At 41.7% G+C, this 887,171-nt stretch overlaps 4 protein-coding genes, 2 non-coding genes and 3 pseudogenes across 30 annotated transcripts; 3 read left to right on the top strand and 6 right to left on the bottom strand.

Annotated features, from left to right (window-relative positions):
- Positions 1 to 51,127: 51,127 nt before the first annotated feature.
- On the bottom strand, positions 51,128 to 595,694 carry CALN1 (calneuron 1). 13 transcript variants are annotated; one of them, XM_072752791.1, is made up of 7 exons: positions 595,482 to 595,694; positions 550,817 to 551,006; positions 436,150 to 436,274; positions 312,252 to 312,395; positions 244,381 to 244,493; positions 70,751 to 70,907; positions 51,128 to 58,572 (listed from the first exon to the last, which is right to left on the bottom strand). In XM_072752791.1, exons 2-7 carry the CDS (start codon positions 550,933 to 550,935, stop codon positions 58,445 to 58,447), a joined length of 786 nt encoding a protein of 261 aa, XP_072608892.1. In that variant the 5' UTR covers positions 550,936 to 551,006; positions 595,482 to 595,694; the 3' UTR covers positions 51,128 to 58,444. The 13 variants fall into 13 exon arrangements, with proteins under 13 accessions (XP_072608892.1, XP_072608898.1, XP_072608895.1 ...); XM_072752797.1 differs by having other exon boundaries at positions 550,736 to 551,006; positions 595,482 to 595,691; XM_072752794.1 differs by lacking the exon at positions 595,482 to 595,694 and adding an exon at positions 584,493 to 584,632 and having other exon boundaries at positions 550,736 to 551,006.
- On the bottom strand, positions 204,309 to 204,430 carry LOC112934142 (U4 spliceosomal RNA; annotated as a pseudogene).
- On the bottom strand, positions 322,137 to 322,669 carry LOC112934099 (nucleoside diphosphate kinase A pseudogene; annotated as a pseudogene).
- LOC112934100 (uncharacterized) lies at positions 477,809 to 501,365 on the top strand. 12 transcript variants are annotated; one of them, XR_012000508.1, is made up of 5 exons: positions 477,809 to 478,916; positions 480,329 to 480,428; positions 480,589 to 480,647; positions 480,953 to 481,070; positions 482,905 to 487,212. XR_012000508.1 is itself a non-coding variant. In XM_072752787.1 (5 exons), exons 1-5 carry the CDS (start codon positions 478,112 to 478,114, stop codon positions 482,907 to 482,909), a joined length of 918 nt encoding a protein of 305 aa, XP_072608888.1. In that variant the 5' UTR covers positions 477,809 to 478,111; the 3' UTR covers positions 482,910 to 487,212. The 12 variants fall into 12 exon arrangements, 8 of the variants coding, with proteins under 8 accessions (XP_072608888.1, XP_072608882.1, XP_072608889.1 ...); XM_072752787.1 differs by having other exon boundaries at positions 477,809 to 478,747; XM_072752781.1 differs by having other exon boundaries at positions 480,563 to 480,647.
- A 27,393-nt stretch (positions 595,695 to 623,087) lies between the features above and the next one.
- LOC112934130 (large ribosomal subunit protein uL23 pseudogene) lies at positions 623,088 to 623,563 on the bottom strand (annotated as a pseudogene).
- Positions 623,564 to 677,395: 53,832 nt separating this feature from the next.
- On the bottom strand, positions 677,396 to 879,255 carry LOC112934119 (S-adenosyl-L-methionine-dependent tRNA 4-demethylwyosine synthase TYW1). 2 transcript variants are annotated; one of them, XM_026017508.2, is made up of 16 exons: positions 879,031 to 879,255; positions 878,170 to 878,300; positions 877,440 to 877,592; positions 871,120 to 871,221; positions 868,848 to 869,042; positions 867,603 to 867,824; positions 862,338 to 862,460; positions 847,198 to 847,312; positions 842,464 to 842,516; positions 803,417 to 803,535; positions 785,767 to 785,876; positions 774,633 to 774,810; positions 758,641 to 758,776; positions 710,430 to 710,540; positions 702,078 to 702,245; positions 677,396 to 678,536 (listed from the first exon to the last, which is right to left on the bottom strand). In XM_026017508.2, the coding sequence occupies exons 1-16, from the start codon at positions 879,032 to 879,034 to the stop codon at positions 678,315 to 678,317; spliced, it is 2,142 nt and encodes a 713-aa protein (XP_025873293.1). In that variant the 5' UTR covers positions 879,035 to 879,255; the 3' UTR covers positions 677,396 to 678,314. The 2 variants fall into 2 exon arrangements, with proteins under 2 accessions (XP_025873293.1, XP_072608881.1); XM_072752780.1 differs by having other exon boundaries at positions 877,440 to 877,577; positions 879,031 to 879,224.
- LOC112934144 (U6 spliceosomal RNA) lies at positions 714,632 to 714,738 on the bottom strand. The gene has a single exon (XR_003237841.2). It is a non-coding gene; the product is annotated as a U6 spliceosomal RNA (small nuclear RNA).
- On the top strand, positions 738,871 to 738,977 carry LOC112934143 (U6 spliceosomal RNA). Its single transcript, XR_003237840.1, has one exon. It is a non-coding gene; the product is annotated as a U6 spliceosomal RNA (small nuclear RNA).
- A 757-nt stretch (positions 879,256 to 880,012) lies between the features above and the next one.
- On the top strand, positions 880,013 to 886,808 carry SBDS (SBDS ribosome maturation factor). The gene is made up of 5 exons (XM_026017509.2): positions 880,013 to 880,315; positions 880,824 to 880,953; positions 882,813 to 883,013; positions 884,115 to 884,279; positions 886,041 to 886,808. Exons 1-5 carry the CDS (start codon positions 880,188 to 880,190, stop codon positions 886,167 to 886,169), a joined length of 753 nt encoding a protein of 250 aa, XP_025873294.1. The 5' UTR covers positions 880,013 to 880,187; the 3' UTR covers positions 886,170 to 886,808.
- The last annotated feature ends 363 nt before the right edge of the window (positions 886,809 to 887,171 follow it).

The raw sequence follows: 887,171 nt of genomic DNA, 5'->3' as shown, positions 1-887,171 counted from the left end.
TGGATTGTTGTGGTGGGAAGTTTGTGGCTGTTGTTTTTGTTTTGTGTTCTGAGTTTTTATATTTTAAGGTATGTACTCTTTAAAGATCTTTTTACCCATTAAAAAATCTCCCAGAGGTGTGAGGAGGCTGGGCACCAGTGCCCAGAGGTTGATGAAGGTGAGGTAGGCCAGGATTTCTCTTGAAGGCAAGAAGGTTTGGTTTGGGTTTGAGTTTCAGTTTTGGTATTTTTTGCTTTTAGTGCTTTCCTTGTATTATTCTTGGTTTCTTAGCCAGGCTGGTGCTAATGGCCGCCACTTAGTGGGTGTTTTCTGGTAGGATGGAGCCCACGTTGTATCTGGAGAGTGGGGTACCTAAGTGTTTATCACCATAGCCACAACCACCACCACCATCTGAGCACATACTGTGTGTGTGCGCCCAGCCAGCTCTCAGCACATGCTAACACTTTCCCTTTATAGATGAGACACTGAGGCTTAGAAAGATCAAGAACCTGTCCCCATCTCAGGGAGTGTGCAAGTGGAAGGCATGGGTTTCGGACCGCAGTCTATATTGCTCAAAAGCTCGTGTTTGTAACCACTAGGCCACACCATCTATGCAGATGGCTTTACTCTGCAGCCTCTGTTCTAGCATAAAAGCCCTAGATCTGACAGGAAGAGGACTAGCTGTTACCAAGACTATGTCTAGGTTCTCTGCACAGATCTCTAGTTGACAGAGGAGCAGAGATTCATGGACTTCATTTAGCATGTGCCCAAGTCCCAAGAGCACCTTGGTCCCAATGAGGCAGCAGCTGATTTAGAAGAGCCAGTGCTGCCCTAGATTCTGGCCTCCTGCCTCAAACTTCTGCTCCCTTTTTATCAGCTTGAAGTTCCAACAAACACATAGTCTGAGGACTCACAGAGGAGGAGTAGCCAATTCTGCCTGAATCGGTTCAAAAACTCCTCCACAGGCTAGGAAAATAATCTGATTCAAACAAGAGCAAAAAAAAAAAAAATGTTTTATGTGATTTACAAATTAATTGATGGTTGATTAGAGAAATTAGATAACACAAGCAAGTAATAACAAGAGGAAGATAACATTAATAATCCCACCACCCAGAGAGACCTTGAGAAGCCGCTCATTGCATTTATGAACATCCTTTCCTACTTCTTCCTTGCATGTAGATACTCATAACTTCATATATATAATACATAATGGAATTGTAACATGATTAGCTCTAATGAGATAAATTGAAGTTCCTGCACTTTGGTCCAAAAAGCCAGCTGTACTAATGTATGCTAGGGGAGATACGGCTTAGCAAGCATCTAGTATAAAATGAAATGAGCTTTATTTAATAGATGCCTTAATATGGGTCAGCAATGTCCAAAAGAAGCCATGGAATCTTGAAGCAGAAAATCCAGAAAATCCAGTGACTGTCCTGCCACCTTGAAGCCCACTCAATGAATGGGTGGTAATGAGCCCGGAAATCACATCTTATAAAGGAAAAAACCAAGTGTGTTGAACTTGGCAGAAATGACCACTGCCTTGAAGACTCAGTGGACCACCAAGGATTAGGACGGGAGAACATCCACGGGAGACAGTTTGAATTTCTTCTTTATGACCCAGAGAGTCAGAATGCAGCCAAATGGATGGGAGTCAGGCTATGGCTTTGAGCTCAGCATAAGAATCTGCTTTCTAAACAGAGCCATCCACTCAAGCTGGCTGGAGGGGTGTCAGGAAGGCATGAGATTCAAGCAGACTAGGTGGCCTTAATGTTACTGCCAGTCCTGTGTTTATACAACCCCGCTGTTCTCAGGTGAACCTCCCGATGGCTTCCTGTCCCAGCCTCCAGTGCTGGTAAAAATGTGAAGTGTGTGCTGGGTGTCAGAAGTAGGTGTCAGAGTGCTTCTCTTCATGTTGATGTGCATGACAGCTGGGCAATGAACACTGTACCTGTTACTGTCACTTGTGAAGAGATGGACCCGACTTGACAGTTCAGGATTTATTTAACTGGATGACTCATGAAAGGAAAAATAAAACACATCATTTCCCAAAAAACAAAACAAAACAAACACTGCTTAATCTTTAATCACGGGCAAAGTCAAAATGTACATTCCCAAGTGTTTCAAACACATGCAACAGGTTTATTTTAGGTCTAGCACTAAAAAAAGAAGTTATCGTATATACTCTTGTCATTTTGAAATATCTCCATGGGAGGAGGTGCATATCAGGTATGGAAGGATTCTAAATAAATTATATACACACTTCACCTGAGGAGGGGAAAGCATAATTCTCCACTCCTTACACATGACTTCCTTCCAGGAAAATACAGTATGGATAGGGGGACAGAACAACTTGACAGTGGAGGAACCCAACAAGCACTAAGACAGGTAATGGTCAACATCAACACAAGTCATGCTGATGGTGTATACCACCAATATGATGTGATAAAATGGCATTTTCCTCTGCAGTCTTCCTCCAAGAGAAACCAGAACCACAGTCTAATCATTAGAAACACATCAGATAACTTCCAATAGAGGGGCATTCTACAAAATAGCTGGCCACATGATTCCTCAAAACCATCAAGGTATTAAAAACATGAATTATCTGTGAAATGTCACAGTCAAGAGGCGCCTAAGGACACCTGAAAACTAAATCCAATGTAGTGTCCTGGGTGAGATCCTGAGAAAATAAAAAGGACACTGAAGTGCTGTTTTTTGTTTTTAAAAAAGGAAATATTAATGAATTACCAACTGTAGTTTGTAATGATTTATCATGAGAATAAAAACAAAAATAAAATATTGGGACTACATCAAAATAAAAAGCTTCTGCAAAGCAAAGGTAACAATCAACAAAACTAAAAGGCAGCCTACAGAATGGGAGAAGATATTGGCAAATGATATATTTGATTAAGGGTTAGTATTCACATTATATAAGGAACTTACACAGCTCAACACTCAAAACCCAAATAATCCAATTTAAAAATTGGCAGAAGACATGAGCAGACATTTCTCCAAAGAAGACATTCAGATGGCCAACAAACACACGAAAAGATGCTCAACATCACTCATCATCAGGGAAATACAAATCAAAACGACAATGAGACATCACCTCACACCTGTCAGGATGGCTAAAATTAAGACTACAGGAAACAAAAGGTGTTGGTGAGGACAGAAAAAAAGGAACCTTGGTACACTGTTGCTACTGTGCAAAACAGTATGGAGGTTCCTCAAAAATGTAAAAATGGAACTATCCTATAATCCAGCAATCATAACTACTGGGTATTTACTCAAAGAATACAAAAATGCTAAATCAAAGGGATACATGTATCCTGATATTTATAGCATCATTATTTACAATAGCCAAGATATGGAACAGCCCAAGTAGCCATTGATTGATGAATAGATAAAGAATACATGGCATACACACACACACACACACACACACACACACACACACACACACACGGAGGAATATTATTTAGCCATCAAAAAGAATGAAATCTTACCATGTGCAACAATATGAATAGAACTAGAGAGTATATTGCTAAGCAGAAAAAATCAGAGAAAGATGTATGACATATGATTTCACTCATATGTGGATTTCAAGAAACGAAATAAGCAAAGGGAAAAAAAAAACAAGACAGAGAGAGAAATCAAGAAACAGACTCTTAACTATAGAGAACAAACTGATGGTTACCAGGGAGGTGGGGGGGGTGGATGATTAAGTATGTGACAGAGATTAAGAAGTGCACTTGTCATGATGAGCACAGGGTGTTGTATGGAAGTACTGAATCACTATATCGTACACCTGAAACTATTATAACACTGTATATTAACTACCCTGGAATCAAAATAAAAACTTAAAAAATTAAAATTAAAAAATAGCAGTATTGATTCATAAATTATAACAAGTGCATCATACTAATGTAAGCTGTTGATAATAAGGGAAATGGTGGGTTGAGGGATGAATTATGAGAACTCTGTATTATCTGTTCAACTTTTCTGTAATCTAAAATTACTCTGAAATAAGTCTACTATTACTAAAAATAAAAGTGCTCCATGGGCATTGTCTCTCCAATCATCTCAGGCACTGGATGCCACGGTCTGGCAAGTGGCTGTCCATCTCTCTGTCCAGGAGATAGCACTGCCTTTCTCTTACACTCGGCCATTATTATCTACAAAAAGGAGCCATGGCCTGGGGGCATTTTTCAGCAGGAGCCATAAAAGTGCAACGATAAAGACAGTTTAGTCAATACCATTAATGGCTATTATGGAAAAGCCAATTGGGATTTGGATCAGCGGGAATCCATCTTTCCACTCCCTTAAGGAGTAAGAGGATATATAGAAGCTGCTGGCTGCCTATCCAATCTCCCCCTTTTTGGTAAGAGAATCTTGCTATTACTGGGTGCAGCAAGGTGCCCAGCTAGGAAGGCACAGTTCCCTGCCTCCCTCGGAGATGGGAGTGGTCACTGAGAGGTAAGTAGAAGTCATTCCTCTGAGGATGCTCTTTAAAGAGGCCTGTTAAAGAGGCCCATTCAGGGGCACCTGGGTGGCTCCTTCAGTTAAGCAGCAGACTCCTGATTTTGGCTCAGGTCATGATCTCAGGATCCTAGGATGGAGCCCTCTATCAGGCTCCATGCTCAGTGCAGAGTCTGCTTGGGATTCTCTCTCCTTCTCCCTCTGTCCTTTCCCCTGCTCTGTCTCTCTCAACAACAACAACAAAAATCTTAAAAACAAAACAAAACAAAACAAAAACCAAGAGGCCCTTGGAGTTATACCTCTGGCTCTGGACCCCTCCTTTTTATGCCACCCAGAACATGGACAGGATGGCTACTGCAGCACCATACTGTACTTATAAGGTGACCTTGAGAACAATGTGGCCACAAATAAAGGTAGCTGGGGCTCCTGAAGGATCTACGGTACTAGCCCTGGGTTGCTATTTAATGATTTCTTTACATGGGAGAAAAATAAAGCGAAAAATGAACTTTTGTTTACAGAACAGTTATTTGGGATTCTTGACATATGGCATTGAACCACATCTTTACTGATTCAGAAACCAAATTTCTTCTGATTCAGCAAACCTGATTCAGGGCAGTCTAAAATGTCTGGTTGGTAGTTCAACCCTGAAGGTACACACATGATGTGGGGTGGGGTGGGAACCTTCTAGAGCTCATACTTTTGCAGGTGAATTAGGAATAAATCAACCACTGCAGCATACAACCCGCTCTCTCCAAAGCAGGACAACCACTCTGTAGAGCCCATGACCTGAATGGTGGTAGGCCATAAAAGGGCAGAGACCCCCACACATACCCAGGCCTTGGTTAGGCAATATTAGGACACATGGACCTGGATGAGATGAGAAAGGCAAGAACTTCTCAAGACGAAGTCCCTGGAAATTTCAGTGTCAGGAAAGGTGACCTGGAGAAGATCCCAGCACCAGGCTCTCTTTGGCCAGTATATATTGAGGATTTAGGCTGGTCTTACACCACCTACATCCATTTCCTCCAAGATGACAGCTACCATGACTAGATACAGTTCCTAGTCTCTTTTGAAAATAGGTGAGATCATGTGACTGTGTTTTCCCCAGGACACTGTGAGTGGATGTGATGGGGGTCTCTTTGGGGCTGGACTTTTATAGAAGTGGGGTTGCCTCCACTAGGCTCTCTTTCCCCTTCTGGGTTGGATGCAGACAACAGTGGGATTTTAAGGGATAGTAGAGCCATAAAGCAGAAGGATTCTGTCCCTTAATGACTGCATGAAAGAGACCCCCTCATTGTTTTGCTGAGCCATTACATGTTTGGCTCTATTTGTTACTGTACTTTAGGCTACCCTAGCTAATACAAGGTCTTTTATGCACTGTTTTAGCTATCTACTGCTGCATAACAAATGATCCCAAAGCTTAGTGACTTAAGGCAACATCTATGATCCCACAGTTTCTCTGGGTCAGCATCTGAAGGCAGCTTCTCGGGGCCCTCTACATCAGGGCCTCTCTCAGGCTCTAATTTAGATGTTGGCTCTGGATGGACTCATTTCAAAGCTGGACTAGGTGGAGATCTCCTTCCAAGATCCATGGTTGTTGGGATGATTCAGTTGGGCTGAGGATTTCAGTTCTTTGCAGGTGGTCAGCCAGAGGCCAGAAGCCACAGTCAGCCCTGTGGCCCACTTTACATGGCAGCTTCATGAGAGCAAGGAAGAACACCAGACAGAAGAGGAGTCGGCAAGACTGAAATCCCATCACTTTTGCCATTCTCTACTTCTAGAGGCAATCACTAGGTCTGGCCCACACTCCGGGAGGGGACCCATGAGGGTCTGAATGTCAAGAGGCCGCCACAATCACCAGGAGCCACTCCAAGGCTGCCTCGCACACACACCGAGGCCCCCCATACTGAGGAACCCTACTTAAATCCAGGATTTAACATGATTGGTGAGGCCTCTCTACATGAGGAAACCGATACCCAGAGACGTTAGGGAGCTTGGCCAGGGGCGTCGGTGCTGGATTGAGAGCCATCCGTGTGCTTGTCTCCCAGATGCAAGGGCACAGTGTGTGGCAGTGAGCCTGCCTCGGGGGGCAGTGGATTGCACGAGAGCCTGAAAGAGAGGGTGCCCACCCACTGCAATGCCTGTGCACGGCCCCTGCTTCCAGCCACTGCACCCTGGCCCCCAGCCTCAGAGAGCTGCCCCCTACCCCGGGGGGGGGCGGTGCTGTGTGTGCACATGTGTGCTTAAGAGAGGGAGGGAGATGGGGAAGGAAAGAGGCAGAGGCAGGATGGGACAGGGAGAGACGAAAGAAACATCCATGAAGAGAGAAAGAAACGTTCAGAAGGAAAAGGAGAAATACACAGAACTAGAAGCACAGATGGAGAGACATTCAGAGAGAAAAACAACAGAGAAAGAAGAGGAGCGAGATAAGCAGAAAGTGGGGAAGACCAGCAGGAGAGAAACAGCAGGGGGAGCCTCCTGGGGGCCCCAGGGTCTCTACTCTCCCGTTTCTGGGAGAAATGCCGAGGGCTCCTCGCACCTGCATGCCAGCGCCCCCTGCTGGAAACCCGTCAACAGCGTGGACGCCGGTTCCCGGCTACGGGTTAAGAGGACCGTGAAGTGGGGCCCGCCCGCGGGGTCCGGCGGGGGTGCGTGGGCAGGTGTGCAGGTGTGCAGGTGGGCAGGTGGGCAGCGGGGCGTGCAGGTGTGCAGCAGGGTGTGCACGTGTGCCGCGGGGCGGGCAGTCGGGCGGCGGGGCGTGCGGGTGGGCAGGTGTGCAGGTGGGCAGGTGGGCAGGTGTGCAGGTGGGCAGGTGTGCCGCGGGGCGGGCAGGCGTGCGGCGGGGCGTGCGGGTGGGCAGGTGTGCAGGTGGACAGGTGTGCAGGTGTGCGGCGCAGTGGGCAGGTGTGCAGGTGGGCAGGTGTGCAGGTGTGCGGCGCAGTGGGCAGGTGTGCAGGTGGGCAGGTGTGTAGGTGGGCAGGTGTGCAGCAGGGTGTGCACGTGTGCCGCGGGGCGGGCAGGCGTGCGGCGGGGCGTGCGGGTGGGCAGGTGTGCAGGTGGGCAGGTGTGCAGGTGTGCGGCGCAGTGGGCAGGTGTGCAGGTGGGCAGGTGGGCAGGTGTGCAGGTGGGCAGGTGTGCCGCGGGGCGGGCAGGCGTGCGGCGGGGCGTGCGGGTGGGCAGGTGTGCAGGTGGACAGGTGGGCAGGTGGGCAGGTGTGCAGGTGGGCAGGTGTGCAGGTGTGCGGCGCAGTGGGCAGGTGTGCAGGTGTGCAGGTGTGTAGGTGGGCAGGTGTGCAGGTGGGCAGGTGTGCAGGTGGGCAGGTGTGCAGCGGGGCGTGCAGGTGTTCAGCAGGGTGTGCACGTGTGCCGCGGGGCGAGCAGGCGGGCGGCGGGGCATGCGGGTGGGCAGGTGGGCAGGTGGGCAGGTGGGCAGGTGTGCCGCGGGGCGGGCAGGCGGGCGGCTGGTCTCCACACGCTGCCTGGGTCCCGTGGAGCTCCCGCCTCCCCGCCCCGCCGCGCTCTGAGCGACGCTGCCGCACCCCCTGCCGGCGGCGACAGTGATTTCTGCTGCTCCTTTCTCTAGAGTTAAAAGGAAAGGAGGTTGTGGCACTTGAGTGACTTTTGGGGGGCGGGAAGGAGGAGGAGGAGCCCAGACCTCTCTGGCACCTTCCCCTTGTCGTCGGGCCTCGGTCTGACGGGTGGTCCCAGCCCGGGGGTGACCTCTCCTGCCTTTTGGCATCTGAAGGCCTGCTTGGCATTTTTGACCTTTCCATGCTGTGAACCCTTTGGGCAGTCTGTGGAAGCCTATAGACCCCTTCTTAGAATAACATTGTAGAAAAGTGTAAAATAAAGTACACAGGACTACAAGGAAACCCAGTTATATAGAAACATACAAATTTTATGGTACAGAAATACATGTACGTTTTTATCAATATGTTAAATAGAAAGTGTGACGGGTCTAATCACCATAATTTCCAAGTTCTCTGTGGGGGTGCCTGGGTGGTTCAGTCTGTTAGGCAGCAGACTCTTGATTTTGGCTCAGGTCATGATCTTGTGGTCGTGAGATAGTGGCCCAAGTCGGGCTCTGTGCTGGGTGTGGAGCCTGCTTAGGATTTTCTCTCCCTTGCCCAAACTCCCCACCAAAACCAAAGTTGTATGAGTATACGTCACGAGATTTCTGCAACAACTAATTTGACACAAAACTCTCTGTGGTTTCTGTTGGTGATAAAGGGGCAGGTACTTTTCACCTACTGTGGTTCATGGTCTTCTTTCATGATTAAAGGAAAATGCTGAATTTCCTTTAGAGGAGAAAGAAACTAAAGGCATAATTATTTTCAACTAAAGACATAATCATTTTCCCATCCAGTTCACAGACTCTCTGAATTCTGCAGGGACAGGGGCCCCTGGCTGGCTCAGCCAATAGAGCATTCCACTCTTGATCTCAGGGTTGTGAGTTCAAGCCCCACATGGGGCATGGAGCCTACTTTTTATTTTTTTGTATATTTTTTTAATTGGAGTTCAATTTGCCAACATATAGCATAACACCCAGTGCTCATCCCGTCAAGTGTCCCCTCAATGCCTATCACCCAGTCACCCCATCCCCCACCCACCTCCCTATCCACTACCCCTTGGTGGAGCCTACTTTAAAAAAAAGAAGAAAAAGAAAAAGAAAAAGAAAGAAACTGCAGAGAGTTCTTGGCCGGGTCCTACCTTACCAAGCACTGCCTGATGCCAGACAAGGTTCTGGCCACCAAATCCCATGTGAGTTCAAGGCAGGTAGCAATTCAATGGATGATCCCCTGGACACTGACAATAATGGTAACAGCAACGCACACACTTCAGTAAAAGAATGGTGGCCGAAACGTCTCGTGTGTGGACACCATGCAAAGGGCTTTATTTCATCCAGTCTGTCCACCCCAACCCCCATAACCAGCCCACATAGCCCCACAGTATCCCAGGACAGTGCTGACTTCCTAGGTCATACAGCCAGCTCCCACACCAGGATCCCTGGAGAGGGAGTCTGGGAACCTGCCTTTCAGCCTGCCCTGGGGACGAGGCCATCAGATTCAAATGTGTTCTGGAAACTTTCCCTGCTACTCTGCTCCCAGCATTCTTGGTTCTAAGTTCCATTTTGCGCCACCCCCTGCCCTGCCCCGGACCAAAGATGCTTGCCTGTGTCACCTACTCTGATGACCTATTTTCAATACGCCTCTCTGGTTCAATCCTAGATTGAGCATTTGCCCCATAACTACAGACAGGAAACACTCTGGTCCTCCTCTGGGACCCATGGGGCCTGGGATAGCCTTTCCCATCAGGCCCACTTGCCAGCAGAGGATTATTAACAGATGCTGCTGGTGGCCCTCAGGTCTTCCACAGTGGGCTCTGGCTTACTTCCAAGTACCCGTCCTGGTGTCTTTTGGCCTGGGGACCTCCCACAGCCACCAAGCAAAGCCTGACAGGAGTCATATAAGTATCCAGCTCCCTCACTGCTCCAGTGGGAAAATTCTGAGCCAGCAGAATGTTGGGGAGGTGCTCGTGCCATTCCCCAAATCTCCCCCACAGAGGAAGCTCAGGTCATCCAGCTGGTGGCTGGCTCTGTTGGCAGCCTTCCTGTCCCTTCCCTACTGGTTTCCTGCTCATCCCAAATTAACTGCCCACACCTGAATCTTTGTCTCAGCATCTGTTTTCTCAGGAAAAGACAAAGGCTCCCTCCTCACCTGGAAGTCTTGTCTCTGGGGGAAGGAATTGTGTTCTGAGGGCATACAGCTGGTCTAGAGTCCTTTCATGTTTGAGAAGAATCGCAGCTAACTGGATCCAGCCTTGGATCCATGCCCAGGCCCTGAAGGCCCTCTTTGTGAGGGGTAGGGAGTTCTTTGGTGGAGTCTAAAACTTTGATGTTTGTGCTCATCAGTGAAGTTAGTGGGGATGAATCTGTGGGGCAGGAAGAGGGTTCCCCATACTTCAACCTTCTCCACGTCTGGGAAAAAGAATCTCTCTCCTTCTCCATGCTCTCAGAGACACTTCTCTTTTTAGATTCTTCCTGCAGGATAGCTAGTGAAGGCCCCTCCACGAGTACAGGATTTTACAAAGGATAAAAGCAGTTGGCTTTGAACTTCAGCAAATGACCTGCCATAATGTCCCCCCGAGGCAAAGCTATTGCTAACCAACCAGAAAATATGGGGGAGGGGTGGGTTACCTGGCTGTGCAAACAGTGTCCACATCTGTGCTCATATCCCTTGAATGCAACAAACAATTCAGTATCTGGGCCACAGAGCAAGGACCTACCCTTGTGGCTATAATAATGGACACAAGGTCACCAGGAATCCAGGACTGGTTAATTCTGCCCATCAGGGCACCCGGCCAGAGACCAGTGACTGTGCCCACACTGCACAGGTGGACATGGTAGAAGACCCCTGACCCTCATGAGTTGCCATTAGGACAGACACATGTGCTCAGGACAAGCTCTAAGGTTAAATATGGAACTCAAGGCACCATGAACACCACCCATATAAAGAACTGCAGGAGTGTGCCACTGAGTAGAAACTTCTGGCCTCTTGGTTCCTGCCTGTGTCTGAGCCTCCTTCCCAAAGGTTTCAGAAACAACATTGTGGTAGTGCCATCTAGTGAGCAAGAGAGCTAACTGAAGTGATCTTTCCATTGAGAACAGAACCTGACCACGCTCCCCTAGGCCTGGACGGGTTTCTTCCTGACTCTAGGCCTCTGACTTCCCTTTTCTAACAGCATCTACTTTAGAAAACGTAAAATTGTTCTCTTCCCTTTGGAAATATGTATATATCTCCTCCAGCCTCTTGCCAGTTTTCCAACACAGGGATGTCTTTCTCACGGACCTGGCTATGATCCTGAAACAGGCGCTTGGGCCCTCAGACTCTTTTTCCTGGGAGATCTGTACTTTGGTGCCACTCCTCGACTCACTTAAAAAATATTCATCACTCACAGTCTTCAGGTTTCATGGTCACCAGTCTCAAAGGTCAACTGTGTCAATTCTGAAAAATTAAGTTGTTGGCAGTTGCATGGAGAGCCATCTAATTTCTTCAAATATTCTAGAGTGTTTCTTTACCCTGGTGGTCAACTTACGGTATGGCATTCACTTCAAAGCTAGAAGAAGATGGGCCATCTCAACCCCCTTTGTAAACAGAGCAGAGAGAGAGATGCCATCCTGGCCAATGGTGGAAGCCGGGGAGGTGCTGGCTGGGCCAAGCCTGACTGAGGTCCACATGAGACCTGAGCTTTATTCATTTCAAATTTTAGGAGTGAAATTACAAGTGTGTTTCGGTGTGGGTGACTTTGGCTTGGAGGAAGTTTGAGTCAGGAAAACTGTTTATCTCTTCACATTTCCCTCAAATCTTCTTTTCAAAGCAGGATATTCTGACTTAAAGGCTTCCTATAGTTTGTATGTGTCTCCTGGGGTCCATAGATGAGCTGTAATTTTATAAAAGTGGAGTAGACTTGAAATGCAGAGTCTCGGAAGTGCAAAGATGCATATTATTTCATCTCTTTGACCTCCTTTTGCTCTGGAGCTCCTCTGCCCAACATGATGGACGGGTGGGCAGGTGACAATAAATTTAACAGTTCAGGGTGACATAGTTTCTTCCATTCCAAAGCAATCTTTCTAGGTACATAGGTAATTCAAACTTCCTCTCATTTTTTTTAAATTCTGGTTTTATAGAGCTATAATTGATATTGTATTAGTCCAACTTACGTAATACAATGATGATACCTGTATGTACTGCAAAATGATTATCACAGTAAGTCTCGTGAATATCCATCATCACACACAGTTACAACTTTTTTTCTTATGTTGGGAACTTTTAAGATCTATTCTCTTAGCAACTTTCAAGTGCAATATAGCATTGTTAACTATAGTCACCATGCCATACATTACATCTCCAGAACTTAGTTTATCTTATAACTGGAAGTTTGTACCTTTTGACCACCTTCACCCGCTGATCCCATCTTCCACTTCTGGCAACAATCAGTTGTTCTCTGCATCTATGATTTCAGCTTATTTGGATTCCACGTATAAGTGAAATCATATGGTATCTCTGTTTCTCTGTCTGACTTATTTCACTTAGCATAATGCTCTCAAGGTCCATCTGTGTTGTTGCAAATGGCAGCGTTTCCTGTTTTGTTGTGGATGAGTAGTATTTCATTGTGTGTACATACTATGTCTTATTCATCCATTCATTTGTCTATGGACACTTAGGTTGTTTCCATGTCTTGGTTACTGTGAATAATGCTGCGGTGGACTGAGAGTGCAGATATCTTTTCAAGACAGTGACTTTTGTTTTCCTCAGGTAAATTTCATTGCTGGATTGTAGGGTAGCTCTATTTTTAATTTTTTGAGGGACCTCCATACTGTTGTCCGTAGTAACTGCACCAATTTACATTCTCACCAACATTGCACAAGGGGTCCCTTTCTCTACATCCTCACCAACACTTGTTATCTCTTACCTTTTGATAACGGCCATCCTACCAAGTGTGAGATGGTATCTCATTGTGGTTTTAATTTGCATCTCCTTGATGATGAGTGATTTTGAGCATCCTTTCATATACCCGTTGGCCACTTAAATATCTTCTTTGGAAAAATGTCTATTACAAGTCCTCTGCCTGTGTTTGAATCTGTTTGGTTTTTGCTATTGAGTTAAGTATTCTTTATGTATTTTGGATGCTATCCCTAATATGACTTGCAAGTATTCTCTCTCATTCCTGTGAAGTTGCTTTTTCATTTTGTTGGTTTCCTTTGCTGCACGAGAAGAATGTAGTTTGACATATCTCTCATCACTTCAAACATACATATCCTGACATTACATGCCTCATATATATGCCACATGTATCCTCCTGGCAGCAGCAATGGAGGTGGGGATGGGGCAGGTGTCTCTATATGCAGTCCTTGGGGCCCCTGCCGACCTTTCTTGAGATGTCCTTCATTTTGTGTCCCATGGATGGGCTCAGCAAGCAACTGAATTGTATTGGCATCTACCCACTACAACCTGAGGCATCTTTTGGGCACAAAGATGCCATATTCTGTTGCCACCTTATCCTGTCCCCAGGCTTCTTCTGTATCATTGGTCCCCTCACTGATTCCAGGTCCCTACAGTGTTGCCTGCAGAAACTTCTGGACTTCCAATGGGCTCCAAAACTCTGTCCTGTTTGCTTCCTTCCATCTTTCTTCCCTTCTCCAAATGTCTCCTGCATACCTCCATAATTGAGAGGGGAAAGAGGGTTGCCCTTCTTCCTGTGGGACAGGATCTCCCTGCACTGAAAGCCACATGAAAATCTATATTCAAACCACCTAGCTTTGCTCTTGCTCTATAAAGGGAGACTACTGGATGCTAGGAAACCCTTTTCTCTATCAATAAAGCCTGCAACCGTGGGATTCCTATTGACTGGGAAAAGTGGAATTTGAAATACAGAACTATGCAAGGACCTTTTGTCCTAGGCAACAGCCACCTTTTCTTTGAAGCAATTAATAGGTGAAGGAGAGACCTCTTGGCACAACCAAGAATCAGAAATTATTGGGAATGTAAATACCTTGGTTTATAATCTAAGAAAACCAGAGCTCTTGCAAAACAAAATTTTGCATGCGTGTCCATTTAGGAGGAAGGAAGCTTTCCAAGCTTTCATCAAATTCTCAAAATATCAAATTCCAAAAAAAGTTAAGAATTTCTATTTTAAGACATCTATCTCACTAGTCCTGACAGTGTAGTTTGCCCCATACATTTGTAAAGCATATTAACATTTCAATTGATAAAAGCTCTTTGTAATTACGTTCCTGCACACTGGAGTTCGCCAGCACCTCTTTCTGACACACACAACAATATTGTTACCCTAATCTTACAGGTGAGAGAAACAAAGCACTAACTTTCTCATTCTGATCCAGCAGCTAGTAAGTGTGGCTCATTTTAGAGAAGGCTCCAGAATATCAGAGAAGACTCTAGAATGTCAGACAGAGAAGGACCTTGGGGAACGTCTTGGCCAGTCTCGTTGGTTTCCAGGGAAGGAAAAGAAGCTGTGAATGAGAGGCTTACCCTCCCCCAACCACATCACCATCGGTACAGGAGCAAGACAGGAAGGACTGACAGCCTCATGAATGCAACAGGATTGATCCTGGCACGGAGAAACAGATGATCACCCATCCTAGAAACAGTTTCCATATCCAAAAATGTTGTTGCCAACCATAATCAGCAAGACCAAGGTTTAATAGAAAGCTGAAGATGGGGGCAGGAGGGTTAAAAATGACATTAAACATGTATTTTAAAAGACAGATAATGAAAATTCTGTAAGGAATCTATTCTCAAAATGAACCCAGTTCCTTGGCATTAAAAACTCTGTCTTATAAATAATCCTTTTCCCAAATCACCATCTTTAATTCTTCAGTAATTGCCAGTAGCACTATGATCTACTAGGGCAAATTTCCTATTTGTTTTATGGAAGGCAAAGCAAAGTTTTTTTCCCCCCTTTTTGCCTCCTTTAGTGTTTGTGACAGTTCTTACTGGCTTGTCAGTTGCCTTCTCCTATTTCCCCTCCTTCTCTCTCTCCCTCCTTCCTTCCCCCTCCCTCCCTCCCTCCCACCTTCCTTCCTTCTTTCCTTCTCCTTCTTCTTCTCCTTTCTTTTCTTTGTGTTTTTTCCACTGGCCACTGCTCAGTGTTGCGAACCCATAGGCCTTTTCATAAATTATTGCCATCCCTGGGCTTGGCCTTGTTGCCTGGGATCCAGAGCTTGCAGAAGAACACAGCATGCTTGGCTGGCTGATGCCTAGTGCTTCCAGCAAGCACCACATGGTGGCAAGCACACGTGCTCTTGAATGTTTTGTTTATGGAGGCTAAATTTAGTTACAGGTTTTTAAAAACCAAAGATTCTAAATATTTTGTTTAGGCATAAAGTTGAATTATTTTTAAAAAATCAGTTGGAAAGAAGACAAACAGATGGCCAAGAGCCACATGAAAAGATGCTCACCATCACTCACCATTGGGGAAATACAAATCAAATCCACAGTGAGCTGTCACCTCACGCCTGTCAGAATGGCTAAAGCCAAAAGACAAGAAATAACAGACGTTGGTGAGGATGTGGAGAAGAAGGAACCCTCGTGCACTGTTGGTGGGAATGTAAACTGGTGCAGCCACTATGGGAAACAGAGGTTTCCTCAAGAAATCAAAATTAGGAATATCACATTATCCAATAATTCCACTATTGGGTATTTACCCAAAGAAAATGAAAACACTTGTTTGAAGAGATACATGCACTCCAATGCCTTTGAAGCATTATTCCCAGTAACCAAGATATGGAAGCAACCCAAGGGTCCACTTATAGACAAATAGGTAAAGAAGATGTGAGATAGATAGATAGATAGATAGATAGATGATAGATAGATGGATAATAGGACAAGATCTTGCCTTTTGCAACAACATGGAAAGACCAAAAGGGTATTTTTCTAATTGAAATAATTCAGAGAAAGACAAATACCAAATGACTTCACTTATATGTAGACTCTTAAAAAACAAAACAAATGAATTAACAAACAAAAAGGAGAAAAAAACACAAAAAGCAGAATCAGACCTATATATACAGAGAACAAACTGATGGTCGTCAGAGGGGATGGACAAAATGGGTGAAGCAGAGTGGGAGATACAAGCTTCCAGTTATGGAATGCATAAGGCACGAGGATGAGAGGTACAGTGCGGGGAATACAGTCCAGGGAATTGTAGTAATGTTATATGGTGACAGGTGGCAGCTACACTTGCCGGGAGCATAGTATAATATATAGAGTTGCCAAATCACTATGTTGTACACCTGAAACTAATGTTACATTGTGTATCAACTATACTTGAATAAATATATATTTTTAAATGGGCATTTTAAACAAACAAAAAAAACTTCAGGTGGAGGAAAGCTTGTGCCTCCAGCTTAGTGACAGAGAGCCATCAATAATTCCCATTGTTACATCTAAAGAGCTATTAAAAATTCAGATTCCTAGGCCCCACCCCGACCCAACGGGTTGAACCCCTTGGAGAGCAGCCTGAGAAGTTCTGATTTTATCAATTTCTCCAGTGATTCCTATGCAAAGAATCCAGCACCAACTGGTAGGAGTTAAGGGTTGCCATGGTTCTGGTAGCCTGTGAATGCATGTGTATGTGTGTGGGGGTGAGGACACAGTGTGAGGGATGGGTGACGGGAGCACGCATTTCTCTTCCAGCCTCCAACTCCACCCTCTGGCAATCAAACTCCATTCTATGATTTCAGCATGGTTCTCTAAACTACGACTGGGTCTGACCACTGAGGGGCCTAAGAGGGTGTGTCCTGGACACTCAGGGCCTTCATCTCTGATCAGTAGGAAAAAATGGCATCCTGACAGCAGATATGAACTCCTCCTCTTATGGCTCGTTGGAGGCAAACTGTCTTCAATGCTTTCCTCACAGCCTGCCCCATACTTACTTGGCGACCTCAAGACAGCTCTTCTTTCCTCTCTTCAGCTCCTACAAGTATGTGTAACACAATCGAGCATGATATGGGGTAAGCATGATCACCAAACATCATTGCCCCTGCAAGGCAGTGTGTTGGGACCCCCCATATCACCCTTGAATCTAACGATTCACAAGATAGATGCTCAGGATCCAGAAAAACTCTTTTTTAAAAAAAAAAGATTTTATTCATTTTTTCATGACAGACAGAGAGGCAGAGACACAGGCAGAGGCAGAAGCAGACTCCATGCAGGGACCCCAATGCGGGACTTGATTCCGGGACCCCAGGATCATACCCTGAGCCAAAGGCAGGCGCTCAACCACTGAGCCACCCAGGTGCCCCTAGAAAAACTCTTATACTCAAAATTATGGTTTATCTCAATGGAAAGGTTCAGCTTTTCCAGAAGGAAATCAACAACAGAAAAAGGCAAGAGTCCCAGGAGAGACCAGGCAAAGCTTCCAACTGGGTGCACCCCGCAGAGTCACGCAAAACGGCACTGGATCCTCCCAGCAAGGATGTGAGACAACATGTATGAAGCACCACCGACCAGGAAAGCGCACGTGAAATTTGTCCGAGGTTTTCACTGGGGGTATCACGTAAGCATGAAACACCTCACTGACCTTAGATACCCAGCCCCTCGCCCCCACCCCCAGAGGTCGAAATGATAGAGCCCAGGCAAACAGAAGCAAGCATTCACCAGAGATCCCGGTGTTCCCGGAGGCACACAAAGACTGTCCTTATCAGTCAGGCTATTCCCAAGGCTCAGAGGTTATCTCCCAGGAACTGGAAAGAGCCAGTCCCGAAGACCTTCAGAGCATCCAGGGTTTGGGACTACCTGGTCTTTTGAGTCAACTCTCTCCTGGCCAGGCAGGCCAGGCAGGCCAGGCAAGAGTTACTGTCAACAGCCAATACACAGGGAGACTGAGATCGAAATATGACAGTGTCATAGACAGGAAGACAAGGAGTGGGGTGTCCTGCTGCCAGAGCAGTGTTCTTGCATCCCAGAAGGGTACAGTTCAAGACAGGGAAACTGTCTGAAAAAGGAATTGAGTGGCATGAGCAGTGCTAAGCCCCTGGGGGCCGGGGTTGCAAGAGGATCTTGCTGGTGGAAAACTCCAGCAATGGGCAGCGGCTGTTGGAGATGCTCCTGGGTGGTGGGGAGCAAGGCTAGGGCACTGGGAGTCTCCACCTGCAGCCAGTGGGGGAAGAGGACTGCTAATGTGTTCATTAGTCACTAGTCTGTGAGCGAGCTCGGGAAACTCACAGCATGAATAGCTTCAGCATTTAAGTAAAAATGAGGGGAACGTACGGTCCTGATTTCTAAACTCAGGAAAATGATGTACATGGAGACACACCCAAGGCAGCTGCGGAGTAAGGTTCGATGGGAGGGTGCGTTGGGGCACCACCTGGGTGGCTCGTGGGTTAAACCTCCAACTCTTGATCTCAGCTCAGGTCTTGACCTCTGGGTCATGAGTTCAAGGCTCACGCTGGGCATGGAGCCAACTTAAAAAAAAAGAAAAGAAAAGAAGGGTGTGAGCTTCATAAACCAGAGTGGCCCCAAAGTGCCAGGGGGTTGCCAGGCCTAGTGGTTGGCAAAGATCGTGGCCAGTGAATTCCCCTGCACTTTGGCTGCGGTGCCCTCGTAGTGCCTCTGTGAGGAAGGGCATGGCCGTGGCATCGAAGATGTGTTACAGGAACAAGCAGATGCTGGGAGCCTCTCGGTGGTTAGGGCAGAGGATACCCCTGCATGAGGCACCCACACCTGCCACCTTCATCCATCAAGTTCCACCCCTTGGCCTTGCTCAAGCCCCTGGGGGTGGGGGGCTGTGTCTTGGCGATGGTTCTGTCTGCAGCAGGATCCACACCCTGCTGAAGACCCAGAGACGCCAGTCAAGCTCCTGCCTTCCACGGCCAGCCTCCCAGGGCACCTGGCGCTGCCACTCATGTGTGCTTTCTCCCTTACCTGCTCCCATCACTTGTCCCATGTCTGTTGGGGGTCCAGTGAGGGTCTCGATAATGCTTCAGTGGACTTTAAGAGAGGGTTTTGTGGACCGATCTAGAGGAAACTCAGTCCTCTTATGGGTTTTTGGAGCCTGGGGGTTGGTGGTTTACATGGTTCTCATTTGATTCCCTTGTGTCTGGCACAGGGGTATTAAGAAGGTTCGAGAAAGCCATTCCAATTTTCCCCTCAATCATTTAGGCAGTGCTTACTGGTGCTCAAGATCCTACAGCTAACTCAGCAGTTCTCCAGTGTGACCCCAGGAGCAGCAGCAGCAGAATCTCCATGAAACTTGCTAGAAATGCAGATTCTTGGGGTCCTTCCCAAGTGCCCTGAATCAGAGACTGGATGTGCCCAGCTACCCGGGTTGTAACAAGCCCTCCAGGTGATTCTGAGGCATCTCAAGTCTGAGAATCGCTGAGTCAGCCACTGAGGCCCTTCCTCTGCCAGTAGGCAAATCCCTGCAGGAGGGTGGCAGGTGAGTCCTTGAGCTCGCTGTGGACAGTGGGGAGTAGGGGTGGGGTCCTCAAGCACAGGGACAGGAGGACTTCAGGAGCGGGCACCAGCCCCAGCCACGCACAGCCTGCCAGCCTGCCAAGTGTTGGAGCACACCCCTGCCTGATTGCCCTGACTTCACAGCCTGGCACTTCAGTGAGGTCAGCAGGGCAGGACCTGTGAGCTCCATGTGACAGATGGGGAAATTAAGGCCGGAGAGAGAGGTCCAGGCGGGGGTCCGGGAGCAGGAGGCCGGCTCGAAGCAGAAGTCGGTGAGGGGGTATGTGTGGGGTGCTCAGGGGGTCCCGGCGCCCAGGCGCGTGCACCCACTGAGACAGGCCCCGTGGGGGAGGCAAGGCCAGGGGTCCCCGCCTTGCACCCAGGAATGGGGCTGGGGGCTCACTCTGCCCCGCTGGTGGCGGCACAGGCTAGCCAAATGTCACCTTTCTTTGTTATCGGCAGCAAAATTGTGGGAGTCATACCCGCTGCCTGCCTCAGTTGCCCTCACTCCACCTGAAATTCCCATCATTTTTAGGAAAAATGCGAAGTGTGATTTAATGAAAACAAAATCCTTCACAGCACAGGGTCTAAGGGGCGCAACCCAACAGCAGCGGTTCAGTGGCGGGCTGGGCCTCGGGGTGGGGGTGCAGACGCGGGCTGCCTCGGGCCGGGGCGGGGTCTCCCCGCGGGGCAGGCAGTGGGGTTCAGTCACCGGGTGGGCGGCGGCGGGGAGCCCTGAGGGCCGCTAGAGGGCGCCCGGCGGCCGTCGAGGAGGAGGGGGGCCGCGGCCCCGCGGTGAGAGCGCCCCCCCCGCCCCGCCTCGCCCGGGGCCTTCACCGCCCTGTGCCCCGGCCCCGCCAGCCCTGCCCTGCCCTGCCCCCTGGGCCCCTCCCGACAACCCAGCCCAGCCCCTTCCGCGGCCCCTGGCGCGCTCCGCTCGGACGCCTCCTCCGTGCAGCCCTCCGGCTAGCTCCACGCTGGGGTCTGGCCATCCGCCGGGTCTCTGGCCACGTGGCCTTCCCACCTTTAGGGGTGACCTGCGAACCCTGGGCGCCTGGGTCCCACAGGGTGGCTCAGAGAAGCGCGTGCCCCAGCGTGCTGGTGTGCCCGGCCCGGCTCGCCGGTGCTGCGGGGTGGGGGCCGCGGCCTGCGCGGAGGACGAGCGTCCCGCAGGCAGGAGCAGCCCCGCGGGCCCGGAGGATCTGCGGCGAGGACGGGGGGGGGGGGGGGGGGGGCGGCAGCCCGGGCCCCCGCCCCCGCCCCCGCCCCAGGGGTCCCGCTGTGTGACCGCCCGCCGGCCCTGGCCCTCTGCGCTCCACGCCTCATCCACGAGGCCCGCGCTCAGGACACGCAGCGGCGCAACCGGGGCGCAACCGGGCGGCAGCTCCGTCCAGGGGAGCGGAGGGCAGGAGAGACCCAGGCAGGGGGAGAAGCCCGTGCCCGCCGGCGAGGCTCGCGGGACCTGGGGGCACCCTCCTCGGCCGGCCCGCAGCAGCCCGGCGCTTCGAGGACCCCCGCCCCGGGGCTGATGCCTGCCCCCCCCCGCCCCGGGGCTGATGCCTGCCCCCCCCGCCCGCCCCGGGGCTGATGCCTGCCCCCCCCCCGCCCGCCCCGGGGGCTGATGCCTGCCCCCCCCCGCCCCGAGGCTGATGCCTGCCCCCCCCCCGCCCCGAGGCTGATGCCTGCCCCCCCCCCCGCCCCGGGGGCTGATGCCTGCCCCCCCCGCCCGCCCGGCGCCCCCCATCCCTCCCTCGGGCCCCGCAGCGGCCTGGGTCCCTGACACGGGTTCCCTGGGCCTCAGTTGTCCCCTCCTCGAAGGCTCCCAGGATTCCCAAGGCCCCTTCCCGCCCACGTTCAGGCAGCAGATAGTCCCAGCTCTCGACCTCCCGGGCTCAGGTGACGACTGGCCGAGCAGCTTGGCGCCCTCCGGCCCCGCCGGGCCCTGCGCTCCTCGCCGCCTCCCGCCCGGCCCTGATCGAAGCTCCTCAGGCAGAAGGTGCAGCCGGGGGGCCGGGAACCTCTGGTTGCTTGTTCCTGCCGCGAAATCCTAGCAATCCCATAGGGGGCCCCTGGAAACTGCAAGGTCCCCGCTCACCCCCCTCTCACGGTGGGGTAACAGGCACCGGGGCGGGCGAGGGGTGACGTCTGGGGCAGCCTCCCTTGAAGACCTACGAGCCCGTCGAGCCGCTCGTGGGTACCAGGTGACAAGCAGAGGGGCTTCTCCCTCCGTCCAGCCTCGGTCCCCCTCCCCGCTGGCTCCTCCCGCCTCTCTGCGCACCTGCGCTCCCTCCTCCCCCCACCCCGCCCCACCGGGTGGCGGTTGCCTCGACGGACGGGTAGCAGCTTCTGCCTCTGGAGGGGCTTTCCCTTTAGCCTTTCCCGCCCACTTCCATGTTGTCTGGAAGACCCTGCTCCTTCGGGACAACGTCTCTCTTCCCCGTCCACGGGAAGGAACGCGCCCCCTCCACAGGTTCAAGCCTGAGCCGGCAGCCGATGCTACAACGAAGGGTCGGGAGCTTGGACAGAGAGCCCAAGGGAGGGGATGGTCTCTTACAGTGACATTGCCTGGGCTACATTTTGAGCAAAGTCATCAACATCCCCATTGCCTCGATTCAGACCATTGCTGGGGGAAGCTGTGAGGGGAAAGGCAGGGCCAAGACTTGGGGGACCTGGCTTACGGCCCAGGTCCGCCACTAACTACTTGGCGTGTGACCTGGAGCTTGGCACTTCTGAGCCTGTAAAATGAGATGTTACTAACTATTCCTTTCGATGATGCTTTTTTCTATGACTTCTGTGACTCTCGGTGGCACATCCTGGATCCAGAGAGCAAAATGGCCTTAGGACAAAAAAACAGAAGAACCTCCTATGTTGGAGACACTGTTGTAAGTGCTGGGAATAGAGCAGTAAACTCAACAAATCCCTTCCCTCGTGGAGCTGACAGTGTGCAAGGAAGCTTGGCATTGGGTTTGGGGGCCTCCAGGTGTACCTTTTAAGTCCCGGCAGGGGAAGGCACTGTAAGGGGCCCCAGCAGTAGGGTTCTGGGGAGCCTCCAGGATAGGCAGGGGAGGTGCCCTGTCAGAGGTAGCCTTGGGGCAACTCAACTACTGGCAGGAGCTCCAAACTACAGAAAGAGCTTCCAGGCACAGAAGCTAGCAGTGGATCAAGAAAACTGCTACCAAGCATGTCACCCTCCAGTCTTGCTAAAGTCTAGCTGCCTTTTCTGAGGATTTTATCAGATTTTCCATATGGAAAATCACATCTTTTGCAAAGAAAGACATTTTTTCCTTTTCCTTTCTAACATGGCTGTATTTTATTTCTTTTTCTTGCCTAATTGCACTGGCTGAAGCCTACCATACAAGACTGAATAGAAATGGTGAGAATGAACACCTTTGTCTTGTTCCTGCTCTTCGCATAAAAGCATTCTGATAGTATTAAGCCTGAATGTTAGCTGTAGAGCTGTTTTGTAACTACTTTTTATCAGGTTGAGGGGGTTGCCATGTATGTCTACTTTGCTAAAAGCTTTTATCAAGAATGGATTTTGGGTTTTGTCGCATGCTTTTTCTGCATCTATTGGAATCACTGCATGTTTTTCTTTATTTACTTTGTACTTACAAGTTTTATGTGGATTGATTTTCAAAAGATAAATCAAGCTTGCATTTCTAGGATAAACTCCTGTTGGTTATGATGTCTTATTTTTTTATATGTTATCGGATTTTATTTTCTAAAGTCTCATTAAATTTTTTGCATGTAAGTTAATGAGAGGTATTGGCTTGTAGTTTTTGTTTTTTTAAATGTCCTCTTCTGGTTTTAGTATTGGGTTAATTCTGTCTTCATGGAGAAAGTTAGAAATTATTCTATCCTTCCCAATTTTCTGGAAGAGTTTGTGTAGGTTGGATATTTTTACTTCTTTAAGTGTTTCTTAAAATTTACTACTGAAGCTATTTGAGGCTGGAGTTTCCTTGGTGGGAAGATTTTCAACTAAAAACCTTCCCTTTTAGTACCTATTAAAATTTGTAGTGGTATCACCTTTTTATTCCTGATATGGGCAATTTGTGTCTTCTTTTCCTTCTCAGTCTGACTAGAGGTTTGTCAATCGTTTTAATCTTCTCCAAAAACTAGCTTTTGGTTTATCTCCTCTACTATTTTTCTATTTTCTTTTTCATTCATCTTTCTGCTCAATCTTTACTATTTCCTTCTGTTTTAAGGACTACTTTACATATCTTGTAGAGTGTTTCTGTTGGTGACAAATGCGTTCATCTGTGGTATATCTGTAACCTCTTTATTTTACCTTTGTCTTTGAAAGATATTTTCGGTACATAAAGAATTCCAGAGAAGGAGATCTTTCTTTTCAGCATTTAAAATATATTTCTTTAAGCACTTCTACACTGATTCCTGATATCTGCAATTATTCTTATTTTAATTATACGTACATAATATTGTCGTCCCCCCACCCCCGGATGTTTAAATCTCTTTATCACTAGATTTCTGAAATGTAGTATATAATCTTTATTTCTTATGTTTGGAATTCATTGTACTTATTGGCTCTATGGTTTATAGTTTTTGTCAGATTTGGGAAAGTATTACATGTTATGTCTTCAAATATAATTTTCTACTGGATGCCCAATTTTGTGAATTTTATCTTGTTAGTTGTTGGATATTTTTGTATTACTAAGCAAAATTTTTGAACTTTGTTCTGGAGTACGCTTGAGTTACCTAGAAAGAGTTAACATTTCGGTCTCATTTTAACGTTTTTTTTTAGGTAGGACCAAATCAGTGTTTTAGTTTAGTGTTAACTTTTCCCCACTGGTGAGGCAAGACCCTGCTTAGTATTTTTATTAGGTTGAATGACCTAAATAGGTTGAATAACCCCTCTCCCAAAAATCATGTCAACCTTGGAACCTCAGAATATGATATTATTTGGAAATAAAGCCTTGGCAGATAGAATTAGTTAAGACGAGGTCATATTGAATTAAGGTGGGCCCTGAATCCAATGGCCGGTGTCTTTATAAGAAGAGGAACAGACACAGGAATGATGGCCACGTGAAGACAGAGGGAGAAATTGTACTCATGCTGCTGCAAGCCACAGATTACCATGGAGTGTTGGCAGCAGCAGAAGCTAGAAAGAGATAAGGGAGCATTTTCCCCTAGAGCCTTCAGAGGGAGCATGGCCCCACCAACATCTTCACTGAAGACATCTAGCCTCTAGAGCTGTGAGGGACTAAATTTCTGCTGGGTTAAGCCACCCAGTTTGTGATAATTTGTTACAGTAGCCCTAAAAAACTAATACAGTACTTTAACTTATGTTCATAATTGGCGAATTAGGAGGTTTCTACCCTGGATGTTGGGAACAGGCATTATCTGAGAATTTGACTTCCAGAATCTGATTGTGTCCTTACACACGTCTGATGATCAGCAACTGGATCCTGCAGGAAATGCTCTGCAGATCCTCAAAGTCCTCTCCGTTTAGCTGTTTCCTCTTTGGTCCTCTGCCTGTGACCTGCAGCCACCTTGCTATCTCCACATGCCCAGGTCCAGTTTTTCAAGTCAGGAAGCTCACTAGCCTCTGTCTTATGTCCCGTGTCTATTTATTTATTTATTTATTTATTTATTTATTTATTTATGAGAGACAGTGAGAGAGAGCATAAGTGGGGAGGAGAGAGAGAGGCAGGCTCCTCTAGAATAGGGAGCCCAGTGCGTGGCTCCGTCCCAGCACCCCGGGATCATGACCAAGTCAAAGGCAGACACTTAATCAACTGAGCCACTCAGGTGCCCCTGTCCAGTGTCTTAAAGCCATGGTTTCATACATTTTTCCCTTTTGTTTGATTTTGTTATGATTATGTTATGAGGATGATCAGTCCTAGTTACTCTGTTTTGTCTTGTATATTTTTTTGTTGCTCTTGATGTTAAGCTTTTCCTCCCTCTAGTAGGGATTTTATTTGTCACTTGTTTTTAAGATTTTGTTATCTGCTTTTTATTATATAAATTTTTAATTACTGCTGTCCTCTCTTCCATATCTTTAAAAGCTTTAGACACATAGAAATGTTGAAAGAAATAGTGAGATGAGCACATGTATACCCTTGGTCTAAATTCAATAATCATTAACATTTTCCCATCCTTGCTTTCTCTTTTCTCCTCTTTCCCTCCCCTCTTCCCCAATCACTCCTTTTCACCTGTCTCTCAATGTGACTACTAACTCATAATTTTTTATTGTGTTAAAAGCAATAATGGTCTCTTTTCTCTTTCTGGTGTTCACATTGTTCCAGTTGTGGCCAGTGGCATACCTTCATGCTGAACTCTGGTGCATCTCCAGTATTCTTTGAAATATGCTTAATTAACTGGCACAATAATATGTCCCAGATTCACTTTGTGTTTTCCCAGCCCAACTCTACATTCAATCTGGTTCCTTCTGGCAGCATTTAGAAGCCAAACTCTGGTCACCAGGTGTCCTCATTGCTATAAAAGCATCTTTTTTTCTATACCTTTTCTGTGGAAAAAACCAGGGGATACATTTTTTTAAAAAAAGATTTATATATTTCTTTGAGGGGAGAAGGGCAGAGCAAGAGGGAAGAGGAAGAGAGAATCTTAAGCAGACTCATCAATAAGTACGAGCCCGAATCAGGCTCGATCCCACAACCCCAAGATCATGACCTGAGCTGAAACCAAGAGTTGGATGCTTAACTGACTGCACCACCCAGGTGCCCCAAAGCCAGGGGATTTGTTGAAATGAAAAATCATGAGTCCATATTCACATGTTTGTTTCAAAAGAATCATTACAATAAAATCTTTTTTAAAAAAATCATTACAGAGCTTTGGTCTACTGTTATCCCTTGCAGTATTTTTAGAAGTTTATGTTTTTTTGAAACTAGTACTAAATTTTAAAAACACATTCTTAAATTTTTAATTTCTATAATTCCAAGTTAAGAAAAATCTGTAGGCTTTTTCTCCTTTTATAAGAAGTGAGGAGAAAAGGTGTCTTTTCTGAACATCCCCCCTTCCCACCTCTTCCTGGTCTTCATTTATTTAATATGAGCACCAGACAGAATTAGATTTAAATCAAGAATCTGCTACTTTCATGATTTGTGTGACCTTGAGAGAAGTAGTTAAACTCTCTAAACCCACATTGTTTTGCTGACATATCAAGGTTAATAGTAAAATCAGTTTCATATGGTGATTCTTAGGATTAAATGAGAAAAAAAATACTCAGCAGAGTGCTTAGAGTAATCATTTTTATTTTTATTTTTTAATATTTTATTTATTTATTCATGAGAGACACACACACACAGAGAGAGAGGTAGAAACACAGGCAGAGGGAGAAGCAGGCTCCCTGTGGGGAGCCCAATGTGGGACTCCATCCCAGGACCCCAGGATCACAACCTGAGCCGAAGGCAGATGCTCAAACACTGAGCCACCCAGGTGCCCCAATAGTAATCATTTTTAATGTTATTGTATTTTACTGCTCTCATTTTAATATCTATATCTATATTTATGTATGTATATATCTTTCAATTTGGGGGCTTGGGGCTAGCACAGACTATATAATATTTGCCACAACTATTTAGCACTAGCTCTACTGAACTCTTCTGGGCTTCACCACTGGTCTTTGTATGTGACTAGTTTTTTGAACAGGTAAATTTGAGTTCTCTCTCAGGTTGTTGATATACAACCTGATTGTTTTAAGTGTATATTACTTCTAGTACAGTAACCACTAGCCACATGTGGCTGTGTAAATTTCAGAAGAATTAAAATTAAATAAACTAAATCATACAGTCCTTCATTTGCACTAGCCACATTTTGAGTCCTTTTGTTTTGTTTTGTTTTTTGTTTATAAATTTATTTTTTATTGGTGTTCAATTTGCCAACATATAGAATAACACCCAGTGCTCATCCGGTCAAGTGCCCACCTCAGTGCCTGTCACCCAGTCACACCCACCCCCCGCCCACCTCTCCTTCCACCACCCCTAGTTCGATTCCCAGTTAGGAGTCTTTCATGTTCTGTCTCCCTTTCTGATATTTCCCACTCATTTTTTCTCCTTTCCCTTTTATTCCCTTTCACTATTTTTTATATTCCCCAAATGAATGAGACCATATAATGTTTGTCCTTCTCCGATGGACTTATTTCACTCAGCATAATACCCTCCAATTCCATCCACGTCGAAGCAAATGGTGAGTACTTGTCGCTTCTAATGGCTGAGTAATATTCCATTGTATACATAAACCACATCTTCTTTATCCATTCATCTTTTGATGGACACCGAGGCTCCTTCCACAGTTTGGCTATTGTGGCCATTGCTGATAGAAACATTGGGGTGCAGGTGTCCTGCCATTTCCCTGCATCTGTATCTTTGGGGTAAATCCCCAGCAGTGCAATTGCTGGGTCGTAGGGCAGGTCTATTCTTAACTCTTTGAGGAACCTCCACACAGTTTTCCAGAGTGGCTGCACCAGTTCACATTCCCACCAACAGTGCAGGAGGGTTCCCTTTTCTCCGCATCCTCTCCAACATTTGTGGTTTCCTGCTTTGTTAATTTTCCCCATTCTCACTGGTATGAGGTGGTATCTCATTGTGGTTTTGATTTGTATTTCCCTGATGGCAAGTGATGGGGAGCATTTCCTCATGTGCTTGTTGGCCATGTCCATGTCTTCCTCTGTGAGATTTCTCTTCATGTCTTTTGCCCATTTCATGATTGGATTGTTTGTTTCTTTGGTGTTGAGTTTAATAAGTTCTTAATAGATCTTGGAAACTAGCCCTTTATCTGATATGTCATTTGCAAATATCTTCTCCCATTCTGTAGGTTGTCTTTTAGTTTTGTTGACTGTATCCTTTGCTGTGCAAAAGCTTCTTATCTTGATGAAGTCCCAATAGTTCATTTTTGCTTTTGTTTCTTTTGCCTTCGTGGATGTATCTTGCAAGAAGTTACTTGCCCAAGTTCAAAAAGGGTGTTGCCTGTGTTCTCCTCTAGGATTTCGATGGAATCTTGTCTCACATTTAGATCTTTCATCCATTTTGAGTTTATCTTTGTGTATGGTTCAAGAGAGTGGTCTAGTTTCATTCTTCTGCATGTGGATGTCCAATTTTCCCAGCACCATCTATTGAAGAGACTGTCTTTCTTCCAATGGATAGTCTTTCCTCCTTTGTCGAGTATCAGTTGACCATAAAGTTGAGGGTCCACTTCTGGATTCTCTATTCTGTTCCATTGATCTATGTGTCTGTTTTTGTGCCAGTACCACACTGTCTTGATGACCACAGCTTTGTAGTACAACCTGAAATCTGGCATTGTGATGCCCCCAGCTATGGTTTTCTTTTTTAAAATTCCCCTGGCTATTCGGAGCCTTTTCTGATGCCACACAAATCTTAAAACAATTGGTTCCAACTCTCTGAAGAAAGTCCATGGTATTTTGATAGGGATTGCATTAAACGTGTAAATTGCCCTGGGTAACATTGACATTTTCACAGTATTAATTCTTCCAATCCATGAACATGGAATATTTTTTCATCTCTTTGTGTCTTCCTCAATTTTTTTTTTCAGAAGTGTTCTATAGTTTTTAGGGTATAGATCCTTTATCTCTTTGGTTAGGTTTATTCCTAGGTATCTTATGCTTTTGGGTGCAATTGTAAATGGGATTGACTCCTTAATTTCTCTTTCTTCAGTCTCATTGTTAGTGTATAGAAATGCCACTGATTTCTGGGCATTGATTTTGTATCCTGCCACGCTACCAAATTGCTGTATGAGTTCTAGCAATCTTGGGGTGGAGGCTTTTGGGTTTTCTATGTAGAGTATCATGTCATCGGCGAAGAGGGAGAGTTTGACTTCTTCTTTGCCAATTTGAATGCCTTTTATGTCTTTTTGTTGTCTGATTGCTGAGGCGAGGACTTCCAGTACTATGTTGAATAGCAGTGGTGAGAGTGGACATCCCTGTCTTGTTCTTGATCTTAGGGGAAAGGCTCCCAGTGCTTCCCCACTGAGAATGATATTTGCTGTGGGCTTTTCGTAGATGGCTTTTAAGATGTTGAGGAATGTTCCCTCTATCTCTACACTCTGAAGAGTCCTGATCAGGAATGGATGCTGCATTTTGTCAAATGCTTTCTCTGCATCTATTGAGAGGATCATATGGTTCTTGGTTTTTCTCTTGCTGATATGAAGAATCACATTGATTGTTTTACGAGTGTTGAACCAGCCTTGTGTCCCGGGGATAAATCCTACTTGGTCATGGTGAATAATCTTCTTAATATATTGTTGTATCCTATTGGCTAATATCTTGTTGAGAATTTTTGCATCCATGTTCATCAGGGAGATTGGCCTGTAATTCTCCTTTTTGGTGGGGTCTTTGTCTGGTTTTGGAATTAAGGTGATGCTGGCCTCATAGAATGAGTTTGGAAGTACTCCATCTCTTTCTGTCCTTCCGAACAGCTTTAGTGGGATAGGTACGGTTTCTTCTTTAAACGTTTGATAGAATTCCCCAGGGAAGCCATCTGGCCCTGGACTTTTGTGTCTTGGGAGGTTGTTGATGACTGCTTCGATTTCCTCTCTGGTTTTGGCCTGTTCAGGTTTTCTATTTCTTCCACTTCCAGTTTTGGTAGTTTGTGACTTTCCAGAAATGCATCCATTTCTTCTAGATTGCCTAATTTATTGGCGTATAGCTGTTCATAATGTTTTTAAAATCGTTTGTATTTCCTTGGTGTTGGTAGTGATCTCTCCTTTCTCATTCATGATTTTATTAATTTGAATCTTCTCTCTCTTCTTTTTAATAAGGCTGGCTAATGATTTATCTATCTTATTAATTCTTTCAAAGAACCAGCTCCTGGTTTTGTTGATCTGTTCCACAGTTCTTCTCGTCTCTATTTCATTGAGTTCTGCTTGAATCTTTATTAACTTCTTCTGCTGGGTGTAGGATCTATTTGCTGTTTTTTCTCTAGCTCCTTTAGGTGTAAGGTTAGCTTTTGTATTTGAGTTCTTTCCCGTTTTTGGAGGGATGCTTGTATTGCTACATTTTGAGTCCTTGATAGGCACGTGTGACTTGTGTCTTCTGTATTGGACAGCACAGATACAGAACATTCTCATCGTAGAAAATTCTATCACATAGCACTGCCATAGACAATAATATATTATTTTCTGATATCTAGGGGTTCTTAGAACAATCCAATTTTTTTTCCTTTGGAGGTAAACCATCTCTTGTTTTAATTATTTATTTGAAGACATATAATATTTTTTACTTGGGGATCCCTGGGTGGCTCAGCCGTTTAGCGCCTGCCTTCAGCCTAGGGCGTGATCCTGGAGACCCGGGATCAAGTCCCGAGCATCAGGCTCCCTGCTTAGGTCGGCTTCTCCCTCTGCCTGTGTCTCTGCCTCTCTCTCTCCCTCTCCCTCTCCCTCTCTCTCTCTCTCATGAATAAATAAATAAAATCTTTAAAAAAAGATTTTTTACTCTATCATTGAAATTCAAGAAGAGAAGTCCTTTTGCTAGTTAGACTCTTCAGCACAGCACATTTCCCCCCCCTGCTTAATTTAATAAAAGTACACCAGTGATATATGAATGCAATCATGGTGTGCTTTTATAAAATTTTAAACGAAAGTCAATATTTTCTAATTGAAATAAAACATGAAATACAGAAGTACATGGAGTTAAAAATTAAATCTCCTCCATTATCCCAGCTCCTCTCCCTAGGGGGAACTACTGTTAATAATTTGCTATACATCCTTAGGCATGCTTTATATAAGTAGATATTCACAAATTAAAATTGTATAATTGAGGCTTTTTCCATTAATTGGTTGATATATCATTTAATGTCCTACAACTTGCATTTTTCACTTAACAATATTTATTAGAAATCTTTTTGTGTCTGTACATAGATTATTCTTTCTAAAGATTGAGAAAAATGCCACAGAATGGGTATCCTATCAAGTATATAGTAAACCCATTATTTTTAATAATTGCCCTCAGTGAACATTTGTTTTTCAATTTTTTTTTTTTACTTTTCTAAAAAATGCATGATTTGCATCTTTCACACGTACCCTTATGCCCACTGAGTAGGACAGATGTCTAAAAGCCAGAAGTGGAAGTGCTGGTTGAATAATTTGTGTATTTAAATTTTTTGTAAGTACTGACAAAGTGCCTTCCAAAGAGCCTCTCCAGTTGATAGCTCTACCAACAATATATCAATGATGTCGTTTCCACACTGTCATTAACACTGGATAGCATGATTTAACATTTATTTTTGGTAAATTATATGGTAAAAATTAACTCCCATAGTGTCTTCATTGGGTGGGACCAGCTTACTTACAAAGTCATTCTGTCATTCTGTAAATAGTCCTTTACATTCTCTGCATACTGACCCAGCATGCACTTCTCTTCTCTGCACATGGAATTCAAGCTTAGTGTCTCTCCATGTGCATCCAGCAACATACATCCTCTTTCTAGCCTCTGGTGCTTGCCCCAGAGTCCATTTACCCACAATATAACCTCCCTTCCACTTCTGGACACTTATCAGAGCCACAAGGTCTCTGATGGCCTTTCTCTACCTTTGATGACATTTGACTAAGATTCTGAAGGTGGGAGTGGAGGGAGACGTGGGTCCTCCATTTTTGTGATTAGTTATCCAGTTTCCTGTCTATACAGGGGAAAAAAATCATAGATATAACATTTTATGAAAATAAAAATATACACACTTTGAACATGGTTTTTACACATTATTTTGTAAATATTTTTATGCATTAAATATTCTACAACGTTGAGCACTGCATCTATCATGTGGATATTTCATAGTTTATTTAATAAACTCACTCTTGAGACATATAAACTGCTTCCCAAATTTTTATATCAGAAATAACACTGAGGTGAATAATAATTTCATTATTTTAATAAGAAGTGAAACAGTTGGGTTAAAGGGTATGTATAATTTTTTAAAAGATTTCATTTTTAAATAATCTCTACACTCATTGCAGGGCTCAAGTTCATGACCTCAAGTTCATGAGTTATATGCTCTACCAATTGAGCCAGCCAGGCACCCCTAAGGAGTATGTATAAATTTAAGACCAAAGACAACAAGCTTTCCCTTAGTATAGTATATCAATATATGAGGTTTTATTATTTAACTTCCACAGAAAAGACTACGTATGATCCATTTCATTTTTTAAAAGATTTTATTTGTTTACTGATGAAGGACACATAGAAGAGAGGCAGAGACCAGGCAGGGGGAGAAGCAGGCTCCCTGCAGGGATCAAGTCCCATGACCCCAGGATCAAGATCTGAGCCAGAGGCAGATGCTCAGCTACTGAGCCACCCAGGTGCCCCTATATGATCCATTTCAAATTAATATTTTTAATGGTATGAGGTAGGATTTCTTATGCTTTTTTCTTTTTAATTTTGTAAATAGTGAAATTAAATATGCATACAAGAAGTTTATTTAAAAAAATAAATATACTGGTTTTCTATTACTGCTAAGTGAACATTGTGTGGTCTCTCACCTAGTTAGAGAAAAGGAATATAACCAGCACCCCAGGCCTAGCCCAAACCAAGGTCACCAAGATTTGCTATTATGTTCTCTTCTGGGGATTTTATAGTTTTAGGTCTTATATTATGGTCTCTGATCCATTTTGAGTTAATTTTTCTGATGGTGAGAGGTAAGGGTGCAAATTTATTATTTTGTATATCTAGTTGTCCCAGCATCATTATTTGAAAGACTGTTCTCTTTCCTACCAAATTTTATCATCCTTGTTGAAAATTAGTTGGCCATAAACATAGTTTATTTCTGGGCTTTGAATTCTATTTCATCGATATATCGATATATATCTCTATCATTGTGCTAGTATCACTGTATTGTTTATTATAATTTAAGAGTTTTGAAATGTGTGTGAATTTTCTAACTTTTTTTTCAAGATTGTTTTGACTCTTTGGGCTCCCTTATATTTCCATATAAATTTTAGGATCATCTGGTCAATTTCTGCAAGAAATCCAGATGAGGATTCTGATAAGGGTTGTGTTGAATCTGTAGACAATTTGAGAATTGCCATCTTTACAATACTAAGTCTTCTGATCATTAAACATTGAAAGAATTTTACTTCTTCCTTCCCAGCCTGGATACTTTTAATTTTTTTCTTCCTTAATTACCCTAAAACTTCCCATACAATGATTATAAGAAGTGGTAAGAATGTACATCTTTGTCTTGTTCCTGATGTTAGAGGGAAAGTTTTTGGTCTTTCATCTTAAGTACGCTATTAACTTCGGGTTTTTTACAGATGCCTTTTTCAGGTTGAGAAAGCTCCCTTCTATTCCTAATTTGTTGGGTGTTTTTTTTTAAAAGGTTTATTTATTTATTTATTCATGAGAGACACACACAGAGAGAGAGAGAGGCAGAGACAGAGGCAGAGGGATAAGCAGGCTCCATGCGGGAGCCCGATGTGGGACTCAATTCTGGGACTCTGGGATCATGCCCTGAGCTGAAGGCAGAGCCACCCACCACTGAACCACCCAGGTGCCCCTGTTGGGTGTTTTTAACATAAAATAGGATGTTGAAGTTTATCAAATGCCTTTTCTGCAACTATAGGCATGATCATGAGGATTTTGTATTTTATGCTATTGATATCATGTATTACACCAATTGATTTTTTTGGTGTTAAATCAACCTTGCTTTCTTAAGATAAAACTCACTTGGTCATGTTGTATAATCCTTCTTATATGCTGTTAGAAGTGGTTTACCAGTAGTTTGCTGAGGGCTTTTGTGTCTGTATGTTTATAATGGATATTGATTGGCAGTTCCCTTTTTATGTTTCCTTTGGAATCAAGTTAATGTTGATCTCATAAAATGAGAAGTGAAGTGTTTCTCCTTATCTACTAGAATATTTTGAGGATGGTTGGTGTTAACACTTCTTTAAATGTATGATAGAACTGACCAGTGGGACCATCTGGTCCTGGATTCTTTCTGAGAAGTTTTAAAGTTTTCAATTGAATCTTTTTATAAGTTTACTTTATCTTCAATTTCTTCTTTATTCTCTTTTGGTACTTTGTGTTTGTCATATTGCTGTTCATAGTATTTTTTTACAGTTCTTTTTATTTCTGTAAGGTAGGTAGTGATGTCTCCTCTTTCACTCCTGATTTTAGGGCTTTGAGGTTTTTCCTTTTTATCTCCCTCTCTCAATTTATTTTAAGATTTGTCAATTTTGGTTGATCTTTTCAAAGAACCTAATTTTAATTTTATTGATTCTTGCTACTGTTTGTTTTAATGTGTTTTTTGATAATTTTTTGGGTGAGATAAAATCCATATAACATAAAATGTACAATTTTAAAAGTATGTAATTCAGTGCTGTTTCTGTAAACTCACAATGATGCATGACCATCACCACTACCTAGTTCCAGAACATTTTCATCACCTCACAAAGAAACCCTGTATCTGTAAACTCACAATGATGCATGACCATCACCACTACCTAGTTCCAGAACATTTTCATCACCTCACAAAGAAACCCTGTACCTAAAAGCAGTCATTCCCAATTCTCCACTCAGGCCACTCCTGGCAATCACTAATCTGTTTTCTATCTCTGTGGATTTGCCTTTTCTGAACATGTCATAAAAATAGAATAATATGATATGTGATCTTTTGTTACTTGGTGACTTATTTCATTTAGAGTAATACAACGTTTATTCACATGAGAGCTTGTATCAGTACTTATTCCTTTTTATAGCTAGATAATATTTTATTTTGTTGATATGCCACATTTTTTAAATTTGTTGATAAGGTGATGGAGATACGTGTTATTTCTCTTATTTCGCAATTATTAATAATGCCACTCTGAAAATTCTTGTGCAAATTTTTGTTTGAACATATGTTTTGAATTCTCTTGGATATATACGTAGAAGTAGAATTATTGGGTCACAGGCAACTTTATGTTTAATGCTCTGCCAAACTGTTTTCCACAGCAGCCGTATCACTTTACGTTCCCACCAGAGTGTATAAAATTGTTGACAATTGAATTGCTGAAATTATTCCAAATTTTCCATTTCCTCATCAAATCTTGTCATTTTTGTTAAAAAAAATTATAGCCATCCTAGTGTGTATGAAATGATATGTCTCTGTGGATTAACTGTGTATTTCTCTAATGACTAATGATGTTGAGTGTCTTTTCATGTGTTTATTGACCACATCTTTTTTGGGAAGTAAACATTTAACTCTTTAGCCTATTTTAAAAATTGGATTATTCCTCTTTTTCTTTGGAAAGAACTATTACTATGGTGGTAGTTCTTCATACATTCTGAATACTAAATCACTATCAGATATATAATTTCTGAGTATTTTCTATCATTCCTTGGGTTGTCTTTTCACTTTATTGATAGTTTTTTTTTTCAATGTATAAAAGCTTCTTTTTTTATGAATTATAATTTATCTGTTGTTTTTCCTTTTGGATGCTTGTGCTTTTGGTGTCATATTTAAAATAATGTTTCTTAATCCAGGGTCATGAAGATCTAAACCTATTTTTTTCCTCCTAATAGTTTTATTGTTTTAGTTTAGACCTTTGATCCATTTTGAGTGAATTTTTCTATATGGTGTGCAAAGAGACCAACTTCATTCTTCTGCATGTGGATATCCAGCTGTCCCAACATCATTTTTTGAAAACACTGTTCTTTTCCCCTTGAATGGTACCTTTGTCGAAACTCATTTGGCTATAAATGTATAGATTTACTTATGGGCTCTCAATTTTATTTTATTGGTCTATATATTTATCCTTATAGCAATATTACACCTTTCTGATTACCATGATTTTGAGGTAACTTATGAAATTGGGAAATGTGAGTCTTCTAACTTGGTTCTTCTTTTTTAAGATTGTTTTGGTTGTTTAGGGTCCCTTGCATTTCCATCTGAGTTTCAGGACCAGCTTATCAATTTCTGCAAAAAAGGAAGTGGAATTTTGTTAGGGATTTCACTGATCATGTATTTGGGAAGTTTTGCCATCTTAATAATATTAAATATTCCAATACATGAACATAGAATAGTATTTCCATTTAGACCACTTCTATTTTTTTAATATTTTGTAATTTTCAAACTACAAACCTTGCATTTTTTTAAAGTAAGCTTTATATCCAACATGGGGCTTGAACTCATGACCCTGAGATCAAGAATCACATGCTCTACCTGGCTGAGCCAGCCAGGTACCCCATGCCTTGCACTTTGCTGGTTAAATTTATTTTGAAGTATTTTATTTTTTTATATTATTGTATACAGAATTTTCTTGATTTCATGTTTGGACTGTTAATTGTTAGTGTATAAATCATATAAATACAATTCATTTTTATATATTAATATTGTATCTCACATTTCTGCTGAGCTTATTTGTTAGCTCTAATACTTTGTGTGTGTATGGATTGTTTAAAGTTTTCTACATATAAAGTTATTGCATCTGGAAATGGAGGTAAGTATACTTCCTTCACAATCTGAGATGACTTTTTCCACCTTACCCAATTCTCTTGGCCCGAACCTCCAGTGCAATGTTACATTGAAGTATAAAGAGTGGACATCATTATCTAGTCCCTGATTTTAAAGAGAAACCTTTCAGTTTTCCACCATTAAGTACATTTTCAGTTATGGGTTTTCTCTAGATGGCCTTTACCAAGTTGAGAAAGCTGTCTTCTTAGATTTTTGAGTGTTTTTGTTTTTAATCATGAAAGAGTGATTTTATCAATGCTTTTCCTGAGAGTATTGACAAGATTATGAGGTTTTTGTTCTTTGTTATATTGATATGGAATATTACATTAATTGATGTTTTTGGATCATTAGCCAGTCTTGCATTCCTAAAATACATTTCACTTAGTCACAGTGTATAATCTGTATTATATGCTACTGGATTTGATGTATTAGAATTTTGCTGAGAGTTTGCATGTCTATATTCAAAAGGAATATTGATCCATAATTTTTCATGTGATGTTCTTGTCTGGTTTTTGGAATCAGAATAATTCTGGTCTTATAAAATGAGGTGTGAAGTACTGTCTTATTTATTTTATAAAGAATTTGAGAGAGATTATGTTAATTCTTCTTTAAACCTTTGTTGGAATTCACCAGTGAAACCATTTGGTCCTGGGCTTTTTTCTGTTGGGTGGTTTTTGATTACTGATGTGATATCTTGTCATAGAAAAATTCAATTCGGGATCCCTGGGTGGCGCAGCGGTTTGGCGCCTGCCTTTGGCCCAGGGCGCGATCCTGGAGACCCGGGATCGAATCCCACGTCGGGCTCCCGGTGCATGGGGCCTGCTTCTCCCTCTGCCTGTGTCTCTGCCTCTCTCTCTCTCTCTGTGTGACTATCATAATTAAATAAAAAAAAAAAAAAGAAAAATTCAATTCAAAATATCAACTTCAGAAAAGACTTCTGTTTTTTTCTTGAGTCAGTTTTGTTAGTTTACATATTTCTAGGAACTTGTTCATTTCATCTAGATCATCTAAACAGAAGGCAATTGTTCCCAGTGTTCTGCTGTAATCTTTTCTGCTTCTACAAAGCAGGTAAAAATGTCCCCTCTTTTCACCCGTGGTTTAATGATCTGAGCCTTCTCTATTTTTCCTTGTGGTGACTCTAACTAATGATTGTATATTTTGTGGATTTTTTCAAATAACTAAACTGATTTTTTGTGTGTTTTCCTATTGTCTTTTTACTTTATATATGCCCTCCATCTTTATATTTCTTTCCTTCCTCTGATTTGGGTTTAGTTTCCTCTTCTTTTTCTGACTTTCAAGGAAGGGTAGGTAACTGATTTGAAGCTGGTATTTTTAAACATATGCATTCGCAGCTATAAATTCCTTCCTAAACACTGTGTTCACTGAATCTCATACATTTTGGTATGTTGCCTTTGTATTTTCATCACCTCAAAGTATTTTCTAATGTCTCTTGTGATGTTTTTCTTTGACCCATTAGTTATTTAAGAGTATATTGTTAAATTTTCACAAACATAAATTTTCCAAATTTCCTTCCTTCTGACTTCTAGTTTCATTGCATTGTGGTCAGAGGACATATGGTATAATTTATAATTTTTTAGTATTTATTTAGCTTCTTTTAAAACCTAAAAATGGCTTTCCTGGAAAATATTCCATGTACATTTGATAAGAAGGTGTATTGCGATGTTGAGTGGAGTAGTCTATAGATGCAGGTCTACTTATAGTGTTTTAAAGTTTTCTCTTTCCTTGCGATCTTCTATTTAGTTTTTGTTCTATTAATGAAAGTTGATTTTTGAAGTCTCCGAATATCATTATAAAATTACATATATTTTTCCTTCAATTCTGTCAATTTTGCTTTTCCATATATTTTGGTGCTCTGTTGTTAGCTACATGTATGTTTATTTTTATATCTTTTGGGGGAATTAGTTCTTTTTTCATTATATATCCTCTTTTGTCTGTAGTAACAATCAATGTCTTCATGCCTATTTTGTTTGATATTAGTATAGCACTACAATTCTCTTTTGGTTAATGTTGGATAGACCGTTTTTGTTATTGTAAAAGATACATAGCATTTACCTATGTACAACTATGTACCTATGTACAACAATACATAGCGTTAACTGTACAACTAGTGGCATGAAAATAATTCACAATGTTGTGTTGGCCGTTGTCATGTATTTCCAGAATTTTCTCATCATCTCAAGCAGAAGCTTTGTACTCATTAAATAATATCTCTCCATTCCTCTATCCCTCCAGTCCACAGTAACCTCTATTCTACTTTGTGATTCTATGAATTTGCCTATTCTTGATACCTCACAAAAGTGGAATAATACAGTATTTGTCCTTTTGAATCTGGCTTCTTTTGCTTAGCATAATGTCCTCAAGGTTCATTATGTTGTAGTATGTATCAGAATTTTATTCATTTTTATGGGTAGATAATATTTCATTGTACTCATATGATACATTTTGTTTATCCATTCATGTGTTGTTGAACTCTTGGGTCATTTCCACTTTGTGACTTTGTGAATAATGGTGTTGTGAACATTATTGTACAAATATCTGTTGGAGTCCTTGCTTTCAGTTCTTTTGGGTATAAAGCTAGGAGTGGAATTGGTGGACCATATAGTATTTCTATGCTTAACTTTTTGAGGAATTACCAAACTATTTCCCACAGTGGCCACACCATTATCCATTCATAGCTGCATTATATGAGGCTTCTAATTACTCTAGATTCTCAGCAGCATTTGTTATTTTCTGTTTAATTGGTAATGTCCATCATACGGAATGTAAAGTGGTATCTTATTGTTGTTTTGACTTGCATTTCCTTCATAACTAATAATGCTACGCATCTTTCTATGTGTTTATTGGTTATTTGTTTACTTTCCACACATCTTTCCTCTTTTTAAATTTGTGTGTGTTTACAGCTATAAATTTCCCTTTTAGCACTGCTTTTGCAGCATGCCATATATTTTGGTATGTTTTGCCTTCACTTTCATTTGTCTTAATATATTTTCTAATTTCTCTTGTGATTCATTTCTTGAAATTGGTTGTTTAGAAGTGTGATGTTTAATTTACACATAATTGTGAATGTTCAAGTTTTCCTTCCTTTATTGATTTAGTTTCATTCCACTGTGATTACAAAATATACTTTTTATGATTTCAAGTTTTAAAAATTTATGAAGACTTTTCTTTTTTTTAAGATTGTATTTATTTATTCATTAGAGACAGAGAGAGAGAGAGAGAGGCAGAGACATAGGCAGAAGGAGTAGCAGGCTTCCCCCCGGGGAGCCTGATGTGGGACTTGATATCCTGGGACTCCAGGATTATGCCATGAGCTAAAGGCAGACACTCAACCACTGAGCCATCTGGGCATCCCGAAGACTTGTTTTTTATCCTAACATATGTTTAAACCTGAATAATGTTTTCTGTGCACAAAGTGCGTTCTGCTATTGTTTGGGTGTAGTGTTCTGTATGTGTCTCTTAGGTCTATCCAGTGTATAGTATTGTTCAAATCCTCTATTTCCTTGTTGATCTGTGTGATTGTTCTATAAATTATTGAAAGTTCAGAAATTCTCCAACTATTATTTTTAAATATTTATTTATTTATTTGAGAGAGACAGAGACAGAACATGAGCAGACGGGAGGAGGGAAAGGGAGATGGACAAGCAGACACACCACTAAGCAGGGATACTGACGTGGGGCTCCATCCCAGGACCTGAGATCATGACCTGAGCTGAAGGCAGATGCTTAACCGATTGAGCCACTCAAGTGCCCCTCTCCAACTATTATTATAGAACTGTTTCTTCCTTCAATTGTTTTTCTTTTTCTTTCTTTCTTTCTTTCTTTCTTTCTTTCTTTCTTTCTTTCTTTCTTTCTCTTTCTTCTTTTGCTTAATATGTTTAAGCACTCTGTTATAAGGTCTGTGTAGATTTATACTTGTTATATCTTCTTGACGTATCAAACATTTTATCCTATCTATATATCTATATATCTTCTTTGTCTTTATAAACTTTTAAAATACATAAAGCCTATTTAAATCCTGATATTAATATAGCCAGACAGCTCCTTTTTGGATACTATTTTCATAGAATATCTTTTATCATTCTTTTGCTTTTGATTTCTTTTTGTTCTTATATCTAAAATGAATCTCTTGTAGATAGCATTTGGATGGATCCTATTTTATTATCCAGTCTGCTTAGATAACAAGAAAGTTTAATTCATTTACATTTAATATTATTACTAGTAAAAAAGGACTTACTTCTGTCATGTACTTATTTATTTTGTGTGTCCCTTATATATGTTTTGTTCAATTCCTCCATTACTCTTTTTTTTTGTTGCTTAGTTGGTTTTTTTTTTAGTGTATTACTTTGACTCCCTTGTTTCATTTTCTTTATCTTTTTTAGTTCTTTTCTTAATAATTAACTTGGATTATAATTAATATCTTAAGCTGATAACCTTCCAGATTGAATAATAAAGTTAGTTTCAATAGTATATATATTCTGCTTTTATACATTTCTTTTCCTCTCCTTTTATATTTTTATTGTCAAAAATTAAGTTTTTATATGTCCAGTAACATAGACTTATAATTATTATTTTATGCCTATTATGTATTGCTTATTAAACCATATAGAAGAAATAGAAATTGCAAATCATACCAAAAGTACAGTAATACTGGATTTCATATTTACCTAGTTAACATTGCTAGTATTCTTTCCTTTTTTCACTAATAGCTTCAAGTTAATGATTAGTGTTCCTCATGAGGGATTCCCCTTAATATTTCTTATATGGCAAGCCCACTAGTAATAAGCTTCTTCAGCTTTTGATTATCTGAAAATGTCTGAATTTCTTCATTTTTAGTAGCTAGTTTTCCTACATAAAGAATTATTGATCGACAACCATTTTCTCCTTGGGCTTTAAACGTATCATCTGATTGACCTCTATCCCCTATGATTTTCAATGTGAAATCAGCTCTTAGTTAACCTTATTGGAGATTCCTTGTGTATGACGAGTTGTTTCTCTCTTGCTGTTTTCAAAATTCTCATCTTTGAATTTTGACAGTTTGAGTAAGATGTTTCTTGATGTAGATCTCCTTGATTTTATCCTCCTTGGGGGATGGCTCACCTTCCTGAATATGTATGTTCATGTTTTTCCTCAGATTTGGGAAATTTTGGACCATTCTTTCTTCAAATGTTTTTCCTTCCCTTTTATCACTCCCTCTTCTCCATCTGGGACTCTTGCAGAGCATATGTTGGTCAATGTTTAATAGAGTCCTACAGGTCTTTAGTTTTGTTCATTTGTTGTTGCTGTTGTTTTTTCTTTCTGTTCCTCAGACTGGACAATTTGAAAGCTTTAATCTCCAAGTTTGGCAGCTCTTTCATCTGCCAGTTCAAATCTGCTGTTGAACTCCTCCAGGGAGGTTTTCATTTCAGTTATTGGGCTTTTCATCTCCAGATTTTGATTTTTTTTAATAATTTATTTTTTGTTCATACACTGTTTTCTTGACTTCCTTCAGTTTTTTGTTCATGGTTTTCTTCAGCTATTGAACCTATTTAAGTCAGTTGATTTAACAATCTTGGGCTAATATTTCCAATATCTGCGTTTCCTGAGGGATTGTTTCTGTCCAATTCCTTTTTTTCCCTGTAAATGGACCAAACTTTCCTGTTTCTTTGTATGTTTTGTAGCTTTTGGTGGGAATTGGACATTTGCAGTATTATGTTGTTGAAGTTCTGGGGATCTAATTCCCTCAATCCTCAGAGATTGCCAAATCTTGCTTGTTGAGTACTGCAGACTTCCATCTGTGACTTTTCCAAAATATATTTCCAAAGTGTGTTTTCTTTGTTGTATGTGGTCACTGACCATTATCTCTCTGGTGAGCCAGTGACCTGACAAAAATTTCTTTCAGTTTCTGGCTCCAAAAGGGAAAAATAATTTCACAAGTACTGTCTCTTTAAATTCCCTGGAAACCATCTCCCTCTGTGAGGTCTGAAAACAATAGGCAGCCTCTGTGCTGGCCCCTCAGCAATCAAAGCAACTATCATAGTTCAAAACAGGCAACCCTGGTGTTTGGAGGACAAGATTCTTACTGCCCAAGTTGGCTCCAGGAAGCCACCCTCAGAATGCTGGCTGCTGTCCGCCAGCTGCCTACTGTGGGGCTAGGGACTGGTAGCCACTATGCAAAAGGTCATAATTCACTCGAATTTATTGAAGTTTACTAGCGTCTTTATCAATCTCTTCCATGGACACTGTGAGTGTTTATGTAGATGCCGGAGTTCCGAACTAGTAATTTAGACAGTTCCTGCCAGCTCACTCATTCAGGTGGAAAACAGATCTCTGGATCTCCTTACTTCACCATGTTCTGTGATTTCCTACATGGAGTAACTTTTACTTATCATCCATGACTTTGAATCTCTAACAAGTCTCTTGTAGACAGCATATAGTTGGATCATTTTTGTGAACCCGTTCTGCCAATCTCTACCTTTAGAGAGTTTAATACATTTACATTTAGTGTAATTACCAACAAGGAAGAATCTCTGTCATTTGAATACTTATTCCTATGTCTTTTTTTGTTCCTCAATCCTGCATTATCACCTGCCTTCTTTTGTGTTAGAGAGGATTTTCCAGTACACTATTTTAATTCCCTTAACACTTGTTTTACTATGTTACTTGAATTATTTTTTTGAGTGGTTTCACTGAAAATGGCAATTAATATCTTAATTTAAAATAAATTAGTTCAAGGATGCCTAGGTAGCCCAGAGCATGATCCCAGGGTCCTGGGATGGAGCCCCCCCCCCCCCTGCATTGGGCTCCCTGCAGGGAGCCTGCTCCTCCCTCTGACTGTGCCTCTGCCTCTCTCTCTCTCTCTGTGTATCCCATGAATAAATAAATAAAATCTTTTTAAAAATAAAATAAAATGGGGATCCCTGGGTGGCTCAGCGGTTTAGCACCTGCCTTTGGCCCAGGGCGCGATCCTGGAGTCCCGGGATCGAGTCCCATGTCTGGCTCCCGGCATGGAGCCTACTTCTCCCTCTGCCTATCTCTGCCTCTGTGTGTGTGTGTGTCTATCATGAATGAATGAATAAATAAATCTTAAAAAATAAATAAATAAAATAAAATAGTTCAGATTAATACAAACCATTAGTTTCAGTAGTACACAAAAACTTTGCTCCTATAATATCTTGGTTCCCCCATACTATCATTTTTGCATATTATATCTTTACGCATTATGTGTCCATCAACACAGACTTACAATTATTGACTTTATGCAGTTGTCTTTCAAGTAAGATAGAAAAAAAGCAGTTACAAACAAAAGTGCATTTATACTGTCTAGTTTCTGTAGATATAAAATTTGCAATTGAGGTTTTTTTTTTTCTTTCAGCACTTTGAGTATATATACCATAGCTTTTGGCCTTCAAGATTTCTGATGAGAGATCAGCTGTTGGGCCTTAGACTGTGTTCCCCAGATGAGTTCAAGAATATAGCAAATGTTCCTATGATGGAGAGTTTCTGGCTCCCGTGACCCATTGGAGTAGGGAGTACTGAAGTAAAGGTACCTTCTTTAAATCAGAGAGATGGGAGTGCTTGGGTGGCTCAGTTGGTTAAACAACTGCCTTTGGCTCAGGTCATGATCCCAGGGTCCTGGGATTGAACCTTGCATTGGACTCCCTGCTCAAGGGGGGGGCGGGGGGCTTGCTTCTTTCCCTGCTTCTCCCTTTGCCTTTCTCCCTGCTCATGCTTGTATTCTTGCTCTCTCAAATAAATAGATAAAATCTTTTAAAAAAATCAGAGAGATGAGACATAGCTTGTTCTACTTAAGCTGGCTGTAGACTTCCTACCACTTATAGTTTGTCAGTTTTTATGGCTCAGAAGGTGGAAAGTGAGTTGATCGTCCATTATATTTCTTCATTTAGTCTCATTGGTTCTGCAGTTGTTAGAAACTTCTCTCTGAACTCTAATCTTTGCTTTCCATTGTTGTAGTTTCCCCTCTATTTTTACATCTTCATGATTATTTTAATGGTAACTCAGGAGAAGGATAAGGAAGCATCATCTTTTAGCAATGTATAGAGTTTCTTGAGTGGCTTTTACACTAAGATAAACAATGAAGTAAGGAAATCATGGAAAAATATCATGATAAGAAACTAGAAGTCCCTCTTTCTTTGCTTAATGGAATGGTAGACAAGAAACTCGTCAGGCAATTACTAATCTGCCTGAGAATAGAAATCTCTTATAGTTAAGCTAAGATATATAGTAGTTTCCCCTTATCTATAGTTTCTACTCTTTGTAGCTTCAGTTACTTGTATCAGTTGTGCTCCAAAAGCGGATGATAGTACCCCAATGTTATGTCATGATGCCTACATCATTCACCTCACTTCATCTCATCATGTAGGCATTTTATCATCTTACATCACCACAAGAAGAAGGATGAGTGCAGTACAATAAGATATTTTGAGACAGAGAAAGAGGGAAAGAGAGAGACAAGCACATACTTATTACATACATTGTTATAATCATTCTATTTTATTATTGTTAGTCTCTTATTTTACTTAATTTATAAATTAAATTTTATCATCGATATGCATGTATAGGAAAAAACAGTATATATAGAATGTGGTACTGTGATTTCAGGCATTCATTGGGGGTCTTGAAATGCATCCTCCATGAATAAGGGGGACTACTGTATTTGGAAACTAAGAAACATCCCCATTCCAGTCATCAAATTGTGTTGTGAGGGTCTCCTATTTCACATCAGTTCTCACACTTTTTATCCTGACAAGTGGGTGTAAACTGATTCTCATGGCTTCAATATGTGACATGTGGTAACATGTGGTTGCAGTGAGGACACTTGAGAAATGGCTCAGTGCTCAAACACCCTTCTAAAAAATCTGAAGTCTCCAAACTCGCTGAGAGAAGGCAGGGGCAGTGGTCCTGCCAAAATGAGTCAACCAAATAATTTTTTTTTTTTTTTACCTCTGGGAAGGGAGTTCAAAGCATAGTATTTCAGAAAGTCAAGCAAAGAAAATTCACTCCAATGATATGGATATTTGATTTTATACTTCTTAGCAAGATAAACTATTCTTTTGTGTGGGCTGATGGGGAGCCTCTTGCCAACATTCTATTTGGGTTTAATAGGATAGATTACCTCGGAGCTTCCCAGAGTCAAAACAAGCAACCAGCAGAGGTTGCTGAAGTCAGAGCAGCAAGATCTTTCAGAAATCACAGAGGAACCTCAAGTTAAAGAGCAAAACCACAGGAGTTCAACTTGATTTCAACCCTCACATTTCCTGGAAATCATTTGTGAAAACCCAGGTTTGGCAATGAATCCGTTAAATAATTGAGCTAAGGTCAAGATTAGCAATGTGTGTGGTGGGACGGTGGGCTCACAGTTGAGACTTTGATTGAACAACTGCTTACATGGGCATATTGTAAAGGGGCTCTAACGAGGCTGTGCCTGCTGGCTGTTCAGAACAAGGCTCTGAGCTGAGCGGAACAACGCTCTCAGGACAGTGTTCTTATCCCACAGCCACTGCCGCTGCCTGTTTAGACTCTAGGAACCCCCTTCACACACAGAGTTTATTCCCAAATTTTCTGGGAAGTTGGTGGCTACAAAGAAAACAAGGACAAAAAGCCAGCAGCAGGATTTCTTGTAATGTGGAAACTGAGACACCATGGTCTGTCTCCATGACACCAGCCTGGTTCCCTCTCAGAAGTGGGTTTGATTTTGTCAGACCTTCCAGCCTGCCACTGGCACGAAACCCCCTCATTTGCCCAGTTCTGGCAGAGGCAGGTTGATGCTGGGTCTACATGATGTCAAAGAAATAAAGGAAAGTGAGCAATTTACCTGAACTCTGGATATGGGGATGTCCCAACGCCTGAATGGTGGGAACTAAGCAGACAGCCTGCAGTTTTCTCTCTTGCCACAAGGTGGTGGAGGAAGGAAGAAATGGATGGGAAAGGCTTGAAAACAAAATTGTTTAAGGGGCTGCCTTTTTCTCTAGCATCTCCAGGGCAGGCCGAACAAACTGCCCCTTGTTTTTCTGCAGCAAAAGCTATTTAGCCCAAATCTCTCTCTGCTATTCTGGTATCAGTAGGAGACCTTAAAAGTCCCTGAAATGAATCATGACTTAAATTCAGTGACTCCCCTAACCCTTCTCAAACCAGAAACCTGGGTGGGCTTTAGTCATTCTTTTCCATCAAGCCATATACCAAATCAACCACCAGGCACCGGGGACTCTCTTTCCCCAATCTCTCTGGGCCCTGCCTTCTGTCTCCATCTCCACTCTCACCTTCCAAGGCCACCATCATATGTCACCCCTGGAGTAAGATGAGGCCTTCCAACTAGTCCCTCAGCCAGGTGTGCTGTGCCTCCGGGCTTTGCACATGCTGATCCCTCTGCCTGCAAATGCACTGTCCCCCTCTGCCTGGCTAACTTATTTGTCTTACACCTCCAAGAATTCCCCTACAAAGAATATAAGTGGAAACAAGCAATTTCAAGAAGGTGGTCATATCAGAAGAGGGAGTGGAAGGGAGATTGATAGAATTTAACTGCAGTATCCACAGCATCTTGAGGTTTTATTTCTTTTTTTAAAAAAAGAGATTATATTTTTTTGAGAAGAGAGAGAGAGAGAGAGCACAAGCAGAGAGAGCAGCAGAGAAAGAGGGAGAAGCAGGCTCCCCGCTGAGATCATGACCTGAGCCAAAGGCAGGTGCTCAACTGCTCACCCCCTCACCCGACTGAGCCATCCAGGTGTCCCAGGGTTTTATTTCTTAAGGGAAGGAGGGGAGATAGGAGGAGGGGGAGGGAGGGAGAGAAAGTGTGAAAGCGTGAGGAGGAATCTCAATCAAAACATTGACATCTATTAAATGTGGTTGATGGGTATACCATTGTCTGTTTTATGTATGTTTGAAATACTTCATAATTTACAATAAAAAACATGACTCAATATGAGTGATCATCCTCCTTTGTTTTGCTGTAATCTTCCATGGTGAGTCCTTCCATAGGGCTTCTGACACGGAGCTGTAATCACAGGTTTACTTATCTGTTCTTTCTCCTGGACTCTAAGCTCCCCGTATCTTATGTTTCTATGTGCATCCTGTTAGTACCTGGTCGACACCCAAATGGGTTTCTGAAGTATTGGCCACACAGTGAAGGCTGGAGCTCCACGGTGGGATTAGCAGTCGGCAGGTGTTGAGGGAGACCAGCGGAGGTGAGAGGAGGCAGCTGTGTAGAGCAGCTGGCAGAACCGCATCCATCCCAGCCCAGGAAGGCTATGTGTTAATGCCTGTGATGACCTTGATCCCAGCTGAGACCAAGCCAAGGGGATGGATGCTGTGGCTTTCAGGGAGGGTGGTGGGAGAGCCCTGTTCTTTGGCACCAGATGCCAGTTGGTAGCATTTTCAAGAAGCTGAAGGGGGCTGAATCTAGCTTATTAAGGAGGGTGAAGAATTCCTGGACAGGCTGGATGAACTAAGAAACAAACAAACATGTAAACATAGGCTTACCTGATTTTGACAAAGGCATGGGAACCAGGGAGCAAAGATGGGAGGTGAAGGCAGGTGATGACAAGAAGGGAGGGCACCACCAAAGGATTTGGATATCTGGGCAATGTGAGATGATCTGGTTCGTTTATTTATTTAGCAGACATTTATTGAGGACCTACTAGGGGCTGGATACAACATTAGGTGCTAGATAAAATGATGAGCAAAATAAGTTGTGTGGCTAAGAAGCTTATTTTAGTCACATAGCTGAGGTCATTTGTTCACCAATGGTTCCGGATGACCTGGGGTCTGCAGAGCCCGACCCCCATCCCGCACACAACAACCCCATTCCTCTCTTATGTGATGGCACCGCAGACATCTCCAGCGCTCCCCATCCCCCAAATTCTCTTTTCTAGACTCCCCTCTTCATCCTTGGAAGAGAAGCCTGGTAGAAGGACCAGAGGGCTGGTGCTGGAGAGACACTGATCAAGAAGAAACTGGCCCATGTGGCTCCTGGACCATGGAAGCTCGAACACGTGAAGATCAGGTCTGCTCCTCTAATTCTCAGCAAGGCTGGGAAGAGCCGAGCCTGTTCGAGGGGACGTGCTCACGCCTGGCCTGCCATTGCTTCTGAGCTGCAGGACTTTCTGCGCAAGGCAACTGGGAGAAGCCAGGTGCCCCAGATTCCCACCTGAGGGCCACACACATTGAAGAGGCTCAGAGCCAGCCCCATGCGTCCACCTCTTGATTCTTTTTCTTGTTCGGGGCTTCTTTTGTGCTCATTTGTAATTACAGCTTTATTAGATAGAATTCACATACCAGACAGTGCCCTCCCTCTCTCTGCTCCGTTTTACCCTGCTGTCATCCAGATTAACCTCAGGGTAAATGGGGGAGGAGGAACGTCATCGATTTGGCGTACACCACTGCTGCCCCTTGGCTGCCTAGGGAGAGCCTGGCAGCCATGGCCTTGGCCTTGGGAAGGCAGGACGGGGGACCATTGAGAGCTTCCAGTTCATAAGCCAGCGGCACCTCCCTGGGAGGGAGAGCAGAGGTCGCCACAGCCCCACACGTGTCTCTGCTGCTGTGCTCAGGGGCTGTAGGCCACAGCTGCAGCTCCCGGCCTGGAGACCACATCCTCAGGTCCATTATTAGGGGCACTTGAGGAAACGGCTCCTGATCCCGGCCTGCCGCTTCAGGCAATGAACCCCAAAGGGTCTGAGCGAGCATGTCATCCTAGCACAGCACCGAAGCGCTCCTGCGCCGAGGCACCTGCGTCTCTTGTCTTCAACCTAGGAAATTGGAACGTGAGAGCGGTCCCGGCTGGCGCTGAGCACAGCTGCAGGGCTGATTGCTGAACATCTCCCAAGCCACGAGGGCCTCCTGGCCATGCGGCTGACGCTTGGCGCTGGAGCATGGCCCCAAGTGCGATGCTCCGAGACCTGGGGGCGCCGAGCAGGGTAGGCTGGGGCCCAGTGGCTTCCTCCCTCTGCCCGTTGCTCATGATGGAAGCCTAGGTGCGCTGGGTTGAGGTAATACCGAGGTGTGTAAGGTACGCCTGAGGGCCACACGTCAGCCCGGCAGCCCAAGGCCGAGCTACTTACCACAGGTGGACCTTCCAGAATTGGCAGGAGAAACAGTGGGAACAGCGCTTTAACTGTGCCCATGGCTGGATCACAGATGAATGAAGAAAAGCCTTTGAAATTCTCTTATCATGAAAATTATGGAAAAATCCCAGTGGGATTCAAAGGTATGTTCATAACTTGAGGGAGAGCTTTGTTTTACCTTGAATATTACCAGGTTTGGGCCAATGTGCAGGCTTCATTATCTCTGTGGTCAGGGGTCAGAGACAAAGAGTTATGTCAGCCCCTGGTAGGACTTTTATCCTGCAGGACACTCCCTGCTGCGGTAATTACCCCCAGGAGAATAAATATTCATGACTAAATGCTCCTTTCTAATAAAAAAAAATTAAAAATCAGATCAGAGAGGATAAAATCCAAGTTATTATCACTGGAATTTGCCAGAGGCCCCCTTCAGCAGAGAGAAAAACATGTGTTTTATGCCTAGAACGCTCTATTTTTAGAGTTTTTAAACAATAACAAATGCTTAGTGATTTTACCTTGTGAGTTTCCCCTGAGAAGGTGTATAAAATGCAACACTTAACCAGAAGGTCTCCTGGGAGATTCTACCCAAATGAAAACTCAGCTTTTTGGCTTAAGGACAAGGCATTTGGGAAAATGTGTGATAATATTTTTGAAAAGTAAAGTAAATATAGGATGCCCTTATGGCGTTTGGGATCAGGAGGCCGAGGTTCTGGCCCCAATTCAAGCAGGATCTCAGGCCCTTAAGCCATTTAACTTTTTGGTGCTCTAGGTCTCCTCATTGATATCAGGGAACATATACCTCTTTTTATGCCTAAGAAGCTCGAATAACATTGCTTATTCCAGATTCAGGGAAAGCTCTGCCATTCCTGAATGCTAACATAGGGAAGAATTTGGCAAATGGAATCCCAAAAGGATGACACCATTAGCTCGGGTGTCTGCAAAGTTTTCTTAATTATAATGTCTGCCGCCGGCCAGGAGATGTTTCATATTTCTCACCATATGGTCCATAGTCAGCTGATTTCCCCTTATGTCAATCATCCCCTTCCAAAGCCCCACCAGGAGACCAGATCCCCAGCTGCTTCCTTTCTGGTTGCTTCTTGGAAGCGAGTGATGCCGGACTGTCATCCAAATGGATCTGGTTGCCCTTCAGGGTCACAGGCATGAATTTTCATGACAGGTTTGCAAATCATACCACAGATAATGAACTGAATCTCTCCTCAAAAGAAAAAAAAAACTTTTATTTTTCGTCTATTGCATAAATAATGGTAAATTAGACTCTTTTTTTTATACAGATTATATATTTACAGACAAGTTTGGTTACAGAAAACATCTGGTAGATATGGCAGTCAGTTTTCCTTTATACACTAAAAGAACATATTAATAATATATACTTAATTGGATTAGTAAATTGCATGCCAAGTTAATTTATATTAATATTTACATTTTATATAAAGATTTTCTTTTGACTAGTTTGCTGACTCTCTCATCACTTATTAGCAGAAATCATCACCTAATACTGAATGAAGAAAAAAAAAGGAACATGAATGAGGTAAATGGGAAGACTGTGACCCAGGATTTCAGTCTTAATGGCCCATTCTGGATATGAGAGCTGCCGGGCTCTGGGCGTCCTGGTCCTAAGAGTCCTCAGCTGTGCTCTGATCCGCATCCAGCCACTAACTATACTGTGCTTTGAGAAACAAGTCACGTCTCAAGTCTAATGACTTCCAGGCTCACTGAGCCCCCCGCCCCCATACTCAACAGGTGACAGTTTGCCAGCCCACTGCCTGGCCAGACTTCTGGATCTGATTTCCATCCAAGGGCATTGTCCTTGGTTAGTCCTTGGAGAAAGAGCTTCTTGCTGGATTCAGAATTGGGGGGCGGGGAGAATCAAACCCCACTAAGAAACCATTCAAAGACCCCTGAAACCAGAATTCCAGGTCAGAAAGGAAGAATATTCATTGATTTTCCTTGAAGAGAGCTGGGAGACACTGGCTTGTGTAAATTTCTACCAAGCTGAGAGGACCCTTTCCTGACCAATCTGGGTCTTTCCAGGGAAGATCAGTAGGGCTTGTATAAAAACCTCAGTCCACTTCAGGAAGAGGAAGAGGGATAGAGACCCAGGATGTTACATTGTCATGGGGCAGAAGGACTGGGGACTTTTATGGGTCCAGCAGCCACTCTTGTCCTGCCCTCACCCCTCATCAGGGTTGGGGTGCATCTAAACCAGGCATCTGTGCTCAGCATCCCTCAGCCTTCAAAAGACGATCGCAGTGGCTGGTCTCCGCAGACTGCTAATGTTATTCCTGACAATCATGAGACAGTGACTCTCTTCCTTCTGCAGTGTTACGAATAATTATAAGCCACTACCACATATACTGGAATGGCCAGGAAAAAAAGGAAGGAAGGAAGGAAGGAAGGAAGGGAGGAAGGAAGGGAGGAAGGAAGGAAGGAAGGAAGGAAGGAAGGAAGGAAGGAAGGAAGGAGGAAAGGAGGGAGGGAGGGAAGGAGGGAGGGAAGGAGGGAGGGAGGAACAGGAAATTGTGTTTTTTAGTCAGTAGCTTCTAGTTAGGCTTTCTCAGATGGAGAAACACACATCTTTTCCTGGGCTCTGGCTTTGTTTCAGCCCACTCATTCATGAATTCTGATGCACAAGATCTGCAATAAAGTGATCAAACCCCCTTACTTTTCGCACTGGCTAAGACAAGGACAGAGAGCCCATCTTTGATGTTCCCTTGAGTCAGCAAGACTTAGGGAGTAAACAAAACCTCTTACTTGCAAGACATCACACATTTGACTGACATAAACTGATCTGCATTGTTTCATCTACAGACAATGGACATCAAAAGAGATACTTTATTACAACTGCCTCTTGGGACCTGTGTTCAAGAAGAAACTGCCAGTCCCTAATGCAATCCCTGGGGGGAATAGGGACCCTCTCAAGTCTAGGCGTCATTTTGACTTGTTTCAGACCAACAGATCACCATGGGAGGGCTCTCTTGGTTTACCCTTCCTCTTTAGAGATGAGACACCTGAGGCCAGGAAGGAACGTCACTCAAAATTACCAGACTGGTGGGTGGCAGAAGTACATGGGGTCCTGCACGTGACCTCACTCCCATATTTCTGGCTCTAAACTCTGCTCTCCTGGCCTCAGCTCAACAGGCAGAAAGCCCCGGGAGAGGCACTTTGAGCTTGGCAGATGTCAGCATTTCCCAAGGGAAGGTGAGCTACCAGCCTCCCCTTGATGTTTGCCATGTGTGTCACTGGGATCAGGTTGATGGGCAGCAGCCCCGTGGCACTCTATCCCTGGTATGTCACCAGGGTAGGCCAGACACACAGACACACACAGGAAATGTCCAGAGACCAGCCTCGGCAGCCCTTCACATTTTTTCTTTTTCTCTCACAGGTCCAGGGATGGAGCAACAGCACACTTGAATTTTTCATTCCCTGGAATATTCCTTCCTAATTAACCTGCTCTTCTACTCCCCTGGAAGACTCCAGCCTCTGCACCCCTTTCACTTGGACGATAACATCCAAGTGAGAAGCACTGTTTTGAAAGCCAGCCCATCAAGTTCAAGGAAAAGAGGTGGATGAGGGCCACGCCCAGCATGGGTGTTCAACCCATAAACTACCCAAGGTCAGGGATGGGGGCAGGAGGCTGGGCTAATCATTTCCAGTTTCAGAGCACTGTCTTTTGTGGGGCTGGCGAAACTTGATTCTTTGTGGCTATTATTTCAAGCCAATGAAATCAAATTGATTCTGCCATGAAGACTTTCCGAGTTTTGTTATCATGCCCTTTGAGACCATTTAAGAGGGTCCCAAACCAATACAAAGTAGAAACCATAGCCATGCGCTATGGCCATGCGCATTAGCAGCGAGCACAGGATACTAAGAAATGTTTGGTTGGTTTGTGCATTTGACCTTATTCCTCCCGAAACCAAACGTCTCTGGCAAGGCCACATAACCGAGGACAGTCCCCTGAGTGACTTAGTCAAAGGAAGTATGAAGTGAAGCTGAACAGTTCTGACGTTTATATTGTCATGGAGACAAGGTTTATAGGGGGCAGCCCGAATCCTCCTCTACTTCACCATCGCTTTAAATAACTCAAGTTGAAAACCCCAGCTGTTGAATAATGTACTCTTCTATTTCTGATGGATTCCCCACCCCCCTCTGGGACAGTTGAGTAATGAGGTGGTGAAGAAAGATGGCTATGGCCTTTAGGTCATGGACGCGTAGCCCTGCGAGGATCACTGAAGAGGCCAACGGCAAGGTTCTGATTTCAGGTCACTGCAGACAGCTGTTCTCCAGTCAGTCATTCTGGGAATACAAGCAGTATGTGCCAAAGTCTGGAAGCCTGGGCTCGGCCCATGGGTCATCATGGCGCGATAGAACAACAGGGCCCTCTCCGCAGCGGGGTTCCGGATCTCCCTACATCTCCGTGGAGCAGGGTGAGGAATACTATAGCTATGGGCTTTTGGAGAAATAGTGCAGTAAAATGACCCAGTAGGGTTGGGGACCTCCAGCTGGGAGAGCAGAGCTCAGTAGCTTCCGCGGGGATGGAGGGGAATGGCATCACGGAACGGGGTTTCGTGACATGCAGCCACACGTGGCCAGGCCAGCCAACCCAAGGACCTGTGCTTGGCGTCACACCCTTCCCCTTCTTGTCATGGTCCCAGGGAGGCTGCCAGCTATGAGTTAAGAGCAAAACTCTCTTTGATTTATAACCTGAGTCTGGACTTAAGCCTAGAGAAGGCATTTGGAATAAAAGAGAAATTTCTCTTTTGCGTTCTTAGATATATCACTCTGTGATTGTGTAGACGGGAGGATAGGAGGGGCATTCCTGTCAACATGAGCTTGCCATCTTTCACTAGGTTCTTTGGCTAACCACGAGACAGACCATTTGTCATGTGAAATTTGAGACAGGAACAGCTATCGAGAAAGAACACATCTCGTGGTACACATCTTGTTCTCTGCAAATAAAACACCTAGAAAGTTCTGAAGCCTCTGGGCTTGCCTAAGACCACACGTAAACCTCAGTTCACCTCAGTTCACATTTCTGGCTCGTGGGAGAGCGTCTCAACAGGCAAACAGATGCTTTTAAAGACTGAAGCCTAAAATACTTTTTGCCTTCCAAATGACATTTCTGCCTTTTTGCCCAGATGAAGGGGTCCTCGCTCTGGGCCCTGGGAAGTGGGGGGGGGGGGACAGCGGAGTGGGGAGGAAACCACCCGGCGCTCAGGTAGCTCCTGTTCCCAGAGCAAATGGAAGGGTGGTTCCAAAACACAAGAAAAGGCGGAGAAACCGCCAGATTTCTTGAGTGTAATTTACTCCACCGGTGGGATGTGGGTGCAGGGAATTGGGTTGCAATCAAGCAGAGCCCAAGTGTTCTTTAAGAAAATGTTCCCTATTTTTGTGTGCCTGGGCAAACCCAGGGTGGAATGCAAGAGTTGCCATGGCAACACCATCCCCCTTTTTCTACAGATCGGTCACGTGGGACCCATGCACATTCTGGAAGCCACTTCTAATAGTTCCCGTGCTAGGTCCTGTCTGGGGGCCCTGTCTGCTTCTGGGGTGATAGGAGACAGCTTTCTGTAAAGCCAAGGGGATCAGGGTCTAGGTTCCTTGTCCCCCAAGCCAAATGCCTCCCCGATCACCACTGTGTGGCCTGGGACACCCGTTCTTACAGCAAGAAGGAGCCGCGCGCTACCCACGAGCATCACAAGTGCCATGGCGAGGGCCCCGCAGTAGCTCTGATGTGGACGGGACCCAGGGTGGGGCTGCGGAAAGTCAACATCGTAGGCCGTACAAGGAACCCCAACAGCTCTGACACACCGTCCAGGCGAGGCAGCCAGGGGTCATATCCCAGCGACAAGCTCCTGGCTCCCAAGGTCTCAGGAATGCAATTCACTCTGGGCTGTCTCCCCGCACCTCCGGCCCTGGGTGCCGTGTGTGAGGCCACCACGTGGGAGGTCAGCTCTAGGCCGCCCAGGAGAGTTCTGTAGCTTCTGTTTCCTCCTCCTGTTCTGTAGCTTCTGTTTCCTCCTCCCGTCCTTACACGCTCCTCGAGTCCCCCCTGGGTGAGACAGCCTTGCTTGCTGGTCACTGGGAGAGGCGATGGGTCCTTTTTAGGGAGACGACGCTGAGGACTTGAGCAGGCTGCTGCTGTCTCTCCAGGGCTCCGCTTAACTCTCGCCCCTGCCTCATGGCTACAATCTCTTCTAAGCCTCACATCGTTTGGGGACCCCGTTCTCTGCTCTCCGGTGAGAAGTGGAAGAACTTGCAGAGCCAGCCTTGAAGAAGCATCGCAATCCCCTCTCATGGGGCAGGCTCCTTTAGGAATCATCCCCTGGGGTCTCTATTCAATCCGCTTTGTACACCCCCCCCCCCCCCGGAGGACATGGTCTAGTGGCTCAGACGGTCCTTCTTATCCAAGTCCAGTTGAGGGGGAGGGAAGGTAAGCTGCTTTGGGCAAAAACTAATGACGAAGTTGTTTGAAGTGTTAGTGCTCTGTGTTTGGACCTGTCCTGGTTCTGGAAATCAATCCTGAGGACCATGGTGAGTTGGGCAGGGGGAGAGAGAGAAGAGGCAGATGTGCAGGGCAGGGTGGGTGAGAGGGACAGGCAGGCTGCTGCCTTCCTTGGCCTGGATGTACGGGACTCCAGGCATTTCCCCAGTGGGACCCTCAACCCCCAGGCTCCTGGGAGCTCACACCTGCTCCATCCTCTGTAATATGGCTCAAACCCTAGTTCTACTTGTGCTCATCATGAATATTTGCAGTCTCCCACAGTGAGGAAGTTTCTACAGCTGCCCCCTGGCTGTTGCCTGAAGTGCTTGCAGCGGTGAGGGGGAAAAAGACCCTAAAAGGCCGAGTCAGAGAAGGCAGGAAGGGACAAAACTCAGCGGGAGGGACTCTGGGGCACGGGGAGGGGACACATACCTGTCCTCACTGCAAAACCTAGAGAAGAAAGATTGTGGCATCTCAATAGTGGAAGAAAGGGGGAGAGGGAGCATGTAGCTTCAGGATGCAATGGGGAGAAAGAGGGGCAGAACAATCCTACTACAGAAATAAAGACCCGAGTTTGAAAAGTACAAAGGAAAACATCACATCGAAACATTATCGGCGAATCAGACTATGCAAGCTTGAATCAACAGTGGTGGCCCATACGGCAACTGGGAGAAGTCGGGAAATTACAGACTTGAAATGGCGTTGAACACGGACCCCCGGACTCCGGCCCCTTCCCCAGCACAGGTATTCTGCAGGCGGGAGCGAGTCACCTGTTGTGTTGGCTAAGCTGATTCGCATATTTTGTTTCCTCATGAATATGAGTCAGTTGTAGAATCTGGGTGCTGGAAGAGGTTATGTAAAATACAATAGTTTGATCTTTCCATCTTTCCACTCTGGGTGGTACTTCTCTTTTCATCTGGGGAAGACTAACAAAGCAAATTTTAAGATGAGAAGAAGGGAGGATGCTCAAGGACCTGAATTACAGGGGTCTTCGGGCATGGAGGTGGGTTCAGGTTCCAGGACTCCTGGCAGCTGGGGTGTGGGCTGCAACACCCCCTCCCCACCGGTTTCAGTGCCTTCCGGCACCCACCCCCCAAAACTACCTGGCCCACCCCAGAAAGGCAGGGATGCATGTCAGAGGACAAGCTTCTATCGGGAGTAAGCGGTTAGGAAAGAATGACATCACACATGAAGAAGCCCAATGTCTACGTCTGTCTACTGTCTAGGTTATAGAGATGCCCACGATTATGCTTCTTTTTTTTTTTTTTCTCCACTAATGGCAGCCCAGGTGGCAAAGCTGGGAGAAAGGCTCTCTGCAGATTCCAAAATGCTGGTGCGCGATGGGCTCTAGGAACAGAAAGCCAAGTGCCGACGGAAACTGAGAGCTCCCCAACTCTGCCCAGAGTCCTGTAGAAAAGGCAGTAAGAACGGAAGCAAGGGGTGCAACCTGCAGACTGCCAGGCACTGCACCCCGTTCGATGGCTTTCCCCTCACGCCTTGGGGGGGGGGGGGGGCTCCACTGGGTGGAGGAAGGAAGCCAGGGTGGGATGGGATGGAAAGCCCCCTCTTCCATGGCAACCCAGAAGTCAGCTTCTTGGAACTGAGGGTTTCCTCAGCGGGGAGTCTTCAGCTGACCCCTGGGTTGACAGAATGGGGCATGGAGATGACTGCATGTCGATGGCTCTCTCTTGCTCTCTGACACCACCAACCTGGATGGCCACTGGAATATTCCGAGATGAAAATGAAGTCTCTCTTCAGAGTTCCTAGGGGTGAATGACGCAGTCACTGGGAACTCCTGGCTATTTTATTGCATTAGGAAACAAAACCATTAAAGCATTTAAGACAGCCCTTTTGTGTCCCTGCCAAGGAGATGAAGTGGATTCGCAACACCTGTTGCCCTGCAGCCTTGGGCGCCTCACTGAACTGTGCCATGTCTGCATCATCCATACCCGCTTTCGTGGAGGAACAGAGTCTGCCCGCAGGGCATGCACATGCGCGGTGAGCCGGGACGCAGTGCGGCGGGGGGAGGCTGCTACTCCATGCCACTCCGAAGGATCTGGTTGGCCGCGATCAGCATGACGCTTATGATGAAGGCCATGGCGAAGGCGCAGATGAGGCTCTTGCGGACGCAGGTCTGTCTGTTCTGTTTCTGGGAATGCACTGGGGTTGGGGGAGGGAGGGGGAGGAAGAAGAGAGAGATGACACAGTGAGACAGGCTGATCTCCTCCTCCACCAGCCCAGTTCATAGGCCAAAGAGCGGTCACATGGACAAGCATCTCTGGGACCATTCTCAGAGGCCGGACAGCACCTCTTCTGGCAAATGGTTCGAAACAGTAAAGCTTCTATAACAAAAACCATGAGAGATGGGATGTTCAGAGGAAGGTACAAACTTCCAGGCCCAGTAGACTTACAGTGACTTTCTGAGTGAGAAATATGGAACATTTCAGGGTTTCACAAAAGGCATCATCCAGGCATCACTGTGTCCCTTCCTGCAGAACACCGGGCTCCCATTTCTGAGACAGCTCTTGCTGACACAGCGAGGTTCTGATGCTTCCCTACTTATCCCCACCCAGCGGGAAGCAACTTACCCTCCCGGATCTGTTCTTGTGGCTGCTGGTGAAAATGACTAAATGACTTCTGGTATTATTTTGGCTGTGCATACCAGTGGTTCTGGACTGGGGTCCAGATGCTCGGCAAGCAGCATCCGCATCGCTGGGACTTAATAAAAATGCAGGTGCTCAGGCCAGACCCCATGCCCAATCTACCGAATCAGGAATTCCAGGGATGAGGCTAGTGATCTACATTTACTAGGGGATTCTGGTGAAAGATCTGAGAAGTGGAGACCACATGCTCTGTGGACAGGACCAATGTGAAGCATGGAGGGAGGCACAAAACCCTGCCAGACTTTTCAGAGGCAGAGTGTCCCTGCCCCCGTGTCCTGTTGTACCCGGGGTCTGACCTTGGATCCTAGGGTTGTGTTCTCTTAATCCTTTTTGTTGGCCTAGGTCTTGTACCATCATTTTAGAAAGCCCTTGAGGAGCCATTAGTGTAGATCTGAATCAGTAAGAAAGTAATACAGACCAGATACAGGGAAATGGAAATCACCAGAAAGACAAGCTTTGATAAAGTGTGCTGAGGATGAACAGGTCTCTTTTCCAGGCATTGCTTCCCATGCCAGAACTTCTTTTCTCGCTTTTTCTTCTATTAGTCTACACATTCCCCTCTTTCCCATCTGTCTGTCCATCCGTGATCTTTGCACACAATTTGCCACTTAACATATGGAAGAAATCTGTGCCCCGGAGGCAGGTGGGAAGCTGTGTACACCAGAGCTACTCACTGGACCAGCAGCAGCAGCACCATCTCAGAGTTTGATGTAAATGTAAAATCTTGGGTCCCACTGCAGAATTACCGAATCAAAATCTCTGGGTGTAGAGGCCAGGAATTCATGAATTGGTAAGTTCTCCAAGTGATTAGGCAATTGTGGGGCCCCAGCTCCAGAGTTTTTGATTCATTAGGACGGTGGGGGGTAAAGAATCTGATGAAGTTTGAGTTGCTGGGGGACCTGACAGGGGTGTGTGTGTGTGTGTGTGTGTGTGTGTGTGTGTTAGGGACACAGGGTGGGAGGCACTGGGAAAGATGGTTCTTTAGATTCAGACGTTAAGAAACCCAGTACCAGGACAGGAGAACATTTTCAGATTACTCTCCATTTTGAAAAGGGGTCCTTCTACCTTTGCAAACTTCCAGCTGAGGAGAGTGGTTTTTCTTTAGGCCAGATTATCGCAGGGGGAGAAAGAAATACAATATCCCTTCATATTACTTGCAGTCTCTCTCTGTGAGGAAAGAAGACTGGCAAAAGAGCAAGGTCAAGGTAGGGGCCACATGCCTTTAAAGAACCTAAAAATGGTTCAATTTCAGGTATGTCTTCCCTTTGACAATCAGTGGCTCCTCTGAAGTCCCTGGAAATAATAGGGAAGAAGTAGGAGGCCCGGGGTGTTCCAAGGACAAACAGAGCATTCCCTGAGAGAAGGGGTCTCAGGGAGTCATCAAGGGGTCTCTAAAAATTATATCAACCATGAGGGTTTCTCCAGCAAGCCACATTTCACAGAGATCCAGGGCCCCCTGGCACAGCTCTCCGTCACCAATGCTCGTTGGTTATTTCTGCCACCATCTCTTAGGTGCTGTCTTATTATCTTTAATCTTGGATCCTCTGGGCTTTTGCCTCTCTTGGGTGATTGGGAGTATTTTTGGCTCAGTTCTCCACTTGCTGATCATGTCTCAGTCTTAGAATCTTACAAATCCTTACCTGGAGGAAGAAAATTTCCTTGGTGCAGAGTTGTGCCTTCCCCTGCCCCCAGGAGTGAGCAAATGTAAAAATGTGCCAACGCTCAGCAAGGAAAAGGGGAGGTGGTGTTTCAGAAGGATAAGGACCCTAGCAGAAAATAAAATGAAGATGCGGAAGTAGCGTATCTAACACTTTCTGAGGTCTGGCTAATTTATTCTGGGCAGCTCCTCAGCATAAAAATGCTTCTGAAGGCAGTCATCTACCTTTCTGTCCTGAGGGCTGGCGAAGGCCAAGAAAAATTGTGTGATTACGCTGAGGGAGAAATTTTTGGCTGAAGCTCTTCTTTGTGAAGGACACTCGGAAAACAAGGTTATGGGCAACAGGATTATCCCCCACGAGAGTGGCTGCATCTTTGATCTGAAAATCCTTCAAAGCAGTAGGAAGGGAGAGATAAGGAAGGAGGAAAGGCCTGGAGACCTAATAGTTTATACTTGGGGCCATGCAAATCTGAACCCGGACCAAAGTCTTGCAAGCAGAGTGGCGCTTCTAACTCGTTCCTCGGGAGCTCCGACACACGTCATTGTTTGAGTCTGTAATACTCAACATGCCCTGATGAGAGTCCTTTGACATCCAGTTCTCAAGTTGTCACCAGTTGTGCAGCAGGGTACAAAAGTAACGACCTCAGAGCCAGAGCCAAGTCTGAGTCATGGCTGTATGTCACACATCTTGGCCGTGTGACCTTGGGCCAGCAAATTTCCTCCAGCCTCAAACAGTTCGCTCATCTATGAAATGGGACTAGTAAAACCTATCTTGTTGTGAAGATTAAGGGTAGACGAAGGTACTGCGGTATCATTTGTGCCCAGTAAATGCCAGTTCTCTCTTGTAAACCTTTTAAAAACTCCCCTTTGCTTATTGAACACCGCCAGAGCAGGCCTGGCATGCGTTGTGTGCTTTATATATGTTATCGCAAAATTACACAGCGTCTGTCCTGGAGAGCAGGGTGTGTGACCGTCACGTAATAGGCCACAGCTTGGAGAACTGGAGTCCAAGTTCATTTGGCAAGTGGCACAGGTGGAGCGTGAGCCAGGTCTGATTCTAATAACCAGGTTCAAAACTTCTATCTCTTTGATCTTTTGCTCAGCAATAGAAAGCTCAGCGCTTGCAAGATCCAAAGAAAATGCATTCAAACACCTGATGTGGTCGACAGAGTGCAACCCGGCACGAATTAATGTGTTTGTTGATAATAGTTCAAGGTCTGTCTTTGGCTATCATATATTTGCACTGTATTATAGTTTTGGGGTTTTATTTACTTTCTGTGCTAGGCTTTGCTTGCCCTGCAAGACTACAGGTCAGCCTAGGATGAACTGTGGGGTCCGGCTTAGGGTTTCTATTAACCACACTTAGGAGCAGCTCCGGGCAAGTGAGTGAACTCTGAGCCTCAGTTTTTCTCTCGGTAAAAGGAGCTAGTGATAACTGTTCTGCCAATGTCAAGAATTATCTCAGAGATGAATGAGCTAATAAAAAAAAATGAAGGCTATGTCCAACTGTGAATTGCTAAAGAAATGCAAGACTTCCTCCTTTCCCTTCAGGGCTGGAGGAAAGGTCTGCTCATTTTTCACCTGTTCCCTGTAGCCTCCAGCATGGGAATGCATATCCAAGCAGTGCTCCCAGACTTTGCTGTGATTCCTTCCCTCATTAATTCATTCCAGGCTGCAGTGAGACGCATCTTCGTACAGTGGCACTTAGTATGCACCACTAGTGCCTGCAACCTTTCTGCAAAGATCTTGCTGGAGAAGTGCATTCCATCCAGCTCCTGAGCTCACTAGGGAGGACCACAGACCACCTCCTACCCTTTCTTACCTCTGCTCCTCAACCACCGTGCTTCTCTGCCATCAACCTCTGTTTCAGGCAAGCAGCTCATCCCCACGCAAGACTCTGCGTTGCTGCCCAAGACCTGGTGCCAGTTCCTTCTGCTATGGGTGCCTGCTGACCCTGCCTCTCATTTCTTTTGGGCCCACCCCAAACTTTACTTTCCTAGGAGGCTTCTCCTGAACATGTTGCTCTCAAACAGCTTGGTCCTTTTACATTTTTGGATTCTCTAACTCCCAGTATATATTTAATTGTAATTGAGATGGCATTCCCATACCAGGACATTCACCCTTCTAGGGTGTACAATCCAATGGCATTTAGTACATTTGCAAGGTTGTGAAAGCATCACCACTACCTAATTCCAGAATGTTTTCATCACTGTAAAAAGAGAGATCCCACTCACATTAGATGTCATGCTTCATTCCCGCCTCCCCAGCTCCTGTCACTCACTAATCTACTTTCTGTCTCTGTGGATATATCTAGCCTGGGTATTGCAAATATATTACAGGGCATGCAGCCTTTTGTGCCTTACTTCTTTCACTTAGCCAGGCCCATGCATGCTGTAGCATGCATTTGTACTTTATTCCTTTTTGTGTCACATTTTGTTTATCTGCTCACCAGCAGATGGACATTGGGGTTGTGTCCATTTTTTGGCTACTATGGGTAATGCTGCTATAACACTCTTATTCAACTTTTTGTGTGGACATGTTTTTGGCTCTCTTGGGTACAGATCTAGGAGTCAAATTTCTGGGTCATATGGTAACTCTTTTTGAGGAACCTGAAACTGAACACTGCAAATGGCAAGAATGCATCATGCTGCTGGCAATCCTTTTTATGTCTACCTTCCCATCAGGCCTTGAACTCCTTTCTAGGCTAGTGGTTGACAGATTAGGAGCCCTGAAAGTACATGGGGATAAAATGTGAGTTGAGGGACGCTGACACAGGAGGACACACAGAAGTGGTGTCTCGAGTCTTCTTGAAAGCTTGTTAGCAAGTCCTGAGCACCTGCAGGCTCTTGGCTGCTGTGACAGGACCTGGGTTTGTGAGCTCTAGCAGCAGATCCCTCCTTTAGCTTTCTCATTTTAACAGAGATTCACACTGCTCCATTCGGCAAATGACAGGCAGTGACTCTTGGATTTTCTCCTGGAGACAGGAGTCTGTACAGTTTTGCCACTGACTAGCTGGATGACCCTGGATATATGGGGTTCACAATCCCTCTGGCTTCTCTTAGAAACGGGGCTGCAAGTCTGCAGGCACTGGCTCCCCAATGAGGCAAACCATGACAAGAATCATGACAATTCTGATTAATTGCACCAACACAGAGCTAGGTAATTGATATTTCTGGCAGCAGGCAGCTTGGGGCTCAGGAATGTTTAAAAACAAAACAATATAAAACCCATTTTAGGTGATTCTCACAATGAGCCAGAACTACCAGGTGTGGGCGCTATTATTGCTCTGTGATCCTTCCAGGTCTAACATTTTATGATTTTATGAAACTGAATTATTTCCATAGCCTGAAGTGGAACTAGTTAAGAGCTTCTGAAAGAGATTTTTTTATTCATCAGGAATGCTCAGGTACCCCAGTTAAGACCTGAAGACAAGATGGACAAGGTGGCCTCTGAGGAGACAGCAGGGAGGCTGGTATGTTTTATGATGCCCTTTAAGAGGAAGAGGGGCCACCTCTCAATTTGGGGGTGGGAGCTGGCTCCTCCTCTACCACAAAATCATCTCCAGTTTCTGGCCATCAGACAGCTGTGTCGTACTTTCAGGCTTCCACTATGGAGCAGGTGTTGTTTTGTCCTTTCCTCTTCTTGGAACAAAATTCATCTTTTGGTCTGGGGATCTGTCCCTCTCCACCTGGTGGACCTCTCAATCCAGTGCTTCACCTTTCCCACTGCAGCAAACCAGACTGGCCAAGTAGAGTGTGTCAAGCTCTTGGTTTGGTTCAGGGCTAGGCACGTGGGCCATGCACGATTGATAGCAGCCCCTTCTTGGAATGGAGAGGAGCCTTCGAGGAGGGAATCCTGTCACTTTGGGGAGAGCCAGCTTGCCTGGGAATGAAACTGATGGAGAAGAAAGAAGGATGAGAGATTGGAAATGAGACTGTGCGAGACCGGGGCGGGGGGGGGGGGGGCGGTGGTGAGAAGGGGAGAATCTCACCAGAACTCCTTAGGTCCAGGTCAGCCAGAGTTCATCCCTTTGAGTTCTTATATTATTTGAGGCAGTGCTTTTTAGTTTAAGGGGGTCTGGGTCAAGTTTCTTTTACTTGAAACCAAGAGTCGTGACCAGTATTTTTAGTAAGTCCAGTGTTGGCAATGACCGTACTCTAGGCATGAATGTGTCAGGAAGAATGTTCAAACCCTGCCGATTTGATCCCTGTCCATCCTTGAAAGATGTGGCATTTTAACTAGCAGTGGGTACTTGCTTGTCTCCAGGAAAAAAAAAAAAAAAAAACAGAACTGGGGTTAGGGATCAGCTAATTTGTTTGTTTCTTTGTTTGAGTTGAGTGCTTACTATTGTATTAAGCAGTACACAAAATATTCCCATGTGTTACCTCACTTAACCCTCCTAATAACCACATGAGGTCATTATATGATCCCTATTTCATGGATGAAGAACATTAGGCTCCTAATATCTATTTCAGTGTCTCAGGCAAGTGACCTAATACATGGTGAAGCAGGATTCTGAGCCAGGCCTGTCCAGAGTGCAGAGCTGGAGTTCTTCACCGCCAGGTGAAGACTCAAAAACAGTCCCCAGCCTTCTGTCCTGTGTCTCAGATTCTCATCTCTCCTCACTCATGGCTCCAGAAAATTTTCCTACAGGATTGCTGGAAAGGATTCCCAAATAGAAGACAAATCTCTTCCTTTCTGAAGCCCTAAATCTTTTTGAAAACTGTCTCCTGTCTCACCACCTGCCATGGACCTCAGCTACACCTTAACCTCTTACCTCTACCCAAGGAGGACAGGTTTTATTTAAGGAAAGTCAAAGCACCAGGCAAACCAGGAGCAGATGGTAGAGATGACATATTATGCCCTTTTCATTTGGATGGGCCTGAAATACCCAATGTGCACGGCCAGGTGATGGGGCAAGGCTTCCCATCTGGGTGTGCATTTGACATCCTGATAGGAATACTGCAACTTCAGCAGGAATGGCTGAGCAGGCGACCTTGGATTTGGCTGCAAATTCTTCCTGACCTTCCAGAGAGCCCAGAAATTGTTGAATCTGGATGTGACTGTCATTGTTCAATCTTTGCATTGGACAGATGAAGAAAAGAAGACCCAGAGAGTTTTTAAATAACTCACCCAGGGCCAGGGCGCCTGGGTAGCTCAGTTGGTTGAGCTTCCGACTCTTCGTTTTCACTCAGGTCATGATCTCAGGGTCATGAGATTGAGCCCCACATTGGACTCTGCACTCAGCAAGGTGTCTGCTTGGGATTATCTCCCTCTCCCTCAGCCCCTCCCCTCACTTTCTCTCTCTCTCTATTGTTTTTTTCTCCCTCAAATAAATAAATAAATCTTTAAAAAAATAATAACTAGCCCAGGGTCACATATCTAGTCTACACAGGCCTGGGAACGAAACCCACACATCCACACAATGATGCCTTGGGGCTACCTGGCCTGTGTCACCTCCTTGGACATTTATTTCGTTTGTCCATCCTCCCATCACTGAATGGTGCAGAGCAGCTTTGCCATGCCTTTCAGAGAAACTATTTATTCCCCTGTTGATGATTTTGCTTTACTTCCTTCTGCTGTGCGTGTTGTCAGAATGTCTAGAAAAATCTGACAGCTGGTATTCCATTTAGGGACAACATTTGGGGGATGTGTCTTGAAAGGGCTCACACACAGACTTGCTGCACTTCTACTCAACTTCCAAATATAATATGATTTCACTGGTGATGAAATGAAAAATGAGTAATGATGGGATGTCATTCTGTAAGGATTCTGAAACACCTACGTCTGGCCGAAGGACAAATGAAGAGGCCAGGACAGGGCTTTGTCAGAGAGCCCCAGGTTCAAATCCTTACCTGGCACTTGACTTTGGACAAGGGACAGCACTCTGCTGAGCCTCATTTCCCTCATCTGTACCAGTGGGGCCACAGAACTTATCTCCCGGGATGTGCTGACAGGTCAGTTGAGTATGTTAACAGAAGACCAGCACCTGGCTGGCATGCTGGGCAGTGTTCCCCTGTCCTTTTACCTCCTGGACTGTATCAGTATGAATTAAGCAGTAAACATAATGGAAGCAATAAATCAAACTTAATATATGGTATAATGTTCTATGTGAACCCTTAATAAGGAGCCAGTGACGAGCAAATAGATGATTCAATCACAAGACCACTTGATTTCACATATGTCAGCAACTGGAACCAAATAATGAAATACAAATTTGTTCATCAGTGTCACTGAGTTTATGATCTGGTGACAAAAGCAAAAAGTCTGGTGATTATAAGGGGTCAAACTGAAGAAAAACATCTTAAAACTCTTATGTAGCATGGGTAGTGAGTGGGCATTGAGGGGAGTCACATAGTCTTGTATCCAACCATTTTGGTAGGTGCTGACGTATTTATTTTTCCAAATTATTAGAACACAAATAGTGAAAACTGACATCTCAGAACATTGAGCATAATTTATCTGATTAAGGGAATACAAAAAACATCAGAAGGATTGGGAGTGCCTGAAAGTCAATACTTTTTTTTTTTTTTCTTAATGAATTATAATGTGTGGGTTTTCTTTTCCTTTATTTTCTTACAGATTTTATTTATTTATTAATGAGAGACACACACACACAGAGAAAGACAGGCAGAGACACAGGCAGAGGGAGAAGCAGGCTCCATGCAGGGAGCCTGATGTGGGACTCGATCCCAGGACTCCAGGATCACACCCTGGGCCAAAGGCAGGCGCTAAACCGCTGAGTCACCCAGGGATCCCCTGAAAGCCAATACTTTTAGTTGGGTATTCCCACTGGATCAGGGCCATATAGGTGACAGACTAGTGGGTTATGTCAGAGAGTCCCTGAATTTAGTGAGGTTCAATGTCCTCATGCCCAGAGCACCCAGCACGGTGGGTGACACCTGGTCAGGTGCCTGATTTAATCCGAGTAACTTCTCATCCAGAAGCCAGGTGTGAATAATGTGTGTGTTTGTATGTGTGTGCATGCCCGTGTATATCTGTGTTTTGTGTTGACTTAAAAATCAAACAAATAAAGACAACAAAATCAAGCCAAAAGGAAGATTACAAGGAGAAAAAGAATAACAAACCCATCACGAGGCCATACCCCTTGGGCTCCTAGCCTATTTCTCCTTTATGTTTCCACTCATTAGAAGGAATGATGTTTATGTCCTGACTCCGTGGACAGAACCAGAGCATCTTCGTACAAGTCTCAGACTCAAGATTCATTAAGAGTGAAAAGTATAATCTCATGTAAAACGATGCTGGTGGCATGTGGAAGCCCTCCTGCTAATGCCTAACTGGCTCGTGTCACACAGCTTGCACAAATCAGCACTTCCAAAGCTGTGCTGCACTCCCCAAACATTGCTGTGTTAATTCCCCCCTGCCAAACACCATCAGCTTCATTGACCACTTCCTCCTTCCTTGCTTAGAGACGATGTGCCCTTTCACCTTTTAAGGCAGAGACCTGCACTTTTAGGTTTTTTCTTTTTCATAGATTCCTTCCTCTGACATAAGGAGGGCAAGACTCCCAATCCCCATGGATCTCCCGGCTTTCGTGGTGAGCTAACCAGCAGGGGTACACGCTTGCTGCAGCAAAGTTGTTTTCTTTTGTTTGTTTGTTTGTTTGTTTGTTTGTTTGTTTGTTTGTTTTGCCGCAGCAAAGTTTTAACAAGAGCAGGAGGGAGGAGCTCCCTGGGTGGGAAGGGAAGAGGTGAAGCTCAGCCACTGAGTCTCAAATGGACTCTTCGAGTCCAAGGGCACCAGGGAGGAGCTCAGTGCTTGTGTGGCATCTCTCCATAGACAACTCTGTCCAAAAATACAATCAGGGAATCCCCTTAAATAGGAGATGGCTATGGGCATATATCCACCCGTAACTTCGATCCTATCCAAAATTGGAAAAATCTGAAACCTGAACACAAGGCAATGAGGTTGTGTTTGGAGCCAAACAGCACTGACATAATATTTAAAATACAAGACACAAAAGACAGCTCTCTGACATGAAAAACAAGCAAGACGGATTATGTAATCAAAGTTGCAGAAGTCATTCCAAAGATCAATGTACTTACTGATCATAAAGCAATGATTCTCTTACTAAATAAGACCACAAAGTTTAAAGCATTTAGTAGAGTGACTGGAAGTTACCAGTTACCCCCCCAGTGCCCCCACCCCCGCCCCATGGTAGCTGTTGCCGATGTTATTCATCTGAATCAATTAAAGCAGACTCGGTAAGATTTCTATTTGGAAATCTCTTTCTCAGTCACTTAGTTTATTAATGTATGAGCTTTTGAATAATAAAAAGGCATTGCTTAGAGTTCAGATTATTTCCCCTTGCAGTCTGACCTTTCCCAAATTACTAAGACTTGTGACATTTCTCTGCACAAAACAGTGATCCATAAACAAAGGCTCTTGTGGAAAACAAAACGCCCAGAAATACTCTTCCCACCCACTTCAAGAGTGTCGCTGACAGTGGGGGGTTGGAGGCCCAGGTGCTTCCACTGCTTGAACTCACAGTCTGCCATCAGGGAGGAACGAGACTGATGGGACTGAACGACTGGGGAGGCCGAGGAGAACTTACCCACATTCTTGTCCCATCTCTGCCTCCCCGCCCCTGTACCCACCCAGTCTCCAGGCCTGTCCTGCTGCAAATGGCCTTGGTGGTGCCCATTCTGCTCCTGTGTGGCTCCAACTACAAATACAGCCATTCATGCTGCAGCTTGGGTGTCTCGTGGGGGCTGACCAAGGTGGCCTCTGGACCACCACTGGCTCATGCTTGCCATTCATAGCATTTTCAAAAAATTTAAATTTGGATGTCTTTAGAAGGGGCATTGCTGTCAGGTTTACCCCCATTCCCGCCCACCACTCCCTATTTCCCTGGCTTGGATTAATTTCATTTATCACCTCTGAGTAGAAGCGTCTCCTCCTATTTTCTCTTGTCATGGCTTTTGATCCTGCACATGGTGCATCCAGGCAGGACCCACGGGAGGCCAGGTCTGAAGGAACCACTGTGGCTGCCTAGACTGACTTCACCCAGAGAAGACTCTTGGCCACAGTGCTCAGCCAGCTCCAATGCGGCAACTCCAAGACCAGGCAGCCGAATGCCATTCTGGTGGCTATTTGACAGCTTACCGACTGTGTACATGGATTTGTTTAGTGTTCAGAAAGAAAGAATAGAAATAATAGTTTGCTCTCTTTAAGAAATCTCAGCACCGAACGAGTTAAGAATTGCAGGTAGCCTGATAGCCTGCTTTAATGTAATTTCAATTTTTTTTTTTCTTTGCATCAGAGTTGTTAAAGCGATTCTAGTTTTCAAAGTTGGAAGGAGGGATTCAATTAGTTAGCTTTCCTGGAACTTTCTACTAATTAGTAAATTAGGTAGGAGGTTTTCTCTTCTTAAGTTTTCTTTCCTGAGCCCCCCCAAAAAGGGCTTCTCATGGGTCTATATTTTGGCCCCAAGGCAACCTTATTTCTTCTGAAACTCCATGTTAAGGTCATGAGAGTCCTTTCATGAATGGAGCTCTTTCTGAACAGCACCTTCAGGGAGGAGAGCACAGAGGTAAACCATTTCTGGTCCTGAGAAGTCAGTGTAATTATCCTGATGCTTATGGGTAGGGATATGCCCCCCCGAGAACGCACCCCTAGTGGCCAAGGTCACGCAGCCACTGGACTCAATCCACATTTGCTGTCAGGATAAACAGGCTGTTTGTAGCACTCTGTGGGGCCTCCAGCAAGAAAAGGCAAACATAACAAATGGCACATCTAATCACAGACCTCAGAGAATCACTGGAGGAAACACAGGGTCACTAGGGGTCCTGCCAAAATGCAGAATTTGGGGAAAAAAAGGAACACAATTAATAACCTGCTGCATCTTTGCAGAAGGATCTGGTAACGTCAGTCTTGGATTCTTGGCTCCAGTCCAAGGTACTGCAGCCCTGACTGTAAACACATTTTCCATCAGTGATAGATGTGGTGGCGTGGGCTGAGCCCCAAGCAGGTAAGAAGCAGGAGCATGGGTACCTACCTCCCTCAAACTCTGTTTGACAGTTCTCCGATGTCTCCTGCAGGCTCTCCTCCTCATTGATGATGATGTTCTCAATGTCCTTCATTGTTAAGTGGTCCCGGAAGGCGTGGTAGAGAATGTGCTTCAACTCCTCCAGAGTTATCCTCTGCATGTCGAACTGTGGGGACAGAGAGGAGTGAGAAGGTCTCGGGCACACAGGGGTGAGAACCCAGCTTGGGGCATGACCAACAAGCCCTAACGCCCCAAAGTTGGTCTGCTGAAGCTTCTCTCAGCTTTCCTGGGTAGCAGGTGAGTGGGTTTTCTATCATGTTCAGCTCCATGCATACTTGTGAACTTGGAGGGACTTACGGGAATACAGTGAGTGCAACATAGCCCTTCAACTGAGAGTCCTGGAGGAAAAAATGCCACCTGCTAGTTTGGCTTCCTACTCATCCAGCTATCTGCTGTCCCCTCTGCACACCCTGTGCACCTCACATCCTTTGGAGTTGTGTCATACTTCAGACAATGCACATGTCTCTAAAGATGATATATCTCCCAAGGAGCCAGCCATTCCCATCTTGCTTTATTTTTTTAAAGATATTTTATTAATTTATTCATGCAAGACACAAAGAGAGAGAGAAAGAGAGAGAGAGAGAGAGGCAGAGACATAGGCAGAGGGAGAAGCAAGCTCCCCGCAGAGAGCTCGATGTGGGACTCGATCCCAGGACAGGGATCACGCCCTGGGCCAAAAGGCAGATGCTCAACTGCTGAGCCACCCAGGTGCTCCCCCATATTGCTTTAAATATGTATCTTGTTTGGGGCTCCTGGGTGGCTCAGTCGATTGAGCATCTGACTCTCGGTTTCCACTCAGGTAGTGATCTCAGGGTCATGAGATCAAGCCCTGCTTTGGGCTTCCTGCTTAGCACAGAGTCTGCTTCTCTCTCTCACTCTGCTCCCCCTTCCACTCTCTCTCTAAAATAAATATATAAATCTTTAAAGAAAATATGTATCTTGTTCTAACAAGATAAAATTCAAGTTCAATGCCATGTTTATGAGGAAGAGAAGCTAAAGGGCAGGTGTAGCATCCCCAGGTATGGTCCTCTTGTCCTAGGAAGAGGACTATACTCTCCCACTCCATTTCTATCAAATTTGGTCATATCACTTTCTTGGCCAATGAATGTGAGTAGAAGTCACATATACCACATCCAATTAAAAGCTTTAAGGGGGATCCCTGGGTGGCGCAGCGGTTTAGCGCCTGCCTTTGGCCCAGGGCACGATCCTGGAGACCCGGGATCGAATCCCATGTCGGGCTCCCGGTGCATGGAGCCTGCTTCTCCCTCTGCCTGTGTCTCTGCCTCTCTCTCTGTGTGTGTGTGTGACTATCATAAATAAATTTTAAAAAAAGTAAAAAATAAAAAAATAAAAGCTTTAAGGGCCACTAGGCGATTCCAGCATGTGCTTTTTCCCCTCTGCTGTGACGACAGCATGCCTCACCTGGGGGCTGTTCCTTCTGTCTGGGCCCCAGAGTAAGGATAAAGTGGAGAAGATCTGCAGATAGCTGATAAAGGATAAGTAATGTGAATAAGAAATGCCATCTGTTGTTATCAGCCATAGAGATTTTGGGCTTGTTTCCTAACTTGGTTTAAGTCAATAGCACAAGAATTAATACGCAGAAGTGAGGCTACCAAAACAAACATTCTAAAATCTGATGGTCCAGGACCAAGTGAGAAATGAGAAAAATGTTATCAGAGGCTGGAAAGATAAAAACCCATGAATGCTATGCAGAAACACATTTGGTAAGTCATTGCCTATGATGACTAAAAGGACAGGTACATATTGAATGAGCTTGTGGCTTTAGGTAATAAGTTTGGGGAACAGCATGGTTTCAACTGGTTGTATCTGACAAGGTGCCACAAGAAAGAGGTGAGTTCAGAGTGAAAGAAATAACACGGAGAAAGACAAATATTATATGATTTCACTTATATATGGAATCTAAAAACAAGCAACCAAACAAACAAAACCCTGAACTCAAAGATTGCTGGTTGCCAGATTTGGGCGGAGGGTGGATGGTGGGTGAAATGACTGAAGGGGGTCAAAAGGTAGACACTTTCAGTTATAAAATAAATAAATTCTGGGGATCTAACATACAGCATGGTGACTACAGTTAATAACACTGTATTGCATATTTGAAACTAAGACAGTAGGTCCTAAAGGTTCTCATTAGAAGGCAAAAAGCGTGTAATTATGTGTGAGGATGGATGTTAATTAACATTTTTTGTGATGGTCATTTTGCAATATATACAATCATTCTTATACGTATAAAGCTAATGTAATGTTATGTGTAAATTCTCTCGCAATTTTTTAAAAAGAGAAAAAAAAGCGAGATGAGTTCAGGAAAGAATTTGTTGGTTTGCAAGCCAAGAATAGAGACAACTCAAAAATTCCTGGTCTTACAGAATGGAAAGAAGCAATTGTTTCTCATTTTCAACTAGAAAGAGATAAAACCCAGAAATGCTATAAATAACAAAACAAATCTAAGCGTTGCTTATTAAAACCTCTGAATATGTTAAGTGACTCTCCAAGGAAGCTGGTTATTAAGTTTAGAGAGAGTTATGTCTCAAAATAATTGTGGATGTGGCTATTAGCAACAGACAATTGAAATCAAATAGATTTTAAAAAATGACTAAGTTTTTGAGAGAGCTGTACTGGGCAAGAGCCAACAGCCTAGAATTAAAAGACTCGGTGACTATTCAAAACTTAAAATGATCTTTGGGCTTCCAACCTTTTATGGCCACAAGCCATTAGGAGAATAAGCTACACAGGCCCCAAGCAAGGCATATTTTCCAGAACCCTCATCAGATGAGTACTGGTCGACTAGTGCAAAGGATGGATCTCCGAGATGGTGAAGCTGGGAGCCATGCTTGAAATCATGTATGGACTCAAGAGCAGTTTCAGGAAGCAAAACTTAGGGTCTGGTCAAGGAAGATTCCTCACCCCGAAGTCTGTTTAACAAGATTTCAGAATTGCGCCAAGCCTTTGACTGTGATGTGTCTTCATTTTTTGTCTTTCTGGATGGGATTTTTTCGGGTGGTTAGCCTGAGTCTGTTCCCTTCTTAAATGTTGAGTGTGTGTATTGTGATGGGGGTGGGGAGCAGGAAGGGGAGAGTAGGGGGATTTGTTTTTTCAGTTTATATGTCTCCAGTTCAGGAGGAGCCATACCCACATTTTTAAAAAGATTTGTTTATTTAAGATTGAGACACACACACACACACACACACACACACACACGCACAGCATGACTGGGGTGGAGGGGCAGAAGGAGAAACAGACTCCATGCTGAGCAGGGAGCCCGACATGGGGCTCCATCCCAGGACCCTGAGATCATGACCTGAGCTGAAGGCAGAGGCTTAACCGACTGAGCCACCCAGGTGCCCCAAGCCACACCCAGATTTAATGTATATCATGAGATTCTAGATCTGGAGTCTATATGTTATCATTGGATGGAGCTTGTATTTCCCTTGTGGATGGAGGAGTATATTTTGTGCCTGAAGGAAGGAAAATGAAAATCTGTGAGCAAGAGTGTGGGCTGTAATAGGTTTTATTATTTCCAATTATTTCTTTCCCCTCCCTGTGAGAAGATTCTATTTCCCTGCCCCCCTGACGTTAGGCTTCAGCCAATTAAATGCCAGTGAAAGTCATATATGAAAGTGATGGATGTCCAAAGAGAAGTCTCAAAGCCATCTTGTCTCCTACCATTTCTTTCTCCCTTCTGTTACAAGAACACCTACACCAAATAGGGGCTACTCCTTTATTCTGGCTCCTAGAATGAATACAATGTGGAGCTAACTCACAAAGGGCATGTGATTTGAGAGAAATAAACCCTTATGTTGGTCATAAAAACTTTGGGATTTCAGCAGTGTAACTTGGCCAAGAATGAATACAGATAATATTTTAAATTAGTCTGGTCACAGTGAAAGAAAGTTCTAGACATCTTTCTTTCTCTCTCTTTGTAAGCAATCCTTACCTGCTTTAAATATGTCTTTATTCTAACAGATGAAATGGTGATACTAAAGTTTGCTGGAAATCTAAATGACTCAAGTTCAAAGCCATTTATGTAAGTAAGAATAACTGAAGTGGAGGTATGAAGTGGCTTTGTTTTCTGCCTGAGAGTTTACTGACTATACAGTGAATTATGACACATACTTAGGGTTGACCTATGGTCTAATGGCTCCTTAGATCTGATAGAGGAACATGTGGTTGTTAGCCAGGGTGCTGGGAGAAGGCTGGCAAAATGCATGGTGAGGGTGATAGATGTCACAGATGAGAAAATTTGGTCACCCACCCAGTGTGCCATGATCAAAGGTAAAAAGTGACAAAATCAAAGAGACTGAGAAAATGAGTAAGCATTTTCCTGGAAGACCAGCTGAAGGGCTGGAAGACCTGAAGAAACGGTAACCAGCTGAAAATTCACTGAAAATCAGAAATTAGGTTAAAAGAATCAGCCAGAGTATTACAAAGTGAAGGCAAGATGCAGATTCCAGAAATCTCTCTTCTATTCAGCCATCTGGGTCATCTTTTAATGACAGGATACTAATAGTTAATAGCAAAATTAATTATGTAGGATTCCAAGTTTTCTATATTGTGAGAATAAATCTCTTTTACAAGTTTGAAAGACATCACTATGCCAAAAAGTATTCCTTCCATGATTATCAGTCCCATAACTTTTTAATTTTTCTCGAGTCAATTTTGGAATTATGTTTTTTTTTTTCAGAAAACCAGCCAAAAAATTATCATGTAACTATACACACTAGTACCACAGTTTTAATTTTCCCTCAGTACTTCTTATATCTCATTTTGTATTTATAATCCTACTTGTTTTTCTTTCTTCTAGGTTTGGTTTTTGCTGCTTTATTCTGTTTGTCGTGGATCATGGTTAAAGAATGCAGCCTGTACATCTGTTAGTTTCTAGGAACATAAGGAGTTTTCCATCATGATATCTCTGCAGGGTCAATAACACAAACATATTTATCTTCATTAATTATATTACGTAGCCTTATAATTATAATCTGTTCTCTCCTATAACCTTATTCTCTGGGGACTGCTTGATTTGTCAAAGACCATGAGTAACGCATTAAAGTCTATGAAGAGAACTATATCCTACAATCCTAATATTTCTTAAATGAGGCTAGTCCTTAGTGCACAAAAGATTGATTTCCTAACTCAATAAATAGTTACTGAGGCTAACTCCATGCCAGACACTGATGGAGATGTGAAGGTGAGCAAGACCTGAATCTTGCTCTCCAAGGACAAGCCAATAAGTGATTTAATTCAACGTGTTATGAGCCATGACAAGTAGGAGCACAGGATGGCCTGGGAACCCCTGGGAAAGGCAGCAGGTTCTAGGCGGCTTCCTGTAGGACAGGCATGCAACCTGAGACCTAGAGGAAGAAGATTTGCCAGGTGAGTGGGAATGGGAGGAGGGCAAGGGGAAGGGAAGGGGGAAGGACATGATGGCCACAATTCACGGTTATACCAAGACCTAGGGTGTGAAAGCTGACATGTTCCATGAATGGACATAGATTGAGTTCTTATGAGGGCTGGGAACAGTAGAAGATGGTGGGAGATGAGGAGAGATCTGTGGGAAGGATGATAATCAGTAAATTCTGTGACATGAAGTACATTCACATTGTTGTGTAACTGTCACCATCAACCAACTCCAGAACTTTTTTCATCTTCCTAAACTGAAACTCCACATCCATTCAACACTATGTCCCCATCCCTTTCTCTGCTCCCCTAACTCCTGGCAACCACCATTCTACTTTCTGTAGATAGTCTAATATGAATCTGATACCTCATATAAGTGGAATCATACAGTGTTTATCCTTTTGTGATTGGCTAATTTCACTTTGGTTCGACTGTGTTGCTTCCACCTTGCGGCTACTGTGAATAATGCTACTACAAACATCAGTGCAAATATCTGATCTTGCTTGTCCTTGCTCTGTTTTCTCGGGTAGATACCATCCAGAACTGGAATTGATGAGTTATACAGTAATTCTAGGTTAAGTTTTTTGAGTAATGGAGCTTTGTTTTATCTTTTGGGCAGAATGGTGTGCCCCTAAAGGAGTTTTACTGGAGAAATTATTTCATTGAGTTTCAGCTTGAGAAAGATTATCCTCGGTATACAAGGGGCAAGATGATGAGATAGGACTCCATTGAAGCGATAGGTTTAGAAACCTACAGTTCTAGGCCCAGGAGGAAACCACTCCTGAGGTGCCACATCAGCAAATAAAAATTTAGATAAATTTTGTGTCCTTGTAAATGTTCCTCTTGAGAAGTGCAGTGTGTCCAGTCAGTCAATTCCCCAACACCAAGCTAATGCTGGGCCTTGTCACCCCAAACAAGGCTGACTGTGTGTCCCCAGGCAATCAGATATTTTCTGTTTTTCTCTTCCTTGCTCTTTATGCGTGATCCTAAAAAACCTTCCTGTCTCCCACCCCATTTTGCAGTTCTCCGAATGCAAACTGTCTGCTTCATAAAGTGTGAAAGTTTTCTTTCATCACCTAAATTGTCATCTTCAATCATTTTTTAACACTGGGCTATGGTGACTGAGAGAATGAAGAACCATGCAAGAGAGCCACGTTAAGACTGTGATTGGCAAGCCTTAATGATTCATTGTGTGTGGAGCATGAAGGAGAATGAGCCAATCAGGATGACGCCCTATGTTTTATGTTCAGCTGGATGGGAACAGAGAAAGAACAGGCCTAGACAGAAAGGAGACCAGGTGAATTCTGGATGCGTGCCCTGGAGGCCCCTGAGGGACAGCCCCACAGAATAGCCCAGGAGGATATCTAGATATGGGCTAATGATATAGCCTTGGAAGTCATTTGCATACAGATGATAATAAAAGTCATCAGAAAGGATGCCAAGACCAAGGGAGAGGGTATGGAGTATGAAAAGGCATTGGGCGGACATCAGGATAAACAGGTTATACCCTCCGTTACAGAATGGGCAGTGTGTATACTGTGATTTATCGTAAACGTATAGTTTTCATCTTCCATTTATTGTTCCTGGTTTCTGGCTCACAGCTCCCAAAACCCTTGGAATTTCCGAAGTGATAAGAGCAATGGGAGCATCTTTTGTTACAATATTTGGTCTCTTGGCCTCAGTTCCTGCAACTGCTCTCCAGCCATACATGGGTATTTTGTTATTCACAAGTCCCTTTCAACCCCAGCTGAGTTTGTTAGTGAGGTGACTTTTGGAAATTCCTAAGATGGAAAGCTGGTTGCCAGGGGAACCAATCATGTATACAGGGTCCTAACTTTTAGTCCCATCCCCTGATTTCCAGGGAGGAGAAAGGGGTTGGAGGTTGACTCATTCAGCAATGGCCAACGTTTTAATCAATTGTGCCTTCATTGTTATGAAGCCCCCATAAAAACCCAAAAGGAGGGGATTTAGAGAGCTTGTAGCTTAGTGAACCAGGACACTTCCATGTGTCACTGTGCCAGGCCCCAAACTCCATGAGGACAGAGCTCCTTTGTTTGGGACCTCATCCCCTGTATATCTTTATCTGGCCATTGATCTGTGTCCTTTAATATCCTTTGCAGTAAACCAGTAATCTGTGAGTAAACTGGTTTCCGGAGTTCTGTAAGCCACTCTAGCAAATTAATGGAACCCAAAAAAGGATGTCCTGGGAATCTTTGACTTATAGGCAGCCAGTCAGAAGTACAGGTAACAAACTGGACTTGCAGTTGGCAGCTGAAGTGGAGGGCAGTCTTGTGGGATTGAATTTTTTTTTTTAAGTTTTCAAGTTTTATTTATAATGGGAGAATAGTTCCAAGAGATGCCAAGCTTCCAGATGTATTATTGGCTATAAAAAAAAAAAAAAAAAAAAAGGCTACATGGCTGGATTCAATCTGCTAATATTTGTGAAGGAGTCTGAAGTGCTGAAGTGGAGGGCAGTCTTGTGGGATTGAATCCTCAATTTCTAGAATCTGATATTGTCTCCAGGTAGATAAGGTTGGAATGGAGTTGGATTGTAGGACACTCAGCTAGTTAGTGTTGGAGAATTGCTTGGTAGTGTGGGGAAAAAACCCACACATGGGAGTCAGGTATAGGATTGTACTATACCTTTTATCAATATACACAACCAGTCATTAAAAAAATATTCAAGTGCCAAAAAAAAAAAAAAAAGACCAGTAAACACCCCCGCCCCACAGACTCTTAAATAGGGAACAAATGGGTGGTTGCCAGAGGGGAGGCAGGTGGGGAGATGGGTGAAATAGGTGATGGGGATTAAAGAGTACATTTATCATGATGAGCACCAAGTACTGTATAGAATTGTTGAATCGCTATATTGTACACCTGGACCTAATACGATGCATGTTAAGAATAAATAAAAATTTAAAAACAAAAACCTAGAAGCCCTAAGTTTCAAGACATATCAAATTACTTTTCAGATCACCCATGCTATCAAATGATATTAAATTTCTCAGGCATATATAGTCCAAAATAATTTTCTAAAAATTTAAGTGCCTTCTATTTGAAAAAAAAAAAAATCTGTTTTTACATCAGTATGGCTATGCTTGTTTTCTTTTTGAATGGATTTTCTGCTAAATTCTTGTCTTCTTTTTGGTTCTTAAACTTTCTGTGTTGTATTAAATACATGTCTCTTTATTTTTATTTTATTATTAAATTTTTTTAGATGGGGGAGGGGCAGAGGGAGTAGCTGAGAGAGAATCTTAGGCAGACTCCATGCTGAGTGTAGAGCCCAATGTGGGCTCCATCCCAGGACCCTAGGATCATGACCTGAGCCGAAATCAAGAGATGGATACTTCAACTGACTGAGCAACCCAGATGCCCCCAATACATGTCTCTTTTAAAAAGTATGTGTCTTGTAAAGAGAATTGAGTTGGATTTTTAAAAAAATCTAACTTCAGATTCTTTGCCTTCCCATGGTGGAGGCTAATTACATTTTTCTATTTCATAAACATTTTTGGCTGTACTCTTCTTATTTCATCCTCTGCTTTCTAGACTTCAGCTTTATCTATAGTTTCCTTGCTTTTTGTCTTTTGCAAAAAATAAAAAATAAAACCCCTAACCTACAGTTATCCTAGTTTTGGTTATACTGGGGGATATCTTTCCATTTATCAAGTGCATTACTTAAGCTATAATTACTTATATATCAAATTGAAGAAATTAAATTGCATTTTCTCATCTTCCCTTGTACATGATAAGAAAGTTTATAATATCTTTATTTCTAACCTCTTATCCAACACTTTACAGTCTTGGTTAAGTTAAATTGGAGATTTATTATGACACATTTCCTACCATGTGCATTTTCTAGAATAGTGTTTGGTTTCTACATTTAATTTTACAACAGAATTTATAACAGCTGCTGCCATTTCATTGTATTTGATTTCAATACTCATTTATTATTTTTTTTCATTTATTTTTCTATGATGGTCCCAACCCTGAGTACCTGATTTTCAGCCAAATATCTACTAAGAGGACTTTTAAAAATAGTTTGATAATGAAGCATTTGTGAACACATTTTCCGAGTTCTTATAATCTGATAATACGTTGTTCCCACCATCTCCTATAACAGAAAACTTAGCTTAGTATGAAATTCTAGAATCACACAAATCTTCCCCTGCAAGCTCTGTTGAAACTCCTCTGGATCTTCTATTGGTTAGTATGGCGGGGGGGGGGGGGGGGAAGCAAAGAGATCAGATGGTGGCCTAAGTTTTTACTTGGATGATCATTTCTTTTTTCTTCCTGGACACCAGCAGGAATAGTGCATTATCCACTGAATTTAAAAAACGTTTTCCATGCTGTGTTGTTATATGTTTTTGGAGTGATCTTGGCTGGAGTTTTGTGAGGGGGTTTTTAATGTTTACACTAATGTCATTTTCTGCCTCCTGCTGTCTTGGGACAACCACTTTGATTATTGTCTTGCTCCTGTTCCATCGAATAGGTCCTTTCCTCTGGAACACACATTATTCTAAAAATCTCTACCATCGTTTACATATTTTCCAACTTTTCCCTGATCATTTTCATCTCTTTGCTTTGTATTTCACATCATTGATATTTTTCCTCATTGATAATTCAGCTTCTACTCTCTCCAGTGAAGGTTTTATTTCTGCAGTGTTGTTGATTCCTTCTGTCATTCTTTTAGTCCATTCCCTTTGTCCCCAGATTGTTATTGTTGCTTTTTTAAAAATTGATCCAAAATCTCTTGCATTGCTTTTAAAGATTAACATATTAAAGAATATCAAACAGAATCTCCTACAATTCTTCCCTGATGCACTTTTCAGAGGCACCTCCTCCTCTGTATCTTTTTCCTTAGGCAAGCTACATTGTCATTAATCTGATGTTACAGTTGCTGCTGTTTTTGTGCATCTATACTTGAATGAGAAAATGCAGGACTTGCAGAAGAAGAGACTAGGTGGGCTATCTTGGTCACTCACTGCCCGGTTGGTCGCGGGATTTTTGCTGAGCATCAGGAGCTGTGGGTACCCCGAGCTCCATCCCTGATTCCTGGGGCCATAGCTCGGGTGCCACTTTGTGGGTGCAAATTCTCTCTTGCTCAGGAAGCATGGTTCTCTCAAGGTGGGAAGATTGTTGCACATCCTCCTATAGTCTAACACAGAGGTTCTAAAGTGTGTTACCTGGACCAGCAGTGCTAGCAGCGCCTGGAAACTGTTGGAAATGCAATTTCTCCAGCCCTCCCCACCGCCCACCGGGCCTACTGAGTCAGAGATTCTGGGGGGTGGGAGCTAGCAACCTACATCCAACAGGCCTCCAAGGGATTCTCCTGCTCACTCAAGTCTGTACAAAGATACCTGGAATTCTAGTAGGGAAGGGAGACCGGGGCGTGCTGCCCCCACGTGGCTGTCTACCGCGGTGAGGAAACCTGCCAGGCCCTCCCACTCTGCACTCTGCGTCATTGGACACTGGGAATTGTCATCTCTGAACAGGTGCACAAACAGAAGAGTTGGTGGGACCGGCTGGTGCCTCGGGCTTCCGGGGGCTCTTTATCGCTGCTCTTCCCACGGGCCTTCTGTGGCTACTCCTGGGCCTCTGCCACTAGATGCCCAGCGCTCTGAAGGCGTGCACCTGCCTTACGCAGGGTCTACCGTCAGTCCGACCACAGAGCCTGGCCCCAGCCCGATGCAAGACAAGTGTTTGCTGAATGAGGAAACGTGAAGCCTCCATTCACTCCAAGCATAGTTTTTCTTGCTTGCCTTCCCTGCCCACTCAATGTCCCTAAACCCCAAATCCTACAGCAGACCAGGATAAGCCCCTGTGCAATGGGACCTCCCAAGTTCAGATTCTCTGCCATTTCAAGGTGGAGGAGCAGAGTAATTGAATGTATTTTCCTGCTGTGAGAACCTCGGGGGCGCCTGAGTCTTCAGTGAAGTCCTGAATTCTTGATGAGATGAAATACTCAGCTGCAGGAAGGTCAGGCCCTCCGCCCTCTGCGGGGCGTGCTGTGAGGAGCCTGCGAGCCTGGAGGCCCCAGCTTCCCTGATCAGACTTTAGGTGGATCCAAACTCACTCATCACAGAAGGTATGAAATTAATTTGAGGACAGAGAGAGAAGCATGGAGAGAAGGATGGGCTGAATAATCTCTGGAACACTGCCTACTTCTATTCTTTTCTCCATCCATCTGCAAACGGCATCATGCTACCAAGAGAGAGCTGCCCAAGTCTGTGGGTTAGAGCTTCTCAGTCCTGGGGAGCAATTGTTTACAGTTTGCCATGGCGGCCCCCGCCCCCCCCCCCCCCCCCCCGTCATCTGGAATATCTGAACAGGATCTTGGGCAGCCAGAGTTCTACACGCATGATTGAATGCTCTCATCCATTTATTGCAGTGCAGCATAAATACACAACCATTGTCTAAGTGTGTCCCGAAGATCAATGTGGCAGGGCTGCTCAAGGTCATTAGATCTGCAGCATTTCCTGCCCATGGCCTCTCTTTCATGCCTGGCCCCATACCATGGACAACGGAGCTTCCCATCTAATAAGCAGACCCCCCCCCCAGATGGGTCTGTCTCCCATCAGTCTGTCAATGGTGTCCGGATGTGAAGTGCAGGAGACCCCTTGTCACCAGGGGGACTTCCAGAGTCCTTTCTGGCTCTGAGATTTTCCCACATGGAGGAAGAAGGGAAACTGAACGTCTCACTGTGAAGATGCCTCCCCACCACGAGCAAAGGGGTGGACACATCTGGATCCTGGACAAGATGAGCAGGCCGAGCAAAGGAATGGGAGGTTGGTGGAGGTCCCTGAAAGCAAGAGCAGGTGTTAGGCCATGATGGATCCATCTCACTCATGTGGTTTCCCCACCTTTGATGTGGGGACATGAGGACAGAGAGAAGGATATACTGGGTTCTGTGGTCCTACAAGGAATCTATTCAGGTTGGCATGGGGATTGGGTTGTAAGTCATGGCACAGCCTCTGCAGACACTGCCCGGAATGCAGTGGTGACTCAGAAAAAAGATGAAGACCCATCATCACCCCAGAGCCTATTTATTGGCATTCCAGAAGGAAGCTTCTACTAACTTCCAGACTCACAGAGCAGGCAGGCGTGTGGCTCAGAATCTATGGCTGGCATGGAGAAAGCTCTGCCCTCTGGAAGAGACTCCCCATTCTGAATGGAAGCGAGGAGCTGCTTTGACCTGCCCTGGTTGGCACCCTGGCAGGTGCCCCCACCAGCCCCCGCTCCTGAGGGAGCTCAGACCCTGGGCCCAGCCTTTCCCAGCTAGTGGTTCTCCATCTGCTGCTCCTCAAAGGCCATCTTGGATGAGCAGCATAGAAGGCACCCTAAAGGGGCCCGTCTCCCACCCAGCATGCAATGCAGCAGGATGTGTTTTGTTGCCCTCATTTGTCCCAGGCCCCCTGCGTTGGGAGGTCAGTCACCCTCCAAAGCAGTCAGAGTATCTCTCCAGCTTCGTATTTCTTCCCGAGCACGGCCCTGAACACAGACCAGCACAGCAGTGCGCGCTCACATGAACTGGCCTCCCAGCCCTGGAGGAAACACTGGCCCCTGTGCATGTACTGACATGGTGTGGCCAGGATCCGTGGCCACAGACTCCACGTGGCTTCTGTCTCGTCACAGAACCCAGGCCCACAGTGGATGTGTTTCACTGCTGTATGGGTCAAAAAGGGTTGCATTTTAATTGGCTGTGACTTTCTGGATAAAAAATCTGTAAATATAGAGAACTTGCTTAGGACCTGTGCCCAATAATGGGTCCTCTGGTTGCAGATCTGAGACAAGATATCCAATAAGACCAGACTGTTTGGATGTCACATGCCTAGTTTCCAGTTTGATGGTCTGGTAGCAGGTAGGAGGAGAGGGCAGATGTAGGGCAGGCCTCCTCTCTGCCAGGCACATGGAGCTCCAGCCTCACTGGAGCCTCAGAGGGGTTACTGCCCTGAGGAAGTGCAGGCTACCTCATGCCCACTTCACAGATGAAGATGTTGGAGCTCACAGAGGTTAAATAATGTAGCCGAAGATAAGAAGCAAGGGAGTGGAATTTGTGATTTCAGATTTAGCACATGCCTTCTGCTTCCCTCTGCCAGGGCCACACCCTCTGCTGCTTTAATCTGAACTTGGATTTGGGGTGTGCACCTTGTTCTCCCCAGTGTGGCAGTTAAAACGTGCTGGCCAGGTTCCCCTGTGACAGGGGACAGCCATGGGTCAACCTCACACTCTGACTGTGGCTGGGATATTTATTTTCTCTGTATGCTTTTTTTGACTTATTCAACAAATATATGTTGAGAACCTGCTAAGTGGTAGGCATTATTCTAGGTGCTGGGGATACATCAGGGAAGGGGACAGAGAAAATCCCGTCCTCATGGAGCTTAGAATATAGTTGGGACACACCTAAAGTGTGGAAACAAAGAAGAGAACAGAAGGTCACTTTCAAATGAGGATGTCAGGGGCATGTCCGTGAGATGGGGCCATTTGGGCAGAGACATAAATGGGGTGAGGGTGGGTGGTGTGGCCCTTTGCGGAGCCTGCACTCCAGGCAGAGGGAATGGCTAGTGCCAAGGCCCCGAGGTAGACACATGCTTGGGGACGGGGCTGGGGGTGCTGGAGGGCAGGGAGCGGGGGCACACTGTTCTGTAAGTCATATGTCACATGGTAAGAATCAGGAATATGTTTCTCCTCTTAAAATGGATATAATCACTGCACTGCAGTGCAGCCCTGGAGTAAAATTAAAGGTATGGTGTCTGAGTATAGGTCAAAGGAGAGGACATTAACAGCTCTGTGCTCCCACTCTCAATTGCCATGGTGATTGGACCTTAGACTGAATAACAATCACTCATCTCAGTACCTTTCTACCAGCTTGATCTGTCCTACTGGAGTGAACCTGTGAGAGTTTCTCGGCCCTCCTAGACATGGGTTTTGTGGAAGGCTAAATAACAGCCCAAAGATATCTACAACCTCATCCCAGGATTTGCAAATCTGTCCTTTTATGTGGTAGAAGGGACTTTGCAGATATGACCAAGTTAAGGACCTTGAGATGGGGAGATTATCCTGGATTCTCTGGGTGGACCCAAAATTCACAAGGGTCCTTATAAGATGGAGGCCGAGGGAGGTTGGATGCAAGAGGACAAGGCAATATGATTAAGTGGTGGTGCCATTAAAGATGCAGGAAGGGCCACATGCCCGGAAGACAGGCAGCCATCAGAAGCTAGAAAAGACAAAGAAACAGTGTCCCCCCAGGGCCTCTAGGAAGAACACAGCCCCATCGACACCTTGATTTTAGCCCAATGAAACAAATTTCAGACTTCAGATCTCCAGAATGCTAAGAGAAAACATTTATGTTTCTTTAAGCCACAAAATTTGTTGTAATTTGTTAGCACCGCAATAAAAAGGTTTATGTTTGTTTTTTGTTTGAAAAGGCAATTTACTAAAAGCCTACTCAGCTCTGGCCAGAACTCATCTCATCTTTGAGAGTTCAAACACAGGGGATGCTGTGGTTTGTCAGGCGGAGGTGCACACTACCGGACTGTCAAGTTTAGGGGCCAAGGGTCCCAATAAGGAGCCCACTCTACTTAACCCCTGGGAGATGTCTGAAGTTTGCTATGTCTGAAAAAGAAGAAGTGGGACCATCAGAATCAAGCAGGAGGCCTAGGAAAAATGTGTCCTCATAGCAACTCTTAAGAACAAAAACCACACACAATTCCCCTTTGCAAATTTAAGGGGACGTGGTGAGGCTCCGAGTGGTTTGTGTTATTAATAGGATGTAGAGTGTTAAGGTGAGCATGTAAGACAGATGTCTCTGAAGGGGAAGGCATAATGAAAAACCTGTGTGTGTGTGTGTGTGTGTGCGCGCGCGCGCGTGTGTGTGTGTGTGTGTGTGTGTGTGTGTCTAAGTCCTCAGTAGCAATACATTGAGAAAAGTCTCATGACCTTGGTTTATATCCAGACATTGTCACATTGTAGTGGCTGTGTGACCTAGACAAAGTTTCTAAACTTCTCTGTTCCTTAGTTTTCCCCCATGAAATATAGAGTGTCATTTATATCATAGGGCCATTACGTGCATAAAACTCTTTTTATTCTAAAATGCCCAGCAATTTGTACTTCATACATTTTGCTTGCCTGAGCCTCTGTTTTGTTGTGGCCCACACAAGAGCCAGTGTGACCTGGTCAGGTGTTACAGAGAAGATTCAACTGATTCCAAGTCCAGAATCTATTAACCACCCCTTGGTTGTCTACTGTGGCAGTTCTGGAAAATGCTATTAATCAGCTGAGACCTCTGGATCCCCATGCAAATAAAACAGAAAGGGGTCCAGAGCATTTGTGCCAGGGGCTGATGGAAGTGTCCTGTATGTAGAGACTAATAGAATTGTAATCGAGGATGGATTGTACCACTCCCTAGCTGAGTGTCCATAGGCTGGTCACTTAGCTTGGAATGGGTTTCTTTATCCATTTAATATAGAAGAATACTACTACTAATAAAATAAGAATAGTAATAATGAGGTAATAATAACAATAATAGTAAGAAGCCACCTCACAGAGATTTTGGGAGTATCAAATAAAATAAGAATGTTAAATCCTTTTAATGAAAATGCAAGATAATACAAATATAAGACATAATTTTGATATGCCTATTAATGATGTGACATCCAATTTCATCTCTGTATTTAGGTTCATGGCATCCATCTCTGCTCCAGGCTGGAAACTGAAGTTGACCAACACATAATTCTGTCTGAGAACAGTGAAATATAAGCTCCTCATGACTATAGCATACCTGCTTTTTTTTCTCATTTAGGGACTGTCATTTAGGCTTTTAGGATTCTCTTGACAGCTTCCATCGGGCATTCCGCAAATCAATAGGATGAAATATCATTGCATTACTTGTCTCGTTCTGGAGCGTTCCTTTTACCACACCCATGACCCCAGTCAAGTAATTCTTAGTGACGACCTTAGGATAGAGAGGAAAGCCATTTCTGATGGGCTAGGAGTGGGGGGAGAAGAGACAGGTGGCAACCACCTGTAAATGTAGATAAGGAATGTAAAGCTGCTCAGGTGGAACAATGGGTGAGGTTTGGCTTTACTTCCATCCAGTCTGCAAGGACTGGGACCTTTCTGGATCTATGTACTGGTTGTGAAATAAGGTCCCAGAAGCCAAGGTGACCTTATGAAAACGCTCCAATTATTCCCTAGTTCTTTCATCATTACGTCTAAGTTCTTCAACACAGCTTCTTATGAACTTTTATGATCTGGCTTTGCCATCATATCCTGCCTCATCCCACCCCTCCATCTGATTCCTCCATGAGCTGCCTATCCTGAGCACTTGGAGGCTGCTGTATCTGGAACACCATCCTCTGGCCCATGCCCTCCTCTAAACCAATTCCTTCTTCAGGTCTAAACTTTTCTAACATTCTTCTGGTAAGCCTTCTTGAGTCTCCTGAGGTTGAATGTGTTTCCCCTCACTTGTGATCTATGTTATTCCATAACCAACTTGATCATCGCACCTATGAGAGTATATGAAAATTGTCTGCTGGCATTTCTGTTTTATCCAATAGACCAGAAGATCCTTGAGGATGGAGATATATACTGTTGGTGGTTTTATTTCTACAGCACCCAACAAAAGTTGGCCCGAGCTCAGTATTGGTGGAATGGAAGAATGAACACATGCTGTCTTGAGAAATGGGTAAAAAACTCAGTGCACTGAGGAAAGTTCCCATGCACAAAAAGAAGCATGGCAAATGGAAATATTCAAAAAAATGGGCCATGATTACATATGAAAGTTGAAAAAAGGATCAATTGAATAAAATCCAGGGATAATCATCATAATTAAAGAATGGAAAACACAGGATGCACAATGGATGAAGAAAACATGACTAGATACAGGATAAAGAATCAAAAGACCTCCCAAAATACACACAGATCAATGGAATGGAATGGAAAACCCACAAATGGCCCTCAACCATATGGTTAATTAATCTTCAACAAAGCCGGAAAGAATATCCAATGGAAAAAAGATAGTCTCTTCAACAAATGGTGTTGGGAAAATTAGACATCCACATGCAGAATGAAACTTTCTTACACCATCCACAAAAATAAATTCAAAATGGATGAAAGACCTAAATGTGAGATAAGAAATCATCAAAATCCTAGAGGAGAGTACAGGCAGCAACCTCTTTGACATTGGTCATAGCAACTTCTTACTAGATATGTCTCCTAAGGCAAAGGAAATGAAAGCAAAAATAAACTATTGGGATTTCATCAAAATAAAAAGCTTCTGCACAGTGAATGAAACAATCAACAAAACTAAAAGGCAGTCTTCAGAATGGGAGAAGATATTTGCAAATGACATATCTGCTATAGGTTTAGTATCCAAAATCTATAAAGAATTGATCAAACTCAACACCCAAAAACCAAATAATCCAGTTTAAAAATGGGCAGAAGACATGAATAGACACTTTTCCAAAGGAGACATCCAGATGGCCAACGGGCCATGAAAAGATGCTCAACATCACTCATCACTAGGGAAATACAAATCAAAACTACAATGAGCTATCACCTCACACCTGTCAGAATGGCTAAAATTAACAACTCAGGAAACAACAGGTGTTGGTGAGGATGAGGACAAAGGAGAATCCTCTTACACCATTGGTCAGAATGCCAACTGCTAAAAAAAGAAAAAAGAATTCAAACTGGTGCAGTCACTCTGGAAAACAGTGTGGAGGTTCCTCAAGAGGTTAAAAAAAGAACTACTCTATGATCCAGGAACTGTGCTACTGGGTATTTACTCAAAGGACACAAAAATATTGATTTGAAGGGATACAAGCACCCTGATGTTTATAGCAGCATTATCAACAACAGCCAAATTATGAAAAGATCCCAAATGACCATCAATTGATGAATGGATGAAGAAGATGTGGATATATATATATATAGAGAGAGAGAGAGAGAGATTATATTATATATATAATGATGTGATTATGTGTATATATATATATACATATAAAATTTTTAAAAATGAAACCTTGCAATTTGCAACAACATGGATGGAGCTATGTGAAATAAGTCAGAGGAAAGCGAAACAAAACTGATGAATGTAGGGGCAAAAAAGAAAGAGAGGCAAACCAGAAAACAGACTCTTACCTACACAGAACACTGAGGGATGCTGGAGGGGAGGAGGGTGAGGAGTGGGCTGGATGGGTGATGGATTAATATACAGGGCACTTGTCATGATGAGCACTGGATGTTGTATATAAGTGATGAATCACGAAATCCTACACCTGAAACTAATATTACACTGTATGTTAAGTAACTGGAAATTATGTAAAAACTTGAAAAAAGGACAAAAAAGAATCAAAAGACCAAAATCAAATGGGTCTAGACTGAATGGAGGGCAGAAAAGAAACGAGTACGTAGAAGAGAGAAGAATAGCAATGAAGGACTGTGTGTCCCTTCCCGGCTGTAGACTGTTAGCATTAGCGGTTAAAAATGATGAGACCTAAGGTACTTTGTTCTGAGATTGAGAATGGAAATGAAGGTAGTGACTCTTCCCTTAGAATCCCTAATTAGTTAGAATATCCTTGACCCAATTTTAGTTCCCAGAGGAAACCCCATGCAGTTCAGAGACCTTCGTCCTCCAGAAAAACAGCCAGACAGGAGTCCGGGGTTAAGCCCATGGCTCTCTGTTCATGAACCAATCACAAATGCAGACTGTGTTAAGCCATATGTCCCTCTGTTTTAGTGACTGGAACCCAATCGCCGTGTGTGGGAATGTGGCACAGCACACTGTTTAAGTAGCAGATCACAAACACAACATTTGGTTGGGCTGTGCAGACCCCTGTTTAGTAACCAGATCACTAACATGGCACTTGGGTAAGTGGTATAACTTTCCAATTTAGGAACCAGATGACAAACTCAGGCTGTGGTTAAGCTGTAGCCTTTCCCTCTTAATACTCAGATCACACACGGAGCAGGTGGCTTTGCCTCTCAGATCACAAATTGAGCACACAGCAAAGCTGTGCAATGCTACATTTATTGGATTCAATTATACATCTCGACCTCATCTTTTAAAATTTTATTTGTTGCCTATGAAATTTTAATCAGCTAAAGATAAACATTTCGTAGAAACAAGACAACTGAGGCCATAAAATAAGCAGCTCCATATAAACACTTGAAAAGGCAGGTTGAGATCATGTCAGGAAACTTAGGGAGTTGAGATGAAGGACTCTGGAGCAAACCCACCAACCCTGCTGGATTTGGTGATGAGAGAGCATCAGAAGAGCAGTGGGATAGACCAAGGCCATTTCATTACAAGCTCTTTGCCACTGTGGACTGTCACATCAGAGGGGAACTGGGTGTTATAATTTGAATAATTGCAAATCAAATTCTTACTCTCTACTTCGAATGGAGTATATTCTGGCTCCAATGGTGTAGGCCTTGGCCATGTGACTTGCGTTGGGCAATAAGAAGGTAGAGAAGTAGCATAAGCAGAGGCAGCTGGGCACACCTTCTCGTACCAATAACACCTCAGTGCAAAAATCTTTCTATGAGTTTCTGCTGACTGGGCCCAGAATGAAAACAAGTGGGACAGACGGGAACCCAACTCGTGCTGGAAGCAGAACCTCCCAGCTGACCCTCGGCTTGGATCAATTGACTCCGCAGACCCAGAACATTATTGTAAGTGCCTCTGATTACATGCCACTGAGTTTTGGGGGTGGTTTCTTGTGCAGCATTGTTGTGCAACATTAATTGATACACTAGGAATTTCCAAGGGCATGAGTAACCACACCACGGGAGCAGGAAGCAGAACAAAGGAAAAGCTGGATGTGGCTCTGAGTGAAGGTCGGGTTTAACAGAAAACAGGAGAAGAAAAGCTGACCTAGATTCTGCCTCTACCCTTTGCAGAGAAGCAGCCCCAAAGAGAGGGACTTCCCTGAATCCACCTGCCATGTTCTTGGCTCTCCCCCTACCCAAAAATGTTTCTGGCTCAGAGACTCACACCAGTTTATTGCAAATTCTATTCCATTATTAATCTTAACTTTATGCAATGGACGGGTGTACTGGAGAAAATGAACACACAAAATTTGCAACCTGTGAAAAGAATTCAAGAAAAAAAAATCCTACAAAAATTGCAGGAGAACCAAGCACTTTGGAAAATGAAGAACACATACTTTTGAAAAACACAGGGAATAAAAGTAAACTTTACACAGAAATTGCTTTGTGCTCCTCACGGTACTCTTATATCCAAATAGTTGTTGATTAGATGGAAATTAGTTAATATATGAGAAGTAAGGTTTTAAAAATCTAATAACACCATAGCAGAAATGACAACAGAAGCAGTAAAAAGCAAGATTTATAGAAGAGAAAATAGACTCCATGAATCAGATAGCAAAATAAATATCATTAGCTCTGACATACAGAAATAAGGATTCGAGGATGAAAAGCATAGGAGAGAAGATGATAAATACAAAGGACATAGAATAGAGACATACAGAAAACCATTCTTTCTCTTTTTTTAAAGATTTTGTTTATTTATTTGACAGAAAGAGAGAGAGAACACAAGCAGAGGGGGCAGGAGAGGAAGAGGAAGAAGCAGGCTCCCCACTGACCAGGGAGCCTGGCACAGGGCTTGATCCCAGGACCCTGAGATCATGACCTCAGCTGAAGGAAGAGGCTTAACCGACTGAGCCACTCAGGCTCCCTGAAAACCATTATTTCTGAAGAAGAACCAAGAAGGCACAGAACAGAAGCAATAACCAAAACTTTTAAACAAAATTTATAATAATAAAAATATATAATAATAAAAAATACTTCCTAAAAGTTTAGTTCTTTAGATCTTTAGGGCTTATCATGAATCATGAAAGATACCAACACTTGGACATATCTTGGTGACACGTTTGAAAGGCAAAAATAAAGAAAAAAATTCTGCAAAACATCTAGGCATAAAAAGTAGGTTAATTTCCAAGTAAGAAAACCAGGCCCTCTTGGACATGTCCTGTGAAGTCTAAACTCTAGGAGACACTAGACAGATATCATCAAGATTTTAAGGGAAAATGCTTTTACTTAAGAATTTGACACCTAGCAGGTTTGATTCATCTTCAAAGACAACAGACCTCATAACAGCTCAGAAAGCATAAAATCTACCACCTTTCCTAAACAAATGATTTAAAATGTACATCAGCCCACTAAGAGATGAATAAAATAAGGAGTTTGGGAATGAGGAGAGCAGGATATAAACAAACTTTCTGAGAACTGAAACCATCCAATCTAAAATTTAATTTAAAATAAATATTACAAACGTGACTATAAAGCAAAATGCAAGTTAAGGTAGCTACTTCTTAAAAAGAAAGACATAATATGAAATGCCAATAATTTAATAATAATAAATTGGATCTAAATCCCATTTTGCATAAACGAAGATCAAGAAGTAAAAACAGGAGAGATAAGCAAGGAGGAAAAAAGTACTAATTTTTTTCCTATGAAATCTGAGGTTGTGATGCCCCCAGCTTTGTTCTTCTTTCTCAAGATCGCTTTGGCTATTTGGGGTCTCTTGTGCTTCCACACACAGATTAAAATTATTTGTTCTAGCTCTGTGAAAAGTGTTGTTGGTATTTTGGTAACAGTTGCATTAAATCTATAGATTGCTTTGATGGCATGGACATTGTGGACATTAGAACAATATAGGTTCTTCCAATATTTAACAATATTAGCTATCCCTGAACATGGGATATCTTTCCATTTTTTTGTCTCATCTTCAATTTATCTCATCAGTGTTATTTTTTTTCATCAGTGTTTTATACTTTTGGAGTCTAGGTATTTCATCTCCTTGGGTATTTTTATTCTGAAAAAAAAGTACTAATTTCTTTATTTAAATGAGGACAGAGTTCTTATTTAATTGCATTGGTTAGTAGATTAATGTTAAATGATAGTTGTGTTAACAGGCTTATGTACCATGATATTTATTTTAATGGAAGTGCTGTGTCTAATTGCATTTTTTTTCTCCAAATTTTGTTCTGTAGAAGATAGTTCCAGGAAGTGAAGCACTCTTCTAAAAATTATTACATAAATAAATAGACTTTCATTGTAAACATGAATGAGAAATACGGCATATGATTTCCCCTACTGAAAATGACAAATATAATTAGTATCAATGTTTCTGAGCAGTCTTGTAGTTAAAAGATCAGATTAATTTTTTATATTTTAGTGTTTGCTAATAGTTAAACAGGGAAACCTTTTCTTAGGTAATATTGTTATAGATATTGAGGTTGTCTCCACCCCATCCTGTCCCTGGTGGGCATGTGACTCACTTTTGACCAAAGAGACATGCTCTGATGCCTGATGGGGGTCCTGGGAAGCATTTTGTCCTAGAGAAAGAGGGTCACAGAAAGAGATGGCCCCTCCTTAAGCTCTGGGCATTGTCAGGTTTAGATGTAATGTCTGGAACAGCTCCAGTCATCTCGTTACTTGTATGAAGATGACATTGTTCTAGTTATCATGGTTTGTCTCTGCTCCACAATGTCTGGGGTCTATTTGGAAAGACTTGAAAGCTGGGGTGACTTGATAGTGTGGGCTGAATCCTTTAAAGGCTTGTTCACTCACAAGTCTGGCAGATCCAAGGAAGATTCCAAGACTAGGATTGCCAAGGATGGAGCCTATGCATTGCCTCTTCACGTGGCTTAGCTTCCTCACAGCATGATGACCACAAGATGGCAGGTAGCTGGACTTGCTACATGGAAACTCAAGGCTCCAAGTGGTAGTATTCCAGCAAACAAGGTAGGTGCTGCATGGCCTTTCTGACCTAGCAGTGGAGAGCACACAAGATCACTTCCACTGCATTCTGTTGCTTAAAACAAGTCCCAAGCCCACCAGACTCAAGGGAGTGAGAAGGTGGACCACCTATCTTTGGGAGAAACTGCCAAGGTCACATTGCAGAACATGTAGTGCTATGGCCATAGTTGGAGAATACCATCTATATAGGTAGCAACACGGAGGAGGCAGAGGAGGGGTCAAAGCTGCTGACTCAACCAACCCTGAAGCTCATTCAATTCCAGACTTCTGTTTACTGAGATGTTTCCTTACTCTTTAAGCCAGTTCAAATTGGTGTTTTTGCTACTTGCAACAAAAGCCTTCTAACAGAAACAGATATTAATATCCTGCAGAGCCAAGTGCGTGAAGAAAATTGTCCAGAGAACGCTAGTGTACTGGCAGGGGATACAGACATTCTTGGCAGGGAGACCTGTGATTTAATTGCTGTGTCTTTTTGGGTATTTACTGAACCTCTCAGAGCTGAGCCTCAGTGTCTTTATCTGTAAGTGGGAATAATACTACTAATAGAGTTGGATGTGTGTGTGAGGTTTTTATTGAAGTAATCTCCACCCCCCCCCCCCGGCCACCCAAAGAATGCCCTTGTCAAAGAAAAAAAAATCATGGAAGACTGTGTCACAAAATGACCGCCAAAAGATCTCCATTGTCTTAGTGGAGGGATTCTGCAAAAAGCAGAAACCCATCTGAAGTGAGTTAAGCAACAAACAGGGGCTATTTTAGAAGGATACAAAGGACGGGGATGACACCGAGTCCTGGGAGAGGAAGTGAGGGATAGGACGGTAGTTCGCAGGACCCACGGGCAACAAGGGCTGCCATGCTCCCTAAAGACACTAAGAGCAGAACGTATGGACCACCAGCTTTCCCCAGAAGGCAGCTCCTGTTCCCTGTCCCTCCCTGGACTCATAGACCTTCAATTCTTTCTGTTTCCCTGTGTTCACAGGAAGAGGCCTAAATGACCACTCAGCTCATGCTAACAACCTGAGCATAATCATGAAGGGCCAACTGCAACAAGACTGACACCTCCCAGCCCATCCAGGTCTAAGGCTCGCTCTGGGTTCTGGATGTTACATGAGGGAGAGGTGCCTGGCTCACACCTCTGTGGAGAGACTGGGATAGGCTGGGCATACTAGGCCATGTGTCTGCCTTGGAAGGGTAGGATTCACTGGGTGTGACATTTGGAGAATCACAGCTTGAGCATGGGAACTCGGATGATTCAAGAAGGAAATGCCATGCCGCCCTGCTGGGGATGCTCGTGTCTCCCAACAAGTGGGGGCTCTGCACTGTCCCACTAGCCGACTCCGACGCGCTGGGTGTCCCTTTCAAAGTTCTCCTTGGATGTTGACAGCTGCCATTGTGTGTGGGTTCCCAGAGACTCAGAATCCATCCTCAGGGGACTCAACACTTGTTTCAGAAAATCAGGGGATGAGTCAGAGCTCTTGGTATTTTGCCCCTGTGGCTTAGCTGATTTCTTCCTGCAATGCTGGCAGCATGGTTGGTGGCCTAAGAGCAAGATGTCCAAGTTTACAGTCAATTCTAAATTAAGAAAACCTCAGTGCATCCTGGAATCCTGCCAGAGAAATGCACCGGTACATTAGCTTCTCTGCTTTCATTTGCAGGCTTTCCGAATGCCAGCAAGCTGTGCTTGTTATGGAGAGCTTTGATAACACGCTAATACACTTAGCAAGGTAAAAATAAATAATAGGGCCTCTTGGAGCTTTCCTGGCTTTGAACCCTATAACTATGAGTACTTCTGTAAGTAATTATCCCAAACAGCCTACAGGTCCTTCCCTGCACCCTCACCATCGCCTAACATCCCAGTTATATCTCCTTGGAATTACATTTAGGTTATAACATAAATACATTAGAAGGTAATAATGCATTTTAACCTAACTGAAATCTATTTAGATTTTATCTGCTTTACGATGTTACTTGGAAAATCATTGAAGGAAAATCCTGGACACCCAGAAATCTAGGGTGATGAAAGGGGGTTTAATTTGCTCTCCACTGGGCACAAACTAATAAAGACAGAGATGTGAGGATGGGCATGTTCCAAGCACAAAATGTGAGTAAAAAACATGATTTATAGTAATCTGATCCTTTGTGATTTCTACATCTTATTCTTATTCCCCTCCACTCTTGATTAACAAGGAGACAGTCACCTTCTCCCTCTTTAAATATCCTTTTCTGTGGTTCCTGAAGATCTCTTAGAAGTTGGGGCAGTTTGCAAGTGCACTGGACCACTATTCTGACTCAGCAATACAGAGAGAGACAGCCAGCCACACCAATGCACCAATCATGAGTAAGAATACGATTTAAAAAAAAAATCAGTCCTTTCTACATTTAAAAAATAAATGTTTTAGAAATATAGATTGTCTTCATTTTGTTCTTTCAGTTGGAATTGTGCTGGGCTCTGTAAGTCCTGGAAGGTTGGTCTAAGCAGCCAGGATGCTGAAGCAGCCCACTTGCTCAGGGCTTCTCTAGTGACAGCAGAGACTTGGAGTGCTGAGATGCTGGAGGCAAGGACAACCTAGTTCTAAGCCAACAGGACTTTGCAGCAGAGACTGCTTGCTGCCTAACTACTATCTACTCTCCCCTTCATCCTATACTGTTGGGGTGGTTGAGTGCCAAGACTTTCACAGACATACGTAAAAGCAGTGGGTAGAATTTGAGGGGAGCTCTTCAATAGGAAGTCATGGAATCTGGCATCCTTTTCTGTTCCTCCCTCCTCTTACTTTTCCTTCCTGCCTAGTCCTAATGGCTGGAGCTTCAGCAGCCATTTTGAGACAGTGAGGGAAAGAACAAGCAAATTGCAGAGACCCCTAGTCCTGACAACCTTAAACTGCTGGACCAACAGCAAACATTGTTTCCTCTGACCATCTCCTTAGGTGAGAAAAATAGTTCCTTATGTGCTTATGTCATTGTAATTAGCACCCTTCACAGGCAGGCAAATGCAATTTCCATCTCATGCACACTCTGTCTTCCATAATAGGCCAAAAACTAGGGTTGGACAAATCCAGCCCTGGTTGCTATTTACTTCAGCAGGATCAAGTGGGCTTTCTGGTGTCACAACCATGCTCCAGGAGCAAAACCTCGCAATTCCTATCTCTGTTTATTGTTGATGATGTTGCCAGCGTGTGGTGACCACAGTTTTTCTCCAGAAAAACTTCCAGGGAAAGGAAAGAAAACATCAAACTGATTCTGACAAGGCTTTTCTGGGTGGAGCAAGAATTAACTCACTGTTGGAATCACTAGGGAAACTGGCATCTCTAAATCCAAAGAATTTTAAAAAAAGAAAAAAAAAGATTTACTTATTTATTTGAGAAAGAGAGCGAGAGAGCACCTGCGATTGGGGGGAGGGGCAGAGGGAGAGGGAGAAAGAATCTCAAGCAGATTCCCTGCTGAGTGCGGAGCCTGATGCAGGCCTCCGTCTCATGACCCTGAGATCATGACCTGAGCTGAAACCAAGAGTCAGACGCTTAACTGACTGAGCCACCCAGGCACTCCCCTAAAGAGTCTTTTTTAACTGACTCCCCCAAAGGTTCAGAGAGAATTAGGGAAGGGGATAGTCACCAACTAAAATCTGCTGGCAAGTCTGGCAATGGGGACAGCCAGACCAAGCTACCTGTCCATGCAAAGCCCATTTTTCAGGTGACCAGGCCTTCCTGAATTTTGACTTTTTCCAGATTTTAATGATTTGATGCAGTAGGTTTCTGACTCCGTCCCATACTATTGCGTGAGCATCTATCTGTTCCAGGTAACAGCCCAGCTCTGTCACTAGAAACACTACGGTGTTGTTAAGTGGTAAAGAGCGCAGACTCTTAGCCAGATTTCCCGGATTCACATCTTAGCTTGACTTTTAACAGCCCTGTGGACTTAGGGCAAGTCACTTAAGCTCCTGTTCCTCAGTGCTGGCAACTATAAAGCGGGCATGAAAATAATGCTGCAGGACGGTTATGAGGATTAAGTAAACAGTGCCTGGCACCCCTATGTGATAAGTGACGTAAGTACAATATTTTCATTTATGACAGAGGGCTCCGCAAGGTTCTTTATGGTGATGCTAAGCCCCGCTTTGCTCATTTGTAAAATGGGGACACGATGGAGCTAATCCATACGCTCACCTCTGGGGCTGCTGCGACAAGAGGTGAGGTAAATGCCTGGCACACTGCCTTGCACCAGCAGGCCCTCGATAAATGTTACCTTCTTCCCCTGCCTCCTCTTTTCCCTCGTGCTGTCACTGAAGCCTATATGACAGATGGCCTGAGTGTGCCCAGTGTGCTTTATTCCGTGGATTGCTATTTAAGGGAGGGAGGAACCAGGGTGAGGGCAACAGATGAGACCCTAGTACGGAGGCTCCTCCGGCCTTGACCTCAGTAGCTTTGTAGCTGACGGTGCACTCGGCATCCTGGTGTTGACAGGGATGGGCCTTAATGGTGGGAGAGCGCTGCCACTTTTGCAGAAGGAGCACATGGTGATTTGTCTTTTTTCTTTGTCAGGCGAGTTAAAAGAGAGGATGCCTAGTTTTCCTGGGGTGGAAAAGCTGGATTTCTGAAGCTCTACACTTAGGGTGGATTCCTCACAATAGGATCTACCTCGCCCCTGTCTGGTATCCCTCCTTCACCACAGCTGATATTTGCTCTTCGCGGGGAAAAGGTTTTAAGCCAGGCCCCATTTCTTCTCATTTAGTCTTACCTGACTCCTTTATAACAACCCAAAAATGTGATGTCGTAGAACACAACTTGGGCTCCAAGTTAATGCTCTGCTCACCCTGCAAAAGCTAGCTCATGGATGGCTGGCTTCTCGAGTGTAAATTTGGTATCAAGCATTAGAATATCCATAGGCAGAAAAATAACAAAAGAAGAAATAATTTAGTCATTTAAATCGGAACAAACTCCCAAAATATCTTCTTGTTATCACTTTGATGAATCAGACTCCAGAGTTCTTAGGGAATATATCAAAATAGCTAAAGTTTTTAATATGCTGGGGAGGGATTAATATGAAATGGACTAGAGTGAGAGAGGGAGCCACAGCACCCAACCTGGAGGGCACAAGGCAAGAAAAAGAAAAAAATCTGGACTAAGAAATGGTGGTGAAATGGGTTCATTGTCAATAAGTATGAGATAGGGACCTAGGGGGCTCAGCGGTTGAGCGTCTTCTGCATCAGGCTCCCTGGATAGAATATGCTTCTCTCTCTGCCTGTGTCTCTGCCTCTCTCTGTGTGTCTCTCATGAATAAATAGATAAGATCTTTTTTTAAAAAAAGTATGAAATAGTATCATACAGTAAATTCTGCCTTGATGTTAGGATCTATGGTTTATTGGAAACATCACACATTATAAACAGGAGACAACACCCCCCCCCCATCTGAGCTCTGTAATGTGCCTTATTAATTTAGTTTCACAATGCTTCTGTCTCCTCATAAAGCAAGCTAAGTCCCAAACTCCACGCTAAGTCCAAGCATTTGATATTGGACATCCACAATGACAGACTGTCACTCCTCCCCTTCGGCACACACTTGACCTGCCAGAAAGAAGGGATTGAGGAGAGGGTCTGCACAGGGTTTCCCTCACACGTGAGTTTTTCCTGAGGTGTGGTCCAGCCCTGGGTGCCTATATAGCCTACCCCGTCTTGACTTTCAGAAGTTGGCATTCAATGAAAACAAAGTCTTGACATCTTGGCACTGTCCATGCCCAGGTCCTGGTCTTGCTTCAGCCTTGCCCTCCACCTCCTGACCTCTGTGTAAGACTCCGGACTTTTTCCTTAATGATATTTTGGTTCTAGTCCTTCCTCTCTAGTCCTGAACCCTAATGCAGGGGTTCAGCAGCACAGTTGGGGACCTTGTTAGAAACGGAGGGACTCAGGGGGTGGGGCCCAGCACCCAGAAACTGGGTATTCTGACTCATGACTTCAGGTGCTGCCCTGGGTTTTCCTGCTGGGTTTAGATGGCACTATCCAGGAACCCATCTGCTTCTGATCACTGTGAGTAACCACAGTGAGTGACTACACAGGAAGAGAGCTAATCTCTAGTACTGACTGGGACATTTAGGATATACCAACAAAGAATCACCCTGAGAAGACAAATGGCCTTCTTACTGAGTATATATTAATGTCAAGGGCTGGGGAACTTAAGACCCCTCAAATGGTGTACTTTTTGCAATTCTGATTCTCTTATTTTACAGAGATTAGAGGACCCTTGGGAGATGTGAGGCTGAGGTTATAGCCAGAACAAGGTCCTGTCCATGGCTGTGAAAGTAACAACACCACTCTGTTGTTTGCTGATCAGGAAAGGCACCAAGCACTGCTCCTTTAGCAGCTGTATTAGTGAGGGTTCTCCAGACACACAGAACCAACAGGAGATACATATACATCTCTTATTTATTATAAGGAATTGGTTATTCAATTCAATGTAAGGAACAGGTTCATACAATTCTGGAGGTGGCTGACATGACCCAAGATCTGCAAGGTGCTCTGGCAAAATGGAGATCCTGCACAACTGATGGTATAGTTCCAGTCTGAAGGCTCAAGATTTAGGATGATCTCATATTTCAACTCACGTCTGGGGGTAGGCAAAAAATGATATCCCAGTTAGAAAACAGGTAGGCAGGAGGAAATCTCTCTTACTCAGCTTTTATGTTCTATTCAGACTTCCAAGTGAACTGATGAGGTCCACCCACATTAGGGAGGACAGTCTTCTTGACTCCGTCTACTGATTCAAAGATTCATCTTGTCCAAAAACACCTTCATAGGCATGCACAGAATTAATATTAGACCAAATATCTGAGTACACGGTGGCCCAGTCGTGCTGACGCATAAAATTAACCATCACAGAAGTGAAGTCAGTTTTAAGTATGACAGTAAAAGTAGACATCCTAGGAGAGGGATAGAAATTCCACTTCCTCTATATTGTTTTTGTTAAGAAAGGACTTCAAACTGTGTCAGATAAGTCAGAAATGAAGCATACTCCCATAGTCAGAAGAAAGGGTGATAGATTCTCTTCCTCAGGACTACACTAAATTTATGCTTTGCTAATCAAATTTGGTGCCAGCAGCCATCTTGAAACTAAGTGGCCTCTTCAGTACAAGAACCAATTTTGGAAACCTACTTATACCCAGAAGGCCAAAGGGGAAGACGAAGAATCCATTTGCTCTGGGCCCTGAAATCACCAACCAAGGCTAGACCTTTCCTCTTGGAAGGATAAACAGGAAAAAAAAAAAAAAAAGAATATTGCAAAGAAAATTTCTACACAGTAAAAAGAGAGGTAGCCACTGGGGTTAGAGCAAAGGAGAGAGAGAAGTTTCCTTACAGGAAAAAAAGCTCACAAAGCATTTATTTGTGTTCTTAGTGAAATACACACACATACTCACACCACAAAATTGTATCTATGAAGCAAAAGTTATGATTTAAGACCGTGCGAAAAAATTTTTTAAGTTAAGAACCAAAGGGAATTCATCAAGAGAAGTAAAAGAAACTCAAGGAATTTTAAAACATAATAGAAAAAACAGCAGGAGAGATAATAAAGAACAGGGCCAATGATGTTTAAATTCCAACTCAGGTTACAGAAAACAAACTTGGAAAGCTTGCCAGAAATGCAGACCGAAAGAACAGAGGTGAAAATTATGATAACCTGGCCTTAGATTGCTTGTCAATAAATAGCATAGCTGAAGAGGAAACCAGAAGATAAGCCATCATCAAGAACATAACAAAATACATGTCAGCAGATTGACAGAGTAAACTATTGCTCATAGAAATTTTAATAAGAAAATACTCCAAGATGACCAGATACAGTGTCACTGCACAAAATTCAACACTTTCCCATCATCAATGATAACTCATTAGTAAACATAGTGGTAAAAGAGATGCCATTTATTACAGAAAAAATTTCAAGTACCTAGGAGTGAATCTAAGAAGAAACTATTAAAATAGCTATAAAGGCCATAAAAATTTATAATAAAGCAAGAGAAACAGTGTATTCATGCATGAAAAGACTTTCTATTTTAAATATATCCATTATGAAATTAATGAACCATTCAATTCAATCCCAATCAAAACCCAAACCAGATTTGTCGGGGAAATATTAAATTGATCCTAAAGTGTGTATGACAAGGAAAATAAGCAGGAAGAGCCAAGATAAAAAATAAGAGCAGAGACTTGCACTACCAGATATCCAGATATACTGTAAACCTGCATGGTATTGTATGCTAACAAAAATAGAGTCTACTTGACTCTGGGAAACAAACAAGCCTTAATAGCTTTTGGAAGGGGAGGTGGGTGCGGGGATGGGGTGTCTGGGTGATGGGCACGGAGGAGGGCGCTTGATAGGATGAGCCCTGGGTGTTATACTATATGTTGGCAAATTGAATTTTTATAAAAAAACAAAATGGAGTCTAGATCAGTGGAACAGATTATGGAGTTCAGAAATATGCCAACTATATATAAGGATTTAGCATGAAGGTGGCATTTCAAATCATTTAGGTTAAGGATTCAGTGTAGTTGGGACAACTGCCTATCTATTTAGGATGTAAAAAAATTACATACTTATAATATTTATAAAAATAAGTTCAGGCAGATGAAATATACATAAATTCTTTAAAAAAACAAATATAATACATATATAATTATATAAAATAATTATTGTATTATTAATATAGTAACATATTTATAACATAAATATAATTATAAATATATATTGAGATAAATATCTTAAACCAGACAAAACAATAGCCAGAAGGAAAAGATAAAGAGCTTTACCGACTGAAAATTTAAAACCTCTGCATGTTGAAAGCTCTTTGCAACATAATCAGCAAGGGATTAGCCTCTAGACTACGCGAAGGGAGCATGAATAGAAAAGGATGGGTAAATCAAGAGTAAAGTGAGTACCAGAGGAGGAAATATGAGCAGCTACTACATATATGAAAAACTGTTTATCCTTTTTAGAAGCCAAAGCAATGAGAATTAAAAATATGTTATTTTCAATCTATCCAGTTGGTAAAAAAATTTAAACATTTGATGGCATTGCTGGTTGGAGGAAATGTGGTGAGAAAAGGTCTTCTATTTTGGGACAGCAACTGTTAAGGGTGATTTGACAGTATCTATCAAAGTTGAAAATGTTGCAAAGCCTATAACATACCAATTTGACTTCCCTGTATTTCCCTAGAGAAACCATCCCAGGTGTGTGCACATAGAGGCAAGAACAGGCAGGTTTCCTGTAGGATTTTTGTAAAAGGAAGAAAACACTGGAACTCAGTGTCTATTAACAAGAAAATGGCCAAGTAAAATACATGATCTCCTTAATATGGAATCTGCACAACAGTTTAAAAGATATGACTGCTCAATATACTGACAAATTGCTGAGTGAAGTAAAAACAAGAATTCTATGAGGTGTCTGGGTGGCTCAGTTGGCTAAGCATCTGACTTTTGATTTTGGCTCATGTCATGATCTCAGGGTCCTGAGATGGAGCCCTGCATCAGGGTCTGTGCTGAACATGGAGCCTGCTTGAGATTCTCTCTCTCTCTCTCTCTCTCTCTCTCTCTCCCTCCCTCTCCCCTTCTACTAAAATAAATGAATGAATGAATAAATAAATAAAACTTTTAAAAAAGAATGCTAAATGAGCATGGTATTATTTATGGAAAGAGGAAAAAACTCAACAAGTGTACTTTTTCCTGGGATTAAGCACAGTAGAAATTCTAAAAGGATCCATACTGAGGTGATAATAATGATTAGCTAGCTCTAGAGACTCCCAGGGTTGGCAGGTGCATACAGTCGTGAGGTGGAGGCACACACAACAGCATGGCCAATTCTTAAAAGTACAGATTAAAGGGACAGAATGAAATAGATTGTGTAAATTTTGACCACTGCTGTATCCCTGTGCCTAGAATAGTGCCTGGCATATACTGGGTGTTCAGTAAGTATTGAAATGAATGAAAAACAATACCATTTATGTCTGTGAGGAGTGCATGCACTCAAAACAAAAATACAACCTTTACCCTAAGAGGCATAGTAAAATTGGGTAGAGGCAGGGTGGCGCAGCGGTTTGGCGCCTGTCTTTGGCCCAGGGCGCGATCCTGGAGACCCGGGATCAAATCCCACGTCGGCCTCCCGGTGCATGGAGCCTGCTTCTCCCTCTGCCTATGTCTCTGCCTCTCTCTCTCTCTCTCTCTCTCTCTCTCTCTCTCTCTCTCTCTGTGACTATCATAAATAAATAAAAATTTTAAAAAAATAAATTAATTAATAAGAGGGAGGTTTTTCATAAGGATCTGAGGTGATGTTGTGTCATACACTGAGAAATATGATTAATTCAACTCGGTGGCCGATGCACAGAAACCAACAAAAGTATCTGAACTGGCAGGAAAGTAAGGGTTCTCCAAACTCTAAGTGCAGGCAGGAACCCAGAAAATTAAGGAGAGCTCTGGGCTGTCTTTCTTCCTAAGAGAGTCTGCCAATCCTCATGGCCTTAAGCCATGGCTTTGATGAGCCTGCACAAATCAGGGACAGGAGGCAAAACCTGTGGACCATGTCAGAAAAAGAGTCTATTAAGAAGTTCTGCAAAGGGGGACCTGGGTGGCTCAGCAGTTGAGTGTCTGCCTTTGGCTCAAGTCGGGATCCCAGGGTCCCAGGATCGAGTCCCACATCGGGTTCTCCGCAGGGAGCCTGCTTCTCTCTCTGCCTGTGTCTCTCATGAATAAATAAAATCTTAAAATTTTTTTTTTCATAATTAGAAAGAAGTACACCATACTATAGCAACCGAAAAGTTACTTTGAACAATGAAGATTGGCAGTTTCACGTAGACAATACAATGAAGTGCAGCACACATTGCCAAATCACTCTCAAAAGATTACAGAAAATTCCAAACTTGGAGATACTATGTGGCTGATTCATTTGTTGTGAATGTCTATCACTCAGGGGGTGATACCTGTCAGGATTTGAAGAGAAACTATTTCATGTGAAGCTAAACAGAATTTAATTAAGAAAGAAAAAGAAACTATGGCTTCACTAAATATGAATAGCACAAAGTCTCAGAATTCTTTGATACATGTCAACATTATGCTGTAATTCTAAACAATGCTAAAGCTGTCATGACAAGGGGTACATATTGTAAAAAGCTGCGTGTTGTTTGGAGGTTCTGTATAAAGAATTGCTAATGGCTGAAAGTGATTTAGAACATTCTTTATATCAAATGTGAATATGGTTTAAACTCAAAATTTGTACCAGTAAGAAAAAAGTGCTATATAATTGCGTGCGTTGATATTTGCCATGGGCAGTTAATGATAAACCTGTACTTTAAAGCAGTGCTCAAAGTGTGGTCAGTCACAGGAGCATCGCCATCGCCTGAGCACTTAACCACAAATGCAGTGTGGTGGTCTCACACCAGACCTTGCAATTTCAAGAGATGCAGCTTTACGAAGAACCCAGGCTTTATGAAGCTCTTAAGGCTATTCCTTTGCTAAAGTTGGAGAATTACTGCTCTAGTAGAAATTGGATTATTTAAGATGTGTGGTATCTGGGATGATTAATTTCAGGTGTCAACTTGATTGGGCTAAGGGATGCCCAGATAGCTAGTCCAGCCTTATTTCCGGGTGTGTCCGTATGGGTGCTTCTGGAAGACAGAAGCATTTGAATTGGTAGACTGAGTAAAGGAAACCACCTCACTGTTGGGGGCTGGTATCAGGCCATCGGCTGAGTGGCAGGACTGAACAAAAAGGTGGAGAAAGAGCAAATCGCTATATGTTTGGACTGGGACATCCATCTTCTGCCCACAGACATCGATGCTTTTGGTTCCTGGGCCTTTGGACTTAGGCCAAATTATGAATTCCATCAGTGGTTTTCCTAGGTCTCCAGCTTGCAGATGAAAGACTGCGAGGCTTCCTAGCCTCCGTAATTGTATGAGCCAATTCCTGCAATAAGTCTGCTTTCATAGGTGTGTGCACACACACATATGAGATTTATTGTAATTATTAATAATAATCATTATTAGTATATATTTCTTAATTTTATGTACACATGTGTATTTTAGCAGTGTATATATATGTGTGCTCCATACATTAAAAATGTATCTATGTATACATGTGTGTGTACACATATATACTTCTTGTTGGTTTTGTTTATCTAGAGAACTCTGACTAATACAATACCTAAAATTCCTTCGGGTGTTTGGAGAGTCCTCTATCTTATAAGCCTTGGGACATAACATCTACCTCACCTAAAAAGCCTCAAGAACCATAAATGTCACCAACTTCCCATGCAAATGCAATGTGGGCATGTGACCCAGGCTTGGCCAATCAGAGACAACCTTAAGGTTTTAGTCTGGAGCTAGATCTGCAAGGAAGCCACTATGGAGGTTCCATGTGACCTCGGACAGCAGTTGCATGGCACCTAGTGGCACTCAGAATCCAGGTGTGCCAGCAACAGTCCTTAGGGAAGGGTTCTGTGCTGGGGTTTGGACTCTGGTGCTGGCTATACAGCCTCACTTCCTAAAACTTTCCCAAGCCTGGTTCACTAGCCTTCCTATCAATTCTGTGAGCTACCCACATCTTAACATAAATTTCTTTTATTTATATTAGCTTACATTAGCCAGAATTGAGTTCTGTGGCTGGCATTAAGCATCCTGACTCCATATGCATTTAATGCAGTGCTTATTGATTTGTTTTATTGCCCCCCCTCACCAAGGGGTTTTTTCATATGGATGATATATTTTAGGTTGAGAGCATTTTAGAACAAAAAAATATAGCTACATATATGAACATACATACATCTGTATGTGGAGGTAAAAAAAATCTAAAATGAAAAAATAGGGGTGCATTGGTGGCTCAGTTGGTTAGGTGTCTGCCTTTGGCTCAGATCATGATCCCAGGGTCCTGAGATCGAGTCCAACATCAGGCTCCCTGCTCAATGGGGAGACTACTTCTCTCTCTCTCCCTCTGCACCTTGACCCCACTTGTGCTCTCTCTCACACACACTCTGTTTCTCAACCAAATAAATAAAATCTTTTTAAAAATGGAAAAAACAGACCAGACTATTAACTGTTTCATTTTCTACTTTTCTGTAATCTTAAATCTGTTTTCCCAAGTACATTAATTTTCAAATAAAAAATTATTAACATCTCACTTTTGAACAGGATCATAGTGTGTGTTTGTGTGTGTGTGTGTGTGTGTAGTGTAAACTCTAAACTTCTCAAGGCTTAAGTGTAGAACTCCTGTTATCCAAATGGAACAGTCCCCTTTAAAAAAATCACAAGTTCAAACAAAGATTTATGTCAAAGATATCTATTATAGTTATTTGCAATTAGCACAAAGGAAATGAGTTAAAGAATCTCACAAATGAATAACAGCTAAGTAAATTTTGGCATATCCATACCCTGTAATCTTATATGACTATGAAATATTCAAATTTCGAAGATGTGTTCATTATGTGTCTTCATGCCCCTGGCACCATCAAAGCAAATGCCATATTGCTCGGAGTTTAGAATTCAACATAAAGAACCCGTAAGAAATGTGTGATGTGGGAATTTAGCCTGTGAATCAAAGAAAGTTAAATGCAAGGGCTGGAAGTGCTGCTTGAGATGGCTGCTCACCCATGCTGGCTGGGAGCTGCTGTCTAGGGCATTTCAAAGGATTGATCTCCTTGAAAATCATCAGGGGGAGGTTTGCACCCATCCATTCCTTCATTCCCGTCTCCAGCCAACTGGCTGTCTCACCAACTCCTTTTCCCTTGTCTGTCTTGCTCTCTCAGCCAACAGAATTGCCCACGCTCACTTAATCAGGCCAGTGGTGGAGGCTGGAGGTGGCAGTGAGTGACCACACAGGAGAGAGCTCTGCACTTTCACATTACCTTAATTCTAATGTAAATTGTTTAATTACTTCTCCCATGGGAGAAGAGCAAAGGACCAAGGTATTTTTAACCAAGATGTTTGATGAAAACATAAAACAATAATTAGAAAAGGAAATAATAAGTAGTAGTTGAGTTCCTCATGGTTCAGAGGCTCCAAAGAGCACACAGTGTTCATGGGAACATTGCTCATTCTGTCTTCGTGTTATCAAGAAAGCAGGCCAGAGAGTTGCAGAATCCTGGTGCATAAGAAATAAGGCAATGATTAAAATGTTACAGAAGATTTAAAATAAAGAAGACTCCCTGAGCTCTGAGTGGCAGGGCTTCTCTCCAAGGGAACAGTTTTTCCTTTGACTGTTTACCTAATGACACTCCATCAACCCTCAGCCCACTCTCCCTATCACTCATGCCTGTCTTTGAAAGGAAGGCTGTGGATTGTTCCAGAGGCTTCTATGAACTTTGATTTCTACTTCAACCTCTGACTTCCAATTTACACCATGACCCTTACCTATCTTAATTAAGACTGAGCATTGATTCTTACATCTGGATGTGCCCTAAATTCATCTGATCTGATGCCTCTTCCCATTTAAAACTTGAAAGTTTCTGCACTAGCGAAGAATATCAAACCAGAACCAAATCCAATATTGCCCTTCTTGGCCATCTGGCAACATCAGTGCATTCGGATGAGTGCAGGATGGAATAGCCACTGCTGGCAGCTCACCCTAATTGAGTGAGCCCACGATGACACAAACCCATGGTTATGGCATAAGCCATAAAAAGTGGAATGACATTGATCACCAGGTCAACATTGTGCTGCAAGCTTTTAAAGCCACCTACCACTGCCAGGAGAGGGAGTCAAAAGTGAAAGAATACAGGCAGTGATGAAGTCTTCAGAGCAATGGATGCACATAAAAGGACACTTTTATGGACCCTCTGTCCAGGTCCCTTAGTGCCTAAGCTGTCTGCAGTGCTCCCCTCACTGAATATATAGGAAGCATTTGCTGAGGGGACATTTACAGCAGAGGAACACTTCACCGAGAATCCAAAGTGATTGGTACATCAACAGGGATAAAGGAAAACACCTAATTCAAGGCAGCCTAGATTACAAGATTAACACCCGGTCCCTTGTGGATCTTCAAAGAGGACAATTTGCATCAGATCCATAGAGAACAAGGAAAGAACAAACAGAACAGACACTCCCTACTCATATCTCCACAAAGGCTTCTCTAATCCCTAATGTGTGGAGGTGTGGGGTTAACCCTAGACCCCAGAATGTATGAGGCAAATTGGTGTGTGTGTGTGTGTGTGTGTTGGTGTGATGCATTTGCAAGAATGACTCAGCCACTCCATAAACATCTCTTGGGTTTCTACTTGAGGTGGGCACCAAATATTCCCTGCCATCAAGGTGCCCATAATTGTTCTGTGCATGATTGTTTTTTTTTTTTTTGTGCATGATTGTTTGAAGCTCTGTTCACTTAATTTTCTTGTCCTTATAAAATCTCCCTTTTAATCTCTTCAGCTATTATTTAACAGTGTCAGGTGACAGATTTTACTCAGTGTTTTTCTAAGTAAGGCACTCTGGTTACCTATAATTCCATTGGTTCAGCTTATCAAAGAATCCAGCTATGGCAAGCACATCAGAGCTGCCCAGTATTTTAACTATTAAAAACCAGAGGGATGCCTGGGTGGCTTAGGGGTTGAGTGTCTGCCTTCGGCTGACATGGCCTGGCCCGGACCAAGTCCCGCATTGGGCTCCCTGTGAAGAGCATGCTTCTCCCTCAGCCAGTGTCTCTCTGCCTCTCTCTCTCTCTCTCTCTCTCTCTGTGTGTGTGTGTCTCTCATGAATAAATAAATAAAATCTTTAAAAAAATAAAAAATGAAATCTAGAGATCCAGGTAGGAGATTTAATCAAATGGAAAGACAACAAGCCCCATCCAATGATAAGAACTCAATGTGTACAGAACTTGCCTCAATAGAGGATTTATAAAGGAAAAAAAACCCTCTGCTAAGTTGATGCCATAGAAAATACACTGCAAAACAATGGGGTCACTTCTGGGAAGACTCCAGGCAGGAGTCTGTTGTACCTGACTGTAAGGCCAAGAAATATAATTTAAGAAACAGCAGCATCTGCAGTGATCTGGTGGCCTCTCTAGATCTTCCCTCCTAGTCTCTTGTCAAGTGATTGGAGCTCACATTCTACTCCAGCTGAAAATCTCTCAATCCCATTTCCAGCTCTGGTCTCTCACATGAACTCCATGTATGTCCATCTAACTGGGAACTCTGTTGGATACCTAACTAGAGTGGAATCTAGAAGGTAGTTGTAGCAACTTGAGCTCTACATTTTCACCTCCCTGCTCTTCTTGATCTAAGAAAATGGTACCAACTTTGGCTTATTGAAGCCAAAATCCAATTAAACCTCCACATAGCACCCAGTTAGCTTTGTTCTTTATGGATCCTCTACTGATGTTAGTTTTATTTAACCATAAATGGTATCTGCTATCCCATGATTAGAATCCTTCAAATAGCCCCTCATGGCAAAGAGAAAAAAAATTCTCTTCATTATCTGATAGGTAGAATTCTAAGATTATCCCCAGTGACTCACAGTCTTCTATGATCCCCTTCCCTTTAGTATGGGATATCACTCCCATGATTAGATTACTAATCTGTGGACTTTAAGTTAATCAAAATGCAAATTACACTGGGACAGCCTGACTGAATCACAGGAACCACTAAAGGAAGGTAAAACCAAGGGCCCCTGGGTGGTTCAGTTGGTGAAGCATCCAACTCTTGATCTCAGCTCAGGTCTTGATCTCAGAGTTGTGAGTTCAAGACCTGCACTGGGCAAGAGAGTACATACATACATACATAAATGGTGAAACCAATGAGATATGCTCTTGCTGACCTGAGAAAAGCAAATATCTTCTCTGTGACATGTGGTCCATATAACAAGGAACTGTGGGCAGCTTTTAAGAGCTGAGAGTGACCCTTGTCCTGCAGCTAGCTAATAACTAAACAAGGAGATCAGACCTGTAGCCCACAAGAAACTAAATTTTGACAACAAACTGGAGTGAGCGTGGACGAGCTTGAATTCCAAATGAGCACCACAGTGCAGGTGGCACCTGGAGAAGCCCAGGGCGGAGGACCCAATTGAGCCATGCCCAGACTCTTGACCAAGAGGAACTGGGAGACAGCAGGTTTGTATTATTTGCCACCTGGCAATCTGTCATGCCTAATACACTGTGGTTCTCAGAGCCCTACCTTATCTGACTTTTCCCTGTCTCACTGGATTCATCTGCTATTCCTTTTCCCCCCTCACTCACTCAGCAGCCATTAAAACACAGTTTTGTCACATGGTTAACTTCAGTGTTGAGTGACTAGGAGGGGCACCAGAAGGGTTCTGGAGTGCTGGTAATATTTCATTCCTTGACCTGAGTGCTGTTTGGTCAGGTGTGTGGTTTATGAAAATTCATTGAGCTATATGTTAAGATTTGTGCATTTTTATTTCTGTATGTTAGATTCAACATAAAGTTTAGCTAAAATTACTTTTATAGAGTAATATTTAGTGACATGATACAATGCTCATTTATTTAAGTGAAAAAATTCAAATAAAAATTACCAGTTTTGGAAGGAATAGCAAATAAAACTTAAAAGTATATTAATAGAAGTTTTCTGAGGAATGCAAAAATTGTATAGTGTTAGGCAAATTTTAAAATATTTATCATATATATTATGCATATACATATGTAATACATATACATATGTAATATATACATATGTAATATATACTAATGTATTATATATAATATATCTAAGTAACATATTGCAGACATTTCCCTCTTTTGCTATTTATTTTAATTTATATTTATTAATATAAAATGGCATAGGTTAAAAATGTGTTTAATTGATAGGTGCTAAAGATATTTGATCAAATGAAATACTTGGTTCAGCTTTTTAAAAATTTTAGGAAGTTAATAATGGGATAAACAGAATCCTTAACATGATTGAGAATATCCAACTGAAACCACTAGTCAATATTCCACTGAACACTAAAGCCTAGAAATGATGCAGTTAAACATTAGGGATAATACAAGATGCCTTTCAACTTCAAAATAGTTTTACATTACACTGGAATTTCAAACAAATATAGTATAAGCATAAAATAGGAAAAAAATCACTATGTTAAGAAAAGGAAAAAAGTGACATTATTTGCAGACAATTTGTCTACTAGAAAAATCTACGAGCACTTAAGGTAACATTGTGTGAACTAATAGAGTGTTATCTGGAATGAAAACATACAAAATTGATAGCTATCTTACATACCAGAAATCTATCAGAAAATATGAGGAAAAAATCCTACTTACAACAACATAAAATCACAAAATAGATAAAAATACCATTAGAGAGATAAAAGGGATTTGAGCCCACTGGAATTAAACCGTGTGTGGATTTGAATCTGTTTTATGGTGGGTTGCGGGTAAGATAGGGACCACCTTGCCTAGTGCTTTTTTCCCTTTCTTTTATTTTTTTTTATTTTTTTATTTTTTAGTTTTTATTTGTTCTTTTTGGTTTTATTTTTTTTCCTTTTTTTTTAAATTAATTTTTATTGGTGTTCAATTTACCAACATACAGAAAAACACCCAGTGCTCATCCCGTCAAGTGTCCACCTCAGTGCCCGTCACCCATTCCCCTCCAACACCCGCCCTCCTCCCCTTCCACCACCCCTAGTTCGTTTCCCCGAGTTAGGAGTCTTTATGTTCTGTCTCCCTTCCTGATATTTCCCAACATTTCTTCTCCCTTCCTTTATATTCCCTTTCACCATTATTCATATTCCCCAAATGAATGAGAACATACACTGTTTGTCCCTCTCCGATTGACTTATTTCACTCAGCATAATACCCTCCAGTTCCATCCACGTTGAAGCAAATGGTGGGTATTTGTCGTTTCTAATTGCTGAGTAATATTCCATTGTATACATAAACCACATCTTCTTTATCCATTCATCTTTCGATGGACACCGAGGCTCCTTCCACAGTTTGGCTATTGTGGCCATTGCTGATAGAAACATCGGGGTGCAGGTGTCCCGACGTTTCATTGCATCTGAATCTTTGGGGTAAATCCCCAACAGTGCAATTGCTGGGTCGTAGGGCAGTTCTATTTTTAACTCTTTGAGGAACCTCCACACAGTTTTCCAGAGTGGCTGCACCAGTTCACATTCCCACCAACAGTGTAAGAGGGTTCCCTTTTCTCCGCATCCTCTCCAACATTTGTGGTTTCCTGCCTTGTTAATTTTCCCCATTCTCACTGGTGTGAGGTGGTATCTCATTGTGGTTTTGATTTGTATTTCCCTGATGGCAAGTGATGCAGAGCATTTTCTCATGTGCATGTTGGCCATGTCCATGTCTTCCTCTGTGAGATTTCTCTTCATGTCTTTTGCCCATTTCATGATTGAATTGTTTGTTTCTTTGGTGTTGAGTTTAATAAGTTCTTTATAGATTTTGGAAACTAGCCCTTTATCTGATATGTCATTTGCAAATATCTTCTCCCATTCTGTAGGTTGTCTTTTAGTTTTGTTGACTGTATCCTTTGCTGTGCAAAAGCTTCTTATCTTGATGAAGTCCCAATAGTTCATTCTTGCTTTTGTTTCTTTTGCCTTTGTGGATGTATCTTGCAAGAAGTTACTGTGGCCAAGTTCAAAAAGGGTGTTGCCTGTGTTCTCCTCTAGGCTTTTGATGGAATCTTGTCTCACATTTAGATCTCTCATCCATTTTGAGTTTATCTTTGCGTATGGTGAAAGAGAGTGGTCCAGTTTCATTCTTCTGCATGTGGATGTCCAATTTTTCCAGCACCATTTATTGAAGAGACTGTCTTTCTTCCAATGGATAGTCTTTCCTCCTTTATCGAGTATTAGATGACCGTACATTTCAGGGTCCACTTCTGGGTTCTCTATTCTGTTCCATTGATCTATGTGTCTGTTTTTGTGCCAGTACCACACTGTCTTGATGACCACAGCTTTGTAGTACAACCTGAAATCTGGCATTGTGATGCCCCCAGCTATGGTTTTCTTTTTTAAAATTCCCCTGGCTATTCGGGGTCTTTTCTGATTCCACACAAATCTTAAAATAATTTGTTCTAACTCTCTGAAGAAAGTCCATGGTATTTTGATAGGGATTGCATTAAACGTATAAATTGCCCTGGGTAACATTGACATTTTTACAATATTAATTCTGCCAATCCATGAGCATGGAATATTTTTCCATCTCTTTGTGTCTTCCTCAATTTCTTTCAGAAGTGTTCTATAGTTTTAAGGGTATAGATCTTTTACCTCTTTGGTTAGGTTTATTCCTAGGTATCTTATGCTTTTGGGTGCAATTGTAAATGGGATTGACTCCTTAATTTCTCTTTCTTCAGTCTCATTGTTAGTGTATAGAAATGCCATTGATTTCTGGGCATTGATTTTGTATCCTGCCACGCTACCAAATTGCTGTATGAGTTCTAGCAATCTTGGGGTGGAGGCTTTTGGGTTTTCTATGTAGAGTATCATGTCATCGGCGAAGAGGGAGAGTTTGACTTCTTCTTTGCCAATTTGAATGCCTTTAATGTCTTTTTGTTGTCTGATTGCTGAGGCGAGGACTTCCAGAACTATGTTGAACAGCAGTGGTGAGAGTGGACATCCCTGTCTTGTTCCTGATCTTAAGGGAAAGGCTCCCAGTGCTTCCCCATTGAGAATGATATTTGCTGTGGGCTTTTCGTAGATGGCTTTTAAGATGTTGAGGAAAGTTCCCTCTATCCCAACACTCTGAAGGGTTTTGATCAGGAATGGATGCTGTATTTTGTCAAATGCTTTCTCTGCATCTAATGAGAGGATCATATGGTTCTTGGTTTTTCTCTTGCTGATATGATGAATCACATTGATGGTTTTACGAGTGTTGAACCAGCCTTGTGTCCCAGGGATAAATCCTACTTGGTCATGGTGAATAATTTTCTTAATGTGTTGTTGGATCCTATTGGCTAGTATCTTGTTGAGAATTTTTGCATCCATGTTCATCAGGGATATTGGTCTGTAATTCTCCTTTTTGGTGGGGTCTTTGTCTGGTTTCGGAATTAAGGTGATGCTGGCCTCATAGAACGAATTTGGAAGTACTCCATCTCTTTCTATCTTTCCAAACAGCTTTAGTAGAATAGGTATGATTTCTTCTTTAAACGTTTGATAGAATTCCCCAGGTAAGCCATCTGGCCCTGGACTCTTGTGTCTTGGGAGGTTTTTGATGACTGCTTCAATTTCTTCCCTGGTTATTGGCCTGTTCAGGTTTTCTATTTCTTCCTGCTCCAGTTTTGGTAGTTTGTGGCTTTCCAGGAATGCATCCATTTCTTCTAGATTTCCTAATTTATTGGCGTACAGCTGTTCATAATATGTTTTTAAAATCGTTTGTATTTCCTTGGTATTGGTAGTGATCTCTCCTTTCTCATTCATGATTTTATTAATTTGAGTCTTCTCTCTCTTCTTTTTAATAAGGTTGGCTAATGGTTTATCTATCTTATTAATTCTTTCAAAGAACCAACTCCTGGTTCTGTTGATCTGTTCCACAGTTCTTTTGGTCTCGATATCATTGAGTTCTGCTCGAATTTTAATTAACTGTCTTCTTCTGCTGGGGGTGGGGTCTATTTGTTGCTTTTTCTCTAGTTCCTTTATGTGTAAGGTGAGCTTTTGAATTTGAGATCTTTCCAGTTTTTGAATGGATGCTTGTATTGCGATGTATTTCCCCCTCAGGACTGCTTTTGCTGCATCCCAAAGATTTTGAATGGTTGTATCTTCATTCTCATTAGTTTCCATGAATCTTTTTAATTCTTCCTTAATTTCCTGGTTGACCTTTTCATCTTTTAGCAGGATGGTCCTTAACCTCCACGTGTTTGTGGTCCTTCCATACTTCTTGTTGTGATTAAGTTCTAATTTCAAGGCATTATGGTCTGAGAATATACAGGGGACTATCCCGATCTTTTGGTATCAGTTCAGACCCGATTTGTGACCCAGTATGTGGTCTATTCTGGAGAAAGTTCCATGTGCACTTGAGAAGAATGTGTATTCAGTTGAGTTTGGATGTAAAGTTCTGTAGATATCTGTGAAATCCATCTGGTCCAGTGTATCATTTAAAGCTCTCGTTTCTTTGGAGACGTTGTGCTTAGAAGACCTATCCAGGGTAGAAAGAGCTAGATTGAAGTCACCAAGTATAAGTGTATTATTATCAAGGTATTTCTTGAGTTTGGTTATTAATTGGTTTAAATATTTGGCAGCTCCCACATTCGGGGCATATATATTGAGGATTGTTAAGTCCTCTTGTTGGATAGATCCTTTGAGTATGAGATAGTGTCCCTCTTCATCTCTCACTATAGTCTTTGGGGTAAATTTTAATTTATCTGATATAAGGATGGCAACCCCTGCTTTCTTTTGAGGACCATTTGAATGGTAAATGGTTCTCCAACCTTTTATTTTCAGGTTGTAAGTGTCCTTCTGTCTAAAATGAGTCTCTTGTAGACAGCAAATAGATGGGTCCTGCTTTTTTATCCAGTCTGAAACCCTGCGCCTTTTGATGGGGTCATTAAGCCCATTCACGTTCAGAGTTACTATTGAGAGATATGAGTTTAGTGTCATCTTATCTATTCAGTCCTTGTTTTTGTGGATTGTTCCACTGAACTTCTTCTTAAAGGGGAATTTTAAGAGTCCCCCTTAAGATTTCTTGCAGAGCTGGTTTGGAGGTTACATATTCTTTCAGTTCCTGCCTGTCTTGGAAGCTCTTTATCTCTCCTTCCATTTTGAATGAAAGCCTTGCTGGGTAAAGTATTCTTGGTTGCATGTTTTTTTCATTTAGGGCCCTGAATATATCCTGCCAGCCCTTTCTGGCCTGCCAGGTCTCTGTGGAGAGGTCTGCTGTTACCCTAATATTCCTCCCCATAAAAGTCAGGGACTTTTTTTCTCTTTCTGCTTTAAGGATCTTCTCCTTATCTTTGGAATTTGCAAGCTTCACTATTAAATGTCGAGGTGTTGAACGGTTTTTGTTGATTTTAGGGGGGGATCTCTCTATTTCCTGGATCTGAATGCCTGTTTCTCTTCCCAGGTTAGGAAAGTTTTCAGCTAGGATTTGTTCAAATACATATTCTGGCCCTCTGTCCCTTTCAGCGCCCTCAGGAACCCCAATTAAACGTAGGTTTTTCTTCCTCAGGCTGTCATTTATTTCCCTTAACCTATCCTCATGATCTTTTAATTGCTTGTCTCTTTTTTCCTCAGTTTCCCTCTTTGCCATCAACTTGTCTTCTATGTCACTCACTCGTTCTTCCACCTCGTTAACCCTCGTCGTTAGGACTTCTAGCTTGGATTGCATCTCATTTAATTGATTTTTAATTTCTGCCTGATTGGATCTAAATTCTGCAGTCATGAAGTCTCTTGAGTCCTTTATGGTTTTTTCTAGAGCCACCAGTAGCTGTAAAATAGTGCTTCTGAATTGGCTTTCTGACATTGAATTGTAATCCATATTTTGTAACTCTGTGGGAGAGTGGGCTGTTTCTGATTCTTTTTTTTGAGGTGAGGTTTTCCTTCTAGTCATTTTGCTCAGTGCAGAGTGGCCAAAAACAAGTTGTATTGGGAAAAGGAGAAAAAGAGAGAGAAGGAAAGAAAAGAGAAAAAGAAAAAAGAGAAAGAAGAAAAAAAAGGGGGGGGAGAGAAGAAAAAGAAAGAAAAAGAAAGAAAGGAGAAAAAAGAAAAAAAAAGGGTGGGGTGGGGTGGGGGAAGCAATCAGAAATCAAGAAGAAAGAAAGAAAAAAAAGCACAAAACAAAACAAACAAACAAAAAAAAACACGGGGGGAGTATCTTCCGATTCTGTGTACTTTAAGTCCCTTGTCTTCCCTTGAAACTGGTCCGTCTCCTTGGTCTTCTGGGGGAGGGGCCTGCTGTGCTGATTCTCAGGTGTTAGCACTTGGGGGAGCTGCTCTGCCCCTGCCTGGTGCAGGGCTCGGTGGGGGTTGTTCACCCCGTGAGGCCCCGGGAGGAAGCCACAGTGGCGGGGGCAGCTCTGGGACCCTGGAGTCAGCTCCCGCAGTAGCTCCGGGGCTCTCCGTCTGCAGGGCCTGGAGGCTCCCGGGCGGGGCCGCTGATCTGCTCAGTTCCAGGCAGGAGCGTCCTTGCTGTCCTGGGCCCTCCCGGCCTCTGCCTGTCCCGGGGGAGGCCGGATCCTGGGCTGTGTCCCGGCGCCCTGTGCCCCGGGGCCTGCGCTGTTGGATTCGCGCTCCCGCCCGCAGCGCCCTCCGCGGAGCCGCCGCCCGAGGCCCTCCGAGCTGTTCCCGGAGCCGCGCCGCCCCCTCCGCGGAGCTTCTTCCTCCGCCCGAGCCGCCGCCTCTGAGCTGTTCCCGGAGCCCCGCAGCCCCCTCCGCGGAGCCGCAGGCCGAGTCACTCCGAGCTGCTCCGGTCCCGCCGAGCGCTGCAGCCCTTAGGGAGCTCGGCGCATCTCCCGGGGCGCAGTTCCTCTGTTACTGTCCCCGGGAGCCCGAGGGCATCCCCGCCTTTCTGGGGATCCTGCTCCAATTCCCCGGGAGGCCTTTCCGCGGGGAAGGTTGGTGCAGCTCCTGCTCCTCCGGGACGGGGCTCTCCTGTCCTGGGGACACTCGCTCCGGCCTCAGCCCGGCTCCTCGCGGGGCCCCTCCCCCTTGGAGGCCTTTTGTGTCTTTATTTCTTTTTCCCCGTCTTCCTACCTTGAGAGAAGCGCGAACTCTTCTCACTACAGCGTTCCGGCTGGTCTCTCTTTAAATCTCAGGCCGAATTCGTAGATTTTCAGGATGATTGGATGGTTTTCTAGGTAATTTGTTGAGGACAGGTGACTTGGAGACCCTGCTCTGCCGCCGTCTTGCCTGTTTCTCCCTTTCTTTTATTTTCCTCTTCTTCTCCCTCTTCCTCTCCTTCCCCTTCTTCTTTTCTTTGGTGTTTTTTAACCATCGAGAATCTACATCATTTTTGGATAGCTCTATCAGGACTACAAGAAAAACATAGCCATGCTAAATCATGCTTACAGATTTATAGATATCTGAACTCTTTTCTGACTCGGCTGTTATTAATTTATGAGATCTATTTACATGTTATAAGTATATGATAGACATTTCTTGCTTTTCATTATTTATTTTAATTTATGGTATATTATATATAAAAGTTTTAATTTTTGTTTTCAAATCTATTACCAATTTTTAAATTTATTTTTGCTTTCAAGACATTTATACTGTGAGGATTCTGGGAAGGTGGTGGACTAGGAAGCACCAGGAATCTGTCTCCCCACCTAAACAACAACTGAAATCTGTCTGATGTAACTCTGAAGTATGTTAGAGGCTTACAACTTTTGGAGGAAGTTTACCAGGTGGTAAACTGGGACTAACTGTAGACAATTTTAATTCTTAGCACAATAGCAACTACCCATCCCCTACCCCAGCTCCATGGCAGGCAGAGATGCACATGTTTCTGAAGAAGCTTGAACACAGATTGCTAGAGCCAGGTGTGCAAAAAGGACTGTCCTTAAAATATTGAGGATCTGTATTCTGATCTCTGATTGCTGCTTCAGACCAATCGTGGTGCAAAAAGGCAGGTGGTCATTGTTGTTTCTATCACTTTTTGCTGCAAAACCCTCCTCCTCTGGCTAAAGTAACTTCCAGGGGATTTAAACAGCCTGGTGCTCTTCCCCCCACCTTAAATTTAGTCTTTTTCTCCTTTGGGACCCAGACATTAAAGAGCAGGACATTAAAAAAATAATAATGACATACACAGGGAAAATTAGAAAACGACTTTGCATGTCCAGGCTCAGGGAAGACCTGAGAAAACCTTAAGTTTATAACTGCGGTTGATCCACGGCACAGAGAGAGCCTACAACAACCAAAACCGAAACCAAAACCAAAACAAAGCAATAATCTCCCACCCCTGCAAAACAGCAAACCATGGATAAAGAGAAGACTCATTTCCAGAGTTATCAGAATAACCTGAGTTATCATTTCAAATGTCCAGTTTTCAACAATATAAGAATCAAGATATATAAAGAAACAGGAAAGTGTAAAACATTCAAAGGAAAATTAAAACAACAGAAACTGTCCCTGAAATAAGACCTGATGGTAGATATCTTAGACAAAGATTTTTAAAAAACACCTTAAAGATGCTCAAAGAACTAAAGGACGATGTGGAGAAAGTAAAGAAAACAGAATATTAACAAAATTAAAATATCAATAAAGAGATTGAAAATCTAGAAGGAAACCAATAAAAAATTCTAGCTATGAAAGGTATAGTAACTGAATTGAAAATTCACTAGAGAGAGTGAAAGGCAGATTTGAGCTGAAGAATCAATGAACTTGTAGATAGGGCAATGGAAATTATTGAGACTGAAGAACAGAAAGAAAAAATATTGAAGAAAAAAATGAGCAGAGCTGATTGGACTTGTGAGACACCACCACAAGGGCCAATGTATGCATTGTGGGTGTCCCAGAAGGAAGACAGAGAAAGTAGTAGAAAGGATATTTGGATAAATAATGGCTGAAAATATCCCAAATTGGATGAAACACATGAATATAAACATCCAATAAGATGAACTCAAGAGACCCACACTTCAGACAGTGGGTCTGCTTTTGCTTTCTTTTGAAAGCAAAAGAAAAATAGAGTCTTTAAAGCAGCAAAAGAAAAGTGAATCATTACATGCAAGGAAGTCTCTATAAGATTATCAGCAGATTTCACAACAGAAATTTTGAGGCCAGAGGCTATGTGCTGATATATTTGAAGTGGTGGAAGAAAAAAAACTGTCAACCAAGAACCCTATATCTGGAAAAATTGGCCTTCAAAAGTACGGGAGAAATTATGACATTTTTCAGGTGTAGAAAAGCTGAGGAGGACACCTGGCTGGCTCAGCAGTTAAGCGTCTGCCTTTGGCTCAGGGAGTGATCCTGGAGTCCTGGGATTGAGTCCCACGTAGGGCTCCCTGCATGGAACCTGCTCCTCCTGCTGCCTGTGTCTCTGCCTCTTTCTCTGTGTGTCTCTCGTGAATAAATAAATAAAATCTTAAAAAAAAAAAAAAAGGAAAAGAAAACCTAAGGAATTTGTAACCACTAGACCTGCCCTGGAAGAAATGCCCTGAAAGATGAAAGAAAAAGATACTAGACAGTAATTAACTCAAAAGCTGTATGGACAAATAAAGATTGAAATAAGAGTAAATATATGAGCAATTACAAACTCAGGTACTATTTTAATAATGGTTTGTAACTGTACTTTTTGTTTTCTACACAATTTAAGAAAAAAATTAAAAAAATTGTTAGTCTAAAAGCTAGTATTGTTTGGTTAGTGACACCAAATCTTGTTTTCTACACAATTTAAGACACTAATGAATTTGAAAGAATTATTAGTTGATGCTTTGAGGCACACAATGTATACAGATGTAATTTTTGTGCTATCAATACCTAGAAGGGATGAGGACAGAGCTATTAAGGAGTAGTTTTTGTTTATTTTGAAGTTAAGCTGGTATAAATTCAAATTAGAGCATTATAAATTTAGGATGGTAAATATAATGCCCATGGTTACCACTGACTCCTTTAGATCTGAGGACACAAATACATTAAAAGTGAAAAGCTGGAAAAAATATTCCATGGAAATAGTCACCAAAGAATAATAGAGCTGGCTATACTAATATTAGACAAAACAGACTTTACAATAATGTCTCTATAAAACTTTCCAATGAAACAGTTCTACAATAATCATTGGAGACTTCAACACTCTACTTACAATAATGGATAGAACAACCAAACAGAAATAAGTAAGGAAATAGAGGATGTAACACAACAGACCAATCAAATCCAACAAATTTATATAGAACATTGTACCTAACAATAGCATATACATTTTTCTCAAGTGCACATGAGACATTTTCTAGGATATACAATATCTTAGGACACAAATTAAATGTCAATATATACCGTACAAAGTATCTTTTCTGACCATAACAGGATGAAGCTAGAAATGACTAACATAAGGAAAACTGAAAAATATAAAAAATTGTGGCAAACAACACACTTTTAAACTACCAATGGGTAAGAGAAGAAATCACAAGAAAAGTGAGAAAAAAACCCTAGAGGTGAGTGAAAACAAAAACACAACATAACAAAACTTACAGGATACAGTATAAGTGGTGTCAATGGGGTGTTCAGAGCTATAAACATTACATTAAACAGTAAGATTCCAAACCAACAATCTGATGTTACAACTTAAGGAATTCAAAAAAGTTAGCAGAAGGATTGTGGTCTGAAAATATGCAGGGGACAATCCCAATCTTTTGGTATTTGTTGAGACCTGATTTGTGACCCAGTATGTGGTCTATTCTGGAGAAAGTTCCATGTGCACTTGAGAGGAATGTGTATTCGGTTGTGTTCTGATGGAAAGTTCTGTATATATCTGTGAAATCCATCTGGTCCAGTGTATCATTTAAGGCTCTTGTTTCTTTGCTGATGTTATGTTTAGAATATTTGTCATTTGCAGAAAGTGTTGTGTTGAAGTCCCCTACTACTAGTGTATTATTATCTATGCCTCAATGTCCTTTGACAGATGAATGGATAAAGAAGATGTGGTCTACATATACAATGGAATATTACTCAGCCTTCAGAAAGGACGAATACACACCATTTGCTTTGACATGGATGGAACTGGAGGGTATTATGCTGAGTAAAGTAAGTCAGTTGGAGACAGACAATCATTATATGGTCTCACTCATAGGGAATATAATAGTGAAAGGAATTATAAGGGAAAGGAGGGAAAATGAGTGGGAAAAATTAGAGAGGGTGACAAACCATGAAAGACTCCTACCTTTGGGAAATGAAAAAAGGGTAGCGGAAGGGGAGGTGGGAGGGGGAATGGGATAACTGGGTGATGGGCACAGAGGAGGGCACTTGATGGGATGAGCACTGAGTGTTATACTATATGTTGGTAAATCAAACTTCAAAAAAAAAAGAGGAAAAAAAAGATAAAACATATGTGATTGGAGAGCAATAAAAGACAGTGTGTCACTATGTCCCCCCTAAAAAAATAAATTTAGCAGAAGGAAGGAAATAATATAGATTAAAGCAGAGATAAATGAAATAGAGAATAGAAAAACAATAGCGAAAGTTACTAAAGCCAAAAATTAGTTCTGCATAAGGATCTGCAAAAGTGCCAAACCTTTAGCCAGATAAACTCAGCAAAGGGAGAAGACTCAAGTTACTAAAATCAGAATGAAAGCAAGGGCACTGCTACCAATTCTATAAAAAAAAAAAAAAAAAAAAGGTTTCTAAAAGAGTATGATGAATAACTACATGCTGACAGATTGGATAACCTAGAAGAAATGGACAAATTCCTAGAAACACAAAACTTACCAAGATTAAATCACACAGAAATAGAAAATCTAAATAGACCAAAAACTAGAAAGATGATTGAATCAGTAATCAAAAAATCTGACAAACAAAAGACTTGGACTTGATGGCTTCATTGGAGAATTTTACCAAACATTTAAAGTAGAACTAATACCAATTCTTTTCACACTTTTCAATGAAACTGAAGAGTGAGCACTTCTTAACTCATTCTATGGGTCCAGCCTTACTCTGATAACAAACCAGACAAAAACAATATAAGAAAACTACAGACCAATATCCCTTATGAACACTGATGCAAAAATCCTCAAGAAAATACTAGAAAACTGAATCCAGCTTCATATTTAAAAGATTATGCAGCATGATCAAGTGGGATGTATTCCTGGAATGCAAGATCAGCTCAACATATGAAAATGGACCAATGGAATACACCATTAAAAGAATGAAGGGGAAAAAAAAAAACACATGTTCATTTCAGTTGATGCAGAAAAAAGCTGAAGAAAAAGCATTTGATAAAATTCAACACATTTTCATGATAAAAACATTAAAAAGAAACTAAAGACTAGGGACAGAAGGAAATTATCTCAACACAGTAAAACCATATATGAAAAAAACATAGCAAACTCAATGGTGAAAGACTGAATGCTTTTTCTTTAAGATTAGGAACAAATCAAGGATGTCTACTCTCACCATTTCTATTTAGCATAATATTAGAAGTTCCAGACAGAGCAATTAGGCAAAACAAGAAACAAACAAACAAACAAACAAAAAAACCACCACCAACAACAAAAAGCCATTCAGAATGAAAAGGAATAAATAAAATTCTTTGTTTGCAAATGATATGATCTTATACATAGAAAACCCTAAAGACTCCACAAAAAGATTGCTAGAATAGGTGAATGTGGCAAAGTAGCAGGATACAAGGTTAACACGCAAAACATTGCTGAAATAAATTAGACATGAGTAACTGTAAATATATCCCATATTCATGTATTAGAAGGCTTAATATTGTTAAAATGTCAGTATTACCCAGTGATCTACAGATGTAGTGTAATCCCTATCAAAATCCCAATGGCATTTCTCTCAGAAACAGAAACTCATCATAAAATTCATATGGAATCTCAAGAGACCCAGAATGCCCAAAACAAACTTGAAAATGAATAAAACTGGAGGATTCTACTTATTGATTGCAAAACTAACAGCAAAGCTACAGTAATCAAAACACTGTGGCACTATAGTAAGACAGGCATACAGACCAATGCAGTAGAATGGAAAGCCCAGAAATAAACCCTGCCATATACAGTCAAATGATTTTTGACAAAGGCATCATGATGATTCAATGGGAAAAGGATAGTCTTTTCAACAAATGGTCTTGGAAAAACTGGATATCCACATGTAAAAAAGCAAAGTTAGAACTATACCTAACACTATCTACAAAAATTAACCCAGACTGGATCAATGACTTGGATGCAAGACCTAAAATAATATAATTCTTAGAAGAAAACAGGACAAACTTTTCCTAATTTTGGATTTGGCAATGCTTTCTTGAATAGGATACTAAAGGCCCATGTGACAAAGGGAAAAAGTGGCAAATTGGGTTTCATAAAAAATTTTAAATTCTGTGCATTAAAAGTCACTATCAACAGAATAAAAAGGCAACCCACAGAATGGGTGAAAATGTTCACAAATTATGTATCTGATAAAAGATTAATATCTAGAATTTACAGAAAACTCTTAAGACTCAGCAACAACATAAAAAAACAGGCAACCTGATTCAAAAGTGGGCAAAGGACTTGAATAGACATTTCTCTTAAGAAGGTACACAAATGGCCAACAAGCACGTGAAAACATGCTTAACATCACTAATCATGAAGTAAATGCAAACCAAAACTACAATGAGATAACACATCATACCTATAGGATGAGTGCTATTGAAAAATACCAGAAAATAACAAGTGTTGACAAGGATGTGAAGAAACTGGACCCCTTGGGCCCTGCTCATAAGACCATGAAGTGGTGCAGCCACCATGGTGAACAGCAGTGTGGTGGTTCCTCAAAGAATTAAAAAGTTAATCACTAATGGTCCAGCAATTCCACTTCTGAGCTGTCCGAGAGAATTGAAAGCAGATACTCAAAGAGATAGATGTCCACCCATGTTCACAGCAGCATCATTCATAATAGCCAAAAATCTGGAAAGCTGCCCGAGTGTCCACTGAAAGATGATTGGATAAGCCAAACATGGTCTATGATACATAAAATGGAATATTATCCATCCTTAAAAAGGAAGGAACTCCCAACACCTGCTACAATGTGGATAAACCTGAGGACATAATGCTAAGTGACATAAGCTAGTCAAAAAAAGACAAATATAGTAGAATTCCGCATTATAGGTAGTCAGTGTGGTCAAAGTCATAGAGACAGGAAGTAGGATGATGGTTGCCAGGGGCTGGAAGGTAGGGAAGGTAGAGAATGGGGAGCTAGTGTTTCGTAGGCATAGAGCATCCATTTGGCAAGATGAAAGAGTTCTGGCTGGTGATGGTGGTGACGGTTGCAGAACACTATGAGGATATTTAATGGCACTGAACTGTACACTGAAAAATGGTGAAGATGGTAAATTACATTATGTGTATTTTACCACAAGGAAAACATTGTAGAAACATTTGTAAAAGATTACAAAGTCTATCCCCATCCTATAATCAAAATGATTGATGGGAGGGGAGAAAGAAGGATTTGCTGTATTAATATCAAAAGAAGATTCAAAGCGATGACCTTCCAAACAGTGTGTTCAGGGTCCAAGAATATATGTATCATTGAAACATAAACTGACTCTAGGAAGTAAATGGCCAGAAAATACAAACAGAAACTTAATTAAAGAAGCTATGCCCAGAACTTTTAAGGAGTAGAAAAAATCAAGCTAATACTGAAATAATAGAAATAACGAGCCACCTTTAAAAATCCCTAGCAACTAAAAAAAAGAAAAGAAAACTCTCTAGCAACTAGAATTAGCAGTTTCTTTGTTCTTTTTTTTTTCGGTTTCTTTGTTTTAATTTGGGAATACCTAAGAAATATATGCTTAAATGCACAGAAACAAATCTTTAAATAAAACTGAATTTTTTTTCTGGAAATATGTTACCAACTGCATGTTTTCCTCACTGAGCCCATTCCTCCTGCTTCACCAGTGGGGAGGAGGATGGTGGAGGTGTGTCGTCTTTCTCTTTTAGAAGGATTGCAGCCCTACCCATGGAGCCAGCTCCTGCTTAATGGGATCAAGAGAAAGCATTGATTATGCCAGGGTCAGGGTCTGGTCAGGCATAGCTGTGGCTTTCAGAGCTCACTCCTCAGAGGTTCCCATTTTGAGCAACAGTAACTGGGTCCTGTAATGACCAGTGCTACCAATTTTCTGCTCCTTTTGGCTTTGGTTACACTGAGACACAGTTTCTGAGGCCACCCTGAACTTCTCTCTCTGCCTTTCATCAAGTTCCATTGATGCTTTGTCTTAAAAGTCATAAGCATCCTCCTTTTGCTCTTCCACACCTAGTCCCCAAAATCCCTCTACCAGTTAGGAACAACAGTCTTGGTTATTCTCGTGCATCTTGACAATTGTTGGCTTAATCATTTATTTAGTGTGTTTTTATCTAAAATGTTCCCCTGTGCTCTTTTGCCAAGTTCCCAATAGCAGCCATGACCCCAATCCTGTTAGCGTGCCTGCCTGCTTGCCTGCCTGCCTTCCATCTATCCATCCCTTTTTTCCCTTTTCCACTCTTTCTTTGTTTTATTTGTATTTGAGTCCATTTTTTAAAAAAGTAGTTTTACTGAGGATAATCAACATATACTAAATGATATACATTTAAAGTGCACAGCTCAGTAAGTGTTAGCATATGTATATACTCATGCAACCATAACTACTTTCAATATATCCCAGTCACCTCCCGAAAGTCTCCTTTATGTCCCTTAGTAATCCCTCCATACCTTCCCTCCCTGCCTCTTCTCCATCCCCAGGCAGTCCCTGACCTGCTCTCTATCACTATAAGTCAGTTAGCATTTTCTAACATTGTATATAAGTGGAATCATATATTATGTTTAACTTCTTATGTCTGGCTTCTTTCACTGAGCATAATTATTTTGAGATTCATCTCTGTTGTTACATTATCAACGGTTCTTTTTGTTTCTTGCTGTGTAGGACTCTGTTGCAGGGCTAGGCCACAATTTGCTAATTCATTCACCTGTCCATGAACATTTGGGTGGTTTCCAATCTTTGGCTATTACAAATACAGCTGCAAAGAATATTCATATATATATATATATTTTTTTTTTCATTTCTCTTGGGAAGACACCTGGGAGCAGAATGGGTGGATCCTATGACAGGTGTATGTTTCACATTCTAAGAAACTGCCAAACTATTTGCCAAAGTGGTCATATATCATTTTATTTCCCCCACCTGCAGTATCTGGGTTTCAACCCCTCTACATCCTTGCCCACATTGGTTATCGTTTTACTGCAGCTATTCGCACAGGTGTGTAGTGGTATCTGCACTGTGTGGTGTTAATCTGCATTTATATTGTCCATATTTCCTTTTTGGTGAAAGGTCTGTTCAAATCTTTTGTGATTTTCAAAAACTGAATTATTTTCTTACTATTGAGTTTTGAGAGTTCTTTATAAATTTTGTATACAAAATACAAGTCCTTGTAGAATGTATTATATGCGAGTATTTTTTTTTCCAAGTCTGTAGCTGACATTTTCATTCTCTTAACGGTATCTTTGGCAGAACAAAAGTTACTAATTTTAATGAAATCTGATTTACCAAGTTTCTGTTTTTCTCTTTTGGATCAGGCTTTTGGTGTCAAATCTAAGAAATCATTGCCTAACCCAAGAGGATAGCAATTTTCTCCTATTATTTCTTCTGGGAGTCTTATAGTTTTTGGTTTCACACTTAGAGGTGATCCACTTTGAGTTAGTTTGTACATGGCAGAAGGTACAGATCCAAATTATGTGTGTGTGTATGGATATCTAATTATTCCAGTACCATTAATTGAAAAGATTGAACTTACTCCACAGCACTGCCTTTCCCCTTTGCCAAGATCATCTATTTTGCCCCAGTCCCATCAGGCACAACATCACCACCTACTTCTTGATGTTGGTAATGACCATGGCAAACGCAGAGGGCTGACTGCCACATGAAGGACAAGTTTCCAGTGTAGCAGGAACTGCTTTCGGAAGTCCCATGAGAAACTTCCTTGACATTATTAGGTTTGGTTACTCAGATCAATAAACCATGTGCCAGGCAAGAACCAGCATCTGGCCCCTCTTCCTGCATTTGCAGGGGGCCATTTGGTGTTGGTGGAAAAGGAGGCCAGGAGATGCCAGTTCAGCTGACCAAACTGTCATTCTGAATCCTTTCCTCTTTGATTAGAGGATCTCCTTTTCAAAGACAAGTGGGTGAGTCTCTCTTTCCACTTGCAGCAATCGCAGCGGGAGTGAGCCCCACAATGGCAGGAGGGGCAGAGTGCTTCTCCCTCTCTCCTGCAGTGGGAGAAACAAAATGCTCCTAGGACCTAAACATTACCATTACTGCAGTGCCATATACTAGGGGAGTTCATCAGACCTTTTTTGAGACCTGGAAAAAATACTCCTTAAATGCTGATGCATGGTCACTCAGTATTTCTCTGAGTGTGAATCTAAAGTCAAGAGCAGATCATTTGAACCTAGAGATAATTTCATTCTTATAACATGTTGCACATATTTGAATATTTGTATGAGGTAGTCCATTTTACACTCCACAGTTTGGGTTATTATACATTGTCTGAAGGAGAAAATGGAGTCTTGTAATTTAGCTGGAAAATGCCAGAGAAAGGTAAATGGGTGAGGCATCTGGCTGCTTCAATAATGTCTTGTGGGTGGATATAGCCATCTCCAGGGGCTGGGCTAAAGCTCTGCCCAGCAAACCCCCGGGGGTTTCCTCACATTATCAAAACTGGAACACCAGACCTAGAAGGCCACTGATTAGTGAGCTGTAGGCAATAGCTAAGGGCAGCTGTTACCTCTAGAGAGAGAAGGAGGGGTGAGAAATGGACATGGGCTTTACCTGGATCTAGATTTTATTTCTTAAAAAACAAAGAGTGCTATAAAGCAAATACAGCAAAATGTTAACATCTGTTAATCTGGATTGCTTGTTAATTATTTTCTGTGCTTGCCTGTACATTTGAAATAATTCATAATTAGAGATTAGTTTTTAAGAAGAACAAGGCTAAAAAGAAAGACAAAATATTATTAGTGGCTGTCTTTGTAGAGCAGGCTCTTTGTCCTTTCTACTTTTGTGTATTTTCTGAAATTTTTATATGGAGTCTTTGTTAATAGGAAAAATAATCTCGTTTTAAGGTCACAGAACTAATCAAGTGAGATAAATGAGGGTGGACTGAGAAAGAAAAATGGACCAAGAATGATGCTGATAAAAAGGCAAATGAAACAAGCATGAAATGTGGTTAAACCTCATTAATTTGTACTTTACTTAGTCTAATTAATTAGTGGACAATTTGGTTGAACCTTCCACAAGTGGTCAAGAAAGACTTGCTTATTACTACCAGGTGGCACTCCATCCTTAATTCTAATACCCTGGGGCCCAACGCCAGGTGTCATGTTGTTGGGGGACATGTTGCCTGCATATCAGGTTTTGCCTTCCAGGGAATCTCCATTCAAGGGCTTTCTGGGCCCTGACTGGCTGAAAAACCACTCCGTGGAAGCAATGATTCAGCAAAAAAGGTAAGCAAAATTGCAGGAAGATTTTCAATCTACTTAAGAGAACAAACTCTTAATAGCTGTTAGCTCATTAAGTGTTGAAATGTAAATATTGTAGGTAATTAAAAACAGCTTTATTTATTCATTTTAGCAGATCCAGCTGAACATCAATCACAGAATACATTTTTAATGAGCAAAAGAGCTTTTTTTAAAAAATGCATCTGCTAACACGGACTGACCTTTTTTTCAATTAATGTGAATTATCATAAAGCCTCATTTCCCTGGTCCCTGTAGCCTGCAGGACTTTTTCAAACAAATATTGGGCACATCCAGCTCTCCACCTTGCCAGGCCTGCACCCACACAGCTAAATGTGGCTGGAGCGGAACACCTGCCAGGTGGCCTGGTCTCAGTGGAAATTCACCAGCTGCATCCTCAAGAGGGCCCATGCTACAGCCCAGTCACCACACCACATTCCTCTGTCCATGCTCTCCTGCTCCTCTAGACAAGGGGTCCGCCATTCTCTTCTGCCCCACTCCCTTCTCACACGCCTATGCCTCCATCCTTCCTCTCAGTGGATGACCTGAACTTTCTATTTTACTGAAAAGCATTAAATTGCATATAAGAGAACATCCGCAGGATTCCAAACCACCCCCTCCCATTGCTCTGCACCTGAACCAGTACACCTGTCCTTCCCTTCTGTGCCCCTGTGAGGGCGCCCCCTTAGCACCATAGTTCAGCCCCTCATTTCTCTAGATGTCTTATCTCTATCTTGCATCATCAGTTTTCCTCTCTACTGGATCTTCCCCATCAGCATACAAATGAGCTGTTATTTTTCTTACATTATAAGAATAAAAGCTAAAACTATGGGATCCCTGGGTGGCGCAGCGGTTTGGCGCCTGCCTTTGGCCCAGGGCGCGATCCTGGAGACCCGGGATCGAATCCCACATCAGGCTCCCGGTGCATGGAGCCTGCTTCTCCCTCCGCCTGTGTCTCTGCCTCTCTCTCTCTCTCTGTGACTATCATAAATAAATAAAAAATTATAAAGAGGGTTTCTTTATAAAAAAAAAAAAAAAAAAAAATAAAAGCTAAAACTAAAACCTGTCTTGACCCTATTTCCCTTCCAGCCACCACTCTATTTCTTGTCACAGCAAAACTGCGCCAAAGAGCTGACGATGCTATCTCCAAAACCTCCTTCCCCTGTACTCTCATGAACCCATTCTATCGCACCACCCAAGTCCTCTTGTCAAGGTCACCAATGACCACCATGTGGCTAAATTCAATGGTTCATTTCTCACTTGACCAATTAGTAGAGTGACAATTTATTATAATTTATTATGGTGTGGATTTTTTAAAAAAGATTTTATTTATTCATGAGAGACACAAAGAGAGAGGCAGAGACACAGGCAGAGGGAGAAGCAGGCTCCATGCAGGGAGCCTGACGTGGGACTTGATCCAGGGATTCCAGGATCACACTGTGGGTCGAAGGCAGATGCTAAACCCCTGAGCCACTCAGGGATCCCCTGTAATGTGGATGTTGACGATGAAGAGACACCAGTAACACTTGCAACAGGATAACAGGTAGGACTCCAGAACTGTATCCAGCAAATCAGGAAGGAGATATGATTATCCAACCTGTCAACATTTTTGACACCTTGAAATCCCTTCTGTTGTCTTCTGAGACACCAACCCCCAGATCCCTCCTTCTCTGCTTCCTGTGTTGGGTCCTCCTCATCACAGAGACCTTATAATGTTCAAGTGTTCAGATGGCTGCTAGGAACTCTTCTCAACCTACCCTTACTTGCCACATGATCTCATCTAGTCCAATGGCCAAGATACAGGTGATTATTGGAGATATATTTCTGGCCTGCACCTTTCCTCTAGACTCCAGACCATGTATCGCATTGTCTCTTCCACTTCTACACTTTCATGTCCAGAAGGCATTTCAGTCTTAACACATCATACCTTGGACTTCTGATTGTTCTCACCAAATGTGCTTATTTCACGATCTTATACATCTCAGGGAATAAGTCAGTCGTGCCAACTGCTCAGGCCCAAATCCTTAACTCTGGTGGGCTCATCCCTAACTCTTCTCCCTTAAACCTGACATCCAGAAAATCTTCTTGTCTCTACTTACATAGAGTATCCAGAATCTGACCACTTCTTCCCACCACATTGCTACCATGTTGCTTCAAATCACCATGAACTCTTATTGAGACTACAGTTGGCCAGTGAACAACACAGGTTTGAACCGCAAGGGGCTGCATTTTATGAGATTTTTTTTCTTTGTTTTCTTTTAAATGTTTTATTTATTTATTTGAGAGAGAGTAAGAGAGCACTACAGAGAAAGAGTAAGCACAAGTGAGGGCAGAGGGAGAGGGAGAAGCAGACTGACTCCCCACTGAGCAGGGAGCCGACATGGGGCTCAATCCCAGGACCCTGGGATCCTGACCTGAGCTGAAGGCAGATGCTTAACCGACTGAGCTACCCAGGCATCCTGAGAATTTTTTTCAATAAACACAGTACAGTAATATAAATATGTTTTCTCTTAAGATTTTCTTAATAAACATTTTCTTTCCTCTAGCTTACTTTACTGTTAAGAACATAGTATACAGTATATTTGTATATAACATACAGAATATGTTTTCATTGATTTTTATATTATTAGTAGGCTTCCAGTCAACCATAGGCTATTATTGGTAGTTAAACTTTTAGAGAGTCAAGAATTACACATGGATTTTTGACTGTATAGGGTGGCCGCACCCCCAATCTCTACATTGTTCAAGTATTAGCTGTAGTTTTAAAGTCTCCTAACTGGTCCCTGTTTCAGCCCTTGGCTCTGTCTATGCACCACACAACAGTGGGGTGGCTCTCTAAACAAGAAGGGACATTCTCACAACGGAGGTAAGGTGGTACTTTTCACCTTAGTCTTTGACTTCATCCCCTCCATCTGTCCCACACCACATGGATCTCCCTGTTATTCTTGGACTGCCCCAGACTTGCCTCCTCCTTAGGGCATTTGTGCTTTCTGTTCCCTCTCCTGCAATGCTCTTCCCTCTGATGTCCCATAGTTTGCTCTCTTCTCTTTCATGCCCTTCTTCAAATGTCACCTTCTAAGACATATTCTCAGATCTATTTAAATAGCAACCCCCTTGTTCCCAGCATGATCTGTCATCCTGTTCTGCTTATTTTCCACCATAGTATATTTTATCTTCTACCATATTCTAGATCAGCACTGTTCACTAGAACTTTCTGTGATAATGGAAATATCAATTCTATACTGTCCCAATATACATGTGGCTGTTGAACACTCAAAAGTGGCTGGTGCAATTGAAGAACTGATCTTTTAGTGGTATTTAATTTTATTAAATTTAACTAGTTAATTTAATTAATTTAAATTAAGTTTAGATAGACACATGGAACTTGTGGCTATCATATTATGCTTTACCATTATTACTTCTTGTCCCACTCATTTTTCCAAAGGTTGGTTGACTGCTAATATGATCTTCATGACAATACCTATCCTCCTTTCGAATATAAGCTCCATGAAGGCAGATTTCCTTTGTGTTCAGCAAATAATAGATGTTCAATAAATATTTGCTGAATAAATGACCTTTACCTCAAGTTTATAATTTCAAGTGCCAAACTTTGTTTTTAAACATTTTTAAAATTCTTCAAAGCTCTATATATGTCATTTTCTTAATTTAGTACCAGAATATATTGTTTCCTTGCAATTTCAATGTCACTATTCTGTACATAAATTGCTATGTTGCAATAAATTATGTCCTCAAAGACCATTAATGTCATCCCTTCATTATCTATACCAGACTGCTATGTTTTTATAGACTGTCTACTGACTAACTATTTATCATTACGTTCTTACTGCTGTCTCTGATATGTGCCTTACTTTTCAACAGAGGTAACTGGATAAGGTTTGAGGGTATTTCTCAGGATTTTTGATGACTCTTTTTTTTTAAGATTTATTTATTTATTTATTAGAGACACAGAGAGAGAGAGAGACAGAGAGAGAGAGAGAGAGAAAGGCAGAGACACAGGCAGAGGGAGAAGCAGGCTCCATGCAGGGAGCCTGACGTGGGGACTCGACCCTGGGTCTCCAGGATCACACCCTGGGCTGAAGGTGGCGCTAAACCGCTGAGCCACTGGGGCTACCCCTTTTTTTTTTTTCAAGATTTTTTTGGATTTTTGATGACTCTTACTGTGGGTACATTCACAGTCTGTTCAAAGAGGTTGGTTGCCTATAAATGCAATCTGTATGAAAATAAGAACTGTGATCAGGAGAGCTGTTACTGCCATTCCCCTCTTACAGATTGGAAATTAAAATCCAAGATTTGAAACCTAAGGCCATTGAGCTGGAATTAAACTTTTGGACTCCAAAGTTCTCTCACCTAATCCAGGTCTTTCAAAGGTGTGGATCAAGGGGCACCTGGGTAGCTCAGTCAGTTAAGTGTGCCTTCAGCTCGGGTCATGATCTCGGGATCCTGGAATCCAGTGCTGAGTCAGGCTCAGGCTCTCTTGCTACCTCTCTCTCTCTCTCTCTCTCTCTCTCTCTCTGAAATAAATAAATAAATAATTTTTTAAAAAAAGAAGTGGATCAAAACCATCTACTAAAAATCATCTGCTCTGGGCTTCCCCACTAAACCTCCTGGCTTAGAATCTTGGGGGCTGGGGTATGAGACTCCCTGTGCTAAGTTTACTTTCTGCTGAGAAATATAATGCTACCTTGAGTTTTTATTCCACAGGGAAAAGAATGGTGTGGTATTTTTATTAGGTTCCCTACTCATAAGCTTGTAGTGACTGCTCTGTTGCAAACCAAATGAGGATTTTAAGCACTAATACATTTGTTCAACTGATCCAACTACACTGTACTGACTACAGTGTACACTGTACACTGAGATGTGATCAATAGAAAATGTGTTTCGGTAACAGATTATAGGTCAAGAAATACTTCCAGATTCTTTCACTGCCTCCCAGAGAGCAGAGGGATCCATTTGTCAAGTATGAAGACCTAGGAGGATATCATTGACATCAAAATTAATGACAGGAACCTGAAAGGTGATTATTCCTTGAGGTATACAAGGTCACCCGCAGCTGAAGGAAATGCATGTGTCCGGCTGCTACGCTCACCTGCTCTCGTGGTCCCGAGCACGCAGACTGGGACGGCAGCCCCAGCTGATACGTGAACTGGCGCAGCCTTGAGTTTTGCTGATATTTGTATACAGCTGCCAGTCATCGTAGCAACCAGGTCGGGGAAACAGAACAACTCTCTTCCTCTCTGATGCCCTGGGCCATTTCTAGCAAGAAGAGATCATAGCAAAGCTCTTGGGTTTTAATGTAATTTCTGAGACTCGGAGTAGTAACAGGCAGGTCTAGAGGAGACCAGGGTTCAGTGGGAAGTGCAGGTAGACACAGGCTCAGAGTGGAACACAGGAGCCAAATCAAGACAGGTGCACAGTCAGGAGAGTTAAGTGTATTTGAGGGGGGCGGGGGAACTGGTAATATGAGGTCCCCAGTGGCCGGCAGCACAGCTGTGTTAGCAGATGTGCAAACGGCGAGGAATGATGGAGGAGTCTGGAGCTCTACTAGGACTGGGACAAACCACCCCAAAGTGGGGGCCCCATAGACTCAGCCAGTGGGCCTCAGGATCAGTTTACAGGGAAGCCTGGACTCCCAGACAGGAACTGCAGTCCATGGAGGCTCCGCGTGCAGAGCGGTAAATCATTCCAGGGGCTGGGAAAGGCAGTGGAAAGCCAACCTAGGGAGTGCTGAGCTGTGGTCTAATGAAGCCGGTTAGTTAGGGTCTGTCTGAGTCACAGGGCATAGTCCTCAGAAGCCAATGAGGGAAAGTAGTGGTCGGAAGCCAAACACTGGGACCCTGAAACCGAGAAGAGAGATGGAATAGCATGTCCTGAATTCTCTGCTCAGCCACTGAGCGAGCATCTGCCGTCAGGAGCACGTGAAGAAGGGTTAGCAAGGACCTGCCAGCCTGGTGATCCCCGGGTGGCTCAGTGGTTTAGCGCCTGCCTTCAGCCCAGGGTGTGATCCTGGAGACCTGGGATTGAGTCCCACATCGGGCTCCCTGCAGGGAGCCTGCTTCTCCCTCTGCCTGTGTCTCTGTCTCTGTGTGTCTCTTATAAATAAATAAAATCTTAAAAAAAAAAAAAAAAAAAAGAACCTGCCAGCCTTACCTTGGAAGGTGAGAAGGGGTTGGGGGCCCTGTTAAGGGAGCTCAGGCCGGCTCTTACCCTGCACACTGGTCAAGCTCAAATTCCAGGAACCCCAGAAGTGTCTGTTCCTGGGACAGTGCATGAGAAGATTGTGGCTTTTGTTATTTCCCGCTTAGTCCACTGCGACGAGGAAAAGGCAGTGCTCACAGACTATGGTCAGTAGGAAAGTGGTGTCTGCTCATCCGTACCAGCTAAAGGCCAGCAGTCAAAAAGGAAACTTCCATGGGAATCTATTTATCAGATGAGAGACTTGGGGCGTTTGGCCAAGAATATAAGGGACTCCCTGCGCTTCATGGTAGGTGAATTTCTGACAGTTAAAAAGGAAAAAGAAAAGTCTTCTTATGAAAAAAAATCCTTAATGGAGAGGACAGAGCTAACTTGTTGGAATTCCTCGCAATTCATGTTACGACAATATTGTGTAGCAGCCACAATGCTCCGTTTAGTAAGGGGGAAGGATGTGATAGATTGAAGTGAAGCAAGTAACCAAAAGGGATCCACATAAAATGCTTAGAAAAACACAGCAAGAATTCAATGCATGCTAGCCATTTTTAATAGCTGAAGTTGTTCAGTTGGCAAGTGGCAGAACCAAGATCTGAACCCAGAGCTGTCTGACATGGAAACCTGGGCTCTGACTCCTATGCATTTACCTGCTCCAATTATTCATTTTTACTTGTAATTTTGTTTGGCTTCCTGGTAAAAAATGAAGTAGCTCCCGGAGTCAGGTGGCCTGCATTTGTGTTGCAGCTTATCAGACTCATGTCTTCCCCCTCAGCCTCTTGGCTACAGATCACTTATCCCACTAAGCAATTAGAATCTTTGTTCTTCTTTTTCTTTTTTAAAAATAAAACTAGTATGCCAGAAAAATTGATTGAGAGAGTAATTTGTGTTTCCTTCCTGCTACAGAAAGACACTCCCAAAAATGAGAACAATGCATTGGAGGAAAAAAACAAGCATATGAACATATCAATAGATGCTGCAAAGATATCTGATAAAAATCAGCAGCCATTTCTAACAGAAATCTTGATTAAAATAAAACTAGAAGGAAACCATTTAAATGTATTGAAGATCACCAAAGTCCAACAGTAAATATTATTCCAAACGTTGAAATAGTAAAGCCATTTCAAACTGAACAGGAACCAGACATGTGCATTTGCTTTCACTATGATTTTTTTCAGCATTGCTTTGTAAGTTCTAGTGAGTGCAGCACAACAAAGTGGAAAAGTGTATAAATGCAGGAGAAAAAAAAGAAATACTGCTATGTTTGTGCTGGAAATGTCAGTGTTGAAAATTACAAATTATTGGAATTAAGAGAATTTAATAAAGTGCGTGCAAGATATTTGCTTATCTTACAGTTCTCTGTTAATTCCAGAAATGGCAATCTAGAAATAGAAGTGGAAGAAATATTTAACCCAGTATTGTGATCACAAATAATTATTATTTAGAAATAAATTTGACAATAAAGTTAGATGATTTTTATGAAAAGAAATCAATACAATCTAATTTCTGACAAATGAGAAGATATTTTATATTCTCAAATATAAACACTTAATGTCACAAAAATGCCAATTATCTCACATGAATATATAATTTATCGCAATTTCCCATTGGCAACACATGCTTTTTTTTTTTAATTGGATGAAATTATCTTAATGTTCATTTGAAAGAACAAATGCTCAAGAAGAGCCAAGAAAGTCTGGAATAAAAAAGCTAATTAGGGGGAATTTGCTCAATGACATAGTGTAACACATAAACATGTACTGGAAAACCATTTGAAAGCATCCTCAAACATTAGCATGCATCAGAATCTCCTGGGAGTACTTGTTAAAACAGTTAAAACAGATTACTGGACCCCCTAGAGTTTCTGATCTACTAGGTCTGGGCTGGGGTGCAATAATTTGCATTGCTAACAAGTTCCCAGGTGATGCTGATGCTGCTGGGCTACAGAATATTCTTTGAGAGCTATTACTGTGACAAATAAACATAATATTGGCAAGACAAAAGGACAAACCAGTGGAATATACAAGAAGCCAGTAACTAGCCTCATGCATATGAGTACCTAATAAATGACAAAGGATATCCATAAGGTGTGAATAAGAAAAATTTGACGTGTAAAAGTTTGTATAATGTGGTCTCAAATAAAATACAATAGTGTGTGTGTAAATGTATATGTATTTTGTATATATGTACATGATGAACAAGGATTGAGGGAAATGAGGATGAGAGGAAAGAGAAGGAATAGGAAGTTCAGTCAGAAGGAAAAGAATACAACAGCACTAGGGGCACCTGGTGGCTCAGGCTGTGATCCTGGAGTCCCAGGATTGAGTCCCACATCGGGCTCCCTGCATGGAGCCTGCTTCTCCCTCTGCCTATGTCTCTGCCTCTCTCTGTGTCTCTCATGAATAAACAAATAAAATCTTAAAAAAAAAGAATACAGCAGCACTAAAAAATTGCCAGTATATATGATATTATCACACTGATGCATTTACATAAAATTACCCATGGCCATGATTAATAGTATGCTCAAATGGAGTTTGAGCTATGACCCAATGACAACAGGAAGTACATTGCAAAGTGAGATGCCAGACACTCCCATTTATCTTTTGCTCCACAAATAAATACTAACTGGCTACTATGTATGAAGCTCAGATCTGGATAGGGAAGGAAATAAAGGGCGCTCTCTCTCATGTAACTCACATTTGAGTGGATTTGCACTGTGAAGAATTTGTCAAAAAGATGAGAGAAGCTAGTTATTGGGCTCTCAGTGTTCCCTGACATCACAGGCTTTGGCACTGTTTTGGGGAAGAGGCGATTCAGAGAGAGCCACAGCAGGCTGTGGGTCCTCCTTCACGGAAAACACAAGTCGGGGCCCCTGCCCCTCCTCTCAAGAAGGGTCTCCAGCGGGACTCCTGTAGCTCAGGCACAGAGTGGCCTGTGGCCTGACATGTGCCTGGGAAATCTAAAAGGCTTGCTAAGTGCTAGAAGGAAGGAAGGGTGGTGGTGTTGGGTATTTTATTCTCCACTCCCAGAAGTTGTGGAAACATCACTTTTTCATCCCAAATGGGAATCGTGAGCATGAAAGCATTATGCTGGGCAAGCAGGCATACACAGGATGGCCCTGGGCAAGCTGAGTCTGGCCCTGTAGGCCCAAAAGGAGTTGAGCCATATGAGACAGAGCTGGTATGGGGTTGTCAGGAGGCCACTGTAGAATAACAGAAAACATTTATGTTCATTCCTGCCCCTGGTTCCTGGCACCAAGCTCCTAAAACCCTTGTAATTTCCCAGGTGACAAGAACAATAGGAGAGGTTCTTTTGTTCTAGTATTTCCTCGTCTTTCAACTTGGTTGCTGACAGAGCTTCTAAATCCTTTGGAATTTCCTGGGAGATAGGAGTGTCTTTTGTTCTAATGAGGTGACTCCTGGGACCTCTTGGATGACTTCAGAACAAGGGCTAGACCCAGCCATCAAAACCACAATGAGATAGCACCCCACATATGTTAGGGTGTATTGTCAAAAAGATTAGAGAGGGGCACCTGGGTAACTCAGTCGGTTAAGCATCTGCCTTCCACTCAGGTCATGATCCCGGGGTCCTGGAATTGAGTCCCGCATCAGGCTCCCTGTTCAGTGGGGAGTCTGTGTCTCCCTCTCCCTCTGTGCTCTCTCTCTCTCAAGTAAATAAATAAAACATCTTTTAAAAAAAAAAAAAGAAGAAGAAGACAAGAGATAACAAATATTGGCTAGGTTTTGGTAAAAAGGAAACCCTGTACATTGCTGGTGGGAATGTAAACTGGAATAGCCCCTAAGGAAAACAGTAAGGAGGCTCCTCAAGAAACCAAAAATAGAACTACTCTGTGATCCAGCAATCCCACTTCTGGGTGTATATCTGAAGCAAATGCAATCACTATCTGGAAGAGAGAGCTGCTTTCTCATGTTCAGTGCTACATTACTCACAATAGCCAAATACAGAAACAGCCTAAATGCCCCAAACGTGGCATATACATATAAAATGGAATATTATTTGGCCTTTAAAGGGAAGGAAATCCCGGGGTGCCTTGAGCAGCTGCCTCTTGGTTTTGGCTCAGTTGCTGGTCTCAGGGTCCTGGGATCAAGCCCTGTGTTGGGCTCCGTGCTCAACAGGGAGTCTGCTTGAGACTCTCCCTCTTTCTCTCCCTCCCCCGTGCCCTTCCTCCCCTCTTCTGTGCACTCTCTCTCTCTCTCAAAATAAATAAGTCTTCTTTAAAAGAAAGAAATCCTGTTATTTGTGACAACACAGTTGAACGTGGAGTGCATGAAGCTGAGTGAATTACACCAGAGAAAGATGGATAACTGTAGGGTATCACTTATATATGGAATCTAAAACAGCAGCAACAAAAAAGTCAAATTCACAGAAACAGGGAGCTGGTGGTTGCCAGGGGCTGTGGTCGTGGTGGTGAGGGGGTGAGGGGCTGGGGGAAATTGGAGAATCTGGTAAAGTGGCACAACTTTCAGTACTAAGATGCATACCTTCTGAAGATCAAATACCTATCAAAGTGACTCCAGTTGACAATCCGTATTGTATAACTGAGATTCGCTAGGGGGTAAACCTTAAGTGTTCTCTCACACACAGGCACACGTTGAGGTGATGGATGTGTTAACTGACACATGGTGAGAGTCCTCTCACCATGTATACATACGCATATAGCAAACCATCGTGTTAACACACTTTAAGTATAATTTTATGTATCTCAATAAAGCTGAAAAAAAGAGACAGTGATGAAGAAAATGTTAATAACAAACAACCAAGCCATGATTAGAAGCTTGGAGTTCCAAGCTCCACATCCTCTGGGAAGAGAAGAGAGGCTGGAAATTGCAATGATGATCCATCGTGCCTACACTATGAAGCTTCCAGAAAAATCCCCAAAATATGGGGTTTGGGGAGCTTCCAAGTTGGTGAACACATCTAGGTGCCAGGAGGGTGGCATACCCCAACTCCGTGGTAACAGACGCTCCTGTGCTCGGGATCTTTCTGGACCTCACCCGGGTATCTCTTCATCTGGCTGTTTATTTGTATCCTTTACAGAATCCTTCCTAATAAACTGGCAATAGTCAGTAAACTGTTTTCCTGGATCCCATGGGCCACTCTAGCAATTTACTGAACCTGAGGAGGGGGTCATGGGAACATCAATTTATACCTGCTTGGTCAGAAATACAGGTGACAGACAACCTACGGTTGGCATCTGAAAGTGGGGGGTGGCGGGAGGCAGTTGTCTGGGACTGAGGCCCTAACCTGTGAGATCTGATGCTACACCCAGACAGTCAGTAGCAGAAATGCCTGGCATAGAAAACCCACACACATCTGATGTCGGCAGTGTTGTGTGAGAGTAAAAGAGAAATAGAGAGATTTTCCTAGATGGCCACCGAGAAGGGACAAGGGACCTCAGTGCAGAGAAGCTAGAGGGACCACCCAGGCCCCTAGGGGCCAAGGCAGAAGAAGTGGCAGCCAGAACGGGAATGGATTTGCCTTGCCATGGGAATGGCAGGGGAGACGTCCTGAGCGATGGAAGGCAGGGGGTGTTCTTGGAAACGTGAAAATGTCCATGTGAAGAAGAGGAGGTCCGAAGCAGATGCCAAGTCTGGAGAGCTGCTAGGAATGACCCCCTCTTCTTTGCTGCAGCCCAGTCCCAGTCCCAGTCCCTGCTGGCTCTGAGACCACAGCTTGGAGCTGGGGGAAGAGCAGCCGGGAACCCACTGGGAAAGAGACACATGTGGACAGAGGTCCTCCCTGAACTGCTGATTCCCTGCCACCCAAACCTGGGGCAGGGTCAGGGCACTGGCAGAAATGAGGCCTTTAAATCCAATTTACAGTTCTGGTCAGACACGTTAATGACTGAATTAAGAGTGTTCTTCAACTTAAAGTAACCAGAGCACAGAATGTTTTTCCTACCAGTGACCAGAAAATCCCACCATGTATTTCCCCAAGGACAGAAGAATCAAGCTCAGGGACATTGGGAGACAAAAACAGAATTGCCTCCTCTCAAGAGTGCATTGGTTCAACTTGAGTTAAAGAAAATCATAAAATATTGAAAGGAGTTGCAATAGAAAAAGTTGAGATGCATTTTTGTCTCCCCATCAGAAGAACGTTTTTTTTCTGTGCTCTGAGTGGGGGACACCTTATCCTGGGGGCCAGTAATGGCTATAGAGTTTCAACACCAAGAATGGGAGTGGTCTGGCATCCAGAAGATAACCCCGCCCACAACGCTGTGTGAAATGTGGAAGAGGAGAAGGCTCTTGTAGATGGGAGAGAAATTCTTGCTAGTAGTGGAAAGGCAATAGTCTCCTCTGGGTAGAAGCTTTCCTTTCCGAGGCTGAGAAAGGGCAGGATTTGTGGGGTCTTTGCAGGTTGTAGAGACCTGGCTCCTCCTGTAGCTATTTTCCCAGATGTGGTGAACCCAGGATGGCTGTTAGGCTGGCCAGTCTTTTCTCAAGCTTAGAGAGTGACAGCTGAATGGAAAAGATACTCTAGGAGCACTTGACCCAAGAGATGCAGAGAGAAAACTCTCGAGCATCATCCCACAGTCCCTGGCAGGAGGGTGACTATGGTGACCTCCACAGAAGGGCTCGAGGTACCACTCGGGTTCTCATGCTCCCCTCGGGATTAGAAGGCACTCCTGAAATATGATGGAGATTGAATTTCTTGCCACTCTGTGAAAGAGACTTAGAACCCCACTAGATTTGACGGTGAAGTGAATTAACAGCCACTTGGTGAAGTGGACATGTTTGGGCTATACCCAGCTCTGCTCTGAACACATACTGTAAGTGGAAGCTGCCACCAGCAGAGGTGAGAGATTTTCACATTTTCCAACAATTGCTCAAGGCTGATTAATTTGATCCTTAAATTGAGCTCATCAACTAAAGGTGAGGCTGGGGAAGCAATTCACCAGGCACTGCTAATTCCACATGCTATGGCACTCTCCTAGGGTGGATTTCTATTTCCTCTACCAGCTTCTATTCTGGCTCCGAAGGAATGTACTTGCTGCATTGTTACTGGAGAGTGCATTTTGTTCTCCCTTTCTGTGGCTGCATGGCTCAGGCTGGCCTCTAAATTCAGGAATGCCCCAAGGGTCAGTCCCCCTCTGCATGTTCCTTTCCACCTGTTCTCTTCCTTCCTTTTCCTTCCCATCTGGCTTTCTGTTAAGGACTCCTGTATTTATTTTTCTGGTCCAACCCGTTCCTTGAAGAGTTGGAAAGACCCACTCCTCCCATGTTTCTCCTTTACTCACTTACACCTACTACTACACTCACAACACTCTGACCCCAGGTGTGTGCACTTTCTCTCACGCCAGGGAATTTTCTACGACATCAGCTGGTTGTCCTCCTATAATTCAGTTCAATTCTGATACTAACCAGAGGTAGTGTAGACCCCACAGCTTAAGGGCTCAGCCCCACAAGACTGCCCCCCACTTTGGATTCTAAGGAATAGATACTCAGTTACCCACGACTTTTGTCAAACTTGGCCACAAATTGCAGGTTCCCATGAGCACCCCCATGTTGAATATGATTATTTGTTATAACAGCTTACAGAACTCAGGGAAACACTTACTTATGCTTACCAAGTTATTGTATAATAAAGATATGATACAGGATACGGAGGAACAGCCAGATGAAGAGACACATAGGATGAAGTCTAGAAGGATCCCGATCATAGAAGCCTCTGTCCCCATGCATATGACTTCCTGAAATGTGAATGCATTCACCAACTTGGAAATTCCCCAAACCCCATGCTTTTGGGATTTTTATAAAGGCTTCATCAATCATTAACTGATTGAAAAAAAATCATTAACTGATTGATGACCATGATCAACATTTAACTTAATTTTCAGCCCCTCTCCCCCAACCAGAAGATGGTGTTGGGGCTGCAATTTCCAAGCTTCTATGCCTTTCTAGTGACCAGCCACCATCTGGGACCTCACCAAGAGCTGCTCAATAGAACAAAAGATATTCCCACCACCCAGAAGATTCCAAGGGATTTAGGAGCTCCATGTCAGGAAGCTGGGTCAAAGTTTAAATATTAAAACAAAAGATGTTTCTAGTTCCCTTTTCACTTAGGAAAATTACAAGGAGTTTAGGGTTCTGTGCCAGGAACTGGGGCAGATATATACATATATATATTCTATTATTTCATACCTGAGTTCTAGACTACTATGTAAAGCTGATTACTAACCTCATTTGAGCATCTAATGACCATCTCAAAATTAAGTCCCAAACAATTCTTAAGCCCTCTCATTCTATAAAATAACAAAAACCACTTTGGGGTAGCCCAGGTGGCTCAGTGGTTTAGCCCCGCCTTCAGCCCAGGGTGTGATCCTGGAGACCCGGGATCGAGTCCCACGTCAGGTTCCCTGCATAGAGCCTGCTTCTCCTTCTACCTGTGTCTGCCTCTCTCTCTCTCTCTCTCTCTCTCTCTCTCTTTGTGTGTGTCTCATGAATAAATAAATAAAATTAGAAAAAAACACTTAATTAAATAAGCAACAATAAAACACCCCCAGACTCTCTCCATCCCAGTCTTCTGCATTTCAATATTGGTAATTCCATCCCTTCAGCTACTCTAGCCATTTACTAGGATTGATCCTCGCTACTTCTCCAGTCCAGTTCATTAGCAAGTCCTACTGTCTTTGCCTTTGAAACATCCCTGACCTGACTCCTTCTCACCACCTCCCCCACTGCCCCAACACCACCTCTCTCTCTCTAGTCCCCAGACTTCAATTTCTCCCTCTCAGAGTATATTTCCTGCTCGTAAGCCTAAATGATTCTGTAAATCCAAAAGTTGGGTCACCGCTGTCCTTTGCTTAGAACTTTCGCTGGTTTTGATTCACACTCAGATTAAAGATCCCTATCCTCACCTATAGGAATACTAGGTCCAACATCATCTGACCCCTGTATTAGTTTCCTGTTGCTATTGTAACAAATTGCCCACGTACTCAGTGCTTGAATAACACAAATTTATTCCCTTACAATTTTGGAGATTAGAAGTCTAACCGGACTTCAGGTTGTCACGAGGGCTGTATTCTTTCTGGAGGATGAAGGGTAGAATCTGTTCCCTTGCCATTACCAGCTTCTCCAGGCTGTCCACATTCCATGGCCCATGGCCCATTCCTCCAACTCTGAAGACAGGGGCCTAGAATCTTCTCTCATCTCTGACTTCTGCTTCTTTCTATCTTGTCTATCTAACTCTCTTGCTTCTTTCTTATAAAGAACCTTGTCATCACACTGAGCCTACCTGGATAATCCAGGATAATCTCCCCATCTCAAGATCTTTACTCAATGATATCTGCAAAGTCCCTTTTCCCATGTGGCAACAGCAGTAGTTTCCAGGGATGGACAGGGACATTTTTGATGGGCCATTATGCAGCCTAATGTCCACTTAATTCCAACTGTCTCCTACTCCGCATCTCAACACTTTGGCCTCAGTCATATTGGCTATCTTGCCAATCTTGATATATATTAAACTTGCTGCTAACCTTTCAGAGAAGTCTTCTTTTCCCATCCAGTTTGGAGTAGGACCCCCTCCATATTTTATTCCCTCATCTGACTCAATTTTTTATAGCACTTATCACTGATCTATTATGCACTTATTATTAATCATTTTCTTTTTCCTCTGCCACATTAAGTTCTATGAGAATAGTGGTATATGTACATACACACGCAGACACAGACACACACTTTGTTTACTGTCATATCTAGAAAAGTTTGTGATACAAAACAGGCACTCAAAAGTAATTGATACTGTATGAATAAATGAATGAACCTCTGTTTATCCAACATTATATAATGGCAGCAGGAATGAGAAGCAGTAGTTTCCAGGGATGGACACTAAACACTACCTTTAGTGTTTTCAGAACTCCAGAGCATCTTAAGTCCCAAAATTGTAAATTTTTCCTTTCCTCCTATTTCTTCTTAGGAATATGATGAGCAAGAGGATATGTGAGCATTTTCTACACCTCTAATGTGTGACTCCCTGCTTCTCTTCCCTCCATCAAAGCACAGGACAAGGCTGAAGCATTACCTTGTCATGCCACAGAATGCCACAAAAACCATTGGAATAAAAAACTGGACAAAGACACAGACCCTGGGGCTGGGGAAGGTGAACACTGGGGTCATGAAGTCAACATGCTCCCAATTTGGGCCAGATCAGCTCCTTGGTGATGGAGTGTACCGTGGGACTTTAAAAAAATAAATAAATAACATTGTCCTTGTCTTAGAAAGTGAGTTGTGTCAAAGCAAGGAAGTTTATGAGCTTAGCACATAAACTATAAACAAAACAAATAAACAAGACTGGGATGCACTGACCTGGAGCAAAGAGATTTGCCAAATGTTTTTGACTATTACAAATCCCTGGCTCTCTATCCTTATGATTCTATTTTCATCCTTTCCTCTCTTTGGGGAGAAATTCACAGGAGCATTGCAAATGTTGCTGTACAGCCTGAAAATCAGGAAGGAACCACAGAAGTAAAAAATTCATTTCCATAGTAACAGGCTCAAAACCATCCCTGCTGCTAGTAGAATGAGTCGATTTGATTCATTCCAGCAAACATATCCACAATTTTAAAATGTGAATGACACAAAGAAGTCAATTTGAGGGTTGAGAGAAAGAGTTAGCTCAGAAATTCAGGGTGGCTTCCGAGTCCTAACAAATAACCCAACACAATTTTAATGCACATCTCAAAGACAGTAGCAAGTTTTCTCTGCTTTGAAGGCAGTGATTCATCATCTCATGGTGACCTACAAAGTCCTTGCCCCCTGAGGCAAACATCCCCTTTGAAAGCTTCATTATTAAATCAGCTGGGTCCACATGACAACTCAAAGTCATGGCAGCCAAAGTGAAGATGCTGGCCTCAAGTGCCCCAGAAGGGATTTGACAGAGCCAGTATTTCAGCCACTCCTGTTTCTCCTTTAGCAAGTCATGTCCTTGTTGAAAAGGTTCATTTGCCCATCCATCCATCCATCCATCCATGCAATTAATCAGGCATTACTGCCTTCCTTCTTCTCCTGGGTGTAGTAATAGATTCTGAGGATCCCAGAGGACTAAGAGGTACCCCAGGGGTACTTGTTCTTGAAGAATTTATATTCTTCTGGGCACAGGAACGTGTAACAAGATCACAAAAATGTGGAAATGGCAAAATAGGATTAGGGTACAAGGTCCCGTAGGAACTTAGAGGAGAGCATCTACCTCTCAACCTATATCTTAAGAGGATGAGAGAGATGCTAAGGGGAAATTCTTAACAGAGAACATTCTAAACAGTTTCAAATATATGAAGGTTTTAACCTTCTTTAGAAGATGGCATGTATGGAGAATATCACCCACATAGGATAGGTGTGGAGGGATGGGTGTGTAGGAGGAGAGAGGTATGAGGCAGACAAGATGCTGCTCCTACAGGATATCTGGGGTACTCGGGTATCTGGGCTTGACCTGTTATGCGAAGTGCACTAGGCACACATCACTGATGGCTCTTTGGCCAGCAAGACCATGATTATGTCTGTAGTTTAGGAAAGAAGCCCTGGTGGTAGCAAATTTGGAGTTAGGGAAACCAGATAGATGGGTGAGGGAGGGTGTCTCGACAAGAGTCAAAGCAAGGTCATGGTGATAATGTGTGAACTAAGCAGCAGTGCTGGTAGAGGGAGGGGGATGCAGACAAGACATGCCTAGGAATTTAGAATCATCAGAGCTTAGTGACAGGCCAGAGAAGGAGGGTGAGGGCGAGGGAGGAACATGGAATAATGAAGCTTCCCTTGAGTGACAGACAATGCTACCGATGTGTGCGTGCGAAATGTGTAGGACCAGAGGAAGAGCACGTCTGATGGAAGAATAGGTGAGTGGGCTGGAAGGGCAAGACACATTTAATTTGAGACCCACAGAGTTTGAAATGTCTGGAGGACAACAGGGTGGATATGTGCATTTGGAAAGTGCAACGAGAAGACTGAAGCATAGGATTGAAGTGTGGGGTTAGTTAGAGGCAGAGCTACAAGAGTCAGAATTGCCAGGTTACAATTCTTGGCTTGAGTGAAACCTCCTCAAGTGTGAAAATAATATAATATGAGGGGAGAGAGGAGGGGGTCATGGGGGATGGGCATTAGAAGGGCATGTGATGTAATGAGCACTGGGTCTTACAGGTCTTATAGGCAAAGGATGAATAACTGAACTTTACATCTGGAACGAATGGTACACTATATGTTAAACTAACTGAATTTAAATAAGTTTTAAAAAAAGAATAATATAATATGAAGAGAGCTATGGAAGGTGGTCTGGGGAACAGAAATATTTAAGACACTGGAAGAAGAAAAGACTAAGAGAAAGATGTCAAACCAATGAACATCACCCTGAATGGGTTAATTGTATGGTACATGAATGATAACGCTACAGAGCTGCTATAGTTTTAAAAAGGAGGAAGGAGTTTCAAAAAAGAAGACAAGGAGTATTTGTGTCAAATATAGACAAAGGTCAAGAAAGAGAAGGGCTTATAAAGTAATCCTTGAGTTTCCCCATTAGTGGGATATCCCATTAGTGATAGGATGAAGGCCGAGATGCCTCCAAAGCGGAGGGGACAGAAGCCGGACAGTGATGGGTTGGAAGAGAAGGAAGTTCATTGTCCTGATGATCGGTCAGTTATTGGCAAGTTTGTGGGCCAAGAATTGGGAGCCTGGAGGTAAGAAGTTGCGAAGTGGCAGAGAGAGGGGTGAACGGATGTGGCACAGTCCTAGAGCGGAGAGGGATCCAGGGGCCCTGTGGGTGGAGGGCCTAGGGCAGAAGTGAGCAGAGTGATGCCCCTGAGTTTGGAAAAATAGGCAAAGGGAGTCCAGGATGTTGACCTCTGATGCCTCTCTGTTGTTCTTGAAGTAGGAGGGAGGCCTCTGCTTAGAAGGAGGAAGGAAGGAATGTGGTTGGGGGACCCAGAATAGCAGCAGAAGCTTGAAGGACTAGTCATGATGGCAAGGGCAGGAAAGGTAGAGGCAGGGGACAAAAGCCAAGGATGAACCACAGAGCTGGGAACCTGGGGGTTTCAGGGGGGAGGCTGAGAACAGGGACCTATGATGCCTTGGAAAGAGCTGGATCACTTTAGGGTCTACACTCTGGGAAAGATACTACAGTGCCTGACCTAGAGGGAATCTGAATGACTTCTCTTCCCTTCTCCCTGGACAAGGTGAGGGAGGGAAAATGAGAGCACAACTTTTAGGAACAGAACTCCAAGACGGGTACCTCTGCTATGATGGGAGGAGCCAGGGCAGGCACCGTGCATTGTGGTCTTTTCTGCCAGTGAGGCCTAGGTCCAGTCCATACTCTGGCTCCCTAACCAGACTCAACTTCCTTTCCTTCTTTCACGGTCCTGGGGCTGTGGACACCCTCTGTCTCCATGCTGCGTTTCTCCTTGATTCTATCAATATTTTGTGAAAAAATACTATGACAGCAACACATGCTTATTATATAAAATAGAAAACTCTCAAGAAGAAAAATAACCCCCCATAATATTTTGCCCAGACTTATCTACTACTAGTACTTGGCATATTTCTTTTCCACATCTTTCTATGCATCTTCACGTTTTAACACGGTTAACACCAAATGTGTAACTTTGCTTCCAGCCCTTAATGCAAATTTCTATTCTAAATGTCCTTCTTGAATATTAAAAAAAAAAATCTTCCTGTGAACATAATTTTAATGGCTGCCTAATATTCCACTGATTGGCTATATAATCATAGAGAAACGTTCTTCCGCTCTTAGGTTGCTTCTATTTTTATGTTATTAAAAATGAGGCTAAAGCAAACAACTGCATACTTTTTGTCTGTGGCTCCAGTCTCCTGGAAGTGGAATCACATGTCCAAGATGCCATGAGTATTTTAAAGACTCTTCTTACCTAATAGGCACTGCCCAACAGCTTTCCAGAAGGCTCATCCAACTTACCTTCCCACCCTCAGTGTCTGAGAGAACCCCCTCCTCTGTTCGGTTACACTTTCTCCATCAAAATTCCAGTGAAACTTTTAATGCAATGACAGATGTCTTCCAATTCTGTTTGGAAAAATTATAACTTGCGAATATGAAGTAAAAATGTGGTTGAGTGATGCTTGGAAGGAATAATTAATACTTGTCCAACTAGGTATTAAAACGTATTTCTAAATATGTTTAGAAACGTATTTCTAAAACAAATAAACTATTTGTTTATTTTGAAAGATTGTATTTATTTCTTTGAAAGAGACAGCAAGAGAATGCACAAGAGCAAGGGGAAGGGGAGGAGCAGAGAGAGAGCAGCAGGCTCCCCTCTGAGCAGGACCCTGAGGTCATGACCTGAGCCAATCTGACACTTAAGCAACTGAGCCACCCAGGTGCCCCATGCTGCCATATTTAATCAGTAAAATCTGCAGAGGTTGGCCCCCAAATAGACTCCTGCATAAATAAGAATGTCGGCTATGCTATGGAGGTGCTTTAAGTCAGTATGGGGAAATCCACACACAGGACCTGGGAATCTGGTTAGGATATCAGGTATCAGCACCCACTCTCAGTAGCTGTGGGATGTTAAATCCTGGGGAAACTTGACAGAGTATATGAGACCAATTGCTCCAAGCTTGATAAATCCTGGGAGATTTTATTGACTTCATCATGTCTAGCTTGGGTAGCACCTGGGAAGTAGTCCAAACCTGATTTGCAAGGGAAATATTCACAAATCCTTCAAAGATGACCTCTGGCCCAATATTATTTCTTTAGCTTTTCCTCAGATCTGCCCTTCCCTTGCCACAAAGGGTCAAATCTGAAATGAGAAGAACAGAAGAGGCTCAGAGGAAACCCTAAGGGCTCATGTCATGGTATTTTCTTTTTGACATTCCAAACACAGCCTCAGAATTCCCAGAAACATCTTATTTTAGCTAGATTTCATTCTTTGGGTTAAAGCAGGGTTTCTCAACCTCAACATTATTGACATTTAGGGCCAGATAATTCTTTGTAGCAGGGACGGGGGGGTGTCCTGGACTTTGAAAGATGTTTAGCAGCATTCCTGGCCTCTGCTTACTAGGTGCCAGTAGCACAACTTCTACCTCTCCTGAGCTGTGACCATCAAAAACTGCTTCCAGACATGACCCAATGTCCCTTGGGTGGGGATAGGTGTGTGTGTGTGCTCCTGTGTGCAAAATCTCCCTGGCTGAAAATCACTGGGTTAAAATTGTTTACAGGGGGAAATGTGGACTGCAAGAGTGGTATTCCAAAGTAATTAACTGAACAAAAAAAAAGAAGGAAATTGTTAAATGCAGAGTGTTGGCTTTTTGGAGACAATGTCAGAGTCACCTTGACACATCACACCCCCATCATCATTTCAAGTTTCCTAAAAGTTAGGTATTTAGGGACAAAAACTTAAGTGTAATCCTCATCTTACACACCAAAAGAAGTACGGATGGATTGGAGAATTGATAGTTTTAAAAAGCAGACCATATAAAGAATAAAAAGAAACAGAAGTCCACGTTTTTCAAAGTTCTGCATGAGGAGGGCTTTCTAAGTCTCTGCGGGTCAACCCTCCATCATCAAAGACCAGCAGAGATGAAATTAAATACCAAACAACAAACCAGGAAAAGTATCTGCATCACTTACGGTAGAGTATTTTGGGTCTTTATCTGATGAGAAAAACACTGGGACCTCAATAATTAAATGAAGAAAAGGCAAAAAGCAGGGACAGAAATGAGAGAAAGCAGAAAAACTGGTAGCAAATGATGTTTTGAAAAAAAAATCTATCCACTTCACTAACAAAGAAATAGACATCCAAGTAAGATACAATGTCTATCAAATCAGCAAAAATTAAATAGCAATGGAAGAGCCCAGTGTGGACCAGTCTCTGTGCCTTTTGATGAATTTTTTAAAAAGGTTTTATTTATTCATTCATGAGAGACACAGAGAGAGGCAGAGACAGAGGAGGAGGGAGTAGCAGGCTCCCCGTGGGGAGCCCGATGTGGGACTTGATCCCAGGACCCCGGGATCACGCCCTGAGCCGAAGGCAGACGCTCAACTGCTGAGCCACCCAGGTGTTCCTGGTGAATGTTTATCAATTTTTTAATGTTTTTTTTAATTTTTATTTATTTATGATAGAGAGAGAGAGAGAGAGAGAGAGGCAGAGACATAGGCAGAGGGAGAAGCAGGCTCCATGCACCAGGAGCCCAATGTGGGATTCGATCCCAGGTCTCCAGGATTGCGCCCTGGGCCAAAGGCAGGCGCTAAACCGCTGCGCCACCCAGGGATCCCGAATGTTTATCAATTGAGCATCTCTGTATCAAGGACCAAGTGGGGACGGGACTTCTGGATACCAGGATCAGAAAGATGTAGTCTCTGCCCACAGGCTTCTGGTCGGCTTAGTCAGTTGAATTTAACAAACACATAGTACATACCAGAAAGGCACTTCACAAATATTGACACTTTCACTTCTCCTAAAAACAGTACATAAAAGTGATTATCATAATCCTCCCATTTTACTGATGGGAGAACCGAGGCATGGAGAGGGTACGAAGTTTGCCTGGTCACACGACTGTGGCAGAGGGGGAGTCCGGTGTGAGGGGTTTTGCTGCAGAGCCCCTGGCTCTCAACCGCTGTGCTAGGCTTAGGCTGGCTTCAGAGCCCACGTGCTGCTCAGCCTGCATTACTGTATATGCATTAACTCGAAGAAGCAAACCCATGCCTTGACTGTATTTACTTTGCTTTCTGAGGGCATGATAGGCTTCTTCATTCAAACATCTTTCATTCTAATTCCTAGCAGTTTGGTGTCATTCCATATGTTTCTTATTAAGGTTATTCCAGCATGTTTTACATTTTTGTTTTCCTAGGAATGAAATATTTTCTCATATTTCTGACTGGCTTCGCTATGCACGAGAAATTGGCTTTGTAATATTTACGCTGTATTTGGCTATCTTGGGGTCTCATTTTTTCTTCTAGTGTTACTCCTAGTGATTCCCTTGACAATTTTAATTGTTCCCCGTGTTTTTATTTCATTGAACTGCCTAGAACTTTTAGAAGAACGTCAAATAATTACAATGATCCTGATTTTTTATTCATTCGACTAATGACTTGTTTTGTTTCTGGGATTCGCGGGAATGCTTCCCATGCGTCATCATTGGCAGGCTTGATTCTCCCTGGTGAAAATCTGATTTTCTCTCACAGGGACTGAATTCTGATATACATGTTATACTCATCCATGTGGCCATGCCTCTAAGAGCCGTGGTCAAATAACACAACTGTATGAAGGGGAACAAAATTACCTTTAAAAGGAGACCTGGAAAGAAGGATTAGGCCTTCCAGAATCGCTCCCAATGAGGCCAGGGTTTGGTCCAGACCAATGATTCCACAACCATTCCAGCCAAGGATGAGGCTATATTCAAATGGTTTCCACAACACTATTAACTGAGATTCTAAACTTCTGAAGGGATGCTACACATTTCAATAGTTAATAAGCTTGGAATCATGCTGGCCAGAGAAATATCTTAAAATGCTTATTTCCTAAAAATAATATCTCTGTAAGCTATTTGAAATAGGAGGAGAACGCCTATATAATGCCTGCTGTGTCGCAGAAGTCAATTGAATTTTACAAAGGGCACCAATTATTATGAAAATAACACATACTATGTCTTTCAATTTCAATAATATATGCTTTGATTTTTTTTTAGTCATCTGTTCACTTGGAGTCATCGCCCAGAAGTGAGAAAGGATGTGACTTGATTGGTAATGTCATATTTCTTTGCAGGGACACTGAACTTCGTAGCCAATATAGATATTGGAAAATCTGTGACTGTATAAACTTGGCAATTGAGGGCCGATTTGTCACCAACTATCATCTCTCTTTATTAATTCGGCATGTCCCCAGAGAATTTGTTTCTCTCTTGCAAGCTCAGCACTTCCTAATGTTTAATAAAAGATTAGGTTCCAAAAAATAGCTGAGCTAGTTAAAATGGAATATGCCTACCAGTCCTGATGCCAACAGTTCCCAAATTCTCACTAAAATACTTGTGAAAGAACAGAAAAACAATAAACTGAAATCGGACCAGAATCCTGAAGGAATTCACAACTGAAGGCCCATGGTGGTGCTGGATTAACAAGCATAATAGGATGCATTGTGTAGGTCCATTAAGCCTCCTCCTTTAAAGCATGAAAGGAAGGAGGAAAAGGTTTTGGAAAATCTTCAGCATGATCCTTGAGCCCTGAGAGCCATAGACCGAACCAACAGAACAGCTGGGCAAACACCTTTGTTTTGGGCGATGACTGGGTAGGGGGAGCTGTTAGTGCCTCCCCTCCTTTGACCTCCACCTTAGCCTCTTCCTCGGTCCACACAGAGCCTGCAACCCCCAGATAACACTCTGTTTCCAAGCAGAGGAGGACTGGCCAGCTTCCTGGGAGAAGAGTTATCACTAGCAGAGCACGTGTCTGACAGGAGAACAGAACATGCCGGGGCTGGGTTCCTCTATGGTACCTTTCGCATGTTTCAGGGAACCAGTATATAAAGCCATGAGCAGATCCCATCTCAGTCTACAGAACCCGAGTGGATAAAGATCTGCTAAAACAAAACAAAACTCTGGAAATTTGCAAGCAACTCTGGAATTAAATGCATCCTTCAGACATGGCTATATCTGGATGATGTACCAGCACCAAAAGGTCCAAGGAGCAGAACCGGGGATTTGCCACTTGAGTTGTCTTTTGGTAAACACCTGCTCTGCATACATTTCCCCCTGTTCAAGGGTGAAAAACTTGGAAAGAAGAATTCTACATTGAACCTGTGGAAGATGACTCCAACACAAGGTAAAGGGAATATAACTGAGTATTCAGACTAAGTATATACCTTTGAAATTTATTTCCTAAAGGAAACAGGGATGGAAATTGAGCATTTGTTCAATATCAATAGGAGGCAAGACCCTGCTCTGGAAAGAAAAAGAGGGGCCAGAGAGAGATAATGTCATTCTAGACCTCAACATTAAACATAGTGTCCAAATCCAATGTCCAGCAAACAATAAAAAAAAATCGTGTGGCACATGGAGAGACTGTGAGCCAGAACCAGCAGGAACAAGAGAGAACAGAAATAGACCAGCAGGGACTTCAATATTGAGGTTAGAGACAGAGACGGTAAAACGATGGGTTTTACAATGCTCATGGTGAAATAAACCAAGCCTGATAATTTTGGCAATGAATTAGAAACTATGAAAGATAACACAGACACTGCAAATTGGAAAGAAAGAAAGAAAGAAAGAAAGAAAGAAAGAAAGAAAGAAAGAAAGAAAGAAAGAAAGAAAGAAAAAAAGAAAAGGACTGTATAATAGAATATCCCTCCATGAAGAACTCATGGTGGGTTTTAGAGCAGATTAGACACAGCTAATGGAAGGATTGATGAACTGAAATATAGTGAGAAGACGTAGTCTGGAATGAAGAAGGTAGAGGCAGGAGAGTATATGAAACATACAGGGCAAAGATCTAACTGAAAGGTTAATTCCAGAGTTCCAGAAGGAGAGAGTGGGGAGTAGGCAACACGTGAGCATTTAAAGGCTGAGATATGCAATCCGTGGTTTGAAGAAGTCCAGCAGAGCCGAAGGAAGATACATGAAAAGAAATCCACAACCAGACCTGTTAATAATAAAGCTGCAAAATGCAAAAACAAAGCAAACTCCCCAAAGCAGCCAGAAAAAAAAAATGAGGTTATCCTCAAGCAAGCAACAGGTAGACTGACCCCTGACAAATTATCCTCTCTGACATGTTCAGACTGTCTCAGCAACAGTAGCAAGATGTTGGAATGTGGTGGCACGGTGGGGATGGGGAAGGGGCCATCTGCCTAGAATTTTATTCTAGAAATAAGGGGCATAACTATCAGAAATGAGGAGACCAAATTATAAATACTGAACTCTGTATAATCACATGTATCTATAAAAGGTAAGAGGTTCAGATCCAATTGGATTAGTGAAATTCAGCAAAACTCGATGGCTTATCTGCAGCCAATACTAAAACATAAGGAAAAAGAATTCCACTCACAACAGACACTCACATTTCCTCTCCCACTCTCCCTCCCAGACCAGCCCTCCCCTCCCCCACACTTTCCATAAAATGTCAAGGAATAATGCTAACAAGAAACGTATGGAACTGTGATGGAAAGCAGTGAAAAAACTCTACTGAAATTTGTAAAGGGAAAATAAATATTTAGAGAGCCATTCCACGTGTCTGAATGGCAAGAGCCTATATCTTAAAGGTGTCAGTCTTTAATGTAATAAACACCCCAATGATATTTATTTTGGAATTAGAAAGAACATTCTAAAGTTCATGTGCAAAATAAACATGGAAGAATAAGGTGGGAGGACAGTATTTCCAGGTATTAAAGCATGCAATATGGTTCAGAATAACTGACACAGTATGGTAATGGTGAAATAATCAACATACGTATCCATGGCATAGAATCTGTCTAGACATAGAAAGACGCATGAGGATATTTGGTTCTCCAGGGGGAAAAAATCAAGTGAAATTCTCATCATGTAAATGAAGGTAAGCCCCAGAAGGATTTTAGAATTTAATGTCACTTACCAAATCAAACTATAAACCATAAAAAGGAGAAGGATAGCTTAAGTACTTAAGTAAGCACTGGCGGGGAAAAGCCTTTTTAAAAATCATAAAAGCAAGACAACAAAATAAAACATTTCTAGACTTACCAACTTTAAATTTTTAAAATGTTACCGTGTCAAAAACCAGAGAAACAAAACTAAAACACTAAAGGAAACTTACAAAACATTTTCCGTGACTGTGACAGACAAACATCTAACATCCCGAATACTGGAGTTTTATAGATCAGTAAGTAAAACAGTTACTTTTTATAGATCGAGAAGTAAAACAGTTAAGGTCGCCGAAAAGAAAATGCAAGGAGCTACGGCTCTCTCTTAAAATGGCAAATTTAAGTGAGAAACTTTTAATGTATGATGCCGTGAGGGGGACACTCTGCCACTGCTGGGGGCAGCGTACTTGGTGCAAACCCTCTGGCATGTTCTGTCGACTGTTAACAGAAACACTACGCTGTGGAATCTGGCAGCAGGAGAGTGTAACTTTCCGCTTTCCAGGCTTTGGAAAGTGCTGTTCAGATGTAGACGATGTATTTCCGGGGCCAGGAGCCAGCAGGCAGTGAGGGGGAGAACTCAGACACTGATCCAGAGGCTTGGAATGTGTGGGGGGCTGTTTAAGGGATTCAGAATTCAAGGAGGGATATGGGAAGATCGCTGGAGTTCCCAAGCCCAGGAACGCAGGCAGGGGTGAGGGTTGGGTTAAGGTCAGCGGGCATAAGGACTCACTTAAGCAAGCTGAATAAGCTGCACAGCGTTGTACTTGATGCCAACAATACCGTTGTACACTTAAAAATTTGTGAAGAGTGTAGATCTCATGTTAAGTGTTCTTAGCACAATGTTAAGTGTTCTTAGACAGATTCTAATGCCATGGATACGTATGTTGATTATTTCACCATTACCATACTGTGTCAGTTATTCTGAACCATGTTGTACGCTTTAATATCTGGAAAAGGAAAGGAAAGGAAAGGAAAGGAAAGAAAAGAAGAAAAGAAAAGAAAAGAAAAGAAAAGAAAAGAAAAGAAAAGAAAAGAAAAGAAAAGAAAAGAAAAGAAAAGAAAAGAAAGAAAAGGAAATCTTGGTCTGGAGCCAGGAGGACAGCACACAGTGATGGCATGTCAGAGCAGAATGGAAGATGGATTCGTTGACTCAACGAATGATACGGAGCAGGAGTTAGAGGTGGGGCAGCGCGGGAAGGATGGGAGGCACGCTGGTGACAAGACAGGTGCACCTGGCACCAAGGAGCTAACAACATTCTAGGAAACAAGATTAAAAAAAACAACACACAAATGGGCAAACAGACTAATAATGCAAGTTCTCACGAGCATGCACAACATAGGATATAAGCAGGCGTTGAGATGGCGTTGGGATGCAGGCCCTGATTTACGGGGTACACCAGAAAGCGAGGAGTGAGGCTGCAGCAGCCCAAGTCATGATTGGGCTGCCCACGTGGCAAACCGGTCACGGCGCCTCTTTTTGCAGAAAGAAATGGCTGTGTGTGTTTTGAGGCCCGCGACTCTGCCCCAAGTCTGGCCTCTGTGCATCTGGGATGGGGAGGGGTCCTGGCCTGGTTCAGGTGACAGAGGCAGAGGGCCTGGGCTGGGGCGGGCCCTGGCTTCACACCGAGCACTTGTCTCAGGGCCGCCTGCAGGGTGTTGCCGGCGAGAGGGAGCCAGAGGGAGCCATGCCGTGGGTGTGGTTTGCCTGCATGCCTCCTCTGGCCTTTTCTGCTTAGGATAATTGAACATTTAAGTGATTGTTCCACTTCATAAAGTATGGTCCAGGGAGGCACTGTGCAAATTGCTAAATCAATTTATTTTTAAACAGAAATGAGGTTTTTTTTAAAAAAACAACTTAATGAAGGCTTGATGTGTCTCGTAGCAAGGGTCTGCAGAACACTGCCTTTCCCTCCCTGTGAAGCCATTACCACGCATTCTTGTGCGGCAAACCCAAATGGCCAACTGGGGGGCAAAGGGAATGGGCAGCATTCTGTTTGCTCGCTTGCAAAGGTCAGTGACTCTGCGTGCATAAATTACAAAGAACACCACGCAGGGCGTCCGCATCAGCAAATGATGAGGTGAATAGGAGCTGGGTGCGGACTCCGAAAAAGACCCAGATTCCAGTTGCAGCTCTGCTGTGTAACTCCGGGGCAGGTCACTTAACTTGAGGCTTCGCTTTCATTTGGTTAGTGAGAATACCCACTCTGCCAGGTCTTGCTGAGCACTGAAGGACTCAATAATAACAGGACTCGTGAACCTACAGTAAGCGCTTATTATCCACTAGGCACAACGTTCGGCCCTTGAGCTGTGAATTCTCAGAGGTCGGTCTCCCTAGCAGGTGGAGACAATTCCATTCCCACATTAGAGCTTGTGTGTGTGACGTGTGCCACACACAGTGCTACGGCTTCTACCAGACTATGAGATGATTCTTCATGTTCATATTTGGCATTCATGGTGTTAGATCTGATGATCTCCTGTCCTCGAGATAAAAGACTGACAAAAGTGGTGTGTGTGTGCGTGTGTGTGAGTCTGTGTGTGAGTGTGTGCATGCATGCAGTGTGAAGAACCTGCTCTTTTGAATCAGAAATTATTCCTATACTAGATTATCGTGGGTCTTGGGTCCAGGCTTGAGATTATTGTCCTAATCAGTTTTACTTGGTTCTGTGATCCTTCAGACACATAACTTTTCTAGGTGTATCATTTCACACCTGCAGTTAATTCACATTAAAACCTGTTTTCTGGGGATCCCTGGGTGGCGCAGCGGTTTGGCGCCTGCCTTTGGCCCCGGGCGCGATCCTGGAGACCCGGGATCGAATCCCACATCGGGCTCCCGGTGCATGGAGCCTGCTTCTCCCTCTGCCTGTCTCTGCCTCTCTCTCTCTCTCTCTCTCTCTGTGACTATCATGAATAAATAAATAAAATCTTTAAAAAAAAAATAAAACCTGTTTTCTCTCTCTCCCACTTACCGACCCCTTTTGCCCAGCCTGACCTCCACCCAAAGCTAATCCCATTTTGGGCTCTAGTCTCCCACAAATTTGAGCTTCGGTGTTGCAAACCTGGACATTTTCCCCCTATGCTTACATCATATAATTTCTTTAAAGATCACACTGTTTTACTTGGGAGTTATCTTTCTTCCAATGTAGACCCAATCTCCCAGCATAGAGTTTGGTCAAGAATAACCACTTTCATTACTGAATGGGAGACAGAACATAAATCAAAAAGTTAACACCGAAAGGTTTTTGGGGATCCTGGAGAAAGACCAAACCTAAAGGTGACCCGGAAAGTTTGGCCCAGAATGGAAAACAAAAATTACTTTGCTTAATTTTCAAAGTTCTCAGTTTTAGGAGAAAAGCAGACATGTTTAAAGAACACTGGGAAATATATTGAAAAATAAATATAATGATGCATAACTTGCTGCATTTTATTCAAAACCCCTCTCCCCTCTGCCTAACTTGCTACCTTTACCACAACCTCAAGTAATGGGGATAGGTGAGGCACTTGGGTGGCTCAGTGGTTGAGCGTCTGCCTTCGGCTCAGGGCATATCCTGGGGTCCCGGGATCGAGTCCCACATCGGGCTCCCTACAGGGAGACTGCTTCTCCTTCTGCCTGTGTCTGCCTCTTTCTGTGTGTCTTTCAAAAAAAAAATGAAATGGAGAAAGGCAAGCAGAGAAATGGCCTTCTCATTCTGCTTTCTGAAAGGGAACCTAGCCAAGGGCTCCTCAAGCCCAGACTGCTTGAGCCCACGATGCCAAGCCACATGTGTCTGTCCCCATCCCGCCTCCCAGTGAATAAACTGAGTCTTTTGACTGAAGGTAAATCAGGGAGTTTTAACTAAATATAGAAAGTATATGTGGTAACCAGGAAAGCCCCTGATGAACCAATTAGTTCTAATTCAATCATTCATTCATTCAGTCAATCCAATAATTCATTGTTCATTAATCCGATTAATTCATTTATCTATATATCTATATCTTCTTTAGGGAATCCAGCAACTTCCAGTTGTATATTTTTATGCTCCATGTTTCATTTCTGCATACATAATCTTCTGACTTCTCTATGATGTTTGATTTTGAGTTTCCCATAGCATCAAACCAGCTTTTTTTGTCAGATTGAATTTCCCTGAGATAAAATCAAGTATGCAGGGATAGGCAGAGGTCTCTTATACAGATCCACCTTTGAGTCCTCCTTTATACAAATACTCCCTGGTTAAAACCAACCAACCAACGAACCAACCAACCAAGCTGACTGCTAACAGAGGCATTTTGCGCCTGACATCCTAAACACACTGGTTTTCTATCCAATAATAGCCCTGTAAATCTGTGAGTGTGAGATTGATAGGGTGAAATTAGTCAGATACTCAGCTGAACAGGTTGGAGTAAACCGAGAGGCTACTCCAGGTTTTTGATGTAGTTATGGTGCTTTAAGTTTCCAGGCAGATTTCTCACCAAGTTAGGTGGTGGTGAGGTGATGGGATATTTAACATGTCTGTGTGCCCTTGACGTGAACACTCTGGAGGGCATTCTGTAAGTGGGCACACTGGTTTTGACAGTCTAGGATATGTTGTTATAAGAACCCCCAGAGACCCTGCTGACGACCGTCCCTCAGAGACCCAGGTGACAGAGGTTGCATTAACTTCTGATGCTGCTAGGTTGATAGGAATCCCAAGGCTTGGACATGGCGAGGGGAGAACAGGTGGAGGCACATACCAGCTCTTAAGTGCCTCCATACTGGAAGTGACCCACAGCACTCCTGCTCATTTCATAATTTAATCAAGCTACATGTTTATGTCTAACTTCCAGGCCATGGGAAGGGAGGTCAGGAAATGCTGGCCAACACTAGGAATGTCTGGGACATGTGGCAGTTTGGGCTGTTTAGCATCCACACCTAAGGGTGCCGGTAAGCCAAGCTGGACCCTCTTCTTCTTTAGGATCTCTAATCCACCGACTGCTTGAGCTGGACAATCTTGAACATTTATATTTAGCCTGCAATACCAGTGACCTAGCTGGAGGTCAAAGTCTCTCTAGGGACCTTCACTCTTGAGTGGAGTTATCAAAGAGCAGAAAAAAGGACCCATTCATTCTAGCAGCTTCCCCCTGCTAATCATTTCCTGAAATCCAGTCTCCCTGAAACTACCTTTAGTTTCTGCCCCTTTTTGTTCAGCCTGCTTCTTTAGTATTCCTATGAGTTTTGAGGGCTACCCATACTCTACCAAATATACTCCTTCTCTGCTTCCTAAGAGTCGGCTTTTGTTACTTACACCCCAAAATTTCCCAAACAGAAAACAAAATGCTCTGCTGCTGTGATTTGCCAGGTGCTAAATAAGATTTATCTACAGGTGTGGACTGGCAGGGGGAAGATGGGAGAGAACACCTGGATGAAGCCACGAAAATCAGGTTCCAGTCTCAGCTCTGTCACTCGTTTTGCTGTGTGAACACAAGCAAACCCAGAAACTCATCTGTAAAATGAAGGTCTGGGACAAGTTTATCTTCAAAGTCCTTTCTGACTCCAGTGGACCATGACTGTGTCATTTTGGGATTGCTGAAACAAGCACAAACCCTGTATTTTCGTCCCTGATTGGAACCAGAACCAGGCCCCGCACTTTGATAAATAACCTGTCAATTCTACACATTCACTAGGAATCACATTAGCCTCGGAAATCACAGATTGCTTATATTTTACATTTCAAATGCACAGCAATCCTGGCATCTATCTGAGGACATGCCATCCACCGGGGACTTCACCTCAGGAGTAAGGCTAGAATTCAATACAGGTGATCAGGCTTTTACTCATCTGATTGCTGTTTATCAAGTACTACCTCCTTTAGTTTTTTGAGATGGGCTGGGTTCCTTCATTTATGTCACTTAGTTCCCAAGAGGCAGTAGAACCTGACATTTCCATGACATTGTGATATATTAATATAAATAAAAGTAATGATTGCAAACCCTTCAGCTCTCCATCTCTGATTAGAAGAATCCCAGGAGCTGGGCAGGGAGAAAATCCTAAGTATTTCTCAGCAGGTGGGTGCACGGATGAAAAAACGAGATGACTTTCCCTATGAATAAGATTCACCTCTGATTAAAATTCTGCCTGGAATAAAAGGGTAATATATTGAGATATGAATGACTCACTAAATCAGAACGGCTTCTCTGTACACATTATTCTCCCTGCCTTTAGCCATAGACTCTCTTGAACTCTTACATGAGAGAAAAAAGGCATTTTTTAGGGTTCCCTGCCTCAGCAAAGTGAGGCTGAAGACCAGAAGGCTATGATGACATTCTGCCTTTGACACACACAGGAAGGGGCTTCCCCAAATCACAGAAGACCACGGTCAAGGGAACCTTGGGGGCCTTTGGTCCCATAGGCTGTGGTCAGAGGGCAACCCCTTTTTTCCTCTCTCTGCAAGCTGACTGAGTACAAAGGGCTTAATCATCTAAGACTTTGGCCTCTCTGCTCCAGGATTGAATATATGCTCCAGTGCATGTTAAACTTCTGGATGAGGTGAGAAGAGGGGCGGGAGGGAAAGACTTGAGTAGTTGAGCAGAAGAGACATTAGTTGCTCAGAGATTCCAGAAGGTCCCGACAAGCCAGGGCCCCTTCTTGTGAAATCTGAGGATTTCTGCTGGGCGCATTGCGCCCAGCAAATGCTCCCCATAACCAGTCCCACCCCAGGATAGCAGACTGCGTGCCCTGTCAAACCAAAGCACTTGGCAATTTGAGGGTATGCTCGCTCTCACTCTAGGTTCTCAAGTGTTTCAAATGCAGTTTGCCTTTTTACTACAGTTGCAACTTTTCCACTTGCAAGAACCTAAAGGCAGAGAAACCAGTCATGCAAAATAGGTGCCTGTTTGCAATTGCCCTCGGAAATGCGGCTGGACATGTTTCCCTCCTTAATGCAAAGTAGGGAGGTTTTTATTTATTTATTTTTTTAAATGAGTTCCTATTCCCGAGTTCTGGCTATTTCTCAGCTAGGACTCACGCAGCAGATTAACTGAGTTCCTGCTGACCTTGGCAGGAGACAGCGAACCCAAGAATTTGGCAGAACGGAAGCTATGTCCGCGCAACCTGAGAAGCCACACGTCCGACCCAGGGCGCGGTGGGTTTGGGGTGGGATTATCCTCTGGATCCGGGAACCCGGTGTCCAACAATTCCGTTAGGGCCTTAACTACGGATCTGGCAGCCGAGAGTTGTGTTTTTCAGGGTTGGGTTTCAGTACATCACCTTATAAAAACAATGGGCGCACGGGATTCTCACAGACTCAGCAGTTTCGGCTCAGACCAGCCCGAGGAGCTGAGCCAAGGCTGTGACCAGGCCAGAATTCCTTGGGGCGAAGGCTCTGGGTGCTGAGCTGGGGGCAAGCCAGCACCTATAAAGTGGATTCTGGGAGCAGCATCCAGCACAAACATGTGCAGATGAACTAAAGAATATTTCCCATTACCAGCTGATGCAGAGACCAGATGTGCACGCTCCCCCAGGGCTACCTCATCCCCTGTGGCTGCCGCTGACAGCTGCCCTCCCCCACCCCAGGAAAAGGGAGAGGTAAAGGGGGAGGTGGAAAGAGCTAGGGGAAGTTCGCCAGGCCCCGCTTGGAGGCTGGCTTCTCTCCGTTCCAAATATTCCAGCAGTTAATCACTTGACTGTGCACCAGGGAGCTCTCGCTGCCGTGCTAGGCAAAGCCCTACAACGGCAACTCTTAGGATTCTACAGCCTAGCTTCTGGAAGCTCCTCTGGCAAGGAGTTATTCCGAAGACTGGAGGGCCCATTGCCCTCTGGGGACAGTGTGTTCAGCTGAGGAGTTAAACTGTGTCCACTGCCCAGGTCCCAGTTACAGAAGCCAGGGGCTGGCCTCTCGTCCTCACAAGAGCTCTGGGAGACCGATGGCAGCAGAATCACTCCTGTCCCTTCCCTACCATGCGAGTTGCAAATGGTTTCAACACATGCTGCCCATTAGGTCCTCATCACAAGCTGTGAGAAGGGCCAGGAATCGCTGTCTCTGGTCGCAGATGATAGAACGGGAGAGCCGAGGGGAGGTGCCTGGTCCAGGGTCACATGGTGGTAAGGGGCGCAGCTGGATTTCTTTAATTTGCTCCACTGCTTCTCTAAAACTAGAGTTTATAAAATGCCTCCAGCTCTTACTGAAGGATATACACTCGACATACAAAGCATGGTGGCAATGGGTCGCGGGCACACAACCACTTCTGTGTGCTGTTTAAGGCAAAATCAGAAAGGGATTAGGGCCTCTGCAGGAAAACTTTCAAGAAAGCCTGTCTCCTCTGCTTTATAACTTTAAATCTCCATTCTGGGCCCAGATCTCACCCTCTGATAGGTTCAAGCTCCTCAGAGCAAGAGATTGAGCAAAGATGAACGCGAGCCAACACTTACACTTCCTTCCTTCAAAATGAGACAAGAAATGAGCCACCTTCAATAGCACTGCCTTTTGAAGAGAGGAGAGCCAATTAGGTTTCTGACAGTTTCTGTCTCCCTGTTCACTTCTTCCTCTCAAAATGATCACCTAAGGCTTTGAAACCAAATGTCTCGGAATAGGGGCACAGCCTGGCAGATGTGAAGCAGCTATATAAAAAAAAAAATAGAGATAAGAAACACCAATCTGACCAAGGGGAGGAGCAGGGGCCTGAAGCCAAGATATTACCTTTAAGATACCATGCTTGAGATTTCCAGGGATGTAGCCATTTCCGGACCCAGCCCGCCCCACTCCCCTTTCAACAGCAGGCATCATTGTCATTGCACATCTGTAGCAACACGTACCTAGTAGCTTAAAAGACATGATCCAAATTCCACCAATTCTAGGGACAAATGAAAGCAACTGGGCTGGATGTGGATTTCAGGAGCCCAGAGGCTCATGCTCACTAAGGTTGGACAGGACAGGAGAGAATTCTGAGTCTGTATTAGAGATGTAGTGTAGCTGATAAGCAGTCAAGCATTCTCAGTCCAGGAAAGGAGAGATGGTCTGGGAGGTATAGATTCCTTCTCCAGAGGAGATGGTAAATCACCTGCAGCCAAGCAGAGGATATGGCTGAAGCACATGGGTATTTTTTTTTTAAGCATCAAAAAGAGAGGTGAGACACAGAGCAGGTGGAAAAGGAAAGAAAGGCGTGGAGGGGATGGCAGCATGGGTGCTGAACAACCAGTGAGGGTCTTTTCCTGGGCTGTGGGCAGCCTCCTGAAATGGTAACATCCTGGTTCTTATCAAACCATGAGGGTCTTACCCAGGGAGTCAGGGCCAAATGGTCCTCTTCCCCACCTTCTACCCAGCAGAGAAGACAAAAACCAACACATTTACTCTAAAGAAAATGGACATCACAGCCTATAAGAGAGAATTGAGTTTGCTCAATTCAGAGCAGCTGAGCACTGGAATGGACTGGGATGGAGAGGTGGGGAACTTTAAATACCCCAGGATTGGAAAATTCAGACTTAGAAGCAATGCATTCAAGATTGATGGCACATATTTGCAAAATAATACTCATTGGTTCCTCATTTTGCTCCAGATACCTCACCTTATACAATGTGGATAATAATCTCTGACTTACCTAGAAGAGAGGGAATAGCATAAGGATCAAACCACAGTCCACAGACAAATATTTTGTAACATAATGCAAATATATGCTCTCACCACCATCCTCACCAATATCAAAACACCCTGTGTCCTGCCTGAGTGGAATTATTTTTATGAAGACCTGAGAAAAAGGTGTCTCTAACCAACTTTGTCCAACTGAAGACTTAGAGACTGTCCAACTGTAAGGCAGGTTACTAATCAACAGTTCCCTTTGACATGTTATATCAAAGGACTTGTCAATATTGAGCTGATCCAAGACTGAAATTGAACAAATATGTAACATCTCTGAGCTCAAGTTTCTTCATCTGTATAATGGCAACAATAACTCAGCACTCACGAGGCTTCCATGATTACAGGAGATGGTGGAGATGGTGGAGATGGTGGATGTAGATTGCTTTCTCCACCAGGACAACTCAGGTATGTCAAGGCTTTTGTTCCTTTGTTTTGCATTCTAGCAGGGGAATGGAAAAACCTGGAGGAATAGACAGTTGGCCCTATGCCTTAAGTTTTTGAAGAAGGTATCAGGGAGAAAGACCTCCTCACCTCCCCAGGCAGAAAATGCATGTCCCTCAAAGGAAGAGGGTCAACCAGATCCAGCTTCAATCACAGACACTGGCTGAGACTCACCAACACTCATCATTCTTGGTGTCCACTAGATTCTCAGACCAGCCCCTTGGAATGCCATCCATCTCCCAAGGCGAAGTCCTCCCTCCTCTGTGAGACAGTCTCAGACCTCCTCAGTTGGAGTTTCCATGGTTTCTCTAGTTCTGTGACCTTGTTTTGTTGTTGTTCCACTACATAAAACATACTGAGAGTTTGCAATAGTTTATTTTTCGTGTGTGCATCTTGGATCAATCTTGATCAATCTGTGAGATTTTGGACACTAAGGAATATGTTATTTTCATCTTTGTATCCCTTATACTGCTCCATAATGATATCTGCTTTTTGAATAAAATATACTTCCAGCTCTTACCTCATCATCCATCTAAAGCCAATCCTATAAATAAGCAATGAGAGCTGTCTTTGCCATCATCACCTAAGGCTTGGATGCCGCCACACTTACCAGACCTCTCGTCTTCAAGCTGGCCTCACCAATTTATCTTCTTTAAATGCCATTTTAAAACATCTTATTCAAATTTCCCACTCAAAATCTTTTTAAAGGCTTTGCACTGCTTATATGGTAAGGTAAAAACTTTAAAGCCTTGAAGGTAAGGCTCTCCACCACATGGTTCCAATCCAGCTATTTAAACTCATTTAACCCACGCACTCCCAAACCAGTGAGGCTAACTCATTCATTCATTCATTCATTCATTCATTCATTTTCATTCATTCATTCAAGCGTGGGTTAAGTGCCTACTGTATGCCAGCCATTGTGTTAGGTGGTTGGGATCTATATACAAATGCATTGTCCCTGATCTCAATGCAGTTGCCATCCAGTGGATTGAAAGTAAATTGCCTATTATAACTCTAAGTCCCAAGACATTCTGGAGGTACACAGGAGCCAGTTCCCAGAATGGCCTGAGGAAATCGGGGGAAGGTTGGCAGAGTGGTTTTCCAAAAAGGACCCCTACACGCCGGGTAAAGAGAGGGCATTTGAGACAGAGAGAAAAGGATATGCAGAACAATTAAGGATGTTATGAGAACATGGTATAAACTCAAAAGTGGCTCAGGAAGACCTAGAGGAAGATAACCTCAAACAAAAAGAGATCCCCAGGGTGTGTGATGTGATATTTATTACCTCTGTTGGTATTTTTCAACTTGTGATCTTGACCCTGGCTCTGAAAGACATCAAGCAGGTCACTCCAGGACAGAAGAATTCTAAGGGTTCCATGGTTGAAAAGTTTGCAGAGTAAATGCATGCTTTCCTCCACCTTGGAAGGTTAAAATGTTCATAAGCATATTGAAGGTTTTGCTAAGCCTTGCAATGAAACAAGTGGTTTAAAGCATCCCAAATTTATTTATCCAAGGAAAATGACCCACTGTGTGTTTCCTGCAGGATGGAATCCAGGGACCACCAGCAGTTTGGGAAATGCTGGCCTCTACCTCTACCCCGCTCATCGGGCACACTTGTCCTGGCCCTGAAATTGAAGGCCTGGGCTACCCATGGCTATGAATCTTGTTTCCATCACTTCCTTACTTTTTGACCTTGGAAAAGTTACTTAACATCTTTGATGGACCATTTCCTCATCTGTAAAATGGTCATAAAATATACTTTCTCCACAGGGTGGTTTCATAGAGCACATCTGCCTGACACATAATAGGTGCTTAAAATTTTTCCTTTCATTTATCATCGGTTGACAATTATGAATCTATTTTACATCTGCTGAAATAACTCTAAGAATCTTCTGAGGTATACAGCTTTGTTCTTCCCTTAACATCCTGGCACAGCTTCTTCATAGACTCTCACAAAAGATTCTTATTTTACTGATACTCAAACCTCAGCACAAAAGTATTCTCTGAAATATTGCAATAGAAAAACTGCAACAGAAAGAAGAAAAAAACAACTGAGTACACACATTCTTGGGAACGGACTGGTTTTCTTAAGGGAGGTACCATAGTGTTCAGAGAAGCTCATTGCTCTGTAATGACTGAAAAATAAGCTATATAAAATACTGTCCTAAAAAGAGAAATATTTGCCATGTTAAGATTAAGATGATGATGGTATATTAGAGTTGGTAGGAATTTTAATATGCAGGTTTTTAAAAGCAGATGAATAAATGCTCTTCCACATGTCTATCCTTGGCCTTGAAAACTCTTTTTCACTTTGGCCACTTGGAAACTTTCACTGTGGATACATGTCCTTGAAGATTCAACCCAAGTGTCATTTCCTTTGTAAAATCATCCTTGACTCCCCAACCTGGGTAGGTAGGACCCCCTTGGTTCCTAGAGTATCCCATGAACACTTCCATTAGGTGGTATTTACTGCTATGGCCATGGCACTTCAGACATAATTGATGGTCAAATAGAAGGGGTCCTGCCCTCATGGAGCTTATGGTCTGATAGGACAGCAGACACCAAACAGGTGAACAGATAAGAAAGGCACTGCAAATAGAGCAAGTACTATGAGGCAATAGAAGAGTCATAATAGAGTATCAAGGGTTCTGTTTTAATTATTTATCTGCTCTCTGTTCCCCTGGGTGTGAAGTATTTCAATGTAACATCTGGCTCACATGTGCGCAACTTGGCATAGTCCTGTGACATAGTACATAGAACTTAGTGTGAATTACCTGATGAATGAATGTATGACTGAATGAGTTCAAAGAGCTAAAACTAAGACACATAGGATTTACCTAAGGTAACAACTAATTAGTTACAATTTTGACTATTGCCTTTGTTTAAAGTTGGAGAACACTTGTAACAAATATATATATATATATATTTAAATATTATATATAAATATTATATATTTAAATATATATTATATAAATATATATATATATTTTTTGACAGTACACACTAACAACTTTTGCCACTTGAATTCCAGGCCTAAGCAACAGGTAACTGTTGGGAGCCCTTACTTGACTTCTGGCCCAAGCTCTGGCTGCTGTTTTCTGCAGATACATGAGCATGTAGTCTCACAGTGGGCTTCATGTCACACTTTGCAAAGATGCTCTCTAGGTACACCTGTTCTCTAGGGCCAAAAAAGCCCACAGCCAACCTCAGAACAATTACTTCTGTGTTCCATTGATACTTGGTTTTATGTGGCTCTTTGGTTCTCCCAGGCCCTGTAAAATTGCAAACCTAATCAATGGCTTCAAACTAGAGCTGGCTAGAAGGAAGAATGCATTTTATTTGGGAAATGGTGGCTCCCCACGCACTTGTGATTAAAACAGGATGGAAGCTAATGTGATCCATCCAATTAACCTCAACAGCGTGTCATTCAAGCAAGGACCAGAGAGAAGATTCACTCCGTTATTCCAAATCCTTCATTAAACCAGTCTCATCTGCAGCCCACACTTGCCTGCCTTCCTTGTGATTCTGTGGGGCAGACAGTGTGATTACCTAATTTTAAAAAAAGAGCTAGCTCATTGCTTTTTTTTCTGGATGCCAAGAAGATTTAGAGCAATGCCCTGGCTCAGGGATAATATTCTCATATAATTTTCAGATTCAGTGAAAAAGTGCTCATACAGATGTTCACATCCCTCCCAGAGAGAGCCTGACAGAGATGCACACATTTTTTCCTATTATTTTTTTTATTTAAATTCAATTGGCCAACATATAGTACATCATTAATTTTGGGTCACATGATGTGATGAGCACTGGGTGTTAGACACAACTGATAAATTACTGAAAACTGCACATAGTTTTTTAGAGCATCACCAAAGACACTGTCACTTCCAGCCCCAAGGACACTTGATTTTTAAAAGTCACCAATGTTAGGACTACCTTTAATGAATCTGTAACCAGAATCTTGCAGCCTAAGACAGGGAATTCAGGGTATTTTTTTTTTCCAGCAGATAGAATGCACTCCTCACCTCAGAACCTACTTTTCTGGACACAGACTACATTTTCTTGGTGGAAGACATGACATTAAATGGCTTCAAAACTTTGAATATTTAATACATACAAAAGAATGTGTTTACATTTCTGGCAAAGCTATGGAGCATAGTAGACCAAACACCTGTACACCAACACCCATGAAGCCATGATCCATCTGGAGAACCAGAATAAGACCAATACTCATGAATTTATCTATGGGGTCTTCATGGTCACACCCACTACATACTACCTCAAATGATATGTGAAGTTTATGTTTCTAATTCCTTGCTTTTAAATTGCTCTACCTTATTTTGTTTCTCTCTATATGCTGTTTCCTTTTTCCCTGTCTGCCTTTGTGATTCCTTGGATTTTCAGCAATTTCGCTATGATATATTTACTTTCAAATAATACCATGATACATTACATATAACAACCTGAAGACAGCATTCTCCCAACTGTTCTTGCATATCTTTTGTTCTATTGCCATCATACATTTAGCTTCACATGTGCTACAAACACAATACCTTAGAACTATATTTGCCTTAAAAGGTCAATTTTTAAAGTGATTAAATATTAAATTTATATTGCCCTGCACATCAACTATTCCTGGAAATCTTCATTTCTTTATGTAAACCTGTATTTCTCTCACCCTCTTATTTGTTCTGCTTTAAGACTGTCCTTTGTCATTTTTTATAGTACAGGTCTGCTGATAATCAATCCTCAAGGCCCGTTTTGTCTGAAAAAGTCATTATTTTGCCCTTCATTTCAAAAACTATTTTCACAGGGGACAGAATTCTAGGTTGACACATTATTTTCTATGAGCAATTGAAAGATGTCACTTCTTCTTTTTAGATCTACACAGTTGCTGATAAGAGGCCTGTTGTGATTCTAATACTTTTTAAAACTACTTTTAAGTATTTATTTAATTTTAATTCCAATGTAGGTAACCTACAGTGGCATATTCATTTCAGGTGTACAATATCGTGATTCAGCACTTCCATACTATCTCAGTGCTCATGACAAGTGCGCTTCTTTAACCCCCATCACCTAGTTCACCTATCTTCCCACCCGCTTGCCCTGTGGTATCCATCTATTTTCTTTTTAGTTAAGACTCTGCTTTTTGGTTCATCTCTCTCCCCCTCTCCTTTTTTTCTTTTGTTTCTTAAATTCCACAAGAGTGAAATCATATGATATTTGTCTTTCTCTGACTGGCGTATTTTATTAGGCGTAATACTTTCTAGACCCATCCATGTTGTTGCAAATGGCAAGATTTCATTCTTTTTTATGGCTGAATGATATCCCATTGTATCCATCTATACTACATCTACTTTATTCATTCATCTATCATGGGCACTTGGGCTGCTTCCATATCTTGGCTATTATAAATAACACTGCAATAACCATTAGGGTGCATATGTTTTTTTGAATTAGTGCTTTTATATTCCTTAGGTAAATCCCCATTTAGTGGAATTACTGGATCACATGGTAATTCTGTTTTTAATTTTTTGAGGAATCTCCATACCATTTTCCACAGTGACTGTACTAGTTTGCATTTCCACCAACAGTGCATGAGGGTTCCTTTTTCTCTACATCTTTGCCAACACTGTTGTTTCTTGTATTTTTTATTTTAGCCATTCTGACAGGTGTGAGGTGATATTTCATTGTGGTTTTCACCTGTATTTCCCTGATGACGAGTGATGTTGAACATCTTTTCATGTGTCTGTTGGCCATCTGTATGTCTGCCTTGGAGAAATGTCTGTTCATGTCTTCCACTCACTTTTTTATTTGGATTGTTTGTGATATTATATTGTGGGTTTCTTCATTGAGTTCTATAAGTTCTTTATATATTTTGGATCCCAGCCCTTTATCAAGTATGTCATTTGCAAATATCTTCTTCCATTCAGTAGTGTGATTCTCATATTTAGGTGATGTATTTAGGTGGATGTGTGTGTATGGGTGTTATTCTGTGTACATTTTTCCTACTTGGGGTTTGGGCCAATAATCCATCTACTGTCTCTCAGCCCTGAAAGCACCCTCTAATATGTGTTCTGTGATAAACAGTGGAATTCTTTTGAGCATTTCTACTTTGGAGTGAGCACAGTGGAGGTGTGGAGAAGGGCCTGGGAGTGCGTGCAAGCATATGTTCTCATGTTAGCCCACACTCAGAACGTAGAAATTTGTTAGAAATTTTTTTTGAATTCTTCTTTCTCACTAATATGGTACCAGACCTTTCCTCCTCTGTGACCTCCCAGTGGTGACTCAGTGCTTGTGTCCCATCTGTCTTTGGAGGGGCCAGTCTATCCATACATTTCAGAATACGTGGTTGCTCTGGGGCTTCAGCTCTCTGAGGGGTTCAAGAAAAATTGTAGCTTTCCCAGATTTTTCAGTGGGAGAACTCTTTCCTATTTCTCACATCCTAGGTAGAGGAGGAATTTCAACTTTATAATGCAAAATATTTCATTCTCTCCCTTTAATCTGCCTCTTAGGTCTTAGGTAAATCCTTGTATCTTTACTAATTTTTGTAAACTATTAATAATTTAGAGAAGTGTGCTAAAATGCCCTCCTATAATTGGCCAATTCCTGCTCATATCTTATCAATATTTTGCTTTATATATTTTGAAGCTATGATACTATGTGCAGAGAATTTTTAAAAATTCTATCTTGCTGGTTAAATATTTTATTATTAAATAATGTTTATTTTTGTCCCAATAATGTTTTTCTTTCTCTTAAAGTCTAATTTATCTATTTTTTTATTAATACAGTCACCTCAGGTTTCTTTTGGTTAGTCTTTGAATGTTATTTTTTCTAACCCCTTATTCTGTTTTTCTATGTTCATATATTTTAGATTTTAGATGTATCACTTAAGTAGCATTTAACTGATCTATTTAAAAAAAACAATCTGATACACTCCTTTTGCACAACAATTATTGAAGATTTTAGAACTGGCTTATTATATTGTCATTAATCTTTCTGCCACTGAATACAATTTAGAAATTCAAACCTATAACTCCACACGGAACTATGTTATACCTATTACTTCTCCACCTCTGAAATTGTTAATTAAAATAGTTCTTGGACTCCATTTTCTAACATCCTACAGCTCTTCTGTGCAACTCCCAATATATTGTCCTTTTGGTAACATCGAAACCTCTAGTCCCTTGGTTCTATATTCCCTCTGGCATGATCACTCCCAGATGAGATGGCTATAGTATCCTCCCTCTTCTCTTTACCTCCACTCACTCCACCTGTAATGCATCCTCCATACTGTTGCCAGAGTAACCCAAGACTCAAATATAATCAGGTCACTGCCTTGCTTACTGGGCAAAAATAAAACTGAAATCACATTGATGAGCCTACAGTGCCCTGTGTTATCTGGACACTACCTATGTCTCTATTCTGGCTGTTTTACTGCTACATCATGTTTTTTTTTCCCATCAGAAATCTCCTATGAACTCATTTTATTCTTTGAAATAGATTTATTGAGATGTAATTCACATGCCATGCAACTCACATAATTTAAAATATACAACTCAATGATTTCAGTGTATTCACAAGGTTGTACAATCATATTAATTTTATAACTTTAGAATATGTTCACCACCACAAGACGACACACTCCTCCTTTTAGCCATCACCTCTCAATCCCATCTGCACCCTCCCTGCCTTAGGCAACCACTGGTCTTCTTTCGGATTCTATGGATCTGTCTATTTTTGATGTTTCACATTAAAGGGATCATGCAATATGTAATCTTTTTCTGTCTGGCTTCTTTCACTTGTCAAGTTTCATTTATATTGTAGCATGGATTGGGATTTCATTTCTCTTTATTGTTCAATAATATCTGTTGTATGGATATACTACATTCTATATTGTTTATCCATTTATCCATTGGTGTATATTTGGATTGCTTCTAATTTTTGGCTGTTATGAATAATGGTGCTATGGCCACTCTTAAAATGTTTTTGTGTAGATGTGTGTTTTTATTCCTGTTGGATATTACTTAGGAGTGGAATTGCTGGGTAATATAGTCAAACTATGTTTACCTGTTTGGAGAACTGCCAGACTGTTCTCCAAGCTGGCAGCATGATTTGTATTCATGCGGCAATGTCTGTGAGTTCCAATTTCTCCCAGTCCTTGCCAGCACTCATTATTATCTATTTGTTTAAAATTGTTATCACAGCCATCCTAGTGAGCATGAAGCAGTCTCATTGTGATTTTGACATGCATTTCCCTAATGACATGATGTTAAGCATTTTTTCATGTGATCAATGGCCTTTTATACATCTTTTTTTGGAAAACTGTCTTTTCAGATACCTGCCCCATTTTTCCATTGAGTTGTTTGTCTTTTTATTATCGAGTTGAAAGAGTTCTTTACATATTCTAGATACAAGTCCTTTATAAGCCATGACTTATTTCATTATGAGGCCTGTCTTTTCACTTTCTTGATAGTGCCATCTTCTTAAATTTTTTTAAATGAAGTTTTTAATTTTAATGAAGTCCCATTATCTATCTTTTGTCACTGTGCTTTTGATGTCACATTGAAGAAGGCTTTACCTAACTCAAGATTATGAAGATTTGCTCTTCAGCTCCTTGATTTTCTTCTAAGCATTTTATATTTTCAGCTCTTATATTTAGATCTACGATCCCTTTTGAGGTCAACACTGTGTTTGGTATAATGAAGGAGTCCAACTGCATTCTTTGGATGAGACAACATCCTGTTGTCTCAGCTCCATACGCTTCTGTGCTTCTCACGTGCTGCTTCTTATGCCCCTAAACTCCTTCCCTTCTCTTGTTTTTTTTTTTATTTTTTTATTTATGATAGTCACACACACACACACACACACACACACAGAGAGAGAGAGAGAGAGAGAGAGGCAGAGACATAGGCAGAGGGAGAAGCAGGCTCCATGCACTGGGAGCCCGACGTGGGATTCCATCCCGGGTCTCCAGGATCGCGCCCTGGGCCAAAGGCAGGTGCTAAACCGCTGCGCCACCCAGGGATCCCCCTCTTCTCTGTTTTTAAAGTTCTTCCTTACATTCCAGACTGAACATAGTTTAAGCCAGAGACTTCTTTGACTTCTCAGTCTAATTTAGATGTCCCTTGCTGGTGCTTCTATAACACCATGCATTCTTCCTAGGTTAGTAAATATTCTCAGCTTTGTGTGCAAAGAGGCAAAAATCAAGAAAATTATGTAAGTACTTAACCAGCAAGGGAGAAAACAAATTACCAAAAATAAAATAAAATAATGAAATTAAAAATGTAACAATAGGGATGTCTGGGTGGCTCAGTGGTTGAGCATCTGCCTTTGGCTCAGGGCGTGATCCTGGGATCTGGGATCAAATCCTGATCAGGCTCCCCACAGGAAGCCTGCTTCTCCCTCTGCCTATCTCTCTCTCTCTCTCTCTCGGTCTCTCATAAATAAATAAATAAATAAATAAATAAATAAATAAATAAATAAATTTGAAATGTAATAATAATAGAGAACATTTTTTGGTAACACAGACCTATGAATGAGAAAAGTCAAACTCTATTTTGAGAGGAGATAACATCTTGCTTACTTGGGTTTCAAATTTAGTATTCTCTATCATTAAATTAATGACACATGTTTATCTGTGAAAATCATTATTAGCTTAGGGCCATACAAAAACAGGTGGTGTGCTAGATTTGGTGAATTGACGAGAATTCCTGGCTTTGTTAGAGGTTAAAAGTTTCAGCCCCTTTTTAGACCTGACATACCTGAGGGAAGAAGTGCAATCCCAGCTGTAATTGTGGATGACTAGACAGGTATCCTCCTTGAGGAGGGTGATGAGGGGAGGTTTGCAGTGGCAGGTGGTATAGACCAGATTAATCAGAAGCCTTGCCAATGCTCTTCTGTTATGTCCTCCCGTATTACAGATTATAGTGCTTGGAGAGCTAAAACTTATTTTCCAGCTTGTCTTGCAGCCAGAGGTCTACTAACCTAATATACTTACATAATCTGTTGATTTAGAAATGAGACAGATGCATGGGAAGAGGATAAGGGCATGAGGCATGCAAACTGCTGGTGTGAATTATGCACCTGGTGGATTAGGCTTCTGGGGCTAAAGGTTGTGGTCGCTTGATTCAGCAAATGGTTTCTTGAATCACCAGCTTCCCTGTCATGCCTAAGGCAGTAGGTTCTTTGGAGGCCTACGTCTATAGTGTGATAGAGGAAGTGGTTCTTGGAAGCTGAACTTTCTTTTTTTTTTTTTTTTTAAAGATTTTTAAATTTATTTATGATAGACAGAGAGAGAGAGAGAGAGAGAGAGAGAGGCAGAGACACAGGCAGAGGGAGAAGCAGGCTCCATACAAGGAGCCTGACATAGAACTCAATCCTGGGTCTCCAGGACCACACCTTGGGCCGAAGGTGGCGCTAAACCGCTGAGCCACCCAGGCTGTGCTCCTACTATTTGATTCAGTAATTCCACTTCTGGGAATATATTTCTCCCCAAATAAAAACAGTATGTTGAAGAGATATCTGCATTGCCATGTTCACAGCACCATTATTTACAATAGCCAAGACATGGAATCTGTGTCCATCAGAGGATGAATGAATAGAGAAGTTGTATATCTAAGAAATGCAAAATCACTCAACCATTAAAAAAGAGAAGGAAATCCTGCCATTTGTGACAATACTGATTGATCTTGAGGGCATTACACTAAGTGAAATAAGTCAGAGAAAGGCAAATATTGATGATTTCTTTCTTCAAATTTTTAAAAAAGATTTTATGTATGTATGTATGTATGTATTTATATTTATTTATTTCTAAAGCACGTGACTGGGGGGACAGGCAGGGGAAGAAGGAGAGAGAAAACCTCAAACAGATTCCACACTGAGTGCAGAGCGTGACCATGGGGCTCGATCACACCTCCAAGATCATGACCTGATCCGAAATCAAGAGTCAGACACTCAACTGACTGAACCACTCAGGCGCCCCAAATATTGTATGATCTTAAGTGAGATTTCTTACTTGCATGTGGAATCAAACAAAACAAAATAAGACAAAACCAACCTCATAAAAACAGAGAGCAGATTTGTGGTTACCAGAAATAGGGGATAGGGAGAGTGGGTTTTGGAGGAATGTGGTCAAAAGGTTACAAAGTTCCAGTTACAAGAGGAATAAGTATTAGGGATTTTAATGTACAACATGATGGCTACAGTTGACACTGCTGTTAGTGTACTTAAAAGTTGTTAAGATAGTAAATACTAAAAACTTATCACAAGGAAAAAAATGTTTCTTTTTTTTGGTATCTATATGAGATGATGAATGATAACAAAGCTTATTGTGGTCATCATTTCACAATATATGTAAGTCAAATCATCAAGCTTACACTTTAAACTGATAGTGTTGTAGGTCAATTATATCTCAGTAAAACTGAAAAAAGTCTTAAATTAATGCACAACCTGGTTGCAAAGGCATTTTTGAGTTTTTAATGTTCTCTAATTTATTCCTCTAGCTAAATATGTTACCTTATTTCCCAGTGAGAATGTAAGCTCCTTTATGAAAGAGGCTTTTTAAAGTAAAATATGCTATGTCACAGTGCTAGGCTCACAACAGTATTGACAGTTACTGGCCTTGGAGGAATCAAAGAGTGTCAACCCCAGGGCCAGGCAGGTCACGTACGTGGTGAAAAGGGGTGGGTGAAGAGCAGTTGGGCTGACAGGACAGAGGAAATGTGCGCCTTGTTCAAAGGTAGCAGCTATGTTCAGCTTCACCAGGGTTACCAGGGGGAAACACAAGCCTGCCCTTTTCAGAACAGCTCATCTGAGGTTTTATGTAGAATGACCCTCTTTTAAAATGTTGTCAACCAATTCCAAAATCTTTAACTTGTATTTGCCAGACACAATAGGGCTATAGGATAGACCTGGCTGGTCGGTCAACAGTTTGCAACCTCTATCTCCAATGGTTCTCATGACATCTCCCTCAAAAGAAAGAACATATTCAGTGAGAACTGTGTTTGCATCTGATATCTGAGAAGATTCTGTTGACCAGAATAGATGGATACCCTGGGGAGGGTTGTCAGTACTCATCGGATATGTGAAGCTGGGGTCCCCAGTGTGGATGTTGTTGTCTCTTGGTCTGTAGGGGCAAAGGCTTGTGTGGTCCCAGACAAGGGAATGGTGGGGAATCTTCTGGAGAACAACCCAGCATGGAGCTGCTAGTGGGCTAGATTTGCATCCACCTGGCAAAGGAATTGTTTCAGCTATTCCTAGATGGGAGAGGACTGTAATGAAGAAAAGAGAGTGGGGTACAGAATAGAAATGACTCATAAGAGTGAAAGAGAGACAAGGTAGTCATGTCCCTAGTGAGGAATGGAGAGGCCTGTCTGCCAGGAGCAAGGCTGTCTGGAGAATGAATCAGCAGCTGTCGAGGAATGAATGAAGACATACCCCTCCCATCACAGCACAAGGCCACTGCTTTTTCCTTCTTCCTCCTTTAGCTGTGAGTGAAGTGAACCTACCCATATGCCCAGTGATAATGAACATTTGGGGGCACTCAGCCACAAAATGCAGACTACAAAGTTACATGTACCTTCTATTGCTTCTGCTCTTCACAGAACATGTTCCTATAACCTAATTTTGACAATGCAGGCAAGTGGGGAGTGTTGACTTGTCAGCGTAGTAGAGACTCCCAGGTGTGCTGGGTGAAGTTGTGCAGAGGACTGGGATGTTCTTAAAATAATACCCTGGAAGTTCTTCTCTGCATGACCAGAAACCATGCCAGGCCTCTAATGGCATAGCCTGCTGAGTTAGAAAAAGGCTTCCAAAAACCACAGTTTTAATCTAACAATAAACAGTATCCAGGGCCTCTTAGCACGGCTGCATAAATCTGACTGCTTAAAAATAGATGTGCACAGAGCTTTGCTTCACTCCCCTGGCACTGAACGCCAAGCCAGAAGGGCCAGGGATACTACTTTTGAGTCCTCTGAGAAGTTCTAGTAGGAGGGTCAACATGGATTTTTGACTTCAGAGCAGTGGACTTTCCACGTCAGATATGGGCTGTGACAAAGACTCAGCGTGGATGTCCGGGTCTGGTTTGCCAAGCTGCTCTTGTTCCCAAGGTATTCTGCTCCTGTCATCCACCTGATAGCATTTCCCAATTTTGTTCCCCAATCCCCAAATCTACTAGACAGCTCTTTAAATATTTGAAGGCTGTACCCATGTCTTCCTATCTGCTCTTCTTCAGGAAAAAAAAAAAAATCCAGGTCCCATTAACCTCTACTCAAGTGAGACATAGCCTATACTTCCATCAATCTGGTTGTCCTTTTTCAGAATAACACTTGTTTTATCCAGGTTTGTATTTATTCAACATAGACTTATGTAGTCAGAGGAGGTTTGATATCTTAGGCAACATCTGCGTTGCACAATAAGAAATAGTTAAGCAGACAGAAAGTGGGTAACGTTCCCAAGAAATAACATCAGAGAGTATCACAGGGGTCGGGGTGGCATTTTCTCCTGGTGCTGCAAGCCAAACAGGCTTCCTCCTTACCGTCCACCAGGAATACTGGAACTTCATTCTATGTCCACAATTTCCAGAGAAAGAGATAAGTAGTTGTTTCTATGCTGCTGAGAAAGACACAGCATAATAAGGACTGGAATAGTTGTTGCTTGTTCAGTGCTATATCCCTAGCGTCTAGAGCCACGAAGGTGCTCAATAAATACTTGGTAAATGAATGCAATGAGGTCATAGACAGAAAGGGCAGAAATCAGGGCAAGATCTCATTTATTTATGCTTCCAAAAGCTTCCTGTTGGGGGGTATGACAGTCATCGTGTGTGTGTGTGTGTGTGTGTGTGTGTGTGTGTGTGTGTGTGTCTAGGAAAGGTGGACAGAGGAGAATGTGAGGGAGAGGAACATCTCAGGATGAGCTGGCACACAGATCCATCAAGAATTGAGGGAGGCCTGGTGGTATCCCATCAGGAAGGCACAAGGCATACAGGAGCAAGAGAGCCAAATTTTGCAGTTGATCCATGCTTTTGGGATGAACGAATAATTGAAGGATTAAACCTAATGTGGAAGGCTGGAAGGAAATAAAAAATACAAAAGAAAGAAAAAATTTTCTGTAAAATTCTTTTTTTTAAAAGATTGCTTTGTTTATATGAGAGAGAAAGAGAGAGAAAAAGGATGAGTGAGGGAGGGGCAGAGGGAGACGTAGAGAATCTCAAGCAAAACTCCACTGAGCATGGAGCCTGACATGGGGCTTGATCTCATGACCCTAAGAGATCATGACCTGAGCTGAAATCAAGAGTCAGACAAGTGCCTGAGCCACCCAGGTGCCCTAGCGAAGTTCTAATAAAAGAAGAGGACCGAGTAAAGGAAGGTATAAATGTTAAGCTCCTTGCTAACACAAATGACAGACAAGGGTGCATCATGTCAGGAATTAATAAAATTAGGTAATATCTTTTGTGATACTAGATATTTATTCTGTGTTTGCAGTGGGCCAGATGTGGTACAAGGTGCTGGCAATATAGTAAGGACCACAAGTTTACAAATGGTAATTATATGACAGTCATGACTTCCCGTCTTATACATAAGGAAGATAGGCAGGAGCAGGAAGGAACTTGCCCAAGTCACATCTCTTAGAAGTGATGGAGCTGGGATGGGGGTTGACATCCAGTTGTCTGGATCCACAGTCCAGGATCTCACTCTGTGTGCTACATACTCTAGAAAACAATACACTGAGATCTAAGGGTGGGATTCCGATTGCTGCAAAGGTGGAAATCCAGCTGCTAAGGTTGGCTTGCCTCCTGGAGCAAGGATGGCACTGGCATTACACTACTATTACTACTACTACTGCTGCTACTACCACTACTACTACTACTACTACTACTACTACTACTACTGCTACTGCTACTGCTGCTGCTGCTGCTGCTGCTGTTATTACTACTTCTTCTTTCTTTTCTGAGTATAGCTGACACACAATGGTACTCTAGTTTCAGGTGTACAACCTAGTGATCCAACAAGTTTACATATACACTGTGCTATGTTCACCACTAGTGTAGCTCCCATCTGTCCTGATACATCACTATGACAATATCATTGGCTCTTACTCCTTACTCAGTGTCTTTTATTCTTGTGACTTATTCACTCCATAACTGCAGTCTCCCACTGCATCATACTTCATAAGGGCAACACTGGATTTAAATGCTGTCATTTAAATGACAAACACTGGATTTAAATGTTTTAAATCCTTTCACCCAGCAAATCCACCCCAACAAATATATCTCCCAGTTATGTCTGTACATACATAATTGTCAAAACTACAAGGCTGTTTCAAAGGGTTTGTAATAGCAAAATCCTGGAAACTATTTTTATGACCATTAATAGATGAATGGTAATGGGATAGAAGGGTTATCTAGAGAAAAAATATTGAATCCCATCTCATAGCATATGCTAGCATCAATTCCAAATGGATGCATATTTAAATATAAAAATATACATAAAAGTACTAGAAAAACATGGAGTGGGGATAGATTTCCTAACTATGATATAAAATCCCAAAGTCATGAAAGAAATTTACAAATTTGATTACATAAGAATTTTTAATAGGAACTTTCACTGTGTACTTAAAAAGACAAAAGCTAACTGACATACCAAAGGAAATTGTGACTTGAATTACATAAAAACCACTAATTTGGGGCACCAGGGTCACTCAGATGACTGATAGCTGCCTTCAGCACAGGTCATGACCTCAGGGTCCTGGGATTGAGCCCCACATTGGGCTCCCTTCTCAGTAGGGAGTCTGCTTCTCCCACTCCTTCTGTTTTTCCCCCTGCTTGTGCTCTCTTTCTCTCTCTCTAATGAATAAACAAATCTTTTTTTTTAAAAAAAAAAAAAACCACTTTGTTTCAAAAAGCTTTTGGGGTTTTTAAAAGATTTTATTTATTTATTCATGAGAGACATAGAGAGAGGCAGAGACACAGGCAGGAGAAGCAGGCTCCATTCAGGGAGCCCAATGTGGGGACTTGATTCCAGGACCCTGGGATCACTACCTGAGCCAAAGGCAGATGCTCAACTACTGAGCCATCCAGGTGCCCTAACAACAAAAAAATCTTTAAAAAACCCCACTAACTTTTTTATTATATTAAAAGCTCCTATAAATCCATAAAACCAAAGACCAATAGAGAGAAACTCACAGTTCACAGAACAAGAAATACAAATGCTTTTTAAATATATGGATTCCACATAATCATTCTATTGTGGTTTCTTTTTAACTTATTTTGGAGTGTATTGAAGATATTTAATTGCTCTTTCAGCTATTGTTTTCTAGCTTAATTCCAGTGATCAAAGACATATGTCACTATTTCACTTTTGAAAATTGTTGAGATGTGTTTTAAGCTCCCCTACATTGTCTATATTGGTGAATGTTCCATATGCACTTGAAAGCATATGATGAAAGTATATGATGTGCGGTTGTTGGATGGATGTTTTTCATTATCAATTAAGACATATTTGTTATTCATGATGCTCAAAACTCCTACGTCCTCACCGATTAACTGTCTGCTTGTTCTAGCAGTTATTAAAAAGCATATGGAGGTTGAGAAATATCACTGTGGATTTGTCTGTTTCTCCTTTTAGTTGAGCCTGTTTTTATTTTATAAATTTTGAAACAATGCTATTAGGTGCACAGAAATTTAGGATTGCCACATATCCCTGCTGAACTGACCTTTTCATCTCTAGTAATGCTTCTTGTCTTAAAGTCCACTTTGATATTGATATAACCATGCCGCTTTTGTTTTAGCTTATGTTTGCTGGGTACAGATTTTTTGCCTTTACATTTACAATGTTTCTGTATCTTTATATTCAGTGTGTTCTCATGTAAGCTACATGCTCTTGGATTTTTCAGTTTGAAAAATCTGCCTTTTATTAGAATATTCAGTCCATTGAAAGCTAATGTCATTACTGATATATTTGGGCTTAAATATAGTGTGTTAATTGCATCCTTGAGCTATAAAGTGTGACCTTGAATTAACATACTCAGCACTTTGGAGAAAATGTAAGGACCCTAAAACACTATAATCCAATCTACTTCCTTTCCTTTTTGTACTATTGTTATCATGCTTTTAATTATACATATTTATAACTCCACATATATGATTTGATCAGTAGTTCAAAACACTCAATGTTCATTAGTTTTACCCAAATATCTACCACATTTTTATCTTTTCTAGTTCTTTTCATTCTTTCTTGAATCCTCACATTTCCATCTGGGATCCTTCTGCCTGAAGAATTCTCCCTAGCAGTTCCTTTTAGTTCAGATCTGTTGGCAACACATTCTCCCCATTTTTGTGTGTCTGTAAATGTCTTTATTTCAATTTCATTTCTGAAGGATATTTTTTATGGGTGTAGATTTTTACAATAGTGGTTTTTTCTTTTAGCATTTTATGGATTCCATTTATTATTTTCTGACTTTTATCATTTCTATGGTAAAGTCGTCTGTCAGTGGTGTCACTTCTTAGGAGAAAATGTCTTTTTCTCTGCTTTTAAGATGTTTTGTCTTTATTTTTCATGAGTTTTACTGTAATGTTTGTGATAGTTTTTGTATTTATCTTGATCAAGTTTCATAGAGCTTCTAAGAAAAAAGGAGTACATGAATTTTACCTTAAGGCATTGGCCAGTTCCTAAGCTGTAAAATTCACAAGTGGCTTGATATTTTTTTCATCATTTTCAGAAAATCTTCAGTTGATTGTTCTTCAGATATTGCTTCTGTCCAGTCCTTTCTCAATTCTCCTTTGGATACTTCAATTACACATAAGTTATGGGCTTTTTAATTACATCTTTCTATATGTATTATCATTTTTCTTTTGCTTTAATCTGGATATTTTCTCTCGTTTGTCTTCCAGTTCATTTAATCTATTCTCTGCTGTGTCTGGTTTGCTATTAAATCTAGTGAGTTATTAATTTCAGTGATTTTGTTTCTCATTTCCAGAATTTAATTTGGACATTTCTTTAAAAACAAACAAAAACAATGATTCTAGGCCTCTGGTAAGTCTTTGTATATTTTTGTCTATTTCCTTGAATAAATTAATCATAGTTTTCTTGAAGCCATGTTTGATAACTCAGATATAGTTGACTTTTGGGTCTGTTTCCATCATTTATATTTTCTACTGATTTGGGTCATATGGCCCCATCTCTTGGCATGTCTGGTTATTCTTTTTTTTTTTTTTTTTAGATTTTATTTATTTATTCATCAGAGACACAGAGAGAAGCAGAGACACAGGCAGAGAGAGAAGCAGGCTCCATGCAGGGAGCCCAATGTGGGACTCAATTCCAGGACCCCAGGATCACGCCCTGAGCCGAAGGCAGATGCTCAACCAATGAGCCACCCAGGCATCCGGTGTCTAGAAATTCTTGATTCATGGAGGATTCAATTTCATTCTGTCAGTATACAGAGCACAGACTGATGTCTTAAGCCCCTTAAGATGAGTTTCATGCTTTTCTCCAGTTTTTCCTTACTTCTAGGGCAGATCCCTTTAAGGGTCTATTTGGAAGCCTGGGATGCTCACCAGGACTGCTTCTTCTTTGCAGACCCTGAACTATTTTTTTTCTCTCCAGAACTATGAGACTGACAAAATCTCTGATTAACATTTATCCCCTTAGAACTTAGAAAGGAAGATTCTTCAGCTTGAATATTTGCAACTTACAAGTTGCCAAATGCCCTGACAGCAAATATCATGCAGTCCCTCATTTCCAACTTTGTATCCTTATTCCTGTGGGAATGCCACAAGCTCAAAGCCATTGCTTTCCATTCTACCTTTAAAGTGTTATAGAAAATTCCCTAGAGGTAAAATGCTAGGGCAAATGTCAGTGTCCCACCCTCCTTTTCTGAGTTTTTGGACCCTCAAAGCTTCAGTTTCCTTGGTTACTTTCCAATGTCTTCAAACATCTGATTTTTTTTTCTCTTTATTTAGCTTGTACAGTTCTTCATGAAAGAAGTTTTATCCAAAATGGATGTGTTTGATTGTTTATTTATTTTGGTGCTGCTTAGGTTTTAATAGGATGTTTCCTCTTCATTTGTTTTTTTCAAAATATCAGTTATTTTAATACTAGAAGTGTATATAGGTACAAAATACACAATACATAGAAATAATTTTCTTGACTAGTCTATTGGCTGATAAAAATACACTGGAGGGGTTGAATAAATGGAAGCCATGATCTCTCCCTCCACAGGGTAAACAAGTTACTCATTTTGAATAAGAGATATTTTTGGTAAGTGATTTTACACAAAAATCACTCCATTATTTTCCAGAAGGGGATGCATAGAGGAGTTATTTTGAAAACAAAACTCTAAATTCACATCATAGAAAAAAAATGTCAGTGGATATAATTGAACCCATATTAGAAATTTATTTAACAAAGGACACCACAAAGCTAACTGAAGGGTGGAAGACAGAGAGCTAATACTTGCAAACTCTAAGACTGAGCAACAGCTGGTATCTAAGACACAACGAGATAGGAGACCCAGAATAGAAAATGGGCAAAACACTGTGAAAAACTAATTCACAGAAACGTAAACCAAACCATAAGCTTATGAAGAGATGTTCAATTTCATGACATGAAAATAAAAACAACAATGTTATACCACTTTATAATAATCAAAATAGTAGAAATCGAAAAGTCAGATAAGTCTTTATGAGAATTGGGGGAAGAAAGAATCTTTTACACTGCCAATGGGGGAGTTGGCCTCACCATACCAGAAATTAATCTTCTAGGCTGTATGTACTTTATAGCTCAGCAATCCTGTTCCAAATGACATATTCTAAGGAAATTCACACGGGTCTATATAAGGATAAGTTTGAGGATGGTTACATGAACAATAATGGGGATTACGAACTGGTGTGTGTCCATCACTAAGAAAATTAGAGTTAACCGGAATGGATGTGTATGATTGAATGCTATGTGGCAATCAATGATCTAGGGGTACATTTAGCAATTGTTTAAATCTAAAAACCTAACATAGGATGAAAAAAAGTAAGGTATAGACATAAATTTATAATACCATGATAAGATTCAAATATACTTTTAAAACATAAATAAGGGATCCCTGGGTGGCGCAGCGGTTTGGCGCCTGCCTTTGGCCCAGGGCGCGATCCTGGAGACCCGGGATCGAATCCCACGTCGGGCTCCCGGTGCATGGAGCCTGCTTCTCCCTCTGCCTATGTCTCTGCTTCTCTCTCTCTCACTGTGTGCCTATCATAAATAAATAAAATTAAAAAAAAAATAAAACATAAATAAGGGGGATCCCTGGGTGGCTCAGCGGTTTAGCGCCTGCCTTTGGCCTGGGGTGTGATCCTGGAGTCCCGGGATTGGGTCCCGCATCAGGCTCCCTGCATGGAGCCTGCTTCTCCTTCTGCCTGTGTCTCTGCCTCTCTCTCTCTCTCTCCCTCTCTCTCTCTCTCTCCCTCTCTCTCTCTCTCTCTCATGAATAAATAAATAAAATCTTAAAAAAATAAAACAACACTCTAAATTTTTATATATATGGTAGATATATAGTCCTGCAGAGTGTATACAGACCAGGCTTTCTACATAGGTTACCTGTGTGAGTCCTTTATCTGCCATCAAATGGGGATCTTGGGAAAGTCACTGAATGTTATCTGTTCCTCATATGTTAAATGGGAACAATTAAAGAACTCATCTCATAGTATGGTTGGTAAGATTAAAAATGATCAAGTATAAAAAAGTGCTTAGAACAACAGGACCTTAGTAAATCCAATTAGAGTTGGCAATAATTATTATTTTCAAAGGCACTGATTAAAACTTCCAGAGTAGGGATCCCTGGGTGGCGCAGCAGTTAGCGTCTGCCTTCAGCCCAGGGCGTGATCCTGGAGACCCAGGATCAAGTCCCACATTGGGCTCCCTGCATGGAGCCTGCTTCTCCCTCTGCCTGTGTCTCTGCCTCTCTGTGTCTCTCATGAATAAATAAATAAAATCTTAAAAAAACAAAACAAAACTTCCAGAGTAGGGAGGGCACCTGGGTGTTTCAGTTGCTTAAGCATCTACCTCAAGCTCTGGTCACAATCCCAAGAACCTGGGATCAAGACCTGCATCGGGCTCTCTGCTTGGTGGGAAGTCTTCTGTCCCTCTGCCCTGCTTGTGCTCCCACTGTATCTCTTAAATAAATAAATAAATAAATAAATAAATAAATAAATAAATAAATAAATAAAATCTTTAAAAATATAAAAAATAAAACTTCCAGAGTAGGTATATGTAGTTAGTATGAAAATGGGGGAATGAGTATGCAGATGAAAACATAATCAAATAAGTAATGATGGTTTGGGCAACCCCTTCTTCCCAGGACACATACACATTATTAAATTAGGACTTTTTCATGAGCTAGTGGTCATGGTATGCCCTGAACTGATAAGAATAATCAACTCAACTTTCTGAGCCTGAGATTCCCAAACCTGAAATAGTTAAACTCAAAATAAGCAGACCAAAGCTCAGGCCATGGACCTAATCATTCCTTAGTAGTTAGCTTATACTGCCTTCCTCCTAGGAGGAGCTCAGTGGCCTAAACTAGTATCTCACTTACACAACATGTCTTTCGTGTTGAACAAGCCTGCTGAATAAATTCATGTAATAATTTACCTATTATGTCTGATTAAGTTATTCCTTTTTTAAATAAATTTATTTTTTATTGGTGTTCAATTTACCAACATACAGAATAACACGCAGTGCTCATCCCGTCAAGCCCCCTCAGTGCCTGTCACCCATTCACCCCCACCCCCCTCCCTCCTCCCCTTCCACCACCCCTACTTCTTTTCCCAGAGTTAGGAGTCTTTAAGTTCTGTCTCCCTTTCTGATATTTCCCACACATTTCTTCTCCCTTCCCTTATATTGCCTTTCACTATTATTTATATTCCCCAAATGAGTGAGAACATACACTGTTTGTCCTTCTCCGATTGACTTACTTCACTCAGCATAATACCCTCCAGTTCCATCCACGTTGAAGCAAATGGTGGGTATTTGTCGTTTCTAATGGCTGAGTAATATTCCATTGTATACATAAACCACATCTTCTTTATCCATTCATCTTTCGATGGACACCGAGGCTCCTTCCACAGTTTGGCTATTGTGGACATTGCTGCTAGAAACATCGGGGTGCAGGTGTCCCGGCGTTTCACTGCATCGGTATCTCTGGGGTAAATCCTCAACAGTGCAATTGCTGGGTCGTAGGGCAGGTCTATTTTTAACTCTTTGAGGAACCTCCACACTGTTTTCCAGAGTGGCTGCACCAGTTCACATTCCCACCAACAGTGTAAGAGGGTTCCCTTTTCTCCGCATCCTCTCCAACATTTGTGGTTTCCTGCCTTGTTAATGTTCCCCATTCTCACTGGTGTGAGGTGGTATCTCATTGTGGTTTTGATTTGTATTTCCCTGATGGCAAGTGATGCAGAGCATTTTCTCAGGTGCTTGTTGGCCATGTCTATGTCTTCCTCTGTGAGATTTCTCTTCATGTCTTTTGCCCATTTCATGATTGGATTGTTTGTTTCTTTGGTGTTGAGTTTAATAAGTTCTTTATAGATCTTGGAAATTAGCCCTTTATCTGATACGTCATTTGCAAATATCTTCTCCCATTCTGTAGGTTGTCTTTTAGTTTTGTTGACTGTATCTTTTGCTGTGCAAAAGCTTCTTATCTGGATGAAGTCCCAATAGTTCATTTTTGCTTTTGTTTCTTTTGCCTTCGTGGATGTATCTTGCAAGAAGTTACTGTGGCCGAGTTCAAAAAGGGTGTTGCCTGTGTTCTCCTCTAGGATTTTGATGGAATCTTTTCTCACATTTAGATCTTTCATCCATTTTGAGTTTATCTTTGTGTCTGGTGCAAGAGAGTGGTCTAGTTTCATTCTTCTGCATGTGGATGTCCAACTTTCCCAGCACCATTTATTGAAGAGACTGTCTTTCTTCCAATGGGGAGTCTTTCCTCCTTTATCTAATATTAGTTGACCATAAAGTTCAGAGTCCACTTCTGGGTTCTCTAGTCTGTTCCATTGATCTATGTGTCTGTTTTTGTGCCAGTACCACACTGTCTTGATGACCACAGCTTTGTAGTACAACCTGAAATCTGGCATTGTGAGGTCCCAGCCATGGTTTTCTTTTTTAAAATTCCCCTGGCTATTCGATGTCTTTTCTGATTCCACACAAATCTTAAAATAATTTGTTCCAAGTAGGATTTATCCCCAGGACAGAAGGCTGGTTCAACACTCGTAAAACAATGTGATTCATCATATCAGCAAGAGAAAAATCAAGAACCATATGATCCTCTCATTAGATGCAGAGAAAGCATTTGACAAAATACAGCATCCACTCCTGATCAAAACTCTTCAGAGTGTAGGGATAGAGGGAACATTCCTCAACATCTTAAAAGCCATCTACGAAAAGCCCACAGCAAATATCATTCTCAATGGGGAAGCACTGGGAGCCTTTCCCCTAAGATCAGGAACAAGACAGGGATGTCCACTCTCACCACTGCTATTCAACATAGTAGAGAAGTCCTAGCCTCAGCAATCAGACAACAAAAAGACACTGAAGGCATTCAAATTGGCAAAGAAGAAGTCAAACTCTCCCTCTTCGCCGATGACATGATACTCTACATAGAAAACCCAAAAGCCTCCACCCCAAGATTGCTAGAACTCATACAGCAATTTGGTAGCGTGGCAGGATACAAAATCAATGCCCAGAAATCAGTGGCATTTCTGTACACTAACAATGAGACTGAAGAAAGAGAAATTAAGGAGTCAATCCCATTTACAATTGCACCCAAAAGCATAAGATACCTAGGAATAAACCTAACCAAAGAGGTAAAGGATTTATACCTAAAAACTATAGAACACTTCTGAAAGAAATTGAGGAAGACACAAAGAGATGGAAAAATATTCCATGCTCATGGATTGGCAGAATTAATATTGTGAAAATGTCAATGTTACCCAGGGCAATTTACACGTTAAATGCAATCCCTATCAAAATACCATGGACTTTCTTCAGAGAGTTAGAACAAGTTATTCCTTTTTTAAAAGATTTTATGTATTTATTTTAGAAAGAGAGAGAGAGTGAGTGGGAAGGGTTAGAAGGAGAAGGATAAAACCTCAAGCAGACTCCACTCTGAGCTCGAAGCCTGACACAGGGCCCCATGCTGCAACCCTGAGATCATGGCCTGAGCCTCAACCAAGAATTGGATGCTTAACCAACTGAGACACCCAGGCACTCCTAAGTTATTTTTATAACAACTAATTTCTGCTTAGTTATTAATTACTAATTACGAGTCAATTACTGAAAATGTCCTGAGTTAACAATCTGTCATTTTTACAAACACTTGCTACCCTCCCTCTGCTATCTGATCTCTGTTGATGAAGATACTAGGTGCCAATTTAGTACCTGCCTCCCAGCATCCTTGGACGTGAGGGGAGGGAAGAAAACCCACATTAGTGGCTTCTCTTTAAAGTGACCACACTGAAAGCTAGCGAAGTGAACAAGACACAAATGATACACTTAAGTACTGAGACAAGACTGAACACTGTATGAAAACAAGTGCAGAGCAGAAGTGCACCAGGAGTTCAGATGAGGCCACAGGATGAAGCTTCTGGGTGGCACCTAAAAGACCTCTCCACTCAGTGGGGTTCTGCTGAGGACAGTTAAGGGGTAAAGGCTGCTTTGCGGGTTACCCCTGGCAGAGGCCTGAGTGCTGGCTCTGTAGATCAGTTAGGCAGTTCGGGTCCCAAAGCATTTCTGGAAATAGTAGACCTCAGGGAAACGGCAGGCTCTGGGTTTATTTTCTTTTAATTAGCTGCATAACATTACAAGGAAAAAGTCTCTCCAAGAGAGGGAAGTCAGGATATCTTCACACACTTCTATTTTTGTCTGTTTCCAAAGACCTTGAGTAATGAGATCCAATTCGTATAAAATTGTGGTAGTCTGAATTTATGTATTCTCTGACATCCAGAGGGCTCCAAGAACTTTTTAGATGACACATAATTTTTCCACACTTGTCTTAGCGAGGTGAGCACTGCAAGGCCCCTCCTTTTTTTTTCTTTTTCCCCTGACATGGAAAATAGGCTCTAGGCATAGGGCAATACCTGAGACAGACTAGAACCAGGCTTCCTGCTTTTGACTCCAGGGCAGGTGTGTGATAGCAAGGAAGGAAGTTTGTAATATCTGAAACCTGAGGGGAGTGGCCGCAGTTACAAATGATAAGCACCATTCACTGAGTATCTAGTAGGCGCCAGCTCTTGCTAAGTTTTCTGTTCATGATCTCAGTCAATGTGACCATACCATGAGCTAATGCTATTTTACACAATAGGCTATGAATCAGAAAGTTTGAGTAACTTGTCTAAGCTACAGTGCTTATAATAAAAATTTGAGCAGGAATTTAAGCCCCAAATTCACCATGCAGTTTCCCTGTGCCATAGTCTGTTTTGGAAATTCTGAAAATACTATTGGACATAAAAATGAAAAAAAATGTACTGAAGGTATTTTTCCCTAAAAATAATCCACATAAATTGGGCTGCTTTATAATACTGTTCCCATAATGAGGTTGTGATTAGAAAAATCAACAGGAGTAAATGGCCCCTAACTATTCAAATTCACCTCTTTTTTGGTATTACCAACCTCTTGCTGTTAACATGTTACTTGTTCTAAGGACTACTATTTGAATATATTAAGCTAGCTTTTCTCAATGATTCCTGGCAGTTTCTAAAACCCACTGCTGTAGCTATATGGACTGTGTGTCCTCATTATCCCCTTAATTCCTCTGAATCTATCCATCCTCGGGTTTGGGCTCAAATCTTCCAGAGAAACATCCAGGCTAGCCATAGGATTCTTGCCTTCCCCTCTAGTTAGGACTAATTTAGAAGGAAGGCAGAAATGGGTAGGGGCATGGATGAATTAGAGATATCTAGTCCCAAAGCAAGACACCTAGACTGATAAGAGGAAGGCCAAGCAGTCATGAACAATAATTAGAAACTTCATAGCACAGGTAGATCTTAGAGAGGCTATGGGTGAGCTTTCCTTCTCTCCTTTCCAGGGAGGTAAAGATAAGGGTAGATCCGTAATGGTTGGTATATTCACTGGGGAATGACTCCCAGATTTTGTTCAGGTGATCATGTGTCTGCCAGAGTTGCAAAAGATAAGGCAGTGGAGGATGACAGGAGGCGTACACTGAATAAGCACCCCTTAGGGAGATGGTAGACAGGATGGTGAGTCAGCAGCGGGTCTAGGCAAGGTGTGAATGTCTGCAGACAAGGGGCTGTTCTCATACACGGACTTGGCTCTGGGTAGGTGGAAGGGGTGCCTGGTGGTCTCTTCTACTGGCCAGGTAGCAAAGGTTCTTCCGTGGGCCACTTGGCAAGTAAGAACTGACTTGACAGGTCTTCAAAATGCTTGATCTCTCTGTCACTCCCATGATCCAAGGGAGCCATGACTATCTGAGAGGAAGGCCTCATTCATGCTACTCTGGGATCCACTGGAATTTGTTTTCTAGGCTACCCGGTTGTCATAATACAGAGCAGTCTGGGCTGAAGGGTTGGCTATAAATATGATGGCCAGAAGAAGGATGCTGTTCCTTGACTGTCTGGAGAAGTTCCTTATGAATAATTGCTCACATCTGTTTCATCCCACATTCAGGCCTGGGCAAGTGGAAAAGGATTATGCATGGGACCTCCTCTAACTCTATCATTTTATATATAGATGGGAAAGCTGAGGCAGAGTGGGGCTAGTCCAGGGTCACGCCGGGATGGGCAGAAGGATTGAGAATAGGAGCTAGGTGTCTGACTCCTACTACCATGCTTTTTGATATTCTAGACTATTTCTTGCTGAAAGAATCTACTTCCTACTCTCCCTCCATCCCTCACACCTCTGATAGGCACAGGCATCCGAGTCAGCTTTTAAAACCATGAATCCAATCAGGACACACCTATTCAAACTCACAATGGCTTCCCAATTCCTTAGCATGGGCTCCACGCTCCCACTAGTCTACCCCTGCCCACCTTCCTGCCTCACTGTACTCTAGCCAGACCAGCTATCTTGCTGTTCTGGGCATATGCCAAGTTTTCCCACCTTAGGAGTCTGAACTTGCTATTCCTTCTGCAAAGAAAGCCATTCCTGCCATTCTTGATAAAGGCACCTACTTATTCCTTTCCAAGCCACATCACCTCCTCCAGGAAGCCTGCTCTAACCAGCCATACCCAATTAGCCCCCAGTCTCTATCCTACCACTCTGCTTTATTTTCATCATAGTACTTATCAGGAAATGACATTTCCTTATTATCTGTCTCTCCCTCTGTTCCATTCACTGCAAATGCCAAAACCTGCCTGGCACATAGTAGGTTCTTAACTACAGATGAATTACTATGGTGAAGGATGACTACCATGTTGCTCCTAGGGAACCATACACCTTTTTTGGATCCATAATGGAATTTTTTTTAAAGATTTTATTTATTTATTCGTGAGAGACACAGAGAGAGAGAGAGAGAGACGCAGAGACACAGGCAGGAGAAGCAGGCTCCGTGCAGGGAGCTGGACGTGGGACTTGATCCTGGGTCTCCAGGGTCACGCCCTGGGCTGAAGGTGGCACTAAACCGCTGAGCCACCAGGGCTGCCCTCCATAATGGAATTTGATCAAAGCACCCTGGCACTAGGTAGCCTCAGGAAAACACTTCACTTCCAGTGAAGAATACCAGAAACAAGGTTTTCCAGATTCCCTAAGAACTTAATGTACAGTTGATTTGTTACAGCATCCCAAAATATATTCTTTGGACTTGAAGGTGTCACATTCCATACTAAGACCACACAGATAACAACCAGAAAAGCCTCACCCTGAGCCAAAGCACTTGACTTTATAATGCACTCAAGGACCTGAACGATTGTCAATCTTCTTCCTTCTCCTGCATTTTCTGTGTTCTAGTTTCTCAAACTGCTGCAGCCTCCCCCTCAAAGTCCCCTGCTAGGAGGCAGACTCAACCCATCAATCACTTGGCCAAACAAACAGATGCAGCTGCTGATTGCAGAGTGAGAACCAGGGCAGGACCACCCCAGAACTGAATCTGTTTTCTGGGGCATCTCAGAGGGAATCAATTGCTCACTGAGGCATGAACAATGAACCAGCCTAGCCATTCCAACAGCTTCTTCCCCGTGTCTCAATCAAGTCGCTGATCTGTTGAATTGGATACACTGACTGCAATTGCTAAATTGAAGAAATCAGAAGCAACTTGGCAGCACTTTCCCGAGCCATGAAATCCTCATGCTCAATGCCCTCACATTCTTGGTTCCACCCCAGGTGCCTCCACATCCTCCCAGTGGCCTCCCACATGTAACTGAAATCCTTCCCTCCTCTACAGTGTCTGTGCTTTTCATCCCTTGCCCACCATCTACCTGAGACCCCTCAGCACTTACCTGGATGACTACAGGAGCATCCTTTTTACACTCCAGCCTCTGGACTGGTCCACCTTGCACAACCAGCTAGATTATCCTTTCTAAAACCAAGGTTCCACCAGGCTCTTTTCAGCTCAGTACGGTGGGTTCCCTATATATCCCTCTCACCTTCGTATGCGAAGTCCATGAGAACCTGTCCAGCTTCTAATCACCCCTCAAGTCATCTCTATAAAGTCTTCTTTGATTCCTCTAGTTGTACAAGTGCTTCCCCTTATAAATTTTCATAAACGCCAGTGCACTTCTTTTGTATTTCAATCTTCTGTATTTTTTAAAAGGTATTTTATTTATTTATTTGAGAGATACAGAGAGAGTGAGCATGAGTGGGAGGGGCAGAGGAAGAGAGAATCTCAAGCAGACTCCATGCTGAGCACAGAGCCTGATGCAGGGCTCAACCCCACAAATCATGAGATTAGGACCTGAGCCAAAACCAAGAGTCAGAGGCTTAACCGACTGTGCCACCCAGGCAGCCTAGTCCTCCGTACTATCTACCTTGTCAGTGGCCATGGCTTACCTCTTGCACCTCATTGTTCATCTCTGTGTTCTCTACACAGCTTTGCGCCCTGCATTTTTTAAATACATGCTATCAACACACACTCGTGTTAAGAGAATAGGTTTATTATTTTAAAGATATTAAATGATCACTCCAGATTAATAAAAATAGCTGTATCATTGGCAGGGGAAAGATGCCATTACCTCTTTTGTCTTTTATACATCACCAAAGTTTTCCTGAAAGGTCTTTCACATTTGTAATATACATTCTTTTCATAGTGATTTTAGCTTTATTAAGTGTTATGGCATTTTATCTGCATACTAAGTCTTCCAAAATGTGTGTAAAAGTGCACTGAATAATTGTAAATAAGATTTCTTGAGGAAGAAATATATACTGAGTGCTGTTTATGTGCTAGATATTGTGCTGGGTACCAGGGGCCCAATGCTTGGCAGGGCTTGCAAGCTTATGACACACAGCAATTTCCATTTCATGTGGTAAATACTTTGATGGCAGTGGGCATATGTTTCTACAGGGGCATAGAGAAGGGACCCCCCAACCCCTTCAGAAGTGAAAGCTAGGGACAGTCTTGAAAGGCAAGTTGGGGTTTTAGGTTGGCAGGGCAGAAAAAAAAAACCCACAGCTTAGGTTCAGAGGTGAGAGAGAACTTAGCTTATTAGAACAACAGCAATTAATTCATTATTGTGAGAGAATCCAGGGTGTGATGGAAATGGAGAGTGACTGCCATTATTTTTAGGGCAGTTATTAATACTCTCAAATTTGCAATGTGGAAACTCAGACTCAAAGAAGGGAAGTCACTTATAAAGATCTAATGCACACCCCAAATCCTTTTGGGAAGACCCCTGTGGAATCTACAGTTCTAATCACAGTCAAACCAAGCTCACACTGACACAACTTTTTTTTATTATGTCTCACTTTACATCAGAGGGTTCTTGAATCTTCAGATTTCCACACTTATTCTTCCCTAAGAGAGTTATCAAAGGAATCAAAAGAATTTTGAAAGACTGAGAGGGGATTTATATATATATTGGTTTGACTTTGGTCATTAGTTAAACACTTCTTTAAAATGCTTTTAGTGGGTAGCTACGGTTCAATAAATGTGTATCAATGAAATGCTCCTAACCTTTTCACCATTTCTCATTGGTCCCAGCTAAAAAGAAAACACGATAATGCAAAAAAAAAAAAAATTTTTTTTTCATATGGTGCTTCATACTCTACAAATAACACAATAATAATAAAGATAGGTGACATTTATTAGAATGGGCAGTGATTTGCAATTAACCACACTACAACCCCAAGAGATGGGTTCTTTATTTTTTTTAAAATGTTTTAAATTTATTTATGATAGTCACACAAAGAGAGAGAGAGAGGCAGAGACACAGGCAGAGGGAGAAGCAGGCTCCATGCACCGAGAGCCCGACGTGGGACTCGATCCCGGGTCTCCAGGATCGCGCCCTGGGCCAAAGGCAGGCGCTAAACCGCTGCACCACCCAGGGATGCCGGGATGGGTTCTTTATCACCCTTTTTTATCCTCAGAGGCATAGAGGAGTAAAATTACTCACTTAAGGTTACAGGGTATGCACAGAAGGTGCTGACATCAGCTATCTGCACCTTATCACTTTGCCAGATCTTCTATGTGGACTAAGCATTTGCCTATCTTTTTCTTTTTTTTTCTGATCTTATGAACTCTGTCAAGGCAGAGGAAATACAATACTTCACTTTTGGTATATTTTGGAAATATTATAAATACTTTATTTTTGATATATTTTGGAAATTGAGGTTTTGACACACACTGCTGCTTGCTCACAGCCACTCATCCCATTTCCTGGCCTCCATGACCCCCTCAGCAGCCTCATCTATCCTGTCTGTTAGTATATGAGGAGACATTTCAGCTTTTTATCTAGTTGTAAAAAGAAGAAAAGCCTTCCCATAGGTAGGTACCCAAGGATGGCAGAAGCAGGAACCCCTTGGAATTCTCTTTATTGACAATGATGACAATAGAATTAATGTCTTACATGCAGGTAGCACTTTTAAATATTTTCAATGCATTTCTATATGTGTTAACATGTCTGTTCCTCACAATGTCCTTGGGGGGTGACCAGAAAATGGGACTCTTTAACCCATTTGGTTATATGAGGAAACTGGAACAGAGGTTCCATAACTTGATGAATGAGCTTATTTTTTAAATGAGGGAAGACAGTAAACTAATAAAAAGTGATATTTTATGAAAGAATTGTGGAAACTGTCATGGAGAAAATTAGGGCATGGCAAGAGGGGTAAGGAAAGCCAAGAGAGGTTGAGGGAAGGGGTTGTTACTTTATACAGTGTGGCCACAGACTTCTCTAACACGTGCGCAGGGAACTAAAGAGAACAAGGAAATGAGCCCTGAGATGTTCTGGGGGACAGGTTTCCAACTACAAGAAACTGTGAAAGCAAAGGCCCTGCTTGATGTGTCTGAGAAGCAGCCAAGAAGCCAGTGTAGTTACAGCAGAGTGAGAGCAGAAGCAAAGGTAGCAGAGGCACACCATGGAGGATTTCAACTTTTAAAAAAGACAAAGGGGGAGCAAAAGAGTGACAGAGCTGTTTCACATTGTAACTCAAGTCTGGTTGCATTAGTAAGAGGGGGAGGAGGCAAGGGCAGAAACAAAAAGATCAGTGAAGAGGCTATTGCACTAATACAGGCAAAATACAATGGTGGCTTGGACCTGGAGGTAGGGAGAAGCAGCCAGATGCTGGATTCGTTTCAATACTACTTGCTGATATGCAGTATGTGACAAAGTGGTGGTATCTAAGAGAGATGTGACAAAGTGGGGATATCCAAGAGAGGATGTCATAGACACTGGAGTTCAGAGGAAATGTCCAAATGTATGAATTTGGGAACCTTCAGCATATGGAGGTATTTAAATCCACAGGTATGGATGAGGCCTACTATGAAATGAGTTCAAGGACAGTCAGGCTCCTCTGGGGTTTAGTGTTACTGAGGAGACTCAGTAAAGGGGCTGGAGAAGGAGATCAGAGAACAGAAGTATCTGCCATCCTGAAATCCAAGTGGAGGGGGTATTTCAAAGAAGAGAGCGTGACAAATCATGCCAGGGCTGCTGGGAGGCCAAGAAGAGATGGATTGAAAATGGACTGCTGAATTTAACAACATGGAAGTTATCAGTGACTTTGACTAGAGCTTTTTATGTAGTAGCAGGAATGGAAATCTGGCCGATCCGAGTGGATTCATGAGTCAATGTGAGGACAGAATTGACAGCAGTGAGTGAGTAGAGACTACTCTTCAGAAGGGCTATCAATGGAGGGGAGAAGAGAAATGATTTATAAGCTGGAGGGGTGTGAAAAGTTTAATTTGTTGTTTTTAGGGTGAGAGTTGTCTTAAAAGGTTTGTATCCCAGTGAGATGCTATAGTAGAGAAAGCAAAGTTGATGAACTTTTGATATATGTTCTCTCCTTAAGCCTCAAGATGCCCAATGAAGTGGCCATAATCCTACTTTATAAGTGAGGACTGTAAGTGAATTTAGAGATTACATAGTAAATGGTACAGTTGGGGTTCAAACCCAGGTCTGTTGGATCTCAACATAAGCATTTTTCCCACTGTTCTGTGTGGGACATGGAACATGGCACACTGGTTTATTTAGATTCAAAAAGCAATAAGTATTGGGTCAGTATATAGGAATGACCTAAGAGTTTGAGGGTACCCAGGATCAACGGGCCCAGAATGCTTTGGGACTCTGGAGAGCTACCCAGGCTCGAAATTCTAGCATAACATGACTATAATGTATGTGATGCCAAATGCGTACACGGCCACCCCTGGGAGGAGGGTTACAAATATAACATATTTCATGTGGGCCTGGGGGCTCAAGACTGAAATCCTCCATGCAGTCTGGCAGCCAGGTTGTCCCAGGTGAGCCCAAAGCAGATGGTTTCACCGAAAGCCCCCTGCCTAGGAAGTGCAGACTGAGTGGTCCACATCTCTGAAATCGAAATCTTAACAGCAGAAAAGAGCTCCTTTTGTGATGGATGGGATGACTGAGCACATGTGGATGCTGCAGGGGAGGAAATGCAGCCAGAAAAGCTGCAGATATGGGTGTCTGAAAATTTTATGCTTCTGTGTTATTCCAACGCAAAGTCTTGATTGAACTTAGCAATGCAGATACAGTGAGCCAGGAGTATTTATATTTTATTTGTAATAGTTGGTCCCTTCATCTCCCTTCACAGGGAGCTTTATGAATTGGTCGGGGATGAGGAAAGCTAAATGTGACACTGGAAGAGACTCTGCAATTAATCAACTTGTTCTTATCTTGGTAAAAGTTGTGGTTTGGACACTGGAAAAATCTAGCAGCCACTCATCTCTGATTGACAGTCCTCTTTCATTTTCTGTGAAAGAATTTTGATTTATTCTTTTTGGTGAACTTGATAGGAGGTAGTGGGTCTGTGACTCTGATTCGTGGTTAAAGCTAAAATTTTTCTTGATTGCAAGAAATTTATCATTATTGATTCTGGAATGATGAAAACATGAGGCAATCTGATATAAAAGCATAAAAGTGAAAACAAAAAGGTTTGAAAAAGGAAAAATCTTTTGCAGTAGGGAACTCAAGAGTGAAATATTTCACCCTCCAAAAGCTCAAACCCCCCTCCTCCAAAGACACTACTTCCAACCTCACTCCCCCTCCGCCATGGCAAGGCCCTCAGCTTACCTATACTCATCACAGAAAACCCCAGATGCTTTCCTCAGCTTACCAATCACAAGCCCCTGATGAATTAACTTCAGTCCTCGGACATATGAATGCAATTTCCACACGCTGACTTAAATAGAAATGAGCTGGTTGATTCTTTGGATTCAGAGAACATAGAAGCATTTTCATTTTAAGATTGGGAAATGTGGGGGGCACCTGAGTGGCTCAGTCAGTTAAGTGTCAGACTCTTGATTTCAGCTCAGGTCATGGTCTCAGGGTCATAAGATCGAGCCCGGCAGTGGGCTCTGGGCTTAGTGGGGAGTCCCTGAAATTCTTTCCCTCTGCCCCTCTCCTTACTCACGTGCTCTCTCTCTCTCTCTCCCCCAATCTCTCTGTCAAATGATAAATAAACCTTAAAAAAAAAAAAAAAGCCTGGGAAATTTTTCTTTGCTCTCATGTGCTACATTCTGTGTTTGTGAAGTTGGTGAGGGTGCTCGGCCTTCTGTTCGTGTCACTGTACCCCCAGTGCCTGCAGTGTGTCTTCTTTCATTGCTATATAGTATTCCAGAGAATCAGTACATTATGATTTATTCTTCAGTCTTTTTGATGGCTATCTGGGTTATCTCCAGTTAAAGCTAGGATGGTACTGTTTTGAATATGGCACTCCTGGGTCTTGGTGCTCTGTGTGCTCTCCTCTGGAACATACACAGTGAGAGATGTTCTCAGACACAGGCATACATAGCATTAGGACCAGGCACCAGAATTTTCCAAAAATGCATACCCCCCTTGTAGGGAATGAAGCTGGCTGCTCCATGTCCTTGCCAACATTTGGTATTGCCATCCTTTTTCATGTTAACCATGCAGATAAGGGTGCAGTTGTATTTCATTATGATTTATTTGATTTACCAATATTTTTATTCATTTATTGAGGTATACTTGACATTCCACAAAAAATCACCAATTTTAAGTGTTCAATAAGTTTGGATGAATGCATATACTTGTGTGACTACCACCCTATCACACACACATGTACACACACACATGTACACACACATACATGGTTCCAGTGGGGTTTTTTTCTTGGTGTTATGTATGATTTTATAAACCTGATAGACTCATGATCTTTTTAAAATATTTTATTTTTTATTTGAGAGAGAGAGAACAAGCAAGGGGAGGGGCAGACAGAGAGAGACAAGCAGATTCCTTGTTGAGTGGGGAACCTGATGCAAGGATCAATCCCAGGACCCTGAAATCATGACCTGAGCTAAACTCAGGCGTTAAACCAACTGAGCCACGTGGGTGTTCCAACCCATCGTCTTTTCTGAAGGCCTGATAGACTATTATAACCATCCCATAATCAGGGGATACTGATACTGTAAAGTTCCTTCATCCCCCCAAATAGTTTTGTGTATCCTTTTGTGGTCAAACCCATCCCTCACCCCCAAATCCTGACAACCACTCCTCTGTCTGCTGTCCCTATAATCCTATCTTTTCCAGAGTGCCCTATAAATGGAATCATACAATATGTATCTTTTTAAAGACAAGCTTCTCTCACTCAGCCTAAAGGCCTTTGAGATCCACTTACATTCCTACATACATTCCCCATGCTGTACTTTACATCCAGAGACTTACTCATTTTATAACTGGAAGTTAGTACCTCTCAATCCCCTTTACCTATTTCATCCATATTCCACCAACCCCCTCCTCTCTGGTAACCACCACTTTGTTCTCTGTACCTATGAGTCCATTTCTGTTTTGTTTAGTTTGTTCGTTTTGCTTTTGAAATTCCACATATAAGTGAGATCATATGGTACTTGTCTTTCTGTGTCTAGCTTATTTCACTTGCATTATTCTCTGTAGGTCCATCCATGTTTTCATAAATGACAGGATTTCATTCTATGTATGGCTGATTAATATTCCATCGTGCATGTGTGTGTGAGCATGGGTGCGAGCACCACATCCTTATCCATTCATTACTGCTGGACACTTAGGCAGCTTCCATATCTTGGCTATTGTAAATAATATTGCAATGAACATAGGGGTGCATACATTTCTTTGAATTGCTGTTTTTTGTTTTTCTCAGGTGAATACCCAGAAGTGGAACTGCTGCATCATACAGTGGTTCTATTTTTAATTTTCTGAGGAACTTTCATCCTGATTTCTGCTTCGTTCCTGTCAAGAGTGCACAGAGGTTCCTTTTCTCCAGAGCCCTACCAATACTTGGTATTGCTGTCTTTTTGATAATAGCCAATCCGACTGGTGTGAGTTGATATCTCATGGATTCGCATTAAAAATTTTATTTTTTATGAGGTCCAATTCATTTTTTTTCTTTTCACAGGTTGTGTTTTTGGTGTCCTATCTAAGAACTCTTTGCTCAACTGAAGGTCATGAAGGTCTTTGCCCAATATCAAGTCCACAAGTTCTGATTTACTCCCTGTGGTTCCAAAATCAACTTAGTTTACAAAGCCTTTGCAGTGATATTCACATCTGTCCTGGGAGGTGTGCAATCTACTGGTCAGTCTGCAACCTGGGAGGTTGTCACACCATGAATCAGTTCTCAAAGCCTTTATTATGCTGTTTAGAATCAGTTGCATGTATGTGCAACCTGGGAGTGAGCCCAGAAGTTCATACAACTTTATGTTGTTGCTTTTCCAAGGCCCTTCTCTGTGTGAACTCAGCACTTCCCTTCCTAGCATTCTGGCTAGAAAGTGGAGCCTTAGCTTCCACGCTCTACTGTACACTTTTCACAGCTGGTCCAGCAAGGCAGGACAGAGAAGATACACAGAGAGGGAGAATGCAACCAGCTGGGTGTAGAGGAAACAGGAAAAATAACAAGGGTTCCTCCCAGGGTCCTGGCACAAAGGCATAGGCACCATGATGCTGGTGCTATCACAGCTCCTCTCTGCAGGGCACGGTATGGGTGCTGGGACAGAAGACAATGGAAAATACACAAACAAAAAGAGTGGGGCATGCCTCCACTCTGTCTTGTAGGGGCCTGCTTCCCATCCCATGGACCAAGACAAAAGAATGTTCTTTTTAAATTCTCAAGAGGTCTCAAGTTATGCACCTCGTGTGCACTCTGGGGGCTTGGGGCTATCTCTGAGTCTGGGCCTGGGAGACATCAGAAAATAAAAATGACAAGTCACTATCAGGTCAGTGGGACTTTGAGCTTGCCAATCCACCTGCTTGTGTTTCCTTCTCTGAGTTCACAGACAGCTGCTCCATGCACATTGTTCTGTTACATTCTGTGAGTGTATAGTCCTTACTTAGGACTAGAACCTCTCCTACTGTGAATTTAACTTGCATTTATCTGATGACGGACAATTTTCCTGTAAGTTTGTTGGTCATTTGAATCTACTCCTTTGTAAGGTGCTTATTTGAGTCTTTGCCTATTTTTCTATCAGGCCACCTATATTTGTCTTCCTGGCATCTTGTTTATTCTTCATATGTTTTGGAGGTATCCTTTTATATATATGTGTATGCATGTGTGTGTGCATGTATATATACATATTGTACATATATGTAACTATGTTTTCCCAATCTGTGGCTTGTCTTAATGGTGTCTTTGCATGAACTCACTTCATTTATTTTTATTTTTATTTTTATTTTATATTTATTTTATTTTTATTTTTATTTTTTAAGTAGGCTCCATGTCCAGCATGGAGCCCAATACAGAGCTTGAACTCACAACCCTGAGTTTAAGACTGAGCTGATATCAAGAGCCAGACACCTAACCAACTGAGCTACCCAGGTGCCCCTAACTGAGTTTATTTTTAATATAGTCGTAATTGTCAGTCTTTTCCTTTGTGATTAATGTTCTTTATATCCTGTTTAAAAACTCTCTGCCTCTCCAAGGTCATAAAAATATCTTTCATATTCTTTATTAAAAGCTGTATTATTTTTTAATTAGCAATAATTATGTGTTGGATAAACTTCATTGGCTACAATACTGCCACTGCACCAAGATGCAGAAGCCATATTATTTTTAGTTTTTGCATTGACATTTACAATGTACCTGGAGTTGATATTTGTTCATAGTATAAGAGAGGGGTCCAGATTTAAACAACTGACACCTTTGGAAAGGCCATCTTTCCTTCATCGCATTGTCGTTTCACTGTTGCCATAAATGAACTAATCATACATGTCTTGTGGACCTGTTTTTATACCTCCTGTTCTGTGTCATATGCTTTGTTTTATACTTTCCCTGAAGATTGAGCCACACCATACACAAGATACTCCCAGATCCACTGGGGCTACATCCCAATTCCTTCCTTTCCATAGTAGAGCTCTACTATCCCTTCCATGGATACTTAAAAATACCTTGTCTTCGTGACTTGGGAAACATAGATTAATTCTCCCCTAGGCAATAAGCATCCTTTCCATGTAGATGGCACTTAAATCCACCAGAATAGTATGGCTTTCCACATCAGGCCTTCCTTGAAGAGTTGCTCATTCTGTCATCTGGTTTCTAACGCATGGATCCCTGGACTGGGGGAAATCCATTCTCAGGGGCCACTGGCCAGCAGCAGATAATGGGATATGAGTCCTACACCCTCTGATGGACATTAATGGGCTGGGAGTTGGGCTTCTCACTCTGCTTTCATCTTGGCCCATCTGAAAACAACTCAGCAAGGCTCTTTGGATAGTGGATAGTCTTCCCATTTATCAGAGGCTTTATCAGTTGGCCCAGAGATACCTGGTATATACAATTCTGGAGAGAAGGGGAGACCCATTTACTTCTTCTCAGGAGGACTTGACTCTCCCACCCATCTCAGGAAAGTTGTCCAGATCCATGAAAACAACAGTCTGGATTCCCCAAGCCTATGTCTTGGTCTTGCACTTTGGGACAACTTGTTCAGCTTTTAGAACTCATCATAATGGCAAAGGCCTCATGACATAATTCCTTTCATTAGACTTCATGTTAGCTTATCTGTGAGATTCAGCAAGGGGGCAACTTCTTCTCCAATATAAGACCTGACCCATTACCATGTACCTTGACAGGTTCTATCTCCCACTCAACTTCATAATAGACATTGCCCATAGCATTTTCTTGACTGAGAGATTAGATCCTCAGATCACTTCTCTACACACTGCTTGACCTCTCATATTGGCTTACCCTATGTTGGGTTACCTACAGTGTTAAGCTTTGGAGTGCTTGTCATAAAAAATGAGTATAGGCTTCTCAGTCTCAAGCAACCCATTCTACAGGAAGCTGTGACATCTTCATAAGCTAGGACAAACAGTAACCTGAATGATTTGCTTTCCTCCTTTTTAATCAGGTTTAGTAGCATCCTCAGAATGTCCATCAAAACGACCAAGAATCTTCTCCCAAAACATGAAGAATATGAGCATACCAGTTTTTCTGATAAGCTTTAATGTTATATGTGTAAAAGAGATTTGGAGTTTATGACATCTCTGTATATTCTAGGCTTTTGACTTTACATTTCTCATTTTTGTGGGGGAAGGCTAAGTGCAGTGAATACTTGCAGGAAAGATAAGAGAGAAATGTCATTCCACTCTTATCTTCATCAGCATAAGAGGGCCATGGTCAAACTCCATGGCTCAGAGGACCAGAATCTCTTTCTAGTCCTAATTCCTTTCTGTTCCTTGGCAAACTGAACATGATTATCTTAGTTATAAGCCTCCATTTTACCATCAAGGTGCAAGCACCTACATGGCTATCTGGTCCCACCATGAAAATCATTTGGTTTTACGGAATTTTATATAATCAGCGAAATGGCTATCATATTCTCTGGACTGGAGTGGAGACAATGAATCCATACCTAGACCATATAAGGTGCATGTGCTGGGTATACAATGGCAAAGAAGACAATGAATTGGAAATGGAGCTTACATTCCCTGGGGACTTTTCTTCTAAAGACAGATATCTAAATCTTAATGGAAATTTGCCTACCAAATGTATTTATAAATAGAACCTAGTTGTGCTCAAAGATAGCAAACTAGAGAGGAAAATGTTACCCAAAGTTCTACCCTGGGAGACAGCCTCATAGACCAGTAATTTGCAGTCTCTTTTCTGCCATAAAATACTTAACATATTATGTTCACATTTGTACCACACTCCCATGGGTATAAAGAAGAGTCTCAAACTTCTCTCTTTGTAAAAAAAAGAAAGAAAGAAAGAAAGAAAGAAAGAAAGGAAGAAAGAAAGAAAGGAAGGAAGGAAGGAAGAAAGAAAGAAAGAAAGAAAGAAAGAAAGAAAGAAAGAAAGAAAGAAAAAGAACGAAAGAAAGAAATGTATGCTGACAGTTCTCCATTTGCCATCCCCCAATCCACTCTTTGCTCCTCTCTGTCCTGGGCCCTGGGAAGCTGATACCTGTGGGTTGCATCTCCTAGACAACCTTACAACTGGCTTCCAGTTGGGTTAAGCCAGTGGGAGAGAATGGCAGGAAATCTGAGGGCATGAGATAAGAGAGGTCAGAGTATATCTCCCCTGTTCACTCTCTGATAGAGCTGTGCTGCTCTAGCAGTGGCAATTCCCACTCGGTGGCTCCTCTTCCAGCTCTAATGGGTTTCTGGTAACCCTTTCCTTCCAGCCCTTGGTGAGTGGGAATATCTTCCATCTGTGTGAGTCTCAGGGAGCCTCACCATCTCATTTGTTCCTTAACCTGCCTACACTATGTAAACAGCCTCTTCATTAACACCTCCTCATTTGTATCTGGGTGCATACTGTTTCTTCATGAAATTCTGATACAAAATGCAAATAACAAAGAGGGAAGTTATTATAGGAATAATCTGGATCCACTCACACACAAAAAAAACTAATGTTAGTAGAAGCAAATTACTTGTAACAAACCTCACTACGAACACTGCCTCCATGTTAAGGAGCTGCTGACCAAGACCAAGTTATATTTGGTCCCTCTGTGCTTGTGACCAGCATTTGGAAGGACATTCTGGACTATATAAAGGCTGGCATGTCCCCTCATTTTAACCCTTTACAGTGGTGAGATTGGGGACTCAAAACAATGAGACTCACTAGAAAGACTTCAAATTACACTAGTAATATTTCATTATCCAGTGACTTTTAAAATTCCATCTTGGCTGCCCGGAGGAAAAGACTTTTCTCCCATATCTTCCCTACAAATTGCTGAACACTTAAAACCAGTTTTATTTATAACTTGCCACAGCAGATGTGGGCCTCTCCGTTCTTGTGCCTGATTTGCCAGAGACTGCCAAGCCAAAAAAAATACAGTAGGCAAAATAAATAAATAAAGCAAATCCTGATGATAATAATAAAGTGATAAGGAAAAGTGAAATCAGGAGGGATCATTAGAGCTCAATTCAACACTTGCTCAAAATGCTAGTAACCTTGAAAGATTCAGGTACAATCCATTCTTATACAAGGATCTAAGTTTGGCTTTCAAATACTGTAACAAGGACAGGTCTAGACATAGGTATCTAAGACTTGAAAGTGGTTTTGAAGTTTTGGAATCTCAGAGACCAGGGACACCTGGAAAATTTACTCTCCCCAGTGTCACAAATTAAGGTCCCCTGCCCCAACAGTAAGCTCTAAATAATTTTCTTTTTCCTTTTATTTCCTCCTCTCCTCTTCATCTCCAAATCCTACTCCTTTTCTTTTACCCCCTTGGCCACCCACTCTAATGTGTTTGATACATGTCTTTAGGCATATCCTTTTGTAATAATATTTATAATAGATAATAGTCTTGGAGCACTTATGATATGTCCCAAAGGCTTCACATACATTAACTCACCCAATCTGGATAACAGTAAAATGAGGTGTCACCATTTTACAAATGAGAAAACTGAGGCACAAAGCAACTAAGTAGCTCACCCAAGATAAGCAGTACATAGTGGAAATGGGATTTGGGTCCCTAAATTCTGGCTCCAGAATCCATGTTCTTGTGCCCCCTTGATACACTGCCTCAAAATATATGTTGTTTCAAACATCCATGTGTTTTCAATCACATAAATGTATCATACTATGAATCTCATTGTGTTTCTTACTTTTCTGACTAAATAATCTTTTTTTTTTTATCCTCATTGCTGTATATGTACATCTGGATTGTTGCAAAGTATTTCATGTTATTCATACCTACCCCTAGGGATGGACACCTAGGCTACCTCCAACTCAGTCCCACAGACCATACATAATCAGCATCCTCCTACATGCCCTTTTATAGTCCTGAGTGAGAATATCTCTAGGAAGAATACTCAGCCTGGGATATGCTGGGTATACGCCTACTTTTTTTTTAAGATTTTATTTGTTTATTCATTCATGAGAGAGAGACAGGCAGAGGGAGAAGCAGGCTCCATGCAGGGAGCCTGATGGACTCGATCTGGGGTCTCCAGGATCACGACCCGGGCCGAAGGTGGCGTTAAGCCACTGGGCCACTGGGGCTGCCCTATATGCCTACTTAATACCATTAAATACTTAAGATTGCCCAAGCAGCTTTTGAACTGAGTCCAGGAAATACTTTCTTTCTTTCTTTCTTTCTTTCTTTCTTTCTTTGCTTACTATGTGACAGGCCCTGAGCTAGAAACTGAGGATATAAGCATGAATAGGAAAGATGTGGACCCTATTCACACTGAGCTTAGGGTCTAGCTCCTTGTGAACTTATTAAAAGTGTTTCCATCAGACAGAGAAAGACAAATACTGTATGATCTCACTGATATGTGGAACAAAAAAAGAAATCCTGAACTCATAGATACGCAGAACAGATTGGAGGTTGTCAGGTGGGGAGCAGTGGGTGAGTGAAATGGGTTAAAGTGGTCAATTGTTTAAAAAAAAAAGGTGTTTCCATCAAATCCTTGGCTATGACCCCATCTAGTTTTATTCTGTGACCATTAAATTATTCCCTTCCAATATATAGGTATATTTATTTTATGGAACATTTCATTGAAAGTGTATGCCTGTTTTCCTCTATATATAAATCTGAAGTCTGAGCTTCTCGGACAATATTCTAAATGAGGTGATCTTTAGATCTGGTTCTTCCAATATTGGCCAGTGCAATACCCTATTACCTAGGGAGTAATCTATAGAGGATAAGATGGTTTTATTGACTTGGGTTGAACACAAAATCAGCACCTTAAAAATATCACTGGGGTATAAGTTGGTAGAAATAGTTTTTGAGGATTCCAGGAAAAACAGAAATGCCTTCTGGCTCACATTTTAAAAGCGTGCTTTTAATTGCTTAGATACTACTTTTGGAAAAGCTCAATCCTTTGTATGTGCTCTTTCCGCCAACCTTCTATAAAACAATACTAAAAACTTCCTCCTGTTTGCAGACAACATGATTTTACTTGTCATGAGTCAGAAGTATATTTACCATATACCTAATTCATTCAAGAAAGAAGGGCTTCTGAGTTAATATTAAGAAACAATAAACTAACCAAAAAAAAGTGACAAACAAAAAACAGACTCTTAAATACAGAGAATAAACTGGTGGTTGCCAGAGAGGAGGTGGGTGAGGAGATGGGTGACATAGGTGATGGAGATTAAAACTACACTTGCCATGAGCACTGAGTGGCGTGTGGAGTTGCTAAATTGGCATATCACACACCAGAAACTTGTGTGGCACTGCATGTTAAGTATACTTGAATTTTAAAAACAAATAAAAATTTTTAAAAGAAACAATAACAATTAACTAACAAACACTAAATGCATATAATCTACCATTGGATTATGTCAGAACAACAGAGAGATATGTCTTTGATTCAGCTTCCCCAACAGACATTATTTCTGGTATATTCTTTGACACAATGTCATTAACTTTTATTGAGAACTGTTTAAGAACAGAGACGCCAGGATGGCTCAGTCAGTTAAGCATCTGACTCTTAATTTCAGCTCAGGTCATGATCTCAGGATGTGAGAGAAAGCCTGGTGTACAGCTCTGCACTCAGCACAGAATCTGCTTAAGATTCTCTCCTTCTCCCTCTGCCCTTCACCCCACCTGTGTGTGGGCTCGTTCGCTCTCTCTCTCTCTCTCTCTCAAATAAATAAATAAATAAACTTTAATAACTGTTTAAGAACAATATCATTGAAACTGACTCACATGCTATTCCAATAATGCAATGGATAGAGTGTCCAAAACTAACACAGCCCAAATATTAAACCTAAAATGATAAAACACATAGAGGAAAACACAGGAGGCCCTGCCTGAGTTAGGTAGGACACATAAAACATGAATAATAAAAGGAAAATATGACAAACAGGGCTTCACAAAAATTGGAGACTTCTTTTTTTAAAAAGTGCTGTTAAGACGATGAAAACACAAGCCATCATCTGGCATAAATATTTGCAAAATGAAATGTTAAAAAATTTTATGTAGAATACATCAAGAGCCCTCAAACTCATTAAGGAAAAAGTCAATACAGTAAAAGATGGGCAACAGATATAAACATCCATATCACTACAGGCCATCAAGCAAATGTAAAGAAAGCTAATAGAAGTCATGATGGGATAGATACCACTATATACATACTAGAGTGTCTAAAATTTAAAAGGAAAGAAGAGCTGAGAATATCCAGTGCTGACAAGGATGCAGAGCAACTAGAATGCTCATACATCACTAGTGGGCACTAAAAAGGGCACAGCTACTTTGGAAAACATTTTAGTAGTTTCTCATCAAGTTAAACATACACTTACCATAGGATCCGCATTCCACCTACATATCTACTCAAGAGAAATGATAAAAACATAATCCACATAAAGACACGTACATGAATGTTAATAGCAACTGTATTCATAATCATTTTGCACTAGACTGAATGTGTCCCCCTGCAATTCCTAACCCTCAAGGTGGTGGCATTTGAAGGCGGGGCCTCTGAGAGGTGATTAGGTCATAAGGATGGAGCCCTTGTGGATGGAACTAGTGCCCTCATAAAAGAGACCCCAGGGTGCTCTCCTGTTCCTTCCACCATGTGAGAACACATGGAAAATATGGCTGTCTATGAACCAGGAAGCAGGCCCTACCAGAACCAGATATGCTGGTGCCTGGTCTTGGACTTACAGACTCCAGAACTGTGAGCAATAAATTCCTGTTGTTTTTAGGCCACCTGGGATGTGGTGTTTTTGTTATAGCAGTCCAAATGGGCTAAGACACACTCCAAACTGGGAACAGTGTGAATGTCCGCTAATTGATAAAGGGATAAACAAACTGGGTGCAAGCTACAGTAGGGCATTGGGGTGCTACAAAACAATAAAAAGGAATGGACTACAGACAGACAGACAAGACACAGTACAGATGAAGCTCAGAGCATTATACTGAATGAAAGAAGGCAAAAAGCTGACACACTATATGACTAATTATATGACTATTTATATGACACAGAAATGGCCAAACTGTAGACACTAAGATTAGGACAGTAGTTGCCAGGCACTGAGGCTGGGGAAACTGAGTCCAAAGGGGCATGAGGAAATTTTGGGGGCGATGAAAGTATTTTCTGTCTTTATTGTGCTGGTGGTTACACACATGTATAAACTTATTAAAATTCATAGATCTGTACATCTAAAAGGCATTTTGGAAATTATATCTTTAAATATTCCATCCAGTGTCTTTTTCACATGGAGTCAATAATGTCTCAATACCAAAAATGGTTGTATTTCTCTTGAGTACTGGGGTTGCTGTTATCTTCTGGAGACTGTGAATCATATAACTGATTAGAGTTATCATCTTTTCTTTTTTTAAAAGATTTTATTTATTTATTCATTCATGAAAGCCATCTTGCTTCAGCTGTGGAAGCAGGAAGCTGGGTGTCTGACAGGCATTGGGTATTAATCTTACCTTTGATATAATTTTATTTCTCCTACTGTCATTTGCCTTTTGATCCGATTTCTTCCTAACAAATTCTTTTACCTTAATGCGATCTATGTACTTTTCTAAGACTAAATATTTTTTTTTTTTACCAAGGCACAGTATACACAACCAAATAAATAAATACATCATGGGATATATAATAAATCATAGAAGTGTTTTCTCCAGACACATGCCATAAAATTGCATGCCATAAAATCCTAACCCATGAAAGCATACTATCATGTTAATATCTAACTTGTTCTACTCATTTTTGGACACTTCCCTTTACAAAGAATGGGATAAAAATCAGAGAGGGAGACAAACCATGAGAAAAATCTTAACTCTTGGAAACAAACTGAGGGTTGCTGGAGGGGAGATAGTTGGGGAATGGGGTAACTCGGTGACAAGCATTAAGGAGGGCATGTGATGGGATGAGCACTGGGTGTTATACACAACTAATGAATTGTTGAGAACTATATCTGAAACTAATGATGTATTATATTTTGGATAATAGAATTTAAACTAAAAACAAAAAAAGGAACGAGGATCAAACAGAGCATTATCAGGATGAAGTCAACAGGGATGGTATGTAGGAAAGAGAGGACTAGGGAAGCTTACCTTGGACAAGAGAAAAGACAGGGCAAATGTAAAAGCTGCCTTCAAATATTTTATGCCTTGTCAGCCAGAAGAGAGGTGAAATAATTCTGATTTGTTCTATTAGATCAGGAGTGGGATCAGTGGGTACAGGGTATACCAGGACCAACTGGAACATAATACAGACAACAGATTTCTAATGGAGCACGGCAAAGGTATGATGTTACATCCAAGGAAAAGGAGCTTCTGGCAGTAGATAAAGCCAAACATAGGTTAGGTAATCACTTGGTTGGGATCTCATACAAAGATTCATTTAGATAAATGATTGCTCCCTTCTGATCCCAAGATTTAATAGTTATTTAACTCTGTAAGAAAACAGTATCCTTCCAATATGAAACAAACTTATTTTGGCTATGCAAACACCATTATTTTTTTATCGATCAATCTGCTTTATTATATTAAGTTGTATCATAATCCCAATACATTAGAACAAGTAAAAAAGTTGTAGCAAGGAAATACTTTTACAGCTATTCTGGGATCAAGCCCTTAAAAAAATGAAACACAGAACTTTAGGGACACTTATTTGCAAAATACACCCTTTTCTTGCATGGCCAACTGCCCTTCATACTCGCTGGAAAAAGCCAGGCAATATAGCACTCTGAATGAAAGTTAAAGTAATTTCCTACTTTGTCCTTGTGCTTTAACACTTAGGCAATAAAGCTCATGCCATTTCCAATAAAAAGCAGAGAAGGAGAAGTGCTCCTTCGTCAATGGAAGAGCTCAAGCCAGCATCACCCAGGTATTCTCCCATTTGATAAAGCCCAGTCTTTGCTAAGTAGGCCAGACCTACGATTTAAAACTCACTTCCCAGGCAGCCCCGATGGTGCAGTGGTTTAGCGCTGCCTGCGGCCAGGGGTGTGATCCTGGAGACCCAGGATCGAGTCCCATGTTGGGCTCCCTGCCTGGAGCCTACTTCTCCCTTTGCCTGTATCTCTGCCTCTCTCTCTCTCTCTCTCTCTCTCTCTCTGTCTCAATAAATACAAAAAATAAAATCTAAAAAAATAAAAAATAAAAAACTCACTTCCCTCGGCATGAAGGACCTGAGGGTACTTGGTTCTGCAAAACTGAGAGCTAATTTCAAGCTGGCTTGAATGCCTAAATTCCAAGGCAGGGTCAGTTCACCAACAATTCCCAATAGACATGTAATTGGTGAGAAATACCCTGAAGGCCTTTTAGGTCTACTAATAAGCAAGATAGGAACTGAGCAAAGGGGAGGAAAAATGATGCTGTAGTATGACTGGGAATCATAGACACATAAATATGGAAGAAGGCAGGGAAGTGGGGGAATAATCAGTGTGTTTACTGGAAGGTACAGTAGAAGAGAGATGAAAAACAAAGGACCTGAAGAGATATTTTTTCCCAAGAAGACATACAAACGGCTAACGGGTACATGGAAAGGTACTCGCGAAAGCACTCATCATCAGGAAATGCAAGTCAAAACCACAGTGAGCTCTCACCACTACACAAGTGTTAGAAGGGCCATTACCAAAAAGACAAGAGATCACAAGAGTTGGAGAGGATTTCCATAGTGCCACCACTATAGAAAACAGTATGGAGATTCCTCAAAAGATTAAAAATAGAAATACCATTAAAAATCCCGCTTCTGAGTATCTACCCAGAGGAAAGAAAATCACTGTCTTGAAGAGATAACTGCACCCCCATCTTCACTGCAGCATTACCCACAACAGCCAAGACATGGAAACAATGTAAGCATCTCTCAATGGATATATGGATGGAGAAAATGTGACATACATTGGCATATTTTTCAGTCATTAAAAAGAAGGAAATTTGCCATTTTCAAAAACATGGATGACGCCAAAGGGTACCAGGTGGAAAGAAGTCAGTTTGAGAAAGAAAATACTTAAGATCTCACTCATATGTGGAATCTAAGAAAGCTGAATTCATAGAGAGTGTTGGTGGTTGCCTAGGGGTGAGAGAAATGGGTAAAGGTGGTCAAAAGGTACAAACTTCCAGTTTGAAGATGAATAAGTCCTGGGGATCTTTCCACACACCAAGGTTCATGATACTGTATTGTATACCTGAAAGTTGCTAGAGAGTAGATTTTAAATGTTCTCAACAACAATAAAAACAAAAAATGCTAACTCTGTGAGGTGACAGAGTGTTAACTAGCCTTATTGTGGTCATAATTTTGCAATATATACGTATATCAAATCATCACACTGTACACCTGAAACTTAGACAATGTTATTTGTCAATTATATCTCAATAAAGCTGAGGAGGGGGTAGTCACCAACAAGAGGAGACAAAGGAGGGGCATCTGGATGGCTCCATCAGATAAGCATCTGCCTTGGCTCAGGTCATGATCCCAGGATCCTGGGATCAAGGTCCGCATTGGGCTCCCCACTCGGGAGTCTGCTTCTCCCTCTTCCTCTGCCTCTTCCCTGGCTTATGCACTCTCTCCTTCTCTCAAATAAATAAATAAAATATTAAAAAAAAAAAGAGGAGACAAAAGATGATGTCAGAATGCACTAGCTACCTCACCAGGTATTAACATCCTCCCCAAACCACAAAGACAATTCTCCACGGCAAAGATGGTTCATGTCAGTAATTTCACAGACCTTAAAAGGTTCCTCTGCAGCATTAGTATTTTAGAGCAAGTGGACAGAAATCAAAGCAGCAAATACCTACTGAGCACCTACTATGTGCTAAGTTCCAAAGTAGGTATTTTATGTGCATGTTGCATGATCCACATAACTGCAAGAAGCTGTGGCCTATCATTATCCCCATAGGACAGGTGTAGAAACGGGTTCTGAGCATTTAAGTGGTCTATCCAAGTTCGACCTAACTAAAAATTGGTGAATGTAGGTTTAATACCCATAAGTGAATCCAACAAATGGATGCAGAATGACCTCCAGATATCTGGACTGTGAATATTAGAATTTTCATATCTCTGAAATCTTCAGCCTTCCGTGGATACACAGGTCCAACACTTAACACTGACCTTCAGCTAGTTCTGAGCTTCCCATAGGAAGCTTCAGTAGTGGGTATTTGCATTTTGTTGCATGCCTGGAGGAAAACCAATTTTGTGTGTATCTGACTTCAAAGTGGTTTGGCCAACAGACTTCGAGTTATGTGGCCTTTGGGGGAATCATTTTATGGAAGGGTTTTTTGTTTTTTATTGTTTGAGTTGTTATCTGAAAGGAGAACATTTTTACCTTCTCATCTATTTATGTCTGCTGGGAGAAAGTTGAGGCACCTCTATACGTGCAGAAAAAACCAGCTCAAGTGTGATGATTTGGTCAAAGGTGCATCCTCTTCTCTGGTAGTATTTTGTCACATGTGATAAATAATGTCAGACATAACTGTCAGATGAGATTTAGAAGGTGTGCAGGGAGGGAACCATCAATTTCCACGTTGGGGAATTTAATAGATTTTAATCAGCTACTCTTCGTTGATTACCGGACAGCTTTTGATTTAGAGCTTCCCTAGCACGTGTGCTTAGCGGTGACTGACAGGCATTTTCACTCTCCTAATTTGATTCCTGTAAAGCAATCAAGCATCATTGGCTGTCTCAGCTGCAGTCAGGAGAAGCTCATTTTGCAGACCTGCGGAGCACATGGCCGGAGCACAGTCTCTTGTGATCTGTTTGTTCCGCAGATTTTGCGGCTCAGAACAGTCATCACATGCTAGCTCACGAAAGGACTGATCACGCTGCCAGCACGGAGCCCCAAGAGATGCCCAGCAGGTCACAGCCATGCTTGCCCTTCGAAGCCCTCACGCCATCCCCAAACCAGGTGGTAGGCCCTTTGAGAGCTGACACTTGTGGTCTCATAGCACCCAGCACAGGCAGGTGCCCGATGCATTTTTGAAAAAATTATCCTGTACTACTTACCAGATGCATTTCCTGAAAGTTGAGTTCTGCCTTGAGTGTTTCCTGTTTCTGATGTTTGCACCAAAGAAAAAATGGATAAACTAGCAGATACGGGTCTGTGAGCCAGAACCCAGCAAACTTACTGTGTGGTTTGAACAGAAATGTGTTTTTTCCTTGTTCGAGATGTAGGCTTTTGAAACCGAAGATGCATTTATAAACTAAAGTCCTCATTAAGAAATTTGGACTTGGCAGATTTTTAGAATTTATGATGATTTGATACGAGTATGACCTAAGTCTTCCTCTTCATTATTGAAGAAGAGCTGCCGGAGCAAACAAATCGGATAAATAAAATTACAGAGCTATATTTAAGTAACTCAAGAAGAAAGAAAAGTATTAGGGACTTTGGCAGTTTAATTGAGGGTGTAAAAGGATGCTAATTATCAATGTGTCTCAGAGCTTCCATTTAAAAGTACTTTTTAAAAGTAGCAGTTAAGTCCAATTACCTAGATACATAAAAATATGGTGAAATACTGTGATAAAAAAAAAAATCACCACTTCTTGAAAATGCTTATGTAATGAGATATCTCTAACTAATTCAGGCTGACCTTGCCTGTGTAGTCTGAATGGATACCGTTCAACCAAATATGCAGTAAACACACTGATCGTCTTTATGGATTGGATCAGCCTTGCCGTAAGGACACAACAATTGGTGCTGTTTTCTCAGCTTCTGGGCAGGAATGAATGGCCGGCCAGCTCTCCCGGGCAGGGGGGCACTTGCTCCACTGATTTCTTAGGGTGTTTTCTTCTGCTACTATTGTAACTGATCATTCCATCCCAGAAGGCTCTCAGACCGGATTTGGTGGACAACAGAGACACATGATACCTTGTGACCTGGATGAGTTGGCAAGAGTAAGTGGGCAGAGACCAGCAAGTTCTGAGGAATAAGCCATCAGCAGAGACAGCTATGAGTTGGAAAATGTGGGAGCAGATGTTCTTTCCCCAGCCCTGCTGTCAGTTGGAAAGAAGTTCCCCGGCACCGGGGTGGTGGGGAGAGAAGCAGGTCACAACTTGGTCCTGGCTCTACTCGTGGCTCTGCAGCCCCTGCCTGGATGGGGGCACTTCTGCTTAGATTAGCAATTAGCTTGGAAGCCAGCACAGGGGCTGTTTGGGCAGCAGTTCCAGGAGCAGGGAAAGGCCCTGAAATCTGTTGTTCTCTGTTCCCATTAACCTTCTTTCTGTCTGGGGAAGAAAGGGCCTGCCCTCCAGCCAGGAGCCCACAGTGGGGCTTCACATCAACTGGGCCTTCCACTGAATCCAATCAGTCTCTGGCTCAATTTCCTCTCATCAGAAAGAAGGCTGCTGTGCATATATAGATGTGCATTTCTGGGCAGACCCATAGGAAACAAGCAGACCCAGAGAGAGCACCACAGCAGAGGCACATGCTTAGTAGGGAATCTGAGCTATGTTTTTGGATTTGTACGCCACCCATCTGACATTGATTCCTCTGGTCCATGGCATCTGAGTTTGAGGTCATTAAAAAGAATAAAGTTTAAACACTTACTTGAAGAGACATCTGCACCCCTATGTTCATTGCACTGTTATTTACAATAGCCAAGACATGCAAGCAACCTAAATGTCCACTGATGGATGAGGGGATAAGGAAAATGTGGTGTGTGTGAAATCTTGCCATTTGCAACAACATGGATGAACCTGGAAGGCATTACACTAAGTGAATTAGAGAAAGACAAATACTACATGATCTCACTTAAATGTGGATCTAAAAAACAAACAAAACTCCAAACTTGTAGATACAGAAAACAGATTGATGGTTGTCAGAGGTGGGGAAGTGAGGGGGATCGGGGGTCAAAAGGTCAAACCTGGGGCACCTGGGTGGCTCAGTTGGTTGAGTGTCTGCCTTCAGCTCAGGTCATGATCCCAAGGTCCTAGAATTGAGTCCCACATCAGGCTCTCTGCTTAGTCGGGAGCCTGCTTCTCCCTCTCCTGCTCCTCCTGCTTGTGCTCTCTCTCTGGAAAATATATTTTTTTTAAAAGGCACTTGGTAGCTCAGCTGTTAAGCATCCGCCTTCGGCTCAGGGTGCGATCCCAGGGTCCTGGGATCGAGTTCTGCATTAGGCTCCCCACCAGGAGCCTGCTTCTCCCACTGCCTGTGTCTCTGCCTCTCTCTGTGTCTCTCATGAATAAATAAATAAAATTGTTTTTTTTTAAAAAAGTTGCAAACTTCCAGTTGTAAGACAAACAAGTCATGGGGATGTAATGTGCAGTGTGGTTACTATAGTTAATGATACTGTATTGTGTACTTAAAAGTTGCTAAGAGAATAGATCTTCAAAGTTGTCATCACAAGAAAATAAAATTGTAACTATATGGGTGATGGATGTTAACCAGACTTACTGTGGTGATCATTTTGCAATATAGACATATATTGAATCATTATACACCTGAAACTCATAAAGTATCATGTTAGTTATATCTCAATTTTAAAAATACAAAATAAGAATGAATTTTAAGTCCAATGTCAGAACCAATATTTATATTCTCTCTCCCATCCATCATCCTTTGTTAATTTTTCTGACATGATCAATACCCCATGTCTACCATGTGCTTCATGAGAAACACTGTGTTCTTGAAGGCTCTGTGCCTCTGGGTCCCTCCTCTATGTTTCTTGCTCCTTCATCTTCTCTTTATGATATCAATTCTAGTATGAAACACAGTACTATCAGTTACATTAAGGTGCCTATATTTGAAATCTTGAGAATATTCCAATTATACCAGACTTAGTCGCTCCATGAGAGACAATTTCCAACTGTGCACAACTGATTTAGAGGATTCTCAACCTAAACCTTTTGCGGGGGGGCGGGGGGGCGGGGTGCAGTATTTGGGCCTAGGTCAACCAATGATTTTGGATAATGATTTCAGTCAAGAACAACAACAAATACAGCATGGGATAAAGTACTGTGAAATGTATAAAAGTAAAGAATAAGGCTGCTCATCTGGTCATGGCGAGGACTAAAAGGTCATGGAGAACACAGTATCTCTGAGCAGGGTTGACAAGGAAGCAGAGCAAAAGGCAAATTTGGCAGCTGGACAGGCCATCCCAGGAAGCCTTTATATTAGAGAGGAAAGGAAAGGGGATAGTCTGGGACTGCATTCTCCCAGTACTGAGCTCTGCTGTTTCTCCCAGAGCTGCCCCCTCCCCACATGCAGAAATATCAGAAGATTTTGTCTATGAACAATGGCTGCATCTGCAGATTCCTAGGTTCACATCAGCTGGGGAAGGAGAGCCAGCCAGGGGAAGGGCTGAGGTGTTCCCAGAAATGGGAGGTGAAGTACGTCCTGCATTTTACACTTATCGTATTTGAAAATATGTGCATTTGATGAGGACTTACAACCAGGTAAACCTGTTTCCTCCCACCAGATTTTACAGTCAGAGGGGCTGATATATGGCACTCAGCCTGGCAGGCCTGTCACAAGGGTGATGGACACTTGCAGGGGCTGACCTGATAGATCCATGTACCACAGTGCTTACAAAACGCAATGCAAAGAGAACAAAATTGTCTGTCTTCATGCCTATCCACTCATGAACCACAGCAAAGCCAACTAATACATATATTAGCTACTACTAAGGATGTGTGTGAAAGCAAAGTATAGGCTCAGAATCTGAATTTCCTTGTGTCTGGAAACTTCCCCAGCGTAAGTGTCTCAGTGGGAATCTGAACCCACTTCTATGTCCAACCAGATGTATTCACCCAGGATCCTGAATCTGAGCCAGTGTTGCAAAAACCCAGGGATTCTAGAGAGTTCTTTATAGGGTTGGCAGAGGAGCAACCATGGCCCAAATACTGAGAGTTGGAGGGAAACACCAGCTATGCTTCCAGAGATGAGCAGCAGAGGTTGTGGCGTCCTGTGAGACCCCTTCTTGACAGGCCTTTGCCAACTAGCTTATCCTCCCAATGCACATAAATGGAGACCAAACTGCATTGAATGTGAGAGCCTGCTTGCTTTAGGTATAGTGACAGAGGTAGCAGGGGGTTCCTGTCCTGCTGGGAACAGAAAACTGAACCTGCCCCCTCCCCCCCATGAAATGGGAAGCCTGGGTGGGGCTCCCTCCTGAGATGGGACCCTGCCACTGTCTTACTTATGGGGATCATAGAGACACTGAATCATTCTGAACTTTGTAAAAAACAAAATGTTAAAACATTTATTTTTAAATGTAAAATAATAGAAATTTGGAGCTTCCAAATCAGGAAAGAAAAAGGGTGTGTGGGTGGGTGGCAGCATGGAGGATTATCTGTTCAACAGGTAAGACAATGCAATCTGTCCAATAGTACACAAAAACAGGCAACACAAAACAAGGATAGAACAAATGATTCTAAAGGTGTCTCTAATCTCCTCCCTGACCCCTACACATAAAGTGTATTAAATTTATCTATTTAAAGACAGACTACTGGTTGAATTTTTTTTTAAATCTAGCTATCTGCTGCTTATAAAGACAGGCCCAAGAAAAAAAATAATACAGAAATGTTGAAAAGAAATAGAATGGAACTATGTCAAAAAGCAGACATGAGTCAATTATGATCTAAAAGGTAGATAATAAACCAAACCAAAAAATATTAGTTTGAAAAGACTAATGAAATAGATGGATCTCTAACTAATCTAAAAAATTTTTTATAGACTATTAGGTATAAACAGTGAATCAAAGAAATAATCTCTTACAAGGAGGTCAAGATAAATGACCTGGTTACCTAGTCAGCAAAGTTAGCAGATTCAGGGAGAAGAGACTAGACTAACTAGGTCAGTCAGGCCTTGCAGAAAGAGTTGGATCCTACTGGAGGGCGCAGAAGAGAGCAAGAGAAAGCAGGCAGAAGTGTGGCCATATAATGAGGAGGCCAAGAAAATAGTAGGGATCATACCAAGTAGAAGTAAATGCTTGATAAGGCTGCAAGGTGTGTAATCCCTCAGGGTTGCCCTAACCCTGCGACCCCCTCACCCAATGAAGTGGTAATCTGAAGAGAGATTTAGTGAGCTCCCCTCAAGAGTCACCTAACCAAAACAGCAAGAATGATGTTATGAAGGGGAATAAGCTGAGTTACGTGTAACGGGGTTCACTTGGCCCTGAAAGCCCAGAAGACAATCTGAGTAATGCTAATGGGTCTCAGCATCTAGTGATACTGGCAGAGCCAGTCTAAAAAACAAACCATGGAACTGCAAATCCTGCAGTTACACAGCCACACTACATTTTACTCATTTCATCTAGATACTTCTACCGCGGAAAGATGGAAGCTCTCTCTCTCCTGGAATTGTGGTGATTTGGCTTGAGTTTGCAGCAATATAGGCTTAAATTATTTTCTCTACCTTTGCTATTACCCAGAGCACTGAGTCACCCAGAGGTAGGAGTAGAACAGTGAGTCAACAGATCAAGAGAAGATGCACCATCAAATTGAAAATTTGGCAAAGAATATGAACAGGCAAATCACAAGAGAGAAAAACCAAATGGCCGATACACATGGGGGAAATGGTCACCCTCTCCAGTATTAAAGGCAGAACAAGATTAAATGACCACAAAACACAATTTCACATTCTGCACGTCAGCAAAGATTTAGTTCTCAAGGATACAGTAAGCAGGAGCACACATAAAGTACAGGTGGGGTTATAAATTGAAGCCAGCTCTTTAGGAAACATTTTGGCAGTTCTTAAGGAACTGAGGATGTGCCTCCCCACACCAGGGCAGTTCCAATTCCATGTATCTGCTCTGGAGATACTCATGCAGAGGGACTTGAGAAGATTGCAATAGCAGTACTACTTACAATACTGAAAACTTACAGACAACCTTAAATGACCAATAACATGACATTGAAGCTATCAATGATAGTACAATGGACTGCTCTTCAGGACTTAAAATAATCTAAATCTATACACAGCAACATGGATAAATAAAAAAAAGTCTCTTGAATAAAAATAAACACCCATTCTAGTTGCAGTATTACTCCATTTAGAGGAAATCTTAAGACAAGATCTTGTAGACCCACAGTGTGTGCAAATCTGGTTGTGTAGAAATGAAAGTCTTGATTTTAAGGCTACATCAGCTTAAGGGGGCTCCAGGTGTCACCTCCTGTTAATACCTTTTTTTAAGGTTTTTTGTTGTTTTAGAAATCTCAATACCCAATGTGAGGCTGGAACTCAACAGACCCTGAGATGAAGAGTCCCACGTTCCATCGACTGAGCCAGCCAGGTATCATCTCCTGTTGATACCTTTTATGTAAAGCTGTAAAACAAATTACTGTTTACAGAACATACACACACAGCAAATGTACAAAAATATGAGAAGATAAAAGGCAACTTTAGCATAATAAGAGGAGCCAAGTCCCTAATATTTAATTTCCTAAATTCTGAAGCAAATATTGTTACTATTTGTTCAATATGGGTGACTTGTTATATAACACCCTGGTATATTTGCTCTGTACTTTCCTGTATGAGTAAAATATTTAGTTCTTAAGAGTCTCTTTTCATGGACAAAAAAAAAAGTCACAGGACCAGCAGAGTTTTCATCTAGGAGCAGAGTGACATGGCTATAACTGGATACATTTTAAAGGGCAAAGGGGACAAAAATAAAGTTGTGCTTTGTTGATGTCCCAAGTGCTGCTTATTGGGCATCCTCTTACTATAAGAAACTGCTGGTTTCAGGCAGGTGGCCTGTGTGCTGTTAGGTAAGCTGACACAGGACACTTTAAGGACAGGAGCAGGGCGCCAGTGGCAGGGCAGAGGGTGTGCTTCCTTAGTAAGGACCAACTGATACAGAGGCTGTGCCACAGGGTGGGGGACACAAGGGTTCCCTGGGTCCAGGGAGGGGGGCGGGAAGGGAGGGGTTGTCCTGGCAAAGCTGTGTGCCAGTGGGAAGGTGTGGAGGTGCGGGGAAGTATGATGTGGTCAGGACCATGTGTAATTGTGGAGGCTTGTGAGGGGGATGGCTGGGGATGCTGAAGAGGAAAGCAGGGCAGATGGTACAGTGTTCTGGAATTTGTGCTCTGTCCCGAGGGAGAAGTGGAGTCTTTGAAGGATTTTGAACAGAATCACAGCCTTGAAGGATCATCCAGTTCAGTTTCTTGCCTTTGGGCAGATAAATGTCTAAATCTCCTTGTATGGTGGGCTTGTCTCCCATTCGATGTCTCCAAGGATAGGGCCTCTTAAGTCTCCATCCTCTCATCTGCCACAGTGCTAGGTGAATATACCTGGGCATAGAGAAGGTGACTGCCATAGGGAGGGAAAGTTGGGAGGGGAATCAGAACCAGCCCCTGGGGTCCAACAGTCACAGGAGTGTAGGCGGCGGGGCAGGGGAGGGGTGGCAGTGGAAGGCTGCATTGCAGAATGTGGTGTGCCCAGATGTGGGAGTCTGCAGCATGAGAGTCTAATGATGATGGTGAAAGCTGCCATCATCATCACCATCATGGTCAGCATCACCATTGTCATGACCATCATCATTACCATTAGCACTACCACAGCAAACATGGATACCATACTTACCATGTGTCAGGAACCATTCTAAAGGGTTTACACAATTCAATTAACCCAATGAGGCAGATAAATCATTATCCCCATTTTGAAGATGAGGAAAAGGAATCAGAGAGAAGGAGAGAGAGTTGGACTATGGTTCCATAGGTTATAAGGAGCAGATCTAGAAATTAGACAGCCTGGGATCCCAACTTTATAGTCTGCTTCTCAAAAAGGAACATTGGGAGTGTCCTGCCAGGCACAGAAGGGGTGGTGGGGGACTACTGAGCATCCCAAGACCACAGTCTATATGGAAAGCATCTCTAAATATGAAGTATGCCCTGGCTGCAAGAATGGGGTCCAGGCACAGATAGAACCTGGGTCACCAGAGAAGAGTTGGTTGACCAGAAGTTCAACTTGATGCTTGCTATTTCTCTGCAGAGCATTGGGAACAGGAGGGAGGGGACTGAACACACAGTGAGTGTGACAGTGTGTCATGCACCTCAGATGTAGTATCCATCCTATTTTATCTTCTCAGAGACCTTGTCACTTGGCTATTCCTATTAGCTGAGGGAGTCGATGCTCTGAGGGGTACAGTGATGGGCTTACAGTCACACAGCATGCAGGAGGCAGAGCTGGGAGTCAGACTACTGACTAGGAAGCCCTGTGCTTTTCCCTATTACTGAACATTGTCTCTCAGGGGGTTTTGCAAGTACCCACCAACTGGATATGAGTGCTGGCCCAGAGTCAGACTAGATTTCCTTTCTAATTTCCCCAAAGAATACATGCAGAAATAAATAAAAAGGAAGGATAGTCAGTACCAACTGTGAAACAAAGATAAGAGAAGAACACAGGCCAAAATCTGGGAGAAATTTCCACTGAAGGGCCATGTTCCTGGAATAGATGTAGAAAGAAATCACCAGCCATACCCTTTGAGCCAGAGGAGGAAGAACACACTCCCAGAGAAGTTGGAAAGCCACACTAAACTACCTCCACGCTCTGACAAATTTCAGGACACTGGGGTAATGTGGATTAGGAAAAAAAAAAAAAAGTTAGCATAGTACTTTCAAAAAGACAATGAAGAACAAGGGAATTAAACAATACCCTGATGAAGAAAAAAATCACTGTTCACAAAATAATGATGATGCTTTAAATTATCTTAGAGTCTTCGAAACATCCAAGAGGATTTAGTCACAGTGGAACAGAAGGAGGAAGCCACAGGGACTCCTGGGTGGCTCAGCGGTTGAGCATCTGCCTTTGGCTTAGGTCATGATCCCGGGGTCCTGGGATCAAGTTCTGCATCAGACTCCCTGCAGGCCTGCCTCTCCCTCTGCCTCATCTCTGCCTCTCTCTCTGTGTCTTTCAGGAATAAATAAATAAAATATTTTTTTAAAAAAAAGAGCAAGCCACAGGAGGAGATAAACGTTGAAATAAGGAAACAGAAAAGGAATTCAATAAGAGAAAAGAGAATGTTAAGGAACTCAAAAGCCAGGAGCAAAATTAAATTTACATTGAAGGTCATATCCGGCAGGACATACACTCTACAAATCAGCAGACTAGGGTTAGTTCTCAGACCTTGGATGGGAAAGGAATGAAACAGAAAAAGAGAAGTTGACAAATAGCGAGGAAGACAAAAAAAGAAAGAAAGAAAAGTCCAACTTAAGGATTTTGTCTGTTGTTCAGGAGAAAAACAAAACAAGAGCAAAAGCAATAATTAAATAGAGAATGCTAGAAAGTTGTGTCTAGTGGAAAGAAGGACTAAGTCGACATAACAGAAAAAGCTTCCTGAGATCCAGGCCACGTAATAAAAGACCCATTCTGCCCAATATATGATTTTAAATAAATAAAAATTACAAGTGTCAGATAGAACAAAACAGGTTCTCTACAAGGAACATAAAACAAATTGTCCTCCAACTTCTCTACAAAGCACAAAAATTGGTGAACACACATCAGAAAGAATTTCTGATGGTGTATCATGTCTGCCACTTTCCTTAGAGGAAGATTGTGGCAGACACCACTTGTGGCATACCCAGCAACCACTCCTCTCCCATCTTCCTTTCTTAGAGAAACTTGATTTGATTTGGGAGACCAATGAGTCAAGCCTCAAGGGTGGATCAGAACAGATCCAAGGTGGGCAAGCCATCATATCCCCCCTTGCCAGGTATCCATCTTCTTAAGTCCCGCTGAGGCTGGGAGCAAGCATGTGATTCTGCTTGGACCGATGACATGTAAAGGGAATACCTGCCAGGAGCCTTCTGAGAAAGTTTTCCTTTATATACTAAGAGAACAATCAGCACAAAGAAGGCCTCTTGCTGCCACGTCACCCCACTGCGAACACGGTTCTGATGCCCAAAGTTGTAGCAACCTTCCTTATGCCAAAAGGCAACATGGATGAAGGTGAGCCTCCAGCAGGCTGAGGATGGGGGTACAAAAGACCAAGCTTCAGGATGACATCACTGAGGCTCTGCTCCTGTCCCGATGGTCCACTCCAGACATCCCTCTATTTAACTCATGGTTAGTTGTTTGTTTGTTTGTTTTTTACTTCTGAGAATATTGAGGATACAAATATTAATAGGCAAAGCACAGAAAGAAAGTGCATCATCATCACTGCATCATTTGAGAAACAATAGGCCAAACAAAATTGGACAAGTTTGTCAAATGAAGGCTGTATCAGAGTTTTCATGAAGCTGATATATTTTCTGGAACTTCAAGAGATGAAATGCCTGAAGTATGAAACATTTCTACAATTTATTTGATCATGGAATTTTAGTTTTCCCTCCAGGGAGCATCTGGAAGAGTAAGGTACTACATAAAATTCTATGAGAAATGATTGCAGGATACTGCAGTGAACATTTCATGTCCCAAGAACTGTATATTCAACCATATTTTTATTTTGTGAACAAAGTTACAGAAGGATCTCTTCAAATCTGCAAAGGGCTTGAAAACAGGTCTTTTGGGTAATCCCTTGATCTCCACTATGAAAAATTACAAAAAAGTTCTCCAGCCAACTGAGAGAACTATAATTCACAATTTGAATATAAGAAATTTCGAGTATAGGGGCACCTGGGTGGCTCAGTTGGTTAAGTGACTGACCTTGGCTTCCACTCAGGTCATGGTCCCTATGGGTCAGGGGATCAAGCCTTGTGTTAGCCTCTCATTCAGCATGGAGTGTGCTTGAGGTTCCCTGTCTCTGTCCCCCCCCCCCCTGCTCGTGTGTGCTCTCTCTCCCCCATATGTAAATAAACAAAACCTTTACACAAAAATAAATTTAGAGTACAAAGAAATGATAATGTAAACAAAAATGTTTTAGAGAGAAGTAAAATGAGCTGTTGTAAATACGGATGCAAAACTAAACACAAACACTAAAAATATTCTGGAAAAAGAATACCTAACGATTAAAAAGAGCTATTTAATAATAGTGGACTTGTAGCTGGGACAACATGGGATAGACCCCTTTCTCCCCACTTGCCTGCCAATACCGCTATAACCCTTGGAAAGAAAGTAGGTGACGACCAAAGGAGAACTCTCCAAGGTGCTAAGAGGAAGATGAACCACCCGTTTGGGAGCTAGCATTGGAGAACAACACGGTGACAGAACATTTACATTCTCCCACCCAGTGGGAGGAGACAATCCAGATCCGATGTGTCCTGTCCCTCAAACCTAGCAATGGAAGGCAGCATGGGTAGGCTCATTCCTCCCCCATATTGAATGAGAACTCCTCAGACAAAACTAGGCAAACCCACAGTGGGCAATGGGGATCTACTGGGAGCCCCACTAATGATAAACAGCTCAGGAAAATGCTCTCCTTTCCTGGAAGGACTGAAATTCCCACAGTAAAATAGGGTGGCCCCAGCAAGAAGGCCCTCCACCTAAACAAGTGGCCCAGCCCAAGAAGCCTCCGTCCCTGTGGGCCTGAGACTCTCCACCTCTGCCCAAACACTGAGGTCAGCGATAAGATGGATCTCACCGTAGATCCATTGGATTAAGTGGATTTCGATAAGCACCTGACCTGGGAAGCGTTTTTTGTCTTCCACTGTTAGGGGAGAATCCCATCACAAGAGGCACCTGACTTAGGAAGCCTCTTGCCTAAGGATCTCCACCCCCCAAAAAGAGAAACCCATAATCCTGGCCCAAGAAAACCCTTTCCACCCCTCAAGCAGCATGAGGACAGATGAGTGGGAGACCCTGCAGCACCAGATAAACCAAGCAGACTAAACCATCACCATAAAGGGTGTAAAATGAAACTGTCATTTAGAACCATGGCCCACGAAAGTAAGCCAGGACCTGCATGCTAATCCTAAACAGGGTGGCTGCCCCTAAAAATAATCGATGTAAATAGAACCCAGCGTCCACTAGTATATTAGGCAAATTATCCAGGATACAATAGGAAATCACCTATCAACTGAAGAACTAAGAAAATCACAACTTGAATGAGAAAAGACACTTAATGGACACCAATATGTACATGAACCAGACACTGGAATTATCTGATAAGGATTTTAAAGAAGGCATCATAAAAATCCTTCAATAATCGATCACATGTTCTCTTGAAACAAGTGAAAAAATGAAAAAAATTTAAGGAGGAAATAGACGTTACTGAAAAGAATCAAATGAAAATTACAGAAGTAAAAAATACAATTGCAGAAATTAAAAAGTTGCTGGGATACTGGAGATGACAGAGAAAAAGTGAACTTGAAGACAGATCATGAGTTCACTCAATGTGAACAACAGAAAGAAAAGGCACATATATGTAATACGTTACATATGTCTTAGATAGAAGTCTATATGTATATAAAGATTTATTCAATAGAAAATCAGACTTAATATGTAAAATTTTAAGCTATATAACTTTTTTTTAATTTTATTTATTTATGATAGTCACAGAGAGAGAGAGAGAGAGAGAGGCAGAGACATAGGCAGAGGGAGAAGCAGGCTCCATGCACCGGGAGCCCGACGTGGGATTCGATCCCGGGTCTCCAGGATCACGCCCTGGGCCAAAGGCAGGCGCCAAACCGCTGTGCCACCCAGGGATCCCCGCTATATAACTTTTTAGGAAAAAAAAAAACAACACAGAAAATCTTTGTGATCCAGGCCTAGGCCAAGAGATCTTAGACTTGATACCAAAAGCAAAGAGGATAGAAAGATAAGCTGAAAGAAAGATATGCTGGGAGAACATACTTACAAGCAACCTATGTCACAAAGGAGTAGCACCTAGAATACATAAAGAATTCTCAAATCTCAACAGTAAAACCGAACAAAACCAAAACAACTACCTAATGAGAATATGAGCTAAAGACACAAATAGACATGAACAGAAGGGGACATATAGGTGGTAAATAAGCACTGGAAAAGATTAGCCACCATGGGAATGTAAATGACACAGTGGGACATCGCTACACACCTAGGAGCGTGGCTAACAATCCTAAAGTTGGTAGGGATATGAAGAAACTGGATCACTTGCACATCGCTGGTAAAAAATGTGAAATACAGCTGTCATGCTGGGAAACCATTTAGCAGTGTTCTATAAAACAAACACACAATTACTTTATGCTCCAGCAACTGTACTTGAGGGCATTTATTCTAGAGAAATGAGAACTTATGCTCACACAAAAACCTTCACACAAATGTTAACAGCGGCTTTCTTCATAAGAGCCAAGAACAAGAACCTGAAACAGCCAGATGTCCCTCACATGTAAATGGTTAAATAAACTGTGGTACATCCATACCGTGATGCAGTATTCCAAGCAGAAAGGAGCAAACTACTGATACATACAACTTGAATGAATCTCAAGGATATTATGCTGAGTGAAAAAAGGTCAATCCCAAAAGGTCACATACTGCAGGATTCCATTTACAAAAAGTATTTGACTGACAAAATGTGAGAAGTGAAAAATAGATTAGTGGTTGGCAGCAGTTAGGGAGAGCGCTGGGGGTGTGGGCTGAGATGGAACCGTTCACTCTCTTGATTGTGGAGGCAGATACACAAACCTGCACATAAGACAAAACTGTATTGCAGTAAACATGTACACACACAAACATGGGTACCAGTAAAACTGGGGAAAGCCAAAGAATATTGGTGAGTTTTATCAGTATCAAAATCCTCACTTACGATACTGTATTATGACTTTGCAAAATATTACCGCTTACGGGAAAATTGAGTAAGTGTCACTTGCGATATTTCTAAATTATTTCTGAAAACTGCATGTGAATCTATACCTATTTCAACAACAATTTAAAAAAGACAGAATATATAAGTGAAGAGAGAAATCAGAGAATAAATATAAGCCGAATTTTGTGTTAAGGAAAAGTCAGAAGCTATTTATTCTTTTGGCTGATATTCAGACAAATATTATTTTAACTGCATATTTCATAAAAATAAAAAGGATTATAACATCATTTAAAAGATAAAGCATATAAAACAATCAGTTTAGCAAAAGACAGAAAACAAAGGACATTGCTTAAAATCAAAATGATAATATAGGACCACTGAACTGTGAACAAACACCAGTCGTAAAGGATTGCCAAGGGATTAAAGTAAATTCTATTAAATCTGTCTATTAAAAGACAAATTCTCTCCAACTGGCTTATGAAAGCCAATCTGACACTATGATTCTTTTAAAGAGAAGGGTCCTTAAAAAGTGGAATTTCTTAAAGGAAAAGGATGGATATGGATATGCCCGGTAGCAGCAATAAAATGAAAATGAGAGGAAGTTAATATTAATATCAGAAAAGGAGCATTTAAGACAAAAATGGGGGATGGCCGAGAGGCCATCTGTAGTATAAACGGTAATACTGGGTTCTAAGGAAATGCCACAGTTTGATCTAGTGACTAGCTCCACCTCCAAAACCAGCCTGGAGCCTGCCCCTCCTCACCGGCTCGGCTCCCCCCCCCCCCCCCCCCCGTGCCAGCCATCAGCGCGTCTGCCCCCGTCGGAAGGAACTGGCCGAGCGCCCACTTCCATTCCCGCCCCCTGCCCCCCCACCCCGCAGCAGGCACACTGTTGGCCTGGAGATCGCATCACGCCACTGCGCGGCTGCAACCACTCCAACGAGCCCTATTTCTACATAAAACTAGGTCCAGACTCCTTGTTTGCTGGGACCTGAGACAGAGTCCCGCCCTAAGTGTCAATCCACGCCTTCTCAACAGCAGCGAAGCCTTCAATTTTAAAATCTGGGAACGCGGCTGTCCAGAGGAAAGACTACATTTCCCGACACCCCTTGCCGCTGGGTGGGCAACGCGACAACGCGACCGACGCCTGGCCGTCCACGTGACTAACCTCCGGCCAATGGGACAGGAGTGGGCGTGGTCTGCGCCACTTGGGCCAAGCTTGGAGCTGGGGCCGCCCCCGTGCGCGTGCGCCGCCGCCCGGGCCCAGCTCGGCGCGGGGCAGGGGCTGGTGGCCGAGCCGCGGGAGTGTTCGCGTCACCGTTGGGGCGTCTCGCCCAGTCTCCGGTGAACCCGCGCCCTACACGAGCCCGCGAGGGCCCACAGAGGCTGGTCCGCTGGCCTCTTCAGCGCATCTCCTAGCACGCTTCCGCTGCCTGCCAGGCGTTACCCAAGCTGGCCTCACCTCGGGGCCCCAGAGCTGCCCCGGCGCTGGGAGCTGGGAGCTGGGAGCTGGGAGCTCGCACACTGGAGCTGTCACGCCCGGGGGCCCAGGTGCCGCTTGGCGCCCCTCCGCACACTCCGCTAACGCCCTGCGGTGGTGGCCCGATGTTACCTGGGCGGAGGGAGTCTGCCCTCTACCCCGCACACTAGAATAGACACTGCGCGAGAGCCAGGCACGTGCCCGCGGCCGCGGCTCGGACCGCACGGGCCCGACCAGAGCCTCGGGAAGCACGGCTGGGTGGGCCACTTGAGCAGCCGGAGAGTGATGACAGCATCAAAGACACACACAGAAAACGAAAGGAACAGAGCGAGACACTGCGCACTGTCGATCTGACGCAGCCCGGGCGGGTGCAGAACATCCCGGGGCAGCCAAGACTGTAATGGGACTGTTAGTGGGAGGAGAGCCCGTGAAGGGGTCCGCGCAGCCGCCGAGCCGCCGAGCCGCCGAGCGGAGGCGAGCGCGTGCGGAGACCCACTGAGGGGCACGATCGTACGAAGAAGAGATTACATGAGTGGCGCCCTATGACTGCCATGGAATCACAAAGTGAGGAGTTGACAACACAGGATTCAACAAAGCATTCGGTGATACTCCCTGAGGTCACTGTTGAGTGAAGAAAGGTGTTAACTGCAGTGACAGACCGCATAGTAAGCAGTAACACGAGCCAGCAGAATCCCAGCCTGCTCCTAAAGCTATACTAATAGGAAAGTCCTATCGAAATTCCTTCATTCATAAAAAAAAGAACTGAATATAATAATCCTTTTTTTTTTTAAAGATTTTATTTATGTGAGACAGTAAGAGAGAGAGCACAAGCGGGAAGGAGGGTCAGAGGCAGAGGGAGAAGCAGACTCCTCCGTCAGCAGGGAGAACAATGTGGTCTCCATCCCAGGACCCTGAGATCATGGCCTGAGCCAAAGGCAGATGCGTAACCACCTGAGCCTCCCAGGCCCCCCTAAAATAATCCTTTAACACAGAAATTTATAAATAATAACAGTAAAGAAAGCAGAAAGGAAATGAAGATAGGTAACAGGAAACAGGGAAAAAACAAAGGAAATTTTTTTTCAAAAAATCAGTAAAATAAATAACTTTATGGCATACATTAATTCAAAATAAGAAAGACAAAAATTACTATTAAGAGAAGCTATAGGGCAGCCCGGGGGGCTCAGCGGTTTAGCCCCGCCTTCAGCCCAGGGCCTGATCCTGGAGACCCGGGATCGAGTCCCACGTGGGGCTCCCTGCATGGAGCCTGCTTCTCCCTCTGCTGTGTCTCTGCCTCTCTCTCTCTCTCTCTCTCTCTCTCTGTATGTCTCGAATGAATGAATGAATGAATAAATAAATAAACAAACAAATAAGAGAGAAGCTGTAACACTCCATTTGTGGTGAGAACAGCATAATATCTATAGATGTGGACTCACTCTCCTGTACATCTGAAACTACTGTAACATTTGAGTGTCAAATATACTCAGATAAAGAATTTTTTTTTTTTTTACTTTTAAGAAGAGGTACAAATTTCCAGTTACAAGATAAGTACTAGGGATATAAAGTACAACCTAATAACCATAGTTAACTCTGCTGTGTGGTGTAATTGGAAGTTGTTGAGAGAGGAGATTCTGAGCATTCTCATCAGAGGGAAAAAATATTTTTCTTTTTTTGCATCTAAATGGGATGACCAATGTCAAACTTACTTTGGTAATCAATTCACAATATATGTAAGTCAAATCACTGTGAAGTATGTCTTATATTGACAAAGTGCTGTATGTCAATTATTTCTCAATAAAGCTGGAAAATAAGGGGGGAAAAGCTGTAGTAATGGTAAAAAGATACTGGCAAATAAATTTTTAAACGATTTTGTGTACATGTTCGTAAATTAAGTAATTTTGAAGAATTGGAAACTTCCTGAAGATAATATAAATTTTCAAAACAGACTAAAGAACAATTAAAAGTTACCGTCAAAGAAATACCTCAAAAAAAGATCCCCAAAACCAAAAGAAAAACCGTACCACTAGATCTAGGCAGTTCTATGAACTAGGCCACTCAAATTTAAGGTCATAAATAAATGTATACAGTATATAATTTATTGTAGGTAACAAAATATGATAGAAACTTGACAAATGAATTTTATCATGGTAGAACAATATATTTAAAAACCTAACAATGACACTTACAGTTTTGTATAAACTAGAGGCCACTTTTATTTATAAATATGGATGAAGAAATCAAAATTGGTGTCAAATCAAATTTTAAAATTGCATTACAAATTCAAATTACACTAAGAAAACAACCTATCATGACAACTAACATTAATCTTAGGAATGTAAAAATTGTTTAATATTATGAAGCTTATTAATCATTATATCAGTAAGTTAAATATGAATAATCATGTGATCTTATGAGATATTCAAAGGACATTTGCAAAAAGTTATCATATATCCATATTAAATAAACTGTTGGTAAGTAAGAAGTTAATTTCCTAATATCAACATCAAATCTCACCCTTCTCATTTATATCTAATAAGCAGGTTTCGTTAATATACATGGAACTGAAATAGTGTCAGATGGAAGGAAACAAAATCACTGCAATCTATAGACAAAGTCACCTACAGAACCAAAAAAAAAAAAAAAAAAAAAATCAACTGAAAAGTACATGACCTCTAAAGAGAGAATTCAGTAAGGAAGTCAGATAAAAGCCAAAATTCCCAAACCCTGATAATGGCAGAAAGTGGTTAGAAACTTACAATGACAAAATTCAAATCGTATTTATAATGGTAAAAAGATAAAGATCTACACGGTGGCATCTCAACAAACGTGTGGGAGTGCAACCAGAGTCTGGCAGAGAGAGGATGGGGAGCTTGGTGAGAAGGACCCACGCGCCATGGAAGGCGGCTTGGGTTCCTTCCTCTCACCTCCCCGGCTGAGCCTGTGAACCTCAGAAACTCTGTCCTGTGGCAACAAGATCCCTGGAGCTGTGGTCAGAAGGTGTCTCCAGCAAACAACTGCGCCATCTCACATGAGACATCCGAGTCAAACCCACAGAAGCAGAGTAGAATGTGGGTGCCAAGGGCTGGGAGCAGGGGAGCCGGGTGGATCATGGTCAGAGGGGACACAGTCTCAGCTGCGCACGATCAACGGGGTCTGGACAGCTACCATCCAGCATTAGTGCCTATAGCTAACAATGTGGGGTGCTTAAAATTTGCTAAGAGGGTAGATCTTCTGTGTTCTTCTCACACACCCAAAGAAGGAGCAGCAGCAACAAGGAGTGGGGAGGAAACACTGGAAGAGGCCAGATTTGCATATCTACCTTGATGGTGGTGATGGTTTCGTGAATGTACACTTCCCTCCAGACTCTGAGTTGTGCATATTAAATATGGACAGCTTTACACGTGAATCATATTTCGATAAAGTGCTTTATTTTTAGAAAGTGTCTCCAGGACACTGCAGCACAGGGACCCCTGTCCCCTGCAGAAGCCTGCCTTTGGGTGCTGCTTGTTGCGGGGTTTTTGAGGATCTGTCTGCCTGGCCCCGGGGAGGTCCCCATCAGCTTTCACACCTGCCTAGCTCCTTCCTCTGCTTCCTGTGCGCTTTCATGAAAGATTCTACCCTTGAGAAAATCAGCCCACCATCTTTCCTTTTCTCCTGTCCTCTGCATTTAGGTAACTGTAGATGAGAATTCTACGCTGTCCCGAGAGTCTACAGGGCTCATATTACACACAGGCCCTGTGTGTTAGACCTCTGAGGGTAAGTAGATTGAATAAAAGAAAAGAACTTCATATAAAATTTGGGAAGATTCAGGGTGTCTTGGGTGGCTCAGTCAGTTGAGTGTAGGACTCTAGATCTCACTCAGGTTTTGATCTCAAGGTTGTGAGTTCAAGCCTCACATCAAGCTCCGTGCTGGGCATGGAGCCTACTTAACTAACTTGGGGAGATTCTATTTAGATATAAGAATGAAGCCACTGGTGCCAGCACTTTCCTGATAATGTGACCAGTGATGTTCTCCTTTTACTGGCTGAGGTCACTTGTCAGCGCATCCCAGGCATGGACTCAAGAACCAGTTATGAGTTTATTTAGGAAAGGTTTCAAAAATTATTTTCAGGTTTTTTTTTTTTTCCGATTCCAAGTTCAATTTAGACATTCTCCTAAAGTGTGAGTTTTCAACATACTAATTGATGGAAGGTGACTGCCATGCTGGGAGGAGGGAGTGCTGACAGCTGGCCTTGGGCTTCCTGTGCCTTCCACAGCAGAGGGCCACACAGAGATTTGGGTGGGTGGCCCCCAATCAGATGCCTCCATGCGTTTTCCCTTCTGGTGGTTGATGGCTGCAATTTTGATTATATGCTTTTATACTCTTCTACCAACTTTGCACTTTGTTTACCAAGACAATGGGCATGTCTATTAGGAACTCCACTATTTTACCACTGAAAATAGTTGTTTCATAATATGATTCTGTTAACTTGAGGTTTTGTTAATTTCACTGACTAATAACAGAATAGATCAGATAGCTTAATGTAGAAATTTCAGGAAATAGAAATAAGGATAAAGAAAAAAATGCCATTAGCCTTTATCCCAATCCATAACAATGAACATCGTCAGAATTACTGCATTGACCAATTGTATGGTTTTGTTTTTTAAATATTTTATTTATTTATTCATGAGAGACACAGGAGGCGGGGAGGCAGAGACACAGGCAGAGGGAGAAGCAGGCTCCATGCAGGGAGCCTGATGTGGGTCTCCATCCCGGGTCTCTAGGATCACGACCTGTGCTGAAGGCAGGCGCCAAACCACTGAGCCACCAGGGGATTCCCTGTATGTTATTCCTTATTCTATTTGTCTATTAAGATGTTTTCAGATTGCTTTAGCAATGTTCTTCACATATGCTTTATTTTGTCCATTGCCATATTTTTCCTGTTCCATTTTGAAATTTTTTTTTTTTTAAAAAGAGTTTACTTATTATTCAAGACATAGAGGGAGCGAAAGGCAGAGACATAGGCAGAGGGAGAAGCAGGCTCTGCACGGGAGAGTGGGACCGTGGGATCATGACCTGAGCCAAAGGCAGATGCTCAAATGCTGAGCCACCCAGGCGTCCCTGAAAATTCTTTCAATTAGTAGTTTAAAAAGATGACGATGACTTTTTAAAAACAAAGAGGAAAAAGAAATCACTGATTTTTGTTTTGTTTTCTTGAAAAGGTGGCAACACTGTTTTTGCGATTTTATTTGTGCAGGTATGTGTACTATTTTGATAAAGAGCAGTAACAAGTATTGGGACCTATTTAACTCCCCCTTCCTTTTTTTTTTTTTCTTTCACCAGGCAGTCTTGAAAGCTATGTGAAATTTTCCCTGCATCTCTGTACAGAGAATGAACCTGCCTCCAGCATCTCCTTTCTCACCCTCTCTTCCCCACCCAGTGGTACTTCTACTAAATTATTGTCTTGTTCTTAATTTTTAAATAAACTGACAAATGACCAAAAAACCCCCCCAATTTAATAGTTTAATACTTTTAAAAATATTTTACTTATTTTATTTGAGAGAGAAAGTGAGCGAGTGGGCAGGGGGAGGGAGACTCTCAAGCGGACTTTGCACTGAGCACAGAGCCTGATGCAGGGCTCGATCTCATGACCCTGAGATCATGCTCTGAGCTGAAATCAAGAGTTGGATGCTTAAGCTACTGAGCCACCCAGGTGCCCCACTTTAATACTTTTATTTATGATCCTTCCATTGTGTTAACCCTTAGAAAGGCATTTCCTACTTAGGTAACTAGTTACCTATTGACATATGATTTCTCCACCTTTTAAAAACAGTTAAAACCTATAGACTAACACTTATGAATATGGATAAATATGAGAAACACCAACTACAAAGGTCTGGCTCAGACCAGTAAGTGGGACCAGATGCCAGGCTCCCTGAAATTTCAGTGGCTTTCAAACCAGAGTGAGCGTCAGAGTCATCTGCAGGGCTCACTGAAACCCAGGCTGCTGGACCCCCGCCCCCCCGACTTTCCAATTCAGTGAGTGGTGGGACCCTAACATTTGCGTTTCTAACAGGTTCCAGGTGATGCTGGTGCTGCTGGTTCAGGAACCACACTTCAGGACTTCTGCTGATGATGCTAATGCTTTCCATACTCCATATTTCACAAGTGAAATCACTTTGGGAATTCAAGCACTAGCTGTCAATCTAATGGGCCTTGTGATGGGCACCGCTTCTGAAAGCTATTTAGGTTCTGTTCGATGATTAAGATCTAGGGAGCAGCAGTTTTTAGATCCAAAACTCTGATAGAGTGGCACATTGACAAAATACTGGGGGGAGAAAGATCCTGTTGGTGCCAGATTTGATGTGAAGAGAGACTCAGCCTCCTGCAGTGCAATTTATTCTTAATGTTAAGACAGTGAAGATCTCAGTGTTTTCTAGGCCTTGGCCCCCTGCAACAAATACCTCACATGATGGACTATGATTTCTTCTGTTTTTTTTTTTGTTGTTGTTGTTATTGTTGTTTATTTGTTTGCTTGCTTGCCCTGCAAGTTTTACCAACAGTCAGCCTCATGGGCCAGGTAATCTCCAGTTTTACAGATGAAAAAATTATAGATATATTTTTTAAATATTTTATTTATCTATTCATGAGAGACACAGAGAGAGAGGCAGAGACAGAGGCAGAGGGAGAAGCAGGCTCGATGCAGGGAGCTCGATGTGGGACTTGATCCCAGGATCCCGGGGTCATGACCTGAGCTGAAGGCAGATGCTCAAACACTCAGCCACCCAGATGCCCCTGAATTATAGATATTTAATAGGGTCTTAACTTGCTAGGAATTTCATTTTCTTTCCTTTAATTTTCTTTCTCTGATGTTAGAATTAACTCATGCCCGCTGTCGAGATTTTGGAAAATACAGAAAGATGGGATCGCTCATCATCCTACCACACATGACAGATCACTGTTAACATTTTGATATATTTCTTTCCCGTACTTTTATGCATAAAAGATCCGGATCATAATGTAGCTTTGTGTAGTGCTCCTTTCATATGTCATGAGCATGGAACATCAAGTGCTTTCAATTGCCCATGAGTCAAGAATTTTAAGCACAGTGCCCTGCTCGTCTCAGCTGTATCCCTGGGACCAGCACATACATGGCCTAAGCAAAAACCCTGGGCCCCGGGCCAGTAAGGAGTGGCCTTTGGATCAGAGCACAGGTCAGCAATCAGGAGTCGGACCATAGTAGAAATGGAAAGCCATGGAAGACATGAGACCAGAGCAAGGGTCTGGGATGGAGGGACAGAGGCCAAGCCTGGAGAGATTCCTGGGGAGCAGCTGTAGGGATCTGACTACATCTGCTGTGTATTCTCCCACCAGATGGAGAGGAGTGGACAGCTGGAAATGAAGCCGAGCAGGCCTGCAGTTGGGAGAAGTCAGCATGGCAGTACTTGATGTGGACCAAATCCGGGGGTGGGTGTCCCACACATTTTTATGTGAGGATAATTCAGTGTCTTGGATATTGCACACAGCTGTGAGATAAACGAGCTATGACGGTGACCAGCTTGCACATGCATAGGCAAGCAAGGCTCGGGACATTCAGCCAATACTCTGGAGCATGCACAAAAACCAGGGAGCCCATGTGAGTTTCCTGTTTCTTGACCTCTAGCCTCAGATGCGCTCCCATGCACCCCGCAGCATCCAGTGAACCGATTCATTTGCTTAGATATTTATGTGTTTTATTCCTTAAGACAGAAAGTCTAAACTCATGAGGTCTTAATGCATCAGGTTTGGTTGTGATACGATAAAAATCGGTAGCAAAGGAGCCTTAGGTGTTTTACCTACACCTTCCAGTAAGACAAATCTCAGCTCTCCCAGCCAATACGGGACTTATCTCTCTTTCTTCAGAGGGAGGAGTCTGACAGAAATGTTGGCTGGACCCCCGGGCTGTAAGAGCTGTTCCATCTGCCATGATCCTCACCATGATCCTCTCTATTGCCTGCTATCCGCAATCTTGCTGCAGAACAGCGCTGCACGGTGCTGGAGGCTCCAGGGAAGTCAAGGCAGACAAAGGGTTGCTGTGGTGACTCAGGTAAGCCTGTGATGCAGAAACAGGGCTCTGTCCCCTTCCAGCAGGGCCATCTCCTGTATTAAGGACCCCCCTTCTTGGGTGCAAGTGGAGTCAGGGTGTGGAGCACCAATGAATGGCAGAACAGTAGTGACTCTGAGGACCCCACTTCCCTGCAGGTGCAATCAACCCAAAGCACTGAACATGAAAACCATCCCATCCTGAGCCCTAGCCCCCTTCAGCCCTTCCATTTCCTCCTCTCCATGGTCAACACACGCCAAGTCCTAAGGCTGACTTCAAACACCCCTTTGCATTTCCTTCCCAAGAATGTCACTTGCAGTAGTGGCAAACACACAGAAACCTGATGAACAAAGGGCAAGAATATAATAAAAATTTCCAGCAGTTATTACCTGCCACATAAGGGAGAGGCTCTGAACTGGCTGCCAAGACATCTGGGAACCTCACCCCAGAGGGCTTCGTACCCTGGGAGGGCAGAGACCCTGGGGTATGGCCCTCAGACCCTCCTCCTCAGGAAGGAGGCTGCGTTAGTAGCCAATTCCACCCCACCTTCACTGATACCAACTTCCTGCAAAGAGCCAGGGGCTCCTGACTTTTGGGATAAGTACCAATGGATGAATAGCTGTTGTTGCAGATCCCAGTTGCTTTTATTTTCCTCTTGGCACTGTGGGCTATAACGCAGGTGAGCAGGGAGCACAGGAGGATGATTTAATTAGCAAGAGGAGGGGCACCTGGGGGCTCAGCAGTGGAGCCTCTGCCTTCGGCTCAGGGCATGATCCCGGGGTCCTGGGATCGAGTTCCGCACTGGGCTCCCCCCACAGGGAGCCTGCTTCTCCCTCTGCCTGTGTCTCTCTCTCCCTGTGTCTATTGTGAATAAATAAATAAAATCTTTACAAATAAAAAAAATAATTAGCAAGAAGAGCCTAGTGCCTTCTAGGATCACTTCTGAGAACACAGAAAACAGCCACAGTTTTCCTCTGAGGTAAGAAGGAACCAAAGGCTGGGGAAAGCCAAGGCAGTGGGGCCAACGTCGGGCCAGAAGCTGAAGCAGATTATAGAGCCTTCCCCCTTTGTGGTAGCCAGTCTCCAAAATGGGCCCTCAGGACAGCTGCCTCTGGGTATTCACCAGGAGGTGTTCCTCTCCCCCACCAAATGGGGATGGGCTACGTACCCAAGAAGGTATTCCAGAAATGATGGGGTTTGACTTACAAGGGGAGGCCAGAAATGACACCATAGCTTCTGTCTTGTGCTCTCTTGCATCATTTGTTCAGAGGGAAGCCAGCTGCCACATCATAAAGATACTCAAGCAACACTACAGGGGCTGGGGGATCCATGTGGCAAGGACCTGAGGCCTCCTGCCAATAGCCCTCATCACCTTGCCAGCCACATGGGTGAGCTACCTTGAAGCACTTCCTCTAGCCCCAAGTCAAGCCTTCAAATGACCACTGCCCCAGCCAGCATCTTAACTGCAACCTCATGACGCCGAGCAAGGACCACTCACTTGGCTGCTTTCCGATTCCTGACCCACAGGAACCATGATGCCATACATCTTTATTGTTGTTCTACATCACAAGCTACAGCGAATATATTTTGCAGCAAATAGGTCACTCACGTGCCCTGCTAAGTATAACATCCTATCTGTATCTACAAGAAACTGAATTTGTCCCTGGTGAGCAGCCTCATCAGAGTGTCTTAAGTAAACCATCTTCTCCCACTGGAGTATCAGTACCTCCCGATATCAATATGCCCCTGTCTGTTCAGAGGCAGAAAGACCTCATTCCGCGACTTTTCTTCTATAAATCTTCAACCACTGTAGCAAAGGAAACACACACACATATGCATGCATATACGAACATTCACGCACACACACAGAGCCTTCTTTTAAACCTGAAAAAAATCACTCAAGCACTGGGAATGTGAACTTTTTTTTCCAGGAAGAACTGGATGCTCTGGACGTTTTAAGTATAATTTATTCATGCTGTTTTGGCATAGATGGGGGGGGGGATGCAGTGTGGGAGGGTACAGCTGACTACTGAGAATTGATAGATGTCTCTGTTCTCCTTTGCTAGTCATAAAATTCTGAGCTGCATGAGGACCAGCAGGACAAACCACTGCCATGGAGGCCTTGTGTCCCTGCATTCATTTAAATACTTCAGAATGGCATTTTCCCCCTTTATTTGCTTTTCCCCATCCTGTTTGTCTCCCCAGGTGAGAAAGAGGGTCTCTAAAAAGGCAAAAACAGAGACTTTGTGGACATAATAGCATGTCCGAATTATGGTAGAGGCAGTCAAGATATAGGGAGAAATATCTCCTTGCTGTGTAGATGTTCTACTATGAAGCATCTGGAAGATATACGAGGCTTCTACTTAAGGTGGAGGTTAAGTACCTAGAGCTCCTTGGCCTCCAGGGCCAGGAAGAATGCTCAGAGCCCAGAAGGCAGGTAGCATTATTCCAGACTACAGGGGGCCATGAAGGCAGAGGCAAAGGGTAGAAAGAGCACCGAGAGTGGGGAATAAAGCACAAGCGAGACGAAATAAATCAGGCAGAGAAAGAGCTCCCAAATGTTTATCCAGAGTGGATCTGTTTGGGCTGGAACACAGTTGGTGAGAAACAATGTTTCCCCATCTTCTTAACTGTGGGTTCATTTTCCCTTTCTGCCAAAGGCCCCTACCTGTATGTCCTTCCAAGTATTGAGTCACACCTGAAGGGTTACATAAGCAGTGAAATATTCTCATCACATGGCAAGTAGAACCACGGAAGTCCTTCTCTGGGGAAGGGCAGGGCCGATCATAACCACAGTTTGGGGAGGCAGTTTCAGGACACATTCTTGTGTGTCACTCTCCCCTGACCCTGGATGTCCTCCAGAGCCAGGTCCTGCCTCTCTGTTCATCTGCATTTATGCAGCTTTTCTTGGTGAGCTCATCCTTGCCTATGATTTCATGCACCAGCTCTGATGGATAATAAATCTGGATTTCCAGCCCTGGGCTCTCATCTGGGGTCCATCCCTGCATGCATCTAGCCATGGACTTGCCTCCCTCTCTTAGTTTTTGGACCCTCATCTTACAGTCAACATGGCCAACTTAGAATTCAAATCCACACAAAGACTTCTTTTTTCCATGACCCTACCCCTGCCATTCAGGGACCTTGGGATCATCTCAAGTCTTCTCTTTGCTCATGTCCTAAAACCTTTCTGCCAGCAAAGCCTGGCAGACTAAACCTTCATCATGGTCAATGATTACCCTGTGCTTATGGCCTCCACTCTATTCAAACCCATCGCGACAAGCCTGGAACTCCTTTTTTATCTCTTCGTCACTCCCTGCCATATCTCAAAGTTTGAAGCAAGTGTTCCCATTTCCTGAAGTCTTATCTGACCCCTCAAGACCACATTTGTCTCCCTTCTGGAACTGCTATTCATTCTATTCAAAAAATAGTTATTGAGAGTCTAGTGTATATAATGTGCGAGGTGCTGAGGATGCTAACCATGAGGTCCCAGGCTTCGAGAGATTAGTCTGGTAACCATCACACCAAGAATCTCTTCTGTTTTTTCTCTCTTAAAAGTGTTTCCCCAGCCAAACTCTTAAATAGCCAAGATTATGTTTTCAATGTCTTTTGTGAAACACCCAGTGACAGACTATAAGGCATGTAATGTGTTCTTACCAAGTGCTTGTTGGTTACATGCAAGATAGGTAGCAGAATAAGACTAGAGATACATGTCAACTGTAATGTTTACCTAGATTAGAGAATTATCTTTGGTTAAGAAAAAAAAACACATCAAAAATTAAAGAAACTGCACTATACTGGAGTGATGCTTTACATGTATAACCAACAATTCAATTTAACTTGACAAATTATTTCACTCAAATTTTAAAAATAGTGGTTCACAACCCATTGCCCAAATTCCATAATCATGAACTGATAGTCACCTATTAAGACTAAAGAACGAATATCAAAATGATTTGTAGCACCTTAACAATTTGAATGTAAATATTTGAAATGTCTTAAGAGATCTTACGAGATAGAAATAGGAACAAATTGAGAAGCATCTAACACAAACTCTTAGATAAAACTATTCTGTCCTATTAAGAAAAAGGATATTGATAGGATCTAAACACATGAGGCAACCTGGCCTTCCTCTCAACAAGGATATCTTGGAACCAGGGATAGAACAGGGCTCAGGCAGTCCCAACAGTGTACTTTCTAAGTGCCCCCAGGAAAAAAACTTTTGTGTATCAGAAGTGGAGTATATTTCCTCCAAAATGGATAACTGTTTCTGGTTATATAAGGAGATAGTTAGCTCAGCCTAACTTTAAATGAGTATAGTTTTGACACTTTGTTCAGAGGATCTAGTATGGACCTCTACTTCCACATCCAGTTCTAGGAACATATGTCACTCTAGCTCAGAAGAGATCTTCACACGCTGAACAGAAGCTCAACAATTCAGAGTCAAAAGTTAGTCTCAGGCACATGTTTACTGTCAAATTTGATTTTTTTAAAAATTCATACTCACCTGCCAGAATATGCTATCTATTGTATTTCCAAGAAAACCATCGCGACCTTCTGAAGACACCAGTTTGGGCCCAAGAATTGTCATGAATTCATCAAAGTCCACCTGGCCATCCCCTGGAAGGAGAAAATATAAATGTGAGTTGAAATGTTGTTGAAATTGACCTACTACGCCCAATGAAATAAACATCATCACGCTTTTCCCCTTGGCGTGACCTCAACCAATGAAGAGCTGGCAGCTTTACTGAAAATTGTCCAACATTCTTAAAATACCAAGGGGGAGAACAAAAAACTGGCAATATTGGTACATTCAGTAACACATATGCCTAACTATTTGCCAGTAGGTCTATACCTCCGTGCCCGACCAGCACCGCTCACTCAAGTGGCCACCCTCACACCTGCTGTACCGTCCGGCCTCAATTTGCCCAGCTGTAAATTTCATAGAGATTGCAGCGTCATCCACACCTCCTCATCCTTGTCACCCACACATAAACTGAGACATCACGTCTTTCACCTCTTCCAAGCCTGCGCTTGCTCTTTCTTCCTTGTTAATTCAATCACCATCATGGTGGGAAATGTCTGCAAGAATCAATGCACCGAATTAAAATTACAACCTTACCAGTGGAGTGGCTATCTGCTCTCACACTCTCACCTCCACTCTGTCTCCCATACAGTAGTTTATTCCCCCCAAAGCATAACTGATCGTGCTTTATAAACCTTAATGGTATCTTTGATCAAAATAAGGAAATCGCTTCAGGATGGTGTTCAAACCCCTTTCGCTGCCTTTTACTCCCCACCTCTGCACAAAATGCCATGCTTTTTCAGAACTTCATGCCTCTGGTACATGCTGTTCCTTCCATCCAGGATGCCTTCCCCGACTTGTCTGCCTAATGAATGTCATCTCATTCTCTAAGATGGAACTTAAATATAATGTTCTCTTTTTATTTTTCTTTCTGACCCTCATCTCACTAGACAGAGTTGTTCTCCATCTACCTTCATGTGCATCAGTCCTAGAACTTATGAGCCTGTATCTCAGTCACTGACCTGTGTACCTATTTCCCACCTGCTTTGTAAGTTCTGCAAGGTCAGGGACCCAGTTTGAAACTTCTTTGTATATTCCACATGATGGCAAGCACTTTGTACATACTCATGCAATGAACGAATGATATCTCTGGCTTGTTTTTCCTTTGCCCAGTTCCACATCTTTCATGATATTGACCAGTAAGGTGAACTTGAGCCAACTTAGATAAAAACAGACCTTCAAAGTCCTGCCTGTGCCTCGGTGACTCATCAGTGTGGCATTCTGCACCCTTAGAACTGCTCAAGAGGGCGTCTCCCCCAAGAGCTCACCACATGTTAGCCCAACTGGTGCAGATGGCCCAGGTGTCTACACATGAGTTTGCCAAAGTGTGCACACATCAATCCACTCCCAGAGTGCAACTACCTTCAAAGAGCTCTCATTCAAAACCTGTTTCAAAAAGCTGAGCAGATGTCATCATCAAGATGCCAGTAATTCAGAAAAAGAAGTCCAGAAACACACTGCAGTGTAGATTAAAAATTAAAAAAATCCAAAGGGGTAGGAGAGGAGTGACGAGTCAGTAGGAAAGGAAAATTTAGCAGCAAATGGATGGGGCAGTCACTGGGCTATTGGAGGACACTGGTTTTCCTCTCACTATTCAACAGGATAGAGGCATCTAAAATTCCACCCTCGAAATTAACTAATTCAATTTCACCTTTGAAATATTAATTAATTAGTAATTAATTAATACCACCCTCTCTGGCCATCATGAGAAGCTAATCAAGCATCACTGAGGTACCATTTTGCCTCTCAAATTAGCCAATACTTCTAGAAAGAATACTGCCCAGTGTTGGTGGAGATACAGAGAGGAGATAGGCTCTCTTATGCCTTCTTGGTCCACTCCTCCCGGATACTGATTGACAGTAATTTAAGATGCTGTAACATTCTGATGCCTTTTGACCTATAACTACTTTTTTTTTTACCAAAAATACAAGGCAAGGAAACTCTCTTAAATGCAGACTGATACATTTACCCCAAAATAGTCATCCAGTATTTGTGAAAGCAGGAAATTGGAAGCTGTAGGAAAAGAAAAGCCCACCGTTCCTGGCATTCACACTGAGCTAGTTCTATGTAGCTCCAAGTTTCAGATAGAGCACGCTTGTTAAACACTTGTATTGACCCTCTGCTCACCCCAAATCGCCCCCGCTCATTCGGGGCTAGATGGCCCGAAGGTCTCAGACTAGAATATGCATTCTCTAGAGAAATAGTTATCACCCTTGATGAGGTGAAAATGGATTCCTAGGAGACAAACAATCTCGATATTACAATGGTTTGTGGCCCTCCTTGGGCCACAGTACATAAACAGATATACAACATATCTGCGCTATTAAAATTTCATGGGACAAGGCAACTAGGGAAACAAATGCTCCTGGTGGTGAGGTGGCTCTGCAAAAGAAGGAGAGGGACATGGAGGAGAAGAGGAAGAAGAGAGAGGTCCAGAAACACTGGACAAGAAGATGGCCCAAGGACTATAGATCTCCTTCCCCAGCCCTCCCTCTGGAATGGTGTTCTGTAAGCAGTGAGCATCGTTCCAATTGTCTGTCACCCATGGCAACATCTAACAGTTCACAAAGGCTGGGAAGCTCAAGGGCATGGATCACTTTTTAGGAAGCCCTAATGAGACCTTAACTAAAATATATCCACCAAGCTGTGTCACTCAAACTCTTGGCCCTGGTGCAGTGAGTACTGCTGTCTCTCACCTGGAGTCTAATAGGGGTGGTCCATAGAAGGTAGCAGAGCACCTGATTCTCAGAGCCAGGAGAACAGGGCTACTGTCTTTGGACAGTCCACCTTCCAGATAGGAGGAGGGAGAGCACTCCCCTCTCTGAAAGCTCCCCCTAGAGTGATGGGAGTGCAGCGGTGTAGAACTGGTGTATTTCAAGGGTCTAAGTGCAGCTGCTGTCAAAGTCACCAGGGAGTGTTCACAGATGGTGCCCTTGGCTGAGAACACCACGCCCAAAGCTGACAAGCAGAAATGATGGACCTCATGAGGGGAGCATCCCATTCACTACTCCAACCCTTGGCCAGAGAGAAAATTCTGGGGAAGGAGAGCTCAGGGTCCCATGGGCAATGCCAATTGCAGTGCAGGAGGACAGGTGGTTTGGCACAGACTTTCTGTGACTTAGAGGAGGTCCAGTTTGTGGGAGAATTTGCTTTGTGCTATTTAATAAAGGACATGTGGAACCTCAGATTTTGGGGGATCAAAATATGAGCCCCCTGCCTTTTTTTTTTTTACTGTTATAGAGCAAAGGGAGATAGATTCCCGCAGGCCCACAGTTGCAGAAATAGTCTAGGTGGGACCCCACACCTCTCTTAGGATGTGCTCAGCTCCAGCTCCTGAGTGTGTGTGTACAGAGAACATTCTCTGCAAACCTGCTGTAAATGAAGACTCCTCACCCCAATACACAGCTCAACCCCAGTCCAACCAGTAGCACAAGCTTCTATTCAGATTTAGACTAGAAAAATAAAAAGCTCTCTTCAACAGATCCTAGTTTAATGGCCAAACAGAACTGGGAACATCTCATGAGTTATCTACACTGCTCCCAGAAGGGTGTCTTCATGTCCCCACCCCCTGACCCCATCCATCCCAGAAGAAGTGAGACAGACAGAACCTCAAAGGGAGGTTTTACATTAAGTCCCTTACACGAAAACCATTCCAGGTAGAAGCAGGTCTGGAAAGTCTGATGACGATCAAACTATCTACCTTTTACTGAGCACTCACGCAGTGGTGGGCACACACCACACGCCAGTTCATGGAAGCCTTCCAGTGGCCCATTTTACAGGTGGGAAAACTGTGGCACAGAGAGGTTCAGTAGCCTGCAGAAACTCACATGGGGAACAGAACTGGGATTCCACTGTGTCTACACTTGGACAAACTGTGGGCAGACACCTGGGCCTCTGGTGAAGCAGGGTCACAGATGGGCTCTGTCTGGAACACTCTTTCTCTGGACCCCAGCATTACCTGGCAGGGGAGTGCAATGGCTGCCTGGGACATAGAGGCAAAATGAAATATAAATTGCTCCCTCTGGTCTAGCTGTTGGGCCTCAGGTCAACCACTAGAGGCCTTTCTTAATCATTTAGAAGAATCTTAATAAGTAATCGGAAGGATTTATTTAACACATGCTAAATGCCAGAGCTAAAAGCTCAGAGCTTTCATTTATCATCTTATCTGATTCTACCCCAGCAATAGGAACAGATTCTCCTCTGGCACACTGTATCCGAGAGACAACGGAGGTGGGAAGGGGTTAAAAGTAACAAGATCATGGCTACACAGCTCGTGTGTGCCAGCAAGGGGACTCAGCTCCGGACCTCTGATGCCGGCCTCCCCGGTGTACCAGCTCCCCTGTGCATAAGATGCTGGCGTTAGTCCCAGCACAGGCTTGTATGTGTCTGCAAACTTTGAGAGTTTAATATGTCTTCCTATCTTGCCACTTAGGAAGGAATTTAGTGGGAAATTGGGTGAGATGGTCTTCAGGGGCTTTAATATAAACGACCATTGCCTAAAGGCCGTTTTTCCCACAAGTTGCCATTCTGCCTGCAGGCAGGGTCTTTGGTAATTCTCCTTGGACAGTCAATTCCCAGGGGACCCAAGCCTCTCACATACAACTCTGCAGGCATCTGAAACCTCTTCCACTAAAAAAATTGCTCTAATAAGTGAGGCTTGCCCAGGCCTAACATGGTACCTGACTGCCATTCTGGATTCTCATGCCCCAGAGACAAAGGTGGGCAGCTTCCCAGACCCACCCCATTTCATGGAATGTGACAGACCCTGAATGCAAAACTCCATGTGGTTGTTTACAAATCTCAAGCAAGCAAGTGATTGTAGGAGGTGAGAGTGGCATTCACTCCTACCAGGCCTTATCCTTCCCTCCTTAAGCTGCCAAATACCATGATCCACTTAGGAAGGAGTGCAGGAAGCTAACCTGCTAAGGACCGTCCTGTTGCTCCCACTGCCATGTAAATCACACTAAAGCACTTGAACTAGGGCAGGAAGCTGTGGGAAGACCAGGACTACACAGCATTCATTAGGACCAGCCAGCTGAAACATTCACAATGACGTGAAACAATAATAAAAATCACTGTCAAGAAGAAGGAAAGGAATATACAGGAAAAAGAGACAGGTTAGGAGAAGGACAAAAACTTCTGAGACTCAAATCCAATCAATCAACTACATTCCAAAAGCACACCTGTAAAGGACCAGGTGAGTGGGCCGTGTCTTATGGGGCAACAGACAGACCAATAAGGCACAGCTTACCTTCCAGGAGCTTGCAGTCTGTTACCCCAGGACAAAATTAAGTGACTGACTTTGACTGATTTCAAAGTGATGTACCAAGACAGGACCAGCGCAGGAGCAAAGGCTCGAGTTAAGAAATTCTCAAGGGCTTGGCAGTGAGCCTAAAGTGAACCTTAAAAGGGGGAGAAGGATTCTAAGAAGCTGAAAGGGGCAATCAGCGGTAATGGAGCTGGCTGGAAGGGGCAGCGGTGGCTTAGGAAGGGGCATTCCGTAAGACAGTAGAAGAAGGCTGGGCCAGGGTAGAAGGGGGGGTGTGGGGAACACTGGATCCAGGGAAAGGACATTTCTGGTGCAACCAACAAGATTTGGAAGGACAGGCAGGGAAGAGGCAACAGTGACCTTGAAGTTTGAGTCTGGGATATTGGGCAGACTGGGGGGCTAATTAGGAAAAATGAAAAAAATCAGGGAGAGCAGGTCTTTGGGAAATGCTGATTTTGAGGTGCTGGCAGGTTGGAAGATGAGTGCCTAAAAGCTACAAACATAGATCTAAAAGTGTTCAGGATCTGGGGCATCTGAGTGATGCAGTCGGTTGGGCATCTGACTCTTGCCTTGGGCTCAGGTCGTGACCTCAGGGACATGAGATCAAGCCCGGCATCAGGCTCCACACTCAGGACAGGGTTGGCTTGAAATTCTCTCTCCCTCTCCCTCTGCTCTTTCCACACGTGCTTGCTCTCATCTTTCTCTAAAGTAAATAAATAGATCTTTAAAAATTTTTTTTAAATAGAAGTCTTCAAGATCTATGGAAAGATTGCTAAGATCTTCAAGATAGATTCTCAAGTGAAAAAAAGCAAGGTGCAGAACCGTTCAGTATGAATGCTATGATCTGAATTAAAAAGGGGATCAAGGAGAGTATATTTTCCTATTTGGATTAATATTTTCATAAAAATACAGGATAGAGGCATCTAAAATTCCACCCTCGAAATTAACTAATTCAATTTCACCTTTGAGATATTAATTAATTAGTAATTAATTAATACCACCCTCTCTGGCCATCATGAGAAGCTAATCAAGCATCACTGAGGTACCATTTTGCCTCTCAAATTAGCCAATACTTCTAGAAAGAATACTGCCCAGTGTTGGTGGAGATACAGAGAGGAGATAGGCTCTCTTATGCCTTCTTGGTCCACTCCTCATATGTGGTGCAAACACCAGCCCCTACATTCTTTAAATCCAGTAACACAGGTCAAGCTCTATAAATGGCTCTTTGGAAACATCTTTAGATCAAACTTTACATCTTTAGATCAAACCTTCTTCCCACTCTAAGAAGGTTACAGAAAGCCCAGAGCCCACCATCAATTCTCTCCAATGAAATAATGAAATTCTTTTGCCTAACACTTCAAACTCAACCTCTTATAAAGTTTTAGGGACTGAACTGTATCCCCCCAAAACTCATACATTGCAACCCTAACCCCCAATAGGACTGAATTAGGAGATAGGGCCTTTAAGGAAGTAACTAAGGTTAAATGAGGCATAAAGGTGGGCTCTAATCCAATGGGACTAATATCCTTACAAGAAGAGGAAGAGGAGGGCACCTGGGTGGCTCAGTGGTTGTACATCTGCCTTTGGCCCAGGATCATGGGGGTCCTGGTCCCTGCAGGGAGCCTGCTTCTCCTTCTGCCTGTGTCTCTGCCTCTCTCTGTGTCTCTCATGAATAAATAAAAAATCTTAAAGAGAGAGAGAGAGAGAGAGAAGAGGAAGAGGAAGAGGAAGAGGTGCCAGGAGAACATGCACAGGGGAAGGGCCATGTGAAGACCCAACAGGAAGGCAGCCATCTATAAGGCGAGGACAGGGTTCCTGCCAGAAACCCATCCTGCCAGGCACCTTGATCTCTATCATCTGAGAAGAAAGAGAAATAAGCTTCTGTTCTTTAAGCCCCCCATCTGTGATATTTTGTTCTAGGAGCCTGGGCTAATACACGAAGAACAGTGGGCTCCTGGGAAACTTGGCACTTACTGTACTGCTTCTGTGTTTGGGGACTTAAAACAGAAACAGAAGAGTACCTTTTCTGTATCTCTACATAAGAGGGAGGAGGATAAGGGAACTGGGAAGGAAGAGCCAGAAAGTAGAACCAAGAAAGAGAGAGGGAGGATCTGGAAATCAAGGGGTGTGTTCAATAATGGGCAGGTAGTTAGTCTCCAGTGACATGAAATGCCACAGAGGGCCGTCTAGGGTGACTGCTGAGAAAGGGACATCGTGTGGCTGATTACTGGACCTGGGGGTGGTGGTGGAAAAACCTGTGCCCTGACCCCAACAACAGCATCTGAATTCTTACATAGAAGGGGCTCAGGAGCAGCAACCTGCTGGGAAGAGGAGATTACTGGAGATCTCAAGACCCACCCCCAAGTTCAATGGCTTGCTAAGAGGACTCTGAGGACAACATATAGTTCTACTGTTGACTATGATTTATTACTGCCAACAGAATATAAAGCACAATCATCAGGAAGGAAAGACGCATGGGGTGAGGTCTGGAGGAAACCAGGAACAAGCTTCCAGAATCCTCTCCCAGTGAAGTCAACAGAACATCCTTATTAACTCCCCCAGCATTCAGTAGTGGCAACTTGTGTGAAATCCTGTCTAAAGGGAAAGCTCCTTAGAGTCCCAGGTTCAGGGTTTTTACCAGGGGCTGGTCATGTAGGCTCTGTGCCTCGCATGTACTAAAATTCAAGATTCCCAGAAGGAAAGCAGATGTTTGGCATCAACTCTATTGTATATACAAAGAGTTTGGGCACAGTGAGCCACTCTTGATCCATTCTAGGTATGAAGGAATACCTTCCCAAATCCAATTTCCCAGATGCTACCCAAGGGTTAACCTTGCAAGCATGACTTTTTAAGGATAGCCCACTGTGTTAGCCCCATTCTTTTTTTTATTTCAAATCATATTATTTTTTAAATATTTTATTTAAATTCAATTTGACAACATATCGTATTAACATCCAGTGCTCATCCTCTCAAGGGCCTTCCTTAGTGCCTGTCACCTACTTACCCCATCCCCCCCCCACCTCCCCTTCTGCAACCCTTTGTTTGTTTCCCAGTCAGAAGCCTCTCATGGTTTGTCTCCCTCTCTAATTTTTCCCACTCAGTTCCCCTCCTTTCCCCTATAATCTCTTTCACTATGTCTTATATTCCCCATATGAATGAGACCATATAATGTTTGTCCTTCTCCGATTGACTTACTTCTCTCAGCCTAATACCCTCCATTCAACCCATCCACGTTGAAGCAAATGGTGGGTATTTGTCATTTCTGATGGCTGAGTAATATTCCCTTGTATACATAGACCACATCTTCTTTACCCATTCATCTTTCGATGGACACCGAGGCTCCTTCCACAGTATGGCTGTTGTGGACATTGCTGCTATGAACATTGGGGTGCAGGTGTCCTGCTGTTTCACTGCATCTGTATCTTTGGGGTATATTCCCAGTAGAGCAATTGCTGGGTCATAGGGTAGCTCTATTTTTAACGCTTTGAGGAATCTCCATACAGTTTTCCAGAGTGGCTGCATCAGTTTGCATTCCCACCAACAGTGCAAGAGGGTTCCTCTTTCTCCGCATCCTCTCCAACATTTGTTGTTTCCTGTCTTGTTATTTTCCCCATAATTGTGGTTTTGATTTGTATTTCCCTGATGGCAAGTGATGTGGAGCTGTTAGCCCCTTTCTGCACTCATCTCCACCTTCATTCTAAGTTCTTGAGTCAGTGAGCCAAAGTCACAGAAATTTATCAAACTCAACGTTCCACCTTGAGTAGGAAAAGATGCTGGATTCTTATGGTTCAGAGTTCCTATCATAGATATTACATCTGCTGGTGACACAGGTAGGGCCTTCCTCAATCTGATATGCTTTAACTCTGTGCAGCACCATGGCTCAGCCATTATTTTGACAGGACTAGCACTGTCTCTTGATTCACTATTTCTATCCATGGAATTTCATATCCATCAAGCTCTCCTAGTTCCTTTTTTTAAAAGATTTTTTTATTTATTTGAGAGAGAGAGAGAGAGAGAGAGAGAGAGAATGAGGAGGGGGAGGAGCAAACGGAGAGGGAGAAGTGGACTCCCCACTGAGTGGGGAGCCTGATGCCAGGCTCAGTCCCAGGACCCTGAGATCATGACCTAAGCTGAAGGCGGATGCTTAATCCACTGAGCCATCCAGGTTCCTAGTTCCTGAACCATCCCATTATCACTTCATTGGTAAAAGCAGAACTGAGGCCCAGACAACCCAGAGCAGTGCGCCTGCCTCCAGCAACCCAGCATCTCAGCATCTGGAAAGCCCATTTCCCATGGGAGCTGAACACTAAGCAAAAAGTTTTTACATATACTATATAATACAGGAACATGAAAATAGAAAAATATGCTTTTATTTACACTTTACATTCGAATGGGAACTATCAATTGACCATAGCAAAGTAAGAAAGTCAAGTGTATGAACTTGGAAGACAACACCATCTAGAAATTTGTTCAGCTGGGAAGAGAGACAAGGAACCACTAATGTGCATCTGCTATGAAAAAGGAAATTTTGCAGAAATAAAAAGAAGAGAAATTTGATATGATCTAGGACAGTGGTCTCCAATGTGAGAGGAAAGCAAAGGATGTTCAAGAACATCTGTGGGGTCAGAAAAAATATTACATGCTTCATCCATATATATTTGTATTCTTTCTTTTTAACTTCTGGTTTTGGGGGTATGTGTTATAAAGTCTAAAATATATTAGTGGACAAATAAAATAAAATAAATTAGTGGAGTAGTGCCTACATACAGTATGATAAATAAGAAAGAGCAGGGTGCATAAACTGGAAAGGGCAGAAAAGAAAGGTCACTGTGTACTGAGAAAGCCAAAACCTGCATAGTATGAATGTTTTACTTAATACACTTCCACTTAGTACACTCCTCTGTGTGTTATTTAAAAGTAGCATATTAGTATATTCATTTTATGTAGGCAAACATGATATTTGGAAAATATATTATGGGGGGTGCGATTGCAGAGACAACTGTATGAATAATCTAACAGCCCTAACTTACTCTAAATAAAGAGAAAAATAAGAGAGAAATAAAATGATGAAAGAGAAAATGATAAAAATGAAAGAAATTGGAGACTTGAATTTCATAAGAAAGAAAAGCATGAGAATACTCAACAGTATCATAACAAGACATTTTCCTGAGCTAAGAGAGAGAAGACTATCTGATATACCATCAGTTAAGAAATAGATCAAGTAGACAAAACTTAATAATAGTTGCTATTAATTGTTACCAACTGCAGGCGAGGCACATTGCTAAGGGGCCTCATTTATTTCTCTCTTAAAACACTGAAAGGTAGAGATAGGTGTCCTCAATCACGAAGGCATGAAGGAGGTCCAGATAATGTCAACACACAAGATTGTTCCATTGATTGTCACAAAAACCTAGGCTTGAACCCTGGTTGATCTTGACTCCACAACATTTTTGCCTTAGGCCATGTTGGCTTCCAGAATGATAATTTAAGCAATTCAGCTGCAATAACTAAGTCATCATCCATATACTGAATGCTGCAGCAAACAAACACTACGCCTCTCAAAATATAAAAAAGAGAAGAGCAAATTCTGTATAAAACATATAAATTACTGGTATATCAAATATAGAAAAATTCAAATAAAATTACAATCGAGAAAAGATATCTAGCAAAAAATATAGAAGAAACAAAAATTATGAAATTCTTTTTATAAAGTTAATACATTTTTAACAGAAACTTTTTGAAACTAGTGCTTTTTAAAGCATTTTGTTGTTTTTACTTGAATTTTTATGTATGGTGTAAGAAAGTGATCCAGTCTCATATGTCTGTGTTGCTGTCCAGTTTTCCTAACAATATCTTTTTTAAGATTTTATTTATTTATTCATGAGAGAGACACAGGCAGAGGGAGAAGCAGGCTCTGTGTGGAGAGCCTGATTTGGGACTCAATCCCCAGACCCCAGGATCATGGCCTGAGCCAAAGGCAAATGCTCAACCACTGAGCCACCCAGGTGTCCCCTAACAACGTTTAAAAAAAAAAAAGTTTTATTTATCTGAGAGAGAGAGAGGCAAGGGAGGTAGAGGAAGAGAATCTCCAGGAGACTCTTCTCTGAGCACAGAGTCCGACTCGGGACTTGATCTTACAACACTGAATCATGACCTGAGCCAAAACCAAAGTCAGAGGCTTAAGCAACTGAGCCACCCAGGCACCTCCCAACACCATTTTTTTTTCCAACACCATTTTTTGAAGATACTGTCTTTTTTCCATTGGATAGTCTTTCCTGCTTTGTGGAAGATTAATTGACCATATAGTTTTGGGTTTATTTCTGGGATTTTCATTCTGTTCTATTGATTTTTGTGTCTATTCTTGCACCAGTACCACACTGTTTTGATCACTATGGTTTTATAATATAACTTAGAATCTTGAATTGTGGTACCTCCATCTTTGCTTTTCTTTTTCAAAGTCACTTTGGCTATTCAGAGTCTTGGTGGTTCCATACAGATTTTAGAACTGTATGTTCTAGCTCTGTGAAAAATGCTGTGGGTATTTTTATAGGGATTGCATTAGATGTGTAGACTGCTTTGGACAATATAGACATCTTAATATTTGCTCTTCTAATCCATGGACATGGGATGTCTTTCCCTTTCTTGTGTCATCTTCAATTTCTTTCATCGGTGCTTTATAGTTTTTAGAGTACAGGTTTTTCATATCTTTGGTTTGGTTTATTCCTAGGTCTCTTACCATTTTTTGTGCAAATGTAAGTGAGATTGATTCCTTATATTTCTCTTTCATTATTGGTGTATAGAAATGCAACAGATGTTGGGGCACCTGGGTGGCTCAGTCGGTTTTCTACCTCCAGATCAGGTCATGATCTTAATACCCTGGGATGGAGCCCCGTGTCAGGCTCCTTGTTCAGTGAAGAGTCTTCTTGTGTCTCTCTCCCTCTGTCCCTCCCCTCCTCACCCCCATTCATGCATTTTCTCTCTCAAAAAAAAAATTAAAAATATTTTTTAAAAAAGAAATGCAACAGATTTCTGTATGTTGAATTCATATCCTGCAACTTTCCTGAATTCATTTATCAGTTCTAGCAGTTTTTTGGTGGAGTCTTTTGTGTGTGAAGCTAGTGCTTTTATTAAAAAGGGTAATTTGTCAGTACTGCTTTAAGAAAAGATTGAAAAGAAATGGAATAAAATTTATGAAATTATAAAGCAATCCTAATAAAATACCTGAAAAGCTTTTCAAATAGGAATAATTTCATTAGTTTTTACATGTTGTTGAGAAATAATATTGCTCATGTCATATAAACTGTTCCAGGATAAAGCAAAAGAGGAAAAGTCAATGTAACTTTGATGCCAAAATACACAAAAGGAAAACAACTGATAAACTTCACTTATGGACACATGTAAAGATCCTAAAGCCTGAACTAGAAAATCTAATTTAAAATATACTAAAAGCACAGCTTATCATAGCTGGGTACAGATTACTCTAAGACTTGAATACAGTTTAATATCAGGGAAATCAATGAATATGATAAATCAAATCAATAGATACAATTTTAAAAGTGCTAATCTCTATGGATCTGAATAAAATACAATATTCATTCAGGACTTTTTAAACTTGGCAAAGAATAATACTTACTGAAAAAAGTAAGAGTGATCTATCTTAAGACAATAGCAGACATCCTCATACATGTGAAGAATCCCCACTCAGATAACCAAGGGCCCAGGATGCTTGCTATCATTCGTATGCTAATTGTTCCCAATATGCTGGCCAACAATATGGTGTGAAATAGAAGTAAAAAATATGACCACGAGAATAGAGAAAACAAGATGATTACCATTGGGAGGACAGTATGATTGTCTAGAAAAAACAAAATACACAACTGTCATTCTGGAGAGTGTAGTAACAGTGGCTAGGTATAGACAAACATTTAGAAAATCAATAGTTTTTTTGTGTGGCAGCAGTAACCATTTAGATCTTTTAACAGAAAAGAAGAGCCAAAGGGCTTCTGGAGAAGGCAGCAGCAGGAGCTCCTAAGTCATTCTCCCGCCAGCCTCCTGGCAAGTCCCCTTTGCTGTAGGCACAGGCTTGGGCAGGTGGGGAGCGCAGAGGGAAGGTGGAGGGAGGTTGGAGAAGGTCTGCCTGCCTCACCTGTGAGGCCTCTGGGGCAAGGGCCATGCCTGTTCACTCCAGCAGGTTGGTGGGTGGTTCCTGACTTCATTGACTTCCAAACACTGGGGGGAAAATCTGGTCTATTGGCTGGGATCTCCCTGCTCCTGGGAGCAGGGGCTTCTACCTAGAGCATGAGTGGAAGAGAGACACCTGTTCTCTGCTCTGCCACAAGATAGAAATCATGGGACTCTCCCCTCTAACCAGTGCATTTCTCACTGCCCAAGAGGCCTCTGGCAGAGAGGGAGGGCAGAAAACTATAGGCAGACAAAGAAACTGCAGTTCACTTCATGGAGGTGTGGTGACAAGAGGGAGAGGACCCAACAGCCTTCAGGGCACTTAACTACCCCTGAACTGCAATGGGAGGGGGAAGATTTAAGAGGAGAAAGAAAACAGAAAGGAAGGAGATATGAGCTCTCAAAGAGTGAAATCAGAGAACACAAAGCCTCTCAGGAAGTAAGAAGCTTGATTTCCAAAGACACAAATTCTCAGACACACTGGAATAGTGGGTGGTAAGTGTGGAGAGCTAAGGAGAGCTTAGAGCAGGAGGTACTTCACCTGAGAAGGACAGCAATTCTGAAGAAAGAGTAGAACAAGATGAGTGCTCAGAATTACATGAATTAATTCACTTAACCACCAAGGTACACTTACAAGATGGGTCTTATTATTTCATGGCCTAAATCAGCAAGCAGACACCAGGAGAGGTTATACTGAGGGTGCACCAGCCAGGCCTGAGCTGGCTGGGGTCTGCATGCTATCTAAATCTGAGGCCCAGTGTTAATCACAAAGCCAGCAATGGTTAACTGGCTGTGGTCAAACACATAATAGAACAAATGGCCATTATCCAAAGAGAAAAATCTTTATAATCACATAGAAAGGGCAAAATAACCAGTAGTAAACTTGAAAGTGATATTTAGGACTCATATGAAGAAACCTATACAACTTTAGCAAGATATTTAAAAAGCCTTTCAGGGCACCTGGTGGGCTCAGTAGGAAGATAGCATGATTCTTGATCCCGGTGTTGTCGGTTCGAGTCCTACAGTGGGCATGCAGATTGCTTAAATAAATGAATATAAAAAAACAAATAGTTTTTTTTTTAATAAAAAGCTTTTGGGGTGCTTGGGTGGCTCAGTGGTTGAGCATCTGCCTTTGGTTCAGGTCATGATCCTAAGGTCCTCGGATCAGGTCCTGCATCAGGCTCCCTGCAGGAAACCTGCTTCTCCCTCTGCCTGTGTCTTTGCCTCTTTCTTTGTCTCTCATGAATAAATAAATAAAATATTTAAAAATTAACTAATTTTTAAAAGCTTTGAAAGAAAATAGCATATAATACTATCCTTCTTGATGAAGAGATTACGTAAAGATGTTAATTCTTCCCAAATTAATTCAGATATTTAATGCAATTTCAATAAAAATCCCAGGGAATTGTTTTTGGAAGTTTCCCTCTGACTCATAAGGTCATCTGGAAGAATGAGCAGGCCAAGAAAAGCTTTAAAAATAATTAAGAACAGTAATGCCATATCTAATAATAAAATGTATTACAGAACTGTAATAATGAAAAAAAGTACTGATGTAAGAACAGGCAGGAGAAAACAATGTCCAGAATTAAGTCCCAGTAAATACAAATAATAAGTAGAAACAACTGAGTGGAAAAAAGGTTTCCTTCTCAAATAGTATTGGGAAGAGAAGCATTTGGAAAGAAAAACCAACCTGTTCCTCACTTCATATTTTACTGTAAAACACTAAAGACATATATTAGAATACATAGGTAAAATATGAAAAACTTTTCTAAGCTGAAAATCAATAAAAGATAAGCAGAAAAGTAAAGATCCATAGAGTTGCCAACATACTCTGTGTGTTAAAGACATAAGAGACTAAATTAAATATTTAGCAATAAACTAGGAAAACCATACACAATGAATATAGGAACAGGATAATACTCTTCAAATACAAAGGAACTCATTAAAGTATAAATGCTAAAGGATGTGAACAGATAATTCACAAAGGAAAAACACAAATGTTAAACATGTGGGAAATGTTCAACTTCAATAGCATAAAAATAAATGCAAATTAAAGCAAAAATGAGATAGCATTTCCCACATCCCGAGGATGCAAAGATTGTATTTTTAAGTGAGAAGACTGAGTGCACAGTTTGCTGAGACTTCACGTTCACATTGATGGGAACAGGCCTTGGCACAGCCTTCCTGGATACTGATTTGGCAATACCGTTGAGATAAAAAGTTCCTTTTCAATATTATTTTCCTTTGATTCAGTAATTCCTTTTCTGGACTCTGTCCTAAGGACTTCATCAGAAATTTGGAGCGAAATCCCTGCACCATGTTGTTTGTCATGGCATTATTTATAATGGTGAAAAATGGAAAGGAATCCAGAATGTAAATATGCAATTAAAAATCAACCTACCACCCAGAGATAACATTGCAGTATTTTCCTCTAAGCAAATAAAATATAATTATTGAAGTAATATTTTCCTGTCCTTTCTACTTGATGTTCAATGGTGAACATTTCCCATGTTATTAAAAAATCTTTAAAACATAATTGCCCCCCTAACACTCTGCAGAGAGCTATAGTTTTCTCATCAGTCCCCTATTTTTGGAAGATCTGATTGTTTCTATAACAGCATGTCATATGGTTGTAATAAAACAGTAAGTTCTTTCTCTTTTTAATGGGGTAAGTGTCCATACAAAACAGTTCGTGAGGGCTAATGGTTCTGCTAGACCGACGGTATAGTTGAATCTTGAGGCTATCCTCTCTGGAACATGTACTACAGCTTTCCAAATCATACAGAAGTAAGAGGTTGCTTGGCACCAACCCATCTCATATAGAATGTTACACAACCACCACCCATATCATTTCACGCAAAATTAGAATTGTATAGAAAATTGCCCTTCTGAGGCCCTGTGGCTATAACACACGAAAAAAATCACAACACACTGAATATCTATATATGCTACCCATCTCATCTCAATGAGTCCCAGGATGATAATAAGTTCAATGGTTCTACCTCCAGTAATTATTAGCTTGCTTGAGTGCAAAGTAGGAGTAAATACTGTGTGCTGGCTGCCAGGGCTGATGAAGGCTGCAACCCCCTGAAATCTTGAGAGCACACCCATGGGGGTGTCTGTGACCCCATTTCTACATACTAGGCAGAAGGCCAAGGGGTTAGGGCTTTGAAAGATGACTAATATCGCTGAAAATCACCAAGTTCTCTATGGGGAGAAAATGCATTGTCCCATGTAGATCACGGGCACTGGACACACATTGAGAGACACGGCAACATGAGGAAAAGTGATGTGCAAAAGCTATGCCACTGCATGAAACAACAGGACCTAAAAACAAACAACCCCCAGAACTGTCTGGCTTTCAAACCTGGCTGTTGACAGAGTGAACTAGAATCAGTTTTACATGTTTCCCTTTCATTGAAGATTCAAGGTTTTAAGTGTGGCATTAGATCTAAATGTTATGCTTCCTGGATTGTGAATATCCTGTTTTCTAAATATATTTTTAAACGGAGACTTTAGGAGGGTATGAGACAGCAGAAAACTAAATAAATCTAGGATATACAAGACATTCAGAATTTCCTTCTTTTCAATGGTCTCTTAAAAAAAATCTTTATCAAGGAACATGAAGGCTCCACTTAGGAATGTCATCCAATCTATGGTCTGCAGGGCCTTTCTCTGTTCCTTTCTTCCCCAGAACTAGACGTCCCACCCGAGGTCAGGAGGGACTACTTCCTTTTGACACTAACCTTATCTCCTTAGCTGTGCCCCTGCAGGGATGATGTATAAGAGCAACGCTCAAGTGAGAGTATAAGGATGAAGTTTTCTTTAATAATACCTGCCAAGTAAACGTGTAGAGACTGAACCAAAAATCCTGCCCTCGCTAGTACTTAGGGAGTATTCCATCATTGACAGAAGCTTCCTGAGGGGAAAATCCAAGAATATCAGGACTTTCAGCTCAATTTAAAGGAAACAATTTGGAAATCAGTTGACTTTGAAATCTCATTATAAGCACAATATTCTAAGAAAACAAACTGAGTTGTAATAGATTTCAGAGCTTAGCTCTCAGGATTGAGAAGGCTGTTGATTGTGGACCTCATGTTCATAGTGTATCCCTATTTTGGGGGGAGGGGGGTTGTCCTGTAGCATTTGCTCACTGTTTTAGGGACACTCGATCCTCCATAGCTCAGATATAGTGACTTAATTTACAGCACAACATTCAATGAACCACTTAGAATGAAGAAAACTTTTGTGAAAATTTTCTGAGAATTTCTAGTTATGGGTAGATGGAACAACATTCCTCCCTACCTCTTGCACTGAATGTGGCTACAAAAACCCAGACAGAAAGCATGGAACAGCTTTACTGTTACTTACTTAAAGATTCTGAGAAGTAAACTTTCACGGGGGAATTGGGGAAGAAGATGGGAATTTGAAGGACCACCAAACCAGCAAAGGGTTTACTATAGTTTTCCTCTGGCGTTCTCAAGCTAGAAGTAATGCCGTGTGCAGCCTGGAAGGGGGCATTGGTGTGGACAGCAGAGCTCCAAGAAACCCTCTAATTCTGACTTCTGGGTGGGAAAGGGGTCTGGCAATGCTCAGAGGGAGTGAAGAAAATATTTAATTTTTTTTTTCATTTCTTCAGTCCCCTAGGCCCTAACTGATAGTGTAGACACCAAAAGGCTCTGAGGAAAAAGAATCTTCCCCTCTGATTGGAGGAGCTTTTGTCTCAGGAATGGGGGAAACCCCTAATGATTTTTTTCTTGTCATTTGAACCAAGAAGTTGGCACAGCCACGGAAACTGTATAGCAGAAGGGGACAAATAAAGTCCCCTATTTCTGGCCATAGGGATAAAAAAGATGAGAACTGGAAAGTATCAGAAAGATTTGGGAATGTGAAGAGCTTGGAAAAGCTACCCCATAAAATTGTTTGTGAAATCCTTGGTTCACCTACAAGGTGCTCATGCAGCTGACCCTGAAGAGTAGCCCACAGACATTGAACAGAAAGACAGGACTGACTGCTACTTAGGTCCCAAGATGACCATTGGGTGGGGCACAAGCAGCATAGACCCAAACTACAATGCAAAGGATTTGAAAACTGTACAGACACTGGCACCATGACCGAAAGACAGCTGGTCAGAATTTGTGAATTAAGCCCAACCAAATCAACTGCCTGCTTAAACAGGAATATCAACATTCTCCATGGGATATTTATTTATTTATTTATTTATTTATTTATTTATTTATTTTAAAAGATTTTATTTATTTATTCGTGAGAGACACAGCGAGAGAGGCAGAGACACAGGCAGAGGGAGAAGCAGGCTCCATGTAGGGAGCCCAATGTGGGACTCGATCCTGGGACTCCAGGATTACTCCCTGGGCTGAAGACAGACGCTCAACTGCCGAGCACCCAGGTGTCCCCCATGGGATTTTTAAAAGGCTGAGAGCCTCACAACATAATATTCAAAATGTTCAGAGTATCATACAAAATCGTTCTGCATATGAAGAACCAGGAAAGTCTCAACCTGCATTAGAAAACACAATCTAGGGGTGCCTGGATGGTCAGTCAGTTAAGCATCTGCCTTTGGCTCAGGTCATGATGCTGGGGTCCTGAGATTGAGCCCTGCATCGAGCCTCCTGCTCAATGGGGAGCCTGCTTCTCCCTCTCCCTTTGCCCGTCCCCCCTGCTCAGACTCTCTCAATCTGCTCTCTCTCAAATAAATAAATAAAACCTTTAGAAAATAAAACCCCACAATCTACAAAAGCCATGACACCTGTATTAGAATTGTCTGGGGGGTGGTGCTTTTTAACAAAACCACAGAGAGATACTGCAACGAGCAAGTGCAAATGCTCTTGAAAGCAATGTAAATATAGAATGTTTCAACAAAGAAATAGCTAATATAAACAAGAATCTAAAGGATACTTTAAAAAAAAAAAGCCAATGAAAACAAGATCTCTAGAGATAAGCTCAATTACAAAATGGGAATGATAGAAGAGTTAAACTTGTATGTAGATCAATAAAAATTATGAATCTTTCCCCTCTCCTTTACTATGATTAATGTCCATTCTATCAGAGTCCCAAAAGGAGATAATAAAGGCTACAGAGAGGGCACCTGGGTGGCTCAGTCAGTTAAGTGTCCCACTCTTGGTTTCAGCTCGGGTCATGATCTCAGGGTCGTGAGATTAAAACCTGCAGCAGTTCCATGCTCAGTGCAGAGACTGCTTGATATTCTTTGCCCCTCCCTCTGCTCCTCCTCCTTCTTATGCTCTCTCTCTCTCTTCAAATAAATAAATAAATAAATAAATAAATAAATAAATAAATAAAACCTCTTTTTTAAAAAAGGCTACAGAGAAGAAAAAATATGTAAGGGAATAATGACTGAAAATCTCCCAACTTTGTTGATAGAAATAAACCAAGTTCAAGAAAACCAGTGAATCCCAGGTAGAACAAATCTCAAAACAAAACAGAACATGCCCAGACATACCGCAATCAAATTTATGATGAGTAAAGACAAAGAAAAAAATCCAGAAATCAGCCATAGAAAAAGAAAGCATCATCAATACTAAAGCAATGACTCAAATGACTACAGATTTCTCATCATGAAACATGGCAGCCAGGCGGAAATGGAACAAACTTAACATGTAAGAAAAGAACAGTCAACCCAATTCTAGATGCAGAGAACTTATCCCTAAGGAATGGAAGTATAATGAAGAAATTTTAAGATTAAGAAAAGCAGATAAAGTCATTGTCAGAAGATTTACTCTAACAATTTTTAAAGGAACTTTCTCAGAGAGAAAAGGATCCTGGGGGAAACTGAGAACATCAGGAATGAAGGAATGGTAAGTATCTGGGTGAATAGAATAGCCTATTCTTATCCCATTTTGTTCTTTAAAAATGCTTGGCAGCTGTCAAAAATTATAACATGTCTGATAGGGTTGTCAGTGTAGGTAGAGATATATCAACTCTGAACAAGAATGACAAAGGAAATGTATTGGTTCCTCAAACAACACAAAACTCACCAAAGATGAAAGATATAATGATATAAGCTAAATAGTACTATTGAAGAAATTATATTCATAATTTAAAACTTTCTGAAAAAGAAATCTTGAGGTCCAGATGGCTTCATTGGCAAATTCTACCAAACATTTGAAGAAGAAATACCAATTTACACAATCTCTTCCAGAAAATAAAAGTGGAAGGAACACTTTTCAGTTTATTTTATGAGGTTCACATTACCCTGAAAAACAAAAACAAAAAAAAAAGACTAGAGCCTAATATCTGTTATGAATTTATAAACAATGGGAAAGCATGAGTAGATGTTTTGGCATGATTAAGCTGTTCTGTATGTACTAGTAGTTACATGAATCTACATGTGTGTTAAAATTCATAGAACTGTATATTAATTAAAAATCTGTACTGTATGTTAATTAAAAATCAAAATTAAAAAAATAAATCTAGAGCAATAGCTTTTAGACGGCATGAACTGGCAGGCTTGCACATCCACAAAACCATGCAATAATCTTTCAAAATGGCGTGACATGTGATGCACTGGAAAGGAAGAGTTGGCGATCTTTGGAAAAAGCTGTCCTCTCTCTTATAAAGGGGACACACCTTGCTTTGGATGTTGTGCTGCGAAGATGGGATATGTGGCAGACGTCTTGCATCCAAGAGGAGAAGCCAAGAGAACTGAAGAGTTGTAAAGTAAAATTCTGACATCTTGAGTGGCTGAACTAACCAGCCAGGAACTCATCCTCCCTTCAGGCTTAATACGAGAGTCAAGAAAGCTATGTCATTTTATATAGATACAGCTGAAAAAGTCTACCTTGGATAGTATACCTGAATGTACATTTGAATTACCGTGCCCAGCTTTTATAGAACAATTGGATACATGCCTTCAAAATAGCAAATAAGAAAAAAAAATGTTTTACTCCATTAAGATTCTATGAACCGTCAAGGTGCAATTGAACCTTTTACTGAGAAAACTATTCAGAGCCAATTAAGGTAATATAAAACTAATCATTTTTGGCATGCACTTTAGTTTGCCAGATGGGCAATTCTAAACAACTCTATTACACTAGCTAACTCAGCCAGTTAGGTTGGGGAAGGGTCTTGTGGCCAGCTCATCCTGACAAGGTATGGTGATGTAATCCCATTGAAAACTGTATATTTTGCAAGAACTATATTATTTTAACATAGGGAGGGCTATTTGCAAGTCTTGGCATCAAATCTTTAGAAGATTTATGTTAGACATAAGATCATCTGCTTCATGCTCCATAGTGCAGGACTCCTGGCTGTCTAGTGAGTACCTGCTCAGGCATTTAAAATCCCAAACTCATTTTTGGTTTAAAAAAAAAAATTAAATCCTGACCCTGCTTTTATGTGGTTCTGGGACCACTACATTTAGGCACAAATAGACATCAGTCCATTAAACTTTAATGATCTTTGTCATTTATATATTTGGACTTAAAAAAAATACAGAACAAAACCATGAACCACCTTTAAATCAACAACACAACATACCCTTAAACCTTGACTATCAAGCTCAGCTCTTACCTACTAGTTCTGAGGCGCCCTCCCACACAGTCCAATCACCTGTGGACTGCTGGAAGTGTTGGCAGTTACAGTACTTCTTCCTTCACATCAAACTCTGTCTCCAGTGGCTTCCACCCACTTGCCCTTGTTCTAGCCCTGAGGCCACCCAGGACGTTTGATTCTTCTTCAGCATGACAGCCCTTCAATTATTAAGTGACAACCTAAAATGTTTGATGACAACCATCATGTCTTCACAGAATGTTCTCTATAGAGCAAAGGTTCCCAGTCCCATCTGTGATTCATTAGAGAACATGACTGGGAGTCTGGCTGGGATCCTGGTTCTCTCCACCACGTGTATTCCATGGGATCAAGAACCCAGAACTAAACCCCACACTCCCTCTGTGGTCTAAGCAGCAAGTACAGAGGGAAGAATGATTTCCATTGTCATGGTACCATATCTATGACAGCACAGTCTAGAAGCAAACTCTGTTGTTGACAGTCCCATCATCCTGTGGATCCACATCAATCCTCGTGCCAAGCACTGGAACATGTGCTGATGGTCCTCCACCTCTTGTCATGCTTTTCATCTCCTATTCCTGTAGAGTTGGTTGTTTAGATGCCAGGGCAAGACCTTACAATTGTTTCTGATAAATCTCAGCTTGTTGGATTCAGCCTAATTGTTCCAGCCTGTCACGATCTTTTTGGATCCTAATTCCATCATGCATTTGCTGCAGCACATCACCACTAAAATTGTGAAGCAAGAGAAAGCTGGAGACAAAGCCCTGTGGTATGTTACCGGGAGCCTTCACTGGAGCAGTTATTCACTCAGTTATAAATCTAACTAATTTAGTAGCATCCAGCCTCAACTTTTCCATCTTGTCCTTCAGTGCTTTTACATACTAATGGTAAATTGGTCAAATGCCTTGGTGAAAACCAGATACTCTCCCTCTAGGGTAGCCAGTTTCCCCACTTTTTAGTATATATATATATATATTTTTTTTTTTTCAATAACAGCAAAGGTTTCCAGGGACCAACTGTTCTTTTCCACTTACCACTGTATAACCAAATATAACCATATATGAGTTGATCTGTGTCTGGTGACACTCTGAATTTTAAGAGGGATTTGAATCTTAGATAGAAACAATACTACAGTTATGATGGAATTCTATGATTTGACTTCTGCAAAGGCCAGGAAGTGCCAAAAATCAGGAAGGATCGGCTTTTGCGAAGATCTTGTCTAGGGCACTAGTTTGTTCTGGGGAGCTGCTGACACCTAGAAACTTTTTAAGGAACCATAAGGGCCATTGTGGATGTCACAGTAATGGAAAGGGGTGGGAGATCTCAGTATCCGAGGAGCTCAGGTTCAGAGAACTCCAGGAGCCTATTTCAAAAGGGCTCCCACTGGACAGAAAGAGTCAGACCCGTGTCAACATTAGATTCATACTTTTATTGGTCACTTTGATAACACCAGTGATAATATAAGCTTATACCTTCTGACCACCCATGGGACAGGCACCTGTTCTAAGATATTTAAATACCCATTTCACTTAATCCTTACGACAACCCTATGAAGTAGGCAATATCTTTATCCTCTCACGTCACAGATAAGAAAATGAGGCAGAGCGAAGTTAAGAGTCCCCGAAGAGGGAAATATTTAAGTACTTACTCCCCCAAGGGAGACTGGTCTGAAATGGAAGGACAGGGGCATGTGGGTGGCTCAACTGGTTAAGCATCTGCCTTCGGCTCAGGTCATAATCTTGGGGTTCTGGGATTGAGTTCTGCGTCGGGCTCTTTGCTCAGCAAGGAGTCTACTTCTCCTTCTCCCTCTGCACCTCCCCCACTTGTGCTCTCTATCTCACTCTCTCTCTCAAATAAATAAATAATCTGAAATGGAAGGACAGGCTACTTCTATGTTTTGGTCTAGTGATAGGGACAGGAAAAGAGAAGCAAAAATTTGAGCTGAGCCTGACATCTACAGAGACAAAATGGGTCCCCTCAATCCCTTTTCCATGGCTCTCGTGAGCCTCCAGAACACTCTAGAGAGCAAAATTTTGTAGAGAAAAATAAAAAATTGATTCAAGTCTCTTTGCCCCCACCAAAATTATAGGGGAATTGGTTAGTAAATTGCTTTGCTAAGATGGAGTCAGCATGGGTGCCCAATGATATACTGAATGGCCTGCCTCTGCCATGTGTCCATGACAGCATGCTGTCTATATGGGCCCTGGTCCAGCAAGGGTGACCTCAGGCCACCTTCTGCTGCCTCGCTAATCTGCATAAAGTGGCAAATATAAATCAAGGGGTGAGGGCAAGAAAAAGCAGCTAATTCTATTCCATATCACAAACTGTGGAGTAATTTTAACTTTTCACAATTCAAAATTTCAAAGTTTTTCAAATTTATCCATCTTTCTCTGCTTCTACATGCACTATACTATATATTAGTCACTTTTTGCATATCTGGTTCCCCTACTAGACAATGAGTTAAACCAGACTAACTAAACCAGATTACTAAAGTAATCTCTTTATCACCAGCCAAAATGTATATACATGTTCATGCAAAAAATATCATTTTGAGTCAAATCTCAAATCACTGATTTTGGATAAAAAGGACAATAGGGGGGAGGGGCAAGATGGCGGCAGAGCAGGGTCTCCAAGTCACCTGTCCTCAACAAATTACCTAGAAAACCATCCAATCATCCTGAAAATCTACGAATTCGGCCTGAGATTTAAAGAGAGACCAGCTGGAACGCTACAGTGAGAAGAGTTCGCGCTTCTCTCAAGGTAGGAAGACGGGGAAGAAGAAATAAAGACACAAAAGGCCTCCAAGGTGGAGGGGCCCCGCGAGGAGCCGGGCTGGGGCCGGAGCGAGTGTCCCCAGGACAGGAGAGCCCCGTCCCGGAGGAGCAGGAGCTGCACCAACCTTCCCCGCGGAAAGGGGCCCGCAGGGAGGTGGAGCAGGACCCAGGAGGGCGGGGATGCCCTCGGGCTCCCGGGGACACTAACAGGGACCTGCGCCCCGGAGAGTGCGCCGAGCTCCCTAAGGGCTGCAGCGCTCGGCGGGACCCGGAGCAGCTCGGAGGGGCTCGGGGGCGGCTCCGCGGAGGGGGCTGCGGGGCTCCGGGAACAGCTCAGCGGCGGCGGCGGCTCGGGCGGAGGAAGAAGCTCCGCGGAGGGGGCGGCGCGGCTCCGGGAACAGCTCGGAGGGGCTCGGGCGGCGGCTCCGCGGAGGGGGCTGCGGGCGGGAGCGCGAATCCAACAGCGCAGGCCCCGGAGCACAGGGCGCCGGGACACAGCCCAGGATCCGGCCTCCCCCGGGACAGGCAGAGGCCGGGAGGGCCCAGGACCGCGAGGACGCTCCTGCCTGGAACTGAGCAGATCAGCGGCCCCGCCCGGGAGCCCCCAGGCCCTGCAGACGGAGAGCCCCGGAGCTACTGCGGGAGCTGACTCCAGGGTCCCAGAGCTGCCCCGGCCACTGTGGCTTCCTCCCGGGGCCTCACGGGGTGAACAACCCCCACTGGGCCCTGCACCAGGCAGGGGCAGAGCAGCGCCCCCAAGTGCTAACACCTGAGAATCAGCACAGCAGGCCCCTCCCCCAGAAGACCAAGGAGACGGACCAGTTCCAGGGGAAGTCAAGGGACTTAAAGTACACAGAATCGGAAGATACTCCCCCGTGTTTTTTGTTTTTGTTTTTGTTTTTGTTTTTTTTTTTTGTTTTGTTTTTGTTTTGTTTTGTGCTTTTTTTTTCTTTCTTTCTTCTTGATTTCTGATTGCTTCCCCCACCCCACCCCCCCTTTTTTTTCTTTTTTCTCCTTTCTTTCTTTTTCTTTCTTTTTCTTCTCTTTTTCCCCCTTTTTTTCTTCTTTCTCTTTTTCCTTTTTCTCTTTTCTTTCCTTCTCTCTCTTTTTCTCCTTTTCCCAATACAACTTGTTTTTGGCCACTCTGCACTGAGCAAAATGACTAGAAGGAAAACCTCACCTCAAAAAAAAGAATCAGAAACAGCCCTCTCTCCCACAGAGTTACAAAATATGGATTACAATTCAATGTTAGAAAGCCAATTCAGAAGCACTATTTTACAGCTACTGGTGGCTCTAGAAAAAACCATTAAGGACTCAAGAGACTTCATGACTGCAGAATTTAGATCCAATCAGGCAGAAATTAAAAATCAATTAAATGAGATGCAATCCAAACTAGAGGTCCTAACGACGAGGGTTAACGAGGTGGAAGAACGAGTGAGTGACATAGAAGACAAGTTGATGGCAAAGAGGGAAACTGAGGAAAAAAGAGACAAGCAATTAAAAGATCATGAGGATAGATTAAGGGAAATAAATGACAGCCTGAGGAAGAAAAACCTACGTTTAATTGGGGTTCCTGAGGGCGCCGAAAGGGACAGAAGGCCAGAATATGTATTTGAACAAATCCTAGCTGAAAACTTTCCTAATCTGGGAAGGGAAACAGGCATTCAGATCTAGGAAATAGAGAGATCCCCCCCTAAAATCAACAAAAACCGTTCGACACCTCGACATTTAATTGTGAAGCTTGCAAATTCCAAAGATAAGGAGAAGATCCTTAAAGCAGCAAGAGAAAAAAAGTCCCTGACTTTTATGGGGAGGAATATTAGGGTAACAGTAGACCTCTCCACAGAGACCTGGCAGGCCAGAAAGGGCTGGCAGGATATATTTAGGGTCCTAAATGAAAAGAACATGCAACCAAGAATACTTTATCCAGCAAGGCTTTCATTCAAAATGGAAGGAGAGATAAAGAGCTTCCAAGACAGGCAGGAACTGAAAGAATATGTAACCTCCAAACCAGCTCTGCAAGAAATTTTAAGGGGGACTCTTAAAATTCCCCTTTAAGAAGAAGTTCAGTGGAACAATCCACAAAAACAAGGACTGAATAGATATGATGACACTAAACACATATCTATCAATAGTAACTCTGAACGTGAACGGGCTTAATGACCCCATCAAAAGGCGCAGGGTTTCAGACTGGATAAAAAAGCAGGACCCATCTATTTGCTGTCTACAAGGGACTCATTTTATTTATTTATTTTTAATTAACTTTTATTGGTGTTCAATTTACCAACATACAGAAAAACACCCAGTGCTCATCCTGTCAAGTGTCCACCTCAGTGCCCGTCACCCATTCCCCTCCAACACCCGCCCTCCTCCCCTTCCACCACCCCTAGTTCATTTCCCCGAGTTAGGAGTCTTTATGTTCTGTCTCCCTTCCTGATATTTCCCAACATTTCTTTTCCCTTCCTTTATATTCCCTTTCACTATTATTCATATTCCCCAAATGAATGAGAACATACACTGTTTGTCCTTCTCCGATTGACTTATTTCACTCAGCATAATACCCTCCAGTTCCATCCACGTTGAAGCAAATGGTGGGTATTTGTCGTTTCTAATTGCTGAGTAATATTCCATTGTATACATAAACAACATCTTCTTTATTCATTCTTCTTTAGACAGAAGGACACCTACAACCTGAAAATAAAAGGTTGGAGAACCATTTACCATTCAAATGGTCCTCAAAAGAAAGCTGGGGTTGCCATCCTTATATCAGATAAATTAAAATTTACCCCAAAGACTACAGTGAGAGATGAAGAGGGACACTATCTCATACTCAAAGGATCTATCCAACAAGAGGACTTAACAATCCTCAATATATATGCCCCGAATGTGGGAGCTGCCAAATATTTAAACCAATTAATAATCAAACTCAAGAAATACCTTGATAATAATACATTTATACTTGGTGACTTCAATCTAGCTCTTTCTACCCTGGATAGGTCTTCTAAGCACAACATCTCCAAAGAAACGAGAGCTTTAAATGATACACTGGACCAGATGGATTTCACAGATATCTACAGAACTTTACATCCAAACTCAACTGAATACACATTCTTCTCAAGTGCACATGGAACTTTCTCCAGAATAGACCACATACTGGGTCACAAATCGGGTCTGAACTGATACCAAAAGATCGGGATAGTCCCTTGTATATTCTCAGACCATAATGCCTTGAAATTAGAACTTAATCACAACAAGAAGTATGGAAGGACCACAAACACGTGGAGGTTAAGGACCATCCTGCTAAAAGATGAAAAGGTCAACCAGGAAATTAAGGAAGAATTAAAAAGATTCATGGAAACTAATGAGAATGAAGATACAACCGTTCAAAATCTTTGGGATGCAGCAAAAGCAGTCCTGAGGGGGAAATACATCGCAATACAAGCATCCATTCAAAAACTGGAAAGATCTCAAATTCAAAAGCTCACCTTACACATAAAGGAACTAGAGAAAAAGCAACAAATAGACCCCACCCCCAGCAGAAGAAGACAGTTAATTAAAATTCGAGCAGAACTCAATGATATCGAGACCAAAAGAACTGTGGAACAGATCAACAGAACCAGGAGTTGGTTCTTTGAAAGAATTAATAAGATAGATAAACCATTAGCAAACCTTATTAAAAAGAAGAGAGAGAAGACTCAAATTAATAAAATCATGAATGAGAAAGGAGAGATCACTACCAACACCAAGGAAATACAAACGATTTTAAAAACATATTATGAACAGCTGTACGCCAATAAATTAGGCAATCTAGAAGAAATGGACGCATTCCTGGAAAGCCACAAACTACCAAAACTGGAGCAGGAAGAGATAGAAAACCTGAACAGGCCAATAACCAGGGAGGAAATTGAAGCAGTCTTCAAAAACCTCCCAAGACACAAGAGTCCAGGGCCAGATGGCTTCCCAGGGGAATTCTATCAAACGTTTAAAGAGGAAATCATACCTATTCTACTAAAGCTGTTTGGAAAGATAGAAAGAGATGGAGTACTTCCAAATTCGTTCTATGAGGCCAGCATCACCTTAATTCCAAAACCAGACAAAGACCCCACCAAAAAGGAGAATTACAGACCAATATCCCTGATGAACATGGATGCAAAAATTCTCAACAAGATACTAGCCAATAGGATCCAACAACACATTAAGAAAATTATTCACCATGACCAAGTAGGATTTATCCCTGGGACACAAGGCTGGTTCAACACTCGTAAAACCATCAATGTGATTCATCATATCAGCAAGAGAAAAACCAAGAACCATATGATACTCTCATTAGATGCAGAGAAAGCATTTGACAAAATACAGCATCCATTCCTGATCAAAACCCTTCAGAGTGTTGGGATAGAGGGAACTTTCCTCGACATCTTAAAAGCCATTTACGAAAAGCCCACAGCAAATATCATTCTCAATGGGGAAGCACTGGGAGCCTTTCCCCTAAGATCAGGAACAAGACAGGGATGTCCACTCTCACCACTGCTGTTCAATATCGTTCTGGAAGTCCTCGCCTCAGCAATCAGACAACAAAAAGACATTAAAGGCATTCAAATTGGCAAAGAAGAAGTCAAACTCTCCCTCTTCGCCGATGACATGATACTCTACATAGAAAACCCAAAAGCCTCCACCCCAAGATTGCTAGAACTCATACAGCAATTTGGTAGCGTGGCAGGATACAAAATCAATGCCCAGAAATCAATGGCATTTCTATACACTAACAATGAGACTGAAGAAAGAGAAATTAAGGAGTCAATCCCATTTACAATTGCACCCAAAAGCATAAGATACCTAGGAATAAACCTAACCAAAGAGGTAAAAGATCTATACCCTAAAAACTATAGAACACTTCTGAAAGAAATTGAGGAAGACACAAAGAGATGGAAAAATATTCCATGCTCATGGATTGGCAGAATTAATATTGTAAAAATGTCAATGTTACCCAGGGCAATTTATACGTTTAATGCAATCCCTATCAAAATACCATGGACTTTCTTCAGAGAGTTAGAACAAATTATTTTAAGATTTGTGTGGAATCAGAAAAGACCCCGAATAGCCAGGGGAATTTTAAAAAAGAAAACCATAGCTGGGGGCATCACAATGCCAGATTTCAGGTTGTACTACAAAGCTGTGGTCATCAAGACAGTGTGGTACTGGCACAAAAACAGACACATAGATCAATGGAACAGAATAGAGAACCCAGAAGTGGACCCTGAAATGTACGGTCATCTAATATTCGATAAAGGAGGAAAGACTATCCATTGGAAGAAAGTCTCTTCAATAAATGGTGCTGGGAAAATTGGACATCCACATGCAGAAGAATGAAACTGGACCACTCTCTTTCACCATACACAAAGATAAACTCAAAATGGATGAGAGATCTAAATGTGAGACAAGATTCCATCAAAATCCTAGAGGAGAACACAGGCAACACCCTTTTTGAACTTGGCCACAGTAACTTCTTGCAAGATACATCCACAAAGGCAAAAGAAACAAAAGCAAAAATGAACTATTGGGACTTCATCCAGATAAGAAGCTTTTGCACAGCAAAGGATCCAGTCAACAAAACTAAAAGACAACCTACAGAATGGGAGAAGATATTTGCAAATGACATATCAGATAAAGGGCTAGTTTCCAAAATCTATAAAGAACTTATGAAACTCAACACCAAAGAAACAAACAATCCAATCATGAAATGGGCAAAAGACATGAAGAGAAATCTCACAGAGGAAGACATGGACATGGCCAACATGCACATGAGAAAATGCTCTGCATCACTTGCCATCAGGGAAATACAAATGAAAACCACAATGAGATACCACCTCACACCAGTGAGAATGGGGAAAATTAACAAGGCAGGAAACCACAAATGTTGGAGAGGATGCGGAGAAAAGGGAACCCTCTTACACTGTTGGTGGGAATGTGAACTGGTGCAGCCACTCTGGAAAACTGTGTGGAGGTTCCTCAAAGAGTTAAAAATAGACCTGCCCTACGACCCAGCAATTGCACTGCTGGGGATTTACCCCAAAGATTCAGATGCAATGAAACGTCGGGACACCTGCACCCCAATGTTTCTATCAGCAATGGCCACAATAGCCAAACTGTGGAAGGAGCCTCGGTGTCCATCGAAAGATGAATGGATAAAGAAGATGTGGTTTATGTATACAATGGAATATTACTCAGCAATTAGAAACGACAAATACCCACCATTTGCTTCAACGTGGATGGAACTGGAGGGTATTATGCTGAGTGAAATAAGTCAATCGGAGAAGGACAGTGTATGTTCTCATTCATTTGGGGAATATGAATAATAGTGAAAGGGAATATAAAGGAAGGGAAAAGAAATGTTGGGAAATACCAGGAAGGGAGACAGACCATAAAGACTCCTAACTCGGGGAAACGAACTAGGGGTGGTGGAAGGGGAGGAGGACGGGTGTTGGAGGGGAATGGGTGACGGGCACTGAGGTGGACACTTGACGGGATGAGCACTGGGTGTTTTTCTGTATGTTGGTAAATTGAACACCAATAAAAATTAATTTAAAAAAAAAGAAATTATACCTAGGAAAGGTAGGGAATGGGCCATATGAAGAATTAGCTTCCTTCAATCAAGGCAATCAGACAAGGAAACAATGGGCATTTTGGCTATTAAGTGACACTGACAAGGGCTCAGGGTCAGTGTAGTTTGAATTTTGTTACATAACCCACTGTGAGTTTTGGAAGACCACTCTTTCCTAATAAATGTCTTAGCTTAAATTCAAGAATTATAATGAAGCTATGAACACAATGGATGTAATACTTGATACTGACAGGATCAAAATATGAGCCTGGTTTCTGATTGTCTCAACCTTAAATATGGAATAAATAATAGTCTTTTAGTATAAAAAGAAAAAAAAGGACAATAGTAGGGGAAAATAGCAATCTCTCTTCTTTTTAAAAAGCATACACTTCTATCAGTAAAAGATTCTAAAACATACACAACATTCATTAATTCATTAAGTATTATGCATTTACTACTTAGTTGCCAAATATTAGCAAAGCTTGGCTTTCTTCTTTATTTTAAATTTAAAAAGATACTAGTAAGTTCTCATATTTTCTTCCTATGCCTCAATGGATTTTTTCCATAGCCCCTAGACTGTACCACTTTGGATTCCCGTGGTATAGACCATGATGAAGTTGAAAGGATATTGAGTTATAATAATGGACTTTAACATTAATTACTTACTGATCTTACAAATCATTCTTCCTCTTTGTGTCTCATTGTCCCTATTTTTCTACTGGACAAATAATACTCACTGAGCTACCTTGCACAGATGGTAATAAAACCTCCCAAAAGGTTAAACCTTATGTTGACACAAAACAGTGCTATTTTTATCATCATGGTAATTGTATTGATGATTGTGGAAAAGCTAGGGACAGACACACCAAAACTCTCAGCAGTAGACTGATTCTAAGTTCTAGTAGGGTTCAGCACCATTTTTGAGTATAGTGAATAACTATAGACTTCCTATAGAGACTTCCCTATCAAGGACAATTCGGCTAGTCAACCAGAGTATCAGATGTCAAAGCACATGAGGAGGGCAGAAGACTCTGAGGAGTGACTGAGGGCATGTATGTTGAATTACAGACTTTCTAAGAACCATCCTGACCATGAGAACTCTTAGATCATGGAATGGGCTGGCATAGAAAGTACTAGGTACAGGAGGAGATTGCTCAGGCAGATATCCATCAAGGGCCTCTCCAGAGGAACATTTCCTGGGTGGGTAGCTCTGATAAGTGATACTCTGCATTAGCTTCTTGAGGCAGCTATAACAAATTACCATACACTTGGTGGCTTAAGACAATGAAAACTTATTCTCTCACCATTCCGGAGACCAGAGTCTGAAATCAAATCAGTACCACGAGGTCAAAGTCATGAGTACTCCCTCTGGATGCTATAGGGGAAAACTCATTCCTTGCCTCTTTCAGCTTCCAGTGTCTGCTTGAGTTCCTTGGTTGGTGGCAACATCACTCCAATCTCTGCTTCTGCCAGCACATGGACTGCTCTGTGTGTCAAATATCCCTCTACTTCTATGTGATTGCATTTAGGGCCCACCCCGATAATACACAATAATTTCCTCAGCTCAAGATCTCAAACTTAGTCACATCTACAGAGACTCTTTTTTTCCAAATAAGTTAACATTAAGTTCCAAGGGTCAGAACCTGATATCTTTGGGGGGCCACTTTTCAGCCTACCATACTCCTCTCCTGTTTCCTTGTACCCTGAGATCCTATGATCCAGAGGCCAATGCATATGCAAGCAGCACAAATAAAGTAAGGTATTAGATAATTGGCATGAGTACAAATGCAGTCAGGGATGGAGGGAGAGCCCAACCATGGCCTCCTGGGGATAAACAGAGGCCCCTGGAGCATCCTTCCATGCACACAGACCCCGAACCACACGCAGCACAGAAGAGAATCCCAGTGCCTGACAGTCTCCAGGCAACTCCCCTGGCCCTGGCCTGTCCTATTTTCTTCCCTCTTCCACCTGATATTTTCGAATTGCTTTAGGAAAAACTCTTGTCACTACAAAGCAAACAGCCTCTCTGTCAAGACCAGTTTGGTCAGTCAAGCACAACAACACATATGACAGAAGAGGACAGATGAAGGTGAAGAGCTGTTAGGAGTGCAAAACAGTTACTACATTCTCATCATTTCCTTTCTAGAAAGTTAGAAGGAGGCTTGAATCATTAGTATGTGGCCTCCTGGAAGTGCCAGGCCAGGACAGGGGAGGTGTGTTCTGGGACAGAGACCGTGTCTGACCACCTCAGACCCATGAGGTTCTACCTGGCCTGGCATGCTGGGGTTTGTGGACACCTCAAGACTCAGCCAGCTTTTCCTCACTGATGGCGCCCTCAAATTCTAAATATATACCACCTGCTCTACCCAGCCCTTTGTGATTCTTGAGTGAGCCTGTACCCCTTTGGGAGCTGTTCATACCCCCTGCTTCTATCCTCTTCAAAGTCCTGAGTTCCCAGAGTTTAATATGGGTCCTTCAAGTAGGACTTCTTTTTCTGTAAGCAAAACTTCTCGTTTAAAATTTTTTAAAAGGGCAGCCCCATTGGCTCACGGTTTAGCACTGCCTTCGGCCCAGGGAGTAATCCTGGAGACCCAAGATCGAGTCCTGCATCGGGCTCCCTGCATGGAGTCTGCTTCTCCCTCTGCCTGTGTCTCTGCCTCTGTGTTGTGTGTGTGTCTCCCATGAATAAATTTAAAAAATCTTTAAAAAATTAAAAATTAAAAAGAATATCTCAAAGTATTATTTTCAAAATTTCAAAATTTCATGTATAATCCTGGGTTAGCTATCTAAAATTACAATATTATGGATTTTAATCTTGTTCTCCTTAGTGTTTGCATTTTCATTCGGAGGGGACCAAACTTGGTCATATGTTCCTGGGAGGCCTCCTCCCACCCCCATGGGTCAGTGTTTTAAGTCCTATTAAGAGTTTGGTTCATCACCAAACCAGCTCGGCAAGAAATATTAAGGGGGTCACTGTAAAAGAAAGAGGAAGCCCAAAGAAATAATCCACAAAAACAGGGACTGAATAGGTATTATGATGACACTAAATTCATATCTTTCAATAGTAACTCTGAACATGAATGGGCTTAATGATCCCATCAAAAGACACAAGGTTTCAGAATGGATAAAAAAGCAAGACCCATCTATTTGATGTCTACAAGAGACTCATTTGAGACCTAAAAATACCTAAAAGACTCATCTGAGCCTGAAAATGAAAGGTTGGAGAACCATTTACCACTCAAATGGTCCTCAAAAGAAAGCAAGGGTAGCCGTCCTCATATCAGATAAATTAAAGTTTATCCCAAAGACTGTAGTAAGAGATGAAGAGGGACACTATACCATATTTAAAGGATCTCTCCAACAAGAGGACCTAACAATCATGAATCTTTATGCCCCTAATGTGGGAGCTGCCAAGTATATCAATCAATTAATAACCAAAGTAAAGACACACTTAGATAATAATACAGTAATACTGGGAGACTTCAACACGGCACTTTCTGCAAATGATATATATTCTAAGCTCAACATCTCCAAAGAAACAAGAGCTTTAATTGATACACTGGACCTGATGGATTTCACAGATATTTACAGAACTTTACATCCAAATGCAACTGAATACACATTCTTCTCAGGTGCACATGGAACTTTCTCCAGAATAGACCACATACTGGGTCACAAATCAGGTCTTAACTGATACCAAAAGGCTGAGATTGTCCCCTGCATATTTTCAGACTATAATGCTTTGAAACTTGAACTCAATCACAAGAAGAAATTTGGGAGAAATTCAAACAGGTGAAGGTTAAAGAGCATCCTGCTAAAATATTTCCATATTCCATATTTCCATATTCCTGGTCAACCAGGAAATTAGAGAAAAAATAAAAAGATTCCTGGAAACTAATTACATTGAAGATACAACTGTCCCAAATCTTTGCGATACAGCAAAAGCAGTCCTAAGAGAGAAATACATCGCAATACAAGCATCCCTCAAAAACCTGGAGAAAACTCAAATACACAAGCTAACCTTGCACCTAAAGGAACTGGAGAAAGAACAGCAAATAAAATCTACACCAAGCAGAAGAAGAGAGTTAATAAAGAACCGAGCAGAACTCAATGAAATAGAGACCAGAAGAACTGTAGAACAGATCAACAAAACCAGGAGTTGGTTCTTTGAAAGAATTTATAAGATAGATAAACCATTAGCCAGCCTTATTAAAAACAAGAGAGAAAAGACTCTAATTAATAAAATCACGAACAAAAAAGGAGAGATCACTACCAATATCAAGGAAATACAAACGGTTTTAAAAACATTATGAGCAGCTATAAGCCAATAAATTAGGCAATCTAGAAGAAATGGGCGTATTTCCAGAAAACCACAAACTACCAAAACTGGAACAGGAAGAAACAGAAAACCTGAACAGGCCAATTACCAGGGAGGAAATGGAAGCAGTCATCAAAAACCTCCCAAGACATAAAAGCCCAGGGCCAGATGGCTTCCCAGGGGAATTCTATCAAACGTTTAAAGAAGAAACAATACCCATTCTACTGAAGCTGTTCCGAAACATAGAAAGGAATGGAATACTTCCAAACTCATTCTGAGGCCAGCATCACCTTAATTCCAAAGCCAGACAAAGACCCCACCAAAAAGGAGAATTATAGACCAATCTTCCTGATGAACACAGATGCAAAAATTCTCAACAACATACTAGCCAATAGGATCCAACAATACATTAAGAAGATTATTCACCATGACCAAGTGGGATTTGTCCCTGGGATGCAAGGCTGGTTCAAGACTCATAAAGCAATCAACGTGATAGATCATATCAACAAGAGAAAAAACAAGAACCATATGATCCTCTCAACAGATGCAGAGAAAGCATTTGACAAAATACAACATCCATTCCTCATCAAAACTCTTCAGAGTGTAGGGATAGAGGGAATATGCCTCAGCATCTTAAAAGCCATCTACAAGAAGCCCACAGCAAATATCATTCTCAATGGGGAAGCACTGGGAGCCTTTCCCCTAAGATAAGGAACACGACAGAGATGTCCACTCTCACCACTGCTGTTCAACATAGTACTAGAAGTCCTAGCCTCAGCAATCAGGCAACAAAATGAAATAAAAGGCATTCAAGTTGGCAAAGAAGTCAAACTCTCCCTCTTCGCAGATGACATGATACTGTACATAGAAAACCCAAAAGCCTCCACCCCAAGATTGCTAGAACTCATACAGCAATTCGGCAGTGTGGCAGGATACAAAACCAATGCCCAGAAATCAGTGGCATTTCTATACATGAACAATGAAACTGAAGAAAGAGAAATTAAGGAGTCAATGCCATTTACAATTGCACCCAAAAGCATAAGATACCTAGGAATAAACCTAATCAAAGAAGTAAAGGATCTATACCCTAAAAACTACAGAACACTTCTGAAAGAAATTGAGGAAAACACAAAGGGATGGAAAAATATTCCATGCTCATGGTTTGGAAGAATTAATATTGTGAAAATGCCTATGCCACCCAGGGCAATTCACACATTTAATGTAACCCCTATCAAAATACCATGGACTTTCTTCAGAGAGTTGGAACAAATCATCTTAGGATTTGTGTGGAATCAGAAAAGACCCCGAATAGCCAGGGGAATATTGAAAAAGAAAACCAGAGCCAGGGGCATCACAATGCTAGATTTCAGGTTGTACTACAAAGCTTTGATCATCAAGAGAGTGTGGTACTGGCACAAAAACAGACACATAGATCAATGGAACAGAATAGAGAACCCAGAAATGGGCCCTCAACTCAATGGTCAACTAATATTCAACAAAGCAGGAAAGACTATCCCCTGGAAAAAGGACAGTCTCTTCAATAAATGGTGCTGGGAAAATTGGGCACCCATATACAGAAGAATAACTAGACCATTCTCTTTCACCAGACACAAAGATAAACTCAAAATGGATGAAAGATCTAAATGTGACACAAGAATCCATCAAAATCCTAGAGGAGAACACAGGCAACACCCTTTTTGAACTTGGCCACAGCAACTTCTTGCAAGATACATCTATGAAGGCAAAAGAAACAAAAGCAAAAATGAATTATTGTGACTTAAGATAAAAAGCTTCTGCACAGCAAAAGAAACAGTCAACAAAACTAAAAGACAACCTACAGAATGGCAGAAGATATTTGCAAATGACCTATCAGATAAAGGGCTAGTATCTAAGATCTATAAAGAACTTACCAAACTCAACAGCAAAGAAACAAACAATCCAATCATGAAATGGGAAAAAGACATGAACAGAAATTTCACAGAGGAAGACATAGACATGGCCAACAAGCACATGAGAAAATGCTCCCCATCACTTGCCATCCGGGAAATAGAAATCAAACCACAATGAGATACCACCTCACACCAGTGAGAACGGCAAAAATAACAAGACCAGAAACAACAAATGTTGGTGAGGATGTGGAGAAAGGGGAACCCTCTTGCACTGTTGGTGGGAATGTGAACTGGTACAGCCACTCTGGAAAACTGTGAAAACTGTGTGGGGGTTCCTCAAAGAGTTAAAAATAGACCTGCCCTACGACCCAGCAATTTCACTGCTAGGGATTTACCCCAAAGATCCTAGATCTCTAAGATCATAAGAGGTAGGATTCAGGTTGCATATAGTCCTTTCCATGAATATTTGTAGAACATCTAGTAGGTGCAAGGAGTCTGCTAAGAACCAAGGGAGTCAAATCTCAATATGGCAGGTCCTTGACCTTAAGAAGCTAGCCATTCTGAGTGGATAAACAAAACGTATGTGTATATATGTGCTGTATATATACACACAGAGTGAACTATTATTCAACCATAAAAAAGAAGGAAATTTTGCCACTTGTGACAACATGGAGGGTATTATGCTGAGTGAAATAAGTCAGAGAAAGACAAATTCTCTATGATCTCACTTCTATGTTGAATCTTATAAATGAAAAATCTTAAAAAAAAAAAAAAAAAAAAAAGACACCCAGAACAGACTGGAGATTACCAAAGGTGAGGGACATTGGGGAGTGGGGGAATGGGTGAAGGTGGTCAAAAGGTGCAATTTCACAATTACAAGATAAATTAAGTCCTGGGATGTCATGTACATCACAGTGACTATAGTCAAGAACACTGCTTTGGATATTTGAAAGTTGCTAAGAGAGTAGACCTTAAATATTCTCATTATAAGAAAAAAGAAAAAAATTAACTATCATGCTGGATGTTTAATAAACTTAATGTAATTATCATTTCACTATCTATCTATATAATGTTCCATACCTAAAACTAATACAGTGTTATATGTCATTTATATCTCAATTATAGATAGGTAGGTAGGTAGGTAGGTAGGTAGATAGATAGATAGACAGACAGAGATAAAGAAACTGACTATCCCACAAGGAGCATAAAACGTGAATACAACTACCAACCACATCAGTAGATGAGAGTCAAAACCAGCCTTTGGTTGGTTAAGAAGATGAAGCAGAGAGGAGATATCAAAAATCGTATCACAGGCTCAGAAAAGAAAAAGAGATCACATCTGGAGGTCAAACCAAAACTGTTTCCAGAGAGAAGATGCAGTCCCAGCAGAATGTCAGAAATAGGGCAGTGGCCAAGTCACAGGGGCAGGACCTCTCAGGCCCCACATCATTGCCTCTGTGTGGCCTATTCCCCTATTCGGCACAGCTGCCCATTTTATGGGAAACCTGGCATCAGATTCAGCTCCCTGACAACATGCTTGCCAAGTCCATAGACATTCATCTATTCCATTAATCAACAAATATTTACAAAACATCTACCACCTGTAGGGCACTGTGCTGGAGCCAAGGGAAGCCAAATGTAAATTGGACGAGATCATACCTGGAAGAAGGTTATAGTGTCATGAGATAAAAATCTACGAATAAACAGAAGCAGGAGAGCTATCAATTAAATGCCATGAAAATTGAAGGAAGAAGACATTATGTCCAGCCAAGCAGGGAAAACTGATGAAGAAGAAAAGGCATCTGATGATCAGACATATATGCAACTAAAAATGTCCTAACCCATTCCCCAGAAGAGGTGAGCCCTTGAATGATGCTTACTCTTCTTGATATCCAGTAAACTTAAATTCTACAAGAGAACATTAATAATACTTAAATACTATAATATAAAATCAATAAATCTTATGTTACATGATGAGGGAATAAAAAAGGAAAGAAACAATTATATCCATACACACACACACACACACACACACACACACACACACACACATTATGCACACATGAATATATTCATAACAAAATAAGGAGGAAGTACTCATGACATTTTTGTGACTGGTCACATGGTCCTAGCTGGTAACCTTCTCCTACCCATTCTGTACCCCTTTTGCCTTCAGCAAGCATCTTCATCAGCTGTGATTCTCTACATGGTGTGGTGACCTAAATCTTCATTCCTGAAGGTTTGGGGCCAGTACTACTGCCTGGAGTGTGCTGTTATGGTTTTCCACTGACTTAATCACAGGGCATAGTAATACCAAGAGAGCCCTCAGGAATCTCCTGTATTCCAAACATAATGTTCCTTACCTCTACTATGGAATAGCAGTCCCGTAAGTCTCCCGTGGCAGTCATGACCAAAAACCCCCGCCAGCACAAAAAATCCCTTCTTTGCTATAGATGAAGAGACATGAGGAGCCCAAAGTGGCCAGTGGCAGTCAGGCCAGCAGAGGATCAGACCATGGGAACAGGAAGCAAACATTTTGCCGGAGTCACTAGGAGCAATAGTGGATTGTACTACTCCCAAGTTCACCCCCTTGATTCCTGCACCCATCAATCCTGGTTATACAAGAAACAGAGCCACATAATGTACACCTACAGATTCAAGTATCTACTGCCTTTGGGCAACTTTGCCTTAGCCCTGAAAGGTGTTGCCATCTAGCTGGCACTGTGACCGACTCTTCAAAAGGTTCTTCCATTCCATTAAACTAGCTGCTTCAGGATGGCAGGAAACAAGGTAAGACTGGTGAATTCCCTGAGCATGGGCCCACTGCCACACTGCATTCTCTGTGAAGTGAGTTCCTTGGTGAGAAGCAATGCTGTGTGGAATACTGTGACAGTGGATAAGGCATCCTGTAAGTCCACAGATGATAGTTTGGGCAGAAGCACTACATATAAGGGAAGGCAATTATGTATCCAGTATCTACTGAACAGTAAAGACAAAACACTGCTCCTTCCCTGATGGAAGCAGTCCAGTATAATCCACCTGCCACCAGGAAGCTGGCTCATCACCCCAGGAATGCTGACATATCAAGGACTTAGTGCTGGTCTCGGCTACTGGCAGATTGGCAACTCAGTAGTGGCTGTGGCCAAGTCAGCCCTGGTGAGTGGGTTTATGTTGCTGAACCCATATATAACCTCCATCTCTGACACTGTGGCCACTTTTTTCATAAACTCATTGGGTAATGCCAGGGATGGCTGGGGAAAAGTGACTGATACGCAAAGAATGGGTCATCCTATCCACTTGATCATTAAAATCCTCCTCAGCCAAGGTCACTCTTTGGTGAGGATTCATATCAGACACAAATATTTTCATGTTTTTTGCCCATTCCCAGAGGTCTATACACATATCTCTTCCCCAAATTTCCCTGTCACCAATTTTCCATTCATGTTCCTTCCAAGTCCATCTAGCCGAACCACTGGCTAAGGCCCATGAACTGGTCACATGTCTGGTCATTTCTCTTTCCAAGCAAAGTCAACAACCAGATGGACTGTTTGAGTTCCATCTACTGGGAGGTTTTCCTTTCACCACTATCCTTCAGGAATGACCCAGAGAGGGGCTATGGAGCTGTAGCTGTCCATTTTCAGGTGGTGTATGCCTATTGTGCAGAGCCATCTGCAAACCAAGTCTTCTCATCCTCTGTCAACTGATCACAGAGAGCTCCCCATGAGGCCATGGGTGCAGGCACGGAGAGAGAAGTCAGTGTAGCAGAAGTGGGGACTATGGGCATTTGGGCCACTTCTTCACGTAACTTACTTGTGTCTTCAGGGATTGGTTGGACCCAGGCACACATGCATACCACTTCCATTTGGTGATGGAATGCTGCTGTGCAGCCATGCACCAACTTTATGGCTTGGTGTGTCAGATAACACCCAGTTGGTGATGGGCAACTCACATTGCATGGTAATATAGTAGCCCAGAGTCAAGGATTCAGTCTTTCCTAAGGCCCAGTATCAGGCCAAGTGCTGTTTCTCAAAGGGAGAGTAGTTATCTGCAGAGGATGGCAGGGCTTTGCTCCAAAATTCTAAGGACTCATGCCATCATTTACCTTTCAGGGTAAGGGGTCCAAATAGAATCTCTCTATCTGTCACAGACACTTCAAAAACCACTGGATCTGCTGGATCATTTGGCCCAAGAGAGCAGCCTGCACAGGAGTCTGGACTTACAATAGAGCCTTTTCTTATTCTGGGCTTTACTCAAAACTAGCAGCTTCTCACATCACTCAGCAAAGAGGCTGGAGTATCACAACCAAATTAGGATTATGTTGCCTCAAAATCCAAAGAGGTCCACTAAACACTGTGTCACTGGAGGGGCTAAATGTAACAACTTATCCTTCACCTTATAAGAGGTATCCCACACCCCTAGACTGCTAGAAATTTCACTGAGGTAGAAGGCCCCCCAAAGTTCTCAGATTTGTTTCCCATATTTCTACTCTGACATGCAAATACCTAACCAATAAGTCTAGACCAGTAGCTACTTGTTGCTCCTGAGGTCCAAATGGCATTGTGTCATCAATATAATGGACCAATGTGATACCTTATGGAAGTGAAAGACAAGCAAGATTCCTGTAAACTAAATTATGACACAGAGCTGCAGAGCTGGTATATCTTGAGCTAGGACAGTGAAGGTATACTGATGGCATTCCCAGCTGGGAAGCAAAGTGCTTTTGGTGGTCCTTCTTGACAGGGATAGAGAAAAAGACATTTTCCAGATCACAAGCTGCATACCAGGTACCTAGGGGTGTGTTAAGTTGCTTAAATAATGAAATCATATTTGGTACAGTGGCTGATTGTTGCCACCACCTGGTTAAGCTTACAAAAATCCACTATCATTTTCCAAGACCCATTGGTCTTCTTCATAAGCCAAACAGATGAGTTGAATGCGCATGTGATGGGTAGGAATCATTATCCCTCTATCTTTCAAGACCTTGAAAGGATTGCAGAGATTACTGCAATCCTTCCAGGAATGTGGCATTACTTTTGGTTCACTCTTTTCCTAGATAGAGGCAGTTCTGGTGGCTTCCACTTGGCTTTTTTTTTTTTTTTTTTTTTTTTTTTCCCATAATAACCTTTACTCCATAATCAGGGGAAAAAAGCAAGGTTTGGCCACCAGCTAAGTACATCTATTCCTATAATTCATTCCAAAACTGGGGAAATAACAGCATGATAGGTTCAGAGATCCTCTGAGCCAATGAGACAGACCTGATCCCCTTAAATCCCTACTCTAATTGGGGGACCACATGCCGTTTTGGTTCTCCTGGAATCACTATCATTTAGTGGCCTCTCCTTCATTTAGGGGTCTGAGTCTGTAAAGTGGCTCACATCTTTGTGATTGCTAAAGGGACCATAACTCTGCTTTTATGGAGGTTAGACTTTTGTTCACTTGATCTAGAACTTTTCTGTTTATACAGATCAAGTAAGAATTTAGCAGGCTTCCCGTCTATTTCACTTTTATGATCAATTAGCTATGAGAGTCAGACTATTCTGATTGTTTCTTTGACTTTATTGTCCATTACAGCAACCATGTCCTCTTTGCCTTGGCAGTTGAGTGCCACCAGTTGGCCCTGCCATTCTACATTTCCCAATTCACTGACTACCGTTCCCACTGTAAGGTAAGGCCCACAGAGAAGAGTGACCACAGAGATCTTCAAGGACTCCAGGGATCTCCCTCATAAATATATTCCTCACAATATGGGTGAAAGGTGTGTCTTCTGAACCCTCTCAGTACTGGTGAGTAGGTCTTAAATGAAAAATCCACTGTAGCATTCCAATTTCCCTAAGCCACTATGGGCCTGCTTCTACACTAAATCAAGGAAGGTCCAGCATTTCCATCTCACTCACTGTGGGCCACCTTCTGGTCCATATTCCAGCCAACAAAACAAATTGCTAGAGCCCTTTTTAACTCCCCAAACTGCAACATTAAATTGCAGAATCTCTGCTCAGTGAATCTAATCCAATTTTATGTTCCTTCCACTATTTTTGCAGACACTTAATTTCCATTCCATTTCATGTTCCCCAGATTTCTGTCTATAAATTAGAAAACTCAAGTTCTTTTGGATTGCAGCACATTTCCTCATGGGTCGCATTTCATACCTTGTCTTTAGGATGGTGTTAGGACTCAAGTCTACTTATAGGTCCAGAAGCAAAGAGGGGGAAAGGGGGTAGTTCCTGAGAAGGCTCGGCATCATCTTGCATGATAAATGCTCAAGGGAAGGCATTAGTTCCCTCAGGATTAATCCCCTAGGGGGAACTACTGCTACCACAGGGGATGGAGAGGGCTCTTCCACTAACAATAAAGACTCATCAGAATTTAGGGGTTCAGTGTCTCCGGCTTCATTAAGATCTTCCCATATATCCCCATTCGAACTTTGAGGATCCCATGCCTTCCCAATCAATGCCCTTATTTCATAAGTAGGCATTCTAAGAGGCTAGAAACTCAACTTGCATTATAATTCAGCCAGTTGCAGGCTGAGATTCTGCATTATATTTTCAGCCATTGCAGCCCTTTAGCTACAAGAGAGAAGGGTTCCTTCAGGGCACATGTGGAAGCTTTCAGATCATTTATGTGACACCTGAGTTGAGCATTTGAATCCCAGAGCTCATCCTTTGCTTTCCTCACTTGGTCCAGCAACATTAGGAATAAACGGCCAATCTCATTACATTCATGAGTTTGCCAAAAAGGTTTGAAAGTTTCATATATACAATCAGCCAGATCCTTGCTTCTTATAAGTGGTTGATTAGGAGGATGCAACGGTGATATTTTACATATCTCCACTGCCAGATCACACCATGGACATCAGTGCTCTGTTTATCACTGGAAATTGTCATTAGCATCTTTATATCTAATCAGATTAGAGAGCCAATTCAAACTCCAGAACCAATTCAGAAAGCTTATCCCTAAAATTCTGTTCCTCTAAGACCACCTTTGCTATCTGGAGAGTCCTGACGATGCCTAGCTATAGATATAGATAGAGAGTCAAAGAGATTTATTATAAGGAATTGGCGCATGCCATTATGGAGGCTTGAGAAGTGCCAAGATCTGCAGCTGATCAATTAGAATCCCAAGAGAACTAATGGTATAGCTCCAGCTCAAGTCCAAAGGCCCAAGAACCAAAAAACCAATGGTATAGTTCCTGACCAAGAGCCAACAGCTCAAGACCCAAAGAGGAGCTAATATTTCAGTTCGAGTCTGAAAGTAGGAACATACTGATGTTCCAGCTCCAGCAGCAAGCTGGAAGACTGCCCCTTCACTGATAAGAGGATCAGCCTCTTTGTTCTCTTCAGGCCTTCAGTTGATTGGGTAAGGCCCACCTACATTAGGAAGAGCAGCTTGCTTTACTCAGTCTACTGATTCAAATGATAATCTTATCTGAAAACACCCTCACAGATGCACCCCAAAGTATCTGGTCATCCTATGGCCCAGACAAGTTGACACATAAAATTAACCGTGATAAGTAGGAATAGAGACAATCAACCTAGAAGGTAAAACCATGTACTGGAAACATGCCACACTTCAGTTCAGCTGAAGCAGTTTCCTTATCTTTAGAAAATCTTGGAGCTTAACTATTTTATTATACCTTTGTGTCTACTTGTGGAACCTGTGCCGTAACCGTCTACAGCGCACCTTGAAGAATAGCTACAGAGAAAGAGCTTAATAAATGCTGGGTGGAGGATTAGTGCTCCTCCCCGACAGCAGGTCCCTGCTTCTCCCAGGTGACCTTGCCAGAGGCCCACCCCCAGCCCCTGACAGCTCTGTCTGCACCGATTCATTCAGACTCCCTAGGACACGGGCAGAGTGTCACTATGGGGTATACTCCTCCCTCAGACAGTTGGATCCAATAGTTCTCTTGGGTCTTCCTGCCCTATATCCCTGGCTCTCCTGCCATGGCCCTGAAAGCCCCTGAGCCATCACTGATGCCTCACTCCATCAGAGATGAGATTTCAGCAGAGAAATCTAAGAGCGGAAGACAGGAAGCTAAGCTCAGCAGAAAGAACAAACGCAAGAACGTGGAAGGCCGAAGAAGCACTCAACGGTCAGAGGGCAGAGGTCTCTCCAGAGCACAGGGCATAAGCACCTATGGACAAAGGAGATGAGCATGCCTGGGTGTGGTGTCAGGAGGAGAGGAAAGAAATGCCCGCTGTGGATAAGGCCAATGTATACATTCTATTTACCCTTTCTGAGCACCTATGCACAGAGCCAGGCTCTGCTCAGGCTCAGATATAATCAAGCTCAGTAAAGTCCTCAGGGATGGAAAGCTTAAGGTGGCTGAGGGCCTCACTTCGAAGCACAAAACTGCAGCAGTCTTGGTGTCCTGCTAAAGCAAAGACATAGGTTCTGAGCTGTGTCTCTCCAGCCATCACTCCCCTTCTCCAAGATGACCAGGAAGCCAGCCTCAGGCAGCTGCACCTCAATGGTTGCTACACCTTGCAAAGTTCTTATTTGCAGAGGCAGAACCATTTCCTGATGGAGTGAAGGAGGCACTAAGGCCACTGGATTTAGGATACACTTCCAAGATTTCCAGGCCTGCCCTCCTCACTTTTTCCCCAACTCCCAGCTCTCTTTTCCCTCCAGAGAAGTCTTCCCCGGAAAATCTGTGGAGATGTGTGTGTGTGTGTGTGTGTGTGTGTATACCAGATGTCGCACAGATGGGAACAGCGAAGCCCTGAAGGGCGCGCCCACCGTGTTTACATTTGGCTATCCTGCACCCCAGGACAGGGAGGCAAGGAACCAAAGTCATAGTTCCACACCCTGATTTCCAGCACGATGCCACCCTTCCTCTGTCCACTTGTAGACTGTCGGTAAATATCACTTGCAGACCATCAGAAACCTCTAGGCTCTTGTCCCCTAAAATTCTCTCCACCCATCAAGGGCTGGGAGAGTAGTAAGAGGCCTCCAGATGGCTTCCCAAATGAAGTTGTGCTGGGCCCATAGGTCTGTGTCTGGAAGGCACGGTTGCCATGGCAATCCTTGCTAATGAATAGGTATGTAAATGAGGGAAGAATCTATTCATCATTTGCCAGCCCTGCTAAGTGCAAGCCCTTTCTGAGGCTTGGGGGGTGAGGGGTAGGGTGTTAGAAACGCATATGTTCCATAAACTTTTGTTGGGTTAAATGTTTGTTTCCAGAGCTCACCATAAGAAATGATTCCTTTCGGTAGTAGCCTCATAAAATGATTTTTAGCTGCAGCCACCCAGAGAAAGGACCTGAGGTTAAATGAAAACACGTGGAGTAGAGGCCACCTGCACTCCAGCCGCTCAGAAAAAAAAAGGCAGAAAACATCTGTATCAGGAGCAGTGAGCCCAGATTTCGGTCTGCATGGGAAGTCTGTGTCCTAAGTAAGGCCTCAAAGCCTCCCAAGCTATCCTGGAGCAGACTAGCAGTGTCTACTTCACCCTCCCCTGACTCCTCATTAAAATGCCCTGAAAATCCGTAAACAGACCAAGGCTGGCAACAGTGACTAATGCAGAGGAACAGAGAACACCAGAGCCCCAATCCGTGGAGAAGCAACTGTGCTGCCTGGCGGCGGATCCTCTGGGTAAGAACACTCCAGTAGCCACAACAAGGGGCAAGAAAGAAATCCTGTTCTGGCATTTTGGGAGACTTTGGGCAATTTACTGAATTTCTCCGTGCTTCCCTTTTCTCATCTGGAAAATGAGAACAATCAAAGAACGTACTTCAGAAGATGGTTGTGGGGATTAAATGAATTGAGGGAGGTAAAATGAGCATTTTCCCACCTGAGCAAGCTCCAGGCAGGCAGGGATTTTGTTTGTTTGTGTCATTTACAAATCTGTGTCCAGTGTTGGGCAGAGGTGCTCAAAAGCTATCTGTGGGATGAATGAACTGGCTCTGCACTCTGAATGTGTAGGGTAGAGGGTGTGAAGAGCGTAACAGGGAGCGTCCCTGGGGCATTTGGCACAGGAGGAGAGGTCAGCAGAGTGGTGAGGGAGTGCTGGCTAGGGGTGCCCTGGAGCAGGTAGCCATTGGGCACATCATGGGTTCAACTGGGACAAAAAACACAGCAGGGGTACCTGGACCAGGAAAGATGCCCACTCAGACCAGCACTGGATGAGGTCTGGCTAGTTCCGGGGATGACAGGAGGGCCTTGCTTAGCAGATCTAAGATGTGATTAGTGTGAACTAAGGGCAATCCATGAACCTTCTCATTTGGCATATGATCCCTCATATCTCATTCGAGAACCAACCTATGGCAAGGCTGCTGTTATATGTGTAGGATGTAAAAGAGGATTTTTCATTGAAAAAACAATGTGTAGGGACTACATACTCTGGAAACAAATTTTACACTAGAAACCACAAGAAATGTTTAGAAAGAATCCACTTCATGTTCTCAGAAACTCCTAGAAAGTACCTAGGACTAGAAAGAAATCTGAAAGACAAGTGAAATGAAATGAGGAGATTGCCCTTATGTCTGGGATGCAGAAAGGCACAAGACACCATTTTCCTCACCTAATAATGAGAATAGTGGGGTAAGTGACAAGCCAACCTTCCTTCCATCCTCTCTCCCTCCCTCCCTTCCTTTCATCCATCAGAGAGCTAAAGGGTCAAAGACACCCAAATGAACTAAATTCCAGAAAGTGGTGAGCCCTTCCTAGGAGAGAAGAAACTCATAGCTACTTTCATTCATGGTAGATGTGGGACGTATAAGGAATCAGCCTTGTGACGTGTGCATGTGGGCTGTGGTGACAGACTTGCCTCATGAGGAGCCAGACTGCAGAGCACTCTGTCCCCACCACAACCCCATCCCATGGACTTTTGCTGATCGAAGGTAGTGAGCAGGGCGAGGACTGGGGTTCAGGTGGGTGGGCAGGCTGAGAGAAAACCACCTGTGGCTGCCAGGCTTCATAGAGTGTCTGCACCAGCTCCAAGGACTAGGAACAAGTGGCAGAATGGAGAGTGAGCTTCCAAAAACTCAGAAAAAACTCAGGATGAAAGTGGAGCATAGAGACAACTCCCCAGTGACCAAAAAGCTGGCAGCCTTCAGAAAGCTTGGCAGCCCAGCTAGGAAGCATAAAGAAATCTTGTCAGTGCTCAGATCATAAGCCCTGGTGAAAAGAAAGTCCTGACACCTCCCTCAAAATCTTTGAAGCCTCCATGAACCAAATCTAACTAACACTGTACCGAAGCTCCGGTCCATCCAACTCAACTGTAGGTTAGGTCGTCTAAGACCATGACACTAATGCCTGGCAGGAGAGGCCTGCCATTCTCTGAGGGCACATTTTCTTTATTTCAGTCTTGCAGGGTTTTCCTTTATGTACAATATCTGACATTCAATTAAAACTATGAGAAAAAGCAAGAAAGTCTGAATGATAGCCCAGAGAGGAAAATTCAAGATGCACACCTAAGAGATGGCCCAGGTGTTTTCATGATCAGACTTTTATAAAAGCTGTGACAGATATGTGAAGAGATCTAGTGATAAAAGAGAAAATATGTAAACAAATGGGGAATTTCAGCAGAAACATGGGAACTACAAAAAAAAAAGCCAATGAAATGCTTAAAATAGGGACATCTGGGTGGCTCAGTGGGCTAAGCAACCAAATCTTGATTTTGGCTCAGGTTGTCATCTCAGTGTTGCAGGATCAAGCCCTGTGTTGGGCTCCAAACTAGACATGGAGTCTGCTTAAAATTCTCCCCCTCTCCATTATCATCTCCCCCTTCCCCCTACTGTGCACACATATGCCCCTTCAAAAAAAAAAAGCTAAAAATTTAAAAAAGGATACAAGGAAGAACTCACTCAATGGGCTTAAAAGCAAAATGGACACAGCCAATAAAAACACCCATTAATAAAAAGTATCTACTGAAACACACACATAAAAGGGGGAGTGAGAAAAAAATCAGAACGCAACATTGAAGATCCAAGGAACAGTATCAAATGGCCTAACAAGTGTTTCATTGGGAACGCCAGAAGAAAAGATATGGAATGAAAAAGAAGAAATACTCTAAGAGATAATGGCTGTGGATGTACCAGAAGTGATGAAAGAAATCAACCCACAGATTGAAGCAGCTTGACAGACATCAAGCCTACTGAGTGCAAAGGAAACCATATCCATGTGTAGCACAAATAGCCAAAAACTTGCAAAAACTCTTCAAAACAGCCAAAGGAGAAGACACAGTAGGTAACAAAAGGTAGCAACATAAAAAATAATTGTCTTACCAGAAACAATGGAGGCCAGAAGCTAATAAAATGATATGTTCAAATACCCAAAGACACACTAAACTTTTAACCTAGGATGATTCAACTTTTACATGTCATATAAATATGAAGGTAAAGACATTTTCTTCAAACAGATGCAAAATGCCAATGTTCATTCCAGCATATTCAAAGTAACCAAAAAAGTAGAAATAACCCAAATGTCCATCAACAAATAAATGGATAAACAAAATGTGCTACAGACATACAATGGAATATTGCTCAGCCATCATAAGAAATGAACTTCTTAAAAAAAAAAAAAAAAAGAAATGAACTTCTTATACCTGCTACAACATAGATGGACCTTGGAAACATGCAGCTAGGTCAAACAGGCCGACCACAAAAGGGCAAATATTGTATGATTCCACATGGATCTACAATAAGCAAATTCATATAGACAGCAAATTCGAGATTACCAGAGGTTAGGGTAATGGGAAATTATTGCTTAATAGTTACAGAGTTTCTGTTTAGGATGACAGAAAAGTTTTGAAAAGAGACAATGGTGGTAATTGTACAATGCCATAAATGTACTTAATGCCAGTGCATTATACACTTAAAAGTGCTTAAAATGGTGAATTTTATGTTACATGTGTTTTGGGGGTTTTTTTTTACATGTGTTTTATCACCATAAAAATATCAAAAATGAAAAAAAGACTTTTTGTCAATGAAATGCTGAGAGTATTCTTCTCCGATAGAACTGCAGCAAAAGAAATGCTAAAATACTTTTACATTGAAAGGAAATGAAGGGGGCAGCCTGGGTGGCTCAGCAGTTTAAGCACCTGCCTTCGGCCCAGGGCGTGATCCTGGTGTTCCAGGATCAAGTCCCCCACGTCGGGCTCCCTGCATGGAGCCTGCTTCTCCCTCTGCCTGTGTCTCTGCCTCTCTCTCTCTCTCTCTCTCTCTATCATGAATAAATAAAATGTTTTTTTAAAAAATGAAAGGAAATGAAGCTGAAAGAAAGCTCAAATATGCAAGAAGGAAGAAAGAGGACCAGAAAAGGTAAAATGGTTATAAATACAACATAGTATATGGAGAATCAAAACACATGACAACATACATTTATATAAGGTTCTTATATTGTGAAGAATAAGATTATATTGTGAAGATTAAGATTATATTGTGAAGAATAAGAATAATAATATGCTACATGAAGTAGCATAAGATTTTCTGAAGAAAAAATGTGGTAAGTTATTACATGCTATAATCTCTACAGTGACCACTAAGTATCCTCTGTCTCTAGGCCCCTTTTTTCCAAAGACACAACTCAACTATGCAGCCACACACCCATCCATACTAGTCATTACAAAAATGCTGGGAAAACTGATGAGAGGAAAGAGGCAGGAGGACACAAACTTGAAAATACTCTGTAGAAGCAAGTAATTGCTAGCATTGTTGTCATTCACATTATTACAACATTCTAGGTTCTGTCTTTTCTGGGTGGCAGCAGAGTGGAGTGGAAAGCCAGAAATCGTAGAGGTGAAATCCTATTCACTATTCACTATCCTTCTTCACTATTTACCAGCTCTGTGGCTTCTTGAGCAAGATGTGAACTAATATGCTCTTGATTTTCTCATCTGTAAAATGGGTAGATGCTTCCTTACCACATGAAGGAAGTCAGCAATAAATGTTAGTCTGTCTCACTTCTTTTGTCTAGTCAAACCAGACCCAATTCTCTGAACATGAAATAATGTTTACTATACTTTTTTTAAAGGAATCTGTAGAATGTGGCTGAAGCTTTAAGGCTTTGAATACTTGTATTAGAAAAAAGAATTAAAATCAATGATCTGAGCTTCCACTCTAACAAGTTAGGAAGAGCAAACTAAATCCAAGTAACTTGAAAAAACTAATTTAAAAAGAAAAGCAGAAATCAATGAAATAAAAATGAATAATAGAATTATCAAAGTTGAAGTTAGTTTTAAAATGTATTAAGAAAACTGAAGGGATGCCTGGGTGGCTCAGTGGTTGAGCGTCTGCCTGTGGCTCAGGGTATGATCCCTGGGTCCTGGGATGGAGTCCCACACTGGGCTCCCTACAGGGAGCCTGCTTCTCCCTCTGCCTGTGTCTCTGCCTCTTTCTGTGTGTCTCTCATGAATAAATACATAAAATCTTTAAAAAAAAAAAAAACAAAACTGAAAATCCTCTTATAAGGCTGATGAAGAGAAAACAAAGTAAAAGCAATTAACAATATTAGAAATGAAAGATCCTGTGGACATTAAAAGGATAATTCAGAAATGTTAAGAAAAATTTATGTCAATAAATTTGACAACTTAGTAAAATGAACAAATTTCTTAAAATATAAAAAAATACAATATTGACAAAAACTAATGCAAAAAGAAATAGAAAATCTAAATAGCTCTATGATTTCAAAGAAAGAACTTTAGGTATATGATAAAACAAATTTAGCACTGTAAGATCGGTGTAATCAGGTCTTCACTTATTCAATATTTCTGCATGATTGAAAATTTCTGTGATATAATACTAGAGAAAAAAATCCCTCTAACAAAGAAAATTCTGGTCCAGATGGCTTCAAATAAACATTTAAGGAAGACAAATGCCAATCTTATACAAATTCTTTCAGAATATAGAAGAGGGAAAAAAACCCAAACACTTCCCAATTCATTTTATGAAGCCAGCACAAACCTATTGCCAAACGTTGACAAAGACATTATAAGAAAATTACAGACCAATATACCCCATGAACACAGATGCAACAATCCTTAACAAAACAATTAGCAAATCAAATCCAGCAGTGTCTGAAAAGGATAAAACAAAATGACAAAGTATGGTGTGACTCTAGGAATATGAGATTTGTTTAATGTGTGAAAATATGTCAATATAATTTACCACATTGACAGAACATAAGAAAAAAATGATCATTTTAACAGATGTAGAAACAGTATTTGAAAGAATTCAATGCCTATTCAAGATGAAAACTTTTGGCAATCTGAGGTAGAGGAAACCTATTCAATCTGATGAAAGAAAGCATCAACAAAAAGCCTACAGCTAACCACAGGCTAAATAGCGAAAGATTTTCCCTAAGATCAAGAAAGAAATAAAAGTGTTTGCACTTATCATTTTAATTAATCCTAGCTGGGCAATAAGGCAAGAAAAGAAATGTAAAAGACATAAAACTCAAAAGGGAAGAATTAAAACTGTCACAGACATCTTTGAGTCTGTAGAAAATCCTGTAGAAGCTATTAAAAACTAGTAGAACTAGCAAGATTAAAGAATATAAAATTAATGGAAAAAGCAACAACTGTTTTTCTACATAATAGCAAACAATCTAAAAGTGATATTAAAAATAATACAATGTAGGAATAAATCTAATGAAAGATGTGCTCAAGGAAACATACAGAACATTGTTGGGAGCTAAAAAAAAAAATGAAAAGACATACCCTTTGTGGATTGGCAGTGTTACTGTTGTTATTACATCCATTCTGTTAAAATGTATCCATAGATTTCACACAATTGCAATACAAACCCCAGATAGTTTTGTTGATAAAATTGACAAGCTGATTTTTAAATATGCGTGGAAATGCAAAGGATCTAAAATAATTATGACATTTTGGAAATATATTATATATCTATATTTCCTGATTTCAAGACAGCATAAAACTATAGGAATCAGCACAGTATGGTTTTGGTGTACAGAACAGAGCACACAGATCAATAAAACAGAAGAGAGGATCCAGAAACTGTCAAACTGATGCTCAAGCAATATCCAATCAAGGTTCCAGGTCAATTCAAAGAGGAAACAAAAGTCTTTTTAATAAACTGTCCTTAGAATAACTGAAAACTTGTGCAAGGCAAATAGAATCTCAACTTGTACCATGCTCCATCCACAAAAACGAATTTTATGTGGACCACAGACTTAAATGTGAAAGCTAGAACCATAAATCTTCTAGAAGAAAATGCAAATATTTCTATAATGCTGATACAGGCAAATATTTTTATAGCTGGAAATCAAAAAGCACTAAACTAAACAAAGGGAAACAAAGCGATAAATTGGCCTTAATCAAACTTAAAATGTCTGCTAATCAAAAGACATTGTTAAGAAATGAATATAGAAGCCACAGGAGTGGGAAAAATTATTTGTCAAAAAAATTTTTTGTTTCAATCTTACGCTGGGGTGTGAGTTACACTGATATATATAACTGTCAAAACTCATCAACCTGAACACTCAAGAACTGTGCATTGCAGTGTTTGAATTATGAATCAATTAAAAAATAAAAATCTGTTAGTACAGGCCAAGATGAAAAGAAAGCTGGGGGAAATGAGGAAAAAATATAATAAAACTAAAACCTACCAGCAGAACTAAAATTCTGCCAAAAACTGAATTATCTCACTGCTAATCAAGACCAGTGATACAGGAGCACCCGGGGGGCTCAGTCAGTGAAACGACCGACTCTTGATTTGGACTCAGGTCATGGTCTCAGGGTCGTGAGATCAAGCCCCACATCAGGCGTGGGGCTCTGCGTTCAGCTCAGAGTCTGCTTAAGATTCTCTCTCTCCCTCTGCCCCTCTCCCCACTGGCACTCATACACACGAGTTCTCTCCTCTCTCTCTCTCTCTCTCTCTCTTAAAAAAATTATTTAAAAGAAAGATAGTGATAAAAAAGACAATTCTTGGGGAAAAATATATTTGCAAGGAGGATCATCTGGAAATCAAATTAAGAAAAAAGATAAGCTAAGTTAGAAACCACAAAGATGATATATTCACAGAATTCACAGAATTCACAGAATGTCTTTTGACAGTAAGATATAAAGAACGACAAGCAGAAATTTATATTAATGCTTTTGAAATCCAAAAGAAATGGATAATTTCTAGAAATAAAACCAAATTGACTAAATAAAAGGATCACTTGAGTAGGTTAGTGAATATGATATAAACCAAATACCACCCCAAACTGTTTTGTGTTTACATGATTTTACAGGAATGTGTTCAAATATTCAAAACTGATCATTTTATATACTGCAAAGAAAGATGGAAAACTCCCAAGAACCTTCCTAAGTTCAGCAAAACTCTGATGCAAAAACCTGCCAAATGTAAAGAGAAGGCAACAGATCAATTATTTTTTATGAATGTACAAGCAAAACTTCAATAAAAAGTAAAACACAGCTAGATGAACACAACAGGATATTGAGAGAGAAACTCATTTTAAGTAAAGAGGACTCATCCCTGAACTGCAGGAGTTTTTGTAATTTAGTAAATCCAATTAAATAATATATATCATTGACAGGCAAAATAATAAAAACTATATGATGACCTCAGTGATGCCAAAGACTTACTTAATAGCCATTGCTGATTTAAAGATAAAAAGGTAAACCAAGAATAGGATATCACCTTGCCTTAGTAAGTAATATCATCTCAAACAGCAATCGAGGCCATTTGCAAATTTAAGTCAAACTCAAGGGACGTTTCCATTAAAAACAGAAACAAGGAAAAAATGTCTGAAATTACCAGCATTATTTGATCTGATGGCTATACCCACTGAAATAAGGCAGAAATGGGAAAAAACAAAAACAAAAATAAAAACAAGGACCTCCATTTGGTGATCAGGGAATTAATTTCAGGGAGCAGTTTTTATAGGGATCCCAAGCATACTGAGATCACAAGAGTCACCTACTCGGCTTTCTCTTCAATTTTCCTGGGTTCCTGAATAATAACCTGCTTATAATTTCCTCACATGACCCCATTCTCAGCTTGTGCTGGAAGGGGATCCAGCTGCTGTCCTGCACTCACCTCTGCTGGCACCAAGTCAGTCCTGGACAAGCTGGATCCTCCTCTCCTCTGAAAACCAAGAGACCTGTGAGTGAACGTGGTGGTTCAAAAGTCACTAGCAATTGTCTCAAAACTCAGCAACTGCTGCATTGTCAAACAGATTTACCAAAGAATGTCTGGGAAGCATCCGGTTTATTTCCCCAACAACACTGAGAGGATGTCACCTCGTCCAACTTGGAAAAGATTACACAGACATGAGAAAGCATGGTTACGGAGATAAAATCCAGTGATCACTGGAAAGCCTCGAAGTTGTGAAGAAGAAAGGATATATATGTACATATCTCTTGATATAAATATACCATATATCATATGTATATGTATACACAAACACACATATACAAATGAAATACAGAATATGGAAGAAAAAGATCGAGAAGGGACATCTAAAAGGGGGAAATGTGAAGACCACAGCCCAAGATCTAACCTGCACATGAGGCTAGAAAGAAAGACTAACATCTATGGAGCAAAAAACAGAAAACAAAAGGGTCAAGAACAAATGTTTCATAAGGAAAAAAAACTCCATCTAAACATGGAGTTTAGAATCCATTTTTTTTTAATTTAAAGAAAAAAAAAAAAAACATGGAGAGTGTGAATCACATCACAAGGAGCCAAATGGGAGAAGATATTTGTAAATCACCTATCTGATAAGTGATTAATATCCAAAATATAAAAAGAACTCATGCAACTCAACAGCAAAAACTCAAACAATCCAATTTAAAAATGAGCCAAGGATCTTAATAGACATTTTTTTTTTTTTCAAACAAGACCTACAGATTGCCAACAAGTACAAGAAAAGGTGCTCAACATCTCTAATTGTCAGGGGAATGCAAATCAAAACCACAGTGAGGCAGCACTTCACACCTGCTAGGATGGCTATTACCAACAAAATAACAAGCCTGGGTGAGGATGTGAAGCAAAGGAACCTTGATGCACATTTAGTGGGGTTGTAAATAGTGCAGCCACTATGGAAAACAGCATGGAGTTTCCTCAAAAAATTTAAAATAGAGTTCCCCTATGATTCAGCAATCTCATGTCTGGGTATTTATCTGAAGAAAATAAAAACACTAACTTGAAGAGATATGCACCCCCATGTTCACTGAAGCATTATGTACAACAGTCAAGACATGGAAACAACCCAAATGTCCATCCAGATGGATGAATGGGTAAAGAAAACGTGATGTGTGTGTGTGGATGGATGGATGGATGGATGGATGGATGGAGGAATGCACAGATTGACAGGTAGCTAGATAAATAGATAGATAGATAAATTGACTGATCTATTGATCAATCTATCCAGATAACAGACTGGTAGTTGCCAAAAGTGGGGGATGGGGAACTGGGTGAAATAGGTGAAGGATATACACTTTCAGTTATAAAATAATTAAGGCATGAGGATATAATGTACAGCATGATGACTACAGTTAATAATACTGTATTATATAATTCAAAGTCTCTAAGAGAGTAGCTTTTAAAAGTTCTGATCATAAGAAAATAAAATTGTAACTATGTATGGTAAGGGATGTTAACTAGATCTATTGTGGTGATCATTTCACAACATATACAAATATTAAGTCATTATGTTGTACGTACAAAATTCATATAATGTATGTCAGATATATCTCAATTTTAAAAACCCATTGTAATTTAAAAAGACAAATGAAATAGTATGCATGGAAATGAGTAAAACACAAAATCACAGAATTAAGACTCAACGTAAAAATTCTCAAACGATAGGTTAAGGTTGTCCATAAAAAGACTCTCGAATATTTTTTTTATGGATTTTATTTTATTTATTCATTAGAGGCACAGAGAGAGAGAGAGGCAGAGACACAGGCAGAGGGAGAAGCAGGCTCCCTGCGGGGAGCCCAATGTGGGACTTGATCCCAGGACCCCGGGATCATGACCCGAGTTGAAGGTGGACGCTCAACCACTGAGCCACCCATGTGGCCAGCTCTCAGAATAATTAAAAATTAAAACAGCATGGCATGTGTTGTGTAAAAGCTTCACACAGAAAGGGCAGGCGTGCATCAGACTGTGTTCCTCAAAGAAGTTGTGTAACAGTGAATGTCCTCCAGTGACCGTACTTAACAATAAATGTTACACAAACATGAGTGAAAACATTATGTGGCAAAAATCAACAGAAAGCAAAAGTATAATTCAAAAGCATTTAAAGAACATTTACGTTGATAAAAGATAAAATCTACCATGAGGGTAGACAGAGTATTGAAAATTAAAATACAAATTGTTGGAGGTAGGGACCCTGGGTGGCTCAGTGGTTGAGCATCAACCTTTGGCTCAGGTCGTGATCCCGGGGTCCTGGGATCGAGTCCCACATGGGGCTCCCTGAGAGGAGCCTGCTTCTCCCTCCGCCTGTGTCTCTGCCTCTCTCTGTGGCTCTCACGAACAAATAAATAAAATCTTTAAGGAAAAAAATAATTGGGGAGATAAACCAAGGAAGTAAGTAACAGCAGTGGGAGATTTCAACACATCAAAGTAACTTATCTCAGATAAGATAACCAAAAATACAGGTGCAGGAGATACAGGTAATATAAAGATAACATCTCTACGCATATACAAAAGCTTTATACCCTAGAAGCAATACCTTCACAAAAAGTGCATATTCTCAGTTACAAAGAAAATACTCCCAAATAGCAGGTCATATTTACTTCCCACAATGCAATAAAGAGAGAACACTTAAACGTAAACTTAAAATTCTAGTGACTTGGGTATTATAAAATATCCAAAAAATCTGCCAAGAAGGAGTAGGAATGAAACTATATGATAAAAGATTGTAAAGCAAACAGTGAAACGATAAAACTACCAAGACACAGAGATGTTACTAAAGGTCTTCTCAGTGGCAAATTTCCTGTCTTAGTTGCCTTAATTATTAAAGAACAAAAAAGTTAAGATAACACAAGCAATTTACTGATGTTGCTGGAAATGGCAGCAAGTAAGCAAAAAAGGAAAAAACACAGAAAAAGAAGACAAAACCCCAAACATCATAGAATTAAAACTAAAGAAAAGGAACAATGAGTCGCTGTGACAGTGAAAGCTCCCCGTCATCATTCTCTGGTCCACCGTGCAGGCAGAGTGCTACACTGCAAAGCCCAGAGGGACCAAGCTAGTCTATCCAAAGGGGGCAGGCATGTGTGAGACAATAAGGAATGGTGGAGACTGTGGCATTTGCCCTGCCCAGAGGGGACAGCTATTCAAGTCCACCAAATTCTTGCAGTGAAGGATTTCAGGTCTAGTCTTGTTAAATTCTCCATGATTTTAAGAGGAGAGAGAAGTGCATATTTTTAATATGAGATTTTCTGCTCTATAAAATGATGTGTGAGCCCAATAAAACAGAGCTGTAAGCTGTATTTGGCTGGTAAGGCAGCAAGTATGCAACTTCCGATTTAGACTACTTACTTGGGCTCGAATCCACTTTGGTAATTTATATTTTCCAGAAAAATCTCCATTTCATATAGATGTTCAAATGTAGTTTTACAAAATTATATCAAGTATTCTTTTTAAAATCTCCCATATTTTTTCATTCCCAGTTTATTCCAATGGCAGCTCTATTTAATTCTTCATTAAATATGCTATATTTGTCAATTTATTGCATTTTTTCCCCAAGAGTCAACTCTTGGAATTATTCATTAAGTTGAAAAGTTGTGAGTTTTTAATTTTTAGACTCCAAGTGGGTGGGATACTTATTCAAGCTTTTATTAATTTCTGGTTTATTGCATTATAGCCAAAGGTTGTGCCTGTAATGTTTGTCTTCTGGAATCTAGCTAGGTTGTCCTGTGGTGTAATACATAACTAGGTTTTGTTAATGTTCCAGAACTACTCAAAAAAGGAGGATATTCTTCTATTTGGAGCACAAAATTTGTATTACACAGACACACCTACACATACTCACATACACACACATTGAATTCATTCAAATTGTTACTTAGTTTTATCTACTTGATCAGTCTGAAAGGAATGTGTAAAATCTCCAGGACAATTGTTTCTGCCCCTATTTTTAGAATTTCTAAAAGTTTTCCCTGAGATAAAAAATTTTGCAATGAATGTAACATTCTAATAAAAAAGAAAAGAAAAAAAGCCCCAAGTCCTTAGATCATCATGAGTGTTGTTCAGCAAGTATTTCCAGTTCATTCCATCTGGGCACGTAGTTGGATTCTACTTCCCAACACCCCTTGATGTTAGGCACCACTGTAGGAGTTGCTTTAGCCAATGAGAAGGGGAACGAAGTGACCAGAAACTTCAAGCATCACTATGTGGTCCACTGGGTTTCTTTCCCTTGCTACAGCTACCATGGAAACACAGACAGAAGCCTCTGCCAGGACTCCTGAGTGAAGATGACAAAGAGGAAACACCCAGCCCACACAATGGACATATTCCATTAGTGAGAACTTCTATTTTGTTCTCACATGAAGTCATTGATATTTGGGGAAATTATTTATCATAGGGGCACCTGAGTGGCTCAGTGGTTGAGCATCTACCTTTGGCTCAGGTCCTGATCCCGGGTCCTGGGATCAAGTCCCACATCAGGCTCCCTGTGGGGAACCTGCTTCTCCTTCTGCCTATGTCTCTGCCTCTCTCTGTGTGTCTCTCATGAATAAATAAGCAAAATCTTTTAAAAACATTATTATGGCAGCATAAATTAGCTTCTCCTTACTGAAACAGATTCTGCCCTCCCTCCCCCCAAAAAACAGGCAATCCACAAAAGGAAAAATCCAATCAACATATGGAAAATACATCATCTCCCTTATGAGGTAAAAAAGAGCAAAATGAGCCACCATTTGTCATCAATAATATTAGCAATGACTTGTTAAATACTACTGGGTACTGGTCAGGGTGTTCTGAGACAGGCCCTCTCACATATTCCCTTTGGTAAACTTGCCTGAGAGAAATGTTATTCAGGTATGAAGGATTGTACGCAGGTTCTTATGCTCCACATAATACTCTTGTTCTAGGAATCCAGCCTGGTTCCTGTTTTCATGATACAATGTGTGGTACCAGGAGGAAACAACCTTCCTAAGTGATTTGCTTATCTCTATTCTTTAAGTATAGAAGCACTAACCTTCTTGCCAGTGAAAAATGGGATACTGGTATCCTTGGCATGACCGGCATCATAATTAAATATTATCTGTGGTTTCTTTTGGATAAAACAATTATTGAAAGCAAGGTTCCTGAAGACCCACATAACTCCTATGTTTAACCTTTGCAGTAGCAATGATGACTACAAGGGCTGTGGGATGGATAGCTGCTTCTTAGTGCCCTGGAAAGAAAAAACAATGGGTGCCTGGGTGGCTCAGTCAGTTAAATGTCTACCCTCAGCTCAGGTAATGATCCTGGGGTCCTGGGATCAAGCCCCATGGTGGGCTCCCTGCTCAGGGGGAGGAGTCTGCTTCTCCCTCTCTCTCTGCGTTCCCCCTCTCCACTCTCTTTCTCTATTCCTCATATAAATAAATAAAATCTTTTAAAAACAGAAAGAAAAAGAAAGAAAGAACAAACAAACAAGCTCAGGCCTTGAAACTCTCAGCTCTGGTCACAGTCAGAGAACAAGGGTGCTTCCAGGGTGGTCCCCCCAAATAATCATTCACTTCATACAATGTAAGGAGGGCCCCAAGTTGAACTATATGGTCTGCAGACTTATAAGCTGAGGTCACAGACTCCCCAGATCTCTGGTGTAAGATTCAGGGCACTGATTGGAAAGGAGTGGGACCTATGACTTGGAATGGGGACCTCTGGGTGGATTCAGAAAACAGAATGGCCGAGTCTCCCTCTCGTCCTCTCTAGTATCTCCCTGAGGTCAGCCAAGACCAGCTTGAAGACCTGGAAGAAACAGCTGAGGCAGCTTCCTTGAAAGGGGTTGCCTATTTTCAAGATCTACTCCCACCACATTTTTCTGCCTTTATATCTATGATTATGATCAAATCAGCACACTCCAGGAGTTTCAAGCCTGCTATGGGAGCATACAGAGAGGTGAGATGCTGTGGACTTCTATCAGTATAACCCCAGGGGACAGGTGTAGCCATGGACTCCAGGATGTTAAAACAAGGGAGAGAGAATATAACGTCGGCTGAGGAGGCTCTTACTGAAATGGGTACTCACACCAGAAATTGTTTTGATTACATTGGCTTGAGTACCTAGAAGTGATTCCAACAGTTCAGTCTTAGCTGAAACTTGGATTTCAGTGGCCAGCTGTCAGTAAGATTAAGATGGTAGACTTTTCCTGGGTTAACATAGAAGAAGGAATTGCTTAGGGAGATAGGAACATTGGAGTCAATTTTTCACAAACATCCACCACCACTATAGATCCCAAGAAGACCTAAAGAGGATTCCCCTCAGAAAGCAACGAGAACCCCAAAGGTATCATCTTCAATCACAGACTCTGTTCTAGGGTCAGGCGTGACTCATACAAGTGTAACCTGAGGAGTGGCTAGAGTTTATCACCCAGCCAAAGGTGACAGTTTGGAGCAATAATTGGCAACCAAAATATTCACATATAGGTTTACAATGCGTAGGTGATGTCATGACTCAAGTTGCTATGTGTTCTGTTCAGTCACTGCTTCAATGCCCTTTTGTCACCCTAAGAGGCCTATACCTACTAAAATCACAAAAAGAGTAATGTATCTACAAGACAGGTGATTAAGATCTTGGATTCAGGGCACCTGGGTGGCTCAGCGGTTGAGCATCTGCCCTAGGCTCAGGGCGTGATCCCAGGGTCCTGGGATGGAGTGCTACATTGGGCTCCCCCCAGGGAGCCTGGTTCTTCCTCTGCCTGCATCTTTGCCCTTCTCTGTGCCTCTCATGAATAAATAAATAAAATCTTTAAAAAAAAGAAAAAAGAGAAAAGATCTTGGATTCATAAGGCTCTTACTAGCAGCGTGTACTAGGCAAATAACTTGAAATCTCTGTAGTTCATTTTTCTCACCTACAAAATGAAAATCATATACTTAGTAGTGATAGCTGATATGAGGACAAAAAAGTTAATAAATAAAGTGCCTAGAACACTGTGAGGCCCATGGTGAGGACACTGCATGTGTTAGGGAGTATTACTGCTCTTCTGGGTTACTGGGGGCCTGGTGAACACTGCATAAGTGTTGGTCATTATTATTACCCCATTAACACTTAGCACAGCCAGATCATAGTAAAGGCAACAACAATCCACTAACGGAGTGAAATATACAATAGTTTTATGCTTATTTATGCTTATTCACAAATGCAAATCGTTTGGACATACCCCTGTAGCCGACCTCCAGCGGCCTTGGGCTTGGTGAGTTTCAAATCCCTGCAGGCTGAGTTTCTGGGAGGACACGCGTGTGAGGCTGCGCTCCAGGAACACGGCTGGGGCTGGGTTGGCTTCCTCTGTCTCAAAGTGTGCCCTAGACGAGCACTGCGCAAAACTTCCTGAGTCTCTGAACCACCTAGGGCATTTACCTCTTACTCAGATCTCCTCGCTCAGACAAATATGCACAGGCTTGAGGATTTCTCTGGAGCCTTAGATTTTTCTTTCAGCCAGAGGTCCCCCGGTTACATCGGTGACCGCACCTCTGCCCATAACTTGATGAGACTGTTAGGGGCTGCAGGCTGCTGCACCCGCCCTGCGCTGATTCGGTCTGTTCCATTTGTTTATTTAAACACGCCCTCCTGGTGTCTTCTGATGTGCACCAGGTTTAAGACCCTCCGCTGTTCCTAAAAAGCCCCAACTGCTTCCACCTCGCACCAGGCGGTACCACTTCATGCAGCCTGTGGGCAAGCATCTCCCCATACACAGAAAAGGAGGGCGCATTCCTGCTCCCCAAAAAGACCCACGCCAGTCCCGGACGCGTCTGAATGTGAGGTACGAATGAGCGCACGTCCGAATCAAGCTTGTGCTTTCTGTGTTCTAGGAGCTCAGGAAGGCCAACAGGGAGGTCCCGATCATGACGACTCAGCAAAGGCTATGCCTGTAACAAACACGAGGCCGGGACAGGGAAGACGTGGACGTGCAGGCCCACAGCAGGGCCGCGGCTCGCTCTCCCGGGGGACCCGGCCACGATTTTGTGCTCTGCGATCCGGGGGCCTGTCTCAAAGTGAAACCAAAAGTGAATCTTGCCAACCATGGAAATCAGCAAATTCACACACAGTGGCCACCAAATAAATCCTTTTAAAATCAAACTAAACGGAGTCAAATTCACTATCCAGAGAAGGGCTTAAAAACAAACCACAAACCTGTTAAGACACAGGACGTCCTTTGGAAATGGCACATTTGCTGGAATTTCACGAGATTCTGCACCTTTGAGGGGCAGAAAGAAATCCAAGGAGGAAGAAGGCAAGGTCTGCCTTGTTTCAAAGAGGGACTCCTGGTGGGTAAGTGGGAGCCCGAGGGAAGCTTGCAGGGAGGGAGGCTGGCAATAGCACTTGCCAGGGGGGCCCTAGCAAAGGCCACAAGCTGCTGAGAATGTCTCCTGGTTTCACTGTTTCGGGAAACTATTTGCAAAGCTAGCTGGATTCATTCCAGATGGGCCCAGTGGTGTGGTTGGGGAAACTATTAAAAGTTGGAAAACAGCCAAAAATAGCCATTGGGTCTTGAAGATACCTGGTGAAGGAGGCTGGACGCTCCAAGGGGCGCCCCAGAGCTGCCGTGGGAAACAGGTAGGTGAGGGGAGGCCCCAGGGAGGCCACGGGGGCCACAGTCCTTTGCGAGCAGCCTTTCTCATCCTGCTTCTACAAAAGATGTCAGCTTCACAGACACTTTTTTTTTGGCTATTTTGTTAATTCTTCCCACGATGGGACATAACCAGTACTGAGGTGCTCCAGAATAAAGTCCACTCCCCACAAGCCTGATTGACAGGGCTGCAGGCTTCCAGATTCTGGGCTGAGGGAGAGATCCTGGCAAACAGCACCCAGGAAAGGTGAATCCTGACTCCCAACTGCTGTTAGGGCAAAATTCACCTGAGCGGCAGAGGCCGGAAAAGGGGAGAAGAACCCCAAGCACCAGCGGGTGTGCAATTGAGTTAAAAGTTACAAGAAAGAACTTTTGCAGTCAAGAGATGATGAGGAAGCAACAGGCATAGGGCACACGTTCTGGTTTTCTGTTTATTTAACTGGAAGCAGATCTGCCCATAGAGTGCACATGCGTGTGTGCACACACACGCACAGAGTCCCAGCACTCAAGGCAAACTGGCCACAGGCCAACAGAGCCATCCCAGACCCTCCAGCTGCCTCCCATTGTGTCCTCTGGAAAACCAGCTCTACACACAGACTGCAACTGTCTGGCTCCTGCGGGCTCCATGTCCAGGAAATCCCGCCGAGCTCCCTAATCCAGGGAGGTTACTATTACATGCTCAGCCAGCCAGGCACCCCACTCCCAAGGAACCACCTAATGAAAGCCTCATGTGTCAACTTCGGTTGCACAGACACACTCAGGCTATTCCAGCTGGGCCTCATGCCGAAGATATGACCTCACCGTCGGGCAAACCAATAGGGACCCCAGAAAGAGCAGATTGGTGTGTGGGCCAGACCTGCTCCTAATCACAGCCAGCTGGGATGGATGGAGGCACCACCACCTCTCCTGCTGCCCCTGGACACCAGGGCCTGTGGGCCCGGAGGCACCGTCATCTTACAGCTAAGAATCCCAGGCTCCAGCCCAAACACCCCATTTTAGGGGCAGTACTCCCCTAAAATTTCTGCCATTCCACAAGTTTCATGCTGAAGAATAGCTTAATTCAGTAAGGCCAAATCTCTGTGGAGAACTCCCAGCTACAGAAGCTAGAAAGGAAGGATATAATTAGGACTTTTTTTTTTTTTTTAACAGAAGCTCAAAAGATCCATTAAGAGAAAGACACTGAGACACAGTCCATCCGTATCTGGGATGCAGTACCCTAGAAATCCCACTTACCAGCATCATTGACAGAACTCTTAAAAGACACACACTTCAGCCCCAGACTGGGTGTCTCTCACTTAGCAACTTTTACACTTTGGCAATTAATAAACCAACCGGGTAGGCAATTCCTTCTATCAGGTGAAGCAGCCAATGACCTCAACTTTTTTTTTTTTTTAAACTGGAGGTTTTTGTTAAAGGAACTATGAGAGGGGGATCCCTGGGTGGCGCAGCGGTTTGGCGCCTGCCTTTGGCCCAGGGCGCGATCCTGGAGACCCAGGATCGAATCCCCACGTCAGGCTCCCGGTGCATGGAGTCTGCTTCTCTCTCTGCCTGTGTCTCTGCCTCTCTCTCTCTCTCTCTCTCTGTATGACTATCATAAATAAAAATAAAAATAAAAATAAAAAAATAAAGGAACTATGAGAAGTTGTCTACAAGAAAATTGCCAAGTCCTTTTAAGTTCTGGTAAGTTCTGCCTTTGGCATGGGTAGCTGAGTCTGATAAGTTGTAAATAAGTTGGTGGAACTTGGAAGCTCTTAAACTGAATCCTATATGGATGAAGCTTTGCCTGAGTCCTGCTGGGTCCCTTGGACACACAAGATCCCCAAGACCTCAGGGATTCAGGGAAGATGTGCAACAACATAAAAACTCCCTGTGAGCTGCAGTCCAATGAGTAAATACACAAAGCACTAGGTTTGACCTTAATGAAGACCCTTCGATTTCATAGGAATAACTCACACACAAAGGACTGACTCGTTTTCATTAAATGTTGCTAATTCTATTTGCTTGTAGTTCATTTGACTAGATTTTGTCATAGGAGTTGTGGGCAGAGAATCAAAAGCACAGAATCTTTGTCCCATAAACGGAAGCATAGATTAAGATTTCTATTCTTTTAAGGAGGAAACTTTTTCTGGAAATGTGTCTCAGAAATGATGATGGGGGTCAATGGAAAACAGATTTTGCTACACGATATGTGCTTTGCTCCAGCTTTTCAGAAATATCTAAAGCAAGCAGCTAAATATAAGGCAAGGTCAAATCAGGCCTGCAAAGACACCGGTGAGTCACAATCAATCAGTGGTAAAGACAAGGCTGGGGCTGAACACCCCTGATGAAACATCTCTTTCCTGAACCAGAAAATAAATGCCCACAGCTGCACTTGGTGGTTGATGCTGGAGTTCATTCACCATATGGTCACCCTTGTTATCATCCTTCCAGCAATTCCAGCAAGATAACAGGAGAAAGCTGTGTCTTCCAATCAGCTGCAGGCCAAGCAAACATCTCCCTACCATGGTCTCTCCTCCAAGGGACTTCCTGACCCTATGCCCTGCTTCCTGTTTTTCACTTGTATACTTCATGCTCTACCTGAAAGTCCTAATGCCCACCACTCTGGACCCCTTAGGCCTGGGATCAAGCTGCTCTTTGGAGGGAGAGAGGGTGTGTTGAAAAAAACAAAAATAAGGGTTTTTTTCTTGGATCTTCAGCCAGGGCAAAATCTAAATGTCAGGAGGGTCACAGCTGATTTGGAGCAGCCTCAAGGTTTTGGAGCGGGAAAGAATCTGAAAGAGGTAATGTGTCACTTTCTAGAATTTTTAAAACACAGTGAAACCCTCTTCCCCAGCAAGCTTGTATACAGAAACCCAGTAAGTAAATCACAGAGTGGAGAAGCTGTTATTTTACACATACAATGGCATATGATTTGGCCATAAAAAAAACAAAGTACAAATCCATGCTAGAATAGGGATAAATCTTGCAAACATTATGCTGAGTAAAAGCAGCCAGTCACAAAGGACCACACAGCGTAGGATTCCATTGATATGAAATGTCCAGAGAGACAGATAGTAGATTAGTGGTCGTCTAGGGCTGAGGGGTACAGAGATGAGAGGGGGCAGCTCAAAGGTAGTTTCTTTTTGAAGTGGTGACAGTGTTCTAAAATTGATTATGGTGTTGGGTCCCCAAATCTGTGAATACACTAAAAGCCGATGAATCACACAGTTTAAATGGGTGAGTTTTAGGGGATGTGGATTCTACCTCTGTGAAGCTATTTAAAAGGGAGGGAGGGCAGGTGGAAAGATCTGTCCTGGCTGTTCCGCCGGTCAGCCCTCCTTCCTCACCCTCCTCCCTCGGCGGCCCCAGAACCACCCCTGCAGGCCCCTGGGACTGCATGGAGTGTTGTTTGAAAAACCCCGAGCCAGCCCTCATATGTAAACCAACACATGAAACCAAGCTTTTGGGGCCCAAGTGCAAGACCCTTTAAAGCCAAGGTCTTGCCGATGAGCCTGGCTCATCTCAGGGGGCACGCCGTGTACCCCGAGCTCACCGTCCATGTCCAGGCGCTGCATGATGATGGCCAGCTCCACCTCGCTCGGCATGTACCCCAAAGAGCGCATGGCCATTCCCAGCTCCTGCTTGGAGATGAAGCCATTCCCGTCTCGGTCCAGAACCCGAAAGGCCTCTCGAATCTCTAGGGGAAAGCAAAGAAAGTCCGGGGTCACATGGCTTGGTCTTTTGCATTGAATTTATTGGTGATCCTATATTGAACACTCCTCACTGCTTTACAAATACTAATAGGTCAAAACCCTGTAAGCAGATAAAAGAGTGGCCACAAGAGGAACAAAAGGAAAGAAAGGGGGAGGAAAGGGAAAAAAGGCAGAGCAAAGAGCAAAGGAAATGAGAAATAAGGAAAGGAAGGGAAAGGAAAAAAGAAAACCACCCCTGAGCATCCTAAAACAGCACGGTCAGCGCACAATTTGACAGTGGTCCCAGCGGAGACCCATGTACGTGGAGGACACTTCCTGAGCAGGAGCAAGCAGGTTTCAGCTGTGAGGACAGAGCTGCCCCTTGGGCCCTTCATCCTCCGGAAAGGAGAACACAGCTCCCCTCCGCAGACTCTATCTCAGCTCCCTGCTGCTGTTGGAGCTGCGCAGAAGGCTTTTTTAACCTAGTAGGAAGATAGGAGTTACGTATCCTGCTGTTTTTATTTCATCCTCTAATTTACAGCTGTTTTGCGGCTATAAACAACCTCAGATCGATAAGAGTGTCATAAAAGCTCAAAAGGCATCTTTAATCACATTCCAGGCCTGCAGTGGATTTGACTCTGCTATCAATAAGGCCATTCCACTCGGCAGGGGATCACCCATCCTCTGACCTCAACCTGGGTCGTTCTGCATTCTCCCTCCAGAGCCCCCGAGGCCCGTCAGTTCTAGGTTGGCCGAGCATTTCCTAACACATCACATGGCCGCAAGACACGGCGTGGGGAATTCGAGATCAGAGTCTGAAGATGACAGGTTCATCAATGCTATCTGAGCACCAGATGTGGCTAGCTTTGACTTTTCATCAATAAACCCGGTGCAAGCTCAGGTTGCCAACATTCATCATGCTACTCAACAAGTATTGACTGTATGTACCTGAGGAGCAAAGAGTAATTCCCTCAGAGAACCAACAACAATCCGTTGGGCTTCACAGTTCTCCTCCAGAGCCCTACATTCCAGTTGGGAAGGAAGGACAGGAACTCTGGAAACTCATACAAGACACGGGCCCTAACCCATTTACCTACTGCTTCTTGAAATAATCTGTGTCCCAGTAAACACCTTAAACCACTCCCTGCCCCAAACAAGCTTTGTCCCTTCCCATTTGATTTCCTGGGGCTGCTGTGACAAATCACTGCAAACGTTGTAACTTAAAACAACAGAAATGTATTCTCTCACAATCTGGAAGCAAAAGTACGAAATCAGGGTCACTGGCCCAAAATCAAGGTGGGGACAGAGCTGTGCTCTCCTAGGGCATGAATCTGTCCCTTGCCTCTTCCAGCTTTGGTGGCTGCCAGCATTTTGTGGCTTGTGGCCAGGTCATGCCAGTCTCTGCCTTTGTGGCCACATCGCCTTTTCCTCGTTTGTCTGTGATCTTCCTCCCACTTATAAGGACACTTGTGATGGGATTTAGGACCCACCCAGATAATCCTAGATAAGTTCTCCATCTCAGGACCCTCAACATAATACCTGCAAAAGCCTTTTTTTCCAAGGAAATATTTACAGTTTCCAAGAATGAGGACCTGATATTTCTGGGGCCCAATTTTCAGACTGCTGCAGTATCCCATCCAGGGCTCCCACCCAAAACACCTTGCCTTCCTTTACCTGCCTGAATCCTGTCATCCTTCAAGGCTGAGAGTTAGGGACTGTGCAGTCCACAAAAAATGTCTTTGCCCACCCTGGCCAATGTTCTCTCCCTTTCTGCTATAGTTTGGTGGGTCATTCATTCCTTTCACAGGACATCAGCCTGTCCCATCTAAAGATAACGATGATTTGGTGCAGGAATCACAGTCTTTCTTCATCGGCTTCGTTCCTGTTTGTACTCCCACCCACACTCTGAAGGATGGGTTTGAGTAAGGATCACATATTAGTAGCAAATTTGCTATCAATACTAATTTTGCACGCTGCATGCTTTCTGAGACTAAGTGTGGGCTCCAGCAGACAGAAGACCAGCCTGTGAGCCGGGACCCTAGGCTCCTGGCCAGGCGCATTAGCTAATTAGGTCCACGGCCAAACCCTGAGGCCTCGGATTGTTCATGTGTAAAATGAGCTGGGTTGGCCACGAGGATCCCTACAGTCCTTCCAGACTTTTTCTGGGGATCTGTGGACATTGTTAAAGTGTTTAAGAGAAGAACAGGAAGCCTGTGTTCTCTTTCATACCCTATTAATCTACTGTTCAAACACCCCTCTTTTTTCCATTGAGGATAAAGAAAAAAATTTCAGTCTGGTCCAAATTCTGAATCAAGGGGTTTGTCTGCACTTTCAGGCTTTTCTCACCAATGAAACATGCCCAACACTCCCTAAGGCGGCCATATGTTTTCCTACCAAGTCCCAGGTGGCCCGGAAAGAACTTAGAGCCACTGCTCTGTTTGAGGTCAGGGCACACAGCACTCGAGGACAGTGGGGTGGAGACCACAGCCTCCATGACCGGAACCCAGATGCCGAGGGCAGGAGGATGCAGATGCAGGGTCCCCTCAGGTGGGAGTCAGCCCATAAGGAAGTCAGTCTGGCCCTGCCTGAACCGGGACAGGCTTCTCCCTCCGCCTCCATCTCCCCATCTGAAAAATGGGTGGGGTTAGATCTCCTCCTAGCCTCTATAATAGGAGTTTACTTGGGATCCAGCACATACCATGCAACAGGAGAAAATGTCAGCTGATGACAGGACCCAACCTGGAGTCAAAGAGGCCAGGGTCCCAGGTGGGCCATCCGGATGGTCAGCTGCATGCTGAGCTCTGCCCCTTAGTCTCCTTTCCAGAGGCACATTTCAGCTCCCCATGCCTCTGACTCAATCCTGAGCTCCCCAGCTGTTACGATCACTCTGACTGGGCGATCCCTTTCTGTCGACCTGGTGACAGGCTCATTCCTGTGATCCCCCTGCATGCCCTACATCCACAAATGAACAAGCCTGTATCCTTACAGTGGAGACTCCAGAGGCCTGATCAAGGATCTTCGTGAACTTGGACTGTATGGGCATGCCACCGGGCCCCCACCTCACTACCTGGGCTACTCCGAGGTCACCTCACCCCTGGGCTGCTGGAAGCGGACGGAGACCATCCCGAAACTGCCCTGCCGTGAAGGTACGTGCTCCGTTAAGGCTTCAAACTCCCATGGTTTGCTGTCTGCGGTAAGTAGTCAGGCCGGCCCTGCTCAAGCCCAAGACAGCACAGCACAGGTACAGATCAACTCAGAGTTCTGTTTTCTGTGGCCCCAGGTAAGTGGGACAAAGCTGTACTTCCCTGTTTGCCCAGAATTTCTGCTCCTGGCTCCCAGGTAGAGTGTGTACGTGTGTGTGCGCATGCACATGCAAACAGAAGCAGACAAAGCCCCCTAATTTCATTTTCTTTCAAAATAACAGAGAGAAGGGGTGCCTGGGTGGCTCAGTGGTTGAGCATCCGCCTTTGGCTCAGGGCGTGATTCTGGGGTCCTGGGGATCAAGTCCCGCATCAGGCTTCTCGCAAGAAGCCTGCTTCTTTCTCTGCCTGTGTCCCTGCCTCTCTGTGTCTCTCATGAATAAATAAATAAAATCTTAAACAAAAAAAAAAAAGGCAAAATAACAGATAGGAGGGAAAAAAAAAAAGAAAGAAAAAAACACTAGAAATCCATAATAGGAGCCTCTGGGGATTTAATTTTTTCCAGGGTAGGGAAGCCCAGGCAAATAAGAAGCTTATTAGAAGGAAATGGGTCTTGCAGCCGGAGACATGTGATGTGTGCCTCATTTTATTTTTATTTTTAATAGCAGAACAGGGTGTGAGAAATATGCCCATAAAACCAGCGGAGAGACGGAAGCAGGCCGGATCCCCCTGCCTATGGCTATAGGCAGCCTGCTGGCAAGACGGAGGGGCCCTGGCCCCTCTCCACGTCCTTGGGAAGTGGCGACCACAGATCAGGTTTTAGGAACAACCCAGTAATGTGGTGTGCTTTTCACTGGAATTTATTCTCCCTCTGGGCTACAGTCCCCAGTGCTTCAGAGTTACATAAGCATGCTGTGCTTTTGGTCTTTAAGTCAATTTCATGCTCAGATCGGGCACCAGCAAGGCGGTTCCGTCACCTCCAAGATTCCTCTGCAGGCTGCAGAAGGGGCAACGGCGATGGTGATGAGAGCCTGCCTAGCTGCCATTTTGTGGAGCATGAAAGGAAGCATCGTGAGACACACCTTCTGACAACAGGAGTCCGCACTCTGCATATGGAATCTCCCAGAACCAAAGTCTGCATTCCCACAAGGGTCTGCACCTCTCCTCCCTGGTGTTCTGGAGCCAAGCAAGGCCTGGACTAGAAATCAAAATGCTCTAGGTTCCCAGGAGATCAACTTCTCACTACACCAGCAAGTGTGTTTTCTTAAAACTATCAAAGCCACCACCGGTACCACCTGCATCCCAACACAGCACCTCCTAAGTTCCATGACACTCCCTGGGGATATCGTCAGTTTGGCTGGGAACAGTGCCAGAGGCAGGGCTCTCACATAGAACAGGCTTGTCGGGCAGGCCGCTCAGTAAAGGGCGCATCAGATGAAAACCAGACACCAGACACCAGCCAGAGTCAATATTCTTTGCCTAATGTTCTGGCCTTAAAGAATAGGCTGAAACTCACAGTGCTAATTTGCAAACTCCAATCGGTAATGAGGAACAACAGCCTTTCCTATCTCAACCCCATTAGATGCGGAATCTGTTTAGTCTCTAAAGAGATGTGTCTTTAGGAAGAATGTGGGTTCTAAGCACAAGAAGCAATGGCTCTATTAACGAGCAAGGTGTGTTCTGTTGATACATGTCTTTGAGAAATGGCGGAACTGGAGACATGCAGTTCAGCAAGGCAATTATTGAATACCAACAGAAGTGTACCAGAAAATACAAGATAAGAACCTCCAGATTTTTATTTAGAAGAATTAAGAGGACAGGGACCGAGTCAATGACCAAAGAGATCTAGAAGGACCTCTGCCTTCTCTGTGAAAGACGAATCTTTCGAGATGATTCATATGGCCATTCATTCAATGAAGAGTTGCTGTTCACTCCTTGTATGCCATATGCTGTGCTAGAACAGTTAGGTAGCAAAAGAAACTTTCCAAGCTATGAGAAACTTATATTCCAGTCTGACAAACAGAGAGGTGACAGGATATTCACACCAGAGAATGACAAGAGCAATAATACAAATCTACACAAAACCCCAAGGATGTCCTTCCATTATGAGAGAGACAACTCTGTGAAAGTTGACACCATAATCTCCTGACAGTAAGAGATGACGGGAAAAAGTGCACCAGGGCAAGACTGCAAAGGGCCTTGGGAGCCGAGCTTTACTCTGCACACTACTGGTTGGCAAATGATGGCCAGTGGCCAAATCTGGCCCACCACCTCCTTTGAAAATAAAGTTTTTTTGGAATGCATCCATGCTTACTCATCTACGCACTGTCTGTGACTCTTGTCTACTGTCTACTGCTTTGGTACTACATGAATAAAATTGAGAAGTTGTGACAGCGATGGTTTGGCCTACAAGGCCTGAAATAGTCATACTTCAGCCTTTTATAGTTAGTTTGTAAACCCTTGCTGTAGGCCATAGGGAGCCCTCAGTGGTTATAAATTAAGAAAGAAAGAGAAGAAAGAAGAAAGGAAGAAAGAAAAGAAAAGAAAAGAAAAGAAAAGAAAAGAAAAGAAAAGAAAGAAAAGAAAAGAAAAGAAAAGAAAAGAAAAGAAAAGAAAAGAAAGAAAAGAAAAGGAAAAAGAAAAGAAAAGAAAAGAAAAGAAAAGAAAAGAAAAGAAAGAAAGAAAGAAAGAAAGGAGAAAGAACAAAAGAAAGAAAAAAGAAACCAGATTGATTTTTTTTTTAAAGATTTTATTTATTTATTGAGAGAGAGAGAGAGAGAACACAAGCAGGAGGAGGAGCAGAGGGAGAGGGACAAGCAGACTCTGAACTGGGCATGGAATGTGACGCCGGGCCCAATCCCATAACACTGAGATTATGACCTCAGACGAAATCAGGAGTTAGACGTTTAACCGACTGAGCTACCCAGGTGCCCCCGGATCAGACTGCTTTTTAAATGGAGGGTTCTAGCATCTGGTTGGCTAAGAGGTGAAAAGCAGAGCCCTCACCTGGAGGCCTCACCGGAGAGTCTATGAGAAGATGAGGAGTCTGAGCTCAGCAACATGGAGCTGCTGGTTGGGGCCATGTGACTTTTCTTTTTCTTTCAGAGAGGAAGGGGAAGGGGCATTCTGACCACACAGCGTACAGGGCACTGAGAGACACCAGGCAGCCAGATGTGGTGAGCATTTGGAAATAAGGGACTACCTATTGCTGACAGGAATGCTAAGTATACAATCAAAATGGAAAATGGGAACAGAATGACCATAATTGCATATAAAATGCTGGTTTAATCCCAGTGTGAGCTTTAGTGTGAGCGAGCTCCAATTTAATTCTACTCAATCAGTCTGCAAATACAACTAATTGGTTTCAATAATTAGGGAACGCAGGGGTGAGGGCTCCAAGGGCCAGGGGGACGGGGCCCCAAGGAGGATCTTTGTGTGGGGGGAGGAGGGATCAGAAGCGTCCCTGCATTGAATAACACTGACTGGGGGACGGCCACCTAGATGGGGCAGGGTGGGGCTCAGCACTGCTCTGTGTAATGCACTTTATGGAGCTGGATTTTTCTTGGTACTGTCTTCAGGGGGCTAAAGGAGCCTCACGGCCAGGTTATTTGCTGTGTGAACCCTGACTGCATCCATCTCAACAAGTGCTCTTTCATTATGCTTCTTCCATAGACTTAGACAGTAATGAATGCTATAGTGGAACACAGGAGAGCCCCAGGATGAGGGGTCCCAGCCGTAGAGGCATTTCTGTATTTCTCTGTTCATTTATCTGTGTAAGTGGAATCATGGTTCACAAAGGAGGCGTAAAGGATATAAGTTTTACTTGAGAAATAAGACGATGCCCAGGAGATAGGAGAGAGAAGTTGAAACAGAAAACACCTAGAAATATACAAGAAGGAGATGTGTTGCCTACTGAATTGTTAGGATTTCAAATCCATGTCTTGCAAGCTTGTTTAGGCAAAGTTTGTTGTTTGAATTTGTTTTGAGTAATTTATTTTGATGAAATTGTTTTGAAGTTGGATATAGGGACCTTCTTCCTCCAACTCTTATACCTGAAGTCGAGAGGACTGTTGCATCCTTGACACCATGGTAATGGCAATGGTGTCCATCACGCGGTGGACTTTTCCATTTTAAAAATCAAGAGGTGTGACCAGTACCTTGAGAGGATTTGGTCTGGGTGAGGCTACCCTTTGCTGCATCTAAGCGGCTCTCCAAAGATCTTGAGACACTTGCTCCTGCCATTGCCAAGCTACTCTTGCTTGGTGGTGGTGTTTAAACCATGTAACAGTCTCAGGAAGAGAAGGGACATCTGTTTCTGCCTTGGCAAGTCTTCCCCTCATAGGCAGTGGTACAAGCCATGTAACAGTCCCTGGAATAATAAGCTTCAGAGCAGCCTGCCTTACCTGCCAACACACATACCGTCACCTGCTAGCTACGTGCCCCAGCAGTGAACCACGTAAGCTGGCACCTGATATCCAGCTCTTAGTTAGAAGGCTGACTCTACTGAGAACCAACTCATAGAAGGGTACACCTCCAACTAAATTTGAACTTTATTTCTTTCATCTCCCCCTTTGCCTGAACGATAGCATAATCAATCTGTTACTAGCTTGAAGTATGCTATCTCTTCATTGGCTTATTAGGAGACATTACCCTGTGTGCTATTAGCTTATAAAATATTATTATTATTATTATTATTATTCCCACAGTGAACCTGGTTAAATAAATTACTGACAAAAGCAATCTCAGTCTTGAGCATAACTTGTCCCGAACAAAGCAAGGTGAGCCTTAGGAGAACCTGGAAGGAGGCTGAGAATTGTAGTCAATGCGACAAAGAGGGTTTTCCAGCAAGGGCACAGCATGGGCAAGGGGGCATAAGGGATGCATTCTTTGGGTCCAGGTTCCTGGTTACAGGCAAGGCCCCCTGTTGGGAGGCACTTGCAAAAGGACAGATATGGCTGGCGGAAGTCACCATCCTCCCAGACAGCATAATTGTCTCTGTGATCTAAGGTTAGCGTCCAGAGTGGAGTAGGGCTCCTGTACGTTCCCTGGCGCCAGACCTACCCTGAGTCACTGGTAACCCTGGGAGCAGACAAGGGGCAGTGTTGAAAAACTTTGAAGACTCAACACTGAAAGCTGGTGGGCCAGTGAGGGGCTGCTCATACTGGATATCTCAGGCCTTTTTCATTACCTCATGGCCCAAAGGCACCTCGGATTTAAAAGCAAAGCCAACTGCTTCCCTCTCCAGCATTCAGAAAGAAAAGCATCTTAGTAACTAACTTACTAGGTGGTGAGATTAGACAAAGACTTAGGATCCCAGGACAGGAAAAATAATCATTTCTTTCCTAAAATTGGGTAGCACCAGGCAGCCATAAAGTTGGGGGCATTTCTAAGGGTTAAGGGCAAGGACAGAGCCCCCAAATTTTACACCTGGGCAGATAAAGCTGAACTGATGTTAGCATGCCCGGTTGCTTAGTGGATGGGTAATTCCCCAACAGTACAAGAACAAAGCAGATTAGACCAGCTGCTAACAATGAAAGGCCATCCCGGCCAGGGGCACCCCATGTGGGACACAATGTTCCAGGCAGGGTTGGAAGGAAAATCATTAAATTAGATGTGAGTATGTATGAGAGTGAGAATGGCTGGAGGGTCTTCAGACAAAAAGACAGGCTGAGTGGAGAGAGAGGGAGGGAAGTGTTCTGTCTCGAGGGGTTCTGCACCTGGCCTCTGGGGTCCAAACACCAGAGCTGGACCCGCCCAGGAAGGCAACATTTTGCAGGTTACACATTAACGTATGCTTATGAAAAATGTCCCCAAAATGTATAAAGAAAAGAAATAATATAATTCTCCAGTCAGCAATCACCATGTTTAACATATTAGAAAAAAAAAAAAAAACGTATTAGGGCATTTTATTCCAAACTCTTTAGATACAAATATTCTTAATTAAATTTGGATTCTGCACTCTCTAAAGCTTTATATATACTTTTTCCATTTAGCATACAATCATTTTGATCTTCTGTGTTATTAGTCTTTAAAAAATCATTTCTGGGAGCACCTGGGTGGCTCAGTGGTTGAGCGTCTGTCTGCCTTTGGCTCAGGGCGTCCTGGAGCCCCGGCATCAAGTCCCACATTGGGCTTCCTACATGGAGCCTGCTTCTCCCTCTGCTTATGTCTCTGCCTCTCTCTCTCTGGGTCGCTCATGAATAAATAAAAATAAAATAAAAAATAAAACATCATTTCTGATGGCTACATCATGTTCCATAATATGCCTATAGCCCAACTGAGTCCCCCAAACTCCTAGTCTGGGACTTTTAGATCACTTCCACTTTTAAGCAACACTGCCACAGTAGTCTTTGTAGGGAAATTTGCATGTGTTTTGATGATCCCTCCCTTAAGATAATATCTCAGAATGGAAATCCTAGGTCAAAGGGCAGAAACATTTTTTTGGGGGGGGGGGGGAATGAAACATTTTAATCTGATGGCAGCCCATAATACTGTACAGGGAGCACTCCCAGTTCCAAGAGGTCCCCTCCAGGTTATAAGGAAGTTCTCAAAAATAACTGAATTTGCAAGAGCCTGGCCCCTTGCTCATGGGAAGGAGAGGGAATGGAACGGGCAAACCACTGAGGTCTGCTCCCTCATCACTTGTCACTCATAAATCCAGTTCTGAGCACAGCTCTTGTAATCCACCAGCTCTTCAGGCTGGAACAAGCCAATCTCCTTCTCCGCACTCTCCACAGAATCGCTGCCATGGATAATCTTTCTGCCAACTTGGATGCAAAAGTCCCCACAGATGGTCCCAGGTTCGGAGTCCGCAGGGTTGGTCTCCCCGAGCATCACTCGGCCTGTCTTCACCACATTCAGGCCCTCCCACACTATGGCAACCACGGGCCCTGACTGCATGTACTTCATCAGGCCGGCGAAGAATGGAAGGTCCTTCAGGTCAATATAGTGCTCTTTGAGAAGGTCTTCAGAAGCCTGGATTAATTTCATGGCAATGAGGCAGGATGCCTTTTGCTCGAAACACTTGATGATCTCTCCCACGAGGTTGCGCTGGACTCCATCAGGCTTGATGGCAATGAAGGTGCATTCACTGCTGGTCATGGTCCTTTCCAGCTGCTACCGCCGCAACTCCTTCTGGTGCCGCCCGGGCAGGAACATTTTTAAGGCCCTTCATACATATTGCCAAGTTGCCCACCAGTATCCATTTCTACTCATGACACTTGTGACACCAACTGGCAGGGGCGGTCTGGGTTGGGGACCGGGGGCAGGGCGTCCCACACCAACTAATTCTCCAACTCCTTGGATACCAAGCCAGTGTCCAGTGATTTCATCCACTTTTGGCACTAGCTACTCACAGTCAGTGCAGACCCCATGGGTTAGGTCCCACAAAACTCTCCTCACCACAGACACCAGCTGCCAGTGCATCCGCCCATTCTCTGCCTGTCTGGCTATAAAGTCTGGGGTTCCTCCAAACCCACCATGGATTTGATAATTTGCTAGCATGCCTCACAGAACTCAGGAAAGCTCTTCCCTTACACTTACTGGTTTATTTTAAGGGATCCAACTCGGGAACAGTCACATGGAAGAGATGCCCAAGACGAGGAACGGAAGGGGTGCAGGGGGGGTGAAGTGTCCATACCCTTTCTGGGCACAACCCTCCCAGCACCTCCATGTGTTCACCAGCCCCAGAGCTCTCTGGACATTGTCCTCTATGGTTTTTATGGCGGTTCCATGACGTGAGCATGGCTGAGTACATCACTGGCCACTGATAACAGAACTCAATCTCTAGCCCTCTCCTCTCCCCGGAAGTTGGGGTGGGGCTAAAAGCTCCACCCTCTAATAATACTTTAGTCTTTTTTGTTTTTTTTTTTTTTTTTTTTGGCCATGTCTATGTCTTCCTCTGTGAGATTTCTGTTCATGTCTTTTGCCCATTTCATGATTGGATTGTTTGTTTCTTTGCTGTTGAGTTTAATAAGTTCTTTATAGATTTTGGAAACTAGCCCTTTATCTGATATGTCATTTGCAAATATCTTCTCCCATTCTGTAGGTTGTCTTTTAGTTTTGTTGACTGTATCCTTTGCTGTGCAAAAGCTTCTTATCTTGATGAAGTCCCAATAGTTCATTTTTGCTTTTAATACTTTAGTCTTTTTGGCAACCAGCCCCCACCCTGAAACTATCCAAGGACACCAGCCACCGGTCATCTCATTAGCAGAGAAAAGACACTGACCACTGCAGAGGTTCCCAGGGTTTTAGGAGCTCCCACAACCAGGCAAGAAGATCAAATATAATTTCCTATTTTATCACAGTATCACACTCCCCAAAAGGCAGTTATCACCATCCTCCATTTCACACCATTTTTAGGCAGAGAATCCCAATCTCCTATGAGATATACCTTTCATCCAGCTATCACTTAGAGAGGAATCCACTCCTCAAGTTCAAGATCCAGATGTTCATAAACAAGGGTGGCAAGGGGAGGAAGACAATTCAGATATCGTCTAGAAAGACCTGCAGGGTAATCACAGACTTTGAGTAAACCCCACACTCAGCCTGGCCCAAAGGAGGTGCCCAGGAACATGCATGTGCATGTGTGTACACACACACACACACACACACACACACACACACACACTGCCTATACTCAGAGGGGAAGAGGGCTCCCCTGCCAGGAGAAGGAGGGGGGGGTGTGGGGAGAGCTGTGCTCCCCACTCCAGACTGGGATGGCGCCTCGGGCAGGGTGCCGGGCAGTTTGTTGCAGGAGGAGCCAGGACATCTCCCGGGCCCAGCAGATGGAACAGCTTCACAGGGACAAGTCTGGTGCCTCCGCACAGAAGGGGACATTTCTCACACAGCAATAAGCACCTTATCAGTGAAAAAGAGGCAAATAGCCTAAAATAGAAAGAAGGCCCCGGATCATTGGGCACATAAGGCAATATTGCAAGCAGCAAATCGAGTGGAATTTATCTGTGTACAACATGCTAATCATTAATACAATTAATTTTTCACTAAGTCATGCTGTTCGTGTGCCATGAACGTTAATATCCTGAGATCAGAGACTAATTAACATCTGAGAAAACAAAATCATTTTGTGGATTTAGCATCAATGTGGAAGCCAGAAGAATAAGATCCAAGTTCCAGAAATAAACCAGAAGCAACCTGAGTGGAGAAAAGGAGACGACCTCTCAGGAGTGCCCCGCGCCCCCTCCCCTCCCCTCCCCAAGGGTCTCAGGAATTCTCTTGAGAAGGGAAATATCTGTTCAGCTCACTTCAATCCAACACATATTTCTTGGGCACCCTCTGTGTGTCAGGCACTGTCCTAGATGCTGAAGACCGTGTCTTGGGAAACCAAAGTAGAAGAGTGGAGAGGCCACCCAACTGGGAAGAGGAGGCATCCACATGGAGCCAAAGGGAAGGGCGGGAGGGCACCTTAGTGGCTGGAAGTTGGACTTTCTTGGACTCCTGCAGGCTATCACTCTCAACACCGAGTCCTTCTCCTAACCTCTGTCATCGATCCTAGGCTGGAAAACAGAACATAACTTTACAACAGGAGGCCAACCAGTAAGCCCAAGAAAATGTGAGGGACTCTTACTGCTGTTGTTTTTTAATGAGGAAAGGATTATTTTTAAAGGCAGTACAGCTTTGTTTTCATTGTGTCGGTTCACGGAGAGGGAGAAGACTCTGGACAGCCCGGTACACGGGACTCAAGAAAAGCCAGGAAGGAGGCCAGGGTTGAACAGGAGATGGGCTCTTCTGGATGCACAACTCGGTAAAGGGGAGCTCTCAGGAGCCCAGCACACCTCTCCAGCCTGAAATGACAAGGAAGGGAAGAGAATGCCATGGGCTCCCCCAGAGCAAAAGCTCTACAAAACTATCACACTTGGTTATGAAAACTGATGCCTCATATCCACTCCCTTGCCAGGGAAAGCCAGCAGAGCACACAGTCTATTCCAACCCACAGTATGAAACGCACTGCACATCATGACAGATGCGTAATGTCGCTGTAGTACTTGCAGAAGGTGTGTGTGTGTGTGTGTGTGTGTGTGTGTACCAGGTTGAACCATGTAAAATTGCTTTTGTATAGGTAACAAATGATCAACTCCCAGCAATCTCTTCTGGTTCCAACCACTGTGTCACAGCTAACATTGATCACCTGCTCAGTATGTACCAGGCACTGGTCTAAGCACTCTTGAAATATTAGCTCATTTATTCCTCATGACCCTCACGAGGCAGGTTGTGTCATTACCCTTCACCCGAGGCCACGTGGTTGTGTCAGGGCAGTGATCTGAACCCAGGTCTTCCAGCCCCAGAGTCTTCACCTCAAAGCTTCATTTTCTACCTCTTTGAATGCACCTTCCTGAAATAGCACACACCCGTGGGACATGCTCTGGTGCTTTCTATTCTATTTCTTTCTTCTTTTTGACACACACCCCAGGTCACTAAATGGATCTCACTATGCACAGATGGTTCAGGACCCATATTCGGAGAAGCCCTGACCTGTGCCATGTCTTGGCTTCCCCAGGACAGCCACTGTCTCATTATTATTCTCTGGCACTAAGCACGTCACCACATCAGACTCCCCCCAGCAGCCTCCCGAGCTGGTCCTAGGCTCTCCCTGTCGCCCCTGAATTGATGTCCATGTCCAGCACGGCTCCAGTATTGGGATTGTCTTGTTTCCCGCTTCTCCACCGAGCAATCCCTGTGCTTGCTGCTTCAAGAAAGGCAGCCAAGTGGGGTGCCAGGGGGCTCAGCAGTTGAGTATCTGACTTCAGCTCAGGTCATGATCCCAGAGTCCGGGGATTGAGTCCTCCACCGGCTCCCCACAGGGAGTCTGCTTCTCCCTCTGCCTATGTCTCTAGCTCTCTCTCTGTGTCTCTCATGAATAAATAAATAAAATCTTTACCAAAAAAAAAAAAAAAGGAAGGAACGAAGGAAGGAAGGAAGGAAAAGAAGAAAGAAAAAGAAAGAAAGAAAGAAAGAAAGAAAGAAAGAAAGAAAGAAAGAAAGAAAGAAAGAGAGAGAGAGAGAAAGAGAGAGAAAGAGAGAAAGAGAGAGAGAAAGGGAAAGGAAAGGAAAGGAAAAAGAGCAGCAGCCAGGTGAAATGGAGACGACATGAGCCCAAGCTCCCCTAGTGAAGGCAAAGCACAGGTGCAGGAGGTGTGGTCCGACACACAGCCATTCGGGGTAGGGCCATAGGGCAGCTCGCTCCCACAGCTCCCCGAGTTCCCACACAGCAGTCTTCCCATCAGCTCCTGGCCACATCACTTCCTACTGCATTCAGCTGTCCTGATCACTGATAAAGGGCCTGGATACGAAAGAAATTGCTCTCCACTGCAGGCTGCATAAATATCCCATTATCGATAGGAAGCAATTTATTTGCTTAAAATTGCCAACTCTCTCATTTTGTTTTAACATGCTGGTTCTCTATCAAAATGAGTCTGCACCTCTGAAAAGACTATTTTCAAAGCCTCACAATGGCTCCAGTGTGAGAAATAACACCAAAATCAGCTGAGGCAAACTGACCTCAGCCAGCCCTCCAGTAAGATAAGGGCAGCTCAGAAGAGGTGGGGGGGGGGGGTGGGGGGTGGGATTGCTTGAGGAATTCTACTCAGAAACTGAATCCTAAGTGAGTCATAAGAGAGTAAGCCAACTATTCCAGAAATACAAGTGCATGCACGTGCACACACACACACACACACACACCATTCCTGATCAACCCTGAAGAACCTGCGAACCCGTTGGGAGGAAGCCGAGGTGCCACACATGTCCACGTGGACTTCTGGATCACTGAGGTAAACAGCATGATGAAGGCAACATTTCAACCCATGGAGAAAAAGATGGAAGACTTAATTTACAGGGCTGCACTAATCAGTTGAGAACTTGGAACATATTAAGTTACGACTGTACATTACACATCTATCCAAATCTAGTTCTGAAATTTAAAAATGAAGGGAATTAAAATTATAAATTGGACAACAATAGAAGGCCAAGTGACCTGGGTGCGGTAGAGTGAGTGAGGGGGGAAAAGAAGGAGGTGGTGACAGGGGAGAGACAAGGGTGGGAAGGCAGATGGGGTAGGGCTTTGTAGGCCACCGTCAGCACTTTGGGCTTTACTCTGAGATGGGAGCCATGGCAGATTGCTGAGCAAATGAATGCCATGGTCTCATTTGTGTGTTAAAAGGATGCCTCTGCCCAAGGAAGACATACGGATGGCCAACATGCACATAAAAAGGTGCTTAACATCACCAATCACCAAGAAAATGCAAATCAAAACCACAATGAGGTATCACCTCCCACCTGTCAGAATGGCTATTATCATCACCAACACACAAAATAACAAGTGTTGGCAAGGCTGTGGAGTAAAGGAAGCCCCTGCGCACTGTGGGCGGGAGTGTAAATTGGTGAAGCCACTGTGGAAAACAGCATGGAGGTTCCTCAATAAATTAAAAATAGAACTACCATATGATCCAGCAATCCCATTTCTGGGTATTTATCCAAAGAAAATGAAAACACTGACTCAAAAAGATATATGCCCCTCATGTTCACTGCAGCGTTATGCACACCAGCCAAGACACAGAAGCAAGCTAAGTGTCCCATGTATGAGTGAATGGATAACAAAGATGTGGGGTGTACATATGCAATGGAATATTACGCAGCCATAAAAAAGAACGGAATCTTGCCATGTGCAATGACTTAGATGGAGCTTGAGGGCCTTATGCTAAGTGAAGCAAGTCACATAAAGACAAATAACATGTAATTTCACTTTGTTTTGGAATTCAAAAACAAAACTGGAACTCACAGTGACAGAGAACAGACTGGTGGTTGCCAGAGGTGGGAAGAGTGGCAAGGTGAACAAGATAAGTGACAGTGGCCGAAGGTACAAACTTCCAGCGGCACCTGGGTGGCTCAGTCGGGTAAGCGGCGACGCTTGATTTCAGCTCAGGTCATGATCTCAGGGTCCTGGGATCGAGCCCCACGTCAGGCTTTGAGATCAGTGGGGGGGCTGCTTGAGGATTTCTCTCTCCCTCTGACCCTCCCCCTACTCTCCACTCTCTCTCTCTCTCAAATAAATAAATCTTTTTAAAAATGTTTAAAAAATGGTGCAAACTTCCATTTATAAAATAAATGGCATAGGGATGCAACATAGAGCATGACCACAGTTAATAACATTGTATTCACATCTGAAAGTTGCTAGAGTGTAGATCTTTAAAGCAAGAAAATAAATTTTGTGACTATGTGTTGTGATGGATATTAACTAGACTACTGTGATCATCTTGCAATATACACAAATGTGAATCATTATGTCATACATCTGAAGCTAATATAATTTTTTAAAGTATTTTTTAAAATAATTTATTTATACATTCATGAGAGAGACCTAGAGACGGAGAGAGAGAGAGAGGCAGAGGGACAAGCAGGCTCCATGCAGGGAGCCTGATGTGGGACTCGATCCGTGGTCTCCAGGATCACGCCCTGGGCCAAAGGCAGAGCCTCAACCACTGAGTCCCCCAGGCATCCCTGAAACTAATATAATCTTATATGTCAATTATACCTCAATTAAAAAAAAAAAAGATGCCTCTAGCTGCTGCATGAACACACTCTAGAGAATCACAGGGGAGCACAGAGGCAGGTGCCAAGGTCCTGGTGAGAGAAGGATACAAGAGATGAGGGAGGAGTGATCAGGTTATGGATGGTTTTAAAGGTAAAGCCAGCAGAATACCCTGAAAAGTAAGGTATGGGATGTGAGAGAAGGAAGGGAGGCAGGAGAGCTGCAAGGTTTCTGGCTACAGCACCTGGAAGGTCAGCAGGACTTGTTTGATGATGTGCCCAGAGCTGTGGAGGATATAAGGTAAAGAGCAAGTCTCCCGTGCGCTGGCAGCCACATAAACTGGCGTAGTCTCTGGGCAGGGCAATCAGGGCAGTAATTACAAAAGTCTTAAAAATCTGGACCTTGTTTGAATCCTGATGAGATCGAATATGATATGGATACTTTTGAGATAATCATACTAGAGAAGTATGCTGATTTAAGTTTGAGAGACACACCGATGTGATTATGGATGAAATGATACGATGTCTGCGCTTTGCTTTAAAATACTCCAGGACAAAAATGCTTGGGGGCAGAGGCGATAGATGAAATAGAATAAGTAAAATGTTAAAAGTCATTGAAGCACGGTGATGGCTACTCAAAGGTCTATACCATCCTCTCTTTTTCAGTATGTTTGACTATTTCCATAATAAAGATATTTTAAGGCATTTATACCTTTAGGCACAGCAATTTCCTTTATAGGAAAATATCCTAAAAGAGGTGTGTACAAAGATTCATCCACAAAGAGATGTATACAGCCTTATTTTTAATAATAAAAATGAGAAACCACAAACAATAGGTAATTACTAAATATAGGACAATAAGCCATTCAGTTGAAAAGAGTAGGAAGATCAGAAATTGGTCTGGATTACTACAGAAATTCAGTGTATGAGACAAGAGTGACATTTCAAATACTGTGAAAAGGTGGATTCAATAAATGATGTCAGGAGAACTAAGCAGATACCTGAAAAAAACATAAGAATAAAACCATACTCCACACTTTACACCAAAACAAATTCCAGGAGAATCAAAAGGTTTACATCAAAAATAAATTCCAGAAGAATCAAAGGTTAAATATATAAAATGAAGTCATAATTTGTAATAAAAAAACAGGAATTTTTATGTGATCTCAGGACAGATAGAAGGCTGTACTAAGTAGGGAACAAATACCAAAAGCTATAAAATAAAAGATTGATAACTCTACCTGATTTTTAAAAGCTTTTAAGAAATTAAAAGATTCTTCACAACAAAAAACTATAGCAAGTTACGTCAAAGACCAGAAAAAAAGGTGAAAATACTTACAACACATATTACAAATAAGGAGCCCATTTCCTGTATGTTGAAAAAGCTCTTGTGTCTATCAATAAGAGAAAGGCCAACAGACCAAAACAAAAATCTTCAGAGAATACGAGCAGATGGTTTCTGAGAAAGGAATTACAAATGGCTCTTAAAATAATGTTCAACCCAGCTCATGATGAGAGATATGTAAAGTAAATGCAAAGTAAAATGCAAAGCAAAATGGCATCTGTACATTTCCCTGGGAGGCAGGTAAAGCTCAAGCAGTTTGCAAGGACACTGTGTAGATAAAGTTGTGGGAAGCTGGCCCTCTAAACACTGGGGATAGGACTTCAAATTAGCAGAGTCTCTTTGAAGTGCAGAATGGCAATTTCAATTCTATTAAAAACAGACCACACAGAACAGAACAACGGTCCTACCTCTAGACACTACCCTACTGGTACATATGCACACACATATGAAACGAAGTGTGAGCCATGCCATTGGTTGCATCGTTACTTAGATATTTGTTTAAAGATCAGATCTAATGGTAATAAGGAATTACTGTCAATCACAGTAGGTGTGATATTAATGTTTTTTAAGTCCTTTCTTCTAGAAATCTACACTCAAATAATAACAGATGAAATGATGTAATGTCTGGGATTTGCTTTAAAAACATATAGGGAGGAGGAAGGTTGGCAGGTGGGGTACAGATAAAACAACCTGGTCCAAAGTTAAAGCTGGGTGATGGGTCCCCATGGGTGTACATTACACTTGAATTTTCCGTAATAAAACACCAAAAATTAAAGGGATCTGAATCAATTCAAATACCCATTAACAGAAATTTGGTTAAATCGAGGCTCCTGCATGGAGCCTGCTTCTCCCTCTGCCTGTGTTTCTGCCCCTCTGTCTCTCATGAATAAATAAATAAAAATAAGTGTTTGAAAAGGCAGAAACCAGGAAATGACTTCATCAAAGAGCTCATCTCAACCATCAAACAAAGTGACCCATGGTCCGCAGTTGCCTGCTGCTGCTACAGCCCTCTCCCTACAATGTGCAGAGCACCCACAGGTCATCGGGGACCAGGCTAGGTGGGGATCTGATGCAGGGTGAGATGTGGCCCTGCCCTGCAAGCACTCATGAGGGGGCAGGTGGAAAGAGAGACACCAACCCAGACAGACACAAGAGTACTAGATGATCCAAGTTCCAATACCCACAACTTAAGAAAGCTGGGGAGTGGGGGGGGGGGGGGTGCATGAAGTGGGGGGATGCATGGTGGGAAGGGTGCAGGGGGCTCATGGGAGGAAACTAATTTTGCAGTAGGAAAATGCATAAGATCTTTACACGTGGATGGTAATTGTATTCAAGATTATATGGTGATGATTCAGTTTAGTGTCAGTGACAAAATGGCTGACCCCGTTTGTTAATTGGCGTCCCTTGGTGACTCAACATTGAAACAGTTCCTCATCATTCGCATTGGTCCTCCAGTGCAGAGCTGAGCTAAATTTACTAATCATTCCTCTTCATGCCTTTATACTTCTGCCATATCTCAGAACAACAATCTTGCTCCATTTCCAGACTTCTGTTGCTATTCTAAGTGACCTCTATATCCTTAACCACTGCTTCCCTCCATCTACCCCCACTCTATTCAACCACGGCCACATTCTGATCCTCATCCTTGCCCAACATAGCTCCAACTCTGAATCTTAAGCTCTAAAATTTCCCTCTTGTACCACAACCTCATATTTTCCAAGTGTCACTCCCATCCAGCTGCTCTTCAGACTTCTAAAACCATCACCCCCAGCACTTCTCCAGACCACCAGCCTTCCCAAGTCTTATTTTCCCACTCAACCCAACTAGAAGTGGCATCCCAAGGAGCCTGTGCACTTCTATAACCAGACATGATCCTTTCCCCTTGCCTCTATTCAAGTCCTCCCGATTCTCCCCAAACTCCCAATCCCACTTCCCAAATCCACCCCCAAAACCTCAGTGAATAATGTAGTCCTCCACGGGCACCTCAGAAAAGAAAGAGCTTATCAGTTCCTCAGCCCTTCTCCCATACAAGCTTGCCTACTACAAAATTTATCCTTGTGTTCTCTCGTGTTTCCGTCAAAAGAGGTGACCCATTCCATTTGTTTCAGACTCATTTACTAGGACTCCTCCGGTTCCCTCAACCTCATCTGTCTTGCATACGCCTGGCCACTTGCTGTGCTGTAGCCCTTGCCAGCATGGGAACTACAAACAGACTCCTTCAGGGCCAGATGGCCCCAAGGCCTGAGGCCACTGCCAGGGTCTCTTGCTCCCTCACCGTTCCTAACTTGGATGAAGCACCACACTCTGTATGCAATCTTGCCTCCCTAGCGGTGGCCAGTGGATGACACCCTCCAGAAGTGGCTGGTGGCAAGATGACACACTCCAGAAGTACATGAACATTAACTTCCTGAAAAGTCAGTTTTGACAAAACAGAGGAGAGAGTTAGGAAATGGATTCCCTCTCCATTCCTCTCTTCAGTGGACCGTCCCCAGACAGTGTTTCTGTATAGCCTATGTGGACACATGCTGCATAGCTAAGGCCTCATAAAATGGTGTGACCAATATAGCAATGCATCACTTTTTGTTTACTTCTCGTCCTTCCCTCTCTCACCTCTCTTTATCCTCATTCTGTTGCCCTGGGCTTGTTCCTCCCCAGAGACATTAGCACTTAAGCCTTGCCTCAGGCTCTGCTTTCCAAAGTTAACATGCCATACATGCTATAAATTCCATTACTTCCTTCCTGTCCAGGGAATTAGAAACTTATTTTCTCACTTCTATGGCACGGGTTTTTAAAAATGCAGAAAAGTCTAGAGAACGCTGTAAGGGAACCCCTGTAAACCCACAACTAAACTAAGTCAGATCCTAACATTTTGCAATTTTGATAAATTTTTTTTAGGAAAACAGAAGTCAGAGATCATACATTCAAATGGTACTCCCTCTATCTCTCTCCCTGATCCTATTTCCCTCACTCCACAGATAAAATGACAATCTTGGATTTAGTACTGATCATTCCCATTCATGTTTTAAAAAATCTTTACCTCTTATCATAAAAGATTTCAAACATGGGGACCTAGAGAAGAGAATATTATAGTAAGCATGTGTTTACCTAATTCGGCCCCTTATCAAGTCTATATATGACACTATATTTACTTTAGATGTCTTCATGGCTTCATAGAAGTATAATTTACATGCACTATCTTGATGCCCCTCATAGATCACTTTTCTATTTCTTCTCCTTCCATCCAACTGTAACCGCTATCATGACATCAGTTCTAATTCCTGTCTTGGACTTTTTCATCTGCATTCTGAAGAAACGTACATGTGGGGGGGGGGGGTTTGCCGGGCATGCATACATAATATAATGAATACAAACACACATATACACACATATATATCCACACTCGCTGATCCATACAACTTGAGATTGTTTAAACTACTATATAATACTCCCATCTCCAGCTGATGGGTACATAGGTTGCTGGAAATTTTTTATATGAAAGGTATCCCCACAGTGAATGTTTCTGCATCCTGTGTAGACAGTGCCTGCCTAGCAACTGCATAGCCAGTTACAAGCTGGAGGCCGAGCAATAATCGTATCCAAATACAATGCACTTGCCCCTGCTCTGTGCACTATTTCTGATAACACTATGTGTCCCCCATCTAATGAAATGAGGGTCTTCACATATGAGAGGAATCTCTCTCAGACCCCTTCACCCACCAGGAGAGCTGAAGCATTATGTACATTTGATGGACACTGTGCACTGATGAAAAATAACACTGTAAAGTCTTAATAATGTGGAAAATGCTCATTACTTATTGTCAAGTAAAAAATAAATTTCTAAACATTATGTGTTGTGTGACCATCAATTTTCAAAGATGAGATTATGCTGAAAAGATTCAGGAACCAGCCTGAAGGGTCTGCTGCTAATATGAAAATAAACAATGACAGGAAGAGATAATGATGTATTAAATAAAATGGAAATTGATGAACCAATATTTTATATGGATGGATGGATGGATGGATGGATGGATGGATGGATGGATGTAGATAATAAAAGGCTGTTGCTTACAGCATCATGTCAATAAATGGAGAAGGAACACTGGGCTTGGAAAAACAATCATCTGGTAACCACCATCGCAATAACTGATTCAGTCAAGAATACCTAATGTGTACCAAAACTAGAGTAAAAGTTTGATGAGGATCAGATATTTATCAATTTTAAAGTATTGCCCCATTAGGTACTTATTAAGTATAAAGGGAAAAGAATCACTTTACATTGAGAAGTCTGGCACACTCCTTAATTCAGTGATCAAAGTTAGTATCACGAGTAATGGGACAGACCATCATTATATGTCACCTGATCCAATGTTGTGAGGCAGACACATCATCAATACTTCTGTGATATTTCTGCAAAAGCTGCATAACTTAAATCCAATTATGAGAAAACACTGGACATACCCAATGAGGGAGAGAGAATGGTAAAGCACATATGGCCAAATGTCAGCAATCAGAGAATCTGGGTGAGAGATATATGGGAGTTCGTTGTACTATTCTTGAATTTTCTATTTGAAATTATTGAAAATAAAATGGTGAAAACCAAAAAACTGTGTGATGTCAAGTTAATTACATCCACATGGTCAAATATAATGCACAATCAAAAATCCCATTTACTAAATGACATGAGAAAATCTTTCTTTAAATATCAGGATAAAAATTATATAGGCAATATGATTTGTACTATAAAAAACATGCTTAGGGAAAGAAAGGAAGTAAATACAACAAAATGTAGACATAAATTATCATAGAATGGTGATATTTCAAGTAACTGAGCAGTTGGTAGTGGTCTTATACTTTATTTACAAACATATCCATGTGTCTGATTTTATGTGTATATATATATATTTTAAGATTTTATTTATTTATTCATGAGAGACAGAGAGAGAGAGAGGCAGGGACTTAGGCAGAGGGAGAAGCAGACCCCATACAGGGAGCCCTATGTGGGACTCAATCCCAGGGCTCCAGGATCATGCCCTGATCTGAAGGCAGGCACTTAACCCCTGAGCCATCCAGGCATCCTGTGAGTGTATATTTTATAACCAACTATTTTTTAAATGTAACCAAATATTATTTTTAAAAAGCAAAGCCAAAACAGGGCACCTGGGTGGCTCAGTTGGTTGAGTGTCTGACTCTTGGTTTCAGCTCAAGTCCTGATCTCTCCATCATGGGATTGGACCCCACATCCAGCTCCATGTTCATGTGGAGTGTGTTTCAGATCCTCTCTCTCTGCCCCTCTGCCCCTCCTCTCCTCTCTCAAATAAATAAATAAATAAATAAATAAATAAATAAATAAATATCTTTAAAAAACCCACAACAAAGCAAAGAATGAACTGAAAATTTCCCTAGACATGCCCTTCTGGGGTCCATTGTTCTCAGGCCATCTGAACTCTGAGTGGAAATCTACTTTCACAAAACTTGAGGCATCTGTTCTTAATCCCAATTCTTCTGGAAACTGTTTTTTTTCCCGACTCCTATTAATCAATACCTCTGTGAGGAGCAAATCAGTCACAGACTCTTCCCTTAGAAGGGCTTATAAGGTATATGTTTTAGCACAGGCTAAGAACTGAGTTAGCTAATCTTCAAAGAAAGTACCTGTCATCCCATTCAACAACATAAAAAGTCATTTGTTTGGGAGGGGAAGCTATTTCAACATGAAAATTGGTTCACAACAATATGCCTCATAAAAATAGCACGTACTGGAGCCGCTGGCAGACCCATCACCTCATTGTGCCCTCCCTCTCACTCATTACCCTTCCTCTCTCGTGTCACTCGAATAGAAACCAAGGTTCTCTCAATGGAAAAATTAGTTGCGACTTTTTTTTTAAACTCTGGAACAGTGAACCAGGACTGTTCACACATTCTATGAAAAACAAAAACAAAAACAGGGGCACCTGGAAGGCTCAGTTGGTTAAGCAGCCAACTCTTGATTTCAGGTCTGGTCATGAGATCAAGCGCCACGTCCGGCTGGGTGTGCAACCTGCTTGAGATTCTCTCTCCCTCCCCCTTTGCCCATCCCTTCTCTTTAAAAAGCAAAACAGAACAACAAAAAAAAAAAATACAAAATACTTAGTCATTCTGCTCTTTCTACCTAAACACATTCCAGACGTTTCAATGTCATACTATATACCTCAACCTCAAAAATTCACCCTGGACCCTCCCCTGCTTGGTGACCGGACCCCCACCATCCAGAGCTGTGGATTTAACACAGCAAATCTAAGCATAGTTCACTCCGGCATCAGTATCCTCCCTAGCTCCTACCCTCTCACTAATTCAGCAAGCACTTACAGGGCTGTGCTTTAGGGCCTGACCAGAGCCCACTGTGATGGGGGCAAGGTGAGACCCCCTCTTCGCTGTGCCGGGCTCTTCCTCTGGGCCACACCCACCATCTTCATACCACTCAGCACCCCAGCCCCACTCCAGGCTATACACTAGACACCAGCTCTTTTGCTAAATTAAGAACAGACCTTCTCTGTCAAGACAATGGGCTCTTCTGCTACTCAGAATACCCTCCTCCATCTATCTTCCGCAAATGACAGACACCAATTTACTTTGTTCAGATTTACAACCAAAGTCGGGTTGCATACTAAGCTCTCCTTGAGAAAGAAGAGAATAGGCTCAGTCTCCCTCTGGAACTCTGGAGGAGTAGCCAGGGAAGTGAGCTCACAAGTGCTGGGACCAAAGCCCCGCCTGACCTCTCCGCCTCCTGCCTGAACCACCCTAATGCTTTCGGCACACGTACCAATACTTAGAGGCCCCTCGGAGGAAATCTTGGGGAGGGCATTTCCCCTTTCCCAACTGTCAAAGGAGGGTGGACAAAAGAAGAAGCCCCATGGGTGGGGGGGCAGGATGTGGTCCGTCTGGGGTCAAGGGCACCTAATGCCAACCACCTGCCAGATGCCACTCCGTGACACATCCCGTGAAACACTGTCCCTAATAACTGAATGACTGCTCCTGTAACTGGCCCACCACCTGTCCCCAGCACACAGTGGTGCTCAATAAATATCTGCTGAATGGCAGCATAAATGAATGAACCCAGGCAGTGCTGGTAAGATCCTAAGAAGTATGAGCTGGCCCCGCACACGAATAGCAGAGAGGCCTTAGCCAGGCCCAGAAACCACAAGGAGCGTACCAGGTGGTAGCCTGCTGGAGTTCATCGGCTCACAGGCCAGGCTAGAATGTGGCTCTGCCTCTCCACACACAGTCCAGAGTGCTCCAGAGCTGCATGCGGCTGCCCACCCCAGGCACTGGAGCCTTGCCCTGCAGCCCCACGGCAGCTGTCTCCAGCTGAGGAGGCAGGTAGCACCCTTCCGAATCTCCCTACAAAGAAGAGTAGGGCCTTCCTACCTCGTAGGGCACAGCAAGGTGGACTTGGATGCCAGCTGCCCCAAGGATGAGGCTGACATGGCGCTGTGCTGGTTGACTGACCCAAGGCCATGGTCACTGGCCCCAGACCCTCCGCCTCCTGGGAAGGGAGGCAACAAAACATCCAATAACAAAGCCAACTTATTTGCCTCTGCTTTCCACTTACACACCCTTGGCAGGTGAGGGAGTGGGAGGTGGGGGCAGGGGGCCCCAGTGCTAAAGCTTCCCCCAGCTCACAGGCACTGCAGAAGGGATAGAAGACAGAAGCCGCCTTCTGCCCTGGAAGACCTTCACAGATCTGTTGCAGGTGTTGAGCCCAAGCTCCAATGTGGTTGAAAAGCCCAAGCTCACACTATTTGAATAATTAAGGGAACCAACCGAGTTATTGAACACTTTCTCTGCCTTAGGAACTGATCCAGTTTCCGAGATGGAGGATAGAAGAAGCCCGCTGAGGTCCTCGTTCTCACAGAACTTTCGTTCCAGTGGGCTAAGACAGATGACTCACGGGTGAGCAAGAAGAAAGTTTCCGACAGTGGCAAGGGCTGTTGAACAAAATAATAAGTAAGCATGTGGTGGGCAGAGATTACTGGGAGGGCGAAGGGTTCTCCCTGCAGATGGAACATCGAGGCTGAGACCCAGAGAGAAGAAGGAGCTGGCTAGCGGGGCAGCCGACATAGAGATCCTGAGGGGGCAAGCAGGACACTGAAGGAGCAGAAAGAATCTACAGGAACTGGAGCACCCAGAGTAGGGCCGGGAGTGGCTGAATTCAGGCTTCTCCACCTATTAGCCGTATGCTCTTGGGCAAGTGACTCCTTTCTCTGTGCCTCAGTTTCCTCATTTACAAAATGAAAATAATACCCACATCGACCTTGTAGGTTGTAAAAGCTCAGGGATGTAAGACGGTAAATCACAGGGGTGCCTGGCTGGCTTGGTCAGCTTATTCAGGCTGTGACTATTGATCTCAGGGTGGTGAGTACAAGCCCCATGTTGGGCATATTGATAACTTCAAAAAAATAAAATAAAAGACATGTAAAGCACATAGGCGAGGCACAGCAGATATTCAAAGATCAAAGCTGAAAGACCAGCTGTGATGCTGCTGCTGAAGATGATGATGTTGTCACAGTTCTGAGACTGGCACCCCCAATGGTAGAAACACCAGGCACCATCTATTGAACAGACCCCCTCATCACCCTGCTTTCCAGTCCTTGGCATCTTCCAGGTGGACTCTCACAAGCTCATTCCTACCTACAAGACCCTGTATCCTTTTGCTGGTGCTGCTGTGACAAAGCACCATGATTAGGGGGTTCAAACAACAGAATTTTATTGTCTGACAGTTCTGGAGGCTAGAAGTCTGAGATCAAGGTATTGAGACGGTTGTTTTATTTTATTATTTTATTTTATTTTATTTTATTTTATTTATTTTATTATTTTATTTTATTTTAGACAGGGTCGGGGAGAGAGAGGGCAAGGAGGGGCAGTGGGAGATTGTGAGGGAGAACCTTAAGCAGGTTCCACACCCAGTGCAGAGCCCAGTGTAGGACTGGATCTCACAACCCTGAGATCAGGACCTGAGCCGAAGTCAAGAGTCAACACTTAACCAGCTGAGCCACCAGGTCCCCCAGGGTTGGTTCTTTCTGAGAGCAGCAAGGAAGCATCTGTTCCCTGCCTCTCCTCTTGCTCCTGGTGGAGTCCTGGTAATCTTTGGTGCTTCTTGGCTTGTAGGCTTTTAGACATCTGCCTTCACCTTCACACAAAATTTCTCCTTTTCAAAAAGGATACCAGTCATACTGGATTTGAAACCACCCTAAATACCTAATTTTAACTTGATTACCTCTGTTAAGACCCTATCTTCAAATAAGGTTGTGTTGTGTAGTACACAGGGGTGAGGACACCAAGATATCTTTCGAGGGGACGCAGTGTGGCCCACAGCAGACCCACACCTCTCATATTTGGGATTCTCCCATCAGCACTGCCTCATGCTTGCAGGTCCCCAGTCCCATGCTTGCCCCACTTCCACATTCTGTTCCCAGAGTCGTGTTTCAGACCAGCCAGAGAACATTCTGAGTGGGTCCGGAGGACCAGCCAAGTCCCTGGACACACGTTCCTGCCCCGTACTACACTTTCCTTCTGAACCCAAAGCTGTGGTGGGAATTCATCAGTCTCACTGCCTCCTCTATGATGCCCAGCATTTTCTGTGAAGAAAACTGGACATTCTGCTTCTGCCAGGATGACTGTGACTTCGAGGTGGACACCATCACGCCTGCTGCCACTTCTCTAGATGCCTGATTTCCTATTGGAGCCCCACTGAGGCACTATCTTCATGAAGCTGGACCTTCCACGTCTCAAGAGGGTGACCAATGGAAGCCAAGCTCCCAAGGGCACTCCAATCCATCCAATACCTCGTCAACCTCCAGTGGCTAATGATAGGGCTTGGCACACCCTGTCTCCCCTCTAGGAAACACTCAGGAACCCCAGGACATGGAAGTCCAGGAGCCCTGCCGTAGGGATAACTCTGGGACATCTATGTTTATGTTCCCAGAAGCAGAAGTCTGAAGTGGTGCCAAGGCAAGTACATGTTGCCCTCGGGGAAACAAGAGGTCCTCAGGAAAATCTCGGTCCTTGGAACTCAACTCCCTGTCACCAGCCAATGGAGACGGACCCGGACAGGTTTGGAGTCTTTGCCAGTTTTTATTAAGGTTACAAAGAGGATGGAAACTCTCCTCAGGCCACGGACAAGTTCTCCTAGGCTGTGCACAAGCTGATTCAGGGTTTTCCAAGCGGGAGGAGGTTATCTGAGGTCACCCCGTGGAAGAGAGGTATAGAAAGAATAAACAACTCCAAAAAAGGCATTGTTTGTCCCCAAATGGTCCCTGGCCACTTGGACAAATAAACTCAAGCGCACAGCTGTTTTCTCGGTGCCTGAAGCTACATCCCTTCCTAGCTAAGGATAAATCAAGATGCCCATCAAAGCAGGATCAAAACTCAGTATTTACACTGGACTTCCAAGGCTAGTGGAATTGAGCCCCCTTCCTCATAAATTGGTCTAAAATAGTGAATGTTAAGACTGACACTCTTTCTTGCAGATCCAAATTTTGTTCCAAGAAGTATATTTCAGGATCTGCCTCTAACACCTCTGAGCAACAGTGGTCCCACCTTCCAGGCTGACTTTACTGTGGCTCTACCACATGGAGCATGGGCTCCTGTGCTGATAGGAGAAGCCCCGCCTGTACTCTGTCCTTCAGGAACTTCCGGGGTGGGAGTGGGGGCAGCTGGATCTTGGTCAGGAATTGTCTGCCTGCTGTCAGTGCTTATTTCCAGAACATTGTCAGCTAACTGGCCCTCTCAGAGGAGGAGGTCTTTGCAGTCCCGTGGCCTGGTGGCTTCCACCACAGGACATCAATTCAGCAGCTTCTGCTGCTTTCGAGCACTCTGCCTGGTGTCAGTCTGGGAGCTGGTCCTCACTAACCCAGGCTTTGTATTCAGAAAGCACATTCAGTTTGGCTCTCCTGGCATGAGGCTTTCATGTTTCCTAGGTAGCCTGAGCCATGAACCACTAACAGTTCCTATCCCATTACAGTAGTCAACTTTGGCCAGAAGTAACTTTCTCATGAATTAGACACTAGTTTGGGGTCAGTAGGATGAGGGGTCCATGAGGAAGTGTCCCTGGAATGGTGTTGGAAGCATCCTTTGGGGCAGCCCAGGTGGCTCAGCGGTTTAGCGCCACCTTCAGCCCATGGCCTGATCCTGGAGTCCCGGGATCGAGTCCCACGTTGGGCTCCCTGCGTGGAGCCTGCTTCTCTGCCTCTCTCTCTCTCTCTCTCTCTCTCTCTCTCAGTCTCCCATGAATAAATAAAAATCTTAAAAAAAAAAAAAAAAAAAAGAAGAAGCATCTAAACCATACAGCATCAGGCTGGATCAGAAAAGACTGGGCTTAGTAACATACAAAATGGTCTTAACTCCTAGAAAGATGAAATCATGACTAGGAACCAGACAGATTTTTTCCTTTACTAAGGAGGGCAGCAACAGGAAAAAAGAAAGAGAGAGAAAGGCATACTATCAGATCAGCATCATGACGAATGCCAAATGGAATTTCCTTCACCCAAGAACTCTGCACCCTAACTCTTGATGTTCTCAGTATACGTTTCTGGTGACTGACCCAGAGGGGTTCCTCTTGCCATCACTGAGCAACTGACTGCCCAAACAAGTCAGTAAAAAATCCTCAAATACCCTCAATTTAGTCTGTGAAGCCCTGAATGACAGAAGCACAAGGTAAGCTCCGCAGGGATCAGTTTCAGGACACGGTCACACTAGCACCCAGACCACACACTGTTCTCATTTACAAAGAGCACTGAGCTTCAGGGGTGAAAATGGCCTGAGCAACCTTTGCCCCTTCTGCACAGATGTAACTGCAGAGGCCCTGTGTTGCATCCTCCCCCCAGATTGAAACCCTAACCCCCAATGTGATTGGATCTGGAGATAGCTGGAAGGAGGTCATTAGGATTAAATGAGGTCACAAGGTGGGGCCCTAATCTGATAGGAACAGTGCCTGATAAGAGGAAGAGACACCAGAGAGGACTCTCCCTCTCTGTGCGCACAGAGGAAAGGCCATGTGAGAACACAGTGAGAAGACAGCCATCTGCAAGTCAGGAAGAGAGCTCTTGCTGGAAATTGACCCTGCTGATACCTAGGACTTGAGCTTCCAGACTCCAGAACCATGAGAAAATAAGTTTCTGTTGTCTAAGCTCCACCCCATTCTGTGGCTCTTTGTCATGGCAGCCCATGCTGACTGATAGAGCCTCACTTTGAGTTCAAAAATGAATGCTCCCATTTGACCAGCATAAACCTCTTGGGATACCTACAACCAAGGTAGGGGGCAATCTATTAGTTTTCCTACTTCTGCTGTAACAAATTACTATAAACTCAATGGCTTAAAACAACACAAATTTATTCTCTTAAAGTTTCTGGAGACCAGGAGTTTGAAACAGGTTTTATGGGGTATTGGCAAGGATGGCACCATTTGGAGGCTCTAGGGGAGAATTTTGATTTTTCCAGCTTCTAGAGGCTACTCATGGGCCCTTCCTCCACCTTCAGAGCCAGCTGTATTGCATCTTTTCTCTCTGAGAAAATGCCTCCCTCTTATAAGGGCCCTTGTGATTATATTGGGCCCACCCAGGTCATCCAAAAGAATCTCTTAATCACATCTACAAAGTATAATGTAACATATTCACTGTTTCCAGAGTTAGGACATGAATATTTTGGTGGCCCTGGGGGTGGAGGGAATTATGAAACCTACCACAGGCAATAGCTGATCTACCGGTACTTTCTGGGATTCTCCAGAAAAAGCCAAAGCCCAGGGGAGCAGAGACCCCTGTGTTTATGTGCAGGGCACAGCCTCAGTTTATCAGGCAATGGCAGATGACTTCCCAGGAAACCAGAAGCAGGGTAACTGTAGGCAAACTACTTTGGGTAGAACAAGTCTGGCTCCTCAGAGAAGACCCCTGTATGCAAGACACTAGAAAGAGCCCCATATCCTCTGACCATTCTGCAGGAGGCACTCCTCAGCAGCATCATGGGCAGTTGGTCCCATGGCACCCAGGCCATGAAGCTTAGCTAATGCCCCACACCAATAGTACTGGAAGCACCAACTCTTTAACTGGAGGCTAGCCAGATGTAGGAACAGGCCCAACTGGTTCTCTTTTTTTACCACAGTGACAGCCTTCTGGAAAAGGGTTTAGTGCAGCTCACACCAGGTATCCCAACACATCAAGACATGCTACCACCATACAGACACGGGGTTCCTACTCGAGCAGAATGTTCTGTGTCATGACTGCCTCACTTGGAGAGATAGACCACTCAGATAGTCCTCTGGCAGAGATTCAAAAATCACCAATTCCTCCTAAAATGCCTCAGGATCCTTGAACTAAACATCACAACCCCACCTGGCATACCAGCCCCATCCCTGACACCCAGAGCCTCTCAGACTCCAAGGCATAGACTTTAAATGACAAGTATTTGATGAAGCCCTAAGTCTGTCTAAAGGGAGTCTGCAGGGTCTCGAGAGGACCCCAAGATTCCCAAGACAGTCTTTCCAACAGAGAGGGCTGATTACCATGGATGAGATGAATATTTACAGAATGCTGGTCAGAAGCATAAAATCATGTATGAGTTTGTTAATACACACTGGCAGCATGAACAAACAAATGACCTGAGCCCACCTGTCCCTGTGGAAGAGCCTGACTGATGGCATGGAAATGAGTGATCTTAGCTGATTCACTCGTTCATTTACTCATTCTGCAAATATTTGTTGAGTGCATTGTGTGCCAAGAATTCAACCAAGATACACAAAGATGAATCAGGCATGTCTCTTGTCCTCAAGAAACTCCTGATCTAGGAAGATAAACAAGAACATAAAAAACATCAATGCAGGGCAATAAAAACAGCAGTAAACGCATGTAAAAATGTAGTAGATAGAAAATGGAGTGATTGGCTTTGCAAGTGTCTGCATTTTCAATTATTCAATCAGCTGGTCATTCAACAAGTATTTCCTGAGGCCCAAACACATACCACCATGCTCTCTGCTAAGCACTGGGAATCCAGTGGGAACAGATCAGGATTATCACTGACCACATGAAAGTTAAGTTCTACTCTACAAAAGGTCCAGAATCAGCACGTCCATGGCGACCAGAAGTAGAGTAGTAGTTGCCCAGAGCCAATGGGATTGGAAGGAAGTGAAAGGAGTGGCTGCTAATGGATATTCAAGGGAAGGGAAAGTGATAAAAATGCTCTAAAATTGATTTTGGGTAGTAGCTGTATAACTCTGTGACTATATTAGAAATAATTAAATCTTACACTTTAAATAGGTCCATGTATGGAATGGGACTTCTATCTCAATAAAGCTAATTTTTTAAAAAAATCACAGTAGTAGAGAAACACAAATAAGCAGTTACAATATCATGCGACAACTTCTGAGACAAAGAAGTCCAGGGTGTTCTGGAAGGTACTCAGGGCCTTCCAACAATGCCTAGTCGGAGAAACTTCTGGAAGATTTCCCAGAAGAGGTGACATTTAAACTGAAATTTGCTTCTAGAGAAGGACTTAGTCAGTCAAAGTGAGAAGCCAAAACAGTTCTAGACAGTTGGAGGAAAGTATGCAGAGGGAAGAAAACACATGGTGTATTTGAAAAACTGAAGAAAGTTCCGGAAAGCTGGAGAAGAGTGGAGGAGTGGGGGAAAGTGGGGAGACATGGAAATGTAGGCACAGACCTTTTTGTGAAAGACATTACAATTTCCAAAAGATGTGACTTCAGCTGAGAGACAGAGGGAAAGCATAGGAGGCTTTAAGAGGGGATTGACACTATCACATTTGCATTCCATTCATTCAGCCAGCCAACAAATACCTAAATATCACATCAATACCTTTGATGTGCGAGGCCACATTCCAGGGTACAAAGCTGTGAACAGAACAGGCAGAGGTTCTCTTCCCTCACATAGGTTACATAATGATGAGCGAAATGGACTATAAACAAGTAAGCAGATGAACTAACCAGATAACTACAGGCTTCGTAAAGACCTCTTGGCATCAGGAATGTGGGGAAAATGGCTTGAAGGGGAAGACTAGAATGTCCAGGCGGGAGATGACTGCGTCTGCAGCAGGCCCTATGGAATGCCTCCTCGAAATAACACTCCCTCCCTCTCTACTCCATCCCAACTTTCCTCCTAACAGCAGAAATGGCCTCCTACTATACCAGCAGAACATGCCAGAAACTTTCCAGCCTTCTTCAGCTAGAGCGTGGACGATGACCCGATTGTGACCATTGAGGGTAAGGCTGTAGAGGAACCTCTTAGCAAGATTTTCCTCATTCATAAAAAGCGACAAAGCAAGACACGTCCTTCTCTGCTTGAGGTGGCTGTGTCTGCAAATGACTCCAAGAACTGTCACAGCCACCTTGCAACATCACATTAAGGGTAGTGTGGGAGGTTTGAAAGCACCTAAGACTCCATGACATTTATAACTCACTACATTAGCCCTGGCACTGTCCTAGCTCTTATTTCTTACTATGTAAGATTTTAACAGAAACAAAGAGCCTCCTGTGGATTAAGCTCCTTTCGTTGGGTATTCTATTGACTGCACCCAAAACCAGCTTCAGTGACTCAATGTACAATGTTAGTCTTCTGGCAGTGGAGATTGAAAGGAGGTAGGCACAACAAATATTTAGGAGGAAGAAGTGACAGGACTTGGTGATTAATTGTCAGTGCAGGTAAGAGAAACAGATGTTCCCGAAGTTTGTGCCTCCAGCAGCTTGACAGGTAGACTGTCATTCACTGTGCCAGGGAACACAGAGAGAGGAGCAGATGTGGCTAATTTGGAGGTTCCTTTGAGATGTCCGAGTGAAGGATAGATAAGAATGAACAGAGAGGCATGGGCTGGTCTGGGCAACCAACCCAAACAAACCCAACTGGCATTCCTGCATCCTTACAGTATGCACTAGAAATTACATAACTACAGATCAAAAAAACATGGTCCTTCCACTGAGGTGTTAGCAAGAGAAGCGGCCACCCTAAAATCAGCAGCTCCCCTATGAGTTCTCATGATGGACACAGGGAAGAGGCGGCATCATTCAAAATTACTAACATTAAAGAATATTCTATTTTTATGCAATGCTATAGTTAGTTGCTCAATACGGACATATTTTGAACCATCCCCACCCTCATAAGTAATAGAGTAAACTCATGGATCAGAAGCACTGTTATGGTAAGGGGGTACTTCTCACTCCCCTACAGCGTGACGTGGAGAAAGGAAGCCATGTCGCTGCTCGGGCAGCACCAGTACCAGGCTGTCTCCACACCCATTCCCACATCCTCCTCCCATACCCATTCACCACAGAGCCAGAAGAAGCGGCTCGTTCACCTTCCTGGCCTCCTTTCCTAGTAGGGTAACTATGCAGCCCAGTCACAGTCAATGAAACTGAAGCAGAAATGCGCAAGGGCTTCTGGGCTAGGTTTTGCTTTGCTAACAAAAGGACAAATGGCCACCCTGCATCTCCCTCCTCCCCGCTCTCTACAGAGTCAGGTCACCGTGCTGGGAGCTTCAACAGCTCATATTGTGACTGTGAAGAGGAAAAGAAAAAGAAAAAGAAAAAGAGAAGAAAGAAAGAAAAAGAAAGAAAGAAAGAAAGAAAGAAAGAAAGAAAGAAAGAAGAAAGAAAGAAAGAAAGAAAGAAAGAAAGAAAGAAAGAAAGAAAGAAAGAAAAAGGAAGGAAGGAAGGAAGAAAAGAAAAGAAAAGAAAAGAAAAGAAAAGAAAAGAAAAGAAAAGAAAAGAAAGAAAGAGGAAAGAAAGGAAGAAAAGAAAGAAAAAAGAAAAGAAACAGAAAAGAAAAGAAAGAAAAGAAAGAAGAAAAGAAAACTATTCTGAACTATTCTGGGTTAAAAAGGTGGTGATTCTTGTAATGTGGTGGAGACAAGTCTAGGAGTTGAAATTGTTTTGACGATATATCAGGCAATGCAGATTCAGCTCCAAGATTGGTGTGTATGTGTATACGCATAAGTATAGCGTGTGTGTGTCATATGTATGTAACATATTGTATGGTACACAGTAGTACCATCAAATATTACACGGTATTATAATATATATACACTACTGGGGGAAAAAATGAAAGAATTTTCAACCCAGAATTCTATATCCTCTGAAACCATCTTTCAAAAATTAAGGCAAAATGAAGACATTTTCAGGGACACCTGGGTGGCTCAGTGGTTGAGCATCTGCCTTTGGCTCAAGGCGTGATCCCAGGGTCCTGGGGTCAAGTCCCACATTGGGCTCCCCACAGGGAGCTTGCTGCTCTCTCTGCCTGTGTCTCTGCCCCTCAATCTTTAAAAAAAAAGAGACGTTTTCAGACACAATAAAGCTAGAAGAATTTGTCTCTCGCAGCCCTAAATGGAAGTGACACCTGATGAAAACTCCATCTATAGTAATAAATGAGGAGCACTAGCAATGATAAATAATTGGGTGAATAAAAAAGTTTACTTTTTTTTCCTTCAATTAAAAAAATGCTATTTAGTGAAAGGTTTATAAAGTATAATATTGAGGAATTCATAGCATATGTAGATGCAAAGTACATGACAACATCGGCAAACAGGACAGGGAGACTATGATACACAGATATACACATTGATGTGTGATATACTGTATAACTGTTATATACTGCTTATATATAATTACATATTGTGGATATACAATTACAAATTGTGGATTTCTAATATTTTACATGAAGTGGAATCATATTAAACCTAACTGAACTGTGATAAAGGATATATATTGTAATCCCTAAAGCACACACACACACACACACACTCAAAGCAGTATAGTTAAATATGTAATGGAGGACTTAAAACTAAACACCAAAATATATATTTAATTAACCTAAAAGAAGGTGGGAAAGGAGAAACAAAGGGAAAAGAGCACATATGGATTAAATAGAAGGCAAATAACAAAAAGGTAGAAAGAAACCCAATTATACAATAATTACATTTTATGTAAGTCAGCTAAACATTCCAATTAAAAAAATAGATTTCCTGACAAGATAAAATGTCAAGACTCAACCATATGCCATATATAATATATGCACTTTAAAGACATAGATAGGAGGACAGTAAAAGAAAGGAGAAAGTTGGTACAATTATATCAATATCAGAAAAAGTTGCTTTTTTTTTTTACAGACTTTATTTATTTATTCATGAGAGAGGCAGAGACATAGGCTGAGGGAGAAACAGGCTCCCTGCAGGGAACCCCATGCAGGACTTGATCCCAGGACCCCAGGATCACGCCCTGAGCCAAAGGCAGGTGCTCAACCATTGAGCCACCTAGGCATCCTAGAAAAAGTTGCTTTTAAGGCAAAACATATGAATAGAGATAGAAAGAGACATTTCATAATGCTAAAACAATCAATTCATCAAGAAGTCACAAGAATCTTAAAATAAATGCATATGCAAATAATAACAGAGTTCCAAAATACATGAAGAAAGAATTAAGAGAATTAAAGAAAGGAAAATATAATCCACAATCACTGTTGGAGATTTTAATATCCCTCTTTCAGGAATTGATAGAGGAGGGAAGGAAGAAAAGAAGAGGGATGGAGGGAGGAGGAATGGGAGGGGAAGAAGGAAAGAGAGGGAAAAAAACAAGAGAGAGAGATGGTGAGAGAGAGAAAATCCACCCAAGGTCATTAACCATCACGGTAATGTTACACTAAAATCACAATTGGATATTAGTATATACTAAGTCATCAAACATTAAATAACTAGATTGACTAAAAGTAAAGACAGATAACACCAAATGCTGATGAGGATGTAAAACAACTGTGCTCGTCATAGTTGGTGAGCACGTAAAATGGCGTAACATCTTTGCAGAACGGTTTGACAGTGGCTTGTAAAATTGACCATATACCTACCCAGCAATTCTACCCCAGAGTACTTACCCAGGATAAACCAGAATACACACACACACACACACACACACACACACACACACACACACACAAATCGTACAAAAATGTTTAAAGCTGCTTTCTTCATTATAGCCCCAAACTGAAAACAACTTGTCCAATATCAGAAGAATGGGGAGTTCAATTGCAGTACTCATGCAATAGAATACTAATCATCAATTAAGGGGGAGGAGGGAGATGAGCAGCTAAATACATGAAGCAAGTGCCAACAGATCTGAAGGGAGTAGCAGACAACAATGCAATAACAGTAGGTAACTTCAATATCCACTTTCAACAGTGGATAGATCATCCAGATGGAAAATTGATAAGGAAACCTTAGACTTGAACTACACATGAGACCAAATAAACCTAACAGACACATACAGATCATTCCATCCAACGGCAGCACTACACACACTCTTCCCAAGCACACACAAGGCATTCTCCAGAACAGATCATATGTTAGGCCAACAAAACAAGTGTTAACAAATTTGAGAAGACTGAAATCATATCGAGCATCTTTTCTGACTACAATGGTCATGACTATGTTGAAATTAAACAACACATTCCTAAAGAAAATAGGGCCAGAAAAGACATCAAGATGGAAAAAACATCTTGAGACAAACAAAAATGAAAATACAATATACCAAAACTTCTATGATGCCAAAAGCAATAATTAAAGGAAGTTCATAGCAATAAATATCTATTAAAAAAAAAGAAAGGTCTCAAACAACCTAACTTTTCACATCAAGAAACTAAAAAAAAAAAAAAGATACAAAAGATGTAAAAGAATAGCAAAGATCAGAGCAGAAGTAAACAAAGTAGAAATCAGAAAGACAATAGAAAATTCAATGAAACCAGAATTGGTTTTTTGTAAAAAATAAGCAATATTGACAAACCTTGAGATACACTAAATGGAAAGAAAGAAAGAAAGAAAGAAAGAAAGAAAGAAAGAAAGAAAGAAAGAAAGAAAGAAAGAAAAAGAAAGAAAGAAAGAAAGAAAGAAAGAAAGAAAGAAGACTCAAATAAAATAAAATAAATCAAAGAAGAGACATTAGAACTGGTACCACAGAAGTACAAAGGATCATGGGACTATTATGAACAATTTTATACCTGCAGACTAGATAATCTAGAAGTGGATAAATTCCAAGAAACATGCAACCTACTAAGACTGAATCATGAAGAAATACAATTTATGAACAGATCAATAATGTGTATGGAAACTGAAAACTTCTCAGTAAAGAAAAGTCCAGGAACAAATAGATTTATAGTGAATTCTACCAAACATTTAAAGAAAAATTAATATCAATGCTTTTCAAACTCTTCCAAAAAATCGAGAAGGAAAGAATACTCTCAAACTCATTTTACAAGGCTAGCACTACCCTGACACCAAAGCCAGACATGTACACTATAAGAATAGAAAATTATAGACCAATATCTCCGATGAACATAGATGTAAAAGTCTTCAGCAAAACATAACCAAATCTAACTCAACAGCACATTAGAAGGATCATATGCCATGATCAAGTGGGATTTATCTCTGAGACATAAAGCTGGTTCAACATATAAAAATCAATAAATGTGATACACCACATTAACAATTATCAGAAAAGAAGAAATAAAATTGTGTCTGAAAATGACATGATACATGGCCCTAAAGACTCCACCAAAACACTTTTAGAAGTAATAAATAAATTTAGTAAACCAATATACAAAAGTCAGTTGCATTTCTATGCACTAACAGTGAACTATTCAGAAAAGAAATAAAAAGAAACTTATATTAGCTTCAGAAACCATAAAATGCTTAGGAATAAACTTAATCAAGGAGGTGAAAGATCCATACATACACTTAAAACCATAAAACAAGTGGAATTACATCAAACAAAAATGTTCCAGAAAAGAAAATGATCAACAGGATGAAAAGACAACCTAACAGATGAGAGAAAGTATTTGCAAATCATATATCTGATAAGGGATATGTAAAATATGTAAAGAGCTCAAATAACCCAACAGCAAGAAATCAAACAATCTCATTTAAAAATGGGCAGAGGATTGGAAAAGGCATTTTTTCCAAGGAAGACATACAAATGGCCAACAAGTACATGAAAAGGTGCTCAACATCACTGATCATCAGGGAAATGCAAATTGTTAGAATGACTATTATCAAAAAGCCAAAAAAGTGCTGGCAGGGACGTGGAGGAAGGGCATCTATGTGGACTGTTGGTAATAGTATTGATTGGTGCAGTCACTATGGAAAATGCTCTGCAGCTTTCTCAAAAAATTCAAAATAGAACTGTCATCAATTCTACTTCTGGGTATTAATTTGAGAAAAAAAGAAAATATCTATTTGAAAAGATATATACCTCTATGTTCAATGCAGTATTATTTACAATAGCCAAGATACGGAGAGAGAAAAAAAAAAACCCAAGTGTCCATTGATGGATGACTTGATAAAGATTTGTAGGATATCATACACAATGGAATATTATTCAGCCACAAGAAAGAAGGAAATCCTACTATTTGTGACAATATAGATGGACCATGGGGGCACTAAGTTAAGTGAATTAAGTCAACAGAGAAAAACAAATACCATATGATCTCATTTATATGTGGAATATAAAAACAAACAAACAAAAACAAGCTCATAGATACAGAAAACAGACTGGTGGTTGGCAGAGGAGGAGGTGAAATGGGTGTAGGGTCCAGAAGATACAGACTTCTGGCTATAAAATTAAAAAGCTCCAGGGATGTAATGTACACCATGGTGACTATAGTCCAAATATAGTATTTTGAACAATAGTCTTGAATATTTCTAGTCTAAGGGACTAGATCTTAAAAGTTATCATCATAAGAAAAAGAATTCTGTAGCTGTGTATGTTGACAGGTATTAACTGCACTTCTTAAATGATCCTTTCTCAATATACACAAATATTGGATCATTATGTTATACACCGGAGATTAATATGTTATACACTGATTTCTAAAAATCCAATGGCATTTTGCAGAGAAACAAAAAAACACTCCTAAAATTCATCCGGAACCACAAAAGACCTCAAATGGCTAAAGCAATCTTGAATAAGAAAAGCAAAGCTGGAGCATAAACCTTCCTGATTTCACACTATATGGCAAAGGGTCAGGGAGCAAAATAGCATGGCACAGGCATAAAAAACACACACAGATCAATGAAACAGAATAGAGAACCTAGAAAGAAACCCACACATACACAGTCAGTGGATTTTTTACAAAAGCACCGAACACTCACAATGAGAAAAGGACAGTCTTTTCAGTAAATGGTGCTGAGAATACTAGGTATCCATGTGCAAAAGAATGAAATTGGACCCTTATACCATACACACAAAAAAACAACTCAAATTTCATTCAAGACTTGAATATAAGACGTGAGATCATAAAACTCCTAGAAGAAAACAGGCAAAAAACCCTCCTTGACATTGGTCTTAGCAATGACTTTTTGGATCTGACACCAAAAACACAGGTAACAAATGCAAAAATCAACTATATTAAAGAACTATATTAAAAGTGCACAAAGGGCTTAGCGGTTTAGTGCTGTCTTTGGCCTGGGGCATGATCCTGGAGACCCGGGATCAAGTCCCACGTCAGGCTCCCTGCGTGGAGCCTGCTTCTCCTTCTGCCTCTCTCTCTCTCTCTCTCTCTCTCTCTCTCTAATAAATAAGTAAAATCTTTTTAAAAATTTTTTTAAAAAATTTTAAGTGCACAGAAAAGCAAACCATCAATAAAATTTAAAGGCAACCTACAAAATGGGAGAAAATATTTGCCAGCCGTAAGAAGCTAGTATCTGGAATATCTAAGGAACTCCTTAAACTCAATAGCAAACACATACGTACATACATATGGAAGCAAGCAAATAACTCATTAAAAATGGGCAACATTTTTGAACCGACATTTCTCTGAATAAGATACACATGGCCAATAATTATATAGAAAGATGCTCGACACTACTCATCGGGAAAATGCAAATCTGAACCAGTGAGATATCACCTCACACCTGTTAGGATGTTTATTCACAAAAAGAAAAGATAACAAGTGTTGGTGAGGATGTGGAGAAAAAAAAGGGATTCTTGTGCACTGTTGGTGAGAATGTAATTGGGTGCAGCCACGATGGAAAATAGTATGGAGGTGTTTTAAAAAATTAAAAAATTAAAAATAGAGCTACCACATAATCCAGTAATCCCACCTCTGAGTATGTATCTGAAGGAAATGGAATCACTGTCTCAAAGAGATATCTGCACTCCTACATTCATTGTAGCATTATTCACAAGAGCCAAAATATGGGAACAACCTAAATATCCGCCAATGGATAAATGGATAAAGAAGATGTGAAATATACATATATATAATATGTATTAATATATTATATATTATTTATAAATTATATAATACATAAATATATAAATTATATATTTATTTATAAATGTAAATATATACATAAATATATTACATATTATATGTTTTTATATATATAATAAAATATTATTCAGCCACAAGAAAGAAGGAAATCCTGACATTTGTGATTATGTGCATGGAACTTCAGGGCATTGTGCTAAGTAAAATACACCAGACAGAGAAATACTAATACTGTGTGGTATCACTTATGTGTGGAATCTAAAAGAAAAGTCAAACGCAGAGAAACAAAGTGGAAAAGTAGTTGTCAGGGGGCTGCTGTCTAGGGCAAATGTTGGTCAAAGAACACAAACTTCCAGCTGGTAAGATGAATAAATTCTAAGGAACCAATGCACAGCATGGTCCCTACAGCAAACAATACTGTATTACATACCTGAACTCTGCTGAGAGCAGATCTTAAAAGTTCTCACATGCACACGAAGGTAACTGTGAGGTGATGGATGTGTCAGTTAACCAGATTGTGGTGATCCCTTCATAGAGTATATGTATACAAGCCTTCATGCTGTACACTTTAGATACACTACGATTTTGTCAGTTATACCTCAATAAAGCCGGGAAAAAGAAGAAGACAACTCTGATATACATAACAATATATTGGGTCTCACAGATGTCATGAAGACAGACACAGAAGAGCACCTATTGTGTGATTCCATTTGCATCATGTCCAAAGATAGGCAAAATCCTAATCTGCAGTGACACAAAGCGGCACAGTGTTTGCCTCTGGGAGATGAGGACTGAATGGGAAGGAGGAGTGATGGAACTTTCTGGGGTGATGCAAATGTTTTGATGCAAGTGCCAGCAAAGGAACAGCCCCTGAGCCAAATCTAGCCTTCCCTCCCATTTTTGTAAATAAAATTTTATCGTAACACAACCATGCGCACTTGTTTGCATACTGTCTGTGGCTGCTTTTGTACTATTAAGATGGAGTTGAGGAGTTGAAATAGAGCACATGGCCCACATCCTAAAATATTTGCTATCGGGTCCTTTATGGAAAAAAGTTTGTTGACCCTATAACATATTATATGGGTAATATTGTAACATAGGTGGATATATCCACATGGAGTTCTGGGGTGAATTCTGTGCCCCGAAAAGATACATCAAAGTCCTAACCGCTAGTACCTTGGAATAAGACCTTATTTGGAAATATGGCCGCTACAGATATAATTAGTTACGACAAGGGGCTAGGTGTGATTATAAGAAGACAATCGTGCACAGGGAAGGACTCACAGGGACAAGGCCATGTGATGAGGAATGTAGAGACTGGAATTATGCAGCTGTGGGCCAAAGGATTCCAAAGGCTGCTAGAAACCACTAGAAGCCAAAAGGAGGCAAGGAAGGATTCTCCCTCATAGGTTTCAGAGGGAGCATGGCCCTGCTGACACATTGATCTCAAACTTCCAGGCCTCCAGAAAAGTGAGACAATCAACTTCTGTTGCTTCAACCCCGCCCCCCCCCCCCCCCCAGTCTGTGGTACTTTGTTAGAGCAGCCCTAGGAAATGAATACATGTGGACACATGGATATATATATGAATGAGATCACAGGAGCATACGCATTTACCAAAACTCATCAAATTGGGCACTGAAGATCGGTGCATTTCACAGTTTCTAAATTGGTGGGTTAAATAAAAGGGGGTGCCTGGGTGGTTTAGTGGTTGGGCGCCTCCCTTCTGCCCAGAGCATGATCCTGGGATCCCAGGATGGAGTCTCACATTGGGCTCCCTGCAAAGAGCCTGCTTCTCCCTCTCCTGTGTCTCTGCCTCTCTCTCTCTGTCTCTCATGAATAAATAAATAAAATTTTTAAAAAACTTTAAAAAAGTATAAGCAAGTAAGCAAAAGCCTTACCAAGATCTGAGACAGAAGAGCCTGACAGTGAAAAAACAGATTCAGCATGGTTTCAACCCCCCAGCATCTATTGTTTCGGACTTCTTCAAGGTAACTGCCCATAAACTTAGGTCTAAGAAGAATGGCAGAACCCAGAAGGTTACAGAAACAGATAAGAATCATCAGATTTTTTTTAAAGATTTATTTATTAATTTGTTTGAGTGGGGGAGGGGCAGAGAGAGTCTTTAAAGCAGACTCTGAGCGCAGAGCTCGGAGCCCAAGGTAGGGCTCGATCTCACCACTCTGCAATCACAGCCTGAGCCGAAACCAAGAGTTCCAGGTTTAAATGACTACACCACCCAGGCGCCCCATCAGATTTTTTTTTAAAGTGATATCTAAACAAGATCTTTAGCTGTAGTACTCACACTTAAAATTGTCTGGAAAAAAGTAGAATTCCAACAATGAGGCTGTCTCATCATAAAAGGTCGATTACATACCAGACAAAATGCAGGGAGGAAGGGCACACATCATGCCAGGCAGCTACCACTGGAGTCCGTGACAGACCTTTCTACTTGGCCAACCTAGCAGCCATTCCCAATGTCCTTTCTCCCTTTACCATCCTTCACTAAGTGAAAAGCTACATATTCACTTTTCCAGCTTCACTTGCAGTTCGGGCATCCACGTCTTGCTGTTCTGGCCAGTAAGGAAGAGAAAGCTTCTATTCTCAAAAAACAGAGTCTTGGGAAGTGAAAGTATTGTGCCCTAGCTTTTCCTTGGCGCTTCAGATGTTTGTGGGGTGCTACACCTAGGCAGCTATCTTGAGACCATGAAGCACCAAACATGACGACAAAAAGCCAACAGCTATTTGCAATAGGGTAGAAAACTGGAAGAGGCCTAAAGACTTAAGGGCATCAGTGCTATTGTGCACTGATCGCTCCATCTGCTACTTTCAGATTTCTTATTAAATAACAACGATTAACTTTGTGATTTAAGCCACTGGTCATCACCATTTCTGTGACTTGCTGTCAGATGCATTCCTAACTGATAAAAACTAACAATCTTATCCCTTCTCACTAAGGGTTCCTGCAAACAAGGGGAAAGATGGGCCAGAGGGAGTGGCAAATGAAGTATAAATATACCAAATATTTTTCAAAGGCTATCAGTAGATTTAAGTCTACTTGTTGGTAACTTCTAGCATGAAAATATCAAAATAAAAGTAAAGCAGTTAGTAATAAAAGGAGGAAGAGAAGAAAAATAAGAATTGTTAACATTTATTGATAGCTTACTGGACTCTAAGCAATTTACAGGCATTGCATTATCAACTCAGATGGGAACTATTGTACCTTAATGATTTCAAGAACAACACCCTTACATTCATTGCAGCCTTATTTACAACAACTAAGATATGGAAGCAGCCCAAGCAAGTATCCATCAATAGATGAATGGATAAAGTATATGTGTGATATATATATATATATATGGAATATTATATATACAATGGAATATATATATAATGGAATATTACTCAGTTATAAAAAAAATAAGAATGTAACCTTGCCATTTGAAAAACCATGGATGGACCTAGAGGATATAAAACTAAGTGAAATAAGTCAGAGAGAGAAGGACAAATGTCATATGATTTTACTTATATGTGGAATCAAAAAAAGAAAAACAAAACAAAACAAATGGAGAAAACAAAACAAATCAGAAACAGCCTCTTAAAAACAGAAAATAATCCAGTGGTGGCTGGAGGGACGGTGTGTAGGAGGATGGGTGAGGATTCAAAGGTACAGCCTGCAGTTATAAAATAAACAAGTCACCGGGATGTAATGTACAAGTCTGGAAATATAGTCAATAATATTGTAACGACTTTGTATGGTGACATAATAACTAGACTTCTTGGGATCACTTCCTAACACATATAAATGTTGAATCTCTATGTTGTACACCTGAAAGTAATATCAGATTGTTTGTTAATTAATTTCACCTCAGTGAAAGAAAGAGGGTAAGGAGAGGAAGGATACCGGCAAGCATGTTAGAGTTAACCAAGTATCTAGGGCTGCTACCACGATTACCTAATAAAGAAAAGAATACTAGACTAAGTAGATGAGAATTCTAGTTTTTGACACTACTTACTCATGTGCTCTGTGGATTTGGAGAATCACTTAATATCTCTGAAATGGTTTTTTCTTCCCTTCAAGGCAAATGTCGGAGAAAATAATCCACAGGGTCCACTTGAGGTCTAACGCTCTGATTTCCAAACTATTTAGTCGACTAGAGTCATTTGACTACATTTTTAAGAGTTCATGAAATATTTATGAAACATCATGGTCATGTCAAGGGACCTATAGCAATTGATTACCCCAAGCTCCAAACACTTGGCACAAATGGTCAGGGCAGGATAAAGAAGATAGGATTGTGCCAAAACAAATAATAAGTTCCTAAGTGCTCTCAACATGCTAATACAGCAGCCATGAACTTAAGGGAAGAATTATTGTCCAGGTGAAAGGGGGTATGTTGTCTATATAATCCATCTTCATGGCCAGAAACCATTTTTATTTGATTTGGGGATAGTATGGTGGGGTTTTATTGGACAGCAAAATTATGTCTTCCCTGAAGTTAACCTTAAAATTAGTTGACATTTTCTCAACACACCCTTTAAAAAGGGGGGGAGAAAAAGAAAAAAATACAAAGAATGACTTGGATCATGAACTGAGAAAAGGTCTTGAATGAAATATTCACATTGACAACCCACAAACTCAATAATCTTCAGGGCGGGGAAGCAAAAGTTGATTATTTGTGAAGCAGACTGTGAATACATTGAAAGAAAACAAGTTATTCAAGCTGTAGAAAATTACATGGATATGTATTTATGTTTAGCATCAGTAGTAAAATTACATTTTCTAGTGAATCTGCAGCTCAGGGCTTTAAAATATAGACCTTTTAAAATGCACCAAACAAAATTCCAAGGATTACAAGAAATGTTTTATTTATAATGTTTGCATGAAACTAGACATTGTGCCCATCTGTCTCTTCCAATATATTTTCAAAACCAGATTTATGGATTTTAACTAGAAAAATAAAGGGATGGTGTTCTGACTCCCTGCCAATCTAATGCAGTCTATTATCATATTTTTCTTCATTATAAACTGGCCGATACAATTACCATAGTTCCCTTCACTTGCCGGGTTCATAGTAGTGTATTCTGTGTCCTATTTATGAATTTTTCAAGGATGCAGATGGTAATATCTACATCTTTATCACCCCCTCCTCTACATTTCCATATATTTGATGTAGTGGGAGAGAAATACATAATCATTGAACGAAGGACCAAAACTCTCATTACACTCTACCTCCTTCTTTTAAAAAAGACTTCAAGGAGAAACATGCTCCCCAAAAAGTGAAATTTCCCATTCACCCTCTATGGCTCCCACTTGCCTATTGTTTATACCCTCTCTCACCCTCTAAGTTCTCTTTTGCTACTATCAAGTTCCACTCTCTTGCCCCTTGATGGCATTAATGACTCTGAACCTAGTTAAGAAAGCATTTCACGGTCTTCTGGCAACCATCACTCTGTCTTTAATCACCAGGTCCACTCTAAGCCAACAAGATGAACAACAGCCACAACCACTTGCAAAAGAATCTTTAAAAGGGTGTTAAAAGTTCATGATCATGTTTAAGTAACCCAAAGTCTCAGGAATGCCAGGCTGAGTATGAGCCGCAGTGGCATCGTCCTTGTCTTTCTCCTAGAGATCAGAAAACAAGAGGCATGAGGAAGAGCCCCAGAGCCTCAGCTCCAAGATGGGGCGCTTGGATGATTCTCAGCTGAAATTTAATCATCTGTGACTGCCATGTCTTTATCAAAGATTCAAAACAACTGAGAAACCTGGATATATGCAGTCTTTGATCTACTCAGAGAAAAACCAAAGATATTTATTAAACTTAACCATAAATTTGAGATGAACTGAATAATTGAGCTAAGAATAAATACTGATCATTGGTACCTCTGGGAACTTTTAGGTAGAATGATCAACACTGACAAGGACCTCACATAGTCAAGATTAGGTAGTGGCTGATTTAAACTTGGCATCTCAACTCTCAAAAGAACTTCAGAGCCATTAACTAGAGTCGTAGACCTCCAAATAATTCAAAGGATCATAAAATACATTCCTAAAATGCCTGGTGATGACATAGAAATGATTTGTAATAAATGGCTAAATGAATGAATGGACGGACAAATTAAGAAATAAAAAAAATATCAAAACCTGTATTATTTAGCCTGGTATGTTCTTAGTACAAATTTGTTGACCTGCAGGAAAAAAAATGCCCACAACAAGACCTCAAAAGTCAAGCAGGAACAGAATGGAGAGAAAGAATTTTTTGAGGATTTACTACATAGCAGGCACTATCACTACATCTTAGTTCCACAATAATACTGAGATCATTCTCATTTTTACACATTATTATATTTACATATGAGTAAAGTATGGTTCATAGAGTTTAAATAATAAAGTAGTAATAAAAGCTACCACTTACACACAGACCTTCAGACACACACACTTTATCCTTGATTCTTACAATCTGACCATGAAGGTACCATTATTCTACTTGAAAGACAGAAATTGAGGTCCAGAAAGATCAAGATATTTGTCACAGTTCGCATAACTATAGAGCAGCACAACCAAAGCAGAATGAGAGCAGGAGATGGCTGGGCCATGTTTACTGTCACTGCTTTTCCCACCAGTCACAGACTCATCAGCAAAAGGACAACCTCCAGGGAGCAGACCCACAGAGCCCAGCCTGACTGTGACTAGGTAGAGGACAGGAAGCCTGTGAAAAGGCTAAATCCAAGAGTGTACATTTTCACAGGCTCTGTTCAAAGCCTTGCTGCTTATTGTGTAGCTTTCTAAGACTCTCCTGAGTGAAAGCAGGGTCATCCTTGCCAACAAAGGATGCCATAAGGATATGTGCGATGTCTACCAGGAAAGTGCTTCAGTATCTTTTCAGTTGCATTCAGACCATTTGTTACTTCTCCCAGTAGCCACCATTGATAGAGAACACTCAGGCAGAAGAGGCCCAGCAGCGCCAGACACGCATAGCACTGGTACTTTGCGTCCAAGCAAGAATTGTGGGGAAGTGGACAACACAATCACAGGAAAAGCAAACTACAGTTTAAAAAAAAAAAAAAAAAGCATTGCTCTAATGCACAAAGATGCAAGAATCTTTAACACAGAGGTGGTAGGTGGCTGGCTCAGCTGGGTAAGCATTCGACTCTTGATTTCAGCTCATATCATGATCTCAGGGTCCTAAGACTGAGCCCTGAGTCAGGCTTCATACTCAGCAGGGAGTCCATTCGGGCTACTGTAATGAAGATTCTCTCCTTCTGCTCCTTCCCCCACTCATGTGCCTTGTTCTCTCTCTCTCTCTCTCTCTCTCTCTCTCTCTCTCAAATAAATAAATAAATAAATAAATAAATAAATAAATAAATAAATAAATAAATCTTTTAAAAATAGATAAATAAAATTAAAAATGAGCAGGGAACCTGAAAAAATATATACAATAGAATGATAGATCACTGGAGTAAAAACCAAGAAATAGAAGTATAGATATATGCAGTCATTTGATATGTTATAAAGGTGCTAAGGTAATTCAGTGACAAAAGACTGTTTTTACTGTTTATTTAATAAATGGTCTATAATATTGCACCACTAGGTATTTACTCAAAGTATGCAAAAATACCAATTTGAAGGGATTACATGCACTCCAATGTTTATAGCGGCATTATCAACAATAGCCAAATTATGGAAAGAGCCCAAATGTCCATTGACTGATGAAAGGATACACACACACACACACACACACACACACACACACACACACACACACAATGAAATATTACTCAGCCATTGAAAAGAATGAAATGTTGCCATTTGGAATAACATGGATAGAGCTAGAGAGTGTTACGCTAAGTGAAATAAGTCAGAGAAACACAAATACCACATGATTTCATTTATATATGGAATTTAAGAAACAAAGCAGGTGGATATAGGGGGAAAAAAGAGAGAGGGCCAAACCATAAAACAGACTCTTAATTCCAGAAAACAAACTGCTGGTTGTGATGAGCACCATCAAAAGAACACTTCATGTTCTTGTGATGTACGTAAGTGATGTATCGCCAAATTCTACACCTGAACCTAATATTACACTGTATATTAACTAACTGGAATTTAAATAAAAATCTGAGGGCAGCCTGGGTGGCTCAGCAGTTTAGCACCACCCTTCAGCCCAGGGCTGGATCCTGGAGCCCCAGGATCGAGTCCCACGTCAGGCTACCTGCATGGAGCCTGCTTCTCCCTCTGCCTGTGTCTCTGCCTCTCTCTCTCTCTCTCTCTCTCTATCTGTGTCTCTCATGAATAAATAAATAAAATCTTTAAAAAATTTTTTAAAAACCTGAAAGAGAAAACAATCAATAAAGGACATTGGTAAAGGTGGAAAAATAAAATAAAATAAATGGTGCTGAAATACCTGGATATCCACATGGCAAAAAAAATAAATATCAACCATTATTTCATATCATAAATAGAAATGAATTCAGAATTGACTATAGACCTAAATATAAAACCTAAAAACAATAAAATACTAGAAAAAAAAAGGAGAAATCTTTATGTCCTGGAGATAGAAATATTTATCAGACCCAAAAAGCATAAATCATACCAGAAAATAATGATACATTTACTTGATCAAAATAAAGTATTTGGACTTTAAAGGCCATTGCTGAGAAAATGAAAGGGCAAGCCATAGACTGGAAGAAAATATTGCAACATGTACATCAAAGGACTTATATCTAGAGTATATAATGAACTCTTATTATTTACAGTTAAACAATAAGAAAATAAACCTAGTAAAAAACCTGAACAGAGCTTCACAAATGAATAAATACAAATAGCCAACAGATATATGAAAAGATGCCTGTCATTAGTCATTAGGGAAATGAAAATAAAAACAATTGTATACCACTGCACCCCCAGTAGAATGGCTTAAAATTAAAAAGACTGATAATATCAGTGTCAACAGGGACGTAGAATAACTGGAAATCTCATACACTGACCATGATAATGTAAAATGCCACAACCACTTGGGAAAACAGTTTGGCAACTTCTTTTTCTTTTCTTTTCTTTTCTTTTCTTTTTTCTTTTCCTTTCTTTTCTTTTCTTTTTTTAAGTAAACTCTCCACCCAACATGGGACTCAAACTCACAACCTCAAGACCAAGAGTCACACGTTCTACTGACGGAGCGAGTCAGGCACCCTGGTAATTCCTTAAAAGCTTAAATATCCACCTGCCATATAACCACCTGCCTTAGTCCATTTGGGCTACTAGAATGAAAATATAATAGCCTGGGTGACTTAAGCAGCAGAAGTGTATTTTGCACAATTTGGGAGATTTGAAGTCCAACGCTGCGGTGCTGACAGATTCAGTGTCTGCTGCGACCCCACTTCCTGGTTCATCAATGCCCATCTTCTTGCCGTGTCCCCATATGGCAGAAGAGGCAAGGAAGCTCCCTGTGCTTTTACAAGGGCACTAATCCCATTCAGGAAGACTCCATCCTCACAACACAGTCACTTCCCAAAGGCCTCATCTCCAAATACCTTCACCCTGGGATTAGGTTTCCACATGTGAATATTGCAGGGATGAAAATATTCAGTCTATATAGGACCACCTACATTTTTAGGTGTTTACTCAAGATAAATGAAAACCTATGTCAGTAAAAGGACTTATACAAGAACGCTGTATTTGGCATTCTTATAGGGCTAAAAAAAGTCTATCAACTGGTGAATGGATAAGTAAGTTGTGGCATGGCCATACGAGAGAATACTACTCAACAATAAAAAGAAATAAACCATGATACATAATAACATGGATAAATCTCAGAATAACTACTCTAAAAGAGGCCTGACACAAGAATATATACTGTATGATCCCATTAATATAAAATTTCATCAAATGAAAACTAATCTGTGGTGACAGAATGTAGATCACCTGGGAACGGGGAGCATGTTGGAAAGAATGGATTGCAGGGCGCATATGGAAGTTTTGGGTCATGACAGAAATCTCATGTCTTCATTACTGTGGTAGTCTCATTACTGTGTAATTGATCAGACCTTAAAAAGTCTTTTAAAATCACTTTAAATATGTGCAGTTTCTCGTATGGAAACTCTATCTCAATACATTTTTTTTAAAAAAAATAAGAATAAACCAGAGCAAACTCAGAATAGGATGAGGAGGCAAGAAAGCATTCCATCTGAGAAATAAGTGAAGACTCTTGAGGAACATAATTTGCCACCTGCTACCAAGTGTCCAGTGCACTATCCCGTTGCAACAGTCAAGAACCAGGACAAACTGGTGGAATCTGAAGACAGCAAACTTCATCAGCAAATAAAAAAACAACTTCCTAACCAAAAAGAATAATAAAAATCCAAGATAAAACTGGCCACCATGCTGAGGAGGGAGTGTCTTGGTCTTGGAGGTATTCAGGAGAGGCAGGGGAGACTAGGACTTCATGGAACCATTTTTGGGGAGGTAAAGGTAACCCTTAAGACCTCCTCCAACTTGAAGATTCTAGAATTCTGCAAGACTACAGGTTTACTATTGTTGGATGTTGGTCCAGAAAAGCCCAAGGTCACACCATCTTGCTTTACACCAGGTGATCTTCCCCCAAAGAAAATTAAAATGTCAGGATAGAATTGACAGGGAACTTTCTATCCTATTTGGTATCTGACTCCTCTCCTTTCTTTTGGCCCAGAAATGCTCTCCCTGAAGAGTGATAGTTTTTGGTTTTGCTCCTTTCCAAAAGCTCATAGCGTCGAGAATAACATGCCTGAAGTCACCATAAACCACAGTGGCTAAGTGAAAACACCTATTGCAATTTGGGGTGGCTGACTGTCAATGTCATCCTCACGTGACATCTAACTCATACCCTCATCTGCTGCTGTGTTGGAGGGACGCACGGGTGTAATCCTTAAACATTATGACAAAACTACAAAAACTACAAGAACTCATTCATTCATTCATTCAATGAACATGTGAGCATTGTTATGTACCAGACACTGTCCTCCTTGATCTGACTATGTGGGTTCTTCTCACTCTTATTTCTAGTGATTAACCTGATTTAGGGAGGAGCATACTCACAGAAGGAGACACATTTTAGAAAGGTAAACAGAAATAAGACCTCACAGGCTGCCCCGGCAGGCCTGGCCAGAGGGTCAATAATAGACTAATAAATAGGTCAGGGTTTCTGTGGGTAATTTCTTACTTTATTTGATAGGTTCGAGGTTTGTATCCTGTAAGCTAAAGTCTATATTATTATTTTTTAAGTCTATAGTAAAATGGGACATTTCTGGGGCACCTGGGTGGCTCAGTCGGTTTAGTGTCTGCCTTCAGCTCAGGTCAAATCCCAGGGTCCTGAGCCGAGCCCTGCATTGGGCTCCTTGCTCAAAGGAGAGCCCACTGCTTCTTCTCCCCTTTGCCTGCCACTCCCCCTGCTTATGTGCTCTCTTGCTCTCTCTCTCACTCTCTCTCCATCAAATAAAATCTTTTTAAAAATTAAAAAATATAAATAAATAAATTTAAAAATAAAATAAGACATTTCCTGGAGATTTGACCCTATTGTAGGAAACAGAGTCATTCCCCAAGGACTCTAGCCTCTAAAGCAGCCAAGCTGTTTGCTTTTTCTTGCTGTAACTCTCTCCTTTGTGGGCAGGTCAGTGTTCATTAGCACCTTCACCAGGTGCCAGCAAGAGCAAAAAAAGTAATTCACTACAATCCCACCACCTGTTTTCCAGCCAACTACCTCGCTCAGAGAGGGAAGGCACAGCTCATTTGGTCAGTAGCGCGATCTGTGAATTTTTAATTTCATTGATCTCTCTGGCCCCAATTTGAAAACATTAAAAGGGAGATGTGTTTGCATTTAGCTCTTTGAAATAACATCCTGATGGTGCAATGGAAAAATCTGTAGGCTAATCAGAGGGACGATAAGGGCCAATGTGTACTGGGTGAGGGAATATTCGTGAATCCTTGAAGAATAAGTAAAGGATCAAAAACAAAGGCAGGGTCAGGCACAAGAAGAAGGATTCTTTTCCAGCAAATCCAGATCAGGACCTGGGCAACACTAAGGATTATTTAACTCTATATTAAAGGGAAATCCTGATAAAGAAGAGTCAGTGGGAAGTATGAACACAGTAAAATCTGTGCAAGAGATCAAACTGAGTAATGTCCAACATATAATCACTGTGATTACTAATTTGAAAATGGGTTCTTTGACATATTCTCATTTTAATTTTTCACATGGTTAGTGTACATCATAGATGTCTATTTCAACCAGGGTTTGCAAAACTCAATTTGTCAAATTGAGAGTTCATTAAAAATAAACAGTGAACTCTGAAATGCTTTTATCTTGTGTTTTATATCAAATTTGTTTGATACATCTGAAGTCTGAGCTTACCCATAATTTAATTTTTTTTGTCTTGAGGCATCATGGCTTACTTTAAACAATTGGCTTCAACACAAAATATCATCTTCTTTGCAACAAACAGGATGATAAATGAAAATTGGTAGTTTTTTTTAGATTAAAATTAACAAAGTTACAATTTACTTTTTTCTAAAGATTGATTTGAGAGAGAGAGAGAGAGAGAGAGAGAGAGAGAGCGTGTGCACAGTGGGGAGTAGGGGCAGAGAGAGAAGAGAGAAACTCAAGCACTGAGCATGGAGCCATACTCTGAGCTCAATAACATGACCCTGAGATCAGACCTGAGCTGAAACCAAGAATCAGATGCTTATCCAAATGCACCACCCAAGAGCCCTAACAAAGTGAAGATGGAGATACTTTCTCAACTGTAAGTACGATGATAGTTGAACTCTGGCTTCAGTTGGACCAGTCAGGGGGAAAGTTGATCTGGATTGGAGACCCTTTAAATTCTTCATTATGACTTTCAAGGATGTTCAATAACAAAAGGAAGTAAATAAGAAAAATATTCTATTTATATGTCTAACCAGAACAGCTCTGAAGACCAAATAAATCTCATGGGTAATTAATATCATTTGCATGAAGACTAGTATGTCTGAGATTAAAAGTTCTTTTTCAAAGGACATAGAATTTTCTTGAATGTTCCTACTCTAATTCAGAGGGATGGCTGGCTGGGTGAACACATCTGCCCCAGAAAACCAATAGGGTTCAGATAAATGCTGCTAAACAATTTAAGGCAGACTCCAGTGTCCATCAAATGGAACTGGCAAATGTTCTTAACAGTCTTGTCTCATTGGACCCTTGGGGATAATTGAACTTATCGCCATAGAAATTAAAACTGAAGTGGAAGACAAATATCCTATGCACATATGTATATATGTGTACTTCATCTGCCCTTTCAACCCTTTTGCTGAAACACTGTAAAGCCCATGTCACATACCATGTCATTTCATCCCTACATACTTCGGTGCACATCTATAAAAAAACAAACTTTTTCTTACACAACTTATACTGTCATCACACTACCAAAATAAACAATAATTCCTCAGTATCATCTAATTCCCATCCATAATTCCATCTCCCTGATTGTCTCACAGTGTCATTTTATATGATCACATCGGGATATAAACAAAACATATTACCCATCTTCACCTAGAACCGATCATCCTCTTCCCTGCTCCCCACTGTTTTCAAGGCATTTTGTTACAGAAACTAGGCCACCTGTCCTGTAGAGAGTCCCACTGTAAAATAATAAGAAATATATATATATCTTGGCCTCTGATCCCAGATTTGGCCTTTGACCCTCTTCCTGACACAGAGCTCCTAAATCCCATGGAATTTCCTGAGTGACAGGAGTAGCTTTCATTCTAATGAGGCGATTCTGGGTGGGCTTCTGGATGGGGCCTGGTCCCCAGAAAGACCAAGCTATGATTAGACGTTTGGAACATACAGCCCCACTCCCCATTCTCCAGAAAGAAGAGAGGAGCTGGAAATGGATCATGCCTAAAAATCCCCAAACTAAAGGGTTCATGAGGCTTCCACTAGTGAACATATCCACACACTTGCCAGGAGGGTAGCACACTGCAGCTCCATGGGAACAGAAGTTTCTGCACCCGAGACCATTCTGGACCTCACTCTATGTATCATTTCATCTGGCTGTTTGTCTGTATTCTTATCATATCTTTGATTACTTAACAAACTGGTGAAGGTAAGTGTTGCCTGAGTTCTGTGAGCTGTCCTAGCAAATTACTGAACCCAAGTAGTTACAGCCAGTCAGTGAGAAGGACAGGGGACAACATGGGACTTGCTAGTAGCATCTGAAGTGAGGGCAATCTGTGGGTCCGAGCCCTTAACATGGCACCTAACACTAACTCCAGAAAGACAGTGTCAAAATGGAATTGAACTGTAGGACATACTGGGTATGTATTAGAGAATCGGTCGATGTGGAAATAAACCCATGTGTCTGGTGTCAGAAGTGTTGTGGTGTGGGTAGTTGTGTAGAGGAGAGCACTGAGCTTTTCCTGGACACCCAAGATGTTGTGATGTTAGTTACCTTGTCCTCTGTCACTCAGATTTCCTATAAACAGAAGTTGGCTCTAGAGACTTGATGAGATTCATATTCAGTTTTGGGAGGGTTTGGGGAAGGCAACTTCATATTTGGTGCTTTGAGCTTCATGTTGCTTCACATCGAGACACCACAGTATCTGGGTCTCCCAATTATGGTGATGATCAATAGGTTCAGGTGGCAAAGACCTGAAATTTCTACTGGAAAGTTCCCCTTTGACCTTTCATGTAATGTTTCTTCCATGGATGAGCACTGCTTGATGCAAGTATTTCATATATATACATGTATATATATTTTTATATGTTTATATTAATAAATATATAGTACTATTGGTATAAACATAATGAAAAACATATATACATACTATATATATATATATCAGTACTTACATATATAGAATACTTATATATATATATATTTTTTTAAGATTTTATTTATTTATTCATGAGAGACAGAGACAGAGGGAGGCAGAGACATAGGCAGAGGGAGAAGCAGGCTCCATTCAGGGAGCCCGACGTGGGACTCGATCCCGAGTCTCCAGGATCAGGCCCTGGGCTGAAGGTGGCACTAAACCGCTGAGCCACCCAGGCTGCCCAGAATACTTATATATTTTTTCCAATATGTTTCTACCAATTGCATTTATTATTCCTTTTGATGCTTACATTACCCTATTTTGGGCAGTAGAGCCCCTTTTTGTGGCTCCTCCTCCTTACAATGATCCATTAGTCTTTGGACTTAGCATGCCACCTAGCCCAAAGTAAGGACTTCTATAATTTTTATCTGTAATTATATGGAAGCTATTCCCACAGAAAAATGATCAATAAGAACACAAGAGTTTGGCTTACTCAATATACTTATAACATGAGAATTTTTCAGGTCCCTACTCTGTAACAGGCACTGTATAAGGTGGCTGGAATTACAAAGACAAATGAAGCACAGTCCCTGTTCTTAAGAACCTATGGGTTAAAGCTGCTGTTGGTGACAAGGCATTGTAGAACACTAGCACCTCAGATCAGGTGGGAAGTGTGTTGTAAACCATTAACTGCTCGCTACAGATAAGTGCAGGGATGTTTGCAAATGACTTGCTTTCAAAAAAATAAATAAATAAATAAAGAGAACAGGTTCTATGTTAGCCCTACACTACTACCAGTCTCAACGCATCTCAGTACGTGGAGGACCAGCGAGTGGATGGGGCTGGAGCACTGGCACCTGCACACAGCAGTGCGTCCCATACATATGCATCATTGTTTAAGTGTGTCATGGTCTAATAAGAAATATGCTGGTCTAGTACAAGAATGTATCACCAGATAAATAGAATAGAAAGTGGCGTGTTCTAACAATGCTCTAAGAATATAGATGAATGTATGATTGAACAAATCTCGGTGAGAAGGGCTTTGAACAATGGCTAAAAACCAGAGTTGATGAAAAGAAGAAAAGCGCTTCTTTCCAGACAAGGAGATCCAGCTTCTGCAAAGGCACAGTGATGTGACAACTGGTGCCCCAACAAAGGGTAACAGCTCCAGGTTTTGTGCGGCCAGAAGAGAGAATATATTCACAAAGCAGCAGAAAGGTTGGGTGGGGCCAGATGGTAAAGGCACTGAATGCCCCGATAGGGAGTCTAGACATTATTATTAGGCTGTAGGGAACTATTGACAGTTGCTAAGCAGGAGTAATATGGTCAGAGTCATGTTTTAAAAAGATAACTCAGGGAAGCAGAAAGGGGAAGGGAGTAGATGAATAAAAAAAGGGGAGAAAGAAAAAGATGAGTTTGGAGCCTACTATCATCCATATGAAAAATTATAAGTCCTAGAGGTATGCCTGAATTTGCCAGTTAGAGAAAAAGAGGCAGAAATTAAATCCAGAAGCATTTCAACAGTGAAACATACAGGATTTGGTGACAGGAAATGTGAGAAGTCAGGAATAAAGGGAACAGAGGAGGACTCTGAGTGTAAACAGGAAGTAGTTGACATGCAATTGCATTTACTAACGAGCCAAATCAGAGTGCAAATTGATTAAGAATTAATATTGAGTATATTTGCAAATAGGCAAGTTGCAACAAACATCTCTGTGAAATACACTCATCGGGATTTCTATTTTGAAAATACATGCAGGGCAACTAACATTTACAGTCTCTCCATTTTTAAATTTTAATGTTCCATCCGTAATAAATTATGAATGTCCAGTCTGCCAGGATGCCGTCCCTAGAGTCGAAGAAGATTCCCAAATTTGAAGTCTAGGTTGCCTAGCAACCAGAGTCCCCTTGAGCAGAGAAAATCTGACATTTTTTCCCCAGTAAAGTCTTCAACAGATCTAAAACAGGAGCAGAGGGAAATGATCATTAAAAACTGACCTTATGACTTCAGTTCAGTTACAGAAAATTGAATTTGCTCAACCAGCAGGAGGCATCCCACCTTTTCTAAGGAACCTTTCTAAAATCCTCAATGCCCCATTAGTGCCCATTTCCCATCCTTGACTGATCCCAACAAGTGATCATCTCTTCTCAATGGTACAACCCCAAGGGCAAAGCAGTCCACTTTTCTGTCATCTTCCTGGAACAGACTGACCTAATCTTGCACATCACATACTCAACGACATGGGCTATGACCTTAAGCAATTCTGTGTCTCAGTTTCCTTATCTATAAAATGAAGAAAGTAATAGTACCTTGCCTCGAGTGTTGAGAAAATTTAAGGAAATTAATGTACTTAAAGTGCTTGACACAGTTCCATCAGAGTAAGCGCTCAAGTGACCCTGGCTATGATTAGTATTGCTTATTACATGTGTCCTCTGCCATATATGGAGAGAGAAACATAAAATTAGTTATACAAACACTGGATGATTTTCTGGGTCTCTCCCCAATGTTTCTTCCTACCCCGCTGTTCTACTTTGTAGTAAAATATTCCTTCGGTGCCCCAAAGAAGATGCAGGAATTGTCTGAAAGTTCTGCTGTTTGTAGGAGGATAAAGCAGGTAAGAGGAACCACTCAAGGCATCTGTTAAATGGGTGTGAGAAATCGGCAGCCCATGGGCAACGGGCCTCATTCAGCAAGCTCACCTCAGTCCAAGCAGGTCTACCAACACATGAAAGGAAGGAGCATTTGCTGGAAATGCTAGATCTGCTTTAAGAAGAAGGAAAAGACAGGAAGATGAGCTGATAAGTAGACAGGTGAGGAAATACCAGAGTTTTCAGGACTGTTCAGGAAGATTCCCCAGAAAGACCCCCAAGATGAGCAGAGGGGGGCACAGAACTCACCCTCTCAAGACCCATAAGTCTGGTTCTGGTAGACAGAGGGTGGCCCTCCAAGGATGTCCATGTCCTATGAACATGTCACCTTACAGGCCAAGAAGGACTTTGCAGATGTGCTGAAGGATCTTGGGTTCTCCTGGGCTATCTGGGCAAGTCTGTTGTAATCACAAGGATCCTTCCAAGAGGAAGACAGGACAGAGAGGGATGTGAAACATAGAAGGAGGGTCAGATTGATGCAGGGCAGTGAGCTCAGTACCAGGGCAGCATCTAGAAAAGGTAAGGAATGGATTCTCCACTAGCGTCTCCAGAAGGAGCACAGCCCGGTTGACCCACTTTAGACTTCTGAGGCTTAGAACTACAAGACGATAAAAGCGTGTGGTTTGAAACCTACATGTTTGAGATCATTGTGACAGCAGCAATGGGAAAAGAATACCCAGTGGACAAGGGGAGGAGCTTAGCTGCAAAGTCCATACCTACCTCCTGAATATGCAAATATGCAAGAAGACAGCCAGAGCAGAAGCTCACAAACCAAAGAAATTCGAGCACCATCTGCTAAAGAGTGACGGGCATGGGCGAGTAGGGTGTTCAGTAAATGAAAATGGAACCAGCCTGATGGAATTTCGCAAAAGGATGTGATTGTTTCAGCCAATTAGAAATTGCAAGAGGGAACTATTATTGTTGCTATTATTGTTGTTCTGCTTTTTGTGGGGGGATACCGTAAGGCTTTGAAATGAAGAGGATTCCTGGGTATCTTCTCCAACACACTTTTCCAGGTTTTCAGTCTTTCTTTAACTTTGAGCTATTATACAATCTGTAAATTACAGAAAACCAATAATAATGCAAGAGATTCTCGTCCACAGAGATGCAGATTGGCAGCGTCCTGTGGAATGTGATCCCTGCCCAGTGGATGGATCCGTTTTGCATCCATCTGTAAATTCACATCAGCATTCCTCATTTGCCTGCATATGTGTGGTTCTTGGACGTGTCCTTGGAACAAGCTGTATCCTCTTACTGGCTCCCTCAGTGGATGACTTAAATAAAACCTTTGGCACGTGTTTACTTTATATGTGCATGAGATTCCCAATTTTCACGTTTTCAAAAACTGATCCTGTAATATCTTATGAGGGCAGAAGTGTCACATAGCTAATAAGCCCAAAGATGTGCATGCCTGTCTCCATTCCACCTTCCCAGGAGCTGACTTTGTGACACCAAAAAGCAATGCCACAGAACCAGGCACCACCAGGTTCAAAACTGTTGTACCTGCCAAAGAATGAGGCCGACACTGGACTCTCTGGGCAATAATCTGGGTGGGCACAGGACTTTACGCAGCAGGGTAATGGTCTGCTTCCCAGACTGTAACTGGTCAAGGCTGGATATGGGAATCGGGTGTGGGGTTAAGAGATGACCGTGGGCAGCAGGATGCACCAATCCACAGGATGCTTCATCTTTGTCCCCCACCACACACAGACTGCTACCCCATCCATTTTTTTGTCTTTGACTGCTCCCCCATCCTGGTCTGGGGGGGCAACTAAACATTCTTTCCAACAAGACTCTCCTTGCCTCCAGGACTACAGATCCTGAAGTGAGGAAAAGTTTTTTTTAAAAAGAGAGACCAAGGGCACCTGGGTGGCTCACTGGTTGAGCATCTGCCTTCGGCTCAGGGCGTGACCCCAGGGTCCTGGGATTGAGTCCTGCATCGGCATCCCCACAGGGAGCCTGCTCCTCCCTCTGCCTGTGTCTCTGCCTCTCTCTGTGTCTCTCATGAATAAATAAATATTTTTAAAAATAAAATAAAAAATAAAAAAGAGATCAAGAAAGGAATCGGAAAGAACAAATAAGTGATATGATCTGGGCTAAAAGTAAGAAAATTTTAACCCCCCAAAACGTTCAGGTTAAGAACATAAATTGGCTTCAGAAGTGGTGTGAACATAGTCCTGGGTGAGAAGCCTCACGGATTATTAGGAAACTAGCATGCACATTAGTGTCCCAAACTTTGGAGTTGATGTCTGGTTGATGCCACATAGTTATCATCTCTGCCATGTGTCCCAAGTTCCAAACATTCATAATGTTATGGGGATAATGGACATTCTCGCTATACTCCTGCTTTTTGGACAATGATTTTGTTTCTCTGTCAGTTAAACATTTGGTTCCTGGCTTCAACGGAGGTTTTATTATATTATTCCTCAGTTGAGAATAAGTATTGGGCTCAATTAAATCATTTCAGTATGTATTGAGATCCCTATTGTTCTGTTTCTAAAACTATTAATCTGATGTACTATGTCAATGAATTACTTTATTCTGAGTAATTCTCAGAATTTACTCCTGCATTCCTAAAACAGGCCTCCCCCCACCTTGGGATGCAATATTTTGAATGTATATAGGCACATCTGTCCACTAATAAATTCTTTTGGACTTTCATGCCTGTATTGGCATTTTCTAAACTGTTCAGCAAGACGCTGTTAAACATGCAATGATTTTTTTTTAGAAGGGCCTATTTGCCAGCTTGAGAAACGGTGGGTTAAAACGTTAGCAGATCTCCACTGTGTGCACATTCAGTGGCAGGAAGAGGCTGGCAGGCACAGTCAATCTCAAGGACAGGGAAGAGTGTGCTGCATTTCCCAAACTTACTTGACTATGGAACCTTTTTCCAGCACATCTATTTACATTTCCCAGAACAGAGTTCTGCAGATCACCAGTTTTCAAAATGCTGGCCGGTTAAAGAGCAAGATTTGTTTATTTCGTCTGTTTCTGAAATAACGTTTATTGAGGGTTGTTTTCCAGATCATGATTACCCAATAGAATAAATTCAACAAACCTGTCCACGTTTCAAAAGGCCTTTTTATATATAGGAGTCATCTATGCATTGAAAATTTAAAAGAATTCCCTGTGATTTCTATCAGCTGTTTCATGGAAAGAAGAACATTTTGACAAATTGTATAAACTCTTCCTCAGTCCTGAGTTATCTTGCCCTAGTCAAATATCCTACTTTTACACATGGAAATTCCTTTTTGGTGGGCAACCCGGGTGGCTTCGCAGTTTAGCGCCACCTTCAGCACAGGGCCTGATCCTGAGACCCGGGATTGAGTCCCACGTCAGGCTCCCTGCATGGAGACTGCTTCTCCCTCTGCCTGTGTCTCTGCCTCTCTCTCTCTCTGTGTCTCTCATGAATAAATAAAATCTTAAAAAAAAAAAAAATTCTTTTTGGTTAAAAAAAATGTTCCTTTACTTTAAGATGAAAACCTGATTAACATTCGGTTGTATGTTCTCATGTTGAAATATGCTTCATGTCTATTGTCATATGCACATTCTCATTTCTTTCTTTTTTTTTAAGATTTTACTTATTTATTCATGAGAGACACAGAGAGAGGCAGAGACACAGGCAGAAGGAGAAGCAGGCTCTCTGTGGGGAGCCCAATGTGGGATTTGATCCCAGGACCCCAAGATCATGACCCTGAGCCAAAGGCAGATGCTCAACCACTGAGCCCATCCAGGTGCCCCTACATATTCTCATTTCTAATTTTGTTCTATCTTTTTCATCCCTTCACTGAACAGAGAACTGGAAGTAACTATTGCAGAGGCAGAAGCAGGCATAAAAAATGACTAAATTATCACTTTGAGGAAACTCATGGTCTAGTGTCAGAGACAGAAGCATAAACAAATAATTACAACCCCTCATAATAAAGGAGGTAATAAAGGCATACAAACAGGCAGAGGAGACAATAACAGGATTAACAGCCTGGAGGGACTGGTGCCATTGTCAAAGAATCCTAAAAAACCAATAGAGAACCACATAGCAATTTAGGTGGAAACTACAAATCAACACAAGAGAAGAGGCACAAATGGCCTATGAATAAAGAAAGAAATACAGGAGTTAACATAACAAGAGGCAGAGGATGGCAGGAGGTGAGGCTGGTAGGGTAACTCTGAGCCCCAAGTAGGAGCTTGTATCAATTTCCTATTGCTCCTGTAACAAATCAACACAAACTCACTGGCTTAAAACAACACAAACATGTTGCTAGACAGTTCTGGGAGTCAGGGCTGAACTGGGTTTGGACTGACATCAAGGTGCCAGAGGGCAGTGCTCCCTCTGGAGGCTCCAGGACAAGATGCTTCTTACCTCCTCCAGCTTCTGGATACTGCCTGCATTCCTTGGCTTGTGGCCTCTTCCTTTATCTTTAAAGCCAGCACAGCATCGTCTTTCCTCTCTGACCTCAGAGCCTCTGCTTTTGTGACCGCCCTCCCCTCTCTCTTGGCACCCCTCCCACCTGCCTCTTAAAAGAAGCCTTGTGATCACATCGCAAGTACCAAGTCCACAGGTCCTGGGGAGTAGCATAAGGGAAATCTTTGGAGCCTTCACGTGACCTGCCGGGAGCCTGGGTTTCCTACAGCAGATGGTGAGGGGCCAGGGAGATTTTTTAAGCAGGAAAGTCACATGATCAGATCACGTTAAGGAACCCAGGTGGCAGCGTGAAAGACAGCCTGGAGTGGGGCACACTGGAGGTCAGAAGCCCCCGAGGAAGGCACTGCAGAGGGGAGAGAGTGAAGTTGGGCAAAATGGGTGAAAGAGTGGGAGATGCCAGCTTCCAATTATGGAATAAGTCAGTCATGGGAATAAAAGGCATGGCGGAGAGAATGTAGTCAGTGGTGTTGTAATAGCATGACAGGGTGATGGGGGTGGCTACCCTGGTGGCGAGCACAGCGTCATACACAGACTTGTCAAATCACCGCGTTGTGCACCTGAAACTAATGTGACATTGTGTGTCGACCATACTCCAACTAATTAAATAAATAAATACATAAATACATAAGTAAATAAAGTTTAAAAAATAAAATACCAAAAAAAAAAAAAAAGACTCAGGCAAAGCAAGGACAGTGGGGATAGTGAGCAGTGTCTTATCACTGAAACAAGTAGAACTGGCAGGACTTGGTGACTGATGGGAGGAGGAGGGCGAGGTCAGAACTCTCACAAGGGGAGCAGGTGTGGGCAAAGAGGTTCTCCGACTGGCCTCTTGCCTTCTGTGGCTCCCCCCTCAGTCTGCTCTTCTTGATTCCCCCTCACCTTTTGGTGGTCCCACATGGCCTGGCTTAAAATCAACCCCCAAGCCCAATGCCCTCCATGGTCTGGCCTCCACCCATATTTCTTGCCACTCACTCCATTCCAACCTCAACCCCAGCAAGGCAAAGCACTTCACAGTGCCCATCGTGCAGTGTGGTGCATTGTCAGGTGCCCTCATGCACCAGTTCAGACCGCCACCCCCGCCTGCACCATCTGTCCCTACTGCGACTGTGCACACAGACTCATCCTTCAGGGCTTTGCTCCTCAGTGCGCCCCTTTATGACCCTTCCAGGTAGGATAACCACTGCCTTCTCCATATCAGTGAACTAGACTTGGGCTTCAATCACTTAGACACAGACACATACTTAGATCCATAGTTGTCCCCCTGCTGGAAAATAAGCATTCTGAAACCACGCATAATTTCTTAGTCATCATCCTATTCTTGACGGCTAACATAGCCTCTAACATTTTATGGCCTCTAAGGAAATGTGCGTGGTGAGTGAGTACGCAAATCAATGAAGAAAGACAAACAATAAAATGAAGTCATCGTAAGTTGTAAGCTGTCCTATTTAATCCATCAGCTGATGCATGGATAACAAATATGGGACAGCCGTATAATGAAATACGTATAATGAAAAGAATGAAGTACCAACACGAGCAAATCTCGAAACCATTAGGCTGAGTGAAAGATGCCGGTCACAAAGGCCACATATTAAATGATTCCATTCCTATGAAATGCCCATTACAAGCAAATCCACAGAGACAGAAAGTAGACTAGTGCTCAGGGCCAGGGGAACCACGAGGAGTGTGTGAGGTGGTGAAGGCTAATGGGTACAGGCTTTCTTTATGGGGTAATAAAAATGTTTTAAAATCGATCATGCCGATGGATGTACAGCTCTGTGAATAGGCTAAAGGCCACTGCGCTGTATACTTCAAATAGGTGAGTAATATGGTACCTGAATTTTATCTCAGTAAAACTGTTACCGAAAGAAAAGATGTCATTTTAGAACCAAGTAAGATTCACTGAGAAGGAAGGAAGGAAGGAAGGAAGGAAGGAAGGAAGGAAGGAAGGAAGGAAAGAAAGGAAAGAAAGAAGAAAGAAAGAAAGAAAGAAAGAAAGAAAGAAAGAAAGAAAGAAAGAAAGAAAGAAAGAAAGAGAAAGAAAATCAGAGAGGCATTGGGAGACAGATCCAAATGGCAGTGGATATGCATCGGGCAGGCAGTGAGGACAGGGAATGAGGATGAACATCTATTAAACTCCTAACCATGTGACATTCACTGGGCTAGGCACCTTACTTGCCTTTTCTCCTTTAATTCCTGTTTGCAGATGGAAAAACTGGGGCAAAGACAATCCTAGTCGCTGGCCCAATGGCTCAGAGTTAGTAGGGAATGAAAGCCAGGATTTGAACTCAAGCCAACTTTCTCCGAAATCTACATCCTTGACCACACGACTTTGTTTATAGACTTGTGGGTACGTTGGAGTTTTTCCTCCTCATTTTTTGCCAGGGAGGATAATCTTTCAAAATTCCTTAGTTGAATGAATTGCTTATTTTCTTCAATAATGAAACAACTTAAAGCTTTGGATTACACCTGTGTGTAATTTTTAGTGAACTTTGGCCATATGTTCTTTGTAACTGACCTCATTTGTTGTCTAAATAATCTGCTTTTCTCTGTCTGATTGCCTCTTGCTGGTTTTTCATTATCGAATGGCCGGCTTGCTTCTTTCTACTTCTGTTTCATTATTCCTGAAGAACGTGACCCATGCAGTTTCTGCACTGAGGGATCTAATACGTCTTTCTTTGTGATCTAGTGCAACATCAAGTTTTGTAAAAACCTCAGAGACTCTAGAAAGGCAGGTTCCTTCCCTCTTTACAGAGGAGATGCCTAATGCTCCCTGGGGACGGGAAATATATTTGATTGTTTAAAGACTTTCGAGAAAGAAAATTCCAATTTCTTTTTAAATTGCTTTAAAAATAGCACTGGCCTTCTCAGTAATCCATTCTTAATGCAAGCAACACACGCAGAAGTTAAGAGGAAGAACATGTCTGAGTAATTCAAAAGACCAAGAAGAAGCCAGCCACTTGTAATCAGATATTCCAATATTTTCAAGGCTTTTTTACTTCAGCACGATGAATGGCCATAAAAAGATAGAAACCTTCTTGTAAGAGACTTGGCTTCCTCTGCTTTACATAATCAATTTGACATTTGAATTTTGGCAAAGGATCACAGGTACCTTGCTTTATTTATTACCTGAGATTAGATAAAAACATCACTGTTATCAAACCACACCAGGCTTTTTCCTAAAATAAGGTGCAATTTTTCAAGCAAGGATCACTTTGTCCTGACATCAAAGTCTACAGGACAGGGTTTCCAAGTATTTTATACATAGAAACCATTCTCCTTCCTTCCCTCACCCCCTCCCCTCTCTCCCCTGCCTGCTATACACCCCTCCCCTTAAAATAACCCACTCCCACCAATTCTTCCTTCCATCAACTGCTACATTTATAATATGGCATCCTAAAAAAGAACAAGGAAATACAAAAAAATGTATCAAAGTTGTGCCAGAGAAGAGCAGAAGGGTCCTCGGGCACCAGATTTATCATTCCAGATACTGTACAGTCAATACTGAAAGCAGATAGCTGCTCTATAACCCCATGCTTGCTTTTATGCAGACTGGGCAGATTTTTTGTATCACCAGGGATAGTCTAAGAGGTGCTGCAGGCAGGGAAGGGCATCCAGGTCATCAAGCCCTCTCCAGTCCCTAAGGAGACCTTTATGTTTTCAAAGGCACCCCTGTGGAAGGAAGAATCTGTCCAGCACCATCTGAAGAATAATCAGGAGCGGCTTAAATGCCCACTCTCCTTATAAGCAGTAGAGGCCTCTGATGCCTACTCTCCCAGCTTCCCATGAATGTCCACAAGCCAAAAAGATGGAAGCTCAGCTCACCCTCAAAGGTGAAGCCAATGGTCAAACTACAGCACAGGTCTAGATGCAGCCTCCTCACCCCATCCCGAGCCATAAAGCCGGTGTGACGAAATCTCCCCAGGTCTGGCTTCACAGTATGCCTGGCTCTGTCCATGAAACAAAGACAGGGGGGTGCCTGGGCGGCTCGGTGAGCTCAGCGCCCTACTCTTGATCTCAGCTCAGATATTTTTTGTTTTTTAAAAGATTTTATTTATTTATTCATGAGAGACACACAGAGAGAGGCAGGGGCAGTGGCAAAGGGAGAAGCAGGCTCCCCATAGGGAGCCTGATGCAGGACTAGATCCCAGGACCCTGGGATCATGACATGAGCCAAAGGCAGACGCTTAACCACTGAGCCCTGTAGGTGTCCCTCAGCTTTGGTCTTGATCTCAGGGTTTTGAGTTCAAGCCCTGCATTGGGCTCCACACTGGGTGTGGAGTCTACCTAAAAACAAAAACAAAAACAAAAAATCAAAGACAGGCATCTGGGAAGGTTGGCAGGATGCTTCAGCTAACCTCTACTAACCACTCTTAGTCTTCACAAAACAGAAAACTGGGCTGCCAAGAAATGGACTTCAATGCACCCCAATTTCCCTGCCTGTCATATCTCATTGTCTTTCTTCCTGCATTCCGATGTTCAGCTAAATCAATTCAAAAAGAGCCAAATGGGGATCCCTGGGTGGCGCAGCGGTTTGGTGCCTGCCTTTGGCCCAGGGCGCGATCCTGGAGACCCGGGATCGAGTCCCACGTTGGGCTCCCGGTGCATGGAGCCTGCTTCTCCCTCTGCCTGTGTCTCTGCCTCTCTCTCTCTGACTATCATAAATAAATAAATAAATAAATAAATAAATAAATAAATAAATAAATAAAAAACAAAAAGAGCCAAATGAATATGGAATGTGGAGAGTGAGAGGGAGTGACAGGGACACAGTGACACATTTTTGAGGCAATATGCATGGGGACCTACGCTTAAGATTCCAGGTTCCAGAGCTGGACTACCTGGGGCAAATCCTGGCATTACTACTAACTACATTGTGCAAAAACAGGCAAATATCCTAACTCTCAGGCCTCATTCTTGTCTGTGAACTGGAAATATTACAGCCCCTACTTCTTTTTCAAAACATGTTGCTTGGCAAGCACTCAGATTTCAAGCTCTTTAGAAAGAGTATCTCATATTATCTCATTTAATCTTCACCAACATGCTTTGAGCCCCATTGTACCGATGAACAAATGGAGGCTTAGAGAAGCTATGTAACTAGCTGAAGGTGATGGAGCTAGTAGGGTGGAGTTGGGACTTGAATTGAGATCTGACATCAAAACAAAGGCTCTTACTCAACACCATGATACTTCTCCAAGAGATGTGGCTCCATGGGTAAAGGACAACACATGGTGACAAGGAAAACACCACCCTGGGTAGCAATATATGATGATGATGATGGTTGTTTTGCAAGGGCTCTATTGGTTTAAAATAAGGGACACAAGATGTCACCATGTCAAAGCAGTAGTGATATTAGGTGAAAGGTGATTAGAACCTAAGACCTTATTCAGAGCATCACACATCATACCTACTTATGCAGCTTTAGAAAAACAGCTGACCACCCATCACCCAAATGGTCACAAAGTGCAGCCTGGAACAATCCATATGCTCTGAGTGTTGGCAAGAACTACATCTGGATAGATCTTGCTTTGAACAAAGAGTAAAAACTGACATAGAGGTCTATAAAACTATTCCAGAACCATATCCCAGAGTCTCAGGGGAAGAGCATGTCTCAAGAGAATTCAAGGACACATAGGGTTCACAAAACAGGAGCAAAAATCTACAGCAAGAGAACAGCCTGCGAGAAAAAGAAAACAGGAGGAGATGAAGAGGGGATAAGTAACATAAGAACTCAAAATGCATTTAAAAATCCACATGGAGGTCAGGCGAGGCAGATACTGCAGAAAAATAAAATAGGTAATGTTAAGAATACACTTGAAAGGTTCTCCAAGAATGTAGAGGTAAAGGATAAAGAGGTAAAAATAATGAGAATGATAGATATCAAAAATCAATTTAAAACTCCAATATAAAGATAATTGACTTTTGGGAGAATAGAACAGAACAAAAAACAACAAACTTATGAAAAAAAATGAATAGAAAACATTTTTTTCTTGACCTTTAGAAAAAATCATATTCTATGAAAAGAGATCCTCACATGGACATATGCTGGTAAAATATTAAAACATTGGAAAAATTAAAACCATTCAAAGATCTGAGGGGAAAGATACTTAGAAAGGAAGAAAAATCTGACTGACCCTGGCTTCTCAGAGATAAAGTGTTCTAGAAAAGACTGGGACACCATCTACACAGTTGAGAGGAAGGATTAGAGACTAAAAGCATGACCAAAGCTTCTGAAAACACATTTGTGTAGTCTGACATCTGTGAGAATAATATCCTTGGCTATTCCTGCTTTGAAAATATATGCCACTAGTTACCATCCTTAAAAAAAAATTTGCTTTAAGTTTATGCCAAAAACTGAGGTCATGCAAAATGGAATTGTGCTTTTCCCCTAATTATTTTGTCCCCAAACTCCAGTATCCAAGTGGATTAAGGATTGTTGGGATGTTTCTGGGGGAACCTGGGCCAGGTATCCTGTGATACCTTCCTAAGTGGCTTCCCTTCTCTGCTTACTTTCTGGGACCAAGATCACATTCTGAACCCTACGTTCACACCAGGTTTTTTGACGACTTCGAATAATAGCAGGTGCTTCTGTGTTCCATTGTAATCAGCAAAGACTAAATTATTTACACTGCTGCTCACCGTACAAGAATTAACACAAAGAGCTTTATTTCTCCTCCCCCAAAACAGGGCTACATACACAATTTAAAAGGTTTTTGCATGTGAAATGTGAAATCTGGGGGTTTTCCTTAGTTAAATATTTTTTTTTATAAATGCAGAAGCACTACATGGGCAATGCTGGAAATACAGAAAAGTAGCAAGGGTGAAATAAGCACTGATAATCCCAATACCAAAAAGAAAACTCTGGTAAATTTCATATTATTCATGCAGCATTTCCCATACATATCCTTCTTATAAAAGTACTAATTTTCTTATTAATGGTATTTAACTATATACAGTTTGTAGTTTCCTTTATTCACCAAAATCATATGATTTTTTTTAAATTCCCATATCAAAAAATATTATTTGGAATGGCTGTGCAGCATTCCATCCCATGAATAACTGTCTTATGGTTGACTTAATCCTGGATCATTGAACTTCTATTTTGGACATCACAGGCATTATACTAAACATTATACATTATATTATGCTATGGAATCACTAAAAGCTTAGGTTTTGAAGAAAATTTTCTTTCTTTCTTTTTTTAATTTTCTTGAGATCAAATTCCTATCCCACTACTTATTAGCTATGCCATTTGGGCAAAATAATTAAACAGTCTACACCTGTTTCCTCGTAAGCATAACAGGGATTATAACAGTGTATCGATTAAATGAATTAACACATGTAAAGGCTTTAGGACACTGCCAGCAACAGCGTGAACAGTGTATGTTTAGGTTGTTCTTTATCCAATTCTTCGCTACAGCGTGAAATGAGCTTCTACGTGTATTCTTTTAACTCCTACAATTATTTTTTAAGATAAAAATCTTAGAAATGGAATTCCTGGGTCCAGAAGCAATTCCCATTTTTTAAATTTGTGTCCATATTGTCTAATTTCACACCACAAGGTTATACACCTTATCCTACCAACAAAGAATGAAAACAGAATGAAAATGCCTATTTTCCCACAGCCTTGCCAACACGAGATATCTACACTTTTTTCCCCATGGTTTTGGTAAGATAATGAATGAAACTGACATTCTGTTGCCTTATTTTGCATTTCTATTACAATAGAATGCTGTCCATTTTTTCTGAAGGCTTACTGGGGATTTTGACTTTTTTTCTTTTATGCAAAACCTCTTCACGTTCTCTGCCCAGTTTTTGTTAGGAGTATTTTTCTACCAATTGCCAAAAGACTTCATGTATTAGAATAAACATTTCTACTATATGTTGGACATGTTTTACTTCAGTTTGTCATTAACATTACTTATTACAGATTTGTTCATAATTTTTCACATAATTTTCACATGCTCAATGTCACTCATCATCACGGAAATACAAATCAAAACTGTACTGAGAGATCACCTCACACCAGTGGGAATGGCTGAAATCAACAAGAAACAACAGGTGTTGGAGAGGATGTGGAGAAAGGGAACCCTCTTGCACTGTTGGTGGGAATGCAGACTGGTGCAGCCACTCTGGAAAACTGTGAAACTGTGTGGAGTTTCCTCCAAAGGTTATAACTAGGGCTATCCTACAACCCAGCAATTGCACTACTGGGTATTTATCCAAAGGATACAAAAATACTGGGATCCCTGGGTGGCGCAGCGGTTTGGCGCCTGCCCTTGGCCCAGGGCGCGATCCTGGAGACCCAGGATCGAATCCCACATCGGGCTCCCAGTGCATGGAGCCTGCTTCTCCCTCTGCCTATGTCTTTGCCTCTCTCTCTCTCTCTCTGTGTGACTATCATAAATAAATAAATACTCATTTGAATGCACCCTGATGTTTATAGCACCATAATCAACAATAGCCAAATTATGGAAAGAGTCCAAATGTTCACTGACTGATGAGTGGATAAAGAAGAGGTGGTATATTTACGTACAATGGAATATTACTCAGCCATCAAAAATAATGACGTCTTGCCATCTGCAACAACATGGATGGATTTAGAGATTATGCTAAGAGAAATAAGTCAATTAGAGAAAGACAAATACCATATGATTTCACCCACGTGAGAAATTTTAAAAACAAACAAATGAACATGGGTGTACAAAAAGAGAGGAAACCAAGAGAACAAGCTGATGGTTACAGACAGGAGAAGAGGAACGGGTGCAACAGATGACAGGGATTAAGGTTTCACTTGCGATGAGCACCAGGTGTTGTATGGAATTGCTGAATCACTAAATGCTACACCTGGAACTAATATTACACTACATGTTAACTAAGTAGTTACACTACATGTTAACTAAGTAAAAAAAATTTTTTAAAGATTTATTTATTTATGATAGAGAGAGAGAGAGAGAGGCAGAGACACAGGAGGACGGAGAAGCAGGCTCCATGCCAAGAGCCCGACGCGGGGCTTGATCTCAGGACTCCAGGATTGCGCCCTGGGCCAAAGGCAGGTGCTAAACCACTGAGCCATCCAGGGATCCAATAACTAAGTAAAATTTAAATAAAAACTTGGGAAGAATAAAAACAATAAAAATATATTTTTAAAAGATTTGCTCATTATTTTTTATTTTTTTAAATGCTTTACATTTATAACCTCCAAACCACCAGATTTTTCCTGTACAATTTATGACTTTGGGGTTATAATTAGAAAAGCATTCTCAAACCCAAGTTTATACAAATCTCACCTTACACTGCCATCTCTGACAGCTCTTTATGATTTCATATTTTATATTTAACTCTTCAATCCAAATACAATTCTATGCTTCTGTGTAAGTAAAGAAATTAACAATTTTCTTCCCAAACATTAACCCAATTTCCCAATCATATTTACCAAATCTAGCTTTAACGTGAATTCTATTGAAAAAGTCAGCCATTAATACAAGGGTTTGTAAAAAGATATTTTTAATTAAAAGGAAATAATAAATAATAAATAAATAAATAAATAAATAAATAAATAAATAAAGTGTATTCTAATATATGGAAAAGCAAGCAACCCGCTCACTGTTTCGTTTTTTTATTGTTTTTTTTAAAGGTTTTATTTGTTTATTTGAGAGAGAGAGAGAGCACAACCAAGGAGAGGGGCAGAGGGAGAGGGAGAAGCAGACTCCCCTATGAACAGGGAGTCCGATGTAGGGCTCAATCCCAGGACCTCAGGATCATGACCTGAGTCTAAGGCAGACGTTTAACTGAGCCACCCAGGCGCCCCTCGTTTTTGCTTTTCTAATGACTTAATTGGCTCTTCTAGTAATATTATTCAAATGAGCTTTAGAGTAATTCTATCACATTCCCCAAAAAGTCCAGTGGAAATGCTGCTGCTGTTGAAACACGGCAGCTGTTTTATACAATTTTCTTTGAACTCTCCCTCAGAAATATAAAATATCCTTATACTGGGTCTTCATTGTCCTCTATATTCACAACCTCGTGAGTTAACTTCATACCCTTGTGCTCTACCTTCTAGGGTTTTTCTCAAACCCATCTTCTTTATTACTAAGTAGTTCCCTGTAATATTAATTCTGCTCCTCAGTTCTTCTAAGACTATGCACCAGCTTTGTCTCCAAATACTTGCTCTTCTAATTTTTGCTAAGTTCATTTTCATCTTGGTCTGTTGCCTGATGATATAAACTTATCTTTCTTACATTTTGTCTCTTGCTTTAGGGTCTAGGGTTTCTTAAGTTTCCTTATGACTAAAACAGATGCTGACTAAAATTTGTTTTTGAGCAAAAATCTCTTTTAAACATGCCCTTTCTTTACTTCTTGCAGGATGTTTATCTCCATTCATGCTGATTTCTTTGTCCCATTTTGAAGGTTCTCTTATACCTGCTCACTAGGTCTTCACTGGGAATAGACTTAACCTCGATTTATGTTTCTCAAACCTGGCCACTCAGAAGGCGGGAAGCACAGTGAATCACCAAAGTTTCTATATTTTTATAAGAAATAAAGACTAATCTACCCAAATGCAGACATCATGTATCATTGAGCCCCTCTTTATATCATCGTCTATTGAAAAGCTGTTGAAGCCATTTTATATCATCTTAATCTGATGTCTATACATCTGATAAAACATCAAATATTAAAAATATGGCAAAAAGGAAGACTCTAAGGAACCACTAAAAATGTTGGTATGACCTGCACATTGTACCATGGCTGGCAAGGACCTACACCATCTGATCCCCCTCTTGTTTTGTCTCTGTTCTTACGTTCTGTGCCACCCTGGCCTACGGTCCCACAGTCAAGTGCAAACATATTCCCACCGTGAGTTCTGAGTTGAAAGGAGCGCTCTGCCCTTAGATCTCCCCATAGCAGACAACTGCTTGTTTTCAGGGCCCCTTCCAAGTGTCCTTCCCTAGCCATCATCATTACCCCCACTATACCATTCCTATGTCACAACCTGTTTCTTTTTCTCAATAGCATTTGCCAGTAGCTAAGCTCATTTATTTATCTTCTGTTCCCCTCCCCCCGCCCCGCCGCCAAAAACATAAACCTGTAAAGGCAGAGACTTTCTCTGTGTTTTCATCACTGTGATTCCAGAATCTAGAAAAGAACAGTTCTGCTATTAAATAGCAGACACACAAGACATGTTGGTTGAGTGAATAATAGAATATGATAGGCAGGATTCTGGGCGATTTTGATTTTTTCTCTTCTCATTTTTATTTTTCGTATTTTATAATGAATAGATATTACTTTGCTAGTTTAAAGAGTGTACTTTGAAACAGAAATGTCTATGCAATTATACATAAAGTTGGTTTATACACAAAGTTTTAGCAACAAATCCTTTTCACAGAATCTTTGAGGATTCTTCCAACATATAAGAGATAAAAGCAATATTTGATTATTATCAATGTATTTTGTGGCTCAGATAACACCTGCTTCTTATAAAAAATCAACTAATATAACAAAGAGACTCTTTAATGAAAACTTAAATATTAAACTGAGGGGTGTGGATGAAAGACAGCCTCAGGTGACATTCACTTATTTTTAATTTAACTGCTTAGTATTAAGAAAAATCCTGATTCATGTAGATAAGTATTTGCAAATGGCAAGTTTTTAGTAAAATACCTGTTCTTAGGATATTCTTAAACAGGGATTACAGGAGATTAAGTTATTCTTAAACTTTATACAATCACTAATCAACCAAGCTACACAAAATCTCACATTTGTAATTTCTAATAAATTTGATTTAAAATGCACTCAACTGTGCATTATTTTCATTGTAGCTCTAAATAGATTGGAATATATTTCAAATACTAAATGAGAATAAAACAATCACTGAAGCACAACCATGGAAAATATTGTCAAAACCACAGGGATTTACCTCCTACTGGCAATTTTGTAAAAGTTAATATGCAGAGCAAAAGGAGTTGGGGGGTGGGGAATGCACCAATATGTTCACAGTAACAGTGGTTCTATCTCAGTGATGGAATGCTTGGAGACCTTTACCCTTTCTTTTTACTTTTTGCCTTTTCTAGGGACTTCTTTTTTAATGTATGTGTATTAATTCATAATGGGGAAAAACTATCTCTTTTATATGGGCTTTCTTTTGGAGATAATAGAAATGTTCTCAAGTTGACTGTTACAGTAACCAGATACACGCATATCTGTGAATATACTAAAAACCACTGACATGTAGGAAGAAGGAAGGAGGGGAGGGGAGGATGAGGAGAACAGGACCAATTTTGGAGCTCCCATTGGTTGGTGATGCTGCCTCCCACCCCCCAGCAACTAGCCTCACTTCTCACCCTGTGTATTTACTTCTCCTCTTTTTGCATTTTGCATAAAAGGAACCAAAGGGTCTATGTCACGTCTGGCTTCTTTAGCTCAACATTCCATTTGTGAGATTCATTCGCGTTGGCTTTTTAAAGAATAGGTTTTTTTCCCCCCGTTACGAATTAATACATAAAAATCACTCTAAATGACCACTAATCTGCCTTCCGTCTTTGTAGATTTCCCTATTCTGGACATTGCGTCTAAATGGAATCATTTATGTCTGGATTCTCCCCTTTATCATAATGTTTTTAAAGCTCATGTCTTTTTCTCGAAGAAAATGCTGGTCACTCCACTTTGTAAAAGTTATCTGAGCTGTGCATTATGCTTTGCCCCCCTACGTGTATGAGACACTTAACAACAAGAACAAAAAAATTCCAAATAATAAAATTTAAAAACACAATCCAAAGAAGGTGTTCCAGCAATGTCCCTCTGAGGCTTTCAGTTCTGAAGATGCTTCCCCTCCCCTAGGCTCCCAATCTGCCATGGGGAACCCTTCCCAGCCTGCTCACCATGTTCTTCCCTCTGTCCTACTAAAAAGGACAATCAGAGGCATAGAAGTTTGCTCAAACTCAGTCCCTCTTCCCTCTTCCTCTTTCAATTCCATCATCCAAACCTCCTGGCATGCTGGTAGGGATTCCCTTAGAAGGCTCTTGGTGCATTCCCATTTTTTTTGCCCCACCCCCACCCCATCCCCACCCCAGTAAGACTTCTCATGGGTATTCTATCCCCTAGGAGTCTTGCTACATGTGAAGAATAAATTATATTGTGTTAAGATATTTTGAGCTGTCAGAGTAATCGTTCCAAAATGAAAATTTAATTGTTACACCTCTAATTAAATCTTCCCCAAGGCTCTCCATTGCCAACAAAATTAACTCAGGCTCCCAGTAGCCTAACCCTCAAGGCTGTCCCTGACCTGTCCCTCCTCACCCCTCCAGTCTTTGCCCCACTTTTTCCTGTCCTCTCCGTGATCCAGACACAGGAAGCTATGTTCCTCAAGTCCATGCTCCAGACAAGACAAGCCTTGTTCCCCAAATCAGTACAGTATTTTGTATACCCTCCCTTTTGCAAAGCTGTTCCTGCTGCATGAAATTCCCTTCCCTATTTGCCTGGTGAGCAAACATTTACTAATCCTGTGGCTCAGCTGAAACACCTCCGCCTGCCTCTCTACAGCAGTGCTAACCAGCTTGTCACCTGTGCCATGGGAAACTCCATGTCTCCTACCCCACCGCCTAGGAGAGACATGTGGAACAGTAGGTCTCCTGTCTCCTGGCTTTTGGGCACATTGTTTTAACCCCCTGAACCGCAACATGCCCATCAGTAAAATAATGGTATGAATAGGGCCACCTGGGTGGCTCAGTCAGTGATGCATGACTCATGGTTTTGGCTGAGGTCATGATCTCAGGGTCATGAGATCAAGCCCCAAGTCTGGCTCCGTGCTCAGTGTGGAGTCATGTTGGGAATCTTTCTCCCTCTCCCTCTGCCCCTCCCTCTTGGGGTCACTCTCTCCCTCTAAAAATAAATAAATAAACCTTAAAAAAAAAAAAAACAATGATATGGACAGAAATGATTCAACAGACCTTCTCAAGAATTAGACTTGATAACACACCCAAAGCTTGAAAAACAGCACCTGGCACATCACAAATGTTCAACAAATGGTAGCTATTATTATAAAATTTAATTGGATGTGCTTGTTCATATTTCTGTCCCATGCTTCTAAAACGTGAGCCCCTTGAACACTGTCTTATTCATCTGAGTTGCGGGCTGATAACTTGACAGCCCACAATGGGGGTCAGGCCTGGGTTTGAATTAACACTCTGCCCCCCATTAGCTGGGCCAGTTTCCACATCTCTAAAATGGAAATACAGGAGTTCTGCGAAGACGAATAAGACAGATAATGATAGCAAGCACTTGGCACATTTTCCGGTCTACATTAAAGGCACAATAAATTGCTTTATAGATAATTTAAGACCTGACTCATAAGAGATGTTTGACAAATAACCTTTTTCACAGCTTCCAGACACGTGACTGTTTCATACTACAGAACCATCTGTTTTGTCTTAAATAGCACTGAGGGGCTGAACCTACCCAGTCTGGAAGTGAGGAGGGAAGGCAGGCCTCAGGGCCACTGAGTAAGGAGTGCCCCATCCCCCACCACAATTCCTCCAAGATAGCTTCCGCACCTCGTTCATGCTTTGGGACTAAGATGTGGAAGACCTAACTTGAAATGAACACACTTCTCAACAGGGTAGCATACAAACCTGTAAATAGTTCCAGAACAAAACATCTTAACACAGGATGCCTGGGTGGCTGAGTGGTTGAGCATCTGCCTTTGGCTCAGGTCATGATCCTGGGGTCCTGGGATAGAGTCCCACATCAGGCTCCCTGCATGGAGCCCGCTTCTCCCTCTGCCTATATCTCTACCTCTCTCTCTGCATCTCCCATGAATAAATAAAATCTTTAAAAAAACAAAAAACAAAAAACACCGTAACACAAAACCATGTGGGGATCACCCTTGGCACAGAAAATTTTTGAGGGGAATTTCTGCCTGGGGAAACAAAAAATACAAACAAGACTGCCAGGGCCCCTGGAGAAAGCCCCACCCTCAGGGCCCTCCTGGCTGCCTGACCCTCATTTCACCAAGCCTATGATCAGATGAGGAATTTCCAATCCCAAGGAAAATGAGAAAATGTGCCTATTTCAGCAGAAATCTTTGTAGCATGAAGACGTGTTCTATCACGCTTTGTTATGATCATTGTTAATGTAGCTCATGTCCCAATTAAAAATAACTAAAATCTGTTAACACACCATCCTTGTTCTGCAGTCGTAGCAAGTTGTCCAGGATGGTCACTCTGGCCTCAGGGTCAGAAGATGCCCTGCGGCCCGTCCTGCAAGGCCAAGGAATTTTCTGGATCATTTCCTTTGTGTCTTAACCTGGGTTCCCTAAACAACAAAGCCAGAGGCAAAAGCTTATGGGCCTGGAAAAAGGAATGGGGGAAGCACAAAGCAGATTAGCAGCTGCCGGGAGCTAGAAGTGGAAGAGGGACAGGGTGCAAATGGCCCGAGGGGTGTTTGGGGGCTATGGAAATATTCTAAAATTGGATTTTGGTGATGGTTGAGCAGTGTTGTAAATTTTTATGGAATATAAATTATGCCTTAGTAAAGCTGTTAAAAAAAAAAAAAAAAAAAAGCTTAAGGCCTAAGACTTCATTGGGGGAACAGAATCCCAGGAAAGGGGAACGTGGCAGGGAAGGGGGCACAGGGCACAGTGACTCAGAGACAGCATGTCCACGTCTCCTCACCTGACACCTTCATGAAGGTGCTCTGCTCCCAAACGATGGGTCCCAGGCAGGGAGGGAAAAGAAAGCACCCACCGGCTCCAGCCCCCTGCACCACGGGGATGCACACGAGCCCAGAGAGGCCGCAGCAGCTTCTTGCGCCTTAGGGGGAGGGAAACTGAGGCGAGGGACGAGGGACGCGACACACGCCTGGCCTGCTGGGGGCCTGGGAGCAGCTGGCACCGGGAGCTGGTCTGGAGGCGCGGGGAGGCAGAGGTGGCTGGAGGAGCTCAGGCCTGGCCAGGGAGCCTGGCCCCCAACAGCGAGGCCTGGGTGTGTGCATCTGCACGGTGCATAAGCTGAACCCCATCCCCTCTGCAGGGCCTACGCTGCCAGATGACGTCGTGACTCCCCGAGACTGGCCCAGACAAAAACACAGACTGCCCGGCACCTCTCCCCAATGTGCGAGTCAGGGGAGGAAAGGGAGCGAAGCCCCACTGGAAATCACTGCTGTGCCCTAACGCTCGGAAAGAGCTCATCCCAGGACACAACCCCACGGCTAGCTACTGCCTGCGTGACCGCCGGGCCACACCGCCAGGATCGGCCTCCAGGATGGACCCGCGGGGGCGGCGGCCCGGCGGATCGCCTCGGCTTGGGGCCCGAGGCCACCCTCCCAGGGCAGCGCCAGCCAGCGGTGCTCAGGCCTCCCTACCGGAGGCTGACACTGCAGAACTGCCCATCGGTCTGGCCAAGCCTTCATCAGGTCTTCATCACGGTGTGGGGCTCCCCTGTGCAGTCCTGCTTGGGCCCCTCATGTTTCACAGCCATTATGCCCTCCTCTCCTCCCTGGTAAGCCTTGCACACCACCCCAGCATCTGCTTCCAGGGACACCCACCGGACACACCTGGTGCCCTGAACAGTTGCCGCAATGAGCCCTCTCTAGGCACACCCCAACCCACACCTACAGTCAGTTCTGCTCTCACTTCTGAGGCAAGGGTTTCTTCCCCTGGAGCTCATGAAGGCCAAGGAGGTACGGTCAGTGGGGGACACAGTGCAAGAGGCCTGGGGTCTTAGTGGAAGGCCAGATCTTCTGAGAAGGCCTAGGGGTGTACATCAATTTCCTACAGCTGCTGTAACAAACTGCGACAAGTTTGGTGCCTTCAAACAACAGAAAAACAATTTTGTGTCTTACAGGTCTAGAGGTCTGAAGTGGGTCTCATGGAGCTAAGAGCAAGGTGTTGTCAGAACTGAGTTCCTTCTGGAGACTCTGGGGGAGAGTCTATTTCCTTGACTTCTCCCACTGCCAGAGGCTGCCCACACGTATTCCTCGGCTCCAGGGTTGAGCCTCTACCTTCAAAGCCAGCAACAGCTGGTTGAGTCTTTCCCTTGCATCACTTTGATCCCGATTCTCCTGCTCCCTCTCCCACTTCTAAGGATGCTTTTTGTTGGGCCCGCCTGGATAATCCAGGATAATTTCCTTATCTTGAGGTCAACTGACCAGCAACCTTCACTCCATCCACAATCTTAATTCCCCTTCCGCTGAATATATTCACGGATCCCGGGGATTAGGACGTGGGTGTGTTTGTATGCTGCCTGTCGTAGAGCACATCCCAAGTGAAAGTACCCTGACCCTCAGGAGGTGGAAAAGGATCAGCACGGACCCCTATGAGGCACAGGGTGATTTGCTCTAATAGCTCTAACCTCCATGTCCCTTTCTTTCCCTCACGTCTTCTTGCTCTTGAGGCCTGACATGAACTGGGCCAGGGATGTCCTCGTTTTGGTGGGCACTGGGCACCAAGTTGGGCCAGGTATGCTTCCCAACCCAGAGTAAAGCAAGAGACAGAGTAGCTGAGTGTTCACTCTTAAGCTCTTTCTCCAAAAGAGGTACCTTTTCCACACTTTTTAAGCAATGTGTGAATGTGACAAAAAGTTAAAGGAAATAGTGAGAACACCAGAAAAGATTCAGAGAGGTGGCAATAAATGCCTTTCGGGAGGTGTCTGCTTCTCCACTGATGAAGCTGTGGGCCTGTCCCACCTCTGGCTCCCCCTAAGGCTCCACTACAGGACATGGCCAAACTGAAAGGGGGCTTCAGGAGATGGAGTGTGGCACAGTCAGCTTCTCAGGGTAGGAGAGCACTCCAGGGAGTGACAGAGCTTAGGAGCCTCGGGGCTCCAGGACTGGGCATCCAGCTGCTTATAGCGTGACTACCAGCCCCAAACATTATTACAGAAAACGACTCTATAAACCACGTGTCCAGGCCAATAAAGCTCTCTCCCTGGTCCTGACATCACTGCTTCTATGGCAACCAGTGCACTTCGAAGAACAAAATATGAGAAAGTGAAGAAAAAAAAAAATCAACACCGAAGGTGTTAAGTTCTGCCAAATAACTGAATTGGCCAGAAAGCCACAAAAAAGCTCACAAGTCATGGTCAAGGAAGATCTGGGGGGAGAAGGCAAGATATAACAGGTATCTTTGGGTCCAAACTAGGGTGTCTGGGAGCAATGGTCATGTGTCCGGCACCCACTCTCTTGTGATTTATTGGTTTCTATTCCCTGGGAGGTGGATTGGGTGGGAATGTCTAGCCTGGCCATTAGAAGACAGCACGTTCCAGGAAGAAGTTTCTAAAAATGAACATTGCTTTGCTTTAGTACACAAGGTCTAAATAAACATAATTGTCCTTCAAAGACGCAGGAGACATCTGCAAGAACAGGGCCCGCATGGTAACTAAGCCCTTCTTAGGGGCATTAGTGGATTTGACCCCACACAACAGTAGCTCTGAGGCACCATCTTAGTCTGCTTAGGCTGCTATAATAAAAGACCACAGACCAGCGGGCTCAAACAACAGTTCCCACAGTTGGGAAGGTTGGAAGTCCAAGACAAGACCAAAGAAGATTCGATCCTGGTGAGAACCCCCCTCCTGGTTGGCAGACTGCTGCCTTCTTGCCGTGTCCTCACATGGTGAAGAGAGGAAGCCCTGGTGTCTTTTCCTCTTCTTTTAAGGGGACTAATCCCATCATGAGGAGCCCGCCTTCATGACCTCATCTAGACCTAATCATGTCCCGAAAGTCCTGCCTCCTAATACTAGCAAATGGGGGTGGGGGTGGGGGGCTTTGACATATGAATCTGTGGGAGTGGGGACACAAATATTCAGTCCATAACAGACACTGTGTCCACCACATGGTCTTCCTCTCTAGGGGAGTATGCCTCATTATCCATTCAGTGGTACTTTGGCTAACTTCACCTAATCTGTTCTAGTCTGCAGGTGAAAAGTCACAAGGGCTAGGGAGCCGCAGACTTTGCTTGCTGGATGCAGATGCCAGCGGCAGCAACAACTAAGACCAGAAAATGCCCCACCTGGATTTCCCCATCCTGACTCTGAGTCCAGTGACATGCACTTTTATCGAACATGCATGCATTCAATAAGCTCTCAGACATTTTATTTCTTCATTATCTTCAGTCACTAAAATCCGACTGTCAGCACAGAACACAAAAAATTCCTCTCTAGTGGTAGCCACACAGCCATCCGTGATTGAGTCTAGTGCCTCTCACCAAAGACTCAACTGAGCTTTTGAGTCAACATTGAGAACAGAGGTGCAATATGTAATACCCCAACCCAAATTTCCATTAAAACTCATGAAGACACACACGTAAAAGCGTACATGTACATCCACATATACATATGCATGCATGTGTACACACATACACATATATGCACCTGTGCACACATGCACACATATGTGTACATGCACATGCATGCACACATACTCCCCCACACGTACATGCACACACATGCAGGCAATAGAATGGGAAACTACATATGTACGAGAGAATGTCCTATGTGAATGGGAGAAATCGCCGTGGCTAGATGGTTAATAGGGTCAGCTTGAGAAACAAAACTCTAGAACAAGCAGGAACTACCATTCCACCAAAACAGTGCACGTATCAAAGAACACAAAAGAACATTTTGATTGACTCTGCATAGAAAAAACTCAATCTCACTCGTAATCAAAGAAAAGCAAAAAGTACCACATTATTTAAAATGACCAAGTTGGCAATGACCTTAAAACTGAAAACACAATATTGGTGAACATGCAGTAAAATGGGAATTTTCATGCACGATTGGTTGCAGTAGTCATTGAAAACATTCAGGGAAATAATCTGACAAAATGTACTAAGAGCCTTCAATGTACACACGCGATGACCAATGCTTTTGCTGGCACAAGTCTGGATTTTAAAAACCATCACAAATAGAGGCAAAGATTCCTCCTACAGTAGCTCATCAGAACACTCCTTAGAATCAGAAAAAAAAAAAAAACAAAAAAACAGAAATACAGCAGAATGGCTGACAAGAGGGAGTAGCACCAAATAACTGAAGGCAGAGGCATTTCTTCATGAGCTGTACTTCCCGGGGCAGCCCTCGGAATTCAGACCCATCATTAACCTGTGTCTGCCCCACCAGGATCAGCTCCGTGCGTCCTGCCCAGGGCGGCAGTGAGTCTAACCAAGACGAGGAGTTCATTTTCTGATTGTGAGATGAATTATGTAACCTGGAGCAAAATATGTAAGGGGAAAATGAATAGAGGAAAGAACATGAGGGCATAGGGTACTGAACTGGCCAATAAATCTTATTTATTTAGGATTTCAACCCTAACGTTCTTCCCAAAGACTTAATATCCCCATAAAACTAAACCCACACACACACACAAAAGGGAGAACGATTAAAAATAAACATGGAAGTAGGGGAAGGGGATGAAAAGGGGCAGAGAAAGAGTTGCTACCAGACACCAGAGAGTGATTTAATTATTACAGCCAGGGACTGAATTTAGCACTGTGATTCCTGACAGCTTCAGTAGAACAGGAAACACTTTGGGTAATAGAGTTCTCATTCTATGATTTAAAAAAACAAAAAGGGAAGAAGAGTTCCATTTGAAAGATTCATTATTACCAAGTACTGAAATAAAACAGCGATTTTCATGCTTCTTTTGTATATGGTTTTATATCAGTGAGACAGAACTGCAACGTATGAAGCTCCCTCCAGCCTCCTGGGGCAGGAGCACTCACACCTTTGCACCTTCTCAGTCGCCTTGTGTCTCCATCCCACACCGCTGGACGGTGTGGTCTTGGGAGCAGGAGGGGTTTTAGTTCACCTCCTCTGCCTATGTCTTCTCATCTGTAAACCATGCCTCTTTTCTAGAAGCACAGTGAAGGCAGCGGTGCCAGGCACGTACTGGCCTCAATCAAGGAATGTTGGTTTCAGGCTAAAATGGCATCTGGCTCCCACCTCTGAGACAGCATCTCTACACCTCCCCCTGGATGCCAGTGGAGAACCTAATGAGGACCAAAGTTCTAAGGAGGAAGAATTTCCACGACCTTCAAGTCAGATGGACATATGCTGGAAACACAGCTCATGGCACATTGGTGGCAACCACGACACACGCAGCCCCAGCGAAGGCCACCCCCACTAAACTCTCTCTAATGCCCCCACCCAGCCCGTCACAGGACAGAAACATTAGCGCCCACCCACCCAAAAGCCTGGCTTGTCCGGACAAGAACACTTCACCACCAAGCCACAGGATGGATCGATCATGGAAGGATTTTCTTGACCCTGGGTGGCAAAGGCCTGCAGCCCAGGATGGGCCATGGGTCCCAGGAGAGCAACAGGCAGCAGACTGGTGACAGCAAAACAGAACGGGAACGGCACGGATTTGCCACCCGGTATCCGCTGGGCTGTCATCAGGCAGAGTGGGGGAGAGGCGCTCCCAGCCTCAGGGGACAGCAGAGCTGACCTTGATCTGAAACTGAAGCTGGAGCTGGCATGCCCCAAAAGTAGCAGGAGAATGAGAAGCAGACAGGAGCCACCTCCTAAGCCCTGAAGGAGGGGAAACGCAAAGGAAGCACCATCCATCCATACCCCGGAAACGGGAAACAAGCCCACGCAAAGAAGCTGCTCCTTTGGCTCACAAGGAGGAGAGAAGGTGAGCGGTTTTTTGATAGACATTACAGGGGGGTAAGAGGAAGCAACTGGCTTCTCCTGCTGTACAACACACCTGCAAATAAAACCCGGCGAACAGAAGAACCAGTTCTGCTGCTTAAAAAGAGCAAGATGTTCCCAGCGCCCTCCCTGAACTTGTCCTTCACAGACTCTCTGCAGGGGCCACGGGTCACCCTGAAGGACGTTCCTTCCCTGGGCACCGGGGTCGCAATCCAGGCCAGCAGGGCAAACCTGGGGCAGAAGCTGTCCTCTGGGGTGCCCCCCGCACCCTCTCACCACCGCCTCTCCATTCCCTCCAGTTAACTTTCCCCCAAGTGCCCATTGCCAGTCCCTGGGATGGGGGGTGGGAACGGACACCTCAAAAAGGCCATTACGAAGAAGAGAGCAGGGGATCCCGGGCGGATTTATCCATCTTCAAAAGGAGCAGAGAGACAATGAAAGGGGTTGTTTTTGGTTTTCTGTGCCAAAGACCAGCAGCCCACAAGGAAGGTCATAGAGTGCTCAGTCTCTGAAGACAGATAATTCCGTGTGTATTCTATTTTAAAGCCAAGCCCTCGGTGTTACCTTGATGATTTTGTAGAGTTTACACTGAAAGGGCGTTAAAATGTCACATCATCTTGCGCGTTTCCCACGTCCACATGCCCTTTGCAAGAAAATCAAACTGAGCTGCTCTGAACTCTTTGCCAGCACCCACAACGTCTAAGGCATGCAATTTCAACTGTGCATATTTTCTGTGCGGCAAAAGGGTACAGGGAAAGAAATAGCAGTGGAAAACTGTTCATGAAGCCGGGACGCTTGTCTAGCCACACTACCCTCTTCCACAAAATGAGGGTGATGCCCCGTCTCCTGGGGTGACACAGGTATCAGGTACAGAAGCACCCAGATCGGAGCACATTAGCACATTAGCTGGCACCTTAGCTGGCGCTCTCCCTTCCCCTTGGGACCTGTTTTCTCACCTAGAGAACCGCCAGGAAAGGTCCAGAAGAGAGACAGCTACACCAGATGACCTGGCATCGACCCTCGGCATAATTGGAATCCCCCTCAGACATGGTGTGGCAGGTCAGAGCCCACCATCCAAGTATTTCCAAGTTCACGGGGACAGGATGAAAGCTACCACGGCCAACTACATCTTCCAGGGAGAAAAGACAGAGGGCAGGAAGTCTCTGTACTGTCACAAAGAGGAGACACACAGGCCCTAGAAACCGTCCTGTGCACCACCCGGGCTCTCCATCCCAGGAGCCACGCACACCCTCTCGCTGCTCTATGACCCCTGGTCTCATTTCTGCTGAACCCCTCAAACGGCGATTTCAGGTTCGCGGCAAACCAGCCCAGGGCATAGCAAGCTCTAGGAACTACTGAACCCCCACAGCGCGTGCTTATCAACGCGGCTTTGCCTTCCCTTGTCCCAGGAACTTCGGTCAATACAGCAGCCTGATGAGGGTGGGGCGCGTGTCAGTGAACGCCTGTGGTCCCGATGGCTGTTTATCTCATCCAGTTAGGTTGGCCAAAGAGGCAAAGTCAGGTTTCTAGGGACTAGAAAGCTTTCCCTCCTCCTGACATTCCGTGTTCCTCTCATGCACAGAAGTAACTATCTCAGAGCCTAGCACATCATATAATAATTAGTTTAAATATCTGATTTGCCCACTGAACTAAGTAGGAATCTTTTTGGGGAGTGACAGATATTTTCCCAAAACTGGATTGTGGTAATGTATGCAGATCTCTATATATTTATGAAAATCACTGAGGGGTGGGCAGCCCGGGTGGCTCAGCGGTTTAGTACTGCCTTCAGCCTGAGGTGTGGTCCTGGGGTCCCGGGAGCCCCTGTAGGCTCCCTGTAGGGAGCCTGCTTCTCCCTCTGCCTGTGTCTCTGCCTCTCTCTCTCTCTCTCTCTCTCTCTCTCTCTCTCTCTCTCTGTGTGTGTGTCTCTTGTGAATAAATAAATACTCTTTTAAAAAATCATTGAGGTGGCTTAATGGGTGGCTCAGTGGGTTAAGCATCTCTCTTCAACTCAGGTCATGATCCCAGGGACCTGAGATCGAGCCCTGCATTGGGTTCTCTACTCAACAGAGAGCCTGCTTCTCCCTTTCTGGTACACCTGCTCATGCTCATGATCTTTCTCTCACTCAAATAAGTAAAAAAAAAAATCTTAAAAAAAAAGAAAAATAATTGAATTGTATACCTAAAACAGGTGAATTCTATAGTATATAAATTATATCTTGATCAAACTAGTTCTTAAAACCTCCACTAACCATTAGTGTTTGGCCTGGAGTAAATTACCTCTCTGAAGCTGTTTCCTCATCTGTAAACTGAGACAATAACTGGTATTATACAATAGTTGCATGATTTGTTTGTTTTTAAGATTTTTTTTAAAAAAAATTTTAAGTAATCTCTCCTCTCAACATGGGTCTTGAACTCACAACCCCAAGATCAAGAGTCCCGTGCTCCACCAACCAAGCCAGCTGGGTGCCCCAATCACTGTGTGGTTTAAGTTAAAGTATGCATGGAGCAGCCTGGGTGGCTCAGTGGTTTAGCGCCGCCTTCAGCCCAGGGCATGATCCTGGAAACCCAGGATAGAGTCCCACGTCGGGCTCCCTGAGAGGAGCCTGCTTCTCCCTCTCCCTGTCTCTCTCTCTCTCTCTGTATTATTCTCATGAATAAATAAATAAAATCTTAAAAAAAAAAAAAGGTATGCATGAAAGTTGCCCACAGCAACTTTGGCACAGCACACACACTCCATTAGTGTTGGTTGCTATTTTTATGGTCTTATTATTTGTCCAGCACAAAAGACACAATTGAGGAAAAAGAAATAATAATGTGGAAGAAAGCCTGGGTGATGTGGTTGGTAGAAAAGTATCTCCCCAAGGATGCTCATGTCCTGATCCCCAGAACCTCCGAGTATGTTACCTCACAGAGCAGAAGGATCCGCAGGTGGGATTAAATCAAGGAGCTTGAGATGGGGGATATTATTCTGCATTATCCCAGTGGGCAAAATGTAATCACAGGGGTTCTTAAGAGATAGAAGAAGGAGGTAGGCCAGGCAGAGGGAGAGGAATCATGGAAGATAACTACACTGCTGACTTTAAGGATGAAGGAGCCATGAGCCTAGGAGAACACACAGCCTTTAGAAGCTGGAAGAGGCAAGGAAGCTGATTCTCTCCCCCACATCTCCGGAAAACACACAGCGCTATCGACACCTTGACTTTAGCCTCGTAAAATCCATTTTGAACTTCTGACTTCTAGACTATGCCGCTAAGTTTGTAGTAATGGATTGCAGCAGTGATAAGAAACCAAACCAATCCAGGCACCATGTTAAAGCCTTGACTGCCAGGGTGAGAGTAGATCTAAGGGGGGAACTGATAAACTCTCCATTTTTTGGATATTGATATTTGGCATGTGTAAGCTGCACTGGAGTAGCAGCAGGGAGGCAGAAGGTGGCCAGGCAGGACGCTATTCCTCTTTTTTTTTATATATAACATATACGATGTTATATTAGTTTTAGATGTAAATACCATGATTCAACAATTCTATACATTTCTCAGCGCTCATCAAGATAAGTGTACTCTATCTCCTTCATCTGTTTCACCCTTCCTCCCACCTATAAGGGTTTAATATCCAATATATAAAAAGAACTTCTTTAACACCAAAAAAACCTCATATAATCTGATTAAAAATGGGCAGAGAACCTCAAGAGATGTTTTTCCAAAGAAGGGAACAGGGACAGGGAAGTGAACAGATGAGGAGGCAGGCTAGTGGGGAACGGTATGTGGAGAAGTCGCCTAAAGGTTAGGACCAAGGAGACGACCCAAAGAGGGTAAATAAGACTGGCACACAGGAGGGGCACCTGGGTGGCTCAGCGGTTGAGCATCTGCCTTCAGCTCAGGGTGTGATCCCGGGGTCCCGGGATCAGAGTCCCACATCGGACTCCCCGCAGGGAGCCTGCTTCTCCCTCTGCCTGTGTCTCTACCACTCTCTGTATGTCTCTTATGAATAAATAAATAAAATCTTTTTTAAAAAATTTAAAAAGGACTGGCACACAGGAGCACAGTGATGCCATCCATGGGAATTATGAGAGCTGGGAGCAGCAGGAAGGGCAGGAGTGCCAAGAGGAAGTTGGGGACACAAGGAAGCTCAGTGAAAGCATCGAGCAAGGCATGTAAAGCTTGGTTCAAAAGCCTGGGAGTGTAGTCAGCAGTCAGGGGCTTCTGAACATACTTGTGTGCTTGGGGGAGAACTGGGGGTAAATGGTATATCAGGATTGGGGGGGAGGGATGGAGAATTAAGAATTGGGGGGAGAAAAAAGAATTGGGGGGAGAGGAGGGCACGGTTTTAACAAAGACAAGAGCCGTTTCCTTTCGAGAGACAGAAGTGTAGAGCAAGAGCATGATAATAAAAACGGGGGATCCCTGGGTGGCGCAGCGGTTTGGCGCCTGCCTTTGGCCCAGGGCGCGATCCTGGAGACCCGGGATCGAATCCCACATCGGGCTCCCGGTGCATGGAGCCTGCTTCTCCCTCTGCCTGTGTCTCTGCCTCTCTCTCTTTCTCTCTGTATGACTATCATAAATAAATAAATAAAAAATAAAAAAAATAAAAAAAAACGGACATGGGGACGTTCACAGGAAAAAAGGTAATGTTGACAGGAGCAAACAGAAAGGCCATCAGAGTCTTGCAGAGAGCCAGGAAGAGCTGAGAGAGCTCCGCTTTGGATGTTGAGGAGGGCAGAAAAGAAACTTCCCCAGGAGCCCAGCCAAGATAAGACCCTCCCTGGGTGCCTCCAGCCAGCTGTGCATCCCCCCTCCCCCCAAAAAGGAGGAATAAACCTGAAGCCAATCTGCCAGGGTGACCTCGTCGCAAATCCTGAACTGTTGTTCCCATTGTCCTCTTGTCTGATCCTCCCCAGTTCTCGAGGGAGAAGACCATCTCTAATTTAAGTCTGCATGCTCCTGGATCCCAGCACATGCCCCGCCAGAACCCAAGGATGATGGAGAGGAATAGCAGAGAAGCGATACTTCAGCAGTTCCCAACCTGTTGGGGAAAACTTGCTTTAAAGAAACACAATAAATAAAAACTTCTAGAACAGACAAATTAGAGTGTGACCATACTTCATAGAACTTCTTTAAATACTGGGCTCCCTTAGTGCATTTTTAAAATAATTTGCTCTATAGAAATCCATTTTGGAGGCAACTCCTAAAGAAATATTTCCAGAGTGTAAAAATTATTTAACACCAATACAGACAGGCTTGCAAATGAAACCCTTCCCAGGCCCACAGAAGGAGCCCTGTAAACCATGCTGTGGAGCAGAAAAGGATGCTAAGGCAGCATTCATTAACTAGATTTTAAAAGTGCTCAGGACTCAGAGTGCCTGGGTGGCTCAGTAAGTTAATCATCTGCCTTCAGTTCAGGTCATGATCCCAGGTCCTGGGATGGAGCCCCACACCCAGCTCCCTGCTGGCCAGAGAGCATGCTTTTCCCTCTGCCCCTCCTCCCACTCGTTCTCTCTCTCTCTCCCCCTCTCTTTCTCAAATAAATAAATAAAGTCTTTTAAAAAAAATGCTCAGGGAGGGCCCACTCAGGGGACCTGGCACATTTCTAAATGTGTGGAAAGCTCTCTAGTCCTCCAGAACCCTGGACTTAACCAGGATATCTCTCATCTTGTTGTCTTACGTTGTTACGAAATCTGTCAATCAAGGCTCTACCTCAGCTCCCGAGCTTGGCTGTACAATCCTGGAAGGGCAACTCTCCCTATGAGCCTTGCTGACTACCCCATACACACACCTGTTCTTGTACCACCTGTAGAAGAGAAACAGGTACCAAGGGTGGGACAGTGTCCCAATTCAGATCAAGCCCTGGAGTCCAAAAGACCGGCTTTTGCATCCTTGTCTCACCTCTTACTAGCTGCAAAATCACAGAAAAATCATCTAATCTTTAAAAAAAGATAGCAGTCATACCAACTTTGAAGGATTGTCATGCACATGATGCCTATCACATAAAGTAAGGGCTCATTAGGTTTCAGTATTATTAAGTGCTTAATGAATACTTGATTGGCTGACAGGGCCAAAAGGGAACATACAAAATGCCCAAAGTCAAACTCCTTAAACAGTGTTCAGATTTACCCATCTAGCTCATCTACCATCCAATTCAAAGAGAAGAAACCAACAAAATGGGATGGTCTCTCCCTAAGGATGTTCTGCAGGGACACACAGATGTTCCAATATTTTTTTTAATTTATTTAAATTCAATTTAGTTAACATATGATGTATTATTAGTTTCAGGGGTAGAATTTAGTGATTCATCAGTTGCGTATAACACCCAGTGCTCACAACATCAAGCGCCCTCCTTAATGTCCATCACCCAATTACCGCATAGGTGGAGGTTCCAATATTTTGAATAAATCAGGAAGGCAGTAAGAAAAACCTGCCCATCAAAATAGTAGCAACAATGCAATGAGAAACCGAAGTTTTGTCATTCATCTGCATTCACTGGGAATTCAGAGCTACACATTGTTCCCCTCTTGCATAAAGGTGGATAACGCCAGCTTCCCCAAAGTCAGATTATCCCTGCTAGCAGAACTAAATGTCCCAGAGCGAACTCTGCTGTGGAGGAGAGTGGGGAGGAGAAGCAGAAAGAATGGTGATGTCACTGGTTTTCACCTTCAATGATTCAATGCAGGTACCAGGAAGTACCTGTCACACGGAAAAGCCTCCGTAAATGTTAGTTATTAGTAGCATTTCATATGCAATGTCCAAGATCTATATTGAAGGAACAGGTTTATGTCCTATGACACCTTCCAGCACCTGGGGGTTCTACACAATTTAGCTGATGTGCAGACAAGATGAAGCTTGGTCAGTTGGGAAATTCTTACTACGCTGGTAAGAGGAAACTGAATGGACTTGAGATCATCGTGAAGCACGCTCCCACAAACATCTGGCAAACATCTGCCAACCAGGAGCTGCAGTTGGTGGTCCTTATCCTGAATAAGGGAAACAAGGGGCAGAGCACAGGACCAGAGAGGCAGGCTGCACCTGCCACTGAGAAAAGGACTAGAGAGGGCAGCAGACCCAGGGGGACAGAGGCAGGAACTGAGGTCACTGGAAGACCAGGGGGCAGACCAGGGAGATGAGCCGCCACAATCGGGCCCAGCATCACCACAGGGAGAGAGGCTAAAGAATCACCTGTGGGAAGCCGGGCATTTGAGACTGGCTTTTATGGGTGCTTGGAGCTGATTCGAGGGTCCTCGAGCTGGAACCCCCATTTCCTAGAAGTTCCCCAAAATGCCAAACACCACAACAAAAAAGAGAAGGACCCTTCTCTAGATGCTCCACAAACTGGAGTTCCTTTGGCCACTCACGTGGAACTCTGCAAAAATAGAGAGATTGCAGATACCATGGGAATGGACACCATGTACCAAGGAATGCCCAAGAAATGCCAACATGAAAAATGGAAGAGCCTCCAATGTCATGGCTCTCTCTGCCTGACATGGTTGGCCACAAATGCATAAAAGAAAAGGCTTTTGCCAGGAAAATACATGTACATAATTAAGCATCACGAAGCACTCCAAGAGCAGAGGCAGCTTCCAGAAGCTTATGAGGGAAATGACCCACAGAAGAAGGATGCCCTATGACAGACAGGAGGGCTCATCAAAGCTCCAGGTGAGGGCTGGTTGTTTGGGGTCTGTGTTTTGGCCTTGCGAAATGTTAAAATTGTCACTCAGAATTAATAATGTTGGTTATAAAGGCATGTTGAAATTGAGCTTCAATATTTCAACTTTTTTTCCTTGCCTTTTTAATTTTAACTAGAGCATGCTCTAAGCAGGAAAATGCATTTCTACGAAAATGAGTAGTGCAAAGCCCAAGCTGCCAGCACCTGTTCTCTAAGAATTCATGGTATAAGGGACACAATAGAAAAAACACACTTTAATGAGACAGAACACATCATCGATGCCCTCCTACCAAACCACACAAGTAAATCTGAGGAGCCTCAGACCCCTGACCTACACTGACAATCAACAATCATAACTTACCCCAACATAGGCCTTCACTGCCTGTCTTTCAAGTAAGATGGAGAACACACCATGATTTCTAATGCACTTCCTGGTGCTTCTTGTTCAAATATTCTATGGTGCTCTGCTGTCTCAGCACCTGAGCACACCCCAAGTGTAGGAATAATATTCTTTTATTTCTGTTGTTTCCTGTGAGCAGTAATCATGCCCAGTAGTAAAATCAACATGAAATAAAATTTTAATGTACTAACATATTTTATAGAAGACAGAAAAATCTTCCTAAACTCTCCAAAGTATCACTCTTCTAACATGTTAATTTTCTAAATCCCCAAGCTAAGTGGGCTTAGTAGGTCAGTTGGCTCAACAGGCCAACATGATTCTACAGAAAAACCAAAACCGTGGTTTGTCAAATGATTCAGCATGCCCAGCCCCCACCAGCTAAGAATAAATGCACCCTCATTATCAGCAGTGTTTGGAGCTCGCAGCCTGTACTGCTTAGAACACCACCATTTCCTGTATTAAAACCAACAGAACCACCCTCAAAATGCCTCTCCTACCAAAAGTAGGCTAGCCTTGGAAATCGTACATCAAGACAGGTAGGGAAAATGTAAATTCAGGACAAAGGACACCAAAGGACTTGGTGTCTATTCCAAATCTAAGCTCTTACCTGAGTGTCACTCTACTACTGAAATCAAGTTTCAAGTCTAAATATGAGTGACAGTCTCTTATAACCAGCTCATTTTGCTGCATAAATAACTAACCAATGTTGGAGGGCACCTTCCCCTAAAGTTCTAACTGTAATGACAGGAGACTGATGTTAAGAGACTCTCTAGTGAGCATGGGGGTCACTTAAGGAAGACTCACAGGACCTACTACTGACGTCACTGCTCACAACACCTTCTTCCGCATGTCCTTCAAAGCCAGGGTCAAGGAGTGCAAACCAACCTGGCCACTGCATAATGACACAAGAGGTATGGCCAGCTTGGCCAGCCAACTGGTTCACACAATTTGACTAAAACAGCCATTAGCTGATGCCAAAACTATACTTGCCCTCCAAAAAGAGAGTCTGTCACCAGGGAGTATATTCCGGACAATGTTTCCGAGGCCTTAAGACAGTGTCCAAAAACAGAGCTAGTCCTTTCTGGAGCAAGGGTAGCTTTCTTAGAGAAAGAATAACTAATTTGCAGGGTCCTTCAATCCCACTGGACTGAACTATATTCCAGAGTGACCTGTGCCCATCAGCTGCGTCCTGCCTTGGAGTCTTTGCCCTGCTGCTCCCTCTGCCTGGGATACACTTCCTTGTCTGCTTACACTGGACAAATACTAGGTCCTTTAAAACCCAGCTCAGTCGTGGCACTTTTCCAGGAAACAGTGCTCCCACCAGCCTCCTCAGAAAGAATGAATGCCCCTCCTCTGGCCTTGTACCTATGTACTCCTGCTGCAGGGACCAGCCCTCATAATCCATTGCCACATGTTGTCATTACTGTCTACCATTGCCCCTCTCTATGCACCAAAATGGGGTGAAGCTGTCGTTTAACCCCTTCAACTCAGACCTAGCATCAACGACACTCTCTGGCACCTGGTAGATTCTCAGTTAATATTCACTGAACTAGAATATTTCAGTTCAAGTAGGGGAATCACTCACATTGCTTTAGGACCAGCCTGGCACCCACTCAACAGGCATGGACCTGGCACCAGATTATGCCTGGCACGAGCCTATGGGAAATTGGTAGCAATGTTTTGCAGACCTGTCCATTGCAGTTTTTTGGTGTTTTCGTTTTGTTCTGTTTTTAATCATTTTAAAAAGTCAAAAAAGGCAAGCACACCATTCTGCTTTTCCTTCACACACAGAAACAAAGAAGGTTCAAATACATCCAACAAAACACTCTCATGTCTACAATGACAGAAACTCTAACGCAGCCATACTTTATCTCCAAACAAAGGCAATACTTGCTATCTGAAAAGCACAGGTCACTGTGATAACAGGTTATGGAGTTAAAATCTTTTTTTCTTTCTTCTTTCCTTTTTTCAAGCCATTTTAACTATTTTCTATTTTAATTCCAACATAGTTAACACATACAGTGTTATATTCATTTCGGGTGTAGGGGCGCCTAAGTGGCTCAGTCAGTCAAGCATCTGTCTCTTGGTTTCCATTCAGGTCATGATCTCGGTGTTGTGAAAGTGACCCTGCATCAGGTTCTGCACTCAGGGAGGAATCTGCTTGTCCTTCTCCCTCTGCTCCTCCCCCTATTTGCTCTCCCTCTCCACCCTTCTTCTAATTAATTAATTAATTAATTAATGGCATAGGAGAAGGACCTATTTCACCTAAGAGAATTTTGTACCTACGGTCCAGAGATGATTTCTATTTAATAGGTTTGAACGGAAATATTTCTAGACGATCTGACATACTTCTGTTTCTTCTCTCTAGCCCTCATTTACTAGCCAAAGGTCACCATGAGCATCTGCTATTCTAGCTCCATGTACTAGACAATGATCTTGTCAGGAACTAAGTACTGGATAAACACATTAATTAATTAATTAAAAATGTTTCAAGTGTATAATACAGTGCTTTGACAATTCCCAGGACTCACCGTGATATACATATTCTTAATCTCCTTTACCTATTTCACCTATTACCTGCCCCCCTACCTCCCCTCTGGTAATAATCAGTTCGTTCACTAAATTTAAAAACCTGGTTTTTTTTTGTTTTCTCTTTTTTGTTTGTTCATTTGTTTTGTGTCTTAAATTCCACATATGAGTGAAATCACATGGTACTTGTCTTCCTCTGCCTGACTTATTTCACTTAGCATTATACTCTCTAGACCCATCCATGTTGCTACAAATGGCAAGATTTCATTCTTTTTTATGGCTGAGTAATATCCCATTACATACATATATGTGTGTATATAATCACATCTCCTTTATCCATCCATTTATCCGATGGACACTTGGGTTGCTTCCATAATTTGGCTACTGTAAATAATGCTGCAATAAGCACAGTGGTGCATATATCTTTGCCAACTAGTATTTTTGTATTCTTTGGGTAAATACCCACTAGTGAAATTACTGAATCATAGGGTACTTCTATCTAATTTTTTTGAGGACCCTCCATATGGTCTTCCACAGTGGCTGCATCCGTGCCTTTCCACCAACAGCACACAAGTGTTCCTTTTTCTCCACATCCTTCCCAATGCTTATTGTTTCTTGTGTTGTTGATTTTAGCAAATCTGACAGGTGTGAAGTGCTATCTCATTGTGGTTTTGATTTGCATTTCTCTGATGCCATTTTAACCATTGTTAAATGTACAGTTCAGTGGCATTAAATACATTCTCACTGTTGTGCCACCATCACCACCATCTATCTCAAGAACCTTTTTTATTATCATAAACTGCAATTCTTTACTCATTAAATAAAAACACCCCCTTCCCCCTCCCTTCAACCTCAGGCAAGTCCAGATGCCTTCTTATATAAGTAGAGTCATACTGTATCTGCGCTTTTGTGATTGACTTATTCCATGTAGTATAATGTCTTCAGGGTTTATCCACATGGTAATTGTGCTAGAATTTCCTTCTTTTTTTCAGGCCAAATAACATTCTGTTGCATGTTCTGTTTATCCATTCACCTTCTGATAGATATTTGGGTCATGTCTGCATTTTGACTATTGGGAATTATAGTGCCATGGACATGGCTATACAAATATCTGAGTCTCCACTTGCAGCTCTTTTAGGTATATATCCAGAAAGCAGGCTGCATCAGATGATAATTCTGTGTGTGAGTTTAAGATCTTAAATGTATGTTTAACCTTTGAGAACAAGAGGGGAAAATTCATAACTTTTTACACACTGTTGAGAAAATAAAATCCACCATAGAGGAAATGTCAGGTTTCATCTATTTGTAAATAATTCAAAGAAATTAAATGATCATACATTCAGAGACTTCTGGAAGTACTGGGTGAACACATTTGAAATTTAAAAACCAACTGGCTCTCAATTATTATCAGAAAAATGCTACCAAGGTTAGTAAAGACATTTGAAATCCATAGCCATTCCCCAAACTCAATTTCCCTCAACTGTCTGAACCTTACCAGTAAATCAGATAAAAGGAAGTAAACTTAATTTTTTTCCTATTCCCAACTGACTAATGTCCATTTGTTTTTGAAATTGCTATACGTTCAGCACTCAGCACTAACTGAGCAGCCCAGAAGGTTCAGGAAAGATGCAGGACATGGAGACAGAGGGCCAAAGTCACAGGAAGAGAGGAGAATATGAATTCCCTCCAACTCACTTCCGGCATTTCATGGTTCTCCTGGCTGGGTAGGATGAGTGACCTTGGACAAGGCCACTGCTCCCTTTGAACCCACAGGACTCCCAGATGATCTAACAAGAGCTGTAAACAGACAACGCAGGGTGCCACAGAGCTGTGGTTCCTGACTGGCACAAGGAGAAGGACCCATTCCACCTAAGAGAATTTTGTACCTACGGTCCAGAGATGATTTCTATTTAATAGGTTTGAATAGAAATATTTCTAGATGATCTGACATACTTCTGTTTCTTCTCTCTCGCCCTCATTTACTAGCCAAAGGTCACCATGAGCATCTGCTATTCTGCTCCAGGTACTAGACAATGATCTTGTCAGGAAGATCTGAATCTGTACGAAACGCCAGAAGAGAACCCAAAGTTACTTATTTGAATATACCTTGTCATCTTAGTCATGGGGCCTTGGCTTTTTCATCAGTGTATCTCCGGTGCCCAGTGTGCAGTAGATACTCCGTAAATCTTTACCAGATTCTAATAAAAGGATAGGGTGAAGATTGGTCAAGTCTGATCATTTCAGAATTCTGGGAATTGCTTTCAATTGTTTCAGCTCAAAACAATTCAATGAGTCCACAAATATTTATTAGGTGCCTACAGTGTACAAGATGCTATTGTAAACACTACGAGGGATTAAAAAACATGTGTCCCTGTCCTCCAGGATACACTTGAGTAGAGGAACTAAAACATACAAAAGAGGGGGAAAGGCTCTATAATTTGTTACTATGATAAAGTAACAGAGGGCAAAGAATGAATTTTGTCTAGTTGGGGGTGATTTTTAGAGGATCCACAGGAGAGGTGGCCATCAGAGGGCAGGAGGAGCAGATGGCAGGAGGAGGGCAGCACTAACCGAGCAGACATGAGCCCAGAAGGTTCAGGAAAGATGGAGGATATGGAGACAGAGGGCCAGCCAAAGTCACAGGAAGGGAGGAGAATATGAAGATAAAGAATGAGCAGAAAGGGCTGCCCAGGCAGAAAACATATTTATAAGCAGCTTGGAGGTGAGAAAATTGGCTCTTCTATACTATCGATTGACAGAGAGACTGATCACTGCTTTTCTCAACTCCACAAGCACCAGTGACATTCATTACCCAGCACTTACTTTGAAGACAGAGAAAATGCAAATTCCAATTAATTAAATTATGCCAAACTACCTGACTCCCTGCCTTGCACTACAGCTCCAGCTACTTGTGCCTTTATTCTAGTCACAGGATAAGAGCCACAGAAAAGACATTTCAACCAGCCTCCCGCTTCTCACATGAGGGAAATAAACTGTGACCCAGACTGGCATCATCCTCACCTTCCTCCACCCCAGAACAGCATCTGGGAAGTGTTCTCTTGAAAGGAAGGTGCTCCAGGGAGGTAAGGCAGCCAATCCAATGCCCTCCAGAGGTGCTATGAGGGCTGTTCCCCCGCTGCCTCTAGTCTGTTCACGCCCTGTGTCAGGCAGCCCCATCCAATTGTGGAAGGAACAATCATAGGACACCTGGGGGGCTTGGTGGTTGAGCATCTGCCTTCGGCACAGAGTCCCCGCACCGGGCTCCCTGCATGGAGCCTGCTTCTCCCTCTGCCTGTGTCTCTGCCTCTCTGTGTGTTTCTCAAGAATAAATAAATAAAATCTTCAAAAAAAAAAAAAAAGGAAGGAAAGAACAATCACGACAGCCACCAATTACTGGGCACCAGCTACGTGCGTGCCACGCTTCGCCCACACTCTGCCTGGTGTATTGGATGTGACCCACTGTAAAGTTCAGTAAACCCAGATCAGAAAGCTGGAGTGCCCTGGCAGGCATCACACAGTCACCTAGAGGCAAGCCGGGGATCCTCACAGGAGACGCAAATATGTGACTCAAAACCCAGGTCTTTGTTACGCTGGTGCCTCCCAAAACACAAAACCTCACTTTCTTTCTCAAGAGGGAGTGCACAGTAGCTTCTGGAGTCCCTGCCTCTACATTTTTTTTTTCTGTCCCACCAGTAACAAACTGCAAAGGAATGCAGCTGCCCACAGAGTCTCCTAGTCCTTGTAGGAATGCTTATATCATTATGCCTCCTCCACAGTTTTTAATTGAGAAAATGTCACTATAAAACATAACTCAGACATAAGATGTTTCTAGACTCCCCTTATGTCTTTCCTCCCCACAGGGCCACTCTGCCTTCCCCAATCCCACAGTTTTCCTGTTATCCGATGAAAGTAATGCCAGATATCTTCTTATTAAGGTGTGGTCTTCCTGGGTCCACTCCTGCTGGGTCTTGGGATGAAGAATGCGAGTCCTTATGCAATGGGACCTCTGGACCGTGACAGCCCTGCCTCCAAATGCCAGCCTCCCTCTCTCAGATTACGTGAAGCTCCTATCTGTGGCAGAGGACAAAAGCTCCCATTTCAAACCTAGGAACTGCCTGAAATTGCTGACACGTGGCAAGGGCTGAGGTGGTCTGGGGAGCCTCTCTGGACGGACTCCAGGTGTGAAGGCCTGGGCCCTGGGGTAAGTGATGACCCATGAGGACAACAGACCTGTGCCCACCTAACAGATAGAGGGGCTGCTTCCAGTTTTCTCCATGTCACTCCCCAGGCTAACATTCAGGGACTCTGCAACTCCACGGCCATGGAAGTCATGAATTTATGCAAGGTGGACATTACTACTATTATCCAATTATTCTGAGTATGTTTTGATAAGAGGGTAACGACAAAAGGATACTAAACACCTGAAAATGACCAGAAGAAGAAGAGGCATGAAGTAAGGATGTGGCCCTTTGGCCACCTTGTTGTTCTGCCCAGGACTGTCTTATTCTTCCTCCCCACTGTCAGGCCAACTGGCCTCATTCCTCATTATATAAATTCTGTACAGTGGTAGACAGCCCAGGGTGGGCCCAGCGGGCATCCTCCTCCATTTCCCCACCTCCGTGCACACGCTCAGGGTTGAGGCCATACAGTGTTTTATGAACACATGGGTGTGAATTTCTGAGTCCTGGAGCTGGCAGAGGTTTCAACAGAACATTCTCTTATGAAAGATACATGATGGTCATTGTGCCCCTTTTCCAAACGTGGCAACTCCATCCTCCAGGAGACAGATGTCTGTATTAGTTTCCAATTGCTGCTGTAACAAATGACCACAAATACAAATTTATTCTCGTGTAGTTCCAGACATCTGAAGTCCTAAAGTCAAGGTATGGGGAAGGCTGCCTTCCTCCTAGAGGCCAGAGGGGAGAATCTATTTCTCTTCCCTTTCCAGCTTCTAAGAGGCTACCTGCATCCTTGTGTGTGTGTCTTCCTCTGACCTCCAAGCCAGCAGTATAGAATCTTCCAGTCATTCTCTATTTTCATGTCACATTGCTTTCTGACCTTAACTCTCCTGCCTCCCTTATAAAGACCCTTATGGGTATGCCTGGGTAGCTCAGTGGTTGAGTGTCTGCCTTCGGCACAGGGCATGATGCTGGAGTCCTGGGATCGAGTCCCACATCGGGCTCCCTGCAGGGAGTCTGCTTCTCCCTCTGCCTATGTCTCTATCTGTGTGTGTGTCTCTCATGAATAAATAAATAAAATCTTAAAAAAAAAAAAAAGGACCCTTATGATTTCATTGTTCTCACTCACATAATCCAAAATAATCTCATTTCAAAATACTCAAGACAATCCATCTGCATTGTAACTTTTGTCATGTAAAGTAACATATTTCCAGGTGCCAGGAATAGGGACCTGGATGTATCTGAGGGGACGTTACTCAGCCAATCACAACTTCTGTCAAATTTTAATCTCAACTTTTTTTTTTCCAAAAACATAATCTCAGTCACAGTTTCAAAATCAGGATAGGGTGCCTGAGTGGCTCAGCAGTTGAGCATCTGCCTTCGGCTCAGGGTGTGATCCAAGGGTCCTGGGATCACATCCCGCATCATGTTCCCCAGAAGGAGCCTGCTTCTCCCTCTGCCTGTGTCTCTGCCTCTCTCTGTGTGTCTCTCATGAATAAATAAATAAAATCTTTAAAAAAAAGAAAATCAGGATAATTTGCACTACATTATATTTTTGTTGCTGCGGAAAGCATTTTCAAGAGGATGTTTTAAGTTTTAGGGTGTTTTAAAATAGAAGAGAAAGGTAAAAATAAAGCATTTTTAATCAAGAACATAAAAGGGAAGCTGAGCAAAATAATGAAAAATCACATAAGCAGTGGTGGATGACAGATTCCCTCATCAAAGAAATATTTAAAAACCACATGGCTTGTGCTAAAAAGCAGCTAGAGATCCTATGGTTCCAAAACAACCTGGTTAGTCATGGACACACGGATTCATCATTTTGCCCCATGCCTCTTCTTGAGTGGGGACAGGCTAAGGCCACCACAGTGTGGCTCAGTTTCTCTGTTGCTGGAAATCCAATGGCCTCGCCAGCCGCATGACACCAGCTGTGAGCTACAGAGGCACCATCTTCCTGAGCAAAGCCTCAGACATTTGCCCTTGTTCATCTCATACAACCATCATCCTAACACACTGCCGAGAGGCTACCCATGCACTTCCACCCTCTTTGACAGGTCAAGAAGTCAAGAGCCTTACCCAAAGTCATATGCTTAATTACTAGTAGAGGTAGAACCAGCCCAGCACTTCCCACCCCATAGCCATCAAATCCATCCACAGGATTTTCAACAATAACTAAGACCTTCAGTGAACCTTGCTGGTCCTGCTAAGTCCTTCCTTTAACTTATATAAGGACTTATATATAGTCCTTCCTTATAACTTATAACTTGTCTCCACAATTTCCTACAGTCTTCATTCCAAATCTTTCCAATCCCCTTCCCGCTCTATCCCTCTCTCTCAGACACTCTCAGCTCAAATTTAACTTAAAAATTCTCTATGGAAAGAGCCCAGATGTCCATTGACAGATGAACAAATAAAGAAGATATGATATATGTAGATGATGGAATGCTACTCAGCCATCAAAAAGAAAGAAATCTTGCCATTTGCAATGATGTGGATGAAACTAGGGGGTATTATGCTAAGCGAAATAAGTCAGTCAGAAAAAGACAGATACCATGTGATTTCACTCATGTGGAATTGAAGAAACAAAACAGATGAGCATAAGGAGAAGGGAAGGAAAAATAAAATAAGATGAAAACAGAGAGGGAGGCAAACCATAAGAGACTCTTAACACTAGGAAACACACTGAGGGTGGCTGGAGGGGAGGTGGGGGTGGGTAACTGGGTGATGGGCATTAAGCAAGACACCTGCTGTGATGAGAACTGGGGGTTATATGCAACTGATGAATCACTAAATTCTACCCCTGAAACTAATAATATGCTATATGTTAACTAAATTGAATTTACATTTAAAAAAATTTAATCCTATCTGAAGACACTCCGATTTCTTATTCCCCATCCACCAACTTCTCCCCTTAAAAATGAGCCTATTGCCTGAATGAGACGATCACGAGAGGCTGAACTACTGGAGGTTAACTCTGAGGTCTTGGGAGTCAGCCAGCCTGGTATTTGACACAGCTTCTCCTCACTAGCTCTGCAACCTTGAGACACTGACTTAACCTCTCTGTACCTCCGTGTCCTCATCTGGAAATGAGAATCAAAACAGCAAGGGCCTGGCATGCAGTAGTGGGAACCGAATGAGAGGGAGGCAGGGCTCATGGTGGGGCTCCTGAGCCTGCGCTCTTAAGCACCCAACATACCAAATGGAGTCATCCTTGGGGTGTCCCTTTCCTTCACCTTTGACCACAAAGACCTCACTTCCCTTTCATCTTGGTTGTTGGGGAGACTCTGCTCTCCAGCCTCCTGCAAGGTTCCTTCAGCTCCAGCACACTCAGACACAGGGACCAGACCAGCTGCCCTGGAGGCCAGGCTGCTCCTCCTCCAAGCCCAGCTCTTGTGACCGTCGGCCCACTGATGTCCCAGCCACACCTCACCAATCTTCCGGCTCTGCTTCCCGATGTGCCCACCACCACACCCTCCACGCTGAGCAAGCCAGACAGCCCCACAGGCCCCGTGCACACCACGCTTTCACATCCTGGGACTGACCTCTCAATTACACATCCCAATCTTTGCCGGCCTGCAAGGGCCAACTCAAGTGCCTTCCTCTGCTGGAAGCGTTCTCTGACCAATCACACCATCCCTGCCCAGGATATTAGTGCTCCTTCTCTGAACTCCTTTAGTTTATTTTATGTGATGTTTGGGGGCATTTGTTGGATTGAATTCATATGGATTTACTGTGGTGGTGGAGATTTTCTGCATATTGAGTATCAGCGTCAATATCCTGGTTGTGATATCGTAGGATAAGTTTGCAACATGTTACTTCTGAGGGAACCTGGGCAAAGAACAGAGGACCTTTCTGTTTTATTCGTTACAATCACCTATAAATCTATCTCACAAGAAGAAAATCACTAAGTTAAAAATTTATTTAGCAACCACCTTCGCCACACACCACTTATGATATTTCACCTATATAAGCCTTGTTCATTCCTTCCCTGAACTCCGGATATGACTATCCGATGGCCTATTCAAAACCTCCACGTGAAGGACTAAGGAGCATCTCAGAATTACATTCAATACTGAGCTCCAGGGATTTTTTTCCCTCTAAATGAATCTCTATTCTCTCAGTTGATCAGGCCAAAAATCTTGAGGTCATGCCAGACCCCTCTCTTTTTATTTATTTTTATGTGTTTATCTTTATTTTTTAAGTATGCTCCATACCCACTGTGGAGCCCAACATAGGGCTTGAACTCATGACCTTGAGCTTAACACGCAAGCTGAGATAGAGTCAGAGGCTTAACCCACTCAGCCTCCAGCATGCCCCTCCTCTCTTTTATACCCATCAGCAAAATTTGATAAATCCACCCTCAGAACAGAATCCAACCACATCTCCCCACCTCACAGAGACCACCCTGGTCCCTGGCCACCATCATCGCTCATCTAGATTAATACAGTAGCCTCCATCCCACCTCTGACATCTCCTATTGTCTTTTCCTGCTTCTTTCATTTTCTATAATTCATCATCATCTAATATACAACATCTCCTGCATTGAGAGCAGAGGTTCCATGAGGATTAGGAATTCTGTTTGGTTCACTGCAGTGACCAGGAGCTTAGAACAGTGCCTGAAACGTTATAGGCATTCAATAAATATTTGTTGAATGAATGAATGATGTTATACCTTTACTATTAAAGGGAAACTGTAAGGTCAACATTTCTGTCTCATTTCTACCCGTGGGAACACTGAAGTTCAGAGAAGGTCATGAGCTCTGGCAAGATGAAGGCCAGAGAATGACTTTCCCTGCCCCGTGCTCTGAGAGCCACCCTCCATGGCCCCTGCCTACCCGTCATTAGTCTCCTGGGTGGGCCTGACGGGCAGGGTCCACGTCTGATGGCTCACTTTGACTTTCAGTGTCTGGACACAGTGCCTGGATATTGCAGGGATAGCACCAACTCCAAAAGAATGAATTTTAACATGTAATGAAAAACTTCAGTTATTACATGTTACACGCATGTATTGGTTCCGCATAACTGGTACCTTTACTCTCACCACTTGCTTCTGTGAGACAAGGTGTGACTCCAAAGTAACAATCCCCATTTTACTGGCAGACAAACAGGTTTCCCCCTCTTTGAGGCCCTGCCCACTGAGCCGCACCGCCTTACAGAGGACTGAAGCGACCAATGCTCATAGCACCCAGGGAGCTTCTGTGCCATGTTCTTTCCTCCCAGGGTACTGTGCCCTGCAGAATCTCAGTAGGAGGTTTTTATTACTGGGTTTCCTCAGCCCGGCACTGGACAACTTCATAGCTGTCTTCTCTACAAATACCTTGTGTTTGGCAAGGTGGGGTGTTTGTCTTTTGGGGGTGTGCTTGTTTGTTGCTTAGAATTTGCTCAGAATGGATCAAATTTGGGAAGAATGCAAAGAGCACGATTGCGAGAGTGTACTTGTTTTGTCTCTGCCTGGTAATCTGTTAAGGCCGTGAAGGTCCAACATGATATATAAATCCCCTGCCCTGGTCTATTGTCTCCTATCCCCACTCATCAGGCTACCAAGCAACTTGTAGCGACCTCGCACACACACACACTGAGTCACTTTCTCTATAAAGACAAATGTGTTTTGCCGTGAGTGGGCAATGCTTTAGAACTGAAAAACATATTATAATAAAAAACTATCATCTGAGGCTCAGAGGAAAACACTTTCCTTTCATAGGTTTTTGTTTTGTTTGGGTTTTTTTTGTTTTGTTTTGTTTTGTTTTGTTTTTTAAGAGACAGAGCCTTGCTTCTGAGTTCACAGCAATCATAGGTGTCCCAAGTAAACCTGAAGGCATTAGCACCTGCCCGGACGTCTTATCTCCCTTAAATAAATATTCTTCAAAGAGACATACACTGAACAGATGGGTAAATTTCAAGATTTAACAACTTGTGGGGACACTATTAGTGTCGCATTAGCAGGCAAGCTTTATCGCCTCTGTACATCAAACAAGACTTCCCAATCTTGAAGAATTCTTATCCTAATCATTGGCAAACCTGGCCCTGGCCACACTTACCAGAGAAAATACACCTAGGCCCTTGGAACCTGGATACCACCCCCATTTCCAGGGTCCCCTGTCCATAGAACATCTCTCCTGTGGCAGATCTGAGTGCTTCTGAGGTTCAAAGAAACAGAATGAGATAAGAGTAGGATCAGGAGATAGCAACTCTATGGAGTAACGATGAGGATGATGATGATGAATGACAGTGAGATATCCTAGTGTGTGTACCTGGCACAAAACAGATACTCAATATATGTTCATCCGTCTCCCCTGATATCTCAGTGGTCCAGCCTGGTAACATCAGTTGATTCAACATCATGTTGAATAAGTTCATACAATCATGTGGCATGTGCTGTGGTCTGAGGAATCCCAGAGTTTCTCTAGAGAAGGTTCAAGGACAAGCCTCGAACCAGGACAAGCTCTCAGCACCCCCATCCAGTCCACAAACACACTCACTCACCCACACATATAAACACATAAACATACACACACAAACATATAAACACACAATCACACAAATGTACAGTCACGTAAATATGCAATCACACATACACACAGTCATATGAATATACACAGACACAACTACACAAAGATACAAACACACATAATCATAAACTTACACACAGTCCTGCAAACTTACAAACACACATAATTATATAAACATACAGACACAATTATACAAACATACAAACACAATCAATCATAAACTCATAAACAAAGAATCACATAAGCATACAATCACACAAACCTACAAACACACACAATCATACAAACACAAACACACAATCACACAAACCTACAAATACCTGCAATCATAAACATACACAGACAAAACTACTCAAACACAAATACACACATACACCTGAAAAAGATAGGAAGATGACCAGATGCCAGATTCTCACAGATCTAGTTGTGTTTTTTTTCTCTTTAAAATATCCTTCTTCCTTTCTAGTGGTGCCATCGACTCCTTTTTAATTGGCCAAGCAGGAGAAAGAGAAAAGAAATTCAGTATTTCCGTCTGCTCTCACTCCTTCCCCGCAGACTGCCAAGCAGTAATACTACCGTCAGCCCTCACAGAGCATCGTGCCAAGTGCCAGGCATCATGCCACATGCTCTTCTCCGAGGAGGGGTTCTGATATCATCCCATTTTATGGATGGGGACACCAAGAGCTGTAAGTGTTTAAAACTTGCTCAAGGGCACAGAGATGACAAATGACATATCCAGGCCGTGAACCAAGTTCAGTCTAACTCCAGAATCCCTGGAATTTGCCACTTCAGGCAACAAGTCAAGTTCTTTATCCTTGGCCTGGCAGTTGCCTGGGGTAATCCTAATTATAGGCAGGTGACCTTGGATGTAACACAGTCTCTTTGTAGGTGTATTTGGCAGAAAAAAGCTACAGTGTATTTCTATGATACCCTGAAAAAACAATTTGTGTGGCCAAGAGCCAGAATGAACTTCTTGGAAAATCTACGACAGTTAAGTCAAGGCAAGTTTCTGACTCAACCTAACAGTTGGAAAGGAGCATTGTCAATCAATAAAGCAAATTTGTTTAGCACTAAGAGGAGACATATTTTTTAACCCAATGGGTCCTTTCCTCTGATAGAGAACTCTGGCTTTTGAGAATCTGAAGGATAACTAGGGGAGTAAACATGGCATACAGAGCACAGCTAAGGGATATAAGAGGCTCAGCTGAAGCAGTGGCGCCTCCCAGTCCCCCAGCCACCAGCAACAACCTATAATCAGAGGAATGCCTGGCTGCTACCCCTCTAGGTTCCATCTTTGGCCCACTTTCCTTTATTCACTTCAATATAATAAAGACTCCAAAATCTCTATCTCCCAGCTAAATATTCTAAGCCCCAGAATTCATTATTCAAGGGCCCACTGGCCATCTCTGGTACAATGATTATCAGTTCTCGTGATCTTCTTCCTACCCCATTCAAACTCCTTTATCATTGGCCACAGTGACTGGCAGCACCTGTACCTAACTCCCGAGTTAGGTAGCTGGGTACTTAACTCTTCTCCTTCTCGCCTGCCCTACCTCCACACATCAAGACCTGGTATGGTATAGACTGTATAACATGGTAGTTAATGAAGAGTATGGGTTTGGGGGTCAGAGAAAACTGAGTATGAATCTCAGTCCACTGATTATTAGTTGTATGACCTTGAGCAAACCACAAGATCACTTTCACTCTCATTTCCCTCATCTATTACAGAGACAAGAATGCCTCCCAGAGTTATTATAAGCATTAAACTAGACCACCTAAACATGGCCACATGTCTGCACTGTGAAACTCCCAAGCCCACTTCCCTCCAAACTCCTGCACGTTCTGGGTTTAGGTTCCCACTGTCTCCCCCCTAAGAATGAGCACCTCGGGGTCCTCCAGCCTCTAGACTCACTACCCTCAAGTCTATTCTCAAGATCACAACCATGCCATCTTTATGATGACAAACAGAAGCTCTCTAGCATGCACTGATACACCACATCCAGTCTTCCCACAGAAAGCAAGACAAAACAAAATCCTTGATGAAGTGATGGGCATAAGAAAGGTCTAGTTCACAAGGTGGAGATTAGTAATTGCTGCTACCCTTTTGTTGACTCCCTTTTTTTTTTTTAAGATTTTATTTATTTATTCATGAGAGACATACAGAGAGAGAGAGGCAGAGACACAGGCAGAGGGAGAAGCAGGCTCTATGCAGGGAGCCAGACGTGGGACTCGATCGCAGGTCTCCAGGATCACACCCTGGGCTGCAGGCGGCGCTAAACCGCTGTGACACCAGGGCTGCCCTTGTTGACTCCCTTTAAGAATATTACAGAAGTTGCACATCTTCTCCCCAAGGGGAAAAAAAAAGCACTACTCACAAATACACAAAATATTTAGAAGCTCCAGAAGATACATAAACCTCAGGTTCAAAGCCCCTGAATTAGAACAAACATTCTTGGGCAGCCTGGGTGGCTCAGTGGTTTTGCGCCACCTTCAGCCCAGGGCATGATCCTAGAGACCCGGGATAGAGTCGCACACTGGGCTTCCTGCATGGAGCCTGCTTCTCACTCTGCCTGTGTCTCTGCCTCTCTGTCTCTGATGAATGAATAAATAAATGAAATCTTAAAAAAAAAAAAAAAGAAAAAGAAAAGAAAAAAGAACATTCTTTGGCCTGGCTGTTAGCAACTTCAGAGCTCTTCATAAGTATATCCTCTAGGCTAACCTCAGTCGTCAAGGATTCAAAATTTGAAATACATTTCTTGATGTGCATGTTGGGTCTCCAAAATCTGGCAAGAGAAACAGGCAGTCAGCTCAAGGCACTTTTCCCAGAAATGGATGGCACCTCTGAAGAGTTCTTAAAGAGAGTAGCATAAAATCATGATCAGTCATGAACTTGAAACTCTCAGAAGTTTTCTTGGTCTCAATGGGTGCTGGCTAAGAAATTGCACATAGTTGTCTATGGATAGGGCCCCATTGAGGTATAGGAAATACTGAGTTCTCAGGTCTGTTTGCATGACTCCCCTTCCCCTCCTTCCCTAACCTGAGTGCCAGATGGCAGAAAGACTAAGCTCTCTAAAGTCACCTACAAATTGCTTAGGGGCACCAGACCAAGAACTTTAGGACTTGTCCTCCCTGCAATGCTTCTATGCAGAATCGCTAAATCACCACACAGATGGCTGAAGTGAGCTACATACCCTGCGGCTCATCTCGTTGGATACCAGCAGAGTAACGACCAGCAAAGCAGAGCCACTAGGCACCAGCCAACTATTTCCACACCTGAGCCTGAAAATGGTGGCACAACCCTTAGACCAGCATTACTTTAGGTCCTAGGCCATTTATTGTAGCAACGTTAAGGGAAAAATAATTATTCTTTTCTCACAATCACCATGAAACTTTAGCATTACAAACTAACCATTAATACTGAAGTTGATGGGATGCCTGTGTGGCTCAGTCAGGTCATGACCCCAGAGTCCTGGGATCTAGTCCTGCATCAGGCTCCCTGCAGGGAGAAGCTGCTTCTCCCTCTGCCTATGTCTCTGCCTCTCTCTCTGTGAATAAATAAATAGAATCTTAAAAAAACAAAAACAAAAAACAAAAAACTACTGAAGCTGATGTTTTGAATTTGGAAGTAAGATTAAAACAGAAAATGGGGGACGCCTGGGTGGCTCAGTGGTTGAGTGTCTGCCTTTAGCTCAGGGTGTGATCCAGGAGTCTGGGGATCGAGTCCCACGTCAGGCTCCCTGCATGGAGCCTGCTTCTCTCTCTGCCTGTGTCTCTGCCTCTCTCTGTGTGTGTCTTTCATGAATGAATAAATAAAATTGTTGAAAAATAATAATAATAAATAAATAATAAATAAAACAGAAAATGGCCTTGAACTTTAACCAGATAAGGTTAGGGGAACCCTGAGGGAGTAAGAAGGAGATGGCAAAAGGAACATAGCAGGAAACAGGGATACAACACTCAGCAAAACTGATGGTTGGGTTCTTCCATTCTCAGAAACCATCACTAGTCCTATGCAATTTCCCACTTCAGATAGGAATGAATGAAAATCTGCTTTCCAGTATGTTGAATTCAAATCGCTGACAATCCCTTCTCCAAAAGGGGAGCGAGTTCTGGTCACTGGGCTATGATTTCAGGCTCTCCATCTCCTATCACTACTTCCGCTCCAACCCACTGAATAAGTATTGTGAGATACATCAGGCTACTTTAAAAGGAAATTTATGTCATGTTTGCTCCTGAAGCATCACAGTGAGAATTTAAAAAGCTTGAACTTTTAGCCATCCACAGATGTTTCTCACACCAAAGCCCAGATCTTACAGGATCCTGGTTCTATCTCTCAGGACCACTCAAGGGTTTGAAGCTAGTCTCATTGGGTACATTTTCCTCTCCTTCCTTTGACAGTTTAGACTCTTACCTCTATGCCAATGAGGGCAGGGTCTTTGAAAGATAAAGAGCTGAGGTTGGGGCAGAAGGAATAGGAAGGGTGTCCCTATGGGCTTAGAGCTACAACACAGAAAACCATTATGGGAGGTCCAGAGACTTCCACATTGACAGGCCTCTCCAGCTGGGGGGGAATCACAGCCTGAATTAAGCCTGTCCTGGTAGGACAGTTGGACAAGATTCTGCCCTAGTGGTTTGCTTTTTCCTCTAAAGAGTCAACCTGCCCCTACCTGACAGTGATAATCCTTTGGGTGAGCTGTCAATATCATTATCACTACCACCACCACCACCACCACCATCATCATCACGACAATAGCAACAATTGCTACTATTGTTACTATTTACTGGGCACCTACCACATGTCAAATACACAACAGTAACTAGCTCTGCATGTATTACCCCATATTATCACTGTAACGTATATATTATTATCCACATGGTACAGGTGAGAAAATAAGAACTTGTGCAGCACTGAAGTAAGCCATCAGACTCTAAATGTCATGCATCATCAACCATGCTTCACCGCCATATGTATCATTCTAAATCCACTCCTTTTAGAGAATGAATAATCAGGAACCATTAGCTCACTTTGGGACAAACTTCTCTTATCAGAAGATCTGGCACTAATTTATTTAACAAGGATTTCTGAGCAGTCACTACATTTCTAGACTTTCACTGTTTGCTCATAGACATGAACTTGATGTATATGCACACTGCCCTCAACATTGAGGGCAAACTCACCTGAAGTTAATGTCCTGCTAGCCGGCTCTAGGGTCTCTGCCATCTAGCCTGTCCTGCTAGCTCTAACCCTGTTTGCCCTGCTGAACCTCTTCTTTTAGAATTTCAACAGATAAATTTGAAATATAGTCAATATATATATTAGGAAAGGGACAAACCCCCAATGCTCTGAAATTATAAACTCGCAAACTTAATCCTTACCAACAATACTTCCTCCTCAAAAATAGTAAGCAGGAGATTCCTGAAAGTAATATTATATGTAAGATACTAATTTAAAAATTAGAAAATGTGTTCGGAGACTAGATTACTCATCTGGGGTCATTCGGCAGCTGATTCTGTGGGTTCAGCTCTGAGTGACAGAAAAACAAGACAGAAGTTGATTTCCACCACCCTCAGGCAGCCAGGCTCTTCCACTCAGCATTCCGTCATCCAGGGGGGAAACTCTATGTCTTCATGGTGTCAGATGATGACGTTTCCATTCCAGTAATAAGAAAGAATAAAGAAGAGGTAGCATGCCCCAAAGTTGCCCAATGTCACTTCTGCTTACATCTCATTGGCCAGAATTTACTAATATGGCCACATCTAAGCTCTCAAAGAAGACTAAGTAATGTAACCTTTATTCTAAGGAATGTGTCCAGATAACATTTCTGTCAATAGGAAGAAATGATATTGGAGAAGAGTTAACCATCTGTGCTGCAGCTGCTAAGTGGTACAATTTGGATAAGCACCCAGATCTGAGGAACTTCAGAGACCCTACTCCATCAAGAACAGGTAGGCTTTAATTCCTATTTTTATAGCAATGACCATTGGTCCTCTCTTCTTCACTGCCAAGGAAACTGCCAAGCATGATCTTAGAACTTTCTATAACATTTCATTAGCTTTCAACTCAACAGGTAGAAGCCATTTCCAAGCTAATTTATATGGTCTTTGGTGGGTTTTTTTTAAGATTTATTTAGTTATTTATTTATGATAGACACAGAGAGAAAGAGAGAGAGAGAGGCAGAGACACAGAAGGAGGGAGAAGCAGGCTCCATGCCGGGAGCCCGATGTGGGACCCAATCCCGGGACTCCAGGATCGCACCCCGGGCCAAAGGCAGGCGCCAAACCGCTGAGCCACCCAGGGATCCCCTCTTTGGTGGTTTTAAAATACACATGCTAATTCTTTGATACTCCTCCCTTTAAAAGATGGAGGCTAATTCCACTTACCCTAAGCATAGACTGTATTTCATGACTCACTTCCAAAGAATATATGTGGCAGAAGTGACAATAATGTGACATCTGAGACAAGGTCATAACATCGTTTGTTCTAGCAAAAGCCAAATTCCCATGCTTTGAAATCTCTCAAGCAGTCCTATGGAGAAACCCTCATGGAAGGGAGGGGTCTGGCCAAGAGCCTTGTGAATCAGCTTGAAATTGGATTCCCCAATCCCATTCAAGCCTTCAGATGATTACAGTCCTGACTGCAACCATGTGAAAGCCCCTGGGCCAGACCATATCTGAATTTCTGATCCACAGGGACTTAGAAATAACAATGTTTTTTTCTATGTTTTCTTTAAATCTGCTTTTGGAGTAATTTGTTATACAGAAATATAATAATTCAGGCCTTAATGTAAATTTAGTCTTCTTTTGGCTTGAAAATTCGAGAAAGTAGAAATGATCATCTTGGTAGCAAAAACTTTTTCTTAAATGGCTGATCCCAGCTCAGCACCTGATTTTAAATGATTTAGAGCTGTGCTTAGATGAGATGCCCTGGATGCCACTGTGAAAAGGAAAGACCAGGGAGACATCCCTGCTAGAACATATTGCTAATATCACATCCCTGAGTATTCCCAGGAAGCAGCTGAACCTACTGTTAGCCAATTACCACCAGGAGAAAGAACTTGGTATCAATGAAGCCAACATCAAAATCATGAGTTTTGGCAAACTCTCTCCAGCATCCAGATGGATAATGCTGAGCAATTCTACTCCACAGGTTAACTTACTTAGTTATCTGGGGAAGCACTATGGGGCTTAATTATCTCAGTAGATCTGTTAGGATGCATTTCTGTCAAAAGTGGAATATTCCGCAGGAACAGTATCAAGGTTATTTTATGATAGATATGGATGGTTGATAAATCCTATTCCTCAAACATCTCATCAAGGTCATAATTTATTTTTTATAAAGATTTTATTTATTTATTCATAGAGACAGAGAGAGGGAGAGGAAGAGACACAGGCAGAGGAAGAAGCAGGCATCATACAGAGAGCCTGACATGGGACTCGATCCATGGTCTCCAGGATCACACCCTGGGCTGCAGGCGGTGCTAAACCGCTGTGCCACCAGGGCTGCCCAAGGTCTTGAACTTTTAGACCAAGATATCTCAAGCAGGATCCTCAGAAGTAGGAACCAGAGAAACATGTTCTATAGGGGGTTCTTAGAATCAGCCAGTGGAAGAGTTTTTAAACCACAATTTGTCCCATCTCTCTGCATCTGGACAAACTAAAATTAGCTCCTCATCCTTCATTCAGAATCACCACCATCATAAGACACTATTACTGGTGGAAATAGGTTAAAAAAAATTTTTTAATCCTCAGAAATTAGCCACCAATGTCTCTGAAATAATACAAAATACTTGTATATTGGGTATTTTTATTATGGGCCAAAGGTCTCCTGTTCAAAATGAGATGAGAGAATTTTTCTTCCAATGGGGCACTTTAGGCTATCACTGGAATAAGGTAACTAGTATTGCCTCCCTGTCCCAACCCGTTGAAAGCTGGGAGTTAAATTTCATGCTCATTCACAGTAACTGCATTAGTTTAAGGGGCTGTCATATTTTTTTTCTCCCTCTTTGTATGTGGATTTTTATTTTCTATTTCTGTTCTGACAGCCTTTGCAGTTTGTTTCTTCACTTATCATATGATGTCTCGATCACATTTGGAAGCAGGCAGCATATAAATTATAAATGAATAAAATGAAAGTGGCAGGGTCGGGACTCAGGTTTCTTTCTTGGACACAGCCATCAAAATGTATTTTCAGAACAAGAGGCAGGAAACTCGAAGACTTAAGCAAATGTCCCTTTAAAGAGTGGGCCCTTGGAAGCAAGCAGCTGCCATCAGAGAAATCCCTCCTTGGCTCTACTGACAGAGCTTCATGGCTCTCCACCAAAGACTTCCCTCTCAAGGCTCAAAGGCAGGTCAAGCCTCCAGGAGGAAGGTACATAGATAGATAAAAGACTCAGTTGTAAGACTAATTCCCAGCTCAGGAGCAGAGCTGTATATCTGGCACTCCCACTCTTGTTGGATGATGTGGTTCTTTGTGTAGGTTTTATCACCTCCTCTGGAGGAGAGAACTCGGAGCCCTCAGCCTTCTCAGATAAGAGTGGTGAGTCTCTCTTTTTATGACAGTAACGTTTCTACCTCCTTAAAACCCCTCTTGAAAAGCCTTAGAGGGAAGTGTCTCCAAAAAGGCAAGTTAGGGTATGTCTCTTGGATTTTTAAATCAACCAGCAAAACTAGAGGAGCAAAGGGGGGAGGAAAAAAGGAAGGGAAGGACAGGCATCTTCTCTACAAGAAGATGGACCAATGGGTGGAGGTGGGGAGGGATCCTTCAGAGCTCATGACACAGGAGCCACCCCTTTCTAGCATGAAATCATGCCCATCACCAGCCTTTTCTGGGCTGCAGTGCACCTCTGCTCTCAGTAAGAAACACGCTGGGCTCACAGAGAGCTTTAAAAATATCTCTCCACCCACTGAAAGTTTGATTAATCAGGCAAGTTCTCACCCATGTGTCACAGTGGTGGCAGTGATATATATGATAGTGACATGAGGTTGCAGGGAAGGCACAAAGGGTCTCATCTGGTAGAGAGGAGGATTCATAGCATAAACGTTAAAAAGCACGGGTTCTGAAGCCAGGTGACAATCTGCATCCCAGTTCCAACACACACTAGTTAGCAACTTTCGACAAGGTTATTTTACATCTCAATTTCCCACATTTGCAAAAATGGAGTTGATAACAATACCTCCATTGCAGAATTATTGAAAGGATTAAGTGTGTTAATTCATAGAAAGCATTTTGAACAGTTCTAAGCACAGATTACTCTCAATAAACTTCAAGCACTCAATAAACTTCAGCTGTGATGATTATGATGATGGTGACATTGACAATGTTGAAATTTAAAAGATGGGTCCCAGGAGACAGAAGCAACTAGAACAAAGGTAGAGAAGCAGGAGAGATCATGAGGTGGTAAAGAACCATCTGGAAGGAAAGCAGGGAGTCAAAGCAGACAAAAAGAAAGGGTCCAGGGCACATGGGACTTCCTTTGTTACAGAGTTTCACTATGGCTCAAACAGCTGTAGGTTGTGGAGAGTCATCTAAGAATTATAAGCAAAAATGAAATAGTGGGTCAAGTACTATCTTAGTTGAAAATTACTTTTAACCGGGATCCCTGGGTGGCGCAGCGGTCTGGTGCCTGCCTTTGGCCCAGGGCGTGATCCTGGAGACCCGGGATCGAATCCCACGTTGGGCTCCCGGTGCATGGAGCCTGCTTTTCCCTCTGCCTATGTCTCTGCCTCTCTCTCTCTGTGTGTGTGACTATCATAAATAAAATAAATAAATAAATAAAAGAAAAAGAAAATTACTTTTAACCAATTCAGGTAAAAAAAATAAGATAAAATTATTAATAACAGACATCCTGTAACAAAGTAACTGGTATAAAACTAATACTCCCGAGATCCCTGGGTGGCGCAGCGGTTTGGCGCCTGCCTTTGGCCCAGGGCGCGATCCTGGAGACCCGGGATCGAATCCCACGTCGGGCTCCCGGTGCATGGAGCCTGCTTCTCCCTCTGCCTGTGTCTCTGCCTCTCTGTCTCTCTCTGTGTGACTATCATGAATAAATAAATAAAATCTTAAAAAAAAAAAATTAAAAAAAAAAAACTAATACTCCCACCATGTACAACCGTACAACTGAACAAATATATATATATATAAAGCAACTATTTTCAGGCCATAGACAACAGGTGGCCCATGACTGCAGGTGCAAGGAGAAGGACACTGACTCAGTGAGTCCTGTGGACTATTTCCCAACCACAGCTCATGCTTTAGGGTAGCTGAAGGAACTAGAACCTTGTGGGGTAAGACTGCAGAGAGAAAGCCCCAGGAGCCTGCATGTGGGTTTCCTATGAATACTTAGTGGAAGGCTGGACCTCCCATGTATAAATCGAGATTAAACCGGACTTACCAGGAAGCAGTTACTCTGAGATTGAGAAGAGAAAACAGATACTAGAATTGAAGCAGTCCTAGAAGCAGCCCTAGGAGTCTGAAACACCTCATTAATACCCCAGGCATCCAGCTGAGACACTAGAAGGACCACATCAAAAGAGTTAAGAATACACTCTAAAGGCCTTCTTTAGATCCACATGATCAAAATCTAAAACTAAGCCCTGAGAAGATCTACAAGGAAGATGGAGTTAGGAGGCTGAGTCCCTGCCCAGTTCGAGTGACTTGGAAGATGCTTTGGGATTTCCACAACTCTACCCTAAACGAAGCATAAAACCAAACTGACACAACTTGAAAGCAGTCAGCTAATAATTAAACTATCTATTGGAGCAAAAATCAGCACTCTTCAGAGAAAGATAATAGAACACAGAGTCTCTATATCAGAGCATTCAAAATGTTCAGTGTACAACCAAATATTAACAAGCATACAAAGAAATAAGAAAGTCTTAACATAATCTAAAAAAAAAGACAGGGGATCCCTGGGTGACGCAGCGGTTTGGCGCCTGCCTTTGGCCCAGGGTGCGATCCTGGAGACCCGGGATCGAATCCCACATCAGGCTCCCGGTGCATGGAGCCTGCTTCTCCCTCTGCCTGTGTCTCTGCCTCTCTCTCTCTCTCTCTCTCTCTCTCTCTGTATGACTCTCATAAATAAATAATAAAAAAATAAATAAAAATAAAAAATAAAAAAATAAAAAAAAGACAATAAAAACCCACCCCAAGATGGCCTAGAGCCTAGATGTTGAATTTAAATACATAAAGACTTTAAAGAGCTATTATAAATATAGGAAAATATTTCCAAATAATTAAAGAAAAATATTATTTCAATGAGTAAGCAGTTGAGTGTTTCAATAGAAAAATGGAAACTATAAAAAAAGAACCTAATTAAAACTCTAGAACTGAAAAAAAATTGAGTGCATGCCTCTGTGTTGTGTGTGTGTGTGTGTGTGTTGGGGAAAAAAAGGAGACAAAGAGAAAGCACATGTTTTAATATTAACAATCAGATGAAGGTATACTGTACTTTTCAAACCTCTATGAATTTAAAAAATTTTTAAAGGTGAAATAAATATTAAAAATATATACATATATATTTGTGGGCCAAGAAGAAAAAAGTGATAAGCAGTGGGATAACCTAATGGAACTGAACTGATCCATGAGTGATGTTGTAGATGAGGCCCAAGGAGATTTAACTCCTAATGACTGCAGCCAGGGGCTGGGGACCTGGCCCAAGACAACAGCAATGTGATCAGAGAGGAAGGAACAGTTTCAAGAGAAGTCAAGAGAAGTCAAGATCTGCAACAGTTTGCCAATTATATGTGGAGAGTGAGTGGAAAAAAGAGGAAACAAAGATGACTCCCAGATTACTGTTGTAGCTGTCTATACAGGACTATAGGTAGCAGACCTAAAAATTCAGAAGGGAAGCAGGGATTGAAGATATATATCTTGAGGCTATGATCAGCACGTAGATGTTCATGGAGACCACAACAAAAAACAACCCCAGGAGACAAGAGTTTGTAAGCAGTGAGCAGAAGAGGAGGGGCAGACAAGGAACCATAGAAATGACACAGAGGCAGAAAAGAGGTAGGAGGATAATCAGCTAGCGACATGGATGCCAGAGCAGTGACAAACTTCAAAACCAAGTGTGTGAGCAACACTGCCAGATGCTACAGAAAATCCAGAATAAACACTGAGAGTCCACTGGATTATTCGACCAAGGGTCATTGAGAAAACTGAGCTGTGCTGATACAGTGAATCTGGGATGATCTAATACAAGTAAACCAACTACTGAAACAGGGCTTCGTGATGGAAGGGTGGTGGGCTGATTCATCTGTTCCCAAAGCTCAAATTAAAATACCCCGAAAAATGTATGTATGAGCATATCACCAGATATAGTCATTTTGAGATGCATACACATGCCAAAGGTTGAGGAGAATTTTCACTATTGGCAATACCAATGGAAGTGGAGAGACACAATTTCCCCCCATCCTGGGAACTACAGTGGTGCTTGTGGCAGGAAGACACTAACTCACCACCATCGTTTGCCCCTGCCAGGGACCCAGAGGCTAACTGACCAGGCCATCAGGCAGTCACTCCCTATTTCACAGCAAGTGTTTTCCATAGTGACCTCCTCCCCAACCCAATGCAAACCCACCCAGCAGCACCCCTTCTCTAAGCTCATTTAGGGAACACTACTCTCCAGGAGGAGCAACTGGAGCCATGGTTGCTATGTCCCATTCAGGATCATATCAGAGAAAGAGGAGAACTATGGCATACCTGGGAACACTGAATGCTGGATGCTAGTTTGGAAACAGGAAAAAGAGCAAGAGAATGGAAAAAAGCAAGGGAGTTACAGAATTCTGTGGCATAGGAAACAAACCCAACAGTAGGGGCAATCAAGATCCCACCTCCACCCAGCAGCCATGGACTAGATGAGTGTCTTCTAGGAACTGGACTCTCCAGCTGGGGCTGATAAGGGGGAAATTATCCCAGGTCCGAGATAAAGCAAAGATAGAACAAAGAAGGCTATAGATTCTCTACAAACCCTGTTTGCTCATAGATTCTGGGCCCACAAAAAAATTTTATTGAGTCACAAAGCAGAACAGAAAAAAAGCAAAGGTACCATATGAAAACATCTTCTAACGCAAAATAAAGGTCTTATCAGCTGGAAGATGTGGGGGGAAAGGCTTTTACATATGTGTATGAGCATATGTGTCTCTATATACATTATGACAAGAAATAGGAGAGACTTCCACAAACTGTGTCCAAGTTGTTCTCAATAAGACAAATATTTGAGAGAAAATAAAGAAATATGGCCCCAGGAAAGCAGGAAGACAGAACCATGAGGAAAGCACATCTTAAGCTGCTGCAGTGACAAGGATGGGGGGACAATGAGTTTATATCCTAATAGCTACAAACTGTAAACAATTCAAACAGTCATTGAGAATAGAACAAATAATTAAAGTATGAAATATTTATATATGATGGAATACTATCTATTAATGAAAATGAATCAATTTCAGGTACCCTCCAAAACATGACTGAGTCTTGCATATATGTTAAGGAAGAGAGACTGGGAACCAAAGAATAGCTATGGCATGACCCCACTGAGCTGAAGGGAAACACAAACTGGGCTGAAGGGAAACAATGAGAATAAGCCAGGGAGACATGGGACGGACCTCAGGGTGCTTTGGGGTACCGGCAATACTACCATCCTTAACCTGGGTGGTTATTGCATGAGTGTTTGCGTTCAATAATAACTGAACTGTGCATTAATACTTTTCTGTATTCTATTTTGACCAAAAAAGGTTTTTTGTTCAAGATTTTATTGATTCATGAGAGACACAGAGAGAAAGGCAGAAACACAGGCAGAGGGAGAAGAAGGTTCCCTGCGGGGAACCTGATGTGGGACTCCATCCCAGGACCCCAGGACCATGCCCTGAGCCAAAGACAGATGCTCAACCACTAAGCCAGCCAGGTGCCTCCAAAAAAGTTTTTTAAAAAGGAACGAGGACTACTGAAATAAAAGTAGGCTTTAAAGAAACTGAAACCTCATCTATAATGAAAATATGCTCTAAATGCAGAAAAAAAAAAAGTTTAAATGACCATAGACCAAGTAAATCAATGTAGAATACAAACTCGAGAAAGAATGCAGGGTGCAGAGAACGATGTGAGAAGAGACATATAATGTGGAGGACAAAAAGAATGAAGATCTAGGATTAGCATGGAAGGCATGAAATGCCCACACTCAGACATTTCACAGTTGCCACGAGGGAATCAGGAGGACAGCAGACTCTAACATCACAGACATAACAGAAGGGGGACGACTAGATTATAACCTAACAGCCCCAAACTGGAAACCCAAATATCCATCCTGGATTGAATGAATATCGAAACTGGAGTATATTGACATCCAGTGTATATTCACACCATATATGAATGAAAATGAATGAACTTCAGATGGATACAAAATGAACGATTATGATAGCATCACAAGCTTACTCAATAGTTTTAAGAAAACAGCTTTTACAAAATTATAATTCTCATGTCTAATAAAATTCCACATAATACAGTCTTAGAAGCACAAGATACTGCTAATAAATGTATATACATACATTCCCTGGATAGGTTGCAAATTCCTTGGAAACAGTTAATAATATTCTTTTTTGATTTCCTGCTCCACCCAGAAAGCATTTGGGTAAATATTCCTATAATAAATGAATAAACAGGAATGGACCATTAGACAAATGGAAGGAAGGAAGGAAGGAAGGAAGGAAGGAAGGAAGGAAGGATGGATCTTGACCAGTTCATCCTTGCTGAGTTTGTTAGGTGATTTTCAACTCTAATCTGGCCAACTTGATGCAGCTTTGCATAATTTCCTCCTGAGCTTTGTTTAAAAAGAAATAGAAACTTGCCAGAGTAAATGTCAGCTGGAGATGGCCTGCACAGCGAGTGGCTCTTTTCATGCCTGTTCTGGCAGGGTAACCACTCTGAACTGCAAGAGTTTGGCCCTTACACCAAAGGGGCATTCATCCCTGGTGAAAAACCCTAGCCAGGTGGAGGAACCTGTCCCCCCATTGGCGATACCTAAGCGGGGGCTGCAGCCAGAGAGGCAGGGAGGGGGGCAAAGTGAGGAAGATGGTACCCAGCGAACAGATCACAAAGGATGGTTTGATGTCCACCAGTGTCCAACACATCAACTCCCTGCACATACCACGTGTCTCTGAGGATAAACGAGCAGTAGCAGTACTCTAGGCTCAGCTTGTCCTAAACAGCCAGCAGGCAAAGCCTCAGACACGTGCCTTCCACGAAAATCAACCTGCACTTGGTGTTCAGACTCTGCCTGCTTGCTCTAAACTCAGCACACATCTGCACAGCCCTGCCCAGAGCCCCAAGATGCTCATCATAAACCATGAGCAGTCATAACTCAGGGTTCACCTGTGGCCAAAAGTAAATAAGTAGAAGGAATCTTCCATCAGAAAATAAATGGCCCTTCTCCAAGCTGTGAGCCTGGATTATCCTCCTGAAGGACAAACACGGTGTCTTCAGCCGCCAGCCTCAGGCCTCAGGCCCTAAAGCCTGGCTGGACTCCACCGGTGACCCCACAGGGCCCCCACCACTAGGCCCACCCACCTAGCCTTGCAGGCTGCTAGAATCTCTCCAGCTTGGGCACCTGGGTGGCTCAGTCAGGTAAGCACCTGCCTATGACTCAGGTCATGATCCCAGGATGCTGGGATCGAGTCCCACATTCGGCTCCCTGCTCAGTGGGGAGTCTACTTCTCCTTCTCCCCCTGCCTGCTGCTCCCCCTGCTTGTGATCTCTGTCAGATAAATAAATAAAATCTTAAAAAAAAAAAAAAAAAGAATCTCTCTCCACTCTTCTCGCCTGCTGAGAAGGCACCTTTTGGCCTGTGCACTGCCTCAGCTGCTTGCCCAAAGATGGGAAGGTGGTTGTGCCAGCCACCCCAGGGGGCCACAAACTCCAGCCCACTGTCCTCTTGAAAGGCTGTGCGCCCTGGCCATGGCCCAGATTTAACAGAGAAAAAAGCCGATGATGCTCTGAGGAGATACCATCTCTTGATTATTCACAACAAAGCTGAGAGGGAGGAGGAAGGGAAAGGGGAAGGCAGGGTCTGTGAAAGCCACAGGTGATCTCCATAATTCCTTTATGAGTAACGTCAGCCCCTTTAAGAGTTGCCCCAAATGAGGGACTTTCTGCCCTGTGTTCCCGGCCTCCACTCAGTGAGGCCTTCAGTCCCTCCTGTTGAGGACTGAGCCCAGGGACCTACTCACCTGAACACCAGTGCAAACCCACCCCCCATCAAGGCCCCATGCTTCCCTAATCTCTACTGGGAGTGGCCTCGCCAGGTGCCAGGAGGCCCAGCCACTAAACACCCTGGCCAGGCTTTGGCCTCCTTTCTGGTCACCTCCCTTTGGGGGCCGTCAGGGGCTCTAACTGCCTGTTTCTGCGTCCCACGTCTGAAGATCCTTGGCCATCTGGAGGCCAGGTGCTCCAAGGGTCCTGCTCTCCTGTCCTCCCACCAGCCTCTGTGCAGACTACAGTAAGCAACGGCTGGTCCTAAGGAGCCTGGCTCTGCCACTGCACCCCTGCTTCCTGCAACACCCCACCCCCCACCTCCCCACGGACCCAGCCCAGCCTCAGCTGCTTTACCACCTGCCAGTTCTCTAGCTAAGCAAGCAATCAAACTGCACAAGAGCAGGAAAAGCTATCCGGTGACCCCATCCTCCACTTTCCTCCACTCCTGCCAGCTCAGGAGCAAGTGTGGCTTTGTTGGCCCAGGGCTGAATTTCCCCACCTTCTTCATGTGAGTAACGACCGTGAGGCTTCCATCTGTGCACACAGACAGCACACTGGTCAGACCATTTCACTTAAAAGCAAATATATGGGGCATCTCGGGTAATTGTGACTTCTCTATTTTAGAAAGCAAATTTCGACTTCATGCTTTAAAATGGTGTTACAAGGAACATGGCATCCCAAAACACTAGGGAAAATGGATTCTGGCTCGGCCTCAGCAGGTGCAGCACCCAGGCAAACAAACAGCTGGCTGAATCAACCTAATTCTCGGTTCTAGAAGAAATAAACTCCTTCTTCCTTGGTTTAATGCTGTTGTTTAATCAGGGAGCTAGTTGACCAGTGGAGATACAACAGGGCACTGTCCCAGGATGAATACAGTCATGGTGTGCCCAGGCTTGTTCTCCTCCCTGAGCCTGCCCCAGACACCAGGCCTACACTGTGCTACAAAGGAACAGAAGCAATTAAAATAATTGCTGTCTGTTCCCACCTAGACACGGCTTCCAGATGATTCTGATCTGGGCCGGATTCAAAGCACCGTGGCCCCAAGTCAAGAGCAGGGCTTTCCAGCCATTACCTCCCGGACAGCTGGGCCCCACATAAATGCCAATATGGAAATATGGCAAGGCCACTGGTGGGAAAGACTCCATAAACTGGAAAAGATATTTTGGTAGTTACAAGCTATCCCCTCGGTCAGCAGACACAGAAACCAGAACATTCACTGTAGATTTTTTTAGGCCACAAAGTGGGTTCCCTACAAAGAAGCCATTCGTGCAGAAACTACCTCTGAGCTCTTTCCCATCACAGCACGGTTAGACCTGGCCGCACGACTGGCGGCCAGAGCCTGGCACGCTCACCTCAGATGCACAATAGCCTCCAGTGCCCCCCATGGGCGGCCAAGCTCCCAGACAGGGCGGGCTCCTTACCGTCCAGCTCCTCCACGGAGATGTTAGCAAGCTGCTCGCTGTCGCTGCCAGCAGACAGAGATCGGTTGAGGTAATTCCCCTTGTACAACAGGCCGGCGGTCACATGGTGGAAAGGCATCTTCCCCCTGTTCACAAGAGAGGCAAGAGCGAGGAGAGAAAGGTGTCATTATTCATTCCTTCTTTCCTTCCTGAAAGGGCCACCTTGGTTTTCAGATGGCCAGTGTCATTTTTCAAATAACAGTCACATTTCTAGAGGGAAGGTCAGCAAATGCCAGGGTCCCCATGGGGACCTGATCACTCCCCAAATGATCTCCAGATCTATCACTTTCTTCACTTTATACCTTACTTCATTTTACCAATTTAATCACGAACCTTGCAGACTGTGGGCCACCATGGCATCAACAAATCCTGTCCCTACAAACAGGAATGCTCTCCACTCCTTTCCTTGGCCTGATAAACTCTTTCTCAGTACTCCTCAGGACTCATAAGGAACACATGTCCCAGAAGCATTGGGCTCCCTAGGGACTGGGTGTCTTCACTGTGACCGTGTGGAGATCCAAGGGTTTCACTTGTCCCGGGTAAAGCAGATGATCCACTCACACAGCACTTGAACCAGGTGGGAAAGAGCAGGCCCTAAATAAATACACACAACCTTCTGTCCCTTGAAGAAGCAGCCCCCAAGGTTGACTGGGATGCAGACACCTGTTGGCCAAAGCAGCTTCGGAACACAGCCCTCTGAGACACCACTCACACCACCTGCCCTGGTGTACCACTGAATGGCACCTCAGGTGCCCCCGAACAAAACAGCTCCGGGCAATTTTACAGGGGATTAAAGCATCCCTGGGCCCAGACCAACAGACACTCTAGTCAAAGCTTCTCTGCCCAGATGCCAACCCTGGAACTTAGGAGTTCCCACCAGTGTGGTGCAGGCTAAGGAGAGAGGGAGGAAAGAGAGCTGGTAAGGAGATGGAAAGTGCAAGCACTGAAGAGCTAAAGTCAAGGCAGATAGGACCGTGGGCTCCTCTGCAGCAGAGAGAACATGACTGTTACACTGAGTGAGCTGCTGGGCATGTCAGGAACCGTGTTCTGCTTCCCCCATCTGGAAAGGGGGCTACAAGGACTGATGGAACTTTGGGTGGGATTAGGGAATAGGCGGGAAGTACGGGGAGTCAATTCTAGGCTGTGAGTAAAGGACATCTGTTTACAGACCTCCAGGAATGTGAACCAGGCAGCAGTAGAAGGGGTAATCTCCCCATCATTGAGGGTATTCAAGCAGAGACGAGGGCCTCCCTGCCAGGGTCCTGTGGGAGAGAAATAATCCCTGAGCTCCCTCCCCAATCCTCATTCCCACGTGTACAGTCCCATTTCTTTACTGAAGTTTGCATCTGTACAATCAGTGGGGGCAGCCCAAGTGGCTCCTCCAGGCACTGCGGAGTCACAAGGTATAAATTACAGCAGGTCTCTGAGGAGGACCACGCAGGACACCCAAACCTTGGTGTCCCTCAATCCACATTCATGACAACAACTGTCCTGATCATGGGACATTGGAGCCAGGGGGCGGGGGCTCCTGCCTTCTTTTCCCTGGGACACCTCTGAGCAACAAGCCTGCAGGACATGCCACGTGCCCTCTCTCTAGTCTGGAGCATAGAGCAGTGCGTCCCTATCAGGGCAGAGAGTCGCTGCCTCATGAACCAAGCAACGAGACTCCAAAAGTTATGGGGCTCAGTCCAGAACACAAGGCCAGTTAGTAGAGCGATCAGTTCTAGAACACAAGCCTCCTGAGTGCTGTTCGACTAAGCAGCCTCAGCTAAGCACCAGACATCTTCACCGGATGTCAAACTCTCATTTCAAACTCAAGATGTCTAAAAATGAATTAATTATCTTCCTGAAAAATAGGCCACACTTCCTGATTTCTCTATTTCTATCAAAGGTACTTTTCAGTCATCACAACAACTGGGACATCTCCACAAATGTTCTGGGCCCCCAAACGGACGCATGGCCGAGGCCAGAGCCAGCCATCAGGCTCCAAGCCACCCTCACCCCTGGCCGGCCAGCAAAACAACATCCACGGCCCATCACCCACAGCAGGATGCTAGTTCCAAATTTGTCTGCACTGGCCAATTACAGGGGGGATATCTTCAGCTGATTATAAGCCAGACTTACCCCTCCCACCCAAATCTATCTTGACACATAGAGTAGAATCCAAGAATCTTCCTCTGGACAAACACTTCAATTACCATCTCCTCTGTTCACCAACTTAATTTTCAGACCAAACATGTTTAAAAGTGAGACTCAGGTGTATGAATCAGGACCAGTCTCACTTTTCCTAGGGCCGATCCTGATTTTGGGGGGCCATGTGCTGTACTTACTTCACAACACTGGCTAATGCTTCCTGTGTGGCTTCAGCTCCCCTCCCAGCAGTGGCCACAGGACCCTGTCAGCCTCGTCAGCTGTCCTTTTAAAAGTTTAAGTCATATAAACATGGGAAGACACAGATTTCACTACCTGGAGAGGGCACCCCTCCCCCCGAGGTCAGCACATGTGCAGAGAGCACCCTCTTCCCTTGTCACCGCTCATCACTCTAGTTTCCCCACATTTCATAAACAGCTCCCCATTATCCATCCTTCTCTTGGTTGTCTGAAGCTCCGGAGGTGCCACACAAATTTTTACGACCACAGTAACAAGGTTACATTCCGTGGAACAACTCCAAGCCACAACCTAGGTCAGCCACAGAACCAATGTCAAGTACTTCACAACTGAATCCTCCCCTGATATACTAACATCATTTGCTTCTAGAAAAGGCAGCTGACAAAATTAGGTACACATTCAGTGCATTCGGCCTGCACTCAAAATGCTCCACATCTAGTGGGAAAGGAAAGGTGCAAGCAAAGCACACGTACAGATAAATGAAGTATGTTCAAGAAAGGGAAGAACAGTATCCCAAGTAAGGTAAAAACAGCCGCCACAATTAAGGGCTAAATTTCACTCCAAGCCACCCGGGAAACCCAAGCTTTAAGATTCTCTCTTTGGCTAAGGAAAGGAAACACACCAGTTCATCAGCAAAGACAAATATGATCCTGACCCGAAAATTCAAGATAGAACCTTCTAGGGAAGACAAAGAACAAAAATATTTTTCTTCAATGGCAATTTTATTCATTGAGAGATATTATTTATGTGACTGCTTAGCATGTGAACATGTTTGTGGGGTTTTTTTTTCTTTGTGTTTTCTGCAAGGCAGTGCAGTTTCATGGTAAAGAACCAGAACTTTCAGGTCAAAATTGATATTACACTGGAATTCTATCTATTATCCTTATTAGCCATGTAGGTAAGTTCCTTAACCTCTGTCCACAACACTTTTGTCCTATTCAAAAATTCTGATACACACCGAATAGCATTTTTGTAAATATGAAATAAGATAAAGTATAGAAAGCACTCGATTTAACGCTAGGCATTCTCTCAATAATACCATCAGTGATTATTTGCTAAACGTTATATGAAGCAAGAAAGATGCAGGGCAAAGAGACCATGGATTCATTAGGTTGAAGAAAAAATACATTGGGTTACTTTTTTAAGATTTTATTTCTTTGACAGAGAGAGAGAGAGACAGAGAGAGAGAGAGAGCATGAGCCGGGGTACAAGAACAGGGAGAGGAAGAAAGAGTCTGAGCAGAGAACCCAATGCTGGGCTTGATTCCAGGACCCTGAGATCATAACCTGAGCCAAAGGCAGATGTTTAACCAACTGAGCCACCCAGGCATCCCTAAATACACTGGGTTATTAGGAAGAGGTCAGTAAGGACCTGGCAAAGGGTCAGCTTCAGAGAGAAGCTGGCTGGCATCATGCACCCCGGTGGTGAGTGACCTGGTGTCTGAGCAGAACACCAGGAGGTCCCAGTGCCACGTGCTGTCAGCAAGCAGCTGGCTCTATCAGGAGGAAGGAGCTATTTGAATGGAAAGCACCGGAACTTTAGAGGAGTCTGTTTCCTGGTCACCCGGGAGAGTGCCTTCATGGTCACCTCAAGGACATGGTATCAGGACGCTGAAACAAAAGGGGTGGGGGAGGGGTGGATGAAACAAGTGAAGGGGATTAAGAGTACACTTATCTTTTTTATTTTAATTTTTTTAGAGAGAGAGCGTAAGGCAGGTGGGGGTGGTGATGGAAGGGGCAGAGACAGAAGAGAGAGACTCCATGCTGAGCACAGAGGTCCACTTGGGGCTCGATCTCAAGACTCTGAGATCATGACCTGAGCCAAAATCAAGAGTCAGACACTCAACCGACTGAGCCACCCAGGCACCCCAAGAGTCCACTTACCCTAATGAGCACTGAGTAATGTGGAGAACTGTTGAATCACTATATTGTACACCGGAAATGAACATAACACTATATGTTAACTATGTCAGAAATAACACTTAATATAATAGACAAACCAATAACAAATGAAAGGGTGGTTCCTGTTTTTAGGGTCAGGGAACTGGCATGTTTCCTGGCAGAGTAATAAACAGAAGAGCCCCACTCACATTTACTTGAGATGATGCCCTTCTGAGATGGTTAATTTTATGTGTGAAACCTGAATGGGCCACAGGAGGCTCATGTGATTTGCTTACACATGACTCTGGGCATGTCTGTGAGAGTCTTTCTGAATGAGATTAACATCTGAGTCAGTAGACGAGGAAAGCAGAGTGCCCCCCTCAAGCTGGGTGGGCCTCATCCAATCTGCTGGAGGCCTGAATAGCACGAAACAAGCAGAGGGATAATTTCTTCCCTCCGCCTAACTGCTAAGCTGAGACACCATCGTCTCCTGCCTTTGGATGCAGACACGGACTGGTGCTTACGCCACTGGCTCTCCTGGGTCGCTGGCTTGCCAATGGCAGATCCTGGGACCTCTCAGCCTCCATAACAGTGTGAGCCAATTCCTTATACCAAATCTCTATCTATATATCCTATTGCTTATGTTTCTCTGGAGAACCCAGACTAACATACCTTTTTTTTTTTTTTTTCTACAAGATCAACGATTCAGGCATACTGCTGTAGGCTGATATTATTATTCAGGACAAATACTTGTCCCAAAATGTAATTCTGCAGGGCCTTTCAAAGCAGTGCTCCTCAAAGTGTGGTCTGTGGACCACTGCCAGCTGAACACTGCTTATTGCTGGTCTACAGTGAGATAAGGACAGGATTTGAAAGAAAGCATAGAAATTTTTATAGCAGTTTACAGCTTTGTCCCAACATCTAAGCATGTGACCAGTTGACTTCATGTGTGAACTAATCCTTCCCCACAAATTGTTTGAGAGGCACTGCCCTAAAGTACTTTCTGTAGGTCACACACATTTCTGGTAATGGACCATACAGAGATGGGGGAAAGAAATCTAGAGAAATGCATTTTAACTTGGGTCTGAAACTTTTTCAAATAACTTAGAGTTTTTTAAGTCTTCAATGGACTTTGGAAAGGCGGTACAAGACATCAGTAGAAGAGTGCACTCTCTGCAGGAGCCTGGGGTGTGCATGGAATCTACTGCAGACTTCACAGAGGCTCCTGTCCCCCAATTACCAGACATACAAGGGGCAATGTTGACCTTCCATTCTAAAAGTTAGAGAGCCCAGCCAGCCCTGACAAGGCCTTTGCCAAATCCCTCTAAAAATACCCATGAAGACATGAAAACAATGATACTCCCAATAGCACCAATGCTAGTTGTGGATAAAGCTTCCACTATGTCAGCATAGTCAGGAGCAGAATGACAATCAGTGACACACCCACATTTTGAATTGAGAGACTAAATAGCAAAGTCAGATGGTAAATGGATAAGAAAAGATTTTTATCTACCCCAATTCTCTCCTAGTCCAGGGACTCAGCAATGGCCAACCATAACGTCAGGCTATCACCCTTCAGTCTATGTGGGAAGTTCTTTTTAAAAGGAGCCAGGGTCAGGACTTCTGGGCGGCTCAGTGGTTGAGCATCTGCCTTTGGCTCAGGTCATGATCCCAGGGTCCCGGGATCGAGTCCCACATCCGGCTCCCTGCATGGAGCCTGCTTCTCCCTCGGCCTGTATCTCTTGCCTCCCTCTCTGTGTCTCTCATGAATAAATAAATAAAATCTTAAAAATAAAAATAAAAGCAGCCAGGATCAAATCCCCACTGTCCTTAGCACCTCTTCCTCCAGGTACTCAGGTCACCCTTCCCAATATGCAAGGGGCTAGAAATGGAAAGGTTTTGGCCTTGCACATGGAGATGTGAAATCTGCTGCTGGCACGGGTATCAGTAAGAAGGACCCTTGGAGCAGAGACCTACAGGATTACGGCTTTTTGTGTCTTACTTTTGACTAAGGAAGAACTGCAGAATATCTTAAACACCCCAGAAATGTGTGTCTCCTCGTCATGGTCCAAGAGTTAAGTGATAGGGAGACAACAGAAGCCCATCCTACTCCAGCAAAGACGCGCTCCATGAATGCCAGCCAGACACCCAGCATTTGACTAAAGCACTTAAAAAACAATCGTGTTCCCTGGTGAAGATCCTGCAGGGGCATGCCAACTGGCAAACAGAGTTTGGATTAGAGCTCAAATCAGACAGGAATGAGTAAGCAGAAAAACACCAACGTGGGGGTCTGCATAAAAAAGTTCTACATCATTAGAGGAGGAAGCACTTTCAAAAAGATGCAGAGCAAAAAACATACTGTCAACAGTGCTATGATACAAGAAAGAAGACAATTTTGCAGTTTCTGGCTATGTCCTTACAAACAGGAAAGCAGGGTGTGTATGAAATAAGAATGCAAATTCATAAGGAAATATCACAGTAAAGGGAGGAGATAACACACCAAAAGTAAAAGACAATATGCTGAGAGGCAAGCCTTCCGAAGCCAAGAAGAAACCCCAAAAATAAAAGAATGAAAATCTACATTAATGGCAATAAAGAGTATTTCAAACAAAGAGAAAACTCAGCAAATAATACAATGCATGCATGGACCTACCACTTAGGTTAAATACAGGCTAATATTTTACCTTATTTGGTACAGATTTTTTTTACCAGAAATATTACATTGATGCCCTGCCCACTTATTCTATTCCTCCACCTCCTTCCCTCCACTGAAATGCATCCTTCCCATCCATGTTTTAATTTTTCCTACATTTGGGAGCATCTCTATAGAATATATTATAGTATTGCCGTATATATCTTTAAATTTACATAAATAATATCACACCACGCATATGCTTTTACAATTTGCACATTTCACTCTATACTAAATTTCAGGGATTTATCCAAATCCATACACATAACACCTAATGTATTTTTAACTGCTCCATAGTTTTCCACGGTATAAATATATTGTAATTTATTTACTCTTTATGCAACTGACATTAAAGTATGCTGTAATGGGTGTGTTGGTTGGCTCAAAGGAGGTGCAACTCTTGATCGCAGCATCAAATTCAAGTCCTACATTGGGTTTAGAGATTACCTTAAGAAATAAAACTTAAAAAAAATAGTACACAGGGCACCTGGTTGGTGCAGTCAGTTTAGCATGGGACTCTTGGTTTCACTCAGTTCGTGATCTCAGGGTACTGAGATTGAGCCCGGGTCAGACTCCACACTCAGAGTAGAGTCTGCTTGAGATCCTCTCTTCCTCTCCCTCTACTCATCTCCCCTCTCTAAAATAAATAAATCTTCTTTATTTTTTTTAAGATGTTATTTATTTATTTGAGAGTGAGAGAGAGCACAAGCAGGGGGAATGGCAGAGGGAGAGGGAGAAGCAGGACCCCTGGGATCACGACCTGAACCAAAGGCAGACACTTAACCAACTGAGTCACCCAGGTACCCGTAAATAAATCTTTTTTTAAGAGAGTGCTACAACGAATCTCCTCATATGTGTCTCTTTGTTTATATTTGCAGGCATTTCTTATAGCCTATATACCTAAATAAAATATTACACAATCTTGCCAAGTTGCTCTCCAAAATGGTTGAGTTAGTTTTCCATTGCTGCGAAACAAACTACCCCTGAAATTAGTGGCTTAGAACAACAAATACGTATTATCTCACATGTTCTGTGGGGCAGGAATCAGAAGTTGCTTGGCTGGGAGGTTCTGGCTCAGGAGATCTTGAGTTTGCAGTCAAGATACTGACCAGAGCTACCACCAGCAGAAGGTGTGACTGAGTCTAAAGGATCTACTTCCAAGATGATTTACCCATCGGGCTATTCACGAAAGGCCTCACTTCCTTGTGGTCCCTGCCACAGGGCTGCTCAAGTGTTCTTATGACATCATAGCTGGCCTCCCCCAGACCAGTGATCCAAGAGACATGAGGGAGATTTTAGGACTCAGTCTTGGAAATTACATGCCATCACATTCACCACATTGAATTCATTAGAAGCAAGTGGCTAAGTGCAACCCACACTCATGAGGGAGGAAGTAGTCTCCACCTTTTGAAAGACAAAGTATCAAAAAATTTATGGATATATTTTAAAACCATCCTCATGGTCGTGGCAATTTAGTGACCAATGGTTTGTCAAGGAGCGCGTTTGTTTCCCCCACAGCCTTACTAACATTTGGTATTATCAGACTGTTTCATTTTTCTTAACTGGATTGCCTTGGTTGCCAATGTAGGCATCTTTTTATGACTTTTGAGCATTCTGGGCTTCTCTTCTGTAAACCTGCTTTTCATCTTCATCTCTTGAGTGGCTTATCATCTTTGGATTGCCTTGTTCTTCCATGTTATTATTGTCCAATAGTTCAGGTCAACCTTACTTTCAAGCCCCCAGGTTATTAGTCACTGTTGATGCTGTTATTGTGCCAGCTTCTAGCCAAGGCTTTTCTAGACTCTTCCACAAGTTCACCAATTGCTCTTCTCATTGTTGCTTCTTGCAGGGCACTCCTTCCTCTGAGTTCAATTCCCTTCTTAGTAAAGGGAATTTAGCAATTCTTTCATCGAGGAACTGTACATGGAAAACTTTTAAGTCTTTGTCTAAAAGAACTTTATTTCAATCTCATTTTAATTATAATTCAACTCAGTAGAGAATTATAAATTACTTGTTAGCTTAGAACTTTGAAGATCATCTGTTGCTGATGAGATATCTACTTGCTCTTCACCTGCTAATACTCAATCTGGACAATTCTAAGTTTACATTTCCAGATATAGACTCTCTCCCAATCTCTATATTCTCTTCTGTAAACTTTTATTAGATGTATGTTGGACCTCTTTATTCAAGTTTGGTACTCTTGATCAGCTCATCCAACATCCATTCATATTCTATGTGACTGAAGAAGCTAAAAAGCTAGTAAATGTATTTTCCGTACTCTATTGCTACTAGAGTTCCGGATGAGAATTAGTTCCCATATTCAAAAGTACTTGCAAGTCTGGAATGTAGAAATAAGATGAAAGCAGTGGTACACCTGGTAAAGTTTACCAGCTAGGTCTCAAAAAAAGTCTTTTTTTTTTTAAGGTGTTGAGTTATATATAAGTTTCTTATATATTTCAGATACTAACCCTTAATCAGATATGTCATTTGCAAATATCCTCTCCTGTTTGATAGGTTGTCTTTTAGTTTTATTGACTGTTTGCTGTGCAGAAGTAGGGATGGGTGAACTAGGAGAAGGGGATTAAGGGTACACTTATCTTGATAAGCACTGAGTAGTACACAGAATTGCTGAATCACTATATTGTACACCTGAAATTAATATAACACCATGTGTTGAATACACTGGAATTAAAGTAAAAATTTAACAGCCTTGATTTGCAATATTTTTCCTGTTTTCATGGTGTAAATACTCCTACAACAAAAGGCCAACTCCACACTGTCAACATGATGTCACTGAACATGGACTTGGGAGGTGATGTGCTATAGTATACCAGCACACCATTATACAGTATCTCCACATATTTCCACATACCCCATTTCCACAGATGCCATGGACTAAGTCAACCACAAAGCTATATAAATAACAAGAAAATGTAGTCACAAAATTAGGAGGTGATGAGTTTTTAGTATTTATTACCTTCGTTTCTTAAATATAATTATCTGTAAGTTGATACTTCATTTAAGAATGTAAGTTTATGCTTCATTTATCATTCATTTTAGAATGGCTACATTTAATAGCTGGCTCATAAAATTCCTGAAAATTTAACAAATGCCTTTCACAAGCTATTATGGGCTGGCTCCAGCATGACCCTGAATGAAAGCTTTTTCCTGACCACTTCTGGTTGTTTCCACAGGAAACAAAAGGCATGGAAACATGACACGTTCCTGCAGCAATATTCCACTATCCACTCTCCAGCTTCCTGGCTGCAAAGAAGTGGTCGTGGTGATGATGGCAAGAGTAGCAGTGTCTCTTAAATCCTTGGATCACAGCTTCAGGGGTCAATTCTCCAGCTTTCTGGGGGTCAAGAGAAAGTTTTGGGAACAGGAAGGGTTTTCCAGTGGGAGTCTCAGCAGTAGTAACTCTCCTAGAAGGTCAATTCTAAATTATTCTGGGGGTCATTCTGGAGACCCACCTAGATTCCAGTTCCTCAGCCATTTGACGAGTGGTAAGCATCAAATTCCCTGTATTAGATTCATTCCTTTTTAAAATACCCAGAGTGGTTATTGGTCCTTGAACTAAATCTTAAGATTACATTATTGCTACATTATTATTATATTGTTGCTACATTATTATATCTTCCAGGCCTCTTGAATTCTTTTTTTAATTTTCATATTTTTATCCCTCTGTATATTTATAAACAACTTCCTCAACATTAAACTCCCAATTCTATTTTGACTCATGGCTGAACCTGTCCACTGACTTTTTCACCTAAATGACTGTTTTCTACATCTGGCAGTTTGATTTGGTTCTTTCCTAAATCTTCCCTCATTTTTCATGGAGTATGAATCTGGGATTATAATTTTTATTCTTTTACCTTTTATTCTTCCACTTTTTCACAACTTTCTTTCAAAACGTCACTCTATCATCTCAGTCTCTGGACTCACTAATCCTCTCTGTCCTCGGATGTTTTCCAGCAGTAACCTGTTTCCGGCTGTGGTCTACCAGTTTCTGTGGTTAGGAACTCCAGCAGCATCGTCAGCAGGTGCTACCCTTGCCTTTGAAGGTGCATGTACTCAGAAAGCCATGGCAATGGCACAGGTGCCAAAGGCATCCCACCAGCTGAGGACCAGTTTGCACATTCATTCTTGTCTTGGCATGCCTGCACCAATGCATGGTATAAATTTGGACTGCACTTCTCTGAATTCCAGGTTTGGAGTTCTGATTTATTTACTGGCGACTGTACAGCCTTTGTCTGGGGAGAGATAAGCACCTGTGCTACTTTGCTGAGCAGTGGGCAGACTGAGTCTAGTCTCCACTTAAAGGAGGGACAGCCAAGCCATGGTCTCAGTTCCTGTTGCTGCCTGTCGCAGGTCCAAGACCACAGTTTTTATCCCAGCGTGGACATAAAAACTCCCAACCCCAGAGCCTTTTTAGGTTTTCCTACTCTGCAGCAACGTCTTCTCCTTCGCTCCTTTCTGGGCTTTGAGTTTCTTTCTCTTTCTTTCACATGAAATTATTTTACCAGTCAGAGTACAGTCAGGAAAACAGAGCAGTCAGGTAGTTCAGTAAAAGGATTTCAAACCGTGGGCTAAGTGGGTAGAAGGCTGACAAGCCCAACAGAGCATGGTTAGCAGAGATTCACAACAATAGAAATTTATTGCCACTGCTGGTCTAGAGGGATGTATGGAGAAGGTAGGATTACCAGAACTTCAAAGTTGGGCTGGTAGCTCTGGAAAGGGCAAGAACCATGGTAGAGGCTGCTCAGCAGGAGCCAGAGTCATGGAGGGAGGGGCTCTGCTCTGGGAAGATGATGGAGAGCCAGTGCTAGAGACATGTGTCAAAGGAAGCTGGAGGTGGGAAGATATAGCCTGGCCTCTGTCTTTATCTCCACCTTCTCTTCCCCTGCTGATGCCTCCCTTTGGCCAGGAAGTCTAGAAAAGCAGTTTGCAGGATTCAGTCCCTACAGTGCAGGGCAGAGCAGGGGAAGGGGCAGGGGGAAGTACAAAGCAAGCAGGCACAACTGGCAGCACTACAAATTCAAATTTTTTGTTATATTTCATCCAGCGTTCTGTGTTTATAACAGGAAAACAATCCACCATTAGCTTAGTGACCACACTTACAAAACTAGATATCCTCGTGACATTTTGAATTTCAAAGATAAGGAAAAGTCCACGTAGAAAACACAGGCTACTCACAAAAAAAAAAAAAAAAAAAAAAGAAGAAGAAGAAGAAGAAGACTCAGCTTCCTTCAGAACAAGCAGCAGCCACAACAATGATACAATCTCCATCAACTGCTGCCTTTAAAGGTAATTTAAAGTAAGATAAAGAGGAGAATCTAGGTGGCTCAGTCCATTAAGCATCTGCCTTCCGCTCAGTTCATGGTCCCAGGGTTCTGGGAGCCACCCCCACCCCTCCACCCCCACCTCTCCTTCCTCCTCCCCACCCCTACCCCCTGCACATGCTCACTCTCTTTCTCTCTCAAATAAATAAATAAAATATTTTTTAAAAATAAAAGTAGAAGAAGTAGAGAAGTCTACAAATCAAACGATGGGAAATGACTTTAAGGCAAATGTAAAAAAAAAAGAAAGTTCCAACTTCAAAACAATTTAAAACAAAAAGCACTGCAAGTATAAAAAGTCATTATATGTTTAAAATGGGTAAAATTCAAATTAATATATTAGTCACAAACCTCTATGCATCATACGTTAGAAAGTAAAAATAATTTAAATATAAAGAAAAACTCATTTAAAAACATTGGTGAAGACTTAAGTACATCCTCTAAGCCTTTGACAAATTACCTGGACAAAAATTAAAGAGGATATTAATAATATTGACATTTTCCTACGAAGGCTGATTTAATGTGGTGTGAGCACACGTGTGCACGTCCACTCCCCCAGAGATCATTTTCCAGATTTCTTTTTTTTTAAGATTTTATTTATTTATTCATGAGAGAGAGAGAGAGAGAGAGAGACAGAGACAGAGACAGAGACAGAGACACAGGCAGAGGGAGAAGCAGGCTTCAGTCCGGGAGCCTGCAGGACTCAATCCCGGGACTCCAGGATCACGCCCTGGGCCAAAGGCAGGCGCTGAACCCCTGAGCCACCCAGGGATCCCCCATTTTCCAGATTTCTATGAATATTTACAAAAATTTGTCAAACATAGGGGCACCTGGGTGGCTCAGTGGTTGAATGTCTGCCTTCAGCTCAGGGCGTGATCCCAGGGTCCTGGATCGAGTCCCACATTGGGCTCCCTGCATGGAGCCTGCTTCTCTCTCTGCCTCTCTGTGTGTCTCTCATGAATAAATAAATAAAATCTTTTTTAAAAAATTTTAGCAAATATAAGACCACAAAGTAAACTTTAGTAAAAGTATTCAAAAGCAGGCCTGGCACAGTTGAATATAAATAGAAGCAAGAATAAAAGTCAATATTTTAATACTAAAAGCAACATTTTGTCCAGCTTTCTTGAGATATGCTTGACATCTAATACTGTGTAAGTTTAAGGTATACAATGTAGTCGATTTGATGCATTTATATATCCACAAAACAATTATCGCCCTAGTGTTAGCTCACACCTCCATCATGTCACATAATTACCATTTCTTTTTTATGGTGAGAACAGTGAAGATCTACTCTCTTCACAAATCTCAAGTACACAGTGCAATATTTTTTTAAAGATTTATTTATTTATTTCAGCAGGGATTAGGGGCAGAGGGGGGTGAGGTAGAGAATCCCCAGGAGACTCTACACTGAGCACAGAGCCCAATGCAGGCTCCATCTCAAAACCCTGAGATCGTGACCTGAGCCGACCCAAGAGTTGGACACTCAACTGACTGTGCCACCCACGTGCCCCACCATGCAATATTATTCACTATTATAATCATCAGGCTGCACATTCAATCCCTAGAACTTACTCATTAAAATTGAATTTGTTAATATTAAATACTCTAAAATACTTCCTAGGTCAAAGTTTTTAAATTAAAATTACAGGCTTATCTTCAAAAAAAACAAAAATGGAAATAATTCATAGAAAAAAGTATATGAGGTATATAGCAAAATAACATTCAGATAAAATGTGAGGCATTTGCTTTCATTATTCCAAAGAGAAAGGATAAACAGGAAATAAGTCTTAAATGCTAACTTCTTAGAACTGCCAGCAACAAAAGAAATTAAGAACACAGAAATAATGAAAGAGATGAATTAGAAAACAGATAAAAGAGCTGGTTATTGAAACAAAAGCAATAAACTAGACAAATCTCTGACAAGTTTATTAAAACAAATAGAGAAAGCACAAAGAGGAAACATTCTGAAATATGAGAATTCTATGTGCAACTAACTCTAGACTAATAAATTTAAAACACTGCTTAAATAAATGATTTTTTCTCTCAAAACACAGAAATTAGATTCTTTTTATTGAAAGCAATGTGATTTAATATCATTCATGCTTATTGAAAATCTCAGCATAACACTTTGTTAGGCAGTGATTTAAATATCTGGTTTTAGGTTGGGTGTATTTCCATACTTGATTTTAACATCTGCCATAACCAAAAATACACCTCAAAAAAGAGACACAGATCTAAACTGAAGAAAAATGTCACTGGCAGTATTTACTCAATCACAGTATTCACTGCATTTCCATCCTATGAGCATACCAAGATTTTGCCGATATGGGCTGGTAAAGTTTCATCTTCCCTAATGTCAATGGATAATTTTGCAAACTGCAAGCAGTCCCATTTTTACATTTTTAACAAATGGGTCTAAAAAACACTTGATCTCTTCATTTGGAAGATTCCTAAGTGGTTGACAAAATTCTGTTTCCAGATTTTTTAACTTTGCAGATTTGAGTTTATAGATAGCACACTCACATTTTTTTTTGCAACAAAATCACATCATGGTTGAAACATTTCCAAAACCATGATTTTCAAAATGCTCTTTCCATAGCATGAGCTTCCTTTGAAAAGAAGTCATTTCCTCAAACCTTTGTTAAAGTGTCATCTTTAAGTGTGTGTAGCAGACATCCTGCCATCTCAGAAAAGATCAGCAAATGTGGATCATTTGCCTGTTTATGATGGAGAGTGTGTGACTCCCCGTGTTTGACAACTCTTTTAAGAACTTTGCCCCAAAATAAGCCCCACACTTCACTGTGGTACAAAAGCCATCTGTAGTCATTTCCCATTTCATTCCAAAGATTTGGGTCAGGTTTCATTATTCATGAGAGTGAGTATAGATCAACATTTTAAATAGTCTTTTTCACGTTTTTCAGTGGTTTTGGCCAACTTTTGTCTGATTTGGCTTGTCAGTGTTTTAATTCATAAAGTGCTGATGAAGGTCTCCTTTGGAGACTGCAGGAAATGCCATCTCAGCCATTGTCTTGAGGTCCACTTGGGCCTGCATGATCAGCATGATCCAAAAGCTAGAGATTTTGGCACACATCTTGCCCTTTTTTTTTTTTTTTGAGTGTTAGTCTAATTAAAACTAATTAAGAGAATCTGTAAATCCCTCTAACCAGGCACTTGTGTCACAAGTCACTGGAAACAAGGGCATGAAGAAGTCACTGAAAACAAGGTAAAACCCCCATGTGTAGGGACACCCACCTGCCCTGAACATGTCACCCCCATTGCATTAGACCAGCAGGCAGATGAGCAATTGAGGGTGTCCATGTCTCTCCAGAGTGGATGTTAGTGAAGTGTAACTTCTTCCTTCTCTTTTCTTCCTACATCAAAAGGAACATCGTACACACCCTACTTTGGAAATCACTACAGAGATACTGCCATTAAAATGAGGAAAAAATACAACATGCCCATCACCTCTACTATTAAGTAACACTATCCTAGAAATTCTACTCAATGCAGTAAGACATGAACAAAACTAAGAGAATATTTAAAAGGAGAAGACCAAGAAGAAAAAAAATCAAGTGATTAAAACCTAAAATGAAATATATATAAATATGTAACCCATCTCTCATGGTCAAAGGACATTTGAAGTTGGAAGTATAACTACAGAAATCACAAAGGAAAAGATTGAGAGCCTTGCCAATATAAAAATATAAGTTTCTGAGCATTATAAACAGCATAAATAAAAGTAAATAAAAATAAAATAAAAGGGAGCACAAAAAGGACATGAACAGACAATTCACAAACCTGGAAAAACAAGCTAATAAAATATATGGAAACAATAACTGATCACATAAGTAAGCAAAGAAATACAATTTTTAAGCTATCTGCTCTTACAGTTTGGGAAAGTTTTGTTTGTGTGTCTGTTTTATTTTTAAATATTTTATTTATTTATTTATTTATTTATTTATTTATTTAGAGAGAACACGCACCCATGAACAGGGGGAGGGGCCACGGGAGAGGGAGAATCTCAAGCAGACTCCACACTGAGCACAGACCCCGCCCCCTGGACCCTGAGATCATGACCTGAGCCGAAATCAAGAGCTGAAGGCTTAACTGACTGAGCCATCCAGCCACCTTTGTTTTTTGGTTTTTTTTGTTTTTGTTTTTGTTTTTTGTGTGAGAATATAATGCGCTAGGTTCTTAGTAGCCACTGGAACAACAGCTTGGAGAAAACAATTTGGCAATTATGTATCAAGAGTCCAAACAATGTTGATGGGATGAGCCCTGTTATACTATATGTTAGCAAATTGAATTTAAATCAAGTATTTTTTTTAAAAAGAGTCCAAACAATGGTTCTTAGTCTTTGATCCAACAACTCTGTTGTTTGAAATCTGTCTTAAGATACAGTCAAAGATTTGTATACCAAAAAATCTCATTGTATTTAAAATGAAAGAACAATGAAAAGGAAGGAAGAAAACCTCTAAAAACACAGAAATTGATAACAACACAGTATATTGTTATCAATGATTCTTACTAAAATTTTAATGACATCAGAAGTCTTTATAGTATGCTGTTTTAACTCTAAAAAGCATCTCAAGTAGGAAAATGCCAATACTTCTCTCTCCTAAAATTCTATTCAAACCATGCTATAGGAGAACAAAATGTAATGCATTCATAAAAGCACAGAATATGGAGAAAAGGGACCACTGTCATTAGTCCAAAAAAACTGGCAGGATTATTTTGCCCATCTTGATGACTGAGTTTGAGCAGAGCAAGTCTGGGCTGAAAACGTGGTAAGTAGTGAGAGGCATTGTGGAACATCACAAGCACCCCAAGTTGGCAGGTACCAAGAGCTAGAATGGACACAGGGTGAAGCCAGGGCCTGAGTAAAGCCCTTTACTTGGAACAATTGAGGGGGTCTCCCACCCCAAAGAAAAGTTTCTCTTAATGGAGTATAAACTTCCTGAGGGGTGGGTGGGTACCCCAGGGTAAGGCCCTCTTCTTTTGAGTAAACCAAAGAAGCTATGCTCCCACCCCAAGGGGGAAACAAGAAATTGAATCATTCTTGGAGTTTCATCCTAGGCCCCCACATACCACCCAGCATCTAAGAATCAGGTCCCAAGTTCCAGGGCATTAGCTTCAAACAAACCTTGGTTGCACTGGCATCAAATACCCCTGCCTTCGGTGATTTATAGAATATCATCTATTATTCACTTGACACTTGCCTTTGATCAGACCCTACCCTGGATTCCTGAAGGAACGCATACCCCAGGCCCCTTTCCAATAAAAATCCCCAACCCCAAACAACGGGGAGACTCATCTCTCCTTTTCTGAGTCTCCCAGACAACCCATCTACTACACTCTATCACTTACACTATTCAGTAAACTCTGCTCTCACTTCCTCCTGGCTTGCGTTTGATTTCTATCCTGTGGGAAGCCAGTGATGTTCTTCACTTGGTTCTGTGGGGGAGGCCCCCTTGGGGTCCTTGGACCCCACCTGCCTGTGTCATTGACAGGAAACCTGACCCACACTGGCACTTCCATTCAGAAATGCCAGCAATGCCAATGACCAAACAAGGACTGCCCAAGACCTGAAGACGATCAGCATCACCAAGACCAGGACAGCAGAGGTGACCCCAGAAATAACAAGGATGATTCTGGAAAGAGAAGGCACCTTTGAAGAATTTTAACATAACACTTGAGACCCAAGAGGCTCTTTCAAAAAATGAGCAGTCTGAGATCAAGAATGCAGGGAAGTTAAAATTTTGATTGGGAAAAAAAATCAATAGAAGAACTAGAGAGGAAAGTTATGGACACCACATGGAATACAGGGGGGAAAAAAAAACAGAAAAATTCATTAATAAACAGGATTAATGAAGAAGGGCCATCCACCTAATAAGCATTTCAAGATGAGAGGCCAGAAAACTTGAAGGAAAGGAAATAAGAGAAGAACATTTCTGATGATGTGAACCTTTGCACTGAAAAGGCCCATCAAGTAGCTCAGAGCTCATAAATAGCCCAAAACCTCATAAAGTTTCAGAACACCAGGACAGAGAAAGCACTCTAAAGCAAAGAACCTACAGCTTCTTGATGAATGATGACCATACTGGCATCAGACACAGATCAGCATCATCGGATACTAGGTGACGGCAGAGCAAGCAGCTGAAGTTTCATGGGAAAAATTAATTTATACCCAGTCAATATCCAATCAAGATAAGCACTTCGAAAGTGTACGATTCATAGACACTTCCTAACAGAATCACTCAATGAATTATGTCAGCAAAACATACAAGGAATCCAAGGAGTTAGAGAAGGGGTTCCAGCCCATGGGTGAAATCTAACAAGAAGGGGTGCTCTCAGAAGATCACTGTGGGAGCAGATAGATGCAGAAAGCCCAGGGCAGGGAGAAAGGGAATCTGCACACCCACACGGTGCTGTAGCTGGATCAGCCCTGAGAAGCAGTAGCCAAGTGTCAATATCAAATGTCAAACACGAGTAGAGTGGGCTCCCCTCCCCACTTCCCTCTCCCTCCGATTGTGAGGGTTTTTAAATATTTTTTCTACAAACAGCACAAGATTCATGATACAATATTTGTTTCTGCATGGAATAATATTTATAATAATAATATTATTATTATAAACGCTAATTATGTTCTTTTCGAGTCTGCAATCGACAGAGGCATCATGGAAATTTCAATTCCAGATAGAGAAGAGAGCAGACGAGTTTGACACCACAATACCCAAGTGATACAACTGGCAGAGAAGGGGGAGAAAGGAATGCGGGGTGTGAAGTCCTTCATCTCTCCTGGTGGGAGGTCCAAAGGTAATAGTTAAAGTTAATAAGGAAATAAAGATTTAAGTGTATGAGCTAACACAATGAAGCTATTCAATTCAAGGATTTAGAAATAAAAATGTGACCAGCAGAGCCTGGAAGTAAAGGACAGGGAGGATGTAGGGCAGCGGGGGTCCCCTTGCCCTTCATGAGAGAGGATCCCTTCATCTGGAGGCATTTCAACCCATGGAGCGCACTAACAATTACAACTGGCTAAAAGTGGTTGACACTTTGCTTTGGCTGATGGGGATGCTTATTTTTTATTTGTATCCACTTACATTGTTTTTTATTATCCTGTTCCTGTATTACTTTTATAAGGTCAGGACGTAAAATAATATAGACAGCATAATCACAACTATATAAATATAATTACCTCGTCACATCTATATTCATATGCATATTCATATATAATCATACGGATGTTCATATATGTGTGTTCATATGGATATTCATAGAAAAGTTATTGGAAGCAAAATGTAAATACTAGTTATTGCCAAGTGATGGATTCACTATAATTGTATTCTTATTTGTGTGAACTTTCCACACCTAGTACCAGGGATTCATTTTATTTTTATAGTTAGGAAGCAACATGATTTTACAAACTGAAGAGCCTGCCCAGCATTTCCTCCACACGGGGGTAGGACCACAGGGGCCTGAAGGCAGGCAAAGGGTGCTTCAGGGCTAGGGTTCAAGTGAGCCACAGCCGTCAGGCAGGAGCACACAGTGTGTCTGCAACCACAGGCCTTGGAAGGCGGAGCCTGGGCTGGTGAACATTAAGGGCAAGTGTTACCCAGCAGTGTTGGCCAGACAGATATGCATCTCTCCTACCAATTTTGAATTTGAGTGGAACTGTCTTCCTGCGATTTTCCAAGGATCAAGGATTTACAGGTAATTAGAGGAACACACCTGCTAGAAGGAATTCCATACCAGTGTCATAGGAATGCTGAAGCTCACCTGCCAACAGAGATGCTTTTGGCAGAGGATTTTAAGTGGTTCTTTCTGAAAGCAATTAGACAAAAGTTCTGCTGCTTTTTTCAGGCTCCTCCTTCAGGCTATTATAACCTTTTTTAATTAATAAGTTGAATATGAAAGGGTTTAATTTTAATAAGTTTTTATGTGCCTCCCTTTGAGATCCTCATATAAGGTTTTCCTGCTAACTCTTCCAGACATTTCTGGCTGCTCAAGCATCCAGACAACTTTCTGCAAGGTGGGGGCTTTTGTTGGCTGAGTTGGGAACCCTCTTCCAAAGACAGTGGGAAGCAAGGGACTGTAGATCTGGAGCAAGTAACTGCACACAGCACCTAACCGTGACTGCAGAGTCCTCCAGGATGGCACTTTGAATTCCTCACTAGCTGTCTTAGTGTGCTGATCGCCATAGCAAACTATCATAGACTGGGTGGCTGAATCAACAACTGAGAAATTTACTTTCTCAGTTATAGAAACCAGAAGCCCAAGATCGCAGTTGGTTTATAGTGGGTACTCTCCCTGGATTGTAGATGGCTGCTTCCTGTGTCCTCACATGGTGGAAAGAGAGAGAGGGAGAGCAAGCAAGCTCTCTGGAGTCTCTTCTTAAAAGGGCACTAATCCATGATCTCTACTAAACCTAATTATCTTCCAAAGGCCCCACCTCCAGAAACCAACACATTGGGGGAATTTAGGGCTTCCACACATGAATTCTGGAAGGAACACAATTCAGTTGAGAGCAAATATGGATGAAGATGGATCAAATCAAGCAGGAGTCTAAGAGTCTGTTGCTTTTTGTTATTTGTTTGAACTAGAATTAGCACTATATTGCCTAGAAGAGACTATGAAGAGATTCATAGAGAAAGGTACTGCACCCCCTGGAGATTTAGCCTCATTTGGACCAATTTACATAAAATGAAAAGCATGTAAATTAGATTCATTCAATCCATCATTCAGATGGAAAGTAGTTTGAAATTCACCTATTATTTTGGAGTTGACAGCATAATATTTGGAAATAAAACACTGCACTGAGGACAAGGACTTCATTTTTTTTCTGAGCTTTCTTCTCATTTCTCCATCAATCTAAGGGCACCCAGGGGAAGGCTGAAGCTGATCTAGCCATGGGGGAGGTCAATTCAGTCATTCAGTTGTTTGGGTGGTAGGGACCTAGAGCATCTCTATGCTGGGATCCCCATGATAATAGAACAGAAGTCACTGCACATGTCTTCAAAAAGTCACCAACTACCAGGACAGGAGTCCCAGAGATTAAGTAATATCTGGACCATGCCCCTGAGAATTATGCACGACTCAGGCAAAGTAGAGTGACTCCCAGGACCAAGCCACCTTGTTGAGCTTAGTCCAGGTGACATGAGGTGGGTGAAACTGGCACAGGCTTATCACCTGCAGGCCAGACCCTGGTGTTCTGCAGAATGCCACACCCCAGACAGGGGACAACATTGGGAATGTCACCAACAGGACACAAGGTCCTCCCAACAGCCAGACAGAAGGCTGAATGCAACATGGCAGTCACCTCGGGGACATCTGCTGCCAAGAGGAGAGGAGGGTCCTAGTTGACCAAAGCAAAAGGCAGAGACCAAAAATAAGCAGAAACTACCATGGTGAGTGTACCAGGAAGACATCCCGTGAGGCCTCCCGGTCAGTCTCTAACCTTTACAAAGACACTGTGATGGAGAGAAATCTACTAAAAGAATGAGCAGCTCTTCTACGCTCAAGAGACCTAAACAAACAAACAAAATCAACAACAAAAGTCTACAAAGTACAACCAGACTATGAGCTCCTTGGACATAAAGTTCTCCCAGCATCAAGCCCTTTGTCAGGCAGACAAGGAGGACTCAAAAGTGTTTGTTGAATGCATGACTGCATGGATGAGTGATATGAAAGAGCTTATTCTGAGGCACCTGGGTGGTTCAGTGGGTGAAGTGTCTGCCTTTGGCTCAGGTCATGATCTCAGGGTCCTGGAATCGAGTCCCACGTCAGGCTCCCTGCTCAGTGGGGAGTCTGCTTCTCCCTCTTCCTCTGCTGCTCCCCCTGCTTGTATTCTTATTCTCTCTCTCTCCCTCTTTCTCTCTCTCTCAATCTCTCCCTCAGTCAAATAAATAAAGCCTTAAAAAGAAAAAAAAAAAGATCTTGTTCTCCTACAAACCACCATGACACAGAGGGAATCAGATCCCCTGGAACCATCCTTCCATAGAAAACCTGGAGTAAAACACACCTTCGGTAAAATTCGGAAGCAAGACCTCTCATGGAACCATAATGATGCTACAAGTTTCTCTGGAGACCATGTCCGTCCAGCATGAAAATACCAAAGGAAGATTCCTCAGCATAGGTCCTGCATGAAAACAGCGAACATCTTCCGAAGGCTCACTACGTAGCAGGGAATGGGACAAGCAATGTTAAGTAGTATCTCAGCTGTACCTTGTGAGGTAGGATTATTATTCCCAGTTCACAGACGAGGAACACGAAACACAGACCAATTAAATAACTGGCCCCACACTGCAGAGTGAGTGAGTGAGTGGTGGAGCCGGGAGTCAAACCCAAGTGGCTTGGCTCCAGGGACAGCCTCTCCAGTGGCCGTCCCTTGAATGGACAGACAGCTAATGGCATTCCTTATCCCAGAAATAGGTACTGAGGTACTGATGCCGGCCCTCTGCATCTTCCTGGAGCCCTAACATGAGGCCGGGCCTCTGCTCTTCAAACCTTACACACTTGCCTGTCTGTAGAGACACGTCCTGGAGGCCAGAGGGGCTTCAAAAGGGCCCGAGGAACTGAGGAATGGAAGGCTCTCTTCTGACAAAGCAAAAGGTGCAGCGCAAGGTAGGGTGGGAGCGTAAAAGGCACTACAGGAGATGGGGTGGGGACACCCCCAGAGGGGACAAGGAACACGAGAGTGGCGCCCCAACTGAGGTGAAGGAAGCCACCTTGAGGACGCCCCTTGGGAGCGCATGGGGGGCAAGCTGAGGGGTCACAAGGGGCAGGCCGGGAAGGGCATCACCAGGCAAAGCAAGCATAGCACAAGGTCCCCCACAATTTGCTGTCCTCTTCTGTCCCCCAGCCAGCCAGGAAAAGCAACCCTGGATCGCTTCCCGCGCTCCACTCAAAGCCAAAGGGATACAAAAGCCAACCTAACTTAGTCACCTTCTCTCTGCGCTCCCCTGAGACGACGGGGCGCACCGGCGTGGCGCTGGTCGGGTGGCAACGAGCAGCCCCACCGAGCTGCCTGCTTCGGGGCTCGGGGCCGGGTCACAGCCGCCCCACTCCGTGCCCTGCCGCCCTCCGGCTGGCGCCCACCCACCCCACACCCCACCCCTTCGTGTCCTCATTCCTGGATGCTAGGGGTGGCCCTTCTTCTGCGCCCAGCTCCCCTGGCCCAGGACGAGGCCTTTCCCACCGTCTCAACGTAACTAAGACAAGCCACTAGCAGGGGGTGCTCCCGCTGAGCGGACCCTGGCCCTGGCCCTGGCACTGCCACGTTCTAGCCAGAAAGCCCGAGACCATGCCGTCCTTCCGAGTCTCCCCTTTCCCACCCATCAAATGAGGGTCAGAAGGTATGGGATCCACGGAGCAGCCACAAGCATGACCTGGGATTATCTGGAGAATTCTTAGCACAGAGCTTGGCACGCGGTAAGCAGTGCGCCCCACCCCGGCCCTCGGGACAGTCGGGAGACCCACGGCAATGGCCTCAGGATGGCTGCTCGCCAACGTCAGTGGGTGAGGAAGGTCAGGCAGGGCAGGGAAGGCAGGATACAGAGTGTGACCCCTGTAACTGTGGCTTCCCCCGGCGCCCCCTTAGACGGTCCCTTGGGTAGTCCCAGACCTCAGTCTTGACCTGGGATGGCGATGGGGCGCTCTGATGCTTCAGGTGACATCGGCACAGAGATGCAATAGCAAGAGCAACAAGTTTTAGAAATGGCCAACAAGGAAAATGGAGATGGTCTCAAAAGGAGTAAAAACAGGGAATGTCTATATATTTTGAGAGGAGTAGGGTGAACTGTAAAGGTCTGGATGCCATAGCAAGGCCCAGACTTTCAAGAGAAATGCGGATGATCCATGGAAATAGGAAAGATCCAAGAGGCGTGCCTAGGAAAATAGAAAACAGGGAAGAAGCGAACCAAAGACGACGAAACAGCCTGCCACCAGGCAGCCATTCCAGCCACATGAGATCCACTCAGGCAGGGAGGACTCTGGTTCCAATGAGTCAGTCCCCTTCATTCTTTTGTTTTTTTGCTTTTTGATCCAGACTGGACCTGCAAACTAGGTTCCCCATAACAGACAGCACCATGCCACCTCGAAGATGAGAGGACAGAAAATCAGGTTACAGGTGAGCCAAGAGATCCCCATTCTGGCTTTTTTCTTTTTGGCAATATAATCTTTCTGAAATATAACTTTCAGGACAAATAGGTCAAAGAAAAAAAAATGACAATGGCATCATTAAAAAAAAAAAAAAGTGGCTTTTGACAGGTTGAAAGCTCTGGGACATCTGGATAAGTAGCGACCATAGAGATCATAATTCTCTTCCCATAAAAAATGGTACTGTAAAAATATAAGAAATAAGGGGAAATTTGCTTTTTTGTAGGTTTGTTAAGTTATTAATAATTAAACCAGGGTAGCAATGAAAAAAGAATGAATGCAGGAGTAGAGCCGAACTAACAGATCAGAAGTTCAGCCCCGGTGAGTGTAGTGATCTGGTAAGTAACGAAATTGGCACCTCTAAGTGAGTGAACAGATTATTCAATAAGTAGTGTTAGAAAAACTGAAAATCATTTGGAAAAATAATAATAAAGGCAGATCCCATATCATACCACAGCCAAAATTAATAGTTGATGGACTTAAAAATTTAATGATAAAAATATTTATCATATTAGACTTCCAGTAAAAACTGGCAAATCAATCTCACTCAGGTATCATCTCTGGTTTCCAAAACACTGCTCAGATAAGAAGGAAGGATGGCAGGCACGGAGACCTTCCTCTGAGAGCCACAAGGACAAAGAGGAGGGAAAGGAGGTTTCAGAGGAAGCCACAAAGCACAGGGATGGTTATTGCCTTAGCAGAGTGAAGGTTAGGACAAATTCTGTGCTCATCCTGGGTCTGGACAAAGCAGAAGCCAGCCAGTTGGTGCCAGAACCCTGAGGGGCACACATTGGCAGCACCTGGTACCCCTGCAGGCCCAGGGCAGGGGCACACAAAGAGCCAGCATACTGCTCCTCTGCCCTGTGTGCCGGGAGCCAGCAGGTCAACCTCAGCAGAAATGAGTGAGAGGGCACAGCAGGCCCACTGGCAGGGCAAGGGAAGGGACGTATGGGCCAGTCTATGCACAGAACTGCCCCCCACCCTGACCCCAAGGCAGGCTTCCTGCACCCAAGCTCCTTGGACCTCAGTTCCACAGTACACCCCCAGACGACAAGGAACTTAGTGTTGGAAGCCACTGAATACCATTCACCTTTTTAAGCTATGCGCAATACACTACATTAATAAAAAGTGGGGGGTTTTAAATTTACAATATAAATTTTAAATTGAGAAGTAAATATTCATGTAATCTTGAGGATGAGGAAGAGTTTTCTAAGCATGACCCCAAACTTAAATATTTAAAAGGGGAGAGGCATCTGGGTGACACAGTCTGTTAAGCATGGGACTCTTGGTTTGGGCCCAGGTCATGATCTCAGGGTCTTAGGATAGAGCCCCATGTCAGGCTCCATGCTTAGAAGAGTCTGCTCAAGATTCTCTCTCTCTCTCTCTCTCTCTCTCTCCCTCTGTCCCTCCCAACTTGCCCACATGCTCTCTATATCAAACAAATCTTTTTTTAAAGGGGGGGATAAAATATTTAATTATTTTTTAAAGCAAGAAATTAAAAAATAATGTAAAACAGCAAATGTGGAAAATTTTGCAACATGTAATAACAAAAGGTACTATTCTTTATACCAGAAGGTGCCTACAAGTCATTTTTTTAAAGAACACCTCAGTAGAAAAACAGACATAAAACATCAATACACAATTCGCCAAAAAAAAAGAATCAAATGTCTAATAAGCATATGAAAAAAAATGTGCATGCTTGCTTATGATCCCAGAAATCCAGGACGAACAACAATGTGAAACGATTTTGGATCTCGAATTTCAAAAACCAATTAATGCCACTAACAAATGTTGGTGAGAATGTGTTGGTGTAATGTGTAAAATAAGCCCCTGCGTACATCGTAGCCAGAAATGGGATGGGAACACCCTTGAGGAAAGGTACTCAAATCCTTGATCTGGTCATGCCACTTCTAAGAATCTATCCCTCGGAAAAATACTTCCGAGGGGCACCTAGGTGGGTCAGTCGGTTGAGTGTCTCTTGGTTTCTGCTCAGGTCACAATCTCAGGGTCCCCATGCCAGGCTCCATGCTGACCATGAAGCCTGCTTAGGATTCTTTCTCCCTCTTCCCCCACCTGCTCACTCTCACTCTCTCTCTAAAAAAAAGAAAGAAAAAAAAAAGAAAAATACTTCCAAATGTATAATATTTTTCAATAGTAAAGTCAAAGTAAAAAAAAAAAAAGCACTTGTGTCCACTTGTAAAAAACTAGCACACACTCGTAAAAAATGATGAGGGAGGAGCACAGGGAAGTCTGGACAGACATCACCGTTGATGAAGTTAGCAAACAGCTTATACAACAGTACTGACACCACAACCCCTACTAACAAGGGGAGGAACACCTCGTTCAGCACACACAGCGCCCACACGAGCGCACACGTGAAACAAACTCTGGGAGATTTCAGCCCCAAACTATGATCCGTGTTATCTCTGGTTTCATGGGATAAAGAGTAAATTTCAAGTCCTTCCATTTGCTTACTTTTTAATGTTTGGCCACAAATCTTTTGCTTTTGTTGTTAACATTTACATGCGAGAAAGCAGTGACAGGATGGCAGAGGTTCTCTCCTTGGAAAAGCCCTGTGGGGTTGAAGAATCTTTGTTCCCATCATCCCACAGTGGGATATATTCCCAAACGGTTCTAAATGAAAGCTGAATGGATCTAAACAGGGCAATCTGACGCTACAACCACTACTGGCCACGCTGTTTGCTCTGCCCAGCCAGCTCACCCAGGTACTGACGGCAGCCAGCATCCGGCAGGATGGCATGACCAGGTGGCAGACGCCGGGGACAGTGCTGGGACCACCAGGCAGGCCCCGTGGCACCCAGGAGGGCCTGATCTGGGGAGCCTCTTCCCACAAGATGCAGGGAGAAGTTCTGGGGAAAAGGAAGGGGTGAGGGGTGTGTGGGAGGCATCCCGTCCGGGCCCCCCAGGGTGAAGGGCTTCATGCAGCCACCCCCCAGAGGCACCAGCTGTTTACCAGTCCTGGTAAATGCAGGAATCCAATGGCACCTGGGTGCCATTGAGCGTCTGCCATCAGTTCAGGGCCTGAGCCCGGGGTCCCAGGATTGAGATCGGTGCATTTCACAGTTTCTAAATTGGTGGGTTAAATAAAAGGGGTGCCTGGGCGGTTTAGTGGTTGGGCGCCTCCCTTCCGCCCAGGGCATGATCCTGGGATCCCAGGATGGAGTCTCACATGGGGCTCCCCGCCGAGAGCCTGCTTCTGCCTCTGCCTGTGTCTCTGCCTCTGTGTGTCTCTCATGAATAAATATATAAAATCTTTTTTAAAAATGCAAGAATCCAAAGGGCTTCCTCGAGCAGAGGAAATATGACAATTGGCGCATGTGTTAGGAAGGCAGAAAAAAGAATGGCAACCCACCACACCCTTGCAGAAAAAACGTTCTATGCTGTGCAACAGCTCAAACTCTATTTCCCGGTGATTTGCATTATAATACCTGACCTGCTTGCTGTTATTTCTGACTGAGCTTTCCTTTGCTGTTCACCCAGAAGATTTTCTCAGCCTTCACCCCCTTCTGCCAGTTACCTAATGAGCTGGAAACTTCGCTCAAACTTATATGAGGGGAGTCCCTATTGAAGAGGACCCTACGGTGAATTATTTGATTTTAACACAAACAATTACTCCCTTATTCGTCTCTTCAGATGTACTCACAGTCCCTTCATGAAATACCTTTATTTTACATTTACTTTGTTGCCTCTCCTGCTTCTCCAAAGAGTTCAAGGTACTGAAAGATGTGGTTCATTTAATTCCTATTCCTCCCCTACCAGCCACCTCCCCAGAGGGAGAGGTGTGTGAACTATGACCACCATTTGACGCTAGAGCAAACAACCACTCAGCAAGTGATGGAGACAAAGATTAGCACAGTGAGAATCACCTTGCAAACTGACCCAAGCTTGCTCTTCTTACACTGTTGTCCGAGTCCCAAATGCCCAGCTGGATCCTCCAGTTAACCTAAGAAACATCCCTACACTTGTCTTACAGCCAAAGCACGGTGCCAGAAGCTATGGAGGAACTGCACATGCACGCACATGCATACACACCACCAAGCCCCTTAAAAGAGCTTTCTACATAGAAGGGGAAGAAGTAACTGTATGTTAGCTCACGGACAGTCTAGTTCCTCAATGGAAAGGTGCCTCCCTTTCACTTTACCTTCCCAGGATTCTAATTCTCCATATGATACCTCGCACAAGCCAATATGTATAAGAGCAAATGCATAGGTAAGTGTTACACAAACACCAAGGAAGGAGAAATTAAATTCAACCAAGGAGCAGTGCTTCAGAGGAAGGTCTGATCCATCCCACTTGGCCTGTGGGCTGCAGAGGCCACAAGGGCAAAGACACAGAGGTCTGTCACCTGGCCAAACTTGACCACTGTGGCCGATGCTCAAGGAGGGGAGATGAAAGTCACTAGGGAGCCAAAATTTTCATCTTCAGGAGATGCAACTGGGCCGGAGCGGCACTGTTGACCTTATGTTACCAGGGGATGGACCTGTGGGAACTGGCTTGAGCCAGGTCAGGACAAGGGCAAGGACAACAGGGTCAGAAGGTCGGATCGAGAAACACATCAATCAATCAATCACATGTGAGGGCCAGAGATGACAAAAGGCTGCTTCTTCCATGTGTCCATGGGACTTAGGGCTTCCAGGTGGGCAGAAGCACACACCGTGTGTTGAGGGGCGAAGAGTGCATTCTGTTTGGCCTGTGGAGTCTACAGTGCCTGCGGGACAATGTGCATCTGACGTCTGATAAGCCTGGTACCGTAAGAGATGGTGAAAGCATGAGGGAGAGATGGCCATTCAAAGATAGAAGCTAGAGCATGAAAAGAAAGGCCAAGGCAGGAACTTTGAGAACACCTACACTTGAGGGTAAGAGGACACATGGAGACAGGAGAGTATTATGGGCTGAAATGTGTTTCCCCAAAAATGTATATGATGAAGCCTAAGGATGGGACCACATTGGGTGCTGGGCTTTAAAGAGGTTATTGGGTTCAAATAAGGTCATTCAGGGTGGGCCATAATCCAATGTCACTGAGTCTTTATAAGAACAGGACATTGGGACACAGCCACATGCAAAGGAAGATCATGCAGACACAGACAGCCACCCACAAGCCAAGGAAAGAAGCTGGGAACAGGCCCTCCAACCCCCACCCCGCCATGGCCCTTGGAAGGAGCCATCCTGCCAACAGCTGGGGCTTGGACTTGCAGCCTCCTGAACTGTGAAAAAATAAACTCTGATTTAATCCACCCAGTCTGTGGGGCTTGGGTACAGGTGCCCCAGCAAACACCTCTGTAAAGGAAAGGCTTGAGGAACAAAGTCAGGAGAGTTCATTCAGGAGGAAGTTCCATGAGGAAAGGGAAAGTCAACAGTGTCAAACATTTCCCAGCATGAGAAACGAGTCCACACAGTTAGACTCTAAAATGAAGACATCAGTGACCTTTTAGAAAAGCAAGTTCACAACATATTAAGTATATATGACTTCCTGTAGCAGGGGACCAATGGTAGGTATGTGCACACCACAGTGGGTCTGCTTCCCGGGGAGGCATAAAGGCACCAGGTCGAGATGTCACACACACACAAAAATTTTCTTTGCAACAAATAAGGACATCATGGGGAATGGTTTCCAAAGCCCTGACTCCCTGAGAGAGGGTGAATGTGTTCCTTTTTTGTTCAGGTTTGGGATGAATGTTTAGATAGAGAAGCCTTACCATCTTGTATAGAGGCTGCCAGAAAGTCGCTCTTGTGCCTTAAGGAAACAGGCCTCTACATACATGGTATGCAATGTAAATGAGGCTAGGCTTCCTCCCTGAGTGGAGATTTTAGGATCATAATGGGATAAACGTGACTGTAAGTCATTCCAGAGGTCACTCTATGGCCCATCTACACAGGTGCGAGTCAAGTTTCATTCAAAGAGTCTGGGTGATCTAGGCCCGCTGGAGATTTCATCAGGGCAGTAGCCATCTCCTGGAGGTTGGCTTCAGGTGCCCTTTGTCTGAGTTAAGGGAGAAAACCAGAAAGAAGAGCTTAGGGGACAATGTAACACAAAGGTCTGTGAATACAAGCAGGTAGGCCATAGCGGCCAGGTCTTGGAGTCTAGCTGGTGACTGGTGACATCGGGTTGGCCAACAGCAAAGGGTGAATGGGTCTGACAAGAATAAGGTGAAAGAAATGAGAGCAACAGGGGCAGACCCTCCTTCTCCGAAGCTTGCCAGTACAGAGGGGGAGAGAATGGGGAGGCAGTGAGGTCAAGCAAAGTCTTGGGTTGACTTCTGCTTATGAGCTAAAGGAAGGAAGATTTGAGGTGAGAAGTGGAAACCCATTAGATTAATGGCAAAGCCAAGTTTTCCTTACAAAGGAGTCAGGACATCTGTTCCTTTGAAACAGGAAGGAAAATTTGAATAGAGATGGAGAATGCTGACATTGAGGGAAGAGGTGATGGGGTTCATGCCCACGATCCCCCCAAGTAAAAGGCAAGGTCATCCACTATAATGCAGGTGAGTGAGAAGAGTGGGAAATTGAGAAGCATAGGAACACAGACACAGTGAACAGGACAAGAAATCAGCCTGAGCTCAGTAGAAGGATTAGGAAAAAGAACTTGGGCCCCAGCTGTTGTTGAAAAAACATAAATTTTTAATGGAATCAATTTAGCTGGCTGAGAACTTGAAGAAGTGAAGGATTGGTTTAGTTCAAGGTCGAGGGTTGCAAAGTGAAGGCAGTAATAGTTCAGAAAGGTCAAGGAGTACAGGGTTCTTGGGAATTTAGAGTAGAAATAGTGGCCCAGGGCTCTACAGGAGGCCTCTAAAGAGACAGTCATCACAGGTTAAAAGTCGGAAAGAGGCAAGTCCAACAATCATCCTGAAGAAGGAGTCAGCAAACCATAGGCCATGGGTCACCCTTTGTTTTTATAAATACAGTTTTAGGGCAGCCCCGGTGGCGCAGCGGTTTAGCGCCGCCTGCAGCCCGGGGTGTGATCCTGGAGACCCAGGATCGAGTCCCACATGGGGCTTCCTGCATGGAGCCTGCTTCTCCCTCTGCCTGTGTCTCTGCCTCTCTCTTCGCTCTCTCTGAATGAATAAATAAATAAATCTTTTAAAAAAATACAGTTTTATTACAACACAACCACACTCATTCAATTACATCTTGTCAATGGTTGCCTTCCTGCTACAACAGCAGGGGTGGAGAACAGGACCCATACAACCTGCAAAGCCTAAAATAGTTACTACCTTCCCCTTTACAGAAAAAGTTTGCCAATCCCTAAAAGGAGCATACTGCAGTGTGACAATCAGGTGGCAACACCACGCAAGCAAGAAGAGAGGGAGAGCCAAAACCAGGCCAGGCTGAAGACCAATGCAGTAGGCCAGGGTTTAGGAAAAAGGAGCCATCAGGCTGCCCCAGCCCATGTCCAAGAGCAGAGCAATGGTGGCACAATTCAGGCAAGGACTGGATCCTGAAACTCCAGGGCACAGAGCAGGCCTGAAGTGGGAGTTCCATCTGTCCACCAGGGGCAGAACCTCCACTAGAGAAAGGTTCACGCTGGAGATAAATCAATATGAACGATCTAGCAAGAATGAGGCAGAGACCTCACCATGAGTTCAGTGGGTGGCCGACAGGGGAAGGTGGTAAAGTCTGTAAGTCAAAGGCAGTACAGGTTATCTGAGGCTCAGCATACACACACAGTTGCCTCCACTGATATTCCTGTCCTACTAGTTGGCTGTGGGTTCTCTTGTTGATGAACTAGGGGTTGCCCACATGTGGGCCCATCAAAGGACGCATCTACAGAGAGCTAGAAAAGCAAAGATGGGGAAGCAGGACAGGCCATCCCTAGCAGGGCAGCTCCAGTGGTACAAGGGCGACGCCATCCATGTGAAGGTAAGAGTGCGTTCCAAGAGGCAAATGTCAGAATCGGAGTATGTATGAAAACGTTCCGTAGAAGTTTTCCACAGCCCCTGCCCCATCCTGGACAATGAGAATTACAGAGGGAGGAGAGCGCAGCGGCTTAACCACATGGCTCCTGGAGTCATGAGTCAAGCTTCAGGACTCAAGGGCTGTGTGACTTTCAGCAAAGTCCTTAACTTCTCCGTGATTTGTATCCCCAGCCACACAAACAGAAACAGTAATTGTATCTACCTTCCCAAGTTGTCGAGAGGATGAAATGAGTTAACATATGTGAAGTACTCAGGAAGGAGTACTTATATAACCATTAGCTATAATTATACCGCTTCAATCTTTGTGCTAATTTCCATGTGCCCCTCAGTCTTCTACTCTATTTAAAGGCTCAATCTTCCAGGACAAAAGACACGCGACCCAGAGAAAGTAATGTCCATTTCGGTCCCAGAGCTTCACATCCATTGTCTTCATCTGAAGTCAGCTGCCAAAGCATAAAGCAATGGGTAGGAAACCATCCTCGTCAACACTGACATGCTGAAACAAGTGCCTTAAGTTGAAAACACAGAAAAAAAGGATCCCACAAAATATAATTTATTAGTCATCTGAACACGTCACGGCTGGGTGATAAATGCCAAGAACATCAATTATGAACTATTTCTTACAACAGGTTTAACATATTCACCACGACATCAAGGAACCTGTATGTCGAGAGTGTTCTTTATTTGTTTCAATGACAGGAGGAAAATATTTGGGGTAAAAATGGTAAATGCAATTATTTTACATGAAGTAGGGCAGCCTGCATCAGCGTCCCACCTGGGAGCGGGCGGCTGAACATCTGTCAAGGTGTCAACCCAACCCGCAGACACAGAGAACCCCGTCAAGCTTCTGCGTAGCTAACTGAAGTTGGTGGGGTGGTGGAGGGAGGGATGGAAAGTCACAGGTATAATTAATAGACTGTCTCCTGATTCTCAGATGCTTTCAATGTGACTGTACCTGCAGTCTTTCTGGAAGTCTCTGTCCTGTGAGTCCCCTGCTCCAGGAGCAGTGCTGGGGCTGTGGGGGGTAGAGGTCATCTCTCCAAGCCTCACCCTGCTACTTCCCTCCGTCTCAAGTCCACAGCAGCCCTGGCCTGATGATCTGGGACTCCAGACAAATCACTCTGGGTCTCACTTGTCCTCCCCTCCAAACACTGAGTGGCTTAGACTAGATGATTCCTGAGGTCGCTCCCAGCTCTCCAAGCCTCTGATTCTCAATCTATAAATGCTGGCCAGGGACAGGAGAATGCACTGGATCCTGAAGGACAGGGAAGTGCAAGTCATTTGTAACCATGATACCAACTCTTAGTCTCCAAAACTGGAGCAATAATGCTGAAATGTTCAGGGATGGACCTTTAATGAATCTTTAATTGCTCTATTCTTTATAGAAATGTATAAAGATGGGAGGCAGGGTCCAGGCCCCCTGTTCTCCACCCCTACCTGAGTGAACCAAAGATGCTGTAATATCATGGAAAAGCAATGATTCTGGAAGCTCTCCATGTGAGGCTAAGTAAGTCAGAACTTGATTCTTCTTACTACGTCTGGCCCACCCAGTGGGGCCCAGAAGCAGAAACAGCACCTGGGGCTTGATGGTGGTGACCAGGCAGGCAGGGAGGAGGGGGATGGGAGAAATAGGTGTGGGGGAGTAAGAGGTCCAAACTTCCAGTTATAGGGACGCCTGGGTGCCTCAGTGGTTGAGTGTCTGCCCTTGTCTCAGGTTGTGATTCTGAGGTCCTGGGATCCTCACGGAGAGCCTGCTTCTCCCTCTGCCTATACCTCTGCCTCTCTCTCAGTGTCTCTCATGAATAAACAAATAAAATCTTTTTTTAAAAAAACTTAGTCATAAAATAAATCACAGGTGTAATGTACACATAGGGGATATAGTCAATAATATTGTCACGACTTTGTATAGTGACAGACAATAATGAGACCTATCAAGGTGATCGGTCTGTAATGTATAAACATTGAATCACCTGCAACTAATCACCATTAGTTACATTAGTGTACAACCCGCAACTAATCTAATACTGTATATCAATTACAAATCAATAAAAAGCAAAGAGGAAGGAATAAAGGAAGGAAGGAAGGCCGGCTCTAGGGCTGCTCCAGACCCAGGCATCAGAGTTCACATCTGAACAAGATCCCCCTAGGTGATGGGCGGGCACCTGTTTGAGAAAAGCTGTCCCAGACCATAGTTCTCAAAGTTGGCTGCACAGTAGAATCACCTTGGGGACTGGGTCCCATCCCCCCGAGATTCCAACATCATGGATCTGGGACATGACAGGGCCCTGGGACTGTCTGAAGTCTCCCTAGATATCCCAATGTGCAAACAACCAAGAAACTATGAACGAAAACCTCCACTGCAGGTCCTAAGACTCAAACCCAGGGCCAGCCAACATCAGTCAGGAAAGCATCACCTCAAGACCTCAGCAGGGTTGCCCACTCGCTGGAATTCTGATGATGCGTCCCCATCCCCATCCCAAATCAGCACCTGCCTCTTGCATTTGCCTTCGGGTCTAAGATTATTCCCTGTAGCCTCCAAACTCCTACACGGAGCGGCCACCCCATATAGTGCTACCAGCCAGCACTCTCACTCACTCTCTCTCTCATGCCAACTGCAGGGTTCCAAATCAGAGGACAGAACTTTCTTTTTTGGCAACACCCTTCCTACGGGGACCTCCAAACACATGAGCCTCCCGGGGCCAGTGGCTACAACTGAAAGGGCCCGAAGAGCCCAGCACCTCTGGCCTGCTGCCATGAGAGATTCGGAGTCGGCCTGGAGCCTGAGTCATAATCTAGGGCCACCAAAGACCTCTTAGTGTGACCCCTTGACAGTGTCTGCCAGCATTTATCTTCCCCTCATTTTTAAGCATTTGATCCCTCCCTATTGAGGGCTCCATGGATTCTGTGCATCTGGGTTTTTGAAAGCAGCATTTATCTCTGGGTGTAAGCACAGAACTTTGGTATTTGTTAGGACACTGCAGGAGCCAGGGGTGCAAGGTAGCAATACTTGGAGCAAAAGAGGAAGTTAGGTTATGTCGGCGTACCTAACTCGAGCGCTGGGTCAGGGAACCACCAGCCCCAGCTGAGGGTAGACAGCCATCCTCAACCTGCTTCCGCCAAGTGTCTCATGAAATGGGGGAATCCCTGGGTGGCTCAGCGGTTTAGCGCCTGCCTTTGGCCCAGGGCGCAATCCTGGAGTCCTGGGATCGAGTCCCGCATCGGGCTCCCGGCATGGAGCCTGCTTCTCCCTCTGCCTGTATCTCTGCCTCTCTCTCTGTCTATTATGAATAAATAAATAAATAAATCTTTAAAAAAAAAAAAAAAAGAAATGGAGTGACGGGGGCAAACCGGAAAACAGACCTCAAGACACAATCCTCACCGACTCCTCTTCACAGATCTACATCCATGCATTTGCCCCCCAAAATGATCTAATGAAGGCGACTTCACAAAGCCAGATCCTGATCTTTCCAGCAGAAAGTTTGTCTTTGACAGGCAAGGGAAGGGGGAGATTTCAGCTGGTTAGTCCCAGGCCTCCAGAGCAAGACTGCAATGGTGGTGGCTCCTTCCTCCACATCCTGTCCTGGGAACCTAAGCAAGATACTGAACCTGATGCATCTTCATTTGTTCATCTGTTAAATGGGGGAAATGCTAACCATCAGAGAGCTGATGACACCAAGTAAGCACTCCATTGGTACTTGTCACTTCCTGCTGGATCCGGGAATGTGTGTTTCTGTGTCTGTGCATGAAATGAATCATCGACTAGAGACCGGATTCAATAACAGAGCAACTGGTTTTAAGAACAAGCAGTAGGAATGCTGGAGGCTGAAATGCTACATCAACGTGCAGTACAGATGTTTGAAGTTTTCTTACCAGACTATAAAAATGTTTACACAGTAATTAGGCCTGTTATCAGTACACAAACAGATTACATTCTACAGAATGAATGAACAGCTCAGAAACCCTCCCATTTTTCATCAGGTTCAGAGTGCTTTCCTAATTCTTGGGTTTACCAAAATAAATCCATTTTCTGACAACACGGAGGAGCCACCGCTGAGTGCAGGGGAGTGGCGCTGGGGTGGGGAAATCCTTTACTCTCCCTGGGCTTCATCCTCCCCATCTGTAAAATGAGATCATCAAGGTCCCTGCTCCCTCTTCAACGCCATGGCTCCATTACATTACAATCATTCTCTTCTGAGCACACAGTCGCTCTTCTCTTCATCAAGAAAGGACGTGTTTAATTATGGTAATGATGGGGAAGATAGTAATTCTGCTGAATCGCATAATGAGACTCTAATCCCACTCTGTTCAGTTACGTTAACACTGAGTTTGGGGCTGCTCATTCCTGGCACATCAGCCCCCAAATCCAGTCTTCACGGTAGAACCATGCAGACATACAGCTCCTCCCAAATGCATCTTCGATGGCTCCAAGTAACACTTCATTGAATGTTCTTCTTTTCCTGTTTTCAAGGGATAATATTCTGCTATAATAAATACATCACCAAAATAATTAGCTAAGCTCCCTAATTTGCACTTCTAAGTTTTCATATTGGCTAACTTTTGTTAAGGAAAAAAATGCAAGTGGTTTGCAATCATGATACCAACTCTTGGGCTCCAGTATTAGAACAATAATGTTTCAAGGCTCGGAGATGAACTTTTAATGAATATTTAATTGCTCTATTCTTTATAAGTATAAAGTGTGCTTTCGGTGAACACTCTGAATACCAAAGAAGCAAGATTCAGTTTCTCTTCAGCGGAGTTATGTGCTCAAGTTTTCCTAATGATTTTGTTGAAAGGGGAAAAAAGGTCATCTGGGTTTCAAGCTCTAGAAGAAAGAATTTTGGAGAGTAATTTGGATATGGCAATTTGCTATAACAATATTCCAAAATCCTTCAACAAAATACAGAGGTATCGGAAACACACAAGGGAAGAAAAAAAAAAACCTAACAATATATGTATGGAAATGTTAGTCTGGAGAACAAGAGTGCAGAAAGATGCTTTCATTTTTTTATGTTGTATTTCTGTGTTGCTTTAATTTCTTATTTAAAAAAAATGTTTGCTTTCATCACTAAAAAATGTTTTTTAAGCATAAAACAAAGAGCCACCAATTGGACACCTTGTCCAAAATAAACATCCTAATTTCTGTCCCAACCAGGACCGTGGGTTTGGGCATTAATATTTCCAGAAATGAAATGGGAAGGAACAAGTGTATAAGAGTCTCACGACACTCCATTCAAGACACTTACAGTCATCAGCGTCTACATTTTAAAATTATTTTTTCCTGATTGTAAAAGAAATGTATGCTCATTTTCAAGAGTATAAAAATAATTTGTAATGACAAGACCTTTGGATAGTTCATATATTTAATCCACTTCTTTCCATTATTCCATACTATGTTTTTAAACAAAACTGGAATCATACCAGAGATGTGGTTTGGGTTGTACCCACAATTAATTGGTACAGTAGAAACCACTAACTTAAGGTCACCAAGGCATGTTCTCTCCATCTGTTACTCTTAAACACTACATTTTGTTTTACAGTATGATGGATAAAAACTCACTTTATTGTACCAAGGTAGTCCATACAGAATGCATAGCTGCCAGAGTGATCTTTTGAAAACATAAATTAAATTATGTGACTCCCCCACTTAAAACCCTCCAGGGGCTCCCATCAAATTCATTATAAAACCCGCACTCTACAAAATAAGTTCTCAGGCCCCCCATGAACTAGCCCCTGATTCTCTGAACTCATCTCCTGCCACACTACCCTCCTTCCTGTTCTTCTAATGCACCTGGCTTGTTCCTACCTCAGCACCTTTGCACTACTTGCTCCCACCACCAGAAGTTCTTCTCCAGACCTTTCCCAACTTACCCAGCTTAAATATAGCTCTTCAGTGAGGACTTCGTTGACCACCCAATCTGAAGTGGCCCCTGCATCTGTCTCAGTTATATCTTCAAATTTTATTGCCTATTTTTATTTTTTATTGTGGATTACACTGCTAGAATACCATCTCTAATTCACCATGTTCCTCAGTACCTGAACCAGAGATGCTCAGGAAATATCAGTTGAATGAATGAAAATGTTTTCCAAGTATCCAGATTTGTGGGACAGGAGATAAAGTAACCTACTTAAACAGGCCTTACGCACAGCAGCACCGGCCCTTAATGAGACTTTTTAAAATAGGTCACCACCTTCTCCTGCAGCCTGGTCATGGACAGCTGCCCGCAGCGCTGCCGGTGGGAAAACAAGTGAGTTACATGGTCTTGGCCTGACCTTTGTTTTGCTCATCCAGACCATCACCTAAACCAGAAACCCAGTGGCCACACTCTACCCTTCCCCTTCTCCTACTCCTACATCAATTAATCAGTAAGTCCTGCCAACTCTCCCTCCTGGGGAGGAGATGACCAGTGTCTATGCCACTGTCTTCCAGCAGGAGCATTCCAGCTTCCTTTCAGAAAACTCTCCCTCTCCCCATCCCAATGCCCTGCCCAAAGCTCTGCAAATCGGACACTTCCTCTGAGCATTAAGAAGGTAGCAGAATAATGGGATGATGAAGATGATGGGTAAGTTTAGAGATTATTTACTTCCATAGTATCACCTGACAGGAACGGGAAGGTAACTCCTGCCAACCTTATTCCCATCCATCCCATAACTGATTCTTCAGATGCAAGCTCCCATCACTACTGCTAGTATAAGCTCTTTGTGTGTTTCAGGTTTTAGCCACAGTGGGTTTCTGTTGCCCCCAACCTTGCTGGTGTCCACATCTCTGGTCTTCTCCTTGGCAAACCCATTCTCCACAAAGTCCCCAACCAGACTTACCTAAAACTGGAAACTGACCACACTGCCCACCCCCAGTAGAGAAATGCTGAGCCCTGATCCTCCATCATCCTCTCCATCATTCCAATCTCTTCTCTTGCCACTCCCTGCCTCCACCTCTAAGCTCCAGGAACTGCAAACTCCAAGCTGCTTGCTCATCCTATTTCTTCTCCATTGAGACACCCGTTCAAGGCTGACCACTCCATAATCATCAGAAAGCTGAGCTCAGACACCACTTCCATGCTAGGCTGGGTGCCTCCCGTCTCTGCTCACAAATGTGTATCCCTAACACATGGTCTGCCTTCCCCACTAAACTGTGAATGTTTTGATGACAGGCACTGTGTCATATTCATCTCTATATCCGTAACCACATAAGAGGCACTTAATGCATTTTAACAACAACAAAAAAAAAAAATCCAACAAGCTGTTAAATGATTAAAAACGTAATTCACGTTGAAAAGCCCATGTTGGATGCAACAGTGTGTTTTTGTTTCCCTCCTTTCCAACCATACTCAGGACCACCCTCAAACTGGGCGACCGAGGGATCAGTCCAGGCTCTGGCCTCCTGAAGAATGGTTTCCTTGCTGGTCAGGATGCACGTCGTTTCAGAGGCTGTTGCTGGTGACACTACCTGATGGCTCTCCATCATGAGAAGACATTTCAGACACTCTGACTACATCAGTTTAAGCCTTGAGTAAAGGGCAAAGATTCCACCTACCCCATACCAATGTGGGCACAGACAGGGAACGGGCAAGCAAAGAAGCAGCAGCAGCCTATAATCAAATCAACCTAGCCCGGAACCTCACAGAGCTCCAGTGTGGGCGCACATGGAGGGAGCCCCAGCACCGCCCCCCCCCCCCAGATCTCCCCCAGTGCCTGAGCTTCCTCATCGGTAATGAGCAACTAGATGCTGACCTGGATTCACTCACCAAACATAGGGCACCCACTCAGGGGCTGACGCTAAACCAAGCACGGACGGTCAGAGGTTACTGAAACACTATTTGGCTCATACGTAGCCGTGTAGCGAGATCCCTGGGCTTAGAATCAAGAACCCCAGCCTCTGAGAATCAAACCCCAAACCCTGCCTCTTACCCACAAGCTGCAACGTCTCAGGGAAGTTATTTGACCTCCCTCGCTTGGCATCAATTTCCAAAGAAGAAAAAAGAAGGATAACGTGAACCCAAATGTGGAAAAGTGGCTGGTACCGAGTCGGGTCTCAGAAGGCTGAATTAAGAGGGTCTCCAAAGACCTCAAATCCCCCAAGTCCTACTAGAGCCAGAGAATTCCTCCCAATATGAGAACTAGCGCCCCCTTCTGCCACCCAGTGAGCACTGCATGGGCTGCCAGTGCGGAGGGGCTGCGGCACCAGGCCCAGGGACCAGCTCACAGGTACCTCTCCCCAGCTGCTGCCCCAGGAGCACACCCGTCCTCGCAAGGCCACTTGCTACGCAAAATAAATTTCTAGGCTAGAGCCCAACCCTGCCCAATATTTAAGCCCTGATCAGAGGCCTCCCACTGTGTAGATAAATGTTCGACTCAACCATGCAGCTGTCGCACATACAGACGCCCTCACCTCACACCACCCCATCCCATCCCCAGCACCCCTTGGTGAGAAAAGGGAGTTGTGTGTTTTCATCAAGTCCCACCTATCCTTTTCTCCACAGAACCAGCTGAATTAAATTACTCTCCTTCTAAAAAGCCCTTATTTTGCACCCTCACTAAAGGCCTGATTGCTGGCAATATTAACGTTCAGAGTTCAGAGAAAGGTGATCCTGATGAACAATTCTAAGAAGATTTAGCGCTCCTCCAATAAAATATCCTCGGGATTGTGTTACCGGAGTGTTTTGTTTTCATTACTCCACTTGGATACATCCAGTGACCAACTTCAGTGCTGTAGACCAGCTTCTCAGTAAACAGAGCTGCTCTTCAGGCAGCCACTGCCATGAAAAACCCACACGTCTGCAGTGAACTTTGCCAGGGGTGCGACGCTGCTGGGCTTCCACCAGGCAGGCCACTGGGGCACACAGCCCAGGCCATCCATGGGGCATTCGTGGGGGTGCCAGGGACAGCCTAAGGGGCTAGCAAAGTTATGTAGCTCTAGGAATGAATCCTAAACCGACCTCAGGCACAACAGACCTCAGGCCCAGCAGAGGTCTGGGTTGCCACCTCAGACTTCGGTCAGAGCCTCAGATAAACAAACAGCAAATACACTTGGGATGCCACCAACACTCCCTTCCACCCTACAAAGTCAAAATAAAAACCACCAACAAGCGAGGAGAAGAGCTGGAGTCCGACTCCCACTAAAAAAAAAAAAAAAAAAAAGAAGTCCTGCTCTAGCCTCAAGACAATTTCACACCAAATGGCTTTAAAACCCTTTCCAAAGCTCTGATCCCCGAATTGAAAAAGAGTTTATCTTTTTGACCGAAAGCCAGCAGTTAAAGCAGCAGAACATAGCAATCTGAAGAGTTAGAGGAGTTTCCCACTTGCACAAATGCTGTGTGTCTGGACATCCAGGGGGCAGAAGTCTCCCCACTGTTCCCAGAGAGGTCACCCAGCCCGACCACCGAGGAGGCTCCCGTGCACGCGCCAAAGCCATCATCAGTAGCATCCTCAGGCTTGAGCGGGCACGACCCAACGCGGCCCCGCACAGCAGGCGCTCTCGCTGCTCTCCGAGCCCGGGAAAGTCTCCTTTTCTGCGGAAACATAGGCTGGGGCCTGGGGATGGCGCCCCAGTCTTGGCACCCGAGGAACTGCAGGCACACTTTTACCTGGGCTCAGGGCTTGCAGCCGACCGCTCGCGAGGCGCCTTCCTCACTCGCCTCCGCAAAGCGTAAAAGAGCAGCGGGAAGCGCCGCGGCGGAGGGCGGAGGGCGGGGGGCGGGGGCCGAGGGCGCACGCGGCCGGGCCCAGGAGGCGGGGGGCGCAGCCCGGGTCCCCGCCGCGCCAGCACCCGTCGGGGGTGCCCCGAGGCCCGCCCCAGAACTACCTGCTGCTGCCTGGCGCCCTCGGGCCAAGTCTCGGGAAGTTCGCTCCCCGTCGCGCCGGTCCGGGGGAGCTGGGGCCCCGCGGAATCTCCGGCTGCCCGGGACCACCGGGGCCCGCCCCGGGGAGCTGCTCGGGCCCGGGGACCCGCCGAGCGGCGGCCTCCGGGCCCCCCCCCCGGTCACCCCGCGCTCCCCGGGGCCCGCGGACCCCCCCCCCCCCCCCCCGGCGGGTGGCGGCCAGGAGCGTGCGCCCAGGAGGGCGAGCGGCCGCGCCGGGGCCGGAGGTGGAGGGAACCCTGCGTCCCGCCCTCCGATCGCCATGACTCCGGCTCCCCGAGACCTGGACGCCGCCCTGCTCCCCCACCTGGCTGCGGTGAGGCTCCCCTGCTCCCCGTCCTTCCCGCTGCCGGCGCCCAGCCTCAGCCCGCGCGGTCCGGGACGCCCGAGCCGGACCTCCGCGGCCCTTCCCCGCCCCGCGCCGCCCCAGGAGAGGGCCAGGTGTCTGGGCGCCCCCGCCCCGGGCCTCCTGCCCGCACCAATAGGTATGGGAGGCGGGCGGGCGGCCCGCTCGGGGCCGGGCCGGGGCGGGGGCGGGGGCGGGGGGCGCGGGCGGGGGCAGGGGCGCGGGCGGGGGCGCGGGCGGGGGCAGGGGCAGGGGCGCGGGCGCGGGCGGCCAAGGCACTCACCTCTGGCTGGGCCGGGGCGGCCGCGCGGGCCCGCTGCCCCGAAGCCCGGTTCCGAGGCGCCTCCGCGCGGCGCGGGGGGCTTCCTCCGAGGCCCGCAGGGAGGGGGCGGCGCGGCCGCGGGCGCCGGCGGGCAGCGCTCAGCCTGGCGCTCACACCCCCGGCCGGCAGCCGCGTCCCCGAGCCGGCATCCTCGCCGCCGCCGGCTCCCACGGCGCCCCGGGCCGCTCCCCAAGCGCGCGCCGGGCCGGCGCGAGCCCCTCGTCGGCTCGGAGCGCGATCCGGGCGCGCTCCGCCCTGTCCTTGTCCTCCGCTCCCGTCCGGGGCCGCGTGCCCCGCACCCGCACCCGCACCCGCACCCGCACCCCCGCGCGGCGCGCTCCTCTACCCCTCCCGCTCCCGCTGGCCGTGCAGAGCCCCGGCGCGCGGGCTCAGCCCATGTGCGCGGCTGCCTCGCTGCGCCCCGGAGCCCAGTGGCCGAGGCCCCGCCGGAGTTGCGCGCCCCAGAAACTCCATGCAGCTCCGGCCTCCTCCCCGGCTCCTCCCCGGCCGGCCCCCGGGGCCTGGAGGCCGCCCGCAGCGCCGTGCGCGCTCAGCCTGCGCCCGCGGCTCGCGAGCCGGGGTCCAGGGCTCGCCTCGGCCGCCCGCGCCCCGGCCTCTGCGAGGGACGGGGAGCCCCCACCCCACCCCCACCCCTCCGCCTCTCCAATGGCTCCCTCGGTTTCCAGGCAGCGCAACCTGAGGAACGCCTCGGCGCGCGCGCACACACGGCACACACGCGGGGGGCGAGCTGCAGCTTGGCAGACGGTCCTCCTTTTCCTCCCCAAAGGAGCTGCCCACGTTAACTCCGGCAAACTGCTGCTTCTCCGTATTGGACAACTCGCCAAGCGCCCCCCACCTTAACCGCTTCGTCCCCGGGCCACAGTCACACCTGCGGCCGCGCCCGGGGCCGGGGGGGGGGGGGGGGGGGTGGCGAGCGGAGGGGCGGGAGCGGAGTCCGGCCGGCCCACGCCTGCTCCAGCCACCCCGCGCCCACCCCTGACCCCGCTCGCCGCAGCCCGACAGCACCTGCTTTGGCCCCCCGCTTCGCTTTCCAAGGTCACAGGATGGGTCTGAGGAGCGGGGAGAGGGCGCTTGGGCACAGGTGTGAGCTGGGGCCCTCTGCCACCGCCCGGTGCTGACCTCTCCAAGTCCGTGCCCGGACCCTTAGTCTCTCTGCCCCACGCCTCAAGGGCAACATTCTAGCTCAGAGTCTCCAATCAACTTTCCAGTCCACAGCAGTCTACCTCTCCTGTGCCCAGTGGCTGACAGAATGCACGTTGCAACAGAGGCTGGTGTTGTCAAGCAAAAGAAAAAAATCCACACACCAAGGTGGGTCTCAGACCGCCTAGGAGACAGATGCCTTCCGGTGCCTTTCTGCTCCTCCCCAGGGTGTGCCAAGGGAGAAGGAACAACCCACCTGGCTGCAGCAAGCTAGTCCTTCCTTACAGCACCCTCCTTTCCAGGGTCCCAAGTTTCTTGTCCCCTCTAGGTGGCAGAAAGACTGCTCACCAGCTCAGATGCCTCCGGTTCTCAGAATCAAAGAATAAGGTATATATATAAACATTCTTACACCAATCAGGAACAAAGCAGGCGATACTGCCACCAGCCTCTGGTCCAAACAGCTCAGCAATCACCCCTCTGTTGGCTGGTGCAGCTGCCAAGGGAATGTGGGCATTGGCACTGCCAGCCAGACACACAAGTTAATCAGGGTCCCCTCCTTGCCAGGCTTGCAGCCTGGGCATGGTTCCTCTGAGTCTTCATAACATTCAACACGGGCACCATTCCTTTGGCATTTAGCACTTGCTACCCTGTGTTATTACTATCTTTTCTTGAACCAGTCCTGCTTCCCCCAGATTATCTTCTTGAGCCACCAGCGGAGTCTTTTGTCCTTAGTTTGGAGATGCATTGAAATCATTTTCAGAGATTTCCATGAAGGGTTGCAGGCAGAGGAACAGAGTTCGTGGGGTCTTGGTATGATCTTTTCCTGTGATCTCTCCATTTGCATGAAAACTGCATCTTCTAACAGTCTGTTGTGTCTGTAAGCAATTGTTTTGTCACTTTCTGCGTGTCAACAGGGTCACCCAAAACCCCTAGGCAAGTCTATTATAATAAAAAAAAGGGGTGGGGGGGGGGGTAGAAAACCACAGGCCCAGGCCCAAAATGGTGTCATCTAGACGGAATTGCCAAACTCGGGCTTCATTCCCCAATCTAAGTGCAGTTTCATCCTCCCTCAGAAATTTAATGTTAACAGGTTGGCCAGGAATTTGTTAATCCGTGCCAATGAGTTCACCACCTGGGCCCTCACTAGCCCCCCAAAGGAAGGGGAGGCCCCCTACATGCTAAGACCCTAGCCTTTCTGCCCTGGAAAGCAGATCTGACTGGCACAATCCTTTTCTTTTGCTAATAACAGTCTTGCCCCTCCCCCCATAAAACCCTTCCAGTACATACAACTCCTCATACAGCCTCTCTACTTGCTAGATGGGGTGCAGCCTGATTCATGAATCATTTAATAAAGCCAATTAGATCTTCCAATGTACTGGGTTGAATTTTCACAGCATGCACATGATGGGGTTTCCTGGTAGAAGGTATGGGTCACCACTTAACCAGACTAGGATACATCTGGCAGGAGGTCTCTGCCCTCCCTGCCTGTGTGGACTTGGGCCAGTTGTGTGATCTCTCTAAATCTCACTTTCCTCATCTGTAAAATGGGGATAATTACGGTATCTCCTCCATCAGGTTGTTGTAAAGATTAAATGTGATCTTGTGAAAAAGCAGTCCCTTAGAGAGGAGTCACACAAATCACTTCTGGGCATCAAAGAGGCTTTCAGCAAAAGTTGGCTGTTTTCATTGTCAGTGAGCAGTTAACACAAACCAAAGTTACCTTGGGGAAAAGATCAAGGTTCTTTCTTCTGGAAATACTACTCTCAGCAGACCTCAAAAACTAAAGAAGCCAGGGGCACAGACTTTCGTGAACATTTGCAATGCAGTTTCCTTGGTCTTACCAACAATGACTATTTTAAGGTTAAGAGAGTTGCAGGTTCAAAGGCCTGCAATACCCTTGCTCTAACTTCTATAGGTGTTTATTAAGGGTCAAAATGTGTTCAGTCTATATTAAGGGTCAAAATTGTGTCTGCCCCTTCCTGTTAAAATGCCAAAGAAAATTTTGTACCAATTATCAGAAAGGAAGCTAAAAGCAACATAGAAGAAAATAGGTGGGAGGGACTTCCCTTTATCCAGCATTTGTAGCTGGATTTAGCATAAGTATTCTCTCCAACCCAGAATAATACAGCCCTCTAGGAGAAAGCTAGGGATAGAGGGTAACTTCCTTCTACCACCTACCCCTAGCTTTGAGACTCCAAGTGACAAATAGGACACTTGCGCAATAGCAACCTCACCACCTGGTAATCATTTTCTGACATAGCCAAAGTCATTCCTGCCTCTACCTTATCCCTGTCCCCTACCTTTTCTTCTTTGCCTTTACTTTCAAGATACACATATACTTTGAGTGCCCAAGACACCCCAGGGTAGAGGGGAAGGAAGGGGTCTGGTGTGTTCCAAACAGAAATGGGCAGGAAAAGAAGAATCATGTGGGTGCGTACATGCTGGAAGGTAAAGCTTTTCATGTATTCCATCAAAATACAGGATTTAGAATGCGTTGGATTTTTTACAACACGCATTTTCTACTTTGTGGCTAGAGGTTTTAGAGTGGTTTGTTAGGCAGCAACAGATAAGGAGAACAAACTTTGGTATCTGGAAGCAGGCTGCTGCTGCTGCATAAAAACTGAACACACTGGCTTTCTTTCAGATTGAACAATGGGCAAGAGCAGTGCCTTGAAAAACTGTTTTAGCCAAAGCTGCACAGGCCTCAAGGAGACTCTTGGAGAGGACTTGAAGGACACTGAGGGAATTGCTCCTGCAGACTATACGATAGAGTACCTGAGTCATGTACTCGTAGGACAGTGAGCAAAACTGTTGCCTCTCATAATGTGACAAACAAGAAGGTACCTAATGAACTCATGGATCTGACAAGGGAGACTTCCAAGACTTCCCTTTCCACAGAAAGGGCCAACTGAATTTTCCTAGATGCTGATGATAAAAGACAAGCAGAGATGCATTAAAGATAAAACTATTCTTTGGGGGTTTTTTTCTGTAGAATTTAGAGGAAATAGAAAGAACCAGGACATGCTGGTACATTCTAGTGATCTCCAGGCAAAGGCTAACAAATCCAGGGCAATAAAATGTGGTCTCTGGATAAAGATTAAGTTGAAGATGGAGCAAGAAGATCCTTTGTTAAGACCTCACACATTTTTAAGGGCATGCCTGGAAGAGCTTCTAAGAATCTGTAACATGTTCGCTTAGCAGCTTCACCAGGGGTTAATGATAGAGAAGGGCGATTCTTCAAGAAATATGTAAGATTGGCTTTTGTCCAATGGATAAATTATAATTTGAATCAAAGGAACACTTAGTGATTTAAAGAGAATATATCAGCTTGGGACAAAAAGAGACTGAGACAGTACAAAAGCAAAGGAGACCATCGAGTCCCCAGTCTTCACAAGGTAGTGAACAGGCTGCAAACATGCACACAGGCTGCTGTTTCTTATGGGAGACAAGCTGGATTTCAGTATTGCTATAATCAGTGAGCACTACAGGAAACAGCTCCCGTGTCCCCCTTTATTGGATGTGAGGTCTATTACAGGTGTTACATCTCTGTCTCACCTGTGTATGTTGAGTGTTCAGGGAAGGGCAGAGAAGTTGACAGATCTTCACAGATCTCCAGAGAGCCTCATCCACACCTGAACCTGTTCTAGATAAACAAATCCAGGACCTCAAGCCTGAGCCTGGGGCCACAAGGAGGTGAATTTCTCTGAAGCTTTTAGATGTTTCTGTGTATTTTTCATGTTGGAATAATGTAAATAATTTTTTACTATGAAGAATTAATTATGACCACAAACGCTTTAATATTCCTCTTCAAGAGCTGAGATCTACGTCTCCCTGCCCTTGAATCTGAACAGGATCTATTAATTCTTTAATAGAATATGCAAATTATTTTGTGTTGGTTTCCAAGCCTCAGACTTAAGAAACTAGAAGCTTCCATTTCCTGTCCCTTGGAACACTTTCCTGAAGCCCAGAATCACTCTATACAGAGTTCAGGTACCATGTTGTGAGGCAGCCCAAGCTTTCTTGTGTGGAAAGGCTACAAGAAAGGATGGTGGGAGGGAGAGATAGAGGAAGAACGGAAAGAAGGAATGAAGGAAGTCAGGCAGGAAATAAGGAAGGAAGGAAGATCTGGACAATCTCCAGATATTCAGGCCCCTGCTGTAACATTCTTCTCAGCTGAGGCCCAAGATATTGTAGGGCAGGGACAAGCCATCCTCACTCTACCCTGTCTGAATTCCTGACCCACAGACAAGAAGAGGTAATAATAAATTGGTGTTTTAAGCCACTTTTGGGGAGTAATTTGTTATTGACAACAGATAACCAGAATATTTTGCTACCTCGAAAAGAGTCCAGGCTATATCATAAAGTGAGAAAAGCAAATTGCAATAAAACATATATGATACAATTTTTGAAAAAGAAAACTTTGTATGTCGTACCCATATATATATATATATGTATACAATATATCTGCACAGAATATAATTGTAATAACATCTATTATCTGACTAACTGTAAAGAATCACTATTGGAGGGCCTTCTACTTATTAGTTTATCTAGAAGTAGAGCATATATGAATGCCCTACAACAAATATATTTTTTAATATTGGCTTAATTTTGTTAAATGAGAAAAATATGTCCTACATTTATTTTATTTCAAAGTAATAAATATGTAGAATATACCTACAAAAAGAATAACACATTCTGCTCCTAAAACAACCAAAACAGTACATTTACTCTATTATAGGATTATTAATGAAATGAGATTATGTTGACACATATGCTGATAATTCTTTTAATATCTAGAATAAAGCCAAATTCAAATTATCAACAAAGGAAAAAAATCCTCAAGACTAGCTTCAGGAGTAACACTAGACCACAGAACAAAAATGAACCAAGAAACACAGAAGGTAAAATGTTATCATTGGGTTTATTCATTCAGTTAGGTTACGTATGAAAGTAAGAGACAAAATATTTTCCCAGTGAAACAAATGAGGAAAAGAAAAAGCTTTTTACTGTTTCTGAAAAAAATATTTCAAAGACTTGTATCAAGAATTTTTTTTTAAAAGAATGGAATCAAAACTAAGAACTCAAGAGAGGAATCAAGAACCCAGAAGGAAGGCAGAGGCATTCTTGTGAACCTGACAGTCTCTGCTACCTTTACTTTTGAAACATCAACTGATTCCAAGTAGCACTGGGCCAAAAGGCCAAAAAGGAAAGTTACATTGCAAGGATTTTTGAGATTTTTGATGGAGAGAAAATAATTGGGTTTCAGCACTACCGAGATAGCTGGGACCAGAGGAAGCAAAATGCTCAGGAAATGAAACCTCAGAAAAGTGAAAGCAACCTTCAACTTCACTTTCTCCCCAAAGAAATATGCCTCCTTTGATGCTGTAGGGGGTGAAAGGTAAAGAAACGAAACCCAGCAGGAGCTAAGTAGTTTCACAGTGAAGGAGGATATGCAGGAGTCTCACAACACCTGCAGAACAAATATCAGTTTACAACCTACTGTGGAGGAAGGGCACTGATTAAACACCCAGGGTTTCAGGTGAAGCTCTTGAAAGACTGTATGCATGAAGACAAGAGCAAGCCAAAAGCCTTGGGAGAATCAACTCCCTTTTTCAAATTACCTCAATTACTGGTCAGCAAAAGGTGATTTGCATATGTTCTAACTGCCAGTCAAATGAAAATGCAGGGACAGAACAACATATAGAGACACTATAATATTTCATATATAATATCTGGCATTTAATCAAAAATTGCCAAGGGACACCTGGGTGGCTCAGTAGTTAAGCGTCTGCTTTGGGCTCAGGTCATGATCCCAGAGTCCTGGGATCAAGTCCTGCATCTAGCTCCCCGCAGGGAGCCTGCTTCTCCCTCTGCCTATGTCTCTGCCTTTCTCTGTGTGTCTCTCATGAATAAATAAATAAAATCTTAAAAAAAAATTGCCAAGCATCCTGGCAGATGACAGGATTAAGAAAATTAAGAAAGAAAAAAAAGCAGTGAAAAAACAAACAAGGAAAACATAGGCAATCCAGTTATTGGAGATGTGTAAAATAAACACTAAAACAATTGAGATAATTTTTTTTCAAGAAATTAAATGCTAAGACAAAGTAATTCACCAGGGAAGAACTAGAATGTATTTTAAAAACAGAATTAAATAACAATTCTGGAACCAAACAAAAATATAATAACTTAATAGATGTGCTTAAAGCAGATTTAACAAAAGAGAATAATGAACTGTTAATTAGGTCAGTAGAAAATATCGTACTGAAGAAAAGAATGAAAACAGAGAAAAGAGGGACGCCTGGGTGGCTCGGTGGTTGAGCATCTACTTTTGGCTCAGGTCGTGGTCCCAGGGTCCTGGGATCAAGTCCCGCATTGGGCTCTTGCAGGGAGCCTGCTTCTCCCTCTGCCTATATCTTTGCCTCTTTCTGTGGATCTCTCATGAATAAATCAATAAAATCTTTTAAAAAGAAAGTAGATAAAAGAGTTTGAGAAAGACATAGGACGTGGTAAACAGCCAAACATATAAATTGAAATTTGAAAAGGAGAGAAAGAAGGGAATAAATGCAGTATTGGCTGAGAATTTTCCAAAACTGAGAAAGACATTGAGCCACAGATCTAGGAAATCTTAGAAATTCCAAGCAGGTTATGTTCAAAGAAAGCCACACATAGACAATCATAATTAGACTTCCAAAAACCAAAGACAAAATATTAAGAGAGGCTAGTCTCTCGCAGTCTGGCTTGCTTAGCATAATGCCTCCTAGGTCCATCCATGTTGTCACAAATGACAGGATACCATCCTTTTTATGGCTGCATAATATTCCTTTCTGTGTATGTATGTGAGTGTGTGTGTCACATCTTCCTTATACATTCACCTAATGATCAACACTTGGGTTCCTTCTATACCTTGGCTATTGTTAATAATACTACAATAAACATAGGGTTGCATATATCTTTTGGAATTAGTGTTTTCATTTTCTTTGGATAAATACCCAGTAGTGGAAGGGCACCTGGGTGGCTCAGTCAATTAAGTGTTTGCCTTCGGCTCAGGTCATGATCCCAAGGTCCTGGAATTGAGTTCCACATCAGGATCCCTGATCAACAGAGAGTCTGATTTTTCCTCTACCCCTCTCCCCTGCTTGTAGTCTCTTTCATGCTTTCTCTCTCAAATAAACAAAAAATATTTTTAAAAATAATAAATACTCAGTAGTGAAATTATTGAATTACATGGTATTTCTATTTTTAATTTTTTGTGGAAACTCTACACTGTTTTCCACAGTGGCTGTATCTAAATTAAATAAGTTGGACTGAGAAAGACAAATGCCATATGATTTCACTCATATGTGGAATCTAAAAAAAAAGAAAGAAGAAAGAAAAGAAAAGAAAGAAAGAAGAAAGAAAGAAAGAAAGAAAGAAAGAAAGAAAGAAAGAAAGAAAGAAAAGAAAGGGAGACTCAGTAGCTCAATCAGTTAAGTGTCTGACTCTTGATTTCAGTTAAGGTCATAATCTCAGGGTCATGAGATCAAGCCCTGCATCAGGGAGCCTGCTTCTCTCCTCCCTCTCCCTCTCTCTCTCTGCCTCTCCCTCTGCTCTCTTTCTTTCTAAAATAAATCTTTTTAAAAATGAATAAATAAACAAAAAGAAGAATCAGACCTATAAGTATGGAGAACAAACTGCTGGTTGCCATAGGGGACAAGGGAAGATAGGATGGGGGAAATGGTTGAAAGAGAGTGAAAGATACAGGTTTACAGTTTTAGAATGAATAAATCATGAGAATAAAAGACACAGCATAAGGAATATATGCTGTAATAGTGTTGTATAGTGACAGATGGTAGCTACACTTGTGGTGGGCATAGCATTATGTATAAACTTGTTGAATCACTATATTATCCACCTGAAATTAATGTAACATTGTGTGCCAACAATATTCAAGTTAAAAAAAAAAATAAGTCACAGAAGAAAAAGTACAGCAAAGGAATATAGTCAATAATATTGTAATAATGTTGCATGGTGACAGATCATAACTACATTTATGGTGATCAAAATTGTTGAGTCACTATGCTATACACCTGAAACTAACATGACATTGTATGTTAACTATAATTATAAAAAAAAAGTTAATTATACTTTAATTATTTTTTAAAAGGGGAAAAAAGAAGCCAGTTCCTTTCTCCTGGACACACACATGCACGTGTACTCAACTTTAACAGCCAATGACATTTCATCAGAAATGATAAAAGTTAGTATATCTCACAACTATTGATATAATCTTTGGCATGCTAAAAGAAAATAACCGTACACCAAAAATTCTGAGTGCAGTGAAAATACTCAACAAAAAGAGATGAGGAATTTTTGTTTCTGAGCTAGTAGCAGACTTGCTCCCAACTGTTTTTTTTTTTTAAGATTTTATTTATTTATTCATGAGAGACACAGAGAGAGAGGCAGAGACATAGGCAGAGGGAGAAGCAGGATCTCCACAGGAGCCCAATGTGGGACTCGATCCCAGGACGTCAGGATCATGCCCCGAGCCAAAGGCAGATTCTCAACCCATGAGCCACCCAGGCGTCCCACTCCTGTTAATTGGAACACTAGACAAAATATATTAATTCACTGTTTTCAATAATGGAACCAGGGGATCCCTGGGTGGCTCAGCGGTTTAGCGCCTGCCTTTGGCCCAGGGCGCGATCCTCGAGTCCCGGGATCGAGTCCCGCGTCGGGCTCCCTGCATGGAGCCTGCTTCTCCCTCTGCCTATGTCTCTGCCTCTCTCTCTCTATGTCTATCATGAATAAATAAAAAAAATAAATCTTAAAAAAAAAATAATGGAACCACAACCAGTGCAGAACTATGATCCATATGAGAAGAGAAACAAATGAGATGAGCCCTACAATTGTCCAGCTTTCTTCCTGGAGGCATTTTTCTGTACCATTGTAAAAGAAAAAGAAACAAAAGCAGAGCACAGTAGTCTCATTGACTTGGGTAGATAGAAATCAGAATTCATGGAGGCTTAGGCAGCTGGAATTTGTCAAGCAGAGAACTGAAGAGAGAAAACTATGCACATAAAAAGCTGAGAAAATCTCCATAGAGATTATTTTGAGTTCCTGGTTAATAACTAAAATTTGCATATATTGTATAAGATTCCATGTGGTCAGGCATAGGTGGAGAGCCATAACTTGAATAATTCTTAGAGGTAATAAAGAACTGGAAAGCATTCAGGTTTTGATGATCCCAAGTGAAGAAAACATCTGGGATTACAGTAGAGACACTCTGTGGATTGTACCTTAGTAGTTGTAGTAGTTAGACTAAACTAGTCTAAATAAACTAGTATTAAGGTAGAGGCTATTCTATTGTTCTAACAAAACTTGGGGATCCCTGGGTGGCTCAGTGGTTTAACGCCTGCCTTTGGCCCAGGGCGCAACCCTGGAGTCCCTGGATCGAGTCCGGCGTCAGGCTCCCGGCATGGAGCCTGCTTCTTCCTCTGCCTGTGTCTCTGCCTCGCTCTCTCTCTCTCTCTGTCTATCATAAATAAATAAATAAATAAATAAATAAATAAATAAATAAATAAATAATCTTTAAAAAAAAAAACTTAAAAATGATCAAAAGGATCAAGCTAATTCTCAAGCAACTTATCTGCCTAAAAAACAAACTTCAAAAGTCTTAAAGAACTGCAAAATCCAGAGATTCTACAATGTAACATTCAGTGTCCAAAGAAACAGAAGCAAAAATACCAAGAATGATGAAATTAGCAGACCAGGGCTTTTGTATAGTTACTGCAAATATGCTCAAGGATTTAAAGAAAAACATGAACACAGTAAAGAAAAGAACAGAAACTATTTTTAACAACTTAATGCAATTCTAGAGCTGAAAATATATTTGGAGAATATATATTTGGAAAATATATATTAATAAATAGTCACTGATAGGCTTAACATAAGATTAGATGCTATAGGAAAAAGAAAAATGAACTTAAAAACACAGCAATAGAAGCCAAAGCGCAGGAAAAACAATGCCTGGGAAAAATAGAGTTCAGTGACTTGTATGACATATCAAGCAGTCTAACATATGTTTGATTTTAATACCTGAAGTGTGTGAGCATGAAAAAGTCAGTAGGGGGATCCCTGGGTGGCGCAGCAGTTTGGCGCCTGCCTTTGGCCCAGGGCGCGATCCTGGAGACCTGGGATCGAATCCCACGTCGGGCTCCCAGTGCATGGAGCCTGCTTCTCCCTCTGCCTGTGTCTCTGCCTCTCTCTCTCTCTCTCTCTCTCTCTCTCTCTCTGTGACTATCATAAATAAATTTAAAAAAAAAATAAAAAAAAAAAAAAGAAAAAGTCAGTAGGGCAGAAAAAATATCTGAATAAGTAATAGCTAAAATTTTCCATATTTGATAAGAGCTACAAATACACAGACCCCAGTGGCTCAAGTACCCTAAGCAAGATAAAAAAGGAAACTACATCATGTACATCATAATCCATTTACTGAAAACTAGTAGCAAAGAGAAAAATTAAAGTAACCAGAGGAAAGAGACATATCAAGAGAACAAAGATAAGAATCGGCTAACTTCTTTTCAGAAATAATGCAAGCCAGAAGACAATGGGAAAAAAAGTACCTTGAATATACTATAAGCATCAACAACAACATTCTTCAACTATGAAGGTAAAATAAAGTTGTTTAGGTAAACAAAAAGTAAAATAATTTATAGCTATCAAGCTGAAGTAAAATGATAGCAGATCAAAACTTAGGAGAGAAGAAAGCTAGAAATGAATAAATATGTGAGTAAATACAAGCAATTTTTCTTGTATTTTTTTTTTTGTTTCTTTAAAAGGTAGCTGTCTGATTAAAGAAAATAATAATACCAATGTATTATGGAACTTATATGTATAAAGTAAAGTATATATGACCCAAAAAAGCACAAAAGATGGGAAGGAGGGAATAAAAGTATACTGTTAAAAGGTACTGACATTATCCGTGAAATAGTATAATATTATTCTATATATCATAGAAATATTAATCATAAGAAGGCTGAAACAGCTATATTAACGTCAGACAAGAAATACTGCCAGAGATAAATATGGTTGATTCATAATGGTAAAGGATCAATTCATTAAGGAAATACAACAATCGAAATGTAACTATAACAAACTTTAAAAATACATGATGTACAATATATGAAGAAAACAAATCCACAAACAGTAGAAGATTTTAACACACCTCCTTCAGTAATGAATAAGACGTGTAAAGATATATACTTGTCAAACACTAGCAAATAACTTGACCAAATTAAATTTATAGAGCACTGCATTAACCACTGCAGGATATAGTCTTTTCAAGCACACATGGAATGTTCATAAAGGATAGAGTATATGTTGGGCCACAGAAAAATTCTCAGAAAATTTAAAAGTACTGAGTTAATACAGAAAACATTCTCAGACTACAATGGAAATAAGTTGGAAATCAATAACAATAATACACCTGGAAAATTCTCCAGTATTTTATGAGTAAAATACAGTTTTACGTATTGCATAAATCACAAAGTAAGTTTAAAATATTTTGAACCAAATGTAATGAAAACACAATGTGTTAAAATTTGTTCTAGAACTGCAGCTAGAACAGTGCTTAGAGGAAAAATTTTAGCTTAAAATGCATTTTCAGAAAAAGAGAAAGGGTTTAAAACCAACTTGTTTTTAAAGATTTTGTTTATTTATTTGACAGAGAATTAGAGATCACAAGCAGAGGGAGCAGTAGAAGGAGAGGGAGAAGCTTCCTGCAGAGCAGGAAGCCCAACAAGAGGCTTAATCCCAGGACCCTTGTACTAGTATCATGACCTGAGCTGAAGGCAGATGCTAAACCAACTAAGCCACTCAAGTGCCCCAAAAACCAACTTTCTAAAATTCTACTTTAAGAAGCTATAAAAAGAACATCAAATTAAATCCAAATAAAATAGAAGGAAATAATAAAGAGCAGAAATTAATGAAATAGAAACTGGACAAACAATAGAGAAAAATAAATGAAAATGTCAGTAAAATTGATGAGTCCCTAAGTAAGACTTAAAAGTATGGAGAAAATACAAATTACCAAATCAGACATGATGAAGGGACTTTACCATAGATCCTAAAGACAGTAAGAATAACAAAGGACTATTATAAATAAGTTTATTCCAAAAAAGTCGACAACTAAATAAAATAGAATTCTTTGAAAAACCACAAATTAACAAAACAGATCCAAGAAGAGATAGAAAATCTCTTTTAAAGAAATTTAATTCATAATTAATAACCTAATTCCAAAAACAAAACCAAATTCCTTTATGCCAAGAAAACTCTCTGATAAATCCTAACAAACATTTAATGAAGAATGAACATCAATCTTATAAAAATCTTTCATAAAATAAAGGATGATACATCTCAAGTCATTTTATGAAGCCAGGGTTATACTCTTAACAAAATCAGATAAAGATATTACAAGAAAATAAAATGGATATAAATTCAAAACCCTTAGTAGTATATTACCAAACTAAACTCAGCAATGTATAAAAAGACTAATACATCTTGACCAAGTGGAGTTTTTCCCAGGCATATAAAATTGGTTTAAATTTTTAAAAATTAATCAGTGTGATTTATCTCATTCAGAGAAGAAAATTTTATTATCATCCTAATGCATACATAAAAAGTACTTGACAAAACTCAACACCCATTCATGATGAAAACTCTCATATGAGTAGGAATAGAAGGGAACTTCCTCAATAAAGGACATCCTTAATAAAATAAAATAATAAAATAAAATAAAATAAAATAAAATAAAATAAAATAAAATAAAATAAAAGTATAGCTACCATCCTCCCTAAGGTCAAAGATTGATTGATGTCCCTGTAAAACCAGGAACAAGGCATCTCTTGAACATTTGTTAGAGGCTCCAGCCAGTGAAATAAGTTAAGTAAAAGAAATAAAATGCACACAGATGGATAAGAAAAGAGCAAAACCTTTTATTCAAAATCAACATGAGCATATATGTAGAAAATCTTAAGTAATCTATTAAAAAAGCTATCAGAACTAGTAAGTGACTTTAGCAAGATCACAGAATACAAGATCAAAACCACAAAGAAGCAATTGGAGAATGAAATTTAAAAATAATGCCATTCACAATAGTATCAAAAACATGAAGTATTAGAAATAAGTTTAATAGAATAAGTGGAAGATCTGTATACTAAAAACTACAAAACACTAACAAAAGAAATTAAAGATAAAAAATAAATGGAGCACTCTAACATGTACCTGAACTGGAGTTTTGACATTTTTAAGATGTTGATTCTCCTGAAATTGATCTATAAGTTTAACATAATCCAAACAAAAGTGCTAAAAATATTTCTCTGCAAAATTTGATAAGCGATTTCTAAAATTTATATAAAAAATGCAAAGAACAGATAATAGCCAAAACAATATTTAAAAGGAAGAAGGTAGAAGAGGACTACTTGATTTCAAGACTTGTATAAAGCTAATCAAGAGAGTGTGGTTTTGGCAAAAAAATAGACATACAGATCCAAGGAACATAATAGATCAGGAATAGACCTACACGTATGTAATCAATTGATTTTTAACAAAAGTGCCAAGTTAATTGCAATAGTGGAAATGACAGTCTTTTCATCAGATCATGCTAGGCAATTGGTTTTCCATGTGGAAATGAATGAACTTTGGTACTTACTTTATCCTATGCACAGAAATTAACTCAAAATAGATCATAGACTTAAATGTAAAAGCCAAAGTCACCAAAATTTCATAAGAAAATATAGGCAAAAAATCTTTGCAACCTTTGGTAAGTAGAAATTTCTTATATAGGACACAAAAAGCACAAACGATAAAAGGAAAATATTATAATTTTACGTCATCAAAATTAAAATCTTGTACTCATTACAAGACACTTTTGAAAAAAATGAAGACAAGTCACAAACAGGGAAATATATATATAAAATATCTATAAATATAAAAATTATATACATATATATAATGCCATATGTATCTAGCCAAGAACTTCTACCAAGAATATATCAAGAAATCTTGCAACTCAATAAAATGAAACATACAACTTAATTTTTTATATGGACAAATGATTAGAATAACAAGATATATGAATGTTCAATAGCACATGAAAAAATTCTCAACATCATTAGTTATCAGAAATGCACATTAAAATGACAATGGAGGGACAGAGGGACACCTGGGTGACTCAGTGGTTGAGCATCTGACCTCAGCTCAGGGCATGATCCTGGGGTCCTGGGATCGAGTTGTGCATTGGCCTCCCTTCATGGAGCCTGTTTCTCCCTCTGTCTATGTCTCTGCCTTTCTCTCTGTGTCTCTCATGAGTGAATAAATAAAATCTTTTTTAAAAAATTAAATAAATAAAACCACAATGGAATACTATCACACAACAAGTGAAATGGATAAAATTAAAACACTTGACAATACTAAGTGTTGACAAAAATGTACAGCAATTAGAACTCTCATACAATGCTACTGGGAATGCAAATAGTTCAATAATTTTGAAAAATTACTTAGCATTTTCTTATAAAGTGAAACACACAATGATCTATGATTCAGCAATTTCAGTTCTGGGTATTTCTCTTAGAAAAATTAAGTCCACAACATGACTTTTACATGAATGTTTATAGCATCTTTCTTTACAATGTTAAAAACCAGAAACAATCCAAATATTAATCAATAGGTAACTAGATGAACAAATTATAGAATATCCATACAATGATATTACTCAACAGTTAGAGGAACAGACTAGATACCCACAACAACATGACTGAATCTCAAAAACAATATTCTGGGTGAAAGAAGCCATACACAAAAGAGTATGTACAACATTATTTCATTCTTAGGAAATTCTAGGACAGGTAAAAAAAATCTATAGTGACAGAAAATAAGTTGGGCTCCAGTCCTTGCATCATAATGAAATGATAAATATACTAATTTAGGATATGTACCAGTGGGTCAAGGATACACGTTGCAAGCTCTAGAATAAACACTAAAAGAATAATAAGAGAATGTATGATTATTAAGGGGGAATGGACTAATAAAACACAATGAATTCCACCAAAATGAAAGGAGTTGAAAGGGAACATAGAACAGATGAGATGAATAGAAAGTAAATAGTAAGATTATAGATTGAAATCCAAGTAAATCAGTAGTCACAATCCATATTACCAGGGTAAATGTATTCTAACCTCAAGAAGACAAAGACTGTTAACAAATATAAAAATATCCAAGGACATTTTATTTGCAATAAACACACAAGAAATATGAGGACACAGGATTTTTGAACATGAAAGGATGGGGTATGCAAAAAATAACTGAAAGAAACTGGTACAGATATACCAAAACAAATATACCAGATATACCTTAAACTGGTACAGATATACCTTAAACAAAGCAAAGTTTAAGGTAAAGAGGTTTTACTAAAGATAAAGAATGACATTTAATAATGATAAAAGTGTATCCAAAAAATTGGATACACCTAATAATATATGCTCAAAATATATAAAGCAAAATTGATAGAAACATAGCCTAGCCCAATCTGAATGATACAGTAAATAATCAAAGATCTAAAATTGGAACATAAATCAAAATATAAGAAAAAAGAATAAAAAATATATTATCTAAAATCTATAAAATAAGAAAAAAGTCGGAGCATATTATTTAGTCTGTGTATGTTGAAGCAGATCTGGTCACATATAGTTGCCTCAGGGCAGATGGGAAAGCTGGGAGCATGAAATTACTGCTTCAACCTAAATACACCTGAGCTTTTTTTTTTTTTTAATTCAGGGAAGTAAGGAAGTACTTCCAGGAAATATGGCTGTGTAAGTAGACATTTTTAGAGCATCCTCCCTGAAACCTACAAAAATCAGGGAAGGAACTAAAATAAAAAGTGAAAACTACGCTGAAACTTGGACAACCTTAACCTTTCCCTACAAGTGCTGAAGGATAGTTGCCAGACTTGGTACAACTAGAACCAAAATGAAATAGGTCCTGGGGGTGGACCACATTTCCTGAGCTTGGGAACCGGCACAATGCTGTAGGACCAAGGAACCTCCCTAATACAACCTGCACTGCAAGCTAGAGCAGAGATCTGAAGTGTGCGTGGGGTTGAGGAGGAGTAGCTACAGCCCAGCGGCTGGGGAGAAAGGGCCTCATGTGACCCCCACACTGCCCATTTCAATGTGTCCCAGCCTTTTGATTGGGATAGGGAGAGATTATATTAGAAATAAAGCAAATGAAGATCAATTAGAAAGTAGAAAATCAGAAGTAGACAAAAACATTTTCTGACACCCCCTTACCACCTCAATAAAATTCCAAGGCTTTCTCAACCTTAGCTTGATAACATGATTATCAGGAATGATATTTATGAATGTTCTTAAAGTAATCTCTACACCCAGTGTGAGGCTCAAACTCACAGCCCCAAGATCAAGAGTCACTCACTTCACCAACTGAGCCAGCCAGGCACCCCGAGATTTGTAAATGCTTTTAAATGCACAAATGAGAATCATGCCAAACCAACTGAATCCAAATTTACAAAAGTGAAGCCCAGACAAGTGTAGTTAAAAATATTTCCATAATGAGATAACATTTTTAGCCCAACCAATAGGTAAAAATTAAAAGTATTTGTGTCACCCAATATTGGCAGAAGTGTAGAGATATAAACATATAGTAAGGGAAAGGCTCTTTTCTTGGATTTCTTGTTTCCGCGTGGAGCCATACCAATTAGTGTAACTAACTTTCGGCTTCCTCACCCACTTCTCTAGTTAGTCAATTTGGAAGAATGCAAAGGACTGGCAGCTCAGCCTCCTCTCTTGCACTGTTTGGTCTGGAATTTGCATGTGTCCATCACCTCCTGTGACTGGCCAGGTGGTAAATTATCTAATCCTGAGTGCAGTATAACAAAGTTGATATTTTGATTCTCATCTGCGCAACCTCAGCTTTTTAAAAAAATTTTAACTGGAGAGAGAGAAAAAAGTGCAATTTGTTGAGTTTTCTCAATTTGTCAATAGTAGCAAAGTCAATAAAGACAACATGAAATACTGTTCATTGGTACCCACTCAACAAACCTGCCACCATCACGACACGTACTGTCTTCCTTTTTCCCCCCATTGAAAGGCCCTGGGTCCCTTCCTGCCTCTGGCCAGTCCCTCTGCTGTGCTCTGGATCACATTCCTCTCAATGTCCCAGCAACTCTGCACTAGAGCTGATGAATTCTATTTGTAGCTTTTAGTTCAATAATTGGCATAACCCTCTGTCTTGGAAGCCAGACCACAATGGAGTCATTTTTAGCACCTTCCTCCTCCTCAATCATCCCAATCCATCTCAAAGTCCCCTAACATGGTTCAAAATTCCAAAGTACAAAACAATGTTCAGTAAAATATCTCCCTCCCACCTCTGTCTTCCAGATATTCTGCTTTCCTTCCATCCAGCAAGCACTATTACTACTTTCTTATGTGTCTTCCCAGAGATACTGCACAGATGTATACTACTTCTTCATATAAATAGTACCACACTGTATATATTATTTTGCAAGAGGAATGCCAACTAATAATGCAGAAGGAATAATGGAAATTTAAAAGTCACCATTTTACAACCAACAAAGTAAGGACTACTATAAGCAAGAATTGTCAATCTACCTGTTTATGTAAGGCTTACCAGCTAAGAAAGGTTTTTATGTTTTTAAATGGCTGGGGGGGGGAAGAAAAAATATGTGACAGAGACCTTATTCTGCCTGCAAAACTTAATATATATATATCTGGCCCTTCACAGAAAAAGTTTGCCTATGTCTGCATTAGGTGAAAGATAGTTGAAGAACAGGATATGGAGAAATCTGGCAGACACCACTCAAACTAATGATCAAACTTTGCACAATGAATAGTGGGGCATACTGGCCCTGTGTGCCTCCTTCTGTGATACACAGGGAAGATGACATCACATATGTAGCATTCATGCCAAAAACACAAAATCTGATTCCAAATACAAGGAAACATCTGACCTAGACTCTGCAAAAATGCCAATGTCATAAAATGTGTAAAAGAGGCTTGAAAATTGTTCTGAGTTGACCCAGCAACTAAATGGAATGTTCAGTTATGACTAGGTCTTGAGTTTAACACAAACAAACTACTATAAAGGACATTATGGCAATTATGGCAATAATTAAGGAAATCTTTAGGGGGAGTCTGTATTTACTTCAGTATATCAATGCTAAATTTCCTGGTATGATCATTATATTGTGGTCATGTAGAAGAATGTAATTGTTCTTAGGAAATACATGCTAAATATTTAGGAATGTAGTCTGTCATGGTGTCTTCAATTTATTCTCATATAATTTTCAAATGGCTCAGTGGGGAGAGAGAGAGAGAGAGAAGGAAGAAGGTTTATAGGTGGTTTTTTATACTATTTTTGCAATTTTTCCATAGGTTTGAAATTTTTTTTTAAAGATTTATTTATTTATTTATGATAGGCATAGAGAGAAAGAGAGGCAGAGATTCAGGAGGAGGGAGAAGCAGGCTCCATGCCGGGAGCCTGACGCGGGACTCGATCCCGGGACTCCAGGATCGCGCCCTGGGCCAAAGGCAGGCGCCAAACCGCTGAGCCACCCAGGGATCCCCGGTTTGAAATTTTTTTAATAGAAAATTGAAGAAGAGTACAAACATGAGACATGTTTCTATAAGCATAGGAAAAAATGGGCTCAATAAGAACCAAACTGGCAACATTGGTTGCCAGTCACCTCTGAGGGGTACAAAGAGCTAGAGAAAGGTTAAGTGACAGGATAAATACTGTCACATTCTTCTTAGTTCTGCCTTGTTGGTGCTTGCTATAAGAATAGTATTTTTATCTTTTGTGTTTTTAAAAAGCTTACTTTTTATAATTAAAAAACTCTCCATAGCCTATTCACATAGAAGTCAGAAATAACCGGGATCCCTGGGTGGCGCAGCGGTTTGGCGCCTGCCTTTGGCCCAGGGCGCGATCCTGGAGACCCGGGATCGAATCCCACATCGGGCTCCCGGTGCATAGAGCCTGCTTCTCCCTCTGCCTGTGTCTCTGCCTCTCTCTCTCTCTCTCTCTCTCTGTGACTATCATAAATAAATAAAAATTTTTTAAAAAATTAAAAAAAAAAAAAGAAGTCAGAAATAACCATCAAGTCTCTCCATATACCCCCAATGCCCCTCACCCCATCCTGGAGTCCCTGGATTTCCTTGCTTGACCAAGGTTTCACAGGAAGCTTCTAGAACCCTGATCCCTAGGGCTGGATGCTAAGTCTTTGGAATATCACTTCCCATAAAATCCATTACTATGTAGAATGAGTGTTAAATTAAAATGATTTCACCCAAATCCACATGTTAAATTGTATATGTATGGTTTTAAAATTTTTGCCATGATATCATACACTGGAGCAAATGACATCACACTTACATGACAGCATAGTTTACCAAAAGCAGGCCAGGTTACCAGGTATCAGAATCAGTTTCAACTGAGAACAATGAGGAGGATAAGGGAGAGAAGTGGAAAAGCTGAGAGAAAGTAATATTGCTTTATTTTCCAGAGGAAAGATTGAAACCAAAACTGTTCAAGTGGATTAATTGAAAAATATTTTTAAGCATGTAAATTAAATTAGTGGAACTAAATAACCACATAATAAACATTCTAAATCATCGAAGAGAAAATAAGATTTTTAAACTGTGTAACACATTATCTTTCAAAAGACAAATGCACACAAAACTCACCTTTTAAAAGAAGAAAAGTGGTAGACTATGTTTTATATTTAATAGGCACAAAAAGTTGAAAGTAAAAGAATTGATAGCAGGCATTCATTGGTGGGAATGAGTTAAATGTGTTTAAAGGGCTCTTGAAAACACATGGTGAAAATTAAAATGCACGCATCTTTTCATCTATATTTTTCCTTTATATAAGAACTCATCTTACATGTGTTTGAACAAGTGCACAAAGATTTTCACAGAGACCAGAAACATTGTGGTAATTTCCAAAAGAAGGAAAAAGAACCTAGGAATGACCCTAATTCCCACTAAAGAGTTTTTGATTTGTTTGTGTGTTTGTTTTTAGAAAGTAAGCAATGGGATCCCTGGGTGGCGCAGCGGTTTGGCGCCTGCCTTTGGCCCAGGGCGCGATCCTGGAGACGCGGGATCGAATCCCACGTCGGGCTCCCAGTGCATGGAGCCTGCTTCTCCCTCTGCCTATGTCTCTGCCTCTCTCTCTCTCTCTGTGACTATCATAAAAAAAAATAATAATAAAATAAAATAAAATAGAAAGTAAGCAATGGTGTATTAAGTCCAACAGTTTAAAATAATGAGGTCAAGTTTGGTTTAAACATAATGATATAGAAATAGGCCCAAAATAACTGAAAATAACAAATTGCAAAAGAGTACATTAAATAAAGTGGCATTTGCATAAAAGTAATTTTATTTACATACTGATATGTGCACAGAAAACAACTCTGAAAGAACCCAACGTCAGCAGTGACTATTTCTGGGTTTGGGGATTATGAGTGACTTTTGTTTTCTATATAAACATTTTCTGCATTGTTAAATTATTATGTGTGTGTTGTATAAGTAATTTGTCTCATTTTTGCCCTTGGTTTTCAGCCCAGAGCTTCTAAGAGACACTCCCTCAAGTGACAGACATTTCTTTGCTATTTATGAGCCCCTGGATCACACCCAAGGAGGAGACTGGTAGGGAGACCCACGAGAGCTTCAGAATGGGGGCTGGTCACCAGAAAGACCAAGTTTGTGATTAGAGTGAAACTTGGAACCAGCCTGACCTTCAGGGAGAGAAAAAAGCTGGAGATGGTCTCATGTCTCATCAGTCAAGTCTCATATTGCCAGTGGTTTAATCAACTGTACCTCTGGAGAGAAACCCCAGTGAAAATTCTGAGCACTGAGGCTTGGTGGAGCTGCTTCTTGGTAAACACACATGTGCCCTGGGCAGATGATGTGCCCTGATTTCCTGGGAAGAGGGCACAGAAGCTCTGCATCCAGAACCCTTCCAGACCTTACCCTCCATGCCTCATCATTTGGCTGTGCCTGAGTTGTATCATTTATAAGTACAGCACTTTCTTGACTTCTTTGAATCATTCTAATTATTGAATCTGAGTATTAGGTACCTCCAAATTTGTAGTTAGTTGGTCAGAAGTGTGTGTGATCTGGGAACCCCTTAAATTTGAGGGTGGTGTCTGAAGTGGAGGCATGCTTATGGAAGACTAAGCCTTTTTATGGGGCTGGCACCAACTCCAAGTGGTCAGTGCCAGAATTGAATTGCAGAACCAGGTAGGATTGGGACAGGATAATCAATGTTTGAATAAAAAGCCTTATTTCTTTTGTAAAACAGAAACAACAAAGTTTTAAGTGAAAATGAGGGTAATGTAGGTCAATTCAAATAATAAAGTAAAGCCCAGGGTAGGCAGTTCAATATGATAGCATAGGGAGATTCTGAACTCACCTCCTCCCAAGGACACAAAAAATCTACAGCTACATAAGCAATATTCCCCTCTGAAAAAGACAAAACTAGCTGAATAGCTTCTCTAAAACAAAGGCTAACAGGGCCACCTGTTATATCTCCCCACCCTTGGTGCGACAACCGCAATCGGAGGGCTCTCACAAATACGGAGCTTCTCCCTGAAGAGTGATGAATTTGTGTCACACATCAGGCACCCAACCTCTGGGACTTTCATGGAAGAGATGAGTCCCCAACATTTCTGGCTTTAAAAATCAGTGGAGCTTAGGTCCAGAAGAGCCACAGGGCTATAGGGAATGGAGATGTAGATTCACTTGCCCTCAACCCAGCACAAAACCAGCACTTTGGAAAACACCTAGACCACAGGAGAAGGAGATTTGTTTGTTAATCTTAAAGCATCTGCCAGAGGGGCAAGAGCCAGTTAGAACTCTCTCTGTGGACGGAGGCACTGGCAGGCACCATTTTTGTGTTTTTCCTCCAATCTGCTGGTGTATCCTGCCTCCACACTGCTCCTCCAGCCCTGCCAAAACCAGATGGGGAGAGTGCCCTGCCCCTTTACCACTCCCTTGGATCTGTCAAACCTGTGCACACAGTCCAGACAGAGGATGCCCAGTGAGCACATAACTCTAGTAAATTGTATTCAGGGCCCCATGAGTCTGAAACAATTGGAGAAAAAAGCTCTTGGCAGGCTACCAACCCTGCCCAGACAGCAGAATGAAACACCTTCAGTCTTCTGTGAGAAAGGCCTATTTACTTGTCCCAGAGCGTCAGCCTCAGGGGTAAGCTTCAGGCCTACCACATATCTAAACACTACAGAGATGTTCTCAGAGAACATAGGCTAGGAATATTATTGTTGTGCTCTCCCATGTTCTCACTACAGCTTGTCAGTAGGTCCCAGAAAGGAGCTCATACACTTATCTGGACCTATGATTTTTGCAACTCTCACTAAGAGAACATCTCCAAATCACCTGGTCTGGAGGACATCAGGCTTACAATTGTGATCCCACAATATACATTTGCATACCTTAAAAGTTGCCATCTGAGGGTCTAGTTATCAATTGGTCTGAAACTAGATGCTGAGATCCCTCCCTCTGGAACACTCATAGGTCTTGACATATCCTCAACAACTGGATCCTATCAAAAATGTGTTAGCCTGTTTAGAAAAATCACAAAGATCTGAGACACAACAAAGAGCTAGAGCAAGGTTAAGTGATAAGGTTCATCTCCCACACAAGGCCACTCCTTTGAGACTGGGAGAGATAGCTATTTTGCCTAATACATAAAAACAAACAGAGAGAGTCAAGCAAAATGGTGAAACAGGAAAAAATTCCAAATAAAACCCCAGATAAAAACTTTAATTAAAAAAACCTTAATGAAATGGAGAGTAGTACTTTATCTGCTAAAGAGTTCAAAGTAATGGTCGTAGAGATGCTCATCATACTTGGAAGATGAATAGATGAACAAAGTAGAGACTTGAACAAAGAGAAAATGTAGGAAAGTACTAAACAGAAGCCACAGAGCTGAAGAATGCAATAACTGAATTGAAAAATACATTAGAGAGTTTCAGCAGCAGACTAGATGAAGCAGAAGGAAGAATCAGGGATCTGGAAGGCAGGTTAATGAAACTCACCCAAAAGGAGTAACAACAACAACAACAATAAAATAATTTTTTTAAGTGAAGACAGCTTGGGCTGCCTGGATGGTTCAGTGGTTGAGCATCTGCCTTTGGCTCAGGTGGTGTCTTGGATCAGTCTCCCCACAGGGAGCCTGCTTCTCCCTCTGCCTGTGTCTCTGCCTCTCTCAGTGTGTGTCTGTCATGAATAAATAAATAAAATCTTAAGAATAAATAAATAAAAGTGAAGATAGCTTAAAGAACTTCTAGAGGACAACATCAAACAGAATAACATTAAGATTATAGAGGTCCTAGAAGGAGAAGAGAAAGAAAGAGGCAGAAAACTTATTTGAAAAAATAATGGCTGAAAACTTCCCTAACCTGGAGAAGGAAACAGATATCTAGATACAGAAATCCCAAAAAAAGTTCCAAAAAAAGGACCTCAAAACAACCTACACCAAGACACATTATAATTAAAACGCCAAACGTAAAGATAAAGAGAGAATCTTAAAAGCAGTATAAGAAAAACAACTTGTTACATACAAGAGAGCCCTCATAAGATTATCAGCAGATTTTTCATCAGAAACTTTACAGACCAGAAATGAGCGGCATTATATATTCAAAGTGCTGAAAGGAAAAAATTTCAAACCAAGAATACTTTACCTGGCAAGGTTATTATTCATAATTGAAGGAGAGAGAGAGAGAGAGATTGCTAGACAAACAAAAGCTAAAGAAGTTCATCACCACTAAACTGGCTTCATAGGAAATGTTAAAGGGAATTATTTAAGTTGAAAAGAAAGGGCACTATTTAGGAACAAGAAAACACATAAAACTACATCTTACTGGTAAAGGTAAACATATGGTAAAGATAATGAATTTATCACTTATAAGGGTAGTATCATGATTAAGAGACAAAAGTAGTAAAATACTATAACTACAATTATTAGTTAAAGGATATACAGAATAAAATGTAAAATATGACATCAAAAATATAAACCATGGTGGGGATGGTAAAAAAAAAGTAGAATTTTAGAATGTATTACATCATGCTTTCAACTTAGAATAGACACATGTATATATCGGCTATTATATATGAGCCTCATGATAACAACAAAGCAAAAACCTATAGTAGATACACAAACATAGTAAGAAAGAAAGAAATATAAACATAACACTATAGAAAGTCATCAAACCACGAGGGAAGAAAGAGAAAAAGAAAAGAACAGAGAATAACTACAAAACAACCAGAAAGCAATGAATAAAATAAGCACATACCTATCAATAATTGCTTTAAATGTAAATGGACTAAATTCTCTAGTCAAAAAACATAGAGTGGCTGTATGGGTAAAAGAAACAAGACCCATCTATATGCTGCCTACAAGATACTCACTTCAGATGTAAGGACACACATCATGTAAGGACACACACATGAAGGGATGGAAAAGGATGTTTCATGGAAATGGAAGCAAAAGGAAACTGGGGTGGCTATACCTATGTGAAACCAAATGGACTTTGTTTTTTTAAAGATTTATTTTCAAGCAATCTCTACACCAAATGTAGGGCTCAAATTTACAACCCTGGAATCAAGAGCCGCATGCTCTACTGACTAAGCCAGTCAGGCACTCCTGCGGAGGGAAGAGGCAAGATGTCAGAGGAGTAGGGATCCTCAACCTACCTGGTCCCACAAACTTACCTAGATAACTTTCAAAACATCCTGAACACCTACGAATTCGACCTGATATGTAAAGAGAGAGCAGCTGGAATGCTACAGAGAGACAAGTTTTCACTTCTGACAACATAGGAAGGTGAAGGAAAAAAGGTGGGGGAGGGGAGCCGCGATAAGCTGGGTGAAAGCGGAGCCACTACAAGCCCACCCGAAAGCCCAGCCTGGGAAAGCCCGACGAAGGCCCAGCCGCGAAAGCCTCAGGGGCACAAAAACTGAGCCTTGGATAAGCAGGAACTTTAAAAGTCCGCACCTGAGTTTTCCCTGAATGAAAAATGCTTGGAAGGGAAATAGGGCAGACTCGCAGGAGGGGCAGTGAAGCCTTCAGATTCCCGATAAAAGTAGGGGCGCCAGGGAGCAAGCTCCCGGCAAACCAGGATCCAATCGCAGTAAAGGGCTGGAGCGCCGCAACCCTCTGGGGCATTTGGGAGCAGCCCGCCGGATACGCGGGTCAGCTGCAGAGGTCCCTTTAGCCTCGAGTCCGGCAGTAGATGAGAAGGCTGTCCTCGGTTCCCTTTGGGAGGGCGGACCCTGGGAGCACAGGTCCAGCAGAGCAGGCTGCTTGATCCGAGGGCGCCAAAGCAGACAAAGCTGGCTGTCCTCTGTGTCCTTCGGGAGAGGCGGACCTCAGGAGCGCCCAGGACAGCGAGAACTCTCCTGCCGCTGGGTGCCCTGCAATTTGTGCAGAGCAGTGCACCCGCGCCTAGGCCCCAGGAGCATCTAGGCCAGTGTGGACAGACACTGCAGTTCAGTACTGGCGGGCAGCTCTTGGCCCGGGACCTGGACATCTGGCCACTGCCATTTTTTTTTTTCTTTTCTCTCTTCTTTTCACTTTTCACCTGGTGTGGGACCATCAAGAAACAAAGGCCTCACAGGATAAACAACTCACACTGAGCCCTACATCTGGCAGGAGGCAGGCGTCTCCAGTGGGGCACAGACACCTGAGAATCAGGGCAATAGACCCCTCCCCTAGAAGAACTGCTGTAAGAACAGGGGAAGAGCAAGTTCTTGATAAAGCAGCACTGGAAAGCTCCAAGACTGAAGGAAAATAGTATATAGAACTAAAGGGTTTGGGATGTTTTTTATTATGATTCGTTTTTATTTCAGCTTTAAATTTCCAATATTTTTCCTCTTTTCCTGCCTTAACTACAATGTTTTACCAACTTTTCGTTTATAACCTTTTTCCTTTTTGACTTTCATAGTTCTACAATTATATCTCTTAGATATAATCTTCATTTTTGGATTCCCTTCAATGTATTCAATTTAATTTTAGTAGATATACAAGTTATGGGTTTTTGTTTTTTCTGTCTCATTTTGTTTTATAATGGTAGAAATTAGTGCCTTCTAACACATGACGAAAATGTACCCAGAACCAGATGGAACACGTGTTGGTTCATTCTGTGAGACTATATTCTCTCTTGTTTCCCATTCTGCCCCCCCCTCTTTTTTTTGCCCCCCCTCTTTTATCTCGTTTATGTTTTGTGGTTGATGTTGTGTCTTTATATGAGTTTTGCTGGTTTATATAAATTTGGAATTGAACATCTAACATACAGAACTAAATACACTCAGAACCAAGAGGATCACCCTCTATGTCCCCTCAGGGAGGCTATATTTTCTCCCTACCACCACTTTCTTACTACTACCCCTTTTTTTCTTCTTCTTCTTTGTTTTTTTTTTTTTTTTAATTCTTACTATTTTGTTTTTAAATTAGCTTTTCATTTTAGTGGTCCTTTTGCTTTATTTTTCTCTGTTCTTTTTCTTTTATTTCCTGGTCCCTGTCCTCTTCAGAATTGTCTAGGGTGTATTTTACTTAGGTCGTGGTTGATATTTTTTACTCTGCATGCTTATACAACCACTCTGCGTTAGATAAAATTACTAGAAGGAAGAATTCACCATAAAAGAAAGAACTAGAAGCAATAGTCTCTGCCACATACATTACTGAATGTAGATGTAAATACAATGTCATAAATTCAACCAGAACTGCAATTATAAAGTTACTGGTGGCTCTGGAAAAAAGCATAAAGGACTCTAGAGACTCTCTTACTGCAGAATTGAGATCTAATCAGGATAAAATTAAAAATACTATGACTGAGATGCAGTCCAAACTGGATGCTCTAAATGCTAGGGTTAATGAGGTAGAAGAGAGAGTGAGTGACATAGAAGACAAGTTGATGGAAAAGAAGGAAGCCGAGGAAAAAGGAGAAAAACAATTAAGAACCCATGAGCAAAGGCTTAGGGAAATAAATGATAGCTTGAGAAGAAAGAATATATGTTTTATTCGGGTTCCAGAAGATGCTGAGAGACAGAGAGGACCACAAACTTTATTTGAACAAATCTTAGCTGAGAACTTCCCTAATCTGGGGAAGGAAATAGGCATTCAGATCCAAGAGATAGAGAGGACCCCAAAAAATCAATTTAAATCATTCAACATTTAATAGTCAAATTTGCAAACTTAAAAGATAAAAAGAAAATTCTTAAATAAGTTCAAGACAAGAGATTCTTAAGTTATATGGGGAAAAATATCAGATTAACAGCAGACCTCTCCACAGAGACCTGGCAGGCCAGAAAGGGCTGGCATGATGTATACAGGGTCCTAAATGAGAAAAACATGTAGCCAAGAATACTTTACCCAGCAAGGCTGTCATTCAGAATAGGAGAGATAAAGAGCTTCCAAGATAGACAGAAACTGAAAGAATATGTGACCACCAAACTGGCTTTGCAAGAAATATTAAGGGGGATCCTGTAAAAGAAAGAGGAAGCCCAAAGAAACAATCCACAGAAACAGGGACTGAATAGGTAATACAATGACACTAAACTCCTATCTTTCAATAGTTACTCTGAATGTGAATGGGCTAAATGATCCCATCAAAAAACACAGGGTATCGGACTATGTAAAAAAGCAAGACCCATCTATATGCTGTCTATAAGAGACTCCTTTTAGACCTAAGGACACCTCCAGCCTGAAAATGAGGGGTGGAGAACCATTTGCCATTCAAATGGTCCTCAAAAGAAAGCTGGGATAGCAATCCTCATATCAGATAAATTAAAATTTATCCCAAAGACTGTAGTAAGAAATAATGAGGGACACTATATCATACTTAAAGGATCTATCCAACAAGAAGACCTAACACTCATGAATATTTATGCCCCTAATGTATACCCCTAATACCCCTAATGTATACAAGAGCCTTGAATGATACATTGGACCAAATCAATTCCACAGAGTTATACAGAACATTCCATCCTAATGCAACTGAATACACATTCTTCTCAAGTGCACATGGAACCTACTCCAGAATAGACTGTACTGGGTCACAAATCAGGTCTCAACTGATACCAAAAGATTGGAATTGTCCCCTGCATATTTTCAGACCAAGATGCTTTCAAACTAGAACTCAATCACAAGAAGAAATTTGGAATGAAACTCAAACACATGGAGGTTAAAAAGCATCCCACTAAATGATAAATGGGTCAACCAGGAAATTAGAGAAGAATTAAAAAGATGGAAACTAATGAAAATGAAGTACATACTGGGTCACAAATCCAGTCTCAACTGATACCGAAAGATCAGGTTTGTTCCCTGCATATTTTCAGACCATAATGCTTTGAGACTAGAACTCAATCACAAGAAGAAATTTGGAAGAAATTCAAACACATGGAGGTTAAAGACCATCCTGCTAAAAGATGAAAGGATCAACAAGGAAATTAGAGAAAAATTAAAAAGATTCATGGAAACTAATGAGAATGAAGATACAACCATTCAAAATCTTTGGGATACAGCAAAAGCAGTCCTGAGAGGGAAATACATTGCAATACAAGCATCCCTCAAAAACACTGGAAAAAACTCAAATACACAAGCTAACCTTGCACCTAAAGGAACTGGAGAAATAACAGCAAATAAAACCTACACCCAGTGGAAGAAGACAGTTAATAAAGATCCGAGCAGAACTCAATGAAATAGAGACTAGAAGAACTGTGGAACAGATCAACAAAACCAGGAGTTGGTTCTTTGAAAGAATTAATAAGATAGATAAACCATTAGCCAGCCTTATTAAAAAGAAAGAAGACTCAAATTAATAAACTCATGATCGAAAGAGGAGAGATCACAACCAATACCAAGGAAATACAAACGATTTTAAAAATGTATTAAGAGCAAACACATGCCAACAAATTAGGCAATCTAGAAGAAATGGATACATTTCTGGAAAACCACAAATAACCAAAACTGGAACAGGAAGAAACAGAAAACCTGAACAGGCCAATTAACCAGGGAGGAAATGGAAGCAGTCATCAAAAACCTCCCAAGACACAAAAGTCCAGGGCCAGATGGCTTCCCAGGGGAATTCTACCAAACATTTAAAGAATAAATAATACCTATTCTACTAAAGCTGCTTCAAAGATGGAAAGGGAGGGAATACTTCCAAACTTATTCTATGAAGCCAGCATTGCCTTGATCCCAAGACCAGACAAATACCCCACAAAAAAGGAAAATTATAGACCAATATCCCTGATGAACATGGATGCAAAAATTCTCACAAGATACTAGCCAACAGGATCCAACAGCACTTTGAGAATATTATTCACCATGATCAAGTGGGATTTATCCCTGGGATGCAAGGGTGGTTCAACACTCATAAAACAATCAACAGGATAGATCACATCAATAAGAGAAAAAACAAGAACCATAGGATCCTCTCAGTAGATGCAGAGAAAGCATTTGACAAAATACAGCATCCATTTCTGATCAAAACTCTTCAGAGTGTAGGAATAGAGGGAACATTCATCAGCATCTTTTTTTTTTTAATTTATGATAGTCACACAGGGAGAGATATAGAGGCAGAGACACAGGCAGAGGGAGAAGCAGGCTCCATGCACCAGGAGCCCGACGTGGGATTCAATCCCGGGTCTCCAGGATCATGCCCTGGGCCAAAGGCAGGCGCCAAACCGCTGCGCCACCCAGGGATCCCTATTCCTCAGCATCTTAAAAGCCATCTAGGAAAAGTCCACAGCAAATATCGTTCTCATGGGGGAAAAACTGAGAGCCTTTCCCCTAGGATCAGGAACACGACAGGTATGTCCACTCTCATCACTGCTACTCAACATAGTACTAGAAGCCCTAGCCCCAGCAATCAGACAACAACAACAAAAAGGCATTCAAATTGGCAAAGAAGACGTCAAACTCTCCTTCTTCACAGATGACATGATACTGTACATAGAGAACCCAAAGGACTCCACCCCAAGAACTCATACAGCAATTCAGCAAGGTGGCAGGATACAAAATCAATGCCCAGGAATCTATGGCATTTCTTTTTCTTTTTTTTAAGATTTTATTTTTTTATTAATGAGAGACAGAAAGAGAAAGAGAGAGGCAGAGACACAGGCAGAGGGAGAAACAGGCTCCACGCAGAAAGCCTGACGCGGGACTCGATTCCGGTCTCCAGGATCATGCCCTGGGCTGAAGGCGGCGCTAAACCGCTGAGTCACCGGGCTGCCCATCTATACGCTAGGTGGCATTTCTATACACTAACAATGAGACTGAAGAAAGAGAAATTAAGGAGTCAATCCCATTTACAATTGCACCCAAAAGCATAAGATACCTAGGAATAAACCTAACCGAGGGGTAAAGGATCTATACCCTAAAAACTATAGAACACTTCTGAAAGAAACTGAGGAAGACACAAAGAGATGGAAAAATATTCCATGCTCATGGATTGGAAGAATTAATATTGTGAAAATGTCTGTGCTTCCCAGGGCAATTTACACATTCAATGCAACCCCTATCAAAATATCATGGACTTTCTTCAGAGAGTTGGAACAAATCATCTTAAGATTTGTGTGGAAACAGAAAAGACCCTGAATAGCCAGGGGAATATTAAAAAAGAAAACCAGAGCTGGGGGCCTCACAATGCCAGATTTCAGGTTGTACTACAAAGCTGTGATCATCAAGACAGTGTGGTACTGGCACAAAAACAGACGCATAGATCAATGGAACAGAATAGAGAATCCAGAAACGGGCCCTCAAGTCTATGGTGAACTAAAATTCAACAAAGCAGGAAAGACTATCCACTGAAAAAAGGACAGTCTCTTCAATAAATGGTGCTGGGAAAATTGGACAGCCACATGCAGAAGAATGGAACTAGACCATTCTCTTACCCCCACACACAAAGATACAATCAAAATGGTTGAAAGATCTAACTGTGAGATAAGAATCCATCAAAAAACTAGAGAAGAACGCAGGCAACAACATTTTTGAACTCGTCCACAGCAACTTTTTGCAAGATAAATCTATGAAGGCAAAGGAAACAAAAGCAAAAATTACCTACTGGGACTTCATCAAGATAAAAATCTCCTGCACAGCAAAAGAAACAGTCAACAAAACTAAAATACAACCTACAGAATGGGAGAAGATATTTGCAAATAAAATATCAGATAAAGGGCTAGTATCCAAGATCTATAAAGAACTTAAAAAACTCAACACCCAAGAAACAGACAATCCAATCATGAAATGGACAGAAGGCACAAACAGACATTTCTTCAAAGAAGACATACACATGGGGCCAACAAGCACATGAGAAAATGCTCCACATCGATTGCCATCAGGGAAATACAAATCAAAACCTCAATGAGATACCACCTCATACCAGTGAGAATGGTGAAAATTAACAAGACAGGAAACAACAAATGTTGGAGAGGATGCGGAGAAAGGGGAACCCTCTTGCACTGTTGGGAATTCAAACTGATGCAGCCACTCTGGAAAACAGTGTGGGGGTTCCTCAGAGAGTTAAAAATAGACCTGCCCTATGACCCAGCAATTGCACTACTGGGCATTTACCCCAAAGATACAGATGTAGTGACACCTGTAGGGCCGGGACACCTGCGCCCCAATGCTTATAGCAGCAATGTCCACAATAGCCAAACTTTGGAAGGAGCCACAATGTCCTTCAGCAGAAGAATGGATTTTAGAAGATGTGGTATATATACACAACAGAATATTACTCAGCCATCAGAAAGGATGAACACCCACCATGTGTTTCCATGTAGATGGAGCTGGAGGGTATTATGCTGAGTGAAGTAAGTCGATCGGAGAAAGACAATCATCATATGGTTTAACTCATATGGGGAATATAAGAAATAGTCAAAGAGATTATAAGGTAAAGGAGGGGAACTGAGTGGGAAAAATTAGAGAGTGAGATAAACCTTGAGAGACTTCTAACTCTGGGAAACGAACAATGGGTTGCTGAAAGGGAGGTGGGTGGGGGTTTGGGGTAACTGGGTGATGGGCACTGAGGAGGGCACTTGATGGGATGAGCACTGGGTGTTATACTATATGTATAAAACAAAATAAAACAAAGACTGTACTAAAAGTAACAAAAAGGGCATTACATAATGATAAAGGAATCTATTCAACAAGAAGATATATCATTTATAATTATTTATGCACCCAACACAGGAGCACCTAAATATATAAAGCAAATATTAACAGGTCTAAAGGGAGAAATTGACAGCAGCACAATAATAGTAGGGAACTTTATACCCCACTCACACCAATGAATAAATCATCTGGACAGAAATTCAATAAGGAAATATCATCCTGAAATAACACATGAGACCATATGGACTTAATAGATATATACAGAGCATTCCATCTAAAAGCAGCAGAACAGGGGTGCCTGGGTGGCTCAGTTGGTTGAGTGGCTGCCTTTGGCTCAGCATAATCTCAGTGTCAATCTCTCAGTGGCTCAATCTCTAGGATCAAGCCCCACATCAGGCTCCCTTGCTCAATGGGAACCTGCTTCTCCTTCTCCCTCTGCCACTCACCCTGCTTGTGCTCTTTTACTCTCCCTCTGTCAAGTAATAAAAATCTTTTAAAAAATAAATAAAATAAAAGCAAAAGAATATATATTCTTCTCAAGAATATGTGAAATATTCTTTAGGATAGATCATATGTTAGTCCACAAAATAAATCTCAATTAATTTAAGAAGATTGAAATCATAAAACAATTTTTTCTGATCACAATGGTATGATACTATAAATCAATCACAAGAAGAAAACTGGAAAAAGCATACATATATACAGATTAAACAACATGCTACTGAACAACCAATGGATCAATAAAGAAATCAAAGGAGAAATTTTTTAAAACTTGAAAAAAGTGAAAATGGAAATACCATATACCAAAATTTATGGAATGCAACAAAAGCAGCTCTAAGAGGAAAGTTTTTAGAGATACAGGCCTATCTCAAGAAACAAAAGAAATTTTAAAGGAACAATTTAAAGGTATATCTAAGGGAACTAGGAAAAGAAGAATAAACAAAGCCCAAAGTTAGCAGAAAGGAAAAATAATTAGATCAGAAATAAATAAAATAGAGATTAAAATGACAATAAAAAAGATCAATGAAACTGAGTTGGTTCTTTGAAAAAATAAACAAAATTGACAAATATTTAGCTAGATTCACTAAGAAGACAGAGGACTCAAATTCAGAAATGAAGAAGTAATAAGCAGCACAATAAAACTACAAAGGATTATTAAAGACTACTCTGAAAAATTATATGCCAATAAATTGAACTACCTACAAGAAATGGATTAGTTCCTAGAAACATGTAGTCTTCTAAGAATAAATCATGAAGAAATAATAAATTGAATAGACTGATTTCCAGTAAAGAAATCTAATCAGTAATCAAAAAACTCCCAACAAACAAAAGTCCAGGATCAGATGGCTTCACTGGGTGATTTCTACCAAATATCTAAAAATTCCCCCCCAACTCTTCCACAAAACTCAAGAGGAGGGAATTCTTCCAAACTAATTTTACAAGAGCAGCGTTACCCTGATATTGAAACCAGGCAGGGGCACCACACACAAAAAATTCAGGCCCATATCCCTGATGGGTATAGATGCAAAAATCCTCAACAAAATATTAGCAAACTGAATTCAACAATAAAGAGATCATTCACCATGATCGAATGGGATTTATTCCAATGATACAAAGATGATTTAACATCTGCAAATCAATCAACATTATACACCACAGTAACAAAATAAAAAATAAAAACCATATGATCACTGAATAGATGAAGAAAAAGCATTTGACGAAATTCAATATCCATATATGTTAAAAACTCTCAACAATGTGGGTATAGATGAAATGTAACTCAATATAATGAAAGCCTTATATGACAAGCCCACAGTAAACATACTTAACAGCAAAAAGCTGAAAACTCTTCAAAATCAGAAACAAGACAAGAATGCTCACTCTCACCATTTTCATCCAGCATAATATTGGAAATCCTAACCAGAGTGATTACACAGGAAAAAGAAATAAAAGTGATCTAAATCAAAACGAAGAAGTAAAATGGTTACTATTCGCAGAAAACTTGATTTTATATATAGGAATTCCCAAAGACTCCACCTAAAAATCTGTTAGAACTAATAAATAAATTCAATAAAGTTGCAGGGTACAAAATCAATATATAAAATTTGTTATATTTCTATACACTAACAACAAACAATCAGAAAGGGAAATTAAGGAAGCAATCCCATTTACAACTGCATCAAAAAGAATAAAATATCTAGGAATAATTTAATTGAGGATGTTGAAGACCTGTACACTAAAAACTGTAAGACATTGATGAAAGAAATTGAAAAAACACAAATAAGTGGGAAAAAATTTTATGTTCATGGATTAAAATAATTAATATTGTTAAAAATGTCCATAATTCCCAAAGCAATCTACAGATTCAATGCAATTCCTATCAAAATTCCAATGGCATTTTCCACAGAAATAGAATAAACAATCCAAATGTGTAAGGAACCATAAAAAATGCTAAATAGTCAAATTGATCTTGAGAAAAAAGAAGGAATATGGAGCCATCATACTTTCTTACTTCAAAATATATACAAAGCCATAGTAATTGAAATATTATTGATATTAGCATAAAAAACAGACACATAAATTAGTGGAACAGAATAGAGAGCCTAGAAATAAACCCATGCATATATGGTCATTTAATTTATGACAATGGAGGCAAGAATATGGAAAAAGGACAGTCTCTTCAGTAAATGATGTCGTGAAAACTAGTTAGCTACATGCTAAAGAATGAAACTGGACCACTATCCTGCACCATACACAAAAATTATCTCAAAATGGATCAAAGACTTGAATATAAGACCTGAAACTCTTAGAAGAAAACAGTCTTTGATATCAGTATTGGAAGTGGTTTTTTTTTTTTTATCTGACTCCAAAGGCAAGGGTAACAAAAGCAAAAATAAACAAATGGGTTTATATCTAACTAAAAAGCATCTGAACAGTGAAGGAAACCATCAGCACAATCAGAAAGCTATCTCCTAAACAGAAGATATTTGCAAATCATATATCTGATATGGGGTTAGTGTCTTAAATATATAAAGAACTCCTGGGCAGCCCCGGTGACTCAGCGGTTTAGTGCTGCCTTCAGCCCAGGTAGTGATCCTGGAGTCCCAGGATGGAGTCCCATGTCAGGTGCCCTGCAGGGAGCCTGCTTCTCCCTCTGCCTGTGTCTCTGCCTCTCTCTGTCTCTCTCTGTGTCTCTCATGAATAAATAAATAAAATCTTTAGAAAGGGAAAGAGAAGAAAGAAAGAAAAAATAGAAGAAAGAAAAGAAAGAAAGAAAGAAAGAAAGAAAGAAAGAAAGAAAGAAAGAAAGAAAGAAAGAAAGAAAGAAAGAAAGAAAGAAAGAAAGAAAGAAAGAAAGAAAGAAAGAAAGAAAGATCCTACAATTTAGTAATAACAACAGCAAACCCCAAACAATTTGACTGAAAAAAGGTCAGAGGATATGAATAGACATTTTTCCAAAGAAGACATGGATGACTGACATGAAAAGATCCTCAATCACTAATCATCAGGGAAATGCAAATCAAAACCATGAGATCTCGCCTCATGCCTGTCAGGATGGCTATTATTAAAAAGACAAGAAATAACAAATGTTGGCAAAAATGTGGAGAAAAGGGAACACTTTGCACTGTTGGTGAGAATGTAAATTGGTGAAACTACTGTGGAAAACATCATGGACATTCCTCAAAAAAATAAAAATAGAATTACCATACGATCCAGCAATTCCACTTCTATTTATATGAAGAAAATAAATACACTAATTTGAAAAATATATGCACCCTTATATTCACTGCAAAATTACTTACAATCACTAAGATATGGAAGCAACCTAAGTGTCCCCTGATAGATGAATGGATACAGATGTGGTATATTCTACAATGGAATACTAGTAAGTCACAAAAAAGAATGAAATGTTGCCATTTGCAACAACATGGATGGCTAAGTGAAATAAGTCAGAGAAAGACAGATACTGTATTATTTCACTTATATGTGGAACCCAAAGCAAAACAAATGAACAAACAAAACAAACATACCTTATAGATACAGAGAACAAATTACTCATTGGCATAGTGGAGTGGGATTTAGGAGTAGTTGATACAGGAATCAAGAGGTACAAACTTCCAGTTATAAAATAAATAAGCCATGGGGTGTAATGTACAGCATGGTGACTATAGTCAATAATATTGTATCACATATTTGAAAGTTGTTGAGAATGTTTGGATGGTGACAGATGGTAACTAGACTTGTGATTATTTCACTATGTATACAAACATCAAATCACTATGTTGTACACCTGAAACTCATATAATGTTCTATGTCAATTATACTTTAATTTTAAAAAAAGAAAGCTCTCAATTTAAATTCAGATAAAATTGAATTCAATATGAAAATGTTTAAATAGGACAAGGAGAGTTACCTAGTAATGACACGGTGTAATCTACAGTGAAAATATTTGTAATGTACCATCATGCAACAAATAACCTAAGACCAAATCAGTTGAAAAACTATTAGGGGGGCCCTGAGTGGCTGGGTTGGTTAAGCATTCAACTCTTGATTTTGGCTCGGGTCATGATCTCAGGGTTATGAAATCAAGACCTGCATCAGGCTCTTCACTCAGCATGGAGTCTGCTTGAGATTCTCTTTTCTTCCTCTCCTTTTGCTCCTCCCTTTTTCACACATTCTCTCTCTCAATAAATAAATAAAATACTTTATTTTTTAAAGTTTTATTTATTTATTAATGAGAGACACACACAGAGAGAGAGCAGCAGAGACACAGGCAGAGGGAGAAGCAGGCTCCATGTAGGGAGCCTGACATGGGACTCGATTCCAGGTCTCCAGGATCGTGCCCTGGACTGAAGGCAGCGCTAAACCGCTGAGCCATCCGGGCTGCCCTAAAATCTTTTAAAAAGAAGAAAAACTGATGAATCAGTAATTCACTTGAGTGGATGGTTTAAAAATATATACCAGAATCAATAGCTTTCTTATATACAATAATAAGGCACAAAACATGATGAAAGCAAAATAAAATTCCACTTCATTCTATATAGTTAAAGAGACTTCAGGTATATCAAAGATGTAAAGGTAAAAAATAAAGCCATAGTACGCTACAAGGAAAATAGAGATTTGTATTATAATCTTCAAGTGAGAGAAGCTTTAAAATACAAAACAAAAGCCAGACACTACAAAGACTTATAAAGTTGAAAAGAAAGAAAATGGTAAAAATAGTAACAAAACATAAAAAATGTATACAAAAACAACAACTATAACACATAGAACCCAATTAAAAGATACACAAAAACCTAAAATAATTATTTACAACACAGATAAGAGTCAAAGAATTATTTTGTCAGCATACATATAAATCAATGAGAAAAAGAAGAGTAATTGGCAAGGCACAAAAAATGAGAAATACATTCATAAAAATATGTTTATTCACCCATAAAGAAATACAACTTGGGGTGCCTGGGGGGCTCAGTCAGTCAAGCCTCTGACTCTTGATTTTGGCTCAGGTCATGATCTCAGTGTCATGAGATCAAGCCCCGTGCACCTTGGGATCCTTCTTGCTCCATGTGGGAAGTCTGCTTGAGATTTTCTCTCTTCCTCTCCCTCTGCCTCTCCCCTCTCTCTAAAATAAATAAATCAATCAAAAAAATATGTCAAGACAGTAGCTATCTTTGGGTTGGTAGGGAGTGGGTTGTGACTGGCAGTGGGTATGAAGATGTCTTCTGAGATGCTGGTGATGTTCTGATAACTGAGTGCTGGTTACATGGGTATGTTTAGCTTGTGGTAATCTGTACACTTAGGAATTGTGTACTTTTCTGCATACACACACGCGACATACACACAAAGGGTACATATGGACAGGAAGATATCAGGAAGGATATTGGCAAAAATGTCAGTAGTGTTCTTACCTGGAGAGAAGGTTCAAGCATAACTTTGGCTTCCTTCTCTTTATTTGTCTGTATCAATAGATACAATTATGTACATAACACTATTTAACTGAAGGAATATAAATAAATTTACTGAACATTCAAGTCAAAAAGTTAGAATAATAAACAAAATGCGGAAGTGGGAAAAATGAAGTGATAAGGATAAGGACTAGAAAACAATCAGATACAATGGAGGTAGATGATAAGTGGTAGATATTCTTCTTCCCGAATGACCATTAATGAACTCATGAATTTACACAAATAGACAATATGGGAAATAGCACTTTAACCATAAACCAAATAACTAGGGGAATTTTTGCTGATTTCACCACCAAAGCGAATGATGTAAAAACCTGTTTTTAAAACAAGCTTATTGGGCAGCCTGAGTGGCTCAGCGGCTTAGCACTATGTTCAGCCCAGGAAGCGATCCTGGGGCCCAGGATTGAGTCCCACATCAGGCTCCCTGCATGGAGCCTGTGTCTCCCTCTATCTGTGTCTCTGCCTTTCCCTCTCTGTGTCTCTCATGAATAAATAAATAAAATCTTTAAAAAATTAAAAATTAAAAAACAAGCTTATTGAAGTGTAATTGATGTATATTAAACTGCATATAAACTATACAATTTAATAAGTTTTTAATACATGTATAAACCTGTGAAGCCGTCACAATCTGATGATAGATATATCCATTGCCCTCAAAAGTTTCCTTATATCTCTTCCTACACTTTCTTCTTCCTGGCCCCTCTTCCATAGGAATCATTATAGTTTCTTTTTCTAGAATTTTATAGAAATAGAATTATAGTATATTGCACTTTGGCTGTCTGGCTTCTTTATTTCAGCATAATATTTTGAAATGCACCCATAATTTTGTATGTAAAAAATTTGCTGAATAGTATTTCATTGTATGAATATACCATAATTTGTTAATCTACTAACCCATTGATGGACATTTACGTTACTTCCAGGTTTTGACTATTATAAATAAAGTTGCAATGAGCAGTCATGTTTGAATATTTGTATGAACATATGCTTCCATTTATATTGGTTAAATACCTAGAGGTGGAATGGCAAGTCATTTAACAGATGTATTTAGAATGTGTCAATTAATGTATTAGGATATATGTTTTACTGTTTAAAAAACTGCCAATTATGCAAAGTGATTATACCATTTTACATTCCCACTAGCAGGATATGAGCATTCCAGTGGCTCTACTTTCTCACCATCACTTGGCATGGTTAATAATTTTAATTTTAAGCATTTTAATAGGTATGTGATGGCATCTCTATATTTTTTATTTGCATTTCTTTCTCCAATGGTTAATGATGCTGGATATGTCCTCAGATTCTTATTTGCCAGCTGTATATCTTCTCTGGTAAATTATCTATTCACATCTTTTGCCCATTTTTTACTGAGTGTTTTAGTTGAATTTAGAGAGTTCTTTATATGTTTTGAATACAATTCCTTTATAAGATATTGATTTCCAAATATTTCCACCCAGTCTGTGACTCCTTTCGTTCTTTTAACAGTATCTTTCAAAGAGAAAGTTCTTAATTTTGATGAAGTCTACCTTATGAAGTTATTCTTTTAGGAATCATACTTTTGGGATCATATTTTTCAAACAGTTACCTATCCCAAGATCATAAAAGTTTTCTCCTAGAAGTTTTACAATTTTGTGCTTTACATTTAGGTCTAAGATTCATTATGATATAAGTTTTGATTATGGTGAGATACATGGATTAAAGTATGTATGTAGGGCAGCCCCAGTGGCGCAGTGGTTTAGCACTGCCTGCAGCCCAGGGCATGATCCTGGAGACCCTGGATCGAGTCCCACGTCAGGCTCTCTGTATGATGCCTGCTTCTCCCTCTGCCTGTGTCTCTGCCTCTCTCTCTCTCTCTCTGTCTCTATGAATAAATAAATAAAATCTTTAAAAAAAAAAGTATGTATGTACACGTGCATGTATGTAGACATGTACATGTGGATGTCTAGGCATTTCAACAAGTTTTATTGACAAATATGCTTTTGTCATTAAATTGCTTTTGCACGTTTGCTAAAAAGTCCACTGACCAGGCTTCCACTCCTGGGATAGGTAAAGTAAGTACACTGGACCTAACATATATCCCACTGAATGCAGTCTAAAATCAGGACAGAATGCATGGAGCTATTTGAGAACTCTGAAAACACCTACTATCAGGCAGATTGGGGAAGAACATGAGAATTCAAAGGATTACCCCCTAGTGACAAGTCTACCATTAGTTTCTTCTGGTATTTCCAGGCCTGAATTTAGTGAAACCTGAAACTTGTGAGAATTAGCACAACAGAGAAGACTCCAGAAGATTCCTTAAGTTCTGATTTGATGTATGGGGAAGTGGTTTCCTAAAAGAAAGAATACGAAATTCATCATTTTTTTTTTTATTTTTTCTCTATTCTCTTGTATCTCAGTCCCCAACCAATCCATGAAAGTAAAAGCAGTAGGGACAATGAAAGCCATAGGAGCCTACAACTCAGAGGAAGGGAAAACTTCTCTGATCAGATAATATGTGGTCTTTGAATGGGTTGGAAGGACCTCCATTGCTTCTGGTCTTCCTCTGTTCTCTTTTGGCTTGTCTCTGACACAAGTGTAACTGTACAAAGGGTATAGTAGATTTGGGGTAGTAAAATTTGTAGCTTTCTAGTTGGAGGACCAAAATAGAGAGTATCAGGAAAATGAAAAGTGCTGATAAGATCATGAATTGGGAAAAGTTTGCTAAAGTGACTACTGTGAGTTGTTTATAAATTTCTAGGCTCAACCTCACATGAGGGGAAAGCCTGGGAATTAGATACTTTGGGATAAAGGGTTTTTGAAAAACTTTAACATATTCTGAGAATTTTGAGGACAATATACATTCCCAGGGCTGTGGGTATGCTCAGTAAAGCCCTGGAAAGGCCCTAAGCACTCAACTCTAGCATCTATGCAAGCAGAAAGTGAAGACTATGGTAGTCACCAATTTCTTGACTAAGTGTTAAAGACATGCCCTAACTGAGTTGCTTTCTAAAGAATGGGAGATTTTTTTGGTTTCAAGAGTTTAAGGAAATCTCTACCTAATTATTAACTAACTACTAAATTAACAGAACAAAGACTTCAGTGGCTACACATGACAAAGTATACAGACTTCACAAAATTAGTTCAGATAAGTCACTAAACAAACAAAAGCAATAGCTAAAACAAGCAGCAACAACAAATCCTGGGGCTAGGAAGGGGATCTAATTTCTAGAGTTATCCCATTATCATAATTATAGAAAAATTTCCAGTATTTAAGAAAAAGTACAAGATATTCAAAGAAATGAGAAAGTATTGCCCATACGGTCAAAAGAGAAAAAGATAATCAATAGAAACTGTCCTTGAGGGAGTCCAAATGTTGGACTTAATACACAAAGACTTTAACTATTTATAAAATGTCTGAAGAGCTAAAAGGAAACTATATCTAAAGAACCAAAAGATGATAATCCCTAAATTGACCTACATATTCAATTAAATCTATATCAAAATCTCTCTCTTTTTTGCAAAAATGGTTAAGCTTATCTCAAAATTCATATGGATTTTCAAGGGACCCTGAATAACCAAATAATATTTTTTTAAAGATTTTATTTATTTATTTATTTATTTGAGATAGAGACTACAAGCACAGGAGGGGAAGGAGAGGGAGAAGCAGACTCCCTGCTGAGCAGGGAGCCCAATGTGGAGCTCAATCCCAGGACCCTGAGAGCATGATCTGTGCTGAAGACAGATGCTTAACCAACTGAGCTATCCAATGTTCCTGTCAAACAATCTTGAACAAGAGAACAAAGTTGAGGGCAGCCTGGGTGGCTCAGGGGTTTAGCACCGCCTTCAGCCCAGGGTGTGATCCTGGAGACCTGGGATTGAGTCCCACGTTGGGCCCCCTGCATGGAGACTGCTTCTCCCTCTGCCTGTGTCTCTGCCTCTCTCTCTCTCTCATGAATAAATAAATAAATAAATAAATAAATAAATAAATAAATAATCTTTTTAAAAAAAGAACAAAGTTGAAAGACTCACTCTTTCTGATTACAAAGCTTACTGTGCAATTATCAGAACAAGGTAAAAAAAAAAAGAACAAGGTAATACGAGCATAAGGATAGGAATACACAGTAATGGAGTAGAACTGAGAGTCCAGAAATAAAACCCATATATTTATGGTCAATAGATTTTTGACAAGGGACCCAAGACCATTCAGTGGGAAAAGAAGAGTCTTTTCAGCAAATGTTGGGACAACTGGATACTCTCATAATGCAAAGGACAAATCTGAACACCTATCTTACACCATATACAAGAATTAACTCAAAATGTATTAAATATCTAAGTGTAAGAGCTAGAAGTATAAAACTCCTAGAGGGAAACATAGGTGTAAATCTTCATGAACTTGATTTAGGTAATAGCTTCTTAAATATGACACAGAGAGTAAAAGCAACAAAATAAATACATCAATTAGACTTCATCAAAAGTAGAAACTTTTGTGAATTAAAGGATGCTGTCAAGAAAGTGAAAAGGCAACCAACAAAATGGGAGAGAATATTTACAAATCCTGTATCTGATAATGGTCTAATATCTGGAATATAAACAACTCTTTAAACTCAGTAACAAAAGAAACTCACTTTAAAATGGGCAAAGGGGGGATCCCTGGGTGGCGCAGCGGTTTAGCGCCTGCCTTTGGCCCAGGGCGCGATCCTGGAGACCCGGGATCGAGTCCCACATCAGGCTCCCGGTGCATGGAGCCTGCTTCTCCCTCTGCCTGTGTCTCTGCCTCTCTCTCTCTCTCTCTCTGTGACTATCATAAATAAAAAAAATTAAAAAAAAATAATTTAAAAATAAATAAATAAATAAATAAAATGGGCAAAGGATTTTAATAGGTATTTTTCCAAAGAAGATATACAAATGATCAATAAGCATATGAAAAGATGGTCAACATCATTAGAGATTATGCAAATCAAAAATCACAATGAGATCGAAATCCAATAGGATGGCAAAGTAATACAAATTTTTTTTTAAAAATAATCAAATTAATAAGTGTTAGCAAGGGTGTACATTGCTAATGGGAATGTAAAATGATATAATCACTTTGGAAAAGTTGGAAGTTCCTCAAAAGTTAAACATTGAATTAACACTCAACCTAGCAATTTCACTCCTAAGATATACAAAATGAACTGAAGTATATGTTTGCACAAAAACTTGTACATAAATATATATAGTAGCTTTATTCATAATAGCTAAAAATTGGAAATAATCCTAATATCCATAAACTGATGAGTGGATAAGTAAAGTATAGTATACTCATAACATGGAGTATTATTCAGCCAAATAAAGGGATGAAGTACCGATACATCCTACAAGGTGGTTGAACCTGAACACATTATGTTAAGTGAAAGAAATCAGACACAAAAGGCCACTTATGGTGTTATCCAACTTATAAGAAGTGTCCAGAATAGACAAATCCATATGGACAAAATGTAGACTAGTGTTTGCCATGGGATAAGGAAAAGAGAAAAATGGGAAGCATAGGACTTTCTGTTTGGTGTGATCGAAATGTTCTGGAATTAGATAGTTGTGATGGTTGTACAACACTGACTATACTATCAACCACTGAGTTAAATACTTTAAATTGGTGAACTTTATGCTATGCAATATTTATGTCAATAAGTCAACTTTTAGTATACAAAATTTTAAAATATGAATTCTAATTAGATTGTAAAAAAATAGGTATGTGTATTGTAATTCCTTTTTTTTTTAAGATTGTATTTATTTATTCATCAGAGACACACAGAGGGAGAGGCAGAGACACAGGCAGAGGGAGAAGCATGTTCCCTGCAGGGAGCCTGAAGTGGGACTTGATCCCAAGATCCCAGGATCACGACCTGAGCCAAAGGCAGATGCTCAACCACTGAACTACCCAGGTGTCCCATATATTGTAATTCCTAGAGCAAAAATAGAAATATTATACCAAGAGATTCAGTAAAAAATAATAGATAAGGTAGAGTGAAATACTAAAAAAGCATTTAAATAACCCAAAAAGGGGAAGAAAAGATAACAGAGGAATGAAAAGCAGAGGATATAAACACACAAATATAAATGTAAATATATTAATAATTGTACTAAATGTAAAGAGATTAAAAGACAGAGATTGCCAGAATGGATAAGGATTATGATCCAACTATATATTGGCTACAAGAAACTCAATTCATAGATAAGATATAGGTAGGTTACAAATAGACTTCTGAGCAAAAAACTAGCAGGCAGAAAAGTATATTATATATTGATGAATGGGTGAATTCACCAAGAAGTATAATTATCCTAAACGTGTGTGTGTGCATAACAAAGATCTTCAAAATAAAGAAAGCAAAAACTGGAAGAACTGAAAAAGCAAAGTAGACAAACCCTCAGTTATAATTAGACTTCAACATTTCTTTCTCTGTAATTGAAAGCAGAAAACCAGCAAAAATATAGACTGAAAAACACCATCAACCAGTTGGATCTAATTTACACTTACAGTGCTCTAAATCCAAGAACATAATATATATTCTTTTCAGGTATACATGGAACAGTCACCAAATGATAATATATCCTGCATCATAAAGCATACCTTCATGAAGTTAAAATAATCAAAATCATATAGATCATGATCTAGGACTGTAGTAGAATTAGACTTAAAATCAGTAACAAAAGATCATGGGGAATTTCTAAGTGGTTTGGAAATTATATACCACACTTCCAAATAATCCATGAAACAAAAGGAAAGTCTTAAGGTAAATTAGGAAACAGTTTAAGCTAGACAAAATTTAAAATGCATTTGTGAGATGGAACTGTGTTTACAGAAAAAGTCATAATATGAAATGCTTACATTAGAATAGAACAGTCTTAAACCAATAATATGAGCTTTATTTAACATTCTAGAGAAAAAAAAAAGAATAAATAAAAATCAAGCGAGAATCAGTGAAACTGAAAATAAAAAACAGTTGGAAACATCAGTGAAACCAGAAAATTGTTGATTGAAGATAATGAAATTGACAATAAAATAAGAAAAACTGAAAAAGGAAAAAAAAGAGAGGTCACAAGTTACTTGTATTAGGAATGAAAGGAGTGAGGTAAGTCAATCAGAGGACAATCATCATATGGTTTCACTCATGCGGGGAATATAAGAAATAGTGAAAGAGAGTATAAGGGAAAGGAGGGAAAATGAGTGCGAAAAATTAGAGAGGGAGACAAACCATGAGAGACTCCTGACTCTTGGAAACGAACAAAGGGTTGCAGAAGGGGAGGTTGGGGAGTGGGGGTTGGGGTAACTGGGTGACGGGCACGGAGGAGAGCACTTGATGGGATGAGCACTGGGTGTTATATGTTGGCAAATCAAACTTCAATAAAAAAAGAAAAAAGAAAAAAAAAAGGAATGAAAGAAGGATGTCACTCCAGATCTAGTAAAGATTTAAAAAGATAAAAAATATACTATTTTTAGAGTTGCCTATACTAGGCAACTCTAGGTACATAATGTGAGAACTTAGATTAAAAGGACCAACAAATTCTCAAAAATCACCCAAGATAAAACCTGATATAGATATGAACAACACAAGTAGTCCCATGACTAGGATACAGACATAGGTATATAGACGCAGATAACATGAATAGTCCTATAACTATAAGAGAACTTGAATTTGTGATCAAATTTGTGAAATCTCCTCTCCAAACCCAGATGGTTCCACTATCCCATTCTACCAAACCTTTAAAGAAACAAATACAACAGTTCCACACAATTTCTGCCAGAAAACACAAGAGAAGAAAAAACTATCCAACTCATTTTTGGAGGCCAGCAGTATCCTGGTAACAAGATTAGACAAAGAAAATACAATGAAAGAAAACTACAGACCAATACTCCTCATGCATGTAGATGCAAAATTCCTTAAAAAAAAAAAAAATCAGCAAATCAAATCCAGCGAAACAGAAAGGACAATGCAACATAACCAAGTGCTGTTTATTTCAGGGAGGCAAGTTTGCCTTTAATATTTGAAAACCAATCAGTGTAATCCACCATATTAATAGCCCAAATGATCTCATAAATAAATGCAGGGAAAAAAAGTGACAAAATTCAACCTACACCCATATTTTAAAAAACTCTTAACAAACTAGGAATTTAAGAAACCGTCCTCAACCTGATAAGAGGCATCTACAAAAAAGCTAAGACTAGCATACTTGATGGTGAAAGACTCAAGGCTTTCCCCCTAAAATCAGGAACCAGGCAAGAATATCTACTTCCACTATTCCTCATATACTGCTTTGATTTTCCCCAAATGCGGACTCTGATCTTAAAACTTAAACTTTCTTCATGTCAGAGTGACCTTTAGCTTCCTAGCCAATCACCTACTAAGAAGTAAGCTTAAGTAGTGCTATTGCTCTGAAAAGAAATTTTAGTAACTTCCAAAACAATGTACTTCCTCATCATGTTTTATAAACTGAGCTGCAAGTGCACAGAACCGAGTTTCTTGCCTCTTGATTTTGAAGTCTCCCTGTCTGCAGTTTGTTTCTTGCTCAGGGCAATTTACACATTTAATGCAATCCCTATCAAAATACCATGGACTTTCTTCAGAGAGTTGGAACAAATTATTTTAAGATTTGTGTGGAATCAGAAAAGACCCCAAATAGCCAGGGGAATATTAAAAAAGAAAACCAGAGCCGGGGGCATCACAATGCCAGATTTCAGGTTGTACTACAAAGCTGTGATCATCAAGACAGTATGGTACTGGCACAAAAACAGACACATAGATCTATGGAACAGAATAGAGAATCCAGAAGTGGACCCTCAACTTTATGGTCATCTAATACTCGACAAAGGAGGAAAGACTATGCACTGGAAGAAAGGCAGTCTCTTCAATAAATGATGCTGGGAAAATTGGACATCCACATGCAGAAGAATGAAACTAGACCACTCCCTTGCACCATACACAAAGATAAACTCAAAATGGATGAAAGATCTAAATGTGAGACAAGATTCCATCAAAATCCTAGGGGAGAACACAGGCAACACCCTTTTTGAACTCGGCCACAGTAACTTAGTGCAAGATACATCCACGAAGGCAAAAGAAACAAAAGCAAAATGAACTATTGGGACTTCATCAAGATAAGGAGCTTTTGCACAGCAAAGGATACAGTCAACAAAACTCAAAGACAACCTACAGAATGGGAGAAGATATTTGCAAATGACCTATCAGATAAAGGGCTAGTATCTAAGATCTATAAAGAACTTACCAAACTCAACACCAAAGAAACAAACAATCCAATCATGAAATGGGCAAAAGACATGAAGAGAAATCTCACAGAGGAAGACATAGACATGGCCAACATGCACATGAGAAAATGCTCTGCATCCCTTGCCATCAGGGAAATACAAATCAAAACCACAATGAGATACCACCTCACACCAGTGAGAATGGGGAACATTAACAAGGCAGGAAACCACAAATGTTGGAGAGGATGCGGAGAAAAGGGAACCCTCTTCCACTGTTGGTGGGAATGTGAACTGGTGCAGCCACTCTGGAAAACTGTGTGGAGGTTGCTCAACAAAATATTCATATTAAGTAAAACTCTTAATTTTCTTTTGACAATGCCATTAGATTTTCTCTATAGGTGATCGTGGTAGGCGAAATTCTAAGATGACATAGAATTTCCTCTTTCCAGTATCCATGCATTTGTGTAATCATTTCCCCTGAGCAGAGGCAGAACTGTGACTTGCTTCTAAAGAATAGACTATGGCAAAGGTGAAGGGATACATTTAAATTTCAAAGTTGCAAAAGTAATGAAAATATCGAATAAACTGACTTCTAGGTTAACCAAAAGGGAGATTATCCCGGGCCTGAATTAATTAAGTGTATCCCTTTAAAAGATCTATAGGTCAGAGACTCAGTAGTAAAGTCTCTCTCTTCCCCTCTCTCTGCCCTCCCACCCCTCTCCCTCTCTTTGTCCTCCCACTGCTCTCTCTCTCCCATTTCCCTCTCTCTCTCTGCCATGAATTCTATAGCTTCAAGGAAATTAATTTTGCCAACAACTTAAAGGAGCTTGGAAGCAGATCCTTCCCTAGTCAAGGTTGTATATTAGAATGTAGTGTCTGAACATTTTGATTTTAGCTTTTTAGGACACTGAAAGGAGAACCCACCTAGACCTAACTGGATTCTTGACCTACAAAAACTGTGAGACAATAAATAGATAGATATTTTAAGCCACTAAATTTGTAGTAATTTATAATACAGCAATACAAATTAATACAATAACCATGTTTTCTGTAAATAAAGTAAGGTTTACTTTTTCCTTTTCAACCTGGATACCTTTTATTTATTTTTCTAATTACACAGGCTAGAACCTTAGTACAATGTTAGATAGAAGTGGAGAAAATGGGTATAGTTTTCTTGTTCCTGATCTTAGGGGTAAAACAAGCATTCAGTCTTTTACCATTATGGGGATGGTAGCTATAAGTTTTTTGTAGAGGCTCTCTGTCAGGTTGAGGATGTTCCCTTCTATTCCCAATTTTCTGGAAGTCTTTTAAAAAAAATCAGAAATATACGTTGGGTTTTGTCAAATGCTTTCTCTGCATCTATTGATATGATTATATGATTTTTTCTTTTAGTCTGTTATAGTGGATTATGTTATTTAATTTTAGAATGTCAAACCAAGTGCTCACTTCAGCAACATATATAGAATGTCAAACCAACCTTATATCTTTGACATAAGCTGCCCCACTTGGTTATGATGTATTATTTTTTACATATAATGTTGGATTTGATTTGCCAACATTTTGTAAAGAATTTTTGCATCTATGGTCATAAAGGATATTGCCTTGTAGTTTTCTTGTAATGTTTTTGTCTGCTTTTTAAAAATCAGGATAATACTGGCTGAGTTGGGAAATATTGTCTGCCTTGCAGTTTTTTGTAGAAGTTTATGTAGAAGTTTATTTCTTTAGTAAATTTGTTCAGTAGAATTCACCAATGATGTCACTTGGCTCTGGAGTTTTGTTTGTTTTGTGGGAAGATTTTTAACCACAAATATTTTTTTGACTGAGATGGCACTATGCAGGCTTGGTAGTTTGTGTCTTTTGAGTCCATCTCATCTACACTGTCAAATTTACTGGTATGAAGTCATTCAAAATATTCTATTTTTATTCTTTTAATCTGTAAAATCTGTAATGATGTTATCTCTCTCATTCTTCATATTGGTAATTTGTGACCTCATCTTTTTTTTCTTGATCAATCTATCTAGATGTTTATTAACTTTACTGATCTTCTCAAAGAACTACCTTTTGGTTTCATTGGTTTTATCTATTGTTTTTCTATTGTATTGATTTTTTCTGATCTTTATTCTTTCCTACCTTGCTTTGGATTTACTTTCTCTTCTTTTTCTAATTTCTTAAAGTGGAAGGTTAGAATACTGGTTTGAGGCCTTTCTTCTTTTCCAATATGGATTTTAGTGGTATAAGTTTTCCTTCAAATACTACTTTACCTACATCCCATACATTTTCATATGATGCATTTATATTTTCATTCAGTTCAATATACTTTCCAACTTATCTTTTGAGTTCTTTGACCCATAGGTTACATAGGTGGAAGTACATTGTTTATTTCCCAAATATTTGGGTTTTTTTCAAACTATCTCCCTGTCCGATTTCTAATTTAATCTCATTATAATTCATGAACATATCTTGTGTTACTTGAATTCTTTCAGGTTACTTATTTATAGCTCATAATATGGTCTATTTTTGATAGATGTTCCATAGTCACATAAAAAGAATGTACATTCTGCTGTTAATGGAAGGAATATTCCACAAATTCTAATTATGTCAAGTTGAATGGTAGTGTTATTCATGACAACTTTGTGTAAAATCTGCAACTATAATTTTGGATATGTCTATTTCTCCTTGAAGTCCTATCAGTCTTCACTGCTTGCACTTTGAAGCTCTGCTGAATTCCTCCTCCCTGAGTAGAGGCCTAGAAACTCCTCAGGCAGTATGTTGGGGCAATTGTAGGGCTCACTTTGTTTTCTGTTTCTCAGGTTTTCCCATTCATTTTATACTGTACTGCTATGAAAACCATATTTTGTGTTTTTTCCAGTTTCTATTGTTATTATTGTTTCAGGTGGGAGGGTAAATCCAATTCCTGTTATTGTTTCTTGACCAGAAGCAGAAGTCTCTTGAAACCCCATTTTTAAATTAAATATGTTCACCTCTTGTATTTGAACAGCACAAGCAATTTCAGAGAATGTTGGACAGGTTTTGATTCAGATCTACTATCTACTTCTGACTCCAGGAAAGCCAGTTCTAGACTGAAGAAAAGCTGAGAAAGCTAATAATTTGGTTCCTCTTCAAAATGATTTTCTTTCAATATTGGTCAATGTTTAGTGGGAATTTGGGGACTTACATTTCTGTTTTAGAAATACCTCTCTTTTTTCAAAATAAGGAATTTCTTATATGTGCTGAATGGGACAAAACATTATAACATTTTTCCTTTTGAATGAGTACTAATTTGTGAGTTTTGCTGTCCCCATATAGTTGGCTAGAATTAATACCTCCCTAAAAAATATGAATAATTTACATGAAATTGTTTTTATGTCTTATTGAAAATATATTTAAAAACTAGAATTTTCTACTTTCTGGTATGTAATAGACTCTACTAGGACTCATGATCTATTTCACATTTTCTCTTGCACCTGAACTGGTGCCAGATGACTAGTTCTAGCCAATGAAGTGTGTGATAAAATGATATATACCACTTCCAGATAAAAGCAATTAAAAGCTGATGTGTCTCCTCTTTTTCTCCTCCCTTGCTATGTGACTCTGGAGGCCCTCTACTCCCCATGGTATAGCTCCCAGATCCGGGAGCATGTTTCCATTTGTATCAGCCTTCATGGGAGTGACACATAACTTTATTTATTAAGCCATAAGATTTTAGATTACTACAACAAAGTCTACCTTAATGAATATAGTTTATTCTTATTTTCTCTGATAATAAGGCAGATTTTAAAGGATATATTGAAGAGTTTAAACCTTAGATAAGGTACATCCCATTAATGACCATGGTGCTAGCCAATAGTTATGAGATGCATACCATGTGCTAGGCACAGGTCTAAATGCTCTTTATGAATTATCTCATTTAATACAACAGTTACACCAGTGAAATTACTCCACTCTGTAAATAGCACTACTCCATTCATCATGTTGTTTCAGAGTTATGACTGCCAACTCTAGGTAATTATCAGATTTTTTCTCTGATCATGGTATTAGTGATACAGACCAAGTTTCACCTTGCAACTTGTTCAAACACACTCATTAATGTATCTAACCGAGGGAAATCCCTGGGTGGCTCAGCGGTTTAGCACCTGCCTTTGGCCCAGGGCTAGATTCTGGAGTCCTGGGATCAAGTCCCACGTCAGGCTCCAAGCATGGAGCCTGCTTCTCCCTCCTCCTGTGTCTCTGCCTCTCTCTCTCTCTCTCTCTCTCTCTCTCTCTATGTCTGTCATAAATAAATAAATAAATCTTTAAAAAAAATAAAAAATAAAAATAAAAAAATAAATAAAGTATCCAACCGAAATAGGACGCTACCAACCAAAAATGTTCCTCATACAATTTGAAGGCACATTTATTACCAGGATCTCAGGACCAATCAATATTTTATCAGTTATATAAGGTGTGTGTAGAAATCTAAATTAGCTACCATCACATTTCTCATTTATTTCAGTAATGTTTTTAGCACTCCATAGAGAAATGGCTACAGTTAAAGTTTTTATCTATTTATAATTATATATATATATACAATCATTTTCATACATTACATTTCAATAACAAATGTCCTATTTACAATATTTTTCCTTCTATACCATATGCCAAGAGGTATACTTAGTTACTTGCATAGTAAGACTTATAGAGAATTGAAGCAGAAAGAAGAGCTGAACAAATGAGGGAGAGCATAACACACTATGCTGGCAACCTCAGAAAATATTTTCATGCACCTGAGAGGTGGTGACCAAGTCCTAGCATCAAAGTAATATTAAGGGAGACACCAGCTGACAGTTCCATCTATCTATGGATAGATGGGTGATAGATATAAATATGTAGATGCATAACTATAATTATATATCTCTCTCCATATTTATCTATTTCAATATTTAAAGGTATTATAAATAGAATACATGTTATTGAAATACAATATATGAAAAGCACTAAAGATGGAGAGTTAGAAGCAATGCACATTTCTGTTAATTTTGTGAATTCTTTAAGAGACAGGAAGTCCACCAATCAGAAAAATAGAACATCCCACGCAAGGCCCCAGAGCCCCAGATCAAATGAGTACTAGTTAAATTCCACAAATTGGTAAGTGCCAAGCTTCAATAAGAATGAACAAGCCAAACGTGGACCTATCAGACAACATTGTAACATGTGGGAAGGGAAATATTATTCAAAAGGCTCAAGAAAAGAGCCTATTCTTGAAAATGTCATCTTAGGAAACAGAAGTAAATTTTAGAAATCATGTCCTTGGGGTCATGATAAAGGGTAAGGAAGGTATTAGCCTTGTGGTCTTTGGACAGGGAGAGAACAAACTAAGGCAAAGGCAGAGATATAAATGGGGAAAGGAAGGAAATATCTGGCAGCAGAATAAAAACACTCATTAGAAGCAAAGAAGAGTAGATGTTTCACTGAAAAATAAATCAAAGGTTTGACATGGGAGAAAAATTAGAAAATCCTGAAATGCGGAAGGAAAAGATGAAGGTTAAACATGTTAAAAAAGAAAGTGTAGTAGGTATGTAGGGCAAAGAAATAGAGATGCAACCTAAGAATTACATGTGTTGCCTAAGAATGAACCCAAGCTATAGAAAAGAGGGGATAATAAAAATAAAGAAAAATTTTTCTAAATTGTTTAAAGAATAAGTATAAAGATCAAAGTGGCTGTGGTCATCAAGACAGTGTGGTACTGGCACAAAAACAGACACATAGATCAATGGAACAGAATAGAGAACCCAGAAGTGGACCCTGAAATGTACGGTCATCTAATATTTGATAAAGGAGGAAAGACTATCCATTGGAAGAAAGACAGTCTCTTCAATAAATGGTGCTGGGAAAATTGGACATCCACATGCAGAAGAATGAAACTGGACCACTCTCTTTCACCATACACAAAGATAAACTCAAAATGGATGAGAGATCTAAATGTGAGACAAGATTCCATCAAAATCCTAGAGGAGAGCACAGGCAACACCCTTTTTGAACTTGGCCACAGTAACTTCTTGCAAGATACATCCACAAAGGCAAAAGAAACAAAAGCAAAAATGAACTATTGGGACTTCATCAAGATAAGAAGCTTTTGCACAGCAAAGGATACAGTCAACAAAACTAAAAGACAACCTACAGAATGGGAGAAGATATTTGCAAATGACATATCAGATAAAGGGCTAGTTTCCAAAATCTATAAAGAACTTATTAAACTCAACACCAAAGAAACAAACAACCCAATCATGAAATGGGCAAAAGACATGAAGAGAAATCTCACAGAGGAAGACATGGACATGGCCAACAAGCACATGAGAAAATGCTCTGCATCACTTGCCATCAGGGAAATACAAATCAAAACCACAATGAGATACCACCTCACACCAGTGAGAATGGGGAAAATTAACAAGGCAGGAAACCACAAATGTTGGAGAGGATGCGGAGAAAAGGGAACCCTCTTACACTGTTGGTGGGAATGTGAACTGGTGCAGCCACTCTGGAAAACTGTGTGGAGGTTCCTCAAAGAGTTAAAAATAGACCTGCCCTACAACCCAGCAATTGCACTGTTGGGGATTTACCCCAAAGATTCAGATGCAATGAAACGTCGGGACACCTGCACCCCGATGTTTCTATCAGCAATGGCCACAACAGCCAAACTGTGGAAGGAGACTCGGTGTCCATCGAAAGATGAATGGATAAAGAAGATGTGGTTTATGTATACAATGGAATATTACTCAGCAATTAGAAACGACAAATACCCACCATTTGCTTCAACGTGGATGGAACTGGAGGGTATTATGCTGAGTGAAATAAGTCAATCGGAGAAGGACAAACAGTGTATGTTCTCATTCATTTGGGGAATATGAATAATAGTGAAAGGGAATATAAAGGAAGGGAAAAGAAATGTTGGGAAATATCAGGAAGGGAGACAGAACATAAAGACTCCTAACTCTGGGAAATGAACTAGGGGTGGTGGAAGGGGAGGAGGGCGGGTGTTGGAGGGGAATGGGTGACGGGCACTGAGGTGGACACTTGACGGGATGAGCACTGGGTGTTTTTCTGTGTTGGTAAATTGAACACCAATAAAAGTTAATAAAAAATAAAATAAAAATAAATAAATAAATAAAGATCAAAGTGGATCACATTGTCCTGACAAAATTAATAAAAAGAGACTCACATGTAAAATATGCGCTGGAAAATTTTTTTGAAATTTCAAGGATGATGGAGAGGGTGGGAATCACTGAAAGGTAAAGGCAAAACATAGCACAAAACAAAACAAAAAACCCAAGCTTTTTGAAAAGACTCTAAAATGAATCACAACCGTATGTGTTGCTGATCAGCCATGGGCCTTGTCCAGCTGTGTGCCAGCACTGGCCACATACACGAGGGTCAGCAATTACTTTCTTGTCAGGCAGCAGAGGTTCAGGGAGAGGAGGTGATACCTTGATGACAAAAGATGACAGACGAAAGGAGAAAAATGACAACTATGAGTCAAGAGTCAAGAGAACCTGTGCACACAGACATGTAAGAAATGCCTGGAAGACTTTGGAAAGCTTACATTCCTAAAGACTGAGTGGCAGGCAGTCAGAAAGATACTGCTTGGTGACTGTTATAACTGCGTTTGTAACTCAAGTCTATTTTGGGTTAGAATGTGAACCCTGGAGAGCAGGACCGATGTGATACCGTCTTATGTCCCCAGCAGCTGGCATGAAAGGTCCCTGTGTAACTGCAAGCACGTGACTTTATTCTCACCTCCCAGGGGCTGTTCTGGGAAAGGCTGGGGGGGTGAGTCTGTACACTGAAGAAGAAAAAAGCCCTTTCCAAAAATTGGCTCCTGCCCAGTCAAGGGGGAAAAGTGATGATTTCACAGCTTATTTCCAATCCACAGTGAAAGTAAGCAGTTGGCTCTGTTGTCATATTATTGTCACAACCATACCCATTTCTTGTACACAACTGCATCCCTGAGTAGGACTTAGTGAAAGAAGGAAGAAAAATGCTTTCTCCTATGATGAGCAAGAAGCATTTTGCAGGTTATATTGCCTTTCATAAAATAGTTTTCTTCTTTTATATGGACCTATGCTGAACTATCTCTGGGAATTACTGCTTATCACTGGGAGGTAAGTGAGTACTTGCAAATGTGTGCATGCATCCATATTCTCTCCAAGACCCACTCTTAAGAGACCAGGAAACCACAGGAAACCTATGTTGACTCTGACACACGGTGCTGGCATATTTGGACATCTGAATGCAAAAAAAAAAAAACTGGACCTACACACAGGTTCATAAAAATTAATTCAAAATAGATTATAGACCTAAGTGTAAGACAGAAAACTACAGAATTTCTAGAATAAAATACAGGAGAAATCTAGGTGGCCTTATGTTTGGTAATGAATTTTTAGATAAAACACCAAAAGCATGATCCATGAGAGAAAAAAATGGTAAGTTGGACTTTATTAAGATTAAAATAGGGCAGCCCTGATGGCTCAGTGCCTTAGCGCCACCTTCAGCCCAGGGCATGATCCTGGAGTCCCGGAATCGAGTCCCACGTTGGGCTCCCTGCATGGAGCCTGCTTCTCCCTCTGCCTGTGTCTCTGCCTCTCTCTGTGTGTCTCTCATGAATAAATAAAATCTTTTAAAAAAGATTAAAATATTATGCTCTGCAAAGGGTATTATCAAGAGAATGAAACGACAAACCCAGATTGAGAGAAAATATTTGAAGAAATACATATCTGCCAAAGTACTTATAGCCAAAATATACAAAGAAATCTTAAAATTTAACAATAAAGAAACAAGTAACTCAATGAAAAAAAAAAGCAAAGAAAAGATTTGGACACTTCACCAAAGAAAACATGCAGATGGCAAACAAGCATATGAAAAGATGCTCCACATCATATGTCATCAGGAAGTGAAATTTACAACAATGATGAGACACCACTACACACCAAAAACAAAAAGGAGAATATCAACTACTAGCAAAGATGTGAAGCAACAAGGACTTTCTTCCTTGCTGGTGGGAATGCAGGAATGGTACACCCACTTTGGAAGACAGTTTGGGAGTTTCTTACAAAGCTGAACATAGTCCTCTCATGCTCTCCAGCAATTGTGCTCCTTGGTATTTACCCAACCAATCGAATCCTTATGCCCATACAAAAATCTGCAAGTAGATTTATGGCATTACATTTTTTTAATAAATCTACATATAGTTATATAGATTTACAGCATTTATAAATCTATAGCACCTTTATTCATAGTCACCAAAAATTGAATGCAACCAAGATGTTCTTCAATGGGTGAATACATAAGCAAACTGTGGAGCATTTATAAAGTGCAATATTATTCATAAAAAGAAATGAGGTATCAAACCACAGAAAGAGACAGATCTTAAGTGTATATACGTAAATGAAAGGAGCCAGTCTGAAAAAGTTTGCATACTGTAGAGTTCCAATTAAGTGACATTCTGTGAAAGGTAAAACTATAGAGACATAAAAAGATTGGTGGCCAGGTGTTTGGGGATAAAAGAGGGAGGCTGAATAGGTGAACATGAGATGTTTTTATAGGGCAGCAAAACTATCCCACACGATACTGTAATTGTGGTTATACAACAGTATGCATTTGCCAAAATCCACTGAACTGCAGCCTGAAGAGTGAACCTTAATGTATGCAAATTTAAAAAAATAATTCAGAAGGTCAGCAGAATCTCAGGATGGAATGCAGAATGTGACAAATCAATCTGTATTCAAATATATGAAACAACCTCACTGAAGAGATGGAGGGCATGCTGACATAGGTAACTTTGGAAATGAGTGGAATCTGTACGACTAAAGGAAATGGAATTGCACATAAAAGCATTGTCTTTGATGTTTCCCACAGGTGTACGTGTTAGCACTTCTGATACGACTATGAATGTGTGCTGCAATTAAGCAATTGAGTAAAAGGATGGTGGATGGTAGGAGCTGGCTTTCTCACTGTTGAAGTGGGAATTTACAGGTAAGTAAGGACAGGCAGCTAGAATGATGCTTGTGATAATGGATTAGAGTGGAAGACATCAGAGTAACCCCTGTTTAGCTTAATATGGACACAGATGGTTACACAGAGAAATACAGATAGATACATAGGTTAATGCCACACGTATATTCCTTGCCCTGTCCACTGAGAGGGCTTAGAAGCAACAATACCTCACTAGCAAAAAACATATGGAGGGCTCAGATGCTGGTTTCTAATATTATTCTCTAACAGAAGAAACCAGGCCAGCATGCTGGGGCTTGAAATATGCAAGAGGAGCCTGGAGAATATCTCATAGTGCCAGAAAGTAAGGAAGTGCTCAAAACACAGAAACCAGGAGTTCCCAATGGCCAAGGCTGAGACCCATTTGATCAACAAAACAAAGTTGTATTGAGTCTGGGTGGCTCAGTGTTGAGCATCTGCCTTCGACCCAGGGCGTGATCCTGGAGTCCCGGGATTGAGTCCCATATAGGGCTCCTTGTGGGAAGCCTGCTTCTCCCTCTGCCTGTGTCTCTGCCTCTCTCATGAATAAATAAATAAAATCTTAACAACAACAGAGTTGTATTGAATTTTTACCCAAAATGTAAAATAGATATCCATGAGTTGATATGTATGTAAACACTGTTGAACAAATACAAAATCTCTTCTACAGAATTCCAGATAACTTATATAGATACCCCGCCCTCATAGAGATGGAGCCGAACTCTCATTTCTTATGTGTAGTCTGTTATACACACTTTCTGCTTTCTTCCAAAACATACATTCTATAATCCAGTAATTCCACTATTGGGTATTTATGCAAAGAAAATGAAAACATGAATTCAAAAAGACATATGCACTCTTATGTTTATTGCAGCATTATTTACAAAAGCTAAGATATGGAAAAAACCTAAATATCCATCATCAGATGAATGGATAAAAATGTGATACACACATCCACACACATATTTATATACACAGTGAAATATTACTCAGCCATAAAAAAGAATGAGACCTTACCATTTGTGACAACATGGATGGACCTAAAGGGTATTATGCTAAGTGAAGTAAGTCATACAGAGAGAGACAAATACCATGTAATTTCACTTATATGAAGAATCTAAAAAACAAAGCAGAAGAACAATCAAAAACCAGAAACAGACTCATAACCTCAGAGAAGAAAGTGGTGGTTGCCAGAGAGTAGATGGGTGGGGGATGGGCAAAATAAGTGACAAGGATTAAGAAGTACAAACTTCCAGTTGTAAAAGAAATAAGTCATGGGAATGTACAGCATGAAGAATATAGTTAATAATTTTGTGATAATGTTATATAGTGACAGATGGTAACTATAATTAATTTTGGTGAGTGTTGTGTGATGTACAAAATTGTCAAACCACTGTCATATACCTGAAACTAATATTAACATTGTATGTCAACTATACTTCAATAATAAAAAAATTTGTATGAGTACAGTGTGGAAAGAGGGAAAATTAGCAACTTTACAGTGGAGAATCCTGACAAACACATTAGCCGGGTGGTCAAGGTCAACATGGACTGTGATAAGTCATGTTTATTGTATGTATCTTTTGCATGATGTTATAAAGATGGCACTTTACCTCCATGGGCTTCCTCCTCAAAACCTATAAAACCCCGGTCCAATCATAGGAAAAGCATTAGGCAAATCCCAGTGAAGGGATATTCAAAATACCTGATCAATACCTCTCAAAATTGTCAAGGTCATCAAAAATAAGAAGAGTCTGAGAAACTGTAGCAAGCAACAGGATCCTAAGGAGACGTGACAACTAAATGTAATGTCACATCCTGGATGAGGTCCTGGAACAGAAAAAGGACATTAGATGAAATCTAAGGAAATCTGAATAACATATGGACCTTGGTTAACAGTGGTGTGTCAATATTGATACAGTAAATGTAACATACCATCCTCATGGTGAAATGACAGTAGAAACAACTGAGTGTTAGATATATGGGGACTCTGTATTATCTTCTCAATTTTTCTGTAAATCTGAATGTGTTCCAAATAACAAAGTTTATTTTAAAAAATGCTCAGCCTCTCATATTGTCTCCCCAGGTGATGTGTCTTGTCACACAGGCATCCTACTGGCCTCCAAAGCTGAAGCTTAGAACTGGCAGCGTGGGGCTCCTTCAAGTTTATGCAGCTCTTTCAGGAGTCCTGGGCTCTGCCCTTACTGTTTGGCTACCTTTCAGTTCTACATGGCTGCACATCCCTGAGTCTATGCTTTACCCTCCAACCAGATGTGACTCAGGGATCTGCACACAGCCTCTGTTCTGGGGACACCTTGGCATTCACCTTGGGCAAACTAGTTAGCCTCTCCTTTAGTGTCTCTGCCCCACAGCTACTGAGTGAGGCTCGGGAGAGCTACCTTGTTGCCTTCTCCACACATTTAGACCAACGGCAGCATCTTCGGGCAGGTGCCCTGTCTGGTGGGCTCCCAGAGACCCCATGGAGGGGTAAGTCAGGAGCCTCTGTACCCTGGTGCTTAGAGAGAGAAAGAGAAGCAGAATAGCCTTCCTTAATTCTCTTACCTTCTTATCATTCATCCTTTTTTCCCTCCAACTCGTGACCAGAAAAGGGAGAGAAGTTTCCTTTACCTCTCCGGTGTCATATGCTCCTTCTCCCTTTCCTCACTGTTAAGCCTGAAAAGTGGTCAGAGGTATCTTTTTTACACCAGGAGAAGAATCAAAAGATCTGAGTCTCTCCTGTAGCCTTTGAATGTACAAATTTTCTGTCCATGAAGCTTGGCTTTGAAGCCTCATGCCTTCTTAGAAAGCCAAATGTCTGTCATCAAGCCCGGGGATGAGGTCTTTTGACCTGGGTTCAGCCTTAATGTTAACATGCATCAGTGTAATATTTGCCAAAATATTATTCCTACTAGCTATTGCCTGGGTGCATTGAGTTCTATAGATTGTCCCTATGGGGGGAGAGGAAATCAGAGGGAGATTCATCCTGTAGTAGAGGTTAGGTTTTGTTTGATTTTAAGAGGGAGAGAAAGAGAGAGGTGGGGGCGGGGCAGAGAGAGAATCTGAAGCAGGCTCCACATCAAGAGTGGGGCCCAACATGGGGATAGATCTCACAACCTTGAGATCATGACTTGAACCAAAATCAAGAGGCAGATGTTTAACCAACTGAGCCACTCAGGTGCCCCGAGGTTGGGATTTCTAAACAGAGATGGAGATCTTCCCTGGGAAGGGCTGAAGAAAGAAGCAGTAGCTCTGAGAAATGAGAGGGTAGGACTGCCCCCTGAGGCCTGGCAACACGGCTAAGAAACCCACCAGACAGGGAGCCTGGGGGGCTCTCACCCTGGGGGCTCTGATGATAGAATTCAAGGGGTCCACGGATTTGGATGGGAAATAATTTATCTTTAGTTTCATTATCCTCTAAATGGAATCCAGCATTTTCTCCAACTATAGGCACAAGCCATAAAGTGCAGTGGAATTAGCGATACTGTGACTTTGCCACTCATTTCCTACAAGGTTACAGTTGTGACCATTCCATAATGTTGTTTACACTCACCACTGCGATACTTCAAAATTATGATAGTTGTTACTCACACTGCTAGATCTTATTATTTAATGCATCAACAACATGTATTATTATATCACACATTTGTTTTGTTTTAGTATTTTGATAGTGTACTTAAATATAATTGATTTCCTCTGTTGTTGCCTCAATTATTCTACCTCCTGCATTTAAAAACATAACTCACAGGTTCCACCAGGCTGCCAAAGGTATCCATACATAAAAAAAGACCCTTTACAATATTTTTTTTATTTTGGGGGGATTCTAAGAAGATTTATTTGTATACTGCAATTTTCCCCCTAAATTGAAATTCTCTGGTTACTCCCAAGCCTTCAGTAAAACCTGTGATTGATGTCCATCTGCTGTGTGTTGGTGGAGTTGCGGGGATTTGAGAGAGGGTACGTGAAGGAAACCACCCCTGGCCCAGAGGATGGTGATGACTCCTCTGGTTGTCCCAAGAGTCCCAGGAGTGAACCGCAAGTGAAGCTGCACAGGGCTGGCTGGGATGGTGTCAGCTGGTGGATGGGAGCAAGTAACAAGAATCAGTTGCAGGGTGGCTTGACTCAGGAACAGACCTGAAGGCCACCTGTTTCCCCCAAGTACAATATGAGAAGATTGCCCTGGAAGGGGAGTAAGGCAGACATTTGACTAACTGCAGCACAGTGGAACCAGTTACAGCTTTCCCTTAAGTGCATTTCATCAAAGGTCTGTGTGAACAGGGACAAATTAATTATACACTTCAAGCACCCCCTAGAGTCGTGGAGGGCAGGTCGGGAGCCCCCACTACTCTCTCTCCTGGAATGCGCTGGTTTACTACTTTGCCTGAAAACCTGTCTTGGTTACTGTCTCTGCCCATATGGCACAAACCAGGTTGGGATAACTTAAAGAGACAAACACTCTTCTAAAATAATGTTCAGGGGCACCTGGGTGGCTCAGAGGTTGAGTGTCTGCCTCCGGCCCGGGGTGTGATCCTGGGATTCAGGATAGAGGCCCCCATCGGGCTTCCTGCATGGAGCCTACTTCTCCCTCTGCCTGTGTCTCTGCCTCTCTTTCTGTGTCTCTCATGAATAAATAAATAAAATCTTAAAATAAAACAAAACAATGTTCAGAATTATGCACAGGATTCTCAGATCACTGGGAATGCCCCTTATCTTAACTCACCCAGCATCCAGTTCTTCTGTGTTCCCTAGAAGCAGAGGTGCATCCCTGGGGGTGGGTGGCAGAAGGATCCAAGATCCACGAAGGAAAACTGTGGTAGCTTTACTACATGGTCCCTGAATTCTTTGAGCCTCCTCCCACTGATATGTGCTGTCTATGCCTCCACTTCCTGAATCTAAGAGGGTTTGGACCGTTTTGACCACTAAAATATGCCAGGAGGGATTTTTACATGGCAAAGTAATAAAAGGCCAAGCAGGTCCTCCTAGAAGGCTTGTCCCTAGATGCTTGTCTTCAAACCCAGATGCCAGGCTATGAGAAGCACAGTAGCATGGAGGAGTCATATGCTCCCAGCTGAACCAATCCTCCTTTAGCCTTCTCAGCCCAGGCAGCAAACATATGAAGAATAACCAAATGATTCCAGGCCCCAGCCATCCAAGTCTTTCCAACTGAAGCATAGACATCACGGAGTAGGGATGAGCCATCCCCACTGAACTCCTGACCCACAGACTCCATGAACATAAGATATTTTTTGGCTTATGACCCCTCCGAGTTTGGGGGGATTTATTACAAAGCAATAGTAGCCAGACTAAGGAGAGATAAAAGGTCCAAGGGGAAGAGGCTCCAACAGTGGCTGTGTGTGGACCACAAGTGGAGAGCTGGAGTTGGCTCCAGTGGGAAAGGCTGGAGGAGAGGCAACCGATGGGACAGGCCTGAGGGGCTGCTCAGCGTTCAGTTCCCTTTGGACTCTGTGATGGGCAAGGCTGCCTTGATCCAGAGGCAAAGTTCTGTTATTATACACTCTTCTGCTGGCAACAAGACTATTAAGGCATGCACTCCTGTCCCTCCCCTTCTCTGCCCCACTTTCTCAATAGGAGAAAATGCTCAAATAAGAATGTGACACAAACACTAGGAGTAGGGTGGATGAATTTGGTCTAAATATTTCCTTTTTTAAAAAAATATTTATTTACTTATTTATTTGAGAGAGAGAGAGAGCACAAGCAGGGTGAGGGGCAGAGGGAGAGGTAGAAGCAGACTTCCAGCTGACTAGGGAGCCTGATGAGGAGCTCCATCCCACGACCCTGGGATCATGACCTGAGCCAAAGGCAGATGCCTCACTCACTGAGGCACCCAAGTGCCCCTAAATACCTCCTAAAAGGGCTTCTGATGATGGAGAATTATGGGGTCAGTGTCCAAAACAGCCCCCTGCAAGCAAGAAAGTGTTTTGAATATTTTTGTCTTAAAAACTAGCATTCCATACCCTAACAGATCTACTTTTGTTTTAGTACTGAATTGTCTTAAATTACTGGCCAACAGGAGGAATGGACATGTGTGCCTTGTTTATCCCATGATGCCGGTATGTGTGGCCCACTGCTGCATCCTCTATGAAAGGCCAGCAGGACGGTCATACAGACTCCTAATGCCCAAAGTCCTTCCAAAGAAACCAAAATCCTAGGGGCTAATTGGCTTATTGAGTATGGAGTGCCCTTAGAGGATGCTTATTCCTGCTAATGTTAATCATTGATTTTCTGGCCTGTTTTATTAGAAGAATCACACAGAAAGTGAATGGATCCTTGGTGAAATGATAATTTCATAGAGAATCTCCACCTAGGTGAAAGAGTAATCAAAACTTCTTAGCTAAGATCATTTATAATATTTTCTGTGCCATCCAGAACGGCCACTTCGTGGACATTGAACATTTTCTTCATGGAGACTGGGCTCTTGACGTTATGTCTGCTCACTGTCTAAGGGACACTACTCCATTAATTATCACCTTTAAGCCTTTCTCCTCTATGGCTGCCATCCTCTCTACTCCGGTGCCCCCTGTCCCCTGAGGCCCTTCTATTAGGCAAATTGGTACAATAATTCTGGAGAGCATTTGGCAAATCCAGCAAAAGAAAGAGTGTGTATACTTTCTGACCCAGAAATTTCACTTCTAGAAAATTTATATTTAGATATACTTGACTGGTTCATAAGGATAAATATACAAAGATGCTCATTGCAGCACTGCTGGTGGGAGCAGAAATAGAGCAGCCTAAACAGCCATCAATAGGGCAGTGGTTAAATAAATCACAGAGCAAGAGAAAAGGATGTTGGCGATAAATTGTTTAGTGAAAAAAATACTTGAGGAGCAATGTAACTACTAATAACTGCATATTTGGATGGATATATATTCATTTATTCTATGATATTGTACATCGTATTCTTGTTTTGGAGGTGAATGTCACACCCTGGAGCTGCATCACTACCTGTGTGTGTGTGCATGTGTGTGTGTGTGTGTACATGTGCGTGTGTGTGGCATGTTCCCAGGTACGCCCTGTGCATGAATTTATCTGAACACATAAACTCTATGATGAGCATTAATCCATCTTTTCCATGAGCCTATGAGCTGCATGAGGAAAAAGATTATTCCTCTTATGCCTAGCACACAGCACAGAGCCTGGCGCACCAATTTACGGTGTCTGAATGACTATGGGTGTGAACCTTCACTGGGCCTAGGGTATGTGAGAACCAGGCATATCCTAGAGAGAGGAAATAAACATGTAGTATGTGATTTTACACACACACACACACACACACACTCACACCTAGTGTTTCAGGCTTAAACTGTGTTTAGAAAAGCTGACTTAAACAAAGATAAACCATTCTCTTTGCTGTAGGGCATCTCTAATATTTTACTATACATGGATATTCTCCAAGAGGTAGATAAACCATGGATCATCATCTGAATTTTACTTATGATGAGGCACTTGTAGAGGAATATTTATTTACACTGATGTTCAGAGGATCATCTATTTGTTACATGTTGCATTAGAAGAATCATCAGAAGTAAATAAATAGATCCTGGATGAAAAAGGGTCCCAAGATAGAGTCAGACAATCTCCTGGAGAATGAGTGATTGTAAATTTCTCAGCTAAGATAATCCAATATCCCAACTGGATGGCTGCATCTGGAGAGAAGAGAGGAGAAAAGATTTGGCCAGCTAAACAAGGGAGAGCAAAGTATTCTTACTGATGTGGCAACATGGTAGCAGAGACCCTCCCAACAGGGGCCTCTGGAGGCCTGGCGTGACTGTCAGTGATCATCTCAGAGAAAAGCAAATTGAGGGCAGCAGATTTCTGGGTTCTATTTGAACAGTTCTTGATTTAGTAGGCAGAGCTCACAAACATAGAGTTCGTAAACTCCCCTGACAAATTTTGATGAGCTAAATTTTGAACTAGCCCACATCTTGGCATTGCTCCTTCTGCTCTAACACTATCCTTTCTTCTGGCCAGAATATGATCAGGACTTACAGGGAGAGAGGCCAGATCACAGTGAGTGAGGGATGAGAAGGAAAAGAAAGATGGACAAGTGTAGGCAATTTTTTCAAGAAGTTTGAGGATAATTATATCTTTTTTAAAAGACAAAAGAACAAATGTTTATGATTAGGGGAAGAAGAAAGACATTGAAGAATAATACAGGAGGTAAAATTGATGGAATAAGGTCCCTGAGAGAGGGTAGAAAGGAATAGATGTCCACCCATATGTGGCAGGTGGTCCTTGGACTGATAGAGGGACCCCTCTTCCATTATGATGGGCAGGGGGAAGAAAAATGAACATGAACGCAGAAAAGGTGACAAAAGAGTAGGCAGGTGGTTGAAGAAGCTTCTTCCTGGAAACTTTATTTGTGAAGGAGGAAGTGGCGTTGTTTGCAGAAGAATGGATAGGAGTTGAAACCCTGGTAGAGAATGGTAGAGAATGGGGAGGGGACCTGACCACTAGAAGAACGCGTGAGCCACACAAGGACCCTCTGGGGTTGAAGGTCGTGTGTAAGGTTGCCTTTCCATGCCCAGTATCCATGTAGGATTTCCTCTCAGAGTGCTCCACATCCTGAAGTAAGAACAGTAATAGTAAACAGCTGTAACGTAGGTTGTCAAAGAGAAGAGTACTCTGTGTGAGCTCTCAGAGGCAAGGTATTCTAGAAGGTGATAAGATGATAGCTGAGGCCATGGTAGTGAAGGCTGAGAGGGGAGAAAGCCACTGGAGTTGAAGTTGAGGCAACATAAGGTGAAAATGTTGGCTGGTAATCAAGGGTCATCTTAGTTTCCTCATAGGACACTAGCACTCTGGACAGATATAAGACTCAACAAGCTGCAACAATCTTCTGAGGTATTCAAGAAGCATGGTGACAATCAGAAGTAAAGAAGGTGATGGCAATTAGGAGAGATTGGAGGTGAGCTCTAAGGGTTTGTGATATGGAGGACCTCCCCATTCCCCCAATTGTGCACACATACACACCTTGCTCCAATGAGAATGGGTCCTCTTCTCCATTTTAAGCACTGAGATTCCCCATAAGAATTATTTTAGAAAGGTCTTTGTGAGAAAAAAAAACTGAACCCCACTGATGAGGCCAAACCCCTCCCATCCCAATAATGAGCCCAAAACCATCCAGTGAGTTAATGGAGCTGCCCACGGCTGCATCCTGCTAGGGTATCATACGATGTGCACTCTTCCCTAAGACTCCCCTAGAGCTACTGCTCAGTGATGAAGCATCCTTGTTAGGGCTGATGAGTTGAGTGCTGTTGAGGTCTAGCAGAACCTGGAACCCAGGGGGAGGGAAAAGCAGTGTCCACAGAGGGGCCAAGGAATTCTCTGAATACCTGTTATGAAACAGGGCAGAGAGGATGAAGAGGTAAATGAGAATGGGTAGGCTTGGGGACAGGGTGGCTCTGGTTGATTCCAGCTCAGCTAGGGAGGCCAACTTAGTAACCAGGCAATAGAGGCTGAGTTCCTTCTGCCTCTCACTGTGCAGAACCTTAAGTCATGGAGGAGTTTATGGGTCCTGTTTATGTAGAGACTCTTATCATAAGCTATTCAAAGCAGGGGTGGGAGGGAGAAAAAAAATCCCTTCGAATTTCCATTGCTTTCAGAGTCAGCAATTTAATGAGTCATGCATTCTGAATCTTTGCTTTGTCTACACGTTTTCATTTCAAAATACTAAAAACACTTTGTTTGGAACATGGGCTATTTTTAGATTATATATCAAGAGTGCACGTCCATTTCTCCCCATATTAGAAAAGCTTCCTTCAGACTGGGTTGGGGCAGCACGACAATGGTAGGACTGTTTACTTAGCTGCCCTTTGTTGAAGCCACCTGGGCATCTCTTTACTTCCTAGGGATTCTCTTCCAGCTGGCCTTCTGGACTGCCTGACGATCCATGAGTCAGCTCTAGACCTGGCCCAAAGACCCAGATCCTATAGTCTGGACAAAGGGGGAAGAACATCCCCTCAGACTTCCAGGCTGAGGAGTAAGTACCTTGGCTAGAGCCAAGTCAGGTCTTCATGCTGTGTACCCTTGCACGACTCCAAGAAATGAAGTGGCAGTGAAGGAGGTCCCTATCTCTAGGTCATCTCCTTCAGGTATATCAAGAGAAAGCCTACCCACGTCTTGGCAAAGACAGGAATAGATAGTCTGTGGAATTCTTTAGTAAATCTCAGGAGGAGATTTAAGAGGAAGACTGAGGCATAGGGGGTTACCCTACTTTTGCAGTCCCTGCCTTCTGCATAGGGTCTCTCTTCATACTGCACTTAGTGCCCCCAGCCAGCTTTATTACCTCACTGCTTTTGTTCCATCAGTGATACTTCTCTCCTCTGCAGACCACCTGCTTTTAAGTGCTCCAGATTAGAGCATTAATAGCATGCACCTTAGTAGCACTTAATGGACAGCCAGCCAACTTCAAGAATAGGGTATAAAAACCAATACCTCAAGGAACTAGGTTAACAAGGTACCTATTTCTCTGGTCATTGTCTTGCACCTCCATCCATGTATTTATAGTGGAAGCAGCCATGTTCATACCCTCTGACTTTCCTCCCCTGGACACTGTTGATTTGATCAGGAGTGGACAGCAACGAGCCTATTCCTATGGAATTTGGAATTGAGACAATACTGACTCTCAGTCGAGGCTGGCTACCAAATTGGCAGCTATCTGACAAGAATAATTTTCACGTGAGAAACTGGAGAAACGCAGACAGGCAGAGAGAAGCAGCTTTCTTGGGTTTTCTATATCTCCCTAGGCCCTCATTCCAGCCACCTCTGAGGCCTTGGATTCTATGAGGCAACCTTCCTACCCCCAACCCCTGCCTGAGTCTTCCAAACACATTCCTCTTTTCGTTTAGGGTATCTCTGCCTGCTTCTTGTTACTTGCAACCAAAATGGTACCAGGAAGTGTGAGAATGACCTGGGACAGGTAGATGGGACACATCAAGGAGATGCCTCCCTACTTTATGATTTTGTCTACTCTGCCCGTATCAACCCTAACCATGTGGGCCACGTGCAGCATGCTTCAGGGTCTGAGGAGGCCCTTAATACTCTATAGGCTATAGTCCCAATACTCTTTCTGAAAGAGGTTCCTAGCTAAGGAACAAAGAACAGGGAGACAACGTACTCTGCAAGTCATTGCTGCTGGGGACTGATGTGGGAACATGTTCCTGGTGGGCTGTGTTCCCTTCCCCTCCATGCCTGACCCTTGTGCTGAGGCCTTGACAATGGAATCCACTCCCAAGGCCCCATCTCATCTTTCTTTTTAGCTGTCTCGCTCTGCCCACTGCACAAGGAAATCTTTGAGAAATGTGGGTGTATCCCCAAGGAAGGAGTAAGCAAATGCATGTTTGTGGTAGGCATGGGTGTGAATGTGTGTTGGGAATAATCCTGGTGCCACAGAACCACTCAGCCTGGGGTCCAAAAAGAATTTATGCCAACCTCAAAGGAGAAGCTGATGGCATGGAAGAAGCAGGTTCATTCCACGTGGGCTACTGCTGCCCCTTGAGACAGGTGAAACTCAAATGTCTAATGCGTGCCCATCACACTTCTGGCCAAAAAAATTCTATATCCCAAAGCCACAGGAAGATATGAGGAAATATATTTTAATGTGGGAATATGTTGAGCAAAAAGGGTATTTCTGACTCCATCAGACTTCTTTGTTTTCTATATGGCATCTTCATATCCAGTAGAGTAGACAATTGTCTTTCCCTCTCTGTAGCATCAGTCACATTTGCCATATACTCCCACGCAGGACATGCAGAAATGTTTCTCTGCCCAGTCCTGACCTCTTTCCCCCAACATACCCCCCATTTTCTCAGGGCAAGCACCTTCTATCACTTATACCAGTCTGAGCAAAGGCCAATCAGAAAATTCACCCTTGGACTGGTCCATTCCTGCTCTTGGGGCTCCTCTCCTGGAAGGGGTGAGCTGGAATGGGAAGGCCCAGCCCAGATCGTCGTCCCACCCATGGCCAACCCCCCTGAGCAGAGCCTCACTCTAAACCTGCCCTTTGGCATATCATGCCCCTGGCCAGGGGTCTTGTCAGCTCCAAGCTTTGATTTCCCAAACAATGAGCTGTGTTGGAGAAGGTTCTGGTTAGCACCTTCTAGCATTCTGCACTAAGCCCTGTAGTCTAGTCCCCAGGCCCCAAGAGAAATTACTGAAAACCAGCTGTAGTCACCAGAAACATTCCCACTTCATTTTTATCCCCTGTGGCCCAACCATAAACTCCTGGCCCCCACCACAGACACTTTCGGTCACTCCTGGCAGCTGGTGGCAGAGAGGGCTGGAGAGCCCATTCCAAACAGCCTTAGGGGGACCATTTCAGAACATATCCGATTATATGACTCACCACAGACCAACTCATCGACACCAGCATCACATAGATCAAGATTTCTTCCCTCCTTGCAAAACCACCCAGAGATGAAATTCGTCTTGAGTTTTTACATCTCGGAATGTCTCCAAGGAAAAGAAAGAGAGCAGAATTGAACAGCAGGAAGCCTGTGGCTTGGAGTGCATAAAACCCCTCCCCTTGAACTGATGTCCTCACCTGGTAGTGAGGAGAGCCAGGGAGGCCAGTAGTTACAAATATAAGTTTTGGATTCACAGAGACTTGGGTAGGAGTCCCGGGTTACCTTTGTCTATGCCACCTGGAGCAAGATGTTGAATATCTGTCTTATTTTTCTCCTGTAAAAGCCGGGTTAATAGTACTCCTCCAGAGCTACCGTGAGGACTCATTGAGATCATCTCTGCCAAGCTCTGCTCCCGCTCTGCCACATGGTACCCACCTTGTAAGTGACATCTGTGGCTGCTTTTCCTAACAAGCACCCCTAATCAGTCCCTGATAAGGTCAGTTTTCAAACCCATCCCCTTGCCCTATCCGCCCGTCCTCAGATACAGTCAGTGGAAACCTGTCAGGCTCAAGAGGGACAGTAAAGTCTCTGTACCGGGCTGGCACACCCGTCCTCACAGGACCCCTCCCAGATGGCCTGTCCCTGGGGCCTCCTCTCCCCCCCCCCACACTCTGACACTCGGCAGCAAAGGCTCCCAGCCCCCGCACCCCCCCCTACCTGAGGGCTGAAAACAATCAAGTCCTGAGCAAACACTTGAGAAAGCGCTTTCTCCGGGGGGTTTGGGGGGAGATGACTTGCCAAGTGGGGAAGTCGGGGGCCTGGCTCCTCGGCGGCTCCTCTCCCCCTCCGGGGGCTCCTCTGCACCCCCTTGCCTCATTCTCAGGCTTTCCCTCTCCAGGTTGCTCCGGCAGCCGCATCGGAGGTCCAGAGCGATGTTCTCAGAGAGATTTGTGAGCACATCAAGGGAACGTCGGCGGAGACACACACTCTGCAAGGAGTTGACAGAAACTTACTGCCTGCACAGCACTGGTTCGTTATTTACCCAAAGTCAGTTGCCTAAATAATTTACACCCTCCCTTCTGTGTTTGAACAGGACAATGGTAGAAGCACAATCGTGGCACAAGGAAAACAATTACAGTTGTGACAGATGTTTAGTTATTAATCAGGCCTCAGTGGCACCAGAGAGTATTACACAGCAAACCAATAATGTGTCTTTGGAACCAACCTTAATATTTACAGGTACTTTTCCGTTCACCCTCCCGTGGGCTTTGCGGTAGCCTGAGCTGTGTGGAGAGAGCTCTAGAGCAGCCAACATGATTGCAACTTGCAAGAAAGCCCAGCACCTTGCCAGCATAATTTGTTGCCTTGCTGTTGACATCAGAGCCACAGAAACAAAGTGGGGCCAGAGTTAGTAATAGTCGTCTTAGGGAGAGGACTCTTGCCAAGCCCCCGAAGCCTGGTGACGCTGTGCACAACCCAGCGCAGCATCATCCTATCTTCCTTGGGCAAAACAAAGAGCAGTCAAGATTAGTATCCCTTTACCAGACTCCATCAGACTTGCTTCCCACGTGTACGGAGCCTCTGGGTTCCCTTAATGTCATCATCTCTCTTCTTTCTCCAACACCTGGTTAACCCCTTCTTGTCCTTTACAACCGGGCTCAGGTTAGGGCCGCAGCCCTTATTTGTGCCTGCTTTTGCTGTTGTCCACAACCTCTGCCCCTCTTTCCTGGCACTATTGCATCGAGAAAAGCTCTAGGCCAGGAGTAATTCAGATGCACATTGTGTCCCATGGTCCCATGCAAAGACAACCTTAAAATAATTGGTGTGCAATAAACACATATTGAACTGACATTTAATCAATGTTGGTTCTCTTTGGTTCCATATTGAAGTTAAAAGGAAAATAAAGCAAAGAGTCTCAAGAGATGGGAAGTACAGGGGCAGCCCCAGTGGCGCAGCAGTTTGGAGCCGCCTGCAGCCTGGGGTGTGATCCTGGAGACCCGGGATCGTGTCCCATGTCAGGCTCCCTGCATGGAGCCTGCTTCTCCCTCTGCCTGTGTCTCTGCCTCTCTCTCTCTCTGTGTCTATGAATAAATAAATAAAATCTTAAAAAGAGAGAGAGAGAGAGAGAGAGAGAGAGATGGGAAGTACAGATAGTTCAACTGGAAGAATCTTGGTGATGAACCAAACAAGCCCTGGTCCCCCTGCATCGAGTCCTTGCTGAGAGAGCTGGTCTATTGGAATGTCCACACATTGTAGCAGATAGTGACCTCTCCTGACAGCAGACAGATGAGGCTCCATTCCTCACTCTTGGCTCCTGCACATGGTCTCCGGGGGAAAAGCTCGCTGCTCTACAACCAGTCTTCTGATTCTGATGAGAGGTGTCTGGGAATTCCCCTGCAGAAGCCAGCCCATAAGAGATAAGGCTCAGAAAATGCCTTTAGGAAACACAAAGCCTTGAAGAGGTGTGTACAAATGTTATCACTGTTGTAAACTATGGTTGTAAATCTGTTGCATGGTAGGCACTGAATGTCAGCCCCATCCCAGCTCAAATGAGACAGGCTCGGCCCTATGCATAAGGTATGTCAGTTCCTAGAATGATGAATGACAGACTTATAAATTGATTGTGTGCTTGTAACTTCCACCTTGACCAGAAACCTCTATAATCTAGGTCAGGGCTGGGCCAGATAGTCTCAGGGTGATCCTGACTACAAGATCTTTGGTTCTCTGAGGGTTGTGGCATGTGACTTGGACCCTCCCCTCAAACTGGAGCTCTATTTCATGTGATTGGGCTGGAAATTCCCAAAGGTTGGGGCCACAAATCACCCTATAAAGAGAAAACTCCCCACAGCCAGAAGCCTTGTCTCACTGAACAAAATAGATGAGATACATCCATGCAACACCACTTTCTTCAGACATAGTCCTCACAACACCACTTGTCTCCAGGCATACATCTATACACACACACTCACACACACACACACACAGATGCACACACATACTGTTATACACACGCTCACAGACCGGTCTTCACTCACAGCCTATGTGTGATCTCAGACCCACATTTGGCCCCTATCCTCAAACATTTGCACAAGGAGAACTCATCCCACAGCCACACAGCTGCACACGCTGTCCCTGTCAACATGAGCACCCATAGGCATCCTCACACACATACACACACAAGTCATGTTCACACACACTAGAGTACTTGCTTACCCACATATGCTGCACACACAAATCTGTACTCTTAGTCATCTCCAGATATTATGTTAAGTTTAAAAGGAAAAACAAGTTTCCTGTGTCTTTACAGCAGAAATGCAAAAGAGAAGTGACATTTTATTTCCAGATAGGCTTTTAGTTGCCATGAAGGGTCTAACCATAAAAGCTGTGATTAGCAGCAAACACCAATTTTGAAGGAGAGTAATCAGCTCCCCATATACAAGAACTTCTGAATGTGTTGGGTCCCCTCCCTCATCAGTTCCCTCCAGGCAGAGTGGACACCAGGGGCACCCTCCAGCGCTAGTCCGGCTGCCAAGACAGCAATAGGATCTGCCAGGAGCTCGCAGAGAAGGATGTCCACACTGATGGTCACAAGGGCATTAGAACCCAATCCACTTAATTACTTGGAACTTGCTCCTAGCACAGCAGGAGCACTCAGCACTGGAGGTGGCAGCTCCCCATCAGGAAGGGCTGCTCCTGCTGCCCAGCTGGCCTCTGGTGCCCTTCACTGCGGCACTCACGATGTGCCAGGGAAACACAAAGCCAGGCGCTGCTCCCTCAGCCAGAAAGTGACTTGGCTCTTCCAAGGAGAAGCCATCTCACCAGAATGCACCCCTACGTCATAGCTGGCCTGACACACAACGGGGGACACCCAGCGACCCTCCACCAGCTGGGACTGACAGCCCATGGCCAACTAATGAGGCACTCTAAGTTGGCATCTGCACAGAAGATGGACCTGCATCTTGCCATTTCACTAGGAGCTTCTCAAAGATGGGAGCCATGGTGCATACACCTACCAAGTCCCAGTGGCCTTATGCACCTTGGGACCCACAGTAAATACCTACTGAAAATAACTCTTTGTTCCCAAATTAACTGCTTACCTAATGAGACTCCTAAGGGCAATTAACTTGCAGCATGTCTCCTTCATGCCCATTTGCCACTTGTCTTCATTATCATCTAGAAAGTCAGCCAGGAGCTGGCTTTTCAGCCCAAGTTTTGAAGTTAGAGCTTTAGGCTAATTCCTGAACCCACATTAGTGTCTTCTTCAGCTTTTCATGCTGACAAATGACCCAACCACTTCCTTTAACCCCTAAAATGTTCCTTGAGCACTGGCCACTCACTGTGAGGCACTGTGGTCACTCAAGAGCTCCATCTGCACAATCTCTTTTACCAAATCATAATATGCAGCGATTGGGAGTAGTGATGTGCTTAAAGACATGACTAATTGGGGGCACCTAGGTGACTCAGTGGTTAAGTGTCTGCCTTTGGCTCAGGTCATGATCCCGAGGTCCTGGGATCGAGTCTGCATGGGGCTCCTTGCAGGGAGCCTGCTTCTCCCTCTGCCTGTGTCTCTGCCTCTCTCTGTGTGTCTCTAATGAATAAATAAATAAATAAATTCAAATCCTGGCTTTGCCACTTACGGGCTGTGTTACTATGGACAAGTTTCTTAACCTCTATCTGCTTCACTTCCCTCATCTGCAGAATAAACCTCATAATGATAGCACCTACTTTTTAGGATTATTGTAAAATGCTTGGCACAGAGTAAGTACTACATATGCTAGCTGTCATTATTAATTCCTTCCTTTTGCACCTAACAGGCGGTGCCTGAACACCCACTCTGTTCAGATGGGTGTTGGGCTGAACCCACAGTGGGATGGGGGTGGGAGTGGTTCAGAAGTGAATGCACCACAGATACAGGCAAAGAAGGAGGCTGCCCTTGCTCCTTCAGTTCAAAGAGTCAGTTTGTCCTAAAACTGGGAGGGGAGGTTTTGATTCTTCCCTTCGGTTCCACCATTTAAGAACATAATGGATCCCTGTGACTGCCTCTGAGGAAGGGAGAAATAGGGCTGCAGTCTGCATGAACTGGGCAACCTTGTCATTCCAGCATCTATGTGTCTGAGTATCTATTTGGGTACATGAGTGACAGGCAAACTCAGTCTTTCATGGATTTTCATCCCTTTTGGAGTATCTAAAATTACAATAACTGTGGGAGTAAGGTATGGCTGAAAATCTAATGTTTATGATTAGAGTGTACAAGCCTGCACTTTTTGGCATAAATAATTCATAAGTATGAGGTAAATGGTTCTATTTAGTTTCTAAGAACCCCAAATACTTCCCAGGCTGATAATTTAGACTAAGATACACTTCAAATGTTCACCAAGAATATTCCCACATTCTGACCATGTCGGACATCAACTTAGAGTCTTTTATGTCTTGTAGCCCCTGTTACATTTTACAGTTGTTGACAGACACATTATAATCATAACTGCATGCTCTGTAATGTTTGACAAGGGTTTTGCATGTGGGTCTTTCCTCTCAAAACCCTCCACACGTGTGTCATCGAATTGATCCACAAATAAAATGTTCTTTTTTACAACGGAATACAATTCTGGCTTTTTGTTCATCATGCCTTTCACTTACTATTTTTTAGCACATTTCAGGTATTTAATAATAATGTATTCTATATAATACATATATAATATGTGTATGCATAATAATATATACATATATAAATAATAATGTATGTATAACAGTAATACATTATTATTAATTATAGTCATCTTGCTGTGCACTAGGTTTCCAGAATGTAGTCATCTTATAACTAAAACATTGTACCCTCTGACCAACCCCAAGCCTCTAATAACCACCATTCTATTATCTGTTACCATGAGCTCAACTTCTTTTTTTTTAGATTCCACATACATATAAGTGAGGTCATGCATTATTTGCCATTCTCTGCCTGGCTTATTTCTTTTTATTTATTTTTCTTAAAAAAAAGTTTAAAAAATTTTAAGAGTGATTTATGTATGTATGTATGTATTATGTATTTATTTATTAATTTTAGAGATAGAGAAAGAGAGTTCTTGTGTGCACAGGGGCAGGGAGGGGCAAAGGGAAAGGGAGAGAGAAACCCAAGCAGACTCCATGCTGAGTGGGGAGCCCAACTTGGACATCCATCCCACAACCCTAAGGTCATGACCTTAGCCAAAACCAAGAGTTGGATGCTTAACTGACTGAGCCACCAGGTGCCCTGGTTTATTTCACTTAGCATAATATCCTCCAGATTCATACATGTTGTAGTAAATGGTAGGATTTCCTTCTTTTATGGCTGATTAATATACCAATGTGTGAATGTATGTGTGTGTGTATGAGAGATAGATTATACATAGAGTTATATGTGATTAATATAGATGTCACATTTTCTTTATTGATTCACCTATTGATGGACACTTAGGTTGTTTCCATATCTTGGCTACTACAAATAATGCTGCAATGAACACAAGAGTACAGATAGCTCTTTGATAGACTTTATTCCTTTTGAATATATACCCAGAAGTGGAATTACTGGCTCTTATGAAAACTCTATTTTTAATTGTTTGAGGAACATCCATGTTTTCTATAGTCGTTGTAACAGTTTACAATCTCACTAACAGTACACAAGTGTTCCCTTTAATATAATTCTGTTTGAAAGGTACCTTTGGACAAAACATTAAGTGGAGCAGGTCATGCCATGTGGTATTTAGTGAGCTAGAACTTGCTGAGAGCAAGAAGTCAGAGGTATAGTGAGAGATCCAGCCAGCCCCAAAGCTAAGTGTAGCATTTACTGGATCATGTGAGCACTGGAGCTCCTTCTATAGGGGAGATGTTGTCAAAGAAGAAAACACTGCTCAAAGTGTTGATGAGCAACAAATTCTGACCATTGTGCTTGTGTTTATGGACTCCGAGACCATCCTCCTGCAGAAGTGATTATTCATCATCAATTAAAATATTTTAATACCAAGGAGTATTCAAAATCACAAATAGAAGATAAAAAAATAAACTGCTGGTTTGCATGTAGGAAATGCCCAGTGAGTTCCTGAAGAGCACAAAAGCATGTGCTAAATGCTCCCTTATATATACTGTAAAAGTGAAAATTCATTTTCTTCTTATTTCTGTCCAAAATCATTTGGATACATGAAAATAACTTTCATTTGGGAAAAGAAAGCCAAGATTCTAACCCAAGCCTGATAACTAGCACTAGTTCCTCAAAAGCACCTGAGTATAATTCTGCAAATGCTACTTCCCAAGAGTCCTGATGCCCTTTCATGTCCTGGTTCAGAGTCACATGAGCAAAATATCCTAAACCCTCGTTCCTCAAAATGAAAACCAAGAACTATAAATGACTCTGAGCAATTAAACTGAAAGTTGAAAACCACAGTATAATAGGAAGATGGACCTTTCCTTAACATAAATACATATACATCCACATTGGTTCAAAAGTCAGCATTCAGCCTCTTATTTTTGAGGAAACAAAAATATGTTTGAGGAAACATCAGAGACTTAATGGCTAAAATCACGATAAAGTCTCTATCACCACCACTATTCATTATATTGTTATTGTCTCTGCTACTATTAATACTATACTGTAGGCATTAACCAACATGATTGGACAAGCAATTAGAGGCATAAGATTGGAAAGGAAGAAACAAAATAAAACCATCTCTTCTTAGAGGTGATATAATTACATATCTGGAAACCCAAAAAGAACCCATGAAAAACCTATTACCAATAATAAGATAATTTAGAAAACTGGCAGGATGTAATGCTAACATTTAGAACTTATTAGACTTCCTTTATAGAAACAATAATACTGAGTTAGAAGAAATAAATAATAGCCAGAGGCTATTTACAGTGGCAAAAATAAATAAATTAGATGTTTCACATATTTAAAAATTATATCAAAAGGAAAAGTAAAGCAATTCCTAAAAATTAAACTACATGGGGACACAACTGTATTTCAGGTTGATGGCTTAACTTTAAAGAGAAGAGGGGTTTTTCAAATTATTTAAAACAGGGGGATGTGGGTGGCTTAGTCAGCTAGGCATCTGACTCTTGATCTCAGAGTCTTGAGTTCAAGGTCCTAAGTTTAAGCCCCACAAGGGGCTCAACACCGGGTGTGGAACCTACTTTAAAAAAAGAAACAAACGGTTGGCAAACTGAACTCCAATTTTAAAATTAATTAATTAATTAATTAAAATTAATAAAATTTAAACATTTAATAAACGAACAAAAACAAATCATTGAAAACATAATATTTTGATTGCACATTCCGAGAGACAGAGCCTTAGAATGAAAAGAACCACCAAGAAATCCTAAATAAGTTAATGTCATTAGGAACCAGGATTTTCTGTATTGGAAAAAAGAGATATAAATGTAAAATTTTAAAGTGAAATAGAAACCCTAAAATTTAATTTGCATAAAAATAATAGTATGAATTCAGAATTTATTTTTCTTTCAAGAATATGCATGTCCCAGGCCTGTTGCTGAAAAGGTTTCTTTTTTTTTTTAATTAATTTTTTATTGGTGTTCAATTTACCAACATACAGAAAAACACCCAGTGCTCATCCCGTCAAGTGCCCCCCTCAGTGCCTGTCACCCATTCACCCCCACCCCCCGCCCTCCTCCCCTTCCACCACCCCTAGTTCGTTTCCCAGAGTTAGGAGTCTTTATGTTCTGTCTCCCTTCCTGATATTTCCCACACATTTCTTCTCCCTTCCCTTATATTCCCTTTCACTATTATTTATATTCCCCAAATGAATGAGAACATACACTGTTTGTCCTTCTCCGATTGACTTACTTCACTCAGCATAATACCCTCCAGTTCCATCCACGTTGATGCAAATGGTGGGTATTTGTCGTTTCTAATGGCTGAGTAATATTCCATTGTATACACAGACCACAGCTTCTTTATCCATTCATCTTTCGATGGACACCAAGGCTCCTTCCACAGTTTGGCTATTGTGGACATTGCTGCTAGAAACATCGGGGTGCAGGTGTCCCGGCATTTCATTGCATCTGAATCTTTGGGGTAAATCCCCAACAGTGCAATTGCTGGGACGTAGGGCAGGTCTATTTTTAGCTCTTTGAGGAACCTCTTAAAATTCCCCTTTAAGAAGAAGTTCAGTGGAACAATCCACAAAGACAAGGACTGAATAGATATCATGATGACACTAAACTCATATCTGTCAATAGTAACTCTGAACGTGAACGGGCTTAATGACCCCATCAAAAGGCACAGGGTTTCAGACTGGATAAAAAAGCAGAACCCATCTATTTGCTGTCTACAAGAGACTCATTTTAGGCAGAAGGACACCTACAACCTAAAAATAAAAGGTTGGAGAACCATTTACCATTCAAATGGTCCTCAAAAGAAAGCAGGGGTAGCCATCCTTATATCAGATAAACTAAAATTTACCCCGAAGACTGTGGTGAGAGATGAAGAGGGACACTATCTCATACTTAAAGGATCTATCCAACAAGAGGACTTAGCAATCCTCAATATATATGCCCCGAATGTGGGAGCTGCCAAATATTTAAACCAACTAATAACAAAAGTGAAGAAATACTTAGATAATAATACACTTATACTTGGTGACTTCAATCTAGCTCTTTCCACCCTCAATAGGTCTTCTAAGCACAACATCTCCAAAGAAACGAGAACTTTAAATGATACACTGGACCAGATGGATTTAACAGATATCTACAGAACTTTACATCCAAACTCAACTGAATACACATTCTTCTCAAGTGCACATGGAACTTTCTCCAGAATCGACCACATACTGGGTCACAAATCGGGTCTGAACCGATACCAAAAGATTGGGATCGTCCCCTGCATATTCTCAGACCATAATGCCTTGAAATTAGAACTAAATCACAACAAGAAGTTTGGAAGGACCTCAAACATGTGGAGGTTAAGGACCATCCTGCTAAAAGATAAAAGGGTCAACCAGGAAATTAAGGAAGAATTAAAAAGATTCATGGAAACTAATGAGAATGAAGATACAACCATTCAAAATCTTTGGGATGCAGCAAAAGCAGTCCTAACGGGGAAACACATCGCAATACAAGCATCCATTCAAAAACTGGAAAGAACTCAAATACAAAAGCTAACCTTACACATAAAGGAGCTAGAGAAAAAACAGCAGATGGACCCTACACCCAGCAGAAGAAGAGAGTTAATTAAAATTCGAGCAGAACTCAACGAAATCGAGACCAGAAGAACTCTGGAACAGATCAACAGAACCAGGAGTTGGTTCTTTGAAAGAATTAATAAGATAGATAAACCATTAGCCAACCTTATTAAAAAGAAGAGAGAGAAGACTCAAATTAATAAAATCATGAATGAGAAAGGAGAGATCACTACCAACACCAAGGAAATACAAACGATTTTAAAAACATATTATGAACAGCTATACGCCAATAAATTAGGGAATCTAGAAGAAATGGACGCATTCCTGAAAAGCCACAAACTACCAAAACTGGAACAGGAAGAGATAGAAAACCTGAACAGGCCAATAACCAGAGAGGAAATTGAAGCAGTCACCAAAAACCTCCCAAGACACAAGAGTCCAGGGCCAGATGGCTTCCCAGGGGAATTCTATCAAACGTTTAAAGAAGAAATCATACCTATTCTACTAAAGCTGTTTGGAAAGATGGAAAGAGATGGAGTACTTCCAAATTCGTTCTATGAGGCCAGCATCACCTTAATTCCAAAACCAGACAAAGAGCCCACCAAAAAGGAGAATTACAGACCAATATCCCTGATGAACATGGATGGAAAAATTCTCAACAACATACTAGCCAATCAGATCCAACAATACATTAAGAAAATTATTCACCATGACCAAGGAGGATTTATCCCTGGGACACAAGGCTGGTTCAACACTCGTAAAACAATCAATGTGATTCATCATATCAGCAAGAGAAAAACCAAGAACCACATGATACTCTCATTAGATGCAGAGAAAGCATTTGACAAAATACAGCATCTATTCCTGATCAAAACACTTCAGAGTGTAGGGATAGAGGGAACATTCCTCGACATCTTAAAAGCCATCTACAAAAAGCCCACAGCAAATATCATTCTCAGTGGGGAAGCACTGGGAGCCTTTCCCCTAAGATCAGGAACAAGACAGGGATGTCCACTCTCACCACTGCTATTCAACATAGTACTGGAAGTCCTCGCCTCAGCAATCAGACAACAAAAAGACATTAAAGGCATTCAAATTGGCAAAGAAGAAGTCAAACTCTCCCTCTTCGCCGATGACATGATACTCTACATAGAAAACCCAAAAGCCTCCACCCCAAGATTGCTAGAACTCATACAGCAATTTGGTAGCGTGGCAGGATACAAAATCAATGCCCAGAAATCAGTGGCATTTCTATACACTAACAATGAGACTGAAGAAAGAGAAATTAAGGAGTCAATCCCATTTACAATTGCACCCAAAAGCATAAGATACCTAGGAATAAACCTAACCAAAGAGGTAAAGGATCTATACCCTGAAAACTATAGAACACTTCTGAAAGAAATTGAGGAAGACGCAAAGAGATGGAAAAATATTCCATGCTCATGGATTGGCAGAATTAATATTGTGAAAATGTCAATGTCACCCAGGGCAATTTACACGTTTAATGCAATCCCTATCAAAATACCATGGACTTTCTTCAGAGAGTTAGAACAAATTATTTTAAGATTTGTGTGGAATCAGAAAAGACCCCGAATAGCCAGGGGAATTTTAAAAAAGAAAACCATAGCTGGGGGCATCACAATGCCAGATTTCAGGTTGTACTACAAAGCTGTGGTCATCAAGACAGTGTGGTACTGGCACAAAAACAGACACATAGATCAATGGAACAGAATAGAGAACCCAGAAGTGGGCCCTCAACTTTATGTCAACTAATATTCGATAAAGGAGGAAAGACTATCCACTGGAAGAAAGACAGTCTCTTCAATAGATGGTGCTGGGAAAATTGGACATCCACATGCAGAAGAATGAACCTAGACTACTCTCTTGCACCAGACACAAAGATAAACTCAAAATGGATGAAAGATCTAAATGTGAGACAAGAGTCCATCAAAATACTAGAGGAGAATACAGGCAACACCCTTTTTGAACTTGGCCACAGTAACTTCTTGCAAGATACATCCACGAAGGCAAAAGAAACAAAAGCAAAAATGAACTACTGGGGCTTCATCAAGATAAGAAGCTTTTGCACAGCAAAGGATACAGTCAACAAAACTAAAAGACAACCTACAGAATGGGAGAAGATATTTGCAAATGACCTATCAGATAAAGGGCTAGTTTCCAAGATCTATAAAGAACTTATTAAACTCAACATCAAAGAAACAAACAATCCAATCATGAAATGGGCAAAAGACATGAAGAGAAATCTCACAGAGGAAGACATAGACGTGGCCAACAAGCACATGAGAAAATGCTCTGCATCACTTGCCATCAGGGAAATACAAATCCAAACCACAATGAGATACCACCTCACACCAGTGAGAATGGGGAAAATTAACAAGGCACGAAGCCACAAATGTTGGAGAGGATGCGGAGAAAAGGGAACCCTCTTACGCTGTTGGTGGGAATGTGAACTGGTGCAGCCACTATGAAAAGGTTTCACAGTAATACATCTCAGTAGCAATGAGCACCACCAGCACTCTCAATACCATGGCCAGCTTTACAGAGTCAGCTCCATGGGAGGAAATGTAAGTCAGTCTGGGACTTCTGGTCGGGTCTGGAAACAGGTAAGCTCCCAATGATGTCATGTGATAGAGGAGACAACTTGAAGACATGTCCAATCACCAGATAAGGACAATCCATTATTCTGAAAACTGATATGAATGTTACTGCCAAGGCACCAACTGCTTCTTATTTTAAAAAATGATAAATGAAAGGAAATAATCAAGCAATTTGCCCTGTCTTTTCTATATAGACTATTGATGAGGCAAAAATCTTTAGAGAGAAATCACAAGTAATAAATTAAGAAGGAATCATAGACTATCACCATTGCATTACGTATAATGAAATAATAGATCTAGGTAATGATCATCAATGACTACTAAAATCATTAGGTGTAATATTGATAGGGAACTTGGTCATGGATGAGTCAGGCTGATAAATCTCAATCTTCACATCAACAAAGTAGGATAACCAGATATTAAGTGCCTTCCGATGTGAGCAATAGGATGCATGCAGGATGCACGCAGCATGACCTAAAAGTGTTCTTCATATAAAGAACAGAATATGCATCTAATCAAGCCCTGAGATATAAATATAGGGTCATAAGAGCATAAAGAAATAATACATGGGGATAGAGCAAGACAAAACCAAAATGTGGCAAGTCCTACAGGACAAATTATATGGCATATAAATGGTACTATACAACAAATCAATGGTATGGAAATCAAAGGAGAGCAACTATTATGGATTAAAAGATGAATTATTGAAAACGACATCTGAAACTAATGATGTACTATATGTTGGCTAATTGAACTTATATTTGAAAAATAAATAAAAATAAAAAACAAAGATACTTAAAAGAACTATCAGTCAATTGTGACATATTGACCTTATTTGAATCTTGATTTGAATAAACTACATAACTGAGGCAACAGGGAAAATAGAACATGGGGATGCTATTGAAGGATTACTGTTAATTCTGTTGACAGTGATAATAGTATTTGAGTTACATTAAATAAAAAGCATCTTTATCTGCTAACGATATATGATGAAGTATTTACATGTGAAATTATACATCGTATAAGGAAGAATAAAAGTAAGATTGAAAAATATCAATCATTATCAAAGTTTGTGTTTTAATACATCTAGCTCCATTACTCTAGTCTCCATTTTTGTGTATATTTGAAATTTCCCATAATAAGAAGTTTTTCAAATGGTAGGAAACAAGATGTGATGAGTATGGATCTTGACATCATATCTTGTGTGTAAATTAAAGGGAAAAATATGGTCTGGACACATATGGTCAGTTTTCCATTTAAGAGGGGTTGACACTCACTAGCGTTTGCTAAGTACATACGGAGATAGGGAAACCAAGTTAGAAGTGAGGGGATAGGACACAGACCTTCTCTTAGCTTTCCTTGGCTGAGTAAGATGGCCTAAGGCAGTTTCAGCCGCCCTTGCTATGTTCATTGATGTGGTAGCTAGGTTTGTCCCTGCAAATATGCTCAGGGCTTGGCATTAGTAGATACCGCAGTAACTGTTTGTTGAATGAATGTTGGATGCTATTAAGTCAACAGGATGTGCTATGAGGCATTCCAAATAACTGCCTTTGCTCAGAATGGTCTCTCTCACATAAGCCATCACAATGGCTAGAATTTCCATAATTACAGACACTCCTTTGGTCCATGACCTTGTTAAAGGAATTGTGCTTAAGTGTAGCGTCTCTATGCAGGGGTATGTCGGGATTTTGTAAAGTAACGACTAAGTTGTTACTAATAATAGTAAGCAAATTTAAGAGACCTGTAACATTAGCCTTACCTCGTAGCACAGGGATATTAGCATAAGCAGGGAGTCCTGCATGGAACATTAGCAAGAAAGGAGAGGATACCTGCTGCCTCAGTTTGGTCTTCAAAAGTCCCAGTGGGTTCACCAGCCCCAGCCTGCAGGACCCAGTTAGCTCTGCTGGGACCTCGACTGCCCCCACCATTAATCTCACCCAGTCCCTGCCATCCTGGACCCACATCCAGCCTCTGACCCAAGAACATGGTATGACGATCCTGTAAGTCAGATGACATCCTATGAGCTGTGTTGGCACAGGTGGCAGGACCTGGCTTCCCTTTGTTCTGATTCCCTCTTAATCAACTCTCCCTCTGCCCCTCCTCACTGCACACCAAATAATACCACATTTAATGAGTTCCAAGACTCTATTTTTGTTTTAACATGTCTGAAATCAGGGTGACTTTTACAATCATTGACATCTTCAATCGGATGAAATACCTAGTAGTAGTTGACACAGATCAAATACTCCATATGGAGCATACTTTCAGGCACTTTACTTGAATTTACTCATTTGATCCTGATAACAACCCTATGATGCAGGTATTAATATTAATATTATGCCCATTTTGGAGATGAAGAAACTGAGGCACAAGGCACAGGGCTGGTAGGTGACAGAAGTAGGACTGTGCACACTGTGCTCCCCAACACAGCTCCTCTCGTGAGCTCCCCACGAGGGCCCACTAACTTTCTGCAAAGATGCTGCAGGTGTGCCCAGCCAGTGACCCTCCTGCCCAGCCCTTGGGGACCCACCGGAGCCTCCTGACAGGCCCCTCTGACCACTCGCAGCCTCTCTTTACCTAGCATGCCACACAAATGTCACTCACACATGTGCCATGGTCCAAGCATGGTTGGCAAACATGGCTCCCTACCATGTGTCACAAACATGTCAGGAATGCTACCTTCGTTTGGGGGCCAGGATTCAGTTATGAACCCTGGTGTGAGCCTGGTTCACTGCCTCCTCACCAGGCTCTCTTCCTGGGGGAAGCACTGCCCCCAGGACACACAGTCTCCTGGCTGAGACTCTTCCCCAGAAAATGAAAGTTACTCAGACATGAGCCCAGACTGCTGACTGCCACTTGGACCCCACCCGGGCCCGCTGGGGCCCCAGCTGTCCTCTGTAGCACAGAGGAGCCTGCGTGCCCTCTGGTTTCCGCCTATCCAGGGACAGCCATTGGAAGAGCCGACCCCAACCCCTGTCCCCCCATCCTTCCCCATGGAATGTGTTTTGGGAAAAACATACGACATCGAATCAGCCAGAGAAAGACAAATACCATATGATTTCACACATATTTAGGATTTAAGAAACAAAACAGGTGAACATGGGGGAAAAAGAGAGAGAGAGAAAAAAACAAGAAATAGACTCTTAACTACAGAGAACAAACTGATGGTCACCAGAGGGGGGTGGATGGAGGGAGGGGTGAAATAGGTGATGGGGATTAAGAGGACACTTCTCAGGAGGGCCTGAGTGGTTCAGTTCATTATTGTCTGACTCTTGATTTCAGCTCAAGTCGTGATCTCAGGGCTGTGAGACTGAGCCCCATGTCAGGCTCCATGCTCAGTGGGGAGTCTGCTTAAGACACTCTCCCTCTCCCCCTGCCCCTCCTCACTGCACACACACACTCTTTCTCTTAAAAAAAAAAAAAAAGAGTACACTTATGATGAGCACTGAGTAACGTGTAGCATGTAGAATTGTTGAATCACTATATTGTACACCTGAAACTAATATGACACTGTGTGTTAACTAACTGGAAATTCTTTAAGATTTTATTTATTTATTCATGAGAGACACAGAGAGAGGAGCAGAGACACAGGCAGAGCGAGAAGCAGGCTCCCTGTGGGGAGCCCAATGTGGGACTCGATCCCAGGACCCCGGGATCACACTCTGTGCCAAAGGCAGACGCTCAACCACTGAGCCACCCAGACAATTCCAGACGTCCCAACTAACTGGAATTTAAAAACAACCTAAAACAAACAAACAAAAGCACCCTCACACTCTGAATCAAGCCCCGGGCCTTGGTCATAGTCCTTTGTCCTCAGCCTCAGAAAACGTTTCCAGAGCTGGTCAACCACAAGACAGAGAAACCCCGAGTGCTCCCAGTGCTCCCTGGAGGATCCTTCTCCCCACCCCTAAAAAGAAGCTCCCAGATCATGGAGGCCGCAGCCCCAGGCCTGGCTTTCCTGTCAGGACCACACTGAACCACCTGCGTCTGGCCGTAGCCCCTGAGCTCGCCCGAAGGCCGAGAGGCTGGTGCCCCGCCCGCCAGCGGACCAGCGCGGCCTCAGCAGGCCAGACCTTAGTGCCTGCCTTCCCGCTGCTGGCCGCCCTCTGCCCCCCGCACGGGCCTGTGCGCACACGCAGTTCCCTTTCCTTCTGCTTCCATAAGGTCCCCACTGCCTCTGAGGCTGTCCCTCGTTAAAAAGAAAATACTCCTGAGGCCGATTAGCCTTAGGCAGCTAATAAAGGAATTCTCAGCTAATGTCCCATCTTCTCCGTCCCCAGATGGGGAGCAGTGGGGCAGGAGGCTGATTCCCATGCTGGGGTCAGACTGGAAGGGCGCAGGAGCAGGAAGTCCAGCAGGAGCTCCAGGTGGCCTGTGGTGGGACTGGGACCAGATCACTCGTGTTGTGTGCCCACACAGGGCCGGGTCCTTAATTAGGCCTTAAATATATGCGCTGAAATCAAAACAACAACCTGCAAAAGAGACTAAACCAGCCACTTCCCAGTTCACAATGGGGGAGACTGAAACAGAAAGGCTGAGTAACTTCCAAAGGTCACACAGCTTCTTTCGTAGGCCAGACACCCTCCTGATGCAAGACCAGGAGCTCTTGTGAGGGGTGTACAAGGACCTCACAGCACCTCCCCTGACCCCACCGCACCACCATTCTCACCCTCACCCCTGTACAGGAGCAGAGAACTTCCAAGAAACACTGCAGCAGAGCAGGGTTTGGAAATGTCCGGCGTGAACTGCTGATGCGGAGAGGCCAAGCAAATGTTTGTGAAAGGATGGCCTGAATTTTCCTTAAAGTCTGTGTCCCGGGACTGCTGAGAGGCAGGAGCTATGGCCCAGAGACTGCTCGTTCTGTGTCCCCATGTGCCCAGCCTTCACAGTTGCCAAATCTCTCCCTTTCTCAAGTATTTGTTCCCATTTTTGTGACATGACTGGACGGCCTGAGACACCATCCTCCCCCAATGCTCATTTCATTGTTCTTCCCGATGGCTGTCTTCTTGCCTCCAGATGTACATCCTGAAATCCAGGTGTGCTGTGGACCGAACTGTGTCCCCTCCAAATTCATAGGCTGCAGCTCTCACTCCCAACATGAGTGTATTTGGCATACTCTTTAAAGAAGCAATTACAAAAAAATAAATAAATAAATAAAGAAGCAATTACAGTTAAATGAAGTCGTAAGTGTTGAGCCCTAGTCCCTAGTCCTATAGGACGGTAGCTTTATAAGAAGAAAAAACAACCAACCACCCTCTTTCCATTTCCTTCTCTTGTTCTTTTTCCTCTCTCTGTCCTCCATGTGAGGGCACAGTGAGATGGTGGCTATCTGCACATCAGGGTAAGAGCTCTCACCAGAGCCTAACCATGCTGGGACCCTGACCTCAGACTTCCAGTCTCCAGAACTGTGAGAAAATAAATGTTTTTTGTCAATGCCTCCCCAGTCCATGGTATTGCATTATGTAGCCAGAGCTGACAAGGTATGCATCCTTCTCTTGGCTAGTCTAATTCATACTAGTGTGGGATCCACTGCTGATGCATCAGTATGGCTCCTTATAAGATGGCAGGGCATGGGGACTCGGTGCCTCCAGGGACTGGGCAGTTGCAAAAGGAGGCAAAAAAGCCAAATGTCTAGCAAGGAGGTGGCAGGAGGCTATGATGCAATGACTCTCCTTGTCCAAAGGGGATAGCCACAGCTTGTCACCAATTGACTGTTGTCACGAGGGAATATATCCCAGGATGGCCAGATACTGTAGTGTTTAAAGAAGCACTGGAAATCCGGGTTGTGAAAATAATAAACCAGCTCATTTTTAAATGCTGGCAACTACATCAGAGTTTTAAAACAACAACACACACAACAACACAAGGAGAGCAGTGGCAAAACTCTTTGTGGGCTAGCTGTGGCCTGTGAACCACTATTTCACAGTCTTATTTGAGAGAGCCTCTCGGGACAGTTCTGGAAGCCAGGCCAGTGGCTGAGATGATGGGAACCCGGGGAGGAGGCAGGGGCCTGCGCGTGGCTGTGGGGCAGACTTGGTTCACTGGCCTCACTTCAGGAACCTAGGTGGGAGGTGCAGTGAGGCTCTCCCTTGTGGCTTCCTCCCCTCAGTCTCTGACCTACTCCACAGGGTCCAGGACCTCCCATCCAGAGGCAGCATAAAAACAGACAGCCTCAGCCCCAGACTCCATTTGCCTTTGCCCTACAGGGATGCTCTTTCAGAAGCAGATTGCCATGCCTGCTTGGGCCCCTCCACTCTACCAATCTCCACCTGAGGTGTCGCACCCAGCTGAGGACTGCACCGGACCGGGCCATAGGACAGCAGCAAGAAGGCACAGGATGCTGAGCCCAAAGCCTTGATCCAGGGCATGTTGGGCCCAAACACACTACAGGTGTCAGGTCAGCTGTCAGAGGAGGCCCAGGTGCTTGGGGATTCCCAGGGGAGGCCTGAGTCCTCACCCAAGCTGCAGACCTGGAGATGTGCTCCGTAAGGACAGCTGAGGAAGGTCCAGATGAGGATCAGGAGCCCAGGGTTTGGGAAACACCAGTGCTGTTTGACGGCCTCCACCCAGCATCCGAGGGAGGACGTGGGGGAGGCCTCCCCCAGCCCCCTGTGGGATCAGCCAGGCCCTCTGCTCAGTGGACTTTGGCTGCGCAGATGGTTGAAGGCTGTGGCCACCAACATCCCGAAAGCATCCTGCAACCCCTACTTCATCTCTCCAATCCGAAGGAGACAAAGATTGAAGAGAAGCCAACACAATCGGCGTACAGAACCTCCAGCAGTTTGTGAGGACAGGCCCACATCAGGGTGGGAGGCAGCAGATTGAGGACCTAACCCAAAGTGACAGGAAATCAATTAGGGGCCCGAGGGGGCTCCGACCCCACCAGGCAGCCGTGATCCCTCTCTGGCGGCGGCCAGCGCCCTTGCCGGACCGGCTCCTCATGACCACCCCATCAGGCCGTGTGTATTTGAATGTGTTCATTATATTTTAATATGATTATGTTCAACCCAGCAGACTGAGACAGATTTGTCCAGATGTATAATTAGTTTCTAAGTGCTTATTATTCTTGGTGGCAGTGTTGGCAGAGGCTTGGAGAGTGGAGAGGAGTCCGCTCGCTCTTTGTGTTCATTAGTGATGGTTGTGGGGACTCACCGAGAGGTCTGGGGTAACCCTGGCTGCCCTGGGACACACGGGCTTCAGGCTCGGTCACGGTGTGCCCTGTGCTCTAAGCCCCACCCTCCCACATCCTCAAGTTCCCCCGCAACTCTCATGCCCCTGCTTGTTCCTCCCCATTCCTTATCTTTGGGAGAGCTCCGCTCCCCGCTCCCCGCCCTCCAGCTCTGGAGGATGGCAGTCCCCACGGTCACCACAGTGTCCCCGGCTCTGGCCCGGGACCTGCCCTGCACATCCACCACTCCCCGCGCTTCTGCGCAGAGGTGCTCCAGAAGGCTTCAGAAGGCCCCTCTCCCAGCTCCGCTAGGGCTCCCAGAGCTCCAGAGAGGACAGGTTGTCCGAGGGGACAACCCTTGTGGTCAACCCCATCTCGCTGGGCCTCCACTGGTTTGAACTCTTTACATCCTCGGTGGTAATTTTGCTTCGTGGTTGGCCAGACCTCAATCCACTGAGAAGCACGGAAGAAAGGAAGATCCCTAGGAACACCTGCTCTTCCCTCACTGATGCCCAGTGGTACCTGCGGGCAGGGCATCAGCTGGACATTTTTTTAAAGATTATTTATTTATTTATTCATTCATTCATTCACTCATGAGAGACACAGAGAGAGGCGGAGACACAGGCAGAGGGACAAGCAGGCTTCCTGCCAGAAGTCCCATGGAGAACTCCATCCCAGGACCCCAGGATCATGCCCTGAGCTGAAGGCAGATGCTCAACCGCTGAGCCATCCAGGTGCCCCCTGCTGGCCATTTTTAGGTCAGGGCTCGTGTCTCTGTCTTCTAGGGTAACCCTCAGATGCCGGGTTTGGGTGGTGCTCTGGCTCATGGCTGCAGGAATACAGGTGTCCCAGGTATTTCCTCCCCACCCTGGCCCTGGGGACATCCCAGCAATCTGCATGCAGGTCAGGTGCTCGCTGTGATCCTAACCCTAAGCCGAGCATTGTATGAAGATATAACCAGAAGGAAGCTTGGGAAAATAAGGCAAGATGCAGCCAGACACACATAAGTTGCAGACGTGACTTAACACTCCAAGTGGGCTTTGCTCCAGGCCAGGATGAAATAAGTACCCGGTCTCACCCTACAGCCCCCAGGCTGCACGCCCTCTTGCAACCCCAAACAGGTGTCACTTTTCATTTGGTAGATGCTGCCTGAGAGGCTTCATTCGCTGCATATGGCCACCTGAATTTTCGGGGCTCCTTTACCCCTGGATGCTATGGGGGAGGGATGCAGAGGCAGGGAGAAGCTGGCACCCACCTGAGCACCTGGCCCCTGGGGGTAAGAGACTTACCTCTTAACACCCAGCAAAGACCATAGTGCTTCAGAAGGAGACAGGCTGCTCTATTCCCCCCAGACTGCTGGACACAGGAACCCTGGCGGGTCCTTGTTGCCTCACTTCCCTGCAGCCCGCAGCCTTCGCAGAGCAGGTGCTAGTTTGGGGAGCTGTCCTGAAGCCAGACTTGCGAGGGTGAGAGACCACAACGGCCTGGCTGTCTAAGAGCCTGAAGGGAAGGGGTCCAGGCTGCTGTTGGACTCCACCCTTTCAAGAGGGACCCTAGCTGGTTACAGACCCACCTCTCCCTTCCTCTGCCCTACCAGGTTCCCTCTCTAAAGGGGACTGTCAGCCCCAAGAAGCCTCTGGTGCCAAGCATTGCCTGGCATTGTGCTTTCCACTGACTTCTCGAAACATTCCTTTCTGGTGAGACTCAATTTCAATACACATTTATCATTTACATTTTTAATGCTTGCTCTTTGTGTGAATTTCTACCATCTTCTTCCTCTTTCTTTGCCTTTCTGTTTTTTACCTCTTGCTCCGTTGGCTTGGCTTTCTCTTGGACACTCATCTTATTGATGTCATCTGATTTTTATCACCTCATCTTGATTTTTACCAAATGTTTATTCAGAATTTGTGCGTCTATTTTGTTTCCTTTTCTCTTTATTCTCTCTTAGTTCTCTTTCAACCTCAAACTTCAATTTTCTGAGGAGCCACAGGGAAAGCCTGGCCCCAGGGCAGAAAGTGCCAGGCCAACCACACATGTCAAAGGAGGAGTCTCCTTCCTTCTCTGTGTCCTTGAAGGCTTGGGTCTCCAGATAACCTCACCCCAGGAGACCCCTGAGACCCTGCCCCTGGGACAGGGTGGCAATTATTACCTCCCTAAAGGGGGATACAGGCACCCTTTGGAAAGGGCCCACATCACCCCCAGGTATTCTAGAAGGCCTCACAGTTTATAATCCAGCTGCTCTGGACAATACATGCATCTAAATATGTGCCTTCCTGCCAGCTGGCAGGAGGGACCCAGCTTGTGCCCCTGAGTAGGAGCCCCCAAGACTGGCCAACTCCCAGGAAACGCAGCAGAGAGAGACCAACACTCATCTCTGCCTCATGTGTTGAATTTCAGACCTAGAAACCTTGTTTTGTGGGATTTTAAGAAGACACTTGTGTCGGGGAGATCCTCTAGGCCCGACCCCACAGAGAGACAGATGGGGCTGTGGCCACTGGGCTGAATGTCTCCACTGAGGAATAGTCTCTTAGGAGCCATTCTGTCAACCTCATCTATGTCTTTATTTTGGGGACAGTGACCAGCTATGGGCAGCACTGACCCCCCACTAACAGGCTCATCTGCCTCTACAGTGCTGGGGCCCATCCCTCAAGGCGGGGTGCTGCCCTGGGCTTCCACTCCTGCCCCAACCTTTGTCCTCCCCTACCTAGGTGACCAAGCAATCTTTTTCCATACCTGCCTGTTCTCTGCAGAGCCAGGGTGAACTTTGGAAAGCAAAAACTAGATACATCATACCTTGCTTCAAATTCTTCAGTGATTTCTCATCACATGTAGAATAAAATGCCATTGCTTTAGTGTGGTCCATGAGGCCCTGTGTGATCCACCTCTCCAACTGCCCACTCACCCCTGCTGCCTCTTCTTATGTCAGCATTTGTATACCTGATGCTCCCTCTGGAGGGCTCACACCTAGATCCACGAGTGCCTGGCTTCCCCTTATCATTCAGGTCTCGGTTCAATGTCACCTCCTAAGAGGCTCTCCCAGTCACTCAGGGGAAGTACCGCCTGAAGTACCGCCTCCACATATACACTCCAGACTCTATTTTTTGCCGTCATAGCACGTATCACCATCTGAAATGGTCTTATCTACCTACCTACCTACCTATCTATTTATTTGCTAAGTTTGGGAGTTCTGCTTCTAATAATCACAACGTAGCTTATTTCAAACCATCTCTCTGTCCTAAATACAGTCATAACAAATCACAGTCATAAAGTCTGGGCAATACATAAAAGACAATGTTCAAAAGGCACTGAGGGTGACTCAAAGCAGGAAGAAACTGAAGGGGAGTTGATGTTTGAAAGATCGAAAGGCACTGAGCAACTTCCCATTTTTATGGCTTTCACCCAAGGGCAGCCCCCCATCAGTGCCCTGTGAGGCTAGACATGGAAGTCTTACTGCTGAGGAATCAGAAGACAGAGTTCAGGGCATCACTAGAAGGGATGAGAGATGCACCAGAAAGGAGAGAATCACAGAAGTAGAACCCCAAATCTTGTGAGTATCGCTGCCAAACCTCTGGCCAACCCCAAAAATCTACACAGCCAGGGCACACTCAAGCAGCCCAGCTAAGCCTCCGAGAATTGAATGGACACTTCAGCCACTGTCCAGCTAAAACAAACACACCGACAAACAAATAAATGCTCTTCAGATGAACATAACAGAATCCAGAGTCTCTACCACATGTCACTTACAAAGTCCAGGGCACAATTCAAAATTACTGGATGTACACACAGTCAGGAAAACGTGATCCTTACCCAACAGCGAAAGGCAATTGATGGGCACCAAGTGGATTCAGATTTTGGAATGAGCTCAAAGTCACATAATAGAAAATATTCGCTAAATTTTTATTATCTGTATGTCACCACTAGAATGTGAGCTCTATAAGAGCAGGAACCTACTCGGTTCTGTTCCTTGCTCTGTCCCCAGCTTTTAGAATGACAAATGGTGCATAGAAAACTCCCCAAAACTATGAACATGGTATAAAACAGAATTGTATATTTTCCTCTTTATTTTCTATCTTTATTACTGGGGGCCCCTCCTGGATGAACTGAACACCGACAGAGATCAATCATTATTCTCTTTTGAACAGAGAGCACAGTTTTACGGTCATGGGTTAGTAGTGGCTGTTATAGACAAGAGGCTCTAACCTCTAAGTACTGCCAAAAAGAAAGCATGTAGATCAGCTATTCTGAAACCCAGTGTCATCATTTTTCAGAAAACATTCTTCATCACTTAACTGCCTTGGAGTTAAGAATACGTATGTAAAGTTAGCTCGCTCCGGGACCTGGGTGCTTAATTTGTGGCTAGTTTATATCAGAGGAAATTATGATGTCCCAGGTTAAATATCATCGATGTTTATTGGGGAGGTTAATTACTGAAGCAGATGTCTACTTTTTTTTTTTTTTTCTGTATCAAACTTTTTTCTGTCATGGTCAGAAAGGTGTTAGATCCTTGGATTGGACTCTAGAGGAGACCCCAAATTCTCCCTGAAAAGTTCCCCAGCCCTACTCTCAGGCAGGGTGATATTCAAAATTTGTAATTACCCACGAGGTGCAGACACTGACCCATCAAAATAGACGCCAGTCAGATAGCAACCAATGAGAAGAGATGCCAATTCTAAGGAACTGGTCTGGAAGGAGCTGCATCCTGCATAGCGTTCTGTTCAGGAGGGTGTCCTGGTCACCTCCTCAGTCTTCATAAGAGGATTTCAGTACCACCTCCAGCTCTACCAACTGTTAAAGCATATGGAGTTGTACCCAACCAGCAGTCCAGGGCAGCTGCCCTCCGCGTACTTGTCAAGGAGAATTACCTCAAAATTCACTGCTCTAGTGCTCACACTGTTGGGAGAACCACTGCTCGTTAAGTTCATCTATTTTTCTAAACTCTAATTTTTGAGCTATTATGAGCTGGGGGGGGGGGGGCTTTCTTCAAGTAAATATGATGAGGAACCCCAAAATGAAAAATGAAAGGAACAAAGCTGACAGTCTGGGGTATACAAACACCGGGCATGCCCACACACACACACACACACACACACACACACACGCAGGCCTTAAACACTCTAGCAGCCTCTCACATTACAGCATGGAATCAATCATGGAGAATGGCTTGAAGGAAAAGCAGCCTATCATAGATAATCGAAACTCTGATTAAGATTGAGTCAGAGCTTCAGAGAGTGTTTGGGGGCAGCTCTATCTCCCTAACTATCCACCACCCCTTCCCAGAGGAATATTGCAAAATTCCTGGCCATATGGACTGTCAAGTGGTTCAGGGCACTGCTTCTTGCATTACACCATGGCCTGTTTGGGGGGACCTGCGGGAAACATTTCTCTCTACCTCCAGTAACACGAACAGCTGTGCTTCTCCTGAACAGTTGGTTTTGCTTTTATCGCAGGGATGCTGGGTCTGCAATAAGAGACCTGATGTTGGCTGAGAGAAAGCGCAGGGCTGCCCCAGAGTTCCACCTCCAGCAAATGCACAGGGTCTGATGTCATGAATTTTGTGTCCTAACCTCACTCCTGGCTCGAGCCTTACTTTCCCAGTCTTGTTTTTCTTTTGTCTTATTTTCTTTGTCCATTTATTTGTCATTTGATTATGTCTCGCAATTGGATATGCATCTTTGCAAACTGCCTTGCGTCCTTTCCGGAACTAGGCGGAGAACATATAAATGGATCCTAAATGGAGGATTTCTGCAGTGTGCACCATGGCTCTCTTAAATTGACCACTTTATGATCTACGTTAGCAGGCACCAGCTCTCATATCGGCAATTTCACCATCTTTTAAAACTAGGAAATCACTGCCTGGCCAAAGAGATGATGCTGATGAACTAACTAGATTTCACTTCATTACAGATTCTTGTACTCTTGCTATCTTCTGGGGTATGATGGCACAACTGTGCCAAGGGGAGGTGGGAGCGGAGGAAACCCACCTCTCACCCAAACCCGAATATTTGAACCCAAGCATTTATTACTCTCCCTATCTCTGCCCCACCTTGGACTATCCTACGACTTTGGTGAGGCAGAGGGAAGGAAAGGGAGGACTCAGGGCTTGGGAGAGTCTCACTGGAGCTTAAGTGTCTTCAGTTTCTGCTGGTACGGTTTCATTTTCCTCCAAGTCACTGCCCGGAAGGGAGAAAGCAATCAGAAGCATCCAGTTGTCTTCAAGATATAGGTGGCGCTGCCCACAGCTCCCCACCTGGATGGCAGCCTTGGTGTCCCAGGGTCAGAGAACTGGGTTAGCTAACAGGTGTCTCCACAAGAGCAGGCCACGCCCCAGAAAGCAGCTCAACCGCCCAGCGGGCTCCTTAGTCCGCGATGCGATGCCGAACCGAACCGGGAGGCTTGGGTAGCAGCTAGGCCACGTGCACAGGGGGGACATAGAGACGGTCCCGAGGAACATCCCTCCTGGAGGGAACGTAAACCCGAGAGCTCTCCCACCCCAGCCCGGCTCCACACAGATGCCAGGCTGGGAGCCCCCCCCCCCCCCGCTCCGAGATCAGGGCGCCCCCTGGCACCCCGGGCGGGTCCCTGAGCCCTCTGGGGGGAGCCCCCTGCCCACCAGCGGATGGATGAGCCCCCGGAGGGCAACACTCAGGATGGTGGCCCAGACGCAAGAAAACCGTTCTGGGCAGGGGGGGTGCGGCTTCAGGAGAATCTGCGGTGCGGCTGACCCTGGGGCGGCAGGAGGGGCTGGAACCGACGGGGGCGGCGCTGTGGGCTGGCGGGCAGGGCTCAGGGGCTGGAGGCCCGGGTCCAGGCGGCACCTGGGGCCGGGTTCAAAACGCGCGCTGGGAGTCAGGCCCCCCCCCCCCCCCCCCCCCCGGCCCAAGGGCGCAGGCAGCCGCCCCCGGGAGCCCCGCCCCGCCCCCCACCCCCCACCGCGGCCCGCGGGGGCTCCCCGAGGGCAGCGTCGGGGCGCGGGCGCAGGGCAGCCGCGGCGGGAAGGCCGGACCGAGGCCCCTGCGCACCTGCAGGCCCGCCCGGGCTCCTGGGGCGCGCGCAGCCCGGAGCCGCCGAGAGGCCGAGAGGCCGGGCCGGGCCGTTCCGGGAACCGGAGTCTGGAGTCTGCTGCCACGGGGCCTCCGGGCATTCCGGGAGCCAACTCGGGCCTCCCCGTGGCAGAGTCGCTTTTCATCTCTTTGGCTTCGGGCGCAGGCAAATGCACACGGGCGAAAATCAGTTAATAACTATGCACATTTTATAATAAATTTTAACGATTTAAGAGTCGGGTACAGCTTTATTATAGTTTTTATTTCACCACACTGATTCAGGGCGTAATAACCTGCCAGAAACGCAGAATTCACTTGACATATGCTCTGAGCACCAAGATCGTGGAATATGCGGAAGAAAACCCTTAGGTCACCCCCAGCTGGGCTCCCCGCCCTCCCTGGGCGCCCCGAGCGCCGACCTGGAGGGAAGCTGAGTCCCAGGCTGCGGCCCAGGCCCCCTCCCGCCCAGGGGCAGGGAAGGGCCGGGGAGTACTAGCTCACAGTTTAACGGCAGCACAGCTCTGCCTGCCTGCCCCGCTGCACTCCTTGGATCCCCTTGGTGGCTGGAAGGTGGCAGGCCTCGTCTTCCCCAGCTGGCGCCTGGCCACCCCCGCCTCATTCAAGCCTGACCTGAGGCCAGTGAGACCAGCCCCGAGGAGCAGCTCCCGGGAGCTTTCCTCCTTCCTTCCTCCTCCTCCTCTCCTTCCTCCCGCTGCCCCTCCAGCCTCCCCTGCCCTCTCTGCCTCCCTGGCCATGGAGCAGCAGCCTCTGCAGCACCTAGGAAGTGGTTAGAGATGCACATTCTTAGCCGTGCCTCAGTCCCACTGACTCTGAAATTCTGAGGGTGGGCCCAGGGCATCTGTGTCTTAGCAAACCCTCCAGGTGGCGGAAATGTGAGAAACACTCAGGTTTGACAGATGGAGAGGGAGAGCTCTGGAAATGCCTGTTGACCCTCTGATCAAGCAGAAGGAGCGAGATCAGGGCGTTAGCTCTGCCTCTGCTGTCTCTACCTGGCCAGGAAGACAGGAGGCCTCAGGAGCCTCATGTGAGAACTAGGGACACAGGCTGGACCTGATGGGTGGCTGAAACAAGGTCCAGCAGAGACCCCGCAATGGCCTTCTCTTTAGGGAGAGACCAAGTGGACCACATTCTAGAAACCCCCAATCCCTGTGGAGGGGGGGTGGTTCCTAAGGGCCATCTTAGCTTTAACATGGACAGCAGTGGGGAGGAAAGGAGTCCATGACCAGAAAAAGTTAGACAGGGAAAAACCAAGCCGAGTGTGTGTGTGACTGCATGTGCACAGTATGAGAACTGGTCCAGGTCTCTGCTTCTTTAATTTTCTTTTCTCTCCCCTTTATCTGTCTCCTCTATCCCTTGACTACCATGATTAAGCCTCTCCTGTTCTACTGGGGAACACACCAAATCCTTCCTTAGATGTGGCAGGCTCCTTGGCCTGCCACCATCTCTCTCTGTGCAATGACGATCGATCTTGGAAGAGCTGCCTCCACTCAAACCATCACTTCGAAGCTCCAATTCCATCTGTGACCTCCATCATTGCAGGAAACTGTGCAGGCCGCCTCCTACTTTCCAAATCTAAGGGTCATTCCCCGACCCCTATGTTGCTTGATCTCTCTGGCATTTAACACCCTGCCCTCTCTAGGTTTTACCTTCTGACTGTCCCTTTTCAGGCTTCAATGACGCTAAATAACTGCCACCGGGGATCCCTGGGTGGCTCAGCAGTTTGGCACCTGCCGTCGGCCCAGGGCGCGATCCTGGAGTCCCAGGATCGAGTCCCACGTCGGGATCCCAGCATGGAGCCTGCTTCTCCCTCTGCCTGTGTCTCTGCCTCTGTGTATGTGTGTGTGTGTGTGTATCATGGATAAATAAATAAATAAATAAATAAATAAATCTTTTAAATGAATAAATAATTAACTGCCACCTTCACCCTTCGGTAGCCTGAGTTTATAATTTGACTGTTCACTACCTATGCACAGCTTTGTAAATGCTACCCAAAATATGTTACGGAAATAGACAAGGTGTAGTCTACCTAATTTTTTCAGTGTCCCTTGAATGAAACTCCAGACAAAAATATTCTTTTAGAATTAAGGGCCAGAAAGCTCTCACTTTCCTTGCGGACCTAGCATATGACCTCATAAACAATGAAACTCAAAAAGTAGTCCTCAAAATGTTTGAAATAGGCAAATCAGTATTGTCAGTCCCGGCAGAGCACTGGCTGGATCTGATGACAATGACGGTAGCAGATTTCGAGTGTGAATAATGCCTTATTTCTTGATCTGGTTGCTGGTTAGGTAAGGCATTCAGGGTGTAAAAGTGTATGGAGCCGTATAATTATGGTATGAGAACTTCTTGGATATATATTATATTTTAGTAAAGTTTTTAAAGAATTCTAATTTCCCCTTCCTCACCAGGAAACTCTGATCAGGTTAGTTGCTCAATTACATTCCTATACAACATTTTGACCTTATGTGCGCATTCTATTCTTTTTCCAGTCTTGCTCTTCTACTCTAAATTATATTTTCCTTGGTACAAAATTTGTATCCTTAGTTTGTGATTATATAGTATAGATTTCACTCCATGTACACATCCACAATGCTTTATGGAAGTAGATGAAGTACAAAGTCTTTCTAGTAGGATAGAGTCTATTTTTTGTCTGTATGCTGAGCATATAGTAGCTATTCAATTAATGTTGAAAGAGAGAAAGAAAAGTTTATGTGTTAAAAGAGAGAGAGAGAAATCAGGTAGAAGCTGGTGGAGACTTAAGGTTCAAGAAGGGTTCTTTGTAAGAAGAGAGAGAGCTGAGCAGATCTCCAGGGGAGTGGGAAGAAGCCAGGAGAAAAGGATGTGTTGACAGTGAAGAGGGTGATCTATGAATCTTGCTCCCAGGAGAGGAAAGGAGATAGAACATAGGAAGGGGGTGAATTGTCTTGAATAGAAGTGGAACCTCTTCTTCATTATCCTTGATTTGTTTCTCCTCCTTTCTCTGTGCAACTTGTAAATAGTTGTAATGCCTCAAAATTCAGTCCTCTCCATCATAATCTGTCTCCTGATGATTTCATCTGAGATAGTTTGAAATACCATCTGTCCTCCGATGGCTCCCAAGGCTGTATCCGGCCCAGATCTCTGCTGTGAACTCAGGACTGCCCACTCAACATCTCTGCTGGGATGCTCAACAGACGCCTCAAAGTTAACAGGAGAAACACCGAACCCCTGATCTTCTCCCAAACCTCCTCCACCCACTGTCATCCCCATGGCAGGCCAACGAAGCTTGAGTCATCCTTGACTCATCTTTCTCTAAAACAACTATCCGATCCATCCACAAATCCCATTGCCTCCATCCTCAAAAAGAGAGAGAGAGAGAATGTCCAGAATCCTAGCACTTTTCACATCTCCACTGTTACAACCTTGTCCAACACCATCCCCAATCACTGGGATTTTGTATTCTCTTTGCTAGTCTTCCTGCTTCTGCCCCAGCCCACCTACCACCTCTTCTCAGCAAGGTAATTAGAAGGATCATTTTTAGAGGTCTCCCCTCAACTCAGAGCCCAGTGCTAACTTCTATCTCCCTCAGAGTAAAAGCCAAAGCTCTTATGACGCCTCCACGTGTCCACCTTGTTCCAGGGCCACCTTCTCCCTCCCTCCTCCTAGGATTGCATCCACCCAGGCCCTATTGCTATCCCTGCATCCTACCCTCCTTCTCTGCTTTCCCTCTCCCCCTAACATGCTATTTGCGATTTACAATTCACCTTTCTGTCCTCACTTTTCGTCTTCCCCATTGGATGAAAATTACAAGAACCAAGTTTCTGTCTGGGTTGTTCACTGCTTCCTAGAAATACAGTTTGGTATACGACTAGTGTTCATTAACATTCGTTGAATTTAATTTTCCCAAGTGATTCTCTTGCTTAAAACCCCTCAGTGATTCTTATCTCCCTCAGAGTAAAGTCCTCTTGTTTGTGGGCACCTGAGGCCCTTCGGGATCTGGCCCCCTGCCCACCTCTCCTGCCTCCTCTCTCACATTCTCCAGAACACAGCCCAGGGGAATTACCCATCACCCCCTACAGTGTCTCATCCACTGCTGGCCTCCTCTCCCAAGAACACTCTTCCAAAACCACCTCTTTGGGGACTCATCTTGGGAGTCAGTCAAGTTAGGGTAGGCCCCACCCCTGAGCCCCCACCGTGCACTGTGCTCTTGCCTCTCCTAGCCTGTTCCAGTCTACACTGACATCCTTTGTGTACCATTCTGTTCTGTGCTTGAGAGCAGAGGTGCCTGTCGCTCTGAGGTTGGTACCCACAGCCCCTAGTCAAGGAGACCCTCTGTTAGGTGGTGGTGGTAGCGGCATAATTATTATCATTGCTATTACTGTTACCTTTGATAACTATTTATTCAATCAATGACTCTCCACAATAGTACTAAGTGTCCACATGCAGCTGGACTGACTGACCAATTGATTGCTGTATTGACTGACTTGTTCTACACACCAGAGTGACAGGGTGAGTGCCTCTTTCCACCCAGAGCTGTTTGCCCCTTGAGCCTCATCTTCAAAGTACGAAGAGGGAGTATAGCATATCACGAGGGAGGCAGAAGTCACCTTGACTTCCCCTTAGCAATCATAATGGCTTCAAGGACACTTCTGGAGTCCACGGGCACCGGCTGCGGTCCTCATATACGAGATATTTTTTGGACATTACAACTCAAATATCCCCAGAAAAGGATACATTTTAGTCCAAATTTATTACTGTCACGGGGTTCTTTGATCTGTCTGGCTTAGCTGCATCTCTTAAGTAGGCTGAGTGAGAAGGGACTTCACTTGGTCATTAGAAATCACCTATGGTGAAGCTTGTGTCTGCATACCATCATGTATTCATAAATGAACTTTTAGGTTGTTTCAGTGCCGCTGGGAGAAGAGTCATGACTCCGGAGGGGTGGTCCCTGCCCTCGGAAAAGGCTCGGCCCCACAGTTAGTAAAGGAGCCCCTGGAGTTACTTAAGTGGTTTTATCCTTCGTGTCAAGCTTTTCTTAATTAGAGGCAGATGTTTTCATCAAAAGACAAGAGGAAACATTTATTTTGTCCTGGCTGCGTACACAGACTTCGGTTAGGTGATTCCGTTTAATCCTGCTGACTCTACTATATCACAGATTGAAGAAACTAAGACCCACTGAAATCACACAGCCAGCCAGGGCCATGCTTTGGTAAGTGGTGGCGCTGAGATGCCCGAGCTGATCTGCCATGCCCCCAAGGCCATGACCTTCCGCTCCACCTTCCTGGTGATGTGAACACCCTCTGAGGCCATTCCAAGAACATCCACTGCACAAAGTTGCCATGTCCAAACAAACTCCGCTGGGACTCATTTACAGCTTTTTGAAAGCCAGCAGCCATCCAGTAAATTAAAATACAACACACACACACACACACACACACACACACACCGAAGTTGAAAAGAAAAATTGACACAAAGGAACAGCCTATTTATTTACTTATTGCTAATGGGCCCCAACCCGTCCAAGGACACAGTGGTGACGTCTGTCCCAGGCCTCTCCCTGCCCTGGGGGATTTTGTGAAGCCTGGGTTCCCTTGGCTTCCTCTAGGAAGTGGCCCAGGAAGAGTGTTGACTGAAGCGACTGTGCCTGGAGAGGCAGAGGGCCTGTGGTGTTCAGGCCCTAAGAGGGCAGAGGGAGGAGAGCAAGAAGAGGTACCTACCCATGGCTGCATGAGGACCTCCCATGTTGGACACTCTGTGAGCTCAGGGCAGTAGCCCTGTCTCAGTGGCCACAGCCTTACCTATGTCCCAGCTCCGGGTGACAGCCTGACCCTCAGTGAAGCCATCCATGCCCCAGCCAAAAGCAAAGCCTGCAAGCGGACACCAAGCCTGCAATGCCACCTCCCCTGGGCCTCTTTTCTTCACCGGGCCTCCATCATCCTGCCTCCACAGTGGGTTTTTGTTTGCAAGAAACGTCTCTCCCTGGGCACCTCCCTTCGAATCTTCAAATTATTACACAGATCCACTGCCGGGCACAGCGATTAGGAATTCCATCAAATGCTTCATTTGGAGGCTTTGAATAGCCTCTCCTAACCAGAGCGTTTCTGCCACGGCTCAGAGTTTTATTGTTCCAAGAATAGGAATCACTCTGCACCCACGTTGTCTGGGAGGCAGGTATCCTGACCTACCTGACAGGTACCCCGAGGAAGTTCCCACCCCCTGCTGGAGGGCTGGGACGGGTTTAGCTACACCCACCATAACTACTGTTCGTGTAAATGTTTCAGGACTTGTAGGCCATAACTTTTGGGGAAAATCCTCAGTCCCAGGAGCTGTGTTTTGGCGCAGACCCCCCTCAAGACTTGAGAAGTGATACTAATCATCCAGCGTGTTTTAAAGCCCCTGGAAAAAAATCAGTAAAAGTGCTTTTCCCCTCCTGAGCTACTTTCCCCGTGTGGGGGCAGGTGGAAGCCCCTGGCAGCCCCCCGACACAGGCGGACGGGGCTCCGGGCTCCTCGGGACTCTAACTCAGGACAGTGAAAATGGCTCCCTCTGCTTGGGCCTGGCTTTCAGGGACATCTGTGAAGTGGTGTCAAGCTGATTGAAAGGAAACCTCTCCTTCGGGTATGACTCAAGAACATTTCACCCAGAAGGAAGATGTGGGGGCGAAAACAAATCAATGAAGGATTTGCAGATAGATGTTCTTTGGGCCCGAGTACAATTTACAAAATGCAATGTAAAGAAGATAAATCTCCTCCCCCTCTCTGCCAGCCCCGAGCAGGTTCCTGAATAAAAACAACTCTGCAACAGAACCTTAGGCTCAGCTAGAAGTGAGTTTCCTCAAAAGGCACAGGGCTAGAGATTAGGAATTCCTCAAATCCTACAAGCAGCATTGCATTCCCGTCTAGCCGCCTAGCCTGGGGAGGTAGGGGGGCAGGGGAGGGCGGGGGGTGGGCAGGGGGGGGACAGGTGCCAGCGCTGCTCTCCTGCCGGGACGGTTTGCGGAAAGTTGGATGCACCGAGTTCTCCAATAACAACACAGGGGAGCAGCGGCACGGCCCCTCCAGGCCACCCGAGCGAGCGGCAGGTCACTGATTTAAGAGGCGAGTGAACCCAGGCTTATGCCCTTTTAATGACACCCTGCGGGAGGGGACCCAGCAAGGAGGAAATGGTGCTGCACGAGCCCGGGCTCCAAGAATCATGTTCCCCAGCTCCCCGGCTCCTCTGAACCACGTTGGCAGCCAGGTGAAGCCAGGGCCAAAACAAACACGCTGGGAGCTACCTCCGGACCGCCCCCCTCACCCCCTCCCCGTCCTCCAAACCCTATGAAAACTTGATTTGTCTCAACTAAACACAAACTGGGAAATTGGAGAGGAGGCAGAGGGGAAAAGGGGAAGACAGGGGGCCAGGCAGTGTCCATGCAGTCAGTGGTATCATTGATCTAGAGCCACACAAGCCCCAGAGTGCCATCGACAAGGATCATACCTCCTGCTGATCTCGGGGGAAATTCTCCAAGATCCATGGCTGGGAGTTTAGGAGAATCTCTAAGCCACCGGGAAGGAGCAGAGCACTGCAGCTCCTCAGAATGATGGACCAGGGCGAGCTTTAATTAACAGGGTCTGATGCCTCTTCTTTTTTGGTAACTGAGCAGATTTAAAGGGCTAGAGTCCCAATTTGGAGGGTGCTGGTGGTGCTCTTCCTGCTGCGGCTGCTGCTGCTCCAGCCACTGCTCCGGCTGCTGGGAGGCTTCCTGCGGACCTGTCCTTCCAGCGAGGGACCAGCTGAGGGGGGGAAGGCGCGGCTCCTGCCCCGGGGGGCTCGGGCTACGGTTTGAGATCAAAACCGCAGGGCTGTGGACCTGGGCGCGGCCCGCCTGATGGAGCGCCAGCATCTCAGGTGCCGCCTCCCGGACCAAGGAGGAGGGTTGGGGTCCCTGGGTGCAGGTGGCACCACGGCCGCCCTCCCCAGACGTGGAGCTGGCCGGACAGCACCTGGAGAAACACACACGCGTGCGTCTGCTCATGTACACACATGCCTGCCCATGCACACGCACAGCTGCCCATGCACACATGCCTGCCCACATACATGCATACCTGACCGTGCACACACATGGCCCCCCTTCTAGACATCCAGATGCAGAGGCACAGGGCCTGTGGCCAGCCAGATGTCTTACCCATACACCAAGAGAAATAGTTGTGACTATTTCTCCAGAGCACGACCAGGAGGGGAGACCGGGATAAGGTGGTGGAGGTAGGAGGGCAAGAGCAAACCCATGTGCAGAGTTGCCTGGCTCCCTGGCTGCCTTTCCTAGAGCAGGGCTTGAGTCAGGGACAGTTTCAATTCAAGACGGTCACCCCCAGGGAGCCTCTGTCCCCACAGCCTCTTTCTACTTGCTCCTGCCAGTCTATCTGTGAAGCCTTGGCTTGACTAGGACCTCAGCGTCTCATGTCCATCCTGGTCTGTCATATGTGTGGCATTCATAGACTTGACTCTCCGGTGATGCCTCTTTAGCCGATACAGTAGTACCTTATGTGCTATTTTATATTTTAGTGCCACTTTCTCCTAGTAGGCATACAAATAAATCCAGCCAATGAGGCTCACCAGTCTCAGTGTTCTGCCTCAGAGTGTGAGTGCCGACGGGCATCCCAGGGGGCACCGGGCTTTAGAAAGGGGGTGAACCTCAGACCCCTTCCGCCTCTGCTCTGAGCACATGGGTGACCTCTTCCCCTCCTGGGCCTGGATTTTCTCATTTGTAAAACGTCAGTGTCGAACTAAGCCAGCAACACCCTTAACAGAGAGGGGGACACAGGCACTTTTAGAAAACATATTCCATTAACCAAACACCGAGCTTGACCACATCTTGGCTGACGGGGACAGCACGCTGCAGAGGGCATGCGCTAAAAAATCTTGAGAAACACTGTGCAGAATCATCTCCAAGGGCCTCGGCGTCAGTGAGAGATGGAGCGGGTTGGATACTCTCTCCCAGATCACAGGCGCTGCTCTGAGGATAGAGCCTGCACGCAGCCTGCTCAGGCTGGCAAAGGTCAGAAAGAGGTGCCACTGTCTATTCCAGCCGAGCCTTGGGCAAAATCACTGGACAGTACAGTCTCTCTCCACAAAAATCTCTCTGTGCCCACTTTACCCCAACCCTGGCCTTTCCTCTCACCCTGAGGTGCCCAGAGTCCTCATGCCCACCGGCAATAAAACCCTTGTCAGCAAAGACTCTGCTATCAGCCATCCAGACATCTGTTCAATGTGATTTCTGGTCCTCCGTCTTCCTGGGAGACTTGCATATGGCATCTTCTCTCGCCTTTTAAAGACACTGGGCAAGGGGACCAGTCAGATCAGGGCTGGGGGTGAAGGTGGGAGATATGTGCCTGGCACCAATAGTGTTCCCACAGCCTCACCACCCCAGAGCCCCCTGGCACCTCATGGGTGTCCCCAAGGAGGTGGCCTCTGGGCCGGAGGAGGCTGGCACAGTGGACCACTTGACAAGGAAATGTCTGAAGGTGAATGGGGGATTCCAAGGTCTATTCATTCCAGCCAGAAATTCCTCACATCCTTGGGGTCTCTTTTCTGGTTTTCAGTAATAAAATCAAGCCCCCAGTTTTCAGACTGACAACAAAGAGAATGTTCGCGTAGGGGGAGGGGCTGACGTGCAGGGAGGGGCAGCGGCCTCAACACCCCCTGGCTCGGAGTTGTCTTAGAGTACTCAGCCCACATCACCACCATGATGGCCTCACAGGACTCCAGGCCCCAAATGCCACAGTTCAAATCTTCCCTCAGCACTCTCCACAGCTCCTCAGAACAAAGAGCTGTGAACCTGGAGATTTAACAGAAAGCTAGGTCCCCTAGCAGACATGAAGGCTCCCTCAGCTCTGTGGGGAGGCCCCCAGCTGAGGAGGAGAGGGCAGGTCATCGGCAGCATCCACCACCAGGAAGTGCCCTCAAGATGATCCTGACCTCTCAAAGTCCAACTGAAGAGACTACGACTCAGAGAGAAGCAGAAGCTCCCTCCTATCTAAGTAAGCTCTGCCATTAGCATCCCTCTGGCCCAAATGATGACCTGCCTCTTCTCCAGTGACTGACAGATGGGAATGCCCACACTCGTCATGCCTCCTGCAGGAGCTTGACTTTAGCAGACCTCTGCAAGATAAGCTTATCAGAATACGACCAGGAGGCCCAGTCCCTGTATGAGGTAGGAATAACTTTGTGGAGCCTCAAAACTGGCCTGTCTGCAGATCTGCTTCTGTGAATCTGGCTGTTCCCTGCAGCCACTCAGCTTTGGCCACCCATAGACCCTCTGTGATGCTGGTGCTGAGTGCTCCAGACCACTCTTCCCAGGCACCCCCTACTCACTGGTTTTCTTGTTGGCTCAAAGAAGGACTCCAGGAAGATGGGGAGGCCAGGGAAGAGAAAACCACAGAGGGATGATCCCTATCCCCACTTCCCTTCGGAATGGCTAAGACCAGCCTTGCCCACCTCAGAGGGGTGCCAGTAGCCATGTCGCTCAATGGTCAGACCACCAGCTGTGCCACACCACCCCCACCCTGGGTCTCCTCAGCCATGGCAGTCCTGCTGGGTTGACGCCTCCCTCAGGGTTCTCAGCACCAGCCACCTTGGGGCTCTTCTAGTCCAGTGAGACCACTTTTCTCTCTCATTCCCTCAGTCCCAGGGATGGTAGCTGTTCTTTCAATTACTAATTCTTGGGATTATTTCAGCTTTCCAATTCCTGTGCAACTAGTCCTGTGTATTGAATGCCATCTGTTTGAAACATCTAGTGTGGTTTTGTTTTCCTTGCTGGACAAGAATTTTCCTTGGAGATCTCCAATTTGAGCATTCTGATAGTCATGAGCAAGTCATAATCTGAACATCCTAGCCCTTATGATGCATTTGAGAATATAAATGTTAACACTCATGAATTGAAAGAAATTACAAGAAAGAGTAAAATATTAAGACCCCTCTGCAGGTTGGAGCCCATTGGCACATCCTTATATTACATATTTGTCACTTATGACACCAAATCTTTGCATATCAGAAAGAAAAAATATTCCTGGTCTAATTTTAGATCTATTGAAGTCAAAGCAAAAGAATCTTAAGGCCAACTTAGGAAGTCAACAGCGAGAAAACGGAATTAAACACCAGCCCAGCAGGGAAGGACTCTGGGTAATTCACACATTCTATTCCGCTTATTATTTAGCTGTGTTAGGTGTGTTAGGTAAATGGTAGTATGTTTCGCTAATATTTTGGAACTTGGACAGTGTGGACTTTTAGGGAATTGAAGGATCTTAGTTCATCTCTCATTTCATCCTCTTGGGGGTCTGTGAACAGCCCACTGAGAACAAAAGAGCCCTAGGCAGAGCTCGGACAAGGTGTCCTAGTTCGGACCAAGGGAGGATCTGGTGTCTTCTCCTCCACACTGAACACATGTTGATGAGGCCTGAGAGCAAATCTTGGTGGCAGAAAGAAGCAGCCTCGAGGGGCTAGCAAGGCCTGCTCTAAGCAACGTCCTATCCAGGCAGGCTGTCTGCAAAAAGACAAGAAAAGCAACAGAGTGACCATGTGTGGCATGGCCTTTCTGAGCACAGGGACCAGAACTGCTCACTAATGCAGTTCCCAGGCTCAGACCAGTGATTACTAAGCCTTCTTCCTTTGGGAAGTCTTTCATAAGAGTAATAAAGGCAAAAAGGCAAAAATCACAGACAGCAAAATTATCCCCTCTTCTACAGGGGACAGGGATAAGAGTGTGAGGCAAGGGAGCAAATGCCTTTGCATTCCCTGACATCATCTCTACCTCTTTCCACTCTTCCAGGATCCACGTCAAGTCCAATCCAGTGTGAACTAGCCTAGAGATCTGGCCATTCACAAACCATCCCCCTCTCTGTCCCACTGCCACTGGCTTCATGGAAGCCATTTGCTCTCTCATCTGGTCTCCTACAAGATGTATCTAAATGAATGCCCCCACCTCCACCTATCCATAAATAGTGTCTAGTGTCCTGCTAGGCATCAGAGATAAAGCCCAGCCCTCAGGGAGCTTAAGAAGTTGCAGAAAGACAAATACCAAACAATCGTAAAGGAGAATGAGGGCAAATAAGAAGACATGCACAGTGCTACCACCAGTTGTCATCAAAGGACTAACTTACTCTGGGGAATTGGAGAAGGTTCCTGAGGCTGGTGGTGAAACTAGGACCTGGAAACTAAGTAGGTATTGATGATGTGATGGGGGAGAGATTGTTCCCCTGGGCACCAAGCAAGGCCAGGGAATGGAAGAAAACCAGTTCAATGTTGCTCATGAAGTAAGACTGGTTCATGGTCAGATGGAGAGGTAAGCAGGAGGCACTCATGAGGCTTGGGACTTCATGGTCAGGGAGACAGGAAGCTCCCACAGGGCTAGGCTGGATTGTGACATAGTGAGGGAGGCACCTTTATAAAAGATTCTTCGTCAGTATGGGATATCTAAGGAATCTGTTCTCTAACACAAGTGAGCAATGAAGGAAAATTGAACAAGGGTTTACAGTAGGAGCACAATGGAATCAAGCTTACTACAAAACATTTGTTCCCCATGGTGCTTGGGATAAAATCAAACTCCTTAATCTACCTTAAAGGTCCTTAGTAAGGGCACCTGGGTGGCTCAGGCGTGTGAGCATCTGACTCTTACTTTCCGCTTAGGTCATGATCTCGGGGTGATAAGATCGAGCCCCAAGTCAGGCTTTGCACTCAGTGGGGAGTCTGCTTGAGATTCTCTCTCTCTCTCTCCCTCTCCCTCTCAACAAATAAATAAATTTAAAAATTAAAAGTCTTTTATAAGCTGCTGGCCTCAATGTACCTTTTGTCATCTCCTTCCAGATCCCCTTCTAATTCCTGTCAGCTACAGACACATAAAAGCACTTGCAACTCCCATAAGAGGCCATCTTTACACATCTCTGGGCCTTGGCACATGCTGTTCCTTCAGCTTCGAATGTCCTCCCTTGCTGCCTTAGTGAACAGGTATTCTTTGCCCTCACATCCTTAGTGCCTGGTACAGAGTGCTCCCACAACAAATTCTGGTTCAATGCTATATGTTGGCAAATTGAAATTCTATATGTTGGCAAATTGAACTCCAATAAAAAAAAAATTCTGGTTCAAATGAACTGGAGGATATACTTCCACATTAACAAGCTAAGTGAGCTTAACTCCTTGGTGAAAAATGCAAAATGTGTAAAACTCACACCTGCGAAGTTCCAATAAAAATGTCAACGGTTGGGGCATCTGGTAAGCATCTGACCTATTATCAAGGGAAAGTCTGAGCAATAAGTAAATAGTTGTCTTATTTGTTAGAAAAATACACGTTTTTTAATTTTCTTATTTTTCTCACATTAGTCAAATTGTCTAGAGTTGTCTCATTGTGACCCTGCCCACAGAATCAGGCTACACAACCCAAATGCAAGAACAAAAGGTTTCCTGGAGGCAACCACTTCTCTAGTCTTGCCCACAATCTGTTAAATCATAGGAAAGACATAGGTCCCAATTTGAACAAAAGGTATTCATTTCCAGGAATATAGAATGTATGTGCACAGAGATTTGGAGTTACCGCTTACAAAAGCATCAAAGTCACAGCACAGTTTTACAGATAAAAAAGATGTCTACCCCATTCCGAGGGTGTTAAGGTAGAAATGAAAATCCCCACACCTACTGCCTCATGAGATTTTTGTGAACACATGGGCTCAATTGCATAAGTGTAAGGTGTCGGTAGAGGTCTCCCCCCGATACCAGATGAAACTTCTTGATCAGCTCTTAGGCCCTGTCCTCTGGCAGCCCCCATAGTCACATTGACCTGGCTGGTGTGGATTCAGTTCAGGTGTTGCTCCACGCCCCTCTCCGCCCTGCTGGCAGGGCACAGAGCTTTGCCTCCCTGAATCACCCGTGAGTCTGGGTTTTGCTCCATAGCCCTAAAGTTCAAGTGTTCAGAGGGTTCTCAAATAGCAAAAATGGCTAGAACAAACAGGTGCTCCCTGATTCATTCTCTCCAACCATCTCAGATTCCATTCTCCCCAGTTCTTCTTGCCTTCCTCCTCCCTTCTCTCTATTCCACTTCCTAGGCTGAGAGGGTGGCACTCCTGTGCCACGGAATACCTTAGGAGAGAGCCTGACGGATTCAAAGCAAGAACTGGACTAAAGGATAAGTGTCATTAGTGAAATCTGTTCCCAGGGCCCAGGGAGCTCTGGGCCATAGGAGACCCCTCTAAGTCCTGACACAGAGGTGCAGCTGGGGTAGACATTGGGTCCTCCAGCTACTCACTGGCTAATGCAGCAGCCTGGGGAAGCAGGGAGCCATCCCTGGGTGAATTTCCTGGAGGTAATAAGCAGCTCACAAACAGCTTGATGGATAGCCTTGCTCCATTCACCTGACCTTGGGTACCAGCACAGCTGGCCGTGCCATCTGAGCCTCTCGGAGTACAGCAGCCCCAGCAGGGTGCTCTGGAAAATACATTTTGTGAGCGGCAGTGTCATTTCCTTACTGTCACTTGTCAAGGCCATCTACTGACACTCAAAGGCCCAACTTCCTCTCCTTATCTAATACCCAAGGGAGATGCCAAACTCAACAATAAAAACCATTGGCTTATAAGAAAACAAACCAGTCAGGGATCCCTGGGTGGCGCAACGGTTTGGCGCCTGCCTTTGGCCCAGGGCGCGATCCTGGAGACCCGGGATCGAATCCCACATCGGGCTCCTGGTGCATGGAGCCTGCTTCTCCCTCTGCCTGTGTCTCTGCCTCTCTCTCTCTGTCTGTGACTATCATAAATATAAATAAATAAATAAATAAAAAATTAAAAAAAAAAGAAAACAAACCAGTCAGACAGGCCTGTATATACAGGCATAAGCTGAGGCCAGAAGAAGCAAAGCCGAGTGATGTCCACAGTCCCAGTGTTCTAGATTCAAACACAGAAAACCTACTGTGGAGAGAAGGCTACAAACAGTGGGGTTTGGACAAAGGGCAGCCTTGTCAGGGGTGTGTGAACAGCCACCAGCCAGCCCTGCAACCAGGGTCCTTTCTGGCCAAGAACTGGGAGTCTTGCAAGGAGGCTTGAGCAGGAAATGAAATGGGAGCTGCCAGGATGCCCAAAGCACCCACTCCCTTCCCCCAACCAACCAAAAGATCCTACGTGGTTCACTCCATCCAGGCCAATTATAGTCCACAATGAGGTTGGACTGGATTTATGTTTTCCCTGGCTAGTGTCCTTGTTAATTTCTATGCAACTTCTACACAATTATACATGCTCATCATTGAAAGAAAGCACAGAGAGGTAGTTTCCCCAAATGCTGTCATCTAGGGGTCACTGCCATTTTATTTCCATTCATTGCCAAAAAGATCCTGGCAAAAGCTTCCCTCCCACCACCTGCATCTTTATACACTAAGGTGACTGGGCTCTGAGCCTCTCCTGAAGGACCTCGCTAGGGCAGAGGCTGGGGTACAGGGGTTCAACGTGGGCAGGTTGTCCTTACAGGCCAAGATCAAACCCCCTCATTTCCTTCTCAGGTTAGAGAACTTGCACGTTTTAAAAGGTAAAGACCATCATGGAGCCAATCACCATCTCTTCCAGGGACTTGGAAAGCTCCAAAATCCAAGGACAGCTCAGAAAGAGGGGAGGAAGATCACCACAACCCTAAAGGAAAAACATGGAGGCATTTGTGATGGCGGAATTGGAATTGGTTGAGAGTAGGACTGATTTCATCTCTTACTGGGTCCCTCTCTAGCTACTGGTTACAGCTTACTGGTCCCCCAGCTCCCACCATCTCATCATAGCTTGTGCAGACGGAGTAAATGTTCATATGGTCTCCCTTCCACCCTGAAGGGTAGGGAAGGGTGAGACACTGGAAGTGTGAATAACCCAAAGTACAGAAAACCAGTGATGTGAAGTTCTGTTGGGTTTTCCTATAGCCAGAGGTAAGTAAGTATCTCTTTATTGGTCCTGTATATAGCTGGATTCAGAAGCACAGCTAAAAGCCAGGGCTAGGTAGGACTAATACTGCTTTACAAAAAAAGAAAATCAGTTCCTATTTTGTATATTATCATCCCCCGGCCCACCTGGACCACAGCCTCCTCAGTAATAATAATAACGTGAGAAGGAAGAGAGGGCAGAGGGAGAGGAGGAGGTGCGTAGAATTCTTTCCTTGAATTCATCTTGCAATGGTGGCCAAGCAGCAATCTTAGGCATATCCACCTGAAGGGCACCGCACTGCTAGCTCACTCATTCATGCTAATCCGCATATTCCTAGCTTTTCCCTCTCGCCCTCTGTTTCGTGTGGCCAACCTCCGCAGCTAAACTTCTCTTAGCATTTCTAAGCCCATCTGAGATTATTCATTGAACAAACCCATTCAAGACTCTCTCATTGAAACTGCCCCCAGGTAATAGTGTACCCTGAACAATGCCAGCTTTGGGAAGTAAACCACTCAAGTAAATTTAGAGCAATATCTCCAGCTCCCTTTTTCAGCCACAGGAAGAATAGGCACTGCTAGGTTGGCTTATGAATCCCCTTGGATTCCTAAATTTTAGTTCTTGAAATAGATGCCATCACATAGCAAAGGCTAAAGACGGAAACCACCAGTGTCCTACATCCCAAACTGGAACCCATCCTTGAAAATCTTCTGGACAGAAACCAGGAGTGGTACCACATATGTCAACCCCTAAGGCTTTCTGAGAACTCCCAGTGCTTCTTGATGTCTCCCTATCTGCCCAGGCACCCAGGAGAATATCCACAGGTACTCTCAGTCCGGCTAGTGCTTCAGAGTCCAAGCTACTAAACTCAAATATCCTGGACCACAGAGAGGATCTCAGATGCCTCTCTCTGGTCTTCCCTTAGCTTGAGAAAGAAGAGAGAATTTGGGGAATCAGGGTGCTGATGGACATGCTCCTGGGTAACTTTCATTTGGTCTTTGTGGCTGAAATCAGACATCACCTCACCCAGGAAGTCTTCTGTCATGCACAAGGTTAGGCTCCCATCCTCTGTGCCCTCAAAGCAGCATACACTTCCCACCCAGACTTACACTCTAAGTTCCCAGACACCTCTCTGCTCCCCCAAACACACTGGACTATGTGTTTTTGAGCCTAGGGGCTATGTCTTACTGGTCCCTCTGCAAGGCTATTGCAGTGACCTCCTGCATTTGCTAGTGTCCTGAACACCCCTAACCCCAAATTTGAGTTTTAAGATCTGGCTTGTGCCTATTTATACCAAGATTAACATATTCCACTCACCCTCACCCCTAATTACTGCAGCTAGGGGAAATGAGAAGTGGGAATTGAAAACAGATCTCTCCAAGGCCAAACCAATAGAAGAGGGTTTTGTAGTGTCACAGTCAAGGTCGGGAAAGAGACAGACACTCTTCCAGCATAATAAAGTCCAAAAATTATGCTAGCAGTAAGACATGAATCTTGTATGTAGATCATTGAGGTCTGTGGGCAGGAGATTAACACTTGCAGTATAAGTGATTTGTTGTTTAAAGTAGTTTGGGAAGATCATAGAGGAAAAGAAGAAAAAAAAAAAAGCAAGCTTCCTACCCAGAGAAGGGTCCCCTCCCTTCTCTCCTCTGACTTCTAGGCTCCAAGCCTCTCCCTCATTCTGAGCATCAGCAAAATGAATGGAGACTTTAATATAATGAGGAGCTGGGACACCCCAACCAAGGGAATATCCCAGCCCAGGAAAGGAAGAAACCAAAATGAAGCAGAATGAACATAAAAAACAGGTCTGAGTGAGAGATCTGGTCAACTGGGGAGACCTCCATTTGGGGGCCAACACCCTGAAGGTCTGGGCAGGGAGGGCCTGTTCTTGGTATGATGCAGGAGTTTGAGCTAATTAGTTTAAAGCCACAATGCCCACACCCTTCAACCCATTACCATTCCAGTTCTGTATAGTTTAGATTCTATCACAAGGAACTGGATTGAAGAACACACTGAACTTTCCTTGAGGTCATACGTGTGTTGTACATGTGTGTGCACATGTGAACAGGCACTTGCCTGGCAAAGTAAAAGAAAATATTATCCCTCCTTCCCCAGGTCAACAGCAGGCACCTAGGATACCTCTAGGGTCATTGACAGGAAGGTAAGGGGACACCTGGAGGAGGGCACTCAGCCACAAGGGAGTCCACAGTCTAATATGTGGGGTAACTGAGAGGTCATTAGGCATCTACAATATAGTATAGAAAGTGCTACATAGAAGTGCCAACATGCTTTGAGGACATAGAGAAAGGGCACCTTAGGGCTTAGGAAGGCTTTCTGGAGAAAGTGGTATCTATGTTGAGCTCTGAAGATCAAGTAGAAGTTAAACAGAAGCATGTCCTTAAAATACCCACCCCACCCCCACACTTGGAGAACAGCTGCAAGCCTTCCTGTGGGTCTAAAATAAGGAGACCAGTGTGGAGTCACACACATCTTGGATGTGTCAGAGGCTGTTTATTCCCCTTTTGTGTCCCTACCCCTCACAGACCTTCTCGCTTACCTATGTCCCTGGAGGCGGTCCCAAATCCTTTCCCTGGAGCTGCCAAAGTGGTCCCAAAGCTGTTAGCTGGGATGAGAAGATGGATTTGCAGTGTCCACACAGCCGGGGAGCCTCACCCCAGAGCCAGCCCAGCCTGGCCCCATGGAGCCCACTGAAGTCGCACCAGACACTGGCTAGGCTGCCTCCCCAGACTGCAAGAGGGAGAAGTGTGCTGTGAGCATCCTGGAGCCCAGCCAGGCCTCTCTGGCGAGGCAGGCAGGTGGAGGAGGAGCTGGAGAGAGCCTTGTAAAAACTCCAGAGGATCAAATTAACTCCCAAGGAGCTGTAGAAGCAGCAGGCCGACTGCCACCTCGAGGTCCACTGCAGAGCCACACCAAGGCTGGTAGGGGTACATGCCCCCCTTATAGTCCTCTGGATATGGCCCTATTTAGCTTCATCTTGCTGCTTAAATTTGAGCTCTGACCCCTACCCAGCAACACACTCTGGCTTGAATCCTTTGCTATGAAACTGTTTTCTTGCTTTAGGCTTTTTTTAAAATGTAATTTTTATTGAGGTGAAAGTCACAAAACATAAAACTAATCATTTTAAAGTGAACAATTCAATGGCATTTAATACATACAGGTGCAATCATCACCTCTATCTGGTTGCAAAATACTTTCATTGCCATAAAAGGAAACCCTATACCTATTCCATCCCCCTTCTACCCCCAGCACCTGACAACCACAATTTGTGCTTCATATCTATGGATTTATCTATTCTGGATATTTCATTTAAATGTTATCATACAGTATGTGACATTTTGTGTCCGGTCTCTCTCTTACCATAATGTTTTCTAGGTTCATTCACATTGTTGCATGTATTAGACTTCATTCCTTTTTATGATCAAATAATATTCCATTGTATATATACACCACAATTTATTTATCCCCTGTTGATGCACATTTGAGTTGTATCTACCTTTTGGCTCTTGTAAACAGTGCTGCTGTAAATGTTTGTTTTCAATAGTTTAGGATATGGATCTAAGAGTGGAATTGCTGGGTCATGTGGCAATCATATGTTTAACTTAAACACACGTTTATCATGTTTTTCACAGCGGTCGAACCATTTTACATTCCTACTAGCAATTTATAGAGTTCCAATTTCTGCCCATTCTCTCCAAAACATCTTTTTTTTCCCCTTAATAGCCATTTTTACAGTTGTGAAATGCTATCTCATTGGGCTTTTGACTTGCATTTCTTTAATGACTAATGAGTTGAGCATCTTTTCATGTATGTTGGCCATTTATTTATCTTCTTTGGAGAAATGTCTATTTGGATCTTTTGCCCATTTTTTTGCCTCTTTTGCCCATTTTTAAATTAGGTTGTCATCTTGTTGAACTGTAAGAATTCTTTATATATTCTAGATATAAAACCCTGATCAGACATATGATTTGCAAATACTTTCTCCCATTCTGTAGATTGTCTTTTCATTTACTTAATAATGCTCTTTTTTGGAGGATGCAGAGCACATTTTTAAATTAAGTCTTTTATCTATTCCAGGATAGTTAACATACAGTATTATACTAGTTTCGGGGATGCAGTTCTTTTTTTTTTTTTTTTTAATTTATTTATGATAGTCACAGAGAGAGAGAGGCAGAGACACAGGCAGAGGGAGAAGCAGGCTCCATGCACCGGGAGCCCGACGTGGGATTTGATCCCGGGTCTCCAGGATCGCGCCCTGGGCCAAAGGCAGGCGCCAAACCCCTGCGCCACCCAGGGATCCCTGGGGATGCAGTTCTATACACCACCCAGTGCTCATCAAGATCAGAGTACTCTCTAATCCCCATCACCTTTTTCATCCTTTACCTCCAATCCTCCTCCCCGCTGGTTACCATCAGTTTTTTCTATATGGTTAAGATTTTATTTCTTGTTTAGGTTCCTCTTTCTCTCTCTTATTTTTTCCCCTTTACTCACTTGTTTCTTAAATTCTACATGTGGAAATCATATGGTATTTTTCTTTCTCTGACTTATTTCACTTAGCAATATACTCTGTAGCCTCACCTATGTTGCAAGTCGCAAGATTTCATTATTTTTATGGCTGAATAATGCTCTTAATGTAAAAAAGTTTTAAATTTTGATGAAGTACAATTTATCTGTGCTTTTCTTTTGTTGCTTGTACTTTTTATGTCACATCTAAAAATTCATTGCCAAATCTGAGATCATAGATATTTGCCCCTATGTTTTCTTCTTTGAGTCTTGTGGTTTTAATTCTTTTTTTAAAAGATGTATTTATTTATTTGAGAGAGAGAGAGAGAGAGAGCACACAATGAGGAAGAGGAGAAGGAGAAAGAGTCTTAAGCAGACTCCATGCTGAGTAAGAAGTCCAACATGGGGTTCAATCTCATGTCTGAGATCATGACCTGAGCTGAAACCAAGAGTCAGACACTTAACTGACTGCACCATCCAAGTGCCTCTGGTTTTAGTTCTTATATTCAAGTCTTTGATCCATTTTGAGTTAGTTTTTGTGTATGGTGTCAGGCAGAGGTCCAGCTTCATTATTTTTCAAGTAAATTTCCAGTTTTCCCAGCACCATTTGTTAAAAAGACTATTTTTCTCCATTGAATGATCTTGACATCTTTTCCAAAATACATTGGCCATAAATGTATGAATTTATTTCTGGATCCTCAATTCTATTCCATTGCTATAGCTATCTATCCTGTGCCAAAACCACACTGTTTTGATTGCTATAGCTTTATAATAAGCTATAAAAACTTTCTCCTTAATCTTGTCTGAGCTCAGTAAAGAGGAGGTGACACGAATCAGTATCCCTTTTCCTAACTGGATACCTCATAAGCAACACCTTACTCTCAAATATCCTTTGAAGCTGTGGATTATGGCTCTAATTCTGAAGTCACGGTGAAAGTAGAGATGGAAAAGAGGGAGAGCCATGAAACGGTGTAAAAAACTTTCCCCTTCAGTGGGAGGATGGGAAAAATGGGTGAAGGGGAGTGGGAGGCACAGGCTTTCAAATATGGAATGAATAATTCACAGGGATGAAAGGTACAACATAGGGAATATACTCAATGATATTGTAATAGCGTTACATCATCACAGATGATAGCTACACCTGTGGTAAACATCGTATATCGTATAGACTTGTTAAATCACTGTGCTGTACACTGGAAATTAATGTAATATTGTATGTCAAGTATACTTCAATGAATAAATAGACAAACAAATAAAATCCCCCCTTTCATTCCTCATAAAAAGGAGGAACATAATGTAGTGAAAAGAATAAGGTCATGAGTGGGTCTCAAGCCCAACTCTGAAGTATTAGTTATGTAGTGTTGAGCAATTTATCCTTTCTGGGCCTTGGTTTTTTCATGTGGAAAATGGGCTGTTATGAGAACTGCATATGTACCATAATGCACGTAAAGCATTTGGCCCAGAAATTCTGCTCAGTAAATAGCACAACATGAGTTGGGAAATGACTGTGGAAACATGGCATATCCTGACTACTGCAAGATCTGATTTTACATACATACTCTGGAAGGGTGTGCAATGAGGATAGATTTTTTATTTTTTATTTTTTATTATTTATTCATGAGAGACACACAGAGAGAGGCAGAGACACAGGCAGAGGGAGTAGCATGCTCCTTGCAGAGAGCCTGATGCAGGACTTGATCCCAGGACCCCAGGATCACGCCCTGAGCCGAAGGCAGACACTCAACCACTGAGCTACCCACGTGCCCCAAGACATTAGTTTTTTAAATGTCCTTACTTCCTTTTCTGTAAATGAGCCTCTTGATTAATTTGTAAAAAGTGTTATGTGAAATTCCATAATAGTGAGTAAATCTTTCTGTAAGTCCGCAAATAATGTTACCAGAAGCTTAGTGAGCAGAGAAGGCAAATTCATATCCAGAGTGAGGATATTTCAGTGATAACCACTCACTGTTCTCTCCCTGATGAAAGGGATCCAATATCATTAATCATCCTATATGTTGAATAAAGAAACATGCAAGACAGAGCTTATAGGGTTAATCCTCCTCAGAATTTCCTTTGTATGAAACATCTCTAGATGTTCAGATAAATCCCTAAGTAGAGATAGATGTGTCTAATTGGACTTTTTTTTGGAGAGGGAGCCCATTAAGAGCCTGGAAACCTTCAGGACTGCAGGGTGACTGGTTTGAGCCAAGTGCTGCAGAGGGACCCCAAGCAATCAGCAGGTGCTTATCCCCCAGCCTCCCCAAGGTAACATGCCCCCTCATCACTGGGCTAGGCCTGTACTTTTTCTGAAGGTTGAGTGGCTCTGCATCACCTTTGCCAAAGTGGAGCCCATATGATCCCCTGCCTCTGTAGGTCACTTGTTTCCAAACTGCAGTTTGTCCAGGGAGTATGTGACTAGCAAAGGCTCAGTCCCCTGCCTGCCTCCAGCTGTGAACATGTATGTCCAGGAAAACTTGTTCCCAAGCTTTATGTTGGGCAGGCACTGACACATCATGTGGGGAATTCTCCCAACACAAGCTGAGTGGTCAAAAGAGCTGGGTGTTAACAAGAATGACAGTGTCTACCACTTGGGATGTCAGAATGAGATCCTATTTAGTCTTGGTAAACAGAATACTGTTATTCTCCCAATCCTACCACAGTGAAGGCAAGAGAATTGAGCCAATAGAAAGGCAAAACAAGACATGACAGTGCTGCCTTCGCTGGCCCTATCAACCATAGTCACAGAAGCCTTCCCACCTGCCACCCGAGCCTGGCATTTACTAGGCTCTCCATCCTTGTTGAATGGATGAGTGGATAAATGAGACAATGTAGGCAGATCTAATTCATTTTATTCATCTCAGGCACAATATCTGGAATAATTGGAATTAAGCCCCAGGACCCCACATGCTGCTAAACTGCAGTCTTCCTACTCTTACCTGCCCCCAACACACTGGTCAGATCTGAAAGATTGACTTTTTGCCTTCTTTCCAGTTTTTCATTGGAATGTAGGCCCCTGTATCCTGAAAACCCTCAATAACCCTCCCAAAAAGGGGCAGGACCTGCTGCCTATATCCCTGAATGTTGGCCAGCTGTTGGCTCAAGTCCGACCTTCAGCAGATTTACATCTGGCAACATACGGGGAGAGATGCTGCTAATGGTCTGACTTTGGTCTTACTTGCTACAGGGAACTCTCCCATCGGTCCCATCTGCTGGGCCAGGGTCCATACTGGCCCCAAGCAAACTCATGCACCTATGTTTAGCTGAATCAGCCCACTGACCAAAGCTGCCAAGCTCCTCAGATACCCACATGACTGGCAATACTCCCTACTAATCTTTCATTTTTCCCACCATTTAAAGGTACTCCTTAATCTCCTTTCAGCTTAGTATCCCAAGGCTAAAACTGAAAAAATGATTCCAGGACTTTCCAGTTTTATCATTCCCTCCATCATAGAGATTTTTGGCTGAAACACTGGGGTCAAATGTTAATAACACAGTTTTCATGCAAATATAGAACGAACACACATCAAAGATTTATTCAACTTATTGATGAGAGAATCAGAGGGTTGGGCAAACCTGATTCAAAAAGCATTTGAGGAACTGGGTATTGATAGGTTTTTGAAAAAAGCATGTTAGAATAAAGTTGTTAGGTTAGGTACAAAACTGGTTAATGTCCTGATAGTGCAGTAAGACATTTGGAGTTATCTTTTCTGCCAGACAGAAATCAATTGAATCTCTACCAGAATAAAAAATCATCGAGTTAACATGTAACTCCACAATGTCTGGACTTTTAATCAATGACGAATAGTGAGTCAAACAAAGGTACATTCTCCTATAATTAAATAATGCTTTGGGGCCTGTTCAACAATGCCCCTGTGTGACATTGAAAGAAGATGTTGTTCTTTCTTTGCCTTATTTCCAAGATTTAGATGTTTTTCTTAACTCTGTGTATGGTTGTAAAGATCTCCCCAGGACCTGGGAAAGCTAGGCTCACAAGGAAATAAAAGTCTTCAAACACAGACCTGCAGTGTTCAAAATCCCACAATGACACCCATGTAGTCTGCTCCACGCAGACCCCTGAACACACCAGCCTCTTCCATCCTTGACTTTGCCTGAGCTTCATTCCCTCAACCTGAAACCCTCTTCCCCTACTTTTTCATCTGGATTTCTCCTGTGCTTATGTCATGACATACTTCAGAAGGTACTTTCTCCAGGTACCCTTTCTGGACTCTCTCAAACCTGGGGGATCAAATCCTCCCACTACAGCATCTATAGTGGTAATTCTGACATCACCAATTACTGGGTTCTTAACATATGCCAGTATTCATTCTAAATCATTTATTTTGTTGACCTTATGTAATTTAAACCTTTTCATCAAAAGATTGAACAAAGATAGCTTTGTCCCATTTTCTAAATAAATATCACACAGCTGGAAAGTGGTTGAGGCAACACTCAAACACAGATCTTTCAGGTACATAACTATCTTATTCCTCTACTCTAGAATGCTTTGCTTTCCACACTGCTCACAATCTTCATGAATTCCCTGAGGAAATGAGTTTTGTGGCACATACCCCTGCACAGAATGCCCAAGATTACATGAAAACTGAACAAGCCTGGCTCCTACAAAAAAAAAAAAAAATACAAAGGCTATGAAAGAAGAGCATCTACTATGGGTGTGGTGGAGAACTCCTGGGAATTCTGGAGAGACCTTGGCTGGCAAAGCCCGGCCCTTGGACAAAGTGTACTGGTGTGAGGCACCTCTTGAATGAGATCCCTCAGGTCCCTTGAGATAGTAGAACTCTCCTGGACATGCTCACAGCACATCTCAGCCTGAGCCTGTCAACATCCTGGAGGCTTTTATCACAACCCACCCCCTCAGCCTTCAAAAGCTACCAACCTGTATCATTCAGAGCTGCTTTTCCAGCTTCCCTGCAAACTATACATTCATTCATTCATTGTACCCAAAGGTGCTGAACACTTACCACGTGCCAAAAGCCATAACTAGGTGCTAGAAGTGAAGAAAGTTAGCAAATAGAAACAGTTGTCTGTAGGAGGTTATGTTCCACTGTAGACAGAAAGCAACTAAAGAAGTGTGTGCAGAAGTGTAAAATTACCACTGGAATAAGTGCTACAAAGAAAAAGTGCAGTCCTGATACCATGGAAGAGAAAGGATCCATTGAACTGAGACCTGAAGGACAGAAATGTATCAAAAGAAGCAAAGAACAAGTTGGGGATGGGAGTTAGGGAAGAGACATGTGTAGCAACCAGTTCACAGGAGAGTTAGAAGAGACCTAACTTTTCTTCTCCCTTTATATGTTGGTAAATTGAACACCAATAAAAATTAATTAAAAAAAAAAAAAAAAAAAAAAGAAGAGACCTAACTGATATTCTGAGAGATCATTACCTGCTCCTCTTTTTTATCACCTTGCCAAGGGTCATCTCTGTGTCTACTGGTTTCTCCCAGGACAATGTGCCCTTCTTCTCCAAAGTCTCCTCTATGCAATCTCCCTATTACAGTTGAATTCACATAACGTTCTTCTTACATTCTTAACCTTATTCATTAATTTCTAAGCTCTGTTAAGGCAGGGATCATGTAGTATTCATCTTTATATCCTCAAGGCCTAGCACATTGCCTGGAAGACAATAGGCAAGTGATAAATGAATGAATGGATGGTTGAATGAATGAGAGCATAACTGGCACAGCTGTAATCAGTACAAGCCATAAATAGCCCAGCCATTTTGAGCAAGCTTTACCTCATTGACAGTAGGAAGCCCAGAGGAAGCCCCTAACACTTCAAAACCTAGTAAGAGTATCTGCCTGCCTGTCCTTAAATACTGCCCCACCACTGACTCCCCCAGATCGGGGTAGTGTCCTGACATCCTGGTATGCGGGGATGAATTATGAGTGTATCAAAAATAATTGGGTAACAAAAATAAAATCGACATTTGCAAATAATCTGGTTAAAATAAATTATGGGGTGTGTATTATAGTTTTAGTTTGCTTTCCCCCAAAGACTAAGGTATGATCTCATTCATGAGCTTATTTGCCATCCATATGAATCTTGTTGAAGTATGTGCTCATGTATTTTACCCATTTTAATGGGTTGTTTGTTTCCTTTTATTGAATTTTGAAAGTTCTTTATATATTCTGAATACAAAACTTGTATAACATATATGCTTTGCAAACATTTTCTCCCACAAATACATTTCTGTGCCTTATCTTTTCATTCTCTTAACAATGTCTTTTTTTTTTTTAAGATTTTATTTATTAATGAGAGACACACAGAGGGAGGCAGAGACACAGACAGGGGGAGAAGTAGGCTCCCTGCGGGGATCCTGATGTGGAACTCGATCCCAGAAACCTGAGATCACAAACTGAGCCAAACGCAGAGTCTCAACCACTGAGCAACCAGGTGCCCCCAATATCTTACAGACATATGAATTTTTAAAATTTTTATGAACTAAAAATAAAATTTTGATGAACTCTATCAATTTGTATTTGTATGGATCATGCTTTTGGTATTTAATACATTTTTGCCTCTATGAAAAATTATTTTCACTTAACAGTGTGTCTTATTTTAGTTAGCATGTCTTCCAGATCCACCCGTGTTGTTGCAAACAGTAGAATTTCCTTCTTTTTTAAGTTTGAATGATATTCCATTGTATGTGTATATCACAGTTTCTTTATCCAATTTTCTATTGATAGACATTTGATTCCACTTACATGAGGTACCTGAAATAGTCAAACTTATAGAAGCAGAGCATACATTGGTGGCTGCTGGGGAATAAAATGAGGGAGAAATGGGGATTTATGGGTAAAGTGACAGTTATATGAGATGAATAAGTTCTAGAAATCTTCTTTGCAACACAGCACCTACAGTTAAGGCAGTGTTGTGACTTAAAAAAAAAAAATTCAAGTTAAGTGTTCTTACCACACAACCCCCAAAGACAAGCAAAAGGATACAAGGAAATTTTTCGAGGACATGAGTATGTTTCTTTAATGATGATGATGGTGCCATGGGTGTAATACATATGTTCAAACTCATCAAGCTGTATATATTAAACATGTGCAGTTTTTTGTGCATAAATTATATCTCAATAAGCTATAAAAAAAGAAACTTTTGCTTAATATAGGTCACAACATTTTCTCATATGTTTTCTTCTAGAAATGTTATAATTTAAGTTCTATATTTAGGTCTTTGATTCACTTTGAATTAATTTTCTGTATAATATAGGGTATGAATTTAAGTCCCTTTTTTGCATATGGATATTCAATTGTTATGGCACGATTTATTGAATGGACTAGACTAGCCTTTCTTCACCGAATTGACTTTGCACATTTGGTGAAAAATAATTGTCTATATATGTGCGGGTGTATTTCTGGACTTTCCATTCTATTCATTGATCTTTTGTCTACTATTTTGCCAATAACACAACTGTCTTAATTACTGTTGTTTTATAATTAGTGTAATATTAGTTTTCTAACTTTTTTTCTCCAATATGGATGCCTTTTATTTCATTTCATTACCATATTGTGCTCCAAACCTCCAACATAGAATGTCTTTTTCAGATCAAAGATGCTACCTTCCATTCCCAGTTTTCTGAAGTTATCTTTCAGGAATGGATGTTAAATTTTGTGAAACCTTTTACTGTATCTATTAAGATTGACTTACATTGGTTGATTTTTAATCATTAAACCTAACCTTCATTCTTGGGAAAATTTCCATTTGCTTATCCTTTTTGTATATTGTTAGATTTGATTTGACAAAAAATTGTTTAGAATTTTTGCATTTATATTCACGAGAAATATTGGACTGCAGCGTGTTGTTGTTGTTTTATTGGTGTTGTTGCTTTTAAACAATATCAGGGTAATGTGTTAGGACATAGTTCCTCCCTTTCAACTATCCGGAAGAATTTATATGGGATTGGTATTATTTCGTCCTTAAATGTTTAGTATATATGGGATTGTTTAGTTTATATGGGATTGTTTTTAAACAATATCAGGGTAATGTGTTAGGACATAGTTCCTCCCTTTCAACTATCCAGAAGAATTTATATGGGATTGGTATTATTTCGTCCTTAAATGTTTAGTAGAGGGGCACCTGGGTGGCTCAGTGGTTGAGCGTCTGCCTTTGGCTCAGATCGTGATCCCAGGGTTCTGAAATCAAGTCCTGCATCAGGCTCCCCACAAGGAGCATGTTTCTCCCTCTCCATATGTCTCTGCCTCTGTGTCTCTCATGAAAAAATAAACAAAATCTTTAAAAAAAATGTTAGTAGAATTCACCAATAAAGCGGTTTAGAACCAGAAAATTATTTATGTGAATGTTTGAATCTGCAAATTCAATTTCTCCACTAGACATAGGGTTTTTCAGATTATTTCTTCTTAGGAGGCTAAGATAGTTTGTATCTTTCAAGGAATTTGTGTTTCATTTATATTGTCAACTATGTTGGGGGAAATGCTATTAATAATATTTCCTAACATCCATTTACTGTATGCAGAATCTCTAGTTTTGTTAACTCTCTCATTCTTGATATTGACAATGTATGCATTCTTTGTTTTACTCCTGACTGGTTGAGCTAGATCTGTCAATTTTATTGACCTTATTAAAGAACTAAATTTTTATTTCATTAATATTCTCTATTGTTTTCTGGTAGTTTTTTTTTTTAAGATTTTATTTATTTATTTATTTATTTATTTATTTATTTATTTATTCATTTAACAGAGAGAGAACCAGAGAGCACAAGCAGGGGGAACAGCAGAGGGAGAGTACTCCCTGCTGAACAGCAAGCCCTATGCAGTGCTTAATCTCAGGACTCTGGGATCATGACCTGAGCTGAAGGCAGATATTTAACTGACTTATCCATCCAGGTTCCTCTATTTTCTGGGCTTTATTTTATTGATTTATTTAATCTGATCTTATTATTTTCTTTTAAGTTGCTTTGGGTTAATTTTGCTCTTTATTTTCTATGGTCTATGGTCTAAAGATAGAAGCTGGGGTTATTGATTTAAGACTTTTCTTCTACTGTAATACAAGTGTTACACGTATTCCTATAAGTACTGCTTGAGTAGCATCCCACAAATTTAACATGCTGTATTTCATTGTCATTCCACTCAAAATGCTCTCTAATTTCATTTTTTTATTTCTTCTTTGACTCATGGCTCATTTAAAACTCTATTATTTGATTCTAAGCAAAATAAGTCAGAGAAAGACAAATGCCATATGATTTCACTTGTAAGTGGAATTTAAGAAACAAAACGAAGAGTAAAAATAAGAGGGTGTGGGCAAAGCAAGAAATAGACTCTTAACTATAGAGAACAATCTAATGCTTACTAGAGGGAAGGGGGTGGGAGATTGGGTGAAATAGGTGATGGGGGTTAAGGAGGGCACTTGTGATGAGCACCAGGTGTTGTATAGAAGTATTGAATCACTATAATGTACACTTGAAAATAGTATTATATTGTATGTTAACTAACTGAAATTAAAATAATAACTTCAGGGTGCCTGGACAGCTCAGTCACTAAATTTAGCGTCAAACTCTTGATTTCCACATTGAATCATGGGATTGAGCCCCACATCGGGGTGAGGAGTTTGCTTCATCTTCTCCCTCTGCTTCTGTCCCTCCCCTCGTGTCCATTCTCTCCCTCTCTCTCTCTCTCTCAAATAAATATATAAATAAATCTTAAAATATAACAAAATAAAAAACATAAGAAATTAAAAAGATTAAAATGTGCTATTTGGTTTCTAGATATTTGGAGATTTTTAAGAGCTCTTTCTGTTATTGATTTAGAATTTAATCTGATTTCTAATTTAGTTCCATTGCAGTCATAGAACATATTTCTATTGAGAAATCATTTGAAATTTATTGACACTTTATATGTTCTATAAATGTCATATATATCAATCTGGCTGACAGTGTTGTTTAAATCTTTTCTTTAAATCTTATCTCTACTGACTTTCTGTCTGTTTTTTCAAATAGTGATAAATGGGTATTAAAACTTTCCATTATAATTGTGGGTTTGTCTATTTGCAGGTCTATCAGTCTTTGCTCCAGATATTTTGAAACTTTGTTATCAGGAGCATAAATACTCAGAATCATTATGTTCTCTTGACAGAGCAATCTGCTTACTATTATGAAATCCACAATTTTTAAATCACTGGTAATATTCTTTGCTCTGATATCCATTTTGCCTGATATCACTATAACCACTCCAGTTTCTCTGCCTTTTTTTTTTTTGTAATGTTTAGACCATTTATATTTAGTATGATTACCATTATGGTTAGATTAAGTCTGTCTTCTTGGTATTTGTTTTTTATTTGTTCTATTCGTTCTTTAGTCACTTTCCCCCTTTTTTCCTATCTTCTCGTGTGTTGAGTGAACAATTTTTGTGTAATTCCATTTTATCCCTTTTGTTGGCTTTGTCTTGTTATTTTAGTAGTTGCTTGAAGGTTTATAGAATATATTTTTAATTTATTACAATCTACCTTCAAGTGATACTATGTCACTTCACATAAAATTTAAGAATATTATAGAAGTATTTTTCCATTTCTCTACTCCCAACCTTTGTGCTATTGCTGTCATATGCTTTAATTTCCCACATTATAAAGCCAGTACTCCATTATTAACATTTTTGTTTAAACAGTCAACATATTTTAAATAAATTTAAATAACAAAAAATATTACATACATACTTCAGTAATTGCATTTCTAGTGTTCTTCATTTCTTTGTGTAGATTTATATTTCCATCCAGTACCATTTTACATCTGCCTGAAAGAATTACTTAAACATTTCATGCATTGGGAGTTTTCTGGGCATTAATTCTTTCCATTTTCTATATCCAAATAATTCTTTCTATTGCTTTCATTTTTGAAAGATACTTTGTTTCTAGTGTGAAATTATTTTTTTTATTGTTTTTTATTCCTTTAGTATTTTAGAGATGTTATTCCATCGTCCTCTCACCTGCTTTGCTCCTAACAAGAAATCCATTGTCATCTTTATCTTGTTCTTTTATATATAACATGTCTTTTTATTCTGGCTGCTTTTAAGATTTTCTCTTTATCACTGGTTTTGAGAAGTCTGTTTATGATATATCTTGGTGGTATTTTTTGTTTTTGTTTTTGCTGGATGTCTTGTGCTTCTTGCATCTGGCAGTTCGTAGTTTTTATCAAATTGAGAGATTTTCAGCCATTATTTTTGAGATATGTTTCTGCTTTGTGAAGGAATCTGAACTCCTTTGTCATGGACTCAGTTATTGTTAACATGTTAATAGGCTTCTTAAAGTTGTCCCAACAACTCACTGATGCTCTGCTCTTTATTTTCTCTCTTTTCTCTCTGATTTATTTTGGACAATTTCTACTGCTATGACTTCAAGTCACTAAAAAGTCACTTTTATCTTGAAATGTCAATTTGCCATTAATTTCATCCAGTGTATTCTTTATCCAAGATATTGTGGGGTTTATTTCCAGAAATTTGATTTAGAGTTTTTGGGGTTTTTTGTTTGTTTGTTTGTTTTTGTTTTTTTTTAATGCATCTCCAATGTCTCCACTTAACCTTGTGAACATATGGAATACCATTCACAATAATTGCTTCATTATCCTATCTGCTGATTCTAACATTTTTGTCAACTCTGTGTTGGTTTTGATTTTTTATTTTTCTGCTCATTATGGGCCATATTTTCCAGCTTCTTTGCATGCCTGGTAATTTTTATTAGATACCAGACATTGTGAATTTTACCTTGTTGGGTGATGGCTGTTTTTAAATTGTTATAAATATTCTTAAGTTTTTTTTCCCTAAGACACAGCTATTTGGTAACAGTTTTACATATTTGGGTCTGTACTTTAAGACTTGTTAGGTGGGTCCAGAGCAGTAATTAGAATTAATTATTTTACTGAAAAAAAATCCTTTGTGTACTCTACCCATTGTCACACGAATCATGAGTTTTTCTATTCTGGCCGGTGGGGGTAAGTAAACGCTATTCCCAGCCTGTGTGTCAAACATGGTTACCTCTCATCCTTTCAGATGGTTCTTTTACTAGTCTTGAGTAATTTTGTCACATGCAAGTACTAATCAGTATTCAGTTCAATACTTAGGGGCTGCCCTCTGCAGATTGCAGGCTTCCTCTGTATGGCTTCTTTTCCCTGGTACTCAGTCCTTTGACTTCTAGCCTCTTTCATCCCCTGAGACTGTCAACTATCTCTTCTCAACTGAGGAAATCTGTCAGGCTCTGCTTGGCTTTCCTCTTCCTGCAACACTATCTTGGTACTCTCTCAAAGGAGTAAGCTCGGTAATTGTAATGCTCACCTCATTTTTTTCATCTCTCAGGAATAACTGTCATTTTTTGTCTGATGTCCAGTGTTTTGAAATGTTTTTATGTAGTTTATCTGTTTTTAGTTTGTTTATGTCTGGATAGTAAATCTGATCCCTGTTACTCCACCTTGACCAGAAGTGAAAGTCCTATAGTGTCTTGAGTAAGAGAGAAAAGGATGATCTCTTACACTTGACCTGCAAGACAGGCATAGACCTGCAAGACAGCCTCTCTTACCCATGTCACCATATTTTATGTACATTAATAGTTATGATCATGAATCATCATAGAATTTATTTTGAAATTTTTCACTATTTTAGTTAAAATATTTTTCAAATCTCTACATAAATCTCATTTAAAAATAAGGATTTAAAGAAAATTTAAGTGGTGCTATCTACATATACATTGTGCATAAGCTAATTTGATTCATAGTCATTTTGCTTAATTTAAAATTTAATTGTTAGTGGACCAAATGTAGATATCATAGCAATGCAAATGTAATTCTCAACAAAGATACTATAGTTATAACATGTGTAAATCTGTATATCATCTGTATTATACCCTTTTTTAAGCTATGATAATATTTATTTATGCTGTTTCTTTATTGTATATAGAGATCCAAAAAAAGTTATTTTTTAAAAATACAATTTAATGTTTTTACATTTTTATTACCACCATTTATTTTTCCTTCTTGTCCTTCCTTCATCCATCCATTCATAACAAATATTCATTGATTTCCTACTATGTACTATGCTGGTAGATTTTCTTATAAAACACCAAATTTAGTTATTTTAAACCTACTTTAATTACAAAGTTATAAAATACATCTGGAGCAAAACTTATTTTGCTTCTATAAAAAATATTTAAAGGGCTCAAAATCCAGGGACATTCATGGTAGTGTGGTACACATGTACACATTAAACAATATGTATGTATCACACTTAAGTATAATCATCATAGACGTGGATGTGTTTCTATTTGCTCTTTGATGTGGGTCAGGAATGGACAAATACCTGCAGGGGTAGACAAGCTGAAAAGAATAGTATGAAAAACGAAAAGATGAGTAGGTCCCAGGAGAGGATCAAAATACGAAGTTATAAAGGTTTGACATATATGACAAAGATGGAGAAGAAGCTTCTTCTGGGCTTTGAGACCAGGAAAGAAAATCCTTCTCTTGAGGGGTGAGACAGTAGAGATCAGTGTGAAGGGCAGTTGGAGCCTGAATTCAATGGCAAGTAATTTGGAAATTGTTCGTGGTTATAGGCCTTAAGGATCATTCCCTCTTTTCTCCAACATTCCAGTTAAGAAAATGTACACAAGGGTGGCCAAGTGGATACCAAAGAATTATTCTTATTAATGGTCCAGATAGTACCTAGTGATCTCAAAGAATAGAGCTTGCTTGCTTGCTTACTTGCTTGCTTTTTTTCTTTTCTTTTCTTTTTTTTAGAATAGAGCTTTCTGCTAAACTCTGTTGTACCCGTGCCTTGGACCAGATTCCTGGTGGGTCTCCTCTTACTTTGCCAAGTTTCATGGAGGGCCACAGGCCTGCCTCACATACCCAGTTACTTCTCAAAATTAGCCACTGTTCTGACCCAGGTGCGTTTACTCATGGGAGCTGGAAATTGAGGCAGATGTCTACACAGGTATGATAGAACACTTTTTTGCTTCTGAAGTACAGTGGCTCAGCTCCTGATGATCTGAATCAAGACTGTTGGGTTCTGTAAGTACATCAACCACTACCTGCCCAAGTGAAGAACCAAGTAAATGGTGGAAGTGGGCGTGGAGGTCTCTACCCCAATACTCCTCCTTCAGGATAAAGACCAGAGGGCGGCCCCTTTTTGGAAACATTCAGAAAAAAAGAAAAATCATTCTCCCCTTATCAAAAAGAATCATCATAGCTTCTCTCACTTCAATTCAAGACACACTTGCTGAGTACCTATGGTCATAGCTCTCCTGGGGCTCTGATTTCTGACAATCGGATCTGTAAATATTCTTAGCAGATATAGAAAGTAGAGTTTGGAGCTCTCTATTTTTGTTCACATTTTCTTTATAAGATTTTTCTCACCGCTTAAGCTTGATGTCCTATGAAGTGTGAGGGATCAGGCCAAGGACAGTGAATCTCGAGGAAGAGTCTCTCTCTATTAAAGTGGCTGAAACCCATCAAGCTGGCTCACCTGCAGAACTAAATGTTGCTTCTTGGCTGTTTGCCTCAAGGGAGCCACTTGAATGAGCCTTTATTTGATGTTCCTGAAAACTGGAAAGAACAAAAAGACAGAGGGGAAGGGATGAGGGTTAGAGTGTGCTCTAGGAGTCAATGAGGATGGAAGGAAAGGGTTAGTGGGGAGGTGCCCTACCCAGGGGAAGATCCATGCTGCAGCCCCAACCTGCAGCCCCTAACTAGGTCCCTCATATATGGTCTGGCTGCATTCCCTGCAGGGTCCCCACACAGACCCTTCCTCAGCACCCCCATTCCAGGGCTGCTGAGATATGCAATCCTATGTCTTTGATATACACCTCAGGTATGAGGGAGCCCACACATGCCTGGGAACTCACATGCAGCCAGGCCTCCTGGCTCCTAGCCAGGACTCTCTGGACAGCCCAGTGGAGATTATCCCAGATACAGATAATTCTGTTCTGAGTCTTTGCTTTTTTAGGCAAAGGATTGCAAGTAAAGCTTCAGGAGATTAGGGACTGAAGAAAGATTGAAAAAGAGATCATGACTTCTCTCTGCCAAATAAAGAAAGACCTTCCATATTGGTAGAGCACTGGAGTCCAAGAAATGAGCTTGTCTATAGTGTGAATTTTTGCATAGATCTAATACCCAAAGGGCCTGAGGGCTTGGAAGTCTGGCAGGTAGGGGACCTCTAGAAAACACAGTATGACTGCAATTATGCAAAGATAGAACAAAACAAAAACAATGAAGAAAAAAACTGACAGGAAATAGTACAAAATGTTAAGAGGGAAGATTACATAGTACAATGACTCTGGAGTCAATTAGACTTGGATTTTAATCTCAGCTCTGCCACTTACCGGCTGTGCTGCCTTGGGCATGTTGCCTAACTTCTCTGAAATGGTTTCTTTCTCTGCACTAGGAAGTAATAGCACATATATCAAAGAATGATTGTGAAAATTACATTATATAATGTATGCTGCACAGCAGAATGTTTAGTGCTTAAAATAATGTTCAAAAATTGGAAACTATTGACTAATGTGGCTTTTAAGTGGTAAGGCTATGGGTAACTTTTTCTCTCTATTTTTTGTATCATCCACATTTTGTACAATGAATATATATTACATATGCTGAATCACAGTCTGGCAGCCTGACAACAGTTCTTTCTATCCAGGCTTATTCAGTGTGGCTCCTCACAAGGGTCTTCAGGTCTGCTGAGTGTAAACAATGCCTCCTTCTGCCAGGGGAGCCTCTGCTCTCTGCAGACTTAGCTGCAGTGAGGACGGACTGGGATCCTGGGAACTAGAGAAGGAAGCCTCTGCTCTCTGCAGACTTAGCTGCAGTGAGGACGGACTGGGATCCTGGGAACTAGAGAAGGAAGGGAGGCCACCAAAGACGGCTGCACTGTTTTCTTCTTGAAAAGTGACCAGAGGCCCTGAAGGAACACCAAGTATCATTTTTGTGCAAGTAGAACACATCGAGATATTCTTTCAGGCAGTATGCCATTTAAGATGCTTAGAAGTTACATTTCCTTTCTGCAAATATCACATAATGGGTAGAATTTTCCCCTTAACTAAGATATGGGGCAAACCCTAAAGCCCCCCAAAAATAAGCTCAAGCTGTCAAAGGCAGCTTCTCCAGTGCCTCATCATGCTCCCAGCCTCACCCCTCTTGGCAGGTGCAAATGGTCAGGCACCTAGACTGGGCAGTAGGCATGGTGACCACTGATTTTCACATTATTACTGTTGCAAAAAGCAGAGATATCAGACAGGAGAGAGACAAGTAAAGATTTACCTTTTCTGTTAGTGTTCAACAGTTGAACTGCACATGTTCCCAAGAGTGTAAAGCAATAACTAATGGAATTTAGAACCAAGGATGACCTGACAGTTCTAAGCTTTGATTCCCATATGAAGTTCAATTTACTGATATACCCAAGGTCAGAGAGGATTCAGGGAGTGATCTTGGTCAATTCAACTACAGAGCCAGAACTAGAAGCCAAACCTCCTAATTCTCAGCTGGTGATGCTTCTTCTAACGATGGGTTTTGCTTTTCCCCCAATTGCTGAGATTACTGCCTCCAGAGAGTACCACCTTCTTGGAAGTGCTTACTATGGGAGCTGCTACACAAATTGGGAGAACACGCCTCTTGGATATAAGTTGAGTGAGAACTGGAAGCAAAGCCTTGCCGCCTGCATTGTCCTGGAGTTGCTGTTTCTCATGGCCATAAACTCTTTTAGACTCCTCGTTAAAGCCAGCAGGGCAACGGCACATGCCAGCCCCAGGTCAGCCTCCATGGCTCTAGCAGTGGGACTGGTGACCAGAATAAGAACACGGACTCTCATCTCACCATAGCAATGATCAGAAAACAGACTAGCTGCCAAGCATCAGAAGAGTCATGTTTCTACATGGATCCCTGCTGGCACATGCCATCCAGGATGTATGGGCAATCCTTGGAAAGTCATCTCCATCACAGATGGAGACTAAACCTGGAGCATAACAAGATGATTGTAAAAATTTAGTTGAACATTATTCATTCTCTTTTATAGCTTTGAGATATAATCCATGTGCCATACAATTCACCCATTTAAAGCATGCAATTCAATAGTTTTTAGTATATTCAGAGTTTTGCAATCATCATCTCAACCTAATTTTAGAGTATTTTTATCACCACCACCAAACAGACTCCCTATCCCTTAGATGTAATCCTTCATTGCCCCCATTTCCCCCAGCCCCGGGCAACCACTAATCTATTTTCTGTCTCTATAAATTTGCCTACTTGGATATTACATAGAAATGGAATCCTATAACATGCCGTCCTTTGTGATTGGCCTCTTTCACTTAGCAATCATGTTCTCAAGGTACATCCATGATGTAGATTAATTCTTCTTTTATATTTTTGCACTATCTTTTCTAGATCTTACAGTGCCTGGTGGACTATCCTCAAACATTTCGGTTACTATTGAAACTAGAATGAAAATAAATTCTGCTTACCCAAACTTTTAGTGAGCTAATGTAAGTAGCATTGTATTATTACCAAGATGAGGTAAATCAATTTGTATGTCTCTGTCAACAGCCACTGGATACATCAGCTTCAGAAATGTTAGCCTATGTTTTGTGGTTGTAGTTTTCTGGTCATATATAAATCTAGGGCTTATTGCAAGAAGCAATTACCCCCAAAATAACAGAGCCACAAAACTTGGGAAGCTTCTCTATCTCAACAGATGAATTTTCATGCATCTCAGGGATGCACTACACTGCCCTCTGCTGAGGAGTATGCCAGGAAAATTAAAAATCACAAGAATGTGACGAGACACCAGAGAATCCATTTCTGAAATGGATGAGAATCCATTTCTCACCTTTATTTGTTCACTATTCAAAGGACATTTAAAGGTTACCAACACTGTGTCAGCCACTGTTCTGGTGGGAATACAAACACAGGGCAATGATTCTTGTCTTTCAGAACTCCTTGTTAGAGAAGTTCTATCACTCACATGCTGGGACTCCTGCTCAACACAACCTCCCCAACTTCAGAGTCACTGGACCTAGACAATGTTCAGAGCACTTGTCTCTTATGCCACGTCAAAGGCAATCCAAAGACAAGTGCTAAAATGTAAATATAGCATAGATTGTTCTCTGTATTTAAGAGTCTGTTTTTCTGGTTCTTTTTCTTATTTTTCTTTGTTTTGTTTTTAAAATTCCACATATGAGTGAAATCATGTAGTATTTGTCTTTCTCTGTGTGACTTATTTTACTTATCAAAATACCCTCTAGTTCCATCCATGTCATTGCAAATGGAAAAATCTCCTTTTTTGTGTCTGAGTAATATTCCATTATGTATATACCACATCTTCTTTATTCACTCATCTGTGGATGGATACTTGGATTTATGCTGTGTCCTAATTGTTGTAAATAATGCTGCAATAAACATAGGTGTACATATATCTTTTTGAATTAGTGTTTTGGCTTTCTTTGGGTAAATCCTAGTAGTGGAATTACTAGATCATATGGTAATTTTATTTTATTTTATTTTATTTTATTTTGAGGATACTCCATACTGTTTTCAGTGGCTGTCTTATTTTTTTTTAATTAATTTTTATTGGTGTTCTATTTACCAACATACAGAAAAACACCCAGTGCTCATCCCGTCAAGTGTCCACCTCAGTGCCCGTCACCCATTCCCCTCCAACACCCGCCCTCCTCCCCCCTTCCACCACCCCTAGTTCGTTTCCCCGAGTTAGGAGTCTTTATGTTCTGTCTCCCTTCCTGATATTTCCCAACATTTCTTCTCCCTTCCTTTATATTCCCTTTCACTATTATTTATATTCCCCAAATGAATGAGAACATACACTGCTTGTCCTTCTCCGATTGACTTATTTCACTCAGCATAATACCCTCCAGTTCCATCCACGTTGAAGCAAATGGTGGGTATTTGTCGTTTCTAATCGCTGAGTAATATTCCATTGTATACATAAACCACATCTTCTTTATCCATTCATCTTTCGATGGACACCGAGGCTCCTTCCACAGTTTGGCTATTGTGGCCATTGCTGATAGAAACATCGGGGTGCAGGTGTCCCGACGTTTCGTTGCATCTGAATCTTTGGGGTAAATCCCCAACAGTGCAATTGCTGGGTCGTAGGGCAGGTCTATTTTTAACTCTTTGAGGAACCTCCACACAGTTTTCCAGAGTGGCTGCACCAGTTCACATTCCCACCAACAGTGTAAGAGGGTTCCCTTTTCTCCGCATCCTCTCCAACATTTGTTGTTTCCTGCCTTGTTAATTTTCCCCATTCTCACTGGTGTGAGGTGGTATCTCATTGTGGTTTTGATTTGTATTTCCCTGATGGCAAGTGATGCAGAGCATTTTCTCATGTGCATGTTGGCCATGTCCATGTCTTCCTCTGTGAGATTTCTCTTCATGTCTTTTGCCCATTTCATGATTGGATTGTTTGTTTCTTTGGTGTTGAGTTTAATAAGTTCTTTATAGATTTTGGAAACTAGCCCTTTATCTGATATGTCGTTTGCAAATATCCTCTCCCATTCTGTAGGTTGTCTTTTAGTTTTTTTGACTGTATCCTTTGCTGTGCAAAAGCTTCTTATCTTGATGAAGTCCCAATAGTTCATTTTTGCTTTTGTTTCTTTTGCCTTTGTGGATGTATCTTGCAAGAAGTTACTGTGGCCGAGTTCAAAAAGGGTGTTGCCTGTGTTCTCCTCTAGGATTTTGATGGACTCTTGTCTCACATTTAGATCTCTCATCCATTTTGAGTTTATCTTTGTGTATGGTGAAAGAGAGTGGTCCAGTTTCATTCTTCTGCATGTGGATGTCCAATTTTCCCAACACCATTTATTGAAGAGACTGTCTTTCTTCCAATGGATAGTCTTTCCTCCTTTATCGAATATTAGATGACCATACATTTCAGGGTTCAGTGGCTGTCTTAAATACAGAGACTAAACTGGTGGTTGCCAGAGGAAGGTAGGTGGAGGTATGAGTGAAATAGATAAAGGAGAGGAAGATCACACATACCAAGATGAGCACTGAGTAATATATATAATTGCTGAATTACTGTATTGTACACCTGAAACAAATATAACACTGTATGTTAATTATACAATTATAAAAAATAAATAAGTAAATAAATGATAAAATAAATAAAGAATAAAAATTGCATCAATTATTACAGCAAAGAATGAGATTGCATAGTCCCAAATCTCACAGATTAGGTGTAGCAAACCATCCTAAAACCAACTGGCTGAAAATAATGATAGTAACTTCTTATCTCTCATAATTTCCATGAGTCAGGAATTCAGGAGTGGCTCAGTTGAATGTTTCTGGATCAGAGTGTCTTGTGGGGTTGTTGTCAGATGTCTGCTGGGCCTGGCATCATCTGAAGGTTTGACTGGGGCTGGATAATCTGCTCCCCAAGTGACCCACTCACATAGTTAGCAAGCTCACAGGACTGTTTGAGAGTCCTTAGCACATGAGGGCTGACTTATCCCAGAGTGAAGAATGCAAGACACCCAGCTGTAAGCTGCAATGCTTTCTATGACTTAGTCTTAGCAGTCATCTGCCATGACCTGCACATAATGTATGGGTCACACAACCAGCCCCAATTGAATGTGGGGGGGGACCTACACAAGGACAGGAATACCAGGAGGCAGGAATCATTGACTGCCATCCTGGAGGCTGGGTACTGCATTACTCTTCAGTTTTTCTTCCATTTACCATCCTGAAGGTCAAAATCCAAATTCCTAGCTGTTGTTTGAATCACCTCTTTAAACCTCTGCCAAGTGTTCATCCAACCTCTGCCTTGTGTGCAAGAGTTCCAGACCCTCCAATTTTGACCACTCTCTCCTCAGATGATACTGACCCTCTGAGAGCTCCTTTGCAAATTGAGTCACTTCCTCCTCCATGCCTGATGCAAATATTTAAAAATAACAACCATGTTCCTCCAGTAAACATTGACTGAGATCTATTCTGCACCAGACCCATTGTGCTAGCTGCTGGGAATACTGCAGTGAACAAGATTTGATACAGTCTTTGCCTCCAAAGAGCTCATTGTGGTTTAGCTTCCTTGGTCAATTCCGCAGGCACATGCCATATCCCATTAGCAAGGAGTCCCTTGTTTTCTCTATACCCGGTCTCAGAAATTTCTTCTCTTTTAGTCAAAGCTCTTCTGGTAGAGATAATAAATAAGAGAGAACATAACTCTAGTTACTTCAAGATACCAGATAAATGAGAACAAGACTTAGGATGGTAAATTTGTCCTGAAAATGAGACAAATCTTTATTATTCTTAAAATATAATTTAAGAGACCTGAAACTAATATGTAAAAAGCAACAGGTTTCTGGCATCCTTTCTTAGCTCTTATTATAATTCAAGTTTTTTCTATAGATTTTCAATTTTCAAATCACCTTCAAATAATTCAAGTTCTGTTTCTTCCTTTCCAGTTCAAGTACCTTTTGTTTTCTCTTGTTTTGTTATACTTTTTAGGACCTCCAGTATGTAGGATAGAAGTAATGATAGTAGACTCACTACTTAATTTCTTAATTCTTTTTTCTTCTAGCTCTAATAATGGCAGAGTATCTTGTATCAGACAAAACCCACCTTCTCATAACAATTATAAATTATGAACAAAATATTCAAACAACTGTAACCAAAAACATGCAAGAAGTTAGGAGGATAAGAAGAATAGAAGTAAGCTTTGTGAGATTCACATTTAACAGGCTTTTCTCCTGAATGCCCTGTCCAATCTGCCTGAAAAATAAGAACTGGAATTCAAGCAAAAAGGAACAGTGTTTCTAGGCTGAAGAGTCAAAGATGAGAGTTTGGAGCTGGAGAGAAGTTTCCAACTGAGAGGTGGGGGGGTGGGAAGAAGGGAACCATAAAATATCTATGTAAATACCCCCTCAGATCCTTGCTGACTTTGAAAGTGTATATGCAACAGGGGAAAACTACATTGAGACCAGAGGAAAAGAATAGCTGGAATGTAGAAAATGCTGAGCAGGAATTTCAGTAGAAAGACAGACGTTAGGGTTCAAATGTCCCCAAATTAGAGGAGTGTGGTAAACACTTTAGGCTTCTCAAAAAGACTCTAAAAGAGTCATGCCCTAGGATTAAGAAGCACATCCCAGGACTAAGAGCAAAATTAAAATGAACCCACCCTAACAGAGCCCAAAGCCAAGCCTCTGCAAAATCCAGGTGACCTGCCAGCAGATCTGCTAGAACTCCTAAAACAAAACTCAACATTATTCAGAAAAGGATAACAGAATCTAGATTCTCTACAATGTGTCACTAAACAGACGTACCTCACAAATATTGCAGGCCTGGTCCCAGACCATTTAAAGCTAATATCATAATAAAGTGAGTCTAATGAATTCTTGACTTCCCAGTGCATATACCAGTTATGTTTACATTATTCTAAAGTCTATTAAGTGTGCAGAAGCATTATGTCTAAAAAAAGTACATAAAATTTAAAAATATTTATTGTTAAAATGCTAATCATCTGAGCTTTCAGCGAGTCAAAACTACTGATCACAGACCACCATAACAAATATAATAATGATGAAAAAGTTTGAAATATTGTGAAAATTACCAAAATGTGATGCAGAGACATGAAGTGAGAAGTGAGAAAATGCGGTTGGAAAAATGGTGTCAACAGACTTGCTTCGTGCAAGGTTGCCACAAACCTTCACTTTATTTTTAAAAATGCAGCATCTGCAAAGTGCAATAAAGCAAAGCTCAATAAAACAAAGCATGTCTGTACAATGAAAAAACTATTATACATGTGAAGAAATAGGAAAATATGATGGCAAGTCAAGAGAAAAAAAAGCAGTCAATAAAAAAGATCCACATTTAGGATTCAGGAGGAAAGACTTTAAAATAACTGATAAATATGTTTAAAGAATTTTACCAGAAAAGTGTATATAGGAAGTGAAGAGATGAAGAATCTCAGAAAAGATATGGAAACTCTAAAAAAGTACCAAGTAGAAACCTTAGGACTGAAAGATATAAATGTAATGTTTAATGTATAAATGTATAAAATTCGTATCATGAGATCAAGAGAGAATTGAGAGAGGAAAAAGAATAAGGTTATTGATTTAAAGACAAACAAGTAGAAATTACTCAAAAAATGAATCAGAGAGAGTATTTAAAAAGAGAGATAATAAAAAAAGATAAAAAAGAGACATAAATAGAACCTCAATATCAATAATACCAAATAGTGTGATAATATCAAACAACCTGGGTAGCCTGGGTGGCTCAGTGGCTTAGCACCACCTTCAGTCCGGGGTGTGATCCTGGAGACCCAGGATGGAGTCCCGCGTCAGGCTTCCTGCATGGAGCCTGCTTCTCCCTCTGCCTGTGTCTCTGCCTCTCTCTCTCTCTCTCTCTCTCTGTCATGAATAATAAATCTTTAAAAAAAAATCAAACAACCTGATGTATGTGTAATTGGAGTGTCAGAAGAAGAAAAGAGAGCAGGGAATAAAAAATATTTAAAAGAAATAGTAGCCAAAATTCTTCCAAATTTAAACATCAAACATTATGTGTAAGAAGCTTAACAAGCCCCAAAAAGAACCAAACAAACAAAACAACTTACACCTAGCCACATCATAGATAAAAATTAAGGTTAAATATAAAGCAGCCAGGCAGACAGGACAAATTAAATAGAGGGGAGCAATAATACAAACACCTGTCTTTTCACCCAATAAATGGAGCCCAGGAGACAATGAAATAACATCTTTGATACGTGGAAAGAAAAAACTGTCCACTTAGAAGCCTATACCCAGTAAAACTATTTTTCAAAAATGAAAGCAAATGAAGATATCTTCGGATAAATTAAAGTTGAGATCATTCATTGTCAGTAGACCTGTATTACAAAAAAAGTGTTAGAAAAAGTTCTTTAAGCTGAAGAGAAATAACACTACTGGAAATTTGAATCTACAAAAAGGAATGAGGAATACTGAAAATGGTTTATAGGTAGGCAAATACACAAGGATAATTGTTTCTATAAGGAAATGTTTTTTAACAGTCCACAATTAATTATAATTTTTGCTATAAGTTCTCAGCTATAACTTTTTGTACTTCTCTTTTGTAGACTTCATGGAGCCACTCAGAGAACACTTCTTCCCTCCCTTCCAACTCTCTCCTGCCCTGGTTATATAACTTCTCCAAACCCTATGACCACTGGTCCTTGTTTATCTATGTATTTATTTTTATTTAATTTTATTTATTCAACATGTAACATCTTGTTTCTTAAAATTAAAAAAATGTGGGGATCCCTGGGTGGCTCAGCGGTTTAGCGCCTGCCTTTGGCCCAGGGTCTCCGTATCGAGTCCCGCATCGGGCTCCCAGCGTGGAGCCTGCATCTCCCTCTGCCTGTGTCTCTGCCTCTCTCTCTTCTCTCTCTCTCTCTCTCTCTCTCTCTCTCTCATGAATAAATAAATAAAATCTTAAAAAAATTTTTTTAATGTGCTTAAAGCAAACATGAAAACCTATTAGTATCTATTAATTCCGAGTGGTGAGGCACTGGTGTTATTATTTATTCTCTATTTATTTCTATATTTAAAAACTTTCTGTTAAAGATTTCCAGTTATTTCCATTTCAGAGTCACTATGTATGACTTAATTTGTCTTAAACCATTTTTCCAAAATAAATGTTTACATGAATAATTTATAAGAATGTTCATATGAAAACATTCAAAAGAATAATACCTAAATTACCGTTTCATTTATTTATCATGATGAGAAATTTAGTTTAAAATAATTTTTTACATTTGTGATGAGAACAAAATTCATTAATAAATGAATACTACATTATATTAAATATATATTATATTAAAATAAATCAGGACTTCTTTCTTCTTTTTTACCTGCTGAAGACAATTTTAGTCTTTCCTCTCTGCCTTCATCTTACAAGAAGAGCTTTGGTGATATAAAACCAGGAGAATCAGTAGAAGGACACCAGAATTGGAGAGGTAAAATGCTCAGAGATTAGTTGGGGAAAGGAGTGAAGAATTAAGGGTTTCAAGAATGGGTGACTTTCAAGTAGTCAGAGGCATCAAGGAACTGCAGCAGAGAGAAAAGAACATCCTAGGAATTGTGCCATGGGTTATTGATCTATATAATATATATATTACAATATTTTTAAATGATGTTAGTAAACATCGAAATACTTTTTAATTGCTGACTACTGTTTCTTTGTCAGTATTTAGCGCCTCAACATTTATTTGAATTACATGCTCATAAATTCCTGAAATGTATTTCCCTGCTGTTTCCTGAAAAAGACCTGGGAAGGGGAGGTCAGAATATTATATTCTCATTGCTGAATTGCTGAGGGTGGGGTGGAATTATATCATATAAATACAGTGATGGTAGAAGTGATGGGCTTTGGAATCTTCACAACATTTTATAATTGAAATCTAAAAATACAAGGTGTCATTTCTCAAACACCCAAGCACTTTGACATATCTTTCAAACTGTGACATCCTCTCCACCTACTACATATATAATATATATGTCCATGCATACTTATACACATGTATTATATTTAATATGTTATATATAACTATAATGCAGACAGTTAATCATATCTCTGTTAACTATGATTATATACATTCAAAAATATTTTTATGGTGAAAAATTTTATAATTAGTATCTATCCAACTGGACTCAGTTTAAATGATTCCAACTTTGTCAGCAACATCCAAAGCATCATAGTAAGGAGCCAGTCCAACATATACCTTCTTTTCTCCATCCAGCCTGATTAGGGCATTGACCTTGGCCATGTCAATGTCATATGGCTTTTTCATAGTCTGTTACGCTGGTGCTTTTTGGCCTTGACATCTACAAAGAACACAAGTGTGTTGTTGTCTTCTACTTTCTTCATAGTTGACTCAGTAGTTAGAAGGAACTTGATAATGGCACAGAGGTCAAGCTTGTTTCCTCTGGGGGTGCTCTTTTGAGGATATTTGGGCTGCCTTTGGAGATGCAATATCTTGGACTCTAAGAACATAGGTGATGTATGAATCTTCTTTTCTTTATGATTGTGGAAGCCTTTCAGCATGACTTTCTTGGCCTTCAAAGCCTTTGCTTTGGCTTCAGCTTTGGGAGGGACAGGGATTTCCTTCATTACCTTTGACACCATCTTCATGAAAAGATATACATTCAAAAATTTAAAATAAATCTCCCATCCCTGATTCTTACTCTACACAGTAAATGCTTTTGCCATTTTGTAGTTGTATGTGTACATGTGTTTACATTCACATTATAGAATGGTAAATGTACACTACTATTTCTTGGTTTTTCAGTTTTAGGTATTAACTATAGACTTCCTAATATGGGAGATGAAGATTTCACATTCTTATATAGTCATAATTTTTGGTTAAATCAATATTCAGTGTTTATATAAATATTATTCATGGCTGAGTGGTGTACTATAAAAACAATTTCTCTCTATACAACATTTTCCTACTAGAGAGTTGATAACGATTGTCTTATTATTTCACTTGCTTATTATCTACCTCTGTCAATCATTGTATATAATTATATAATCATGACTATGAGTTTATCCTAGGTGGCAAATGGAGGGCAGGGACTGAGACACCAGCACCATTCAGTGCATTCATTTGTGCTTAACCCCCTGTTTTCATCGCAGCCCTGGCCCTCAGTGTCCCTGAGCCCTGATTCAATTTAGATCAACCTCCAAAGAGTAACACTGCAATGTTCTGCAAAGGTGAGCAGTCACCAAAGCTGGAGGGTCTGGGAGGGAATATGGAGATCCAATCTTCTTGTAGACTTTCCACCAATCTTCCTATTTTGAACCCAAGCTGAATTCCACTTCCAGAGACATTCATGACCTTCCAGAGTTCAGACAAGCATCTCTACGTTGCATTTAGCCCTTCCCTTCTGCAAGCTTGAGTTTCATTTCCACCCCCAATTAATTTTCCAAATTCCTTTCCATTCATTCTTCTTTCCAGATTCCTAAATTTTGTTTCTATCATGACTTTTCCTGAAAACTGACTAATCTTGTACCAGTAACCTTCTCTGACTCTGTTTCTCAATCTATTAAATGAAAGAGTCATGCTCTCCTTTACAGTACCCAAATGCAAATCCTGCCACATCTTTCCTTCACACATCACCTCAGCCACCATTTGCCGTGAGAATCTCTGAAGGCTATGGCCAGAGCTGAGGATGTGCTGGAAATGCAAGTACTTGATCTGGGCTGTCAGTCAAGACAGAAACGCATTGATTTATTAATGACCCACAGAGAATTTCACAGAAAAAAAAGAAGTGTTTCATCTTTTTTATTACTGCTTCTTTTTCCAAGAGTTCTAGAAACAAATCCAGTCACCCATAGAGGGGATAAAGGAGTATGAAGAGAAGAGACAGGTGAATAAAGGGGAGAAAGGAGAAATGGGGGAGAGAAACACAAGGCAAGCTGTCTATTGTCCTGCTACATCCTTGTCTCCATTAGGGTGTCCTCATACCTCATACATGTCCCCAAGTCCCAGGTGGGTAGGCCCCACATCAAGATGAACTCCCTGGGTGTTCCTTTCAGGCACAGACTGAAACTCCACAACACAAAGGTAAAACTTGTGACAGCAAACTAATCGATCTCCTTGACATGGTGGGACATACATCTCATTTATCTTTGATTCTTCTTACTCTCTCTGTGATGAGTCTATTTTCATGATGAAGTATCATTTCGCAAGCTCAGTTGGCTGATGGATTGTGAAACTTACAAGACTAACTCCAGTAAGTTCTTTGAAGTGGATCAAAACACAGCCTTTGTAAAAATTGATGTCATCTAGGCTCCCTGTTTCAAGGTTAACAGCATAATTTACTTCCATAACATAGGTCTTCACTTGGTAGTTCAGATTGCTTTGCCTCTGTCTGTGAATCAATTTCCTAATCCCTTCTAGAACAGCTCACAGCACTCCCCTGTCCCACTGTCTCTTTCTACACACACATTGAGTGTGCAGGGGCTGGCCTCGTGGCTCTCAGGTCTTGAAAGGAAAGTGGGGGGGGAGACCTTCACCCTAAGGCCACCTCAATATGGAGATTCAAGTAAAAAGACCTTGGAGAAGAAAATAGGTTATAAAGGGGTAGCAATTGGGAACTGAGAATAGGGAAGAGAGCCTATCTTTTGTCCTCTAGGGGATTAAGAAAAATCCGTCTTTTTATCACGAGTTGCCAGTCTCTGCTGATTACTGAGTGGAGGGATTTTTAGAGGGTCTGTAGATTGGGATGAAATTCCATTCAAATAGCCATGTTGGAGCTCACTCCCATCCTATCATTGCCTTTTAGAGGTCTCCCTAGGAGCCAGATATGCTAAGGCAAACCTGGAGAAAAAGAAGCAGAAAGGGGCTGGTATGAAGTTAATCTCACATCTATCAAACTCCTCTAGGATTTGTCCAACATTTTATAGGCTACCATTATACCCAAAACCTCTGAGATACTCTCCCACTGTCCTCTCGTGACCATACTCAGAATCCTCAGCACTACACTGTCCCAGGCACATCCCAAGATAGTTCATCTTTTCCAGATCCAGGGGACCTAATACCAGAAAATGATTTTAAAAGAATAGTTTTAAACCATTACTCAGGATCACCATGAATTTTTTCCAGAAAAAATAAAATTATGGGAGAGTGAGAGGAAAGAGAAGCCAAGCATCATACTTACTGATAATCTAAGAAAATTTGCAAGGACAGCAGGTAGCTGCATGAAAAGTATACATAGGTGAGGTTCTACAAAACGCAACATGAACCAATCAAAATCTGTCACTAATGGGACCAAAGACAAAGCCCCAAAGTCATCAGGATTGAAGTATCCCTTGGATAAATCTCACCTGCTCAGTGGTATTGGATACATGGACAACAATAAGTTAGTACATAAAAAAAACTAACAGTGTAATAAAAAACCATACACCTTATGGGTATGGGTTGAACTTTAACGCTGATAATAGAAAATCCATTTTCTCAAGCACACAAGGAATATTCACAAGAATAGGTCATATTGTGTAACAAAGAAAATATCAGCAAAAAATAATAAACTTCATATGAAAAAATAAGCATTCAATAATATCCAGGAAACCACCACAAAATAACAACTATGAGAGGTAACTAGCCCTATCAAATATTAAGGTACATGAATAGAAAAACAGGTTAGTGGACTAGAATAGAATATCCAGAAATAGATATAAGCACATGCAGAATGTCAGTGTATAATAAAGGTGAAATCTCAAATCACTGGGGCAAAAATGAACTTTTTCTTGAGTCTTTTTATCAGGAGAGCCTGTTTAATTTGTTGAAGGTCTTTTCAACATATATGGAGATAATTATATGATACTTTTCATTTACATTTCTTAGTGTGGTGTATCAATGCCATGAATTTTTAAATATTGAACCAACCTTGCACTCCTGAAATAAATCCTGCTTGGCCATGGTATATCTTTTTCTTAATGTAGTGTTGAATCATTTTTGCTAATATTTTATAGAGAGCATTCAAATAAGTATTCATAAGTGATTTAGGCCTATAATTTTTTAAATTTGTATTGTCTTTATCCAGTTGTGGTATCAATGTTATACTTCATACAAATAATTAGGAAAAAATTTAAAGGCAAATTTACTCTAGATTTCTCTTTTATCTTTGTAGAATACTTAACATTCTGTTGAAACATATTGGACTTTCCTGAATTGCTTCTTTATATCTAAAATATACCTTATATTATTTATTCTTTCATTCCTTGCTGGCTATTCTAGTTTTAAGTTCTTATTCTGTGTAATATCTGGTCTCTCTTATGATATTCATTAGAATTACATGATTTCACTTTTTACCAAATTACCTATTTCTTCTGGGTTTTCTTGTTCCATCTTGATCCTTGTCTTATATTTGGATATCCTTAATAGTCACTCTCATTTATGAAAAAGGGACTGTGTTGCTTGATAAGGAAAGCTGATCTTACTTCTTCTGATGTTGGTTGGTTTATATCTCCAGCCTACCTTTCCCCCATGACTCTGGAAATGTGGACAAAGGAATAACCCACACTTCTCACTTTAAGTCCTTGCATGTGGCTCAGACAGGCTTGCTGGGCCCTCTGAGAGGGCTCCATAAGAAGAGTTTCACACCGGGACTGTGACTCCAGGCTAATTTGATCACACAGCCTTATTGTAAAAGCTTTAAAATTTGCACACAACTTCAACATATGCATATTTATTCCATTTTAAATTGCCTGTACAACTGTTTATCAGGGTTAAAGTTCAACACATACCCATAAGGTGTATGGTTTTTTATTACACTGTTAGTTTTTTTTTTTATGTACTAACTTTTAACTTCTCTCAAATCAATGTATGTCTTCTGTTGAAGACTCACAATCTGTCCTGGCCAGTGGTACAGAGTGCATGGTTGCCCTTCCCAAAACACACCCAGATATTGAAAGTGCCTGTGTCAATACTTCCAAAACAAGTGTCAAAAGCTTATAAGAAAAACCTGACAGCACAAGCCATAGAAAGCAAAGGGCTGAGGAAAATGGGAGTGGATCAGATGAATCAGAGATGCTTAACAACATTCTCAAGCAAGAATAAAAAGTGGGCTGACTCAACTGGCTTTTTTGCAGAAATTGACAAGCTGATCTTAAAATTCATATGAAAATTCCAGAAGACCCAGAATAGACAAAACAATCTTTAAAAAGAACAGTTGGAGGAACTATATCTCCTGATTTAAAAACTTATTACAATGTTAGCATCATAAGTTTTGCCAGTAAGTGTCACTGGTTTAAGAAAAGACAGATCAATGGAAGAGGATTGAGATATACCCCACCACCATAAAATCTCTACATTTATAGCCAATTGATTTTCAACAAAGATGCCAAGAAAATTCAATGGAAAAAGAATAGTTTTTTTCGATGAATGGCACTAGGAAAATTTTGTATCACATTAAAAAAGATAATTTTGGAACACTTCCTAAAACTCTATACAAAAATTAAATGAATCAAAGATCTGAACATAAGAGCTAAAACTCTAAAATTCTTAGAAGATATAGGAGAAAATCTCCATGATCTTGAGTTAGGCAATGTTTTCTTCGGTTTGACACCAAAAGCATAAATAACTAAATAAAAAAATAGATAAATTGGCTTTCATCAAAATCAAAAACTTTTATGATACATGAAGAGAAATCTCACAGAGGAAGACATGGACATGGCCAACATGCACATGAGAAAATGCTCTGCATCACTTGCCATCAGGGAAATACAAATCAAAACCACAATGAGATACCACCTCACACCAGTGAGAATGGGGAAAATTAACAAGGCAGGAAACCACAAATGTTGGAGAGGATGCGGAGAAAAGGGAACCCTCTTACACTGTTGGTGGGAATGTGAACTGGTGCAGCCACTCTGGAAAACGGTGTGGAGGTTCCTCAAAGAGTTAAAAATAGACCTGCCCTACGACCCAGCAATTGCACTGTTGGGGATTTACCCCAAAGATTCAGATGCAATGAAACGTCGGGACACCTGCACCCCGATGTTTCTATCAGCAATGGCCACAATAGCCAAACTGTGGAAGGAGCCTCGGTGTCCATCGAAAGATGAATGGATCAAGAAGATGTGGTCTATGTATACAATGGAATATTACTCAGCCATTAGAAACGACAAATACCCACCATTTGCTTCAACGTGGATGGAACTGGAGGGTATTATGCTGAGTGAAGTAAGTCAATCGGAGAAGGACAAACAGTGTATGTTCTCATTCATTTGGGGAATATGAATAATAGTGAAAGGGAATATAAAGGAAGGGAAAAGAAATGTTGGGAAATATCAGGAAGGGAGACAGAACATAAAGACTCCTAACGCGGGGAAACGAACTAGGGGTGGTGGAAGGGGAGGAGGGCGGGTGTTGGAGGGGAATGGGTGACGGGCACTGAGGTGGACACTTGACGGGATGAGCACTGGGTGTTTTTCTGTATGTTGGTAAATTGAACACCAATAAAAATTAATTAAAAAAAAAAACTTTTATGCTACAACTGCTACCATCAGTAAGGTAAAGGAACAACCCATGGAATGGCAGAGAATGTTTGCAAATCATATAGTGATTAGGGACTTGTGTCCAGAATATTTATTATTAAGTTTTTAATTTTCATTCTGGTGTAGTTAACATACCGTGTTACATTAGGTTCGGTGTACAATATAGTGTTTCAACAATTCTCCACATCACTTGGTGCTCATCATCATTAAGTGCTCCCTTTAATCCTCATCACCTATTTGACCCCTCCCCCCCACCTCCCCTCTGGTAACCAATCAGAGTGTGTTCTCTACAATTAAGACTCTGCTTCTCGGTTTCTCTCTCTCTCTGTCTCTCTCTCTCTCTCTTTTTCCTTCACTCATTTGTTTCTTAGTTGGGGTGCCTGGGTGGCTCAGTGAGTTAAGTGTCTGCCTTCGGTTCAGGTCATGATCCCAGGGTCCTGGGATGGGCCCTGCATGGGGCTCCCCACTCAGTGGAGAGTCTGCTTCTCCCTCTCCCTCTGTCTCTCGCCCTCCTCCCACTTGCACTCAAATAAATAAATTTTTATTTAATTTTAATAATTGTATTTAATTTTTAATTTAATTCCACATATGAGTGAAACCACATGGTATTTGTCTTTCTATAACTGACTTATTTCACTTAGCATTATACTCTCTAGCTACATCGTGTAATTGCAAATGGCAAGACCCCATTCTTTTTTATAACTGAGTAACATTCCATTGTGCATATATACAGCATCTTCTTTATCCATTCAGCAATCGATAGACAGTTAGGCTTCTTCCATGTTTTGGCTCTTGTAAGTAGTGCTGCAGTAAACACAGGAGTGCATGTATCCCTTTGAATTAGTGTTTTTGTATTCTGCGGGCAAATACTCAATAGTGTCATTACCGAATCATAAGGTAGTTCGATTTTTAACTCTTTGAGGAACCTCCACACAGTTTTCCAGAGTGGCTGCACCAGTTCACATTCCCACCAACAGTGCAAGAGGGTACCCCATTCTCCACATCCTCACCAATGCATGTTGTTTCTTGTGTTGTTGATTTTAGCCATTCTGACAGGTGTGAGGTGGTATCTCATTGTGGTTTTGACTTGCATTTCCCCGATGGTAAGTGATGCTGAACAGCTTTTCATGTGTTTTCATCTGTATGTCTTCTTTGGAGAAATGTCTGTTCATGTCTTATGCCCACTTTTTTTTTAAAGATTTTATTTATTGATTCATAGAGACACACAGAGAGAGAGAGAGAGAGAGAGAGAGGCAGAGGGAGAAGCAGGCTTCATGCAGGGAGCCCGACGCGGGACTCCAGGGTCTCCAGGATCACGCCCTGGGCTGCAGGCGGCGCTAAACCGCTGCGCCACCGGGGCTGCCCTTCTGCCCACTTTTTAATTGCATTATTTGGCTTTTTGGGTGTTGAGTTTTATAAGTTCTTTACATATTTTAGAAACTAGCCCTTCATCAGATATATCATTTGTAAATATCTTGTTAAATTATTTCCTTCACTGTTCAACAGCTTTTTATTTTGATACAGTCCCAATATTTTATTTCTGCTCCCTTGCTTCAGGAGCTATATCTAGAAAGAAGTTGCTATGGCCTATGTCAAAGAAGCTTTCTGCCTGTGTTCTCTTCTAAGATTTTTACAGTTTCAGGGCTCACATTTAGGTCTTTAATTCATTTTGAGTTCATTTTTGGGTATAGTGTAAAAAACGTGATCCACTGTCTTTCTTTTCCATGTTGCTGTCCAGTTTTCCCAACATCATCTGTTGAAGAGGCTATCTTTTGGATATTATTTTCCACTTTGTCAAAAATTAATTGACCATATAGTTGTAGGTTTATTTCTGGGTGTTCTATTCTGTTCCATTGATCTATGTGTCTGTTTTTGTGCAAGTACCATACTGTTTTGATTACCACAACTCTGTAATATAACTTGAAGTCCAGAATTGTGGTGCCTCCAGCTTTGGGTTTCTTTTTCAGGGTTACTCTGGCTCTTCAGGGGCTGTATGGTTTCAGACGAATTTTAGGATTGTTTGTTCTAGCCCTGTGAAAATGCTGGTGGTATTTTGATAAAGATTTGCATTAAATGTGTAGATTGGTTTGAGTAGTTTAGATATTTTAACAATACTTGTTCTTCCAGTCTATTAGCATGAAAAGTTTTTCTATTTTTTTGTGTCGTCTTCAATTTCTTTCATCAGTGTTTTACAGTTTTCAGAGGACAGGTCTTCCTTGGTTAGGTTTATTCCTAGGTATCTTATAATTTTTAGTGCAATTTCAAGTGGTATTGTTTTCTTAATTTCTTCTTCTGCTGCTTCATTATTGCTGTATAAAAATGTAACAGATTTCTGTGCATTAATTTTGTATCCTGCGACTTTACTGAATTTGCATATCAGTTTTAGTATTTTCTGGTGGTCTTTCAGGTTTCCCATTTAGAGTACCATGTCATCTGCAAATTGTGATATTTCTACTTCTTCCTTACTGATTTGGATGACTTTTCTTTCTTTTTGTTGTGAGATTGCTGTGGCTAGGGACTTCCAGTTTTATGTTGAGTGAAAGTGGTAAAAGTCTTGTTCCTGACCTCAGTTTTTCCCCATTAAGGATGATGTTAGCTGTAGGTTTTTTATAGATGGCCTTTATTATGTTGAGGTACGTTCCCTATAAACCTACTTTGTTGAGGGTTCTTATCATGAATGGCTGTTATACATCGTGAAATGTTTTTTCTGCATCTATCGAAATGATCATATGGTCCATATCCTTTCTCTTACTGATGTGATGTCATGTTGATTGATTTGTGAGTACTGCAACACAAGAATAAATCCCACTTGATCGTGGTGAATGATTTTTTAATGTATTGTTGGAGTCAGTTTGCTAGTATTTTGTTGAGGATTTTTGCATCCATGTTCATCAGGGATATTGGTGTGTAGTTCTCTCTTTTAGTGGAGTCTTTCCCTGATTTTTGTATCAGGTTAATGCTGGTATCATAGAATGAACTTGAAAGTTTTTGGTCCCTTTTTTTTTATCTTTTGGAGAAGTTTGGGAAGAATAAGTATGAACTCTTCCTTAGATATTAGTATTCTCCTTGGAAGCTATCTGCTCCTGGACTTTATGTTGGGAGTTTTCTGATTACTGATTCAATTTCATTGTAGGTAGTCTGTCTAAAATTTCTATTTCTTCCTGTTTCATCTTTGGTAGTTTGGATTTTGTCCATTTTTTCTAGGTTACCCAACTTGTTGGTATATAATTTTTCATAGTATTCTCTCATAATAGTTTGTGTTTCTGTGGTGCAAGGTGTTACTTCTCCTCTCTAATTTGTTATTTTATTTATTTGAGTCCTTTCTCTTTTTTCTTGATAAATATGGCTGGAGGCTTATCAATTTTATTGATTTTTTTTCAAAGAACAAGTTTCTGTTTTCACTGATCTATTCTATTGTTATTTTAGTTTCTATAATGTATTTCTGCTCTAATCTTTATTATTTTCTTCCTTCTGCTGATTTTAGGTTTTATTTGTTCTTTGCTCCTTTAAGGTGTAAGGTTAGGTTGTTTGAGATTTTTTTCTTGATTCTTAAAGTAGGTCTGTATTGCTATAAACTTCCCTCTTAGAATCACTTATGCTGCATCCCAAAGGTTTTGGATTGTGTTTTCATTTCCATTTGTTTCCATGTATTTTGTACTTCTCCTTTTATTTCCTGATTGACCCATTCATTGTTTATTAGCATGTTATTTAACCTGTGGTCTTCCCAGATTTTTTTCTTGTGGTTCACTTCTGGTTTCATAGCATTGTGGTCAGAAAAAATGCATGGTATGATTTCAATATTCTTGAATCTGGTGAGGCTTGTTTTGTGGGCTAATATGTTATCTATTCCAGAGAATGTTCCATGTGCACTTAAAAAGAATGTGTATTCTGCTGTTTTTTGCATGGAATGTTCTGTATGTATCTGTTAAAGCCGTCTGTTCCAGTGTGTCATTTGGTTACTCCTATGTTGGGTGCATAAATATTTACAAATGTTAAATCTTCTTGTTGGATTACCCCCTTTATTATTAATTATATAGTGATCTTCTTTGTCTCTTGTTAGTCTTTGTGTTAAAGTCTATTTTGTCTGATATAAGTACTGCTACTCTGGATTTCTTTGGACATCTGTATGATACCTGTTTCTCCTCCCTCTCACTTTTTAAAAAAGATTTTATTTATTCATGAGAGACACAGAAAGAGAACCAGAGACACAGGCAAAGGGAGAAGCAGGCTCCTTGTGGGGAGCCTGATGTGGGACTTGATCCCAGGACCCTGGGATCATGACCTGAGCCAAAGGCAGATGCTCAACCACTGAATCATCCAAAGCATCCTTCCATCCCTTCACTTTCAATCTGCAGGTTTGCTGATTTTGTTAGTGATATATGTGGATTTCTTTCTCTGTATTCTTTGCATGTTCATTAGTGGGTTTTGATTTGTGGTTACCATTAAGTTTGATATATAATACCTTCTGCATATAACTGTCTGTATTTTTTAAAGATTTCTTTTATTTACTTATTTGGGAGAGAGAGGAGAAAGAGCTGGAGGAGGGACAGAGGGAGAGGATCTCAAGCAGACCCTGCACTGAGCATGGAGCCTGATGTGAGGCTTGATCTCACAATCCTGAGATCATGACCTGAGCCAAAATCAAGAGTTAGACACAACTGACTGAGCCCCCAAGGCGCCCTATAGCAGTCTATATTAAGTTGATGGTTGTTTAAGTTTGAACTCATTCTTTTTTTTTTTTTTTTGAACCCATTCTTTACTCCTCTCCATGTTTTGGTAAATGGTGTCATAATTTATATCCTTTTACTTATGTGAGTGCTTTGACTGATTTTTTACAGAAATATACATTTTTACTGCTTTTGTGTTTTCTACCTTTATACTTTCACTTTTGGTTTCTCCTTTCCACTCAAAAAGTCCCCTTTAATATTTCTTGCAGGGCTGGTTTAGTGGTCATGAATTCCTTTAACTTTTGTTTGTCCTGGAAACTCCTTATGTTTCCTTCTCTTCTGAATGATAGCCTTGCTGGGTAGTGTACTCTTGGCTGTAGATTTTTCCTATTCAGCCCTTTGAATATCTCAGGCCACTCTTTTCTGGGTTGGAAAGTTTCTGCTGAAAAATCTAGTGATATCCTTATGGGATTGCTTTGTATGTAACTGTCTAGCCTTGCTGGGTAGTGTACTCTTGGCTGTAGATTTTTCCTATTCAGCCCTTTGAATATCTCAGGCCACTCTTTTCTGGGTTGGAAAGTTTCTGCTGAAAAATCTAGTGATATCCTTATGGGATTGCTTTGTATGTAACTGTCTTCCTTTGTCTTGCTGATTTAAAAAAATTTAGAGAGAGAAGAGGGAGGCAGAGGGAGAGGGAGAGAGAGAGAATCCCAAGCAGACTCTGTACTCAGCATAAAGCCTGACATAGGGCTCAATCCCACGACCTCGAGATCATGACTTGAGCTGAAATCAAGAGCCAGCGCTCAGCCAAGTCATGCAGGTACCCCTTGTATTACTGCTTTTAATGCTTTTTCTTTATCACTATATTTTGCTCCTTTAATTACACTGTGTCTTGGTGTGGATATGCTTTTGTTCATTTTGTTGGAGATTCTCTTTGCCTCCTGGATCTCAATATCTGTTTCCTTTCTCAGATTAGGAAAGTTTTCAGCTATTATTTCTTCAAATAAATTATCTGCCCCTATTTTCCTCTTCCTTTTCTTCTGGAACTCCTATAATATGAACATTACTACATTTAATGGAGTCAATTATTTCCCTAAGTGTATTCCCATTTTGCATAATTCTTTTTCTCTCTTTTGTTCAGCTTCATTACTTTCCACTACTCTGGCTTCTAAGTCATTAATCTGTTCCTCTGCTTCTTCCAGCCTGCTATTCATTCCATCCAACATACTTCTCATATCATTTATTGAGGCCTTTGATCTCTGTTATCTTATTCCTTATCTCTGTATTAAGAGATACACTGATGTACTCCACTATTTCCTCAAGTTCAGTGAGTATCTTTAAGATCACTACTTTAAATTCTCTACCTGGTATATTATTTATATTCATTTCATTTAGGTCTCTTGCTGTGTCCTGCTCAGGACATATTCCTCTGTCTCCTCATTTTGTCAAACATTCTATGTCTCTTTCTGTGTGTTAGGAACATCAGCTATGTCCCCTCCTCTGGAAAATAATGGCTTTATGAAGAAAAGGTCCTGTAATGCCCTAACATGCAGTGTTCCCTGCTCCCCAGGACCCGGTGGTTCAGGGATTGTCTCCTACCTGTGTTGTGTATGCCCTGCTGTTGAGTTCTGAGCACTATTTCCTTCAGTCCTGTCATCTGCAGAGGCTCTCTTTGCCTGTTGCGGGCAGTGTTTGGTCCCCAGTTGAGAGGACACATTTTAACAAGCTGTGCACTGATCTGCTTACAAAGTGAGACCCATCACTGTTGCCATTGGAACTGAGATTCTGCAAAAGGTGCAGGTCAGGAGATGAGGTATTGGTGAGGTTTGTTCTGATCTTCTGGTGGAGGGGCCCTGCAGTACCCAGACTGAGGTAAGCATGACCAAAAAGGGTGGATTTCTGAAGCACAGGGAGGCAGAGCTTGGTGTAAGCAAATTAGGTAGTGAGTGCTGGCACCATGTTCATTTCTCCAAGTGCCCATGTATTTATACTGGGGGGCAAGGGAAGGAAATGGTGCCCAGCAGCTACTTTGTTCCTAGAGGGGTCTCTCTGTGATCCTGCCTCTTCAATATACACTCTGAGATGAGTAAATAACTCCCCCTTCTGTCTTCTCCTGGTGTTTTTCAAACTGCTGCTTCCATGCTGTATCTCCACTGGCTATTTTCCTGCTGTCTCTTTAAGGAGGGGGATTCAGCTTCTTCTTGCCCTCCTGCCTCACCCAGAGCCAAACCTGATGATTTTTTAAATTTCAGGCTTTCAATTTAACTTTTAAATGTCCTGCTGGTTATAAGAACTCATGAGATTTGGCCCCTCTTGTTTTCAAAGTCAAATGTTATGGGGATTCACCTTCCCTGTGTGGGGTCCCTGGTGTGATGCTCTATTTTTTGTCCTTCTCCACGTACCAGCTCTCTCCCCATCATGGATGGCCATGGCCCATGTTGCTCCTAAACTGTGTCTTTGCCCTTCCTACCTATTTCAATAGGGCCTCTTCTCTACCTTTTGTTGTGGAGCTTGTTCAGATCACTTTCTGGGTTACTTACATTGATGTGAGTGCTATCTAGTTGTGTCTCTGGGATGAGGTGAGGATAGGACCCTCCTACTCTGCCATCTTAAGCTTCTGTGTCCAGAATTTTTTTTAAATAGGTTCCATGCCCAGCATGGAGTCCAACACAAGGCTTGAACTTACAACCCTGAGATCAAGACATGAGATGAGCCTAAAAGTCAGATACTTAACCAACTGAGCCACCCAGGCACTCTTGTTTTCAGAATATTTTGAGAACTTTTACAGCGCAATAATAAAAAGATAAACAATTCAATTCAAAATGGGCAAGGGATCTCTCCTTTCCCCAAAGAAATGGAAAAATGGCCAATAAGCATCCCAAAAGATACTTGATGTCATTAGTTATCAGGGAAATGCAAATCACAACCACAATGAGATATTACTTCATACCCATTGGGATGACTATAATCAAAAGGACTGAAAAGAACTATTGACTTGGATGTGGAGAAATCAGAACCCTCATAAACTGCTAGTGAGAATATAAAATGGTACAACAACCTTGCAAACAGTCTGGTGGTTCCTCAAAATGCTAAACATAGAGTTACCATTTAACTCAGTAATTCCACCCCTAAGTGTATGTCAAAGAGAAATGAGAAAGTCTACACAGATTTGTACTTGAATGTTCATAGCAATATTCTATCATTATACTGTCAAAAAGTGGGAAAAACCCAAATGTCTCTCATCTGGTGAATGGATAAACAAAATATGGCATGTTCCCATAATGAAATACTATTCAGTAATAAAAGGCAACAAAGTACTGATGCATGTTACAATGTGAATGAACCTCAAAAATGTTATACCCAGGGGTGCTTGGGCAGCTCAGTTGGTTAAATGCCTAACTCTTGATTTCAGCCCAAGTCATGACCTCAGGGTCATGAGATTGAACCCCAAGTTAGGCTCCATGTTGGGTGTGGAACCTGCTTGAGATTCTCTCTCTCTCTCTCTCTCCCTCTCCTCCACTCAAGTTCTCTCTCGCTAAAAACAAACACAAAAACACATTATGCTCAGTGAAAAAAATCCAAACATATAAAGAATACATATTGTTTAACTCCATTTATACTGAATGTCAGAAAAGACAAATCAATAAAGACAAAATAAATCAGTGGTTGCCAACAACTGTGAGAATGGGGAATAGATGTAAATAAGCATGATATTTCTTTCGGGGTGATGGGAATGTTCTAAAATTAGATTGTGGCAATGGTTGCATAATTCTGCAAATATACTAAACATCATTTAATTATACAATTGAAATTGATGGGTTTTATATTATGTAAATTACATTTCAATAAAGCTATTTTTTTAAGTAGACAGAGTCTATATAATTGCAAAGCCAAAGAGCCAGCACCAATGGCCCCTATTCTTTTATGAATTCTTGTTTAAAATGCTGCATCACCTACACTCTTAATGTTTCCCAAAACTGTGGAAAAATCATTCACAGTAATAACTTCTAGCTAAAAGTGACTCAGAAGAGGGGACTCTCAATATGATGAAGTGTTAGTCATAACTTAATCCAGTGGTTCTCAAAGTGCGGCTCTTGAAACAACAGCATCAGCTTTGCTGGGAATTTTACCTTATAACAATGCAAATTTTTGAGCTCCATTGAATCAAATGTCCCAAGTCAGAAACTCTGAGGGTAGAGCCCAGAAATCTGTATTTTAACAAACCTTCCAACTGATACTTATGCAGGCTCAAGTTTGAGAATCCATATCTTATTGAATTGTCTCATTTATATTTTTCTTTTCATGTATGTGTGAGAGGTAGAATTTAAAAATCTATTTCTGAAACTTCTTTTAAAAATTTTTGTGTAGGTATAAAAATAAGAATTCTAAGTCTTAAGAAAGCATTGCATCATCATTTGGTTAACACTACCTAAACAGATGGTGGATCTGACAGTGAGTGAAGTCATGGGCAGATGAAATCTGTAGGCAAGCTATTGCAATTGACATGCAAGAGGAGTGGGTCAGGGGACTGGTCAACTGTGGTGCAGCTACACCACCACAGGAGGAGGCTGTATCTCTCCCCCTTGTTTTGCCATCCTTCACTCTGGGTTTGAGGCTTGAGATCCCAATGAGAAGAAGGATTGAGATCCCAATGAGAAGAAGGACTCCCTATTTTAGCATCTCTTGGACCAAGGCTCCAGAATCCTCTAGAAGTTTCTCAACATCTCTGGTCAGGTTTCTCTCCACCTCTAAGTCCACACTCAACATACATATCTCCCTGTCCTTCAATATGACTGTTTCAAAGGGAATTAGGTGACAGGAAAGGCAAATGTGGGTTTAGCCTGATCTAAAAAAAAAAAAAAAAAACAAGGAAAAAAAAAAAACAGAACCCTGATACCAAATCTGGGGGGGGGGGGGGGGGGGTGTTGGGAGGGAGAAGCAGAAAGAAGGAAAATGCTACCCAAAACTCAATAACAAATGCAGAATAAAAATAGTGGCAAACTAAATCTAACAACACAGTAAATCATGGCCACCTAGAGTTTATCCCAAGAATGCGAGACAGTTGACTATTATGAAATGTCACAAAAATCATACCACATTTTCAAAAGAGGCCTCAAGGGGCACCTGGCGGTTGAGTTGGAAGAGTGTGTAATTAGATCTCAGGGTTATGCTGTTGAGCCCCATGTTCAGTGTAGAAGATTACTAAAAGAGAAAAATAATAAACATAAAAAGAAGCCTCAAAAGACCTATGTTATTTAATACTTATTCTTGATAAACACAATAAGCAGAATTAAAAGCATTCTCCGTGAGCATATTAAAGATTTTATATCTTAAACAGCCAATTTACAGCATAGAACACTTTTGACTGGGGCATTTCCATAAAATCAAGAATAATACCAGGATGTGGCAAACAGGATTACTATTTTATAGTGTTGTGGACATCCTGCCTGATGCAAAGGTATTTACACAGACACAAACGCATAGCAATTGTAAAATTATCACATATTGTCAGTAGGAGTAAGTATTAGCACATGTTATCAAACACCTAAAAAAAACAAACAAAAAACAAACTGAAAGTTAAGAGAATTCAGTAAGGGAGGAAGAACTTCTAAAATTAATAATTTTTCATTTAGAAAAAAAATAGAGGGTAAAGAGAATCTATTCAAAATGATAACAAGAAAACATCTGAAATAGGGATCCCTGGGTGGCGCAGCGGTTTGGCGCCTGCCTTTGGCCCAGGGCGCGATCCTGGAGATCCGGGATCGAATCCCACGTCGGGCTCCCGGTGCATGGAGCCTGCTTCTCCCTCTGCCTGTGTCTCTGCCTCTCTCTCTCACTGTGTTCCTATCATAAATAAATAAAAATTAAAAAAAAAAAAAAACATCTGAAATAAACCTAACAAAAAACTGGGGGGGAGGTATTTAACAGTGTTGAGGTCGAATGTATTTTGGATGTTGAATTGTATTTAAAGTTTGGTTTTTTACTAAAAAGTGTTATGTATACTCTTTAAAAAGTCACATAGTTCTGCAAGGGTCACCCTAACCGCAATCTTCAATTGGTTGACACGTGGCTTCTTCTTGGCTTCTCAGCTTCCCATATTTTTTATGGACTTTCCACTGTGGAAGACTAGGATTTGCTCTCCATCACGACCCCCCCCCCCCCCGGGGCTGCCCACAGCCCTCCCATCCCCCCTTCTGTCAGACTTGAGGGTAACGCCATTCCATTCACACAGATACTCCCTGTCATATGTTATGAATCTTTTTCCTCTTAGAAGCAAATTCTGTTTCCCCTGCAGTTAACGCATTTCTTGATTTTTTTCGTTTTACTTCTTTTTATTAATAGACTTTATTTATTAGAGAAATTTTAAGTTTACAAAAAAAAAATGAATGGAAACTATAGAGTTCCCACCTCCCCCTACTCCCTACACACAAAATTTCTCATATTATTAACATCTTGCATTACTGTGGTACGTTTGTTACAATTGATGAGTTAATACTGGTACATTAGTATTAACTACAGTCCATGGTTTACACTGGACTTCATGCTCTGTGTTGTATAAGACATTTTCCCTTTTCAAAGGCGTTGTTCCATTATCTTCCAATAACCAGTTTTACATGGAGAAATTCATAGCCATTTTTTTCCTCCAAAAACCTCTAGAATCTTATTTTTACCTTCAATGTTCTGAAATTTCATAGTGAGATGTTTTCCCCCAGCCATGCCATCTATAATTCCAGTCCTCTCCTTGCCATTTTATAGCTCCATTTCCTCCCTCTTTCTTTATCTTGTTGGGTTTTGTCTGCTTGATTAGTCTGTGCCCGGTGAGGGCGAGGACTTTGGTCTGTCTCTTCACTGTTGTGTTCCCAAAGCTAGACCAACGCGGGCCATAGAGCAGGTGCTCGGTAAGCAACTGCTGATAGATGAATAAACAAATGACCATGGAATGGGCCTCTTTGCATTTGTATCTTCAGTTCTGGGAAATTTTCTGGAACTGTTTCTTTCATTATATCCACCCTTCTTTTTCTCTGTTCTCCACCTCTAGAAGTTCCATTATTGGGATGTTGGACTTCTTCAAGTAATCCTTGAATTTTCTTATCTTTCCTCTCTTATTTTCAAACTCCTTTTGCTCTACTTTATGGAAGGTTTCTTAATTTTATCTTCCAAACATTCTATTGAGTTTGTCTTGACTTCTATTTTGCTTTTGATTTCTAAACGTTCCTTTTTGTTCTGAGTGTTCTTTTTTGTTTAAATAGCAACCTGTTCTATTCCTGCTTAATGAATGTATTATGCTCTCTTACTTCTCTGAGATTATTAATGATTGTTCTTTTTAAAGTTTTCTTTTTCCTGAATTGTCTTTGTTCCCTCTGAGGTGCTCACTGGATGTTTGTTTGTATTATCATTTTTCATATGAGAACATTTCCTTAGCCATTAAATGGGTCTTGGTGTTCTACTCATGTTTAGAAGTTGGGGGCTAAGAAGCTGACTAGAACCTGGGAACCCCAAGGCTGCAGCCAAGCATGGAAGCCTGACTAGGTCTGTTCATTAGAGATACCCTCCTGCCTGACTGGGTCTGACTGGGCCAATTCAGCAGAGGTACCCTGATGTCAGGGTCTTAAGTCTGCTCAGGATCCTTAGCAGAAGGTTGCCTGTAATATTGGGACATTATTAGTAATATTAGCAAGAGAAGAAAGCTTGAGATGGGTCTCTGCATTCAGAATATAAATATTCATTTTATTTCAGTACAGTTCACCTGCCTTTGTTGAACTAGTGTCCCCCATCCACCACAACACACTTCTCAGGTAGTAAACCTCTGGTTGTCTGCAGGTCTGGGGTGGGGGTGGGGTGGAAGTTGTGGGCCATAAATCAGATAGGGGTGGGGAGCTGAGGATGCAACTGCATTTTTTTTAATGTTGAAATAATTTTAGATTTACGTCAAAATTACTAAAATAGTAGACAGTTCTTGTGGAGGCTTCACTCAGCTTGCCCTGATGTTAACATCTTACATAACCTTAATACAATGATCAAAGCCAGGATACTGGCATTGACACAACAGTATCAACTAAACTATAGGCCTTGTTTGGATTTTAACAGTTTTCTATGCACTAAGATGCTTTTTTTTCCTTTTTCCATGTTTAGTTATATGAATTTCATGATTTGTATATATTTGTGTAATCACCACCACAATCAGGATACAGAACAGTTCTATCACTCCAAACTCTCTCATGCTATTTCTTTAAAATCTAGCCCTCTCCCCCAACCTACTTTCTGGATATTGGGCCAATATCACATGTTCCAAGGAGGCTACCATGAATAACCTTATTAGCACAAACTGAAGAGACCACCAAAAATAACAAAGACACTTGGGAAATGCCAACGGTTGGTTTTGTTTTGTTTTTTAAGATTTTATTTATTTATCCATGAGAGACACACAGAGAGAGGCAGAGACACAGCAGAGGGAGAAGCAGGCTCCCTATAGGGAGCCTGATGCAGGACTTGATCCCAGGACCCTGGGACCACAACCTAAGCTGAAAGCAGGTGCTCAGCCACTGAGCCACTCAGGCGCCCTGAAATGCCAAAGGTTTAGAAGTGAGCAAGCAACTATGGCCAGGCATCTTTGAGTGATTCCTTACTATATGTACTATAGAGTAATGTGGGGACAACCGACATGTTTACTATGTTGCATCTTCCAATTCATGAACATGATATGTCACTTCATTTAAATTTCTCTTCTTTTTTGATTTTCTTCATCACTATTTTGTATTTTTCAGCATCCAGATGTTGCACATGTTTTTTTAAGAATTTATTTGGGGGAGCTATTGCATATGGTATTATTTTAAATTTTGGTTTTCAATTGTTTATTGCTAATATATAGGCATACAACTATTTTTTATATGTTTGCCTTGTATTCTGTAAACTTGCTAAGTTCAATTATAAGTTCTAGCCATTTTGTTGTAGATTTCTTGGGATTTTCTGCATTAATAATTTTGTGGACAGTTTTATTTCTTCCTTTCTATATGTTTTCTTTTGTTGTTGTTTTTTATTTTGGTTTTTTTTTTTTTTACCCTTTTTCTTGCCTGAGCCAGTGTACCGCCTAATATTTTCAGTATATTGAATAAGAGTAGTAAGAGTAGATATTCTTGCCTTCTACTCAATTTCAGAGGGAAAGTATTTATTTTTTCAATATGCATTATGATGGGATGCCTGGGTGGCTCAGTCAGTTAAGCATCCAACTCTTGATTGCAGCTCAGGTCATGATCCCAGGGTCCTGGGGTGGAGCTCAGCACTGAGTCTGGTTGTCCCTCTCACTCAGTGCTTCCTCCCCCTCTGCACTTGTGCTCTCTCTCTCAAATAAATGAATAAAATCTTTTAAAAAAAGAAAAAGATTCTCCCTCCTCCTCCCTCTGCCCCTCCCCATGCCCACTTACACTCCCTCTCAAAAAATAATGAAGTATAATATTTACCTGTGGGTTTTTTATAGATGCCCTTTATCAAGCTGAAAAAGATAGTTGCCTTCTATTTCTAGTTTGCTGAGATTTTTCATGAATGGGTGTTGAATTTAGTTAAATGCTTTTTCTATACCAATTGATATAATCATGTGGTTTTTCTTCCATGAACTGTTAAAATAATGGATTAGCTTGATTCATTTTTGTTTTTGTTTTTTGTTTTTTGTTTGTTTTTGTTTTTTTGTTTTGTTTTATTTTGTTTTGTTTTTCTTTTTCTTTTTTGTTTTTTTTGTTTTTGTTTTTGTTTTTTTGATTTTTGTTTTTTGTTTTTTGGGGTTTTTTTATTCATTTTTGAATGCTTAAGTAGGTTTTCATTTCTAGAATAAAGCCCACTTGGTGGTGGTGTACTGTTCTTAAATATGGCTGAAGCTGATTCATTAATATTTGGTTTGTATTTTATGTCTATGTTTACGAGGGATATTGCTCTGTGTTTGTTTGTTTTCTTTGTACTGTCTTATCTGATTTTTGTACTATGATAATCCTGGCCTTATAAAATTAGTTGGGAAGTATTTCTATTTCCTAGAAAAAAGTGTGTGGAATTGGTGTTTTGTCTTTAAATGTTTGGTATAATTCACAACCGAAATCATCTGGACTGGTGCTATGGGCTGTGTCCCCTAAAGGTTTAAATGTTGAAGTCCTAACCCCCAGTATCTCATAATGTGATTTTATTTTGAATAGGATATTTAAAGAGATAATTAAGTTAAAATGAACTCATTAGAGTGGGCCTAAACCAATATGATTAGTATCCTTACAAAAAGGGACACAGACATATACACAGAGGGAAGACTGTATTAATACAGAGGGAGGAGACAACTCCTAGCAAGTCAAGGTGATAGGCTTCAGAAGAAACCAAATCTGCTGACATTTTGATCTTAGATCTCTATCATCCAGAATTTTAGGAAAATGAATTTCTGTTGTTTAAACCACCAGGTCTATGGTGGCCCTAGCAAACTAACATCGCTGAGGATTTATTTTTGGGGAGGTTTTGAACTACAAATTCAATGTTTTTAATAACTATAGAACTATTTAATGTATCTATTTCATCTTGAAGAAGTTTTAGTAGTTTGTAGTTTTTTAAATAATTGGTCCATTTATCAATAAAATTTATATATGTAGAAATTTTGGTTGTATTTCCTTCTAATTTTTAAAGTTTATTTAGGGTATGTAATGATGTCCCCACTTTCATTTATAATATTTGGCATTTGTGTCTTTTCTCTTTTTAGCTTTGTTAGTCTTGCTAGAAGTTTGTTCATTTTATTCATCTTTTCAGAAAACATGTTATTAGTTTCATTGATTTTTTTCCATTTCTTTACAATTTTATTGATTTCTACTCATATCTTTATTATTTTCTTCCTCCTGCTTGATTTGGGTTTTCTTTTTCCAGTATCTTGATGTGGAACTTTATGAAATTGGATTGAGATATTTCTTCCTTTCTAAGGAAGAAATAACATGTATTATCATAAATGTTATTCTAAGCTCTGCTTAGAATGTGAAATGTTGATATGTTTTATTTTCATTTTAATTCAGTTCAAATGCAAGTTCAAAATTCAGTTCAAATGTAAGTTCAAAAATCCCAATTTATCTCTGATTTCTTCTTTGACCCATGGGTTATTCAGAAGCATGATATTTAGTTTCCAAATATTTGGGGTTTTCTAGATATTTTTCTGTAAATCATTTCTAATTTAATTCCATTATAATCAGATACTCTACTTTGTGGGACTTGTATCTTTTTTAATTTATCAAAACTTCTGGTCCAGGATATGGTTTATCCAGAAAATAACGTATATTTTCTTATTGCAAGAGTTCAGAATGCGCCATCTCCAAATATGCCACTCTGAAATATGGATTATTTTGAGCCAAAGTCACTTGAGAAACAGCAGATGACAAGGGCTCTCTGACATTCTCCTTTTTACATAAAAGCAGGTCATAACATTTCCCATGAGAATGGTGCCTCTCTGTACAATGAAGAGAAGAGTATTTTTTTTTTCTTAAGGCTTCATTTCTTTATTCATGAGAGACAGAGTGAGTCAGAGGCAGACAGAAAAGCAGGCTCCCTCAGGTCCTGGGATTACGACCTGAACTGAAGGCAGATGCTGAACCGACTGAGCCACTCAGGCACCCCAGTAGAGTATTCTTATCACCAGAGACCTGTACAAGTAAGTTTACTAAAATAACCCTTAGTTTCTGCCAGTTTTCCATCTATTTCCTGGTCGCTTGCCCACAAGTTTTGCCCCTGGCCCAAGCCCCTTGCCAATTTATCACTCTTTGTGTAGAAAGGTATATAAGCTTTGAGGCCTAACAGCTTCTTCACGTCTTTATTTTCCATCAAAGACTCCTATCTACATGAAAAAACAGTAACCAAATCTGTGTACTTTTTTTCCTGTTAATCTTTCTTATGTTGGTTTAATTCTTAGGCCAGCCACAGAATCTAAGAGGGTAGGAGAAAGTTTTTTCTTCTCTACCTGTTGTTGGGTAGAGTATTCTATAAATATCAGTTAAATCAAGTTGATTGATAGCGTTTTTTAACTCCTTATACATTCTTACTGACTTTCTGTCTACTCATCTATCAGTTATTGAGAGGATTGTTGAAATATCCAACTATAATTGTGGTTATAGCTTTTTCTGCCTGCATTGCTATTAGTTTTTCCTTCATAAATTTCAAAGCTCTCTTTTCTAGTGCATGGTGTTTGGGATTGTTGTGTCCTTATTCATTGAGCTCTTAATCATTATGAAATGGCCTTTTTATCTTTGGTAATATTCTTTGCTCTGAGATCTATTTATTTGATATCAATATAGTTATTCTGTTTTTCTTTTAATTGGAGTTGGCATGGACTGTTTCTTTCCCTCTTTTTACTTTTAACCTATTTGTGTCTTTATATTTAAAGTTGGTCTCGGGATCCCTGGGTGGTGCAGCGGTTTGGCGCCCGCCTTTGGCCCAGGGCGCGATCCGGGAGACCCTGGATCGAATCCCACGTCAGGCTCCCGGTGCATGGAGCCTGCTTCTCCCTCTGCCTGTGTCTCTGCCTCTCTCTCTCTCTCTCTGTAACTATCATAAAAAAAAAAATTAAAAAAAAAATTAAGTTGGTCTCTTGAAAACACCATTTAGGTAGGTCATGATTTTTTGTGCAATCTGACCATCCTGCCTTTTAACTAAAAGGGTGTTTGTACGTGACTTTTACTTAAATCGGTGTTTATACTGTTTATATTTACTATTATTAATGATATGATAGAATTTAGTTCATTTTGCTGCTTGTTTTCTATTTATCTCACATGTTCTTTATTCTGTTTTCCTCATCCCTGAGGCAAAACTCTTCTTATCATTCTATCCAATGCATTTTTGGGAACAGAAATCATTCCTGGTCCTGTCTGAACTGAAGTTTGTTCTCGCAAAATTTTCAGAGCATTCTTTCCTAATGTAAGGTGGTTCCTCATATGCACACATTGATCAGAACTCAGGTGAAGCCTGAGTACCCCCTGCCAATCTCTAGCATTCTCTATCCATTCAGCTTTCTTCTCTCCATTACTCTGCCCTGAAAACTCTGCACATCTTGGTCTCCTTGGACATCCAGCCCTACATCATCAGGTTAGGGAGACTGTTGGGCTCTCTATGGGTTCCCCCTCCATGCACCATGGCCTGGAAAGTCACCTTAGACTGCAAGCTGGGGCAAGCATAGCATTTATTTCAGGCAAGCATAGCATTTATTTCATTGTTTCTTGTCCTTCAGGAATCACCACTCTTCATTGCCTTGCATCCACTGTCTTGAGAGTTATTATTGCATATATTTTGTTGATATTTTGCCAAATTTTTGGCTGTTTCAAGTGAGTGGATAAATCCAATTCCTGCTACTCCCTCCTGACCAGTAGCAAAAGTCTAGAAGTCAGATACATACAAATTTTATGTATCATAAAGGAACTATTTCAACTCAATGGTAAGGGACAATTATGACGTGAATGCTTTTAGAAAAAGCAGTTAAATATATGAGAAAATATCAAATTAGATCTTGATTTATTACATAACACTAAAATAAACTACATAGACAAAAGAGTCAAAATTATTTTTTAAAAGATTTATTTATTTATCTATCTATCTATTTATTTATTTATTTATATGAGACAGAGAGAGAGAATGTGTGAGCTGGGAGAGAGCCAGGGGGAAGGAGAGGGAGAGAGAAACTCCAGCAGACTCTGTGCTGAGTGTGGAGACCAACGGGGGCCCAGTCCCTACCCTGCAGTCATGATCTGAGCCAAAACCAAGAGTTGGATGCTTAACCAACTGAGCCACCTAGGTGCCCCAAGAGTGAAATAAAATTCTAAATTTCAAACCATGAAAACATTAAAGGAAAATATGGATGAATATATTCATGGTCTCTATGTGAGCAAAAACTTCCTAAGTCTAAAATAATGAAAAGAAGTAGAAATTTTTAAAAAGTTGAAATATTGGTTTTTTTTTGTTTTTAATAAACTTTTATTTTGTAATAATTTTAGATTTGCAGAAAAGTTACAAAGATAATCCAAAGAGTTCCCCTCACCCATTTTTCCCCCATGTCATCATCATACACTAGACTAGATTTCTAAGGAAACAAAAGGTCAATAGCCTTCAAAATGAATTGGTTCTTAAAGTCAATATGTAAAATATGTAAAATATAATCCACTAATAAAAAATAAGCAAAGAACATGCACAGACAATTCAAAAAAGATGAATGCTATTTATGTATTACATATAATATAAACATAAATATATATAAAGCAGTATTACAATCAGGTTTTTGAAGAATATTTGATTGCATGCAACTAGTGTTCATAATAAATTTAAGTGGAAAACAAATTTATCATTCCAATTCTTTAAGAGTTAAAAAGTATATGTTTGGGGGTACCTGAGTGGCTCAGTTGGTTAAGCGTCTGACTCTTGATTTTGGCTCAGGTCATCATCTCAGAGTTGTGAAATCGAACCCCACGTGGAGCTCCACATACAGTATGGAGCCTGCTTAGGATCCTCTCTTCCCCTCTCCCTCTGGCCCTTCCCCTGCTTGCATGCACATGCTCTCTCTCTCTCTAAGAAAAAACTGTATGTTTTTATAAGCCTAGAAACTCTAAGCACAGTTATAGCTGGGTTATTGAATTCTAAATAATAACATTTGTTGTAATTTTTGTATCTTTCCATTTTATCTAAATATTCTGCAATAAATATGATTTTTTAAAACCTATTTCCTTTTAAAAAGTCCTGATTTCTGCATAACTTCCATGTGGCTTATGGGACTGAAAACATGTTTCTCCTGTTCTAATATCATTTTTGGTCTCAGTGTTCTTTTCTGTTGGGAGCCTTCCTGCTGTGCAAATGATTAAGTGCATAGATTTTCTTTTGAACCAAAGGAAATGTTTTCAAAAGTTCTTAGGAGATCAATCCAGAAGAACTGAGTTAATTCTCTAAAGAAAAAGACTTAAAGGGCCATCTGTGTTTGATAATTTTTCTCTCTCTCCTATATTTCTTCTCTCCCTCTCTCTTGTGTACAGACTTGGAGCAAAAATTCAAGCCAAGCCTAGCAGATGAACCCTGTTTGGTAGGAAAGAGAATATGTAGTGTTAAAGAGACCTAGGGAATGCCAGAAAGAAAGTTCTGAGCCATGAAAAAGAGCAAGACTTCAGAGGGCCATCTGAGGGACAGCTGTTGTCCCAAGAATGGTACTGGGCTGGGCTGGTCGAAATCTTTACAATATCCTGGAAAAACAATTTTGCTCCACATCACTTAAAAACACATAAAGAGGGCAGCCCCAGTGGCGCAGCGGTTTAGCGCTGCCTGCAGCCCAGGGCGTGATCCTGGAGACCCGGGATGGAGTCCCACATCGGGCTCCCTGCATGGAGCCTGCTTCTCCCTCTGCCTGTGTCTCTGCCTCTCTCTCTAGCTGTGTCTCTATGAATAAGTAAATAAAATCTTTTTTAAAAAAAACACATAAAGAGCTTTACAGAAAATTTGATCAGAGACTCCAGAATTTATGTTCAAAATTTGGGGAAATCCTCATGTATATATTTTAGCAGTCCTTGGTTCTCTGTATCAGTGTTTCTCAAAGTAGCCTGCGGATCATCAACATTAGAATATTCTAGGATGCTGGTTCAAAACACTCCAGAACCCCACCCTAGGTCTACCAAAAGTTAATCTCTGGGCAGTGAAACCTGAGAATCTGGGCTTTTAGTATACACCAAGAAGCCTAATACACATTAGACTCTGAGAATCATTTTGTTCATATTATCCTATTATGCATAAATGGAGGAAAATGGGCAATGTTAGTTATATGTGTAGAGAGTTTCATTTTTCATGTACTATTCAGTATATACTTATACTCCATACTATGTGTCAGGCAATGAGTCTAGTCCTATGAGATCACATTCTAGGAAGAAAAAACATATTTGCCAATAGTGGAGAGAAATTAATTTTCCTCGTGAAGGTTGCATTAATGAAGATGTATTCAGATGCAAGCTATAGCATATCCAGCCAAAAGCAGCTTTAAATTATAGATAGTTAATTATCTATTAAATCAAAAAGTGTAAAGGAAAAGGCTTTTGGATTTGGCGAGTAGGTCAACAGTAGTATTATCAAGGTTCTTGCCCCCTTAGCAGGCTGCCAGAGTGGAGCAAATGTCACCTCCTTTTTCCTAGACATTATATTTCTTTTAACTCAACCTGAGGTCACATTAGCTTTTTTTTTTTTTTTTTTTTTGCAGGCATATCAACTATCAACTCTGACTCATATGATGTCAACTAATAGTTGTACTACTTCTTAACCACTTCACTCTAATGTGTATTTTGCACAAATTTGGTTTTATTTTGTTGTTTTTTAATTTAAAATTTTAAATTTAATTTAAAAATTAACTTTTCCAAGACTGATCCCCTGCAGGATACCCTTGCAAAGGAAAAGTCACCCTCTGACAAAGCTGGACAGAAACTGACTACAACTCAGTGCTTAAGGCAATCAAACCCATTCAACCATATGGCTTAGACCTCAACCTTCTGATAATGCAGTAAAGAAAGTGAACTCTTACACTGTGAACTCTCACATAGTAAATCCTGCCACTGGCAGCAGCAAAGGCTAATCCCCAGCCTCTTGATCATGTCAGGGCAGGTGCTGATGCCTATTAGGCCCAACACATATCTTGAGCTGGTAGGATGTGATCAAACCCAAGATTCTATCAGGTCATATGGTTATTTTATCCTGGCCTCTGATTATGTGAAGTGTGTGTTGCACTTAATGCTTTTCTAATTGTGCAGCTTTAAAGAGACATCAAGTTGAGAGTGTAGTGAGATGAAGACATAGTTTGCAGAACAGAGTACAGGACAGGAGAGGAGATAGATACACAGGAAGAGAGCCTCAGAGATCCACAGAAGGTTCTCCCAGAGAATTCAATCAAATATTAATAAGCTCATTAGTGTGAGCAAAACTACCTAAGGCCAAGGAAATAACCATCCAAAAGGATCAGAGTGAACTGCTGTGTCTGGTGCTTACAAAGGCACAGGAATGATGCCTTTTCATGCTAGTCAGAATGGAAAAAATCCATCATTTAGAGGGCATTGGGCAGGGAATTCAAGGAGGTCTTGCCTCAATAGTGGGAATTATTACCCTGAACACTGCTCTGGTTCCACTTAACAAATCTTAAAAGCAAGACCCTAAAGAATCAAACCATTTCCAAGTTACTTAACTGCATAGCAGAACAAAAGTAAAAAATACAGAAATATAAAAATATCCAGCACTCAATTAGGTAAAATGTATGATGTCTTGCATCCAATCAAAAATTACAAAACAAAGATAACAAAAAGACGTAGGAAAATGGGACCCATAAGGATGAGAAAAGCTAATCAATTAAAAATGATGCAAACTAATATAATATTTCATGTTGATTATATTTCAATTTAGAAAAAAAAGAAGCAGGTTTTTTTTAATGAAAAAGAAAATGACCCAGAACTGACAAAGATGTTAGAATTATCAGACAGGGACATTAAAACTGTCATTATAATTGTATTATAGAAGTTCAAAAAGTCAAGTAGAGATACGGGATATATTTTTTAATCCTAGATATGAAAACTATAATGTCTAAGATGAAAAATGCAGTGGATGCATTATGGCAGATTAAATATAGTAGAATAACAGAATATACCTTGAAGACTTAGCAAGAGAAATTATCCAAAATGAAACACACAGAGGAAAAAATATTTTTTTTTAAATGAACAGAGCTTCAGTAAGTTATGGAACAAATTCAAGTGACTAATAATACATGTAATTATAGTGCCCAAAGTGGAGGACAGGACAGAAAAAATGTTAAATATTTGAAGAAATTATAGCTGAAAAATTTACAATGCTGATTTAAAAAAAAAAACTATTAAGAAACGTGAAGAAAATAGAGAATTGGAAAAAACTTGTTCCAAGTAAGACATACAGATGGCAAACAGGTGCATGAAGATGCTCAATGCTACTCATCATCAGGGAAATGCAAATCAAAACCATAATGAGATGTCACCTCACATGTGTTAGGATGGCTGTCATTGAAGACAAGTAGTTACTTGTTACTACTAGTGCTGATAAGATTGTGGAGTAAAGGGAATATTCTGTGCTGTTGGTGGGAATGTAAATGGTGTGGCCACTATAGAAAATAGTATTGAGGTTTCTTAAAAAAAAAGAAAGAAAGAGAAAGAAAGAAAGAAAGAAGAAAGAGAGAGAGAAAGAAAGAAAGAAGAAGAAGAAGAAGAAGAAGAAGAAGAAGAAAGAAAGAAAGAAAGAAAGAAAGAAAGAAAGAAAGAAAGAAAGAAAGGAAGGAAGGAAGAAAGGAAGAAAGAAAGAAAAATAGAACACATATGATCCAATGATTCCACTTCTGGGTATATATCTGAAGGAACTGAAACCACAATCTTGAAGAGATATCTGCACCCACATGTTCATTACATAATTATTTACAATAACTAAGACATGGAAACAATCTAAGTACCTGTAGACTGGTGAATGGATATAAAAAATGGATATAGATTAATGGATAACATATTTACATATGTAATGGATTATTATTCATCCATGAGAAAAAAGAAACTCTTTCCATTTTTGACAACATAAAATGACCTTGAGGGCATTATGTTAAGTGAAATAAGTCAGATGAGAAAGAAAAATACCATAAAATCTCGCTTCTATGTGGAAAACTAAAACACATATGCACACACAGTAAAAACACAAACAAAAAACCAAAGCTCATAGATACAGAGAACAGATTGGTTGTTGCCAGAGACAGAGGGTAGGAAGTGGGCAAAATGAGTGAACTGGATCAAAGGATATGAACTTCCAAAAATAAAATAAACAAATCATGAAGATATATATAGCAGAAGGAGGTGTAGTAGGCAAAAATATAGCATGGTGACTGTAATTAATACTGTATTACATATTTGAAAGTTGCTCCAAGAATAGATCTTAAAAGTTCAAATCACACCCAAAAATTTTGTAACTATGTATGGTAGAGGGTATTTGCTAAAATTATTGTGGTGATCATTTCCCAACATACACAAATATCAAATCATTATGTTGGACACTTGAAACTAATATAATGTTATGTCAATTATATCTTAAAAATAAGTAAATAAATATGAACTAAGGGAAAATGTGGAAAAAATGTGTGAAAGATCTGTCCACTGAAAACCACGAAATTATAGAAGATATGACACATATCTTGTTTATGGGTCAAAAGACTCAATGCCATGAATAGGTCAACTCTCCCCAAACTGATCTACAGATTCAGTACAATCCCTATGGGAATTCCAGCAGCCTTTTCTGCAAAAATGGAAAAGCCAATTCTCAAATGCATTGTGGAATTGCAAAGGGCCGTGAATAGCCAAAACAATATTGAAAAAGAAAGTTGGAGGATTAACACATCTCAATTTCAAAACTTATTATTAAGATGCAGTAACCAAAATATTGTGATATTGGAGGAAAGACAGACACAAATAGATCGATGGAACTGAAATGAGTCCAGAAATAGACCTACATATATATGGACGACTAATTTTTTAAAAAGATGAAAACTAATTCAAAGAAAACAAGGTCTTTTAAACAAATGGTGCTGGAACTACTAGATAGCTACATGTGAAAGGACAGAAAAAGAGACAGACGAAAGAGAGAGGAAGGGAACAACTTTCATCCATACATTGCCCCATGTGCAAAAAATAATTCAAAATGGATTGGAGACCTGACCACAAAATCTACATCTATGAAACTTCTTGGAGAAAGCAAGAGAAAATTCTTGGTGACCTAACATTAGGCAGAGATTTTGTAAATACATTCCAAAAGCTGAACCATAAGTTACATTATGAAAATAAACCTCTGCTCTTCAGAAGACACTTAACAAAAAAGAAGAAGAAAGAAAGAAGAAGAAAGAAAGAAAGAAAGAAAGAAAGAAAGAAAGAAAGAAAGAAGAAGAAGAAAGAAAGAAAGAAAGAAAGAAAGAAAGAAAGAAAGAAAGAAAGAAAGAAAGAAAAGGAAAGAAAAAAAATATGGGACCCCTGGGTGGCTCAGTGGCTGAGCATAGGCTCAGGGCATGATCTCAGGGTCCTGGGGTCCAGTCCCACATCGGGCTCCCCACAGGGAGACTACTTCTCCTTCTGCCTGTGTCTCTGCCTTTCTTTCTGCATCTCTCATGAAAAATAAATAAAATCTTAAAAAAAAAAAAGGGAAAAATATTCCACAGACTAAAAGAAATTTTTCACAGAGCGTATATTTGCAAAGTAGTTGCATCCAGAATATATAGAGAACTTCCAAATTCAACAATTTTCTACCTAAAATCCACATGTGTTTTTTGTGCTGTGGCTACCTGACAGGTCAATATTGCACTTACACTGGGAATCCCTCTCCCTCTCCCTCTCTCTCTCTTATTCCCTTTCCCTCTCTCTCTAGCTCTCTCTGTTTCTATCTCTGTCTCTCTGTCTCGGTCTGTCTGTCTGTCTGTCTGTCTCTCACACACACACCCCTCCACTTCAAATATTCAATTCACTGAGTACCTCACCTGCAAACAACTCCCATGGCACTGCCCTCCCGCGGAGTCGGTCAAGCTATTCCGGGAGAGGTGGCCCTGCCGCTCCCTTGGACTGGGAGCCTGCGGAGCACGTGGGAGGCGTCGCTACCCTGAAGCCAGGCGGAGGTCCAGCAGGGGCTCTGCTCCAGCTGGAACAGAGCCAGGTAAGCCAGCGATCCGATGCCCACGGCGCCCCCTGCTCCGCATGGAAGGGACACAGGAACATTCGCTCGGCCTCATAAATTGGAACCCACTGCCCATCCCAGGACGGCCGGAGCTCGAGCTACCTCCCTGCAGCACCTCCCCGCAGGGAAAAGGCCCAAGGAAACGGACAGAAACTGATCATCCACAGGAACAAAAATCTCTTAGTATTCCTGCAGAAATAACTCGATGCTTTTCAGTGAGTTTATGGAATCCATCTATTTGTGAGAGGGATCCCTGGGTGGCGCAGCGGTTTGGCGCCTGCCTTTGGCCCAGGGCGCGATCCTGGAGACCCGGGATCGACTCCCATGTCGGGCTCCCGGTGAATGGAGCCTGCTTCTCCCTCTGCCTTTATCTCTGCCTTGTCTCTGCCTCTCTCTATATATATGACTATCATAAATAAATTTTAAAAAATTTATTTGTGAGAGAATAAGAAAGATTCTCTCTTAAGGGGGCGCTTGGTTTTGGCGGCCTAAGAGGACAAAGACCAAATCCCCCACCAACGTTCTCCCATTTTGTTCCATGGCAGTGAGGAGATGATCGGAAGGCTGCTGGGAATCAAATTAGAAAAACATCAAATAATTCTAGGGCATTTTATTCTATCTAATTTCCATTTGTACCTGAAAGGAAATGAACATCCTACCAGCCGGGGAGAGCACAACTGCCAGGTGGAGTTGCCAGGGTCGGGGGCTGCTGCGGGGCTTGCAGGCTCCCTGGTGTGTCTGGAGGCCCGGGAGGGGGCACCCCACACAGCCCACAAAGACCTGTGACACCAGGGCAGGCAGCAGGGGAGGCAGACTGGATGGGTCCAGCAGAGCTCCTGCCTCCCAGCATTCCGGGCACAGCTGTGGGGGCCCCGGGGCTCACAAGTCACAGGGCGATGTAGTTTTGCATGTAGGTGAGGTCCAGAGCCGACAACCCAGAAAGAATTCACGAGATGCCTTTGTGCAAAAAGGTGGTTTTATTAAAGCACAGGGAGCAGGGAGCACTGGGGACAGGGAGAGCTGCTGCCGGGCCTGGGAGGGGTGGCGGATGCTACACCTGGGAGCTGGGGCTACGGGAAGGAGAGGAAGTCTGCCTTGCTTTCTGTCCTGGCAGCACTCCAGGCAGGTCCGGGGGCCCCCAAGACCACACTGTTGGGGGCTGCGCACTGCCGGCTGCAGAGGGCCTCCACAGATGGGATCGAAGCCAGGTCCCCCAGCCCCTGGGCTCCTGGCATCCCTCGCAGGGTCACCCCTTGGGGCCAGCCTTGTATCTGCTTTAGGCTTCCCTCCAGGGATGGCTAATTTTACGTGTCAACCTGACTGGTCTCGGGGGATCCAGTTAAGTACTTCGGGGTGCGTCTGTAAGGGTGTCTCTGGATAAGATGAGCATTTGAATCTGCGGACTGAGTAAAGAAGGGGCCCTCCCCACCCAGTCCTGGACACCCTGAACAGAACGAAAGGTGGAGGAGGGAAGAATGCACCCTCCCCCTTTTCTTCTGCCTCGCTGTTGAGCCGGGCTCTCTCATTTATCTTGCGGCCCTGGATCACACCATCAGCCCCCTTGGTTCTCAGGCCTTCAGACTCAGACTGAATTCCACCACCAGCAATCCCGCGTCCCCGGTTTGCACACAGCAGATGATGGGATATGTCAGTTCCCATAATTTCAAGAGCTAGTTTGTCTTCATCAATAATCTCCTCTTGGCTCCTTTTCCCTTCAGGACCCTGCCTGGACACCTGCCCTGCAGACCTGCGATGCTGGGCACTTCCTGGGGCACCTCACAGCCAAGGTCTCCGGAACAGGCCCCAGCACGAGGCATTGCTCCCATGAGCCCTGGTTCTGTTCTGAGTCAGGTGTGAGCATGGACGGTCAGCAGGGCATTTCTTTCCGAAGCCCAGGGTTGAAAGTTCTCCTTTAAAAAATCCAGGTATATCTCTTTGGTGATACAAATCTCCAAGGAAGCCAAGGCTCCTGTGCAAGAAGGAAAGGATGCACTTACCAGACCCCTCCTGATGGAGATATAAGCAGTTTGTCCTGGTTTAGATTCAACAACCTCAAAATACACATGATCCATCAGAGCATCTGAGGCTACTGCTTCTGTGATGTGAGCGATCCTAGTAACACGCAGGGCAGAGCCCCCATCAAGTCACATGTCCAACAAAGGGCCATCCAGAAGCTGCTACCATGTGTGGATTTGGGGGAGCCCCACATGGGTGCAACCTCCTTGCAATCGAACCTTCTCTGAGTGACTTTTTTTTCCCCTTCGCCTCCAGCAAGCGGCAGGCCTGGCGATGTTTCCTCGTAAATAAGCAGGCCACCTGGTCTCACTCTCTTATGTCTTAGAAATTTTACCCTCATCTTCACCGTAGGCAATAGAGCTACAGAAGATAAGGAGAAGTTTTGAGGCCAGAGAAGGAAGTGGAAATTCTTCCCCTGTGCCTTACAAGGTTATTCCAGCTCCTGTCCCAGAATGTGTGTTTCTCTGGTAACAGAAGGAAAGGACACCAAAGCTGGGGATGGTGACATGATCCAACAGGAAATGGGATTTTGGAGGTGTCATGAGTCTTCTTCAAGGTGACCTCTTTTAGAAAGCTAGCAGGTGGTCCATGATCCCCAGGACTAGTAAGGAAACCTCCGCAGAGTTTTCAAACACAAGAATCTCCTCCTACTTGGCATGACGTTAGGCACATGTTTAGTCAGCTTTTGCCACATTATGCTGCAGGAATGAGCAGTCCCCAAACTACAGGAGCCGCGAAGCACATGCCTTTGTGTCTTATTCATGGTATATGTTGACTTGGCTGTGGCTCTGGTCCAAGTGCCTTCATCATTCCAGGGAGACAAGCCAAAGGGGCTGCCCTTGTCTGGGATAGGCCACTCTTTTGGCCAAGCAGGGGAAGGAAAAGAGCTAATAGAAACACTCATTCCCACAGCGTCTGCTGGGATAGGCTGTATGTCCTGTTGCCTCACACACCGTTCGTTGGCCAAAGTCAGCCCAAGAGCCAAAGTGGAAGCCAGTGGACTGGATGGAAATCTGCTCCTCCCAACAGGGGCTGCCCCGGGGAGGGAGCTGAAAGGATGAGCCTGGGGAGAGGCGGTGAATGTGAGGAGGATACATGACCTAGAGTACTGCAGACCCCAGGGAGCCACGCCGCAGAAAATAAGGGGACCCCGGTCTGTCGACACCACATCAGGACAGAAATATCACAGATACTAAAATATTTTGAAGAGAGACACCTGGGTGGCTCAGTGGTTGAGCATCTGCCTTCAGCTCAGGGCATGATTCCAGGGTCCTGGGATCAAGTCCCACATCAGGCTCCCTGCATGGAGCCTGCTTCTCCCTCTGCCTGTGTCTCTGCCTCTCTCTGTGTGTCTCTTATGAATAAACAAATAAAGTCTTTAAATAAAATATTTCGAAGAAAACTGCAATATAGATATTATGACTCATTTACAATGTTCTCATTGCAGATTGGTATAATTTAGAAGGACAAATTGGTCCTGTTCAAACTCAGAAAACCAGTTAGGGCCTTTCAGAATCAAAAGAAGTGCCACGAAGGCATTTTGAAAGAGGGCATTAATAATGGACGTGACGAGTTACCCTTGACTTATTAAAAAAGAGAATGATTTTATAAATGAGTCCATTAAAAAGTATTCCTGAGATATTAAGGCTCTGAGAACTGGTTGAATAGGAGGGAAGGCAAGACAATTAGGGCAGTTAGAAATCTGTTCTTTGTGAGCTTGCCAAAAGAAAGAATTCCTACGGTCCTTTGGTCGTTTCTCCGGCAGAGAGTTCTACGGCTTTGCAAGGGGCACTGGTAAGAGGAAGGTGCTTAGGGCACAGTCCCTGCTTGGGGCTCACCTCTGGTTTATTTGTTTTTGTTTTTGTTTTGTTTTGTTTTGTTTTGTTTTATTGGAGTTCAATTTGCCTACATATAGCATAACATCCAGTGCTCATCCCACCAAGTGCCCCGCTCGGTTTAAACCAATAAAGTTCAAGCCCGCGTGCAAGGACGATACTAGAAGTATGTACAAAGGGGCAGGCCCCTCTGGTGGTGGTGCCAGGGCCTCTGAGGTGCCCTATCTCCCGGCCTTGCCCTGAAAGGTGACGAGAAAAGGGGAGAGGTGAGAGAGTGCTCAAGGCGAAGGGAGCAGAGTGCAAAGGCAAGGATAAAACTGCTCTGCATTTGAGGCAGGGCTGCCACTAGCCATGCAACGCATATGCACAAAACTAGGAAAGCCACTGCTGTTATATAGTTTAAAAAGTCAGGGATTTGATTGTGAGCTCTCCTAAGTACTTGTGAAGGTTTGTATGGGAGGGAAGCTTTGTTGGGAAGGCCTCTGTCCTATATAAATTAGTATACGTCCCTAAGATAAATCTCTTTCAACTTATTCAGTGTGAAACCTGAACACCTGTACATGCAGGGCCTTGTTGGCAGGACTCCAAGCAGGTGGTATGGCTAGAACATCAAGTATAGTCATGGGGGCTGGGCCCTGTGTGTTAGGGGGTGGTGACGGAGGAAGAAGTCACAGTGGGAGATGTGGTTTAAAAGGTGCCTAGAGCCAGGCTGTAAAGGGCCTTGTACGCCTGCTGATGGTTGGCAGTGGAAGGCCAGAGAAAAAGAAGCTCACCAGGCTGCAGGGAGGGTTAAGAAGCTCAGTGTGGACCCCAAAATATCTATGTCCTAATCCTTGGAGCCTGTGAATGTTCCCTTCCTTGGCCAGAGGGCTTAGCAGGTGTGATTAGGTTTAGGATCTTAAGATGGGGAGATGGTCCTGGGTCGTCTGGGCCCCACGACATCATGAGCAGGACGCAGATAGAGATCCAAAGCCCCTGCACTGCTGGCTTTGAAGATGGAGGAAGGGGCTGTGAGCTCAGGGCTGCAGCTCTAGAAACTGGAATACAAACAAGTTCTTCCTTCCTGCTTCTAGAAGGAGCTTGGCCCTGCTGCCACCCCTGTTCTGGCCTCCTGGAGCCACTTCAGATTTCTGACCTTTAGAACTGTGGGAAGATAAGGGTGTGTTACTTTAAGCTACTGGGTTTGGGGTAATTAATTGCAACAGCCCCAGCATATGTCACAGAGGGCAGGTCTTGGGGCAGCCAGAGCCTGGACCAGAGGACTCCAGGTAGGCTGAGAATTCCTACACTTCCAGAGAAAATACTAGAACTTGCATTCTTATCTACTTTGTATTACATCCTTTTTTTTTTTTTAAAGAGATTTTATTTATTTATTCATGAGACACACACACACACACACACACACACACAGAGAGAGAGAGAGAGAGAGAGAGAGAGAGAGGCAGAGACACAGGCAGAGGGAGAAGTAGGCTCCATGCAGGGAGCCCGATGTGGGACTTGATCCCAGGTCTCCAGGATCACGCCTTGGGCTGAAGGCAGTGCTAAACCGTTGAGCCACCCAAGCCGCCCAGTATTGCATCCTTTAAAACGTCCGTTTGGGGATACCTGGGTGGTTGAGCATCTGCCCTAGGCCCAGGGCATGATCCTGGAGACCCGGGATCGAGTCCCACGTCCGGCTCCCTGCAGGGAGCCTGCTTCTCCCTCTGCCTGTGTCTCTGCCTCTCTCTGTGTGTCTCTCATAAATAAATAAATAAATAAATAAATAAATAAATAAATAGTCCGTTTTTGTGAGTGTTGTATAGTTTGCTAACAAATGGTTTGTGCATACAGTGTGTAAGTTCACATATGTGTCCCGGGAGTGCCTGCTACAATTGTTTCTAATAGGGACGCACGATCAACACAAGTGTGGAGACCCCTGGCCCAGAGGCAGGAGGGCAGTGGGGAGACTTGGAGCAGGAGAGAACATGGAGAGCGAAGGGCCTGACCACAGGCAGTGGCCGTAGTTGTGAGGGACACCGCAGCCACCGAGGATGTGACTGGGTCCTGAGTCACGGGCTGGGCGGAGACCCCTCGGGAAGCCTTCAAGAGCAGACTGGCCGCGGGGGAGGAGCCAGTGGGCATCTGAGGAGCTGGATAAACAGGCCTGTGCTTCAGAGGAGAAAGCAGGATGAGCGAGCCGGGGGGCGGGGGGTCAGGGTGTCCACTGAGGCCACGGCGGGGAGGGGGGAGACGGAGAGAGAAGGCCAGAGCCTCCGAGCGGGCCGGAGGAGCAGGTGGACGGGGCCCAGGCCAGGCCAGGCCAGGGGAGGTCAGAGGGTCAACCTGCAGGAGGGATGCGGGCGCGTGGGTGTCCCCGGGGACCACGCTGAGCCTGGCAGGCGCGGCCGCGAGTGAGGCCAGGCTGGAGCAGACTCAGCAGGAGGGTAACTGGAGGTGACACAGCGGGCTTCTTCACCTCGCCTTTGCCACCAGAAGGGAAGCGACCAAATTCACTTTTAGAGAACAGTGTCCAGCTGGTATTTGAGGAAAACCTGAAACAGGGAGGGGTGGGATCCGGGCTCCTGAAATGGAGCATCTCTTTGACAGCTTTTTTTCAACAGAGGGAGGGTGGTGGGGAACACGGCACCCCCGGGAGAGGGGGCTGGCCTGCCCTGGGTGCTCCAAGAAACGGGTCAGGATCCCATCAGGCCAGGAAGTGGGCCTCCTTGAGATAAGGTCGACAAGCATCATACACATAAACTTGATTTTCTTTTTAGATGTGTTTGTGTGAGGTAATGCCGTTGGGGTCTTTTCTTTTTTTCCAATAAAACGAAATAAACACTCATGATGTTCAGTAAACAGAACACAGTCCGATGAGTGTGCAGGGATGAGGGTTGATGGGATTTCTCTTGCTTTTTAATGAAATATGTTTTAGTTCTTCGCCCCCACCCCCGCCCTGCTGTAGACAAAATTACTACTCCCCCCAGCAAGGCCTGTAATCCGATGCATCACATCAGCATCCCCCCCCATCGGCATCCCCTCCTCAGGCCGACACTTTCAGAGGGGATGCTGGGAAGAGTGGCCAAAGAAATACCCAATTTGAGATTCTGAGTCATGAATTGTCATAATTAGAAGGCAGACAGTGCGTTGCCATTGCTCTATTTGCTGCCCATTCCCTGTAAAAGCTTTGGAAATTAAAATAATAGGCTTTTAAAACAAGAGCCCGGTAGGGCTCTCCTTAATGTTTTGCTGTTTTGCACTTGACGCATCAGTTGCAGACAGACCCAGACAGACCTGTGGCCAAGCGGTCCCAGAGAAGCCAGGTTGGAATGTCTCCTCCAGCAGTCCCCTCTGGGCAGAGCAGAGGCCCCTCATCACTCCCTGGGACAGGCCAAGGAAGGAGCTCCAGGCACCAGTGTCCTCACCATAAACAGTGTCCTGTAAAGCGCAGGAGCCCATGGCACCCCGACGCGTCTTATGCGCTCCCGGAGCGGGTGGAGGCTGTCAAGTCACTGTAGTTTCAGTGAAATCCCTTCCAGCTGAGATATTATTCAAGCTAATCTTCCTTCAAATAATTGATGGGAGAAAAGTACTCCTGGTTAAACTATTTTAGAGTTTGAGGAACGCAAACCATTCGTTGGACACTGGGTTTGATTTTTCATAACAAAAGCACTATTTAAGAAACCACAGAAGAGAGAACAGAGTGCCGGGAGCTGCAGCCTGAGAGCGCCGGGGCCACCCGGGGCGGCCCCGAAGCCCTACAGGCGCCAACCGCTCGGGCAAACAGCCGACTCCTGACCAGGCCCACGTCCTGCAAGGAGGGCCCACCAGAGGAGGTGTCGGGGGTGGGGGGGGTGCCGGGAGGAGAGGACACTGGCAGGGGCGCGGGGAGACGCCTGCTCTGGAAACTGGTGGGCTGCTTGGCCCAGCAGCAGCCTTGCAGGTGGGCGACACTAGCCACCTCCACCAGCCAGATGTGGGGGTGGGGTGAGGCGGGGAGAGGGGGTGCTCAGCATTTCCTACTTGGGTGATGCACAAAGGGGAGGGAGGAAGGGTGGGGAACCTTCCCGCCGCCGCCCAGGCCTGCTGACCGCTCAGCACCCAGCAATCTGAGTGTTTGTAGGCCCGCGGGTGGCCTTGCCACTCTGGCCTCCCAAGGAGTTACTCGGGGTTCCCAGCTCTCTGGCCCACCGGGTGGCCTCCCCGGCCCCTGTGGGGATGTGAGGTGCGCATCAGGCCCTAAGGCTGAGCCGCACTGCCACCGCCCACCCCGTGCGCCCTGCTCCTCCACCGCACCTTCTAGCGGGCCAGGCTCGGCCAGGAAGGAGTGGAAGGGGCTCTCCCGTCGCCGCTCCACGACGCGCTCGGGTGTCCCTTTTCCTCCGTGCATCCAAGCAGGCAGCCAGCAGGGCAGCAAGACCCGCCTGCCGGCCCACGCAAGCCTGTTCACAGGGGCCCTAGCCAAGGAGACGTCGGAGGACGAGCATCTGGAGCCTTCCCTGCCGAGCAAAGGCAAGAGCCCGGCAAGTGAGAGCCCTTGCTGCCCGGGCCTTCCTGCCTTTGACCATGGCTGTCACGCCTGGCGCTACGGCCACCCCACTGTGAGGCCAGGGAAAGGAAGGGTGGCTGGAATCTCTCTGACACTGTGAAGCCACTGAAGCAACTGCAGAGCACCTGGTCCACGCGACCTGCCACGTGAGAGGATGCTGGGTTGCTCCTTGCGGCCAGGGCACACCGCGGACCTTCGCCGCCTCCCCCACCACGTGAGCCCGCTGCAGTTGAGGCGCTCCCCGGGGACCCAGCTGACAGCTCCCCCTCTGCCTCTTGGGTCAGCCAGACCTAAGAGCCGGTGGTGGCGGCAGGTGGCAGCATTCGGGACAGAAGCGGGGGTAACCCTACCTCACGGTCACGCCAACTGAGACCGTGGCCAATGGCAGCCCATCTTCTGGCAATTTGGGGTTCCCGGGGAGAAGCTGGTGGGAGGTTGCCGTGGCGCCCCGAAGACATCTTCCTTCAAGGTCCCAGATAGTTTCCTGACTCCTCGCAGCAGCAAGAATCCCAACAACGGCTGGCCCAGGAGAGGGGAGCATTAGGGCTTTTCCTTATGAAGCCAGACAGGCGCCCCCTCGGCCAGGGCGCAGGCAGGGGCTTCTGCAGAAGAAACGGCAGCCCAAGGCCTCGGGTGGGCCTCGGCCTCTGAATGTCCGCCGACCCGCGCCGTCCTTCGAAGGTCGCAGAAGCCCAGGCGACCCATGTCCCCTCGGATGCCGAAATGTCAGCGCCGAGGGAGGTGAGCCAGAGTGAGCCTGCTCTATGCCTCTTGTGAACTCCAAGCCCCGTGTACCAGCAGCACAATAAAGGTTCCTTCCTCTGGGAGATGTGGGTGGAGCAGAAGTCTCCAGAAAGCTGAACGGCCAGGGCAGAGCAGGCTCTGCAAACTTTTTCTGTAATGGTAAATAATTTAGGCACTGAAGGGCCATATGGTCTCTGTCACAATGGTTCATCCCGTGAAAAGCAGCCACAGACAATATGCGAGGGGTTAGGTGTTGCGAGGTCCAATAAATCCTTACTTACGGACACAGAAATTTGAATTTCATATCATTTTCACATGTCATGAAATAGTCTTCTGGGGCCTTTTCCCCCCCAACCATTTAAAAACATAAAAACCATCCTTAGCTTGCAGCTGTACAGAAATAGGTCACAGGCTAGATTTGGCTCATGGGCGGATCGGTGGGGTAGAGCTCAGGAGGGCACTTTGTTCAGGAGAAGAAAATGTGGAGCAGAGCAGTGACTTCCCTGATCACAGGATACTCTTGTGGTGATGCGATTGCTGAGTTTGCCGGCACCTCTGCGGCCTGACCCACGTGCCTGCAAGGTCACAGGCTCGCTTGGGCCATGCACCCGGAGCACGGAGCACGGGGAAGGTGTGAGCACTCCCAAGGGAGCAAGAAGGTGGAGGCAGCTTTGTGACCCGTGGTGGGCTCCGGCAGCCCCCAGGGGAGCTTCTTTTGTAACTGGGGTTTGCCAGATGACCTATTTATGGTTAATAAGACTTGGAGAGAAGTCTCAGAGGGAGTTTTTTTTTCCCTCCTTGATTTATAGAGCAACTTGAAAGAAGAAAGCTCTCTTCCTAGTCCCTTTCCTTCCTGTCTTTGAACATGACTGAGCGTGTGATGCTGGGAGCTATGGCAGCCATCTTGACACCATGGAGCAAACAGCCTGAAGACGAAATCCAACAAGTTCAGAACGATGCAGTGGAAACATTGGAGTGTGTCTGCATCTTTTTTTTTAAGGATTTTATTTATTTATTCACTTATTTTTAGAGAAAGAGAGTGAGAGCATGGGAGTGGAGTGAGGGGAGGGGCAGAGAAAGAGGGAGAGAGACTCTCGAGCAGCCTCCCTGCTGAGTAGGGAGCTGGACACAGGGCACCATCTCACACCCCTAAGGTAATGACTGGAGCCAAAACCAAAGTTGGATGCTCAATGACAGAGCCACCCAGACGGCCCTGAGTCTTCATCTTTACAGAACAGGAGAACTGCCACTTCCAGATTGTTCACATGAGACAGTAAGAATATGTATGGTTTAAAACCACTTTTCATGGGTAATTGTGTTCCTGGTCACAGGGAGCATACGGATACATGCCTCCACGCCCATGACGGCACTTCTGGGCTCTACAGTCTAAACTAGTCTTTTCCGGGATCCCTGGGTGGCGCAGCGGTTTGGCGCCTGCCTTTGGCCCAGGGCGCGATCCTAGAGACCCGGGATCGAGTCCCACGTCGGGCTCCCGGTGCATGGAGCCTGCTTCTCCCTCTGCCTGTGTCTCTGCCTCTCTCTCTCTCTCTCTCTCTCTCTCTGTGACTATCATAAATAAATAAAAATTTAAAAAATAATAATAATAAACTAGTCTTTACCCAACCAGCGCTCGTTTCTAAAAATGAAAAGACAAAACCACCTCAAACTTAAAAATCATTAAACTATCGTCCATGGTTTGTTTCCAACATTTCAAGTACAGAGTGAATGAAAATGTTGTGCGGCTTGAACATAGACCCGAGGTCAGAGCTGGAGGGCTGGGCTCCCTGGGAGGCACCGTGGGCCGAGCTCTGAGCCTGAAGACGGGGTGGGGGGGCCGGGGGGGAGGGAGGGAGGGAGGCTGCTGTGCCCCCGACGGCTCAGCCCGCGGCCCACTCGAGCGCTGGGCATCGTGCAGACACGCCGAGGAGCTGTGCGCTTGGTCGCCTACGGGGGAAACCATCGAGCAAACGGCCTCTGCGGCCGGCAAGCAGGGGAGCGGCCTGGATCGGGTGGTCACAGATGACACCCTCGAGCGCGGCGCGTACACACTGAGCAGGCTCCGGTGGGGGCTGGAGGCCGGGTGGGAAGCACAGGCGGAAGGAGCCGCAGAGACGCTTACAGAAGCCGCCCCGGGACCCGGAGCCGGGTGTGCCCAGGGCGGAGCCAGGGCGCGGGCTTGGGCCTTGCCGGGCCTTGAAGGAGCCGGGGAGGTTCGGTGGGAGGTTCGGTGGGAGGTTCGGTGGGAGGTTCGGAGGAAGGTTCGGAGGAAGGCTCGGAGGAAGGTTCGGAGGAAGGCTCGGAGGAAGGCTCGGAGGAAGTCTCGGAGGAAGGTTCGGAGGAAGGCTGGGAGGAAGGCTCGGAGGAAGGCTCGGTGGAAGGCTCGGAGGAAGGTTCGGTGGAAGGTTCGGAGGAAGGCTCGGAGGAAGGCTCGGAGGAAGGCTCGGAGGAAGGCTCGGAGGAAGGTTCGGTGGAAGGCTCGGAGGAAGGTTCGGAGGAAGGCTCGGAGGAAGGCTCGGAGGAAGGCTCGGAGGAAGGTTCGGTGGAAGGCTCGGAGGAAGGCTCGGAGGAAGGTTCGGTGGAAGGTTCGGTGGAAGGCTCGGAGGAAGGCTCGGAGGAAGGCTCGGAGGAAGGTTCGGTGGAAGGCTCGGAGGAAGGCTCGGAGGAAGGCTCGGAGGAAGGCTCGGAGGAAGGTTCGGAGGAAGGTTCGGTGGAAGGTTCGGAGGAAGGTTCGGAGGAAGGCTCGGAGGAAGGCTCGGAGGAAGGTTCGGAGGAAGGTTCGGTGGAAGGTTCGGAGGAAGGTTCGGAGGAAGGCTCGGAGGAAGGTTCGGAGGAAGGCTGGGAGGAAGGCTCGGAGGAAGGCTCGGTGGAAGGCTCGGAGGAAGGTTCGGTGGAAGGTTCGGAGGAAGGCTCGGAGGAAGGCTCGGAGGAAGGCTCGGAGGAAGGCTCGGAGGAAGGTTCGGTGGAAGGCTCGGAGGAAGGTTCGGAGGAAGGCTCGGAGGAAGGCTCGGAGGAAGGCTCGGAGGAAGGTTCGGTGGAAGGCTCGGAGGAAGGCTCGGAGGAAGGTTCGGTGGAAGGCTCGGAGGAAGGTTCGGAGGAAGGCTCGGAGGAAGGCTCGGAGGAAGGCTCGGAGGAAGGCTCGGAGGAAGGTTCGGTGGAAGGCTCGGAGGAAGGTTCGGAGGAAGGTTCGGTGGAAGGCTCGGAGGAAGGCTCGGAGGAAGGTTCGGTGGAAGGCTCGGAGGAAGGTTCGGAGGAAGGCTCGGAGGAAGGCTCGGAGGAAGGCTCGGAGGAAGGTTCGGTGGAAGGCTCGGAGGAAGGCTCGGAGGAAGGTTCGGTGGAAGGTTCGGTGGAAGGCTCGGAGGAAGGCTCGGAGGAAGGCTCGGAGGAAGGTTCGGTGGAAGGCTCGGAGGAAGGCTCGGAGGAAGGCTCGGAGGAAGGCTCGGAGGAAGGTTCGGAGGAAGGTTCGGTGGAAGGTTCGGAGGAAGGTTCGGAGGAAGGCTCGGAGGAAGGCTCGGAGGAAGGTTCGGAGGAAGGTTCGGTGGAAGGTTCGGAGGAAGGTTCGGAGGAAGGCTCGGAGGAAGGTTCGGAGGAAGGCTGGGAGGAAGGCTCGGAGGAAGGCTCGGTGGAAGGCTCGGAGGAAGGTTCGGTGGAAGGTTCGGAGGAAGGCTCGGAGGAAGGCTCGGAGGAAGGCTCGGAGGAAGGCTCGGAGGAAGGTTCGGTGGAAGGCTCGGAGGAAGGTTCGGAGGAAGGCTCGGAGGAAGGTTCGGAGGAAGGCTCGGAGGAAGGCTCGGAGGAAGGCTCGGAGGAAGGTTCGGTGGAAGGTTCGGTGGAAGGCTCGGAGGAAGGCTCGGAGGAAGGCTCGGAGGAAGGTTCGGTGGAAGGCTCGGAGGAAGGCTCGGAGGAAGGCTCGGAGGAAGGCTCGGAGGAAGGTTCGGAGGAAGGTTCGGTGGAAGGTTCGGAGGAAGGCTCGGAGGAAGGCTCGGAGGAAGGTTCGGAGGAAGGTTCGGTGGAAGGTTCGGAGGAAGGTTCGGAGGAAGGCTCGGAGGAAGGTTCGGAGGAAGGTTCGGTGGAAGGCTCGGAGGAAGGTTCGGAGGAAGGCTCGGAGGAAGGTTCGGTGGAAGGCTCGGTGGAAGGCTCGGAGGAAGGCTCGGAGGAAGGCTCGGTGGAAGGCTCGGAGGAAGGTTCGGTGGAAGGTTCGGAGGAAGGTTCGGAGGAAGGCTCGGAGGAAGGCTCGGAGGAAGGCTCGGAGGAAGGTTCGGAGGAAGGCTCGGAGGAAGGCTCGGTGGAAGGCTCGGAGGAAGGTTCGGTGGAAGGTTCGGAGGAAGGCTCGGAGGAAGGCTCGGAGGAAGGGACGCGCATTCTCCGACGCTCGCCCTGGCGGCGGGGAGGCGGGCTCGGAGCTGGGGGGGCAGCACAGAGCCAGGCGGTGCCCGCGGCCTCGGGGAAGGGCGCTCCTCCAGGCACCGTCGCTCCCGGTGGGGGGCGCCGCCGGCACCCGCGCCAACGCGGGGCTACACCGCCGCCGGGGGCCTGCCCAGCCTCCGCCTGCAGCCCCAGCTCGGGGCGGGGGGCGCAGGGGCCGCAACCAGCAGCTCGCAGCGGGCGCAGGACGCCCAGCCGGAGCCGCGCGAGGCCCAGGGGCGCCCGGACGGCCTCAGCACGGGGCGCAGGCGGCCTGTGCACGGTCCAGACCCCGCCCCCCCTCCACCGTGGGCCCGGCCCGGCTCGGCAGGCTGGCTCCGGGCGGGCCCCTCCGCTGGTGAGGCCGGGGCTTCCTGACCCCTCCTGAGCCGGGCCCCGCGTCCAGGTCCCCCCCCCCCCCCCCCACGCTCCGAGGCCCGGCGAGGGCGCAGGCTCCTCCGTGGACGGGGGCGGAGGCGGCGGCGCAGCTGTTGAAAAGAACATGCTTCTCCACAGACCAGCTTGGCTTACCCGGCTTCTCCCTAGCCCATACCACAGTACAGATCTCATCAGCTCCGGGCACTAGGAGAAAGGCGCCGGCATTACCTGGGCCGGAGAATGATGGCCTGTTCAGATCGCCTTTTCCCACCCAGAAGGGAGTTTCCCTCACAGCCGCTGCAGACCTTCCTTCTATTGAGGTCTGAGGCCACCAGGGGTTTTTCTTTTTCTCTCACCTGGAGGCCAGGATTCCTGAAATCCTTGAGGAGAAACCTAATGCACTAGGGCTCCTTCCAAATGAGAAGATTTTTTTTTTAAATATTTTTTTAAATTTTTTTATTTATTTATGATAGTCACACAGAGAGAGAGAGAGAGAGAGGCAGAGACACAGGCAGAGGGAGAAGCAGGCTCCATGCACCGGGAGCCCGACGTGGGATTCGATCCCGGGTCTCCAGGATCGCACCCTGGGCCAAAGGCAGGCGCCAAACCGCTGCGCCACCCAGGGATCCCCCGAGAAGATTTTTTAATCCAGAAACTGCAGTGGATTTACGACGTTGTACCAAACCTCTTCAAAACCTAGGCATGAAAGTATTGTGCTTTATTACCTTAAATGAAAAGAAATGGCAAAAGACAAAAAGTGCCAAGCAAGCCAATAGCCAGCAAGATTAGTCACTGCCAACTTGTATTTAATCAATAGTGCCCCAGGAAGAGCTCATCAATCTGTATTTCAATAAAATGTGAGAAAAACAACCCAGCACACTGAAAGAACAAAAAAAAGATTAAATAAATAATCTTTCCGCTAACAAAATGTGCTGTTTTGAATATACATTTAATTCCAACTATAAGAGGGTTTCAATTTCAGGATCTTATTTAAGGAAAAACTTTGAGGCCTACTCTACAAAAAGAAGAAAATACATTTTTTCATACATTTTATTGTATTATTCTCTTGAAACAATACAAATTCAGTCGTATGCGGCTTCATATGCTTTTTACATAATTAAGATTACCAGGATTTTGTATTCTGTCTTTCAGACTTAGCATTAGATCATAAACTTCCTGTCACTAAAAGTCCTCCAGAGCCTTCCACCTGGGTGGAGTGCTGGCCAGACATGGGTGACCCCCGTCCCAAGATCCTTCTGTCCTGTGTCTTGGGTCACTCCCCACAGGCCTCTCCACAGTTGATCAGTGTCTTCCTGAGTCGCCCTCCTCCTGGGTTTCTGCAACTGCACCTGCTGGTTTGTCCCAACTCCCCAGTGCACTGACCCTTCCTCCTTTGTCCCACCACCACCTGCCGGACTTTCACGAGCATCATTTCATTCTACCTCCTTGGGTGATCTGAGGTCTGTGTGAGTATAATTGAAGATGACGATTGGCACGTTTCTCCTCCGCACCAGACCCGTGTGCCTCACCACTGCCTCCACCATCCCCTGGGAAGGGTCTAGAAACAAAATTCAACTGAGTAAATCTGAAGATCTCCTGGGCCTTGTCAAAGGCTCCGTGAATCCGGCGGCACCCCACCTAGCAGACAGACGGAGCTCTGGTGAACTGTGCAGAACGGAAGGTTTTTATAGAAAGGAGGGTGGGGCAAGAGATGCATAAGCAAATCAAGAGAAAGGATTGTTTCAGGCAGGATCACCTTCTCTTGGCGGGGGAAGTGCCAGGGGCTTCTTATATGCAGGTTATGTCATCTTCCTTTGGAGGATGGAGAAGGCCCTGGAGACAGCTGCCTTGGTGCTCACCAGAAAGTTCCGGATGGAGAGGTGAAGACTTCACATTTCTGGGGGAGGTTGAGACTACAGTTAGGTTGAGGATTCAGCCTGTGGTTTGGTGACTTGACCTCGCCCAAGTAGTGCCATCTTGGGCCTGTGATTTTTTTTTTTTGAAGAGAAGTCAAGCCTACATGTCCACAAATGACCCTGGCCCTCTGCCAGGGTTAAGCAGCCTGGAGAATGACACCATCATCCATCCTGTCCTCACGCCAGAAACTCAGGAGTCGTCCTCGACATTTCATCCCTCCTCCCCACCCCCTCACCCCAAACTAACCAACTAGTGGCTAAATCCGTGTTACCTTCTGAGGTCTTTTTCCAATCTATCCACTGCCCTCCATCCCCACCACCAGGGTCAGCACATAGGGCACTGCACAATTGCCACCACCCAGGGAACACCTACCAACTCATCTCCCTGTAGGTCTCTCCAAGCCATTTTGCAACCCCGCAGCAAGAGTGCTTATTAAAATGCAAATTTAATCATTTGTTCCTTTGCATAATTGCTCTTAGGGCCTGGCCTGGCCTACATCTCCCTGAGTCATCACCCATTATGTTTCCCTGAGTGTCCTGGCCCTTTCCCACTTCTTCCGCAGCACCGTGCAGGCACTGTGGCCATCCTACGGTTACCCAGATGTGCAGTGACCCTCTGCGACCTAGCCTCTGCTGCCGTTCGGTTCCCTACCTGCAGCGTTCTTCCCTGACCCCGCTTCTGGAATGGGGACTCGTGGAGGTCCCAGCACACTCCGGGCACCCCTCTCCCTACTAAGAAATCTCTCCATTGACACACGCACATCGAGACCACCTCTCTGTAGCACACTTACCACGTGGGTTTGATGACTAACATTGATTGTGCGAATCTTTGTCTTTGGTGAATGTCAGCATCATAACGGTTAAGAATGATGTCCCCTTTTTCTTTTACTTACTAATGAATCCTTGGCCAGAACACAAGAACACAATCAGTGTTTAATAAACATTTGTAAAAAAGAAAAAAAATCTGTTGGAAAAATGAATTACCTAGACAATATGGTATAATACAACTTCGCTGTTCGTTCAAGAAATACTAAATGCCTAGCATAGCTTACATTTAGGTTTCCTGGGTTTTGCTATTATAAAATGCTACAACAGATATCTTTAAACATAAAACTATTTTTCTCTTTAAATCAGTTTTTCAAAAATAAAGGCTCTTGGGATACTTTGCCGAACTGCTTTTGCAATACCTGTATTGTACCTTAATACAATATAGAAATTTTGCTAAGTTGATAAAAAATTAGCATTTCTCCGCTGAAAGTGAACAGCTGTTCATTGTAGGTAGCTCTAGTTCCTCATTGATGAAACTTTATGTTCTATAGCCCTTACTTATTTACCTAGTCAAGTCTTCTGTAAATGAAAAGATGAGATTTTAGAATAAGCATTGGTCAATCATATTTCATGCAAACTATTTTCCCCAATTTGTCTTTTTAGTTTATATGATGTTCCATATTATTAAATATTTGAATATACTCTGTAAAGGTTTTGACTTTCTTTTATGAGTTCTTACATTGCTTTTCTATCTACAAGTTGTTCTGAAAGTGTATGCTCTTACTGTTTGTATGATCACAAATCTGTTAGAAAACACACTGTTCTCCACCATGTACCTACAGCATCAGAAACTGTGTGGCGGGACTCAGAATCTATGTTTTGTTAACAAGCCCTCCAGGTGACTCTCTGCTGAGAAAGTTTGGGAGCCCCTGGTCAAGAAAGGCCTTTTTCACCTAAAGTTTCTTTGGAGCTTTTTGATTCATTTAAGTCTTCCTAGTATATGGTATAAAGAGCAGAATTAAATTATTTTTTTCTCCTAAATTCCCATTGATTTATGATGCTTCTCTTATGCTATATATTGGTTTTAATAAAGATTCAGGGTTTGCTCTTTGCTTCTTTTTTCTTTAAACAGCTCCATCGAGATACGTTTCATATACCAAAAAATTCACCCATGTAAAATGTATAGTAAATACTGAGTATTTACCCAAAGAAAATGAAAACACTAATTTGAAAAGATATATAAACCTCTATGTTTATTGCAGTATTATTACAATAGCCAAGATAATGGTAACAACCCAAGTGTCCATCAATAGAAGAATGGATAAAGATGTGAGATGGGAAAACAGATAGGTAGATAGCTGCAATGGAATAGTGCACAGCCATTAAAAAGGGTGGGATCTTGCCATTGCAACAATATGGAAAGACCTAGAGGGTATTATGCTAAGTGAAATAAATCAAAGACAAATGCCATACGATTTCACTCATATGTGGAAAAAAACAAATGAATAAACAAATAAAAAGCATGCGGACCTATAAATACGGAGAACAAACTGTTGGTTGCCAGAGGGAAGGGAGTGAGAGATACAGGCTTCTGGTTATGGAATGAATGTCACCAGAATAAAAGGGACAGAGCAGGGAATACAGTCAATGGTGTTGTAATAGTGTTGTATGTGGAGGTGGCGGCCTTACTTGCAGTGAGCACAGCATAGCGTATAGCATATAGAGATCTTGAAGCACTATGTTGTACATCTGAAACTAACATTGTATGCCATCCATACTCAAAAAAATGAGTTTGTCCCGACTCCACAGTATATACTAAATAATACATTAAGTATAATAATAATATATTATCTAGTATATTCACGGGCTGTGCATTTATAGCTGATTTTAGTTATTTGCAGTCTTTTGGGGGGTTAGTCTAGCTAAAAGTTAATTGACTTCCTTTTTTTTTTACTTCCATTTTTTAAAGAACTTTGTTTTAATTTTTCTTTTGTTTTCCTTTATTTCATTATTTCTGCTCTAACATTTTTTTCTTCCTTTTGCTTGCTTTGTGTTTGTTCTTTTTTCTAGTTTCTTAAGATGGAAGGTTATGTTATGGATTTGAGATATATCATCTTCTTTTATTTAATTATTATTATTTTAGAGAGAGAGTGTGAGCCCAGGTAAGAGGTAGGGATAGAGGGAGTGAGAGAAACTCAAGCAGACTCTCTGCTGAGCACAGAGACTGATGCAGGGCTTGATCTCAAGATCCTGAGATCATGACCTGAGCCAAAATCAAGAGTCAGATGCTCAACTGAGCTACCCAGGTGCCCCAAAATATATTTTCTTTTTAATATAGGCATTAAAAATGTATATTTTACATTTTAAAATGTAAATGTATAGTACACTTCCCTCTAAGTGCACTATTAGCAACATTCAGTGGGCTTTGGTAGATCGTTTTTTCAATTATCTCAGTCTTTTCTAATATCCCCTGTGATTTCTTCTTTAGGATTTTGGTTAATTTCTACATATTTGCGAATTTCCCAAATTTTCTTCTGTTGATTTCTAATTTCATTCCACTAGTCATAGAACATAATTTGTGTAATATCAACCCTTTTAGATTTATTGAATCTTGTTTTATGATCTAACAAATGGTCTGTACTGGAAATGTTTCATGTGCCTTCAAGAATGACGTGTTGTTGGGTGGAGTGCTCTCCAGAGGCCCAATAGGTGTAGCTGGTTTACAGTATTGCTCAGATCTCCTGTGTCCTTGTTGATCTTCTATGCAGTTCTTCCACCCACTATTCAAAGTGGTCATCTAAGTCTTCAGTTATTATTGAATTGTGACTCCCTTTAATCGTCTGGTTTTGCTTCACGTATTTTGGGGCTCTGTTGTTAGGTACGTATATGTTACAATCATTACATCTTTCTAGTAAGATAAAATTATAACTCAACTATAATTTAGCATTATAAGATGTCCTTTTTCATCCCCAGTAACATTTTTTTTTACCTTAAACGTCTAGTTTTTTGATACTAGTATAGCCACTCCAGCTCTCTTTTGGTTATTGCTTCCATGATAAATCTTTTTCAGTCTTTGACTCTAAAGAGAGTTTCTTACAGAGAATATATAACTGGTTATTTATTTATTTATTTATTTATTTATTTATTTATTTATTTATTTTAAATTTTTTTATTTATGATAGTCACAGAGAGAGAGAGAGAGAGGCAGAGACACAGGCAGAGGGAGAAGCTGGCTCCATGCACTGGGAGCCCGACGTGGGATTCGATCCCGGGTCTCCAGGATCGCGCCCTGGGCCAAAGGCAGGCGCCAAACTGCTGCGCCACCCAGGGATCCCTGGATTTTTATTTAAATCCATTTTGCTAGGATGCCTGGGTGACTCAGCAGTTGGGCGCCTGCCTTCAGCTCAGGTCATGATCCTGGGATCCAGGATGGAGTCCCACATCAGGCTCCCTGTGAGGAGCCTGCTTCTCCCTCTGCCTATGTCTCTGCCTCTCTCTCTCTCAGTCTGTGTCTCTCATGAATAAATAAATCTTTAAAAAATAAATAAATAAATCTATTTTGCCAACCAATGGGGGTATTTAATCCATTTACATAATATACTCACCCATAGGTAGAATGTATGTCTGACATTTTTGCTATTTGTTTTTGAATGTCTTAGCTCTTTGTTGTTCTATTCCTCTTGCTGTCTTTTTTTGGTGTTAAATAGATACTCTCTAGGGTACCTTTTAAATTCCCTTGCTGTTTGTGATATTGTGATTTATAATAAATATTTACTTGGTATTTGTCCTTGTTCCTGGCACAGAGCTCTAAAATCCTTGGATTTTTTCCTAAATGCTGAGAGCAGAAAAGATCTCTTTTGTTAGTTTAATGAAGTGACTTTTGGAAAACCCTTAGGCAACCTAAGGACAGAGGTTCGAAGCCAGGGGAACCAACCTGGTGATTAGAGGATTGGAACTTTTAGTCTAGCCCCCAGAACCTCTAGGGAGGGGAGAGGGACTAGAGATTGAGTTCATTGCCAATGACCAATGATTAAATCAACCATGCCTACGTAATAAAGCCTCTGTAAAAACTCAAAAGGTCAGGGTTCAGAGAGCTTCAGAGTTGGTAAATGCATGGAGCTAATGGTAAAGCTACTACTGGTAAAGTGGAGTGCTCAGAGAAGGCATGAAATGAAGCTCTGCACCTATTCCCCAGATCTTGCCCTATGCATCTCCTCTTCCATCTGGAAGTTCCTGAGTTACATCCTTTTACAATAAACCAGTAATCTAGTAAAACGTTTCTCTGAGTTCTGTGAGCTGCTCTAGCAAATTAATCAAACCCAAGGAGATAGTTGTGAGAACCTCTAATTTATAGCCGAGGGTCAGCCCAGGTGATGACCCAGGTTGGCTACTGGCATCTGAAGGCTGCCCCTGGGGGGCAGCCTTGTGAGACTGAGCCCTTAACCTGTGGTAATCTCACATTATCTCTGGATAGACAGTGTCAGGATTTAATTGAATTGTAGAAGACCCAGCTGGTGTGGGAGATGTGCTTGGTGTGGGGAAAAAGCCCACTTACAGGAATTGGGGACAGAATGATATTCTTTTACCATAATTAAAAAATTTATTCTCATAGTGGCTGCTCTTGGGATTACAATCAGCGTCTTAACTTGAAACAGTCTACTTTGATTTCATACTAACCTAATTTCTCTAGTAGGTAGTCAATAGTTGCTCCAATATGCCTGTGTTCCCTCCATACCCCTTTGACCTATTACTGTCCTATAAATTACAACTTTACATGTGCATCAATGTAGTTCTGTAATTATTGCTTTAGGCCGTTGTCTTTTGTAATAGGAGTTACCAAAATACGTTTATACTGTCCTTTATAAAACCTATGTAGTTGCTTTTACTACTGCTCTTTACTTCTTCACATGGTTTTGAGTTAGTGCCTAGAGTGCTTTTCATCAGAGCCTGAAGGATCCCCTTCAGTAGTCCTTGTGGGGCAGGTTTGCAGGTGAATTCTCTCACTTTTTGTTTTCCTGAAAATGTCTTAATTTCTTCTTTATTTTTGAAAGAGGATTTAGACGAAGAATTGTTGGTTGAAAGTCTTTTCTTTCAGCCCTCTGAAGATAAACCACCCCACTGTACTTTGGCCTCCACGGTTTCTTTCCTTCTCTTTTAAAGATTTTATTCATTCATGAGAGACACAGAGAGACACAGGCAGAGGGAGAAGCAGGCTCCCTGCCGGAAGTCTGATGTGGGGACTTGATTCCAGGACTCCAGGATCATGACCCGAGCCAAAGGCAGACAGACACTTAACCACTGAACCAACCAGTACCCCACCTTCACAGTTTGTGATGAGAAGTTGACAATTAATTTTATTGATTTATCTCTTAAAGTTGATTTTCAATTCATTGTGAAGATTTGGTTAAGTGTCAAAATTCTAAAATCCACTGATTTTTAGTCACTTTGCCTATATTTTCTTTGTTTTACAGGGAAAGTGGGTTCACTAAAGTCCTTACTGTGGTTAAAAAAGAGGTTGACAATCGTCCAAAGCCCTGCATGTTCTGCCTCCAGCCTCCCACCCTTGGCATAAGCTCTTGCTTTTTTAACTTCATTCCACTTTAGGGTGTTTTTCTTCTCTGTTCAATGAATACTAACTCATCCAGGTTTCAATGTGATCTTGCCTCACTGGCTTGCACCACTCCTGTCTCTTGTCTGTCTCCTAAGTCACCAGAACAAGAGACCAAATAGAAGTTTGAAGATGATTTCTGTGATACTTTGCCACCTTCCCCTCCCATGTCACAACAGAGAAAGGTTCTGACTCTATCACTAATAAATAAATACAGAGCCTAGTTATCAACTGAGCAAGTAGGCAGGTTATATTATCTAGGAATTTTACTTCAGCAGAAAATAGAGGGTTTATAAAATAGCTGTTACATAAGGAGGAGGTCTATCTGATAGGGCTTCGAACCACAGGACTAGAAACATCTTTAAAATAAACACTCAAAAGAAAATTTTACTCTTTACAAAAGATTTTATTAATTAAATTTTTAGGATATAGGAATTTTAAAAAATAACTATGATATTTTTAAACCTATTGAGCATTTAATGATGTTTTCAATCAGAAAAAACCTGAACCCTAAAAGAACAGATTGTGTAAAGTAGCTCGGGCTACACAAAGGAAAAGAAAGTAGGGACCTGCTCTGTGGGTAGGTTAGGAGCTTAAACACTGACTTTTTAAACCAAAAGCAAACTGCACTGAGTTTCAAAGTCTGTCTGACACTAATTACTCTATGGCATCACAGGGCCATTCCTCCTACAGAAGAGTTCTGACATTAATACAGCCCCCACATACCTTCTATGGCAATTTGTATGAGAATGGAATGAGATCTAGTAGTACATTTAGACCAATTCAATTTCATAAAGGGCTGGCACTAAGCAAAAATTTAATGTAATCTATATGGTATTGAAAAATAATCAAGAATTATGACAACTTGAGTGACTCCCGGGAAGTGTTATCTTAAGATATAAGGAAGAGATGGAGGTCTTGGAGGGAGCAGATACACTTACCTTGGGGTGGAACAATCCAGAGGCCAACAGCCCCGGAGGGGGAAGAGAAACCCATATTCATTCCTTACAACACCCCCTGGAATAGCATCTTAGCAATCTGACAAATTATAACTCAGATCAGCTCCATTCTAATGACTAATGTCCTCTAAGAAGTCCAATCAAGAGAGGGACTGAGCTGTGGAAAGAAATGGTGGGGCTGAGTCCCAACCCTGGGACGTGACTCGTGTCCCCATGTGCAGCCTTACAATCTCCTCTACATGAAATATAATTGTGTAATGTGTCCTTGAGAAAAATCAACGTGGAGGGTGAGAACCTCCTGGGGCCATCAGTTCTTGTCCTTCAGTAACCTGCAGTCAGATAATCTCAACATCCAGAAATATCCTTTGATTTGTTCTTTCTCTGATATCGTGTGTCCTTGGGATCAAAACCTCTTTCACTGGCACCAAATAATGCCCAGTGAGGAGTTTTCGCCATATAATCCTCTGCGCTGAAAGTTGCTGATCCACCACTATCTTCATATCCCTGCACGAGCTCTTGGAAGCGGTTATAATCGATCCATGTCCACCATTCTCTACCAATCTTAAACTGGAAAGAAACAGTGCAGTCATGTCAGAAGTAAAAATCATCCATTAAAAATAAAATAATAAATATTTTCAAAATTCAAAAATAAGCCTGATTTACTTTCTCCCTATCAAGTTAAAGTAAGTCTTTCATGCTTCAGATATAGTTCCATATGAAAGCAGAATGAATGACAGTCGAAGGGCGGGGGTTCTTTTCCCCTAGGACTGCTGCCATGCTGGACGTGGAAGACCCAACTGCTGAATAAAGAACTCATCCTGGAATTGCAAGTCAAGCTCATCTTCAGCAGTATCACTGAAGGAAGGTTAATTAAATTTTTTTGGCATTATCATGTGTTAATTGACTAGCTAATTCTAATTCCTGTTGTTGCCACTTTTTATTTGGTATGAATTTTCTTGGTTGTGTTAGCAGCACCTAGAATTCATTTTATTTATTTTTTTAAAGATTTATTTATTTATGATAGACTGAGAGAGAGAGAGAGAGAGAGAGAGAGAGAGAGAGAGGCAGAGACACAGGAGGAGGGAGAAGCAAGCTCCATGCCAGGAGCCTGACGTGGGACTTGATCCCGGGACTCCAGGATTGTGCCCTGGGCCAAAGGCAGGCGCCAAACCACTGAGCCACCCAGGAATCCCCTAGAATTCATTTTATTATTAAACTTTCCTTGAGTTATTAGTGAAGCTTTAATCAATGACTCCTAATTCTGAAATGCTAACTAAATGGCTCAAACTGGCCTGTTTAACCTAACATGGATACAGTACCTCATTAGTGGAAAGCCTTGTTAAGAATTTCAATTGACTAAAGGGGAATAATCCAATTTGTCCTCTTAAGAAAATTGCTTCTCAAAAGTCATTGCATAATAATGACCAGGAATGAAGAAAACAAAATAAGTTGATGAAGCTCTGAAGGTATTACTAATTGAACTGTGAAGGCTTTTTGACTCAAAGCATCTATTTGGAACTCATTTGTGTAAATATATAACACATAGATACCTGATTTATGAACAGACAAATTGTTCGGTTAAGCTGCTGTCTTATAAAAAGCCCTGATTACAAACCAAGTGAAGTAACAATTTCATGTTCTACCCGAAATACTGAAAATGTATAGCTTCCTGGATTCAGAATATTAAAATATGCTAAATTTCAGTTACATGTGATTTTTTTACCCAACAGCTAAGAGGTTTCTATTGGGGGAAAAAAAAACAAATAAATGGAAAAGTTTAGTCTATCTATGAATCATGAGAAATTTTCTTCTAATAAGACTATTCTTTGAAATGGTGCCCCAAGGGCTTCTATGAACTCTACAACCCAATATACAAAATCTCTATCTCCCCATCATTTTCCCTCCCAAGACAGACTGCTCTCAAATATTCTTTACTACCATGAAAACCATCAGTCATCCCTGGATACTGAGCCTCAGAAGTCCAGAATCAAAAGTGCCCCGACCCCTCCCTGGCTCCTCCTATCCAAAAAACATCAGGCCCTGTGGATTCCTCCTTAGCAGTATTTCTATTATCTTGAAACCACCTTAACACAGGTCCTCACTACTGAGACTCTGTGATGGTCCTCCTGCTGATGGATTTTGATGCCAGTTTTGGCTGCTTCTACCTTCTGTAGACTGAGATTCTGAGCTCACTATGCCTACAATAGAATAGAGCCCCATTACGGAGAACGGACAGTATAAATATCAAACCTCCATCTGCAGGCTCTTCTTGAGGTAAACCCCCTCTCGTGTGATTCCTATCCTACTCCTTCTGTCTGATTTACACCTACTCATGCCTCAGGTTCCCTCATAAACCCCCTTTGCTCTGGAAAGTCTTCCTGAATCCCTCTAGATGATGACAGTTCACCTGCCACATGACCTCACTATCCTGAACTTGGCCCACGACATATTAGAATTGTTTCTGTAGTTACCTCCTTAGCCCATTCTACCCCATATCAACTGCTGGCTTTGCAAATATATCTGACCAGTTATGCTGGCACTTAGGACACACAAAGGCCTAGCCTCTTTCTCCTCACCTCTTAACAAAGCTAGAGGGCCACACGATAAAGAACATTTCCACCTGTTCTACTGACATCTTGAGACAGAGAATGGGCTTTTGCTACTATTGGCTTCAATGTGCTGTTTTCACAGTGTATTCACTAGAGGAGGTGCAATACTCACACCTTACTGGAATTGGGGTAATACTCTAGCTAATGCAGGAGTTACATGTCATTACCGTGTATGACAGTAAAATAAGGCCAATAATGATGGCTACCTTTTATTCCTACCTATACCAGTTATGGAGTGCTAACTATGGACTTGGCTTAGTCACAGACATTGAAGAAATAATGGTAATATAACCTGGGGTGTGCAGTGAGGGAGGGTAGGCACAAGGCACTTTGGGAGTGCAGAGAAAGATGTGATAAATCACTCCCAAGCCCTCCAGGAGTTTGGTCCCACTAGAAAAATCCTCCCAGGGGTGCTCTGCTTCACTTGCTGGGTGAAGCAGATAACTGAATTCTCCTCTTCCCTATGCCTCTCCCTTTGAGGTTTAGATCTCTAGGTCTTCCTTTTCCCTCAAACTCCAACCATCATCACTTGTCATGGGTATTCTAACAGGGACTAAAGGATTAGCTTAAACTAGACCAACAGACTTAAAATCTTTTTCCACCACAACTTAAAATAAGAAACATATTTTCTTAGTCTAGTACACACAAACATGCACACATCCTCTGGAAACACAACTTTCACAAAACTATAGGCAATGATCTCATAAAAAAAAAAAAAAAAGTCACCTGCTGCAGGCTGCTAGGTTCCCTAATCCCTAATGCAGTTAGATCTGGTCTCCTCTGACTACAGAATCCTAACTCCGGCTTAAAATAGAGGAAGTCAGTTGCACAAATATGAGAAGGGTAAGCTAACATCTGACAACTGACAACTCTGATTGCCAACATCTAAGAAAATAAACTAGAAGCCCAAGCAGATGTAACACATGACAGGTGTATTAGCTATGTGGGCTACCATAACAAAATACCACAGACTGGATGGCTTAAACGGTGGATGTTAACTTTCCTACAGTTCTGGAGACTAGAAGTCAAAGAAGAAGCTTCCAGTAGATGGCCACCTTCTCACTCTGGCTTCAAGGTTCCTTTCTCAGTGTGTGTGGAGGTATCTCATCTTACAAGGACACCAATCCTATCACATCAGGGCCTCATTTTATGACCTTCACTTAACCTTAATTATTTCCTTAGAGGCCTTGTCTCAAATGCTAGGTCTTCAACATGTGAATTCTGAAGGGACATAAACATTCAGTCTAGACCAGTGGGTTACTCTTAAATTAACACTAAGCCATCAGACTCCTAAGACAAAAATGAACCTGAGCATGCCCCCTCAAGACAATCTGAGAATACTAAATAATAACTCAAAGTCAAACTGTTCATGCAAAAAGGCAGAAGTTAAAAGGGCAAAATCTGATATGACTGGCAGAAAAATACTGCTGAAAGACACAGATACATAAACAGAAGAACAAAAGCCCAAATCACAAAATTTGAGGTTACCCTAGTTCAAGAATTCCTCAGATCCAACAGTAAGGAAAGAGGGAAATCTCTGCAGAATTACAAAGAGACTCAAAAGGTCACAGACGATCTCAAAAACACACTACAAGTGCAATAAGGTATAGCCCTAGCTAAATAAAGCCAGGCTGCTAAAGATCTGTGGCCTTGTTGGGTAGATAAGCCAGTGTTCCGGTTGTCCAGAACTACAGCATGAAGGGTCTTATTCTCATCATTTTCTCTTTTTCACAGAGGAAAAATTTCGTTGAAAAGAATAATGACAAATAAATTCTTTATTATTTTGATGTTTAAAAAGATTTTATTAAAGACAGCAGATTAAACACATGCATGTACTTTTGCTTCTGGATATCCCACTAAAGCGACACTAAAGGCATACCTAAAAGATCTATTACCTATGAAAGCAAAGAGATCAGGAGAAAACACCATCAAAGTTTTAGAAGATGGAAAGATGAAAGATGAGCAATAACGGGCTTAGCAGACCCAAGAGAACTGCATCTTAAGCTAGCAAATAGAAAAATCCAAGATTCAGGGCACCTGGGTACCTCAGTGGTTGAGCATCTGCCTTCGGCTCAGGTCATGATCCCGGAGTCCTGGGATCGAGTCCCACATCAGGCTCACGGCAGGGAGCCTGCTTCTCCCTCTGCCTAAGTCTTTGCCTCTCTCTGTGTGTCTCTCATGAATAAATAAAATATTTTTTTAAAAAAACAATAGAAACATTCAAGATTTGACCCAATTTTTGCCTCAGAATTCCCCAAAGGCCCAGACACTTCTGGAAGTGGGAGTAGAAGCACCAACTCCCCACACCACAGAAAAAACAAAAACAAACAAACAAACAAACAAAAAGCAAAGATAGATTTATATTCTATGTATAATGGTTAGAATCCCAAGTTCCCTCCACATCCTGTACATAAACACAGCTGAGCAGCTGTCCAATCTACCCAGCCCCCGCCCCAGTAGAAGACAGGAGGTTTATTCTCATAAGACAATAGAGAGAAAAATCCATGGATTATGGGGGTAGCAAGTAGAGCTGAGAACAGGGCTATCATACCAAAAATGAGAGTTCAGGACAGCCCTATTCCCTGCCCGTTTCCTGATCGCTGATGGTCATGCAGCCTGGGGAAAAACAGGAGACCTTCTGGCCGGTCCAAGAGTACTGAATGAAAAGTAGTTTGAGTTTTCCTAAGGAAATGATTCTGCTAGATTTCTTTAAGATAAAATTAAGCCCAGTCCACTCACTTAGGGACCTTCAATATATTTTTTAGTCTCCCATTTAGATATGAGCAACTAGTGACCATCTAAAGAAAACTTCTAATAAGAGAACTAAAAATAAACCAAAGGAAAAGAGTAACAGAGTAAACAAAGCATAGGCAAGGAGAAAACAGCAAACAAAACAAAACAAAAACCCAAACAACTAAACTAAAACAACTATCAGAAAAATGAGATAATCTGAATCCATAAAAAAATTTTACCCTATAAAAAGAAGACACTCAAGGAATGAAAAGAATCTTAGGTTTTAAAACTATAGGAATAAGACGAAAGATTCACAGTTAAGAAAAAAAAACTTAAGAGAATTTCCTAGAATGTAGAGTAAAAATGATAGAAAACAGGAGAGAGGGTACTGAAAAAATAAAAATAAAAAACTAAAGGATTAGATCAAGAGACCCAATTTTATTAAAGTAAGACTAGTTTTTGAAAGAAAGGAGAAAAAAACAGAAATGAGGAAATCCTCAATGCAATAATTTGGGAAAAATTTCATGAAGTGAAATATTAAGCATGTTATTTAGAGATGTAATGACAAATACCAGTTACATAAAGCTGAAAGTGGTTGTTGCTTGAGGAAGAAAAGCAGGTATGTTTGAGGAAAATATAAGGAATTGCTGATTTTTATAATAAACTTTCACTTTTTAAACTATCTAGGTAGAATTCTGATAAAACTAAAAAACAAAATTTAAAATAGTAATGACCAATCTCTCAAAGCAAGGGAAGAGCATATTATTAACAACCCAAGCCAACAAACAGGGTGGAGGAAAGATTTGCATGACAATGGCAGTGACCAATATTTATGAAGCATCCTATTATGCACTAGGCATTATGTTTGGTTCTCTGGCTTGTCTAATCCACTTAAACAAAACTCATGTGGTTGGATTCTCATCTTTAAAACAAGGGCAAAAGTCCAAAAAAAGCTAAGTAACAAATATGACAAAGGTCCTATCCTCTTGTAAATGGGAGAGCCAAGATTCAAATTTGTGGGTGTTCAAGAGCCTGTGGTCATTACACTATCACACACTGTTAGCTGTTAAACCAGAAAAATGACAGAACTAATAAGAACCATGGTGTGTTTCAAGTATCTTGGAGTGCAAAAAGATTTTTTCACCCCTGAATTTATTTAAGTATGATATTTCCAAGGTAATTACCTTTGTTTAACTGATCTAAAAGTCACCGAAAATAATTTGTATGCTCCTAATTCTCAGTGTCCTTCAACCTTCCTCAGCATAAAGTCTAAACAATGAGCACATGGAGGAGAAGAATGCTGTCTATTAATTATTTCTCTACCACAGCACAACAGAGACTGTTCCAAAGCAAATGCAAGGGGAACAAAAGGTTTATATGCAGACCTCTAAAGTCAGCCTGCTCTGCTTTTGATTGGTTCTGTTTTGCTTATACAGCTTTCATCCTGTCTGGCAAAATAATAATTAAAAAAATAAAACTGCCACAGTGAGAAATATTCCTCCCATGATCTTAACAGGTTCCTAATAGTTTAGGCAGTATAGGTGAGCACTGCTTTTTTTTTGTAGATGAATAACTGACTTCCTATTAGTTTCAACACTATCTTCCATATAGACAAGTCTATATCCACAGCTACTTCAAACTCAAAATGTCACAAACAAAAATTCTTACCATTCAGCCTATCAATCTCATGCCTCAACTATGCTGGGCTAAAGTTATTCCAGCTTTTTTTTCTTTAAAGATTCTTATTTATTTATTCATGAGACACAGAGAGAGGCAGAGACACAGGCAGATGGAGAAGCAGGCTCCTCAGAGGGAGCCCGATGCGGGACTCGATTCCAGGACCCCGGGGTCACACCGTGAGCCAAAGGTAGACGCTCAATTGCTGAGCCACCCAGGCATCCCAAGTTATTCCAGCTTTTAAATTATAAATGCTATGTAGCTACTGGAAAAGTTCTAATCATTCAAAGGCATCGTATTTTTATACACCCAAGAATTAAAAAATGAGGAAATCCTGCATATGAGTTAAAAAGAGCAGATTAAGAGCTATTTATTAAAGTCACCATTGGAGATACTTTGTGGAAATATTCCTCCACGTGATACGGTAGTATTTTCTTTATTGAAAAGTCAAATTATCAGCACCTTTAGTCTTGGAAGACCCTTTATTAAAAGCCTGTTATAGGGGATCCCTGGGTGGCGCAGCGGTTTGGCGCCTGCCTTTGGCCCAGGGCGCGATCCTGGAGACCCGGGATCGAGTCCCACGTCGGGCTCCCGGTGCATGAGCCTGCTTCTCCCTCTGCCTGTGTCTCTGCCTCTCTCTCTCTCTCTCTGTGACTATCATAAATAAATAATAATAAAAAAAAAAAAGCCTGTTATAGGCAAGGCACTATCCTAGTTGCTTCATATTTGTCACTTTATTTAGCCATCACAATAACCCTGTAAAACAGAGTATCATTATTTTTTAGACAAGAAAAATGAGAAATGGTGAATCTGGGATTTGAAAACAGATAGATAACTACAAAGTTGTCCCCCAAGACCACCCTAACTTCTGTCATCAATTGTCAATTGTAAATTTAGGGGTTCCCAAGACCACTTTCAGCTTGACAATTCACTAAAAAGACCCACAGAATTCACTGAGCACTGTTATGCATAGTATGGCTTATTACAGCAGAAGGACACAGATTAAAATCAGCCAAGGGAAGACCCACATGGGACTGACTCTAGGAGAGGTTCCATGCATGAAGTTTCCAGCCGTCCTCTTTCACTGGAGTAGTGGTCAGAGCTAATCTCACCAAGAAGAGGCATGGAGTGCTGCCAATGTAGGAAGCTCACCTGAGCCTTGATGTCTAGGCTTGTTTTTTTGCTTTTGTTTTTTAAAGGGAAGTGTGAAGGGACAGAGCAGGAGAGAGAGAGAATCTTAAGCAGGCTCCACACCCAGAGTGGAGCCCTACACAGGGTTCGATCTCATAACCCTGAAATCATGACCTGAGCCAAAATCAAGAATCGGACACTTAACTGACTAAGCCACCCAGGCACCCCAATGTCCAGAGTTGTAACAGGGACTTGGTCACCTAGACATAGTTAATTGTGGAGTGGCTGACTTTAGTTTCCAGCTCCTCTGAAGGTCAAGTACCTACCCCAAATCACATGCTTAGTGTAACAATCAAGTGTGACCCAAGGCCCCCAGATAAACAAAGACACTCTTCACAGGCAGGACATTCCAAGAGCTTGGAAATCACCTCCTAGAAGCTGAGGGCAAAGATCAGCCCTTTCTTTGGGTAAAATTACAGCCAGAACTCAAAGTCCACATACAATGGACAACATAGAATAATACAAAAATAAAGAAGAACACTAACCAAAAAAAAAAAAAAAAAGGACTCATACATTTCATTTGAATTTTCACACTCTTAAGAAGTTATGATCTTAGTGTCAGTTATTTCCTAAGTTTGGTCCACCAAACATACAGTAACACTGACAAACCAACCATCCACTGGTCAGAGGATTGAGGAGGGACTGCCAGCCTTCTCATAATGCAGAAGTACATGTGAACTGGGAAGAAGTAGAGAAAATCCCAGGGCAGTTTGGAACACAAAAAAACGAGTGATGTGGTAGTACTGGAGTCTCCTAGATTTATGGATTTTGCTCCTAACTACAGCTGCATTGTTTGTTCTTTGGGTAAGAGGAGGCAAAGATCACACAGACTTCAAAATGCACCTGACTGCCTGCAACAGTGGAGCACTGAGCAGAGCACCGAGCACAGTTGTTTCCTTCTTCCGAGGAACCACTTTGAGAAGCAAAACTACAACAACGTAACTAAATCTAGATATATCCAAGTGCAATTAAAAAGTTTTTAAATCTGGAAATTCAATTTCTGGAATTTCAATCTTCATCTACAATTTTGTTGGCATAAAGTCCTCTCAGCAATGTCACCAAAATGTCAATTTTCTCTGACATTTTTCTGAAAGTAATTACTGAGAGCAATCAGTCCTCTGATAAGCACAACTTCTACATGTATCACAGAAGGTAAAATATTCTGTCAGTAGTTTTTGTTAGGAGAACACTGCACAAGACCTAAATGGCGTCACACAATTCCCTTTCTACTCCAAGAAAGGAGGGCTTGGGGAAGTGATAGCTCTTCCTTCCCTCCTTTTACAGATTGCAAATTTGTATGTCCAAGAGGGAGGCATCTTTGAGCAACACTGAATTATGTATAAGGCCTCAAAGGTGGCAAAAATTTTCTCAGAGTTGACCCTGAAGGAGATCCATGAGATTGCTTCTTGGTGAGCTGGGTGGGGATCTGCACTGTTCTCAATGGACATCTACCTCTATTTCCCTATCTTGTCTGACTGCTCTGTAGCACTTGCGAGACAATATAGTGTCATCATGTCATTTGTATTTTGAAACACCTGGGACTGAATCTAATTGTGCTTATGCTCTATTAGCCTATGGGAAAAAAATATTTATGACTCACAGGATTTTTGTAAGAATCAAATGAATTAATCCATGAATAGCATTATCAAAATGAACTTAACAAATGTTATTGGCTATTGAGTTTATCAGGAGACACCAAACTAAGGAATAACACCAGACAGCTCATCAATGATGAAAGATTCTAGAAGACTATGCTGGAAGACAACAGAATAATACCTGCAGAATGATAGGAGGAAACACTTTGATGTAGAATTACCTACTCTGATAAATGATTATTCAAGAAAGTGAAATAAAGACATTCAAGGGGGGAAAAAGACTAAGTTTACTACGCTAGTGAGAAGGAAATTGCATCCGGCATACTGAACCGGGATGTAAGAAGCAAAGGGGAACCAAGACAGTGGGATTTATATGAATCCATCAAAACACGCATTAATTGCATAGAAGAGTACTAGGAAGTTCTTGTATTGTGCTGAAGGAGGACAGCAACGGTGGTTAAACTTTATAGAGTTAAACTATAAGTACAAATTTCAAAATAGAGGAGTACAAGATTCTGAGAAGATAATGGAGTAGAAAGAAGCATCAGGCATCCTTCTTCCCACCTAGGCAGCACCCAGCAGGCTCAGTTGGTAGAGGCTGATCTTGATCTCAGGGTTGTGAGTTTGAGCCCCACATTGGGTGTAGAGATTACTTAAAATCTTTAAACATAAAAAAAGGAATCCTTCTCCAACCCAGACAAAAGTTATACTGGCAGAATCAGTCTGATGTAACTATTTTGGAACTCTGGAATCTAGTGAAGGCTTGTAACTTTCAAGGAAAGGTTTGGACCATCAAGTGCAGTTGATTTCAGTCCATTTCATGCTGGATGGCAGTAGCTACCCACCTCCCATGGCCCATCCCCACTGCAGGCAACTGTGAACTGTTCTTGGGACAGCCTGCATGCAGCCTGTGGGAGATAAGGTAGGCAATAGATTATCAAAATATATAAAGCAGATATTGGCTGAGTTGAAGGAAGAAATAGATAGCTCTACAATAAGAATTGGGAGAGTTCACTAGCCCATTCTCAATAATAGATAAAACAGCCAGACAGAAGTACGGGAACAAAGGACTTGGAAAACATAGTAAATCAGCCAGAACTAATGGAACATTCTGTCGAAAAACAAAAAATACATATTCTCAAGTTTTCATGGGACATTTTCCAGGAGAGATCATATGTTAGGCCACAAAAAATCTAAATAGAGTTTAAGAGAGACATCATATAAAGCATCTTCTCTAACCATAATGAGATACAGTTAAACATCAGTAACAGAAAGAAAACTAGAAAATGCACAAATCTGTGATGCTTAAACGATACTCTTTTTTTTTTAATTTTTTTTTAAATTTTTATTTATTTATGATAGGCACACAGTGAGAGAGAGAGAGAGGCAGAGACACAGGCAGAGGGAGAAGCAGGCTCCATGCACCGGGAGCCTGATGTGGGATTCGATCCCGGGTCTCCAGGATCGCGCCCTGGGCCAAAGGCAGGCGCTAAACCGCTGCGCCACCCAGGGATCCCTAAACGATACACTCTTAAACAACCAGTGGATCAAAGAAGAAATCATAAGGGAAATTAGCAAATATTTAAGAGACTAAGTGAAAAGGAAAAGATAACATACCAAAACTTACGGGACATAGCAAAAGCAGTACTAAAAGGGAAATTTATAGCTATAAATGTTTACTTTAAAAAAGGAGTAATATCTCAAATACCTAACTTTACAACCTAATGAATGAGAAAAAAAGAAGAAACTAAACCAAAAGCTGGCAGAAGGATAGAAATACTGGTTAGTGCAGAGATGAAATAAAGAATAGGAAAATGGGGGGGCGGGGGGCGGGAAGCACTGAAACCAAAAGCTGGTTCTTCAAAGAGATCAACAAAATTAACAAAACTCTGGCCTAAGAAAGAAAGAGAAAAGACTCAAATTACTAAAATCAGAAATGAAAGTAGGGACATTACTACTGATTCTATAGAAATAAAAAGGATTAGGAAAGATTATTATGAATGTATACCAAAAACTGGATAATCTATATGGAATGGACAAATTCTTAGAAACATGAAACCGACCAAGACTAAATCACAAAGATACAGAAAACATAAACAGACCAATAATTAGTAAGGAGATCTAATCAGTAACCAAAAATCTCCCAATAAAAAAAAAGCCCTGGACTTGATGGCTTCACTGTTGCATTCTATTAAACTTTTTTTTTTTTTTACAGATTTTATTTATTTATTCATAAGAGACACAGAGAAAGAGACAGAGACATAGGCAGAGGGAGAAGCAAGCTCTCTACAGGGAGGCCAATGCGGGACTCAATCCCAGGACCACAGGATCATGCTCTGAGCTAGACAGACGCTCAACCACTGTGCCAACCAGGGTCCCCTCTATTAAACTTTAAAATAAGAACTAATACCAATCTTTCCCAAACTTTTCCAAAAACTGAAGAGGAGGGAATACTTTCTTACTCAGCCTTATGAAGCTTACCTACTAAAGCCAAAGATACTACCAAAAGAGAGAGAGAGAGAGAGAGAGAGATGCCAATTATCCCTTATGAACGCTGATGCAAAAATCCTCAACAATATATATCAAAGTAAATTCAGAAGCATATTAAAAGGATTATACACCAAACCAAGTGAGACTTACTATTGGAATGCAAAGATAGTTCAACATAGGAAAATCAATGAAGTACATCACATTAACAGAATGAAAGGGGAAAAAAACATGTGGTTATCTCAACTGATGCAGAAAAAGCATGACAAATTTTAACATCCTTTGATCATAAAAATACTCAACAAACTAGGAATAGAAAGAAAATATCTTGACATAATAAAAGCGATATCTAAAAACCCACTATAAACATCATACTCAATGGTGAAAGACTGAAAAAGCTTTTCCTCTTAGATCAGTTAACAAGACAAAGATGCTTACTTAATCACTTCTATTTATCATACTACTGGAAGGTCTAGCCAGAGCAATTAGGCAAGAAAAAGAAGTAAGAGGCATCCAAATAAGGAAGGAAGAAGTAAAATTATCTGTTTGCAGATGATATGATCTTATATCTAGATGTGTCTTTTCTTGAGAATTTGGCACTTGATACTGAACCAAGTGGTAGATGTTTGAGTTAAGTTGGGGCTACTGCAGTCATACCAGGTGATATGAAAAATGAAGAGGCAAAAGAAGCCAAGAGAAAAGAAAGGAAGGAAAAAGAAAGGAGCTGGTCAGAAAGGCTGAGAGGTGGATACAAACAGTGGCTTGACAACATTCTATTTCAGACAGGTTCACTGGTGAATTCTACCAAATATTTCAGAAAAAACACCAATTCTCACTATCTATTCCAGGAAACAGAAGCGAAGAAAACACTTCTTAACTTAGTCTATGAGAGCAGCATTGCCCTAATACCAAAACAAGATTAAGACATTATAAAGAAAGGAAAATTCAAAACAGTAACTGTCATGAACATATATGTAAAAATCAATGAAATATTAGCAATTCAAATCCAACAATGTATTAAAAAACTAAACACCATGACCAAATGGAATTTATTCCAGGTACAGCAAGGCCGGTTCAACATTTGAAAATCAATTAATGTAACACATCACATCAATAGGCTAAAGAAGAAAAATATGATCATATCAATAATTGCATAAAAAGTATGTAACAAAAATCCAGGGATCTCTGGGTGGCTCGGCAGTTTAGTGCCTGCCTTTGGCCCAGGGTGTGATCCTGGAGTCCCAAGATCGAGTCCCACATAGGGCTCCCTGCATGGAGCCTGCTTCTCCCTCTGCCTGTGTCTTTGCCTCTCTCTCTCTCTGTCTTTCATGAATAAATAAATAAAATCTTTAAAAAAAATCCAAACTGATTTATGACTTAAAACTCTCAGCAAAAATAAATAAATAAATAAAACTCTCATCAAACTAGAAATAGAGGGAAATGTCCTCAACCTGATACACGTCTACCAAAACTACAGTAAACTTCCTACTTAATGGTGATAAACCAAACACTTTCTAACTAAAATCAGAATCAAAGCAAGAAGGTCCCCTTTTACCATTTCTTTTTTTTTTAATATTTTATTTATTTATTCATAAAAGAAAGAGAGAGAGAGAGAGAGAGAGAGAGGCAGAGACACAGGCAGAGGGAGAAGCAGGCTCTATGCAGGGAGCCTGACATGGGACTCGATCCCCGGTCTCCAGGATCAGGCCCTGGGCTGAAGGTAGCACTAAGCCACTGAGCCACCTGGGCTGCCCAAGATTGCATAGTATTGACAAAAGAATAGACATATAGATCAGTGAAACAATACAAAGGCCAGATACACCCACACAAATATAGTCTACTGATCTTTGAAAACAGATCACAGACAATTTCATGGAGGAAGAATAGTCTTTCCAACAAATGTACTTCAAAAGCTTGATATCCACATGCAACAAATAAACAACCCCAAAAAACAAAAACCCAAACAAACAAACAAAAAATCTCGATATAAATCTTACAGCTTTCAAAAAATATCTTAGACCTAAACATGTACTATAAAACTATAAAACTTCTTGAAGATAACATAGGATGAAACCTAAGTGACCCTGAGTTTGGAAACCTAGCATCACCCATGAAAGAAAAAGTTGATAAGCCAGATTTTATTAAAATTAAAAATGTTTGCTCTGAGAAAGGTTACAGTTAAGAGAATGGAGAGTCAAATTACAGGCTGGAAGAAAATATTTGCAAAATACATCTGATAAATGGCATGTATCCAAAGTATGTAAAGAATTCCTAAAACTTAACAATAAGAAAATAACAAATCTAATTTAAAAATGAGCAAAAGATCAGGACACCTCGCTGAAGAAAATGTACAGATGGCAAATAAGCATACGAAAAGATGTTCACTCTTTTCATGACATTATGTACTTTTCAAAACCTATACAACTTTATAGTACAAATACTATAGAAGTATGAAAATTTTTTAAAAAATCATTTAAGAGGTCAGGAGATCCTAGGAAGAGGAGCAGACTGTATGTGAGAATCTAACTATATTACAAATGTATGCAATAACTTCACTGAAGGAAAGGAAGAGGAAAAGGTGCTGACCTAAGTAATTCTGGAAATGAGTGTTATCTCTAAGATTAAAAACAAAAGGAACTACATACAAGCACTGTATTCTAGGGTTTAAAGTTCTAATCCTGCTATCCATGTATATTGGAACTGAACAATTAAGTAAATAGATAACTGATATTAGGCGCTAGGTTTCTCACTGTTGGAGAGGAAATTCACAAATAAGCAAAAGGGAAGACTAGAGTGAGTCATGTTGGCAATGGATTAGAGTCTGAGACATTAGTATGTTTAGCTTAATATAGACACAAACAGATACATGTAGAAATATTTACAGCCTATGTGTATATACAAGGCTAGAATATTAACACAATTTATTTGCTCTGTAACTCCTTTTTAGAGGGCTTAAAGGAAACAACATCCTGGGGCACCTGGGTGGCTCAGTGGTTGAGCGTCTGCCTTCAGTTCAGGTCATGATCCTGGGGTCCTGGGATCGAGTCCCGCATCAGGCTCCCCAAAGGGAGCCTGCTTCTCCTCTGCCTCTGTCTCTGCCTCTGTCGCTCATGAATAAATAAAAATTAAAAAGAAAAGAAAAAGACACAACATCCTAGTAGCAACAAGCACACCTTCACCCAGATCTTGGTTTCTTAACACCATCTTACAAAAAAAGGAACCAGGCTCCTGAAGGAAATGACAGATTCTAAGACTGGAGCAGGAAATATCCAGGAGGAGCCGAGAGCATCTTGTAGAGCCAGAAAGTAAGAAAGTGCTTAAAAACAAAAACAGATAAACCCCTGAACACTGATGGGAGTAAGCTAAAGAAGCCCAAGAGCCAACTACAAGAGATCCCAGTAGTCAGAGCCAGAATAATTTGAGCAAGAAAAGAAATAAAGTAGAATTGGATTATAACCCAAAGTATAAAATAAATACAAGTCCATGCTGTTATAAAAAATGAGGGCGCCTGGGTGGCTTAGTTGGTTAAGTATCTGTCTTCAGCTCAGGTCATTATCTCAGGGTCCTGGGATTGGGAGTCCTGCACGGGGCTCCTTGCTCAAAAGGGAGTCTGATTCTACATCTCTCTCTGCCCCTCCGCCCTGCTGATGTGTGCTCTCTCTCTCTCTCTAATAAAACCTTTTTTAAAAACTAAAAAATGATTGAATAAAGTAATAAATGTGAAGAGATACACCTATTTATGTAGATATCTCACCCTCAAGGACGTAGAACATAATTCTCACTCCTTACATATGGGCTGCATATAGTGATGTCTTTCCAAAGAGTAAAGGTGCAGAAAGGGCAAGGGAAGAGTAATTCTACAGTGAAGAAACCTGACAAACACTATGTCAGCTTGCTGACCAAGGTCAACATCACTAGTTTTAACTCAGGTTGGCAGTATGCATTCCTGATTCAATATGATGAAAATGGCACTTTTTCTCTGTGGTCTTCCTCCTAAAAACCCACAACCCAAGTCTTATGAAAAAAACACTGGACAAACTTCCTATAAAATACCTCATGAGTACTCCTCAAAGCTGTCAAAATTATCAAAAACAAGGAAAGTCAGAAAATGCCATAGCCAAGAGGAGCCTAAAGAGATGTGAACATTAAATATAATGTGTTCTTCTGGATGGAATCCCAGAAGAGAAAAAGGACATTAGGCAAAACCTAAGGAAATCTAAACTATGGCCTTTAGCTAATAATGCAGCAATATTGGTTCATTAATTGTAACACATGTACTATACCAATGTAAGGTGTCAGTAACAGCAAATCTAGGGCATAGAGGAACTCTCTGTACTAACCTTCTCAATTTTTCCATAAACCACAAACTGTATGTACTAAGACATAAAATATCTTTTTTTTTTAAGATAAGGAATTAAGTTTTAAAACACTGCTTTGTGGATTCTGCAAGCCATACCTACAACCTACTACTTGGTTGGCACTGGCAGTGATCCACTCTTAATAGAATTATCACCAATACACAGAGAAAAAGGACTTCACTGTTTCTAAAGTAAAATTATCAAAGTATATTGTACTCATCATGGTCTTATTAGTTTGCAGACTGACAGGTCCAAGGTTCCATTTGAGCTGCTAATGGAAAGCACAGCAGCAGAAGGGTGACTGTATTCTGCCCTTCCTTCCACAGCACACAGACAACTCTCCTCGTGTAGACAGTCTCCTGTGGGTAACTGTACTTAACTCTTTGTCCCTCTAGCACAACCTTGGAACTAAAATATGCTGACTTACTTAAGGCTGTTTTATCCTTCCTTTGTTCAAAGTCAAAGAAAGTCACTGAACCTTCTATCCACTAAAGAAACTCCTTCTTATCAGGAACAGAAACTCCTTTATCTAGAGTCTACACATCACTCTAAATAACAAAACTGTTGTGAAAAAAAAATCGTTCATTAAAAAAATACCCCAATAACAATTAAGAGTGCTTTGCATGTGATAAAACCTATGGCAATAACAAGATCACTGTACTGCAAATGACCACAGGGTATTCTGGGTACGGAGGACAATACAGATTATAATGGATTCTCCAGAGGCTGTTTCATGTTGTGAAAAATCTTACAAATTTAAGGCAGAATCTGTAAAGGTCATCTAAATGTAAATATTCAACCAATGCCTGAAATTTCTCTAGAATTTTTTTTTCTTTTAAAAAATTCACCTTACATTTTGGGCTACATGGTATCCTAGATCAGAGAATTTAAAATTTTTGAAGTCGATAATGAAATGTCACAATGGAGGGTTTTTCAGTGCTGTACTTTATGGCAATGAGGCAATGTTTGTATTTCTGCTAGCCAACTTTACTAGAATCAGAGAAGTCCAGTACAGTAGATAGGAGAGACTTCTAAAAAGCATGGATCAGCATCAGATTCCTGCTGCAGAAAAAGAGAGAGGAAATAGTGAACAGGAAAACAACTGGATTTAACAATGAGCAGCTCACTAAACAATGAAGTTGTTAAACAGTCAATGCCCACTCTTATTTATGAACTGATTTTTTTTTAATGGATTCTTCTAGTCTTTAGGTTTTGTTTGGTCTTTTTCTGTTTCTTTGTTTGGTTTTTGGCTATATCTCTGTTTTTAGTACCCTTAAAAAGACATCCATCTGTAAACTGTTGGCCTACTTATTAAATTAAATGGGATCCGATAGGCTCTGATTAGGATCAGGCAAGGATGTTTCCATGTAAGTTTCAGGAAAATCTTTCCAGTAACACTGCAGGGACAGTCTTGTAACCATCCTGGGTGACACTTCTAACATAAATAAAATCAGTTTACATGGAAATAATCTACTAAATAATCTACTAAATAATCTACTAATAAACAGTGTGCCAAGTTGGACTGGCATTACTGTTCCCTGTAGAGATACTAAACCAAAAACTATACATGTCAAAACTGTGGTCACAGACTTCTCGGTCCTGGACAAGATGGAGGATACGCACTCCTCCTATTTCTCCTACCATATAGCTAATATTCCTGGATGTTACATATAAAACAAACAGAAGAAGACTTTAAAGAGTGGGTATAAGAAGGTAGACTGCTAGGGATCTTGGGACCTGAGGAGCAACAATAATGGTACATTTCCTGGGTTTTATTTTTGGCTTTTATATCCTACACTGGGTGCTGGGCCCAGGAGCCTCATTGAAGCCTGCAATCCAGAAACACCAATAAGCACAAACAACCCCCCCCAAAACAAAAACAAAAACAAAAAAACCAAAACCAACTAACTAAACAAACAAGAAACCTTAAAGCCCTATGAAAAATCTGATTTTCTTAGCCAAAGGACTAGGAAAAGGGTAGCCTAGCTAGCAAGACAGAAAACTTTAGAAAGGTGGAGTGGAGGATCCTACCATGTCAATCCCCCTCTGTGGTCTCAGGAGAGACCCTGCTAGGAGTGTTGACCTCTACCTGGCCATAGCAGGGTGCTCTCCCCACCCACACTAGAGTCGGGACAGAAGAAGCTTAGCAGAGAGCCAAGATTCTCACCACTGCCTAGGGGCAATGAGGCCCCCCACATCCATCCCACACTGTCACTGGAAGAGCAAGAAGATGGTCCTCCCTTCCCAGTCAGAGTGGTATCAGAGGATGCTGAAGGGAGAGCCTGAATTTCTCCATCTACTTGGGAGTGATGAGGTGACACCACTCCACAACTCACCTAGGATGAAAGAGAGTAGCCTGCATTTAATATCTGACCAAGTCAACTGTGGAAGGAGCCTCGGTGTCCATCGAAAGATGAATGGATAAAGAAGATGTGCTTTATGTATACAATGGAATATTACTCAGCCATTAGAAACGACAAATACCCACCATTTGCTTCGACGTGGATGGAACTGGAGGGTATTATGCTGAGTGAAATAAGTCAATCGGAGAAGGACAAACATTATATGGTCTCATTCATTTGGGGAATATAAAAAGTAGTGAAAGGGAATAAAGGGGAAAGGAGAAAAAATGAGTGGGAAATATCAGAAAGGGAGACAGAACATGAAAGACTCCTAACTCTGGGAAACAAACGGGGGGGGGGGGGGGGGCGGTGACTGGGTGACGGGCACTGAGGGGGGCACTTGATAGGATGAGCACTGGGTGTTATTCTATATGTTGGCAAATTGAACACCAATAAAAAATAAATTTATATAAAAAAAATATCTGACCAAGTCTATCACTCTCCTGTCTCCCTTCATACCCTTTGCTTCAGACCCTCATCACTTTACCCTCAGACTGTTGGACTATTACACCAGTTTTTAACTGGCCTCTCTGTCTTACAGCCTTGCAATTCATCCCCTATAATGTTGCTAGAGAAATTTTCCTGAAACTCACATCTGACTGTGTCACTCCCCTACTTAAACTCTCCAGTGCCTGCCCATGCTATACAGAAAAATGCACAATTAGGATGCCATTCCGCACCATCAATGCTTTTGCCCCTGACCAATCATTCCCTTTCCTTTCCCTTCAACCCTCTTTCTGACCTCTGGACACACCAAACTACTTGTCATTCTCCCAACAGGCTCGGCCTCTGCACTTCTCCAAGGACTTTTCCTTGTACTGTTTTCTGCTTAAATGTCCTTCCTAACTGGGCTGTCATTGGACATCCAATCAAACAGCAACTCCTCTATGAAGCCTCTCCTGACAGTACCATATAGGCCCAAGTACACCCCCCTTTGGGCTCTATTCTATTCTCCCATCATTGCTTTGATAAAACTTTGGGGCATTTATTTGTTTTGATAGTTGTCTTTTTTTCTGTTAGATACTCCTGAAGGCAGGGACTATTTTTACATCAGATAATGAGGGTTAATCTCAGACTCTCTCCTCATGCTGGCTTGTAGCTTGTAGTCATATCTATTATTGCATTTATCACACTGAATTTCAGTTATTTTGCCCCTTCTGAGAACTCCCTGTGCATATGGGCAGAACCAAAAAAGCAGCCAGAAGGGTGAAAACGGTAGATTATCTGAAAAGGAGCAACAAACCAATAGCTGACCTTTTATCAATGGAATTGAAAAGACAAGAGAATAGCTTTATTATGTTGAAAGGCAACAAATGTTAACTTCAAATTTTATCCCCAGCCAAAATACATTTCCAGACAAACAAGAACAGAATTTCCCATCAGCGGACTCCCATTAAAGTAAATTTTGAAAAGTGTTTTCTGAGCAGAAGGAAAACAACTCTATATGGAGGGTCAAAAATGCAGAAAGGAACAGAGAGCAAAATAGTGTTAAAGATGCAGGTAAATCTAAATGAATCCTGACTACCTAAGGCAGTTAGTAACATTCTCATTACATATTTATAATTAATGTACACAACAGTAACAGCATGTGAGTTGGGAAAGGGAAATGGAGGTGGATAAGGTGTTCTCAGGTCCTTGCATTGCAGTTAGATCATAAAAATATTCTTTAATATGAGACTTTGATTAGTCAAGGATGCATACAGCCATTCTTATCCTAGTGCAACCACTAAATGAAAAGAGTACATAATTCCCAATCTAATTAAAGGAAAAGTAAGACCTATTGTGGCTGAGAAAATAAAGAAAGTGCAGAAAGAGGGAATCCCTGGGTGGCTCAGTGGTTTAGCGCCTGCCTTCGGCCTAGGGCGTGATCCTGGAGTCCCGGGATCGAGTCCCACTTCGGCCTCCCTGCAGGGAGCCTGCTTCTCCCTCTGCCTGTGTCTCTGCCTCTCTTTCTCTGTGTCTTTCATGAATAAATAAATAAAATCTTAAAAAAAAAAAAAAAAAAAGAAAGTGCAGAAAGAGAGGAAAGAGCACTTTAAGAAGAAGCTAGAGAGGCAGACAGACTAATCATGTTGGGCCCTGGGGTCACATTAGGATTTTGATTTTTATGTTAAAAGCAATGAGAGATCACTGAAGCATCTGAGCAGCAGAGATCTATATTCCAGAAAGATTTCTTTGGCTATGATGTAAGGAACAGTCTCTGGAGGAAGAGAGAACTTTACTGCCTGGTCGGGATTATTTTCAGAGTACTGCCTCTGTCTTCAATTTTTTTTAAAGGCACTACCTTACCTCAGGTAACAGTGAATGAGAAACTAGAAAATGAAATTCGAGTTTTTTGGCTTTAATTTTTAAGATTTGCTTTGTAAGTTAATTAGCTTTGTAGCTATTTAATTAACATTTCAAATACCAGGTGGCCTCTTTCTTTGTTCCTTGGTGTCCCAGAACACATTCTTCTGTCTAAATATTTGAGTCTGGCAGACCATAGGTCAGCTACATACAATCTCACTGCAACCAAAGCACAAGAGCCTTTTAACCTGGTGTTTGTTGAAACTAAAGGATGTGAAATTTTAATTGAGTGACTCTCGTATTATTAAATGTCGCTAACTTGAGAAGCTGTTCAGGAAGTCATTTAAGGTTTTTGGGGAGGATAAAAGGTTCTTTCATGCTCAAATTAAGCATGACTTCACTTGTATAAAAAGAAGAGGTACTCTATTCTTGACCTTTATTAACTTTTTGGTATTAATTTATCTTTTTTAAAAAAAGATTTATTGATTGATTGATTGATTGATTGATTTATGAGAGACACCGAGAAAGAGTAGAGACATAGGCAGAGAGAGAAGCAGGCTCCATGCAAGGAGTCCGATGTGGGACTTTATCCTGGAACTCCAGGATCATGCTCTGAGCCGAAGGCAGACGCTTAACAGCTGAACCACCCAGGTGTCCCTTAATTTATCTTTACTGTGATATAATTCACATGGCATAAAATTCAGCCTTTTAAAGTGTACAATTCAGTGACTTTTGGTAGTCACAAAGATGGGCAACCAACACCACTCTATAATTCTACAATATTTTCATCACCCCCAACAGAAATTCTGTACCTGTTAGTGGTCACTTCCCAGCCTGTTCTTCCCATAGTCTCTGGCCACCAATAACCTATTCTGTCTCTACAGATTTATCTGGTTTGGACATTTCATGCAAATAGAATCATACAATATGTGCCCTTTTATACATTTTTTAAAAGCATTTGTTAATGGAGAACTTGAACAGAAAACCAGTAGAGTAGTCTAACAAACCTCTGTGCCATCATCTAGTCTCAATGATGGTCATCCTATCTGATGTGAAATGCTGGGGGCCAGGAACCAATGCAAGAGAGAATTCTTCAGGTGTTTTCAGTGCAAAAAGCATGATTTTATTAAAGCACAGTGATGGGACCTGTGGGCAGAAAGAGCTGCACTGGGAGTTGCGAGGAGTGACTGGTTATACACTTTCAAGCTGGGAGGGGGTTAGGGAGAGCGGAAGTCTCTAAGGAACTTGGAAGCAAGGTTTCCAGGACCTTGAGGGGCTAGGTGCTGTTAGGATAAGGTCATTTGCTACTGTCTGGTAAAACCCTAGTCATGTGACTCTTCAGATATATACTAGGGGGCCGGCCATATGTTTGGAGGATGATTGCTAACATATCTTTGTGGGGGCTGCAGGAGTGGGCAAAGAAAAAGGAAGATTCCAAAGGGATTTTCGATGTTAAAAAAGACTTACAGGATCCTGGAGGTCAGGCTAATGTCAAGCTAAGGGTACTTTTGCCTCTAGCAAAGTACTCACACTGAGGCAGCTGAGCTCCTGAAGCCTGTCCCAAAATACTTGTCAATGGGCTCTAAGTTGTAAGGAAGTTTAGGTTTTTTTCTATATTTCTTTTGCCTTTGTTCTCCACATTACTACCCACACACCCATGTAATTTCACCTCATGTTATTTTTTTTAAACATTTTATTTATTTATTCATGAGAGACGCAGAGAAAGAGAGAGAGGCAGAGACGTGGGCAGAGGGAGAAGCAGGAGCCAGCCATGCAGGGGGCCTGACGTGGGACTCGATCCTGGGGCTCCAGGATCAGGCCCTGGGCTGAAGGTGGTGCTAAACTGCTGAGCCACCTGGGCTGCCTCTCACCTCACATTATTTTGAATCAAATCCCAGATACCACATTATTTCTGTGTAAAGGCTTCAGTAAGGACATATTGTGGTAGCTATGCTAACACACACTGGCCTTCTGATTAGCAGTTTTTTCTTTTTATTTTAAAGGCCTACCTCTACCAAGAACTAATTTTTCTTTTGCCAGACATTCTTTACGTAAGAAATTCACTAGATTTAGGTACTTGTTCTAATAAAAGTGCTAAAAGGGAAAGATAGAAATCAAAACTCCAGAAAAATTTCTCCAAATGCTGAGATTCAAAGTGATCTATAATTTGATAAATACCTCAGAGTTTCTTCTGAAAATCATATGGCGGTTGTTTACTATTTCAGCTTTCTCTTGTCATTCTGAGAAAGGACTAGAGGCTATGACAAAGGAGTTTTTTGCTTTCATTTTTGAGCATGCACCAGTTATACACCAGATATCACTTCAAGTAGCTAGGTGAAGTCTAAGAACAAAACAACATCACACAGCAAAGAATTTATGAGCCCATTGGACAGAACTGAGGGCTTTCTTCTGTTGTTTTTTTTTTTTTAAATAAAGATTGATATATTTATTTGAGAGAGAAGCTCATGCATGCACATGTGTGAGAGCAGGTGGTAGGAATTGAGGGAAAGAGAATTTCAGGCTAACTCCCTACTGAGCCCACAGCCCTATGCGGGGCTGGATCTCAGGATCCTGAGACCATGACCTGAGCAGAAATCAGAGACAGACACTTAACCAACTGAGCCACCCAGATGCCCCTTGAGGGCTTTCTTAAATCTGTTTCAGGAAAGGTAGCAAACAAGCAGATACCGACTATAATAAAGGTAGGGGAAACTAAAAAGAAGGAGAAGAAAGGAGTAGAAAGAAGAACGCATAGTTGAGCTCTTCTTACCCGTTTGTGAGCTATCAGGAGACAGTTGGAATGTTCATGTTCACAAGCAATTTCATAATCGGGGATCAGAACCACGAACTCACGGACAAAATGTATCACCTCCTCATGCCAGGGCACGTTGGCCATGGTGAGACTGCTTGCTGAACTTTCTCCACAGTAGGTGACACCCTGGGGAAGCATTACCAACAGTTAGAGATAATTACAGACCTATTTAAATGTCATGGGGCAAGAGTTTCAGAGCCAGAAAGGCTTCTAGAGATAATTCAGCCCACCCCACCCCACCAAATCCAATACAATCCAATGCAAAAGTGAGGAAGTAATAGTGAATTAGAGATGATAAAGTCTGTTTAGGAGCTCACACACAAACAGGTAGGAGCTCAATGCCCTCCCCACCCTGGGACTGCAGGTGCTTGGGTACCCTGCTTCATGCACTCACAATCTATGCTGTCTGGGCACAGCAATGTATCTGAACCAATAATGTATCTTTTAATTCTGATTCTTTTGTGCACTATATAATAGGTTAATTCTCAAGGAATTATAATCTCCTAGACCAATAATGGAGGCATAACACCCACAAAAATTCAGTGAACAATTTACTCCCTGGGAAAAGAAGATGAGCTCCCATTTTCTAGTACAGTTTAGGTTTGATAAGGTTCAAAAAGATTCATTGTAAAGGGCCAGCTAGGGATCCCTTTGAAATTATTCTTTAAGAAGATCACTTTGTAATACATTTTGTAAATGGATACATATAAACATAGATTTGTGGCAAATAGGAAATACATTTGTGGCTATACATACAACTCTTTCACACACTTACACGTACGTGCATGTCTTACCTCTACAGAAATTCCTGACCTGTGCAAAGGTGGTAATTTGGCTTCTAAGGCTTTTGAACTCTGACAGCTCAAGTTTATAAGACCCCAAAGTTTCATAATTAAGATCTATTTAGTAAATTACATAATGATAAACGTTCTATTAATAAGGGGTATTTTAACTTTGTAGACTCTCAATACTCCAGGATCGGGCAGCCCGGGTGGCTCAGTGGTTTAGCGCTGCTTTAGCCTGGGGCGTGATCCTGGAGTCCCGGGATCGAGTCCTGCATTGGGCTCCCTGCATGGAGCTTGCTTCTCCCTCTGCCTGTGTCTCTGCCTCTCTCTCTCTCTGTGTCTCATGAATGAATAAGTAAATAAAATATTTTAAATACATACATACATACTCCAGGATCAAACTTTCTTGACAAGTGTTTTGAATATTCTAGATATGCTGCTACTAAGGAGGGAATAACTGAAATAAAAAGACATCCACTCACACTCTCTCACATATACATGAGTATGGATGTGCGTGCACACACACACACACACACACAGACTGGAGGGGGGAGGATGCCACTTTATGAAAATACCATAGAGGAGCACTGTAGAGTGACCCTGACCCTGCAGATGGTGGAGCCGGGAATTGGCTGAAGACTCACATGAGCTCTGCAAAACACTCTACACCAGATGGCTGTTCAAAAAGATTACTGGTATGCTACACCGAGATGACCTTTGCTGAACATAAACTAGAGGAGACTCAGCTTAGTTGTAATAAACAAGAACATCTTCTCTAACAGCCCAATGATTTACAGGATTCATTAAACTGAGATTGAGATTTAGGTGAATTTAAAAAAGCAAATAATATAACAGTTTTAAAAATCTTTAGGTATGGCTGGAAAGTTTTGCTAAATTTTCTCAAATCACAAAAATGATTTGTTGGTAGGTCAAATTAGTCATAAAAAATGAGCTTTATTTCAATTTAAATACTGCTGATAATATGTGAATTTATGAACAAGCATGTACATAGTAGCTAATTCAAAGGAATTTACTTTTCATATTTAAAAAGTTCCCTGAAACAGAGGTTTTAGATGAGATCTTACATTTATGACAAGGGCTTTGGAAAATATTTTATTATTTCCTATTCAGCAACAATAAATCATGAATGTTAGGCACAGACTTGGTTTGGAAAGGCAATGAGAGAATGAATACCACTGTTATATTATTTCGCCTTCACATGACACTTTCCCTTACATTTGTATGATACTTCATAGTTACCCAAATTCCTTCACATGGAAGTTCTCATTTTAGCCAGACAAAATCTTCTGGGGTAGGCAGTGCAAGGACCTTTCAAAGCCAACCACAGAGCCCCAGTGTTCTCTGTGACAGAAATGCTCTGGGCAACAATGGGTCCCAGTGAATTAGTCTGTGGAGTCACCTCTGGGAAGCCTGAGCCCTCCCTCAGTCAGGCTTCTGACAACCCCCCTCCATTGGTACCCTCTTCTCTGCTCTGGCTACTTCACTTCATCCTGTATTCCAGGCTTGTCCGGACTTTATTCCTGATCACACTTTACCTAAATTGTCTAAAAATGCTTCATTTTCTATGATATCACAGGTGTCTGCCACCTTCTCATCCTACCACCACCCTTCTCCCGCTCCATCTATCACCAGCACCAACTTTCTCCCCTCATGATTTTGAAAAAAGAATGAACTCAAGAAAGCAGATGGGTACAATGTACCCAATTGAAAAGCACTCATTTCAGAATCTATAGGTTGAGGAGTGACAAGCAGATCCAAAGAAAATTCCTGAAGAACAGGATGGCTTATGCATCTCTGCGTTTGTAGTGAAAAGCATAACCCACACCATTATACTGGTGCCTTTCATATAGGATCACTCTACTGTAGGATATGGAGGCCATAAGGTCTTTTACTAGCTGCATGGATAAGTTTATCTGGGGATCCAAGGTCTTTGGGAGGAACAGTATCTTGGCAATTGACTATCTGATATTCTTTTTTTTTTTCTTTAAAATTTATTTATCTATTCATGAGAGACACACAGAGAGAGAAAGAGGCAGGGACACAGGCAGAAGGAGAAGCAGGCTCCATGCAGGGAGTCGGATATGGGACTCAATCCCGGGACTCCAGGATCAGGCCCCGGGCCGAAGGTGGCGCTAATCCACTGAGCCACCTGGGCTGCCCGACTATCTGATATTCTAATGAAACTGTCAAAAGACTCCGGATACTGTTTTTGTCTCCTATAGTCTGATGAAAAATGTCTTCATGACTTTCTGCACAATATGACCATAACACGTCACTCCTTTATCCTGAAAGTGCTTCAATAGCTCTTCCCACAGAAAACTAGCCCAAGCTTCTCAGCATGGCACAAGGCCTTCCTACAGGACTGCCCCGCTCAGCATCCAGCCTTTACCCAGCTGAACTTCTCACCATATTGATCTCTATTCAGCAACCCCTACTCCATCTGATCCCAATCTCATCATGATAGAGATGGTAAATTATCTTTTACCAGATAATTGGAATAATTCTGTCTAAATTTTGAGCTTGTAGAGGGAAGGGCTGCACCTTGTTCCCGTCTGTACCCCCAACAAATCAATGCCGAATGACTTGAAGATCAAATCATATATTCTTTTTTCTATAGGACAGTAAACTCCAGAACCCTCTTCTGATCTAATATAAAATTTCATTCATATTATTCAGGATTTTTCTACTCTTTAACAATTGACTATGAAGCAACTGATGAACTGCAGTTAGGGACTGCTACATGAATAACTGGTAATCTTACCATTAATGTTACCTTTGTACAGAGAAAGGGAGGGAGGTCAGGTTAAGACATTTGTTTTATAAAATGCACTTGCAAGGATTGCACTACTCCACAGACTGTAGACAGTTCAGTGCCAACAGTGTAAAAGTGGTTTAAATCATCTCACAACAAATAATTACTGAGCACTTAACTATTCTCAAGATGCAATGCAAGGCAGAGAATATAAAGACAGTATTTCATTTACAAATGGATTGTGCTATGAAAATTTCTCGATACGGCAGATGTTTATAATATGAGACACATTTTCACACACAAGCAAGCAAATAATGATCACTAAGATTCTTGGGCTAGCAAATAAAGGCCTATTTAAGTCTAATGAAGCTAAAATATATGTTCATTTACAGGGAATAAACAGAAAAATGTTTTATTAGACTAGCAATAAAAGAAAAGAGGGAATCAATATAATAAAGAAATAGCTTCTATTGATTCAGTTTAAATAAATGTTTTTAAAGAAAAGTGATCTAAACATTTACTGAATCAAGGCATATATTATCTCACTGAATTCTCAAACCTATTACAGTGATACTATTATTCTAATATTAATATTGAGGACATTTACATTCAAAGAGAATCAGTAACCTGTCCCAGGCTAAATTTGTACTTTTAGAAATATATCAAAGCTGTGCTCCTCCCCATCCCCCACGAAACTCCAGTATGTGCCAACCAGAAGAGACCCCTGTGCGTGCAAACAGGCATGCTCGCACACTCCCAAATGCCAATACAAAAGACATGAACAGTATTGTGTGTGCTTCTGCAGAGAGTCCCAGGCCTGTCACTAGCCCAGGGTCTATTTGTATTATCAAGTTCACATCTTCAGGGCATTTATGTGACCCTGAAGTAGTACTATTAAAATTTTAATGCCAAGCCCTTGTGAGGGTCAGGCCCTGGGAGACTCTTTTTTTTAAATCAAGAGCATGGGTGAAAGACAAACTTCAAAGTACCATCTGTGTCACTGGGTGAATTTAGTCCTAATTTGTGCTTCCGTGGAAAGTGAAAGGGCATAGGATTTTCTGCTTTAAATCCAAGCCCCATCTCTACCACCAGGGTGGTCTCTTATTTTTCGAGCCCCAAAGGAACTCCCTTATAGACCTGACAGATGGCTCTGCTCTCAAAAGTTATGTTTATTATAGCACAGTTACTTCTAAGTGTTTGCTTTTGGAGGAATCTGAGGTTACTTAGACCACCATATTGCTAGCTCTCATCAAATGTTTTTCGGAGAGGGTTTGTTACTATTAATTTTACAACACCTCCATTTTAGAAAATTTTTCACTTAAATAATAAGACAACAATTAAAGTGCCTTTTCAGATGTTAAACCATTGAACTCTATTAAATAGAAAAGCCTGCCTTTTCCTTTACTGATTTCATTTCAATCACTGGGATTACAAAAGTAATCCATGCTCACTGTAAAAATTTACAGAACATAAAGACGTGAAAAATAAAATCACTAAGCCTTTCTCAGCCTTTCTTCCAAATACAACACTGTGAACAGTATGATATATGTCCTTCCATACTTTTCTTACATAAATATATCCAAATGTATATGGTTAAAAATGTAAACAAATAATAAATATTATCCTAGAACTTGTTCTGTTTCCTAAGTATACTATGTTCTGCAAACATCCCTTTTGCTACTTCAGTTTATAAGAAGATACTTCATTAATCTGATAGACAAATAAGAGCTGAATTTAACAAAGTATGTTATCCAGCCCTCAATGGCACAGGAACACATAATGCAGGCCATTTCTCCCTTAGCCCTTCGGTAAGAAATGAGCTGATCTCTACCAAGCTTTCCTCTTGATACAACTATTATCTGTTATATGCAATCATTTACATAACATAGGTTAGATTACATAAATCTCCAAGAATTTTTAAATAAGATCTCTCCAAGTTGCTCATTTTACTTCGTAGACTTGGCCTTGTTCAGTAAGACCATCCATTTCCCAAACAATGTATCTATATAAAATTTTGTATCTCTGGTGCTTTGATGAAGCCTGGTACATGGAGAGAGATGAAAAATATCTGTTGAATGCAGGAGTAAAATAGTAAAGTGGAAATCTCATTTGAAAGAAACTATGTTATTGTAACATCTCAGTTATAGACAAAAGGCTTTATTTCTGAGTTACATTAATAGTTTGTCAAACTAAAAAATACCAATCAGAGAATGACACTACTTATAAAGTAGACATCTTTCTTTTAAAAATAATACTGGTTGATTCTTTTCTGTAAACAAGGAAGGAAGGAAAGAGGGGAGGGAGGGAGAAAAAAGGTGACTGTGTGGTCTGGCCAACTTGCTTTACAATAGAAGTTTTATTGCAGCATCATTGGAGGCAGCATTCTTTAATAGCTAAGTCATAAATTAAAACACCATTAATCCCTGATGCTGGCAAGGTTTTCTTAAGCTGACACATACACTGCAGATGCAGTTTGCATCTTTGCATCATTAGAGCTCTTGCCAAGAGTAGCCTTTTAAAATTAAGAGCAATTTCAAAATAAAAGAGTGTCTTTGACCTGACTACAGATGTAATGCTGCACACTCAGACAACAACACTTCATCTCTTCCCACCTCCCCACCCCTTCAGGGTACAGTACCATGGAAGGCAGGACTTACTAAAGGACAGTTGTGAAACTGAAACATCCTCTGAAATGACAGAGTACAAACACTTCATACACATACACATTGACGAGTGGAGCTATTGGAGACTGGATGAATTTTCCAGTCACCTTTTCTCATTTTGTGGATTCTTAGGTGTCCAAAAAACCATATGCCTCCTAACACTCCACGGCTTTAACTACCATGGCATGCTGGTGATTTCCAAATTATTAACAGACAGCCCTGTCTTATCACCAGATCTCCAGGCTTATATAACCTATGGCCTATTTGAACCTGTCTTCGGATATTGAAATGATCTCTCCAATGATTGAGACCAAAATAGAACTTGTGAAATTACTCCCCAAATTTGTCACCCTCTTCCACTGGTCTTTTCCACCTCAGGAAACTGTTCCACAGCCATACAATTGCTTAAGCCAAAAACCCAGGTGATATTCTTGATTCCGCTTATTCTTTCACTTCTTGCATCTCATCAAAGTCTATCGGTTCTACTTCAAAAATTTATCCCAAGTGTACCCACTACTTTCCAACTATATTGTCAATGACCTTCCCCAAGCCAACACATCTCTTGCTTTAGAACTAGTCTACCTATTCCTATTCTGACCCTCTATAATCCATTCATGGCAGCAGTGGCGTGATCTTTTAAAATCATAAATGAGATCACATTACTCTCCAGCTTAAAACTTGCCCAGTACATCTACTATTTAAAAAGCTTACCATTAAACTTAGTATAAAATCTAGTTCTTTTCTTGCTTGAAAGTTCTAACAAAACTTGGCCCCATCCCACCTCTGTGATTCATCTTGTGTCTCTGCCAACTTCCGCTGCCCCACTGAGATCACATGGGACCTCTGAACACTACCTGAGCCATCTGCCCCGAAGGCTCTAACCCCAAGCCTTTGTGTACTGTGTTGCTTCTTACTATTTAGGAATCAGTTGTAAAAAATAAAAAGTTATCTCCTCAGAAAAGCCTTCCTGCTTATGAAATCTAAAACAGCCAATTACAAAATCTAGCAAAACAGTATCTGCCATTTGACAAACCAAACCACTCACAGGAATCCATCCCAAAGAAACACTGGCAAAAACAGGCCAGAGACAACCAGACATTACATTACATACCACTAATCAAATAATCTTGAAATGCAAACACGCACACACACTCGCATGTGCACACACGCACGCACACACATGCACACACACACACACACCTGATCAGGATTCTCTTGTTCTAACTACCAAACTACAGAAAAATCGGAATATAGATATAGGGAACTGGAAGTAGCCATCATAAATGACCCATGTTCTTCAACAATATTACTGATGTGGGAGGTGAGGCAGAGGAGAGAGAACAAATGGAAAAGGAACTAACAGTTTAAAGGAAATTTACGAGAGCAACAAGCCAATTACAGTCAATGTCCCTTATCTGGATCCAGATTCACAAATACCGTTTAAATAAGACGAAATAATTGGTCAAGTTTAAAGCCTATTTCCGATACTTGAATGACTATTGTTAAAACTGTTCAGTTGTGAGAGCGGTATTCAGGTTAAGTGCTTAAAGTGACTGTATACCTTTTAGAGACATATCCTAAACAGTTATGGATGAGTCAAATAATGTGGGGTTTTGCTTCAAAATAACAGGGTAAGGCAGAGAAAATGGGTATGGGTAGAGCTGAAATAAGACTGGTCCTGAGTTGGTAATTTTCAAAGCTGGGCGATGACTGGGCGATGGAGGGTCATTAGACCAGTTTCTCTACTTCTGCTTATGTTTGAAATTCTCCCCAATAAAAGTTTATTTTAAAGCCAACCAATTCCTCACTACAACACTATTTCTTAGCATACTAATATTACAATGTAGTTGTTAATTACTGATTTTGTATTGACGGTCTACCTCTCCATAAATATGAGCTTTATAAGAGCAAACACTTAGTCTTTACTGTTATGATCCCCAATGCCTAGAACTGCCAGGTTCTTGATTCATATTTCTGAATGTATAAATAAAACATGTAGGACCCCCTGTAGAATTTTAAAAGATGCTAATTTCACTGTGGCCAACAAAGCACCACCGGAAATGTGATGACGCAGCCGGCAGGAGCTTACCTTCACTTCGATGAAGTCAGGATTCCCCAGGGACACCAGCTCAGCGTAGGCCTGGAGTTCATCCACATTCCATGCTTTCACTAGAGTCAGTCTGTACACGGTACGCTGTTGCTAAAACAAAGGAAAAGCCAACTCTGTTTTTATCTTGGTAGAAAGTCACACCTAGGAAGGTTTTCAAATTTCCACAGTAAGAATCCAGGTAAGGTGAAATTCAGCATGAACTTTTATAAACTGAAGTTATATTTTGTAGAAAGATGAAAAAATGTATACTAATATAATAATATTCCCATAAGACTTTTAAAGGCACAGATACTGACATACATCTTTTCTTATAATCTCTAACATAGTTTTAGATACCCAAATGTTTCTTGACAACTACACACTTGAGTTAGATTTAGTAAGGAACAGTAAATTGACCAAATAGTTTAAGACTGTTGAAAATTAATTCAAATAAGCTACAGGCTTTCAGGTACCAATCACTCAAGTGTTTAGGATAAGAATTTCTAATTACTTGTCTTCTTTCCTACTTTCTCACCATTAATGATCACTTGTTGGTAGAAAAGCACATTTATGAATTGTCAGTGTTGTCACCTATTTACCATTTACCCAAGGAGCTTCTGCTTTTCTGAAAAGCAATTAGACAATAGACATCAAATCAAAGGCTTTAAAAAGTTTATGCCCTTTGACTTTTTTTTCCCTCAAATGTCATTTATTAGAAAATACAATTCCAGAGAAATTAGCAGATATAAGGAAGTCTGGGAAGTTGGTACAGTACACAGACCTCTTTATATCACACAGAAGGTCAAAATAAAATGAGCTACAGGCAAAAAGCCAGTGATGCAACTATGGTCCATTCATCTGGAGAAGTTCCACCCCTGTTCCCCACTTCCCCCAGCCCTTCCCTTTGACTTTCTTTGTAGCTCCCTTCTAGGACCCAAAGACACATTTTTAAATGTTTGAAGGCTTATTTCAACATCTCAGAACATTACTAACAACATTTTAAAACCTAAAGCAAAAAATTTTTAAAAATTTAAAAAATAAAACCTAAAGCAAGAGTGGGGGTGGGGGCAGGATCTATGACTACCCTATAACCAATAGTGTATGGCAAAGGTGGTATGAAGTACGTGCTTATGTGTGCATGATTACACATCCATCTGCAGCACGTTCCCAGGCAATATCCATGCTGCTAAAACTCAAAGCATGCTTTAAGTAGCAAGGTTCAAGATACTTGAGAAAAAAAGTGGTGAGAAATGAACAAAATATCAATCTTTCTACTTTTGTCTAAGTTTGAAGATTTCTGTAATTAGTAAAAAAGAAGAAACACTTGAGATCTTTAATGAAAAAAACTAATGGAGGCAGCCATACCAGAAAACTAGCCATACCATAAATTATTTTAAAATATAGTATATAATGCATGAAAAGACAGAAATCTTCCAGATTCCTCTTACATATCTAGAATTCACCTAACAAAAATGGTAGAGAACTGCAGACCACTCTCATTTGTACTTATATACACAAAATGTCACAGAAATTTTAGCAAATAAGATTTAGCACTATGTTAAAAGTTCTAGGAATGTGGGATGTTTAGGTGGCTTAGTTGGTTGAATGTCCAACTCTTGATTTCGGCTTAGGTCACGATCTCAGGGTTGTGAGATGGAGCCAAGCCAGGCCCTGTGCTTAGCGAAGAGTCTACTGGAGATTCTCTCTCTCCTTCTCCCTCTGCTCCTTCCCCAGCTCATACTCTCTCTCTAAAATAAACAAAATCTTTTAAAAAAATTCTAGGAATGCAAAATCTTAAAAAAAACTCTAAGATTCATCACATGGTTCAACACAAAAAAAAAATTCATATGGTCATCTTCAGAGCTACACAAAGATATTTGATATAACTTAAAAGCCATCCCTAATTTTAAAACAAAACTGAGTAAACAAATCAAAGGCCATTTTAGTTACCAAACTAAATAATTAAAACACATCTTTAACATACAGAGAATACTCTCCAGTTAATAGTCAATGTCATTCTCAGTCATTTAAAAAATACAGGCATTCTCATTTAGTCATACTAACAGAATGTCCACTCTGTTATTTTTATCAATACTTCCCCTGAAAGTTAAAATCAAAGCAATAAGGCAAGGGAACAACAATTATTGGATACTATACAAAAAAGAATTACTTGCAAATGATATAACTGGCTTCTTGGAAACCTTAAAAAGTCAACTAAAAAATGTTAAGGAAGATGGGCAGTTACTAAATTAAAGTACAAAAAGGAACAGCTTTCCTAGCATAGATTAGTGGAGAAAACTGGATGCTGGGGCCAGACTGAATCCCAGACCACATACTTAGCTACCTTTACCCCTCTGTTCTCAGTTTCTTTCCTTTTTTTTCTTTAAAAGATTTTATTTATTTACTTGAGAGAGAGAAAGAGAGATCAGAGAGAGAGAGGGAGAAGCTAACTCCCTGCTTAGCAGACAGCCCGACATAGGACTCGATCCCAGGACCCCAGGATCATGACCTGAGCCAAAGGTAATGACCTTAATGACTGAGCCACCCAGGCGCCACTGTTCATAGTTTCTACCCTGTGTAAAATGAGGGTCCTACACAGGATAAAAAGCATGAATTCACGTAGAACTTAGAACCCAGACTGACAGCAGGAAGTCCTAAACAGTATTAGTTACTAGATGCCATCAACAACTAATTATGAAATGCAAGGCCAGGAAAATTCTACTTAAATTATAAAATACATTTTTAAAATACCTAGTGATTAGTTTGTGAAATAACATGGATAGTGAAGAAAATAAACTTTTCTGAGACCTAAACAAAAACTTACCTACATGGAGAGCCAGGACAGATTTATAATGTTAACTCCAGTGGGAGTTTAAAATTCCTTGGAACAAAAAAACTGGCAACGATACCAACAGTAACACTAGCAGGAATTAGCAATTACTCAGCACTTACCACATGCCAGCTGTTGTTGTAAGTGCTTAATATCATAGTGAAGACTCCAATATTTGTCTAATCTTTACAACAAATCTTACAAAATAGGTTTGATTATTATCTTCACATTACAGTTACGAAATTGAGGCCTAGAGCTATTGAATAAATTACTCAAAGTTACATAGCTGGAAAGTAGCAAGGCTGGGATATGAACCCAAATAGTATGGCTCTCTCTCACTCTGCTAAACCTTTTTAAATTGTGAAATGAAACACACAAAGAGAAATGTATATAAAACATGTATGTGTAGCTAAAAGGGTTATTAGCATAAAGAAAACACCCATTACTTGGCCACTATCCATTCCCTTTGTCCCAAAGACACCTAATATCCTGACTCTCACATTACAGTTTTAGATTTATGCCTATGTTTGAAATTTATGTAAATGGAACCATTATCCTTTTGTGTTTTGCTTCTGTCATTCAACATATTTATAAAATTCATCCATGTCACTGGATGTTCACATTTGCTCATTTTCATTGTTATCCAGTATTCCATTATTTGCATATATAACAATTTATTCAACTATTCCCCTACTGATAGACATTTGGATCATTTCCATTTTCAGCTGTTATGAAACAATGCTGTTACACTTTTTTGACACTGGCGTTTAATTCTGCCAATTTTAGGAAACTGTTTGAAATGCTATTATGACATATACTCTTTTAGGTCTGGCTTTTTTCACAGAATTTGACATTTTATGAGATTATCCATACTGTTGGACATAGCTGTACAGACAAATTCATTGCCATTTTGTACTTCATCATATGAATATACTACTAGTGAAAGTTGTATCTTTGTTTTTCCCCAGTTTGGGTCTCTTACAAAATAATGTTGCCATCAGTGTTATTTACTTAACTCCTGAGATGCACAAGAGCACGTATTTTTCGTGGAGCATCTGAGAGCAGAAATGCTGGGTCACTGGATGTGTATTCCTGCAATTCTAGCAGGTGCTGCCAACCCGGCTTCCAGAATCATTCCACCTTACTTCCACCTGCAGTGTCTCAGTTCCAGTTATTTCTCTTCTTCAACAACACTTGGTGTTGTTAGTGTTTAAAATTTGCCAGCCTTGCATTGTTTTATTTTGTATTGGCCTGATTACTAAATAAGTTGATTATGTTTCTGGTCATTTGGATGTGGGCTTTTATGAAGTACTTGTTCAAGTGTTTTAAATATTTCTCTATTGGGCTGTCTTTTCCCTACTGATATTTTTTTTTTAATATGGAACACTTCATGAATTTGCATGTCATCCTTGAGCAGGAGCCATGCTAATCTTCTCTGTATTGTTTTAACTTTAGTATATGTGCTGCCAAAGCGAGCACTGATATATTTTTCTAAATTTTTATATATTCTGGCTAGATGAGGGCTATTATAAACATCTTGGAAATCTTTTCATATACTTTATGGTTTTCCTTTTTACTTTCTTTGTATCTTTTCATCAGCAAAGTAACTAATTTTCATACCTTTTTATCTATAGCATACTTATAATCAAATTGCTACAGACAAAGAGAAGCATTAGGGGCTACCGGAAAAGGAATACCACTGGACTTCATTAGTTTATTTCAAATTATCAGCTTCACATCTGAGTTTTAGCTGTGTCTGTGGGGAGCTTACTCAATGGAATCATTTCAGAGACTTCATTTAAAGTCTGTTTAAAATTAGTTAAAGCAGTTCCTAAGGTCTCTAGAAGAACAAAAGGGTGTTAGACTCTAGTTAGATTAGATTAAAACAAAAACTGGGTGCAGATGTTGCTTGAAAGGTGAAAGCTAGAATTTCCTTTACAAAGGAAATACTTAACACTGTTATTTTATCCTTCTTTTTGTAAAAAAAAAAGAAAAGAAAAAAGAAAAGAAAAGAAAAGAAGAAAAGAAAGAAAAGAAAAGAAAGAAGAGTGTGAGCTAGATTGTATTCATTTAATTTGAATTGAACTTTTGTTTTTTCAGTTTGGGGACTTAGTACTTTTAATTTGCATAGGCTCTGGAATGGCTATTACTACAGAATTTTCAGAATGTGGTATGTTATCTAGTAGGAACAGATATAGTGTGATACCATGGAATACAAAAATGAGGATGAAGGTATTTAATTGGGGCAAACAGCTTAGCTACCTGTTGTTTGTGGACAGTGTTATTTGTAAAATGTCACAATGTGATTTGTCAAAAATGTCAAAAAGTTGGCATGTTATAATTTCATGTATTTTCTGTTGATTCTGAGAATCTAAGATGCCCCTGACCTGCACCGGTGGTGCACAGTGACACAGTAATATCGGGGAGGAAGGGGAGATATTTGCAAGTACTATCATATCTAATGTGGCTGGTCTCTAGCAAGAGACCTAGATGTTCACCTCTAAAATTTAGACCAGATCTTTGTGACAGATTTCAAATTTGGGTTTTAACTTACATTGTTTCTTAGGGGAAGCAATACATGAACTGAAAATACATGGACTAAAAACTGAGGTCAAACTAGCAAAGGTAAATGTTCAGTGCTTATCAAAGAGAACTGAGGGAGAAAAGGATTAAGTCAAAAGGCCTGAGCAGTCAGAAGGATGGGAGAAAGGAGGAAAATGTGTAAGATGAACAAAGAACCACAGAGTGACAATTATGTTCTGGCTCTGGTGCCAGATGTGTGAATCCAGGTGGGCCCTCTGTGCCTCTACTTAAATAACATCAGTGTTATTTACTGGGGATTTAATTTATTTAATGGGGACAGTAATAGCGTCAGCATCTTGTAGTACTGTCGTAAAAAGAACTAAAACAAAGGTCTTAGAACATGGTCTGGCACAAATACGGGTAGCAATAAATTTTAGCCACTATCGCCAGCACCACCAGTAGCAGCTCCACAGATCCACTGGTTACCCAACCAACAGTCACTGGGTCCCTCTCTACACCAGGCATAAGGCGCTGGAGATACAGCAATGAACAAAGCAAACAAAGTGCTGTCTGTTGTATAATTTACATTCTATTCTGCTAAATAAAACCAGAATCAGAGAAAATTAGCAACAGTAGTAATACCAAAAGAGGAGAGGAGCCAAGAAACTAGTAGAGATAAGACTCCACCACTGCTGCTTTTTGCACTATCTCCTCAATTTACAAAAACCAAAGTGAGTATTGAACAAATAGCATGCTTGTTAAAAAGTCAATTCTGGGGCAGCCCAGATGGCTCAGCAGTTTAGTTCTGCCTTCGGTCCAGGGCGTGATCCTGGGGACCCGGAATCGAGTCCCATGTCAGGCTCCCTGCACGGAGCCTGCTTCTCCCTCTGCCTGTGTCTCTGCCTCTCTCTCTCCCTCTCGCTCTCTCTCTCTCTGAGTAAATAAAATCTTTAAAAAAAAAAAAAAAAGTTAATTCTGAATGATTTAAAGCCAAAACAAAAACAAAACAAAAAAAGACCAAAAAAATCTCCTCAAAATTAAAACAATTCCTCACCAATGACTATTGTTGCTAAAAAGAAATGAACATTTAATACCTCTACTAGAAACTGGGCAATCTATCAAACTCCTTAGAAACCACACCTATTATTGAAATGGCTTTAAAGAAGTTTTATACTATTTGTGGGAGACAAAAAAAAAAAGTGTCAATCTGATAAATTAAATAAAGAATGAGAAAATAAATTCGAAGATATAACTCATGATGCAACCAAATGAAACATTCTTTACATTCAAAGATAAGCAGGAAAACTATTGTAGAATTACTCTTAAAAAAATTAAGTAGGAGCACCTTGGTGGCTCAGCTGGTTAAGTGTCTGTCTTCAGCTTAGGTCATGATCCGAGAGTCCTGGGATCAGCCCCACATCAGATTCCCTTCTCAGTAGGGAGTCTGCTTCTCCCTCTCCTTCTGCTCTTCCCTGCCATGTGCTCTCTCTCTCTAACAAATAAATAAAATCTTAAAAAAAAATAAATTAAGAAGCCAATCAATTTCAACCTTAATGAACAACTGAAGATGCAGATCAAGGAAAGAGGGTAAAGAAAAAGTTATAAGACTCAGTGAAGAAAATCTGATTCAACAGGAAATCATTAAAGAAAACACATCAAGCCACTAATAATGTTATTTCCCAAAAAGAAAGAGAAGGGTTATAGGTTTATTATTTATGTTTCTTCTTAGAGATCTGTAAAACACCACGAAGTGTACTAACATACACATTACAAATCTCAGGGAAAAAAAAAAAAAAACGGCAAAAAGAATATTTGAAAACAGGATGGCAAAAAACTTCAAAAAATTAATGAAAAACATAAATCTACATATCTAAGAAGCTCAAAAAACTCCAAAAAGGATAAATTCAGAAACCCATACTAAGACACATTATAATGAAACTGTCAAAAGACAAAAAGAATTGAAAGCCACAAGAAAGAAGTGTTTTATCAGATATGAGATCCTTGATGAGATTAAGAACCAATTTCTCATATTTCTCATCAACAACCATAGTAGTTAGGAGGCAGTGGGATGACATTTAAACTGCTGAGGGGGGAAAAAAAAACTGTCAACCAGGAATATAATACCTGTCAAAACTATCCTTCAAAGATAAAGGAAAAACTAAGCCATTCCCAAATGAAGAAAAGCTGAGGGAGTTCACTAAGAGCAGACCTGCCCTTGGAGAAAAAGAAAAGGGAGACTTTTAGAAGAACAGGAAATGATACCAGACAGTAACTTGAAACCAAAAGAAGAAATAAAGAACTCCAATAAAGGAGTTAATAAATACATTAATAAATATAAAAGCCAATATTACTCATTTTTGAGTTTCCTATTTTTGTTTCCTAGGTGATTTGAAAGACATCTACACAAAGCAGTTTAACTACAGATCTACAGATTTATATTAACAGGCATGCAGTGTATAAAGATGTAATTTGTGAAATTAACATAAAAGGAGGAAGATGGAGTTTTGTAGGATTAGTTTTTGTATGTAACTAAAGTTAACCTCGCAGGAATTCAAACTAGACTGTTCTAAAGCAAAAGTCTTGGGCTGCCTGGGTGGCTCAGCAGTTGAGCATCTGCCTTTGGCCCAGGGCATGATCCTGGGGTCCTGGGATCGAGTCCCGATTCAGGCTCCCTATGGGGAGCCTGCTTCTCTCTCTGCCTGTGTCTCTGCCTCTCTCTGTGTCTCTTATGAATAAATAAATAAAATCTTTTTAAAAATTAATTAATTGTCTTAGTAGTTGAAACCCCATAATAACTATTAAGAAAATAACTAAACAAATATACAAACAAAATGAAGAGAGAATCAAAAAGTACACTGGAAAAAAATCAATCAAATAAAAAAGGGCAGCACTGGAGGAAACGAGAAACAAAAAATATGTAAGACATATAGAAAAGAAATAAAAATCATACAAGTCTTCATCAATACATCACTTTAAGTTGATTAAATTAACCCATTAAAAGACAGAATGGATTTTTCTTTAAAACTTAACCACTTCTATGCTGTCTGCAAGAGAGATTCACTTTAGGTCCAAAGACACAGATAAGTGAAAGGATGGAAAAATTGCATTCCATGCAAATGGTAACCAAAAGAGAGCTGGGGTGGCTCTACTAACATCAGACTAAATAGATTTTAAGTAAAATATTGTTACAAGAGCCAAAAAAGGTCCTTATATATTGATAAAATGGTTAACTCATTAAGCTATAACAATTATAAACACACACACACACACACACACACACACACACACACACTAAACAACAGGTACATACAAGGTATCTTCAATAAGATTAACAGCTAATTTCTCATCAGGAGTATTGCCAAACCAGGAAATCCCACACGAGCCTTTGGTGTCCAGAGTTTTTATTTGGAGCTCCATCACATATGGCCCACATGGCTAAACTTGGGTTTCCAGGCCCTCCTAGAGGTTCAGGGTCATACTTTTAGTTATTAGTTCCCCTGGAGATTAGAACTAATAATGGAATTAATTAATAATGAAACTAATAAGGTTCCAAAGCCTCCACCATAAATTGTATCTTTAGACCAGTGGCCAAAGTCCCTAGGCAAACAAAGATATTCCTATCAGGGAGGGCATTCTGAAAAATCAAGAGATCATCTCTCAGTATCCAAAGGCAAAAGCCATACACATTTTAGGTAAAGTTAATTTTTCACTACACAACATCAATAGGTCAGAGAAAAAACAAAAAGGGAAAATACTTTGCAATAAATAAAAATAAGACCATAACATATCAGAAATTATGGAAAACTGAAAGGCATTGCTTGGAGAAAAATTAATAGCTGTAAACACCTACATAAAAAAAAATATCTCAAAACATTAACCTAAGTTCACATCTCAATGTAGAAGAGTAGTTAAGCCAAAAGGGAAAAGAGAAAAAAATAATAAAGATGAGAACAGAACAGAAGTAAAAGGGAGAATGGAGAAAACACTGGAGAAGAAAGAATATCCAAGTTGGTTCTATGAAAATATTAACCCAACTGACAAACCTGTAACCAGACTAAAAAAGAGAGAGAAGACACATCTAAAATCAGAAATGAAAGTGGAGACAATACTGCCAACCTTGCAGAAAGAAATATAAAGGAGTATAAGAGAATACTGTGAACAAGTGTATGCCAACAAATTAGATATAACCTAAATTAAATGGACAAATTCCTAGAAACACACAAATTGCCAAAAAGGAGTCACAGAAAAATGGAAAATCCGAACAAACCTATAACGAGTAAAGAGATTGAATCCGTAATAAAAAGAAAAAAAACTCCCAACCAAAAAAAAGTCCAGAAACAGATGGTTTCACTGGTGAACTCTGTCAAACATTTCAAGAATAATTCTCAAACTCTTCCCATTAACAGAAGAAAAGGGAACACTTTTAAATTCCTTCTCTGAGGCCAACCATTACCTTTGAACCAAACCAAAGATATCACAAGAAAATATCCAGTATCCCTTATGAATATAAATGCAGAAATCCTCAATGAAATCCTATCAAACCAAATCCAATAGCTATTAAAATATTACACAGCATAACTAAGTGGTATTTATCCCAGGAATGAAAAAGTAACATACTGCATGAATTCACTTTATGAAATATCCAGAACAGGTGTATCCTTAGAAAGAGAAAGCAGATTTGTGGTTGTCAGCAACTGGGTAGGGAGGATGGAGAGTACCTACTCACTGTATACAAGAGTTTATTTAGGAATGATGAAAATGGTTAGGAACTAGGTAGAGGCAGTAATTAAACAACATCATGAAGGTACTAAATGCCAGTGCATTCTCCATTTCAAAATGGTTAACTTTATGTTATTTAATTTCAGCTCAATAAAAAATAAAAAATCTCTGTCAAAATTCCAGCTGCCCATTTTTCAGAGAGGAGAGGAAAGCTGATTTTCAAGATGCATACAGAAATGCATATGGACCCAGAGAGCCAAAATAACTTTGAAAAAGAACAAATTTGTGGAACTCACACTTTCTGATTTCCAGACTTACACAAAGCTACACTAACCAAGATTGTATGATACTGGCATAAGAACAGATCTATGGATCAATGGAATAGAATTGAGTCCAGAAGTGAACCCACATGTATATAGTCAACTGATATGACAAGCATGTCAAATCCATTCAATGGAGGAAAAATAGTTTCTTCGACAAATAGTCCTGAGATAACTGAATATTCACATGCAAATATATGATGTGGAACTCCTACTTCATACTATACATGCAAATTAACTCAAAATGGACCAAAGATCTATATGTAAGAGCTAAGACAATGAAACTCTTTGAAAAAAAAAACATGAGGACAAGTTTTGGATTAGGCCATTAGATATGACACCAAAAGCACAAGCAACAAATGAAAAAAAAATAAGTTGAAATTCATCAAAATGAAAAATTTTTGTGCTTCAGTCTGGTGGTTCCTCAAAAAGTTAAACACTCAACTACCATATGACCTAACATTTCCATTCCTAGGCAGATACACCTGAAAGAATTAGAAACATAGGTTCACACTAAAACTTGAACATGAATATTCACAGCTTGTTATTCTCTCTTTTTAAAAAATACTTTATTTATTTACTCATGAGAGACACAGAGAAAGAGGCAGAGACATAGACAGAGAAGCAGGCTCCATGCAAGGAACCCGATGCAGGACTCCATCCCAGGACTCCCGGATCATGCCCTGAGCCAAAGGCAGACACACTCAGCCACAGAGCCACCCAGGCGTCCCACAGCTTGTTATTCTTAAGAGCCAAAAGGTAGAAACAACCAATGTCCATCAGCTGAAGAATGGATGAACAAAATGTAGTGTGTATCCATACACTGGAGTATTATTTAGCTAGAAAAACAAAGAATGAGGTTCTAATTCAAGCAATTACATGAATGGATCTTGAAAACAATTATGCTAACTGAAAAAAGCCAGACACTATTAAAATGGTCTGGAATGAGATAATGCTAACAGTTGCACAATTTTGTGAATAAGCTAAAAGCCAGTGAATTCATACACTTTAAAAAGGTAAATTTATGCTGTATGAATTATATCTCAATTTTAAAAAATAAGACTGAATATCCATAAGTATCTTAGGAAGTCAGAATGTGAATGCCAATCTAAATACAGGAAAGAAAAAAAAGAAATACCTATAAAATATGGTGAGCTATCAGAAAAATCAATACTGTTAAAATGTCTGTAATACCCAAAGCTACCTATAGATTCAATGCAATCCCTATCAGAATTCCAATGGGATTTTTCACCAAACTAGGAAAAACAATCTGAAAATTTATATGAAATCATAAGAGACCCTCAAGGGCCAGCCAAAGCAATCCTGAGAAAAATGAACAAAGCAGGAGCACACATATCCTGCTTTCAAAGTTTACTGCAAAGCTATTGTAATCAAACCAGCACGGCACTGACACAAAGACAGACACATAAACCAGTGGAACACAGAGTTGAAAATAAACTTCGGTATATACAGTGAACTAATCCTTGACCAGGGAACCAATATTTGACCATTGAGAATACTCAATGGAGAAAAGATAGTCTCTTCAATAAATGCTGAGAAAACTGCATAATCACATACAGAGCACTGAAAATGGAGCCCTATCTTTCATCATTCGCTCTTTCATCAAAAATTAACTTGAAGTGGACTAAAGACTTCTATATGGACTGAAACCATAAAATTTCTAGAAAATAACACAGGGAAAAAGTTCTCTGACACTAATCTTAGCAATGACTTTTTGGATATGACACCAAAAGTACAAGGAGCAAAAGCAAAAACAGACAAATGAGACTACATCAAACTAATCTTCAACAAAATGAAAAGTCATCCTACAGAATGAGAGAAAATACTTACAAATGATTTTCCGATTAAGGGCTAAAATATCTAAAGAACTACAATTCAATAAGCCAAAAAAAAAAAAAAAAAAAGCCCCAAAAAACGAAAACAAAAAACCCAGAAACTGTCTGATTTTAAAATTGGGCAGAGGTAGGATACCTGGGTAGCTCAGCGGTTGAGCATCTGCCTTTGGCTCAGGGCATGATCCTAGAGTCCCGGATGGAGTCAAGTCCCACATTGGGCTCCTTGTGGGGAGCCTGCTTCTCCCTCTGCCTGTGTCTCTGCCTCTCTCTGTCTCTCATGAATAAATAAAATCTTTAAAAAAAAATTGGGCAGAGGAACTGAATAGACATTTTCCCAAAGAAGACATCCAAATGGCCAACAGGTACATGAAAAGACGCTCAATGTCACTTATCATCAGGGAAATGTAAATCAAAACCACAATGAGATATTTGCTCACACATATTAGACTAGCTATCCTTAAGACAACAAAAGAAAACAAGTGTTAACAAGGATGTAGAAAAAAGGGAACCCATTTTGGGTTTGGGGAACTGTGAGTGGGAATGTAAATTGGTACAGTCACTATGGTGAGCAGTATGAAGGATTCTCAAAAAATAAAAAGTAGAACTAGCATATGATCCAGCAACTCTATTTCTGGGTATATACCAAAGGAAATGAAAACAGGATATTCAAAATAGCCAATATATGGAAACAACCTAAGTGACTATCAACAGATAAATAGTCAATGAACATGTGGTGGAATATTATGTTGGAATATTACTCAGCCAAGAGAAAGAAGAAAATACTCCCATTTGAGACAAAGTGGATAAACATGGGCATCAAAGGCATTATTATAACAAGTGAGGTAAATCAAAGAAAGAAATACAAATATAGCTGACCCTTGGACAACATGGGTTTGAACTATGTGAGTCTACTTATATAGAGATTTTCAGTAAATATATACATACAGTACTATAAATCTATTTTCTCTTTCTTGATGTTTTCAGTAACATTTTCTTTTCTCTAGTTTACTTTATTATAAGAACATAGTATAATACATAGAATATTCAAAATATGTGTCAGGGGAGTCAAAAGTTAATATGCAGATTTTCTACTGCACAGGGGGTTTGTGCCCTGAACCCCTATGATGTTTAACAGTCAACAGTATGATATCATTTATATGTGGAATTTACAGTAGTTGAAGTCACGGAAACAGAGTAGAATGGTGGTTACGAGGTGCCAGGGCGTTGGGGTGTTGGAGAGATATTGGTCAAAGGGTACGAACTTGCATAAGATGAATAAAGTCCTGGAGATCTAATGCACAGCATTGTGATTATAGTTAACAATATTCTATAGTTTATACCAAAGTTGCTAAGAGATTAAATGTTCTCACCATAAAAAAAGATAATTATTGGATGTGATGGAAATATTAGATTATATATCATATTGCATTATATAAATGTATCAAATGAACACACCTTAAACTTACAAAATGTCACATGTCAATGATCAATTTTATCTCAACAAAAAAAGAAATGAGTAACAAGTATGGATATATGATTTATTATAAAAACTGACACTATAGAACAAGGTAGTAAAAGAAGATATTTTAAATAAACAGTGTTGGGTGAAATGGATGTCCATGTAGGGGGTTAAAAGCATGCACAATTAAAAAAAAATTTTAACGGATTATGGACTTAAATGTAAAAGAAAAACAACAAAATATTTAGAAAATAAGAATCTCTTCGTGATTTTCTTAAATGCTTTAAAATCACACTCAACAGAAAAGCAAGCATGATTAAGCTGGACTACATTAAAATTAGCAACTTCTCCTTGTCAAAAGATATGAAAAAGAAAGAGATAAACTATAGAGTGAGAAAAGACATTTACTCATACCTATAATATGTAAATAACTTCTACAAACCAATAAGAAAAAAGATAAATGCAGAATGAATATTGACAAAAGCCATGAATGTCCCTGTATGGCTTTGAATAAGAATGCTTTTTCTGATTTAATGACAGAGAACACTAACTTTGAAGAAAGTATCCTTCTCAAAAGAGGGTATCCCAATGACCAATGAAGAGAAATTCAAATTAAATCTACAAGAAAATATTATTTCACAACCCACCACAAAAACTGACAAAAGAAACTGGTGGCAAGGAAGAAAAACAACTGATACACGCTGTGTTAGGAGTGCAAATTCATATATTACTTTAGAAATTATTTGGCATTAACTACTAAATATGAATGCATGCATATCGAATGATCCAGGAATTCCATTCCTAGATATACAGCCAACATTAAAGAACAAATACATACACCAAAAGACATGTACAGGAATACTACTTGTAGGATGATTTGGGATAGCCAAAAACTGGAACAAATGACTATTCTTCAACAGTAAAATAGATGAACTGTAGCATATTTATATAATGAAATAGAAAAATGAAAATGAATGGACTACAGCTATATACAACACGGACAAAACTAATAACATAAAGCAAAATACAGCTGACCCTTGAGCACCATGCATGTGAACTGCATACATCGACTTACTGAATTTCTTACAGTAAGTACTAGACATGTATTTTCTCTTTCTTATGACTTTAATAGCATTTGTCTTTCTCTTGCTTACTTTATTGTAAGAATACAGTACATACTACATATACAAAATATGTGTTAGTTTTTTTTAAGAGATTTTATTTATTTAATCATGACAGACAGAGAGAGAGAGAGGCAGAGACACAGGCAGAGGGAGAAGCAGGCTCCATGCAGGGAGCCTGATGTGGGTCCCAGGTCTCCAGGATCACACCCCGAGCTGAAGGCGGCGCCAAATCCCTGGGCTATCGGGGCTGCCCAAAATATGTGTTAATTAACTATGTAATGGGTAAGGCTTTTGGTCAACAGCAAGCTATTAGTAGCTCGTTTTGGGGGGGCAAAAGTTATATAAAGATTTTCAACTGCACAAGGGGTCAGCACCCCAACCCCAGCATTGTTCAAGGGTCAGTTCTGTACCATATGATTCCATTTCTATAAAGCTCAAAACCAGAGTAAACTGTCTTACAGTATTAGAAGTCAAATGGTGATTAGTTTTAGACAGAAGAGGGGCTTATGACCAGGAGGGAAGATGAATGGTATAAAAAGGTGACTCTGAAGGTGCTTTTAATATTGTATTTTTTAAGCTTGCTGCTGAATATAGAGGTGTGATCATTTTGTAGTAATTCACCAAGCTGTCCGCTTGAGCTCTGTGCACTTTTCTGTACATATGATATACTCTAGTAATAAATCCTTTAAGAGATAAAATACATGCAAAATGCTGGGAAAAGTCATTCATTTTTTTAAAGCCCTTCTATGTTATATACACACGTATTCATGAATAAAGTGACATATTTATTTGACTTGAAATATTCCAATGCCTTCTCCACCCTCAAAACAGAGAAGAGACAGATGAAACAAGAAATGAAGAGTGCCAATAGTTGTCAAAGTGAAGATCACGGTCATAGAGGAATTCATTCTATTATTCTCTTTTTTCCTGTGTGTTTTAAAAATCTATAATAAAAAGTTTAAAATATATATAACTGTGAGTTACACAGAATTCTGTTGTTTCTAATTAGGCAGCTTTCAGTGCTACATATTCTGGATGAGGTTATTATATCCCAGGACTACAGCTCTTAATTTCAACGATTTATCTTGACAGTTGCAATTCAAGACGAACTCGAGTTGAAGCTATGTCAAAACAAGATAAAATGGTCTCCTAAAATATGGTACTGAGTTACTAGTAATCAAAGACATGCAAATTGAAGCAGTAATGAGGTACCATTTTGGGTTATCAAATTGGCAAAGATTTTTTTAAAATAGCAATATCCAAGTGCAGCCTAGAGTTTATCAAGACAGGCGTACTCACTCACTGGTGGTAAAAGCAGAATTCAGTAAAAACATTTTGGAAAGTAACATGGCAACATGATTAAAGAACCTGAAAAATACTCAAATCTGTTGACCCAATAATTGTACTTCTAAAAATTTTGCCTTTGGAAATGATAAAAACTGTGGACAAATACTGATGAATAAGAATATTCATTCTGGCTTTATTTATAATAATGAGGTATTATTAACTCTCAAGAGCTTCAATCTCAAGAAAGCACAAGATGATTTATGACATAGCTATTTAACACTAAAGTTGATTATTTCAGAGCAGTGGATATGAATCCTAACATAGCTGAGAAACTCTCCTAACAAAAGGAAAGAGCTCAATGGAAATGTTATTTTCAGAATGGGGTAGGAAATGGGGAGGGGGATGTGTGTTTTGTACTTGTTCCTATTGAGAAGAACTGGTTTTAAGAGAATGTTTAATGATGAGGGGTAATTGTTTATGTAATAATGCTGAATTTTTAAAAGGCTAAAAACAAAACTGTATATATATGGTATTATTAATGACACAAATAAGGCTTGGAAGGAAATATAACAAAGGTTTTGGGATCAGAAAACATGTATACACACACATTTTTTAGTAGTATGAACTCTTGAGACTGAATCAGCTTAACAGTCTCTTGATATCCCTGATCTCAATTATCCATTATAGCAGATGGCTTAAACTAAATTCTCCTGCCCAGAGACCAGAAACTGAGTAAAGGATATAAAAAAGGATATTTGCCTTAGGTTCAGCAAAGCCTCAGAAGACCATGCATATAAACAAATATGACACAGAGTGTGCCTGGAGTTTGAAGAGTCATGTGCCTCTACAAGTTACTTACACAGCAAAAAATTTCTTTTTTTGAAATTTCTGAATGTCAAGAAGGGCTTGACATTCTCTTGGCAACTTGGTTAATATGCAGGAAATGTTACCTATGTGAAGGAGTAGGAGGAAGGTATGTGATCCATGTATAGATGCAGAATAGACCACACACACACACATGCAACCACACATTATAATGCATATAACAGACATACGGGCAAAGGGGTTCGTCTCTTGAGGAGCCACAAGAAGAGAAAGAAGTGCAAATGCAAAGGACAAAGTAGGCTAAGAGCACTGGCAGCTGAATGAGACAAGGACAGATTATAAATAAATACCCAAAAGCAGGGGGGGAATATTCCCATTAGAGGATTAAACAAAAAAAAGGCAGCAATATTTACACTTCAGAAAAGCCTAAGAGAAAAATTAATTAATTAATTAATTAATTAATTAATTTTTAAAAAGCCTAAGAGAAATATGGAGTAGTGTTTCTCCATCCTTTGGAGACTGGAAGAAAGTGGATGAGGTGACTCCAGTGGAATTTTAACAGGAGTTTTCACTGTCTGAAAAAAATGACCTGTGCTCTGAGAACCACTAATACAGAAGTTTACAACATGGGAATACAAGGAAAAGGAATGAGAATAATAACTTTTTAAAAGATGAATAAGAGAGGGCAGCCCGGGTGGCTCAGCGGTTTAGCGCCACCTTCGGCCCAGGGCATGGTACTGGAGACCAGGATAGAGTCCCGTGTCGGGCTCCCTGCATGGAGCCTGCTTCTGTCTCTGTCTCTGTCTCTCTCTCTCTCTCTCCTCTCTGTGTTTCTCAGGAATAAATAAATATTTTTTTAAGAAAAAAAAGATGAATAAGGGAGAGAAATATAAAGAATAAAGACAAAAATAAATGAAAGAATAAATGGTAAGTTTTCTAGAGGAAGAAGGAGATAAGCACAAAATCTTAGGGCCACTCTCTCTACTTTCCATGTGAGAGAACATCTATACTGAGAAGTCTAAAGCCACTGCCACAAGGGGAACAAGAGAGGTAGCCTATCTACAGAAGAGTAAATACAAGTCAGATAAACAATGTCATAAAACTCAATAAGGAGAAGATCATGTTACCGCCTACACCAGAGTGCATACACAGACTCCAATCACCAAAGCAACAACATCAATTCAGATGTCTGTGGATATTGACAAAAAAGTAAAATCTCTGGCAATGTTCCCACAGGCAAGGTCTATCCATCATCCTGAAGCAGACACAAACAGAAACACCTGAATCCAAATATACAGAAGATGATATGAGGAGGCTATCTCAATATAGCCACAGCACATCTCACAAAACTACTGAGAGAAAGTAAATCTGAAGGGAACATGGAAAAGTCAGAAAGCATACATCCCTAAATTCAATAAATCCTATAGATCTATTTCTCCAGAAATATTACTTGTAACAATTAATTAAGTCCCAAATGTTATATATTAAAGGCTCTCTTCCTGGGGAATTAACTGTCCAAAGGCAAACATTTTATAAATGTTCAGATTGTTTTAACCCACCAACTACCCTCCTTATGCCTAAACTTGACGGGGGGGGGGGGGGGGGGGTGACTCATTAGAAGGTGACTAAGTCCATGAAGTAAGCCTATAAAATTTCCTCCCTGGAAAGCTTAACAGTGACAAGATGTGCCTGTGTATACAGTACTCTAGCTCATATCTGACTCATAAAGAAAGTGAATCTGGAATAACAGCAAGATGAGCCTGAAAGAAGGGTAGATGGCATCTGCTATACAAATAACTAAAATGCCAAAAATTAAGCCTTTCATCCAAAATCCTTACTTACCTAATTCACATTATTTACCAAATAGTATGTATAATGGACATATGGTCAAAAGGATACATCATCTGTTGAGCCACCCCATCCCCACTGCCTTATATATGAAATGAAAAATGAAAAGTAGATAAAGCTAGTTGAAAAAATATAACGAAACAGCCTTGTGACCAGTAATTGGACCTAGCAGCCTATTAGAGCACCCGTGTGAGCAAAAATAACCTCCTACTCAAGAAGAACCTGCAAACAATTTCAAAAGATGTGTGGAAATTTGACATTCTCCAAAGACAGCCAACCAGAGTTTACAATTAGAAAACAAATTCCAAGGATCCCTGGGTGGCGCAGCAGTTTAATGCCTGCCTTTGGCCCAGGGCGCGATCCTGGAGACCCCGGATTGAATCCCACGTCGGGCTCCCGGTGCACGGAGCCTGCTTCTTCCTCTACCTATGTCTCTGCCTCTCTCTCTCTCTGTGTGTGACTATCATAAAATTAAAAAAAAAAAATTCCAGGGCAGCCTGGGTGGCTCAGTGGTTTACTGCCACCTTCAGCCCTGGGCATGATCCTGGAGACCTGGGATCAAGTTCCACGTCAGGATCCCTGCATGGATCCTGCTTCTCCCTCTACCTGTGTCTTTGCCTCTCTCTATCTCTCTCTCTCTCTCTCTCTCTCTCTCTGTGTGTCTCTCATGAATAAATAAAATATTTAAAAAAAGAAAAATTCCAGTAGAAGAATAATAAAGTGATAAAACAAGCAACTTTAAAATAAGTAATAAACAGAGAAGGATGTAACTTCATAAGGATGGCAACTTTCTCAAATTAAACTACAAATTCAATGCAATTTCAATCAGTAATCCCAAAGTTGTGTGTGTGTATGTGGTTGTGTGTATGAACACTGGCAAACTGGTTCTAAAATAAATATGAAAATGTATTAAGGTGCCAAGAATCAGCAAGACAATTTTGAAGAAAAACAATTTTGAGGAAGGAGGAGGGGTCTTTGGTGCTAAATATCAAGTCGTATAAAGCTATAGTAACCATGTGGCAATGTGACAAGAAAGAAAAATCGATATAACACGTGGAAAGCTTAGAAATATCCATGAATATATGAAAATGTGATTATAACAGGCAGCCATCACAAATCATGGGGCAGAGAATGAATTATTCAAACAATGGATGCTGCTTCAATCCCTTATCGACACACAGGAAAAGAATCCCTGTTTCATACCATACGTAAACAGCTAGATATGCACACACACACGTATGTGTGTACTAGTGAGGAAGAGACATGAAAGAGATCTTTAGAGTATTACACGTGGATCAATTTTATTTAAAGATTCATCAAGCTGTATTCTTAATTAGGACTTGTGTACTTGGGATCCCTGGGTGGCGCAGCGGTTTGGCGCCTGTCTTTGGCCCAGGGCGCGATCCTGGAGACCCGGGATCGAATCCCACATCGGGCTCCCAGTGCATGGAGCCTGCTTCTCCCTCTGCCTGTGTCTCTGCCTCTCTCTCTCTCTCTCTCTCTGTGTGACTATCATAAATAAATAAAAATTTAAAAAAAAAAAAGGGACTTGTGTACTTTAGTGATACATGTTACACTTCAACAAAAAGAAAATTAACATTAAGATCAGAACGCACATAAAATGAAACAACTTTATTGCTTTATAAAGCTGAGTAATGATGGAATATTAATATCTGAAGTTGGTACAAAAAATGTGTAAAGATGACAAGACCATGTAATACAAACTTACTACAAGGCAAATTTGGCAATATCTATTTAAAACCTTTATAATTATAATTTCTTACCCCAGGAATTTCTCTTCTATAATTTATTCTAAGTAATCAGAAATACGAGCAAAGATGTACATAGGTTTTCACACTGGTATTTAATAGTAGATAGGTTAAAAAAAAAAAAAACTAACGGCAAATCCACTTGATGAACAGGTATGCAGCAATTAAATGCAGTGTAATCGAATATTTATACAAAGGTCATGAATGACATGGTCCTAAGTGAAAAAAAATCAATAACCTAAGCCTTTACTTTAGTAAAGTAGAGAATAATGAGCAATTTAAGCCTAGACCAAGTAGAAGAAAGAATAAAAGTTAGGGCAGAAATCAATGACAGTGGTTTAGTGTCTGCCTTTGGCTCAGGTCGTGATCCCAGGGTCCTGGGATCAAGTCCTACATTGGGCTCCCCACAGGGAGCCTGCTTATCCCTCTGCCTATGTCTGTGCCTCTCTGTGTATGTGTTTCTCTTGAATAAATAAATAAAATCTTTAAGAAAAAAAGACTAAAGGTCATAAATTACACACATATTGCTTTGGTAGTTATGGGGGAAACCCAAGAAACTAAGATGCTAATCTCAACTATGGTAAGTGTAAATTAGGGAGTCAAAATGACCTCTCTGGTGAAGAGTAATTGCAGAACAGCCATCTTAACAGGAAGAGGAGAGACAAGGAGGAAAGCAGGCTTGAAAACACAGATGAGATGGGTTTTGCCCACCCAGATTCTCAGGAGCTAGGTATGTCTGGGAGGCACATTTAGTTAGGAAACTGAACTCAGAAGTGGGAACGGGTTTGAGAATGGGGTGTGGGGAGCACAGAAGGATGTGCTTGACCAAGATCACTAGAGACAAAGACTGAAGCTTGGGGGCAGCCTGGATGACTCAGTGGTTTAGCGCCTGCCTTCAGCCTAAGGCGTGATCCTGGAGACCCAGGATCAAGTCCCATGTCAGGCTCCCTGCATGGAGCCTGCTTCTCCCTCAGCCTGTGTCTCTGTCTCTCTCTCTCTCTGTCACTCATGAATGAATAAATAAATATTTTTTTAAAAAGCCTGAAGCTTGGGAAATACGTCCAATAACAGGGGGCAAGGAGAAGCCTAAAGGGGGAGAAGGTGGCAAGGAACAATGAAGAAACTGAGAAGACTGAAATGCTCTAAGACACCCAGGGAGGAAAGAGTTTCAGGAAGCAAGTAGTGTCAAGTGAATCCCTATCAGGATTTCAGGAGGACCAAGAACGGCAGTTGCAGACTTGGCAGCGAGCCACCAAGGCCCCTGCACCTGAATGGTGAGTCCAATCCAGAGGTCGCAAAGTTGTTCTGGGTTAGGCTTTGGGAACTAAATGGTCTCTGTGGCAACTACTCTGCTCTGCCATTCTAACAGGAAAGCAGCCACAGACAGTGTGTAAACAAGCAGCATGGCTGTGTTCCAGTAAAACTTTATTACAAAAGCAGGAGCAAATCAGAGTTGAGCCCCGGGCTGTAGCTTCCCACCCTCACACCAGTCTCTACTATGCTGGCTGGGAAATAACTGCTTTCAGATGCTACCTCTAGACACAGTAATCCTCCTTGATCACCAGTGCTTAGTCTATAAAATTCTACCACCTGTAGATTCATATTTTCCTTAACTGCGAACACTTAAATGAGAATATACAGTAATTTCTTTTTTTTTTTTAAGATTTTATTTATTTATTCATGAGAGACACACAGAGAAGCAGAGATACAGGCAGAGGGAGAAGCAGGCTCCCTGTGGGTAGCCTGACATGGGACTTGATCCCGGGTCTCCAGATCAGGCCCTGGGCTGAAGGCGGCACTAAACCGCTGAGCCACCAGGGCTGTCCTGTACAGTATTTTCTGAATCACTACTAAGGGAGATGTTACCAAAAAAGAGAGACCTAGGTCTATTAGTAAGAGAAAAAAGGACAGAAAATAAAAAATAGAGCAGTGGAGGTTTTTGGATGATAGGGACAAAAGAACAAAACAAATCCAGGCTTTAAAATATACTTTAGAACCTATTAGGAGACAGAAATTTCTAATTTCTATAGATTCTGGTGAGGTCTGGGATAAAGTTACCATAGGTGTCACATAGGAAGCTAACTCTGTGTTAAGGAGAACATTTTAAAATACGACAAACTAAATGGATTAGATAAAATTTATCCCAGGCTTTTCATTTCAAGTACCCTATTCTCTGGGTTTCTTGAGCCACAGTGAAACCTGAAGTCAACAATTTAGCCATGGGTCAAACAGGCAGAAAAAAAGCAAAGGCTTTATTTACTATGCATAAACACAGAACAAAACAAATTTACAATTATCATGTGGTTTACTGTAGGGGAGTCTGAAAATAATAAAGCAAGCCAAGAACAGAGAAGTAGAAATTAACTGAACAGTACCCATTACTAATTAAAGATTTATAAAATGTTATTAATATTCCCTATGAACATAGTATTTATAAGGGCTTTCACTGATTCACTATAATTCCCAACTTCAATCTAAATTTTGCTTTAAATGCTAAATTCTTCAAATGTGACTCTTTCTAATGGATTTTTTTAAGGATATAATCTTTACTTTCAGCAAAGAATTGACGTATTCAAAATGCAATTCCTCTAAGTGGAACCATCTAAAAAGACGGCAGGAGGTAGTTGGTGTACTTCTCTACTCCATCCTTGTCCTCAGCCCCTGCATGCCAACATCCCCAGAAACTGGCAACCTGGAATCTCAAAATGATCACTGCCTTACCCCTGGGAAAAAGAGACATGCACTTTCACGGTAATGAGTTATAAATACACAAATGCACCCACAACTGAGGGATTCTCCAGGGTCATCAATGTCTACCAGGCATTTTCGAAGTACATAAAGTAAAAAGAGGATAATTTTCCATCCTGAGCCGGGCACAGGAGAACACAGAAATGCTCTTTATGCTAATGCAGAATGAGGCTTCATGCAGTGAAAGTTCTTTTGTCCCTATCATCCAAAAACCTCCACTGCTCTACCTTTTATTTTTATTTTCTGTACCAGGTTGGTGTCTCCAGACATCTTGAGATGCAATGCCAGGCTCCCAAGCTGTCTCATCAGTAAGATTCTTAAAACTGGTGGAGATGAAGCTAATAAACTCTAACGGTTGCTCAAATTCTATTTATGTGGTTTGTAACATTTCTAGCTTGTTACAGGCAAAACACCTTTTTTCCCCACCGTGTGGCTGGATGAAGTGAAGGTGCAAATGACTGAATATGTATGGTATTTATTTCAAGCCAATATCTCAAACTAGGAAGGAACTAATGGCATCATTTTTGTTACTGCTCTGAAGGTGGCAAATGAACTTCTGCCACATGTACTGGCTTCTTATGGACCACATTACAGAAGCAGGTTATCTTCTCAGTGCTGTAAATCAAACCTAACTCAGAGTCTCCACTATCTTCATTTCCCAAATGCACTAATAAAGGTCTTCAAATGTCAGTTTGATAAAGTGCTTCCTTCTTTCTGGTTTCAATAAGCAGAAGAAATTAGCTTCTGACCATTCTTTTAATTTCCCTTTCCTCCTCTTTTCATAAATCAAACACAACGACTCTCATAAAAAGGTTCAACTCTAATCTCTGAAGTGGCAACACCTAAGCTAAAATTTTTCAAATGAGCCTTGAGGTGAATGGCTTTAAATTATTCCATTTGAAAGAAATTAGAAAGGATGAAGTCTACAAAGTGGCACGAAAGAATGCCCACTGGCCTCTTAGTGATGGAGGGCTGATGGCTCCCAGATACCCATTTGTGGCAATGCATCTCAATCATTTCTAACCCCAAATCACTTTTGATTAACAAGTAAATATTCCCTTAATACACTCTGAAAATCCAAAGTAAATATCAGTAAAAACAAATTGAATGTGACGGTAATTTTTTCAAATACTTCTTGGGTGCCCTTGCTATGTCCCTCCCCAACCATTTGTCAGGTGAAAATTCCATGATTTATGCACAGGACAAATAATTCTACCTCTTAAATAAGCATTGTTAAGTGACCTTAAGGCCAATGTGATAACCAGGACTATCACTAATTTTTTTGAAAAAAATCTTACTAAAAACAATGTGCTGATGAGTATGATGAATATTATTTGTCTTAACACATACAATAATGCAAGAATCCTAAGGCACCAATGAAACCATTAATCTAGAAATTTGAAATAAAACCTACCTCTATTTGGGATATATAAAGATCAAGTATCTCTACATCTTCCCCTCTACCTACATGTTCATCTTCAGGCCTCTTCCACTTCAAATCAAGCAAGAAACACACTTCACCCCAAATGAATCCCAAAACTTTGTCTCCCTTCTCCTCCCAAGATACCAATTTTTTCTATCCTTACAAACATTATGCAACCTGCCTTCCATCTCCACCAAACCACTGAGATTACTTTGGTAATGGTCATCAAAAATCTTCCATATGTAAACATCAGGGGCTTTTCAAAACTACAAATTAATTGACTTCTTTTATCTTGAATATTTTCTTCCTCTCAATAAACTTATTTTGCTGTCATGTGTCTAACATTTATATTTCATACTTAGTCCACAGATGCAGATTGCTAGTCATCTGCTAATACTCTCCCCCCTCTTCCTTACCAAGCAGAATGCCTGAACTATTTAGGGACAACAGTACACTCAGCTAAAAGATGATACTTCCCAGCCTCCCTTAGCAGGATGTGCTAAGGGACCAAATTTTGGCCAATAAGACGTAAATGGAAGAGTTCTACAAATCATCTTAAAAAGAAGATGTGCCCTTCTTGTATCCGTCCTTATACTGCCTGCTCAAAATGAAGGCTGGAATGCCAATATGATGACTGGTGCTCTAGCAAGCATTTTGGACCATGAAGTAATAAACTTCAGCATGGAAGTCCTATGCTGAATGTCAGAGGAGAAAGCCAGGAACCTGGGTCTCTGATGATACTATGAAGCCACTGAGTAAAACTCTATTTCTCCTTTACTATCATACTAATACCACATTCATAACATTCCAACCCCATGTGGGAGAATTTTTCCCATACAAAGCTATTATGTGACACCAGCTGGGTGTCCTACAATTTATCTCAATTCTGACCCTATCTACCTGGAGACAAAGCCAGATCCCAAAGGTTAAGGGCTCAGTCCCACAGAACTGTCCCACCTCAGATGTCAATTTCAAGTCCAAGTGCTTCTGACTGATCAGCTATAAAATGGTAATTCCCATAACCTCCTTAGGTTTGATTAATTTGCTATAGCAGCTCACAGAACTCAAGATAACAGTTTACTTACTGTATGTCAGCTTATTATGAAAGGATATGATAAAGGATACAGAAGAACATCTAGGTAGAAGAGATGTGTAGTACAAAGTGTGTGAGAAGCGGCAAGGAGCCACTATTTCCTCTCTAGCCATGTACTCTCCTAGCACCTCCATGTGTTGAGTAACCCAGAAGCTCCTTGAACCCTGGAGTTCTTGCAAGCTTCCTCACATAGGCATGAGAGATCACGGACTCCATATTCAGCCCTCCTTCCTTCTGAAGAGAAGGACATATGGGGCTGAAGATTCCAAGCTTGGTCTTTCTGGTGACCAGCCCCCATCCAGAAGCCACTGAAAGGCAACCTCATTAGAAAAAGACACTGATATATATCACCAGGAAATTCCAAGGGATTTTGGAGCTGTGTCAGGCCCTGGGGTCAAAAATCAAATACTAGAACAAAAGATGCTCCAATACTCTTACCACTTAGGAAATTACAAAGGTTCTAGGAGCTCTGTGCCAGGACCCAGGAACAGAGACCAACATACATATTTTCTCCTAATTCACAGATACCATATTAGTGTTTGGTTCACCTATTTTGAGGCTTCTGTTGACATTAGAAAAAAAAAAAAAAGCATTTCTAACTTGATAACCACTCGCTCTTTGCAGATCTCTTATACGCAGCTACTCTGAATCCCGAGGGATACAATGACCTTTGGTTCAATTCTGGATATTGATACAGTATTCGAATTCACACTATTTTACAAACATTTGTAATTATAGTTCTGATTTCCTTTTACCTAATAAAAATTGAAAGTTACTCTTTTGTATCACCAAATAGTTGGGCTTTGTTTTTTTAAACTTTTCTTGGTCCTGCCACATTGTGTTCAGTGGCCTACAAATGGTATATCTTTATTTCATCTCCACCACCAAAGAACAGGGATCTTATGTTCTTTATTCACTGATTCTCAGTGGCTAGAAAAATCGTGACTAAATATTAAGCATTTAATAATATCTGTTGAATGAATGAGAGAATGAATGCAGTTTTTGCAGTCTAGATCTTTTAAAAATTGGTTTATGGTCTAGTATAATAAATTTTAATGAATAAATTAAATGAAAATTAATAAATTTTTATGAAATAAAATAAATTAAAAATAAATTTAAATGAAAATTAATAAATTTTTATGAAATAAAAATACAAAGGAAAACTGATAAATATTAAAGAAGGCAATCCATCATTACCAGTAAATAAAAGAGCAACATTATATCATAGGACTAAAAAACATTAATATTGCAAAGGAGATAAGAAGTTATACATGCATTATAATTATTATTATTTACCCCAAAACTCAAATTTATGCCTAAGTAAGAACTACAAAGATAATAAAAGGGCATATAAGTAGTGCCTCCTTAAATACCATGAATTTCAAAAATAAATTCAAATTTTAAATTTAAATTTTTCAATTTAAAATATAGTGGGCAGCAGAAAGATGAAAGACATCTAGAAAAGTGGCTACAGGACAAACCAAGAAACAGATTCTTAACTATACAGAACAAACTGATGGTTACCAGAGGGGACACGGTGGGGAGAGGGGTGAAATAAGTGATGGGGATTAAGGAGTGCACTCCTCATGATGACCACTGGCTGTTGTACTTAAGAGTGCTGAATCACTAGATTATACACCTAAAATTAATGTAACAACACTCTATCTTAACTGGAATTTAAGTAAAACCTTAAAAAAAATAACAGAGGTCATAGAAAACACACCCAATATACCTCAAGAACCATCATACCATGGGGGTGCCTGGGTGGTTCAGTCAGTTAAGTGTCTTCCTTTAGCTCAGGTCATGATCCTGGTGTACTGGGATCGATTCCTACGTCAGGCTCCGTGCTCAGCACAGAGTCCACTTGTCCCTTTCCCTCTGCCTCTCCCCACACTGATGCTACTCTCTCTCCTGCTCACTCTTCCCCTCCCTCTCAAATAAATAAATGAAAAAAAAATTTTTTTAATCATATCATTGGTTAATTAAATATCAGGAAACAATAGTAATACAAGCATCTCCCAGCTAATAGCAGTAATCTGTTCCTGAATCTTATCACAATAAAAATGCAAAATGAAGCATATTTCCCATTATTTTAAGTGAGAAAAATTAAAATGCTACACATCAACTCAAAACCTTCAGACTTCTTAAAATGAAACTAAAACAAGGTAAAATGCCTTGATAACTATTGTATCAGTCTGTTATAATGTTTAAACACTACTTCCTGACTTAAGTAAAAACAAACAAGGTTAACAGCAACTGTGTGCAGTAAAGCAAAGTGGCCTCCCACAATGGTGGCACCCTCCAGAAGCCAATCCCCCTCAGCAACCATTTGGTGAGTTGTTCAAATCACCTACTCCTGACTCTGATGATCTACCTACTGTATCTGGAATGTCATTCAGGACTTTCCTTGCATTATCATTTTGTTTTAAAAGCTGCATTATGTTTTGAAAAAATATAAATTTTGCCCTTGTAAATATCAGTTAAAAAACTGTAGTGAAAGACTCCCGTGCTCTATGAAGTGTGGGTATTAAAAACAAAAAGGTGTTGTACTGAGAAACTCATACCCTGCAGGGAGACAATCTGTATGGTGTGGCCTATATTTGAAAAGGTATCTCTTGTGCTCACTTCAGCAGCACATATACTAAAATTGGAACAATACAGAGAAGATCGGCATGGCCCCCGTGCAAGGATGACATGCAAATTTGTGAAGCATTCCGTATTTTTTTTTTTTAAATGTCTCTTCCCATATCCTTCGGATAATCTGATGATATGAATTGAAGGTCAAAGGGTAGATAAAATTCTATTAACTTGTGGCTAGCCAGATCTTTAAAACCATTTATTATTTTTTGAGCTGCAGTGTGTCACTACTATTCACCATCATTCAAGCCACAATCTACTCAGGGCTGACCTTAATATACATCAGGCTTCATGTAAAAAAGACACTTTCTCAAATGGAAAACAGCTTTGGCCCTGAAAGTCCTCTGTCCAAAACAGATACTACTCTGTGTGTTTGGTTATTTAGACCATCAAGTTCTAGAAATTTCTACTGAATTATCCACTGCCACATTAATGACCTATATAAATTATAGCAAACTTCAAAGATAAAATATAAATTGTTCTAATGTTATCATAGATTTTTTAAATATTTTATTTATTTATTCATGAGACAGAGAGAGAGAGAGAGAGAGAGAGAGAGAGAGAAGCAGAGAAACAGGCAGAGGGAGAAGCAGGCTCTATGCAGGGAGCCTGATGTGGGGCTGGATCCCAGAACTCCAGGATCACACCCTGAGCCGAAGGCAGACAACCAACCACTGAGCCACCCAGGCATCCCATTGATTTTATTTTTAATGAAAACTAGAAAACTTGTTAAAATATCACCCACAACCCCATAGTTATACAACTACTGTGTTTTTGTTCAACATAATTTTAAGTCAAAAAAGTATCTAATTGGAAGAAACATTTTAAAAATGCTTTTTTCACCTTCAAATGACTAAGAGTATTTTTAGAACCACAGATTTTAACAATTTTTTTAAAACTGGGTGTGCTAGGCACTATAAATGTGTGGACGGAGAGATCTCTAAGACCATTTTCCATTTTTTGAATTAGTATAGATTTGTTTTTGTGTTGTTGTTGTTTCAGCCACAGTTAAAGAACTTCCTTCCTAACACTAGTTTTATCTCTTGTCATTCCACTCCTCACCTCACCCACCTCCTTGCTCTGGGATTCCTGCAGAACTGAACCTGCTAACAAGCCACACAGGTTTTACATATCTCCAATCTGCTCTTCTTTCCCAATGGGAATGTACCTTAGTAAGCAGTGGGGGCACCCAAGGAGCACTGAGAAGCTGGGAGACCTAGGTTGGAAGGAAGCCTACTTTAACTCCGGACCATTCTGTGGCCTTTACAGATTCTGCCTTCAGTAACAACTGATGCTTAAGTCTGAGGCTCACTTCCTGTCTACAGGAAGCATGAATCCCTGTGACTCCTTATGTTCCTGCACTCCTTGTACATCCTCCCAGCACTTGTCACCACCTGCTGAAATTGTCTGTCTGTCCCCAGAAGACTGCAATTCCTCTAGGGCACCAATTATATCCCTGGGTCTAGCACAGAACTTAAAACGTAATAAACTCAAAGTAAGAGTTGGCTGAAATGAGTACAGTAAAAAAGTCTCTAAAATGCTGACAATCATTTGTAACCAAAAATTATTCTAAGAGGCAAATGATCACTATATAAGTCTAAACTAATTTCATTAAGAATAGCATTAACATTATGGAGCTCATGCATTAACATTATGGAGCTCATGTGCCAAGCACTGTACAAAGAGTTTCACATGTGTTATGTCACTTAATCCCTAAACGCAGTCCAGCATGTGAGGAACTCCTCTTAACTCCACTTAACTGATGAGGAAGCAAAGGCTTTCCAGAGGTCCAGTCATTTAGACAAAGTCACAAAGCTGGTATATGCCATGGTGGAATCCAACATCTCCCCTATGCTCACTTTCTGAAGACTGGAAAGATGCCCCCATGGAGTTCCACCAAATACTCTGACTAAATACTAACTGCAGAAACAATCACTGCCTGAAAGCCTTAAAAGGGCAAAAAAACAAAAAGGCAGTAACAATAACTGGAGATGGAATTTGAAAGAAAAGCCTTTGTTTCTCAGTAAACTTGTCCCGAATGGTAATCAAATAACCTGTTTAAGATGACCAGTCATGAGTGTAAGTCTTGACAATTATTTTAAGTGTTGGTTAGAATATTTAGGAAAAACAAATATATGTAATGTTGAAAAAGTGCTTAAGATGACAATGTTCGTACATGAGACAATTAACATGTCCTACTTTCTGTAACCTGCTATCATCTGGTTTACCACCGTATTTCTGCTCTCTGCTGGGGGTGTTTTAGCTTCTACAACATCTTCTCTACTTTGGTCAAGCTTCAATAGTGACTGTTAATACTAGAAAGAGGAGGAATACAAAAAGGTATTTATGATTCTTTTTTCTAGAAAAATTATCTTCTCGGGGCAGTTTCTGATGGTTATCCTTTCTACAATAAGAAAACTCTGAAAAGGTACAAAGTGGAAAAAGCCAAAGATCTCCCTCCAACTTCAGACATTCAGGTCAAAAAGAAGTCAGACTTCTTGTATACAGAAGGCTGTACCATATTTTACTTAACTGATTCTCTGCTGATGGATACTTAGTTTGCTTTCAATCTTTTGCTATTATAAATAATGTCATAATGAATAATCTTGCATATATTTTAATCATGTGGATGTAACTATGTCTCAGGGTAAATTACCAGATATAATCCACTCACTCAAAGGGCACATGCATTTTTTATTTTAATAGACAGTATAAAAGCGTCCTTCAAAGATGAGGTTGTACCAATTTATATTCTCACCAGAGATGTATGAGAGCACTTGTTTCCTCACTGACATTTTTATCTATATTTATGGGCCATTTGTATTTCATTTTCCATTAAGGGTTTGTATCTTTGGCTTATTTCTCTATTGGATTTATTACTCTTTTACTTAATGATTGGTAGTAGCATTTTCATTAAGTTTAAAATAGTTTGGTATTTTATTCACTTTATTTTAAACTTGGATTTAGAAATCTTTTTTTCAAAACTATTCCCATACCAAAACACAACATCATATAATGGAAAAATTCAAGGAAAGAAGTAAGAGGTTTAACTAGTATAAGTTCTAAAGGCAAAAGACAAGGAATCTTTTCCCTCTTATGTTAATAGGTTACGAAGGAATGTAATGATTCACAAAGAAAATAACCCTTAGGAGAAAAACAGAACTTTTTCATATGGTGATCATTACAGTTTCTCATGTTTCGAGACTTCAATTTTTTATTGGGAGATACTGCAAAATACATATATACATGTACATATATATATATATAAATAAACATGGAGATACCACAAAAATATAAGCACATTTATGCATATAAATATATGTATGTATGTATTTGTCTAAATAAACTTGCTTCAAGTGTTACAAATATTTGTTCCATTTTAAAACTCCTGATAAAAAGGATCCACAGATAATACACATGAAGTAAAGCAACAAAGAAGTTTATGTGCTGAAGATGTTTGTATCAAAACTTTTCAGAATCTCCTAAACTGAACTTCTCCTGCCTCTATAGAGTTACAAGAGTTGTGGTTTTTTGTGGTTTTTGTTTTTTTTAAAAAAAAGGTTATTTCTAGTCTAAATATTCAAAACAGAGAGACCATGTACACTTGAAATGCTTTAAAATGTACACATCCAAAATAGATATAAATTTAAGTTGGTGTTTTTACTGAGTAATTTTTATTTAAAAGAATATATATTTTTAAAACTCAGGATATATAAAATCCCCAAGATGAAATATAGATTATAAATTTCCATTAAACCTTTTAGAGAGTTATAAGTATGTTATCAGCTATTAAGACTTACACTAAACAATTTCTATAATAACTCCTCCAATCTCACAATAACCTGATGAGTTGGGTGCCCTATTGTCCCCATGTTACAGATAAAAGAATTGAAGCACAAGGATGCTGCCTAAGATTACAAAGCTTTCAGAGGTGGAGCCAGTATTTAAAAACACAGATAGCGTGGCTCTGGGGCACAAGCTCCATCAAAAGACTGCAAAAGGCCATGCAGGTATCTATTCCACTCCATCATCTTGCTAGTCCATGAGTGTTGAGAATCAGGGTTGAATCTTAATAACAAAGCATCACTATAACATTAGCATCCAATTACCCAACTCATAACCTCTCCTGCCCTCCTCCACCCTGAACATGTGATGCAGCACTGGACCACCTGAAGAGCACTGCCAGGTGCAAGATTGCTGGCGTCCCCATTTATGTCCTCTCAGGGCTTTTGAGTCTGGGTAAGGACAACTGTATACTAGCAGCTGACCCTATCCTTGTCAAATTTTCTTTTTCACTTTCAACTGATATTCAGTGGCTAGACACCAGGACTTTCTTTAGAAAGTCTACCAAAGTGATGCATGTGAATGAATATAGGATGATCCACCAGGAGTACCCACACATTTCCAGAAACCACTGTTATGTCCTTGAATTGGCCAGGGGGGTCACCAATTCAATACCCCACATTCCCTGTTTGGCACCATATAGATGCCAAACACTACATTTCCTAGGATTCATACAAGGGAGGGTCTTTGGCAGGTCTTTAGCTGGTCTAAGGCAATGCAAACCAGGAGGCCCGCAGAATAAAAACAGAAGAGTACTGACAAGTAAATGGTGATGCCCTGACCTAGAAGGTCACGTAGGACTTTGTCACCCTTTTGTGTTTAGAAATAACTACACATGTTCTAGAAATCAAGCCCCAGGAAAGCCAAGGCTCCACAGCACAGAGTATCCATACAGAGGCCATCCCGGCTGAGGTGGAATTCTCTGCTCTTGTTTGTGCAGTGCAGCGTCCGCAAAGCAAGCCCTCAGCCTCAGTAAACTAGCTGCCCAGAGGCTTTCTCAAAAGCCACTTCAACTATTTAACAAGAACACAAGGCTGATTCCAGATGAACAGCCATCTCCCAGGTTTCCCCGTCCACATGTATCTCAGTGCCCTGAAGAGGGGCATGGGGTGGGAGCATGGGACACTGCTGCTAAGATAAGGTCGTTTTCAACAGTGGTTGTGATGCCTCTCTGGGGAAGCGCTTACTAAAAAACACCACAGTGATGAAGAGACAGGCCCTCCAGGCAGGATGCCTGATGCAAGGGGTGCTTCACGGATTCCTCCTACAGGTCACCTTAGAGATTTCTAGTTTTATGCCTGGGTCTCAGTGCCCACCTCTACACATACAAATCTATCCAATGGGGAAGCTGCAGTGTTCCGCTCTGCAGACCAAGTTAAGGAGTAATGCCTCCCAGGGGCTCTGTGTCAACTGGCAACGTGGTGTTGAAGTATTCTACTCTACCAAGCCAGATTCCTCTTATGTTTCTACCCAGTAGAAACAGCAAAGAGCACTTTACCATTCTCTGTTAGGTAGGGCCATCACACTTAGCAAGGGATGAAGAAAAAGTCTTAGTCTTAGAAACAAATAACAATAAAGGGGTGAATTGCAAGAGAGGAGGAATTCTGAGGACTTCATTCATCTTTAGTTGTAGCACCTTTCTTTCTAAAACTGGTAGATGAAGGAGGTCACTTGAACCAACCAATTCTCAACCAAAAACACCTCTAAGAAAACAGGAAAACTTGCAACTTTTCCACTCACTAAAATATGTTAGTTCCTGTAGAACTAAAACCTAGTAAGCCATCATTTAATAAATGTTAGCTTTTGAAGCTTTATTATTAAACATAAAAACTTGCAGTAATAATGCTCTCTGTAAGATCCAATGTCTGCCTTACATATACCTCAATTCTGAACCTAGCCTCCAGTCTCACCAGTGAGGCTGACTGGGATGAACACCCTGGGAACTGCTGGGTGTGTGCTAGATCGAGCCTGCGTGGGTTTGCTGGGCAAACCCCAAGGAGCAGCAGACCTGGAAGGCACCACTCACTCTACAGAGAAATAGAGGTACTTGGAGACCAAAGCACAAACCATAAAAGCTTTTTAAAAAGATGTTTTTAACATTATAAATAAAAAAGAAACTTGGCAGGGGTGATACAAATATACAGAAATGACACAGTAGTGATGAGCTGCACAGCATCATGAACATACTAAAAATCACTGATCACACTCTGGAAGGGAGTATTTCATGGTATGTAAATATATCCCAAGTAAAAAGGAAACATGGACATAGGACGTGTGTGTCTCCATTCCAGTTGGTTCGGAGGAGTTTCTGTCCAGCTGTTGCAGGCAGAGGGGAGACCGGCAGAATTATGAGTGGTTACCTGCATATTTGTGAACTTGAGTTGAGAGATTTCTGGCCCAGCAGAAATCTTCTGTGCTTTTCCCCAGACTCTCTGACAAACTAGATGCACTCACCCTGCTGAGGCTCTCACAGCTGGATGAATGGAGTCCTTTTATTATCCTTTAGCATGTATTTATTCTACAAAGACCAAGGTAGGGGTAATCATTTCTGGGAACCAGAATACCAGCAAACATGTGTTCTTATATTCATTCTATAAATGTTTATTAAACATGTACTACAGGTAAAGTACAACTGGAGTCACTGAGAATACAGCAGTGAACGAGACAACATCCCTGCTCTCACAAGCTCGCGTTCAAATTGCAGAAGAGATAGACAATAACACACAAGTCGGGTAGTGACCTCTGCTATGTGAAAAATCAGCAGGGAAGAGGGACAGGAATGCTCCCAAGGAGGGAAACTCTTCCGCAGGACAGCCAGTGAATAACTCTCTGATGAGGTGATATTTGAATGGAGTCTTGAAGGAAGTGAGAAAACAAATCCTACCAATGTTAGGGAAAGACTGTTACTGAAAGAAATAATCCTAAAATTAATTAATTAATTAATTAATCAATCAATCACACACACACACACACACACACACACACAACCAGTGGAAAAATAAGGTATGTGAAGGTGACTAAGGAAATGGCCCCCAAAATGAGAAGATGCTCACCCCACAAATTAGAGAAATGCAAATAAAACCACAAACAGATACCAAGTCACATCCATCAGCCTGGAAAATTTAAAATTTGACAATATCACCTGCTTGTGAGGACAGAAAATGGAAAGTCTCCTACACTGGCCTCTGAAGCATAGCCACTCTGAGTACTTTGGGGAAAAAAAAATCTAGTTGAAGATGTGTATATCTTACAATCCAGCTAGCTTTCACTACTAGGTATGGGCCCTAAAGAAACTATTCCTGCACAGGTATACGCGACAGTTTCAATAATGTTCACGGCAGAGTTGAAAACTTCAGAAAACCCTCAATGTCCATCCCCAGGAGAATGACTGATGCACTGTGGGATATTTACAGGATGTACTGCCACAGTCACAATATCTCAAAAGCAGAAGGCAGCAACACAAGTAAATCTCACAAATATAATATTAAACCAACAAAATTGCGGGGGAAGGATAGAAGTTACTGTTTAATGGGTGTATAGTTTCAGTTCGGGAAGATAACATTCTGGAGATGGATGGTGGTGGTGGTGGTGGTTACACAACAATGTGCATGTATATAATGTCACTGAACTGTACATGTAAAATGGTAAATTTTATTTTTTAAATGGTCAGAAAAAAAAGGACAAGTTGCACAATGATTTTTATAGGATGATACTACTACATACCGTTTTAAAAAATGGAAAACAGCTGTTTATGGAGTTATAAATATAGAGTGAAGTATAAAAATAGCATGGAATGATAAACACAAAATAGATATTGATTACCTCTGAAACAGAGGAAAGGAAAGAAAATATAATAGGAAAGAAATTCACAGGGACTATAACTGAATTTATATTTTATTTCTTAAACTACATGGTAGTTACATGAGTATTTACCATCATATCTTTTAAAATGATTTTAAAAATCAATCATAAACACAAGATTGGTGATAGAGGGCATTATATTTTAAAGTTTAAACACAAGCACTCCATGATGTCTTTGGATGTCTCTATCAGACCTTATGAGGTAAGGACTGTTATTAACCCCATTTTACAGATGAGAAAACTGAGCCCCATGTCCAATATTGCACAGCCAAGAAGTGGTAAGAGATAGGATTCAAACCTAGTCTTGTTTCAGAATCCCAAGCTCAGAACTATCATGCCAAGACAAATCACTGGGAAACAATTAAATACACATCAAAAGGGGAATGGATCAATCCATTCTGATTGTGTGGCAATTGTGTGTCACACTGTGATGGGAGCTGGGAATACCATGGTAGGCAAAAAGACATGAAAGACACTGTGCCTTCTCTCAAGCACCTTTCAAGTTCCTAACTGTTGGATTTAGGCTGTGGGGGATATAAACCAGGGAAGAGGAAGAAGGGAGTCAGGGAAGGCTGCCAAAGGCAAAATTAAACTGTTATATCCATAAGATAGGCAAAATTAATCTATGATGACAGAAGTTGATATTTTAAATAAATATTTTAAATAATGGTATTATAAATAAGAAGTACAGTTGTAAAAATACGTATGGTATGATTTCATCTTGTAAGTAAAATACACACACATATACATACACATGTGAACTAAAACTCTGGAAGACACACAGCATTACAGCAGTAATGTTTTTTATTTTTGAATTCTGGTGGCATAGAAGTCATCTTATTTTCTTCAGTATAGTAATACTTATTTTCAAATTGGTTTTTAGCAGATGCTTATACAATTAACTGATAAAAAGGAATATCTCTCATTTTTTCATTAAATAATATTGTTGCTTTTGGTTCAAAAGGTTAGTATTTATTACATTAGTATCTACTGTTCACTCTTTCCATTTCATTTTTCCCATCCAACCCACTGCACAGTGGCTTCTACATAAAATATTGTACTTTACTTCTTTTTGATACCGTTGTTAGAGACCAACTGAGAAAGCAAATTTCTTTATCCTCATACCTTAACCTTCCCTTTCTATCTTTCTGGAAACTATTTCTTTGAATTGTACAGAACATACCATACTTGCATGGAATTGAACCTTTATCAAATTATTCCCAGACTCACTCCTTCTATGCTCATTTTTTGTTGTTGTTGTTGTTTTATGCTCCTCATTTTGAAAGCATCAAAATTTGTGCCCCCTAAGCCTCCTTCTTTGGTCCTCTCTATACCCTTCTTGGGCAATTCTGTCCCCTTCACTACTTCTTTTTTTTTTTTTTAATTTTTATTTATTTATGATAGTCACAGAGAGATAGAGAGAGAGGCAGAGACACAGGCAGAGGGAGAAGCAGGCTCCATGCACCGGGAGCCCAACATGGGATTCGATCCCGGGTCTCCAGGATCGCGCCCTGGGCCAAAGGCAGGCGCCAAACCGCTGCGCCACCCAGGGATCCCTCCTTCACTACTTCTGACAGCAACCTACCACTGCAGAGATGACTGTCACACCTATCTGTTCATACGGCTGAGTCCCCAAGCCATCTAAGCAATCATCTACCTGACCTGTTTACCTGATGCCTCAAGATGAACCTAAGATGCAACACGTAAATTGTTCCCTAAAACAAGCTTAGGTAGAAGTCTGGAGAAAACCTATTTGCTACAAAACTTCCTGGCCCTGGAGGAAACTGGTCAGCCTGTAGTCACTGACTCTGGAGAGCTCAAGATCAGCAGTCTTGGTCTGGTTTCAAAAGTGGCTAAAACTAGGACATCCTTTCAGTCAAGCAGAAGAGGGTAAAGCGGCCCTGAAGCCACTGGACAGAATCAACATCCCAGGAGGCCCGTGCCCATGGAGAGGGCTCACAGATTAGATGGAAGGTAAAGAACAAGATAAAGCTCAAAAAAAAAAGATGATAATAAACAGATCTAGATCGCAGTCAGATGGACTAAGGCTAAGGGTAGACTTTGGCATCAGTGACGGAAGGCAGAAGTAAAGAAAACAGGTCAGAGGTGGTGGGGCAAGATGGCGGAGGAGTAGGCGGAGGCCAAGTCACCTGTCCTCACCAACCTACCTAGATAACTTTCAAATCATCCTGAAAACCTACAAATTAAACCTGAGATTTAAAGAAAGAACAGCTGGAACACTACAGAGAGAAGAGTTTGCGCTTCTAACTAGTACAACTCGTTTTTAGCCACTCTGCACTGAGCAAAATGACTAGAAAGAAGAACTCACCACAAAAGAAAGAATCAGAAACAGTACTCTCTGCCACAGAGTTACAGAATTTGGATGACAATTCGATGTCAGAAAGCCAATTCAGAAGCACAATTATAAAGCTACTGGTGGCTCTGGAAAAAAAAAAACAAAGTACTCAAGAGACTTCATGACTGCGCAGAATTTAGATCTAATCAGGTCGAAATTAAAAATCAATTAAATGAGATGTAATCCAAACTGGAGGTCCTAATGACAAGGGTTAATGAGGTAGAAGACAGTGTGAACGACATAGAAGACAAGCTGATGGCAAGGAAGGAAGCTAAGGAAAAAAGAGAAAAAGAAATAACAGACAATGAGGAAAGGTAAAAAGAAATAAATGAAAGCCTTAGAAGGAAAAAAATCTACTTTAATTGGGGTTGCAGAGGGTGCCAAAAGGGACAGAGGACCGGAAAGCATATTTGAACAAATCACAGCTGAGAATTTCCCTAACTTGGGGAGGGAAACAGGCATTCAGATCCACGAGAGTTCCCCCCCACCAAAATCAATAAAAACTGTTCAACACCTCAACATTTAATAGTGAAACTTGCAAATTCCAAAGATAAAGAGAAGATCCTTAAAGCAGCAAGGGACAAGAGATCCCTAACTTACATGGGGAGAAATATTAGATTAACAGCACACCTCTCCACAGAGACCTGGCAGGCCAGAAAGGGTCCTAAGTGAGAAAAACATGCAGCCAAGAATACTTTATCCAGCAAGGCTCTCATTCAGAATAGGAGGAGAGATAAAGAGCTTCCAAGACAGGCAGAAACTCAAAGAATATGTGACCACCAAACCAGCTCTGCAAGAATTATTAAGGGAGACTCTATAAAAGAGGAAGCCCAAAGAAATAATCCACAAAAACAGGGACTGAATAGGTATTATGAGGACACTAAATTCATATCTTTCAATAGTAACTCTGAACGTGAATAGGTATTATGAGGACACTAAATTCATATCTTTCAATAGTAACTCTGAACGTGAATGGGCTTAATGACCCCATCAAAAGGCGCAGGGTTTCAGACTGGATAAAAAAGCAAGACCCATCTATTTGCTGTCTACAAGAGACTCATTTGAGACCTAAGGACACCGACAGCCTGAAAATGAAAGGTTGGAGAACCATTTACCATTCAAATGGTCCTCAAAAGAAAGCAGGGGTAGCAATCCTCATATCAGATAAATTAAAGTTTATCCCAAAGACTACAGTAAGAGATGAAGAGGGATACTATATTATACTTAAAGGATCTATCCGACAAGAATACCTAACAATGAATTTTTATGCCCCTAAATATGGGAGCTGCCAAGTTTATCAATCAATTAATAACCAAAGTAAAGATACACTTAGATAATAACACACTAGTAGTAGCCTTCACCATAGTGCTCTCAGTAAAACAGATCCTCTAAGCAGAATGTCGCCAAAGAAACAAGAGCTTTAAATGATACACTGGACCAGATGGATTTCACAGATATTTACAGAACTTTACATCCAAACGCAACTGAATACACGTTCTTCTCAAGTGCACATGGAACTCCATCAGTACATTAAGAAGATTATTCACCATGACAAAGTGGGATTTACCCCCGGGATGCAAGGCTGTTTCAACATGATAGCTATCAACATGATAGATCATATCAACAAGAGAAAAAACAAGAAGCATTTGATCCTCTCAATAAATGCAGAGAAAGCATTTGACAAAATACAGCATCCATGCCTGATCAAAATTCAGAGTGTAGGGATAGAGGGAAGATTCCTCAGCATCTTAAAAAGACATCTACGAAAAGCCCACAGTAAAAACAAAAACGAAAACAAAATAAATAAATAAAGCCTACAGCAAATATCATTCTCAAAGGGAAACACTGGGAGCCTTTCCCCTAAGATCAGAAACACGACAAGGATGTCCACTCTCACCACTGCTATTCAACATAGTACTAGAAGTCCTAGCCTCAGCAATCAGGCAACAAAATGAAATAAAAGGCATTCAAATTGGCAAATAGGAAGTCAAACTCTCCCTCTTTGCAGATGACATGATACTGTACATAGAAAACCCAAAAGACTCCACCCCAAGATTGCTAGAACTCATACAGCAATTTGGCAGTGTGGCAGGATACAAAATCAATGCCCAGAAATCAGTGGCATTTCTATACACTAACAATGAGACTGAAGAAAGAGAAATTAAGGAGTCAACCTCATTTACAATTGCACCCAAAAGCAGAAGATACCTAGAAATAAACCTAACCAAAGAGGTAAAACTAAAAACTACAGAACACTTCTGAAAGAAATTGAGGAAAACACAAAGAGATGGAAAAATATTACATGCTCATGGATTGGAAAAATTAACTGTGAAAATGTCAATGCTACCCAGGGCAATTTACACATTTAATGCAATCCCTATCAAAATACCATGGACTTTCTTCAGAGAGTTGGAACAAATCCTCTTAAGATTTGTGTGCAATCAGAAAAGACCCCGAATAGCCAGGGGAATATTGAAAAAGGAAACCAGAGCCGGGGCCATCACAATGCCAGATCTCAGGTTGTACTACAAAGCTGTGATCATCAAGACAGTGTGGTACTGGCAAAAAAACAGACACATTGATCAAAGGAACAGAACAGAGAATCCAGAAATGGGCCCTCAACTCTATGGTCAACTAATATTCAACAAAGCAGAAAAGACTATCCACTGGAAAAAGGACAGTCTCTTCAATAAATGGTGCTGGGAAAATTGGACAGCCATGCGCAGAAGAATGAAACTAGACCATTCTCTTACACAGACACAAAGATAAACTCTAAATGGATGAAAGATCTAAATGTGAGACAAGAATCCATCAAAATCCTAGAGGAGAACACAGGCAACACCCTTTTTGAACTTGGCCACAGCAACTTCTTGCAAGATACATCTATGAAGGCAAGGGAAACAAAAGCAAAAATGTATTATTGGGTCTTAATCAAGATAAAAAGCTTCTGCACAGCAAAAGAAACAGTCAACAAAACTAAAAGACAACCTACAGAATGGGAGAAGATATTTGCAAATGACCTATCAGATAAAGGGCTAGTTTCCAAGATTTATAAAGAACTTATTCAACTCAACAGCAAAGAAACAAACAATCCAATCATGAAATGGGCAAAAGACATGACGAGAAATCTCACAGAGGAAGACACAGACATGGCCAACATGCACATGAGAAAATGCTCTGCATCACTTGCCATCAGGGAAATACAAATCAAAACCACAATGAGATACCACCTTACACCAGTGAGAATTAACAAGACAGGAAACCACAAATGTTGGAGAGGATGTGGAGAAAGAGGAACCCTCTTGCACTGCTGGTTGGAATGTGAACTGGTGCAGCCACTCTGGAAAACTGTGTGGAGGTTCCTCAAAGAGTTAAAAATAGAACTGCCCTACGACCCAGCAATGGCACTGCTGGGGATTTACCCCAAAGATACTGATGCAGTGAAAAGCAGAGACACCTGCACCCCAATGTTTATAGCAGTGATGTCCACAACAGCCAAACTGTGGAAGGAGCCTTGATGTCCATCGAAAGATGAATGGATAAAGATGTGGTATATGTATACAATGGAATATTACTCAACCATTAAAACAACAAATACCCACCATTTGCTTCAACATGGATGGAACTGGAGGATATTATGCTGAGTGAAGTAAGTCAATTGGGGAAGGACAAACATTATATGGTCTCATTCATTTGGGGAATATAAAAAATAGTGAAAAGGAATAAAGGGGAAAGGAGAGAAAATGAGTGGGAAGTATCAGTGAGGGAGACAGAACATGAGACACCCCTAACTCTGGGAAATGAACAAGGGGTGGTGGAAAGGGAGTTAAGTGGGGGGTTGGGATGACTGGGTGACGGGCACTGAGGTGGGCACTTGACAGGATGAGCACTGGGTGTTATGCTATATGTTGGCAAATCAAATTACAATTTAAATATATATACAAAAAAAAGTAAAGAAATCAGGTCAGTAAGCAGGAGAATGAGTCAGAACAATGGAAGGGAAGCTCACTTATCACAAAAAGGAGGGAAAGAGGAAGATACGCTATTTCATTTCATCTAAGATACTCTAGATTGTAAGACACAATCATTTTCTCTTTCTCCTTTACGAAATAACAATGCTACCAATTAAACATGATATGCCATCTCTGGCTGCACCTAGCTAGAAATGCTTAAAAATGACAAAATGTGTACATGGCAACTCAAGAGCAGCAGAGGCACCAGGGCTCCCTCTCAAGTGTGATAAAGACAGGAATCTGGGGATACTTGGGGTCTCAACTGGTTAAATGGCAGACTCTTGATTTCAGCTCAGGTCATGATCTGAGATGATTTCCTCAGGTCATGATTTTCTCAGGATCAGGAAATCAAGCCCTGGGCAGGGCTCCAGGGAGTCTGCTTAAGATTCTTTCTCCCTTTCCCTCAGTCCCTTCCCCCTGCTTACATGCTCTCTCTCTAAAAAAATTTTTAGAAAAAGACAGGAACCTGACTACTATTGGACCCCCACAATTAAACAAGTGTGCCAGAAGACAACACATTCTTGCAGACACCCCGTACGGGCCCCAAATCAGGAAACTTAGTGACTAGGAAAAAAATGTGTTCTCTCCTGTGTCTCCCTTACTAGGAATTCAGACAGAACACTTCTGGTCACCAAACGTGTGAAGGTCTTTCCCCCACCAAGCAATTCTCTGTGACACTAGAGGGGTGTTTTATAATTTAACTCATTTCTGTCACTGCAGCACACTTTAGATGTCAATGACAAATCTAAATTGTCACCTATGTTTCTGACCATATATATATATATATATCAGAGGTCCCTATGACTTTCCTCCCTCAGATTCGGTTAATTTGCTAGAGCAGCTTACAGAACTCAGGGAACCTTACTTACATTTACTAGTTTACTAATGGATACAGAAACAATGACACACAAAGAGACAGGATAAGGTCTGGGAGGGCCTCAGCCCAGGAGCCTCTGTCCCCGCAGATGGGGGTAAGTTACTCTTGCGGTATGAATATGTTCATCAACCAGGAAGCTCCCCAAACCTTCTGCTGGGATTTTTATGGAGGCTTCCTCACATAGGTATTATCAATTATTTACTCCCACTTCCAGCCCCTCCTAGGAAGTGGGGGGGAACACAGGAGTGGGACCAGCTTGGTCTTTCTGATGACCAGCCCCAGTCTAGGAGTCACCTAGGAGTCCACCCAGAGTCACCTCATTAGAACAACGAGGGTCTTCATGGTCTTACTACTCAGGAACCTACAAGGGTTTTAGGAGCCCTATGTTAAGTACGGGGTCAAAGACAAAATACTAGAACAACAGATGCTCCTTCTGTTCTTACCACTTAGAAAATTACAAATGTCCTAGGAGTTCTGTGCCCAGAACTGGGTATGGGAGCCAATACATAAATATTTTCTATTATCTCACACTGAGATGAAAGACTAAGCTGTCCTTAACATGAATAAATATCAGCAGCATGGAAACATACTATGACCTGATTTTAACAACAAAAAGCAACACATAAAATTGAATGCTGTATGTAAAAATGCACCCCCCAAAAAGGATTAAACAGAAATACTTTAAACATTAGCAGTAGTTGTCTTGAGGCAATTTCTTTCCTTCCCTCTTTATATTTCTCTTTACTTCCCTCAAAGTTCCATAGTGAACACATAATGTTTTTATGATCAGAGATAAGGAAGTCAAATATTAAATGCTTTTTTAATCTGCAAATTGTGGGCCACTGGTTTATCTAAATATTCAGTACAAAGCTATCTCATTAACATACAATAAGCCCTCCTTAACAATGAAACAACATTAACTCCAATAACATCAGGTAAGAGCATGCTCACATCTGTAGAAAGAGTGCTAATGTTTACATGCGATATCCAAGAAAGTGTAACACAGAAAACTATTTTTGTCTTTCTTTTCAAACATGAGGTTTCAAGAATATTAATGTATCGCTTATACTACTGGATCTACAAGCTGGTGTTATAACATGCTGGCAGAAACACATCTGGTCACATTGCTGATAAAAGGCTACTGCCAAAGGTAGGCAGTGCTGTCTTGTACAAGATGGATTTCTTTTTTCAAAAAAGGACTGTTTGACAAGTAGCTATTGACGACAGATATTGAAACTAACAAATTTTTGGCTGTGTTATCTTGATAGAATTGCTTCTTAACGCCACATACTCAAGTACTAATATATTTCTCCCCCACATTTTAAATGGAACATTCTGACAAAGGATAAAGATCTGGGAGCGTAAACACTATACTTGCCAAGAGTAAAACAAAAACAAAAACAATATCCTCCTACCTTCTTCTACTTTGGGTTACACTAGCTCATAAATAGTCTGAAAATCTTGGGACAAAAAATTTCTGTTTATAAAGTTCAAGAAATTCTTTCTCTTCTAATGCCTTTCCTCGGTAAGCCTAAAACAAGTAACAAAAAAGTACTTAAAGCACTAAAAGCTGAAACAAGTACAAAAGACCACAGTATAGAAGTAGAGATGTTCTAGTTGAAATATCTGAAAAGTCATTTTTATTTAAAAACTCAACAATACCAGATTACAGAAATAATTTGTTTGACCCTAGCTAGTAAGTATAGTTACATCAGTGTTTTATTTTTGAGTGTTAAACCAAAGCAGACCTTTCTTAAAGTTATCTACTGTATCAATAATATAAGATGTTCAGAAGAAAATAATGCAGCTAGAGTTAATTTAAGAAAACTTTTGGGGGAATCCCTGGGTGGCGCAGCGGTTTGGCGCCTGCCTTTGGCCCAGGGTGCGATCCTGGAGACCCGGGATCGAATCCCACGTCGGGCTCCCGGTGCATGGAGCCTGCTTCTCCTCCCTCTGCCTGTGTCTCTGCCTCTCTCTCTCTCTCTCTGTGACTATCATAAATAAATAAAAAATTTTTTTAAAAAAAGAAAACTTTTGGGATCCCTGGGTAGCTCAGCGGTCGGTATACCATCTGCCTTCCACCTAGGGCGCGATCCTAGAGTCCCAGGATCAAGTCCCACATCAGGCTCCCAGCATGGAGCCTGCTTCTCCCTCTCCCTGTGTCTCTGCCTCTCTGTGTCTCTCATGAATAAATAAATAAAATTAAAAAAAAAAAAAGAGAGAGAGAGAGAGAACTTTTAAGAGTAGCTTCCTGCCACAGATCTTCTTTCATAAACGTCAACGTAAACAATACAATAAGAAACACGAACTCTAATTACTACAAAATGCTTAGAAAGCAGTTGCCCTAATCTGCCAGCAGATAGTTTAACATTTTTTTTAAGATTTTTTTTTAAAGATTTTATTAATTTATTCACGAGAGACACACACACAGAGAGAGAGAGAGGCAGAGACACAGGCAGAGGGAGAAGTAGGCTCCATGCAGGGAGCCTGATGGGGACTCGGTTCCGGGACTCCAGGATCATGCCCTGGGCCAAAGGCAGGTGCTAAACCCCTGAACCACCCAGGGATCCCAAAGATTTTTTTTTTTTTAACTTACTTGACAGAGAGAGAATGAGAGCACAAAAAAGGAGAGCAGAAGAGAGAGAACCAGATTCCCAGCTTAGCAGGCAGCCCAATGTGGGGCTCGAACGCAGGACCCTGAGATCATCACCTGAGCTGAAGGCAGACACTTAAGTGACTAAGCCACCCAGGGGCCCCTAACATTTTTTTTAAGTAGGCCCCACATCCAGCACAGAGCCTAATGCAGGGCTCAAACTCACAACCCATGAGATCAGGACCTGAGCCAAAATCCAGAGTCACAGATGCTTAACCGACTGAGTTATCCAGGTGCCCCATCTGCCAGCAGATAGTTTTAATAGCCCAAGGAAACTTTTCCAACCAGAGTTACGTGGACATGATAATGATGTTATATGTAAAAAGCTCACAGGTTAGAAAATACTGCAGAACTTCAAGTTATAGCATTACTCTCAATGAGTCAACCCAAAGTACTTAATATTGAATTGGACATGTAAAGGCCTGTAACCTTCAGATAAGAATGCATTTTGTGGAAAATTTTGGCCAAAAGAAAAGAAAAGAAGTTATTAAGCCATTTTACTAATGCCCACTTCTCATCTTCCACACCTGACTATGTAGACTAGAATATAGCTTAGGTAACAGTCTCAGATATGTCTGGTAATGCCAGCCCCTGCTGCTTGCTTTCTATCTCATGCATTCTGACCTATAAGCCATGTATCTCCTGTCTCAGCAACAAGTAAAGGTGATATAGCTAAGGGTGAAGTCCAGAGAAAAGGAGATTTTAGGAACCAAAGAAGCACCAAGCTTCCAAATTTATAAATTATCCAAGACATATCAGAAACCAAATGCCTATTGTGCATTACCTAAATAATCAATGCTAATCGCCAAACAGCCAAAAAAAAAGTACTGATTTAACTTCTCAACCATAAAATAGGGGAAGGTGGAGTTTGAGTTATCTGAACAATCAAGAAAATGTATATGTACATCTTACCACTACAGAGCTCTGTTGAGTTTCCACCCATTCGTTCTTTTAAGAAACACTTCCAAATATCATTAAATGTGCTGTGCTAGACTTTGTGTGGAATTCAGACACAAGTAAGCAATCCAGTTGAGGAGACAGAATCTAAGATCAAATAAACAAACAAACAAAAAAACCAGAAGAAACTATGTATGTTATCTATAAAGACTGAAGAAGGGAGAAAGGAACAGCAGTCTGCCCCTGGAAAAGGCTTCAAAATTGAAGTAATAATGAAGCCGAGCCTTGAAGGTCACACCAGAACTTCTCCAAGTTAAAGAAATGGAAAGAAAGGACAAATTAGGCTCTGCGGAGGTAACCAAAGACTTAGAAAAAGTGGTGGGCACATCTGCAGAAATGCCAACAGAAGCAGGGAAGTATTGCCTTCCTGGCGCCAGTCAGTGATGAATTAGGAATGGCAAAGTGTGAGCAAAGGAGAGGGAGGGAGGTTTTCTGGGATGGTGAGTGAGTCCCAGATGTGGCCTGCATGTCAAAAGTCACTTGGAATGTTTAAAATGCAGATTCTCAAATCCCACTAGGAATAGGAAATTGTAATTTTTGAAGCTCCTGTAGTGATTCTCATTATCTGTCATGTTTGGGTACAGCATGAAGAACTGCAGGGCAAAAGTAAAGAGAATGGGAAAGGGAAATTGCTACAGAAAAAGAAGGGAGGCAGAACTAACAAAAAATACCAACTACTGAGATACAGGGTTAATGGGAAAGAAGAATCAGAGGTACGTGAGGTCTAGAAGAATAGGAAAATGAGTACGATGTAAGAGAAGACACCAGAAAGAGCAAATGTTGGCAGAAAAAGATGAAATCTAGACATTGTGAAGCTGAGTTCCTCACTGGGTAGGAAATTTGGTCTTAGAGATTCAAGAAAATTCACCTCATATTTAAACATAAACTATTTGCTGGCACTTCTTCTAGAGTTGGTATGAACTGCCACTTTGCCATGTTTTATTAATTAACTTCAGGAGTGTGTATTTCTCTCCCTAAATACACGAAGGGCAAATTACACATATAAGGCAGAGCACTACAACTTAACAGGAATTCAATAAATATTTATTGAATAATGAAAGTGGAAGTCTAAAAAAAAGGTTGAAGGTTTTATTCATTTTTTTATTATTATTATTATTTTAAAAAGAAAAGGAAAAAACCCACCTCTCTCCACTTTTTTTTCTCTCTTTTAAAGATGTCATAATTCTTACCTTTGCTGCCAAGGCTTTTAAGCTGTTGAGGAATCTCTGCCAGAAATCCTTGAAGAGTGGGCGGTCGATTTTCTTCAGGCTATCTTTGGTGCTAGCATCCACACTGACATATAGCTGGGTAACTGGTTTGAGGTTCCTTCATAATTAAAAAAAAAAAAAATAGGGAAAAAATTATACCAATGTCAGGCTTTTCATGATGTGAAATTTACAGTCTATAATAGATGTGGTAATTAAACATTTCACAGGGTCTGCAGTCTTCTACCTCTCCCAAAGGGCTGAAGTAATGGCTTTCATAAGGTAACAGAATGGGCTGTCAGTTGATTATTTCTAACCAGGACTGATACCTTCCTTAATAAACTGAAAACATTCAATTACTTAAAACTGGTCCCTCTTCAAACACTAGCTTTTAGTGAAAAGCAAACAAAATGAGATCTAGCTTCAGGTCAGGCACCATCAGCCCCAAGCAATTAGAAGAGGTCTCTGACTTTAGTTTCCCCGTGAACTCTGCCATTCAAGCCTCACAGAGCTGAAATGTCACAAACACGTGGGGTCTGTGCTGACAGGCCATCTCCCATCATCAATTCACTGATAGAAGTTTTCTAAGGAACAAGAAACAACCCAAAGAGCTCAAACCTTCTCTGGAAGGCACAAAACCACATCAACATTTCACCTATGCCTCAGAGAGCCAGAGTGGGTTTAGAGTACAGCTTTGCATGAGCAAAAAAAAAATGACCTAGTCAGGGACCTTTAAACAATGCAGAGCTAAAAGAGCAACCAAGCCCTTACAAAGGAGCACAACCCCCAAGAAAAATATATGCTGCAGATTATTTTTGCCTTCTTGATCAGTTTCCGTGAATACCGTTCATTCTCCACTTCTTTCAAATTCACGGACTCTTTTCACTGAAGTCATTCTTATCCAACACACTACTTGCTAGTATACTTGAAGCTCAGATAGTACCCTTTTCAAAACCTCCCTGTTCTCTCTTCAAATGGGTCTCACAATTCATCCTCTTCAATAAATTTACAACTAGAAATGTCCCTTTAATAGTCCTTTGACCAAATTCTCCCACTACTAACTTTCTGTAACTATTCCAGAATTTGTATTCACCCCTAGAATGTTATGTATGCATTTTTTGCTTCAAAGTCTATGTACTTTTAAAAGTTGAAATATAATTCACATATCATAAAATTCACTATCAAAGTGGCTTATATGCTTTTTGTTATCTATCAATATCAGTCTTATCAATCCTTGAGTGTAAGACCTTGAAGGGCAGGAACCATATTTTTCTTTTTATCCAGCCATACAGGCAGATACTTAAAGCTACTTTTTACTTGATATTGTTGACTTGAGCTAACCCAACTTTTAAGGGAAAGAATGCAGGCCAAACAAATGCTTATAATGATCTGGCTTAGTGACATATGGAAAAATCAGAAGAGTCTAAACCCAAAGTTATTAAAAGTGGAGAAGCTCTGACCAAAGTTAAGAAAGAAGTGATTAAAATACTGGCAGGCTCATTGCTTTAATCCCTCTCCAACGCTGCATACAAAGGGAATCTTTACAAGTTTAATCCTGTGTCACTACTGACCAAAGGACATCAATTAACTGAAAATGAAAAACAGGAGCACACGGTTAATGGCACCATTCTGTCTCATCATCCCTTTTGCTGGGAGCCTCCTTAATAATAGACAAGCTATGCTACCTTAACTGGACTTTATGTTTTACAAAAAATAAATTAAAAAAGAGATTGTCTTAATGGATGCTGCTGGCTATCGTTATCTGATACTTACAGGGCCTTGTCATAAAGTTGCCTAATGCAAGATGGGAACTGGTTTGACCTTTTCACTATGCCTTCAGAACTATTTAAGATTATGAACAGTAAATTCCATAGTTATTTCATAAACCTCTATCATTTGCAAAAAAGGAAGACCTGGACACTAATGGTACCAATAAGAAATTTTAGTCAGTACCAAATGTCTGAGACGCTATAATCAAGAAAGTTTATACATCTCTTGGGATCCCTGGGTGGCACAGCGGTTTGGCGCCTGCCTTCGGCCCAGGGCGCGATCCTGGAAGCCTGGGATCGAGTCCCGCGTCGGGCTCCCAGTGCATGGAGCCTGCTTCTCCCTCTGCCTGTGTCTCTGCCTCCCTCTCTCTCTCTCTGTGTGTGACTATCATAAATAAATAAAAATTTTAAAAAAAAGAAAGTTTATACATCTCTTACCAAGGATGAAGAAAAGGAAAGAAAAGTCCCTAGGAATCAGGGAGCTTATTCCTAAGGAACTTAAAACATTACAAGTACCTTGGAGAAATTTTCTGAGCCTCAAGGATCTTATGTCTACCTATTATCGGCCTCTATTCCCAGCACAAGCACTGAGGTTCTCAGCATGGTCATTTATCTGTCTCCATTCCATACAGAGATAGCATCATTTCAGTTCCCCAAAAAGCAAGAGAATATTATAACCTTAACATCATGATAGTGATTGGTGTCTGAGAATCTCACATTGCTGCTGAGAACAATTAAAAAGGACAATGAAATAAAAAGGAAATACAATCCTCAACTCAATCCTCAGTGAAATGCCCAATGAATCTTGCTCAAATAATAGTGACAATCCTTCGTCCTGTTCATTTTAAATCTCTGAGTTAAGAATGATCATATATACAAATGCACTGACAACTGAATGTAAAAATCGCTCTTCCTTTTTGCCTTTCTATAGAGATTAGCATGTGCTCGCTTCAGCAACACATATACTATAGAGATTAGCAGGCCATTGGCTTGGAAGGTAAAATGAGACCTACCAATCTAAGGCTCCTGGTGTTTGCTGAAGGTTCTGTATGTATGCTGGGGCATGCCTTCAATGCCTAGGCAGGCAGTAGACCTCTGCCTCAGTTTTCACTGTCTGCTTACTCAAGACATCAACATGAGGCAGGGATGAAAGCATAAAACCTGTCAAGTCTTCCCTAGCATGCCACAGCCCTGCCCCTTGGGCTAGCTTCTAGCTTCCCAGGAATACACTGGAGCTTTCCAAAGTTCCCTATGAATATCTCATTCCCCAGCTTTTCTGCTTAATTTCTTTAGTCAGCGTCTTGTTTGCCCCAACCATTATTGCAGCCTCAGGCAGCTGTGAGGTTAAATGATTGCTGATAACTGTTTACAAGAAACACCCCAGGAAAAAGCTTCTTCACTGGACAAAACGTGAGTCATCTCAAATAAAGACAACCCCTGTGTGTGAAGGGTTCCAGCGAACTGCCACATAACCCACATGAGGACAATTTTCTGGAAAAGGGACTCAAAAGAGAGTTCCAACTCTGTTTTGCCTCCTCCCCTGGTTGCCAGGGTTAGTTTTTACTATGACTGTAAGTTATTGGGTTTAAGGCTACTGCAGAACTGGGGAAGTTGGAATGGAATAGGACATACTAAGACACCATGAAGCTTAGGACATGACATAGACATATTAACATATCACAAAGCTTACTGTTTCTATTGAGATGCAACCATTTTTTTAAGAATAAATGCTCCCCAGATTGTTGTGTACCTTTGGTTAAGAAAAAGTGGATTCTGACAATTTTTGCTAGTATACTCATTGTTTTTATAGAGGAGCAGGTTTTGAAGGTCTGTACTCTGTTATTCCTGCTGACATCCATCACATAAGTTTTGTTTTTATTTCCATCATGATCCATCACAAATTTTCTGCGCCCATTGTGATTTCCTCTTTAATACATAAATGAATTAGAAGTACACTGCTTAAATTTTAACAAACAAACAAATAAAAATTTTAACAAACATACTGGAATATTCTAGTAATCTTTTTTGTGTTGATTTATAACTTAATTCCAGTATGTTCAGATACTATGCTCTATATGATTTCAATACTTTGTTGAAATTTGCTATAATGCCCAGCATATGGCCATTTGGTAATTATTGTGCGAGTTCAATGTTCTTAAAAAAAAAAAATTATATTCCAAAGTTTCTAGCTCCAATGCTCTATTTCTGTAACATAGGCTAAATCTGATTTAGTCATTCAAATCTTCACTACTCTTATTGATTTTAATTGCTTGTTCTATCAGTTTGAGAGAAGTATGTTAAAAACCTCATAGTTCTTTCAATGTTGAGATTGTTATTGAGTGTTTACAAGTTTTAAATTGTTATGTTGTTTTATGTTCCCAATGGGTTTAAAATTGTATTAAGAAATGTCCATCTTATCTCAAGTAATGGTGCTTGTCTTGAAGTATACTTTGACCATTACTTAGCGTACCTTTCCAAAAGTGAAACTTCTACGCATTTTCATGTATTATCTCATATACTCACAATGTCATTATAAGATAGTCATTACTTTAAATCAGTTCACAGGTAAGGAAACTAGGCCCTGAGAAGTTCTCTTCCCAGTGTCACTAAGAGAGCAAGAGACTTAGGATTCAAACCAGATCTCTTCTAGACCAGGGCCTAGCTCTTACCACCTCACTGTATTTCCTCTTTTTTTTTTTTTTTTTTTTTTTTTGCCTATCTGGACTTACAGATTTTTTAATTAATTAATTTATTTGAGAGAGAGCGAGCATGAGCAGGGGGATGGGGCAGAGGGAGAGGGAGAAGCAGGCTCCCCACTGGGCAGGGAACTGGATGGGGGGCTCAATCCCAGGACCCTGAGATCATGACCTGAGCTGATGGAAGATGCTTAACCCACTGAGCCACCCGGGTGCCTCTAGACCTGCATATTTCTGAAAAGTATTCCATCACTTCATAGACACAGAAGAAGACTATATTTTAAACTTAACAGGTTTACAATAAACAAACCAGGCTGGGGGGGGGGGGGGGAAGCTTCTATTAAAAGGATCAGGTGATATTTATAATCTTCATTTCATTGTAAGCTGTTTTCTGTAACCATTTTGAACTAACAAATACAAGTAAACTATTTTTATGAAAACCCATGCATTTGGGCAACCCAGGTGGCTCAGCGGTTTAGCGCCATCAACTTCAGCCCAGGGTGTGATCCTGGGGACCCAGGATCGAGTCCCGCATCGGGCTCCCTGTGTGGAGCCTGCTTCTCCCTCTGCCTGGGTCTCTGCCTCTCTCTCTGTGTGTCTCTCATGAATAAATAAATAAAATCTTTAAATTAAAAAAAAAAACTCATGCATTTCTTCAAACATTTACTAATCATCTAATATGTGAAGAGCTATCCAATTTATAGAGATTCTCTAATACATATGGTAAATGTCTTAGCAAAAACTAAGGAAAACATAACACAGAGCAAACAAAACAGAAATACTGATAGAAGAAGCAAAACGAAGAGAATGAAGTTCACACATAGTTTCAGAAGAAGGTGCTCAAAAGTCATGAACAAAGGGACAAATTTGGTGGAGGTGGGGAGGCCTGGGAAGTTAAGTGCGAATCGTGCCACAGTTAAATATGGAACATAGTTCTGTTTTCTTATGATCAGCTGCTGGCACACAGAAAGCTGTGCATGAGCAATATTTACCAAAAAGAAAAAAAAATAAGATTGAAAATGCAAATTTAAAAATAACAAAACAGATAAGAAAATGATAAAAGTAAAGGGGGACTACTCAAGATGAAGATACTAAGAGTGTAACAGTCTACAAAGAGCTACACAAAGTTTCCAAAGAGCCTCTAAACCCTAAAACACTCATAAAGAGGGTGACATGATCATAGGTTTCAAATGTCCACAAAGTTGGGACAAACCAGTTAGTTCTCCTCGAGTCCTCAGAGAGAAGAAATGATTTAGTATTGCAGAACACCACTCTCAACAACTTCATTACCTTACAATATGATGATTTTCAGAGGTCTGCTTTTAAATAAGGTGTCTTGTTGTCGGTCACTGGCCTCACAGCACAGGGTAATTTATAAAAAGGAATAACATGGTGTGCTCTAGCAGAACAATGGTGTGATGGACCTTTCTAATTGCAGGGCTGAATGCAAACACAGACTGTACAGAATTAGAACAAGGATCCTAAACTCACATGTCTATAAGGGCAAAGCCACTTTTTTTTTTTAAGATTATATTTATTCATGAGAGACACAGGCAGAGAGGAGAAGCAGGCTCCATGCAAGAAGCCTGATGCAGGACTTGATCTGGGGAATCCAGGATCACACCCTGAGTCAAAGGCAAACGCTCAACTGCTGAGCCACCCAGGAGTCCCGGGGCAAAGCCACTTTTAAAGGAAAAAGTTCTCTGGACATCAAAACACAGACTGCATATGAAACACGCAAGAATATTCTTTCCTTATTCAAAGCGATATGCTTCCATTTTCCTTAGACCATGTGGAACCTTTCACTGTTTCACAATTGTTAGAAATGGTGACAGAAAGTCCTCTGCTATGAGAGAATGAACATCACAACTCCTCTGACCAGTGGCAGGTGACACTCCTAGTGAAGGAGACAACGAAATGGGAAATAGTCTGGCAGGCTGAAAATGACAGGCTTCATTGAAAAGATAACTATTACTTGGTATGCTATTGTATAATAAGATATATTTACTTATGTCTAGTTCTTCACATAAAGTTCCTAAAACCCTTGGCATTTCCTGAGTGACAGAAGTTCCAGAGAAGCATCTTTTGTTATCCTAATAGCCCCCTTCAAATATAAAGATTTACTTTACTACTGAAATGATTCCCAATGGGCCCCTAGATAGCTTTAGGATAGGGGCTGGTTGCCAGAAGAACCAACTTTCAGACCCCACCCCTCAACCTCTAGGGAGGGGAGACAGGCTGGAGATTGAGCTAATCACCAACTGACAAAGACTGAATCAATCCTGCCTATGTAATGGTAACTCCATAAACCCTCTAAATGATGGAGTTCTGAAGGCTTCCAGGTTGGTGAACACACGGAGGTACTGGGAGGATAGTGTGCCTAGAGATGGTATGGAAGTGTGGCATCCCTTCCCCCATACCTTGGCCAATACATCTCTTCCATTTGGCTGTTCCTGAGTTGTATCCTTTATAATAAACCAATAATAGTAAGTAAATTGTTTTCCCTGACTTGCTGCGAGATATTATAGCATATTACTGAACTTGAGTAGGGCACAGCTGGTTGGTCAGAAATGCAGGTGCAATCTGGAACTGCCACCGGTATCTGAAGGGGGGCCGTCTTGTGAGACTGAGCCCTTATGCTGTCTGGTCTGCACTAACTTCAGGTAGTGTCATAACTGAACTGAATCATAGGACACCAGGTGGCTCCCACAGAGAACCGGAGAACTGCTTAGTGTGGAAAAACCCATGCATCTGGTGTCAGAGTATAGTAATAAAACCAGAGAAGACTGAAGTGTTCTGGTATTATAAAGACAGCACTTTATACTTGGCTTTTGACAATTTTTGCCAGATTGTCTTTTCCAAAAGTTCAGATTTTATACAAAATCTCTGGATATTAACCCTTGGCTCAAAAACCAACCAAACAAAAAAGCTTTGAAACATGGTACAGGACAAATAAACCTACTTCTGATCAGCTGCCAATCTGAAAACCTTTGGTCTTAATGGCCCTCCAGCCAACCCATAAAATTATAATTGTTTTTTCAACTGAGTTCCTAAAAAAGAGTGAGTCTCAGTGGTTCAAGGTCATCCTCCTTAAAAACTAAAGCCCACTGTGCCCATATAGTGGACTACATACATGGCCATAAACTCCTCCTCTCCCTATATCCACGTCTCCTTGCCCTGAAGCTGGAAGTGCCCTCTCAGCTGGGACTTGCTTCGGACAATGGAAGTGAGAAAGTATGACACAAGCAAAGGTTCAAAGGTGCTTTTGCATTGAAGCTTGTCCTCTCTTGCTGCTCTCAGAAGTCGTGCCACCGTGTGATGAAGTTCAGACTAGCTTACTGGAAAAAAGAAGCGACATGAATAGAGGCCCCAGTTGTCCGAGTCATGGCATCTAAACCAACGAGCCCAGCAGATCTGCCAACTGACACATGACACAACACTGAGACCAGCCAAGCCAGACAAGATCAAAAGATCTCCCAGCTGACCGAGAATTATGAGCTCAATAAATGGCTGTTAGTTTGAGTGACTCATTTTAAGATGAGTGATTACAAGAAAAGATAACTGATAAGATGCTGCAATATCTCAGTGCTATGTGTGCCACAATGCCACTATAAAATGCCACTGGTTATGATGGAATTCAGAGGGCCTTTCCTCAAGAGAAAAGGCTCTTATGGTCCAATCACTACCAGTCCTATTAGTATTATTAATGCTAAGTGTCTTACATATTCTGGTCGCCTGTATTAGCCCTATGCTGACAAAATCATCAAGCTGCACAGAGTCTGATAGCTTTCTCATTTGCCCAAGGTGTCAGCTTCTATTCTCCTTGATCCTCTAGGATCACTCACTGTAAAAACTCCCCTTAGGGGGAGAACTGTCAGCAAAGAGCCACATACTTGGAGCTAGAGGGGAGACTGAAATTCTCTTAAGGAAAAGTTGAAGTACCTGAAAGGATATACACTTGCTTGTGGGTCAAGGGAAGGCCAAGGGAAGGCCAACTGACAAAGTCCAGGATCTCCTTAGAAGATACCACAGAATGGGTATACTACAGAAACTTAGGGGGAAAATTTTTTTTAACTAAAAGCAAACAATTTAGTACACTCCCAATCACCCAGAGTACATTATTACTTCCTAGTGCATACTCAAAGATAAAACAGTTGCAAGATAGTCACCTGATAGCTCAACCGAATGAGTAAACTTGGTGTACAGAATAAACACTATAAAAGTTAGGGGTAATTTCAAAATTCATGGCCTCTGTGCTATACTCGTAAATCTACTGCTTGTTTTTCTGAAAGAAACTAAGACACCAGAGATAACTGGTATTTGAATTTCTCTAAATTCACAGAAATAAAACAGTATCATCTGTACTCAGAGGAAGTAGTTCTCTTTCCATTTTTCTCTTGGGCCACATGGGTTAAAGCGAGAAAACCCTTAGCTACACTCAAAGAGGCCTCAAGTCAGAAAAGTATTAGTTTAAAAGTAGGGGTACCTCAGGACTATTTTGTTTCGCTACTCTGCAGTCTGGAGTATTTCAAACTCATAGTTTATAACACATCTTAGTATCCGGTATGTCAAATCTCAGTGCTCTTCTTTTTTTTTTTTTTTTAAGATTTAATTATTTATTTATGAGAGAGAGAGAGAGAGAGAGAGAGAGAGAGAGAGAGGCAGAGACACAGGAGGAGGGAGAAGCAGGCTCCATGCCAGGAGCCTGACATGGGACTCGATCCCGGGACTCCAGGATCACGCAGATCGCGCCCTGGGCCAAAGGCAGGCACTAAACTGCTGAGCCACCCAGGGATCCCCTCTCAGTGCTCTTCTAATTTTTTTCTAAGCTACTGACATCATTCTTTGAGGAAATGTGGGGGTTAAGAAAGTCACCTTATATTTAGGAGCCCTAACACTTGGATACATATATTGTTACCATGCCAGGAGGACTGCTCTGCCTTAAAGAAAGGTACACCTATGCATTATGTACTTCAATCCATCTCTGTTAGGGTATCAATTATCAGAAATTCTTCTCAGATCCTAGAAATAAACTGACGACCTTAGCTTCAGGGTTTTTCCTCTGTCTAGATAGGTATTTCAACACATAACCAAGACATGACAACTCTTTGATGTCCAAATCTAAAATGGCAACTTCCCACATATTCTCTCCTTTGCCCAGATGAGGACATAACTAAAGAAGAGATGCACTCCCCTGAACCATAGCACCCTTGATATTGGAGCTTAACGAATGCTTTAGAAATCCAAAAAAGCAACTTCCCTTTTCTGAGCACTTTCTCTTGAGTATTCCTCCTAGGGTGTTCCTTTTCATTTTTTAAACTGTTGTGTTCAACATCAAAGAAATTTGCTAATTTCCTAATCCCTGCCCCTGCCACTCACTTCTTCCTCTTTGCCTCACTCCCAATTTACCAGTGCCTACACTAAAAGGCCAGCTTAATCAATGCCTTTGTATCCCATCTGTTCAATGATGGCAGTCAAGACCAATATGGACTTTGTGTTGTATCATGATCCCCCCTGCTGACAAGAGGAGGCTCACCAGCAAGAGTAGGAAAAGAGACCCAAGAACATTTCCTGAATGTTCCCTGTGTGCCAGGCATTTGGCTGGACACTTTCAAGTATGTAGCTTGTTTACCACTCTGTAATTTTCTTCAGTCCCTGATGGCATTCACAAGGAATACTGTGCATGAGCAAACAATGAATCATTTTCTCTGGTTATCATTTTGCTGAGAATCACCTACATCCCACTTCTGGCAGATTTAATTCGTTTTACATGTATATGCCCCAAATTTGGGATGGACTCTGTTTTTGTATATGTTGTGTATATATAAATCCCAATACCTCTCTATCCCAACTTCTCCCTCATGAGCCATCTGAAAACCCAAGGGTTTTAAATGTAAAAAAAGCTTTTAAAAAAGAATGGCAATCCTAAGCAAAATTTAGATACTGACTTTTTTTTTTAATTTTTTTTATTTACTTATGATAGTCCCACAGAGAGAGAGAGAGAGAGGCAGAGACATAGGCAGAGGGAGAAGCAGGCTCCATGCACCAGGAGCCCGACGTGGGATTCGATCCCGGGTCTCCAGGATCATGCCCTGGGCCAAAGGCAGGCGCCAAACCGCTGCACCACCCAGGAATCCCGACACTGACATTTTTAAAACCTTTCCCTTTTAACTTTACCCTTTTATACAACTTCAAAAAAGTAATATTTTAGCTAACCTTGTGACAATGTCACTGGTTTTCTAATTATTGCCCAGTAGTAAATAATTTTAACCAACCCACTGATTTCCTATGATGATAAATTTTAAACTGACTTTGCGCATGCCTCTGTGTGTATGATCATTCTTTTTTACAAAAATAGTGTCTTTTTTACTGAATAAACTGGACACATAACACTGTGTAAGTTTAAAGTGTACAGTATGTGGCAGCTTGGATGGCTCAGCAGTTTAGCGCCACCTTCGGCCCAGGGCGTGATCCTGGAGTCCTGGGATCAAGTCCCACGTCAGGCTCCCTACATGGAGCCAGCTTCTCCCTCTGCCTGTGTTCTGCCTCTCTCTGTGTGTCTCTCATGAATAAATAAAATCTTTAAAAAAAAATAAAGTGTACAGTATGTTACATTTATACAGTGTAATGTGATTGCCAATGTAACATCACATTACATAATTATAGTACATAAAAAGTATATATTCATTATACTTTTTAGGTCCCTACAGCATATTTACTACTCGTTACAAATTTGTACCCTTAAACACCACCACCAATCTTACACCCTACATCATTCCCTGGTAACCACTGTTTTACTTTTAAAAAAAAAAAAACAGATTTAACTTTTTTAGATTCTACATATAAGTTAAATCATATAGTACTTGACTTTCTCTGACTTGCATACCATACTTGCTCAAGGTCCATCCAATCTGTTGCAAATGGCAGGCTATCCTGCTTTCTCATGGATGAATAATATTTCATTATGTATATGCACTACATTTTTTTTTCCATTCATCTGTTGATAGGCATCTGGGTTGATCCCATATCTTGGCCATTGTGAATAATGCTGTAATAAACATAGAAGTACATACATCTCCTCAAAATCCTATTGTCATTTCCTCTGGGTATATATCCAGAGGTGGAGTTGCTGGATCATATGGTAGATCTATTTTTAATTATTTTAGAAACTCCATATTATTTTCCATGGTGGCTGAACTGATTTAAATTTCTACCAACAACGTATAAAGGTTCCCTTTTTACTACATCCTCGCCACATCTTTTGTCTCTTGTCTTCTCAATGACAGCCATTATAACAGGTGAGAGGAGGTATCTCATTGTGGTTTTGATTTGCATCTCCCTGATGATGAGTGATGTGAGCATCTTTTCGTGTACCTACCTGTTGGCCATTTTGATGTCCTCTTTGCAAAAATGCCTATTTAGTTAATCTGCCCATATTCTAATCAGATTATTTTTTTGTTGCTAAATTGACTGAGTTCCTTATTTATTTTGGAATGTTCTGTATGTCTGTTAAGTCCATTTGTTCTAAAATGTGGTTCAATTCTAAAGTTTCCCTATTGATTTCCTATCTATCTATTGCTTCCAGTGGGATATTTAGGTCTTTTACTATTATTCTATTATCTATCAACTTATACCTCACGAGCTCTTAGTATTTGCTTAATAGATTTCAGTGCTTGGTATTGGATCTGTATATATTCACAAATGTTCTATCTTCTTGATGTATGGGTTCATTTATCATTTCATAATGACCTCCTTGTCTCTTGTTATCCTTTTTGACTTGGAGTCTATTTTGTCTGATATAGTTATTGCTCACCTTTGACTCCCACCTGCATGGAGTACATCTTCCATCCTTTTACTTTGAGTCTGTAGGTGTCCTTAGAGCTGAAATAAGTCTCCTGTATGCAGCATTTGGTTGAGTTTTATGCTTTGTTTTTTATACATTCAGCCACTCTGTGCCCTGTGATTGGTGGGTTCAATCCATTTAAATTTCAGGTGATTCTTGACATGTAGGATTTACTACTGCCATTTTATCTTTTGCCTTCCCACTGTTTATTTTTCCTTCTGTTTCTACCTTTGTAAGTTGGTGGTTTTCCACAGTGATTTGCTCAGTTTCCCCTCTTCTTTATGTTTCATGTCTATGCTCTACATATTTGCTTAGTGGTTACCAGGAGGATTACAAAAAACATCTTCTAAAGTAGTTATTTTTTTCTGCTGATAGCAATTTATTGTGATCTGCCCATAAAGATTCCACCCTTTTTATTCTTCAGTATTTTTGATGTCACAATTATCTTTTCATGCTGTGATTTTGCTACCAAGTTGTAGTAGCTATAATTATTTTTAAAGCTTTTCCTTTAACCTTTATACTATAATTAAGAATTTAATATACTATTCTAAAAGAGAGTTACAGTGTTCTAATTCTGATTGTCCATTTACCACCTTAATAAGAGTTTTGTGTACTTTCATCTTCCCATTTCAGCTTGAAGAGCTCTTTGCAACATATCTTGTAAGGTAGATCTTGTGGTGGTAAAGTACTCTCTGTTTTGGTATGCCTGGGAAAGCCTTTATCCTTCTGTCATATCTGAAGGATAACTTTGCCAGATATTGAGAGGCAGTTTTCATCTTTTAATATTTTGAAAAAGTCATTCTACTTTTCCCAAGTTGTAGAGTTTCTGCTGAGAAATCTGCTGATAGCCTAATGCAGGTTCCTTTGTAGGTTATTATCTCCCCCCACCCCCAGCTGCTTTTAAAATTCTTTACCATTTACTTTTGACAGTTTAGATATAGTGTGTCTTAAACAAAGTCTTTTTACAATGAGGTAAGTGTTTTATTACCTTTGTGGACTTGTCTGTCCAGTTCCTTCCCCAAGTTTGGGAAGTTCTCAGTTATCATTTCTTTAATATGCTCCACTTCCTTCTCTCTCTTGTCCCTCTGGTAAACCCAATCACCTAATGTTGACTCTCCTAATGGAATCTGATGGTTCTCATAGGGTTTCTCTACTTTCCTAAAATCTTAGTTCTCTCTCCTCTTCCACCTGAACCATTTCTAGATTCCTATCTTCCGGCTTGTTAATTCTCTCTTTCATCTGATCTGCTCTATTTTCAATGCTTTGTAAATGCATTCTTCATTTCACGTATTGAGTTTTTCAGCTCCAGAGTCTGGTTCTTCTTTAGAATTCTTTAGAAGTTCAATCTCTTTGGTAAAGTACTCCTTCTATTCATTAATTTTATTCCCAAGATCATTATATTGCCTTTATAAGTTTTCTTGTAGCTTGTTGAATTTCATCATAATAGCTAGTTTGAATTATGTATCAGATTGCAATATTTTGTGTTTGGGGGTACAGCTCAAAACAAGCTGCATTTTCCTTTTGTGATACCATATTACCATGATTTTTCATGGTTGGTTTCATAAAAAGTGCCTCTGCCACAGTATCTGGAGCAGCAAATACCTTTCTTTGTTATGTAAAAGTATTGTTTACTTTGATTCCAATAGTTTTAACAGGTCGGTAATTGGAAGCCTTCCTTTTCTCTTCCAGAAGGTGGTGCTGCAGCACAAGTTTTTGGTTTTTCTTACCAGAGCGGACTCCCCACTGCTGAAAGCTGTGCATTTAAAAGGGGGGAGAGGGGGTGGCACCACAGTGGAAGGTGGTATGTGCTTAGCACCTGGGACTTTGGGTATGGCCCATGACCAGGTAGTAGGATCCTCAAGTGGGGGGTTCCCAGAGCTCTGTGGGCAATCCTTTTACAAATATCCCCTGGGGCAGATAGCAGGAAATACTTTCCTTCAGTTCCATGCCTGCCTTCTTCCTTTCCCTTTCCTTCCCCAGTCACTGTGGTTTCTGAGAGAAAGCAACAGGTTCTCCTCTGGCTCTGTAGCAGGTGCCTTCACCCTCCACCTCCTCTGCCAGAAGGGTGGTGCTGGCTCCCTATCAGACCTGTCCCAGCAGCCTCTGCTGCCATTCCCCTTACTCCATGGCCTCCTCCAACATACAATCCACTCTCTTTTGGGTACACACACAAATGAATCTCTTGGATGTCCTGATGTGCTGTACAAAGGTGCTTTTTTTGCTTTGTTTTGTTATGGATGTCTGATTAGTTGTAAACAGAAGGCAAGAGAAAAAAATGGAATGAGGCAGGCCACTGTGATTCTGACATCACTCTATTGGTGTCTTTTTATATTTAAGAATTTCTCTTTTTTCATGTTATATTTTATTGGTTGGTATTTACAAAACAACTTTGAATTTTAAAAGATCATTGTCTTTTATTCCTATGTGCAAATTTCCCCAGTATTTCACTAGCCATTTCCTGAGAACTTACAGGTACTACACTAGTGACATGAAGATAAACAAACAGGGGTCACCAGTCTCAAGCAACTCTGTCTAATGGGGAAAGCACAGGTAAATAAGTAAAATTTAATGTTTTTGGTGTTATAATATGTGCATAGTTCAAGTATAATACAAAAACGTATCATTTCCGGGCCCCAGAAGATGGTCATCTCCATCTGCAAAGCTCCCCGTCTAAGTCACCCAAACCAACTCATCATACCTGTTAAACCTGTTCCTTCCTTATGTGATCCTCTACAGCTCCAGAGCCCCATAATCCTAGCAATCAACAGGCTGGAAACCTTCTAGTCATTAACTGGTCCTCTTCTATGCTGGACTCTCAAGAGCCATACAGTTTGCCAAGCTGATCTATTATGTCTCAATAATGTCTTTTTTTAGGACTCTTCACTCTCTCTGTCTTACTTTCATCTTTATTACTCTTACCTAAATGAACCCTCTCCTAGCGAGTTGCCTGCTTTTGGTTCTCCCGTTTTACACCATGCTAGCAGAATTCTCTGCAGGAAGCAAGATCTTTCCAAAGAATAGCACTTGAAATTCTCTACAATCTACCCCCTACCTTTTCAACTTAGGTTTCCAGCTGCCAGTCTCTTTCATACACTCTGTGGTCCAGATGAACTATATTTACATAACAGTATCACAAATACCCTAACTTCCAACCTTTCTCAGGAGGTTCTTATTAAAAACTATACTTTCCAACCTTTAAGATTCCAATTAAATGGTGACTTTGCTGAGAAGTTTTACCCTGTTTCTCCCCTTCTGGAAAAAAACTGCATTCTCTTTTGAATTCTCCCAGCAATTAATTTGTGCCTCTATTCTTTTTACTAATGTTATCTTCCTAATAGAATGCATTTTTAAAAGTAGGCCATCTCAGGACACCTGGGTGGCTCAGTGGTTGAGCATCTGCTTTGGCTTGGGAGGTGATCCCAGGTTCCAGGATGGAGTCCTGCATTAAGTCCTGCAGGGAGCCTGCTTCTCCTTCTGTCTCTCATGCATGAATAAATAAAATCATTTAAAAAAAAAAAAAAAAAGAATAGGCCCATCTCTTGCCCCAAAAAGCCAACATGTGTATGTAGTGAGTAACTGATAAGCCCTTTTTGAATACATTAATGCCTGTTTTACTTTTCGGTCAAACATAGATCTAAGTAGAGTATCTTAATAAGCTGGATGGCTCACCTGATTTCCACAGGGAATTGTGCATTTGTGACCAGGAAACTAGAGATTTTACACTCATGGAGTAGTTTCAAAAACCTATTGATTTCTGGGTACATGATGGGTTCTCCCACAAGGGACAACGCACAGTGCTTTACCATCATTGCTTCTTCAAAACGTTCTTCTTTGACACCTGGTACTCCTGGGGAACACAGTGAAAAGGAACAAGCTCAGTAAGTCATGGGAAAAACTTTTATTTTTCTTAAAAGTTTTTAATTTTTCTTAATGGTTCTTTAGTTATAGATGGCAAATTCATTTTTTATACCATTCAAATAATACAAAATCACGGCCAGGAAGAGGAAAAAGCTGAATTAGTAAATCAGAAAAATCAGCAATCTCATCCTTGGTTTTAATACTAATTAAATTACATGAATATAAGCAGGCAAACCAAATTTTGTTAGCTAATTATCTGGAATGCAGAATATATTACTTTCCATAATTTGCTTAGTTCTGTATTCTTTCATGTTGGTTTAAGAAAACGAACTCAAATGTTTACTACAGATAAGTGGATAAACAAAATTTAGTATAAATGGGCAAAGGAATATTATTTAGCTTTGTAAAAGGAATGTGATGCTATCAGGTGACAAATGGATAAATCTATGCTAAGTGAAAAGAGCCCAACACATAGGGACAAATGTATGAATTCCCTTATTTGAGGTACCTAGAATTGGCTAATTCAAACAGAAAGAAAATAGAAAGCTACCAGAGGCTGGGAAGAGGGAGAAACAAGATTTGTTTTTTCTTGGGTACAGAACTTCTGTTAGGGATGATGACAAAGTTCTGAAAATGGGTAGTGGTGACAGTTGCACAATATTAAGAATGTACCTCAGTACATTCAGTAATGACACTGATCAGTGACACTGATCAGTAATGACACTGATCATACACCTTAAAAATGGCTGCACTGGTAAATATTGTGTTATATATTTTTTACCACAATAAAAATATGAGGGGAAGAGGCTGAACTCAGTATAAGGAAAAGCCTCTTCTTATCTCCTTCATTCCACAAGGATTCTGAATTGTGAAACTAAATGGAGTTGGTTCAAAACCATATAAGAAACAAAAAGAAACCTGAATTTATCACCACTGGCTGCACGTTGGAATCACCTAAGTGTCGAAAACTAGGTCCAATGCCAAAGATTCTACTTAAGTGAGTGTAAACCAGGATGATGGGACCTTCTAAAACTCAAGTGACACTAACGTGCAGCCGAGGTGGAACATCACTGCATAAATCAGAAGTCCCCAAATATGTTTGCACATTGGAATCACCTGGGAAATCTTAACTCTTCCAAATTCCAGGCCCCAGCACAGACCAATTAAACCACAATCCTGGGGGAGAAGCACAGGAATCAGTAGTTTCAGAAGCTCCCCAGGTGGTTCCAATGTACCAACAAGTTTGGGGACCACCGGCACACACCACAGGTTCTTGACCCTCACCAGACCTTGGAACTACCCAAAGCACTTTTAAAAATCCCAATATCCAAGTGGTATCCCAAACCAATTAAGTCAAAAACCTCTGGGGACGGGACTCAGGCATTTTTTTAAAACACTTCCCATTCGTTTTCAGTGTGCAGAGTGGGTTGAGAACTGCTCTCAATTCAAATGTACAAGGCACTCATGACAGTCCCTCAATCTAAGACAGAATTTGGAAGACTTGGAAAGAGTATAAAAAGGGAAATAAAAATATATCTTCTTTATTTCTGGTATTTCTATCAACTAACTCTAAGTTCTTTTCAAAGCATATAGTCTCTTCACAGATTCCTTGTGAAGACTGGAGGTGGGAGGAAGGATGTTAATATTCCCTCTCACTTAGCCACCCTGGAAACATAATTTCCTGAACCGTGAAAAGTCCCTACCTCAAAGAATTTTTGTTGGCATTAAATAAGATAATGCATGTAAAAGGCTTTAGCAGAATGCTTAGCGCACAAAAAACATTTGTTTAAAATTTATCACTGCTATTATCCTGGTTTCTTAAAATGATTAAATCCCAGTCGGTATCACCTTAACTATATAACAAACCCAGAGAAAATAAAGTCAAATTTCACTGCTCATTTGTACCTTATTTACCAGAAAGTGATTTTATTTTATACATGTGCAGCTGAGCATGCACACACACTTTATGTGGAAACAAGCAACTGCAACTAAATATCCAAAAGATCAAACTAACACAATACAGACTAAAACCAGAACAATCTAAATGTGACAGATGATACCTGCTACGATTGCTATCTAACTGCAATTCTGAGAATGTAATTCACATTAGTATTTTTAAATGAGTGATTTTTTTTAGGTGACTGAAACCTACGATCTTAAGTGAATCAAGTTTTTTAAAAAACTTGATCCCTAACTCACTGTACATTGCCAAAACAACTCAGCAGAAAGCATTTCCTTTTTATTTTTAATAATAAATTTATTTTTTATTGGTGTTCAATTTGCCAACATACAGAATAACACCCAGTGCTCATCCTGTCAAGTACCCCCCCTCAGTGCCTGCCACCCAGTCACCCCCACCCCCGGCCCTCCTCCCCTTCTACCACCCCTAGTTCATTTCCCAGAGTTAGGAGTCTTCCATGTTCATTTCCTTTTTATAAAAAATGTCATTAAATTTAACAGCATTCCCCCCCCCTCGCAATGAGCATATGAGAAGGGCAGATTTAACCTGAACTGCAAAATTAACCTGAAACTCAGAAAGTAGAATAATTGAGCATTGGCTAGGCCCTAAGCACTGGAAGTCATGTGTAGCAGGTCTAAATTCTGACTATACCACTAAGTTGGTTTGTGTTTCTTGGTCAAGCCACTCAACCTCTCTATGCCCATTCTCTAATCTACAGATGGGGATTTTACACACACACACACACACACGCGGCTTTTTTTTTTTTTTTAAGAATGTATTTATTGAGGGAAGAGAGTGCAAGCAGGGGAAGGGAAAGGGGAGGGGAGAGAGAAAATCTTAAGCAGATTCCATGCTGAGCAGAGAGCCCAACATGGCGCTCAATCTCATGAGGCTGAGATCATGACCTGAGCTGAAATCAAGAACATGCTCAACTGACTTAGCCACGCAGGTGCCCCCATACACAGCTTTTATAAAAATTCAATGAAATAAATACCTAGGGCAGTGCCAGGCCTAGCACAAAAGCATTCCAAAAATGTTAGCTGCAAATATTTTTATTTGAATAATATTTATTTTGTGAATTGAAACAAAAATTCAATCTTTTAATTATTTCAAAAATAAAATAATTCCACTCAATTCAGCATATATTTATAGATCACTTACTATGTGCCAAATAGTGCTCTAGGCAGCTTTTTTTTAAGATTTTATTTATTTGACAGAGAGAGAGAGCCAGAGAGCAGAAGTTGGGGGAATGGCAGAGGGAAAGGAAGAAGCAGGCTCCCCACTGAGCAGGGAACCCAACGGGGAACTCAATCCCAGGACCCTGGGATCATGACCTGAGCCAAAGGCAGATGCTTAGCCAACTAAGCCACTCAGGCATCCTCTAGACAACTTTTCTACAGTGAATAACTTTACAAATAATTTATCTATTTAGAGAAAAACCTCTGCCTTTGTGTTTATATTCTTATGAAACAGAGAACATCAAACATAATAAATCTGTAAATTCTATACCAGTGTAGTCCAGTAAAATGTTCTGAGATGATGCAAATGTTCTCTGTGCAATCTAATACAGTAGCCACCAGCCACGTGTGACTCTTGAACACTTAAAAGTGTGGTTACTTTGATGACAAACCAAATTTTTTTTTTAATTTTCATTATTCAAAATATAAAAGCCCACACGAGGCTACTGGCTACCACACAGGATATGCGTATCTTAGAAGGTGATAAGCATATGGAACAGAAAACGTAGAGTAGGGTATAGATTAGGGATCCAAAGAAGAGGAGGAGGCAGGCTGCCTGGAAAAAAGGGCAGTCAGGAGAAGCTCGCTACAAAGCTGTGATCTGACTTGAAGAAGATGCGGGTGGTAGCCCAAGGAATCTAGGCAGCAGACGGCAGAGAAAAGGCCCTAAGGCAGGAGCACACTGACATGTCCGGAATCTGAGAAACATGGGTAGCCACAGCAAAGTTTTCCACTTCCACTGGAAAGGTGGCATAATCTAAATTTCGTTCTAAATGTTTGGATCAGATTGGATGCTAAACTGAGACTATAGGGGCAAAGAGGTTACACTGGCAAGAGGCTATTGTATAATCCAAGCAAGAAATGATGTTGGCTTCCACTGCAGTGGTGACAGTGGAGGTTGCAGGAAGAGATCTGTCTTGAAGATAAAATCAATAGGATTTTCTAATGGATTGGATGTAAGATAAGAGAGAGAGAGAAAGGTAATTAATGATTTCACATTATTGAAAGATTTCTTTCAATTTATTTACTCAGAAGAGACACAGAGAGAGAGGCAGAGACATAGGCAGAGGCAGAAGCAGGCTCCATGATGAGGGAGCCCGATGTGGGACTGGATCCCGGGACCGGGATCATGCCCTGAACCAAAGGCAGACGCTCAACCACTGAGCCACCCAGGCGTCCCGGTAATTAATGATTTCTACAAAGCTTTTGGCCAGAGCAACAGAGCTGCCACCAACTTAGACAAACAAAACTTTTGAGGGTAACAGGTCTTACAGGGAAGGAATAGCCTGTGCTCAATTTTAGAATGGTAAAGTTTGATATCTCTTATATATGTGTGAATGAGGGTCCAATGTTCAAGTTTGGATTCTGCAAGAATAGACCGGGAGGAAATAAACATTTTGGCAAATGGATAGTACTTCCGTTCTGGGCCTGAGTTGGACTGCCAGGGCAGTGAGTGTAGATGGAGAAGTGAACTGGGAGCTAGGGCACTCATGGAGTGAACTGGGAGCTAGGGGACTCAAGTCTAGGGAAAGAAAGAGAGGTCATGGGAGGACACCCAAGAAGCAGCCAGGGAAGGAGGAAGATGTAAAAGCAAAGGATCAGCTGTCATTCTCTCTGAGAGCCTGAACTAAAAATCTCAACCTATCTATTTAGACAATGACAAAAACAAAAACCCAGACAAAAAAAGTCCCATGGTAAAAATCCTTAAAGAGTCATGATTCTAGGATTTAAAAATTGTCCTAATTTTCTCAAAAGTAAGGTGTTGACAGGAATATGTAAAATAATGGTTCTGTCCTTCATAACACATTTCTATTTCATGCTCACTGCCAGAGGCTATTATAATAGTGACCTTTCCTAAAACAAGGCCTTCCTTCACTGTCCTCAAGGAGATAGTTCAGGAAATAAGACATCCTCTAAATTTCTAATAGCAGCTCTGGAGCAGGAAGATAGTCCAGAGAACAGCAAACACTACATTTCAGTAACAAATCTACAGAGATATTTTCCACATGGAGAGTGTCTGTCTGTCTCTCTCTCACACACACAGAGGCGCTCTCTCTCTATTCCCATATTTCCCTAAACCTTACCCTCTTCACTTCTGCTTTGTTATTCTGATTTTTTTTTCCCCTTAAGTAAATTCCTGACATTTCCCTTATCCTGAATAGCTTCCTGATCCTGGACAATCACTACAGTCATCAGATTACTACGAAGCATACTTTATCTCACTCAAAGATGCCAAAGCAGAAACTTGACACGCCAGAAGTGTCATCCTCTGTTATAGCAATAAATCCAAGTACCACAAAAATAAACTTGATATATTGCCCAGCATAAGGGCATTCTTGCCTATTTCTGAAGTGTGGGTCAGACATAAAATGAGACATAAAATATTCTCCTCCTTCTTTTCATAACAATATAGTCCCTCGCTAAAGATCTTGCTAAGAACCCTCCTGGTTGAACGTCAAATAGATCTTTGACATGGTCACTTCCACTGGGAAGTTTCTCATAAATAACCTTCAGAAAACAATTAGCAGGTGGGGCTTTCTTCCTCACTGCCCCCATGTTTCTTTTGGACATGTACTTTAGCATGCCTTGTTTGTGAAAACCATCCGTAGGAAACTTATTTTTTTGCATTACTTCACATCTAACTTAAACTATAAATTAAAAAAAAAATCTAGCACAAATAATGTCTTTTCATCTTTGCAACTTCAGCAATGAAGATGTTCCTGACAAACAGAGTTCACTCACTTGATTGCTGAACTGATAGGAATTGACCTAAGGAAGCCTCCACCCCAATCTCTGGAACGATTTCTCCCTGGTGTAGTTATCTAGAAGGGGACAGGCAGCATTTTGAACAGATGCTGAGCTGCACTGAAATTCTGACCCACTTGTAATCAACAGAAAGTTAATTCTGCATGTGTATAAAGGGAAAGCCAATAAAGGTCATGAGGAGAAAGATATTTTAATGATTCAATTAAGTAACTGAAGAACAATAATTGCCCTCAGAATTGAGAACAGAAGCACAAAAGGGAAGCATTAAAAAAACAATCAAAATATCTTCAAAATCTGTTCAAGGCTGGCCTTTTAGCTAAACCTTGAAGTTTAGAGGGAAGAAGCAAAAAGCCCCACAGCAAGTCTCCTCCTCTACAAAAATAAAATCATAAAATGACTAAACCAGACCCATGAGAGAGAGCAGGTATTCATCATGGTGTAGAAAAGCACACTAAAAAACAAAATACTCCAAACCATAATAAGGGAAATTATTAATAAGTTAAGATTGAACCTCTAAAGAGGGGATGAAGTCAGGATATCCAGAATATAACCAACTAAGAAGGAAATAGCTTAGATTCTTTGAAAACCGCCTGTAATGTTCCGAAAGCATTTGTTTAAACCTGAAATTTGTATTTCCACAGATATAATGCTGTTAAAATGAAGATTAAGTTACCATTCAAACCCCTGAAGACCAAATTAATCTGCAATATACTTAAACTACAGTACTAATATATCTATTTCAATATCGCTAATCAAACTCATTTTTTTTTCCTAAGGAAAATGTAACCCAAATTCTAACTAAGAAAAATGGTAATACCCCATTCCTTTGGTTTTTAATTTTGTTTTGCTTTTCTCAAGCCACTGGGGGCACAGGGTAATAGGGAAACTCTACTACTGCTGTGGGAGAAAGGGGGAATTTCCAGCAGGGTCTCCGTGAGTGAATAACTACATCCCATGATATAAACCACCTCTCCAGACCAGTCTCTACAGAGGAGTTCAGATCTGGAGAAGAGAGAGAAGAGAGACTCCACCAGTGGCTGAAATAAAATCTAGAGTTATGTATCTGCATCTTTATAGAGTCCACATGTAGGATCCGTTTTAGGACTGCAGCCAGGTGAGGATATGCAGTTCAGAAGAGGTAGCAGGAGTTAGCCTCACCATCTTCACTCTGAGGCTCACCATTCAGAAAGGAAAAGGACTTGTTTTATTTAAACTCTATCCTCGAGGAATGAACAAAAGATAGAACATAGAGATTTCACTGACTGCAGGAGGAATTCTGGTTTATAAAAAAAGAAAACTTTAGGCTGGGCAGGCCCGGTGGCCCAGCGGTTTAGTATCGCCTTCAGTCTGGGGTATGATCCTGGAGACCCGGTTTGGCGCCTGCCTTTGGCCCAGGGCGCGATCCTGGAGTCCTGGGATGGAGTCCCACGTCGGGCTCCCTGCATGGAGTCCGCTTCTCCCTCTGCCTGTGTCTCTGCCTCTCTTTCTCTTTCTCTCCCTCTCTGCCATGAATAAATGAATAAAATCATAAAATCTAGAAAGAAAGAAAAGAAAGAAAGAAAGAAAGAAAGAAAGAAAGAAAGAAAGAAAGAAAGAAAGAAAGAAAGAAAGAAAGAAAGAAAACTTTAGGCTATAACCATTGATAAAGCCTAAGGGAAGTTACAAAATCTCACTGCCTGACGAATGTCTACAATAAAATAAACAGTCATACATTTGAATGGTTTACTTTCTGCTGAGAGTCAAGAAGACAGAAAACATAACCAATATTCTGAAATACTAAAATTCCATAATTTTGCCTGTTATGATATTTTTAAAAAGAAAACAATATGTTTATTGAGGGCTGCAGGCTACCACCAGTTTTCTAGAAGAGCTCTGTATTCTTCCAAATTATGTATTTCATCCTTTAATAATTAGGGTTTTTTCTCTTTTAATACTACAATATCATAGCTAGGTTTACTATAATTATTACAGCAGTAAGACAGATTTTTCAAAAAAGTAATGCCTTATTTAAGCTTGGAATGAAATTAAAAAAAAAAAAAATTAACAAATAGTTATTACCATGATCCAAAACCTGAAAATAAAGAGTGCTCACTCTTCATGAAAACATAAAATATGAGAGCTCCTTTATGCCCATATGCCAGCCTGTCAACCCACCACTCCTTCAAATATAAGCCCATTTTCTTTAATTTTTTTTTTTAATTTATTTATTTATTTATGATAGTCACAGAGAGAGAGAGAGGCACAGACCCAGGCAGAGGGAGAAGCAGGCTCCATGCACCGGGAGCCCGACGTGGGACTCGATCCCAGGTCTCCAGGATCGCGCCCTGGGCCAAAGGCAGGCGCCAAACAGCTGCGCCACCCAGGGATCCCCTAATTTTTTTTTTTTTTTTAAACAAACCCTTGCGTCGAGGGCTGACTTTCAATAGATCGCAGCGAGGGAGCTGCTCTGCTACGCACCAAACCCCGACCCAGAAGCAGGTCGTCTAGGAATGGTTTAGCACCAGGTTCCCCACGAACGTGCGTTGCGTGATGGGCGAGGGGGCGGCCCCCTTTCCCCGGACGAGGGGCTCTCCGCACCGGACCCCGGTCCCCACGCGGGGCACGCAGGACGCGCGCAGCGGCCCGCCAGCGGGGACGGCGGGGGACCGGCTATCCGAAGCCTGAAGCCAACCGAGGCTCCGCAGCGCTGCCCTATCATTGCCTGGGCGGGATTCTGACTTAGAGGCCTTCAGTCATAATCCCACGGACGGTAGCTTTGCCCCATTGGCTCTTCATAAGCCCATTTTCTACTACTACTTTAAAGAAAAATTGCTCTGGCACCTTGAAGAGTGTCAGTGTACAAATGTTCCAACTAAAAACCAGTTCCGACTTGAAAACCTTTATAGAAAATTTATTGTTGATTAAATGAATCAACAATAAACAGTAAACAATGTTTTACTGACATGGTGGTAACACTGTCAAGTAATGAGGATGTGAAAAAAGAACGCTTTGGGGAATTACTAGGTCAAAATCAATAGGCTAGGAAAGCTTTTTTTTTTCAAGTTTGTTTATTTATTTATTTATTTATTTATTTATTTATTTATTTATTTATTTATGATAGACATAGAGAGAGAGAGGCAGAGACACAGGCAGAGGGAGAAGCAGGCTCCGTGTAGGGAGCCCAACGTGGGATTCGATCCCAGGACTCCAGGATCGCGCCCTGGGCCAAAGGCAGGCGCTAAACCGCTAAGCCACCCAGAGATCCCCCTATGAAAGAAAGCTTTTTGAAGAATGAAGTAGACAGTCCTTGCTGAATGGGGGGCGGGGGGGGTGTCATTCCCCCCTCCCCAGGCATTTTAGCCCTTACTCAGGATTCACTTGTCCACAAATGTGCTGTTCTTTCTCTCTGCAATCCTTTATCTAGCTTCCCCCTACAACAACACAACAGATATTTTTTAAAACTCTTCTCTTACCCCATGGGAACCTGAAAACAAGCCATTTGAGATGCCTATACTGATTACAATCACGTGAGCTGGCTCCCCAAATCAATCGCTCTCTCTCAATTTCTTACACACACCATCCTGTTGACTGTTTCTCTGGAGAACTCTGACCAATACGTTATCCAAGAGAAAACAAGACTCTGCTTTGAAATTTTTTAAGAAGGCATATGATTTGTTTGAAGATCAATAATCAATATTAACTAAATCAATAATGAGTGTTGCTAGTCAGATACCAGATCTTGAAACTTAGTTCTTCACCAGTTTCACTGAATTTTCCAAACACTGATAAGAGACACTGCTTTATCCATACGAGAAAAAGTAATTTGTCAAAAAAAAAGTGCTTGAGACTAGAAGATACAAATCTACAAATTTAAATATTAGCATCTTTGCAGATATACAAAAATAAGTTAGCACATACACAGATACACATGAATAGGCACAGGTCCACGTCCTTAGAAAATTATAAAGAATAAAATAAAGGTGTAATTATTGACTGAATATCCTTAATAAATTACTATTGATTAATCATTACTTGCATTACTTTTCTCGATTTCTCATAAGAAATCGAGAAAAGTAATAAAGACTGAAGTATAATAAGTAATATTTCATCTTTGGCCCTCGTTCCTGGCACAAAGCTCCTAAAATCCTTGGGATCTCCAGAGTGAAAGCCGTGTCTTTGGTCATTCATAAGGAACCCCTGTTGAACACACCTGAGCTAATGAGGTGATTAAGGGCCCTAAGCAGCCTCAGGATGGGGCTGGTCACCAGAGAAACCAAGTGATTAGAGGGTTGGAATTTTTCAACCATACCCATGGACCTCCTGGGAGAGGAAGGAGGGAGTACATATTGGGCTTTATAAAAACTCTTGAACAAGAGTTGATGAGCTTCTAGGTTGGTGAGTCCCTCCATGTGCCAGGAGGGTGATGCACTCCAGGGCCACTGGGACAGAAGCTCCTGTGCTTGCAGACTTTGCTCTAAGTTACCTCTTCACCTGGCCATCCACTGAATCCTCTGTAATACCCTTTATAGTAAACTGGTAAATGTAAACAGATGTTTCCCTGAGTTCTGTGAGCCACCCTAATAAATTACTCAAATCCGAACAGGAGGTAGTGAGAACCTCCAATTTATAAACAGAAGCACAGGTAACAGCCTAGACTTGAAACTGGGGTCTGATGTGGGCAGTCTTACAGGACCTGTGGGGTCTGGCACTACCTCCAGATAGTGTTAGAACTCAATTATATTCATGGGACACCCAGCCAGTGTCTATTGAGAACCAAAGACCTGCTTGGTGTGAATTAAGTTTATTTAGTTCTTCCATCATGTGGAATACAATAGTTGTCAATAAAAACTAAAAAGACCAAAATGTATACAATATTTCTACAAAGTTTTCACTTCCCTATACGAAAATTTGCCAGTAGGGACAAAATCCTGTCAAAGGGGCAATTCTTCTGCCAATTTAATTCATGCTAATTAGCATTCCTTTTTAGAGGGTAGATAAATACCTTTAAACTGCTTAATCATGTTCTGATGGTTTTCAATGGCTTCCTTTAAGATCATTTCAGGCTGGTCCATCTTCCACCGCCATTCGGTGCCCACCGGATTGGTGTGGTGTCTGAGAACAAGAGGTAAAATTTCTAGACTCTCTATAGTAACATCTCTCAGCTAGTTAACTACTATGCAGTAGTAGTAAGATTATAAAATCATAGTAGTAAAACCATAAAGTCATAAAATCAGGGTTGGTTTCCCTAAGAGCTTATTTATAGTAGTATTTTCCAGTTTAACTCCTGATATCTAGCAGAGAAGGTTATATGGAGAAGTGCTTGGCTAAGCTTGGGGTTTAATTAGAACAATGGAAATATGCAACTCTTTCTTCCAGTCACCCACTACTAGGCTAACAAGCATCCGTTAATGACTAATAGAATATTTCTGGAAGAATTGCAAAATCACAGTAATTGACCCTCCCTGAGAGGCAGCACAGTAGGAATATCTAAAGCCTAGGAAGGATGAGGCATTGAGAAAATAACCCTTGTCAAACCAGCCCCAGCGCTACACTTAAGGTATCTTCTCATGGAATTTTAAGTCAGTGTACACTGAAGGTAAGTAAAGAAACAACAAATCTGGGATCCCTGGGTGGTGCAGCGGTTTAGCACCTGCCTTTGGCCCAGGGCGCGATCCTGGAAACCCGGGATCGAATCCCACATCGGGCTCCCGGTGCATGGAGCCTGCTTCTCCTTCTGCCTGTGTCTCTGCCTCTCTCTCTCTCTTTGTGTGACTATCATAAATAAATAAAAATTAAAAAAAAAAAAAAGAAACAACAAATCTCAACTCAAGCACAACTCCTAACTCGATTAACCTGAACTCCAAAAAGAAAGGCCAAGCAGAAAGGTGTACTGATTTCCAAACACACACACACAAAAAAATAAGTCTGACTTTAAACAACAAAAAAAATGAGGCATATAAAAACCAAAACAAAAAACAAAAAAAATTTCCAAAAGACAAAGCAATCACCTGAACCAAACTCTTTTGATACAAGTGTTGAAAGTATTCGACAGAGAATTTTAAAAACAATGATATCTTTAAAAGATTTTATTTTATTTATTTGAGAGAGAAAGAAGCAGACTCCCCACTGAACAGGGAGCCCAACGTCTGGCTCCATTCCAGGACCCCAGGATCATGACCTGAGCTGAAGAGGCTTAACTGACTGAGGCATCCCCTAAGGTGCCCCTAAAAACAGTGATTAGTATATTAAAAGCCCCAACAGAAAAGATGGGTAATATGCAAGATCAGATGGGTAAACTCAGCAGAGAGACAGAAATTATAATATACAATCAAAGAGAAATGCTAAATATGAAAAAACAGGCTTTTGACAGGTTCAGCAGTAACTAGTAACAGCTGAGGAGAGTAAAAAAACTTGGCGATCAATGCAAAAAAGCCAACTAAAACAAAGAGTTTTATTTTTTAACTGAAAAAAAAGGACACAGCATCCACGAGCTGTAGGACAACAGGAATAGGCCCAAAATACACATACTTGGAATCTCAGAAGGAAAGCAGAGATAACAAAGCAGATGAAATAGTAGAAAAATGATAGCTAACAATTTTTCACAGGTAATGAAAAACCACCACAGATCCAAGAAGCTAAGAGAACCACCAGGACATTTTAAAAATGAAAAACAACCTAAAAATCTTATCCAAATGATGAAAACTAAAGAAAATGAGAAAATCTTTAAGTTAGAGAAAAAAAAGACACATTATATGAGAACAAAGATTAAAAATTACATCTGACAACTCATTAGAAAACAAGCCAGCTGAAACTATAATCACACCTGAGAAGTATGCTTAAAACAAAACTCATTGACAAAAATTCTATACCCAGTGTAAGTATCTGTCAGAAATGGAAAATAAAGGCTTTTGCAGACAAAATCTGAGATTTCCTTCTCAGCAAACTTACATTACAAGATAGTTAAAGGGAATTGCTCATTCTAAAGAAATATAGACAGAAACCTGAATCTATACAAAGAAATAATGAGCACTGGAAAGGGGGATAACGGGGTAATAATACTTGCCTTTACCTTTAATTTCTTTAAAAATAACTGACAGCATAAGTGAAAAAGCTTAATGATGTACTGTGCATTTCCAACTTAAAACTTATGCCAACAATACCCAAAAATGGTAAAAGGGAATAAGAAATATACTGTCATAAAATACATATATTATACATGAAGTGATGTATTATCTGAAGGTAGATTCTGGTTGAAAGATGTATACTGTAAACCCTAGGAGAATCTCTAAAATATTTTAAAGATATGTAAAGAATAAGCTGAGACCGAGCATAAAATAAAATCATTTAAAATAATTAACATGAGAGCAAGCAGAAAAATAAAACCACAGAGAAAACAGCAAGATGTAGATTTTAATCAAACCATACTTTCAATATAAATGGCTTAAACACATAAGCTAAAAGATATTATCAGGTTAACACACAAGACCCCCCACAAAAAAATGGGATGCCTGAGTGGTTCTGTCAGTTAAGTGTCCTACTCTTGCTTTTGGCTCAGGTCATGACTCAGCATTGTGAGATTAAGTCCTATGTCAGGCTCTGTGCTCTACTTGGGGATTCTCTCCCTATGCTCCTCCCACCCCACCCCCAATAAATAAATAAATCTTAAAAACACATACATACACACACACACACACACGAGGGGGGCGGAAGAGGGTAGTAGGTAGTGTGGCAGAGGGAGAAGGAGAGGCAGAATTTTAAGCAGGCTCCACCTCAGCACAGAGTCCCACCCAGGGCTCAATCTCACCACCCTGAGCCAAATCAAGAGTCAGACGCTTACCTGACTGAGCCATTTAGGCACCCCTAGACTCTGTATTTTAATGTATTGTTTAGGATTTTACACCCATGCTACTGAGAGACACCCATGCTACTGAGCAAAAGTGCACTACAATTTGTTTTTCATGCTGTACTTCTCTGGGGTTGATATCAAGGTTACACTAGTTTCTTAAAATTAGTTTACAAGTATTCCCTTGTTTTTTGCTTTCTGGAGAATTCCTCTTCCTTGAATGCTTGCTAGAACTTACTTATAAAACCATTTGGGTCTGCTTTCTTTTTTTTTTTTTTAAGGTCTTATTTATTTATTCATGAGAGAGACACAGAGAGAGGCAGAGACACAGGCAGAGGGAGAAGCAGGCTCCCTGCAGGGAGCCCGATGTGGGACTCCAGGGTCACGCCCTGAGCCGAAAGGCAGATGCTTAAGCACTGAGCCACCCAGGGATCCCTAGTTTCTAACACTGGCTTGTAACTACTGACTCCATTACTATAGTGATTACAGAACTACTCACAATGACATTCTTCTTGAATTATTTTTGAAAATCTAAATTTAGGGGCACCTGGGTGGCTCAGTGGTTGAGCGTCTGCCTATGGCTCAGGTCATGATCCTGGGGTTCTGGGATGGAGTCCCGCATTGGGGTTCCCCATAGGGAGCCTGCTTCTCCCTCTGCCTATGTCTCTGCCTTTCTCTCTTTCATGAATAAATAAAATCTTTTTAAAAAGGAAAAAAGATCTAAATTTGCAAGGAATTTAGAAACTGGGAATAAGCTAGTGATTTCCAGGGATTAGGAACAGGGAGGGCAAAGGAGTAGGTGTGGCTATCAAGTGCTAACAAGAAGGAACCTTTCAGTGATGGAAAAGGTGTGGTGATAGATCCACAATTCTAAACAAATGATAAAATGTGCAGACAGAACTACACACATACAGCCACCACACAAATGAGTGCATTTAAAACATGAAATCTGAATAAACTCCATATGTTTTTTAAATAAATAAATTTACAAGGATTTTGAGGTTTTCCAACTTTTCAAATATTCATTAATTAATAAATTAACAAATCTTTATTAACAAATTAATTAAGAGATTACCTCTTGGAGGCATCTATAATTATTATATTCTTTCATTAGTTAATACTGTTTATTCCCTCTCTCCTTTTTTGATTGTAGACACATAACTTTAGATAAAACTTTTACCAATCTCAATTGTATTTGATTGATAATATTGCCACACACTACACTACACTACCCAATCACCATTTCTTTAAGATTTTGCTTTTTAAATTTGTTTATTTGCTACTTATCTTCTACCAGAACAAAAAGAATACATCAAAACATTTAGGGGGATAGTTTAAGTTCATTTGCCTTAGAACAAACTATAAAGCATTCCAGATCAAAAGATTAAAAAATAAAAAAACAACAAAGTAAAAAGGTAATCTATGAAATGAGCAAAAATATTTACAAACTATATGTCAGATAAGAGGTTAAAATCTAAAATACATATAGAACCTTATTAACTCAATAGCAAATAATAATAATAACTCAATTTTAAAATGGGCAAAGGACATTCTCCAAAGAAGACAAACAAATAACCAACAAGTATATCAAAAGATGCTCAACCTCACTAATCATCAGGGAAATGCAAAGCAGAATCACGGTAAGATATTACCTTATACCTATGGCCATTATCAGAAAATTAACAAAATAAAATAATATGTTGGCAAGCATATGAAGAAATTAGAACTCTTATGTACTATTAGAAATGCAAAATGGAAAAAAAAAAAAGAAATGCAAAATGGTGTAGCCACTCTGCAAAGCAGTCTGGAAGTTTTTTAAAAATAATTAAAAATACCATATGATATAGCAATCCTACTTCTGTGTATTTTTCCAAAAGAATTAAAAACAGAATTTCAAAGAGGTATATCCACTCTTATGTTTATTATGGTATTATTAGCCAAGATGTGTGTGGGAATAAGGAAAATGCAGTATATAAATAAAATGGCATATTATTCAGTCTTAAAAAAAGGAAATATTGCCATATAGATTAACCTGAGGGACATATGCTAAAATGAAATAAGCTAGCCATAGAAGAATAAATACTGCATGATACCACTTATATGGGGTTTATAAAACAGTCAAACACACAAAGGCAGAAAATAGAATGGTTAAGTTGCCAGGCGCAAGAGGAGGGAGAAATGGGGAATTGCTATTTAACAAATATAAAGTTTCAGTTATGTAAGTTCTAGAGAAGTTCTAGAGAGCTGCTAGACAACATTATAATGAACACTACCGTATTTGTACACTTAAAATTTTGTTAAGAGAGCAGATCTCATGTAAGGCGTTCTTACCACAGCAATAATAATAGTAACATATTACTTTGGAGCAAAATTATATTACAATCCTACTATAGACAGAGAATGAAGAATTTTTTAATGGAAAATACACATATTAGTAATTACTTTAAAGACAAAGACCCTTTAAACATATTTCTTCCCTGCTTTCCAAACAATGATTCAATTTAGTGGATTAAAATTTGGTTCTAAATCTATATGCACTCTGATATGAAAAGATCTCTACAAAGTAGGAGCAAAAAAAAGCAAGATGAAGAATACCATAAAGCATCCTGCCACTTGTGTGTGTATATACAAAGACACACAAATCTATTCACATACATGTAGAATATCTCTGAAAACCTAAGTGACTGAAGACAAGAACAAAAAAGGGCAATTTTCACAGTATAACCTATTATATATTTTGAATTTTCATTATATGCAAGGGAGACCTTTTGAAATACACTTAAAATATATTTTTAAATGTCTTTACTACTTAAGCAAAACTTTTTTATCAGCTTTATTGAAATATAATCACATACCATAACATTCCATTTAAAGCTGATAATCCAATAGCTTTGAAGTATATTCACAGAGTTGTGTATCCATTAATATAAATCAAAGTTAGAATATTTTTGTCACTCCCAAAAAGAAATCCTGCTCCTCTTCAATCCACACTTCCACCCCGGCCTTAAGCAACCACTGATCTACTTCCTGTCTCTACAGGTTTCTCTATTCAAGACATTTTATAGCAATATGATCATTCTATTCGTTTTTTTGTGACTAGCTTCTTCCACTTAGCATCATATTTTCAAGGTTCATCAATGTTGTACTATGTATCACTATTTCATTCCTTTCATTTCCGAATAATATTCCATTCCATTGGGTGGACACATTTTGTTTATCCACCCATTATTTCATGAATATTTCATTTATTCCCAAATTGGGAATATTATTACCTTTTCATGTGTTTATTGGAATTTGTATATCTTCTCTGGAGAACTCTGTTCAAATCCTTTGTCCATTTTTGTAATCAGGTTATTTGTTCAAAAGACCTATGATCTTAATTTGAAATTTCAAAGTATAAAATTTTCACTTACATAAACAGAAAACAGGAGACAAACTGGGCTATCTATATACTTAGCACTCAATAACTCCTTCTGAAAATTAACAGAATAATAATATTTTATCTATCTATAACCATCTGCTACCCATATTATCCAAATAAAGTTAGATAAACTCATTTGGGAAAACTCACATCTGCAGTCTAAAGCACTTTCACATGCACCATCTCACCCAAGCAATTAAGCCTCAGAGCAACCTTGTAAGGAAGATATTACTGTTTTATTTTACAGTTAGGAAATAGGCTCAAAGGCTATTTTTAAGAATCTGTAAAATAAAATAAAGATAAATAAAGCATTCGCACAAGCATTTAACCCCATTTTTTCTAGGCCTTTTCTAACATGTGTATTAAATTATTTAAAATTGAAACAGAGGGATGCCTGAGTGGCTCAGCGGTTGAGCCTTTGGCTCAGGGCGTGATCCCAGGGTCCTGGGATTGAGTCCCACATCGGGCTCCCTGCGTGGAGCCTGCTTCTCCCTCTGCCTATGTCTCTGCCTCTCTCTCTGTGTCTCTCATGAATAAATAAAACCTTTAAAAAAATTAAATTAAATTAAATTAAAATAAAATAAAATAGAAACAGATGGTGAATTCTAATCTTAAAGTGAGTGTATTAGTACGTCTTTATCAGAAGCCACAGCAAGTGAAACCTCTCCATTTACTTTCATCTAAAATCTCATTAATGGGACGCCTGAGTGGTTCAGTGGCTGAGCGTCTGCCTTTGGCTCATGATCCCAGGGTCCTGGGATTGAGTCCCACATTGGGCTCCCCACAGGGAGCTTGCTTCTCCCTCTGCCTGTGTCTCTGCCTCCCTTTCTATGTCTCTCATTAGTAAATAAACTCTTTAAAAATAAATAAATAAATCTCATTAATGAATTTATTAAGTATACCGCTTGCTTTTTTAAAAATTGGGTGGTTCAGTCAGTTAACCATCTGACTCTTAAGTTTGGCTCAGGTCATGCAGAGTCTGCTTGAGATTCTCTCTCCCTCTCCACCTCTCCTGCTCATTCTCTCTCTGTCTGAAATAAACAAATCTTCAGAACAATAAAAATAAAAAAAATGGGTAATTTTATCACCTCAGAAACTAAAGGATGGTATTATTGTCTATAAACAGGTGATACAGGTAAATTACCCACTAAATCCTGTTACTTCCCTTTAACCTTGACCTTCCAAAAAAAAAAAAAAAAAAAAACCAACACATACACACTCTACTACTTATATCAAGAATCTTAGTGAAAGATTAGTAGAGATTGTAAAATGTGATGCAATGAGAACTATGGCACAAAACACTTGATTCTTTCTCCTACAAGTATTATATGATCCAAATATTGCAGTCTACATATTCATACAGTTTTGTTTGGTAAATTTTCATCCTATGGTATTTTAAGTTTCATAAGCACATACTCTATCACTCAAAAGGAGATGTACTGTATCATTTGATTTCAATGCCATCACATTGCCTCAGTCCATTTGACTGAAAAAGCTCCTATGGACTACCGAACAAAGAACTTAGCCTCAGCACAACTGACACTTTGGACTGGATAATTCTTTGTTATACAGGCTTATCTTGAGCATTACATAGTTTTAAAAGCATTGCTGACCTCTGCCCACTAGATGCCAGAAACACCTCCCTCAGTTTTAACAATTAAAAATGCTTCCAGACATTGTCAAATGACCAAGGTTTACCCACAGAGTAAAAAACAGCAATTTTGCCTCAGTTGAGAACCACTGATTTAACAAGATGTCCAAAGACTTACTTTTCAGGTTTTTTTTTTTTTTTTAAACTATATCCCTGAATAACCAGAAAAGGGAATACGTGTATTCCCTTTAAGAGGAGATGATGAGAATTCAATATGAGATGATGGTATAATGGCTATATTTTTTTTAAAGGTCTTATTTTTTATATCACCTGTCAACTGAAGTATGTGTACAGACAGAACACTATCATCGCTGGCTGGATCTGCATAAAAATAGTGAGGACTGGGGTAGATAAATGGAACATGACTGGCTTTGTGTTAATAAAATGTACACAAAGGTTCATTATACTATTTATCTATATTCAAGAAACTCTGTAACCAAAGTTTTTTAATAAGCAATTCCTCACAGATTGCAACAGATAAATAAACAATCTGCTGCTGACTGCTGCAAAGAATTACAGTTCAAGAAAACAACAGTTAGCTGAATGCCTGTAAAGAAACACTGGGAGACAGAGTTCTGAATGAGTCAAAGCACTGAAAGCACTCACATTACACCAGGGAATAAAAAAAAAAGCCTAAAGCATGCCCAGGACAGAATGAATGCTAAGAAAACCCTGAGAAGACACTAAACTTTCACCTACAACTGATTTTCAGGCTCAGCACAAATAGGAAGTGAAAGCAAAGGCAGAGTTGTCATTATCCTGGCCAAGCTTTGAAGGAATGCCTAAACAAAGAGTCAATCTGCAAAGACTAAGGGAGGGCTTTTATTCCTCTTTTTTCCTTTGGCTCCTTGTGTTCAAGGAAATCTCTGTCAACACATTCCCTGGCCACTAAAACACAGGCTTCACAGATAATGCACAAAACAGAAATAGTCTCTACAAAAATGGTCTAGAAAACTCATTGAGCAAACAAACAACTAGAACTCAGAGCAAGCAACAAAAACAAACAAAAAAAAAATGGGAAGAATCTGTTTTTCAGAGTTAGCACATCATAATATCCAAAATGTGCAGTTTTCAATAAAACATTCCAAAGCATATGAAGAAACAAGAAAAGCATGGCCCATTCATAGGAGAAATTAATGAAAACTGTCCATGAAGAAACACAAACATCACACTTACTAGAAAAATACTAAGTAACTGCCTTAAACATTCTCAAAGACCTGAAGGAAACCAGGAAAAATGCGTCAACAAATACAGAATATCAATTATGAGATATAAATGATAAAAAGAAACCAGAAACAAGTTCCAGAACTAAAAAGTATACTAACTGAAAAGTTCAGCAGAGGGTTGCAACAGCAGATTGAGCAGGCTTTGAGAAGAATCAGTAAACTTGAAGATATATCAATCATTCAGTCTGAGGAGCAAGAAAAGAAAAAGTGTGAAGAGCACATACCCTTTTGGACCTGTGCGACAGTATCAAGAATATCAATATACATTTAATGGAAGTCCCAGAAGGAAAGGGGGAGAGAGGGGCAGAAAGAATACATAAAGAAATAATGGTTAAAAACTTCCCAAACTAGATAAAACATGAATTTACACATCCAACTAGCTCAATACACTCAAGCAGAATAAATTCAAAGAGATCCATACCAAGACACATTATAATTAAACCGCTGAAAGACCAGAGATTCAAGAATCTTGAAGGAAGCAAGAGAAGATATTCATCACATACAAGGGATCCTCAGTAAGATTAACAGCCAGCTTCTCAGCAGAAACCAAGAGGCAATGGGACAGCATACAACGCTAAAAGGAAAAACAATGTCAACCAAGAATTCCATATCTGGCAAAACTATTCTTCAAAACTGAAGGTAATATTAAGACATTTCCAGATGAAGCAAAGCTGAAGGAGTTCATCACTAGTAGATCCGCACTACAAGAAATGCTAAAGGAAGTCCTTTAAGCAGAAATGAAAGGACAACTAGGTAGATTCACACCAAAGAAATACAGAACCACATAAAGGTTATTACATAGGCAAATACAAAAAAAGTCTGTATTACTCAACTTTTTGGATTCTAGCACCTTTTTTTCCTATACAACTTAAAAGACAAATGTACAGAACAATAATCATAAATCTATATTAATGAGTGCAACAATGCATAAAGTTGCAATTTGTGACACCACCACAAAGGAGATGGAATGAAGTTTTGTATGAGCAAAGTTTTTGAATACTGTGGAACCAAAGGTGGTATTTGTTCAAAATGAAGTCAATCCTCATTATTTGCTGATTCCATATCTGTAAAATTACCTACTGCTAAAATTTATCTGTAATCCCAAAATCAATACTTAACATTACTATCTGTCATTCGCATTCAGAGCAGCAAAAAAATTTGAGCCAATACACACATTCCCAAATGAAGTCAAACAAGACAATGTTCTCTTTGCCTTCTTGTTTAAGCTCTCATACTGAAAATAAGTATTCTTTCAGTGGTCAACTTAATGTCCCGTTTTTTGCATTTTGTGCTTTTTTGTTAGTGATACTGCTATTTAAAATAGTTCCCAAGCACTGGGGCTAAAACTGCTGTGTAGTGCTCTTAAGCACAAGACTGATGTGCCTTGCAGGGAAAATATGTGTGTCAGATAAGCCTCATTCCAGCATGAATTATAATGCTGTTCCATAAGTTCAATGTTAATGAATCAACAGTATATATAAATTAAGGCACCTTTACACAGGAACACACATAAAAACAAAGTTATGTTCTGATCAGATGGCAAATACCTTGTGACAAGAGGATTGCAAGGACCTAATCCTTTATTTCCCCCTAAAAGCCACAGTTTAGTATTTGCTAATGCAGCCCTCATGCAACTTCACAGAACTTAATTACCACAAATTAGGAAAATTAAATGTAGGGATGCCTGGGTGGCTCAGTGGTTGAGTGTCTGCCTTTGGCTCAGGGCATGATCCCAGAGTCCCAGGATCGAGTCCCACATCAGGCTTCCTACGTGGAGCCTGCTTCTCCCTCTGCCTATGTCTCTGTCTCTCTCTCTCTGTGTCTCTCATGAATAAATAAATAAAATTTTTTAAAAAAAGAAAATTAAATATAGGATGTTGTAAATTTAAGAGGTTAATTTTAATCCTCAGAGGAATAACCACTAAGAAAATAACAAAAGATGTACAGAAAGGGAAACAATAATGGAGTCAAATTGTACACAACAAAAAAACAAACACAAAAGAAGGCAGTAAAAAAGTGTGCAACATAAAAGATGTAAAGCTTATAGAAACAAAGAACAAAATGTGAAGGGATTAAATTATCTAAATTAAAAGCCAGAGATTGGCAGAATGGATTTTTTTAAAAATCCAACAATATGCTGCCTACAAGAGATTCACTTTAGATCCAAAGACACAAAAAGAAGAAAGGAAGAAAAATGACATTTAATACAAATAGTAACCAATAGAGAGCTGAGGTACCTTACTAATATGTAACACAAAATAAGACTTTAAGTGAAAAACCGTTAGAAAAGACAAAAACAATATATAAACAGGTCAATCCATCAAGATGTTAACAATTACAAGCATATACACACTTAGTAACAGTGCCAAAATATATGAAGCAAAAAGCTATAAGCTAAGGAGAAAAATATAGTCCTACATTAATAATTATAAAATTCAAAAACCACCTTTTAAATAACAGAACAATTAGGTAAAAGAACAATAAAGAAATAATGCATTTGAACAATATGGTAAACCAATAATACCTATTACATATACAAAACAATACACCCCAAAAACATCAATATACACATTTTTTCCAAATGTGTATAGAACATTTTCTAGGATGTACCCTATGTCAGGCCAGAAAACAAGTGTCAATAAATTTTAAAAGATTTAAATTACACAAAATATTTTCTTCAAACAAAATGGAATAAAAGCAGAAATGAAGAACAGAAAGAAAACTGAAAAACTAACCAATATGTGGAAAATAAACAACACTTCTAAACAACCAGTAGTAAATCAAAGAAGAAAATACAGAGAAACCACAAAATATTTAGAGATGAATGGAATGTAGCTAAAACAGTGCTCAGGAAGAAATTTATAGCCGTAAACACATTTTTTAAAAAATCAATAACCTAACTATACACCATAAAATAGAAGAAAAAGAGAAGCAAACTATGCTTAAGGCAACAAAAAGGATATAATAAAGATCAGAATAGAAAGAACTGAAACTTGAGAATAGAAAAACATTAGAGAAAAATCAATGAACCCAAAAGTTGGTTCTTGCAAAAATCAACAACACTGACAAACCTTTATGTAGATTAAGAAAAAAAAAAAAGAAAACTCAAATTAATAAACTCAGAAATGAAACATAATACATTACTACCAATCTTACAGAAATAAAGGATTATGAAAATACTATCAACTGTATGCTAACAAATTAGATAAACTAGATGAAATGAACAAATTCCTAGAAACATACAAATTCCCAAAACTGACTCAAGTAGAAATGGAAAGTCTTAACTAACTTATAAGTAATTGAATCAGTAATCAAAAACCTTGCTACAAAGGAAAGCCCAAAAACAGGTTTCCCTGGTGAATTCCTCTAATCATTTAAAGAATCAACACCAATTCTTCCCACACTTTTCCAAAACATTAAAAAAGAGAACACTTCCTAATTAATTCTAGGAGATTAGCATTATCCTGATGCCAAAACCAGAATAGTCCATCCTAAGATAAATTTAATTCTAACAAAGGCATCAGTTTGCAACTCTACAGTCCTTTCCAAATACATATAATTAGGGTTGAAGTTACTATGTTGTAGATGATGAGGGCCAGACTGGGCTTCTTACTGTACAAGAAAAAGGTTATAAATAAGCACAAAAGGAATAATAGAATGAGCTTTATGATGCTGACAGTAATTGAAAATATCAGTAAAAACTCATGGTTTTGTATTTTAATATACAGACAGATATACATATATTTTCTACTTCTATCTGCTGAGAGGGCCTGGAAGCACTAACACCCCAGTAGAAACGAGCATTTCAAACATCCAAATTTTGGAACCTAAATATCATTCTTCAATAAGAAGAACAAAAGTTCCTTAGAAAGTGGTTGACTCCAAAGCTAGGCAGAGAAAACACAGATGAACCAGAACCTCTTCTGGAGTCAGATAATTCACAAGTGTTTCAAATGAAAGAAAAGACACAGAAGCCAACCCAACAGAGCTCCACATGGCCAAAGCTAGAAAAATATGAGCAATAAAGTAAATAATAATTGTATTGGATTAGAACCAAAGGAATAAATATTCTTTTTTTTTAAGATTTTATTTATTTATTTATTCATGAAATACACAGAGAGGAGAGAGGGGCAGAGACACAGGCAGATGGAGAAGCAGGCTCCATGCAGGAAGCCTGATGTGGGACTCAATCCGGGGTCTCCAGGATCACACCCTGGGCTGCAGGCGGCGCTAAACCACTGAGCCACGGGGGCTGCCCAGGAATAAATATTCTTGAGCCCAAATCAATATAATAATAAATTTAAAATGAAGACAAATTATTTTTCCTTACAAAAGAATTCCAATTATTAATTGTAAAAAAAAAAATCAGTGGAACAAAAAAGTAGTAATTTGATGCAGGCAAAATTCACCAATGAATGAAAAATTTAGTGGGCAAATGCTTAAAGAGAAACAGCATATTTGCATAGACTGGAAGCATCTTCCCAAAATACTGATTAATTACAAAGGGAAAAAAATGTTAAGGTGTAACTTTACACTTGAAAGCCTGGCAGACATTACCTTAATCAAACGGTAAGACAGCAATTGCACTGTTGGGGATTTACCCCAAAGATTCAGATGCAATGAAACGCTGGGACACCTGCACCCCGATGTTTATAGCAGCAATGTCCACAATAGCCAAACTGTGGAAGGAGCCTCGGTGTCCATCGAAAGATGAATGGATAAAGAAGATGTGGTTCATGTATACAATGGAATATTACTCAGCCATTAGAAATGACAAATACCCACCATTTGCTTCAATGTGGATGGAACTGGAGGGTATTATGCTGAGTGAAGTAAGTCAATCGGAGAAGGACAAACAGTATATGTTCTCATTCATTTGGGGAATGTAAATAATAGTGAAAGGGAATATAAGGGAAGGGAGAAGAAATGTGTGGGAAATATCAGAAAGGGAGACAAAACATAAAGACTCCTAACTCTGGGAAACGAACTAGGGGTGGTGGAAGGGGAGGAGGGCGGGGGGTGGGGGTGAATGGGTGACGGGCACTGAGGGGGGCACTTGACGGGATGAGCACTGGGTGTTATTCTGTATGTTGGTAAATTGAACACCAATAAAAAATAAATTTATTTAAAAAAAGGAAATTAAAATTGATTCCTTTACTGGATATACTGATGTCATGTATCGCTTCATAGGACCTGCTGGGAAGGTCACCTCACTTCTATGGTAGTCTTCCCAAAATCCGTAACTTTACTCTAACCATGAGAAAGCATTAGACAAAATATTTGATGAGTACTCTTCAAAGATGTCAAGGTCATGAAAAATAAGGACTGAAGAACTATGGCAGACTAGAGAAAACTAAAGAGATGTAACAACTAAATGGGATATGGGAGCCATAACTGCATCCTGAAAGAAAAAGGATATTAGTAGGAAAACTGATGAAATTCAAATAGTTTCCAGTTTAATTAATAGCACTGCATCAATGTTAATTTCTTTTCAATAATTTCTGATAATTGTGTTAATAATTGTTCCATAGTTAAGTAAAGTCTTACTTAACATTAGGGAAAGGGATGGGGATCCCTGGGTGGCTCAGCGGTTCAGCACCTGCCTTTGGCCCAGGGTGTGATCCTGGAGTCCCGGGATCGAGTCCCGTGTCAGGTTCCCGGCATGGAGGCTGCTTCTCCCTCTGCCTGTGTCTCTGCGCCTCTCTCTCTCTCTCTCTCTCTCTCCCTCTCTCTCTATCATGAATAAATAAATAAAATCTTTAAAAAAAAAAAAAAAAACATTAGGGAAAGGGACACCTGGGTGGCTCTGTGGTTGAGCATCTGCCTTTGGCTCTGGGCGTGATCCCTGTATGGGGACTGAGTCTGCATCGGGCTCCCTGTGGGAAGCCTACTTCTCCTCTGCCTGTGTCTCTGCCTCTCTCTCTCTCTCTCTCTCTGACTCTAATAAATAAGTAAAATCTTCAAAAAAAAATACATTAGGGGAAGTTAGGTGAAAAGTATACAGAAACTCTACTATCTTTGTAACTTTTATATATCCAGAATCATTTCAAAACAAAAATTTTATGCTTATAAGGTTTTAATGATAGAGTAAGATAAAAAACAGAAAGTAGAGAGTGATTTCAACCATGTTTTTGAAAAAAAACTAAGAAGACTATGGGAAAAAAAAGAAAAGAAAGCATATACTCCAAAGCATTAACAATGCTTTGCCTAGATTCTGGAATTACAGATAGTTGTTTCTCTTTATACGTTTTGGTGTTTCTGTTTCTATAACAAGCATGAATTACTTTTATGATCAATGATAAAAAAACATTAAAAAAAGAATTCTAGCTCTTGTACCAATATGATGGATAAATTAAGATATAGCATTAAGATATGGCCAAGTATTAAATCATTTTGGTTGCTGAAGGGTGAAATACTAAGAATCTAAAATGGAATCAGGCATACAAATCGATACAGTGAGTTAGATAAAGAAGAGCTTTTCAGCCTGAGTCACTGGATTGCTAAAGGTGCCATTACCAAATTAGGAAAAAATGGTTCACAGAGAGCATAGTAAATCCCACTGTGGACAAACTGGGCTTAAAGTACCTGTGGATCATCTGAGAGAATATATCCAACAGGCAATTGCAAACAGAGGATGAAAACTCAGAAGGGACACTAGGGCCAGAGATATGAGAATATGAAGGTGTTTGAGGCACCTGGGCAGCTCAGTCGGTTAACCATCCAACTCCTGATTTTGGCTCAAGTCAAGATCTCAGGGTTGTGAGACCAAGCTTTGCATCCAGTCTGCACTAAGTATGGAGCCTGCTTAAGATTCTCTCTCTCCCTCTCCCTCTGCCCCTCCCCGACACCCCATACCTGCTCCTCAACTGAGTTCTCTCTCTGAAAAAAACAAAACAAAGAATATAAAGGTGTCAAACTACAGATATTTAATGAAGTCACAAAGATGCTTTACTTCTCCTGCCATTATAACATAGAGCAATAAAAGAAAGCAAAAGACAAAATCAGAGAGAATTCATCAGGCAAAGAATGAGCCAAGGAGCTAAAGGGGAAGTTAAAAAGTAACTGTCAAAGGACTCAAAGAAAACACTAAAAGACTGGTATGTCTCATAAGGAGTTAATACTCAAAATATATAAAGACCTCATAACTCAACACTAGAAAGCAAATAATCTGACTTAAAATGGGCAAAGGACTTGAATAGACATTTTTCAAAAGAAGACATAAAGACGACCAATAGACACATGAAAAGATGTTCAAAACCACCAATCATCAAGGAAATGCAAATGAAAACCACAATGTGATATCACCTAATACCTGTCAGAATAGTTAAAACTAAAGACAAGAAATAACAAGTGTGGTCAAGGATATGGAGAAAAAGAACCACTTGTGCACAGTTAATGGGAATATAAATTGGTACAGCCACTGTGGAAAACAGTACGGAGGCTACTCAAAAAATTATAAATAGAATTACCATATGATCCAATAATTCCACTACTGGGTATTTACCCAAAGAAAACAAAAAAATGTATGTACCCTTGTTTATTGCAGCATTATTTACAATAACCATGATATGGAAGCAGCCCAAGTGTCCACTAATAGGTGAATGAATCAAGAAGATGAGGTACATAAGGACAATGGAATATTACTCAGCCATAAAAGAATGAGACATTGCCATATGCAACAACTCAGATGAACCTAGAGGGTGTTATGCTACATGAAATAAGGCAAAGACAGACAAATACATGTGATTTCACTTATTTTGTAATCTAAAAACAAATGAATAAACAAAGAAACAAACAAAAAGAATCAGCACTATAAATACAGAGAATTGATGGTTACCAGAAGGGGAGAGGGATGGAAATGGGCAATATGAGTGAAGGGGAGTGAGAGACCCTGGCTTCCATTTACAGAAAGAATAAGTCATCACAAGAATAAAAGGTTCATAATAGGGAATACAGTAAGTGTATTATAGTAGCATTGTATGGTAATAGATGAAAGCTACACTTGTAGTGAGCACAGCATAAGGCATAAATTTGTTGAATCACAATGTTGCACAGCTGAAACTACCATGTATGTCAACTATATTCAAACAAAAAAAATAATTAAAAAAAATTATTCAAAATCTATGGAATGTAGCTAAAGAATTACTCAGATGAAAATTTCTGATTAAAGACTTACAGAAGACCAAATAGTAAAGAGTTAACAGTCTAATTTAAGTTGAAGAAAAACAGAGGGAAAAAAATAGTAGTAGATTATTGAACAAAGAAGCAAAGATATAATGCAGAGGATTCATGAAACTAAAATCTATGTCTTCAAAAGACAAAAAATTGGCAAACCCCTGATAAAATCAGTGGAGTAAATACAACCAAATACATAAATATATTAGGAATGAAAGGGGTAATTAATTACAGAAATAGCAGAGCTTTAGATAAATTTGAGTGCAAGGCTGAACAGAAATTGATTATAATAGATGGTTACATATTTGGTTACCACAGCCACTCATTTTTACTTACCGCCAACAGAAGACACATTTATTTGCACAAGCCAAGCTTGGGGTAGTTTCCATGCAACGATGGCTTTCAATGCCATAGAACGTATGTTTATAACAACCTCCTCTCCCTCGGAGCATTGACTGTGAAAGTAAAAAAACAAATAATAATCTGAATAAAATCCTCAAGGCAAGAAAACAAAACACCAAGGCATCATTTTTAAGAAAAAATATCTGCATTTCATAATCATAAATGCCCCTACTGATATCTCCATGATACAGAAAATTAACATTATAGTGTTTTGATACAGCTTTGGGTTTTGATGGTGCTTTAAGTCTTCTAAAATCCAATGAAATAAACCTATGATTCATTAACTCTGAAAGCTCTATAGAGAAGACCACTGATGCTTTTAGTTTCAAATCCATTTAACTGCCTCAAATAATATCAGTACAATAATATATAATACTATTAGATTAGAGTAGGGAATAGGGATAGATAGGGATAGATAAGACAAGCTCCTGGAAGAGGGGAGCAGCCCTCAATCGACAGGGTATGTCTGTTTTGAATAAGAAAGGGTGGGTAAGAGAATGTGTTCTGGAACATATTCTATGTCAACTGAATGGCAGAACTTGAACATACTGAGACTTGCTGATGGGACAAGCAGCATGAGTGTAAGAAACAGATTTTTCCCAAAAAGGACACTATTTAATATGTGAGTGTTTTACCCATGCTGAGTGTAGTAAGAACAAATAATTTGAAGAAACAGTACAGATCAACTTAGGGTTGGAATCATAAAACAGTACCAAGCTTTTTGAGATCTCATCTGAAAGATTCATCTAGAAACTCTGCAAGATAGGCTTGATTTCAGTAAAAGTGAAATCTGGGGGAGGGGAGGGGAGGCAAATAAGGTTATGGTGACGTGGCTCATATTAGTGGAGGAAAGGGGAAGGGCGCTAAGAAGGAGATACATTCAAAGGCATTCCCCACTGGAGGGGCAAAACAAAGTCATCCAAGATAACTGACATGTTGACTCATCTCAGCTGCAACTGAAATATGAGGGGATTGACAACAGGAACAAACAAGGAGATACAAGGAGCCTGTGTGTGTGTGTGTGTGTGTGTGTGTGTAAGATATATTAGTGTGCTAACATTTTGCTATCCATAATAAAGGAAAATTACAAAAAATTTACCAGCTTGATTACTATGTTGGTTGATCACAAAGTCTTATTTTTTGTCCTGATAAAAAGGATTCCCCTGTCCATCTCACTTGATATTTGCGTTAAGAAAAATAAGAAGAAAAAATATTGTTCAAGGGAACTACAAATTCTCTCCCAAGTTCCCAATAAGATATCCACAAGGCAAATAAAACATTCAAATCTTGCAAACCGCACTAAAAACAAAAAATTAAAGCTCGCTAAATGCCACTAAATATCATGGCAATAGAAAAACAAAGTTGAACCCGAAAATCTCATTGTTTACTGAGAAGGTAATATACCTCAAGCATACTGTGTGCCGAATGTACAATGATGAATAAGACAGAGCCCCCAACCATGATCTAGTATGAGGAAATTGCAAGTAAACAGGCAAAATGTGCAATACTATTATGATAGGGTGTTTGAATCAATTAAGATTCTTTTGCAAGCAACAGAAACTGACTCTGACTAAACAGAAAAAGGATTTATTGAAAGGACTCCACAGCTCACAGAATCTTTAGAAAGGCAGGAATGAAGGAAGGCTGGCAGCAGGACCACCCCTCAATCTCTCAGAAGCCATCTACTGTAGATGCCACCACTCTGGATACCATCGCCAGCACCACTCCTGGAAAGGAGATGCTGCCACCATGAGCTCAAGAATGAGGTCTCCAGGTCCCAGGTCCTTTCATCACTCACTCCATACTCAAAGTCTTGGGCAAAGACAATAACCATCCTAAATGATACTGTTATACCCATGCTGCCAGCACATGGTTCCAAGAAACAGTATCTCTCTTCCTCAGCTTCTGTAGCAGGCAGTGGACCCTTGTGCTAAAGGAAGCTAATTTAACAGAGAATTCCCCCAAAACACAAAAAGGCTCAGATGCTGGGCAAGCAGAGAAAAGACAAATGTCCACCATGGTGTTACGGGAGCCCATGAGATAGGTGACTGACCCAGCCAGCCTTGCAGGACCAGTGAGAACTTCCCAGAGATGTGCTGTCCAAACTGAATACTGAAGGGCTAAAAGAAGGGAGAGGGATGGGAGAAGAGGGATGACATGTTTCTCTTTTAAAAGCTTTTTTTCCTGAAAGTTTTATAGTTTTACTTTAGTTCACTTTAGTTCATGATCGATTTTCAGTTAATTTTTATGTAAGATGTGAAGTTAAAAAAAAAAAATCTTTGTGTTTGTATGTGTGAATGTACTTCCAGTGTGTGCAGTCTGGTGGTGGTGGTGGTGATGGTGGTGATGATGGTAGTGGGTGGTAGCAGTGATATTCTACCGCTGGATGTCTAATTACCCCAGCACCATTTGTTGGCAAGGTTACCCGTCCTCCAAGGAATTGCTTTTGCACCTTTGTAAAAAAAAAAAAATCAGGTAGGCATGTTTGTGTGCTTATTTCTAGGACCTCTATTCTGTTCTACTGGTCTATGGGACTGATCCATCTCTCCACCAGTACCATGCTATCTTGATTACTATAGCATTAGAGTAAGCTATAGTATCAGAGTATATGACTCCTCCCATTTTATTCTCCCTAAACATTATTTAAGCTATTTTAAGGCTAGGGCCATTCCTTATAAATTTCAGAATAAGCTTGTCTATTTCTACAAAAACCTTACTAGTATTTTAGTAGTAACTGCATTAAACCTACAGATCAATTTGGGGAAAACTAACAATTTACCATATTATGTCTTTCAATCCATCAACATTTACTTAGATTTACATTTAGACTTTCATTTACATTTACACTCACCTAAATTTTCATTGATTTCTGGTTTGTTATCTTTCCTCATTTCTAACATAAGCATTTATTGCTTTAAATTTCCCTCTGAGGGACACCTGAGTGGCTTAGTGATTGAGCGTCTGCCTTTGACTCAGGTGTGATCACAGGGTCCTGTGATCAAGTCCTCTCCTCTCTGTGTCTCCCATGAATAAGTAAGTAAAATCTTGAAAAAAAATTCTCTCTGAGCACTGAGCTACATCCCATATACAGTTTGTTTTATTTTTATTGTCATTCAGTTGTATCTATTTTTTTCATTTCCTGAGACTTCTTTGACCCAGGGCTTATTTAGAAATGCGTTGTTTAATTTCTATATAGAGATTTTCCTTTTGTTTTCATTATTAGTTTCTAGTTTGATTCCATTATGGTCAGAGAACAACAGTAGGATTTCAATTCCTGTAAATTCACTGAGCTTTATTCTATGGTCTAGGATCTGGTCTGTCTTGGTCAATGTTCCATAGGCACTTGAAAACACATGTATTCTGCTGTTGCTGGGTGGTAAGTTCTCTATTTGTCAACTAGATTCTATTAGTTAACTGTGTTGCTCAGATTTTCTATAGTCTCATGATTTTCAGTCAAGTAGGTAAAAGAGAGTTTCAAAGTCCCCAACTAAAGGGGTGCCTGGGTGGCCAAGCATCCAACTCTTGGTTTCAGCTTAGGTCATGATCTTAGAGTCATAAGATCTTAGGGCTCTGCTTTCAGCAGAAACTCTGCTTAAGATTCTCTTCTTGGCCTTCTGCCCCTCCCCAGCTCGCACGTACACTTTAAAAAAAAAAAAAAAGTCAAAAAAAAAAAGTCCCCAACTATAATTGTGAGTTTTTATTTTTTTAAGATTTCTCCATTTAACTATGTCAGTTTTGAGCCTCCAATGTTTGGTGTATACTCATTTAGTGTGGATTATCCTTTCATCACTATGAAATGTCATTCTCTGTCTCTAAGTATGTTTCTTTGCTCTGAGACCTTCTTAATCTGATATTGACATGGGCAATCCTACCTTTTGGATTATTGTTGTCATGGTATGCATCTTTCTGTCATTTTACTCAACCCACCTATGTCACTGAATTTGAAGTAAATTTCTTATCAACATATTTTGAAGTCCTATTTTTTTTACCCATTCTGCCGATTAGCTATCATTTGTTTGGTATATTTAGAATATTTACATTTGAAGCAATCACTAATACATTAGTCCTCAGGTCTGCTATTTTATTATTTGTTTTCTGCTTGTTTCCTCCCATTCTCATATCCATTACTTTTTTTTTTTTTTTATTTCCTGCAGGTTACTTAAAACATTTTTGGTATTCCATCTTATCTTGTTGGGTTTTTTCCCTAGTTATCCCTTTGTAAACGTTCACCATAGGTGTTGGTAGCTCTTTGTTTAGTTTTTATAGTGGTTTTTCTGAATCTTCCACATATACAGGACTTATGTATATAATGTGTGTATATATATATGTATGCTTACATATATACATGACTCATAGTCTGCTGATATTATTTTATACTTGACGTTAAGTGTGGAAACATCACTTCCATTTAAATCCTTTTAACTTTTCCTCTTTCAAATATCATTGCCCTGAATATTACATGGTATTTTAGTTTCAATCATCAAATATGATTAATAAGAATCATGAGGAAAATGTCTGATCTTTCCATTATTCTGACTTTCCTGTGCTCTAATAATCTCCCTTTTATCATTTCATTAAGTTAGAAGAATTTCCTTTAGCCATTTTTTTTTTAATTTTTTTAATTTATTTATGATAGTCACAGAGAGAGAGAGAGAGAGGCAGAGACATAGGCAGAGGGAGAAGCAGGCTCCATGCACCGGGAGCCCGACGTGGGATTCGATCCCGGGTCTCCAGGATCGCGCCCTGGGCCAAAGGCAGGCGCCAAACCGCTGCGCCACTCAGGGATCCCGCCTTTAGCCATTTTTTAAGGGCAGATCAGCCAACAACAAATTCCTTGTTCTCGTTCATGCATGTCTTTATTTAATCTTCATTCTGGAAGGGCAGTCTTGCCATACACAGAATTAATGGTCGTCAGGTATTTTCTTTCAGCATTTGAAAAATGTGTACCACTTCCCTCTAGCCTCCAAGATTTCAGATGAGAAATCTGATGTCAAATTAATGTTAATACATCATTTATCTCTAGCATCTTTCAAGATTTTTTTTTTCTTACTTTTCTGATCATTAATTTTAAGGTGTCTTGGTATGGATTTCTTTGGTTTTATCCTGTTTGGGGTATCCTCTCTGTTGTTCAGACCAAGTGAATTTTATTGGGCTATCCTGTTTACAGATCATACTACTGATGTGGTAAGGCCATTGACTCTACCCTCTGTCATCTCCGCTCTACTATTGAGCCCATTTGGTTGAGGTTTTGTTTTGTTTTTTTCTGTTGCTATATTTTTCAATTTTATAATCCCCTCTTGGTTCTTTTTATAACTTCCATTTCTTGAGACTTTTTTATTTTTTCATCTGTTTCGAGAGAATCTGTAACTGATTGCTGAAGCATTTTTACGACAGCTGCTTCAAAATCCTTGTCAGATTATTCCATCATCTGATTCACTGGTGTTATCAGCTCATTATCTTTTCTTGTTCAAGTTGTGATTTCCTTGGTTCTTGGTATGACAGGTGATTTTTATTGCATCCTAGACATTCTGTCTACTATGTTAGGGGACTCTAGATCCTATTTAATTCTCCTATTCTAGCAGGCAATCACTTTGTTTGGGCTGAGCATGCAGGTCCGGGACCATTTTTGTGTGCTGTGGTTTCAACAGCAATTTAATTTTCAGAACCTTTGCAATGTAATTTTGCTTGGGATCCCACTGGTCTCTGTTGTTACCATATGAGGAAGTAGAAGGGGTTTCTCTCTGAGGGTTTCTCAGTGGATGAGGAGAATATCTGGGCTGCTTGTGTGGCAAAGTGCCTCTAGCTAATTGCCCCTGACAGCCCCAGTAATTGAGTGAGATAAGGCAGGCCACAGGGACAAAGAGTCTTCCCCAGTTGGACTACTTCCCCATTGATCCCTCTTGCCAGTGCCACTCAGCCAATATGGTGTCTCTCAGTGGGAAAGGAAGACTCAGGCCCAGCACGGATGGAGAGCATTTCACAAGTCAGGTCACTTACTGTTAAAGTAGATGGTGGGAAGGGATCTTTCTCTTCCCACTTTCACCTGGCCATCCTGATATCTCCTGACAGGAGAGGGGAACTTCAGGTCCAGCAGGGAAGGAGACCACTTGTCCTAGATGCTTACAGTTAGTGGGGCACCTAACTGATCCCCTTGGCAGTGGTACTGGGCTTGCCTAATTCTGTTGGAGGGACTCTCATTCCATACTAGGAAGCAATGAACCCTCTCAGGTGGTTTTCTGTTGCTAGATTAAGGATTAGGAAACATGGGGTCTGAGTTGCCTTTCTTTAGATGGGGAGATGTAAAACATCCTGTTGTCCTATTGCTCCTCCACTCCTGGGGCCCCAAACTAGTCAGCCTTCCTCTTACCACTTTTCAAAGTTCTCATTTGGTGCCTCTTATGTTTTCCAGGGTTCAAAGTTGTACACAGCAGGAAGGAACAGGGAGAAAGGAGTTTATGCCCCCTTGTCCAAAACACAAATCCTCAGACAATACATTTTGAAAAAAAAGTACTCTCACATCTGAAAATTAGTAAATAAGTAGAGTGGAAAAGGAAAAGACCTGAGAGTAATACACACTTAGAATTAAATCCATGGGAAAAAAAAAAAAAAAAAAGAATTAAATCCATTTTATAAATCTGGGGAGGGAGGGGAATTACAGATACTCTCAGATTAATGAATCCATAAATTCTTGGCCTCAGAGCAAATGAGAGCCTGAGAAAATACAACTGCAACCCAGCAGAGCCACACTGAATGAATTCAAGACACCATCACCAGGCAGGCTCTGTGCACACCAATTTGGGGATGGGAGTGCAGGGGGAAGAATGGAGGTAGGTTGTTGGGAGAACAATCCCCATGGGTCAGTCTCCCTCTCTTTCTCTCTGAATGTCATACAAGCAGCGCTGGCTGCCTTTATTCTAGACTATATTTTCAAAAAGGTTTGTATAGTAAATAGCCTTAGAAGATATAGTGTCTCTCTCTGGAGCAAATAATATGTATTTACTGTCCAGTATAATAAGGATATGTCACTCTATAGCAAAGGTCAGGCAGGATTAGTGTCAACTATAGAAGCTTCATATTCCCTAAACTTGGGGTTCCTCTTCTGTAACATATATACAGACATTACCTGGCCCTTCTCGAGCTACTTCATGGGTGCTGGGGGCTCAGGAACCAGACTAAATAATGATATTCTGGTTACAGCTATTATAATAAACTGTCCGTGACTTCTGCCAACATCCATGATGCTGTGGCCAGCTAACCTGCTAACTTGCAAGTGGGTAAAATGTCAGACCCCAATTTTTGACAGAGGATGGAGAATTCAATGCAGAAGTCAATGGGACAAAACCAGTCTGCTGCCTGTTTCTATAAGCAAACTTTTGCTGGAATACCATCACCCATTTGTTTACTTATCGTCTATGGCTGCTTCTGTGCCCCATTGGGAGAGTTGAGAAGCTGCAACATAGATCATATGACCCACAAAATGTTAAAAAGTCACTAGCCCTTTAAGAAAAAAATCTACTGACCCCTGACCTAGATATTTTTTTCCTACCCTAGAGCAAACTAAATTCCAAACTGATTAAACTGTCTGAAAAAGTACAAACAGATTAATTCAGGGAAGATGGAGGAGCAGGACGCACCAAGAATCAGTCTCCCCACCTAGACAACAGCTGCACTGCAGATCTGTCTAATGTAAATATTCTGGAACTTGAGTCTCCTGAAGGCTTGCAACTTCCAGGAAAAGGCTTGAAACCCTTCACTTCAGCTCTCAGCCCAGGAGGAGCTACCCACCCCCACCATGTGGCAGACAGCTGTGCACATGTCCCAGGGCAGCTTGCACACAGTCTGTGGCAGTGAAGGGGGACAAAAAGGACCCTGTCCTGAAAAATCCTGGGGACCTATCCTCTGATTGCTAATTGCAGCTTCTGGGCACAGAGGTAATAAAGAAGGGTAGAGGCAAGATTGTTGCCCCCACCCCCATTTTTGGAAGGCCTTACCCCTCCAGCTGAAGTGACTCCCAGGAGATTGAAAGGGTCACTATTTTTACCCCCTTCACTTTACACTGTCATCCTTTCAGGAACCAGACATTAAAGACTAGGATATTCCATTACAAGGGAACATTCAAGGAGAAACAAAGTTACTCTGCATGGCCAGGGAAAGGCTCAGAAAACAAGCAAGACACTAAGTTTACACCTCAGCCTGATCCTTACAGAAAGAGCCTACAACACTCAATAAAACAAAACCAACAACAGAAAACAGCAAACCCTAAGGAAGAGGGAGAATGGGAGTTCCACGACTAGATTCAAATGCCCACAAGGCACATAAAGATTTAAGAAAGTATGTACCAATCGAAGGGGAAAAAATAATTCAACAGAACCTGTCCCTGAAAAATACTTTATGGAAGACCTTAAAAACACCGTCCTAAACATGCTCAAAGAACTAAAGGAAGATGTGGGGAAAATCAACAAAATAATGTGTAAACAACATGGAAATACCCACTAAAGAGCTAAGAAGCCCAAAAAGACACCAAAAAAAATCTGGAGCTGAAAAAGCATAGTAATTAACATGAAAAATTCACTAGAGGGATTCAAGGGCAGATCTGAGGGGGCAGAAGAATCAGAGACCCTAAGATAAGATGATGGAACTTATGAAGACTGAGGAGCAGAAAGAAAGAAAAATGAAGAAAAGCAAAGAGCTGGAGGGGTCTGTTTAACAACATGCACATCGTGCATATCCCAAGATAAGAAACAGAGAGAATATATGAAGAAACAATACCTGAAATTTTCCCAATTTTGATGAAAGACATGAATGTAAACGTCCAAGAAGCTAAACAAACTTCAAGCAAGATGAACTCAAAGAGACCCAGACAAAGACACATTAGACTCAAACTTTCAAAAGACAAAGAATAACCCTTGAAAGTGGCAAGAGAAAAGTGAATTATCACATACAAGGGGTCATTCATAAAATTATAGGCAGATTTCTCATCTGAAACTTTGGAGGTCAGAAGGCCTCCAAAGGCCAAGATATTCAAAGTGCTAAAAGAAAAAAAACTGTTGGGGATCCCTGGGTGGCTCAGCAGTTTAGCACCTGCCTTCAGCCCAGAGCGTGATCCTGGAGACCCAGGATCAGGCTCCCTGCATGGAGCCTGCTTCTCCTTCTGCCTTGTGTCTCTGCTTCTCTCTCTGTGTCTGTCATGAATAAATAAGTAAAATCTTAAAAAAAAAAAAATTGTTAACCACGAATCCTACATCAGGCAAAACTATCCTTCGGAACTGAGGAAAAATCGAGACATCCCAGATAAACAAAAGCTGAGGCAGTGCATGACCACTAGACCTGCCCTGCAAGAGACACTCAAGGGATTCTTGCAGGGTGAAATGAAAGGACACTAGGCAGTACCTCCAAGCCATACGGAAAAGTAAAGATATCAATCAAGGTAAATACAGGGGCAATTAGGAAAGCTAGTGTTACTGTAACAATGGTTTGTAACTTCTGTTTTCTACATGATTTAAGAGACATCTAAAGAAAAAATTATTAGTATAGAGCTAGTACTACTGCAACTTTAGTTTGTAATTCCAAATCTTGTTTCCTACACAATTTAGGAAATAACTGCATTTAGAGAAATTACTAGTTTATGTTTCTGTGTTCACAATGTATAAAGATGTAATTCTGTGCCATCAATAACTGAAAGGGGTGGAGATAGAACTGTAAAGGTAGAGTTTTTGCATGTTACTGAAGTTAAACTACAGTAACTTTAAATTGAAATGCTACATCTTTAAGATGTTAAATGTAATCCCCACGGTAACCACAAAAAAAAAAAAAAAAGCCATACAATATACAGAAAAGTAAATTAAGAAGGAATTAAGACATTTCACTTAAAAAACCCACTCAAAAAGATAAAAATGGGGGTGCCTGGGTGGCTCAGTGGTTGAGCCTCTGCCTTCGGCCCAGGGCATGATCCCTAGTGTCCTGGGATCGAGTCCCACATCAGGTTCCCTGCATGCAGTCTGTTTCTCCCTCTGCCTGTGTCTCTGCCTCTCTCTCTCTCTCTGTATGTCTCTCATGAATAAATAAAATCTTAAAAAATAAAATAGAGGAAATGAGTGACAAAAAAAAGCAATAGAGCATAGACAAAAAAGTGGCACAATGACAAAAGCCCCTCCTTATCAGTAACTACTTTAAATTTAAATGGATAAAATGCTTTAATCAAAAGACAGAGCTTGGCAAAATGGATAAAAAAGACATGATCCAACTCTATGCTGTCTACAAGAGACTCACTTTACATCCAAAGACACATACAGGTTGAAAGTTAAAGGATGGAAAGAAATTCCAAGCAAATAGTAATCAAAAGAGACCAGGAGTGGCTATAATATTAGCAAACAAAACACACTTTAAATAAAAAAAAGCTTACAAGGCACAAAGTACATTTTCTATTAATAAAAGGCTCAAAATTGCAAGAATATACAATAATTATAAACATTTACACATCAAATGACAGATCTTAAAAATATGAAGCAGAAATGGATAGAATTGAAGGAAGAAATAGCTCTAATTAATATCCCATTCACAATAGAGAGAAAAACCAGAGAGAACACAAGGAAGTAAACAGAGGACTTTACAGAGCAGACCAACCAGATCTAAGAGACACATGTAGAACACTCCACCCAACAACAATAGCATACACGTTCTTCTCAAATGCACATAAGACATTTCATAGACCACAAGTTAGGCGAAAAACATGAAGTCTAATGGATTTTAAGAGATAGACATCATCATACAAAGTATCTTCCCTGACCACAATGGGATGAAGTTAGAAACCAGTACATAAAGAAAACTGGAAAGTTCAAAGATTGTGGAAATTAAACCACACACTTTTAAATAGTCAGTGTATCAAAAAAGGAATCACAAAGAAAATTAGAAAATACTCAGAAATGAATGAAAGTGAAAAAACACAAACATAACAAGATTTATGGGATACATCAAAAGCAGTGCTGAGGAAATTTATAGATATAAATGCTTATTTAGAAAAAGAAAGGTTTTTTTTTAAAGATTTTATTTATTCATGAGAGACCCAGAAAGGGGGGTGGGGCAGAGATATAGGCAGAGTCCCGATGCGGGACTTTTTTTTTCTTTTAAAGACTTTATTTATTCATGAGAGACACACACACAGAGAGAGAGAGAGAGAGAGAGAGAGAGAGGCAGAGACCCAGGCAGAGGGAGAAGTAGGCTCCATGCAGGGAGCCCGATGTGGGACTTGATCCCGGGTCCCCAGGATCATGCTCTGAGCCTAAGGCAGGCGCCCAACCACTGAGCCACCAATGCGTCCCAAAAGAAAGAATTTAAATCAACAACCTAACTTTACAACTTAAGCAGTTAGAAAAAGAATGAATAAATCCAAAGCTAGGGGAAGGAACTGAAATAATGAAGATTAGATTAATAAAACAGACAATAGAAAAACAAGAGAAAAATCAGTAAAACAAAAAGTTGTTTCTTCAAAAAGATAAACAAAAATTAACAACCTTTAGTTAGATGGGACTAAAAAAAAGAAGACTCAAATTGTTAAAATCAGAAATCAAAGTAGGAACATTACTACCAATTGTACAGAAATAAAAATGATATGAGTATATGTGTGTCAAGAAATTGGATATGCTAGTTGAAATGGACAAATTTCTAGAAACACAAAATCTACCAAGAAATCACAAAGAAACAGAAAACATGAATAGACCTATGACTAGCAAGGAGATTGAATCAATAACCACCAATCTCCCAGCAACAAAAAAGCCTCGTATCTGATTACTGAGTGATTTCCACCAAACATTTAAAGAACTAATACCAATCAAAAGTGAGCAAAGAACCCAAATAGACATTTCTCCAAATAAAGTACATGAATGTAATAAGCACATAAAAAGATGCCCCAAAACACCTAACAAGCAGGTAAATGCAAATCAGAACCACAATGAGATACTCAGACACATTAGGATGGCTACTATCAAAAAAGAAAAACTAAGTGTTGGTGAGGACACAGAAAAACCAGAACCCTGTGTACTGTTGATGGGAATGTAAAATGGTACCGCTCCAGTACAAAACAGTATGGAGGTTCTTAAAAAAATTAAAAACAGAATTACTATATAACCCACCAATTCCACTTTTAGGTCTACACCCAAAAGAACTAAAAACAGGGTCTCAAAGGGCTATTTGTACACCCATGTTCATAGCAGCATTAGTCACAACAGCTAAAACATGGAAGCAACCCAAGTGTCCATCAGAAGATAAATGGATAAAGAAAAATGTGGTATGAGCAGCCCGGGTGGCTCAGCAGTTTGGCGCCGCCTTCGGCCCAGGTTGTGATCCTGGAGTCCCAGGGTCAAGTCCCACGTCAGGCTCCCTGCGTTGGAGCCTGCTTCTCCCTCTGCCTGTGTCTCAGCCTCTCTCTCTCTCTCATGAATAAATAAATAAAATCTTAAAAAAAAAATGTGGTATATACATCCAGTGGAATATTATTCAGCCTTAAAACAGAAGGAAATTCTGACACATGCTACCACATGGATGAACCTCAAGGGCATTATATTAAGTGAAAAAGCCAGTCACAAAAAGACCAACACTGTATGATTGCATTTATATGAGATACTCAGAGCAGTTGAAATCATGGAGACAGGAAGTATGATGATGGTTGCTAGGAGCTGTAGAAAGGGAAGAATGGAAGTTACAATTAATAACTAAAGTAAAGATACACTTAGATAATAACACACTAGTAGTAGCCTTCACCATAGTGCTCTCAGTAAAACAGATCCTCTAAGCAGAACGTCACCAAAGAAACAAGAGCTTTAAATGATACACTGGACCAGATGGATTTCACAGATATTTACAGAACTTTACATCCAAACGCAACTGAATACACGTTCTTCTCAAGTGCACATGGAACTTTCTCCAAAATAGACCACATACTGGGTCACAAATCAGGTCTCAACTGATGCCAAAAAGATTGGGATTGTCCCCTGCATATTTTCAGACCAAAATGCTTTGAAACTAGAACTCAATCTCAAGAAGAAATTTGGAAGAAATTCAAACATGTGGCGGTTAAAGAGCATCCTGCTAAAAGATGAAAGGGTCAACCAGGAAATTAGAGAAGAATTAAAAAGATTCTTCGAAACTAATGAGAATGAAGATACAACCATTCAAAATCTTTGGGATACAGCAAAAGCAGTTCTGAGAGGGAAATACATCGCAATACAAGCATCCCTCAAAACCCTGGAAAAAACTCAAATACACAAGCTAAACTTGCACCCTAAAGGAACTGGAGAAAGAACAGCAAATAAAACCTACACCCAGCAGAAAAAGAACGTTAATAAAGATCTGAGCAGAACTCAATGAAATAGAGACCAGAAGAACTGTAGAACAGATCAACAAAACCAGGAGTTGGTTCTCTGAAAGAATCAATAAGATAAACCATTAGCCAGCCTTGTTAAAAACAAATGAGAAAAGACTCTAATTATTTAATAAAATCACAAATGAAAAAAGAGAGATCACAACCAATACCAAGGAAATACAAACGATTTTAAAACGTATTATAAGCAAATACATGCCAATAAATTAGGCAATCTAGAAGAAATGGACACATTTCTGGAAAACCACAAACTACCAAAACTGGAACAGGAAGAAATAGAAAACCTGAACAGGCTGATAACCAGGGAGGAAATGGAAACAGTCATCAAAACCTCCCAAGACACAAAAGTCCAGGGCCAAGATGGATTCCCAGGGGAATTCTATCAAATGTTTTTTTTATTTTTTTTTTTATTTTTTTTTTTTTATTTTATGATAGTCACAGAGAGAGAGAGAGAGAGAGAGGCAGAGACATAGGCAGAGGGAGAAGCAGGCTCCATGCACTGGGAGCCCGATGTGGGATTCGATCCTGGGTCTCCAGGATCGCGCCCTGGGCCAAAGGCAGGCGCCAAACCGCTGCGCCACCCAGGGATCCCAATTCTATCAAATGTTTAAAGAAGAAACAACAGCTATTCTATTAAAGCTGTTCCGAAACATAGAAAGGAAAGGAATACTTCCAAACTCATTCTATGAGGCCTGCATCACCGTAATTCCAAAAACAGACAAAGACTCCATCAAAAAGGAGAATTATAGACCAATATCCCTGATGAACCCAGATGCAAAAATTCTCAACACAACAAGATACTAGCCAACAGGATCCAACAGTACATTAAGAAGATTATTCAGGCAGCCCCGGTGGCCCAGTGGTTTAGTGCCACCTTTGGCCCGGGGTATGATCCTAGGGATCCAGGATCGAGTCCCATGTCAGGCTCCCTGCACAGAGGCTGCTTCTCCCTCTGCCTGCCTATCTCTCTCTCTCTCTCTCTCTCCTGTTATGAATAAATAAATAAAATCTTTCTTAAAAAAAAGAGCTATGCGCCCTTATTTTAACAAAAAAGATTATTCACTGTGACCAAGTGGGATTTATGCCCAGGATGCAAGGCTGGTTCAACACTCATAAAGCTATCAATGTGATAGATCACATCAACAAGAGAAGAAACAAAAACCATATGATCCTCTCAATAGATGCCAAGAAAGAGTTTGACAAAATACAACATCCATTCCTGATCAAAACTCTTCAGTGTAGGGATAGAGGGAACATTCCTCAGCATCTTAAAAGCCATCTATGAAAAGCCCAAAGCAAATGTCATTCTCAATGGAGAAACACTGGGAGCCTTTCCCCTAAGATCAGGAACACGATAGGGATGTCCACTCTCACACGCTATTCAACATAGTACTAGAAGTCCTAGCCTCGGCAATCAAGCAACAAAAAGAAGTAAAAGACATTCAAGTTGGCAAAGAAGAAGTCAAACTCTCCCTTTGCCAATGACATGATACTCCACATAGAAAATCCAAAAGAAAAAAAAAAAAAAAAGAAAATCCAAAAGACTCCACCCCAAGATTGCTAGAACTCAGACAGCAATTTGGCAGTGTGGCAGGATACACAATCAATGCCCAGAAATCAGTGGCATTTCTATACACTAACAATGAGACTGAAGAAAGAGAAATTAAGGAGTCAATGCCAGGGCAGCCCGGGTGGCTCAGCAGTTTAGCACTGCCTCCAGACCAGGATGTGATCCTGGAGACCTGGGATCAGGTCCCATGTCAGGCTCCATGCAGGGAGCCTCTCTCTCTCTCTCTCAATCTGTGCCTATCATAAATAAATAAAAATCTTTAAGAAAAAAAAAAAGGAGTCAACCTCATTTATAACTGCACCCAAAGGCATAAGATACCTAGTAATAAATCTAACCAAAGAGGTAAGGGATCTATACCCTAAAAACTACAGAACACTTCTGAAAGAAATTGAGGAAGACACAAAGAGATGGAAAAATATTCCATGCTCATGGATTGGAAGAATTAATATTGTGAAAATGTCAATGTTACCCAGGGCAATTTACACATTCAATGCAATCCCTATCAAAATACCTTCAGAGTTGGAACAAATCATCCTAAGATTTGTGTGGAATCAGAAAAGACCCCGAATAGCCAGGGGAATATTAAAAAAGAAAACCAGAGCCGGGGCCATCACAATGCCAGATTTCAGGTTGTACTACAAAGCTGTGATCATCAAGACAGTGTGGTACTGGCAAAAAAAAGACACACTGATCAATGGAACAGAATAGAGAATCCAGAAATGGGCCCTCAACTCTATGGTCAACTAATATTCAACAAAGCAGAAAAGACTATCCACTGGAAAAAGGACAGTCTCTTCAATAAATGGTGCTGGGAAAATTGGACAGCCACGTGCAGAAGAATGAAACTAGACCATTCTCTTACACAGACACAAAGATAAACTCTAAATGGATGAAAGATCTAAATGTGAGACAAGAATCCATCAAAATCCTAGAGGAGAGCACAGGCAACACCCTTTTTGAACCTGGCCACAGCAACTTTTTGCAAGATACATCTTATGAAGGCAAAAGCAAAAATGTATTATTGGGACTTAATCAAGATAAAAAGCTTCTGCACAGCAAAAGAAACAGTCAACAAAACTAAAAGACAACCTACAGAATGGGAGAAGATATTTGCAAATGACATATCAGATAAAGGGCTAGTATCTAAGATCTATAAAGAACTTATTCAACTCAACAGCAAAGAAACAAACAATCCAAACATGAAATGGGCAAAAGACATGAAAAGAAATCTCACAGAGGAAGACACAGACATGGCCAACAAGCACATGAGAAAATGCTCTGCATCACTTGCCATCAGGGAAATACAAATCAAAACCACAATGAGATACCACCTCACACCAGTGAGGATGGGGAAAATTAACAAGGCAGCAAACAACAAATGTTGGAGAGAATGCGGAGAAAAGGGAACCCTCTTGCATTGTTGGTGGGAATGCAAACTGGTACAGCCACTCTGGAAAACTGTGTGGAGGTTCCTCAAAGAGTTAAAAATAAAACTGCCCTACAACCCAGCAATTGCACTGTTGGGGATTTACCCCAAAGATACTGATGCAGTGAAAAGCAGAGACACCTGCACCCCGATGTTTATAGCAGCAATGTCCACAAACTGTGGAAGGAGCCTCAGTGTCCTTCAAAAGATGAACGGATAAAGAAATGTGGTCTATATATACAATGGAATATTCCTCAGCCATTAGAAACGACAAATACCCACCATTTGCTTCAACGTGGATGGAGGTGGAGGGTATTATGCTGAGTGAAGTAAGTCAATCGGAGAAGGACAAATATAATATAGTCTCATTCATTTGGGGAATATAAAAAATAGTGAAAGGGAATAAAGGGGAAAGGAGAGAAAATGAGTGGGAAATATTAGTGAGAGTGACAGAATATGAGATACTCCTAACTCTGGGAAATGAACAAGGGGTGGTGGAAAGGGAGGTGGGCAGGGGGTTGAGGTGACTGGGTGACGAGCACTGAGGGGGGGCACTTGACGGGATGAGCACTGGGTGTTATACTATATGTTGGCAAATTGAACTACAATTAAAAAAAAAAGACAGGAGTGACTATTTTCTAAATCTCTGTGTGAGAAAGAATTCCATAAGCTTAAAAAAAATAGAAAACACACAAAGGCAACATTAAATGGATAAAAATAAATAAAAATGTAAAATTTAGGCATATCAATAATAACAACTGAAGGAGCAAAAAACAGATTAGGAAAAATATTTCCAATAAGTGACAGATCCAGACTTTGTTAACAGTTTTGCAAACAGTTCAAAGGAAATTACAAGAAAAGATAGTTAGCAAACCTTTTCAATTGGTAATGTCATTTCTAGGACTCTAAGGAAATAACCTAAATGCAAACAAAGCTTCATATAAAAATTTCTTCACATTATTAGTTATATTAGTGGGGAGAAAAACCACATCATCACCAGATAAGTGGCAAATCAAATTATGGCATTTTCATTTATAATTACATAGTAACTATGCTTAGGAAAAAATTTTCAGTAGGGAAATGTTATAATGTTTGGTGAGAATAACTGAAACAAAATTTCATATACAATGTGATTTCAAATATGTAAAAAATATACATAAAAGTGAACAGTAAAAACGGCTAAGAGAAAATACACTTTAAGATTTCTGTAAGGTGGGGACGCCTCAGTGGCTCAGTAGTTGAGCATCTACCTTCGGCTCAGGGCATGATCCCAGGTTCCTTGGATCGAGTCCCACATCAGGCTCCCTGGAGAGAGCCTGCTTCTCCCTCTGCCTAAGTTTCTGCTATTCTCTCTGTGTCTCTCATGAATAAATAAATAAATTTTTTTAAAAAAAAGATTTCTGTAAGATGGAATGTAGGTTTTATTTTATTTTCTATATTTTTCTGATTTTTTACAAAGAATATGTGTTATTTTAATAATAAAAGTAGTTTTGACAAATGATTTGAATGATAAACTTGAAACAGCATCATCCACAAGTCTGAGTCTTTCACTAAATATAGGATCACAAGTTTAAGCACTGATTATATTTTTTCACCAAAATGTGATAGCTTTTCCAATTGCTAACTGCCTAATTCATCACCATGTACCCTATTTCACACTATTCTCAATGCTGACAATGTGCTTTTTCACCACTAACTTGTGGCTAGGCACTTCAGTAAGACTTCTAGACACTCTCCTCCCACAACTCATTGTGTTCTAGCAGAACTCATTTCAGGGAACAATTATATGAATTACTGAGAATTTCTCATCAGAAACCATGAAGGCCAGAAGACAATGAAGCAATATCTTTGAAGTGCTGAAAGAAAGGCTATCAATCCATAATTCTACATGCAGCAAAAACAAAGAATGAAAGCAAAATACAGATATTCTCAGGCAAAGAGAATTCATTGCCTGCTCACCTGCTCTGAGACAAAATTTAAATAAAGGAAGTTAAAGCAGAAGGATACGGAAAGGATAGCATGCAGCCACAAAACAAAAGAAAGTTGGGATGACTAAATTAACACCGAACAATTGAATTCCTAAACAAGAACCCTTACCACAGATAATGAGGAACATTACATAATGATAAAAGGGCAGATTAACCAAGAAGAGTAAAGATCTCAACATATATGAGGCAAGAACTGATAGAACTGAAATAAGAAAGGCAAATCCACAATTAGAGTTGGAGTTTTCAACACTCCTCTCTAAGAAATAGAACAATGACACCAAAAATTAGCAAGGATATGAACACCAAGACAACTTCTCATCCAGGCTTGGGTTTATTGGAGTTTTACTTGGGGCTAGGGAGAGGGAAACAGGAAAAGACATACAAAGGAAAGACAGGAGAAGGACCCTTTTCATCAAGCTGAATTACAAAATCAGTGAGGGCAGACTCTCTCACATCCCTATTACCTTCCACTGTCTCTAAGCACAGAGAACATTTGTCGAGTGACTGAGGACAGCAGTGTCACATTTCCATTTCTGCTACTCCCTGTGGCATATAACTTGTGATTTTCCTATAATACCACTGTTACTTTAACAGTAACAAAGCCACATTCACAATGAAAAGTAAAAGTGCTGTATCATACATAACACAGACTATACTAAATGCTATATATGACATATATGCTATATATAGTTACATACACTTATGGTAAATATATATATATATATCTTTTCCAGACTGCAGTGGTAAAGGCAGGAAAATCTACTTTCAATTAAAATGACCAACAAACAGCCAAGTCCTCCTCCATCAGTATCCTTACACAATCATCTTTTCCTGGCTGAGAGATTTTCCCACTTCCCAGCACTCCATTCAGATGACAGAGGTTTAGAAAATGAAGATGGCAAAGAAACAAAGCACTTGACAGAATGCTTGTCAGGCCCCTAATCTTTCAAGCAAACACGTCTTGACACAGAACTGAGAAAAGAAAAAAAAAGAAGAATAAATCACACTTCCTGTGCTTTTCTCAGCATTCGCATCTAAATTCATAGCTACAGGATGCGAGTTGCCATGAAGGTATTTAACACCCAACAAATCAGCAGCAAACCATGACCACTTCCTTATCAGTAGCCAACATCATCTGGTTCAGGTACCTCTTGTTGCATAACACAGCACCCCAAAACTCAGTGGCTTAATACAATACGGATCTATCACTTTCTCTATTAATTTCGTGGGGTCAGCTGTGTAGTTTTCCCACTCCCTATGGTGAGCACTGAAGTCATTCATGCGGCTGAACAAGAGAGAGTCTGGCTGGGGCTACACCAATAAGAAGACTCACTCAGATGTCTGACAGTTGATGCTGGCTGGGGAGGCTTGCTCATTCACTCCATTAGCCTAGACTGGCTTCTTTACAGACAGCTGGATGCTCAAAGGAAACTGTCCAGAAGGACAAGCCTCAATATCTAAGCCTCTGCTTGCACTATGCCTAATAGTCCATTAGCCCAAGTAGGTCACATGGCCAAGCCCAGAGTCCTGTGAGAGAGGACTACAAGAGTGTGAACCCTAGGAGTCATGGTTCATTGAGGGCTACCCAGTTAATAGACTCCTACATCATTTATACTGATTATGTTCACTCCAAGCCTAAAGGCAAAAATTCCTCACATCATAATTTATTAGTTTTCAAAGAGCTTTCACACTCAATAGAACTGCTAATAGCTCTAGATCAATTTTTGGCTTATTATAACAAAATCCTTAATATATGGTGATTACTGTAGCTCTCTGGGTAGACAAGCAAACATACTGATTTTAGATATTTTTTTTCTAAGATTTATTTATTTATTTATGATAGACATAGAGAGAGAAAGAGAGGCAGAGACACAGGAGGAGGGAGAAGCAGGCTCCATGCCGGGACCCTGACGTGGGAATCAATCCCGGGACTGCAGGATCACTCCCTGGGCCAAAGGCAGGCGCTAAACCGCTGAGCCACCCAGGGATCCCCTGATTTTAGATATTTAATATATGTTTGCTTAATATATGATCAGCATATTCTATGCTAAGTGATCTAGAGGAAAAATGAATGATTCTGACTTCATTGTATATATCTTTTTTTCTAAGATTTATTTGAGAAAGAGAGTGCACTTGCACAGTGGGGAGGGGCAGAGGGAGATGGTGAAAGAGAATCTTAAGCAGATGCCCTGCTGAAGAAAGAGCTAGATATGGGGCTCGATCCTATGACCCTGAGATTAGAACCTAAGCCAAAATCAAAGTCAGACACTTAACTGACCGAGCCACCCAGGCACCTCTATATATATCTTTTTTATATAACCCTTAAGTAAAAAACTTAATAATAAATAAATGCTTATTAACCTATTCCAAATAAAAGCCCAAATTTTAAAAATTCTTCACATTGAAATATTTTAACAAATATCGAATTACTACCATAGTCACACAGATCTACAACTTATTGCAAAGAACTTTAGAACACATATTTGGAATGAACACTTAATGAGGTGAATTCTACTGACAGAAGGAGCTATAATGAATCTTTTTCTCCTCTTAAAAAGTACAGAGGACCCTAAAGAACTTTCATATTTTCATATATGTACTTTATGTCAATTAATATTTACATAAAATTTTTTTTAAAGATTTAAATTATTTTTATATTACTTCATTTAAGATAATAACAAGCCTATTACATGTTAACGTAATAGCACGGTTTTATGAAAAAATAATTTTCAAGACAAAAAAGTATAAAACAGTTGGATACTTACATGTTTCTATATTGCAACTATTGTGATAAGTTGTTTTGGTTACTCTATATAAACAAAATCCAGCCTCACACAGATATGCAGCTGGGAAAAAAGGAGTACTTTAACAGCCTTTTCAGAAAAGTGTGAAGTTTCTATTTTGATACTATACCAAAAGTTCCAAAGTTTCATTAAAAATTAACTGCACTGGGGCACCTGGGTGGCTGTCGGTTAAGCTTCTGCCTCCAATTCAGGTCACGATCCTAGGGCCCTGGGATCAAGCCCCACGTCAGGTTTCCTGCACTGTGGGGAGCGAGACTGCTTCTCCCTTTCCTCCCCCCTTGTGCTCTCTCTCGCTATCTCTGTCTCTGTCTCTGTCTCTCTCTCTCTAAAATAAATAAAATCTTAAAAAAAAAAAAAACTAACTGCATTATGCGGGTGTCTAGGTGGCTCAGTCAGTTACACATCTGTCTTTGGCTGAGACCATGATGATCCCAGAGTCCTGGGATGGAGCCCCACATAAGCCTCCTGGCTCAGCGGGGAGTTTCTTTCTCCCTCTCACTGTTTTTTTATTTATTTATTTTTGTCAGTTACACTTAAGAATTACCTTGATAAAGGAGAAATTATAAATTTTTTTTAAAATCCCTACCTTTGAATACCTATCTTTTTTAATATTCTGTATGAAGAAATGGAAAGTATGCATAAAGCACTATTGTTGCATACCAAAGTATACAGTTGTCTTTAGGAAAGCATTTTTATAGTTAGGCTGCTGTGTTCATGTAATGCCATTTTAACATATAAAAACAAGGAAGTATGGTTATTCAGGCCTAACTGTAAAAATAAAAATAAAAAAAGAGTGAATGTACCTTGACTACCAATACAGTTTGGTTTACTGCCTTAATTCATTCTGAGGGGTCAGCTTTTTTAACCACCGTTGCTTTTGCACCATTAGTTCAAATGTCCACATAACAAAAAAGATAAATAACATCACAGTATTATGATGAAAACAGTTTTGACCTCTGGAACCCCACAGGGTCTGCAGATCACGTTTTAAGAACCACCACCGTAGGTTAATAGCAACAAGTAATTATGCTAATATCAAAAACCAAGATTTTGTTGAAAGGGAAAAAGAGTGGTACAATTATAAAATCAAAGAAATTAACTGAAAAATAATGTTAAAATTGAAATGAGAGTTCAACCACTTTGGAAAACTATTCATAATATCTACTAAAGCTCAAAACATGCTTAAGAAATTCCAGTCCAGGGTGTATACCCAAGAAAAATGAGTGTTATGTCTGAAGACTGCACGAGATTCACAGCACTGACTTCATATGAGCAAAACCAATAGCAGAAAACTAGAAACAATCCATATGTTCATTCACAAGTGAATGAATAGTGACCTATCTATACAATGGAATAGATTCCACAAGAAATGAAGTATTAATTCACACAAACATGTGAAGAACCTCAATAATTATGCCAAATGAATGAAGCTAGATCAAAAGGAGAACACAGTCCATAACTACATTAAATTCTAGAAGATATAAATTTATATAGTGCAGGAAGCAAATCAGTGGTTTCCTGGAGATAGGAGTAAAGAGATAGATGGATCACAAAGAAGCACAAGGAAATTTTGGGAGTGTTCATTATCTTGATTCTGATAATGGTTTTCACCAGTACACACATTTGCCAAAATTCATCAAATTATATACACTACATGCAATTTCTTGTATGTCAATTACACTTAAATAATGTTGCAAATATTTTAACTAAAACAAAAAAGGAAGGAAGGGAGGGAGGGTAGACCTAGGAGTCAGCTAGAAAGTTCCCACCAGGCAAATTGTGAAAATCTAGGATCAATAAGGAAAATGACTGTGATGGGCTGAATTAATGAAAATGCATCACTATATTACCATATTCCAAAACAGAGAAGAAAATCTGTTACCATTTGAGGCATCTAGTAAAATAACATCAACTTTGAGAACTAGTGACTAAAGTGAATTGAGCATTTATCCTTCCTTGCCAAAAGGAACTATGCTTCAGGGTAACCAAATGTCCACAGTTTAATAATAATAATAATAATAATAATAATAACTCTTTACAGAATGATAGCTAATAAACACAAAAGAAGAAGAGAATGGAAAATATTATTTTACAAAATCTAATTATGTATTGTCTCAGACAAGTACTATCAAATGGTGTTTTAAAAAAAAGGCAACAGTAGCTTAATGGGTTGAGTAGAGGCTGGATTTTTTAATTTATAATTCCACTAAAATTAACAATATTGTGTTATATTTGTTTCAGGTGTACACTACTGTGATTCAACAGTGATTATTTAATGCTCATCACAATAAGTACTTTTTAATCCCTTTCTCCTATGTCACCCACCTCCCCTCTAACCAATTCATTCTCTGTATTTAAGTGCCTTTTTTTTTGTTTGCCTCTTTCTTTGTCCATTTTGCTTCTTAAACTCCATATGCATGAAAACATCGCATTTGTCTTTAATTTACTTCACTTAGCATAATATCCTCTAGATCTATCCATGTTGTTGCAAATGGCAAGATTTCATTTTTTTATACCTGAGTAATATATTCCATTGTATATATACACCACACTCTTCTTTATCCATTCATCTGTGGATGGACATTTAGGCTGCTTTCATAAATTTGGCTACTACAAGTAACACTACAATAAACATGGGGTGCATATATTTTTTTTAATTAGTGTTTTTGTATTCTTTTGGTAAATACCCACTAGAGCAATTACTGACTGGATATGATAATTCTATTTTTAATATTTAGAGGAACCTCCATACTGTCTTCCACAGTGGCTGCACCAGTTTGCATTCCTACCAACAGTGCAGGAAGGTTCCCTTTTTCTACATATCCTTGACAACACCTGTTTCTTGTTTTTTATTTTAACCATTCAGACAGGTGTGAAATGATGTCTCATTGTGGTTTTATTTCCCTGATGATGAGTGATGTTGAGCAACTTTTCATGTGTCTGATGGCCATCTGTATGTCTTCTTTGCAGAAATGTCTGTTCATGTTTTCTAATTTTTAATTGGATTATTTGGGGGGTTTTTTGGTGTTTAGTTATTTTAAGTTCTTTATATATTTTGGATACTAACCTTTTATCAGATCTGACATTTGCAAATATCCTCTCCCATTTAGTAAGCTGTCTTTTCATGTTGATTGCCTCCTTTGCTTTGCAGAAACTTTTTATTTTGATGTCATCTCAATGGTTTATTTTTCCTTTTGTTTCCCTTGCTCAGGAGACCTATCTGGAAAGATGTTGCTATAGCCAATGTCCAAGAAATTACTGCCTGAGCTCTCCTCTGGGATTTTTATAGTTTTAGGTCTCACATTTAGGTCTTTAATCCATTCTGAGTTTACTTTTGTGTGTGGTATAAGAAAGCAGTCCAGTTTCATTCTTTTGCATGTAGCTGTCCTGTTTTCCCAACACCATTTGCTGACGAGACTTTTTCCCATTGCCTATTCTTGCATCCTTTGTTGAAGATTAACTGACCATATAATCATGGGTTTATTTCGGGGCTTTCTATTCTGTTCCATTGATCCATGTGTCTATTTTTGTGCCAATTGCAAACTGTTTTGATAGAGTAGGTCTTGAAATCTGGGATTGTGATACCTCCAGCTCTCTTTTTCTTTTTCAAGATTCCTTTGCCTATTCAGTGTCTTTTGTGGTTTCATACATATTTTAAGATTTGTCCTAGTTCTATGAAAAATGCTGTTGGTACTCTGATAGGGATTAAATCTGCAGATAAAATCTGTAGATTGCTTTGGGTAGTATGAACATTTTAATAATATTCGTTTTCCCAACATATGAGCAAAAAATATCTTTCCATTTGTTTGTGTTATCTTCAATTTATTTCATCAATGTTTTATAGTTTTCAGAATATAGGTCTTTTACCTCCTCAGTAAAGCTTATTCCTGGGTATTTTATTATTTTTGGTACAACTGTAAATAGGATTGTCTTCTTAATTTCTCTGCTACTTCATTATTATATAGAACTGGATGTTTTATTAATGTCAAAGTAAAGTTCTAGCAGCAAGGAGAAAAACATAACAGGACCAAAAAAGAGAACAGACTGTCATTATCCTGTTTCAATGGTCAATATTGGTATTAATGGTGGGTCAACGAGATATCAAGTCTACTGATGTAATACAGCATACATCAATGAATGCAATCACTTTGAGCTATATTTATAATACAAAAGTGTTAAATATCAATCAAACCTTCCAATGTAACTTCTTCTTTACAAGAAAATATAGGGAATAAAGAAATATGTCCATCAGACAAACTAACTTAACCAAAGACTGTAATAACAGATGAAGAACACGATATAATAATAAAAAGGTCTACCTAACAAGGTATAAATATTTATTCTCCTAACCTAGGAGCAGCCAAATACATAAACCAATTAATAACAAAATTAAAGAAACTCATTGATAATAATACAATAATAGTAGAGGACTTTAACTGAGCGAGTAGAGGTCACTCACAGCAATGGACAGACAGATCAAGCAAGCTAAAGATCAACAAGGAAACAAGGGCTTTGAATGACACACTGACCCAGGGACTTAACAGACATATTCAGAACTTTTCATCCTAAAGCAGCAGAATACACATTCTTCTCAAGTGCACATGGAACACTCTCCAAAATAGATCACATACTGGGTCACAAATCAGTTTTCAACTGGTACAAAAGATTGAGATCATACCATGCATATTTTTAGACCACAATGCTATAAACTTGAAGTCAACCACAAGAAAAAATTTGGAAAGATCACCAATACATGGAGGTTAAAGAACATCCTACTGAATAATGAATAGGCCAACCAGGAAATTAAAGAAGAATCTAAAAAATACATGGAAACAAATGAAAATGAAAACACGACAGTTCAAAATCTTTGGGATGCAGCAAAGGCAATCCTAAGAGGGAAGAATATAGCAATACAAGCCTTTCTCAAGAAACAAGAAAAGTCTTAAATACACAGAAGTCTTAAATACCTTACACCTAAAAGAGCTGGGAAAAGAACAGCAAATAAAGCCTAAATCCAGCAGAAGAGAAATAATAAAGATGAGAATAGAAATCAATAATGTAGAAATTAAAAAAAAAAAAACAGTAGAAAAGATCAATGAAACTAGGAGCTGGTTCTCTGAAAGAATTAATAAGACAGATAAACCCCTAGAACAAGACTTACCAAAAAAAAAAAAAGAGAGAGAGAGAGAAGGGACCCAAATAAATAAAATCACAAATGAAAAAGGAAAGATCATAATCAATGTCAAAGAAATACAAACGATTCCAAGAGAATACTGTGAACAATTATATGCCAACAAATTAGGCAATCTGGAAGAAATGAATAAATTCAGTCAAAAAATGGCAGAAGAGGGCAGACCGGTGGTTCAGCGGTTTAACACAGCCTTTGGCCCGGGGTGTGATCCTGGAGACCCTGGATCGAGTCCCATGTCGGGCTCCCTGCATGGAGCCTGCTTCTCCCTCTGCCTGTGTCTCTGCTTCTCTCTCTCTCTGTCTCTAATGAAAGAAAGAAAGAAAGAAAGAAAGAAAGAAAGAAAGAAAGAAAGAAAGAGAAAAAGAAATGGCAGAAGAGATGAACAGACATTTCTCCAAAGAAGACAGGCAAATGGCCAACAGACACATGAAAACATGCTCAATGTCACCTGGCATCAGGGAAATACAAATCAAACTACAAAGAAATGCCACCTCCTATCAATCAGAATGGCGAAAATTAACTCAGGAAACAACAGATGTTGGTGAAGATGTGGAGAAAGGGGAACCCTCTTACAATATTGGTGGGAGGGCAAACTGGTGCAGCCACATTGGAAAACAGCATGGAGGTTCCTCAGAAAGTTAAAAATAGAGCTATTCTATGACTAGCAATTGTACTACTAGGTATTTATCCAAAGAATACAAAAATTCTGATTCAAAGGGGCACATGCACCCCAATGTTTATAGCAGCTATGTCCACAAGAGCCAATACTATGGAAAGAGCCCAGATGTTCATCAACAGATGAATAAAGATGTATATACACACAATGGAATATTATACAGCCATCAAAAAGAAGGAAATTTTACCATTTGCAATGACAAGGGTGGAACTAGAAGGTATTAAGCTTACTGAAATGCCAGTCAGAGAAAGACAGATACTACATATGATTTCACTCGTATGTTGAGTTGAAGAAACAAAATAGATGAATATAGGGGAAGGGGAAAGTAAAATAAGATGAAAACAGAGAGGGAGGCAAACCATAAGAGACTCTTAACTCTAGGAAACAAACTGAGGGTTCCTAGATGGGAGGTGGGATATTGTGCAAAGCTGGCCTCATTAAACAAATCAGTATTATTTTTTTTTAATTACTAGACTTAACAGACATAACCAGGCGAAATGTGAGATTAATCAGTTTTAATGGTCATTTGTAGACTAATTCAGGAAATACAATTATGTTCTGGGTATTAGATGAGATGAAGATTTACTGTAAATTAGAGATTCTTGTCCAGAAAAAAGACAGGTTATAAAACAGTCTGATCTCTCTATATATACAGTATGATCCCATTCAGGTTAAAATGAATATATATACATGGAAAGCTTAAGTATTATGGTGTTAGTGCTGAGGCTATAATGGAAATATGTTTTACTTTCTTTTTATTTCTCCCAATTTTCTCATTTTCTACAATGCATGGATAGTGTTTCTATAATAATAAATGATCACTCTTGAAATGAATCTGAACATGCATTTCACTGGGGCATTAGGGCCTTATGCTTAACATCTGTGTTGATTTAAAAACTGATAAATGCTTTCAGAGAGATGCAAAAAACCATCCAAAATTTTGTTGTGGAACCAAGAGTAGTCAAAGTTACTCGTTACAGGAAACAAGAAAAGCTGCTTTTCTTTAGGCAGTTATGAAAGATGAACAAAAAGTCTAGAACTGCACTATCCAATAGAGTAGCTACTAGCCATGTGTGGTCACTTAAGCTTAAATGAATTAAAACTAAATAAAATCTAAGATTCAGTTTTTTAGTCACACCAGCCACATTTCAAGTGTTCAAAAGCCATACGAGACTAGCAGCTGTATTACTTACATGGTCAGGCAGGTATGAGGTTAGATATCAAGAATTAGGTGTTAGGTATGTGGTTAGTATATCACACTGTATAGTGCAGATACAGGACATTGCCATCACTCCACAATGTCCCACTGGAGAGAGCTAAAGAGGTGGATGTAGGTATGTCTCCTCTCATCACTACCACCAGTACACCACTCACTCCATCGCTGCCTTCCATCCCTGGAACACCAACACCAGTTTATAGGTTCCCAAGGGGAAAATGCTTCAACCAGATTCCAGGGAAGCTGTGTGAATGGACAATTCTCCATGGTGGTTCTTTACCTCTTATTTCAGCTTTGGTTCCAGGCTATGTATTCAAGTATGTCTGTAGAGCAAACAGCCTTAGAGTATCTCCCTCCAGGGTAGAAGGCAGATTTGTTTCCTGTCCAGCATCACAAAGACAATGTCTAACCACCTCCTCCCACCCCATCCCACCCGCACACACCCCCAGCTAAAGGCTGGGCAGGTTTGCAAACAACCCTCTTATAAGGCCAGAGATTTCCTAACTTGAGGTTCCAGTTATAAGGTAAATCCACTGTGCATCCAGCATTCCCTGGGGCCCGCTTCCACATTACTTTCATAGCACTTGGGGGACACAGGAACCTATGTGAATATGACTTTCAAGCTGCCTGCTGTGCTTTGCCTTTGACCCAGAAGCTCTGTGTCCTCTGCCATCATCTATGAAACTCTGTGAGACTAACTTGCTAGTTTATAAGTAAAACAAAGTAGCATACTCCCCACAGTTTTTAAAAGTTAATACCATCACCTGGCTCCTTTGAGCTCCTCATGCCATAGAAATAAGAATTTTGTCAGGAACTAAGGGAATCTCTGGGGCATCTCTTAGGACTCATGAACAACAGGCAAAAGTTAAGGGCAGAGTGCAGGAGGGCCCCCTACTGACTCAACTCTTCACTGTCAGACTAGATCACCCGCCTGGTAAGGAACCATCATAACAGGCATTCACTGAGCACAAAGGAAATGTGACCTGCCTGGTAGAAGAAAGTTATAAATACCAACTACAACCGGATAACCAGGTGCAAACAAGGGTAGTTCTATATTATCTTTCCTCTCTCTCCTCCAACTACTTACATAGATAAGTAACCTTCTAATCTCATCCTCAGGTACAGGATTTTTAAAGGAATGGAGTGAATGAACATCGCCACCCCCCACCACCCCCACCCCCGCTGCATGAGTAGTGGCTGTAACAGATTAAGCAGAAGCAAATGTTTTGTTTATATTATTGTTTGTAAAAATAACTATTGGTATAAGGGTGTATACAGATGCTGAATATCCAGAGAGGTAGACTGTGCTGTGAATACTTGGTCTAAGCAGGGGCTAGAAGCCCCGGCATCACACTTCTCAGACTCCCTGTCTGAAGGAACTCCACCAAGGAGAGGCACTTATGCAAGATTTAGAATACAAAAAAGGAGAGACTATGATTCCTCTGTGGCAGCAGTTGACAGACACAAGGGCATATAGCAAACTTCAAGTCTGCAGCAGCTTCCAAGCGGGCTCCTGGGAAACATTGACTTTAATGCTGCAGCAGCTCAGGTCACTCGAAGCAGTGTCTTGTGAGGCCAGCGCTTTTCTATTTCCTTAAAGCCAGAAGCAGTTCTCTCTGACTTTCACTACCACAGGCCCTTCGATGGCTTTGTAAGCATTTAGTTAATTTACTTTATTAAATCCACTCTTGCTAAAATACCCAGGGTAGTTTCTGTTTTCCTGACACAGATGGGTAGGATTTGGTCAGGTGAAGATTACAGCGGGGAAGAGAAGTAGTGCACAATGTATGGAGGTAACAAGAGAAAAAAAAGTTGAACAAGTGCATCAAAGCTATACTATGCAGGCTCTTTCTTGGGTCCAGGACTTCATTCTACTAATTCTCCGACCCAACAAATGTTTACCTAGCAATTATTACACGCCAGGCTCTATTCTTATATTCAGAAGAAAAACAAAGAAAACAGCCTAAGCAGGTTGGCGTGGGACTGAGAGGGGAAGGATCAGAAGCAAAGGTCTGATCTAGTAAATGGCAGTAAGTGCTCCTGGGAAATTGCAAGCAGCGCAAGCCACTCTGCCGGAAGCTCTCTGATCAGAGAACTAAGAGAGCAGACAGAGACCACAGAGCTAGGGAGGAGCTTGGGCTCAGGGCATTGAAGGAATAGCAAGAAGGCTGGCATGGCTGGACTGAAGCGCTGAATATCACAAAGGGCTCTGGAGGCAAGAGGAAGGACGTCGGCTTTTATTCTGAGTGAGATGGGAACCCCTGGAAGTTCGAGTAAAAAAGTGACACGATCTCATCTATTGGGCTGCTGTGCAAAGAAAAGCCTAGAGAGGGACCAGGAAAAGCACTTAGATCACTGAAATAATATTAGGAACACATGTCAATGACATGGACCACGGCATAGCAGCCTAAGTGGTGAAAAGTAGTCACATTCTAGATATATCCAAAAAGAAAATTTGCTTGTGAACAAAATGTGGAGAGGGGAGAAAAAACAGAACAGGAGAGTAAGAGGAGACTCCCAGGTTTTTGGCCTGAGCCAATCATAGAGTTGTCATTAACTGACAGTATAGGGTGAAGTTAACAGATTCGGTCGAAAAACTCAGGAATTCAGTTTTTGATGTTAAGTTCAAGATTCTTATTACACATCCAAATTGGTGTGTTGAGTAAGAAGTAATGGAGAGGGATCCCTGGGTGGCGCAGCGGTTTAGAGCCTGCCTTTGGCTCAGGGCGCGATCCTGGAGACCCGGGATCGAATCCCATGTCGGGCTCCCGGTGCATGGAGCCTGCTTCTCCCTCTGCCTGTGTCTCTGCCTCTCTGTGTGTGTGTGTGTGTGTGACTATCGTAAATATATAAAAATTTAAAAAAAAAAAAGAAGAAGAAGAAGAAGAAGTAATGGAGAGCCACTATAAGCTTCTGAGAAGAGAGTAGCTGGAAGAGAAGTATACTTCAGAAACTAAGCTAGTTAATGTCAGATAAATTGGGCAGGGGAGGCAGAGTAAGGGGTTCACCGGCAACTGGCACTAGAGGGGGAGAAAACTAGCGACAGTGTTCAAAAGGACAACCTGAACTTTGGAGGGAGGCAATGAAAACAGACCAGGACAGAGGCTCTCAATAGGCTCAACACCACCCAATGGATGTATGGAAATCTGTGGAAATATTTTTGTAATTGAGATGGTTGGAAGGCACTACTAGCAACACACAGGTGGGGTCAATGGTGTTACATCTCCAGCAATGCTTAGGGTAAATCCCATGCCAAAAAAAAAAGGTCTCTACTGCCTTTCAAATGACTCACCAGACCTCCATAGTTGTGAAAAATCTAATTACAATGATCTGAACCTAGATTCCAACTTCATTTTGCTAATTTTCTGTACAAGTTTAGCATATGCTGAATTTTCCAGGAAAGCAGCTACCATGTAGAGTAAGAGAACATGCTCTTTTATGCATAACTTTCTCCAAGAAAGTGTCATCAGTTTGAAAAACAGAAATAACGCTGTTTTCTAGTATTAAGTCACCAGCAAGATATCTGTATCTGTGTTACATGGTATGACCCACAAATACATTACAGGAGAGATTCAATGTGCTTTTGGCAGACTTAAATATTAAGTTAATAGACATAAAATGGAGAATTCTTATGAGTCAAAGCTGTTTTAAAATTATTAATCATTCTATATATTGTTAATTTTTATAGCATAAGGGTAAGGTATCTAGCAATTAATTTTTTGAAATTGAACTTGTTTGTTTGTTTTGTTTTTTTGGAGGGGGTGTGGGGTTGCCTGCCATTTTAAAATCTTACTCTGAGATTGTCTCCAGAGGTCCAGCACACCTCTCTTGGCCACTCTTAGTACCATTTCTGCTTCTAACCCATCCTCTGTTCCTATTGTCACTTAGAGGGTATAGTCACCAAGGTTTTGAGATAGAACGTGAACCTCAACAAGATGTAGAATTTCAAGGCAGGAATTTTCTATGACTATTCATCTCTATTCTTCCCAAGTTACAACATGGGAAATTTTTCTTTCTTAACACTTATAAACAAGACAGGACTCATTTGCCAGTACATTTTAACTTCTCATTTTTCTAATTTGATAGTCTGTAATTGGTTAGTATGTTAGCCCCCTACTTCAATTAGGGTTATTTCCCTCTTTCTGTTATTATACCTAAATAAGTCTGGCTTATTATTACTTCTTGTGCGGAATAACCCCTAATCTATTCCTCTCTCAACTATAAACTTGTCCATTATAAGCAGGTGTGAGCAGTTCCTATTTCACTACCTTCTAATGCAGCAGTGCCTAAGCACTTTGTACAGAAATACAAACTATCTTAATACAAAAAAATCCTTTTTTTCTCTCACAGCTAGAGCAGAACACAGGGCTTTTTAAATTATATATGTGAAATTATATTTATAAATCTGTGAATTTAATCCAGCAACAGTAAAAGGGATATTATAAAACACTGGCTAGGGGATCCCTGTGTGGCTCAGCGATTTAGAGCCTGCCTTTGGCCCAGGGCGCAATCCTGGAGATCCGGGATCAAGTCCCACATCGGGCTCCCTGCATGGAGCCTGCTTCTCCCTCTGCCTGTGTCTCTGCCTCTCTCTCTAACATAAATAAATAAATAAATCTTTAAAAATAAATAAATAAATCTTAAAAAAAAAAAAAACACTGGCTATAAGCATAAGGCATCAAGTCTGACATTACTGAAAATCACTGGATTTTAAGAGACAGATACTAGATGCTAAAAGGGTTTTAAAAAAAAAAAAAGTTGAGCACAAGAGTATGCTGAATGAGAGAAGGTGCTGGAAGTGTCATTAGAATGTTCATGCCCTTGAGGGTGAAGGCAGAAAAACGGCGGTGAAAAAAGGAGGGAGAGATTCTCAAATATTCATAAACAATAGCAACAGGACTATTCTTCAGATGCTATTGAAAGAACACTCAGAGAAATGCTGAGAAGATAGGATATTCTGAAAACAGCAAGGGCAGGAGAAGTGGGCTCCCTGTGAAGGAGGGCCATCAAAGGCACTGAGGCACCAAACCAAGGTCAGCTGTGGATTATGGCATTTAGGGAGAAAGAGGAAGACCAGAGGTTCTTTCCTTGCCAGATATGAGAAGAGGCAGGACACACAGAAATTAAGGGTAGAAAGACTGACATTAGGAAGTAGTAGTGATGGGGGAACAGAGGGCTAGCTGAGGACAAAGCACAAGCATGGAGCAGCACAAGTCCTTGAAACAAGCAGAGGGACATTCCTCTAGGGACTCAACTACCTCACTGTTCATACTTTGCTAAGGGCAAAAGGCAATCTTAGCCTGACCCCCAGGTTCCTGTAAGTCTACTGTAACATATAAAACCCTGTTTAAAAAACTTCTTTTATCTCTAAATCCCCCAAGATACGTGTTGGCAATCATCCTCCAAGTACATGGCCCACCAATAAACATCAGAAGGGTCTCATGACTAAGGCTTTATTAGACAGTAATAAATGACCTTTTCTCAACAATAAATAGCTAACCTCCTCAAGGTCCTGGAAACCTAGCTTCCAAAATTCCTTAGATAGTACACTCTCAGGATGCCTGGGTGGCTCAGCAGTTGAGCAGTTGAGCTCAGGTTGAGCGGCTGCCTTCGGCTCAGGGCATGATCCTGGTAGGGGATTGAGTCCCACATCGGGCTCCCTGCATGGAGCCTGCTTCTCCCTCTGCCTGTGTCTCTCTGCCTTCTCTATGTCTCTCATGAATAAATAAATAAATTCTTTAAAAAAAAAAAAAAAAAAAGAGTACGCTATCTCCAAACCCCGCCCAACTCCCAGGTCCCCGCCGCGCGTGGGGACCGGGGTCCGGCGCGGAGAGCCCCTCGTCCGGGGAAAGGGGGCCGCCCCCTCGCCCGTCACGCAACGCACGTTCATGGGGAAACTGGTGCTAAACCATTCCTAGACGACCTGCTTCTGGGTCGGGGTTTGGTGCGTAGCAGAGCAGCTCAACCTTGTGTTTTGCTGCCTAATTTGTTTCTCACTGAGCTAATAAACACCAAGCACCTTTAAAAAAAAAAAAAAAAATCAGCCACCCCCACAGGCCTGGGCAGCAGCTCTTCCTGCCCACAGGTTCTGTTCCAGGGCTTTAATAAAACCACCATTCTGCACCAAAGACATCTCAAGAATTCTTTCTTGGTCATCGGCTCCAGACCTTACCTATATACCTATATTCCAAAACCTCATCAGGAGTGTGAACTGAGGGTAGAAATTTTTAAGAACAGGAATAAGGAACATAAGAAAGTCAAGCATGCCTGGAGATGAAAGTTGGTTTTCTTTAGAATGGCCATTTGGTTATTTGAGCTAACCAAAACCACAATTAAGAATAACTCTTTAAAAAAAAAAAAAAAAAGAATAACTCTTTGTGGGGAACACCTTCTGTGGGACAGGACAGGTTGGGAAAAGGCCTAGAAGATGGCAGTGGAGGGCCTAGAACACCAGGAGCCAAGTTACCGGAAGCCTGGCTCCTGGTGACACAGCTGCCACGGGAGAGTCAAACCACACACATGATAAAGAACCAGCATCCAGGGGATCCCTGGGTGGCTCAGCAGTTTAGCGCCTGCCTTTGGCCCAGGGCGTGATCCTGGAGACCAGGGATCGAGTCCCACATCGGGGTCCCTGCATGGAACCTGCTTCTCCCTCTGCCTGTGTGTCTCTGCCTCTCTGTGTGTGTGTGTCTCTCATGAATGAATGAATGAATGAATAAATAAATAAATAAATAAATCTATCTTTTAAAAAAAAAAAAGAACCAGCATCCAGAACACATAAACAACTCTTATAACTCACCAGTATAAAGTCAAATAACCCAATGTTAAAGGCCAAGGATCTGAATAGACATTTCTCCAAAGAAGACTCACAAATGGCCAGTAAGTACATGTAAATGGATGTTTACATTACATTACATGTAATGTTTGTCATTAAGGGAAATGCAAATGTAAATCAAAATCACTATAAAATAACCATTTGACACCCACTAGGATGGCTATAAAAAAAAGATGGAAAACAACAAATGTTATTAGCAGGTTGTGAAGAAACTGGGACCTGGTACACTGCAGGTAGGAACATAAAATATAGTAGTACAGCCACTTTGGAAAATAGTTTTGCAATCTCTCAAATGATTTAAACATAGTTACCAGGACCCTCAAATTCCACTCATAGGTACATAACCAAAGCACATAAAAACATGTCCACATGAACATTTATACATATAATGATGTTCATAGAAGTATCATTCATAATATCCTGATGGACAAGAACAAAATAGAATATATCTACACGTAGAATGGGGAATATCTGGGATGCCTCAGTGGCTCAGCAGTTGAGCATCTGCCTTTGACTCAGGGTGTGATGCGTGGGTCCAGAATCGAGTCTCACATCAGGCTCCCTGCATGGAACCTGCTTCTCCCTCTGCCTGTGTCTCTGCTTCTCTCTCTGTGTGTGTCTCTCATGAATAAAGTCTTAAAAAAAAAAAAAAAAGAATAGGGATATCTAAACATATCTACACGTAAAAAGGAATGTAATATTAACATATATCACATGGATGTACCTTGAAAACATGCTAAATGAGAGAAGCTAGACACAAAAAGCCACATAATGCATGAACATCCCCGTTAGGGGAATTTATAGAGGTAGTAAGTAGATTAATGGTGGTTTAGGGCGGGAAGAAGAAGGAAGAATGAAGATTCACTGTTAATGGGTACATGACTTCTTTCACGGGAACAAAAATATTATAAACTCAGACTGTGATAGTTTGCACAGCCCTATGAATATATTAAAACTCATTCAACTATACACTTTAAATGTGGGAGCTGTAGGATAGGTAAATTATATTTCAATAAAGCTATTTAAAAATACCATCTTGGCATGCCTGGGTGGTTCAGTCGGTGAAGCATCTGCCTTCAACTCAGGTCATGATCCGTGGCTCCTGGGATTGAACCAGGGCATCAAACTCAGCAGGGAGCCTGCTTCTTCCTCTGCCTCTCCCCCAACTTGTGCTTTCTCTCTCTCTCTCTCAAATAAATAAAATAAAAATACCATCTTATTTGTACCCATGGGATTTTAATTTATGGAAGTGACTGAGTGGCAGCCAACCTGTAGAGGTCAATGCCAACAAAAGAAGAATATACTACCTACATTTCCCAAGACAAGGGGGCACCCACACCACACAGGGTGACAGAGGAGCAGCAGGATTGTTCAGGAGGCAAAAAGAAGAGCAAGGGGAAAACCTAGGCCAGATCTTTTATTGAAGTCTCTGCAGGACAGGCAAGGCAAGACAGGGTAAACAATGGGATTGGCTTGTTTTAATAATTCAAACTATAGCACGTTCTTTAGTTGTCTGGTACCTGGCCCTGGGATAATGTAGAGCACAGAAAATACTGGCATGGTGTGTGAGTTAGATAAGGAGGTAACTGAAGGCTGCAGATTCAGGATTGGTTGATTAGTATATGAAAGGTATATTCTAGGCAAGCTGTTATCTTTAGGAATTAGCTAGCCCTGGGAGGGATGATTTCTTCTCAGGTCTGTAAGGCCCCCAAAAGCCAGAGCATCAAGAATACAGAAGATAAGAAAATATAGTTAATATAACTGGCCCTGTGATGAATGGATGCCAAATAGACAAATACAGAATCTAAGGAAACAAAACAAATATATACAATAGAAATTCATAGGCTGATTCTAAAATCTATATGGAAATGCAAAGTACCCAGAAAAGCGGAAACTATCTTATAAATTTAAAAAACCAAGACAGAGGGCAGCCCCGGTGGCACAGCGGTTTAGCGCCGCCTGTAGCCCGGGGTGTGATCCTGGAGACCCAGGATCAAGTCCCGCGTCGGGCTTCCTGCATGGAGCCTGCTTCCCCCTCTGCCTGTGTCTCTGCCTCTGTTTTGCTCTCTCTGAATGAATGAATGAATGAATGAATGAATGAATGAATGAATAAATAAATAAATAAATAAATCTATCTTGAAAAACAAAAAACAAGACAGAGAACTTATACTGCAAAACTTTAGACTTATCAAGACAATGTGATATTGGCATAAGGATAGACAGACAAATAGAACAGAATAAGGAGTCCTAAAACGGGCCTACTCATAGACAGATGACTGATATTTTACAAAGGCCTAAAGTAATTCAAAGGTAAAAGAAAATTCTTTTCAACAAATGGTGCTAAAAGACCTGAATATCCACATGGGGGACAAGGGAAGGAATGAATATTGACCTTTATCTCACACCATTCATAAAAATCAATTCAAGATGAAATCAAAGACCTAAACATAGTAGTTAAAACTATAAATGAAGCTTCCAGAAAAAAAAAAAAAAACCACAGAGTATCTTTGTGACCTTCAAGTCGGCAAAGATCTCTTAATATAAATAAATAAATAAATAAATAAATAAATAAATAAATAAAACTAAACAAACCAAAAAAGAAAAAAAAACTAAAAAGAACAAAATGCACTAACCATTAAAAAAAAAAAAAGATAACTGGACTTCACTCAAATTTAAAACTTCAAAAGATACCATCAGGGAAATGAAAAAAGGAAGCCACAGATTAGGAGAAAATATTCACAATGCATATTGGGCAAAAGACTCATTTCAACAAGATAGGAGGAACTCCTACAAATCAACAATATAAAGTCAAACAACATAATTTGGGCAATATACATTTCACAAATAGAACAGCCAATGTGCACATGAAAAGACGTACCTCATCATCAGTAGTCATCAACAAAATTCAAGTTTAAACCACAATACCACATGTCACTCACTAGAACGGCTAAAATTAAAGACTTTCAATACCACCGGGTGGTGAGACAATGTTCCAACAGGAACTTTCAGAAATTGTCAATCCAAGTATAAAATAGCGCAGCCACACTGAAAATAGGGAGTTTCTCACAAGAGCAAAATATATACATACCTAGCAATTCCCACTTCGGGATGTACCTAAACAAACTGAAGTATATGTTCATAACACAGTGTTGTATAAGAATGTTCATGGAAGTTTTATTTGTAATAGCCAAAAACTAAAAGCAACCCACTGTCTAGCAACAGATTAAAAACTGTGGTACGCTCACACTATTATATAGTACTCTGCAATAAAAATAAATAAATTACTGATACATACTACAACATGGACGAATCTCAGAAACATTATGCTGAGTTTAAGAATCCACTTGCAGGGGATCCCTGGGTGGCGCAGCGGTTTGGCGCCTGCCTTTGGCCCAGGGCGCGATCCTGGAGACCCGGGATCGAGTCCCACGTCGGGCTCCCGGTGCATGGAGCCTGCTTCTCCCTCTGCCTGTGTCTCTGCCCCCCTCTCTCTCTCTGTGACTATCATAAATAAATGAAAAAAAAAAAAAAAAAAGAATCCACTTGCAAAAAAATACACATTATGATTCCATTCATATGAAATTCTAGAACAGGCAAAACTAACCTAGTGATGGCAACTAGAACTGTTTCCTGGCTCTGAGAGAGAGGCTACTGGCTAGAAATGGACGCAAATGAACTTACCAGGATGAGGAAAATGGCCGACACATTTCTTAATTTGGGTGGTGGAGAAAAGGTTTTTATTACATCCATCAATATATGCTGAACTTGTTTAACAGATTCACTCAAAATCATTACATTACATGTAAATTGTACCTTTAAATGGTAAAATTCATTGGCTGCATATCATAGCCATACAAAAGTTGCATAAAACAGAAATAACATTTAAATAAAAATAAATACCTTTGTCCATCTGCAAAGCTTCACCCCAGAGTGGCTCCCAATCAACTGATAACCTGAACAGAAAAACAAGGAACACAAAATTGAATTGATTCAAAACCTTATATAAAAGGTGATTTTAAAACTTTAACAAAATCATTTTTCTTTCCTTAAATAATGGCAGACAACAACCGAGTGGCAGAAAACATTAAAAGTTTAATTCACCAGGATGATAAAACATCCTAAAATGTATATGCATCTAATGACACAGATTGAAAATATATAAAGAAACAATAGGCTAATCCAAAATCACAGAGTAAGATTTTAACATCTTTCAGTATCTAACAGATCCCACAAAAACTCAATAGAGCCCTAAAACCTATGCAACACAGGAAACATGATCAAGAACACAGAGTGCTGCATTCAACAACTACAGAATGTACATGCTTTTGGAGGACCTAAGGAAACTTTGTAAAAATAAGCCAAATGCTGGGCCATAAAGCAAAAAAAAAAAAAAGGCAAGTAACAATACACTTCAAATGAACAACTGGGGAACTCTTATCAGTAATCTCTGAAAAAAAGATGAAGAATCAGATAGGCAAAGGGATTAAAATAAAGAAATACTGCCCCAAGAAGAGAAAAATAAAATTCTAGGAATCATAACTCACATGAATTCTCAGCACCATTTCCACAACCTAGTATTCAAATTTGTGAGACAAAGAAGACATGAAAAGCATGGAAAAGCCATGCCAAAGTAATCACATTTCCTTTTTTAATAAACTAGTAGAGCAAACAAGTAGAACATTCTGATTTCAGAAAGCATTTAATAAAGTTTCTCACAAGGCTTCAACTAATAAGCCACAATTATGAGTCTCTTGTACAAAAAGACTCTTGACTTGCAGATAAATGAAGCAAATGGAGAAATACAGTCTGGATGATAGCGTAAGTGGATCGGTGGCTGGTTAAACATCCATATTCAAAGTATGATGATTTATGAAACAATGTCAATTTGGATTACAAGTCTCTAGTGGCAATATTATAGGGCTTTGTCTTTTATCCTCTTCCACGTTTATGTAAACATCTTGCATATAAATAAAGTACTGTCTATCTATTTGAAGATGGAACTAGTGTAACTGAATAACTAAACTCAGATGCAGAATAAGCATTTAAAAAAATCCCAAAGATATCAGGAAGGGAGACAGAACATAAAGACTCCTAACTCGGGGAAACGAACTAGGGGTGGTGGAAGGGGGGAGGAGGGCGGGTGTTGGAGGGGAATGGGTGACGGGCACTGAGGTGGACACTTGACGGGATGAGCACTGGGTGTTTTTCTGTATGTTGGTAAATTGAACACCAATAAAAATTAATTTAAAAAAAAAAAAAATCCCAAAGAAAATTCTAGTTCTCCTGGATTCCTACATTATATGTTGTTCATACCATTATCATAGAAATCACACTGTTTTATTGGTTCCTTATATCCTTCTCTTCCAACATACATAGGGTTTTACAAATTTTGCATTTATGTAGGTATGAGGAAAACTGCAAAGTACAGGATGGATAGACCTATGGCTGACCACAATGCCAAGATAAGCCAAAATATGCAGGTGCTAAAAATCACAGCACACAATTCTGTTCTAACCAAGATTAAGTAACAGAGGATTTACTCTCCCACCTGAAATGCCAAAAATGGGACAAAATACATGAACCAGTAGTTTCCAAGACATGAAACATCAGGCAACAAGGGGCAGTAATCTCAGGGAAATGGGAAATACACAAGGTGAGCCCTACCATTACCAGAGCTTACTACCTTAAAAGTTTCCAGGCCATGCAGCAGGAAGAGGCAATTCAAGCACAGTAGTATTCTCTCTGAGCTGAGGACATGGGAGCAAGAGTCCAAGGGAGCCCACATGGCTAGAGCTTGCAGAGAGTCAAATGCTACATAGAAATTAAACTCAAGAATCCGCAGAAGACTCCTAGAAATATCTAGTTGAGTACTGCTTAGTGCATGCATATGTGAGAGAAAAACTCACCAAGAATGGGAAAGAACCATCTGAAAGGACTAGAGGCACGCCTGGTGCTCACAGCCTGCTGGGAACTGTGCCTGTTCATACCAGTCAGAAGCTTAAGATTCACAAGGCACTGAGCAGAGTACACAGAAGTGTTTTGCCCCAACAGTCAGAAATAATTAGCCATATACTGAATCAGCAGCTCTGGTCTCACTTAACAAGTCATAGAAGCCAGATTAAAAGGCTCAAACTGTTTCCAAGTAACTGCTCTTCATCCTAAAACAAAGCTTAAGAATGTTTATAGGAATACAAAAATATCGAGCACCCAGTAAGCTAAAATTAGATCTGGCATCCAATCAAAGATTACCAAGCATGCAACATGATCAATGAGGAAATTACCCAGCAACCAAACTGATACAGACATGATGTAGATGTTGGAAGTACATTACAACAGTTGTAATTTGTAGGCTCAAAAAGTTAAATAGAGACATGGAGACTATAAAAAGACCCAAACTCATATTCTACAGATGAAAACTATAGATGTCTAAGCTGAAAAACACATTGGGTAGAATTAATGGAAGATCAGACATTAAAGAAGAAAAGATTACTAAATTATACCTGAAAACACAGCAACAGAAGCTGTGCAAAAATGAAAAGTGGAACAGAAAAAAAGAATTTTGAACAATGAAAAGAGCACCAGTGAGCTATAGGTCAGATTCATGTCACTGAAGTCTCCAAGGAAGAGGACAGAGAGGCAGTGACAGAAAAACATTTGAATAAATAATGACCAAAATTTGTCCAAATTTGATTCGAACTATAAATCCACAAAACCAAGAAGCCAACAAATCTCAAGTCAAGCAACATGAAGAAAACTACATTGAAACACATTATAACTAACTTGCTCAAAATCAGTAATTAAGAGAAGATCTGAAAGGCAGCCAGGGGGTAAAAACATTACATTCAAAGGAACAAATGAAAGCTGAGAACACATCATCAGAAGCAATGGGGTCGGGATCCCTGGGTGGCGCAGCGGTTTAGCGCCTGCCTTTGGCCCAGGGCGCGATCCTGGAGACCCAGGATCGAATCCTACGTCGGGCTCCCGGTGCATGGAGCCTGCTTCTCCCTCTGCCTGTGTCTCTGCCTCTCTCTCTCTCTCTATCATAAGTAAATAAATAAATAAATAAAAAGAAGCAATGGGGTCAAGTAGACAGTGGAACAACTGTAAAGCGCCAAAAGAAAAAAAAGTTGTCAACTGACAAGTCCACATCCATCAAACAACATCCTTCAAAAATGAAGGCAAAGGGATCCCTGGGTGGCGCAGCGGTTTGGCGCCTGCCTTTGGCCCAGGGCGCGATCCTGGAGACCCGGGATCGAATCCCAAGTCGGGCTCCCGGTGCATGGAGCCTGCTTCTCCCTCTGCCTGTGTCTCTGCCTCTCTCTCTCACTGTGTGCCTATCATAAATAAATAAAAAATTAAAAAAAAAAATGAAGGCAAAATAAAGCCTTTTTCAGATACACAATAGCTGAAATAATTCACCAAAAACCCCACACTACACGAAATGCTAAACAAAGCCCTTCAGGCAGAAGGAAAAGCTTGCCAGAGAGAACACAGACCTATGCAAAGGAATAAAAAGCACCAAAAGTGCTAAGTCCATATGCAAAATCTTTACTAATAATTTAAATGTTTAAGAGATCACTGACTATTCAAACTAAAATAACAATGTAGTGTAGGTTTATAACATACGTAAAAGTAAAACATATAATCTTTGCTTAGAAGTTGGCAAGGGGAAAACAGATTACTACTGAAGTTTCTTCTGTATACGAAGTGGACTAAGATCTCAAAGATACACTGTGATATGATTCAGAGATAGAGTGTAAAACCTCAAAACGCGAAATAAGAACACAGTGGTATAACTAATAAGCCAATAAGGATGTAAAATTGAATCATAAAAAAAAACAATCTAAAGAAGGTAGAAAACAGGAATATAAGAAATCAAAGTACACAAGACGAGTAGAAAATAAGCAGCTAAATTAAAGGTTTAAACCTAGCAAAAAATCATTCTAAATGGTCTGAACATACTAAAAAGATTACACACACACACATGCATATATACATATGATCTGAATACTCCTGTCTGACTGATGGCTGATGGCTCCTTGAAGGAGATGCTGTATCATGTTTCTCTGCATTGCCAGAACTATCACATCAAAGATTCTCAAGAATACAGAATGACGGGAATGACGGCAAGAAGTCAATCTACTGACTCCCAACTGACCAGTCTTTCTTCTACAGGAAATCAATATTATTATTTGTTCTCAAGTTATAGTCTCCTTAGTAAGCTATGCCCACAAAACCCCAGATACACTTCTACATAAAACATTTCTAATTGACCCAGCCTAGTATCAATGTAAGCTTTTCTCTGCTTTTAACAATTTCCCCTTCATGAACAATGATTTGTAAAGAAGCCTATGATGGCATTTTCCGCCTGCATACCTGAACCGAACTGATGCTAACATCCCAATAAACCAAGCAGAGGGGAAATGTGCTGGCCAGCAGCCAACACACAAGTGACCCACAGGAAGAAGAGGGGCTCCTGCAACAGCAACAGAGTGACACAGCTGCTGGGCTAACCACAGGACATCCTAAACCTTCTTTCCTCTTTGCAATCCCTATTCTAGCCTTCCTCATTTAGGTATTCCATTAAAAGGCTTAAAGGGTAGTACTGTGATAGCACTTCTTGAGGATTTTCACCTTGTTTAGTGAGGGCTTCTCGGAGAGCAGGGGTTATCATAGTTCTTCTTTCACTGTCTTCATTCTTCACAGTGTTCCTGACCAAACTACTTTTCTCCTGTTCCTCCTTTTCTCTCTGTATTAAAATTAAAAGAACAAAATTCAGAACTGGCAGTGAGCAATGAGCGTAACAGCACACCAACTACAAACACAGGGCATGGATGGGAGGGCTCACCACGCCACCCTGGCCAACAACCCAGTCTCCTCCAAAGTGATTACGTTCCCAGTCACACAATGATTGGAAGACCTGCCAGTCTTATTTTTCTTTCTCTTTCCAAAAACATAACTACACAGTCAAACACATGCACCCACAAAACATAAATCAACAATCCACTTATCTAGATGTCAATTATTTTTAGCAATCTGAGTACAGACAGCTGCCAAAATTCATCAAGTTATTTCTCTGAATTTCAATTTCCTCACCTGAAAAAGGAGGAAAGTAACATCTGGGAGCAGGAAGATTAAGATTAAAAGAAATAAATCACCAGGCACTATGCCTGATATACAACTGAATTCAATAAAATGTAAGATTGCTGGTTATTATATCTGCAAACACCCAAAACAAGTCAAAATAGTGCTTGGAGCTGCTCAACCATTTGACCAGAGACCAAATTACTCCTCCACCTGCCACCCCAATGGCTCCTTCTAGAAGATCTGGTGGGAAAAATATGTCTTCAGTGAAAAAAAGAAATCTGAAGGATAATATAACACTGTGTTTCCTCTTGACTTTGGCCCTAGAAAATTCAGCAGCACACGGATAACTGTGTAAAGACTCACATCATGCTTATCTTGAATTCTCAGCAAGTGGCTTCATACTACATGATGACCTTCACCCTTTACACTCATTCCGTCCATTTATTTAAGATTGATTTATTTATTCATGAGAGATACAGAGAGAGAGGCAGAGACATAGGCAGAGGAAGAAGCAGACTCCCTACAGGGAGCCTGATGTGGGACTTGATCCCAGGACCCCAGGATTGCACCCTGAACAGAAGGTGGATGTTCAACCACTGAGCCACATTTCTTCCACTTTTTAAATCTTACCATACATACGTTCTTTTTTTAAGTTACCTCAATCTGCAAGGTGGTAGAATGCTAATCAATAATTCCAAGGCGATACATGTCTTTAGACATTTACACTTTAGAAGAGACACTAACCAGACCTTACTAAGAGCAATATAATTCAAAAATGCAGTATAATTCTTAGAATTCTTACTAAGAATGCAATATAATTCACCTTGGCAGTGGCCCCACCACCAAGCCCATTTCTAATCCCCAGTCCCTAGTCAATCAGTAAGCAGACCTACAGTAAATCCTTTCTACCTAAAAGTGAAAACACCTGACAGATCACAGGATGCCTCAAATCTGCAGCCAACTAATACAGAAGGGAGAATGATCTGTGTTTGAAGCTGGACAAGTGACAGGGATTTACTGTATCATTCTGTCTGCTTTTGGGAACATTCGAAGTTCTCTATACAAAATAAATTTAAAAAAAATAAATTTAAAAAAAGAAATAGAAAAGTAAACCAATGAAATTTGGAGTTAACTTCTCTACCTTCTCTGTGACTTTAAGGATTAGCTCCAAAATTGGAAGTCACTGAAAAAGTACTTTAGAGACTCAAAGGTATCAAATGAGAAACAATAAACCCACAGTTAGTTCTCTGTCCTAAAGTCAGCATACTTAATTACTAAATATAATCAAAATGCAAAGCTAATGAACAATTTTGCTTCTGGTAATACAATTCTCAGAACCAAAAATTGTATAAACAAACATCAATGATTTGTTCTCATCCATTATAAAAGCAATCAGTTTAATGCTGGGTATTTTATTAAAAACATTAAGTTTCAGCTACTCTTTTTTTAAGATTTTATTTATTTATTCATGAGAGACACAGAGAGAGGCAGAGACATTGGGAGAAAAAGGCTTCCGACTCGATCCCAGGCTACAACCTGAGCCAAAGGCAGACGCTCAACCATTGAACCACCCCGCCACCCAGCTACCCCTCAGTTACTCTTAAAATACTTAAAAACAGGGGCATCCAGGTGGCTTAGTTGGTGAAGTGTCCAACTCTTTGATTTCAGCTCAGGTCATGATCTCAGGGTCATGGGATCAAGTCCCACTCAGGCTCAGCGCTATGCGTGAAGCCTGCTTGGGATTCTCTCTCCCTGTCCATTTGTCCCTACCCTCTCCACTCTCATGCTCCCTCTTTCTCTCTCAAAAGAAAAAAAAAATTAAAATTAAAGAATCCTTTGGCTTCTTTTAAATCTATTTCAGACCTAAAACCAAAAAGGAAGTCTGTGATGGAGCAAGATGAATTGACCTTGACCGCATTTGTAGGTCTCTGAGGTAATTCCATAGCAAGTTACTAGAATTCCCCACTAATCACACAAGAATTGCCAGGAGGTGGCACTATCTGCTCTCAAAAACCTCTGTCACCACAAAACATCACCAGCTCATCTACTTACCCTAAAGGCTACATAAATCCAAAACTGGACTCAAGAGCTCCAGAGACACTCTCTCATGGTTATGAAAACAAATTCTGACCCTAGGAAATGAATACTCCTGAAAAGGATGATCGTGGAACACTGCCCATGTCCCATCACTACAGAAGTGATCTATGATAAAATATGAGAGTAGCTACTCCATTTCAACCATTCAGATACAAAATTTATATGGGAAAACGATCAGAGGCCATGATGAAAAGTCTTGGGCATTCAGGACAAACATTTATCCTTGTCTCCACAGTGGTTTAGTCACCCACTTTCCATATGCAGCAGTTACTTCATTTCTGAAAAGAAAGGCAGTGGTTCCTAACACTCCAAGAAAGTTTAAAGCACCATTTAAATTCTAATTCTAATCTCCTGGGTACAGACACTATTCACTGTTTAACCCAGAATAAAATACTATATAACAAACAGATATATATACAACTATTACACCACCTAAACATAAATCAATGAAAATTCCACATTTGGTCAACCTTGAATCCCCCCTTCCCCCATACACCCCGCTGGACAAAGAGCTTTAATTCCCACAGACTGGCTCACTCCATCCACCATGCCCTGGTTTCTCCTAAGGAAAGGACAACTCCAAGAGCCAGACTAAACCATCTCCCTGTCTCCCAACTTGTAATTCCATCCCATCCCAACTCCCAAACGTGAAAGAAAATACACGTCCTCTCGAAGCTGCTACTTCCGAACATGTAAAAAAAAAAAAAGGAAATTGATTATAAACTAATGTCCTAGGCACTTAAGAAAATGACTATAAGTAAGTGAAAAGTCCTTTATAAACAAATAGGCCTATATTAATCTTACATAATCATGGGAGCAAAAAATGGTACCAATTTCCTTTTAAAAAGATATCATGCAACATCACCTAATTCATCTTCATACCATCATCCCAGAAACCACAGTACCATTCCAATTATCACCTAGAAAATAAACAAGGCAAAAAAGTCATCCATTAAAGATTGTAAGGTAAAATTCCACCTGGCCAGGTAACTGCCAAACAAGTGTATTATCACAAATGAGCTCTTTATTACCAAAGCATACAGACATTCCTTCTGGGAAAAAGAATCCTTCTGACTGTTTAAATCTATTTATTTTATTGATCCTTGTTTATCATCCAGTGATTCCATTCCTTATCAAGGCATGCAGAAAACAGTTGCCAGGTTCTCTAGAAAGGTCATCTTTCTATACAGCCAGCTTTACCTAAACCTGGAAGCCTTGTTAGCACAAGGCAGGCATTCTGTAAATGTTTGGCCAAATAAATGAATGCCTCAAAACTTCCAGAAGGCTAATCCTGGCTCTAGAAAAGTAGAACTCACTTAGTTTGGTAACTGATTCTAGATCTGGCAACTTTCAATATTAAAAACTCTCCTTCAGGTATAAAAACTAAAACTCCTGCTGCTGCAATTTAACACTGCTTCTGCAGATTCCTATTTCTTTAAGAAACGAACCCCCATGTACCACTTGCTTGTCACAGCTCAGTTTTTAAATGACGAGCTTTCAATGGGACTGAAAGTTTTTCTGTTTACTACTAGGCTTTAAGGATGCTTTCTGAACTTTCTGAAAAGCAGTTTGACCAGATGTCAAATGGTTTTCCTCTGACCCAGTGTTTCTATTTTGGGTAACCTGACTTAAGAAAATAATTCCAGGGGACGCCCGGGTGGCTTAGCAGTTGAGGGTCTGCCTTTGGCTCAGGGAGTGATCCCGGAGTCCTGGGATTGAGTCCAAATTGGGCCTCTTGCATGGAACCTGCTTCTCCCTCTGCCTAGGTCTCTGCCTCTCTCTCTGTTGTCTTTCATGAATAAATATCAAGAAAGGGAAAGGGAAAGGAGGAAGAAAGAAAAGAAAAAAAAGAAAAGAAAAGAAAAGAAAAGAAAAGAAAAGAAAAGAAAAGAAAAGAAAGAAAAGAAAAGAAAAGAAAAGAAAAGAAAAGAAAAGAAAAGAAAAGAAAAGAAAAGAAAAGAAAAAAGAAAAGAATTGCAGACAGAACTCACTATAATAATGCTCCTGACTACACAAGCCATGGGTAGGACAGGTTGGTTTAAAGGCAGTGTCTTGGGGTTGAAGGGATGTGTTACTTGTGTTTCTGGGTGAATTAAACAGCCAAAGCCTTAAAAATAATAATGAAAGAAGAACAGCTTCATGTTATTCCACTGCAGTACTATGCAACTTTTTTTTTTTTAATTTTTTTATTTATTTATGATAGTCACAGAGAGAGAGAGAGAGAGGCAGAGACATAGGCAGAGGGAGAAGCAGGCTCCATGCACCGGGAGCCTGACGTGGGATTCGATCCCGAGGCTCCAGGATCGCGCCCTGGGCCAAAGGCAGGCGCCAAACCGCTGCGCCACCCAGGGATCCCAACTATGCAACTTTATAATCAGAACTGGACACACTGAGATCCCTTTGTAAAATGAAATGCTTCTCTGGTGAGTAATTACCAAGCATTCACCATTTATTTCCGAAACTAATGATACTGATATCACTGTCTGCTTAACCGGAACATGCTGTGCGGAGTATTTAATAACATTTATTTACTGCAGGAAAAAAAGGAACATTCTGCTCTACAATTATAAATCAAAACCATGAGAAAAACAAAAAATACACAACCTAAGAACTGTCAGGCTCTTGCTGACTCCCTGTGCCTATCCAATCTCTTCAGATTCTCTCCTAGAAACCATTTCCGCTGGGGAGAGGGGTAAAACAAAGAGATGGAGCTGAGGCTTGACCCCACCCCTACCAGCTGGCCAGATAACCAACTTTGGAAAAATTGTTTGACTTCTCTAAACCTGCTTCCTACCCTGTAAATGGTAAAATGGAGACAATAATAGTATGGATATCAGGATCAATATGAGGATTGAATGATATAATTCAATGTGTACTTTGATTTCTCCTAATACCCTGAAGTTATACAGGAATTACCCTCTTTCCCCACATCCTTAATCCATCCATCTTATTCAATCAAACCACATTGCTTCCCAATGCCTATAGGTGAAAATTCACATCCCCGTAACAGAGAATAAAAAGGCCTCCAGTATCTTGCCCCTGCCTTCCTTCTCTATTTCACTCCACACTTCCTCACTCCTGCTTGAAGCTCTTGATAGGCCAAACAGTTCAGAGCTCCCCAAAACACCATGCCCCCCAGCATGCCACCCCTCCACTTCCGCATCTGTCTTCCTAGCTTTCCAACGTTTCACATGTTAGCTCTCTCGTTCTTGGACATCACTTCCACCCCTCAAAATCTCTTTAATCCTAGAATTACTGCCCTGGATCTTGCTACAGAGGAAGGGAGGCACACCACAGGGGTATACCAGTTGGACCAAACCCATCCCACTTGAAAATAATTTCTCATATGGTAACAGTTCACAGATATCAAGTACATACATGCCAGGGAATAAAATAGTGTGTAGGTGAATGAACTTCATCTTCATAACAACTTTAGAAGCATTACTTTTATAATCTCCCACTTTAGAGATGAGAAAACAAAAGGACAGAGAGTAAAGTAACTTGCCCACAGACACAGAGGCAGAGACCGTTTGACTCCATGAAAATCAGTGAGCATTACTCTAAAAGAAGTCATGTAATAGGAGTACTTTGGCCCAATACTCCTAAGTACTAGCACATCCTCTACAGTAACAACTCAGGCAATTAATTTAGTGCAGCACCTGACAAGAATCAGGCAGAACTAGTAACTCAGGAATATGTATGAATGGACCCTAAGGAAAATGCCAAAAAATATGTGAAAAAGAAAAGCCAGGCAGTAGTAACATCCACTGAGTTTAGTATATTATGTCCAATATGAAATGAAAATATAAGACATATTCCAAAATCCTGCCATAAGTTAAAGAAAAAAACTGATGGCTTATTTTCGTGTCATACTGAAGTTGGAAAAATATTTATTTTTGCTCCAAATCTAATGATTTCATGAGAAACTTTTTGTGAGAATCTAAAATATCATAAATCAACTCCTTAAAGTTCATAAAATCCAAAATCATTTCATTTCAAAAAATAATTTACAGAGATGTCCAAAATGTTTGTTCTCTCCAGTGCTGTCTAGTGGACAGAAAATGAAAAGCACAGAAAAAACTAACCCACATTATTCCAAACTCTTACTATATACTTGGAATTTGCTAAAAATTAGATCTTAAGTGTTCTCAACACACACACAAACACACACACAAGGTAACTACATGAGGTGATGAATTTGTTAACTTGATTGTGTTAATCATTTTACAATGTCACATATCATCACATCATATACCTTAAAAATCAGCGTATAATCTAAATACATACAATTTTTATTTGTCAATCATAACTCAATAAAGCTGGAGAAAAAATTATTCCCAACTCTTCACTCACAACAAATAAAGTTTTAAATACCTTCTCTAAATCTTATGGAAAAATCTAGAAATCTATCTAAATCAGGTATCTAATGAACTGAAATCTATCCTGTTTTAAGACAGTTTTGCCCCTGAAAAATTACTCAGATTCTTCATTAAAAGTCATAAAATTACACATATGCTTTGACCCAGTGTATCAATGTGAGGAAAATACAACCTAAGAAATATTCATACATTTTTAAAACTAAAAAAGGTCTCAGACCAGTGCCAATTCTAACAGCAGAAAACCCGCAACAGGGGCAGCCAGGGTGGCTCAGAGGTTTAGCGCCGCCTTCAGCCCAGGGCGTGATCCTGGAGACTTGGGATCGAGCCCCACGTCAGGCTTCCTGCATGGAGCTTGCTTCTCCCTCTGCCTGTGTCTCTGCCTCTCTCTGTCTCTCATGAATAAATCATCTTAAAAAAAAAAAAAAAGAAAAAGAAAACCTGAAATAGACTGGCTGGCCAGCTGTAGTAAAGTGTATAAACAAGTTTAAAATGTCTAAGCAAATCTCTCATTTTGACAAGTGTCAGGCTGAGATCATTGACGCATCCTCAAGCACGTGTTCTCATCTGACTCACACCTGTGAAGAAGGCAGAGGGCACAGCCCTTGTTCTCAGACAAGGGGATTAAAGCTGGGGAGGGTTAATCTGTGCCTCAGATCACTGAATTACACACTGCTGGGCCAAGCCCTGAACCCACATTCCACATACTTGTCATTCTTAATAGCTCCTCTGCCAGGGCTTCTGAAATACAAAGCTACTAAAAATGACAGAAACTATACATGCAAGTATTTGGAAATAAGTAACAAAAATGCTGCAACAGGAAAGACAGCAATTTTAAATCGGGAAAATAATTTTGGATATTATAAATGCTTAGAGTTTTACACTCAACCAAGAATTTTTTGGTTATGAGCTTTACAAAAGCAACCAAACCACCTAATATAAAAATGGATACAGTGCCCTTTCCTGAAGGGAGGTCTGGCCTTTGTCCCCAGTTTTTGGAAAGTAACATCTAAACCCTTGGAATTTCCTGAGTGATAGCAGTGTCTGTTACTCACGGTGGACTCCTTAGACCACACTAGACTGGAAGGTGCTGGAGACCAAGTTCAATCACATAGATAGATAGATAAAAATAAATATAAATAAATAAATAAATGAAAGAAAGAAAGAAAGAAAGAAAGAAAGAAAGAAAGAAAGAAAGAAAGAAAGAAAGAAAGAAAGAAATGACACAGGCAGTCACCCAGTCATGGTTACATAATGAAGCCCCAGTATAAACTGGACACCGAACCTCAGGTAAGCCTCCCAGGTTAGCAATATCCATGTCTACCGTCACATATCAATGCTGAGAGGGCGACACATTCTGGGAATGAATGAAGGCCTCCTAGAATCTGTTCTATGCATCTCTTCCTTTGGCCGATTTTCTGTACCCCTTCCCAGCAACAAAAACCAGGAGGATAACAGCTTTCAGGGAGTTCTAGAACTCCCTGAACTCAAAGTTCTGTGAGTCTTTCTAGTAAATTATCAAAGCTGAGGCTGGTTTTCAGAAGCCCTCTCACCCAAAACTTGCAATGGGTGTCAGAAGTGAAAGCAATCATGGGGTCTATGCCCTCAGACCTTGTAATTTATCTACTACCAGGTAGACAGAAAGAGATGGTTCAAAGGAAAAGAAAACGTGTTCAATCTGACTCAAAATGAAAGAAATACAAATTAAAATCAGGTTATTATTTTTCACTTTTCAGGCTGGCAAGACTTCAAAGACTGATAACACCGCGGGTCAGCAAAGATAAAGAGAAATCTCATCTCTCAATAGATAACAACAGATAAAAATGACTTCAATTTTTTATACGGCAATTTGGAAATATCTATTAAAACTATAAAATCCCCTTTGATACAGAAATTTCCATGTTATGAACTTAATTCTTGAGATAAATTTATACCAGTGGCAAAAAATATAAGAACAAGGGTATTAAAACACCTAAATATTAATCAACAGAAGCCAACCACATCATAAGACATAGTCCTAGACCACTACATAAACACTAGAATGGAGTGGGTAGATCTGTATGACAGCACTGGAAAGCTGTCATACTAGATGGAAAAAAAGCAGTCTGTAGACTTGGGAATACAAAAAGATCCATCTGTGTAGCCAGAAAAATTAAGTTAGACCAAAGTGCAGGTGTGTTCGTAAAGGTAGTAAAAACACTTGGGAGAATATTTCCAAACTATCAACTGTGGTTTCCTATGAAAAGGAGAATTAGAAGAACAGGGACAGGGAGCTATATTCTTTGGAATTTCTTAAACAGATGTAAGCAGGGCATTAAATTAAATGCAATTCCACAAGCAGGGTCAGATCAAATTATGTATTTTCAAAGGGAGTATTTAAGAACTAGCAACTTCAGATGGAGTAACTGGGTGATGGGCATTAAGGAGGGCACTTGATGTAATGGGCACTGGGTGTTTAGGCAACCAATGAATCACTAAATTCTACCCCTGAAATTAATAATACACTATACATTAACTAAATTGAATTTAAATAAAAAAAAATTTAATGCCTCCCTCACATCAGGGATGTCAAAGGGTAGAATACATGCAGATAAGGACAGAGGATTTTTGAAAATTTCTTTGGAGAATGTTGGTAAAGTATTTTGAGATTTCCCTTTGCCTCAAATAGAGAGAGCCTAGAGGGTAGGTGCCTTCCTCTCACCTCAAGCAGCAGGGAAGAGGCACCAACAAAGAAGCTGCTGGGCAGCATCCCGATGCTCAGAGGGCATCAATGCTCAGTGTAGAACTCCTGCCCAGGAAACCCAGACCAGTTTCTTTAGTAAGTGAGCACTTGTTCTAGGCAGGAATCAGCCTGACCTCCCAGAATAAAGAATTTGGAAGTGTTCCTGTGGGAGCACACAGGGGTGCAGGTGGGGGAGATCTTAGATGCAGACCAACTGGGAACTAGAGAGAACAAATGGTAAACCTCAAAGAGAGGAAGGGCTCTGAGGAAGGAGTAAGCCTTCCTTCCTCAGCAGCTCACTTTTCAGGGTACACATGCTCAATGCAAGGAATCGAGTCAGGAGACGCCATGGACAATGTTTCCAAAGAAGCGAAGACAGTACTGCCTGGAAGAAGAGTCAAATTGAAACACCTGACAAAGGATGAGAGCACAGAGCCTCTGATGACAGTACCACATAAGAACTTTCTACTTCTCTCTTTCCTGCCTCCCGATCCATTCCCCAGGCCCTAAGGAGATCCAAAACAGCAGCTGGCAAATAGTTCAGAAAGTAAACAAGGCAGGAGGAGTTTCACCCTTCAGTTAAATTAGAAACTTTGGGTTTCTTTAGTAATGCTTAGTACATATTATATAGGATTGGGCATTCTACTGCCGAATTACTACTTTGTGTCTTAAGTGCCTGTAACCAAAAATGACCAGACAAGCCACGGAATCTGCCAGTTTTCTCTTCAGTACAGGCTGAAAGGGACAGTAAAATTCAAAATAAAGCAGCCTTTATGATAACTTCCCAAAAGTAATTCTTGTTTGTAACACCTTAGGCTATACCCAATTTACTAGTTTTAAAAGATTTTTCTGGGAAAAAAAAAGCTTTTTCTCTAAGTTGGGATTTTGTTGTTGTTGTTTTAAGAGAGGGAGAGAAGAGGGAGGCAGAGGAGGAGGGAAAGACAGAATCTCAAGCAGTTCCATGCCCAGCGAGGAGCCCACTGAGACCCTGTGACCATGACCTGAGCAGAAATCAAGAGTCGGACACTTAACCGAGCCACCCAGGAGCTCCTTTCTTTATATTTTTAAATGAGGTTGTAAAGACTACCTGAGAATATGACAAATATTTTTAGGGGCACCTGGGTGGCTCAATCAGTTAAGCATCTGCCTTCCACTCAGGTCATGATCCCGGGAGCCTACTTCTCCCTCGGCTTCTGCCACTCCCCGTTTGTTCTCTCACTCTCTGGTCTTGGTTGGTCTTGGTATAGGTGAGAATCACCTCATCAAAAAAAAAAAAAAAAGAATCACCTCATCACTCCATTTGTAAAGGTATATTTTATCCTTTGTAATTAGAAAAACATCTGAAACAGTATTTTCCCCCACTGATTTACTTATTTTTGGCACGTCTAAGTGGATTAGTTTCTGGGATGTTATTTTGAGACTATGTGAATGTGTTCCCTAAGTGCATTTCACCCAATCCTTGCTTAAATCAATTATCACACTGAGGATTGAAAACAAGTGAATTTCTAATCTATCATGCCTTCTATATTTATTACCTGAAAACCTTCACTAAAGACTTTCTCCTGTGCTTCCTCATTGTTGAGTAGCACAAGGCCTGGTGAGTAGCACAACTGATTGATGCAATACAATCCATTATGCTCATTATATAATCATCATGTTCATTTTTGATGCTTAGATTGTCCCAAATTTAGCCTGTGGGAAACTCTTCAAGCTGGTTCTGGTGTCCTTTTGACATGTCCATTAGTCACTAAGGATCTACTTGCCCAACAAGATGTCCCAGGCCCATCTGTTAATCTTCCTTCCTCAACCCTGGGAGCAGTCATTTCTCCAAGAAGTCCTGTTCCTTTAAGTGAAGAATAATATTTAGAAAACAAGATCTGAGTGCTAACCACCTTTGTCTCTAGGCCTGGGGAATAACAAAGAATACATCTGTTCTTTGTCCCCAGTTCAATACATCTGTTCTTTGTCCCCAGTTCCGGGCAGGGAGCTTCAAAACCCCTTGGCATTTTCTAAGTGCCAGAAGGGTCATTGTTATGCAAATGAGGGGGCTACGTAGGTTCAGGATGGGGGCTGGTCATCATCAGAAAAACCAACCACTCAATCCAACTTTGGGCCAGCTGGATCTCCAGGGAAAGAAACAGGGAGGAAGGTCAGCTGGAGAATGAGTTCAATCACATAGCCAATGGTCTAATCAGTCTGGCCCATGCAATGGAATTCCAATAAAAATTCTGGATGTTAAAGCTCAGTATAGCTCCCTAGTTAGTGAACACATGGACATGGTGGGAAGGGATGATGTGCCTGGATTTCACACAGAGAGGGCACAGAAACTCTTGAGTCTCTTCCCCACCCCTCTATTCTGAGACCTTGCCCTGTGTGTCTTTGCCACTTGGTTATTTCTAATTTGCATCTTTCAAAATTCTCATTGTGAGTATAGTGCTTTCAGTGAGTTCTCGATATTCTAGCAAATTACTGAAACACAGGATCATGAGACCTCCAAATTTAAAACCAACTGATCAGAAGTGCAGGTGGCCTCCAACTTAGAGCTGCCATCTGAAGTGGAGGCAGTGTTGTGCAAGACTATAAACCAAGCCTGCACAGTCTTGAGGCTAACTCTAGGTAGTTAACTAGTGTCAAAGCTGAACAGCAGGTCACCTGAACTGAACTGGGTGTTAGCTGGTGTCAGAACACGGAAGGTTCTGCTTTTAATGCAGTTGGTTAAGCATTCGACCCTTGGTTTCCACTCAGGTCATGATCTCATCGTCATGAGATCGAGTGAGCCCCATGTCAGGCTCCACACCCACCTCAGGGTCTGCTTGAGATTCTCTCTCCCTCTCTGCCCCTCTTGCTCTAGCTCTCTCTCTAAAATAAGTAAATAAATCTTAAGGAAATAAAAAAAAATAATATGAAAGGTTCTTTCTGTAAACACGGCTACAAAATACTATTTATACATGCATACACAAATTATAAATTCGCAAATACGCCATGACAATAAACACATGCAAAGAAAATCTTACATTCAGATCAACCCCCAAATCAAATCCAACACCACATGAAAATCACACTAATAGACATGAATCCACCTCATTTCTTTTTAATGTAGGCTCCATGCCCAGTGTGGAGCACTTGAACTCACGATCAAGAGTTGGATGCTCAACTGACTAGGCTACCCAGGCACCCTCACCTCATTATTTTTCACAGCTGCATAACAATATCTATATAGTGCGGATATATCCTGCTTTTTTCAACCAATAACTGGCAGTTGTTTGCTATATATGCTTGTAGCAGCATAATCTTGTGTGTTTGCCACTTTGTATTTATAAACATTTATCTTCAAGGCAAATTCACACAACTAGGCCTGCTGGATCATGGGTAAACGTGTATGGATTGTGTAGACTGCCAAAAGCCCCTCTATATAGGATGTATCATTCTGGACTTTCATTAGGAAGGTGTGAGTACCTGTTTTCCCAGAGCCTCATTAGCTACATGTGCTGTCCAATTTTTAAACTTCTGCTATTTTGGTAGGTAAGAAATACACGTTGGTATAGTTTTAATGTGCATGTCCTTCATTGAGTGAATTTGAGCAAGTTTTCATATGCTTAAAGTCTACTTGTAGAGCTTTTTTAGACTTGTCTATTTAGGTGTTTTGGCCAATTTTTTTCACTACAAGTCTTTTTTCTTTCAACTTTTAAGAGCACTTTGTACAATAGAAAAATTAACCCTTCTTTATTATATAAGGGGCAAATATTTTCCCCTCTTTTTATGTCTTTTGATATGCCTATAACCATCCAAATCTTTTTCAAAAACTATTTGTAAATTTAATCTTTTACTGTTTCTAGATTTTAAATCATACACAAAACCTTTCTCCAAGCTATAAAATAATGCATCTTAATCTATTATTTACATTTTTCTTCAACATCGAGATCTCTGACCCAATTGGAGTTCATTCTGACATATGTAAGAGGCACAGAGCCAATTTTAAGTTTCCACAGAGAGCTATCTGGTTGCCAACATCATCTATCTTAAAAGTATATTGTTCCCCCAGGGAAAAGAAATGCCATCTTTATCGTATGTGAAATTCCCATATATTCTTAGGGCTGTTCCTGAAATTCTATTCTGTTGCATCAATCGGTCTCAACAAGAACCAAAAGAGTTTTAATTACAGATGCCTTGTAGTAAGTCTTAATATCTGGTAGAGCTAGTCTTTCTCATTACTATACCAAGGCTTTCCTAACTATTCTTACATGTTTGTTTTTCCATATGAATCAACCAGTCTAACTCCAGGAAAAAAAAAAGTTATTAAAAATTTTAATGCTTTCTAAAATGTTAGGGATCCCTGGGTGGCTCAGCGGTTTACTGCCTGCCTTCGGCCCAGGGCATAATCCTGGAGTCCCGGGATCGAGTCCTGCATCAGCATCCCTTCAAGGAGCCCGATTCTCCCTCTGCCTCCTGTGTCTCTCATGAATAAATAAATAAAATCTTTTAAAAAAAAATTTTTAATGGGATTTTCATCTCTTTTATTTCTGGATAAAAGAAAATTGACATCTTTAGAACACTGAGTCACCATATCTAAAAAACAGAGGTAAATCTGTTCAAGGCATTGTTATATCTTTCAGGAATGTTTTCAGTTTTCATTACAGAGATTTAGAATATCTCTTTTTAAATTTATTTCTCTGTACTTATTTATCTTTTATACACAGCTGTATAGGGGTCTTCTATTATGGCTTCTAACTGGTTGTTTGGAAGGCTACTGGCTTTTTTGCCTTATTATATCCTGCTATTCTTTCATTTGAGTGTGTTAATTTTATCATTGATTTTCTTGTATTTTTCCATAGTTTTACTTCTTTCATTTCTAAAATTTATGCACTTAATACATTTTTAGTAGGATATTGTCATTTCCCAAAACTCACATGTAAATTGAGTCTATTTACTTTTATGCTATTGTGTATATCATACTATTTCAATTTCAGATCATTGGAATCTATGTAAAATCATAGTGCACTGTACATTCTCACACCCATCTCGTTAACTGCAACAATGACAACCCAGACTAATGCTTCCTAGGTTCCTAGGGTCTCCACCTACATCAATCTCAACACCTACAAACCAAGGTGCTATCCCTAAGCCCAACTCCACTCAGCCTAGAGAACAGGGAAGCACCTATAAGAGAGTTCCACTTGGAATCTGCACTCACTCAATCTCTTCATGCCATTCATCCTATCTTTGCAACCATAACACTGAATGAAGCCCCTCCACCTTTTCCTCAATCCCTGCCCTCAAATCTGCCTATCCTACTACAAGCTCACTTTCACAGGGCTTAGAGGGAAGATTTTCACAAAACTCACGTAAAAATGGCAAAGAAGTATAACACTCTCAAGAGGGAGGCAAAGAAAGAAGACTGTCTAATGAGCTCAGATGGACCACACACTGATACAGAATGCTAGATGTTAGCTAACTGCAGGAACCAAGTTCACTGTTTCCCAGGATTGTAGTACCTTTTCTTTCTTCACACAATTCATAATCTTGCCAAGGTCCTCAACATCAACGACAGAATTTAAATTCTGATGGTCTTCAGTACCAGATTCTTCCTCACTGGTGCTCTCAGAGGGCTCTTCCTCCTGGAATATCAATGTTTCGGAAATACATTATTCAAAGTAGCAAACCCCTCAAATTATGAGTTCACTGGATAGATCTGAGATATTTTAGGATAGAGGCCAACAAACTATGGCTCACAAGCCACATCAAGCAAGCAACCATCACTTGCACATCACCTATAGCTACTTTCTTGATACAGTGGCAGAACTGATAGTTCCAACAAAAACCGTATGACCCACAAAAAAGGAAATATGTACCAGTAGGCCCTTTACAAAAAAAGTTTCTTCACCTCTGTTTGGGACACAGAACCAACCAGGCTTAGTGAGGAACTAAATGCAGGAATGAAAAAAAGGAAGAAATGAAGCATGGCTCTCAAGTTTCTTTTGTATGTACTTGAGATGGTGGTGCTGTTTACGGAGATGAGAAACAGACCGGGGAAGTGGAAATGAAAAGCTCCATTTGGAATTTATAAAGTATGAGATGCCACAGACATCTAAGCCGAGATTTTAAAGAAGATGCACAAAAGAGAGCAAAATTCCGGGTAAACCTCAGAGGTGGAAATATAAACACAGGAATACTAGCATATAGACAGAACTTAAAGCCATGTAACTAAGGTAAGTATTAACAAAGAAAAGAACCTAGCACCAAGCCCTGAATCATTCCACCATACAGAGGTTAGATAAAGGAAGATGGTCCCAAGCGAAAAAGGAAGAAAACCATGAAAATGGTATCACAAAAACCAAGAAATGAGAGTGATTCAAAGAAGGAATCAGTGGTATCGAATACCGTTGAGAGGTCAAGTAAAATGAAGACAGAGGAATATCCATGAGGCATGAAAACATGATGTCCTGGGACCTAGGCAGGAGCAGCTGCTGTGGGAAAGTCAACGAGAGTGGGTGAGCATGACATGGGACTTCTCCCAGCTGCAGAGTGGAGAGAACACCCCTTCTAATGGAAAATAACACTGAATAACAGAATATTTTAATACCATAATTTTTAAATGTATCACTAAGCTGGCAAACATGACAAATTCAAAGAGGACAAATATGAACTAAAAACGGAATCCTAGGGAAAAAAAATAAAATGGAATCCTAAGAGGTAAGTGAGAGATGGAGCTGAGAGCATCTGCTGAACTCTGGAGAACTTAACTGACAGCTGGACAGGAACAGAGAAAAATGGGCAAAGGCAAGGATACAATACCAGGAGAAGAGACCAACAGAAGACCAAAATCAAGGCCGGGACCCCACGAGGCTGCATTTCTCACGTACAGGTAAACTAGAAATAAATGTTCTGAGAAAGAAGAAAGCAGAAAAGACAGAGAATCTGGGGAAGAAAAGAGAGTAAAGAATAGACAGTTATAGGGATTTTATTAAAAGGTTCTAAAGTCTCTGTGAAGGGTAAAGGAGGAGGATTTTATCCTAAAAATTCAGAACCAAATTAAATCGAAGTTACCAAAAGCAATATTCATTCCAGCTAGAAGACAGTGAGTGGATCAATATCTTTTCTGGGGGAAAAAAAAATTGCTCCCAGCTAGAACTCTAATCAGCAAAGCATCTATGAAAAAAGGCAAGATAAAAACAGGCAGGTATAAAATTCTGAAAACTTACTTCCAAAACAACCCTTCTCAGAGACCTATTGGAGAATATGCTCCAAAAACAAGAGTAAACCAAGAAATAAGAAGATGGAAGATACCAGAATAAGGGAATCTAACCCAGGAAGCCAAAGGAAGGTTGTGTGTCACGGTGGACAGAAGACAGAGGCCTTCACCCACCCCAAGGTTTGGAGAGCAACCAGGCCAAGGTGGAGGAAAGAGGACTCATGAGAAGCCTCCAGGAAAGCAATAAAAACAACAGAATGCTGAAAAATAATTTTCAATTCCATTTGAATTTTTTCTAATGAATTAGTGATGATTATAGAGAAATCAAAGCAGATATAGCCACTACATAAGGGAAATAAACGTTTGGGAAGGAACAAGTAACACGACAGCACACAGGACAGATGGAAACATACATAGTCACAGTAACGACACAACAAGTTACAGTCTAGCCAGAAAGTGTGATACGACTGTATAGGAAAATGAGAGGAAGGGAAGTGATACTGGATATGCATGTCTGTGTGAGTGTAAGAGAGAGCAAGAGATCTCGAGATGTTTTAACAAATTAAAAAATAGCAAGAAGGGACTATTATTTACGAATACAGAGGTAAATATCTAATGAAAAAGCTAGAATTAAAAGTGATTGCCCAAGAAAAATAAGAGTTAGAGTAAGGTAAGAAAGCATAGTTTTTCATAAAAGCCTGGAAGTACTATTTGAGGGTTTATTTTTTTTTTTTTTTTTTTTTTTTACTATTTGAGGGTTTAAATGTACAAGTGTTACTTTTGATTAAAAAAATTTTGTTTACTTAGGTCTGTTTAAATGTTAAGAACCGAGGGTGATATCGGCAAAAATGGCAGAGTAGATAACTCCAAGGGCCCATCTCTGACCAACTCCCAGAGTTCTCACAAAGGTTTACAAGAACCAAGTGAACACAGAATCAAGAAAAAAGAGACTTGGGGCACCTGGATGGCTCAGATGGTTGAGCATCCAACTCTTGATTTTGGTTCAGGTCATGATCTCAGGGTTCTGGGATCAAGCCCCACATCAGGCTCCATGCTCAGCGGGGAGTCTGCTCCAGATTCTCTCTCTTCCTCTCTCTCTGCCTCTCCCTCCACTTCAGTGCATGCATGCTCTCGCTCCCTCTCTCTCTCTCTCTCTCTCTCTAAAATAAATAAATCTAAAAAAAAGAAGGAAAAAGGAAACTTAAAAATGACATTATGACATTAAAGGAAACCTGTCACAATACTACCTGGAATACAAGCTAAAGAAACAGACCTCAGAAACCACGCACAATAGACAGTCTTTACAAAGATGGTTTTTAAGTCCCCTAAACAATTACAACCCAGCAAACTACAAAAATAAAACTCTGAGGAGGAGAAAGAATTTGATTTCCAGAGTTAACACATTATAATATTAAAAACTTGCAGTTTTCAACACAACGTTACAGCATGTGCGAACAACTAAAAAGGTCTGGCCTATCCACAGGATAAATCAACTGGAACCATCCCTGAGGACACACAGGCCATGGACTAGATAGAGACTTTGAGTCAATGGTCTTAAATACGCTTCAAGAGCTTAAGGAAACCAGAAGAACAATGTCCCAACAAACAGAGAGCATTGACACAGAGACAGAAATTATAAAAAAGAAACAAATTCTTGATCTGAACTAAAAATTTTACTTGGGAGTTTCAGGAGCAGATTTGGGCAGGCAGAAGAACCAGCAAACATGAACACAGATTAGCTAGAAACTGGCCAGGGTGAAAACAAACAAATGCACCAACACATACAAAAGGGGCACTCTGAAGCAGGCGGTGTTTGCACAAGACTCTGAAAGCTCTAAACACCACTAGATTATATCCTTATCTTTATGTACATGAATTTTACCTCAATTTCTTTTAAACAGTGTAAAATAATATTAGGACCAAGGGTCGGGGGGGGGGGGGGGAGGAGATAACCAAAAGTAAGCAAAGAGACTAGCTAGAAAAGAGAACAGAAAAATGAAACAATAGCTGAAACATAAAAAACAAAGGAAACCTTTGTTTCTTACTTTTCTTGTTCCTTTGAACACAGGTGATTCCAAGACATGTTTATAAATTTACAGAGCAATCTAGTAAAGAGGAGGAAACTAACAGTGCAGGAAGAGAGACAGAGAAAACACAGGGACAAAGCCCTTGATTCCAGAGCATGCACAGAGTGGCTATGGCAGGACTGACCCATGGCCATCAACTTGGGGACGATGTGAGGATGGGGTGCGGGCACTATAGGAGGTCCCTGGCAGCTTCCTACAAGACCTGGAGGAAGGAACAGGAAGAAAAAGTATTCAACAGTCACCCTAGAGAGTGAGAAAGGGAACTTCCACAAGCATGCTGGACACTGCTGGGCAGGTCTGAGCGCACACATGGACCTGTGGTCATGGATCCAGGGTCAAAGAGCAAGCAGTCAGCAAAGGGGAAGAAGCCAGGTGGTAGGTTTCAACCTAGCTTGGGGTTTGGTCATTTGGGTTAGAAAAAGGACTGGAAGGAAGGCAAGGCCATTGAAGATGTCTATAAAAGAATGAGTATAAAATCTAAACTGAGTAAGGACAGAAGTGAAGTAAAGAGTTTTCATTATACAATGAAAAAGGCATGGGATCAGGATCCCTGGGTGGCGCAGCGGTTTGGCGCCTGCCTTTGGCCCAGGGCATGATCCTGGAGACCCGGGATCGAATCCCACGTCGGGCTCCCGGTGCATGGAGCCTGCTTCTCCCTCTGCCTATGTCTCTGCCTCTCTCTCTCTCTCTCTCTCTGTGACTATCATAAATAAATAAAAATTTAAAAAAAATAAATAAATAAAGTATTACACCTGAGGTCATTGTTGAGGTCACAGGAACATGAAATTTCAAAGGTGACCAGGGAAGTGAAATGCCAAGGTCAGAGAAGACAATGGCACCTGAAGACATGGAGGCCAGGCACCTAGCAGGCAGGATGCTGGTTAATACCCACACTGATGGCTTTGCCCCAAAGGGTAATGACAAGAACAAGGTGGAAAGAAAGTGAGTCAGAAAGTAAAGTGGTTCCTGAATGACACCAAGTGAGCAGTTGGCCAAAGGACAACAGCAGCAGTGAAGAGCCTGCTGACATGAGCTTCCAAAGAACAAAGGTCCCTGAACAAGGACCAAAGAGACATGCTTACAATGTGAGGGACAAAGACAGGAAGCTAGGATGATGGGCAGTCTTCTAGTCTGAGAGATTAATGGAGTCATTCAGAAAGAAGTCAGGAGAAAGATGTAGTTGGGGATACGAAGGCAGGAGCTCAGCCTGGGACACACCTAACCTCAGGGCTATGTCTCCTACCTGCCAACTATGTAGAAGACGGCCACTCTGGCAATGCAACCATTAAAGCACAGAAACAGGAAAGTGTCTGGAACACACAATGGCTTCACTAGGAAGGCCAACTCAAAAATGCCACCAAGGGAGCTGCTGATCTTCCTTCTAACCAGATGTTAGAAGATGTTTCTCAGGGCAGAGGTAAGGTCCAGCATCCCCACACAAAGGAGGAAAACAGTGAGACACGGACACAGAGGCTCCGTACCACGGATGATTCACACTGGCCTCTCTTGCAGTTGCCGTCACAAGGCTTTTTCTCTGCTTTCTGAAGTGCCTGCAGCCGGGCGAGGAACTTGGTCTTCCAAACTCTGAAGTCTGCCTCGATGCTGCCATGTTTGCTTTTAACCACGTCACAGTCCCCCTCTCCTCTAGCCACCACACGATGAGCACCAAGCATCCAGAGCCACTTATCAACATTCTTGCCAACCTGCAAGAAAATGGAGGAGCTAAGACACAATCCTCTACATCATAGGCTTGAGGATTGCTCTACAAAAAGCCCAAGTTCTGGGACTTCTGGGTGGCTCAGCGGTTGAGTGTCTGCCTTTGGCTCAGGGCATGATCCAAGCTCCAGGATCGAGTCCCAAATCAGGTTCCCCATGGAGAGCCTCCTTCTCCCTCTGCCTATGTCTCTGCCTCTCTCTTTGTGTCTCTCATGAATAAAAAAATAAAATCTTTGGGGAAAAAAAAAGCCCCAAGTTCCTCTGGGAGCCCACCACTGGCTGTTGGGAAGAGGGAACCGGGCCTAAGCTGGCCCTCCAGCCCCAGCTGCAACCTGCAAGCACTACACTGGTTACATTCTGGTAAGATCCTACAAAAGACTGAATTAAAACAAGCTTAAAGAAAGGTCTCCACTTTCAACTTTACTCACATTCTACCAAAGACAGGTGAGCCAGGCTGGGCCCATTTTGGGAAGAAGTATGTTTACAAAAGTTCTAGTAACTGTTTAGAACCACAAGAAACAGAGGCTCTGTTTTCATTTAGAAAATTTATTTAGGAAAACAATGTCTTCTTACATAAAAGACAATGAATGTTTTTCTTCTATTTCCCTTTAAAAAATAACATTAAAAGACGAGGAGTTCAACTGTATTCAGAGTTATAGCTTGAGCCATAAAGATTGTTCAACAACAGAACAGGCAGCTGAGAAAGTCTAAAGAAGCAGTGATCTTCTATCCACAAGGTCCTGCTGGGGACAGCAGACTGGACTCAATGGCCATGAATCCAGACCACTGTGACACTAGACAATAGAAGGTATAAGCATTTTATTCCATAAAAATGTACTTGAGAACCTACTATGCACCAAACTTGGATACATGTGTGTAGCAATGCCCCACTACAGAGAGTAACACAAAAGTTTATTACAAAGCACCAAAGTTTGTGGACTATTTCATATACACATGTCTGTGAATTTTATTAAAAGAGAATCTATCCCTATAATTCAACACATACCTACCTTGTTGAAGTGGCTGGCATAGACAGAATTTCCTAGGCCAAATACAGCGTATCTCATACCCTTCAGGTAAGTTTTGCCAAATCGAAAATCACTGGATGCTTCCTCTAACCATTTGCAGAACCACACTGCACTTTCGGTGGGTTGACCGTCTGTATATGTAGCAACCACGAAGGCACAAACGTTTTTACTAGTAACCTAAACAAGAAAGTAATTATTTCAGAAGAATATTCAAGATACAACTTATCAGTAAAGAAAACCCTTTTTAGGGATCCCTGGGTGGTGCAGCGGTTTGGCGCCTGCCTTTGGCCCAGGGCCCGATCCTGGAGACCCGGGATCGAATTCCACGTCGGGCTCCCGGTGCATGGAGCCTGCTTCTCCCTCTGCCTGTGTCTCTGCCTCTCTCTATCTCTCTGTGACTATCATAAATAAATAAAAATTAAAAAAATATATATATATATTTAAAAAAAAAAAAAAGAAAACCCTTTTTAAAATGCTGACATCCACATCAATACTAATCTCTAAGGACAAAGGGTGCTTTCAAGACATTACTCATTTTCAAAAGTGAAAGAAAACAGAGCAAGGACACCTTGCATGGGGAGAAAATCCAATGTCTGGCTCCTGTCAATATGTCCCCGGGAGCCCTTAACCCCATTCTATCCCAATTTCAGACACTAAGTTTCTGTCTCTCCAATTGTCATATTAGAAACAAAATCCAAACCAGTCAGAAAGAAACACAGAGATCTTTAAAAATACCTAAAAAAATAAAGCAACAAAACTTTTTTTTAAAGATTTTATTGATTTATTCATGAGAGACTGGGAGAGGCAGAGACACAGGCAGAGGAAGAAGCAGGCTCCCTGCGGGGAGTCTGCTGTGGGACTTGATCCCAGGACTCCAGGATCACAACCTGAGCCAAAGGCAGACACTCAACCACTAAGCCACCCAGGTGCCCCACAACAAAATGTTTTAAATGTAAAGTAACTTAACACTTGGCACCATCACCTATGTGGGGGAACAAAATACGCCTTCAGTCCTGTTAGCCACGGTATTCCACCTGCTTGAAGGCACCTTATAAATTCCAGTCACGAGCTAAGTTATAAGCAATCCATTATTAAATAATAAAGTTTCAAAGTTTGCTAATAATCTTTCACAAGTAATTCTGAGAAGATTCAAGCTCATTCATTTGCACTCCACTATTCTCTTAATGGGGGAAATAAATAGACAGTTACAGCTAGATTATCTACCATAAAGAGACTGGCAAGCAGCGCCTGGGTGACTCAGTGGGTTGAGGCTCAGCCTTCTGCTCAGGTCGTGATCCTGGGGCCCTGCTCACAGGGAGACTGCTTCTCCCTCTGCCTCTCTCTGTGTCTATCTTGAATAAAATACATAAAATCTTAAAAAGAAAAAGGGGGGGCGGGACTAGCAAACTATGTCCCACAGGCCTAGTCCAGCTCAATGCCTATATGTTTGTTTGTTTGTTTGTTTTTTTAAATAAAGTCTTACTGGAACCCGGCCACACAGTCACACTCATTCATTTACAGACTAACTATTTTAATGTTTTCTTCATTCATTACATACAGCCTGTGGCTGCACAAAGCTGATATTTACTATCTGGCCTTTTAGGAAAGAAGCTCACCAACCCCTGCTCTAGTGCTTCCCCAACTTCAGCTGTTCCAGAACCACCTGGAACACCCATAAAAATAGTCCCACATCCAGGACTAGGCTGCATTGCTAACAAGTTCCCAGGAAATGCTGATACTGCCAGTTGAACCACTACTATAAGGCCAAACTCCCCTGAATATAACTAGGAGAGGGAGGGGCATTTCTCAGATGAAGAAATTAAACCCACATAGATATTAAGTAATGCATGGAGGTCACACAGGTAGGAAGAGATTTCTCTAACTCCAAAACTCATATTCTTTCTGCTACCCAAATGGCTCAATCTCTCAGTGAGCTCACACATGGCTCAAAGGCTCAGCACACTACCATCAATCACAGCCCTCACCTGATTATGAGCTCCATAGCAGGTAGGAGGAGGGAACTTCAAACCACCCAACCTTTCCCACCCTTACCCCCACCCCAGGAAAGACCACACACCAGAGGACCAGGTCCCACACCACATATCCAGCACCTCTAACACTGAAAACTCAACCAACTCAAACTCCTTAGCATAAAAATTAAATTTATTCTGAAGATTCTATTCATCCCAGAATGCACGAGGACAATTACATCTGAGAGTTTGGACTAAAGAAAAAAAATAACATAATTACCAACCTCTTCTACTAGTTGATCATCTGGATCATATTCTTTCAGATTAATAACTGCCACAGGCAGATCTAGGGAGGTGACTGCTTCAGCAAGACTTGTTGCAAATCCCTAATAGGAAAAAAAAGAAATCACATAAAGTCTTCAATAAGCTAAATAAGCATAATACCGTCTTCATTTATCCCCATTGCCAAAAGAATAAGGCATTTATCGTGAAAAACTTTTCCTCTGACATTGATCATCATAAACACAAATACTACTGTCACTTCTTCCATTTTCTCAAGCATCTCTATAGAGATCAATCATTCAACTGTGGGATGTGGGATACCTGGGTGGCTCAGTGGCTGAGCATCTGCCTTTGGCTCAGGTCATGATCCCAGAGTCCTGGGATCAAGTCCCACATCTGGCTCCCTGAGGGAGCCTGCTTCTCGCTCTGCCTATGTCTCTGCCTCTCTCTGTCTCTCATGAAAAAAAATAAATAAAATCTTTAAAAGAAATAAAATATTTTAAATTACCAAAAAAAAATCATTCAACTGCGCAGTTCTCACTGTGTAAGTATATATGCAGATAAATCTAAACTGGTTTTTTTCACATTTCAGCTGCTTTGCCCCACTAGAATAAACAATAAGAGGAAGAAAAAAGAAAAAAAAAAAAGAAAGAAGAGGGAAGAGAATATGATATGTGAGAAATCTGACACATTTCTGGAAGATAGAAAGCAAACAAAAGCAGGCTGACAGGGAAGAGAAAGCCCTAGAGGAAAGCCCATATGTGTAACAACACCAGAGGTTCTGGATTCAGAGTCAGTCACTACAGTGAAGCTGGAAGAGAACCCTGGGGCAGAGAAGAACCAATCAGCAGACAATTCATATATGGGACAAGTGCATAGAAAGCCTAGGCAGCATCTGCCCTTTATCTCCAGATAAAATTCCCACTAGCTCTTCTCCAAACAAAATGAACCAAGTATCTGGAGAAAGCTAAAACTTCTAGCCACATGGTGGCACTCTGGAAAAGACCTTTTTATTTTTCACTTAGTAGTCTAACACTTGGCTCCTCACCTCCCAGGACTAGAGCATGTATTAATTTACTGTGTATCATCCATGCCAGTCTCAGTTCTGGGCAATATTACACAACAGTGAACAAGACACCCATAGTCCCTGCCTTCAGGGAGCTTATGTTCTAATGGAAAGAGACAGAACAAACATGGGTACGAGAAAACATACAGTTCATCAGATGAGGGCCAATGCTGTGGAAGAAAATAAATCAGGATAAGGGGAAGGAACACAGGATTACAGGTATGGAACAGTTGTTATTTTACACAGGGAGGGTCAGGACAGGGGCCTAAGATTAAAAAAAAAAATTATTCAGGGCAGCCCGGGTGGCTCAGCAGTTTAGCGCCGCCTTTGGCCCAGGGCCTGATCCTGGAGATCCGGGATGGAGTCCCACAGTGTGCTCCCTACATGGAGCTTGCTTCTCTCTCTGTCTCTCTCGCTGTCTCTCTCGCTGTCTCTCTCTCTCTGTCTCTCATGAACAAATAAATAAAATCTTAAAAAATAATAATAATAATAAATATTCAGCCTTTGTCCTGAGTTCCTGGCACAGAGCTCCTAAAGCCCTTGTAACTTACTGACTTTGCTATGCTAATGAAATAATTCATGGGGAGGCGGGCCCCAGGTAACTTCAGGATGGGGGCTAGTCACGACAAAATCAACCATGCAATCAGAGGTTTAGAACATTCAGCACCATCACTCCCAGTGAGTTCAATCATCCATGGTCAATGATTTGAAACCATTAAAACCACTCAATGACAGGATTCAAGGAGTTTCTGGGTTGAACACACTGATGTGCTGAGGAGGTATGGGCAGAGAGAAGGCATGGAAGCTCTGAGCCACGCTCCTCCCCCAAACCTTGCCCTGTGCATGTCTGCCATTTGTCTGTTTACCTGTATTCTTTACAATAAACCAGTAAGCACAGTTAGGCAATTTCCTGACTTCAGTGAATCTGTCTAGGAAATTATCAAACCTAAAGAGAGGACTATGGGATCAAATTTATAGCTGGTCCAGTCACAAGCACAGGTAGCCCTGGGACTGGTGACTGACTGGCAGCTGACTGGCAGCTGAGGTGGAAATAGTCTTGCAGTCTAGGCCCTTAGATCTGTGGAGTCTGACAAAAACTCTGAGTAGTCTGTGTCACAACTGGAGAGCCAATGTGGAAAAACAACAAGTATTTGGTGCAAGAGGCCTCAGAGGTAAAGACTTGAGCCAAACCTGAAAGACATGAGAGAGCAAGCCATGAGGTTACCCCAAGCAGACGAACATTTAAGTGAACAGATCCAAAGGAGGGAGCAGGCTTGGAAAGGTTAGTAAGACTAGCGACGTGGGGACAAAGGACAAGAGGTAAAAGAGATAATGGAGAACCAGACATGAGGGCCTCCTGGCCACTGCAAGGGCTTTGATTTACTCTAAGTGAATGAGGTCACTACTGGGTGTGAAGCTGAAGGAAATGTGATTTCACTGAAGTTTTCAAAGTCTGAGCTGAGTGGCTGCTGAGCTGAAAGGACACTCAAGCCAGGGGAGGGGCTGTGCAGCACTAAATGAGGGGGACCCACAAGCAGAAACGTGACCACAGACAGAGGCAGAGGGGTGCCGTGAGGCAGGGTGCTGAGAAGTGACTGGCATCTGGACTCATTTTCAAAGTAAAACAACAGCATTTACTATAAATTGCATAGGAATAATAGGGAAAAGAGAGAATTCAAAGGGTTTGGGGGTTTTTTTTATTTTGTTTTGGTTTGTTTGTTTTTCAGCAGGAAACCAGAATGATGAAATTGCCATTTACTGAAATGGTAAAGATCCTAAATGGAAAAGTTTGTGTAAAAAATTGAGAGTTCAGTTGGAATGTACTAATTCTGGGATGCCTACTAAACATCACATGAAGATCTAAGATAGGCCACTGGATATGAGAGTCTGGAATTGAGGGGAACAGTTCATACTGAAACATAAATTTAAGGGCATCTGGGTGGCTCAGTGGTTGAGCATCTGCCTTTGGCTCAGGGAGTGATCCCAGAGTCCCAGGATCAAGTCCCGCATCGGGATCCCTGCATGGAGCCTGCTTCTCCCTCTGCCTATGTCTCTGTCTCTCTGTCTCTGTCTCTCTCATGAATAAATAATAAAACATTTTTTTAAATAAAAACATAAGTTTAGAGTCCACCACTGAATACAGGCAGATCAAATACAGCCCTCCATTTTTTTCTACAGGATCCCTCCTGGGATCCAGTCATGCCATTTATTTACATGTTGTCTGTGATTGTTTCCACACTACGCCACAGAGCTGAGTAGCTACAACAAAAGACTGCATGGCTCACAAAAACCACAAACCTAAAAAACATATAAAATCAAACATCTTGCCCTTTATAGAAGAAGCCGGTCAAACTGTATCTAATGTAAAGCTCTAGATAACAAGATCCCTTTGTACAATGAGTACAGATAAAGACATGATCTCAAGGACTGTGCCCCAGGACACTTCTATCTTAAAGATCAAGAAGATGAGGGGAAATCTGCAAATGACAGTGAGGAAAACTAGCCTTGGCCAAGTAGGAGGATGACCCAGAGAACACTGTCAAGTAAGATGAAGAGTGAGAATTAATTAGCAACATAGAAGTCAATGGGAACATGTTGGGGCATGTGAGCTCCACAAGAGTGGTCCAAGGAAAACAAGAGTAGGGAAATTGTGGAGATGTGGAGATGGTGGCACAGACACCTTCAAAGGGCTTTACTCCAAAAAACAAAAAACTGAAGTGGTAGTTAGAGGAGGGAGGTGGGCCAATAGGTGACACGACATGCCCTGACCCACCATGCACACAGCATCTGGTAAAAACTTATAATTAAGAGAACACAAACCTGTTCACTCATTAACAAAGAAAATCCACAATAGCTATCCCGTCATTCTGTTGTAAATATTAACAGAAAATCATGGACCACCAAGATGAGACGAGAATAAGCAGGAAAGAGAAATAGCAGCATCAGAAAAACTGAGAAAGCAGATAAATCAGGAAGCAGAAAAACGAATTTATTCAGATATTTTTTTAAGTTATTAATAAGGTAAAATTGAAAAAATGGCATTTTTGCAACTAAAAACTTAATAGCTAAAATAAAACATTCAAAAAAAATGTTTGAAATTGAAATCCCACAACCCAGAATAAAAAGTTACAAAAAGTAAGACAGAAAATATTAAAGACAAGCCATCCAGGGACGCCTGGGTGGCTCAGTGGTTGAGCATCTGCCTTTGACTCAGGTCATGATCCCGGAGTCCTGGGATCGAGTTCCACATCAGGCTTCCTGCATGGAGCCTACTTGTCCCTCTGCCTATGTCTCTGCCTCTCTTTCTCTCTCTATCTCTCATGAATAAATAAATAAAATCTTGAGAAAAAAAAAAAGACAAGCCATCCAAAAACCCTAACATCCTAACATCTAAGAGTCCCAGAAAGGAAAAAAAGAGAAAACAGAAGGGAAAAATAGTTGCCCAAGAAACATTAGAAGAAATGCTCACAAATCTTCAAAAGGGCCCAAGTGTCCAGCACAATAGCTAAAAAAAGAACCAATGCAGACACCACCACAAGAAAGTTCTGAACATCAAGGACAAAGAAAGGATTCTAAAGGCTTCAAAAAATAAGCAACAACAACAACAAAAAAAATCATGTCATATACAAAGGAATGAAGAGACTAGCCTTCTAAAGACAATGAAGTGACACCTTCAAAACTGTAAGGAAAAACTAATCTTCCATACCCAAACAAATATGAAACCATTATATGTGAAAGCAGAATAAAGAAATTCAAAAGGCACAACTTTAAGGAGGGGCATCTAACCCATATCAACAAAGAGGTGGCCAACAATAAAGCCACTGAGATTTAAGGAATGTCTGTGTTAACTAATATAAGCAGTCGATAACTTTTAAACTAGCTTTGATAATCTAGAAACACAACACGCACCGGTTAAAAATATAGCCATCAAAAAAAAATAAATAAATAAAAATAAAAATATAGCCATCAGAAAAACTAAAAATAAAAAATAGTTAAAAAGAGATTCACTAGAGAGTACTTTTCATTATGAACCCTCCATATGCCTGGATTTGTTACAATCTGCAGTGTTGACCTGATCTTTCAAAAACATTATAAACACATGAGAGAGGCTATGAATGAGATCTTTTATAATAACATCAAAGGACTTCGTTTTGGCTGCTCTGACGTCATTTTTACATTTCTTCAGTTTCCGGCCTCTGTTGCTTAGGGTTGAACTTAATATTTTGTGACCTTCAACTCAGAACTTACACTGAAGTTCTGAAAAACTAAGAAATACTCTTCTACAAAACATCCACAAGAGGGCAGTCCAACAATCTTTAGTACTACAGAAAAATAGAGGTTGATTCGTTTATGTTCGCCTTAGAATCTTTACCTAGAAAGCACTAAATAGCTGTGGTCTTCACAATGAAGAAACCTGCAGCATATACATCTACAGCATCTATCTACTTTAAACAGTATTCAATGTCTATTATTAACACTCTTAACACTATTAAGTCAGAATACATCGTATTAAGTAGATATGTGAAATTGTGAAAGTCAGGGCCCAGACCGGCCCCTACTGCTAACAGTCCATTTTCACTATCTCCTACTTCTACACCAACCATCAATAACAAGCTTAGACCTCTCCATTCTCCTGAGGTAGAAGCAAGCTTCAGACAGTGACCATCAGACACGACCAACCAGCTGGAATTGGGCACAAGAGATAAAAATCCACCCACCACCCCAGAAAGGAAAAACGTATGTTGGAAAAGGGAAAAAAGAAGATTGGAAAAAAAAAAAAATTAGAAGACCAATTCCATATTACTCAGCCATTAGAAACGACAAATACCCACCATTTGCTTCGACGTGGATGGAACTGGAGGGTATTATGCTGAGTGAAATAAGTCAATCGGAGAAGGACAGTGTATATTCTCACTCATTTGGGGAATATAAATAATAGTGAAAGGGAATATAAGGGAAGGGAGAAGAAATGTGTGGAAAATATCAGGAAGGGAGACAGAACATAAAGACTCCTAACTCTGGGAAATGAACTAGGGGTGGTGGAAGGGGAGGAGGGCGGGGGGTGGGGGGGAATGGGTGACGGGCACTGAGGGGGACACTTGACGGGATGAACACTGGGTGTTTTTCTGTATGTTGGTAAATTGAACACCAATAAAAATTAATTTATTAAAAAAAAAAAAAAAGAAGACCAATTCCATTTTTAGAAGCAATCTTATATCAGAAAACCCAAGAAAAAGTATCACGTAAAGTTTTTACCTTTGCTGTTCCAGTCTGGGAACCATAGAAAATCTTCACTCCAGATACAAAGACTTCCTTGTTTTGAAGAGAGATACAATCATTTGTCATCAAATCCCCGGTTGCTTTTGGAACAGATTTCTCCTGTGATTTCTTGCCCTTGAAAATAAACAACTGCACAAAATTCATCAAGTTTGAATCTTTTTCTAACTCCAATAGGGATGAGAACTAGCACAGATACTAACTGATTTTACTATTCTCTTAATATTTCTGCTGTACTCTGCAAATATTAACCTCTTGGTATAATTAGGTCCTTTAAAGGCTGGATCCACATTTTTTAAGACTGTAAAGATTCCTAAGACAAAACTATACATACATTCACCCATAATGTGCTTTAGTGGAATAACAGTAGGAATTGATTTACTGATCCTTAACTACAGTAAGAAAAGAGAAGACTACTGCCCTTCGAAGACGCTAAACAGATTTTTTTTTTTACAAAAGTTTTAGTTTTCATTACAAAATCTTCCTGTATCTTAAGACTGAGACTCCAAAGCCCAGCAAAGAAAACATAAATAACTTAGTCTATAATAACTGAGAGTAAATTATTTGGGCATTAAAAAAAGGGTCTGGAGACCAACAAACATAAGAGCGACCTTCGTTCCTTTTAGCTTTCCTGAAAATCTTAGAAAATCTGCACTGTAAATTATAAATCTAATGCCTTAATAGTCTCATATAAAAAATAACCACTTACCTGCTTCCTGATGACAATCTGGAAACAAATCCAAAGGCTAACGCCAAAGGCAAAGCCCAAATATATGTAAAACCTGTTTATCCATAATGATATTACAGGTGAAGAGAAGTCCCATGTATCCAAAAAACGATCTAAATTTAAAATGATACATACACGTAATTTTATTTAAAGCTACATATACAAAGCTACTCATCCTTATTTTTTAAGAATAAAAAATAAAATAAAACCAACTTTCGTATTGAACTCGGCTAAGAAACCTATAAAAAGATCAACTCTGATAAAAATAATAAACCACTGCATGTAAACGATAACGATAAAATTAACATAACGATAATGCTAACTCAGAAAAAGACACAGAATTGTTCCTTCATTTGGACAGAGCATTAGGAAGCAAGGGAACTCGAAACTCTTCGTGTGGAATCGTGAATTAACTTTGCTTTGTTTTCTGTGGCCCCTAAGAAAATGAGGGGTTTCAGCCGACATCACACCTGTCTTGGAGGGACGTAGGAATGCAGCCGGCCTCAAATGCTAAACCCGGAGGCAGTTTCAGAAGGGGGGGACCTAAATGCACAGGCGGGAAGGACCCAGAGCCCTCAACACACGTGGGCAAGCAGAGGGAGCAGTTTTCTCGTCGTTTCACTCGAGGCCACAAGCACAGCTCCCTCTGCGCTCAGCCCCAGGCTCACGAGGCAGAGCCCGGCCGCGCTCAGCGGCTCGGGCCCGGGCGGACGAGCGCCGCCGCCGCCGCCACCGCCACCGCCTCTGAAGGACGGCCCGGGGCGCGCTCCGCCCCGACAGGCTCCTACACAGACGGCTTCCTCCCCTCCCGCCTCACGAATTCTGCCCGCCGGGGGCCCTTACCCATTCTCTTCAGAGCCCAAGCCCTGCGGCCCGACACACGAGGCCTGCAGACCTGAGAAACCTGGGGGCCGGCGAGGACATCAGGGGACGACTACAGCTACCTCGAAGCACTAGCTTCGCACCCCAAACCCGCCGCGCTGGGGGCCGCCATGCCACTCGCCAGCGCGACCGGATTGGCTCAGAGGGGAAGGGGCGGGCCCCGAGGGAAGCCCCGCCCAGGGCTCCGCGCGTTGGAACCGGAGCCCTCGCGGCCCCGCTCGGATTGGCTAAGAGGGGAAGGGGCGGGCCCCAAGGGAAGCCCCGCCCACGGCTGAGGGAACGCAGTGCGGAGCCGGTCCAGGCGCTCCTGTTTTGGAGCTGAGGGGCAAGGGGCAAGGGGAGGGGGCAAGGGGCGGGCCCCTAAGGGAATGAGGCCACGAAAGGGGGGGCACAGGGGAAAACCGGGGAAGACAGGGCATTGAGGGGGTATCGTCAACCGAATGCAATGTTCGGTCCCGTTTGGACCTCAGTTGAGACACACTGTAAAAAAGGCACTATTTCGGGGAATCTGGCTACGGCCGCGCCGTTAGAGGGTATTACGAATCTCGGTTGATCTTGTCGGGTGCGTCTGTGAGAATACAATGACGTGCTTAAAGCTAGGAGCTTGTCATTTGCTCTAAACTCCCAACAAAAAATATGACAAGAATGGCAAAATGTTGATAATTGTTGAAGTGGGAGGATGGGCCTAAGGGAGCTGTTCATCATACTTTCTCCTCGACTTGTTTATCTTACAACTCTTCCACAATCAAAGGTGAAGGTGGGTGTGGCCCCGAGCTGCGGAACTCCGAGCCGCCGACGCGACGTTTCCACCTGGCCGCTAAAGCATCCACGTGGCCAGCAAACCAGAGCTCCTGACTCACGGGCGGAACTACGTTACCTCACGGAGGAGCGCCGCCCCTGTCGGGCGCGGAGCGATGTCGTAAAAGCCACAGTGCGCAGGCGTGGCTGCTCGCTTTTCCTCTGCCGGGTTCGGCCACACCCGACGCCTGCGCAGTCAGTCCGCCGGCTGGGCTGTGGCGGCCGCCTGGGCAGTTGGCGGTCGGGCCGCGCGCCCCCGGGTCGTTACGGGCGGTGCCGGCGGCCCCGAGGCGGGCGGCGCGGGTGTGTGAGCAGCGGCCATGTCCATCTTCACCCCCACCAACCAGATCCGCCTCACCAACGTGGCGGTGGTGCGCATGAAGCGCGCCGGGAAGCGCTTCGAAATCGCCTGCTACAAAAACAAAGTGGTGGGCTGGCGGAGCGGCGTGTGAGTGAGCCTCCCCGGGCGGCCGCCGCGAGCCCCCTGCCCCTCCGGGCGGGCGCCTCGTCGCGGCCCTTCTCCGCCCGCGTGGCGCGCTCTGGGGTCGGGCTGTCCCGGCCTGCACTTAAGAGCTACGGCCCAGGAGCCCCCGCACGGGCGTCTTCCGCCGCAGTAACGCTGAAGGGCCGCGACCGCGTCCGGGGCGTTCGGAGGTCTCCGCCCGCGGCCCCCGTGCTGCCATCTAGGGGTCGGTGGCCTTGGCGGCGGCGCCGCGCCCTCCTCCGCCCGGCACCCCCGGCGCCCCCTGCGGCCCCTGCGGCCCGCCTCCCGCTCCCACGCGGTTTTCTCCCGAGGAGAGGTGGGGCCGCAGATGCGCCGCTCAGTTTCCAGGGCTCCCTCTCCCTGGGGGCCATTGGGAGCGTTTGTTGTTTCCTATACTGTTGCCGTCTGGGATCTGTGAATGAATTTCCAGGTTTCTGCTGTGTTCACTTAGAATTTTCTCTTCTGTCCTAAGGGAAAAAGACCTTGATGAAGTTCTGCAGACCCACTCAGTGTTCGTAAACGTTTCTAAAGGTCAGGTTGCAAAGAAGGAAGATCTGATCAGTGCCTTTGGAACAGATGACCAGACAGAAATCTGTAAGCAGGTGAGTTCCAGCAGCTACAGCCTAATCAACCCTAATGTTCTTTATAGCAGAACAACGTACAGGTATGTTGAGCTTTAAGACATTATTTTTGGGGGAGTGAATTATCCTACAATAATTTGACCTAAACATCACCACTTCTTTTTTTTTTTTTTTTTTTTTTTTTTTTTCTTTTAAGAGAAAGAGGTGGGGAGGGCCAAAGGGAGAGGGAAAGAGAAAATCTCAAGCAGGCTCCATGCCCAGCACGGAACCCAACGGGGGGCTTGATGTCACATGATGGTGACCTGAGCCCCAATCAGAAGTCAGAGGCTTAATGAGCTGAGCCACCCAGGTGCCTCTGCAGCATCACTTTGTTAATTGAAGTATAATTAAATTAGTGATAAGGCCTGTCACCACCTGTCACTGAAGTGTTATTATAGTCTTACTAAATATAGTACATATGCTGTTCTTTTCATCTGTGACTTATTTTAAACTGAAAAGTTTGAACCTCTTAATCCACCTTATTTCACCTATTCCCCGCCCACCTCCCCTCTAGCAACTAGTTCTCTATAGTTAAGAGTCTGTCTTTTTGGGGATCCCTGGGTGGCGCAGCGGTTTGGCGCCTGCCTTTGGCCGGGGTCGCGATCCTGGAGACCCGGGATCAAGTCCCACGTCGGGCTCCCGGTGCATGGAGCCTGCTTCTCCCTCTGCCTGTGTCTCTGCCTCTCTCTCTCTCTCTCTCTGTGTGACTATCATAAATAAATAAATAAAATTTAAAAAAAAAAACAAATTCTAAAAAAAAAAAAAAAAATTGGTTTCTTTAAAAAAAAAAAAAAGAGTCTGTCTTTTTGTTTGTTCGTCTGCTTTGTCTTAAATTCCACATATGTGTGAAATCACGCAGTGCTAGTCTTTCTTTGACTTCTTCCACTTCGCATTATACCCTGTAGGTCCACCCACATCATTGCAAATGGCAAGACTTACTCTTTTTGATGGCTGAGTACTATTCCATTGTGTATACATCTCCTTCATCCTTTCATCTGTCAGTGGACACTTAGGTTGTCCTAAGTCCAATGTCTAATATCATAGCTGTTATCAGTAAGGCTGCAGTAAACATAAGGGTGCATGTATCTTCTTCAAGTCAATGTTTCTGTTTTGGGGAAAATACCCAGAGATGTGATTACTGGATCATATGGTAGTTCTACTTCTAATTTTTTGAGGAACCTCCACACTTTCCCACAGTGGCTGCACCAGTTTGCATTCCCACCAACAGTGCATGAGAGTTCCTTTTTCTCTACGTCGTCACCAACACCATTTCTTGTTTTATTTTCATCCTAACCATTCTGACAGGTGTGAAGTGATAACTCATTATGGTTTTGATTTTGCATTCCCTTGATGCAAATCATGTGATGTTGAGCATCTTTTCATGTGTCTGTTGGCCTTCTGGATGTCTTCTTAGAGAAAATGTCTGTTGAGGTTCTCTGTTTTAATAAGATTATTTGGCTCCTTTGTTGTGCAGTGCTGTTTTTAATAATTCAGGACATGAACAATTTTGCCAAGTCTAAAAATTAAATCTACTAAGTTGCCTTACTTTGTCCATTTATATATTTGTAGTGGAATATTCCTGAAAATAGAATTTTTCGGGGTTTTCACCGTTTACAACTTTTACTAAATTGCCCTTTTCTCCACCTAAATAAGTTAAGATATTCGAGTACAAGATAATCCAGTATATCCTTTCGGTGAAGGTCAAATTATTTCTTGTATATCAATAGCTGAGAAGGATGGAATTTAATTTTCTCCCCAAGTTCTTAATTCCTGTGGTTAGTTAACAAGTGATGTGCAATAAAGATATTGCTTATTTAAACCTGTTGGGTTTTTTTTTTTAGATTTTAACTAAAGGAGAGGTTCAAGTATCAGATAAAGAACGGCATACGCAGCTGGAGCAGATGTTCAGGGACATTGCAACTATCGTAGCTGACAAGTGTGTGAACCCTGAAACAAAGAGACCATATACTGTTATCCTTATTGAGAGAGCCATGAAGGACATCCACTATTCAGTCAAAACCAATAAGAGTACAAAACAGCAGGTGAGTGGCTTTTAATGTCAAAAGGTGTCCACGTGAAAATCAATTTTCTCTGAAGAAAACATTAAAATAGTCTGTAATAATAAAATACTAGTTGGAAGCACTTGGGTCGGAGATTTGGGGGAGGGAGGAGGAGAAGATGGGGCCGGTAGGAAGGAGCAATGGAATTTTTTTAACAAAGTACAAATGTACTACAACTCTCATCTCCTTTCCAAATCAGACCTTTAGAGATAAAACTTGGAGTTTTAAAGAGTTATTCCAACTCTGTATTTTAGATTTTATTTATTTATATGTAATTCACATGCCACACGAGTCATCTTTATAAAGGGAACAGTTCAGTGGTCTATTCACAAAGTTCCTGCAGTCTGCCCTAATTTGACAATATTTCCATTGCCACCAGAAGAAACTCTTGTCAACATTAGCAGTCACTCCTTGTTTTTCTCCCTCTTACAAGTGTTTGGCAAATTTGTTTTCTGTTTTCTGTGGACTTTTCTATTCCAGACATTTCATATAAACGGAATCATACAAAATGTGTCCTTTAAAGGTTCTTACCTGTTATTGTACATGTCAGTACTTCATTCGTTCTTAGGACTTGATAATAACTTGTGTGGAAATACCATATTTTGTTCATGAGTATTGGAGTTGTCTAATCCACCATTTTTATTACAGCCAAACTGGATGTATCATTCTGGTTTTGATTTGCATTTCCCTGGTAACTATGATTTCAGCATATTTTCATGTCATCTTTGGAAAAATCACTACTTGGACAATTTTTCAATCATTTGTGTTTTCATTATCAAGTTGTAAGGGTTCTGTATATATTCTGGATACTGATACCTCATCAAATGTGTGATTTGCTAGTATTTTCTCCTATTTAATGGGTTGTCTTTTCACTTTGTTGTTAGTTTTTTGAACCACAAGAGTTTGTATTCTTTAAGTGCAATTTATCTATTTTTTCCTACTGATGTTTATGTTGTCTGTGTCCTGTTGAAGAACCGCCGCCTAATTCAGCCAGGTGGAAACTGCTTTGTTTTGAATCCCTTAGAAAGTAATGCAGCAGAAGGGGCAAAGAAGTGGCCATTGTTTTCAATTTTGTCTTGCTAGGCTTTGGAGGTGATAAAGCAGTTAAAGGAGAAAATGCAGATCGAACGTGCTCACATGAGACTCCGGTTCCTTCTCCCAGTGAATGAAGGGAAGAAGCTGAAAGAAAAGCTCAAGCCACTGATCAAGGTCATAGAGAGTGAAGACTACGGTCAGCAGTTAGAAATTGTAAGACAAAACACTCTTACTCTTTTGCTTCCTTGTTACCAAAGTAGTCTGTTCTCTAGTCGTAAATGTGTAATGAATATTTAGAAGGTAAGGACAGTAAGACATTTCCAGAAACCTTTTATTAATTAAGTAATAATTAAGTAAAAATGTAAAGGTTTAAGTAAAATTAAGTTGTAGCTAAACACACTTTGGATTTTTTTTTAGGTGATTCTATGCTTATTTTGGATGAGAGTATATGTTTTACAGTGAGTCTCTTATTAGGAGGAAATTGGAAATAAGACCAGTTGAACAGCCTCATTTACGACAGAACCTTTTTTTTTTTCTTTTTTTTTTTTTTTAAAGATCCATTTATTTATTTAAGAGAAAGAGAATCTCAAGCCGACTCCCTGTTGAGCTTGGGGCCAGATACAGGGCTCAATCCTACAACCCTGAATTCATGACCTGAGCTGAAACCAAGGTTTAGGTGGTCAACCAACTGAACCACCCAGGAGCCCTATCACAGAACATTTTATAGAAGCAGCCAAAGCATTTTGTCTTAGAATCTCACCCTACAGTGTCAGACACAGTATAGATTCCATTGTCTGCAAACTCATCCCTTAGGACTTTGCGGCAGCTTCAGTTCAAATGAGCTCTGGACTGGGATTGTTGAGCATTTCATTCTAAACATGAAACAACACATTTGACATTCTGAAGTTCTCAAATCTTTTCAAAACTTTACACATGATTTCTAAATGGGCCTTCAAGATTTTCTCCTTCAGATGTCAATAAAAAGAGGTACTTTCCTGGAACTGTAAATGTTCATGCTAAATTTTAGTACAAAAAGAACTATACTTTTCTAGTCCCATTCACTTTACAGCCAAGAAATCCAGAGAAGTCCTCAGACAGGGAGGTTGATGCCCGTCACAGGGCCTACATGCATAAAGACAGAAGGAGCTGACTCTGGAAGACAGTATGAAGGTTCCTCAGAAAGTTGAAAATTGAAGTACGCTACAATATAGCAATTGCACTACTAATTGCACTACTAGGCATTTACCCAAAGACACTGATTTGAAGGAGTACGTGCACCCTGGTGTTTATAGCAGTATTATCAACAATAGCCAAACTATAGAAAGAGCCCAAGTGTCTATCATCTGATGAATGGATAAAGTTGTGGTGTGTGTGTGTGTGTGTGTGTGTGTGTATACACACACACAGTAGAATATTCAGATATCAAAAAGAATGAAATCTTAGCATTTGCAATTATGTGGATGGAACTAGAGGGTATTATTCTAAATGAAATAAGTCAGAGAAAGACAAATATATGATTTCACTCGTGGAATTTAAGAAACCTAGCAGGTGAAAATAAGAGGGGAAAGACAGAAATAGAGATGCAAGCCATAAGAGACTCTTAATGATAGAGGACAAATTGAGGGTTGATGGAGCGAGGAGGTAGGTGGGGGATGGCCATTAAGGAGGGCACTAGTTATGATGAGCACTGGTTGCTATTACGTAAGCTTGAGTCACTAAATTCTACTCTTGAAACCAAAATTTCATTGTTATCTAACTAGAGTTTAAATAAAAATTGGCGGGAGGGGGCGGGGGAGACACTGGACTAGAACCCCGTCTGCTCCCCTGTGCATTGTCTTCGCTCTTTCATTGTAGAACTGTAGCAGCAGGGACATCCGAAAAGTGTCATGTGTTTGTCTTAGAGGAGTTAAAGCCGTGTTCATACTGTTGCTTTGCTCATCTTCATGTGGTGAGCAGCTGTGTTCCGTGTTTCAGGTGTGTCTAATTGACCCGGGCTGCTTCAGAGAAATTGATGAGCTAATAAAAAAGGAGACAAAAGGCAAAGGTTCTTTGGAAGTACTCAACTTGAAAGATGTGGAAGAAGGAGATGAGAAATTTGAATAACATCCATCAAGCTCTTCAGCTCTAAAACACTAAAGTATTTTCTTTTCCCACAGTCCTCTTTTCTGTGGTCTGCTAAATACTTTCTCAAACTGTTGGACATTTTCCGTCTTTGTGGTAACATATACACAAAAAGACTTTCCTAATGAGTATTACACTGTGGGATTCATTTAGTTTTAATGATAAAGTGGGGTTTTAGGCAAAAACGAAAAATCCAAGCTGCAGAGGGCAGAGTAACATGTTGCTACTGTCTCGTGCCTTGTACTTTCCAATGTGCAAGTTATCTGAGGCAACTCTTGTGGGTACAAAGTTAAACTTTGCACATTATATGTGATAAGATAAATGCGGGAGGGTATGACAATATGACAAAAAGGGAGTGTTTGCTGAAGAAAACATAATGTCTTATATGTACTTAATGAAACATGTGGCCTAATACAAAGTTTGGATGATGACTTCCTGATTTGAAAAATAGTTCTGTGATGACTGCAGGACTGAAGGAATATTCGTTAAATGTGCTGCCATAAACTAGATAATTCTCTGTAAAGAATAAAGTCATTTGTTTCTAATCCTTAAAGTTTATAATATATATTAATATAGCTGAATTATATGTAACCAATAAAACCACTCTTTATTTTTATTAAACTGTGTCTTGTGTTTCTAGACAGCTTCTAAGCTCCCTTTTCTCTGCCTTCTGTCTGGTAGGGTTGGAGAGTTCTCAGGATGAAATAAGTCCTTTGAGGAATGGGGAGTGGTTAGAACAGGGCCTGTTCTGATTGACACCTGATAAATCTTAATCGTTTAGGAAGTAATTGAATATAAGTATTTTAGTACTTAAACACTCAAATGGACCACGTGCAAGTTTTTAAAAATCTACTTGTCTTCAAAGGTGATACTCTATAGTGTTTTACTCAAAATTGACATGTGGTTGTATTTCGTGGACAGAACTTTTTAACTGAGAGTTTTTTAATTGAACAGGTCCAGATGGGTTTTATAAGCACATAGAAT

This window comes from Vulpes vulpes, chromosome 3 (assembly GCF_048418805.1).
Source record: "Vulpes vulpes isolate BD-2025 chromosome 3, VulVul3, whole genome shotgun sequence".
Classification (NCBI taxonomy): Eukaryota; Metazoa; Chordata; class Mammalia; order Carnivora; family Canidae; genus Vulpes; species Vulpes vulpes.
This window is presented reverse-complemented; position numbering and strand designations above follow the sequence as displayed.

Excerpts from the sequence above, each read along its gene's own strand:
- LOC112934100 (XM_072752781.1), top strand. The coding sequence starts at position 478,112 with ATGGCGCCCCAGTCTTGGCACCCGAGGAACTGCAGGCACACTTTTACC. Across the intron at positions 478,917-480,328 it reads CCTCCTGCCCGCACCAATAG|TCCACAGCAGTCTACCTCTC; the intron begins GTATGGGAGGCG and ends TCAACTTTCCAG. Across the intron at positions 480,429-480,562 it reads AAAAAAATCCACACACCAAG|GGTCCCAAGTTTCTTGTCCC; the intron begins GTGGGTCTCAGA and ends CCTCCTTTCCAG.
- CALN1 (XM_072752791.1), bottom strand. The coding sequence starts at position 550,935 with ATGCGGCTGCCGGAGCAACCTGGAGAGGGAAAGCCTGAGAATGAGGCA. Across the intron at positions 436,275-550,816 it reads GCCCCCGACTTCCCCACTTG|GGGGAAGATGCCTTTCCACC; the intron begins GCAAGTCATCTC and ends TCTTGTGAACAG. Across the intron at positions 58,573-70,750 it reads TCAAACAGAGTTTGAGGGAG|TGCATTCCCAGAAACAGAAC; the intron begins GTAGGTACCCAT and ends CCCCAACCCCAG.
- LOC112934119 (XM_026017508.2), bottom strand. Across the intron at positions 803,536-842,463 it reads AGCTTTGCAGATGGACAAAG|TCAATGCTCCGAGGGAGAGG; the intron begins GTATTTATTTTT and ends TTACTTTCACAG. Across the intron at positions 678,537-702,077 it reads TCCTGATAGCTCACAAACGG|TTTAAGATTGGTAGAGAATG; the intron begins GTAAGAAGAGCT and ends GTTTCTTTCCAG.
- SBDS (XM_026017509.2), top strand. The coding sequence starts at position 880,188 with ATGTCCATCTTCACCCCCACCAACCAGATCCGCCTCACCAACGTGGCG. Across the intron at positions 880,316-880,823 it reads GTGGGCTGGCGGAGCGGCGT|GGAAAAAGACCTTGATGAAG; the intron begins GTGAGTGAGCCT and ends TTCTGTCCTAAG. Across the intron at positions 880,954-882,812 it reads AGACAGAAATCTGTAAGCAG|ATTTTAACTAAAGGAGAGGT; the intron begins GTGAGTTCCAGC and ends TTTTTTTTTTAG.